The 1,113,997-nt window shown below is 40.8% G+C and overlaps 3 protein-coding genes, 8 long non-coding RNA genes and 2 pseudogenes across 16 annotated transcripts; 8 read left to right on the top strand and 5 right to left on the bottom strand.

Moving 5' to 3' along the window:
* The first annotated feature begins 130,532 nt into the window (after positions 1-130,532).
* TMEM244 (transmembrane protein 244) lies at positions 130,533-146,597 on the top strand. Its single transcript, XM_077911540.1, has 6 exons — positions 130,533-130,655; positions 130,768-130,845; positions 132,379-132,466; positions 135,946-136,071; positions 137,774-137,818; positions 146,437-146,597. The coding sequence occupies exons 1-6, from the start codon at positions 130,533-130,535 to the stop codon at positions 146,595-146,597; spliced, it is 621 nt and encodes a 206-aa protein (XP_077767666.1).
* A 50,161-nt stretch (positions 146,598-196,758) lies between these two features.
* Positions 196,759-201,513, bottom strand: LOC144286895 (uncharacterized). 2 transcript variants are annotated; one of them, XR_013354909.1, is made up of 2 exons: positions 201,442-201,513; positions 196,759-198,014 (listed from the first exon to the last, which is right to left on the bottom strand). It is a non-coding gene; the product is annotated as an uncharacterized LOC144286895 (long non-coding RNA). The 2 variants fall into 2 exon arrangements; XR_013354862.1 differs by lacking the exon at positions 201,442-201,513 and adding an exon at positions 200,356-200,412.
* A 42,713-nt stretch (positions 201,514-244,226) lies between these two features.
* On the bottom strand, positions 244,227-251,792 carry LOC144286866 (uncharacterized). Of its 2 annotated transcripts, none has more exons than XR_013354791.1 (3): positions 251,485-251,792; positions 247,186-247,374; positions 244,227-245,613 (listed from the first exon to the last, which is right to left on the bottom strand). It is a non-coding gene; the product is annotated as an uncharacterized LOC144286866 (long non-coding RNA). The 2 variants fall into 2 exon arrangements; XR_013354843.1 differs by having other exon boundaries at positions 244,227-244,594.
* A 396-nt stretch (positions 251,793-252,188) lies between these two features.
* ARHGAP18 (Rho GTPase activating protein 18) lies at positions 252,189-371,210 on the top strand. Of its 3 annotated transcripts, none has more exons than XR_013382795.1 (16): positions 252,189-252,407; positions 313,748-313,941; positions 316,777-317,012; positions 320,712-320,775; positions 325,233-325,408; positions 334,910-335,075; positions 337,754-337,845; positions 342,074-342,151; positions 344,234-344,393; positions 346,633-346,715; positions 350,977-351,183; positions 352,515-352,655; positions 364,517-364,641; positions 368,451-368,512; positions 369,708-370,078; positions 370,191-371,210. XR_013382795.1 is itself a non-coding variant. In XM_077902726.1 (16 exons), the coding sequence occupies exons 2-16, from the start codon at positions 294,164-294,166 to the stop codon at positions 369,797-369,799; spliced, it is 1,908 nt and encodes a 635-aa protein (XP_077758852.1). In that variant the 5' UTR covers positions 252,316-252,407; positions 294,141-294,163; the 3' UTR covers positions 369,800-371,210. The 3 variants fall into 3 exon arrangements, 2 of the variants coding, with proteins under 2 accessions (XP_077758840.1, XP_077758852.1); XM_077902726.1 differs by adding an exon at positions 294,141-294,195 and having other exon boundaries at positions 252,316-252,407; positions 369,708-371,210; XM_077902714.1 differs by having other exon boundaries at positions 369,708-371,210.
* LOC144316974 (uncharacterized) lies at positions 321,122-324,940 on the bottom strand. The gene is made up of 3 exons (XR_013382805.1): positions 324,218-324,940; positions 323,486-323,720; positions 321,122-322,364 (listed from the first exon to the last, which is right to left on the bottom strand). It is a non-coding gene; the product is annotated as an uncharacterized LOC144316974 (long non-coding RNA).
* On the bottom strand, positions 341,736-344,734 carry LOC144316969 (uncharacterized). The gene is made up of 3 exons (XR_013382800.1): positions 343,729-344,734; positions 343,418-343,458; positions 341,736-341,997 (listed from the first exon to the last, which is right to left on the bottom strand). It is a non-coding gene; the product is annotated as an uncharacterized LOC144316969 (long non-coding RNA).
* Positions 371,211-384,898: 13,688 nt separating the features above from the next.
* Positions 384,899-446,972, top strand: LOC144316951 (uncharacterized). Its single transcript, XR_013382776.1, has 7 exons — positions 384,899-385,648; positions 388,841-389,038; positions 389,310-389,417; positions 390,770-391,076; positions 391,437-395,129; positions 444,025-444,248; positions 444,762-446,972. It is a non-coding gene; the product is annotated as an uncharacterized LOC144316951 (long non-coding RNA).
* LOC144286818 (non-histone chromosomal protein HMG-17 pseudogene) lies at positions 406,602-406,873 on the top strand (annotated as a pseudogene).
* On the bottom strand, positions 421,114-1,018,179 carry LAMA2 (laminin subunit alpha 2). The gene is given in 64 exon segments (XM_077902686.1): positions 421,114-422,014; positions 422,016-422,095; positions 430,238-430,460; positions 432,393-432,523; positions 434,744-434,897; positions 442,875-443,030; positions 444,913-445,102; positions 445,323-445,435; positions 453,947-454,115; positions 454,315-454,491; positions 459,204-459,352; positions 463,097-463,273; positions 466,116-466,236; positions 471,085-471,223; positions 477,963-478,107; positions 478,790-478,952; positions 484,099-484,223; positions 487,242-487,401; positions 489,282-489,415; positions 490,377-490,520; positions 496,485-496,639; positions 507,872-508,054; positions 509,980-510,096; positions 520,389-520,491; positions 541,826-541,964; positions 543,276-543,439; positions 544,146-544,262; positions 549,205-549,415; positions 550,728-550,890; positions 555,936-556,047; positions 577,026-577,124; positions 580,760-580,902; positions 590,719-590,912; positions 594,972-595,058; positions 601,527-601,651; positions 614,447-614,581; positions 622,230-622,347; positions 625,819-625,952; positions 626,042-626,230; positions 626,338-626,517; positions 627,182-627,325; positions 628,670-628,906; positions 640,230-640,366; positions 642,706-642,886; positions 647,055-647,161; positions 652,768-652,979; positions 660,032-660,118; positions 668,951-669,078; positions 673,747-673,860; positions 679,361-679,472; positions 688,802-689,013; positions 690,664-690,765; positions 757,008-757,181; positions 759,292-759,432; positions 771,867-772,027; positions 778,821-778,920; positions 783,665-783,843; positions 789,514-789,631; positions 791,197-791,286; positions 794,166-794,345; positions 835,613-835,855; positions 877,048-877,160; positions 884,256-884,426; positions 1,018,024-1,018,179. Coding segments are annotated over 64 exon segments (9,357 nt in total). The 5' UTR covers positions 1,018,127-1,018,179; the 3' UTR covers positions 421,114-421,921.
* On the top strand, positions 532,929-548,066 carry LOC144316954 (uncharacterized). The gene is made up of 4 exons (XR_013382779.1): positions 532,929-533,010; positions 533,106-533,203; positions 538,718-538,843; positions 544,274-548,066. It is a non-coding gene; the product is annotated as an uncharacterized LOC144316954 (long non-coding RNA).
* LOC144316935 (uncharacterized) lies at positions 552,538-588,693 on the top strand. 2 transcript variants are annotated; one of them, XR_013382752.1, is made up of 6 exons: positions 552,538-552,677; positions 557,206-557,256; positions 567,819-567,964; positions 581,032-581,206; positions 585,258-585,338; positions 587,408-588,693. It is a non-coding gene; the product is annotated as an uncharacterized LOC144316935 (long non-coding RNA). The 2 variants fall into 2 exon arrangements; XR_013382747.1 differs by lacking the exon at positions 581,032-581,206 and having other exon boundaries at positions 552,541-552,677.
* LOC144316942 (uncharacterized) lies at positions 790,227-792,784 on the top strand. Its single transcript, XR_013382768.1, has 3 exons — positions 790,227-790,531; positions 791,392-791,549; positions 791,645-792,784. It is a non-coding gene; the product is annotated as an uncharacterized LOC144316942 (long non-coding RNA).
* Positions 806,605-808,148, top strand: LOC144295000 (THO complex subunit 6 pseudogene; annotated as a pseudogene).
* Positions 1,018,180-1,113,997: the final 95,818 nt, after the last annotated feature.

Below are 1,113,997 nucleotides of genomic sequence, written 5' to 3'. Positions count from 1 at the left end.
CGGGTGTCTGCTTGACACGGGTGAGCCCATCTTGGTGTCCAGAGGCGCAGCGGTCGGCCCAGAGCTGGAAGTCGAGCAGAGAGGGAACAGCCCGGTGTGTCCAACGCTGCACAACGAGCGTAAGGATAGCCCGACCTTGTGCAGTAGGGCTTGTCTCTTGGCCCCGGTTGGAAGGTGCTGGAAGGTGGGAGGCTCTTTCGTTTGCAACCCTCTGCATACCCACCTCCCAACCCCGTGACCCGGGCACGATGGACGGATGGAGGACACCTCCTGGAAATGCGTGGTCCTTCCTCAAGCCTGCGCCCGGCCCGAGCAAGATGGCGACGTTAGCAGAAGCATCCCGACACCGGCCTGTAGGGAGCCAGCCCTCCTCCGACGCCCTCCCCCAGCCATCGAGTGCCACGGGGAGCCACATCCCTCCCCGGGTGTCCCTGCTGTGTGGCCTGTGACCTTGAACAAAGAAGCCCTCTGTGCCTTATTTGTATCACCTGCACAAGGGGGTAATAACCGTGCTCACCTCCGAGGAACATGATGCGAATTAAACGAGCTGTACGTGGAAGGTATATGGCAGCTTCTGTGGGGCTTTAAGCAATTAATCTTGCTTAGATTCCCTTTTCTTATCTATTCGAGGCCTATGCACGTCTTGGCTACCTCCGATTTTTAGGGAGATTAAATTAGAAAATGCACTTAAACTAAGTCACCATGGCGCCTGGTACATGCTAAGCATCAACCCATTGTCGCTGTTATGTTTTTTGAATCCCAACTAAAATGGCACTTGTGGGGAGGACTTTCCTAAGCCCAGTGGAAAGAAATCATTTCTTCCTCCATGCTCCGCTCTTCACTTTAGTTTTAGTAGGGCATTTGTTTCTCTTTTTTTTTTCCTGTTCTTTCTTCTTTGTATTACTCTCATTTGTTTGCATCTTCTCTTCCCCTCCAGATTATTAGATCGAAGATAGAGACTGAGAACCTTATCTCACTAATCTCTGTTCTATACAGGGTAGTATCATATCATGATTTTTAAATTCACGTAGTAGTTGCTCTTTAACTGAAAGTTGAATGACTTTATTTACATTTTTATATTGGGCTCCCCCCTCCCTTTTAAATATATATTGTAAATTTTAATGATACTCGGTATGGATGCAATAAAAATGTGGGAAAACTCTATAAATTGGAGTGTAAATTGGCACGATCTTATGGAAGAAAATATGGCACCCAGAGTTTCCAAAAATAGGGTACTTGTCAAATAAATTAGAATGTATCAATATGATAGAACAATGTGGGATATTATCTATGTCATATTTTAAAATGTGTATATATATATACATATATATGCTGATTATTGAAAGAGCTCTAAAGTGTATTATAAGTATAGAAAGTTATAAAACAATGTAAATTTTATACTCTTTTGTGTAAAATTAAAATATAGATGTGAATTTATGCAGATTTATGCTTTTTTAAAATTAGGAAGTGTATAAGCAATTGTTCATTTGGAGAGGGTAGGGGAGAGGAAGGAGGGAAATGAAGCTTTTCACTCTCCATTTTGTAACTTTCTGCATTGCTGAAATTTTATAACCTTATACATGCATTGCTCTTTATTAAAGTGTTACAGGAAGGGGGATTAGAGGCTACTTGTTTTTGGTTGTTTTATTCTTTGTACCTTTAGTGTGTTTTAAAAAAACATATTGCAAGGATTTCCCCATACTAAATGCTTTTCAAAATAGCATTTTAATAGTTTCTTAACTTTCCATCATATGACACATATGATGATTTCTTAACCCTTGTATTGAGTATTTAAATTGTTTACAGTGTCTTGGCAACTGTGATATTGAAATAAATATTTGATTATTTATTTAGTTCTGGAAGTGGAATCACTGAGGTAGTATTAAGATTTTGCCATTGATGAGCCTTCCAGTAATAGTAGGTCTTAGAACACTCCGGTGGATGGGCTGAAGGATTTGCAACCATGCAACTGTGGAATTGGAAATTTGGAAGAGCTGAAATGCTCTACAGAGCAGAGAAGCACTCTGAGCCCCCTGAGGTAATGAGGGGTGGGGAGTAAGAGAGAAAGAAGATGTAAGACTCCGTGCTCTAAGGATGTGAGCCCTCCCTCTTAGTGGATTTCTTTTGGAGACTGGTGAAGAAGCTGAATTGTTGGAAAGAGAAACAAAGACAGCATACAAACACAGGAGCCCGAGGCCAATTACACCACAGAGCATAAACCTAGGAATTAACAGGAACCAGGAGGGGGGATGACTTGGGCCTTTCACCAATCAGGGAACGGAGGTAACTAACTAGCTTTCCGGGGGCAGGACTTCCCACCCTCTCTTTAGGCACACAGGCCTCCTCTGAGGACCTCTGTGTTAGGGCATAATAAAATCTTGTGATTCCTATGACCAAATTGCCTCCTGGAGGGGATGTATACGTTCTGCTTTCACCAGACACGGAGGGATAGGCCTGATTCACTCTCCATTGCCAATAGTGGATATTACATTTTTTAAATCTTTAGTAAACAGGAAAAAAGTTTTCTTGGTTGTTTGCATGACTTTGAGTTTAGAGAGGTTAATAATGTTTTTTATATTTGTCCCATTTCATGGAGAATACAGAAGTCATCAAATAGCACCTTCTTTATCATCCCACAAAGACACAGTGCTACCTGCCACCTACACAGCACTTGCTCTAAGCCAGATATTTTTTTTAAAGATTTTATTTATTTATTCATGAGAGATAGAGAGAAGCAGAGACACAGGCAGAGGGAGAAGTGGGCTCCCTGCAGGGAGCCAGATGTGGGACTTGATCCCAGGACTCCAGGATCACGCCCTGGGCTGAAGGCAGGTGCCAAACCACTGAGCCACCCAGGGATCCCTAGGCCAGATATTTTTTAAGTGCTCTTAAAAATGTTACCTCAAAAATAAAAATAAAAATGTTACCTCGCTTAAAAGTCGCAAAACAAATCTATAACATAGGGAATACTTTTTCTCTGTTTTAGAGATGAAGAAATTGGAAGTCCAGAAATAGCACGATTTGAGCAAGCTAGTAAATGGAAGAAGTTGGATATGAGCCTGTCCCATAATCTGACCCTTAAACTTTCTACCATGCGGCCTCTTTCCTTTATCCATCCTAAACCTATCACCTTCCACTGCTTTTAGCCTCTTTAAAGTGTCAGACACCAATCCTCCCATTCTCCTTTGGATGGCATTGCTCAACGCCTTAGAGCGCTCATCCATCAATTCTCTCCTTCTCTCCTATTCATCTTCTCTCCTATTCAACCCCCCTTCAGTCCTGATATCACACATCTTACAACAAAAACAAAACAATCACACTAAAAAGCAGACAAACAATAGCAACAAAATCTGCCAAACCTCTTTCCTTCCAACTACCACTGCTACGATATTGTGCGCTCATAGACTCAACTTGTTTACCCACCATTACTTCTCAGCACATTCCAATCCTGCTTCAAGCAGCCCACTAAATCTGCATTTGCCAAGTGAATCAATGACTTTAGTTTTCCCAAATTCAATGGGTCCTTCTTTCACTTAGTTTATATTTGATACAGCTGGCTATTCCCTCTTTTTGGTATGCTATATTCTGGTTTTCATTCTATCTTTCCCATCTCTTCTTAGTCTGCTTTATTAGGAACTCTTCCTTGCCCAATCTTTAAGTCTTAGAACTTTCCTAAAAAATTTAGACCCGTAATTTCTTCTTCTCACTGTATTTCCTCATGAATTTAAATAATATTTATCTGATGATATCTCCCTAAGTTATCCTCATGGCAGTTCTACTGGGATGGATCTCAGACATCTCTAACTTAGCCTATAAAAACTGAATTATTTTCCTCTAAAATCGAATAAGTTTTTCCTTACCTCCTTCACCTACTAAATTCTATGAAGTCAGTGACTAAGATTGGTTTTTTGTTTGCTTGTTATTTTGTTTGTGGGGACCAAGACTGTTTAGATCACCACTTTATACCTAGAATTTAGCATAGTTATATGCAGAGGACTTTAGACATCTTTCCAAATTTGGTCTTAGACTTGAAACAGTTCAAATCTCTTGTTCTATAGATACGGAAACTAATGTTACTTTACTTGTCTGATATGACATCAGTTTTGACAGAGTTGAAGTAGAACCCTAGGGTCTTGTTACCATGCAGAATACTCCAGGTTGTTTCAAAATTGTGTGTAAGTTCATTGTACTTCATGTGTGTGTATGTGTGTGTGTATCGACAGATTCATATAATGAGTATACTTATCATTAACTGAAAACACAGATTCCCCATCTACTCCCCCAAACTATCCTCAGAGACTAGAAAAGTGCCTGATACACAATAGGAGGTTAATAACTATTGTTGACTGAGTGACATACTTAGTGATAGCTAAAATAAACCCCAAATCTCACTTTATAAGCAGTCCACTATTTTTTAAACAAATAAACAAAAATCCCAGGATGCATTGTATGAGAAATATGAATGAGATTACAGGCATACCTCAGTTTCTTGCATTTCACAGATGTTGTGATTTTTACAAAGGAGTGTTTGCAGCAGCCCTGCACTGAGCACGTTCGCACCATTTTTTCCAACAGCATTTGCTCTCTTCATGTATCTGTGTCACATTTTGATAATTCTCACAATATATTCAACCTTTTTATTATTATATTTGTTAAATGTGTGATCATTGATTTTTGACGTTACAGTTGTCATTGTTCTGGGACATGGTGAGGTGCACCCATATAAGAAAGTGAACTTACTGGATAAACGTGTGTGTTCCAGTTGCTCTACTGACCAACTGTCCCCCCCTCCCCTCCTTAGGTTTCCCTATTCCCTGAGACAACAATATTGAAATTAGGCCAATTAATAGTCCTATGGCCTCTGATCGTTCAAGTGAAAGGAAGAATCACACATCTCTCATTTTAAATCAGAAGCTAGAAGTGATTTAGCTTAGCCAGGAAGGCATGTTGGAAGTAGAGATAGGCCAAAAGGTAGGTCTCTCGTCCCAAACAGTAAAGTTGTGAATTCAAAGGGAAAATTTAGAAGGAAGTTAAAAGTATTAGCCCAGGGAATACATTAATAATAAGAAAGCAAAATGGTCTTATTGCTGAAAGGGAGAAAGTTTGATCTGGAGAGAAGATCAAACCAGCCACAGCAGTCTTTGCAGCCAAAGCCTAATCCAGAGCAAGACCCTAAATCCCTTCGATTCTCTGAAGGTTGAGAGAGGGGAGGAAGCCGCAGAAGAAAGTTTGAGGCTAGCAGAGGTTAGTTCATCAAGTTTAAGAAAAGAAGCTATTTCCATAACAAAAGTACAAGGTGGAGCAGAAAGTGCCGCTTTAGAAGCTGCAGCAAGTTCTCCGAAAGGTCTGGCTAAGATCATTCATGGGGCCGGCTACGCAATGACAGATTCTAGATATAGACCAAGCAGCTCTAGATTGGGAGATGATGCCATCCAAGGCTTTCATAGCTAGAGAGAAGTCCTTGCCTGGCTTCAAGGCTTCAAAGGACAGGCTGACTTTTTTGTTAAGGGCTAATGCATCTGGTGACTTGCAGTGGAAGTCGGTGCTCATTTACAATTCCAAAAATCCTAAGGCCCTTAAGAATTATGCTAAATCTACTCTGCCTTTGGTTTGTAAATGGAACAAGGAAGCATGGATGACAGCACATCTGTTTACAAGATGATTTACTGAATATTTTAAGCCCACTATTGAGACCTGCTGCTCAAAAAAAATATTCCTTTCAAAATATTACTGCTCATTGACAATGCACCTGGTCACCCAAGGGCTCTGATGGGGAGGTAAAATGAGATTAATGTTGCTTTCATACCTGTTAACACAACATCCATTCTGCAGCCCGTGGATCAAGGAGTAATTCTGACTTTCAGGTTTTATTATTTAAGAAATATATTTAGTAAGGCTATACCTGCCATAGACAGTGATTCCTCTGGTGGATCTGGGCAGAGTTCATCAATGACTTTCTGGAAATTTTTACCATTAAAAAAAAAGATTTATTTATTAGAGAGAGAGAGACAGAAAGAGAGAGAGATCACAGGGGGCAAGGGGAGAGACAGAGGGAGAGGAAGAGAGAATCTTAAGCAGTCTTCATGCTGAATGTGGAGCCTGATATGGGGCTGGATCTCACGACCCTGAGATCATGACCTGAGCCAACACCAAGAGCCAGGCAGTTAGCTGACTGCACCACCCAGGAGCCCCAAGATTTACCGTTCTAAATGCCATGAAGAACATTTGTGACTCATGGGCAGAAGTCAAAATGTCAACATTAACAGGAGTTTGGAAAAAGTTGATTCCAACACTCTTGGATGACTCTGAGGGGTTTAAGACTGCAGTGGAGGAAGTACCTGCAGATGTAGTGGGAGAGCAAGAGCACTAGAGTTAGAGGTGGAGCCTGAAGATATAACTGAACTGCTCTAATCTCATAAAATTTGAGGCATTTGAAGACGAGGATTTTTTTTTTTTAAAGTTCAATCAACATATAGTAGTACATCATTAGTTTCAGATGTAGAGTTTGCTTAATCATCAGCTGCATTTAACACCCAGCGCTCATTACATCACATGCCCTCCTTCATGCCCCCCCACCTAGTTACCCATTCCCTCACCCACCTCTCCAAGGAATTGCTTTTGATGGATGAGCAACGATTGGTTTCTCGAGATGGTGACTATTTCTGGTGAAGACACCTGAGGATTCTAAAGGAATTTGGAATACTGCATAAACTTAGTTGATAAAGCAGGGTAGAGGTTCAGAGAACTGACTCCAGTTTTGAAAGAAGTTCTACTGTAGACAAAATGCTATCAAGCAGTGTCATTCCTGAAAGGAAAACTCAATTGATGCAGCAAATGTCAGTGTTGTCTTACTTTAAGAAATAGCCACAGCATCCCTAACCTTCAGCAGTCACCTCAAGCAGTCCGCAACCATTAGCATCAAATTAGGACCCACCCTGAGCAAAAAGATCATGACTTGCTGAAAGCTCAATTGATTGCTACTGCTTTTTAGCAATAGAGCATCATTTAATTAAGATGTGTGCATCGTTTTTTTAGACCTATTTATATTTCACACTTAATATTTATACAGGATAGTGTAAGCATAGCTTTTCTATATACTGGGAAATCAAAAAATTCATTTAAAGCTCTTCATTGTAGTACTTACTTTATTGTGGTGGTCTGGAATTGAACCTACAATATCCCCAAGGTAAAGTTGTATGGGTTGAATGGGACTTGGGGGAATTAAGCTTGTTTGTAAAAATCTGGTTCTTCTACAACAGGGGTCAATCATTTCTTTCAAGTTTCGTCTCTGTGCCAAGTACTTTATATACTTTGTCTCATTTACTTCTAACAGCCCAGGAAAGTAGGTATTATAACAATTTCACATGTAAGGAGATAGATAGGAATTCCAAAAGAACAAGGGATTTGTAGAGAGTCATATACTAAATGAATATCAGATGGGATTTAAATCCAAATCTGGGGCCATGGTGTAGACTCTCCCCCTCTGATGGGCTGTCTTTTCTAAAACAGTGAGGAGAAACTGTTATTTACCTGCTTACTAGACTTCTGAGCTCAAACTAATTTTGGGTGTGGCAGGCAGAATGAAGAATAGAATTATACTAATTTATTTCTTTTTAAAGTCAAATCTACATCCATCTACCTACTTAATAGAATTCATCATAAAGATCAAACTCTATTTTTTAATGTTTTGAATCAATTTTATTAAAGATAATTTACATAAAATAAAATGCATTCATGTTAAGTTAAAATTTAATGTGCTTGACAAATCACATACCTGTATAGCCATCACCTAAAAAAAAAAAAATGTTTCCATCACACACGAAGTTCCATTATCTCTTACTTTCTGGCCCCAGGCAACCACTGACCCACTCTCTGTCTTTTTTTATTAGTTTTGACTATTCTAAAATTTTATATAAATGAAATAATATGGCATATATTCTTTTGTGTTTGGCTTTTTTCATTCAGTGTGATTTTTTATGTTTTATATGCACATATGCAAGTATCAGTAATTCGCTTCCTTTTTTTTGTTGTTGTTCTTAGTGTTACATTTACTGAATGTATCATACTTTTTTTTATCTGTTCACCTGTTTTCAAATATTTGGGATAGCTCAAGGTTTGGAGTATTACTAATAATGCTGCATATAATCATTCACGTGTAGTCTTTATATAGGCATTTGTTTTAATTTCTCAAAGCTAAAATTCTAAAAATAGAATTGGTAGATCATATGGTAGGTATATATTTAATTTCATAAGAAATTGTAAAAACTGTGTTCTAGTGTGGTTATACAAATTTACATGAATGCTGCATTTGTTTGATATCTTTCTAAATGCTTGGTGTGGCAACTCTTTATCACTTTATCCATTCTAATGGATGTGTAGTAGTATCACACTGTGGTTTCAATTTGCATTTCCCGAATGGCTAATGATGGTGTGAACATTTTTGTATGTTTATTTGCCATCTGCACATCTTCTTTTTATTGTTAAGTAGTATTACATTGTATGAACACACCATACATTTTTGTATGTTCATATATTTTGAGGTTCAGTTACTGGGCATTTTTGTTTCTTCCTACCATATGTCCCTTTTATCATTATGAAATGTTTCTCTTTACTTCTGATAATAAACTTTGTCTTGGAGTCTATTTATGTTATTAATGTAACCATTCCAGTCTTCTTACGCTTATTCTTTGCACATTATATTTTTTCTACTTATTTTCAACCTAATCTTATATTTATATAAATGCTTTTATATTTTAAAGTGTTCCTTATAGGCAGGAGCTAGTTGGATCTTTTTTTGAGCTCCAATCTGACAATATCTTTCTTTTAATTGAAAGTGTTTAGGCTTCAGTTAACATTTCAAATAATTTTTGACATAGATGGATTTAATCAGCCAATTTATTATTTGTTTTCTGTTTTTTTTTTCCTTACTCTTTTTTTTAATTCCCCTGTTCCTCCTTTTCTGCCTAATTTTGGATTATTTTAATATTTTTGAGTATCCCATTTTTATTTATTTCTTAGCTTCTTAAATATACTTCTTTTCATATTTTTTAGGGTTGATCTAGGGATATCTATCAATCAATCATCTTCCACAATTTGCTTAGTTAATATCGTACTAACAACGTTATGTAAAATATAGAAACCTTTCAACAACACAGATTGCTTACCTTCCCCTTCCACTGCTTATGTTACAAATATCCTATGTATTATATCTATATTCATTGAAAACAGTATATGACAATATTATAATTTATGCTTTAAAAAGTCACATTTTAAAACACTGAAGAAGAAAAATAGACTTTTATATTTATTCAGATATTTAATATTTCTAATATTTGCTATTTGATCGAAAATCCAAATTTCCCCCTAGCATCACTTGTTCAGTCTGGAGGACTTCTTTTTTTTTTTATTTATTTATTTTTATTTTTTATTTATTTATGATAGTCACACAGAGAGAGAGAGAGAGGCAGAGACACAGGCAGAGGGAGAAGCAGGCTCCATGCACTGGGAGCCCGACGTGGGATTCGATCCCGTGTCTCCAGGATCGTGCCCTGGGCCAAAGGCAGGCGCCAAACCGCTGCGCCACCCAGGGATCCCTGGAGGACTTCTTTTGGCAGGTTTCATAGTGCAAGGCTGTTTACAGAACATTATTTTAGTTTTCCTTTATATGAAAGGGTCTTCCTGTTGCTTTAATACTGAGGGATATTTTGGCTGGATATAGAATTTTGGATTGATAATTTTTTCCCCTTCCAGTTCTTTATAGATGTTGTTCCATGTCATCTAGTCTGCATGGTTTCTGATGATAAATCTTCAGTCATTCAGATCACTGCTACTCCTTATGAATATGCCATTTTTTAACACCTTAAGAAACAAAGTCTTCAGTGTCTACAGAGTTTGATTAGGATGTTTCTAGTGTGGTATTCTTTGAATTTATCCTGTCTGAAGTTCTCTGAGCTTCTTGAATCTGTTAATTTACATCTTTGACATAATTTAGTAAGTTTTTGACCATTATTGCTTCAATTTTTTTTTCTGTCCTGATCTCTTTTTCTTATACTCCTTGGATTCCAATTACATGTGCATTAGACCTTTTGATATTTTCTCACAGGTCCCTGAGGTTCTTCCTTTTTTATCTTTTTTCCCTCTGTTCTTCATATTGAAAAGTCTCTATTGATCTAATTTACAATTCAGTAAAAACTCTTTGGTTGTTTATATTCTGGCAGTGAAATTCTTATTTCTATTGTATTTTACTTCTAAAACTTTCCATTTGGTTAGTTTTTGTAATATAGTTCTCACTGAGATTGCCTTTATTTTATTAATTTCAGGTATGTTCATTCTTTCCTTCATTGAAAGTTATAAGAAGAACTGCTATAAAAACCTTGTCTGATGGCTCTGATGTCTTGATAATCTCAGAGTTGGCCTCGGTTGATTGTCTTTTCTCTTGAGAATGGGCCATATTTTCCTGATTATTTTTTATGGCAAATAATTTTGGATTGTATCCTGGATATCATGACTCATTGGATGTGTAGATTTTGGGTTCTGTTCTAATCCTCTGGAGAATATTGATAGTTTTCTTTTAACAGACAGCTAACCTAGTTAGGTTCAGATAGTAACCTCTTCTTACCCTCTTTGGGTGGTAGTCCAAATCTCAGTATACTTCTTTTAGCTTTTTTATGCTGTTTTGTTCTGTTTCATGCATATAGGGATTGGCAGAGGTTTTTTTTGTTTTTTGTGTTTTTTTTTTTTTTTTTTTGTATTCATAGGCACTAAGTGTTCTCTTTTCCAGCTCTTTCCTGTTTGTGATTCTTCTGCACTCTCCAGCCTGCTTAGGCTATTTTCTACCTTTCCTTTACCAAGAAATATGTCAGACTTTCTCTGGGAAATTTCACTGCTCACACTGTTCCATGACTGTGGCTCAATCTTGGAAAGTTGCAAATAACAACAACCATCACAGTAAACTGGTCCTGTGCCAGACAGTTATGTGAGTTTGATTCCTCTCCACGTGATGCCTATTTTACTCTTACTATTCAGAGCTCTTGGGTGGTTATTTCAAATATTTTCTTTATAGTTTACCATTGTCATCAATAGGAGGAATGAGTTTTTAGGGAATTTACTTTGTCTTGGCAGAATTGAAACTGATTTGAATGATTTTTTTGAAGATTTTAATTTTGATGAAGTCTAAATTATTATAATTTTTAAATTTTAGAGTTAGCAGGTTCTCTATCTTGTATTATCTTTGCCTACCCAAAAGAGCATCAAGACTTGCACTTCTGGTTTCTTCAGAAGTTTATGCTTTTGGGTTTTCTTGTAATCTGTTTTGAGTTAATATCTGTGTGTGGTGCAAGGTAAGGATCGAGGTTCATTTTTTTCCTCCAAGTAGATATTCACTTTTTCTAACGTGTTTTGTTGAAAAGACTATTCTTTCTCCATTAAATTGCTTTGGGAACCTAACTAATCATACATGTATGGATCTCCTTCTGAACTCTATTCTGTTCTATTAATCTGTCTATCTTTACATAAATTCCTCCCTATTTTGATTAATTTAACTATAATTAATCTTGAAACCAGGAAGTAGAAGCCCTCCAATTTTCTTCTTCTCAAAATTATTTCAGGCTACTCTAGGTCTTTTGTATCTCCAAATAAGTTTTAGAATTAGCCTATCAAATTCTTTTTAAAAACTCCCAGAGTTACTGGGACTGAATTAAATCCATAGTTCAATTTGGGGAAAATTAACATGATAATAATATTTGGTTTCTCAGTTCATTAACCTGGTTTATCTTTGCATATATTTAGGTCTTCTAAATTTCTTTCAGTGCTGTTTTACAGATTTTAGTATATAGGTGTGGCATGTATTTTGTTAAATATTTCACTAAGTATTCCACTTTTTATTGATGCTATTGTAAATTGTATTCAAAAATGTTTAATTTTCAATCTTTCTTGCTACTATAGAGAAATTTTATTGAGTTTTGCATATTGAACTTGTATCCTGTAACATTGGTACATTAAACTATTATTTTAATAATCTTCTGATGGGTTCCTTCAAAATTTCTGCATATAAATATACATCTGTGTCATCTGTGAATTAAGAAAGCTTTACCTTCTTAATCAGCATGCCTTTTTTTCATGTCATTTTTTTAAAAGATCTATCCAAGACATATAATAATATATTATTATTTTGCTTTAAGTAGTTGATTATCATAAGGATATTAAAAATGAGGGAAGTCGGGGATCCCTGGGTGGCTCAGTGGTTTGGCGCCTGCCTTTGGTCCAGGGCCTGATCCTGGGTCCCGGGATTGAGTCCCGTGATGGGCTCCCGGCATGGAGCCTGCTTCTCCCTCCTCCTGTGTCTGCCTCTCTCTCTCTCTCTCTCCCTCTCTCTCTCTCTCTCATGTCTATCATGAATGAATGAATAAATGAATAAAAATAAATCTTTAAAAAAATGAGGAAAATCTTTTATGTTTATGTCATATTTGTAATTTTTATCATTCTTCATTCCTTTGTATAGATATGTTTAACACTAATATTTAGTGTTAAGTATTTTTGCTGGATATGGATTCTAACTTCTTAGCTATTCATCTACCTCCTTTTTGATAGCTGTCTTATTTTCAAACTCTTTGTCTGTTTTGAAAATTGAGCTTACTATCCTTTTATCATTAGTTGCAGGAGTTATTTATAAATGATGATTACCAATCTCTTGTGTGCTTTGCAAACATTTTCCCCTAGTTTGTGGCCTTGTCTATATATTTTCTTAATAATGTCTTTTGATAAGCAGTAATTTTAAAATTTTGGCCAACATTTTCTTTTATGCTTATTATTTTCTATGACCTAAGAAAACTTTGCCTACCACCAAATTACAAATATAGATATTGTCATATGTTTTTTTTTTTAAGATTTATTTATTTATTCATGACAGACATAGAGAGGCAGAGACACAGGCAGAGGGAGAAGCAGACTCCATGCCGGGAGCCCAACGCGGGACTCGATCCTGGGACTCCAGGATCATGCCCTGGGCCAAAGGCAGGCGCCAAACCGCTGAGCCACCCGGGGATCCCCCATATGTTTTTTTCTAAACAATATGTGTTTGATTTTTGTGTGTAGCCTATGATTCATCTTGAGCAAATTTTTGTATAGGGTTTGAAATAGGTATCTATTTAGTTTTAATTTTGTTTTTTTAAATATAGAGATTCTATTTCATATTTTTTGAATCTGCAATTTCATTTATTATAACTTTCTCTCTTTACAGACAACTTCAAGCTTTTTTATTTCTTTAAACATAGTGGGTACTGTCGTTTTAGATTTTGTCTGATAATTCTAATACCTTAAGTCTTTGTGCTCTGTTTCTGTTGTTTGTTGTTCCTATTGGTTCTCACTCATAGAATTTCATTTTCTTATTTGCTTCTTTATCATTTTTTGTGTATGTAATATTATATTTGCAAAATTTTTGTGGAAATAGAGACTTTAGATGAAAGTGCCTTCTTCCATAGAGGATTTATATTTGCTTCTGTCAAACACTTGGGGGCACTGCCAGACTATGGCTATATTAAACTACTTCACGTAATTTGAACTTGGGCTTTAATTCTACTTTGGAGTTTTGTTTTATTTTAACTTCTGATTCACCCTTGCCCTGATGGTATAGCCCAATGGGGGTGCCAGTTTATTGTTGGGAAAGTTCCTATCTTGGATGAGTTATAGGTTTTTGTTTCCTTTCCCCTCACCCCATGAGTTGTCAAAACTAAGCTACATTTCAAGAATCAGAACCTTCTTTAAGAGCAAAGGCATTTCTGAGTTAATGAAATTATCTTAGTTCTTTTTTTTTTTTTTTTTTTTTTTTAGGTTGGGCCTAGAAAGTTTTCACTGTCTCATCATATCTTCTACACTTTGAGAAAGCTATTTTTTAACATTTTATCCAGGCTTTTTAGTTATTTCCATCAGGAGTTGATCTATTCAGAGTTTGTCTAAATAGCACAGTCTGCAATTGCTGTCTGACCAGTTTTTCCCCCCAAATGTTTAACCACTTAGTCAACAACAGTTGTTGAAAAATGTATCTTTTCCACACAGGTTTCAAATATCATATTTATGTTTAACTCAACAAATGCATTGATCTGTTTCTGACTCTTTTCTCTATTTCATTCATTTCTCATGATTCCCAGTAGAGACCACCACAGGAAGCCTGCCTAACCCAACTCCTTTTCTTAGCCTTCTTTAACTAATGGACTAGATTTTTCAAGTGATAGGAAAATACTTGTCTCAAATGTTGGCCTAGGACACTCTCATATATTGCTCTTGGGAATGCAAAATAGTGTACGTTTTATAGAGGAGAATGTAGCTATATCTTTTAAAAACTACATCTGCATTTATTCTTTGTTACAGAAATACAATTTCTAAGAATTTATCTCAAAGCTATATCTCAAAAAATAAAAAGTATCATAAATATAATATTTTTTATTGTAGTATTTTGTGTAACTGGAAAATATTGAAACGATCTAAGTGCCGATACATAAGAAATTGGTTGAATAAACTGATATATCCATGCAATGGTGAACCATGAAGCTGTGAAGAGTGAGAACCTATATAGGATCTCTATGAACCTATATAGACTTTTATGGAAAAATGCAAGGTGCAAAAAGTTTGTATAGTGTGCTACCTTTTGTATAAGAAGAAAAACAAGAATATATACATGTATCTGCTTATATTTGCAAAGAGAAACAGGAAAAACAAACCACAAACTTATAAAATTGGTTTCCTTTAGAGGTTGATGGGAACTGGGTGAACCATGTAATATTTTAAATACTCAAAACAGAAAAATTAAAAGGACAAAAAAGTAAATTATTAACTAATATGTAAATAGAAACAAACCTAAAAGTATATCAAAATAAAATAATTACTAAAAGAAAACCATAATTCCAGTAACTTTGAACATGTTACTTTATATATCTTCAATAAGATATAATCTATTGAAAAAAATCACAAAGAATTCTTGAACTATATACTCAGTAACAACTTTGTTGCTCTTAGTGGCTTTAATGTGTTAATTATAAAATCCTATTGCATGTGTTTATAGACTAGAGCTGATGAGTAAACGTATTGATTTTGTTGGGAGCCAGGGTTTCATTGTGGGAGAAGGGAAATATAAAACATGATATTGGGGAAGGAGAGATAGAGGAAAAATACAGTCCCAGAGTATTTTCTGCAGAAAACTTATTAATTACAAAGAAGAGAAATGATAACTTCATATGGAGAAACTGACAAACACCAATTTAACAGATCAAAATTGACATGACCAATATTAGGACAAACTAATGTCAGGGGCCTTCTGATACAAGGCACTGAAAAGAACATACTATAATTTCTGTTCTGTTTCTATCAAAAATGAATAACCTGACATCAGACATAATCAAACTTAGAATTAATGTATGAAACAACTGTGTCATGCTCTTCAAAAATATCAGTGTTGTAAAATACAAAGAGAAACTGAGGGACTGTTCCAGATTGACGGAGGCTAAAGTGGCATGGCCACTAGATGTGGTTCATGATCCTCTATCAGATCCTGGATTAGGGGAAACATTGGGGACTATTTAAATATTGACTATGTATTACACAACAAAATTTATTCTTGTTAAATGTCCTCTTACAAATGAACTGCACTATAATTGCAGAAGATATTGTCCTTGTTTTTAAGTTATACACATGGAAATATTTAGGGGTAAAGAGGTGTGAAGACTATACCTCACTTTCGAATGAGTCTAAAAGTAATAAAATATGTATAATATGTATGTGTATATGTATATAATGCATATGTAGGCATACATATAGGCAAATATGGAAAGAGTGTGTGTTAAAGCAAGTGTGCAAAAGTGTTAACGATGGGGCGCATGAGTGACTCAGCTGGTTAAGCGTCTGCCTTTGGCTCAGGTCATGGTCCCAGAATCCTGGGATGGAGCCGTGCATCGGGCTCCCTGCTCAACGGGGAGTCTGCCTCTCTCTCTACCCCACCCCCTTCTCGTGCTCTGTCTCATGCTAGATGTCTATCTCCAATAAACAAATTTTAAATCTTTTTAAAAATGTTAATAATGGCGAATCTGAGGTTTTTAAGTTATAGGCCATAGGAATCTGAGTCTAGCATGGTCATCAGATTTGGGCCTGGAATCTTTGGTTATGAAAAGAATGCCTTCCTGCTTCAAGGTACTTCGTGTAGCATACTGTCAAGAAGATGATTAACTGAAGCCCCAAGGAGGGAGACCTCTGGCTGGTATACGAAAGTATATCTGCTGCAGATACTACTTTAGGAGATTGGCCAAAAGGGGCTTCTGATCAGGAATAAATGTATTAAAGATTCAAGGAAATACAATTTTAAACTCATTAAATAGGCAATCATTAAAAATCTTCCAATCACTAAAAATCTTCCAATTCAAGGAGTTTCCTTCCATTCAAGGAAATGGAGATTCTCATATACTACTGGTGTAAAGTGGTAAATTGGTATAATCATTTTGGAGATTAAATTAGTCATATATCAGTCTGAGTCTAAACAGGATACAGAAAGTGCACAGTCATTTCAACGAGACAAGCTTAATCTAAAGAATTGTTACTCCAAGCCTCAGAATTAAAGGGGCTGGTAGTAAGAAGGGAGCTGTTAGGGAACGGCAGACGTGAGGAGCAGCGACCACCCCTGGGGCCGAGGTGGACGTCCAAGGAAGAGCTGTCCCCCTTCAAACCAGAGATCCAGGCCATGTTGGGGAAGGCACGGTACGGCTAACTGGATGGCAGAGAATCCCACACCAGTGGAGGTTGCTAGAAATTTGGCCTCTGGAACTTGCCAGAAATCTACCCTTGAGAGTGCTGAGGAGAGCTGTTCACAGGGAGATGTCTTGCCAGAGGCAAAACCACCTGAGGGGGCTTCCAGGGACAGCCTCTGGCTCTAGGGCCGCAGACTGCAGGGCACTGCAGGATCCTGGTGTTGGGGAGCTTCCCCGGCTACAGAAGCCAAAGGCTGGAGAGGTTTCTGATGCTTTAGGAGTTTGGTGCAGGGACACCTGTCTACACTGTTGCTGCTTGCCAAATGGGCACACGAGGACCGGAAGCCAGACCCTTTCCTCCCGCAATGCCTCTATTGCTACCTACTGACAGAACTTGATTAACATTGTACTAGCTGGTAAAGAAAAATATTTAAAGATCCATTTTATGGTGGAGAAAAATTATGAATTTGGAATTACAGGGTAATGCATAAACCAGCATAGGTTATATCTAGAAAAGCTTAAATGCAAATGTTAATTATTCTATTGGGAGATAGTTCTCCAGAAAGAAATGATCTTATCTGCTTCCTGGGTCTCAGTAGCAGGAGGAACTAGCAGATGATCTCTTTTGGGTCCCACCACTACTTATTATGAAATAAGTATCGTAAGTCCTTAGGTCACTTCACCCAAGAACCAAATGCATTTCTGGGAGACAATGACGTAGTTTGGGTCATCCTTTGGTCAGGATACCATGTTACTCGGGGCCCCACTAAGACTATAATAAGTGGAGACCAGGGCAGTGTCCCTCCACTGTGTCCCCCTAAATGGAGGTTATGGGAAAGTGGTGGATGCTGCATAGAGAAAGCTAACGGACACCGTTAGAACAGAGACCTGCAAACAGCCTATGGGTCAGATCTGGCTGGCCACATCGTCTTGTAAGAACGGTTTCTACATTTTTAAATGATTGGGGGGAAAAAAAAGGAAAAATAATATTTCACAACACATGAAAATGATGTAGAATTCTAATTTTAGGGTCTACAAATAAAGTTCTACTGGAGCATAGGTACACTTTTAAGTATTGTCTATGGCTTTGTGCTACATGCTACAGCGGCAGGACTGTGTGGTTATGACAGAGGCTGAGTGGTCCCCAAAGACCAAAATAATTCATGATCTGACCCTTCACAGAGAATTTTCCATGTTCCTTCCTCCTACTCTAGAGTATTTCTACTTGTAGTGCAGTGTGTATACCAGCACAACGGCCCCACCGCAGATCTCCTGAAGCAGAGTCTACACTATCCCAGGAGTCCCCGGTGATTCACATGCACAGAATCCCTGCTTGAGCAGGTAAACTTGGCTTGGCTTGTTCCTGTGTTTGTTACCATTTACTTACTGCCAGTAGGGGTGAGGCAATGTGCTTCATAGTCACTGCTGATTGGTTCTTTCTGCTTCCCAAGGTTGCAAATATGTGAAGCCTAACCAGGTAGTACGACTTCATTGTAAAACACGGTGGAGGGAAGGAAGATGAAGAACTGTCTCAGTTGGCTTCAGGAAGATCTGTAGGAGGCACTTACTATAGTGTGGAGATCCCACACTAGCCCTATTGGGCCCTAGAAGTTCTGGTGACTGGCAAGCTGCTGTAGTGACGGGATGCTTATGCCTCCACTACTCGCTCCCCCTCTCCACCCTTGGGTTTCTACTTGTTCAGGATCTCTATATTCTCTACTCCCGACCATCCGTAGGGGTCCCAGAGGGGCTCAGGTATTTTTAGTAACAGAATAGAATTGGATAGCAAATACCAGCCTATGTTGTATATAGAAAGAATAAGATAAGTGGTTTCATGGAATTTTTGCTGCAGGTGTGTGTGTGTGTGTGTGTTCTGGGTTATAGTGTGAAACATATTTTTATTGTTTCAAACCTATAATCAAAAGGTTTGAAAGCCCCAAGAGACCACCAGGACTAATTTTATAAGGCTCTACATCTCATCACATAGCCAAGCTTTTGGGATGATCCCAAAAGCTGGAATTCTTCTCTGCATGACTCTTATTTTTGCCCAATCTTCCACCCGCCCCAGGTCATCTACCTGTATTATCTTCTGGTCCTCACAGTCCGTCCTCGGTTAGATAGTCCATGTCTTTGAACTCCTCCCTGAACCTGCTTGCTCTCATTGTAGACTGACTGCCCTTGAGTGCTCGGCTTCCTCTTCAACCCTGACAAGTGATGACTTGGGTTGCCTATACTCCATTGACCACTTGGTCTTGGGGTACGGTGGGGGTCCACGACCTTGCTTCTTATCGCCGTTTCTAGAGGGGAAAAGGACACTGTTCCTTGAAACAAATACATAACTCCCCCCCCCCAAAAGCCTATTTTGGGGAAGTATATGCCTTGTGATTCCCAGTCACAGTTTATTGTGCAGGCGGGGCCTGTACAAAGCTGGGCGAGAAGTGCAGCGACCACAGGAGGGGTGTCCTTTTCTCAAATGCAGAGACGGGAGCCATTTTCCAAGGCTAGTTCAAGCGAGGCTGAGTTCCCCTAGTGCTGCTGTGCAGACACCCACCGCCCGGGCCAGCGGTCACCCTGATCCGGCCACATCACCTCCTTCCACTACAATATTCCCCTCATTCATTTGAACTTTTATCTGATTTATCACCTTTCTCTCAACCACTACTTTGGTCATCGTTCTTGGTGACGTCAACAACCATGCAGGGACCTACAACCCATGATAGCATCACCGTCTCCAAAACTCCAGACACCTTGCTGTGAACCACTCCTTATGCCTCCCCAGATCGTGCAGGATAGTAAGTCTATTTCAACTAAGCCCACCAAGAGCGTTGGTCGGCAGTCCCACCCTGGGTCAAACCCTACCTCCTACCTAAATCTGATGTCCTGTCTCTTGCCCTTTGTGCCATAGTTGCTGGAAGTGGCTGGAGAAAAATGAACAACTATGCAGGCTGCTGGCACTTTATTTTTTTTTTTATTTTTTATTTTTTTGGCACTTTATATTTATGTCCAGATATACTCAAATATGCCCCCAATATGATTTGGCTACGTTATTATATCTCCTCGATGTCTTCACTCCCAGAAACGTCTATATCATGCTTTCTCTTCTGTCTTTTAACCTCTGAAATACCTTCCGCAATCTCATTCTTAGCCTCTGACTCTGCTTTGTATTTTATCTAGGAGGGCACGTCCTCATTTTCTCATCACCACATTGGCCACCATATACCGAGGACCCTAGATAGTCTGAGATTTTACCCTATGTGCAGGCTAACTAGTGAGCCCTCCACAGTGCCATGAAGGCCAGCAAAGAACGCAGGCCTCCTGCATCAGAGACGGAGCGCTTTATTACTCATAACACAGCAAGCAGCATGAACTTCAGCATGCCTGCCCCATGCCCCTCATGGATGAGCCCAGATGGGTGCCTGGACATGCTATAGGCTACGTTACGGGAGAGGAGCCCCGAAACCAGAGACCCATATCGTTTATCATAGGCCTGATCTCTGCTCTGAGGGAGACAGTAGCTCCGTTTTCCAAGGTTGTTCATTAAACCAACATCCTCAAAAAGATATTTGGAAACAAAATGAGTCAGCGCCTCTGCTTGCAAGATGTGTGAAACCACAAGAGACTCACAACTTGTCTCCCTGTGTTACATGGGTCTGGACAATAATCACTCACTTTTCTTTGTGGCCGAACTGTCTGAGCTCCTATCCAAGGCTCCTTACACAGGTTCTCCACTTGTAGATGGAATCCCAGCTTGTTTGCTTACTCCCCAAAAATCTCTCTTTCAGTTTCTTTTTTCTACTGAATTATTCACATCATCAGCCACCACCATATGCTGTAATAATCACCATAATTTTAAAAAAGGGAGAAAGATAAAAGCTCTTGACTTCATATCCTCCTCCATTACCTGACCCGTTCATTTCTCTTTTCTTCCTCGAAATATCACATGTACCATTTCTTTTCATAGTCTTGTTTTCTTCACCTTTCACCTCTTTTTCTTTGGAATCTACTCTGGTCAGGTTGTATTCCCATGTCTCCACTGAAACTTTCTCAGCAATTCCCACTGTTGACGTTCACACTGGTGAACTCAAAGGTCAGTTCCCAAGTCCTCGTCTTAACTGACCTCTCTTTATATATCTCTCAACAACATTTGACGTGGTGAACTAGTCTTCTCAAAACACTTTCTTCATTTGGCCTCCAAATCCTCCTTATTTCCCCCATGTCCTAATTGTATGAGCTTCTCCCCTACCAAGGCTTTCTGTATATGATTGTATCCTTTCCTTTTCCTCTTAGGTGTTGAAGCTCAGCAGGTCCAAAATCAAAGCCCTGATCTCCGAATTCCCTCTCTAACACCCTCCAAAATTCTATTTCTCCTACAGTCTTGCCCATTTCAATAAAATCACCACCATTAATAAGGAGTTCAGGAGCCTTCCCTGATTCCTGCTTTCTCTCACTTCCCCACATATAACCCATCAACAAATCCTATGAATTTCACTTCCTAAGTGTACTCAAAATCCACCATTATCTCAGCACAAATATTCTATTATAATCTGCCATCATGTCTTCCTTGGACTATTGTTGTAACCTCCTACCTTGCCCTCTATTCAATTCTTCACGCAGTATTCAGAGTGTTAAAAATCCTCAATGACTTTCCATCACATTTAATAATATCCAATAAAATCCAATATTCCTTGCCATGTTCTCCAAGGGTTCCCATGATGCACACCTCCCACTACCTCTCTGACCCCACTCTCCCCTTGCCTCGCTATGCTCCAGCCACAGGAAACTTTCTTTGAGTCTTTAAACACTTTACACATGCTCTCTCCACAGAACCTTTGCTTTTGTAGTTTCAGGTGGAAAAGCCCTTCCCCAGATAACTGCACGGCTCACTTTCTCACTTCTTTCAGATTTCTGCTCAAATGTCTCTTCAGTAGAAAGGCCTTCCCTGAACACCACATCCAAAAATAGCATAATCTGGCCATTACTCTCTATCCCCTTATCTGCTTTATTTTCCTTTATGGCACTTAGCACTGACATTATAGAGCTACTGAGTTTCAGCAACTCTGAGATGTTATCGGTTGAAACATGTGCCATTATTTTACACATCCATCAAGAAAGAGAAACCCTGACAAATAAAATTCACATCATCTTTCTTATCACTTAGAATTTTTATTTTACACTCATTGAAAGAACTCTTTCAGACTTATTTAGGCATAGTTTTTTTTTTAAGTCATCTTTCACACACACAAAAAAAATTGTAAGCAAAATAAATCAGTTAAGTTATATCTAAGACATCTTTACATTAGGAATTTAATATTCTGATATAGTCTTCAACTCATACTCAGTGTCAGTGCCACAGTCTCACTAATGAAGTATAAGACAGCTTCATCTACTTGTGGGTGCCTTCCTTTCTTCAAACCCATAAGGTAAGAAATATGGAATTGTGGTCATTCTTTAAATGATATTACTTCTCTAATGTCAAATTTATGTCTCATTTCTCTATTTCTGAGCCTGGCTGTCTACACAATAACTTCTTTTTCAGCCATATAAGAATACCATCTTTTGTAGACATTTTAAACAGTATCCAAACTCTGCGTGTCTAGTACCATCAGTGCATGTAATTCAATCATGTTTATAGTTATAAACAGATATAACTAAGATCACATAGGAAAACGACTGTGTCTGCTGCCTATCTGACTGTAGTTATAAGATGCCAGCGACTTTAAGATGCAGTCCATTTTCAGAAATCTAAAAATGTGGGGAAAATCCATGTCTTCAAATCAATTAAATACAGTAATGTGTTTGTGCCTCCCACCAGAGTATGACTATTAGGAGGGCAGGAAATTGTTTCATTTTGTTCACTGGCTATATTATCATCACCCAGAAGAATATTTAGGAAGTAGTAGAAGCTCAAGAAGTGTTTGTTGAATAAAGCCTCCACTACTGCTAGTTGACTCTGGTACTTCATAATTAAAAACCCTAAGACTGAGAATTCAATGGGCTTAGTCACCACCCAGTAAAATGTACCCCCGCTGGGGGTCGTCTAGTTCCAGGCACTAGTTCCAGGCACTTAGCGACCACTACCTAATCATCTAGTCATTCACACGGGTAGACCATCTTTGACAGCAGCACCCACCTCAGAACCTTGCCTGCAGTAATCATGGCTTCTAGGGAAAACCTAGAGAAGGCAAATGCAGCTCTCGGGAATTTGTGAGGTCTTATTACAATTACCTGTGAAGACTTCAAAGAGAGCCATGGGGAGGCAAGCATTTCAAAGCCTCCAAAAAAAAAAAAAAAAAAAAGGGATAACCGGAGGGAACCTCACCTGGTCTGCTTAATGACCGTTTTTTTTTTCATTTAATCCCCATGACAACCTTCTGAGGTAGAGATTCTTTTCAATTTTAGAGAAAAGAATATCAAATCAAAATTAATAAGATCTCTTATTCAGTGCCACGCAGTGGCAGATTTTAATGGAGATTTTGTGTATTTCCACTTGACTCTGCATTTTCCAGGTGCCCTGCACCTGGAAGGTGCAGGTGATTCAATGGTGAATGAAAGCAAACGTAACTCCTGAGCTCACTGAACTTTGAGACAGGGATGAAAGGAATGCCAGTCCACATGCCCAACGTGCAAACATATATGCTGCTTCTCTAAATATACCTAACCCCGCCGGCAAGCATCCCTCTCCCTAGGCTGAGTCACCGCCACACCTCTCCTGACCACGTGCACCCACTCTCTAGTCCCCAGATATTGGAGCCGAAGGTGGCACCAGAGCATTAGGAAGCCGTTGCCGTCATCGGACTGCATGGGTTCTCTGTCCGGGATGGTCCCCGTCCTTGTCCACACGGTCACGTTCTGTCTGGAAGGTGCACTTTCCTCATGAGGGGAGACAGACGACGTCTTGTCTAAGCTGCAGACCCATGCCTGGAGTCCCTCTTCCCCAGGCACATCACGCAGCCTCACCTTCCCCAGGCTCCCGCCTCCCCTGACAAACTCCCAGAGCTCGGGGCCCCCTTCTCCTTCGCTGTCTGCAGAATGTCCTGACCTTCTTGTCGGTCCCTCAGAATCCCTCTGCTCCCCCGTGGCCACACTACCACCTCTTCCATGAGCGGGACCAGAGTATTGTGGAGCTCGGGCATCTCCTGCTGGAACCTCTGCTGGGGGGTTAGAAAGGCCTGGCCACGTGCAGGGACGGCTCTAAGGGAGCAGATGATTACGTCAGCGTGTTATTCTGCCTCTTTCCTCACCCAGGTGTCCCCCGAAAAGGTGGAACCTCGTCCCATTCCAAATTGTGTTTTCCACATTCTCCCACACAAAGCAGCACCTGGCTCGGGAGCAAGCAGTTGACTTCATTCCCAGGGTTCAGGCCCGATCCTGCTGCTTTGAGGCTTTAGGCTTCTCTGCGGTACCGGTGTCCCCAGGCCCCGAGGTCAGAGGAGCAGGCCTGTCTGAACCCGCTACCAGTGGTCTCACATCAAACCGTGCTTCCGGTAACCCTCACTAAAGGTGGAGAAATGACGTATATTTTGGTTTGACTTTATTTCTATACTGCCTGATTCCAAAAGGAATGTAAAGCAGCTGAGGAATGCAAGGAAGACATTTAATGACAAACACTGAAGCAGAGGGGGGTGGCTGCTTACCCTCAACATTCACTCTGCAGAGTGGTTCATTCAAAATGTCCCGGTTAAGTGAGATTTAATGGTGGTGCTCTATGTTTGTGTTTACTAATACAGCACCCGCTCTTACTCATATAGTAGAGTTCTTGAACGATTTGTCAAGCTAGAGAGAAAGCGGTTTTTGTTTTGGTTCTTTTGCATCGAAATAATTGGCATTCTCCTATCACTCTCCTAAATGTTCAGACCTTCACTAATAAGCCATAAAAAAGTACGGCGAGGGAAGGGAGGCGGAAAATGTCAATGGCATGATTTCAGATACGTTACCCAGGCCAATCATTTTTAAAACGATATAAACTAGAATATTCTACTTCGTGTGGAGAGAGTTGACGCTAACAGCTTTGTTTTTAATAGTCGGTAATAGTTTTGGCGGAAGCAATAAAGACCAACAACAAAGCAGTGATTTCCCAGATCCCTGGGTTCTAAGGGGGAGGTGCTAGACCATCCCTGTAAAAAAACAATTATTTAAACCCTGATGCCGTTACCTACTTGAAGGCATAGACTTATGGAAGTGAGTTTTGACAAACCCCCGTACTGTTCCCATAGCTGCTGCATTATTTTACATCTCCTCCAGCAGTCTGGGAGGGTTCCACGTTCTCCACAGCCGCACCCACACTTGTTGTCTTTGTTTGATAATAGTGGCACTAACATTACGACACGTACAATAAGCCAGGGGTGGAAGGACAAATACTGCACGACTCCGCTTTTATGAGGTGTCCAAAATGGTCAACCTTCCATAGGAGCAGAGTAAAAATGGTGACTTGAGAGGTCGGGGGAGACGGAAATGGGACTTGGTGTTCAGCGGGTCTAAGGTTTCAGTTAAGCAAGATGAATAAATTCTGGAGATCTGCGGCCCAGCTAATGCCTCCAGTTAGCCCTACTGTATTGTGCCCTTGAGAATTTATTAAGTGGAGAGATTGCTTGTTAAGAATTTTTTTAAACATTTTTAAGAAAAGATTTTAGTTATTTATTTGAGAGAGAGAACAAGCCAGGGGAGGGACAGAGGGAGAGGGAGAGGCAGACTCCCGGCTGAGCAGGGGGCCCGACTGGAGACTCGATCCCAGGACCCTGGGATCATGACCTGAGCCGAAGGCAGATGCTTAACCAACTGAGCACCCCAGCTGCCCTCTTGTTAAAAGTTCTTTACACACACACACACACATACACACTCACGAGGCTGGGGAGGAAGAGGGCACTTTTGCAGGTGACGGATACGTCTACTACCTTATTTGGGATGCACACGTGTCTAAGCTTATCAAATTGAATACATTAAATATGTGCAGTTTTTTTGTATGTCGATTATGTCTCAAGCGATTTTTTTTTTTAAAGGGGAGACACACTTAGGGTGAACTCTGTAGACTAATAGGCAAACATGTTCTAATCCTACTCTCCTTCCCATTTATACCAGGGGTCTGACATTATCTTCTTGAAACAATGTCAACTAGCATAGCCTTGAATGACTGTGTAACAGCGTAATTACTTCCTTTTGTTCTTTTTTCCAGTTAATTGTTTTAGAATGCCCAGGCTTTTTCCTGAACATATTTCTGTCTTTTGTGGTCCTCATCTGCATACTCGCTGCTACTACAACCTAAAATTTAGATAACTTTTGTTTTTAAAAATAGATTTTTATTTTTTAGAGTAGTTTTAGATTCCCAGTGAAATTGAGCAGAAGGTACAGGGACTTCCCATATCAAACTCCTTAGAAATTATATATATATAGTGGTGTGTATATATATATATATATATATATATATATATATATATATATACATATATATATAGTGGTAAAATATACATAATAAAATTTATCACTTTAAACATTTTTAGGTGTATAGATGAGGGGCATTAAGTACATTCATACTGTTTTGCAACTATCACCATCATCAATCTCCAGAATTTTCATGGTCATTAAACTGAAACTGTACCCATGAAACAATAATTCTCCATCCTTCCTTCTGCTATCCCTGCTAACCACCATCCTACTTTCTGTCTCTTTTAAGTCAACTACTCCAGGTACCTCATGTGAGTGGATTCAGACAACATCTGTCCTTTGCATCTGGCTTTTTCACTTAGCATAATGTTTTCGAGGCTCCCCTTTGTTGTAGCATGTTTGAAAATTTCCTTCTTTTTATTTTATTTTACATATTTTAAGTAGGCTTCTTGCCCAGCACAGAGCCCAGCAGTGCTGCTCACACTCACAACCCTGAGGCTGAAACCTGAGCTGAAATGAAGAGTGGGACACTGAGCCAACCTGAGCCAACTGGGTGCCCCCAAATTTGCCTCTTTTTAAAGGCTGAATCCATTGATGTATATACCACATTTTGTTTATCTGTTCATCTAATGGTGGACATTTGGGTTGTTTCCACCTTTTGGCTATTGTGAATAAGTTTTGTCACTCTAGCGGAGGGTCTCCCACTGACTGCTTCCTCTGAAATAAAACCTTCCCTACCCCTCTCATCCCTTGCTATCCTCATTACTGGGTTGGCTTAGGGCTTACTCTGGCATATGGAATCACCACACCACACCTATTTGTTCTTAACTCAGAACTTTTTAAATGTTTTCTTTCCTCATCCAGAGTACAAAATCCAAAGACTTACTTTTCCCACAGGACTGGATAACATGGTATTTCAGAAGGAAGCTAATGCATCTAAAATGACAGCCATACAGTTTTTCTTTATTCTTGCTTGTTGGGAAAGGAGTTGTTTGCTACATTCCTATGATGGAAAGCTTCTGCTCTGCCTCTGACCATCTGAAGGGTTTTCTCTGCTCCTTAGATCCTACAGCGTGACCTGCATGGGTGCTGAGGAAACCTGACACACAATCAGGCCAGCAACTCACTGTAGGACACAGTTACTGTTGAGCAGCAAATTAGTCTGCAGAAAACCTACTGGGAAAAGGTGTCAGAACACAGAGCAAAATACAAAGAGGTGGAATTAATGAGAGAAAAGAAAATAGGAGACAGATCCAGGAAACCCAACAAGGGACTAATTCAACATGTGGGACTTCTCCTGGAACTCAGAAGGCAGCAAATTGGGAGAAACAATTAAATTATGAGATAAAATTTCCCTGCATGGCAAGAGACTTGAGCGTATGAATGAACAGGATTTACCAAACTTAGGCAAGATTACTTAAAAAAAAAAAAAAGATACACTTTCACTTCTAGCCATGCTGGGGTTAGAGGGATTCAATTTACCCTCCAACATTAAGTAACTACAACACCAGACAACATATGTGCAACAGCAATCACTGCGAAAAAGGAAACAAATGAGCTGTGCTCTGTGAATGTCCCCACTTACTGCCTAGAGAGAGTTTGAATATCATATTGAAATTCCTAAAATTTAAAAATAAAAAAAAATGGCAAGATGGAAAGAACAGAACATCTGGAAGATTGAGGAAGTAAAAACATTCTAATTCTCAGGTGTGGGGAGGAGAGAAATGAACACATAAAGTAGGTAGGATTCAACATGGTTGTTCGTATATTCTGATATTATAATAGATAAGTATAGACTGACTTAGAGCTTTGACGACAAACATAATTTGAAAGAGACAAAATTCTAAATTACCAATTTGAAAAAGCAATGAGGAAAAATATGACATAGGCAGAACAGGTAATAAAGAGAAAACAGTAGCAAGGAAGGAAGATAAAGGAAGCATATGACATAATGAGGTCATAAAATTAAGAATATCAATTCTCACGGAATTTTTTTTATCATGGCCATATTGAAAAATAATCTTAAAATGAAACCCATCTAAAACAAGTTTGCAAAGAAATGTTCAAAGTGAAGATATGTACAAATAAATGCCAGGTAGATACCAACAGAAGGCAGGTGTGAAAATATCAACAGCAATACGACCAAAACCATTATACAGAACTGAGGCATTCTTTAATGGTGAGACATACAATTCACCTAAACTTAGGGAAATTGGCTCCCATAATTGATGCATTAAATTTTATGCACAAAACAATGGAGCCATCAAATACATAAAGAAGTTCTATAAGTGCAGCTAGATCTTAAAAGAAATATAGTAGAAGAATTTAATATACCTTCTCCAGAATTTGATAGCTCAAGTAGACAAATAATAAGTAAGGTCATAGATTATTTTAATAATACAATCAACAAGCTATAAAAAACCATGTTTTACATCAGAGAACATATATTTTCTGCTTAGCTTCATGGAACATGTATAAAAATTAATCAAGCTCTTGGCTACAAAGAAAACAATAAATTTTAAAAAGATTTTATAGACTACATTTTCTGATAGTAATTCAACATAGATATTAAAAAAATAATTATTGAAAATGTTAACTCCTTGGAAATGAAGATATGCCTTTAAAAAAAAAATCCTAATCAAAGAGGAACTCAAAACCAAAGGGAAAAAAGATCTAAAAAGAAAAGAAAATGAGGACTCAATACCAAAACCTGTTAAAAAAAAAGTTAAAAAGGAAGAAATTTTATAGCCTTAGAAGCTTTTATTAAAAATAGAAAGGTTAAAGATAAATGGAAAAAGCACCCAATTTGTGATATAAGAACAACCAAATAGACCGAAAGAAAGCCAGAGGATTACAAGTTCCATGGGAGTGGGGATTTTCTTTTGCCTATTGCTGCAAAATGTTCACTAACTTAGACTAGCACTCAATAATTATCTGTGATAACAATAGAGAATAAATAAAAACAAAAGCTTGTTTTTTGTAAAGACCAATAGATGAATATCAGGTAAGCACCAAATTAGGACAAAAGGGATAAAATAAATTACCCCAAATTAAGAATGATGAAGAAGATATAATTAGAGGACTACAATGAAAATTATTATAAAACAACATTATGTGCAACTCTAAGATAATGAATCTGAAAATCTAGAGAAACTAGATGACTTCCTGGTGAAACACTCGTACTATGATGGGAAGATGCTGTTTCCTGTCTTCTTCGTGGACACAGAGATTTATCATTATTGGATTGGGACCATAAGACTGAGAGCTTGCCCACGGAGTGAGAAGACAAGCGATACAAGCCACTTGCAAGGCCTGGCACCGACAAGTGTCCTGCTCAATCCTCCCATCTTCTCATATGATGATTTTAGAAGACATATATTCCAGATGTCATAACTACAAGCTGGAGGACGGCTCTTCTGACCCATCTCAAACTGTGAGGCTAGCCAGAAAAAAACCAGCTGCTGATACACATTTTGTTACTGCGACTTGGCATAGCCTGTTCTGACTAACAAGGTATCTATCGCCGTTGATCAAGAGGAAATAGAAAATTGAACAGAAAACAAAAAACAACAACAACAACAAAAAACAACCTCTGCAAGGATTTAAGAAGATGATAAAACTCAACCATTGGGAAAAAACACTGAGTTCATATTGATTGTCAACTGATAGTGACATTTAAAAAATGGATATTAATCTTATTCGATGCTAATATTTATTTTAATATTAATATTACCTAATACGCTTAGTACTTATTCTAGTATTAGTATTCACAAATAGTGATTTTAACTAAGCTAACTCATAGGACAAAAAGAATGCTCCTCAGTTCATTTCATGAAATTAATTTAAGCCTAATACCCACACCCTTAACAGAGTATAGAGCGATTAGAACAAAAACCACATATGCCAAATTTATTTACAGACATATAGATGGTCCCTGACTTAGTACAGTTGGACTTACTTTTTTTTTTTTTTTTTTTTACTTTACAGTGATGGAAAAGCAATATGCATTCAGTGGAAACCATACTTCAAGTTTTGAATTTTAATCTTTTCCCAGGCTAGTGATACGCAGCATGACATCTTGGCTGTGGCAGCAAGCAGCGGCAACCAGTCAGCCATGTGATCACGAGGTAAACAACTGATATTCTTAGAACCATTCTGTTTTTCACTTTCAGTACTGAAGTCAGTAAATTACATAAGAGGGACGCCTGGGTGCCTCAGGGGTTGAGCATCTACCCTCAGCTCAGGGCGTGACCCCGGGGTCCTGGGATTGAGTCCCGCATCAGTCTCCCTGCAGGGAGCCTACTTCTCCCCTTGCCTCTCTCTGTGTCTCTCATGAATAAATAAATAAAATCTTTAAAAAAATTAAATAAATTACTTAAGATACTCAACACTTGATTATAAAATAGGCTTCCTGTTAGATGGTTTTGCACAACTGTAGGCTAATGTAAGTGTTCTGAGAGTATTCAAGGAAGGCCAAGCTAAGCTACGATGTTCACTAGGTTAAGTGCATTAAATGCATTTTTTTTACTTAGTACATTTTCAATTTATGATAGGTTTATTGGGATGCAACCCCTCACAAGTTGAAAACATCTATAGATGCAAATTTTCTTGATAAATTCACTTTAGTTAATAATAATAATTAATAATATAATTGCAATATAATAATAATTGCAACAACAGTACATTAAAAAAAATGTCATATAACCAAGTAGCCTGTCCCAGGAATGCGTGAATGTTTCAAACCCAGGGAATCTTTCAATATAATCACTGCATCACTAAATTAAAGGAGAAAGCCATGAATATATCACAGATGCTAAGAATATTTTGATAAAGAACCTCCTAATGCTAAATCCAAAATAGGAATTTAAAAAATTCCTGAAATATTATACAGGTTATTTACCAAAACAAACATGATTATTATATTAATCAAATTGGGAATACTGTAAGAATAATCTTAAGTGAAAAGGCCAGTCTCTCGTAATCAATAGATACGTGAAAAGTGAAAAACCTCACCTTGTAAAGATTCTTAACATGGTACTCCCTGGACAACGTCTGTGAATACTTTATTTATATATCCTAAATGTATTATCTTGACAGCTTTCAAATATATATTATTAGTAACCCTTTCAAATTACCTTTTTCAAATTTCCTAACTTATGATAAAGTCTATGTTCTCTTCCCCTTGGGACCTTTATGCATTTAGTACACGTTATCACATGAAGCTGCTTGTTGAGTTAGACTTGGTTCCTGATATATGCAAAAACATTAGTTTCATATTGTAACTTTATTATTTTTTAAAGATTTTATTTATTTATTCATGAGAGACCCGGAGAGAGAGGCAGAGACACAGGCAGAGGGAGAAGCAGGCTCCCCGTGGGGAACCCGATGTGGAACTCGATCCTGTGACCCTGGGGTCACACCCTGGGCCGAGGGCAGACGGTCAACCCATCAGCCCCCGGGTGCCCCATATTGTAGCTTTAGTGAGAACTAGAGAACAGTTTAATATATTGGTAGCTAAAATAAAGACAGAACTTCTATCATATACATGAAGGACTGAAAAGACTAGCATAAAGAAAAACATAATTTACGTAAACTTGTTTGCTCTTTTCTTTCCTATAGACATTTGTAGCTGTTGGATCTCTTATTGAATTTAGATCGATGGTCTCTGTGACTATTTTTGTGAATTCCACTGGGAGATAAATGAAATTTTGCCAGCAAAATAGAACATTACAATAGAAGTTCTTTATTATACGTTCATCTTCCTAGATGAGCTGAAGATACGTAATCAAGGGGCCTACACATGTGTATCCCACATTATGAAATCATATAGGATATCTGACTTCAAAGGGAATGGAGGTATCATATTCAGTATTTTCCTGACAGCAGAAGGAAAAAAGAATGAAATATGTTATGTCTCTGAAGTAGAATGTCTTAGCGGAATCCCCAGACCTTCCCTGAGCTGGAAACCTGGTGGCCTCAGCACACTCACAGAAGTTGACCGCCCTGGGGTCGGGCCCGCTCAGCAGGTCTCCATCCTGGTGACTGAAATGTTCCACCTTATACCAGCACCAGCAGCATGACCCAAACACAAGCGAGGAAAGTCGAAATCACCTCTAATAACAAACATTTTATCTTCTTTATGTATTTATTTACTTATTGTTATTATTTTTAATAAACATTTATTTATTATTGTCATTATTTTTAACAACAAACATTTATTCATTACTTATTATTTTAACAATAAACATTTTATTTATTTATCATTATTTTTAACAATAAACATTTATATATTTATTATTATTTCTAACAATAAACATTTATTTATTCATCATTGTTATTACTTTTAACAATGAACATTTTATTTATTCATTTATTGTTATTTTTAACAATGAACATTTCATTTATTCATTTATTTATTATCACCATTATTTTTAACAATGGACATTTCATTTATTTATCTACCTATTTATTATTGTTTTAACACAAACATTTTGTGGGGGTCCCTGCTGTGTGTCTGTACCCTGTGAGGAGGCCGGTGCAGAGCGCCGCAGTCAGTGTGGCTCCCAGGGGGTCACCTGGTGCCCTGATGCCCGCCGCCCGGGCTGCAGATGCAGGGCCTGCCGCTTTCCCTGATGCCCGGGCCCTGATGCACCGGGGCCTCCCAAGCTCCAAAGCAGGGGCAGAGGTCCTGTAGCGCAGATGCGGCAGCTGTAGGTGCTTGGTGCGCAGTACCTGGTGCGTGGTGCTCAGTGCACGGTTCTCAGTGTGCAGTGCGCTGTGCTCGGTGCTCCGTGCACAGTACATGGTGCTCTGTGCGTGGTGCTCGGTAGGTGGTGTTCGATTCTCGGTGTGCAATGTGGGGTGCTCTGTGCGTGGTGCAGGGTGCTCGGTACTCGGTGTGTGGTACTCGGTACTCAGTGCGTGGTGCTCGGTGGGCAGTGTGCGGTGCTCGGTGCTTGGTGGGCGATATGTGGTGCTCAGTGCACCGTGTGGGGTGCTCGGTGTGCAGTGCTCGGTGCTCAGTGAGCCATGCTCTGGGCGGTGCTCAGGGTACAGTGTGGGGTGCTTGGTGCACAGTGCTCAGTGCACAGCGTGTGGTGCTCAGTGCAGGGTGCTTGGTGCGGGGTGCTCCGTGCACAGTGCACAGTGCGTGGTGCTCAGTGTGTGGTGCTCAGTGCTTGGTGCGGGAGCTCGGTGTGAGGTGCCTGGTGCCTGGTGCTTGGTGCTCAGTGCACAGTGCATGGTGCTTGGTGCACAGTGCTCGGTGCTCAGTGCTCAATGCACAGTGCTCAGTGCGGGTGCTCGGTGCGTGGCACTTGGTGCATAGTGCGCGGTGCTCAGTGCACAGAATGTGGTGCTTGGTGTGTGGTGCTCGGTGCACAGTGCGCGGTGCTCAGTGCACAGTATGTGGTGCTTGGTGCGGGTTGCTCGGTGTGCGGTGCCTGGTGCTTGGTGCTCAGTGCACAGTGAGCGGTGCTCAGTGCTTGGTGCATGGTGCTCAGTGCACAGTTCTCGGTGCTTAGTGCACAGTGCGTGGTGCTCAGTGTGTGGTGCTCGGTGCTTGGTGTGGGGTGCTCGGTGAACAGTGCTCAGTGCTCAGTGTATAGTGTGTGGTGCTCAGTGCATGGTGCTCGGTGTGCACTGCCTGGTGCATGGTGCTTGGTGCATGGTGCTCAGTGCACAGTCCCTCCGTCCTCGCCCGAGGACGTGCTCTGCACAGCCTTTATCTTGCTTGTTTTTTTACAGCCAGTGCAATGTCACACGTTTGCTGCGTCATTTAAAAACCTGATTTTTTCCATTCCTACAGAAAATGTTGTTTAATGAACAAGCCGTCGGGTGTTCAACCAGATTCCTGTTGTTAGACATGGAAGTTCTCAATTTTCCAGTTATATTTTAAAACATAACTGCAGCGAACACCCTTTGATGAAAAACTTGATGTTTCTCTGTGCTTATTTCCACAGAATAAATACTTAGAAATGGAATGACTTTGTCTTGGTCAGTACATCAAGTTGCCCTCCAGAGAGTTTGGAATGATTTTTATTTTTAGCTGCGTGCAAGGGTGTCTAATTTCCATACATTATTAGTCAATAGTGATTCCTATACTGTTTTAGTCCTTTTCAACTTGCTAGAGAAAATTTTTTGTTCTCTAGTTTCCTATTTCTTTTAATGAAAACAAGTTTCAATATTTTTCCTTATAAGTGGTGGTCAGCTTTATTTTTTTCTTTTGTTAAAAAAACCCGTGTTTTTGTATGTGTTACAAAAAACATCCAAGACAGAACAGCTTAAGAAAATGTCTTTAAATATAAGGGAAAACAAACATGCAGAAAATGAAATAAACCATGATGTTTCCATCACCACTTTCCGCCGTGTACAGATTAAGAAATAAAAATTAACAGTAGAGGGGATCCCTGGGTGGCTCAGTGGTTTAGCGCCTGCCTTTGGCCCAGGGCATGACCCCGGGGTCTCGGGATCAAGTCTCGCGTTGCGCTCCTGGCCTGGAGCCTGCTTCTCCCTCTGCCTGTGTCTCTGCCCCCCCCACCCCAGTGTCTATCATGAATAAATAAATAAAATCTTAAAAAAAAAATTAACAGTAGAGTTGAGGTCCCCATGGACTCCTTCCCAATCCCTTCCCTGCCCTCCTCTCCCCTTCAGAGATACTTTATTTGCGTGTGCAACACACGAGCACACACAGAATTAGTATTCATGTATCCATGTGAAGATGCTTAAATGCTTATCATCTTTTTATTACTTTTTTAATTTGAGTATATTTGACACACAATGTTACATTACTCTCTGCTGTACGACTCCGTGATTTGAAGAATTCCACATTATACTGCATTCGCCGCACGCGTAGCTACGTGTGTCCCACTAGGTCACTGTTACACTATCACTGACGGTTTACTTGGGGCTGTGCCTCTGTTCCCATGACTTTTCATCCCATAACTGGAAGCCTATATCTCTCACTCCCCTTCACCCATTTTGCTCAGGCTCCCGCCATCTGGCTACCATCAGTTTGTTCTCTGTATTTATAGGCCTGCTTCTGCTTTTTGCTTGCTTATACATTTTTTTTTTTTAAATTCCACTTAGGAGAGGAATTACATGGTATTTATCTTTCTCAGTTTCACTTATTTCACTTCGCATGGTGCCCTCTAGGTTTATCCATGTTGTGTTCAGTGGCGCAATCTCATCCTTTTTTACAGCTGTGCAATATTCCGTTGTGCGTGTGTATGAATATATATACTGTATATACCACATTTTCCTTATCCATTTGGCTCTCAGTGGACACGGGCTGCTTCTGTATCTTGGCTACTGTAAATAAGGATGCAATAAACACATGGGTTAATATATTTTTCTATTAGTATTTTCTTTTACTTTGGGTAAATATGCAGCAGTGGAATTACTAGATCATACAGTATTTCTATTTTTAATTCTTTTTAAAGATTTTATTCATGAGAGACACAGAGAAAGAGGCAGAGACACAGGCAGAGGGAGAAGCAGGCTCCATGCAGGGAGCCCGACGTGGGATTTGATCCCGGGGCTCCAGGATCAGGCCCTGGGCCGAAGGCAGACGCTTTTAACCACTGAGCCACCCAGGTGTCCCGTCTATTTTTATTTTTTTGAGGAACCTCCATACTGTTTTCCACAGCACTAATTTACATTCCCAACACTGCACACGAGTTCCTTTTTCTTTACATACTTGCCAGCACTCGTGATTGCTTGTCATTTTGATTTTAGCCATCCTACCTGGTGTAAGGTAGTGTCTCATCTCACTGTGGTTTTGATTTATATTTTCTGGATGATTTGTGATGTTGAGCATCTTCTCATGTGTCTGTTGGTCATCTGGATGTCTTTGGAAATATGTCTATTCAATTCCTCCGTCCACTTTTTTTATTGGATTGTTTTTTGTTTGTTTTGGTGCTGAATTGTATAAATTCGTTATATATTTTGGACACTAACCCCTTATTGCTTGCCTTTTTGTTTTGTTAATAGTTTCCCTCTCTGTGCAAAAGCTTTTTATTTTGATGTAGTCCCAATAATTAATATTTGCTTTTGTTTCCCTTGCTTTATGAGACACCTCTAGAAAAATCTTCCTATGGATGATGTCAAATAAATTATGCCTGTGATCTCTTCTCAAATTTTTATGGGTTTGGGTCTCACATCCAAGGCCTTTAATCTATTTTGAGTTTATCTTTGTGTATGGTGTCAGAAAGTGGTCCATTTCATTTTTTTTTACATGTAGCTGTTCAGTTTTTCCAGCATCATTTATTGAAGAGACCATCTTTTCCCTGTTGGATATTCTTGCCTCCTTTGTTAGAGATTAATTGACTATATAACCATGGGTTTATTTCTGGAGCCTCTATTCTATTTCATTGATCTATGTGTCAATTTTCTCTGCCAGTATCATACTGTTTTGATCATTTCAGATTTACAGTATATTTTGAAATCTGGTATTGTGTTAGCTCCAGCTTTGTTCTTTCTCAGGATTGCTGTAGCTATTTGGGGTCTTTTGTGGGTCTATACAGATTTTACTATTATTTGTCCTAGTTTTGTGAAAAATGCTGTTAGTATTTTGATAGGGATCCATTGAATCTGTAGATTGCATTGGGTAATATAGACATTTTAGCAATATTAATTCTTCCAATATATGAGCGTGGAATATCTTTCTATTTGTTTGTGCCATGTTCAATTTCTTTTATCAGAGTTTTATGGCTTTTGGAATACATATCTTTCACCTCGTTGGTTAAGTTTATTCCTAAGTATTTTGTTCTTATTGATGTAATCGTATATGATGTTGTTTTTTTGAATTTCTCTTTTTGCTACTTCACTATTTAGTGTATAGAAACGCTACCAATTTCTGGGTATTAATTTTGTATCCTGCCAATTTATTGAATTTGTTTATCACTTCTAGTAGACTTTAGGTGGAGTGTTTAAGATTTTCTACATATAGTATCATGTTGTTTGCAAAAAATGACAGTTTAACTTCTTTACCAATATGAATGCCTCTTATTTATTTTTCTTGTCTGATTGCTGTGGCTGGAACATTCAGTACTATGCTGAGTAAAAGTGGTGAGATTGGACATCTTGTCTTTTTTTCTAAAAAGAAAGAAAGCTCTCAGCTTTTCATCATTGAGTATGATGTCAGTTGTGAGTTTTTCATATATGACCTTTATTATACTGAAGTATGTGCCCCTCAACCCCACTTTACTGAGTTTTTTTTTTATTGTAAATGGAAGTCGAATCTTGTCAACTGCTTTTCTTTTCTTTTCTTTTTTTTTTTTGCATCTATTGAGATTATCATATGATTTTTATCCTTCATTTTGTTGATGTGGTGTGTGACGTTGACTGAGACACAAATATTCAATCACTCTTGCATCCTTGGAGTAAAGCTGACCTGATCACGGTAAATGATCTTTTTTTTTTTTTTTTAAGATTTTATTTATTTATTCATGAGAGACAGAGAGAGAGAGGCAGAGACACAGGCAGAGGGAGAAGCAGGCCCCAGGCAGGGAGCCCCATGTGGGACTCCATCCCAGGTCTCCAGGATCAGGCCCTGGGCTGAAGGCGGAGCTAAACCGCTGAGCCACCCAGGCTGGCCAATGATCTTTTTAATGTACTGTTGAATGTGGTTTGCTAATATTTTGCTGAAGATTTTTGTATCTATGTGACTATTATACTGTGAAGAATACTATTGTGCTATTTGCCTTTACATTTTCTTAAGTTTTTGATTTATAAAACTTAATTTCAGAACTTTAATAATCAACTTCTCCTTTTTTGAGATGTCTTAGGAAGACCCTTTTCACCCTAATATTAAATATTCATCTATGCTTTGTGCTGATATCTTTTTTTTTTTTTTTTTTTATTTATGATAGGCACACAGTGAGAGAGAGAGGCAGAGACACAGGCAGAGGGAGAAGCAGGCTCCATGCACCGGGAGCCCGACGTGGGATTCGATCCCGGGTCTCCAGGATCGCGCCCTGGGCCAAAGGCAGGCACCAAACCACTGCGCCACCCAGGGATCCCTATGCTGATATCTTAATAGTTGTTTTTACATTTTACTCATCCTATATCTAGAACGCAAAATTACATATATTATGAATTAGTGTTCCAACAGAATTAATTCCAAAATAGCTTCTTTGCATGAACACCCTCAATTTTCAGATGAGGAAACAAATCTCAGGGCTTTTTCTGCACAAGGTTTAGAATTTAAACCTTCTCCTTCTTGATCCAAGTCCATGACTCTTACCTCCTCTTATTTTTCCTTTTAAACCATAAATAAATGACCTGAATAGTTTCTTAGATATGATCTCAAAAAATCATTTGCTTAAGGTGAATCTCGAATATAGCAGCCTAGAAGGAAAGATTATTTTCCAGAACAAGTATATAGTTTTTATCTAGGTAACTGATGGAATATCACTGTGTTGTAGATCAATGTTTATAATAGAGCCAAATATAATGTTATATAATAGAGTGCTATATAATATAGTGTTTTCTTAGAAACTCTGTCTACAGGAAAACAGAACAAGTCTCTCCAACACTTGGTTATCAAAACTTACACTAATTCAGTGCTTATAGCATGCCAAGTACTATTCTGATGGCTTTGCATGCACTAATTCACCAAAGCCTTTCACTAACTCTGTGTTGTAGGCTCTTTCTTCTAAATCTCCAATTTGCAGGTGAAGAAACTGAGGCATAGAGAAAATAAGTGACTTACACAAGTTTTGTTAAATACCGCAAGTAGTAGAGCTAGGGTTTGAACTCTGGCATCCTGGTTATAGAGTCTGCACAAGCTGCTTCTTGCAGTAATTGTAATATGTGGCCCCAAGGCAGTGGTCACAGGTGCTAATCTGGCAGAAATAGGTTTTGGAGCAATCTTGAGTTCTCCACATCTGGCAGATGTAGTTAGTGGTACCAAGCCAGGGGGACATATTCTGATTCTGAATAACTCTAGGTCCTCCAGCTGCCTGACTTTCTACACACACATGGTTCTCTCTTAGGATTATATACACATGGTTCTCTCTTAGGATTATATATGGACATTCAAGGACACAGTATGATAACCTGTTTAGAAAGCAGATCTCTAACGAAAACAATTAGAATATAGAAACCATTATCTACAAAAGTGGATAAATAATGTGAGCAAGAGAGAAAGAGAAAGAAGAGGGAGAGCTGACATGAAGCTGACAGTTTTATTATGACCCTAAGGGACAAGGCTTAATATAGGTAATGAACTATATTGGTTTACAGTTTAAATTTTATTTTGATCAAAAGCAGATATTTTCTCAAGCAACCCCCAGCCCCAGCCTTCTTGGCTGAAAGACCAAATGGCTGGCTACTCATGTACTGGTGAATGTCTGAGAATGTTTGGACAACTGAGTGCATTAGGAAAAAAGTCACAAGTCAGCCTTTTTAGCTCCTGTATCAGCAGAAGACATACACTTATATAATGAGCCCATGAGATCGATAGGGAAGAGCCCAAGTTACAAGGCTGCAGCCCCAAGTTCCATTTTGCACTGCCCCTTCACCGAGCTGCTAAAACACAGAAAGAAAGAAAGAAAACACAGAAAGATCACTCATCAAGAGGGCAGTTACACACTACTGGACTTTCTAACCACTGATGCCGGATGGCGCCCACTGAATTTCAAGCTTGGACTAAGTTACACGTTTCAGAAGGAACCCTCTTCCCTCCAAAGCCTGTGGCTGAGTTATCTGGAGGAAGCTGTGGCTGCCAACAGCCACAGAGACTGTGATCCATTTAAGCATCAGATTCCAACCTGCTATTTCATGTTGAAGGAGCAAAGCAATTTCAATACAGGTATCCTCCATGAAATTGTGCAAAAATATGCAGTGGCTCACAGCCAGGTACAAGGTGAAGGTGGAAGGGGGAGGAATATAGCATCAGATAGCATCTTATTCTTTTCTTGAGTGTTGTGGGAAACTCAAGGAGGCCACGTAACTTTTCTGTGTCTTGGTTCCTAACACACAAAGCAAGTAAGTTCAATGAGACATTGAACATTTAGTTCAATGAGACTGATGTAGGATAATCAAAGGAATAAAAAGGTAATTTCCTAGTACTTAAACCCAAGCTTTTGTGTTTGGAGTTTCTTGTCCATAGACAAATAAATGGCATTTCTGGGTTTTAGAAACCTTCTTAAATATATCCTCATTCAGGGCAGACCGGTGGCTCAGCAGTTTAGCGCCTGCCTTCAGTCCAGAGCCTGATCCTAGAGACCTCGGATCGAGTCCACGTCAGGCTCCTTGCATGGAGCCTGCTTCTCCCTCTGCCTGTGTCTCTGCCTCTCTCTCTCTATGTCTTTCATGAATAAATAAATAAAATCTTAAAAAAGAAAAAAAAAATATATATCCTCATTCAGATCTTTGGTAGCAAGTAGTTGGCTGCCCAAACAACTGGACACCAACCAAAGTTGACAGATTAACCATCACAGGAATCTCTAATGTAAGGCCAGAAGACCTCTCCCATTGGTCCCTGGTCTGTGTGTGACCCTGAACCAAAGAAGGGGTCACACTTTAAAATGATAAATAGATTTTCAATAATCCTACAGGTTGAGAGCCTAGCAAGAAAAATTAAGAAGTATTATTTTTTCTTATGTTCAAGTGTTGTGGAGCAAATCCACAACAGATGTACATATAAAATGGAACTAAAAGTTTTTAAGGTTATTTCCATCTGTAGACCTTACGATTTCATAATGTTATACTGCTCTGATGAGCCTGACCTGAGACATTGCAGTGGGTTATTTTGTTTCCTATAGAAGTATTTTCTGGTTAACCTAGAATTACATACCCTATTTCAAAAAAGAAAGGAAGAAGAAAGAAAAGAAAGAAAGAAAGAAAGAAAGAAAGAAAGAAAGAAAGAAAGAAAAGAAAAGAAAGAAGGAAAAGAAAAGAAAAGTTCAATTTTTCAGATACAACCCTTTCAAATAGAGATTGGTGAAAGCCAATTCTTTTTTTTAAAGATTTATTTATTTATTTGAGAAAGAAAAATAGCATGCGTGCACACAGAGAGGGCCAAAGGGGCAATTGAGGAGGAATAGGGACAAGCAGATTCTGCGCTGAGTGTGGAGCCTGATACGAGGCTCAACCACAGATCCTGGTATCAGGACCTGAGCCAAAATCAAGTCAGCTGACTAAGCCACCCAGGCATGCCTGGTGAAAGGCAATTCTTAAAAGAATTCTAAAATTTTATTGACAACTATTTACTTAATATGAGATAGATATATTCAATTTTATTAGAACCTGCAACCTGAAAACACTGCAGATTTGGCATAATAGTAAGAGGAAATTACTGTATATCTCAATTAAAAACTCCATTCATAAGATAATTATCCTTTTCATGAAAATCTCAGTAGGCTTTACCATGTGATATGGTAATAATTCATTAATTATCATTCTGTGATAATGATCACCTTTGTACTAATCTGTAGAAAAAATAAGCACAAACATCTAACTCACAAATTTAAGTCTATAGTTTACATTATAAGAAAGTAAGAAAACATAAATCACAATAAGAGCAAGGAGAAATAATTTTGTTAACTCTAGCCTATCATCCACATTAGGTGTATAGACAACATAATCACTGGCAAAAAAAAAAAAATAATAATAATAACATGTTTGCTGATGGTAAGATGTTGGTGCACAAATGGATTAATATCAGAGCGTATTTCAGAAAGGTCTTCTGTGATCACCACAATGTAGCTATTAGGTTCAAAGACCCACAGTTATTATGTTGCTGGAACAAAATAAAAAGGACCATTTTACCCTTCTCTGGAAAGAAATAATCTTATTCTAGGAAACGAGAGGCTTGCCAACTCACAGTTCTCCCTCACTCTGATGTTGAATTTTAAAACAACAAACAAACAAGCCCTACACATTGCCTCCTCCTCTGACCCACACACTTAGGCACAGAGTCTAACCGACACTGTTTCCTTTGCAAAGGCACTAAAGGACAGAAATGCTAATAAAGTTTACAACATAATCAGAGAGGTGACATGAGTTTCCGTTTATTACCCTAACAAGAGACACGAGAGGAAAGGAAGAAGGGGTGACGCTGTTTGGGCTGATGTCCTGAAGTGCTAATTTAAGGAGCGCTGTTTATGGCAGTTGTTCCACGGGGCGACAATTTCTGCCATTGCCTGGGAAGTCAGACCCCTCTGCGCTTGTCTCTGTCTCGATGCTGACTAGCAGCAAGGCCTTAGTGAAGCCAACAGCCTGAGAAAGTCAGTGGGAAGAGCAGCCCAGGAGAAATCCATCTGGTCCTGGTCTTGGTCTTGTCCCTACCTGTGGAAATCTGCACCACCTCCTCCAGAGATCCTGTTACTGAATTTCTACATCTTCAGTTTGTATGTAAAATAATGTATTCATGTGCCCACTCGACCAGTATTTATGGAATGCTTACCGTGACTGAGGCAATGCTTGTGCATGAGGAACACATAGAGCAAAGAGGGACGCTGCTCTTGTTTTCACAAATAGTGACCTAAATAGATGTAACGCACGTTTCACTGTTGAAGCCATACAGAAAATGCAGAGTGGCATGACAGCATAACAATGGGGCCCAAGTCAGTCCTTATATTCTTCAACAAGTTATTTACTTCCTTGGACCATCTTTGGTTCAGCGTAAACAAATTTAAAAGAGAGAAGAACTGAAGATGGTGGAAAAGTGCACATGTATATATTCTTTCTCACTTCTAATCCCTTAAGGAAATGATGGGAAATATTTAATTTGTTTGTGTCTCAAGAACAAAACTATGACGGTGCTGTAAAATGAGCAAAGAGTCCCAGAAAATTAAAGTCGCAAGGAAGATAAATATAAACAAAGTGGAATCGGGTTGATAAAGAAACAAGGTTAGAGAAAACCTCAGGCTATAACACAGGGAAGAGAAAATCCTACAGTGTTGAAGGAATCTCAGTGATTTTTTTTTTTTCCAAGCTCACAGTCAACACATTCTTGAAATAGCTAGGCCAGTTGGACACCTTCTCCCTCTCTCCCTTCCCACTTATTCTGAGTGGCGGGGATTAGTAGTGTTTGCCCCTGGATTAAGTCAGAAAAACCTTCTCTGGAGGGCGAATAACCTGCTACAGGAAAATGGGGGCTTGTCTGAGAACTACCCTGCCTTGGAGAAGTTGGGCAGATGTGGGGTGGGGGGCGGGGGCTCTTCTGGAACTCCATCGCAGATACAGACAGAAGGAATGAGAACCTGGATCTAAAGACACTAATGGGATCCACTCCAAATGTTGGCAAAAGAATGGGAGAGGTTGCCAGCCCTCCTGACTTCTTCCTGTCTAGAATGAAACATGGTGGTCAGAGCGCCCTGCCAACCTCACTAGAACACAAATAAGTCTCCTTCTGGAGAAGGACTAGTTGGAGAAGCAAAATAACCCAATTCAGAGGACACCTTAGCTAGCAGTCTAGATACTGGTCAACAAACCTTTGTCATCTATGACTAAGACAACAGTGAAAAGACATAATTGGTGAACCACTTGAAATTAAAAAATGGAATATCTAGATGGAAAAGAAGGGTTTCTAGAAAATGTAAATTGTTGTGTTTGACTGAAGAGAAAGTAAAACACCTGGATAGACCAATGACCTTGGGAGAGACTGAAAGGAGTCAAAGATCAATCATTAAAAGGCACCAGTCCCAGATGGTTTTACAGGTGAGTTTTTCCAATCCTCCTAGAGGACTTTTTCAGTATTTATCTCAATATTCCACACAATTCCCTTAAAGTCTGGAAGGAAATTGGAAGGGCAGCCAAAAAGATGTATCTAGAAATAAATTGATTGGAAAATACTTAAGTTCATTGGAAAATGAAAACATATGAAAAAAAAAATCAGGAAAGGTTGAAAAAAGAAGAACAATGGAATATCACAACAGAAAGTTATATAACTGAAATAGTGCAGCATCATGGATGGAATATAAAGAAAAAGTAGAAAATAAGATTTGGAAACAGACCGGTTACATATGAGAATTTAATTTATAGAAAGGGTAGATTTTTTTTTTTGAAAGGGTAGATTTTTAAATCATTGGAAAAATTTAAATCAATTCCATAATTAAAAAGGCAAGTAGCTATGCATTTAGGAAAAAGAATATGCATCTATCAATAGAGCTAAATGTCTATATGACAGCATAGACATACACAAATAATTCCAGATTGTTTTAAAAGTTAAATCTTTAAAAAGATACCAGTGTATTTATAAATTAGAGAATTTTTTTTTATCACCTTTGGGTGGTAAAACTTCCTTAAACAATGTACAATGTCTGGAAACCATAAAGGAAAAAAACTAACAGAGTGGACTGCTTAAAAAAATTAAATTTTCATATGATAAAAACAGCATGAGCAAAGTTTAATCCAGGAAATGTTTGCAAAATATACAATGACAAATGAATAAGTTGTTCCTGCAAGTAATTTTTAAAAATAAGGCAAAAACTCCAAGAGAAAAAAAAGAACATATATGAATAGACACTTTTTAAAAAAGATTTTATTTATTTATTTGAGAGAGAGAGAGAGATTGAGAGAGAGAACATGACTAGGGGAGAGGGACAGAGAGAGAGAGGGAGAAGCCAACTCCCCACTGAGCAGGGAGCCCAACAACAGGCTCGATCCCAGGACCCCGAGATCATGACCTAAGCCAAAGGCAGGTGCCCCCTGAATAGACAATTTAAAGAAGAAATATAAATGACCAATGAATAAATAGATGCCCATTCTTGTGAATGATCTAGGAAACAAAAATTATAGCAAGAAAAATAGATTATTTTTTTATTTGTCAAATCGGCAAAAATCAAAAAGGATTCTTGATATCCAGGGTTGGCTAGGTTGTATGGAAATGGACATTCTCACACACTATTGGTGGGAATGAAGTTATTACAGCTTTTTCTTGAGAATCCTTTTGTAATATTTGTTTTCTTTTTTGATATAGAAGAAATATGTCCAAATATATTCAAAAGATTTTTCATAGTCAAAAAATTGAAAGCAATAAATATCCACCAATAGAGGAATATTTCAATTATGATACTTCTATAATATGAAATACTCTGCTGGGGCACCTGATGGCTCAATGTGTTAAGCGTCTGCCTTTGATTCAGGTCATGATCCCAGGGTCCTTGGATCAAGCCATGTGTTGGGCTCCCTACTTCTCTCTCTCCCTCTGCCTCCTGCTCCCCTTGCTTGTGCTCTCTCTCAAATAAATAAATAAAAATATTTTTTTTCTTGTAAAAAAAAAAAAAAGAGAGAGAGAGGCAGAGACACAGGCAGGGGGGAGAAGCAGGCTCCCTGTAGGGGGCCGGATGTGGGACTCGATCCCACGACCACGGGGTCATTCCCCGAGTTGAAAGTGGACCTTGACCACTGAATCCCCCAGGCGCCCAATAAAAATCTTTAAAAAATATGAAATGCTATATAGAACTTACTAAGATGTCCATAGGTACTGGTGTGGAACTATGTGCAACATAACCATTATACTTTAATCCCAATTATGTTAAAAAATAATCCCAGATTATATAATTTTATATAAATGTTTATATGTGAATACATAGAAAAAATCCAGAAGTATATGTAATATATCATTAATGGTAATTTTGAGAGAGCAAGTCTGATTATTGTAGTAGGAGGCTGTTAAAAGGTGATTCCTTTTCTCTTTCACCTTGCATATATGTTTTAAAATAAAGTTTCATTAAGTAATGTATTTTTAAATAATGAGTATATATTTATGCATTAAATCAAGTTGCAGAGCCATATATATAAACCATGATCTTAGTAAGTAAAAAAAAATGATAATTCAGTTGTGTGAAACAGAACTTGGACTTTTTCATCCTTATAGGCTGCATTATAAGATTTTTTTTACAATGAAAATGCATTCATATATTACTAATATAACTTTAAAAATTAATTCTTTGAAAATACACGACTTTAGCATACAAGACATGCTAAGTACCAAAATAAAAACAAACTGCAAAGCAGTACTTATAGTAGCATCTCCCAAAGAATAAAGTGTAGAAATTTTGCTCACCCGATAGGAGATGGCATTCATGTACTATTAATACAACTCACAAAAAGGAAAAAAGCTGAGTAAAAAAGAAATCAAACTTTGCATGAGGCCAGACCCTACTGTTCAGCTACCTGATTGCGAAGCACAGAATTACAAGCAGCGGCTGGCCCCTGCCCTGGTGACGGGGAGGGATTCTCACAGTGGCCATGTCCTGGTCCCCCTGGCCTACACGAGGCTGGGCCCCGAGCCGAGCCGGGACAGTTCCCCGGCCTCTGAGCTTGGCCTGCTAGAACGAGGTCCGTAGGCCAGGGGGCTTAAACGACAGATATTTGTTGCTGTCCGCTGTGGAGCCTGCGAGGTCTGAAGAGGTACCAGAAGATCCAGGTGTGGGGGGACCCCCTTCCCGTGTGCAGACGGTCGTCCTCTCTGCTGCCTTGGGTGGTGAAGAGCAGAGGCGAGCCCCTAGTGACTCTTCGATGAGGGCACTGATCCCCACTCGGGGGCTCCCTCTCAGACCTGGGCCCAATTACCTCCTGACACCCCCACTTCCAAATTCTAGCATATTAGAAATTGGGGTTTCAACTTTGGGATTACGAGGGGACGGAGTCAGTTCCCAGCAGCTGTGAATGGGATGGAGAGAGAATCCCCTGCTCCACATGGAGGGGCCTAAATGATGCTCTGCGAGTCTTGAGGCCGTGGGCACGTGCATCCTCCCTGCGCCTGTGGGCTGGGGGCAGAGGGCAACTCGGGAGAAAGTGGCAGAGACACGCCGGGATGAGGCGTCTGGGAGAGGGGAGAACTTCCCAGGTTTCCCCCGGTCTTTGGGAATCCTGGGCTCCTGGCCTCCGGGGCATTCTCCTCTGGGTCTGAGGCCTTCTCTCGCCTTTCGTACATCTCTCTTCCTTGTGCTACTTGCAGCCAAAGGCAATGTCAGCTTTTCCCCGACTGAACACGAGGATATATTCTAGTAAATTGGGTTTGTCAGATTTTATGGGCCCTGTACTATATCTATGCTATGTAGATCGCATCTGCTACTTGATACTATTTCCAAGTTAAAATAATGGAATTATGGATGTATTTAAAATGAATAATGTCTCCGTGCAGGGCATTTTGTGGCTGTCATTTTTTCCTCATGTGCCAAAGTGGTAAACAATATTTAAAGTGTCACACTGTAATTCCCACTTCCAGGGAAATTATTATAAACACCAAAATGGAAGACAACTCCCCCCATTCTCTTTTAGAAGTTAGTTGTTTTACAATTGAGTTCCTACAAGAGCTCAATTACACTATTTTAGACACACACACACACACACACAAATGTATTTGGTGAGGGCTAATTAGTCTGAAACATCCTCAATCAATTTTGAGTGCTTTTAGAAAGCACCTGGTAAAATCAGTGAAAAAGGACATAAAGAAATTGAACACCATTGTAGTCATTATTTTTGACAGGGTGGAGTAGGGCTTCACAGTCACAAGTACTAGATTAATTAGCATGGACAAGACTAAGAAAGAAAATCACTTAAACAGCAAGTATGTGGTTACACTGTGGACGCTATAAAAAATCTACCTACAAAACAAATGATTTTTTTTAAATATGTATTTCTTTATTAGAGATTTATTTATGTGCGTGTGAGCCTCCGGGGGGGTGGGGCAGAGGGAGAGGGAGAGGAATCCCAAGCAGACTCCCAGCTGGGTGCAGAGCCCAATGCAGGGCTCTACCCCACGACCCCGAGATCATGACCCTGAGATCATGACCTAAGCCGAAATCAAGACTTGTCCCCATAACTGACTGAGCCACTCAGGCGTGCCCGTGAAACAAATTTAAAAAGTAGTTAATGACATGGAAAGAAGTAAAAAATAAAGGTTACAAAGCCAAATTAATAATCTGATCTGAATTTTTTGAAATTATGAATAAAACAATATAAACAAACGTTAATGGTGTTCTTCTTGGAGTTTATTTATTTATTCTTCTTTCGATCTATTTTTTTTTCAATTTTTAAAAAAAGATTCATTTATGGGAAAGAAAGAGTAAGAGAGAGAGAGAGAACATGAGTAGGGGTTGGGGGCAGAGGGAGAGGGAGAAGCAGGGACCCCGACGGGGGCCCATCCCAGGACCATGGGATCATGACCTGAGTCAAAGGCAGACACTTAGCCGACCGAGCCACCCCAGCACCCCTACTTTTTTCAATTTTTAAAAGAAAGCATATATTAGTATCATGATCAGAAATTAGAGGCGCTTGGGTGACTCAGGCAGTTCAGCACCCGGCTCTTCATTTCAGCTCAGGTCACGATCTCAGGGTCCTCAGATGGGGTCCCGCCTACGCTTCCAGCTCAGCAGGGAGTCCAATTGAGACCCTTTTGCTCCCTCTGCTCCTCCCCATGCTCTCTCTCTCTAAAAATACATAAAAATAAAATCTTTTAAAAAAGAAATTACAAAATACATAAAATTTCTGAAAATATGAGTCTAGGGGTGATTTCTTAATCCATGATAGATGGTATTAATGTGTAGCTTTCATAGGCCTACAAATATGTTTTTATTTATGAACTGTGAATTAAATATTAAAAGTTATCTGTTTTATGTGTTATTAGATGTCTCCTGTTGCCATGGGAACATCCAGGTTAATAGTAATATTACAGAAAAATAAACCGTACTTAATCCACATGTAAGATTCATTTTTTAAGATGATTAACATACAGTATTTAAAAATTTTTAGCATACTTTTCTATAGAGCACAAACTATTATTATTAATACTAATAGTCATTATTATTCATTATGTGATTAGCTGGTATTTTCAGAAGTTATGGCATACCAAATGAATGCCTAATAACTTGATTGGTCAGCAATTTTTTTTCATATTTGCATTTCTAACATAATTGTGTTTTCAAAATAAACCAAATAGTTTATTGTATTTCAGATTAAGGTGATTTAAGAAATAAATAGAAAAAAATTATTTTTTTCTGAATTACTTAATTCAGATTAATGTAGTTTAAAAATTAGGCAGAACAAATTTGAGGGAAACCATGGAGCGCTAAAATCAATGTAGATTTTTGAAATTGGTTTAGGAACCATATGTATTTTGTCGTGGTTGGGGACAACGGGAACAAAGATTGAATTATTTAGTAGATCAACTATGTCCTCTCCAAAATAATGGGGATACCATGGTGAAGCACAGTAGGTGCTCAATAAAGGCTGGCCCACGAGCAGCTAACATTCCTGTAGGTTGTAGCCATCCTCCACGCCGTCCTTATCCCTGTGTCTGCGTCCGTCTTGTCCCTTCTACTGGCAATATCTTCTTCCTCCCTCTTGTTCCCCAGCACTCCCGTCTCTCCAGTCCCCCAGACCACTTCTTTCCACTTCTGGAAACTTCTCCTCTGGAAGGTCTCTCCTCTAAAACCCTATGCTTACTTTGCCCCTGACGCTTACATTGTGTGATACTTTTTTTAAAAAAACAGAGGTTTAGTTATTTGAGAGAGAGACAGAGAGAGAGAGAGAGAGAGAGCATGCAGGGTGGAGGGGCAGAGAGAGAGGGAGAAAGAAACTCAAGGAGACTGTGCTGAGCGGGGAGCCCGACACAGGGCTCGATCTCATGACCCTGACACCATGACCTGAACTGAAACAGAGAGTCAGATGCTCAACCGTCGGAGCCAGCCCGGCGCCTCATACACTATTTGAAAGCCTCAGGGTCTGTAGGCACGGAGGGGACGGATCCAAAGCCTTGGTCCCATTGTGCCTGCCAGTGTGGAGGGAGCATCACTCACGACATTTCAATGGGGCTGTTCTCAGCTCATCCTGGTATCGCCGTTGTGAGGCGGCCACAGTGATGCAGCTGTTGTCATTTCAGGGTCCTTGAAACCGTCACTTGGGCACCACGTTTCCCAAGGCAGGGATGTTTTGATGAAGTATTTGGACAAAATCTTAATTTGTTTTTTCTTTTTAACAATTTGTATTACTAGGTCACAGTAAAACCAAACCATTTGACCCTGTCCATGGGAAAACATCCTATTTTCCCCCTCTACCAAGAGGGGGTCTTCTAAGATGGAGGGAGGCCAGAGATGGGAAGACACCTGGGCGGGGACCCCTGGCAGAAACATGATCACAAAATCTTGTTTTCTGCAGTTTCCCATCTAAGGAAAGGCCATCAGTCATTCCAAGCAATGCATCTGCTCATCTCTGAGAATTCGCTTGCATCCTGAATGAGCCGCGTGTGATTTTCTCATCTCTCCCCTGCAGTTAAAGACGCTGGGGAGGAGAATGTTTGGTCCATATGTAGGGTCCCTTGTTCTCTGGACTAGGCTCCGTAGTCACGGGCAGTTAGATTTCGGACACTTCCCTCAGTAGTAGTAAGAAGGCATAATCACTATCATAAAGCTTTATTAGTAGCAATGCATTTGGGGGACAGCACTATTATTTCTTGGAAGTTCACTCAATTCTATCAAAAGATTTTTTTCCCCATTCCAAACCCCAAGACATTCAAGGCCCACTTGGTGAGGTAGGAACTGTAACCCTCTCATAGGCTCAGTGTGCCTCGCGAGCAGAGTAAGGTGCAGGGATGTCACACACACTGTTGGGGAAAACACGTGACACGAAACAAACTGGATGTGATGATCTGCACGGCCCCGAAGTGTCCTCCTCGTTGGCAACAGCCCCGGGGCGCGAAGCCTGCAGGTGTGCTTCCTGGCTTGCTGCGCTCTCCCCGCCACTGCATTCCTGCCGCACCGTCCTCTTCATCCTCAGCCTCGGCGTAGGAAGGCACCAAGATGTCCGAGACAGTGGTGTGCATGTGGAGGGGACTTGCCACAGCTCTCAACGCCCTGAGTTTCGGGGGCAGTGCTGGGTCCCCCCCACCCAGTCTTGAGGTTGGCCTTTGCCACCAGAAGGACCATGGAGCTCCGCGTGCCCCCACTCCTTCCCTCTCCGCTAATTCTAGTTGTCTCGTGGAGCCCTCCAGAACAGCTCCTTCAGCCTCTGTCTCTGGTTCTTTGGTTCTTTCCTCCTTAAGACTCAACACGCAGCGCAGACGGTCATCGCAGTGGAGGGGACTCTGAGTGTGCCGCCTGGGCCTGCACCTGGCCGTGGCCCATGCTGGGGGCTGCACGATCCGGGGTAAATCCATTAAACCCTCTGTGCTTCTGTTCCTCACCTGCGACCCAGAAGTAGGGATACGGGGCCTCCTGTAGCCCGGTGGGCTCTCCTGGAGAGCTGCTTCCTGCGATGGGCCTTTGCGAAACACGCATTCAAGACAAAGTCCCTGGAACAGTGTCCAGGCTCAAGCAAACACTTGATAAACGTCAATTATCATTTAAAAAGGAATACATTAAAAAGCTTGTGGCCAGGGACAAGGCCCCAGGTTGTCCCAGTCCTTACCCAGCCCGTTTGTTGGGTACCCGTGCACAAGGCCTTGCCCTCGCGGGCTACCTTGTATAAACTTTTCCGTAACCAAACATCAAGCCAGATCCCGGGCTTCCCTTCTCCATCGCCCGGTCAGGACCATCCTGCTACATTATTCAGTCTCTTTTTATTCTCTCCCTGCTATTCACGAATGTGTCTCCCTTCCATGTGTCCCCGACACCCTGGTGGCAATGAACGCATAGCCGTTTTGATAAGCGGATGAATGAATGGACGGATGGAGGTGGCGGTGTTTATACTGAAGCCACGAGTGCTGTCTCAAATACTTCCATTCAAGGCTGCTTGGTTCCTGAATTATATTTAAATGAATTTCATTTTGTAAAAATTGTACTGAACCTAGAATAGAATTAAAATAAAACATACAAGAGAACCATCCTTTAAATGGGAAATTGGAAGTAAGAATATAAGAAAGATAAAGAATAAAAATGCACATGTTTTCCACAGAAAGGCTGAACACCAAATGAATGCTTTCTTCTTCTATGGGGTTTTGTTTCGGCATCATTATCCCACCATTTAGAGGATATGATGACTTATGGTCTGAAAATGAAACAGTATATCATTAAAGCCTTATTTTCACGAAGATATTTTCTTCTAATTAAATTCAATACCATCTATTGGAAGAATAGCTTATTCAACACGATACATAGAAATGCTTTTCCATGTAATAGAGAGCTCAAATAAAGAGTTCATGTTTTACTGTGAATCAAGGAAAAACACACTCCGGTTTTATGGGCTTTCTACGGGCAAGCATTTTCTCTTAACTGAACAGTTTGGTCTTTATTTCGCAAGTGGAAAAGAAGCCTAAACCTGATTAATTTACCATGGTTCATGATGAAACATTAAAAGTGAGTATATATAAATAAAAAAAACTATGAAAGTGACCACTATTCTTTGGTGGCACTGAAGCCCACCCAAACCAAAGCGAGCGTAAAGAAAAGTGAAAAGCAAAAAGTGTTAAAAGAAAAGCGAAAGCAAAAAGTGTTAAAAAAAAAAAATCCACCTTAGACACATTTAAATTATTGATGGTAAGTTTCACCATGTTCTAGGAGCCTCTGCAATTTATTCAGCAAATGTTTAGGAAACCCCTGGATTGTGTCAAGCCAAAACCAAGCCCCTAAAATGTAAAGATGATGGAGAGAACACACAGGTGGTGCTTTCAAGTGAATCACAGTCTAGTAATTTTGGCACATTTCTTCCAGAAATGTGATCCAATAAGAAGCCTAAAGGGAAACACCTGTATGCATGTGTACACGTAGCTCTGTTTATTTGCTACGGAAACATATTTGTTGGCTGCTGATTTAGTGAAAAGCAAGGTAGTGAGGGAAAAAAAATGTATACATAATTTATAATTTCCCTCCAAAAAGCTTTTATCCTGAATTCATATCTGAGAGTGACAAACTTTATAAACAGTGATGGCGTGGTGTTGATAGTAGCGATAATCAAAACCAATAGTACACAAGAGTGAAGCAAATCTTGTTGACCAAATCATTCCTTAAATTTTCAAAGCTATTTAAAAATCACCTCAACTTTGAGATGACTAAGACATGGAGAAGAAAATATTTATGCAAAAACCTACAGCAGAAAGACTCAACGGAAACAAAAATCACATCTAGTGCCCGGATCTTGGTTTCTAATACCGATTCTCCAGCGGAAGGAGTCAGAGGTCCTTGGGGCCATGGTGGATTCCAAGGCTGGGACAGGAAATAGACCAGAGGAACCTGGGGCACTCGGTAGCATCAGAAAATAACAAAATGTTCCCAAAGCCAAATGAGGGAGAGTGTCAAAGGGATGCAGAAGCCAACCTGCAGGAGCTCCTAATGGCCAGAAGTAGAACAATTTGAGCATCAGAGTAAATAACAAGAGTAATGGATCATCACCAAAGGTATAAAATAAATATTGATGAGTCCATGTGATATAATTAAATGACTTACAAATGAACAAATGAGGGAAAAGAGAAAAATATATAGCATTCCAAATACTTTATGTCCATAATTCCCACTTACGGACATAAGTGTAACTCCAAAACCCTTAAGCATGGGCTTTGCGTTGTCACTTCCTTCCAAAGAGTACTGTACAGAGAGAAAAGAAAAAGTGGAGAAAGCTGGCAAATACTACGCTGGCCAGGCAGTCAAGGTCAGCATCAACAGCAATAAGTCACGTGCATAGTCCGTTCCCTTGACGCGATGCAAGTGCACTTCCTGCGCGTGCTCCTCCTCTCAAAAACACCGTAGCCTCAGTCTAATCATGAGAAAAACATCAGATAAACACACGTCAAGAAACAGTTCACTAAATACCTGGCCACTCCTTTTCAACACCGTGGAGGTCTTGGGGCTCAGTCGGTTAGGCACCTGACTCCTGAGTTCAGCTCAGGTCATGATCTCAGGGTTGTGGGATCGGGTCCTGTCAGGATGGCACTGAGCTTGAAGCCTGCTTGGGGTTCTCTCATTCCCTCTCCCTCTGCCCCTTCCTATCATCTCTCCCACTCATGAGATCGTGTGCTTTCTCTCTCTCTTAAAATAGTAATAATAATAAAATTAAACTTTTTTTTAAACTGCCAAAGTCTTGAAAAACAAGGAATATCTGAGAAATTGTCATAGCCAAGAAGAGCATAAGGAGCCATGATGACTACATATAATATGGTATCCGGAATGGGATCCTGGAACAGAAGAAGGGCATTGGGTGAAAAATAAGGCAATTTGAGTAAAATACAGACTTTGGTTAATAGTAATGCACCAATGTTTGTTTTTCAGTTCTGACAAATGTTCCATCGTATTGTAAGCTATTAAGGGAAGGAGGTGAGTACAGAGTGCATGGGAAATCTCTCGTCTTTCCAAGTTTTCTGTGAATCTAAAACTGTTCTAAAATTTCAAACTTACTTTAAAAACAAACAGAAATAAAATAGCTGAAACCATTCAAGAGCTGACACAATTATTTTCGGAAATAACAATAGGTGCATAAATGCTAGATTAAATAAGAAAAATTGACTTTATACCTTGAAGCTACCTACCCTCCCATTACCGTTTACAGTGTATGTCCCAAATATTTTGAAGACTGAAGACATGATACTGAATTGCAACACACCACGTGTGCTTCTGTCCCCAGCTCTGTCCCCAGTTTCTCTGGTTCCCCTCATCTCATGAGCCTAGGGACTGTAGGCATTTTGAAAAGCCTTCCAGCCACTTGGGCAATAAAGCTGCTGCATATTCTTACTTAAAATACACTTGCATAGTGAATCAGTTTTCCCTGATGATTGCATTTCCCCCATTTTCTCACGTGATTGACCGTCGCCGTTTGGCACAGAACGCAGAGGTCAGCTGCCTACAGAGTGTGGGTGTCTTTCCCGTAAACTCGAAATGGTGCAAAATAGGCATGTTAATAAAACCCCAATGTGCGTTCAAGGTTGGAGGTAATGTCAACTCCTCAAATGAAACACGGATGCAGGACGGACCGTAGTTTGAAAGCCAAGGACACAGCGGCTGTCCGGCTGTGTTTGCTGGGCCACCCCATGGTGGCAGGCCATCAGCGGCTGAACGGAAGGCCTTTCAAACCCCTCAGGGTCTTGAGTCACAGGACGCCGGCAGGACACAGCCCGTGTCCTAATTCTCTTCGCTTTACAAGTGACACCCCCAAGTCCTTGCAAGGGTCCACGACTGAGCCAGGACTAGGATGCAACGTGCTTCCTTCTGCTCAACGCCGGGCCCCAAGCCGACCTACGAGCCGAGCCATGACATGTGCCTGATTCTGCAACAACAAAGTGTCGAGGGGCAAAGACATGTCTTCACATCATTTTAAAATTCATACGTATGCGTAAAGGTCCAAAATATATTAGAATCTCAAATAAGTACAATTATCTTTCTTTAGGTCCCGGAGAGTTTCAGTACTTTGGTGTTGGCTTTGCAAGATTCTTTCCTGATGTGATGCAACTGAGGAGCCACTGGATTAGAACTATGGAAAACGACTTAGGTTTTCACGAAATATTGTGGGGTGAGAATATAATGAGAAGAAAGGATTGTATTAGCTTGATGCCATGTTTATAAACCAAATAATGACAAAATTAAAATACTCTGTATAGTATGTATGCGAATGTAAATGTCTGTAAATGTATGTCTCTAAAGAATTATTTAAATGCAGTAAAAAATGTGGATGATGTATGAAGTCTTTAATACGAGTTACCTTTGCAGGGAAAAGAAAGAGATTCACACAGAGGAAAAGTGTAAGAGAATAAGGAGAAAGCCAAACAAAATGAAAAAAAACAAAAACAAAAAATTGCACACACACAAAATTCCTGTCTGTGGTCACATTTATGCATTTATATAAAATTATACTTATATGTATATATATATATACATTTAAATACTTGGTTTTAAAAAATAAAATGTACTATAAGGACAAATAAATTTTGCCACAAATCAAAAGAAAAGAAAAATGAAAACTTAGAAAAATTATTTGTGATAAAAATGACAGCAGAGATAGCGATTTTCTAAAAAAAATGTTTTTTAAAGATTTTATTTATTTATACATGAGAGACACAGAGAGAGGCAGAGACACAGGCAGAGGGAGAAGCAGGCTCCATGCAGAGAGCCCGATGCAGAACTCGATTCCGGGTCTCCAGGATCACGCCCTGGGCTGAAGGCAGATGCTCAACTGCTGAGCCACCCAGGGATCCCCAAAGTTTTTAAAAAACCCTCCTACAAAACAATTAAAAATAAAACCAACAGCCTAATAAAAAAGCTAACAGCCTAATAGCTAGAACCACAAACAGGCCATTTATGTAAAAGAAAAATATAAATACTTCTACATAAAGATGTCAAATCCCATTTGTAATCTGGAAAATGCAAATTAAAACCACAATAAAATTCTGTTTTAGATTCATAGTATTGGGAAAAAATTAATATATCCTAATACCAAGGTCTGCCAAGGATGTGAGGAGTCTAAATTGAGGCCGGCAACCACTCTCAAAAGCAATTTTACATTATGTAGTAAAGTGGGAGATGTCCAATCCCTACGGCAGATCCACGCCCAGGTATATGCCTGCATGTGTGTTAATAAGGAGACATTTACAAGAATGTGATCATAATAAGTGTCTGGAAGAGCAACAATTGGAAAAAAACGTAAATAGACACCAGTAGTAGATAAATTCTGGTATCAGCACTCAGGGGACCGAATACATCTGAGTATGTTTTCACAAAATAATGTTGAGGATAAAAAGCACACGGCAGAGGAATACATGCAGAGAACACTGTCTACACGAAGTTGTATAACCTACAAACCACTGATATGCACACACGCATGTAGTTTGGGAATACGTATGGGGGTTGTAAAGTGGTGCAGTCACTGTGGAAAACAGGGTGGAGGCTTCTCAGAAAATGAGAAATAGCGGTACCATATGGGCCAGCAAGCCCGCGTCAGAGTATCTGAATAAAATGAAAACGTGGTTTCAGTGGTTTAGCCCCAGCCTTCAGCCCAGGGCATGACCCCGGGGTCCCGGGATCGAGTCCCCCGTCGGGTTCCCTGCATGGAGCCTGCTTCTCCCTCTGCCTGGGTCTCTGCCTCTCTGTGTCTCTCATGAATAAATAAATAAAATCTTTAAAACAAACAAACAAACATGGATTCAAAAAGATACGTGCATCCCTGTGTTTGGTGCAGCATCATTCACGATGGCCAGGATACTGAAGCAGCCCACGGCCACCCGGAGATGAGTGTGTAAAGACGCGGTGTACGCACTTCATGGAATATTACTGTCACAGGGATGAAATCTTCCCGAGAGCAACAACGTGCATGGACCCGGAGGGGGTCACGCTCAGGGAAATAGACAGAGGAAGACAGACACCATACGATCTATCGCACTTGTATGTGGCATCTAAAAAACGAAGCAAAAGACTAAGCAACAACAACAGCAACAAAGTAGAAGGTGCAGAGAACAAACTGGAGTTTGTTGGAGGGGAGGGGAAGGGAGAAACAGGCAAAGTGCAGGAAGGGCGTTAAGAGATACAGACCTCGGGTAAGAAATAAGTCACGAGGATGAATCGGATGACAAAGAGCGCGTGAGGCTACACAGCCAGCAATGGGGCCAGCTCCGTGGGGTGTCGGACGGCAGCTCACTGCCGCACTGGGCACGGCCACGACGGATATAACTGTCAAGTCACTTGAAGCTGGTGCAATTTTTACATCAACTCTGCTGAATTTTAAAATGAAGCTATGCCCGGGGGTGGGGGGCACCCAGGTGGCTCAGTTGGTTAAGCCTCCGACTCTTGGTCTCAGCTCAGGTCATGACCTCCGGGTTGTGGGATTGAGCCCCGGGCTCCGTGCTCGTCGGCGAGTCTGCTCAGGATTCTCTCCCTCTCTGCCCTTCCTCCTACTCGTTCTCTCTCTCTCTCTCTCTCAAATAAATAAATAAATAGATCTTTAAAATAATTAAATAAGTAACACACACACACACACAAATCTGGGAGTGATAAATTTTACATTTAGGCGACAGATACTCCTGAAAAAAAGAAATGGGCAGATTCAACCAGAGAGCAGCACGCAGTGCTCTTCTGACTGATTGTGTGCTTTGTGAGCCAAGTGGTGTCGGCTTATGTTATTTTTTTATTATTATCATTATATTTTAAAATACATTCTGTGTACAATTATCATAATACTCTACCTATTATTAGTCATGCCCTTCATCGATATTATTTCATAGCATTCTTTAAAAAGAGACTCCCTCATAAGAGGAGTAGTCATTAAGATGACAGTGAGAAGCTATTATTTTTCTTTTCTTACCTATCACAACAGTAAAGATAAATATTTTGATGCTACATGTTCCAGCAGGGGTGTAGTACTTCCAGGAATTGCTGGGAGGGTACATTTTTAGAACTTGGGTCTGTGGAGAAAATTTGGCCATCGCCAGAAAACCGAGGTGCGTGAGCTCTGGGCATTCCCGTGCAGTTACACCCCGCAGGTGGGGACGCGCTAGCGAGTGCAGCAGACCAGGCGACCCGCCGCGACACTGTCCTCCGCGGCACCTGGCCAGGAACGACCCACAGCAACCTGCAGGAGGGGCTGCTTGGAAAAATAAACCAAAAACGGCTCCTCCATAGACAGGATGTTCTGCAAGGAGATGAAGGAGCAGGAGCAGCGGCTCTAGAGGGAGAAGGGGGGCCCCTGGGCCCACGGCGGCCTGTGGCGCTTGCAGCCGGGGCCTCAGGAACAGACACGAGAGGAGCCTCCTGGCCACGGCCTGCGTCTGATGCGCCAAGTGCCTTGGAGCCCAAGAGAAGGGCGAAGAAGCAAGTATGACTAAGAGGGCAAAGATCACCATCTCACTGTGCGCCTCTAGTTTGCTCACCGGGTTGCTGTTGAGTGTCCCTCAGTTCTCGCGGTCTTGACACAAGCCCCACCTGGCCGCCAGGTAACCCGCTGTATGCTTCATGATTTGGGTCCTGGAGATCGTGCTCAGGAGTGTCGTGTCCGCGTACAATGTGGAGGATTCATCTGTAATTTCTTTCTTTTTCATATAGTTCTCCTTCCCTCCCATCCTTCCTCCCATCCTTCCTCCCATCCTCTCTCCCTCCCTCCCGTCCTCCCTCCCTCCCGTCCTTCCTCCCTCCTGTCCTCCCTCCCTCCTGTCCTCCCTCCCATCCTTCCTCCCTCTTTCCCTCCTGTCCTCCTCCCCTCCCATCCTTCCTCCCATTCTTCCCCCCATCCTCCCTCTCGTCCTTCCTCCCTCCTGTCCTCCCTCCCTCTCTCCCTCCTTCTGGTCCTTCCTCCCTCCCATCCTCCCTCCCTCCCTCCCGTCTTCCCTCCCTCCCGTCCTTCCTTCCTCCTGTCCTTCCTCCCTCCCTCCCTCCTGTCCTTCCTCCTGTCCTTCCTCCCTCCCTTCTTTCTGTCTCTTTCAAACTCTGCCAGGTTTTGGTTCCAGGATTTTGGTAGCCTCAGGGCCTCAGGCTGGCTCAGGGGGAAGAGACCGTGACTTGCCCTTGGGACCAGAAGCTGAGACCTCACGTTGGGTGTGGAGATTAATTAAAAATAAATACACTTCTGAAATGTGTTAAAAATATGTTGGTGTCCTCATAAACAACTTGCCAAGTGTTCCCCTCTTCCTCTATTTTTTTAAGTAGTTTGTGTAAGCGTTATTATTTCTTCCTCAAATGTCTGATAGAATCCACCAATCAGACTACCGTTTGTGATTAGATACACTGATAAGTCAAATAATTTTTCTCTGTACCTTGAAGCCTTATCCATATTTAGAAAACTCTGTGCTTTAGTTGGTATGTTCCTTCTATTAAATCATAGCTTTTAATCGCCAGGGATGTAGATATACCCAATTTGTTTCTGATAATTAAAAATTTTAATATGTACGGGACTAATCAGATTTTATGCCGATAATTACTGTAACACTGTATTTACCATTACATTTATGTTTATTAATGTTATTTCATAGTATTTTTTTAAGTTTCTATTTCATCTTGTGACAGTTTGGGTAAGTTTTTAATTTTCTTTAAAGAAGTTATCCATTGCACCTAAACTGTTGAATTTATTGGCATAATGTTGCTCCTACTATTCCTTTATCATTCTTGATGTTTATGGAATAAAATAATGTTACTTCTTTTATTATCAATGCTAGTGATTTCCCTCTTTCTTTTTTCCTTAAGCACTATGGCTATGACTTTATCAATTTTGCTTGTCTTCTTAAAGCACTAAATTTTACCTCTATTAATTTTCTCTACTTGTCTCCCATTTCATGGATCTTGGCTTGTTATTAGTACGTTGCGCTGTTCACCTGAGGTTCACTTTTCCATTCCTTTAGTTGCAATGTACCTATATTTTCATGCTTGAAGGGATGGCGGAGCCGCAGCTCTATGGGGCCTGGGCTTCTGGCCACGGGAACGCTTGCCTCCCTGCCCCCCGCACCCCCTCAGCTGCATTAAACCACATTATCAAGGAGAAGCAACCTCTACTGTGTTTCACCTCTGAGCTTTGGAGGCTGTTTTACCACAGCTTCTGTGGCCGGAGGCGGGATGTAGGAGACTGACCACCACAGGCGTCATGCGGGCGGGAGATGGGCAAGTCTTAAATCCCAAAGAAGGCCCTGGAAGTAACAGGGTGAGAAAGATGCGAGAAACATTTTGAGTTAGGAATCAGCAGGCTTGGGTCTAATTGGATGTACAAGGGAGAGGAGGCTGATGAGCAGTCGTCATAAGGATCAAATCTTAAAAAAGGTTCTAACAAAGCTTTTAGCAATGCAAGGTGATGGTCTCCCGTCAGGACGAGGTGATGCCGTGCAGTGACAGCAGGACTCGGGGGATCACAGGCCACGCTGGTCGTCGTGGGGGCTCGCCCACCTTTCCTCTGCCTTGGGTGAATCAAATGGCCTGATTAGGAGCTTGAGTAGCTAGGTTTGGGCCTCTCCATGAAGCCGTTGGCTTGGCTTGGCTCTACTTACACTGTGAAGAAACAAAAATGATCATGGCTTATGTTTCATGATTTATGCAACTGATTTAATTCTATGTTTCTTACCTAAGCACTTTTCCAACAAATATTAATTTATTTCTCCCCCTGGAATGTCAAGCCAGTATGTAATGATGTTGGAGGAACATATTCTGATGTATGTAGATGGGACACACTTTGTGGCATGGCAGGTATGTGCGTATCTTCACTCATTCCCCAAAACTAGACACATACTTGTTGTCACCACCCCTTTCTTTAGGACTCAAGGAATTGCTTAATAACTCTCCATTCTCTTTTCTGGAATCTAGCTTCAGAAAGAAATCTGAAGCTCATTTATTCTAGGAAATAAATAATTATTAACAGTTTAACTATGACCTATATATACATACCTACATATATGACCTATATATACATATATATTTTTATTATAAGTATTTTTTATATTTATATTGTTTATATATATTTTTAAGTAAGCTCATGGGACTTGAAGTTGTGACTGTGAGATCAAGAGTCGCATGCTCTACCGACTGAATCAGCCAAGTGTCTCCAAAAACATTATTCACATCAGTAAGAACCATGGTTTTAAGATAAAAAAAGATAAAGGTTTGGGAATAAATGCATTAGGAAATGGAAGGACACAGTGGATACACTAAGCAAATCCAAAAGCTGATTATTTGAAAACAATAGAATAGAGAAGAAATCAGCTAATACAACCAAGGTGAAGGGGGAGAAATATACCAATTAGAAAAGAAAATGGAAAAGTAACTAAATACAGAATGAAATGGAATACTTGTAAGGGGTTATTTTGCTTAAATGTATAAAAAATAATTTAGAAACCTCTGTGAGGTAGAACAAATATATAGCAAAACTAACCACCAACGGGGTAGAAAATATAAACAAAAACACGGAAAATGCACAAAGAGCCATCTTGTTCTCTCTTTCCACTCTAAAAATGCATAAAACCTCAGCATTTCACCAGGGTATTTTCTGAAACTTTAAAGAACAGAGAAGCCCAATGTAATGAAACTGTTCCAGAACATAGACAAGTAGAGGAAACTTCAAAATTCTCTGTAAGAAGCCAGAATAATATCCTGACCAAATCTGACCGAGATATAATAAAAGCAGAAAACAGATCTATTTCACCGATAAGAATTGATTTTTTTAAACTTCTAAAAAAAATTGTAAGTGAAATTGATCATATTTTAAAATAATAGATCTTGACTAGATAAGGATCATACCAGAAACACTCGGGTGTTCCAGTACCAGCAAATCCAATAATATAGTTCACCGCGTTAATAAATGAAATGAGAAAAATAATATACATGTCTTCACCAATACTGGAAAAAAAAATCTGATAAAACACGAACGTTTTCTTGCGATAAAAGTTCTTGATAAAATAAGACGAGAACCACTAACAATTTTTACTTCGTAATGAGATAGCTCAGTAGTCCTTGGGATATTTCCTTCCTATGTACAACTATTGTCCAGATTTAGGATGTTAAACAACAACAACAACACAAATGTAATAGCAGCAAAAAGAAAATCTGAGCCCTAACTTATAATAAGAAATGTGCAAAATTCTATGAGGGCAAGTTCAAAATCCCAGTAAATGACCAAAGAGACATGCATGTACACAGGAATGTATAATCTTAAAAAAATAAATGTACATTTTCAGCCTCTCCCTGGTGCCTAACGTACCATTGCTTCATGGCCTCAGTAACTCAGCAGCGGATCTTCCTCCCTGAGGACGGCCGGTCTCGCCCATGGAGTCAGGCAGACGAGCATCGCCAGGGAACTGGTGTGGCAATCGGGGCCTTCAGCCGTGGGGACAGCAGCCTGCCTGGAGGCGGGGCGAAGGGACCCACCTGGGCCCGGCTGGGCACCTGAGGAGCGGGCACTTGTGCACCTGCCGGGAGGCCACCCGTGGGAGGCTTCTGCAGACACCGCAGGCAGCTCCCCTCCTGCCGGCCCCCCTGCACCCGGCTCCCCCTCCCTCCCAGGTCCCGTCACTGAGGGTAACTCGCCGGGAGTGGGCGCCTGGATGGGGATGAGGGCCGAGCAGAAAGCCCAGGTCAGGGACCACAGGCCGAGCACAGACAATGTTCAGCAAAGGATCCTGGGGGGCAGAGTATCTGGAAGGAGCAGCTTGCACACTCATCCCATGCCTTACACCGAAATAAATTCCGGATGGATCAGATCGTCATACACTAAAACAGAACTGTGACATCATCACACAAAAAATGGGAGCTTTTTATTTATTTATTTATTTATTTATTTATTTATTTATTTATATAAATTTTCAAATTCTTTTTTTTATTTTTTTTAACTTTTTTAAAAAATTTTTTATTTATTTATGATAGTCACAGAGAGAGAGAGAGAGAGAGGCAGAGACACAGGCAGAGGGAGAAGCAGGCTCCATGCACCAGGAGCCCGACGTGGGATTCGATCCCGGGTCTCCAGGATCGCGCCCTGGGCCAAAGGCAGGCGCCAAACCGCTGCGCCACCCAGGGATCCCAGGAGCTTTTTATATAAACTCCAAGAGGAGGGCACTTCTGTGACCTTAGGTGTATTTTTAAAACCGGCGTGTCCAACAGTCTTCAGCCCAAGTTCAAGGGTATCCGCGGACTGAGAGGAAATACTTGTGTCACGTTCCAGATGGAGTGTTAAAGTCGCTACAAAAGAGTCTTTTAAAAAAAGGCCATAAAGTGAAAAAGGAGAAAGATGCGAGCAGTCCAGTCATGACAGAGAAAATGCAACTATCAAACATGTGACAAGACGTTCAGGTCACTGTAGGAAGCCCGCCGGGCACGACGCAGCTCACTCATCTGGTCTCACTCTGCCCGAAGGGACCGATTTGGTGACACGCTGTTTGAGGACTGGTTCGGTGATATGTCGTTTGGGAACCGATTTAGTGACACACTGGGGACCGATTCAATGACATGCCGCTTGGGGACTGATTTGGTGACACACTGGGGACCGATTTGGTGACACACTTTTTGGGGACTGGTTCGGTGATATGCCATTTGGGGACTGATTCGATGACATGCCGCTTGGGGACCGATTTGGTGACACACAGGGGACCGATTTGGTGACACGCGGTTTGGGGACCAGTTTGGTGATATGCCGTTTGGGGACTGATTCGATGACATGCCGTTTGAGAACCGATTTGGTGACACACTGTTTGGGGTCCAGTTCAGTGATACACCGCTTGGGGACCGATTCAGTGACACACCATTTGGGGACCAATTCGGTGACACGCCGTTTGGGGACTGATTTGGTTGCACACTGTTTGGGGTCCAGTTTGGTGACACGCCGCTTGGGGACCAATTTGGTGACACGCCATTTGGGGACCGATTTGGAGACACACTGGGGACCGATTTAGTGACGCGCCGTTTGGGGACCGGTTCAATGATATGCCATTTGGGGACCGATTTGGTGACACGCTGCTTGGGGACTGATTCGATGACATGCCGTTTGGGAACCAATTTGGTGACACACCGTTTGGGGACCGATTCGGTGACACGCAGTTTGGGGACCGATTCGGTGACACACCGCCTGGGGAAGGGTGTGCAGCACCTGCGACGCTGTGTCCGGCCCTCTGCGCCCCTTAGCACCCCGTCTCCCGGGCACGTGGTTTCCATTCCCAGAGGTTGACCCCATGTGCCCCTGCACGTGTGGACAATGCACGTGTGAAGATGCTCCCGCGGCATCGCTCCTACCAAGAGAAGACTGGAAGCATCCAGTACCCGACAGGAATGAGCTGCTACATTGACACCGGAGTACAAGGACAGTGTGACAGAGCGGGCGATTCTCTGCTGTCCCAGAAACGGCCTCCGAAATACATCGGTACCGTCGGCCGGCCAAACCAGTTTCACGTATGCAAATAAACTCGCATATGCAATTGCACATTCACGGAATATTCTGGAAAGCGCACGAAACAAAAGCCTTTGGGAGAGCCTGGGAGGTTGGGTGTTGAGGTCAGAGCGAGAATCGCTGCCTCTTGTAGATCATTTGGTATCTCCCACATTTTGTGCCACCTGTAGGAGACACATGTTCCAAAATCGGCTAACAGTAGATTTTTGAAAACATTCAAGAGGACGCCAGGTGCATACCCGTAAAGCAGAGGGTCTTCTAGCGACAGTCCTGATACCAAGGCACAAACGGGGACTGTCTACCTTGGGGCCCGGGTTCATTCCAGGTACAAGACCAGTCCCGCTGGCGCAGAAGGGGGCTGGGAAGGGGTATCAACCAGGACAAGGATTGGAAACTCAGATGAGCTCCAACATATGGGGCACTTGTCATTGCACTGCTACTGTTCTTTGATAAAATAACCTCATGACTTTTATGACACGACTTCAGAAAAGCACATCTCTCTCCAGGTTTTCTTGGCTCTTGAGTCACGTGATTCTAGGCCATTAGGTTTGCAAACGCTGTTGGACCTTCTCCTTCAGGCCTCGCTGAGCATCAGGAACCCGGGGTTGGTACATCCAGAAAGGCGGGCGGGCGGCGGGCATCTAAACGCCCTGTCGGACGCGACGGGACCGAAGCCCTGGCTTTTCATGCCGTGTAGCTTCTGAGGGAAGAGCCAGGATCCGTGAACATCGTCACAGGAAGCGGAAAGCCTCGCTGCAGGACGCTTCAGTCACCAGGACACTGGAAAACATACTGGGCTCTTTCCTTGCCGTTGAGCGTTCCTTGTCCAGAGATGCTCAGTCCACCCCTGACCCGGCAGGCCGGGGCCGCGACGGGAGCCTGTCCTGGACGGGAGCCCGTCCTTGACCTGAGCCTGTCCTGGAAGGGAGCCTGCCGCCGGGCAGGTAAAGGTAAGGCCCGTTCTCTACCCAGAGTTTCTCGCTCTCCTGCCTCAACCTCCAGGCCGAGGTGGCCAGCCTGAGGACAGGCCGGCAATGAGGCAAGTGTTCATCTCTTGTAAGTCCAACTTCGTCCTTTCACCCGAAAGACGCCGGCAGCGTGTTCACGTGGACACACTAGAAGTTCGGACGTCGGGCCTGTGCCATCCGTCCTGTCTGTGCGGCGACCCAACGTTCTGAGGTTAATGGGCTTAGGGGACAGGACTTCACTGACCTCAAGTTATTTAGTAAAACGAGGGATCTTATTTATTTGCAGTTGAAATTGAGTTAATAAGTCTATTTTTATCTACTGCTTGACACATTCGAAGAGGAAGGCCGTTCTGAAGATCCACATTTATGAGTTAGTCTGGCCCCAGGGATTCCCTCTATTTATTTACGAGAAGATACGGGCCTAGGATATCTTCACGTTATTCTCTGAAGGTCAACAAGCCAACTTCCCGAACCTCCCGGAGCCGCGTCCCCCGCACTTCCCTGCCTTTGGCTAATGTCCCACTTGTCCTCCGGATGCCTAGGCCTCCCCTCTGAACTGCCCTCCAGCCCCTCGGCAAGCCGACGGGAGCCGGAGCTGATGGCACCTACGTGGCGGCGGCGGGCCCCCTCCTGTCACCGTCCCTGGAGGAGAGCACCCAGATGGCTCAGGCTCGGCCCACTGCCAAGACAACGCCAGGGAGCCACCGGCCGTGGGGTGTTGGGGCGGGGGAGCCGGGTGCTCTGCCCCCCCGACACCCCGGAGGCAGCTGGGGGCTCACAGGGTCGCCCTGCAGCCTGAAGGCCTGGGCCGAGAGCTCGCCGCCCGGCCATGAGGACGGTCACAGAGTGGGGGCAGCTGCAGGCACCCCGGGAGCACATAGGCGTCCCCGCCCCCCTCGTGGAGCAGCTTCAGGGCAAATCTCGGGTCCCCAACTCCAAGTGCTAGAGGCCCATCTCACTCCAGCCCCCCCACTTCTCCTCCAGGTCCCTGCGCCTTAAAACAGCAGGTGCCCAAGCTGCTGGTGCCCCAGCGGGCCCGCCTGGCTGCCCCCTCACAGCACGGGGGGCCCGGCAGCCGCAGCTCCTTCCTGGTGGCCGTCCCCGGGGCCACCCTGACCTGCACCTGCCCCCAACATGGGCCAGTGACTCGATGCCTCTGTTCTGCAGGCCTCGAACCTCCACGGACCTCCACGAACCTCCATGGACCTTCACGTAGCCAACCTCCTGCCTACCCCCCAACCTAACGGATCTTCAAAAAGCCCAACAAAGGGGCCTCTGGGGGGCTCAACCCCTGAGTGGCTGCCCTCAGCCCAGGGTGTGACCCCGGAGTCCCGGGATAGAGTCCCACATCGGGCCCCCCGCAGGGAGCCTGCTTCTCCCTCTGCCTGGGTCTCTCCTTGTCTCTCTCTGGGTCTCTGAGGAATAAATAAATACAATCTTTAAAAAAAATAGCCCAACAAAATCGCGTCACCCCCTTAGTCAGCAACTTCCCCCCATTGTCTTGCAAATAAAGCAGAAAATACTGTCCTTCAGCTTCATATGGCAGCTTCGCTTCCACTGTTGGTAAATCCTCTGGTTTTGCTGCCTGGACATGGGCCAAGGGCGCCCCTGGGGGCCGTTCCCTGCAGGGGGCTGGGGAGTCTCGGGCTCTGCGTCCCTTTCAGGAGCGCACAGACGGGTGGCACAAACATTCTAGGTCTTTTGTCTCAGGCATTACTCCTAAACCGCCCAAAATCTTTAAGAAATACTTGGTTAGAAAATAATAAAAACCTCAAGCAAATTAGCTTCCTATCTGTGAAACCCATCCTCAAATTTCCTTTTCCTGGAGACCTCCCCGATTCATGAAATCACCTGATGTCCCTACCTGCTGCGTCCGCAGCATCCACTGTGTCTACTGTCACGCTGATGTCATTCTCCGTTACTGGAGGCTCCTTTTCACAGGTGTCCCCGTCCTCCTGGACCGTGACCCCCTTGAAGGCAGACCTTTTGTTTCACTCACATCGATGGCCCGGGAAGTACCTAACGCAGTTTTTTGTCCGTATCAGTAGTTCAATAAATGCCATGCATTTCATTTTCTTGGACCCACGGGGATCAAATAGATGTGAGATTGGGCAGCACGTGGCTAGTTACCAAAATTGATGCATCTGCATTTCTGGGGATTAAAATCCATTACACTAAAAAAAAAAAAAAAAAAACCTTTATTTATTTGACACAGAGAAAGAGCACAAGCAGGGGGAGTGGCAGAGGGAGAGGGAGAAGCAGGGAGCCCTATGCAGGGCTCCATCCCAAGACCCCGGGATCGTGATCCGAGCCAAAGGCAGACACGTTTGACCAACTGAACCACCCAGTTGCCCCTAAAATCTATTATCCAATAGAAAGCACACCAGCCAAGGTCCGGGATAGCACAGAGCTTTCTTTCTTTTTTTTTTTTTTAAGATATTCTTTTTCTTTATTATTTTTTTTAAATAGCATATTTTCATTTTTTTTTAAGATTTTATTTATTTATTCATGAAAGACAAAGAGAGAGAGAGAGAGGCAGAGACACAGGCAGAGGGAGAAGTAGGCTCCATGCAGGGAGCCCGACGTGGGACTCAAACCCAGGACCCCTGGTCACGCCCTGAGCTGGGGCACGTGCTCAACCACTGAACCACCCAGGCGTCCCTCTTTTCCCTATTTTTCCTTTTTTTAAGTGACCTCTACACGCAACGTGGGACCCAAACCCATAACCCTGAGATCAACAGTCCTACATTCTACGGGCTGAGCCAGCCAAGGCGTCACACCTGCGCGGAGCTTGCCAGGCACGGCCAGGACTTCAAACGGTAACGAGAAAAATCATTTGGCTTATCGGGGCATTTTAATCATATCCTTCAAAGTGTCACTGTCAGAAAATAAACGTAGATTTGCAAAGAATGTGGCCCGAACAACAGCTCAAGCTGCAGCCCACAGCTCCTCTCCGACCTTTGCGGACTGCGCTCTCTCGCATCTGCATCTGCGAGCCAACAGACCCCTTTCTTTGGAGCCTCCAATCAGGGTGGCGACTACATTGCAACAGAAATATCTGTAAATCTGCATCATTTAAGAAATATTTATTACCTAGCAACTGTTTACAAAGCGTTGGGTTAGATGCTGCACAGAATACAAAGCATTCAAGGTAGCTGCCGTGAGCTGAAAAGACGTGGACTCTGGTTGGACAAACAAAATGCAGGCCCCTGAGAGGACCGCAGTGTGGCCTAGCCACGTGACGGCGTCACATGTCTGTGACATAACACACCACCTGGTGTATGGATAAGCCACACACGGGCCTGACCGTTGTCCCCTCCATCGCCTGCCTCTTACAGGATGCCGTTAGCTCCAAACCCACTGGCACTGACCTCAAATTTTACACATCAGATTTTTTTTAAAGGATTTATTTATTTATTCTAGAGGGAGCAACAGTGCATGAGCAGGAAGCTCAGGGGAATGGGGGAGATGGGGTGCGGGGGGGCTGCGCTGAGCGCAGAGCCCGAGGCAGGCTGGGTCCCCGGGCCCCGAGATCACAGCCTGAGCTGCCAGCAACTGGGTGGCGGGACTCCCGTGCTGCCCCTGCGCCCCTTACATGTCGGATGTTAGAACTACGGCCCCGGTAAGTGTGTGCTCGGCCACGCACAGTCTGCCTGTTCCGCGTGGCCTCTAAGAGTACCGGGTACCTGGCCACCATATAGAAGACAAAGGCTTGGGTTTTTAAAGATTGTGTGTATTTATTCATGAGAGACCCAGAGAGAGGGGCAGAGGGAGAAGCAGGGGGAGCCCGACGCAGGACTCGATCCCGGGACCCCAGGGTCACGCCCCCCCTGAGCCCCTACCCCCCAGGTGCCCCTTGAGTTGCTTTTTTATTTTATTTTTTAAGATTTTTATTTATTTATTTATGATAGACAGAGAGAGAGAGAGAGAGAGAGAGAGGCAGAGACACAGGAGGAGAGAGAAGCAGGCTCCATGCCAGGAGCCCATCATGGGACTCAATCTGGGACTCCAGGATCGCACCCTGGGCCAAAGGCAGGCGCTAAACCGCTGAGCCACCCAGGGATCCCTGAGTTGCTTTTTTAAATTATCCTTTTTAAGCACAGAAACCCCTCAGGAAAATTTAACTTGCAACCTGCCCTTCTCGGCGCGGGGGCGCCCAGAGTTCCTCTGAGAGCAGGACAGTCAGCTTTGCCAGCAGGTGGTGTCAACAGTGGGGCCTTCGCCGTCATCTTGACTACTGTTCTCGTGACTTTACTGTGTGTTTGTTGAATGCACACTTTTTTTTTTTTTTTATTAGAGAGAGAGAGAGAGAGATAGTAGAGGGAGAGGGACAAGCAGATTCTGCTTTGAGCTCAGAGCCTGCAGGGGGCTGGATCTCAGGACCCTGAAATCATGACTTGAGCCACAATCAAGAGTCAGACACCTAACCAACTGCCACCCAGGTGCCCTGCATGTCTAGTTTTAAAGTGTTTGCAGTTCTGGGACATCTGGGTGGCCAGTAGGTGAAGTGTCTGCCTTCAGCTCAGGTCATGATCCTCCCGGGATGGAGTCCCCCATTGGACTCCCTGCTCAGCGGAGGGGTCTGCTTCTCCCTCCGCCCCTCACCCCGCTAGTTCTCTCTCTCTCTCTTACTCTCTCTCTCTCAAATAAATGAATAAAAAAATCTTAAAAAAAGCAAAATGTTTTCAATGAGTAGTGACTCCATCCTGACCAATAAGCACAAAAAAAGCAATTAGCATGTTGCAAGTGTAAGTAAGAAAAGGTGGCATGCTGTGACCAAGAGTAAAAATAATTCTAAGGAGTGAAAGCGATCTGAGGGCACCCCTGTTACTTATGCGTGTGGAATAAATCCCGAGGAGCACGGCGGCCACGGAGTAGGAGCGAATGGCGCGTCACACGGAGAGTGACCCGCCTCTGTGGTTGACCATGATCGGCGGGCAAAGTATAAAAGTGACACAACGACAAAGTCACATGAGGCTAGGGAGCGATCAGGGGGCCTCTCCCTTCGTCCTGACACCGGATCAGGGGACAAAGACCCACTGGGTTAATGCAGAGGCCAAGTGGGCTCGGTGAGACGGCGGCCTTGACATAGGCGATGGGAGAAAGGTGCCTCCAAGGCCCGTTGGAGACCTGCACGATGCCGGCGAGAGGAGCGGGGACCTGTGTCACCGATGCATGCAGGTGTGGGCGAGGAGGCAAGCCGCCCCGGGCCCAGCTTCCAGGGTTCCAGGGCAGGCCCCCCGCCTGTTGTGGGGGAGAGGGAAGGTGCCCACCCTCACGCAGGGGCCGAGCCGGCGAAGAATGCCCAGCTCCATCTGCAAAGAACCAGCCGACTCTCATCCGATGGAAGTCCTCCCGGGGAGCAAGAAGACGCTTTTCACAGCAAACTTCATCTTCAACATTTTTAAAAATATGTTTTCTGAACTCCCAGTACTGTTGTTGCAAGAAACAAGGGGCCAGAGAAGGGGAACAGCCCCCACACTCCGACGTGCCACCTCTCACCTCCAACCCGGTGACTTCCAGCTACACATCGGCTTTCGATGCAAACTGCGCGGTAGACGCGTGATGTAATTTGTGACTCATGGTGATTGTAAACCCAGCTATTAAAAAGGCTTTTTATAAATTGAGATTTTTCTCAGATCTACAAAACCAAAACAAGATACAGGAATATCTCGAGAGCCAAAGACTTCCTGTGCCAACCGTAACACTCCGTTCTCTCTCCTTGTGTGTGCATCAAAGTAGCCGCGTGGTTTTATTGATTGACTTTGTCACAAGTTCTCATAAAATACAAGCTTTATCTGTTTTTTTGTTTGTTTGTTTGTTTTTACATGGGGATTCCACATAAGTTTTCCTTTGGGAGGAAAAAGTATCCTCCTGTTTAAAAACTTGAAAATTGTGACTACAAATAACAGAAACTATTGAAGATTTTTGGGCAGGAAAGTTACATAATGTAAGTGGTGTTTTAGGAATATATTAATCTGGCTGTATGTCATATGGATTGCCCAGAGACCAGTTAAAAAGATACTGTGAACAGTGTCCTGTGAAAATAACCATTATAATAGAATAGAAAATGGAACTAAGACCTATTATATCTGTCAGAAATCATGAGAGGCATAAAACAAAGTGGCTGAAAAATTATGTTTACATACCAAATAGGCATACAGAGAGGCTTTTTCACCTTCAAGCTCTATGATTTCTTCTATTTTGTGTTCAAATAAAAAATGCAAAACAAGGACAGAGTGATACTGCGGAAAGTGTTCAGCTAGCTCCCTAATAAAGGGAAAAAGCACTTAGCAATTGTTACCCTACTTCATCTAAAATGCCTTTGATTGGTATAAGAGCATTGACTAGATATGAAAGCTTCTTTGACTCAAGTTTTAATAATAAAACTCTCCCCAGGCTCCATTTTTAACCTCAAAAGTATTTTTTCTCGATTTTTGGAAAATTATTTTCCAAGATAATAAATATTCATTATAGAAATATTATAGAAATGCATATAAGCAAAAAATAGAATTACTTGTAATTCTATAACCCAGATAGGATGGGTTTGGAAGGCTATATGCTTTTTAGTGTATAGTCTCTCCAAACTTATTCTATACAAATCTATACCAATTAGCAAAGAAGGCTTCAAATAAAATAGGATTATGCTCTATATTCAGCTAAATGTTTCAGAAATGTCCCTTGTAGATTATTAGTTAAATAGTTGGCAATCAGGGAATGATTATTTAATAACTATCAATAGCCAGAAATCTAACATGTAATTTTGAGCAAACTGTCTTGGAATTTAAATTTAACTGAAATCGTGGTCATACAATGTACGTGATCCGTAAAATAAAATAAATTTCATCTGTATCCAGCCATAGGTTTTGAAGTCAAGTGTTTATCAATGCCAGCGCGCCCTTTCAACTTCAAAACCGCCTTGGCCTCATTATGAGCAGAATTTGGTATCACAGGAATTCATCTGAACATCTCCCCGCATTGGAACTGAAATGGGCTTCAGAGTCTATTTCGTTCCAACAGATCATCACTAAACCTTGGTTTTCTTTTCTTTTCTTTTTTTTTTTAAGATTTTATTCATTTATTCATGAGAGACACAAAGAGAGAGAGAGGCAGAGACGCAGGCAGAGGGAGAAGCAGGCTCCCTGCAGGGAGCCCCACGCAGGACTCGATCCCGGGACCCCAGGGTCACGCCACAGGCTAAAGGCAGTGCAAAACCACTGGGCCACTGGGCCCACCCTGTTTTTACCTCTTAATTTTTTTTTTTTTTTGACTATGGAGAATGAAATGCCAGCTGCCAGGGGAGGCCGGCGTGGGGTGGGTGAGACGGGGACGAAGGCGGGCACTGCCGGTTGGCCTGGGGGCACAGGAAAGTGTCCACTCCGTAGTATGTGCTGGAAACTAATATTAAACTGTATGTTATCTAACCAGAATTTAAATAAAAACTTAAAAAAAAACCCACCCAAAACTTTGCTTCCCTTCTTTACAGTCATTCTTCTCCCTGACACGTCTACCAATGAGGCCACTGACATCCTCGTGACTCAATGACAGGCTCAGAGCAGTGATGGATTAGTGGTGGACCCAGGGCTTGACGTCTCGCCCCACACCCTCCTTCCGGCCTACGGTCAAGGGCTCCTCCCCCCACGACTATTCCCTTATCCGAGGTCACTCCTGGAGGGCTCTTCACCTGCCTCCACCTGGGCACTGATTTTGTGACCTGAAGACCGGGTGGCGAAGACACAGGTTGCATTTAGAAAACAACAGAACAACAAAAAACCTCTTTTGCGGGACTTGAAGTATCATGTTATGTCTGTGAATTAAAACTGGACGATGCTAACCAACATCATTTTTCCATGATTGTTTGGCAACAATCTAAAAGTCAAACAACATCGTGCTTCCAAGGCTACTGGGGAGGAGGTGCTATCCCAGGCTGCCAGCCGGAGGGCCCAGCGATATGACCCCCGCGCAGGGCCCTGAGGCAATGTTTTTAATCGTTAAAATGTCTCTCCCCTCGACCCAGCGATCTTCCTTCGGGATGTGTATCCTACGGACACATCTGCACACATGACAAGGACGTATGCGCGAGGTTAGTCACCATCACTTTGTTTATAAAAGCCAAAGACGGTAAACCATCCGAGGGGCCGTCAGAGGTGCGGGGCATTAACCCGCCGGAGAACCAGGCAGGAGCGAAGAGCAGCGAGAGGCCTGGTGGGGAAGGAGCCCCGGGAGGTACTGCCACGTGTAAAACTCGAGGTGAGAGGGATCCCTGGGTGGCTCAGCAGATTGGCACCTGCCTTTGGCCCAGGGTGCGATCCTGGAGTCAAGGGATCAAGTCCCACGTTGGGCTCCCTGCTTCTCCCTCTGCCTGTGTCTCTGTCTCTGTCTCTATGTCTATCATGAATAAATGAATAAAATCTTAAAAAAAAAAAAAAACTCGAGGTGAGAAGAGGATAAAGGAGAGGCCCTGTTTTGTAGAAGCAACAGAGGAAATAATAGCAGCAATTAGTGCAAATGGTTAACCACGGGGGGAGTGGCGGGCAGGTGGCTACTGGCAGCCTGGTAATAAGTCTTCTCGGTGTGCACTTTTTGAGAGCTTGTTTGGAGGTTCTAGCAGGGGAGCGCAGCTACTCGTATACCCTTGACCGAAGAACGGTCCTCCTCTATCGGGGATGGTCGTCCTCTTCGACCGAGCGCGCAGCTTCGGGAGGGACGCACATGGAGCGGTGTGGGAGGAAGGGGACACCCGCCTAGCCAGCCAGATCAGCCGAATCAACCCTGGCGATCAATGGGGTGACAGATGTCGCAGCCAGATCGCCCTCACATCCTCGGTGTGCACTTTTTAAAGCCTTTTATTCTTAGTTAAAAAAAGATCATGTGAATGTATTGCCTCCTAAAAATAAAAACCAAATTAATTTTCAGAAGGACCTCATTTTCATTTCATTGTTTTACTTAAATGAAAGATGAGGAACGGGACCCTAATCCTTTCTAATTTTGAATAAGAACAACCGAGATGTTTTCTTAGATGAACTTGCTTGTGACGAGGAAAAGATGAAGAAAAGTATTAAAGTGATGTAGCGCAAATTCCCACGATGACCACTGAGTACTTGGCCGCAGTGCGGCGTCCTCAATCCTGCAGCGTCCTAGGCCACACCGACTTTGCTGACTTTTTTCACTTCATTGATTCCGCCTCTTCGGACAAGAGTGAGAATCCTCAAAACTTCTGTCCTTCAAATATTTATGCCAATGTCTTAAAAGGAGCTGGTAAAACTATTTGAAACTTGATATGGGTAATCTTTATTTTAATGACTACTGGAGAATAGAGCAGGGAAACGTGGTGTGATTCAGCCGAGATCCAGAGGATTGTCAAATACATAGGAGTTTTTAAAAAAGCGTTTTATGCATCGAAGTAATGTAGGGATGTGATTACAATAGATGGTCCGATTGGACGAAACAGGGATAATTTATTGACTTTCCAGTATAATTCTAAAATCATTGCACACACAACCACACAGACATGTTTTGCCTCTCACAGAAAGACTCCTCCAGGGGAATTATGAGTCCTGCCTCAAAATAAGATTTCTACAATAAAGGCAAAGCAGGGAAACACAAAGATGTCGGAATCAGAGAGGAACTTTGCCTTAACGATGTGTGATCAGAATTATACATTATTGTGATATGTTATTATTTTGTAAGTTGAACACCAGCTGTGTGATCTTAGAAGGTTACTTAACCATTTCTGAGTCTCCCTACTCGTTCATGGGAACGGTAATAATGCCTTGCACATAAAGCTGTTGTAAGGAATCAATGAAAACACGGATTTGAAGGTGTGCTCAAGCTACACCTTCCGCAAGCACGGCGAGTGCTCACCAACGGGGGGGCCCTTATTTCAACCTTCCTTGAGTGTCAACACTCTCATAAGATGGAATGCACGGGTGTTTAACACAGGTGACTACATACACAATTCATGATATAATGACATACTGTTGTGTTAACATAGACGAATGCCTGTGGTTTCCTAATTGGAAAACTGGGGTATGAAATTCAATGAATACTCTGATCAAAAAAAATAATAATAAATCCCTGGTAAAAAATAACAGCAGGAAATATACAAGCATGTTAACAGTGGAGGCGTTAGAGTGGAAGAGCTGTCGGTGGTCATCCTCTCCCTAAATGTTTTTTGTTTATGTTTTGTGATTTTATCGTGACAACAGAACCTAATGAACGTGGCTGGGGGCAGAAATAAAGAAAAGAAAGGGCCACAAATCATAAACCACCTTGACTCCAATCATAATTGAGAGTCTACCCTGCTCACTCCCAACACACTAATACCCTTGCCTTATACTATTGCAACTGAGAGTAAACACTGCACATTTGGGTACAGGGTACGTTGGATGTGATTCCGGGTAGGAAACTGACTATAAGCAAAGATGGGAAAAAATGTATAATAGAAAGAGAGAGGGGGTGGAAATTGCTACCATGTTTCAGACACTGCCAGCTGCTTCTCCATGTCTTCAGTTCTTTAGTGACTGAGTTATGAGGCCCCAGCATGTCATGAGAGCAATGTGCTCTGTTGAAAATACCTTTTCCGCTTCCCTTGCAGCTAGGACGCTGGCCCGGCGCAGGGTCGCAGCCCATGGTGTGGTCCTGCATCACTTAGGGGACCCAGGGGGCTTGCACTCCTGCGTCCTGCCCCTTCCCCTCTCCCCCAGGAATGCACACGTGCCGCCTGGTCAGAGCAGCCATGGTGCGGACCCCCTCGCTGGCAGGTGTCACCTGCAGGACAAGGGGGGGAGGGCAGCTGCATCCGCCTGGGCCCACCTTCCCAGAAGGTGACCTCCAAACCCCCTCTGAGGCCCATGGCGTTCTGCAGGTGCCCGAGGCTGGCCAGAGGGAAGGAGCTCTTCTTCTTGCGTGGGCTGGCAGCGGGCAGAGCGGGCCCCAGGGCCCTGGAGCGGCTCCCCAAATCCCCTCGGCCACCGCGCATCCTTGGAGCTGCGAGCTGCGCTTAGGGTTTCGCTCTGGGGGCTCCGCTCTCCAACGTCAACCAGGACGCTCTGTACTTGTGACTTTTTTTTTTTTTTATGTGTAAAAGTATACATTAAAAGGCCCACAGGTGGGCAGCCCAGGTGGCTCAGCGGTTTAGCACCGCCTTCAGCCCAGGGCGTGATCCTGAGGACCCGAGCCCCGCGGACCAGGCGGGAGTCCTGGGCATCCTGGCCCAGCACCCCATCCCCCCCAAGCTGCCCGCCCAGCACAACCCCTCGCATGCCGCGTCTCCCCTACATTGCCCCCCAGCACTCAGACCCCCAGCACGCCAACACCTCCCCACATCGCACCCCAGCACACCCCCCTCCCCCCGCATGCTGCCCCCCAGCACGCCATCCCCCCCAGCACTCTGTCCTCCCTCTCCGCTGCACGCTGCGCCCCCATGCCACCCCCAGCACCCACCTGTGGAGGGTGCAGGGCCACACCCGGGGCGCTGGAGGGTGGAACCCCACCCCGCTAGCCGCGGCAGGGGGAGCGGGGGTCAGGGGCGCCCCCCTCCCCTCGGCGCCCTCGCCTCGCCTGCAGCCCCGGAGGCTTGGCCACACCAGGAGGAGGAGGGCGGCGGCTCCGCCCAGGCGCAGGGACAGCCCGACGGCCCCGGGGGGACTGGGGGGCCCCGTCCCGCACGGCGCCGGGGACCTTGGAGGGACCCTAACAGGACTGGGGGCGAAGCCGCGGGGGGCGGGAACGGGGCGCGGGAAGGCGCCGCACCTGCGGGACACACCGCCCCTACGGCAGCCGAGGGTCGCCCTGGGCAGGGTGTGTGTGCCCCGCGGCTCCCCAGGCCCTCCCGCGGGCTCCAGGTGGTTCTAGGCAGACACGCTTGAGGCCGCTTAGGGACGCACGGGTGGGGAGGGCGGGGCCTGGAGGGGGCGGAGCGAGAGGGGGCGGAGCCGGACCTGGAGGCGGGGCCGGGAGGGGCGGGGCCGGGAGGGGCGGAGCCTGGGGTGGGGCGGAGCCTGGGGGAGCCGAAGGCAGAGCGGGAGGGGGCGGGGCCGGGGGGGGGCAGCGCCGGGAGGGGCGGGGCCTGGGGAAGCCGGGGCGGAGCGGGGAGGCAGAGCGGGAGGGGGCGGGGCCGGGAGGAGGCGGGGCCGGGCCGCGCGGGCGGCGGTGAGCCTCACCTTAGGGAGATCCAGGGCGGGTGAGCATCACCTCAGGGAGATCCGGAGGGGGGGCAACGGCCTGGCCTCCCTCGGGTCCGCGCTGGTCCCCGTGCCCCCGCGGGCCCGACCTCCGGGGGCCGCCGGGCAGGGAGCGCCAGCTAGACAGCCCCCCGGGTCAGCTCCCAGACACCCAGACCCGGGGAGGGCGCCAGTGCATCCGGGGAGACCAGCGAGAATCCGCCCTCGTTACCTCGCTTGCCTCCGCCCCCCATCCTTGGGGGGTTCCCCTGCAGCCGTGCGGACAGCCCCGCCTCTCAGGGATTAGCCACTGCACCTTGTGGGGTCGGGCCCAGCCTGTCTGGGGCGCAGGGGGCCCCTGGGGTGCCTCTGGGACCTCCAGGTGACCAGGTCCATGGGAAGCGACATCAGCCCAACAGAGGCAGGCCCGCGGATGGGCCAGACCCTTAGGAAGGAAGGTTAGAGTCGCCACCAGGGAAGGAACCATGAGATGCCCGCCGAGGGCAGGATGAGGCGGCTCCACGTCGGGCTCGGCAGGGCCTCCAGCTGCACAAAGACAGACTGGCATTAAGTACCTCTTTGCTTTAATGCCCCCCACCCCCTGCCAGTTCCATAGCATCTAAAATAAAATGCATTGGTGGTGATTAACTTGACAAGCATTAGATTACAAGGCCCCGAAGGGTGGGCCTCAGCGGGCGAGAAGAGGCATAAATGTCACCCAGAGACAGACAGAGGGCTTTGCACTAACTTCTGGGAAAGAGGCCACGTGTCTTGTTGCACAGGGAACACTTGCATCAGCTCAGGCCGAAGCACTGCCTCATTACAGTCTACACGGGTAGGATGAATCTGGTCAAACGAGGAGTGTCTGAATGCCCCCTTGGCAAAGACTAGATCCTGGTGGCTCTGTGCCCTTGACCTTAGTTAAATCGCGACTACGTTTCTCAGAATTCTCTTTGCAGCCTGGCGCTGACTTAGCCTTGTACCTTAGAGACACATGCACGCACGAGCTCTGGCAGGCAGAGGTGAAGCTGTGGCCACCTGTGACACTCCGGAGGTCTGGGTGGCATCCTGGCCACGGTGGCCATCCACACACGCTGTCCCTGCTCTGCCAGGTAGTAGGTAAGGGACAAGCCCTAAGCCCGCTGCCCCTCCCGCTCCTGCCCACTGTCCTCCTCTGACTGCTCCAGGGCCCGTGCAGCTCAGTGGGGAAGAGGTGACCTCCTCTTGCAGGCCTCCCACCAGCCCGAGGATGGGGACGGGGAGAAGCGCACTCCCGTGCTGCTTGTCTTTGCTGCATCCACATCCATTCTTTGCTGGCGGCTAGACTGGCTGACCTAAAGCAGCCTTGGGCCGGCCACTCCACCCAGAGAGCCTGGCCTGCGGAGACCACTCCATCAGCTAACAGAATTGCAGAAGACCAACCCCCACGGTAAATCACTCATACTGGTCTGCTTCTCTGGTCAAGCCCAGAACTGGATACCCTATGTGCCGGGGCATTTTTTGAGAAACCCAGAAACAATCTAGGATCGTGCAATGTGCTGAGTGGTCACGAGTCTTGTCTCATTAAGGTGAAGGCAGTTCATTGTCCTCCTCCCCATCCTTCTGTCTTTCATGGCATTGATATTTTTGAATTTGACCTTTTGAAGATGCTGGGCCAATAACCTTAGATAGGTTATCGTTTCCTTGAAATTAGATTTTGGTAAAGTTTTTGGCGATACTGTGGGAGAGGTGATGTTTCCCCCTCAGTGTTCACCTCAGAACACACCTGATTCAGCGTCTCATTATTGCTGGGGCCAAGTCTGATCTCTTCTTTAAGGTGATGTCTGCCAGATTTCACCTTTGAGAAGGTAACTTTTCCTTTGAAATTAATAAATAAACTGAATAACATTATTAAATTGTATGCATATCCTATTCCCCGGTAATTTTTCACCTAATGATTTTGGCATCTATTAATGATCAATTATTACTATGGAGGGTACAAAACAGTGACAGGAAATTCCATCACTTAAAAAAAATTAGGTGGCATTCTTTTATAAAGAAGAGCTTTCCATTCTTCTCACTCTTCTTTTTTAACATTTTCGCCATCAGCATTAACTTATAGATTCTGTTCCTAATGCCATCCATTATAGTCTATATGTCATTTTTCATTTTGTGCTCAAAATTGTTGAAACAGCAACCAGAAGGTGTTCCTTCCAACAAGCAACTGTGTTCAATAGTATTCTATAAATTTCCTGGAGAGAATGTATACATCTTTTAATATATTTACTTCTAACTTCCTACAGTTTTGTATTTAATTTATATCTTTTAATTTCATTTTATATGATTATTGCAGATATGTAGTTGTATAGCATACATTTTTTTAAATTATATTTTTTAAGATTTTATTTATTTATTAGAGACAGAGAGAGACAGGCAGAGGGAGAAGCAGGCTCCATGCAGGGAGCCCGACGTGGGACTCAATCCAGGGACCCCAGGATCACACCCTGGGCTGAAGGCGGTGCCAAACCACTGAGCCACCCGGGCTGCCTCAATTTTGTATATTTAGATTATATTCATCACCCTTGTTACATTCTTATTAATTTTAATAAAGTATATCTAGATTATTTTAAACTTTCTATTTAGTCAAGTATGTTGTCTGAAAATAATGACAGTGGCATTAGTTCTTTTTAATATTTATAGATTATCTTCAATTTTTTGTCTACTTGCACTGGTTGATATCTCCACCAAAATGTTAAATACAAGTAGTGCTAGCAGGCATTCTCATCTCATTCCCAATTTTAAAGAGAAAGATATTAATATTTCATCATTAGAAATTTTTGCTGTAGGGTTTGGTAGATACCTTCTACTGGATTAATGAATTCCTTATGTGCCAGGGCATTACTAGTTTGTCGAGTGGTATTTAAAAAAAAAAAAAAAAAAAAAAAAAATATATATATATATATATATATATATATATATATGAATGCTGAATGTAATTAAACATTTTTAAATCTATTGAAATACTCATGTGATTATCCTTCAACCTGTTATTTCTGATAAATTATATTTACTTATTTTCTAGTGTTAGATAAATATAACTTTAGTGGCTTAAACTTCACTTATTTATGATCTATTATCTTTTTAAAGATTTTTCTCACTATGTTCATGAGTTGGATTGACCTTTAACTTTTCTTTCTGGCAGTATGCTGGTCAGGTTTTTCTATGAAGGTTACGTTAGTCTACTAAACTGATTTGGAGGATCTTTTTTATATGTTTTAAACTATGTGTAAGATGAAAATGATTCATTCTTTGAATATTTGATAGAATTTACAATAAAAGTCATACAGATCTGGATTTTTTTGTGTGTGAACGTGAAAAGGTCTTTACTGATTCATATTTCTTAGAACTGTATAGGAGAACTATTTAAGTTTTCTATTTCTTCCCTAGTCAATTTTAGTAAGATGTATTTTTTCCGAGTAGTTTTCTATTTGTCTAAAATGTTAAATATATTGGTATAATTTACAACATTTACTTGTTAACTTTTTAATATGCCTAGTAATATCTCCCTCTTCATTCCTCCTAGTAATAATTTCTTAATTCTGTCTCTCTCTCTCTCTCACACACACACACACACACACACATGCTCACATTGACTGTTTCATTAAACTTTTTAAAGAACCAGCTATTGGTTAAGTTGATCCTCTTTATTGTATGTTTTATACTTAATTAATTTCTATTCCTATCTTTATTATTTTTGTTCTAATCCCTTTTATGAATTTATTTTGCTGCATTGTGCTAACATCTTATAAGAGATACTTAGATCATTAAATTTTAGCTCCTGTTTTGCTAATATACACACTTAAGGTTATAAATTTTCTTCTAAGAACAAGTTTAATTACATTCTACAAGAGTTAGTTAGAAGTGACCTATGTGTTGGTATATTTCTTAATTTATAAGCATAGGAATGTTTTACATACACTTTTGAAGGAGTAATGTTTAGTAGTGTGTGATCAGAAAATATTAGAATAATATGCTTTCTATTATTTCAGTCCTTTGAAATGTGATGAAATTTGTTCATGGCTCCATATATGATCAATTTTGAAAATGTTTCATTTGTGCTTTAAAAAACTGTGTGTTCAATAGTACTTGAATTTGTTCCTTAGGTCAATCTTACTAATCTTATTTTTCAAATCTTACATAATCTTACTTGTTTCTTTTATCCATTGTCAGGAAGTATATTAAAATCGTGCCCTATAATTATTGATTTTTCTTTTTATTTCATTTAATTATTGTTTTGAAAAATGGAGTCTGAGTTCAATTATTAGTTGAAGACAAATACAAAATTGTTGTATCATCCTGGCAAATGAAACTTCATGATAAATATGAAGTAATTATCTTTTCTCTAATAATGCATTTTGCTTTAAAATTTGTAGTTTAGGGGATCCCTGGGTGGCGCAGTGGTTTGGCGCCTGCCTTTGGCCCAGGGCGCGATCCTGGAGACCCAGGATCAAATCCCACATCGGGCTCCCGGTGCATGGAGCCTGCTTCTCCCTCTGCCTGTGTCTCTGCCTCTCTCTCTCTCTCTGTGACTATCATAAATAAATAAAAATTAAAAAAAATTTTTTGTAGTTTAAATACTTCTGTGGTATTTCTTTTTTTAATCTCTTCATTTTCAATATTTTTTATATATATTTCTGAATTATGTTTGTTGCAAATATCATGCAGTTGTATTTTATATTTTTCTGACAATCTTTGTCTTTTGGCTCATTTAGTACAGTTCTGTTTAATATAATTCCTGATGGTAAACCTGGTGTAAACTCAGCATCTTATTTTGTGCTTTCTACTTGTTTCACCTATTCTGTTTACTTTTTCTTTTTTGCTGTTTGCCTTGGGATTGACTGTGTGAGAGTGTGTATGTCTAAATCACTGTGCATTATTTTTAATTACTTGTTTGGAATTTATTTACTCTTTTCTTCTTCTTTTGGTGGTTGAGAAATTTTAAACTGTGTTCTTGAAATAAACAAACAAGGTAAGGACAACTTTTACCTTCCTTTCAGATAATCCACGATCTTTAGAACATTTTAACTCAGTTTACCCCATTCTGATTCACATATTTTAGTTGTCATTTTTTTACTTTTATTTTTTTTAAACTCCACTATTATTACTATCATTATTATTTTACATTGTTAGTGTTCATATAGATTTACATATTTACCGTTATCTATATTCTTCATTCTTTTCAGTACCCAGGCCTGTTTTCCTTCTTCCTGGAGTATACCCTTTAGAATTTTCTTTAACAAATGTCTACTGAAAAAAAAAAAAAGTCTACTGATAGCAGACTTGCCCAGCTTTTTGTCTGAAAATGACTCTGTTTTGCTTTTGTTCTTAAAACATATTTTCACTGGGCTTAAGCTGAAAATCACTCTTTCAGCATACTGAAAATATAATTTCATATTTTTTAGCTTCCATTATTACTGTTGAAAATCAGTCTATTATTGCTTTTTTGAAGGTAACCTAACTGTATTGGGCTGAATGGTGGCCCCCTGCCCCCAAATCTCATGTCTATCTAGAACCTCAGAATGTGACCTTATTTGGAAATACAGTCTTTGCAGATGTAATAAGTTCAGAATCTCAAGACAAAATCATCCTGGATTTAGGATAGTTTCTAAATTGAATGACTTTAATCTTTAGAAAAAGAGGAGAGGACACATGGAGATACAGACAGGAGGATGTCATGCGAAGTAAGAGGCAAAGATGGAAATGCAGTTGTGAGCCAAGGAATGCCAGCAGCCCCCAAAAGCTAGGAGAGAGGCACAGAACAGATTGTCCCATGGGGCTCCCAAGAAGAATTAACCCTGCCAACGCACGGATTTCAGACTTCTGGTCTTCAGAATATGAGAGAATAAATTTCTATTGTTTTAAGCCGCCCAGTTTATGGCAATTTGTTATGACAGCCCTAAGAAAACTAATATGCGTTTATTTGTCTGACTGCTTTAAGAATTGCTTTTCCTTGTTTTTGGTGCTCTGCGGTTTCACCATGATAGTCTGAACTATGGGTTTCTTTTAATGTATCTTGCTTGGAATGCATTGGGTTCCTTGAACATTCAGAGTTCCCATTTTTGGTTTTGGTCTGGAGTTTCTTTACTCATATATTGTCTTTTCAGTGTTTTAAAGAAACTTTTTTGGAGTAATTTTTCCAGAAGTTTTGATTGTTTTTAGTGGGGGAGTTGTACAATTAGCCCAGCTTGGCTTTTTACCAGGAAAAGATGTCTGCCAGAGTAATTTTCTAATAACCAAATCAGATCATGTCAATATTCTGCTTAATATTCTCTAATGGCTATTTATTATCCTTAGGATCAAGTCCCAAATCTCTTATCTGACCCTGGTGATCATGGGTGTATGCAGCTCTTTGTTCTTCTCTTAGAATATTCTCTCCCTACGATGTTGTTGCAGAGATTGTTCCCATTATCGTGATTTCTCTCCTCTCTGTTATATGATTTGCTCAGCTAAATCTTTGCCATATTTCATTTTTTAGTATTAGGATTCCAGGAGATGCAAAAGGCTTTATCAGAGGAATTAAAAATAACTGGTAGAGTTAATATTTCAGGGCAGAAGAGTTTTATCTGTATTTCTCACATCACACCATGCAAATATAATTATTTCTACCTCATTTGGTGTAGTTCTTTTCAATATGCATTTATTGAGAACCTCTATATAACAAGCACTGTGCAGGAATTGGGGGTTCAAAGATGAATATGACATGATCCTTTCACCTCAGGGACTTCACAATTGGATGGGGAAAACAGATAAGAAGAAAATGATTTTAGTATCTTGTTAGATAAAGATCTGCAAAGAGAATTACGGATGGATACCCAGAACAGGGGAACTTTGACAAGCCTGAGATTTCAAGGAAGGCTTTCTTAATACCTTTCCACCTGGTTCTGAGCAATTCAGTGTCCCTAGAATCTAGAGAAGAGTTTGCTCTGATTAAACAGCATAGCAGGAAAGGTAATTTTAGAACTAAAGATGGCTTTGTCCTTTGGCAAGACTGTGATCATTTATATGACTTAATTTAGCCAAGAGCTTTCTTTTTATGCACAATAACTAATGAGTTGTCCATTCTGTCTCAGAAGAGCAACTTGTAAAATAATGATATTAAGCCTATTGACTGGGAAGTAGACTTTGATAAACTTCTAAAGCAAAGCCCTCTTCATCTATCTCAGGAAAGAACCCTCTCCTGACAATAGAGCAATAATCTTCAAATTGGGGTTGTGTACACCTGGGAGCGCCTGGAAACTTTCCAAGACCTATATAAAATCCTGTGATTTTAAGGAAATCAATTTCCAGATCTTCAACTTTATACGTATGCTCCCATAACCTGCCAGAATTTCTTCTGTGCCTTCCCATTTGCCGGTCTCCTTTCGTAATCCCCCATGACGCACCTTTCCTGAATTGAATTGTACTGTATTATATTTTCCTTGGTTGAAAAAACTTGAACAATAAAAAAGAAAGAGGACAATTTCAAATATCGGTGATGGTGTTGAAAAGGTGAATAATTCAAGTGATTGGGTAGCAAACCCTTCTAAAAGATTAAAATAAAAGTACTTTAAAAGATTTCCTTTTAATTTTTTTAAATTGGAATTCAATGAGAATCTGAGTTCTTAACCAATAGATCATTACAAACTAATTTTGGATGATAGATCACTATGGATTTTTTTTTTATGTAACTCAAAAGGGGTTCAAAGAATTAAATAGCAGGGCCATAACAAATTCCTTTCAAGTTCCATCTACTTATTGAGGTGAACTGTGTTTCTCAGTGTTTACATCTCTAACATGAAAACTGGAAATATTTTTTATTTTAATAAGTCATATTCATACATAGATATAGGCTCATTTATCTCATTAAAAGATGTATTTCCAAAATTTTGTTTGTGTTGAATGTATATTTATCAAAGTTAATAATAAATGCTGTTTGGATCAGTTATACACCAAAAATCATAATGATAACTCAATACAGGTGGAATTTTTAACAAGGCCTCTGTTTATAGAATTTTAAAATTCAAATTATATACATAAAGTGCTAAAGACTAATACAAGACCTTTAAGCATAAATATGCATCTTAAATATATGTGTTAAAATTCTCAAGAATTAGAAATACATTTTGAAAGAGAAAAGAGAAAGATTTAAAATGTCTTACATTTTAGGGGTGCCTTGGCTGGCTCAGTCAGTGGAGCATGTGACTTTTTTTTTTTTAGAACTGAATGATGTTTAAAATTTATGTATTTATTGTTTCAAGTTTTTATCTAAATTCCAGTTGGTTAACATAGAGTATAATATTTGTTTTGGGAATAGAATTTACTGATTCATCGCTTACATATAACACCGAGTGCTCATCCCAACAAGGGCCCTCCTTAATACCCATCACCCTGTGAGCCCATTCACCCCTCCCACCTCCTTTCCAGCAACCCTGTCTGTTCCCTATAGTTAAGAGTCTGTTTTATGGTTTCCCTCTCTCTCCCCCCACCCTAAATTCATCTGTTTCATTTCTTACATTCCACATATGAGTGAAATCATATGGTGTTTGTCCTTCTCTGCCTAACTTAGTTCACTTAGCATAATACACTCTAGCTCTATCCCTCTTGTTGCAAATGGTAAGATTTCATTCTTTTTTATGGCTGAGCAATATTCTGTTATATATATGTGTAATTATATGTATATCATATATATAATTCCACTTTACAATTATATAAATATATATTCATTTTACATATATACGCATATACATATGTATGTATACACACACACACACACATCGTATCTTCCTTATCAATTCATCAGTTGATGGACATTTGGGCTTTTTCTATAATTTGGCTATTGTTGATAATGCTGCTATAAACATCAGAGTGCATATGCCTTTGGGTAAATACCTAGTACTGCAATCGTTGAATTGTAGGGTAGTTCTATTTTTAACTTTTTGAGGAACCTCCACATTGTTCTCCAGAGTGGCAAGCACATGACTCTTGATCGCAGGGTTGTGAGTTTGAGTACCATGCTGGGTGTGGAGCCTACTTTAAAAAAAAAATAAAATAAAATAAAATAAGACAATTTAAGAAAAATAAAATGTATTACCTCTTAAGAAAGAGTGTGTTTATATTTTTTTACATTTATATGCGTAGATGAAATTGCTTTGATAAAAAATTATATTGAATACAATTGAAAGAATAAAGTAATTGTTTTATTTTAAAATGCCAATATTCTCAATATATGAATATTATACTCTGCATTTTAAAAAACTTATAACATTTTTAAAATATTTGAGGGCAGCCCCGGTGGGTTAGCGGCTTAGCTCCGCCTTCAGTCTGGGGCGTGATCCTGGAGACCTGGGATCGAGCCCAGGTCAGGCTCCCTACATGGAGCCTGCTTCTCCCTCTACCGTGTCTCTGCCTCTCTCTCCTTCTGTGTCTCTCATGAATAAATAAATAAAAAATCTTTTAAATAAACAAAAATATTTGAAAAGATAATGTACAGTGTGATGATTAGAATTAATAATTCTATATTGCATATTTTAAAGTTACTAGAAAAGTGTATCTTAGAAGTTGTCATCACAAAGAAAAAAATTCTAACTGTATGGTGATGGATGTTAACTAGATTTATTGTGGTGATCATTTCATGATATATACAAATATCAAATCATTATGCCGTAGGCATGAAACCAATATAATGCTATGTGTCTATTATATCTCAATTTAAATAAATGAAATAAGAATAAATGGAATAAAAAAATTTTTTAAAAGACAGGAGAAAACATTTGAGAGTGGTCAATATGCTCAGTCTCTTTTTTATTTGGCCGTTGTTTTTTTTTTATTAAGCTTTTATTTTAATACCAGTATGATTAACGTAATATGCTCAGTCTCTTGATAGTGTTGCTGAATCTCAATGAAGAAAATACGGAACAGTTTCATTTTTGAAGTCACGTGATGAATCTTACATGGACTCACACTACACAACTCAAAGATGCCTACTCATTGTGCACAGGAGGACCTGGTTATGACATTTGTATTTTCAGGTTAGTTGTCAACTGCAATCCAGAAGTGTCAAATGAGAAAATTTTTAATTTCACTAAAAAATAGCTTAACTTCAGCTGTATCACAGTCCTGCCTTTATCTGCAAAGGAGAGGTTTCAAGACTCCCAGTAAATGCCTGAAACCATGGATAGTATCGAACCCTAAATATTGTATGCTTTTTCTCATACATACATACCTATGATAAAACTAATTTGTAAAGTAGGCACAGTAAGAGATCAACAATAATAACTAATAATAAAACAGAACAATTGCAACAATATACTGTAATATAAGTTATGTGGCTGTGGTCTCTCTCAAAATACCATACTGGACTGTCCTCATCCTTCTTGTGATGATGCGAGATGATAGCACGCCTAAGTGAGGACCAGAGTGGGGTGAATGACACAGATATAGTAAGGTAGTGTTCGGCATCTACGACCCTCTGGCGGTTCATCAGAATGATGTAGGCACTGTGACGCAGCATTAGGCTTCTGTTGACCTTCTGACGATTCGTCAGATGAAGATCATCTGCTCCAGGACGGTGGCTGATGGGGTGACTGAAACCCCTGGAAGTGAAACCGCAGATAAGGGGCAGAGGATCTACCATAACTCTACAGGATAAATTGTTGGATTTGACTTCTGATAAAATATAAATTCTAAATACACTGCATCATTTGCTTCGTTTTTGATTAAAGTTAGAAATAAATATCCTGAAATTGCCTTAATTGCCTCTTCTTCCATTCCCATCAACACAGGTCTGTGAGACTTGTGACTCTACTGAGTGTTATTAAAACAAAAGTAGATTCTATTAGCTAACAAATAAGGAGCAAGCTTATTTGTCATATTAGAAACTGTGTGTAGTTTAAAGTACTTTTATAGATGTTTATTTTGGGAAATTGCTTTCCATTCATAATTTTTGTTTAGTTTCAACTATGAAATGGTAAAAAAAAAAATCAGGAGTAAAATAGTTATTTTCCATTAGTCATAGATATGCATATTCTCACTGAGTAATGTGGCTAGTTTTTGAGATTTTAAAAATTATTGCTTGTTTTAAAAAAAATTATTGCTTGTTTTAATGATATTAATTAAAATGTAATTTTATATTTATTGAATCTAATAATAAAATTGGAATTCTGTTTTGTATGTCTTTTTAAATTTTTTAATTTCATTGCATTTTTCTAATAGCTCATTTTTGTTGTATTTTCTAAAAGTATAAGTCTGTGACTAGAGGGAAAAAAAAAACCACACCCCATAATTAGTCCTTAGCCACAAACAAATGGATAATCATTGAATTAAGAGGTCTTTCTGAGCCTCAGTTTCTTCTTCTATAAAATAAGAATGTCAATGCTTTAGGGGCACCTGAGTGGCTCAGTCAGTTAAGTGTCTGAATCTTGGTTTTGGCTGAGGTCTTGATCTCAGGATCATGAGATTGAGCCTCACATCAGGCTCTGCACTCAGCATAGCGTCTTCTTGTCCCTCTCCCTCTCTTTCTGCCCTACCCCCTCAGCCCCTATCTTCCCTACCCCACCCCCTCTCACATGTGCACTCTCTCTCTTTAAAATAAATAAAATCTTTTTTTAAAAAAGAATGTCAATACTTTAGAAAGGTATTATATAATTAAATAAAATCATGGGTAAAACATTCCTAGACTATAATAGTCATTCAATAAATGAAAACTCTTATTGCATACACATTTAGACTATTTAAATAAAGATATGTATCCACTATGATGCAATTTATTATTCTATATTCTTATATGTGTTAGCTTATTCAATCCCCCAAGGCCAGTGAGATGAATATTATCAGCTCCATTTTATAGGTGAAGAAACTAACCCAAAGTCATTGTAATAGTTTTCACTAGGTTATGCTGTGTTTAAAAATAAATAAATAACCTCAAAATTCCAATAGTTTATAATAATGTATACTTATTTTAAGTCATGTTATATTTTGTACTTGCATGTCATTTTCCTTAGCTCTTATTTATGACTCTTCTCCCTCCAGACGTTAGGCTGAAGAAGTAGCCAACTCTTAGTAGGTACACCCCATTTTCTTGGTCTAGAGAGAGAGAGAGCTAGAGAGACAATGGGAACCTACAGCAACTCTTAAAACCACTTGCTGGATACGATATACGTTGTGTTTCCTCACCTACCACTGGTGAAAGCACACACACAGTCAAGCCTAAGAGCAATAGGGTGAGGAACATATCATCCTCTTACAAGAAGGAAAAAGTATTATTTGAGAGGAATAAATAATACAATCTACCACAGTTACACAATTTGAGGTATTGTGCTAACATTCAAACATGGTAGTCTAGCACCAGAGTCTACATTCTTCAGCATAACATCCTACTTTTTCCATTTCCAAGATGGTTGAATCAAATGGTGAGGGAAAAATCCCAACAGTACTTCTCTCCTTCTCCATCCAACATGATATCAAAACTGATAACTGTATAGAAACCAGACAAGAAGCCCTAGGACAAGTTCAAGGTCACTCAGGGCCATAGTGTTTCATCATCAATGTATCTTCAACCACAGAGAGATGTCTTACTTTGAGAGTACAGATGAGATAAATGATAAAAGTCCATGTGCCCGTTCCACATTAAGGACAAATGTTAGATGTAAGGCTAAAGATGCGCTATTCTAATTCTCTTAAAAAACTGTTTTTTTTTTCATTTAATTTTTTACAATATGTTTGTTACTCTTTGCACCATTATGCCTATGTTTCCAGTGGTGTTATGATTAACAATACATAGAAGATACTGTATTAACTATGTATTTTTTCACTGTCTAGTATAATATGCATATATGGTAGTGTATTTATAATTTTCTCTTTTGTATAATTCTATGTGTAGATTGTTTGCCACCTAGTGGCAGTTGTTTTCAACTCAAACATTAATATTCATGACCAATTTTAATTAGTTTGACAATGTGTTTTTTTTTTTTTAAGGAAAGATTCCAAAGTCATAAAGTGTTTAAAAGTGTTGACAATCACATTATTCTGCTCTAGCAAACTTAAAAAAAAATACCTTGCAAATTTGGTTCATATTTAATCCTTGACAATGACAGATGAGGCAGTATGTTCAGAAGTCATTTCCTGTTACAAAAAGAATGCAGAGAATGATAAAATGAACATTTCAATTTTTAGCAAATAATACCAGGGTGTTCTTTGGATGTGGTGGTTTTCTGTTTTTCATTCAATATCGCTTAGCAAAATATACTCACACAGTTGCAACACTCACTGATTTATCATATGCACATTTTGGCCTGTGCGACTCCAAGAATTTCATAGTTGTTCCTTGACAGTTTCAGACAGTCGAAAAAAAAAATCTCATAAAATCCTGGGCAACGGAGTTGGAATAATTCTCACAAAACTGAGAATAAAAGCGAGGTATTAATTTATGTCAATGAGACTGGCAAAAATTAGAGTCTGACCAATGAAAAATTTTGGAAAGACTGTGGTATCAGGGGGGCCTGGCTGGCTCAGTCGGCAGAGCCTGTGACTCTTGATCTCTGGGCCATGAGTCAGAGCCCCATATTAGGGGTAGAGATTATTAAAAAATAAATAAATACAATTTAAAGAAAAGAGAATATGGTATCATAGAAAGGCTCCCCCGTGACTGTAGGAATGTGGGTTGACATAGTCATCCAGGCCGGTGATACGACAACACATAAGCATCTGCTTAATCTGTGACGCAGGACATGCCTCCCCCTTGGTGGACACTCCAAAACCTCACAGGTTCCACAGGGATGCACGAGATGACTGTCACCGTACTGTCTGTGCAGTAGGAGGCTGGAGGACTTGCAGGTGTCGATCCCTGGGGAGGCGCACAGACAAGGACGAATCAATTTTCACCAGGACCTGCACGCGGCAGTTACAGGTAGCAGCTACGTGCATTCAGCACCATGGGGAGTCTCCAAAACATAGGCAGAGGCGAAAAGTTTAGTCAGAAATTATGTGACATATGCCATTTTGTGAATTAAAATACTCAGTATAAAAGAACCCACATTTTTTTTAAAGATTTTATTTATTTATTCATGAGAAACAAAGAGAGAGGCAGGGACACAGGCAGAAGGGGAAGCAGGCTCCATGCAGGAAGCCCGATGCGGGACTCGATCCCAGGTCTCCAGGATCATCACCTGGGCCGAAGGCAGGTTCTAAACTGCTGAGCCACCCAGGCTGCTCAAGAACCCACATTTTACACAAACGTAAAATCCTCCAAATTTGTATTTCACATAAATACATCAGAGTGGCTGTTGGACGAGGGAGCTGGAATTGGGGGATGGATATAAAAGGGAACAAGGGAAGGAATGAATGAATGAGCCACCTGATGAGAAAGGGCTCTTGGGGCCCCGGCCAGGAGGGCCCTGACGCCCAGGACTCCCGCTGATGGTCAGCTCCGTCTCTGAGGCCCAGTAGTAAGGACGATGGGGCCCAATTTAAGAATCAAGTGTAAAAGTGATTCAAAAAAAACAAAACAAGGGGATCCCTGGGTGGCGCAGCGGTTTGGCGCCTGCCTTTGGCCCAGGGCGCGATCCTGGAGACCCGGGATCGAATCCCACATCAGGCTCCCAGTGCATGGAGCCTGCTTCTCCCTCTGCCTGTGTCTCTGCCTCTCTCTCTCTCTCTGTGACTATCATAAATAAATAAAAATAAAAAAAAATAAAATAAAAAAAAAAACAAAACAAAAGAAAAATTTGTCTCCTAAGCAAAGGAGCTGTTTCCCCCAGTGAGAGGGGAGGACTTGCCCTGGCGGGGTGATTTTCTTCGGGGCCCCGCAGCTGCCTGTCGGGAGGGGACGGCTCAGGGCGCACACTGGGGGCGTGGGCGAGGGCAGGAGGACGGAGAAAAACAGGGGCGCCTAAGGAGAGAAGTGGCCTAGTTCAGCATTTCTCGAATTTTGGGGTTCCCTCTGTCACGGGGAGTCACCAGCTCTGCCCCACGAGCCTCTGGGGAAGCGCTTAGGCACCTGCCGTTCTCCCACCGGCCACGGGCGCTCTGCTCGCTTGGTCACCAGGGTCTCGCGTGAGATTCCACCCATTTCTTTAAAAGGACACCCCCCGAGAGTCGGGGAGTCGGGGGTCGGGCCTCCTCGGGAGGTCGGAACAACAGGGAAGCAGGGGCTGGAGCCTGCAGGCCACCCTGCGCCCCACTTGGTCCTCAGTAAAGCCACCTCGGCCAGGGGACACCCGCCCACTCACCTCTGACTTTTTAAAAAGCCACAGAGGGTTCAAGAGCGGGCTGCACGCGAGGCCCGAGGGCAGGTGTCCGCAGCGGGGCGGGGAAGGGCAAGGCGGCCCAGCAGGCAGGCTGGAGGGGGCACGGGACGCCGAGGCCGGGGGTCCCGAGTCTGTGTCCGCCCAAGGTCGTGTTTACTCATCCATGAGGGATCCCGACACAGGCAGTGACGTGGGCTCAGGGAGGAGCAGGCTCCCGGGGCACCCGATGGGGACTCGATCCCACGACCCGGGTCACTCCCTGAACCCCCGGGCGCCCCGAGAGGCAGGTTTGAGCCCACGTAGGGTGGGGGGGAGCAGAAAGGGAAATAGAATGAGAAGCATGGATATTAGGGAAAGACCACGAGGAAGGTGCTGTGGGGGTGGGGGGGCAGAACCCCATTAAATACTGTTTTTGACCGTGTGTCACACACCAGGCCGCAGGCTGACCACCTGACATGTAGTTTCCCTTTAACTTTCACCACGTGCACACTCTGTGAGGGGCGTCGGCGTCTCTACAGCTGTGTGAGAGGAGGACGAGGCAGCGCAGCAGGAGGGCAGAGGCCCGGCTGGGGGAGGGCCAGGCAGGCCCACCCCCATGCCAGGGCCCGCGACCCGGCCGGCGATCGCGTCCTCGGGCCTGGCGACCAGGCCTGGTGATCGCGTCCTCGGGCCCTGGTGATCAGGCCCCGGTGATCACATCCTTGGGCCCCGGTGACCAGGCCAAGCAATCAAGTCCTTGGGCCCAGAGACCAGGCCCGGTGATCACGTCCTCGGCCCCAGCGAGGCCAAGAGGACCGTGACTGCCCTGACCTGGGGCCTGGCTCTGAGGCCGGACAAGCTCTCTCCACGGGCACGGGCATCTTCAGCAGCGTGGCGGCCGGAGGACGTCAGCATCAAGACGGAAGTTGCCCCAGGCCCAGGCCTCTCTACCCGCAGGCGACGGCTGTTTTCTCGTCTCTGTCCTGCTAACCTTAGCCGCTGAGGAAAGCCACAGAGCCATGTGGCCTGAGATCCTTCTAGAACTTCCATTCTCCTGGTGTCTTCTCTACGCTTCCTTGGCAGCTTCCCTGCTTTCTCAAATCCTATCCACCGCCCCTCCCGCGACGTCGCCTTGGGGAAGGATCTGGCTGCTCTGTCCTTCCCGGGGGCTGCTCCTGGGCCGGGCCGCACCTCGCCCCACGCGGGTCCCATCTCATTCAAGGGGGAGGCCAGGCGTGTGCGGGCAGGGCTGCCCCTCGGGGCCGGGCCAGCGAGCGGCATGCGGGGGGCTCAGCAGTGCTTGTGCAACGGGTGATGACAAGGCCGATCCCTTTCCAGGGCGGAGAGGGGCGGCTGGGCCAGGCGCACAGACTCAGTTTCCCCGGGGACCCACACACGCGGAGGCCAATCAGTGTGAACGGACAGAAGGCTGAGGTGGTCCTCCACAGAAGTCGCTGGAAGGCGCCCGGCTCGCTGTGCAAAGGCCCCAGCTCTCAGCAGGTCGGGTACAAAGTGAGAGTTCGACCACGTGCATGTGTGTGCAGGCCCGAGCGTGTCACGTACACAGCACACTCACCGTCCGGCACATGTAGCATCCGTGGCAAACAGCCGCCTAACCTGCACCCGCGCCCCCCTGAGGAAGCTGTTGCTGGCGTCGGCAGATACAGTCGTTGACAAATCACGGTTGTATTTTACCAAAGTCTCCATCGTAAATTAGTCCTCCCCATGTGGAAGGAGCATTTCCAGAACGAAAAGTTGTCCCAGTAGAGATGTGGGTGAGTCACCCCATCTTGGTGACTCACGCTACTTTGGTTTTAGCTACTTTTCAGTAATATGGTAACAGTGATGCTGAATCCGGGCGCATCTCCTCAGGCCTGCGGAGGCCACGCGGCCGCGGATCCCAGCTGGGCCACCCCGGGGGGCGGGCACTGCGGCAGCCCGGGAACCTGTCACCTTTCGGTGTGCAAGGCGTCTCACTGGAGCAGTTCTTTGGTGGGTGACGAATGAAGGTGATCCACCCAGGAACCAACGTCATATTAGGTTCTCGAAATTGGGGGCAACACGTCTCTGTCCGCACCTATCTGCCCCCCGCCGTGGGCGGGCCGTAGGCACACTGGGTGTTAACATTCGGGAGGTCAGGCCATAAGCGTACACACCTCCTCCTCGGTGGCGCTGAGCAAAGTGGCCACGTTGCCCCCCAGGAGGTTGCGTCAAAGGCAAGACCTGAAGGTGTCGGGGGGCGAGGGTTGGACGCGCTGACGACCCTGACATCCAAGCCTCCCTGCGGGTCGTAGGGGGACAGGAAGAGCACAGGAAGCCCAGGAGGGCATGCTGTGGGCAAGGACTTCGCACCGCGTCTTTGTGGGTCGATCATTTCGTGTGGATAAAAGTGAGGCCCAGAGATGCTGGGTTCACGTGCCCAGGGGGTCCCAGAGGCGGGAAGCCTGAGTGGACACAATGCAAGAATCGGTGTTTTCTATTCCAGAAGGCTCTGATGTTTCCTGTTGTCGCTGCGACTTGTTTGGCTTCCCACGGTCTGCCCCTGTTGTGAGGGGCAGCAAGGAGGGAAGACGTACTGGAGGCCCAGGACACTCGCCGAGTCCAAACTGCACGTGGTCACTGTGCCCGGCTCCCCCAACCCCACTCTCCTCGCTGGTCACTGACAATCCACCACTGAGATGAAATCTCGCGACTAATGGTTTGTTCCTTGTCAGAAGGCAGAGTTGTGGGGCTTTCTTTTTTCCTATCAGTATCAGGGTTTTTCCCCCACCCTACTAGTAATTTTTGCTTTACAGTGAGTTACCTTGCCAGAGCCTTGCTGCATTATTAAGATGACGGGGAAGGAACGTCACAGGACAGTAAAAAATGAAAAAAAGAAGGCTGCGCGGATCCATCGTGCAGGTCACGGGACCCCCCGACTTGATTCTCTGCTTCACAAGGCCCATGTAGCCCCTTAAACCAGTCAGGAGATGTTGTGGTACACATACGTGGCAGGACATTGTACGGTTGTGAAAATCCTATTTTTTTAAAAGATTTTATTTATTTATTCATGAGAGAGAGAGAGAGAGAGAGAGAGAGAGAGGCAGAGACACAGGCAGAGGGAGAAGCAGGCTCCATGCAGGGGGACCGATGTGGGACTCGATCCCAGGACTCCAGGATCACGCCCTGGGCCGAAGGCGGTGCTAAACCGCTGAGCGACCCGGGATGCCCCAAATCCTATTTTTGAAGAAAATTTGATATCATTGATTAAAAACAAGAACAAAGATTGTACTTATTTCATCATCCCAGTTCCGTAACACACGTTCATGGGTGTGAGTGTGTGTGAATGAGTGTGTGGAAGAGGCAGAGGTAGTCTTTTGGTCAAGTCCGTGCATGTGTGCACGTGCACACGTGTGTGAGAGAGAGACGGAGATAGCGGCAGAGATGGAGAGACAGAGAGTATTTTAGCTGAGTGACGATGTGAGCGTGGTGGGGCATCCAGCCTGCCCCCCTGCAGACATCCTTTGTGAGCTCAGGGCAAAGCAGCCTTCGGCCTCTCCAAACCTTCCAGGAGCTGTTGCTGCTGTCTCTTTTATTTCCTGACAAAATAGAAATAGAAGCACTTCAAAGTGTACAGAGGTTGAAAATAAAAGGGCTCTGAGATCATCTACTTCCCGTCCGTGTCGCAGGAGTAAACTCAACATTTCTTGCTGTGGTTTCCAGAAATGCCGCGTTCTCATGTGAACACGTAACCCACCTCCATCAGTTTTTTTTTTTTTAAATGTATGGAATTATGTTGTCCTGGGTCATTTCACTTTTTACATCACGTACTTTAAATAACTTTCCATACCAGTATTTCTTTTAGTTAAAAAAAATTATATAATGCTCTCTACTCCTCTCTACTCTCAAAGGGCCAAGCTGCCCTCCAAGCGCCTTTGCAAACACTGACTTGTTTGATCCTCGTCACCATCATGAGTGTTGTTCTTGTGTCCACTTTGCAGATAAGCAGAGCGAGTCATACAGAGATCATGATACTTACTCTTAGGACATCCCAGCTCTACGTGGTGAGGCCAGAATTCAAACCCAGGTAAGGCTCCAGAGTCTACACTATGGGTCCAGAAGCTGCTCCTCATCACTGAGCTACGCTGCTGCTTGGCACGTGCAGCGCATGTAAATCTTGGTGTAGATATAGAGATGTCATCCTTCTCAACAACTGAGCGATATTTCATTGTATGAATGACCACAATCTGTAAATCTGATCTCCTATGTATAAGTAGTGAGGTGGTTTTCAGATTTTTATTATAAAAATTGTTATGAAAATCATGTATCATCTATCTCTGTGTAAATGTGCAATGTAGCCGCAGCCTAAGTGCTTAGCAGTGCTGTTGCAAGATCAAAAAGCAAATCCTTTAAATATTTAATAAATAATGCCAAATTATTTCACAAATTTGCACCACTGTTTCTCTTGTTAACGGCATATGAGGATGCTTATTTCCCTTATACCCAAGTGCTTTTGCTCACCAGTTTATCAATAGGAGAGGGAGGAAGCTGAGATTGGCTTTTCACTATTTTATTTTATTTTTTTCTCTCACTATTTTAAAAATCAAAAGTGAGACTGGGCATATTTTTATATATTTATCGAACAGTAATATTTTCTAAAAACTAGCTTTTATTTTCTGCTTTTTTCTTGTCCTTTATCAATTTTTCTAGCGAGTCTTTTTTTTTCTTATTACCAAGTGCTTTTTGTTTTTTAAGTTTATTAGTCCTTATTTTTCATATGCAGTGAATATGTATTTCTCAGACTGGAAGAAGTCAGCGTCAGCTAAGTGAGCATTATAGCATCAGGGGTCTGGAAAACTCCTAGCAGCTGGACACCAGCATGAGCAGGAATATACAACAAGGGAGTACATCGTGGTGAACTTACGGTGTAGACGTATAGCCAACAGCAGGCTCTCAGTGTGCACCATGCGTCATGCTGAATCTACCTAGAGGGACCCGCCATGAGGCTCATCTCAAGACAAACTGAGCCTCCAACTAATAAAGTGCATCAAAGGAGGCTCAGTACACTGGATTTGAAGGGCATATATTTTTTAATAGGCTCCTCACCCACCATGGAGCACGACGCAGGGCCTAACCTTACAATCCTGAGATCCAGACCTGAGCTGAGATCAAGAGCTCAACACTTCCCTGACTGAGCCACCCAAGCGCCCCTGAACTCAGAAGGAGGTTTAATAAAAATGCCATTTGTTCTCAACAACAGTGCAGAACAGTGGTGAGGCACAGATTTCCGGGTTAGTCGGCCTACACCCAAACTGAATGTTAATGTAACGAACTCGGAGCCAATTATACAGTCTCTTTGTGTCTCAGTTTCTTCACTGATGGTTGGTGGCAAGAAGGCAGTACCTGGCCACACTGTGACGATGATGGGGTGTCCTACATGAACGGCCTAGGCCAAGAGCTTGCATGTAGTGAGTGCTCGTCGGAGGCAAATCCTGTGCGGAGACCAAATACCGAGGAGATCTACGCTGAAATGTTAACAGCGGATGTCTCTAGCAGGTGACGTTGTGGAGATTTTATTTTCCTCTTTAACTTGTCTGCATTTTCATTAACTAATGTATACTTTTACCATCTGCATAAAATATTACTTTTAATAACCATTCCTTCCTTGTTTATAAACCTCAGCCAACTAGGATTCCTCTCATGTTCCTCAGATCTATCAATCATGTCTAGCTAGCTATCCAGCCATGACCTTTTTCCCCAAAGAATTTAAAGCAGCATACAGAAAATATTTAGAGAAAATTAGGAATTATAAATACTAAGGTAAAAACAGGTCCAGAGGATGCCAGAAAAACATGATGTGAAAAGACATGTAAGCATGTCCTAAGATCCAACAGAGCTGTTACATTTGGAGAACGGCTTTGGCCAAGAGCTTCCAGGAAGACACAGCAAAAAAAGAAATTTTAAAAAATCTCCTTTTCTTTAGAGGGGGGAAAAAGGTGCCCAAGGGAGAAGAGCTTCCCCACCTGAAGAGGCAGTAGGAGATAAGGCCAGCAGCACTTTCAGAAACAGCCTTTCATACTAGCATTTCTTGAAATGACTCTCAGTGAAAAGCACGGTAATAATGTGGGTCAATAAAAGAGCATGGCCCGATCACCTGGCTTTAGGACAGATATGACCAGAATCAGAATATGTAGCGAAATGGAGACATTGCTTGGTCTTCAAAGGAACCCCTGTATTGCAGGAAATTCAGAAATGCTTTACTATCAAAAATCGGGATTGAAAGTTCCTTCAATTTATGGCTTCCAATCACTTTGCATATTTAGAAAACACTTCAAATTGATGAGGTGCTATCCTCATCAGACTGTTTAATGTTAAAATTTAGTTATTGCTCTGATTTCCCTACATTGTGTGTTTTAAATCTGAAATTTAAAATAACCCCCAAACTTACCTCGGTATGTGAAAACAGGAGCTAAAACACACAAAGTCACCCCCTTTTACATTTGGATTGAAGCAGATAATCATAAATTACAAGCACTTCAATAACTCATCTTAAAAATGAGCATCACAATGCTTTGAAGAAAAATCTCTAACAAGTAAGGACAAGGAGGATCGACTTTTTTCAAGAATGGTTTTGTGTCTTTATCTTGTTGATACAAACCCAAGAAGAACTGCAACTTCCTAAAATATCACAAGTTTGAGGTAGTGACAGATTTATCTTTGTATCTCTGGTATGATAAGTAGGAAGGTAGACAGACAGAGAGATAGGGAGAGAACGTAGATTTCTTTTGCATCTATTTTATTACTTGTCACCCTTTCGTGAACTGAAATAATGGAGCCTTTTAATATCTTGTACGCTTTGCCATATTTCCTCCTGATGGAAGGCTCTCCCACCATCAGAACACTATAGCCTGTGCAAGGCCATAGCTGAATTTGTGTTGGTAGTTTATTTAATTTTGCTTTTATCACGTGAGAACTGAAGTAATTTAATATGTGGCATATTAAATTTTGGATACTAATAAAAATTCTTTTTACATTAATAAAAATTCTTTTTACGCCAAAGCCTTGCTTGTTAGTCAATTGGCCTCTGGGAACAGCTGAAGGGCCTCTTCAGGGTAAATCATGTTGTAATGAGGTTTTTCTGCTTCTCTACTCTAATAACTACCCTCCCTTAGAGGAGGACTCAAATGAAGACCCACAATGATGAATTTCGACACTGCGGTACATTGCCCCGTCTAAATTTTTATTCAACAGAATGATTGACGTGACCCAAAATAACTTTTAAAAGCCAAGGTACAAATACGAGGCTCTCCTGACATTGGCAGCATATTTTAAGAGCTTACTGAATATAATTAAATCATCAATACAGACAACTCTTTCCGTGTTTTTCTGAAAGCAGGTCCAAAACGAGAAGATAAAGAGGAAATGAAGGCCTCTGTAAGTAGAAAAATGTTATTTAGAAAATGAAGGAGACCGAGCCGTGAGACGTGGAGACAGATCATTACGGCCAAAGAGACACCGAGCTGCATGAGGGCCGGAGTAGATGCAATAAAGAGATTGATCTGCAAGGATTCCTAAGCCAAGGGAGTGGAGGGTCTCCTGTAAGAAGTTTCTGCCGCGTTACGATGAGTACGTGTTATTGGCAGCCCACGGTCCGCAGGTGCTTAGCACAGGACAGACAGGAAGCGTATTATTGAATGCTCACGTGAACTGTTGGCCATAGGTGCTATTACTACTCATGTTTTACAGATGAGGACACTGACACGCAGAGGGGTTCAGCAAATCTCCCAAAGTTATGTGGTTATTAAGTGGTACGCAGCCAGGATTTGAACCTGTAATCAGGCTTCATAGTCAAATACCTTAATCACCATATAGGCTAAGCTGGCTCCTACCTACACTCATTAGTGGTCTCTGCTTATTATACATATAAGTTACTACATGACAATTAAGGAACTGCGGACCAGAAAGGGTAAGGGAATAATCCCAAGTCTTTCGGTTAGTTAGTAGCAAAGCCAAGAATCTTGGCTCCCCTGCCCAGTGTGCAACTCAAAACTCTGCCGCCTCCCGGTTAGATGATATATGAAGAAAGCCAGAAAGTAAATTTAGAAAGATAATCTGTGGCGAACCGACCACAGAATAATTAAGCATGACCAAATTGATTTAATCATTTCAACTTACATTGCCTGTGTGAGTGCTTCCGCCCTGCCACACCACCTCCCCCCACCGGGTTACTATTCATCAGGACGTTTAAAAAAAGTCTCAAGATATTGACTTAAATTTCGTAGACACATATAATCTTGCCATCGTCCTGAGTTATGGCCTTGGAGAGGACACAGTTTTAGCTCACTTGTGAATGATGCTATTAGATGCATGCTATTGTTTGGATCATAGATTAAGAAGGTAGGAATCTTCTGAGCTATTCATCTGACATCCCTTATTAATTTTAAATTAACCTAGAAATTAAACTGAGTTACTTTTATTAGGAAAAAAATTGGTTTGATAATTATCTGGATAGTCACTAGTCTGTGGTTTATTCTTAGGTCATGTCTTGAGTTGCTTGTATAACCTTCAAAAAGTCCATAAATCTCTCCCAGTCTTAAGATAAAAATTACGAAGCTTAATTTTATCCTGCTTTTTGCCTCTTAGCACTGCCCAACGGTGCTTCTGTGTGTAATGTGTTCTCCTAAGACGAAAAGTTTTCGCACAGCAAAACCAAAAGACAACCGACAGAATGGAAGGAGATATTTGCAAATGCCTTATCAGATAAGGGGTTAATATCCAAAACCTATAAAGAATTTATCAAACTCAACACCCAAAGAACAAATAATCCCATCAAGAAATGAGCAGAAGACATTTCTCCAAAGAAGACGTACAAATGGCCAACAGACACAGAAAAAATGGTCAACATCACTCGGCATCAGGGAAATACAAATCAAAACCACAATGAGAAACCACCTCACACTAGTCAGAAGGATTAAGATTAATAAGTCAGGAAATGACAGATGTTGGGGAGGGTGTGGAGAAAGGGGACCCCTCTTACACTGTTGGTAGGAATGCAAACTGGTACAGCTACTCTGGAAAACTGTGGAAGTTCCTCCAAAAGTTGAAAATAGAGCTACCCTCTGACCCAGCAATTGTACTACTAGGTCTTTACCCCAAAGATACAAGTGGTGAACCCAAAGGGGCACCTACACCCCAGTATTTATATCAGAAATGTCCACAATAGGCAAACTATGGAAGGAGCCCAGAGGTCCATCAACAGATGAATGGATAAAGAAGATGTGGGATATACATACACACACAATGGAATACTACTCAGTCATCAAAAAAATGGAATCTTGCCATTTGCAACAATGTGGATGGAATTAGAGGATCAAAATGAGTCAATCAGAAAGACAATTATCATATGATCTCACTCATATATGGAATTTAAGAAAAAAACAGAGTCACAGGGGAAGGGAGAGAAAAATATAATAAGATGAAATCAGAGAGGGAGAGAAAGCATAAAAATTCTTAATTCTAGGAGAGAAACTGAGGGTCGCTGGAAGGGAGAGTGGTGGTGGGGATGGGGTAACTGGGGGATGGGTATTGAGGAGGGCGCGTGATGCTATGGGCACTGGGTGCTCTATGGCTGATGAATCACTGGACACTGCCTCTGAAACTAATATAATGCACTAAATGTTAATTGAATTTAAATTTTTAAAAAAGATGGCATGAAATAAGCAGAAAAAGCTGACAAAGCATGGTTGCACCGAAGTTTAACTGAGCTTTCCCCACTCCCTCTCAAATTCTGGGTCCCAGGTACTGTCCCTGTAAAACCCACTGATGCACACTTGCAAGAACTGGGTCTGAAGGCTTGAAAAGAGCCTCACCTTGGCTACACCGTTAGTTATCAGTTTTGTAATCTTTCTAGAGGACCACTCGATACTCCACAGATGCCTGGAAAATGTCCAAACCCATAGGCCCAGAGGTTCCACTGTTAGCTATCTACCATATGCAAAGATTTATTCATAATCACAAAAGAATCCACAACACAGCATCATTTTAAATAGTACAAGAGCAGCGATTCCAACCGCAACCATACATGGCCAATCCAGCAGCAAGGGATTTGTTGAGTAGAATGAGACTCCCCAACCGGGCGGTAATTCATAGCAATCTGAACACGGATTCGCTATTGGCACATGGAAACGTCAGGAAGTAGTTTACCGAACTTGAGTTCGTGTGTGAACTTCAGTCATAAAGTACATGGCTCGTGGGGACGTGATATACATTCGTGATGATCGTATGTTAAGAGGATTGTATTGCAGCTCGGGAAGTTGCTGAGAGGGTGGATCTGAAAAGTCCTCATTGCAAGAAAAAATATTCATTTGTAGCTGTGCGTGTGATGGATGTTGATTAGATGTATGGTAGTGGTCATTTCCCAATATGTACGATTATCAGCTCCCCGTGCCGTACACCCGAAACGACTGTGATATGTGTCAGTTACACCTTAATAAATGAAAGGTCACAAAATATGATCTCAATTTTTTTTTTTAGAAAAAACAACAAAAGCCGTCCTATTAATACTGGGAAATTCAACCAAGATTATATCCGAGGTGTGACATTTTCTGTAGATTTTACATTCTTCTTTGTGAACTTCCAAATTTCCCCAATTTCCTAAATGGATTCGACACAATTCCTGGTCTTATTTATTTCTATGTACTGACTCTGGGTTACTATTCAGTTTGGCTTATGTCCCACCTGGATCCACATCCCAGCCGGGACCGCTGCCGCCGTACCTGCCGAGGCAACGGTGACTCATCCCTCTCTTTCCTGCTCTCAGTTTGATCTGTTTTGCTTGGGTTTAGTTTTGGTTTCTGTTGTTTCATCGTTTTTCTGTTGGTAAGGTCAAGGGGAAGTCCTGATAGTCCTTTTTTTCTTTTCAGTAATCCTCGAGCATCTTATCACTGTGAGTTAAGTGATTAATAATTTATTCAAAGCAAAACTGTGGAGCAACTGAAAAATAGGAGAACTCTTTCTCAAGTCATTTGTACTAAGGCTCTGGAATGCCAGGGTACATCAAGTCACGGGGACAGCAGGTCCGTGAACGAACCTTTACATGAACACTAAGAGGCTGCTATGTCTCATAATAAGACTTTCCCCGAAATCTCTTTCTTACATAATAAATGTGCTCCTCCAAACGGGCAGGCAGAAAGAACAAATTGTGACCTTGCCACTGAAAGAAGGACAAAAAGCTTCTTAAAAAGCAAGTATTTATTTTTAAATATTCTGCTGGGTAAGTTTAGATCCCATAGGTAGTCCTGAACGTTCACTGTCTCAGAGAAGGGCCCTGGAGCGCTTCCTTGGAGGAAATTTTGTTTATCTGAACAGCTTCAGTTTTGCGTGGGTTCAGTTTCATGCAATCAGGTTTCACTTCCTGTAATCATTATTTTTTTACCCCATGATGAAGAAACTATGTGAATTTATATCAGAGCAATTCCTTCAAGCTAGCCTAATTTAATTAATTTATCAAGTGTTACCTCACCTGAGGTTTTTATGCAAAACTTCCTATTTTCCAGGAACATCACTGCTATCTTCAAACATGAATATCCCGCGTTGGCACAAAATGTTCTGTGTCAATCTGTATGGGTTCAACTATGCTGTGCTGAGCTGTTGGATTCAAGAGCCAGTATGGTTGAGTTTGCAAGAACACCGGGCTAGAAATGTAAGTGCAGAGCGTGTAGACTTATTTATGGGGCAGCTGTCTGCAGCGTGGCAGCCGCAAATGCTGCTATTCGGTGGTTCTGTTCATGGATTTTGAATATGCTCACCTCCGTAACGTACTGTGTTGTATATCCAGGCGTGCTTTGGACTCATCTATTTCCAGGTAGCTTTCAAATGCCTTGGGTTTGGTAAAACTCAAAAGAAACACCCTCGTCCTCCCACCTGTTTGGAGCTGTTCATCCGTCCTGGGGTAACTGAGGCCTTCCGTACCTGCGCGCTGCCCTCACTCTCGGGTCGTCAGGTGCTGCTTTGTCTTCACCGTTCAATTTCTAAGAAGTTTGCAGAACTTATTTCAGGAACTGCTGCTGCTGTGTCTTCTCCTCCCCTCCTTCTTTTACTGGAAAGGCACCCTCCCTAGTGCTAGGCAGAGCAAAACCCAGAGAGATTTGGAAAACTTGGTTTATTTAAGCATGGATTCCACGGGGCTTTGAGTGGTTCTAAATTTGGTGAAACCTGTTCTGTCATTCTTACGGGCAGCTTTTTTTTGGAGTCATCTGGACTTGATTTTCAGAAGGAAGAACCTGAAGTTCAAAATTCAGCTGCACGACTTAATGTCAGGCCAACACTCTGTGGGGTGTGCCTGTGTATGGGGGGTGCATGTGTGTGTGGGCATGTGCATGTCTGTGTGCACACGCAAGTATGTGTCTTTAAACAAGAAACAAACTATACCTTAAACATAGTGATTATTCAAATCTTGTTTTATGGCTCCCACCCCACCTCCCCACATGGACTGTGGGTTTGCCCTGGAAGGAATAGTGGAAAACTATTAGGAAATGGATATAAATGTTCCAAAACTTTCTTTTGGAATTATTTTTTTAAGGCAGCAATCTATGCAGAGAATCATTCCTTTCTGTAATTTCTTGGTCAAAGCACCAATACCTCTGTTGGCCTAAGTTGCTTTAAAAAAAAAAAAAAAATCATTCTTGGGTACCTGGGTGGCTCAGTCGGTTCAGCGTCTGCCTTCGGCTCAGGCCATGATCTCCGGGTCCTGGGATCCAGCCCTACATTGGGCTCCCTGCTCAGTGGAGAGCCTGCTTCTCCCTCTGCCTCTGTCTCTGCCCCTCCTCACTGCTCAAGCTCTCTCTCTCTCTCAAATTAATAAATAACAAATCTTAAATATATATATGTATATAAATCATTCTTTCATTGCTGCTTCCATAGGACTATGTATATACCAGATATTCAATAAACTTTAGTAAAATGAATATTTGGATGAATGAATGAATGATGATGTTTGCCTCCAAAGATATCTGGAATTTTCTATGATTCTTACAATTTTGCATTCTCAAAGACAATTATGCATTTTCATTTTAAAACTAAAATCCTATTTCAAATTTTTTATTTTAAATTTTAAAATATACCAAATAGTTACAAATTTTATTACTAATTGCTACAATTAATTTTTTCTTAACTTTAGTCATAGGAACAATTCTCTTTTGGTCCTTGGGCATTCTGTAATCATATTATGCACCATACCCCATGTTAACATTTGCGGTATTCACATTCTGGTGTCGTCCCCTGCCGTAGTGAATCCCAGCTGACTGGTGTGGCCGTTAGAGCACAGAAGTGACAGTGGTGACAGTCAAAGTTGTGAAAGACATTGTACTTTCCACCTGGACCTCTTGGATTACTCACTCTGGAGGAAGCTAGTCACCACACACGGGGACACACAAGTGTACCCTCGGAGAGGCCCACCAGGAGAGGAGCTGGGCATCTGATCCTTTTGCCATACCCGTGAGGGAAATCCCCTTGGAAGTGGATTCTTAAACCCCAGTCAAGCCTTCAGATGACTGCTGCCCCAACCAAAATCTGATGTAACTACAAGAGAGTCCTAAGGGAGAACTAACCAAGAGGGCCTTTCTTGAATTTTCAAGCACAATACTTTATTATTTTATGGCATGAATTCTTGGCAGTTCTTCATACACAGTCATGGTAAGCAAAGCGATATCTAACTGTTGATGTATTTGGCAAATTTATGAATTTAATTCTCACCTTTAAGGACACAGAAGTCCATAGTGAGTCTAAGATCAAGCACACACTCAGACCCTCCAACCATCTTCTGTCAAATTTATTTTCTTAGGAAAGTTTGTCTGGTGAGTGTTCTCAGTTCTGGGCCATTAAGTTCCTTGCCACCGTTGATATCACCTGATATTGAGAGCTGCAACGCAGCCAGTTCTAGGCCCAACTTTTCTACCTTTCAACTGCTTTAATGGATTTACTTCTTCTCCATCTCTGAAGACGTGTCGCTTTTACAATCAGTACCTGCTGGTGTGGCGAACTGCATCTAGTGAGTGAATGAATAAAGGGATTAGTGAATAATGGGTGAAAAGTATATGAACCAATGAACATTTGGTACCATGTTGAATGTTTCTGGGTTATGTCCCATGTGTCCACTCCCATCCTCCCCCCTTCTGTAAGTGCAGTGCACTTTACGTGCATCTAGTCTTCCCAAAAACCCACTGCGCTCAGGGAGGAAGTAATCTCATGGACAAAGGGAGTTTGTTGGCATTTAGAATCTTCCTGACATGATTTTCTTCTGGAATCACCTTCTGGTTTGTGGAAAGAAAATGTGAGCGCTACCCATTAACCAGTAGCTTCAACTTCTCCAGGAGACATAGGCTCCTGTTCCCAAAGAGCTTCACTCTGGAGGGGAAACTGATAATCATCAAAAAAGAAAACAAAAGAAAGAAAATTACTATAGAGCAGTGACTTCTACACAGAGATGCAAAATAGGATCGGATGTCGGAGTCGTCAGATGGCTACTTTAAAGGACAGTTAGCCTGAGAACTGGGGGAAAAAAAAAGAAAAAAAAGGGAAAAAAGGGGCACAAATGAAAGAAAACCTGGGCAGAAGGAGCAGAGTATATAGGCCACAAGGTGGGAAAGAGCTTGGTGTATTGAAGATGAAATGAAGGCCGGTGGGCAGGGAAGAGTACACGGGGTGGCACGAGATGGGGTCAGAGAGATAGATCAGCCCAGCTGGGGAGGCTTTTGTGCACGAGAATAAGAAATCAGAAGCTTTTTCTAAAAGCCACGAGAAGCCAAGGAGGATTTTAAACCAGTGATTTGACTTCCATTTCTACAGGATCCTTCCTGCTGCTCTGTGAAAACTGGGGTACTGTCTGGGGCAAAAGTAAGAGCAGGGAGTTGTTAGGAGACGGGTCGGGGGGTGGGGGGCCGCCGGCCGCGAGGTCCAGAGCCAGGGAAGTTGATATATGCACGGCGAGCTCCTGCTGATGGATTGCAGGTGGGGGGCTCACGCCTGCCAAGCCTCAGCTGTTCTGGCACTGACCCTCTTCGGGCCCGTCCAGCACTGTCTGAACAGCCATTTCAATCTGCACTGGCCTATCCCTTATTATTTTATCAAACAACAAAATTGGGAAAAGTGAAAATGTTGGTATTAGTGATAAACAGGATGGGTCTCTTGGATGTGCTACCTTAGGACGAAGCTGCTTATCCTTAGCATATGTCGAAAGTGGAGAGTTTTAGTGTCCACTGGTTTGTCAATGAAATCTAAGGGGTCGGGATCCCTGGGTGGCGCAGTGGTTTGGCACCTGCCTTTGACCCAGGGCATGATCCTGGAGACCCGGGATCGAATCCCACGTTGGGCTCCCGGTGCATGGAGCCTGCTTCTCCCTCTGCCTATGTCTCTGTGCCTCTCTCTCTCTCTGTGTGTGACTATCATAAAAAAAAAAAAAATCTAAGGGGTCACAGGGTCTTTGATGTTGGGGAACAGAAGGAAATTACATCGTTTAAAACAGGTTACTAGGGATCCCTGGGTGGCGCAGCGGTTTGGTGCCTGCCTTTAGCCCAGGGCGCGATCCTGGAAACCCAGGATCGAATCCCACGTCAGGCTCCCGGTGCATGGAGCCTGCTTCTCCCTCTGCCTATGTCTCTGCCTCTCTCTCTCTCTCTCTCTCTCTGTGACTATCAGAAATAAATAAAAATTAAAAAAAAAAGATTAAAACAGGTTACTATATTGATGAAAATGGTACACTTTTAATTTAAAAAATATATATCTTTAGTCTGGAAACCTTTGTATCATGTTTAACTCTTTTGTTCAACTTTTGCACATTCTTGATATTATTCGTGTCTTCACGATTTCAAATGTACATAGACCTTCAGCAAATATCACATTTTATTGAAGGGCTGTACAAATTTGAATGTAACTCAGTAGGTATGACGGGCACATTGAGTTCCTGCTATGTCCTGGGAGCTTGTCTGTGTGCTTTGGTGATGAAAACGAACAGACCAGGTCAGCCGTGGTACTCGTCTTCCCAGGCTCACAGCCGAGTGGGTATAAAAACAAGTCAACAGGTCATCACGTTGGAGAGTGGCAGGAGCTATCACGGCAATGGTCGGGGTACCACGGGAGCACACACAGGAGGACTAGGAGGCGGGGTGGCTGGCAGTAGGCCTTGGACCCCCCCCCCGCAGGAGGTGGCCTCCAGGCTGAGGCCCCAGTTTGAGCTGCGGGTGCTCTGGAGCTCATTCGTAAGCGCTGGCCACTGGCTAAGGTATCAGCCAGCCACTCATTCAGCGGCCGCACCTCCACACAGCATCTTTTCTCGTTCTCACACGACACGTGCCAGAAGTCTGGCAGAAAGACAGGAACTCTGAGTCTTTAAAAAGGCCCTGGGAAAAAAGTTAAAAAATTAAAAAGTTAAAAAATAAAATAAAAATAAAAATAGAAATAAAAATAAATAAAAAGGCCCTGGGGCAGGGGCACAGTGATCGTGAAGGCCAATGACAGAAATGAAAGTGAAGCTGGTGTGAGAAATTAATGACTTTTAGCCAGAAAAATAGAAATCTCTGGTTTCCGTTGAACAGCGGCATATTGGGGTTCACAATGGCTCGGCTCTGTGGGGCCACCGAGTTTCCCGTGGGTCCTACGTGGAAACAAGTAAAAGCAAACTGTAGAGCTAATTCAGAAAGTGCCAGAAATAGTAAAAATATGTTCATTGAGTAAGAAAGAGAAATCACGGGTCGGAAGAGGTTTTACTTGCGGTTTTGTTTTGTTCTGCGGGACAACAGTATCTCAGGGTGGGATTCACAAATCTGGACGTTCACGAAGGGGTTCGGACCTCCCCTCTGGGAACGTAAAGGTCCCTAACCCTCTGGAGGGCTAGGATATTGTCTGTGAGAATACAAACCCAGCATCTGCGTCTTGGGGCTCACTCGACATCTCCCGACTAATCGCACCCATTTTTGCTTTGCTGCTGGCTCTTTCAAAGTTCCCCTTCCCTGCAGATGAGATTGCCCGAGTTGAGAAGCCAGAGGGATCGACTCTCACCCGTTTTGCCTATTATTTACACAACCAGTTCGGTTTGCTCAGGTAATCGTGGACACACCCAGCGAGCTCTGCCCGGGGAGTGACGCCCCAATTCATCTTGGCTTTGGCTTTAAAACTGCCCCCGTCACTAGCTCATTCGCCAGAGAGCGGAGGGCTTATGGCAGGTCTTGTGATGGTAGAAACCTTCCTTCTAGGGAGCTGGAGCCCACCTGCCGAGTAAGGAGACGGTGAGCCCGTCCCCCCGGGTCAGGCGCAAACCTGCGGCAGGTGCCCGCTGCTAACTGCCCTGCTCGCGTCCGGGGTCTCCGCCGGTGTTAGGGCTGTGGGTGGGATGCTACAGGGATGCTGCGCTCCTGGTCTCGACCTCTACAAAAGCTCTCACCGTGCACTGTGTTCCTCTCACTCTTTTCTCAACTGAACTGTGAATATTTGGAAAACGTCTGTATCTGCACGGCCACGGCCTAAGCTATTACACGAAAAAAGTTAACAAACTGGGTCTTATAGGAATGTTATGTTATTATTTGATCCACCAGAAAAAGACACTGGGCAGGGGGAGGGGGGAAGACAAACCTTACACTGAGAACTCTTCTAAGGCTGAAAAATATTTAGCACAATGAAGACAATAGAACTGAAGTTCTTTTTTAAAAAAACATATTTTTCTCATAAATTATTTGTAGAATACTTTGTAAATGCTTATAAAGCAACTTGAAGCTTATTTTGACTTGCTAAAGTGCCAAAGTTTGGATAAATCTGGCTGTCTTACCTGATATTAGATATACCAGAAGGCCTTTACAGCAGCCTCAACCCAAGAGTGTCAGCTCTTGACATGCTGTGGACAAAAAGAAAAAAAAAAAAAATCACCCAAAAAAGCTACTAATGCATACAGATAAGCACTACCATGTGTTTTTCTTAAACTCGTACTTTGTTTAATTTTCATTGTTGATTTTAATTTCGTGTAGGTGAGGGAGAAAAACGGCCAGCAAATAAAACATTCTCTCGCCAGCATCAGGTGTACTCCCCTCGCGTCTGGGGGCGTCTGCAGAGCCCCTGTCCCCCCTATTGATCGAGATTTGCTCTTGGAAATCTCGCGCTTATCTGTAGAACTTGCTGCTTTACAAACACTACTCCATGTCTTCATTAAATTACAATTAGGTCATTTTTATTCCTTTTTTATGGCAGTGCAGTTTATAAAAATGAAAGGATTTGGCACAGTTTTGCATTCACCAAAGCACCTCACAGTATTTCTCCAATGTTTTCGGTTGGGTAAAATCTCAAATGCATCTTGCCAAGTGCCCTTTTCTCCCTGACTTCCAAATCCATGCAAATTCAGGGAAAATTTAATCCGTATGTTTCTGATTCATTCACTCTTAACTCATCATATTGTTGTTTTCAAAAAACAATTTTATATCCAAGAAACCCTAGGGGCATTTTTTTAATATAATCTGTTTTTAGTCCAATTTTTCCCCAGTTGGAGGATGAAGTTGTGCATTTTCAAGTATTAAGCATTGAATTTGAACTTCCTCCCACCCCCATTCTAACTTCAAATTATTCCTGTAAGAGGTAAGTTCCAGGCAGAAGACGGAGCATGTGAAATGCCTGCACATTTCTGCCAGCAGCCGCCTTGCCAGGACCAGGGCTGAGTCAGCCTGCGCCTGCAGAACAAAGCCAAGCGCACCCCTTAATCGCCCTCAGCGCTCTCAGGTCTCAGATGAACTTCCCTCCGCTGAGTCACCGTGAAAAAAAAAAAATTGCGTTTGTGGATGTGAATCTGCCATTTTGCAAGCAGTGCAAGCTGGTGCACATCTGAAGTCTTCTGGAACAATGGAGCGTCACACTTTGTAATCATTACCTTTGAAAAGGGCCGGCAGGGGGTGTGGGGGGAGCATCTCTGTAGTTCCCTGCATCTACCCTTATATTTAGTTTTTTTAGACATCATCCTAGGGTCATCAGAGCACATCACAGAGGACTTCAGGTTCCTGCAAAGTGACCACAATACGTGAAGACGCCGAGCACATTAACCAGTAAATAACAAATACATGTTTATGCATTGGCTTCTAGTTGAAGCAATCTGGTTGGCATTTTCTCAAGGGAGTTATTTAAATTTTAAATGGAACAACATCTCATTTAGATTTCTGCAAATATGCTAGGGCGCAGAAGTAATTTATATGTACATGCAACTCTTCACTGAAGCACCTGGGTACTTGACAATAATTAAAATACAAAGTAGACTTATTAACTTTCCCTTCCAACTTTCTGCCGTTTTGTTTCCTCACGGAGAGTGAGGGGACCTTTCCGCAGCCTACTTCAGGCACCCAGAGGTCCCTTTTCCTCCCTCTCCAAAATGCCCCATTGCAATTTGCCCCGGAATCCCTTTCTGTCGCGTCCTTTAGTAGAGATGCTCGGATCTTCCCTTAGCGCTCCTTGTCGAGTTTCAGGAGGAGTGTTTTTATTTCTCTAACTTTGAGTCCCTTTTATTCCAGCTGCCAAAGACTGAACGCTTATTTCATTTTAATGCTAGCAATATAATTAAGGAAACAGATGATAGAGAGCATAAAAATGATGGAAGCTGCTGTAAATCAGAAATCCCCATCACACGACCGGGGTGCGGATGGTCCCCCCAGCTAGGCCGCAGGCCACAGCCCTCTGTCCTGGCCTCCACCGCCATGTCTGGGAGCACACGATTTGTTTGTTGATTTTTAAAGATTTCTTTATTTTAGAGCCCAAGGGAACACACAAAGGGGGTTGGGGAGCCGAGGGAGAGGGAGAGCAGCTCCAGCAGCCTGCGGCTGAGCGGCAGGGCCTGGAGCACCCCAGCACCCTGGGACCACAGCCGAGGCAGCATCAGGTGGGTGGCTCGGAGGCCAGGGCCCAGCAGGCACCCGGAGGGCAGAGCTGGGTGCGACCCCGACTCGCAGGTGGGTGACTCCCAGACCAGGGTCCAGCAGGCACCCGGAGTGCAGGCCTGAGTGCGACCCCAAACCCAACCCCGGGTGGGTGGCTCCCAGGCCGGGGTCCTGCAGGCACCTGGGGGTCCAGGGCTGGGTGCGACCCAGACTCCAGGTGGGTGGCTTGGAGGCAGGGCCCTGCAGGCACCCCGAGTGCAGGCCTGGGTGGGACCCCTGCCCACCTGTGCTCCTCCCACCTGCACCATGGGCCCAGCCGGCAGCCTCCAGGCCCTCGGCCCTCCGCTCCCTCCATCCCCCGCAGCCCCGCAGCTAGGACTCGGGACTCCAGGGTCCCATTCAGTAGTTATTTTAACTCTGTGGTCACGTCTGGAATTTGCCCCAAGTGGTAGGTGTCAGGTTGACCCAGGGTGTGCCCCTGCGGCCTCGCAGTGAGCTCCTACTGTCATGTCCCTCTAGGCCCAGCTCTGTGGTCAACAGGCTTAAAAGGAGGGAAGTGAGAGCCCCTGGGGGCTCAGGCATGACCCTGGGTCCTAGAATCAAGTCCCGTCGGGCCCTGCAGGGAGCCTGCTTCTCCCTCTGCCTGGGTCTCTGCCTCTCTCCTTCTGTGTCTCTCATGAATAAATAAATAAAATCTTTAAAAATAAGTAAATAAAAATAAAATAAAATTGTATTTGGAGTTCTATCATCAATAGCAGTCTTTGGATTTTTTTTTCAAAAATTTTATTTTTAGGTAATCTCCACACCCCGTAGGGGGCCTGAACTCATGACCCTGAGATCAAGAGTCACACCATCTACGGACTGAGCCACCCAGGCACCTGTCAGACTTCAGATTCTTATGATTAAACTGGAACATATCCACAATTTGTTATCTATGAACCTTAGACCTAAAAAGCTCTGAAAACTATTTTTGTAAGTCTTAGGGGGCCAGACTATTACCTGACCCGATCTAATTTGCTGTCAAAACCTGACGTAAACCGACCCAAAATTATATACAGTTTTTGTTTATCCCACTTGGGGTGAATACTCACATTTAGCTGCTCAAACAACGGGTTGGAACACAGAATGAAGTTCCAGACCCCTTGGGCATAGGATGTAATATATTATACGGATTTATTATCTACTTAGAATTTAAAATTTTCTGGGGCAGCCCTGGTGGCTCAGCGGTTTAGTGTTGCCTTCAGCCCAGGGTGTGATCCTGGAGACCTGGGATTGAGTCCCGGGTCGGGCTCCCTGCAGGGAGCCTGCTTCTCCCTCTGCCTGTGTCTCTGCCTCTCTCTTTCTCTATGTCTCTCACGCATAAATAAATAAAATCTTTATTAAAAAAAGGAATTTAAAAATTTCTGAATTTGGAACCTTATCTGGCCCGGAAGACTGTGGATCATGGACCTGAACACATTTCCTCCTCTGACTTTACCAGAAAGCAGTTCTCAATTAGGTACTATTGTCTCGAAAATATGTATTTAACACCTGGATGTTTCTGATCGTCTCTACTATGAAGGAAAACCGCGAAGTCAGCTTTCAGCCACAGACTCTGAATACAAGTTGCACAAAGGGACTGAAAATGGTTTAAAACATGATGAAATGCCAAGGGGCACACGTCTGACTGCAAGAATGTGAGGAGACTTCCGCGTTATTCCTTGATTTCCGTGTGGATATGCTGAGTGCAAAGGAAGCACACAGGCATAGACTCGTAGTACGTACACTTGTGTGTATTTTATCAATCTAATGGCAAACTTGGAAAACACAGTTAGCACTATTGCGTGTGTGCATGTCTCTGCGTCCTACTCTGCACTCACAACAGCACAGTAGAGGTTCAAGTAAGAGATCTTTGTCATTATAGAGGCAACTACACACACAGACACACAGTGCCCACACAAACACTTCACTGGCCACCATCTTTTCTAGTGTAATTATAGAAGATTTGTACTTTTCAATATTTTATGCAGTGGAGGGGGGCACCTTGGTAGCTCAGTGGTTGAGCACCCGCCTTCCGCCCAGGGCGTGACCCTGGGGTGCCGGGATCGAGTCCCACGTCGGGCTCCCTGCATGGAGCCTGCTTCGCCTTCTGCCTGTGTCTCTGCCTCTGTCTCTGTGTGTCTCTCATGAATAAATAAATAAAATCTTTTTTAAAAAGTTGCAATAATATGCAGTGGAGTGGTTATTTTGGCGTCAGGGTTGGCTCCCGATGTGTGATGCCAACCTAGTGAGAGAGAGGGTAGGTCTGGTGTGATTGCTGCTGACCTGACGGTTCTGCTGGAATACGAGCTATACACGGGACCCCCTGAAGGAGTCGGGGGCACAGATCTTTGCACTGCGCTGGGCCGTGGCTCCCAGGAAGCTCTCCGCGGGCCCTTTCGGGGTAAAGGCTGGCTTGTCGCTGTCACCAACGGGGCAAAGCGCAGGACTGGACTGGCCAAGCGTTGCCTGGGGGCTCGCCACGTGCCAACCGCGGAAGCCGACTCTGGGAGTCACGGGCAGGCCAAAGGGCCCTGCCTCCGCAAGAACTCAGGGCGCGAGCGGAGATGCAGGGCGCCCACCAACTAACCGAGTGATCAGAGCTCTGTTAATGCACGAGCATCGACAATGTTATCAATGTGCATGATGAAAGTCAAATCTACAAATGTTTCCCTAAGACAGATACCAAACCCTGGGCTTTCTGGAATAATCTTTTCCCTTTTACCAAGGCCACGCTCTACGGTGGGAGGGCAGGTGCTGCGGCCTGGGATCCATAGGAAGTAGAAAAGGTGCTACGATTGGAAACGGACCAGAAAAGCAAGGGAATTCCCATGTCCGCGTGGAAGCTGTGCCAGCCGCAAGACGTGGCCGTGAGACGGGTGCATGGAGCCCTGGATCTGGAGCCTGGGGGCCCATAGAGACGCAGAGCGCCAGGGCTGAGCGTGTCCTGGCGGTTCTTAGAGACATGTCACTGACCTTGTACAGGCCTTTATCTTAGGACAGGAGAGCCCGTCTCTCCCAACCCCAGATCAGGATTTTTGCATTGCTTTGGCCTGACGCGAAGGGGCTGCCGCTGTCCTTGCCCAGCAGGCTGGCCCGGGCAGCCTCGGACACCAGCCAGGACCCCCTAACCGTCACCCGTGTCTCTGACTTAAGTCCCAGGCAGTCATCACTCTTAGGGCCGGAGAGAATTTTGCGTCCCTGCATATCCGCAGGCCTGTCTAAACACAAGCAGCTCCCCTGTGGAGCCTGACCAAAGGACAAAGGGAAGGGGCACGGGGTCGCCTGCCCGGGTGCTGTCCTGGCAGCCCACAGCCTACGTGTGGCCCGCAGCCGGCTCGGGGCTCCCATCGGCCTGCGCCTCCGGCTCCCACAGTAGTTGCAGAGCCCGCAGTGACACTGGTCTCCTCTTGCAGATGTCGCCGGGGTGGAGACAGCGGGCTGTCGGGGGCGCCGCGACCAGGACGGTGCGGGGCTGCGGGCAGCTGCTGCCAGCCGCCTGGAGGCCGCCCTCTGGGAGCCAGGCCCCACCAGCCGCGCAGGTGCTGAGGGCGGCCACGCAGAGGCCCGGTGCCCGGGGTGGCCCGCCTGCCCCGCCGCTGCAGGACACACCGCCCCGCCCAGGCCTGGGCGTTAGCACCCGCACCTCTGCTGTCGGGCTGATCCCCCTAGTTTGTCCTTAGTCACTTCGGGCGGGGGGATCCTTTAATTCTTCCAACTTCTAAGGGATGTGCAAGATTTTTAAAGGGAAAGTATTGAAACATTTTTAAGCTGTAGGTTTGTTAGTTTCTTTTTCCCTTGAGGCTGGTGCTAATAGTTGTGTTTTATTTTGGTATAAAAATACCCCTTTAAAAAAAAAATCAAAGCACCTAAAACAAGGAAATATGCAAAGCCTCAAAGCAGCTGTGTAAATTCACTCAGGCTTTGGGCCTATAAAGATCTAGCCTTGAGGGAATGACACGCTGCAAAGTTAGATTTTTACTTAAAAATTAAATTATGTTTTATGAATTAGTGCTACATTCGTGTTAGTGCAATCGCAGCACTGTGTGTGTTTCCCCAAGCTTTTTCTGCTCACTGCCATCATCACTACATACATCATCAGTTAGAAATGTTAAGTATGGCAACAGCGAGGAAAAATTTTCTAGGTCAGTGAAAACATTAATATCAGGGAAAATATTTTTTAAAAACTTATTTTTAAGAGCATTTGAAACGATTCACAATTTATCTATAGTTTTGGGGACTGAACGAGCAATAATAACTCTTACTAGAGAGTAAAAAATTAAAAGATAATATCCTTTTCCTTAAGTAGCTTACATAAAGAATGGGGACTCTATATGCAGTTTGGGCTTACACACACACACACACACACACACACACACACACACTCCTTCCAGGGTAAATATTCAGGTAATTGCTGCAGGTCTTCACATTTTTTTAGAACCTCAGAGCTTTCTGTGTAGAATCACAGCCATAGAACCTTAGACCAACAGTGAATGCATTCAGAATAGGTGAGTTGCTGAAAATCTGGTCTCATGATGCCTCCTCGGAAGTTCCTGAGTTAACTTTCCACAAGCCCTTGTTCACTGTCAATATCATCATCACAGGAACCATTCAGACGCTCGTAAATTAATAGTAATAGCAAAAGTGACCTTTATCCAAAGAGAATCCCAAGACTTAACAAACATTTATTGAGTGTATGCGATGTGCCAGGCATTGGGCTAATTAAATCCCCCCTGTCTCTGTACTTTAAACGAGAGAAAAGCTGACTCAAGGAAAAGAGCCATGGCCAAAGGCCATTTAATTAATTTGCTGTCTGGGGAAAGAGCGCAGGAACTGGGAAGAAAGCCCAGGTATGAGGACTGCTAAATTGTTGTTCGGAATACAATGTGTTGTCGTTCACAACTCCAGTAGGATACACAGTTCATAACTACGTGGAACTGATGCAAAGCTATGATTGTAAAACGAACGTTGCATTTAAAAATGGCAGAGACGCACTGCATTCCTGCATGTGGTTGCCGACATGAACTGGAGGATTTCATCCATCCAGACACCTGCAGAGGGGGCCGCCACCTGAAGCCGGGAGCGTGACTGTGGTCCTACAGGCGAGAGAGCCGCATTTCATGATTTCTCTGGGATCGCCCAAAGAACTAAGAAGTAAGCTTTCTCGTGGGGAGTAATAGGGCAGGTTGAGCCCATACGGTACTTAATGCTAAGGAGTTTTTTACCTGTTCTGAATACAAAACTCCTATGGGATTTTCCTATATTTTATAGGCAAGTGAAACAAAGCACAGAGTGAGCAGCGTCATGGGCTTGCCAGTAAGAAGCTGGAGAGGAAACCCTACAGTATCTGACCCTGGAGTCTAACTGTCCTATGAATAGACTATGGTTCATAGTCAAATTTCGCTATTATTTTTATTTCTCTTCACTCATCAGTATTCGAAATGTATTTCTTGCCCACTTACCAAGAACCAAGCAATAGTTTTGCAGCTGGAGAATTAAACATGATTGAATCCGTGTCTCTCTCTTTGAAAGTCTAGAGAGAAGTGAACCTCTATAAATACATGTGCTACAAGCAGTGTGATCAGACCCGTAAGAAATACGCACAGGGCTATGGATGCCGAGGAACAAGAAAGGATTGAATGTGTCCTACAACAGGGATGGGGGGGTGATATGATAGGTGAACTAGACCTTGAAGAATATATATATACGTGCTCTGCAGTAAAGGGTAAAGCTCTTCTAGTTAATGGGGGCATTGTGCTCTGCAAAATCACATAAAGATTTCCAGTTTTCATAGAATAAATAAAGTTATTATAAAAGGACTAGACCCAGAATTCCCATAAGGGAATTCTATAACTCCAAAGATCATATACTCCTAATGCTCCTTAAATTATTTCTGAGTATAGAAAAAAAAAGCCACAGATATTTTTATGAAACAAGCATTATGTTGTCATCTAAACCTTAAAAAGATAGTACAAAAAATAAACTACGGCTCCATCTTACTTATGAATATAAAACTAAAGATCTAAATAATATACATTATGAGCAAGCAATGTTTATTCCAAAAATTGTAAGGCTGCTTCAAAACTAGGTAATCCGGTTCGTAGATCTAAGTAGAAAATTATAGAATCATCTTCATAGATGCTGAAACGGCCTTTGGCAAAAGGTAACAACCATTCCTGATTAAACACTGATAAAATAGGAACTGATATTTCATCTTTAGTGATAAAATATATCTATAACACATACACACAAACGCACACATTGTGGTCCTAAAACTAGTGTATTTCTCAACGGAGGGCGTGAGAAGCATTCACAGCAAGGCCAAGAACGAGGATACTCACTAACTCCACTACTATTTGAAAATAAATTAGAGGTGCCAGCCAATGCAATCTGATTACAATAAACAATGGAGCCATAAGAATTGGAGTAGAAGAAGTGAAACTATATTTACAGATGATATTGTAGCATATTTGGGGAATCCAGGGGAATCAATAAAAACACTAACGTAATAAAAACGATTCTGTAAAGTGATGGAATGTTAGATTAAAAACAAAACCCAGAAGTCGTTATGTACATAAACAATAGCTAGTTAGATGATACCACAAGATAAATCTTCAGTCACACGAGTAGCAAAACCAGGATTTAATTAAGAATAACCTGAACAGGAAGTGTGTAAAAGGTATATGAGGAAGAATTAAAATACTTTTGAAAGATATAAAAATAAATTTGAATAAACTTGGGGATTCTGTTTGTTTTGTTTCTTGGATAGCAGGAGTAAACATTATAAAGGTATCATTTATCCCATCTCAATAGTACATTTAACATTATCCCAATTAAAATAACATAAAGTTGTTTTATGGAGCTATTCAAGTAGATTTTGAAGTTTATTTAGAAACAAACATGAACGTAAACCACAGCTATGGCGTCACTAACAAAGAACAATGAGGGGTGCCTCTATTAAAACATACTACAAAGCTTCTATAATTAAAACACTGTGATATTGATCTGTGAATAGGTAGGAAGAGGAAGAGGATAGAATGGAAGATTCAGTGGAAGAGGATAGAAAGCTCACAAACAGACAAAAATGCATCTAGAAATGTAGTAATTAAAAAGGCAGGATCTCATTGGAATGACAGGTTGTGAAACAGGACCTACAAAGGCAAGGGGGTACAAAGAAAATGTTGGGGATTTGTAAAGAACATGGGAGGTATACTGTAGGTGCTCAGACTGCTCAAATTTGGGGCAATTCTAGCATCATCCCCAAGAATCATGACTTCAGTGTGTTATGCCACATGGAAAATAAACACCACAAGTTGCCAAAAAAAAAAAAAAAGATAAATCAATAATAAAACATGGGTTCAAGGTAAGAAGGGAAATCCCTCTCTGAAAAAAAAATGTATATTAACACATAGAAGAAAAAATAAATTGAGAAACTGACCGCATTCTAACACCGTTATAAATAACTGATTCAGACAAGGTGTATCAACGGGTGCTAAAGCCAGTAAGTAGGGAAGTTTTGGGGAAACAGGACATTCATGTCATGTCAAGTGTCACCACACAGGTTACTAATTAATCACAGAGGATAAAGGCTACGATCAAAATAGATCCGTCCCCAGTAATGAGACAAAATGACATCATTATGTGTCTCCTCATGAGATAAAATGGGGAATACACAAGATTACCCATTAGAGTCCTTCCCCGAGAGTCTAGTCCTGAGGAAACCATCGCGCAGATCGAGTACACTGTACTAAAGAGATGCAGCAATCGAAAGTAATGGGAAATTGAACAGATTCTGGATTTTGAGGATTATTGGAGACATTTGATGATGAACTCTGTATAAATGATATTGTGTACCTGTGTAAAATTTCTTGTGAATATTTTGAAGTTTATATAGGAAATGTCCTTGCTCTTTTGAGAGATTGGGGAAAAAATACCTAAGGTCATTGAAAATTTTGTTTTTACTTTCTGCCCTTGAGAAATAAATGTGTTACGATTTCACATTACCTTTTCACAGTACACCTGCTCGTTGTTCTTAAAGATTTTTTATTTTTTCATGAGAGACACAGAGAGAGAGGCGGAGACACAGGCAAAGGGAGAAGCAGGCTCCATGCAGGGAGCCCGAAGTGGGACTCGATCTGGGGACCCCGGGACCCCGGGGTCATGCCCTGAGCTGAAGGCAGATGCTCAACCACTGAGCCACTCAGGTATCCCTCATTTTTTTTCTTTTGCAAAGTCTGTAGTGAAATGTTAAGCCAGGCAAAATGGGTCAAACGTGGATATTAACATACAAAGATCTATTTTGAAAATACATAGTTCATATAAAATATTTTGGTAAAACACATGGGAGACGTGTGCAGAGGTGGCTCAGGTACATTCCAGGAGCTGGTGGCTGCGTCTGAAATCCCCCCGCCAGGAAGGCACACGGCGGAGCTTCTCAGGTTAGCTGCCCCGCGAGTTTGTCCGTGAGCACAGAAAGGAGGGGCCTCGTGCTGATGGAGTGAGCATCATTCAAAATCCACCAAACTGAATAGGCCTCGCACTGCTTGCGTGAGCCCCGTCTCAGAATCGGGGAGTTCGGCTGCCGAAACCCCACCAGGGGAGCACCCCAGATCTAGAGCCCGCTCCCCCAACACACACCCCAGGAGCAAATCTGTGGACCCATATGGCCAACACGGCTGACCCTCCTGCAGGATCCGGTGGCAGCCACAGCCTCAGAGCAAACCTGCGGCACCAAGTATTGGGCGGAGTGCTGAGGGACGCGGTGGGAAGGCCCTGCATGCTCAGGGGCAGATTGTACAAATACCTTGGGGTTTAGCTGCCAATAAACTTTTGTATATTTGGCACAATTTTAGGAATGACTTGCTATGATTGTAACGTACAACCTGGAAACCTGGTCTTTTCTTTTTCTCATTAGAAATTTATAAAATACAGAAAAGGAAGAAGGAAATACCCATGATTTCAGCAGCTAAAGACAAACACTCCTAAGACATTAAGATTTCCTGGGGCATCCGGGGGGCTCAGCGGTTGAGCGTCAGCCGTCGGCTCAGGTTGTTACCCCGGGTCCTGGGATCGAGCCCCGGGTCGGGCTTCCTGCTCAGCAGACAGCCTGCTTCTCCTTTTCCCCCCTGCTCACGCTCTCTCGCTATCCCTGTCACAATCTCTGTCTCTCTCCGATAAGTAAATACAATCTTAAAAAAAAAAAAAGACATTTATATTTCCTATCAGATTTACAGTTTTTAGATACTGAATCGAGGATATAGGAGAGAGATGTAAAAGCCCCCACTTACTTCCAGTCTCTGGAAGCTAGAGAAAAAGAACCCAACGGCTCTGAACAGCAATTTAACTTAGATTTGTTTGAATAATGGATTAGGGTGATTTTCACTTTTTTGGGTACTTTCTATGTTTTCCAAAATTTCTGCAAGGACTATTAAGTTCAAAGTCATATATGTGTCTATCTTTAGCTTTAAAAAAAAAAAGAACATTTTATTTACTTATTTCAGAGAGAGAAAGAGAGAGCACAAGCATGCCACCCATGGTGGCAGAGGGAGAAGCCAGCTCCCCGCAGAGCAGGGACCCTAGGATCATGGCCTGAGCCCAAGGAGATGCTTCGTCCACTGAGCCACCCAGGTGCCCCTGAATTATTATCTTCTTTGTACTAAATATTTGGGGACTGGACTAATGGACGTATATTACTTTAATAATAGCTGGAATTTAGAAGATCAAGAAGGCAACGGGGGCCGAGAGTACTTTAGATCCCTCTGAACTTCAGAGACCAGAGAAGAAGTATCGAAGACCTGCAGTGACGCTGAAACTGCCACCAGGCCCCGAGGACACTCTTCCCCAGGCCCCAGAACGACCCGAGCCTCGCGACCGGCCAACGCTGTCGCACTGGCTTGCTAGAGCTCTCTGGCCGGACGACCCTGCCGTCGGGGCCCGGAGGGTCTAACGCACAGCCAGGCCACAGCCTGGTCTCAGGGGTGTCCTGGCCTGGGCCTTCCCTGTGTCCTGCCTGCGCAGCACCTCCGGCCTAGGCCACCGTGCCTGGTGTGGGGTGACTTCTCCAGCTGCTGTCCCTGGGGCTTTGGAGAAGCTCGCTTGACCCAAAGCCAGCACCCGGGGGCCAGGCCACCACCCAGGGGCCCGCCCCAGAGAGCTGCTGCTTTAGCTGGTCTGGTTCTCCTTCCCTAATCCCGCAGACAGCAAGGCTCGCAGCATCTGCCATGGCCGTGGATATGGTGGCTGGATCGAGGGCCTCTAGTTCTTCTAATGGGGACAGGGGTGCTCCCTCCCCCACAGGATTTGAGGTGCACTTACCTGGAATTGGAATTATCCTTCAAGACTACAGATCCTTGACCTGGGACCTATGCATGGCCTTCAGGGTCTCCGCGAAAACACTGAAATTGCACACGTCTCATGCATTTGTGCGCGTATCTACATGTTTTTACATAGTTTACAGTTTACATCAGACACCCTACAAAATGATGAGCCCTGAAGGGTTAAAAACTCCTCTGCCTTATTGTACAGATAAAAACATTGCTCAGAATAACTTGCCTACAATCATACAAGTTGTGATGGCTAGAAACTAGGCCTCTTTCTTTAATTAAAAATTTATGGAATACAGAAAAAGGGGAGAAATCACCAATGATTTTCACCACGTAAAGGCAGCCACCTTTAAGACTTAAGACTTTTTCTATTTCCTACCAGAAATATGTACTTAGTTTTAGAATCAGACTTTGGAAAACTACAGATGGATATATTGCTTCCTATTAGACTTGTACTCCATTCTACTCACAGCAGCACAATCTAGAACAATGTCTATTATATTCACCAGAACAAGCGATTCTTTTAAAAAAAAATATATCTTGCCTATAGGAGAACAATAGTGTCTTATTGTTTCAGTGCACATTTCTGTGTTATCAGTGAAGTAAAAGATTATATTTGTTCATTCTCGTTGGAAATGTCTCATCCATCTTGCACATTTTGCTCAGGAGTCCGTCATCCCAGCTCTCTATCCAATTCTCATTTAGAAATTCTAGCTGAGGGGAACCTGGGTGGCTCAGCGGGTTAGGCATCTGCCTTCAGCTCAGATCATGATCCCACATCCTAGGATCGAGCCCCAAGTGGGGCTCCCTGCTCCTCCCTCCACCTGCTGCTCCCCATGCCTGTGCTCTCTCTCTCAAATAAATAAAATCTTAAAAAAAAAAAAAGAAAAACTCTACCCACAGAGGAAACTGTAGGAGAAACCTATATTCTGGGAAGCTCTGGTGGAGCAGCGGTTTAGTGCTGCCTGCAACCTGGGGTGTGATCCTGAAGACCTGGGATCGAGTCCCACGTCGGGCTCCCTGCATGGAGCCTGCTTCTCCCTCTACCTGTGTCTCTGCTTCTCTCTCTCTCTCTCTCTCTGTGTGTCTCTCATGAATAAATAAATAAAATCTTTAAAAAAAAAAAAAGGAGAAACCTATATTCTGTGTATCCCCTGGACTTGTTCCTATGTCCTCAGTTGATCTTTGCATTGGAATCATCTGAGAGACTCATTAGAATGCTCTACCCAATGTCTATAGAATCCTAGTATCTAGATATAGGGTGTGAGGAATTTGCACGTTTCTCATGTAAACACTTGGTATTTCTTAAGATTAATACAATTTGAGAACCACTTACTGGTCATGTGAGCTGGCTTGACTACGGAGAGTGTGGACCATTATGATTCTTACTAAGGTAAAACCTAGGTCATCTCCCTTCTGTGAGGTGGTTTTGCCTCATACCCAGAACCACAAGATTTGCTTTCTGACTTGGAGTTAAGGAACTTGATATAAAATTGCAACTTTTCCATTGATCAGTTTTGTGAATACCACTTCATTTCTCCGAACCTCTGTTTCTTCACCTGAAAAGAAGTGATCATCATCCTGGCTCAATCTTAGTGTTTATTTTGAAGGGTAAGCTAATCCATACAGGCATACCTTAAACAGACATGTAAATATTGGTTATATTTATTTGTTCCAAGTGTTTACCGAGGGATCACTTCAGGCACAATGTCAACACGCGGTAACTATCTGGTGACTGATGACTATCTCATTGTTCAGCAAAGATTACTTTTATGTTGTGGTGTTGCATGTGGCCTGGGCTCTGATCTCCCATAACAGATACTCGTGTGCAGGCTGAAAACCAGCCACGCTCCTCTAATCCTAAAACTGTAATGAGTCAGCCGACTCCTAGTCTCCAAGAACCTACTGTGTGCCAGGAAGCAGGCCAGACACGGTGAACACATCAGTGAGCATAGAGGACACATCCCATTCCTCCTCTAGATAAAAGGGGGTGAGTGTCACAGAAAAAATAGATCCCATATCTTTTTAGCCAATTGCTTGAAGAAATATAAAATATGTGGAAGACATCGCTCTGGGACATTATGAAATGATACAACAGGAAAAATTCAAAAGACAAATGAAGAGAAGGATGAAAGGTAGCTGATTGACTCCAGAAGAATGGAACGAATATGAGCTCTTCCTTTTTTGAATTATACCCAGAGTTAGAAGGTAGAGGAGGGACAGGGGAGTCTCTTGCAGACCAAGAAATCACGTGGAGACTGACAAACGAAGCAAGCCTCTCTATACCACCTGCCCAGAGTTTTATTCAGGGTGACTTACAGGCGGTGGGGATCTGTGGATCACCATCCAGACGCCGCACTGCTGTTCTCTGCCGAGTCCGGACCTCAACCCACAGAGTCTATAGATCAAGGGTAGTGATCTAAAGTGGAGCCGTTTGTGCACCCGAGGGGAGATTCGAATGAGCCTTCCCGCCCTCTGGTCAGACCACGCATGAGCCTTCATAGGGCCCGGAACACATTGCCCTGGGGCAGGGGGGTCATTGTGTGGGCCACGAGCAAGACGGAGAGCCAAAGACGGAGTCAGGATTGTCCACACTCCTACACCAGTCAAACCAGTTTGGAAACTTGTAGGAGAGTTGAATGACTTGTGCGGCTGGGGCGCTCAAGCTTCACTTAGGCTCCGAAACCTGAGAGACACCACCTGCGTAAAGGAGTCCTGGTTTGGGGGATTCTGAGACCTCAAACTATAAGAATTTTGTTCTCTTTTTGGAGGTGTAGTCCTTCCTTAATTTCAACTCATTAAATAAATGCTTTGTTGTTTAGGGCTGTGGATGGAAAGCTGGCATCACAATAGCTTGCCTCAAAAATGATGACAGTGTAAGACCACTTTTAGCAGACAGTTTTTTTGAAAGCAACTTACACAGTATTTACCATATCCTAAATCTGCACATTTTGCAGACTTGTGCATATATATTCTATTCTCAAAATAGGTTTGCTATTATGCACAAATAAAACAACATGGGAGATTTTTTAATAAAGAAATTGCACTTATAATGATCTGCATTTGCATATGATAAATCTCCAATCATTAGAACATCCTAGAATATTAACCGTAATTCTTTAACATAGTGAAATATCCAGTCAAGTTCAAATAGCGAAATGTCATAAATGCCATACTTTTTTAATACTTTCTTTGGTTCAGGACCCAAATATTTTTTTTAAGAAGTAATAAAAATTTTGGCAGTTGCTAAATATCTAGATGGCTACAAATTCTGATTCTTATATATTGGTTTTTCCTAAAGTACAATAATAATTGTTCACAATGAAGCTATATATTCAGCCATTTCGGTAGCATTATTAAGTGTCTTTCTTTTGGTAATTAAATATAATTTTTTTTCTGTCTCTGCCACTAAATTAAGATATGACCTTGGGCCATTCACTCAACCTAGTCAAGAATCAGTTTTCATCATTTTCAAAAGAAAATGTTGAACTAGAATTGACTATTCAGCATTCTTCTATCGAGATCCTCCCAGGTGGGAGGCAGGACAGCACAACGGAAAGAAGAGCTTTGACATCCAGCAGCTCTGGACCGGAGCCCTGCCACACACAGGCCACTTGAGCTAAGTTTAACTTCTCTTTGCCTCAGTTTCCAAATCTATGAAATGCAGATGATAGTTACTCATACCCAGAAAGTTTTTCATGTGTGCACATAATGGTGGGGTATGGGGAAGGGTGGATAAAATGAGAAATTACGGTTATAGTACCTGACGCATAGTAATTCAACAACAAATAGTAAATATAATTCAGGCCATCAACCGTTTGGGGCAGAAGTGAGGGGATGGGGCTGGAAGGAAAGGCAATGGCAGTGGTTAGAACTGCCTTGTCTTATAATGTGGCCATTGGCCACACAAGGCTACTGAGCACTTGAAATGTGGCTAGTCCAAATTGAGATGTAAGTAAGTACTCTGGGTTTCTAAGATGTTGTATGAACAAAAACCATAAACTATCTCATTAATAATTTTTAATCTTTAATATGCATTTAAATTATAATATGTTGGGTGCATTGGGCTAAATATGTTATTAAAATAGCACTCCGTACACTCTTTAACCAGAGTTCTCTCTGTGTAGTGGCTGTTTACTCATCATTCTTGCTTCCAGATCAGTGGTCTTCAAAGTGTGGTCATAGATAGAGAAGACCCAGCATCCCCTGGGAACTTGTCAGGAACACAAATTTCTGAGTCCCAACTCAGACCTACTGAATCGGAAACTCTGGGACTGGGGCCCAGAAATCTGTGTCTTAACAAGCCCTCAAGGTGAGTCTGATACTTATACACTTGAGAAACACTGCTAGACTGAGTTTCTGTGCTGGGGACCACATCCAATTCCCTCTGCATTGCCACTCAGCCCAGTGACTATTTGTCAAGTGAAAAAATGGATGAATGAATCCTGATGATTGTGGGGCCATCGGAGGATATCCAGCAGGGGAATGTCATGGTCTGATTGCCTTTTAGAAAGTTACTTTTGCAAGCTGTGCAGAGTATAAATTATAGGAAGAAGTTATAGAGGCAACTGTATTTGCTTATAGGAAAATTATTATTTGAAAACCTAAATATATATTTAAAAATGATGCCTTGCTTTTCAAAAATATTTCTTTTTAAATGTGTAATTCTATTTATATATTTATATATAGTGTTGTGTAGATTTGGGGAGAAAGTAGACATGTATGTAAAATTTGTCAATAAATATGTATCCCCACAAATTATGATTTCATTTTTTAAAAACTAGTTGAAATGTCTTAGATTTATTAGTATTTGTGTGTTTTCTAAGGATGTATGACATCCCCTGTTGAGATTACAGAAGTAAAATTTGATAGGAAGTTAATATATTCAAAAATTATTTAAATTTTAATATTAACATAGAAATAAAAATAGTTTTATGTTTGAGTATATATTACTATAGGGACTATATATTGTATATCTTATTTTGGATTGAGTTGAAATGAAGCAATCATCTAGAAAATTTCAGCTAGAGCCTCTTAGTGCTCAAATTAAAAGAAAAACAGATATTAAAATATAGAAAAAAGAGTAAAGCAATTCCAAACACATATGGCCCTGAAGAAAATTTTAAGTCTGCAGAAGCACCAATATTGTTCCCTATCACAGATCCATCTTCCATCAGCAGATTCTTAACACGACAGTTGGGAAGAAATTCAACCAACTTAAATGTGGGCATAGTAGTTGGACCTTCAACTCAGGTAGAGCATTCACATGTTCTCTTGACCTCTAAAGAATCTTCTCTACAAATTAGTTTTTCCATATTGATTCCACCACTTGGAAGACACTGTTAGTTGCCTACCTTGTAGCAGGCCCCACTCCCCTTTTTCCTTCCTTGCTAATAATTGCTAACAATTTTCATTTTATTACAGTAGTAGGTGCCCTTTTCTGGGAGCAAAGTCCCAATGTTCTTTCTAGACCTATCCTGGTAGATCCCTTTACTCTCTGCAATTGTTCAGGTAGTGAGCACAGGACTCAAGTGGTGGTCAATGAGATATAATGGGACATCTGATGGCGGTTTCTAAGAAAGACTTTTATTCTCTCACAAAAGAAAGAGAGCCATGAGAAGGTCTCATCTATTTGCTTTTTCCCTTAAAAAGGATTGTGTCAGCCATCATGACATGATAGAGCTATCCATGTCTTAAAGAAAGATTAAAGTGTGAAGGGTACAAACTTGCAGGGTGTAGTAAGTCCTAGAGATCGAATGCACGGGATAGAGAATATAGACAACAATATTATGTTATAATCATCAAACTTGCTGACAGACTAGATCTTAATTGTTCCAGCCACATAAAAGAAATGATCATTATGAGACAGGCCAAAGCGCTAACTATCGTTACTAGGGCACTCATATTACAGTATATGAATGTAGCAAATCAACATGTTGTGGCCCCTAAATTTATACAATATTATATGTCAAATATATTTCACCTGAAAATAAGGGTGGGGGATTAGGCAGCAAGGAGTGGGAGATACTGAAGGACAAAGGGGGGTTGAGAACGATGGGCAGAGGCAGAAGAGATTTGCCAATGGAGAGTCTACAGGCAAAGAGTAGGAGGGGCTAGGGATGACATTGGTGTGGGCAGGGCAGGGGGACAGATCCTGAAGGTGCTAGAACCCTTTAGTCCTGATTTCCTATAGTTCTCTTACGCCAGACCGTCCACCTATTTTTAGACACTTGAAAGAAATAAGCTCTTGGTAGAGCTGTAAACTTGGCCCACTCAGTCAAACGGTGGTGATGTGCTCTCTGCTGACTGTTCTCTTGTATCCAGTGGAGGCTCCTCTTCCCAGGCCAATTAAAAGATGTGTTAGATTTGGCGGATTGGTCATTTAGAGAAAATGAACATTGCTAAAGTGTTGAGGTGTTGACCAAACAAGAAGACTTTTAAAAAGATAAAAAGGGAAAAGAATAAACTGGAAAATTTCCATGTGAAATGCTGACATCTTTACTATATTCATAAGAATATATTTCAAAAGATTAATAGTGAGGTTCAGACATTTTCGATTGTTTATTGGCTTTTTAAATGTTTATTCATCTGAACTGCCTATTTATATACTTTGTCCATTTTTCTCTTGGTTTGTTTGTCTTTTTTTATTTGTATGTGTTTATGTATTGTGGATATCAATCCTCTGCTCATAATATATATTGCAAATATTTTCTCCCATTTTATTTCTTGGCATTTAAGCCCTTAATCCATTTCAAGTTTATTTTGGTGTCTGGTACAAGACTGGAATCTAATGGGAGTTTTCTGTCTAGAAGTTAGACAATTTTCACAACACTGTTTATTGAGTAATCCATCTGGTCCCCATTAATCTGCAGTGCTTCCTTCAAGTCTCAAATGCAGTAGAGGCCATTTTAGGACTGTCTACTGTGTTTTTGCCAATTGCTCTGTAAATTCTTGCACACAGGTTTAATTATTACCGTGTTACTGTGTACTTTTGTGTTCATACTTCTCAAAATTTCTCAGCTGTTCTCATATTTTGACTATCACGATGGCTGAGATTTAAGATCATTTTGTCAAATTAAACTATAAGTGTTAACATGTAGGACGTGTGTTGTAGGAGAAGGAAGGTAAGTGACATGGATTTTCGTACTGCACCAATCCTGGTGCAGATGCAGACTATGCCAGCCTTTCCAGTCAGAAAAACTTTCACCATGGACTTTGAAGTCCTTCCCGCCCCGTGGGTCTCCAAGCAAAACAAAGTTAGCCAACATTATCTAGGGGTCATCCATCGTCTTTTGTTTGTCAGACTCCTTACCAACAACCATGTGAAAAAGCCCAGGCTCTTGGAGCTCACGTCTGTGTTCTCTGCAGGTTGTTTTGCAGAATCTTCTTATATGTGTCATCCTCTTCCACACTGTGTACTACGAGGTCCTGGGCATGTGCTGCATGATGCTCAGGAAAGCTGCCTTCAAACAGAATTTAAAAGCTAAGATTGAATATGAAAGGAGTCTATATTTAGTACTTGGCATGCCTTTATGGAATAGGGGATACAATGTTTTAAAAATGATATATTTCTGCACCTTTTTAAAGGAAAAATAGCAAATGTGCCATCTTCAAAAATGATCAAAGCAACAATCATGAAATGATGTGGGTAGACAGGACCAGACAAGACTGTTACTCTTTCATCTTTGGAAGATGGTGATACAAAGAAAGTGAACCTATTACTCCCTGGGCTGGTATTGAATCAGAGCAGATTTGAATTAGAAGGGAATGTAGAGATAATCTGCATCGGATTTAAATATTTTCTGATACATACTGGAAATCTCTCTTGGACTCAAGTCAGGAGACCTAAATTCTGGCCTAGGTTCTTACTAACTTTTTGGAAAATCTTAACTAAGCCATAGAGCTTCTCTTGTCTTCATTTGTCAAATGGAAGTAATTAATCAAAAGAGGGTTATTATGAGGACAAGGTAAAATGTGTATTTTCAATGATATTGCTATGGCACTGTGAGACTTTTTTTGGGGGGGTAATTTTTTTTTGACTTGCCATGGGTGAATTTTGTCTCTACGAATTAAGGTTGCCAATATATTGATTGCTTTGAAATACCTGAATGTAGCTTTACAAATAATTTCTAAGAAGTAGAGTGTTTACATAATTTAATTTTATTGTGCAAGCAAGAAGTTAGGACCCTTTGATTTCAATCTGCAAATTAGTAACCAAAAATAATTATACCAACTTTTGCAATGGGAATAATGTTATTCAGCATGCTTGCAGGCAAACCCACTGAGGAAGCATCTGCTGCTCACACACAGTCTCAGCTGTTCCTGGGACGGGAGATGGTGAGGCCATGCCTGGAGCAGGGAAGAGCTGAGAATCTTCAAGGCTCTCTGAGCCTGATTTCAGGGATTTGTAGTTAATGTGAGTCAGAGGAGAGGAATTTTAAGTTCTTGGGCCTTAAAGCTCCAGGAGGCAGCTAACTGACTGACCAGCTGCACACAACTACAACAGGCACAGTAGAGGGTGTATATTTATAGACTCCAATTTTACAACAGGAAGAGATCTCAGAGATTAACCTTTTCAATTTACAGAAGAGACACTAAAGTTCCGCTCCAAATGGAACGGACTCACCCAAATTCACAGTTTCACAACACCATTGGGTTAGAGCCTGGGTCTTGTGGATTTCCATGCCTAGGCTCTTGCCACAGAATTAGGTTAAGTTCTCCTCCCATATTTAATAGAAAGGACTTTCAAGATTACAGCGGAGACCTAAAATACAATGAAGCCCACTAGGTGGACTTAACTGGACAAATAAGACAATGTGGATAAAAAGATTATTTGGCTGCCATGCAAGTCAGCCAGCTCCTAAATGTGCCACAATGTGGGTAAAACTAATAACTTATGTGAAGAGTGATATTCAAAGCCTTGATATGCGAAGTTAGGAGGAACTGCGGCCCCCGGAGAAAACTATTTTCATTTGTAACATCTTCAGGGCATATGAGTTGGATGTCCTGGCACCATTTGATTTCAAAATAAACCCCTTATGGCTCAACACAAATTTAAAGGTAATTGGTTTTAATTTCCAATCTTTGTCAATTAGTGAATTAAATGCGTCAAAAAACAAAATAGTTTTTGTTTTATAAAAATTTGTAAGATATCAGGCCTTCCACTCAGCCATCTGTATCTTATATATCTGACTTCAAAAATTAATGTGGAAAAATGCCATCACAAATTTTAAAGTGGCTATTCCTAAAAGGTGGGATAGGATGGAATAGTGGAATAAACGAATAGAATTATTATAGGAATTTTTATTTGATGATCTTGTAAGCAAATATTTTGCACATTAAACATCTTTCAAGGAAGAGGAAGAAGACTGATTTAATATGTTGATGTAGAGAAATGCTCATGAGATATGGCATGGAAAATAAGGACGACAATAGTGTTTGTGTAGTGTAATTATTCATTTTTGTAGAACAGAGTAAAATACATGGTGTCAGTGGTAAGAAATCTGGAGAATTATGCAACAAACTGTTATCTCCCAGCTGGGATGACAGAGGACTTTCATTTTCTGCTTTGTACATTTCTGCTTAGTTTGATTTTTCTTTCCAAAATGGGGGGGGGGGGGACACATTGCGAAGGAAAAGTGATATGTGAGAGTATACTAAGGAAAAATGTATCTCTTTTAAATTCATAATTTCAGTTGAAAAAATAATTATTAATTGATACCTATTACATTCATAAGCCTCATATGTGTTAATAACAGCTACTTGCATTGAATATATGTCAAACATACTTGTTTTGGGGGGGATTCATGGTTTGTCCCATCTTTAGAAAAATGAGATTCTAATGTTATTTCCATTATAAAATAATACACATAAATTAATGAAAGCTTATAAAATACCTATAAGTAGAAAGGAGAAAAAGAAGAAATTCAATCATAAACTTACTTTCTAAATATAATTATTCTTAACAGTCTGTTAAATTTCATCCTACTTTTTTTTTTAATGAATTGTGGATTTTTTAAGCATTACGATTCTTTAGAAAACCACTGGATATGTTTTTTTTTGGAACAAATATGCAAATCTACAAAAATTGCCTGAAGACAAAGAAACCAGATTTTGAATATGACTTGTACAGGAGGCTTGGTCAGTTAGAATTACTGACTTCGAATTAAAAAGCTTTAGAACAACGTCCTCGAATGGGTGACCTTGTTTGGTGCTTTTATCGATTCAATTTTGAATAGACAAAGAATATGTTAGGAAAAAGACTCTCATTCTAATGAGACGCAAGAGGCCTAACACTCTATGCTAACTTTCTCTTTATGCGCTTCCCTATTGAATGTAGAATTAACTTATTTTCTATCAAAACTGTCCACAATTGATAAGGAAATAGTCACAGTTAAGAGTTAAGTAAGGGCTGTGTATGTGGGGTTTTTTTTTGGAAGGGGATTTAAAACTCAACTGTTACTATTTAATTCTTGCCTTTGGGTTAGTCAATGAAAGATAGGAATGACACAGCTTATTGGAAAGGCGTGTTTTTACATAGCAGAGATTAGTGAAGATCCCCAGGATGCCTGGCACAGTTTATATCATTCTCTCCTCTCACAAAACACTAACATTTATACAAAGATATCAATAAAACCTTAGCCTATTAGATCTTTAATTCTGGGCTTGGGGAGATAACTGCCCTAACTCCTCAAAGTTGTTACTTTGAGAATTTAGACTTTAATCTCAGAGATAAAGTGGGAGAGTAATCGCAGAGCCTGGGGCATGGAGTTAGGGTCAAGTTTCTCATCTGTTTCAATGATTTTGTCACCCAGGGGAGTAGGTTTAGCAAGGACACTGGAACGTTTAAGTCTAGTTAAAACATTTTGATTACTAATATCTTTCCTTTGCATAGCAGAGAATAGGTTACAAATTGCTTTCATTTTAAATTAAAATCCTCCTAACAATTTTTTGAGGTGGAAAAGATAGCACTCCATTTACTAATTAAAGAGAAACAGACTGACCCAGACGTTAAAATTGTACTCAAGGTTTTATACCTCCTAAGCTAAAAAGCAAGACTATCACATTGGTATCCTGATTTTAAATTTTGTATTACTTTTTAAAAATCATGCTTTCTTTCATATTATAAACAAAGCATAAGCCTTTTTTTGTAAATCAATATATGCAAATACAGCTTGTTCAAGACTAAAATCAATGTCTCCAAGTAGCTGCAAGTAAACCTATAAAATCTATAAATGCTGATAAAAGAGGCCTCTCCATTTCCCTCTAATAATCTGGAGGCTGCGTGAGCCACTGATAGAGGTAGAAGTGGAAACGTGCTGGGAAGAGGTGCTGTCAATATGACCCATCAATGTACTTCCTTCCTCAGCCTAGATTTTAGGGAACAGGACATGCTGAACTAAAAAATTTATTCCTGTATAATAGAAAAGGAGTCGGTATGAATTCTCCCTTCAACTTTTTGAAACCTGTTAAGTGAAATTAAATATAATTGAGGAGAAATCAGTGTAAGGCCTTTCAAAAGGGTGGCACTTGGGACTTGTTCACTTGGCTAGTGCATCGCTCACCACAAAACAATCGCTGGCTTGCTGGTTAATAAATTACTTCTGCACAAGGGATATAACGTGATTATTTTACCTTTTGCTTTGAAAAATGGAGAGTTTGCCCGTCTAGATTCATTGATTCCTGAATTATTAGAACATCTCAATCATTTGCTGCATTTTTGTTTAAAAAAAAAAAAGGTGATTTTTACTGAAAATGACATCATTATAAAGAGACCTTGATGGTAGGTCACATATATTTGTCACATATGTTTGATGGATCTCTCCTTTGAAAGCACTATAGTCTTAAATATCCGTATCAAAGACAAGGCGCAAAAGGTTGACCCTTCACATGTTCAAGGCTCTTAGAGATTTGTGGTCCTGACCTGTAAATAACTAGCTCTTTATACGTGTTCAGGGAGACGACTCTGAGACAATCGGGTGGTTTAGAAGAGTGCCTCCATCCACACAAGTCATTCATGAGGCTTCCTTTCACCCAGGGTCCCCGGTTGTGTGTCCCCGAGAACTATGGGAACTGCCACTTCATTACAAAGACGCGAAGGAACTCATTTCCAAGAAAGGCAGTGATTGGTACCAAAGGAATGTTATAAGTCAATGAATTCTTACATTTCTTTTTTTTCATTTTTGAAAACTCAGACCTGTATTTCTCATTAGTTTTTAATATATCTTAATTGGACAGCTGCAGTCGAACTATAGATCAACGTGTATTGATTACATGGTAACCTTTCTTCATTGTATTTACCTTTAAAGTGATGAGTACAAAGAACGTGAAACAAATTATTTTCTAAAAGTCAAGGGATTATTAAGAGGCAGAATATGTTAAAAAGCTCTTACCCAAATTTGAGGACTGTTAAGAGATGGAATATTTTGAAAATTCTTACCAAAATTTCCTCGCAGAGTAAGTTGTAATGGTTCTGTTAACTAACCGTGTTTCAGAACTGTTAGTTTCTCTAGTTCCAAATAATTATAGTCTTCATTCTATTTGCAGTTCTTCTAATCTCAACGCAGGTCACCTACTTTGTTTGCGGATTGCTTTTCGTTCTGGTTGTAGAAGAACAGCTCTGGGATTATGCTATTTCAGTAACTATTCTTCATGCTGTCATCACTTCGGCTGGTAAGCAAAATAAACAAGAAAATATATTATATCTGAATTTGTACCTAAATCGCTTCACAATAAATAAATAAATCGCTTCACAAGAGTAAAATTTTGCTATATGCATATTGTCCTCTGATGGCTTAATATTAAAAACTGATGGTGCCATGCTAGTTCTCCACCCCTCCCCTCCCTTCTCCTCCCCCACTAAGTCCTTCTAGCACTTCCTGGGAGAGGTTTCCATTGGCTGCATCTTCTGATTCAAAACTGCACTGAAATGTAGATGTTTCCTCTTCTCCTCTCACGTTTAACTTGTCATCGGCTTGTACAGGGTTTGCCTCCGTTCGGAATACTCTTCTCCCAAAACCCTTCCTTGAGGAAGAAATTGACCAAAGCCTGGGAACGGGGACCTAAGGAAACCCACACTGCCAGGCGTGCAAACTTCCCAATGATAGTTATTTTACCAAGAATACTACTTTCTGAAACTAAGGGGTTTTATTCCTACCTGTGATCTTTGGAGTCAAAAGAAAATGGATTCAAATTCCAATCCTACCTCTTTATGAGGTGTGTAGTCCTTAAGGGAAGTCACAATACCGTTCACATTAGTTGCCTCCTCTATGGAGCGGGGACACCTAGGACATTTCAAGGAGGGTGAGAAATTGTCTGAAATAGTGTCTGAGCATATAATAATTACTCAGTAAATGAGTTCATCCATTTTTTTCATCCATCCATTCAAAATTTACTCTTCTTTTTTTACTGAACTTCAATTAGCCAGCGTATAGTACATTCTTAATTTCTGATGGACTGTTGAGTAATTCATCACTTGAGTGTAACACCCAGTGATCACAACATCATGTGCTTCTATTGTAACTTCTCTTCCTTTCTATCTTCCATTAAAAAAAAAAAAAGGTACAAGTCAAAGGATGGGTGGTAATCAACCACAAGTTATAATTCAAAGTTATTATTATTTATTAGCAACTTAACTCACTCATTTTTTTTCAGTGCTGTGATCTATTAATGGCTTCATCATTCTCCAACTTAAGAGTACACAATTTCCAAATGAGTGGTTACATCCTAGAATCACCATTATCAGAGAATGCTGGTATATCAATCCCCTTGACGCCAGACCCACACCTTCCCTTCGTAGCTTTCAGAACCACTAAGCCCCATTATCTCAAGTTCTTTATCTTACTTTAAGGCTTACGCTTACGTGGAAGACAGCCATGGGATATTTGCCAAAGGGTTCTGGGGCATAGGGTGGCTCAGTCTTCAAGGTTGAGATGGGCCATAGGTTCCAGACCCAGAAAAGTTACAAGGCAATTGTCTAACACATGGCACATCAAAAATACTTAAGAAACACAGTTGAATAGAATTGAGTTCAGAATGAAATGGCTCAGAACTCCAGAGAAAGTCAGGTATGGAGGCTCCAGGATGACCTTAGGACTACCTGTGGTACCTAGCACTCGATCCACTCTGTGAGCTGACCCAAGAACCTGACAATCCATATCGTCTTTTCTAGAAGAGGAGTTTCAGGTGTCTGATTTAATAAGTGACTTTTTAAACTATGATCTCAAGTACAGCTTAGGGGCTACTTGATTTCATGAATGTGAATAAAATTTCCCCTGTCATGCGGATGTGATCTGACCAAACAGAAGTGTTTCTTCATGTGTAAAAAATAATGCATATTTTAAAAATGAACAACACCTTTTTTTTTCTTTTTCAGTTATGTTAGAATTCCCTTTGACATCACATTGGTGGGCTGCTTTAGGTATATACATCGGTACCCATATATATTGTACACATAGGTGTAGGTATGGTATTCAATATAAATACTCATATATAAAGTGGAGGCATCAAAATATTTTTATGTAGGGCAGGTAATTGGACTAGAAGAGTGCTCAGTTTCATCATTCTCGAATTACATGGGAATAAACATCGGATATATATTTGTGACATACTCTTTCTGTTCTCTTTCAACATGAGTGGCATCCCTCCTTTTATAGTAGCACTGTGTCATTTCATTTATTTTTTCCTTCTCACAAATGGGAACAACCTAATTTGTCAATTATACATCTGATAAGAAAATTAACCAAGTTCCAGTGGACCTTTCTAAAGCTTTTTCTCTAGCTTAAGCCAGGTGTGGACCACAAATATTTTTGCATTTCCCCTTTTCAGTAAATTTGACAATGGTTTTTATCTAGGTACTGTCAGGCATAATAAGAAATGGAAATGCAGCATTTTACCACACTATTGTCCCCAAAGCCAAGTTATCTGTTTAGAGTATCAATATAATTTACATTACCCATTTGCTCCCTTCACTACAGTTTAATTTTCCACTCCCCCTACATTTCTGTACGTCTTGCTGTATACGTTTCTGTAATATTGTTTGGTTCCCACAGGAAACACATGCAGAAGGTACTGATGTTTTATTTCGCATGAGGCTTTAAAAAATGCACATTTTTAAATGAATCAGAAAGAAGATACCGGAAAGACATGCTATCAGTATACGTAGAAATGATCTTTTCTCTCTATGAAAAACAAGAACTTATCTCCTGGATTTTCTTCACAAAACCACAAGATTTACTAAGCCCTAGGCAATTCCATGCCACCTGGATGACAGGGAGAGTCGCTGTTGGCAAACTGGAATGGCCAGCCGCAATTTGCTAAAACAGCTGGGTCGTGATTTCAGTTTTAAGAACTGGGGTTGGGTTAACACAGGGAACGGCGGCCAAATGATGTCTGAGGTCAACTTCTGTGATTTTCTTTGAGTTAAAAATTAGAAATTAGAAGAACAGTGGCTAATCATCTTGGAAACTCTACCTCGGGTTTCCCCTGGCTACGTGTCTTGGGTGAAGACGTCGTGGAGTCCTGCCAAGCTTGTGGTCCACGGAGGGCTCTTACCTAAGGGACCTTCCAGTGGGAGTTATACTGTTACTGCCGTACGAGGAGGAGCAGATTTATGAGAGCCCTGCTAGGCTGGATTAATATTTTAAAACAAACAAGAATCATTGGGCCAATGAAGTCAGAACTAGAGGCATCCTCAACTAACCAAATAGCTAAGGTAGGTAGACTTGTGTTTTCAAAGTCTTTTCTATACTAAAAAATAGTTTCCAAGGTAGAGGAGAGCCTATCTTATAATAGAGAGAAAATACCTTAAATAGCAGCAACACAAACAAATGGCAGGTCTGAGTTGCTAACAGAATTGAGAATTGTAAAATCCTTGGCATGTGCTTTGACTTCATTGCCTTTGAATTTCTGAGTTTTAAGGGCTCCTTACTATTAATTTGACAGAACCACGCATCTATTCCCTGAAGGAAGTTTTGAATTTCAACAATTTATCAGCACAGAGTATATACCTACTGTCTCTTAGCTGAATCTATAAACTGCCCTATTTCAAATGCTATGTCAGTTTCAGGAACATTATTTTAGTCATGACAATTGTTCTTATTCATAATCTCACCAATGAATTATTCATTATTGGTAGTTAACCAAAACTTCCCTTTCATTACTTGCAGGATCCAGCTTGATTTCAAAGATATGTGGAGGCCAGGCTTTCGCATGCTGTTTGTTCAAAGACAACTTTATCTATCCAGATCTGGATGGGTTTTAACGAAACAGCTAAATTAATTTGCCTCAGACTTCCTATATTATTATATACATTGTGTCAGAGCTAAATTGTATTTTTTTGTTCACACCTATATTCAAAGTTGAATTTATTCTAGATACTTTATAAAAAAAGAGAAAGAGATGTTAATGGAAAGCAGAAGGATCCAAGTAAGGTATTCATGAGCAAAATGTTGCCAACTCATAAAATGCAGTGTTTGCCAAAGTGTGTTCCACAGAACACTAGTTCTGGAGTATTTTAATGGCACCACGCAAGGCAAGAAAGTTGCATGTTTAAGTATATTTGTGGATTCCTGGGTTTATGTAAAACAGACGCATCTTTTAGGACTTCTCAGAATCTTTCACGTGCTTTTGGGAACAGGGCATCGCTAAACAGTGATATATGCATCATTTCTCAGGTGTATTTGACCCAGAGACACAATTTAGAAAATGCTGATGTGTCATGTAGAAAGTGTAGCATAGAAGAGAGTGGAGTTAAAACCATTACAAGTCTCTATAAGCGGAATTAGATTCTATTACTGTCTGCAGTATTTGTTTCTGAGGTAGCACATTTCTTGTAAAATTATTGCCTTAAAAAAAAAAAGCTAGTGTCTGTTTCTTTGCTTAGACTATGTTCTTCGAACATAGTGCTTCTCAAAATTTAGTATGCATTTGAATCACCTGGAAATCTTGTTGCAATGTAGATTTTGGTTTCCAAGGGCTGGGATGGAGCCTAAAATTATGCATATCTTTTTTTCTTTTTTAAGATTTATTTATTTTAGAAAGACAGCACAGGGCGAGGGGCAGAGGAAAAAGGAGAGAATCCTCAAGCCGACTCTACGCTAAGCATGGAGCCTGGTGCGGGGCTGGATCCCAGGATCCTGAGGTCATGACCTGAGCCCAAAGCAAGAGCTGGCGCTTAACTGGCTGAGCCACCCAGGTGCCCCTAAAATTCTGTATATCTAACATTTCCTAGAAAATGCCTGTGCTGCTTGTCCATGGACCACAGTTTGAGTAATAAGGTCTAAGGGGTTAGGACCAGATTTTTTTTTTAAGGTTACATATCTCTCTACTGCCAGGCTTATGTTTATTCAAAAAATGTTTGTTGAATTAGATTAAAACTGAGGCCAGTTACACTTACATAATTGTCTTAAATATTTACCACTTTTAAATATAGTTAAGATATCTTTTGATATTAAAAAAAAGTGTATACCATGGTTACAACTAAAATCTAAATATAGGGAAAAAGACAGGAAAGTAACATACACCACTTCCCCTCCACCCATATAGTCCCACACACAAACATTTTGGAAAGCAATTAGACACTAAATTAAACCAGCTATAGAATTTCTTCCTGGATGACTCTTTTTTGCTCTAAAAATCTATTGCTTTTGGGGCACCTGGCTGGCTCATTCGGTGGAGTATGCGACTCTTCATCTTGGGGTGGTGGGGTTCGAGCCCCACGTTGGGTGTTGGGTGTAGGGGTTACTTAAAATAAAATCTTTAAAAAAAAATCTCTGTCTTCCATAATGACTTGCATCCAAGCACTAAGAAATGTCATGCTAATTATATGTATTCCAGGTAACCTTCCAAAAATATTTTATGTTGATCAGTTACTGGTTAGGTAATTCAAACTCCTCATGCACTGGTAAATATGAAAATGATGATACTTTCTTTCCGGCTTCTTTCTCACACTTACTTATTTCAACAAACTTCTGCCTTCCGTCTATCATTTTCCATCTTCCCATTACTTTCCTCCAAAATAGTTAGCCGTGGAAGTAGCAAAATCAGTAACTCATCTAAATCAGTCCAAGAATTGCAAATTCCAATTATTAATAAAGACTTTCTTTCATCTTTAAAGGAAGGCAGCATAGGATAGCTGTGAACAGGTCAGCATTATGATCTTTAATTCCTAATTAAAATCTCACTGACAGCAGACAAAAAAGAGTGTCTTCTTAGATACATAACAAAACTCAATCCTGCTCTATGAAAAATACAAATATGAAACAAGCCGTGAATCACTGGTGAGAAAGTCTGCCCCTATAGAAGAAACACATGGAAGAAATTTACAGAAACATTAAAACTGCCTAAATAAGTTTGATAATTAAAAAAAGATTTGGTTGATTAAGTACTTTTTAATATATTGAGAATTAAGTTACACTAGTAAATTAGAATAACAATCTCTCCAGACTCAGAAGACCATAATATCTTGTCATTCTGTAGCGTAGCTTAATTAGCATGTTTATTTCTAGGATTAGGAATCCATCTGCTCAGGTAATTACTATTGTGTGAATCCTTCTCTTTATTTTTTTTTCTTTCTTGATCACAAATATAATCTGTGATTTTCTTCCCTTATTAAAATGATTATCATTATTGATTTGATGATACCACTTGACGCAAAAATTAAAAATACAACTAGAGTGCATATTTTAGCTTAAATATATTATATATCAGACATATCAACTAAATATTCACTTTAGCTGTTATTGCCTTGAACTGTATATAAACTCAAAGACCAAGAGTCATGCCCACTTAATATGCTTCTCCAGTGTCCCTCACAGAATCATAAGAAGATGGAATCCTACCCAGTATTTTGATGCAGATTTTTCAAGCAGGACTGAAATTATTTACATAATTTTTAAAAAGGTAATATTTTTTTTACCATAAATATCTTTTAAAGTTATCATATCATTGTGGTATAATGTAAATCAATTTGCATATTCCTTTAGTAACGTTTTACTTAAAATAATTATTTCCCAAATGAATAAACGATATCTTTACTTTTGCTGACAATGATTTCCCCCCCAAAAAAATATATATGAACTATTTTCATAGCTCTAGTGTAAAGACTAGACTCCTATCTAAAATGTAATGGCTTTGTTAAGCCAATATACCCCAGTAGCTGAATTGATCATTTCAAAAGCTGTTTGGATTATTCTATAGTAATGTAGGGATTATTCTATAGTAATACAAACAGGGCCACCTGAGTGTCTGTCTCAGTTGGTTAAGCATCTGAATCTTTTTTTTTTTTTTTTTGAGCATCTGAATCTTGATTTCAGTTCAGGCCATGATTCCAGGGTCATTATCTCAGGGTTGTGAGATCAAGTCCCATGTTGGGCTCTGCACTGGCAGAACCTGCTTAAGATTCTCTCCCTCCTTCTGCCCTTCCTCTTCTCTCCCCTTCTCCCTCCCTAAAAGTAAGTAAGTAAGCAAATAAAAATAAACAAACAAACAAACAAACAAATAAATAAATAAGTTCATTTATTTATAAGAAATGCGAACATGTATACTATGGAACAGAGAATTTTGTGACAAACACCCTAAGGAAAAACAAAGGCATTTCCTAAAGTGGTTGCTCCATAAACATCAGAAACTTGAATTGCTAGGTAAATAAATCTGTAACAAGAGCATCTACAGATATGGCTGTGGCAAAAATCTCAGAAAAGAGAGGAAATACAATTTGGTTCATGTGAAGATAATGTAATTCTTCTATAGAAATTTTCTACCACAGGGAAAAGCTTCATAAAAGATGTAAAAACTTGAGAATGTTTCACATTTTTAATAGAGGACAATAAAGTTACAACTTTTCCAAGTATTAAGCTTTTCTTACCTTAGCGGTTTCTTTTAGATTTTCTTTTATTCTATCTAAATGTTCTGGTAGTTCAGTAACAAGAGGACCAAAGCATCTTTAAAAACAGTCAATTACCAACTGACTCTCTTCTTGATGAAGAATATTCACTCTCTCCCATATGACCAATAACTCAAACAGGAAGAAATTAAAAATATTACCCCAATAATTACCTTAAGTGAAACCTGCACAAAATATCAGTTTGTTGATCTAGGCGGTATCACACTTATTTAAAACTGAGCTCATATCTGTTACTATTCCTGTATATCTCTTATACATTAACACTCCTAGAAGTTATCACAATAATATATTATTCATTGTTCAAAATAGAGTAATATAAAAGGTTTGAAGAAGAAAATAAAGATGATTCATAATCTCGATTCAACATTTGTGTTTGTGTGTATGCAATATAAGTGAATAAAAGCTTACATAGCCACTTCTTTTTTTAAAATGTTATTTTTTTATTTGAGAGAGAGAGCACATGAGTGGGGCGGCATGCAGAGGGAGAGGGAGAAGCAGGCTCCCCCCTGAGCAGGGAGCCCAGTGCACCTCGATCCCAGGACCTCGGGGTCATGACCAGAGTTGAAGGCAGACACTTAACCCACTGAGCCACCCGGGTGTCCCAATAGCCATTTCTTTATTATTGATGCTTACATTCTTTATCATTCTTTCTCAGGTTAAGAAAATAGGTAGCCCTTCAGTTGCATTCACAGATATTTCTTTAAATTGGGTCACTAGAAATAAAATTATTAGGTCATATGTCATGAATGTCTTTGATTTACAGAAAAATATTTCCAGGTTGCCTTTCAGAAAGTTTGAACCTATTTATTCTCCTGCCAGAAGACAGAGACTCCCTATTTTATAATACTCCTCCAACACAAAAAAATTATCATTTTTACACTATAAATGTGTGTCTATTAAAATGTTATTTTGGGGATCCGTGCATGGCTCGGCGGTCTAGCGCCTGCCTTCAGCCCAGGGCGTGATCCCGGAGACCCGGGATCGAGTCCCACGTCGGGCTCCCTGCATGGAGCCTGCTTCTCCGTCTGCCTGTGTCTCTGCCTCTCTCTCTCTCCTCTCTCTCTGTGTCTCTCATGAATAAGTAAATAAAATATTTTTTTAAAAATAAAAAAATAATAAAATGCTATTTTTACAATGCATATCAATGCTTCAGTTACAAAAATGATTTCTGTAATTGAGACCTAAATTAAGATGGTCAGAAAGCCAATTCTAACTTAAAGGAATTTAATTTCATCCTACTTCTGGAGGAGCCTTTAACAACAAATATAGATCAAATGCCTACTGCGTACAGGACACTGATTACCCAGCCATCTATCCTCTATCCTTTCATTTAACCAGCCAACAAATATTTTGCCAGGTTCTCGGACTCTCATGCTTGGCACTGGAAATGATCAAACGCAGCAGAGGCAAAGCAACATACTTAGTCCTTGTTAGATCTTTAACTGTTGTTGGGTAGATGACAGGACATAAAAGGAGAAGAGATTTAAGCTCGATGATGGCAGGGGTATGTTTTGCTCAATGTCCTACAGCCAGCTCCTGGAAGAGTGTTTGGGACGTATCAGACGTATCATGTGCCCATAAATGTTTGTAAATGAGGGGAAAAACCAAGTTCATTTTTCCTTGTTCAGTTGGTGACCATCCATCAATTTGTTGCATGTTGGAGGCCTCTGGGAACATGTCAAACACTGGCCCATCTGGGGCACGGGGCAGGGTTGGTTGTTGTGCTGATCCCGCCAACGGAAAAGACATGCACAGATTGCCCTTGGAGAAAGAGGATCCCCCGTAGCAAGGGGATAAAATGGTTAAGTTGAACATAATTGGACACATTACACCTTCCCCATACTCATGTTAGAGCAGATGCAGAAAAACATTTTCAACTCCCAAGGTATCCATGAGTAATGTGTACTTTATAGGAGATTTTTCGGGGGGAGGAAATGGGGAAGAGTGCTGTATCACACCCACCACAGCACACCTACTGGGCTCCTCGTTGCACACCTCTGCTCTCCTCCTCTCTGCGACCAGTGACCAGGTCTCTCTTTTCTTCCTCTCCTCCCCCGCACTGGCCTCTAAAAATGCCTTCTACATTCTGAGCCAGCAAGTTCCAACCACAGCTCAAGTGTATCAGTGTTCAAAGTAAAATCCTTATTGTTACTTGAAAAACAACCATTCCTTTGTTTTCCTGACATGTTCCTAAACGTTATCACCCTAAACGATCCCAAATGACTTTGCAAACTTGTCACCACATCAGAAGACATCTAATCTCTTCTCGGGGCCAAATTTCGCTGCTGGAAAGGACACGCTCTATGTATGTTTTAGAGTAGACAACAACTTCCTGCAGTGACAAACGTTTCCATTTCCATGTTCTATGAACGTTTCTAGATCGGTGCCATCCTGTACCGTAGCCACTAGCTACCTGTGGCTCCTGAGCTCTCAAACATTCCTACAACAATTTAGGAACTGAATTTTTTATTCAATTTGAATTATTTATATTTAAACTAGTGCTGCTGTACCAGACGATGTAGGTCTAGGGCTCTCCTTCCCATCTACAAGGTGGAAATAGTGTCATCTGCAGACATTATAAGTCCCGATCAGGCTGGCCTTTTTTTTTTTTTTTGGTTTAAGATTTATTGATCTACTTGAGAGAGAGAGCACACGCACAAGTGAGAGGAGGGACAGAGGGAGAGGGGAAGTAGGCTCCTCAATGAGTGTGGAGCCCACGTGGGGCTGATCTCAGGACGCGGAGACCCTGACCCGAGCCAGACTCCAGAGTCATGCTTACCCGGCCGAGCCCCCCAGGGGCCCCAATCAAGTTGAGTTGTAAGTCTTAAGCTGTTGTGAAGGGTAGAAAGATCCATTCACTAAAGAAATAGTAGAGGTCAAGGACAAGCTTCCCTCCACGGTCATGGCTAGATCTGATGCCTCAGGTCTCCGATAATCGACTGTTCCATGGCACCGGGAAACCAAGAGGATCCCAAAACCCATCAGTTTGCTAGTAACAGACAGAGCTGTGCAATCCAGGCACCGTCTGCGGGGGGGCAGGTGCTGGGCTCTGGCCTGGCACCAGCATCCCAGTGCCTGGCGATCCTGGAGTGGCTGGCGGGGAGTCCTTCTCCACCACACACCACACCCCTCAGAGGACTGTAAGAGGAGCAAAGCCTCGATGGGGAGAGGAATGGAGCCCAGCGCGGCGGCTGGATCCCAGGATGAAGGAAAAGGTGGAGAGAGAACCCAGAGACGCATCCAGGCCAGCCTGCACGAGGCCTGGGTGGACATTGTTCGGGAATATACGATTTAGTGGTGTCTTTATTTTCTTTCGCATAAAAAAAAAATGTAACTTCTCTCTTGGGCCTATGACTGAAATTTAATTTTTTTTCCTTTCATGAGAGTCTAGTATCAACAATTCTTAAATGTGGACCTCTACGGGCCATGCATAAAAAAAAAAAAAAAATCGCAGAAATTTGTAATCTGGAAACTGAGCTCCTCTTCCCTTCCTTGTAAAGGTGTCTTGATGTTCCCCCGGATACCTAATACCACGGTTTCAGACTGGGAGGAGCACAGTAGTAGTAGAGGACTAGGAACTATCAGCTTCCAGGGGGGATTAATGAAACCACACAGGAATTGGAGGAGGGGTCACCTACCATATTATGTGACTATTTTTACGGTCACGGTGGCTTTCACCGCCGTGTATCATTCTATATCTTGAATGGTTTGAGGATTTAAATTAGCTCTGAGAATGATGTAGGTTTTAACTGGTTGTTTCCAGAAGAGACTGTCAAAATGTATCTGATCCCATTGTAATAGCTGCCCTCTTTGTTTTCCCCCAAAATGTTTTATAACATTTTCTTCATTTGCTGCTCTTAGTGTTTTTAGATGAGGTATTTTCAGTCCTTTATTTGACACTAAAACATAATTTTAGCAAATTAAGACTTATATAGGAGCTATCAAGTTGGACTTGCAGTTTCTTTTCTAGCAATCCCAAGTAGTCAGCAAGTCTTCTAATGAGTGTGTCTGGGGTACCTGGCTGTAAATTATAGGCATTTCTTTCTAGGAAAGTACTATAATAAGATGACTCAGACGCTTACAGAATGAGGGCTGGCACAAGGCAGAAAAATTAGTATTTGGTGCCTTTTAAAACTTCTGGAAAACACTGAGGTTTTTCTGATTACCACAGTATGGCACAGCGTGTTAAGCGCTGCATACAACATACTGTTGACAGGTGTACTGATGCAGGTACTCGTTTAAAGACAGACCCAAGGAGCAAGGTGGGCTTGCTGATCCTTCGGTGAGCATCCTTCCACTGTGGAATTGTCATATTTATTTGATCAGTGAGATGACTGCTGCTCTCCCCTTCTTTATTCCATCCTTCGTACTATGTTTTTGGGCAAGATTATTCTTTTGCAAGTAAATTCATGCCTGCTTCTGGTCATGGCAAATGCCAGGAAGCTTTGTGCCAGAGCCAGCAGCAGATCTCAGCCACTGTGGAAAATTCCAGTCATAAAGGAGGATTAACACCAAGAGCAGAGCTTTGAACACGCTGCCTCTGACAGTGTAGATTGGCAAAGTCAGGGCAAGATTTGACACAAATCTAATGGCCTTCCATATCAACAGCCTCAGCTCACCTAGAACGGGCAGTCATTGTAGGTGTTTCTGTAGGCTCAGGACCTCCTAAAGTCCTTGGCTTGCCTCCCTGTCTCAGTCGCATGAAAGGGAAAAATCTACCTCCTCCCATTCCAATCACCCTAGGTGTCATTTGGGATATCCTCAAGAACCTGAAGTGAGTGAAGAGATACTCATTTTTAGTAGCCACAGAGTTCCATTAGAACCATTGAAAGAATATAGCAAAGTTGTAAGAAACAAGATAAACATAAAAAAAATCATAGTATCCCTCTGCAAGAGCCAATTAGGAAATATCTCAAATAAAGATCTTATTTAAACTAGCAACAAAATCAGGGTGTCTGGGCAGCTTAGTCGGTTAAGTGTCTGACCCTTGACTTCACTTAGCAGAATGCCCTCTAGTTCCATTCACGTTGTTGCAAATGGCAAGATTTCATTCTTTTTTGGTGGTTGAGTAATATTCCATTGTGTATATATACTACATATTTATCCATTTACCAGTTGATGGACATTTGGGCTTTTTTCCTGTTTTGGTCATAGTGGACATTGTCGCTATGAACATTGGGGTGCAGTGTCCCTCCAAGTCACTATTTTTGTATCCTTTGGATAAATACCTAGCAGTGTAATTACTGAGTCATAGGGTAGTTATATTTTTAACTTTTTGAGGAATATCCATACTGTTTTCTAGAGTGGCTGCACCAGTTTGCATTCCCACCAACGGTGTAAGAGGGTCCTCTGTTCTCCACATCTTCTGTTGTTTCCTGAATTGTTCATTGTAGCCATTCTGCCTAGCGTGAGTGATATCTCATTGTGGTTTTGATTTGAATTTCCCTAATGATCAGAGATATTGAGTATTTTTTCATGTGTCTGTTGGCTATTTGTATGTTTTCTTTGGAGAAATGTCTGCTCATGTCTTCTGCCCATTTCTTAACTGGATTTTTTATTTTGGGGGTGTTGAGTTTGATAAGTTCTTTATAGATCTTGGATATTAGCCTTTTATCAGATATGTCAGCTTCAAATATCTTCTCCCATTCCATGGGTTGCCTTTTAGTTTTGTTGACTGTTCCCTATGCTGTGCAGACGCTATTTATCTTGATGAGGTCCCAATAGTTCATTTTTGCTTTTGTTTCCCTTACCTCTGGAGACATGTCTAGTAAGATAAATAATACAATGTGAAGTTACTTGCAGTTTATATAAATACAAAAGAATACTATCCTAAATATAGAAAGCATTTGTACATTAAGTAAGAAAATACAAGTAACTCAGGGGTACCTGGGTAACCTTGGTTAAGCATCTGACTCATGAGCTCAGCTCAGGCCAAGTCTTGATCTCAGAATCGTGAGTTCAAGCCCCATACTGGGCTCCACACAGGACATGGAGCCTACTTAAAAAAAAAGAAAAAGGAAAATACAAGTAATCCAACAACAAAAAAATGACGATATAAACTGGAAGTTAAGAAAAAGTAAAGAAAGTCAATATACCTGTGAAAAGATGGCCAATCATATTAGAAATCAAGAAAAATTAATTTTAGGTAGTTATAACACATAACTTCTTACTAAATGAGTAAACGCGTAAAATAAAACTTTGATGTAATCAAAGTCTATTTTCAATTTTACTTGACGTGGCCAAATGGCACATCAAAGTCAATTTGCACTTCCATTAGCAATACGTAAGAGTGACTGTGCCCCCACATCCCGGCCAACACTTACTCCTCTCCATTTTCCTGTTAATCGTACTCCATGGAGAACGGTGTTGAGAGCCTGCACAAGACATTGCACATGCTTAATTGAAGTTCTTTAATGACTAAATTTATGAGGTTGATGAAAATAGGATTTTTAAATGGGAATACTTGGTGACTGGGCATATGAAGGTCTCAGGTAGCCTATTTCAAAGAGCATTTCTAATGTTGCTTGTGGATCTAAAGTTAATAGTGAATGATCAAACTATTATAATAAAAAAGACAATTTGCAGAGGTCTATCATAATTTGAAAACTTACTAATGTTATAAGCTCACTGAAGATTTTAACCCTTAGGAATTTCTGTTCCACATGTAGCTTCAAAATATCACAGCACAAAGAGATATATTATATATCATACTGTTTAAAATAAACAGGTGAAATTCACCATCGTCATGTGAAGCTCAGTCACCATGATGTGATTCCTTTTTACTGTGAGGACAAATATGTTTTCTACCGATGTGCTTGGTCCAGTGAAGCCAGGCTTAAACACACTTCGAGTTTTACAGGATGTATTTGTATAAATGAAATATAATGGTGTATAAAGACTTGGGTAATTTTCCTATCACTTATAAAATCCAAACTGAATCTGTTTTGATAATTTTATGAAAGTTTAAATTAAAATGTTCATTTTTCTTCTTTGTGCTCCTAATTATATAGTGAAAAGGATTGGAGAAGTGGTACAAAGTTTTGGCTTTGTCATTTGGACTAGTCATGTGCATTCATCTTCATGGTTATTAATTGATACTTTTCCTACAAATGAGTTCTCCCAATCACAAAGGAAATTGTCATTTATTGACTTATATGTTTGAAAAATCTAGAACTGTGCTGGCTTCAGGTGAGGCTTATAATTGTAGCTCAATATTTGATCTATTATTCTCTATTTTCTAATCTGCTTCCTCATAGGGGCTCCATTCTTGGCAGGTTTCATCTCATGTTTTTCACTGGGTTGTTCCTCTTCCTTGTTTGACACAGTGGGCAAAAGCAAGGATATTTATTTCTCAGAAATTTCTGGTCTTATTGGCTCACATTGTGTCCTGAACCAATGACTGTGGCCAGAGCAATGGGATATATTGTTTGGCATAAGACAATCTGAGCTCACCTATGGAGAATAGGGATATTGAAGAGAGTGTCAGCTTCCCTTGAAACCTATGGGTGACTTGATGGGAGTAAAGTACAAGAATGAAAACAGGGTTTCTGTAAATAAGAAGTTTAAACAGCAAATGTGTAGCCTACCTATTAAAGGGAGCTACAGTTTCGTTGTAAATATAACATAAACATAAATGAAACAATGAATGGACAATATGATATTATAAAACAATATTACATATTGGTAATAATTGTTTAGTTATAAAATACACAGTAATAGAGGAACAGAGGGAAGTACAAAAAAACCCCCAAATATTCTATTGTAGTTTTGTATTATCAGAAAATGCCCCCAAATATTTATCAAATACCCACTCTGTGCCAGGACCTGTGCTAGGTCCTGTCACTCATAAAGTCATTGCCCTCTGTGACCTTAAGATCGAGATAATACTCACCCTACCTCTCACTTAGAATCAAAGAAACTAATATATGTAAAAAGTATCAGCTATTATATCACTACTGTATATCACAAACTTGGTGAATTTTAGTCATAAGCCTCAATGTCTTTACTGCTGCTCTTTCTTTTACCTAGAATATTTACTTCTCAGCTCCACGAAATCCTATTCCTCATTCAAAACTGAACTAAGAGGTAATTTCTATGAAACCTTCTTAAGTATCTACCTCTTTCCCAACTGAGGCAGATTCGATTGCCCATTCTACATTACACTCTGTTCTTACCCATGTTACAATAATTAACATATGGCTAGGGATGTGATATTTTGTAAAGCATTTCCAAGTTCATCAAAACAATTTATTTCATAATTCCCTGGAAGGAAATATTATAGCGGATCTCACTTAGTGCTAGAAAGCTCAAAGACACTACCGAACCTTCAGAGATCATGTAGTCTCAGTGCTCCATAGTTACATGTTATAGAGCATTGGAAGTGAAGGAAAACATCCTAATTTTTTTATGAAGCAAGTATAACATTAACACTTAACCCTGTACTGTCCAGTACAAAAAGAGAAAATTGCAACCCATTATGACTTATGAATATTGATGTACAATATTTTTGCTAGATATTAGCAGAGAGAATCCAAAGCCCTATTTAAAAAATACAACACAATCAAGTAAAATTTGTCTCAGGAATACAAAGTTGTTTCAAAAATAGGAAATTTATTAGTATAATATGCCATTCGAAATTTTTAAGAAAAGGGATGCCTGGGTAGCTCAGCAGTTAAGCATCTGCCTTTGGCTCAGGTCGTGATCCCAGGATCCAAAATCAAGTCCCACATGGGGCTTCCAGCATGGGGCCTGCTTCTCCCTCTGCCTGTGTCTCTGCCTCTCTCTATGTCTCTCCTGAATAAATAAATAAAAATTTTTAAAAGTTTTAAGAAGAAAAATTGTATCATTATCTCCATACATGTAAAAAAAAAAAAAAAAAAGCTTTTGAAAAAACATCAGCACCTTTTCCTGATTAAAAAAAGTAAAAAAATAGGATTTGATAAATACCTTCTTAAGATGACAAAATATGCATTCCTTAGTCCCAAAGCCAGCATCTTACTTAATGGGAAACACCAAAGAAGAGGAACAACATGAAATTGGCTACTGTTCCCACTGCCATCAACATTGTGCCAGCAATGTTAGTCAAGCAATTAGATGAGAGAAATCAGAGGTATAGGAATTGGAAAAGAAATGAAATTATCTCTATTTGCAGATGTTACTATCTCATACCCAGAAAACCCTAGACAACTAATGATAAACTTAAACAATCAAAGAACTTAGTAATATAGCAGGCTATAAAATTAACACATAGAAATCAATAGCAATTATTTATAAAAATGATAATCGGGTAGAGAACACATTATTAGGAAAACCTCATTTACAATAGCAACAAAGAAGATAAAATATTCAGGAATATATTTAATAATACATGTTCAAAACCTATATGAGCAAAACTTTAAACACTCCTGAAAGACATAAATGTCGACTTGAACAAGTGGAAAAACATTCTTATTCTTGGATGGGAAGGCTCACCATCATGAAAATGTCAGTCCTGTAAGCAAATTTATAAATCAAACTCAATCTCAATAAAATATAATAAAATATATCAACAAACCTCATGTGTAAAAATAAGTATGCAAGCTATTAGACTCTAAGTAGTGGCCAGAGTGGCTTCTTTTTCCCCCAGAAACACAGGTTAGTCATTCTGAAATTACTTTTTATATATTCTAGGATTGAACAAATACAGACATATATTTTTGATAGTCAAAGCCAGATTTCTCCCTGTTGTAGATGATAATAATAATTACAGAAGGGAAATGAGAGAATAAGCCCTGGTGTGTGGGACTGGAGCTGTAGATATGAGCGTGGACTCATGGGGACAGGAATAGACAGATCTGAATGGATATAGCTATGCTCGGGCCTGTGCATGCATACGTGCATGTAGAAGCACACTGGGTGCATACATGGTATACAGACCCGAGCATGCATGGCCATGCATGATGTGTGTGTGTGTCTCCCAGTTCTGTCCTCTAAGAGGACTAGGAGCAATGAAACTACAATAGAAATAGCACCAGATCTTGTTTTCTAAATACTATTCTTCACTAAAAGAAAACAGTGTTTCCTGGGAAAGTAGTTGACTACAGGTTGGATCAGGGAAAGAATAAGGGAAGTCTAAAATGTGGTGCCAAAATGTCAGAAAGTAACCAAAAGAGGATGGGGACATCAAACAGACACAGGAGCCAGCCTGAGGGGCTCCCACTGTCAAAATCCAGGACAATTTGAGTATCAAAATAAAGGCAGTAAATCTAAGGATTATACACTATTAATAAAATAAGATTCCATGAGTAAAATCGACAAACAAGCAAGCAAACTGGGGGAAAAGCTAAACTCTTCCTTATAGGAGAAAGCCAACTCATAAATCCAGAAGGATTGATGGAATTTTTAAATTGCCATTTGCCTGTCTCATAAAAATAATGGACTCATCTAGTTTAAGGAGAAATAGATATCCCCCACAAGATCTTTCTTTAATTGCAAAGGGTGAAATAGAGTAAAGAATACTGGCAGATACCACCTTAGACAAATGACCCAAGTTAACAAGGCTAGAAATGGGACTAATTAATAGCATGTACCTCCGTCATGATGCACTAGAGAGAACCCAGCATCACTTCTGTGGCATTCCTGCCACAAGCAAACAATCTGAATCTGATTGTAAGGTTATAAGAGACAACCCCAAGGTTTAGGTACATCCTACAAAATAACTGGGCCGTATTCTTCAAAAGTGCCAATTTCATAAAATTCAAAGAAACACCCACAAATGTTTCCAGAGTGAAGGAAATTTAAAAGACATGGTGTGTGGGGCACCTGGGTGGCTAAGTTGGTTGAGCGCCTGCCTTCAGCTGGGGTCATGGTCTCAGGATCCTGGGCCCAGCTCCTCATTGGGCTCTCTGCTCAGCAAGGAGTCTGCTTCTCCTTCTCCCTCTGTGCACATTCTCTCTCTCTCTCAAATAAGTAAAAATTAAATCTTAAAAAAAAAAGGGCATCATGTGGGCGATTTGGCAGGGAAAAGAAACAAAAGGGATCTAAATTGAAAAGAAAGAAGTAAAGTTATCACTCTTTGTGGAGACATGATTTTAAATCTAGAAAACCCTAAAGACTTCACCAAAAAAATGGTTAGAACTAATTAATGAATTCAGTAAAGTTGTAGGGTACAAAATAAATATACAAAAATCTATTGTATTTCTATACCCTAATAATGAACCATCAGAAGGAGAACTTAAGAAAACAATTCCCTTTATAATTGCATCAAAAAGAATAAAATACCCAGGAATAAATTTAACCAAGTTGGTGTAAGACCTGTACACTGAAAGACTGGTACCCTACAAGACCCTGGTGAGAGAATTTGAAAACACACATAAATGGAAAGATATGTCATTCTCATGATCTGAAAGAATTAATATTGCTAAAACATTGATATTACCCAAAACGATCTACAGATTCAATGCAATTCCAATCAAAATTCCAATGGTATTTCTCACAGGAATCTAAAATTTGTATGGAACCACAGTAGATCCAAGATGATGAAAGAAATCCTGAGGAAAAAACAAACAAAGCTCAAGGCATCATACTTGCTGGTTTAAAACTACACTAAAAAGCTGTGGTAAATCTAAACAGTATGGTATTGGCATGAAAACAGAGACATAGATTAATGGAACAGAAAAGGAAGCCCAGAAATAAACCCATGCATTAATAAACCCATGCCAATTAGTTTACAACAAAGGAGCCAAGAATATACAACAGGGAAAGGATGGTCTCTTTAATAAGTGGTTTTGAAAAAAATTGGACAGTCGCATGCAAAAGAATGACACTGGACCCTTGTCTAACACTTTACACAAAAATTAACTCAAAATGGATTAAAGATTTGAATGTAAGACCTGAAACCATACACCTCCTGGAGGAAAACATAGGGTAATCTCCTTGACATTGGTCTTAGGATATTTGGTCGAATCTGGCTCCAGAAAAAGCAGGAATAAACAAATGGGACTACATCAAACCGAAAAATTTCTTCGCAGAGGAGGAAACCATCAACAAAATAAAAAGGCAACCTACCGAATAGGAAAAGATCCCTGCGAATCATATATCTAACAAGGGAGGGGTTAGTATTCAAAATACATAAAGAACTCATACAACTCGATATTTTTTTTAAAAAAAGCAATTTAATTAAAAAATGGGCAGAGGATCTGAATAGACATTTTCCCAGAGAAGACATCCAGATGGCCGACAGACACATGAAAAAATGCTCAAGATCACTCATCATCAGGGAGATGCAGATTGAAACCACATGAGCTATGACCTCACACCTGGAATGGCTGTTAGCAAAAAGACAAGAAACAACAAGTGTCGGTGAGGACACAGAAAGGGGAACATTCACGTGTCGTTGATGGGAATGTGAATTGACGTGGCCTCTCTGGAAAATAGGATGGGGTTTCCTCAAAATACTCAAAATAGAAATAATACATGATCTAGCAATTCCACGTCTGGGCATTTATTTGAAGAAAACGAAAACGGTACTTTCAGATCCGCGCACTCCATGCTTCCTGCTGTACTGACACAAGAGCCGAGACATCAAAGCGATCCCGGGGTCCAGCGAGAGGCCAGGGGTCAGGAAGATGGGGTGCACATACACGAGGAAGTGTGGCTCAGCTGTACGAAGGATGAGATCTTTCCATTTGTGACCACATGGACGGGCTTGAGGTCACTCTGCTGAGGGAACTAAGTCAAAGAAAGACAAGGACCATGTGATTTCACTCCTAAGCAGAATCTAAAAAACAGAACAAATGAGCCAACAAAACCAAAGCCAACGCCGCCACGCAGAGAACAGACTGCCTGTTGCCAGAGGGCAGGGGTGTTCAGGGGGCGGGAGGTCAGGACGTTCAGGCTTCCAGTTAGGAGTTCCGTCAGCCATGGAGGCGTGATGAATGTACAACCTGCTAAGTACAGTCGATAATATTGTATCATAAATGTGGAAGCTTCCATGAAAATAAATCTTAAAAGTTCTCATCACAAGAAAAAGATGCTGTAAACGTGTGGGGCGACAGATGGTAAATAGAGTTAATGTGGTGAATGTTCCACAACATACGCAAGTGTCGAGTCGTTATGTTGTACACCTGAAGCGACTCCCCTGATGTGTCTCAATTATACCTCACTTTTTAAAAAAAAAATAAGTAAACGAGATGATCTGGGGACATTCCTGGGATAATTGACAAAACCCCGATAAAGTCTGGAGACTACATCATACTAGTGGTTCGATGTTGACTTCCGGATTCTGATCGTTGCACCCTAATTAAAAAATTCCTTGTCTGAAAACCAACAAAAGAATTCCTTGTTTGTAGAAAATATTCGCTAACGTACTCTTGCGAAGGAGCACGTTGCATCCGCAACGTATTCTTGACTGTTCCAGAAAAAAATTGATGTGGATGGTGTGCGCACACACAAGTACACACAGAGATTGAGGAAAGGGGAAAGCACTGGAAATTGTTGACAGAGAACCTAGACGAGGGGTTATATGGAAACACTTTGTACTATTTTTGTGACTTTTCTGTGAATCTGATATGTCAAAATAGAGAAAACTGTGGGGCGCCTGTGTGGCTCAGTCAGTAGAGCGCGTGACTCTTGGTCTCAGGGTTGTGGGCTTGAGCACCCATGAGCCATGCTGGGTGTAGAGATTTAAAAATAAAACCTTTTTAGAAATAGGGGGAAATTTAAAAAGGAAAGCGAGAGAGAGAATCAGAGAATGTAAGTGACTTGTCCAAAATCATGTAAGAGAAGCAAAGAAGCTGGCGGGGCTCAGGGATGCTCTTCCCCCCGGAGCTCCCCCTGACTCTCCGGGGGGACGTTTCTGGTCGTAGTGATGCATCTGAGAAGGGCATGGTCCGGGCTGGCAGCCTGGGTGCTGGTTCCTGGAGAACTTGCCTGAACAGCCTGGGTCCACCTAGGCTGCAAGGCAGCCAGCACGGCGGGAGGGCAGCCAGGCCTGGGGACGGTGTCTGGGCTCGTCTAGCTGCTCCGGGGACAAGGTCCGGTTGGGATGCCACACGCCCTATAGGCCCCGCGAGCTGCTGGCGTGATCCCCCCTCTGGATTCCCCCTGATGGCCAAGACGGTGCAGCGCTTGGCTGGACAAGGGGCCCAGCCGCGGGTGTGGGACAGAAGGACACGGCTCCGCCGGACAGATGGCCGAGAATGGCAAACGTGGGCAGGTTCGCAGGCGGGCTCGGGGTCGGGCGGGCCTCAGGCACTGGTTGGGAACCAGGACATGGATCGAGCCCTGGGCCCGCAGGTGCCCCCACCTGTGCTCGCCGTGGCCGGCGTCCGCTTGCACCACAGACTCAGCAACCTACAGCGCTGTCATCCGCTGAACAAATATTCATTGAGACTCTTGTTGCACCAGGTATTGTTTACCTGCTGGAAATACACGTGAACTGGTTGCAGACAAAATCTGTGTCCTCCTGAGCGTGCACTCACCATCGTATGTTCAGCACCGTCAGGAGCTGAAGCGTTGGCACCCGCTCTGCAGCAAATGGGAAGGCGCTCAGTTGTACCGGGCAGAGCTGGGGATTCGGGGGCGAGGCTGCAGTCTCACGGCCACCCGGGGACCAGACACGTCGGAGGCAGTTCCCAGGTCTGCAATACTTGGACGCCGAGTCTACAGGCTGGAGTTGCTGCAGCTGGCCGGTGCTCGAGTGCAAAGGAATTGGGAGGCAACGCGCGGTACCTAGTAGGCCGCTGCGGTCACAGAGTCGAAGGTCGGGGTAGAGGAGAATATTAGAACTATGTGCTTAATCCTTCTCCTCTCCCCTTACCCTCCATTTTATTCTTTACTCTTTCTCACAGCAGCTATTGTCTCCACTTCAATGACACAGGTGACCAAGAACTGACAATTTACTGACCGAAGCATTCCTTTTTGAGCGTCTACGATTATTGACAAGCTCCTCCCTTGTTTCCTCACTCATCCTGTCTCCATCCTAGGAGACAACCCAAGAGGTCTAACTGCTCTTTCTCATCACGCAGGTATCAGAAAATTATTCTCTAATATTTGAAGACATGCCTACATTTTCTCTTTATGAAAACACAAATGCATCCATCTTTTCTTCCTTTTTTTTTTTCGTTTGCAGTGGGACATGTTTCCTTCCTTCATCTGAGGTTCCTCCTCCTACCTGTGTTCACAATGTCATGTCTTCCTACCAGCACCAAGTTCCCAGTCACTTTTCAGCCTATGGCAGTCACCACACTACTGAACTAGTCTAATGGAGCTCTAGACTTTCCTCCATAGTGTGATTAACAGACACTTTTAGCGACAATTTTGCTTGCGCCCCCACAGCATTGGGTTGGCACAGCTGACCACCTCCTTACACCGGGTTACTTTTCCTTCTCCCTCCATGGCAGCTCCTCTTCAGCCTCTTGCTGGACTTCTCGTCCTTCGTTTCTTGCTTAAGATCTGTTGTCCTCTGGGTCCTGTCCTAAACCTTCTTCCCATCCCATACCTTCTCCCCGGGAGATTTTATTAATTCCCTTCACTTTGCTTGACACTTAACAAGTATAAGCTAATAACTCATAAATCTCTCTCTTTCCCCCAAATTACCTTCTGGGCCTCCAGATCTATTGATGCACCTGTTTACTAGGCCTCTCCAAGAGGAAACCTTATTGGTCCTCAAATTCAGTACTAACAGGATGGCAGGCTCCTGGGTTCCTCGTCAAGCCAGGAATCTGGGTAACTTTCTGCAATCCTCTCTCTTCTTGCCACATCTCCTACATACCCACCCATCACCAGGCCCTGTAGAGCTTGTGACCTAAATATCTCAGGTCGCTCTCCAAGGCCTATGCCCACCACCACCATGGCTCTGGCCCTGATGCCTGTTGTACCTTCCAAAGTCATGCCTTCTCTTCTGTCCCCCACATTCTGACCAGGGTAAGTCTTCTAAATTTGGATAGACCTCCACCCTAGACCTATTGAGATGGCTCTGCCAGGACAAGAGATTGATGTGGAAATACCTTTCTGGTAACAGCAAGGCCCCTCAAGAGCTTCATCCTCACTTCCATCCATTTTTTCCATGGCTTTCTGTGCTTCAGCCATGCCGAACTACCTGTCCTTTCCCAAATTTACCCTACGCTCTCACTTTTATATCTTTAGAGATGCTGTGGCTTCTACCAGAACAATTTTCCGCATGCCATGTCTCTTATCCTTATCCCACCCCTTCCTCTGCAGCTACACAGGCTCATCCTTTGCCCAGGTAACTCTTCTTGGTCTTAGCTTCTTTGTCCCTTCCCCATATGCTAGAGCCCCCTTGTATCAGACTACTGACAGCACCTCTTCTGTGCATCCACACAGCTCTCTAGCCTTTCCTCATCAAAAAATTTGTCACATTGTATTGAAATTGGCTACTTTCATTACTGTGCGTAACCTGTGAGGGCAAGAATAGGTCTGTCTTGTTTAGAGCTGTGTCCTGTAGTCTAGCCCAGTAGCTACTCTAAAATACATGCCAATAAGTACTTACTAATTGAAAAATACATGTTTTTAAGATATGATTTATATAAACACTCTCAAATCATGGAGGAAAGCTTATTGAATCCTCTAAGGGAGTCGTTTTTAATCTGTATCTTGGAACACTGGGGACTCCATGGAGATGCTTAGGGGCAATGCCGTGGTAGGACAGGTGAAGTGGAGTAACCAGCTCAAGTTTTTACTGCTTTGTGTACTAAAGGATTTTGTTTTCTAAAGCTATGCTCTCGTATATTCCAATACAGTAAGTTCGCGTGTAGCTGGAGCTTTATCTGGGACATGTGTATGGTGTATTAGTTTCGAACTGCTGCTGTAACAACTGACCACGAACAGTGGCTTACCACAACACGAACTCAGTATCTTTGTCAGGCATGTCAAAAGTCTGAGATGCGTGTCATTAGGCTAAAATCAAGGATGAGGATATGGTCAACTTCGGAGCTACTGTTCAGCCGACTGTAGATGGGCTTCCTCGAAACGTGTGCTTGTGCACATCAGCAAGATGGGAGGCCATATGTTTCCAGAATTATCAAAAAGAGTCATGAACCCTCCTAAACCATGAACCATATCCCCAGTACAGTTTTGAAAATCTATTTTTAAAAAATCTATTTCAAACAATGTAGTTACAGACATGTTTCCAAGACCCTATCCAAATGCATAAAATACCAATAAAGTAAATTAGTGTTAAGATGCCAATAAAGCAAATCAGTGCAAACGTTTTGGGAGGGTAGTTCAGTAAAATACATGTAAGTAACAAAACACAGAGACTAATTCAGAAATTCTACTGCTGGGACTTTTCCTTACAAACATAATTGCAAAAACAGAAACTGCAAAAGAGATCCGTTATGTGACTCACAGTACATTTACAGAACGGAACATGACACGGTGTTTATAAAGAACGAGGGGCATGTAGAGGTGTGCATGGAGAGAGGCATTCGAGATAAAATATCAAGTGACCAAAGTACAAGATAGGGTTTGAAGTCTGCTCTCTCTGTGCAGTTTTAGAAAGGACTGTGTGTATGCTGGTTCCCAGACTAATTTTTGGGCAGGACACATGAGAAACTCTGGGTGGAGTGGGGGATGGTGAAGGCAAGGGAAGAAGATGGTTTTAGGCTTCTCTACCACCTGCATTTTCTACTGTAGGAAGGTACTCCTTTATTTTATAAAAGAAGGTCAGATGCAGCTCGCAGAGTTCTCAGCACTTTACACAGATGATTTTACTTAATTCTCACATCTTTCTGAGATAGGAACATCATTATACCCACTTGGCAGGATGAGAAAATTCCGGCCTCTGAAGGTTAAGCCAACATTCAATGTCACACAAGTTGAGTTCTACTTCACCTAAACCAATGATCTCCACGGATGCTGTTATTTTGTTTTCTTGCTTTTATCTTTTTTTATGTTGAAACAAAAGTCCTTATCGGTATTATCACACGTGTTTTAATACTGGTAAAAACTTCCTCAGATGTCAGAACTAAAAGCATCCTTTCCCCAAACATGTAAATCCAAACAGAAGTTACAATTTTACAAGGACCCCAAATTTTTGAGGTTCTCATGTGTTCAAAATGTGAAGAATATTTTTAAATGTTTAATGAGAAGTATTACTCAAAATGACAGCATGGATAAACACTCAGAAGAAGAACAATAAAAAGAAATAAAGAAGAGGGGAAATGTAAATAGGGAGAAGAACAGAAAAGGAACGAGAAGGAAATTTATGAGATTGTGCTAACGCTGGTGATTTACAGCTTTAAGGAAATGCTTTATAAAAGTGGTCCAGGCTATCATTTCTGACAGCTGTAATTTTTTTCCATTATAGGCACTAAAGAAATGCTCTATTTCCATTACAGATAGGACGAGGTTGGGGTATTTTTCAATGAGAAGATGCTGCCACTAAGCCACATCTAGCATGCTCTACAGCAGTCACTTCCACATACTAGCGCCACTCCTTTCTTGTTTTTTGTAGAGAAAACAATAACAAAAATAAATAAGCAACTTACTGCCACAACAGATTTGCATATAATCTAAAAATAATTTGCCCAAACCTTTTGCAGGTAAAAATTGTAATGTGTCCTGTCAACTTGACTCAATGTTTCATGAAGGTTCTGATGTGAGCCAGTGATTGCGAGATCATCTTACCTACATCCTTCCGTTCTGATTTCTTTTACTTTAGCCAAACCTCAGGGTAATTTGCTTGCGCTGGTGCTTTCCAGGTGATCCTGGTGCGGTACGAACGGCGGTTATCAGGTGGTTCTTCGGATTCCCTGGGTTAACTTAATGATGGTTAAATAAACGTGGTTAAGTTAATAGATTGTGATTTAATTACTCTTGACCGGTCTCTAGTCCAAGGCTTACTATTCAACTATCTGTGGAAATAGTGCAAATGAAGACCCACATACGATGCAACTAAACATTTAGATATTAAAGTCAAGCTATCAAACTATTAAGCACAGTATTTATTCCCTATCTTGACAAAAATACCTTAACAATAAAATTTTTAAGAATATGTAAAACATGACTCATATAAATAAAAGAGAGCACGCTTTCAAGAAAATGTAATTTTGTTATTATCGTACAAGATTGGGTGCTTTGTTGGTTGCAAGTGATATTTGAGTCACAATATATAGACACTTCATTTTTCATAAATCATTGTTAAATATACCATATAATTTATTTCTTGCTTTCATTTCAGGAAAAAATGCTAGTTTGGTTATTAAAATCAGGATCTTCTCATAATTTGTGTTCTATTAACAATAATGCCATATCAGGTCACTGTAGCTCTTAGACTATTTTTAATCAGAAACTGCTCAGCTTAGGAACAGCCAATAAAATTATTACTAAAATATGCAATCTATATGCTTGGTAATGAAACAAAAATCTTACAAAATTAAAACATTATTAAAGAAAATGTTCTGATATATTTTATTTTCATTGTATAAGTATCCCTTACGTAGTGATTTTTCACTAATATTCTCATAAATCTATATAAAATTGAAGGGATTTCATTTGATTTGTTCAAGTTGTTTAATAAAAATAATTTTAGTTCATTTGCATTGTTTTGGTCAATAATTAAACCTAAATCTAATACAGAATTTATAATGTCCTGTTTGCAAATTTTAAATGGGTCATGATCAATATAAATTTCACTTTTGTGATTTCCAGTTTTTAAAAACATAAGCAAGGGACTGCCTGGGTGGCTCAGCGGTTAAGCATCTGCCCTTGGCTCAGGTCATGACCCTCGGAGTCCTGGGATCGAGTCCCACGTCGGGCTCCCCGCAGGAAGCCTGCTTCTCCCTCTGCCTGTGTCTCTGCCTCTCTCTCTCTCTGTGTGTCTCATGAATAAATAAATAAAATCTTTAAAAAAATTTGAGCAAGCTGTCTCTTTGAACATTTTCTATTTCTTTATGCTTTTCAGCTTTTTTCCCCTGAGCTCTACTTTGGTATTTTTTTATTTCTCTATGATCTCAGCATGAACTCATTCTCACTAACCTAAAGGATTAAGAAATAAAATGCAATTATGTTCAAAGTGAATTTAATTTTAATGTATTTTCGTTAAAGATGTAAAATAAAATTTTGTTTATCTGGGGGCCCCTGGATGGCTCAGCTGGTTAAGCGCCCAGCTCTTGATTTCAGCCCACATCAGGATCTCAGGGCACCGAGACTGGGCCCTGTCTGGGGCTCCAAGCCCAGCGGGGAGCCTGCTGCTCTCTCTCCCCCTGCCTCTCTTTCCACCCCCTGCTCACGGATGCACACGTGCTCTCAAGTATCTCTCAAGTCTTTAAAGAATGTTATGTTCTAAAATCCCCAAAATGCTATACAAAAATTAAATTGCAGAACAAAATCGTAACAATACAGATTGTACTATAAGTCACTTAAAGGAGCGTGCAATCATTTATTTGGGGGGTAAACTAATAAACTTTCATTAAAAACTTTCACAGAAACAAAATATTGGCAATTCTAGCATTTAACGCCCACCTAGTCATCATTTAGGAAATGTAGGTTATGCTTTACTCGTGTCTAGACCGATGAATTTGTAGATGCAGGTATATGGGCTCATGACTGGAGAGTCCTATAAACTATCCAATGCTTACAAAGTGTCGCCTTGATGCCACTGCAACCACGACTTGCAGGCCGCCCGTGGACGTGGAGGCCAGGAGAGAGGATCTCGGATTTTTGATGCCCCTTCGTGTTCCATCTGCGAGGAAGGATTGCACGAACTGGTTCATTTGTCTCTCCTGCTTCCTCAGGGCTCCCAGCTGGCCAACCTTCTCTGCACTGAGGAGCAGTGTCCGCGACACCCTGCCCGGCCTCGGTGGCACCCAGCGGTGGCACATCCACCCGGAGGACGCACACACAGCCGTGCGCAGGGCTCGGCCAGGGCTGGAGGGTGGCCGTCCCCAGAGCGGGTTTAGGACCCTGCGTCGTGCGTGTCAGCGCTGAGTGCTGCTCAGACCCCGAGGGCTGAGGGGGGCAGGCCGTGTCGCAGAAGCCTGGAGGTGCCAGGCCCAAGTGCCCCGTTCACGGCGGTGTCCCCAGAGCCTTGGCCAGGTGCCTTCCCGAGGGGTCCCGGTGGGTCCCAGTGTTGGAGAGCCACCGTGGGGCAGGGGCCTCGGTCCCAGCTCACACAGGCCCCTGACACCAGACAGCTGCTTCCCCACTAGGGTGCCGTTTTCCTGCTGAGAGACTTTGGGCAAGCTTCTGATCCTCTCAGTCTTGATTTCTTCAGCCACAAATTGGGTTCAAGAAAACCACTTTCTAAAGAGTTGTGATAAAGATTAAATGAGTTGATGAATCATGAAATAATTGTACGTTGCCCGATAGATACCTATTTTCATTATTCCTGGTATAAAATTTACCCTTCTGGAGATCCCTGGGTGGCTCAGCAGTTTGGTGCCTGCCTTCGGCCCAGGCTGTGATCCTGGAGACCCCAGATCGAGTCCCGTGTCGGGCTCCCTGCATGGAGCCTGCTTCTCCCTCTGCCTATGTCTCTGCCTCTCCCTCTCTCTGTGTCTCTCATGAATAAATAAATGAAATCTTAAAAAAAAAAAAAAAAAAAAAAAAGACCTTGAAGAGCTATCTTTCAGGTCTCATTAAAAAAAAAAAAAAATTACCTTTCTGCTCTCTATCCCCCCAGTCAAGCGATATACTCCATCAAGTCTCCCTGACATAGCCCCGGGTTCAAAAACAAAAAGGCCAGGTAGGTTGTTTCCTAAAGAAATTCCACGCCCAAGGAAGTCATTCTGTTTCCCCCCAACTGTAGAAACCACTACTGCAATCTGTCAACTTTGGGCAACAGCTTTCCCCTTCCCCTTGCTGCCCCCTGACCCCAGGGGAGCAACCTCTTCAACTCTGTACGACCTACTTCTTGAAACTCATGGTGCAACCTCTCGAGGCCCAGTCCCACCCAACGATCCTGCCAACGGCCCCTGTTCCTTCAGTGGCTATCTGAGATCTTGTCTGCCTCAGTCAAATGCTCTAACCTGCCCGATTCTCCGCAGCTAACCCCACCTCACCTCGGGGAGAAAACCAATTCCTGCAATAGGAACCCTCTAAAGGAACTTCATCGTAGCCACCTATGCCTCCACCTTGTCACTTCTTATCCAAGCGCCCCTTTCTGCTTCTGCTCCTGATCGCACTTGTCCTCATGTCTCACAGATTTCTCATCATAAACTATTAGATCCCTTTACTTCAACTTCTCTCTTTTCATTCAGTCTTTCCCACCAATATTTAATTATATTCCTGCCCCTCTCTTCTTGACACACACACAAAAAAACAACAAAAAGAAACACTCCCTAGGCCCAGCACCTGCTAGCACCCAGGCTCTCTCTCTTCTACAAATCCACTTCTTGAGGGAGTTGCCTCTATTCATTGCCTCAATTTCTCCATCTCCCACACATTCCTCAAGCCATTTCCACCAGCTTCCACTTCACCAAAACAGCCCCACATCCACATCCTCAAGGGCAGCTCTTTGGTGCCCAAGTGCATTTTTCAAGGTGTTGATTTGACCTTGGGCAGCATTTAATACTGTTGATCCCTCTCTGCTTCTCAAACCACTGTCCTCTCTGGGGCACCTAGGTGGCTTAATCTAACTTCAGCTCGGGTCATGACTGCGGGATCCTGGGATTGAGCCCCAAGTCTGGCTCCACATTCAGCGGGGAGTCTGCTTGTCTGTCTCCCTCTCTCATGGCCCCCCTCCCTGTTTGTGCTCTCTCTCAAATAAATAAATAAATACATAAATACATAAAATCATTTTAAAAAACCCAACACTGGGATGCCCAGGTAGCTCAGTGGTTGACCATCTGCCTTTGGCTCAGGTCATGATCCCAGGGTCCTGGGGTCAAGTATTGCCTGAGGTTTCCTGCATGAAGCCTGCGTCTCCCTCTGCCTATGTCTCTGCCTCTCATGTGTGTCTCCCATGAATAAAAAAAAAATCTTTTTAAAAAATTAAAAATAAGTAAAAATTAAAAAACCCAACACCATCTTCTCACGATTCTCATGGAATCGCCTTACCTTTCTATGTCTATCTACTCTGCAGTGACTCTTCAAAGACCCCTGACAGCTCCTCCTCTACTCCTTCCAAGGCTTTAGGGTGTTCTTCTAGATACTATTTCTACTCAGCCCCCGCATTCTCACATGGCAACCTTGTCTACTCCCACCCCCAAGGCAAGACACTGCCAGGGGCAACCCAAACCATCGTAAAAAGGAAATTACCAGCTCACATGCATGGGGGACTTCAAAGGATGCAAGTTAGCTCTACCCAGGAGGGTGACTAGTGATAATAAGAAGCAGTCCTGTTTTCTCTGTACTTGAGCCCTGCTTTCCAGTGTTGTCTTCATTCTCAGCCAGGTTTTCTCTCTTAATAGCCAAGAGTCGCTGGCAGCTCCAGACTTACATGGCCCACCGGCATTCTAGAAGGCAAGAGACCAACATTCTTCTCATATCTATTCCCACTCTTCGCAAGAGGGTTCTGATGAAGTCACCTCGGTACATGCTCATCCTGCACCAGCACCGTGGCCAGAGTGACGGAGTACTTGGAGAGGCAGCCTGGGTCCCGCCCCTGGGGCAGGACCAGCCAGGGCACCTGAGCATCCTCACCTCTGAGGAAGGGAAAGGGATACTAGTTCAGAAAACAAAATACACACCTACGGCCTTACTGGTCATTTTTCATCAGTAATTTTCCTGCCTTTATTTCTAGCTTAATTATGGGTCTTGAACTCTAGGACTTCATATCCAACAAATTTCCAGCCCAACCTTTTTGTTTTTTTGGGTTTTTTTTTTTTAAACATATAGGCAAATTAAACAGTTCAAGAAACAAACTCATTATTTTCTCCTCTAAAATTTGATTCCACCCCTCAATCCTCTCCCTCAGCAAATGGCACCTCCAGCCACCCAGCAACTCAAGTCAGCTACCTCGTAGTCATCCTGGACGCTTCCTCCTTCCCAGCTAGATATCCATATTTAGCGGATTTTCAGGTGCTGTTACTTTTAAATAGTTATCTGTCGAAATCATATCATGCATCTTTCCTGACCATATAGTATGAAATTTAGAAACCAATTGATAACCTCATCTCTCCATTTTAAAAAAATTATTTATTTATTTGAGAGAGAGAGCATGTGAGCACAAGCAGGGGAGGGGCAGAGGAAGAGGGAGAAGCAGGCTATGGGTTGAGCTGGGAGCCCAATGCCAGGCTCGATCCCGGGACCTTGGGGTCAGGAGCTGGACCGAAGGCAGATGCTTCACTGACTGAACCATCATTCATCTGTCCATATGTGAAATGTCCTCCAGCATGATGTTAATTTAAGCCTACGTCACTTTTGCATAGACTTTTAAAAACATTTTCTTACTAATAAGTAACTTTTGGCTCTTATTTATTCTCTTTTCCCTCTATTTTTAATTTTTAAAAAATGTTGAAAAAATAAATAAATAAATGTTGAAGCCATACAGGTACATAAAGTGACAAAAAGGTCTCAACAAAGTTTGTTATGAAGACGAATACCTGCCCTCTATTCACCCTTCCATCATTTCCCTAAAAGCAGCTACCCTCACCAATGTTAGCTGATTATTTAGGTATGTATCTTCTAAATAATATGCTGTATTGCTACTTTTTGATATTTTTCGATTTTAGGCATCTCTTATTGACTTCCCACTGCTGGAAGAGATGAGGACTTAATTTTCTTTCTCTGCTCCTACTCAATATATATATATATTATTATATATATTATTATATAATGGTTCTCAAGGAACTGAAGAGAATATGCCCCAAATGCCTTTGTGAAATTCACTCTCCTTCTCTGACGTTACATAAGACATGAGACAGAATAAAGACACCCTAAACTGTTGTGTAAGCTACCCACCCATAACCTCCATCTCTAGAAGTTGCAGCCTCAGTGCAGAAAAATTCTTGACTGAAGACCTTAGGTCACTCCAATTTTGAGGACAATAAAGCATAGGTTGTTATTTTTTTTATGTTACTCTATTTCTCATGACAATCCAATGCCTTGTTTATATTTCAGTATATAACACTTTATTGAAATAATTATCTCATTTCACTAAGAGAATTTTAAAAAAACCCACTGTTGATGAGTAATTAGAGAAATTTGCTTATTTTGTAAGTGCCCAAAAATCAGTTATAATATTTATGTTATCATTTCAACCAAACAAAAAAAAGATGGAGAAGAAATCAGATTACATACTTAAAAAATAAAATAGCAGGTGATGGTGATGTTGAGGGCCAGTATATTATCTCCTGTCTTGATTTAGCTATTGCTATCATCTATATTTAAGTTCTACTGATTTAAAAATTACATCAATTTTATTAACAAAATTAACAAAAATAATTGTGTTCTACCAAATTCTGAGTCCTTAATGTACTTAGTATATATTTCTGCTTTTTACACAAACACTATTGGACATTTTATGCCATGCGGAAGACTGCCAGTTTTATCCCAAAACATTCCATTTCATCCCCCAAATAAAAGGCATAACAGCGGTTTAAAATGAAGAATTTCTTGGTGTATATAAATGAAAAAAACAAACAAAAATAAGTGACAGAATTTTGTTCCATATAGAACGTGATAATTGATATAAGTGATAGTAAAACACTTATACCAGAAATGTCAGAGGAAGAAATTGATGCTCTTATTCTGCTTTGTTTTTAGTTTGTTAATGTGGTGACAAAGAGTTTTGAATGATAAACCAAACTTGCATTTTAGGGATGAACTCAACTTGGGTCGTGATGGCCTTCTTAAATATTGCTGGATTCTTTTTTAAGTATTCTGCTCATGTTCCTGAGGGATATTAAAATGTAGTCTTCTTTTTGCGTAATGTCTTTGTCTAATTTTAGTATCAGGATAATGATGGTATGACAAAATGAGTTAGGAAGCATTCCCTCTTCTTTTAATTTCTGGAAGTGTTTGTGTATAATCAAGATTTTTGTATGTCTTAAATGCTTGATGAAATTCACCAAGGAAACTTCTGAGACTGAGAAAACTTCTGTTTTCTTTGTGGGGACATTGTCGACTATGAATTTTATTCCTTCCACACCTATAGAGCTTTTCATTGTAATCTATGTTTTCCTAAGTTTCGTTAGCTTGTGTCTTTCAAGGAATAAATTTACTTCATCTTAGTTATCAAATTTATTGGTGTTACATTTTCCATAATATTTCCTTACTGCCTCTTTAATATTTGTAGCACATGTATTGGTGTCTCTCATTCTGAATATTGGCAATTTATGTTGTCTTTCTTTTCTTTTCCTAAACAATGAATCTAGAAGTTTATCAACTCTATTGATCTTTTTACAAATCATAGTTTCATTGATTTTCTGTGTTGTCTTCATTTTTGTTTTATTGACTTCTGTTTTTATCCGTATTGTTTCTTTACTTCTTCTTATTTTAGGTTTAATTTGCTCTTCTCTTTCTAGTTTCTTAAGGTGGAGTTTAGATAATTGACTTGAGATCTTTCTATTCTTCCACTGTAAACATGTAATATCCTGAGTTTTCTTCTAAGCACTACTTTTGCTACATTCTATAAATTTTGTTGTTGATTGTAATTTTTAATCTTTTGGAAAATTTTTCTCATTTTCCTTGTGATTTTTGTTTCATGTGTTATTAGAGGTTAAGAAATGTGTTTTGAAATTCTACTGGTGTCTTTTAGTTTGATTTCCAGTTTAATATCTTTGATTTTAGATACCATAATTTGTGCAATTTCAATCTTTTAAAATTTATTGAAACTTGTTATATGGCCCAATATACAGCCTATTTTGGTAATTGTCCCATTTACCCTTGAAAAGAATGTGTATTCTTTTTTTAAAAAAGATTTTATTTATTTATTCATGACAGACACAGAGAGAGACAGAGGCAGAGACACAGGCAGAGGGAGAAGCAGGCTCCATGAAGGGAGCCCGGTGTGAGACTCGATCCCTGGTCTCCAGGACCAGTCCCTGGGCTGACAGTGGTGCTAAACCGCTAAGCCACCAGGGCTGCCCAAGAATGTGTATTCTATTTGTTGGTTGTAGTTGGGGGATAGCATTGTTCAACTATTCTGTGTCTTTTAGGTGTATCCCATTAGGTGCAGTTGCCTGATAGCATTGTTCAAGTTTTCCATATCCTGATGACCATCTGTCTATGTACTCTCAATTATGAGGAGAGAAATATAGTTGTGGTATTATCTATTTTTTCTTTGAGGTTTATCAATTTTTGTGTATTTTGAAGTTCTGTGTTTAGATGGATAAATAAAAAAATTTCATATATTCTTGATGAGCATATAAATGTTTATTTTTATCATTAGGAAATGTCCTTCTTTATCCTTGGTAATATTTCATGCTCTGAAATCTACCTAATAGAAAAAGATCTATTCTATCTTTTGAATAATGTCAGCATGATATATTTCTCTTCATCATTTCCCTTTTCACCTTTTAGAAGTGTCATTTGTGGGGCCCCTAGGTGGCTCAGTCAATTAAGTGGTTGCCTTTGGTTCAGGTCATGATCTCAGGGTCCTGGGATCAAGCCCCAGGCCAGGCTCCTTGCTCAGCAGGGAGTATGCTTCTCCTTCTGCCCCTCTCCTCAATTTGTGCTCTCTCTCTCTCTCAAATAAGGAAATAAAATCTTAATTTAAAAAAAAAGCCATTTGTCTTTATATTTAAAGCAAACTTTTCTTGTACTTGGCATATAATGGTCCCTGTTTTATATTCAATCAAATAATATCTGTTTTTAATGGAGTTTTAGGCCATTTACATTTAATGAAATTGTCAACACCATTTTGCCATTTGTTTTCTATTTGTCTTATCTGATCTTTGTTTCTTTTTACCTCTTTTCCTACCTTATGAGATTAATTTAATTTTCAAGATTCCATTTCATCTTTTCTATTGTTTTATTAGCACTAACATATTTTAAGTATTTGTTCTAGAGTTTACAATGTATTAAATTAGTCCCAGTATACCTTCAAATAACACTTTACTATAACACACTTCCATCTTGCCTTTTTAGGCTTTGTTGGAAACTACTAGTACATACATTTTACTTCTACATATATTATTAATCTCACAATATGCTTTTTTTTTTTTTTGCTCTAGATCACCAATTACTTTTTAGATTTTTTTTAATGGGGAAATATGTTTTATATTTACCCAAATATTTATAAATACCCAAATGAAGAGCACTAGAGCAATTTCTAGTGCTCTTCATTCCTTTGTATAGATCCAAATTTCTATCTGATATTATTCTCCTTCTACTTGAAGAACTTCCTGTAACATTTTTTTGTAATGAAAGTCTGCAGGCAATAAATTCTCTTAGCTTTTGTTCATCTAAAAAAAGACTTTACCTTGCCTTTATTTTTGAAAGATATTTGTGATGATATTTTGATGACAGTATCATTTTCTCCTCCTGCTCTTTAAGATGTCCCTCCATCATCTTCTGATTTACATTGTGTTTAGACAAGAAATCTGCAAAAATTCTCATCATCATTCATTTGTATGTAACATACCTTTTTTCCTCTGGCTGCTTTTAAGATTTTCTCTTTATCATTCGTTCTTTGCAAGTTAATTATGTGACATGGTGTAATTTTCTTTGTTTTTTTCTACTTGGACTTTGTTGGATTTTTTAGATATGTGGATTTAAAGTTTTCATCAAATCTGGAAATTTTTGTTAATTTTTTTGCTTCTCCTGCTCTTTCTAGGACTCAAATTGCATAGTCATTAGATTAATTGCTTTCTTCATACCATTGTGCTCTGTTTACTATTTTCTGTCTTTTATCTTTCCATATTTCATTTCCTTGCCCTCCTCCCCACTCCAGTACTTCATTTTGGATAGATCCTGTCACTAGGTCTAATCTTTCATTTTTGCAAAGTCAAATATGCTGTTCATTCCCTCTGTATTTTCAATTCAGAGATTGTGTTTTTCATCTTTAGGAATTTCATTGCTTTTTTACACTTTCAATTTCTTTCCTCATCATGATCCTACTTTCTTTTACATATTTGAGCGTTTGTATCACATTTGCAATAATGCTTCAATATCATTTTCTGCAAATTTTGTCATCTTTGCCATTTCTTTTCTATTTCTAGTGACTGATTTTTTCATGGATATGGATTACATTTTCCTTCTTCACATCTAGTGAATTTTGAGAGAATGCTGAATGCCATGAATTTTATATCATTGACTGCTGGACTTGTGTTTTTCAAAAAAATATTTGAGTAGTCTCTGAAAAGCAGTCAAATTTCGATTAGATTAGTCTATTCCTTGTGGGACTTGTTTTTAGGCTTCTAAGTGGGATCTAGAGCAGCCTTTATTCTAGGAACAATTTTGCTCTCCTTGTAAGGTGTGCCCCTTCTAGTCCCATGGTTTCGATGAGATCTCTCTACTCAGTACTTCAACAATTTCTGACTCTATGTGGGCTCTGAAGATTGTTTGCCTTTGAAAATCTCAGTAATTGTTCTTTCCTTGAAAGCTATTTTTGTCTGGCCTTATGGAGGATTCTCCCTATGTTATGAACACTTTGTTATTCAGATAAAGATTCAAGGGTTCCCTATTGTAGGTTTTTGGAGATTTTTCTCTGTGAACCTTCCTTCTTTAGGGTAATCTGTTCCATGAATTATATTTGATTCATCTTCTTAGACCATCGACCTTGGTCTACCCAACTGAGAATGTTTGTCAGACTATTAAATTTCCTCTACCTATGCTACAGAGAATTACCTCTGGGCAGAAAGTATAGGTGATGGTAGATTTAATATCAATTTTTTCACTTTGGAATTTACAGTCCTATGTTGGCAGTTTTCCAATGCTTAAAAATAGTTTTCCCCTATAATTTTCAACTATTTAGATATTTATGGCTGGAAGTTAATTTGACTTTATTACTCCCCCATGGAAGAAACAGAATTCCACATATTCATTATTCATGTTGTTATTGTATTTCTTTGCATTGATGTTGGAGGCGCTTCTACAGAAAAGAATTTTGCTGTTATAAATTACCAAGCTTTTAATATCTTTGTATATAATGCATCTCCATGGGGGCAGGGTGTGAGTGTAAAGGTAGGAGATGAAATCTGTTAGATAATTAGGCCTGTAGTTTCTCAAGGGAAAAAATCATGTCTAGATTATCATTCTACTTACAGAATAATCATAATACTTTGCACATAATTGACTCCCTAAACACTATTGGCCAATGAACAAAGGAAGAAAGCAATGAATGGATGAAAATGGAAGCTACATAATTAGAAGTAGCATTCTTTTGTCAAATAATATAAATATATTTTTAAGATCTTGTTACATATTGCCCTTTTGCTCTTTGAAAAAATGATACCCATTTATATTACCATCAGTCATAAAAGCATTTACTCATTTCCTTGCAGCCCTGCCAACAATTTAACTAAATCATTTTTATGTCTCTAAGAATGGATGCACAGCAAACATCCAGAACCATTAATTTGCACACTAGGCTTTAAAAATTTTATGCCAATTTTCTTACTAGAATTAGGATCTCTTAATAAAAAATTTTGCCTGAGAAGAATTCAATTTATTATACAACTATCCCTTCCTAATCATTTCTGTATTCACAGTTTTCTTTAAAAGAAATCAGCTGCAAAAATTCTAGATTACCATTTTGTTTATTAACCTAATGTCAGCATTTTAGTCTTTTAACATGAACCATTTATTGGTCATGTTGTATAATTTCATCCTGCTTTGCAGCTATTAAAAATATCTTCAAAATTAATGCCAAAATATTTTGAAGAGTTTGAAAGATATAAGCAAACTAATGTATTTTAACATGTAAAAAAAATGCCTCCTGAAAATTAGAGTAGCAAAGATAAACTGAAAATCTGTCCTATAAATAAAATATAGTGAAAATGATAAATAAAAGATAGCAAACATTATTTTGATACATACAACTATACTCACAAGAAAGAGGAAAATCTCCAGAGGATAAAAATATGAAGGAAACTGAACACAAAAAGAATAAATGTAAGTTGATATTTAAGGTTTCTTAGAGGAGTATCCGCATACCCTTTACACCCTTGATAAACTAGAGGCTTCAAAATTAACTGAGCATGAATCCATGCTGAAATAACATGTAGGGAATTGGTCCTACAGAAGGATAAGGAGTAGAATGTATATCCATATGGGGAAGGATAGACTAAAAATTATTTATCCCCATCACAAGTAGGTGACCAGAAAAAAAAGACCCCAGTTGAAAAAAAATGAGCATTCTATTACAAAATTTTAATCATGAACTGATCACACAAGTTTGAGATTTGAATTACTACCCTCTCTGTAGTGTGGTAACTATATACTAATAAATCAACATAAGCTTTAGTTCTAGACTAGTTATAATCCTAAAATAGGTCAAATCACATCACAAAAGATTACTATACATAAAGTCCTGGCAAGATAAGCTCACAACCTAAAATTATAAAACACGCATGGAAACAATGTACCATGAAAGAGATCAGCAGAGGTAAAGATATGATTGGACCCTACCCCCAAGAATAGGATTATCAGGCTCATAGTATAAAGTAAGTATGTTTAAATGATTATGATATTATAAACTAAGCAAATAAGGACACGAGAAACCTGTAAGTCACTACAAAAATTGCCAGGTCAACTTTATAAAGAAAAAATCAGTTTGTAGAAAAGAAATAGTCACTGGGATTTAACAATTACCACATGTATGAAACGTAAGATTTATGAATATAGAAAGAGACTTGGTGAATTGATAGATTCTGCTCAGAAAACTATTCCCAAGGCAACACAGTCAAAAAAGAGATGATGTAAAGAGCAGTGAATAGACACAGAGGAGAGAATGAGAAGGTTTAACATATATGTAGCTGGTATTCCAGGAGAAGACACTATAGGGAATAAGAGAGCCAAATTTTTAAATAATATATTTAAGGAAGCTTTCCAAATTTAGTATAGATAGGAATCCATGATTTGTAAGTCAAATAAGTAATCAGTAGGATAACAACACTACATACTTAGATAAACTACTAAATGTCAGAAACAAAAAGATGTTAAGCACTGAGGCACAAAAACAGCCTTATAAACAGCATCATTAGAAGCAAAAAGATGGTGGAATAATGTATTCAAAATGTTCAGAGAAAAATAACTGAGGAGCTAGATTTAATCTATTATTCAAATGTGAGGTCAAAATGAAGGGCTATTAAGATAAATAAAACCCAAGGGAATTTACCGTTAACAAAACTTGCTAAATGAATTATTAAGAGAAGTACTTAATAATTGCAGAAGGTAATGAGATGTGAGAAGCAAAAAATAACTTTTTTATATTTTGGTAAATCTTAAAGGGGATTGAGTATATAAAACAATAAATATGATTTGTAACTAGAAAAACAAGGTGATATGAACATTCTGGATAATATTGTAAGATAGGTGGTGGATCATTAAAGTCAAACTATTTTTCAGGAAGAGAAAACAGAGCAATTTTTAAGAAATGTTTTTAATATTTATTTTTTAATTTACAAAATGTGAATTCACTCAATTTACTATACAGTTCTGCGCTTTGACAAATGCATAGAATCCTATAGTCCGACCATTATCAAGACACAGACAATTTCTCAAAAAATTGCATTGTACCCCTCCTTTGTAGAGAATCCCTCCCCCCTACTCCTGAGGACCACTGACAACCACTGATCTGTTCACCATCCCCATGGTTTTGCCCTTTCCAGATTTCCATATAAATGGGATCACTCTCACTACAGTCTTTGGGGTAAATTTTAGTTTATCTGATATAAGGATGGCTACCCCTGCTTTCTTTTGAGGACCATTCGAATGGTAAATGGTTCTCCAACCTTTTATTTTCAGGCTGTAGGTGTCCTTCTGTCTAAAATGAGTCTCTTGTAGACAGCAAATAGATGGGTCCTGCTTTTTTATCCAGTCTGAAACCCTGCGCCTTTTGATGACTTCATCAAGATAAGAAGCTTTTGCACAGCAAAGGATACAGTCAACAAAACTCAAAGACAACCTACAGAATGGGAGAAGATATTTGCAAATGACATATCAGATAAAGGGCTAGTTTCCAAGATCTATAAAGAACTTATTAAACTCAACACCAAAGAAACAAACAATCCAATCATGAAATGGGCAAAAGACATGAACAGAAATCTCACAGAGGAAGACATAGACATGGCCAACATGCATATGAGAAAATGCTCTGCATCACTTGCCATCAGGGAAATACAAATCAAAACTACAATGAGATACCACCTCACACCAGTGAGAATGGGGAAAATTAACAAGGCAGGAAACAACAAATGTTGGAGAGGATGCGGAGAAAAGGGAACCCTCCTACACTGTTGGTGGGAATGTGAACTGGTGCAGCCACTCTGGAAAACTGTGTGGAGGTTCCTCAAACAGTTAAAAATATACCTGCCCTATGACCCAGCAATTGCACTGTTGGGGATTTACCCCAAAGATACAAATGCAATGAAACGCCGGGACACCTGCACCCCGATGTTTCTAGCAGCAATGGCCACTATAGCCAAACTGTGGAAGGAGCCTCGGTGTCCAACGAAAGATGAATGGATAAAGAAGATGTGGTTTATGTATACAATGGAATATTACTCAGCCATTAGAAATGACAAATACCCACCATTTGCTTCAACGTGGATGGAACTGGAGGGTATTATGCTGAGTGAAGTAAGTCAGTCGGAGAAGGACAAACATTATATGTTCTCATTCATTTGGGGAATATAAATAATAGTGAAAGGGAAAAGAAGGGAAGGGGGAAGAAATGTGTGGGAAATATCAGAAAGGGAGACAGAACGTAAAGACTGCTAACTATGGGAAACGAACTAGGGGTGGTAGAAGGGGAGGAGGGCGGGGGGTGGGAGTGAATGGGTGACGGGCACTGGGTGTTATTCTGTATGTTAGTAAATTGAACACCAATAAAAAAAATAAAATAAAAAAAAAAATAAATGGGATCACTCATGGGACACCGGGGTGGCTCAGTGGTTGAGTGTCTGTCTTCAGCTCAGAGTGTGACCCCAGGGTCCTGTGATCCAGCTCCCCATTGGGCTCCCCGCAAGGAGCCTGCTTCTCCCTCTGCCTGTGTCTCTGCCTCTCTCTGTGTCTCTCAGGAATAAATAAATAAAATTTTAAAATAAAAATAAATAATTGGGATCACACAGGTCCTGCTCTGTTGAGTCTGGCTTATTTCATTTAACATATGCAATTGAGATTCCTCTACATTCCATACTTCACTATTCTTGTCTGTTTTATTCCTGAGTAGTAGCCTTTGTCCAATAATTCCTGTATCTCATTGTCCCAGGGTTGGCATCTGATGACTATCTTTTACGTATCTTTTCCTTTATGTATTCTTTACATGTTATCCTTTATGTATCTTTTCCCGGTACCTTTTATAAATTTGTTTTAGATCATGGGTATTTTGAATATTTCACTGTGCAACTCCGGGTCCTCTAAAAATCCTGTGGACAACGTCAACTGGAATCGGTCAACATCAGACTGAAAGCTTCATTGCAAACGCAGGCTGTGGATCCACGGTCAGCTCAGGTTTCAAACCCACCCTATGCCATGTGGTCTGCTCTATGCACACACTACTCATGGCCGGGGCACTGTGTGGTATCAGAGGTCAGTTCTCCAGGATCTATGTTATCTGTTTTGTGACATAGATCAGGTGTGAGCTTGTGGGAAGGTTTGTGTCAGGTTAGACACATACTTAGGGAGGCCCATTTCCTAGCCGGGCCATTTCAGGGATTTCTCTGTATTCTCAGATGCCAAAGGCCTTTCTCAGTCCTTTGGCCAGAAAAAAAAAAAAAAAAAAAAACAGTCCCACTAAGCTTTTACTAAGATCATCATTCTTTTTATCATTTGACCTACTAATGGGATTAAACATATTTTCTGCTATTGTATTCATCCAAAGAACTCCACTTGGTTATATTTTACACCACTAGTGTTGTTAAAGTCTATATATTAATATTTTGTATAGGATTTTTGCATTAATATTTTCTGTTTCTCTCTCACCTCCCTCCACACCTGTTGCTATGACTGAATTGTATGCCCCCTCCCCCCAAACCCTCAATATGGTGGTATTTGGAGATGGGGCTTCCCAGAAGTAATTGAGTTTATGTGAGGGCATGAGGATGGGGCCCTCATAATGAGATTAGTGGCCTTACAGGAAGGGACATCAAGGAGTTTGCTCTCTCCATCATCTCTTTCCATTGTAGGAGAACACAGCAAGGAGGTAGCAAGCTACCTGCGAGTCAGGGGGAGGGCTCTCACCAGCACCTGACCATGCTGGTACCCTGAGCTCTGATTTCCAGGCTCCAGTTGGCTAAATCATCCAGCCTATGGTATTTTGTCATAGCAGCCTGAGCCGACCAAGACACCTTGTTGATTCTATTTCGTTAGAGAACCCTGAATAACGCAGAGGACTTCCTTCTTTCTCTGTGCTCTGGGGCAGTTTAAATAACATTGAAGTTCTCTGCACACTGAAAATGTGAAGGATATTATACACAAGGCCATTTTTTGTTTGGAGTGTATCTGATTACTTTCTGAGTTTCTTATGTGGTTGTTCATCTATTAGGTTTTCTGTATTTTCTGGAGTCAATTATTATTTTTTAACCTTTCTAGAAAATCATCTATTTCAAGTTTTCACATTTGTTCGCATAGCTCTGGAAACTACTGCCATATATTTTTTGCTTCTTTTTCAATTGTGGTTATTCCTGTCATTATTTTTCCTTCAAACTTGAATGTATCAAAGTGAGATTTCAAAACAATTTCAAGTTGCACCTCTGTTCCTATTAGTTCTTGATATCTTTGGTTCACCCCCAGGTGACATCTTTCAAACAGTAACGAATGATCTTACAGCCCACTCCTCCATATTGGTGTACTTTTTTGCTGTTGTTAGATAATTTTTGTCTTTCAAGTTAAATTTTGTACCCCTGCTTCTAGTCAGCTATATATTTTAAAGAAATTTTTTATTTTTTTGACTTGTTGTTTTAATGTGCTTGTTTATTTCTTGGTCCATTATTACCAATTTATTTTGTAAAAGTGAATGGGTTATATTTTTTTAGTGGCCTGTATATTAATTTAATGAAACAAGGCTGACGTCAATTCTCTAGCCTTTTAACATATTCAGAATAGGAGGATCCCTGGGTGGCTCAGGCAGGTTTGGCGCCTGCCTTTGGCCCAGAGCGTGATCCTGGAGTCCCAGGATTGAGTCCCATGTCGGGCTCCTGGCATGGAGCCTGCTTCTCCCTCTGCCTGTGTCTCTGCCTCTCTCTCTCTCTCTCTCTCTCTCTGTCTATCATAAATAAATGAATAAATCTTAAAAAAAACATATTCAGAATAGTTAACATTATTTTTCAGTTCATCAGCTAATATTATAGAATTTAAGTATTCAGCGTGTTTCTAAAATGAGAAGTAGTTAAAACCAAGCAACAGTTTTATTTTTTTTTATTTTTTTATTTTTTAAAATCTTTATTTTATTTTTATTTATTTATGATAGTCACAGAGAGAGAGAGGCACAGAGACACAGGCAGAGGGAGAAGCAGGCTCCATGCACCGGGAGCCCAATGTGGGATTCGATCCTGGATCTCCAGGATCGTGCCCTGGGCCAAAGGCAGGCACCAAACCGCTGCGCCACCCAGGGATCCCCAAGCAACAGTTTTAATATCAGAATAAAGATCTTTGTGTAGTGGAGGCTGCTAACTTTCTTTCCCCCTCCTGCCTTCCCTTTTAAAGCAAACCCCAACCCAGTTAGAGGCCACATTTCCCATCCTAACTTGCAGAGTTCAGACCACGTGACTATGTTCCAGCCCAAGGGAATTAAGTGAAAGTGCAGCATCAACATGTCCTTTCTCTCCAAGGGAATTACTTATCCTCTCTGTTCTTTCTTTCCTCTTTCATGTGGGCTAGAACCAAGAGCGGCTGCTCAAGACAATATGAGCACACAGGGTATCTTTGCTCAAATTTTTAAAAAGTGACCACTGTGGGAAAATAAAGCTATCCTTGCTTTGCCTTCAAACCGAATAAAAATATTCACCTTGCAGAGATGATTCACAAACAGGCGCCTTTTTTTGGATGGACTGATGAAAACCAGCTGTGGGTTTTCCCACTTAGCCCTCAGCCGATATGATAGCAAAGCAGGGTCTTTTGCCACTGAGCCGCCTTCCACCCTGGGGGCAAGACCACACCCTAAGGAACATTCAAGCAACAGGAAAGAGGGGATCTGAGTCCTGGAAGACTTTCTGGAGCAGAGCCTACTTCGAGGCTGTAACACGAGAAAGACCTTGATTCATACTTTTCCTGAGTCCTTGTATGTTGGGCTTCCATTACCGCAGCAGCCAAGCCTGTACCTCGGCTCTACCCTGGTCCCTATTCTGTAGGAGGCACTGATTTATTTCTTTTTTTTCATTTGGTTTTATTGAAGTTCGATTCACCAACATAGTATAACAGCCAGTGCTCATCCCATCAAGAGGAGGCACTGATTTAATACTTGATGCTGGGCAGCCCGGGTGGCTCAGTGGTTTAGCGCTGCCTTCAGCCCAGGGCATGATTCCCGGGGTCCGGGGATCGAGTCCCACATCGGGCTCCCTCCCTCTGCCTGTGTCTCTGCCTCTCTCTGTATGTCTCTCATGCATAAATAAATAAAATCTTTAAAAAAAATAATACTTGATGCTGGCTACATAAATTCATCTCTCAGTTCAACTCCCAGACATCCTGAGTGCAGATGGTATGGCCAACACTAGATGAGATTACTCTTTCAGTGAGAACGACACCAAAAGAAGATCCTGTTTTTGTTTTTGTTTTTTTTGTTTTTTTTAAGAAGATCCTGTTGATGCATAGCTATGCGCAATGAGCTTCTCTTCTATATTTGAATCATTTTATTTTTATTTTTCCATATTACTAGAGTCTATGCAAGGTGGATATCATTCCGCTTACCAGTATGATCACTTTTCTCATTCTCTCCGTAAATTTCTGCCTTGGATAATCTGCCTCTAAAGAGGAGAGGCTCCTTTATCTCTAGTGATTCACAGGGGATCTCCAGTCAGCCAGTCGCAACTGAAATTCCTAGGGACAACAGAAGTCCCATTTGCAGAAAACGGTGACTTTGGGGACGCGGAGCGGTCAACCACCGCTATAGCAGGTTCCCAAACGCTGCAGTAGTGTCTCCTGGGCGCCAACCTCGTGCTCGTCAAACCAGAGCAGGACGTGACATGGAAACACGCCGACCGCAGTTTGACAAATGTTTGTGCAACACCTGCTATGTCCCAGGCACTTCGCACCAAACATAAAGACCGTCCTGACCTCTGAGACGCCTCGCCATCAGCCGCTGGTGGGAGAGAGAAACAAATAAAGAGATCATCCCAATGTACAGCGGCGATCATCTGGGCCCGCTGGCCTCCGTCGGCTGAGGCTGCTGGCGGGCCTCCGGGCTCGGCCTCTCTGCCTCCTGCGGCCTCCTCCGGGCAGGCCCAGCAGCAGCCCCCCAGGTGGGTCCTCCGAGCTCCTCCCAGCTCCAGGATGCAGCCTCGGCTGACTTCTGCAGCCCCTCCAGCTGGCTTCGGGGCAGCAAATTCCGCGGCACCCCGTGCCCCTGGGTTCAGGTGGGTCCTGCAGATGCCTAGGAGTTCGACAACACCTCTTACAGGTGACTTTTCTGGGGCAACCGCCTTCAACACGGGCTCTGGAGGCGGCCTCCCAACAGATCTCCTCAGCATCCCGGGGCCAACTCCCGCTAGGGAGGCATTGCTGCAGGAAGCTTCCAGCCTGTGAGCCCCAGCCCCGACCCTCCCTGCCCACCAGCCTCAGCTCACTGATTGTGGCCGGGCTGGGCCTGGGAAAACCAACAGACTTGCCCCCATCCAGTGGGGAACAACCACTCCCGAGGAGGCTGAGTCCCAGGCTTGGGCAGGGCCTCCTTCCTTGGGTAGCCCCTGGGCCTGGGGGGTGTCAGGAGGAAGACCGTCCTCTGCCCCATGGTCCTTCTAGCTGGATTTACTATCAAATTAACCTAAAACAGATTAACAGGAGAAAATCAAATTTAAGAGGTGTACATACGGGGAAGCCACATGCGTGAAATTCCAGAGACAATGAGGCAACAGGAAGATCGGTGCCTAAAGAGTGGGGCAGGGCCCTGAGAACAGAGAGTGCAGAAAGCTCATTAGCAGGAAGGTGAAAGAGGATGTCTGGAAAGCACGGTGATCCTATGACGCAGAGAAGTTTCTTAGATAAAGGAGAGTCTGGCAATAGCTTCTCCCCGGTACAGGCCCTACTTCCCTGTGTAAGTTTAGGCAGATGAGGGGGAGGCAGAGAGCTTTTCCTGCATCTGCAGGGTTTTGATTACTTTTATTTTTTTAAGGGTTCTATTTATTTATTTGAGAGAGACTATGTGCACACAGGCACACAAAGCACGAGTTTGGGGGAGCACCCGAGGGAGGGGAGCGGCAGGCCCCTCACTGAGCAGGGAGCCCAATGCCAGTGCCCCGGGGTCAGCTTGATCCCAGGCCCCAGGGGTCATGACCTGAGCCAAATGCAGAGGCTTTATTGACCGAGCCACCCAGGTGCCCCATTTTGATTATTTTTAACTCAAAATGGACTTTATGCCAAAGTGGCCCATCTTGGGGCCAGCTTGCCCTGGGCCTCTACAGGGTATTCTTTAAAGCTCTTTATTCCCTTTTAATAGTTTTCTTTGGAAATAATTGTTTATATTCATCTCTCTTTTTTCAAATTGCTGAGGTTTCTGTCTCCTTACTGGATCCTGATTACTAAGCATATTATTATTTTATTATTCTTCTATCTTAATCATAAACAAATTGGCTGACCCCACATGAGCGGTGGTATGTAGAATGCATTTCTTTTTTTTTTTTTTTTTACATAGAATGCATTTCTATGGCGAGCAATCCTATGCCGGCATACCTCTACTTACATGTGTTTCTTCTTTGCCTAATAATAATACTTAATTACCTTAAGTGATCACAGATTTTCCTAATCTCTTTTTCCCTCTTAGGGAATCACTTTTAACTGATTTTTATCCAGAAAATGTACCTGAAAGATCCATATTCATATCACCTAAAAAATGAATGCCAAGGAAATAGTACAAAATGTTAACATGCCAGAGAAATTTATTTTCCCAGTCAAGAACCCGAGTGTGTTATAAATCTAACCCAGAAGTTCAGGAATCCACTGGCCTTGGGAGTCTGTGAAAACTAGGGTGTTAACCAGCCAGTACTCAACTACACTGCCTCGTGGACCCTAAATATCAGAATAGAACTTGTGTGGGGACTCACTGACCTGCAGGAGTTTAGTAGCCAGGGGAGTGAGGATGTTCATTCTTTTTAAAGATATTAATCACGGAGTAGTATTTGATATCTTCTGGAAGCAAGTTCTCATGGACTTTAGGGGGGCAATCTCTCTTCTTTTGCAAGGAGTTATTAATACAGAAGTTTGAGGTCACCTATTCTAGAACTCGGCTCGAGTAACAGAGTAACAATATGCTGGGATCCTACTCTACCAGGATGGGGAAAAGATGGGCCCAATGCCTGCCCTTAAGAAGCTTATAATCTAGTGAAAAAGAGACTCGTATATATGACATAGAATGTAGGACGAGATTGAATGAGTGATAAACGAGAGGCAGGGCAGCCGTGGGAACGTGCCTCCTACCCTTCCAGCTGCTGGGAGCATCGCTAAGGCCACAGCTCCCATGCCCTTGACAATCGTATGCTTTTTGTGCCGAAGCCACACATCCCACAGGCTTCTCCTAGGCAAACACTGACAGTGGCAGAGAGATGAAAGTAGCTCATTTCTGGGAGAAGCTGGACCCCTCCAAAGGAAGTCTTTGGTTTGGGGATTCATCAAAAGCCTCACCCAACTGCACTCAGGGTCAGATTTGATTCTAGTCTGATGGCTCCCAGCCTTGCCCAGCTGCCTACCCTTTTTTTTTTTTTTAGACATTTTCCTTGATAAGCTTGTTGTGCAGCTAATCTCATCTTGGCTCAGCTTCTTGGAGGGACCCAGACTTACACACAGAGGTACAGGCAACACACATGGGAATAGAGAAGGTTGAAATATTGATTCTGAAACTCTACTTCAGAGAAAGTAGCTTTTAATCTGGACCTTGAAGGAAGAGTTGGATTTTGGGGGGAGAAAATGCAGGATGAAGACAGACTGGGTGATGGCATAGTGAACGACATGGTTAGAGCAAGTGGCCTGGCATGGCTAAAATGTAAGATGCCTCTCAGAATGTAATGGGAAACAAACGTGCAAACGCAAAGAGGACTGGAGAATGTTCTCAAATGCTGTGCTAAGGAATTTAGTTATTTCTTAATCATTTTAGCATTTTGAATAAGAAATTGAAAAAAAAAAAAAAGCCTATCTCAGGCAGGAGGCTTTTGACTACAAGGAAAACCCAGGTTAACATGCCTCTAAACAGACTTTATTGGCTCACGTTCCAAGAGGTAAGGTAGGCATTTGGGTAAGTGGATCAATGTAATGATGTTCACCAAGGACCTGGGGTTTCCCTCTCTTTCTGCTGGTACAACGTTGGCTTCTTTACAAGGCTGATCTTTTTAAGGTACAAAGATAGTTCCCAGTAGCATTAGGGGCTGCATGTTTAAAATGAGACATTAAAAAATAATAATAAAAAAATTAATAAAATGAGACATTAGTGGTTTTCCATAATTCTCACTTATGAAAAAGAACCTTCCTGACGTGTGATGCAAACATTCTCAGCCTCTTTATGAGTTAAAATTGGGCCACATACCCATTCCTTAACCAATGAATGGCGAAGGTATGGAAAATTAGGCCAATCAGACCAGTCAAGGGATTATTAGGCAAATAGACTATTTGAAAAATGAATAAATAACCATAATTGGGGATCTACCAGGAGAAAGTTGGGAGGACTCTGCCAAGACAACCAACGGAGTTCACCTGTAACGATAATAGGATTTTAGGAAGAGACTTGGGGAAGTATGGAAAAGGAATTGGAGAATAAGAGATTATAACAGAGTTGCCAGTTGGAAAGATTTTGAGAACCAGATTTGCTGCAATCTGATGAACAGCAAAAAGTAAAAAAATGTAGGAGGTTAATGAGGGAGATGATACAAGGAATCTTTGCCATGAAATAAAATGTGTGTGTCCCTAGGACCCACAGTAAGGGTAGATGCGCCTCCATCTCTACTTCTATTTGGGATAGAGAAGCAGGAATTAAAGACCAGACTGCTGTACCCTATTTATGAGTCTATACACATAGGCCTGCATCTTCCTTTCCAGCTACGAAATCTTTGATTGGATGGAAAAAATTAATAATCCTTCTGGAATCACTTCTAGGAAATATCCCTACATTAACTCCACCAATTTTACAATTGATCCATACAATTAGAAGGACTCCCTACTGTGCCTCAGTTAATCTGAAAACGTGGGAAGACCGGTAATTGTGGAAATGCATACAATTGTACCTATGCAGATATGCCAGCATTGTCTCAGGCCTTCAAGAATTCACAGGTGGTGACTGTAGTGGGTAAGACACGGTTTGGCTGAGGACTATCCAGGAAGTGTGGTTATGAAAGTATGCACTGAAGAGGCATGGAAGAGGGGGGTAGGGAAGGTTCTGGACTCCAGAAACACTCAGGAGGCACCTGAGACTTAGGTGGAGCATAGGAGGTGGTCAGAGGATGGAGGAAGAGGGAGTGGAAGAGGAATTTTCCTGCCTAAAGGATTGGATCAATGGGCTGCGGCAACACCTGGTAAGGATCCCAGAACCACTTGACTCCCAGCTCGCGGATTGTTCTGTATGGATTCTCACAGGCCCAGGCTTTTAGCCATGAACTCTCCCGGGCGCCCCCTCCACAGACTTGGAAGAAATGATGGCTTGAAGTTTTTCACAATGACATAATTCTGTTATCTGCAAACCGTGGGGAGTCCATGTCCCTGGTTTCAACAGTAGCGGAGAGGATGCGCTCTGGGTTTGGCTCGGCTCGCCAAGGAGTGTCTTAGAGGGCGGCAAACAGAAGAAAAGGGGACACACGCACAAAACCGCACGAAAATGAGAACCATATTTAAAGATGAATTTGCTGGACGCCTGGGGGGCTCAGCGGTTGAGCACCTGCCCCGGCCCAGGGCGTGACCCCAGGGTCCCGGGATCGAGTCCCACGTTGGGCTCCCCGCGGGGAACCTGCTTCTCCCTCCGCCTGTGTCTCTGCCTCTCTCTGGGTCTGTCATGGATAAATAAATAAAATCTTACTTTAAAAATAATTTGCTTATGCGTCGGACACTTATTCAACAAAAGTTAAGTGTATTCCTATAATCAGACACTTGGCCAGCCCCAAACACAAAGCTGAGAGGGTCCAGAGTTCATATCAAGCTCAAGAACTTCAGCCTTCCTGGACGGCCTACAGGCAATGGCCAGTCACTGTCAAGCCCACATCTCGGAGCCCTGGCCGCCTTCGGAGCGCTGGCCAAGGATTGGGATTTCCATCCTGAGTAAGCAACATGCGGGCCGTGCGCCCCTTGCCATCTGACGGATTTAAACTTCAAGTGTAGTTACGATGAAATACATTAACACTTAAATCTCAAAAATTGCACACTTTATACATTTGTTTTTGTCTTTAGGCAGATTTCATGGTGTAGATTGTCGACTCAGGACACGGTTCTTACTCAGACCTTCAAATATAGGCAGTTTCTACGGTCGCTGAGTGATGGGTTTTTCTAGGGTTAAAATCCTTTCGGTGCCTCCTCTACAGCTGGACCCCAGAGACAACTTAATTGGGCAGAGAAAGACTACACACTGTGGGCCAGACAGCTCTGTCACCCTCGCCATCAACACCCGCTACCTACCACCCTGTAGGTCCTTTTTCTTCGTTGTGGTGGGGGTGGAGACCCGCTCCCCTGGGTCTCCCTGTCCGCACACCCCCCTTCCTGCTTCTCAATCCGGCCCTGGAAGGGTGGTCGGGAGCTGGGAGCTTGCAGCATGCTCAGGAGCAGGGGGCCACTGGCCGGGCTCGGGGGGCTTGGGGTGGCGGGGGGCTCAGGGTGGTAGGGTGGCAGGGGGCTCGGGGGGCTCAGGGCGCTCCAGGGACTCAGGGGCTTGGGGTGGCGGGGCCTCCGGGGGCTCAGAGTGGTGGGGGCTTGAGGGGTTCTGGGGGCTCGAGGGGCTCCGGGGGCTCAGGGGGCTCCGGGGACCATGCGGCAGCTGGGCCCTTGCTCTGGAACCCGCAGTTTTTGGATTGTCAGCTGCGGCCGCGCAGCCCTGGCCATGGATGGACTCCACCGGCTCGGCCCCCAAGGTGCGCACCCTGCACCGTGTGCCTCCAGCACCTGCTCTTGGTGCACACCCCGCACCATGTGCCTCCAGCACCTGCTCCTGGTGCACACCCTGCACTGTGTGCCTCCAGCACCTGCACCATGTGTCTGCAGCACCTGCTCTAGGTGCGCACCCTGCACTGTGTGCCACCAGCACCTGCTCCGGGCCACAACTGGCAGGCCGGTGCTCAGCCCTGGGGGGTGAAGGGCAGCCGTCGGCTTTCTGAGCTGCAGAGAGGAGGTATGTCCCAGGAAGATGCTCGAAGCAGCTCCAACCTCGGCCCCCTCCTTCGCCTCCTGTCGCCCCGGCGTCCGGCTGTGGCCTGGCTCTGAGGTGAGAAGAGCGTCCGGGTGGCGCCTGCACGGCAGGTAAGGACAGCTCGCGCCTGCCGCTCCCCTTTGCTGGGCCTCAAAGCCACAGCGAGGAAGCGTGCGGACCCCTGGCCCTGTTCTCAGGGCGCCAGGCGGCCTTCAGTGAAGGCTGAGCCATGGGGCTCTCCGTGTGGTCGGGACGTCCCTACAGGATGCTGATGCGCGTGAGGGGTCTTTGCGGCGTCTCTCACCCTGCACCCCGGCCCCGACCTGCCCGACCTGCCGGGTACAAGTCGGGTCTCTGTTTAGGGGCTGAGGTTAAAAGCACTTGGGGGAAAAAAAAAAGAAATTCCCGGCATAATCCAGGGAAAGGTACTTTATGCCGTATAGGCAAATGTTTATCGTAATCGGCAGCCTTTTCAAAGATGATCATGATTTCACTTACGGCCAAGAGAGATTATTAAAACTCAACATCCACCTTGCACAGCATTGAACTTCAGCCGACCAGAAAGGAAATGTTCATTTGACAGTCACCTGGTTATTTGTAGAAGCAAAATATTCAGGGTTTTCCCCCTGAAAGATCAATAGGAGTCCACATATTTAAAGAAAAATAAAAAATTAGCTGCCCTCACATTCTCGGGGTCTTGAGCAGGATAGCTTCTCCGCAGAGGCATCAGTTTAAAACTAACGAACACGGGAATCCTCTCTGTCATTGCATATTAGTATTTCTGAGAAAGGTGGAGTCAACATCTTCAGATGGATCTTCGTGGAAAGAGAACAGAAAGAAAGGGGCTTTTCAGAACATAAACAGGGAGCGTTCCAATAAATGTAAACTCCGCAGTCCCGAAGAGACTGTCCAGAGTGTCCCCTAATAGTGGCTGCAGTTGTCATTACTGTTCATTCAGCTGGAGGTTTAGAGAGAAAGGATCACTTTTCCAGGGAAACCACCACCTAGTAAGCGAGCGGGGGTCTAGGAGCGTTCCCTCGCCTTGGGCCATTGCCACCAAATGGTGCAGAAAAATGTGGGCCTTCCTAATCTACTATTAGATTTCTTCATTTCCCCGGTAATTTAAAGATAAATTTGTCAGTAACAAGTCATTTGAAACAGTACGTTGTTTCTCGAGAGACGGGGACCAAAACTGAAACAAACAAAATGCAAAACTTGTGGCGATAGAGGAAGGAAAAAGATAAGGAAATATTTCGTGGAAAAACTCGACTGGAGGAAAAAAAAAAGAATTTCTGGACAGATTACTGCTTTTAAGGCCCTTTTGTTTTAGTTAATTTTGGGGGGGGATGTTTAGTCGTTTAAGTTTTTACGTTCAAGTACGAGAAAGTTATATTAGTTTCAGGTGAACAATGTAATGACCCCACGAGTCCCTGCGTTACCTCTTGCGCCTCACAAGAAGTGTGTCTTAACCTCCCGCCTGCGCCTCCTGCTCCTCCTCCCCTGAAGCCTTCTATAGTAGCCTGACAGGTGTTTGTGCCGCCTTCCCCTGTGGGCGCATGTACCACGTACAGGTGAACAACCTCTAGTACGAAAGGCTGAGGGATCAGGTTTGCCCCGACCTAAGAATTCCTATTTCTAGTTTATTTTGTAGGGATCAGAACCAGCTGCCTCCAGTGCCACAGGCTTTGTTCCACGGAGGGGACGCAGTGCTTTAAAGGTACATTTCTGGGGATCCCTGGGTGGCGCAGGGGTTTAGCGCCTGCCTTTGGCCCAGGGCACGATCCTGGAGACTCGGGATCGAATCCCACGTCGGGCTCCCGGTGCATGGAGCCTGCTTCTCCCTCTGCCTGTGTCTCTGCCTCTCTCTCTCTCTCTCTCTCTCTCTCTCTCTGTGACTATCATAAATAAATAAAAAAAATAAAAACAAAAAAAATAAAAGTGCATTTCTGGCCCGGGGCCTGGAGAAATCCCTTCCCCGCTCCCTGTCCTGGGGTGACTATCCTGGCGCCACCGTCCATACCCCAGTGTGCGTTCTCAGCCGGGGCCTCCGAGGCTGGCGGCCTGACCCCTGACCTCAGCCTGCTGATGGGGCACCCGCCTCGGGTGCCCGGAGCACAGGTGGGCTCGCAGTGGCCTATTGGGGGGTTCGGGGGACCCGGGCTTCAGCCAGGAAAGCCGGCCCCCAGGCCTGCCTCCACCCACCGCGGCCTCCTGCAAGGGGCGCTGCTGCCTGTCCCCCTGCAGCAGGCGGGCACCTGCCCCGTCGGTTTGCTCTGACACTCAGCACTGCCGGTGGCCACCAGCGCCGTGTCCCAATGAGCCGTTGGCAGAAGAAAATGGGACAGGAAGTCGCTGTACCTCCGGCTCTCAGGTAAGCCAGTGGGTCCCCCCATTGCCCAGCTGTGACCTGCGGGGAGGATTCGCGTGCAGGTCATTCTGTGTCCCCGAAAGGGGCTGCTGGTGGCTGAGGGGCCGCGCCACCCCTGTGCCCGCTCCCCTCTGTCCCCGTCTCTCCCACATCAGACAGAAAACAGGTGGGGGGGGAGGAATTTCACAAACTGCCTCAGGCTGTGAAGGAAACACTTGGCACAGAATGGATTTCTTTTTTCCTCTTAGCAATCAAAGCCTCCTAGTGCCTGGTCCTAGAGGCGTGTTTTCTGGTCTTTTCCTTCTTCGTTCAATGAGAACTGACATCTGCTTCTCTACTTCTGCCACTGCTTTGCAGACAGGCTCGAGTAGTGTTTAGGATTCGAACCTAGTTCGGCTGCAATATGCTTATTCTCAAAACTCAGATCAGGATAAAGCCCACATACTTTCAGTAGAGGAACCGCATGATCAGAAATCTTCATTTTGGGGCCCCTGGGGGGCTCAGGAGTTGAGTGTCTGCCTTCAGCCCAGGGCGTGACCCCGGGGTCCTGAGATCGAGTCCCGCATCCGGCTCCCCACAGGGAGCCTGCTTCTCCCTCTGCCTGGGTCTCTGCCTCTCCCTGGGTCTCTCATGAATAACTAAATAAAATCCTAAAAGGAATGTTTTAATTTTAATAATTATATAGAACGTTCTCAGCTATCCCTTCCATCAGAAGCTGTCTAAAAAGAGCTAATCAACTCTCTTTGTATGGCATGAAAGGTGTTAATCAGTCACTGATTGCCTTTGATTTGATAAATGAGTTTTCCATTATTTAGGACAACTCTTAGCTTTGGTTGTGGCAATGTAGGGAAGGGATCGCTGTGCCCCTATGAACTAGAAATACTCAAGTAGTAGCTGGACTCTAGGCCAGAAGCCAGATCAAGCTGGTTCTGGAGTCGATGTATTTATGTCCACAGTCCCAGGGATCCTGGGTCGTCTTCAAGGGCACAGCGTTTAGCCCCGCCAGCAACTTTCAGATTGTCACTGCTGGGGATTTAATGTGGGGACACAATCCCATCCTAAGGTCTGAGGATAAGCCCAGCGTCGGTTCCCCGACGTTGTTTGCTGCCGAAGAGCTCAGCAACGGGAGGTGGGAGGACGGATCCAGTTTGAATTTACGTGCCTTTTGGGCTACGTGGGCCTCTACGTTCTGTTCCCTCCTTCATCTTGCGGTGTCTCGTATTACCGTGGTTTAATGTCTTATATCACACGTAAAAAAAAAAAAATCGTAAGCCCAAAACTGTAAGCACGCAGAGGGAAGCCGGCGAATGGCTAAGCAGCGTCCAGTTCCAAGTGGCCCTTGGTAAAGGCATCGAGAGCACCCCCCAAGCTAAAGCCTCTTCTCTGCTTCTGCCCCAATACGTCGGGCAGCCGGGCCGTGGCGATGTTGTGGCCTGGCCAGAGGGAGAGGCCCGGCCTCACTTCCTCGAGCACAACGTACACCTACAGCCAACGTGCAGGTAAGGTGTTGCCGGCTGATGACCCCCGGCCGGGCCGGAGTCGCGGTGTGTCTGTGTGCGGCGGGCTCTGCTGTGATCTTCAGGACGGACGTGTGAGCGAGAGGAGTGTGGGCCCTGCTCTCGGGGGGCGAGGACGGCGGTTGAAACTGGGAAGGAGACCAAGTACTGTGGGGCCCTCGTGAGTGCCGGGAGGCGGCCGGAACGCGCAGTCGGGTGGGCCCTCGGGAGCCCTGCGTGATCCGGGACCAGCATGGGGGGAGGCGGAGGCAGAGGCCCGAGGCCCGGTGGCTGGTTTGTTCTTGGAGCCGATGAGAAGCAGCGTGGCTGGCTGCAGGGAGCCCTGGACGGGGGAAGGGGGTGGCAGGGAAGGTGTGTTGGGGTGTGGGGGCCAGGGCAGGTGGGGGAGCCCTAGGCCAGGCCCAGGAGGGCGCCCTTGTCGAGGCTGGGTTCCGTAGGTCCCTCCGGCCAGCGCTTGGCTGCACCACGTAGGGCAGAGAGAAAACAGGACGTGCTGTGACAGGTGTCATACCCTGGACCAAGGCCGCAGGGAGGGGGCCAAAGAAGACCCCATCGCTCCTCTGCCAACTCCGTTTTGTTTCTGATGACAGAACTAATGTATTTTTCTTCTAGAAAACCCCAAAAAAGTACACAGACGTGTCCCCGGAGATTTTATTTTATTTTTTTTTTATTTTTTTTAAAGATTTTATTTATTTATTCATGATAGTCACACAGAGAGAGAGAGACAGAGAGGCAGAGACACAGGCAGAGGGAGAAGCAGGCTCCATGCAGGGAGCCCGACGTGGGACTTGATCCCCGGTCTCCAGGATCAGGCCCTGGGCTGAAGGCAGCGCTAAACCGCTGAGTCACCGGGCTGCCCAATTTGATCAATTTTAAAACATTTTTTTGTTTTTAGTGGCTGCTCGATACATGGCAATTTATTCATTTCGTATTATGATATGATATTTATTGTGTGCCTTCCGTGTGCCTGATACTACATTAGTTCTTGCAGATAAAAGGATGAATACAATATGGGGTTGCCCTCTTTGAATGTACAGCCTAATAGCAAGACCCCAACCAAGGGGCCCTGATGGGAGAAAAGAAGGATGCTGTTTGGGGTCATTATTACTGTTATGACGGAGTTGGGCCCCCCTTGGGGCCAGGCCTCTTCCTTCGGCCTTGTGGGCTCCTAAAGCAATTAGTTCACTTACCCCTGAAACCATGAGCTGAGGGCCGTGAATTAATGCATCAGGAGGTGTAACTTATTTGAATAAAACTGTCATGATTGGACCAAGAGTATCAGCCGTCTCACTGGCATTATTTTTCCACTCTAATATCCCTCTACTACTAGTCCTAGCAGATCTCTTCTTCACTCTGTGCTTTGGGAATATTGGTGTTTTAAAAGGACTTTATTTTCGGGGTACTTCTAAATTCAAAACATGATTGAGATCATCAGGGACATTTCCCATGTACTCCCTGCCCCCACACACACGTAGCCTCTCCCATTATTAACATCCCTCACCAGGGTAGGACATTTGTCACAATGGCCAAACCTCCATGGACACATTGTCCTCACCCAGAGTCCATGGTTTACTTTCCGGTTCACCCTTCATTTCCTACATGCTATGGGTTTGGACAAATCTATAATGCACGGAGCTCCCAGGATCGTATCATACACAGAAGTCTCACTGCCTAAAAGTCCTTTGTGGTCTGTTGACTCATCTACCCTCTCCCCTAATCCCTCATAACACTGATGGTTTTACTGACCCCGTCATTTTGGCTTTTCCAGAACATCCCATACGTAGAATCCCACAGTCTGCAGTCTTTCCAGATCGGCCTCATTTCATTTAGTAATGTGCATTTGTTTTCCCGTCGCCTTTCCATGACATAATAGCTCATTCTTTGGAGTGCTGAATAATATTTTGTTGTCTGGCTGTGTCACAGGGCATTGTTTCCAACTTTTATTTTTGTCTTCTGTTGGACTTGGGTTTATGGGGGTAGGACTTTGATGTTTGGTTCCAGGCACATAGAATGCACCTGATTAGTATTTCTGTATGAATAAGTTATAAATGGATAAATGAGACACACGGCTTTTTCTCTCTCTCCTTATCTTTATCATGTGTTCTCCTTCACCTGGAAGCAGCTTCCAGACTGGGGAAGTCTATGCTTCTGGGAGAATGTGCCTTCACGGGTCAGGGATGGGGTTTCATTCCTCTCCACCCCCACCCCAACCAGTTTATTTCTTAAACGCAGGACTCAGCAAACTCTTGGGCCAAATCTGGCCCGACCGCTGTTTTCGTGAATAAAGTTTTACTGATTGGAACACAGCCACACCCATCATTTATGGGCCGTGAATGGCAGACTTGAGTGGCTGTGATAGAGATCACATGGCCTGCTGGGCTGAAAACACTTACTACCTGGGTCTTTATAGCAAAAGTTTGCTGACCTCTGTCCTAACCCAGGGAGGGACCTGGAGGCTGAGCTCAAGGAGGCCAGAGCGACTGCTTATAGAAACGTGTCCAAAGTAGCAGCTGTTAGGTCCTTTGAGGGAGAAATAAATTTCTGAGGTTTATTTGATTTGTGTGTTGAATAAAGAAACTATAAGAGAAAATCTGGTGAGAGGTCTGGATGCTTCGTTTTAGTAATTACAAGACAAAGGAATTTGGCCTAATTCATTTTTGAATTAAACAGCTAGTCTCAGACTTTACCATGACCCAGAATCACGGCCCCTCCTCCAGTAGGTTCTAATCCAGGTCTGGGTGGTGATCCGGAAGTGCTGTCACCACCAGTTCCCAGATGCTGCCCATGTGGCTGGTCTGGAGGTCACACTTTGAGAACGATGCCTTTAGAACAGTGGTTCGAAGACTTAGCAATCTGAGTCTCAGAGTTGCCTGGTGAGTTTAAAAATATTTTATTTAAACAAACATGCATGGGTCTTGCCCCAGACTTACCAAGTCAAATTCCCCAGGCTTGCTGCCTTCGGCCCAGGGTGTGACCCCGGGGTCTCAGGATTGAGTCCTGCATCGGGCTCCCTGCAGGGAGCCTGCTTCTCCCTCTGCCTGTGTCTCTGCCGATCTCTCTCTCTATTTTTTAAAATAAATAAAATCTTTAAAAAAATAAATAAAAAGAATGATGGTGAAGAAACCTTATTTAGTTGAAATGCTTTGGAAACTATCCTATGGGCTTTGCTGAGTAAGGCACGTAGAAGATGTTTTGACTAGTAAGTCTGAAGTAACAGATACCAATTTTCTTCCAGTCTGTTTTTTTTTTTTTTTTTTTTTTTTTTTACAGTCTCAGTTTTAAGAAAAACTCTACACTGGGATCTTGTTTAGTGGATGTACATATGTACATTACATCTATCAATAGACTTCAAAAAAAAAAAAACAGTCCAAAAAGGACCCTGTGTTCAATTTGGCAGAAATATTTTTCTTTTCCTTAGAAAACTTGGTATGTTTGTAAATTTTCTTTCACTTACTATAAGTAATCTTAAATCTGTACATGTGATTCCCTTTTCCTTTTTTCTTGAAACTGAGGTTTTTACATAGGACAGGGGCATGAACAGGTCATGTTCCACCGCCTTTCCATGGTTTTCGGGGGAGCAAATTTAAATGCACAAGCGCCTGCTGGAAATGGCACCGGGATGTCTCCTTTCCTGGCTCTTCCTCCTCTGTGTGCAGGGAGGAAACATTCTTTAGCATCTGGGCAGGTGTTTTTAAAACACTACAGAGCCCTGGTGCCCCATATGTGCTTCTGCTGGGAGAACGCATTTCCCTTCTACCACAATTTTGCACAGTGAAACTGTGTTCATTTTAATTTTGTTGATTGCTATCTGTGATGTTCTGAAGCTGAGTATTATGTCAGAATGCAAATAAGGCCAAGCAGCCATGAAATAGTAAATGTACCAAATGCACCCAAAAGAACCAAATCTTTGGCACTTTGGCAGCTAATGTCATGACCCCAACCATCACGAGCCACACGGAGAACTAGTAAGCACCGTGTTACCAAAGGACAAGCGTTCCGGTCATGCTTTGGGTCTGTGCTCTTTTCTGCTCCTCTTTGGCCCTAAAAAGATACAGATAAACACCAAGATTTGGGTTTACAGATCCCTCAAATCCATACGACTGAACAGTCATCCATGTCTCAAATTACATATTATGAAGTCATGATGGTTACTAACGTGAAACGTCAGAATAGGAGTCTGACAAATGGCTTAACAAGAATAATGTTCTGAAGTACAGAAGAGCTCATTTATTTAGCGCATTTGGATTAATTCAGGTTTCAAGCTGGCTGGCTTCAATGAAAATCTTCACACTTTTTTCCTCTTTTCTTTCTTCTTTCCTTTTTTTTTTTTTTTTTTTTTCATTTCCTTAGAAGATTAGAAAGGATGTTAGGAAGGTATTGTGAGTAAAGTAGAAATGTAGACTTATTTTTCCCTTTTCATGAACTCGTGGATGTCACTTGCTTATGCCTGTGCCTATGCTTTTATTCCTGAGGATTAATTTTTATAGCTTCTAGAAAGCCGTAGCACCCAGGGAGATCCCCAAGTAATTGGAGAACGGTAATTCGTTGGTCTGTGGTGGTGGTGGTTTGAAATTTCCTCACTGGACGTGTTGGGACCAGTTACTTACCTAGAAGAACCGACTGCAACGGAGACTCTTGCTTAATGATAAGGGTCTCGGTTGCCTATTTGGACATCAGTTCTCAGTGGAAATGTTCTAGGCTCCACCTGTACACACAGCAAGGCCAGTGTCATGGGCAGAGCTGCGAGTTCTCGTTTCGAGAGCAAGATGAAGCCCTCCCCGCAGTGCTCTGGGGACGCCCTTTCTGTCCCCGGGTTCCCGCTGTGGACATGCCTGGCCAGCGTCCACGAGGGACCTGTGCCTGGTTTAATGCTCGGCCGTCATTGTCTCGAAATGCTTACTACTTTTGGAACAAGAGGCCCTGCCTTTTTATTTTGTCCTTGACCCCACAGCCACGTCGCTAGCCCTGCCCACGGACACTGTATCTCATTCATCTTTATTTTCCTGCAGATTTTTATCATCGTGCCTGATGCACAAATGAGTGAGTGAATGAACAAGAGAGAGAGAGAGAGCAAAATGACTTAGTTATTGTTGCTTTGGGAATTGCTCATAGGAGTGTGGTTTAGTTTAGTCAGTGGATTCCCAAAACGAATGTTCTTCAGATATCGTGGGGGCGGGTGTTTGAGGGGCTGGGTGGAAGTGCTGGTAGTGAATAACCTTTGAAAGAGCACGGGTTCTCTGGCTCCACGTCACTTTGCCTGAATCAAAATTTTCTGAGATGACGGATCAGGAATCTGTGACTTAAGAAGCCTCTTAAAAAAAATAAAAAATAATAAATAATAAATAAAAAAAATAAGAAGCCTCTTAGGCACTCTCGTCCCTGTGCGTGGAGTATGGTCCCTCCCATAGATAGAGCTCGGAAGTTCTGTAGGTCTCTTCTGCCGTGACCATGGGTTTCTGGTTTGTCTACGTTGACAAAATAAAAAAGGGCCTGATTCAAGTGACATCAAGTGCAATTTAGGAGACAACCGAGCATGGCCAGGCGACGAATGGGTACAACACGCCCAGGTCCCCAGTGATACTTTTGTGGTACCGACAAGGCTGCCGTTTGCCTGACTGTATGTGCCTCCGTTGGAAGGGATCGCATTCTTTGTGCAGCTTATGCTCACCAACTCCCAAAGCATGAGGTGAGGGTTAGCCTTACGGTCCACGCTAGAGCGTAAAATACCTGCGGCCTGCTGCAGTCACTGCCCTCTCCTTAGACTTGGCACCGTGAGATCTACTTCCCAGTGGAGGTAACCACAGGGCCTTGGAGTATGGAAAGGCCCGATGATGGGCCTGTTGCCCTCACATGTGGTTTGGATGTGAGCTTTGCCTGAACTACTGCAGATTGAGGAGGCCTAGGAGTGGAGTAGACCGCGTCCGAGGGTAGCTGTGCATTTAGGAAGTGGTGATTCGGTGCAGGCACATCCCTTTCCAAGTCATGTGTCAGAATGGTGGACATTATACGCATCCCTTAACGAAAGATGATGCTTCTAAGATGCAAGTCTCTCAGTAGCGGAAGAACCTTGTAACTCTAGACATGGCGGGGAGCACAGAACTCACGTTCCCGAGTGAGAGCGTGTAGTCTACGACGAACACTGCAGAGTGTCACCAGGGGAGGTGGAGCCATCCTGAAGTACGTCTCACCCACAAGGAAAGTTGTGTCCTTCAAGTGTAGGGTGTAGGGGGTCCTCAGAGCCCAGGAGCAGGCTACTGATGGCTCAACACTGAACAACCCCTGGCTGTCCTCGGCTCCGAAGAGTTTTCAGATTGAGGCCTAGGAGTTAACCAAGCAAGAGGAAATTGCCTATAATGGGTGGAGCCACAGACAGGACAATAACTCAGAGCAAGGGAGTAGGTAGGGACTAAAAAAAAAAAATACTTAGAAACAGAAGGTCATGGTTTACCCACTTGCTTGATTTCATTCATTACTCACTAACAGTGTTCAGAGCATCTTTCCTATGTTGGGCACTAGCACAGGTACTAGGCTACAGGAGTGAGAAGACAGGGTAATTCCTGAGGTCAGGACCCTGACTTTTGAGGGGAAAGAGACCCAATAAGTAAGCATGTCCGAGTTATGAGTGCCGTGAAGAGGATGCAAAGAGTATTTTGTGAAAGATCCTAGAGCTCGCAGTGGGAGGTCAGGGATGGGGGGAGTTCTACTCTTCTTCCTTCTACACCAGATATAATTATTATATCATGTTAACTTGTTGTAGGTGCAGGTCCCTTATCTTACCAGCTCTACCAATTTCACATGCTTGGCCCAGCCATTGAGTAGGCTCAGCTCTCTAGGATGATTTATGGGGCCTTGGACTGGGTTTAGTGCTACTACGTCAGCACTATAATAGCAGGTAGGCCCTTTCCAATTATTTGATATGTATTAATTGAGTGTTAAAGAATACAAGGCTTTGGGGCATTTGGCTGGCTCAGTAGGTAAAGCATGTGAGTCTTTTTTTTAGATTTTATTTATTTATTCATGAGAGACACAGAGAGGGAGGCAGAGACACAGGCAGAGGGAGAAGCAGGTTCCCTGCAGGGAGCCTGATGCGGGTAGGACTCGATCCCAGGACCCCAGGGCCACAACCTGAGCCAAAGGGGAATGCTCAACCACTGAGCCACCGAGGCGCCCCAGCATGTGACTCTTGATCTCGGGGTCATGAGGTAAAGCTTCACATTGGGCTTGGAGCTTACTTAAATTTAAAAAAATAGGGCAGCCCAGGTGGCTCAGTGATTTAGCGCCACCTTCAGCCCAGGGAGTGATCCTGGAAGCCCAGGATCGAGTCCCACCTTGGGCTCCCTGCATGGAGCGTGCTTCTCCCTCTGCCTGTGTCTCTGCCCCCCTCTCTCTCTGGGTCTCTCATGAATGGATGAATGAAATGTTTAAACAAAAAAAAAAAAAAAAAAAAAAGAAACATAGAAATTGAGAAAAAAAAAACACTAGGAGAAAATGTTAAAAAAAATAATTAAAATAAATAAAAAATAAATGAAAAAAATGTAAGTTTCACTAACGTTTTTTGTTGTTTCTATTATAAATGTTTGGCTGACTTGACAATAAAAACAAAATTCCAACAGGTAATGTTTTCTTTTGCTAATATTCAGGTTGATTTGTGCAGATTTCCCTATTGTTTTGTGTCTACCAAAATAAAGAAATTGAGACTGGCTGATGATTGATTAAACAACCTAAGAGGTGACATTTTTGCCATTAAATAAAGTGAGTGAATATGTGGAATAAATCAATAAGTGAGTTTTATCACATAGATTTTTCTTAGACATTTAATACATTGTAGATTTTAACAAGTTAGACCATGTTGGTATTGGTGTTTTAAATATCTAGGCTTATAGAAAACTCGGGCATTATTAAAATGACCAAATACAGAGTTAATATGCTATCTGCACAAGGACAGATATTCTTATACTTTTTGAATTCTGAGTTAGATAATATCAAATTTCAATTTTTGTTGGACCAATATTTGTAACTGATAACTTTTAGAACATCTATTAATTAGAGAATGCAATAGAGAAATCACAAGCAAAAAAAAAAAATCACGAGCAGGTGTATTTTTAAATATCAAGTAAATACATTTCTAGATTCACCAGCCAGGTTTATAAAGTGAAACACCAGAATTTAAAGCATGTATTTTTCAGCATTCTGGATTGCCTGACCCCATCACTGTCATCATCTATGTGAGGAAAACGGAGACTTAGAGAAGGGAAGCAATTTGCTTTAGGATCCGGGATTTTCACTTTGAAGTATCTAGAGAAACTGGCTTCAACCATTTATCGGCAGGAAGGCCGTGTTGCACAGTGGTTATACACGGGGCTGGACAGCGATTCGGGTTGGGTTTCTTTGCTTGTTTTGTTTTGTTGGTTTTCCATACACACCAGCTCTGTCCACTTGGGTAAGTCACTACATTTCTCTAAAGGATTTAGTTCTTCATCAGTGCAGTCTGGAGAACGGTCCCGCCCTTCCCCCTGAAAGCACTGTCCCGGGGACTGAGCCACCCCATAACCACAGGCATTTGGTAGAACACACACATACAGAAAGAAAACAGGGGAAATCATTATTATTTAAAACAGAAATCCTTCAAAACAACCAAAAAAAAAAAAAAAAACCTCACCCGAAAACCCCAGAAATCCTTCTATCAAACAGATCTTTCAAGAAGATGACATTTTTTTTTTAAATTTTTTTATTTTTATTTTTATTTTTTTTTTATTGGTGTTCAATTTACTAACATACAGAATAACACCCAGTGCCCGTCACCCATTCACTCCCACCCCCCGCCCTCCTCCCCTTCTACCACCCCTAGTTCGTTTCCCAGAGTTAGCAGTCTTTACGTTCTGTCTCCCTTTCTGATATTTCCCACACATTTCTTCACCCTTCCCTTCTTTTCCCTTTCACTATTATTTATATTCCCCAAATGAATGAGAACATATAATGTTTGTCCTTCTCCGACTGACTTACTTCACTCAGCATAATACCCTCCAGTTCCATCCACGTTGAAGCAAATGGTGGGTATTTGTCATTTCTAATAGCTGAGTAATATTCCATTGTATACATAGACCACATCTTCTTTATCCATTCATCTTTCGTTGGACACCGAGGCTCCTTCCACAGTTTGGCTATCGTGGCCATTGCTGCTAGAAACATCGGGGTGCAGGTGTCCCGGCAAGAAGATGACATTTTTTAAACAATATAAAATGTAGTAGTTCCTAGTTATTTCAGATGAAGGAAATCAACCCCTTTGTTAATTTTTTTCTTGAAAGTTGAGGTTTAAATATCAGTTCTACGACAGCGTTGTTAGCGCTTGTACCAAGGTAAGTGACTGGTTTTGTGTCCATATAGGAACATGGTCCTCACCCCGAAAATTTGATAGCAGTTACCCTCCCCACATGACAGGTGCTGAAGCTTCAGCACAGAGAGGTCAGATGCAAGGTTCCAGGTCCCTCAGCGGGTAGGGGAGGGAGGGTGGGGGTGGGTAGGGGTGGGGGACGGTGAGTGGGTGAGGGTGGGCGAGTGAAGGTGGGGGAGGGAGGGTGGGGTGGGTGAGGGTGAATGTGTGAGGGTGGGGGAGGGAGGGTGGGAGTGGGTAGGGGTGGGGGACGGTAGTGGGTGAGGGTGGGCGAGTGAAGGTGGGGGAGGGAGGGTGGGGGTGGGTGAGGGTGAGTGGGTGAGTGAGGGTGGGTGGCGGTGGGTTTGGACCTACCGAACACCCACGGGAGGAGGGGTGCTGGTGAAGAGCGGATCCCCGGTTGCCGTACAGGCCCGGGAATTGCCCTGCCGGCCTGGGTGCGAGCCACCCCACGCGGCTGCCGAGGCCCGGGTTACAGGGCGCTCACACCCCTGAGGACGGCTGCCCCGGGGCGCCGGGGGGCTCAGCGGGTCCCCGGGAGACTCAGGGTCTGGGCTCAGCTTGTGAGGTCAGGGCTGTGGGATCGAGGCCCCCCCCCCCCCCCCCCCCCCCCGCTCTGTGGGCAGCACAGGGGCGGCATGACCTCCTCCCTCCTCTTCCCCCTCCTCCTTCTCCTCCTCCTCATGCTCTCCCTCCTCCCCCCTCCTCCTCCCCCTCCTCCTCCTGTCTCCTCTTCCCCTCTCCTCCCCCCTCCTCCTCCCCCTCCTCCTCCTGTTCCCCCTCTCCCCTTCCTCCTTCTCCTCCTCCTCATGCTCCCCCTCCTCCCCCTCCTCCTCCTGTCTCCTCTTCCCCTCTCCTCCCCCTCCTCCCCCCTCCCCCTCCCCCCTCCTCCTCCTCTCTCTCTAATAAATACATCTAAATAATAATAATTAAAAAAAAAAAAAAAAAGGGGGCCACGATTCGAGTGCTCCGGAGAATCAAAGTGTCCTAGGACCTCAGCGCGCTCCTTCCTCCGCAGCAGCCCCCGCTCTGGGACGGGCCGCAGGACCGGGTGGGGGGGCCGGGGCGGGGCGGGGGGCGCCGCGGTCCCCTCCCCCGCCCTCCCCCCCGGCCGCCGTGGCATCCGGCGTGTGCCGGGCCCCCACGGACGGGACCAGGAGGCGGGACGCGGGCCCGCGGGTGCCGCGGCAGGTCCCGGAAGGTGGGGGCGACCCCGGGCACAGGCGTCCCCGCCCCCGCGCCCCGCGCCCCGCGAAGCCGCGTCTCCGCGCCGCCGGCCTGGGCGCAGGTGCCCCCCGGGACGCTAGGTGGCGTCCGAGAGCCGGGCGGCCGCCGGGGGGGCGGGCGGTCCCGAGGCTTCAGGTCCCGGAGCCGGCGTGAGGACCTCGCGGCCCCACGTCCCGGGGGGGGGGGGGGGGGGCAGGGGCTTCTCCTCCTCTTAGTCCTGTCTCGGGGCAGCAGGACGCGCGTGTGCAGCTGTGGGCCGCCTGCTCCCGGGACCCAGGGCCGATGGGGACGCGCCCCGGACCCGCCCTCGGGTGGGAAAGTGCTCAGGGGCGGGGGGGGGGGGTGGCGAGCGCACCGAGGAGCCCCCCTCGCCTCCCGCCCCGGGGCCGCCCGCCGAGGCCCGGCTCTGCTGCAGGATCCTGGTCCCGTCCTGCCCCGACGCGCTCCGCATCCGCATCTCCGGCGCCTCCGCGTCGCGGTCCGTGTGGCCGCGGGTCTGCGGGGTCCGGGGGGGGGGGTGACCCCAGGCCGAGGATGCGGGGGGAGAGGGGGGCGAGCCCGAGCCTGGCACCTGCGGACGGACGGCGGGACGGGCCACGCTGGCCTGGGGTGCGGAGCGTGCGCCGTCCTGGGGGGCCGAGGGGGCTGGTTCACCGGCTGACTCTGGGGGGTTTCAGAGCATCCCCTGGGGGTGGGGGGGCTGGGGGGCTCAGAGCCTCCCCCGGGGGTGGGGCTGGGGGCTGGGGGCGACTGGTTCACCGGCTGACTCTGGGGGGGCTCAGAGCCTCCCCCGGGGGTGGGGGTGGGGGTGGGGGGGCTGGTTCACAGACTGACTCTGGGGGGGGCCCAGAGCCTCCCCAGGGGTGGGAGCCAGAGCCTCACCTGGGGCTCCGCGCAGCGCCGAATCTGCGGGGGCTCCTCTCCCTCTTCCTCTCCCTCGCCCCCGCCCCCCTCGCCCCACTCTGTCTTATCTTTCTCGTATAAATAAGCAGAATCTTTAAAAAGAGAAGACGAGGAGTAGCCCTGGGGGGGGCTGTACCCCGGGCCCAGGACGCAGGAGTCAGGCCGGCGCTGCGGGGGGCCCAGGTGCTCCGCAGCAGGTGTACAGGTGTCGGCGCCCGAGGACTTCCTGCCGCTCGCCTGCCTCCGGGCCCTTCTCCCGCCTTCTCTCCTCTCCGGTAGTTCTGTGGGGTGTCCAGCCATCATCCCGCCCCGCAGGTGGAAGGCGGAGGCTCGCCGAGGCCGAGTGTCCCCGTCCTGCGGGCCCAGCTGGAGGAAGCGGCTCTCCGACCTGGTGTCCAGCTTGGAAGGCCTGTAGGGTGGCTGCGGAGATGAGTGTGCCACTTGAGCCTCAGACGTCATGGCACCTGGTGGATGGATGGGGACACACGTGGATGTTGTAGAGTTGACCTCTTGGAGAGGGAGTGAGCGAGCGTGGCCGCGAGGGGAGCGGGAAGGACAAGCGGCCTCTGCTCTGGCCGCCAAGCTCAGTTTGGGGCGAGATCCCATCACCCTGAGATCATGAGCTGAGGCAAAATCCAGAGTTGGACGCTTCACCGATGGAGCCCCCCAGGCTCCCCGGTAACTGGAACACTTCTTGGGTGACTCTTTCAGGGTTGCCCTCGGTCTTTCTCAGTTGTACTCCAGCGTCCTCACGTCCACCCGGGGGGCCCCCTCTCTCCCAGAGAACCTTGGGCACCATAGATCGCTTTAGATAAAACCAAAACTTCGTCCCCAGTTATTGTGACCCCAACAGGTAACCTGATGCTCGAACCAGGTTCCAACGTTGCTAGCCAAAGTAGACCTTCTGACGTATGGAGGCCGCTGTCTTGGGCGTAAGTGCAGTCTGGCTCCTCCGACTCCCCAGGTGTGTGCCACTCATCACATGGAGACGACTCACCTGATGTTCACTGCCCTCGTCTTGAGAGGATAAGACAGATACCAAACCACCCGAGAAGGAAAATCTGTCTCGTTGGGGCTCCCAGACCGTTGCCACCTGCCTGCCGGCCTGGGCCCTGAGAGTCCTCTATCAGTTCATCTCTTCCGTACCTTGGGTGAATAGGTAAAAGATTATTACGAAATATATTATTTTGGCACAAGCTTAAGTGAGGCCTTGGAGAACAGGATGTGGTCTACCGTGCGCGAAGTGGCTTCAAGGCTAGCTCGGGGAAACACGGCACGTCCCTTCACTTGGGGCTTGATGGGTGTTAACATGTGTCCAAGCTCTCACCTTCTTCTAACGATTCTTTTTTTTTTTTTTTTTTGTAAGCTTCCCACCTGAAGAGAGCCACCAAATGTAGGGCATGTGATTTTAATCACAGCCCCAAATTATTTTAGGACAGTGTTGTTATAATTAATATTCAAAAGTTCTTAGAGATATTTAGATGAAAACTCAAAAGGAAAAATGATCATGGCTTAGAAAATTCAATGAGTAATTAATTGCAGACGACTGAGGCTCTTCCTCCTGCTTCAGGAATAGGACAAGCCATAAAAGCGGCTCATGCAGTCTTCCTGGCAGGCCTGAAAGAGCCGAAGGAAATTTCTGATGTGATTTCGTACGCTTAGTTTTCTACCCTTGTTAATTATTGTGAAACGGAATCTGTTTAATATCAAACAGTACTTCTAACCTCATTTGTAATTCTAAATAGTCTAATAACATCCTTTGTCAACAGTATCAACTCACCACAAATTTCAAGTCGGTCCTGCTCCATCGTTCCTCCCTCCTCGGTTCTGTGTTTCTTTATTGCACCTGTATGATTTCTTTTATACAAGAATCATTTAAAAATAAATAAATAAAAATAAAAGGAATTCATAGAAACAGAACAGGTGGTTTCTGGGGGTGGGGGACATGGGTGGAGGTAGTCAGAAGGTACAGACGTCCAGGTATAAGGTAGATTGGACTTGGAATTGAAGGTAGAGCATGGCGACCATCGTTGGCAACACTGTACAGTCCATTGGGAAGTTGCTAAGTGTAAATCTTGTTAAGTTCCCATCACAAGAAAAAATAATCGTAACTGTGAGGTGATGCACGTTAACTAAATCTGTGGTAATGACCTCACAATACATGCATCTATCAAATCATATTGTGTGCCCTAAACTCCTATAATATTGCATATTGATTACATCAATAAAACAGGGAAAAACTAGAGCAGATGTTTGATCAGTCTTGTAACAGAGTGGTCTTTCTTTTTTTTTTTTTTTTTTCCCTAATCATGCTAGGCAGCGATAACAAAAATTCATACTTAGCCCAACTAAAGGTGTAAAGTAGGAAAAAGAAACCCAAAAGTAGGAAAGTGCTGTCCAGGGCTGGTCGGCGTGCTGGAATTGCAGGGGACTAGGCCGGAGGAGCTCTTGAGGTTCCTCACTCCTCTTCTGGCCCTTTGCACGGGTGAGAGACCGAGGAGAGGAGGGCGGCCCGCGGCCCTGGCCATCTGGTGGGTCAGCAGCAGAGCCAGGACTGGAACCCAGCGCTCGGGGCCCAATTCCAGAATCCCTCCCCCACATCACGTCGCCTGTGTTTGTGGTCATTTAACGTGGGATGGGGGGAATGGGAAGCTGGTCGTTTGCAAGCAGGTAATCCTGGCGCCTGGTCGACCTTTGGGTTTGACCTCTTCTGCTTTTGGCACCGCGGGTTCTGGCTGCCTGCGCTGCCCACTGCACAGCACCTGACTAATCCAGTTACTACTGCCCGGAGGAAAGGGTTGGGGAATTAACCGTATGTTCTTCCCAGGGAGAAATGATTGCTTTTTTTTTGATGGGCTTAGGATGCATGCTCTTGGCATTCGTATCAAACACGGCAGCAAAACACACGGTCACACCTGTGGGGTGCACGTGTGTGTGCGTGCCAGTGAGTCAAACAGGACAGGGCCTGAGCCGGGGTGAGGAGGGCAGCGAGGCCAGGCCAGGCGTGGAGGGTGGCCTCTGGCATAAGCCACAGGTGAGGAAAGTGGCTTTTTTTTTTTTTTTTTTTTTTAGCACTGAAGTCTAAGGGTTGAGATTTATTGGAAAAGAGAAAATGTTAGCAAAAAGTATTCAAGAATGCATGAATGGTCACTTCCCAAGAACAGACCATAGAAGACCGGATTCTTCTCTCTGGTCCCCGACCTTGTTGGATTATTAGTCCACACTGTAGCCAAGTTTTCATTTTTTGAGTTCATTTAATCAACACAGTGTTGCATTAGTTTCGGGTGTACAATATACCGATTCGACGACTCACTTTTACCTTTCTTGGCGCTCATCCAGATGAGCATGCCCTTGTTTATCCCCTTTATCTGTTTCCTCTTCAGCTCTCCCACTTCCCCTCTGGCAACCACCAGTTCTCTGTATTTAAACAAACTGGTTTCTTTTTTGTCTCTTTTTCTCTCTTGGTTCATTTGATTCTACAATTTCACATAGGAGTGTAATCAGATGGTATTTGTCCTTCTCTACAAAGTTACAATTTTTCTTTTAGAATTTGTTCCCTATTACATTTTTTCTTCTAAGTGAACTTTAAAAAAAAAACAAGATTTGCTTCGGTAGTGGCACCTGGGTGGCTCAGTCAGTTAAGCGTCTGCATTCTGCGGGTCACGATGGTGGGATTGAGTCCCGCCTCGGGCCCCTTGCCCGGTGGGGGAGCCTGCTTCTCCCTCTCCTCCTGCCTCCTTTGCCCTCCTATGCTCTCTTCTTGCTCGCTCTCTTTCTCTCAAATAAGTAAAATCTTTAAAAACAATTGTTTAAGCATTTTTTCTTTTCTGTACATGGGAACTGATCATTGGAATTTAAAGTCCCCTAAACCCTTGCAGTTAACACCTTCCTACCTGACCTTCCCCATCTGTGGGCCGGGCTAATGCATCGCTCTTACAGACAAACTATAACACGTGACACACATTGCTCAGAGGAAATACTGGCTCGGAGTTAAACCCTGAAAATCCACCAGAAGGCAAGCTGACTTGGAAATCACAAGTAGACCTCGGAGAGATCCACAGGCAGATATATATAGTCATTGTTAGAAAGTGTGGAGCTGAGCCCGAGTGTTGCCAACTGAGAATGTTACAGGTTTGAAACAACGAATCTTTTGGTTCTTGGTTCCTTGAAGAACGGATTTTTGGTGATGGGAATTGGGTGATAGAGGGGATTTACTGCAATCCTTCCCTCTTGTATAAGAGCAGGTCAGCAAGGACCAAAAGTAATTTTCATGCAATGTGTAGTTATTGATTTTTCTTTCCCCTTAAGTTAGTCTTATGGTCTCCTCTGTGGTGTGTGTGTGGGCTTTTTTTTTTTTTTTTTTGTAGTAAAAAAAGTTTTATTTACTACAAAAAAAAATCCAAAATGAGAAATTGCTTCATTTTTCTTGTGATTATGTAAAATGCTCATAAAATATTTAAACATAAATGCTTGAAAGCTAAAATTGTTCCAAGATAACTACTATTAATAGCTTAAGGACCACCCTTTCATGACTTTTTCTCTGTGATGTTATTTATTGTGTAACTTTTTCTCAGTCTTTTTTTTTTCCTCCCCATGCTCCCATGACTGCATTCAAAAACACTAAGAAAACAGGAAATCCCTATTTACAACCTGGTGTCTAATCATACAGAAACATACGGGTGTAATGTATTTTGAGGTGTGTCTTATAAAAATAAGAATCTTATAACACTAAGGCTTAAAACCTCTTCTGAGTGTAGAATTCTAGATCTCTGCCCATTTCCCTCTAAATTTTTTTATAGCCGTCTCACTCTCCCCTAATCCGACGGCATGTGTCTTGGCATCCCACCTTCGTAAATAAAGGGTTCCCAAGGCACTCAACTTGGTTTTCATAGAAACCGTTCCTTCTGAACTTCTGTTTCATCAGTTTGAATAATATAGAATTAAATTCCTTAATTAAAATAATAGGTCAAATTAGCCTGAATAGCTCACTAACTTGGTAATCCTATATGACTTCAAAGGTAAGAGGAGGGCTTCACCGACCCAGACAGAAGCCTGCAGGTCTGCAGCATTCTACGTCTGCCAGGAGGTTGTAGAGGGGGTTGGAGAAGCATTGTATACGTGTTTGGTGTCTATTAAAATAGGGGAGACTGTTAAGTCTGCCTTTGGCTCAGGTCACAATCCCAGGGCCCTGGGATGGAGCCCCCACATTGGGCGCCCTGCTCAGCGGGGCGTCTGCTTCTCCCTCTGCCTCTGCTCCTCCCTCTGCTCATTCTCTCTCTCTCTCTCTCCCTTTCAAATAAATAAAATCTTTAAAAATAAATGAATGGCAGAGACTATCCATGCCATTCCGTGACCACCATCACCCCGGTGATACTACCCAGAGATTATTTTAAATTTGTGATAAGAAGAAGAAAACAAAAAGCTTTGCTGAGGATGATCCAACTTGCACCCTATTTACCAGTTTTGTATGCCCTAAATAACGCACAGTGTTCTGATACCCGTGCCCAGTTTGTATTCACCGATACTTTGATGATCAACCCTATTTGGTTTGTCTAACCCCAGAGTCTAGCCAACCTCCTGCACGGTTCACATTTTGCTAAGTGGGTGCAGGTTTTCCCTTGATATGGGTCACTTCTGGAATCAGGGTCCTTGTTAGGAAGGCCACGTCTCCGGTTCCCTCTTCTCGCAGCTGCCCAGGTAGCTGAGAACATCGCTGCAGCAGAGCTTCATGCTCGTCGTCTCATGGGGTGTCCGGTCTGGAAGTCGCACTGCGAGTGGCAGGCCAGGGGTGCCAGGCTCGTAACTGTCAGCTTAGAAGGCAGGCTGGCTGGCATCCCCAGTGTGGCTTGTCAGGAGTCAAAGCTTGGCCAGGTTGCCCCAGTGGTGAGGGGGGCCAGGGGCACGGTCCGGTGGGCACACTGTCCACTGCAGGCAATCCACGGGGAGGAGTCCAAGATTGCAGCCTAGAAGCCTGGGAAGAGGGGTCCCTGGGGGCCTCAGCGGTTTAGCACCTGCCTTCGGCCCAGGGCGTGACCCCGGGTCCCGGGATCGAGTCCCACATCGGGATCCCTGCATGGAGCCTGCTTCTCCCTCTGACTGTGTCTCTGCCTCTCTCTGTGCGTGTTTGTCTCTCACAAATGGATGAATGAAATCTTTAAAAAGGAAAAAAAAAAAAAAAAAAAAAGAAGCCTGGGAAGGGAAGGGACGGGCAGCAGGCAGCAAGATGCGCGGGGAGGAGGATGGGAGAGGCCCTAAGGAGGCCCCAGCCTGGCATCTGATGCCCTGGTGCCTGAGTCACTTGGGGAGAGGGGACGAGCAGGGATGCCCCATGCTTACCTCTCCGGTGTCGCTTACAAGGGGTCAGAAGCAAGAAACAGAAGTGAGAGGCGGGATGATGGGGCGGGTGGCCATCCCTGGAGCTCCCCTGCGCCTGCACTGCTCGGTGGGGTTGAGGGGAGCTGCCGGCGAGCCCTGCCCCTACCCCACTCCTGAGCCGCCTCCTTCCAGGTCCCCAGGCTGGGTGGTGAATCCTCGGGGGACAAAGACCCCTCGCTGGCTGCGTGGGCCTGCAGGCCCCGGGCCAGGGGGCGGGGGGGAAGGGCACGGCTGCACCGCACAGGTCCTTGGCATGAGTGTTGATGACAATGAGGACACAGAATCATGGAAGTAAGTGGAAAATACTTCCTTCTTTGTCTTTTCACATCTGATTGAGGAAAGGACAGCTACAAACTGTGAACGGAGAAAAAGGTGTTGATTGTTGGTGTTGTGCACCGTTGTCCTCCCGCGGTGGCCCGGCCGCGCTCACTGCTCCCGGGCTCGAGCCTGGCCGTGGAGGCCCAGATGACGGGCTGGCCCCTACCTCGTCACCCATCACCTTTCCTCATCCGTCACGACATGTCTCTTGTAAGCGAGACCGGGAAGGTCCGGGGGTGGCCAGTGCAAAAGCGCTCTCTTTCTGAGGAGAGCAGATGAGAATCGCCCAGAGCGAGTGTGATCCGTGTGTTTCTAAGTCACGTGGGTAACGGATCGAAGTTTAAGTGCAGTTGATTTTTCTGCATCCCTTATAAACACTGGAGCTTTTGATAAAGGTTCTAGAATAAAGAAGTAGCTCGCCCATAAAGTTACTATGGATTATTCTAAAACACACCAGAAGCGTTGTCCCCTTTGAAGAAAATTTATGAGAAAATGCCTTGGGGACCTGGTATTACGAGCATGTCATGGATCAAAGTACTCCAGCAACCCCTCGACTGGAATATCTTCTGGAATTGGCTTATGAGCCGCATAAAAATCTCTAACATAGACAGTCCTTCTGCGGTGTTGGAATGCGTTTTTTTGTAAAACCAGCCGACTGACTTTATAGTCACTGAGGCTGTAGGCCGCCCTCTGCAACACAAGTGGTACTAATGGGGTCGTCATCTGCACTCGTGCTTCTTCGTTGTCTCTAGTCAAGAGGCTCTTTGTGTTTTAATTACATAATGAAAACATGTATCTTCACTTGTATAATCTTTTCACTTCTGGTTTTGTCTGTTCTTACCCCCAGTGTCGTTTTCAATTTCAGTTCAGCACATTTTGAAGTTGCTGGTTCATCCAAAGAAGTCTTTTTTTTTTTTTTTAATGTGGTTACAGCATTACTCGACTGTGTTCCTCTCCTGACAATCAAAAAAAAAAAAAAAAAGCTAAATTGAACACCAATAAAAAATAAATTTATATTAAAAAAAAGCTTATAAATACTTGATATTTTGATGTACCTTTTAAGGATTGTGGCAAGTTATATAGGGTATAAAACTGATTGGGTTTTTTTTAACAATTTTTAAGGATACAAGTTAGTAGCATTAAGACCATTTGCATTCCCACCGGATAACACACAGAGGGATCTGGAGCCCTTCAGAAATATACTTTTGGTAGAACTTCTGCCTCCACCAATTAGTTGATGAAATAAGAATATGGATACCTTAATCTAACAGTTTTTTCATTTCGATTCCCCCCTGTGAGAAGAGCTGGTGTCATAACTTAGCTATTCAATGACCATTCATTTAACTGACATTTGTGAAGAACCTACGTGCCCGTCCCCCTTAATAAAAGACAAAACTCTGTCATTGAGGGATCTCACTGAGATTTATAGGGAATCATAAGAAGACAGCCAGTTATAATCTATCGTGGAAAGGACTGTACTGATGCAAATCGCACTGAGGATGGGAATCTAGAAGGAGGATGGGAGTGTAGAGGGAGGATGGGAGCCTAGAGGCAGGATGGAAGTGTGGAAGCAGGTGTGCTCCTGCCCTCTAGCAGGCAGAGAGCCGGGCAGTGTAGGTTTTCCTTCACGTGAAGGATGAGTGGACATTGAGCAGCTGGTGAGGCTGAAGGAGTCATGTGTCCACGCTGTGGAAATGGCATGTCCCAAGGGGTGGCTTCTGTGAGGCCCCAGGGGGTCTACAGGGAGCCACCCTGGCCTTGCTTTGGTGGGAGGCTGGTGTGCCTGGGACGATGTGGAGGAGAAGGTGGAAGGCCGATGGGACCATTATGAGGAACCGACAATGCTGGTGTCCAAGGTGCCGCCTTCCTCTGAGATGTGCTTAGTTCCTAGTCGTGGTGACAGGGGAGAAGGTGGCTTAGGGAGCCACGTTAGGTTGGGAAACGTTTAGTGCAAAAGACCTTCTGCTTCCCGCTGTCCCTGTTCAGAGACAGTCACTCTACTGTGCAAATTTTCTTAGGGTGAGAAATGGCATAGCCTGTTTCCTAATTTTATTGATTGATTGATTGATTGATTGATTGGCGGAAGGGGCCGAGAGGGGAGAGAGAGAATCTTCAGCAGCCTCCACACCCAGCACGGAGCCTGAGGCGGGACTTGATATCAGAAGCCTGAGGTCATTACCTGAGCCTAAATCAAGAGTCGGATGCTTAACCAACCACGCCCGCCCCTCCCCCCGCATGGCCCTGCCCTGTTTCCTAAAGACACTGAGCACAGAATGCCTGACTCTGTCCCAGCCTGACTGGGAGCTGCAGCCGCCACAGGCCATGGGGACCCACGGAAACATTTTATTCTTAACGCCAACTCTGTTTTTTCACCCCATTTTCTCTATAAGGTTGGGCGTGGAACCTTTACATATTAAAAATTTCCTAAACCAGTGACTAAAATCTAGGATCTCCAAAGCCAAAAAAAAAGTTTCATCCAACCTCATGTATTTTTTAATGTGATTGAAGTTTATTTTGTAAATATGGCACAGATCCTTGTGCCCTTTATTGTGGAAACTGTACATGAAACCTGTCCCAGTTGAGTTTCTTGTTTAGTCATTTGTTGTTTTTAATGAGAGATGAACTGATGAGAATGGAATATTTTCAGTGTTAAAGGGATCCTGTAATTTATGGTTAGAAGCTCCTTGTTAACTTGCACAGAGCCCGTAGTAGAACAAATAATTAATTTAGTCATTATAAAAAAATAATCTCTGTGGCAGGATTATGGATAATTAATTTTCTTTATGCTTATTTGGAATTTCTTTTCTGCAGTGAGCATTTACTAATCGCATATGAAGAAAATGTACTAATAAAGACATGAAGCTGTAATAAAAATAGGAAATCAACAAGGACTGCTTCTGAAAGGTGGGCATCCAAGTTATGTCATTAGCTGGGTATTTTACTCTTGTCAAAAGAAGTTTAAAATCATAATATATTATTAGTTTTTCTTTATCACACGGTTTTGGTTACTGCTCTCCAATGCACGGACTAGTGCCTAGCAAATTTTCTTACAAATGCTACAGATTTTTTCCTTTTAACTGTTGAGGTGTAACGTACCAATGGCAGGATGGAAGCACGGTAAGTATGCAGCTTCTGTAGAACCATCAGCCCAGATCAAGGTAAAGTTAAACACGTCATCCCAAAAGGTGCCCTATTCTCTTTCCAGTCAAATTCCACTGTTCTGATTTCAGGACTATTTTTGTCTTTTAATGAACTTCATTTAAAATGAAATACAAAAAATAAAAAATAAAATGAAATACATATATGACTTTGTGTCTATTTTGGGGGGTATCTGGCTTTTTTTCTTAATATGATGCTTTGAAATTCAGCTGTATTGTCTCATGTATCAAAGAAATAATTTTAGGGATTCCTGGGTGGCTCAGCGGTTGAGCGCCTGCCTTTGGCTCGGGACACGATCCTAAAGTCCCAGGATCGGGTCCCACATCAGGCTCCCCTGCATGGAGCCTGCAATCTTTAAAAATAATAATAATAGTTTTTAAAATGTTGATTATATGAAAATACCAGAGTTTTTCCATTTTTCTGTAAATGGGCATTTGGATAGTTTCCAGGTTTGAATGATATAAATAAAATCAGGAGCATATCTAGATTTAGGTCAATCAAGAAAGAAATGGGACCACAAAAAGGCAATAATTGGAGGCAGTTTTTTTTTTTTCATTTACTCAGTTGGTGTCTAAAGATGAAAAATTTTTTTAGAAGGTAAGGGTTTGTTTTTTTTTTAAGATTTTATTCATTCATGAGAAACACAGAAAGAAAGGTAGAGACACAGGCAGAGAGAGAAGCAGACTCCCTGAGGGGAGCCCAATGCAGAACTCGAACCCAGGACCCCAGGGTCATGCCCTGAACCAAAGGCAGACGGTCAACCACTGAGCCCCCCGGGTGTCCCCAGTAAGGCTTTTTTTGGATACAAACACTTATTGAGTGCCTATTCATATCGCATGAAATACAAAGATAAGTAAATCTTTATGCAAATTTATCATTTAGTAATGTAGGATTATGCATTTTTATTGTAAACTGAAGAATGAGAAAGCAAGAACAAGGAAGGGGGGAAGAAAATAGAAAAACGAGAATTAAATAGGATTTTATGCAACTCTTAGGTTGCTTCTATATTCTGGCTATCTTAAACTGCGATAAACAGAGGGGTGTTTATGGCTCTTTGATTTAGTGTTTTTGCTTTCTTTGGGTAAATATGCAGTCATGGAATTAATGGATGGGATGATATTTCTATTTTTAATTTTTTGAGAACCCTCCACACTGTCTTCCTCAGTGGTTGCACCAATTTACATTCCCACCAACAGTGCACAAGGCTTCCCCTTTTCTGCACATCCTCATCGACACTTGTTAACTTCTGTCTTTTTGACACTGGCCTTCTGACCAGTAGGAGGTAATATTGTGGTTTGGATTTGCATTTCCCTGACCGTGTGTGATGCTGAGCATCTTTTCAGGCCTCCGTTAGCCATCTGGTTGTCCTCTCTGGAATAATGTCTGTTCAGATTCTCTGCTAATTTTTAAGTTAGATGACTTGGTTTTTTGGGTTTTGTTTTTTGTTTTTTGGGGTTTTTTCGATGTTGAGTTGTATAAGTTCTTTATATTAACACCCAGCAGGATATCCCATTTGCAAATGCCTTGTCCTATTCAGTAGGTTTGCCTTTTCATTTTGTTAGTTGTTTCCTTTGCTGTGCAAGTTTTTTATTTTGGTACAGTCCCAATAGTTTATTGTTGCTTTTGGGTTTTTTTTGGCCTGAGGAGACCTACCCATAAAAATGTTGCTAAGACCAATGTCTATGAGGTTTCTGCCTATGCTTTCCAGAGTTTTACAGTTTCAGGTGTCATATTTAGATCTTTAATCCATGTTGAGGTAATTTTGGTGTATGGTATAAGAAAGTGGTCCAGCTTCATTTTTTTTTTTTGCATGTAGCTGTCCAGTTTCCCCAACAACATTTATTGGGGAGACTGTTTCTTCCCCATTATATATTCTGCCTCCTTTGTTGTAGGGTGACCATATAAACACGGGTTAATTTCTGGGATACCTACCCTGTTTCGGTGATCAATCTATTTTTGTACTAGCACTGTGGTATTTTAATTACTATTGCGTCATAATATATCTTAAAATCTGACACTGTGATACCTCCAACTTTATTCCTCCTTCTCAAGACTGCTTTGGCTATTTGGAGCCACCCAGGCTGCCCAGTATTTTATTCTTTTGAGTGTAATCGTAAATGAGATTGTTTCTCAATTCTCTTTCTAGTACTTTGTTATTAGTGTATGGAAACACAACAGATTTCTTTCTTTTAAAAATTTATTGCTATGGGGGATCCCCGGACCGCTCAGTGGTTTGGCGTGCCTTCAGCCCAGGGCGTGATCCTGGAGCCCCAGGATCGAGTCCCACGTCGGGCTCCCTGCATGGAGCCTGCTTCTCCCTCTGCCTGTGTCTCTGCCTCTCTCTCTCTCTGTGTGTCTCTCATGAATAAGTAAATAAAATCTTTAAAAAAATTTTATTGCTATGTATTCATTTATTTTTAAATTTCCAGTATAATTGGCATTTGGTGTTATAGTAGTTTCAGGTGTACTATATGGTGATTCAGCAATTCTACACATTACTCAGTGCTCATCACAATAAATATGCTCCTAATCACCTTCACTTGTTTCCCCCATCCCTCCCATTCACCTGCCTTCTGGTAATCACCTATTTGTTTTTTATATTTAATAATCTAGGTGTTTTTGTCTCTTTATTTTGTCTCTTAAATTCCACATATGAGTGAAGTCGTGGTGTTTGTCTTTCTCTGGGTCATTTCACTTAGCATTATATCCTCCAGATCCATCCATGTTGTTGCAAATGACAAGGTTTCATTCTTTTTCTTTTTTCTTTCTTTCTTTTTTTTTTTTTTTTTTTTGTGGCTGGATAATATTCCGTTGTGCACATACCACATCTTCTTTACCCAGTCATCTATCAGTGGATGCTTGGGTTGTTTCCATACTTTGGCTATTGTAACTAAGGCTGCAATAAGCATAGGGATGTATATACTTTTTTTGAATTAGTGCTTTCATATTCTTTAGGCAAATACCTAGTAGTAGAATTACTGCATCATAGGGAGGGCAGCTCTATTTTTAATTTATTGAGGAACCTCCGTACTCTTTTCCATGGTTGCTGCACCAGTTTGCATCCCACCAACAGTGTATGAGTGTTTCTTTTTCTCCACATTCCTGCCAACACTGTTTGTTTCTTGTGTTTTTTATTTTAACCATTCTGATAGGGGTGAGGTGATATCACCTTGAGGTTTTGATTTGCATTTCCCTGATGATTAATGGTGTCAAGCCTGTTTTCCTGTATGTTAGCCATCTGTATGTCTTTAAAGAAATGTCTATTCATGTCTTCTGCCCATTTTGAGTTGGGTTATTTGTTTTGTTTTGGTGTTGAGTTGCAGAAGTTCTTGATATATTTTGTACACTGACCCTTTATCAAATATTTAAATATCTTTTCCCATTCAGGAGGTTTTTTTTCAATTGTTTCCTTTGCTGTGCAGAAGCTTTTAATTTTGATGTAGCACCAACTGTTTATTTTTGCTTTTGTTTCTCTTGCCTCAGGAGACCTACCTAGAGTTTAAAAATGTTGCTACAGGGATCCCTGGGTGGCACAGCGGTTTAGCGCCTGCCTTTGGCCCAGGGTGCGATCCTGGAGACCCGGGATCGAATCCCATGTCAGGCTCCTGGTGCATGGAGCCTGCTTCTCCCTCTGCCTATGTCTCTGCCTCTCTCTCTCTCTCTCTGTGTGTGACTATCATAAGTAAATTTAAAAAAAAAAAAAACTTTAAAATAAAGATAAAAATGTTGCTACAGCCAATGTCAGAGAAATTATTTCCTATGTTCTTTTCTAGGATTTTTATGGTCTCAGATCTCACAGTTAGGTCCTTAAACTATTTTGAGTTTATTTTTATGTAACATGTAAGAAAGTGGTCCAGTTTTATTCTTTTGCATGTGACTGTCCAGTTTTCCCAGCACCATTTGTTGAAGAGACTTTTTCTCACTGCACATTCTTGCCTCCTTTGTTGAAGACTAAATGACTATGAAGCATGGTTTTATTTCTGGACTTTCCATTCTGTTCCATTGATCAATGTATATATTTTTGTGCCAGTTCCATGCTGTTTTGATTACTACAGTTTTATAATATAATTTGAAGTCCTAAATTGTGATACCTCCATTTTTGTGTGTATGTACTTAATTGTTTTGGCTATTTGGAGTCCTTCATGGTTTCATACAAATTTTAGGATAATATGTTCTAGTTCTGCAAAAACTTCACTTGGCATTTTGATAGGGATTGCTTTAATTTGTAGATTGATTTGAATAGTATGGACATTTAACATAGATTGTTCTCCCAAGCTATGAGCAAAGATTATTTTTCCATTAGTTTATATCATCTTCAGTTTCTTTCTTCTGTGTTTTATTCTTTTGCATAATTTTCAGAGTACACATCATTCACTTCCCTGGTTAAGTTTATTTCTAGGTATTTTATTATTTTTGGTGCAATTGTAAATGAAATTTTGTCTTAATTTCTCTGTTATTTCATTATTAGCATACAGGAATGCAACTGATTTCTGGATATTCATTTTTGGATTCTGTGATCTTACTGAATTCCTTTATCAGTTCTAATAGGTTTTTTGGTGGAGTCTTTAGTTTTTCCTTTATATACTACCATGTCATCTGTAAACAGTGAAAGTTTAACTACTCCCTTATCAATTTGAATGCCTTTAATTTATTTTTCTTATCTGATTACTGTGGCTAAGATGTCCAGTATTGTGTTAAATAAAAGTGAGGGTGGACATCCTAGTCTTGTTCCTGATCTTAGTGGAAAAGCTTTTAGCTTTTCACCATTGGGTATGATGTTAGTTGTGGGTTTTTCATATACAGCCTTTATTATATTGAGTTATATTTCCTCTAAACCTGTTTGGTTGAGAGTTTTTATTATGATTGGATGTTGTACTTTCTCAAATGCTTTTTTTTTTTTTTAACATCTGTTGAAATGATCACATGGCTTCTATCCTTTCTCTTATTGATGTGATATATCACATTGATTGATTGGCAAATATTGAACCAACTATTGAACCAGCATCCCAGGAATAAATTCTACTAGATTGTGGTTACCAATTTTTTTAGTGTATTGTTGGATTTGTTTGCTAATATTTTGTTGAGGATTTTTGCATCTATGTTCATGAGATATGGTGACATGTGCTTTTCTTTTTTGTAGTGTCAGGGCAATGCTGGCCTCATAGAATGAATTTGGAAGCTTTCCTTACTCTTCTGTTTAGTTTGAGAAGAATAGGTATTAACCCTTTAAATATTTGGCAGAATTCACCTATGGAGCCATCTGGTTTTGGACTTCTGTTTGTTGGGAGTTTTTTGATTACTAATTCGATTTCATTGCTGGTAATTAGTCTGTGGAAATTTTATTTTTTCCGCTTTCAGTTTTGGGAAGTTAGATATTTCTGGGGATTTAACCATTTTTTTTTTTAGGTTGTCCAATTTTTTGGTGTATAATTTTTCATAATATTCTCTTTCAATTCTTTGTATTTCTATGGTGTCAGTTGTTATTTCTCTTTCATTTCTAATTTTGAATTCTTTCTCTCTCTCTCTCTTTGATGAGTCTGACTAATGGATTATCAATTTGTTCATTTTTTCAAATAACTAGCTCCTGGTTTCACTGATCTGTTTTACTGTTTGTTTTTTCAGTTTCTATTTTGAGTATTTCTGCTCTAATCTTTATTATTTCCTTCCTTCTACTAGCTTTGGTTTTGCTTATTCTTTTTCTAACCTCCTTTAGGTATAAGATTAGGTTGTTTATTTGAGGGTTTTTGTTTTTTTCTTCTTGAGACAGGCCTGTATTGCTATAAGCTTCCCTCTTAGAACCTCTTTTGCTGCATCTCAAAGATTTTGGACCATTGAGTTTTTATTTTTTTATTTTTATTTGTCTCCATGTATTTTTTGATTTCCTCTTTGACTTCTTGATTGACCCATTCTTTGTTTAGTAACATGATAATTAGCCTTCATGTATTTGTGGTCTTTTTTAGATTTTTACTTGTTGATTTCTAAACTCATGGCATTGTGGCTGGAAAAGATGCATGGAATGATTTCAATCTTGAATTTGTTGAGACTTGTTTTGTGGCCTAACATGTGATGTTCCATGTGTACTTGAAAAGAATGTATATCTCATGCATACTTGAAAAAAGATGGAATGTTTGGAATATATCTGTTAGATCCATCTGGCCCAATGTGTTATTCATAGCCACCATTTCCTTGTTGATTTTCTGTGTGTATGATCTACCCATTGATGTAAGTAGGGTGTTAAAATTTGCTACTATCATTGCAAAGTAATTATTCATAGTAATTATCGAATACTTCTTTTATGTTTGTTGTTAGCTGCTTTATGTATTGGGTGCTCCCATGTTGGGTATATAAATATTTACAGTTGTTATATGTTCTTGTATTTTCTTTATGAATATATGTGTTGTCCTTTGTCCCTCATTACAATCTTTATTTTACAGTCTATTTTATCTGATATAGGTATTGTTTCTTAGGCTTTCTTTTCAATGTCAGTTGTATAATAAATGCTTTTCTAAATAAATAAATAAATAAATAAATAAATAAATAAATAAATAAATGCTTTCTATGTCTTTACTTTCAACCTGCATGTGTCTTTAGGTCTGAAATGAGTCCCTTGTAGGCAGCCTATACATAGGCCTTGCTTTTTTAAAAAACATATTTTATTTTTAAAGTAATCTCTCCGATGTGGAGCTCCAACTCATGACCCCGTGATCAAGAGTCATATGCTCTATCACCTGAGCCAACTAGTCACCCCAAGTCTGCTTTTTTTTTTTTATCCATTTCATCACCCTATGTCTTTTTATTGGAGTGTTTAGTCCATTTATATTCAAAGTGATTATTGGTAGGTATGTACTTATTGACATTTTGTTTTATGGTTGTTTTTGTAGTTCTCTGGTTCTTTCTTGCTCTTCTCTCACAGTTTACTGGTTTTCTTGAGAGATATATGTGGATTCCTTTCTCCTTATTTTTTGCATATCTATACTGGTGTTTGAATTGTTGTTACCATTAGATTTATATGTGATATCTTATGCATATAACAGGCTATATTAAGTTGATGGTTACCTAAGTTTGAACCCATTCTAAAAGAATTAAATTTTTACTCCTCTCTCCACTCCTCCACGTTTTAGGTATATGGTGTTATATTTTACATCCATGTGTCCCTATGTGTGTGTGTGTGTGTGTGTGTGTGTGTGTGTATCCCTTGATCAATTTTCATAGATATACTTAATTTTCCTGCTTTTGTGCTTTCCACTTTTCTTCTATTTATGGTCTTTCCTTTCCACTCAAGGAGTCCCCTTTAACATTTCTTGTAAGTTTCATTTAGTGGTGATGAATTCCTTTAGCTTTTGTTTGCCTGAGAAACTCTATCTTTCCTTCTATTCTAAATGTTAGGCTTGCTGTATAAGGTATTCTTGGTTACAGGTTTTTTTTCTCTTAGCACTTTGAATATACCCTGCCATTCTCTCCTACCCTGCAAAGTTTCTTGTGAAAAATCTGATAATAGCCTTATGTGCTTTCTCTTGTATGTAACTATTTTCTTTTCTCATACTGCTTTTAAAATTCTTTATCAGTACTTTTTGCCATTTTAATTACCATGTATCTTGGTGTAGATCGCTTTGGGTTGATTGTGTTGGGAGCTCTCTATCTGGATTTCTGTTTCCTTCCCCAGATTTGGGATGTTTTTAGCTACTATTTCCTTAAATGTATTTTGTGACCCCTTTTCTCTCTCTTCTGAGATCTCTATACTGTGAATGTTATTATGTTTGATGTTGTTTGAGTTCTATCAATCTATTCTTATTTTGTATTCTCTTTTCTTTCTCCTGTTTAGCTTGATTGCTTTCCACTACTCTCTTTCAGGTCTCTCTCCATTCTTCTGCTTCCTCTAGTCTGCTACTTATTCTATCTTGTGTATTTTTAATTTCAGTTGTTGAGTTCTTCATCTCTTATTGGTTGTTTTTTGTTTTCTATCTCTCTGTTGAGGGTCTCACTAAAGTCCTCTGCTCTTTTCTCAAATCCATTGAGTATCTTTATGGCCATTACTTTAAATTCTCTATCAGGCATGTTAGTTATCTCCATTTCATTTAGCTCTCTTGCTCTGATTTTGTCCTGTTCTTTCATTTTGGGATGTATTCCTCTGCCTCCTCATTTTGTTTCTCTGTATCTGTTTCTATATGTTAGGAAAGTCAGTTACATCTCCTGCTCTTGAAGGTAGTGGCCTTATGAAGGAGAAGTCCTGTAGTGCCCTGCAGTGCAGTGTTGCCTGCTTCCCAGGTCCTGGAGCTTCACGGGTATCTCCCGTGGTGTGTTGTGTGCTCTACTGTTGCAGTTCTGCTACTCTTGCCTTCAGTCTAGTTGTTTGTAATGGGTCTCTTTACCTGTTGTGAGCACGTTTTGGTCCCTGTGTTGTGAGCACACCACTCTGGGGCCACCTTGGGCTTGAGTTGGGTCAGACCAGGTGTTTGCTAGAGATGCAGGACCACCAAACTACAGGGCACTCTCCCTGCATTGTCACTGAGAAGCTTTTATTGGTGGGTAGGCCCTGTAGTCCGAACAAATGTAGCCCCAGCTCACTGGACTTTTCTCATTGACTAAATGGAAAGGTGTTTGAAAGATCTAATTGTAAGAGGAGTTTGTGAGGTCTGTTCTTAAATACACATTGTGCCTATGCTTCTCTACAGTCACTCGAGACAGAACAGAGAGATTTCAGTAGTAACTGACTTTCCAGAGCATTCCTTGTTTCTTACCTTGAGAACATAGAACTCTTGATTCTCTGTTTTAGACAGTTGCTAAATTTTATAATTTCAGGCTCATAGGCTCACAGGGAAATTTTAAGCTTTATATTTTGTTCTAGTTTTGGGGTCTTGGATATTTTGAATTTTAACTCCTCTGATGTATTACAGTAACCTCTTTTTTGAACTTCCTGTGCTTTAGTTCTCTGTCTCTGTCCAACAACCGGAATTTATGAGATGTGACTAATATAAATTATATGCAGTCTAACTAGTATATGTGGTTATCTTTCTATCTTCTTGGAGCAAGACTCATTTCAGGGTAGCGCCGACCCCCGTCAGGCCTACTTGCACCCTGCCACACTTGTGGCACCACTTTGGATGGACTCTTGCCAATGTTGGTTTGGGAGGGTGAGTCCACAGGAGAATGCGGGTGTAGGCTGCACAATGTTAGCAAGCTTTGTGCCAGTCTGCTGTGGGAGGAGGCTGATTGGGAGGAACTGGTTCACAGGAGAAGGTGGGTTGGGGCACAAGGCATTAGCAAGTTTTGCACAGGTCTGCCGTAGGGGAAGGACTTGGAGCCGAGGCTGGTGTGGAGGGAGCTGGTCTGGTGAATTGTGCAGGGGTTGGCAGGGGTTAACATGCTGTTAGCAAGGGTCATGGGGAGTGCTCACACTGTGCTTGTTCCCACAGATGTCAGACACAGAGGAGGGGAATGGCACCCACTAGCTCTTTTGTTCTTAAAGTCTCCCAAAGATCCCTACCCCTCCAGCATAGGCACTGAGATTAGCAAGCCAATCTCCCTCCTCTGTACCCCAAGGATCTTTTAAACTGCTGCTTCTGTACTGTGTCTCACTGATGCTGTTTGTTGTGCTATCTTTTCAGGGGTAGAGACTCAGTTTCCCATTGTCCTCTGGATCTCCTAGAGCGAAGCTCATTGATTTTGAAAATTCCAGGTCCTGAGTCCCAAGCCCTTCTGGTTTTCATAGCCAAATGTCATAAGGATTTGTCTTCCCGTGTGGGTCCCCCATGTGTGCGGTGCCTAGTGTGATATCCTCTCCCCTCCCAGCACCACAGCATCCCTCCCTCCTGTAGACAGTCCTGCAGTCAGTTTGGCTCCCAGCTGCATGTCTGTCCTCCCTACCCACTTTGATGTAGTCTCTTCTCGACATTTTTTTTTAAAGATTTTATTTATTTATTCATGATAGTCACAGAGAGAGAGAGAGAGGCAGAGACACAGGCAGAGGGAGAAGCTGGCTCCATGCAGGGAGCCCGACGTGGGATTCGATCCCGGGTCTCCAAGATCGCGCCCTGGGCCAAAGGCAGGCGCCAAACCGCTGCGCCACCCAGGGATCCCTCTTCTCGACATTTAGCTGAGAGGAGTCTGTTCTGCTGTCTTCAGGTCATTTTCTGGGTTATTTATGCTGATGTGGATGTCATCTCGGTATATCTGTGCAATGAGGTAAGCCCAGGATCTTCCTACTCCACCATCTTCCCTGTAAGTCCAGATTTCTGTATATTAATTATCTTGCAAATTTATTAAATTCATTTATTCAAAATTTTTCATGAAGTCTTTAGGGTTTCCATATATATTCAGTATGCCATCTGAAAGCAGTGAAAGTTTTACTTCTTCCTTACCAATTTTTAAAAAGATTTTATTTCAGAGAGAGAGAGAGTGTGTGGGTGGGTGGGGGGGAGGAACACAGGGAGAGGGATAAGCACAACCCTGAGATCATGACATGAGCTGCTCTTCTTCCTTACCAGTTTGAATGCCTCTTACGTCTTGTCTGATTGCTGTGGGTGGGAATTCCGGTATTATGTTGAATAAAAGTGGTGAGAGTGGACATCCTTGTCTTGTACTGATCTTAGAGGAAAAGCTCTCAGTTTTTCACCATTGAGTATGATGTTTGATTTGGGTTTTTCATATATGGCCTTCATTATGTTGAAGTATGTTCCCTCTAATCCTACTTTGTTAAGAATTTTTTTTATTGTGAATGGATGTAGAATTTTTCATGTGTTTTCTGCATCTATTAGATGATTATATGGTTCTTATCATTTGTTTAGTTAATGTGATATCTCATGTTGATTGATTTGTGTTTATTGATTTGCTGATCCTTGCACCCCTGGGACAAATTCCACTTGATTATGGTGAATGGTCCTCTAAATATATTTTTGTACTTCCATTTACTAATATTTTGTTGAGAAATTTTGAATCTCTTTCATCAGGAATATTGGCCTATAGTTTTCTTCTTCCTTTTTTTTTTCATAGTGTCTTTATCTGATTTTGGTAACATGGTAATGCTGGCCTTGTAAGATGAATTTGAAAGTTTTCCTTCACTTTCTGTTTTGGAATGATTTGAGAAGAATAGAGACGAACTCTTCTTTAAATGTTTGTAGATTTTGCCTATGAAGCTAACTAGTCTGTGTTTGTTGGTAGTCTCTTGATAACTGATCCAATTTCTTGCTAGTAATCAGTATGTTTAAATGTTCTATTTCTTCCTAGCTTTGGTAGGTTATATGTTTTGAGGAATTTATCCACTTCCTCTATGTTGTCCATTTTGTTGGCATATAATTTTTTGTAATGGTAGCTTGTCCTTTATTTTTCTGTAGCCTTGGTTATTCTCCTCTTTCGTTTCTGATTTTATTTGAGTACTCTTTTTTATGTTGATGAATCTGGCAAAAGCTTTCTGAATTTTTTTTTAAGCTTTCTGAATTTTATCTTCATAGAACCAGCTCTTGCTTTCATTGGTCTTTTTTAATGTTTCTGTTTTTTCATTTTTGTTTTTTTAGTCTCTATTTCTCCTCTGATCTTTATTATTCCCTTCCTCTACTAACATTGGGCTTTGTTCCTTTTTTCTGTTTTTTTTTTTTTCCTAATTCCTTTATTTGTAAGGTTATAAGGTTATATTTTTGGTAACTTCTTGCTTCTTAAGATAGATCTATACTGCTGTAAACTTTTCTCTTAAAACTGCTTTTGCTATGTCCCCCAAATTTATTTTTTAACAGTTAACTAAGTGATAGATACATTTTTTTTTGATAGATACATTTTAAAGTAATTTCATTTGTTTTCCTGTTTATTTAATACATTTAAAAACATTATTCTGAGACAATCCTCACAGATTTCACTAGACTGACATTAGGGTCCAGGGCACAATGTTTGAGAACCCCTGACTCTTGTGGGTACTTGGGCCATTTAAGACCCTGAATCACTCTACCCAAATAACACTCATGGAAGGCTAAAGTAAAGATCAGGATGCCAGTTCATTAATTTGCAATAAGAAATAACTGCCACATAAAATTTACAGAACTACAATGAAAAATGCACAATCCACAACCATAGTGGTGATTTTAACATATCTCTCTGAGTCATAAAATAAGCAGGGAGATTAAAACACACACACATACACATACACACAATAGTAAAGATGTAGAAAGTTTAAACAATATGATTAGCAAACCTGACTTAATAAGAATATATGGATCCCAACAGCTGCAGCATAGACCTTCTTTTCACTAAAGCAAAACATTCAAATTGGCTGTATATTGGATCAAGAACAGTTACCTAAAATTTCAGAGGATTAGGGATCCCTGGGTGGCGCAGCGGTTTAGCACCTGCCTTTGGCCCAGGGCGCGATCCTGGAGACCCGGGATCGAATCCCATGTCAGGCTCCCGGTGCATGGAGCCTGCTTCTCCCTCTGCCTGTGTCTCTGCCTCTCTCTCTCTCTCTCTCTCTGTGACTATCATAAATAAATTTTAAAAAGATTTAAAATAATAATAATAATAATAAAAATTTCAGAGGATTAAAATCCTACTCATTACGTTCTCTGATTATAATATAAATAATCTGGAAATCAACAACAAATACTAGCAAAATCCTTTATGGTTGGAAATAAATACATTTAGTAATTCTTGGATCTAATCTAAAATTAGATAATATTTTGCACTGGATGATAAAAATATAATACTGTATATTGTTTATTTGTAAAATACAGGTGAATGTAACTCTTATTTATAAGGAAATGTTTAGCTTGATATGCATATGTTAGAATAGAAGAATTCTGAAAATCAGTGAGGTAGGCTGGCAAATTTAGCCTAAAAACAGGAAAAAAACAGGTAATAAAGTAAATTAATGACATACACAATAAAGTACAATCACATATCCTAAAATAGATCCTTTGAAAGGACAAATGAAATGTAATATCTTCTTTGCAATACTAATATTAAGAAAAGAGATGGCACAAAAACCAATATCAAGAAAAAAACCAACTGATAACCATAAATTGTAAAGACATTAGATAAAAGGATATCATGAATAGCTTTATGTAAATATATTTGAAAATTTAGCCACAATAAATTTCTGGTAAATATAACTAAGAAAACTAGCCTAGAACATTGGAGCCTCCCTATAACTACTAAGTGTATTGAATTTGTGATTAAAACCTTTACACAATGCGTGTGGGGCTGGCTTAGTCAGTGGAATGTGCAAGTCTTGATCTTTGGGTCATGAGTTCAAACCCTATATCGGATGTAAAACTTACTTAAAAAACAAAGCAAAACAAACAAAACCTCCACATAAAGAACACCCTTGGCCCAGATAGCTTCACTGATGAATTTTATACAACACTTAAGAAAAAACGAGTATTTTTCAAACTCTTGGAGATAGGTGAAAAAGAGGGAATGTTTGCCATGTTGTATGAGATCACAAGAACCTTGATATCAAACACTGAGAAGGTTATTACAAGAAACTAATATGATAATATGATTATTTGCTTTTCTTTGTGGAATCCCACCTAAGTTCATGTAGTAGTTTTCAGTGGCAGCTTTAACAAATTACAATAAACTTTGTGGTTTAAAACAAATGAACTTATTACATTATAGTTTTTAGATTAGAAACCCAATACTGATCTCACTGGGCTGAAATTGTGTGAGCAGGGCTGCCTTTCTTTTCGGAAGTTCTGAGGAGGACCTTGTGTTTTCTAGCATCCAGAGGTCTGCCAGCATTCTTGGCTCTTGGCCCCCTCCACCATCTTGGGAGCCTACAATAGCAGTTGCATTCTTATCACATTGCATCATCCTGACCCCCTGTTAGGTCTCCTTCTTCCACTTTTAAGGACCTTTATCATTCCAGTGGGCCCACCTAGATAATTTGGGATATACTCCCTATTTTAAGGTCAGCTGACTAGCAACCGTAATTCCATCTATAGCTTTAATTTCCCTTTGCTGTGTAAGGTAACATATTCACAGATGGCAAGGAATAAACTTTGGACATCTTTGGGAAGAGGGCATTATTCTGCCTACCACAGCATATACTGCTTTTTAAATTTTTGGCACTAGATGCAAAAGTCCTTAACAAAATGCCAGCACATCAAATTCAGCAATACATGAAAAGGATAATATGTAAAAACAAAGTTGGGCCTACTCAAGAATGGTAACATTGATTTAACATTAAAAAATTCAATTACTATAACAAAGGGGAATGATTTGTTTGATAGAATTCAACTCTTTTTATGATTACAAACGTTTTTCCACCCGACAAATTGACCAAAATGCAAAAGGCACACCAAGGGTTGACAATGGTGTGAACAGTAGGAACTCTCCTATACTGCTGAGCCAGTGTGTGGGTGTGCACCCTTCGGAGAACTGTTTGGCATAATCTGCTAAGGTTGAAGATGTGCACTTAGCAGCTCTGCTCCTGGGTAAATACATCAACTGAAATGTGTTCACATATGTAACAAGAGACATACAAGTATTTTCACAGCATTTTGTTTGTATGGATAAAAACTGGAAGCAGCCTTACCTTCTATTCATAGTAAAGTGGATAAAGTTTGATCTATCCATGCAGTGGAGTACTATATAGTAATGACAATGAGTAAGCTACAGTTATTTGAGCATTGTGAATGAATCGATGAGCATGAATTCTTATTATTTTTAAAGATTTTATTTATTTGAGAGAGAACACATGCCCGCACAAGTTGAGGGAGCGGGGAGAGGAGATGGAGAAGCAGACTCGGGGCTTGATCCCATGGACCCCGAGATCATGAACTGATCCGAAGGCAGATGCTTAACTGACTGAGCCACCCAGGTGTCTCTGATGAGCATAAATTATAGACAAAAAAAAGCCAGGCAGTAAAGAATAAATATTGCATCTTTATATTCATATACAGTTCAAAAAAAGAGGTAAAACTAAATCACATGGTTTTAGGACGTATGCTTAGGTGGCAATTCTCCAAAGAAAAAAAAAAAAAAGACAAGGAATTAATTATCATATAAGTTCAGATAGTAGGGGGTAGTGAGGGAAAGAAAGGGCATGGAAGGAAGGGGCACAAGGTTTCTGGGGGCTGGCAATACCCTATTTCTTTTTTTAAATACCCTATTTCTTAAATGGGGTAGTGGCTACTTGAGTGTTTGCATTGTGACAAGTCAAAAAGATATATTTGCATATTTTTCTTTATGTATATTTGTCTCATCACAAGGCTAGAGTATTTAGACATGGCCAATTCATACTCTATGTAAAGTCAAGTCAGTTAGAAACCATGTTACTGACATATTATTAGGGATCGGTGGTCATATAGAAATGGGAAATTCTTAAGAATTTGTTTGAGTAGCACAGTATCCCCTAGGCCGACCAAGACGTGAAGCCATGCCATTAAAAAAAGATTTTGTCAGTGAAAACAAGAAGTGTTAGATGCATTAGACTTGAGAGGTGTCTCTCAATGACAAAGTCTAGCTGGTTTCCACATCCAGTTGGTAAGGCTCTTGGCCTCCTGGACATCATTTGCATAGGTGATGTCATTTCCTGCAATTCATTGCCATTTAGATGCATCTGTCCGCTTTACTTGCCTGACCCAAGTCTCTCCTCCCTCACCCTTTAGACCTTTGTTTATATATGTTCACACAATAAGATCATAAACTTGTTTCACTGGCATGGTCTTGCTATCTTTAGAATTGATTGGTCTTTCACATTACTTGGATCAGTAGACTCAGGACTGCTCATTACAGTCATTTAAAAGATATATATTTTTTTTTATCTATCTATCTATCTATCTATCTATCTATCTATCTATCTATCATCAGATTCCATTCATTCACAAGAGACACACAGAGAGGCAGAGACACAGGCAGAGGGAGAAACAGGCTCCCTGCAGGGAGCCCAATACAGGACTCGATCCCAGGACCCCGGGGTCACATCCTGAGCCAAAGGCAGTCGCTCAACTGCTGAGCCACCCAGGCATCCCTAAAAAAGAGATTTACTTATTTATTTGAGAGAGAGAGAGAGAGCATGAGCAGGAGGGGCAGAGGGAGAGGTAGGACAGAATTTCAAGCAGACTCTGCTGAGTGTGGAGCCCTACCAGGGCTTGATCTCACAACCCTGAGATCATGACCTGAGCTGAAATCAAGAGTCAGTCACTTAAGTGACTCTGCGACCCAGGTGCCATTCATTGCAGTCATTTTTAAAAGTTCTTTTGGGGAGAAGCACCTGGCTGGCTCAGTCTGTAATGCGCTTGTGGCTCTTGATCTCAGGGTCGTGCATTCAAGTTCTGCACTGAGCATGGAGCCTACTTAAAAAAAAAAAATCTTTGGAGCATTTATCTATATTCTCCATAGACCGACAACGTGGGCATATATGAAGTTCAGATAGTGAAGGGACAATATCCAGCAGGTTGTGGAAGCCAAGACTCCAAGTAGAGAGTATGAGAATAGAAATCAAGAACCCAAGTCATCTTCAGAGAAGTGATCATTTTTAGAGGAGAATGGCTGTATAACATGGATTTCCTATCAGTCTCAATTTTTTTTTACCATAACCTTAGTTTGATAGGAAAATAAATTTGTCACCTAAAATCTTTTAAGAATGGATTGTTCCAATAAATACTCAACATGAAGTTTTTTTTTTGTTATTTTTTTTAAATATTTATTTATTTATTTATTCATGAGAGACACAGAGAGAGGAGAGAGAGGCAGAGACACAGGCAGAGGGAGAAGCAGGCTCCATGCCGGGAGCCCGACATGGAACCCGATTCCGGGACTCCAGGATCGCGCCCTGGGCCAAAGGCAGGCGTCAAACTGCTGAACCACCCAGGGATCCCCATTTTTGTTGTTGATTATGGATGTTTTAAAACATTTTTCGTCAGCACTATCAAATCATATATCTAAACTATTTCAAATTATGGAATATTTCAGCATTTAGGGGATTCAGAATTTGTCTAGGTTTTTTGAAAGACACTGCCTTGAGGGGGCTTGGGACACCTGGCTTGCTCAGTCATCGGAGCATGGGACAGTTGATGTTGGGGTTGTGAGTTCAAGCCCCACATTGGGTGTAAAAACTACTTAAAAATAAAATCTTAAAAGGAAAAAGACACTGCCTTGAATAGAGTGAAAAAAAGATAACAGGTAAAAGGTACACAGAATATAATTTATAATGATTTTATAAATGATTTTAGATTTATAATGATTTGTAAATGATCTTATAATTTTAGAATTTTATAATAGTTGAGTTTCAGGTCTACTTTTAGTTCTACTTTACCATTGCTAGGAAATCAAAATACTGTACTGCCTAAACATGAATGTACTCAACACTGAGTAAGTTTGAGATTTATATTTTCATTTACATATTCTCTCATTCGGAGATTCTCCATTTTATTCATGAGTAGCGCCAGAAACACCCAGATACCTAGGCAGTCGCTGAGTCATCCCATTCATTCCACTTCTGCCATTTAGACCGACATAACATTCGCTCTCTGTTCAATGCACTTTCCAGTATTTGGAGTTACGGAATTTGAGCTGTGAGACCTTAGCAATCATCCCAACTCTTGCAGATGACAGATCAGCCCTGTATTGCGGTGATGATTCACCTGGAGTCGTATCTCCCAGATGGTGGCAGCAGTGGGACCAGAACCATATCCTCTATGAAACCAGCTGGGTCATTGTCTCTTGCAGTGGTGTCATTATGGCAGATGGAACGGGATGTTAGGTTTTAATGTGAGGCAGACCTACAGAGAGGGTTTACCTTCCCCATTTGTCACCTTGTGATCTGGGGTGAGTATTTCCAATCCTGTTTCCTTGTAAAACATACCTAGTATGGTAGCTGTAGGGAATAAATGAGATGATGCACATAAGCAATTAGCGCAATGTCTGATCTATAACACACACGTATTTTAAAATGTTTGCTATTATTATCTCTGATTATCTTTTCCTTTTGAGGACAAGCATCCCTACTTTCTTTTTCTCATATATTTTGGGATTTTTTAAAATACCATCCCAATCATCATTTCTAGTTACATATTTTTCATGAAATGTGGCATTAGTGCTTAAAACAAATATGGCTTATTTAGCTCAGGGCCAGAGCACGATGTACGTATCTTTAAGCTATTGGCAATGATTATAAAAAAATTTTAGAACAGTGGAAATTATTAACTCACTTGTAAAATTCTCCATGGAATCATCTACATATACCAGCATATATTGTTCTTTCTCCAGTTGCATTTTTCTTTTCCTTCCTCCTATAGCCCTCATAAAGGAAAACAGATCATTCTATGGTGATGTGTGTGGGAAGAAAACATGGGGGGTGGAGAAGAAAACATGGAGCCATATACACATTAATGCCCTGAGAAATTGGATAAAAAGAATCAAGGAAGAGGAGTGCCTGGCTGGCTCAGTCAGTTGGGCCTGGAGCCTACTTAAAAAGAAAGGAATCACAGAAGAAACATCCATCAAATTCCTTTAGGTCTCCTCATCAGTGACCATTAGCCTTGACTTTGTCTTTCCAGTACTGTACAGATGACTTCCCAGATTTGTCTGTCTGTGTATCTCATTATACACACTCTTGCCTTCAGTGTCGATATTTTGGTGGGTGGTAAATACTGATTAAAACTGTATCTTCCAAAAAAAAAATGTATCTTCCAATTATAGCAGTATTGCGAGAAGTAGCTATTAAATAATGCCATTCCTTCCAAAACTCTTAAGTAAAATTTCATCCGAGAATAATGATTTTGTGTAGACGTTACTTCTGGAGTGATGTTTGGAGTAGACTGTAATTCTCATACTTTTCCAACTGACTCTAGCATGTAAAGCTACTCTTTAAATTTGCCCTCAAAGTTGGTGATCATTGCAATTCGATAACGTGGAAATGGGATGTCACATGTTCCTCAAAGCACAGGGTCTACCCGAGAGGTCTGGGTAATCATTTCTCCCCGTAGGATGTTACGCTGGGTCCGGCCCTTCCGGGCTTCCAAGGTAGAGGAGGAGTTCATGGCCTTGTGGGCCATCAGTCGTGGCCTCCAAGCAGCCTCACGTGGATAGGCCCACCCCGTAGTCATCACTGCTGCAGGGTCCCTTCCCAGCACCTAACTGCACTGCCCTAGGTGATGTGCAAGAACATTCTCCATCCTTGGAGGGTTGTTAGCCTTATTGTCAGGAGAACGTGATGGTGGTAGTTGAGAACGGGACCAGTGGTTGGAGAGCAAGTACCACTTGTGATTGCCTAACTGTGCACCATCTGACGCGTCCCCCGAATGTTACATTCCTGTTCTTGAACCCGGGACGATCCTACTTCTCCTGGGGGCTGCATATTCTGGTCTGTATAAACCATGGCGCCGAATGCCTGGGTTTGAACCCCGTTCTGTTACTTAAGAGATCTGTGTGATTGTGGGCCAATTGCTCCCTCACATCAGTAAAAGAGAGGTTCTCACACGATTCTATGAAGATTCAGTTGGTTAAGGTAGGTGAAGTTAGAGCAGTGCCTACAAGCAGCACTCGAACACCAGCCATTGCTGTCTTCAAAAACAGGGCCCGGGCCCCTCCTGGAGGAATGAGATGGGACCGAGGGACGGTCTTGGAAGGCAGACGCTCTCGGTATGTCAGTGTTTGGCCAACTGGTCAGTTCGTGGGCTCCTCGCGGCTGGGAGCTAGGCTGCATGTGTGTCACATGGTACCCGGAACAGGCGGTCATGAGGAGATGGATGTGCAGGTCAGTGCTTCTTAAGAAGGTGAATGAAAAATAGCCAATCCTCCTTTTTTCCAATTTTTTTTGCTGAAGGATTGAATATTTGAAATTATAATTTAGAATTCATTATTTTCGGGGGCACCTGGCTGGCTCAGTCAGTAGAGCATGAGACTCTTGATCTCAGGGTTGAGTTCAAGCCCCACTTTGGGTGTAGAGATGACTTAAAAATGAAATCATTAAAAAATAAATAAATAAAAAATTTTTTTTTCCCTTTCTGACTCCCTGAAATTGCTTTTATCGATGGCTCTCCCAGGATGGTCGCTCTACCTTTGACTAATCATGTTGGGTCTCCCTGGCAAATTCACAAAATGTGTATCTGGCTTGTCTGTTCTCAACCTGTGAAACCACATGAAGGTTTCACAACTCTAGCCGTGAGGTGTAGCTCCATCTCTAAGCCTCAACTCATCGGAATTTCCTTTAGCTTGGGATCACTTGGATGGACCACCGGACCACCGTGGAGGAGCGTCGCAGAGCAATGCGAGGAGCGTGGGTGGGTGAAGAAAAGGTGATGTCTGAGCGAGACCTGGTTTTACCTTCATTAGCACTCCTTGGTTGTGCAACCTGAAGTCCTTTGTTCTCTGAAAATAGTGGCGTTGGTACTGAGCTGAGCCACACGGCTGGGGCTGGCTGGTGGTATTTCCTAGCATCTCGTGCACCGTGGACACACGAGGATTAGCAGCCCTTCAGAAGACAGTCTGATGTCACCCGCACTCGCTTTGCTGACAACCGAGGACTCGTCTGCTTCCACCTGTCCTCAGTCACCACACTGGTTTTGCTGCAGAGGGAAGATTTCGTCTTTTAGCCAGCAGGTGGCAACCAAATGAAAGCTAAAAGTTCATCTCGTTATGATAACCGGTGAAAATACTGTCTTTTCCTATATTAATGCGTGATGGAAATGACAGGTGGATGGGAGTAAAAGCGTTTCACTCGGAAGCGGAGTCACCTCTGGCTACGGCATTTTTAACACTGAGCCCCAGATACAGATTAGTTTCTGTAAGGCCGCTTTGGATCTCAGAACCAGAGTCGCACAGCCGTGTAGCTTTTTAGGAGTTTGTCAGAGGAATCATCAAGATTTATGCAACCTTGTGTTTAAAACAATGAATCCATTCACTCGATTTGGCAGATTGAAAAGCTGAGTAAAAAGTAAAGCCATCAACTGATAAAATAGAGTGGTTATAAGAACACTACTTCATTTTCTTCTCGGTCTGGTTGTATGTGATTTTGTGGTTTACCCTCTGAATTTGTGCATGATTTTTAAGCAAGTACACTTTTTAACTAAAAAAAACTTTATTTATTTTTAAAGATTTGTATTTATTTATGCATGAGAGACAGAGAGAGAGAGAGAGAGAGAGAGAGAGAGGCAGAGACACAGACAGAGGGAGAGGCAGGCTCCATCCATGCAGGGAGCCAGACATGGGACTCAGTCCTGGGTCTCCAGGATCACGCCCCGGGCTGAAGGTGGCGCTAAACCTCTGAGCCATCTGGGCTGCGCCTAAAAAAGACTTTTAAAAGGTATTGGCAAGACAGGATCCTTGGTAAACTCTGAGTCTTAGTAATTTTTTTTAATCCATAAAGTTGGGACAATATTATATACTGTTGTAAAAGAAGAAGAAGAAAGAAGAAAGAAGAAAGAAGAAGAAGAAGAAGAAGAAGAAGAAAAGAAGCAAGAAGAAGAAGAAGAAGAGAAGGAAGAAGAAGAAAAAGAAGTAGAAAAGAAGGAAGACGAGGATGAAGAAAGAAGAAAGAAGGTGTTGGATGAAGAGCACTTCGGGTTAGGGTGCCTGGCACCCCAGGGGACATAACAAATGGGACTATTTAGAGGATTTATGTTATGGAGAATCGCTAGAGGTGGGAGGGGTCCGAGAGCCTCTGCTCCCTAACTAACCCCTTCCCTACACCAGGTGCCCTGAAGCCACTGCTCTCCTTAACACGGGTCCCCCTGGATTAATCCTTCGCGCCGGCTGGAGGTAGAGGGCAGAGAAGGCGGCTGCTGAGGGTTGGCTTCCCCTTTTCCAGGGACTGGGGGCAGTCCCTCTCGTGGGACTGGCAGGTGCTGTGACAGCTGCATCTACCAGACACGTCAGGATCCAACCACAGCCACACGGTAGGCGCTGCTCCGCTTTGAGAAAATTCAACTCTTAACAGTAAGATGAACCCCTAATACTAGTGGACTTGGGTTTTCCACACTCCCTGCGACGATTTGTATCAAAATTCACGCCGTGACCACCGGAGATCAAAGTCAAGCAAAAGAAAATCTAAAACCCAAAGGGATGTTTTAGGCGTATGTGGGACAGGCACCCGGCTGGTGGCCCAGGGTGAGCCTCCCAGAGGTGCTGCGTCCCCGCCAACGGTCGCTGCCCCCGACCCGTAAGGCCGAGGAGAGGATGCCAATTCCAGGCCTGGTTCTGGGCCTGGGATCCTTGCAGGCAGCGGAGGCAGTAGCGTCTCTGACGTCCGGGCTGTATAAAGCAAAGTGCATCTGCAGTTAGATCCTTGTAATTTATAATCAGGCTTGATGATGGTTGTTGATGAGTGATGCTGCAGGAATCACAGGTTTGTGTTCTCCGTGCCTTCTTACCACGTTTCCTGAAGCTCAGTAAGACAAAGAGCCGGGGAGGCTACTGACAGGTTAGTCCCTTCGGGTGTGCTAGGGCTCTGGTCTCCCAAGGGAAGGGCAGGTTGAAGGACAGGGTGCGATGACCTTTCCTTCCCTTCCTACTTCACGATGCGTGTTGGGCCGGCCCGCGGGTGACACAGGGCTTACTGCCGGGGGCTGAGTCAACAGAAGCGTCTGTTCCTACCGGAGACTCAGGGCGCTTACCCCCCGAGAAACCGTCCTGGCGGGGACCCGGCCGTGCAGGGCTCTGGGGCCGCTCGCGGGTTCACCCCGACGCGTGCACCCCATCCGTGGGGCAGCCGGACTCGCGGGGCCTGCGTCCTTGGCCAAGCGGTGGCCCTCACACGGGGCCTTGGCGTATGCAGGCAACGAGGACCATGGAGTGACCGTGTCCAAATGTGGAGAGTCGCCCAGGAAGCCAGGATGGCACGGAATGTGCAGGCACACACGCACGTACAAAGGGGAGCCGTCGGGAAGGGAAAGAGCCTGAGCGGGACAGGCTGGGTGCAGACCAGAGGCCAGACCCCACTGTGGGAGCAGCTTCGGGGTGCAAGGTGCAGTCCCCCCACATGTGGCCTCCGGGGGGGCAGCCTCTGCCCCGGTGTCCAGGGCACATCTAAGTACCTCGTTCTTCCCCATCAGAAATACGGGGCTTTTGCCCCGTATTTTTTTAAAAAAATGCTCGGCTGTGTGTATATCTCCGGGTCCACATTTGACTCAAATGTGTGCAGGAACAGCCTCAAATGCACCAGGGATTGGGACGGGGACAGGGGCAGGGGGCAGGGGGCAGGCCTGTGGGGAAGCCTCCTGGCTCCCGGCCCACTCGAACAGGGCCCTGGGGGTGAGGGGCCCGGGCCACCTGCCGAGCAAGTCAGGCCTGCAGCAGCGTCTGTGGGGAGCCGGGCCTCCTCATCGCGGGTTCCAGGGACTTGTCACAAGTGCCCCCACAGAGCCTGACAGCGTGAGGGACCTGTGGCATCAAGTACGGGCCGGGCCATTTCCTTCGTCGAATGAAAATGAAGGGAGCGCTGCAGGCATCAGAGTGTTGGGAGCACCGAGGCCCGGGCTCTCCTCACTGCGGGGACTCTGCGCCCACTGTCCCGCGCCCACGAAGCACTGCTCCAGCCATGGCGTGCAGCTGCCCCCCGCCGGGCCCTGGAGCGCCCAGACCCCTGGGGGGACGCCAGCGGCAGCAGGCCTCGGGGAAAACCCGGGATGACTGACGTGGGGTCAGGAGACGGGTGCGCCCGGGAGCCCTCGCTCGTGAATCACCTTATCTTTCTGATGTTTATGTTCTCTCACTTGTCAAACAGAAGCAAAGAGGTGAGGGCATTTGAGATCATATAAATGAAACGGCACCAAGTACCTTATAATTGGCATTGAAGAAATGATTTTCCCCCCAATTGGGGGATCAAAGAATTTGGGCCTATTAGCCTTGGCCGCATCCTTCAGTCTATTACCGTCAGCATCACCTGCACCTGCTGGGCCGAGGGGCGCGCGCCGGAAGTATTCGCAGAAAGGATGAGCTGATGAGTGGCCAAGGAACACACGCCTGTGGACAATAAACACATGGCCTGACGGTATTTATGCCGCGAGTGACCGTCTAGGGCCAGTCTAGTGACCCTCGCGTTAATCCGGGAAGTGGAGAAGAGAGAATTTCACAGACTCTCAAGAGATATTAGGAACTTTCCTCTTCTATTAACAAATTTAAAGTTTAATGGGACAGGTGAGTGGCTTTGGTGTTGAAAAATGAATGTTTATATCAGAAATCTATCGAGCTACCATAAGTTCACTGTGGCGTGAAACAGCAACCCGAAAGGCAGCAAGGCCTGGCCTCTCCGCATGACCCCAGGGCACCTCAGGAGGCATGGGGGGCTCCCTGGGAGGCTCACGCTCACTCCTCGAGAACCCAGAATCTCATCCACTAGGTTGGCTCAGCAAAAATGTTGAAGTAGAAGTCAGCCTAAGGGGGACCCCCAGGGGGGCTGAGAGGTGGAGCATCTGCCTTGGGCTCAGGTCGTGACCTCGGGGTCCTGGGATTGAGTCCCACGTCAGGCTCCCCACAGGGAGCCTGCTTCTCCCTCTGCCTGGGTCTCTGCCTCTCTCTCTCTCTTTCTCTGGGTCTCTCATGAATAAACAAATAAAATCTTTTAAAAGGGGGGAGGGGTGGTCAACCAAAGGGTGGGCCCAGAGACTTCCCAGGAGCCAAAACCCAAGCCAGGGAATGTGATGGGTATAGGTGGGGACATGTGAAGTCTGCAAGAATCCAGGCCTGGGCCAGTTCCCATGACACTGGTCCCCACTGCAAGGACTTCTGTGTCATTCTGGAAGGCCAGAAGCCTTTCTAAAGATGAAGAAGGACAAAGAGATAACCAAATAAATCCAGAGAGGGGCTGTATTATCACAGAGGGGAACTTTGCCCCCGAAGCCAGCTGTTTTCAGACATGAGAAGGTAGCCACTTGCAAGCAGCTTAGCCCTCGTGTCCTCCATGAAGAGATGGAGGATGTGTGTCATCCCCAGACAAGCTGACTAGGCCCGTGCTCTGTGTTCCCGTCTACCTTTGCCATCTTCCGCTCCCATACCCTGAACACGTACTTGGCGGCTGTTGTAGGCGACATGGCTATTTTCTGATCACATTTGGCAGCTTGATTGTTATTTATTGGTAATGGGTCTTTGAGGATTTAGACGGTGCTAAGCACAGGGTAGTTAAATACATGTATAAATGAATGACTATTCATTTATTCAAATGACTATCTCGGAATCGTTTATTAAAACTTTGAAATACCTGGCAGATCTTTAAAGAACCAGGTTTGTGACCTTTTGGTGAAATTTTAAAAAATGGTTCTACTTGATTATTCTATTTCTGTATTTCGTCGATTCTAAGATGTGTATTTATCTCAGACATTTAAACATCTCTGAAATTGGGATACAGCTTACAATTGCTCATGTTTTTTTTTTTTAATTTTTTTTAATTTATTTATGATAGTCACACAGAGAGAGAGAGAGAGAGGCAGAGACACAGGCAGAGGGAGAAGCAGGCTCCATGCACCGGGAGCCCGATGTGGGACTCGATCCCGGGTCTCCAGGATCGCGCCCTGGGCCAAAGGCGGGCGCTAAACCGCTGCGCCACCCAGGGTTCCCCTGCTCGTGTTTATAATATTATCAGTATCACTTTTTAACCAACAGTTTGCAAATTAATGAATGGTGAGTATAAAAAGGGATAGGTTTCTTAGATGTGATAAACTATTTTATATATATACGCATCGCACCTTCGTACTGCATATGCTGCTTTCTACAAGGATAGGATAATGGGGAAAGCATGGCTTTTTATATCAGAGGGATTTTATTGTGAATCCTGGCTCTGTGTTTTTTCTGTTGTTGTTTAAATCTGAGCAAAGAGCTTGCTCTGACATTATTCTGTAGGTTGCAGTGTTCTCATTTGTATGATGGGAATAAAGCATTCCTTTTTTTTTTTGGAATAAAGCATTCCTATTAAGGTTTTGCACTAAAGACCTTCAAACCTTCAAAGAAGAAATTTAGCCGAACGCCTTTCCTTTTTTTCTCTCTACCTTTTCCATCAGCCTAGTTGTATCTTAGAACAGCTCTATCAGTTAAGAATATGTAATTTCCATTTTACAGGTTTAGAAACAGAGGCTTCGCAGCATGAGTGAGTAAAGAGAAAGAACTTTGTGGAGGCTTTGCTTTTTCCCACTATTCTTCTAGCTCTATTAGGCTTCTCACAGGTGACTATTGACGTAGGTGAGAGTTTAGCTACTTTTTGGTTGATAAATTTCCGCAGGCAGCGTGTGTAACAGTCTTACACAATACCTTAATAATAATGTCACATACTACATCCTTTTTGGAAAGGAATTTACCTCTTGCCCTCATCCTGTAAACAAGGATGGGCTTCTATTTAAAGAAGAGGAAAAGGAAGAGGGAAAAGGATGTTATATCACCTGGCCTCGCATTTTTGGGAGCAGATGTTTTCCTCATCTCATTGTTCACAGAAAATTGGTTCAAAACGGTAGAAACCAAATGTTCAAAACTACTGTAATCCATAAATCAATTCATGCTATTCTTTTGTTTGTCTAGAACAAAATTATGCACTGAAACTAAAGATCAATCCTAAACCTCAGGGCTTGGTGCAAAACCAAAAGCAAGTTATCATTTCTGTCCTGTGATGGACCAACAGGCAGTGGATGCAAGACCTGCAGGCTGAATCCAGGGGGGAATCGCAGAGGAGTGGTGGAAATCGCATTTATATTTTCTCAGTTTTGCCTGAAAATTTTCAATTGTGGAGTTTTCTTTTCTTCACCTCGACATTTCTTTTTCCTGTTTGGCAATCACATTTGTAATTAGATTGCAAATGGATCAGATAACGAGCAAGCAGTCTCATCTCAGGAATAAAATACCAAATTGAAGTGAAGAGGAGATGAGTGGGTGCCTGTTGTTTGAAATTGCAGTTGGGTTTCTGATGGAGCCTGGGCTGCTTCCAGCCCCGGGGCGCTGGCTGGTGGTGGCAGACAGTGCACCCCGCATCTGAAGAGCTGAGGGTCCCTGAATGAAAGATGTGTGATTGAGAGAGAGAAGCAAATTTAAAGAGTTTAGCCAGTGTCTAAACTTGATAGGTGCTCGATAAATTCACCTTTGGCATCGTTCGTTTCCTTTCCTTTTCAGTCCTTTATCCAGATTAAAACTATTTATTGTCTGAAACAGTTTTGAAGCTTCAGGGATCCCAGGGTGGACTTCGGGTGGGAGTTGAGCATCCCTGAGAAATGGGGGAGCGCCGCACTCATCAAGGAGGCAAGCGGAGGAAGGCAGTCGCGGGGTGCTAGTACTCGGGGGAGGGCTGCCCGGGGCCCCACACTTTAAGTATGGAAGGAGAGTTTCCCTCATTTTTTCTTTTTTTAAAATAATTTTTTAAAGATTTATTTATTTATTTATTTATTTATTTATTTATTTATTTATTCATGATAGATATATATATATAGAGAGAGAGAGGCAGAGACACAGGAGGAGGGAGACGCAGGCTCCATGCTGGGAGCTCGCTGCGGACTGGATCCCGGGTCTCTAGGATCGCCCTGGGCCAAAGGCAGGTGCCAAACCGCTGAGCCACCCAGGGATCCCCTCCGTCATTTTTTTCTTAACCAGCAGGCCGTCTCCGGGCGCTTCGTGGCCAAATCTGGCCCAAGGTTTTCCATTGTGAGAACACAGCCGAGCCTGTCCTTGAGTTGTTTTATTTAATTTCAATTAATTAATTTACAATGAATGAACGCATGAACCAATGGATGAGAGCGTGCAGGTGAGTGCAGGGGGGAAGAGGGAAGGATGGGGGGAGGAGGGAGAAGGGGGGGGAGGGGGATCCAGAGGGAAGGAAGGGAGAGGGGGAGAGGGAGGAGCCACCGTGCGGGAGCACAGGCCACCAGCCGGGCTCTCCCGTGACCCCCGTGACCCCCGTGCTCCTCGTCGTTTGTACCCATTTGTTGGCCCCTTCAACCACGCGGGCTAGACACGGGGTAGCTGTGGACCCCACCTGCCCGCACCTACCAGTTCTTACAGGTTCTGTAGTGCGGGCCTGTGTGCATCGCCCCCCCCCCCCCCCACGCGGCGGGCTGCATGGCCGCGATGTGGATGCGATGTGCCTGTGATGTGCCTGTGATGTGGCTGCGATGCGGCCGCGATGTGGATGCGCACCATGCCGGCGGCTGCCCTGGGGGGGCCTGGGCCCGAGCAGCCCTCTCCAGCTTTCCTCCCTTCCTGCTATTCCCAGCCGCTGCAGTGTCCTTCCCCGTGGGGCCAGTCGTGTTAACATCCTGCTCAGCATCTGAGCATCCCTTGCTGTGTGGGGAACATACGTGCAAGGCCCTGGCCATCCTTCAACACCCGGCAGGCATTGCTGGTTCTTTGTGCTGCTCCTCCCAGCCCATCCCCCCTACCCTTCCGTGTCCCCCCACACCCTGGCCAGTGCCTGCCCCCCCCCCCGCCCCCGCCCCACCGGGCCAGGCGAAGTCCTGCTCTTCCCACACTCGTTCAACACCTGCTGGGCTGTGTCAGCCGAGGTGTGCTGTCCCTAAACGGCCCCACTTGCACAGCAGGAAGTGTTTACTGGAGAAAGCTTGGGGGAGAGTCACCCATGTGCGTTACCTTCATCCGGGCGTCTTCCCTGAAATCCTAAAGGATCTTGGAGTTCTGTACCTCCTTTTAGTGCCTGTTCCCTTCACATTTGTGCGTGTGTGCGTGCATGTGTGGGTGTGTGCAGGTGCTCACTTTTGCATTTATCATACAACGCTTCCTGTTAGGATATGCACACATGTGTCTGTCCTGCCTGGAAGGCACCTGCTGGGGTTGGGCGGGCTCAGCTGCATGGCCCTCAGGTGTGTGGGAGGTGAGCCTGGGGCCCTGTGGCCTAACCCGGCGGGTGGCTTCAGTGCTGAATCCGTGGCTTGCTGGGGAACCTGCTCTTCTCAGGCGGACCCTCCCGTGTCCTTGGAGAACCCAGCACGCCCTCCCTTCCTGGTGCCTGGCTAGTGCCCGGCTGGTGCCCTTGGGACATTTGAGGAATCTCCAGGGGGCCCCTCTCATGCCCGAAGACCGCCTCAAGGTGGTCGGGTGTTCACTCTGGACTGAAATCTTTGCAAGTATTTTTGTTATGTTTGATGGCGAGTGTCCAGGCTTCCCTTTCCGTCCCCTGCCAGGGGCATGCCTGTGCACGCAGCCCACAGCCCACAGTATCTCCCCTGGGGAGGTCTTTCTCCGTTAGGGACTTCAGAAGTCTCTTCGAAGGAACCAAACCCTAGAGGGCTCTGCCCATTTCACTTAGTTTTCTCTACGGTCTTTATCCATTTGTGCGCCACAGCTCTATTTTGATGATCTTTGCAGGTGAGACCAGCATTGTGTGTCACAGGGGCAGGCGCACAGTAAGGAATATTCTGATATATGTCTCGTTTTCAGGACCAGAAATGTGGATCCACTGCCTTGACTCAAATCCTTGATAATTTATGGTGATATAAATTTCCAGAACATCAGAGTGTGATTTAAACTCAAAAGCTCAGAAAGTCATAGTCACCTTCTGGAAACATTTTTAAAAACTAATTTTGTTTAAGACGAAGCGGCAATGTGATAGACCTTGTGTGTGGAAACTCTGAATGATCGACTCTTGTCACACCGAGGCACTTCTCTTCCTGCTATTCTTCTCTCTCATGCCGATTTGTGATAAAAGCTTTTCCTTAGGAATATTTCTAGTCTGCACTGTTTGTATTTCATGTGGAAGAATGATGATGGGAAGAACTTTTATTATGCTCACTATTACTATTCCTTACCTGTATGAATGTGACATCTGAGAGTAAACATATAATTTTATTATTGGGAAAGGAAAACGGGTATCTTACATATCTTTAAAGAAAAAAACCAAACTATAGTTGGTGGGAAAATAGGTTAATAGAAAATAATATATTTTCTACTCTAGTGAAATTCAATTGTTTTTTCCACTAAAATTGAATTATAGAGAACCTTATGGTTTTTGTGGGGGGGGTGAGTGGGGAGGATAGATATTTTGAAGACATTATTTAGGAGTGATTCATAAGAGCTAGACGCCAGTTCTTACAATAGACACTTTGAGCCAGTGACTGTGTGTTGAGGCTGTCTCTGAACTTGAGCAATTTGAACTGTAAGGAAGTATCCTCGTGCCAGGATACGGTGTTTTCCTCAAATCTTTGAGTCGTGGCTCTATTACTGTCCGCCTGGCCACCTTTTGCATAACTTGTCTTTCCTTAGAGCAGCTGTTTCTACAAAAGAAGTCATTTGGATGAGATATAGATAACCTTTAGACAACATCAACCCTATAATCTTGAGTTTTAAAATTTCGGGAGGCCACAGTTCTCAGGTCTATAACTATGTTCTTTTGTAACAAACCGGCTAGCCAAATTTTTAAATAGAATGAAGACAAACAAACTCCTGGAAACTCTCAGAAAATATTTCAGGAGCACCTGCACTTTGGAGTTAGGATCTCCTATTGGGAGATCTTTCTCAGAGTGAGGTCTGGAGCATTGGGGTGAAAATGGTTCTTTGTTTTTTTCTGGACACATATTGAGAATCTGTTGACACTTACAGACTCTAGCTCAATAAAATCAGTATAGGGTAGCCCTGGTGGCTCAGCGGTTTAGCGCCGCCTACAGCCCGGGCGTGATCCTGGAGACCCCGGATCGAGTCCCACGTCAGGCTCCCTGCATGGAGCCTGCTTCTCCCCCTGCCTGTGTCTCTGCCTCTCTCTCTCTCTCCTCTCTGTGTAATCTAATGAATAAATAAATAAAATCTTTTAAAAAAAATAAAAAAATAAAATCAGTATAAACAATTATACTCAAAATTTTGGAGTAAATTTACTTCTTTCACTAGAAATTTATTCTTTCCCAGAGAAATTTCCAATGAAATAAGTAAATTGTACCCAACCAATGAAGCAAATCCAGTGAAGTAAGTATTTTGTACATTTTTTTTTTTTTTTAGAGAGACTGAGTATTTTCATGATACTAGATTATAAAACAAGGTTAATAGAAGTTTTCGGAAATAAAAGTGTTGCCACCATGTCAAATAGATTGATTTCCAAAATGTTGAAGTCTGCGTCTTAGAATTGAGGGAATATGATATAATTTTTTTTAAAAAACAGGACCTGTGACTCACTTGTTTGAAAAAAATATTAATGATTATTTCCAAGAAACAAAACCCCAAATGTTAAAACAAGAAACAGAGTAAGTTCTTCCCAACATAATTTTAACAAAAGTCTGTTTTCCCACAAAGAAATATGCATAGTTTCTTAATGTGTATAGTTTATTTTTATTTCATTTTGAGATTCCTGAAAATGCTAATCCCTGGAGGTATGTAGTCGTAATAGCAGAGAAAGTTAGAATTCATATAATTTGCTAGATACTGGAGTATGTTAAGGCAGGCCTATCTAGAATCTTCTAAGGCCCCGAGTTGAAGTCTTGTCAGGAAGTCAAGGACTGTTCCTTTCCCATTCATCTGGGTAGAAGCATACTTGAGAAAGGGTTCTGAGAATTTTGCATGCAGCAAAATTGAGAAGTAGTAGATCCTCTCTACATCAGCATTCATTTATGGCATTCCAAACTTAGTATTTCAATTTCTGACCTCTGCCAGCATGATGGCTGTTCGTCTAAAACGACTGCTTATTCTGCATCTTTAAAAATGAAAAGATTTACTCATTCAACTGACCAGCTGTAATTATCACTAAATGAGCCAAACTCCCTGATTAAATGCCTCTTTGGAATTATTTTGAGGGTTATTCTTTTCTCTTAAAAACTAAAACTTCTCCAGAAAATAGGGTTAGACATATGTCAACATCCTCTGGAAAACTAGGGAAGCTCTGTGTAGTCAAAGGCATACTGATATTTTTCTATTATTGCTTCACATTCCTTTCTAAAAAGATAGTGCTTAAGGCCCAGACTCCTACCATGATAACTTGCATGCTTCTAGAGTAGTTGCTTTTTCCATCAGGTGTGCCCTTGCAGAAAGAACGTAAATCTCATTTCTATCATGACATTTGAATCCAATTTCTTCACCAGAGAAGCAAAACCCAGGGGTGTTGCTGAACATTTTAGGGTGTCAGGGTTTTGGCTTTTTTTTCCCCTCAGTAAAATTATGCTTCATCATTCTTAAAGTCATTTCTAGCCTTAGCAATTTCCCAAAGGGCTCACAAAATAGAAATTCTTCTTTGATGGCATATCCCTGTGCAGTCGTATCAAGTATTTTGGTCAAGAAGAATAATGTAACTACTCCAGGAACTCCTCTAAAACATTGGAAGAACCACCCTCATTCTGGAGTTGGATAACCGCCATTTTTTTTTTCAGTAGAACTACAGCTTCTGTTTCCTCATTTTTCTCCAAAGAGAAAACATTTCCTCATTTTTCTCCACAAATCAACTGAGCCCTTTCCTTAGATACTCAGCTTTATCAAGTCTTCCCCAGTCGCACTGGCTTCTTTTACTTTATGAGAAAATAATTGTTCTTCATTACCTGCTTCAGGAAGGCTTTCGTATTATGGCAAGTCTGGGTATGGATACAATTCCAGATGTTTCAAACGAGCCTTCATTCTTAATAAAAAAAAATCCGTTTCCAGAATACACCTCCCTCCAGAGAATACACTTCAATCTTCTCAACTTCATACTTCCAGTTGGAGGTGTATGCCGTGTGGGTCTTACTGTATCCAGCGTTGACGAGAAAACCAAAGGAAAAGTTAGAGTCATTGTACTTTTCTTTCCTTGGCTAATTTCCAGGTCAGGCTAGTTTTGATACGAGGTGGATTTATCATGAAGCTCAGTGAAGTTAAACTCTGAGTACTGTTCTTGCAAGTCCCTCTCCACAACCCTGTATCTAACAGATTCTGTAAACCTCAGGTCTATAAACAAAAATCTGTCTTTGCCTAATAATGAAAAAAAAAAAAAGATGTTTATAATCCTAATGACCAGGGTACTCTTTAATTTCTATCAGTAATAAATAACTTTAGGTAAGACGGTAGAGTGATGATGATGGCCTACAGTAGTACAAGTACTGAGTCACGTTTCCCCAGTAACTTGACGTAATCAAGAGGTTTGAGTGCCCGGAAAGAAACTATTGTGTGCGCCTGAGGCGTGTGAATGTCGCAGCCCTGCTTCTACTCACTGCTTCGTCTGGTTAAGCAAGTTTAGATTCACTGTGGCTTCTTTGGCCTCCTTAATTATTCATGTGCGTGTTTTCATAAGCAAAACAGAGTCAGTTCCAGGGCCGCTGCAGCCTTTCCAGCGTCTAAGAGCCCAGGCCCCATGGTCACAGCAACCCAGACCTACGTGTCCTCGTTCCGGGGCCTCCTGGCCTCATGACCTCACCTTGCTTATCTCTGAAGTGGGCGTGATTTCAATCTCTCAGTTTTCGAGATGATAAAATGAGACTGTACACCTTGTCTAGCAAAGAATAAGCACTCATTCACTATTCTTACTTACTGGTGATAAACTCTTTAACTGTGAGCAAGGCCTTTTCTAGATATTTCCCAAGAAGCCTACACCAGCCTCTGGCAGCAGCAGTTATAGGTTCTTCCAGGCATGGCTAGTATTCTCTCCTCGGAGAAACAGTTAAGGAAAGAACTTGGAGGGAATCCCTGGGTGGCTCACTGGTTTGGCGCCTGCCTTTGGCCCAGGGTGTGATCCTGAGGTCCCAGGATCGAGTCCTGCATCAGGCTCCCAGCAGTGAGCCTGCTTCTCCCTCTGCCTGTGTCTCTGTCTGTCTGTCTGTCTCTCTCTGTGTCTCTCATGAATGAATAAATAAAATCAAAAAAAGAAAGAAAGAAAGAGAAAGAAAGAAAGAAAGAAAGAGAAAGAAAGAAAGAAAGAGAAAGAAAGAAAGAAAGAAAGAAAGAAAGAAAGAAAGAAAGAAAGAACGAACTTGGAGAATACAGAAAGTTTTAGAGCTGCCTGGAAAGAGGCATAAGGCTTTTTTCCCCTTAATGCTCCAGAGGCAGAATTAGTAAAAATGAATGCAATTTCCAAGGAGGTAGGTTTAGATTCTGTACATGCAATAATTTTCAGTAACGACTCCCCAGTACAGAATTGGCTTGCTTGCAAGCTCGCAAGAACTATTCGTATGAAGGCTTGATAAAACTTCAGGCAGGGGAGACTGGAACACTCTCTTAGTCAGTGCTACTGTGTAAACCTAGTTTTTATCACTTATGTAAAACTTTAACTTCACAGTTGATTAATTTATTCAACTTCTTAGTATATTATTGTAAATTGAGTCTTACCTTGCCAATGAAAGGTCAGTTTTCACATGGCCTTGTGTCTGTTCACAAGGCTTTCAATAATTCTACAGGGGTTGAGTGTACACATCCTCCTTAGCTAATTCCATTTAAAGCAATAGAAACGGATTGAGAAAAATTTGATGAATATGTTGATTCTATTTCAATTTTAATTCCATACTCCTCAAAAGGCTCCTAAATTAAAATGTGAAAACGAGTTAGTAAAACTCTTTGATAATGCAAGCACTGAATGTATTATTATTTTTTCATTATTTTTTAACATGATTGTCAAATTGTCCAAGGCTGCAGTACTGTCTCCATTCTATTTTTAACAACCTATTTGGGTACAAAAGTTACAGTTTCCTTTTTCCTCTCTATGTCATCTAGTAGGTCCCATTTAAAGAGAATGAATGAAATGAATGTTTAAACTATCTTAATGTTATTAATTACTTGGTAAGATGTTTCATAACAGGAAAGTGTTTGGCATGCAATCAATAGCCTGGAATATTAACATCTTCAAGGACATTAGGTTCTCAGTGTTTGTTTAAAGTGATTGCGGAAGAGAGTTAAAATAATATTTTTTTCATAAAACATGCTCCTAGCAAGAAAGGTGATGGGGCATAAGGGAAGACTCTAGTTAAATCTTGGTAGGATTTAGAGTGTGAAATAAGAACAGCATTTCAGGGGAGCATATTGGTAGTGATATTTGCTTCTGTGATGGTCATAAGAAAGTTCTGAAAATCATATTTTATCTATTTGAGACTATATTTGAGGCAGCATGCACCAGGGCACGGTGCATGTGCAGAGTCCTACCACTTGCTGCCTGTGACAAGCAATATCCTCAGACCAGTAACAACAGGGCTTAGTGGGATGAAAAAGCAAGAGGATTTCCATGTCCCTGGGAGTTAAATTAATAGGATTCAAGTTTTATGTACTAAGCTAGGTAAATCAACTTGTGCTATGTTTTCTGCCTCATGAAAATTTTAAAAAGCCATGGTTATTGTGAACCCAAATATTATTCTGAACTTATGGTTATATTTTAAAGCATATATATCGTGATTTATTTGTAATTAAACAAGTGAAGAGATTATAATTAGGCAAAGATACAATGTAATCATCATTTTGGTCAAAACCGGGCAAAGTTTCTATCATGATTTGTTTCATGAGAGAAGGCAGTGCCTGTGGCTGTTGGTGGGTATGTGTGACACTGGCAGCTTGAGGATATAGTAAAGGAAGAAGGAAAAATAGAAAAATAAAGGAAAAATATAAAAGGAGGCCCAGGGAATTAAGGGCTGGAATGGAGTGGAATGGCAAGGAAAACAGTGAAGAAAAGCATATCCAAAAGATAGAATGTACGGCCTACCGCCAATGATGTTAGAAGGTAATGATTCCCACGTCTTTGCATTTGAGAGCAGACACATAAAAAAAGTAAGGGTGACTCTGGAGGGTATGAGTCATCATTATACATTTTATGCTTTGTTTTATATACATAAGGGCATTAAGTAGACAAAACTCACATATTCCAATTGACTTGCCTTTCACCTCTCTTCCTGTAGTTTTCATTTTGCCTGAGCTCTTGCCTATTTCATCACAGGTATGAAATACTGTTTAATATTACCATTATTACCATTACCAATCAACTGTTTAATGTTACCTTTTTTTTTTTTAAAGTAGGTTCCATACTCAGCTGGCTTGAACTCATGACTCTGAGATCAAGACCTGAGCTGAGATCAAGAGTTGGAGGCTTATCAGACTGAGCCACCCAGGTGTCCCAATATTACCAAATTTGGCTAAAAATTTAGTGATTTCTTAAAAAAAAATTATTTGAGAGAAATAGAGAGAAAGAAAGAATACCAAGCAGATTCCCTGCTGAGTGCAGTCTGATGCAGGGCTGCATCCCACAACCCTGAGACCACGACGTGAGCTGAAATCAATAACCAAATGCTCAACCAACTAAGCCACCCGAGTGCCCAGTAACCTTTTTAAGGACACATGAAGCTCATTCAGGTTTTTTTTTTTTTTTCAATTCAGTCAACATTCATTCAAGGCCCATTGTGTGGAAGCAGTTAGATGTGGAAGGAAGAGAAAGGAATGACAGTGGGACCAGAGGGAATGGTGTCTGGCAGATGAGATGGGAAGGCGTGGGTGTGTGGATAAGGTAGCAAGAATGTTCAGTGGTCCTCTCAAAAAGTTTGGAACTGGTTCCATTAGCCATGGGGAGCCAGTGGAAGTTTTTAAGTAAGGAGAGACACCATTAGGGCTGTGCTTGGATTTGATAAAACAGTTGAGCCTTGAACAGCTAGGGGCGGTGGAGGTGGGGTGGTTAGGGGCACTGATCCAGCACTCTCCCTATGCAGTCAGAAATTCATTTATAATTTTGACTTGTCTAAAACTTAACTACTACAGCCTACTGTTGACTGGAAGCCTTACCAATAACATAGTCGATTCACACATATTTTATGTTCTATGTATTATATACCATAATCTTATAATAAAGTAAGCCAGGAAAAATAAAATTAAGAAAAATAATAAGGAAGGGGCACCTGGGTGGCTGTCAGTTAAGCAACCTACTCTTGGTTTCAGCTTAGATCATGATCTCAGGGTGGTGAGAGCAAGTCCCTCTTGGGCTCTGTGCTGAGCATGGAGTCTGATTAAGATGATCTCTCTCCTTCTTCTATGCCTCACCTTCCTACACTCTTGGTTGCTCTCTCTCTCTCTCTCTAAAAAACAAAAACAAAAAACAAACAGACAAAAAAAACTAGAAAAAAATAAAGAAGAGCCAACTATACTTCAATAGAAAAGGCTAAAAAAGATCATAAGAGAAAATGCATTTACCATACTTATTTATTGAAAAGAATCCACTTGTAAGTAGACCTTTGCAGTTCAAACCTGTGTTGTTCAAGCGTCAACTGTAATATGCAAAATAATTAAAAAGAGAAGGCAAAGAAGGAGCTAAAAGGGCTGTTGTAATATTGGAACTAAGACCTAACTAACTATACGGGGCCCAAAGGGACTCAGGCAAACAGACAGAAGGTAGCAGGTAGAGCCAATGGAGGTGGAAATGCAAAGGTTGAACAATTGTGGAGGGAGATGGAGGCAGATAAAATATCTTTTTTTTTTAAGAAATACTTTTTTTTAAAAATTTTTATTTATTTATAATAGTCACAGAGAGAGAGAGAGGCAGAGACATAGGCAGAGGGAGAAGCAGGCTCCATGCACTGGGAGCCCGATGTGGGATTCGATCCCGGGTCTCCAGGATCGCGCCCTGGGCCAAAGGCAGGCGCTAAACCGCTGTGCCACCCAGGGATCCCTAAGAAAGACTTTTTAAAAAGATTTTGAGAGAAAGTGCATGTGCAAGAGCAGGGGGGAGGGGTAAAGGGAGAGGGAGAAGCAGGCTCCCTGCTGAGCAGGGAGCCCAGTGCAAGAAGGAGATGCCAGGCTTGATGGATCCCAGGGCCCCGGGATCATGACCTGAGCGAAAGGCAGATGCTTAACCTGCTGAGCCCCCCAGGCACCCTAGGAAGACTTCTGTGACAGTTCACTGTAGACAGGGAAGAGAAAACTTAAAAAATTTTAAAAATATTTTAAGAGTACGTAAGGACAGATAAAGTACTTATTTCTCGTGATTATTTTAAATAACTAATAAAGTGTAAACAGAATGTTTATGGAATGATGAAGGTGAGAACTTGCTTATGAGGAATTTTGGGATCATTGAGGTCAACCGCAGCAACAAAAACTCACTTCAGTTCAGACTCCTTAGGTATATAGAAGAGAGTAAAAATCTCTTGATGGGGGAGAAAGAACAGAAAGATCTCTTCTATTTGAGCTTGTTTCCTAATCTATAAGATAAAGAACAGCATGCTGGTTAAAAAGAAGGGATTTTAGTCTAGAATTCTGTTCAAATGCAGCTTCTGGCATAGAACAAATGTGTTTTCTTAGCCAAGACAATGAAACCTGATTTCTCAGCTTTACTTAGGTGATAGTGATGCCTATCTTGTAGTGTGTGTGTGTGTGTGTGTGTAAGAGAGAAAGTATTTGAAATGAATTGAAGGGATAATACATGTGAAACACTTGTCACAGAGGGCCTGGCATATAGTAGGTGCTCAACAAATGGTAAGCACCTCTTGTGTTCCCAGCAGTAACAGAGTAGTGGTAGATGCTTCTAGTACTGAAGGGTGTTGTGACAAAAGCAAGAGGTTAAATTTGGCATTGGCTTTTATGTGAAAGAAGATGACATTGTAGGATGCACAATCATTTTATGGAGACATTTTAAGGCAAACACAGAGGTAAAGCCTTTCTTGTTACCTGTATTACACGCTTTTGCTCCACGTTCATTGGTTCTTGCTTTGGTTAACTTTAACGCTGAGCCTGCAGGGGTTAAGAAATGCCCTTACTCATGTTACATGAAGTAGCAGAAATTATCAGATGGAAACAGGAACTGGAAAGGGGAAAAAAAAAAAAACCTCTGTAGTAACTCATTGTTTTCTGACTCAGACGGCTGGTACTTGTCCTTGCATCCATGAGGAGAGTCCACAACCTGGCAGTTTAATCAGAATCGTTCAGGGCTGGGGGTAATCCTCTCCCCTCCCGCCTTCCCGCGGTAGAGCCCCCGGGCTGTGTCCCGGGGTTGGAACAATGCTGAGCCCCGCCCTCCCCACTGGAGGCCCCGCCCCCCAGCGAGGCCCCGCCCCTCCTGTGCTTCCGCGGCCGCAACCCCGCCGTCCGCGTAGGAGGCCCCGGCCCTGCAGCGAGGCCCCGCCCCTCCTATGCCTACGCGTAGGAGGCCCCGCCCCCCAGCGAGGCCCCGCCCCTCCTGTGCTTCCGCGGTTGCAGCCCCGCCATCGGCGTAGGAGGCTCCGCCGTCCGCGTAGGAGGCCCCGCCGCGAGGCCCCGCCCCTTTTCTGCCTCCGCGGCCGCGAGGCCCCGCCCCCGCCGCGAGGCCCCGCCCCTCATCTGCCTCCGCGGCCGCAGCCCCGCCCCCGCCTCGAGGCCCCGCCCCCCGCGCCTCCGCGGCCGGGGGAGGAGGAGCCGGCCGCTGCCCGGGAGCGGAGCGCCGGGGCAGCTTCATTCCCTTCTCCGCCGCGGGCTCGCAGAAGTTATGCCCCTTCTGTCGCCATGAGCTGGCTGTCCAGTTCCCAGGGAGTGGTCCTAACGGCCTACCACCCCAGCGGCAAGGACCAGGCCGTGGGGGGGCCGGGCGGCAAGGGGCGGGAGGAGGCCACGTCCAGGTAAGCCCTGGCCCCGCAGCCCGAGCGCAAAGCCAAGCCTCCGACCTGCTGCGGGAGGAGCGGGGGCGGGGGAGCCGGTGCGGGGCACGCGGAGGGCACCGCGGCGGCCGGGGCTGCTCTGTCCCGGGTGGCGACCGCTGCAGGTGGCCGGGGGCCGCGGGGCTCGGGCTTGGCAGGTGCGTGTGCAGGTGCGTGTGCAGGTGCGTGTGCGAGGCCGGAAGGTCGGCTGGCTGTAGGGGAGACGCTCCCTTGGGGCCGGGCCGGCCGGCGGGGGACGTGCCCTTGGCCTCGCGGGGAGCCGGCTTCGGGGCAGCAAGCCCAGGACCCCGGCGGTGGACGCGCTCGCACGGCCCCGCGCCACGGGTTCAAGCTCGCAGTCAGGCCGGAGCGCGGGGCGTTTGGCGCTCAGCCCCCTTGCAGGCGGACGGGGCACGTGTGCTGCGGGCCGCTCAGGCTGCAGGTCGGCCTGTTTCTGCGTGTACTGCTTGTTTTTTTTTTTTTTTTTCTCCTTTTTCACTTCTTAATGACCTTTTTTACTAAGCTGAACCTTCTTGCCTCCGGTGTTAGATATACATTGCAAATGTTGGCTTAGAAGCCTGCAAAAAGCCAGTGCTTGCCCTGAGACTCTGCATGACCTAAATTAGTTATCAGTAAGCATATTTCCTCCTTGATGTTTAATGGGATAATAAAACCTCCTTTGTTCTTATATGACTTATGCTTATGCCTAAAGCTGACATAATGCCTTCTTTCATTGGTTTTTAAGATCCTCCACCGTGGGGGAGGGGAATTTAAAAATAAAAAAAGAAAATCAGAGGAAGGGCTATAGCTCTCTGTGAGACTCTCAGGCTGACCAGAACTCTTCCGTAGCCACCGCTGTATGTAGTCCCTTGGATGAATTCATTTCCAGAGATAAAAGGGGAATTGCTACTTGTGCTTTAGACGTGTTGCTCTTTTAAGTATTTTCTGTGCGGAATCATGAAGCGTTTTTTGTTTTTCTTTTTTTTTCTGTAGCTCACTAATGCGTTAGTGACGTTTGAGCAGTCAGCAGCCTGTTACACCAGCCTCACATCATTCCCCATCGTGGAGTCCACATCAGAGTCAAAATTGCCAGAATTGTGCAAACCCAGTCCGTTCTTTACGCGACTTTCCTCTGGAGGGGCCTGGGGATCTGAGCTGAAAATTGGATCTTGCTTGTGAGCGTGGAGAGAACGTTAGGGACATAGAATCCAAACCTCTCCTTCTCCCCTTGAGTCCTCAAACCCTAGAAATTATTAGGGCGCTGCAAGGCCTGTGGTGATAGGCCTGTGCCAGGCGGCTGCATATTCAGTTCTGGACGCTTGATCCCTGTATTTGCAGATTTGCAGCCTGTTGCTGGTGGCCTGCACCTGAGTGGGTTGAGAGCACAAAAGAGGACAGATCACCCCCAGTCTATGCTAGAGTAGAATCAAGAGGTGCTGAGGCAGCAGGGTGGCAGCTGACCATGCGGCTGGTGCTCTCCCTGTGGCCACAGCACCAGGTCTGTTCCTGCCTGCTTTCCCTGCTGGCTGCCATGTTGCTTGTTCACCACTGGCCCCGAATTCCTACCACTGATTTAGAGTGCTAGGGACTTTTTTTTTTTTTCTTTTGTAGGCTCCATGGCCAATGTAAGGCTCGAACTCATGACCCTGACATCCAGAGTTGCTTGCTCTACTGACTGAGCTAGCCAGGCACCCTGGAGCAGTCCTTTGTATTGGCTGGAGAAGATGGGAATCCTGGTTTTGAGGGCTGGTCGAAAAGGCAGGAAACAGGGAGAAGGAACAATCCCTAATGGTTTTTTGTTTTTTGTTTTTTTTTTTAAATTTTACTTATTTATTCAGGAGAGACACACAGAGAGAGGCAGAGACACAGGCAGAGGGGGAAGCAAGCTCCCTGCAGGGAGCCCGATGTGGGGCTGGATCCCAGGTCTCCAGGATCACACCTTGGGCTGAAGGCAGGCACTAAACCACTGAGCCACCCCAGGGATCCCCCCCTAATGGCTTTTTCACTTAGTGTTATTTTGGGAGGGACCCTCTTTTGCCTGGAAGGGTTGAGATACTACTACAAGGGGCTTAGGAGGGGGTTGGATGGAGGGAGGAGGGATTCGAGGGTGGAATGGGGTCTGGAGGGACCCCCTCAAATGGGGGAACTGAGTGCACGGGGGCCTTCACTCTGCTGGATTGGTTGCCTGGTGCTTTAAGCACAGGGAAGCTGCTCTGAGGTGCAAGGTTGACGGCTATTTTAAAAAGCTCTTCAAATGCAAACCAAACCAAAACAAACAAAGCTCAAAAAGAGGCAGAGTTAGACTGTTCTCTCCCACCCATTGAGCAGTTGGTGGAGGGAACACAGAAGTCTAACCTTGCTTATTTCAAGATTATGTCTTTTCCAAATAATGTGCACTTTGAACTCTTTAGTCAAATGTTTGGTTCAATAAGATGAACTCCTACATGTCGTTTGAAAAGCATAAAGGGCTATGTATAGGATTTAGGATATTTATGGATCCTGCTTGATTTTAGCTTTGCCCGAGTCCTCTTTTGCTTTTATTTTGGTCTTTGGAGAAGCTGGGGTAGTAGGGAATTAATATTTTCGCAAGTAATCTGTTGGTCTAGAATTCCTTCCATTCCATTCCATTATCCCTCTTTATCAGGACATTCACTGGATGACTGATTAAGGAATTCCTCCTCCTCCTCCTCCTTCTCCTCCTCCTCCTTCTCCTCCTTCTCCTTCTCCTCCTTCTCCTCCTCCTTCTCCTCCTCCTTCTCCTCCTCCTTCTCCTCCCTCCTCCTCCTCCTCCTGGTTAGAGCCTCTCAAATATTTAGAGTCCTGTTTTCATTTTTTTCGTCCTATTTCTTCCTTAAAACATTAAGATTTGAAGAAATATGCTAACATTAGTTGTTCTGACTTACCCACAATCAGATATTTCCAAAGGAAACCACTTTTTATGACTAGCTATATTTATGAGTATTTACTTGTTAATTTTCACGCAGGCTTCTTATTTGCTTTTTAGCAAAGCAGCTTTTCAAAGAATACTGCAGTTTGTCCATTTTTACTCTTTGACTTTTTACGAAAAACTTATTTTTGCTTCATATCCGTTTTTGTCAATATTTGATAAATATGTATGTTTATCACGGTGACATAGGCTCTGAAATTCTCTGTTCAGGGGCCGAGCTGCCTGGCTCCACATCCCAGCTCTCCCGCTCATGAGCAGTGTGACCCTGGAGGGTTTGTTTCACCCCCTGCTTGACTTGGAGCTTGATCCTACTCGCTTCACTGGGGGGATTAAGTGGGCTGTCCCCTGTGAATCCCACCGAGCAGTGTCTGCTTTGTAGCTGCTGCTACTCACTGTAACATGAGGTCAATCACTTACTGAGCTTTGCAGCATAGGAAGTGTTCTTTCTCATTTTAGAAGCATTTTCATAAATATCACTTCGTCATGTGTTAAAACATGGGTGCGATTTGTGGGCTTAACTCAAATTGGTGTAACTGAAAATTAACCATAATGTAAAAGTTCAGGCCTTTGACATTTGAAAAGACCTTGGAGTTGTCCTTTTGACCCACAGCAACATTTAGAATTTGAACCAGCGGCAGCTGCTTTTAGAGAACCTGCCTTGGGGCACCCAGGGGCCCTGAGGAGGTCTGTAAGCCCTGCCTTTTATGGCAAGATGGGATGTGGGTGGATCTTCCTCGCAGCTGGACTCCTTGCTGTCCCAAATGTCCCTCTTCCTCCTTTAAGAACTACTTACTGCCAGCTGTGCCAAATGCAAGGGGGTAGCCATCTTCATAAGCTTTGTTTAATTCTAGACTTTTTCAAATCCTGCCCATTTTTCTTGGTTCTATACAATCCCGTCGTAAGCATAACCATTTGGTCACTCAGTCGTTCCTTGTATTTTCACTAAGCTCTTGATGTGTGTCTGGCAGTTGTCCAGGAGCTGGGGTTGTAATGGGGGAAAAACCAGACAAACTGCATATGGGGGCAGTGGTTGGGGGCTGGGTCACAGAGTAGAAAGTGGAGGCCTGAGCAGGTGAGCTTGGCAGGTCTCTCGGGACAAGTGTTAGGGGAAGAGCTGTCAAGGCAGAGCTGGGTAGGGAGCATGGAAGCCCTCAGTTTAGAGTAAGCCCTAGAGCCAGCACCCTGGGGAGCCAGGGGCCCTGCTTGGTGGGGGTGGTTGCGAGTAAGTGGCTCTGAGGACGAGAAAACTAGACGGGATGGGTAGATAGATCGGATGGTTTTGTAGCCCACTCGAGGAATTTAAATTTTTTTAGAGATTTTATTTATTGATTCATTAGAGATCCAGAGAGAGAGGCAGAGACACAGGCAGAGGGAGAAGCAGGCTCCACGCAGGGAGCCCGGCATGGGACTGTATCCCGGGACCCAGGGGTCACGCCCTAACCCCAAGGCAGATGCTCAACCACTGAGCCCCCTGGGGCCCTTTGACAAATTTAATTTTTGCACGAAGTGAGATGGGAAGCCAGTGGCTGGGGAGGATCTTGAACGCTGGAGGAACAAGGAGTGTCTCCGGCTGTTGTGTAGGTTGTAGACTGTAGTCCTTGCAAGGGTAGGGTGATGGTGGCTTTGACGCTTTGGCCAGAGTTTCAGTTGTTTGTGCGGGTGGTGGGTGCTGAAGTATTCTGAATACTGGATTTCCTGATGGTTTTAGCGTTTGAGCCAATGGGAATAAAGATTGTTGCAAGGTTTGGCCTATGCAGCTCCATTTTATTTCGCTGGGGAAGGCTTCCAGAGTGAAAGGAGGATGGGCTGGCTAAGATCTGAAGCTGAATTTTGTACCAACCACTCAGAAATGTCTTTTTCAAAGAAACGTCGAGGGAAGGACGTGGTTATCTTTCTTGATGAGTTCAGAGTTTTTGCGTGAATACACAGCTTTAAAAAAAAAAAACTACATACTATATTGTGAATAGAATTTTTTCCCTCTGAATTTGTGTATTATGTGAAATTGTGTATTTTTTGGTGAAGAAAAGGATGGTCAAGTGTTTTTATAGTGTAGTTATGTAGTAAAGTGAAGTAACATTTCTTTATACTTTTCCCAACCCTTGCTTTTAAGGCATTCCAAATGCATTTTTAACCTGACCATATGGATTACTGCTTCTAGATCAATCTAGTTCTCCATTTCATGGTGTAAGAGCACTTGCTGAAAACTTCTTTACTGTGTACTTTAGAAGCCTTATCCATAATTTTCTCTTGAATCATTGGAAGACGCACCCATTATTCCAACTGGGCGGGTCTCACCTTTTTTTTAGAGTTATGTGATATTTGTCTTTTAACTGCCCTCATCTGTGAAGTTTGTGATTTCTGTGGGTTGTTTATTTTATTTATTTTTTAAAGATTTTATTTATTTATTCATGAGAGATACCCATGGAGAGAGGCAGAGACACAGGCAGAGGGAGAAGCAGGCTCCTTGCAGGGAGCCCGATGTTGCTAGACTCGAACCCAGGACCCCAGGATCATGCCCTGGGCTGAAGGCAGATGCTAAACCGCTGGGCCACCCGGGCACCCCCTCTGTGGCTGTTTAAAGTTCTCTTCATGGGACTTATACTAGGTTTATGCCTTTCTAATATGAGGATTTATAAATCTCAAGAACTCCACCAACCACTTGCAAAACAAGAACAGCAACAACAACAAAAAAACAAAACAAAAACCCAAAACCCTGCCAAAAACCTTTGATTTTCCGTGGTCCATCTATTTCACTGTCACCAGCACCATCTACCTTATGTTCTTGGGGCGCCCGGGGGGACTCAGTTAAGCGTCCAACTGTGTTTCAGCTCAGGTCATGATCTCAGGATCCGGGGATTGAGCCCCTCCGAGGCTCTCGGCACGGAGTCTGCGTGTCCCTCTCCCTCTGCTCCCCCCTCACTCCTTCTCTCTCTCTCTCTCTCTCTCCCCCCCAAATAAATCTTAAAAAAGAAATAAGAGCTCATGTTCTCTTTATGTGTTAAGTCCCGGTCGCTGTCATGCTTTAGAAGTGTCGCCCCAAAGTGAACTCACAAACAGGAAGCCTCTGTTGCACTTGGTGGCCACCTGCGTGCGTGCCAGGCTTCGGTGGCTTTTCTCGGTTGGGCCCCCAAGGAGCTCTGGCCCTGTGTTCGAGAGGTGAGGCTGCACGTGCCCTCGGGGGGTGCCCTGTGCCCCAGGGCGTGAGCTCGTGCCATCTCACTTGGTCCCTGCCCTGCTGTCCCCCTCCCGCCTCTGCCCAGGGGTCCCGAGAGGCCCTTCCTCCGGGCGCCCTGGTGGGGCAGGGGTCACCAGCACCCTGGTCTCAGCGCCGGGCCGGTGGGACGGCAGGCAGCCCCCAGCAGTCCGGGGCTGCCCGTGGAGGTCTCGTGGGCACTGAGAGTACTGAGGTCTGCGGCCTTGCTCCTCCTGCCCGAGGGCGTGGGTCGCAGGGAGCGTGGGCTGCCACGGTGGGGCGGGGGCTGCCTGGGGACCTGCCAGCCGGCCAGTGGGCCCGCTTGCCACACGTGGACAGGATCCGTAGGGCCCGCTGTGGCCGGAGCATCTGAAGGCCCCTCCAGGGACATTGGCGGACAGCGGGGCGCGGCCCCTCCTCTTCCCTCCGGGTGGCCAGCGTGACCCCGGCTGTGACCCCGGTGTCCCGTGGCTTCGTGGGCGCCTCCCGGTGCGGACCCAGCCTTGTGGGATGAACAGGCCGTGGGCCTGCGTGGACCCTGGAGCCTCCGAGCCGCTCCCTCCTTAGGTGGCCTGGCTCGGGCCACTAAGCGCGTTACTATGAATCCCCCGAGGGATACTCCCCTCCCCCCCATCTCCCCCATTAGAAGGGGCGCACGGGACTTTGTGGATTACTTTGCATTTTGCTTCTTTTACTGTGTAGTAGAGTGTGAGTTCCTTAGGGTTGGAGACCCTGGCAGGGGTTTTTTGTTGTTGTTGTTTTGTCCCTGTACACCTGGGCGTGTGCAGAGTGCCTCAGGCGGGTAATAACAGTTTTACTGAATGAGGGTGAGCGAATAAAGTCTAATGATGACACACGCAGACTTTGGAGCTACGGGGTCTGGGCACAATCCCCGCTCTAGTTTAATAGCTGAGAGACCTTGGGCAAGTTGCTAAATGTCTTAGGGCCTCAAGTTTTTTTTCTTTCGGCAAATAGGAAGAAACAATAGCTAACTCAAGAGTTGTTAGGAGGATTGAATGAGTTAATATATGTGAGATACTTAGAAGAGTGCTTTTAATTGTGTAAAAAAAAAAAAAAAAACACAACAGTTTTTCTATGATGATGTAGGGCAGTCAGAGGCGATGATTACCTATTGGTAAATTAATTGGGAAATACTCTTAACATTTTGGACAATGATTTGTGAATGACTCAGGGAAAATGTTTGCTTTCTTTCTTTCTTTCTTTTTTTTTTAAGATTTTACTTATTTATTCATGAGAGACACACACAGAGAGAGAGAGAGAGAGAGAGAGAGAGGCAGAGACACAGGTAGGGGGAGAAGCAGGCTCCATGCAGGGAGCCCGACGTGGGGCTCAATCCCTGGACCCCAGGGTCATGGTCTGAGCCTAAGGCAGATGCTCAACCACTGAGCCACCCAGGCACCCCAGAATATTTGCTTTGAGAGGCATTATAACTTCTTGATTTTAAAAATAATTGTGAAAAATAAAATAAAATGAATAAGTTATAAAAATAGCTCAGATTATATTTATTTTGATAACTGCTAAGACTACAAAAGTATCTTTTTTTTTTTTTTTTTTACAAAAAGCATCTTAAGGGTCTAAAGGTATTGAACCCTTTTGAGGCTCAGGTGACTGTTTTGAGTGTTTGTTTTTTTTTAGTTTGGGCAGATGTACATTTCCAAATCATTTGTTATTCTTAATGTATGAAATCGTCTGACACGGAACAAGGAAGAATTATTGGTTCATGTTCCTCAGCAAATTGAACTCCCATTATTTGCATGCTTGCAGGTAAATGTACTGCCGTGTTACTATTAACTAAAGCAAAGTATTTGACTGAAGAATACTTTTTACTTTGTTTCCCCTTAAAATGTATGTATGTGCTTTATGAACAACTGTTGATTCCGTAACTAAGAAATGGTGGGGCACCAAGTGGCCCGGTTGGTTAAGCACCTGACTCTTGGTTTTGGCTCCGGTCATGATCTCAGGGCGGTGAGATCCAGCCCCGCGTGGGATTCCACACTGAGCGCGGAGTCTGCTTGAGTTTCTGTCTCCACCTCCCTCTGTCCCTCTATACCCTATGTGCGTGCTCTCTATCTGAACTAATAAACCTTAAAAAAAAGAAAAAGAAAAGGAAAGAAGTCCTTTTCCATGGAGCAGATCTCTCGAGGGTGTGATATTATCCATGGCACAGATCTGGGAATGTGATCTCCCCCCAATCCCCCCACCCCAGCCCCGTGCCCCATCGCTGCTTCCATTTAGCACGCACATTCACATTTGAAAGCCGTACTGCTGATTTTTTCTCTTCATCTGTATGGCACATAATGCCTTTACTTTAAATGCCTCCTGGGCCCTGGGGCCTAGGCCAGAAACTCCTTCCCCATCCTCTAGGCAGGTCTCCACTCTCTCCAGTTGCCAAGAGCTCTGCAGCTCCTGCTTACAAAAGGCTCAGAAGAGCAGGCCGGTTTGCCTCCACCTCTAAGAGCCTGGGGCCTTTTTGGTGGAAGTAGAAGTAGTGGAGGAAGAAAGGAGGTGGTGAGCTGGCGGGAGGGGAGGGTGGCTGCCTGAAGCTGTTCTCCATGGGGAAGACCGTAGCCTAGATGATGTTTAAATTTCGCAGGGCTGCAGGTCCTCTAGTTGCACCACGTGATGCTTCAGGAGACTACTCTTCGCCAGCCTCACAACTCAAGCGCTGCTTATGTGTCGCCCCGTTGCCATGGGGGAGCGTGCTCTGAGCTCTCCGCAGCAGGTTCCTGGATGCGTGTTTCAAACCCAATGAAATCTTCAACCAAGTTGGAGGTTACTGTTCGGTGTTTCCCTGTGGCCTCTCAGGACTGTCCTGCCTTGAGAAGTGAAGGCCGCTACCTTTGCGGGTCTCTCTTTCTGCCTGTAGTTTCCCCTCCCCGGAGTGCAGGCTGCACAGCCCCCCAGCAGGTCTTCCCCCCACTAGGGATGTGCACGAGTTCACGTCCCTCATTTATTTTGAGGAGTGAGGAAGGTGGAAACTGAACCATGCTCCTGTGATGGTGGTTGAATCACATGAGAAGAAAATGTGATTAAGGGGAAATGGTTCAGCATCATGCGGCTATGAAACCGGAACTGTCTGGAGGGATATTGGATCCCCATTAACCAGTATGTTTTGTTTGGGGTGGTTTGGCTGTAGAGATCTGGATGGTTTCTGAACGCTACTCTCTATCAGATTGCATCCTCATTTTGAGGAAGATCATAGGAATGATATTGGTAGGCAGCATAAAATGGAAATCTTACCTAGAAAGATTCGGGTAACTTAGAAAGCCATTAGGATATGCTAATATGGAATACCTATCTGAAATTTAAAATTTTTTTTTATTTTTATTTATTTATTTATGATAGTCACAGAGAGAGAGAGAGAGAGAGAGAGAGGCAGAGACATAGTCAGAGGGAGAAGCAGGCTCCATGCACCGGGAGCCCGATGTGGGATTCGATCCCGGGTCTCCAGGATCGCGTCCTGGGCCAAAGGCAGGCGCCAAACCGCTGCGCCACCCAGGGATCCCTGAAATTTAAAATTACCTAAAAATTTTTAATATGTATTTTAACTAAACCTGGAAGTCTTTTTTTGGGTGTAAATGATAAGCCTTGAATAGAATAGGTGTAAGAATTCCTGCTCTGAGGGAACTTAAAATGTAATTTAAGTGGATTCTGAAATAATTTTTTTTTTCAGTATCCTATTTAGACAGTCCTGGCACAAGGTATAAAACTTTAAAATAATGTATTGTTGAATAATTGAAATTTGGTTTGAGTAAGAAAAGGTAAGTTGGCATCTGAAAGTTGAAAGGAACTTTGGCTATTTATAGGTGGTCTAGAAACATGTAACTCGATCAACTTATTTTATAATTAATGTTTTTACTAGAGTTACTGAGTGTGTGTCTGTTATTTCCCTCTGATCCAAATAATACAGCCAAACGTGCAGTCTGTCATCTGATAGAAGTTGTTTGGGTCAATGTAGAAGTAAATTTATATGGTGTTTAATTTTCTGAAACCAATCACTGTTAGTTTTTTAAATTTATTATTGAAAAGGGATATATATATATGTATATTTTCATATTTGCAGACTAAAAATCTTTTGAATCCTAGCATTTTGGGTCATTCTGTATTATTATAGTATAATCGCACATATCATTGCACTGGATGTATTTAGGTAATTCTGTAAATGTCAATCCTTTACTCTGGATTATTTATTTATTTGCTCTGCACTTTTTAGATTAAGGTTTGTATACTTAAGAATCAGTAGAGGGGGGGACCTGGGTGGCTGAGCGGGTTAAATGTCCGGCTCTTGATTTTGGCCCAGGTCATGATCTCAGGGTTGTAGGATTGAACCCCTAGTCAGGCTCTGTGCTCAGCTTGGAGTCCGCTTATCCCTCTCTCCCTGCCCAATCAATCCATCCATCAATCAATCAAATCTTATCTTTAAAAAAAAAAAAAAAAACCAATAGAGGGATGGCAGGCTATATAACAACTGAAGGAAGTAGATGCCTGGAAAGCGCAGGCCTCAGAAAAATGGGGGTTTTGGTAGAAAATTTAACCAGAATTAAAAAAATTCTGAGCCCCCCCCCCCCCCCCCAATCCTGCCTACAGGTTGGCTCTGACTCCGGCACCATTGGTTTGTGACCTCTGTCTTAAAGATCCAAGTGGTTGCTTCAGTTGCCTGGTACTCTGTAGTAGACCACCCCAAAATTTAGTGGCTTAAAATAGTAGTTTTCTATCATGATTCTAGAGCACCAGAATCCAGTTCTTTCTTGGGGTCTGTCAAGCAGGATGGGCTGAGGGTGGGGTCACCAGCGGCTTCTTCACATACAGATCTGGCACCTGGGCCGCTGGGTCATCTCTTTTCGGGCAGCGTCTCCACGTGAGTAGCATGGGCTTCCTCTCCTGGTGTGGCAGTAGCAGGGCGGTGGGACTTCCTACGCCCTGGCTGGCTCACCCAGAGTGAGCATGGCAAGAAGTGAAGGTGCAACCTGCCAGGCTTCTTGGGGTTTAGTCTCAGAAACTACCCAGTGCCACGTGGCCTCATTCTATTGACCAGTTAATCCCAGGCCAGCGCAGTTTCAAGAGCATGGAAGAGCAAGCTTCCCCTCTTAGACGGAGAATGGCTTGCGCCCAGGGAGCCATGACCATGCCGGTACCATTCCCTGCCTCTTCGGCTATAGAAATCTCTGTTCCCTGGAGTTTGGCTTTAAAATTCTCCACTAGTATATATACATCCTGTGTGTATTTATCCGCCTGCCTTGCTTTGTTGGGTAAGCTTACTTTAGAGAATTTTTTATATTCGTAGACTGTGAATGCCTTAAGTAGGGACTTAATTTTTTTTTTTTTTGTGGGGACAATTTTTCTTCATATTAGTACTAGATGGATTCCGTGCCCTGTGTATGATAGGACTTGACGGCTATCGATATTTTGGAAGGGTTAGATTTTATTGTGTGCAGGACAGTTTATTATATAGCCTTTCCTTTCCTTCCATCAAAAAAAGAAAGAAAAGACTTGATTCTCGAAAATGATCTTCCAAAAAAGATTTGAATTTGATTTTAGACACAAGTGAGTTTGAATTTGAGAAGTAGAGTGCTGGGAAATGAGCTACTCCTCGCGGAAGACACACACCCGCCCTCCTGTGGCGCCAAAGTTGCCAAAGGCCTGTGTTTGTTTACACCCAGTGCTATTTTCCTCCAAGGGGCTGTTGGGCACAGACGTAGGGTTTTGGAGTCCATAATATTTTTGAGATCACATAGTATATGGAAATCATCCCAGAGGCCACATAGAAATTAATTGCTAGCGTTAGAGCCACTGGTTTTTCCTACTCCCAGCACGTTAGTTCCATTTAGCCGTCCAGCAGCTCCCGTCGCTGAGCCTTAACGTGACCGAAACAGCATCACTGCAGGATTTCCTTCCCTCTTTAGACACTTTTGCTTTACTGATGTATTACTAACCCCCCTTGGCCTCTTGCCACACTTTCTTCAAAGCAAGGCGGAAGGTAAAGTGGCTAGGACACCCTCTGAACTCAGGGGGTGGAGTGCGTTTCTCTCAAGGAAAAAATTTTTTTAAGCAGTACTTTCAGATTAGATTATGTTTGTATTTCTTTAAAAATACTTCGTATCCCCAGTTTAGGGCGGCCACCGTTTCTGGGAGAACCTATTGCGTAAATTCAAATTATTTGTCTATAGAAACGATGGTAATGGCCTATGTGTCAGATCACGGAATTCCTAAGATCCTAGGGCCCTTTGGAGAAATTCACTCGATTTCCCGTCCCTATGCTGTGGATTGAAATGGTATCCTCTCCATTTCTCAGGCTAAAGAAAGAGACTAATCCCCTTTTAGCTTACTTTGCAGCTTGGGACTTGAAAGCAGAGTCCATGTTAGGTGTCCTTCAAACGAAAAGCCTATTCTAATAGCTTTTTACACGATTCACTGGAGACTAATACTTTGTTAATCTGCTTAAAGCAAAATTTCTTCAATAAATAAGCCAAAGCGTTAGGTCTCTGTTTCAGAAATTGCGTGCGGAATACTGACACTAGGTGTTCCGTGTAGAAAGGGTTTGCGGAGGGGCCCCGGGGTGGCTCAGCCAGTCGAGCATCCGGCTCTTGGTTCCGTCTCAGGCTGGGATCCCGGGTTGTGGATTGAGCTCCGGGTCGGGCTGTGCCCTGGGTCGGGGTCGGGGTGGGGGTGCTGCTAGGATTGTCTCCTCTTCCCGCTCCCTCTGCCCGGCCGCCCACTCATGCTCTCTCTCTAAATACGAACATCCTAAAAGTAAGGGTTTGTGGCAATAATATTTTGGCATAAGCAGAGTTTACCATAGGGTGTCTTGTAGCATATAATATCTAAGCGTGCATTATGAATTCCTGAAAAGTTTTTAGCAAGAAGTATATTCCAAATTTATTCGACCTAGCTCTTTTGCACACTTATTACTACCAGTGTTCAGGGATCATAATTTGTGAAGTTGCAAAATAATGTTACCTCTTTATATGTAGAAAATTGTTAAAAATTGTATATTTTGGAATTAGCAATATGAAATAATTTTTTTATTTTTCATTTTTTAAGTAGGCTCCACACCCAGCAGGGAACCCAGTGCAAGGGCTTAAACTCATGACCCTGAGATCAAGAGTCTGACACTTAACCAATTGAGCCCCTGGAACCAGGAATATATTTTGGGCTTTTTTATAGAAGTACGATTCTTTAAATCACCCTTCTATGGCCACAGTTCATTTTACCAACACAGTTAATACCCTCTAGAATCTCTCCTTGGTGAAGATGTTTCCATAGTAAGAATGTTCCTTGTGTTTTCTTTTTTTAGGATTTTATTCATTCATTCATTCATTCATTCACTCATTCATTCATTCATTCATTTATGAGAGACAGAGAGACAGAGACAAAGACACAGGCAGAGGGAGAAGCAGGATCCATGTAGGGAGCCCGACGTGAGACTCGATCCCGGGTCTCCAGGATCATGCCCTGGGCCGAAGGTGGCGCTAAACTGCTGAGCCACCCGGGCTGCCCTGTTCCTTGTGTTTTACTTAATACCCAAGCTACACAGAACTCAAGTGTTTTCATACACCACTTTTTAGTTTATGTGCGTATAGGGAAAGTGTATACCTCCAAACCCAGGATGGCATTTTAAACACAAACGTTGGGGAGTATCTCGAGTTACATTTGTAGTATGATGTGGACATCTTGAGAAACGTATCCAGCGTCACCCAAGATGATAGGTCCCGTGTCACTGCCTAGAAACGGCACCTAACCTTACTACTACTCCTTTGATCTTCGTTGTGCAGCGCTCGAAGCATTTTACGTTGAACACAATGGTTTGTTACTTACGTATTGGACTTTCACTGTGTGTTATGTTTTAGAAAACCAATTGAAGGTCTTGGATAGACCTCATATGTTGCTTTTTTCCATTCAGAATAGTGTGACAGTAGCGGTGTTTTCTTGCACAACATTGCATTTTCAGGTAAGGATGACTACCAGTGAGTTAGAGAGGCTGTCTTAATTCATGTGCTACCCGCAGCATCCCAAGCAGTAGGTGGTATTAGCCCTCCTGTGTACACGTCGGAGATAAGGGCATGGAATGATAAAGGAGCTTTCTTGAGCTCCTACAGCCTGTAAGTGGCGGGTAAGTGGGATTTGGACCCAGGCAGGCCACCGTCGGGGTCTTCACCACTAGGCCAGTCATAGGAATTCCTTGTCTCCAACTTCTGTAAACTGAATGTGGTTTCTAGAAGGATATAGAGAGTAAGTTAAATTCCAGTAGAACACTTGATGAGTAGATTGTGTGCGTGTTTATGGTAAAGACTCGTTTCTTTTTGGTATTGAGATAAGGTGATGCCAATCGGGATTCGAAGCAATTACACTGGTGATAACATAGGTACTTTTTGGGGAGGTCATTTTCACTACTTTCAGGCCCTCAGATACCCCTTTACTGCAGCGGAGTAGTAAATTTAGTAGTAGTAGCCATTTAGTTCTACTAAATTCTTCCACTTAGTAAATAATTTTGTGTGGCCTTGAGGTGTCTCCTGGCATTTTGTGGTCAGCTATTCATGTAACTGGGGCAAATTAAATCACAGAGGAAAAGAAAAACAAATATTTATTGAGTCCTCTATGCGCAGAGCCCTTTAAAATGGAATTGGTTGAATCCTCATAAGGTGAGAATTATTATCCTTTTCTTAAAAATAATAATAAAAAAAGAGACAGCTCTTGTACGTGGGATAACAAACGAGTGTCCGGCCGCACAGCTTGTGTCCAGGCCAGGTGGGATGTGGAGCCAGGCCAGGGTCTTTCTGCTGGCAGGCCCAGAATAAAGGCAGCTCTGCTTTTTCTCCCTTCAAGGCACGGGTGTCTGAATGACAGCAAGGCTTCCGTTCATGGGAAGGATGAGGCATGGCAGGCCTTGGGCTGGGTCTTTGCGAGCCACATGGGGCATGGCGTGGAAGTGGTGGGGCCACAGGAGCTCGTGGGGAAGACGTGGTTCCTGGAGATAGAGGACAGAGCCCCGGGAGGGGTGGGGGTTTCTTTTCTCTCTCTCCATCAGGAGGCGTTGACAAACTTGAGACCCTCTTCAGATGCATTGAGAATCTCCCGGAAACAGCAGGACACGGTGACAAGATAGGCCTTTAAAGCACCACCCTGCCGCCGCCACCACCACCACCGTCTTTGCCACTAGGTGGTTGTGTTCTTCTGTGAAGGCCGAGTGATCAGTCTTTCCTTAGCCTTGGAAATAGGACAGTAAGACAGCCGTGAGTCTGTGGTCTGTAGGTCTTGCCCAGCGATCTAGATGGCCTCGGGGCCCTTTCTGTAGCCTGGGACCTCACCACTGAAATCCAAAGGAGTGTGCTCCTTAGCTGTGCAAGTGTGACATTCTCACAGCTGCTAAGAAACAACGCAAGGCCTTCAGATAGTTAAGGGGCTGCGAGGACATTAAAGCCTTGACCTTCCACAGACTCAAAAGTCTCAAAATAAAATGTCCTGTTTGGTTTCTCAAAAGCACTTTTGATTCAATTACGGAGGATATTTAAGACGGTGGTGACTGAGGGCTGGCTGGCCGGGGAGCATTTACTTGTACCTGTCTTTCTGCCATGGATAGTTTTCACAGCAAATAGGTTTTTTTAGTTAGTTTATGACTATTAACCAAGTGATCACCTCCCCACAGCCCTTTCTGGAGCTTCTCATTTGTAGGCAAAGTCGTTTGAAAGTCGACAGAAAGCTGAAGGTTTGGGCTGCCTTATTTTTGGTCTTAGACCTAGACCTGTTTTATAAATAGCTGATGTCCGGGCCAAGGTGTCCCCACATGACATGTTCCCATAAATGCCCCGCTGCCACAAGTTGCTAATCATTTTATTTTATTTTATTTTATTTTATTTTATTATTTTATTTTATTTTATTTTTATTTTATTTATTTTATTGTATTTTATTGTATTTTTATTTTATTTTATTTTAAATTTTATTTTATTGTTAAATTTTTTTTTTTTTTTTTACAAGTTGCTAATCAGAGCAAAAACAGAGTTCTGTGTGCACCCAGAGAGCTCCCTGAGTGGGGATCCGTCTAGGATGCCGTCCCTGTGTCACTTTACCAGGAGAGTTCCTTGAGGGCTGTCTGCCGGCCATCCTCTTCGTCCACCCGTGTTCTGTGCCTTTTTACGCTCCGGGACATCGTATCCTTCCTTCTCTGCACCCAGGCAGGTGGTTCGCGTGGAGCAGCGTCCCCCACCTCCTGGCGGGCACAGCCAGTGCAGGGGCGCTCGGAAGGGAAGGGAAGATGGGATTGTACGCTGCTGAGGAGCCCGGGCAGCTGAGTGGCCCCCAGGGGGGCTGCACCTTGGCCCCCGGGTCTCCTGCCTCCGGGAAGGGAGGAAGCAAGCACCCACTCTGTGGAGACTAGGACATTTCACGACGTGAAAACCAAACCGACGAAACAGCCGAGGCGGCCTGGCCCTGCCGTGGGGCCAGCGGCCCCGGGGGGGCTCAGTCCAGGGCAGGCGGCTGGGCCCTGGGCTCCGGGGTCAAACACACAACCGTCGGCAGAGCCTGGAGGAGGGCGGCTGTGGAGGCCAGGGGCGCGGCGGGTCAGCCTCCAAGGTGGCTCCCTGCCCGGGGAGGCCCCGGGGGCCTCGGTGGTGGGTGCAGGCCTTACCGAGCCCGTGGCTGCAGGGACGCGTGGCCTGAGCTGGGCCGCCGGCGGGGACCGGGGACCTGAGCACAGATTATGGGTGGAGAGTAGCCTCACCCCACGGATGAGCTGCTTGCTGCCGTTTGGGAGCCAGTTCGCCCCCTTCCATTGGGCCTCCGGGGTACCTGGGCAGGGACACATCTGAGCGCAGGCCCCTCTTTCATTCTTTTTTTTTTTTTTTTTTTTTAAGATTTTATTTATTCATGAGAGACACAGACAGAGGGGCAGAGACACAGGCAGAGGGAGAAGCAGGCTCCATGCAGGGAGCCCGACGCGGGACCGGATCCTGGATCCCAGGACCATGACCTGAGCTGAAGGCAGGCGCCCAACCGCTGAGCCACCCAGGCGTCCCCCCTTTCATTCTTTAATTGGTAGCACCCACATGAAAGTGTCTCTTACTGGATTTTGTCGGGGCCCCCGGCCGGTGGGTCGCAAGCCGGGAGGAAGCCAGTTTTCACATTTCCAGGCTCCCCGGGGAGCTACTGGGAGAGGGGGTTCCTCAGGAAGCACCGGCTTGTGGGGCGGCGGTGGGGCCCCCAGACCTGCCTCGGCGCAGAGGCTCCGTAAGGGGGTCCCCAGGGTGCCTGGGCCTCGTGCTGGCAGGGCCCGGCCGCAGTCTGTGCAGCCCCTCGCCTGCTGGGGAGGGGGGTGCTGCTGTGTCTGTGCTGCAGGGGCCCCCGGGGCCGCCCCCCGCCTTCCCTACCTTGTTTTCTCTAAGGGAACTAGAGTGACACTGGAGAACCCACGGATGCAGGGCTTTGTGTGGGGTGATGCCCCCACCTCACGTCCCCCATCAAAGGACAGCTCTCGTGGAGGGAGGCCACGCACGGTGGGGAGGGCAGAGTGACCGTCGCACTGTGCTGCTTGCACACCACTGGCATCTTTTTTTTTTTTTTTTTTCCTATAACTCCAAAGTGGTTGGAGTCGGATTAAATGATGACAGCACTGAAGGGAATTTACAGTTTCGGACATTTTAAGAGGATGCCCAGATGCGGTGAGGGCCTATAAGATTGATCGGACCCCTGATGAATCTTCCACATTGTGGCCTGTATGAAATCATAGTAGGGGGCAGCCGGTGGCTCAGGGATTTAGTGCCACCTGCAGCCCGGGGCGTGATCCTGGAGACCTGGGATCGAGTCCGGCGTCGGGCTCTCTGTATGATGCCTGCTTCTCCCTCTGCCTGTGTCTCTGCCTCTCTCTCTGTGTCTCTCGTGAATAAAAATATATAAAATCTTTAATTTTTTTTTTTATATATAAAATCTTTAAAAAAGATTTTTTAATCTTTTAAATGTTTCCCTCCCTTTCTGAGAGGACAGTAAATGCTGCACGTCCACCTGGTGCTGAACTGGAGATACGCATCCTTTTCTCCATGCATCTGGATTTTCTTTTCTTTCTTTTTCTTTTCTTTTTTTTTTTTTTAAGATTCTATTTATTTATTCGTGAGAGAGACAGAGAGAGAGGCAGAGACAGGGGCAGAGGGAGAAGCAGGCTCCATGCAGGGAGCCTGATGTGGGACTCGATCTGGAGTCTCCAGGATCATGCCCTGGGCTAAAGGCGGCGTTAAACCGCTGAGCCACCTGGGCTGCCCGCATCTGGATTTTCAAAGCGAATTGACACGGTTTAATGTTTTATTTGCGTGACATCTCAGATAAAAAGTAAACAAGGACAATATTAATGATTTGTTTGGAAAAAAATGAACCTTATCTACAGGTTCTAAAATTAGACTTGGAAGCAAACAATCAGCTGTTTGTTTACTTTCTGATTTGTCATCATGTTTTATTCTATTTTAAACATGGATCATTGTCTATTTGGGGAATTTATGTGTTGTACGTAGGGATAGATGACTTGAGAGCAGGGTAAAAACCTCCCATTTTGGCACAAGTGACATCAGATACTTAGGACTTCTCTGTTGTAAGAATGTATCACCTTTGTTAGGAATATATGTCATAAGCATGCACTTAGCTCAGCAGGGGTTTTATTCGTTTTAATGGCATGTGCCACTTAAGGCACTGTACATATGGGGGATTAACATTTGTACTTTATGAGTAAGTCATTCTGTTTATTTTCACTTATAATCTCCATGCAAATCATGTTGTATACACACACTTACATATGGATTTACATGGGCAGGAAATTCGTCTTGACTTCTTGATGAATAAAATGTCACAAATGGATGGTTGAGCCAAAAGCAATCGTGTTTTCTGGTTATTAGCATTAGGTTCATAATTTAAATTGAGGTTTTTTGTTTGTTTCTTTGTTCAAAGTAAGCTCTCGGCCCAACGTAGGACTTGAATTCAGGACCTCGAGATCAAGAGTCCCATACTCTACCAATGGAGCCAGACGGGTGCCCCAATTTATGTAATTATTTTATTTTTTATTTTTTTATATTTTAAAGATTTTATTTATTTATTTATGAGAGACACACACACAGAAAGAGAGAGAGGAACAGACACAAGCAGAGGGGGAAGCAGGCTCCGTGCAGGGAGCCCGATGTGGGACTCGATCCTGGGTCTCCAGGATCTTGCCCTGGGCTGAAGGCAGCGCTAAACTGCTGAGCACCCCCGGGCTGTCCTATTTATTTATTTGTTTTTAAAGATTTTATTTATTCATGAGAGACACAGAGAGAGAGAGAGAGAGAGGAACAGACCCAGGCAGAGGGAGAAGCAGGCTCCAGGCAGGGAGCCCAATGCGAGACTTGATTCCGGGTCTCCAGGATCACGCCCCGTGCTGAAAGCAGATGCTAAACCGCTGAGCCACCCAGGGATCCCCCAAAACAGAAATTAACTGGTCAAGTTTACTTAGATGATCAAACCTCTGCTGGTTCCAGAATTCAGAATGGAAATTTGAAGGCTGGGATGCGGGGGGTGAGGGAGGTATGGCAAGAATCGTTTTTCTAGGGATTCTCTTTTCTCAAGTCCCCAGGAGAAGCAAATGGAAAAATATGTGATTTTTCTGAGGGATGAAAGGCCCCGAAAGATGTCTGTGTGTGTGTGTGTGTGTGTGTGTTTTGCCCCCACACTTGCAGTGATTTCTGAAACTATTGCCAAAGGGACATCGTCTGCAAAATAATGTGCACGTGGATTATCCCTCCTGCATCTTTCCTCAAAGTCCTCTGGTGAAGTTTTAAAATCATCCTGCCCATTCCTGCTTCCTGGGGCAGCTCCCATCATTGGAGAGGAGAACCTTTGCCTTTCAGGTGCCAGATTTCTCCCTTTCAGGCCTGAGACGGATGAGTTCGTCCCCACGCTGCTGAAGAGGCCTGGCTGCGAGGTGGTTAGTAGTAGAAATTTAGCATCAGCCCCTCTGCTTCTGCTCGTTCAGTGAATTCCAGGCAAAGAAGAAAAGCAGAACATACATTTTTTGGATATTATAGAATTACTTGGATTCTGCCTCTTTTTGGTCTTCTGACATTGAGCTCCTCAAGGAGATGGAAAGAAAGGAGAGATTTTTAGGGACGCCTGGGGGGCTCAGCGGTTTAGCGCTGTCTTCAGCTCAGGGCGTGACCCTGGGGTCCCAGGATCGAGTCCCGCGTCGGGCTCCCTGCAGGGAGCCTGCTTCTTCCTCTGCCTGTGTCTCTCCCTCTCTCTCTGGGTCTCATGGATAAATAAATAATATTAAAAAAAATAGAGATTTTTATATCAGAGAGTATTGAGATGTAGTGCACTTAGATGGAGCCTGCTGACTCCCGGCCCCCATTAGTGGCTACGTTTGTGCTCGGTCCCCAGGGCCCCAGCGTGTATGGGGGTGTCTTAGACGACCGGACGAATGATGCCGTCCTCCCTCCTTGAAGTGTGTTGAATCGGGGCTTCGTGCTCTGCCCTGTTCAGAGGCGAACGCTGTAAGGAGTTTACAGATTTCTACCGAGGAGGATGTGCAGTGCCGCGTCTCTGTGATGCAGGACACAAAGCCACAGTCGCTGGGATGAGGTTAAAAAAAAAAAAACAACCCTCAACCCCATTATGGGTATTTGCAGAGGAAGGACAGGTTACCTTCAACTAAGAGGATCAGAGCAAGTTTCAAGTGTCCTCTTGTTGGAGCGGTTTAGGGAGGGTTTGGTCTCGGGGGAGGAGGGTGATGCAGTCTGAGGAGAGGGAGGTCCGTGAAGGCCAGGGGCAGGCTGCCCTAAGATGGGACACGTGGGCGGGAAGAGGTAACCCAAGCCCTGAAGATGCTAGAAGAGCTCCCTGCCCCCCGCGCCCCTCAACTGCTCACATATACGTTGGAGAGAAGAGCCCGGACCAGGACGGACTCCCCGTCTCCCGGGGAGCTCATGTGCATCATGGGGCAGCCGTGCTTCCCGAACATCTCCTGCCGCCTTCCCGCTAAGGGCTTTCTCCCTTTGTATCCTCAGGCCTGACCCCCTGTGCTTGCTCCTCTAAGCTTCCTGCCCCACACTGTCCCCAGACCTTCAGGCCCCTGTGGGTTCCCCGCGCATATGAATATCAAGTTTGATTTTCTCCTCTTAATTTCTGTGTCCTGTCACTTGTGATTCTGAGTCCAGCTGGAAGGACCGTTGGGTAGAGGAAGACCTTGGGGAGGGGGGTGCGTTGCTGGAGGACGGTGATTCGGCTGGGGAGCAGGGTGTGGGTGGGAGGTGGGAGGGGAGGCCGGTTTGTGGCCCACCTTCAAGCTCAGTGTTGGCTGAAGGATGGGGATTTCTCTCCATCAGTGTTCGCTCGTGACCTTCCCGCCTCTGAGAATGCCCAGGCTCCGTCATGATCCTGGGAGCTGCTGGCTGGGACGGGGACCCTGGGGTTCAGAGAGGTTGCCCTGGGTTGTGAGACAGCAGGGTGTCAAATCCTGAACCCGTCGTTTCTCAGCTCTGTGACCTCGGACACGTTGCTGACCTCTCTGCCTCGGCCGTGGTACGAAGGTTAAACGAGGTAAAGCCCAGAGACGCACTGCCGCTAGGGAAACACGTCTGGTCCCCGCCGGGCTCCTGGGGCTGAGCTCCCCCCCCCATTGGGTCCTCGCAGGAGTGTGCCTGGGAGCATCCGTGAGCTGCAGCGAAGGGGATGAGCTGGGGTGGTCCACGGCAGGGGTGCCGCTCGCCAAGCTGGGTCCTCGGCGGCGCCCGCTGCCTTCCCCTTCCCGCGGGCCAGCCGGGGCGTCAGCGGTTCCCAGCGCAGGTGCACGGGTGCTCAGGTGGGCGGCCCTGCGGGACCCCGCTCAGGGGACAGGTGGGGGGGCCCCGGGGGCTGGGGCTGCAGGGCCAGGGGCCCCGCTGATTCCCTCAGGCGCACACTGCTTAATAGTACGGTGAGTCAGTTTGCTGGGATTTGAGAGGTTGTCCACATGCTGGATCTTCGGGTGGAGGCGGTGCGGTGGCCCCCGGGGCCAGGAGCCTGGGGACGGGACCGCCCGCACCCCTTGCTCTCGGGCTGCCATTCCGTTTGAGGGGCTCGGGGATCAGCTAGGGTGGCGATGGTTGGGTCCAGGGGGTTGGGGGGGAGTCAGAGGAGGTGGGAGGAAAAAGGGCAACAGCGTATCAAGTGCCCACCTGCGTGATTTGCCGTCTTGGGTGGCGCTCAGGTGCGACTTTGGGGGGCGCTGAGGGTTTTCCAACACCTCCCCTCAGGGGGACAGGAACCCTGGCTGGCGTGCGTCCCAAGCCCCGCAGATGCACACTGACTCTGGCGGGTTCCCGGTATCCTGGGGGTACGGGTGACCGCACTCTGCCTACAGTTGGGGAAACTGAGGCACGCAGAGTCAGAAACGCGCTCCAGGCAACACGCTCGGAAAACGGTAGTGCCGGGCTCTGAAGCCTGGCAGCCTGGCTCCCGGAGTCTGGGGCGGTGACGGCCGCTCCTGGCCATGGTCGTGCATGGGACCTGCGTGGCGGGCAGTCCCCGTACCCGGTGCGCTTCGCCGCCGCCCCAGGGGTCTTACTGCCGGGACACTAGGTGTCCATGTCTTGTGTAGGTCTACCAGGGATTTCTCCAGATGGCGACGACAACTCTGTGGCTTAGGTCCTGGCGGCGGGGGCCGCCGGGTGGGCTGCGGGCTCTCGGCCTGTGCCTTGACAGTGGCCGTGGGACGGCCACCCTGCGTCCTCGGGACAGCGACCAGACGGCTGGCCGCGGCTCCCAGCTGGGCTGCGTGCCCGCGGCGTGGGCCCCCCGCTGCCCTGAGCTTCACCCCCACCCCCACACCAACCCCATGAGTCTCAGGCCCGCACTTGGGTTTCGGGCGGTCCCTGCCCTCCCCGGATCCCTGCTGTCCCTGGTGCCCAGGTCTGCTGCCCGCGTCACCCTTGGCCTCTAGATGCCTGCACCCCCGCTGCGGCCTCGTGGGGACACGCGCCGCCACCCAAAGCTGTCACACATGGAGCGCGTCTGGCGTCCCCAGCCCTGTGCTTCCCTGCATTTCTGGGCTGGGGTGCCCTCCTCTCCCATCTGTTACTTGGTGTCTACTTGCTCTATAGTTTACACTTCTTTTTCTTTTGTATTTTTTTTATTTTGTTTTGTTTTAAAGATTTGGTTGAGAGCGAGTGAGCGAGAAGGCGGGCGGGCAGGGGCGGGAGGGGGAATGTGGAGGCCGGAGGCGGGGCGGCCCCGGCACCTGCGAGGCGCGGGCCCTGGTGGCTTAGGCCTAACCCAACATGGTCCTGCTCCTGGACGTGGTCGGGTGTCTTCACTGAGCGGGGACACTTGGTTTCTCAATAAAAAACCAAAACGTTCTTTGGCAAAGAAGAAGTTTGCAGCTCTACATTGATTCCCTCCACCCCAAAGTCATTTTTTTTTTTCCTGGTGCAAGTGAGTGTGGGAATAGACACTTTAAACCACAGGAAAGGAGACAGAGACGTGGGGGGGAGAGGAATAGGAGCCAATAGGACACAGTAGTAGTGCCCGAACCATGTCCTTGGACAAAAATGTGTTATGACGACTGTGGTTTCCTTTGATAAAATGCTTCATGGGCACAAGTTTTTAAGAGCACGTTCCCTGTGTGTTTGTGCGGTGCCCCGTTCCGTCCAGCTGCCTATATGCACTTGTTCCTGGACGATCAACCAGGAAGGTATTGGGCATGCTGCGGTCTTTGTCCTTGAACCTCCGCAGCCCGTTAACGTGAGGCAGGCCCGTACCCTCCGCACGTGACTGCTGCTCAGGTGACGGGTTGGCGGCATAGTCCTCCTCCTTTGCATCCCAAGGGTGTCAGCTTGATGTGTTACCCAAATACGCAAGAACTTGACCCCTTATCGGCAGCGTCCGCCATCCGGGTGTCGACAGCCACCCACAGGTAGTGACCCCTGTCCAGGAGACTTCCTTTGCACCCTGTGTTGGCCGCGGATCTGGTTTGGTTCCTTTTGTGCCGCTTCTTGGTTCTGAGGCCTCGTCTGTGGCTCTGGGGACTGGGCCAGCAAGGGAGGTAGCCCAAGGCCACATGGAAATGAGGCAAGTGTGCTCCAGTGGTCACATCCGTATTCTGACTTGGCAAAGAGAAACGGCACAGGTTGTCCTGTGTTCCAAAGCTGGCGTTATCTCGTCGGTGACCCCGGCGCGCCTTCATCCTTAGGCCAATGTCGTCCTTGCTTTGCCGCAACCGAAACTGGGGAGGGGACAGACACACAGGAGTTTAGTCTAGAAAGTATGACATGGACTGATGGTGTGTCTACTTTCCTATGCTCTCCAGTGACCCTGCCTTTTGAAAATTCTATGATTCAGGGGACACCTGGGGGCTCAAAGGTTGAGCATCTGCCTTGGGCTCAAGGTGTGACCCCAGGGTCCTGGGATCGAGTCCCACATCGGGCTCCCTGTGTGGAGCCTGCTTCTCCCTCTGCCTGCTTCTCTGCCTCTCATGAATAAATAATAAAATAAAAATAAATAAAAATTCTATGATCCTGTAGTATGAGCATGTTCTATTGGTACAATCGTTGCATTTTTATTTTATTTATTTATTTATTTATTTATTTATTTATTTATTTAGACTTATTTATTCATGAGAGAAAGAGAGGCAGAGACAGAAGCAGGCTCCATGCAGGGAGCCCAACGTGGGACTTGATCCTAAGTCTCCAGGATCACACCCTGGGCCGAAGGCAGGCTCCAAACCGCTGAGCCACCCGGGCTGCCCGCATTTTTATTTTAATAAGTAATAGTTCTGTAAGAGAATACAGGTTTTTCACTGCAGTGGAAAGACTGTGATGAGATAGCAGAGGGGACACGGTACGCGTACCAGGGACCTGCCAGTCACATCTGCTCCCTGAGGCAAGCCGATAAATGATCATGTATTATCATTTATAGATTACGTAACCCATGAGATTGCTCGTCATGCTCTTGGAAAGCAAGAAGGTGAAATGCAGTTTTTTTTATTTTTATTTTTATTTTTTTTATGTCTTTGGACTGTCCCATGGTGCTCGCCCTACATGAGATGGAGGACCCTTGAGTAATACGTGGATTCTAGGTTATTATCCATGTTGCCTTTGCTTTCACGTTGCTGTATTTTAAGTCAATGCAACAATGACATGTGTTTTACTTATTCTGTTCATGAAAGCAAAAAATGTCAATAGCTCAAATAAAATGGAAATATGCTTGTAATGGCGTCGTTGGTGAGGAGATGGTACCTTAATTCTTGCTTGAGAGGCTGAGAATTGAGTTTCTGTGCTGGTGCAGGTCTGGACTGGGAAGAGGGTGGGTGCAGCCTGTATACAGGCCGTTATCAATTCATGTCAAATACCGTACATCGGAGTGTGTTCATTGTTAGGGCCCAACCTTATGCATTAACGGTATTAAATACTTATGAGAGCTTTAGCGGGGTCCCCGGCATAGTGGGTAGTACAGTAGCAGAATTTCTCCAGATAATGAGGCAAAGCAGGATTAAGATGGTCTCTGTTAGGGTTCTAGTCAAGTGGCCTGGCCTGCAGGTGCTGAGGTACAAAAGGCGTAATGGCCCTTCCGTGATTTGACTGGAGAGATATCTGGACATATATCTCATGTAGGTGCATTTTTTTTTTTTTTTTTTGACTGGAAATCGGGAGGTTTCTCTCTGCCACTCTTCTTGTCCATACAATTTTGCCTTAGACTTTTTTTTTTCTTTTTAACATTATCTTTACCCCCAGGGAGGGGCTCGCACTCAGGACCCTGAGATCAAGGGTCACACGCTGTACCAAGTGAACCAGTCGGGCACCCCGACCTTAGACTTCTCAAGCATCTGTAGCCAAGGCTTCAGCGATCGTAGAAAAGAGTTATAACTAGGATGTCCCCAGCGTGAATGGCCGTGTCACTTTCCCTGCTCTAGAGACCCTCTGCCAGAGCCGGTTCACCCCTGGTCCTAAAGACTCAAGAACTGTCCTGTGTTGAGCTGCCTTGCCGAACTTTTTTTGAGCTCTTTCTCCCCATACTTAATGTAGCAAAAAACAAAACAAAAAAAACCCACAAAACCCCACAAAGAAACCAAGCCAGGGTCCTGAAATGAGTCGGTGACAGTTATAGGGGCTGTTTTGCAAAGATCCTTGAGGTTGTGACTAAGGAGGCAAAAGAGACAAATAGTAAATACGATGTTTAGTTTGTCTGTCTCACGGTTCCTGCCATAAATACACGGATGCAGTGGAGGAGCAAACGGCCTCGCGTTTCGGGTCCCGTAGAGAAGCAGGTGACCTCTTGGCAGGTTTGGGGCAGACACCGTATATGCCGTGGTGACGCCAAGTTGGCTTTTCTCCCCATCATCCCATTCCTTTCCTCTCATTGGGTTTCTGGGTGGGTGTTGTGGTGTCACGGTGGCTGCTAAAGACCTACATACGGTCCTCATTCTAGGAATCTGTGAGCGTTACCTTATTTGGAAAGAGGGTCTTTGGAGATGCAATTAGTTTAAGGAGTTTGAGATGATGGAAGATCACCTGGGATTATCTGCTTGGGCCCCAGATGCCTTCACCATCGTCCCTAGAGGAGACGGAGGGAGCCCTCAGGTGCACGTGCAAGTGCAGAAATCGAAGCCACGCAGCGAGAGCCAAGGGCCAGGGGGTGCTGGTACCAGCAGGTGCTGGAAGAGACTAGGAGGGGATCTCGAGGGCGTGTAACCCCATCGTCACTTCGGTGCCAGTGATCCTAAGCTTGGATATCCAGCTTCTGGAATTACGAGAGAATGGATTGGAAGCCACCAGGCTGGTAGTAGTTTGCCGCCGCTCAGAACTGCTGCAGCAGCGAGAAGCAGTAGAAGTGAGGTGGAAAGTGACTTGGTCGGGAGGACCGCACCCTTACGGATCTCCTCTTGCCTCCTTGTGTACGCGCGGCACTTGAGGTGCAAGCCCACTCGGGTTTATTTGAGTTCTGATCATCGTAGGGGCTTCTCAGAAACCACACTCTGATCCATCATGCATGCTCGTCCGCGTTCCCCACGTGACTGTACCTTTGGGATCCCGTCTGGCGTGTTCGCGATTGTGTCCACGCTGCGTGGTGCATAGTGGGTTCTTAGCAGATACTGCCCAGTTGAGTACGTGCTTATGTGTGACTCGGATTGGGGCTCCACTCTGCTTTTCCAGCCACGTCTCTCAGTATTGCTTTTTATGTTTCTGCCAGAAAAAGAAATCAGGTCGGGAAGTTATAAATAATGAATAATGCCGACACTTTCCCTTCTGGCTAATAAGTGTTCAGATAACAGACGGCCCTGGAATTTACTATTAATTGGGATATTTTGTGACATCTTTAGGAGAAAGAGGCAAAATAGGACAAATCAAATGTATATTAGAGATTTAAAAATGTACTTTATTATTATTTTTAAAAGATTTTATTTATTTATTCATGAAAGACACAGACAGAGAGAGGCAGAGACACAGGCAGAGGGAGAAGCAGGCTCCATGCAGGGAGCCCGATGTGGGACTAGATCCCGGGTATCCAGGATCACGCCCTGAGCTGCAGGCGGCGCTAAACTGCTGAGCCACCCAGGGATTCCCTAAAAATGTACTTTAAGCTGTGTTTTAGGATCAGTATGGCTAATATCCAGACGTATTCCACGCCTGCAGCATCGTGCAGAAGCAGTTGACACTCCGAGAACGTCGGTGACTGACTCTTCTTTCAAAGGTGGGATGGTCTTCAACTAACAGTTTTATTAAAGACATTTTAAAATAAGCAACTGAAACAAAAGGAGTTTATGGGAAAATGATTGTGGTAAGCTCAGATGAAGAAATCTGAAATCCAAAACGGCTCCCGTCCCCTGAAAGCAGTTTTCTGCTTGCGAGTCACTGACTTTTGTCCTGAAGACGATAATCCTCCCCGAGACCATCTCGTGAACAAGATGATGGAGTCCTTCCCCACACTTCTCTTGTGAAGAATTTAAGCCCTTCGAAGTGCTTTGAGCCGGGACGTGAATACCCATAAATCTTACGTCTGCATCCGAAGTTTTAATTTAAGTAAGTTTGAGATTCGGACGCTCAGGCCACATGCCAGGCTCATCAAACCCCAACTCCCGGAGATGTCGGTGGCTTCAGGGTTGACTGATGCTCTGATGGCCGGACGCTCCCTGCGGTGGCGACCGTGCCACCAGCCCGCCAGAGACATGTGCGCCCTCAGGGTGCAACCCGTGCCCGGGTTCGCCGTGTTCCCCTGGGGACCTTGTCCAGTGTGTGGGATCCCCGAGGTCAGTGGTTTCCGTCGTGCTCCCTGCTGCGTCCCCGTGGCCCGGACGAGGGACGAGCCCGCAGCCGGCCACCACGGCCACAGCTCCCGCATTTGCGGGGCGCCTGCGGAGTGGGGTGGCTGTGTCAGAACAGCACCCCTACCTCGACGGTTGCCTGCAGCGCAGGTGTGTCGCCCTGGACGTAGAAGGTAGATGGAGGACGGCGGCTTCCTGGACCTGATGCCTTGGGGTGCGGACGGGACCCAGCGTCTGGCTGTGGGGTCCGTGGGGCGCCCTCCCCGCGGGGAGCTGGGCGCGTGTGCACAGGTGGCTCCATCCCTCGGGGACCCGAGAAGCGCGGCTGGTGTGCGGGCCACCGACAGGCCTCGCCTTATTCCTGCGTTGCTGCCGCCCTGCCCTTGGCCGCTGCCCTTGCGTGTTGGGTCCCCGCGGGCGCTGCCCCAGGTCTCGGCCAAGCCCCCTCAGGGCGGCGCCGTCGCTCACGAGGCCCCGGGCCTGGAGACCAATCTAACCGGAGGCGCTCTGCGCTGCGGTTCTTCTCCCTTCTCCCCTCCCTTTCCCAAGTGCTTTAAACCTGTTGCGCCTTATTTCTGTTGGAGCTGGAATTTTTAAGTTGTTCTCTCTCTCTTTTTTTTTTTTAAAGATTTTATTTATTCATAAGAGACTCAGAGAGAGAGAGAGAGAGAGAGAGAGAGGCAGAGACACAGGCAGAGGGAGAAGCAGGTTCCACGCAGGGAGCCCGACGTGGGACTCGATCCCAGGTCTCCAGGGTCACAGCCCAGGCCGAAGGTGGTGCTAAACCGCCGAGCCCCCCGGGCTGCCCTTAAGTTGTTCTCTTAATGAGAGTAAGAGTTGGCCAACGCGGCTGAAACGAACTACTTATAACCGAGCACGATTTTTATGAGCAAAAAAAAAAAAAAAAAAAAAAGAAAACCAAAAACAAAAAACGGTGAAGAATACATCAGCAATGAAAGTGCTTCCGTTTGACCTTCGGCCCCAGGGCCGTGACAATCTCCTAACTCACAGTTTCAAATCTGGTCTGTGAGTTGCTTATCTGGGTGCAGCGATAACAGAATCAGGGGTGCTGGGGTTGGGCAGGTGTCAGCCTGGGGCGGGCGTCGTGGTCCCGGGCCCTGGGATCCAGCCTCGCTCTGGCTCCGCTCAGCGTCAGGTCTGCTTCTCCCTTCCTCGCTCTCGCTTTCCCTCTCTGCCCGCACCCCCACTGCTGTTCTCTCCCTCTCCCAAATAAATAAATGAAATCTTTGAAAAATTCAATGGTTTGTCTCTGAATATTCTAGTTTCCTTCTTTTTTTTTTTTGGTAGGCTCCACACCCAGCGTGGAGCCCAACAGGGGCCTGAACTCACCACCCCAAGAGCGAGACATGAGCTGAGCTTGAGTGGGATACCCAACTGATGGCGCCCCCCCGCCCCCCCTGCCGCTTTTTAACTGAAATCTGTACAAGTAGTTCTTCATCTCTTTTCAGATAAAATCATTGTTTCTTTTTCTTTTCTTTTTATTTTTTTTTTAAAGTTCTTGACTTTCTTTTTAAGATTTTATTTATTTATTCATAGAGACACAGAGAGAGAGAGAGAGGCAGAGACACAGGTGGAGGGAGAAGCAGGCTCCATGCAGGGAGCCCGATGTGGGACTCGATCCTGGGTTTCCAGGATCATGCCCTGGACTGAAGGTGGTGCTAAACCGCTGAGCCACCCAGGGATCCCCCAAAATCATTGTTTCTTAAGTAATTTTCATGGATAATACTTTTACGGGTGAGCACTGGGACTTCCAGTGTCATTTGGCTCAACTCCTTCTTTCGCGCGAGGAGGCAGGGTGGGACAGCTAACCCGGCGTGGAGGTGGCCTGCAGCCAGCTGGGGACAGAGCCCAGGAGGGTCTACGATGGCTGCGTAATGGCTGCTCGGGGTTAGCACACAGCTGGTGATGGAAGGACCGGAACCCCCTCCCTGATGGACGTTGTCGCGGGAAGCACCTGCTGCGTGCCTCGTGTTTTCCAGGCAACAATCTAATATTGAAATTCTGCAAAGTTGGTACTTCCGTTGCACCTCACAGACGAGTAGAGTGTTTCTACTCTGTCTTCATAAGAGATTGTAAGGGAAGGAACGTTTTCAGCGTGACCTCTAACTTTGGAGACGCTACGGGTGTGCGAGCTCACCGACAGGGCGTGGCGCGCAGGTTCCCGGCATGCACACCACTTTCTAGAGAGCCACCGGCTGATTTGGGGTAGTTTGGTGGTTCCACGCACCTGTGAAGATCCGAGGAGGAGGACTGCACGCCATGCTTGACAGATGGCCCAGTGATGTAGGTTCGAGGGCTGGTACTTGACCCGTTGGCCCCTTTGCAGCTCGTGGGGGGTCATTTAACCCTTACGGGTGGTCAGAAAGCAAACCTAACAGTACCCAGCACTGTCACATGTGATGAGAAGACATTGACCGCACTTGCCGCAGCTTCATGACGCTCCCACCTGCCGCAGGAACGCTGCCCGGCGCTGTCAGACGTGGGGAAGCTTGGCCTCCTTGCCCCCCCATCCTCTACCCCATCTCTCAGCGTTCAGCGGCCCCTTCTGGAGTGTAGCAGGGAAAGGGTCAGGCCTGAGGTTTGAGAGGCCACATCCAGTGCCTGACGTCAGCGATGCTCACCAGGCTTTGTGGGGTGGATCTGTTTTATACTTTTAGCAGAAATCAGAGCTGCCATTTAAAATGATCTCTGGCGGGGCACCTGGGTGGCTTAACCTGTTAAGCATCCAACTAGTCTTGGTTCCGGCTCAGGCCATGACCCTCAGAGTTATGAGATCGAACCCTGAGTTGGGCTCTGTGCTGGATGTGGAGCCTGCCTCAGATTCTCTTTCTTCCCCCGCTTACCCACGTGCTCTTTCTCTCACACAAACCAATCAATCGATCAGTCAGTCTGTGGCCACTCCCTGGTCAGACCTTAGATGGGATGCAGCGGCTTCTCCAGCGGTGGGCCAGCACGAGCAGGGTGGGCTGCAGTAGAGTGGTGTGGGGGGCCATGGTTGAGCCTGGACGGAGAGCTGCGCTGACCTTGAGAGCGCTTTGTTAGGCAGCCGGGGCACGGTAGCCCTAGGGACCTAGGGAGGGGGCTCGATTGCAGATACGTAAGGAACAAGAGGTGCGGAAAAACCAAGTTTCTGTTTCTTATTCCCCCCAAATACTCTTCATACGTCCCAGGGCTGGGAACCGAGGCTGCCTCCTGGGTTATAGACTCATTTATTCAAAGGGAGGCCAAGGGCAGCAGGTGGCTGTGCTGTAAGAGCTGCTCCTGAGAGAAATGCTCATCTGTTAGACGTCTGCGGTAAATACGTGCGTCTTGGGCAGCCCGGGTGGCTCAGTGTTTAGCGCCGCCTTCGGCCCAGGGCGTGACCCCGGGATCCTGGGATGAGTCCCACGTCGGGCTCCCTGCATGGGGCCTGCTTCTCCCTCTGCCTGTGTCTCTGCCTCTCTCTCTCTTTTTCTCTCTCTGTGTCTCTCATGAATAAATAGATAAAATCTTAAAGAAAAACCCCGCCCACGTTTTCCAGGTCACCGCCTGGGTAGTGGCAGGCTAGCACTGCTGCTCCAGCACCCGCCCTCCTTGTAAACGCGGCGTAGACAGGGCCGCTCCGCCCCGTGGGTCAGAGACTGTAGGGTGACGGGGTTGGCCCCCCAGTGAGCACGGCGAGGGTGCCCTGCCCAATCCAGAGCCCCGCTTATGGCAGAGCCCTGTCGAGCTTCCTAATCCCTTTGGCCTCTGTTTCGCAGCTGGCAAATCGGAATATTAAGGTGGTTGTGAGGAGGAGGAAACGTTCACCCCAGTTCTGGGCCCAGGGCGAGAGCTCACCAGGGGTGAGCCGCTGGCACCTTGGTGATTGTTATTCCCTCTTGGCTATTTTGCTCTTTTACTAGCAATTTTGTCAGCATCTAAAAAAACAAAAAGTAGAAGTGACACCTTATGAAAACAAAACTTGTGAATTATGTATAGATTCGGTTGGCCACACTTAATATGAAATGATGGGCTGATGTAAGTAAGAGTTATAGTTTAGCTCTCACGAGAGGCCAACTGAGGATGTGTGTGCGACTGTGTACCTCTATATTTAAGAACGTATCTTCTTTTCTTTTTTTTTTTTAAAGATTTATTTATTTATTCATGAGAGACACACAGAGAGAGAGGCAGAGACACAGGAGGAGGGAGAAGCAGGCTCCATGCTGGGAGCCCGATGTGGGACTCGATCCCGGGACTCCAGGATTGCACCCTGGACCAAAGGCAGGCGCTAAACCGCTGAGCCACCCAGGGATTCCCCAAGAACATATTTTCTTTATTTAGGTGTGTAATAGAAAAATGCAGATTTTTTTTTTTTTTGTGATTTCCTAGAACCATAGAGTTTTGAAGCTCAAATAAAAATTATGTTCATATTTGCTACTCCCTTGATTTATAAGGAAGGAAGTAGGCCTGAGAGGTAAGGAGCACACTCAAGACAACCTGGTTAATAATAGCGCGAGGCGGGCAGCCGGTGGCCTCGCTCCTTTGTGTCACGGACGCGTATTACAGGTTTTCCTGAGTCGCACCTGCCTCGCTAGCATCTGACACTGGTTTTGCTTCAACATCACATGGTTGTAATGAGAATTTCCCTGAATGCCTCTCATGCCGATAAAAATAGTTGATTGAAGTTTTTAGACAGTTTATAAAATACTTCAATAAGGTGTATTGCCTAACGATGGAGAGATTAAAAGCTTGCAGCAGGGTTGGGAAGAAGCTAAAAACAGATCAGTGACTCAAAACCTCCTTTTTTTTTTTTTTTTTCCAAAACCTCCTTTCAAAGAGGGGAGTGAATGTATGTGTGTGAATCACTCTGTGGGTCTAGAGATTGAGAAAATGAAAATGAAATTTGAGCCAGGATCTTTGAAGCCTTTTCCTATTTTGTCGTTCATTCGGGTGGCTTTGGGAGACCGTCACGTTCCCTTTCCACATTTTGATTGTGTTTACGATAGAGCAAAAAATAACTTCGAAGGATAGAAGTTCTTCAAAGGATAGAAACATCAGATTTTTTAAGGCTGATGAAGCGAAGTAATCTGTCTCTGCAGGTCTGAAATGAGTTGGTGTTCTGGGTTTTGGCTGTGGTTTTCTGATTCATTAATGAATCAGTTGATTCATTTTAACGGTAAAATGAATGAAGAATATCATTAAAATGAATCAACTGATTCATTAATGAACTGATTCTTTAATTTAACAAAAGCAAATGGTGAACAGAACTTTTTGAAAAGAACCGAAATAATCTTACGGTTCAAGGGACTTACCACCTAGATGGCAGAGGGCTGAGAATTTGCAAGGAGGCAGCTATCCTGAGCTGAAAGCCTGTGAATCGTTGCTGACTAATTTAAACAGCGGCTAAGGCACGCGAGCCACGCTGCAGAACTTGAAGATGTGATTTCGGATGAAATATTGTGATTTTCTTTATTTCATCCTTCCCATACAGCTATGAAATAAAGAGGAAAAACAACTGTAAAATAAACCTGGTTTGAAACCAAAATGCTTTAAAACTAAAAAATAAATAAATAAAATTAAAAAAGAAAAGCTTCATTTGAGCTACTCATTTGGTAGCTCCATTTATGATTGGCATGGCTATATTATCTTCGAAGACAAACTGGAGGTGGTTTTTGACTTAAAAAAAATCAAAATGAACAAGGGAAATAAGAACTGGATGTTTGCATTAAATTTCCATGTAGTATGAAAATACGTAGCAAATAAAAACATTTCCATTTTAAGTACTTGAATGAACAACAGTACGAAGCAAAGTAGAATGATCTTGTTTTTCCCAAACCATGTTTTTAAACAAAATATTTTTTTCTGATGCAAACGTTACTCATTGGCCTACTTGAAAGAAAGTGGGCAGGAAGGCGGAGAAGGGAGCCTCAGCCTGTGTGAACACCACCGGCTCTGTGACCAGAGACGGTTTCCTCATCTCCCTGGGTCCCGGCTCCTTCATCTGAAAAATCAAATGATTTAACTAAGGTCACGTGAAGATGTCTTTCATCTCTGCAAATCTGTCAGTATGATCATGGGAGAATTCGGACACCAACCCAGGCCATGGGCCTGAGAGCTTCACTCGGGATATTAAGGAGAACGAGATTCGGAAGGACGTCTGAAACTTGCTTTTTCAGAGGGAGGGCGTTTCTCTTGGACCCAGAGCAGGAGCCGGCCCTGGCACGGGCATCCTCGGAACTGTTGCCTGGGGATCACGGGGGGCAGCAGTCGCCGGGGGGTGGTACGGAGTGAAGTGGGCCGGTGGAGAAGGACGGTCATCCCACGGTCTCACCCTACGGAGAGTGCAAGACGTAGTGACAGGGCTGATAGGGGAAGGGGGAGCTGAGTGGGGAAATCAGGTGGGGAGACAAACCGTGAGAGGCTCTGGACTCTGGGAAACGAACAAGGGGCGGTGGGAGGGGAGGTGGGCAGGGGACGGGGCGACTGGGTGATGGGCCCCGAGGGGGGCACTGGACGGGATGAGCACTGGGGGTTAGACTATGTTGGCAAACCAAACAATAAAAACAATAATAAAAACAAAGCAAAACAAAGAGAATAAATTGTAAAAAAAAAAAGAGAAAAAAAGAGAGAGAGAGAGAGAGCAGTCATCCTGGACTCTGCAGGTGCATCTGGCCAGGGAGGGCCCCCGCAGATTTGGGGCGGCCCTTGACAGGCATTTTCCAGCAGTCGGAGAGGGAACCCCTGCGAGCAGAGGCGCATTGGGGTGGAGGAGGGCGAAGGGTCACAGGTCTGCTTCCCTGTGGACTTCGACCTGCTTGACATTTGCACGAAGCAGGGAAACCCAGCGGCGGGCATCGCAGACTCCAGGTCCGTGCGCAGTGGGGCCGGCGCCGGGGGGGCCTCGGGGATCCCGGGGTTAGGCCGGCAGCCACGGGGGTGGGGGGTACCACCCGGGGAGCGTGTCCCAGACTGGCTGCTCCCCGTCCCCTGCGGTGCGCGGAAGCAGGTGACTTCAGGGCCGCCGGTCCTCGGGCACAGGCGGGTGGGGCAGGTGCGCCCTGTCCCCGCGTGGGGCAGCGCTGGGGCTTGGGGGCTGCCCGGTGCCCCCTCGACGGGGCGGCCTGCGTTGGACGCCTGCCCTTTCGGGACGTCCTGCCTACCAGTGTCTGTGGCCCTGGTGCCTGTACAGCGACCCAGGTGGCATTCCTGAAGAGTGCCCGTAAGAATGGTTCATTTCTGCTGTTTTTTTTTTTAAGACTATTCATTTGTGAGAGAGAGAGGGAGAGCGTGCATCTAGAGGGGGGCCGAGCAGAGCGACAGGACGGGGGGCCCCGCACTGCACAGAGCCCCTTGCCGGGCTCCAGCCACCACCCCGAGCTCACGACCGACTGGAGCCGAAAGTCGGGTTTGGATGCTCACCTGCCTGAGCCACGCAGGCACCCCTCCTTTCTGCTCATCTTCATTTAAGTGCTTAACTCTGCGTGCTGTCCATCCCTTCGATCTCTTATTTTCTATTTTTTTTTTAAAGGAATTTTTTTTTCTGGTCTTGTTTTTTTCCCCCCAAATCTAAACTCACTCATTATTAAGTAGATATAAGTACTTGACTACTTCCTTATTATGTCTTTTTAGTATCTAAACGTTCACTTAACTGACATACAGGATGTTTTAAATTTCATGATTTTTTTCTTAATCTCAGGATAAAAGGGCAGATGCACACACATATCTTATTCAAATTACGTAGAGATGAGCGATCCGAATTTCACTCCACTTTGGTAAAGGCGGAGGTGATAAAATATGCATTCTCATAAGAGCCAGACTGTTAAGGTTGAGGGCCACTTAACTGGAGAGGCTTCAAGGTTTCTGGCTTCCGACACCTGTCAAATACACTGGCTCCCTGAACGTGCTGATTTGAAGAGGAAGGTTCTCGACCCTGGGAAAGGTTGAAAAGCGACAGCATCAGGATGGGCTTCGGATGGAAAGCAGCCAGGGCTTGCGGATCCAGGAAGGCCCGAAGAGGTTGCCGCCTACCTGGAGGGGAGGTGTAGGTCCTGGGGGGAGGCAGACGGGGCGGGCGGGAGATCAGGGTGTTGGTTGGCAGCCCACGGAGCAGGGAGCACGGGGGCACGAGCATTAAAGAAGGTAGGAGTTATGACTTCACACCCTTTTATTATTATTTTCTAAGCTTCATCTAGATGGTTCTCTCTTTGATATGAAGTTAGGCGGTGTAAGAAGTTTTTCAGGTAATTTAGCTACCCGCTAGTGTGTATATCCCTTTCTTCTGGAAGTTTGTTTTTTTACCCTGTGGTATGGTACCTTCGTGCATCCTTAGCGTGCAGGTCCCCTCCCGGAATGCAGGAAGAAAGTTCCCCCGGTATGCAGTCTTCCTTTACATTTCAATAGGCCCACTATTGCCGCTTCACTTTTATTTTTTTATTTTATTTATTTTTATTTATTTATTCATGAGAGACCCAGAGAGAGAGGCAGAGACACAGGCAGAGGGAGAAGCAGGCTCCATGCAGGGAGCCCGACAGGGGACTCGATCCCGGGACCCTGGGGTCACGCCCTGGGCTGAAGGCAGGCACCAAACTGCTGAGCCACCCGGGGATCCCCTCTGCTTCACTTTTAAAGGGGAGAGTTTCTCTATCTTCTGCTTGGAAGCTTCAATAATATATTAAAGAACACCTAAAGTAGAAAAGCTGCACGTGACTATGGATACCCTGCCGTGAGAAAAATCATAAATGTCAAAGCAGTGAGACATCCTTTAAAATGCAGTGTGGGATTTCTCAGGTTTATTTCTTTTTCCTTAAAATTTATTTATTTTGTAAAGAGTTTTTATCGATTTATTTGAGAGAGGGAGGGAGAGCATGAGACAGGGCGGGGGGGTGGGGGTCAGAGGGACCCTCCCTGCCAAGCAGGGAGCCCCATGCAGGGCTCCACCCGGGGACCCTGGGATCATGACCTGAGCTAAAGGCAGATGTTTAACTGCTGAGCCATCCTGGTGACCCTCTATTTATTCTTTAAAAATTTATGTATTTAAGCGAGAGCATAAGGGAAGGGCAGAGGGAGAGAGAAGATCTCAAGCCGATTCCACAGTGAGCATGGGGCCCGATGTAGGGCTTGATCCCATGAGCGCGAGGTCATGACCTGAACCGAAATCAGCAGCTGGTCCCCCGACTGACCTGGCCACCCAGGCACCTCGTTAATGTATGTTTTTAATTTTAATTCCAGTATCAGTAAGACACAGTGTTCTCTTATTTTCGGATGTACAATGCAGTGATGCAGGCACTCCACGGATAACCCGTGCTCGCCAACACACGGGTGCTCTCCCTCCCCTCACGTAGTCTGCCCATCTGCCCTAACCCACCTCCTCTCAGGTTGTTCTCTATAGTTAAGAGTCTGGGTTTTTGTTTTTTGTTTTTATTTTTTTATTTTTTTGTTGATTTGTGTCTCTTCTCCCCCCACCCACCCCCCTTTGTTCATTGGTTTAGTTTCTTAAATTCCACAAATGAATGAAATCGTACAGTATTTGTGTTTCGGTGCCTGGCTTCCTTGGCTGAGGATTTTACTATCTTGATCTGTCCACAGTGATGCAAGTGACAGGATTTTATCATTATTATTTTTGATGGCTGAGTAATATTCCATCATATGGGTCAGCCACGTCTTTTACCCGCTGGCCGGTTGATGGGCCGCTGCCCTGGTTCGGCGGTCGTAGATGATGCTGCCATAATACACCGTGGTGCACGTATGCTCTGGAACCATGGTTTTCCTTTTCTTCGGGTGAACGCCCAGTAGTGAGATTGCTAGACTGTACGGTTATTCTCTTTGTACGTTTTTGAGGCCCCTCCGTCCTGTATGTCCGCGCGGCTGGCCCAGTGTGCATTCCCACCAACAGCGCACGAGGGCTCTGGCACACGATACGGTGATTTGGCTCCTCCCGCGGCACCCAGTGCCCGTCACCAGGGCCCTCCTCAACCCCCATCGCTCATCCCCGCCCGCCTCCCCTCTGATAACCATCGTTTTGTTCTCTATACAAGGGGTTTGTTTTTTGGTTTGTCTTTTTTTCCTGTTTGTTTCTTTATTCCCACACCTAAGTGGAATCAGGGCATTTGTCTCTCTCCGGCCGACTTCCCTCCTTTAGCATCATCTTAGCTTTGTACTCTCTGGAGCCACCCACGTTGTTGCACATGGCAAGATTTCATCCCTTTTCGGCTAAGTAGTAGTCCGTGGTGTATGTATTCACACCGTATCTTTTTTTATCCATTAATTGATTGATAGACGATGGGCTTTCTTTTAAAAGTCAGTTTTAAACCAGAGGCAGTTTGAACTTGGTATCCAACATTAATGCTCACGATGGTTAGAAATGAAATTCCGAGGGGATATTTTAGGGTCAAACTTTTTTTTTTTTTAAGATTTTATTTATTTGAGAGAAAGAGGTATAGAGAGCACAAGTCGGTGAGGAGGAGGGCCGAGGGACCCTGAGATCGTGACCTGAGCCAAAGGCAGACACTTAACTGCCTGAGCCACCTGGACACCCCTGGATTCAAATTTAAGGAGTTTTTTTTTTTTTTTAATTTAAGGAGATTTTAATAACAACTGTTCCAATCCAGTTGTTTTATGTAAGCATAAGTGCTTGAGAAAAATTGGATGAAGTTTGAAAGGATGGCTAGCTTTAAAATGAAGTGAAAACAGAAACAGTTGTTGATATACCTTCTGTTTGCAAGGTCTAATGGGATTGGGGCACCAAACATAGGCTGCGATCCTGAACACACTGAGCATAGCTTTATATTTAGCAAACTGAGTTAATAAAGAAAAGCACAAATTAAAAAAAAAATGTCCATAATGCTAGTGCCTGAAGATATGTTAGCGTTTTGGTGCTTATGACTGCATCATCTTTTTCTGTTCCTTGTTAAATGTGAAGAAGCACAGTGGATGGCGCCCTGAGTTCATGGAGAGAAAGCCACCAACACCGCTCTCCAGGAGCCAGTGGCTCCTACCAGGGCCTCTTGTGTGGCTTTATTTCCCTGCACTTAAGGCACTCCCAGTGTTGCTTCCTTTTTTTTTTTTTTTTTTTTTAAAGATTTTTATTTATTTATTCATGATAGGCATAGAGAGATAGAGAGGCAGAGACACGGGCAGAGGAGATGTTGCTTCCTTTTTGAATCATGACCTTGGTTTACTTTTTTTTTTTTAATTAAAGATTTATCTTTATTTTGGAGAGAGCGCAAGCATGAGCTGCGGGGGCTGAGGGGGAGGGAGACAGAGTCTCAAGCAGGCTCCGTGCTGAGCGCAGAGCCCAATGCGGGGCTTGATCTCACAACCCTGAGGCCATGACCCAGCCCCAACCAGGAATCGGACACTTTACCGACCGCACCACCCACGGACCCCTTGGGTCTCTGTTGTGTAATATTTGGCCCTTTGCATTTGTTAGTTCCCGTCTTCATGAGCCATGCAAGGGAGGTATTTGTATTTGATTTTACAAATAAGGAAAGGGATGCTCCCAGAGGGTAGACAGCTTGCCCACGGTGCTCCATGCAGAGAGCGATGGGGCTGTTGGGCTGAAGCCTGCCCTTGTCCCTGTGGCACCGGACTCTCTTGGGACAGCACTCCCGTCAGAATCTGGAGTTGTACCAGGCACTCTTGGTGGAAGTTAGGGAGCGTAGGGAGAATGTGACGCAGGATGGGGACTGTGTGGACGAGGTGCCAGGGAAGGAAAGGTGCCCGAGTCAGATGATGGCAGACCAAAGGGTCCCGAGACCCAACGAGCCCAACGGCTCCTGTCCAGACTGGTCTTAGGGTTTACAAAGAGCACTGGAAGAGAATTTGGAGATGATGAAACTTGTTGTATCTGTAAAATGTGTTTACATAGTATTGGTGAATATTTGGGTAAACCGATGGTTTGAGGCTGAGTGCTTGAGGATGCTATGTTGATCCTGCGCACGTCGTCCTCTATCCTGCAGTGATGACTTTGTTCAATAAGAAAAAGGTTGTTCTTAAATAAATGGCCAGAAGCAGTGGGTTGCTATCACGTCCTGGCCTGAGACGCGTGATTCCCTCTTCCTTTAGAAAAGGACTGTTTGGGGAAAAATGATTATAAGCAATACCCGAGAAACTTGTATGATAATTCCAAAGGATAGTAGGTGGTGACTGGGGTACTTCGAACAACGGTGGTGTCTGTAAGTGGCAGCCTTGCTCAAATTCCAGGGGGGCGGCCTTTGAAAGACGGCAGGAGAAGGGAGATGGGGACGTTCTTGGCCTCTCGCCTCGGTCTCTGTTTTTCTTTTGGCTTTTGGATCGATATGCATGTCCTTTCTCCCCCTGGGTGAGAGGATGTCCATGATGCATCCTCCTCTTTCTTTGCCAGCGTTCCATTGTCTCTCCACTCTCCGCTCCCTTCTCTTTTTGGCTGTTTTGCACACACGTGTTTCAGGATGCCCCGTGACCTTCCTCCTCTTGGCCGGGAGCCCAGGCAGACGTTATCAGCCTCCAGTCCTTGGCCGGGAGCCTGCTGGGAGCCACTGGGCTCCTGTCGGCTTCTCTTTGCCCTTCACAGAGATATATGGCCTTCTGCTTGGCAGACCCTGGCCTGAGGATAGTAGCCAGTTCTGTGAAGCCACTCTGGATCTCAGTAGACGTTTCCTGAATGGGTTTATTACTCTCAGGAGAAGAGAACTCTCTGATGAGAAGAAGGCTTCCTCCTTGGGTATCTGCGGATCCCAATATCTATTTCTTTTTCCGTAGACCTGGTTGATGTCTGACTCAGTATTGCAGGTTTTCAGTCATTTTAAATTCATAAGCTCTCGGTGCAGAAAGCATTTATTAAAGACATAGGGAACATCTGGCGTATGGACCACATAGGGGCTGTAGTTTAATTTTATTTACCCCTGAAAAGGATTGAGATCGCAGTTCTGAAGATCCCACCATGATTCTTGGAAACATTGAACAATTGTGCCCACAAGATGGGGATGTTAGTCCATGGGAAAAAACAAAAACAAAAACAAAAAAAGAAAAAAAAAAACCCTGCTCTTTTTTCTTTTTCTCTCTTGGTAAAATTGGGGCAAGTGTGGGATTCCCCACTTTTCAGAGTGGGAAGATAGTGGTTTTCTAAGAATCTGAAAATAAGGAGCAAAAACGATCTCGTAAAATGATCATGATAATTTGTGTTTCAATATTTTTGTGAAATTTATGGACACTGATAAATTTCTCCATTCTATATGGGAGCTTGAACCTATTTTTCTTTTTTTCTGATTTTGAATCTACTTTTCTTAACAAAAAGATTATTTGTATATAAAGTAGATATTTGACCCTCAATATAAAAACTGTGTCTCATCTCAGATTTCAGGGAGGAGGTATTCAGCATGGCAAAGAACGGAAAATGGACTCCCAACAGGTAAGGGAGAGAAGGATGGTGTCGGCAAGGAGTTACAGCCTCATTTGTGCATCGAGCTACACGCACATGGGATGACTAGTGAGCCAGCTAGTGTTATTTATAACTGCACGTGCGTTTGTTTTTCATCTCCTCCCCGTGTATTCCCAAAAGGATTTGTGTCTGTTTGTATATGAGTATTTATAGTCCAGGTGTAGACCAGTTTTTAATGAGGCACCTTGTGAGAGGATGCGCTGGGGGGGAGAGGGAGCAGGAAGCCGGTGGGAAGGCCTCCTGGAGCAGAGGGCCTCCAGGCCGGGGATGGGGAGGAGGAGCCAGCACGTGCTCCTAAGGGTGCTCAGTGAGAACGGGGTTGGACACCTGCCGTTCTTGAGGCTGCTCAACATGGGAGCATCCGTTCTGATTTGGGGCATTGCTCTCTGAGCTTTCCTGGGAGGTGGGGCTCTCCTTTCACTGCAAGCCGGGACAGTGTCGGGTGCGGTGGGTGTCGGTGGCCTGTGCTGCATCACCCGCTGCCCCACAGCGTCCTCGGGCCACTCCGGGGCCTGGTTTGGGGGCATTCTTCCCGGGGGCTGGATCTCCCAGCAGGTTTCTTGTGAAATTCTCCTCTTGATCAGAATGGATATCTGTCACTTCACAATCTGAAGCTCCGATAGACGTGGCTACGCATTGTGGAGCCCTGTTCTTTAAGTCCTGTGTGTTTCGTGGACATCAGCTCATCCACGTCCCACTCTGACCCTGAAAGGCGGTGGTGGTTTTGGGCCCCAATCTACAGGTGAAAGAACATGAGATCCAGGGAGGCTGAGTCACGTGACCGAGGCCATGCAGGTAGCAAACAGAGAGCTGGGATGTGACCCAGGCTTTTGTGACACGGAGACCGTGCTCTCAACCTCCACACGCTGCCGCCTGCCCTCCCGGGAGAGCCCAGCGTACACATGCACCCCCGTTGGGGGGCGGCGGGGGGGGAATACACCTGATTATGAAAGAGTTTTCCTCCGAGCGCAGTTGAGGAATGATGTGGCTCTCCCGCGTGGCTGTCATCAATTACACAGAATCAGACATGAGGCGTCCCCACCTTGGCCTGCTTTGCTTTCGTATGTTTGGTGCCGCTACAAAGGCCGACAGCAGCTCCCCACGACGACGGTGCTGCTCAGGGAGGGGAAGGGACAGGAAGAAACGAGCTTATCGCTGCTGTCAGGAGCTCTGCTTGTCGCATCACTGAATTTTAATAACCCCTGGGTGTGTTGTCTGGAGCGGTCTGTTCCAAGTCCCCTCACGGCTACACCTGCTCTGCGCCCCCTCCGTTGAGGCCTGTGCGCAGGGTCTCCCCGGGGAGTCTTGCCTCGCTGTCTCCAACCCTGCACCCTCCCGCCCCCACCCTCTTCATCTATTTGCATAGCGTCCCCCCCTCCCCCCCACCCCCACCGACAGGTTATAAATGTTTTGTCTTCTTTTCCGTCTCCTCAACACTAGAATGCGAACTTTGTGGGAGGGGAGACTCGGTTTTGTTCACTGTGGGATCCCTGGCATTTAGAAGGTGCCTCATGCGTAACTGATGCTCAGCAAATCGTTTTGAGTAAATGAGTGAATGGAAGGAAACAGCGGCTCTCGGGGTTTTAGGGAACCTGCCTCAGATCTCATGGAAGATGGCACACGTATCGAGCTCTAGTCCACGCGGCCCCCTAAAGTCTCTCATGTTCCCCTTTTTGGTAATATCCCTCTGTCTGGGAAAATCCACATGTTTGTACACGGTCAGAGCAAGAGACCTCTCGCAGGACCTTTTGGGGTGGGGAGTGCGGGTAATCCTAGTAGGCGTCCCAACTTGCCTGCTCCTACAAATGAGGAAGTAATCCGGATCCACTGAGGTCAGGTGATCAAAGTACCAGTGCGCTCTCCTGATGGAGGAAGGACCAGAGCTACCAGCGCCCCTCCCTGAACCGCTGCTTTCCCTTCCTTCTCCACGGAAGGAGGGTTATTCTCGCACGGTGGCCAGTGGTGGCTTTGAGGTCGGGGGTCATGCTAGTTCAGGGCCTTGACACCCATGCAGTCCGGTGGAGGCCGCCCCCCAGGGTCCCGCACGGAGCGCGACACGCAGGGCCCTTGGCACCCTGGGAGCGTGTCCGTGATCGCAGGGCCAGCCCGGGACACAGGTCTCCAGAGAAAGATGCGGACCTACAAGCGTGAGCGACACCCTGCTGGCCAAACACATTTTTGCCAGCCGGACGTGGCCCCGCGGGTGCCCGGCCAAGTTCTAGTCTCAACGGCTTTTCTTTTCCTTCTTCCTCTCCGGCGGTGGCCGCGCTGGAGGATGTGTGCCGGGCCGTCCTAGCTTGGTTGCCCTCTAGACCCGCCTGGAGCAGCGGGTTGGGCTGTCAAAGTTCACGGAGGGAAAAATAAGTATCGATAAAAGAGTATCTGTTGCCTATCTTTATTGCCCTGCTGATAAAGTGGAAGAGTAATGTGCGTTCAGCGTTCAGTGGAGGGTGCTCGGTTAGGCCGCCCGCCTGCCCCATGGCCCCGCCACCCGAGTTCCTGCCCTGCGCATGCCCGGCCCTGAGGCTGGGGGCAGGGCGGTGAGGTCTCTGCGGGGCTTGAACCCGCGCCTTTGTCTGCGTGCTACACGGGCGGTGGGTTGTGTGCCTCCTCTGCCCGTGAGCGCGGCGACCCTTAGCAGGCCTTGCTGCTGCTCCTCCTGTGTGGCTGGGCCGCGCGGCCAGTGTGGGACACCCCCTCCCGGCCTGGGGACCCCAGGGTCACCCCAGCTCCGATTCCGCTACCGTTTGCACCGCGCTTTCCCAGGACAGGTTTCAAAAGCTTCAGCACATGGAGACCAAGATCCCAGGACGGGGGCTGCGGCCCGGGGTCACGCAGTGTGGGCTGCGGCCTGGCATCACTTCGCCAGCCCGACGGTGGTGAGGACAGTGGGGAGCTCTCGTCTTACTGCGGAGGTTATTGTTCCTGGCGAACAAGCCGAGCTGCGTTTCTTCCCCCCACGGAGCGAGCGCGCGGCAGGACGGTGGAGGCTTCCCGGCTGTTTCCAGTCGGGGTGCAGCGGCGCCTCCCTGTCCGGCCACCATGGGCCCCTCGCTCTCCGTCGGACCCGGCTGGGCTGGCATTGAAGGCCGGCGCCAGGCACAGGCCGGTGAGTCTTGTCTCCAGGCGGATGCGTGGCAGCGTCCCGGTGTGTCCCAGTGACCTTCCCTGCAGGTCGCCACCCGATGCCTCCGGCGGGTCGGGGCTCGCCCTGGAGTGGAACACCCCGACACCCGGCTGGAGTCCCATGGAAGGGGGAGGCCCATGGACTCGCAGGGTGCCCACATCCTGGTGAGCAGAGTGTGTCCCGGGAGCAGGCGCCGTGCCCACGTCCCCCAGCGGCCTGTCCCCGTGGGCTGTGCATTCACCGCCTGCCCGCTGGCGCTCATGGGCCCCGTCTCCCATGGAGCAGCTCGGCTTGCTTCTGTGACCCGTGGGAAGACCACGTTTAAAAAACAAACAAACATAATCTAAGGCTTTTATGTGGGATGGAAATGACACACGGTCCATATTGGTCACTTGGCATCTGCACGAAGTGTTTGGAGGGTCCCAGGCCTCAGGGAGCCCCAGCTCACACGGGTCTTTGGGGCAGGGTCTGGGCCTTCCAGGCGTGTGTGGGGCAAGGCCTGGGCCCTCAGGGCGAATGTGGGGTGAGCCCTGGGCCCTGTGGGGGAGTGTGGGGAAGGTCTGGGCCCTCTGGGCGAGTGTGGGGTGAGCCCTGGGCCCTCTGGGTGAGTGTGGGGTGACCCCCGGGCCCTCTGGGTGAGTTTTGGGTGAGCCCTGGGCCCTCTGAGCCGTGTGGGGAAGGCCTAGGCCCTCTGAGCATGTGTGGGGTGAGCCCCGGGCCCTCTGGGGGAGTTGTGGGGCAGCAGCGGCAGTGTCACCTGGGAAATAAGACACACAGGCAGACTCGGTGGCCTTGAAATCAGCTCTGCAGAGCTGTGGGGTCTTAGCAAACCTTCAGGAAAGTCCTTTGTGGGTGAGACAGGCTGAAGTACTGGGGATGGGCTGAGGGTGGGGAAGGCACATTCTTCATGCTCCTGCTCTGGGAGGGTTTGGAAGCAATAATCAGCCTGAGCTCACTCCCAATTTGAACCGTAGGCGGTGGCAGCCGGCAATCTCCTAAGGGGAGCAGGTCTGGTTCCCAGGCCCCCGTTACCCAGCGTGGACAGAGGCGTGTGGAGGTGCGGTGGGATCTGGGGAGGCCAGCCTGGATCTCAGCCTTCGGGTTCTAGAACTCACTCCATCCGGTCCCCTCTATCGCAGCAAATAGCGACCGTAACGTTGCCATTTAATTCTGTCTCCACTCACATCATATTTGCTTTTCCACAAATTCGTTCAGTATTTTAGAATATTAAGGGACATTAGTGTGATTTTATTTTCTTAATTGTAAATAGAGATCTTTGTAGCTTTAATGGGGCTTCACCATTGTGGTTCTTTATTTTTAAAGGTTTTGTTTCCTTTTTTCTCTTCTTCCTCGTCTTTGTGCAGGTTCAGTTTTTATTAAATGGACTTAACAAGAGGGAACCATTGTTTGCTTTTATGTCGATTATTTTAATTCCAAACTTGTGACCACTTCCTCAGCACACGGCTTCTCTTACCCTATTTAAAGTTCTGTTTTCTGTACACGTCCACCCCCCTTAGTTTTAAGTCACGTATATCCTGTGGACATCTAAAATCATCCTCCCTTGGTCAGTGGTCAGTACCTCTTTTGGGAATTCCTGATCTCAATTTTTTTCTCTCTCTTTTTTTTTTTTTTTTTTAGATTTTATTTGTTTGAGAGAGGGTACATGCATAGGGGGAGGAGCGGAGGGAGGCGGACACGCAGGGTCCCTGCTGAGCATAGAGCATGTTGGGTTCCAAGTGGGGCTCCATCCCAGGACCCCGAGGTCATGACCTGTGCTGAAGTCAGACACTTCACCAGCCACCCGGGCGTCCTTCAATTTTCAAATATCTCAGCAGTTCTTCTCTAACTTGTTGTGCATGGAAGTTACCTGGGAATCGTAGTAAAATGCAGACTGGGGTTCAGCAGGCCTGAGGGCCGGAGACTCTGCCTTCCTGAGCTCGGTGCCACTGCTGCTGGCACAGGGAGCACACTTTGTGACCAAGGACCTCTGAGTAGGGTATACAGGTGAAGCCAGAGAACGTCCTGTGAGCCGTGGGCAGCCTGATGTCACACAGGGGTCTCTGATGGGTCAGACTCAGCAGGTGTTCCCTGCAAGCCTGCCCTTTGCCCTGTAATCTCTGTCTCAGGGACAGCGTCCGCCTGCCCGTTGAAGAACAAACTATGCAGTTATCTTGCTTTCTTCTGTTTCCTTCATCCACTTGGTGTAACTCGGAGTTTGCTTGGCAAAAGCTTCTCGACTTTGTCCTCTCACTTCTTTTCTACCCGTGCCCTCGGGATTCAAACCCGAACCCGGCTCTCAGGGATCCCCTGGCTCCAGAGCGCTGTAGCCCCAGGCTGTCTCCGTATTTCACTTCTCGAACTTCATTTCCTAGACACTGATTTGGTAGTGATGTGTCCTTGTTGACGAACCTTCCACGGTTGCATTCCGAGCGTCTTGGTGGGACATGCAACATCCAGCACAATTGGCTGTGGGCTTTTTGCCCCCAGTGCCTAACACACCACTCCCCCCCCCCCCCACCGCCCCAACCCTTCCAACTGGTTGTTCCTCCCTTGAAGCCAGGGCAGTCTGTCTACATCAGTTTACTCAGTTTCCCCGGGCTCACTCTATAGGCTTCTGTTGCTCTGTTTTATAGTTTCCACTGTCCTAGACACCTTTCTTGTCATATTTTACCTAATGAAGTACCAAAGTACCATTTGGCCTTTAAGATCCTGCCCCTGTGACTGTTGGGTGAAGCCTTTACCAAGTCCTCAGCCTCCAGCTTGCACCTTCCTCAGCCTGTGCTTCCACAGCAATTACCACTCGCGATTGGGAGTTCCTGTTGCATAAGTCTTTGTTGCCTACTAAATTCTAGGATCCACCGTGTCTCAACTACACCTGAATTCTATAGTTTTGTAGAGTGTGAAGTCGTTTTTCGCTAAATATTTTGAGTCAATGAAAAAATGAACATTCTGTAGACAAACAGGCATGAGCTTTTGCATGTTGGAAGTAGGAGGAGTTACGTCATCTGTGTATATGGGGCTATAGGAAGAGAACCTGCCTCCTGCCTCGTTCATTCTGCAGCTGCCCTGGCGGTAAGGTAGCCACCCGCCACCTGTGACTAGTGAGCGCTTGAAATACGGCTAGTCCAGACTGAACGTGAACAGAAGTTACAGGAGTTTGAAGACTTAGAATGAGAAAAAGAATAAAAGATCTCAATAATTTTAATATGGATCACATGTTGTGATGATAATATTTCAGGGTATATTCCGTTAAACCAAGTGTGCTATTACAATTACCTGGTTCTTTTTACTTTTGTTTTTAAAGGTTTTATTTATTTTAGAGAGAGAGCAGGGGAGGGAGCAGAGGGACAAGCAGACTCTGTGCTGAGCTCAGGGCCTGTTGTGAGGCTCGACCCACGACCCTGAGATCATAACCTGAGCTGAAATCGAGTCTGGTGCTTAACCGACTAACCCACCCAGGCACCCCTTTTTCCTTCTTTAATAGGCCACCAAAAAATGTTTAAATTAAATTTGAGGCCTGCTCTTTCTTTCTTTCTTTCTTTCTTTCTTTCTTTCTTTCTTTCTTTCTCTCTCTCTTTCTTCCTCCCTCCCTCTTTCTTTCTTTCTTTCTTTCTTTCTTTCTTTCTCTCTCTCTCTCTCTCTTTCTTCCTCCCTCCCTCTTTCTTTCTTTCTTTCTTTCTTTCTTTCTTTCTTTCTTTTCTTTCTTTTCTTTCTTTTCTTTCTTTTCTTTCTTTCTTCTTTCTTTCTTTTTTAAGATTTTATTTATTTATTCATGGGAGGCAGAGACCCAGGCAGAGGGAGAGGGAGGCAGAGACCCAGGCAGAGGGAGAGGGAGGCAGAGACCCAGGCAGAGGGAGAAGCAGGCTCCATGCTGGGAGCCCGATGCAGGACTCGATCCCAGGACTCCAGGACCGCGCCCTGGGCCAAAGGCAGGCGCTAAACCACTGAGCCACCTAGGGATCCCCCTACCTTTTATTTCACATGGATAGCAATGTTGTAAAATAATTTGTGTCACATTCAAAGTAATACAAGGGAGGTTTCTTACCACGTTCCAATTGTGCTTTCTAAGATTTAGTCAATTATTTAATGTTTACAGTCAAATTTTCAATCATTATGAGTTATTTAGTTAAAAATAAGATGACTTGTGGGTACGTGATTGGCTTCGTTGGTAGAACACGTGACTCGATCTCAGGGATTTGAGTTTAAGCCCCATGTTGTGCGTAGAGCTTATGTCAAAAAAAAAATCATTTATTTGAAGATACCACCACCAAACTCAGTTTTCAGGTTATAGTGTCTTTTGAGAGGGTTCTCTTGATTCTTTAGTGAACTGCCAAGCAAAATCTTAGGGACTTTACCAAATTTCAGCTATATACGAATGTCACCTATCTATACAAACTCAATGCCTTTTTTTTTTTTTTTGACCATTGTTTATGCAGTGATAATAAATGGAAAGTGAAAAATTTTATTATAAAATTTGCACTCCACATCCTCATCTCTACTGCCAGCGTAGTTTCTCACTACTTGTGCTGGGTCAAAACCCTATGCGTTGCGTACTGTCATTAATACCTTCTGCCTAATTAATTCTTCAGCATTTAAAGCTTAAGGATTCTATAAAGTTTTTTTTTTTTAAACTTGAGATGCTTAAAGCAGTTGTTTTTCTGATTTTCTGCAGTCACAAAGTACTTTTTCCAGTGCGTTCTTAAATGGATTTCAAATCAAATCAAAGTGAAGCCTCTAAGGTTGAGGGGTGAGTGGGGGACGTCGAGAGGCCCTTCCTCACCGCCTCAGTTGGCCCTGCTTTGGAAAATGGAACACTACAGCAAAGTGGCAGGTTCAATTAAAGCTGTGTATGTGCAAAATCAGTGTGAACAGATTAGAGTTACATAATTCTTAAAATTGAAATAGACTTGAGGTATTATTCTTCATGATGTAGAGTGACTTGTCTGTGACGCTCACATAAAGAACGGCAGAGCTGGAGTTGGACCAACTTCTGTCTTCCAGTAGAATCTTCTTTCCTGAACTATCCTATGATGATAATCTAAGAAATATTCTTTCTTGGAACATTGCTATGGCCTAGGAGTGATGACATCCCTTCAGGGGGGCAGTAAGAGCCTCTGGGCGTAAGATGAAGTGTGTGTACACGCTCACACACACGCTACGATTCGTGGAGCCGTGTCCCAAAGTGAGGGGTGAGTGAATGCTCAGGACGTAGCCAGGGAACGTGTTTCTCCTCTCCACTCTCTTCATAGCTTATTGCAAGTCACTGATTAGGGTTTAAAATGGCACGATGAATTATGCAGAAGCTGTTTCTGCAGGAGGGGCTGTCTTGCAGCCCTAATGCGGTGCAGATGGAAAGATCTTCTTTTAATCATTGTTCTCACGGTACTTGGAAGCTTTTTGAGGAATAAGCAGTCAGAAGTGGAAGTGAATGGCCTTCAACAGTGAATGAATTCCTTCTGCAGAGAGGAACTGAAACGTATTTATGATGCAGATGGTTGCTCTGTGTTTGAAGGCTCATCCTTGTCATCTGATATTCATGCTTAGAAGCAGAATGTATCCTGAAATACTTGGTTTTAGATGGTTCCACCTGAGAAATTACTTCTGCTCAGGCTGGCCCAACATATATTATTATTTCCCTTCAAAAGTGGTTACGAGTATTTAAATGCCAGTTCGCTCCAATCATGAAAATATGCAAATTACCTTTCTCTCTCCCTCTCTTTCTGATCCTTAGTTACTACTAAAGAGACTGAATTAGTTAGCATTCCCTTACTTTTATTAGCATAATATTAATGCAAATGATCAGCAAAGGCTTTTTAAAAAAGAAAGCAGAGCCATGGAAAGCAATTAATAACAGTGCTCACTTGCCTCGGCCAGGAAGAGAAAACATTTATGATTAGGTTTCCAACTCTGGTATCTGTGCCAAGGACCACCCACATGGGCCTAAAAGGGGTCTTGTTTCTAAAATCAACATCAGCTTGGGGGTTTCAGTTGCAGGGCAAGAAGCCAATCTGAAAAAGGCCGAAAGGGAAATTTTTAGGAGGATATGCAGTTACCTGTAGGTAGGTCTTCACGATTCAGATGCTCTTTAAGCGTGCGTGCTATAGGGTGTATTTCTAAGATGTTGATGTTTAAGCTATAGGCGGAGAAAGTAAAGGAATGGTATTCATGGGCCACCCCAATGTATGTAGATGTAGGAAGGACTAAAAACTGTTCCCAACAAAGGGGTTAATATAAAGAGGACACTGATTAATTCTTTATTTGCTCAGAGGAAATGGGCTTAAGTTGGAAGTAAATTTGAATCAAATAACAGGAAGACATGGTTGGCTCTGGGGAGAGCTTTATAGAATTAGAATGAGGTATAGCAAGAGACTGGAATCTCCCTGCCTACCTACTCTCACTGTGCTGCAGCAATTTCTTAACACTTTTTTGGCATCTGTGTGTTTGTCTTTGTTTAACTAGAAGTGAGCCCTGCAAGCACCTGCTGCTGCCCTCCTCAGAGCACGGGGCTGACGCTGCCTTGTATTGTTATTTTTCCACATGTTTTATCTGCACTGATAGGACATGTGTACTCTCCAGGATCAGAGGTGAAGTCTTGTGTTTCTTTGGACACCCACAGGTTTAGGACCTTACAGTTAATGTGGAGTCGGTATTTGTTGACTGAATGTGTGAATCACAGTGATGCGATCTGTTTATTATTAATAAACAAGAACCCAAGCTCTAGAGCATCATTGCACCAAAACACTGGGGTATTGACTTCATTCCAGTCGCACTGTTCTTTTTAGTATCTACTACTTGAAATGGAAAATATATTTCATTGTGTGGATTAATTTCATGATTAAATCATAATCACAGTTTTTAAGAAATAAAGCTTAAATACAGAATTCTGACTGAGATCCATAATGAAGGAAGACCAATGAATAAATGTACGCATTGTTGTTCAGTGGAACTTTTTATTCATAAAGCTCTCGGATTAAGAAATTAACATTCTTGTATTAGAGTGGTTGGCATATGCTTAGAGCTTCACAAGTAATTCTTTTAAAAGCTACGCATTTTACTTCATGGAACCTGCTTCAGCAGATAAGTCTATTATGAGGTGGGAAACACCCTTCCTTTTTTTAAAGATTTATATATTTTTAGAGAGAGAACGTGTGCACAAGTAGGAGGGGGGAGGGAGAGAGAATCTCCAGCACACTCCGTTCTGAGTGCAGAGCTCGACATGGGGCCAGATCTCATGACCCTGATATCATGACCTGAGCCCAAACCAAGAGTCGGTTTCCCTGAAACTGTCACCCAGGCGCCCCAAGGTAGGACTCCTTAGTAGTTGGCCCTCAAACAACTGAGTGGGGGGGAAAAAAAAGGCAAAGGAAACAAAGAACCAGAAAACAATTCTGAGTCGTGAATCTTCCCTGTAAATTATGTGACAACTTGAGTCTCTGAAGACTAACCCTGTTAAGATAGTAAGGAAGCTCGTCTTGGATGCCGTCGCTCATCCTCACTGTTTTGGTGAACACGGCACAGAAACCGCCTTCTGCCCTGGTGGGACCCACACCCTCTTAATCCTTTCATAGTTTCCCTTTAGAACCTACTCAGACTCTGTCCTGGTCTCTAGAGGCTCTTTTCTCTGTTCTATAGCCTATTGGCCAATCTCGTCCACTCTTAGTCTCCTAAGAGACTATGGTTTGTTCTTCTACTCTCTCTTTTCTGGCAAGGAGGGTCATCGGTACAAGACCTAGCTGGGATGTGAGGTCCTGGGAGCCTTGGCCAGTGCAGATTGCAGGGCTCCTGAAGGTGATCCAGCAGCTGGCCTTTTGGAAAAAAAAGCAGAAATCAATCAACCTGGATGGTTTCTTTGTGGGGAATGTGTGCAGAAAGGAGAATCCAGGTGTCGAACGATGGGGACAGGAGAGGAGAGCAGGAGAGATGGCAACGGGAGACCAGAGCTGAGAATCCTTGAGCTGAACGTTGATTTAGTACCAGTTCTCTACAGAGTGCCAGCAGCCCTGGCCATGTCCAGGAAGGGAACTCTCAAGGGCATCAGCTTCTGGTGGACTTCCTGGCCTGTTCCAAACTCCCATGTGAAATGACATTTTAGACCCAGATGCCATATTGCTTTTGGTCAAGTGGGCATTTTGCCACCCACGTGAGCAGCAAGTAAACAGTAGGCCAGCATGAGCCTGGTGACAGCGGGAGACTCTGACAGTGCCTTGTTCATATACTTCCAGTTTGGAGGACTTAATCCTCCGAGAATTTGATGTGCCTGTGGGGGGCATTTGTACTGGAGCTCAGCATGCCCATAATTCCGCTGGAGGATGTGATAAGGCTAGGAATAGCTTTAGTCATGTTTTCTTCTTCTTCTTTTTTTTTTTTTCTTTGCCTTCTGCATTCCCTCCCAGGGTTCCCTTCATTTCTTCCCATAAAACCCTTAACCCATCCCTCATGGTCACATCAGGTTAATATAAAGAGGACACTGATTATGCCCCCTGAGCCCTGTTCCTGAACTCCAAACAGAGCTCAGTGGCTTTTATTGAAAACACATATGGTGGTGGGATTTTTCTTTTGTTTTGTTTCCCTTCAAATGTTAGGCTTACAGTCTGTTGCGCCCCCCCCCCCCCGAAGTATTTTACAATTAGAAATGACCTTGAGTTCCCCGTGTTCTTATTTTTAGTGTATCGTTTGAGTCTAACCTGCATTCACGTATCTTGTGTTGGGTCAGCTGAGATTCTAAAACATACTAGGGAAAAAAAGAGGTCTTAGATAATCTCATTTAAAGAGAAAGAAATTGCTCTCCAATAGTCACATATTCTACTTTGTAACTGAAGAGCGGAAGAGACATGCTGTGAAAACATAACGGATGAATTGTTTCTAAGCTTGGCTAAATTATTTGATTAGCTGAAAATTATTTCTCCACCCCCTCTATCTCCTCGGCAGAGCTGACTTTCAGCACCTGGCTTATAAAAACACTTCCTGGCCTTCAGTACTTATGGGTGGAACGTTATGGTATTTGAAGGTCATTTGGAGCTCTCCATAAAATCACACTTTGCAGCCGAAGCGGAGCAGGTTTCTTCTTTCTTATCCCAGTAGTTGTCATGCTGCTGCTGCTGCTGCTGTTTTCAGTTGTTTCATTACTATTCGTTAGTGTCCTTTTGAAATAATGTATGAATATCCTCTTCCTATTTATTGTATGGAGCATAAACACGGAGATCCTTCCACTTTGAACGTGTTCTTCCGGTGTCTGTGGCCTTTCTTCTGCGGGCTGGTGGAAGGTGGATGCATACTTCCGTGGCCCCCTGACACATGAGGTGATCTCTCAACCTTATGTCAGCAAATAATCACAACGGGGCGCCTGGGTGGCTGAATCCATGAAGTGTCCAACTCTTGATTTCTGCTCAGGTCATGATCTCAGGGTCATGAGAGTGCGCCTTGCCTCTGACCCTGTGCCAGGCATGGAACGGCTTGACGTTCTCTCCCTGTGCATCTGCCCCCACCTGGGCTCATGCTCCTGTTTTCTCTCTCTCTCAATAAATAAATAGATAAATAAATAATAAATAATTAGAAAGAGGCAAGAAGAGTTTAATAATAATGCCCACATTTCTTCCAGATTATGCCAATGTCTTTAATTATTATCAAAAGGGCTTTCTTTTTTTTTTTTTAAATCCAACTATGCCTTGCGTCCCTGTTTTTATTAGCATAGGAAAGTCGATGTGAATATGTATGTGAAAGTCTTACGGAGGGCAAGAGGTCTGCCCACGGGCAGTAAGTAAAACCAGTATCCTATCCAGTACTATTAAACTAAAAGATATTAGTGTTCACAGTCTGGTGTTGTATTAACAGAGATTTCGTTATTACCTGTCCGAGGAGAGGCATCCTGTATCAATAGCAGCCTCCTCCATGACATGGCCCGCCCTCCCCGGGGCCCCAGGGCTCTGTGCTCCGGCACCTGCACCTGACCTGCAGGGGGGTGGGGTCGGCGTGGGGGACAGAAGGGCCCGGGTGCTCCCGGCCCTCTGCTGCTTCCGTTTGTTTTGTTGTTGTTTTGAGTCTTTAACTTTTTTTAAACCGAGAGAACACAGAGGGAGGAGCGGAGCAAGTTGACCTGGGAGCTCCCCAACCTCTTCCAGCCGCGGTCCAAGGACAGGTGTCCCCGCTCCGCGCCTCCCGCGCTGGGATTGATGTGGCCTGATTGCCGATCGTGACTTTCCCTGCATAGTGTCCGGTCACCTGGAATCGTGAATTATAGAGCCCGTCGTCAGCGCCACTCTTGGTTTTGCTACGTGCAATGCAAACTGAGGAAGATCCGGGCGTCTGATGAAAAAAAAAAAGTAAATTCTACGCTTTCTAGTCTATTTGGTATAATAAAATGACTACTGAAGAAGAAGTGAGGACACTAATCTTGGTTCTACCAAGACTTTGGGAAAATTCAACCCTTGGGCCTCATTACCTCATCTAGAAAATGATAGGATAGCTTTGAGTCCCTAGGGTCCAAAACCCTTCTAAAGTGCCTGCTTCGGTAAATATGGCTTTATCTAAAATACACTTGGTCATTATGGTTGAGGGTGAGTTATGGCGTAAGAACTTATTTGGGGATTTTTTTTTTTCCTTTGGTGCATTACAAACAGAACAAGAAAGAAAACAAAAATAGTCTTATTCCGTTTGCCTCCCAACCCACTGGGCTTCTTTCTGTGCACCGGAAGTGAACTTTGGGATGAGCATGCCAGAAAGTGTAGCTCTTTTAGAGAGGATCTTGTGAAAAAAATAGAGCAAGACCAAATCCCAGCATCCAAAGGACTTCAAGAAAGCAGACTTTAGTCCACACAGGTGCCTCTAGAAGGTGCAGAATGAGCGACACACTGATGCGTATAGCAGCAGGACTCTTGACAGGGTGAGGTCCAGAAGGTAGAGATTGGACCACATAGGTAAATTTGAGTTCAAAGATAAGGTCCTCATTCCAAGTAAATTTGCCTTAAGATGGTTGAAGAAGAGAGGTATGCATGAGAAAGGAGTGTTAAGGAAAATGCGCATTTTCAAATACCCTGGTCCACAGGGGGGCTCAGCCTCTTATACATGATAAATAAAAGCAAATGATGAAAGACATTGGCAAGGCAAGGGTTTTAGAATGACGTTCTATCCTTTGTCATTGAAGTATAAATTAAATATGGTTATATCATTGGAACAAGTCCCAGTTTTGATGAAAGGCTGTAAAACTAAACTAAAATAAACAAAGAAGTAGGTCAAGAGTCACCGGGAAGGCATGGCTGTGTCTTTCAGTAAGGCTTTCTGGAGCGTTGCCCGTAGAATTGAGAAGGGCTTTTTGAGATCCATTAGGTGTTGTTTTTGAGAAATCCTAGAACAGTGGTTTTCAAAGTGTTGTCCTGGCACACCTGCGGGGGAGGGGAGGCTGTCTCAAGACCCTTTTAGGAGTCCAGGAGATCACAACTGTTTTCATAGGAACACAAAGACGTTATTGGCCTTTTTCAGTCTCATTCTCTCATGAGAACACAGCAGAATTTCCCAGAGACGACACGATGTGCAGTATCATAAAAGATTAAATGCAGAGGCAGATGTGAGAACCCACATGTCTTCTATTAGGCCAGGCTTTAAAGACAGTTTCAAAAAATGTAAAACAATGCTACTCATCTCACTACTTTTTTCTTTCTTTTTTTTTTGTATGGAAAATAGGTCCCCACCCCCTCCCCAAAGTATCTTATATTAAGATGTTGATTATTCTTTTTAAATAATTAGTATTTTAATTTTTCTTTCCAATTATAATAGCTAATAGCGTACATATCAATAGATATAACCTACTTAAGCAAAAGCTCTTTGGGAGTCCTTGAAAATTTTTAAGCGCAGAACAGGTCTTGAGAGCAGCATGTTCAAGCATGGCTGTCCTACAGGTCAAGTATTTTTTCTGAACCTTAGAAGAGGCCAAAGGTGACCTTATTCCAGTGTGGGAGGAGCAGTTATTTATAGTTAGCAGTTTTACAGGTCAGAGTGATACTAAGTGGTGTGCCCTCTTGGGGGTTACCCAGGCGGCATTCCTGGAGGCATTCCCGCTTGGTAACTCACAGCACACAAAGCAGTCGAGGCTATTGGTATTTTTCCCATTTTATAGGTAGGAAAAGTCAGAGAAGTCAAATGATTTCTCCAAAATCAAAGAGATAGTTCAGGAGATCCTGAATCGTTTGGTCCTTATGGCACCCAGCCCCAGGTATCTGCATGTCATTTCTCTGCGTTGGTCCTGGGATAAGTCACCCGTCAGCATGTTTCCTTCTAGCAGACCCAGCACCTTCCACCTCCCTGACACCTCCACGTGTCAGACCAATTTACCGTTCTCTAAGCCAGTATAAGTAAGAGGCATGAATGATACCAGTGCATTTGAGATTCACTGACCAGGGGGAAAACCAGTGAACGGGATAAAATATACCTGGGGAAAATAGGACAAAGCCCCGCTTTTTGTAAACACAGCATAAGAACCTGCTCGCTAGAAGAAGAAGAAGGGATGTTCCCTGAAGGCCCATAAGGGTCTGTGAAGTTACTATTTGCTGATGAGGTTGGCGCCCAGGAGGGCAGGCCCAACCATGACACGGGGGTACGGGGGCACGCGGGCCGCATGGGGGCATGGGCCCACGGAAGCCACTTCTTTCAGAGGACAGGGTCCAGTTCTTTTGTCAGAGCTGTACAAGGTGAGAAATGTGACGGTTCCCGCAGGGCGGCCCTGGGATGACTGGCATGTGGGATTCTGGGGGGCACATAAGAAAAACATAGAACAGTTGTTTGCCGGTGAGTCAGGTGGGATAATTGATAGTTGCCTGGGGGGACAGACCCTGGCGTTTCTTTGATTTCAGCACCATGTGTTGGCTCGGGTCTTCTGGAAATATAAAATATTTCTGCCGCGTGCGTCATCGTTATGTCTAGCAGATGTTACTTTATGCTCCGAAACCCAATTTGCAGAACGAACGTGGTATCGGATAACACACCCCTCAGAACAGAAGAGAGGGACTGGTTAACTAGCCTCCTCCCGGGACAGTTGTAAGAGGGACCACACTTCCAGCCCTGCCTGCCCGGAGCTCACAAGTAGAGTGTATTCTAAGAAAAGAAGTGACAAAACACATTTATTGATGTAAACTGTAATTGAAAAATGTTCAGCTACGTATTTAGAGAAAAATGCAGCATCCACGGATCCATGATGCCGGGGAGGACAGTCAACCACCGAATGGCTGCCTCCTCCCTGCTTCCGTGCTCTGACGTTTAAAAAAAGAAAACCTTTTCTTCCAACATTTACCGATAATCCAAAAAAAGAAAAAAAAAAACAAAACCCTCCATTCCATGACTCCATATCATCAGGTCATTATAAGAAAAAAAAAAAAAAAAAACAGACCTATTCAGCTTTGAATCTTATTAAAGTAAAAATATTGAGTCTATTCATTAGCACTAGGCGATTAGACTTTTGCTTTATGCCTGTTTTGAAAGCAGGGCTTGATATAGAAGGTATTTACGTAACAATGCTGTTGCTCAACGCCCTTATGGTTTTTCTGCACCCGCTATCTTAATGGAAATTTACTGGAAAATTCTTGCCAGAATAAACACATTCCTTCAGAAGTGAAAAGCTTAACGTACTTTAATTCAACTGCACCTCTTTTCTGCAAGCAGATAAGCCAAGGTATTGGGCACCGGTCGTGAGGCCTCCGCAGGACCCTGGCGTCTCCCAGCGCTGGGGGCGCGGGCAGCAGCCCAAGCTGCAGGGCATCCAGGGCACGAGCACGGCCCGGGGCATCTGCGCTTTTGCTGAGGAACCCCCCCCCCCCAACCCTGGGTGTTCTGCAGAAGGCCTTGAAGACTCGAGCCCCGGGCGAGGACAGGCTGCGTGGGTTGGGCTGCTGGTCCAGGCTACAGCCACAGTTCAGGGTTTTGAGGAGAGCGCCTTCTGTTCACATTTTACTTTAAGCATCAGGAGTGTGGACTCCAAAGCGAGAGGCCTGAAGGCAGGGCCAGGGCCAAGGGCAGGGCCACGGAGGACGTGGGATCAGGATGGCTGGCTGCCTCCCCAGGGACGGAGGACGGCTCCTGGCCTTAGGGCAGGGAGGCGACCAGTGGACAGTGGAGGCCGGAGGAGGGGAATCATGCAAACCTGCCCGGCCTCCCCCTGCCAGCCCTGCCCCGCACCCACCACGGCCGCCCCGCACTTGCCCGGGAGCCGTTCCGGGCCGTCCACTCGCATGTGCAGCAGCACTGTTGAAGGGCGAGTGTCCCTGACGAGGGAAACTGGCCCAGCTTATGACGCCAAGGAGTCGGTCGTGCTGTGTTTACTTGTAGCAACAGGCAGTGAAGTGTTGTGACTTGGCACCTGTGTGTTGGAATTGGGGCCCCCGGGTGGCTCAGTGGCTGAGTGGCTGCCTTCGGCCCAGGGCGTGACCCCGGGGTCCCGGGATCCAGTCCGGCTTGGGCTCCCCACAGGGGCCTGCTTCTCCCTCGGCCTGGGTCTGCCTCTCTCTTTGTGTCTCATGAGTAAGTAAATACAATCTTTAAAAAAAAAAAAACAAAAAACGGTTGGAATTAAACTGCTAGGTCAAATTGACCGGACTTTAGTGACCTTCTCCCTTATGTAGTATTACATCCTGCTGTTTGAATGATTACGGGAAAGGCCAGTTTAAATGTGAAAATGTTCACAAACCATTAAAGAATTTACGCTTATGGTATTTTTAAATTTTCTTATGTGTAGTGAAAAAACCAATGTAGCAAAAATATTACCTTCTAACATCCTCCTGGGAGATAAAAGAGCAATTTGAAATTAGAATAACAAAAGACTAGTTCCCCAACCATTGTCCCCACTCAAATTATGTTTTTTTTTGTTTTTGTTTTTTAAAGATTTATTTATTTATTTATGTATTCATGAGAGACACGGGGGGGGGGGGGGGGGCAAAGACACAGGCAGAGGGAGAAGCAGGCTCCATGCAGGGAGCCCGACGTGGTACTCTATCCCAGGACCCCAGGATCACACCCTGGGCAGAAGGCAGTGCTAAACCGCTGAGCCACCTGGACTGTCCTCAAATTATGTTTTCAAAAAATTGAATGTAAAGAGGAAGTGCCATAACCAAAAATTTTCCTTTTTTAAATAATTAGGGTTTTCTCCATTCTATCTCAATATAAAAAATAATAAAACAAAAACTTAGTGTTTCTGTTATCTATGCAATATATATACATACGTAAGCTTATTTATTATAAGGTCTATTAATTCAATGTTAGTAGTAGGTGGGATAGGACATATAAAGAAAAAAATTATGGTTAACCTGAAGTCATACAAAAACCTTCATTTATTCAACTTATTCTTTTCTTCATAGATAATATTTGAGATAAGGGTTTAAGAGGTAATTCCTAGCAATGTATTCAGAATTGCCAATAATGTTTTTCCCCAGTAACTGAAATTTTACCATATTTTCAAATATATATCATTAATGGGTATGTTTATAAATAAAGGTTAAAAGTTGCCTTCTATAGTAGAGCGTAACAGCAAACTTAATATGTTATTTTTCTATTTATGTTTCGGTTCCAAAAATAAAAATGAAGTTCAAATAGTATCTCATTTATTGATTGCAGATATTTGCTGTATAAGGGCTGAGTTTTGTTTGCAGATATAAATGACAAATATGAGATACTGTCTTAAAGTCTCAATTAACTGATAACCTCTGATAAAGATTTATTTATTTATTTATTTATACATTGTATTTATTTATTAATGAAAGACACACAGAGACACAGGCAGAGGGAGAAGCAGGCGGGACTCGATCCCAGGACCCCGGGGTCACACCCTGAGCCAAAGGCAGATGCTCAACCACTGAGCCACCCAGGCGGAGTCCTCATCAAGATTTAATCTGTTGCTTTTTAGGAATAGTTTTAGGTTTAAAAGAAGTCTTGTAATAACTTACATGAAATGGAAAGGAAAAATGGTTTATCACACCACTATTTTTTTTTTTTTTTTTTTTACCGGTATTTGTTTTTTTTTTTTTTTTTTTAATTTTTATTTATTTATGATAGTTACAGAGAGAGAGAGAGGCAGAGACACAGGCAGAGGGAGAAACAGGCTCCATGCACCGGGAGCCCGACGTGGGATTCGATCCCGGGTCTCCAGGATCGCGCCCTGGGCCAAAGGCAGGCGCCAAACCGCTGCGCCACCCAGGGATCCCCGGTATTTGTTTTTTGACAGTGAAACTCCTTATTCATCCTACAAACATTATAATCACTGGTATCTCAAGTTAAATAGCTTCAAAACACACATCTCTTTGGTTCTTTTTTAAGGAACTTACAGAGTTTCCAAATTGTTCACTCAGTACTGTGTTGTTTTAGAAATTGTGCTACTTCCTCATGTATTAAAATTAATCATGTTTTCTTTTGACTTTATAGCCGTAAATATGGCCAGTGCACGATGAACCAGGAGATCACCAAAGTCGCCGAAAAGCCTCCATTTGACCGATCAGGTTCTCAGGATTCTCTGGATGAACTCTCTATGGAGGACTACTGGACGGAAGTAGAAAATATCAAGAAATCTAGTGAGAACAGACAAGATCAAGAGGTGGTGGTTGTCAATGAGCCTGATGGTAATAACTCACTGAATAAAACTTCTGTCTGTTTGTATCCGTGTTTGTGGGAGATGACTCCCTGGGAAGGAAGAGGACAGCCGCAACAACGAAAATTAAGGATAGGACAACCGAGATAGGATAATGCTCGTTGGCCTTTCAGCTTGAAAAGTACTTGTTGGCGGCGTATTCCTGGATGCAGCTGCCACATTTCGGTAGCATGAGTTAAGTTCACTGAGTCTGAGATGGGGCTAGAACCTTGTTGGCTAGGCTTAGTGTCATGGACTCCTAGGATGAGACGTGATCTTTGAAGTGATCTAACCTTCCTTCTGTGGTAGCCACATGGCTCTTGTGCTCACTGCTTTGCAGTGATGCCGTGTTTCCATGGGTCAGTCAGCTTGAGCTGTCTGGATGTTCTTCATTTTATTGATTTGAAATCTGCCGTCATCTACCTTGGACATGGTTTTTGCCTTTTGGAAGAACACAGCAAGGCTACTCTACGTTTATGGGATAACCTTTCAGATGTTTGAGGATGCTTGTCTTGTTCCTCACCGTGTTCTGGAAAGAAAAAATGATTTACCTAAGCCAGTCCTCGTGGTGGTTTTCAGACCTACCTCAGCCCTGGTCTTCTTCGTGCGAGTATACGAGGCTGGATAGCTGGCCTGGGGGTATGGATTTGGACAGTGTAGGATGGCATTAGTGTTTTCAGCCTCCATATTTGCTTCTTTCTTATATTTGGTCCATAATTTGTCTCCAGTTTCTTTCCAGCTATATATACTTCCCCACACTCTGTATTGTTATAGTTGATATTATAGAAGAAACATTTTTTTCCCTTCAAATTAATACTGTCTCTTTCCATCTCATAAATTCAAGCAGTCACCAAGTTTTTGATGACCAATTCTGGCATCTATATATTAGCTTCTTTCCCTTCTTCTTCTTCTTATTATTATTAAAAATTACATTTAAAAAATTCCAAGTAGGCTCCATGCCCAGAGTGGGCCTTGATCAAGAGTCACATGCTCTGCTGACTGAGCCAGCCAGGTTCCCCATTTTAACTCTCTCTGCCTTGTGCCACCCATAGATTTGTAAGTACGTTTTAGGGATGTCAAATGATCTGGATGCTGAAAGAATAATGACAGTCAGTGCCTCCTGACCCACTAATACTGATCTCCTTCCCAACAGAGGACTTCTTAAGGCAATGACTTGGCCCTGTGCTGTTAAACAGCAGAATCTACGTAGGTTTTTTTTCCCCCTTGCTATGACGTTTTTTGAAAAATCTACCAATAATACTTTAAAGAGAAAAACTGGAGATTTTTCTTAACGTTTCTTAGATTTGCAAGATTAACACAAACTCGTTCTTTTGTTTGGGTCCTCCTTTATTTTGCTCTCATTCTTTCTCACGTTACCAGTAAAATCGGGCTTGCTTGTGATAATCAGCGTACGCCCCATATTTCCTGTCTCAGTGTTTCAAGATGGAAGCAGCAGACCATTCCTGCTGAATGAGAAGATACTCGTCAGAAAATAGCGTTCAAGCCTGATCCGTAGCCACATGTCATTATCTATTTCATAATTTTCCAAGACTAAAATGAGTTTATAGATAGTCGCTCCTAATGTGATTATGGAGAAGAACTGAGAAAGTTCCTAACATGCCCACGTCTGTTCTTTGGCTTTACGCGGTTTGAGGTTCACCCCCACTTTTTAGTGGATCGAGCGACTCTGTTTTCAGATATTGTTTACTTATCGTGTCAATATCTGCTTCTTTTCCCTGAGAAATTGGTTTTCTACACGTATGTGGAGTCCTACCTTAACAGCATTGATAGTAAGGGCAGACTTTTTATGTCAGTAAACAGGTTTTATGGCCCAACATGCAGAGTGCCTGGCACTACTTTATGTTTCTTAAAACCGAGGATATTGATACTAGATTTCTGCCGTCGAGGAACTTACACAATGTGGAAGGATACGCAGGCTCTTCCCATGTGGCCTTCCCTCATGCGGAGCAGCCAGGACAGCTCTGCTCTACATTACGGATGAGAAAACGGAGTAGGCTTGAGGCCAAGTGACTGGTCCAACGTGCCGGGGCTGTCAAGGAAGAGAAACGAAGTGTTGACGAAGGGTTTTTGGGTCTCAAGTCATCGGTCTTTCACTTTCCTCTATAAACTTACTGCTTGGAGGGAACCGATTCTTGTTATCTTTCTGTTTTTCTGTAATGTTCATAGAACTTAAACAATATTTGCCTTACTGTTTACTTTGTACTTTTAGCGTTTTGAATTGATATTATATAATTAATTTCCTATAATAAAATTTTTTTAATTGTAGAAAACACAAAAGGGGGTTGAAAACTTAATTTGCAGTTGGTTAGTTCTTGATGCCTGGATGCTCTTTATCCTTTGCCATACTCCATGGCAGCTACGGTGAACGGAGAAAACAAGCCTTTCCATCAGTTAGTGTTGGACTCTGAGGCACAGATGAAGTTAAGCCAAGAAACGGGTCTTTAAGTCCAGTGTTAACTTCCTTCTGTAACTTGATGGAAGTAAGTTATCTTTTCGTTGCTTGCTCATCTCGAGAAAGGGAGCAGTACTATCTTCCCCTAGTTAACCTGCAGGGACGACGTTATCGAGGTTAATCACATGTGCAGTCATTTAAAGTTTTTAATTGCATTTATATGAAATGGATCTAAAATTTGATATCTTTGTGGCTGGAGTTTATGGCAGTTGTCCAAGTTTCAGATAATGACTTAGCATGGCAGTTTGATTTCGGTAGAAGAATGTCAGTAAGCGTGTTTGAAACGCTGGAAAAAAAATGCAAAAGTTTTCATATTTTGTGATCTTTCAACTCCATTTTTCTCTACTGTTTCAGAGGGAGAACTGGAAGAGGAATGGCTCAAGGAGGCTGGTTTGTCCAATCTCTTTGGAGAATCTGCTGGAGATCCCCAGGAAAGCATGGTGTTTTTGTCAACATTGACCCGGACCCAGGCAGCAGCTGTTCAGAAACGGGTAGAGACAGTCTCCCAGACCTTGAGGAAAAAAAACAAACAGTACCAGATTCCTGACGTCAGAGATATATTTGCTCAACAGAGAGAGTCCAAAGAAAAAGTAGGTTTTCTTCTTTTTTTGATGTTAAAGCAACGGAATGATTGCCTTGAATTGAGTGGACCAATCCAGCTTATTAATTCAGATCATTAAAATCCCAACGAGCACTTGTATACCAGCCACTAAAGCCCAGTGCTGGCAGGGATCCAGACAGACCCAGTCCCTGTCCTTCTAGAACCTACACCGCAGGGGCAGAAAATAAAACAAGTTAGAATTCAGTGTGATAATCTCTGTGTTAGGTTTCCTTGCAGCGTTAGGCATGGCCCTGACCCTCAGAACATGTGACTCCCAGTTGTTACTTACAGAAAAGTGGGAGGTAAGAGATTCTTCATTTATTAACTTCTGCAGGAATATTCGCTTTTCCTGAGGCTCATTTGGGGATGAATCAAAGTAGGAGTGAGATGAGGGAGCTAGCCGCAGTTAATTAGAAAGCAGGAACCCTGAAATATGAAATAACTTCCCCTTTGTGTCTAGTGCTTAACACAGTGCCTAGCACATAGAAGATTTGAGTAAATATTTGTCAAGATGATTAATTAATTATGAAAGCTGTTGGAATCTGGGAGAGATGGTGAGACTGGAGGAACAAGGATAGCAGGGTAGGCATGGTGAAAGTGAGAGACCTCTGTGGCCTCGAACACCCCCGTGGTGGGCTGCTTGTTACTCATCCATGAGGACAGAAGGAGCTTGCGCGAAAGGTAGATTAATATGGTCTCTTCCTCTATCAGGAAGATCTTGCTTCTAAAAAAAAAAGTTGGCTGAACTAAATGGCATTCTTAGGGTTAAAGTTGATTTACATTCTGGATTATTCTCAGGTGTACTGAGTAGTCCTGGCCTAGAAGGCCCAGGAGGGTTGCTGGGACGAGAACAAACCAACGGAATCCTGAACAGTGACGACGGTAGTGATAATCACTGCCACCACTGATGAACGCTTACTGTGCTAACTACTTTCCCTGCGTTATCTCATTTAATCCTTGCAGCTGTCCTATGAGTGAGGAGGTATTACCGTTTCCATTCTATGGCTGAGGCTCATAGACTTTAAGTAACTTGCTCAATGTCCCATAGACAGTAAACCCAAATTTGTGTGACTTTGAAGTATGTGCTTTTAACCATGATGTATCCCGCTATATTTGGGTTTCCATGTAAGTGATCCGAACATGAGATTCCGTATTGATCATGACTGAAGGGTAGCAAAAATCCTCTGATTCCAAAAAGAGAGAGAGAGAGAGAGAGAGATGCCTTGTATTTAAGGTATCTTTCTATCACGTAGAGGTTTGTTTTTTTTGTGTGTGTGTGTTTTATAGACATTTTATTCTTCCGAGAAATCCTTAATAGCTTCAGAATGCTACTCTATTTGCGTGGGCAACTGTGGATCAAATCCAGTCTATTTGATGGGAGTTTTAGGGTCACTGGATTGCTGCGGGCAGGTCTCTTGCGGTGAGGCAGTTAAACCTTGCTTACCACCCAGTGGTTATTTGGGACAGCCACTGAAGTCAAAGGCCTGGACTAGGTTTCCAGATCAGATGTAGGAAAATGAATGGTGAGGAAATACAGTATTATGACATTTCCTTCCCAATTAAAGAACTCTCCCTGAGGGAGTTAAGAGGAAGTAAAATGGGGGAGGGGGATGAACTGAGCCTAAGCAAAATATCTACTGTGGGACTCCTGCCAGGCTCCAAGAGGATGTTGCTGCTCAGTGCGAGCAGCAGCATTTTCCAGCGAATCCTTGGTAATATCTAAGCCACATGGTTTGATTCCAAGGTAATCGGTGGATTGTATCATCTGATGGCACCATTAACAGAGAACTAGCACGAGCGAATTAGAATAGCGTTAGCTTGCTTACACTGCATGCCTTTAATTGGAACGCCGCCACCCATTAGAAATACATCCCCCGTTCCTCAAGGGAACATGGAGCAGCCACTTCACTTGCAGTTCTTTTGTCCTCAAACAAGTACAGATTCGGCTCTTGCATTTTAAATGCTTCCTCACGAAGCCCTCACTGACGCTGGGCAACCCGATACAGACACGAGTACCACCTACACGGTTATCATCACTTGCTAAGGAAAACAGTTCTGACCACGGGCCCCCAGATGTGTGTTTGTGTGGAAGATCAGCTCGGCTCAGTGTGCCCATGGTTCGGGGGAGGGCTAGCTCGTGGGTGAGGAGACCCCCGTGCGCTTCCATGATTGAGTAGTCACTTTGCACTGTCCTGAGCTGTCTGCCTCTAGGGGCTGCACTGGTGGCCTCTGTGTCTGCTTCAGGGCCTTCTGGACCCTTCCTAGCCTGCAGGTGAAGGGGAGAGCCCTTCTGGCTAACGGCATGAGGTCAGAGGTGGGATTTGTCATCCTTTCAAACACTTTATTTGAATAGAGATGAAAAGCCAATAGAGTATGATTTAAAAAAAAAAAAAAAAGATTCTTTCAGACCCCTGTGTATGATTGATCGAGGCTCCCCTTCCTGATTCCTAAATTCCTTCCGAAGACTTCCTCGGAAGGAGGAAGTGTTACCTGGCCACTTACTGGGTTCTACTATGTTCTACTATGTCTATAAACCCGCGGAGGACTACAGGTTTTACAGTTTTCAGGTGTCCCTGCCCCCTGCCCGCCTCCCCCAAACCTCTTGGAAAGAGAGTTCCTTTAAATATCTGAGCTCATAGTACCTGCTTGGTCATTTAGTTTTAATTTATCTCACATTTATTACTAAGGGCTTTTTTTTTTTTAATTTGAGAATTTTGATTTTATTACCTACATGTCAGCTTGTAATTTTGTTTTATAACAGTGTTATCGAAATATAATTCACATCCCATCTCATTCACCCATTTAAAGTCTACAATTCAGTGATTTTTAGTATATTCACAGATTTATCACCATCACTGCAGTCAGTTTTGGCACATTTTCATTATCCCCCAAAGGAAGCCCATTAGCTCTCGTTCCTGTATTTCCCTCCTCTCCCCCAGCAACCACCAGTCAGTCCACTTTGTGTCTGTCTAGGATTCGCCTATTCTGTACATTTCATAGTAAGGAAGGAATCCTATCCTGTGACTCATTCCTTTGACTTAGTATAACGTGTTCAAGGTTCATGCACGTTGTAGTCTGTACCCAGGACTCCAGTTCTTTTTATTGCTGAGTAATATTTCATCGTGTGGATAGACCACATTTCGTGTATCTACCCTGTTACTGGATAGTACCAGTTTTTTGTAAGTTTGTCTTTACCCCTCAACTAAATAGTGGTGTACTTGATGGCAAGGACCCCCCCTTTTTTTAAAGAATTATTAAAAAAAAAGATGCATTTATTAGAGAGAGAGTGGGGGGAAGGGCTGAGGGAGATGGTGAAAGTATCCTCAAGCAGACGCCCCGCTGAGCACAGAGCCTGACAGCCTGACCCAGGGGGCTCCGTGGACCCCTGGACCCTGAGGTCATGACCTGAGTGGAAATCCAGAGTCAGGCACTTAGCCAGCTAAGCCACCTAGGCGCCCGGATGGCAACCCCACAGGGCTGAGTATTGTGTCTTACACGCCGGGCGGCAATCCGATATTTGTGGAATGATTACTTATTTGTTGATTATAGCTGCAGTACTTCTTTTCTGTGGTGGTTGTAATTCTGTGTGTGTTTCTTGTACTCTGAAGGTTAGTAATGGAATTATTTACAATATCATTTCTCTGGTTGTGAGTTGGAGATGACTCAATGGCCCACTTTCTATCTTTAGGCTCCAGATGGCACCGACTTACAGTCAGTCAGAACAGATGAAAACAAACATCAAGGAAAAGATGGTATGTTGGACCTGTTCTCTTGTGTTTCCCTGTATATTAGCACTGCAAACAGATACAACCTTTTAAAACATTCACCTTCAATTCTAGTAAGCCAATGATTAAGACGCCGATAGAAAGTGCCCAAGTAGATAATTACATAAGGCTGGGAATATAGTGGGTCTTTTCTTTGTCGTCGTTGTTGTTAATGTTTGTGTTTCTCTGTCCTAACATCTCTGTGCATGGTCCGTTTCCCCAAATGTTTACCTAATTTAACTTACTCAGGAACTGTACATAGGAGCTACTGTTTGGAACCCATTTTACAGATGAGAATACAGAGGTTTACAGAGAGGAAGTCACCTGCCCAAGGCCGTACAGCTGCTAAGTGGAACCAGAGATTTTGGAACTTCATTCTGAAATCATAAGTTCTTAATTCAGAAATGGATTCTTTTTCAGAAAGCCTGTAAAGGCGTAAAAACTCGGGGTCTTGGGAGGAGCAATTCATTATAATTCTTTTCATCCTTTTTCTCCTCTATACCTGTTACTTCAGAAATGGATTAGAAATTCAGGGCACGGAATGAAAATAAGTATTAAGGCTTCATTAGCACTTAATCAAGAAAGAATTTATAGCTTGTTTTCCTTATTTGCAAAAAGGAAAAAATACTCCAAATGAAGCTTAAAAATCTAATCCTTACTGTTGTTATTTAAAAACCGTAGCAGGGGTGGTCTGTGGTTGCCGGATTCCAGCTCAGGGACTTGTCCCTTTGTTTTGTTTATATTCTTAAGACCCGGCACCTGCGGGGCTCCTGCCATTAATAGTGTTGCATTAGGAATGGAAGCCATGGGGGGAGTAAGAGGCTGAGAGTGGGGGGCTGGGGAGCATTTCCACCTTCTCATCTCAGCCCCGTTAGTCCAAGGTTACCTGTGAGGTCTTGGAGTCTTGGGACATCGGTGCCTCTATTTTTCCTCCCATCCTTCTCTGGGAACTTGTGTCCTGCGCCCCTGCCTTTATAAATGCGTAAGTAAGTGGGTGCCTAGCGCGTATGGACGTCTGTAATTCCACGGAAGCACCTGCTGCTGTGTCAAGGCTTCTTGAGTTATATATGCAGTTTTCTATCAGAATGAAATGAGGGCTTGCGCCTCTGCGGACGGTGAGCACGGGGTGGCATGTGGCGGGGCCCGCAGGGCTGTCACAGGACAGACGAGCCTTCCGTGCCCTGGCAGTGGCTCAGTGAAGACTGAGGAGTGCAGCATCCCCCCTGCTGGTTCCCTCCCTCACCAGGGGGCTGCAGGCCCTGTAAAGGAATTCTGGAAGGCGGGGTCACTGAGGAGCCCTTTCCAGGCCCGGTGCCAGAGAACCCAGCCTCCGGGCACCAGGCCTTACCTGGCTTTACCTCAGGCCTTACCTGGCGCCCGTGGCGGGCAGCGCCATAGCCCGATAGCGACTTAGCCGCTGCCACCTAAACACTGGTGGCTCGGGGGGCGCGGGAAAGCCTCGTCTGGGGTTCGAAGCGGAGCGCTGTCTGGTGGCACCCGAGGGTGCGGGCCGCCTCGCCTCTTAGGTATTTTCCTGCACTTGGGTTTTTATGTATGTTCAACGGAAGGTATTTATCCTAAATGAAAAAGTCACAAAAGTCCTAACATTGCAAGGGCTGTCGTATCTCACATTAATTAATCTGCCAATTATTGCTCTTTTCATCAAATTATAAAACTATGGATGTCAATGACCCATCACTTTTTATGAAAACACGTAGAAACGTTAATAATGCCCACATCATTTTTAAGACTTTCATGTTAATATGCATATTTACTTAATTTTTCTTGATTTCTGTGGAAGAGGGATAATTCTTTTTAAAAATAAAGGCACTTTGTGGGTATTTTGAACAGCTGAAAACCTTTAAGGAGTTGTGTAAAATATTTATGACGCATGCCGTTGTTCACTTCAAAACCAAAGGAGAATTATGCTATTTAGAACAAAGATATTATGCTCTTTACACTTCAGGATTTTAAGAGTCAAAAAGGGTTATTTCAGAATTCCCTGTTAGCTTTTGCTATGAGGATAGATCATTGATTCATAGATATTTTCATGAGCCAATTAACCACCCATTTCTTATAGCAGCGCCTCTCTATCTCCCCTGAAGCTGTTTTTCCTACTATCTACCTTAATTGAGTTACCATTTGAACTCTTAAGTTGTATTCTCCAGGTTTTTACAATTTTTGCCACATTTTGGAAGAATTTAATGTATTTTAAATATATTGTGACTTAATTATAATTCCTCAGCTTTGAAATCAGTACAGGACTTTTTTTTTTTTTTTTAATGTGGGATGGTTGTAAGAGAATGTTGGGGGCGGGGGGGAAAGAGTAGTTTTAAAATTCTTGTCCATAAACACTCTGCTTCTGTAAAGGTAGCGTCTAATTTAAGAAAACAGCTAATCATTTTTTTCCCCCCTCTCAGAATGGTTTCCTAGGAAACTAACATACACATTCACAGTAAAACATAACAGTGGAACCCAGTGGGAAAGGAAAACTAAAATTGTGCTTTGACATTTAAGTTAATACTTGGAAAGTTAATTGTAAAGCGGTTTAGTTATTCTAATGAAAAAAATGATCATAGGCTGTTGGAGGAGCAACATAAATAACATAGAAATGTGCCATGGATGGCAGCAGAAAAGCACCATCAAGGAGCTTCAAATTTTTTATTTTCGGAATTGGCATAGGTCAGTGTTTACTTACTTTTTTAACTGGGTGAGGCTACCAGCCCCACTGATGTAGTTTGCAGGGCCCGGTACAAACTGAGAAAGTGAGGCAATTTGTTGAGATGCCAGGGTGGCAACAGCAGAGCATTCAACCCATAGTGGGGGCCCTGCTGAATGCACAGGGCCCTGAGTGCACAGGTCACACACCTGGAAGCCTGCCCAGCTTATCGGAAGGAAGTAATGAGGCCGGAGTTCTCTTTAGTCCTAATTTTCTATTGGGTGAAGCAAAAAATTATTTTTTAACTTAAATGACAATGGACTTTTTTTTTCTGAAGGCAGCAGCAGTGTTCATAACATGTTTACATGTGGCATGCCTTTGTTAAATTTTTAAATATATTATTAATTTATTTGACAGAGGGGGGTGCACAAGCAGGGGGAGCAGGAGGGGGAGAAGCAGGCTCCCCGCTGAGCAGGGTGCTGACGTTGGGCTGGATCCCAGGACCCAGGGACCGTGGCCTGTGCCGACGCTTAACCCACGGAGCCACCCAGGCACCCTAAGCTGTGTTAAATTTTGAAATTAACTGTATCTCTTGTCACCTTGATGTGTTAGTATTTAAGCATATACATGCACTCTGTACATATATTTTGTAATTCAGAGCTGCTCACCCTGAATTCTAAGTCTCCAATGGGGGAAAAAACAAACAAACCAACCAGTAATCCTGTTATCCAGGTTTTTCTAATGTGAGTTGTGTTTAAAACAAAAACTTACCAAATCGTCAATGCGAACTGTTTTCCCCAAAGCTCTAAAGCTAATGTTTTCAACGAAGAGGTTTTCGAATGTTAATTCTTTCTAGAAGATTAACAACAGACAGACAAAAAAAAATGTTAAACTTATTAGATACCCTTGAAATGTTGATGTAAGTATCCAGAATTTGACTGGGTTTGTAGTTGTCAGAATCTTAGTATATAATTGGGTGCAAACCCTACTGGTTCCTGTAGCAGGTGCCTCCAGACCCGACTCCCACTGTGCTGTTTTTGGCATCAACTCTTGTTTTGAAATTCTTCCCATGATAGGTAGGTAACATTCCAGAAAGGAGGTGCAGGTGCAGGTGCGGAAGGGGTCTGCTCCAGGAGTCTATTTCACTGTGAGATAATGAAATGGTAAATCACTAGTTCTAAAGTAAAACCAGCCTCTTTCAACTCCCCTCCCCCCACTTCTTGTTTATTCATTTTTTTAAAGATTTATTTATTCATGAGAGAGAGAGAGAGAGAGAGAGAGAAGCAGAGACCCAGGCAGAGGGAGAAGCAGGCTCCTTGCAGGGAGCCCCATGTGGGACTCAATCCTGGATCCCAGGATCACGACCTGAGCCGATAGCAGGTGCCCAACTGCTGAGCCACCCAGGTGTCCCATTTATTCTTTTTTTTTTTTCTTTCTTTCTTTCTTTTTTTTTTTTTTGCTTGTGATCTCCCACTGTAAACTAAGCTTTTGTGAGGCTTCTCATTCAGAGTTTGAGATCATCCTCAGTGTTAGGCTGACCCAGTCGCAGTATTGTGACCTCAGAGAAGGATTCCACAACTGGGCTACAGGTTCTAGTCTCCACCTCCCCTCCTACACCCTCCATCCACCATTGGTAGGATTCGTGGAGTAAACTTTTTTCTTTTAAACTGTCCATTAGTTATTGACTATAGTAAATAATCCTTGCCCCAAAGGGTTTTATGTAGTTGATGTAAAGAAGTAAAAAATACTTAAAATATATTAATTGATTCTCCCCTCCCCTCCCCAGACCAGGCATCGAGCCTAGTTGTTGGTGAAAAAGAGCTGACTCCACTGGTCCCTGAGGAGGCACCTGCCTCTGAAACAGATATCAATCTGGAGGTATCATTTGCAGAGCAAGCGGTCAATCAGGAGAACTCCAAGGAGAAGCCCCAGAAGAGCAAAGGCAATGATGCTTCGTTACCTGTACGTGGTACTATTCCGGTTTCACTAAAATAGAGGAGTCTATTTTTCATCAGCTTTTTATTTTGGAAATTTCAGATCCATAGAGAAGTTGGAAGAAAAGTATAGCAAACACCTCCACGGGGTTCATGTAGATCCATTTGACAGTTAGCATTTTACAGCGTTTGCTTTTCCTCTTTCGATATCTGTCTCTTGATATGTTGTGTTACCAGCTGCACACTCACTTTTTTTTTTTTTTTTTTTAATTTAAAGGCTGATTTATTTATTTAGTGGAGAAAGAGACCATGAGGAGGGGAGCAGAGGGAGAAGGAGAGCGAGAATCTCAGATTCCCTACTGAGCGCGGAGCTCTTGGTGCTCAGTCCCCCGACCCTGAGATCGTGACCTGAGCCAAAATGAGAATCACACACTCAGCTGACTGAGCCACCCAGGCGCCCCTCACGGGTTTTTTGTCTTGTTTTGTTTTTTTGTTTTTTAAATAGGCTTGATGCACAATGTGGGGCTTGATCTCATGGCCCCAAGATCAAGAGTCACATGCTGTACCCCCTGAGCCAGCCAGGCGCCTGGCCCCAACTTTTTTTTTTTTTTTAGCTTAACAAAGACATACAAACACAGGTATCATACTTAAGGAATTGCACACACTAAAAATAACAATTATATTTAACATATGGTTATATTAAAATGTTCCCAACTGTCACAATATTGTCCTTTCTAGCTTCCACCTTCCCCACCTCATATGGGTCATGTGTTGCATTTGATGTCCTATCTTTTTGGTATCCTTGACTCTAAATCACCTCCCCTGCTTTTTAATATTTTTGAAGAGTTGAAATAAAATTTCTGACTTTGTCTGTTCCTCATGACTAGATTCAAGTTAAACATTTTTGGCCTAACTATCGCATAGATGAAGGCTAGGCCTCTGGTGGCATCATGAGAAGAGGGGTGTGGTGTCACGTGGTCCCCTAATGGGTGATGGAAGTGTGACCCTTGGTTGGGGAGATGTTCACCAGGTCTCCCTGTTATGAAGATACTTTAACCCCGTGCGGTTAATACTAATGTGTGATCTCCGAAACTGGGTGACTGTCCTATTTGTCACAACCTGTCACCTACCCGCTTCACCAGCCATTTGTGATCCTTGCCCGAAACAATAATTATACTACTATTTGAGAAATGGTGATTTTCTAATTATTTTTCCCTCCCATTATGATTTCTTGGCAATCTTCTGTGATACTTACTTGCCCTCCCTCTCCTCTTTTTGTTTCTGAATATCATCATGGACTGGTGACTTCCTTTTTTCAGTGTTTTATAAACCATTATTATCATTATTTTTTTCAAATTTACCCAAACTTAACTAGTGGAAACCCTTGACACTGGTTTCTGTGTCATTTTAATGTGCCCCATTCTTTTACTGCTTTGCTTTCTTTTTCTTTTTCTTTCTTTCTTTTTTTTTTTGCTTAGCTTTCTTGTAGAAGATGCCCTAGGCTTGCTTTGTACTTTTTTCCTCTCTGACTTGAAAGGATCCCCTCTTCAAGGATCCCTAGTTTCCTTTAGTAGCAGATAGTATTTAGAGACCAAGCTCCGTGTACTAAGTTGTTTGTTGCTCCTGAATGTCTTATATTTAAAATATATATATATTATTTATTTTGTGGAAATTCACATCTGCGAAAGCTAAAAAGAATTGTAGAATGAACTTCCCAGTACTACCCCACTTGCCCATTAATCTGTGGCTAGTCCTCACCTATTCATACCCCCAACCAGTGCTCAGTTCTTTTTTTTTTTTTTTTAAGATTTTACTTATTTGACAGCACGAGCAGGGACAGATGCAGAGGCAGAGGGAGAAGCAGGCCCCCCACCCCCCCGAAAAGGGAGCCCAATACTGGGCTCCATCCCAGGACATGGGATCATGACCTGAGCTGAAGGCAGGTGCTCAGCCGACTGAGCCCCCCAGTGCTCCATTCTGTGTTCCTTTGCAACACATCTCTGAATATATCATCACCTATAAATATTTCAATATGTAGTTCTAAAAGAGGGGTTTTTAAAGACATGCCCAGATTCCCATTACTGTACCTAAGAAGTACTAACAATTAATTTCCCATAGCTGATCAGTGTTCAAATTTCAAATTGTATCACAGATTTTGTTATTATTATTTTTTTCAGGTTTGTTTGAATCTGGATTTAAATAAGGTTTATGCATATGGCAGTTGGTTGCTGTGTCTTGAGACCTGTAATCTCTCCCTCCGTCTCCATTCCTCCTTTCCCCTCTTTGTCCTCCAAAATTTCTTTGTTGAAGGAACCTGGTTATTAAGTTGTAGAGAATATCCCCCTCTGTCTGACTAATTCCTCATGTTCTCCTATTTCTTATAAATTGACCATAGATTCATCTCATTCAGTGTGTGTTTCTGTCTTTTTTTTGAGGTGGGGGTCAAAATTACTTCATATATGATTATGTATCAAGAGACACAGAATAGCTGCTTGTCTTTCTCTTTTTGTGCCATTAGCAGCTAATCAGTCCTTGATCCATTAATTTATTAATGTTGACAAGATGATGTTTTCACTTCTTTTATTCATTTATTAACTTGAATACTTTTAAGGAAAAGTTTCTCAAAAGTTTCTCAAAACAGTTACTTTTCATGTTCCAGTTTTCACTGTTTTGGTCCCATAGTGTCTTTCACGAGGGACCAGTTAGTGTCATTGTATTTTAATTTTCTTGTAAAAATAGAATTTGACTCATAGGTGTAGACATATCTATGATCCTAGACAAAATTTCCTACATATATCTGCTGTCATTTCTGCTCTAAATGTAGAATTCTCTGTTTCTGCCGGAAACCATGGCTCCATTTAGTAGAAGTAATAGTTCTGTAACTATGATCAGGACACCAGGACTGTTCCCTTCTAGGGGCTGGTCATGCCTAAAGTGCTTTCAGAGGCCAGAAGTACTTCTGTATCTTCTTTCTTCCCTGCCAAGAATAGTCGTCTCAGGGCGATATAATTAGAACACATATAATTTACTTGTTTGTTGTGTCTTCAGTTAATGCCTGGCATTCTCAGAATAACAGTACTACCTCTGCTATCAACAATACGATTACTAGAAAACAATATAAACTTGTTTTTCTTTTCTTCAGTTGTTTGTATCCTTGAGATATATCCTCAAAACACTATAATAATAAAATTACTGTGCTTTAGATTGTGTAGGATAGTTAGTTATTCTCCAGATGGTTAAGCCACCAACTGCATACCTGTTTGGGTTAATGGTTTCGTTTCATTTTCAATTTTTAGGGGTTGCTTCTTTTGTAATTTAATTTTTTTTGTAAGCACGTAAAATATTTACATGATCCAGAAGTCAGATTTAAAGCCTACATGTGTTAAAAGTCTGTCGTCATTCTGTTTTCTTCCTCCTCTTGGGTAAATTTACCTTCTGGGTAAATTCCTTTTCATTTTATCTTTATGGTTTATCCTTCCATTCTTAGATAAATGGTTAGCCCACCACACACACTTTTCTCAATCTTGATTTTTTTTTTTTTTTTGACTTAGTATATTCTGGAGATCACCTCATAGTAATATATAGAATATTCAGAAATGGTTCTCATTCTTTTTTGTAGATACATCATATTCCATTGTGAAAATGCATCATAATTTACTCAATCATTTTCCTAATGGTGGACATCCAGGTAGTTTCCAGGTTTTATCATATATTTTTAAGAATCTGGGGTTTTAAGTGAAGGACGGTAGAGTCTAATTAAAAAAAAAATGAAGACGTTGACTTTTAAGTTGTGAATTCAAAAGTGGAATAAAATATAAATTAGTATCTATTGCAGAGACTTAAAACTTCCTCTCTTATCTCATTCTCTGCTTAACATTTGTGCTCCTGTACCTTCTTCACTTTCTTCAGGTTGTACCCCAAGCTTGAAATGACCTTCCCATTTCTACCTTCCTGTTGTTCCCTGTTGACCAAGGAAGTCTTATCCTATCCTTTGGGGACTAGTTTAGTATCTAACTTTGTTATTAAGTCTTTCCTGATTGTGAATTATATTAGATAAAAATCTATAAAATAATCCTTTAAGCTATTAAGAGGCCATGCTTTTGAAAATTATTGTCAATATATTCTTGTATTTATTTATGCATATATGCATCTGTTCATCTATACAACCATTTATCCACATGTCTTCTGGAAGGCATGGGCGTGTAAGCTTTTCACAAGCCCTCAGCATGGTTGATGGAATGAATATTTATATTCATCACTCCGAGGCAGGTGTCTAAGCAGATAAACCTTAAACTCCATTTCTACTCCATGCTCCTCTGCTTCTGTAAATAAGCAGTAAGCTTTATGTAATACATTGTTCTCTGCTGACTTCATTTTTAAATTCGTTTCCTTTTTTTTACAGCATCGGGTAGTTTTTGTTAATTCTTTATGATCTCTCACAGCAGATTCGAATTTCTTCTCTTAAATTTGGAGATCAGGTTTCATAACCTTTAATGGGCTACAGTTTGAAAATGGAGCTACTACTTACTGTGTTTTGTGTTGTGTACCCTCTGTAACTCAGAAAATATGCCCGGTAATTATTTATTTCTCAAATGATCTCTGTAAGGTAGATACTATGATTCCCGTTTCTTATACAAGGAACAGGTTAGATTATATATGGCATGCTAAGGCTTGGCTTCGGTGACTCAACTTTTGGGGCTGGACTTTTTTCTGGAAGACCACGTTGACTCCACGTAATGTGCCCTGAAGGTATACCTGCATTTAATTTAGGTGTGAGTGTAAGTGGCTCTGTATTGGTGCTGCTGACAACTTGTTCAGGACAGCTTGAGATATTGTATAAATAAGATTCTGGTTTGTTGGGTCCATCATATACAATATAAATTTAATAATACTCCTTCATCCTGTTTTGGAGACTGAAACATTAAGGGCATATGCAGAAATTTTTAAGATCATAGTTTTAAAATTATAACTGGTAAAGCCTTTATCTTAGGTGCACACCTAAATTTAGTTCTTAGGTCTTTATTTAGTGCCCTTTGGATTCTTATTGACTTTTGTTTCATTCAAGCAAATTCTTGTTTTATAATGACTTTGGTTGTCTGGTAACATAGCTCTGTGGATACTAAAGGCTGAAAACTAGTCATGGAGGCCCCTATTGGCAGTTTGCTGGAGAACGGAACGCCTCTAGAGGAAGCTGAAGGGCAGTGGAAGAAGTGTTTTAGGATTGAGTGAGAACACTGAAAATCTAGCAGACACATACTTGTACACAATGCAGAAAGAGGTGTTTAGGGTTATGGTCCTAATTGTCTAGAAAAGGTTATATCATGGCTCTTTGCTCTCCATTTATTTATTTAATTTAATTTTTTTTAAGGATTTTATTCATTTATTCATGAGCAACACACAGAGAGAGGCAGAGACACAGGCAGAGGGAGAAGCAGGCTCCATGCAGGGAGCCCGATGTGGGACTTGATCCTAGGACCCTGCGGTCACGCCCTGGGCTGAGGGCAGACGCTCCACCGCTGAGCTAAAAAAAATTAGGAAATATAGAAAAACTAAATTCAGAAGTTCATTTGTTTAGAAAAGGTTCATTCTCTGGAAATGATAATGAATGAAATATTGTAATAAAATCACATTTCACACATAGAAAAACATTAGGTAAGAATTGTGTTTCCTAGCAGACCCGAAAAAAAGTCATCTGTGCAAATTGACCAGGTGAGGATAGATTCTCTTGCTTCCCAAGTTGAGGCTAGAGTGACTTAACGTACTAAAGTCAAGTCCATCAAAGTCCATCATCACTGGTGAAGTGCCTAAGGGGCCCTTTGTATTGTGAGGGCTGCAAAAAGAGGGGTGCGGTCTGAGAGAGCTACCGGATTAATTCACGGTAACACACGGGAACCAATGACCTTATAGTCTTTGAAAAATTTTATTTCACTTCATTCTTGAAGCACGTTTTTCAAAAGGCAAAGAGCTTTCTTTTGCTGAAATTGCATTGCCTTCTCTTATCCAACGAACTGAACCATCCAGTCTATTACTAAACAAAAATGACAGGAAACTTCATAAATATTTAAAGCTGCTGCCATGAATTAAACATTGGGATAAAGAACTAACTCCTTTCATTAAAGCACAGTGTTAAATAAATAAATAAATAAAGCTCACGACATATTTTGCTAGGTAAATCAAATGTTTGAACTAATAATATTTCAGGTTTCTCTAAACATTTACCTTAGCTAATGCTTTGAATAATTGTGTTACATATGTTTGGCTTATTAGATCAATAACAACTGCTTTTAATGAAACATTTAGAACTTAAAAAAAAAAAAAGGGTTGATAAATAGGATTGGTTCAGCCCTGCAGGAAACAATGCGATTAGCAGAACTGTGGGGCCACGCCAGAAGATAATGAAAAGTTTTGTGTGATTTTGAAAGCGGAGCTCAGTATGAATCACAGGACAATGAGGAAGCTTCCAGCCAGTGGCCCTGCACCTCCCAGAGCTTGATGCTCTGCTCGTCTCCCTGTAACGTGTGTCTTCATTCATCGACTAGACTGGAACAGGACACCTACAGTGTGCCAGACCTATGGTACAGTGGGGGAGACCGAGGGGCTCACAGTCCTATATCAGTACTGACCAACTTAGACTCCTCCATTCATGCTGTGCTGGGAAAATGGAACAGAGCAGAATGGGGTTATTCCTGAATTTAGGATCTAGAAGATCTAAATTTGCATCCTTACTTTGTCACTGGCTATGTGGCCATATTTACTCTTATTAGTAATAGTAAGCCTCGTTTCCCTGCTATAATAATTCTTACCAAAGGGGACTTTTGCAGAATAGGATAAAAAACCATTTATCAAATAAGAGTATTAGCCTTACCATTTCCCCCCTTACCTTACAGTAATATTTAGGAGAAAGGGAAAGGCATGAAATCTTGAGATTATTGAAAAGGCTCCATGAGAGAAATGTAGTAATAACACTTAACATTTCCTGAGCAGGTTCTGCTCTTATTCCCATTTTACAGATGAAGTGGCTGAGGCAGCGCAGAGAGAATGTAATTTGCCGAAGGTCACATAGCTAGTAAGTGATGGAGACAAGACTGGCCACCTGCAGTCTGGCTCTCAGTTCTCAACCCCCATGTGCTGCACCGTTTAACACTTACCCTGGAAATTCACTTAGCATATTTAATGATATCTATTGCTGTTTCATTTTGTGTTCTCATAAGGAAAAAAAATGTATTGTGAAAAGTTAAGGACCTGTTTTGTCCTATAGTGGACTCTTCTTAAAACTATAGCAGATTCTATAGAGGAAGCTTCTGTGAAGAACTGGGGAGATTCTCCTTGAAGTTGAGTTTGCTTGAGAGGATTGAGCTGCTCAGTTGCCCGAAGTTGTAGTTTTGGGAAATGCTCTAAGACAATGATGCTTAAACAGTGTAGTCTCATAACGCCTTCAGGCCCTTAAAAAGCATTGAGGACTTCAAAAAAGCCTTTGTTGCACTAGGCAAGAAGGATGTTGGGATTGAGAACAGTAACTACCATGGCTTCCAGCACTTTGACAAAACCCCAGACACAAGGATTTCTGGCCAAGAAATCTGTGATTTCCTGTTTTGGGGGCATTTGTTGTCTCCCTGGACTTTGCAGCTCTGTGGAAGTATGCTGTGGCCGAACCAAAAAAGAAGACCTACACATAGTTGTACAGAAATTATGATTTCACGAAAGATTTTGAGGAGATGAACAAGACCACTGTAGATGATTTTGGAAAGTGAAGAATTTATTAATTTGAATTTCATGGAAGTTTGTCACTGGCCTGTGTTCTTGAACTATGTAACATGAATATGGAGACTACAGAATAATTTATCTTGATAAGTAAACCACGAAGACTGTGGGAGTAGAGGTTTTGTTTATGTCAGTTGTGCCTATGGATATGTACCATATTAGAAATTAAAAGCGAGAAATTTAAAAATTAAACCACTTTAAGTAAAATATTATGATTAACATAAATATTAGTTTTCATGAGAAATAGTCATATTTTCTAAAAATTAGTAAGAAGCATGTTATGGTCTTTCATTTCAGCAACTCCAGTGTCTCACTTTAGTAGAAGTCAGTTGGATGCTCACACCTACATCTGTATTCAATCTGTTGCAAAAGCACCTATCTTATACTTTTGGAAAACTCCACTGTGCTATCATGAGAGAATGGGAGTGAAAAAGGCAAATAATGTCTTAGGATTAATTATTAAACAGTTTTGACCTCATAGGCTCCTTGAAAGTGTGTTAGGTAACTTCGTGGTTCCCTGGGCCTTGCTTTGAGAACTGCTCTAAGACATGTCTTTTACACTGAATTTTACACCAGGAAGTGTTAACGATATGGTAAAAAAAAAAAGAAAAAAAAGAAAAAAAAAGAAAAAAAGAAAAAGCAGCAAAGTAAAGAGAAATAAAAGGGAACCAGTTGAACATCCTTGGCCATTAAATGAGGAAGTCAAGGGTAAACCCAAAAGATATAACCTCTATAACCTTTTTTTTTTTTTAATCAAACCATTGGAGAATGATCATAGTTTTAGTAGTCAGTAAATACAGTGGGACTATAATTTGTCTTCAATATATTAGAGAAATTCATGTTTTTGCCTTCTGGTTTGTTTTCTTATATTTAATGTACTTAATATTAAAAGTGGCTGAGTAGGTAGTAGATAATATTTGCAAAAGGCAGAAAACAACAAAATACCACTTACTTGCCTGTGATGGTAGGATCTTTAAGTCTTTTTATTCAATGGTGAAAGTGATAACAATAGCAACCATATATGGGTGCTTGGGAAGTGCCAGGCATTTACACCCCACAGCAGCCCTCTGAATTAGGTGGCCTTCCTCCCCATCCTCTCCTCGTCACCCCCTCCCTGCTCCACCTGTTCCTCCTTCCTCCAGCCTCGAGCTATGCCCACCTCCTTCCTCCTTTCCCGTCCTCCTTCCCTTCTCCTCCGCTCTTTCCGTCTGCCATTTATAGAGTAGTTAAACAATTGCCCGATTATTACGAGATGCCTGGTAGGCCTTCAGGCTTCAGGCTGCTGGCACCCCATGCTCCCTGTCACCCCAGTGCTGTACTCATGGCTATTAGTCTGCTTTCTCTTCCTCCTCTTCTTCCTCATAGTTTCTCTTGACTTCTATCTTCCTTTGTTCTGGAAGGTCAGTAACTAGAGTTCTCTTTCTCCTTCAGCTCTACTGTCCTCTTAGCTCCTGGGATCAGTGTGCCTACTACATAGTGTGGTCGCATTGTCTGTGGGACTCCACGTACTGACTCCCCGCAGGTGTGAGGGTCATCATCATGACAAGATGGCTCTTCATTCTGACTGGAGAAATTTTGTCACAGCTTTCACTGTTGCTACCCTGCGTACAGCTGCTTTCTATAGTTAAGATTTTGTCGTCTTTCACTAAAAATGGGCATAGACACTCTAAACCTTTACTCGCTTTCTATAGTTAGAATTTTGTCGTCTTTCACTAAAAATGGGCATAGACACTCTAAACCTTTACTCTGTTAATGGTGTTTATTTTAGAATTTCAGATTGCCAAAAGACAAAACAGGCACCACCAGGATTGGTGACCTAGCACCCCAGGATATGAAGAAAGTTTGCCGCTTAGCCCTGATTGAGCTGACTGCCCTCTATGACGTATTGGGTGTTGAATTGAAGCAACAAAAAGCTGTGAAAATCAAAACAAAAGGTAATTTTGAAATTAAAAACAAAACAGTTGGATTTAGTTCAAAAGTAGCAAAGATGAACTTGGCTTCTTTGCAGTATTCTCAGAGGGGGAAACACAAACACTTGAATATATCTAAAATTCATATTCTAAAATACTGCCTTCAAAATTTTGTAACTTTAGAACCATGTGCTACTCTCCAGACTATAGAAAATAAGGAGATAATCAAATATTTAATTGCATTGGAAGGAAATTCTGAATTAAGGAATTTTTTTTTTTTTTTTGAATCGGGGAATCTTAAATGCTGTCTCCTTTGAAAACTACGTTTAAAAATACATTTGGGGGGCACCTGGGGGGCTCAGTGGTTGAGTCTGCTTTCAGCTCAGGTCATGATCCTAGGGTCCTGGGATCAAGTCCCACATCAGGCTCCCCACAGGGAGCCTGCTTCTCCCTCTGCCTGTGTCTCTGCCTCTCTTTGTATCTCTCATGAATAACTAAATAAAATCTTAAAAAAAAAAAAAACAGTAAAAATACATTCGGTGGACAGCCCGGGTGGCTCAGCAGTTTAGCACCACCTTCAGCCCAGGGTGTGATCCCGGGGTCCCAGGATCAAGTCCCACGTTGGGCTCCCTGCATGAAGCCTGCTTCTCCCTCTGCCTGTGTCTCTGCCTCTCTCTCTTTCTCTCTCTCTGTCTCTTATGAATAAATAAATAAAATCTCTAAAAAAATAAAAATACATTTGGTACATAAACTTCTTTAATTCTAAAATCAGATCTTGAAAAATGACTCTAAGATTGTTGCTACTGATCAATGACTTTTTGCTTATTTATTTGATAGGAAATACATAGGATAGTTAGCGGCCTGTCCCTGTGCTCATTTTTATTCTACTTTTAACTGTTTTGCAAAAACATTCTTTATGAAGAAAATCATGCCATGTGACCCATAATACCACTAAATTATACTCATTGTGGAGATACGCAGTTTTCCTTTTGTAAGCTTTGTGCTTTACCCATTATATAAGCGGACTTTATTTTTTATAATGTGATAGAGAACAGACACCTCCTTGGTTTTTATCTAAGATTTTATTGATCTGGAAATGCAGATAATTCTCTATTAACAAAGTTTAACTGTTTAGGAATCTCTGACCTCTTCTCTAACTTTTAAGTTCTCTCCTAAAGAGATACCAAGAATGAGGATTCTCAAGTTGCTATGGTAACATTAATAAAGACACGTCTTCACCTGATTTACGTTTTAGAGGCAATTTCTCTGTAGGACTGAAGTATACCTTCCCTCAAGGTCCTCTCTCCCATGCTGGGCCCCAGAAGAGCTCATTCTGTGCTGAGTTCCACTGAGTATTATAGCTTAAGGCTTGGGATGGTGAATTTCTGAGTTAAATGGTGCTTCTGATTTTTCGCAAGGCCATTATGGATAATGAAAGACTTTAGATGTTTTTTCAGAAGCTTGTCACAAAGCCTTTGCCAAATATAAAATAGAAATATAATTTAAATAGCTGTGACTCAGTGCTTAGGACTTTTAAAATGGCTTAGAGAGGCTTTTTTTATGTTTTAGAATTGCTTCCTAGCAGAGAGAGAAATATTAAGCTATTCTCATTAAGAGTACAGCTATTAACAGAATAGATTTTCTTTCCGTTTCTTAAATATTTTTGCATCTCATCTAATAAATTCATCAACTGGACTCTTAACGTTTTTGAAGGTTACTTTTTTTCATGATTCTTTTTAGGATTGAACAAGCACAAGTGGGGGGACTGGGAGAGGGAGAAGCAGACTCCCCACTGAGCAGGCATCCCTGTGCAGGTGATCCCAGGACTCCAGGGTCACGTTGAACCAACGGCAGACATTTAACTGACTGAGCCACCCAGGCACCATTTTTTCATAATTCTTAAGCTACAAGTTATAAGGTTACTGGTATTCTCTTGAACGGCATCTCTATTGAGTGTCAGTTTCCAGTGTCCTCACTCCCCAATACAATTCCCCCTTTTCCTTGTTCACAAATGATCTATATCTCCCCTGATGATGTGTATTGCACTTCATTTAGTGATGGGGGTGGGGTGGGAGGTGCTATGCAGGAGCTATGCTCACACCAGACTGAAGGCCTGTGATTTTAACGTAGAAAATTATAAACTATTACCTTTCATTTTTTCTGGAGTTATCCCCAAATATATGCAACTATAAATTTCAATTTAAGACTACCGAGTGTCTCTATTTCCTAAAGATTTTAAAACATTTGTAGAACAAGATCATAATGTTGACTGATTTCTCAAAAACAAACATTTATATTTTTCTGTATTGTAGAATGTTGAATGTTAATTAACTATGGAAGAGATGAGTAATATTTGCTTTAGCTAAAACTTTTAATTTGATTACCTGTGGTAAATTATTTGCATTATTTCACAGACTCCATGGCACTATTTCTCTTATAGGACAGTTTAACTTTTCTAATTATTTTGGTGATCATTTGCCCTCATTTGCTTAGCTGTCTTTCCTTGCTAGATTACTATATAAGACCAAGACTTTCCTATTAAAATGTGTATACCTAATGGCTGGACAATGGCATCCACTTATTAGGGGCCCAATAAATAGTTGTTTGTTTGAATGACAATATCAAGAAATCTGATGCCTTTAATATTTTTGTATTAGTATTTTATAGATGGATGAAAGAAGAAATTTTATTTTTTGTTGCAGATTCTGGCCTTTTTTGTATTCCACTGACAGTGTTGTTGGAACACGATCAGAGGAAAGTACCAGGAACTCGAATACCCTTGATATTTCAAAAAGTAAGTAGGCCTAAGTGGGTCAGCCTGGAGAGAACATACTTAAACTAATAGAAGTTTTTTTTTCTCTTTAGGCATTCATAATATTTATAATACAGTTTTCCAATTGATATGCTTTTTATTTTGTACTTTGATTTCCTATTCAGGAAACAAATTTGTTTCAAGGGCTTATAATTTTTATTTCATGGTGATGTTTTCTGTGGTATTACTCTAACTGTGATTACCTGGCATCGTTTTCCTGTCTTATATTAGTTAGCTTTGTATAATTGAGATTTCGCTTCTATAATACACAGGAGTGGGAACTGCTTATAAATTTCTAGGGAATTGCATCCTCATGAATATTTCATGCCTTTATGTATTTCCCAAGCTTTCCTATTTACAGTGAGGATGTCCAACTTAATTTACCAATGCCTACTTCCAAAGTAGGCAAAGAAACCATAAAGCAGAATCAGAAAGTGATTGCTAAACTATCAAGTCACTGGTGTCATCAACACACAGTTATTCATAAGGGGATTATCTATGGCAATATAAAAATTTCAGTCTAATCTCTGAGCCATCATTGTTCAGAAACATGTGATAAAAGGCAAGAATGCACAGGGGGGAAGGTGGGTCAGATCCGTTACGGACTACCCAAGCCCCCCGTTACGGACTATGCGGCCCCAGCACATCACAATTTCTAAACGTTCTGGGCATAGCAGAGAGTGGCAGTGGGAACGTTTATGACTGACTGGCTCAACAAACTCATTCAATACTGAATAAAGCTCTGTCTACTTGGCACTGATGCCTCCGTTATTCCAAACCAGTCATTAGCTATCTTACCTACTAAACTCTGATTCCATTATTTCTCATGGTCCCCATCACATCCATCTGTGTCTCTCATCGTTTCTCCTAAAGAACGTTGCTCTCCTCAGCAGCCTCTGCCAGCCACTGCCTACAGAGCTTGTATCTGTGTGGAGAGTGCTCAACAGGGCCTGTGATTAGCTGGGAGGTGCTGACAAATGTGGGCCAGATATTCATATTAATTTGAGTAAAAGGTGCATGTTACCACCACAGATGACTGTGGAAGGCAAGGATCTCAGCAGTATCCTTTCCCGGTAGACATGGGTTCTCCAACAAAACAACCAATAACATGTGTGCGTGCGAGCACGCATATGCTCAGCCATGTTCGTATAGAGAGATTTCTTTTAGAGAATTGGCTTACGCGAGAGCGGGGGCTGGCAAGTGTGAAATAGATGTCCCTTTCCAGAGGCTGGAAACTTGGGCAAGAGTTGATGTTACAATGTTGAGTCCAACATATGTAGGTTGGAAACTCCTGTAGGCTTTCCATGTTGCAGTCTTGAAGCAGAAGTGCTGCTTCTTTGGGAAACCTCAGTCCTCGCTGTTAAGTCCCCCAGCCGACTGGATGAAGACTGCTCACATTATGTAGAGTACTTCGCTTTACTCAAAATGTACTGCTTTAAATGTTCATTACATCCACAAAAATACCTTCACAGTAACGTCTAGATTGGTGTTTAAAAAAAAAAAAAAAACAGTGATGTGTCCCTCTTGACTTTATCAAATTCATCATCACATTAGTGAAGAGTAAGTTTTGGTCTTCACAAAAATTTAGGGAGGTCTCCTAATCAGGCTGAGGTTTGCATGCAGTCCCGTATCATTTTCTCTGGAAATTGTTTTCTTATTTGTTTAGTCATTTTACATTTCTGGTCTCTTCAATATTCTGAAGACTCAGGTTTCCAACCAGTTTGAAGTTGTTAGGTAACAGCCTTAAAGATTTTTTTGTTCACATGAAAAATAAAAGAGAGTCTAAAGAGTTTACTGTTAGATAACACTCCTCTATTTGCATCCCCTCTGAATTATAAGCAAAAAAATCACAGTGATCTATCATTGAAAGATATTTTTTTTGATTGATCAACTGTCACCTCAATTAGGTTTTCCTCAATTTTGTACAAAGGAAATAATTGGAAATCACTAACTTGCAAAAAGGTTTATTACTAGATTTTAAAGGATTATACTTTCTCATTTATTAAGAGTTCTACCCCAAAAAAGAGCTTTAACAAAGCTTATCTACTACCTGTGAATTTTACCTACTTTCTTGTTTGTCTCGTTTTTGTTCAGAGGCACATTGTTTAAACCATATTCTCAGAATAAGTTAGGGAAATAAAATACTCTTAATTTTTACCTGTAGAGAAATTCTGACAAATTAGCAAATTCTGTTCTCGTTGTCAAACTATTCAGCCAAATCAAAGATAATTTGTGTCCAAAACTTCTGACTTCATTTTCAATTCATAAATTCATATAAGTATGGAATCTTAGGAAATGCTGTGAACATTACTGATAAATTATGCAATGTCCCTTGTGAGATAAATTACTAAAAAAGAGCATGATTAAAATATATAGATCAATATAGTTATTTTCCATCTTTAAGTCTTGAAAATGAAAGGAGAGCTATAAAGTATTTATTATTTATAATTTAATAATGCAATATAATGTGGCTAAAAATTTTAAAATGAGAAATATGAAAAAACACATGGCATCGTTTCAGGTAGTGTGTGTGTGTGTGTGTGTGTGTGTGTGTGTATTTATGGAATGCTAGTATTCCAGATAAGAGAGTAATAAAAAGAAATATAAAAATTCAGAACTCACTCTTATTCAGTTATTTAGAAATCATCCATTTTCCCTGTATATTTAATGAAAATTTGAAAGTCATATACTATTGCTAAAAACTAATTTGCTCTAGCAGCTGGCATAGAATTTTATTTTTTGCTAATAGATCATTTTAAACATTTTATAAGATGAAATAAAAATGAAGATTGTTCAAACATTGAATAAGTTTGGTTTTAAATCCTTTATTGAATAATGCTTATCTAATCTAAAATAATTCGTGTAAAGTTTTTCTGCCTCGGTTTATTATCTAGAGTGACTTGAAAAATGTGGTCTTGGGAAACATTCTAGTTGAATTTTTAAAAATCATGCACTGCTTTGACTGGCCAGAGATGGTTCTTTCTTTAGCTAATAATAAATCCTTAGGGGAATTTCGAAACTACTCTTTGCTTTATTCCTACCTGACTCCCTGAAGATCAGTACATTCTTTGGCTGTAATCCAGGGATAGGAGAGATGAGGTCATTAAAGAAAAATTGCCTCCCTTCCAGTGTCTACATGCTACAATCTATCTGATTTCAGAGCATCTAGACAAAGGTCAAAAGACCTCAGTTTATGATACCTTGGTTTGCTCCTAATAGACACTTTTATAAGCAAGGGAGAAACGGTAAGCTTTATGTAGTTTATAGAGCCTTGGTAAGTCATTAAAGGAAGTTTCCCTGGAAAAAAATAAAATTTTACATCCTTTGGCACTCTGGAAGACTTTATGCCTTTAAGGGTGTGTGGAGAGATCATAGCAAATTTGGGGATGAGTGAAGAGTAGGTCTGTCTTTTGTTCTGGGGCGGGGGTACGTGGTGGAAGGAATAGCTATGTGAGGCAAGGTAATTGCCTTATATTTAACTTGAGGACAAGGAGATTGATTTCCCTAAAATAGCAGAGTTTCCCCTAAAGCCTTTGCGCCCCGCCCAGGGAATACATATTTCAGTTGGAAGATTACTCTGCCAAGAATTAACCACTTTTTAATCCTCTTCCTACCTTCCAACAGTGTCGTTGTCATTTCTCTGTTTGCCTTTTTTCTTGTGGGTTCCTGCAAAAATCTTTGTTTCTTTTTTTTAAATGGGGTTCTGGAGCTAGATCCATGTGCACTCGCTGGGTATCAGGTGTAATTTAGAAGCCCTCTATGGGAACTGATTTTTATCTTGGGTTACGACTAAAAGCTGAAAAGCTTAAAAATGAGTATTTGCAAACAGGGATGTTTTGTTTCGTTTTGTTCTTGTTTTTTCCTTCAGACCATAAATAATCCTTTCAAACAAACCAAAAAGGAGATGTAAGTGTGCAAATCCTGGAATTTCCTAAGATTTATTTGACTGCAGGATGTATGTTTCTGGAAAAGCAGAAGCACGGGTGGTCGTGGTGGCTCTTAAACCATGGGCATCTCCAGTCTTGGCCTGGGAAGGGCAGCAGGGGGACCTCCATTTCACCTGGAGCTTTGGGGCTGTGGCCACGGTAGAGGCGGCTCCCAGGGCGGCTGTGCGGGTGTTTGTGTGGGACGAGCCTGTGTCAGGGTGAAAACAGGTGGAAACGGGTGGAAATGAGTTGCCAAGTGAGAACGTTCTTCTGTTTATTCGCAGCTGATTGCTCGAATCGAGGAGGGAGGCTTGGAAACAGAAGGCCTGCTGAGGATCCCCGGGGCCGCCACGAGAATCCGGGTAAGCGCGGTCCTCGAGACCACAGCTGCCCCACGAGACACCGCCTACGGGGAGGCCTCCAGGCCCGGGGCCGGGTATACTCCGGGAGCCCCTGCCGACCTCTGTGGGGAGTCAATGTCCTTCAGAGTGGCCGGGTAGCGGGAGTAAGGCTCTGGTGAGCAGAGAGGCCAAGGGGCCCAGCGGCCTTGCTGGGCTCCCCGAGGTGCCAACGGACGGGACCCGCAGAGCCGCCGCTGCTCCCTCCTGACCCAGGCAGAACAGGAGTCAACATATGACGGGCTGAGGCTGGGCGTGGGGAGCCAGGGGAGGGGGGGGCTGCTACCGAGGGACAGGCCGGAGGGACAGGCCGGAGGGACAGGCCGCTGGCCTCCTCAGGTGGGGAGCAGGTCCCGAGGGGCCTCCTCAGTGGGGAGCGGGGCCGAGGGGCCTCCTCAGGTGGGGAGCGGGGCCTGGGGGGCCTCCTCAGGTGAGGAGCGGGCCGAGGGGGTGCCTCAGGTGGGGAGCGGGGCCCAAGGGGCCTCGTCAGGTGGGGAGCAGGGCCGAGGGGCCTCCTCAGCCTTGGAACCGGAGACTGGAACCGGAGGCCGCGGGGCTCCCACCACACAGTCGCGTCAGCGCCCTGGGTTTGAGCAGCCGGACGGCCCCGCTCACACACTCACTGCTCTGGTGCCCGGGTTGGCCGCCTGCCCCTGCGAGGTCCCTGAGGCCATGCTGCGGCCCGTGGAGCTTTGCTAAGGCGCCGCGTGTCAGCCTCCGCGGACACGTAGGGCAGCGAGAGACTGTGGGGCGAGCCCCGGTGAGGAGCGCGTTGTCCTGCAGAGAACCGGAGTCTGAGAGGGACAAGGCATGACCTGCGTCCCCACGGGCCGGAACCCTCGGGTCCTGCGGCCGCAGCACTGACTCCCGCAGCGTAACGCCACCCTGGGCCTGCACCCGCCGCCCGCGGTCTGAACACAGGCGCGCTCTCCATGTGTGGCAGGACGGCGGCCGCCGAGCTCAGCTCCCGGGACTCCTCAGAAGGTGGCTCAGTGGACTCGGCAGCACCCGTTGCCTCAGCCCCGTCAGGCCGCAGCGGCTCCTTGTACATAATTTAAACCTAATACGCAGAGTTTTGGGTGGTCTTTCTCCCCCAATTTTTTGTACTCTCCTCTCTTCTCCCCCCTCCCGTCCTCCTCCTTACTCTCTACGTCCCTCCCTCCTTCCCTCCGTCGCCGTCGCCCCTTCCCCCTCCGGACTGTCCCTTCACCGTCCCCCATCTGGGCTCACCTCTGTTGGTCGGGCTGTGCCGGGTGGAGGAGAAGATGGAGCTGCGTAGGGAAGAGCAGAGTGTAATAGGTTTCCACCTCACCAGAAAAACGAAGAACCTTCTTCGGGAGAACAGTTAAAATCATCAAGGACGTGACAGGAGCTTGGAAGGATTTCTAACCTAATAGGATTTATGCCACAGCCAAGAGGCCTGTGGGAAACAGTCACTGTGAAGCTAAAGTGACTGCTAATAGCTTGGCAGACCCTCATTCCGCGCGGCCGCCCGGTCCTCTGCGCCGAGGCAGCCGCCCTGAGGGGTTTTCAGGCCTCACCTGCTGTGGAATCTGGCCTCTTCCATTTCCCAGGTGACCGGCCGGAGGCGGCCTCCTGCCCTAGGCCCCGAGACTGAGGACCCATATTGTCACGGAATGTGCTCCTGAGCGATTTAAAACAGAGTTTTTAAAAGTGATTTTTAATGATTGAATGAAAAATTGGAGTATCTTAAGCCAAGCCCCCACATGCAGGGGCCGCCTTAAGGAATCTTCTAGTTAGACCTTTGCTGTGTGAGGTCTGTCGCACCCTCAGGAAAATGTCTACGGTCTCGGGTTTTGCGGCCTGGGGTGGAAGGTTTCAATGGTCAAGTACCCTGGCAGGGTCGTATTTTTCTGAGTGACAGGGAACTGTTGACCTCTTAGTTCTTCCAGATTCTTCTCTGAAGAGTAGAATCTCTTGTAAAGCGGGAAGAGTAGCATCACGGGCTCAGCAGGAGGAAAGAAAAAACCCGCACTTACTGGTAGCTTCTTCTTCTTTTTTTTTTTTCTTCCTTCTGCGTTTCAGAATCTTTGCCAAGAACTAGAAGCAAAGTTCTACGAAGGGACTTTTAATTGGGAAAGTGTCAAGCAGCACGACGCAGCCAGCCTGCTGAAGCTCTTCATCCGGGAGCTGCCCCAGCCGCTGCTCAGCGTAGAGTACCTCAGGGCCTTCCAGGCTGTCCAGGGTAAGCGCCCTCTCCCGCCGCCCACACCGACCACCCCGCAGCACAGAGAACAGAACCGCGTCCACTGGTCCACCCTGGTGGACACGGCCTAGGCTTCCGCGAATGCGCATCTCCCCCTACTGGGATGACAGGCCGCTCCCCTCAGGGGCAGGTTGATTGCACGCCCAGTCAGCAATACAATGCATTTTCTTGTTAAGCCTGGAACTTCACATTTCTTGTGTAATAGGATGAGTCATGTCAGATCTGATACGTTTTTCTTGCCAAGTGTTAAAAGCAACACTTACTGGAGAAGCTGCGGATTAACAGTTATCATAAGAGCACAGGAGATGTGGCACAGGCAGTGATTATTTTCCTGAAAAATTAAGTTCTGAGATTGCCATGCAGAAACACGGAACAAACTACTTGGCTGCCTCCCGCGGAGGGGGCTGCAGACTTCGTACATCTTGCCATTTTGTGGTCCTGGGCAAGCTCCAAGTTAACGTCTCCATCAGTTCTTGATTCTTTTCTGGTGAACACAGAGATCTTAGGAGGTTTACGTACTGCTGTCGTTATTCCCTTGAGTCCTGGAGGGCATCAAAAAAAGGAAAAATGCCATCAACATATTCTAATGACCATATTTTTAACTTCCAACCTGGGACACCATGAGAGGGAAAGGGCGTCACTGCTGATGATTACGGCGAGCGACAGTGTCCACCAGAACTGTTCCAGGCTATTCCATTTTTTTTTTTTTAATGGAGATATAATTGACCTACATTGTTTTTTTTTTTTTTTAATTTATTTATTCATAGAGACAGAGAGAGAGAGAGAGAGAGGCAGAGACACAGGCAGAGGGAGAAGCAGGCTCCATGCAGGGAGCCCGATGTGGGACTCGATCCCGGGTCCCCAGGATCACGCCCTGGGCTGTAGGCGGCGCCAAACCACTGCGCCACTGGGGCTGCCCGACCTACATTCTTAATGTACAAATAATGGTTCAATATTTGTGTATATCGTGAAAGGATCATCACAGTACATCAGGTCAACACCCATCACCTCACGCTCTTGCAGAATTTTTTTTCTTGTGATGAGAACTTTTAAGATCAACTTTCTTAGCAACTTTCAAATGTGCAGTATGTTGTTATCAACTGTAGTCACCGTGCTGTACATTGTGTCCCCATAACCTAGCTATTTTATAACTGAAAGGTGTACCTTTTGACCCCCTTCCCACCCCCCTCCCTGCAGCTTCCGCCAATTGTTCTCTGTATCTATGATCTTAGTTTTTGTTGTTTGTTTTCTAAGATCTCACATAGAACTGAAATCATCTGTATTTGTCTTTGTCTTATTTTACTTAGTATAATGCCCTCAAGGTCCATTCATGTTGTTGCAAATGGCAAGATTTCATTCATTGTTTTTTTTTTTTTTTTAACAGCTGAATAATATTCTATTGTTTTCCAGGCTATTCTTAAAGCATGTATTGTTGAGATGATTCCCATGTATCATCTCATATCATATTTCTTCAGAATTTCGAGGGGAGACATGACTGAAAGCACCTTGTGTTTAAAATATTTTTAATGGTTAAGTTATGCTATTTTGCATATACTCTTTGATTATTGGTTCAAGGACAAATTGATTCCTAAAGAGCAAAGTACCAGAATGACTCCAGATATCCAGGTGTATTACTTACAGGGGTTAAGGGCTACTAAAAATGATAAATATCCATGATAATAATGTACCTCTTGGACTCAGTCATTGTGAGTTGGTTTTCTGATTCATTCCACAGACATTTATTGAGCATTTACTGTGTTCCGGGCTCAGTGTTACATATTCCTCTTGGAATCGATGGGCCCTTACCATGGGATTTGCCACTCACCAGTGAAGAAACAAACTTCACTGTTGCAGATGCCCCCTGACCCCGTACCACGGGAGGTCCAACTTTCTGTGTCTCTTCATTGGGGAATAATTATCACACAGAAGTTGAAATGATTTCCAAAGCACTGTTGTGTGTCTGCAAACATAAGGCCGCTCATCATATGATCACAGTTGGAAGTGAGCATTCGGAGAGAGAGAAAGCTCTAACGCAGCAGCTGCTTGTCCTCATCTCTCTCGAACACACTCTCAAGAATGCTCGCTGCTCGGTTGTTGTGTCTTACATTTCATAGTCATGTTTGTGCCAAATAACTTTTTTCTTACAAAATGAAAAAAGGATATTAAAAAAAAAAAAAAGGTTTGGTAAAGAGTTCAGATTTATTTAATCTGTCGGCAGATCTTCCAACCAGGAAGCAACAACTCCAGGCTTTGAACCTTCTTGTCATCCTCCTGCCTGATGCAAACAGAGACACACTTAAGGTCAGTGGATTCATTTACATTAAATATCCCTCAGAAAAGCAGAGGAATTTCTCATTATTTGTCGCAAAACAGTGTGGTGTTTTCATGGACTTGTTTGCAGTAGGCTACAAAGAAAAGACCGACTTTTAAAGATAGATGGTGGAAGTGTTTTAACTCTTTATTACCATATTTACGAGGCTAGTCCTGTTAAAAGTATTATCAAGTATTTAATTTTTGCTGTAACACTTCTACCAAAACCAATGAACAAGGTTCATTTTTTTTATTTGATGGAAACATGGGTGCTTTTGGTTTTTCCTTTTTATTTTCCTACATTTTCCAAATTTATTTAATGAACATGTAGTAAGTAAAAAAATGGATGTTTAAAAAGGAAGTAATAAGACTCATCAGATATAACCTACTGTTCAGCCTAAAGATGTTGTATTTGTAGTTCTAGGCAGTATAGTTTGAAGTAAGTCGTAATGATGATTTTCAAGTGTTTGGTTAGCCAAAAGATAGACCGACTCAAATAAATTCTAATTATTTCTCTAAGGGCTTACCCTGAGGTTTTGATTTACATCATCATTTCAAAGTGACTTGGTCTATATGATTTAATACCGTTTGTAATAAGCATTGTCAGAGGCTTTTAGAATAACCAGTGGATTATTCCTACTGATTTATTTTCTTAACAGCAAAAGTTTATAGAGTAGTTGCGCAGGTTAATTATAAACTTATGAAAGAGTAAGGAAACTTCTAAGATATAGTTTAAAAACAGTATTGGCTTTAAGTTTTGCCATTGCCTTAATAAATTGTTTTTATATGGCTAACGGCAGAACCCTTGCCCTTTTGCTCCCCACATTTCTTTCTATTTAAAATGAAAAATCATGCCAAGAAATTTCATGTCAAGAAAACAAAACCAGTTGGTAAATCTTGAGACTTTTTGCTGTACCTCATTAAGACTCCTTGAACTGAAGCTGGGTGGTAGTTCTTTCATGCCCATGGAATGAATGTTAATAGTCAACTTTTCTGGATGAAAGAGTTTACGAGGATTACTGGAGTAAAATCCCTGCTTCTCTACGGGAGAACTTCCAAAGACTTACTCCCTTTACTAATAAGTCAGGAGGAAAAAAAAAATCTCTTGCTTCACTGATGGTCACATGCTGAGAAGGCAGCATTAGATGTTGGTTTTTTTGGGGGACAGAGGCCAACTCCAGAAAGGGTCACATTTGAACATTGTGTGACCAGGGTTGCTGGGTAAGTGTAGATTGTGGTCAAAGTAGAAATGGCGTGGGGACCGATTTCCAGCCTACTTGTCAGCTATGCCCTGACACAGAGCCCTGAAAGAGAAATTTAATCCATCTTTTTCTCCTTCACATAGACATACCAGTGTGTGATGGCCCTGTGAATGACAGTATAAGGCAGGCATTGAAAGACACAGGATTTCCTTAAAACATGTCTGCATTCAAATGAGTTCAAATAATTGTGAGAGGAGACACTTATTCCAGTATGGTTACTGTTGGGAAAAGATGGTTTACAATGCAATTTCAGAATTTGCCTTCAGAATTCCAGGCAGCGTACTGTTTTGAAAATTGTTTGAAAAAAAGTTTTTAAACTTTTAGAATAGTTTTAATTTTTGTTTATAAGGTTACTGGAAGTACAGTTTTATTTTATTTTATTTTATTTATTTATTCATGAGAGACACAGAGAAAGAGAGAGAGAGACAGAGACACAGGCAGAGGGAGAAGCAGACTCCATACAGGGAGCCCGACATGGGACTCGATCCCGGGACTCGAGGATCATGCCCTGGGCTGAAGGCGGCACTAACCCACTGAGCCACCCGGGCTGCTCGGGAGTACAATTTTATAAATAAAGTGGGAAATACTTTTTTGGGATAACAAAATTGGAAAATGCCGAAGAAGTGTAAATTTAATAATTAACCTTTATTTAAAATCTTAATTTTAGCTAGTCTTGATAAATGTTTCAAACAAGAATTCTAATAATAGAAACATTGAACCAAGAATGCCATAGGCACAAGAAAATAAGCCATTTACATTTAGTTCAAAGTTAAGGAAAACTCTATCACAAGGTAATTTCAGGAAGCTTAATGCAAAATTCCCCAATTTTTACAAGCCTAGTAAAAAGTCAGTTCCTATCTGGAGGAACATGATCATGGGTGTGACCTTTGCAGACTATTACGAGAGCACATCGAAGGGTTAGGAGGCACTGCATTAAGCACCATGTCCTACTTTAAGCCTAAAGAGACAGGTGTTTGGGAAAACTGTTTGACCAGGATTTGTTGTTGTTGTTTTTGACCTTGGATTATTGTATATTTGCATCAGTGATCATAACTACTTTTGACCTGGAGGAAGAAAGAGGATTGATGTTAAGATATTAGTGGGGGATCTGTGTTAATATAATTATTGGTGTTTATTTACTCATTTATTTGTATTTATCTTTAGGAAGTTAGCTCTGTAACATTGTCCTGCTCAATCCTGGCAGGCTGGGAGATTAGTATTCCTGTTTTATGAATATGAAGACGTTAAAGGGCAGATATGTCGGAAGTTTACCCTAAGATCTCACACAGCTAATAACTAACTGTGCTGGGACTCAAACTGGTTTTCAGGGAGTGAGACCAGTGAGGCTTGTGTGACACCAGACTAGTGATGCTCTTTAAAATTTTTTTAGAGTGAGGGGAGGGGCAGAGGGAGAGAGAGCATCTTAAGCAGGCTCCATGCCCCTCGAGGAACCTGACAGGGGAGCTGAGATCAACAGTGGGAGGCTTAACCATCTGAGGCACCCAGCTGCCTCTGATACTTTTTTAGCAAGGTCACTTCTTCTGTGTCAGGTAAGAAAAAATATGTCTGAAGATGAAGTGCTTTTGGCAAGGGCCAGACTAACATTTTATTAATTTCATATCGGCACACATGCATATTCTAATATTCTGATAGTAATAGTTTGGATAATCGTATTGCATATGCACACCACAATTAAAGTGGTTTATTACCTAATCTCTATCATTTATACTTTGTAAAGAAAGAGATACACTGGTCCCTGAATAATTATTCTGGTCTCTGGTGCAAAATTAAATTTTTTTCCCCTGGACCTCACCAATTAATCTTTTGTCCTCATTTGAGAAGGTATTGTTACTGTATAACCTTATGCTTAGATTACAATTTAACTTTCTGAGCACTGTACCAGAAATTAGATACATAAATCTTATTGTTAGATATTGAGGCTGTGCCTTTAGTTTGTTTCAGTTTTTTGAAGTCTATATAGCAGCTAAACTTGATTTAAGATCCACCTGTTAACACAGGAATTCTTTTTCCCCCTAAATCTTATGAGAAATGAACACTGTTTCTTCCCCCCCCCCCCCCCCACTTCGATAGAGTTTATTTCACCTTTCAGGGATTTTAAGATAAATATGAAAACACGGTTTTTTTTTGTAGTTAAGAATTCCAAAACAAAAGCCAGGTAGACCCTGTCCTCCATCTGCCAGCTCGATGACCTGTGGTAGCATCACTTACATACCTCGTTTCCTCATCCACATGAGCAGAAACCAGCCTGTTCTGGTGAAAAGTTCCTTTTTATTTACTCAGTTTTTAAAGACTCTTTCTTTGGTCTCTTTTCACACTCCCTTCCTCCACATGGCAGTCTCCATTCTTCTAGGTTTCTTGTCAGCTGGCTGTCGAGTACCTGAGATTAAATGAGCCTAAGAGAGCTTTTTTTTCCTTCCCTTCCCTTCCCTTCCCTTCCCTTCCCTTCCCTTCCCTTCCCTTCCCTTCCCTTCCCTTCCCTTCCCTTCCCTCTTTTCTTTTTTCTTTTCTTTCCTTTTCTTTCCTTTTCTTTCCTTTTCTTTCCTTTTCTTTTCTTCTTTTCTTTTCTTTTCTTTCTTTTCTTTTCTTCTCTTTCTCTTTTTTCTTTTCTGTTTTTTTTTTTTTTTTAATTACTAAAGATAAAAGTGAAGTACTTTGTGAAGCCAGTGAATATTTGTATGAAAAGCAGCTGCTTTTCAGTGCTGCGTGGCTCCAGTGGGCCCTATGTCTGAGCGCCTCCATTCATGCCTGGTTCCGACGGTGTCCTGTCTGTCCCAGGCCCAGTGCCACGTCGAGGTGCTAACCAGACAGAGAAGCTTTGATGGCAGAGCCCATCGCATGCCCCTAGCCGACTGTGGTGATTATGCACAACTTATTTTTTAACTAAGTAAAAATCCCATACGTTGACAATGCTTTTAAATCTCTTTTATCTTCATTAAAACACAAATCTCAAAGAGTCATTTCTGTTTCAGGCCCTGCTTGAATTTCTCCAAAGAGTAATAGACAATAGAGAGAAAAATAAGATGACAACCATGAATGTAGCAATGGTCATGGCCCCGAATCTCTTCATGTGTCACGCGTTAGGCTTGAAGTCCAATGAACAGCGAGAATTCATAATGGCAGCTGGGACAGCGAACATCATGCATTTATTGATTAAGTATCAACAACTTCTGTGGACAGTAAGTATATATCTTTAAGTTCTGTTAATGAATAGTGATATCTAGATTCTAAAGTCTTTTTATGGTTATATTTTCTCTAAAAAGCAAACCAGTAGAAGTGATTCCAATGTGACTTTAAAAAAAAATTGATGTTCATACACCTGACAACTAATATAACACTGGGTTAATTACACTGGAATTAAAATAAAAAACCAATGTCCATTTATTAAATCTCAGTTTTTATTTTTATTTTAATTTTTTTTTTTAATTTATTTATTTATGATAGTCATACAGAGAGAGAGAGAGAGAGAGGCAGAGACACAGGCAGAGGGAGAAGCAGGCTCCATGCACCGGGAGCCTGACGTGGGATTCGATCCCGGGTCTCCAGGATCGCGCCCTGGGCCAAAGGCAGGCGCCAAACCGCTGCGCCACCCAGGGATCCCTAAATCTCAGTTTTTAAAATGCCAGCATTATTTCATTGTTTCAGTTTGGAAACTTCTAAAATATTTTATTTTTGCTCATGTAATTTCTGAGAATCGATTTTTCCTGGATTATCACTAGATACCTGTCAGCTTTTATTGGTGAGTTTTTCTTTCTTTCTTTTTTTTTTTTTTAAGTCTCAATTCCAAGGATTTAGCAGAGAGGCAGGAGTTCTTTTCAGCAGGTTTGGAGAAGGTGGTTTCTTCTTTTTTTTTTTTTTAATTTTTATTTATTTATGATAGTCACACAGAGAGAGAGAGAGAGAGAGAGGCAGAGACACAGGCAGAGGGAGAAGCAGGCTCCATGCACTGGGAACCAACCCGACGTGGGATTCGATCCCGGGTCTCCAGGATCGCGCCCTGGGCCAAAGACAGGCGCTAAACCGCTGCGCCACCCAGGGATCCCGAGTTTTTCTTTTCTTTTGAGGCGAGGCTAGCTGGTTATTAGAAGGGACTGCAGGTTAGCTAAAGGCTGGGTTGTTCACAGGTGGCTGCAAAAGGGACCAACCTTCAATGTAGTGGTCCCTAAGGCCAGTCACCTCAGGCAGTCTCTAATCCTGGCATGTAAGGCATAGGAGATGGATACTATGTCCTTGAACTTTACCAAGCCTCTTTTTGAACCCAACCTACACAATGGGGATAAATTACTTCTTGTGCATGCTCTGTCCTCATGACGAATGAATAATACGATACATTTTTTTCCATATTTAATGAATAGTGCATGTATAAAATAGCATGGTCTTATGGGTCTGATGAAATGGTCAAAACCCTTACTTGTCTCCACATTTAAAATATAAAGATAAAACCTTTTCTAGAGCTCAAAAGTCATGCCACTTCTTTTTCCTCCCCAAACTTAATTCTATTTCTCCATAGATTCCCAAGTTTATTGTCAACCAAGTGAGGAAGCAAAACACTGAAAATCATAAAAAAGATAAAAAAGCCATGAAGAAATTGCTGAAGAAAATGGCTTATGACCGAGAAAAATATGAAAAGCAGGATAAGAACACAAATGATGTAAGAGAAACTTGCCGATACGTGTTTATGCAGATGTCAGTATTGTTCTTACTTTCACACGCACCAGAAGGACTTTCATATGTTTCTGTGTTAGCAGGACCTTCCACACACTTACTGGGCCCGGTTGCTATGGACGAAGTTCTAGGCCCACTAAGGGCAACTGTGCTCCTAGTAATGATCATACTAGCAGTTGCTCGGGTGTTGGTGACTCAGCATATGAGCTGTTAGTGGGGAACAAAGGAAAATAAGAAGAATGTCTTGACACACACCCGCTCACCCCCCCCCCCCCACACACAGAGGACTCTGTGGAGACGCCATTGTCCACTGAACATGTCATCTACTGAGTAAGGCGTCCCTGTGTGAACCACTTGATCTTTTTTTTTTTTTCCATTTTCTCATCTGTCAAATGGGGAAAAATAACTGAGTCAGATAAACAGACCAATGGTTGGTTATGCCTAGGATCCTTCCTGGGTTTCAGTAAGTTCTTCATTGGGTCACTCGCCGAATCCGGGGAGATGTATGCTGCAATAAAGAAAATTAAAATGTTTTAAAAAGAGATACCTAAATAGCATTTAGAAACTGCCATAAGAATGTATTAAGAATCAGGTTTAAAATAGTAAAATATACATGAAGACACATTTATGAAGTGAGTTACCAAAGCTCTAAGTTAAGATCGGGAAACGGAAGGGTTTCTATTGTTCTGTTTATGGTGGAGACACCCCCACCACCAGCACCGCCACCTTTGAGGTTATTCAGTTACATGCTGACATCTTGTGGAATAATGTGGAAATGCAATTATCAGGCTGTGATTCCCTTTTTTTTTTTTTTTTGGCCTTGGCTTTGGCCTACTTAAGGATCTAGTAATTATAAAATATACGCATATATAAGCACACACACATATATATTCTATATTGTGCCTCTCGCCATCAAAAAAATAACATTGTTTGGCATGAAATATTTTTGGTCAATTTTTAAGTATTTTTAAGGACATAAAATGTAGTAAAAGGGAATTGTTGATACTGTTTTATTATTTTGAGAAAGGGCTTGCTCTTGTCACAGGTTAGAAAGGATTTTTGACGTACCGTTTTCATTTAACTTAGAACATTTCATTTCCCCTAAAATCATTACAAATACATGAATATAATTTTGTTCTGTAGCTCTGCTTATTCGTATTAACTTAGATGGTTTTATAGCCCTGCCTTTTTTATAAGGTAGTACAATGTGAGGTATGTCATACATCCGAGGAAACATTTATGCTGTACCTTTTAAATAATAAAACCCTGGACAAAAAATTTAAGTTAGGTTTTAGAGATGAAACGTTTACATCATGTTGTTATTTCTAGAGAATTTGTATTAACTTAGATTTCTTTAGTTCGTACTTTGGATTAACAAGGTGAGATGGTCTGAGAATCTCCGTACTACGTAGAAGCCATCTTGTCATTTTAAGCCTTGGGATTCAAACGTGGATTTAAGTCTCTGTTTTATCATGTATTAGCTGTTACTCAGTCTCTCTGAGTGTTGCTTTTGTCTTCTGAGAAACTCAGTTCTTTTACCAGAATGCTGCTAACCGTTGCTTGGCGCCGAGCCCCCACTCCCTGTTAGGTATTCAGAGGAAGATGGCGAGGCTGGTGCTCACCCTCAGGGAGCTGGAGGGGCTGCGGGGTCCAGAAGGGTCGAGCTTACAGGTGCCACAGGTGTGGGACTGAAAGCCTGATCAGGGTTCCCGGGGCTGCGGAACAGGAAGTGGGCCTCTGAGAGGCTTCCTGGGAAGGAGAGCCGGGTGTGAAAAGCACGTAGGTGTTGTTTAGGCAGCAAATTGCATAAAGAGCTCTCACTAGCAGAGGAAGCTTCTGGCAGAGGCGTGGCCCAGAGGTAGTCAGGACTCGCGGTGGAGGTTCATTGGGTCCATCATCTTGACTAAAATTTTCAAGCACTTGCCAGAGTTTTGTTCAAGTTGCTGCCATTTTATTAGCGAGAACGACAACACACAGAGAACGATGACAGAACAACACTCAAGTTACTGGATGGAACATGGGCCAGCTATTTTGTGGTTAGCTGCCCAGTCCCATTCTGTCTTAGTAGTTTGTGTTTCCTTACTTTTCCCCAAATCACTTGAATGTGTAGCATGAGATTACGGAGCCTAAAACTGGCCAGGGTATTTTATTCATCTGCTAAGCAGCTGTTTACTGTATGGCTGTCACATGCCAGGCACTGTTCTAGGCACCTGAAATACGGGCAGAGACTGCTGTTGTTGTGCAGCTTAAATTCTGTAACTAAGAATTAGTAAGTGAATTACATCGTATGTTACTACGTGAGAAGGGCTCTAAAAATAATAAAAATAGCACAGAAAAAGGGAGTCAAAGAAAGGAGGAAGGCCCTTGCAATACTAAGGTGGGTGGTCTAGGTATTGTTCGTTTGTGTGAAGATGTGAAGGAGGGACGGGGTGCCAAGGTGCGTGTCTCTCTCAGGAAGAACAGAAGGAATAGTCTGTCAAAAGCCTCTTGGTAGGAACTTGCTTGAGGGTATTTGAGGACCAGCAAGCAGTGCTTGTAACCCGAGTGGGCTGGCAAGGGGGACGGCAGTAGGAGATGGGATCACAGGGACCACAGGACCAGGAGATGACATAGGGCCTTGTAGGCCATCTTCAGGAATTTGGACGTATCTTGAGTGAAGTGGGGTCGTTGCACGGTTTGAGCTAAGGCTTGAACATCTATGTCCTAAGATGTGCCCTTGGATTGTTGTGTTGAGGATAGACTCTGGGAGAGCCACATCTATGGGGAGACCACATCAGAGGAAGAAGTTCATGTCTCGGTGCAAGCAGGACACCAGGATACTAGTGCCAGAGGTGACACGGTCACATTCTGTGTCTTTTGATGTCAGAGTCCTTGGGATTTCTTCAAGTTGAAATGATACGAATTTTAAGAGAAAGAAGTAACAAGTGACTCCAAGGTTTTTGGCCGGAGAAATTGGAAGGATGGAATTGCCCCTTCAGCAGGGAAGATCACAGTTTCCAGTCAGGGCGTGTTGAGGGTGAGATTCATGTTAGAAAAAGAAGTAGGGATGTTTGAGGGTGTTTGGTGGGAAAATTAGGTCCTAGGGGCCAGTGAGGCGCGTGGAGCAGGGGCAGAAGGAAGGCCAGGCGGGGTCTCCGGGAGGAGCCTGACCTCCACTCGGGCAAATCTTGACCCCAGGAGTCACAGGGTTACACTTGCATGTTCAAATCATTGCTGCGATGTCAGGTGAAGGAAAGTTTGGAGCGGTGAAACACAGGAGGTTGGGTAGGTGGTGCCCCTAATTTCATCGCCATTGGGGGCACATAATTTGGTAGACTCTCCCCGGAGAGTCATGAGCATATGGCAGAGGCCTGAAGACTGTGCTTTTCATTGTATTCAGAAATTCCTTCAAAGGGAGTAGTAAGACGAGCATGCAAAGGCTTATGCTTAAGTTCCTTGCCGTATTCTTTATGCTGGCCAGAACCAGAAATAGCCCGAAAGGGTACGAGGAGTTCCATACCTTATGGCGCATTTACGTAGCGAAATATCATGGAAATACAAGGGTGTATATTGACGTTGGAAGATATTCATAATATGTTGGAGAAAACTTGCAAATTAGCGAAGGCAGCCATACTTGCAAGGGGTAATAAGTGTCATTATTTTGAGTGCTTGCCAGAGGACAGGCATGCTGCTAAACATTTTCTGCAAACATCATCTCATTTAATATTTACAGGAGTTTAATTGAAGTGTACGGTATTATTGTCTCATTTTTTATAGATGAGGAAAGTGAGGGTCAGCAATCTCAAGTAACTTGCTTAAGGTTATCTGGATAGGAAGTGATGGGGCTGGACTCTAAAACCAAATCTGTATGATCTTAAATCTGAGTCTCTTTACTCATATCCCCTATTTCCTTAGAGGTCACAGAAAAACTCTGAGAGAGTTGTGTTCCTGGGTCCCAGCTCGTGGGTAGTAATACAGTGAACACGTAGGACTGCCATTATTAACGTGTGTTCGATGTATAGCTTTTAACCACAGTCCTGGGCCGTGCCAAGACCCAGCAATGGGAATGGAAAGAAGTGTTAAGTGTGAGCTGGGGGGACCGACAAGATGTGGAAACTAACTGGATACGAGGAATGTAGAATGAGGAGGAATCTAGAATGACTCGCTGGTTTTACCGTGGGTGATTTTATCATTGATAGAAAGCACTCAGCAAAAGGAACGGACTCTTAATTGAGGTAGTCAGTTCTTGACATGGATAGTTGACCCTCTGTGTGAAAGCACTTTGGCTCCACGGGGCTGTAGCTCAGAAGGCCCAGAGCTGGAGGTGTGCCTTTGGGATCAGCACAGAGATTGCCGTGGAAGCCAAATATGCCAATATTTTAGTGGTGAGCCACGGAAGAGGAGCTGGTCAAAGAGGCCAAGAAATAGTAGGAAGTCAGAGGAAGTGGAAGATTACAGCGTCTTGGAGGCCCAGGGACGAAGATGGGTAGGGAAAGGAGCTTGGTTAGTGTACCACGTGCTAGAGAGAGGCTGGAGAAGGCTAACTTTGGGCAGAGGTCAGTGCATTCTGCATTGAAAGGTCACTCCTGACTTTCTCCAAAGCACTGTCAGTAACTACAGTTGGAAGAAGCCAGATTGCCAGGGATTGAGGAAGGAAAGACAAAAGACTGTAGATCATGAAAAGTCATCAGGGCAATATATATATATTTTTAAAGCATTCTGTATGCTATTAATGCTGACCATATGTACTCAGGGTTCATGTTATTGAGATTTGCTTGACTAGATAAATTAATAGTTTGAGCCAGGTTGTAAGGGACACAGTATCTACTTAATATGACAAATGTTTTTAAATGAGTAAGTTGTTTGATACAAATGTGACTTTCTTGAATACTAAGGACACATCATTTGCACCAGAAGGAAGCACTTGGTGAAAAACAACAAAATGGTAGACCATTAAAAATAACCATTTTGTGACAGCCTTCAACGTGTGGTTGGGACTGATATCACACACACACACACACACACACACACACACACACACACACACGGGTATATATGCTCTATATCACGTACTGGAAGTTGTGGCTTGAGGATATAGCTCTAGCTCTGCCATCAGTGGGACATTAATAGCAAATCATTTTATCTCTCTGCGCCTTACTTTCCGCTGTAAAATGAGGGGTAGGGCCAGATTGATGCTATCTTATCCAGAGTATGCAATAGGGTTGTCTGTAGTAGCATTCTTTATAAAACATGACTGGGCCGCTCCCTGGACCCACTGAGTCAGAAACTCTCAGAGCAGGACCTTGGCATGTGTACTGTATAAAAACTGTGAGTATGATTCTCCCCACTGGGTACGTATGTATGTGTAAATTTATATTTAATTGTATTACGGATTTTTTCTTACCTAGATACAAAAAACAGAATAGTATATGAACCCCATAAACCTATCAACAGTGATCACACCTATTTTTCTAATCTCATTCCATCCTGTCTCCCACACCTTGTTTCCTTCTAGTACTTATAAGGAAATCATAGACATCCTGTCATTTCACCCATAATTTCTTCACATTGCATCTCTGCCTTATAAGGGCCTGGGGCTGCTTTGATGAGCATCTGGTTATGAATTGCTGAATCATGCAGGTCTCAAGTCCATTGAGGACTTTGATCTGTGATTTTTCTACTATCATTCAAGCTCACCTTTCAGCGTAAATGGAGGCTGTACTTTTTGTTGTTGTTAAGATTCATTTATTAGAGAGGGAGCACGAGCAGGAGGGGCAGAGGGAGACAGGGAGAGGATCCCAAGCAGACTCCGCAGTGAGCTCGGAGCCAGACTTGGGCCTCAGTCTCACCCACCATGCGATCAAGATCATGACCCGAGCCAAAAACAAGAGTTGGATGCTCAACGTACTGCACCACCCAGGCACCCTCGGAAGCTGTACATTTATGAGAAAGAGATTTTGCCAAATAAGCTGAGCTCCTCACATCTTCCCTCCTTGGTAGAGGGAATATTCCCTCTGTGGTTAACTTCAGTGTTAGCCCAGGATGATCTCATGTCACACCCTAAATTTATAATTGAGGAACCCATATTTAGAGAGCTTACCTGACTTGCTAAAAGATCCAAGATGATCTTATAACATTTAACATTTAGGGGCGGCCCGGGTGGCTCAGCGGTTTAGCGCCACCTTCAGCCCAGGGTGTGATCCTGGGGTCCTGGGATCGAGTCCCACGTCAGGCTCCCTGCATGGAGCTTGCTTCTCCCTCTGCCTGTGTCTCTGCCTCTCTCTCTCTCTCTTTCTCTCATAAGTAAGTAAGTAAGTAAGTAAATAAATAAATAAATAAATATCTTAAAATTTTTTTTTAACATTTAGGATTTGGGGCTTGGAAAAGAACTCTGTTGCTGCTACTTTCTGCCATTCTCTTCTAGAAAATCTTGGAGTTGACAGCAGTGCGGTGTGGATTCTGGATTGTTTATAGCCAGGGCTGCATGTCTGATCACAACCCTGTTTAGAATTCCATTTCTGGTTTCATTTAACAGCTCTGACCCAGAGCATCATTGCAGATATTGTTTTAAGCATCTGCTTTAGGTCTGGAAACAGTGTCTGGATCTACCTGGGGACTTACGTGGAAAATCACAGTATAGTATCAAGCGCAGAATCTTGTTTTTTTTTTTTTTTTTTTTGAAGACGTTTGTGATTTTTATTATAGTACATAAAGAATACCATATTAGAGGAAAAAAACTTAGTTTTGTTGTAAATTAAATGCATATTCCTATAGAAGCTATTTCAGGTTCTTTAAAAGTCTCTGAATCTGATTTGGATAAAAGTTTAAGCATTTGGATAATAGAGGGTCTATTATAGTCAGGACTTAGGCAGTTCAAGATGGCAGAGAATACTTTCATGTCTCACCTCCAGTCGGACTAAGGTGATAAATATGCCATTTTAGTTTAAGGCACCTTGCTAAAATGTCCTTGTTTAATTTCCTAAAATATGTGTTATATTCTCTTTCTTAAGAAAGTTGTTTTTTCACTTTGCCCTGTTGAAGATAAAATATTTTTCTGTAGCATTAAAAATGTCAGCTTACATTTAACTTAGCTTTTAATGAAAAAAATGAATTAATATTTTTTAAAGGTCTGACACTGAATTTCTAATCTAGAGTGCAAAAATATGAGCAATGCAGTGTTTATCTACATGTTATGAAGAAATGCTAAAGTCATTTTCTATTTAACCAAATAAGAAATAATAAGAAATGAAATATATTAAAAAAAACATTTTATGTTTATTTATTCATGAGAGACACAGAGAGAGAGGCAGAGACACAGGCAGAAGGAGAAGCAGGCTCCCCGTAGGGAGCCTGACGGACTCGATCCCAGGACCCTTGGGGGTCACGCCTTGAACCAAAGGCAGATGCTCAACCACTGAGCCACCCGGGCTGCCCTAAAATCTTGTTTTTAAAAATATTCTTTAGTTCAATATATAAAACATGTGAGGACCATATGAGATGATTTTCTCCATTGTAACAGTTTTTATATGCATAAGAAATTATTTTGTAAGTTGTAAAATCCTTTGTGACTAAATTTTAAGGTTGTGTTAGTGAAATACTGTTCTCCAGTCTTGCTGTACATCACATAACTTCAGCTCACCAGCACACCAAAAATAAACATTAAAAAAATAAGAGAGTCACAGCTGTTAAGACACACACGAAAAAAATGTGAAAGTTACAAAGATTATACTATTCACAGGTTCAGTTATTACTGTGGCTCAAGTTAAGAACAGACTATTTGGCTTAATGATCATGCCTGTTGTATCTGTTCAAAGCTTGGCAGCTCAATGTAATTAGTGCACTAATAGCTTGAGTATTTGATGTAGCATGATTTTGGAGCTTAATAGAAGTTGTCATACACCATTTAAACTGGAGCCTTGGCATCATTTATTGTTTATAGTCTTTAGCAAATATCATTTGGCCACCCTTGTCAAGATATCTGGGGAAAAAAAGGTTTCCAGAACGAGCTTCTAAACTCTCCATCTTTAACCATTATGCCTGCCAGTTACATGCATTTTTTTCTCCAATAGTGAAGGGCATGGCAGCTTCAAAGTGAGTCAGACTTTTCTATGTACGTGTTATTGTGAGAATTTGGATGGAATGTATCACTACAGAGGGAAACACTTAAGAACTGTTCCTGTCCTAGACACTCATGTGCACACACGCACACACAGCTTCCCTGCTAGAGCAGTCTCCTTAGTTGTCAAAGAACGTGACCAGTCGACCTAGGAAGGTGCTGTGAGCCGTTGTCGGCCAAAAAAAGGTTTAAACAGGCGCTCATATCCCAGTTCCCCTCCCTCCCTCCCTCCCTTCCTTCCTTCCTTCCTTCCTGGAGGAGGGTCAGAAGGAGAAGTAGACTCTCCGCTGAGCAGGGAGCCTGACTCAGGGCTCGATCGTGGGACTTTGGGATCATGACCTGAGCTGAAGGTAGACGCTTAACCCACTGAGCCACCCAGGCACCCCAGTTCTATGTGAAAGGAGTCAAAATAGTATAGTTAGTGGTTCGGGAAGGGCTAGAGCTGATCCAGAACTGGCCTAGCTCCACCCTCTGCTCACTAGGGGGAAGGTTCCATGAGGCACCTGGACCCATGCCACTCCCCATCTGTTCCAGAGCCAGGATACGGCGATTCCTTGACGTTCCACATACACATGAGAACTCCCGAGTGTCCTCAGTAGCTTGGCCCTGAGTCTCTTCCTTCCAAACTCTATCAGAGAGACTCTGGATTCCCATGTGTGTCACATGTGCTGCTCTTGGGTGTGACCCCCAACACCACACTGACCTGACTGCTGTATTTTATAAGGGAGCAGAGTTGTACTGTCTCCGGCACCGTCTCTGAACACATGTAGAAAGCGTAGGTCATGCCAACGTATTAGAGGGGTCTTGTAGGAAGAGTGGCCGCATCCACGAGCAGCTGCACACCAACATCGGTGACTCCCTGCAGAAGTAAACGACTGGAGGGTCCCTCGTAACACCTTGAATTCCTTCCTTCCTCTCTTTCCCTGCCTGTCTTTTCTCACTCATGGAGGAAATACCATGTGATAGATGGAGGCAATTTGTTTCTTTTAGGAAATGTTCCTAAGACAGTCTTTTTGCTATTTAGGAAATACATGTCAGTGTACGTTATTTTATTCTCGAGAAATACAATAATGTTAGCATAGCATTCTTAGAGATGTTTTTGAGTGATTCATGCCATCAATAAGTATTCGATAGCTGGCTACAGATGTGACGCAGTCATGTGGCATGTAGCTAGAACACAGGTATCCTATAGTGGAACCCCATCATAAAAGAGTCTCAGGGGAAGGAAGAAGTTCTCTTGGACCCTGTGGATCAGGAAGGTTCCTTGGAGTTGGATATATTTGAGTTGGGCCTTGAAATATCGATAGCAGGAGATATTACAGAAGAGGAGGAGAACGAACTTCAAGATAGGAAAGCCTGGGTGTTTGTAGCACATGTTGGTTGGCTTTTTTGGCCCAAACAATAGAATGTACCATGGGAATAGTGGAGAGAAAGGCCGGGAGCAGAGGAAGGTTGTCCTGTCCCTGAATTCTATGGCAGGAAATTATTTTTCTGGATCATTTTGGTATTGTAACTCATTTTTTGGTTGATCTCCTATATGTAAAGACTTATTGTCATCTTCACTTTAAAAGTCAGCATAGATTTGCCAGCCTTCTTGATATTTTACTGTTGGATGGGATATAATTATGGGAACAGTTGTTGCCACTATTATTTTTGCCAAAGAAGAACCTGTACGTAAGGATATGTGGCACCGTGACTTGAGCAGATTTCCTGACTTTCTTGAATGGGCATAAAGTATTCGGGTGTCTGCAAACCCTAGCCCCCTATTCAGGGCCCTCCATACTAATAGTAGATGGACGGAGAATCCAAAATACCGATATTTATTGCTTAATTGAGTGGACAAGGTGGATTAGGATTTTATGAACACAGACTCTGTGCTTTGACTGTTGCTATTACGATTTTAATCCAACATTTGTGTTCTGTGCCAGCTTCTTGTTTTCCACCCCCTAGAAGGAAGCAGGTGAGGCCGGGCCAGCAGGTAGAATGATCACGGTGGGACATAGGCTAGTGATGAAACCCAAGGGAAGAGTGTGTGCAGCACAATCCCTGAGTTAGAAGGTACCCCATTGATTTCATAGCTGCTGTGAAAGGAAAAAAATGCACACAACCAAATAAAAGCCCCTGTCCATTGGAAGAAGCCGCTCATTTTCCAAATGTTACAAATGAAAACAAATTGCCACAGAATCAAGGAAAAAGGTAACTTAGATTTGCATCCTGGGGGGTGGGGGGGCAGGGGTCAGAGACCAGACTACTTTGTCGGACCAAAATCTACGCCCCGGAAATTGAAAGTCAGCAAACCAAGCCAAGGGGCCAGGCCAATGGGACGGCAGCAGGAGTTGAGGGCTCTGGGAATGGGTTGGGATTGGGTGTCCTTCAGGGGTGGGGTTGAGCCTCTTCCCCAGGGACAGAAGTTAAAGGACCCTAGGAACACGGAGGTTCTTCCAGCTGGCCCGCGTTGTTTGGCTGGATGGAGTGTTCTCCACGAGGTCAGATGAGGGAGCAGGGTTTCCCAGGTTGGCCCGGGGCCTCTGCGGTGTCCCCACAGCTGAAACAGGTGCCTGCGGCCCTCTGGGGGGGAACGCCGTGGTCCTGCACAATCCCACGCTTCCGTGTCCAGCCTCGCCTGAGCCTCTCCCCTTGGCGGTTCTTGCACAACAATTCGCAGGTTACTGAGAAGCACGTGCAAGTCTCATGCAGGCACCTGCACTGTGATGTAGCCTCATTCTCTAAAGCCATGTTATTTTGGTTGAAATTTGAAAGAAGTCACATTAATTCCATTCCTGGTGTATCCATGCTTTACGTTGGTGTGGGGAGAGGGAATGAAAGCAATCCAAGACCATGGTCATTACAAAAAGATGATATTGTGAGCACAAAAAATACTAGAAGGCGTGTGTCTCATTACCTGCTAGGTGAGTAGACATAGAACAGTGCCTGGTACGCAGTCCATGCTTAGTGAGTTTTAGCTTAATTAAACAGGGTTTTGTAGGAAGTGCTTTGTAAAGCCTTTGCGCGTGCTGCTTGTCCTAAGGACGTGACATACAGTTATAAATACTAAATTACTATTTATTGTGGCAGAACAACCAAGAATTAATTAAGCCGGATATTTTGAATGTCCTAGCTCATGTTTTGCTGGTCCTCACAATCTTTGATAGTCCCCAACATAGAGACAGTTCTTAACACCTATCGGCAGAGCACTTAGAATCGGTCACCTGGGGTCAGAGCGTGCGGGTCGCCATGTGAACCCACTCACCAAGCGAGGAGCGGGAGAGATACAAACGTTTAGAAATGTATGTTTCTTTTGTTTTGATTTTTTAAATGCTCTCAGGAGCAAGAATTTCTGTGAGATTTTGTCAATGTGCAGGAAGATTTTTAAAATGCATACATTGCGAGAGCACACAAAGTAACTTCTTTCTGATTCAATTTCATAAATTGCTACATGAAGAAGCGCTCTCTAGTAGATAATACTCAGAAATCAGCACTTAATATGGCAGTAATGGTTATTGCTGTCATTCTTTACATCTTTAAAAATAATTAAGCATTACTGCATCGGCATTATAAAGTTCCCCTATCACCATTAAGAGGATATTTGAGGTTTGATGTAATTTAGCAAATTACATTATACAGTAGTTAAGGTTTTTATGTAGTGAAGTAAAATGCGTCGTAGTTGAGCACACTTACCATGTAATGCATTGTACAGAGTTCCACGTTGCAGCTGCTGCCAGCTTCGTTCCAATGTCATTATTGCTTTGCAGGCTGACGTTCCTCAGGGAGTGATTCGAGTGCAAGCTCCCCATCTCTCGAAAGTTTCCATGGCAATACAGCTAACTGAAGAACTAAAAGCCAGTGATGTGCTTGCCAGGTTTCTCAGCCAAGAAAGGTAGAGGCCTGTTTTGTTTTAATCATTCCGTGGCATAACTCACACGCGTGCTCTCTCCCTCCCTACCCCCCCTTCCTTAAAAAAAAAAAAAAACAAGTACGGGTGATGTGAAGTGCTTCAAAATTTGGTCTTCCCAGCAGAAAAGAAGAGCAGACTTGACAACTAGACTGTGGTAATGAGTCGAGTGCATTGGAGGTGGTTTATGTGTGAGTCGAGGCTGTTTGGAGCAGGATGTGTGAGCATTCCTTCACGGTGCCTGCAGCGGGCTCGGCCCCTGAGACCACTCAGTAGGCTTTCTAGAATATGTTGATCGGAGGTTAATCACCACGTGTAGGCTGTTAGGAAAATGGCCAGATAAGATACAGTGGGATTAAAACAAACAATACAAAATACAACTTTTTCTATGAGCTATGACGAATAAAAAGAAATGCCGAAATTTAAAACCAGGAATTGAGGGAGGACACGCAGCGCCTGGAGCTCTGACGTCTCCCACACACCTGGAACGCTGCCCTGGGGAGCCGCAGGGGGGCCGCAGCCCAGCCATCTCCGCTGCGCTGAGGCTGGTGGGCGTGGGAGGCGGCCTGTGGGAGCCCTTGGCATCCCTCTGATAATATCAGAGCATCTGCTTCTTGAGACATTGTATTTTTTTTTTTCTGGAATTTTAGAGCTTTAACAGGTAGGTTGGGTTTTTAGTTCTTGCCCTTTTAATTATTTTTAGCTAAAGTTATTATTTTAATGATTTCGCCCTCATTTCCACTCATTGAAAATTACTCTAAATGTCTTAAAAGGGAGATCCAGGGCCCGGGCGTCTTGGCTTAGGAATTCTGTGTGCTGGTCTTCCACGGAACGTCCTCTCCGCGTGGTGCTGTCCAAGGGCAGCCCCGGAGGTTTGTGCCAAAACCTCTCTGGAGTTAATACAGCACCTTGAATACTTGACAGGCCTCTGCTCTGGTTAAGGCTGTCACAGGTCGGAAGGGGATACAGATACACTGTAAAATGTCTTCGCTCCCGGTTCATAAACTGGGGAAAGAGCCAAGCCTGAGCAGTGAGGACGGCAGCGACGTAGACGACGGGCATGTGGGTAAGGCCCGGGCCCTTGGGGAGCCAGCCCCGCTCCCCCGGCAGCACCACGACGCATGCATGGCTATTGCTTGTTTAACTGATGAGAAAATCAAGACTTTGCAGGGTCACACCTTGCATAGGTGGTGGTGCTGAACTCTGAATGCATGGTTTCCTCCTGCAAAGGCTGCCCTTTCCACACTGTCCATACAAGCCAGGTTCCAGAAGCCATCCTGGACCTGGGGCCAGCGGTGCAGAGCCCCAGAGCAGCTGGATGCCTCGGTTCCCTGGAGGGTTTCTGCTTCATGAAATCAGCCCCCGTCCTCCCCACTCCCTGCTGTGGCCTGGGACACACCAGCCCTTGCTGCTGTGCGCACCAGGGACGAGTGCCCGCCCGCCCACCCGCTCCCAGGGGGTGCCCGAAGGACATCTGGCCACACTTCAGATCTAAGCAGCCCTTTCGGGCCAGACACAGCTATTGACACAGCGTCTACGCTGAGGACCCAAGCATCCAGTTCAGTCTGTGCTGTGGTTGCTGTACTGTGGTGACAGAAGACGAGACTGTCAGGCCAACCGTGACTTTAGTATTTAGGGTACAGCATGCTAGTCCTGGGCATATCATTATAGAGAGCACGAGGTTTGTGACAATTATCCTCCGCATACTGGGATTTTCTGCTTGGGGTGCTTTTGTTAAACGAGCATTTGCTGCCCCCCTGCAGTGGGATCTGTTTTTTGTTTTTGTTTTTTTTTTTTCTTTTTAAAGTTGTTATTTATTTACTCATGAGAGACACAGAGAGAGGCAGAGACACAGGCAGAGGGAGAAGCAGGCTCCATGCAGGGAGCCCGATGCAGGACTCGATCCCGGGACTCCGGGGTCATGACCTGAGCTGAAGGCAGATGCTCCACCGCTGAGCCCCCGCCAGGGGCCCCAGATCCATTTTTTTCCTGCCTCCTCCCTCATGCCCATCCTGCTCCACCTACGGGAAAGTCTGGTAAACATCTCTGCCCATTGCTTACCCCCAGCCCCAGCCATTCCTCAGGTCCCTTCTTTACGTCTGGGGGTGCTGAAGGCAGATGATCTGGATCCAAATGCCATCTTTTCCTATTTCATTTTAAGCTAGATTTGTAATCTCCTTAAGCCTCAAGCTTTTCGTTTACGAGTAGACCCTAATAGGACCAGCCTTGTCCTGCAATAATGAGCTGGGGAAGTGACCGTGAGCACATAGCACTACTTGTTCGGACCATACAAGTGAAACCCTCAGTGTTTATAAATATGTTCTCTTCCGCCACATTCCCCACCCCTCCCCTTTGCATTCCTCCTGTGTAGGGACCATTGGAAACCCTACCTCCCCCATCCTTTTCTCCCCTATTTTCTCCACCAAAGACAAGAACACACACTTTATTTACATAAAGTAAATATACAATAAATTTCACATTGACTCACCAGCCTTGATAAAGGCCATTGCCTTTTCCTTAATTTTAGATTTCTTGATGAGCATGACCCAAAGCTTGCATTTACCAGGAAATCTAGTTGAGGTTTCTTTAAAGTAGAACAAGAACCCAGATCCTGGAGAAATGGTCTTATCAAGTCTCCCAAGACATTCAGCTTGGTTTTCATAGAAATAATGACTTCTTATGATGATAGTTTATTGCATCATAGTCTATATTATAAGTAAAGATAATTATTATTTAATTTTAAAAACAAGCATACACTGGTTTGGAATAAAACGAGCTGTCTCTTGGCTAGGGCACGAGTCAGCAGGTGGATCTTAAGTGTGGGTGTATGTAAAGCCCCGAGTGTCTGTCATGTTGCAGACAACAGAGTAGCTGGAGTTGGATAACCCGGACGAGTCACCGGACGACGGGTTGGGGACGCTGCTTCCCAACACGATGGTTCGAATGAAAGTCGGGTCTCCTCTTCCCTCTGCAGTTCCGGGGAGCGTGTCTTCAGGGCCTTACAGGAGTGGTCCGCAAAGCCTTCCAGGCGTCACAATCCATTAGAGAGCTTTTGAGAAACAAGTTCTTTGGTTTGATCCAAATGTGCGAGATCAGCTTCTAGAGCTCTGGGTCTGAATTTTTAGCAGGTCTCTTGTATACAGAGTTTTGAAAAACTGCTGAATTTTATTTGAACCGAATACTCTGGAAGAGTTTATTCTTTGAAGAGCACAAATCTGCAAATGCATCTTCTACTTCTGAGGCCATCATAAGGACTATTTGCTTCTGCTTCGAGCGTATGTAACTCTCGTACCTGAACAGTCAGCACGGGAAGGTTATGAACCGGGTCTTACGCTTGACGTTCACCTTGCGTACTGTGAGCTGTCAGCACAGCAAACATGTGGTGGATACTTACTGACTAAATGCAGTGTAAAAACTAAGGCGGAAACATTTCTTCTTATAGTTTTAAGAGGACCTTCCTGGCCCCTTTGCCAACTGGCAAAGCAGTTGGTCATATTGATGATTTTATTGGCCGCGAAGATGTTACTTTTCTTCTTAATTTTACAAATTTAGATGCTGATTTATTATTTTGCCTTCAGATGTATGAGTCCATTTGTTTATTTTAATTTACAGGTATGACATTTTTATTACCTATTTGGCACACTTAACAGATGGGAAAATACGAATGTTAGATAATTACAGTGTGTCTAAGTTATGAATTTCCCATACAAGCCCGAATTCCCCAAGCACATTAAAGTGATTTACTTGCAAGCTGTTTGATGATACAACTAATCAGTTTGTTTTGTCCCCAATAGTGGGATTGCCCAGACTCTTAAGAAAGGGGAAGTTTTTTTGTATGAAATTGGAGGAAATATTGGTAAGCACATTTTGTTTCTCTCTGTGTTACATATGCTGATTTGACATTGCCGGTGGTTATTATTTGTATCTTTGGGGGCGGAAATCAGAAGTTACATATAGAAGTTGATGATGAATATTGTGGATTTGTTCAGTGGTCTTTTTCTCTTCAGGCTCTATTTGAGCTCCTCCCTGCAAAGGCCCATCTGCGTTGAACCTCAGCAAGGACGAGTTCCCTTAAAATAGTAGCTGCTTCTAGGACGTTAATGAACTTTTTCAAAACAACTTTCTTTTTTATATGCTTACATCACATCTTAATAAAGGAAGTAGCCGAGCTAATTTAAGGCCAGGATTACGTTTTTTATTATGGCCTAGTACGGATATTTTTAGTGAAAGCAGAAGTTATTTTTGCCATTGTTGATTGCCTTCTAAATAATGCGCACACACGCACGAAGGCAAACACAAAAATGCACAAGTACGCATACAAGCACATTGGTAACTTCAGAAATAGAAATAGAATGAATGGATTAGTTTTGACCGTGCCTTATATTTTATATGCCCGTTTTTAGTTATCAGTGGGTTGTACTCATCCCTATTAAAAGTTAAAGTGACATTTTTCTCTTTATTTTGACCCTCGAAAATGGCACAGGGTGAAATTGTTAACAAATAAAGAGTGTTTAATTCAAAGTAATAATTGAAATATTTTAAGATAAGTTTTATGGAATTATTTTCCTGGGACACAAAAGGATTAGTAAATATTGAAAGTTTAACGTGGGAATATGAGGGCTTGCTCTTACAATTTGAATAAACTGCAACTGTTAGAAGCCTGGAATTGTTAGCTTATTAGCAAGGCTTATTTAAATATTCATATATTTGATCTTGCATTTTTACTCCTAGAAATTGGGAATGAAGTGGTGTTTCTTACTTGGGTAGACCCAAAGCTGTTGCCACTCATGATAAAGGTGAATGAGCCATTTCAGAGCTCTTCACGCAAAGTATCTTCAACTTCTTAAATTAATCTGAAACCCGTTCCTTTGGAGAAAGCCTCCTAAATTGACTTCAGTATTTTGGCCAAGTCTTATAATGTTATGGGAGGTAAAGGATGGAGGGATATTTTGAAATTTTGTAAGAGTTCAGAGTTAAACCATGAGAAATAAGCTTAACATTGCATCCTGGCCCCTGCACCATATTCAATTGACCCAGTGTCTCTTTGGTAGGAGAACGCTGCCTTGATGACGACGCGTACATGAAGGACTTGTTCCAGCTCAACCCCAGCGCCGAGTGGGTCATAAAGTCAAAGCCATCCTAGGGGGTGGAGGCTGCAGATCTACCAGGACTTCCTGAGACTACTTGCTGGGGCGAGCGTGCAAATGGCAGGACTCTCCTATTGTTCAAATGTCCCCCACCATTGAATAGTGACACCCTGAAGCCTTAAAAAGTTACAGATTTGTGCTGCTGCCAGAATTATGTTAATTGTTAACAATATGATGAGCAAACCAGCATCTCTGGAGCGAGAGGAAAGGGAGTTTGGTAGCTTGGTGGCCATCACCCTCTGGGAGAGGTACCCAGAGGCGACAGTGAGTTTAATGTGAGAACATGCTCTCTCCCGTCTCCTCCTTTTTCTCTCCTAAAACCATATCCATAGAAATATGTGCTGCTGCTCCTTTTTCTCCCCCTCATGTCTGCCTTCCCCCAACTAGGTTTGCTTTTTAAAACCGAGAAGATCGCCAATACCAGGTATTTGGCGAGTCGTGAAGACAGTCCATCTGAAAACAGACCAAACTCAACAGTATTCCTGTCACTATCGAACGTTGATGTTCTTCCCTTTGAATCATTTGTTCCAACGAGAACATCCCACTGCTTCTTGCTGTATCACACGAAGTGATTTGCATTGTCTTCAGTTCGTCTGACACGTGCACAGAACCGTATCCACTATCAAGAAAATAAAACTGTCAGAGACTGCCAATTATTACTCAAATATTAAATACGTCCATCCTAAGAATAGATAAAATATATCCATGTGGAATAACTGGATTACAGATAACAAGGGAGTGAAAGCCAAATCACTTCATGTATGCTATGTTCTCCTAAGTGAGATTTACGAAGTCTTAGCTGGCTTTGCCTATCGTCATATTAGCATAAACACGCGTGATGGTATTGATCCACTAATGGTTAAGAATGTATTGTACTGAAACAGGGAATTATTATTTTTTTTAAGCTCATAAATAAGGCTGCAGGAAGAATTATTTTTTTTCTGGGTATGACACAGTCCTATGAACAAGCTTTTATTTCTGTACTTTAAATAATCAGAGTAAATTTATTAAAATGCTGCAGGAAGTACTATTCCCAGGGAGTTTAATGCACAAACCATATTGTGACAAGAGATGAGCCTCTGAACTGTAAATAAGAGGAACGAAGTGAGAAACTTTCAATATTTTATGAGCTTAGAGTGTAGTAAATAAAAGGTGATGTAAATGAATGTTGCACACACTGTGTTTATGATACTTTTAGTATTTTAGGGAAAATTACACATTCTCAGAAGCTCTTGATGTCACTCCAGTTAGGAGGGAAAATGCTGTTAATGAGAACAGTCATAAATTTTTAGCATGTAATTATAAGAGCAGCCTGTGGATATGATCATTTAAATAACATTGTGGTGATTTGTGCCATTGCTTTTTTATTTAAAAATTTTTTATAATTAAATGCATTTTTCTAAATTATCTTCTCTTGGAATTATTACTTTTAATCCTATGTGTTTATGAATGTACTATATTTTTGTTTTGTTTTTGTTTTGGTTAAAATCCACTTTTATTGCCCTGTTGCTCCTGTATAAATTGGGAAGACATGTAGAAGATAGAAAATTGTTTCCCACCTTAGTTTTTTCCTTATGCAAACTTCTGTTCTTAAGGATTTTTCAAAAACACATTGTATCCTGTTTCTAGTTTTGATGATATATATGAATTCTCCAAAATGTTTTAATAATTTTAAGCTAATGGAAGCAGTTAATGATATAAACTCAAATTTTAGTGCTCAATACATTTTAGGAGTCCACAATTCCGAACAAAGACTGGAGTGAACGTAATAATTTAGATAAATGGCTTCGTAAACATACATCAACTAGCTTTTTACCACATTTACTATTCCCCAGAATGCGTATTGGTGGGGGAAAGAGGGACACAAGAGGCTTTTGATAATGAGAAGAATGCCAGATCATGGTAAACGCATAAGAAGATGCCATGGCATGTCGGGTCCTTGGAACTCATGACTCCTGTTCCTTGATGTTGAACGATATTGCCTTTACATAATCAAAAAAGATGAAGATGTCTGTCTACTTCTGAAGAGGAAGAGCTTAGTAGTGTAGAGCCTCAAATATAAATGGCCTAGAATTAACCCAAATGTTTTTTCTATGATTTTTTTTTTCCCCGTAGTGAACTTTAAATCTTGTGGTAGGTGAGTTTTTGTTTGTACGTGAGGGGACATTGGAAACAACAAATATATTTGTTATGAATCTCAAACAGCTTAATCCTTAAGGGAGTTGCTGTTGAAAACTTAAGAGCTGGTTTTTAGAGAAGACTCGTTGCCCTGTTAATATTTCAGAGATGTTTCCTCTTTTCCGAAGTGGGTTACTGTAATTATTTACAGTCTTTGCTTACGGCTGCTGTTGCATTCAGCATAAACTTCTTGCTGGTGCTCTTTGGGAAAAGCAGCTTATTTGACCGACTTCCTGAAATGTCTTATTATTGCCTTTTCCTGATTTTTGTTAGACTGGATTTCATGTTCTACTTCATCCTACTGATCTCTTGGCCTCTTGATCAGTAGGTGGCAGTATTGGTCAGGGATTCCAGAGTTCCCGTGTTCCCTTTTATTGGCTGACTTTTACCCTTAACCTGTTGAGTGGGGAGGGAGAGGGGTGAGAGGGTTTTTTTGAGCCAAGATGAGACATTTTGACAATGTCTATTTCAAGCAGAAGGATCAGGACAAGAGGAAAGACAGTGAACCAGGAAGGTGAAAAGAAGGCAGTAAGGACATCCGTCTTTCGTGTCTATGTGGCAGTAAGGACATCCATCTTTCGTGTCTATGTGGTTTCTTCGTTCCACAGATACTTACTGGGCATCTACCGACACGTGCCAGGCATGTCCTACCCTTGAGATACATCACTGAGCAAAATAATAAGTTAAATAAAAATTAACAAGTAAAATCACCTCATATGTTGAAAGCATGTAAGTGCAGTGAACAGAGAAAAGAGATGAGTAGGATAAGTGGGATGAAGGGTGGAGGGATGGGTTCCCTGCAGTAGCAAACAGTCTCTCATTGAATATCTAATAACAAAGACTTGAAGGAACTGAGAAAATTGCCAGGTGTGTGCGTGGAATAATTAGAACACAGGCCCCAAAGCAGTAGTGTGCCTGGCTTCCCAAAGATTAGCAAGGGTAGCAGCAGAGCTGGGGTGGAGGGGAGTGTGTTAAATGGAGGGGGTCAGAGAGGTAACACTGGGATGGGGATGAGGACGGGGGAAAGGACATCGTGGTCTTGTTCTAGGACAACAATAATTCATTGTTTCAGACATTTTTGAGAGCAAAACGGGCAGTTTTGCTGTTGGCAAGGGCAGTAGCTATGGAGTGATACGAAGTGGTCAGAATCCGGATGTGAAGTCAGAGGTCTATAGGGTTCCCGCTATGAGGCAGAGAGAATGCATTTTTAATCAAGACTAATTACAAGATTTTTTGCTTGAGCAATGGGAAGTACGGAGCTTCCAACAATGGAAATAGAGACGGCGAAGACAAATCAGGTATTGTGAGGGAGGAGGGATCGAGGTGCCTGTTGGGCATCCAAGTGGCCATGGCGACTAGGCAGTTATCTGTGCTGATGGAAGGACCGAGGCCTGGGCCGGGGTCAGCGGCATGTGCGTGGGTTAACCGTGAGCTTGCCTGCGATCCCCAAGGGAGTGATGTGGTAGAGAAAGTGCCCAGTGGTAGAGGTCGGGGAGGAGAGAAGGAACCAGCAAAGACCCTGAGAAGGAGCTGCCTTCGAGGCAACAAGGAGACTGTGATGTAGCCAAAGGCTGGACACTGCAGCCTCCCGTACCCTTGGAGGTCACCGCTGACAGCCGAGCAGCCGGCCGAGCGCGTGGGAGAAGGCTCCAAGCGTGAGTACCCGCAGCTCGTGCAGTTCTCTGCAGCGGAGCCAGCCCCGGCCGTCAGCCAGCGGGAGCCCGGGGCATCCTGCGGGCCTTGAACGCCCGACTCGGTCGCTTCTGGAGTGTGTGCCGTCATGGTGCCCTCGGGGCGACAGAGGTCCCGGAGCCGGGCGGCCTGGTTAGCAAGGGCGACGGCCGTGTTTTCTCCTTCGTGTAGCGGGGATGCCAGGAGCCCACGCGGTGGCCGCTGACGGCTCGTTCCTGGACAAGGCTCAGCAGCCCGCGGGGTCAGCCCATGGCAGTGCTGTCGCTCGGGCGCCGCCTTGGACCGAGAGCGCGGGCGGGCGTCCTTCGGAAGGGCGCAGGAAGGGTTCGGTGACAGCCCTCCCCTCCTCCGGGGTCAGTGTCATTTCCGATAGGACGCGTTGCCTTCCCGATGAAGCGGCAGAGGGGCCGGGAGCCCGGGGGAGGCGGTCGGCCCGAGGCGCCCGCAGGCCCGTCCCCCATGCCAGGCCCAGAAGGGGACGGGCGTGTCGCCAGTCGCCCCCTCTACCCGACAAGCGCCTTCTCGAAGGCGGCTCCGCAAGCCCTCCCGCCCTGGCTCTCTGGGTTCTGGCTTCTCCGACTTCATCCCTAGCGGGCAGGCGACCGGATTCCCCACCTCGCCTGGCCTCGCGGCCCAGCTGCACCGGCCCAGCTCCTCCCTCTCCCAGCACCCGAGTTGACTCTCATAGACGGATGATCCGACACAGGAGCCCCTGCCCCAGGGGGACTTTTTCCTAAACTCAAGATTTCTATTAAAAAAAAAAAAAAGATTTTATCTATTCATGAGAGACACAGAGGCAGAGACACAGGCTGAGGGAGAAGCAGGTTCCCCACAGGCCCAACGTGGGACTCGATCTCGGGACCCGGGGTCACGGCCTGGGCCCAAGGCAGACGCTCCGCCCCAAGCCTCCCAGGGGGCCCTAAACTCCTTAGAGCTCTGAGGGTTTGCATGAGCTACTCTCCCTTGTCGCCCCGCGCTGGGTGCAGAACAGCCGCGTTGCCAGCAGAGCCGCTGCTGGGGTTGCACAGCCAGAGCCAACAGCACAGCCTGGGTCGGGGTGAGCTTCTCACCTCCAGATGCCACGTCGCGGTGCCTCCAACAGGGGACTTCGATCAGCCTCAGAGCTGTGCGCCCACTGTCTACACCGCGGCCCGGCTTCTCCCTCGGCCTCTGGGGCCTGGGCTTCCATGTAACCCCCGCTGCAGCCACTGCCCCCCCCAGGCCCCTACCTGAGCTGCAGGCCCCCCACTCCCCCGGGCGCAGCCTGAGCTGCAGCCCACCCCCCCAGGCCCTGGCCTGAGCTGCAGCCCACCCCCCCACCCCAGGCCACGGTGAGCTGCGGGTCCCCGGCCATCGGCGCAGGTGGCCGCGGCCTGAACTGTAGTTTTCCTGCACCTGACCGTGGTCCTCTACAGAAAGGAAGTGACTTAATCCTGTGTCTTCAAAACTCCCACTTCGGTATGAAAAGGCAGGGTGTCGTAGCTTTGGTTGTTTGTGTCACCCGGTTTGTATCAGGCCAGAGAAAATTCTGAGAAGAGGAAGGAGTAACTAGTGAGTGACTACACATCACTTTTGGTCCAAAAATCTGGAAACACATTGTAGCCATGGCTCTTTCCTCCTCAAGCTTATCTTCATGTTAAAAATGGGGAAGGGATTAACATTCTTTATTCTTAAGAAATTACTAGGCATCACTAGAGAATGCCTTACGGTGCACTGCGAGTTCCTCGGAAAATATCACCAGGAGTACTTGAAAGGTCCAGAAGAAAACATGGTTCTCCACTCGTTGTCCGGTTCCTCCTTTTCTTTCCAAACGTCTCAGCACTTGATACGTGCTGCACTGTGCTGTATATTTTGGTGATGTGAAAATCGGTCACCTGCGCATCTCCACAGAACACCAGATTTAGATTTGGGGACACCGTTAATGTGGGCTGGCCATAGGGAATGTGTTCTCAGCAAATGGACTCTGATTGGAGGGAGGCGGAAATGGGTGCAGCTAATGATAGATTAAAGTTTAGCGGGAGTACAGGGAAAGGATGCTGTTGATTGGGTAATTGTTAAAAGAGGCTGTGGCATTTCAGCTGGAAGCCCTGTTAGGATGCCACAGACTAGACTGGGCCAGAAAGGACGAGACTCAGAATAAAAATGAGTGAGAATGGCTCATCCTCATGTTCCGGAGTTGGGGTTAAAAAGACTTTATGATTCTACAGGATCGAGAGGACTGACGGAGATGCTCGGTGGGGAGTCTGCTTCTCCTTCTTGCTCAGCCCCTCCCCCTATTCATGCTCTTGTGCTCTGTCTCTCAAATAAATAAAGTCTTAAAAAAAAAAGACTCCTGGGAAAAGATGATGGTGTTTTGCATTGCACTCTAGAATGGGATGATGGGATTGGGGCAAGAGAAAAGGGAGTATTACAAGTGTGGTCGGGAGAGACAATGAGATTGTCAAACGTGAGATGCATGAAGAACTTAAACAGAAATGAGATCTCTCAAGAAAGATTTCTTTGAAAGATGTATATTTGCAACGTATTTGCTTGGAGGTGACGGGTAAAGCCAACGGAGCCAAAAGAATCCTCTCGTGAGCACGTAGAGCCGAGAGAGGGCCAGGAACAGCCTTGACGTACCCGACCACTCAGGGATGCCAAGAAGAGGTGCCTTAGAACGAGCAGTTGGAACCAGTAAAGAGTAAAAATCGTACATGTCCAGGAAGACAGATTTTGCAAGAAATGGTCAACCATGTCAAATAATTGAGAGCAGTGGACCAGACAGAGACCGAGTAGAAACCATTGAAGCTCAAGCTGACACGTTCAGCGCTGGCTGACCCTCTGGAGAGCGAGCGGCTTTGGAGTTTGGGGAACAGAGGCCTGCTGCGGAGGGGCCAAGACGTTCACAGGAGCTGGAAGCTGGGAATTTAGTTGGGGCTGTTGGGGAGGGCCAAAAAAATAAGGTTTACTGCAGTTTTCTTTTTTTTTTTCTTTAATTTGATATTTTGCAAAGGGGAGGAAGCTTGACCACAAAATAGTTTTCACCCATGATTCCTAATACCTGATATGCCTGTATTTATTTCTTTAGTGAATTCAAGAGCACCCTGGCTCCTGTTATCTAAAATATCACTCAAAATAACTGAGTAGCTTTTGAAGAAAATTAACCATGATGAAGGTGAAAAAAACCCTAAGAATGTTGTTTGTCCTTAAGAGATGGTTTTTGTGATTTTTAAATTTAAAGACTCTTTCCTAACTTTAAGGCCAATGATTTCTCTGACTTTATTTCACTTTGTTTTTCAGTACAGTTGATCCACACTGCTCCATTTGTTTCAGGTGAGCAACAGAGGGATTCAGCATCTCAGCACCTTACGCTCTGCTCACCCTAACTCTGGCCAACATCTGTCACCTTGGGTGCTGTTGGAATACCCCTGCCTATGTTCTCTGTGCTGCACCTTTTGTTCCCAGGACTTCTTCATTTTGAACCTGGAAGCCGGTATCTCCCAGCCCCTCACCCATTTTGCCTATCTTCTGCCTCCGCATCCCCTCTGGTAACCATGAGTTTGTTCTCTGTGTCAATCGATCTGATTATAAGCTCGTTTGGAAGCTGGTGTTAAAGAGGCTGATAATTTATATTGAAGTCTGTTCCACGTTAGCAGCTCTTCGAAAATACCCTGGATTGGGAGATAGCATTCTGTCTCTCACGGCTCTTCTGCGTTGCTGCACATAGAGTCATTGCTCTGCCCACTATAATGTGTATGGCGAAGCCTGGGAAACATATAATAGGAAATTATATATATATATAAATATATATATATATTTAATATATATTATACACACACACATATATAACAAAATCTGGGAAATATAGGAATTTGGAAAATACAATGCTATATGAAGCAAGATTAAGACACGTGTTATAAACTTAATTTCCAAATCTTAATTTCAAGAGGTAAACAGTGCACTGAAGTGCTATGTGATTCTGTTCAAGTTTTTTTCTCACCCTCTAAAATGATTTTTACAAAGCACTGCCTGTTTTTAAGTGGAAATCTAACATTTTTATTATAAGCTTAACTAATTGCAAAGGGATTCTAATACTTTAACATGTTTCAGGTGAAATTTAATGCCGTAGTGATTTGCTACTATTATCTTTTTTTAAAAAAAATGCATGAAATCTCTTTGTTCATAGCAAGAAATTTTATACTGTTGCTTTTTTCCTATTTCCATTGTACTTCCTCCTTAGAAATTTATCCTAATGTAATATATTCAGTGACACAGGTTGATTACATTTCTCTGCAGCACGATAAATATATATTAAAGTAATAGTTGATAAAACAATGAAATATAAATCTTAATAAAGTTAATACACATTTTCAATTTTATTAAAAATGGAGTTCTTCCCTTCTATTCCCTTTCACAATTATTTATATTCCCCAAATGAATGAGACCATATAATGTTTGTCCTTCTCCAATTGACTTATTTCACTCAGTATCATACCCTCCAGGTCCATCCACGTTGAAGCAAATGGTAGGTATTTGTCATTTCTAATGGCGGACTAATATTCCATTGTATACATAGAAAATATCAGAAAGGGAGACAGAACATGAGAGACTCCTAACTCTGGGAAGGAGTGGTGGAAGGGGAGGAGGGCGGGGGGGGGGGTGGGGGTGAATGGGTGACGGGCACCGAGGGGGGCACTTGACGGGATGAGCACTGGGTGTTATTCTGTATGTTGGCAAATTGAACACCAATAAAAAATAAATTTATTATTAAAAAAAAAACACTAATAGACCACTAAAAAAAATTGGAGTTCTTAGTGAGATAGGGTTTTTAGTTTTTTCTAAACTACCAATGGATAGATATAACTTATTCCTAATAAATCTAGCCTCAATTCTACTTCTATTTTTTATTTATGTGTGTATGACACATATGACATATATAAATATGTAGACACTGAAAAACTTGTAAACATACGCATGTAAATCAGAATTTTAAAACTTAGTTATAGCAGTGAAACAGTTCTTTAAACTCCTTTAAAGTTCATCATATGCCAAAAATCACTGTGATCTATGACCAAAATTATTTGTGATCTACCAGCTAATTGGTCCTTCTTCATGACTGTTGAAAGCAAACAATTTGAGACAATTTGACTCATATACAGACTTGTTAACTCAGCTGCTACAGTAATTCATTTTGTCATTTTCTGAGAAGTGTGCTGGAAAATGATTACTGACTCAAAGAGGAGTATAAAAATATTTGAAGTTCTTGTACAGATTGTAAAATAGCTTTTTAGGAAACTTGTACTTATTTATACTCCTATCAATGCAATTTTGTGATAATGTCTTCTCAGTGTCACCATTTTCTTTGACATTCATTGATTTCATGGGTGAAGAAATTATACTTTTCTGCTTTAGTTTAAATTTTGTGGTTGATTATGATTCTAATTATGTTTCATATGTTGTGAATTCACAAAATCAGGAAAGGTAGCTCCATAGTCTTTGTTCATTACAAAGATAGTTGTGTGTATATTGATATTTAACCTTACTTAGGATATTTAGATATAATATTTCTGTATTGAATGAGTATAAATGTGTGGTAAATACTTAATATCAATGCCATAGAAGGGCACCTGGCCCATGGTAAGTAATATGAATGTCATCGGCATTGGCATCATCATTATCACCAATGGAAGATGTTTTCCTTAGTTTGGCTTTAAATAATTTTATTTATTTATTTATTTATTTATTTATATTATTTTTTAGCTTTTTATTTTTTAATTTTTATTTATTTATGATAGTCACACACAGAGAGAGAGAGGCAGAGACACAGGCAGAGGGAGAAGCAGGCTCCATGCACTGGAAGCCTGACGTGGGACTCGATCCTAGGTCTCCAGGATCGCGCCCCGGGCCAAAGGCAGGCGCTAAACCGCTGTGCCACCCAGGGATCCCCAATAATTTGATTTTTCTTAAACATAAAACTTCTTTTTTTCCATTTTGTTTTATCTAGGTGTTCTCGAGTTCTTCTGAATGGGCGGGCATTATTTAATAAAGAAGGCTTCCTTAGAAACATAGACCATCCATCCTTAGGAAGATAGTGTTTAGAATAACGTTATTCTCACCATCTCATTTAACTTGTTGATTTGAATGTAGGAACTGCTAGAGATGAGAAATTCCCTTTCAGCCAATTTTCATTTAACTTGAGGTTTCCTGACTATCCGTTGTTTTCTACAAAGTTAGACAATATTTAAAACTGGGGCATCCTATGTCAAAAATATATCCAAATAAACTTGTGGGCCGAGGAGTGATAGTCAGATTTTAACCACTGCTGTGGCATGGACCCTGACCTGGCCAAATGGAATTTCACTGCAGATCTGGTTTTGCCCTGGACCAGTGTGTATCCACAGAAAATTGCACCCAACAAGGATTAGGAGGCATTTGAGTATTTGGAAACTGGAATATATATTTGAGATGTAAAAGTGGTTTCTTCATTTTTATACCAACATGTATTTAAGTACAAGGTTTATCTAAGTGCAATTTTTATGGAGCTTTCAGTTATTTGGTTAGGGAACAGAGGCAGCTAGTAATAAAGAATAAGGAAAATGAACTTCTCTAGATAAATACAATCACTAAGATTCCAGAGATATAGGGTTAGCGCATAAAAAATTAGCAAAACACACAAACACCAAAAAAACCTTTCAGTTTCAGGACATCTGATCATTCTGGAACGAGGATCCTTTGGCATCTGACCTCAGACTGTAAGAAGAACTTGCACATCTCTGAAAGGACGCATAGGTAGCCAATGACCTCCAAGGATGGTACGTACGACAATGAAGATTTGGGAGAAACGTTAGTTCAAGTTTAAAATGTAAAATGTATCATCCTTGGCCTGAACCTGATGAAGGAACTTAGCAGACGCTATGTAGATTGTTCCGTGAAGACAAACACCCAGTGATCTGTTGTGGCCAAAAGCAAACTGAGCAGTTGGGCTTATCCAGTACAAAAAACCCCAGCGGAGACTATAGTCCATGGAGCTGTGGTAGGACCAACCCTACGTGGCGTCTGGGTGCAGAAAATGTGACCATTGGTGCGACTGTGCTTTCCAAACTGTGCACACTATCTGGGACTATTAGCTCTGCTGGTGGCCGTGGTGATGATGCTGTTGCAGTGTGACCAGCGCACGTCTACACTGGGGTTTGCGGTGACGGCATCCTCCATGGAAAAGGTCATGATTCTCCAGCTCAAGAATATGAAGACCAAGGGGTGCAAGCATCACGAATCATCAGGCAGTGTGAACTGTGTCCTGGTGCACGTGGAGTGAGCAGTGAGAGCTGGAGGATGTAATGTGTCCATGAGGGAGACTGTCAGCACGTTCGCGCAGAGGCTGCTGCTTGTCACCCGGTGTCTGCAGCGTTCGATGCGGTGACTGGCAAATGGAAGGCGACCCGTGAAGGTCTGTGGCTCCTGGAGCCCTGGGGCTCATGCACACGAGATGTGGGGAGGATTCTGAAAAGGATTCACGGAAGGCAGGCGGGCTTGGCCGCAGCAGAGGCGTAATTCACTTCAAGAAGCTGGCGTCTTGGGGGATCCCTGGGTGGCGCAGCGGTTTGGTGCCTGCCTTTGGCCCAGGGCGCGATTCTGGAGACCTGAGATCGAGTCCCATGTCGGGCTCCTGGCATGGAGCCTGCTTCTCCCTCCTCCTATGTTTCTGCCTCTCTCTATGTCTACCATAAATAAATAAATAAATCTTTAAAAAAAAAAAGAAGAAGCTGGCATCTTTGCCAGGTTTAAAGCTGCCATCGGGGAAGATGCCCAGATGGGCCCTTCAGGCGGCCGCAGGACTCTGGGCCACGCGAGGGGAGGCTTTGTCCCGGGGTGGCCGTGTTCATGGTTTCCGTGCTCAGGGACAGGCAATGTGCTCAAGCATCAGCAAGATCCAGAGGATGTTAGTGGCGCCCCCTGGGTGCTGACTGCACCAGGCCATGCGCCGCGGGTTTTACACACATCGCTGTGTCAGCGTCGTGCCGCATCTGGGCGGCAGATACTTCTATCTCCTGTTTTCCTGGTGAGGAGCCTTCTCCCACCAGGTCAACTAAGGGGCTGCAGCAGGCTCACCGACCGCAGAGCACACCCCGCTCCCCACAGGCCCGCACGTCCACAAACCAACCCAGGAGGTAAAGCCCAAGCGCCGGGGACTGCGTGGCTTTGGGCATGGAGGGGGCCGTCCCCAGGAGACGGTGGGTGGCAGGCCACGACCGTGGGGCCCGGGGCTCCAAGGGCCCGCGTCATTGTCACCCTGTGACTCTACGTAGGGGTTGGTGCATCAGCCCCCACTAACGCAATGATGAAGCCCTGGTGATATTTCTAAGGTAGTAGTGCTGGGACTTCAGGTGCCTGGCTGGGGTTCAGAGACTCACGCGCCCAGGTCCGGGCCCGCGGCCTTCCTGCCCTGTCCACACGTTTCCTGGTGAGGAAGCGGCCCACGCCAGAGAAGCCCCACCCTGGACGTCCCCAGCCCGGCATCACCTTGTAACCCTGCTAGGCTGCCACCCCTTAAGCTTACCGCCGCAGAGGACTTGCCATCTGGGAGTCTGACCACGCGGCCTGACCAGCTCCCACGCCGGGGCCTGGAGGGCCATGTCTGGTTTCTTCGTCCAACAGGCAGACCGCAGAAAAAGGGCGTCCCAGCCCGAGGAGATGGTGAGGAGGCTGGGAGAAGGGACGTGGCAGGCAGGAGTGGAGTGGTGTGGGGAGCAGGGGGCAGGAGGGCAGAGGGCGCTGGGCACTCGGGGACCCTACTGAATCTCCAGTTTCCCGTCACCCAGGCTGTCGGTGGTGGGAGCCTTGCCACGCACGTCTCAGGGGACCAAGAGGTGACACTTGAGATGCACTTGGATGGAGTTTATCCTTAGGTTTTGGAATTTAGACCAACTATCCTCTCGTTAGTCTCCACACCAGATTGGGGTTGTATCTGGAACACCCTGATCCAGCTGTGGGGACTGAGCAGAGAGAGGGAAGGATGTTCAAAACCAGAGCAGTCGACGGGGAGCTGCAATCTTTTCTGTAGGTTGACACCTAATCAACCCTGTCTAGTCTGCCCGAGACATGCCGTCCTTCTTCGTTGTCAAAGTTGCTAAGTCCCTCTTCTGACGGCCACTCCAGGGGCTGCTCCAAGGTCCTTGGCTGGGCTGAGGCCACAGGACTTCTTTCCCATGGGAGCCAATGCCCTGGATCCAGCCAGGGGTCAGGGGCCTCAGAAGAGGAGGAGGACAGGCCAGTGACTCTTCCGTCCCCGACCTCCGATGCTGCCGGGTCTTGGGGACATCATGTTCTTTGTCTCATCCTTGACTGACACGTACCCCTTGGCTTCCAGGGACTTAGATTATCTTTTAATTCTGTGTTCCTGACCCCCGGCCACCTGAAAGCCGCCAGCCGGGCTCTCCGAGCCTGGGTAGCATCCGCTGGGCGTCCGCAGGATTCCGCCGCTGGACCATGGCAGGTGGGCCGCGTTCAGGTGCCGCTTGTCCGCGCCCCACCGACGCCCTGGAGGAGCCCGCGGAGGGCTTCCTGGCAGGTCCGTGTAGGGGGTGAGCGCACCTGCGGCTCCACGGGGGGCGGGGGCTGCAGCCCCGCGGGTCCAGCCGCTGTGGCCTCCTACCCTCCCGCGCGTGTCGCGTGTCATATTCCTGGTGACCGCGGATGACCCCCGGGAGCTGAGCTTCCCAGCGCAATGGCCCGGCCACTGCCCCTAGGCTACCCCCCCCCCCCTCGCACCTGCTTGCCCTTGGCTAACACACCTGGGCCGCACCGGCTCCGCCCTCTTCGCTGGCGCCGCAGGCCAGTGAGCTGGGTCTCGGGTGCAGACGACCCGGCCTGGCCCCCAGCCCTCGCGGCGCTGCCCTCGCTGCTCTCGCTGCCCCCGCTGCCCCCGCTGCCGCCTCCCTAACCTTCCCGGATGCTCTGCGGTCCCTGGAAAGGTGCCGAACTGACAGACGCGAAAGGAAAGGGGTGACAGCCGCACCTGTGGGCGCTTCCCCCGGAACGTGCTGCAGGGCCTGGCAGTCTGCACCTTCGCTACGAGGCCCTCGGCTCCCCGAAAGGTCCGCCCGCAGCCCGCGAGTGACTGAGGCCCGACCGAAGTCCCGCGTGCCCCGCCCACGCTGCTGCACGCCACACGGCCGTCGCTCGTTGCGTGGGGACGTGACAAGAAACACCGGAGAACCCTCCACCTTGTTCGTTTTCGTAACATCTGTTGTTCCGCAGCCAAGCGGCCCTGCGGCACCTGTGCCTCCTCGTGGTCTCCTTCCGCGGAGCTGTGCGCACGGCGCCGACGCACGACGACGCACGCATGCCCCCTCCGCCTCTGTCGGCCGCGCCGTCCTGCGTGGTCTCCTTCCGCGGAGCTGTGCGCACGGCCCCGACGCACGACGACGCACGCATGCCCCCTCCGTCCCTGTCGGCCGCGCCGTCCTGCGTGGTCTCCTTCCGCGGAGCTGCGTGCACGGCCCGACCCACGGAGACGCACAGAAGCCCTCCCCCCCTCGTCCCCCCTCGGCCGCGCCGTCCCGCGTGGTCTCCTTCCGGGAGCTGTGCGCACGGCCCGACGCACGAGGACGCACGGATGCCAGCCCCCTCGCCCCGCCCCCCCGCCCCCGGCCCGCGCCCCTGCTTTGCTGCTCTGTAGTCCCCCGCGCCGGCTGCGACCGAGCGTATGTCCTGTTCAGGAGCGTCTTCACTCTCCGTGTCGGGGCCTCGGCGCTGATGTCGACGCAGCATCACGACGGGAGGCGACAGGTGCGCCTAGCCCAGCCTTGCGCGGCCCGCGGTGGGTCCCTGCGGTCGGCAGCCGCTGCCCCCTGGGCCCTGCGCCTCTCCCCGCTGGTCGCCTCGCGTCCTCACGCCCTCGCCCTCCCCACATCATCACGGGAGTGAGGTGCTTTGAAGGGTAAATGTGATCAGGCTACTTCCCGGGGGGGGGTCCCCTCAGTGGGGTCCCCCCTCCCGTGGAACCCAGTCCGCGATCCCGGCTGCGGCCTTGGGACTCCCCAGGTGTCCGCCCTGACCCCCGGCCCAGCCGCCAGCTCCGGGGCGCCTCTCCCGCCTCCAGCGCGTGCGTCCCCGTAGGCAGCCCACCGTGCGCGTGTCGCGGTACCTGGACAAGCGCCTGGGCTCCTGCGTGGCCCCGGCCACCCCTCGTCCCCCCGCGGTGCTCCCCACGCCAGCCCGTCCTCGTGTTGAGGCTGAGCTACGGCTCCAAAGATGGACGCGAGAACGTTGCTTCGGACAACAGCAGCAACAACAAAGACTTTGCAGAGATGGGTAAGGATCTTGACGTGGGGAGATTCTCGGGGACCACCTGGCTTGGCCCTGATGCATCACAAGACTCTGCGAGAGGAGGCGGGAGACGGAAGCAAGTGGTAGAAGATGTGACAAGACAAGCAAGAGGTTGCAGTGACAAGGAAGGGGCCAGGAGCCAAAAATAGGCCCGAAGACTTCTCCCCGAACCTTCTAGAAGGAACATAGCCATGCTGGCACCTTGACTTTAAACTTCTGAGCTCCGGTGCTGTAAGAGAATGAACTCGTGTTGTCCTGTGCTACGAAGCTTATGGAAGTTAGAGTAGCACACCACACGCGCGACCTTCAAAGGCCTTCATAAGCCAGCCACACAAGCCATTCATTCCACGAATGATGGAGGACTCCTTAGGATGCTGCCCTTATGGCCTTTATATTAAAATAGAAGGAGACAGAATGTAAACAGTAAATGTGAGAATTGTAAATGCTGTGTACTTAGAGGAAAACAGGAACAGGAGAGGAATTGTAATTTTGAATAAGGTAGTCAACATGGGGACTCAGTGAGAAAATGAGTAACGGGAAGGGACTAGATGCATGGACACAGGGAAGGGCGTCCTCCAGGGAGGGAGACAGGCCAGTGCCAGAGCTGTGAAAAGAGAGACACCTGGTGTGTTTGCGGAACGCTGAGAAGCCAGTGTGGCTGAGACAAGGTGAGCCCGAGTGGGGAGTAGTAGGGTCGTGGGGTCAGAGAACAATAGCCGAGCCAATTATGTAAGCTATTTCCTGCATAAAGTGGGTTAGTCTTGAAGAGTTTTGAATAGAGCCGTAAGATGCACTGAAGGGGTATCTGGGTGGCCCAGCCTGTTGGGCGGCGGACTCTTGATTTCAGCTTAGGGTCTCAGCTCAGAACTCACAGTTGTGAGTTCAAGCCCTGCGTCAAGCTCCATGCTGGATGTGGAGACAACTTGTTAAAAAATGCACTGAGGGAGATTTTTGAAAGAATCCCTCTGTTGCTGTTTTGAAAATAAATCCGGAGTTGGGGTAGGGATGGCGATAAGAAGGATGAAAGGAGAGATATGAGAAGGCTGTTGTAACAACCCAGGCAAGAGATACTGTTGGCTCAGACCCAAATGGTGCCTGTGGGGTCAGTGAGCAGAGAGAAGATTCTAAATACGCTTTAAAAGGTGAGGCCAACAAGATTCCCTGCCAGAATGGATGTGGAAGTCCAACGCCAAAGTATTTTGTCTCGCGAAGGGGGAGTAGTAGGCTTAGCATGGATGGGGAAAGCTGAGTAAGTAGGACTGGGGCCAAAGATCAGGAGTTCAGCTTGGGGCTTGCTAAGTTTGGGTCCAATTAGACATCCAAGTGAGGAGCAGTTGGATATTAAAGTCTGTCCATCAAGAGAGTCTGGACAGTCGTTGACAGCGTCGATGGCATTTAAATGATCAAGCGAATGAGAGACATAGAGATGGAAGCAAGCCAGGGGCTACCCCATGCCAATGAGAGTACAAGAAATGAGGGGTGACTGGGAAGCCTAAGTCAGAAATACTGCAACATGTGTAGGAAAAAATAACAGTTTACCTTAGAAAATCAGGTGTCTATTGCTTTGGGTGGTGCAATTGGTTAAGCATCCGACTCTTGGTTTTGGCTCAGGTTGTGATCTCAGGGTCATGAGATCAAGCCCCACACAGTGCTCTGCACTCAGCTCGGAGTCTGCTTCAGATTCTCTCCCTTTCCCGTTGCCCCTCTCCCTCTCTAAAATAAAATAAATAAATCTTAAAAAAAGGAAAATTTTCTATTTTTACATGGAGGAAAATATTTTCTGTAAAAAAATCCACATTTTTACCTCAAATTTTCCAGATTTTCTTCTTTTCTTAGTTAACTCTAACAAAATGCAATATAATGAGTCTAAGTATCAGTATTTGCATTTGTTTTTCTTGTACTTAGAGCAGCAGTATCATTTTCCAGAGCCCCATAAATCTCCACACATTGTCACTGAAGATATCTCTTCCTTAAGAAGTGAAGAATTGGGGGCACCTGGCTGGCTCAGTCAGTAGAGCATGTGGCTTTTGATCTGGGTTTGAGCCCTTTGGTTGTAGAGCTTACTTTTAAAAAAGGGGTGAAAAATCAATATGGTGACTAGAAACAATAATTTTTCGGGTTAGAAAATGGGATTCCCAAGCACATGTGTTGTAGTCTCCTCCCTCAGCTGACAGGTTGTCCTACTCTGCTCTTTTTGCTGGAATTGGATGACAGACTTAACAGGCATTTGCCCCGTTGTGTTTTTTGAAATCCTTTCATATATGATCTCATTTATTCCTTACAATAGTCTTAGGAAGCAGATAATGTTATTCTCATTTACAGATAAGGAAACTCAAGGAGGAAAAGCAATTTATTCATAGTCACTAGCAAATTTTGGACTTGACTCAAACTTAGAACCCCTACTCATTTCCTAGTTAATTAGGATGCACAAGAACCTTTAAATTATTAAGTTTTTTTTTATTTTTTTAAATATCACTTCAGGGTTAGAAAGAAGGTAAAGAACATTTTCTGGGCTTATTATAAATGGTTTACTAGCTATTAGGCTGTGTAAGGTTGTATAAAATCTAAAGAAAATGGAGGTATTATAAATTTCTCATAAGAAATTGCTCTTTCTTAGTTCTTGTGTGCTTCTTTCTTGCAAAAATTACTTAACCTATAGGGCCTAACTCTTCTTTGATTGTTCCAAAGCTGCCTTGAGATTGGTCCTAATCAGAAAGCACCATGTAATGGCCATCGAAGACTGGTTATGTGCCCTGGCTTACTAAAATGAGGCTGGCAATCATCCCCATTTTTCCATTTTATCTGAACGTTCCTGGCACTCTTCTCTCTCCTGTTTTCTGAAGTCAGTACCATGTGACTGTGAATTGAAAAGCAGTATCTTAGGAATTCTCGGATAGATTATACTAGTACTTTGAGAAGGAGAATAAGCGTACTGGAAGTGGGTGATACCATTATTGTTGTAAACAAGTTAGCATGGGGGTTGATTATTTGCTGCCATTGATGAAAAGTTTGGCTTTAGGAGGATGAAGAGACTGCCTTAGAGTATTGAAAGAAAGGGGAGGCTCTGGGGAGTAAAAGGGACAGACAGATAAAGGAGGCCTGATGGCTGGGAACCCAATATATGGAAAGGTAAAGAGTGACTCCAGAAGGTGGTGGGGATATGGAAATTATGCTTATCAGTAAGATAAATGCATGAGTGGAGATGAACTACTATACCCCACGTGACAGCATCTAGGGATATTTAGTTAGATGCTTCCATGTGAAAGGAACAAGACGTCAGAGTTTGGTGACCATGTGACTCAGGAATAACCATTAAAGAGAACAATTTGGTAGCAGTTAGCTGGGGGGGGGGGGGCACTTGGAAACTCAGAGAGCTAAGATGGAAGGTTTTCTGACTCCTGTTCTGACGTCCACTGCCCAAATATATAGCGTTATATCCAGGGTATGTGTTTTCAGAGATACCATTGCTTTAGGATAATCAATGTGCCCAACCTAAATAAAGTAGTATATTCTTGAAAGCACTAAATGGACACTTTAGGACACTTTCAGTCACCAAGGAGCCTATACCACTTTTATTGTTTTTCTTAGGTTTATCTATGACTGAAAATAATAGAAAACTGAGATTTGCTCAGGTTAGGCTGGAAGGTAGTGGAAGAACATAATAGTAGGCTATTCTAATTTCTATTAAAAGTGTACTCGAAGGGGCAGGGAACCAAACTTTTAAGAAGCTTTAAATCTAATATTTGGGAGAACACTGATTTAGGAATCAGAAGGCAGCTTACTACTCATCATTAGTTCGATGATTATGCTGAGCAAGTCATTGATTTTATTTTTTCCATCTGTAAAATGTGGCTAATAAGCCTAGGTCGACGAGTGCACGCATTCAACAGACGTTTCTTGGGCAGCTACCCGATGCCGGGCCCACACTCGCCTCTAGTGGTGCGCAGCAGTCTCTGCCCACACAGACTTCAGGGCTGGCTGAAGGTTGGCACTGTTGTCAAGAGTAAACAGGTTTACGAGAGGCCTGTTGGACGCCCCTGCACGCGGTAGAGCACCAGGTGAGTGTGAGGTAGTAGTATTTCTGTCCATGAGCACTCACTGGGCCCCGACTGTGGCGGGCCCTGCACACAGCAGAGTGTTAAGCCGTTGCACACGATCTGTAGTCTTACTCTGCTTCTAATTTTTCTTTCTGTGAAGTGTTTGTGTTTCTAGGCATAACTTCCTTGAAAACAAAGACATGCTAACAAGCAATTAGAATTTCACACCCACACCGTGCCCTATTATTCATTAGCTTTTCTTTCTTTTTCTATTATTTTGAAAATACTGGAGCTGAAGGAGAGGAACTGCCAGGAGGAAGTGCCAGGCAGGCACTGCAGCTGCCACGTGCAGAAGGGCAGAAGTGCACAAGCCACACGCAACTGTGGGTAGATTTTGAAGGTACAACAAATAGGGTTTTCTGATGGGCTGAATACGAAGTGGGGGAGAAACAGAAAGATTTAAGAATGGCTCCAGAGATTTTTGGCTTGGAATCTGGGAGGATGTGTTTGCTATCGTTTAACACAGGGAAGCCTTCAGGGAGAGAAGGTTGGGAATAGATTGGTAGAAATCCTGTTTGAGTCTGGAATATGCTATGTTGGAGACGTCCGTGATCTTCCAGGTGGAGATAGTACTTAGGCAGTGAAGACCTGCGAATCTGAAATTCGGAAGAGAGGTCTGGGTTGAGGGTGAATGTGAGTCACCAGCATCTGTACAGCCAGGAGGCGGAGTGTGATCACCCAGGGGACAGGAAAGCATTGAGAAGACAGGAGAGCCAAAGACAGGCCCAGAGCGCTCCCGCTTTTAGGAAGCCAAGGAGAAGAGAAAGGGAGACACAGGAAGGAAATCCAGAGGGAGGCTCCCTACAGCAGGACGGAGACGTCTGTCGACGGTGATACCCTGTCACGTCACCTACCAAATGCTGTTGACAGGAGGGACTGACAGTTGATCATCGAACTTCAACTTTTGGACAGGGAGCTCTTAGGTGATCCTGGTGCAGGGGATGCAGTGGGATGGCAGGGAGGGCGCAGCTCTACGGGGAAGCGGGGAAGCGCTGGAGGTGCGTGGAAACACTCCTGGGGCCTGGGGGCACCGCTGGGAGGAGAAGCCCTGGCCAGCGAAGTCTTTGGTTTTAGACACGTGAGAAGTAACAAAGGAAATGACCCAGGGGAGGGAAACGGAAGCCCCAGGTGGAGAGAATCATGGGCAGTGTATTCCCGGGCAATGACGGGAGAAATGATGTGGGGGCCAGGAGAGGAGGCCGCGAGCTCCTGGGGAGGAGGAGGGAGAGGGGGGACCTGTGCACCTGCAGCTGCACCAGGTGGGACGCCTCCCCTTGGGCCCTTGAGCAGGAGAGAAAGGTGAAGAGCCTCGTGGCTGGAGGTGAGGTGAATTGGGGGCCGACGGGAATCTAATGGGCAGGAAAGTGAAGCTTGTGTTTGTAGCATTGCCAAGGCCAAGGCCAAGGCTCAGTGCAGATCCTGTGGAGACTGGAGGAGCCAGGTGCTGTTCCATGCTCCCGAATGAATGAATTTCAAGTAGAGAAACACAGCTGCGCTCTGCACCTTTGGTGGCTGCTGGTGAAACCGAACCCCGGCAGGCATTTCTGCTCTTGGACAAAAGTCCACCGGTTGCTCCATATTTTATGCTTAGATTTTAATTTTTCAGACAAATTACTCTTTCTTTTTAGCCGAGATTAAAGATACTTGACACAACCACGAGGAGACCTATATGCACCTCCACGTTTATTGCAGGATGCTGTGCAATAGCCGAGATTCGGGAGGAACTGACGTGCCCGTGAGTGGAAGGATGGATGAAGATGTGGTGTAGACACACCACGGACTATCACCAGGCATAAAAAAGAATGAACTCTTGCTATTTGTGACAACATAAATGGCCCTAGAGAAAGACAAATCCCGTATTAGTTCACATACATGTGAAATCTAAAACAAATGTAAAGACAAGACAGAAACAGACTCCAAAGACATAGGCAACAAACTGTTGGCCGCCCAAGTGGAGAAGAGTTGGGAGGCAGGCAAAGTAGGTGAAGCAGATGAAGAGGTACAAAGTTCCAGTTATAAAATCAATAAGTCGTGGGGATGTGATGTTAGAGCCAGGGGAATACAGTCAATAACACGCTAATAACTTTGTGTGGCGACAGATGGTAACTAGACTTACTGTGGGGCTCCCTCTGTAATGTATACAAATATCAAGTCACGATGATGTACACCTGAGGCTAAACAAAAGTTACCCACGACTATGGGAATAATTAGAGCATCTTTTTATTTGGGCCAAGGAGATAAAGGCTGCGAGGGGAATCAGATCAGATACAATCGGGGTATTTCTTCAGAACCTCTAGCTGTAATGTCTTACTTACCTACGGGCTATTAGAGTCTTACTGTGCATTTCTTTTATTTATAGTCATCACGGGAAGTCAATTTGTCACTCCTCCGGTCAGCCAGTGGAAGATTACATAAGGAGCGCCGGCTTGCTGTGTGCTGGCCAAGAGATGGATTATCGTGTCAAAATCAGGCTACCGCGGTTGTGATGCTGTCCAGTGCAATTCAGAAATTCCTGACTGACCTTCACATTACAAACAGATTTCTGCTGTTTCTCAGCATGATTTTCCAGGACTTTCACTAACTTGGCAATTTGCACTATTGATCAAGTCAGAGTTCTAGTCAAGTATGTGCTACAAAATACCAAGTTGTGGGTTTTTTTTTTAAAGGTCAACGAACAAGTTGTACCTTAGTACATTTCATACAGAAATTGAAGTGATTCTTCTTACTTACCTGCCTTAGGTGTGTCTAAGATGGGCAAGGATGTAGGGCAACTCGGGAGTGAGGAAGGTAGGAGTCGTCGGGGCCCAGCATTCAATGGGTTTAAACCAGTGATCACCGTTTACTGAGAGTAGCCGATGGACGCGAGGATGTTGTTAGGAAGGAGGTTGGGCATGTGGGGCAGAAATGCCCCTGGTGAGGCAGCTCTTCTTTCCATAAAGCACTGAGGTCCCCCTCTGCTCCCTCCCACAGAGGGATTGTATCAGTCAGTGTCCAACAGGAAACAGAAAATACCAAAAAATTGAATAAAGTTCAACATAAAAAAGTAACGGGATTTCAGTCATGGGGGATTGGCAAATGCAAGCCAAAAGAATTTAGACAAACACAAGACTAGTGATATAGGCGGAGCCATCAGCCCTGGCCCTGAAGTGGAGATGCGGACCCTCCAGGAGAGGGCCCAGCAGAGGCTCACTGGGTATGCGAGGTGCACAAAATATTCCCCTGGAGTGCTGGGAGATGCCATCCTCATGGAGGTGCCTCGGGACTCTGCAGATTGCAGTGGTCTGGGAAGGCTGGTTGAGGGGAGAAGCCATGTCCACCAGCCCTCTTCTCTGAAGTCTACCCCGGGGGTGTGTGGAGGGGAACTGTTTACGGAGAGGTGCTAAGCAGTGGCTCCCCCTGGGACACTGCTCCAGGGGAGGGGGTGCTGAGAGTCCAGTCCCAGTGAGAGACACTATCATGGACGCTCCTGAAAGGGGTGTGCGGGGCAAGCTGCCATAAATAGGGGTCACGTGCTGCTGGCCGAGAGGCGTTGCTGAGAAAATCGCACACTCTGCAGGGGCCCTACAAGCTCAGTACTGCAGGCCAGGCAGAGAGACCTCTCACTCATCCGAGATCCCTCTCGGCCATCAGATGTTGGGCCAACTGGCAATGGAGAGAGATTTGCAGAACTTAGCTCTGTTATTGCAGAGCATGGAAGAACACGTGGATTTGGAGCTGAGAGGTAATAAATCGATAACTCACATTGTGCTCTAGATGTCTCCCTATCACCTCTCATTCTCTGAATGAGGGAGACCCTGTGCTCCTTGCTTTCTGGAGAAAATCCTATTTAGACTAAAAACATTTGCTGCAAGGTGCCCTCTCTTGTGCTTCGAGCCTACTATGAGATTCAAAGTCTCTTAATGAAGAAAAAGACTTAGTGTACAGCCCACCATGCCCTGCACATAAAACAATTACAGCTCGGTGCCAGGTGTCATTACTTTGGACAAGCCCTCACAACAATGCCTGGAGACTGATCTGAGGCTCTTGTAGAGAGCGGCAAGAAAGCAATTTAGAAAAGCAATAATAAAATGGATGGTGGCAGCCAAAGTCTATTCACAGGGAATTACCTTAAATATACTTGCCATTTTAGCTTTCTGGAGTGTTTCCTTTGTAATTACATGGAGGCCTCTCAGGGACTCTAGTTTCTTTATCAGCTCCTTCAAATTACATCTGAGAAGATGAGGCGGATAGTTATTTAGGTCAGCACAGTTTTCGTATTTATTTGTCTTCTGCGTATATTTCTTAACAAACAACACAAAAGAAAAAGGCACTCAGCGTTGACACAGAAAACCTGAAATCTAGCCTTTTTAAGAGTACTCTCGGCAATTGGAATCAAACCAGAACCTGTACTTCTTCATCTACTTGAGGAAGAGACCACTTCTTTGGCAGATGTGGTGGATTTGCTGGGTCGTCATTTTCTGAGCTGAAGAGCCTCCTCTCTGTGCTCCCGCCCCAGTATATTCACATGCCCGCAGGACAGGGCTTGACAGTAGTTACCACCCCAATAAGAAACCTGCATGGGCAGATGTTGGCTACAGCAGGAGGCCCCATGGCTCAGGCACCAGGTAACACCATGCCCCGGGAGGGCTCGGTAGGGGGCTGTCAGAACTGGAGCTGCTCGAGCCATGTGAATTGGGATCCTCTGGTCTGCACACGATGATTGACTTATTCGGCCCCTTTGCTTGCACTACTTACTCCTGAAGAGGATGACGAAGATAACCCAGAACGATGGCAGAAGAAGTAATTTCCTTTCTGCTTAGAAGAGAATTTGACTGGCATCTTTCAAACATGAACGAGAACCCATAAGGGAGTCGTGCAAAAATAATCAGCACATAGCAATGGACAAATGGTGGTCTTTAGCACTGAAAAGCATGATAAATTTTAATTTATATATAGATTCTATGAAAAAAGGCAATCAAAATGAAGAAAACAACAATGACAAAAAATGACGACCCTGTTGCCAGTTAATAGTAATTTTATTTTCTGATGTTTGTGGCTTTGTGAGCATTCTTTAAACCTGTAATGATTTCTTTTCTCATTCTGAAACAACAAATTTTCCTTATATGAATAAATGAATGTGAAATGAAAAGGAAATGAAAGGAAAGCGTGGAAGAGGGAAGGTTTTGGAGACATGGAAGGGACATCCACAGGAGTAAAGACAACAAAAAGAGGATTCTGGTAGGTTTTATAGCTATTTTTTTATTTAGAGCAATTATGTAATGGGAACTTTGACTAATTCTAGAGTTTAAATGTACACACAGGAGACCTTAAAGTCTCGAGAAAAAAAAAATCATTGCATAAAAAAATGAAGTCTTTAGCACCTGTTCAACTCATCTCTAGGGAGATAATTCATTTAACAGAAACTGTAGTCTCAGATATCCAGCAGGATAACGCTAATCCTCAAGAGCTTTTGAGTGATGAGTAATCGAGTAATCTGATACTGTATCCTTTATCACATTTTATTTTGCTACGAATTAGAGTGTGCTGATTTTTAAAAAGCTTACTGTATGCAAGACTCGAAATTATTATTACTATTATTATTTAGCAGGATGTGTTCAGGGACTAAGAATCAGCTGAGTTATTTTTAAAATTGCCTGGTACACATAGTCCCCGGCTGGTAGTGACCAAAGTCCATTACTATCGGACAGTCATACAATAGACCATTGTATTTATGTTTCCCTAGACTCAAGGCTACACAGGAAGAGTTTTCTGCCTTAGGAGCCGTGTCTCTCCGATCCTTGACTTTTCCATAACTGTTTGCTCTCCCTAGCTACCTCTGATAGTTGTTTGTTCAAGTCCCGCTGTGATATCATTACATGTTCCATGAAACTCGATCCCTTAGCAGAGTTGGTTATAGCACACCCTGTACCAGGAGAGGACGCAGAATCAGAAATGGACTGGCTCAGCTTCTCCTGCTGCATGAGCTGCTCCCCCAAAGGGAGGTAGGCTCACTGGGAGCCTGTAATAATCCAGGCCCCCAGGCTACTACTTCATAAATTACTATTTCTTCATGGTAAGCTTTTCTCTTCAGTTGCAATTTTCTCGGCTACTAGTGGTGACTACTTTTAATAACCAAAAAAAAGTAAATAAATAAATAAATAAAAGAGAGAGAGAGAAAGTGGGGCAATGACAGGGAAATAATAGAAGCAGGATCCAGAGCTTGAAATAATTTTAGGACAGCATTGCTGACTGTAAAACATGGTCTACTGAGTGGAGTAATGTTAGATGTTTTATCCATCCATCCATCTGTTCACCCAGATGGCAGAATGAATATTCTAAAAAAAAAAAAAAAACCTCCATGGATATTATGTAGAGAAGGTTGTAAGATTAAATGTAAAAAGAATACATATAAACCTGAAATTTAGCTATGAAAGATGGATCCTACAAGTGCAGTATAGAGGGGCCGGCCTTTGAGTGCTGTGTACCTGTGTAAAAACTGCACTAAGTGCTTAAAATGTCAACATCAGCTAAATAGCTGCTAAAAATCTTTGCATCGTGTAAACGGAATTAGAATGTCTATCTCGGTGGTTGAGAGTCCTGTTTTCCTTGATTATGTTTCCTCCCATCAGGCCATTTGGTTCTGCACACCATGATTAAGAGGAGCACTGGACGTTGGAACGCTTGGGCTGAAAGTGGTCGGGGTGCTGGTGGAGTGGGGTCCTAGGGGCTGCCGATGACCACCTTTCCAGGCACTTTGCTGCAATTTGGAGACTATAGTCAACGCACGCAGAGAACCGATGCGGTTTGTCGGAATTTGAAGCAACTTCATCCAGAATCCATACTGTTCCAGGCGGGTGCTTAGCATTTCAAATATTATCAGAGTCTTCACCAGAAGGATTATTAGTTTAAGCGACGTTAGAGACAATTTCTTAATTGGCAAAATGAGTCATGTTCCAGGTAGATGTGTTTGCTTAGGAACATTGTGCAGGGACAAAGTGCAAGACTCCGGGCGGCCCAGGAAACTTCTGCGGTCATCGCAGTGTTGGAAGCCTGTGACCCATCAGTCTTGGGGAAGCCCACCCACCGCCCCGCTCATGGGGGTCCAGTTGTCTCACGTGACTGAGTCTAGGTACTTCTGCCATGAAAATATTGTCTCTAAGTTGCAGCAAGCTTTTCGTGTAGGAGCCGTAAGCAGAGACCACAAGCACGTAACTACTTTTGTACTTGGTTGTTAGCAAACGTCTGCCGCCTTCTTTGTGGGGAGGCTGGGGAGCAGAATTTGGTTCAAGACTTGCTTTCTTGTGCTGGGCCGTCTCCCCTCGAGGTTACATGCGTGTGGTGAGCACATGCTTGTGTCCATGTGTGGTGTCGGTGGCCACGTGTCCCAGCCCGCAGGAAGATGGCCACCTTCACCCCCCGACTGGGGATTTGCTAAAATGATCCAATTGTGCCGCATTCACCTGCAACAAAGCATGGGGGGGGGGGTTCCAGTACCAGCGCAGAGGTGGCCCTTGAGGCTCTAGGTGGTCGCGTGAGCCCTGAGCTCTGTTCGCAGACGTTAACAGAACCTCCTCCCAGGGAGGCCTACACAAGCCAGGGCACAGGAGCCTATCATGTGAGAGTTTGACACACAGTCAAGAACCACAGAGCACACCAGGTGCCCCACTGTCCTGAGATTGTTCAGTGGCACAAAAATTGGGAGCATTCCCTCTCGAGGAATTATAGATGATAGAGAAATTTAGAATAAATTAAGATGTAAGTATCTTTAAATGCTTAGAGATACAGAAGAAGAAATTGAATGCATAAGACAACCATAAGATATTATTATTTTTTTAAATTAGGAAAATGGGGCACCTGGGTGATTCAGTTAAGTGTCTGATTTGGTTTCAGCTCAGGTCATGATCTCAGGGTGGTGAGATCCAGCCCCATGTCAGGCTCCTGAGGTCAGCTTGGAGTCTACTTGAGATTCTCTCTTTCTCTTTCCCTCTCTCTCCTCTCATGTTCTCTCTTCTCTCTCTCAAATAAATAAATAAATAAATAAATAAATAAATAAATAAATAAATAAAATCTTTTAAAAAATAAAATTAGGGGGAGGCATAAAAACAAAATAGAAATTTTAGAAATGGAAGTATTATCATTGAAATGAAAAAGTGAAGGGATGGGATAACTCTAATGAACAGATAGCTGATGAAAGGCAAAATAGAAGTGAAGAAATCAGAATACGGTGGGAGGAGATAAAGAAACAGGAAACACGTGGACTCTCAGATTTATACCGAAACAACGATGTGTAGGCCCTTTCCTTGCACAGAAGAACTAGGTCTCCTGTGAGTAATGTATTCATATTGTCATAAGTTTTCATAAAATTTGTAAAAGCAGGATTTTAAACTACCGTTGGTTGACCACTGTCTCCATTCCTCTGGGTCCCTGTCACACAGTCCTTGGGGTGGGGAGCCTTGGGATGGCTGTGCGTCTCCTTGGGAAAGTTGGCCTGGGGGTATTTCGGTTTGTGTCCAGTGGGATGCTGGGGGGAGTGTTCAGTAAGTCCCCCGTGTAGCTCGGTTACCACGGGGGCCCTAGGCTGGGAACAGCTCCCAGGAATACGTTCCTACCACTGACAAAATGCCCAGCATCGCGTCACAGAAGGGCAAGGCCAGGGGTTGTTTCATGAGAGGAAAATACTCTATAGCCCTCACGGCTGAGGGAGTAAAACATGCTTTCCCGTTTGCCTGTAGTTCTTATTCAAGCATCGCCAGCGCGCAGCGTTCTGGAAGCTTCCGGGGCACAGTATGACTTAACAGTTCTATGCATTGCGCAGTGCTCTTCATGGGAAGCATCCTCTCAACCCCTTTGACCTGCCTCACCCCCCAGCTCCCCTCTGACAATCATTTCTCTGTATTTAAGAGTCTGGGCTTTTGGGGTTTTCTTTCTTTCTTAAATATTCCCCACCTGAGTGAAATCATCCGGGATCTGTGTCTCTGACCTGGTTACCGAAGCTCTGTGACATGCGGTGGGGCTCGCGATGCCTCCAGCTCTGTGCTTTGGCTACCGGGGTCTTCTGCGGTTTCATATGAATTTTAGAATTGTTTTAGATCTGTGAAAAATGCTGCTGGTATTTTGATAGGGATTGCATGAAATCTGTAGGTTGCGTTGGGAAGTACGGACATTTTAACAATATTTGTTTGCCTAATCCACGAGCACGGGACATCTTTGCATTTCTTCTTGTCATCTTCAGTTTCTTTCATCAATATTTTATAGTTTCTGGAGTCCAGGTCTTCTGCCTCCTGGGTGAAGTTATTCCTAGGCATTTTATTATTTTTGGTGCACTTGTAACTGGGCCTGTTTCTCACTTTTTCTTTTGGATACGTCAGTTTTAGTGGGTAGGAATGCAAGGGATTTCTGTACATTGATTTTTGTATCCTGCAGCCTTACTGGATTCCTTTATCAGCTCTAGTAGTTTTTTGTTGGTCTTTCGGGTTTGTTCATTTCCTTCCTTCTGATTTTCTGTATGAAATAACATGTCATCCACATGCAGTGAAAGGTTTACTTCTTCCTTATAAACTTGGATGTCTTTTATTCCTCTTTCTCGTCTGATTGTTGTGGCCTAAGACTTCCAGTACTATGTAGAGTAGAAGTGGTGAGAGTGGACATCCTGTCTTCCTCCTGACCTTAGTGGAAAAGTTATCAGCTTTTCACCATTGAGTTTATCATTAGATGTGGGTTTTTCTTTCTTTCTTTTTTTTTTTTTTTTAAGATTTTTATTTTATTTGTTCATGAGAGAGAGAGAGAGAGAGACAGAGACAGAGAGAGAGGCAGAGACACAGGCAGAGTTCGGAGAAGCAGGCTCCACGCAGGGAGCCTGACATGGGACTCGATCCTGGGACCTCAGGATCACACCCTGGGCCAAAGGCAGTGCTAAACCGCTGAGCCACCCAGGGATCCCAGATATGGGTTTTTCATATACAGCCTTTATTCTGTTGAGGTTTATTCCCTCTAAAACTTCTTTGTTGAGAATTTCTATCATGAATGGAAGTTGTACTTCATCAAGTGCTTTTTCTGCATCTACTGAAATGATCATATGGTTTTTATCCTTTTTCTTTGATGTGATGTGTCATGTTGATTGATTTGTGAATATTGAACCACCCTACATCCCAAGAATAAATCCCTCTTAATTGCGGTGAGTGATTTTTTTTTAATGTATTTTTGTTTTGGGTTGCTAATATTTTGTTGAGGATTTTTGTGTCTATGTTCATCAGAGATAGAGGCCTACAGTTCTCTTTTTTTTGTGGTATCTTTATCTGGTTTTGGTATCAGGGTAATGTTGGCTTCATAGAATGAATTTGGAAGTTTTCATGAACTCTTCTTTAAATGGCTGGTAGAATTTACCTGTGAAGCCATCTGGTCCTGAACTTTTGTTTTGTTGGGATTTTTTGGATTAATAATTCAATTTCATTGCTGTTAGTCAGTCTATTTAAATTTCTATTTCTTTCTGATTCAGTTTTGGTAGGATGTATGTTTCTAGAAATTTATCCAGGTTGTCCAATTTGTTGTCATATAATTTTCATAATATCCTTTTATAATCATGTATATTTCTGTGGTGTCAGTTGTTATTTCTCTTCTTTCATTTCTGAGTTTATTTCAGTCCTCTCTCTCTCTCTCTCTTTGATGAATCTGGCTAGAGATTTATCAACTTTGTTGATCCTTTCGAAGAACCACCTCTTGGTTTCATTGATCTGTTCTATTATTTTTCAAGTTTCTATATGATTTATTTCTGCTCTAATCTTATTATTTTCTTCCTTTTTTATTTATTTTTTTTTAATTTTCTTCCTTCTACTAGCTCTAGGTTTTGGTTATTCTTTTCCTAGCTCCTTTAGGTGTAAGGTTAGGTTGTTTATTTGAGATTTTTCTCATTTCTTGAAGTAGGCTTGATTGTTACAAAGTTCCCTCTTAGAACTACTTTTGCTGCATCCAAAGATTTTGGACTGTTGTGTTTTCATTTTCATTTTCATTTCTCTTCATGTATTTTTTTTATTTCATGTTTGATTTTTTTGGTTGACCCATTCATTGTTTAGTAGCATTTATTTAACCTCTGTGTATTTGTACTCTTCCCAGATTTTTTTCTTGTGATTGATTTCTAGTTCCACATCATTGTGGTTGGAAAAAGCACATGCCATAATTTCAGTCTGTTTGAATTTGTTGAGACTTGTTTTGTGGCCTAACCGATGATCTGTTTTGGAGACTGTTCCATGTGCACTTGAAAAGAATGTGTATTCTAATGTGTTGGGATGAAATGTTCTGAATATATTTATTAGATCCATCTGGTCCAATGTGTCATTCAACGTCACTGTTTCCTTGTTGATCTTCTATCTACATGACCTATCCATTGATGTAAGTGGGTTGTTAAATCCTCCAGTATTATTGTATTACTACTGATTTCTTCCTTTATGTCCATTAATACTTGCTTTATGTATTTGGGTGTTTATATGTTGGGTGCATAAATATTTATAATTGTTATGTTTTCTTATTGGATTGTTCCCTTTATAATTGCGTGGTTTACTGCTTTGTCTCATTACAACCTGTGTTTTATAATCTATTTTTTCTGATGTAATTATTGCCATCTGGCTTTCTTTTCATTTCCATTTGCATGATAAATGTTTCTCCATTCCCTCACTTTCAATCTGCAGGTGTCTTTAGTTCTAAAATGAGTCTCTTGTAGGCAGCATATAAACGGGTCTTGGGGCACCTGAGTGGCTCAGTTGGTTAAGCATCTGCCTTTGGCTTAGATCATGATCCCAGGATCCTGTGATCCAGTCCTGCATTGGGCTCCCTGCTCAGCAGGGGATTCACTACTCTCTCTCCCTCTGCCCCTCCCCTGGCTTGTACTCTCTTTCTCTCAAATAAATAAATAAAATCTTTAAAAAAAATAAATGAGTCTTGCCTTTTAGCCGTCAAGTCACCCTATGTCTTTTGATTAGAGAATTTAGTCCACTTACATTCAAAGTAATTACTGATAGGTATATAGTTACTACTATTTTGTTACTTATTAGTTGTTTTGTTTTTTTTGGGGGGGTATTTTTTGTCAGTGACAATTGATACAGGAGGACAGTGAAATTTTATCTTCCATGTGCTGAGGAAAAATATTAATTTAGACTTCTAGCATTCCATACCAAGAGGGAAACAAACGCATTTCTAGACATTTAAAAGTGAAAAGGTTGACTCTCAGTATATGAGCTACTTAAATAATACTTCTTGGCAAGAAAAACAGAAGAATTCAGAAGGAAGAGATAGAATCCAGGAAGAAATGGTAAGCAAGAAAAGTTTCTAAGCTGAAAACAGGAATTAAAAAGAAAAAAATCAACCCGAGGGCACCTGAGTGTTTCAGTTGATTGAGTGTGGGACTCTTGGTTTTGGCTCAGGTTGTGATCTCTGGGTTGTGGGATCAAACCATGGGTTGGGCTTCACACTCAGCGGGGATTCTGCTTGGGATTCCCTCTGTTCCTCTCCCAACTCGTGTGCACATGTGCACACTCTCTCTTCTCTCAAAGAAATAAATATTTAAAAAAATAAAAAAATTTTAAAAATCCCACAAAACAACAAAAAAACCCAATTTGGGTGTGTTCGGGAGCAAAGTGGAACTTGAACACAATATAAAAATAGCATATAAGAAGGAAAGGATAAGGGTGAAGCATTTTAAGTTTGTTGATACTTTTTTTAAAAAATCAAATCGAATTTAGAGTTTAAGCTGAATATCTTTAAGGTTAAGGAATTAATCTTTCTTAAGATCATGAGATCAAGCCGACATCGGGCTCTGCAGTGGGTGTGCAACCTGCTTAAAATTCTCTCTTCTCCCTCTGTCCCTCCCCAACTCTGCTCATGTGGGCTCTCTCTCTCTCTCTGTAAAAAAAAAAAAAAAAGAATTTAAAAAAGAATCTTAAATTTAAAAAAATTAAGAGAATAAAAGTAGGAAGTATAACTGTAGAATCAGTGGGGAAAAAAGGGCAGAATTACTTGTTCAATATAATGTAGGAAAAAAAGGGAAAGGATGAAAAAAATCAAAGGCTCTGGGTGGCACAGAAGAGGGGTATTATTATTATTATTATTAACAAATGAAGCAAATGAGACTCAAAGAGTTTACATGATTTACCTGAAATCAGACATCTAAGTGAAGGAAAGCAAACTCTGGTCTTCAGCTTTTTAGGTAGGTTATTTTTTTCTATCTCAATAAGCTCTAGTGTCTCCTTCATTTCTAAAAGGAACCCTGAAATATCTTTGACACCTGGTTATATTTGAATAATTCCGAAATATCTCTGAAGCAGATACTTCCATCCAAATGTCTTGTTTCCACCCCCTCCTCTAATCTCAGGCTCCTGGGTCACGGTGGATGCGGCCCTCCTGACGCTGCACATCAAGTAGGGACTTTGTCCATTTCCCTGGCCCCTGACGCCCCAACACACACATCCACTCACGGCCTGCCCTTGGGTCAACACCCTGCCTTTGAAGTAAAACAAGGAGCTGAAATGATGGCAAAAAAGGCCTGTGCTTATACGTTAAATTTTATTTATGGTTTCTGAGGTTAGCCAAGGAGATTTTTTGTTGGATTTTGAGGAAAACAGTTGGAGTTTCCTAAGAATGGAACCCCCTCCCCAGCCTCAACTGTCAGATGATTTTTCCAGGAGAAACTCAACAGCCACTTTGCCTTAAAGGGCCTTGCTCACTGTGCATGGTGTGGGGAGAGGCGGAGGGGGTGCTGCGGCTAGCAGGGCTGGTGCTTGCACTTCACTCACCTTTCTTTTTGTCTGCTAGGTTCTTGTGTGTGTGTGTGCTAGATTCTATTCGATTATCTATCTTTTTATGTCGTGTTTGATGTTTTATCTTGCTTATTTTCTCTACTAAGTGTATAAGGTTTTAGTACTTACTGGATGAGAGGGATTCATTTTAACTGAATTATTTAAGCTCTAGAAATCTGGAAGCATTCTTCCTTAAAATCCCACGTCGGAATCTGGCTAAGAGTGCTTGGGTAGGAGGCCTTGGTAATCTGATTTGTTGGTGACCTCAGTTCCTGGAACTGCACCTCTCGGAGAACCAGGGCCTTTTATGGCGTGTTAGAAGCTTGGCCAGTGTGCCAGCATCTTTTATCAGAGTTGTGCTGGCATACATATGCTCACATAACTTACTCTTCTTGTTTTATTTTACTCCTTTGGTGACTGGGACAAATTTGTATGCAAGACACTAGGTTGACACAAAATAATCCCTTTACAGAAAAATAGGAAAAATTTAATTCACTAGAATTCTCCCTTTAATTTCTGGTTTTCCATTCACTGTTCAAACCTGTTTTTCCTCCACCAATTTATAGAAGCAGCACTTGTCAAGGTCACCATGTTGTCAACACAGTTTGTATTTGAAAAACACATCAACACTACCTGTCTCTTGAAATACTCTCCTCTCTTGTATTTCCTGATACCACGTTTTCCTGGAAATCCCATTTTCTGCTCCTTCTCCTTTGTTGACATCAGCTCCTTTATGTCCAACCTCTAAATGTGCGGATTCTTCAGATCTGGTCCTGGGACCCCGCCCCTCCCTCCCCCCCCCCCCCCCCCCCCCGCTTCCTCTCCCTAGATCTTCTGGATCTCCATGGATTCCTGAGTCCTTGCCTCCCAGCTTCATACATCTTGCCCATATCTTTCCTTTAATTGTCAGAGGTACACGTCCAACCGTCACTTAACATATTCATGTGATGCTTCACATCTCAAATTCAGTATGTTTGAAAAAGAACATGAGTTCTTTCCACCATCAATTGTAGACACTATTAGCCACTCGTGCAACTCTCCTCATCTTATATTTGTTGCTGGCAAAACTCTGATTTTCTTCTGCTAGCCACTTTTTCAAGCAGTTTTAGGGTTAGAGAAAGACTAAGTGGGAAGTATGGAGAGTTCCCATATCATCCCTCTCTAGTCCCCCACTTACCCACAGTTTTCCCTGGTATTAACATCTTGCATTAGTGTGGTATATTTGCCAATATTGGACCAATGTTGATAAGTCATTATTAATTGAAATCCATAGTTGGCATCAATGTTTACATTTGTGTTGTACACAGTCAGCTTTAACCAGTGGATGAAGTCATGTATCCACTGTCATACTATCAGATGAATAGTTTTGCTGCACCTCAATCCCCAGCATTCTACCCCCTGGCAACAACCACTGATCAGTTTTTTAAGTATTTATTTAAATTCCAGTGAGTTAACATACAGTGTAATAGTTTCAGGTGAACAATATAGTGATTCAACGCTTCATTACAAGGCCTGGTGCTCCTCACAACTGCACTCCTTAATCCCCTTCGCCTATTTACCTTCCCCCTCCGGTAACCACCAGTTTATTCTCTATAGTTAAGAGTTGCTTCTTAATTTGCTTCTCTCTCTCTCTTTTTTCTCCCCTTTGCTCATTTGTTTTGTTTCTTAAATTCCACATATAAATAAAATCATATGGGGTTTGTCTTTCTCTGACTGACTTATTTTGTGTAGCATAATACTCTCCAGCAAGATTTCATTCTATTTTATGGATAAGTAGTGTGTGTGTGTGTGTGTGTGTGCGCGCGCGCGCGGTCACCACATCTTCTTTAACCATTCATCAATCAATAGACACTTGGGCTGTTTCCATGTCTTGGCTATTGTAGATAGCGCTGCTATAAACATTGGAGTGCGTGTATGCTTTTAAATTAGTATTTTTGTATTCTTTGGTTAAATACCCGGTAGTGTAATAGCTGGATCCTAAAACTTGTATGGAACCCCCAAAGGACTCCATATAGCCAGAGTAACCTTGAAAAAGAAAAATCTGGAAGCATCACAGTCCAGACGTCAAGTTATATTACAAAACTGTAAAGTTATCATGACAGCATGGTATTGGCACAAAAATAGATACATAGATTGATAGAACAGAATAGAAAACCCAGAAATGAACCCACAATTATATGGTCAAATAATCTTTGACAAAACAAGAAATAATATCCAATGGGGAAAAAGACAGTCTCTTTGATAAAGGTGCTGGGGAAACTGGACAGCAACAAGCAAAAAAGAAAAAAAAAAAAGAAAGGAAAAAAGAAACTGGACCACTTTTTTGCACCATACACAAAAGTAAATTCAAAATGGATTAAAGACCTAAATGGGAGACATGAAACCATAAAAATCCTAAAAGAGAAACAGGCAGTACCCTTTTTGACATCGGCCATAGCAACTAGCTATGTCTAGATATGTCTCTTTTGACAAGGGAAATAAAAGCAAAAATAACTATTGGGATTTCATCACAACAAAAAGTTTCTGCTCAGTAAGGGAAATAAGAAAGCTAAAAGGCAACGTACAGAATGGGAGAAGGTATTTGCAAATGACGTATCTGATAAAAGATAGTTTCCAAACATATAAAGAGCCTACAAAACTCAACACCTCAACAACAAATAATCCAATTTAAAAAAGGGTAGAAGACACGAACAGACATTTCTCCAGAGAAGGGACACTGATGACCAACAGACACATGGAAAGTGCTCATCGTCACGGATCCTCAGGGAAATACGGGTCAAACCTACAGCGAGGTATCGCCTCACGCCTGTCAGAGCGGCGAACATCAACCACACAGGAAACAGTAGGGTACAGTGTGGGCGAGGGTGTGGAGAGAGGGGAGCCCTCTTGCCCTGTTGGTGGGGATGCAAACTGGTGCAGCCACTGTGGGAGACAGTGTGGAGGGTCCTCAAAGAGCTAAAAATAGAACCACTGATCTATTTAATGTCTATGCAGTTTTTTTCCAGGATGTACCATTGTTACAATCATATACTCAGATTGGCTTCTTTCACCAAAAACTATTAAGCACGTAGAGTTCCTTCAGGTCTTTCCATAGCTTGAGCTCCCGTTTCCTTCATTGATGAATAAGGTTTCAGTGTGCGACTGTGCCACCGTTTATGACCCATTTAAGTATCAAAAGATACCTTGATGGCTTCTAATTTTTGATAGTTATGAATAAAACTGGTATGAACATTCTTATGTAGGTTTTTGGGTGAACATACATTTTTATTTGCACCTTCCTCACTTACTTTGGAGACAGGATTGTGTCTCCAGTATCAGGGAAATATCCTGATGGATACAGAACAATACAGAGGTCCCTTTCTCCTTGCATGCAGCTGGGTTAGGGTGGTCATTCTGCCGGTAACACCTGACTAGGGACTTCTGCGGGACTTCTAGAAAAATCTTTCTTCACTCCTAGGAAGGAGACAGTGGTTGGGATGGCCACTCCCATCTCTAGACATGCTCATGCCTAAAACTGCTGCACCCCATGGCCAAGGATAGTCCTATGTAAGGAACCGAGCGCTAAGAGGACCGCAGAGGAGCGAAGCCAGCGCTCGGGAGGGCAGCACCTGGACCCCTCCTGCTCACTTCTTGGTTGTATCAGCTAACACGTTGTCAAAAGATCTAATGCAAATTAACTGGAGCAGTGGGTAGAAGAGGAGGCGAGAACGACCCCCGGACCGGCCAAAGCCCGCGGGTCCCTGCATCCCCGCCATGGCCCCATGCCCAAGAGAAGGGCTGAAGGGGAGGCTAAAGGAGATAAAGCCAAGGTGAAGGATGAGCCACAGAGAAGAGCTGCAAGGCTGTCTGCTAAACCTGCTCCTCCCAAGCCAGAGCCCAAGCCTAAAAAGGCCCCTGCAAAGAAGGGAGAGAAGGTACCCAAAGGGCAAAAGGGGAAAGCTGATGCTGGCAAGGATGGAAATAGCCCTGCAGAAAGGGGAGATGCCAAAACGGACCAGGCACAGAAGCTGAAGGTGCTGGAGATGCCAAGTAAAGTGTGTGCATTTTTGATAACTGTGTGCTTCTGGTGACTGTACAATTAGAAATACTATTTTTTTAATCAAGTTTTATAAAAATGCAGAATTTTGTTTTACTTTTTTTTTTTTTTTTTTTTGAGTTATGTTGTTAGCACACGGAACACTTCATTTTTGTTTTGGGGGAAGGGCACATGTCACTAATAGAATATTTCCAAAGCTAGATTGATAACAAAAGGGAAAAACACCTTCCCCTTCTAGTTTTGAGAAACTTCCTCTTGGCTCCCAGGAGGAGGGATTCCTTGATGTTGACACACAGGAGCCACCTTGGTGCTGTGGAAAAACTAAAATTCATTTTTTTATGTCCTCTTCTCCCTCTCTGCCTTCAACATAGACTTGACACCCTTAAACCCAGAGACCTGTTAGAACCTGACCCCATGAAATGGTTCCCAGTATGTCAGGCAATCTAGACTTGACAGGGTCGCCACTGAGATGGCATCCCTCAAAAGAGTTCCCTTTTTTAGCTTGTGGATCTTCAGATTGATAATTCTGCCATTTCCATTTCATTTCCTGAAAGTCAGGGTCAGCTTGTGAAAAGTTGTTAAACAACATGCTACATGTGAACTGTCAACTCTAAACTTTCCCCGTTCAGAGCATCACGTGAAGACTTCCTTGGGTTTCACAGTGGCTTCCTGATTTTGGTGGTCCGCTGAAGAAGGGAGTTTGAAGGTTGTTGTATACTGTGAGCGATCGTCCGCCCATCTCCTGCCTGAAATATCATGATCGTTTATGAAAAGTATCTTTAATAAAGCTGGATACAGTCTGGCTTGGGAAAAAAAATAAAGCAAATGAGTTTTCTGTTAGCCAACAGCAATCTAATGGTCCCCCCCACAACCCCCATCTATCTTCCTTATTTCAGTAAATGGCATCATGGTTGTCTACATGGTCATTCAAATCCGAAATTTAAAAGCTGTCTCTAGATAACCCCTCCCTGCCTCTCCCTCAGGCACCTCCCTTGCACCCAATCCATCTGCAGGTCCAACTGCTTCTTCGAGACCTCCCACAGCTTATCCTCTTCTCTCTTTCTACAAACACACCTGAGTCCACGCCGTCATTATCTTTTTTGCCAGAATTGCTGCGGATCCGCTTTCATCTACTCCAAGACCCCTCCGGCCGGGTCTCCAGTTGTGCAGCAACAGAGATGGAATCAGGCTCTTCGTCCAACGTCCTTCCATGGCTTCTCATGGTTCCTAGACCAGTAGCCAAATTCAGCCCCCAGCCTGTAGCACCCTGCTGATGTGGCTCTGTCACTGTCCAGACTCAGGGCTTGCTGTCCCCTGGTCACACTGGTTCGCTTCCCACCCCCGGCGGACATCCGACCCGCGTCAGCGTCTTTGCACTGTCTAGTCCCTCTGCGCGCACTGCCTTCCAGGACGATGCGGCACCCCCTCCCCACGCATATCCAGTTCACCTAATTGTCTCTCCACATTTTTATGCGTCAGCATAAGGATCACCTGCTCAGGGAGCCTTCCCTGGACACCTATTTTGAGGCTGCGGCCCATCGTTTCTCTCTGGTGTGGTCTCTTGTTTGTCTCCTTTGAGGCACTTACTGCAAAAGGTTGGTTGGTCGGTTATTTCACTGCTCCCCCTACTTCTCTCTCCCACAATAATGGAAGAGATGAAGGATTCCCCTTGTTCTGCTAGCCGAGGGGTCCCCCAGCGCCCGGCCAACACCTTGCATATAAGGGGCACTCCATAGGAGGTGCCAGATGAAGGAGGAGCAACAAACTCCTCTTTTATGTAATTCCAGTGTGATTCACACGCAAATTAGCTTCCGGCCTTCAGCATAGTGGTTCACCAATCCTGTGTGTTACTCAGTGCTCATCACTGAAGTGTGCCCCAATCCTCTTCACCTCTCTTACCCATTCCTCCCACCTCCCAACTGGTAACCATCCGTTTGTTCTTTATGAGTCTGTTTTCTCTCTTTTGTTGCGGTTGTTGTTGATTTGTTTCTTTTCTTATTTTTAATAGCCATGTCTGTTGATCTTAATCTGGCATTCATCAAGTTTTTTTTTTTTTTTTTTAAGATTTTATGTATTTATTCATGAGAGACACAGAGAGAGGCAGAGACACAGCCAGAGGGAGAAGCAGGCTCCCAACGGGGAGCCCGATGTGGGACTTGATCCCAGGACCCTGGGGTCATGCCCTGAGCTGAAGGCAGATGCTCGACCACTGAGCCACCCAGGTGCCCCTGAATTTTTTTTTTTTTTTTTTTTTTTTTTTTACTTTTTTTATGATAGTCACAGAGAGAGAGAGAGAGGCAGAGACATAGGCAGAGGGAGAAGCAGGCTCCATGCACTGGGAGCCCGATGTGGGATTCGATCCTGGGTCTCCAGGATCGCGCCCTGGGCCAAAGGCAGGCGCCAAACCGCTGCGCCACCCAGGGATCCCTTTTTTTTTTTTTTTTTAACAAGAGAATGGCACAGTGGAAAGGCAGAGGAAAGGGAGAAGACAGTTAAAAATAAAAGGTAGAAGAGGCATTTTATAATTTATTAATCTATGAATATTAGTATCTCATTTTAGAATTTGAAAATTCTCACTTCCGAGACATCTGATTTAGAGAGCATAAAAAAGTTCATTGTATAAATTTTACAATTTTTATTCCACTTGAGTGGGAAAACAATCTAGTTTAGTTCAGTAGAAATGACTGTGAATCCAGTGACCAAATTCCACTTATGTGAGTTTATAAAGGGTTTGCAGATAATGAGAAAGAGGTCACTGGGATTACTATTCACTCTTGAGAGATGTTTTTATTTAATGTCTGTCTTACTGCCATGAGGAAAAGTAGCTTTATTAATCTTTCAGAACTATATTAGATTGAGTCAATTATAGCCCTTCCATTAAGAAAATTAGATTTTTTTTCATATTTGCACTATGTGGACTGCAATAAGCACAGAAACCAAACATTTTGAGTAGACACCAGGCCTTTAAATTATGGAGCAATTTAGATTGATTTATCAAGCAGATGAAGTTGTTTAGAAGCAGGGGAAGAAAGAAGAAGGATTTAAAAAACTCATTATCATTTAATCAATGACTAAATATTTTTTAGTTGTGGTGATAAAACTTTCATTTCAAAACCAATACCTAGTTTAGAAATTCATTTATCAGCTGTCTTTTTGGAAGGATTCTAAGAGACACCGCATAATTCTTAAAAATCTCTCTGGGAATATCAGAAAAGCTCTAGTTTCAACATGTCAGTTCACTTCTTTTCAATGTGTGTTTCTGTTGATAAATATTTTATTAAAATATGATATAGGTTTCAGCTTTCCCTATTAGTATTACCTTCCCTTCTCCTTCCCAAATCCCTTATGGCCAAGTTCAAACCTGTGATATTGTGTTTTGTAATAAGAAATATATATTTGGTGTTCTTCGGATTTCTGGCACAGAGCTCCTGAAACCACTGGAATTTCCTAAGTATTAGGAACAAGAAAGGTATCTTTATTATGTTAATGAAATGACTTTTGGAAAACACAGTAAGTAACTAACAATGGGGTTGTTTGCCAGGAGACACAACCCTGTGCTTAGAAGATCAGAACTTCAGTTCAGTCCCCTATCGCTGCCCCTGAATTCCCAGGAAGGAGGGAAGGGCTGGAGGTCGAATCAGTCACCAATGACTGGTGATTTAATCAATCGTGCCTCTGTAACGTCATCATGTTCAGAGAGCCCCCAGGTTGGTGATCACTTGGAGATTGGGGGAGGGAGGCCCACTTAGAGAAGACATAAGAGCTCCGCAACCTTTCCCCATAGCTTGATCTCTGTATCTCATCCATCTGGATATTCCCGAGTTACATTTTTTCATAATAAACCAGTAATCTAGTAAGCAAAATGTTTCTCTGAGCCGCTCTAGTAAATTAAGCAAACTCAAGGAGAGGGTCATTGGAATCTTTGATCTATATCAGAAGCACAGGTGACACCCTGGACTTCCGATTGCATGTGAAGTTGGAGGGGCGGGTCACTGTCTAAGGACCGAGCCCTTGGCCTGCGGGATCTCATGCTACCTCCAGGTAGACAAAGTCAAAGTTGCATTAAGTCATAGAGGAGCCAACTGGTGTCTGAGAATTGCTTGCTGGGGGCGGGAAACCCTCACACACTGGAATTGGGTGCGGAATCATAGCTGGTGATCAGAAACGGGATGAGGGTCAGGATCTTAAAGTCCTGCCAGGAACTCAAAGCCTCTCCAGATGGCCCCACAGAGCCCCTTCTCTCCTGAACTTCTATGAACCCTAGATTTAGCACCGACTTTTTCTGGTTTTGTCTTGCTTGTATGCTACCGTGGAACAGATTTTTGAGTTTCTGGTGTAATCCTACCCTCCAGATTGCTCCCACCTCTGGGCCACCAGGGAGGGGTGTTACTGTATAGGTGGGTTTGGACTACCCGATGTTTCCCGGCTGCCATATTGATTTGATCAGAAGAGGTCAGCACTTGACTCCTGCCCGGCCAATCATGCTCTCTTTTTAGGAATTCAACCTTTGGTTGGAGAATAGCTAGTCCTTCTCTGTGGGTTCCTTGAAAATAACTTTGTAATCAGAAGTTGTCTTCTTACATGCAGTCATAGCAGGGGAGCCCATGAGGAGAGAGAAGACTGAAGCAGCAACATGGGAAACAGATGGCGGTGGAATAGCTGGGGGAGAAGCTGATGGTTTTCCGTCCTTGATCACATGTCCTTATAAGGTCAGGCTTTTGTCCTTTCCTTGGGTCCCATGAAAAACCCTGATATTGTGATAATAAATACTCTTGTGTTGCTTTGGCGGGCTTGGCGGGCTTAATACACTAAAGAAAGTTGAAAAAGATCTATGTTTCTCATCTCAGCAGTGACTGTATATTCTGGGATTTAGAAATATTTGTGGAACGAAAGATCAGGAATATAGCTTTACCTCTCCTCTCAATGAGAACAGCACTAGGCTCACGATAACTGCTTCTTAAGCTCAGTCTGCAAATTCCATTTATTAAAAGTAATAAAAGTGTAAGAAAAATAATAACCTAGGACTTTCTTTCCGGAAAGCATTGAACCTTACGTGAATGTTTTCAATTTAAAATTCATGGTTCCAGGACTGCCTGGCTGGGTGACTCTGGGCAAGTCACTTAGTCCTTGAAAGCCTCTGTTTTTTCATATATAAAATGGGGATGGGGATCCCTGGGTGGCGCAGCGGTTTGGCGCCTGCCTTTGGCCCAGGGCGCAATCCTGGAGACCCGGGATCGAATCCCACGTCAGGCTCCCGGTGCATGGAGCCTGCTTCTCCCTCTGCCTCTCTCTCTCTCTCTCTCTCTCTCTCTGTGACTATTATAAATAAATAAATAAATAAATAAAATATTAAAAAAAAATAAATAAATAAAATGGGGATGGTAAGGCTGTTGGGAGGCTTAACTTGGAGAATGTGTGTGTAAGGTAGCGTAGAGTTAGCATGTCTGTCAATAAGAATCGAATGTTCCAAGGCAGAGAAAAACTCTAATATTGGCTTTAACAATAAAAAAAAATTATCCTGGTGCCCGTAACTGACTAGGCCAGAGTTGTGACAGGCTTCAGCTGAAGTTAGCTCACCAGAGATGCGATTTCTCTCCTCTGCCTTTTGCAGTATCAGCTTCATCCTTGGGTTCCATCCTGAGGTCCCTTGGCAGATGTGGGCGCTCCCCACTTAGTGACAAGCTGGATGCAACCATCCCATCTGTCACCTCCTTATGCACACTCTGCAGTAGCTTGGATGAGGGCACTTCTTTTCAAGGCCTTCCAGAAAACTCATTGGTTCTAATCGGATCCCTTAGTATGCGAGTCATTGCAGGTCAGAGGACGGGATGGGATTCACCGATTGAATCGTCAGCACCCATTTCTGGTGTAGGAATAGTGGGAGGGACAGGTCCCCGAAGGAAATGTAGGGAATTCTTCTCAGAAGCAAGAGGAATTAATTTGGAATATGTGTCTTTCATAGCTCAATCAGTTCAATAAATGTACCTTTTTCTTACCTTTGAAAGGATTTTAAAAAACCTACACAAAATAGGATATATTACTTTCCCCAATATTTTATTACATATGAGCTCTTACAACTGTTGCATAAACTTTCATAGGAGTTTGTCTCAATGTGATTTTTAGAAATGGATGCTAAGAAATAATTTGTTCTTTTTTAAAAAAACTTTTCATTTTTTATAAAAGTGTAGTTAACATAGTGTCACGTTAGTTTCCGGTGTCCCACACAGTGATTGGACAACTCTGTATGTAATGCTTACCACGGCTGCAGCTCCCATCCGTCACTGTACGAGGCTCTTACAACACCGTGGGCTCTATTCTCTATGCTGGGCCTTTTATCCCTGTGACTTATCGTTCCATAACTGGAAGCCAGTATCTCACTCCCCTTCACCCAGCCCTCCCCTGACAGCCATAGTTTGTTCCCTGTATTTATGGATCTGTTTCTGCCTTTTGTTTCATTTTTTTTATCCATTTGTTTTGTTTTTTAGGTTCCACATATAAGTGAAATTATATAATATTATAATTATATAGTATTTGTCTTTCTCTGACTTATTCCACTCAACATAATGCCCTCTAGGTCCATCCAAGTTGTCACAGATGAAGATCTCATTTTTTTTAATAGATGAGTAATATCCTATTATGTGTCTATTTTATTATTTATTTATTTATTTATATCTTTAAATACACACACACACACACACACACACACCCCTCCTTCCCCATCTTTTTTATCCATTCTTCTATCGATGGGCACTTGGGCTGCTTCCACACCTTGGCTATTGTAAATAATGCTACAGTAAACATAGACGTGCATATATCTTTTCTAGTGTTTTCTTTTCCTTTGGGTAAATACTCAGTGGTGGAATTACTGGATCATACAGTATTTCTAACTTCTTGAGGAACCTCCATACTTTTCTCCACAGTGGCCGCACCAATGTATGTTCCCACCAACAGTGCATAAGGATTCCTTTTTCTCCACATTCTTGCCAACACTTGTTATTTTTTGTCTTTTTTTGATTATAGCCATTCTGACAGGTGTAAGGTGATACCTCACTGTGACTTTGATTTGCATTTCCCTGGTGATTAGTGATGTTGAGCATATTTCCATGTGTCTGTTGGCCATGTGTGTGTCTTTTATTGGAAGTGTGTCTATTCAGGTTCTGTGCCCAATTTTTAATTGGGTTATTTGGGTTTTTATCTGCTGTCGAGTTGTAGAAGTTCTTTATATATTTAACCCTTTACTGGAGATAAGCATTTGCAAAGATCTTCTCTGATTCAGTAGGTTGCCCTTTTTTTCTTGATGATTTCCTTCTCTGTGCAAGAGCGTTTTTATTTTGGTAGAATCCCAGGAGTTTTTTGTTTTTTTTTTTTCCTTTTGTTTCCCTTGCCTGAGGAAACATAACTAGAAAAATGTTGCTGATGTCAAATAAATTACTGCCTATGTTTTCTTCTTGAGTTTTACAGTTTCAGGCCTTACTTTTAGGTCTTTATTCCATTTTGAGTTTTATTTTTGTGTATGGTGTGACAAAGTGGTCCAGTTTCATTCTTTTGCATGTAGCTGCCCAGTTTTCCCAACACCATCTATTAAGAGACTGTATCTTCCCCACTGTGTATCCTTGCCTCCTTTGTCATAGATTAATGACTATATAGAATGGCTTTATTTTTGGGTTTTCTAGTCTCCTCCATTGATCTCTGTGCCTGTTTTTGTGCAGGTACCACACTGTTTTGATGATGATAGGTTTGTAGTATATCTTTAAATCTGAGACTGTGAGACCTCCAGCCTTGCCCTTCTTTCTCAAGATAACTTTAGCTATTCGGAGTCTTTCGTGGTTCCAGACAGTAAATTTTAGGATTGTTTGTTCTATTTCTGTGAAAAAATGCTTTTGGTAACTTCATAGGGATTGCTTAAAAATCTGTAGGTTGCTTTGGGTAGAATAGACATTTAAATAATATTACTTTTTCCAATCCATGAGCATGAAAATAATTCATTCTTAATTGAAAGGTTGATTTAAACAAATAGTTGTCTTTTTATTTATTTTTCTTTTTATAGGATTTTGACTTTTCATAGTCTTCTAAGGAAAAGGGATTTTGGCAATCTTTTAATTCAAAGAGTCTCCTTTGATTTCAATATCTGGTTTCTGATATCTTCAGTTCCTGTTGTATTTCTTTCCAGTTATCCCCTGAATTAAGAACTTTGTTCTCCCATGACTCTTATTACTACTGTACTTTTTCAGAGATGAAGCTCTGGACCCACTTGAACCCATTTGTACCTGGTAGATTCAGAATATTTGGGAAGCTATTTATTAACCTATACTTTTAAACATAATATTCTAGCATAGTTTATGAATTCAGTTTAATTATATACGTTGTATTGGTTCAAACCTGTATTATTTGGATCATTACACAATTTTTTACAAACTTGCTATTTGTTATATCCCCCTGAAAAAATTCCGTATTAACCCCCTTTTAGTGTTTCTGATAATCCCTACCTCAAGTTTTCAGTTATTTAGTAGGTTTACCAGCCCATAGAGAGATGCTGAGATGCTGGGCACCTTGATGTTGTGACTATGATGGAGTTAATTTCTGCAAATTTTCCTCATCAGATTCCTAATTTATGCATCTGATAAAAAATTATATGTGATGTATCATAATTATTTCTAATACATTAGAAACTAATTTAAAAGAAAATAAGTTGTTAAATTATATTTAGTTAAAAAAAATTATATTTAGTTAACTATTTATTTACTGGTATTAAATTATTTACAGTAATAATATGTTGTTTTTGAGAAGTGCCTGCATGCGGTAGTGGAGAATTTTTTCTTTTAATTGTAATTGAGAAATAAAAAATGAAAAATGTTAAGCTAAACCAGTTGATGTTTTATAGTACAAAAATATAAAAACTGTGAACATTAGATTATATAGTTTTGATCCATTTTTGATGCCACAACACACTGCTAAAATTTTAATCGAAATCTTAATATGAATTCTTATATTAAATTGATATAAATTCTGTATATTTACTATATTACTATATATTTAAAGTGGGCATTGCCTTTAAAAAGAGAAAAGTCTCAATCTTTCTCTTTTTTTTCCTCCCTCTCTTCTTCCATCTCCATCTGTTTATACAGAAAGAGGTTGGCTGGCCTTATTCGATACCTCTTGGAAGACTCATGAACGATCATTTATTTAATTAAGTAAATCACGACAGTTTTAACCCTGGAATATGCCCTATAGAGTTTCTGCCACAAAATACATCTCAGTGAAACATTGTCACCTAAAATTTGTAGCATCTGTTTGGTGAGTGTTGATTTGGGGCTCATACTGGATATTATGTTTTTCTTGTTCATCCTGTCTTAGTCCATACGGCATGCCTTTCTCCATCTGCAGTGAGCAGTCTTTCATGTTGATATTTCAGTTTTTTTAAAAAAATTTATTTATTCAAGAGAGAGCATGTGTGCGTGTGAGAGAGAGCATGCAAGCAGGGGGAAGGGCAGAGGCAGAGGCGAGGAAGAGAGAGAATCTCAAGCAAACCCCTTGCTGAGAATGGAGCCCAACACAGGGCTCACTCTCATGACATGAGCCAAAACCAAGAGCTGGACACTTAATTCATAAGTGAACAAAATGTGTGACTTGATTTTTGGTTTTTGGTTTTGATTTAAGCTGGACTCCCCTTCTGTCCTGCTAAAGTATAATTTTCAAAAGGCTGAATATTTATGACTCTCAGGCAAATATACTATGAACACGTCAAAGATTTTATTTACTCAAGGAGGAAAGAAATAAGGCGATAAACTGGTCTAAAGAGCATTTGAGGGACGCCTGGGTGTCTCAGTGGTGGACCGTCTGCCTTCAGCTCAGGTCATGAACCCGGGGTCCTGGGATCGAGTCCCACATCAGGCTTCCTGCAGGGAGCCTGCTTTTCCCTCTGCTTGTGTCTCTGCCTCTCTCTCTGTGTCTCTCATGAATATATAAAATCTTTATTTATTTGTTTTTATTTATTTTATTTTTAAAGATTTTATTTATTTATTTATTTATTTATTTATTTATTTATTTATTCGCTGGACTCGATCCCCGGTCTCCAGGATCACACCCCAGGCTGAAGGCGGCACTAAACCGCTGCGCCACCTGGGCTGCCCTATATAAAATCTTAAAAAAAAAAAAAAAAGCATTTGAGAATCTATATACACACAGACATACACATAAAGGGATTTTAGGACAAGATTTCTCAGATATTACCTTCTTACCTTCAACCAGAAAATTTGTTTACGTTTCTGAGACAGAAATCTACAAGATACCTTTGCCCCTATAGGGTTGTAAACTAGCCCAGTTGATAGAAAGTCAAGCCCAGTACTGCATTGAGAGAAAACCCTGGGGATCCCGGGTGGCTCAGCAGTTTAGCGCTGCCTTCAGCCCAGGGCGTGATCCTGGAGTCCTGGGATCGAGTCCTGCGTCGGGCTTCCTGCATGGAGCCTGCTTCTCCCTCTGCCTGTGTCTCTGCCTCTCTCTCTCTCTTTCTCTCTGTGTCTCTCATGAATAAATAAATAAAATCTTAAAAAAAAAAAAAAAGAAAACCCTGCAATTTCTTTTTCCTGTTTTCAAGTTCTAATTTTTGTGATACCCATACTCTTAATGCTCTTCATTTTGGTGTGTCCATATTCCCCTGCCTACTCTCACTCCCTTGGTGATCTCGTTCTCCTATAGTGTGGCTACAAATAACATCAATATTCTGATAACTCCTGTATTTATATCTATAGCTTAGACCTGTTTTCTGAACTTCGACTCATTATCCACCTGCCTATGGTACTGTGTCCTTAGATACCTAATGGGTAGTTTAAAACTAATACATCTAAAACAAATCATCTGGTTTTCCTTTTTGTAAAAAACTCACTTCAAGTACAACCCTCATCTCTGAATAATGGCTGCTCTGTTCTTCCATATGATCAGAAGTTATCAGCACCTTATTTTCTCATACTCCACAGGCAATTCTGCAGGAAACACTAATCCATCTCCAAAATATATCAGAATCTAATTACTTCTTACCACCTCCACTGCTACCACCTTTTATATTATTAGGTATGTCCCTGCAGAGGGCTGAGCTCCAGAGACACAACTTGCCCAAATAAAGCAGAGCTTTGATTTATCCAAGGGTAAATTAGTAGTTCTCTAAACCTGAATATACAAACCAGAAAAGCTCTCCAGAGAATCCATTCTGCTGAAAAGTTCAATAAGTGGTGTTATTGAACATCATTTCTTTGATTTATAATTACTATGTAGCTATTCCTAATATCCCCAAGCACATATGAAAACAACTTCCTCTATTTAAGTATGTTGTGAATATTCTTTTTTTTTCAAATTTTTTCTATTCATTTATGTAAATGATAATGCTCACTGTTCAAAATAATTGATTTCTCTGATATATGCGTCATTCTCAAGGAACCTGAAATATGCTGATGCTGTATATATGTATGTATGTATGTGGAAAGGCTCTGCCTTTGTTCGCTGGGACTGCCATAGCCATGTACCACCAAGTAGGTAGCTTAAACAATGGAAACTTATTTTCTCACAATTCTGGAGGCTAGACATCTGAGTTTAAGGTGTTGGCAGGGTTGGTTTCTTCTAGAGGCCTCTCTCCTGGGCTTCGATGGCCATCTTCTCTCTGTGTCTTCACATGGTCTTGTCCCTATGTCTGTCTGTGTCTTAATCTCTTCTTATAAGGACATCCGTCATGTTGGATTAGGGCCTACCCACATGACTTCATTTTTATCATAACTACCTCTTTAAAGCCCCATCTGCAAATTTTCAGGTACCGTGGGCTAGAACTTCAGCAGATGAATTTGTAGAGGGGAAAGCACAGTTCATGTCATAACACTCTTGCTTTGACAATGGACACAAATTTCATGCTCACTTAGGTATCTGACACAAACGTCAGTGAGTTTGAATCACTAACCTGAATTATCAAGATTCTAAAATAAGAGAATTCAGGCCCAGCCTGAGGGTACCCTTCCCTTGGGGTACCCTTTGGGTCTGAGGCATGTGCTACTCTCAGTCAAGCAAATGAGTACAGTACATTGGTTTGTATCTTTCTCTTGATTCAAAAGAGATTAAAAGATATTGAAAAATAGAAATAAAATGGCATCAGCAAGAAGTCATCTCTCGCAAGTGGTGGTGAAGGACTACACCTTGCACTTGTGAAAACTATTGCGTTTTGTTTCCATGATATATTGTAGATACCAATTTTATTCCCAAATAATTCAGCAAATAATTAACATAAAATTGAGATTTTCCATTTTGTAGTCTTTTTTTCTCTGTTAAGCAGAAAATCTAGAAGAGTTCTGTAGTTAGAGATAATAGGCTAAATCAAAGAAGAAGAAAGTAGTTATGATTTTTGAAATCGCTAATTGAAGCTTTAAGTGTCTGGCAGTGTTCTAGTGCTTTGGGGCTGAAATCTGCTCAGTTCCTTATTTTCCTTTGTCAGCTGTGTTCACCATGGTAACTTTAGTAAAACTCCCTTCCTAAATGTTTTCCCTCTGAGGTGCAAAGCACCTTCTTAAAGAAGAAGGCTGACAACCTGGTAGGAGTGGGTGTTTGAAAAATAAATGGAAAGTATTCTGCTTTCTTCATAATTGCTGTGGGTGGAAGGAGGTGAGGAAATTATTGAGGGGATAAGGTTGGATGAAGGAAATGCTTTGTTTTGGGCTAAGAATCTGATTGTTGAGGCAGAAAATTAATTTAAAATATGCGAGGGAAACTTTTCCTATTCACAAAATTTCCTTATTTCTCATCTCAGAATTTGGACAAACTTTGCCCATACAAATTCATGATCCATTTTGGAATATGGATTTTGTATGGGACAAATTTAGCCAGTACCCAATGCAGTGAATCCTGCTTGGGGCCAGTTTCTCCATAAAATATGGGGGCAGTAGAAATGCAAGTTCTCAGACTTAGTCATACATTGGAATCAGCTGGAGATGTTTAGAAAATGCCAATGCCAGAGCCCTATCTGGTGATTATTTAAGGTGTAGAGTGATATCCAGATATGATTCTTATGTACTCAAGGCAATTTCAATGTCTAGTAAGAATTGAGAATCACTGTATTTATGGATTTCAAAGGGCCTTTCCAACTCAAACACTTTTTTTTTTTTTTAATTAAAGAGAGAGCAAGTGAGTGGACAGGTTTATGCAGGGGTAGGAGCAGAGGAAGAGGAAGAGAAACCCCAGAAGACTCCATGATGAGCACAGATTGTAACACAGGGCCCAATCCCAAGATTCTGAGGCCACCACTCGAGCTGAAACCAACAGTAGGTCACCCAACCAACGGCCCCCCAGGTGCCCCTCCGACTCCACCATTCTAAGGCACTCACATACAAATTGACTTCAACAGAGCTTGACTCTGATAGGACTGTTAATTAGGTACCTTTGCTTTCAAATTTGTAATATTTCTTTCTGTTCAGGCTTCAGGAAAGAAAGGCCTTTTAATTTAGGAACTTAGCATCTTTATTTTTGTTTATCCACTTTTTTTCAGATAAGCCCAAGTCTTATCAGTGTTCAGTGCAGAAGTAACATCTTCACTTTCGAAACACATTGGTTTTCAAAGAGTTTTATAGCTTAAAGATGGCTCAAAAAGCATTAACTTGATTCAATATAATTTTTGTGTGTGAGGGGGTGGCCAAGACAAAGTCAACCATAGATTCTCAGATGACTCTAAACTTGCGGCATAGTGGATAATTTTCCTCTTTAGGAACAGTGGTTCTTGTTCCTGATGGCACTTTAGGATTGCCTGGGAAGCTTTTAAAAAACCCTCATGCCCAGACTGCATCCTAGACCAAGTCAATCTTCCCAGATAATTCCAAAGGGGAGCCCTGATTGAGAATCCCTTGCTCTGGAATGAAGCTGTGTAGGCAAATGGTAACAAGCAACCGGCCAATGATGGAATGCTGAGCGTGTTACCATCTCCTTCATTAGCAACAGCACCTTCTTGTCCCTTGTGGGATGATTCTTCTTCTGCTAAAATCACCATGCGATCTCTTCTTTTAAATGTTCGGCATTATTAGATTTAACGATTTCTACTGAAGATGGCAATGGAAACACTCCCTTCCTAAGTTGATGAATAAAATCTAGGCCAGTCTTCTCACAGAGCCCTTTGAATAGGATTTAAATAGTGGATAAAAGAAAAATAAAACAAACACATTTTTTAGGAAATGAATTTGTTAGGTCAAATTACGACTCAAAAAGACTCAGCGATGTACTTTTATTAAGTTTTTGGTTTATTGTTTCCTGGTAAGTAAAAATGCATTTCAGCATTACTCCCCTGTGATTATGAATATTGTGATTTTCACTGCAAAATGAAGGAGCCCAGAGTGTCAATACTGTAGTATCAAATGTGTGCTTAATTGTCATTCTGGAGCTTGGTTCTGGTGTCTCCCCAAAGCCTATAAATCATTATCAAACAGGAAAATCAAGTAATTAAGCTCTCTGGCCTGAATCTTATCTATACTCTCTAAATATATGCTCAGCATAAAAAAGTATTCACTCATATGGCTATTTAAACCCCCTAATAATGAACTTGCATCAGGGAAATGATTTGCTAATGCTTTCTCAAACAGAGGGAGTAAAGGAGCTGATTTCTTCCCAATCAAACATGCCAAATCCACTGTTTTTTTCAGTGGCCTGAACAGAAAGCCAAGGCTGATGTATGTGGAAGAGGGTGATAAAAGTATTAGTAGGAGTTAGTAAAAACAAACAAGAAAGTTGCCTTCACAAATTACATCTGAGATCTTCTTGAGATGAGTCCAAGGCATGTTGCAAATTCATTAGTTTATCAGTTGTCTTTCATCTTTAAAATCACACAAAACAAGCAATTATTTAGAATGAAATAACTGATTTAATATTCATGGACTTGAGAAAACTTGAATTTAAATTCAGGCTGGGATCTGAATTAGCACCAACCGAATACAGAAAGAAGTCAATATACATGCACAAATTAGTTTTAATAACATATATGGTTAAGATATATTTCTTTTACTCGATATACTTGAAGGACCACTTTTGGAGTTAAAACTTATTTGTATTAGTTGGCTGGGCATGATACAGGCTGGACGCCCCGTAGCTCCAGGGCCTTGGCAAAATTGACCTCCAGTGGCTTGCCCGTGCCTTTGGTGAGCCTCAGAGACCGGATGCAACCTCGAAACCTAACGTTGGTCGTCAGACCAAACTGGTTGAGGCCATCTGAAAAACAAAGCAAAAAGCGCTCAGCTTTGACATGCAGCTTCTGTTTTAAAGGAATTTAAAAAATTTTAATTGTAGTGTAGTACTTGACAGTCAGCATTATATTATTTTCCGGTGTACAATACGGCGATTCAGGAATTCCGGTCTATAACTCAGTGCTCATCAAGGTAAGTGCGCTCCTCATCCTGTTCCTCTATTTCACCCATCCCCACCCACCTCCTCTCTGATAACCATCCGTTTAATCTCTAGAGATAAGAGTCCAAATTTTTGGTTTTTGGTCCCCGCCCCTTCGTGCATTTGTTTTGTTGTTTCTTAAATTCCACATATGAGTGAAGTCATATGGTTGTCTTTCTCTGACTGGCTTATTTTGTTTAGCATTATACAATCTCCATCTATTTGTGTTGTCACAAATGGCAGGATTTCATTCTTTTTTAATGGTGGAATAATATTCCATTGTATGTATAACCACATGTTTATCCATGCATCTATTTATGGACACGGGCTGCTGCCTATCTTGGCTACTGTAAATAATGCTGCAACAAACATAGGGATGCATGTATCCCTTCAAATTACTGTTTCATATCCTTTGTGTATATACCCAGGAGTGTGATTATTGGATGTAGGGTTCTATTTTTAATTTTTTGAAGAACTTCTCTACCCTCTCACAGCAGCTACAGCTACACCAGCTCGCATTCCCACCAAGAGTGCACGAGGGCTCCTTTTACTCTGCATCTTCACTAACACTTGTTGTTTCTTGTGTTTTTGGATTTTAGCCCTTCTGACAGGTGTGAGGTGATACCTCCTTTTAGTTTTGATTTGCATTTCCCTGATGATGAGTGATGTTGAGCATCTTTTCATGTGTCTGTTGGCCATCTGGATGTCGTCCTTGGAGGAATGTGTGTTCATGTCTTCTGCCCATTTTTTATTGGATTGTTTGTTTCTGGGGTGTTGAGTTGTCCTACTTTTTTTTTATATATATTTCAGATACTAACCCTTTATTGGGTATGCCATTTGTAAATATCTTTTCCCATTCAGTAGGTTGTCTTTCAGTTTTGTTGGCTGTTTCCTTTGCTGTGCAGAGCTCTTTATTTTGATATAGTCTCAATAGTTTATTTTTGCTGTTGTTTACCTTGACTCAGGAGACACAGACTTTTAGAAAAATGTTGTTATGGCCAAAGTCAGAGAAATTACTGCCTGTGCTGTCTTCTGGGATTTAACGGTTTCAAACCTTACATTTAGGTCCTTAATCCATTTTGAAGGTTTTGTTGGTGTAAGAAAGTGGTCCGGTTTCATTCTTTTGCATGTTGTTGCCCAGTTTTCCCAACACCATTTGTTGAAGAGTCTGTCTTTTTCCCATTACATATTCTGGCCTCCTTTATTAAATAGTATTTGACCTTAAGGTGGGATTATTTTCTAAGCTTTCTATTCTGTTCCACTGATCAATGGGTCTATTTTTGTGCCAATAGCATATTGTTTGTACAAATCAACTTTGTAATTATGACTTGAAATTTGAAATTGTGATGCCTTCAGCTTTGTGTTTCTTTTTCAAGATTGCTTTGGCCATTTGAAATCTTATGTGGTTTTATACAAATTTTAGGACTTTTGAGTTCTGTGAGAAATACAGTTGGAATTTTTTTTTAATTTATTTATGATAGTCACACACAGAGAGAGAGAGAGAGAGAGGCAGAGACATAGGCAGAGGGAGAAGCAGGCTCCATGCACCGGGAGCCCGACGTGGGATTCGATCCCGGGTCTCCAGGATTGCGCCCTGGGCCAAAGGCAGGCGCTAAACCGCTGCGCCACCCAGAGATCCCTACAGTTGGAATTTTGATAGGGATTGCATTAAACCTGAAGATTGATTTGGGTAGTATGGACATTTTAAAGTCTTCATGTTTGTTTGTGACATTTTCAATTTCCTTTGTTAATGTTTTATAGTTTTCAGACTATAGGTCTTTCATCTCTTTGGCTAAATTTATTCGAAGGTGTTTTATTTTTTATACAATTATAAATTGGGTTGTTTTCTTTCTCTTTTGGCCACTTCATCATGAGTGTATAGAAATGCAGTGGATTTCTGTACATTGATTTTCTATTGTGACCTTACTGAATGCCTTATCAGTTCTAGTCGTTTTTTGGTGGAATTTAGGGTTTTCCATATATAGGTATCATGTCATCTGCAAATAGTGAAAATTGTGCTTCTTCCTAACCAATCTGGATGGTTTTCATTGCTTTTATCTTACCTGATGGCTATGGCCAGAACTTCTAGTACCATACTGAATAAAAGTGGTAAGAGTGGACATTCTTGTATTGTTTTTGACCTTAGTGGAAAAGCTCTCAGTTTTTTACCATTGAGTGTGATGTTATTTGTGGGTTTTTCTCATATGGCCTTTATTATGTTGAGGTATGTTCCCTCTAAACCTACTTAGTTGAGTTTTTTTTCATGAATGGATGTTGTACTTTGTCAACGTTCTATGAAGCCAGGATTACCAAAACCAGAATAAGACTCTACAAAAAAAGAGAACTACAGGCCAATTTCTCTGATGATTCCATCAGAATGATTCCATCATGAATGGATGTTGTACTTTGTCAAATGCTTTTTCTGCATGTATTGAAATGATTCTATGATTTTTATCCTTTCTCTTGTGATGTGATGTATTATGCTGATTGGTTTGTGATTGGTTTGCGATTATTAAACCACCCTTGCATCCAAGGATTAAATCCTACTTGATCATGGTGATTTTTCTGTTAATGTATTGTGGATTCAGTTTGCTAGTATTTTGTTGAGGATTTTTATACTTACATCAGAGAAATTGGCCTGTGGTTCTCTTTTTTGGTAGAGTCTTATTCTGGTTTTGGTAATCCTGGCTTCATAGAATGAATTTGGAAGTTTTCCTTCCTCTTCTATTTTTTGAACAGCTTGAGGAGAATATGTATTGATTCTTCTTTAAATGTTTGGTAGAATTCACCTATGAAGCCATCTGGTCCTAGACTTTTGTTTGTTGTGAATCTTTTGATAACAGATTCAATTTCATTCTCAGTAATTGGTCTGTTCAAATTTTCTCTTTCTTCCTGATTCAGTTTTGTTATATTTGTTAGGTTATATGTTTCTAAGAATTTAGCACTGGGTGTTATGCTATATGTTGGCAAACTGAACTCCAATAAAAAAAAATGTACAAAAAAAGAAAAAGAAAGAAATAGAGAAAGAAAGAAAAAAAAGAATTTATTTATTCTACGTTGTCCAGTTTGTTGGCATATATTTTTCATAATATAAGTTGTTTTTTCTCCTTTCATTTCTGATTTTTAGTTCTCTTTCTCTCTCTCTCTCTCTCTTTCTCTCTCTGTGTGTGTCTCTCTCTTTTAAATCTGACTGGAGGTTTATCAATTTTGTTCATCTTTTCAAAGAATCAGTTCCTGGTTTCATTAATCTGTTCTATTGTTTTTTTAAATTTAAGCTTCTATTTCATTTATTTCAGTGTTAATCTTTGTCACTTCTTCTGACGGTTTCAGGTTTGTTGTTCTTTTTCTAGTTCCTTTAGGTGTAAGATTTATGTTGTTTATTTAAGATTTTTCTTGATTCTTGAAGTAGACCTGTATTGCTCTCTACCTCCTCCTTAGGACCACTTTTGCTATATCGCAAAGATTCGGGAACATTGTGTTTTCATTTTCATTTGTCCCAGTATTTTCTGATTTCCTTTTTGATTTCTTGGTTGACCCATTCATTGTTTATTAGCATGTTATTTAATCTCCATGTATTTATAGTCTTTCCAGACTTTTTCTTATAGTTGATTTCCAGTTTCAGTGCATTTTGGTCAGAAAATATGCATGGCATGGCTGGGATCTTTTTAAATTTGTTGAGGCTTGTTTGGTGGGCTAATATGTGATCTCTATTCTAGAGAATGTTCCATGTGCACTTGAAAAGAATGTGTATCCTGCTTTCTGGGATGGAATGTTCTGAATGGATCTGTTTAATCCATCTTGTCTAGTATGGCATATAAAGACCCTCTTTCCTTGTTGATTTTCTGCTTAGATTATCCATCCATTGATGTAAGTGGGGTGTTAAAGTCCCCCACTGTTATTGCATTATTATTGATTAGTTCTTTATATTTGTTACTAAATTTTAAATTTGGTGGAATTTAGGGTTTTCCATATATAGGTATCTGGTTGCATAAATATTTACCATTGTTATATCTTCTTGTTGAATTGTCCCTTTAGTATCATATACTGTCCTTGTCTCCTATTACAATCTTTTGTTTTAAAGTCTATTTTTGTCTGATATAAGTATTGCTGCCTGGCTTCCTTTTCCTATCTATTTGCATGACAAATGTTTCTCCATTCCCTCACTTTTGATCTGCAGGTGTCCTCACTTCTCAGATAAGTCTCTTGTAGGCACAGCATTTGGCTGGGTCTTGTTTTGTTATCCATTCTGTCACCTGATGTCTTTTGATTGGAACATTTAGTCCATTTACATTCAAAGTAATAACTGATAGGTATGTATTTATTGCCATTTTTTTATTTGCTTTGTGGTTGTTTTAGAGATCTTCTCTGTTCATTTCTTCCCTTGCTCTCTTCTCTCACCATAAGTTGGTTTTCTTTAGTGATATCTTGGAATCCTTTCTTTTTATATTTTGTGGATCTATTATTAGTTTTTGTTCTGCAGTTACTTAGGTTTGTATATAACATCTTCTTCATACTGCAGCCTATGTTAAATTGATGGTCACTTAAATTTAAATCCATTTTTCACTCCTCTCCTCTCCACATTTTAGATAGATGGTGTCATACTTTACATCCTCTCATTTTGTGAATCCCTTGACTACTTTTTACAGATACACTTATTTTTACTTTGTGCTTCCTACTTTTCTCACTCTTACTGATGGTCTTTCCTTTCCACCCAAAGAGTTCCACTTAACATTTCTTGGAGGGCTGGTTTTCTGGTCATGAACTCCTTTAACTTTTGTTTGTCTGGGAAACTCTTTATCTCTCCTATTCTGAATAATAGGAGAGATTTTTATTATTAATTATCATTATTATTTTTTATTATTAATTATTAATAATAGAAGAGATGATCTTACCAGATAGAATATTCTTAGATGAAGATTTTTTTTTCTCTTTTAGCACTTTGAATATATTATTCTCTACCTTCTGGCTTGCCAAGTTCCTGCTGAAAAATTTGCTGAGAGCCTAATGGGTTTCCCTTGTATATAACTGTGTTCTTTTCTCACAGTGCTTTTAAATTTCTTTTTGTATCACTACTTTTTGCCATTTTGATTACTGTGTGTTTTGATGTGAACTCCTTTGGTTGATTTTGTTGGGGATCTTTGTGTCTCCTGGATCTGAATTTCTGTTTCCTTCCCTAGTCTTGGGATGTTTTCAGCTAGTATTTCTTCAAATAAATGTTCTGCCTCATTTTCTCTCTATTCTTCTGGGATCCCTATAATGTGAATATCATTACACTTGATGGAGTCACTGAGTTCTCCAAGTCTGTTCTCCTTTTGCATAATTTTTTCCCTCTCCTCCACTCAGGTTGATTACTTTCCATTACTCTGTACTCCAGGTTACTGATTTGTTCTTCTGCTTCCTCTAATCTGCTATTTATTTCATCTAGTTTATTTTTAGTTTCAATTGTTGTGTTCTTCATGTCTGATTGGTTCTTTTTTTATCTTTTTGTTAAGAGTCTTATTGACGTTCTCTACTCTTTCCACTCTTTTCTCAAGGCCAATGAGGATCTTTATGATCATTACTTTAAATTCTCTATCAGGCATATTTAGCTATGATTTGCTTAGTTCTCTTGCTGTAATTTTGTCCTGTTCTTTTACTTGGGACATTTTCCTCTGTTTCCTCATTTTGTCTAACTCTATGCATTTGGTTCTCTGTGTTAAAGTCTCTTGCTCTTAAAAGTAGTGAGTGGGTGTGCACTTTTTACAAGGTAGAGCTGGTCATCTGCCAGAAGGATTGTGCCAGTGTCACTGAGACCAGGCCAATCTGCAAAATGCACATGAGCAGCATGCACAGTTTTAACAAGGTGCACATGCTGTCTGTGAGAGATGACCAGCTGCTGCTACTGGAATAGAGGCCCTCCAAAGCACAAGGTTGGGAGATGCAGTGTTGGCAAGGTTTGTACTGGTCTTCTGTGCACAGTCAGGACTAGAGTGGGCCAAGCTGGAGGGGGTGGGGCTTGGTGTAAGCAAGTCAGGTAATGAATGTTGGGACTGCACTGGTTCCTGCAGGTGACCGTGTGTTTGTGCTGGGAGGTAGAGGAGGGAAACAGTAGTTGATGGCTTCTTTGCTCCTGGAGGAGTCTCCTAGGAATCTCTGTCTCTCTGGGACAGTAATTAACTCCCTCCTATATGCCCCAGGTATTTTTCAAATTGTGCTTCTCTGCTGTTTGTCCACAGGCTGTTTGTTGTGCTCTGTCTTTACAGATGGGGACACAGTTTCTTATCATCATTCTGGCTCTCTTAGAGCCAAGTCTGCTGATTTTTAATGTTCTAGGCTTTAAGTCCTGCTGGTTGTAAGAACTCCCAAATTTGGCCCCTCTGCTTTTCAAAGCCAAATGTTATAGAGACCTGTCTTCCGCATGCATTCTGATCCCATTATGATTGTCTATTTCTCTCCTCTTTCCACACCCCTGGCTGTTTCATTTCTGTCAATGGCCTGTGGTCCTTTAGCTCCTCACTGCATCTGAGCCCTTCCTACCCTCTCCTCTACATTTAGTTGTGGAGTTTTTTCTTCCTGTCTTCAGGTCATTTTCTGGGTTATTTACACTGATGAGTGTGTTATCTAGTTGTGTCTTTGGGAGGAGGTGAGCTTAGAGTCCTCTCTGCCATCTTCCCTGAAAGTGTTCGAAGAGCATATTTACAAGTCAGCTGTTACCTCGAGGTTAAATCGGAAGGCTGTTTTTTTTTTTTTTTTTCCTGGAAGGCTGTTTTAAGTAAAGTTCGTGATTTTGTTCTTAGCCTTGCTGACAATTAAACTTGTAGCATTTCTATTGTTATATATCCTGAAATTTGGAGTCATGTAGAATGATACATTTTAAGATAGGAATTTGGTTTGGAATGAACAAATTTACAGCTGTGTTATATTATGGAATTTAATGAAAGAATTCAATTGATCAAATACTTTACTGAATTAGGGCATGGACGTTTAATGGTGACTTTACTATTTTACATTGTAAAAATACATCTTAAAAGATTAAGCTGGTTAAAAACTCATACAAAATTTTTGTTGTTGTTGTTAAGGAGACTCCATTCTTTCAGCAGGCCTAGGAGGTGCTAGCTATGATCTCATTTTATAGACTGTGAGTGGGGAAATAGGATATCTCCAGAGCATCTTGGGGGTTATCCTGATTGAAGCAGAAATAGGTCCTTTTCAAACTCAGAAGCAACTTTGGAAAGAGGAGCTGTGAATTGGTCCCCATTGCTCCTATATGTTTTCCTCCATTAACCACTGCTGAATATATATATTTTGCTTGTTTTGTTAGGCAGAGGAGCTTTACGTAAATGGGAATGACAGTTTCTCTTGCCAACATGCTGAAAGACCATTCCAAGTGTGTGTTATTACAGTATTTATAAAGAGGCGGTTGGGCCATTTCTCATCAAGTTGGGCACTCTTGTTTATGGGCACTTTAGGTAACTGTGGTTTATGTGCTACACTTAATGTGCTGGACAGGGATTCTGAATGCAGATTTATTGCTTGGGTTTCTTTGTAATATAAATATAAACTCCATAATAACCTAAAGGGGAAATTAGCTTGTTTAACCCAATGATTTCCAGAACTTGAGGAAATAAGTTCCATTACATTTTATGATTCCTCTGGTATATTAATTTTCAAAAAATCAGAAAGAACACCAATGCTGGCCTTCATCGCTGTTAAATGCCTCATATCTTTTATAAGCCAAATTCATTTCCTCTAGCCTCCATCTCCCCATGAATGAAACTTTGGGGGCTACCCTGTAAAGTTCGGTCCCAGTTGGTTTATATAAGTAATATGCTCATTTTACACACTGGAAGTTTCAGGTAAGGTGTTATTTATGGGAGTAGATGTTAAAGCTAGGAAGTGTACTTATGCACACATTCATGGACATAGTTATACAAATAAATTTAAATACACTAACAACAAAGAAATTCTTATGGAGTAGATAAGGCTCACCTGGGAAACCTCCAACAAACACAGGGTCATTTGTATCAGCTGATGTGGATGCTTGGTTTGGGCTCTGGGCTTCCACCTGCTTCCCATCTACTGTCAGCTCAATGCGGTGTTTGATCTTGTTGGCTGTGACTTTATGCCACTGTCCGTCACACAGATGCCCCGGGATCCCAGCATCATAGACAGCAGTGAATCGGCCGGCACCATTGTCCACATGAAACATAAGCTAGAAAGTAGGAAGTGGAACAGTCACAGATGGTTTCATTAGACAGGTATCGTGATGGTTCACATAGCAAAAAATGTTATGTTTGTAGGAAGGGCATCAGCTGGAATGGTTTAGAAATGAACATATCTGGGGCATTTTAAAAATTAAAAAGAGTTTGCAGAAATTAAAATACAAATTTAATAACCAGGAGTCACAAAGTATATTCTTTGCTTCTGGGCATTGTTGGGAGCAAGAGACAAGGTGTGTGAAACTAGTAATAATTCCATGTTCAGAAAATGCGATATATAATTTGAGGCTGGCTGACCAAAAAGGTACCTCATATACACCGGGACAAATCCTAGCATGGATCTTTATAGAGTGTGAGAGTCCTTAGTGAACCCTATAAAATTTCTTAAAAGATGTTTAGAGTGATTCATTAATTCGATTCACAAATTCATTTTAGAGGATTATTTTTTTTTAAATGTAAGCTTTTGATATTTTAATTGCATGTATTCTTTTTTTTTTTTCCTTCATGGATTCCATTTTATATGCAGGATGGAGAATAACATAAATTACTTTCTTGGGCAGGCTTGATGTGTCACAGGTGCCAAAGACTTTGAGCCAGAAGGCCAGTTAAATTCTTAACAATGAAGAACTTAGATTGGAAGTTCATGTCTAAATGAGAAAAATCTGTTTTCAGTAACATGGAACAGTCCCTGAAATTTGAGATGACAGAGTTCTTTTTGAAGCTGATGAAGGAAAGAAACATATTGAAACATTAAAAACAGTCAGTCTGGCAACACATTTGACAAGGGAATAGGAGAGACGTAGGGGTTTTGAAAAGAAGATGAAACACTGCAATAGGTAAAAAGTTTGTAAACTAAATGGTGATGTGAGTACTAAGATTTTACTATATTGGGTGGAGTTTGTAAGAGCAGGACTTGGGGAGAAATACAATGCATTGTAATGGAACTTGATCCTCAGCAAACTGATAGTAGTGGTTATTCGCAGGTGATGGGGCGAGGCTGACTCTGACGCTGTGTAGTGAACGTGTCTGAAAACGTGGCAAAGCCATGAGCTGCTGCCGATCTGTTTCCCACTTTTGCCTCCATACTCCTGGAGCTTTTTGCTTCATTGCCTTTGGTGATGGTTTGAAGGCCGGAGGGAGAGACGAGGCAACAGAAAGCATATTTGAGGTCACTGCGTGGTCTTCCCCCTTGGGAGGCCACAGCACCGTAGAGCGGACACAGGCCCAGAGATGGAGCGGGATTCCTACTGAAGAGCCCGAGGGAAAACCTGGGTAACTTCTTGCTTTGCCTGCCTCTTTCCCTGCTGCCTGTAGTTCACAGGCTATTCACGGGTCATCTCAGTGCAGGATGCTGCTCCTGGGCAGGCAGGGACTGGATGGGTGTTTAGAATTAGCTTGTCCATGGTAAGCCAACGGACACAATTTATTATACTAATATAAATTTATTATGAATTGGCACTTTTTTTGGAAATGGTAGCAGGATGTTTTTAAATCAACATCTAGAACTGACACGTTAGCTAGCCACCTTGACTTCGGAGAAGTGCCTACTGTGTGAGAAGAGGCAAAGGCTGAGTTTAGACAGTCCAGGCCCCCCTCCTCTTTTTCCATTGGGATCTATAGTTTTACATACAACGTATTCACAAAGAGAGAATATCGGTGTACTTTTAGCAACACAGTAGAGCTTGAGATCTAAAACCATTTGGCCCATCCTTTGTCAATACAATTGGCTGACTGTAGAATCAGCACATTTAAACTTTACCCTGGTCTACAGAGTAATTGTGCTGAAAACACACAGTAGAGACAATCTAGAAGGATGAAAAGATGCAATCTAGTTTCTCCCAACACAGTATCGGCAGGGCTTCACAACAGCAGTTCTTACGTATGGACATGAGGCAATCTGAAGTATTTAGACAGCTGGCACTCACCTTTTCATCAATCATTTCAATACCCATTCCATCCATTTTCTGGCTGCTGATTCCCAGGAGAACTCCAGTGGTTCTAGTTGTGCGAAATTCAAATTCTACAAGAAGGTCCAATCCCACCTTGAACCCACCAACTGTAAAATGAAGATTTTTTTTTAAATTATAGATTAGAGCTGAGGGATTGTGAATTCCAATTTGTACAGTGTAATGAATTTAGATTTCAGCTCAGATATTAATCAGTTATAATAAGTTCCAGACTCTCTTATGGCCTATACTTCCAACAGTGTATCATATAACACACTTCATAGTTTTTGCTTATTTTTTGGTCGCCTTCCCTCCTAGCATGTAAGTTCTGCGAGGAAAATTTTATTCCAGCACTTACCAAAATATCTGGCACCCAGGGAGGTTTAATAAATAGTTGTTGAATAAATAAATGGATGAAAAAACACACACAGAGATTAACTCAAAGAATCTCACAGCAATGTATAATTGTGTTGGAATTCTTACTGTTGGATTAAGTCAAGCATTTCAGTGATTATTCAGTAAGATTTTATGAGGCCACTCGAAGATTATTGTGCCACAGTGATCTGAAAGGGTTCAGAAGTTCCCATTTTATTAATAAAGAAAGGGATTGCAAGTGCAATTTCGAAGGAAAAGATCCTGGGACATAAACAGATTTTCCCAGTTCATCCAGGGAGGTTTCTTCTATAATTTCTTATATTGGGTACATTGATTTATTTAATCTTTTAGGGAGTATTTAAGATATGCCTCTCAGAAACAAAGCCATTTGTTAAGAGTGGGTTAGATCACAAATCAGTGGCATGGAGTATTAAGGAAGAACTCATGGAAATTCTCTGCATGTCTTCTATTTACTAAGCAAGAAATAAATGCTCTGTGTAACTGTGATTGTCTCCAATGAACGGTAGTATCTGTTATGTGAAAAACTTCTTGTTCTACAGAGAACCTTGGTGGGTTTGGATGTGCAAAGGTGGGTTTGGAGCAGATTTTAAGAGAAAAAGAAGCTGAATTGTTCTGCAAAATAAAACAGAAAGTGCGTGTTTTTGTCTCTGAAAGGGAGAGGTAAGGAGGGGAAAGGAACAACATGGGGGCCCCTGGGGGGCTCAGGGTCTGAGCGTCTGCCTTCAGCCCAGGGTGTGATCCTGGGGTACTGGGATCGAGTTCCGCATCGGGCTCCCCGTAGGGAGCCTGCTTCTCCCTCTGCCTGGGTCTCTGCCTCTCTCTGTGTGTCTCTCAGGAATAAATAAATACAATCATTAAAAAGAACAACACGAAGCAGTTCAGCTGAAGACAGAGGTGACCAGCAAAAGCCATGGTGATCTGATGGCTGAAAAGTTTTTTAGGACAAAGATATAAAAGGTTTAAAAGAAGCTGTGTGTTTCCAGCGACGTGACCTCCTGTAAGTGTCCACGTATTGTGTAGACTGTGTTACAGCCTCCGGAGGGACTGGCAGGACTTGTGGGCAGCTGGGGACGTGGCTAAGTTTCTGGTCCGGTTTGATCCAGAACCAGAGAGCCCGGGCAGAAAGGCCTGAACAGTCCGTCTCAAGGTATGATAATGTCTATTCTTGTTATTATATAGAAGATACTTCATATTTTTCTTTCCAAATCGTACATTTGGAAAGAAAATGTGATCCAGGCCTGATCTGGAGATGTTCACTGGGAAGGTGCACATGCGTGAGGTCAGGGAATTGCTACTCACCATCACCATCGATGAGAAACAGGTGCCGGGACGTGTGCACTGGGTGAATGTGTGGGAGGTCGTGGCATGAAGCCTTGCAAGGAATTGAAGAGGGGAAGAAAGAAAAATGCTACCTCATCTCCAGAAAGGTACACAAGGAAAACTGGAAAGTAGATCAATTATGTGCATAAACATATGGGCTTTTTAAAAAAATAATTAATTAATTTATTAGAGAGTGAGACCTCGAATGGGGGGCAGGCAGAGAGAAGTAGACCCTCGGCTGAGCAGGGAGCCCGACGCAGGGCTTGGTCCCAGGACCCTGAGATCATGACCTGAGCCGAAGGAATGACTGAGCCCCCCAGGTGCCCCAACATACGGCCCTTCTTGTAGAATTAAATTCATTTTGCTGTTATTGATCTCTAGGGAAGGAGATGGAATAAGCTCTCCAAATAGCCTTTTACTTTATTTTTTCTATTCGTTTGCCTCAGAATCAGGTACATTAATCTTTGAAGTTTGTGGTATTACTTCTATACATTTTTATTTCTAGTTTAAGTAAACTAATTTAAGAAATCCAGGACTTTTATTTTCCAATAACAGCAAGAAGTTAATGTCTGTACCTGTTAATATTCAACAAGAAAAAAGTGGGAGTGCCTCACCTGCTTTGGCAAAACCTGTTCCATCAAAATATGTTCCTCTCTGAGCACGAGCAAAACACGTTCCAACGTGGAAGCTGGAGGTTGGCTGTTCAAGATCGGCGGGGGCCTCTGCCATCTGAAAATTCCTGATGCAGCCTTCAATGCTGTAGGTCACCTACATATTCAGGTCAGAAAAAAAAAAAATCAAATATCAGGGTTTACCAGAATTTTGCCTTGATATGGAATTCGTGATTTGTGGGGATGCTCTGTGCTTGTAATCATCACCCAGTCGTCTTAAGACAGCCTGCGACCTCCCGGGACCTCCTATCACACCAGGCTTCACACAGTGGGTGTGGAGCATCCTGCATGGGGCTTTTCAACAAGGATGCCTATAGCCTGTACCTAGCCTGCTCTGATAGTGTGAATAGTGTACACTGTGTCTCGGGGGGTGGGGGGGGAACCACTGGTTTTGCAGAAACCACGTGCTCCAGATGAACATCATGACCTTTAATGAGTTCCTTAGGTATGTTCTGGTCCAAGATGGTGATGGAAGGAAGGTCCCGAACTCATCTCCATCGCACACCAAATCTATACCTGTTTATAAAGCAATTCCTCCTGAAGAAGAATCGAAGGCTGACTGAACAGCACAACAAAAGATAAAGAGAATGGCAAGAGACAAGGCAACGGTGGGAACCTTTGCCCCCAACACTATGAACAGCCACGTGCAGGGACAGTAGAGGCACCAAGGGCAGATGTGTCTGGTATAGAAAATATATGAAAGGTTCAGGCCTAGAACCCTGCTAAACGGCAGGGGAGCTGCTGGAACTCTGTGAGTCAGATGGGCCAGTGGGAGCCATGACTTGATCCACCTTGATCGCATGGACCGTAGCAGGGTCCAGGTGCCCTTGCTGGGCTATCGCCTCAGTAAGCCCAGGCCCCTAGCTCACATCAGCCCCAACTGTCCCACCAGGGTGACCCCAAGGTGGTACACACTGAGCCACCCTGGGTCATGCTCCCTATGGCTCCAGCCATCATACCAAGGTGACACATGAGCAAAGCATGCTGGAACACCCCAGGCCTGCATTCTTCAGCTCTAGATGGCACGCCAGGGTGACCCTGATGCAGAGCACTCCAAATCCTCCTGACTGATGAGTAACTGAGCACCACCAGGATGCTCCCTGCACTGAGTGCCCCAGGAACCTCCAGGGCCCTGCCTCCATTCCAGTTGTCCCATGAGGGTACCCCCTATGGGGAGCACCCCAGACTGTCCAGCTTGCATCCCAGTTTAGCTCTCAGAAGGGCATCGTCTGCAAGAAGAGTCCCAGCTTCTACCCACTTCAGCTGTCCTGCCAGGGTGCCCTCTGTGTGGAGAGCCCTTGGAACCCCTGAACTGTACATACCTGTGCTTCAGTTGTCCTATCAAAGTATCCTTTCTGCAGGGACCTTCAGGACCACTCAGCATATGCCCAGTTCATCTCCAGCCATCTCACCAGAGCAGCCCCAGCATGGAGTGCCCTATGACCCCCAGCCCATGCCAGCCAGCAAGTGTCACCAGGCACATGCACTCTGCACAGAGGATGACCATACATAAGACCACTTCTTAAAATTCAGAAGTAGCTGTTCCAAAATACAGAAAATCAAGCAAAATGGGGAGACTGAGAAATACATTCCAAACAAAAGAACAAGACAAAACTTCAGAAAAAGAACTAAATGAAACAGAGATAGGCGAAATGCCTAATAAAGATTTTTAAATCATGACTGTAAAGATACTCCTAGACTGAAGAGTGAAAGAACTCAGTGAAAACTTCAACAAAGAAAAGATATAAAAAGGACCAAATCCGTTTTGAAGACTACAGTAACTGAAATGAAAAAATACACTAGAGGGCTCAACAGTAGATTAGCAGATGCAGAAGAACAGATCGGTAGCCGGGAAGATGGTAATGGAAAGCACCCAAGCTGAGCAGCAGAAAGGAAAAAGAATTCTTAAAAAATGAGGCTCTTGGACAACAGTAAGCAAATAAACACTTGTGTGATAGGAGATTGTAGAAAACTTTTCATGACCTAGGAAAGGAAACCGACTTCCAGGTTCTAGAAGCGCAGATTGTTCTAAACAAGATGAGCCCATGGAGGTCTACACAGTGACACATAATAATTAAAATGCCAAAGATTAAATAAAGATAAAGGGAGGATTTTTAACATCGACAAGACAGAAGCCAAATTATGACTAGCAAAACCCCGTAAAGCTATCTACTGATTTTGTAGCGGAAACTTTGTAAGCCAGCAGAAAGGGGCATGATCTATCCACAGTGTGGAAAGAAAAAGAAAACTTACAACCAATAATATCCAACACAGTAAGGTTATCATTCAGAATTGAAGGAGAGATAAAGGAGTTCATCATCACTGAAGTGGCTTTACAAGAAAGGTTAAAGGGACTTCTTTAAATGGGCAAGGCCATAATTAGATGTAAGAAAACCATGAATAAAAAGATGTAAAATATGATAACATATACATAAAATGTGGAGGAGGGAGTACATACGTTCTTTTAGAAAGTATTTGAATTTAAATGGTGATCAACAGAGACTCCTATGTACTTAGATGTTACATGTGAACCTCATGGTAACCACAAACCCCAAACATATAATAGATACACGAGAGATGAAGAAAAAGCAAGCCAACTATGACACGACAAAGAGTCATCAACCACAAGGAGAACAAAAGAACAGAACAGAGAACTACCAAAACAACCAGGAAGCAATTAACAAAATGGTATTAAGTACATACTTATCAATAATTACGTTAAACATAAATGGTCTAAATGCTCCAATCTAAAGACACTGAGTGGTAGAATGGCTACAAAAACAAGACCCATCTATCTGCTACTTCAAAAATACTCACTTCAGACCTAAAGACACTCACAGACTGAAAGTGAAGGGATGGAAAGAGCTATAGAGTGCAAATGGAAGAGAAGAAAAAGCCAGGGTAGCAGTATCTATATTAGACAAAATAGACTTTAAAACAAAGACTGTAACAGGAGACAAAGAAGGGCATTACACAATGATAAGGGATCAACCAACAAAAGGATATAACACTTGTAAATATCAACGCGCCCAACACCACAGCACCTGAGTACATAAAGCAGATATTAGCAGACCTAAGAGGAGAAATTGACAGCAATACATGCCCCACTTACATCAATGAATACATCATCCAAGATGAAAATCAATAGGAAAATAGTTTCTTTGAATGACACACTAGGCCAGAAGGACATTGCACCTCAAAATAATAGAATACACATTCTTTTTAAGCACACATGGAATATACTCCAGTGTAGATCCCAAGTTAGGCCATGAAATATGACTGAATAAATTGAAGAAGACTGAGATCATATGCATCTCTTCTGGCTACCTGGTATAAAACTAAGAATCAGTCATAAGAAAAAAACTGGAAAAAATACAAATGTGGTTGCTAAACAGCATGCTACTAAACAACCAATGAGTCACTGAAGAAATTAAAAAATACATGGAGACAGATGAAAATGAAAACACAATGGACACAGAGAAATTGGTGCAAAGGGGGAAATTTATAACAATTCGTAGGCCCACCTCAAGAAACAAGAAAAATCTTAAGTAAACAATCTAACTTTACACATAAAGGAACTAGAAAAAGAACAACCAAGAACAAATGTGAATAGAAGAAAGGAAAAAATAAAGATCTGAGCAGAAATAAATGAGACAATAGAAAAGAGCAATAAAACCAAGAGCTAGTTCTTTGAAAAGATAAGCAAAACTGATAAACCTTTAGCTGGACTCATCAAAAAAAGAAAAAGATAGGACCCAAATAAAATAAAAAATGAAAGAGAACAATTGACGCCACAGAAATACAAAGGATTATAAGAGAATACTATGAAAAATTATATGCCAACAAGTTGGCATATAATCTAGAGAAATGGATAAATATCTAGAAATGTACAATATTCCGAAACTGAATTAAGAAGAAATAGAAAATCTGGAGAGACAAATTGCTAGTAAGAAAATTTAATGAGCAATCAGAAAACTACCAACAAACAAAAGTCTTAGACCAGATAGCTTCACAGGTGAATTCTACGAAACATTTAAAGAAGAGTGAATACCTATTCTCCTCAAAGTATTTTAAAAAAGTAGAAGAGGAAGGAAAGCTTTCAAATGCATTCTCTGAGGCCAGCATTACCTTGATACCCAAGCCAGACAAAGATATCACACAAAAAGAGAACTATAGGCCAATATCTCTGATGAGCATAAATGCAAAAATAATCCTTAACAAGATATTAACAAATCACATTCTGTAATATATGGAAAATACAGTCAAGTAGGACTTATTCTGGGCATGCAAGAATGGCCCAATATTAAAAAATCAACAGTATACATCACATTTAACACAGTGGAAAATAGAAATAACATAATCCTCTCAACAGATGCAGAAAAAAAAATTCGGTAAAATTCAACATCTGTCAATAAAAACTGTCAAAAAGGTGGGGTTTAGAGGGAACATAGTAAAGGCCATATCTGAAAAACCTGGAGCTTACAATATACATAATGGTGAAAAACTGAGAGCTTTCTTCTAAGATCAGGAATATGACAAGGATGTCTACTCTTGACACTTAAAAAATAAAAGGTTTTATTCACTTACTTGACAGAGAGAGAGAGAGAGAGCACAAGCAGAGCAGCAGGCAGAGGGAGAGGGAGAAACCGACTCCCTGCCAAGCAGAGAGTCTGACATGGGGATCAATCCCAAGACCTTGGGATCATGACCTGAGCTGAAGGCAGACACTTAACCGACTGAGCCACCCAGGCGCTCCCACTCTTGACACTTTTATTAGACATAGTACTGAAAATTCTAGCCACAGTAATCAGACAAGAAATAAAAGATGTCTCAATTGGTAAGGAAGAAGTTAAACTGTTAAACTGTCATTATTTGCAAATGATGTAACATACATAGAAAAACCTTAAGGACTCCACCAGAAGAAATGAATTCAGTAAAATTGCAGGATACAAAATTAATACCCAGAGATCGATTGCATTTCTATGTACTGTTAACAAAGTAGCAGAAAGAGAATTTAGAAAACAATTCCACTTATGATTGCACCAAAAAGAATAAAATACCACGGAATAAACTTAATGGAGGGGGTGGAAGAGCTGTACTCTAAAAACTGTAATGCACTGATGAAAGAAACTGAAGATGGCACAAACGGAAAGATATTCCATGCTCATGGATGGAAGAATTAGTATTGTTAAATAAATATTGTTAAAGCAATCTACAGATTCAGTGCAGCCCCTGTCAAAATACCAGGAGCTTTTTTACAAAACTATGACAAATAATACTAAAATGTACCATATGGGATCACAAAAGACCCTAAAGAGCCAGAGCATTCTTAAGAAGGAAGAACAAAGCTAGAGATATCGCAGTTCTAGACTTCAAGGATGCTACAAAGCTTTAGTTAATCCAAACAGTATGAGACTGGCACAAAAAGAGACATGTAGATCAATGGAACAGAATAGAGATCCCGGAAATAAACCCACACTTACACGATCGTTTAATCTACAACAAACGATGTAAGAATATACCATGGGGAAAAGACTGTCTCTTAAATGGTGCTGGGAAAGCTGGGCAGCTTCATGTAAAAGAATGAAACTAGACCACTTTCTTAGTACCACGCACATGAATAAACTCAAAATGGATTACAGACCTAAATATAAGACCAGAAACCATAGGATTCCTAGAAGAAAACAAAGGCAGTTATTTCTTTGACGTTGGCCTTAGCAACATTTTTCTAGATATGTCTCCTTAGCAAGGGAAACAAAAGCAAAATTAAACTATTGGGACTACACCAAAAACAAAACAAAACAAAACAAAAAAAACCCCCCAAAACAAAAAAAAACCAACACATTTGTTCAGCAAAGGAAACCATTAAGAAAATGACAAGGCAACCTACTGGTTGGGAGAAGATTCTGTAAATGACTGTCTAATAAGGGGGTTGTATCCAAAATGCAACTCAAACCAAAAATAGCCCAATTAAAAAAATGGACAGAGGATATGAATATTCTTCTATAGAAGATGTACAGATGGCAAATACAGACACGAAAGGATGCTGTACAGTATTAGTCAGTAGGGAAAATATAAATCAAAACGATGAGATATCCTCATACAGTCTCAGAAAGGCTAGAATCAAGGAGACAAGAAGGAACAAGTTTCTGTGAGGATGTGGAGAAAAAGGAACCCTTGCGCACTACTGGCAGGAATGTGAATTGGTGCAGCCCCTGTGGAAAATAGTATGGAAGTTCTCGAAAAAATTAAAAATAGAACTACCATGTGATCCAGTAATTCCACTCCCGGGTATTTTCCCAAAGAAAATGAAAACACTCATTTGAAAAGATACATGTTCCCCTGTGTTTATTGGAGAATTATTTACAGCTGCCAAGACAGGGAATAAAGGAAATACCTACTATAGATGAATGGGCAAAGAAGATGGTATTTATATACAATGAATATTACTGAGCCACGAAAAAGAAGGAGATCTTGCCATTGGGGGGCAAGCATGGACCTAGAGGGTATTATGTTAAATGAAATAAAGTAGAGACAACAAATACTATATGATTTCACTTATAAGTAAAATCTAAAAAAACCAACAAACAAATGGATGAATGATTGAACGAACAAACAAAAACCAGAAACAGACCCAAAATTACAGAGAACAAATTGATGGTTGCCAGAGGGCTGGGGGTGAGGGATGAGCAGAATGGATGAAGAGGACCAAGTACAGACTTGCAGGTATGGAATGAATAAAAGGGAATAAAAGGTAGAGCACAGGGAATCTAGTCAGTGATAGTGTGATAATACTGTACGGTGACCGGTGGTAGTAAACGTGCAGCGAGCGCAGCATAATGTATAAATTTGTCCAACTACATGTTGAGTGAAACCAATGTAACATGTGTCAACTCTACGATTAAACAGATATTTAATTAGTCCCTATGTTCGTTGTAAAAAACTTCATGTTTTTATCAATCGTGTAGTAACCTCACTATATACACATTCTGTCCTAATCTCATTCTATCTGAAGAGAATCAAGTCTGGCTTAGTGCTTCTTCCTCATGCAAACCTAAGGGAAGCGGTGGAGTCCTTCCTGGGAAAATGCACATACACCTAGACCTAGAAAGTTGGCACAGAGCATTTACAGTGTAGGGACCATAAAAATAACTCAATCATTCTCTGCTCCGCTGTATTTCATCCGGTTTTAGGGGCACCCGTTAATCGCTCTTGTGATGAACTCCAGACACTCTCATTTTGATCGGCCGAGGTAGCGTGTCCAACAGCTACGAAAGGAACGCAACACTGCCCACCCACAAGGGGAGCCCAAAGCTGAAGATTGCAACTGTGCTGACCGGTCGTCTGTGACGAAGGACGGCTCTGCGCCATCACGTGCTCTGGGTCCAGAAATGCAATACGGTCCTTTGTAATACGCTCTCTAAAAACACTGATCCCTTCTCCTTAAAGTCATGTTTTCCAAAGGAAACCAGGACACATGGTCTGATGAAGCATTATTTCGTGAATACTGGTTTATAAGTCCTCACGAGTGAGGACTTTACATTTTGGATCCCGTACTGTCCCCTAAATGCCACATCACAGTGTTGGACGACTGTAGTCTAAATACCACCTCTCAATATTTGCGAAATCTCTAGCCCTGAAACAATACCATCAACATCATCTTCCTTATATCCCCGTGCTTTCTATATGCTTAGTACTCGTCCAAGCTCTTTCGCCATACCACCTCACTTAATCTTTACAGTGACCTTGTTTCTGTTTGGTGCTCTGATCCTATTTTACAAAATAGGGGATTTTGTCAAACAAAGATTAAGCAGCCTGCTCCAGACCACACAGCTAGTTACCAGGTAGGTAGGTATTTAAGCCAAGGGCGTCCGCTCCAGGGTCCATACTCTGTTTGGTAATATTGTCTCTCCGGGTCAAATCTGTCTAGAAAACCCGTCACTTTTCAGAAAAGATGATCTCTTGGCCACACCTATAAGTGGCCGGGTCCCCGTGTGAACTAGTAACTCAACGTACATACAGGGCTGAGGCAGTTATTTAAGCCACACACGTAAAAAGTAAATTGGACCCTTACCGGACCAATTCTTCGAGTGGTGTAGTTGATGGGTAGCCCGCCAACATACAGCATTCCCACGACGTCCAGGATATCTGCTTTCTTGGGACTGGTGGTTCTGTTGGATGCATCATCTACATAAAGAATTCCTTCTTGCTTAATTCGCATAATCTTAATCTATGAAAAGAAGACAACTCATTAAAGCCAATCACGGATAAATTTCCAATAGGCTGAGCGTACGACATGAGAACTTTTTGGATCTTCGTCAGGGGAAAAAATGGAATAACTTATTTAGGGCCTAAGTGGGCCCAGAAGGGAAATTGAACCCATCTTTACAGTGTCCCTCACACCCTGCCTCTTCCATGACTCCAGCTTCTCCAAAAGGGTGCAAAGTCGTCCTGGGTGAGCTTTAGATTAAGGCCTTTTTTTCCTATAGATTGGCAAGGGAGCACATGGATCAAGAGGTCTGCTGTCAGCAGGATCCTCGCCAGTCGGGAGCCCCTGTCGTGAATTAAGTGAGCTGCGGGATCCGTGCCCCACGATCTCAGATAGGCTGTGTCCCTCTGCCCAACAGGCACTTGTGGTGCAGAATGGAAGGAAGGGCAGTGTGCGAGGGTGCATGGCCGTTTCCACGGCTGCTGGTGGGTACACAGGGCGTGAGGAAGACAGACGGCCACCTGATGCTGAGATTTCGGCCGTGGGGAGGATTATCTTTCGGGGTGGAGCAAAATCAGGGGTGTCAAGACTGGCTTGGGCCTAAGAAACACCCGGAGCCTGCGTTTAGGAAAAGGAGTGGGTGACCCCGCTTGGTTTAAAATGAGTCTATGTCAGGATTAGAATGATCAGGATCTCGTTTTACACTTGTCTGTTCTGGTTTGGGAGGCAGTGGGGATGCGTCTTCAAAACTAAACGCCTCCTTAACTTTGCTGCTCATAGCAAACTTTCTTTCTTAATCCCATGCGCATTGTGGACCCACAATAGGTCCATTTTTCAAATGTCATATTTATTCTGTTAGCCTGGAGAGGAGAATAGGCCTTAATGAGGGCTCCTGCTCCTTCGGGAAGATCGGTACTTGCTGCTCGTGAGCTCTCAGGCAAGCACGGAGGTTCCGTTTCTTATATCCAGGATAATGAGTTGATTGACTTTGCATTTTTTAATGGTATTTTTTCAGGTTCTCTGGCTTCCTATAGGATATGCCAAGTCGACATTTGTTAATAGAGGAAACCCACCACCTCATGATACCAAATCCGCAAAATTAAACATTCTACTAGTCTAGCGAGGGAAGCTGTGCTGAATAGGCGACTGCAGGCGCAGAGACTGGTTCTGCGTGTGCACTTTAACCAGGCGATGCGGTAGAGACCTGCAGCCCGGCCAAGGAGGGCAGTAAGCTGGCAGGTGAGCCTTTGGTTCCCATCACGGGCCCAGTTTCTGGGTGGAAGGCCAGTTTCCAAAGTTGTTCCAAATGGCTTTCGGTGGGGACGCTGCCTGAGAGCACGTTGCACATGATCTAGCAGCTTCCCAGACTCTTGGTTTCCACAGAGCAGGAAGGGGTTGATGGGGGGGGTGGGGGGTGGGAGGAAGCCTCAGGGCCCACGTTAGTTCCCTGCCTTTTAGTTTGTCAAATATGATTTCATAAACGAGAGGCCGTGTGAGCACTTTAAGAGGAGGAAAAGGCCATCTCAGAACCCGTATTATTCCTCTACGTTGAATACGTAGAGTGTTAAGATGAATTCACTCCCTTGCCCCACGTTCCTCACCAAGTATTCTCGGTGCACACACGCCCCTGGCCCTGGTTTGTACCCAGTGGTTGGGGGACCGCAGCTGCAGGGCAAGAATGGGGTCCGCCCGGGTCTGATTACGCTTCCCTGGGGTGGGCGCTTGCAGGCGGCACTTGCTTTATTTGCACAGCCCGCTGGCTGCAGAGTCAGGATTACAGTGCGAGCACAGCAGGTGCACTGGGAGCACAGCAGGAGCCCCGGGGACAGTGGCGCCGCTGCCACCGGGTCCCCCTCGAGGACGCCGCCACCACCATCACCACCGCCATTGCGGGGCCTTTTACCTTGTGCCACTGGCCGTCGTTGATCTTGGTGGGGATCATGGTGTTGGTGTCACCGCTTCCCAGGTCGTAACTGAAGTAGGGCAACCCATGTCTCAGCTGAACGGTGGCGAAGTCCGCGTGGTTGATCCGAGCCATGTAGAAGAGCAGGCCCGACGCTGCTTCTGTCCGCACTTCGAACTCAATCGTGAGCCTGGGGAAGAGACGCGTGCAAAGCGGAGAACCACAAGCGTGTTCTTACTCTCGGGCCCTGGGTGAGTGTCCCCGGGGGACAGCAGGAGGGCCCCTGAGACCCGGCTCTCCGTGTGTGCCCGACCCCGGCCGAGCTCCATGCAGCTGCTTCGGCCTCAGGAGGAGCGACCGCTCAGGACCTGGCGCCGCCCTCCTTCCCTGTGTCGTGGGGCACCACGTACCGGTTTTTGACTTTGGTGTCATCAAACGCAATTGCAACGTGGCTGTTTCTCGAAAGTCCGAACTGCTTGCTCCCGACCAGAAGAGCTGGCTCTGGATCTGCCGCGCAAGGACCCTGTAAAACACCCAGGGGAAAAAGAGGCTCTGAGGGCCTCTGCTCCCGAAGATGTGATCCTGCTCTCTAACGGTTCCTCCCCTGTCGCCTCATGTTCGCACGTGGTCCCACTCGAGGTCCTTAGCAGGAGCCACGGCCTCCGCTTATCTGTGCCCTCGGCCACATGGCGCGTCTCCCGATGGAGCGAGCCGAAAGCGGGAATCCTGTACGTCGTGCCCTTGACTTGCCAAATCGATGTGCCCCCAAGTATTTATTGATCCATTCCTGTTTTCATTACCCTCGATGGGAAAAAAAAATTGTGGATGTTTCTGAGAAAACTGGGATTTCCTTTGCACGTTTACTTCCCTGGGGAAGAGTTATCTTCCAAGAAGCCAGGCCGGGGATGGTGACAAGCAGGCCACTGGGCTACACAAGTAGACGGTGTGTGTTCCCCCCGTGTCCCCCCCATCTCCTCCTGCATCACTTTCTCTCCAGAACCATCGCCCCCGAGCAGGCTTCCACGCATTTCGACTTTCAGGAGGCTGTGTCTACACTTGTCGGGCCACTCGGTCCCTGAGCCGGCTGCTGGGCAACGCGGCGCCTTTTCACCGGAACCAACTGTGTCCCAGGCCAGCTGTCACCGTGCAGGGACCCAGACCCGGTGCTGGGGCGGGAGAGCTTGCGCGGGCCAGCCTGCGTGGCTCAGCGCTCTGCTGTCACCGTCCTGTCACCTTTTTGGAAAAAGGGGCCCCGCGTTTCCATTTGGCTCCAGCCCTGCCAGTGACCAGGGCCGTATGTGGCAGTGTGACCCTCGGCTCTGTAGAGCACTGAGGCCCCGGAGGGGACCCAGGTAACGACCCAGACTCTGGCCCCAAGCACAGGCTACAGAAGGTTCTACCCAGGCAAGGGCAGCTGACTCCTCAGCGCCAGGCTGTGGCCCCGGGACGAGGACGGCGTCGCAGTCCCTTGTCCACGGAGCGTGTGCCTCAGCAAGGGAGAGGCCGGGAGGGTGTGAGCCGCCAGGACGCTGCTCCGCGGGGGCAGATGGCGGCCCCTGCGCCCATGGAGGGCTCACCCCGGCAGGCAGAACAGGGACACGCTCTCTGTCCACGCAGCCCCAGGGTGCCCCCATCTCGCAGGACGGGCCCCAGGGGCTTGGAGGCCTCGTGGCTCAGCCGCGACCCCCAGGCTGCAGTCGCTGCCCACAGACACCCCGAGGCCCGAGTCCGGCGGTGGCGGGGGTCACGGGGCACCTGCCGAGGCCCACCTGCCGCCCCGAGCCGCTCGCCATGCTTTGCTCCGCACCCCCGGGCCTTCCAGAGGCCACAGAGCCCACCTCGGCATTGGAGGGGAGCCTCTGCCACAGGAGCGCAGGGGCTTCGTGAGCGGTCTTGTAAGAAGCTGTAGGGGGTAGCCCGGGCCCCCCCCCCCCGCGGTTTAGCACCATCTTCGGCCCAGGGCGTGACCCCGGGGTCCCGGGATCGAGTCCCGCGTCGGGCCCCCCGCATGGACCCTGCTTCTCCCTCTGCCTGGGTCTCTGCGTCTCTCTCTGGGTCTCTCATTAATAAATAAATAAAAAATATTAAAAAAAAAAAAACCTTCCATCACCTTCCTTTCTAAAACTGGCAGCTGGAAGAGAACCGAGAAGTGCTGGCAGAGGAGAATTTTTATACGTATGTATTTTTGGATTTAAATGGGAAGCCAATTTGCCAGCCTGTGCTCTGCACTGATTCTGGGGCAAGTGTAGACCTGTCCTCTCCGTTGGCTAAAGGCACGCGGGACTGGATGTTTGCTGTGCCTCACCTTCCCCTGGGGAGTCTGCAAGCCGGCCTAGTATATATATTATTGCCTGCCTCCACGCTGGCATGTGCACAGGAGGGCGCAGACCCTGGTGGCTCGGCCCTATTCCCGGGGCCCCTCCGAGGGTCCAGCTGCTCCTCCTGCTGCCTAAGCGCCTTTCCCCCTCTAACATTTTAAAGGGAATTTATGAGATGGAACAGAAAGTGCCTCATGGTCTGCACACAAATAAGGTCGTCTTATTTTTCAACCTGCTTCCTATAGAAATCCAAGTTAAGAGGATTAAGAGAAAGGGTCTTCTCATGGGGGTAATTCCAAGGATGCTTTAAACAATTTTTTTTGAAGATTTTATCTATTTGAGAGAGAACACAAGCAGGGGGAGGAAGAGGGACAAGCAGACTAGGCCGAGCGAGCGAGCGAGTGAGTGAGCGAGGAGCATGAGTGTGGCAGATGGGGCAGGGACGGGGGCTCATGGCCCTGAGATCACAATCTGAGCCAAAATCAGGAACCTGATGCTGAAGCAGCTGAGCCACACAGGTGCCCCCTCCAAGGAAGCGTCAAAAAAGAATGACGATTGCAAGACAGCTTCCTCCTCCAAGCCGACGTGAGCTTGAGAGGAGGCATCATGCTTATGGATGTGATACTTTACCTGTATTATTTTGGAAACACTTATCTTTGAAATGTGTTAAAACAACAATAATAAAAAGGAAAAAAAAATCCACAGACTCATCAATCTGAATGCGTTACAACCCTGCCACCTTGTGGGGATGCGTTGAAGTACTGAGGTGCGCTTAGGGGGCTGTGAGCTTGCTCCTTCTCTTCCTCCTCCCCCTCCTGCTCCCCCTCCTCCCTCTCTCCTCCTCCTCCTCCTCTCCCCCTCCCCCTCCTCCTTCCCTCCTCCTCCTCTTCCTCCTCCTCCTCCTCCACGCTGGCAGGTGCAGGTGGCGGTGCCCTGCTGCCTGGCGCGGTGGGTGGCACAGCCGCAGAGGGCGGTGGCCGGAGCCCTGCTCCCCGAGGCCGCGCTCAGGGTCGGATAACGCAGCAGGTTAGCAACGGGGAAAACTTTGTCACCTCAGCTCCTCCGTTTCAGGTCAGAATACAGCGGCGGCCGTGCCCACGGCTGGTCGTTGGCGGACACCTGGAAATGACTTATCGGACTGGGGGCAGCCCATGGTCGGTAGGCCAGCCTCCTGGAACTGAGATTGCTGCAGAGCAGACATTCAAATTGCATTTATCAAAACTGGCCTCTTTGTTCTTGAAAGCACCGAGTGATGAACGATCATGAAAACTGCATCGTTTTCCTCTTTCATGAGTCAGTAACCCCACTAACAAATGGGGGCTCAAATCGCATCTGAGAAGTTGCACGCTTCTTTGTGATGCTCTGTTTTACGGACGCATACTAAGTGGGAGATACTTTTCACAGCACTGACTTTAATGTTCCGAAATATAAAATCCCTACTCAAGCTGTTTATCGAGAAAGTGAATTATGTGACCACTCTGCCCACGAGCCCCTTTGGTAGGTCCTGGGCACCCGCAGTAATATTTACACGCTAACACCTGGACAGAGGTTCCTTGCGCTATGGAAAATAGTTTTTTTTTTTTCCCCTTTAAACGCATATCGGGGTTGACCTGACTCGTCCTTCGGCATGGACCGTATTTAGCTTTTAAAGTCGTAGCACTCAAGTTGCGAGAGAAATGGCTTTCTTTTGGCCTATTCTTTCCCTCTCCGCCCGCTTCTCTTCCCCAACTCCCCAAAGCCCTTAACGACACGGGGACTCTTCACGGCTATTTGCATCACTCTTCTTAGCATTCACATTTCAAAGTTCAACTTTCCAATAAGCTTCAAGTAAAAAAAAGAAAATGCAGCCAGTTCATTGTATACAAAGGCACACGGCCATGCTGGTTATAAAGACTCGGTACAAACCCCGTGTAGACCTGCCGGTGGTCATAGACATCTACAGTCTGACCCCGCCCCACCCACCGTCTTCATGAGGGATCTCTACAGATGTGACACATAGAAATATTTAATGAGCTCCAACTGGGCCACACACGGAACAAGAGAAAAGCATAACGGGAAGCTGGGCTCTCACACTATCAAATGCGATAATACACGTACAGTGACCTCTGCTGTGTGACGTCCCAGCAAGTCCGAATGATGGGACCGACACAGTCCTCAGGGCAGGGCTTTCCCAGGATACTCTGAGCCTGCGCTGGAGCCCGGTGAACAGCATCCTCATGGTGTGAGATGCTGGCGGGGAGGGGACCCACCATAGGGGACAGCCCCTTCGGCCTCTGAGAACAGAGGAATTAACCTACAGGCCTTAGCTCTTAACGACCTTCTTACGATCTAAATTCTGGTGTGAAAAGGGAAGGGGATGGTGAGAATGGAAAATGATGCGAGACTCGAGCTATGACCTCCATATCCCACTGGAGTCTGCAATTGTTGAACGTGGAACACCCGCCACTCCCTTTCTTTCCTGGCACTCGCTCTCCCCCTGAAAGCGTGAAAGGCTAACGATTCCCATGGAAGAATTTTGGGGTGTTTCTGAGTGCCAGGCACCGTGCTGGGTGCTTTGCATACAGCATATAATTTACTTCCTCATGATAATCCTTGGCTGGGTAGATGGCACCATTCTTATTTTTCAAAGGGTCATTTTACATTTAGGGAGGACAAGTCACTCACCCGAGGCCACTGAGTGGAAGTAGGCGGGCAGGCCCCGGTCCCAGATCACTGGAAAAGGCCCAGTAGTCGTTCTCAGCGGCCCCCAACGTGGAGGGGGGTGCCCAGAGGAGAAACCAGCCCTTAATGTGATGTTGCAGAGGAATAAAGAGAGGTTGAAAGCCACCGCTTTCAATGTATCTTTTAGAAAAAGTTATGAAAGCAAAACACACGTAAGAATATATATATATATTTTAAATGATGAAAATCATCTCTAGTCCATAATACATCTGCTGTTAGCTTCTGATATATTTTTTTTGCAAGGATTTTTTAATGTGTTTTTTCCCATCTATTGATGTAGATGTGATTATGCAATATGTATGCTTTTATGTCCTGTTTCATCCACTTCACATAATGTCCTAAGTATGTCATCATTTTGTATTGTTTCAACTGAAAGATTTTATGTACAAGAGTGTGATGATATATTAAAATTTGCATTTTATAGACTTGTTTTTACACTTCTAGATGCCACTAATCATTTGGTTTGGATGCAGTTTCAGGGACACCCTGCCATGTTTCCAGTTTTCAGTCTTGAAAGCCAGCGGGCTGTGTGTGTGGCCCACACTCCGCTCTTAGCCACACTGACCTCCACACATAGTGGGTTTGTCATTTATATGAGCGTCTTATTCCTCAAATCTTCCACTCTCTGTCTCTCCCCCTCTCCCTCGCTAGCAATGATGATATTGTATTAATTTTTGCATGTAGTAGGCTCTCGACAAATATTCGTTATAAATTGTTGAACGTTTAACTTTTGGTCCCCTTTAAAAAGCAGACACTTCTCTCCACACAAAGAATGAAAATAAGAGAATTATTAAGAGAAATAAGGAAATTATTCCTATTTCTTAAATATATGTATTTCTTAAATCATTTAAGAAAATAAGAGAATAATTAATTATTATTAAGATCAAATGGAAAGATGTGTATGGTCCCATGATCTGAAACTGTAAAAATATAACCCCATAAGGATGGAGGTTCTAAGAAATGTAATTATGCCCACATGGCATAAGGGGAGATAGCTGATGGAATTGAGATATCTGGGTTTTAGTGCCAACTGTCAGTAATGTGCATGATGACAGGCCCTGAGCTAAGTTCTAGGGCTTTGTTAAGAGTCAATTAAGGGTCAGGATCTTTAAGGTCTCTTCTAGCTCTGGTGTTCTGTGAGTCTTTGTATACCAGCCCACAGGATTGCCACTCAACTTCTCTTTTGCTTTTGTCTTATCTCAGTGGAACGCTCTGTTTCGGAAAAGTTAAAACACATACTGCTGAGAGAAAATGGAAATTGGAATTAGAACAGAAGGTTACAAGAAAACTTAAATGAGTTAAAAATCTCCAGTCCCAGATGGGAAAGTATCTTTATTTTCAGAAAAAAAGGGGGGAAAATGTGATCTCCAGAAACCACAGAGGGATATGCTGGAGACTCCCTATAAAATAGAGTTTGTGCAGGCACTGAGCAAAGAGAGGTGATGACTGGGGACCAGCGAGCTTCTCCACCAGTGAACTGGACCAAGTCAAGATGGGCTGGCTGAGAGACCTGACCCAAGAGAAGGTTGAGTGGTAGACAGGCTCTCCAGATTGTGGTTGACTGAATATGGCACTGAGGATGAGCCAGCAGATTGACTCAGTTAAAATACCAAAGTATTCTCAGTTGTATACTTAATAAAATATAAGGACAGACCAATGGAAGGAGAGGTACTGCTGTCCCCTGACCTGGGCACTTTGAGTAATATTGTCTATTCCAGGTGCCACGTTTTGAAGGGGACATTTCAAACTTCAGAATATTGATCTGTTGAAAGATAAATACATAAAAAATAAAAAAAATAAAAAAGAATATTGATGTGTTGAAATAAAGGAATAAGAAATTAGGTCACATGGAGAATGCTTGAGGTTATAGACTATTTACCCTGGGAGAAAAGCTTTTGCTATGTTTTCTTTTTTAATTGAAGTATCATTGACACACAATGTTATGTTAGTTCCAGGTGTACGACATAGCAATTCCACAAGTCTATTCGCTACGCTCACCGCAAGCATAAGGACTTTGCTCTTCCCAAATCCTGGAAGGGATGCTAGAAAGATGCAAGCTCAAAAATATCTCTAGTGATGAGCAGCAAATCGCTCTACAGAACAACCCTTTCCATGGTGGAAACTAAGGGAGAAAATGAAATGAACAAGAGTTTTCAAAATCCGTGCTCAAGACAGCGTGTTGCACCCATCAGTTGGCAAGCATTATAAATATGACAGGTATGCTGTAAAGAGTATAGTGAGATCCACCCTCTTGGATACATTGGTGGTGAGAATGGAAACTGATGAGACCTTTGGAAAAAGCAATTAATGGGTACGTTTTGAGAAACTTCGGGATAGTCTTCATTTAATCTGACATTTATCCATCTAAGAATCTGTCTTGAGACAATAAAGAAGAAAGTTTGGTAAATAGAGGCGCTCATCAGAATATAGTTCCTAACAGTGAAAAACTAGCAGCACTCTAAATGGCCTATGATGAGGAAAAAGTAGAATGAATTACAAAGACAGAGCGTTGCAGTGATAAGGAGCCCGGCTGTGTAGTCGGGCCTCCTGGGCGAAAATTCCTATTCTGCCATTTACTGGGCGACTGAGGCTAGACAATTCTTATTAACTCAAACCAAAAATGGGATGATGTATCGTTTACAGAGCCATGATGAAAATTACATATGAGGCTGAATGGCAATCATTTAGGCAGCGGCTGGCGCAGCGTCAGCACTCGGAGGCAGTCATTATGATCACGACGATAGAGCAGTTAGGCCATTTATTAAATGTTGAGTTTGCACTAGGCATTTAAGAAACATTTTTTTAAGTCCTCATGTTAACTCTTGGACTTATGTGTCATAAATACACTCACTGTACAGATGAGGAAACTGAGGCCTAGATTGGCTAAGTAGCTTTCCCAGATTCATACTCACGGTAGACGGGAGTGTATGCATTGCAACCCTGGCTGTCTACTCGGAAAGCCATGCTCTAATCAATGGAATGATTACCCCCCACACAAGGGAACATCCTACGTGTCTCTGTGTGTCACACACACGCACACACGCACATACTCATCAAGATAGGGAAACGGAAGGACTCCACAAAAATCTGCGTTTTTGGCTCCTCTGTTCTTGCCAGTACGGCACCCCGCCCCCTTTCACACACGCCTCAGAACGCAAAGAGTGTACCTCCTCCTTGTAAGGGGCAAGAGGTCGATGAAGGCTTTAGCACAGGTGACATTTAAGGCAGGCCCGGGTGAGAATGACCGACAGAGCTAGCTTACGTGTGTTCCAGATCTCCAGCCTAGACGTCTTGCCACCAGGACCCCGGGCCCCAAACGATCACACGTGGGCCCTCGTCTCTGTTCTAATCAGTCCGAGGACCACGGTTCTCGATAAAAGCCCAAGGCCCAAGCAAAGACAAGACTCATGCTCCTTTGCTTTCTGAGTCTCCCAGCGGCTCCGAATGTGTCTGCTCCGCCCTCACCTCAAGCTGGCTCACGTCTGATTTCCATCCTGTGTGAAGCCCCGACCTCTCGGCAGGGCCGTGAGCCTCCCTCTGGGCCCCAGACAGGGCCTGTCGGCCTCGTAGTCGGGCAGCCACGTCTGCGTGATGTTTAGTCACGGATTACCGGTCTTAAAACAGAGGCCACCACATCATACACAGGATGCGGCGTCTACTAGTTGAAACGCAACTAAAAGGGGCTGAAAACGGATACGGTTGCATGTGTGTGGCGATGTTACAGGTGGGTCTTGTTTTGGGTTCTGTAGACGCGTCTGTGCTATGCTGGCTGTTCACCGGAAAACACTGCTGTTTCACGAGAAAGAAGCTCAAAGCGGAACAGACATAGAAGTAAAAGTAATCAGAGGAAGGCGTCCGGGGAACGGGCTTCCGTAGACGCTGCCCTCCCTCGGATTCCAGGAGTAGGATGTACTAGATCTCCTGAATTATTTTCTCTCGGAAAACAGCTGAAAAGACAGGTTCCAACGGGAAAGCGCTAGGATGGAAACACTCACGTGGGCCCCAAAAGGGGTGGGCGCGGGGAGGGCGGGCGTGGGCACGGGCCCCGGCTGGGTAACTGCTTCGGCTGGGACCGCTGCATCCTCGTCCTCGCGGGGTTTCTGGTGGGCACACCGACCGATGTCTGCGTTTTTGAAGGACACGGGCTGCGCAAAGTCCATGGGGCTGATGGATGGGATTGCAATTAAATACTCTGCGTTAGTTGTCGAGGTGCTGCCTCCCAACAGTCCAGCCCCCCCTCCTCAGGCCGAGGGCTTGACCCTTCCAGTCGAGAGGGCAGCTCCTCCTGTTGCCTCTCCGCCCACCCCCTGGGTCTGCGGTGGCCCCGCGTGGTCCCCTTAAGAGAGCAGAGTTGCCTACTTACACCGAGTTGATGACCACGTTCCACACGCAGCCTTGGAAAGGAGGGATGTTCCTGAGAGGGGGTGGCTGGAACTCCGGCGGGGCGCCCCCCACGAAGAGCCTGTGGACCTGGATGGCCTGCTCCGCCGGCAGGGCCTGCGTGTGCCTTCTGTCTTCATCCACTTGCACAGTGAAGACGCTGGAGAAACAGCCGCAACCCAGGGCTCAGCGCCCAGCCCGTGGGTGGGCCTCAGGCCGGATGCCCCTCGCCTCGCAGGAGCCACAGGAGTCAGTGGGTCCCTGGGAGACCACAGGCACCGCCCCCCCCCCCCACAGGTGGCTCAGAGCAGCGGTGGCCCAGGGGGACGCGGGGACCGAGCCCGGGGCCTTGATCTCTCCGGGTGCCTTGTGTCCCTGCGGGGGGACAGGCTGTGCACCTGGGCCGAGAGCCTTCCGGGCGCTCTGGGAAGAACCAGGCTGACGCGGGCGCCCTCGGCCTGTCCGTGGGGTCCCCTGCTGGCGGAGGCCCTGCTCCTTAGTCACAACAGCCCTGGGGCCCTGGGCAGGGACTCCAAGGGGGCGGAGTCCCGATGATGACCATCACCAAAGGCATTGCCTCTCTTGTTCTAGAAGCAGGCTTTGAATTTCAGTCCAGATCAGGGGGTGGGAGGCTACTAGTCACCGGCCTGAGGACCATGAATGAATTCCTGGAAGCTTCCTATATATCCGGGGAGAAAACCAAAGTACTTAGGGGGGAAACTCAGTCCTAAAATGCCATCTGACTTGACTTTATAAAGAATAAGAACCAGGGAGGCCTGGGGTGCTCGGTGGAGCATCTGCCCTCGGCTCAGGTCGTGACCCCGGGATCGAGGCCCACGTCGGGCTCCCTGCAGGAAGCCTGCTTTTCCCTCTGCCTGCGTCTCTGCCTCTCTCCCTGTGTCTCTCATGAGTAAATAAATAATTATATATATATTTAAAAAGAATAAAAACCACATGCAGAACTAGAAATAACAAACCAGGGCAAAGATGGTCTGAAATGGCCCTGAGCAACTGGTCGACGTTGAGACAGTTCAGATGTAAGAGAATGAAAGAAAAATGGATTTCATCGGTGCTCAAAATGTCAGTGTTCAAGGGGTGGAGAGGGAGCACATTGGATTTATTTTCAAAAGGAACATGAAGGGGAAATGACATATTGTTTTTTTTTTTTCTTACCAAACTCTGGAAGAGCATGTTGGCAAAATTCAAGAGGTTCCACATTATTGCTAAGGATGCTGGTGGTTTTATGAGACTTTTAGGAAAACACTTCTGGGCATCTGTGACTCACTGAGCAGTCCCCCCGCCCCCACGCACACACCTTTTTTTTTTTCTTGCTAAAAGCAAACTCTTCCTAACACGACATGGCGATGTTCTCAACAGTTTTAATGAGGGATTTAAACCGCTATTAAGGATTGTCTGAAGGGAGCAAATCTCTGCTCTCGAGCAGGGTTTTCAAAGAGCCAGAGGCCCTCATGCTTCTGATGTCATGTCTGATCTGGTTCTGCCCCAAGGGCCATTCCAGTGGTCCTGTCCTAGTAGACCCCAGGGTGGAGACACAGGATGAACGTGAGCTTTCGGGAAGAACCGACTGGAATGGAGTATTAGCGTAGAGGCTTACCGACAGTGTGACCGGGGCCAGGTATTTAATCTTGCTCAATCTCATTTCATTCATTTATAAAATGAGGATGAAAATACCTACGTTAAGCCATGGAGAACACTAATTAAGGGACTGTACTGAGGCTGTGTTACTTAATGAAGGCATTGCTCGAAGACGATAGCTAAATCTTGCTTGTGTTTTACATTCTAGGAGCATCAGATCTAGATCATTTATTTCATTCTTTGTTAAAAGAGGAACATTACCAATATGCCCACTATGATTCTACTGTATCTCCTCTTTTAAAAATATGTACTCAGTGCCCCTTCATGGAGCACCTGTTATAGGCAAAAAGCGCTATAATAGACATTATCAACAAGTCAGTTGTATTTGCCTACAAGTTGCTTCTTGGAGTTTCATAATAAAACATTTCATTACTTATATTCTATTACTTGTTTGTTGGGAATATTGGTCTAAGCTTTTGTTTTCGAACGACCGCCAAATGGGTTGTATACGTGCAAGAAGAAATTAAGAGAAGTAGGTGCCCTGACATTTGCAATTTATATGAAGAACAAAGTCTGCCATTTTATTTATCATTTTTTAAAAGATTTACTTATTTATTTGAGGGAAAGAGGGAGAGAGAGAGCACAACACCTGCGCCCGTGCACGAAGGAGGCAGGAGTCAGGGAGAGAGGAAGGGAATATTCCACGCGGACTCCCCACTGAGCATGGAGCCCTACACCCCACGACCCTGACATCACGACCTGAGCCAAAATCAAGAGTTGGATGCTCAACCGACTGAGCCACCCAGGCGGTCCTGCAATTTTATTTTGATGGAACATATTTTGAATGGTAAGAAATATTTAGGTTGCAGGGTCCAAATCATGATTCCACTCTGGATACCATAGATCCCAGATTATTCCTGAAAGAGCTGGTCTAACTTTGTGCCCTTCAGCCTAAATCTGTGCCCGTATGGAGAATGTTCTGACAGAGGAGGAAACTCCTCGCCTACACATCTACTCCAGGCTCTTGGGGTTTCGTACTTTTGTCCAGTAAGGGGTACTGGCCACTTACGCGGAGTCCGGGAGAAGGTTCAGAGGGCTATGGAAGGTTATGGACGGCAGGGAGCCCTGGAGTCCCCGGAATTAGACACCAAAGTGACTCAAGTGAGATTTTTGCAGAGGGAGGGGTAGAAAAAGAGAGAGGGTAAGGGAGGAAGGAGAAAGAGAGGCAGACGGGGAGAGAATAGGGCAAGAGCACCTCGGGAAGTTTGCCTCTCAGTTTGGTAAAAATGCAGTGATTCTGTGCGGTGGCATTACGATTATCATCTTATCCAGGGCTTCAGGAAAAGAAGCGACAACGGACATTGATGATCTGTATGGTGTTGGGGGAAGGCAAATACTCCCAAATTAGCAAGGGCATCATACTCGACGTGAAATGGCACAATCTTTGAGGTGACACAGAAGGGTAAGAGCATATAGTTGGCAAGCACAGATGGAGGCGTTAGAAGTGTCCAGCATTTGACACAGAGCGTGCCGTGGAATAGGTATGAAGCATTGAAAGATGTTTCTGGGTGAAGTTCTTAGGGTCATTAGCCATCTCCAGTTAATCAGTTAATTGAGGCACTTGCTGAAAGGATAGGCGGTGATTGTGTTTGGCCCACAGAGGCCTGACTGAGACATTACGGCAGCAAATGTGTTCTTGCTTTGCCGCGGAGTTCACCGACTACCCACTAATACGGCCCATACATTATCCTCTAATTAACAGCGAATGGCGAAACTGTTTGTTTATATGGCCAATTAGCCGAATGACCAGTTTTCAGCGATGTACTATACACTGAACTTAATCAAATAAAGGCTGGATTAACGGCCGACAGCTGTGAAGTTGGCATAATAAAATGCCCTTCCTGAAGAGACACCTGTTAAAAGGACACCTGAGCGCAACGTCGTAACGCACCGGGGACCCTCAGAATCCTTTCTCGACCAAAATACATATTTGGGATGATTTTTTTGGTCAACTGTACTTGTCAAACCTGCATTTGTTTGTTGAGATTCTTTCAAGTTCAAAGACGTTAAAAAAGCCCTTCCCACCATGAGAAGGGTTAACGTTTGCCAAAGAACCTGAAGTCTTATCTGAAAGGTTGTAAACTAGTATTTTAGAGCGGTCGCTAAGATTCAAATGAGAAAATTCAGTTTTCACTCCGCCTCAGGGACAGGCCCACAATGTGTGGCTCCCAGGTTTGCGAAAGTTCTCAGTTTGTCCAAATACGGATCCCTCATTTGTCTTAATCATGGTTTCCAAACATCGCAGCGAGTAGATATCCTGCAAGAACGCTCAGTAGTAATTCGGCCCACAACCTAATGTTCTGTATAACAATAAAAAAATGAACCAAGGAAAGCTTTGTCATTTACTTGGAAAACATTCTTATTACTTATCTACACTGTTATCCCCACAAGAGGATAATTAGAAAACGCAGGTCTGTACAGAGTAGCTCCTGCTCACCTGAACTAGTGCTACACCATCATCCTGCTGTATTTAAAAAATATGCTCTGTGCCCTGAGGGTTCCTCACAGTTGATTTCCAGGTCTTTTCTACGTCTCCATTCTAATTAAATGGCCTGCTGGTTGGGGGTCTGAAGTCTCCGGGCTTCTGTCTTCCTTTTGTCTAATTGTCCTTCTAAACTAATTCCCTGCGTTGTCAGACATCACTGTGAGGACAATGCAGACGACTTTCCCAGTGCAGGGAATACCCGGTGCCCAGCACTCTGGGGACTGACGCGTCAGCTCAGGGCACCGTGGCTGCCCTTCAGGACTCAGGGCTGGGAAGCAGTTCTTTTGGGTCATCCCCGAGGTAGCCTTTCCCTCTGTGTCCTTCACCTCTGTTCCCCCCTGTAGCCACTCTGCAGGGGCCTGGTCCAGCTCAGGTGGTGGGGGGGTGGGGCGGTGGGGTGCGTGGGTGGAGGTGCAGGGGCAATGGGGGGCGCGGGGGTGCCGGGCGGGGGTGCAGGGGCTGTAGGGGCGGTGGGGTGCAGGGCTGGAGGTGCAGTGGGGGGCGAGGGGTGCAGGGCGGAGGGTGCAGAGGCTATGGGGGGTGGTGGGTTGCAGGGCAGAGGGTGCAGGGGCTGTGGGGGGTGGTGGGGTACAGGGCTGGGGGTGCAGTGGGGGGGCAAGGGGTGCAGGGCCGGGGTGCAGGGCTGGAGGTGCAGCGGGGGGGACGAGGGGTGCAGGGAACCTCCGCGGCCCACATACAGGTTAGGGCCGCTCCCCAGCAGCTTCTGTTACCCTTTAGTTCTCTCCACGTGGACGGAATGTTCTCTCCCATCGTGGAACCCGCTCGGCCCCGGCCTGATGACAATTTTCCGCATGGTCCGTGTCCCCGCGGACAGGTGCACCTCCAGGCGGCCCTTGCTCAGGAAGACTGCGTAGTAGGCCTGCGGGGGCGAGAGGTCATGGAGGGTCACGGCGGCCCCTCGGCCCGAGCCTCCACCTGAGAACCAAGGACTCAACACGCCCGTGGGCCGTGGACCAAGCGGGAATCGGCGTCTGGGTCCCGGCCCAGGGCTCTGCTGTTGGGGGCCGTGCAGTCTGGGCGCAGCAGAAGCGCCGGGCCCTAACCCACAGGCCAGGAAGCAAAGGTGTCCAGAAACTTCCTGTCCCCAGAGTCACGGGTGGACAGTGAGCTCCTGGAAATCAGGTCCGACTCCCAGCCTCATGGCCTTGGTGGTGTCGGGCTCCCCTGGGCCCCGCAGGCTGCTGGAGCATACGCTACCGCCAGCACCCAACTGGTCTCCCACACGCAGAAAGAAGGCAGACAATTTTTCATCCACAAACATGACTGCTTTCTTCTGGCTACTGTTCCCATAGCAACCAGTGTGGTTTTGAGATGAGATTAGGAACCCCAGGGAGCCCGAATGCAGTCCTCGCCCCAAAGCTGAGGCCACGCGTGTTCCCCTGCCTGTGGAGCGGAGAGCACCTGCTGCTCCATCGTCACCCAGCCCTCTGTGAGTCACCTGGGGCGGTGACGGTTGCAATCACACATCGTGGAGTCTCCGATGATTTGCCAAATCGTCCAGGCAGCTGTGTGTCCAACACAGAACATCCAGAGGATCTGAACAAGTGCTCACCATCCGTCAAAGGGGCAACTGCAAACTACCCACTCAGTTAAAACGTTCTCAGTTACATTGATTGTTTGGGATAAGAAACTAACTTTAATAGAACAGAGTCAAAAACAACCCTATGGCTTCAAAACGTCAGCTTTGGAAAATCAAGTATGTCAGTTTAACCAGCCTTGGTTCTACACCAGATGTAAACTATTTAACATTGTTTCCTCTTTCAAAGAGGACTTTACTATGAGATTTTTAAAGATGAATATTATCATTAAAATGTTGAAACATTAACACGTTATTTCCAATTTACTCTGCATTGTAGTACTTAATATTTTCTCATTTTAATTGTTTTAATGGGCGCAGGTTCTAATTCTAAGAACGATCCTGAAAGCTGGTGATTTAAGTCCATTTATTTAGTCTTGATGAGGATAAAAGACAGGAATTTAGGAGGAAATTTAAATATTAGATGTATCCAGCACTTATTATGTGCATTAAGAAATGAGAGGGAATGACACGTTTTCCTCCCTCTATTCTTTAAAGATTATTTCTATTACAACTATTTGATGCATTCCTCAACATTTAAGAGACATACATGTAAATAATAAAGCCACGTTCACAACTGTACAATTGAATGAATATCAATAAAACTACAATTAAATGAGTGCCACCCAGTTTAAGAATTCCTCCATTGGTATTATGCTGAGTGAAATAAGTCAAGTATTATGCTGAGTGAAATAAGTCAATCGGAGAAGGACAAACATTATATGGTCTCATTCATTTGGGGAATATAAAAAATAGTGAGAGGGAATAAAGGGGAAAGGAGAAAAAAATGAGTGGGAAATATCAGGGAGGGAGACAGAACATGAGAGACTCCTAACTCTGGGAAATGAACAAGGAGTGGTGGAAGGGGAGGTGGGCCGGGGGTGGGGGTGACTGGGTGACGGGCACTGAGGGGGGCACTTGACAGGATGAGCACTGGGTGTTATGCTACATGTTGGCAAATTTAACACCAATAAAAAAAAAATTTACAAAAAAAAAAAAAAAAAAGAATTCCTCCATCGCCCAGCTTCACCATCTTAGAGGGGACTACTAACACGGATTGTAGTTTTATCAGTGCCTTGCTTTTTAAAAATTATTTTTGAAAATTCACACACACATATGTATATCTGTAAACAATATGTTTAGTGTCACATAAATAAATAAATAAATAAATAAATAAATAAATAAATAATTTTTAGATAATCTCTGCACCCAGCATGGGGTTCAAATTTACAACCCTGAGATTAAGAGTCACCTGGTCTACCAACTGAGCCAGCCAGTAGCTCCTGCTTCATGTTACTTGTATTAGAAATCTGTGAAAATGGCATCATACAGTATGTGGTGCATCTTTTTTTTTATTTCTTTTCAGTTTCTGATATCCATCCATATTGTTAGGTTGCATGGTTTGTTTTTAAAATCAGGAATGGGGATCCCCGGGTGGTGCAGCGGTTTAGCGCCTGCCTTTGGCCCAGGGCGCGATCCTGGAGACCCGGGATCGAATTCCACGTCGGGCTCCCGGTGCATGGAGCCTGCTTCTCCCTCTGCCTATGTCTCTGCCTCTCTCTCTCTCTCTCTCTCTCTCTCTCTCTCTCTGTGACTATCATAAATAAATAAAAATTAAAAAAATCAGGAATGGATATTAAATTTTGCCAAATGTTTTCTCTGCATCTATTGAGATGATTATATAATTTTTAGGTTTTCTGATATTAAAATACTCTTGTATTTCTGAGATAACCCAAGTTACTCATGGTTTCATATCTTTGAATTTATATTGTTCGGTCTTTATTTTTTGTCAGGAAAAGAATAAGATTTATTATATAATAACATCCATGGATAACATGGATTTGAACCGTGTGGATCTACTTACATGTGGATTTTTTTTAAGATAAATACTGTATTCTCTTCCTTATGATGTTGTTAATAACATTTTTTTCTGTAGCTTACTTTCAGAATACAGCGAATAATATACATAACATACAAGTATGTGTTAATCGAGTGACTACATTATGGGTAAGGCTTCCAGTCAGTAGCACGCTCTGTCTTTGGGAAGTGAAGAGTTATATGTGGAATTTTGACTGAGTGGGGGGGTTGATGTCCCTCACTCCCATGTTGTTCAAGGGTCAACCGTATTACCGACTACTCAATTTTAAATTATAAATGTGACTTTAAAAACACCTAAAATCACAACCACCACAACCTGGTTGACAAGGATGCATCCATATTTGAGGGCATATTTGTAAAGCGTTCCTTTCATTCTTTGGTAATTGTAGACTAGTTAATTCCCATGACCTCTTTCACTAAGAAAAACAAGATTAAATGGAAAAATGTATATATTTAAAAACATAAGATGGAAAGTCCGGGAGGAATATCAAGGCAGGAAAGAGTTATGACGCCTAAGAGATCGCTTTTAACAGAATCGAAAGGGTGTAGGGTATGAAATTGAGGTTCACACCTGACAATGCAGCTACTCTGTGGGCTCCCTCTCCATGTCAAGAGTGAACCTGGGCATAGGCCACTGCCCATGCATGGGTGCGTTAGGCTCTACTTGCTTTCTCCTATCCCATGCCCATTCCCTGCCTTCTCTGTGTCCAGAGAGGGTGGGGTGGTCAGACTTGAAGAGACTGCATCATGTAGGCTAGCAGAACTGGGAAATTGATCCGAGAAGGGATCTAAATTTGAATTTAAGAGACCCTAGTGGGATATCTACAGATGCGGTAAGTAATCAGACTTAGAGATAAGGGGATATTATTGTAATCTGAATACAGTGTAAGCTTTCTCCCTTTAAACACACACATGCCGAGCCCATATGAAATACGGGTGCAAATACAAGGGCCCGTGCACCTAGAGCTGACCAACAAGGAGAATCCTTGCAGAGATAATTGTCTTAAAAAAAGATGAGAGTGGAAATAAGTGATGCAAATCTAAAACCACAAAGGCAATGTATAAAGCCTAAATGTCTTGCCAGGCTCCTTATAAAATGTCTTCTATAAGCACAAAGGAAAATGCCCTGCCAACCAGGTAGGAGGGTACCTGTCCAGTTTGCCTTCGTTTCCTCCGGGGTTGGGCTGGCGTCCCTCCACTTCCCAAGAGGATGATCCCAGACTCATTCTTGGTGCTGAAGGACAGGTTGATTTCTGTCCCTACATCAATTGGCACAGGGGGCAGCTCCACGAAACCAGGCTTGGGGAAGCTGACTGTGTAAACGTTCTGTGGGCAAAAGGGAAAAAAGAGAAGAAAGCATCAGAAATGAAAATTTAGGGGCGCCTGGGTGGCTCAGGTGGATGAGCGTCTGCCTTTGGCTCAGGTCAGGATCCTGGGGTCAGGGACTGAGTCCCGCATTGGGCTCCCTGCCCAGCAGAGAGTCTGCTTCTCTCTCTGTGTGTGTTTCTCCCCCTGCTCGTGCTCACTGTCTCTCGAGTGCACTCTCAAATAAATAAAACCTTAAAACAAAAAGAAGTGAAAATGTCGAAATTTCTGTCTCACCCTCCTCCGGGCACTCAGCATCACCATGAAATACATTGTTTTAGAAAGCGTGAGACTCAGTTATGTGGAGAGCTTGCAGTAACTGAAGAAATACTATTTCCAGGCATGACTGAACTTTCTGAGCAGTTTGGGTTAAAATAAAAAATCTGGCCTCTGTTTTTTTTTTTTTTTTTTTTAAAGGTTTATTTATTTTAGAGAGAGAGCAAGCAGGGGGAGGGGTGGAAGGAGAGGGAGAAAACCCCCCAGCAGACTCCCCACTGAGCATGGAGCCCAATGTGGTCCTGACCTGAGCTGAAACCAAGAGTTGGATGGTCAACCCACTGCGCCACCCAGGTGCCTCTGGCCTCTGCTTTTATTTGAGCACTTTTGATTTAAAATACACACAATTATGACCGACAGATGACATTTTCTTTTGGTGTAGATCTATCTTGCTAAATCGCCCTGGAAAACACTCTGATAATCCCTTGAATACCCTCTATCAACTAATTGTTTCTGTTTTACAGAGGAGTCTGACCATGGTCTATGTCTGCATTTTTCTCCATGATGAGCCCAAGGGAAGATGTCCATGGCTATCAAATGTATAAATACATTCTAGAAGAATAAAAAGTTAGGTGAAAGCTCAATCTGAAAAGTAAACAAACCAAACATTCTAAAGCCCAATTCTCAAAACGAAAATAGTACCATTGTCCCTAATAATAAATTTAAAGCAATAACATTTTAGACAGTAGCAAAGTACAAAAGAGAGAAAGCAAAAATCACCCCCATCTCAAAGCTGATAAAAGCATGGAGCTTTTATCATTCATCCATCTGTTTATCCTGCATGCATGCATTCATTTATTTATTTTTCACAACAAATTGCCCTCTTCCTCTCTCCTCCTCTCTATATTTAAATGAAACCCCGGTAGGCACATTCTTCTGTAAATTCTTTTTTTTCACCACATATGTGGGAGATACCTCTCTCAGAACACAGATCTTATCATCACTTTTAATGGCAGGAGGATTCCACTGCATGAAGGCGCTAGGAAGCAAGCCCATGTAGTCGGGCATTTTGAGTGCTTAAAATGCTCATTTTACAAGTCCCGGATTTTGCTGTAGTAAAAGCAAGGCATCCTCTAATGCAGAATATTTTTTCCCCACCGTGTTTCAGGCCCAGTTAAGTGACATAAGTGTTGTAAAATGTATCATCTATTTTCTTTTCCAATTTTCAAATCATAGACTTTTGGATAGTTCCGATAAAAGTACTGCGCAGACTTTTCAATATTTATTTTCACATCCTTTCTGCCTCGTATTTCAGTTGTAAAATAATTCCTGGTGACTGAAAAGTACCTTTACAGAATTAGCATTTTCACACATACAGGTTATTCATTTTCTGGACAGTTTTCCATCCTCATGTATATATCTTTTGGACATGGATGAGAGTTAGGCTTTGGAAGATTAAAACTCTCAGTAAAACTTTCTTAAAGAAGTCAGCATGGATCCTTCGAGTTTCCATGCTGTATTTCCCTTATTCCCAAGCATCTCATGATGGATATCTATGGCTAATTCCAAATTGGAGCCTCTAATGATGAAGACCCTAAAAGTTCTGTTCCAGTCTTTAAATCTCATGTTGCAGGGATGGATTCGCTTTTTCTTTCTCCTCCTCCTCCCTTCACTTCCCTGAATCCTACAACCATGCCTTAGAATTATTACAGTGGAGAAAACAGCTAAAATGAACAGTTGTATCATATCAGTGTAATCAAAATTTTATAAGCATGATGCATTTAACATTGTTGTTGTTGTTTTTTTTTTTTTTTAAAACCCAAACTTATTGCTTTTAGGATGCCCGTAAACTTCTTGCTACTATTTCCTAATGACTGTTGACTCTTCCTTATAGACATTTTAAGAGAGCAGAGCTGGACCTGTGTTCTGTCTCCTATGAGTCAGCCCCTAGTGAAGAGTCGGGGCAGAGGGGTTCAATGGAACAAGGGGGCTGCTTCTGCAACAAAGAAAAGGTTTGAAGACGCCCAGTAGCAGGGGACTTCGCAGTCCTGCCAAAGATGGTCTTGGTGGACGGTTCCTAATCGGTGCCATTTTCAAAGACAAGGAGGTTTGACTCTCAAACGATAGACAAAATGCTAAGCACTAATGTTTATGGTGTACGTGGTTGCTTGTTATTTGTGTAAATTCCTAGTATATTCTGGAAAAAAAACTTAGGGCTGCTGCACAAAGCTATATGTAATACTTGAAGAGGACGTAAGTCTAAAATAGATGACAAGAACGAGGAAAGGGGAAAAGTAGTACTGGAAAGGAGGAGAGAACCAGAAAAGAGATTAATATTAAAAATACATGTTATGAAGTGTTACACACGTGGGGAATTGGTTCACAATTTTGAGTGTTCAATCATACCGTTGCCTACGTTTATGTGACTGTGGTGATTTATGGACGTGCTTCAACCTCGCTTTGTTATTTAAGCATAGCTAAGACTAGGATCCCTAGGAATCTAAAATAGGTTAACAAGAGCACCAAAACTACGTAAGTGAAATCAGGTATGGAAGCATTTAGGGAGCCATTAAAAAACCAAACTAACCTCTAGTGAACACCCCTTGGTAACACCAACATAATCAGGACTGCTGAGGATGTTATATGGAGTTCTGGAAATTTCGATATCCTTGAGGCAGCCGGAATATCTCTTCAAATTTACTTCTGGTCTGTTGAAAAGTTACATGGAAAACAAAAAAGTGTGACCTTCAGGGAAATGGCAGTACAGTGTTTGTGATTACAGGGTGCAAGCCACGTGGGGCAGGCTGACACACGGGCAGGCAGGTGTCCCTCAAACTGTCACAGGTGCACACACGTGCTCAGCAGACTCTGCCTCCACTACCTCCTGGTTGGGTTACACGGATGTTACCCTCATCCTGCAGAAAGAATCTTTATGCAGTTTTTCTTGCTCTCTTTTAAATTAATCTCACCACAGCCTTTAAATTCAAGGTCCAGGAATTAACTGATTTCTTAAGGGCTTCATATGTGTAGTGGAATGTGGTTTTTTTTTTTTTTTTTTTTTTTGGTACCAAAGAGTAGACAAATGTGTAGGCAGCATGATAAAACTATACCAAAAAAGTAAAAACTTGCTCAAAATTTAGGGGGAAGATATCTTTACTCATTTATTTTGAGAAGAAAACATTTTTGTCATTGAGGCTTTTTTGCGGGGGGATTAAGGGTAGCCAAAGATTAAGAAAATATTGTATGCTCTTTAAAGCTTTTAACGGAAACAAAGCCGAAGAAATATTCTTTTGGATTACATAGTCAAAAAAAAATACTGCAACATTGGATTTACAGATTGACCCCAAGGTCCTTATTGTATTTTGGAGCAATAACAAAATAAAGCGGCCAAAGGTAAAAAATGTACATTTTTTCCAATAAGGTTGAAGATGGCTTCTATACCCCCAAAATAGCATGTGAATGTTTACTTTTTATTCATTACTTCTTAGAAAAAGATGAAGATGCTAGCACTCAGTAGGTGCTCAATAAACAGAAGCTGGTAAAATGTCAGTGAGGGTACTTGTTTATTTAGTTGATAGCAGCACCGTCCAATAGAACTTTCCACGGAGATGGAAATATTCTGTCCAAATCGATAGTTACATGTCACATGTGGCTACTGACCCTTGAAATGAAGCTCAGGCCAATGAGAAGCTGAACATTGTCATTTTATGTAATTAAAAATTAACTATTCACTGTGCCTAATGGCTACCATATGGAACAGTCCAGGTCTATTAGGTTAAAAAATCATAATACTTTTTTTGGTGTTAATAAGCATCGGTAATACCTGTCTAATCAACACCAAAATACTATTAGGATAGTGATTAATTCTCTCCTCCTGGTTCTATGATGCCCGGATTCCATTTTTTTGCCTCAATAAAACACATGGAATGAGGAAAAAGAGGTGGGAACAGAAATCAGATCCTGGTATGTGTATCAGGTGATGTATGTCATGCTAAGTATTTGTTCCTTTCTCTCTCTCTCTCTCTGGAGCCACTTCATTTCTTTGATCATTTCCCCTCATTCCCAATGTCTTCTCCTTCTCTTCAGTCAGTTGGTTATTACGAAGGACATACCCAACTGGAGGGTGAGGATCTTGCTTATAATATTGTTTATAAAGTGAAGGGAACAGGTGGATTTCCTTCCGAGTGTTCATCTTACTTTAGAGGGGGACGGATTTAGCGCCATTTCTTCAGAGGTCTTATCAATGAAGTAAATCACCTCTAGAAGTCTTGTACTTCACTGTTTCCTGGACATACAGTGAACTATCTCAAAACACAATGCTGTAGCAGGCTCAACGCGAGGAAGAACATGGGCGATAAGCAATCACGTATGGTGATCAGACTCCTGATGGTAACCACAAGCCCCTGCTTCCTCTATTGGCCTCAAAGGCAACATTACGAAGCCACACAGTGTCACTCCAGGGGTCTATACATTTCCACCAAAAGCCAGCCTTTGCCTTTGAACCGTCTCAGCAAACAGCACGACTCGGCTCATCACTCCATTGTGACAAAACAACTTGGATTTTGCTTTTTGTATATACTTTCATTTCCATATATTCCACTTTCTGCTATTAGAAGTCTGGCCTTTGCTTTAAAAATGCCTTGGATAAGTTCAGCCATAGTAGCTCCTTTCCAGAAAGATGGCCTAGCTAGGCTCTGCGATACCAAAGCACCAGGCTCTGGCCAGAGTGTGCCAGGCTGAGCACGTCTCTGGGGTATCATCAGCCGCGTACAGAGACCTGCTGCTCATAGCTCTCATGCTGATGCCTTTCTGCAAACGGCAATTAAAACGCTCCTGGGAAGCGAGGGAAGCTGTCCACAAGCTTCTTCACTATTAAGGCAAACACTTGTTTTTAAATATAGTATTTCCAGAGGTGTCTTTTATCTGGCTTCACAGATAATTCTATATCAACACAATGATAATAAGCAGCTTTGCAAAGAGGCGCAAGGGCCCTGTACACCCTTGTGTATCTGCAGGCTTGCAAAAAGCAGCAAGGCAGTGGTGAGCATTCGGGAGCACAGGGCGATGGTTCAGCGGACAGCATGGTGCTACGGAGATCGGAGTCTGGGGTTCAACCCTTCAGACTGCTTTGCTCTGTTCCCCAGACCTACAGGGGCCCCTGAGCCTGCCCGGCTGCCCTTGGCATGTGTGCTGCTGTGTATGTGCACCGGGGGCCACTGTGCGTGGGCAGCTGGAAAAATAAGCAGAGCCAATCTGTCCTCATGGCAGGTGAAATAAGGGAAATCGCAGCCCAGTTCCTGGTGGGTGAGCAGCAGCATCTTTGTAAGTAAGGGACAGCATGAGAACTCAGAATGCAGCAGTACTTGCTCATGAAATGTATGAATAAAGCCGCGTAGGTGCTGCTCTGCTTCTGCACCACCGCTTTATCTAAGAAGCCACACTTACCCAACCCATGCACTCGAAGAAGGCATGCATAATGCATAATTTAAATTTTACCTTGCTTTCATACTAGGTCAAAGGGAAGAGAAAAAAACAAACACAATTTACTTATAATTGCATTTTCATTTAGTAAAACAATAAACTTTATTCCTAAGTCTTAAAAAGTATCTCACAGGGATCTTAGGAGGAAGGGAATGTAGCAAAACCCACAGAACAGAAAACAGACATATGCCCTTGGCCACAGTGAAATTAGAATCCAAAGATGACCATTTTCCACACTGCTCTCTTGGGACATTTTTATTTTGATGTCTAAATTTAAAATACTAATTTTAATCTATCTTATGAATGGGAAAATGCACAAACGTTACTATGCCATAGTATTCATGAGTAGCTGATAAATATTGCCTCTCAATGAGCTTGCATTTAACACATGTAAAAATACTTTACCTCATCGCTTGAACTTTATCATATTAAGATCCTGTCTGTGGGCAAAATAACAGCCAACTATGAATGCACGGCTCCTTGCTTAGTCACAGATATGTGTCTAAAGATTATATTGGAATATGTGCCATAGAAATATTGTAAAATGCTGTACTGTGCAAGTAAAAGCATCTTAGCAATACAGACTCATTAGGTATGTAGTCTGAAAACTAATACATAAACCCGTCTCAACTTGGTTAACATACATACTTTTGCAGATAATTCCTAAAAATCACTTTATGATCATTAAAAGAGAGTCATCGCTAGAATAGATAAAGCCATGCCTCCATAGCCTTACTTTGGCTATATTCAACTAACTTATAGGGAATTTACTTAATGATCTTGCAAAACAAATCCTAGACTTAAGCAACTGTTGGATCCTTAGTATTTCTATGGTGTCTGACACAGAGTAGGTGCTCAACAGACAGTTGTTGACTGAATAAATAGATTTTTGAGTCATCACTACATCACTATTCAAATGCATTTGATCTGCAATGATTTTCCTGACCAGATACTTTAGGTTTACATTCCTGCCACAAGTCCATTATAACGTGGATGAATGCAGAGCTGGTTTATGTGCCCCATGAAACATATTAACTTAAACCCTTGAAAGACTGGAAGTTAGTTGCCTGGTCTATGGGTTTAGGTACATGGAGAAGAGTAAAACCCAGTCTTTATGCTAGCTATCCTAAAATGAGGTATGTGCACTCCACTCATCTGGAAAATAGGAGAACAACTAACTACCATGCTTTTCAATTATTCTGAGATTACCTCCAATCGTGGTGTGTCTTTTTAGAGTAGAAACAACTGAGATAGGACGTTTCTAACAACTAAAAACTAACTCAACGAAACTCTAAAACACAGTAGTCTGTATTTGTAGTAAACTCTCATGGTTTAACCAAATCGATTCATTCCATTCTAGTTAAATTCAATTAACATTTATTGAGCATCAAGTGCTTTATAACTTTTATTTCTTACGAGATGTTTTACAACAAGCAGTACATTAATTAAATACCATATGAAATATTTTCTGAGATTTTTTTGGTTGCTGGCATTTATTTTTTGAACTAAACTATGAGCTAATTATATCTCCCCATCCTGCTATCTAAAAAAACATATGTGAAATCTAAAAAAAATGTTGGCACAGGCACGAGAATTCCTAATATAGCTTTAGCATTAGGCATATGGAAAAGCTCCAACATACCATTAACACGCTAATGCTTAGCAATAAACTAGGTTATCCTCACAGTATCCTGGAACACTGACTGATTTTTAGAACACTAAGCAGTGTCAGCCTGCCATTATCTCCAGTTACTATGCAAGAAAAAGGCAATTACAAGATGCACATGCAACTCTAGTGTCTACCTTTAATTACTTTTATGATTCTTTTCATCAGGTGAATATGAGGGCAATAGTGATTTCCATCCATCCCTTCAACAGAGATATCAAATTAATCCTTGGGTTTCTAAATCCAGGTGTTGTTCTAACATGTAACATGATTTTTTTTTTTTAATTAAGCCTTTCTGCAACTAAAGGTTATGTGACATTCCTGTTGTAATTAAACTTCAGAACTCGAGTGAGCAGAGTGGCCATTTAATTAAAACTTAATCCTTAGCTCTAAATACACACTGAATTACCTCAAGTTCCTCAGTGTTGGCAGACCACCAAAATATATTTTGTCATCTGCTTTCAAGTCAAGGCCAAAGTTGTTTCCAGAAGATGAAGTCGCTATATTCTCCTCCTGGTTAGTATTTATATCTACGATTGATATGTTGGCTGTAAAGGAAAGAAAAGGCTTAGATGAGCAAGACCAGCCACATCCGTATCACTGCTGTTACTTCAATATAAACTTACTCTCATTCTCAAATTAACATTGACTTTCTCAAGAGTCTGTACTACACACGTCTATTTAACAACTGCAGAAGCAGCGACACTGATAAAACAAATGATTATCTACAAAAAGGGCATAAAAATAACAGCCAGACAAAGGAAAGGAGAGGCTCTTCTCTGTTTAAACTGTTTTGTTCAGAAAGCCGACAGGAACCCCTTATCTCATTGATTTTCTCCCCTTCATTTTGAAGAGCCAGGCTGGGCTTTTTCTGAATTATGTGCTTCTCACCATTAATATTTGTTTAGGCCCAGCCTTCAACCGCTTTCCATATTTTGGACCCTCGATGCACATTGAGGCATCAGTTTATTATCATGAGAGATTTGGCCTCTGAATCTTTGCCTGATAGCGGATCTGAATTAGCAAGGATCTGAAAATGGCTATTTGAACTGGTGGATTATACAGGTATTTCTAAAGGTTTATTCTTTGGAATGCTAGTTTCCTGGACATTCCTGGTTCAAATAAATATGACAAACATTGGGTTAAGCAAAATTAAACATGTATTTTAATTTTATGACTGCCCAGATCTTTCAACATACTAATATTCAATGTAATGTTTCCACAGGGGGACATAGAGCAAAAAAAGTATTTCCCAAATTTATTTAACCATGGAGCATTATTATTTTCCCTTAACACATCATCTTTTAGAATAGTGTTCTTTGAGAAACAAAGAAAAATATCAAACTCAAAAAAATTCCACCATAATCGGTAGAAAGAAACTTTCTAAGTTTCTAAGTTTCTTAAACATAATTAGCTTATTAAAAAATGACCAAAATAAAATACCAAAGCAATGAATACCTCAAATCCTCAAAGTAGAGCTTTGTAAAAATAAAAAAGAAACACCTGTTAAATAATCATCCTATTAAAAATACTTAGCAAGTCAAGATTTCATACAGACATTAATTTTACATGCACATATCTTATTGACCGGACCGGTGGCTAAAATTAAAAAAAAATTATAAAACCATTTTCAAGACTTTTTCATTCATATTCCTTTTTATCCAGATCAGCAAAGAAGTTTTCATAAGGAGCTGTTGACTGGAACATGGAAATAGCCTCTTTCTACCGATCCGGTGCAGATTTTAATGGTGTCTGTGAAAATGAGATGTTGCTTCTCTCTTGCAGGCAAGCCAGAGACTGGAGGTAGTTTTCTCCCTTTTCCCTGAGCGAATATATGCATTTTTAGAAACCATTCTAAGAAAAACTGATTAAAGAGCAGAAATACATTGAATTGAAACTCACTGGCCCAAGCATTAACTCCAGCGGCGAGACACAGGGTGGCATATTTTTACTGAGTTAAAGGAAGGGCTTTCCTCTCCCCTTCCTGAGTGATAGCAGTGAAGTGGGTTCTGCTAGGAAATGCTAACACTTGCTTTTATTTCCTGCCCTATTTCTTTCCCTTCCAGAATAGCTATTCACATAAAATTTCAGAGTTGATGAGTTCAGACATCATTTATGGGTAAGCAGGGAAATAAGGGTCTTATTAAATGCTAGACCAAGAGTAGGGGCTTGGGAAGTCTTTTATAATCAATGCTGAGTTCTTGTAAATGAATTGTTACTTGGTGATTCCTTTCTTCTCTTGTTCGGTGAAAATCGAAATGACTGTTCTCCACCTTGTGTCTCTAGCGGTGCACTTGAGGGGAATGGCACATCTCTGGAGGTGGCTGTGGTTCTTCTAACTGAACTCACACAAAACAGCTAATCTGGTCACGGAAAGGAAGGCCTATTTGCATCCGTCTCCTGCTACTCTGTGGAGTCTCATCTTGCTCAAATTCACAGGGACCTCCCCGTGTCCAAACCCAGTGGGGGCTTTTGGTCCTTATCTTAATCCATGTCTATGCAGTATTTGAGGTTGTGAACATTCCCTTCCTTCTAGGAAATATCCTCTTTTGGCTTTCATAATGCCAGCTTCTCTGTCTTGTACCTTAAAGCAACCTCATCCTCAATCTCCTCTGTGACTTATCTCTTTGAGCACTTCTGAAGTGTTATGTTCCCTAATGTGTCTTCATTTGGCTACTTCTTGGATTTTAGCTATCCAGGCAACCTCCCAGTTTATATCTACTTACTATATGTTGACAACTCAGAAATATATATGCCTGGACCTGATTGTTGCCTGGAAACCCACATCCAATAGGTGAGACACCATCATCGGTATCTTCTCAGATAAAATTCAAACAAAATATATTCCAGATTGAAATGGTTATCTTTCTATACCCAAATTCACATTATTTATTTGGTGGCACCATGATCCCCCCACCCAATCTCCTAAATTAGAGACTCATCTTGACTGTCCTTTCACCGTTCCACATCTCATCAGTCAACAGCCCTGCTAATTTTATCTCCTAAACAACACTAATATCTACCCTATCTTCTTAAAACGTTTTTTACCAAACTATAATTGACATAGTTTAAGTCGCCTATGTTGAAAGGATACAATTTAACGATTTTTTACATATGTGTACATCCATGAAACCATCACCGCATTCAAAAAAACCAAACATATCCAGCACCCCAAAAGTTTCCTTATGCGTCTTCGATATCCTTCGTCCTTGTGCCTCCCTACACAACCTCATTCTCCATTGCCTCCGTCTGCTCTATCAGTTCATTTGTATTTTCTATATACTTGACATAAACGTATTCCTTTACATCTGCCTTCTTTACTAAGAATATTTGATACTCATCCGTTTTGTGTGCATATTAATAGTCATTGTTTTGTATTGCTACATAGTATTCCATTGTGAGCATACACAACAATCTGCATATCTGTCAACCTGTTAATAGATGTTCTAGGTTTTTTTTTTGTTGTTTTTTTTTGAGCTTCACCCATAAAGGTGCTGTGGATACTCTGGTACAAGGTCTTTGTATGGATATATGCTTCAGGTGTCTGGGGTGAATGCGTGGGAGTGAAGGGCTGGTTCGCATCATAGGCACATATTTAACCTGTTAAGAAACTGCGAGCCTGCTTTCCAGTGTGGCTGTACATTTTCCATCCTTATCGGCAGGTGTGTAAGAATTCCACTTGCTCCACGTCCTTGCCAGCCCTGGGTATGCTCAGTCTTTTTAACTGCTGGTGTTCTGATAACTGTGTGGTGCTATCACGCTGTGGATTTCTTCTGCATTTCCCTAGCGTCAAAGCCCATGGTAACTCTTATTTCAAGCCATCATTCATCTCCCGCCTGGACTATTCTTGAACCTAACTGGTCACTCTGCCTTCAGTTTGATCTTCTGAAAATTTCTCATTTCTCCTTTCTCCGAATATTTCTTTTCAGCCTCCTTTGTGGGCTTTGCCTCTACTATGCCCCCTTCAATACTGCTGTTTGCTCCAGGGCTTTGCATCATCTCACTCAAGAGATGACTGCTTGGTTTTTCTCATCTCTGCTCAGCTACAACTATTAATGGCATAATAATGATTCCAAGCTGTCCATCTCCCCTACTGCTCCGCTGAAGCTCAGGTACACACAACTGATTGCCTGCCAATTACACAACTTCCCTAGGCTGCTAAAGAGAGTAAGAGTGCCTTTTATACAATATGTCCAAAATAAAGCTCAGCATCTCTAGAAAATCTATTCTCTTTTTATATCCAATAGCTTGGTAAAAGGCACTAAAACGTTGTTGTTATTTAAGGAAAAAAAAAGAAATTATTCTTGATACCCCTCCTTTTTAAAACACTTATCCTTCACATTGAATATATCACAAAGCTCCTTGATTGTAAAATGCTTAATATCTTTCAATTCTACTCCTTCCTCTCCATTCTCATGATTTCCTTCTCCTCGCTCTTCACTTGGTTTACTACAGTCTTCAGCAGCCCCTGAAATGGTCATAAATCTACCCTCCAAAGTTATCTAAGGGAACTTTACTAAAGCATAAATCTGATGGTGTCACAGCCTTGGCTAAAACTCCTAGTAGTTCCCTACAGCTTTCAGGATAAAGTTGAAACTCATTAGCTTTGTTCACAAGGCCTTTCATGAACTGGCTCTGTTACCTCTCTAGCCTTATCGGATAATTTTTTGCCAACATTCATCTATGTTAGCAATGGATTTACTTGCAGTTACTGGGGGCTAAGGGCAGGCTACCCCCAGGTGGGCTGCTCTGACAAGATGAGTTTGAATTAAAAAATAATCAAAACCATTTGCAACAACGTGGATGGAGCTAGAGAGGATTGTGCTAAGTGAAATGAGTCAGAGAAAGATGAATAGCGTATGATTTCACTTATACCTGGAATTCAAGAAACAAAATGAACATGGGGTGGGGGGCAGGGGCAGGGAAAGAGGCAAACTAAGAAACAGATTCTTAACTATAGAGAATAATCTGATGGTTCCTGGAGGGGAGGTGTGTGTAGGGGTATGGATGGGTTAAATAGGTGATGGGGATTAAGGTGGGCACTTGCTGTAACGAACCCCAGGTCTTGTAGGTAAGTGATGAATCACTGAGTCCTACCCCTGAAACTAATACGCACTACCTGTTAACTAGTTAGGTTTAAATAAAAACTTGGGGGGAAAAACGGGCAATAAAAAGGCCAGTAGATTCAGGAAGAGCCCTTTAGCCTCCCCCCACAAATGCCTAAGAATTTAGATAGAAGACCTGCTCAGGAAGAGTGCAATCATGATATGGTGAACCAGGGGTGGCACATGGGAGGAACCTGGCAAGGCCTGTGCGATCAAAGTCCCCTTTGTCCATTGTTTCTGAGTGACTCGACACAAACTTATTTACCATTTACCTTTTTTGTTGTTTTTATCTTCCTATAAATTGCATTCTTCCCTTTGAAGTCCCAGACTACTCCCTTCTTCTGAGTTCAAAATGACCTGGATACCTCATTTTGCCTGACTGATTTTGGAATTCTCGTGTGTGTGTGTGTGTGTGTGTGTGTGTGTGTGTGTCTATTCCCTGCATGTACAAAATTTGATTTTGCCCTGTTTTTCTAGTCCTATGTCAACTTGATTCTTAATCAGGCTAGAAGCTAGAAGGACGCAGAAAGGGATGGGAAATTTCTTGCTCCTGGACATTAACTAAAGCATTTCTCAAAGTGTATTCAGCAGACTCTTAGCCTTGCAGGAATGGAAAGATTTTGGTGATTGTAGAAGTTTGGGAAATGTTGGGTCAAACAGGGTTAAATGTTTTTCTTAGGTACTACACAAATGCACATGTGCCTCCCTTACAAGGTGATGTGTAACACAGCACTGTGACTCACGTAGCGCTAACCAGTGTTGGTTCAAACCGAAGGGTTTCTCCAGGCCTCCATGTTCAAGGAGGAGCAAGTGGAAAATGGCGTACGATGATGTGTGATGTATGATGCTCTCTGAGGCTTCCCGGCTTTCACACAACTTTCACCTCCTTGTCTATCTAGTGAAGTCCTCACCTCCTGCTGATGCCTCAGGCCCTTCCCCGGGAGCTGACCTCTCTGAGTGACTTCAGCATCTCTCTCCTGAGGTTCCCAACCTACCGTACCTATCTTGATGCAGCCACTAGCTTTCTATCCTCTCACCGTTGATTGATTTACTTGTCTATCTCCGCCACTAGACTGCACGTTCCTTTAAGGCAAGGACCTGCCCCAGGCCTCACTCAGATGTGGCACAGCGCTTAGTGGGTGCTTGCTAGATGTGTTCAAGGCAGGAAGTGAAGGGTGGTGCAAAGTTAAACCGAAATTCTCATCAATTGTCACACCGGCATGGTCAAAAGTAATTAGGTTTAATTTTATAAACGGAAGTATCAAATTTCATTTGCAGATACTGGTAATCCTATCGTGCACAGAACTAGGGGAACTTCACTGAAATGACAGTAGCAGCACTAAGACCCAACAGACTTGGATTTCTGCCGTGGTCATGAGATCTTATGTATATTCCCTGTAGACCACAGGTAAGCTTGAGCCCACGTTTCCCTTTCGCTAACACCAGAACAAACACCTGCTTATCTCGGCAAATGAAATAGTGTTGTGAGTATATTTTTCGAGAGCTCCTGGACTATAAAAATGTTACATGATTATTTTTCAATTCTTTTTTTTTAATTTTTATTTATTTATGATAGTCACATCACAGAGAGAGAGAGAGAGAGAGAGAGAGAGAGAGAGGCAGAGGGAGAAGCAGGCTCCATGCACCGGGAGCCCGACGTGGGATTCGATCCCGGGTCTCCAGGATCACGCCCTGGGCCAAAGGCAGGCGCCAAACCGCTGCGCCACCAGGGATCCCTATTTTTCAATTCTTTACCTGCACACATACATGTTGGCATTTTTAAAAAACAAAGACCTGGCTGCTGTGCTCTTCTGCCCCCACAAATTCCATGGTGGGTCACACTAACGGCCACATCTTGGTAAAACAAGAAGGAAAGAAAAACAAAGCACCCAACCTTTTCAGACCTGGTACAGGATTTAATTTTTACAAGTTGGAAGACAGTGTTATGCTTTCAAATTAAGCTCTCAGTTTCCAAAGAAAATGACAGAGAACCATTTGGCTCTTCAATCAGTCATGTGTAAACCAAGTCACCTATAATCTAAGCCAAAGAAATGACTATCTGCATTTTTCACAGAATTTGTGAGTACCTAAAATTACAGACGGTCCTCCACATGATTAGGGACACAGGAGTGCTGGATAGCATGATCAAGGCTCACAGTCCATTATTATGATAGAAACTCACCTTGCTTCTGAATTCTTGACAGGGTGAAGGATTTCCATTTCCCGTCATTATGGTTTTGATTGCTGACCACGGAAGCCATTCCTGAGCCCAGATCATAGCTGACTTTTACATGCCCATCAGTCAGCTCTACACTCATGAAATCTTTCTATCAATAGAGTAAAAATACACCAGTGATTCAGTACACAGAGAAATAGGAGTATTTACTTTTTTTGTGAGTGGGGGTTTATAACAGGGCCTATGGCTAAGTCACTGCGTGTGTTGATGTGTAAGTGAGATCCACTTGGGAAATCGAACTGGTGTTACCACTTTGCGAATGTTTGTGGGTGTGATGTTATGGTACAAGTAGTCACAACCAAATTACGAGGACATCTCCTTGGACAGGAGAATAAAGGAAATTCCTTTGAAAGGATATTAATCCAACTAAAAGGTAGTTCCCTGGAAGAATTTACTGAGACATATTAACCTGGAAAAAACAATGAGGACATTTAGAGCCACCTTTCAACTTAGGTCTTTAGAAGAAGACTAGGGACTAGTTTTGCTGCCACATGATTCCATCCTGGAGGAATCTTTACTGGATGCTTCTCTTAAGGGATTATATGGGGAGTGTACTGATAATAAATAATAATAAAATTGCATCTGTAATTGAATTTATCGATGAAAATATGCAAGTACTATCTGCATCATTTACTTCTGGCTATCACACTGCCATCCCAGAATCTTTTGAATAATAATTGATAATCTAACAATAACTGATAATTGTATTGGAATCCTATGGAAAAGAGGCAAACAAACTTTTAATCATGGAAGATCAGCGGGCATGTCTTTACCAGGTCTCGTGTAGCAAGGTACATCAGGAGAGCACTTGAAGAAAATGTCCTGAACTTGAACATGACCGTTGAGATGTTGGGGTACCAGCGAATGGGGCGGCTGACCAGGGCGTACCCTTCTCCGTCAAACTGAATAGTCCCTTCACTATCTTCTACCTGAGGACTGAAGAGAGACATTTCACAGGAATCAATGTCTGTTTTGTCCATCAGCATTCAGTACAGCAAATTATCTTCTGAGACTAGATGGTGAGCCATTATAGGACAGGAACCATCCCAAATAGATCTTTCATCCTTCCATTTCTCTCTATCTCTAGTGCCAAGTAGGAATCACTCCTTAATTGGACTTTATTTGGAGTTCAATAACTAAGTTACTGATATTTTAAATGCTTTATGTTCTACTAAAATACTTGGTAGATTAAGTATGTCTTAGTGGTGTGAACAGGTGGGTTTTTTTTGGGGGGGAGTTTGGATGGACTGAGATGAGAATGTGTTATTACATGTCTCACATAGATAGCATAATGAGAGGGGCTTGGGTGCAATGAGTGAAGGTGGTCAAAAGATACAAATTTAGAGCTATAAGGAAAAAAAGCCATAAGGAGAAAAAAGGGCCCTACTCTGTGAATGCTTGCTGTCCAATAGATTTTTCTGGGACAAATTAGATTAAGATGTCAAAGGATGGCTCTATCTATTTCGGTGGTTATCTGTGTTCTTCAAGTAGATTGCAAGCTCAGTGAGACCAACCAGAGATTACGGGCCAGGCTCTATGCCAGGCCCAAACACAGCACCTAGCACAGTACATGGCTCATAGTAGAATATAGTATATGTAGAGTGAAGGAGATTTTAGTATAGAAAATTGTTCCACAGAGACCATATGGTCAATCAATGTTGATTGAATAATTAAGAAATATCAAAGATAAATCTTGTTTACAAGATTATAACATTTAAAAGCATTTCTTTTTCAAATGAGGTTATCTATCATCTATCAATCAATTTATCTAATGATGTTGTTACAGAGTAAGTCTCAAGTTGTGGAGGCTTTTTAAAACTCTAAATATCTGCATATTAGCATATATTTAAATTGCTGAAATTGGAGTGTTGTATTAACTTGAGGGTAGAAAGGAGATATGGAGAAATAGTACAGTAATGTCATTGTAGAATAATAAGAGCCTAAAATATTATTTGCATGAAATCTTGGCTAAGTGAGGAAAGTAACAGCCTACAAACATTAACAAGTTCTTGAAGGAAGAACTGTTCCACGTTTTAGACAAGTTGGCCTTTTCTCTGACCCTGGACCAGAGAGAGATAAAACTGAAGACAAAAAGAAGAGAAGAGTCTTATTCTGTGTCTAGCATGGTCAGATCTTTGTAATTATAAGTTATATCTAATTTGGAATAAGATCAGATGATGTCATAATTTTTTTTCTAATGTAAACTTAAAAGATGCTTTTCAATGTTCCTGCAAAGTGCTAACTGAAAGTCTGAGGAACTAAGTCAGACTATTAGCTGTATAACTGATAGTGAATAAATTGGCTATGACTTGGCCTTTCTTCATCATTACGACAAATCCATTAATTTCCGGATCACCGCCTTAGAGATAAGAGAATGTTGTGTAGAGTCTACCAAGAAGAAGTCCTTTCAAGTTCTCAAATACTAGGATTTGCATTATATGCTGTCACAGTATTATGGACAAACCCGGAAAGGCTTGTGGGAATTCCTGTTAACAGTTTCCTGGATGCTCTGACCCAATACATCTTGTTACTTGTGACCCCATGACCCAATATTACTTATAATTTAAACAAACAAACACAAAAGTCTCACTACACAAAATAAGTATTGGAATAAAAAAATATCACTTTTTTAATGAGAACTCTGGGGTATTTATACCTGATGTTTTTTATGTTCTTAATCTATCAATTCTTTCAACATGAATAAAAGAAATAGCAGAGTAGACGGCAGGTATCCTGGAGTCTGATGTGAAATCTCACTGAAGCCCTGCTGCAAGTCAACTAACCCTTCGGGTGTCACCTTGAGATGAAAGGGTTTAGCTCAGTGAATGATTTCTAAAGCCTGTTCCTACTCCAGCCCTTTAGAAGGTTCTCCCATTCAAGCAAAAGGCAAATCTGCAGGGAAGGGTTTTGTGCTGAGAACAGTGAAACACACAGATGTAGATCAGCCTACTTCCCTTAACTCATCGGCCAAACCCTGGTAAGTCCGACTTTAAACTGGTGACTTTGAGATTGGGGAAAAATGAATCCTTCCAGGGATAGTCTATAATATTTCAACATCTAACAGTATACCAGAGTGTTCTCATTCATGCCTGAGTACCTTTACCAGGAAAAGAAACTATTTTTTTAAAAATAATTAACATTTGCTAAGCTTCTTAACTTGCTTTTTGTTTCTCTTTTGAATCTTGATGTCTGGTCAAGTTCTTCAGGATTCATTATGTGATCTGGAATAGCCATACTTGTCCACATGTAACTTGTTCATTACAGAACTAGATGGATATTAGGGTTTACTTAGTACATTAACACTTCATCATTGCGTCTGTGTTGAGCTGAATACATTAAACTTCAGCAGTGTTTCTATTTTAATTTTAATGTGATTTTTAGAAATTTAAGAAAAATAAGATACACTTCTTTTCTGATAGCCTCGGCAGTAACTCTTTCTAAAGAATAACAACAATTATATCCTTTCTGCTGACTTCTGAATAAATGCACATTTCTAAAATGGACATTCTAGGATCTACAGCACATCCTTGGTCTATGTCTCACCACCTCATCTTTTACATCTCCCGCATATAATCATTTCTGCTCCAGCACTGGAATGATTGGCCTTTACGTTAAAATGTGATATGTGTTCTCTTGAAAAGAACACAACCCCAGAAACACCAGGAGTTCTGTAAAAATTATTCCTCCGCATACCTACCATGGCTTATGGGAAAGTAGGGTGGGTGCGGGTCACTCAAAACTTATGCAACTTTATAATCAGAGCACTCACAAAAACAATAACAATCTTGATTGAAATATTAGCATAATTCAAAAAGGTATGCTATAGAATTTAAATAAGATTTTTTTCCCCCAGTAAATATAGAACTTTTACCTTAAAAGGAATAGGTGAAGGGAACTTGGTAGCAAGGAGCTTAAGGAAGGGGTGATAGTGCTGAGTGACAGATGTGGCAAAAATGCACAGTGACTGTGGGAGAGCTGAGCAGTGAGCACTCGGACGCTTGGCCCAATGCAGGGCAAGCTCGCGGGAGGAGAGGCACCGCATGCAGGCTGCGTTGTGAATCCAGGGGCCTTGAGCTTGGTTCACTCAGCGATGCTGGTGGACTTTACACTCAGCTGCCTCTACTTAGTGGCGCAAGACCTTTATGTATTGAGAAGAACCGTGTAGGGATCTATGTGACTTCCGCACCTTAACCACGTCGTTCTCCCCTTTGCCTCAGCGAATTCACACGTGTGAAGCAGGGCAGACTTTTTTGTCCCTTCCTAAAGACGTTTTGGCTTTCCAGCCTTCCTACCTTTGCTCTCACAGGTCCCTGAGACTAGAAAGCGCTTCACCTTCCACCTGCCAGCTCCTCCTCTGGAGTCTCACCCCATAGCAAGGCCGCCCTCAAGTGTCCCCTCCACCATGAAGCAGCTCTCACCCTATGTGAATAATCAGAGCACACTCCGAGTGTGTCTTTAAAAGGATTTCTTATTCTCCCTCGCATTTTGACTATTTTAGGGTTTGTCTTTTCCTCCCTTCCTGCCTGTAAGTTGCTTGATGGCCAGCACTGGACTGCATACATCTCAGTATCAGGAAGTTCTGAGTGTGACTCTCTAACACCAGAAAAGCATCCTACAAATGTGTGTGTATGTGTTTGTATCTACACACCCACATGCACTATTGTAACCATATTAATTCGTATAATACTTTATATACTTACGTGCAAGATCTTTGCAGGATTTATAATTAGCCTGTTGTAGTCTTAACACATTATAGGCACTGCTGCATGGATATTTAAATCTTGAGGTGTTTCGTTGATGACAGGCTTTTGAAAATCCTTTTTATAAATTTACCAAATAGATATTGAGGGAAAAGTTGGTGTTAATCCATGAGTAGAAGAATTTTAATGTGAACCTCCTTGTTCTTGTTGTATTGAGAACATTTTACAGAAAATATTCCATATTAGATTTCGTTGAAGATTATTCACCAAACCATGCTAAACTATGAATGGGTTGGTCTTCTATTTTATTTTATTTTTTTAATTTAAATTTTTTGGGGGTTGGTCTTTTAAATGGTCCTCAATGCTGCACTGACAAGTCCATGATGACAGAAATGAATAAAGAGCTGGAGGTGACAACCGGAAGTCAAGTGCACTCTGCTACACTGATGGGGAATTTGGGTCCTGGCAATGTGCATGTGGCTCCTTAACTTGGAAATAAAAAATATGAATCACTTAGCACCTAATGATTTGGAGTTGCTATGTGTGTATATTAAGCTTCCATGTATTTAATTTAAATTTTTATAGTTTTAATAGGCTCAGTTAATTAGTTGAACTCAAGTTTCATATGCTGAGAAATCCTGCACTTCTAGCTAATTGTTTTATGTCCTCTATTCAGGTTTCTAGAAGCATATTGATTCTTTATCTATGCTCTGTCTGCTTGTTAGCTATTTCTAGAGTCCCACACTCTAATCTCTATAGAGTAATTGATGATGTGTATTACGGCACTTTCTCCTGGTCTATCACGGTCCCTTCTTACCCTTCTCCACGTAAGCAGAATCTTCAAGTCCAATGTGTTTCCACTTGAAACACATGCGGTACCCTATGTGTCATTTGGAAGATCCTGTCAGAGATAAAACCTGCACTAGGGTTCTATATTTTGTTACAAACAGGTGGATTGAGTCCGGGCTCTGTGACACATGAAACTTAATCAACTCAGGGAGAACTCTCTTTAAGAAAACAAGAAATTATGTTGATAGCAGAGTCACAGACATGAAAAACCTCCTGGTTCTGGACATGAAGGAGAGTGAGAGTGGGGAGAGAGAGCAATCTCACCTGGTTGAGGAGAAATACCTTTCCCTGCAGATTTTACCAAAATGTGTAAAGTGCCTCCAGGGCACCTCCTGGAGAGGTGCTTGTACAGATGGGCGAAAGGGTCTGACCTTTTATCAGCTTCATGGTAAATCACCTCCAGACGTAACCCCGTCCAACCAGCTCCATCTCATCCACATAATTGAATATTGCGCAAAAAAAAAAAAAAAAAAAAAAGAAAGGTTTTTGTAACGCACAGGCCAGACCTTCGGGGAGTCCTCATCTCAGCTCACCTGACAGTACATCCTTTGCAGTCACCTTCTTTTTCTCGGAAATTCCACAACCCTATAGGTTTGCTGTCAAAGTATGTTTCTCCCATACACCCTGTGAATGTAATCACACGTACAGCATCGGCCTTCTGCAGAGAGAGGCATGGTATTTGTTAGAATCTGGAATTTCACAAGAAGTCTCAGCATACCCATGAGAGTTATTACCAGTAAAGTCTGGAGTAGTTATTATCCACTCTGATATTCTTGGTTTGCACATATTCATCTTTTCACCATATCACATCCTTGCAGAGATCCTGGTTATTTTGTGCTACACTAGTTTATCGCCATGAATAAAGAAGCTCTTCCTAGCATCTGACTTTAGGTGAGTTGCTTATCCACTTTGAGATTCTATCTTCTTGTCTCTAGGTTGGGATTATTAGGATGAAATTGGGCAATTTATTTATGGTACCACATTCAGTGCCTGGCACAGAGGGGGTATTGGGTTCATGTTAGTGCTCGTACACCACTAAGGAGACATCTCTCCAAAGCTCTTGAGAAGGGGCACATACTGTCCACAGAGAGGGGGACCCCTCACACATAGATTGCTTAATGATAGTGCTGTCTCCACTTTTTCATTTCCTCCTAGACCCAAGCAGGTTTCCAACATAGGAGACTGAAGGGAAGCAACGAATTTGTACAAGAAGGGACCGTAGCATGATTGCCTGCTGGTGAATGCTGCGCAGAGCCTATTGGGGCTCGATAAATATTTGTTGAATGACAAACCCATGTTGTTTTCACGGGGAAAGGTCTTAAGCTTGATAGAGAACAGTGTCATGGAGGAGGGGAATGAGCTGAGAGACTTGCTGTAATTTAAACAACCATTTCTTTCGGTTTTCGGCAGTGCCACATGACAGACAGCTTCTATATCCTGGTGCCCAGAACTTTGGAAATGCTTTGATAAAGGCTCACCCAATTATCTGAGTGATCTAGGGCTAAAAGTGACTTGATAGGTTTGGATTCTAGAACAAATGTAAGAGGATCCCTGAGTGGCTAAACCTTTGTAGTTAGAGATTTCGGTCAGACTCCGGCAAACCTCTTTGTGTTGCCGTGGGGGGCGGCCCGCGGCCACGTGGAGGGACCGCTTCTTGCAGCTACTCACGTCCACACCAGAAAGGCCCCTGGAATTCTCCATTACTACTCGGAGTCTCTTTTAATTTTCCGGCAGTTGATTACCCTACTTGTGAATTCTAACAGCCCTTTGCTTTTCCTTCTTGCGTCCTACAAGCTAGACTTGGGGTATTTTTCCTACCTCTTTGCATTTTCATGAGCATGTTGATTTAGTTACTTGTTTTCAGCTTTTAGTTCATATTCTGATAGAGCAGGAGCCTTAGAAACTCTTGGCCAAACTGATTAAGATTTTCTGTAGATTCCAGTCATTTGCTTTCTTTCACCCTGAGTCAGGCAGAAGAAAGTTTCTTTATGCTTGGTGACATCTGAGTAATAATGAGAATTATTTAAGATGCGATTTAACATGTGACTACTGCGTCTTAGGCATTTGTTGTAAATTTTATGCACCTAATCGCTCACTGTTCATGGTAGCGGTGAAATGGGCTGATGAAGAATGGGGGCTTTTGTGCCTGTTAACCTGGTTCCAATTCCAGCTCTGCCACTACCTGCTGTGAGACCTTGGCCAAGTCATTTAACCCTTCTCTGTCTCAGATTCCTTAACTATAAAATGAGGAGGATATTGTCTCTTTTTTGGGGTTGTAAGCTGATACATGTAAATTACTTAGAATATTACTTAGCATATCAGAGGGGGCTATACTATGTTATAAAAGTTTATTACTGTATCCTTCACCATGCAAACAAGGTAGATTTTTTTAAAAAGTTTTTAAATATTTTATTTATTTATTTGAGAGAAAGAGGGAGAGAGAGCACACCAGAAGGGGAAGGGGCAGAGGGACAAACAGACTCCCTGCTGACACAGAGCCTGCTGCTATGGGGCTCCATCTCAGGACTCTGAGATGGGGATCTGAGCTGATATCAAGAGTCGATGCTCAAGATGCTCAACCAACTGAGCCACCCAGGCGCCCCAAGCAAGGCTGACATTTTATCTCCCTTTTTTAGTTGAGAAAACCGAAGCCCAAGTGGCTAAGTGACTTGCCTAAGGTCATGTTTTAGTAAGTGAAGAGAACAAGGAATCTAACTTGGATTTGATTTCAAAATTCATGGTTTTTATACTACTCTGTGCTACCCCTTTATTTATCTTCCTAGGGAGGAGAGAAGGTTGGCAATATGACTATATATTACTAGGTACCATGTACATTTATATACGGTTCTAAGAAATGAGGATGGTTTTAGTGTGTAGTTTTAGAATCAATTCCAATACTTTAGAGTCACATCTCATACACAAAGCAAATCAAACAACCTCACTCTATGTGAAGGTTGAGTTCTCATAAATTTGGGGTCACCCTGGCTTTTCACTTTTTCTGACTAATCTCATCCCAGGATGATTCTGACAAGCCCAGGATTATCCATCGTATTTGGCTGCGCTCTCGTATCTCACCTACAGGTCGTTTTCCAACACCTAATTTCATTTAATCAACATGAGCTTCTTTAAAATGCAGGCACTTTGCAATTTGAAATGCACAAGGACCTGTCATGAAGCAATTATGAATATTAAGTGCATTGCTCTAGAAGAATGAGGAGAAGAGCAACTTGAAAACTTTAAAAATCAGACCATGATTTGAAAGCTTATGGCTCCTGTGATATTTCCCCAGGTATTCATAAATCTTTTAATTAGATGTGAGTTTGAACTTTATAGCACTTCATATCAATAAATCATAAACTGATTCAGAAAATGGGGTATATTTAAAAAACACTTTGCTCTCGAGGCAACTAAAACAAGACTATAAAAAAAATCGGTGCCACAGATAAGGGCAAAACAACTGTTTAAGTAAACACACACGGGCTTAAAACATGGTGTTTCCAGATTGGATATTCAAAGGAGGAAAAATTCCTACTCAAAATAAATTTATGTTTTCATGAACAAATTAAGTAAAACATCATCGAGTTTTTGCAGAGCTTTATCATGCCTTCCTCCAGAGCAATCATGTCAGGAGTTATATACGGAGATGGAACGAACAGCATGGGAAAGAACACGCTACCTTTAGTTTCCCAGTCAGGCCACCGACAAACAGCATTGCGTTTGCATCCACATCAAGAATAGTATACCCTGGAGGAGATGCTGCATGGTAGGTACTGGGCACGATGCTTGCTTTGGGTCCATCCAGAGCTCTCACGGAAATAGTCCCATTCCTCCCAGTCCTTGAGGGAGGGGTACGTATTGAGGTGAAGCGAAAGAAAATACAGAACATAAAATATGTAGCGCATTGACAGGAACTTCCATTTTAAAAGGTATGACATGGAGGGACTCGTTTTGGAATATTTAAGGGATAACTGGGTGCTGAGCTTCGAAAGACCCAGATTCATTAAGCTGTAAATCAAGACCAAGCGTCTGATCTTTGCTGGACGTTGGCTGTCAGATTCGACCAGGACTGGTGAGCAACGTACCCTGATGGCCACGTGAGGGCTGATGCAAAAGGACACGGCCGCAATCAGCGGACGGAACTGCCACTGTGTAAGCGGAAAGCCTGCTTCCCGTTGCCTTATGAAACCATTTATTGTTGACCAGCCCCTACTATTTAAACAAGTGGATACTACTCATTTAGCATTTTGTCTAACTTAATTCAGCAAGTGAACCCAAATGAACCACCCTCCCGCACTATAAGCTGCATCGTTTCTCCTAAGATCCCTTATTATATCTTGGATCCAAATTTGCTCAAGTAGTCTTCCTGGAATCATGCACTTTTATTGTTTGGTGTGCCATCGTAACGTACACAGCATGATGTCTCGTCTTCAGAGCTGTGTATGCAAAGCGTATGGAAGACCTTTGCTTTTAAATCCAGTGAATGGAATTTTGGAAGCTATTATTATTTCATTTCATTTTTTTAAGTGACTGATGTCTACGAACTATTAAATATGAAAAGCTGGTCTCTCTTCTGAGACAAGCGGTCATAACAAAACTTGTGTGTCTCCGTCTGTCCCCACTGCCTCCTTCAGGTAGGTAAGCTTTCTCTCTCCGATGGCACAGTATTAACTGAGGCCCATGGAGATGACCGAATGGATTTATCACATAAGGTACTTCCCCATCTTACTGGAAGCATCTCTTCTGATAGAAGAACTGAGTTTTGTGAATATAAATGTTCTTAAGGTCATGGAAGTACTTAGTCCCTCCCCCACTCGCATATATGCAAGCAGTGGGCCGCTGCTCTTTCTCTCTGTATACACACCCACACTCACACCCACACTCACACACTCACCTTCCTTTGCTGAAGATCTTAAAAAAGAATTAAAAGTATTGCTTCTCATTAAGTTTTCTTTTAAGCTTTTATTATGGAAAAATGTAAGCGTCTACAAACACAGAGTGAAACTCTATGTACCCATCATCTGTATCCAACAACTGTTGTACCCATCTCTAGACCAGGCCCTTAACTATAGCTCTCAACCGTTACCTGCTTGGGGTTTCATGGGCATTAAGAATTAGGAATAGGAGAAGAGGAAATGAGGGGAAAGGACTGAGGACAGGAATGGGTTTTCTATGTTATCTATAGATGGCTAGAATTTAATTGAATGAAGGCTTCAGGGAGAATGAATCAATGTCCTGTTACTCACTATTTTAAGTAGTGTGGAGGTGACACGTTATACATTTGTACCAGCATTTAGCTACTGCACCTGCCTGTGGGCCAAGTTGGCAGGTAGACCAGAAGAAGAGCCAAGCACGCTGAAGACAGGCACCAGTGGCAGCCCTCACCCCTGGCTTGTACGGAATTAGGGCCAATCTCAGTCTGCCTTCTTCGGGGGAGATTGTGTGACTAAAAGTGTGATAGCATGCTGATGAGACAACCGGATGAACTGTCCAAAATGTATGCATCACTCTGGTCAATACGTGGAAGGCATGTTGGTTCCAAACAGGTGCTACAGAGACACTCATGCACACACATTTGCACATGTACATATAATATATAAACTATATCCGTGCATATATAGTTATCTCCTTGACATGGAAAGAGGAGTGTTCTTATACACTGGGAAACTACTTCCAAATTCTGTCATTTAATTGTTTTAATCTTCATTGAATTAGTTACCTTGATGCCTCAATACGGTACCAGTAAGAATCATCAATGGTCAAATCTGGATACTCTACACGTCCAACTCCAGATCCAACATCCCAGAGGAAACTTACTTTGCCTTTACGCATTTCTATAGCCAGAAAGTCAATCTGGGTCAGAGAGACACAAAAACAGTAGATATCAGACATCAGCTCTCCTGAGGAGGCCAACAGAGTTCTTTTCAAAAGGCGAAATAATTAGAAGTCTCACAATAAAAGTTCCCAAATGATGTGATCTATTGTTATGTATGATTAAATCACTATTTATTATTGTATATTTAAGGCAACTCAAGTGTCCATACTGCTGAGGCATATGTGTTAATTTAGCCAATTCTACTTTTGAAACAAAAGTCCATTCTCATTCTGGTTTTGTGGAAGAGACAAAAGAAAATATTTTGGATGCAGAATTCACTATTGTTTTCACCAAAGACACTTGACATTTTTAAGGGGCCAGCTGTGATTTTTTTTTTTTTAACCCAAGGTGACCTAAAACTTCTCACCTGAATGACAAGTCTTGACTTAAGCAATGACTAATGTGTTGAAAACCATTCATTTTGGAAAAGTCAAATGTTCAAATAAGAGGAATGAAAACTTTTGGGGTTAAGTTTTTGAAGATACAACTTCTGTATTTTCGGTTAGTGTCATAAATTCAACACGAATCAAAAGAGTTTCCGTTGGTAGGAAATAAGTACACAATTTGTCATTTTCATTTAACATGAGAGTTCATTGTAATTTCTTAGTTGAGACTTTTTTAAAAAAGCTTTATTCCTCTTAATCCTCCTTAAGTAGCCAGATGTGAAAACCTAATTCTAAATAAATGTTGATCTACTCACAAATTAAAGCAGATGTGCCTAAACACTGTAAAGAATTTTCTTCATTTCACTTTCCTTCTACTTTAATTTGACACTCCAGAACTCTGTGATGCAAGATTGGGAGGTTTTCAAGTCTGAAAGGCTACATCACACAATTTTGGGACCATGTTATTAGATTCTGTACATTTTCCTCGCTATGAGGATTAACCTCTGCATATTCACATATCCAGGAAACTGAAGAAGCTGAACATCAAACTTACAAATTTGGCACTTCCAAGATAAAAAAGGAGGTTGTCAGCAACAGCTGTCTTTACGTTGACAATGATATTATTGTAGCTTCCTTTCTTTATTTCCGGCTTGTATGTTCGAATGCAGTCACCTCCGGAAGACACAGATACTTTGATCTTCAAGGAAAACAAGGTACAAAGAACCAAGACTAAATCTCTCGGAAAGTTTGAAGTACCTTCCAAACAACCACAAAACCATCATCATCTCTTCTTTGAAGTTAGTTTTCTATCATCAAATAGAATCATTAAATGCCCATATGCAGACACCATTATACTCATTAACGAGGGCACGGGAGAGCAGTTCCCCACCAGGATTTCGACAACGAGCTGTTCACAGCCTTGCATCCTGTTAGTTTGCTATTTTTCGAAGCATGCAACTAACAAATTCTTACCTTCATACCTTTCTGCTTGATGAATGTGGGGACGTTTCCAAAAGGTGATTTCATATGAAGCTGACGATAATGATCTTCATCAAGGTAGTTTAATGAAATTTCGCAATTCAAATTTCAATGATTTTGGTGTCACTTAAAGTAGGACACCATTTTTCTTTCGGTTTTCAAGAGGAAATTACCTACCCTCTCATGTTCTTACAGTTGGATGAGGCCAAATAGATTTTGTTCTAGATGTTCTAACAATACGAAGACTCTTAATCATGCCACTCAGGACATACATTTGAGAATAAATTATACCTTTTTTATTAGGTTGCCAGGAAATGAAATGGAAATAATTTTCAATGGCTGTCCCTACTAATGTATTTAACAGCTCCTTTTTCTTTTGACTAGTACTTTAAAAATTACCATGAATTGCTAAGAAAGGAATTCCTATGTGAATAGGACTGAAACTGTTCGTATCGATGCTTACTTAGATTTCGGGGAGCCTTTCTCCAACCACAAATAACACGACTTGATTATGTGATTTAATTTCCTTTGGTTCAGCTGTACTATCAAAGGGGCTTTCTCAGGATGGCAGTTGCGTGGGCTCAGGATGAAGCTCTGCTTTCCTGGTGAGAGTGCTCAGACAAGGAAGCAGAGGCTGGGAAAGACTCAAGACCTTTCTGTGCCACTGATTTAAAAATTCAGATTCTGGAAGCCTCTAGGTTCTCGCTAGCAGTGAATTTTCTCAGTCTTCCTAGCACTTTGTGCTACTCAAATAGTTTTTTTTAATTAATTTTTTTTCAAATAGTTTTTGCACTTGGAAGAAAACCAAGTAGCTTTATGGCTGCCCCCGTGGCCATGAAAGGGTAGTGCTCACTCCAAACATGACAGCGTGGGGCACCAAGCCTATCTCCACATCACAGCGACACAGGAAACATCGCAAAAAGGCTCATTTGGAAAGGGGTACAGGCAGCCCCAGGACTCCTCCCCAACAGTGACACAGACTACACTGAAGAGGAACTGGATGAAAAACTATTTTTTTCATTTTAAATTCAATTAATTACCATATCGTGCATTAATAGTTTCAGAGGCAGTGTCCAGTGACTCATCAGTCGTTTGTAACACCCAGTGCTCATCACATGCCCTCCTTCATGCCCGTCACCCAGTGACCCCATCCCCCCACCCACGTCCCTCCCAATGACCCTCAGGTGGTTTCCCAGAGTTAAGAGTCTCTTATGATTTGTGTCCCTCTCTGATTTCATCTTGTTTTATTTTTTCCTCCTTTCCCCTATGATCCTCTGTTTTGAGAAACTGGTTAAGTTGTACAAAGAAAGCTAAGTAGGGGCTTTTGGTTCTGATGAGTATGTAAATCCATGTGTGTTTGAGAGCTTCTGGGGATACAGCAGACCTGTTGCATTTCCTACGGACTCTGCAGACATCGTGTGTTTGTATAGAATTGTTTCATCCCCTCAACTGCTAGCCAAATTGCATATTCTGCAGAAGAATCATGTGCTGGAAAGAAACAGGGGCTCAGCATAAGGGAGCCTTGGGTGGTGGCCCAGGGCTAGAAAAACCTGAGTCTACTGCTTAGAGTGTTTTCCTTGTCCTCGCCTTCCTCCTGAGGTTGGGGCCCAGACTGCAACTCTGAAAGAAAGGCTCCCGAAATCGAAATAAGAGTGTTTGCTGTGTTCTGGGGGAGACACTCTTCCTGGTAAGTGTGGTTCTCCATCAAGAAGATAGTTCTTTGCTCCACAGATGATGGGATTTCCTTCTACATAAGGTGCTGCGAGTAGGCAAACCAAGAGGAGGTGTGGAAACACAGAACCAGGAGACGTGCAACTTTTACCTGGGATGTTAATACTACAGAGCAGATGTACAGTGAAGATTGGCACAGGGTGTTACATGATAGAGTAGCAGCTATACAAAGGTCATCCAAGGGCTTAGAGATAAAAGGGATAAAGCAAAGCAACGGAAAGATAATATGGTGGACGGCAGGTTGGGGAAAGACAGCCTTCAGATGTTTTTAATGTTCAGGAAAAGGTGAGTTTTCAGGAATTTGCAGCACGTGACCTGAAACCGTCATCAGAATAGACCCAGGCACTGAGCAGGCTCAGTATCCGAGGCAGGGTATAAGTGTCACTGACATCATAGGAGGATCAAAAAGAAGGCAAGGTCTGACTGTCATTCATGAGTGGAGCTGGGCAGCAGATTGAGCTACAGGAATTCATACCCAAATTCCTCATGGGGCTGGGTTAGTAATCAAAAGGAACTCGTGTGTGTGTGTGTGTGTGTGTGTGTGTGTGTGTGGTTTGTTTTGTCTTTATTTCACACATGCATTATAAGCTTGGCCATCAAGCCATATTTTGGCTAATTTAACCACAATTAACTTATTTTTGTTTAAAGAACACACTCCTTGGTGGCTGTTTAGAGAAGAAATGACTGGATGTGGGTGAAAGGTGGGTGCAATGTTTGGTCACAGGATTGGTTTCTGTCCTTGCCTGGTAGAAATGATGAGACCCACATGATAGTGTGCTGAGAAGGGGATTACCAAAGTGTAGATGACAGAGCGCCAGTCCTGAAGCCTCACTGAATTGAAAAAAACCCTATCCGAGAATTGTAAGTCTACGTGAGTAGCCATTTTAAAATGAAGGCTATTTAATGTTTCTAGGAGTTACAATTAATCTACTTTATGGCATCCTTTACATATCTAAAAAATATGGTTCTCTGAACAAAATGACATTGTTATGCCCCAAATGCCAGCAATTGATCTTATAAAGTAGCCTATTGCTCAACTCTTACACATTTATATGAAAAACCCTCTGGATTTTCTGTTTTCTCGCTTATGGTTTTGAATATACCCTCAGTACCTGAAAAATAGCCCAAACTGATGGTCACCAGTCCATAGCTACTAATCTCTCTCTTTTTAAAAAATACCTTGCATTTTGATTTCCAATTATAGAGACTTTTTTCATCAAACTTAAAGCAAGGAAATAAAAATACAGTATTTATAAATTTCTCCAGAAGAAGTTGCTAGGACACATCCCTGTCATAAGAAGGGAGTAATTTCTGAAACACAAACATCTCTTAGAATGTTTGGCTCTATCAGTTTTTGTTATTTCTAATTTGAGCCCTTCACAAGACTTCTAAAGAAAAATCACTAAGCATTAGGTATGTCTAAGGCATTTCTCATACAACATTACCAATGAATCATTATGGACTCAATTAAACATTATTGAGGATCCCATTATTATATCTATTGAATTCCTACTGCATTTCTTTCATCCAGTAACTAGGTCATTTGTTTAAAAAGAGTATCAGCTGCTCAATTTCAGAGTCAACAAACTTGAAGAAAGCTACTTTAAAATAAATGTCTTTAATTTCTTGGTCATATTGAATATGTGTCAGGGCTACATCCAGACACTCATGGCAAGTTACAAATGTATTTATAAATTAGGCAAATGTCATCTTCAATTAGTACAAAACTCACTTGAAAAAAAAAACTTGGCTAGTTCACATAATTCTAACATCTAATAAAAAATAAGACACTTTGTTGTAACTTCCATTTCCAAAAATGATTGAAAATTTCCCTGAAAGGCATAGACAATGGTCACTTTTTGTAGCGTTTCTTTATACCTTTTTTTTCATTTTGTATTTTGAGACAGGTTTTATATACTTAACACACCAGAATTTTTTTCTTTTTCTGGGGGCAGGACAAAGGGTGGGTAGGAGTCAACAATCACAACTGATGAATATATGGCATATTTTTAGACTTCTTCACAAGAAATCATAAAAATGGCCGGATTTCCTCACATGATGACCAAGAAAATATGGCTAAGTGTGTGACTCACAGGAGAATATTTACCATTATTGTCTTTTTAAATCAACATTGCAAAATACAGGAGAGGTACCTCAAACTCTCCCTTTCTCTTGCTACTGCCACCTGACTCTTCTTAAAGTTGACTCCTTCCTAGTTTCCTCTCATTCACACCCCAAATGACTTCCAAATTCATATTCAAAAAGCACAGCTCTGATAATATTACATTCCGTGTTCAAGAGCTTTAGAGCTTTCAGTTTCTCACCAATAAGATTCATCTCAGGTACAATTCTGGATAAACAAAATTGTGTACTTTACCATCCAAGGCCTAACAAGAGCTGGCCTCCACGATGTTTCCAGTCTCATGTTCCCTCGACCAATAATTCTGGCAAACTAAACCACTTTTTCCTGAAAAGAGCCTGAAACCTCCTTTTCTCTTTGCCTTGGCTCATTCTCAGAATGCTCTCTCCGCCCTCCGCCTAAGCCCCACTCAAGGCCTGGCTCTAATTCTTGTCTTTGGGAAATCTTCCTGCCCCAACTAGAGGGATATTTGCTTTTGGAACTCCAGAGCACCTCCCCTTGCTCATGCAATGTGGCACCCCATTTGGCATTACCTTAGAGTCATATATGGACATGTCGTCTTTCTTCTGTGGTGTTACCAACTATGTAAGTAGAAGTCACCTTGAATGTAGGGGATGCTTTTTCGACATGGGCTATATCTTGGCTAAAACCCCAAACTTTGAACTACCACCTGACTTCTTTCTGCTTCGTGCTTCAAATGTATAATAATACTATTGTCATCATTCTGCCTCCATGGTTTTCATATCGTGGCTCAATGTATGTGTTCTCAACCCTATCTGCTTCTTTCACTTTGAGCTTCTGTACGTCATCTTGCCTAATTTTTTGTCATCTTCCTAGTTGCTCTTTAGTGAGGCAGGAGCTCCTTTTTAAAGAGCACCTTAAACTTCATTGTCTTAACCTTGTAGAGAGATCCCATCTGTGTATAAGGAGGACAAATGATATACTACTATTTGGGCATCATATTCTTGGCCACTACTAAAAGTAGTATAAGTTGATGGATTAAGAAAAGACATTTCTGGTCATTCACACATTCTAGCTTCAAATGTGTTCAGAAAATGGAACTTTTGAGATGGAAGACTAGGATATCCAAAAAGATTTGCATTTAAACCTGACAACATGAACTATTTTATCCTTCTATTTCTAAAGTCATTGTGGGATGAATTTACTAGTCCAGATAAGGCTTCACATTGGCACTTAGAAATTCTACCCTGGTTCCCCAAGTGGCTATGTTCTAGAAAGTTCTGTGTTACTCCTAAGAGTTTTCTAATTGGATCAATAAAGACCCAAATTTTGATACAAGTGAGGTATTCTCCATTCTTATTCCAACAAGAAACAACCCCTGCAGAAATTGTAATCAAAATAATTTTTGTTGTTGTAGGACTCAGACAAAAAAATATAGAAAACGATAGTTCTTCATTGCTATTATTCTATATAACCTTGTTCACTCATTCCTGATACAACCTCACTGGTTGGGCTTTTTGGTTTTCACCAGAAGCATCCATGCCTTTCAAACATACAATAGTAAGATTTCCATTCTTGCTATTTGTGCTACTCTATCCAAATAATGATAAAATACATCAAAATTCCCATTTCTAAAACAGTAAGTGGTGATTATTCTTCCTATGGGGTGTCTTTTGAAATTTATGGGAAAAAAATTTAACCGTTTATCCTCCCCTCACCCTAAAATAGCTTCAGGTTAAAGGAAAATAACCAGAGATTAGTCAACAGGATTCAGTGGGAGAAGGCTTTCCCTCTGGGAATAATATCAAAAATTACAATCAATTACTGATACTGAAAATAAAAAGAGCTTACAGAATTAGCTTGTTTCCGGGCTTGGTTTATCAGTTCCTTTATCTCAGAGATGTTTCTCTTCAGGTTATCCTCAAGTTCCTTGATGGGTTTGAGTTTATCTATCAGACGATCAGCTTCTTGTTCTAGATTTTTCACAGTGTCATGTGCATCTGCAACTGCACAGAATAAGATTAGCACATATCACAGACACACACACACACACAGAAATTAAATGCTTCATTAAATAATTGAAAAGATTTCATCTTATCCACATGACAAAGCAGGGCCATGGCTGCTGAAGCACAGTGTGTGATGGCAGATGGCAATATCTCAGTGGGGACTCAAGCAGGACAAAGCAGGAAATGTTAGAGACAGAGGACCAACATTTTGGCTTTGTGGCAAGGTGGAAGTTAGCATTGAAGGTAGAGAATTTGCGAACTTAATTCAATGATTAATTTCTAGCTTCAGCCCCACAGCTAAACTTAATAGAATTTTAGTCGCAGAATCAAGGAAATGAAAGTGTTTTAAAATGTCACTTGGCCTGTCCAAGCCAGAACTGTATTTAAATCAGGGTTCTCACACAAAATTGGTTTTCTTTTTTGTTCTCACTGTCTTTCTTTGTACATCTTCAAGAGAGAAGCTATCGAAATGTCTTCTGAAAACATTTCAATGTTGAACGACCCTTAGACTGAAGGCCTATGGTGAACCTTAATTAAATCTTTCATGCTGCAGTTCATTTTCATTTTGAAGAATAATTGATTATCCTAATCTCTATATTAGGTTGAACCATATTACACTGCCATTTTTTATAGGTTCAAAAAAGTTGAATATTGGCAATTTCAAAACGGGTTTGACCTTAAAGTAATTGAAGGTTATCACTGATCCATAGACTTTCAGCCTGTGCTCCTCATAGGAGGGCAAATGACACATGGAAACCAATTACTCTATCTCGAGGACGCTGGCGGGTCTTACCCCAACTGGGCTGTTTATCATCTGATTGAGCATGTATTGCTCCACTGTCATCGTGACTCTGATGAAAAAGTGAAGCCACTTAAGGACCAAGGCTGTGTGCCCTCCTCGGCCCTGAATGATCTGCTCCCCCATGGCCAATGGACCACTGAGAACTAATCCTTGGGATGGAATCAAATGTGCTCAAAAGGAAAGACATTATTATTTTTAAATGTTTTAAAAAGCATATTTATTTATTTATTCTTTATGTTTTGAGAGAGGGAGGGCGCACACACCCACACACACACACGCACGCACACATGCACGCACAGGCAACGGGAGAGGGTAAGAGGGAATCTCCAGCAGGCTCCTCACCCACAGCAGAGCCCGAGGCAGGACTCAATCTCACGACCTGGAGATCATGACCTGAGCTGAAATCCAGAGCCAGTTGCTCAACCGACTGACCCGCCCGGGCACCCTGGAAATTATTATTTTTAAACTAGGTTTTGAATTAACTATTTTGAACTCACACTCATAACTATGAATAATATTGTGAGTGAAGTTTAAAACGGACACAGATCAGTTATTACGTTGAACAGAGTTGCTGGATCAAAGCTTGAAATGCAGGTTATGGGGGTCAAAACCCTTGTTATATAATTGCATATTCAACACAGACACAGTTACCCTTTTATTTTGTATACTTGTAATAAACCACTTGTCCAGGTTTTCCTTCTCTTAATTCTCCAATATTACCCTGATACTCTACAAATTATTCTGGAATTGAGAAAAAATGATTTAGATTTGGATTCATGGGAAAAAGAAAAAGGGTAAAGCAAAGACTATTTCAGCTTCATCCAAGAATGCATTCTTTCCTTTGAAAGCTCTCAGATTCTTATCAAAGGTTTCCAAATGAAATCCAAAGGTTGCCACCTCCCTCCCTACACCCCTCCTCTATCTTCTGGAGCAGCTGAAACCTTTTGGAAATAATCTTCTCAACAGTTTTAAAAATAAAACGCCTGCAATATTGAGTCGGATGCTTTCTTATATAATACTTTTCAAACATTTCTGACTTTCTTCTATAATTATTTGAGTGTATAGATTTTAAAATCACTTTCGAAAATAGATTATGATAATTCAATGTTTTTCTAGAAAATTATCTGTATCTTTTAGGCTCTAAAATCCATTAGCACGGAGTTTTGACAAGTACTCTCTTATGTGTTAAGTGTCCCCCGTATCTAGTTAAAGCTCCTTTTTTCTTTTTTATAGACTTTATTTATTCATGAGAGACACAGAGAGAGAGGTAGAGACACAGGCAGAGGGAGAAGCAGGCTCCCTGCGGGAAGCCTGATGTGGGACTCGATCCCAGGACCCTGGGGTCACGCCCTGGGCCGAGGGCAGACGCTCCACCGCTGAGACACCCAGGCGTCCCGAGTTATACCTCTTTTAGAACTTTTGTCTATCTGTGCTTTATTATTCCCAAGTAGCCTGCCAAGCATTTAAAATGTTTTACCTTTACACTCTTAAGGATTCATCTCTTGGATTTATCCAGTGTATTATTTGTCCATCTTCTAATTCACCTTTTTTTTTTTTTCATCTTCTTTCCTTTAATTTTATTTTGTCTAACTTACAGGGTTGATTAACTAAATTTATTTCTTTTTTTTTTTTTTTTTTTTTTATTGGTGTTCAATTTACTAACATACAGAATAACACCCAGTGCCCGTCACCCATTCACTCCCACCCTCCGCCCTCCTCCCCTTCCACCACCCCTAGTTCGTTTCCCAGAGTTAGCAGTCTTTATGTTCTGTCTCCCTTTCTGATATTTCCCACACATTTCTTCTCCCTTCCCTTATTTTCCCTTTCACTATTATTTATATTCCCCAAATGAATGAGAACATATAATGTTTGTCCTTCTCCGACTGACTTACTTCACTCAGCATAATACCCTCCAGTTCCATCCACGTTGAAGCAAATGGTGGGTATTTGTCATTTCTAATAGCTGAGTAATATTCCATTGTATACATAAACCACATCTTCTTTATCCATTCATCTTTCGTTGGACACCGAGGCTCCTTCCACAGTTTGGCTATCGTGGCCATTGCTGCTAGAAACATCGGGGTGCAGGTGTCCCAGCGTTTCATTGCATTTGTATCTTTGGGGTAAATCCCCAACAGTGCAATTGCTGGGTCGTAGGGCAGGTATATTTTTAACTGTTTGAGGAACCTCCACACAGTTTTCCACAGTGGCTGCACCAGTTCACATTCCCACCAACAGTGTAAGAGGGTTCCCTTTTCTCCGCATCCTCTCCAACATTTGTTGTTTCCTGCCTTGTTAATTTTTCCCATTCTCACTGGTGTGAGGTGGTATCTCATTGTGGTTTTGATTTGTATTTCCCTGATGGCAAGTGATGAAGAGCATTTTCTCATGTGCATGTTGGCCATGTCTATGTCTTCTTCTGTGAGATTTCTGTTCATGTCTTTTGCCCATTTCATGATTGGATTGTTTGTTTCTTTGGTGTTGAGTTTAATAAGTTCTTTATAGATCTTGGAAACTAGCCCTTTATCTGATATGTCATTTGCAAATATCTTCTCCCATTCTGTAGGTTGTCTTTGAGTTTTGTTGACTGTATCCTTTGCTGTGCAAAAGCTTCTTATCTTGATGAAGTCCCAATAGTTCATTTTTGCTTTTGTTTCTTTTGCCTTCGTGGATGTATCTTGCAAGAAGTTACTATGGCCGAGTTCAAAAAGGGTGTTGCCTGTGTTCTTCTCTAGGATTTTGATGGAATCTTGTCTCACATTTAGATCTTTCATCCATTTTGAGTTTATCTTTGTGTATGGTGAAAGAGAGTGGTCTAGTTTCATTCTTCTGCATGTGGATGTCCAATTTTCCCAGCACCATTTATTGAAGAGACTGTCTTTCTTCCAATGGATAGTCTTTCCTCCTTTATCGAATATTAGTTGCCCATAAAGTTCAGGGTCCACTTCTGGATTCTCTATTCTGTTCCACTGATCTATGTGTCTGTTTTTGTGCCAGTACCACACTGTCTTGATGACCACAGCTTTGTAGTACAACCTGAAATCTGGCATTGTGATGCCCCCAGATATGGTTTTCTTTTTTAAAATTCCCCTGGCTATTCGGGGTCTTTTCTGATTCCACACAAATCTTAAAATAATTTGTTCTAACTCTCTGAAGAAAGTCCATGGTATTTTGATAGGGATTGCATTAAACGTGTATATTGCCCTGGGTAACATTGACATTTTCACAATATTAATTCTGCCAATCCATGAGCATGGAATATTTTTCCATCTCTTTGTGTCTTCCTCAATTTCTTTCAGAAGTGTTCTATAGTTTTGAGGGTATAGATCCTTTACATCTTTGGTGAGGTTTATTCCTAGGTATCTTATGTTTTTGGGTGCAATTGTAAATGGGATTGACTCCTTAATTTCTCTTTCTTCAGTCTCATTGTTAGTGTATAGAAATGCCACTGACTTCTGGGCATTGATTTTGTATCCTGCCACGCTACCGAATTGCTGTATGAGTTCTAGCAATCTTGGGGTGGAGACTTTTGGGTTTTCTATGTAGAGTATCATGTCATCGGCGAAGAGGGAGAGTTTGACTTCTTCTTTGCCAATTTGAATGCCTTTAATGTCTTTTTGTTGTCTGATTGCTGAGGCTAGGACTTCCAGTACTATGTTGAACAGCAGTGGTGAGAGTGGACATCCCTGTCTTGTTCCTGATCTTAGGGGAAAGGCTCCCAGTGCTTCCCCATTGAGAATGATATTTGCTGTGGGCTTTTCATAGATGGCTTTTAAGATGTCGAGGAATGTTCCCTCTATCCCTACACTCTGAAGAGTTTTGATCAGGAATGGATGCTGTATTTTGTCAAATGCTTTCTCTGCATCCAATGAAAGGATCATATGGTTCTTGGTTTTTCTCTTGCTGATATGATGAATCACATTGATTGTTTTACGGGTGTTGAACCAGCCTTGTGTCCCAGGGATAAATCCTACTTGGTCATGGTGAATAATTTTCTTAATGTACTGTTGGATCCTATTGGCCAGTATCTTGTTGAGAATTTTTGCATCCATGTTCATCAGGGATATTGGTCTGTAATTCTCCTTTTTGGCGGGGTCTTTGTCTGGCTTTGGAATTAAGGTGATGCTGGCTTCATAGAACGAATTTGGAAGTACTCCATCTCTTTCTATCTTTCCAAACAGCTTTAGGAGAATAGGTATGATTTCTTCTTTAAACGTTTGATAAAATTCTCCTGGGAAGCCATCTGGCCCTGGACTCTTGTGTCTTGGGAGGTTTTTGATGACTGCTTCAATTTCCTCCCTGGTTATTGGCCTGTTCAGGTTTTCTATTTCTTCCTGTTCCAGTTTTGGTAGTTTGTGGCTTTCCAGGAATGCGTCCATTTCTTCTAGATTGCCTAATTTATTGGCGTATAGCTGTTCATAATAGGTTTTTAAAATCGTTTGTATTTCCTTGGTGTTGGTAGTGATCTCTCCTTTCTCATTCATGATTTTATTAATTTGAGTCTTCTCTCTCTTCTTTTTAATAAGGCTGGCTAATGGTTTATCTATCTTATTAATTCTTTCAAAGAACCAACTCCTGGTTCTGTTGATCTGTTCCACAGTTCTTCTGGTCTCGATTTCGTTGAGTTCTGCTCGAATCTTTATTAGCTCCCTTCTTCTCTTGGGTGTAGGATCTATTTGCTGTTTTTTCTCTAGCTCCTTTATGTGTAAGGTTAGCTTTTGTATTTGAGTTCTTTCCAGTTTTTGAATGGATGCTTGTATTGCGATGTATTTCCCCCTTAGGACTGCTTTTGCTGCATCCCAAAGATTTTGAACGGTTGTATCTTCATTCTCATTAGTTTCCATGAATCTTTTTAATTCTTCCTTAATTTCCTGGTTGACCCTTTTATCTTTTAGCAGGATGGTCCTTAACCTCCACGTGTTTGAGGTCCTTCCAAACTTCTTGTTGTGATTTAGTTCTAATTTCAAGGCATTATGGTCCGAGAATATGCAGGGGACAATCCCAATCTTTTGGTATCGGTTCAGACCCGATTTGTGACCCAATATGTGGTCTATTCTGGAGAAAGTTCCATGTGCGCTTGAGAAGAATGTGTATTCAGTTGAGTTTGGATGTAAAGTTCTGTAGATATCTGTGAAATCCATCTGGTCCAGTGTATCATTTAAAGCTCTCGTTTCTTTGGAGATGTTTTGCTTAGAAGACCTATCGAGTATAGAAAGAGCTAGATTGAAGTCACCAAGTATAAGTGTATTATTATCTAAGTATTTCTTCACTTTGGTTAATAATTGATTTATATATTTGGCAGCTCCCACATTTGGAGCATATATATTGAGGACTGTTAAGTCCTCTTGTTGAATAGATCCTTTAAGTATGATATAGTGTCCCTCTTCATCTCTCACTACAGTCTTTGGGGTAAATTTTAGTTTATCTGATATAAGGATGGCTACCCCTGCTTTCTTTTGAGGACCATTCGAATGGTAAATGGTTCTCCAACCTTTTATTTTCAGGCTGTAGGTGTCCTTCTGTCTAAAATGAGTCTCTTGTAGACAGCAAATAGATGGGTCCTGCTTTTTTATCCAGTCTGAAACCCTGCGCCTTTTGATGGGGTCATTAAGCCCGTTCACATTCAGAGTTACTATTGAGAGATATGAGTTTAGTGTCATCATGATATCTATTCAGTCTTTGTTTTTGTGGACTGTTCCACTGAACTTCTTCTTAAAGGGGAATTTTAAGAGGCCCCCTTAAAATTTCTTGCAGAGCTGGTTTGGAGGTCACATATTCTTTTAGTTGCTGCCTGTCTTGGAAGCTCTTTATCTCTCCTTCCATTTTGAATGAGAGCCTTGCTGGATAAAGTATTCTTGGTTGCATGTTCTTTTCATTTAGGACCCTGAATATATCCTGCCAGCCCTTTCTGGCCTGCCAGGTCTCTGTGGAGAGGTCTGCTGTTACCCTAATACTCCTCCCCATAAAAGTCAGGGATTTCTTGTCTCTTGCTGCTTTAAGGATCTTCTCCTTATCTTTGGAATTTGCAAGCTTCACAATTAAATGTCGAGGTGTTGAACGGTTTTTATTGATTTTAGGGGGGGATCTCTCTATTTCCTGGATCTGAATGCCTGTTTCCCTTCCCAGATTAGGAAAGTTTTCAGCTAGAATTTGTTCAAATACATATTCTGGCCCTCTGTCCCTTTCGGCGCCCTCGGGAACCCCAATTAAACGTAGGTTTTTCTTCCTCAGGCTGTCGTTTATTTCCCTTAATCTATCTTCATGGTCTTTTAATTGTTTGTCTCTTTTTTCCTCAGTTTCCCTCTTTGCTGTCAACTTGTCTTCTAGGTCACTCACTCGTTCTTCCACCTCGTTAACCCTCGTCGTTAGGACTTCTAGTTTGGATTGCATCTCATTCAATTGGTTTTTAATTTCTGCCTGATTAGCTCTAAATTCTGCAGTCATGAAGTCTCTTGAGTCCTTTATACTTTTTTCTAGAGCCACCAGTAGCTGTATAATAGTGCTTCTGAATTGGCTTTCTGACATTGAATTGTAATCCAGATTTTGTAACTCTGTGGGAGAGAGGACTGTTTCTGATTCTTTCTTTTGAGGTGAGGTTTTCCTTCTAGTCATTTTGCTCGGTGCAGAGTGGCCAAAAGCAAGTTGTATTGGGAAAAAGAGAAAAAGAGAGGAGAGAAAGAAGGAAAGAAAAGAGAAAGAGAAAAAAAAAGGGAAGAAAAAGAAAAAAAAACGAAAAAAGAAAAAAAAAAAGAAGAAAAAGAGAAAGAAAAAGAAAGGAGAAAAAAAGGGGGTGGGGGAAGGAAACAAATCAAAAAGCAAAACAAAACAAAAACAAAAACAAAAACAAAAACAAACAAACAAAAAAAGAACCACCGGGGAGTATCTTCTGATTCTGTGTTCTTTAAGTCCCTTGGCTTCTCCTGGAAGTTGTCCGTCTAGCTGGTGTTCTGGGGGAGGGGCCTGTTGTGCTGATTTTCAGGTGTTAGCAGTTGGGGGAGCTGCTGTGCCCCCTCCTGGTGCAGGGCTCAGTGGGGGTTGTTTACCCCGTGAGGCCGCAGGAGGAACAACCCCAGTGGCGGGGCAGCTCTGGAAACCTGGATTCAGCCCCCGCAGGGACTCCCGAGCTCTCCGTCTGCAGGGCCTGGAGGCTCCGGGGCGGGGCCGCTGATGTGCTCAGCTGGGGCTGGAGCGTCCTTGCTGTCCTGGGCCCTCCCGGCCTCTGCCTGTCCCGGGGGAGGCCGGATCCTGGGCTGTGTCCCGGCGCCCTGTGCTCCGGGGCCTGCGCTGGTGGATTCGCGCTCCCGGGCCGCGCAGCCCCCTCCGCGGAGCCGCCGCCCGAGCCCCTCCGAGCTGCTCCTGGAACCGCGCAGCCCCCTCCGCACGGAGCCTCTTCTTCTGCCCGAGCCCCTCCGAGCGGCTCCCGGGGCCCCGCAGCCCCCTCCGCGGAGCCGCCCCCGAGCCCCTTCAGCTGCTCCGGGTCCCGCCGGGTCCCCCGTGCGCGCTGCAGCCCTTAGGGAGCTCGGCGCACTCTCCTGGGCGCGCAGTTGCTCTGTTACTGTCCCCGGGAGCCCGAGGGCATCCTCGCCCTCCTGGTCCTGCTCCAACTCCCTGCGAGCCCCTTTCCGCCCGGGAAGGTCGGTGCAGCTCCTGCTCCTCCGGGACGGGGCTCTCCTGTCCTGGGGACACTCGCCCCGGCCTCAGCCCGGCTCCTCGCGGGCCCCTCCCCCTCGGAGGCCTTTGTTCCTTTATTTCTTTTTCCCCGTCTTCCTACCTTGATAGATGCGCGAACTCTTCTCACTGTAGCATTCCAGCTGGTCTCTCTTTAAATCTCAGGCCGAATTCATAGATTTTCAGGATAATTTGAAGGTTTTCTAGGTAGTTTGGTGGAGACAGGTGATTTGGAGACCCTACTCCTCCGCCATCTTGCTCCTCCCCCAACTAAATTTATTTCAGTGCTTGTTTGGTAATATAATCACAACCTCTTCTCCACTGAGACAGCCTTGGTCATATTTCTCAGGTTTCAATATGTTGGATTTTATTATTGTTATTTTCCATCCTGCAGTTTTATTTTTGACTTTGAATTTAAACTATGAGATGTTTAAGGGAGAATAGTATTATCTCCCAACAATTGCTCATTTGATAAGATCTAATTTTATTAGTTTTATTATGTGCTTCTCCAAGTGTAATTCTCTAGAAGTTGAAAATAATTATTTATAAGAATTTTTTTGTGGGGGGCAGTGAGCTTCAAGGGGGAAAAGCAATGACAACATAACACTTAATCTGTGCTGATCCTACCGGCAAGAAGTCATTTGAACTTCAGGGGCAGAATCTGTGTTATCAGAAGAACCACAATTTAGCTCAATCTGTGGAAGAATTCTGTTTTCCACTGTTCTGTTGGTATTATATAGATATTTCACTAATTTCTATAACACAATTGCAAACATTTTATGTCAAATACATCTGCATGCTAACTTTTTGTAAAGAAAGTTGTCTTTTTAAATATATCTAGTATTAATACTGTGACTCTGGAAAGAACAGCTATATAATGTTAAAGCCAGACCAAGACAGGGTAACATGCAAAGCTGAAGCATTTGTGGTAGGCAGTCAAGACCATATACATACTGATTTCTGCAGGTAATTTCATATATGGAAGCAAAACAAAAAGAAATAAAAAAGAACTCATGAGGAAATATTTTTATAGATTGTATAAAACAGTGATTATCAAAAAATGGTACTTTTCACAACAAGTACTAATTACAAACGCACCCTATTTTGAGTCAAACAAGTGTGATCAAATAAAAATCCACAAATATATGTTAGTTAGCAGGCTATTGTTCATATTGGAGGAAACTTTATTCTGATATTCTAATAAGATAGACCATAGGCCCAGTTTAATTAATATTACAGGTAATGAGCTCCAGGTAGAGGGTAGGATCAAAAAGTTAGAGATAAACATTATAAACAGGCCATTATTAGTTGAGAATCAATCTGAAATTGAATGAAATAATATCTGCAATTATAAAATAAGGGAATGATATTTACTTTAAAACTCATTTTCATTTTTTGGGGGGGGGCGGATATTGTGATCTTGCTTGCATTGGAACCACCGATTCAGATGGAATCTTTGACTGACAGAAAGCAGCTAATCTCTGGGCTTATGTAAGAAATGAAAAATGATTGAATGGACTCCTTTTATTTTTTGAAGAAATGGCGAAGTACAAATCCTCCCTAGTTCTGAAATGCATGTTATATATGTTTGGACTCTTCCTTGCTCTTTAAGGAGACACGTTAGTAGTGTTTATTATTTTGTATCATCATTGCCATTTGATTTGAGGCAATGGTGCTGATAAACCAGCATTTTAATTATAGAACACCTGACGTCAATAACAGTGTTTTTGTTATTACACACTACAAACATTTGGTTAGCCAATGACAATGTGGGCATATAAATAGAGGACTAGTCTCTTGAGAGTGACAAATACAAAAATCATGCATCCCCTTTGGTGAAATTACATACTGAGATAACTTATCAACTTCACAGATGGAAAAAAGACTATAAAACACCGTAATGGGGATCCCTGGGTGGCTCAGCGGTTTAGCGCCTGCCTTTGGCCCAGGGCACGATCCTGGAGACCCGGGATCGAATCCCACATCAGGCTCCCGGTGCATGGAGCCTGCTTCTCCCTCTGCCTGTGTCTCTGCCTCTCTCTCCTCTCTCTCTCTCTCTGTGACTATCATAAAAAAAAAAAAAAAATTAAAAAAAAACAAACACCGTAATGTTTATTGACTACAGTTAATAATTTAAATTATTATTATATTAAGTCCTACCATATTTTCTCAGTGAATTCTGAAAAACTTGATGTAATTTCATGCAATATACAAAAGATGTAAATGAAAAAATACTCTTGATAAACTGGATACTTTAATTTTCTAAAAATATGAACCAGAATTCAAATAATAAAATATTAATATTTTTGAACTTGAATGCATTTCAGGTTGATAGCATTTTAATATCCTGTTCTAACAGGCCTGCTCGTGAGTGTACTCCTTGACCTCTATGTTCCATGGAACTTCACCAACTAGGAAGATGTAATTTCCCAAGTACAGCTGTATTTTTAATTACACTGAAGGATTAAAAAAGTACTTGGCAAAAAAAAAAAGTATTTGGCATCCCTATACCAAAAGTCACGCAGACTTCGGGAATTCCTAATTTCCTCTTGATTGAACAAAATGTGAATGAAGAAAGCACTAGCGCACTGGGACTTGGATTCCAGCTGTGGAACTGAGGCCGCTCACTTCCTGGGCCTGGCCTGGGAGGAAAGCGGACTTGGTGTGGGCTCTCCTCCACCACCAGGAGGTGGGATCTAGGCTACTCCTACTGTGGAAAGAGACAAATGACACAATCAAAGTGAAAAAGCAGATCTTACTGTTCTTCAAAGGGTCTTTTACCACCGCATTTGTTTTGGCGACGCTGTCTGCTAGTTGATTGTAGTTTTTCTTCAGGCCATCCAGGTTCTGGTGCAGATCTTTAATCTGTGCCAATACGTCTTTTGCTGTGTCATTGGCTTGTCTTGCTTTTTCCTTGACGGCCTGCAGCTTAGCGGCTGTGTCTGTGAGCGGGACAAGGTACGAGCAGCAGAACAGAGGGCTGGAGTTAGTGGCTTATCTCATGCTGGTCAAAGAGAGGCTGGAGCTGGCCCACTTCAGAGACACACACACACACCAATGAACTTTGTCTCATTCAGTTGTAGCAAATGAAGTACGTGTTTAGCTAAATTAAATTTTCTCAGGGACCTTTGCTATGAATACCTGATTAGCTCTCAAGACAGCAAAGTGATTATTCTAGATGTTCATTGTATAAAGGTATGTTGTGATTTGCTGCTGACCGTATTACAGAGAGAAATTTAACCACAAATCACAGTTTCATCAAAACTAGGTTCAAGATTTACTCTGCACATTCAGAAAGGGGAATGATGAATGTACTTCAACTTCAAGGTAGAGAGACTCTCTCAGGTACTTTAGACCATATGTCTTTGTATTTACATTTGTTTTCAGCATTGGAAATTTTCTATGTACGTCCTACGTATTGAAGGAGACGACAAGCAATCCTGGACAGTTACTTATTTTTTTAATGTTAAAATAAGTAGAAATCACTGATACTTCCTGTTATATAAATGTATGCATTAGTTTTCTTGATCATAATTTGTATAAAAAACATATATTGAACATGCAGATGCCTACTCAGATACAGAACATATAATACCTACTAGTAGATTAATGACTAAGACCATAGGCTTCAAAGTTAAACAGTAGGGTTCCAGTCTCATACATGCCACTCTGAACAATGACCTTCAGTATCTTGTTTCATTTCTTAAATTCCGCATATGAGTGAATCATATGGCATTTGTCTTTCTCTGACTGACTTTCCTTAGCATAATGCCACGTCTTAGTTTGTCTCCTCTAAAGTCCCAGTGTAAAGTCTTATCTAGAGAAAGATAACTCTATTCACTTGGCAGGATTAGTATGAGGATTATATACACCTAACAAGGACATTGAGTCAGCACTCCTTAGATGTCTGCAAACTTCATTGTTATCGTACCATGCAATTAAAAATATAAAGGGTAGCGCTTTCAGGAGCTAATACCACACCATCTCTTCAAGGACTTGTAACATGTAGGAAGACATTACAGACGTGGTTCAACTGCCAATGTTTTCAAAGCTGAAACATTTAAGGAACTGAACTTTGCTGAGAAAGATGTGCGGATGACGGCCGGAGGGGAGGGCTATGGGGGCAGAGGCAGAAGGGGTGAAGGTGAAGGGGAGTAGGGGATACAGGCTTCGGGCTACGGGAATGAATAAGTCATAGACATAAATACACGGCAGAAGGAATATAGTCAACGATCCCATAATAGCGTTGTGTGGGGACACATGGTAGCTACACTTGCACTGAGTATAGCATAACCTACAGACTTGTTGACTCACTATGTTGAATACTTGAAAATAATGTGACATTGTGTGTCAACGAAACTCAAAAAAAATAATAAAGTGGCAAAGAATGATGTGAGGAAAGGCTCTCCTGTGTTATCACAGGTCCTATAATCACCTGTGACTTTGTAATAGCACATTTTAAGAACAGCACCTGTGTGATGTTATACTTTCCCAATTAATACAGGATGACAAATAATATTATTTCTAATAATAACAATCTTATTAGAAACAAGATTTTCTGGGTTGACACATGGAAAAACAACAGTACAGTAAAAAGATGGCTATATTTTCCTTTTTGCAATATATGCACGTTATACATATGCTATAGATCTATTATATGTCAGTGAGGTTAACAAAGCATAAGAAATATCACAGGGTAAGTATGGCTTAGTTTCTCATTCTCACAAGGAAAGATTTATAAGTAAGAAAACCAGAATTTAATTTCCTGCCAACAGTCCAAATGTCCTGTCAGGAAAGATGGTAAACGCTAGAACATTGTTTAATCGTTCAGGTAAACTGACACATTCGCAGTGTCCCAAATGCTTACCATTTGGAATGGCTGACAACTTTCCCAAAGTGTCATTCAAAGCTCTCAGGAGATCCCCATTTCTAGCATCTGCGTTTTCTAATCTGGTTGTTAAGCCATTCAGATAGTCATCGTTTTCTGTGAACGGAAAACAGAAAAGAATGAAATAATTTTAATCATCTCTGAGTTTACACATCTCTGATATGGACACGTAATTTCAGATTATTTTAATATAAAGCTTATAAAAACAGGATAACTAATTTAATTACTTTTAATTTATTGGCGATCTGTCAACAAATATATTTCGGACCATAATATAAAATATGTGTTTGCCAAATGACCATTTCTCTCTTCAACATGTTCAACAGCTGTGTTTTCTTCTTGGTATCTGATCCTTATCTGACTTAATTTGAGGGTTTTCTGTGGAGAAAAGAATCAATCTCTTATTGCATTTGCAATGATGCCCTCTTGGCATTATTCCCATTAGTGTTACTCATTTTAAGAATTTCATTACCAAAATGGATCACTGGATTAGCTTTGAAAAATCTCAAACAGATATGCTTGTTACAGAGAATCTCCCAACTTCAGTAAGTATCACATTAGTACATATTTGAAAAATGAATTTAAAAAACAACTTCTAGTGCATTTCTGAAAAACTGGCATTTTTGTTAAATAGAAAAAATGATATTTTATAAATTGCTCTCAAATAGGTTTTTTATATGTTTTTTTCTTGCTACCTTAGCATGATCTCTTTAACATTAAAATAAATCACTTACTGGAGATAATTTAATATTACAAGTGTAAATTTTTCAGCTTCTTTCCACTAGTTTTTAACATCATCCAAACTTCAGGTTGGTCTGTGTTATAATAGTAACTAAGAGGTTCAGAATCTGAGTGTGACAGTATAAGGATAAAAGTTATGAAATCTTTTAGGGGAAAGAAAACAAATATCCAATCTGCTGATAGAAGAATAGAGGTTTAGAAATTTTGCTTAGATACATATTGAACTGCAAACCTAAGACTGAATCTGCCTCTTTCTCTTTTTTTAACATTATTTATTAATGAACAGTGGAATTAAATAAATGAAAGATATAAAAGTCTGTGCTTCCTATAATACTTTTTACCTTTCCTGACTGGATAAAGTAGATCATTTCTTTAAAAATTTTTTTTAAATAGTTTATTTGTGCCATAATATTTGTTTCCTGGGGAGATGTATGCTGACTGTTCAAATTAGCTCTACAAAAACACAAAATGTGAATAAAAGGCAGAGCCCTCCATTAAAGAGGAGCATTGAGGAAGGGCCAAGAAAGAGGGGGTGCCCTCCTGGCCTCGCCTGGCAGGCATTTAGTGATAGTAACGACCAGGGGTCTGTGGGTATGTGTAAGTTCTATGCTTAGCGTTATAACCACTATAACATCAAGATGTATTATTATTATCATCTTCAATTTGCAAATGAGGAAACCAGCTTAGAGAATTTAAGTGAATTTCCCAAATTTGTACGGTCAGTAAATGGTGGAGTTGGGATTCAAGTCCATGCAGTCTCATTCCAGAAATTGTGCTCTTAACCCTGGATTCTGCTGGGATTGGTGGGCAAAACCAGGGATAAGCAGAGCATGTTGGGTAAGGGTGCTCTTACTCACCCAGACTTGCTTCCCATCCTCCCCCCCACCCGGCCCCAATTGTTTCCTCCCTAGCTCTCCTTTCATTTTGCCCTTTGTCGCCTTAAAAACATGGCCACAGTTAAATAAAACTTACACAGGCACTGCACACATGATCAGACAGGAGCCTCACACAGGCACTGCACACATAATCAGATGGGAATATTTAGAGAAAATTAGCAATGCCTTCATGCAAAGTGACAGGTAGAGATACCAAGGGTCCCACATTCTTAAGAATAATGAGCAAACTATAGAACGGGTTGGCTACAGTACAATAAATAGAAATAATGAGTCACTAAATTAAAATAAAGCACTTAAGGCTATAATACTTGAAAACTGTAAAGGAAGAGTCAGATATCATTTCTCATTTATCAGATTGGCAAAAGTTAAAGGCCCGATAATACCAGGTGTTCACAAGAGCGTTGGTGGAAATGCAAGTCGATGCCATTTTCTGAAGAGCAACTGAATACCTTTATTAGAATTTTAAATAGACATGTATTTGTCCCAGCAATTGCGCTGCCAGAATTTTAGCCTACAGATGTACCTGTGAAACTATATCAACGTGTATCTTCCAGAATGTTCATAGATCTTCATTTGTAGGTGCAGAGATAAAAAAAAAAAAAAAAAGAAAGATCCTTAAGATCTTTCTCATTAAAATGGGCAAGACACATAATACATACGCTGACACACATACAAAAATTTGTCGGGGTGGGACTCGGTGGTGGTAGGTGGAGAAGAACACAGCAGAAAACCTTGCCGGTACTTAGAGCGGCAGAGAGGAACCGGGAACAGGCCAAGCAGGGGAGCCCACAGTGGTGTGGGCAGCTGTGTACCAGAACCTTTCGTTTTGTACCTGGTTGTGCTGGTGAAATGGCTTCCTCTGTGCAGGTGTTTCTACTCTTTTGTTTAAAAGAGTAAAAGCAAAACAAAACCAAACAACTAACGAGACCTGAACTGGGCCAGCATGTTATTGCCGACTCCAAGACTGGGGTTCCCATGGCTTTGCTGGCACCCAGCATGGGCGGGCCAGGGGGCCCCGTGTGTCCACAGTAGAGCCACGGGGGTCGGGGCCGGCTTGCACGCGGAGCCCATGTAGGGGCAGGGCCCTGGCTGCCCGGGGAGGCTGGGTGGGCCATGCTGACCACAGAATGAGCCCTGCCTCTCCTGGCCTTCCTCTGGGAAGAATAATAGCAAAGGGAAAGGGAGAAGGATGAAAGGTTCCTAACCATCAGAGCTCTGGATGTGAAAAAGAGGGCTGAACATACTAATTAATGATCCACTTCATTTCATGTAAGGATTTTATAGGCAGACAGACTCAAGCACTGTTACACAATAGTAACGCGAGCACGTGCCACTGTTTCACGCGTCTGCCTTCAAGTTCCAAGCCAAAGACCTGACATCACTGAAAAACAAAGCATAAAATATCCCAGCAAAGCATGGCTTGAAAACATCAATATGTCCATTTCAGTCACTAAGATGTTATTATTTTCAATTCTAGTGCCTCCAAGTATACTTGCCAAGTAATTAGATTTTCTCCTCTGTCAATCACGATTCATCTTTCTTTTAGTACTTCTGTTATTTTCCCTGTTTCTACTAAAATAAAGTCTTTGGGTAGGTTATTGAAAGTGTGCTTTCAGAGAGAGAGCTGGCCTGAGTGTGACTGGGATCCCACCATATGAATTCCTTGAGAATGAAGGGCTGCTCTTTTGATAGTAGCTTGGAAGTCTTCATCAATTAAGGAAATGGAATAGTACAAATTCTTTTTCTTAGCTTCTTGATTGGATTTGATTTTTTAAATAATGGGGCATTCAAAATGTTCTGGCAAGCACGATCTTCACGTACAGTAAAGAAATGTTAATTTAAAGGGCAGCACTTGGCTTACACTATTTTATGCATTCGAATAGCAAATACCGGCAGAACAATTAGGCTAATTATTCAGAAGAAAGATTGATCATTGAGCATTGTTGTGCTGTGTCTCAAGTTCCAAAGCAGGGATTTTGATCCTCTGCCTTCTGTACTAGGAAGTCAGAAGGTCAATATTCTGATTGCACTCTGATTTCTGTTCCACCTATTTGATTCAGATTCCTTCTTGATGGATCCTTTCTTACATTCTGATCATTTTTTTTTTTTCTGAAGTTGTTTCTGGAATTTCGCAAAACCAAATCTAAACACCTTGTGGCTTTGTCAGTAGAATTAGGCCAGCAGAAGCTGTGTACAGAAAAGTACTGCAGATTTCAAAATGGAAAACTTGCCCAACTATAGCAATGGGAAGCTTGAAAAATAAGCATCCAAGGTTGGCTTTAAATGGAAAGACACATGAGGCGGAGTGTATCTATAGCTGACATGTAAGGAAGATTGCATTTGGCCCCGTTTGAACTGTAATTTGACCAAAGAAACAGAATTATTAATAGTTAAAGAACATTGAACCCAATTCTTTAGTTGTAACTTTTGGAGAACAAGAAGAGGATCCAATTTATAATTCATAGCTACATTTTATGGGATTTCCTCTTAGGTCTTCAGCTCTTGTACCCCTAGCTTTCGTGAAGACATTCTCTTTATCTTTTCTCTAGGCATCACACCTGCCAAGCCTCAAAGCCTACACACACACATACGTTTCCAGCTTTGGTTCTAACCTTTCAAGTCCCGTCCTCACACATTAGAAGACAAATGTCCAGAAATGGGTTTGGCAGAGACAGAGCTCATAAGGTGAGAGAAAGCAGCAGAGCAGAAAGGGTCAACTGTGAACATTCCTGATGCTGTTATTTCCCTTTGTTGCTTATCCACTGACACGGTATAAGGTGGACACATTCAAAATGAAAATCACCAGACAGAGGAATAAGTCATTTCTACTGAGAGTATGCATTTACTCATTTACCATGTTATTTTTCTTTAAAAGATTGCATTTATTTATTCATGAGAGACCCAGAGAGAGAGAGAGAGAGAGAGAGAGAGAGGCAGAGACCCAGGCAGAGGGAGAAGCAAGCTCTCTGCAGGGAGCCCAATGTGGGACTCGATCCCGGGACCCCGGGGTCAGGCCCTGAGCTGAAGACAGATGCTCAACTGCTGAGTCCCCCGGGCACCCCTCATATACCATGGTCTTGATGCTGTGCTGAATATGAATTACAGTTTAGTTAAATGAGAACTGGTAACTCTGAAGGATGTTATGTAATATCTCAAAATAAAGCTGTGAGGTTATCACTTTCATCATCAATAATATCTTCTTTTACCAAATTCTCATCATTAAAAAGGCGGTGTGGTGCCATGAAATCATTGTAAGACTTAGCGGTGGGAGATGTGGGTTCATGTGCCTTTTATACCCCCTTTTACATGCATAAAATGAGGATAGCATCTTCCTTCATATGACTGATGTGAGAAATAAATCTGTGGATATAGGAGAAAGTACTGGATTTATGACAGGCAGTAAATGGTAACAAAATAATTCATATCGGCTTGATGATTGCCCTGGTACATTTACCAGCTTTTAATGACCTTGAAACAGTTTTCAACTAAATATAAGAATACTTTTTTAGGGACTCTTGGGTGGCTCAGTTGGTTAAGTGTCTGCCTTCAGCTCAGGTCATGCTCCCGGGGTCCTGGGATCAAGCTCCACATCCTGCTCCCTGCTCACTGGGGAGCCTGCTTCTGCCTTTGCCCCTCCTCCTGCTCATGAGTTCTCTCTCTCAAACAAGTAAAGCCTTTTTTTTAAAAAAGAGTGTATTTTACAGATTTGAATGAAACATTCTATTTGATCATTGAAACTCATCGAGGTAAGTTCTTCAAATGCAATTTTTATTTTTTATTTAGGCACAAACCAACACCTTGAGACAATCTCTCATTCACAAGGGTGAAAATTACAGAACAGCTATACATTTTGAAGGGGTTGGTAAAATGGACTCTACTGTCAAATTGTCATCCAGCTAATATTTTGCAATGAAGTTCTTGATTACTATGACATTTGCCTTATTATGAACTAATACTTTGATGGACTCATTACTACTTATGATTTGCTTCCTTACCAAAAAATGAAGAAATATCCTCTCTTTAGGGTTTCTTTATAAACGAAGAATTTAATCCATATACTTTTCATTTGCTATGAACATGCTTCATGTTTTGTTTTCGAGGCACCCTCTGAACTAGAGAGCAGGTTAATCTTGCAGTGTTTTTGTGTAGTTCTGAAGCAGAAAGTTTGAAAGAAGCAAGGGATCACCATGAGGTCATATAAAATATCTTGCTTGTGACCTTCCTGGTAATGAGAGATTTCTGCTACACTTGGGTGTTCATCCACTTATTCATTTTATCAAGCATTTGTTAGTATCATAAATGTCACTGGGTCACTTTCTCAACTATGGCAGAAGCCCAGTGTTTTTGCCCAGCAATGGGTAAAAGCATCAGCCTCAGAGTCAGGCTAATGTGGGCTACAGGGTTGGTCCCACGATACAAATGTGGTCTATTCAGATTATTGGTGTTTCTTCAAATGAATTCAAATCTACATACTAGAGGCAGCCAATCTTACCAAATTATATAATACATGGTAGCTTTATACAATTTTTATCATATTACATTTTATATTATCATCTTTGGATATTTTAGGAACATACAAGGTATAGTTTCCCTCAAGTCACTTTATTATAATTTTTCATCCACCTTTACAGTCCTTTGACTTCTTAATATTTCCAAATATTGAGATTTCCAAAGAGTCTGCCCCCTAAGTCAACCCCATGATCCAGGGCAGGAACCTGATGCTTTGCAGAAGGAAGGAAGCCCAATTCTTGTCCCTGGCCTCCTGTCAATTGACTTGATGAGGTTGCTATGCCCAGTCTTGCCATTTTTTTTATTCTATTTTTAAGCCCTCTTTCATGACTTTACTCCTATGCTTCCCTTTCTCTAGTTACTGTCACAGGTTTGGGACATGCCCTTTCTCTGACCGTCTCTTTTGCCTATTGGAGTGACTGTGCATGGGGACCTCTGAGATCATTCAACTGGCAGGTTTATAGGGAGGCGTGTTACTGAGAAACCTTGTCCTGATCCCAAAGGGCCACATTTGGTCTTGTTCCTCATGAGCACAGCACTTGACGGGCCCTCAATAACTGTCAGCTGCCTCTGAATGTGTTCTTCCTCCCGCTAGACAGAGGGTCATAGTAAGAAGTCTGAGAACAGGAGGGAAGGGGGGCTTGTCTAGTGGCAGGATCTCCAAAGACTTAAGATTCTAGGATAGAGGCAAATCCTCTCTTCAGCCGATGTAACCAGAAACTAAAATGACTAGACACTGAAACCGGCTTATGGTTCCACCTGGACAAGCTCTGAAGCCCGGCTGTGGGCCTGCAGGCTCATTTTGCTTTGGCCAGCAAGGTATTCTAAAAGAAGTTGTATTTGAATACCCTTAAGTAAGACAAGTACTGTCTGGTCCAATAGTTCCTACCATTCTGTTTGCCACTACTTTGTCAGTTTTCATTTTAACTCCTAAACCTGCTCCAACCTGGTTTTATTATCTTGATTTTCTCTATTCACATGCCAAAGGAGGAATTTCAGGTCTGTATGAGGAATCAGCAATATCTACGGGAAAAGGCTGTTTTGCTCTCCAGACTATGGTCGGCTAGGGGATCCAAGCTTGGTTTCATCCATTTAGCCCAAAATTGCTTTTTGTCAATGGAACAGATTTTGTTTTTCACATGCCTATCTTTAGAAAAGCTGATTCTGGCAAATGGTAATATGTGAAGTCAAAAAGAGTAGATCTTTAATAATGAAAGAATGCTTTGGACAAAATTTAACTCCTGCATTAATCTTTGGTTTAACAGCATGCAGTATTCCTATTTATTCTTTTTTTTTTTTCTGATCTAAAATAATAACAGAATTTTACCAGGTTAGTCAATGCAACTATATCATATTGATGAAAGGCAAAACCTTTCTGATAGGCTCGTCTGGACTGAATGCCTGAGTGTTTGGAGGATCATAGTATAGAAAAAAAGTATTGATTAATTTGATAAAAGATAATGTTTGGGATAATTCTGGTACTGTTCTTTGTGTTGGACTACACCACATGTCATACAATTCACCAAGTTGGTATTTTTGGGTTTGAGAATTGATCTTTTTATTTCATCTACGTTTCATCCAGGTTACAGAAATGTTATCTATTTGTTCCTAAGTGACTGGATGATTTCACTTATTTGGGCAAAGACAAAAATCAGAGATAAATTAAGAAGTAAATGGTATTGAGAATTTATCCTGTATAAGATAAAGCATATAACTGTAAAATCTTAGCATTCTTAGGCTGCTTCTATACCATCTTCTGTTTCATTCCATGCCTTGTACTCATTCCATGAGAACCTCAACAGGCTATTTGATTGACAAACTCTCTTGTCAATCTGCAAAGTAGCATTAATTCATCTGCTGGTATTAATTCATCTTTGAACTCTCCCGATCATCAATTTGTCCCAAGTTCCATATCCATCAAGGAAATGATTTTTTCCTCTGTAGACGTTCAATCAGTGCAGTGCAGACTAGTTTTAAATTTCATGTGTGTACAAGGGCAAATTGACTTTTAACAAATGTATATTCAAAAATTAAAAAGCAAAACAAATTGCTCCTGGCAAGTTCAGACTCCCTCAAGGCAAGGACAGCATAAAAATGGCAGAGAGCAGCACTAAGTCATTCGTGTCTAAAGCATGAACTCACCGGATTGTACTGAAATGAACCAAGTAACAAATTAGAAATATGGAGGGTAGACTGGCCTCACCATTTTTATTCCTTCTAACTCCAGGCTCCAGAGAAAGGGAAATGACTAAATCTCTATTTTAATAGCTGCTGTCAAGAGTTTTGCTCTGTAGGGCCTATTTCAGCAGTTCCTGGTGGTAATATATGGCATTTCCCTGATTAACAGCCATTTTATAACTTGTGTAATTGGCCACAAATCAGGGGAATGTCATAATGTAGCAAGAAAACATTCCCATCTCCGTCAGAGCCTTGGCTTGGATTTTTGGAGAAATTATTACTTGAGTAGTTTGTGGGTTTTCATTACTTTAAATAATGTACTACCTGAAGTACAAAAAAAGACATTGAAACTAATGAACATTTTTGTCTCCTAACCCTTTCCACCAGGCCTGTCTTCAGATTTCTATTTTTTCTTGGAAAAAAAAATCTCTGAAAATGGAATTCTTTCCTCATTTTTATAATGGCAGGATTTGGGGGAAATAGAGGCAAGGGAATGAGATGAGGCGACTCACACATTCACCATAGGTGTAAAATTTAAACAGGCACCAAAACAGTATTCAAAATATTTTAGTGCAGTATTTTAAAAAACTATTTTTTAGTTTAATCCAAAATGGATTTAAAAAAGAGCAATGATACACAAAATATTAAACTTTTAAATAAAATTGGATCTGACCCTACACCAGCTTGACTTAACCTCACTCACTCCACCTTAATCCCTGCTAGCTCTGGGCAAAGGTATTGGATGGGAAAGAGTGGCCATAAAGTAATGAGATCAACTCAACTTGCCCAAGAGGAAAATAAGTCTTGACTCTAGTTACTCTTCAGGTTAGAATAAGAGTAAGTTCCTGCACAGAATAATGTATACAGGGTTTTTTTTTTTTTTTTTTTTTTTTTTCCACCTGTGACACTTAGTCCAAAGCATTTTACTCTCAAAGTACCATCCATACTGAGGACAGCAGTTGTAATGTCCTATCCATGTCTATTGGAGACCATGGACAATTAGTTTAAAACATGACAAATATAAATGCTTAAAAAACTTTTCTAAGGTTAGGAAAGACCAATATCATTCTGTTATTTTCAAAAATATACTTATTTCCTGATTTGAGCTAGTCACTGTGATATTACACACTAGCGATACAAAGTTAAAAACAAGATCTCGTGTCTGTCCTCAAGACGATGGAATCTAAGTACATGGTTGCAGATTGACAAGTCTGTGAAAAAGGGAGGCAGTAAGAAGGGGCCTGGAGTTCAGATGCGGTGTCGAGTTTCCTGGAGAAGATGACATTTGAGCTTAATCTTGAAGGTCTGGTAAAAGGTAATTCTATGAAAAAGAATGAAAGATGGGGAGGCATTCCAAAGAGAAGGATTAACACTCTGAAATATGGAGGCTTGGAAGAGTAGTATGTTTTGGAAGGACCATGAATATTTCAGGAAGGTTGAGGAGATGGATGCAAGCCAGAAAATGGCAAGGAATGAGGCTGCAGAGAGAAACGGGAGATATTTGAATGAAATAATAAATATAATGGCTTACCTGGAGAGCAGCTATATTGAGCAATACATTTTTAATGCAAAACCCATAATGGATTGGAGTAGATATTTTATGGACTTTGATGGTTGAATTAGGAAGAAAATACAAGAAAAAATGTCTTTAAAAAGCATGAGAACTTTTCAGGAAATGTGACCACTAACAAATTGAAAATTTCATAAGGACATTTATACTACATCTGCTTAATTCATTCTTTTGTGACTGCCATTTCTGAAGCCAGAACAAGTGGGGTTTGGTACTCTTAAAAACTTGTTATACTTTAATCTAGAAGTCACTATAATTTAATACATGTGAAATGATGCTATATACATTAGGTTTAAAAATTATGAAATATTATCTAATGCAAAATGAGATGTGATGGCAAAACATCATAAAACTGCTCAGAGAGTTTACTTGCATTAAATCCAGATCATAAAAACCATCGTAAAAATCCTAGTGAAACAATGCCACGATAAAATATCCTACCAATCAGAACTATGATTAACCTGAAAATAATAACAAAGGGAGGTCACACTAACCTTTCACAGCATTTGCTAACTTCTTGGCTTCGTTAAGAATCCCAAAGCTTTTCTGAAGAGAGCCTTTGGCACCTTCCTTTAATGAACCCTGAGGACCTGTTGCCTGTGGACAGAGAAAGGAGTGTCACATATCTAAAACCAGAGAATTATGGAGTTGATGTATCCGGCGGGCAGCTGGCATACAGGGTTTACTTTCAGGAAAGCATTCTGGGCTGTGGATGTAGAATTAGAAATTATCAGCACATACCGGTGATGAAAGTCAAGAGACTGTTTATTGGGAGAGGAGAAGAAGAACTAGGACAGAACCTGGGACCTGGAAATCTTAACGTTTAAGGGGTAGATACAGAAAGAGGCAGTGGCAGGGAAACTGAGATTCTAGAGGGCACAGAGAAGCCAGGAGAGGGTGATACTATGGAAGCCAAGAGATGCAGAAGGTGCTCAAGGCAAGGCTATCACTGGTCAGTATTAAATGCTATGGAACAGTTGAACAAATTGAGAACGGGACACATCTACTGACGTATCCCTAAGCACATTTTACTTGAGTTGTGTAACAGGTGGAGGAGCAGTTCCTGTCCCCTTCAAATTAGGAAGATCAATGCTCTTCTTAAAAACACGCCTCCAAAGACTCCAGCAGAACAAACTCTTCTAAATAATAATCTCTGAGCTACAATCATCTCCTAGCAAAGATGTATTTGTTGAGGCCTGGATTCAAAAAGATGACACAAAGATAGCAGAATGATATGGGGAAGGGAACATTTAACTTAAAACACACACTTTAATAGTGTTTGCTTCTCTGTAATCATCACGTAATACATTTATACCAAGAGATAAATCAAAGGGGATTTTATATGTAAAACTTAACCTGGAAAAGTATTTCAGGTACAAGAAGAGCTAGATAATGCTAAATACTTCCTGTTGAAGTTATAAAGCTGAATTCAAGTTATTCCAGACGTAACACTCCAGAAGATCCCTGCAGTGCCTCTGTCACAATTTTTTTTTTTTATCAGTCACATTAATTGAGCATTAAACTGGGAGAGATCACAGAACTTGTGAGTGTTCTGATAAAATTTATTTTCAGGTGTTATGCTAACAGCTCTACTGTTCACAGAACAGATTGATTATAGAACTAAGATCTCTACAAAAGGACATGTGCATCCTACATAAATAAAAAAGGACATTGTGCATTTATAGCGAGCACTTGCAAAAAGAGCTGACAACCTCAGACAATTATTCCATGGAAAAGGGACAGTTTCTTCAACTGAGGATACAGAAATCCCTAGTCCTACAGTTTTCCTTGGGAACTAGGTACACTAACATCACAGAGTGTCATTTATCTAAAAAAAAAGTAAGAGCATCACTATATTGATGGCACAAATCCAGTGTAACTTACTTAAAAAAAAAAAAAAAAAGCTTTAGTTACCTACTCAGGTTCTATATCTGTTCCAGATTTAGGTGCCATTCTTATTCCTCTGGTTACAGGTTTTCTGGATCAAAAGAAGGAAATTACAAAGAAAGAAGGATGCAGATTCTCCAAACAGGCACATGACAACAGCAAAAGTGATAGCTGACAATCTATCTGACAATGAGGAAAGAGAAACTATCCAGTAGAGAAAAGATTTTGAAGCTCAGGAGTCCAAATCAATTTGGAAAGGGTAAAGTAGGTTTCAGTAGATGCCAGTATCACTGTAGTAAAATAACTAATGTTGGTATTGACAATCCTGAATCGCCCAGATGATGTGGGTCATTCAGAGTACTAGACGAAACTAGACACAGACGGGAAAGAAAGAAAGAAACAAAGAAAGAAAAAAGAAAGAAAGAAAAGGCAGGAAGAAAGAAAAATAGCTTTCTCCGCAGCCTTGAGATGTGAATGTCTTTCTACAAGAATATGTTCTGGCAAGCATTTAACAACCAAAATTTTAAAGCTAATCTTGGATATGCAAAGTGAGTCATGGGGGTAAAGGAGGGAGAGAAAGTTGATTTGCTGCAAGGAAGAAAATAATGAAATGAAGTGAGAGAAAAGAGGGAGAAGGGTCAGACACCATGGAAAGAGGTGGAAGTCTGAGCTGGGAAAACCAAGCGACTACAGACAGTGGTGACCACTCTTCACATTTTTTTGTCTGCCTTTTTACACATTTCAACAGTTTTAGTGAAGCTTAAAAAAACATATTTAAAATTTACAACTTGGTAAGTTTTGACATATAGACACCCGTGAAACCGTCGTGACAATCAAGGTAGAGGAACAATCCATTTCTTTTTAATTTCTCCCTTCCACCCCCCTTGACTTCCTCGCATCTCTATACAAACACTGCTCCTCTTTCCATCACTATTAATTTGCATTTCATAAAATCTTATATAAATGGACTCGTCTAGTTTGCTCTTTTTTTTTATCTGGCTTTTTTCACTCTGCATAATTATTTCAACATTTGTTCACGTTGTGCGTGAATCAATATGTGATCCTCTTTTAATTAAATGGCTATGCCCCACTCTATTCATTCACCTCTTGATTAAATGTCTTGATGGACATTTGGGTTATCTCCAGCGTTGGCCATTCTAAATTGGGTTGCTGGGAGCATTTGTGTATAAATCTTTATATAGATGTATCTTTCATTTCTCATGGAGTGAATAGATGTGGAGTGACTAGATGATATGTTTAAGTTTTCAAGAAACTACCAACTTGTCTTCCAAATTATTTGTGCTACTTCAAATTCCCACTAGCAGTGTATGAGAGTTCCATTTGCCTACATCCTTGCTGGTACTTGATGTAGTCAGTCTTTTTAAATTTAGACATGCTAATAGGTGTGTATATCATTTTGGTTTTAATTTGCATTTTCCTTGTGACAAATAATCTTGAGCACCTTTTCATGTGCTTCTTTTCCATCTGTTTAAATCTTTTGCCCAATTTTTATTGAGTTGTTTGTTGTTACTGAATTTTGAAAGATATTTGTGCATAGCTTGGATACGAATTCTTTATCAGACATGTAATTTGCAAATATATTCCCTTAGCTTGTAGTTTATCTTAATAAATGGTTGGATTTGATTTGTAATAACTTTGTCAAGAATTTTTACATCTATGTTTTATGAGGGATACTGATCTATAATTTTTTTTGGTAATGTCTATGGTTTGTATTGAGTGATACTGGCCTCATAGAATGAGGTGGGACATATTTTGTTCTCTTCAATTCTCTGAAGAATGTATTACTTCTTTAAATGTGAAATCATCTGGGGCTGAATTTGTGTGTGGGATGTGGAGTGTGAGGTGTGTGTGTGTTTGTGTGTACATGAAGGTTTTTAAGTACAAATTCAATTCTTTAATTGGACATTCAAATTATTTATTTGTGAGTTTTGGTAGTTGGTAATTTTCAAAGAATCTGTCCATTTCATTTAGATTGTTTAATTTCTGATATAAAGTCATTAATAATTTCCCCTTTTTTGACCTGTCTGACTTTACTCCTTTTGTTGTTTTTTAATTTTTTAAAATATTTTTATTTATTCAGAGAGAGAGAGAGAGAGAGAGAAAGAGAGAGAGGCAGAGACACAGGCAGAGGGAGAAGCAGGCTCCATACAGGAAGCCTGACGTGGGACTCAATCCCGGGTCTTCAGGATCATACCCCGGGCTGCAGGCGGTGCTAAACTGCTGCGCCACCCGGGCGGCCCCACTCCTTTTATTCTTGATATTGGATACTGGATATTGATTTTTTTTCTGACTCATCTGACTGATTATCAACTTCTTGATCTTCCATTGGACCTTGGCGCCTTTATCCAGCAACATGACCTAGGCATAGCTGAAGTCCATCTGCTGATAGACTTCCCTGCTCCTAATTTCCTGTCTTCCTGCATTTATGAATTGAGGATATCACCTCTCTCTTTTGCTCCCAAGCATCTTGTCTTTCCTATTTTTCAGGAAGCCAATAATTTCTTCCTGGATTTTTAGTCAACCATTCCTTGCTCAGGTAAGGAAAGGAAAGGCAAGGAGGCAGGAGATTTTATATAAAAAAAGATTTATTATTTATTTGAGAGAGAGACTGAGCGAGCATGAGTAGGGGGAGGGGCAGAAGGAGAGGGAGAGAATCCTCAAGCAGACTCCCTGCTGAGTGCAGAGCTCAACGAGGGACTCGATCTCAGGACCCTGAGATCATGACCTGAGCTAGCATCAAGAGTTGGACACTCAACTAACTGAGCCATGCAGCTGCTCAAAGGAGGCAGGAAATTTTGGTGTGTGGAGAGCAGAACAAGTATTTCAGTTGCAAAGGACTGTGGAGTTTAGAGTTTAGGGCAATATGAAGAACGAAGGCTATTGGGTAGACTAGAGTCAGTTTCTGGAAAGCTCGAGTGTCAGGCTGAAAACACTGGGCAATAAGGAACATGGAGCCATTGAAAGCTTCTGAACAAGAATGTATGGTCAGAGCCTTAGTCCAGGAAGATGAACCGGGCAGGTGTGTGGCAGGAAAAGGAGACGCCAGTCGGCGATTGTAATAGAAAAGGGAGCTGTCACTCAGGAAAGGGCAGTGGAGAGGAGAGGTCTGGGCCTCAAGGAACATGGAGGAGTAAGAGGTTTCAATGTTTCAAGAAGCCCTCCAAAATATTCAAGGGCTGACGGCACACGAGTGTCAGTCATAAACAGCGCAGCCACAACCCGGGTTTGGAAGACAAGCCTTTCATGTGATAACAGAATGAAAAACACTAACATGTAATGGATGAACGGAACTGTTTCAGCTCATTGGAATTTGGAGAGCTCCTTTTCCAACACTGCTTAGTAAGTCACCGAAGCACATCAACAATATCAGGACAGGTGATGAAGCAGCATTTTCCAAGCTAATTATGCTTCATACATATTCATAAGCATTGCATCTGAGTTTCTGAGCTGTGTCTACGGCATATGTGAAATATAAATGAGGTTCTCAGAGTTGCAAGATAGGTTGTTTCTTGCTTTTCAGAAACTGCATTTTTATAAGTAATAAGTTCTTTCTGTGTGTATATGTATATATATAAATTATATAAAAATGTTTATTAAAATATCTCATGCACAGTAAAATATTATATGTAGGCTGCTGTTTTTATTAGTTAATAATCAGTTGCAGAAAATATGAGATCATTAAAGACATTATTAGAGAAGGAAAGATACAGAAAAAAATGAAATGTTAAAGTCTGCGAAGATTTTGCAGAGGGCTTGGGATTTAATTGGTTTTTAATACATGTTAGTGTTCTTATTCCTACTATTGGTTATATAGTCATAGAAACTCTTGTTAAAGTATCATGTCATTTTCAAAGGAAGAATATAATCACTTCCTCTATTTAGAGACAATGTCTAAATACCTGTTTGAATATAGATGAGGGAATTGATTGATTTACAGAACAAGTTTTTAGCTGTCTCAAGCACCACAGTAAGCTCCAGAGATGGGGACAGTCTGCCTTTCCTACTAGAACTATAGTGGAGGACAAACAAAACAATCCCTTATAAAGAAATAATTACTACCATAACAGAGCATGGAAATATGGCAGTGTTTTGTTGTCAGACGAGGCCCTATTAGAGAAGAAGATGCGAATATGAGACCTGAAGTTCAGCTTAATTGGATGGTATACCCGTCTCCCGGTGATTTATTATTTTTTAAAAAAGCAAATTTAAAAGCTGTTGTTTATATTACCTTCTTTTTTTAAAAAAGATTTTATTTATTTATTTATTAGAGAGAGAGACATTTATATTACCTTCTATATTATACTTTTATTACTTTTCTAAGTGGTCCTCAAATAATTACTTTATTAGAGATAGAATTTCTGAATTCATTGAAAGAGTTGGCTCTAAGGATAGATGGAAGAGATTTCTTTTTGCTTTTGTTTTTATTTGTTAGAGAAGTGATTGAAAATTCATCAGCATGGTTTATGACTTATTCCATTGGTCCCTCTTTATGAAATAATTTATTTTAGAAGTCTTGCATATCTCCAAAGGGGATAATACGCAAAGATATTATGTAACTTAAATGATTTTAAGTTTAAAAATTTTTTAAAATAAAGAAGTGGTTCAGAATGTGCAGGGATATATGTAAAGGCGGGTGATTAGCTGCAATGTGTTTGTATGAAGTGTTAATCAGAAGAAATTTATATTCAGGTTTGTTAGACTGTTGTTAAAAATCAGGGAGAAATTTCTTACTAGAGTAAAATAAATTCTCAGAAGAAATGGTGGAATCTAATCCTATATACATTGTAAAAGATGCAATTTTTGAGAACATTGAAAAAATGTGCATGTGATGTTAATTAGATAATGATAATATATCAAGCTACAAAGCAGTTATGTAAAAATTACCCATTTGCAAAAAAACTGTTTCCATAGGAAAAGGTATGTGCAGATCAACAACATTATAAAAGTGATCATTTGTGTTCAGTGGGCTTATGAAAATTGCATATTGTCTCCCTTTGCTTGTCTGTGTTTTCTACTTTTCTGTAACAGATATGAACTGCTTTTGTAACATTTAAAAGAGATCACATGCAATTTTGAAATAAGGAAATCATTATACATTGGTTTTAAAGGTGTTTTAATATGACTGTATTTTTAAAAATACTACAGAATATGAAAATGAAAGCATAAATAAAAAGTGAGGAACAAACAACCCAGGGAGATGGCCTTGGCTGGAAATCTGTTGAAAGGCTATAGATCCGGGCCCTGAACACTATGCTCTAAAATGGGAGAGGTCTTAGAGGAGTCTCGTGGAAGACTGGAAGCTAGTGAGTGGATAAGATAGGAATCCTCAAAATTGCAAGTTTAGAATTTGTGACTGTGAACTTTCAGCTTGTTGAGAACACTGAGAAGGACAATCAAGAAGGGATTTAAAAATATATAACTAAATGAGAATAGATTTTCACTAATTACAGCATGGCAGCCCCTGTTCCAGCACCTATGGGTGCCTCTAGCTCACTGCAATGAGGCAGGAACTGAACAATCGGACGGGGGCTAGAATGGGCAGGTACTATGAGAAATCCTGGATTTATTCATGGAGCTGGAGAACACTCCCAGAGGCCATGATATATATATATTTTTTCCAGTTAACGTCCCAAGTCCAACGCGGCATGGGTGTCACCTACTGATGCCTGCACTTGGTAGAATTCCTAAATAGTGAGTCTGAGAGCACAGCTGCCTTTAATGAAATTGGGTCTTACCTATGCTGCATTATAGCATCACCCCAAAAAGTTGCTATGTTGCTGAGTGATGACACAAACTTATGCCCTGAATCTTTAAAAATGTTAATGCTGGATCATAAAATGGAAGGTTGCTTCTTTGTTTCCAATAGATTTTTAAGTATTATTGACTCCAGTGAACATATCATACACAGAGAAAATCACTAAAACCAGGGTGGCTTGGTGAATACTATTTTTACATATAGAGTCAATATTTTTTCTAGGTGACTTAAGAGTCTCACTTTTTTTTTTTTTGGTCCCTGACTTTTTCTATTTGCTATTGTGTGAATTGCTCAGTTGTTAGATAAGTTGCTGAACTGCTGATGGAGAAAAAATGCTCACCAATCTTATTGGCAGATTCAACTGGCAATATCAATTATGGCTTTATGTCATTTTCCCATTAATACTATACGGGTGTAAAATTTAAATTCTAATGATGGTAGATATTAATGAGAAGTCACAACTGCCGTTTGGATGACTTTTAAGCAGTGGTTGACAGAATAAAATACGAGGCATATGTGATTTAAAGTGTACAACTTGACCAACAGCATATTTTATTGAGCCTTTTGAATGCAATATGTACTCTGCTAATATTTGCACAGTCCTTTTTGTAGGAAATAAAAACTGAACAATGACTTGCAAGTATTCTTTATGTATTTTGGTTCATCCAATTACACAGAGCAAATACTAAATAAGACAGACTGAAGAGAAGATATGCCATATTTCTAAATAAACACTCATTAGAAATGCCTTAATGTTTAATCATACTACTGCAAGATTCACCTTGTTTACCCTTATGATTTATACACCAATAGCAATGATGTCAAAGAATCTTGCTATTATAAGGACTTGAAAACTAATAAATAAGAAGAAATTATTAGGAATAATATTATTAAAGGAACAAATAATAATAGGGAAGAAAGGAAAACTTATAATAAAGGAAAAGAATAAATTATCTGGGTAAAAGAATGTATTATTTTTATTAGTATGACAAATGAAAACACGCGATTATTATGGGTTTGTGGACAGGTTAGAATTCTAATGATCTCTGATTACCCTGTGTGTTGTGTTTTGTAATTCTATTTACACATTTAGTACATTAAACATATCATCCAAAATTTAAAAGATTTTAAAGAGAAAATTTTATTTTTATTTATATTTTTATTTTATTTTTTTTAAAAGAGAAAAATTTAAACGTGAACATGCTTAATACCTTGTACTTACCGATAAGTAGCTCCTGAGCACCTCTGGTAAGTACTGTAACCAGGCCAATGAAGACTAAGAAATGATCTTACATAGTTGTAGATTGAATGCTAAATCAGATAAAAATATTTGGGCTCTAGGAACTATATTTACCATAAGAATCAAGTGAAGTGAGAGGTCAGAAGAGATCACACAATTCACTCAGTTTGAAGGTAGATCTTCTAATTCCCAAATTCTATCCTGCTGCCTTCTTTTCCCAGCTTGATTTAGAAATTCCAGCGCAACACTAGACCCTGATTCTGACCAATTAAAAAAATTCCCACATGACATCTATATTCAAACAGGTATTTAGACATTGTCTCTAAATAGGGGAAGTGATTATATTCTTCCTTTGAAATTGTCTTCTCAAAAAAAAAAAAAAGAAATTGTCTTCTCTCTTCAACTTTCCTATATCTTGTGACAATATAAATATCTCGTCAATTCTGGAATTCTGATGCACCCTGGTCATTCTAGATTCCTGCCATCAGCGTTTGGGGACAGGAGGTGGTAATTTACATTTAGTGAGCAGCTACCGTGTATCAGGTGTTAGCTATATGGAAATCATGGAATACTGTGTGAGAAATAGTGAAAAAGTGAAATACTCAGAGGGTCAGTTGTGGTGATCTAGGTTTCTGCCCACGAGGGGTCTATTATAAGCTTACATTTTTTAATTCTGGAGACATCGTTTTCTGGAAAAAGCAAGTAGGAAGAACACAAAACATCACAGTCCCCAAGCAGTGAAATAGCACGGGAGCCCATTGTGCCCCACAGAGAGCCTGCAAGAAAGTGGGCATCTGCCAAAGCCTGGGGGTCCTGGCGCGGTACAGCCCGCATCTGACCCAAGGGTTTGTGCCAAGGGCCATCGCAACTGGCCAGCCAACTGCTCACCACGCTGTGTGCCCTGGTGCATCTCACTCTGTGGGGATGCTTTTTGACTCATCCAGCCACCACACGGGGTAGTGGAGACCCTCAAATGTGCCCTTCCCATGAGGAAGTAAAATATAGGAAGAAAGCAAAAGACGCCTCAGAAATATGGATTACTTAAAATCTGAATTTTCGCTAAATTCTACCCCTGAAACTAAGACTACACTCTATGTGAACTACCTTGAATTTAAATAAAATTTTAAAAAAGAGATTTTTTTTTTAAATCCAATGTTTGAGGAAAACACACTGTTTTCAGGAAACAGTATCAAGAGACTAGATAAAGTGGGGTAAGTGTGCAGGGGAGATGGTGGGAATTAAAAGTATGGTGGTGTAAGGAAAAGGGTCTGACTTCAGCAGAGGCATCTTCACTTCGGCAGGACAGACACCTTCTGTCACCACATCAACATGGGTCTTTAGGGCTGTACGCCCCCTCAATCCGCTGCAGCCCCTGTACCCTCACCTTGCTCAGTAGGGCCAGGAAGGAGGCACACACTGTCTGCAGGAGGCTAGGCCTCAGGAGCAACAGGTGAGATAGAGGATGAATCAGGAGAACAGAAACAGAAAATGCCCTGCAAGTCCTTTTATGGAGCAGAGCGCTCTTTCCCGTTCCCTGCAGCCCGGAGCACTGGCCACCGACCCCGAGTGCCCCGCACCTGCCCCTCTGGGAACAACCGAGGGGGGCTTCGAAGGAAGAGCTCCCAGTCACGCGGCCCTAGCCGGATACAAATGTTATGGAGATGACATTGTGGAAGTTAAGGGGTAGAAATTGGGAGGAGGAAGGCGAGAAAGGGAAACACAGGCAGGATGAGGACACAAAAGTCTGCATCTCACCCAGTGGGGAGTGCATCACTGACTGGACAGGAGATGAAGCTCCAAGCTCACGCACTCACGTTTAAAAAAGACAACAGTGAAGGATCGAAGCATGGTAACCCACCTACATGGGGAAATGGGCGAAAGGGAGAGTGACAGGATATGATTAAGGGAACTCCGTGTCATGCGTCACCGCAGTAATGAAACAGATGACACCCTGCAGTCGTCGATCGCAGGAGAGCATGATAGTGGGGTTATCAAGACAGAGAAGGACAAGAGATCGTTGGAAGGTTTGGTGATGAGTGGCCCAGGGGGTGTGAGTTTCCAGGTGAGACAAGCTAGGTCAGGGGATTGTCGCTAGAAATTTCCCACATCTCAAAAAAAAAAAAAAAAAAAAAAGAAATTTCCCACATCTCTTTTCAATTGAAAAGGAAATGAAATATGAGTGCATCATGAATCTTTAAATAAATGAATAAATAAATAAATAAATAATAAATAAATAAATAAATAAATAAATGTAGGGCCTCTTGTTGTGAAGGATGAGGGTTGCTCTTTCATTTCCAGGAGCCTTTCAGAACCACTTTCTTTATATTTTTTCAGGGCAGAGCTTCCTGCAGAACAGATTCTCAATTTCCTCTTACTTTCATTTTAGTTAAAACACTTAACTAGGAAATAATTTAAGTATAGCAATAAGAACAGAAATTAATATAGATACCTGTGTCCCCATCATCCGTATTTGACTTTTTACTACATTTGTCTAGATCTTTAAGAAAAAAAACATATTTGGATTTACTTTGATAATATTTTATTTAAAGTTTTAGATCTCTATTTATGACTGACCTATAGTTTTTCTTTCTTGATCCTGTCTTTTTTTAAAGATTTTATTTATTTATTCATGAGAGACAGAGACACAGGCAGAGGGAGAAGCAGGCTCCATGCAGGGAGCCTGACATGGGACTCGATCCTGGGTCTCCAGGACTTTTTTGATCCTGTCTTATACAGCGCTCCGGGATCAAGGTTATACCAGATTCATAAAATAAGCCAGGGAATATTTCTTTTTCTCCTCTTTAAGATGTTTTGGATATCAAGGCCTTGAAATTCTGGTAGATGTTATTATTTTGCAATGTGTAGACTATTCACTACCGACTCCACTCATTTACTGACTAGACTTCTACTCAGGTTTATTTTTCTTTATGAGTAAATTCAGATTTATTGTCCACTTCACCAAGCACTCAAATTTATTTGATGAAAGTTGCTCATGTACTCACATAGATCCATATTTATAAAACCTACATTATCTCGATAGTTCCCTTTCATCCCTAATCCCATCCATATGTGTCAGCTCTGCTTACTTAGTCTTATTTTGCCTGTTTATTGTAAGAATCAGCTTCCTAATATTTTTTCTAGGTCATTAATTTCTGCTTTTATTTGTATTCCTTCCTTTAAACATTATTTTTAACTTCTGGAGCAGAAACTTTAGATAATTAGGTTCAGTTCCCAGTTTTTCCTAATAACTGCACTTCAAATTTTACTTGCCATTTTGGTGCCACTTTATATGATATGTACAAGGTTTTTTTTCCATTTTGTTATTCAAAATTTTGTGGTTGTAATTTCGAATTATATTCTCCTTTGACCTATGAATTTCTTCGAAGTGTGATTTTTTTTTAATTTCAAACATTTTGGGGGGACACTGTTTGCATAGTTTTTAAATTTTATTGCACTGTGATCAGAGCATACAATGTAGATGGTATTGGAGCCCTGGGATTTACTTATATTTGCTTTTTGATCTAGTTCATGGTTAATCTCTCTCATTCTCTCTCTCTTTTTTTAAGTTTCACAAGTGCTTTATCTAATGGGGCATATAGAATTAACTATTGATACAGAGTTCTAAAGACCATGAAACCAAGCTTGTTTATTGTACTTTTCAAATCTGCATCCTTACATCTCTCTGCTTGACCTGTCAACTTTTGAGAGAAATGATAAAGTCTCCCTTTATTATTATCACAGATAAGTTGACTTCCTCATTCTGACATTTGCCTTTATTCATTCTTAGGCTTTGTAGTTGTTACGACTTTGTGGGTTCAAGATTTTGTAGTCTTCCTGCTAACCTGATCCTTTTGTCATATTGTGATGCTTTTCTTTATCTCTCATATCTCTCTTTTTTAAAAAATATAAAGCCTACTTTGATTATTAATGTTGGTACACCAGCTTTCTTCTGGTTAGCGTTATGCTGGTGAACCTTTGGTATCCCTTCTTTCTCAGTCCTGTGCTCTTACAGTTAGTGGTATTTTGTGTACACCCTGCACTGATGGCTGCATTTGTTAAACATTTTCAAACCAATGTAAATATTATTGTCATTTAACTAGTGATTTTAATCTGTTTGCATTTATGGTGAAAACAACTTGAAACTCAGACTGTTACTGCTCATCAAAAATTCTACGTGCGTGTTTTTCCCAGCCTCTCCTACAGTTAGATGGAGGTATGTGATGATTCCTGACCAATAGACCAGACGGGGCCCGGGCCAAGGCAGGGAAGGGTGGGCATGTCTCTCCCGTCTTTCTCTTGCCTTGCCAGGACAACCTCGGAGACTACACGGTGTGGCGCAGCTACAAGGTGGAGTAGGGTTGTCTGACACACATGGGGTGCGACATGAGACATAAATTTGGACTGTGGTAAGCAACTGATTTTTTAGGGGTTATTTCTTGAGGTAGCTAGTAATGATTACTCTGCTACCTAAAATCAAAAATACTCTGTATTTTGATTCTATCACATTTTGGGTTTTATATTTACCATATACTTTTTTGCTTCCATTTTTCTATTTTTTGCCTTTCAAAAAATTGATCAAAAATTCCACTCTCCACATTTTTCTTCTCTTCACTTATTTGGAAAGTATAGCTGTTTGTTATGGTTAAATTTATGTGTCAGTCTGGCTAGGCTATGGTAGCCAGGTTTTAATTTATTTATTTATTTATTTATTTATTTATTTATTTATTTATTTATATATATATATATTTTTTGGTAGCCAGGTTTTAGTCAGAGTCTATAACTTGCTGGGAACGTGTCTCTTCGATGTAATTCCCGTTTAAATCAGCAGACATTGAGTAAGTCGTAGAACTCTCCACGAGGTTTGGGAACCTCAGCTAAGCAGTTGATGACCTTAACAGAAAACACTGAGCTCCTCCCAAAAAGAAAGAATTCCGCCTCCAGACTGTCTCTGGACTTGAGGCTGTATCAACTCTTGCCTGGTTCTCCATCCTGCTGGCTTGTCCTGCTCAATTCAGACTTGACAGGCCCACAGGGGTGTGAATCAATTCTTTAAACCAAATTTCAGAAAATCTCTGTACCCATCCATCCATCGATCCATCCTATCAGTTATTTCTCTGCTGGAGCATGCTGGCTCACGTTGCTATTTTTATTCTTCTATAATGTTTAATATATATTTATTTATCCTCAATGTTAAGTTTAATCCTCAATGTTTAATATATATACTTAACAAAGTTTAAATCTAAACAGTTTTTTACTCTTTTCCCAGAATTTTAAGGACTTTAAAAATTTCTACCTCTGACTATCTGCACATTTTCATGTGGCTGTTCTCTTATTCTTTTTGTTCTACTTTTTAAAACAATTCTATACATTTAGTAATTATTTTCACTAGGATTTTCACAATGCTTAGATTGTATACATTTACTATTTTTCTGTTCACATTGTGTCTTTAATCCCCAGTTTCTGGATTCTGTTGACTTTCTTTTAGAAGTGCATTTTATGGTAGCTCAGTGAGAGTCTGTGATTGGTAGACCCTAGGTTCTTCTCTGAAGATGCCATTATTTTGTCCTCACCTCTGCATGAGGCATAACAGGACATGGAACCCTGAGTTGGCAGGAATATTATATAATTAAATAATATACCATGAGGATATTAGTACATGGTCTTTCTACTTCTATTGTGACTTCAATGGGAAGGATGTTAACTGGCAAATACCTTTGTAGATAATCTGCATTTTCTCTCTAGATTTTTTCTTAAGATTTATTTATTTATTCATGAGAGACACAGAGAGAGAGAGATTGAGGCAGAGACACAGGCAGAGGGAGAAGCAGGCTCCTTGCAGGGAGCCCGACGTGGGACTTGATCCCGGGACCCCAGTGTCACGCCCTGAGCCGAAGGCAGGCGCTCAACTGCTGAGCCACCCAGGCGTCTCTCTCTCTCTGGATTATTTTAAGATTTAGTTTTCTTTTTCACTTTGGCTTCTGTCAGTTTAACAGTGATCCTTCCAGGTGTGGACTTGTTTTTATTTATCATGATGGTTTTCCTTAATTTGAGAAATTGTATCTTTCACCAGTACTTGAAAATTTTCAGTATCTCTTTGACCATTACTGCTCCTCATTTTCACTCTTTCAGTTTCTGGAGCTCGTCATGGACTCACATTTTTACCATCTGCATTCCTTGCCTCCTAAACTCCTTTTATATTTTATATTTATATTCCTTGCCTGTGTTTGTTACATTCTGGACAATGTCTTCAACTCTTTCTTTCTAACTAATTCTCTTTTCATCTGTTACTACTATACTGTTTGGCCCTCCCATTCAATTTTTAATTTTAGTTACTATATTTTTCAGTTTTATTTTTTTTTCTTTTTAATTTTAGCTATTTTCTTTTTTTTTTCCTTTTTTTTAATTTATTTTTTATTGGTGTTCAATTTACTAACATACAGAATAACCCCCAGTGCCCGTCACCCATTCACTCCCACCCCCCGCCCTCCTCCCCTTCTACCACCCCTAGTTCATTTCCCAGAGTTAGCAGTCTTTACGTTCCGTCTCCCTTTCTGATATTTCCCACACATTTCTTCTACCTTCCCTTATATTCCCTTTCACTATTATTTATATTCCCCAAATGAATGAGAACATATAATGTTTGTCCTTCTCCGACTGGCTTACTTCACTCAGCATAATACCCCCTCCAGTTCCATCCACGTTGAAGCAAATAGTGGGTATTTGTCATTTCTAATAGCTGAGTAATATTCCATTGTATACATAAACCACATCTTCTTTATCCATTCATCTTTCGTTGGACACCGAGGCTCCTTCCACAGTTTAGCTATCGTGGCCATTGCTGCTATAAACATCGGGGTGCAGGTGTCCCGGCGTTTCATTGCATTTGTATCTTTGGGATAAATCCCCAACAGTGCAATTGCTCGGTCGTAGGGCAGGTATATTTTTAACTGTTTGTGGAACCTCCACACAGTTTTCCAGAGTGGCTGCACCAGTTCACATTCACCCAAAAGCATAAGATACCTAGGAATAAACCTAACCAAAGAGGTAAAGGATCTATACCCTCAAAACTATAGAACACTTCTGAAAGAAATTGAGGAAGACACAAAGAGATGGAAAAATATTCCATGCTCATGGATTGGCAGAATTAATATTGTGAAAATGTCAATGTTACCCAGGGCAATATACACGTTTAATGCAATCCCTATCAAAATACCATGGACTTTCTTCAGAGAGTTAGAACAAATTATTTTAAGATTTGTGTGGAATCAGAAAAGACCCCGAATAGCCAGGGGAATTTTAAAAAAGAAAACCATATCTGGGGGCATCACAATGCCAGATGTCAGGTTGTACTACAAAGCTGTGGTCATCAAGACAGTGTGGTACTGGCACAAAAACAGACACATAGATCAGTGGAACAGAATAGAGAATCCAGAAGTGGACCCTGAACTTTATGGGCAACTAATATTCGATAAAGGAGGAAAGACTATCCATTGGAAGAAAGACAGTCTCTTCAATAAATGGTGCTGGGAAAATTGGACATTCACATGCAGAAGAATGAAACTAGACCACTCTCTTGCACCATACACAAAGATAAACTCAAAATGGATGAAATATCTAAATGTGAGACAAGATTCCATCAAAATCCTAGAGAAGAACACAGGCAACACCCTTTTTGAACTCGGCCATAGTAACTTCTTGCAAGATACATCCACGAAGGCAAAAGAAACAAAAGCAAAAATGAACTATTGGGACTTCATCAAGATAAGAAGCTTTTGCACAGCAAAGGATACAGTCAACAAAACTCAAAGACAACCTACAGAATGGGAGAAGATATTTGCAAATGACATATCAGATAAAGGGCTAGTTTCCAAGATCAATAAAGAACTTATTAAACTCAACACCAAAGAAACAAACAATCCAATCATGAAATGGGCAAAAGACATGAACAGAAATCTCACAGAGGAAGACATAGACATGGCCAACATGCACATGAGAAAATGCTCTGCATCACTTGCCATCAGGGAAATACAAATCAAAACCACAGTGAGATACCACCTCACACCAGTGAGAATGGGGAAAATTAACAAGGCTGGAAACAACAAATGTTGGAGAGGATGCGGAGAAAAGGGAACCCTCATACACTATTTTTCAGTTTTAGAAATTATATTTGCTTCTTTTACAAATTTTCATAGTCTTTAGTTCCTTTTCCATCACTCTTTTCTATTCATTCTTTTAACATTTTAACAACTAAACAATTTTATATTCCCTTTCAGATTTTTCAATACTCTCAGAATCATGTCAGACACCTTGCCTGCTTATCCTCATTCCTACTTGGTTATTTACAGTATATCTGAGCAGATATTCTATAAGATAGTGTATCTTCCAACATGCTCGAGAGGTTTCAGTAGCTAAGCCTAGTACACCTGCCATTAATTTCTCAGCTTGTAAAGCCTTGTATCATATGAAAGGTATAAATTTGGACCTCAGTCCATAGGCTTGTGATTTTAGCATCTTATGAGACACATTTTTCACAACTGGGGGCATGAAAAGAAACAAGGCTTCTAGGAATGTCCCTGAGCTGGAAGGCATGAGTGTTCGTTAATGGACAATTGCTCCAGAGTCTCATGTTTTTGCATGCCTTCAATCTGAGACTCCTCCTCTTGTAGGTTCAAGGTGATGTCTGTGATGTCTTCTCTCCCTGCCTTGTCTTTATAATCCCAGCCCCTAGACATTATGATGCATAATTATGTGCCAAATTCACTGAGCCACCAAAGTTCCAGCTCTAGAGTGTGCCATTCTGTTTTAACCGCCCTCTGTATTTTTAGATCTCCTTTTGTTTCTTCTTTCTAAAGTGAAGTATGGATTAAATTGGGGGAGTTATAATTTATTTAACATTTCTATGAATTTCTAACATCAAGATGGATCTGAATTAACTCAGGCTGTATGTTGTCAGAAATCTCTGGCTTTCCTTTCAGTTGTCCTTGCTTCCTATCAGAGTTTTTCTCCCCACTCATCTGCCACATAGGAGTAAATTTACAAAACTCTAGTTTGTTCCTTAGACTCTTGATCCTAAAGCAAGAGAAAACTCCTTTTGAGGTTTCTATGGATTTCTACTCTCCTGTTAAGGAATAAACACTAGAAGATCCCTTACAACAGCGGTTCATGTATTTATTAGAATCAAGGCTTTAAACTTATTTTTAGGCATATTTCCTCCTATAAAATATATTTATTTTTAGACTTTCCCCTCATCGCTATAGTTTATCTAAAGCCTACATCTTGCTTATACAGCACTGTTCTTTACAATATCCCTATTCTGGTTTCTATGAAAAAAAAATACATTACTTACAAATTGCTTTCATTTTCTTCTGTATTTTATATTACTTTTTCTAGAAATGGCTGGAAAAGACCACGCTAAAGATTTTTAGAATGATGGCTCCCTCAAATGATGGGTAATTGTAGCAAGTAACAGAACTTGAATTTTGAGAATAAAGAGAAAGAACACAGTGTACTGGAGTCGAAGACCAGCACACATTTTTCTATTTCTAATGCTCATTCCAGTGAAGATCAGACTGAAGACTGACACTAATTGAGAAAGGGGAGCCTGGGCTAGACAGTATGAATGGATATCGTTGGTGTGTGTGTGTGTGTGTGTGTGAGAGAGAGAGAGAGACAGAGACAGAGACAGAGAGAAGAGAGAGACAGAGACAGAGAGAAGAGAGACAGAGAAGAGAAAAAAGAGGAGAGAGAGAGAGAGGTGGAGAGGAGAAAAGTGAGAGGAGGGGGTGGAGAGAGAGAGAGAGAGTTGGAGACAATAGCTCAAGGATGAATAAGAGGGGACCCCAAAGAGAGGAAACCTCCCTTTGCCAGGGGGAAGTGAAAGAATGATTTGTTTTTGTTTTGTTTTTGCTTTTAAATGCAAGATACCAACCGGAAGTGATGACTGCCTAAATTTCCTACATGGAAGTATATGTGAGATAGCACATTCCATTGACTTCGAGAGAGGGAGAGAGAGAGAGGAAAGGAAGGAAGATGACGCTGCAGAATAGGTGAGACTCTGTGATAACTGCCGTGTGATGCTTCCTCATGATCTTAAGGAACCAGAACTATGGAACTCATTCTACGTAGCCCTTCTTTTCATTGTTGTTGTTGCTGTTTGCTATTGGAAGGTACTAGATTCAAGTGCACAGCATCTGAGACATTTCCAGTGGAAAGGGCAGAGGGCCTCCTGTCCCAGGGCCGCTGGTGGTCATTCCAAGCGCCCAGCGGCTATGAAAGCTATTTGTCCACGTACTTCTAAAACTGGATCTAGCTGATAACATAGGTTCTAAGGTCACCTATCATCTGGAAATGTTTGAAAAAGGTTTAATTTTCTGTTGTTCTAGCATCGCAGGATTTTGTATAGCACCAAAGCAATTAAGATTAGAACAAAATAACCGGATCTTCATATTCTCTTTTCTAAAGAGTGACACATTTCCCTTCTCCTTTCCTCACACGAACCAATGAGAGGTACTAAATGAGATGTTATTGGAGATTGTGTGCCAGGAAAACAAATGCTTTATAGTATCTTCCCATCCTGACACTAACAGAAAAATAGTGTTTGTTTCTTCATAATGTCTACATTTTCAAAATATTTCATTTCGGTATTTAAATGAATGATGTATGCAGGACACATAGCTATTACTCTCTACATAGGAATGCTCCCCTATAATTGTTAATTGTATACAACCTCCACTGGCTTATTATTTAGTTGAATGATCAACTTTCTCTTACTCACATTTTCCTTGACTTCCTTCTTGATTGTGTTTGTGTTTACAAATAGGTAGACTTAAGTAGATTTTTAAAAAGTGAAGTTGGTAAAAATGCTGTCAGTTATGCTTTGAGGTCATTTCTACCATTCGTTTCTGTCCTTATGGTATTTTCAGTGCTTTTTATATTTCACATTATCTCACGTCCGTTTTCTTGACAGTAGTAATTGGTTGTTTCATTGCTTGTCTAACAGGTCTTTTTTCTCCTTATGTGAATTCCTGCTTTGTTTCTTTGTCCTTTCTTTCTGATTCACTGAAAACACTTTTCCTTCTCTTTTGGGTGAGACTCAAATAAGTAAAGGACTCTTCTGTATTTTTGTCCTTGAATTCCTCCATACATAAATAATAATCTCACTCTTCTCCATTTATCCAGCAATAATACCAGGTCTTATACATTTACAGAAAGCTAGCCCTATCTATGTAATTGCTTGACTTAACGGTCAGCAAATATATTTATTTTCTAGTAAAATAGAACTATATTATCATGACCTTAAAATTGAAACTCTATTTTTTTCTGTTCATAAAAATTTTTTTCTGGGACAAATCAATCTTCTTTGAGTTTGTGGATAGCCACTTGATAAATAAGTGATACACTTTAGCATTTATTTTGTCCTTTTTCAGACATTTAATTATTTTTATGTAGGATATGGAAAGAGAGAAGGAATGATGAGAACAAGAGGACATGTAGCAATGCATTACGACTCATTCCAGCTCTATGTTAGAGGCTGGCTGGATTGTCACATGTAAGCATCAGTGCTGAGAAACGAGAACATTTTGTGTCTGCATAAAAATGACAGCCTTCTACATATAAAGTCATAGTATTAAATTTGGGTGAATTAAACAGCTCTGTAATAAAAATTATTAGAAGTCTATAAAGATGAAGCAATGGCAATAGTAAGATTTTGATTGGTACAAATGATTATAGATGCACTTGAAAGATATTAGTTAGAATGACATTCATTCACTCCCTCATGAATGTCTATTATTTGCCAGGCACAGGGCTAGATGTTAAAAATGGTCCTACAATAAAGCACTGGTTAGATGAAAATAGTGAATTTGGAAATTTGGGTCTTTAAAATAGAAGATTTATGAGAAGATAGATAATTTAGATTTGAAAAACAGGTTCATTTTGAAAAAAATGACTAGGCATAGAGGAGTTTCTGCAATACTTGTATCACAATTTTGAGTATGAAATAAACAGAACATATGGTATTAGAGCTTAGTCCAGAAGGACTAAAACAGTAGTAACTGCTGATGGAATATGATGTTTTCAATACGACCATGAAATAAATAAACCTTCTAAGAATGTGGTAAATATCTTTATTATCCTTGGGATCCAAAAACACCTCTGTGCCCGATACCAAAGCAAAACAAGTATCGATCTGTTTCTCTAACACTAATTTTGTGTGTGTATTTCATTCACAGTCTAAGGTCCAATCAAAGTTTTTTCCTCCTGAAATTCTGATGCGAAGACCACAGGAGTTCAAACATTTTAACTCCTCCTATGTTTCTTATGAAATGTTTTTTTTTTAGCCTAAAATAGTATTATGAATGTGCATTGCATAACTTATTTACAAAGTGTTGCCCTACATGTAAAGAATGAAGATTTGTCAGTATTGAAGATACTCAGATAATGTGCTATACTTGGAGCCCTCAAATTCTGAAATATTATTTCCAAGTGTATTTTGAACAATAACAGCAGCCAAAGATTGCTTTGAAGGTAAAGGTTTTAATTGATAAAAATAGTATAAATAGTTGAGAAGCATATGATTTCATGTGTCTTATGAAATGTACACTTTCTAGGCAAACTTCACATATAACCAATTTGTGAGCGCATTTAAGCAGTGGTGTTAATTTTCGGGGCACTTTCCCATTGATGATATTTGGAATAATAGCGACAGACTTCCCTGTCCAGAGCCCTATGTTTAACTGTTTTTCTTCTGTGAGTTGGTGGCATAAACTGCTTGGCATCTGCAATAATTTCAAGACCCTTATCAGCAGTAGAAAGTAGTGAGAGATTGAGAAAGGAGTTCTATTATGATTATAGCACATTGAAAGTTTATTTTGGACACGATTTAAAAGGAGCCTTTGAAAGTAATTCAAAATAAATATTCTGGTTTACTGGGATTTTCCTGAGCTCATTTAAACTTGAGAAATTTCCTTTAGGTATTTGTTCCAAAAGACTGACCTGCATTCTTAGTACATAACACTATTTGGTCTTACCAGTTTTGTAGCTTCATGAGCAAGACCCTTGGCTTCTTGAGCAATTTTCTCAGCTTCATCAATAGAGTCCTTGATATGGCTGTAAGCATTGAAGGCTGCGGTGGCATTGAATGAGATGTTTTTAGCCTCATCAAGGATTCTGTTGGAATCACCCCCAAAAAGAACATCAGAACAGTTGGTACTCAAATGAAGAACATTCTACTTATAACAAATATGGCTTCCAAATGATCACAGCCAAGATCATTATGATTCCAAGTCATAATGAGGTACCTACTTATTGTATTATATTGTAGTTTTCAATTTAAATTCATATTCCTAAGTAATTCAGCTATGAAATACTACCAACATATTTTTAAATACCCATAGTATCTTTCAAAAATTTCTGCAGCCACAGACACCGTGCAACTGTGAGCAGCGAGATGATCCTTTATGTCATTTGTAAAGCACGCCATATGTCTCAGAACACTTGCACCATATTCCTGGAATGAATTTCACAAAGTCTCTTTAGGGGAGATGTACTGCCCAGACGAAGACAAGTGAATCCCAGAAGGTTAAATAGCTTGTTCCAGGTTACGTGACCGATACTCACTAATGAAGGACCTGGAGCCTGCATCTATGGACTTCTAGTTTACAGGCTAAGTGGGCAAAAGTTTACTATAACATGAATCATGCATGAATTGTGCCCAGGGTCTTCAAGCATTAATATTTTTCCTTTGTATCAATGATATCAAGCCCTAAAATAGAACTCACACATGTTATATATTAAATAACAGACTTGAGGCAATTATTCTTGGGGCTTATAGGACCGATATTTACTAGGATGATCCCAAAATTGTAGGGGAAACTTACCAGTTATACTTAGAAGGCTATTTCTAGGTCAAACACACCTTGCCACCCCTCCCTCTTTCCTCTGACCCATGTAAGAGTCCCAGCTATAGTGAGCTGTTATTTCACAGGGAACAATGTAGTGTCTCCCTGGAGTTTGAAATAGAAAAAAAAAAAAAAAAAAAGACTTGAAGGCTATATATGGGGGCCATATTTTCAAAAGCCACTCTTCTAACAATAAAGAGTTTCGATTTCATTAAAAACATAAAAGTAGAATTTGAAGCAGACTGTGTGTTTATATATTATTATTTAAAATGCTAATAAGGCAACTGCTGTGCTCACTAATAAAGAACAGAAAATATTTTTTTCTTAGTATAGCCTAAGGCTATGTTCACTCCCTACCAAGCCGTATTCGAATCCACTTTTAACTCAGACTTTTGATGCCGCTTCAGTGGAGCTTTGCCCAGACCCTCCTAATTAGGCTCTTCCACAGAAAGGCCATGTAGCTCGTATGTTCATAATTAGTGAAATCAAGATCTGAAAGAGATTTTCTACCATTTCCGCTCGTCACAACTCTTGGACAAGTGTCAAGATACATAGACGTTTCCAACAACAAATGACATACCCATCAAGGACAGCAGATGAGTCATTCAACTGAGCCGCGTGGCTCTCAGCCTGGGACACCTTCTCAGCAAGCTTCCTGTCCTTTATTTCCTGGGAGAGGTCATCAATTTTATCTTTAAGCTCCTCAGACATAGGCGGCAATTTAGTTTGAATGTCTTCAACGTACTGATACAGAGAGACGAGAGGGCATTTTAAGTAAGCGAATCCACACCTTCTCTCAGTCACTAATCTCTCTAGGAGATATAATTACACACACTTACCCTTTTTATGAAACCTCAACTTTACTAATAGAGCAAAAAGAGAATACAGAATAAAAGCTGTTATTTAATGACAAAGATTAGGAAATATATGGGGCAAATTTACACCGGGAGGAACCTAACTCGCTTTTTCTCAGAAAATGCTTCTTCGTAGGTATGAATGTATAAATGCTAGTCATCGGGATCTTTCAGGCTACATGTGCTCCTCTTGCTGTAGATCACAGGGTCGACTGCCTCACACACTACGTTGGAAGTCTGCTTACAGGTTTACATTTCTCTTTTAACTAATGTCATATAAATATTGAGGCAGGTTTTAAGAGCTATCCTGGGAACAAGAAATGCCCTTCATCACTGAGGAGGAAATGCAGGTGTATAGGGTGTTGTGTGTACTCTCCCGCAGGAGCTCGCGTCTATTGGGAGAACAGCGAGGTTCTAACTGGTGCCAAGAGCGTGGCACGGTCACAACGGAGTCATGCAGAAGCGATGTGACACCCACGAGAAAAAACATACAACTAATATTTGCTTATGTCACCGAGATTTTTCAGTGTTTCCCACTTACGACAGCCTATGCCATTATTATTTGCTTTTAACGTCAGCTTTCATGAAATACTCACCTCTATGACTGAGTTGATTGCCCCTGCAAGACGGTTGGCTTCGTCCAGTAGGTCGTTGCCTTCTTTCAGAGTGTTCTCCGCTTGTTGTTTGCCGCGCTCAATAGCCTCCTTCTTTCTCTGTGGTACAGGAGGAACAAAAGGTCAAGATGCCCTTGGGAGGAAACCCCGTCCAGCCCAGTTTCCTTCCTTCCTGACCTCCTTGAGCTGAGAACACAGGCTGTGCAAAGCCAGCGCGTGTCGTGCTGGATGAGAGGGGCTAGACTACGTGGCCAGTCCGTCCAGGGTCACTGTATTTAAATGCCTCTATGGGGACTTTCTTCCTCGCAGTGTGAGAAAGTCACCCAGGAGAAGAAAAGTTATGTGCTGTTAGCGGAGGAGTCGAGAACTATTTCTGAAGCAAGACGGACACCCGTGTTTAAACTCGGGTGTGAGTGCTGGAGATGGGTGGCTGCAACGTGCTGGCGCCCTGAATCACACGGGACCTAGACTGACATCCCAAGACAGAAGGCCAACGGGGAATTTCGGGAGCACACACCTGAGCAGACTTTGTTTACTGGAGTTCTGGAAAAATTGGAAAATGTGAGATTTTTAAGGGAACTTAGGGGAAGTGCTTTTCAAAAAAAAAAGAGAAACGAACACATAGAAGAAAAAACTTAATGGACGGTTCCATTAAAAACGAAGCAGGTTCTAATTTTTCCTTGGTGCTGACAGCTCGCTTCCGAACCCATGGAGCTCAGTCCTCGCCGAGGGGGGGAGAATCCAGGAGAGAAGGTATCGTTATTTTGATATTTGAAGGGTACCTTTGCCTAACATTTTTCCCCCTTAAATGTCTCACTCATTCTTCCAATCACTTGTGGTTGAACCGGGTCCACTTTACACCTCTGTCATTGATGGTTCCTTAGGGATGATAAAGCTGCTCTCACATGGCTTTCCACGTCCACCTGAGCCAGGGAGCGGCATGGGCTTTCCTCATTTAACTCTACACTAACTGGCACGCTCCGGTGTTTATCACCTTTTAAAAGACCAGCAAGCTGAACAAATGATTTGCGGTCACACTGACCCCACTGATTTCCCACCGACTGATGGCGCAGGCCACAGGGCAGCCGCACCGACCCCACTGATCCCCACCGACCAACAGCTGGGAGACTGGGCAGCCTCACCGACCCCATTGATCCCCACCGACTGATGGCCCAGATGACAGGGTGGCCACACCGACCCCACTGATCCCCACCGATTGACGGCCCGGGTGACGCGGTGGCCACACTGACCCCACTGACCCTCACCGACCAATGGCCAGGAGACGGGGCAGCCACAACGACCCCACTGACCCCCACCGACTGGTGGCCAGGTGACAGGGTGGGGCAGTGGCTCCGCCCGGTGTTCCTCTGCTCCCCCAGCGCTGGCGGCCACCTGGAGCCCTCGCCCAGGGCTGTGCTCGGGGCCTCGGTGATGCTCTGGGGCCAGCATCCCAGGCGCACATCTGCTCAGCGGCCGGAGGGAGCCTGGCTGCCCTGACGTCCTGGAAGATCACCTCGCCCTCCCGAGCCCTGTGCCTGGGCTCTCGCGACTGTCACTCCCCTCATCCCTGCTATCAGGCTGTCCTTTTGGGGTCTCTAGCTGACGCTCCCAGCCCACACTCACCCGCGACAGGTCAAACTGCCTCAACTGAGGCCTGCGAGGCCAGGAATCGTTCCTGTGGGGCCCAGACACGTGGGTGGCCCACTGCCCGGGGCTGTCACATTGAACACACCCCGCTGTCCCCTCCCCTCCCGGGCCCCTGTGCTCCGTCCTAACACAGAATGAGTCCTCGAGCTCCTGAGAGCCGCTCACAGACCGCCCACAATGTGACTGTGATTCATGACTCCACTATTTCAACTGTTAAGGGTGGTTTTCGGGATAAGGCCCAAAGTCCTCACCTGGATCTCAGGATGCACCAGGATGCACCACGCCTGTCTTCTCCCCCCACAATCCCTCGCCTTCCCTTCCTAGGAGCTCTGCACTCCAATCCTATCAAACCGCTGCATTTCCCCTCAAATGCCTGGCATTGGCTTTTTTTCCACCTCCGTGTCTCTGCATGTGGTTTTCCCTATTTCTGGGATATTCTTTCTTTTCTACTTTGAGTGACTGGTTCTCATCACGCAGGACTCAGCACACTTCTCATGTCCGCTGGGAAGCCCTCCTCAACCCGGGGGTGATTTGGATGCCTCTCCTTTGGAGCTCCATGATGATTACCCTAGGACACAGAGTGACTTAGTTCTGTGTCCCTCCCACTAAGTACAAGTCACTTGAAGTCATCAGAGACGCTGTTTTCTTCTTTATGCCAGTGGTTCTCAAACTGAAGGCCACATCTGAATCACCGGAGGGATTTTTAAAATACACGTTACTGGGCTCCACTTCCAGTTTCTGAGTTGATAGGTTTGGGGCAGGGCTCAAGAGTTTGCATTTTTTTTTTAAAAACAAGTTCCTAGTTGGTGCTTGCGTTGCTGTTCCAAGGACCGCACCATGAGGACCAGGGTCTGAGACAATCAATTTTTTGTGTTTGTGCACATTTCTTGAACTTAGTAGGGGCTCGGTAAGTGTTTTTAATCAAAAATATATCTTTGTCTCCCTAAAATAAACCAGTGACACTTGACTCGGTCTTCAGGGTAGCACCTTCCTTGTGAGCACAGGCCAGTGCAGTCACCTATTTAAAATCCATCGGATTAAATAAATAAATAAATAAATAAATAAATAAATAAAATCCATCGGATCCATCTGATTGAATAATGAGCTGTAGCCCTGGCTCTCCAACCAGTATGCACATGGGGGCACCCTCGGGGGAGCTTTAGAATGTGGCCCCTGGGCTGCAGCTGGGATCGGCAGCTTGACACTCCGGGGAGGAGCTCAGGGAACCAGCCTTTGGCTGGGTTGGTGGGTGTAGCAGGATCCTGGGATCAGCGTAGGAAGCCCTGGCCACCAGGTGAGCTGTGCCTTGCTCCTGTTAGTTGCCTCGGTGCATCGATTTCTTGCAGTGAGCGTTGAACAAGCCTGTAGTTAGCGTGACACATAAAGCAAAAATGCTGAAGGGACCGTGTAGAATGGCAATGTGACCACATGAGCTCCAGGCCTGTCCGGGCTGCCCAGAGGATGGCTCCTGGATTTAGACATCACTGGAAGGAAGGAGCCACGAAAGGGCCACTTCCTGCGCCCCTAGAACTCTTCCTTAAATACTTCCCGAATGCTTATTATGCTGTCCTTCCACGCAGGTGATTTTAATTTCTTAAACTGTTGCCATAAAACAGAGAGGCGCCCCCCAGGGAAGGCACACCATGAGTGTCGCCCAGAAGTTGAATCATATGTGGGCGCTGGGGAGGTGACGGGTGGCACTTGCTGCAATCCTGCCAGCACGTGCGTAGATGCCAAACTGGTTAAGATGAGATCCCTCAGTTGAGAGAAAAGGGGGCTCCTCAACCTCCCATCACAGCGACAAGGACAAATGCGGGGAGCCAGCGGTGGAGCCCAGCCGAGCCCCAGGTGCTCTGCGAAGCAAACGTGATCATCTCTGCTTCCCAAAGCCAACCCTGCCGTAGCCAACCTGATAGCTCTCAGGGTGCAAGCTGGAGAAGACGGAGCCTCGGGGTGGGGTCCCCAGATTACAATTCGGGGACATTCTGAGTCTTTCTTCATGTTGTTGCCTCTGATTATCCTGGATCTGTGGCAGATACATCTCAAGAGGGGGACCAGAAGAAAAATACTTAAAGAAATTAATTCCTTGGGGTGCCCGGTGGCTCCGTGTTGGAGCGTCTGCCTTTGGCTCTGGTCATGACCCCGGGGTGCTGGGATCGAGTCCACGTCGGGGGCCCCTGCTCAGCAGGTAGTCTTCTCACTCTCCCTCTGCCCACCTGCCCCCCCAAGCTTGTGCTCTCTCTCTCTTGCTCTATCACAAATGAATAAATAAAATCTTTAAAAAATTTAACCCCTCCTGTTATTTTTTAATCTAAGGAAAATGGAAAAAAATGAACAGAGGAAAAGAAATCCAGATTTGTTGTCTTCAGCTGCCATTCCACACACATTTCCGGAGGCACAATACAGGCCAGAGGCTGTTCATCTACAGCCAAAGGTGACATCATACAGCAGAAGCGACAGAGGGCCGCTTCCCTCTTCAGACCTGTTGGAGTCAAATACTCTGCAAACAGCAAAGGGAGGTGTGTTTCTGGGGAGAAACTGCTGCTGTTGTTTAAATACCAAATACAGGTAATACCGTCCTATGTGCTGAATTTACTCTTGGGGCAAGCACTCAGTTTGTCCCATTAAGTATTAAGGAAAGAAACGAAGGAAAGAAAGAAGAAAAAGGGAGGGATGGGGGAGGAGGGAAGGGAAAGAAGAATCCATGCTAGTGCTGGCTCGTCAGCTGTCTGCAAAAGGCAAAGGCTGCCCATCATTTCTGTAGGAGAGAATTATCTCTTGTCTGTGAGGAGAAAGAGGGAAAAATGACTGAGACTTGATCCGTTCACGACAGTCTCTTTAAAATACCATTTGCACAGAACACACTGCAGAGGAAAAGAGAACCCAAATCTCCTCAAGCCCTGGACTCTCAAGGTGCCAGATTCCATTAGGAAATGCTCGGCCCTCTCGTGACCTGTGGCAGCTACATGCCTAAACAACGGTGATGGGTTACAGGGTCGCAGGAGGTCAGGACTCAGAGGTGGCACAGAGGTGCTTGGCATAAAACTGCACTCATTCTGTAGTTTGAAGATTAAGGCTCAGAGACGTCTGTTGACTTGCTCAAGATGTCTTTCTAAAAGGTGACACAGTTGTCATTAAGATCAAGGTCCCTTGACTCCCATTGTGTCCCCTTAGAATCTTCGATATTGTGTAATCTAAATTTTATCTGATTCTATGGCAATGGTCATTGATTTTTTTTTTTTTAAGGACCAAACACCCTGTTCTACGTTTTAGAAGGCTCCTTTCAGAGTTGTTCTTGATTTGGACACACATCAACTCGACTCATGCAGCCATGTTCAACCCCCAACCCACCACCCTGTCCCTAGAGATTCAGACGAGAATCTCTACGACTCACTTCTAAAGCGGTCATGTTTTTCTGGTTTACTGCAGACAAGCGATTAGCCTCTCTGATTTTGTCCATGGCTTCTCTCAACAGGTCCCAAGCATCATCAACTTTGTCTTTGTAGTCGGCCAGCGTCGCTTGGAGATTCTTCTCCATTTCCTCGTTCTTTCCTCGGGACTCTCCAAATAGCTTCTTCACCTTCTTCAGAAGGCCTTCTGCGCCTCTGCAAGTGATAGTAATAAGTCCTTGTCACTGCCTCATGGTTTATTGGTATTAAAATGTGTTACAAAGAGATGCTAGCATTACAAGAGCGGGAAAATAAGACAATATTTAAAGCAGACTATGTACTAAATCGGGATGAAAACGGATACCCGAAAACTGGCAAGGCCACTTATAATTAATATATTGAAGCACAAAAAATACGCCCATTTATAATGCGTTAGTAATATAGCATTTTCAATTTGGAAAGAGTCATGTTGTTCTCATAACCTGACAGATGAAATAAATTTTACGATTCACTTCACATACCAAAAAAGAAAAGCCCCCCGATTCACCATAGTGATACGTTTTCTCTGTTACTCTGAATATAAGGTATAAACATTGCTATATTTGGTTAGAAATCGTGAAAAGCACTATGTTACTGGCGTGCTAATATAATATCATGATACTGATATATTTTTCTTTCTTCTTTCAGCTGAGTGATCTGGGAGTTTCCTGGGTTTAATTTAGGGTTTTCCTACAGTAATAGTATTCTAAGCCTTTAAGAAAGACAAAACACTTGGAAAATGGTAGTTTTCAAACTAACAGGCATCATGATCCCCCAGACTGCTCATAAAAACAAATCGCTGGGCCCCAACCCCACATCTCTTGAGTCAGGAGGTCTGGGGTGGGTTTTAGCAATTTGTATGTTTAACAAGTTCTCAGGTGGTGCTGATATTGTTGGTTTAGCATATATTATTTAAGTATTAATAGCACCATCACTTTGAAGTTAACTGACTATAAATATAAATATAAGCATCTTTTTTTTTCAATTGAGTGTCTAGTCACAGAGGTCATTTGCATTAGTAAAATCACAATTGCTCTTCCCAGCCTCAAATTTTCAGCCCTAATTTCAAAGTATGAGTGAGGCATTTATTATTTGATGACCTTCTATTCAGCATCTCCTAAAATGACAAAATGCGCAGAGTGGACTGCTGAATTCATAGCTTTATTCATCCAGAGATATTTTTATTAAAACAACAACAACAAAAAGCTATTGATGGTTTAGAGGTCCCTAACACAGGCAATTAATAAAGCAAGTCCATTAGCCCCATTATGGAAGGGACAGTACCGAAAAGATAATTTATCTGATTACTTAAATATAGGCAAAAATATGCTTTTAATCCACTTTAGAGCAGGATAAATCATAACCAAGTGAAAAATATGCAACAAAGTATCTTCTATTCATAAGGGTGATAAAAATTTTAGAAAACTACAAACAGCCATTTGGAAAGCTCATTTTATTAGATGAAAAAAATAATAAAGCACCGACTTACACCAGCTCATCTTCAGCAACTTCCTTCTGCTTATCTAGATTTCTCCTCCTCAGTTCTGTCATCATCTGGTCAATCTCTTTCTGAAGCGCTTGCAAATTTCTCTCAAAGGCCTTGTCTTGAGTTCCTAGAGTTTCATTTAGTCTTACAGCTTTTTCATTCACAGCTGCAGGGGGTAGAACAAATTTTGTAAGTCAGTAGACGCAAGTGCCACATGCAAAAATGGCACCAAGCATCTGCTCTTCCCCCACACCTGCCATGGGCGTTCCGCTGGGAACAGAGAGCCGGTCAATCCGTAACAAGAAGGGAAAGGTGACATATCCCTCCAACTATATTTCTTTCGGGGGTCACGGTAATTCAAGTATGACGTTTCTGCATCGCAAGGAAGAAAAATGCAAGTAAGGAAATGGCTCAGACCTTCTTCAGGTGAGAGGCAAACCGTGAGGCATGTCACGTAGCCCTCAGGAGATGAAAGCACAAGGTCAGCACTGCTGAGAGACACAATCACCTTCTGAGTCCAAAGCCCGTCGGTGATGAGATCTCTGCAAACAGACCTACCCTCCTACGTCCACACAGCCTGTATTCATTTGTTTGAGGGAATGAGGCAGGAAGCACTGGTCTTGGGATGCGGGTCATAGCTTAAGGCCCAAAGCCACCTTCTAGCAACAACACCCACTGGAAGGGCCTGTGTTTATTGTGCATTGAATAAAGTTTCGGACTGTGCCCTTCAGAATCTTAGGCCTTTCTAGGTGCTTCAGGCATTCACCAGTGATGTCAGTCCTATCAAGCATCTATTTCATAGGTTAGTGTTCTGGTTTCATTTGGTAAAAGAATCCCATGTCAGATAAAAGTCTGAAAAACTGGGGGGTTGAAACATTTATGCGGTTCTAGTTTTAGGCCGACTTGTCCCGGAGTGTGTTCTATGGCACATTAACATAACAGGTTGAAGGGAGATGTTTTCTCAGACTCTTGTGCACCAAACCCTGACTTCTGTACTATCACCTGGGAACATCCCCAGGATGAGGATTGGCTAAGAGGCATTTTCTACTATTCAACATTAGATTATTATTTTTTTAATTGGTGTTCAATTTGCCAACATATAGAATAACACCCAGTGCTCATCCCATTCAACGCTAGATTCTAAGACGTCTTTAGGATGTAAAGGATCCTGAAAATTCACTTCTATTCTCGGAAAAACTGTCCCGATTGGCACTGGCTGGAGCTATCCCAAGGGTAGTAGTCAGGGTCCCTGGAACAGGTGGACAGAGGCCAAACAGAGCAGCCACGACAGGTGTGACATGGCGAGTTTGCACAGCAGTTCTGAGATGTGGTCTCTAAGCAAGCGGCACTGGTTTCACCCCAGGAACTGACTAGAAACGGAGATTCTCAGGCCCTGACCCAGACCTACTGAGTTAAAAATTCTGGGCCCAAGGGGACCAGGAATCTGTGTTTTAACAGGCCCTTGGGGGCTTCATGCTGTATGCTAGAGTTTGAAAATCATGGTTTAGCAGAAGGAATCGGGTTTCAATCTTTAATTTTACCCTTTCCAAAATATATCTTTTGAATTCTCTTTTCGTGATTAAGGTGTTTAGTTAGAAAGCTGCTGCTGTCAACACCTTATTCTAACAGCCATAGTTTAACCTGCAGAACAATTTGAATCAACTCTTTTAAAGAACTAGTATGGCCATTCCTAGCCCTGTGGCAGAAATTATTGCTCAGGGGCCATATTCCTAGGAGTTAGTGAGGGTGGCTCTTTCTTGGCCAATACTTAGCCCTCCTACTTTGACATACACCAAAGAACCTTCTCAAGATTCCACCCCCACCGTTGCTAAGTTATCACCTAGGCTGCGGGGTGTTTGTCAAGGAACCACAGTGACCATGGCCTGATGAAGGAAAGCTCCTTGATCCAGCAGACTCTGCGAGAACTATGCCAGAACATGCCAACGATTAAATGTATGGTTTATACTTCTTAGATTTCAGGAAAGGCGGTAGATTTGGTTCCCCTTATGGCACCTCTCCTGCTTTGGCCTGTCTGTATGTTGACTTTGACTAACTGTATTATGTAACTAATCCCTGACCTTCTTTGCATTCATAAATCCCACTTCTCAACTCGTCAAAGGTGTATGCTTTTCTTTCATTAAGTGAATATATACTGAGCTTTGACGAGAGATATTTTTTGAAATTTGATGGACATTAGGTCCTGAGTCTAGGTGGTAAGGGGGTAATGCTGAGAGATGCAGCCTCACTTGTGGTCTCTTCTCAAAACCAAACTTCTGCAGAGAAGAGCTTGCTGGAAAAAGAATGATGTAAGAGAGAGGAAAGGAAAAGAAAGGGATGCCTGGACCTTTTGGAGCATATGTATCCTTTCTTTTAAATGAAAATAATTATGGAAACAACTAGAAGAAATTATTAAGGCACACACCAGCCGCTTTAGCAAAATGATACTGTGTTGAGAAAGCAAGGCATCATTTTAATAGAAGAGATGTGATTGCTCTTCTGCTTCTACATATGGAATTTGGAAATTCTCTGAATATTTTAAAACTAAAGATGAATGTGTTGTTAAGTCTCTTATTCAAAGATATCCACTGTGGGTTCAGTCCATCTTCAATAGGATTGAGGATAATTGTAACATTAATATATCTCTTAAATTTACTTATATATTTCTCCTTTATTTCAAAGAGAATTTTAAGTAGTTTTGAAATATCTTTAAAATAAGATAAAATTAACATAAAAGGAGATGGACTAAAGATAAAAAATAATGTAAATCAGAAGACATATTAATAGACGGTATCTCAGGAGCCAGAGCATAGCAGCAGATAAAAAAGGGATACCTAAGTACACAGTATCTGTAACATATAAATACATTAATTCCTCAGGAGAAACAAAGTTGTTTTTCCTACTGAGCCTAAAAAAAATATATCCTCTGATGGGTAAATTCATCATGAATGACAAATACTACTGTGACCTGAGAAATAGGAAAGAAGGTGTCTAGCATTTATTCAGTCCTAATATATGTTGGTACATATGCTAATACATCATATATATACACACACATGTATATCTATATATGGGTTGTTTTATATATATATATATACATGTTTATATATATTCAATCATTAATTCTAATAGTTCATGGAATAAAATATAGCATATTTGTGATCTAATCAGAAGTCACAGCAAAGTAGATTTTAAAACTTAATAGTGAGATAAGAATGCCTTGGATTAAGAGACCTTGATTATGCAGGAAGAGACCATGACTTAGGATGGAAGATGGGGAGTAAGGTGCTGCATCTCCCTAAAAATAAAACTGAAATAGACAAATGCTGGGCTAACACATGTACTTTTCCCACAGCAATTTATTGTCACTAATAAAACTAAAAGTACTGATATTATCCCCAATTGGTATAATTATAAGAGACAAAATGGGTGTGGATATATGACCTACTTAAGGCTTTTGGTGAATTTCCTTTATTTAAAAAAAAAAAAAATCTCCTGAACCGCCAAGACTTGCAGTACCATATAAACGCCTCAGTCAGGATTCGGTTTACCTCTTGCATATTCCAATTTAAACATTCAGGAAATTTCGATAGTTGGACTAGTTTTGTCAAAGTTCTTTTCTAAAGGGCTGTGCTTATCATACTTGTGGTCATTTACATTAGTACCTGCTGGAAGAAGGGAGGAGGGTGCACATTTCTCCCACGTACGGGATCACGGCTACCCCACGGGGTTCTTCATGTGAATCAGCAAAGCACTGTCCCATCTGGACAGACACAACCAGACTGCCTGCCTGATGCACAGCTTAGGGAATGGGCGACCCCTCAGATGGATGGACAGTGGGTGATGAGCAAACCTGGCCTAGATCTCATTTCCACCTGCCCCTGCTGGTGCCTTTGCACAGCCCGGGTGGTGGGCACAACGCAGAGGAAACAAATGAGCAGGGCTGATGTTGGAGCCTATTGAAACCATGCACAAGCATTTATTCTTATGCATGAATGTTTGATTGAAATGATTTCAAAATAAGCTTCCAGGATAGGCTGTAAGCATTGACAGGCCTTCATGGATCCAGGCAGAGGGAAACTGTCTCACTTGCAATGGGATTTTTTTTTGTTTTTTATATGTGTGGGGTAGAAGGACTGCGGGATGGAGAACACCTCAAGTTGCATTAATAAAATAAAACCAGGGAAAGCGCAAAAACTCCAGTGAGCAGAGGATAAACCATAATGAGTTAATCACGAATTTTCTGGTACGTGTAACTTCTGTTTCAGATCCTGACATGTTTTGCTTCAGATTAAAACTCTGTTGCTCCTTGCAGCGGGGAAATCTTTGGGAGTCTCTGTCTCTTCTTGGCCAGGGATTCCTAAGAATTCCCTGTTAGGATCTGCCTTGAACGTTATCTCATGTCCTGATTTATTTGGCTATATTTCCAAGTAAAATGTCTAAAATACATAGCACTGTACAGCAATAAAAATATTTTATTTTCTAAAGAAAAAAAGCTGAAGCATTTTTCTTACTTTCTAAACATGCGTGTATGTTTCTTGTATAATAATAGATACTTAAGATCTTGGGTTTTGTTGTTGTTGCTGTTTTCCGTGTTTCCTATAAGAGTTCTTAACCTGTGGTTTAGCCCCCAACTGGCTTCCACTTTGATTCTCAGTAGAGAATTGGTAGATGCCAAGAACTAATTCCTAGAGAATTAGGAACTAAATGCACTGAAGCCTCTGGTAAGATAGCAAATCCAAACCCCAAGCAACAGATGTTCATTAAAAACAGCACCAAGTATTTTAAAAGCCATTTTGAGAAATTAAAGTGCTGCTTTAATGTACTGAGCAGGATGATAACATTAGCTTTAAAAAATTTAACAATTTTTTGAATAATTTTGAATACAAACAATGGCAAAGCATAAGTTGCCCATTAGTTTAATCATAATAGCCATTCCTTAAAAATGAAAGCATTCCTAAGGAACTGTACTCAATTTACCATGACTCTGCCCCCATAATTACTAATTCACGGACTGTGGCCCCTAATTTAACACTGTAGACTGTAGATGCTCAGCAGAGAATGCCCTTGAATATCCCAACCAAAATACTTTTCAAAACCCGACCCTCAGGTTGAGAAATGTCATTTCTTACTAGAGAAATTCCAATCCTGTGTAATCCCTTTTTCTATTTTTCTGGTGGGAGACATAATGATTAAATTAAATGATTCTAATACCTTCTGCATCCTGGGCAAGCTCCTTAATGAATTCTCCTAAGGAGTCTGCTCTCCTGTTGGTCCTCTCAGCATCCTGTCCAGTTTGCTCGCCATCTGCTGTCACTTTGGTAGCCTAATGATCCAAATGCAGGAAAAGCATAATTAATTGAGATGATGAAGCTACAGCTAGATAAGCTCCCACTGGCTACATTTTCTTTCAAATATAACTCTGAGCCAAAGGCAATCGATGAATTATTGATCAGATATACTGGAAATGACACCCCGTGCTCAAGTATACAATTAAACTTTATTACTTCTTGCATTAAATGGAAATCAGAGAGCTGTATTTGGTCTTTTTAAAACCCCTGCTATATACAATGACATAGAAGAAGTGATAAAACACAATTATTTTTGAAGTAACTTTAAGGCACAGTTGCCAAAAGTCTTTAATGGATTCTTAGGCTTCCACATGTTACAGTTTTGTCCATATTTTATTTACTGAAAAAGTGTGGAGCAGAGCAATGATCTCCTGAGGAGGCTCAGGCCGTCTGTCTCAATAAGCTTGATCCTATAGATGCAGTCTAGATCAATACGTTAATTAAAGAAACAAAGAGAGAGAAATGCTTAGCTACTCAGTAGTAAATGCTTGTTTTATAACACTCTAAAGATGCCAGTAAAACATTAAAGAAGAAGAAATGCTAACTTTCCCCATATGTCATCACCAGAAAAGACGGCTGTTAATCATAGTACCATCCATCACCATCAGCAAAACAGAACGCCACAAATAGCCTCACCTCCCAAAGAATATCCCCGTACATGTGCACCTTCATTCGCAGTGAAGGTGCCACGCGACACAAAGGGATCCACTTAATGTGTCCGTAGGGAAGACATGTTGTATTTAGTCAAGTAAAAATGGCAGAGGCGACATTCAAAGTTTCCTAAAAGATACTCTAAGGTTTAGAAATAGGTTTATAGTTCATTTTTCTATGCATATGCATATGCTAATAAATATCACTTCTTTTTTTACTAAAAAGATAGGGCTAATCTAATTACAGATAATGAATCAAAGAATCGCAAACTGCCTTAAAATAATTTGAAAAGGTCCAAATTGGCAGAGTATTAATGCTCTATAATCTTGTACCAGAGTGTTTGCATTGTAGACATGCCCAGAGATTCTAATTTTTTTTATACATAAGTGGATTTTAAGTAGAAATTAAAATAGAACTAAATGGGCAATACAGAACATGGCAAGAGATGCTATAGAAATTATCCTGCATTTTGTGTTTCCCAGGGTGCAGTAGAAGAGTTAAGTCATGACCGTTTTCAAGGGTTTACCTAAAAGGTAAGAATATAAGGTCCAACTATCATCGACTTATGTCTCAACTTATGAGTGTTACCATCACAAACAGAAGGATGAAAGGATAAGATCCACTAGAAGTCAAAAAAATCCCTCTTTGCAGTGTGTGGTAAATAGACATAATTATCCGGAGGGTGCCAATCAATAGGTCACGTGACGTTTTACACATATGCACCACATGCATATACACATGCACGTAGCTTTTTTTTATTTTTTCACATAGCTTTTTAAATGTTACTTTGGCATCACTAAAGTCAGCTGCTTAAGATGTTGGCCTTCGACTCTGTCACAGATGTTTGTCTGGCCTGGACTTGACTGGACTCTATAATCTCACTCCTATTTTCACCATCACAGATGATACTAAGGGACTTCATCTACGTTACAGTTAGTTTTAATATCTTAATGAGTCATGAATTAGCAGCACTGCGTTATCACACAGAAGCTGCACGTTATGATTCAAACTTAAAATTTATTCTTTGCTTTATCAATCCTTATCTATATTACTAATTTATCAACACCTTATCGATTATATTCCTAAAAGATCGTATGTTACATATTCACACCATGAAGGCTACCAATTCTGGTTCACAGTTGAAAGCATCTAATTTTTTAAAATAAATGTGTATTGATACCCCGTCTCTTTTAAATTCTGGATGGTCACAATCCCACCGGCTGCCTTTCATTCTTCTTCCTTAATTAATTTATACAATAATGTGTAAAGTGTCATCATCAACAAACTGGGTATGGATTATATGAGCACTTCAACGGTTGGATGTCAGGAATTCTCCATGACCCATGGTAAGAACCAAGCTGAAAGAGTGATCACTAAGGCCCTACGCAGTCAGCCTCCCTGGAGTCCGTGTGGTGCATGAACTAGGCCAACCTCTTTCCTCCTTAGGCCCTTCTCGGATCCTGCTGCCTTTGCCTGGAATGAACTTCTCCTCTGTCCTTTCAGATCCTCATCGTCTGTCATCTTTCAGCATCAGTGTCCCCTCTGGGTGTGGCCATTTCTAGGCCACTTTCCATGGAACATGTTCATCATAGTTACCATGCGTTTTAGAATTACTTATGGCTCCCCTACTTATTGGCTACCTCCCTGGAGGAAGGGTAAGCTGTCAGAGAGCAGGAATTGGGCCTGTTTTGCTCATCACTTAATACACAGCTCCTGGTGTGATACTAACTGATAGCAAGTATTGGATGAACGATCAATAAATGATTAAGCAATTACCTACCAAATCTTGCCAACTTTTTTTTTTTTTTTACCATTCTAACTGTCTCTTTTTCTACAAACACTCCCCAAAAGAGCTTTTGTTTGTACTACTGCAACTCTTCTCCAATTATCCAAAATAAATGCAGCCTTAAAGAGTCAGTACCCACTTGACCTTCTCTGTGAAGTCCTCCCTGACTATTTTGGCTTAGGCTCTTTTTTTTTTTCTTCTCCTTTCCTTTTCTTTCTTTCTTATTCAAATTTTTCGTTTAATATACTGTGAGATACCTTGATTGTATCTTCTCCAAAGTACTCTCCCCCCTGCATCTTCCAACTCTTCCAAAAGAGTTCTCTAGTTTTCCTAACGCAACAAGAGATTCTGGACTATACTTCTGTCCTCTTTTTGAAAGTAATATCCTCCCACTGACACCAATGGTCACACATTCTCATCTAATAAGGAAATGTATTTATGAACATCAGAAACCCAGTTCTGAAACATTTGCATTAATTCTGAATGGATTCAGCATTTTCTGGCTTTAAAGAAAAGCAGCAGTTTGAACTTGTGACTTGTTGATAAACCCATTTCTGCTGAGGGGAGAGGAAGGGAAGGAGAGCAGATGCTGCATTTCCCTGCCACCCCCAAGTGCTACACTTCACAAAGGGATGCATCCAAAGCAGACGTGCAATGGTGACTTTAAAACTGTTACTGCAATACAACGATGAAGTAGACGGTAACTGGACACCGACCAGTTTCTTTTCCCCCCAAACAAACTAAAAAACATAACCAGAAAGATAACTGCCTGTTCTTGCGCAGTTCTTCCGATCATGTTGAAAGGATCTCACATTCAATGATCAAAACATTTTCAAATAGGATTTTCATTTTAAGATGTTCCCCTCCCCCTGCCCCTCCCCCACCTCCCAGGTATTTAGCTTGAAAGAATGGGCTTTCTTACCCATTTTATACATATTTCAATCAGCAATAGTAACTATCAATAATTTGGCATTTCTGTTTACGGTTGCTCCAGTTGTTTTTCCAATTCCACAAAGCCATTATTCTGTGTTGCCATAGAACAGAGACGGTGGATTCCAGGTAACAGAGTTTTTTTTTTTCCCCATTTTTTGATCTATTTTAGAAAGAGAAAGTACAAGAGACAGACAGCCCATGGGGTGCGGAGCGGGCAGAGGAAGAGGCTCTCAGGGGGGCCCTCCAAGGGCCTCGATCTCATGACCCATGAGATCATGATCTGAGCTGAAACCAAGACCTGGACCTTTAACTGAGCCACCCAGGCACCTCGCAAAGATTCCTTCTGAAATCAGTGTTGGGTTAGATGTGAAACACTAAATGTTTGGATTCAATAGGCTAAAAAGATGTGAAAGCTAGGAAACGTTATTCGTGTTTCATAGAAGAAATAATCTGAACAATCTGACTTTTGGTTGTATAATATTATACACACTGGGTGGACCCGATGCAGCATCGCCGCCCCGTCCAGGTGCATGCGTACCTGCACTTGTGCCCCATGCTGACCTGCTTGGTGTGTGCAGCCCAGCCGGGCGCTGTGGGATGTGAATGGGGGGCCTAACCATGGTGCCTGGGGGGAGGGGCTCTAACCTTGGTGCCATGGGGGGGTGCTAACCGTGGTGCCGGGGGTGGGGTGGGGTGGTGGTGTTGCTAACAGTGGTGCCATGGGAGGTGTTGCTAACCTTGGTGCTGTGTGGGGGGGCTAACTGTGGTGTGTGTGTAGGGGGTTGCTAACCTTGGTGCCATGGGGGGAGCTCTAACTGTGGTGCTGGGTGGGGGGCTAACCTTGGTGCTGTGGGGGGGCTCTAACCATGGTGCCGGGTTGGGGGCTAACCTTGGTGCCCTGGCAGGATTCTACTGCCGGGTGTATCAGCCGCTGTGCTGCGATGGCTTTAGGCTTTGCCACCACAACCACCATGAGGTTTGTCAACACTTACACACTGTTTTACAGCAAGGTGAACACTGAAGACTTTGCTAAATAAATTAACTTTTGATCCCCTACAGCAAGGACCTGTTTCCCCTTTCCTGATTCAACCTTGTCTTATGGAGCTTTCCCGGACCTGCAGGGTCCATGTCAATCTTGAGGTCCTGATGCTGGAGGGTATTTCAGGGTGACCTGCATACGTGTTGTGTTGGCATCTGGACGGGACCCTTTCTGGGATTTTCAAAACCAACTGTTGTTATTACCGCCATTTGTGACTATGTTGGGTAGTTACTTTGTGAGGTTTTTGCATATCTAATCTCTGTCCGTGGGGCTGAGGCTCTAACTCATTTCATTTCTGTTTTTACTCCTCAGGGTGCCAAGCATGGGAGACATTGAGTGATTAGCTAACATAATAATAAACCAACTACAAATCCCTTTGAAGTTCCAAAGCCCATTGGAAGAACCAAAAAGGATCTTTCTGTATGCCTTCCCAGCACCATTCAAGCTGGTCTCGTGCCAGGTGCTTTGCTTGCCAGTGAATGTGGATGGCTGGGCAGTTCTTGGGCATTTTTCAGAGGCTAACTGGAAGCCCGTGCTCAAGAGCTGCCTCTGATGCTTAGGAGGGGAGCCAGGCAGAGGACCCTGCTGTCCCAACCACCACCATCCCAACCATGCTGCATTCTTGTCACTGGCCTCATGGTCGTAGAAACCTGCCATTAGGGGGGCGGGGCAAGATGGTGGAGGAGTAGGGTCCCCAAGTCACCTGTCCCCACCAACTTACCTAGATAACTTTCAAATCATCCTGAAAACCTACGAATTTGACCTGAGATTTAAAGAGAGAACAACTGGAATGCTACAGAGAGGAGTCTGCGCTTCTAACAAGTACAACTCATTTTTAGCCATTCTGCACTGAGCAAAATGACTAGAAAGAAGAACTCACCACAAAGGAAAGAATCCGAAACAGTACTCTCTGCCACAGAGTTACAGAATTTGGATTACAATTCAATGTCTGAAAGCCAATTTAGAAGCACAACTATAAAGCTACTGGTGGCTCTGGAAAAGAGCATAAAGGACTCTAGAGACTTTGTTACTGCAGAATCTAGATCTAATAAGGCTGAAATTAAAAATCAATTAAATGAGATGCAATCCAAACTGGAGGTCCTAACGACGAGGGTTAATGAGGTGGAAGAAAATGTGAGTGACATAGATGACAAGTTGATGGCAAGGAAGGAAGCTGAGGAAAAAAGAGAGAAACAATGAAAAGACCTTGAGGAAAGGTTAAGGGAAATAGATTTCCTCAGGAGGAAAAATCTATGTTTAACTGGGGTTTCAGAGGGCGCCGAGAGGGACAGAGGACCAGAAAGTATATTTGAACAAATCATAACTGAGAACTTCCCTAATTTGGGGAGGCAAACAGGCATTCAGATCCAGGATATAGAGAGATTCCCCTCCTCCTAAAATCAATAAAAACCGTTCAACACCTCAACATTTAATAGTGAAACTTGCAAATTCCGAAGATAAAGAGAAAATCCCTAAAGCAACAAGAGAAAAGAGATCCATAACTTATATGGGGAGAAATATCAGATTAACAGCAGACCCGTCCACAGAGACCTGGCAGGCCAGAAAGGGCAGCAGGATATATTCAGGGTCCTAAATGAGAAGAACCTGCAGCCAAGAATACTCTATCCAGCAAGGCTCTCATTCAGAATAGAAGAAGAGATAAAGAGTTTCCAGGATAGGCAGAAACTGAAAGAATATGTGACCACCAAACCAGCTCTGCAAGAAATATTAAGGGGGACCCTGTAAAAGAAAGAGGAAGCCCAAAGAAACAATTCACAAAGACAGGGACTGAATAGGTATTACGATGACACTAAACTCATATCTTTCAATACTTACTCTGAACGTGAATGGGCTTAATGATCCCATCAAAAGGCGCAGGGTGTCAGACTGGATGAAAAAGCAAGACCCATCTATTTGCTGTCTACAAGAGACTCATTTGAGACCTAAGGACACCTACAGCCTGAAAATGAAAGGTTGGAGAACGATTTATCCTTCAAATGGTCCTCAAAAGAAAGCAGGGGTGGCAATCCTCATATCAGATAAATTAAAGTTTATCCCAAAGACTGTAGTAAGAGATGAAGAGGGACACTATATCATACTTAAAGGGTCTGTCCAATAAGAGGACCTAACAATCATGAATATTTATGCCCCGAATGTGGGAGCTGCCAAGTATATCAATCAATTAATAACCAAAGTAAAAAGATACTTGGATAATAATACACTAATACTGGGAGACTTCAACACAACATTTTCTGCAAATGACAGATTTTCTAAGCACAACATCTCCAAAGAGACAAGAACTTTAAATGATACACTGGACCAGATGGATTTCAGAGATATTTACAGAACTTTACATCGAAATGCAACTGAATATACATTATTCTCAAGTGCATATGGAACTTTCTCCAGAATAGACCACATACTGGGTCACAAATGAAGTCTCAACTGATACCAAAAGATTGGGATTGTCCCCTGCATATTTTCAGACCATAATGCTTTGAAACTTAAACTCAATCATAAGAAGAAATTTGGAAGAAACTCAAACATGTGGAGGTAAAAGAGCATCCTGCTAATTTCCTCAACCAGGAAATTAGAGAAGAATTATGAAGATTCATGGAAGCTAATGAGAATGGAGATAAAACCATTCAAAATCTTTGGGATACAGCAAAAGCAGTCCTAAGAGGGAAATACATCGCAATACAAGCATCCCTCAAAAAAATGGAAAAAGCTCAAATACACAAGTTAACCTTGCACCTAAAGGAACTGGAGAAAGAACAGCAAATAAAACCTATACCACGCAGAAGAAGAGAGTTAATAAAGATTCGAGCAGAACTCAATGAAATAGAGACTAGAACTGTAGAAGAGATCAACAAAACCAGGAGTTAGTTCTTTGAAAGAATTAATAAGATAGATAAACCATTAGCGAGCCTTATTAAAAACAAAAGAGAAAAGACTCCAATAAAATCATGAATGAAAAAGGACAGATCACAACTAATACCAAGAAAATACAAACACAATTTTAAAAACATAAGCAGCTATACACCAATAAATTAGGCAATCTAGAAGAAATTGATGCATTTCTGGAAAACCACAAACTACCAAAACTGGAGCAGGAAGAAATAGAAAACCTGAACAGGCCGATAACCAGGGAGGAAATTGAAGTAGTCATCAAAAACCTCCCAAGACACAAAAGTCCAGGGCCAGATGGCTTCCCAGGGAAATTATATCACACGTTTAAAGAAGAAACAATACCTATTCTACTAAAGCTGTTCCAAAAGATAGAAAGGGATGGAATGCTTCCAAACTCGTTCTATGAGGCCAGCATCACTTTAATTCCTAAAATGAGACAAAGACCACACCAAAAAGGAGAATTATAGACCAATATCCCTGATGAACACAGATGCAAAAATTCTCACCAAGATACTAGTCAACAGGATCCAACAGTACATTAAAAAGATCATTCACCATGACCAAGTGGGATTTATCCCCAGGATGCAAGGCTGGTTCAACACTTTTAAAACAATCAACATGATAGATCATATCAAGAGAAAAAACAAGAACCATATGATCCTCTCAATAGATGCAGAGAAAGCATTTCACAAAATACAGTATCCATTCTTGATCAAAACTCTTCAGAGTGTAGGGATAGAGGGAACATCCCTCAGCATCTTAAAAGCCATCTACGAAAAGCCCACAGCAAATATCATTCTCAATGGGGAAACACTGGGAGCCTTTCCCCTAAGATCAGGAACATGACAGGGATGTCCACTCTCACTACTGCTATTCAACATAGTACTAGAAGTCCTAGCCTCAGCAATCAGACGACAGAAAGAAATAAAAGGCATTCAAATTGGCAAAAAAGAAGTCAAACTCTCCCTCTTTGCAGATGACATGACACTGTACATAGAAAACCCAAAAGACTTCACCCCAAGATTGCTAGAACTCATACAGCATACGGCAGTGTGGCAGGATGCAAAATCAACACCCAGAAATCAGTGGCATTTCTCTACACTAACAATGAGACTGAAGAAAGAGAAATTAAGGAGTCAATCCCATTTACAATTGCACCCAAAGGCATAAGATACCTAGGAATAAGCCAGAGGTAAAGGATCTATACCCTAAAAACTACAGAACACTTCTGAAAGAGATTGAGGAAGACAAAGAGATGGAAAAATATTCCATGCTCATGGATTGGAAGAATTAATACTGTGAAAATGTCAATGCTACCCAGGGCCATTGACATGTTCAGTGCAATCCCTATCAAAATACCATGGACTTTCTTCAGAGAGTTGGAACAAATCATCTTAAGATTTGTGTGGAATCAGAAAAGACCCCGAATAGCCAGGGGAATATTGAAAAAGAAAACCATAGCTGGGGGCATCACAATGCCGGATTTCAAGCTGTACTACAGAGCTGTGCTCATCAAGACAGTGTGGTACTGGCACAAAAACAAACACATAGATCAATGGAACAGAATAGAGAACCCAGAAATGGGCTCTCAACTGTATGGTCAACTAACCTTTGACAAAGCAGGAAAGACTATCCAATGGAAAAAAGACAGTCTCTTCAATAAATGGTGCTGGGAAAATTGGACAGCCACATGCAGAAGAATGAAACTAGACCATTCTCTGACACCAGACACAAAGATAAACTCAAAATGGATGAAAGATCTAAATGTGAGACAAGAATTCATCAAAATCCTAGAGAAGAACACGGGCAACACCCTTCTTAAACTTGGCCACAGCAACGTCTTGCAAGATACATCCACGAAGGCAAGGGAAACAAAAGCAAAAACAAACTATTGGGACATAATCAAGATAAAAAGGTTCTGCACAGCAAAAGAAACATTCAACAAGACTAAAAGACAACCTTCAGAATGGGAGAAGGCATTTGCAAATGACCTATCAGATGAAGGGCTAGTAGCCAAGATCTATAAATAACTTATTAAACTTAACAGCAAAGAAACAAACAATCCAATCATGAAATGGGCAAAAGTCATGAGTAGAAATCTCACAGAGGAAGACACAGACGTGGCCAACAAGCATATGAGAAAATGCTCCACATCACTGGCCATCAGGGAAATACAAATCAAGACCACAATGAGATCCCATCTCACACCAGTGAGAATGGGGAACATTAACAAGATAGGAAATAACACATGTTGGAGAGGATGTGGAGAAAGGGGAACCCTCTGCACTGTGGGTGGGAATGTGAACTGGTGCAGCCACTCTGGAAAACTGTGTGGAGATTCCTCAAAGAGTTAAAAATAGATCTGCCCTACGAAATTGCACTGCTGGGGATTTACCCCAAAGATACAGATGCAGTGAAATGCTGGGACACCTGCACCCCGATGCTTAGCAGCAATGTCCACAATAGCCAATCTGTGGAAGGAGCCTCGGTGTCCACTGACAGATGATGGATAGAGAAGATGTGGTCTATATATACAGTGGGATATTACTCAGCCATTAGAAAGGACAAATACCCATTTGCTTCGACGTGGATGGAACTGGAGGGTATTATGCTGAGTGGAATAAGTCAGTTGGAGAAGGACAAACATTATATGGTCTCATTCATTTGGGGAATATAAAAAATAGTGAAAGTGAATAAAGAGGAAAGGAAAGAAAATGAGCGAAAATATCAGTGAAGATGACTGAACATGACAGACTCCTAACTCTGGGAAATGAACAAGGGCTGTGGAAGGGGAGGTGGGTAGGGGGATGGGGTGACTGGGTGATGGGCACTGAGGGGGGCACTTGATGGGATGAGTACTGGGTGATATGCTGTATGTTGGCAAATCAAACTCCAATAAAAAAATATACAAAAAAACCCACCTACCATTACACACCAAGTGGCATGCTGGCGCAGGAGGGCTGGGGCTGGGAGGAGGCAGTTGGCTTTGGGGCCAGCACAGTGCTTACTGAGGAAGACACCAGCCTTCCCCCATGGAGACGAGAAGAGCTGCTCCTCTGGACCATTTCCAGAAGAGGAGGAAATGTGAGGTTCCTGGCAAGGAAGGCACGGACTTGTGGTATTGGTGCTCTAAAAGATGGGCTAGAGAGTCAGGCTCAGCTCTACCCTGGGTTAATATGTGCGCTGAGAAGGGCTTCTAATACACCTGTGTCGCATTTACTCTTCCTGCCATAAAGATGCACAGAGGGCATAGTCCCTATTCTGACACTGATGAAAATGAAGGTGTGGGGGAGGTTAAGTGATTTATCTGAACTTACACACACAGGGTACTGGGGGAAAAACACAAATTTTCTGTCTCACAGCTTTATATTTTGTCCATATCAAGCACTAATTTAGCTAACATCCGGGAAGACTAGGAAAATACATGGAAAAGCTGAGCATTCTGGGTGGGAGGAGGGACACTGCTTGAGCTCAGGGAGTACTTTAAGTGTATAAACTTTAGGTTTCAGTAAATTAACATATTTAAGAATCCATATCAGAACATCATAGGAGCATATTTTTAGAAGTCATGTCTTATTGCACAATAATTAAGTTGAAGAGTCATCCTTGTCAAAACCACCCATGAGAGAGACTCATGAGGGAAGCCTATGACAAATGCTCTATGAGCTATGGGGAGGGGTGACAGATAGTGGTCTCATGGTAGAAGCGAAATTCATGACACTCCGTTTCACCCGGACAGGCTATCCATAATGTCACAGATGGACGCTAAATACTCCGTGATAGGAGCGAGCTGTCTGATTCAGTTTGGGTCTTCTTGCATTTTATTAAATTACCATTCCATCCCTTAGTCATCTTCCTTCTTATTCACTGTTATCTTGTCCTTTGGGTCTTTGACAAATGTCTTCTCATTTATCCTACTATGTCGTACAATCTTCCTTTCATTCTGTCTTTGATTTTCTTATTTTTACATCCTCTAACCTCAGTTCCACAATCTTTCCAGCTTGCCTTTCTAAATGATGCCTTAAGCAGTACCTTGTGTTTCTCTCCTACTTTTATTACCTTTTTTTTACATTCAAGTCCACAGAATGTGGTATTTTTTTCCCTCTATTTTTCTTCTTCTTTTCTTTTTTTTTTAGAGTATTTATATTAGGCAGCATGCATTAACATTAGGCATGCATTAATTTACCTCTGAACAATGTAGCTGTTACTTTCTTGCTTTAGCTCAAGCAGTTCTCACTGTGCCTCTTGAAATCTGCACATAATTTTCTTGGTGGGATATTACTAGTGTCTTTCATTTTGTGCCTTCTTTATGTTAAAACTAGAATCTAATGGGGCAAATCTAACTAGTGAATAGACAACATTGCTTAGATGCCATCCACTTTTGCATCTGCAGACTTACGTGTTTTTTTTCTAAAATTAAATTTTAGGTGGAATCATTTACATGATTTTCTCAAGGGTCATCTTCAAAAGCTACCAATTTTGTATAAGTATCAGTGAAATACTCCTCCGACAAACCATTAGACAACACACAAGGAAAGAGAGAGGGAGAAGCCAAGTGGCCCTCTGGTGATAGGTGAGTTCTATGCAATTTCTCCCTAAATATTTCAGGGGTCAGTTTTAAGAATTCCAAACAAAACAAGTATGATGTGTTATGCGTTCTCTCTCTCTTTTAAAATATAATAGCAGAAATAAAAAATATTGGCAACTTAAACCTTTTCAAATTATAAATAGGGTAGACATAATATTGTTGGCATGGAAATCATTTAGAAACTAGTTTCATAATTTTAGAAACAATTTTTGTTTATTTATTTTTAAGACCTTATTTGATTGAGAGAGAGAGAGAGAGAGAGAGAGAGAGAGAGAGAGAGAGAATGGGGGAGGGGCAGAGAGAGAGGGAGAAGCAGATGCTCCATTGAGCAGGGAGCCCAACAGGGCTCAATCCCAAGACCCTGGGATCATGACTTGAGCCGAATGAAGGCAGACACTTAACTAACTGAGCCACCCAGGTGCCCCAGAAACAAGTTTTATTTAAGTTTGATTTTTAAATAGGCAATAAAAGACAATGCAAATAAAGCTATATTTGATATTTTATGTAGTTCAGCTTATTATACAGCTTTCTCACCTTACAGATAAACATTTAAGAGATGCTTATCAAAGGAAGTAAAACATCCAACTGAATATAATTATAAATATATCCCTGATTTTAGTGTATTTTAGAGACATTAAATATCAATCCTTATTTTGAGTTTTTACACCTGTCATCTAGTTATTCAAATGCTATTATTTAAATTATTCATAGTTGATTAAACAAATATTACTGAAGTATTGTGTGCATGATATTGGTGATACTATGATGAGAAAAAAAAATTAAGGACATACCCCCTGCCCTTTTGGAGCCTATAGTCTGTTAGAGTAGAGAGGTATTTGTTGAATGATCATGAAAATAAATTTATAATTACAAACTGAAGAATAAACACAGTGGTATAAAATAGCTATAGGAGGAGTCTCATCACATCTAAAATATCTCTCATAAGGCAGGGTTCCATGAGCTGGGGTTTGAAAGGTGAACTGGGATTAATAGATGTTAACCAAATATAGGAAAAGGTGATTTACTTCAAAGGCTAATGGAAATACGTGGGCAAGCTCTGTGGTGGGGTGAGGTAACTGAAAGGCAGTATGGCCAGAAGCTGTGATGGCAGGAGATGCGGCCAACAAGAGGATGTGAACCTTTAAACCAAGAGCGATGAGAAGTTGGGAGGAAGAGCTTAAGCACTCGGGGGACATTGTCAAATTTGCAATAGCTAAAGTGCATTCTGGCTACACTGTAGAGGACAGAGTGGAAGGAAAATAAGAGTAAAAGCAGGGGGAGTAGCTAGAAAGCCAATGTGGTAATCTCAAACTAACGATTACGAAGATTGAATGAGAGCTGAGGAGTGGAGAGGAGATCTAGACAAGAAGCATCTGCTGATGGGTTGAATAAGTGGGAGTACAATGAGGAAGAAAATGGACCAAGGAAAATTTCTAGCTTTCTGGCTTATCTATTCAATGCATCAAGGTCCAGATAACCAGACCACGATGAGTTGAGGGAAAGATGAGACTGCATAGCTAAGCAAGAATCTGACCACAGTGGGAGAGCATCATATGCCATATTGAGTAAAATGGAGAGCTGTTGTAGAATTTGAAGGAGAGTGGCATGATCAGGTCTGTGATTTGGAGAGTTCACTCTGTCATATGCTTAATAATTGGCTGGAGTTGGATATGGTTTAGGAAGAGAGGTCATAGAAAGAAACGGAATTGGATTGGGTTGAAAAAGAAGGTAAAGGGTAACTCATTCATTTTGGGGAAGAAGATTGGCTAAATATTGGAGGACAAATCCCTGAGATCCTCTAAATAGGAAAAAGTATGTTTTTATTTTTATTTTTTTTATTTATGATAGTCACACAGAGAGAGAGAGAGGCAGAGACATAGGCAGAGGGAGAAGCAGGCTCCATGCACCGGGAGCCTGACGTGGGATTCGATCCCGGGTCTCCAGGATCACGCCCTGGGCCAGAGGCAGGCGCTAAACTGCTGCGCCACCCAGGGATCCCAAAAGTATGGGTTTTAAGAGGAAGACGATGAGTTTCGTTTGAGATGTCTAATTGGTAGTAGTTAGGTTTCTAGGACTGAAGCAGGAGGATAAAGTCTGTCTTAAAAATATAAGATTTTTGAATCATCAATATATGCATGGCAATTAAAGCCCAAAAAAGAACTCACAAGTGAGAAGAGATGTAGATTGATGACTGTACCCCAAGGAAACCAACTTTTAAGGGATGGGCAGAGTAAGAGGCTGAGAATCAAAGGACAGAGAATTAAGAGAAAAATAGAGGAGAATATATCAAGAAGGAAGGGAGGCTCAAAAATGGCAATTGCTGCTGGGGTTTCAAGTAAATTAAACTTTTCTTTGGATTTAATGACCAACTTGTCATTGGTTATCTTCTAGAAATAGCTTTAGTAGCAAGCTGGGAGAGGAAATCTAAATTGCAGTGGAGTGAGAAGTGAATACAGACCTGTCTCCCAGGCTTTCAAAAACTTTGGCTGTGAAACAGAAACAGAAGAGGGAGCTAAGAAGAGAGCAGCTATTGAGTAAATGGAGTTGTCATCTAAAAGCATCTCAGTCTTCACACATACTGTAGGACAGTTCAGACATTCTAAATATGATTCCTATGTTCAAGGCACTTATATTCCAAGAGGGAGATCAAACAGCAATAAATCAAAATACATTGAGAGAGATATATGATTATGTAATATTTTGCCTATGTAATATTTGCACACTAAGTTGCATAAAATACACGTTAAGTGTTAGTTTGGGGAGGAATTGGATTCTCTTTACAAGGGTTATTAGAGAACTAGATTGCTCCAGGAAAAAATGAGCATAAAATATATAAGCACCTGAAAGAAAAAGGGCAACACCTACCTCAGCACTGTAGGATGAGGCTCACCAAATGCTTTAAAAAATCTACAGAAGGTGTTAGAGAACAACTGGTCATCTAACAAACCAGGAAAAAAAAAAAAAAAAAAAGGAGGATCAAAAAGATTGGCTATACCAGAGGAAGAACTTTCCAGTAAAAAGGGAGCTGGAACTATCAGGCAACTACAACTCTGAATAGTTTCAACCATGGCTGACATCCGAATCATCCAAAGAGCTCTTGACAATGCCAGCGGGCTCACTGCACCTCAGGCCAATTACATCACAGCCTTTGGGAGTGAGACTTGGCCCCAAGTTTAAGGCATGTGGGCTTATGTGGGCTCCTAGTTTAAGGCACTGTCCCTGTAATGCAGCCGTGGAAGTCATGGCTACCGGACTTCTCAGTCTCTGGTGGATCGATACCGGATCTTTCGCGGTCCTCAGATAAAGGTGCTGGTGGTCTCAGACTGATGTTATCGGATATTTCAGCCATCTAGCCTTCTGGTGATGGCTCTTCTCTATATATCAATTCATCTTTTGATTATCATACAGCTTGGCCACAGAGGAAGAACTGATCATGTTGACTTGAGCATTGAAGGTCTCCATGGCAGTTATGTTTCTAATTATAAATGTGCTAGAGACAAGATTCATTTATATATGAGGATTTCCATTTCCTCCTCATCCTCACTTCAATGAGGATATCTTTGCTTTCAGCAGCCTTACTCTCTAAGCTTTTTGTGTTATAAGATCTTTAGAATGCCCAGATAAAAATGGTCTTGGAAAAGGAGTAACTTTACAGTGAAGAATCTGGCAAACATTACCTTAGCCAGGTTATCAAAATAATATGATGTATCGATTGCATGGGTTCTTAATTTGAGGTAATAAAAATGGTACTTTATCTCTTTGGTATTTCCCACAAAACCCCATAACTCCATATTGATCACAAAAACATGAGACAAACCCCAACTGAGGGATATTCCACAAAATATACGAGCTTGTCACAACTATCAACATCATCAAAAATAAGGAAAGTCTAAACCTCAGTCCCTAGCCTAAGAAGACATGATGACTAAGTGTAACTCAGTATCCTGGATTGGATTCTGGAATAATATAAAGACCTTACGTGAAAACTGAAGAAATCTGAATAAAGTACAGTTTTTGATTAATAATGATGAATCAATGCTGGTTCATTAGCTGTGACAGAAATACCATACCAAGAAATTAACAGTAGGGGAAACTAGATATGGAGTATAGAGGAAATCTCTATCATCTTTTAACTTTTCTATAAATCTAAAACTATTCTAAAATAACAAGTTTATTTAAAAAGAGTATTGGAATGAACTGAGATTGGATAATAGACCTACATATAAAATACAAAACTATAAAACACCTAGAAAATAACATAGGATAAGAAGCTTTTGCACAGCAAAGGATACAGTCAACAAAACTCAAAGACAACCTACAGAATGGGAGAAGATATTTGCAAATGACATATCAGATAAAGGGCTAGTTTCCAAGATCTATAAAGAACTTATTAAACTCAACACCAAAGAAACAAACAATCCAATCATGAAATGGGCAAAAGACATGAAGAGAAATCTCACAGAGGAAGACCTAGACATGGCCAACACGCACATGAGAAAATGCTCTGCATCACTTGCCATCAGGGAAATACAAATCAAAACCACAATGAGATACCACCTCACACCAGTGAGAATGGGGAAAATTAACAAGGCAGGAAACAACAAATGTTGGAGAGGATGCGGAGAAAAGGGAACCCTCATACACTGTTGGTGGGAATGTGAACTGGTGCAGCCACTCTGGAAAACTGTGTGGAGGTTCCTCAAACAGTTAAAAATAGACCTGCCCTACGACCCAGCAATTGCACTGTTGGGGATTTACCCCAAAGATACAAATGCAATGAAACGCCGGGACACCTGCACCCCGATGTTTATAGCAGCAATGGCCACGATAGCCAAACTGTGGAAGGAGCCTCGGTGTCCAACGAAAGATGAATGGATAAAGAAGATGTGGTTTATGTATACAATGGAATATTACTCAGCTATTAGAAATGACAAATACCCACCATTTGCTTCAACGTGGATGGAACTGGAGGGTATTATGCTGAGTGAAGTAAGTCAGTCGGAGAAGGACAAACATTTTATGTTCTCATTCATTTGGGGAATATAAATAATAGTGAAAGGGAATATAAGGGAAGGGAGAAGAAATGTGTGGGAAATATCAGAAAGGGAGACAGAACGTAAAGACTGCTAACTCTGGGAAACGAACTAGGGGTGGTAGAAGGGGAGGAGGGCGGGGGGTGGGAGTGAATGGGTGACGGGCACTGGGGGTTATTCTGTATGTTAGTAAATTGAACACCAATAAAAAATAAATTAAAAAAAAATAAACTCATTGATAAAATTTAAAAAAAAAAACATAGGAGAAAATCTAGATGACCTTGAATATGGGGACCACTTTTAGATACAACACCAAAGGCATAATCCATGAAAGAAATAATTGATAAGCTGGACTTAATTAAAATAAAAAACTTCTGCATTGTGAAAGACACTGGCAAGGGAAAGAGAAAGCAAGCTACAGATTGGGGAAAAATATTTGCAAAAGACTATCTGATAGAGAGCTATGATCCAAAACATACAAAGACCTCTTAAAGCTCAATAATAAGAAGAGTAACAACGCAAAAAAAAAAAATGAAAAGACTTGTTCTAGGCCATCCAGGCTACCATAACCAAATACTACATATTAGGTAGCTTATAGCAACTAAAGTTTATTTCTCATAGTTCTGGAGACTGGGACGTGCAAGATCAGGTCCCCAGCAGATTAGGTGCCTGGTGAGGACTCATTGCCTAGTACCATTTTCCACTGTGTCCTCATAAGGCAACGAAGGGGGAAAAGAATCTCTCTTCTATAGGGGTTCCTTTTAAAGCAGCACTAATTCCATTCCCGAGGGCTCCACAGTCATGACCTAATTACCGCTCAAAGTACTCACCTCCTATTATCACCACCCTGGTGGTTAGAATTTCAACATAGGAATTTTGGAGGAGACAAACACTTTGTCCACAGCAAGACCTGAACAGACAGCCCACTGAAGACGATACACGTACAGGTGGCAAATAAGCACAAGAAGACGCTCAGCATCACGTATCATTAGGGAACTATAAGTTAAAACAAGGAAATATAACTCCACACATATGAGGGGGGCCAGAATTCAAAACACTGACAACACCAAATGCTAGTGAGGAGCTGGACAACTGGAACTCTTATGCATTGCTGATGAGATGCAAAATGGTACCACTACTTTGGAAGACGGTTTGGTGATTCATCACAAAACCAAACATACTTTCCCCATATGATCCACCAGTTGAGCTCCTTGGTATTTACAAAAATGAACTGAAAACTTACATACTCAAATGTTTACAGTAGCTTTCTTCATGCTGCCCAAACTTGGAAGCAACCAGAATGTCCTTTAGTAGGTGAATGGATGAATAAACTGGTACAACCAGACACTGGAAAATATTAGTCAGTGCTAAAAAAGAAACGAGCAATCAAGCCATGAAAAGACATGGGGAAGCTCAAATGTGTATTACAGAATGCAAGAAGCCCATGCGAAAAGGCTACCTACTGTGTGATTCCAACTATATGATACTCTGGAAAAGGCAAAGCTATAGAGACAGTACAAGGATCTGTTTGCCAGGAATACGAGAGGAGATGAGAGGGGAGAGGGATTGAGTGGTGGAGCACAGAGGGTTTTTACGACAGTGAAACTACTCTCTGATATGGTCATGAGGAAGATGAGTCACTGAACATTTCTGAAAACACACAGAATGTACGACACCATGAGTGAACCACAAAGTACATGGCGAGCTCTGAATGATAGTCAATGCGGCCTCACTCACGGTAACAACTGTTCCACTCTGGGGGTGGGGGGTGTTAATAATGGGGAAGCTATGTATTATAGGGTTGGGGGTATATGGGAACCGTCTGTACAGTCCAACCTTTGCTTTTAGCCTTAAACTTCTCTAACATATTAAGTCTATTTTTAAAGATGTATTCAGTACGGGAGAGCCTGCTGAAGAGAGGAAAAGATGTAGGCTAAGACATCATAAAGGTCGGAGTGTCCTCATAAAACATTTTTTGTGTTTCTAGGTGTGGCTCATTAGGCTGTAATCAGATCAATGAGAGCAAAGCTTGTGTCACTTTTGCTTATTCCTCTGTTCCCCGTGTCTGTCATTCTGCCAAAGTACCTAGAACACGGTAGATGCTCAATGAGTATCAATAAAATGAATGAGTAAATGAAATGTCCCTGTTCCATGGAATCTTCTCTACTTACCCTTGTAGAGATTATTCCACTTGTGTTTCTCAGGTATGTTTCTTGTTCCTTTATTTTTCTTCATGCTTTACTATATGTGTGCACGCAGTCGTCCCATATCTCCCTCCACATGTCTAAACATATGTACACACACACACACACACACACACACAGAGAAACTAGACTGAAGTTCCTTGAAGGCAAAGAGTGGGCTTCATTTATATCTTTCATCTGCAAACACTCAGTGCGGGGGAACATTCGTAAGTGCTTGGTAAGTTCACTTTGCTATGGTAAGTCTAAAATTTTTTTTTAAGAGTTTATTTGAGAATGAGTGTGTGTGTGTGTGTGTGTGAGAGAGAGAGATAATGAGTGGGTGGAGCAGGAGAGACAGAGGGAGAAGCAGACGCCCTGCTGAGCAGCGCCCTGGGAGTGGGGCTCGATCCCAGGACCCTGAGAACATGACCTGAACCAAAGGGAGATGCTTAACCAGCTGAACCACCCAGGTGCCCCTAAAATGTCATATTTAGCTGTATTTACGTAACACATACAAAATGACCAACTATTAAATTAACATGAGGTAATGTACTTCCTCTAGTTGATGTCTAACTAGATCTGGCAAGGAATTCTGTATCTCGCTGGTGCAAGATTCTGAAAAAGTGCCCAGCGCGCTGTGTGTGAGCTCAGGGCCGCTGCTGAGCATGGCCGGGAGGCCGGCGGGATGCCCGGGGCAGTGTGGAAGGGCTCGGCCTGGCTCTAGTGGATTGTGTGGCCGCCGGTGGCTCTTCTTATCCTCACGGCCTGAGGCGCCCCTTCTGAAGCAAACAAGCAAGCAAAACCGCGCCAGATCCTAGTAGGAACTTTCCAGCTCCACTGGTTGGTGGTGGAAGGCTCGCCTAGGCCCCGAGCCTCCGCCGTGCCTGCCTGCGGCCACACGATGGCGGGCTCTCTGCTGTTTTCGGCGGCGGCCTCCTCGCAGGAAGAAGCTTCAGCCTCCGGCCGTTTGCAAAGCCTGAACCCCTGACAGGACGACGGGCCTGCAGGGTGTGATGCGGAGTGAAGTCAGTCAGTCGGAGGACGACAGACATTATATGGTCTCATTCATTTGGGGAATGTAGAAATTAGTGAAAAGGAATAAAGGGAAAGGAGAGAAAATGAGTGGGAAATATCAGAAAGGGAGACAGCACAAGGGACTCGTAACCCTGGGGAACAAACTACAGGGGTGGAAGGGGAGGTGGGCAGAGGGTGGGGGTGACTGGGTGACGGGCACTGAGGGGGCACTTGACGGGATGAGTACCGGGGGTTATGCTAGATGTTGGCAAATTGAACACCAATAAAAAAAAATAATAATAAATAATAATTAAATAAATAAAATAAATAAAACACCCTGACAAAGCCTAATAGATGGGCCACGGACCTTCCGTTCTGACTTTTCCAAGGGCCCTGAATGCCTCGGGTCCTGGCGCTGCCCAGGCCAGGGGCACCGCTCGGCCTGCGTCCCTGTCCCCACGCAGACACCGGGCCGAGTCGCCAGCGTCCGGTGGCTGCTTTTCCTTTACCAGGCCCCGCCAAAGGCAGGGCTCGGGCCTTCGAGACCCATGAACACTCACCTCGTGCCTGGACAGCATTTTCAAAACGTAGCGGTCACCCGGCTCTGGCCAGCCACCCCGCTGACAGCACCGGTGTCAAGGCCTCCTGTGACGCTGCGAGCCCCGGACTTTGTCCAGGGAGGGAGCAAGGCAAGGGCGTCTGCTCAGGCGTGAAGCGGGGCGCGAGAAGCAACACGGTTGCCACCTCAGGAATCTGAGGAAATTTCCTCAGTGGGCCCGATCTGTCGCGGGGAGAGGACCCACGACCCCCACCTACCCTGGTCAGAAGCTCACTCATCTCCGCCACGAGCGTGTCCAGGTCGCCCTCCGCCAGCTGGATGAGCCGCTCAGGAGCCCGCTGCGGGGAGAGCAGGTGCTGGAAGAGAACGCGGCCGACACAGATGAGCCAAGGGTTCTGCAGCCATCACGGGCCTGCGCGTCTAACACAGCGGCTTTCCTCGACCTACGGCGTGTTTCGCCTTCTCACCCTTCAAGGGAAACATGAGACCGCGGCGGCTGGGCACACGGGGACGAGGCCTCTGCGGGCCACCCCGGCCCACGGGCCGACAGCGGTCACTTACAGAGACACTGCTCTGGGCCGGGCTGGCCTTGCTGCGTTTCGCACTCAGCTCTCCCAACTGTGCTGTGAGGTAAATGTTATTTTGTTTTGTGTCTGAGGAGACTTCGGCTCAAAGGAAGGCAAGGCCTGCACAAGATCACGTGGCCAGTAGGGAGGCAGAGTCCAGAGGAACCCAGCCGGCTGCTCAAGGCCCGTCTCCACCGACAGAGATACAGCCTCCGGGAGAGAGTGAGTGCGGGAGCCTCTGACGGAGGGACCTGGCCAGGCGCTAACCAACCGGCCTGTCTCGACGCTGGAGGAGCCGGCCCGGCGCTCACAGGGAGGCAATTTCCCTCCGTTGAACACAGTCAATGTCACAGAACACTGACACTACACGGGGTGGCCCTCTGACAGTGATGAATGAAAAAAGAGGCTGCTCCATAATCTGGTCTACACGCACCCAAATCTGGACCAAATGTGGTCTCTGTGGAGACCACAAAGTTACCGGAAGTCCATCTGCTGTTGAATCTGGGTCATCACAGCTTTAGCTTCTCTGTTACTCCCCTCTCCTACATAATTTCTGTTAGAACAATCCAGTACCCCCACTTCCTAGTAGCACCCAATCCAGTCCACGTCCCTGCTTCCTTACATCTGCCCCAGAACACCTCACACGGACTCAAATATTCCAACTCATTTCTATTACCCTCTTTATGGAGACATGTCCAAAGGCTGTTCTGAGGACTCTCCAGCTGGAACCAGAGAGAGCAGTGACAATGGACAAGGAGGTAAAAATAACTTGCTTACCATTTTTAAGTGTCAAAATGGGGCCCCAAATATCTAGGTGTTAAATAAATTGTAGAAGAACAACACTAACACACAGTCAAGAAAGACTGGAACTTAAGGAAAATCAAGGTTGTTCTGACCAACACTCGGCCAGCCCTCAGGAGACAGAGGACTGTATCTCTTGGCTTCGGTGCTGGCCAGAGATTAAAATGCTCTTCCGCTAGGGCCTTTCACTACTTCAGCCAGTGTTTGTGTATAATTTTAAACACTGCTGTCCTGCTGGAGTATCTGCTTTTCCGGTTTAATCTCCTTTCTCTTCATTCTTTCCATGTATAGTAGGCCTCCCACGTGCACGGGGGATACCCCCGAGATGCCTGAAACTGCTGGTAGTATCAAAGCCTGTATATCTGTTTTTTTCCCCTATATATGAGCCTATTGTAAAGTTTAATTCATAAATTAGGTACATTAAGAGATTAATGACAATAATAAAACAGAACAGTTATAAAGACTACATTGCAATAAAAGTTATGGGAATGTAGTCTCTCCCTCTCACAAAATATCTCACTGGACGGTACTCACCCGTCTTGTGAGGAAGTGAGATGATAAAACGCCTCCGGTGCGAGGCCCTGTGACATAGCACTCGGCTACTACTGAGCTCCTGATGATAAGGAGGAGGAGGGTCCTCCGCTGGTGAACCACCGCTGACCCAGGGTAACTGAAACCGTGGACGAGTGGGGACTAAGGACAGTAACCGGTTAGCATCGTCCTTATTACAACTCACGTTTCTGAATATGAGGCCTACAAGGTACAGATTCCTCTGGCTAGCTTTTCAGGTTGTCGTCCACACTTGAGGTTCTAGCCTTGTCCTCCACTAGCATGCCTGCCCTTGAACCTGTGACGGGCCCTGGAATTCACAGCTCCGCCTCTGCTCACATGCTCTCTTAGACTCAGTGGCAAGGGTATGAGGCCAGGGCCAGGGAGGCCTCATCGCTGGCAGCCTGGGCCCTTCCAGGCAAGTTACTTTGTCTCTCTGAGCTTTACAAAGCTAGTTTCCTTCCCATTGGTCCCAAAGTCACAGAGCCTCTATTCAAATCCTGGCTCTGCCCTCTAGTAGCCAGGTGATCTTGAGTCTCACGTTTAACTTTTCTGTGTTTCATTTCCCTACCTGAAAACAAAACAAAACAAAACAAAACATGGATGATATGCTACTTCTTTCCCTCCTCTTGGAGTTTCTGTAAGATTTGTGTAAGATAATTCATGTTAGACGTTAGTCAGTTAATTGCTTTGCACAGAGATACTCATCAGTAAGTGTTTGTTATTTTTGCCATCATCATGACTGGTTTCCTCTTCTGGAAAATAGGAATAATAATACCTTCCTTCAAGGCCATGGCCCAGATTACAGAACATACTCCCTACAGGAGCGTCTGCCAGTGCCGACTGAATAAATCTTAGATTTTTTTCCTCCACTCCTTGCCAACATTTCTCTGCCTATGAGAATTGTATCTATCCTTTAAGTTCCAACACAAATTACACTCTCATTAATAATGTGTTCCCTGGTTACTCCAAATACCTGTTTCTCCAATCATCATACAACATTGTAAGTCAGATTTTGATAAAGCACATGGTGATTATTTTGATTGTTTAATTATTGCTTTAACCACATAGACTATAAGCTTCCCAGGGGTAGTGACCACAGTATAGGAGCCATGAAACTCCCAGGGAACCAAGTGCAATATTGAAGCGTCCTAGAATTTCTCAAAAAATTCCTGATCATTGACTGATAGCATACCGATAGTCACTTTCCATCTTTTTTTATCAGATGAGATCTCAATTTCCTTAACATTTCCTCCTTTCCCACCAACTACTGAAAGTTTTAACAATATCTTAGACTAGTGTTTTTCAAATTCGTTCTTGTTGGACTATCTTCAAAGGTCTGCTAGCTCTCTAGTACAAAATTTTAATCTTGTGTTTTCATTTTGACACAAAGCTTAAATGTTAATGTAAGCATTTCTGGAACTCAGGCTGGGCACTGGAGAGATGGATCTGGCCACCTGATCTCAGCACCTACCTCTGCACGCATGTCTGATCATGTGGCAGATTGCGCACATAAATCATGTGAACTTGTCAAGTGATGCCAAATGTCATTTTTGGACTCCTTGCAAGGGGCTCCATAGTTCATATTGTGGAAAGGTAGGAGTTACATGTAACAGACTGATGAATGAACCTGTGCGGAAGCAGTCAGGAGCAGATTCTTGCCACAAGTAGCAATTTGCTTTCAGCAAAAATCATCTGTTATTTTATATTAATGTTTTTAATTTTAATTTTATTGAGTTTTTTTGGCTTTTGTAAGGATTAAAGTGTTTTGATCTTATAGAGCTATAAGTATTAGGGAACTATACCTGATTTTATGTGTGTACATATTTTAGTAACATAATAAAGCTGATTTAGGCCAAGCACTGAGGGTATATAAGCCTCTTTCCCTTAATAGCAATCTGTATATTATGACATTAAATTTGAAAAACACTGGTTCAGAAAGTCTCTGAATTTCTCTACTGGCTGCTTGCCTTGATTTGGGGCAATGTGAAGCATATTTATTCACTCTGGCCACTGTCCCCTGGGAAGCTTCTGTACTCTTTTCCCTGGCTCTTGCTGTTACTGCTCCAACCTACCTTTAGTTCTTGAGTCACATTTTCGAGACCATACAGCATTTTATATGGGGCGGGCAGTGGGCCGGTGAGGTTGATACTCATGGCCATCTGCTCCAGGCGAGCCAAGTCATCAAGAAGGAGGCCCGTGCATTCATCTCCACAAACTGTAAGAGGGAAACGACATAGAATATTTACTTCTGTTAAGTATCCTGGGCAGATGTTCAAAGATTTCAGCTATGAAATATTTTATGGCCCAAGTATAATTCTGTGAGACACGATGCTACTCATCTTAGATAATTAATGCTTTCAAATGGATGATGGATGGAAAAAAGATGAAAAGAACAACAAAAGAGCAGACATGCCTGTTGGCCAGAAGCTGAAATATGGACAGGGACAGAAGCTGAGGAACCAATGAGGAGGAGCAAGTGGATTTTGAGGGAAACAAGCATATTGTAGGAAGTACGAGAGGTAAGACACAGAATATGACATTATAAATGTTCCAGAAATTCCCACATAAGCAATCTAGAGGACATCTATAACTGGGGAATAAAACATGCTCTTGTGTCCAAAAATGTATGCAAATATACTGTGCTCCCCTGGAGCGCACTGTAGAGTATCTATAGCAATTGGGTCTCCACATGTATGCTGCATATCCCCAAATTATACAACTTTTCAGCTTGACATTTATTGAAAATAAATGTTTTACAAAAAAGTCAAAGAAAATAACTTTTCTTTCTATAATTTGTGGGTTTTTTGCACATGATATGTATTTATTTACCTACGTATTTGCCAACTTTTCCTCTTTGGCCTTTCAACACATTATCACCTACCATTACATGCACTCCCACAAATTTCTACTTTGCTAATTAACCTCATCCGGTCTTGTGGATAAGTAATTGCTAAGGGCCAGGAAAATGTTATTCCTCAAGTAGCCAGAAGTGCTAATGTTCTATGTATAATTTTTTCAACAACTGGAAAGAGGGAGTATTCAAACTTGATGTGGTGGAAGGGGGCTGGTGGTAGAGTTAGTAGACAGGAAGAAATGGATGGCTTTTTCATTGTTAATTGCATAAACAGAATTTCTAAAATTAAAATACCTTAATTCTTTTGTAGGATTTTAAATATATGCATATTCAGTTTGAAGTTTTTAGTTCCTTTTTTCCCCCTTTGCATCAGAGCAGTGAGGTGTAGCTTCTCCATGCCAAGAAGCACGTACTTCCATATTTATGATATGCACTCATGTATACAGTTATAATGTCTGGCATATATTCAGCAGAAGAGGTATCAAAACTATGCCTATTAGAAGACTGGTAAATACAGAAACATGGCAAATCCCAAGATTTGGAATAGCTTTGGACCATGCCTCAAATTGGCAAGAATTCAATTAGTTCTCTAAATAGCACTCCCCTGAGCTGCCTAATGGAGAGAAAACCACTAACTAAAGCTTGCCAACAAAGAGAAGTAGTACAGAGGGTGATTTTTTGATAGGACAGCAGTTCGAGGTGAGTTCCAGTATCTCTTCACAGGGTTTAAACTGCCCTATCAGGGTTTCAATAAATCAGCTCCTTACAAGTGATATCTGCAACCATAGAGCGTCACCGACAGGAGCTTCGCCAGTTTAGTGAACCAAGAGGCTTTGGAGGCAGGAGCTGAAGTGTGCACCTAGAGCTGTGTTCTCTTCCTCTTCTGCTAACTGGAATGAAAGGGAATTTGCTCTGCATGGAAACTCCGTGAAAAGAAGAGAGCATTGTGCCTTCCAGCTCAATGCAAGTGCTCGAGAAGCTTTAACACACCTGTCTACATGAAACAATTAGAGAAAACACAACCTGCCACATAATTAGGTGCCAAATTGACGATGTCTAAACATCAAGACACAGTCTGGTACTCAAATGTTAGTGGGTCTCAGGATCATCTGAAGAATTTCCTTAAATCACAGAAGACAGGCATACCCTCCCAGTGCTTCCCAGGGGCAACTCAATTACCTGGCTTCTGATTCTCTAAGAATGTGCTTTCCTCTCAGGAGAACACTGATACTTCTGGTTTGCACACCACATGTTGGTGGTGACTAGATCAGCAGCACTGTCATCACCTGGGAGTTTATTAGACATGCAGGGTCTTGGGCCCACTCCAGATCTAGTGGCTCAGAATTTTCATTTTAGAAAGATCCCCATGTGATCTATGCATATTAATACTGGAAAGCACTGCTGCAGGTTGGTTGGTCTCAATTCTGGCTGCCCATTAAAATGATATGGGGATTTATAAAATACAGGTATCTAAGTACTTCCCATCCCCACCTTCAGCACATCTGATTTCCTGGGTCTGTGGTAAGGCCTAGGCATCAGGATTTTTTTTTTTTTTTTTTTTTAATGATAGTCACAGAGAGAGAGAGAGAGAGAGGCAGAGACACAGGCAGAGGGAGAGCAGGCTCCATGCAGGGAGCCCGACGTGGGATTTGATCCCGGGTCTCCAGGATTGCGCCCTGGGCCAAAGGCAGGCGCTAAACTGCTGCACCACCCAGGGATCCCGGCATCAGGATTTTTTAAAGGCTACAGATGATCCTACCATACAGCTAGGGTTTAGAACCACTGTTCCAGATTATAAGCTTTAGGGATGCTCAGTCCTAAAAATAGAAGATGTCATTTTGCTTGTTTTCTCCTCTGCCAAGGGCATTTCTCCCTCCATTTTCCCCTATTGAGGTTCCTGGATGTTCCTTCCTCACAGGGAAGAGCTGTGGTGACTCAGAAATTAAAGTCTCCACCAATCACTACTACTCTCCCTTGGTCTTATGATGTTAACACTCCGGTGTGTATGAGCTGTCTTATTACTTCATTTATATATTGTCTCTTCCACGTCAGGGAAGAGACCGTAACCAGCTTTGGTCACAGTGTTTAGGAGGGTGTCTTGTACACAGTCAATGTAGTAAAAAAAATATGTGCTGACTACTATCGTTGTGAAAGAAGAATGAAAAATATTTTGGAGAAGATCAGAGTGTTAGAAGAGAGGGAGAGATGGAAAGGGAGGGAGGGATGGAGAGAACAGTGGTCAAACAGGAAGTGTCTAAATGGGGGAACACTGACCCCCATTAAGGAACTGGAGACCACAGATAAGTGCGGAGTTGAAACAACGGTAAGAGAAAATTGTCTTGTGATTGGAGAGGCAGAGACTGAGTAATGTCAGGATATGGCTATTATGACACCCGTGTAAAGTAATTCAGGTTTTTGTTTGTTCGTTGGTTTGTTTGGAGGTAATTCAGTTTTGACCCAGGGAAGAATTAAGGGAGTGGAGGAAGGGAGGGGAAGAAAAAAAAAGATACCAAATGTTATCAAGAAAGTAACAATACCCAAGGGTTACTGATCAGATAAAGGCAATGTTTAGTTCTGGGTGGATTAAAAGTGGTCACCACTTCCTGCTCTCCCATGAAGAGGTAAAGTCTAGAGTCTTTTTCCCACCGCTTAAATCTGGGTTAGATTTATGACACACTGTGAACCCAAGAGTGTGCCAGAGGAATACTGCATGGCTCTTGAGCCTCAGTGTCAAAGGGCTCAGTATTTTCTGCTTTCAGATTCTTGGAACCCCCTGCTGCCTTACGGATAATCCCACCAGAGTCTTCTTGAGGAAGAGAGGCAGCTGGGAGCAAGAGAAAGGCAGGCCCAACCATTGTAGTAGAGGCCCTACCCCATCATCTGAGACTCCCAGGCCTGACAACCAAGAACTATCCATCCCCGATCAGCCCAAACTGTCAACCTACAGAAACTTGAGGATATATCCAGTTGTTGTTTGAAGCTACTGAATTTTGGGGTGGCAGCAATACATAACCAACACATTTTCTCAAGTTTTGCAAGTGTGCTTTAGAGTGCAAATTCTTACAAGTTGTAATTCCCAGGCTAAGAACAAGTATTAGTAACATCTTAATTTTATTAAAAGTTATGAAGAATACAAAGGTTCGTTTCCCCCTCAGGCCAAGTTTATCATCATTATAAAGTTCCATTCAACTTCTAGTGAAGGTGGATTTGAGGCAGATGTTCCCAGGATGTGTCAGCAAACAATATGCTCTTTTTACTCTCAAGACCTTGACAGATACTTCATGATAGGACACCTGAGCATGGTTCGTAGGGCAGTGTGTTCTTCAGGAATCCTTTGCTAGCCTTTCTCTAATGTATAATTTAGTACCTACCCATTTCCAGGAAGAAATTGAGTCAGCTCACTGATAATAGTGTGGCTAGAGGTTGCTCACTGATGGTTCCAGAAATGTCCAGGGAAAAGTTTTCTCAGTTTTCCCTTCATACAAGAATAAATCAAGCCCTGGAATGCAGAACTGGAATCTGATTTACTGTAATACACTGCAGAGTAAATTGGTGAGCTAGAAAGCCAAGAGGCATGATGAATACTGATTTTCTCTCATTTATTCTACCCCCTGCCCATCTGTTTTGGTTTCTCATCTTCAGTTGTTGAAATAAAAATGTATTTAATTGCTCTTTCAAGGACTCATACATCCCACTTCATGTCTCTGTGTCCAAAGGTCTGTTATTACCCCACGTCTTATGGTCTCTGTATTTGCTTCTTGAGGAACAAAGTACAAGCACATTTCCATAAGTGAAAGGTAAGTTTTATGGGATGCTCCAAGTAATATACCAACACCTGTCCAAACGGGTCAGAAAGACTTATGGATATGACAGCCACGGGGATTTTTTCCAGAGCTTCTATATAAGTCTAGTTCATGCACTTATAAGATAAACACATGGGGAAATGTGCCTTTTACATAATGGTTTGCTGTTTTATTCTGACACAAAATATTTTACTTATACTACAAGCTACTTTTATTTGCCCTCAAAAAAGACTGAAATGCCTGGCAACAAACACAGGAAATGGGATGCAAATTAAAACCACATTTAATTCAGTAGGAGAGGGAAGATTTGAAGAGTGAATAGAGACATGGAATATTCACGCTATGTAAACAATTGTTCTTTGATAAGGGTGCAGTAACTGCTCAGTGTAAATTAACACCTATCTTGTAATCAGGACCCCAAAAGAACCTCTTCAAACCATTCTATTCAGCAAGAGATAAGGTTATAAAGTGAGATCCTGCCTAAACTGCATGGGAGCAAAAGCAAATACTTCAAGACTATGATTATATTTTACATGACTAAATGTTTCTGAGGCTTTGCCTATAAAAGTGTCAGGATAAATTTGTGCCTAATATTAACAAATGCAGTACTAAATTCAGATCGTTATAGCTGGGCACATGTAAGGGACAAATCATGCAGCTGATATTACAGATCTTTCTGTTAGCAATTAGTACAAAATACTGCATTTCTACCAGAGTCCCCCATGCATAATAACTACAGGCTTACTGTCACAAAAAATTCACACACTACATCCACACCAAAGAAGCTAAAGCTGAAACGAGTGCATTGAGTATTTTTGAAAAGGCCAAACCCATTAACCAATTTTAGGTAAAGATCCATAAATTGTCTGCTCTAATAAAATAGGGATAAATGAGTAAATACACATTTCTAGCAAAAGATAAAATCTGGGTACTTATATTCATGCTTTAATTTAACCCTTTTATATTAAGGCCAGTGAGAGTGCCTAAAATACGGATTTTATATTTTTCTCCATTCCCTTACCCCTTCAAGAGGAAAATTTTAGATGGGATTATATTTAGGGCTTATTCTTTTGTAGAAATAATATCTTCCAAAGTAAAAATTTGCTTTTAATTTCATTAAGTGGGCTTTTCCCCCCTATTATTTCTCTGAATAAAGGGAAAGGTATTCTGTGGGCTTAAGATGAGACTGATGAATTTGTTCTTGCACCAAATTGCTTTATATAAAATTTATATGTTTAACATATCATACAATATATGTTATATAATATACATATAATTATATATAACTATATAATTTGTAATAAACTAATAAATTTGTATGATTATGTTATATAATATAAATTTTATATTTTAATGTTCAAATATGTAATGTATGCTTTATTAAACATATATGTTAAACAAAAATCTGTATATAAGTATATATATACACATATACAAGTATGTATACATATATACATACATATATACATATGTATGTACATATATATGTAAATGTATGTATGTGTGTATATATATATAAATATATATATATTTACACACACATAACACAAGTTCATTATGGCTTAAGTACGGCATAACTGTTCCAAAAAAAAGAAACGTTATTTGTAAGCATTATAATAATAATGGGATGGTAACTTTTACCTACACAATATTCACTACATAGCAGGCAATACATTCTTTCTTGCCTTCATTATCTCATCTAATGTTCACAGCAATTCTATAAAGTGCTATTAATATCCTCATTTAAAGGATGAGAAAAGTAGTCACAATCATTGTATATATGAGTCTATAAATATTGCTGTGTGAACTTAAAGAGAGGAGAAAATACAAGGTGGTCATAAAGGGGATTTTCAGTGACTTGAAGAGCCTAGAATTAGAATTATAAAAAACCAGAAGTCAGCCTAACCTAAATATTTCATCAGAAACCAATGAGCTGTACAAAATATCATGTTTTTTTTAATAAAGTGGTCAAATAATAACCATGATGCTAATAATGCCTAGAATTTATTGAGCATCTATTATGCTTAGGTATGTTGCATTAGTATTTTGTTTCCATTTTACAGATGGAAGTGATGTAAAGTGATGATTGATGACCATCTCTTCAGATGATGAAGTGAAGCTTCGAAGAGTTAACTAAATGGTGTCTCACAACTTGTATGCAGCCAGTCAAGGATTTGAACCTTCTAGAGACACATCCTGACAGCATGTTCCTCACATCAGAAGATGGTCAGTTTCAGGGACACCACAGAAAAGACAGACTACCTTACTTATAAGACCTCCTCTGACTTGAAGATCATATGACTCTATTGTTCTTTGAGGTCAGTGAACTCCTTGGATCTAGCAGAGTGACAACTGTCATCAAATGGAGTTGACTCTTAAAGTAAAGCTTGACAGAAAATAAAGGAAATAGAGATCAGCCTCCTGTAGATGACAGTTCAACAGCACAACTCCTTCCATCAATGGAATGGCTCTCTCAATGTGATATATAAACCATGAGACTGAGTGCCAATAACTAGGAAAATTACCCAGAATCAGAGTGATAGTTGCTGTTCTACATTCTTGTAATCCTGGACCTATCCCAAGGAGGTTGACAAAGGACTCAAAACATCTTTGACCAACAAAACATGCAGATCAGGTACAAACAGGGTGAACAGAAGTTGCTTTTATAGATTCCATGATGTCCGGATTTGAATAACATGCCACAGCTTGGGGTTGTAAAAAACTGCAGTAGATACACTGGCCTTTGGCTAGGAAGTAGCACTTGGGGATTAAGTGGGAGCAGAAAGAGGATGGCATTTAAGGGGCAAGGATGGAGCGTGGTCACATGTCCCATAAGCAAAGCCACAACTCATTAAATAGCATCTGGAGGTCAACTGATACTCTCTCATTATCTTTTATTATGAAAGTCTCCTTTTCTTTACGGTGATCAGCCACATTGTACTGTTTTGTTCCTGCTCTCATTTACAAGGAGCAATAATTGCCATTAGCAATCATCGTTGATTTACAGGAGCACAGCAGCGTTCTAGTAATAATACAGAAGGGCCACTGTGTTATTGTGGTAAGATTCTTGCCAGCAATTGGATATTAAAAACAATAATCTTGGGACGCCTCGGTGGCTCAGTCTACCTTTGGCTCAGGGCGTGACCCCGGGGTCCTGGGATCGAGTCCCACATGTGGCTCCCTGCATGGAGCCTGCTGCTCCCTCTGCCTAGGTCTCTGCCTCTCTGTGTGTGTCTCTCATGAATAAATAAATAAAATCTTAAAAAAAAAAAAACAATAATCTTGACCATCTCTGCAGATCAGTGTCAAGGTAGGATAAAACCTCAGATCTTAGCTTTTACCAAGTGGCTGAAAAGTGTATATATATTTTATATAGTTAAGGGGCACTATCACATTTAGCTAGGTTTCAGGTAAAAAACACACTTCATGATTGCTTTTGCTACACCGGCAAGCAAAACCTCATCTTAAATGTTATATTTTAGATAAATTGTGACTATAAATAATAAAGCTCTTATATTCCTAATATCTCATATGCAATGAATAAAAATAGGAAGCATCAATTCGATATTTATAAAATGCTATTTCAGGCACTCTTTATGGAATAACATCTTGCCAACAGCTCCCAATTTTAATTTCTGTTCTATATAAGAGTAATATATTTTACTATGCCACTCATAATCTATTTTAAACATTACATGAGTTGTTTTGTGTTAACTACTGATCTGTAGAAAATAGGACATGAACAAATCCAAGTTTTGTGATTCACCATACAGAACCTTACTATTAAATAAATGTCTTTCTTGCTCATTCTCAAATTTCAAAAAGGCAGGTGGTTCTTCTCGTTTTATAAAATGGTATGTAAATTGTGAATGAGGGTTAGAAGAGGAGGTTGGCTTTGTATTAACCTAACATACTAAGGAGAAATCCATCCTGTTTTCTGAAAGTCCAACAAAATATCTCTTCAGAACTCACCAACATGTTAGAGTTATCCCAAATTATTCCTATCAGAAAAAAATGAAAATGTCTAGAAAGAAATCTGAGCACCCAGCTAGTGCTTTTTTCACTTCCATAGAAGGCAGGACTCTCTACCTCACAATCCCTGATGAATAAAAAATCTATCCTAACTAGCATATAACTATCATAACGTTTTAAATCTTAGAGGAGAGAGTCTCAGCAGTTAGTAGGAAAAAAAGTTTGTACCTATTAACATTATATATATCTAAAATTTTTCAAAAAAAATAAAATTTTTCATTTTTAGCCCATTTTATCTTTATTCTTTACTGAGGTAACATGGGCTTTAAGTCCAAGAAATAAAGAACTGAATTGATTAATGTTGAATATAGTGGGAAAACCACGTCTGCTTTCACTGTGTTGCATTGGCATTCAGTGTAAAAGAAAGTAAGATTTGTAAGGCAGACCCAGGTTCAAATCATAGCTCTGTTGAAAAGTCACTGTGAGCTTTGAAAAATAAATTACCTAAATTCAGTTTTGTTACCACACAGTAGAGATAATAATGTATAGAGATGTTGCAATCATGAAAAGCATATAAGGTGCTTACTATAGTGTCTGGCAAGTGGTAAGCTCTCAACACGGGTGAAATTTTAAAGAATTACTATTATGATGAACCACGTGCAGTGAAAGAGGTTTTGGAGAATGCCTGGGGTCTGAAGACAGGGCATTGGTTAGACATGCCCCGGCACTGGCTCCGATTGGTGAGGTTGGTAACTTTGGTAGGTTGAATTTGGCTCACTATGAGGGACTCTGCTCTAAATATAACCTACCAAGGGCACAGATTATTTGTGTAAATTCCTCTTGACAACAATGGAAATTCCATGTATAAAAGGCCTGTGTCCTACAAGAAATCCACCATTTTGGATTCCATAAAAACCTAGCTTGGTCATTGGCAATTGTTAGTGGCAGCTACAAGTCTCTAAGGTCAGCAGGGTCATGGTCAGTGGGCTCGAGGTCAGCGGGGGTCACAGTCAGCGGGGGTCGCGGTCAGTGGGCTCGAGGTCAGCGGGGGTCACAGTCAGCGGGGGTCGTGGTCACAGGTTCAAGGTCAGCGGGGGTCACAGTCAGTGAGGGTCGCAGTCAGTGGGCTTGAGGTCAGCGGGGGTCGCAGTCAGCAGGGGTCCTGGTCACTGGGCTCGAGGCCAGTGGGGGTCAAGGTCAGGAGGGGTCACGGTCACCGGGCTCGAATTCAGCGGGGGTCGTGGTCAGCGGGGGTCCCGGTCAGTGGGCTCGAGGTCAGTGGGGGTTGCGGTCAGAGGGGGTCACGGTCAGCGGGGTCATGGTCAGCGGGGGTCCCAGTCCCCGGGCCTGAGGTCAGCGTCCCCCTCCACTGCCCGCCCACTCCCTGTGCCCAGGTACGCACACACACACTCGGAGCCCTGGCGAGCGTGCCCGGGCTGGCAGCTGTCGCACTTCGGGCCGGTGGCCCCGGGCCGGCAGGTGCACAGCCCCGTGGCCGGGTCACAGGGCAGGGGCAGCGAGCCGTGCGGGTCACACTCACATTCCTGGCAGGTGCCGCCGGGGCTGCGGGGGCTGCCGGTGTAGCCGGGGCTGCACCTGGAGGAAAGTGGAGGAAGCAGAGGTCAGCGTAGGCCCCGTGGCCCTGGTGGGACAGGACCAGTGGGGAAACCCCTCCCAGAAAGGACCAGGGACTGCACACCTGAGGTCTGCACAGATCAAGATGCAAAACCAGAATCGTTCGGGGGACGAGGAAGACACGTGCAGAGGGCTTTTCTGGTTGATGGAATTCAAAACTTAATCATAAAAATGATGATTAATGATACGGAGTGCGGTAAGAATTTATTGATGATTCATTAATGGAAGATCAATCCACTAGTGAGAAGAAGGAAGTTCTTGCTAAGGTATCGAGCTTATTACTTCAATTTGGAGATATACATGTTTGAATATATATATTTTTTCATGTTTACTCGTGTGCTTTGGTATTCAGGGCTCCAACCTAGCACTTCCTCTCAGGACACTGACAGTAAACATTCGCCTGTAAGGACCATTCTTAGTTTCCAGTGCCCTACAGAATCAGGCAGTAGGCCGCATTTTGTGGGCCAACTTGCCCACCATTGCTCTAGATCATAAACATTGTTTTGAAGTCTTCTTTTTTAAAAAAATTATATATAAGTGGAATTAGAGACTGACACCTGGGCTTTCCTAGACTCACGCATCTTAAAGCTCAAAATGACCAAATAATTCAACCCACTAATTTTACTGACAAGGAAAAAGAAGTAATTAAGCGGCAATATACTACATTTTCTATTTAATTTTACTGGTCTTTTTAGCACATCTTACTGAAGATGGATTTTTTATTATATACCCAAAGAAGGGGGCTAATGTTATGCAAATAAAATACATAACATTAATCTGAGAGATTAGAAAGGAAATCCAACTAGATGAACCGCAAATGAAATCAATTCATGGACTCTTCCACCCGTTCGCATATCCATTTGCCTAAGGACAGACCACAGGGGTTATGTTACTGGAAGTCTGGTAACAACAAGATGCTACCAGGACTTTGAGTTACTCAGGATGGTCCCAAATTACCTGTTGTCCTGATTTAATTATTAAAACACTTCCTATCCTCACAGTATCCCAGTTTGGACAACAAATTATATGTTATATATATGGTCAATTAAATATAAACAAAACCCAGAATTTTTGTTCCAGAGACAAGTGTGGGAGGAAGTTGAGACACAATAGGAAGTCAAAGCCAAAAATCACTAACATTAGGCCTATACTCCTGAATGATTTTTGTGGCCTGGGGTTGTGGAAATTTGCACAACTTGTGAAAGTTCATTTATCTTGTGCTGTTTAGAAAAGGCAAACCAAAAAAAAAAAAAAATAAGTTATCCATTACTAGGTTTTTATACATTTGGAGTTTTAATTGTTACCTTATTTCAATGTAAGATTATAAATGCTCAATAAAACTACCATTTAAACAAGTCCACTTAAATTATTTCTTAACATTTACAGGTGAAAGAATTCTATTCTAAGCAGGTTCAGGTTGATTAAATGCTCATAGTTTACTACAAAAGTAACAAAGAGAAAGCATGGTGAGGGTTTCCTACATTACAGGGACACTCAAAACATGTAAGCAATTTTAGACCTGAGCTGATGAGCTTAGGCAGGTCATAAGATGATTTTAATGATTCAAGAAAGTCTCAGAAGGGGAACAAATTTATTTGGAAAGTCACAATAAAAATTTAACCAAAACCTTTGGTTTAATTTAGCGGAATAAAAGCAATTTTTCAGGGAAATATAACTTGATCATTTATATGTTAGAGATGATGAATGTAAAGCTGTAACAACATCTGAGAACTGCAAAAACTATTCAAGCCATTCACATTTGATAGTTGTATGACCCTGTTCATCTATATGCTATATGAACTGCCAACTCCTATTGATTAAACATTAATGGATATGAAAAAAAATAAATTTTCTATAATCACTTTGCCTTAAGACAGTAACTGTCAATTCGGTGCACCCTTCCAGTCTTTTCTATATACATGCTTTCATAGATAGTGGGAACTCCAATTTATAAATGTAGTATACTATCGAACATTTTTTTCATAAATTACTGCAGATAACACCCTTGGTGTCCAGGGACACTTTTAATCATCATTCTACTGGTATTTTCAAGGGCATGAAATGAATATTAGTCTAGCCATGAATACCAAAGCACACTGGTAGACATGAAAAATACTTATATTCAAATGTATATATCTCCAAAACAAATGGATTTTTTTTTGGATTTTTGTATTACTTTGAATTATTTAATTGCTGTTAATTTCTGTGGGCATAAAATTGTGAATGCACTGTTATATGCAAGTATTGGATATTCTGTTTAGAGTTTTCACACGCAGAATTGTTTGGAAATATAATTTGCAAACCTGTAGAAAATTCATTGGAATTCACAAAATTTAAGTTTAATTATTTAGTTATCTACTTACTTCCATTATTAACACAATCATTGCTGGCTATATCAAAAGAAGACTTTTAGATGGGTGAGTATACAATTAATATTGATTTATATTTGGAAAGAGATTGATAGTTTAAGGAGTTCTCCTAGAAGAACCCAGCAAAGGAGTGGGTAAAGCAGGGCATGGAAAGGAAAAAGTCCAAGCAATGTCCTGATTCCATGAAAAACTCTGCCTGATTCCATGAAAAACTCTGGAGCAAGCATAAGCATAAGCATCTGGATTTTGTACTTCCATGCTAGTCAGTCATTGGCTAAGGGCCCCTGGAAGAAGGTGGGGTAAATTTTCAGGCCTTAGGGAGAGGAAGCACTTAGGCAGGGCACCAATGTATCCTCTACACCTTCAATCTTCACAATGTTAGTGTAAAGTGAGTAGAGCATCAGCTATTGATACTCTAGGTAAAAAAAAAAAAAAAAAAAATTAGGACCTACCTAAATTAGTGGAGCTAGACTATGTCCATGGATAAACACTTAGAGAAAAAATTTTTATTACTGTATTTTTAGAATAGAAGACAATCACCTTTTTAAACATTTAGGCATGATTGACTAATTATATGCTAAATGTATTTGAAATATACATATGTATTTATTTTACTATAAATATAAATATTTGTATTTTTAAAAACTTGTTATCAATTAACACCAAAACTATCATGTATGTATACTATAAATAGTTACTTTAGAGGTAATACCTAAAACATACTAAAAATGGTGGTGATAAGCTTCAATATCCAGGATACTGATCTTACGGAAAATATGGACCCAGAAGATATTAATTACGGCCTTCATAGACAGTCTGGAATTGTGTTTCTTAATTTATCATTTGTATTACAGTTTATATTCAATTTAACAGCTACATAAACACATTATCAGATTTTGTAAAAAAAAATACGGTGAAAAAGAGGGGAGGTGGTAGAGGGACGGGTTAAATAGGTGATGGGGATTAAGGGTTCACTTGTGATGAGCACTGAGTGTTGTATGGAAGTGTTGAATCACTAAACTTTACACGGAATGTTAACTGGAATTTAAATAAAAACTTAAAAAGAAACTTTAAAAAATATGGTGAGCAGAAGCATTTAAGTAATATTGTTTGCTTATTGTTAAGGGAAACCCAATAACAAACACTTTATTGTTTCCATTGTTCTAAGAATGCTTAATATATTCACGCTCTGAATTACGTATACATTTGGTGCTATAGTGCCATAATGCTCAGAATAGTGACATGCACAGTGTTAGCCAATATTTTCCAGTGGATTAAGATGAGAATTATGTGTAGCCAGCTTTTTATCATTATTAACTATGATAATATACAGATATATAGATGTGTATACACTACACGTATGTGTGTACACTAAATATAGATGTATAGATATGTGCTATATATAGAGATACGTGTACCCTAAAACATAAATTAGATAACTGTAAAATAATTTGGAATCTTTGAGAAAGTCTACATACAAAATGGAAATAAACAACTGTCTTCAGAGAAAGTCTACCAAGATACAGAAATAAAAATAGTTTGGCAAGCCTATGAACTGCTAGAGAAGATGAAAATAAATTATGAAAATAATGAGTTCTTTTTTACTTTGGTCCTTTATGATATGATCTCTATGTTTCATGAGTATTCATACCGTTCACAGTACTGGCCTTCGTACCCCCGAGGGCAAGCGGTGCAGCGGTAATCATCGAGGCCTTCCAAGACACAGGAAGGGCTGAAACTGACAAAAAGAAAAAAGATTGTAAAAAATCTTTAGCTTATTTATTTTATATATTTAAGTATTTCTGTCATTATCCAGGTGATTGGGACTTATTTTGAGTTGGTTATAAATGACATATCCACAATTATTTATGTTTCTATTCAAAGGTAGGATATCACAACAAAATAATACCCATAATAATCCACAAATATATGGTTGTTTTTTAGTGAATTTACAATGCCTCACACTGACTATGTAAACATTTTGTAATTTTAATTATATGACAACCATAAAAGTATTAAACATCCAGCAAGTGTCCTGTTTTCCATGAATTGAAAGAAAAATATGGCTAGAATTCATGTGCATTTGCCTGAAAGCAGAATAAGTATGACTGAATGTTTTTCAAGTAAAAAAAAAAAAAAAAAGGTCCTAAAAGCTATATAACTTTTTTTCTGAAAATTCAGCCCAAATTGCCACTAGCACTTCAACACATGAAGTGTGAATAAATATTTCACTTAAAATAAGAATGCCTTTTCTAATTTACATACAGATTTCAAACTAAATTTATTTTAAACACAAAGTAATGTGATTTAGTGTGGGGAAAGGAGGGAAATTGCTCTACAAGAAAATGAATAAGATTTTCTGACAATTTTATGATCTTTTCTATTAAGCAGGTCTTCTAGAACTTGCCCTGTTCTTACTGCTGCACCGGTAGACCACAGCCAGTCAGGCTTTGCCGGGATTTCTGATCATCCTACCTTACAAAAGAAACACTTAGGAAGACTTGAAAACTAACCTGTACTAACACGCAGTTTTAGGTTGCTACAAACTTCTTTCAAGAGGATTCCCACTAGATAAAACCACAGGATGCACTGGGAACTTAGAAGGAAAAAATAATAATATATTTGTTGCAAAATGGTTATGCTGTAAATATCATTTATCTTTTTGTTGGTCTGCTAAAGAAGTTGATGCCGATAAGGATGTGTTGTGTATAGACCAGGGCCTCGACTCCTCTTGGGCAGGTGCCATGAGGAGCCTATTTTAACTGTCTTCTGGTGAGTTCAATCAATAGCACATGATTGAGTAATAAACTCTAACCTTTGCGAAATACATGAACAAATTGATCTACTACTCACACACTCATTATCCGACAAATTTATTTTTTGCCTTCTCAAAACAGATCCACAAATACATAATTGACACTTTCTGGCAAGCTTTTAGCTCTCTCAGTTAAAGCTTGATGCTGAGTGCATCTGCACACACACACACATACATGTGCATACACCACAAACTCATATATCACATTTCAAAGTCCTGTGTGTGTGTGTGTGTATGGCACTTGGAAACAAGTTTTTAGACTTTTCAAGTGAAACTCTAGAGAGCCAACATAATTAAACCATAATCCTCTACAGTAATATATCTGCCTCAATTACTATGCAAGAATGTTAGAATTCTCCTTGAATAGTTGATAGGAACGTTTTTGAGCTATGATATTATGGTGTTTTGAAACCTTTCCTTGAATCACATATAAGGGCTTACGAAGGAGGGTGTAGGGTTCACAGCTTACTTCAAGTTAGAGTAGATTCTTACTGCCTACAACTCCTTCATCCGCTCTTGGTTCTCATATGGTCTCCAGGGCCGCTCAGAAGTCCTTGTGCCATTCTCTCGGCAGCCGCCCTAGACGTTTCCTTATGTTTGCTAATTCCAAATTTGCCTCAAGAGAGTTTCTAAGATTTAGAGTTTGCTAGTCTGTCTTGTTCCCGTGGATACGATAGAGAGGAAATGGCTTCCTGGATCCCACCCCCTCCTCCTTTTTATCCTAATTCCCTGGTTGTCCTTTTTCAGTCTCCTTTGCTGACCACACATCGTGTCCTTGACCTCTTCATGTACCTCCCACTTCAGTCTCCAGATTTCTCCCAGCCTGTCCTGTCCTCTCCCCTAGATGGTCTCGTTCAGTCTTGAAACCTTTGCACCTACCCTAAAGGATCTAACACCGAGTTTCCACCTCCAAAACACCAGCGACCTTTCTATGATTTTCCCCTTCTCATCGCCGGTCACTCTGTGCTTCCATTTGTTCTGCCGTGAACCACCGAGTCAACTCTGTCTCCCTTCCTCTCCCGTTCCACCTGCGCTCTACCTGAAACTGCTGCTCCTGCTGCCATCACCGGCATCACTGCCTGATGCTGTTCCAAGTCGCCTCCTGCCATTGGGAGACTTGGCAGCTAGGACATTTCATTGACCACGGAAGCTTCTCAGAATCATATGTTGGTCACTCTTCCCGGACACCACTCACTCTTCTCAGCTGCCCTGGATTCACGCTGTCTGCTAAGCATGGGCCAGTCCCCTGGCCAGTGTACCCGCTGTCTCCTCTGGCGGGCCTCTCCCCCAGGTAGGCACGCGGCTCCCCGCCCCCCATCACTCCATTCATCTCTATCCAAGCCTTTGTTTATGAAGATCTTCACTGGGGCCCCTCTCTAAAAGGGCACCGGCCGCTCTCGATTCCCTGGTAGCACTTTTGCTGCCTGACGTTACATTATACATCTGCTGGTGTTGTGTTCGGCTTTACTGACGTCTGACCGGTAAATAAAACCATAACATAATTAAATTGTGCATGTGATGACTTGGTATACACATATGTACACATAAATGAACACATCTATCACCCCACATAGCTGCCTATATATATACATATATATATATATATATATATATATATATATATATATATGTATTTTTTTTTTTTTTTGGTGAGAACATAGGTCCTATTTGCTTAGCAAGTTCCAATTATGCAATAAAGCATTATCAGCTACAGTTCCCATGTTATATATTAGTAGATCCTCAGATCTCCTTCGTCTTACACCTGAAATTGTATCCTTTTACCAGCCTCTCCCGGTTTCCCCCACTCCCCACCCCCTGGCAACAGCCATTCCACATTTGGTTTCAGTGGGTTCCTGTTTGTAAAATTCCACACGTTAAGTGAAACCACACAGTTTTTGTCTTTCTCTGTCTCGCAGAGATTGCTAGCGTGTTTGGGAAAGAACAAGGGACTCAGATGCGGCATCACCGGGGAAGAGGAGAGGGCACTGATTGGGAAAGGCGGTGAGATTGCAGAGGGTCAGGGTTTCTTCTACTTTGATGAAAAACTATCTGACCTTTCCTGGAGTAGGTGGTGGAAAACCCTGAGCAATGCTGCACAGTCACGGTGGTTGACGGTGTGTCATATTTGCTTTGGTAAGAAATACTGAAAAACTAACGTGTGGAAATGAGCGAGCATCATTCCCCATGCCTCACTCCTTCATTTTCCCTGGCTGTGCAGATCAGAGTCACCGAAAGGAGGTATCTCAGCCTCCTCCATCTGTGGTTCAGAATCTATGTTTTCTTTTCTTTTCTTTTCTTTTCTTTTCTTTTCTTTTCTTTTCTTTTCTTTTCTTTTCTTTTCTTCTTTTCTTTTTTCTTTTCTTCTTTTTTCTTTTCTTTTCTTTTTTCTTTTCTTTTTTACTTTTCTTTCTCTTTCTTTCTTTCTTTCTTTCTTTCTTTCTTTCTTTCTTTCTTAGAATCTATCTTTCTATCTTGGGAAGAAGAGTCTCTCCTCTTTACTCTGGCTGGCTTCCTTGCTTTGTATTTTATTCATTCATTCATTCATTCATTCATTCATTCTTTATTTATTTATTTATTTATTTATTTATTTATTTATTTATTTTTCTTGCTTTGTATTTTAATTCTTCTCTTCTTACCACACACAGGTCTTTGGTTTGTTAATTAACATGTTAAACTTTAGGTGGTGGTGATAGGAGTGCATCCCAAAATCACTCTAGTAGGTTTGAACTAAAATTTCTTCTAATAATGCAGGGGAATAAAATCGAATAAAATTTTTAGAGGATATACGTATTTATAAAAATATGTATTATATGTATGTAAGTTTTTCACATACTGAGTTATGATATTTAAAAAAATGAATTCTTACAATGGTAGCAGTAAAGAAAGCTTGAAAGCCATTGAACTGGCCACCTTGATTTGGTATTTTGATTCTTACAGGGTTCTTTCCATAAAAATATACTTAAATTATAAAAATCACAGAAAACGAAAATGAAAACATACCCTTTTATCGATTCTGCTCACCGGTCACGGTAGCACTTTCTTTTCCTTGACGTTTCTTAAAGCGATAAACTGATATCCTGCTACCACGGTGCCTGTTTCCACTACTGACTGTCAAACTGCCCCACAACCCTCACCGGCAAGGGCATCCATGTGTATTTGGTCTCCTCTGGGAGCAGCTGCCCTCTCCCTGGGGGTGTCCTTAGCTGGGGGGGAGGGGTCTCAGTTCTCTTCCTGACAGCTCCCGTCTTGGCTCCTCTTTCTCTTCTGGTTTCTCTAGTGGAGGCCATTCCGTCTTTCCTTCTTTCCACGTGCTCCGCTTGGGTAACACGCCCCTGGGAAATCTTACCCAATTTCAATTCATTTATTAACATATCTCTTCCTTCATCTGCCCTTCCAATTCTATTTTCATTTTCTGCAGCTATTTGCATATTTCCATCTGGACAGATCTTTCATATTTAATTTTGAACCTATTTGGAGCATCGCTCTTCTGTCCTCTGCAGCAGCTCTCTCTTGAATTTCCGGTTCGGGTTAATCGATTTACTACCCTTCGTGAGGTCAACCCAGTTATCAACGCTTGTCTTCAACTCCTGCCTGGCCCCAACCCTTCAGACCAAATTTGTTAGCACTTCTGGAGAGCTGCATTCACCCATGTTCTTACAAACGTCCCCTTGTCTTCCTTCCTGTTCCTACGGCCTACCTTCAGGTTCTCATAAAAATTGCATAATTAGCACAACAGCTTAAATTAATCATGCTCTTCAATTTGTTCCTGGGCCTGTCTGAATTCAACATTTTACTTACCTCTCCCATAACAGTCTTCCTAAAGTGTGGCTCTGATCACATTAACCTTTTTTGCTTGTTTGTTTTAACTAAAAACTTGCAGTGTGTCCTCATTACGGAGAAAATTAAAGAACAATTTCTTAGATGGGTATGCAAGGATTTCTATAGCTTGGCCTCCATCCTCCTACTCCTCTTCACCTGCCGTTATGAGCTCTATCTGAACTCCATGCTGCAAGCTCTTGTTAGTTCGTAAACGTGAAGAACTGGTTCCTAAGCTTTTGTTCCTGTAATCTCCTGCTATCTCCACCAACAGAAACCTTCCCATCCACCGTTTATGATCTATTAGAAATGCTACTAATTCTTTCCATATGTTCTTAAAGCTTCCAAAATCGAGTGTGGTATTTTGTGCCTTTGAATTCCCTTGACATTTAAGTCGACTTCTCTTAAGACACGTTTTATTGTGAGCCTTTTCAACCGATGTTATGATTCATTGTTACCAAAGAAATGATCAGTTAATTGCTGAATCTTTCTAATCCAATGGCTCACATTTTAATAACAAAAAAAAATAGCATTCTCTTGTTTAAATCTGAGAGGGAGATTAGGGAGAGGAAAATAGACATAATATGACTTTTCATACACCTACCACTTGGTGGTTGGGTGAATAAATAGAAGAGTTTATCTAACAGTTTATATTTGACAAAAGATCTGTGATTCTCTTAAACAAAAAAAGACGAGCTTGCAGAAGAAAGGGAGACGATTTAGATGAAAATATTTTCAGGATGTAGATAAAGCCAATGATGAAGAAAAAAACCACAAAACAACTCAAGATAAGTTGTCCAGGATTCTAATTCTGACCAAACTGCTGTATAGTCTCCTCAAAAGCAAATTCTTAGAGAAAAAATTGCCCTACCAGGTAGAAATTGAAGTCTATAAATCACTTAGCTCGAAGTATAGACAGCCTTTGCAACAAGGGTTTTCATCAATATATAAACCAATGCAGAATGTGCAGACAGCACTGAAATAAAATATTCTGGCTTTTGTTTCCCCTTGTGGCTGTGTTTCCATGGTACCAAGCTCAGACCATCTTAACAGAAAAGGATTGTGATTCTGGAAAACATGGACTTATTTTGGAGCAGAAAAATAAGTCACCCTCCTTTAACTATTTTTTTTCAATTATTTTCTTGATAATTCTTTACAAATTGTGAATTAAACACACAAGATGAATGGAAAGAGTTGCAAAAGTCATATAATATGCACTCAAATAATTCTTCATAGCTGACTTTGTCAGAACTATATGCAAATACAAGATCCTTATAAAAGTGTATAAAATTATGCACATGTGTACATATATCATTTATTTCATAAACATAAATTATGTCAATATGAGAATTTACATTTTAATTAGTGAGTATTATTTATTTGGGACAGGCTTTGAATGGAAAAATAAACCATAGAGCGTTATGTGCTCACTTTTGTCATGTTTTTACATTGTTTAAAAAAATATCTTACATTGAGTTTTTGTCTACACGGAAAAAATAGTTAAATCATAGAAAGCCTTGTGCTACACAGATGGTGCTACTGATTGGGAAATATGGTAATATTTCTTAATCTTACTTGTTGCTGGAAGAAATTAGAGGGCAAGCACATTGCTGACAGTCATTTGGCAATCCCCTGACAATTCCATAATATCCCAGAGCACATCGTTCACAGAAGTCACCAGCAGTGTGATGTTGACAATTCTGTAAAAAAAAAAAAAAAAAAATGGGGGGGTAGAGAAGTTTGTTTTTCATTTACTGAGAGTTAGAATGTAATTTTTCATACAGCTCCTGTGAACAGACACAGACACACACACATATCATTGAAAAAGATCTTGATATATATATATATATATATATATACTTGATATATATATGTACACATATTATATATATATATGTATGTTTTGTTTTGTTTTGTTTTTAGAGAGAGAGAGAGAGGGTGGGTGGGGGGTGGGTTGGGGGAGAGGGAGAGGGAGAATCTTAAGCAGTCTCCATGCCCATCAGGGACATGACACCGCGAGGCTCCATCTCGTGACCCTGAGATCATGACCTGCACTGAAATCAAGAATTAGATGCTTAAGCAACTGAGCCACCTAGGCGCCCCTTGATATACATATTTTTAAAGAAATTCTTTCATAAGAGAAACTAATACTGGGCTGTTGTAGCTATACTGACAATAAGAATTTATTTTCTCTTTTTCCTGTATCAATCTCTGTATAAATTTTCTCTTATTCTAATCTGGGGAACATACTTCACAAATTTATATAATTTATTATATCATCTGGACATTTATGTTTCTTCTCCACAAGGTGCTAGAAAAGTACTAAGAATGCTGGGACCTTAGTCCTAGCCTGTCAGAGGACGCTCTGAAACCAAACCAAGGTGGAAAGCATAAATGTTTTAAGAGGCAACGAGAGCAAAGAAAAAGGTCACCCAAGTTCCTACACTAAGAATGCTATTTATCTAATTCTTGCCATATGTTGATAACTCTTTATAAATAGAGAGCACCCAATTTGAAACCAGGAATCCCAGGTCAATATTTTCTTTTTCATGTTTGCATAATAAGAAGCACTCAGGTAATATGCTTTAAGATATTTCCATAAGGAAATGAGAATAGTTTCAGAATAGTGGGTAGTTTTGTAATTAAAATTCTCATAAAGTTGAATTATATTTAAAACACCGCAGTAATTCATATAATAAGGACATAGGGAGAGCTACGTGCCAGGTACTGAAAGGAATCAAGTGAAGGGGAAAAGGTAAAATGACATCCAACCCTACACTAATTTATTTCTACTTTGGGAAAGTAATTTTAAAATGGCAAATAAGAGGCATGGCAGCAGGAATGCAATATTGACTGTTTTCCAATGGAAATCTGATACTTGACTTTGGGAGTTCAGAAAAAGGAGGAAACAGGAGGAACATGGGGTTGTATTTTAGCTTGATTTTACAACACAGGGTTTAGAGTGATCAGAAGGATGACTTCTTATCAATGATATCAAAAGGAAAGTTGAGAAGCCAAAAAGTCAATAATATCACATGGTCTACCTTCGTGGGCTGATCTGAACAACTCAGTTGGAGCCACAGAGACACCCGTGGGCTCCATACTGAACTGGGCCCACATCTCTCATGCTGGGCTTCTGGCTGAATTCAATCAATCAAGAAACACATACTTAGTTTTCTGTGTGTGTCCTAATGGCCAGACAACGTCTGGTATGGGGTGTGTGCTTATTCACAACACACAGTAATTGAAGTCACTTCTCCAGACATTGCCATGGGATTGTAAATTTTTAGAACTTCTTTTGACTCTTTTTTTTTTTTCCTCAGAGTTTCTGCTATTGCATAAGGTGAAATCATGACATTACCATGTTCTGTTTTCTCCATTTTGGAGGCTATATTTGAAAATATGCCACTTACAGATGCTTTTATAATAAAGTGGATCCAGTTTCCTATATAATAGGATACAAATTTCAAATACTCTCATTCTTCATCCCCCTATTTTCAGAGAAAAGGAAGCACTCATCTGAGTTCCCCCAGCTTCCTTTGAAAGACTCACCATCTGTTTTGCAGTACTTTCCATCCCTCAGCATTTATTTCTGTCCATAGGAAGTGGTGCTTGTGCTTTGTCTAAAGCTACTCTCTTCCTAAACTGGATTCCTTGCCTTTCTGCCTCCCCCTTTTCATCAGCAATTGCACTTTTCCCTTCTTTGCTCATTTTTCCCATTAGCATTTGAAGTTGGTCCAGACTTCCGTAGCTCAAAAAGCATCTCTGGGGCCTCAAGTTTCTGGAAATTTCCATCCTATCCCTGATAAGCATTTTATTTTTATTTTTATTTTTCTAAAATATTTTATTTATTTATTCATGAGACACACACGGGGGGGGGGGGGGAGAGGCAGAGACACAGGCAGAGGGAGAAGCAGGGTCCATGCAGGGAGCCTGATGTGGGACTCGATCCTGGGACTCCAGGATCACTCCCTTGGCAGAAGGCAGGCTCTAAACCGCTGAGCCACCCTGAGCCACCCAGGGATCCCCCTGATAAGCATTTTATTTTATTTTATTTTATTTTATTTTATTTTATTTTATTTTATTTTTTATTTCTTTTATTTCTTTATTATTTATTTATTTTTGTTTTCAAGAATTTTTTTTAATAATAAATTTATTTTTTATTGGTGTTCAATTTGGCAACATCAGAATAACACCCAGTGCTCATTTTAAAAGCATTGTTTACATTCCTGATTTCTGTATCTCCCTTCAGCTCTCTCCACTTTAAGAAAGCTTCTGATGTCACCATAACTCCAGGCTCACTAATAAGATCTTCATTGATAAACCAAAATTTACTGACAATAATAAGTCCTCATGATACATGAATTTTCTGCAGCAACTAATATTTCTGGCTACTCTTTGAAAATTTTCTTCCTATGGTTTCTTTAATGGTGGGGTCTGCTGATTTTTCTCCTAATTCTATGGCTACTCTTTCTTATGCTCCTTCGTGGACTCTTTCTTACCTTTCTGTGTAGGAAGATTGGTGTTGTTGATCCTAACTGTGGCTCTCACTTGTTCCTCCTACTTTTCTCACTCTACCTGGGTGATTTCACCCATTACTATGACTTTAGTTATCATCCATTTGCCAAAAACTCTAAATTTTATATAGTCAGGCCAGATAGCTCTAATGAGTTCTAGACTTACATTTCCAAATGTTTCCTGGACAGATCTTTTATATAACAAAAGTGCCTTGAATTTGAAATATCAAAACTTGAGCTCATCTCTCTTTAAACTTAATACTTCTATACTGTTCATTTCATCTGGAGTCACTCTCACCTGCTCAAATGCCAGGCCAGCAACCTAGAGGCCTCTCTCACCCCAGAGAGCCTGTTTGGTCAGTCCACTTAAGATGAAAAAAGGCCAAGTTTCAAGTCTAATGACTTTACAGAAATGTGGTTAACAGAGCAAGGTAATTTGTTGTATTTTATATTAGAATTTATTGTGTAAGTACCATGATCCTCTTTTATTCAGCTATCCAAGGCTTACCAGTATTTTAGCAATGAAATAGCCATCTCATATTTAAGAACAGCATAGCAAGAGATACTGGTTCCAAGATAAAATAATTACCTATGAACTCCAGTGTAAATCATTTGGAAAGGTGCCAAATGGTAAGAGTAAACTGGGGAGTGTTTTAAGAACATATTTTACATTTATGTAAATAAACATGTGCCAAAAAAAAAAAAGATCTTGAAAAATTACCAGCATTTTGCTTTGGTAAAAACAAACCCAGTGCATAATGAATTATTTTACATAACGTAATATAGCATTAATAATTGACTCAAACACTTGATGTTGATCATTACCAGAAATAGATTCAAAAATACGATTTGCTGCTTTTATACCTACCACTCTATGTAATTTCTTCATAGATCAAGCAAATATTTTAACCTTCTCTGGACAATCTTTCACAGGGTTGCTGACATACTAAACTTGGTTAACGAAACCAAATGTTCTGGTTAGGACCATAAACACAGCACATAAATCATGATGTTAATTTTGAAACTTTTTGACACAGACCCTTCATTCGACTTTCCTATTTTGAGACATACTTGTCTTGAATAGAAATTAATCTTTAGGAAAAATTCCTATGCTTTATATGTGTAACGAGAAGTTAAATTATATTCTCAAGAGTGATATTGTATGTTCTAGTACCTTTCCAATAACAGATTAGAATATATGATATGCATGGTTTTTTGCACATGGGAAAACTGGTGCTATATATTCCTTCCACTAAACCAAATAATATAACATTAGTACTATTTGGTTCCTTAGCTCTGAGGTGAAAAGTTGCTTAACTTAGCCTTCTTTCCTTAAAGGGATGCCTCCACACTTCCTCTTCAATATGTTACTGAATGAATGGATCCTCATAAGGCAGCCCTTTTCATCTTATACAATGATAAGCTATGAAGCTTTCCTTATGTTGAATGAAAACATGTCTCATTCTAATTTTTAGTCAATGATCCAAGTTCTGCCTTCTGATGCTGTGAAGAGTAAGTCTTATTTCCATTTCCCAAGGCAGTCCTCAAATGTCTACAAAATAGTATTATTTCTACATATTCTTCAAGTTAAACATTTGATAATCTTGACTACTCAGAATTTCTCTTAAAATACATATTAAAAGTCTCTACCTGAAATTTGCAAATAAAGTGACTGTACTCCCTTCCCTGATCTGAATCTTATAAACCTGACTCTGCAGTCAACTAAAAACTCCTATTTCACAGGAATTACTACCACATGCTATTTCCTCTGCTCTCTCCCTATAAACACTAGACTATAAGCTCCTAGAGGGCAAGGCCCCTGCATTCCTTACCTTGGTATCTTCTCATCACTTACCACAATACCTGCCCATTGGAAATATGTATTAAATGCCACAAGAATGAATAAAACAAATGAGCCTGCCTTACTTCAGAACCTTTTATATTAACTTCATCTTGTTAATTGTGGCTCATCTTTCCACCTGTCAGGCTCTTTTAGCTTCTTGACCACCATCTCATACATTAGGTAACACTTCGGCTCTACATCCTCTATTTGGTAGATCTCATCCAGATCACTGATGATTTTGAACAAGATGCGGTGAAACACAAAGCCTAGGTCTCATCACTGGAGATCTGAACATGCTTCAGGTGTAGAGCAACTTCTACAATCATCAGACTTGTTAATTGGTTACTAAGTTCAGTAACTTCTATACCTGTTAAACTTATTAACTGATTACTATCTGGCCCGATTCTTCAAACTTGTTTTTGAAAATATCATGAAACATTCTGTCAAATGCCTATTTAAACAAACCAGAGTTTGGATCATAGATCTGACCTGTACTGGCTTATGACATAAGCAAATTATTTCATTTCTGTCAGCATTCGTTCATCAACTGTAAAAGAAGGAACGATTTTAAACACCACAAGTTCACTGTAAGAATAAATGAGAAAATAAATCTGTCTGTAGTGATCAGCCTTGGTCCTGGCACACACGTGGACAGTGTTGGACATTTGGTAGCTGTTCCTATTTTTGCTGGATCTGAGATATGATGTGTTACACTTTCTGATGAATTTGATATTCTAATGGGATTCAAGAAGGGTCTCAGATATACATATAATAACCCTAGCAATTAGTCTGAAATGACTTATTTTGAGTGAACCTGTACTGATTTCTAATGAGCTGTATTTATTTTTCTACACTTGACAGATATTAGTTAAGTAAGCAATTCTCATGTTTTAGTGGAGATCAAAATCAATGTTTGCTACATTTTACTTTCGTTTGTAAATCCGGAGTGGCATTTCACTGCTTTCCATCCTATGGAAAATTTCATATTTTCATGATTTTTGCAAATATTTTTCATACATGACTCTTAATCATATTTGCAGATTCTATCAGTAGTCTCGGATAGAATTCACCTGGGCCTTCTAAATCAAATCATTTAATCAGATAACAGTGTGTGTGCTCTCTCACAGTCTGTAGGTAGCATTTTATAGTGGATTTGAAACCTGATTCTTAACATTTTAGCCAAGGATCTAATGGTTACTTAGATTTTCTAAGCATTAATGTTCAGAGTTGTAATGAAATGTCAACAATCTCTATTTGGTTAGGTTTTTAGATAAATTCAATAAGATAGGGTTTAACCTTAAACACGGTAGATTCTAGTTATACGTCTGTTTACCAAACATAGGAATAATTGCTTAATCATAGATGCTAGTGGTTTCAGATAACAGAGCAGATCATAATAATTTATTTTTTCATTTTAAAATAAGAATTGTGATAGAGTGAAAATAATATTTTCACAAATTATTTGGTCTTCAAAAGCTATTTGAGCTAGCTGAGAATTCAATTCAATATTCTCTTCAAAAAAAATGGAAAAAAATCGGAAAAATAATACTGACCATGGGGATGTAGTGATGGTATATACAGACAGTTGTAGATACAGATATATAGAGGTGTTTGTGTTATATCAACTTGGAAAAACTATCTATTTACCTACCTATCTACCTAAGAGGGTCTGCAGGTGTATGTTTCTTACTGATTAATGTTTATTCCCTAGCCTCTGCTTCCACTTGGCTTGGGGTTCAATGTCACATAGGTTTTGCTCTTCCATTTTGCAGAAAATTTTCCTTAAGGGACAATTGTCACTGAGCTATTGGTAGTAACACGTCTATGTGTAGGATATATTAATATCTAGAGTGAAGCAACAGTTCTCTGATAAGTATCATCAGGAATTTGAAGAGAATAGTTACAAAGAGATGTGGATTTTATTTAAAAATTGAAATGCTTAGACCATGAAGTTTTCTATAGTGTTTTCTTCCCCTCTCCATGTTTTTGAAGAAAGATCTAAAGAAAAAAAGGTGAGGATATTTGGCATGGTGCCAGAGATAATGATTTTTTCATGTTTTGATTAATTATTATCTGATTGATTCTTAGACTATAAATGGCAGATAACATGTACGGTAATTACTATCTTCATAATCATAATCATCATCATCATCATCATTGTTCTCTCTTCTCTGAAGCTTACCATGTACTAAGTAGTGTTCTGTGCCCTTTATATAGTATTTCATTAAATCCTTACAAAAACTATGGGTAGGTACTATTATTATCTTCATTTTATAAGTGAGGAAACTAAGACCCCATTGACTTGAGATAAACTGACTGGGCTCCCACAGCCCACAAGATATGAATCCAGGATTGGAACCAAGGCATCTGACCCCAGATTCATACTTATGACCACTCTGTCCAGAGTAGAGGGCATTGCTCTGTGTAATTGTGTTGATATTAAACTGGGATCCACACTACACATAGAAAAGAAGTAAGTATGCTTCAAGTTTCCTCAGTTACAGCATCAGAGTAATAATAGCTATTTCCTATTTGCCTCCTGGGGCTATTTCAAAGATGAATAAAGTTGCCTAAATTCAAAAGTTATATGTTCCCTGAAGGAAAATATAAAAATTCAGAGCACAGCTATTTATACTAGCTGTGCATGTTTGATGTGCACATGTATTTTTTTTTTTTCACTTCATTTGGGGATATTCCAAAACACAGACATGTAGCACAACAACAGCTACAATAGCCAATTGTTCTAAAGAGGACAATATAAAGACAATTTTTATTCTAAAAAATGAAATTAAACTTTACCCTTTATAAATGTCTTAAAATTAATCATATGGGGGTGTCTGGGTGTCTCAGTCAGCTGAGGATCCGACAGTTGATTACAGATTAGGTCACCATCTCAGGGTGTGAGGTCAAGCCCCGAGTAGGGCTTCATGCTCAGTGTGGAGTCTGCTTGAGATTCTTTTTCTCCCTCTCTTTCTGCCCCTCCCTCCACTCATGCTTTCTCTCTCTATATATAAAAGAAATAAATGTATCCTAAAAAAAATAAAATAATCTTATGAATTAAAAATAGCCCTGTTAAAAAATACCAGTAAAGATTACATAAGAAGGAAAAACGTACCTGATTCTCACTTAAGAATGTATAAATTAATCCCCTCTCTTGAAATTATTTATTGAATTTTACAAGCCAGCAGATTAGAGAGAGACTACCACACTGAACAAATAGTAATTATTTCAGGAATTCAAGAATGGTTAATATTATTCAGTTATTCATTCAGTTAATAATATCATTCATCACTCTGTTTAAGGTAAAAAGAAATATATGATCATATCTAAAATGTATATATTTAACACATCTTTACTTTTACTCTACTCCTCACAAATAAGCATATAATCAATTTCAATGTCCTAACCTGACTTGAAAGGAGATGTTTTTAAGAGACCAGGAATAAAAAGAAATTTCTCAACATGGTAAAGAATATTTATCTTAAGCTAAACACCAGCATCATACTTTGTGGTGAAAGACCTGAGGCATTAATATTAAAATTAGGCATAAGATAGGAGGCTATCTTCCTATATACAACCTTTTTAGAAGACTTAATGCAAAAACATAAAACTATTATAGTAGATACACCTTCTGGCAAGAAAAGTATTTGCAAATTATAACTATTTGCAAATAATATTATTATAAATATATAAATAACTGAAACAATCAACTGAGAAACACCTAGAACTAAAAACAAAGTGGTTGGCTATCAAACACATGTAAAAGAAAAAATCTATTCTATTAATGTTTATCAGTAGTGACAAGTTAGTAAATAAACTGAAGTGGAAAAGAATGCAATGTTCACCATTGAAGTAAAAATGTAAGATACATAGAAATAAGCTTAATGTAAGAAATGCATAACCTATATAGGTGATGATAAAAAACAGTTCACTGTGAGACACAAAAAGGTTTTGAATAGAAAAGAGTATTATACTCCTGGGTTGAGGGAGGATAACTAAATAGTGTAAAGACATTAATTCTTTACCCATAGGTTTAATGCCTTCCAATAAAAGTCCAGTAACATCTTTGGTGAAGAGATTGAAATTGTGAATCAGAATGTCCTCTAGAAGAATATATAATTACATCTAGTCAAGAAATTGGGAAAAGAAAAAGAAAGGGCCTTGGTTTGCCAGATTTTCATAAAATATTTATTTATTTATTTATTTATTTATTTATTTATTTATTTAAGATAGAAAAAGAGAAAGCATGAGCAAGGGGAGAGGCAGAGGGAGAAGCAGGCTCCCTACCGAGCAGGGAGCCTGATGTGAGGCTCGATTTCAGGACCCTGGGATCATGACCTGAGCTGAAGGCAGACACTTAACTGACTGAGAGCCACTCAGGGGCCCCTACATTGCCAGATATTATAATTTAGTATAAAATGAAGGTGGTCAGAATACTGTAACATGAACTAGAAGGTAAATAGCACAGAACAGATGACCTTTAACATATCTTAATATGGATAAACAAATTTGTATATATTCAGATACCATGATGTATCAAGGAGAAAAGGAAACGTTAGTAAATAAATATTTCTTTAAAGTAATATATACTTGAAGAACGATACCTCCTCATATCACAATAAATTCTAGAAGGATTAAAGATTTGGATCTAAGATTTAATCATAGAAACATTGGTAAATACCATGGTCTCTCAGTGTAGGTATTGAAAGGCATGTGCTTAGGCAAGATCACCATGGGAGTGAGCATAGTTAGAGAAGCCAACTGCTCCAAGGATTGAATCCTGCGAACCCCAGTATGTGGATTTGAGGCATGGAGGGAAACACAGCAAAGAAGATGCAAGGTGTAGTCACCTGGTTTAGCAATCCCTGGAACAGCATGTCCAGGGAACAAACCAAACAAAAACTTTCAAGAAGAATGGATGATTTAGAGTAGCAAATGCTGCTGATTGATTAAGAAAGATGAAGACTGGGGCACTTGGGTGGCTAGGTTAAACATCTGCCTTTGGCTCAAGTCATGGTCCCAGGGTCCTGGATCAAGCCCTGTGTCAGTCCCCTGCTCAGCAGGGATTGTGCTTCTTCCTCTCCTCCTCACCTATGCTCTCTCACTATCTTACTCTCTCTCTCTAAGATAAATAAATAAAATCTTAAAAAAAAAAAAAGAAAAAGAAAGAAGACTGATGGCTGAATATTAACCTCTGGCTTCAGGATAGTGGTAGAGGCAAAAGCTTGATTTCAATAATTGAAGAGAGAATGGAAGAGAGAAACTATATAGAAAAGGAAATGTTAATAAATAAATATTTCTTTATTTATTAATAATTTTTGCCTCTACCACTATCCTGAAAAACTATAGAGAGTATAAACAACTCTTCACTGTATATAGGGAGGGGAATGAAGTGAGAGAAGTCAAGAAGGAAGGTGAAGTCCAGAGAGTTCATTTTTATTTTTATTTAATTAATTTTTTTAAAAGATTCATCAATTTATGTGGTTCCTTGGGTGGCTCAGTCAGTTAAATGTCCAACTCCTGACTCTGGCTCAGCTCATGATCTCATATCCAACCCCATGTGGGGCTCCAGGCTCACTGTGGAGTCTGTTAAAGGTTCTCCCTCTTCCTCTGCACCCCCTCCTCCACGCACGCATGCATGTTCTCACTCTCTCTCTAAAATGAATAAATAAAATCTTTTTAAAAAGATTTTATTTATTTATTCATGACAAACAGAGAGAGAGAGAGAGAGAGAGAGAGAGAGGCAGAGACACAGGCAGAGGGAGAAGCAGGCTCCATGCAGGGAGTCCGATGTGGGACTTGATCCCGGGACTCTAGGATCATGCCCTGGGCCAAAGGCAGGTGCTAAACTGCTGAGTCACCCAGGGATTCCCCAAATAAGTAAAATCTTAAAAAAAGATTTATTCATTTGTTTCAGAATAGAGAGAGAGCACATGTACACATATACATGTGGGGGGAGGGGCAGAGGGAGAGAACCTTCGAGCAGACTCCCCACTGAGAATGGAGCCAGTTGCATGGCCCGATCCCATGACCCATGATATCATAATCCGAGCAGAAACCAAGAGCCTGTGGCTCAACCAACTGAGCCACTGAGGCGTCCCTGTTTTGTGTTTTGTTTTATTTTTTTTATTATTACTTTTTAAGATAGTAAAGGAACCAAAAAGTGATGATGCGAGAAAGAGGTAAATAGGGATGGGCAGAATGATGCCCTTGAGCAGGAGAAAGGGCTGGGATCTAGAGCATAAGTGCATAGAAAAGATCTTGATCTTTTCTAGAAGTAATAAAAGCTTATCCAAAATGATAGGAGTCAGTGATTGCACACAGACATAGAAAGGTGGGTACACGTGGTAATGGAAGGTCGTTTTAGTTCTCTTCTAACTCCTTCTAATCAATAAAATAAGAAGCATGACTATCAGTTGAGAGTAAAGCAGGCAAAGGGTTGGGGGTGGGGTGTGGGGGCTTGAAGAGGAAGGGGAAGGTGTGAAGTAATCATCCAGAAATGTGGGGGAGCAAGAGGCCTGAGGGACAGTGGTACATTGCAGAGCCCACAAAGGGGCCATTGTGGGGAGTGAGGATGGATGCACAGGGGGACACGGCACAGTTGTGTTCCTCAACAGTGACATGGGCTTGGAAGGCACAGGTGTGGGGCCGTAGGACCGAACGAGGGCTAACTGGGCGGAAGCACGTGAAGGGGTAGCAAGAGGAACGAACATTCCAAGGCAGCGATCCTAACGAAGGGTCGTGAATGTTAAGCGGGTGGAGAGAGTGCGGGCACCAAGGAGCTAAGGAACCATGAAAAGGTGTGAGCATCGATGGTGAGACTAAAAGAGGCTGGAGCTGATGCGCCAAGAAGTGAACTAGAGAGAAAAGGGATGGTTGTCGGAGTAGAGGAGAGCTGCCCCCGAGACTGTGGAGGCACTGCTGTTTCTCATAATGACAAGTTCTAGGACAGCACTTTGGGGTGAAGACAAGAAACAGAGACAAGGGTATGAAAGAAGTGATTTCATGAACATTAGAGTCCCCAAGAATTATGACAGGAAGAGCACTGGAGAGAATGGCGATGATACGGAGGAAAGATCTCCAAGCAACGAGGTGGGTGAGCTGGGGGTTGGTAGAGAGCGTCAACGAGCAGGTGTCAAGTCGATGGGGCACGAGACTCAGCGTATTGTCATGGGGGAGGAAGGAGGAGGAAGGAGGATGATACGAGAGAGGCAATGGGGGCAGGGCCACCTGCCTACCTTCGGGCGGGTAGAGTGTGAAAGCAAGAGCCACCCCTTGGGGGGTATGGGGGGCACTGGGTCGGGGACAGCGAAGCTCAGGGGACTTTAAACGAAGAGGGAGACTGGGTCTCCCCCTTGCTGAGTCTCCACCTTGAGTTCCAGAGGCCTCAGGGCAGGGGTTCAGGAGATGCGGGTTCAGGAGACGAGGTGGGGGGCTTAGCAACGTGGTGCCCGGAGCTGGCGAGGGTGAGCGTCTGGGATGGTCCAGCTGGTGGCACAGCAGACCTGGACTTCTCGGGGGGCCGGAGGGGGCCGAGGGCATAGCGGGCTCTTAGTGGGGGTGTACCACCACCACCACCGAGAGGGCCTGGAACTCCAGGGCGAAGGGTAAATAGGGGATACCCAGTCAAAGACTAAAGATTCCCAAGAACATCCGGCAACATAACACGCTTGTAATCGGCACATTTGAAAAGCAAATGCCAAGACATGGTTTTATACGTTATTTATACCCACATGCGCACAATTCCTAGGAAATACCTAAAATATTAAACGTTTATGTTGAATTTTGGATGACTTGTATTTTTTAAAAATATTTTTACATGATTTCCAAATTCTTTATAAGTTTCTTATGGTATGTAATCAGAAAAAAAAAAAAGCAGCCCTGTATGATTTTTAGATAACTAGTGGTGTCCTTGGGTGTTCTTCTAAAACGCTGTTAATATTTTATTTCTTGATATAGGCAGTGGTTTCTCTGAATGATCAATCTTCAATTACTTTTAAAAATGTATAATATGGTCAGTGCCCTTCCCCGCACGTGTCCTCTGGGACCCGCACATGTTCAGGGCCCTGCCATGGCCTTGCTGGCCTCTGTGCAAAGAGGAGGGAGCAGGTGGGCGGGGACGGGCAGGTACTTACCTGGCATTTGGAGGTCTCGGGGTCACACAGGCTGCTGTGTCCGTGGCACTGACAGGGGACGCAGGGGCCCAGGGCTGGCCTCGCCGCCGCGCTGCCCGGCTCCGACGGCAGCCGGTAGAACCCTGGCCTGCACGCCTGGAGGAAGAGGCAAGAGGTCAGGGGGGTCAGGGCCCAAGCTGCTTGGGCGCCCCTGGGTCCTGGTGGCACGAGGACACCCGCCCGCCCGCGCGGGAGGCAACGCACCTCCAGGCATGAGGGCCAGGTCCCCGACGGCCCGGCACGTGGGGCTGTTCCCGCACACACCCTCAGTCGGAGAAAGCTCCCAGTTGTCCTTCCCTCCACCAAAAGGTTTGTTTTAAGGCAAAATTGTCATTTGGACGAAGGAAAGAATTCCAGTGTCCCTGACAGCCTAAAATCTGCTCCCGCTACGCTGGCTGGACAACTTGCTAAGGTCCAATGAGACTCAGAGAAATATTAAATAAATAGAAAAGTGTCATGGTTGCATTTTTTCTTTATCGATATAATTTAAGGACGATAAAAGCAAGAAATTCAAAATTCTCATGTCTTGGGAATATTAGGCCACCAATAAAATTTATCCTGCCCTGATCTCTCTCTTTTTTTAATTTTTTTCATTTTGCAATAAAAATCTGAGAGCAAACAGAAAACCGCTAGCAAAGCTGACACACGCAGAATCAAGACTTCCATCTTCATTCGGGTTCATTATGCAAATGGATCAAAACACATCCCTGGCTTTCCGGAAGAGAGCCCACAGCCCTGAAGAGGGAATGAGAACGTCTTGGGTTCCAGGCTCAGGCCTCTTGGTGTGCAAAGCTAGTGCATTTATCAGGTGTCGTCTGATTTATGAGTGGGAGGTAAGAGTTGGCTGTTCAGGTCCCGGTGAAGATGACAAAGGGGCGGTCTTACCACTTGGGCTGTGTAGGATTTTTTCCCCACAGGATACCTTGCTTCTGATGAAGGGACGACTGCTGAATAAGCAGGACAAAAGCATATACATTAAGAACTTCCTAATACCTCTGCGTTCTTTTGGTTCTGGACTAGGTTATCCAGAGCGGTATATGCAAAAGGGTTCCTTGGGAAAAGAAAAAAGATCACTAGTCAGCACTCTCCTTGCTTATTTTGATCTGGATACTGTAACAGTATCTCCATTAAGCATTTAATTAGGAGTCTCTTTGCTTTTATCACAGCCTATAAGAAATTTTAATGAGATTAAGTAACGTCCCAAATTTGAGCAAGCTGATACAGAAAATCTGGGGCAGTAGTCACAATATTTTGAGTCTCATTTGTCTTATGGGGGACTTAATCATATATTTTAATAAGTCTATTCATGTTATTTAAAATCAAGGCTCATATTACCATTGTTATCAAATACGGTGTAGAAATTACGACTGAGGAATTAATTTAAGAAACCAAACAAATGATTCAAAGTGTATTCAAAAATATTTCACGGAGTTGTTCCCATTCTTTAGTATGCTGACTATTGAATAAAACTGATTTTCTTTACATGGATTTCATCCTTGGATACCTATGTAATTATTGTTATTTTACTGGTGTATTTGTTCGGTGTGTGTGGGTGTGTGTTTGTGAATGTGAAAATTGCACAAGTAGAGAGTTCTTAACTTCCTTTTATATCTCTAATAAAAGTTGAAAACTTTAAAAGGTTCAGAGGAAGAATCAAGTTTAGAAACAGGACTTTTCCCACAATAGCCACACTGTGGAAGGAGCCTCGGTGTCCATTGACAGATGATGGATAGAGAAGCTGTGGTCTATGTATACGTGGAATATTCCTCAGCCATTAGAAACGACAAATACCCACCATTTGCTTCGACGTGGATGGAACTGGAGGGTATGATGCTGAGTGAAGTAAGTCAATCGGAGAAGGACAAACATTATATGGTCTCATTCATTTGGGGAATATAAAAAATAGTGAAAGGGAATAAAGGGGAAAGGAGAAAAAATGAGTGGGAAATATCAGAAAGGGATACAGAACATGAGAGACTCCTAATTCTGGGAAACGAACAAGGGGTGGTAGAAAGGGAGGTGGTGGGGGGTTGGGGTGACTCAGTGACGGGCACTGAGTGGGGGCTCTTGGTGAGATGAGCACTGGGTGTTATGCTAGATGTTGGCAAATTGAACTCCAATAAAAAAATAAAAAATAAAAAATAAAAATTAGATTGTGTAACAACAATAACAACAAAAAAAAGCGTATTTTCCGGACTGCCTTTAGTACAGTTGGAGAAGGTGGCCCATGTGACATGCGAAGAGTCACCCAAGCCCCTTCCTGGCACTGTTAAAAAAGAAAGAAAGAAAGAAAGAAAGAAAGAAAGAAAGAAAGAAAGAAAGAAAGAAAGAATCAGGACTTTTCATCGTGGAAGTATGTGAAATTCATGGTTACAAACTGAAATCCAAAGGTGAGCAGGGCAGGTGAAGTTTACTCTGACACTCACCCACATCCCTTACTACCATGGCTCTTCCCGGGGAAGACAGCAGCACGAAGCCCAAAAACACTTGTAACGGGAACGTGAGCCTGAGCGCCAAGTGAGCTCTGTGTCGAACCTTCGAGGCCTAGCTCTGTCGTTCCCGATGTTGGCTGCACATGGAATCATCTGAGGAGTTTTATATATAACCCTGGCTCCACCTCCAGAAATTCTTTTTTAATTAAAAGAATTTTTTTTTAGATTTTATTTATTTCAGAGAGAGAGAGAGGGAGGGAGAGAGAGAGAGAGGAAGGAGAGGCAGAGGGAGAGAGAGAATCCTAAGCAGACTCTCTGTCCAGGGAGAAGCCTGTGTAGGGCTCCATCTCATGACCTTGAGATCATGACCTGAGCCAAAACCAAGAGTTGGACGCTCCACCAACTGAGCCACCCAATTGCCCCATCTCCAGAAATTCTTATCTAACTGGTGGAGAGCGGGGAGAGTGTTTGTTTTAAAACTCCTAGACGAGTCTAATAAGCAGCCAGAATTGAGAATCCCCGGGTATGCTGCTCATTCTCTTTTAAAAGGCATAGGGACTCTGATCCTGTGACACAAATGAATATGGAAGCCTTGATTTTACAAGCTAGTTTCTTCTAAGGGATACAGGCAAGTTGTGTGGCATCGAGACGTGGTTTCCCCATCCCACAAATTAGAAAACGTATTAACTCATATGATTTCTGAATCTTCTTTTCCTTCTAACATCCTGATTAATTATTATGTCCTGATTAAGTTACTATGAGTTAGCAAAACAAGATACAGTGCAGGAGTTAGAACCTTAAAACACTTTTTAAAGGAACTGGATGTATTTATTCCATTTTAATCCCCTCCTTTCTTGGAAGCTCTTTGTTTTTATTCTTTCCACTTTTTGACATTTTTGAGAGTTTTAGAGTTTTTCAGTATCAGATGTTCTCAGTGAACTGGGGCAAAATTCGTGAGAATGATTATGCTTGAGCCGGAATAAAAGAGGAAAGGTAATAGCTACTTTTTGTAGCCCTCTCTAATGCTTTCTGAGACAAAATGGAGAATTTTAAAAAAGCAAATAAACACTGTCCTAATTGTATCCCTTTTTTTCTAACTCAAACTTTCCCAAAGTTCTTTCTTTGTGCTAAAGTTATGCATAGCTCAGTTGTCTTCTGCTGTCCTTCTATCTTTATTTTCATTATATGGCATCTCATCAAAATGTTCACATCTCATTTGCACAAAAATGTGGGAGGAAGGAGACAAAGAGAATACAGAACCCACAGCTCCAGGTGCAGAGTTACACAACACCCCCCATCTCCCTCCTCAGACTTTAACAAGAAAAACACTTGTGCTGTTGCCAGTGGAAAGACTCATCTCTAGACATGGATTTTGCAACCAGGCAATCCTCAGTTTAATGCTGGTTCCCTGCTTACTGATACAATTTTACACAGGTTTCGAACACTGTGGGTTGCAGTTTCCTCACCTGGAACATGAGGATGTTGTTAAGTAGGTAAGTGTGCCTAGGTTTTCTGAAACAGAGTTACCCAGGCTCAGACTGCAGTCTTGCTGTTTTCTAGCTGGGTGATCGTGGGCAAGTTTCATAACTTGCCTGGGCTTCCATTTCCTCATCCCTAAAATGGGAATCATAATAGGTGCTCAGTGTTGGTGTAGGTACTTTAGGGAAGTGCGCTCGGTGTTGTGCAGGACATAGTGAGCGTTCAGCACATGGTCAGTTGTTTCTATTTTATAAGGTTGTTGGGAGGATTAAATAAGGTGAAGTATGTTTAGTGCTTCACATACGATAAATCAACACAGTTGCCTGCACCTCAGATAAGTTTTTTTAAATGTAGTCATTTAAGACTAAAAATAAAAATAAGAGTAATTGTCCTATAGTGCATTGGGTAACAGAATGTCGAGGTCTTCTTACTGAGCCATACCACATTCCTCCATATTTTTGTGCACATGAGAGCAGTCTTTGGGTCTTCCACATGGAAGAAAAGTGGTAAAGGGTATCCCGAGAGATGTGCGTTTGGAAGAAGAAAAGTCTGTTTTCACTAGTTTGTCTTTTGTGTTTTATGAGTTGATAATGGGTATCTATTTCAGGGGCATTAAAAATATTAGCTTTAGTAGCCAAAGTAACAGCTTCTGAATGGTGACTCAGTAGACAGCAGCCGCTCAGCTGTGAGCCAGCAGCCCTATTATAACATGAGGGTGAAGACACAGAGGCTGAACTGCAGAACATATGCTCTAGGGATCAACTGCAACTCTTTGACCACTATGATCTTACGGCAGAGAACCGCATACTCAGTCCTGACGATCTTCCGTTTCTGCATACAACCTAACCCGAGTTTAGGTCAGTTTAGGTCAGTCAGGCAATCATGTGAACTCAGACGATGGTGAGAAACAGCAGAAACAAAGGATGGTAAACTCAATGGCCCCCACACCAACAAATGTAGTAAGGAAACTGGGTCCTTTATTCAGCTTCCAAAGGTAATCTGATCTTTACTTCAAATCACAAATTGTAAGAAGTGGGTATTTCTAGAAACTAACATTTCCAATGACCAGGGCTGTAGCATCATGCGATGACAGGTAACAGGCCTAAGCGTCTTCACAATCAGCTCTATTTTCAGCAGTAACTAACACTTAATTCTATTTATTTGCAACCACATTTTGGGTAAAACCAGGAAATGAATAGCTTGTAAATGCAAATGTCTCTAGAATACCATACATTTGGCAAAAATATTGTAGAGGAATTGCTTTGTGTATTCGTGACCCAAAGCATATGTTACTGGAATAGGAGGCATTATTTCAACACTGTCCTTAGCTCTTGCTTTGATGATTAGATTTTATGCTTGGGTAATTACACTTTAGAATCAAGATGAATTATAAATAAGATGTATAATGGATTAGAGGCAATGGGTTGTGGAGAACACCTTAGGCACCGTATTATGAGAGACAGCCCTTTATCCCCATAATCTCAATGCTAGGATATTACTGTAATTATTGTCTGTAAATAGGAGCTTAAGTGAAATTCACAGGACATAGGTGAAGCCACCAATGCAGATGCTGGTCCATATGTGTTCCTAGTTTTCTTAATCTCCTTCATTTATCAGTTTATTTGTGCTAATATGTATTTTCATATAATGATGAAAAATTACTAACATTAATGGGAATGCATGTTTTAGAATATGCTGTTTAAAAAGCCTACCAATCACAGTAAAAAGAGGTTTTAACATTTAAAATCTGGAACAGAAGGTAGATTGCATTAAAATAATTTGCTTCTCTACCAACATTTTTATTTGTAAGTGAACAGGATTATTTTAAACACATGCAGACAAAATGTAGCCGTGGAAAGCTTTCTCTTCAAGACGGCTACCGGTCAGTCTTGACTACTTACTCAATACCTTTAATAGCAAAATAATGTTGCAGAATTAGAGAATTTCAAAACTTCAAAACCCAACCTGTTATTTTATAGATTGGATGATTGTAGAGCAACTCAGGCCTTATCACAATTAAAGAATTGGCCAAGGTCACACAGTGAGTCAACAGTATAGCCAAATACTTCTTGGGATAAAATTCCACTTGTCCAGAAAAATCTCAAGTTCTTTATGTATTTTGTTTCAAGTATTTTATGCTAATTGGAAAGATGGTAGCTTTTACGTGTGCCACATTCACGGTCTCATCGTTCACATCTACTCCATGTATTTTGGTTGGTTGTGTCTGTAAGTGTTACATATACACTTACTAGTATGTAGACGAGTGCACATATGTATATGCGGGAGTTAGGATTCAATAAAAAGGTGGATTTTTTTATTATTTATTAGATCAAAATAGACACATTCATGGGAATATCACCTTTCGGAGCAGCCACAAAGCTATAAAATTATTCCAAGGACGTTTCACAGATATTTGCAGTTATTCTTACCATATTGCTCTCTGAACAACATGGAATTTATTTCAGTTAAAAATAGGGCTTTCACACACCTGTTTTCATTTAAATCAATTCTCATGATGATTCTACAGGTAAAAATCCTAAGGGCCAGCCACAAATAGAGCCAGTGCCCTCTCTCTGAGTGGCGGAGCCAGGGAGGATTCAGTGAAACCAAGCTGCTTCTCTCTTCATCACAGCATGCTACATCTCAAGAGGGTTTTATTCATTATTTTTAAGTTACTTTCGTTTTGAGCTGGTGCCATCACCTGCCTTATGAGCCGTACTTAGTAAAACTTCTCAAATCCTGTCTACAAAAGTTTCATGCCATTTTCTATAAAGGAAGTCAATGCATGGATATAGAATTAATTATTCCATAATAATACTATGATATCAACCAACATTGACAACTGTCAGGCACTGTAATAGTGCTTTCGAGTCACAAGTCACTTCATCTTCATGTGATTCTTCAGGAGAGGTATTAAAAATGTCTAACCAGTGTGCTGTGGGCCCCAACCAGTCTGCCTACCAGGAAGGAATCTGCACTGTGGAGCTGGAGCAGATCCTGGGCACCCCTCTTGTGGGGAGGACTCTGGGTCTGCAGGACAGTGGCGAGTGTGGTGGCAGCGAGCAAGGGACTTGGAGGTTTACCAGCTGAAGCTTAACGAGGTTTAGCAAATGGTGCAAAGTCTCAATCCGAGTATACGATGAAGTGGAGATTCAAGCCCAGGTCAGTTTCTCATCCATTCCAATTTTTCCTTTATTACACTCTTCCTATTAATATTTAATATTCAATATTTGCAAAAACTAAATAGACTTCCAGAGGATAGAGATCTGGAAAATATGCCAGTTCTAGAGGTAATCAGAGGAAAATCCCAGAGAGCAAAATAAACAATTTTAAAAATATAACCACTGGATGGTGGTGGTACTGTAGGGACAATATGTGTCCTTCCAGGAAGCCTACGTGCATGGGAAGATTCTGCTATTTAGTGCCGAAGTCTTGTCATGGTCCATATAAAAACAATCTTTCAAAGCCCAACAGAACCCCGTCTTAGAACCACTGTGGCTTAAATGTCTTTAGCCATCCAGAAGAGGTGCCAAGAAAATAGATGGGCTATGATAAAGGCGCCTCATGGAAACATCCTTATTTCCTGACTGCTCCGTACTTTTAATTCTCATCAAATATTTCCCTTCGGGTGTGATTCCCACCAGTAGGTCACACCACCACCACCCTTGTCTTACTGTGTCTCATGCTGTGAGCAGAGGGTGGAAAAAAACAAACCCATAGGTTAGGATGGGCACGAGGAAAGGAAAGCGGAGTGCAGCAAAGATGGTTCTGGACGTATTTCCATCGGGCTGGTGAGAGGGGAGAGCTCGTGCAGGTTGGCGGTGGCGGCTTACCTCACAGGACAGGCCAGAGTGGCCGGCAGGACACTCGCATCGTTCTATCAGGCGAGCTGGAGGCGCGGCGGCAGTTCCGCGGCCGGGCTGGCCCACCGCCAGGGAGACCTCGGAAATCCTGCGGACAGCAGCGAGCACTGCGTTAGCGCCGGGGCAGCCCCGCACATGCCCCTCGGGCTTTGGGCCAAGCACCTCTGGCTGGTCCGGTGGCCCCACAGCTGCCTGCCCTCCGCGGACTCGGCGCCACATCCTGTGCCTGCATCTTTGTTTCCTCACAGGCTGAGCTCGCACATTAGCAAAAATATTCACACGAGTCATAAGGACTTTAGTAGATTAGATGTCTGATATCCTGTTGAGAAGTTATTATAAAGATTCCCCCCACACACACACATTTCAAAATGTGAGCGGCTTCAGGTAGACACGGCCAATTAATTAGACATTTATATTCCTTCAAACAGACAAAGCAAGGTCATTCCCCATTAGAATATCTCCCGTAGTCACTAGTGAAATTGCTTTTAATTTACAACTAGCCCGACTTCCTCCTCCTGAGTCTCTGAATGTCCTTTCAAGAACTTTAGAAAATCATCTAGAAAACAACGATTGAGCATAATCTAGTAATACCGGTCTTTTTCTGAGGATAAAGGACCTTTCAAATCAGTGGTTTTGTTAATTTTATGAAATAAATCCTTCAACTAACTTAACTCACCTTTCCTATTGGTAGAAAGGTCCTTATAATTGAAAAAAAAATATGGTCCTAGTGAAAATGTTGATACTTTTACATTAATTTGAAATTATGCATTAAAAAATATATGCAGTCCATAAACTCAGACTATTTCATGACTGACTAACCGGCAACATGAAATGTTCTGCAAGTAAACTTTTAAATGAGAAAATGGATAGTTTTGCTTCACCAAAAGTCACCTCCAATAGCTTGAGGAGCTTGAATCATAAACTTTATAACAAGCACAGGTAGGTTTTACTGACACTGGATTAGGAACGCACACCCTGACGTTGCTAGATTGTTGTCTGCACGTGCAAGACCAGCCAGCCTGTACGAAACACGTGGTCCATTAAAATTTCAGATTTCACTCTCCCCTCCTTATAGTGCACAGAGCGGTCTGACCTATCAACACACCACTCCCGTCCTGTAAGGACGGCTCTACCCTTATGTTCCCCTGGATTCTCTGTGGGAGTTAGTCGTTCCCAGGTCCTCTCTGTTGGCATCGTATTGTATTTTATACCATGAGGAGTCACTAGAATCATCTTCCCTTCTCTCCCACATGATGCGTGCACACAACAGGCTAGTGAATATTTAAAAGAACCAAGTAAAACTTGCATTGTGTGTCAACAACAGATATTTCTGCAATCCACCTGGTTTTTCTCAGGCGCTGAAAGAGCAACTGTTTTGCTTGAATCAGGGATTTGGCCAAACTCAAGCCTCTATTTAACTGAATACCGAAGTGCAAAGTTGTTACATCCTTCAAATCAATGCAACAGAAGACAAAAGCAAAGAAAAAAAAGGCAATGTCAGCACTGACATTATATACAAAGTCTACAAACTACATGTAAAATTTTTAAACTCTCTGCTTCTGAGCCATTTTCAATTTGTAAGTGAACAAAGATGCATGATGCCTCACTGTTTGGGGGGAAGATTCAAATGTATTTTTCAATGTTGTCAAGTCTACTGTATTAGAAAATTAAGTGCTAATCCATTGCTTTACTTATTATTATTGTAGATAGACAATGGCTTTAGCCTTTGATGAGTCTAGAATAAGTATTGTATTTATTTATTTATCCTTAAGTCTCACAAAGTGATCTAAACTAAAGAACTTTATTTAGGGAGATCTGTGAATAATACGAGAAGAGAAAGAGACTCACCAGGGAAAAAGACCAAAATAAAGGTAGTCTTTTCCTCCATATGGGGAATTGGTGTCAGGAAAGCAAAGAAAGTACAATGAAAAATGCAGGACATGGTTTCTATAGGTTCTGCTAACAATATGTTCTGTGTGCTACCAAACTCTGTGGTGTAGAACAGTTTGCAAAATAATCACTTATTTCCACACTCACAAAGTTACCTGCTGTCTTCCATGACATGCACACATGCTTTGGTTTCTGCCACTTAATTTACACTTTACAGTTAAAAATAATTAATGATAATGCCGACTGTATTTTTTTGGTACATGCGCTTTTATATTATTATTTCACATAAAGTAATCTTAGAAGTGAGAAAGAACACCAAAGGGATACAGATTTGAAAGTGAATTTTGGTCCTTGATTTATTGTTTTACCCAAAGTCCCTACCTATGGTATAATCAGAAGAACAATAGGGATGTTCTGCAACAAAGAAAAAAAAATCTTCTGCTATGTTTAGCATAAACATCTGAAGTACAGGATTTCTATATTCATTGCTTTGCCGATAAAAGACTTTATAAATTTTTTTCCTAAACTGATCTACTAATTTATTGCATAAGACTGTTTTCAAACATCTATAAATTCCACATTCTTGCATGAAATAACTGACATTCCAGAGAAATTGAGACTATGTGTATGAATTCAATTTTCTGCCTCCATGACAGGAAACCTTGCTACAGGTGTGCAATTCCTCCTTTTATCTCATTGGATAAATTGTCCTTTCCACTCTGGGAAATGATCATGGCTGCTCATGTTGAAATCTCCTGGCTTCTCCATTATTTATTTTCCATTATCCTATCATTTTTAATGTATATATTGCTCCAAACTCTTTTCCATCAGGATTTGTAAACATGTTTAGTTCTCTCTCAGAGTAAAGAGTCATCCTTTGATCTTTGACACTACCTCATTCCTTCCTTTTACACTATGTTCACGGAAAATAATAGTCTACGTCCATACTATTAGGGTCACTGTGTCCCATTCATAGCTTGAAACTTTGAGATTTGCCTCAGGATTCTAAAAAAAAAAATTGGTATAATGAATGGTACCAGTGCAATCCTAAGTGTCGAGTCTCAAAAGCCTCATTTTACTTGGCCTCTTTGGGTTATATGAAAACTCTATCCCCCCTTGTAGTATTCTCATTCTTTGGCTTTCATGACAAAATATTTATTACTATTATTCTTCTGTTTCTCTCTATTCTGTGTGATTCCCAATCTTTTCACATCATGATGCACAATGAAAGGGACAATATTGTAGAACACACTGGGACACACATGAGAATGCTCATGGTTGCAAGAGTTGAGACCAGCATGTCCCTGCCTGTTCCGTGAAGATTGAAGGAGGTCACCTTCTCAGCAATCTTGTAATCTATTTATAGCACAAGTTATCTATCTCTACCCAACAGGGCTTTTTCACCTAAATTTCTGACTGACATCTAAAACTCACCAGGTTGAAGGTCAATTTGACTTATCCTCTCCTCTTAAGCTTGCTTCTTGTCCTATTTTATCTTTGGAGGGAATGGTAGTATTTTCTTCTAGGTGACCTGGAAGGCATCCTTGACTTGTGTTGTATCCTCTCATTCCCAAACCAAACACTCCTAAATCTTTCTGGTCAAGTGTCTTACTCCTCTCATCTATAGACTCTAAAATCAGAATTTAACTTCTATTCCATTACAGTTTACCTGCTTTGTCTCATGATATTTCCGTAAGTTGCCTTGATAAGAATATAATGGATGTCATATAAAACATCCAAGAAGTCTTCACGGGTCACAGTTCTACTGATTCGAGGATCATCACCATAATATTTCCATTCTTTCTGTTAATAATAAAAAAAAAAAAGAAACCACATTTGATGAAACTACATGTAAAACCACTGGCATCCTTGCACCAAACTAATAAGCTTACCTCCGTCATTTCAATTTCATGCCTTGTCAGCTGGCCAATTAGAGGAGCAGCCATATGCCTGATGATAATTCTAGTGTGAGTAGGGGTCCCACCTCGAATGATAACTTGAGGATTGTAAGTAGAGAACCCTGTCTCTTCCCGAGCCTCAAAATAGATTGCATACTTGAGTTTGCCTCCATAGGCCATCAACTGACAAAATAAAACGATGAGTGACATGTTAGATAAAGCCCCAAATGGCGTGATTTCAAAAACACATTTTAGTTGTTCTCATACGGCTTTGAAGTTCTTGTCCTTACCTTCTTTCCTTCAAACTGTTCTGGAAGTTTCCAATAGAAAGGTTCCAAGCGGAGATCCTGTCTCACCAGGTCCATGTGCGCCACAATCTCTGGATGTTGAAAAACGATCCCTTTGGTGGTGGTGTGCTGCAGAGCCTCGTCCACCAGGGGCAGGATGGTCTGCTCAGGCTTCAGAGTCACCTACGTGGGAATCCAAACAGAGGGTGCTGACTTCAGATCTTTTGGTTGCACCTTTAAAACCGAGTCACGGGCCACATGTCTCTGTGCAGTCTAATTCTCCTTCTGAGGAGGTGTTCTCATGGGAAACAAGCCTTGTGCAGAGCGAACCAGCAGGGCAGGGGATGAATCTTTCTGCCTTGTTTGCATGGTGACAACTAGGACCTCTGTGAAAATTGGCCTTTTACACTCATAAACAGTAGAACTTAAAAGCGGGAAGGGTCACAGGAAAATGGAAGTAAAAATGAACACCCTGGAGCTCTAAAAGCTGGGGATTCTCTCTGGATGGCTAGCATGAATGGGCAGCAAGGCCTGGTTTCCACATTGGCTTCAGTGCAGGCCTGCATTCGGGCCCTGGCCCTCGGCCTCCAGAATGTAGCTCCTTCCCCCGCCCCACAGCACCTCCCTTCCACACTGGCATCTGTCTCCTTAGTGACAATAAATAAACTATTCCCCGGAAGAACAAAAGGCATTCACCCCAACCGTGTAGTGTCACATGGCCCCAGTTCTCAGTTTGCACAGGGGAAGAGAGGACTTCCCTGCTTCCCCTTGCCTCTTCTCCCTCGGTGCCTGGCCGACACTCACCAGTGGGACACACCACGGCCTGGCTCGGCTGTCCCTCACTCACCCACGTCCGGATCAGTCCTTTTGCTTCAGAGCACTGGGTAGTAGCACCGAAGCAATAGCATTGGCTGCAGCCAAGTGGGTTTTTGGCATCAAGTCCAAAATTGCCCGGCTGACACCTGTCACAGTGGACACCTTCTACGTTCACCTGAGGGAAGAGGAGAGTTCCTCAGAGTCCATGGTGAAGTCATGGGAGAAACAGAGGTGAGAATGAGTAATGTTTCTTCTTCATTAACAACAAAAGAATGTTCACTGGGTATTAGACTCACATCTCAATGGCATACTTAGTTCATTTCATTGTTAGGATTTCAGGAGTCTAGGAATAGCTTTCCGTATACATAAATATATTGCAGAGACTATTGTATGTTGATTTTAAAATCTAAATGGCAGATCTCCTAATATCCACTGTGAACAATAGGAAAGAATCACGAGAATTTCAAAAGCAAAACAGAAACAGTGATTCCCAGACAGTGGTGTGATACAAAGTTGTAAAAAACAGGCGGGATGCTAAGACACAGATTTATAGAATTATCATTATATGACATAGGCGCGCGCACACACATACATCCAATGGGTATTAAATACAGTATATATAATATGTATTAAATATGCATTATGTATTAAATGTGTAATATATATGTATTAAATATGTATTAAATACAATATATAGACTGTATTTATATGTATTATATAAATTAAATATAAATTGTATATAAAATAAATATAAATTGTATATGTACATATACAATTATATATGTGTATACACACACACACACACATACAGAGCTGCCATTTTCCTAAATTCTGAAGGCAACTGTAATAATCACTCCCTGGATTTCGTTTTCCTGTGTCCTCTGTCCCTCTTTGCATAGACTTTTTCTCGAAAGATATCCCTGACATAGTCTTAACTGCATTTATCCTGGGATTGACTTTTCAGAAATATCTAAGGGGGAAAAATCCCTCTTATCCTTTTTAATTGGCTGTTTTTCTACATCATTTAACAATATTAATGAGAGCTGAATTTTACACGTAGTCGCTGTTTGTTATGTCAGTGTTTATACGTGATGAGATTTTACTGAACTTCCACAGCAGTAAATATATTTTTCAGTGTACAGTGATTGTGGAGTAATGTGAAGAGAAATGGAATTTTAGAAGCCCTATTATCGAGCTGTGATTTCTTTCTGATGATGCTTAAGAGAAACGTCATTTTTTCCCTTCCCAAATTATTCCTGTTTAAGCAAATATGTAAAGAAAAATCTAACTTTACCACTAAAAATATATCATCTCTATCAACTAGAAATGAAGTTGGATTTTGGTTGGAAATAAGTTCTTAAAGAGCAGTGCTTATCTGTAGGCCAAAAAATAAAAACTGTGTCTGGCAATGAATTTTTGTGTATTTGTTTAACTTGGTGAAGCATGAATAACGACCACTGGATGAAGCCAGAAGTGAGCAACAGAGAGAGAATCCTTAGTGTATTTCAGCAGAACATACCTTACAGGTGCACTGCCCCGTCTGGTCAACGCAGGAGCACTTCTTAGTCTCTGGGTCACAGGTCCTGTCATCCGTCCCAGGCAGGAAGCACTCACAGGGGCTGCAGTGCGGGTAATTCCAGTGACCTTGGTTGCACTCTGTACATTTTGCACCAGAGAATTTGGGGTGACAGCTGCATTGGCCCGTGTTTATATTACACTGGAAATCCAAGGATCCCACCGTGCTGCAGTTACAAGCCTACGGAGGAGATAAAAACAGCAACCATTAAACACCATTTCGCGGGAAATCTCTTAAAATTTTAATTCGAATGTTTCTATGCTTCCATGAAACACATATTCATCACGTGTCTATTATATGCTTTGTACTGTTCTAGTTTAGCCGCCTGGGAAATATCAATGAACATAACATTAAAACTGCTTCCTGTATTTACTAAAATAGATGAGCGTCCAAATAGATGAGCATCCAGAAACCATAATCTTACTGAGAAAAGAAATGTGGGTTGTTTTTTTTTTTTTTTTGTCTGTCTTGTGGCAAGGAGGAGGTGGGTATGGGTTTTCTTCAACCACTTTTGGTTTCAAAATTTGAACTTGACACAATCATTTCACCTTATCATCTCATTTTTAGAGAATTTAATTTGTAAAGAGACTTCTCTCACAGTCTAACAGAGGAAGATGAATATATATATATATATATATATATACACACACACACACACACACACACACACATATGGATGAAATAAGAATTATAGGATAGGAGACGTGCAGACGTCTCTGTGAACATACAGAGATCCCCGAACCAGATTTGGGGAAGCCAAGAGAACTCGGCAAAGTACATCTAGGATGTTGTTTTCTGGCATTTCATGTTGCGGACAAGCCTGATTTGAGGTGCTTTGCTGGTAGCCTATTTTCTACTTCCTAGGCATGCATTGGATTGTTCTCTTACATAATTAAAACATTTGCTAGAATTTTTAGTTTGAGTCTTTTTTATTATTAACTTACTAGAATCTCATGAGTTCTTTCAGTTTGAGAATAAAATTATTCTTTTTACTTAAGTTTAAATTAAATTTATTTTTTATTTAAATTTATTTTTTATTGTTACTTCTGTCCATATTTGCCAATCTTCTTCTTCGGTATCACCTACAATTCTTAAAATACACCGCTTCTGTCTGTCTGCCCAATCTGTGATGTCCTAATGTTCTCTGCAGCCCTTTTCCTATTTGCCACTCAGATTTGTTGACCATTTTATAGTGCCCACTGAACACAGTGAAAATTCTATTGTATATACATGGCACTAATGCATTTTTAGTTACACTATTGCATTTTTGGCTGATTTTCAGTAATTTATGTTATCTGACTCATTTCCAATTTGTGCTCATCTCTGTGTCTTTCCTCTTATATTCTTTTAAGTCTTTCTGCTCTTGATTTACAGAGCTCGTATCTCATTGCAATTTAATGAACATGCGAAGCAGGTCTCTAAAATGTCATTTAGGATCTTGGAATAAGTCATTCTCAGGGTTCAGCAATGGCAATGATCATTCTATGGTCTCTGGGCTCTAAATTCCCTCTTCCTTGTCCAGCTTTACGATACTGTGGTTGGACCCTGTTGGCATTTCTCTGTGATTAGGGAGCAGGATGTTAGGCTTAGTCAACAGTGGGCCCTGGAGGGACCCGATAAGGCCCCGGGTGGGGGAAGACACTTCTGCCCTGGGTTCTGATTCTTCATTACTATTATCATGATTACTATTTTACTATTTAGCATAAGAGCCCAGGAGCCTGTAAAGAATTCCAGCTCGGCCTCAGGCTACTCTCGCTCCAAGACAGCTGAGTAGTTGTGGTCTACACACATGCTCTGATGTGACAAGCACCCCCATGTGCTCACAATGGTGGACAGCTTCTGCAGACTACGACTTGTCTGCAAACTCTGTTCACCCCCGCTCAACCTAGAAATTGTAGCTACTCTTTTGTGACCATTACTTCAGGTCTCCATATATCCTTTTTTTTGTGCTTTTTTAAAGTAACTAATCACCTTTTGCCAGTTAACAGTTCTTTATCTGCTACTTTCCCTGTTATGTAACTGTTACGATTTCTGTCTCCCAAATGAGTCCTGACTCGGTACCCCCATCGGTACCATCTTTCTTTGTGTCTGAGTTTCCTACCACACAATGTTTATATGTCATCAATGTCCAGATTCTTTTTGGTACTATTTTAGTATCTTTCTCACATTATTGCTCTATGGCAGACTTCTATGCATTACCACTTGCCAAATCCCTAGATCCACGTCTGGCTGGATACCCCTGTGCATTTCTCACACTTTTATTGCTCAGCTTAATTCTTATATCCACTACTACTGAGGATATTCCCGCCTCTGCTCTTGCCAACAGTAGTTTACTTATGAGACTACTCTCTGACAGAGATAGTCTCTCTCTGAGTCGTCAGAGATAGATAGACCTCTCTGAGTCTCATAGATAGTTTCCCTCTATCATCTCTTTCCTGTGCAAATGTTTGGTGAAATATTTTCCCAGATTCAGATATTAAAATAATCACCAGGTCTTATTATTTTTGGTGTCTATGATTAAGTGTTTCTATCTTCAATGTTACTCAGAAAAAAAAAATTGCTACTAGAAGCTGTTTTAAGCCCAAACATCCAAAATGTGATTACTGATTATATTATAAACATAGACATAGTTTCCTAAGCATAGAATAACCCACTGCTGTCATCCCAAGTAATTCATCCTTATAGAACATCAGATAGAGAATGAGATTTCAAAATAAGGATAATTAAGGGCACCCAGGTAGCTCAGTAAGGTAAGCATCTGACTCTTGATTTTGGCTCAGGTCATGATCTTGGAGGTCATGGGATCGAGACCCGAGTCAGGCTTTGTAGTTGGTGCAGTCTGTTTGTCCCTCTTTCTCCCCTTGCTTTTTATCTCTCATAAATAAATAAATAAATAAGTAAATTAATTAATTAATTCTTTTAAAAAATAAGAATAATTAATTCTTTCACTTATTTTTCCTTAACTCAGTTAAATAAAATATGCCATAATTGGAAACAGAAAATTATGATACATTATGGAAACTACAGTCATGTAATAAATTTTAAAATGTTTTACAAGACATTCTTATCCTTTAACTCAAATATGAAGTGTTTGCTACCCAATTTATCATATAATTCCAAAGTACTAATTCTTAAAGACTAGATGACAGTCCAAGTATACATTAGGACCTTTCTAAATCAGGAAGCTTATTCAAGAAGTTATAGTGGAGAATAAAAGGGACCATTAACCATATGTTTAGATAGCACTATAGCCAACATCAAACTTAAATCATAATTAGATGTAATGTTTGTTTAGCAATAGAGGATTTGTGCACTACTCCCCTGCTAGTGAAAGATGGCAGGCTTTGTATTCTACTTCAGTGAAAGCTCAAATGATATGTGTGCTCACGCTTCATCACTAAGAAATTATCCATGACACAAAGAAAAGGAAACTATAAATCTCAAATCACTGTTCATTTAGATTATAATCATCCACATTTTTTCAATAGTAGAATACATGTTCATAAATATTTGTGAGGACTCTATGAATTTTTTTGTAATTGTCATAATGATGAAATGTGTAGCTGTTCAGAAATTCAGATTTTTAAGTGGTTCAAGAGTAATCAAAAATTTTCAATCAACTTCAATCAACATAATGTTTATTCAACGATCAGTAAAAATAATGGTATCAAACACAGAACTACTTTTTTTTTTTTTAAGGAAACTTGGTCTATATTCCATTTTGATTTATATCCAGATTAGGCATCAGCTTTAATTTCAGGAGGTTATTAGAGTTTGGCCACATCACAGGATTTTGTGGATAGAATGGAATCCTCTTACCTTGGGACTTGTTCATGAGTCCATGGGATGGGGTAGATGCTTGGACTCAAAGTTGAAAATGCAAGAAGTCAGTCATAGAAACTTATAACACGGCTCCTACTCACAAAAAGCTTTGGAACTCTTGAGGAATTTTTGTTTCATTTCCAAAAATGTATTTCAAATTTAGTGCCATTGGCACTAGAAAAATGAGTGTCCCATCTAGTTTTTATTTAACCATGTGAACAATTGAAATCATGTATCTGAACTTCCTTGATCAATAACCAATGCTCTTGTTTTCCTCCAGATTATGTATTCTGGACCAGTGTATTCAAATGCTTTATCATATATGTAAGGATGATTAGAGATTGCATGTGCACTGAGTCAGCGGAAAAAATGGTTTACATCTCTATAGGCTGTGACCACGAGTCAAAGAGGCCACACTTAGTCATCATGTTCTAATATTCCTCAACACAATGTGACTGATTGGAATGACTCTCGTTAATGTCAAAAATGCCCTTAATTATTTCTCTTAATGGAGGGATACAGGTCAGCCCTAATCCTATTTGACCTCTGTGTTGCATTTACACTAAAGAATGTTCCTTTTTTTTAAACAGTCTTTCAGTTTTAAAAGCACTTACATGGTTTATCTCCCTCTTTTAAGCTGTTAAACTACAAAACCAAAAACTAAAAAATGAAAACTACGAAATGACTATTCTCAGATGGTGGATGTCAGGACGCACAGGACTGTGATTTCTGAGAGAAGGAAAGCAGATGAGGCAGTGCAAGAAGGAAGTTTCTAGGCTGCAACCCAAAAAGGGGGAGCCCAAATAAAGCCAGCACTGTAGCTGGATTGAAAAACAGAGTTTGGAGAAGCTGAGACAGAACTTATGGGGCCAATAGAATATGTATCTAAAAATGAGAAAGTCAAACACAGAAAGAATTCCAGAGATCTGCAGAAGGGCCCCCTTGAATCTTTGGCTGAGTACTGATCTGTGATTGCACGGGATACAATTCTATGTGGCTCAGAACTCAAAACAAAATAAAACATTGGAAAGCCATAGGCTGAAAAAATTCCTAGGGCTCACAGAAAGCTTGAGATAATTCATATTCCCAACAGCGAGAGTAGAAAGACACAGTAATGCACAATGCATAGTGTTCTCAATGCACTCAGCCCCTTAGCAATGGAGCTAAATGATCCCTGGATTAGAGCCTGCTCTAGACCCTCCCTGAAACAAAACAAAACAAAACAAAACAAAACTAAACTAAACTAAACTAAACTAAACTAAACTAAACCAACAACTTAAAAGCAAGGTTCAAAAACATCCAATTGATCAGTGAGTCACTAACCTGTTTGCCAAGATAAAGTTCAATACTTTTAAAGGAATATAGTGAAAGCCAATAGGCAACAATGAAAAATGTCCATCTGACATCTAAATCAAAACTATCAGGCATGGAGAGAAGCAACAAAACATGATTTGTAACCAACAGAAAAATCAACCATTAAGAATATATTGAAATAAAAGAAATGGTGAAATTCAAAGACAATCATATAGCAAAAGCTAGTATTTATATGTACTATAAATATTATTGAGAATAAATAGAAATTTGAATATAATGAGGAGAGAAATGAAAGCTATAAAAAGATCTAACTGGAGATTTTACAGATGAAAAATTTTAAATGAAAAATATATACTCTACTGGATTAAGAACAGATTAGACACTGCAGAAAAAAAATATTCAGTAGACTTGGACACAACAATAGAAACTATCAAAAATTAAGAATACAGAAGAAATGAGAATAAACATAATTTCAGTCAGGTATGGAAGAGTATCAAGTGGACCAACATACACATAATGAGTTCCAGAAGGAGAAATGGGAGTAAAGAACATAAAAGGATTTGAAGAAGTAGTGTATGGAAACCAAGTTTTTAATAAAAATCTGTGATCCCACATCACAAACTAGATCCAACAGGTCCAACTCACCACATGAGAAATAAATAAGAAAACCACAAAAAGACAGCATAATCAAATTGCTGAAAACCAGAATTTAGGATTTTATACCTAGAAAAAGTATCTTTGAAAACTTAAGGAAAAAACAGTTAAAACACTGTTTTTGAACATACAAAATTGAAAAATCATTGTCAGCAGACCTGAAATACTAAAAATAATAATATCAATAATTAGGGATGTAGCTAAAGGAAGAACAAACATGATATAGAACAGAAATTTGGCTATACTCAAAGGAATGAGAGCACTGGCACTGATGCATGTGTGAAAAAACAGAAAAGCAGCATTTTTGCCTTTTAAAAAGATAATTGACTATTTAAATCAAAATCATAAGATTATATTTAGCATATATAATATGTAGGAGTAAAATGTATGGTCACGATTACAGAAGGAAAGAAAGGGAGCAACATAAAGGATAAAAAGGGGAATTAGAGATTTATTCTTGTAGGGTTTCTATGCTAAATATAAAGTGTGTACTGCTATTTTAAGATACATATAAAAAGAGATACATATAAAAAGTTAAGATGCAAATCCCCAAAGACAAAAAAATAAAGTGTGTATAGTTAATAAGTCAAATGTGAAGATAAAATATAATTATAAAAATTACTCAATCCAAAATAAGACAAGAAAAGAAGAAAAAAGAAAGCAAGAGCAGAAGGCAAAGCAAGCAGCGAAATGTAGACTTAAGCCAGTCATATTAATAATAAATGGAAATAATCCAGTTAAGATCAGATCAACAATAAAGATCTAAATATATTCTATCTAAAAGAAACATATTTAAATATTTAAAAAGAGATGAGATAAATTACAGTGTGGAAAAATGTATATCAATCAAATACCAATCAAAAGAAGGATGGAACCATGGCTATATGATTATCAGAAAAAAATACTCTTCAGAAGAAGAAAAAACATTACCTGGGATAAAGAGAGACATTTCATATTAATAAAGGCATCAACTTTTCAAAAAGACATAATAACTCTAAATGAGTATACACCTAGTATTTTCACTCCAAAATACATGATTCAAAACCTGAGAGAACTAAATGAAAAAACAGATAAATCATAAATATAAATACCCTGTTATTGATAGAATTAGTACACATAAAAATCACTACGAATAATTGACTTTTATAGAAGATTTCATCCAATGATTCCAGAATACATGTTGTTTGCTAGTACATTAATCAAAATGGACACTAGTATGAGAAATAAATCTCTATAAATTCAAAAGAACTGAAAGATACAAAATATGTTATATGTGTTATAAAACAAATATAACAGAAAGATATCTTGAAAACCCTCAAATATTTGGAGATTATACAACATACTTCTACATAATCAATGAATCACAAATAAATAGTAAAATAAATAAGAAGAGTTTAACAATGAAAATTTAAACAACATATCAAAATGTGTGGGATGCAACTAAATTAGTGCCTGGAAGGAAATTTATAACATGAAATGCTTATGTTAGTAAAGAAGAGAGGTCTCAAGTCAATGATCTAAGGTTTCATCTTAAGAAACTTGGAACATAAGAGAAAATTAAACTCAAAGTAAACAAAGGGAAGGAACTTTTATTTTGTACAGTTATCAAATTTATTGATTTAAGTTGCTCATATTATTCTTTTAACATATGCAGGATCCTCATGATGCCTCTTGCTTTATTTTTTATTTATGTATTTTTAAAAAGATTTTATTTATTTATTCATTAGACACACAGAGACAGAGGTAGAGACACAGGCAGAGGGAGGAAAAGTAGGCTCCCTGCTGGGAGCCCACTGGGGGACTTGATCCCAGGACCCCAGGATCACGACCTGAGCCAAAGGCAGACCTTCAATCACTGAGCCACCCAGATGTCCGGATGCTTCTTCCTTTATTCCTGATTTTTATTATTTCCTTCTTCTCTTTTTATTTTCTTGATCAATCTTCTTAGAGTATTACCAACTTCATTAAAAATTTCAAAGAACCATTTTTTGGTCTCATTGACTTTTTTCTAAAGTATCTTTGTTTTCATTTATTTTTCATTGATTATGCAACTCCTTCAGAAACTATGAGAATGGAATACTTTCTAATCTATTTAATAAAACTAGCAGTACCCCAATAATGAAACTAAACAATAAAACTACAAAAAACAAAGACCCAATATTCCTTATGAACAGAGACCCAGAGATCATTAACAAAATGCTAGTGAAAAAATGTAAAATAATTTAAAGTAGATAATCCCTCATGATCAAGCAGGATTTATCTGAGGATTGTAAAGTTGGATCAATATTTGAAAATCAATTAATATGATTTATGATATTAATAGCTGAAAATGAAAAATCCTATGGCCATCTCAAAAGATGTAGAAAATGCATTTGACAAAACTGAACATATATTCTTTTTTTTTTTTTTTTTATGATAGTCACAGAGAGAGAGAGAGAGAGGCAGAGACATAGGCAGAGGGAGAAGCAGGCTCCATGCACTGGGAGCCCGACGTGGGACTCGATCCCGGATCTCCAGGATCGCACCCTGGGCCAAAGGCAGGCGCTAAACCGCTGCGCCACCCAGGGATCCCCTGAACATATATTCTTGATAAAAGTTCTTAATACACTAGGAACATGAGAAACATCCTCAAACTTTTAAATAGCATCTATAAAGAAAACACAGCTAACAACATTCTGAACTGTAAAAGACTGAATGCCTTCTAGTTAACATAAGGAATAAGGCAGGGGTATTTGCTCCCAGCCCTGCAAGTCAACATTTTACTGTAATAGGTCAAGAAAATGAAATAAAAGTTACATGGGTTGGAAGGGAAGAAGTAAACTCAATTTGCAGATGGTATGACTGTCTACATAAAAAATCCTAATCAATCTACCAAAAGGTAATTAGAATAAGCTTAGCAAGGTTGCAGTATAAAAAGTTAAATAAAAATAATTGTTTTTTTCTATTCTGGCAACAATTCGGAATTGAGATGAAACAAATAATAACATCTGCATAAAAAATATGAAATACAGTGATAAATCTAACAGAACATGTACAAGACTTGCACACCAAAAACTATAAAACATTGATGAGAAAAAAAGTATAGACAGCTAAATTAGAAATTAGGTCATATTCGTATATTGAAAGGTGCAATAGTCTTGATTTTTCCCAAAATGACCTGTAGACTCAATGTAATGCCAATCAAATCCTAGAAAGCTTTTGGTAAAGAAACTGACAAACTTTAAAAGTGGGAATGCAAAAGATCTAATGTACCCAAAAGGTATTGGAAATGAAAAGGAGTTGGAGAATCTACACCACCTGATTTCACACATTACTAAAAAGCTACAGTGATGAAGACAGTACTGTGTTAGCACAAGGACAGACACCGATCGACAAAACAGAATAGAGTTCAGAAATGCAAGAGCGGCACATGTAATTATTCTACTTTGACCAAAGTAATTCAATGGGGAAGAAGAATAATCTTTTCAAAAATGATGCTGGAAAAATTAGATATCCATTAAAAACTGAGCTTTGACCATTACCTCAGACTACACAGAAAAAATTAATATTGAAAATGGGATGTGGACCTAAATGTAAAAGCCAAAATTATAAAACTTCTTGAAGAAAACACAGGAGAGGGGTCTTTAGATCTTGATGTAAGCAACTGTACATTTCTTAGAAAAGAAAAAGCATGAGCCATGAAAGAAAAGGATAACAAAAAACTGGTCTTTATAAAAATTAGATGAAGCTACTACAGAGGAAATAAAATGCAAGCTGTATAGTGGGAGAAAAAATAGTTACTGACCATATATATGTTAAAGGACTTGCATCTAGAATATATAAAGAACTTTTACGACACATTACTGAAGAAACTAACAACCTAAAATAGAAAAGATTTGTACAGAACTTCACCCAAGAAGATATATAAATGGTAAATAAAATTATTCCCAATATTAGTGGACATTAAAGCAACAGAAAGATATACATAAACATCAACTGACTGCTTAAAATTCAAGAGTCAGAATCCTAAGTGTTGGGGGACACATAGGGGGCTCAGTGGTTGAGCATCTGCCCTCGGCTCAGGGCGTGACCCCGGCATCCTGGGATCAAGTCCCGCATTGGGCTTCCCACAGGGAGCCTGGTTATCCCTCTGTCTGTGTCTCTGTCTCTCTCTGTGTCTCTCATGAATAAATAAATAACCTTAAAAAAAAAAGCAATCCTAAGTGTTGAGAAGGATATGGAGTAGTCTTGTGATGGATGATAGGTGAAATCATACTTCTACACCAATGCTTTTGACTTATACATTGGTATTCATGGCAAAATAGTTCATAATAGCCCCACACTGGAAATGACCCAAATGCCCATTAAATGGTAATAAGCAAGTCATAGCATATCATCCAATACAAATTAGTAAATAATTAAAAATAACAAACTACTGCTATATGCAACAGTATGGATGAATCAAAAAGCATTATATTAAGTAAAGGAAGCCAGACCAAAACTATTGCCACCAAACAAGCAAACAAAACCCAAACAACATGGATGAGGGCTTGATTTACATGAATTTGGAGAGACAACGTAACTACAGTGATAGAAGGAGAAACAGTAAATTCCTGATGCTGGTTGAGGGGTGAGGGGAAGTAGACTACAAGGGAGCATATAACTGTAATCACTGGTCAAAGCTCACCCCTTCAAGAGAGTGAATTCCATTTTATTTAATTAATACCTCGCAAAACACTGACAAAAATTCTGAACTTATCACCTTTCCTACCTGACCTCGAATCTCCTATAATCCCTGTAGCCATGGCTGGCTCAGCAGCTGAGCGTCTGCCTTTGGCTCAGGGCATGACCTTGGGGTCCCGGGATCGAGTCCCACATCGGGTTCCCCGCAGGGAGCCTGCTTTGCCCTCTGCCCGTGTCTCTGCCTCTCTGTGTCAAATAAATAAATAAATAAATAAATAAATAAATAAATAAATAAATAATTTTTTTTAAGGAAAAAATCCTTGTAGCTATAAATAATACTCTCTTCTAATCTGAAAAGCAAATCCAGGACCTGTCTTAAGACTCCTGTTTCTTAGCCTCCAAATCGATAAGGTCACCAAGCCACAGCAGCAGTCACACAGCCTACTCCCCGTATCTCTGGGGAGGCACACTGACCAGGCCCCAGCGTCTGTCATCTCTCACTTATGTACCTGCAGTCGCTGTCAGGCACATAACGTGACACTATGGAATCTGGTCATGCCACTTTCTGTGGAATTCCCATGGAAAAGAAATGTGGAGTTTTTTAAGCTAGAGGTTGTTAATATGACTCCACAGAATCCTCTCAACTGCTTCTTGAAAAGTGAAGCCTAGTCATAATTTGGGGGCAATTACTATAGATTTTTGGCAAATTCCTTTAACGAGTCCTTCATTTCCTTGTACTTTGCAGTTAGTATCTCACTCTGCTTAGGTATGAAGTTGTTGCTGTTTCTGATTTTATTATAATTTTCCTCTTTTTTTTTTTTTTTTTTTTGGTAGGTCTCGTGAACGAAGATACATAAATATGGTGCTTGCTTCATCCTATTTCCCCAAAAGTAAAATGTTAAGATACTGATCAATATCTGCAATCGCTCTATACTGATAGTTCTCTATTGTTTAATAATATTAGCTTTTGAAATGCCCGACTATAAAACTTTAACAAGATAAAAACAAATTTCTTAAAACATGATCAGATAAAATAGAGCAATTAACTCACCTTACAACCAGTGATGATGCTGTGACCCCAGGTATTAGGTGAACATTTAGAACATTTCTCTCCAACGGTATTGGGAGGGCAAATGCACTGACCAGTCTTTGGGTCACAATTGTTTCCCAGATGAGAACAGTCACAAGCTTCACAGGTGAAAGGGAAAAAAAGAGTAAAACAGTAAAAATGTTATAGAAAGTATGGAGTTTGTATTTGGATTTGTGTTGTTTCATTTTCCATATTATTGTTATAAGTGAAAACTTACCTAGTTCGTCTTTTACATCACAGTGAAGTGTATTTCATAGAGGGGTTGATCAACAAAATTATATTGTAAAATTATATTGTATTTCTTTTAATAATTTCAAAAGGTAAAATATTTTTAGGTTTTCAACTAATTTTAAAGAAAGAAGTGGCACATCAGATTTGATGCTCAGTGTACTTAAATGCTATAAAGTTTAAAATTTTGATTCTATGTTTTTTTTAAGTTTTACTTACTTATTCTATGCTGTATAGATTAATATTTCCTTCTTATTGATGACTCTGTTTTGCAATAAAAAACTATAAGCTCAACAGGCTTCTTAAATTCAGTATATTGAGTATAATAGTTATAATTGGCATACATCAGGATATTTCCAGTTTCACAAAAAATAAAAACAGCTGAATTTTGTAACTCTGTGTGAGCGTGTTGATTTTTGAATTTTATTTACCATCTGCCTTATTTTTTTCAATAGATTTTTCATTTTCTTAGCTAAATATGTAAAAAGTGCAAATTCTCAAATACTGCATAAATCAGATTTGAATAAAAGTGATTTCAGGGGAGCGTCAAAGTCATCTAAGTGATGACTGAACAATGAACACTACTTATTAGCTATAGTTGACTCAGCTAGTAAGTTTCAAACTGAAGTGAAAGCAAAGGGAGAAATACCACCAAATACTCAGATTCAGACAGAAGATTAATATTATAAAAAGCCTTTAAATTGGTCATATGATGATTAAATCTTTAAATGAAATACATTTAAACTATTTGACTTTTTACATTTAGACTATTTGACTAAGTTCAATTTTTAAGGAGTCACAATTATCACTGCTCACAGCATCCCATACGAGCTGTGAAAAATGTTCCATATAATACTTGACATAAACACCAAAGAAATCTTAGCTGTTATTTTTGTTATTATTATTGTTATTGATAGTTTTAAGTCAAAGGGTTTGTTTTGTATGTACCATTTCTTAAGAAGAAAACCAGTTCACCTTATGTTCAAATTTATGTGCTAAAAAATGCCTTGGGACAGTTGGAATAGCGATTCGAGAAGTTACCTTGCAAATAGAAATTCTCTAAGCGGTTCTTCAAACGGAATCATAAAACTGAGTACGGAGAAGACTTGAATAATCAGCTGGCTTTTCCCCGCCCAAACACGATGTTTACCACAATTCAGAATACTAATAAACACTGATAATAATAACAATGATAAACACTGACCTGGTGCCTACATGCCAGGCATTATTCTAAATATTTTATAGCTATTAACTCAACTAATTCTTACAAAAACCCAGTGAGATAGAAATAATCATTTTCTTGATTTAATAGATGAACTTTGTAGAGAGACAGCAAGACCCAAGCACTTAGGCAAGGTCACATAACTAGTCACCGGTGGAGCCATGAAACCCGTCCCAGCTATTTGGTGGAAATCTACTCTCAACCATCATGTTATCCTGCTTGTTTGGGGCTGTTTTCTGTCCTGTGTCTCTGGATCTGAATGCTACTAAGTTTGCATTTCTAATGTCATCACCATTTCATAATTTAAAATAATGTCTTACTAATAATTTCTAGTAGTAAAGATATTTGAATGCACAGTAGCATTTCATAATTCACACTAAATGAACATGTAAGGGTTGGGTTCAAAGGACTGTATATTTTAGGGGCGCCCGGGTGGCTCAGTTGGTTGGGCACCCAACTCTTGGCTTTGGCTGGGGTCATGGTCTCAGGTTCAACGCTCAGCTTGGAGGCTGCTTGAGATGATTTCCCCCTTCACTTTTCTAAGTTGAACTATATTAGCTTGAGAGTGAAGTTTAAACTATGAGAACACTGGCAAAAGAAAAATTGAACGTTTGACTTCCAGGCTACAGTAGCCGTTGAGTGAGCGACTCATGGTTACAGCCAGGAAGGGAAACAGCAGAATTGAGACCTGCTGATGTTTGTTTATTTATTTATTTATTTATTTATTTATTTATTTATTTATTTATTTTTATTGAGTACTTGCAAATAGTTATTTATTGAGCAATGTTTCACACTACAGTATATTTCATTTGCTAGTTTATTTAAAATAAATGTACATTATTTATTCAGTTAAATATTTTGGATCCTATAATTGTTGTGAAGGTGCCTTTGCTTTAATCTCTAGGGATGTTGAAGAATGAACTGCTACAGTTGCCAAAATGCCCAAACCAGAGAATGAATGTGTAGGGCTGAGTCTTATTTACAGACCTGTGCAGCCTCCTTCTTGGAAGTTGAAATAGCCATGGGCACAGCGGTCACATTTCTTTCCTGTCACTCCAGGCTGGCACCAACACTGACCACTCTCTTCACAGTCGAAAGATTTAGACCCAAAGGAATTGCAATTGCAGGGAACACACCCTCTTCCTGATTGTAGGCCGAAGGTTTCAGGCTGGCATAAAGAAGGACGAGAGAAATTAAATTTAAATCAATGAATTCATTACGAAATAAGACGCACCACCACCAAAAGGTGAGGCAGGAGAGAGGAACCTATGGATGATCAAAGTTCTTCACGGATGTTATGACAATGAGGTTGTAATGGGATCTAATGGCCCCTTTCCTAATGTAATGGGATCTAATGGCCCCAGAAAAAAGAGTACTGTAGCTTTAAAATTTTATCAAAGTTAACAGTAGAATTAGGTCACTATCCTTTATGTCTGCTTTATATTTTCACCAGTCTTTCCCTATACCTTCCAAGATTTTAACAACAATGTGGATCTAAGCTATGGGGTGTTTCTTACATTTTAATTTAAAAAATTTACTTGCTTCCTTCCTAATAATCTGAATTGATTGCTTTTAGATCTTATTAACGCCTTCTACTTGTTAAAAGTGTTTTCAATATTATTGAGCAGAAACCTACAGCTATAAAATAAATGTTTTTTCTCTAATATTTGATCTAATTTTTGTCATCTCTCTGTAGATACACCTAGTCATCATTCTAGGGCTCATGTTACAAATATAACTTACAGGTTTATGCCAATGCTGACAAAATAATTGGTTTACAAACATCTACTTTCTTGGGTTTCATTTTAACAAGTGAAATTGATTTGAGAGAATTCACATCAAAGCGCCGGATTAGGTAGATGAAAAGAACCTTTTACTCTCTGATGGGTAATTCCTAAGTATGTCTCTTATCTATGCATAGAAACTTTCTATGATTGGTTTTCATGACTAGCTTTGGCTTGAAATACATGCTATCTGACCTAGAGTGACTACATTAGGGAGTGTGGATGGATTAAAAATTACCTCTACTAAAAAAAAAATTACCTCTACTAGAAAAATGAAAAGTGCATATCCTACTTAAAGTTCATCAAGGTCGTATTTTAAAATATGAAGTGGGTCACACTATTACAATATTTTAATCTGAAAAATTAGTCTTGGTAATTACTTCTTTGTAAAAAATAATTCCCATTTTTTAATATTACACTCAATAGTTACTTCCTGGTAACAAAGACTCTTGCTATTTAATGGGAGCCACCCAAAGAGAAACAAATAACTGTCATTATATATTTTTGAAATTATTGTTAACAGTATGAAAACCAGTTCTAGAAAACAAAATTGCACTGAAAATTAGGCTCTTAAAATGACTATAGCTAACAATTTTGGTTTTTAAATATAAAATGGGTGTACTGAGTTTGTCATTTAATCTCTGTATTTATTGTTGGCTTTATTTTTATTTCCAGTCCAAATTCAGATGTCATCATATGATTAAAGAAGGTGAAATCACTATATTGTATGCCTAATACAACTAATACAGCACTGCACTGGTACTGAAATATATATTAAAGAATAAATAAATAAATAAGAAAGTATCAGTTCTAACAAATGACTTACCACATGATTTTGAAATTAAATTTCATTATGTAAGGGAAGATTAAGCATGTAAGATTTTTATTCATAAAAAGCAATTACCTACAAAATTCTAGATACCTGACCTAGAGAAATAATCAGAAGTTAGGAAAATGGTTAAAGTATGAGCATGCTCAATATCGCATTACTTATGAGAGGGACTTCCGAATGTTAGAGAGGAAGTTGCGTAAGTTACATTATGATACATTCATGCTATGAAATACTAGGCAATCATTAAAATCCTGTTTTGAAGCAATTTTAATGATAGGAACAAGCTTAGGATATAGCATTATGTAAAATTTCAAAAAGTAGGATACAAAATTATATATACACTTTGACTCTGATTATATACCTATGATGACACACACACCACTCAAGCACACAAATAGAAACATATATACATAGAAAAAAGACTAGAACATACGACATTAACATAGTTTTTAAAAAACCTGAATCATAGATGTGTTTGCATTCCTTATGCAAAGCATTTTGCATTTATCTCCTAAATTTTCCTAACTTAGAAATCTGAATTGCAGAGGAAATACTTTAATTCATCTTTATCCCCTAATTTTTTCTTCATTTGGCATACCTATATATCTTTAACAGATATATCTACGTAGGATTAAATGAACTTCCAAATCATAGTTATTAAGAAAATTTCAAAGTTTGTTATTTAAAAAATATGTAAGAAGAAATCTACCATCCATTTCAAATAATTAAATAATATAGTTTTAAAGAGTTAAGTTGCACCAAAATACATAGTAACGAATTCCAGTAACAAAATTTTAATAAAGTTGATGTACAAAAATTTAACTCTGAGACTCGGGAAAACATTCGTAGTAAAAGATTCAAAAAGTAGATGGTGAGCACTTACATACTGTGCCTGCTGCGTGCCAAGCACCGTCCTAAAGCCCTTTACAAAGATGAACTCATTTATTCCTCAAGACACTCCTGGGAGATAGTTATTACCATCACTTTTCTACAGAGGGAGGAAACTGAGGCACAGAAAGGTCAAGTGACTTGCCTAAGATCACCAGCAAGCCAAGCGCAGAGTCAGGCTTCCACCCCAGCCGGCCTGGCTTCAGAGTCGGTGCCCTGCACTCTCACACATACGGTCTCACTTGGGAAAGCTGGGAAACTTGGGAAAGCTGCTCTCTCTCTGCTAGATTTCCCTTCTTCACTTGTTCATTCATGGAAGGGGATTTGCTCCAAATGATGCCTGAAATTCCTTCCACTGCTAAAATCATAGGTTTGTACAAATAAACTTTAGTTTCTCCATATCCATGGTTAATGGAAACTTTCATGAACCTCTGAACTTGAACACATGCTTAACAATACACGGAAAGCTCTTTTCAAAAGGCAGGGCTTCAAGCAGGAGTTGTGCAGCTTTGACATTTGCAGTCTGCACGCTGAGCAACCGTTATTTGGTAAAAACGCCATCGGGAAGGTCCGCGGCCCGAGTGGCACACGGCATGCGGAGGCACGAGCCATGCAGTACCTCTGGGATTACCGGAGCGGGGGCGCGATGGGCTCCCCGGGGGCAGCCGCCCGAGCTGCTGCTGGCCCACCTCGGAGGAGGCCCCAGCACCCGCTGCGCTCTCTGCGGCTGCTCCTCCGGCCGCTGCACCTGCCTGCCGAGGCGACACTGTCTCCCTACGAAGCCAGAGTGACACGCACATCGTCCCGCCGCATCACACTGCGGTGTCACGGAGCCAACGGGGCTGCAGCCGCACAACACACAGAATTGCTTCTCTGGGTCCCACCACATATGGGGCTTTAAAAGCCAACAGAAAAATAAGACAAAACAAAGGGATGAAAGAGCAGATGATATTATTCAACAGACGGACGTGGATGATACCTTTGAGCTTACTACAAAAAGGCCAGTTTGTCATCTGAGAACTGCTGGTTCTATTCAACAGTCTTTACCACCAAGAATAAATACATATTTATAAAGAAGAGGTAATGCGGACCCATCACTCCCATGGAGGGATCCAAGGCGCTTGGCACACCGAAGGCAGGCCAACACTCAGGAACAGACAGCAATATATTTTGATTTTTTGTTTCATTTTAGAAAAGTGATGTTATCTAAAAAAATATGTTGAGGGATGCCTGGGTGGCTCAACGGTTGAGCATCTGCCTTCGGCCCAGGGCGTGATCCAGAAGTCCCAGGATCGAGTCCCACATCGGGCTCCCGGCATGGAGCCTGCCTCTCCCTCTGCCTGTGTCTCTGCCTCTCTCTCTCTCTCTGTGTCTCTCATGAATAAATAAATAAAATGTTTAAAAAATATATGTTGATTAGCTTCTCTGCTGACAACTCTGGAGAAGTAGCGTGCTCATGGAACTGACTCTTAAATGATAGAACTAGAGCAAAGCGCTTGCCCAAGACCAACGGTGTAGGGCATTCATGCTGCCAACATAAAAGCAAAGAGTATTTTACTCACGATAGACTGGGATTCAATTTATATACCATTTGTTTCAAAAACATCTGATTTTCAGTGAGTATTCCTGCCAGGGGTCACAGGCTGACGGGCAAGTGCTAGCGGACGGCACACTTCCTTCTATGTTGGAAAAATATTCCGACGATCACAGGGATTGTACGTGTAGATTTGGAGAATCCTGGGCTCCTCTCTTTACACTTAATACGTGTGTCACTGCAAGCTAATGAGCATTTTCCAGGAGAGAGGAGCCCTTGTCCAGCTCCTGCTGCTTACCTTACACTCGTCACACCGCCGCCCCTGCACGTTCGGCTTGCACTCGCACTGGCCCGTCCTAGCGTGGCAGCGCTCAGAGAGGGAGCTGTTGACATGACAGCCGCATGCTGCAAAGGAAGAGGGATCCGTGATTGGCAAAACACTGCCAGTAGTGTGAGTAGGCTGTTAAATAATAAAAATATCCCCCAAACGGGGACACAGGCAACTGAGTTTTATTTTTTATTATTTTTTTATTTTTATATTTTTATTTTATTTTTTTTTTGGCAACTGAGTTTTAGATTTGAATGCTTTTGGATCTGCTAAGGTGTCCTGTTGTGCGTCATTATCATTCGATTCCTACAAGGACTCTCCAAGCTGTAGAGGGGATTCCTGTAAAGCTCTATCACAGTGCCTGGTGCAGCATATGTTGTTAAAATATAACTGTGATCATTATTATTCCAATTTCGAGAGTGAATTATAAATAGTATATAATGAAAATATTATATACTATGTAAATACAATAAGTACAGATCTAATATAATGTGTAAATATTATGAGTATTATATATACACATACATGACCACATGCATCTTTCAGATTGGAAAAGTAAGACAGAACTAATTAGACATTTTTCCAAAGGGGACATCAAAATGGCCAACAGGCACGTGAAAAGATATATAACATCACTAATCATCGAAGAGATGCAAATTAACGCCACAATAAGACATCACCTTACACCTATTAGAATCTTATTTTCAAGAAGACAAGAGACAACAGATGTCGCCAAGAATGTGGTGTAAAGGGTGCTCTTATATCCTGTTGGTGGGAATGTAAATTGGTTCAAAACAAGGTGGAAGTTCCTCAAAAAATTAAAAATAGAACTACCATATACAATCTAGTAATTCTGCTACTGGGTACATACTTAAAAGAAATGAAATCAGTATGTATGTCTACTGCAGCCCTATTTCCAATAGCCAAGGTCTGGAAGTAACTTAATGTCCATCAAAGATGAATAGATTAAAGAAAAAGATACGGTATATATATACACAATGAAATATTCAGCTATGACAAACGACAATACCCTGCCATTTGCAACAACGTGGATGGACCTTGACCACGTTATCCTAAGTGAAATAAGTCAAAGAAAGCCAATTACTGCATGGCATCACCTGCATGTGGAATCTAAAAAAAACAATGTTATAAAATACAGATAGTAAAATGGTGGTGTCACAGGGGATGGATGGTGGGGGCGGGGGGATAAAATTGCTATTATTTAAGAGTATACACTTGCAAGTAGTAAATAACGGGCAGTAAATAAGCGATAGTGCTCTAATTCCCAGTATGAAGAATACAGACAGTATTGTACTATATTGTGTAATAGACTAAATATTGCAATGATGGTGACCATCTTGCAGTATATACGGATACCAGGAGTACCACGATGTACACCTTAGGGCCACTGTGTCATTAGACGTCAAATATATCCATTTAAAAAGTACACTGTGTCGAGTGTATTAGGAATAAAGGATGCTTTTTAAAAATCACTTTGTTTTATGACTTATATACTATTTCCTACATTTCGTTTAAGCAATCTTTTGTCATTTCTGTGTTATGAAGTCGTTTGATGCTATTCTGAGATATATAATAAATCCGTCTGAAAATTAAAGGGCCTTTTCACAAATAGAATATAATTAATATCTCACTCTATACTCTATATTTTTAATGATACATATAATTACATTGATACCAGAATAAAATAAAAACGTGAGGGGGAGGTGACATAGGAATTTAGAATATTCATAGATGGTTTTAGACATCTCGTGTCTCTGGATGCTTTGATGTGAGCACAACTTATCAATACATTATAAATAGTTACTCCATCAGCTTATGCTATTTTCCTGTTCATCTGACTCAAGGTTTGACTTAGTTTTACTGCTTTACTAAATAAAAAATGCTGGATTTTTCTCCCAGCAATTTGGCCTTTGGTGCCTGCTAACTTGATATGAGTTTGGTGGCCACTGAAGAATTGGTCTTAGCAGCAGCTGTGATTTTTCCCTGGGGAATAGCTGAAGCATACACAATACCGGGGTGTGAGAAAAGGCTAAAAAATATTTTCTGTAAATATCTATTTCACTTGACACTAGAATTTTTATGAATACTTTTAATATCTTTTTAAAATTAATTAGCTTCTATTAATTTTTTGAAATGAGAATGGTTGGCACACAATGTTACATTAGTTTCAGGTGGACACCATAATAGTTCAACAAGTATATACTATGTTCACCACAAGTGTAGCTGCCATCTGTCCCCTCATGTCCCTATTAAAATGTACTTTTAATTTCTTTATCATGTCTCATATACATTATACTTCTATTTTTAAGATCCCAAATAATTTATTATTTTTTTCCAAATAATTTAGAAGTCATTTTTTCTTAGAATGAAGAATATAGGATTAAATTCACCATAAATTAGCATCATTTTAAAATAAAAGCAGTTGCAAGATACAGAAATAACACACTGAGATCTGTTGGATTTCTGAACACCAATAATGAAATGGCAGAAAGAGAAATCAAGGAATCAATCCCATTTACAATTGTACCAACAATCAAGAGAAGTAGGAATAAATCTAACCAAAGATGTAAAAGATCTGTGCTCTGAAAATTATAGAACACTTAGGAAAGAAATTGAAGAGGACACAAAGAATGGGAAAACATTCCATGTTCATGGATTGGAAGAGCAAATAGTGTTAAGATGTTTATACTGCCTAAAGCAACTCATACATTTAATGCAATCCCAATCAAAATATTACCAGGATTTTTCACAGAACTGGAACAATCTTTAAATTTGTATGGAACACAAAAGACCTCAAATAGTTAAAGCAGTCTTGAAAAAGAGATGCAAAGCTGGAAGCATCACAACTCTGGACTTCAAGCTCTCTTACCAAGCTTTGATCATCAAGATAGTATGTTATTGACACAAAAACAGACACATAGATCAATGGAACAGCAACTCTATGGTCTACCCATCTTTGACAAAGCAGGAAAGAATATCTGATGGAAGAAAGACAGTCTCTTCAACAAATGGTGTTGGGAAAACTGGAGAGTCACATGCAAAAGAATGAAACTGGACCACTTTCTTACACCACACACAAAAATAAATTCAAAATGGATGAAAGACGTAAATGTGAGACAGGAAATGATCAAAATCCTAGAGGAGAACACAGGGGGCAACCTCTTTGAGCTCAGCTGCTGCAGCTTCTTACTAGACACATCTCCAAAGGCAAGGGAAACAAAAGCAAAAGTGAACTACTGGGACTTACTCAGGATAAAACACTTCTGCACAACAAAGGAAACAGTCAACAAAACTAAAAGACAACCAACAGAATGGGAGAAGATAGTTGCAAATGACATATCAGATAAAGGGCTAGTATCCAAGATCTACAAAGACCTTACCAAACTCAATACCCAAAAAACCAGTTAGAAATGGGCAGAAGACATGAATAGACACTTTTCCAAAGAAGACATCCAGATGGCCAACAGACACAGGAAAAGATGCTTAATATCACTCATCAGGGAAATACAAATCGAAACTACAATGAGATCCCACCGCACACTAATCAGAATTGTAAAAATCAACAACAGGAAATAACAGATGTTGGAGAGGCTGTTGAGAAAGGGGAACCATTCCTCTTACATGTTGGTCAGAACGCAAACTGGTGCAGCCCCTCTGGAAAATATATGGAGATTCCTTAAAAGGTAAAAAATAGAGCTACCCTATAACCCAGCAATTGCACTACTAGGGACTTACCCAAAGGACACCAAAATATTGATTCAAAGGGACACATGCACCCCAATATTTATAGAAGCATCATCACCAATAGCCAATTTATGGAAAGAGCCCAAATGCCCATCAACTGATGAACAAAGAAGAGGTACATATACAAGGGAACATTATGCAGATATAAAAAAATGAAAACTTGCCCTTTGCAATGACATGGATGGAGCTAAAGTGTTTTATGCAAAGTGAAATAAGTAAAAGACAAATACCATATGATTTCACTCACTTGTGGAATTTAAGAAACAAAATAGATGAACACAGGAGGAAAAACAGAGAGATGCAAACCGTAAAACAGACTTTTAGCCATAGAGAACGAACTGAGGGCTGCTGGAGGGGAGGTGAGCTGGGGGGGATGGGTTGAAGGCCCAATGAAGATTAATAGGAGGGCACTTGTTGTAATGGGCACTGGGTGTTACATGTAAGTGACAGATCACTAAATTCTACTTCTGTAAGTGATATTATACTAGACGTTAACTGACTGGAGTTAAAATAAAAACTTGAAAAAATAGCAAAAGCAATATAATTACATCTGAATCTGTTGAAAATTTTGCTTTAAAAAAACATCAGTTGGGATGCCTGGGTGGCTCAGTGGTTGAGCGTCTGCCTTCGGCTCAGGTCGTGACCCTGGGGTCCTGGGATCGAGTCGCGCATCGGGCTCCCTACATGGAGCCTGCTTCTCCTTCTCCCTGTGTCTCTGCTCTCTCTGTGTGTCTCATGAATAAATACATTAAAAATCATTAAAAAAATAAAATAAATCTAAAAATACCACTTTCCAGGTGGTATTAATAAGTGCTTTTTGTTCTAGAGAATGATTTGTGGGTTTTCTTTTTTTTTTTTTTCACATCTTAGTAAAAGGTCAAAGATTTATTCGATGTGAAGAGAAACCAGAGTATGAGAGTGATTGGTTTTTAATTTAACAAACTGTCATTTTTAAATGACAAAAATCTGGCACTCATCTTCCAAGCCCATGAGAAGAAAGACACATTTGCTATTGAAAGGGGGTGTCCTACCTGATGTTTGGTGTTTACAGCAGAAACAGTGACAAGACACTACATGTTCAGCAGTTTCTGTAATTTTGCAGGCCCTAGGTCCCAAGTCAATGACTCGAAGCATCCCTTCTTACTTAATGAAGTCGACAGAAGTGAACTGTGGGCATCATAACTTGTCCTACCTCGAGATTACAGCAGCAGGTGAAGTTGAGGATGGCACGTACCATACTCGGGGGCTTGGGCTCACATGTCCCTGGATTCCGCACAGTAAGATTCCTCCTGCCTGGTATGTTACTGCTAATATAAAGCATCAGCAAATTCGATGCAACCCCGAGTAACGCAGCTAAGGAGGCAGAGGCGACCCAAGAAGTGCACCGATGAGCCGGGGTGACGCCCCACGATAGCTAACTCTGTGCAAGGAAACACAGCTGCACCATTGCATGAACAGTCCTAAGGTAAAGAAGGCCAATCGTTCAACAATTACGAATGCCAGTGTGTAAAACACGGGCAGAACTTTACACCTACTATGAGATGCAGGAATATAAAGTTCTCATAGGAAAGCGTAACAGAGGTCGGTGCCAAAGAGGTCACACGGGCGGATCAGTTCATTTTAAGAAAGTGATCAGCAATGAGGCAAGCACTAGGATGAACCCGGCTCACCTCATCTCTAAGCGCTTCTCGCCTACCGGGAGCACGTTTATTTTCAAAACGCGTGCAACGTTTGAGAAGCAACATCCCTTGGGCCGTGCGGCAACTTGCACGGGCTTTAGTCTATTAGTGTAACGAGACACTTCAGGGCAAGCCCGGCGCACACCATGCCCTGCGCTCCAGGCCGCGCTCTGCAGCTCGGCAGCTGCTCCGAGGCGCAAGGCGTCACCTGGCAGGGGCGTCGGGGGCTCAGGACTTACGCTGACAGTTCTTCGCCTCAACCGCGTCTCCGAAATAGCCGTCAGCGCACAGCTCACAGCGCCGGCCGGCGGTCCCTGGCTTGCATATCCGACAGGAGCCAGACAGGCTGTCACAGCTGCCAGGGATGGAGAAGTCAAGGTTGTCATTGCACTGGCACGGCTGACACGATCCTCCAGGAACGGAAGGCTGTCCAAAATAGCCTTCTGCACACCTAGGGGGGAGAATGTCATCAGTGAGCATCTGGGAGCAACTCATGACACCCGTCGGGGCACCGTTTGTATGGTTTTCACGCTACCCTCTCCCAGGGTGATGTACGTTCTTTCCGAGCGCTCCTTTTCTCCAATGCAAGGTGATTAAAAAATGTTTTTCTAGAACTGCGGTGTAGATACAAGATGAAATCCTGCCAGCCCAACTAGTAATTAGATTTCAGCCAGGAAAAGAAAAAAAAAAAAGAAAAATCTTGTCACTGGCACCGAAGATGAGTCCAAAGCATAATAAGAAATCTGCTGCTGGCACTCTAGAGGCACGCGGGTCCGTGCTGGGAGGCCTTTGTAGTGCAACACATCACACGCATCTACTCCAATTGGTTGTTTTCTGTACAAATATGGAAGGTTCACATTTTTTGTTGTTGTTGTAACAAAAGCTTGTTATGAGGAAACAGACTCGCAAGGAAATTCAGCAATGAGGATTCGGAATTTATTAAACGGAAAATTGTGACTCCAAAGATTCTCATTATTATTCAGGTGGGGGCCGTGGGTATCTCCGCATGCATAATGGGTTTGTATATATTTGCATTTCCAGACAGAGGCAGATCCTCATCGAAGAGCCTTTACCAAGGAGCAGGTACGCCTGCCTCTTAGGGGAACACGCTGGAAGGTGAGGCTTAATTGTGCCCACAACTCACATCAGCGGACTCTAGGTATCTCTCTCTCTCCTTTTTTTTTTTTTTTTTAAAGGACGCACTACTAGTTTACATATTATTGGAAGAATGAGTTTGTTTATTTATGAGGCACAGTAGAGAAGATTTCTTAAATTATGGTATCAAATTTCCCTTTATCCATATGTTGTTTCAAAATGCTACTTAATGTCACAGATGCACAGACACAGGATTTTAAGAGGCAGCTATTTATACTCCGCTCCGACTTCTCTTCCAGTTCCGTTTGTTCATGCTTCGTGTGAAGCCGCACTTGCCAAAGGAGAAACGAAACAGCATCTCGTACAGTCGTACAGTCAGGCTAGTCTGTCATCTGTGCCATCTTAAGCGAAATAAAAAGTCTTTTGCAGCAAATATCAGAATCGGAGGGGAACAAAAGCGAGGCAGGAGACTATCATCGCAACAGTACGCTACGTGTGTGCTCATCTGCTCACGGGCCCGTGTCACCATGGACGGAGATGCTCTTTGCCCTTCCAAACAGAGAGGATTCGCGTCCACACAGCATGTGAGGATGCTTTAATGGCACCACAATCAGGGGGCAGAGTCATTAATTACTCTAACTTTTCTAGAACGTTCGTAAGTGCCATAATACTCAGTTTTTAAAGTGAATTAACCTTTTATCATAATTTTAAAAAATGAGGTGACTAGTTTTAGTCATGCACTCGCAAGATATGAAGGTCGTAGTATGCATATCGTTGGAGGGAAACCGTCACCCACAAATAGAACCGCTTATTGATGATCTACCGTAAAATAGGAATTAACATTTTGGTGCGTAAGGTTTGCCCGTCACCCCCTTCCGAGGTGGTGTTCCATAAAGATAACAGGAAGACTTTTTTGAATTTTAACCCAATTCTCCTCGCCTTACTTGACATTCAGAGCTTATGATCACATCCGCACACACTCGCATCTCAGTTTGTTTACCATTAAGACAGTGACTTTGCTCCACTGGAATAACGATATACAATGATCGTTATCACAGCCAACGAAAACCCATTATTTCCAGCTCGCTTTCCTCAAAATGACTTAGTGCCCTCAGGAGAGATGGCATTATATAACAAGATCGGGGAAATTTTCTTAACACAGATACCCAATTAATAAGGCCAATAGTCTTCCGCAATGAAAAGGAACCCTCAGCTCACGAGCAAATTATTACAGTTAAGTACAATAACCAAAGAGGCATCTTTTATTTTGTTGTGGTGGTCGAACGTGTAAGAAAGTATCCTGAGCATACGTGATAGGAGTGTGCATTCAGGCTGCGTGGCTGGTGTGTGTGCGCGGGGCTGTACACAGAGGCCTGTTTCACACACAGAAATGCGTCAGTACAGGTCTAACAGTAGCCCTGGGGTCAGTGAACGTAGCACCGCCAATCACATGACTGTTGCTGATGATCGTAGCGTCTCAGAGTCCGCTCAAGTTGAATTCACTTCACTAGCACCCGCGTGAACTGCGGGCCTCCCGCACGCTCAGCTGCGCAACGGGCTGGAATCTGAGATCTCAGCCTCTGCCGTTTGCACACACAGGAGGGCGAGCACACTCGCAGACCCGTTTGCTGGCTTCCTTGCGACAGACGGACATCGTGACAAGGTCACTGCTCCCTCCAACGCTTGCTCTGTTGTTGCTGTTTCTCATACACAAGTGCAATATTTTATTTAGCAAGAAGTCACTGAACGTGGATGAGATCCTAGACACCACATGCCATCAGGTGACAGGTTCTTTGTACTGACGACTTAGGGACAATGAGAGAGAGAGAGAGAGAGAGAGAGAGAGAGAGAGAGAGGAGGGCGGGGAGGGGAGCGAAGCTGAAGACCAAGGGCAGGAGCAGCTCAGAGCCATGGCCACCCTTCCCCTCACTGTTGTACGGGTGGTCGGTGACTCTTGGCTAAAACAGGGGGTGGGACTCCCATGATCTGCAGCCCGACCCGGGTTGCCACCTCCGTCCACCTGCTTGGCGAGCCACCTCCCCCCACCGCCCTTGACCACCCCGTGGGCGCCATGGTCCTGCTGGGAAGGATTCGGGCTCCGTGTCCTGGTGGGGCACAGAGCAGGGGGGAGGTGGGAGGGAAGTGGGAGGGCAGGTGGGGAGGCACAGAGCAGGCAGGGGACAGGGGGCAGGTGGGGGGACACAGAGCAGGGGGGAGGCGGGGGGGCAGTGGGAGGGCAGGTGGGAGCACAGAGCATGCAGGGAGCGGCAGAGGTCAGTGGGGGTGGGGGGCAGGTGGGGGCACAGAGCAGTCGGGGGGGGCAGGGAGCGGGGGAGGGCACAGAGCGGGGGGCAGTGGGAGGGCAGGTGCAGGGGCACAGAGCATGTGGGGGGCAGTGGGGGGAGGCCAGGGGGCAGGTGGGGGGCACAGAGCATGCGAGGGGCGGTGGGGGTCAGTGGGGATGGGGGAGCAGTGGGGGTGGAGGGGCAGGTGGGGGCACAGAGCAGGAGGGAGGTGGGGGGAAGGGGGCACAGAGCAGGCGGGGGGGAGCGGGGGCAGGGGTCAGCCTTCCCCCAGGGTCCTGGGGTCACCAAGTGGAGACTCTCTAAATAGGGTTTTGGAACTGAAACCTAAAAAAGCCAAGGGAAACGCCTCAGCCCTAGAACCTGAATCCTATGGATAAATGTGCAGGTGGATCTTCCACGTTCTGAGCCGTGGGTTCCAGTCGCGGTGGGCGGAGCGGCCTGAGGCTCGCCCCCACCTGGGGAGGCCCGGCCGCGGGCCCTGCGTTCCTGCTGCCCTCCCGACCCCGCAGGGTCAACTTGCCCAGGCTTCAAAAAAAAAGGTTCCTTTCTTTATTTTGGGGGGCACGGAGGAGCAGGGGGGGCACAGATGGCCTGCGGAGCACCCCCCCCGGCCCGGGGCCCCAGGGCCGCCTCGCTGCCCTGCGTCCGTCCAGGTGCCGTGCACCTGCCACACCTGCCGGGGCCCGAGGCTCGTGGTGAGTGCTGCCCGTGACCTGGGGTGGGTGTCGCACGGCCAGCCCACCTCCCATGTTCTCTCAGATTCCTCTGGAAGCCCGAGGCTCACCCCTTTCCGCCCTCCAAGATACTTTCCTTTCTGGGTTTTTTTCATGGTCTTCCTCCTTGACGAGGACAGAGGCCCAGAGTCTCAGCAAGGTGCCATCATGAGTAGCTCATTCCCTCGCTCCCTGGCTCTTGTTTTTCTTTTCTTTCAAACATTCCCCAGAGGAAAGCAGGGATACCCGAAAGTACGGGTGCTCTGGCCCCAAGCAGGAGCTGCTGAGAAGGGGAGCTAGGGCGCTGTGTGTTACAGAGGCTCTTTGTTTTATTTTAAATGAATAAACAAGAGAGCAGAAGCAGACCTATAAAGGCAGAGAACACACTGATGGTTGCCACGGGGTGGGGGGTGCTGCTGGGCAATGGGGGTGAAGGGGGGGTAGAGGTAGATGAACAAGTCCTGGGGAAGAAGGGCACAGCAGGGGGCATAGTCAGTGGTGCTGCGGAGGCAGAGACAGGGACAGGTGGGACCTAGGTCTGTGGTGAGCACGGCAGGACCTGCAGACTTACAGCCGGACAGACACACACACACACACACACACACACACACTCCTCACTCACTCCAGCATTCAGATCTCTTGGTACTAAGTAAGCCTCTTAGAAACTCTGGTTCAAGCCTGGGAGATGGGAGGAGATGAAAAAAAAAAAAAACCCAGATTTTAAAAATTAAGATACAACTGACATGTACCATGGAGGGAATTTAAAGTGTACTTGACTGAGATTATGCTTCCCAGCTCCCACAGCTCCCACAGCTCCCACTACGGAGCCCGGGTCTCAAAATAGAAGTTAAATCGAGATAAAGAATATACAGTTCCAATTCCTGTCCACCTGAGCTGTCATCTGAGATGCATTCTTGCTAAAATATCTACCGATCTATCTACCTGTCTACTTGTCTATCATCCACCTACCTACCTATCTACCTACCTGTCTATCATCTATCTACCTACCCACCTATCATATATCTATCATCTATCTGTCTACCTACCTGTCTATCTTCTGTCAGTATATCAATCATCTACCTATCTATATCTGTCTACTATCTATCTATCTATCTATCTATCTATCTATCATCTATCTATCATCTATCTATCTAATCTATCTACCTACCTACCTATCATCTATCTATCTACCTACCTGTCTATCTACCTACCTATCTATCATCTATCTCATCTATCTACCTACCTACCTGTCTATATCTCTATCTATCTATCTATCTATCTATCTATCTATCTATCTATCATCTATCTATCGAAAAGCAGGGCTTCATGGTCACCCAAGATTGGGAAGTGCTGAGTTACAGTGCAAAGCCTAGAGTTGCCCACTGTACACCTGGAACCACATACCTGAGTGTCAGCTACACATCAAGAACAGAAAAGAAAATGCCGAGTTAAACAAACGCAACCGGTCTCTTCCGTCCAGACATGTCAGAACTAACAAGCTACTAGACGCTTCTTAGGCGTATGCGGTCATGGAACTCAATCTCAAAAATGTGCGGTTTGGGAGAAGTGCTGCTCTGGTTTTCCAGCGCCAGTTTACATCGATGGTGTGCACACACTGATTTCACCAATCTCCTGCAGAACAGTCTTGATTACAAGATTGTCAGCACAGCCAGGATCTTCCTGTGATGCCCTTAGTCTCCCCAGCCGCCCCCCGCCCCCCCACAGCCTGCACCTCCCCTGAAATGCTTCCCCTAATGTTCTGGGATCCATCTAACAAGATGCTTTTGAAATCATGTAAATCCAGACGAATGATAAACCCTAAATACTCCTAGAAATCGCGAATCCAAGTTCTGGCTAGCAAAACACGACATTTGGTCCTCCGCAGAATAATAGTCGAAGATGACTTTTGACCGAAAAGCTGCGATCGGAGGGAAGATAGGCCATTGGAGAAGCTGCATCGGTCCACCTCTATTTTCTTTTTAAGCAGATTAATAAAGATTTTAAACCGAACATGGTGCTGTCAGGTAATTTTCCTCCCTCAGTCATTCTGATGGTCCACATTGGAGCTGTCTCCGGGACACACGGAGCCACTGTCACCCGCTTAGAGATGCGACCTGTTGAATGGGAGGACGGTGCATCGAGCTGCACCTGGCCTGGGTGGTGGCTGAACGGATGCTGGTTAAATCAAATGTGGGATTTTAAACAGTAGGTGGTTGGACAAGCGTTGTGTGCCTTGTGTAGAGACACAGAGCATGAGACAAGTTACGTGAGGACCTCAGAGTGCAGCTCAGCCGTGTGAGTGGGACTCAGTGGTCGTGAGGCGGAGCGACTGGCACGTCCGTCGCCCGTGGCAGGGTGGGGGCCCTGATGTGAGCAGGCCCGGGGGGCGTCCTGGCTGGTGATCATGGTGCAGAGCAGACACGTGCCCTCCTTTTTTTGGTTATTAACCCAAAGGCCTCCAGTTTCTTCTGAGTTGCCAGGGATCCAGTCTTTTGTCAGTTCTCCCCCTGTCGCTCATCCACAGGTGTCGCCATGCACGCAGGTGGCCCTCACTGTTGCACGGCTGCAGCTGCCTGCGACCTTACCTCCTGGTGCCTGGCCCGTGTCCTCCCCCAGCGTGCCCTGGCTGACAGGGGGGACAAGGGAACACGGGGGTGGGGGGGTGGGGGGGAGTGGGGTGGGGATGGAGAAGGCCCTCGGGGTGGAGAGCGGGTCCCCGCCTCTGTCCCCCCAGGCCCGGGTGGCGGCCGCGCTCATCAGTGATCCTCGGGGAGCTCTGGGCCATTTTTATCCTGAGACGGAAACACAGAAGGACCTTTGCTTCGCAGACATTTCAGGAGACAAATAATCCCATCGATTTCGTAAAATAGTACCTCTGGCTCCGCCGCAAAGCAGCCGCGTACAATCAGCGGGAATTCAAATGCTGGCCCAGGAGTAATTAGAAGAGGACAGAAATCACAGTAATAAATCACATTTCATTTCTATTTTCGGGTGTATTTAAGGTAAATCATGGACCACTCCCCGAACTATGAACTACACGCTGGAGTCACATTTTTAGGAACAAAAAACTAATTATGAAAAGCAAATGGTGCCCACGTAGGCAGTAAGATAAATCTTAAAGTGCATGACTTTCCACCTGAGCAACACCTTCTAGAAAGATTGTAGGTTAATGCTTAACCTTTAAGACTAAAACATTAATCAAACCCTCTCTGAGTGAATGGAGATTTATGGGGCAATTTTGAGAGAATAAATAAACTATGAAAATAAAATGCATTTGTTTGACACGTCCTGGGAGGACCTTCGGGCTCACTGAGCGTGGCAGCGGCTCGGAGACGTGCGGGGGACCAAGGCCCGTGGCTTGGGGCGCCCGGGCGCGTGGCTGTGCTTACCTGTCGCAGCGGGGTCCCGTGTAGCCGGCGGGGCACGCATCACACATCAGCCCGAGGCCTCGCTCTAAGTGGCATGTGGGGCTAAAGCTGCACGTGGGGCCACGGCAGGGACAAGAGGAGAAGCACATGACAAGGTCAGTAGCAGCTTGTTCTCGTGTGTCCCCGGGGCGGCAGCAGGTGCAGGCGGGCGGAGGCAGGGGCAAGGGACACGGCGGCTGCTGCGGTGTGAGCACGGCCCGTGGCCTGGTTCCCCGACTCGTGCCTGTTCGGGGCCTGAGCCCATCTCGCCGGGTGGCCCCACGCTGCTGCTTCCCAGGGGCTCCCTGGGCCTGGCCACACTGGGCATCATACTTCCCTGCCAGCCAAGTCCTTCTGAACCGTCTGAGATTCTGGAAGACTCGGTATGTGATCGTGGAGGAGGGGGGGGTACTGGGGGGGATGCTGGGAGGGATACTCTGTGTACTGGGACCATGTGCAGGGGGTGTGCACGCGAGTGCCACATGGCCCTGCTGTGTAGGCGGCTGACCCCCCCTGAGAGGCATTCAGGAGATACACAACCCGCACGTGCTGCTCAAACATACAATAAACCAAACCACCCCACAGCCCTTGCGATCGCACCCCTGGCGGCCGCCGTGGCCTCAGCTCTTTCTGTGCGGACTTCGGGTCAGAACCGAGTGCCAGGCTGGGGTCCCGCGGGGTCATCAGAGACTTCCAGGGGGGCTTCCGCAGGTGCACCCCATGGGACACCCGCGCGCTGGACCCCAACCCTGACACAGTCACCCCGCGGGCCGGCGGCCCCTCCGAGTTCTGGGAGCTCCGCTGCTCTAGCATCTTAGGATAAAACGCCCCCAAGGAACCTCTGTCTCATTCTCTGCTCCCTAACCGGATTTCTCCTGGGACAGGACAACTGAGCGAAGGCCCGCTCACGGCCCAGGGCCAGGCCGCCGGCCTGATCTGCTTCTGCTCCCGCCCCTGCGCCGCGCTGGAAGGCTCCCTGTGCTGCGGGCAGCTGACAGTTTGCCTCCTGCCACTGCCCTTTGGCTGACCTCCGAGCCGCTCTGCAGACACGGAATGATGGTTTTTATTTTTTTTAATTTTTTAATTTTTTTTTTAATATATAGCAGCAAGCAATTAGAACCAAGTATTTCTATCATTTAAAACATCTCAACTAGGGCAGCCCGGGTGGCTCAGCGGTTTAGCGCCTGCCTTCAGCCCAGGGCGTGATCCTGGGGTCCCCGGATCGAGTCCCATGTCAGGCTCCCTGCATGGGGCCTGCTTCTCCCTCTGCCTGGGTCTCTGCCTCTCTCTCATTCTGTGTCTCTCATGAATAAATAAATAAAATCTTTAAAAAAATAAAAAAACGAAAACAACTCAGTGGAAGGTCAAAATAAATCTGTTGAAGCCTGGCTTGTGGTACCTTGAGTCACAACTATTACCCAGATAAGCGACTCCAGGTTAAGGGGTTGTGGGGGCTGCATGGGCAGCGGAACCAAGCCACAGCCAGCCTGTGCTCTGTGACGAGAGCCATTCATGAGACAGCAGCCTGGTGCCGGCTCCCAAAAAGACCTCGCCAAAAATAAATTAAAAAAAAAAATTCTTTTGAAATTTTAAAAATCAAAAAACTAGGACCTCACCATGAGCGATTTTCTTGGAGAAAACAAGTGACCGCGTTGGAGAAAACAAGGCATGTGTAAAAATAGAAAGAAACTGAATTTTTCTTTTCCCTCACTCACCTCGCGATTTGCTATTGTTTTCAGACATAAGAGGGAGGACTGGATTTTGACATCTGCAGAATACACGGATGTCTTACTTTAAAATTGGCATTCTATAACTGTCTCATCATTTTGGGGCAAAATGACTCTAACTAGAAGCCCTGGGTCTCCCACTCATGTGAGACTACAGCGATGGAAAGAAGACCATACCAATTATTTTTTAAAATCCTAAATCAGTTTACTGTTAAGTCATGTCAAAGGTGCTTAACAGGGTTTTTGACACTTTAAAACTGTAAAACAAATTCTTAAATGTACTCATGTGTCAGTTAAAACCAACAGAAGTAAAGTAAAATGCACCCATGGACAAAAATCAATACTTTTCCCGGAAAAAAAAAATTAAAGAACAACAAGAGACTCAACTTGACTAGATCTTTACATTTTCAGAGGGCCTTTACAAATAATTTTATCATTTTTGCATAATATCTTATAAGCTGGTTGGGGCAGGCATCGTTTGTCTTGCCCAAGGTCATAGCTAATATCCAGGAGACTTTAGAGCATGGAATCGAGGACTTATCATTTCTAATTCAACGTTTTCTTTTTCATGTAACCAGCATTCATTGTACTGGTAAGAATTAAATAAGTTTAAATTTTTGGTTATATATATATATATATATATATATATATATATATATATAAAACCAAGTATATCTATATATCTATATCTATATCTATATAGATAGATATCTATATATTATTGAACAATAATTCAATGTGTGTGTGTATATATATATAAACTTTTGGATACACACACTTGACATTATGCATCTAAAGGAAACATCCTCATAAATTATATCTGTAGCTATGATTCAATATTCTTTAAACAATAAAAACTGAGGGTTTGCTCGCTTCCGGCTATGATTATAGTTACTGCCGTGGAGAAGAGGGCTTTCAACAACAAAAATAAAATGAGAACAGGAAATAAACACGTGCCACCGAAAACATCTACAGAATTTATTTTGGCAAACGCAGCAGAATGCGCAGCTCACTATTCTGTGCAGAGAAAGGGGACTGCCAGATGATCGCTTGGTTCCAGCGAGTCCCAGATCACGCCGGGAGACCCCGGCTGCCCAGCTCTCCTGCAGCAGGAGATGCGCTCTGCGTCCTGACTCATCCCCTTCCCGCCACAGAAGGCACAGGGGATCGGAGGGGGGATGAGAAGCAACTGGGAGACTGCCTCGTAAGGATGTGCACATGGAAATGCCCTTCTTGATGGCTGAGCCCAGACTCGGGTCTTTACCGTGATCTGTCCCTAAGCGTGTAACATCTGCGTGGCCTCTCGGGGCTGTGATGTGCTATGAAAGGCCCAGCGTCATAACATCAGGGCGCGTCCTAGGCCTGCGTATACAACTGGGGAGCAGAACCCCTGCGAGCTAACTACAACCTGGAACATTCGAGGGGCTGGGGGAGAGGCACCAGAGGGACCAGATGCTACAGGGTCTGCGAGGGAGCCCCAGGGAGGGTGGTGAGAAGGCCCAGTGGCAACTGCCCAGGGAGCAGAGGACCCGGAGGGGAGGGAGAAAAACCAAGGGGAAACTCAGTTACTTGGTGGCTGTGGTTTGGGCCACGTGAAGCTGTGAAGTGTCGCTGTAGGGTTTTCTCCTTACAGGTCAATGACCTCCGCCCGTAACCTCAGGAGAACCTTTAAGCAAACCCATATTTCCTTAATTACCTTCGGCTGATATAAAATCTGATTTAACGTCCGTCACTGGATTTTGTAATTAGAACCGGGCTGTTTTCTGTGTCTTTGGATGCTCTTTTTCCTCTAAATCTGAGTTCCTCATTGAGTGAGATGAGAGAATGTGTGCTGATAAAGCATGAAAGCAAGCACTGCACATGGTACCGCGATAAATTCTAGCTACCATTTAATAATGCTTCAGATTTTTTTTCCAAAATATGTTGATCTCTTTCGACTTTAAGGTATTTAATTACTTGTTACTTAGACCTGTACTTTCTCATCGTGCTCTAATCCCGTACATTAGCATCAGCAGAACTGTTGCCAAGCCCTGGGGTCATTGCTTATAACGAACATTTACAGTTTGTCTATCACGAAGCTTTGTTAATTTTCTTTCTTTTTTTTTTTTTTTTTTTGTTTCCTTGCTCTTCTTCAATGGTTCTGTAATGGTTTCTATTTCCATAGCCCCCTTGGAAGAAGCACAGGGAGGTGAATCAGAATATATGGATTCTAATATTGGTTCTGCCACAAGCAAGCCGTAATGGTCATGATCAAGGCATCTGATTTCTCTGGAGTTTAGTTCTCCCTTCTAATAAGAGGTTCTGGTGAAATACATTGTCATCACTCACGTAGACATAAAACACATGTGTATGAAAGTGTTCTGAAACATCTAACACACTCCAAGGTTTCTAAAGAATGTTGCTAGATATTTTCTTAAATTTACCTTCTGTCTGGGAATAGTTCTACTTCTCTATTAAAACTACTAATTATATCAGCAATAATTCAATGTAGCCCCTCTGAGTGAGGCCAAGTCAGCTCTAGGAGTGTTACAATCTTTCAAAAATTTAAATTCTAAAAATAAAATAAAATAAAAATAAAAATAAAAAATTCTAGCAGGCCTGATGCACACAAAGAAGTAGTATTCAAAATGATTGAGGGCCTACCCTCTGTCCAGTCTTGTACCAAGAATATCTTGAATTTTATTATACAAATGATTTCAATAATACTACCCTTTTTTAAAAAAAACTACCCTTTCAAACACGTTCTAAGTGTTCAAGGGTGAATATTCACATGTCTCTTGCATATTATATTTAATTTATAAGCTATGTGATGCCAGAAATTAATGAATATAAAACATTCAAAATATTTACATATTTATTTGCTTCTCTAGAGATAAATTTCACTACCTAGTTACAATCTATAGCTAGAATATATACATCACCACGATGAGAGGGCTAAGCAAACAGTGGACACTGTGAATAGTTGATGAAATTGATATATATGTATAATTTAAATATTATATGCTTGTCTGTATTCATATATCATAATAATTATACCAATCTATCTTTATCTCCCTGCATATTTGATTTATTTAGCAATATTATCTAAGAAATTTGGAGCCAAAATGCTTATGATCTAGAAGATTTATGATCAGGGATTAAACAGATAAATCACCAAAGCAGAACTATCACTAAGCTTTATACTTCTAGATGAAGGTTGCAGCAACCTTTAGCTGATTTTTTTTTTTTTTCCTGGATAACCTGTGAAAATTTGAATCCCATATTCTGGATTATTTGTAAATATTCAATTTATTCCTCAGAGTTTTCATCTCAGATTATAATAGTAATGACTTCTTGAAATTTTTATTTAAATGGGGAGTTTAAAAAAAATAAAAATAAATGGGGAGTTTCCCTAAACTGTCTCACTATTTAGTGATTTAAAAATAAAATATTTCAGGTCATAATCACAATCGCACCACTAAACAATGTGAGTGCTCCATGTTGTTTTAAATTTAAAAGTCTTTATAATTTAAAAAACAAAACTAGTATTTTTAAACCAACTGGATTATCATTGCCTCCTCTTTCTACTTAGAAAAATGCTATATTTGAACCTGGAATTAAATTTAGTTTAATTTAAGTAGTAGGAAAACAGCTGATCTCTGGGGAAGGGGAGCTACTGTACACTTTGCACACACACACATAGCCACACCATATATATATATATATATTATATTATACATATATAATATATATATTATATATATTATTTGCTTTGCAGGGAATTTTTCAGGGTTTACAAGAGAATATGTGACTGGTAGCAAGAGACACAGAATATTTATGAAGAAACTGCATTTTCTTTTTTCTTTACATTTGAACTTCTTTATAGGTTAAATATATAGTCTTGAGATGGCACATTCCTACAACTGAAGAAGGGGTCTTGAAACCTAAACTTGCATACTCAGTTTTTTGGATATTGTAATAAAAAAAAAAGTATTATGATAAAAAAAAAACAGGCTGCTACTCTAATCTTAGTTTTACTTCTAAAGATAAAATTATTATTTAATCATTCAATAATTATTTAATGTAAGTGAAACATCTCAAAAATTAAAAGATCTTTAAGTACTTGGTGTCACTGATGCTATAGAGTCATCTTAATTTACTTTTTTAAAATCAAGATCTGCATAATGATACAAACTGGAATACATATACTTAAGGGAATGCCATCCTTGGAACTGGGACCCAGTTCCTTTGTCACTGATAGATGGTGATGCTCATGTTCTCTTTTCTTTCTGGAACACAATTAGAACTTATTACTAAAATTAAAGTAGAAGCACAGTAAACAGAGAAGGATGGGCCATGAATGATTGTAATTACCCAAGCAGAGTTCTCTCCCTAATGGCCTCTCTGCATTTCTAGTAATGTTGGTCAGACTTGAGGATAGATCCCTAAGATCTACATATCCAATTAATCACATAATTCTCAGATGTATTTGGCTAAAATTCACATTATACAATCAATGGCAGCTCTGCTGGATTGATAGCTCTGCTAGTGCCTAGGATATTTTGCCTAAGAAGGAGCGCAACAGAAATGAGTGGACAGATGGAACCCTTCTGTTTTCCTCAGTGGAAAACACTGGGTTTTGAGTATATTGGATGGTCCTGGAGAATTTCATTCAGCCCTAGTGAATGAGCAGGTTCTCCATTGCATTGGTCTAACCCTTCACAAGTACACCGGTGAGCAAGGGTCCTATCATATTATGCCCAACATATGGCTGACTAACCATAGATTATGAAGGAATTCAACTTGCTCTCCTATATTTAATATTTTCCAGTAGATTTCCCTTTTGCCTTCTCTCTCATCTCTGACACCCTTGGTTGCCAAAGGATCTTCAGCTTTGCATCCAACCAACCTCATCCCCTAAACTCTGGAAATGTTTTGATCACTAACATATGTTAACCCAATTTCCCATTTAGTTGCTTTTAACATCCCTTAAAATTCAGTGTGCTTTTTAAAAAACGTCCTCAATGTAGATTGCAGAAGACTGGAAAGTACATTGATTTGAAACTTAAGATTCCCACCCTGATACTTTAATGACTCTGAGCAAGTTAATTAATAATAATCAGTCTTTCATTAGACTCATCATGTCCAATTATTTTTTTAAAATGCTTGGTATACTTTATTTTACATAATCCTCACAACGACCCTATAAGAAGGTCTTATTATCACAACTAATGATGAAAGAATTGAGACACAGAGAGTTTAAGTCAGTTTCTCAGAGTTACACAGCTAGAAAGTATAGAAGAACTCAACATTTAAATCAAGGATTTTTAGCTCTAGAATTGGTTCCGTAATGCTATTTTCCCACTGGAGCCTTTTATCTTACTCTATAAAATGGGGTAATAATATCCACCTTATTGAACTGTATAGTGTCATACCTAGAATATAGTAGTCTGTTTTAATCAAATATTAGTTCTCTTTCTCCCCACACCCCCAACCCAATGACTAAGGTGTAAAATTCCTAAGGAGGAGTTTTGTGGGTGAGGAAGATAAAGATTTCATGTGGGCTGAAAAGTAGAAACCATAATTTCCATGAGGACTTTTAAACTTAGTGACAATTATTCTCTAAATCTTTAGCTTAGAGTATTCATTGACTCTCACAAAAGACCATTTTCCATCATGGTGTCTTGGGGTAGACCTCACTCAGAACATGACCAATTTGAGAACACCTTTATATTAAAAGACTGTAGCTGATAGATTAAATTTTAAAAATCACTAAAAATGTAAGCTCTTCAAGCATTATCACAGCATTTAGAAAAAGCTGGAAGGTGCCTAATATAATACAGATATTATTAAGCACTGAGTTTGCTGATTTTTTAAAAAGATTTTTAAGATTTGCTTATTTGAGTGGGAGAGAGAGAGGGAGAGGGCAGGCATGCATGACTGGGAGGTGGGCCGGGGGAGAGAGTGAAGCAGACGCCCCATGGAGCAGGGAGCCTGAGGGGATCATGACCTCAGCGGAAGGCAGAGGAAGCACTAAAAACTTACCTTTAGAGAGTCTCCAAAAAGATCTCTTTCATTTAAATTACCATTATTTACAATTTTGTACTAATACAAAAAGGCTGGTTTTTGTTCAACATAGTATGCCCCATTAAAATAAGAACTCTTTATGATGCAGGGTTTTTGCTTAGGTATTGGCCCCTGCACTCAGAGGGAATGTGAATTAGAGCAGCTGGAAGGGAGTATTCCCTTAAAAGGTAAGGGGAAGAGGTAGACAAAATATATCTCTTAAAAGTCTTCTCAAAAAAAAAAAAAAAAAAAGTCTTCTCGAAGACTCCAAGGTTATTGTTCTATGAATAATTGGAATTTTTTTTAAATAAAGAATAAAAACAAGATAACTAAATTGTCTAAAGTTTCATTAAATGTTTTCAAAATTTAGTTTATGCAAAATAAGTGCTTATATCACCCATATTTCAATATTCATATAATTTAAATATAATTCTTATCAGTATAACTGCTTTAGTAGGATATATATATATATAATATATGTATGACATCATATGATAATGTGATAAACCATATGATAACCAAGGGATAGGATGGGTACCTAAAGGTCAGCTAGATTGGTCTCATACTTTAATTTCTCTAGGAGTTTGTGACTTGCCCAAGGTTCATAAATAAAGTGTGAGACTGGGACCCAAATGAGCAGTATTCGTATTAGTGATCTTTTTAAAAAATTATTTTTTATTTTAAGTAAACTCTACAACCAATGTAGGGCTCTAACTCACACGCCCAAAATCAAGAGTCACATGCTCTACCACTGAGTCAGCCTGGTGCGCCTGTGTCAGTGGTCTTTTTATTACTATACAAGGATACGTATGTATGTGTGCACATGTGGGGACTTACATTCATCTCTATAACATGTCTGCCCTTTATAGCTGCTTTAGAAATTCTATTTGAGTTCTGTTGCTTAGATATTAAATCACCAACTAGAACTAAAATATTAAAAATTCTGCAGAATAAATAGCCATAATTTTAAATATTTTATATTTAGAAAAACTCATATTACCTTCCAGAGAAATTCATGCATATATTTATTATTTATTTATGTGTGACAAGAGAAAGAAGCATTCTGTATCAAAAATGCGCTTGCAGAGTGGGATGCCCAAGTCATTACAGAGGCAAGTTTGTTACTCACTTATTGGATGGGATACTGAGTGGACAGGCACAGGGCAGACAGTCTTCAGAGGTTCCTTTACTAGGGTCGCCATAGAAACCAGGAAGACATTGATTGCAGTGTGGGCCACCTGTGTGATCCTTGCAGTTCTGAGGAAGAAATGCACATCAGAGTTTATTATTTTGGTCTCAAGCATCAACATTTACCAAAAACAGGTCTACAGGGTTATGAGTCTCTTCCCTGTTAGAAAGAATAATTTTCCCATTAAATTGTCAATTTTACAGCTGGGAAATAGCACTGAAAATTAATCTAATACGTAGCTTATAAACTACATGCCAGTTTCAGCATACGCATGCTTAAAAAGAAACAATTGAAATTCATTATAATTTTTTCCTTTCTTTCTTTTCTTCAAAGATTTTATTCATTCATTTGACACAGAGAGAGAGAAAAAGAGAGCGGGCGCACAAGCAGGGGGAGCAGGAGAGGGAGAAGCAGGCTCCCTGCTGAGCAGGGAGCCCGACTGGGACTCAGTCCCAGGACCCCTTGATCACGACCAGCCAAAGGCAGATGGCTCACCACCAAGCCACCTGGGCATCCTTATAATTTTTTTCATTATACAAGTCTTATTTCCTTTTTCTGTTAGTTTTCCATTTTTTTCAGTAAGGAAATACATCTAATTGTGCATGTGTGTACATGTGCATAGTCACAGAGTCCTAATAATGTATTTAGTGGAAATTGTAGCTTATTCTAGGTAAAAGTCAATTGTTCAGTTTAAAACTGCAGATTTAATGAGAACAGTAGCTACTCATACAAATCCTCTGGGACAGTGATGCTCTTACCTCAGAGATTAATTTGGACCTCAGTGGGCTCTGATGATTTGGACAATGCACTAGTGTATTATATCTGTGAGGGGCCTGCATGGCTCATAATTACACAGTGAGAATATGGAAAGATTTCTAAACATATACCAATATGTAATGAAACCACAAGGCACATAACAATTTTTCTCAAATACTTTTTCTTTACAATGAAACTGCATTTTTTTTGCAGTTTCTTTTCAAAAATAAAAAAATCAAAATAAAATAATTTATATCTAGATTTCTTCGTATTAGTTATAGTATACTTATCAACTCAGGCTGTGTTCACAAGAGACTGGTAGAAAGGTGAACACTCCAGTTAACCAAACACTGGAGTTGTCTATAAAGCTTTCAATAGCACAATTTGATAAATTTTAATATTTTGGCATCATATAGACCTAACTTCTGTCTCCAATAGTACAATAAAATGGATCTAATTCCTTTTAAGAATCACCCAATATGGATTCATTCTCACTGAAATACATTTTTATTTTTAAAACCATAGAAAAAATATAATATTTTTCTCATGTTCAAAAGTGTTCATCAGCGTTTAGGGGTACAGAATTTTTATTTTTACGATCAGTAATTAAATATGTAAAAGAAGCAGCTAAAACATAAATTCATTATAAGGATAAAGTAAATGTTTAATAATCTGGATGACCACGAGGGTGGCCAGCCTAATTCAATGAAAGGTCTGAAATATTATTACATCAGTATATTTTTAAAGAAGCTAATTTCAATTACATTTAGTAAATGGATTTAATTAAAAACACACAAATAAACACATGTGTTTTTTTTAAACAAAGCTTGTTAAATTCCTTGGGGAAAGGGACAGTTCTTTTATTGAGTAGAAGATACTAAATTAAAATCCAATCATTTAACGCTCTGAATCTCTCACATTCTATAAAATGAGAGAGTTAAAGCCTATGATTTATGAAATTTTCAAGCTCTGAAATCCCATGACAGTTTCATCAACTACAAGTGAATAGGTATTTCTTTAGTATCTGGTGATACTTGAAAATAGGTTTTTCTTTAAGGTACTTTACATTCTCTCTCAAATGCATTTAGCAAGCCTTTTTCAAAGAAAGCAGAGGCTAACTTCACTATCAACAGTTGTCTAAATAACAGCATATTAAGATGGAGTGTATAAAACATGGATCAACGTGAAAAAGGCTTTCCTCTTTGATTTCATCTTCATATTAATTCTTTTCGGTCTTCAAGCTTAACTAAGGTGGGCTATTACTAAAAAATAACGTATTTTCTGCAATATTCTTTGCATATTGACATGATCAAATTGTATCTTTCAAAGACTTAGGGGTTTAAAAAAATAAGATCATAAAATTGATGGTCTTAATCATGTTGCAAGTGGTATCTTTAAAATTCCACTGAAAATCTTGCATAACCCAGACACCCTACTTTTCTTTAACTACTGATCTAAAAGAAAAAGAACATGTAGAAGTCACTTATATTTACTGATGTCACATCTCATTTAGTGGAAATCATAAAATTAATCTTAACATTCGAGTGTTTTTGCAACTGTGCCTAAAACAGCACTAGGCAACAATACAGTGGAAATCAGAACTAAAAAGATGAGAAGTGTACTCTGATGGGCTGGTTATTTTCACAGGTGTCCTGCCATAAAGATGTTCATTCAAAGCACATGTGACAATTACAATAGGAAAGGACAAGTAAGCAATCTCCCCATGTGGCTTTGAATGTTTCCTGGGTCACTTCAAGTGTACTTTGAGTACTTTGAGTTAAAATGACCTTTTCTCTGTAGGTCCACACTGTAACAGAGGTCTGGTAGTTTGATCTGATATCAAAAATATATTTCAGTCAATTTCTGATCATATTTATTTATTTATTTTCTGATCATATTTCAAACCAAGCTGATTAAAAAGCAGTTTATCTGTAAATTTCATAAATTCTCTGTTTAATGGTAGTGGAAAAAACATACATACTTTTAAAAAGGAGATAAAATGCAGGTTAAGCAAACCCTAAAACTGTCTTTAATGTGCAACATTCAAATATTTTTCCCTGTGGATCATATCAGAACCAATATGCTCAAAATGGGATATTAGCACTTAGTTATCAATATCATTTCAGATTAAAGGCATTGGAAAGTCTCCAGAAAATATCTTACACAATCACATATTAACCAGCTATAATGGAAAACCCAGAAAACACCAGATTCTACTTCTATTGACAGGATTTCTATTGTTGCCCTAAGATTCCTGCTGTTATTTGATGGTGGCCTCCTATTTTTTTGTCCATGAAACAGAGTCAGTAAACAAGGTTCCATCAGTAGAAGATCTCAAATAATTGTTGCTCCCTCCCTTCTTCCTCCCCAAATTACGCTGAATGAAACTATTTTATTCAAAAAACACACTTCCATTCTTAGAAATACCACATAACCAAATGGACCAACAGCATGATTTGATTTAATCCTAATCAATCCGTCATGAAATATGACTATTGGAAACATCAGAAGTCTGGTATTGTTATCTATTTATTTTGTCTTTTTTTTTAGGTTTAAATGAAGCACATCCATATCAGCTTTGGGTTGATAGTTCCCCTAGCAGGTTAGCAACATATTTAAAAGTAACTCAATATTTTTCCCAGGGTACATTTTAAAAGACTTATGGTATAATTAAAATGAAAATCGCTGTGTCTTTCTATTCATAAAAAATGCCATTTGAAAAATCTACTGATTCACAAATTAAGGCTATCATGCTTTATAGTGCAAAGCAACTAAACAAAAGCTTCTAGAGAGAAAATAGAAAGAGCATCAATAAACCTAAATGCCCAACTGCATTGAAACAAGAGCCCTGAATTTTCATTTTGGGTTTTTCCCAGAAGCTTTTAAGTGGACAAAAAAAGTGGTGGGGAGGGGAATCGCGCAAGAGGAAGAGAGAGAACATTTAGAACCAGAGATAACAGAGTCTGCCTTAAATTCTACAGGGAAATGAGAATATGATAGACTCCTAAACTGGCACTGTTTCAGATTGTGTTTCTGGAAAACTAATGAAATGAGAAGTGTTGTTTCAAGCTTCTTGCCACGTCAGACAATACGAAACCAACACGCTCTTGAGGTTCATCAGGACTGTCTATGAAGGGACGTCTGGGTGGCTCAGTGGTTGAGCATCTGCTTTTGGCTCAGGGAGTGATCCTGGAGTCCCGGGATTGAGTCCCACATCGGTCTCCTGCAGGGAGCCTTCTTCTCCCTCTGCCTGTGTCTCTGCCTCTCCCTCTCTCCATGTCTCTCATGAATGAATAAATAAAATCTTAAAAAAAAAAAAAAAAAAAAGAACGGTCTATGCAGCGTATATCCTCCAATCCGGAGGCTTCTTAGCAGGATGGAAAGTGCTGGCCTTTGCAGAGCTTAGGCCAAACTTACCTGTAGAAGGGATAAGCAGCTCTGGGGAATATGTATTGCACATATGTATTATTTTTAAATCTACATATGATATTTTGTTTTTACTTAAGCGCTGAAATTTTAAAATAAAAAAATATGCAGCATGCCCTCTTTTTTTTCACTGTGGGAAAAAAACTGAATTATGTTTATTATAAAGATTATATTTTATGCTTTTCGCATTACGGGGATACAAATCACGTTCTGTTATAGAAATGTAATCTATTTCTGGTAGATTTATGGGAAGGATTGAGGCCATCTATATTCACAGTAGATATGTATCCCAGTCATTAGTTCTATTTTACTACTATGCTATATCTAATTCTAATTCAATTCTTGGGGTACTATGGGTAAACATGTCCTAATACTTGTTAGGAAGACCACATACGAAGGAGCGTTCTCAGCTTCCAACTCAGTTCAATATAAAGCTCCCCATCAAATCATTTCTTAACTCCAGTGTTTGTCCCAAAGGTAGTAACCGAATAGCAGGGCCAACCGAGCTGATTTCAGCCTCGTCCATCAGCTTCCGCAGAGGAGAAGGCACTTACCAGGCATTCTCCGGTGAGGTCATCGCAAGATTCCGCATGACCGAAGCACTGACAGGGTTCACAGATGCCGCCAAAGACGGTGCCGTTAACTCGCCTGTGCCGAGGCCAACAAGACTGAAAAAGATGAGGTTTCAAGTGTCAGGCATTTTTTTTTTTTGAGTATTTTTTGTTTGTTTTTTTTTTCAGATAAAGGAAAATGTTTAGGTAGCAAACTCAGCACACACGCCCATCAGGGTCGCCATTATGGAAACATGGCCACAGAGTTTTCCTCCTGACATTTGGGATTTGGTACTGACCTTAGTGTTACTGGCTGGTATGAGATTAGAGGAAGCATTAGCTTGCTGTCTCTTCTGAAATGGTAAAATAAAGAAGAGATATAAAGAATTGAAACGTGACAGTCTCAAAGTACAAAGCACAGACAGGAAAACAGAAGGAAAAGTACTGGAACAAGGCAGCAGACATAGAAGGACTTTCTGAGAACCTCAGCCTAGGAGGTCGCCTACTGGCATCCCAAGCAATGTCGATGTTCTGGAACAGGTTCCCTTACCCTTAACTCTGTCACTTTGCAATCATTTGGAAGAAAGGCGGTGCCTCACTCTTACACGTGGTCACAGACACAGCTGACTTCTACACGTAAAGAACTCACGTCTTTCATTCTCGGTTGCCCACTGTCTATCAAGGTGTCTCCAATTTGCACAAAACGGTTCATGATTTATTCACCCTATATTCCCTTGATATTGTATTGCATTATTCTGCTGGAACCTCTACTTATATTCATCCTTCCTTGGTAAGGTGTGGGACACTTTATTATACAAAAATGGAATTCTGATTTAAAAAATGTTCGGGTCTTAGAATAATGCTGTGTCGGTGCCAGCTCTGGGTCCACTGGTCCCCTTAAGGATGTTTCCCTTCCGCGGCGCTGACTACACCCTGTACGGGACACAAAATAAGGGGGGCTGCCCTCTAGGAGCTTGTGTTCCCTCTCAAGTTAGTACAGCCTCTTGTGGATGATTTATTATATTTCTGGATGGTTAACCATAACATGATATATCATGAAAATGCCCTTTTTTCTCTCTCTCTCTCCAGTTCGAAATGGAAACGACAGAAACCACTGAAGTAATAAAGTATATAGAATTGTGTTGTGTACTGTTGGAAACATTCTTTCTGCCGCAGGGTATGAAGACTCTTAGATTTGAACATCAATAACAAACACATAAAAAGGATCTGCTGATACTTCACATGTGAAAGGAAAGCAAAAATGACTTTCCTCTTCATTTGGGCAGCACAAAAAAGTTGTTGACTTTTTATCCCTTTCTTATAATTTCTCCTCATTGAATTTTTTGCCACCCCAGATTGGTCATGGAAGAAATTCCCTTCTATGATATGTATTCCTAAAAATTGGTGAAGCAGCAGACCCAGAAGAGGGCAGAAATGAAATGTGTTGATAACAGGGAGAGGGCTAATTTACTGTTTTCAGGTCAAATATTCATAGAATTGTCCTAAGTAAGCTTTTCTTTATACTCTGCAGATGCACTACTCATACCACATCTTCATCAAGTCCAAAAGCATCTGCAATATCTCCATTTGCCACACTCCCTGGAATAGTGGGGTGGGCGTGCAGAATCCTTCCTTAATCTGCACTCCACTATCTGTTGTCCTTCCACTACTCTCTCTGGCCTGCATCAGTAATAGCTCTCTTTTCTACTAGATCACTACTATCAGCTCAAAAATATGATCTAGAAACCTGACCAAAGATTAACAAAAGTGACAAAACTACATCCTTGATATCCCATAATTTTCCAGTTACCTACCTGTTTTTCTTTCTAGTACTAAAAAAAGTCTTTTCTTCCTCACTTCCCTCTCATGCTTCATTCTACCCTACTCTGTCTTGTGCTGTCACCATTCAATTAAAACTGACCTTGGCTATGTCACCACACTCCAGGTAGCCAAAGCCAGTAGACAATTCCATGACTGCACCTTACCTGACCTCTCATCAACACATGGCTTAGTTGACTCCTCTCTCCCTCCAATTTCTTCTTCTTCAATTTCCATGACGTCACAGTCCCCACATTTCTGCCCTAGGTCTTTGCTTTCTCCCCTGCTTTGACCCAGCTTCTTATTGTCAGGAGCTCCTAGGAGCTTGATCATTTTTCTCTTTCTCATCACACTGTCTCCTAGGCAATCTTATTCAGCCCTATAGTCGATGATGCCTTCCAAATACATATCTCTAGACCACACAAGTATTCTAAGTTCAAGACCTGCATATTCTGATTGTACATTGACACCTGTAATTTACACTTTCCAAACCCAGTATTTCTAAAATGTAATATTGATTCCATCCTCTCCCCACAGCCATTCCTCCCCAGTCTTCCCCAGCTCAATAACTGACATCTCTTCCAATTACTCAAGCTGGTAATCTATGACTCATTCTTAAACTTCTTAGTTCTTTAAACTGTCCCCTGGTAAGTAATCTATCAATAAATCCTATTGGTTCTACTACCAAAATACATAGAGAGTAAAGTCGTATCTTTCTACATCCCCTGCCATTAGCCTAAATCAAACCACAACAGCGTATCCTACCACTACCATAGCAGCATGCTCTACCGCAGTAACCCATTAACTAGTCTTCCTCTCATTCTTGCCTTCCTATATTATGTTCTTCAGACTGTAGCCATAAAGACTTTTTCCAATAATAAAACTCAGGTCATGGCACTACCCACCTTCAAGTATTCTCATGATTATCCATTGTACTTTGAATAAAATCCCAAATTATTATAATGTAGGCAAAGCTGTGAATGGCCTGGCTTTTCTAATCACGTCTCATGCCACCCTCTCTGTTGCTTGCTAAGCTCTAGGCATCCTTGCCCTCTTTCAGGTCCTTGCAGACTCCAGCTCCTTTCTACTCCTTCTTCATCCACTTCCAGCTTCTTCTATGTAGCTGACTCTTCCCATTCTTCAACACTCAGATTACATGTTATCACTTCAGAAAGCATCTCCAGACAACCTTTCATAAAGTAGCCCCTCTTATCTACTCTTCCAACACACATTCTTAGTAGCTCTATCAAGATACCTTGTTAATCTTCTTCACGGCATTTATTAAATTTATTTAAATTTGCTCTTTGGCATATTGTCTAGCCCACCACCAGATGTAATATCCTTGAGGGCAGGGACCATCTGTATTGTTCATTACCTTATCACCCATGTCAAGGGTCTCGATTGTGTCAATATACAGGATTATCTGTATCTATTAGCTAAAAACAAGTGTATGAACACTTCCAGAAGATAATGTTATTCTCATTCTCTAAGATTTGAATTAAAATACTTCTTTTTTCAGGACTCCACTCTGCTTTCACTTACTCACCTGACTCACCTGTGAAGTAAAATGAATTATAATGGTACTAGGAAAGTAAGAAAATATTTGAGAGATAAACAGTGGAGGGATTTATAAGAAGTTGAGTAGAAATGAGAAAAAAAAGATTTCAAATCAACATTATGGGCTAAATAAAGTAAAAAAGAATGATATTATAATGAGTGGTTTTACCTGTTTTTTGGCAACTGAGAATTAATATTCTGGTCTTTGTAGTTTACTCAGCTTTAAAGTGGTTTGTGGATATTGGTGATAGCAAAGCTAGAAGGACTGGCCATATGAACTCAGTAAAAAACAAATGAAATCAGGAAAGGATAGGGATGCATAATAACAAGTCTAAAGAAACGACATTTTGACAAGGAAAAGCAGGAATTGTTAGTCGAAAAAACTGAAGAAATCACTGAGAAGTCCTGGAATTCCAGAATTCTTTGTCTCTTATTCAACTAAATTCTTTTATGGGCTTCAGGACACCTTTATTTATCAAATAATTATTGTGTGAGAGTCACAGGACGCTTTTATTTTCCCTCCTGTTTCTTTGTTTTGACTCTCCCTTGCTCTTCTCTTCCTACCTACCTGTCACCATGGTTTAGCATCCAGTTTGGGGTTTCTCTACTCCAGGATACTTCCAGTGATACTGGGTTCTACCGGAAATGCTCACCTCTTTGAATGATCATTGCACTTATGCTCTGTACCACTTACCAGTTCCTTAATTATATAGTGTTGTGATCCATTTTTTCATAGATATTTGTTCTGTCTCCCTAAACAGACTGTTACCTCTTTAAGGATAGGGATTATGATGAAATCTTCTAGATAATCCCCTCAGCAGCTAGTGCAGAATTTACCAAAGATTCACAATAAATATTTTTGAAGAAAGGAAAGAAGAAACAAAAAATGTAGCCAACTGAACAATTCTAATATTCAATTTCATATCAATGGGCATTTGGAACTCATAAAGATTAAGAGAGTACAGGGAATAACGAACGGGGGGATAAGTATTAAAGCAAGAATAGAATCAAAGTATTTATTATTCCAATTGAAATAGGAACTGAAAGGTTCAAAGGGAGCTTTCTGGCTTGAATAAAATCTACTAGGCTCTTAATAAAAGAATATGTTTCACCAAATACAGCATGTATTATTTTATATGTAAAATCAAAGTTAGGTTGAGAGAACAAAATTATTTCCACAATTATTTTTCTCTTCTTTAGATGAATTTTGGAAAAGCAAGTATCTCAATGAATTTCATTTGGTTTTATTTCTACATAAGTGAATCTGCCTAGTTAAAGAAAACATATTTGTCATGAATATGACTCTAAATCCTGTGTATCCTCTAAAAGCATGCATTATTTTAAAGTACAAAATAACTGACAAAGCAATGCCTAGAGTATTTCTATAAATGGCATAATGGTATAGTGTGTTGAAGTGGAACGTCTCGGTACACTCAATGATTCCTTAAAGGCACCATTTTTAAAGAATTTAAGCTCCTATTTATCTGCAAGCTATGTCCTCTATCAGGAAAATGGTGTTTATATTTTGTGACCCGGTTTCAACTCAAACCAATTTCAAACTACCTAAAAAAAAAAATCTGTGAGTACATTAAAATTATTACCTTAAAATGACATGCTGCGGTATTAAGTAAGACATGTTAATCTCACTATGAATCTAGAATATTGGGGTAATAATAAATATCTCAAATCTTAGGTGCTAAGCAAATCAAAGACATAGGAAATATTTCAGATCAAGGTATTTCTTCTTCATATATTCTTGACATTTTGGAGATTGTAACCTTCAGATGCTTGCAGTTTGGTATTCTTGAAATGAAGTAGAGAAAGAGCATGATACACAAGATTAAAGACCAGAGGAAAGGGAGGAAAATATTGCTAGTTCCTCATAAGTACGGAGATAGAAATGAAAGGAAATTATTTTGAAATACTAAATATTATTCTCTATCATTCATCTCATTTTATCAACCAGCTACATAGGAAATAAACATGTAGGAAAACATCAGATTTTCAGCTGGAGTAAGGTAAAATATCCAAAGCAGAAACATAATTTCAAGATGACATAATGTTAGTACTCTATTTGAAGGCCGTGATTTTTGGCAGACACTCAACTTTCTTCTTTAAGGAAAACACTATTATTTATTCGTGCAATCATTGATGAAAGAGCTAAACTACTTTTTAAACAGTTTATTGAAAGCAATGTTGAAGGAACGTGGACTGCGCTGAGGATTAACTCTTGCAAACTTACTTCACAAGAGGAGCCAGAATATCCAGGTGGACACTGGCAAACCTCCACCGCTGCTGCAATGCTTCTGTCAGTAGGATAGGGGACCGCGGACTCCAGGCCAACAGAGCCTAACCTACAGTGGGAAGAAAAAGATGGTTAAGAGGCAAACTCTTCGGTATCACATAGCTTGAGGAATAGCAGAGTAATAAGGATGTAAATATAGGTAAACTGTGTATGTGGAGAAAGAGGGCCAACAAATATCCATAACTTGATGCTCTCATCATTCATTGTATTAGATAAAGTCTGTCCGTTAAAAGTGCTCACGACCACCATCATATCAAATGCTGCAAACATATGAGAATAATCTTGCTCGGCTCTTGGGTTTTAGCTATGTGTTTTGATTTTCTTTTTTTGGGGGAGATAGTTTAAAATAATGTAGTTGAAGGTATTTTTAAAAGAGAAAACATTCACATGACTGTTTGACTCACTTTAACATGTAAACTAGAAAATCAAAAGAAGACAATATTAATATCCAGCTCGAGCTTTTAAACTGGAAGGGAAGGGAAGATAAAAGAAAAAAAAAAGCTATTTTGATTTATTTTTTCTCAGAAACAAATGTGCACATTGGTAGGTAAAAGTGAAACTTTCAAATGCTCAGTTGAATTACTTAAAACTATTTTCTTAATTTGTTTTTGGCCTAAATTGAACGCATTGTTCTCTGTATCTCTGTTTTTTATTTTATCAGCATTTCTGTAAAATCTAGTGATTTTAACAGGGTGATTTGGTGTCATTCATTATTTTAGGGAAGAGCTGGCTTGGCCAAATTGAAAAATGCTGTTATATTTGCTTTCCATTTATATAAGAGGAGTATATGTACATTATATGTGTATTTCCCACATGTATTACCTTCCAAAAATATGCAAACTAATATGAATTAACAATTTAAATAAATGTTATTGGTATCTTATTGCTTTTTTACCATTTTTTCTAATAAGAGAAATTTTAAAAGCTTCATTGTTATGAACACAGACTCAGGAGTGCAGACAGATCAAGATTTATATTCTGTCTCTGACATTTACCAGTCCTATAGCCTAGGGAAAATTACTTAATTTCTCTTGGTTTCAATAGTCTCACCTATGTAATGAAGATAATATGAGTCCATACATCATAAGCTTGATTAAATAATTAAATGAAATAATGAATAGAAAGTTCTTGATATAATACATAACACATAGTAGGTGATTATTAAATACTAGGCATTTTATTAACATATTCTTTTTTTAAAGATTTTATTTATTTATTTATTCATGAGAGACACAGAGAGAGAGGAGAGACACAGGGGGAGGCAGAAGCAGGCTCCCTGCAGGGAGTGGGATGTGGGACTCGATCCCAGGACCCTAGGATCATGCCCGGAGTTGAAGGCAGACGCCCAACCACTGAACCATTCAGGTGAACCTTTATTAACATATTCTCACAGACTGTTGAGACAGGATGGAAAATGTCTACATGAGTACTACAAGAAATACTACTTCTATCTCCGAATCTAGCTTTTTGACATTTTAACATACTAAAAATAAAACAAATTTAAAATAAACTCTAAGGGCACAAATTGATTGCTATTGATTAGTGATATATATGTTTTTTGATTAGTGATATTTATTAAAATGATTGGTAACCTGCCATAACACACATTATGCACCATCCTTTAACCAAAAGAAAGATGTAACCAATTTTTGCATTTTTGCAAAAGTGGTGGTATATTTTCATTAATGGGTGATTCACATTTATCAAAGGGCACATTTATCAATTTCCCAAGATTTGGGAATCTGTGCTGTAATCAATCCAGAAAACAAAACTAATGGGCTCATTTAATGTATCTTCAAGTGTAACAACCTTTAACCAAATCGTTAAGCTTTTTAACTAATGAATTTCCAAAATATTTATTGTTTTGGAGCACCAATCTGACTCAGTTGGTAGAGCATGAGACTCTTAATCTCAGGGTTGTGAGTTTAAGCCCATGTTGGGCAGGGAGCCTCCTTAAAATTTTAAAAAGTAATTAAAATCCTCATTGTTTTTACCTTCACTTTATTAATCCTGGACACTTGACAGTAACTTGGAATGTGTATAACCTCAGACATACTCAAAAAAATGAAAAGAAGAACCAAAGCAATTGAATGCAATCATCTTAGGTTGTTGAATGCTAACTGGCATCTTCTAAAGACAAAGGATTTATCTTCAGGTACAGATTAATTCATTGAACACTATTTCTTGAATGCTTTCTTCTCTGGGGGTACAACCTGGACAACCTAGTAGAAGGTCCTAAACTGGTAAGTGTTAAAAAATCACTCATTCACAGTGTTCAGGTTACAAAGAAATTTTTAGGAAAATCTCTAATTTGTAATTTCTCCCCCACCAAATAAATTTGTACAAGAGGTATCATTGGCAACTTTTTTCCCCATTGGGGTGACATTCATTTAACATAACATTAACCATTTTAATGTGTTCATTTGGTACATCACAATGTTGTGCAACAACAACCTTTATTTGGTTGCAAGCATTTTCACCACCCCATGGGAAAAACCTGTATCTATTAAGCAGTCACTTCCTATTTTAGCCTTTCTCCCAGCTCCTGGTAAGCCAGGAGTCTGCTTTCTATCTCCATGGATTTATCATGGATAATTTTGGATATTTCACATAAATGGAATCATACAATACATGACCTTTTGTGTCTGGCTTCTCTCTGCTAGCATAATGTTTTCAAAGTTCATCCATGTTGTAGCATGTATTAGTGTTTATGGCTGAGTAATATTCCATTGTATGAATACACCACAACATAGGGTTTGAGTTACTAAAGTAAGGAGAGTACTTGCTTGTATCAACATGGGCTTATGAGCTCCTTCTCACAAACAAAGTTGGGTCATGTATATACCTAGCCAGATCATCTCAACACATGCTCAATATGCTTTTGTTGAATAAATGAATGGATCGATGGATAGCAGGTAGATGAACAGATGAACATATGGATACAAGACTATCCACAAACAAACATGCAAGAACAGATGAATGTATAGGTCAGTGAATGGGTGAACGGAATGTAGTTATCTAATAAACACTGACACACATACTCCCAGATAAATGATACACTAAAGCCTAGTATCCACATTCCAGATGAATAAAGTCAGATAAGTAGAAGACAAATTACTTGTTTGATCTGGCAAAAAATGAATAAATTGAAAAATGTTGGAGTTAGATCTTGGGGTCAGAGGTCAGAACTCATCTGAATGAACTGTGACATCTTATTGCCTGCAATTAATGGACTGTCACAAGATTCACTTAGATTTCGGATCACTTTAATTTCAGAATTAGATGACTTCATTATTGCTATACTAGTTTATTATCGCATAAAACATGGTCACAATTTAATAAACAGTAGACTGATCAATGGTGTATATAGTCCCAGGCTTTTCAATATAAAATTGAATATTGGAATGTTTCAAAATAGAAAAGTAAGTAATTGACTACTTTAAGGAACAATTTAAAATATAACAAAACAAAAACAAAAATATTTTCAATGAATTGTCAAATTTCATTTGTCTTTCAAACAACAGATGTGTTTCTCTTTAATCTATGTACCCATTCTGAGCTATGAGAAATTTCAACCAAACATCTTTCCCAGCAATATTCCACATTAGTATTCACCGGGCAGACCCAATGTTCATCAGGTTCTTCTGTTGGTAAATGGGATTTTAATGTGTTTAACAGTTTTAAGTGTTACTCATAAAGAAGGCTGCAGTGGTTTTTTTCTTTCCCCTTCAATATGGACACATTCTTTTCTTGATACCAGGCTGCATTCATTTAAATACATATTGCTGGGAGTAATAAAGTACTAAATTTTAGAAGTGCATGAACTATCAAAGATTTGTCAACTAAGTCTCCTGCTTTAGCTAGCTATTTCCCCTTATTCTTATGACTTGGAAATACAGGTAACATGATGAAGAGAAAAGACATAATTATGTAAGTTTTTACTGAAAATCTTAGAGTCACATCTGAAACATTGTCCTGGTACTGATTAAAGATTGTTCTCAATGTTTTTGTTTCACTCTATTTCCACTAGAGTTAGATAGGTTAAACTTTACTAAAATAATAATAATATATAAAATAAATTATTTTTTAAACAATAAGAACTCCGATTGTAAATCCTTTTAAATAATTTTATCTTCTATTCATCTTTTTTTTTTTTTAATTGAAGGTATCCATTTAATTCTACTAAAAGAAATGTTACTTTAAGGTTAACCACCAGAGATGAAAATTTTATTGCTGTTTCAGGTGCTTTGTACTATTTCATTTCTGTCAAAACATAAGATGATGACTCAGAACTTCCTGTAGTCTCTATCTTGAAGAAGTTCCATCAAGTATCACTCAGGGGGAACTGATAAATTTTACTCCACTCCTAAAGAGGTGAAGAATCATTTAGTAGCCCAGCAATGTCTGAGTGACCCATCTGAACATTATATTAAACATTATATAAACATTATATTCAAATGCATTGTATTCATAAACATACTTAATGCTAATATGATAATTCATCTCTTCCTTCGTAGTTCTACCAGTATGTACTGCGCACATTTCCAATGCACTATTTACTCTACTACCGTAAATGTACATGTCTGCCTTCCAACCTGGAGTATGCCTTTTTTCAACTCAGTGATCATTCATCCATCATTCATGTCCTTTTTGCCTAGCCTAACATGACCACATCATAATCATCACTGCTCACGAGCTTCTGCTATCTTCTGTGCACTATAATGGGGGGTGGACAGACATCTCATTTAACTATGAGTGAAGGTAATGTGTAATTGTTATTGTCCACACTGACAAATGAAGAACCTGAGACTCAAAGAAGTGCTGTGTCCAATATAATGCAGTTAGCAGACAATGCAGCACAGACTCAAACCCAAGCATGACTCCAAAACCAATAATCATCTTGTGACCCTACGTTTCCTCCCAATATATTGCTAGATAGCACAGCAGGTGTTGTTGGTACATCATTTTCTCATCGCCTTCAATCTTGAAAGTTAGGTTTTGTTTCTGCCATTTTACAGGAGAGGAAACTGAGACTTAGAAAGATATACGGAGAAGGCACACAGTAAATGTTGGCAGACTGAATGAATCCAGTATTTACATAATTGATTTGGCAAGTAGTCAAAGACAATGGGGAGGAAACACCAAGAGCCCAAGGCCTAGTGAGTTCCATGTTTTGTTTTGTTTTGTTTTTTAACTTTTAAGGGCCTAAAATGATAATTTCTTCAAAATATGATTACCTGTATCATTAATTTCAAATGGTAGATGCATACTTTGCATCTATCAACCCTATTACCTAATCATCAAGAGACTCTATTTACAAGGGTTTTTCTAGATTATTTGTTACATAAGTTCTGTGCAATACTTTTGGTGCAAAGGCCCCAACACACCTTTACTCTAAAAAGTCATATGAATATATCTTGCCTTGAAACAATTCTGAATTCATTTTCAAGCAATAAAGAAGTCACATGGGGTGTATCATGATAAAGTCATGATGGGAGTTCAGTTATGCTGTGGTAACAAACAACTCCAAATTCTTAGTGGCTTAAAAGAAAAGCTTACTCATAAAATCCCCCACAGGTCTGGGTGACTGTTTAGGGCAGCTGACCTTTACTGTATGCTGTCAGTATTTCAGGCAATCTTTATCTTCTCATAAGTTGGATAAGCTCCAGAATCTCATACTGGCAATTTAGTGCTTTTCTTGTGCACGTGTCGGGAGGGAGTAGGGTGGAGAATCACTCTTGCTCACATATCATTGGCCGAACTAAGTCATATGACCACATCTACCCTCAGAGGTTAGGGAAACCACAAAAGGAGGAGTTTGGATCTGGGTATTTACCCAAAGAGAACAAAACACTACTTTAAAAAGATATGTGCACCCCTATGTTTATCATAACATTATTTATAACAGCCAATATGTGCAAACAACCTACATGTCTGACAATACATGGCTGGATAAAAAAGATGTGATATATACACCCAATGGAATATTACTCAGCCTTAACAAAGAATGAGATCTTGTCACTTGTGATGATATGGAAAGACCTAGAAGGTATTACACTAAGCGAAATAAATCAGACAGAGAAGGATAATTACCATATAATTTCACTTATATGTGGAATCTGCAACACAAAGCAAAGGGACAAGCAGACAAATGCCAACCACAAAGACAGTAACCAGCTCATAAATGCAGAGAACAAAGAGGTGGTCGTCAGAGTGGAAGGAAGGTAGGGGATACGCAAAATAAGCTTCATTCATACGAATGAAGCGAGGGGAATGAAGAGGTACAGACTTTCTGTTATACAATAAATAAGTCACGGGGATGAAACGTATAGCACAGAGAATATAGTCAATAATATTCTAATAACTTTGTATGGTGATAGATGGTTAACCACACTTCTTAAGGTGAGAATTTTGAAATGTACATAATTGTTGAATCACTATGTTCTACACCTGACACTAACGATAATCTATGCCAACTGTACGTCAATGAAGATTTTTTTAAATAAATAAACAAATGAATGAATGAATGAATGAATGAATGAATGAAAAAATTAAATTTAGAAGGAGGAGACCGGAAATTTGATGAGTTGCACTAATGTCTGCCATACGGCAAAAGAAAAAAACCTGCAGAGTTAATACCTATTAGATATTAAGAAAAGCCGAACAGACTCCTTGCTTGAGTTAAATATCCAAGGTGCTACTAAATCCAAAGTTTAGAGAATTTAAAGGAGAAAGCTGAATGATTTGGTTAAGCTGATTTCTCTTACACTTCTAAAAGAAGGCTGCACTTTTTCTGTTTTTATCTTCATCTCACCAATGAGAGCAATGAGAAAGAAACCAATTACTCTTATTGCCTGAGCCTCTCAGCATTCTGGAAAAGAATGACAGCAAAGACTGTCACAATCTTGGAACTAGCCCTGCGTGCTCTATCCTAGATGCCTCCAAGGTCTTAATGGTACTTGGAGACAATGTTATTGCTTGCAGTGACTAAGGTCGGCTGGAAATGCTTCCGATCTGTGTTCCTGTTTGCCATTAGCAAAATGTTTTCGCAGCCCTCTAATTCTATTCTCGTGGTGACCTTTTGAAGTTGGCAAGGCAATTGTCCTCCTCTGTATTTCACAGCCGAGGTGATTGAAATTCAAGGAGGTCAAAGCTACACTTATGTTTACAACTATTAAATAGCTGAATTGAAAACAGAAGTCAAAATCCTGACCTGCAGGCTAGTTCTCCTTCCACTCTTCATCTCCCTCTAACCACACAGCTGGAGGAAGCCGAGTCCGAGGGCTGAGAACTACGGTGGAAGTAAATCTTCCTTAAATACACCCAAACACGAAGTTGTGTTGGATAGCTTCAATTCACTTGCACTTACATACAAACTGGATGCCAAGTCGGAAGGCAAGTCGAAATCAATTCAAGTGGTGTTTTACAAATATGACTCAATCCACTTGTAGATTGAGAAAAATAAAATATAACAAGTTCACGGAATCGGGATTTATGCTGATTTTCTGCTTACCTGAAATGGGTTAAGAATTTCATATCTGACATTGGCTCTTCCTTCTCGAAGGACAGTGCTTTTAGATGACGTGGGCTGCACAAAGCAGCCACCTAGCTCCCCTGCCCCCTGTCGCTTGCATACCCTTGCTCTGCGAACACGTCACTCATCTATGGGGACACTTCCAAAGGCTTCGAATGAAACCGATGATTTTGATGGGTAGACACGGAAATTATCTGACATAAATCAGGAGGAAATGCCTTTGGATTAACTAGTCTGAGAAGCGATGCTGACAAAAATAAATAAGCCCCCTAGCCACTTTTCGTCAATTTGGTTGTCATTCATATTGAAAGCCAGAGGACTCATCCCTCTGTGCCGTTTAAACATGATGACAATCTCTATTTACTAAATGGGAGAAAACATAATTAATTCCTAAGTGCTACTTCACATCTTCATGGCATTTTAACCCAGCTTCTAGCAGAATTGCCTATGCAAAGGAGGTACACTGTCTGACAATAGTTCTGTTTATGAATCTGCAGTCCCCTCCTTTGGGAGATGGTAATGATGATCACACGTAGTTGAGACGGTACAAGTGAAAGACAAAGGAGGCCGCCTGAGCGAATGATGCAGGTGAGGGAGCAGCAACATAAAACAAAAACAAAAACAAAACTAAAACCAAGTCTTCTGTAGGTAAGCCAGTATTGGAGACATTGCTTTGACTCTGATTATGTCATGTTGTCAGTTTTGGTTCATGGGTCATCATCTAATTTAATCTCATTTAGGGGGAAGTTGCCATTCTATCATGTATTCTTAGAGCAGAAAAGGAGAAGGGAAAAATCCTCATTCTGATGTACTGAAGTTTACATTTCACTGGATAAATACATCACTGTTTTTAAAATTTAAGCATAGGGGCACCTTGGTGGCTCAATCAGTGAGGCATCTGCCTTCGGCTTCAGGTCATGACCCTGGGGTCCTGGGATGGAGTCCACTGGGCCCCCCACTCACGGAAAGTCTCTCCCGTTCCCTCTGCCCCTCCCCAACTCATAAACTCTCTCTCTTAAATAAATCTGAAAAAAAAAAAAAGGAAAGCATAGCAGCCTATAGTCAGTTACAAGCATGTGTGGTTCCAGTCAAAAGTTCTCTCTTTAAAGAAAAAAAAAAAACTGAAAAAAAGGAAAACAACTAATTCTACATAATGAGCACTTTCCATAAGTGTCACATATAATTTTCCCAACAGACCCTGAAAGGTAGACACTATAATCTCCACTTTATACTTGAAGGAACTAAGTTTCCACAAGGACCAATCATTTGCCAAAGGTCACACATAAAATAAGCAATTGAATCCACTCACTTCCTAGTCAGGCTGGCTCCAAAGCTCACACTCTTTCCTTTACATCACTCGGCCAATAGAGTCTTTTATAAAGAGGCTTGTGATTACTTAGATGAAAGCCCTTAGGTTTCTTATTGTAAACTCTATACTATTAAGTTAGAAACTAGTTAATTAATTAATTAGAAGAAAACACTTTACAAACCACTTTCCAAATATGACTACTCCAGAGTTATATTTAGTTTCCCACAATCTGAGTCATCATAATGGAGACTTTATTTTCCAGTATAGAATTTCTCAGACTATGGATCATTTTTTTTTAATCACATGCTCTGGCTAAACTATGAAGCAATCATCAATACTAAAAAAGAGCTAAGCCACACTCCTTCTGGGCATTTAAATTTCAAAGCTTTAATAGAAACACTTTTCACAAAACTAGTGCTTGATTCTTAGCTACTATTTGAAGGAAACCTACAGATCTTCAAAGTCACTCTTCTACCAAATGCATGTTTGCTCCAAAGACGCGTGCCAACCCTGGGAGACGCAGTCTTGAGTTTACCTGAAGATGGCTTCCACCCCAGGGCCGTAGGTGATTTGTATGAGGACTCTCTTCAGACTCGCAAGCACCGTCATAAACTCTCTTCTACTGACAGGGAAGTTTGTGCCATGTGTGGTAAACAACTCTTCCTTAAGTGACAATACATGAATATGTTCTTCATATGGTTGTAGATACACCTCATCTTGGGCTGTGCTGATTCTCAAGTCATTTCCCTAAAGGGAAAAAAGAAAGTATAAAAAGGGTCAAACTGTGAAAAAGAAGGTAAAAAGGGGTAAAGAGTGTGTATATTTGGATTGGCCAGTTGGCGAATGATCCTCAGTAGATTTTTAATTTCAGGTTGGCTTTCCTTTCATTCAGTATATTTCCGGGATATATGAGAATAAGGGAAGGCAAATCAACTATTGGCCTTAACCAGATGCATGATAAAGTAGAAGCTTTGTAATGCATGACTCTGCTTCCACCATTAACTAAAAGAATAGATATTTGGCAATTCATACATGCATGTGATTACACATACCTTGATTTTATGCAAGTGCACAATAGCTGCATATTTCAAATACATTATTTCATGGTGAATGTGGATTGTATAGAGAAACAGGGAAGAAAACTTAGCACACTGTAGTGTGTTCAGCTTTTGTTTTAAAGGACTCTTCTCTATGGGAAAACAAACAAAAACAAACCAGAAAAGCTCTGCAGGTCTAGTGTTCCCAGTAAGATAATGAATCCCCACAGGGAATGCATGGACTGACCTATGACATTTAGGTTCTCCTTCTTCTGAGTCCATTTATACTAATAATATAGAACTTCACAACATTTTACATTCAGAGAACCCCTTTTATCTTGAAGGAATTCCAAGACACACTTGTAGTTTCACTGACACATCCGTATGCATACATACATACATACATACGTAATAATACATATAGCATCTAGATCACTTCACCTAACACTGGAAATACATATTTTAGGGCAAGAATTTTGTCATTGGTTCACATGCATGAAAGGTTCAAGGCAAAGAACAACAAAGCCCAGTGCTAAATCAACACCAACCCCTTTGGAATCACAAATGTGCATATGAAAGTGTGTGCTTTTGAGACTGTGTGCAGTTTGTGGGAAAAGTATGAGAAAAGGGGAAGAGAGCCTCTAAGATATCTTTAGGCTTCCAGCACTTTGGAATTGCCCACAGCCCCTCAAATCCTGAAAGCAGTTTCTCCTATAACTTTCTTACCTAAATGAAGAGTTTTGAAGTCAAGATTCAACTATATCTAAAATAAACAAGTTTCCTTTTTCATTTGCCTCTGCCTAAATACAAAGACGTAGCCAATAAAACCTACTTGGAAGCAGGTAAAGATGGAAAAATTAAACTATGTAAATCAGCATTTTCCTAAACACCTCATTATACTTATATTCTTGGGAACATGGTCAATATGTTTTTAATTTAAATTCCAAGTTTGGGGGGCCCCTGGGTGGCTCAATGGTTGAGCGTCTGCCTTCGGCTCAGGTCATGACCTCAGGGCCCTGGGATCGAGCTCCACATGGCACCTGCTTCTCCCCCTGCCTGTGTCTCTGCCTCTCTCTCTATGTCTCTCATGAATAAACAAAACGTTAAATAAAATCATAAACAAACAAACAAACAAACAAACTCCAAGTCTGGTCTAAAGGTCTCCTCTATCATTGGAACCTAATAAATATGCTCAGTCTTTTAGATATATCTCAGGGTGAAACAGAAGCCTGGCATAAAGATATTTCCCAAGATACAATATCCCCCCCAGTCATATGTTAGTTAACGTCAAGCCCATGAGGTAAGGTGTAGCCTCCGAGCGTGAAAGAGCTGCACAACACGGATCTGCTCCATACTCTACCTCTAAGATAACCGTAACCTGGAGTACACTTTCGGCATCTTCTCCCTCTGCCTCGAAGTCATACGATATGGTAAACGTCAACTGTCCTCCGGCTGCTGCAAGCTACAAGAGAGGAGATATGTAATCATTACAAGACAGGAAGATGGGCTATTAAATCAGATTTTACTTACTATTTTAAAATCATTTTATTGTTCTAGAGGGTAGGATTCGGAAGAAGCAGAAATCACAGGAGTGCAGGAGGAGAATGATAGACATTTCTTCAGCAGTAACCTTTATACGAACCTTCCCCATCAACTGCCAGCCTGACATAAATATAAATTCAGGTATTATTTTCCCCAGTATTGCAGCCTTGCTGAGATAGGTTAAGTTCTGTGAAACCAAACACGGCCCCTCCTGTCATTTTCCTCATCTATAGCTTGAGCTTTACAATTCCCAAGCAGAGAAGGATCTTTGTCAAAACTGGGAGATTTCTTCCCATCCCTGAGGGTCACTTACTTTCTGTTGGTCTGGACACTTGCAACTAAGACATCACTCTACCTGACAGTGACTTTACATAGACTGCAAGCTAAGCTGGGAAAGGTTGTTGGTCAGAGCAAAAGAAAAGAATGGCGGCAAATTTTATATTATGATACAATTCAATCAAAACTCCCAAAGAAGATACACTTTTCCCTGTGCAATCAAATATGCTTAGTTGGAATGAATGTCATTATCCCTTTTCATTAAATAAACTTCTTTTCTTCCAAGATGCACGTCAAGCCCTGTATAATGGATGCTTGAGGTTTACATCTTCTGACATTGACAGTAACCTTGTAGAATGGAAGAAAAAAAAAACAGAGAAGCAAGCAAGATCATTTATAGGACAGGAATCAACATCGGAGCTTGAGTGACAGATGCAATGCAAATACTGCCGGCCTTTTTAAAAAATTCCACTCCAGTGCTGTAAATAAAGACATTCCTAAAACAAAGCTGATGATCTGTATTCCGCCGTTTGCTCCGGGCTGACAGACAGAGCCCTAGCTTTGCGGCCCTGGGCTCTCTGTGGCCTCCTGCTGCAGACCCCGAGCACAGAGCGATTGGGGGCCTGCAGGGGATGGAGGAGGAGGAGGCACCGCTTTCCCCAGAGCTGTTCCGCGGGGATGCACGGAGTTTGCTCTGGCTGATTAGACAAGGCTTTCAAATTGCAGCTCTGCAATGTCTTCTAAGAGCTCATTACGTGGAGCTCTATGAGGAACTAGAATTCAGGAAACTTCTATTCCCCTGTTCCACTGAGAAATAGCCCTACTCTAATGTCTTTTCATATATAAAATAATAAATATCTGCCTGGACGATAGCACTTGGCATTATTGTAAGTAATGAAGGGTGAATCTGTGTAAAAGGTTTTCGGTTCTATTAAGATAAGCATCCTAAATATTACCTCGCGTACCCGTTCAAAAACAGCCAGACCATTTTCTCAATGAGAGGAGTCTAGACAGGCAGCAGGAAAAAAAAAAAAACAAAAACAAAAAACATGCTTTATATATATTTCAAAAAAGACTCAACTATTTAGAATTTTCCACATTAATAAAAATATTCAGTAGGATGTAGGGATGGAGCTTGGGAAAAACACTAGGATACAGATGTATAATGCTGCGAAGCTTTTGAGCTTCCAAATACATTTTGATCATATAAAATTTGGACTGCATGCTTTATTTATTTATTTATTTAGGGAATATGTTTCCCTAAATAAAAGTGGAAAAGGTCAATTTTAATTCATAATTTCTTAATTTAAAAATCACACAAATGTGAGGAACTCAGAATTAAAGGTAAAGTCTATTTTGCTAATAAGAGCCAAAGGGAATATGACTTGAGTATCTAGGTTTTGTTTTGTTTTGTTTTTCTTTTAAAGATCTATTTACTTATTTGAGGAGACACAGAGAGAGCCTGCCGGCATGTGTCCATGGGGAGGAGCAGAGGACGAGGGACAGGCTCTCAGGCCCACTTGGGGACTTGATACCCGGACCCGGAGATGATGCTCTAAGCCAAAATCAAGAGTCAGACACTCAACCGAGACACCCAGGTACCCCCAAATATCCAAGCTTTTTAGACTTTGCTTGAAAAAGAAAAACGCTTCATTTGTTACAACATTTCATTTGTTTGTGTTGTTGCCATACCTACTCATAATAAAGTCATATAAGCTGTAAAACGATATGAGAGGAATGAGGATGGAAGCAGGAAAAATAAACAAGAAACAAATCGGAGGAAGAGAGGCCCTTCTGCAGGTCAAGCATAACACAAAACATGAACTAAGGAGTGGAATTAATTCAGCTTCTTCTTCTGAGCGCTTATGGTAACGATAGTAACACAAATGAAAACTTGCCTTTTCACTCACATGTCGTACTGCAGTTTTCCCCCAACGCCCCCGTCCATCTTTGATACCTGTACTTCAGTATCAGAACCCGTTTTTGAATCATCTGTGTTCATGAATGAACTCATTTTCCTTCCACCTAAGTTATATGGAAACAGACCAATTTTACAAAGGCGTATAATGATGTCACCAGCTTTGTTTTTTTTCTTCCTACGTCACAAATATCCATTTCCATAATATTAGAATCATAGACCTTTTTCAGTCGCTCTGAAGGTATATTTAGGGCCATTTCTATATTGCAGCTTAGTCAAGTAGTTATTTAAGTCATTTTGAGGGATCCCTGGGTGGCGCAGCGGTTTGGCGCCTGCCTTTGGCCCAGGGCGCGATCCTGGAGACCCGGGATCGAATCCCACATCAGGCTCCCGGTGCATGGAGCCTGCTTTTCCCTCTGCCTATGTCTCTGCCTCTCTCTCTCTCTCTGTGACTATCATAAATAAATAAAAATTAAAAAAAATTTAAGTCATTTTGAGAAAGGATTGCTTACGATTCCGTCCCGCAGCTTACAGGGTGTCTTCCCAGCAAGGCACACCGTCCCAGGGATGTCTGCGTGGGGAGTCGGCTATAAGACAGCATCCCCTTGGGACATTGTTTTTGGGGAAAGGCCTTTGGGAATATCCAGAGCACAGACTGTCCTTTTCCGCAGTTGTGGGTGAGGAAGTCTGCCTCTTCTCATCGCCCCACTGCTCCATAGTCCTGCAGCAACAGTCACCTGCTTTTCCTCTGCATGTGCCCCCCTCTCCCATCACCCCTTCAGCACCCTGATCTTCAACGTCTCCGTCAATCCCGTGTGCACAGGGCTGCCAATCATGGGCCGGCCTCACTGTCTCCTGTAGCAATTATCTGTGGCTCCGGACTAGTTTCACTGTCAACTGAGACACAGGGTGCGACGCAGGGTCTCTTCAGTCCTACCATCCACCCTTGGCCATCTTCTCCCTGTCTTGTGCCTCCAGGGCCCCATTGAAAGCATCCTCTCGATGCGTCTCGTTGGCAGCTGTACCTCGCAACCACTCATGCACCTTGGGTCGGTTGTTATTCCTAGCTGCATGTGGCAAGGGACTGTTCCTACGGTTCTTGGCTCCTTTGTCGTCTGTCGCACAAAACTCCTGCGACCCCCTCCTCTACCATGGCCACACCACTGCCGCCCTCTTCCTTCCCATGCTGTGCTCAGTGCATGGATGCCTCCAAGACTCTTATTCCCCTTTGGTGGCCCTTTCTTATTGACCCTCGAGTCCTCTCTGGTGGATTTAATTATGATTATACCTGCTTCCTCAATCCGTATCCTCTCTCCAGCACTGTGTCCCTGTATTGGTTTGCTTGGGACGCCATAACAAAATACCACAGACCAGGTAGCTTAAACAACAGAAATCTGAGATCAAGGGGTCAGCAGAATTGGTTTCTTCCACAGCCTCTCCTCTTGGTCTGTAGATGTCCCCATCTGTGTCCTCACACGGTCTTCCTTCTGTGTTCACCCGTGTTCCGATGTCTTCTTCTTACAGGGACACCAGTCATATTAAATTGGACCCACCCTATCTCACTTCAAATTAATTACCTTTTTGGAAATCCTTTCTCCAAATAGTCACATCCCAAAATTCTGGGGGGTTAGGACTTCAACACATGAATTGTGGGGGCAGGGATACGGTTCAGCCTCTAACAGTCCCATCCTGAGTGATTGCTTAATAACGTCTCAAACACTCAACATACCCAGTTAATCTTGTTACCTGGATCTTCCCAGGAAACAAACTTGATTATTTTCCCAACTTCAATGATTGGGTCAAGCCAACTGCTTTATTTCTATTATTCAAATTAGAACCCGTAGGTGTAACATAATACTGTTTTCACTGCGTTATTTATATCAAATTAGTCTCAATCTTATTCTATTGAAATGCTTGTCTAACTTTCTATTTTCATTGCACATCACACTTCCTAGGTACTCACGGAGCATTTGAATTCAATTCTCTGACTTCAGTCATTTCAGGGGGAGAGAGGAATTTTATCAACTATTACTTCTGCGGGTGCCTCCCTAATGAAGGGCCTCTCGTGGCCCTGGGAATCTAGAATATTCAAGTTTCTAAGCAGTGGCAATACTCTCTAGGGTCTACCTAGGCCCTCTTTACCAACTGTGCAGGGGTGCCCAGGGCCCGGCAGTCAACTCACATGGGCACTGTGGGGTATGTCTGTGTCTAAAGGAGACTCGAGCCATATGGTGTCTGTTGGACACCACACAAACAACGAGCTTGAGGTACCTCATAGTTCTAACATGAGGAAGCTTTGTGTACCTTTCAGGGATATTCTCGAACCACTGAGCTCCGTTTTTGCACTCTCAGCCACGTCGTATCTTTGTTAAGGGAAGTCTTCAGTGAATGCTGTGATAAAAACCACAGATAGCACAGAACTCAATGTGAAACAGGAATTAAAGGTAGTGGTGTCCGATCCATTTCTAGATTTAAGAAGTTTTGTATTACCCAGCGGGCACACAAATTACCTTTAGTAAGCCACTGTGATCATGAAAAAAAAAAAAGAACTTATTAATTATTACATGCCTGGACTGATGTGCATTATCTTTTTAAATGGTTGCTAAGTTGGCAAAATGTAAATATTTTAGGTTGTTTAGTCCTCACTCCTGTGGCATATTTCAACTGGTCTAGGAGACCCTGTGGAAGAAAAAAAAATGCAGAGAACCTAAGACCTAGTACCACAAAATGAAGTAGTTTGGGAACTTCTGGCCTACCTCTTTTGATAGACTCTTCTACTTTGATTTGTTTCAACCCATTTTCCTGCTGACATCCTTATTCCCTCAGTTCTCTGATTATTCAAACTCTGCCTTTCTGTCTTTGTTCGGCTGGTGTCCCACTGGTCAGAAGACGGTGATGCAGAGGGGATTTCTCAGCGACAGAGAATCTGCACAGGCACAGCGTGAGCGCCAAGGGCCTCAAGGACAGGAAGTGCCGTGTAAGCCGTGTCACCCCTGGACGCTGTGGGAGGCACCCTGACAACACAGCCCAGACCGTTGGTAAGCCACGCGTATTGTGCGTGACTTTGGTGTTCCACGGTTTTGGACTTCATAGACTTCATTTACTAATTTTATCTTTGAGACGTTCAAATCCATCCACTTTGGGGACAACACTGATTGCTCTAATTTTGTGGAGCGCCACACGTACTGCCAATAGAACATTTCATCTTCCCCTGCTATTGAAGAGCAAAACGGTCACAATTCCATTGGCCAGAGAAATAGAGTTTTCCACAGGTAGAAGTAAGTGTCACTCCAGTTCACACTGAGGTGATTCTTACATTTACAGGATAGATGAGACTATATTTACCAGAGATGAAAGTTGTATTTATTTTCAATACAAAGAGAAAATGAATTTAATGAGGATAGTTCATTTCATAAGGGTCTCCAAAGACTCAGGTGTTCAGTTGTTTGGTTTTCTTCTTCTTGTTTAACTTTATATCTATTAAGCAAAATTCTCTTCAGGCAGATTCAGATATCAAATTGAGAGGCACTGCAAGGAAAGGGAGCACCCATTCATTCCTGGCCATGCTTCATCTCTAAGCCCTCCTCCACTCTCCTGATCCCCAAATCCACCCCATTAAGAAAAGAGCAACACAAGTAGCTGTTTCCCCACAAGTACCTGGTTTAATATTACCTTCAGGGGGAGAGAAATAGCTTGTTTGCAAGCAGCATCACAGTTACTATGCAACCTATAACCTGATGTCACACATAATAATGTAGCGTGCACGCGGCCCCTTGCATTAAAGACTTAATGAGGCAGGCAAGGTCTCCCTCATGAGTGGAAAAGGCTAAAGGTAATTCGTAAAACTAAGCCTTACACCAGTGCGTAGTCTTAGGTTCCCTGTGTTGTAGCCTTCCCCACCCCCAATCTCAAGAACTAGGAACTGAAGGGTAAAGGAAGCGTGCAGATCTACAGGGGACGACACACTTGGGGGGAAATTCTTTCATAAAATGACACTAGAATATTCAGTTGTCTGATATCAGAATATCGTCGCTTTTATCCCACCACCTGGGGTGTAAAACCTAATACTTACCTTTGCTCACCAGGGCAAGGATTTCAGGAGATACACTAAAATAAAATGAGGAAAAGTCTTCATAATATGGAGCAGGATTGATGATAGTATATGCTACCTTCAACGTAGTGCCCCAAACGTGGTCAGTGGTTCATCTTTCTACACTTGGAAGCTCCTGAGCCTGAAACTCTGAAAATGTGTCCCTCCCACCAAAGCGCTCACTGGCGCATCTATCCGCCGAGCCCTCCTTCAACATGGAAACAGCTTCACGTTTTGTTGTGCTTTTCTGTACATTTGTAACACTGAGATAAGAGCGTGTTTCTCTTCTTTCAAAGTTTGATAATTAGAATAGAACGGACATAAGGGGAAGTTGAAGAGAACAAGGATTTACATAGGAGACCTTTAAGTTAACATCAACTTAATGCACAGAAAAAGGAGTAGGTGTTGTGAGCCTCAAACGGAAACATTCTGGAAACTTTGGCTCAGAAGGCAAGAGACCACGTTATGTAGTATAGGAGGTACAAAGAGGAAGATCTTGAATATTTCCCCACCTGCCTCCATTCCTCCCTTCTTTCTTTTCTTCCTATCTGCCTGCTTTTCCTGCCTCTTTTCCTTCCCATCTCCTCTCTTTTCTCCTCCCCCTCTTCTCCTCCCCCTCCTCCTTCCCCCCTTCCCTGCCCCCACCAGCTCCATCTACTCCTTTTTCTGATTGCTTTTTTTTTCCTTTTAGATGTGGCCACATCCAATCTGATAATTTTGCATTCTTTTGTATTTTGTATCTGCTGAATTTCCTAAATATACAAAGTAGGGATGAAAATTACGAATGTGACTGCACCAACGACAGGGTTTTATGGCAATCCATCAGAGATCCTCTCTCAGTGTCACACCAACTGACCAGTGTCCTTGGAGCCCAGTCCTCTAACCGCTTCATTGAGATATCAGTATGAGCTTCTCATATGAATCTTTATAAAATTGATGATTTATTCACTTGAATAACACCAACCTACCTTTAACATAAGCTTTCTGTCTCCCACCTAACATAAAGGTCCAGTTATACTTTCTCTAAACTCAGTTATGATTCAGAGCAAATGGAATGATAAGGGTTTGATCAGGTAAGAATGTTTCTGGTTACAGCTGAAAGCCAGACAATTTAGTGGTTCCTATATAACAAGAGGTCCAGAACTAAACAGATCCAGTTTTTAAAAGACGACAAACATATTATTTTTCCTCATTTCACGTATTTTCTACACATACTTAGATCCATCTGAAGATACTTAAAAATATAAAAACTCCATAAAGAGATTTGCTAAACATCATGTAGAAGATGATGAAGTACTTAAAAGTACGGCATCCCATACATAAAATCAAGAGTGTTTCCCCTAAGTTCTCCAAATGAGAGAACTACTTGTTATTTGTGACACGCAGTAGTGACCAAGTACTGAGTTGAAATAATACTGTCTCAACAGATGTAAGTAAATGGTAGCAGCCAAATTCTCCAAACTGTTTTTGGTTATCAGGCCCAGACTCAAAAACAGGATTTTTGCAACAGCTGCTTGTCTTCTGTTTACTTACTTATGTTTAGATGGAATGTTCCATTAGTTCTCTAGCTATGGGTGGGATTAATTTATGTGTAAATATTCAGTACAAAAAAATACATGTAATACATAATTAAATACTGATCTAATCAAATAAACTGTAAATTATGGTTTTATATATCCATAACTTTCTTATTGACTAGGGCTTAATTTTTTTTTAAGTTCTCTGCCAAGAAAATAGAAAACTGCATGCTCATGATATACAACATGGATGTTGATTAAAATAACAACATACATTTTAATCCAAGTTCTATTAAGTTAAAGAGAAACAGACTATTTTCACATAAATGACAAATGAATATATATATTTTCATACATTTATTCATGCATAAATTATTGTGAAAAAATTTATGAGGACATTGTAAGGAGATATCAATAATGCTATTTTCTATTTGAATACAAATTTTAGCTAAATTTTCTCTTAGTCCTTAAGCATTTTGTCCTGTAAGGATATACAAGGATATTCTTTTTTTTTTTTTTTTTTTTATTCATGAGAGACACAGAGAGAGAGAGAGAGACAGAGAGAGAGGCAGAGACACAGGCAGAGGGAGAAGCAGGCTCCCCGCAGGAACCCAATGTGGGACTCGATCCCAGGGCCCCGGGGTCACGACCTGAGCCGAAGGCAGATGCTCAACAGTGGAGCCATCCAGGTGCCCTGAGGATATTCTCTATTCTAGATATATGGCTACTGTATAGTCTTTCCCCTCTTATTGCAAAAGCAGGAACAAAAGTGTAATAAACAAACAGAATTCTTATCATTCCCATAGGCAATTCTCAATGTTTATACCTTCAGCAACACTGACTATGGCTGGAAGGGCTGTATGCTTAAATGAGCTCAATTAATTCCAGGTTACACCGTTTAAGTAGAGGATGTTTTGAAATAATAGTCAACTTATTTCCCACAAAGGCAGATGCTAAAATACTGGTCCTGGAATACTATTTTGATCTGATTCGAAATTGACCTACCACTCTTCCTTTTTCTCTTTTCCCTTATTCATGAACTCGGCAGGTGATTCTTTATTCCAGCAGAAGCTGGTTATGAATTTTAGAAGAAAAGATTCCCAAAGATGCAATGGAAACTAACTCATACCCCAGAGGAGAATCAACAGGCTAATAAAATATATTCAAGTGTCTTCTTCTAGAATGAACAGATAAAGATTTGTGTTACTTTCTAATGTGTCTGTTAACATGGAAATCGGATATAAATCACACAAAAGATCAAGCTCATTCCTGGAGATTTTTCAGACCTGGTTTGGGTTCTGGTTCTGCCTCTAAATGTTGTATGGCCCCTGGGAAAGTTATTTATGCTTTCAGAGTCTCCATTAATTTTCACTGAAATGAGCTGAATTACACCTACCTCAGAGTTTGTTCTGAGGATGAAATGAGAAAATACACATAAAAGTCCTCACTTGGTACTGGATAGTATATATTCAATAAATCTTGTAAATCATAGTGTTTTAATAAGTACAATTCTCAGAATTAAAATATATACACACTTCACACTAAAAAACTGTAAATCATAGTGTTTTAATAAGTACAATTCTCAGAATTAAAATATATACACACTTCACACTAAAAAACTCATCATAATGCTATTTATTTCATGATTCTCAATGCACTTTGAAACCTCAGAGCTTCTGGAAGAGATCACAGTATTGGGAGGATTCAGATCTTATTCATGTTTTAATGTTTCCCTGTGGTACTCTGCATAAGCATCTTAGAGAAAGCAGATATTGCATAAATATCTGCTGAATTTTAATCAAATTCAACACCATATATCATTTCAATGTATTATAGACAGAGAAGGCATAAAAAACCAGGACAAATTTGTACTACCCCCATGAGATCGCTTGCAGTTATTAGAATAGGCCTTTACTGACTTCTCTACTCTTGTCTTTGTCAGTCCTAAAAACAGACCAAAGGAAATATGTCTATTTGAGTTTTTTGGTGATTTGAGTTTACCACAGGAACTTACTGTGCTGCCGACTGGCAAACTCTAAGTGCTCTTATTTTAAATAAGGCCCCTTAGCATTTGGGAAGTTTGATCTGCAGTTGAAAGGAAAATAAATATTTAAGTCATTTAGACATTTACACATATAAAGCAACTAACTATACGTTATTACTTTTCACCTGATTCTATATGCTAGGATAATAGTGTAAATTCCAGCCCCCACTAATACATATTTTATAAGTTACAAATACATTTTCAATATATTCTGATATATTGGCAAACAATGTACTCTCTGTATTAAAAAGACACCCAGCATACAGATTACAGGAAGCAATGAGTCAACTGCCAACATAACGAATCCGAGCACATTCTTGATGCCACCATTTAAGGGAGTAAGTTGACAAATTAGAGGTCAGCCAAAGAGGTGTGACCAGGATGCTGATGGCTCTAAAAGCAGAACAAAAGGTTTAGAAAGGTAATGGGGACATTTAACCTTAAAAACAGAAGACATAGGGAAAACACGATTGTTTTCTTTGAATATCTAAAGGCCTATCATGTATAATCAAAAGGACACTGGCTCTGTCACATAAAAATGGACTCTATACAAGGAAATGGGGGAGGGATATTTTTTGATCCTACTTAAAAATTAACTTCTAATATCCAGAACTGTTGAAAATGGAATGAGCTCTGTAGGGTGTTCATATCCTTGTAGATAAACGAATAGAGGTCCATCTGTCTCGGAAGATGGAGAAGGAATGCCTACATCTGCTAAAAGGTTGGACTAGATCTGATATCACTGGGAAATTTGCAAGTCTACCATGATAAATTTTGCAGCCAATTTACTAGTAGTTGGTTAATTATATATCAGAGTAACCCTTTTCAATTTCTATTATAGACTACCACCAGGATGGTAATCAGCTTCACATACACCTGCTCCTTGTTCTGTGGTTTTAGAGATAAAGCATTTAAAGGACAGGACAACACATTTCATTAAGAGAACACTACTTGTATCGACAGTATCAGAGATTGGGAATGGCCTAGTGGGGAAAGAGTACAGGTGTTAGAGCTAGTCTTCTTGGGGAGCAGGGAATAGTCAGCTCTGCCGCTGTGTGTAAAATTAAAAGGACGCAACAGTAAATACCTCATAAGGTTGTGGTGAGAACTCAGTTGAACAATCTAGAATAGGGCTCGACACTTTATCAAAGTTTTTTTTTTAATATTTTTTAAAATTTTTATTTATTTATTTATGATAGTCACAGAGAGAGAGAGAGAGAGAGAGAGGCAGAGACATAGGCAGAGGGAGAAGCAGGCTCCATGCACTGGGAGCCCGATGTGGGACTCGATCCTGGGTCTCCAGGATCGCGCCCTGGGCCAAAGGCAGGCGCCAAACCGCTGCGCCACCCAGGGATCCCTTTATCAAAGTTTAATAAAGTTAGCTGCTACCATTTTTTTTGTTGCCATTATGGAGAATAATCTCCAAAATTTTGTAACTATTTAGAGCAAGATTCTCTGATTACCACCGTATACCACTGCAACACATTAGTATGATCTGGACTTTTTAAGCTTGAAGATAAATACATCTGCAATTTTTTTTTTTTTTAGCAAGACATAGATAACATAAAATATGGTACATCTTAAAATTTAAGGGGACACAATTACTGAGTCATACATAATCAAGTTAATATTTATATGGAACTTTAGAATTTAAATAGCATTTTTTGCATCATTTTATTCAATCTCTAAAAATTTTATAGGGTGGGTTTGTGATTACATTATTATATTGTAGACATGAGGAAATTGAGGTTTTAAGAGGTTAAGTTGTACACAGTCACACTGTGACTTTAGCTATACTGAGATGCATCCCTGATTTATGTTTACTTTGTAAAATACTCCCCCTCAAGATTCTCTGTCTCTCAAACACACACACACATGCACACACTCACTTTCAATATGCAAGGTGTCTATAATGCAAAGATCATGTATTTCAGAATAAAACTGACCTATTAGAGAATCTGAGTCCATATAGTTACTGTGTGACTTTGGGCAAATTTAATTCTGAAGTTTACTTTGTGTTATGTCTAAAAGAGAATGAAAATACCATCTTGAAGGGTTTTTATAAGGAATTCATGAGAGGAACTATGTAAAGCTACTCTGTTCTATACCAGGCATACAGAATTTCTTGAAACATTATTTCTTTTTTTTTGAAACATTATTTCATTTTCCCTCCTATTTTGAGAATTCAGTAAATTCAAAGTAGGTTTGCTAATTCAAGTCTAAGCACTCGTGTAGAAAAAAAAAAAAACTATGGTTGCTGAAACATGAAATATCCTATCTTCATTAATAATAAGAAAAAAACAAAGTAAACTTTTCTAAAATACTGTATTTTCCTCATTGACTAGTAAAGATCTAAAAGTTTGATAGCATCGTCTATTAGTGAGGGGGTTAGGGAAACAAGCACTTTCATGCCTTTGCGGTAATACGTACAGGATCTATGGGGTCAATCGGGCAATGCTTATTTAAATTACAAATGCATATACACTTTGACATAACAATTTTGGTTCTAGTTAATTCAACAGCTATACTTTCACATAAAGGATATAGCTAGATGCAACATTATTCACTGCAACAAAGCTTGTAAAAAAAATATCAAAAATAGACTAATGTCAGGGATCCCTAGGTGGCTCAGCGGTGGAGCGCCTGCCTTCAGCTCAGGTTGTGACCCTGGGTCCCAGGATCGAGTCCCACGTCAGGCTCCCTGCATAGAGCCTGCTTCTCCCTCTCCTGTGTCTCTTCCTCTCTCTCTCTCTCTGTCTCTCATTAATAAATAAATAAAATCTTAAAAAAAGAAAATAGACTAATGTCCATCAATAGTGATTGCTAATAGATTAATAAGGGTAATGATGGAAATGCCACTCTGCAAAGTGGTTTTATATACATTAACTCTTTTAACCCTCAAACAGCATTAGGTAACAGGGTACATTCCTATCATTACATTCATTCTAAAGATGAGAAAACTGAAATGCTGGCTGTTTCCATACTTTGCTTAAGGTTGAAAGGTTGGCAGGTGGTGAAACCAGGATTTGAACCTCAAAGTCTAGCACCAGAGTCAATGTTTAATCTCTTTTATGACAGCTGAACAAACTTGGGTGCATCCATTCAGCAAGACAACCAACCAAATAAACACACCACATACACACAGACACACACAGGAAGAAAATCTTTATTCATTAATATGGAATTATCTTGATTATAGTAAGTAAAACAACTCTAGTGTGTTTTTATAATATGTGTGGCATACAACCATTTGTGTAGAATGAGGGGAAAATGATATATGTGTATGCAGTTACATGTGTATATATATTCTATTAAAAGATAAATGTAAAAATAGAGAAAATAAGATTTAACCCAAAATACATGATTAGTTACTATTCTGATATTATTCATTCTTTAATTAATTGTACCAGATGGAATGACTAATAGAATCAGCATTGCTATCTGGAATATATGAATGAAGTAAAATATTTGTGATTTAAGCACATGCAAGATGTATCTGGTAACCAATCAGAAAGTGTGTTTTATAAAGAATGATTAAAAATGTATTTATTGGGGTTTCTGGATGAGTGGTATTGAGAAAACACAGTGAAAAGGAGATCAGACCTGAGTGCTAGCCAGCCTTACACAAACCAGATGTGTAATTTCAAAAGTATTCGTCTCTTAAGAATGAAGCCAAAACCAAAGTATAAGGTATGGGAAGTAAAGAGAGCTGACATGATGTCTCGGTTCATGAGAATCTCATGGAGTATGACTTTGAGCAAATATTTATCTCGGTGAGCTTTAAAAATCATCGTCTCTACTGTGCAAATCTCAACAATTTTCCTGCTTATTTTACTGTGTTATTTTGAGATGTATATGACTTACTATTTATTAACACATTTTGGAGACTACATATATTCACATTTTCATTATTCAATACCTTTAGTTCTAAGATCCCCTGACTTAAGTGACAATAAAAATCTGGTGCCTATCAGATTATATGATTTCCATTAGATGTTCAAGCCTTCTTGCTTCAGTGGGGAAACCCTCTAATATGCAGAAATTACTGCACTCAAGTAAATGTATCACATGGCATTTTGGATTTTCTTCCCCTTCACTTTTTTTCAGTAGATAAATCATTAGAATAAAATACTGTCCCCAAATTCTACAAATTTCAGACATTTACTAAAAGTACGTCAGACTATGGCCTCCCTTACTAAAAACCAACAAAACAAAAAAGTCAAAAAAAAAAAAAAAGAAAAGAAAAAGAAAAGACAGAAAACTATAGTCAAGGAAAAACAATGACCAAAATTTCAAAATGAAGGTGAGCATTTCTCATAAGCTACATGAGAAAGTTTGCAATTTTTCTACTAAGTTCGTCAATTCCCATAAACTATAGGTATCCTTTTGTAACAAAGGGAATACAGTGTTCTTTACTATTTTTTAAGAAAACAGAGTTCCTGCCATATAAAGGCAGACAGACCCTCAGGACACTCCAAAGTTCCTGCTAAGAGTTCAAAGACGGCCATAAAAGCAGTCTTATCAATCACAACATGAAACACTTTCTCACACTCTCATGGGGGTGCAATATTTATGCAGCTTTGGAGACTTATTTTCTTACATCAACCCAATTGTATACTTCTTGGTGGGAGGGCAACATCTATGCATTCTGTGAACTTTAACATATCACATTGAATTTTGTAGTATGTACTTCATTTTATATACTATTTCTGAAGATTTTAAAATTTCTGTTGTTTCTTTTCCTCCTCAATCATAACCGAACATCCCTCCCACGCAGGCCAGCTGTTTCTCCATTTAAAAGAAGGCAAGTAATTTAACATCATAAATACCAAACTGCATCTCAAGGTCAGAGTCAAAAGCTTTTATGTTTCATTAATTTTCAAGTTCTTCATCAGTTTTTCTCATTGAGCTACCATTTATTTCTTGGTATGTGGAAAAGCATAAAACTTGTGTTATCAGTTAAAACAGAGGCTATCTCCAGCTATTAAACTAATATAAAATATTTTCAATTAAACGGGGAGTAGTTCGTATACTTTGTAAATGGCAACAGCAGAACTTCAGAAGCTTTCGGATCCATTTACCAGCAACTTCAAGCCCTCTCCCCCCCCAATGAGGGAGATGAAACCCTTCTCCTTGAGTCAATCCATGCTCTAGCTGCCGAGACATAAAAATATGGACCTTTATCTCCTAAATCAAATCATTTTTTAAAGAGATTTTATTTACTTATTCATGAGACACACACACACACATACACACACACACACAGGCAGAGACACGGGCAGAGGGAGAAGCAGGCTCCCTGCAAGGAGTCCGATGCAGGACTCGATCCTGGGATCCCCAGGTCATGCCCTGAGCCAAAGGCAGACAGTCAACTGCTGAGGCACCCGGGCATCCCTAAATCAAATAATTTAGGCTACTCCTGTAATGCTAAGAAATGATACATTTAAAAATATTAGCTATTTCTTAGAAGTACACTAAACGTGCACAATGAAAAAACTACATGCACGACCATTTGGTTTTTGGTAGTCGCTTATTTGATAATAAGCAGTAGTTGGATAATGTAAGCAACCTTGCATCACCTGAGATTCTAAGCAGTATTTCTGAAATGAATTATATATAAGGAAATTGAAAATCTTACTAATTTCATTTATTTCCTCACCAATTAGAAGACTTAATTTTTTTTTTTTTAGCCCCAAAGCACTTATTTTACCATTAAGAAAACATAGCCAGAGAATATATATGATTTTCCCAAGGCCAAATTGCAAAAAAAATAGCAGAGATTCTGGGTGTTGGCTTTCGCTTGCACATCTCCACATAGGACTGCAGGTACCATTGCTTAGAACAACATGTTTTCTGTTCTCTTTTATTTTGTTATAAAGGTTTAAAAAAAGGTCACAAATTATTTGGCCCTCATCCCACAGAGTATCATTGGGGTCTTTATCTCCTCTCCTGAATCTAGGGAGGTTTCTGACTGCTTTAACTGGTGAAATAATTGTGTGTAACTTCTGAGGTAAGGTCATTAAAGACCATTGAGCTTTTGCCTCGTTAGCGGGGCACATTTTCTACTGGAGCCGCATGCCGTCATACAGGAAGTACAACGACCCTGAGGCCATCATGCTTGGAGGAAGCCCCTCCATGTATTGTTCATGCTTGGGATGTCTGGTTGTCGTCTCAGGTGAGTCCAACCTTTGAGTTATTGTACTCCAAGCACTAGACCTGGAAGCCTCCAGCTTTGTCAACTCCCCCACAACCATTCGAGTCTCTGCTGGACCCCAAGATATCATTGAGCAAAGAGTACCTATCCCTGCAATGCCTTGTCCAAACTCCCTACTGCAACATTTGTAGGCCTGTTAAAATAGTTAACAGACATTATTAAGCTTGAGGTAGTCCGTCACTCAGAAAACTCTCAGATCTTAATTTTCTCCCATATAAGTTAAGTACATCGGCTAGTTTAATAAGTTCAGCCACCTGCAGTCAAAAGCTTACTGTGATGGGGGGAGGAGCAAGACGGCGGAAGAGTAGGGTCTCCAAATCACCTGTCTCCACCAAATTACCTAGAAAACCTTCCAATCATCCTGAAAATCTATGAATTCGGCCTGAGAATTAAAGAGAGAACACCTGGAATGCAACAGTGAGGAGAGTTCGCGCTTCTATCAAGGTAGGAAGACGGGGAAAAAGAAGTAAAGAAACAAAGGCCTCCAAGGGGGAGGGGCCCGCGAGGAGCCGGGCTGAGGCCGGGGCGAGTGTCCCCAGGACAGGAGAGACCCGTCCCGGAGGAGCAGGAGCTGCACCGACCTTCCGGGGGGAAAGGGGCTCGCGGGGAGTTGGAGCAGGACCCAGGAGGGCGAGGATCTCCTCGGGCTCCCTCGGACAGTAACAGAGCAACTGCGCGCCCAGGAGAGTGCGCCGAGCTCCCTAAGGGCTGCAGCGCGCACGGCGGGACCCGGAGCAGCTCGGAGGGGCTCGGGCGGCGGCTCCGCGGAGGGGGCTGCGCGGCCCCGGGAGCAGCTCGGAGGGGCTCGGGCAGAGGAAGAGGCTCCGTGCGGAGGGGGCTGCGCGGTTCCAGGAGCAGCTCGGAGGGGCTCGGGGGCGGCTCCGCGGAGGGGGCTGCGCGGCCCGGGAGCGCGAATCCACCAGCACAGGCTCCGGAGCACAGGGCGCCGGGACACAGACCAGGATCCGGCCTCCCCCGGGACAGGCAGAGGCCGGGAGGGCCCAGGACAGCGAGGACGCTCCTGCCCCGAGCTGAGCAGATCAGCGGCCCCGCCCGGAGCCTCCAGGCCCTGCAGACGGAGTTCCTGCCGGAGCTGAATCCAGGTTTCCAGAGCTGCCCCGCCACTGGGGCTGTTGCTCCTGGGGCCTCACCGGGTAAACAACCCCCACCGAGCCCTGCACCAGGCAGGGGCACAGCAGCTCCCCCAACTGCTAACACCTGAAAATCAGCACAACAGGCCCCTCCCCCAGAACACCAGCTAGACGGACAACTTCCAGGAGAAGCCAAGGGACTTAAAGTACACAGAATCAGAAGATACTCCCCGGTGGTTCTTTTTTTTGTTTGTTTTGTTTTGTTTTGTTTTGCTTTTTGATTTGTTTCCTTCCCCCACCCCCTTTTATTCTCCTTTCTTTTTCTTCCTTTTTCTTCTTTTTTTTTTCCGTTTTTTTTTCTTCCCTTTTTTTTTCTCTTTCTCTTTTCTTTCCTTCTTTCTCTCCTCTCTTTTTCTCTTTTTCCCAATACAACTTGCTTTTGGCCACTCTGCACTGAGCAAAATGACTAGAAGGAAAACCTCACCTCAAAAGAAAGAATCAGAAACAGTCCTCTCTCCCACAGAGTTACAAAATCTGGATTACAATACAATGTCAGAAAGCCAATTCAGAAGCACTATTATACAGCTACTGGTGGCTCTAGAAAAAAGCATAAAGGACTCAAGAGACTTCATGACTGCAGAATTTAGAGCTAATCAGGCAGAAATTAAAAATCAATTGAATGAGATGCAATCCAAACTAGAAGTCCTAACGACGAGGGTTAACGAGATGGAAGAACGAGTGAGTGACATAGAAGACAAGTTGATAGCAAAGAGGGAAACTGAGGAAAAAAGAGACAAACAATTAAAAGACCATGAAGATAGATTAAGGGAAATAAACGACAGCCTGAGAAAGAAAAACCTACGTTTAATTGGGGTTCCCGAGGGCGCCGAAAGGGACAGAGGGCCAGCATATGTATTTGAACAAATTCGAGCTGAAAACTTTCCGAATCGGGGAAGGGAAACAGGCATTCAGATCCAGGAAATAGAGAGATCCCCCCCTAAAGTCAATAAAAACCGTTCAACACCTCGACATTTAATAGTGAAGCTTGCAAATTCCAAAGATAAAGAGAAGATCCTTAAAGCAGCAAGAGACAAGAAATCCCTGACTTTTATGGGGAGGAGTATTAGGGTAACAGCAGACTTCCCCACAGAGACCTGGCAGGCCAGAAAGGGCTGGCAGGATATATTCAGGGTCCTAAAGGAGAAGAACATGCAACCAAGAATACTTTATCCAGCAAGGCTCTCATTCAAAATGGAAGGAGAGATAAAGAGCTTCCAAGACAGGCAGCAACTAAAAGAATATGTGACCTCCAAACCAGCTCTGCAAGAAATTTTAAGGGGGACTCTTAAAATTCCCCTTTAAGAAGAAGTTCAGTGGAACAGTCCACAAAAACAAGGACTGAATAGATATCATGATGACACTAAACTCATATCTCTCAATAGTAACTCTGAATGTGAACGGGCTTAATGACCCCATCAAAAGGCGCAGGGTTTCAGACTGGATAAAAAAGCAGGACCCAACTATTTGCTGTCTACAAGAGACTCATTTTAGACAGAAGGACACCTACAGCCTGAAAATAAAAGGTTGGAGAACCATTTACCATTCAAATGGTCCTCAAAAGAAAGCAGGGGTAGCCATCCTTATATCAGATAAACTAAAATTTACCCCGAAGACTGTAGTGAGAGATGAAGAGGGACACTATATCATACTTAAAGGATCTATTCAACAAGAGGACTTAACAATCCTCAATATATATGCCCCGAATGCGGGAGCTGCCAAAATATCAATAAATTATTAACCAAAGTGAAGAAATACTTAGATAATAATACACTTATGCTTGGTGACTTCAATCTAGCTCTTTCTATACTCGATAGGTCTTCTAAGCACAACAACTCCAAAGAAACGAGAGCTTTAAATGATACACTGGACCAGATAGATTTCACAGATATCTACAGAACTTTACATCCAAACTCAACTGAATACACATTCTTCTCAAGCGCACATGGAACTTTCTCCAGAATAGACCACATATTGGGTCACAAATCGGGTCTGAACCGATACCAAAAGATTGGGATCGTCCCCTGCATATTCTCAGACCATAATGCCTTGAAATTAGAACTAAATCACAACAAGAAGTTTGGAAGGACCTCAAACACGTGGAGGTTAAGGACCATCCTGCTAAAAGATAAAAGGGTCAACCAGGAAATTAAGGAAGAATTAAAAAGATTCATGGAAACTAATGAGAATGAAGATACAACCGTTCAAAATCTTTGGGATGCTGCAAAAGCAGTCCTAAGGGGGAAATACATCGCAATACAAGCATCCATTCAAAAACTGGAAAGAACTCAAATACAGAAGCTAACCTTACACATAAAGGAGCTAGAGAAAAAACAGCAAATAGATCCTACACCCAAGAGAAGAAGGGAGTTAATAAAGATTCGAGCAGAACTCAACGAAATCGAGACCAGAAGAACTGTGGAACAGATCAACAAAACCAGGAGTTGGTTCTTTGAAAGAATTAATAAGATAGATAAACCATTAGCCAGCCTTATTAAAAAGAAGAGAGAGAAGACTCAAATTAATAAAATCATGAATGAGAAAGGAGAGATCACTACCAACACCAAGGAAATACAAACGATTTTAAAAACATATTATGAACAGCTATACGCCAATAAATTCGGCAATCTAGAAGAAATGGATGCATTCCTGGAAAGCCACAAACTACCAAAACTGGAACAGGAAGAAATAGAAAAACTGAACAGGCCAATAACCAGGGAGGAAATTGAAGCAGTCATCAAAAACCTCCCAAGACACAAGAGTCCAGGGCCAGATGGCTTCCCAGGGGAATTGTATCAAACGTTTAAAGAAGGAACCATACCTATTCTCCTAAAGCTGTTTGGAAAGATAGAAAGAGATGGAGTACTTCCAAATTCGTTCTATGAGGCCAGCATCACCTTAATTCCAAAACCAGACAAAGACCCCACCAAAAAGGAGAATTACAGACCAATATCCCTGATGAACATGGATGCAAAATTCTCAACAAGATACTGGCCAATAGGATCCAACAGTACAGTAAAAAAATTATTCACCATGACCAAGTAGGATTTATCCCTGGGACACAAGGCTGGTTCAACTCCCGTAAAACAATCAATGTGATTCATCATATCAGCAAGAGAAAAACCAAGAACCATATGATCCTCTCATTGGATGCAGAGAAAGCATTTGACAAAATACAGCATCCATTCCTGATCAAAACTCTTCAGAGTGTAGGGATAGAGGGAACATTCCTCGACATCTTAAAAGCCATCTATGAAAAGCCCACAGCAAATATCATTCTCAATGGGGAAGCACTGGGAGCCTTTCCCCTAAGATCAGGAACAAGACAGGGATGTCCACTCTCACCACTGCTGTTCAACATAGTACTGGAAGTCCTAGCCTCAGCAATCAGACAACAAAAAGACATTAAAGGCATTCAAATTGGCAAAGAAGAAGTCAAACTCTCCCTCTTCGCCGATGACATGATACTCTACATAGAAAACCCAAAAGTCTCCACCCCAAGATTGCTAGAACTCATACAGCAATTCGGTAGCGTGGCAGGATACAAAATCAATGCCCAGAAGTCAGTGGCATTTCTATACACTAACAATGAGACTGAAGAAAGAGAAATTAAGGAGTCAATCCCATTTACAATTGCACCCAAAAGCATAAGATACCTAGGAATAAACCTAACCAAAGATGTAAAGGATCTATACCCTCAAAACTATAGAACACTTCTGAAAGAAATTGAGGAAGACACAAAGAGATGGAAAAATATTCCATGCTCATGGATTGGCAGAATTAATATTGTGAAAATGTCAATGTTACCCAGGGCAATATACACGTTTAATGCAATCCCTATCAAAATACCATGGACTTTCTTCAGAGAGTTAGAACAAATTATTTTAAGATTTGTGTGGAATCAGAAAAGACCCCGAATAGCCAGGGGAATTTTAAAAAAGAAAACCATATCTGGGGGCATCACAATGCCAGATTTCAGGTTGTACTACAAAGCTGTGGTCATCAAGACAGTGTGGTACTGGCACAAAAACAGACACATAGATCAGTGGAACAGAATAGAGAATCCAGAAGTGGACCCTGAACTTTATGGGCAACTAATATTCGATAAAGGAGGAAAGACTATCCATTGGAAGAAAGACAGTCTCTTCAATAAATGGTGCTGGGAAAATTGGACATCCACATGCAGAAGAATGAAACTAGACCACTCTCTTTCACCATACACAAAGATAAACTCAAAATGGATGAAAGATCTAAATGTGAGACAAGATTCCATCAAAATCCTAGAGAAGAACACAGGCAACACCCTTTTTGAACTCGGCCATAGTAACTTCTTGCAAGATACATCCACGAAGGCAAAAGAAACAAAAGCAAAAATGAACTATTGGGACTTCATCAAGATAAGAAGCTTTTGCACAGCAAAGGATACAGTCAGCAAAACTCAAAGACAACCTACAGAATGGGAGAAGATATTTGCAAATGACATATCAGATAAAGGGCTAGTTTCCAAGATCTATAAAGAACTTATCAAACTCAACACCAAAGAAACAAACAATCCAATCATGAAATGGGCAAAAGACATGAACAGAAATCTCACAGAGGAAGACATAGACATGGCCAACATGCACATGAGAAAATGCTCTGCATCACTTGCCATCAGGGAAATACAAATCAAAACCACAATGAGATACCACCTCACACCAGTGAGAATGGGAAAAATTAACAAGGCAGGAAACAACAAATGTTGGAGAGGATGCGGAGAAAAGGGAACCCTCATACACTGTTGGTGGGAATGTGAAATGGTGCAGCCACTCTGGAAAACTGTGTGGAGGTTCCTCAAACAGTTAAAAATAGACCTGCCCTACGACCCAGCAATTGCACTGTTGGGGATTTACCCCAAAGATACAAATGCAATGAAATGCCGGGACACCTGCACCCCGATGTTTATAGCAGCAATGGCCACGATAGCCAAACTGTGGAAGGAGCCTCGGTGTCCATCGAAAGATGAATGGATTAAGAAGATGTGGTTTATGTATACAATGGAATATTACTCAGCTATTAGAAATGACAAATACCCACCATTTGCTTCAACGTGGATGGAACTGGAGGGTATCATGCTGAGTGAAGTAAGCCAGTCGGAGAAGGACAAACATTATATGTTCTCATTCATTTGGGGAATATAAATAATAGTGAAAGGGAATATAAGGGAAGGGGGAAGAAATGTGTGGGAAATATCAGAAAGGGAGACAGAACGTAAAGACTGCTAACTCTGGGAAATGAACTAGGGGTGGTGGAAGGGGAGGAGGGTGGGGGGTGGGAGTGAATGGGTGACGGGCACAGGGGGTTATTCTGTATGTTAGTAAATTGAACACCAATAAAAAATAAATTAAAAAAAAAACAAAAAAAAAACAAAACAAAAGCTTACTGTTAAAAAAAAAAAAAGTTTACTGTTCTATAGCTTTGCTTTTCTTAAGGGACCTTTCTTTGGAGCTGTATTGTGTCATCCTTTTATACAGTATTTATACAAACACAGAATAGAGTGGCTTTGCAGTATTGCTTTTCTGAGTCAAATTTCTTTTTTAATTTCATTCATTCACTAAACATTTAATACATAATCTATGTTTTAAAAATTGATACATTTCAAAGATCTAGAGATGAATAAATATGAATAAAATAATTATTCTCGGGTGGGGACTGAGGGGAGAGAGAGAATTGCTACTTAATTATTTCTCCTTTTCTTCTTCCAACCCTTCTCATATAATGACAGCATGTAGGACATGAGATTTACTCCTGCATACTGCTTTTGCTTCACCTCAGAGTTTTTGCTTTATGATACTTTATTATCAGAATTATAGTTGTAACTTTAATTTCTTGTGGCCAGAATAGTTATTTTATAACATGTTCTTAAGATTTTAAGTGGTCTTTTATTATTTTTAATTTATACTTGATTGCACTGTGGTCACAAAATGAAAGCAAAACATTTTCTGTTTTTAGAATTTTTTAAAAATGCCTGAATGTATACATTTGGTCTCTCATGAGACTAATTTTAAAAAATATTCCTTTGGAATAGGTCTTGTTTATAAGATTAAGAAAGTATTATTTATTTATTTATTTATTTTCTATTTATTAGAAATAGAATTTTATCTTTTACTTTATAAAATAAATATATAGAATTTTATTTTTATTAGTTTTATTTATTATTTTTCTATTTATTTTTTTTCTATTATTTATTTTTAAATGTTGAATAAAATCTATTTGCTAAATGTTTACCTCCTCTTTTCTCATGTTTCAGAAACTGAGTAACGCATTAAAATCTATCACTACTACAGTTGTTTGCTTGCACAGCAATAAAAAAGTATCCAGTAATATGAATATTCAAATGCAATAAGAAATTTTCAATTATAACAAAGAACTGCTGAGGAACACTAATGGTATGAATAGTTTCATAGCTATAAGACAAAATTAGGAGCATTTCTAATTAGCAACCAATTCTAAGAAAATATACTAATAAGAAAAGACTACCTTCCTGTGTAATCATGCTATTCACTTATGTAAAATAATAAGAATCAAATAATCTTTTAAAAAAATAACCAAATAATTAAACAACTTAATACTGTCAAGGAATTTCACTATTTCTAAAAAAGTGATCAAAGCAGACAGTATATTTTAAACACATTAAAAAGTTTAAAAATGAGAAAGAACATCCAAGCAAAGTATTCTTATGCAAGATAATCTACATAATAAATTTTTAACAAATTAATGTCATAATAGACATTTTTAGAGTTACATTATATTTAGCTAATGAGAATTGAAGAAATGTTAATGTGTATCATAATCATCAGGCAAGCACATTCATCATTTTATTAACTTCTCCCAATATCTTACTTTTATACATCTGACATTCAAGAAAATGTGATAATTTTCTTGACCAAATAAAATTCTGTTATAATTTTATTATTATTGGGTAATTTAATAAGCATATTCTTACATATGGCTTGGTGTTAGGCTTGGCCCTATTAATCGCAAGTACAAACCTAAGGATATAGCAAAGAGAATTATGTATATCTATTTTGGTACAATTTACAAAAATATAAGCCTCTATTTTAAAATTAAAGATTAAACAAAAATGTCAGGAAGCCTTGGCATAGATGAAAAAGGTGAGGGGAAGCAAAGTTTACTCCTTTGGAGAGGTGCTTGCATACACAGCAAGTGAGGGAAGAAAGCAAGATGCCAAAGGATCTTTGACTCAACTTGTTGAAGCTCATTGGCTCCACATCATGGCTTGATGAAAGCAAAGCAACACAACCCAAAACTATGGATCCTCTAGTAGCATAATAATTCGAAAGAACCCATTCCTTTTGTCCACCAACTCAATACACTGCTGAAACACCTAATGTTTCTTTTATTCTAGTTCAGTTGGTCCTAAGCTTCTCAGTCTCCGGAATTCTCTTGAATTCACTAGTGAATGTAAAACATTCTCAGATGAGTCAATAAGTTCTTGCAAAGGCTGAGATTATGAAATTATCTTTTTAGCCTTTCAGAGTCATGTTTATGATTTTACTTCCAGTTCTTTTACATCATACATTTACATCTAAAATAAACTAGAATAAGACTAACTTAATTTACTACATTTCATTCAAATACATAGGCCAAAATTTGTAGTAGGCTACAAATGATCCTCAGATGAATTCAGTTGAGTCCATTGACAATTTTTCCCTATATATAGCTTCATGAAGACACAGAGTCAGTGATGAATTTTATGCTTCCTAATATATGATCTATGTGCTTTAACGCTTGAATATTTAAAATATATTCCATGTAACTGAGTTTTCTAAAAGCATTAAAGTACATAAACAATTAACAATGAGCATATGAATTTTGACTTATTCACATCAATATGGCTTAATTTTAAAAATGCAATTTTGATTTACCAACTACTCGTAAATGTACTCTCCTACACATAAACAATTTGTTGCTTTAATAAAGTCTACTGATCCAAATTAAACCCGGTCCATGTCAATGGCGTTCTTACTACAAAAAAATAGCTCCAGTACAGATGGTCCCTGACTTAACAATGCTTCGACCTAACAATTTTTGACTTTACGATAATGCAAAAGGGACATGTGTTCAGTAGGAACTGCACTTCACATTTTGAATTTTGATCTTTTTCTGGGCTAGTGTTATGTGGTACAATACTCTTTCATGATGCTGGGCAGTGACAGTGAGTCACAGATTCTAGTAAGCCACACGACTGTGATTAAACAACCGATACAACTATTCTGTACTCATACAGCCATTCTATTCTTCCCTTTCATTTTTATTCAATAAATCACATAAGATATTCAACATTTCATTATAACATAGGCTTTGTGTTGGATGATTGTGTCCAACCGTAGGCTAATGTAAGAGCTTTAAACAGGGTTAAGGTAGGGCAGGCTAACCTATGACATTCTATAGGTTAGGAGTATTTAATACATTTTTGACTGAATGATATTTTTAACTTATCAAGAGTTTAATGGGATATAACCCCATCCTAAGTTGAGCAAGATCTATATAACATGTGTATGGAGAAGAAGTACCACTACATATTCTTCTTTCAAGTCATCTCCCATTTTTTTTAAATTTTTATTTGTTTATGAAAGTCACAGAGAGAGAGAGGCAGAGACACAGGCAGAGGGAGAAGCAGGCTCCATGCACCGGGAGCCCGACGTGGGATTTGATCCCGGGTCTCCAGGACCGCGCCCTGGGCCAAAGGCAGGCGCCAAACCGCTGCGCCACCCAGGGATCCCATCTCCCATTTTTTGTTATAGTTTCAACAACCTGACTCTGTGATATAAGTGAAAAACTCACAAAAGTCAGCAAGACAGGTGTCCTCTGAGGGCCTTCTACATAATAACAAATAGCTAGACTGGTAAAATTATTAGGATGGATGATTCACTTTTTTGGGTTTCCATTTATATGTATAGCATTATGTATACATCATTTAAAATGGCTGAATATTTGGACATTAATTACTTGAGGCTGTTCTAATGATCAACAGTCATATTGCTATTAACATAACGCACATACTCCCAGGCCTCACACATCTATGGATAGAAATGAAATCTCCCTGACACTGATGTCCAGTAAGAATAGTTCTTAGGCCCCTTTACGCCTCCAAAGCAAATCCATTTTAGTTCCCCGTCAAAACATCTCATTACTTGGCTGCCAGTACCCAGAGTGGGAACCCAGCTTCATGCAAAGCTGCCTTTGGCCTGGAGTCAGATGGGGGGAGAGTGGGCTTTCCTCCACCCTGTACCACAATCTGTCTCACAACATCCTCCACAAAAATAACTCCCTCACTTCCAGTCCTCTGCCTTGATCTCTATTGAAGTGGGGCTTCAAACCAGTTTCTCAAGGCCCTACAAGGAAGAGATAGGAGAAAAGGGACAGACCCCATGACATCATCTCTACTGAATTTTTTTCATCCCATTATTGTCTCCTGGTCTTGTCAAAAATAACTCCCACTCTCTTCTATCCAAAGAGACAAGCATCCATCTACCCTGTATTAGTTTCTTACTGCTTTCACGACGAGCTTAGCAGCTAGCAGCAATCCAAAATTATCTCACAGTTCTGTGGGTGAGGATTCCAACCTGGGTCTCACTAGGGTACAATGGCTAGCATCGTGGTGTCAGCAGGGCCACATTTGTTTCTGGAGGCTCTAGAGGAGAATCCATTTTCTTGCTCATTCAGGGTTGGCAGTTTCAATTCCTATGGTTGTAGAACTGACATTCCCATTTCTTTACTGGATATTGGCCAATGCCCATTCCTAGCTCCTGAGCTCAACCATATTCCTTGGCTCATGGGGCCCTCTATCTTAAAAGACAATGATGATGGACAGAGTCCCTCTCAGGCTTTGAATCTCTCTCCTTCCTCTTCCCCCACTGTCACATCACTCTGACTCCCTTTTCTGCCTCATTCTTCCACTTTTCAGGTCTATGTGATTAGATCGGGCCCACCTGGAAAATCTCCCTATCTCCATGTCCTTAAACTTAATCACACTTGCAAAGTCCTTTTTTGCTATGGAAAGTAACATTTATAGGTTCAGGAGATCAGGAAGTGGACATATTTAGAGGGATCATTATGCAGCCTACCACATAGATCAACATAAGGAAATTCCCGAGGGGTCGCTACCCACCAGCTCCCCAAACAGACACGGATTTTTAATCTTTAATCAGTTGCTGTGATAATTTTGAAACGATAAAAGCAAAATATTTCAGGGAGGGGAAGTATGGAGAAAGAAAAAAGAAACTTGGCATATATAGATTTTGTTCTAAGATATAGCACGGCTGCACAGTTTTTAGGGAGTAATGGAAGTTAGTAGATTAAATCATAACACCCAGAAAAGGAAGGCTTACAAGGAAAACTTTGGCAGGTTTCTAACAAAAGGACTGTAGCCTTAGCAGACACAGCTATAATAAGAGCATATACTTGGTCTCTGTATCCAATGTCATTTTGCTGAATTTCAAGCAGGAAGAAGCTGAGATCTCTTTGGAATATAAATCATGTCAAAAGTAAGAGTTAAAGTCTAAAATAAATTAAGTAAAACTTAAAGTGACTTTTCTAAGCCGAGCACAGATAGACACAAATCAAGACCATATTGTACATACGCTGCACGATCATATTATTCTGCCAAATAAGAAAATGTCTTCTTTAAATAGACAGCTAGATTCCTCAGGTTATTGAGCGGAAGGAGGCGAACACTGTACGATGCAGTTTCAACCGAGGGGACCTTAGTGACCGCTGTTTCTTCCCTATTATTTTTGTGCAATGTGTTTGGAACTCCAGATACACTGTACCAACATAGCAATGGTAACTACCGAGAGGTAGATGGTATCTATTCCTGTATAAGTAAGTGTCGCTAATATTTAATACATGCCACTTCAGATCTGATACTCTTCTTGAAGCAACTGAGTCATTTTATGTATAAGATGCACTCAACAATATTCTGGAGGGCATATCTTCCACTGGCTTGCTTTTATTTTTTTTTTTAAAAAGTCTAACCTCTCAGTTTTAATCATCAGTGTAAAAGAAAAGAGGAAGAAAGTGAATGAGTAGTTTCAGGAACTATAGGACAAGGAAATAAAGTGTTTATGCCTGGAAAAAAAAAAGATGCATCCTATAGCTTTACCTTAGCAGCTCGAAACTACTCAGTGCCAACATATACAGATGAAGAGTGGACAGTCACACTGTGATACTGCAAAACACTCCTCTGTTCTCCCAGAACTGAGCACATGTTTGCATTGTTCGCTATAGGAGGAATAATAATAATACGTACTTCAGAGCCCTGTGTGAAGATTAAATCAGATAGTTCAGGTAAAGCAATCAGCACTGTGCCATGTATATACATGAATATCTAATGCGTTCCAGATATACATATTAACTCAATTAATACTCAATTTCAATTACTACTCTTATTTTACCACTTTATTAATTTTGTTTTTAAGTTCAATTAGCTAACATATAGTGCATTGTTAGTTTCAGTCATTTTATTTATTTTAGATTTTATTTAATTCCAGTAGAGTTAACATACAGTGTTCTATCAGTTTCAGGTATACAACATGGTAATTCAACAGTTCTATCCATTACTCGTTGCTCATCATGATAGATATACCCGTAACGCCCTTGGCCTATTTCATCCATTTCCCTACCTGCCTCCCCTATAGTTAAAAGTCCACTTTTTGGTTTCTCCTCTCTCTCTCTCTCTGTCTCTTCTTAAATTCCACATTTGAGTGAAGTAATATGATACTTGTTTTATCTGACACACTTCACTTAGCATTATACTCTCTAGCTCTGTGTTGTTGCAAAAGGCAAGATTTCATTCTTTTTTACACCTGAGTAATATTCCATTGTGTATATATCACATCTTCCTTATCCATTCATTTTTTGATGGACACGTGAGCTGTTTCCATATCTCAGCTATTGTAAATAATACTGCTATAAACATAGGGGTTCATATATTATTTTGAATTAGTATTTTATATTCTTTGGGTAAATAAATGCCCGTAGTAGAATTATTGTACCACATAATAATTTTATTTTTCATTTTTTGAGGAACCTCCACACTATTTTCCACAGTGGCTGCAATAGTTTACATTCCCACCAACAGTGCACAAGGATTCCTTTTTCTCCACATCCTTTCCAACACTTGTCTCTTGGGTTTTTTATCTTAGCCATTCTGACAGGGGTAAGGGGATTTCACTGTAGTTTTCACTTGCATTTCCCTGATGATGAGTGATGTTGAGCATCTTTTTACGTGTCTGTTGGCCATCTGGATGTCTTTTTGGAGAGATACCTGTTCATGTATTTTGCCCATTTTTTTAATAAATTTATTTTTTATTGGGGTTCAATTTACCAACATACACAATAGCACCCAGTGCTCATCCCATCAAGTGCCCTCCTCAGTGCCCATCACCCATTCCCCCCCACCCCCCACCCTCCTCCCCTTCCACCACCCCTAGTTCGTTTCCCAGAGTTAGGAGTCTTTATGTTCTGTCTCCCTTTCTGATATTTCCCACACATTTCTACTCCCTTCCCTTATATTCCCTTTCACTATTGTTTATATTCCCCAAATGAATGAGAACATACACTGTTTGTCCTTCTCCGATTGACTTACTTCACTCAGCATAATACCCTCCAGTTCCATCCACGTCCAAGCAAATGGTGGGTATTTGTCGTTTCGAATGGCTGAGTAATATTCCATTGTATACATAAACCACATCTTCTTAATCCATTCATCTTTCGATGGACACCGAGGCTCCTTCCACAGTTGGGCATGTGGATATTGCTGCTATAAACTTCAGGGTGCAGGTGTCCCGGCGTTTCATTGCATCTGTATCTTTGGGGTAAATCCCCAACAGTGCAATTGCTGGGTAATAGGGCAGGTTTATTTTTAACTCTTTGAGAAGCCCCCACACAGTTTTCCAGAGTGGCTGCACCATTTCACATTCCCACCAACAGTGTAAGAGGGTTCCCCTTTCTCCACATCCTCTCCAACATTTGTGGTTTCCTGCCTTGTTAATTTTCCCCATTCTCACTGGGGTGAGGTGGGATCTCATTGTGGTTTTGATTTGTATTTCCCTGATGGCAAATGATGCAGAGCATTTTCTCATGTGCATGTTGGCCATGTCTATGTCTTCCTCTGTGAGATTTCTCTTCATATCTTTTGCCCATTTCATGATTGGATTATTTGTTTCTTTGGTGTTGAGATTAATAAATTCTTTATAGATCTTGGAAACTAGCCCTTTATCTCATATGTCATTTGCAAATATCTTCTCCCATTCTGTAGGTTGTCTTTTAGTTTTGTTGACTGTATCCTTTGCTGTGCAAAAGCTTCTTATCTTGATGAAGTCCCAATAGTTCATTTTTGCTTTTGTTTCTTTTGCTTTCGTGGATGTATCTTGCAAGAAGTTACTGTGGCCGAGTTCAAAAAGGGTGTTGCCTGTGTTCTCCTCTAGGATTTTGATGGAATCTTGTCTCACATTTAGATCTTTCATCCATTTTGAGTTTATCTTTGTGTATGGTGAAAGAGAGTGGTCTAGTTTCATTCTTCTGCATGTGGATGTCCAATTTTCCCAGCACCATTTATTGAAGAGACTGTCTTTCTTCCAATGGATAGTCTTTCCTCCTTTATCGAATATTAGTTGACCATAAAGTTCAGGGTCCATTTCTGGGTCCTCTATTCTGTTCCATTGATCTATGTGTCTGTTTTTGTGCCAGTACCACACTGTCTTGATGACCACAGCTTTGTAGTACAACCTGAAATCTGGCATTGTGATACCCCCAGATATGGTTTTCTTTTTTAAAATTCCCCTGGCTTTTCAGGGTCTTTTCTGATTCCACACAAATCTTAAAATAATTTGTTCTAACTCTCTGAAGAAAGTCCATGGTATTTTGATAGGGATTGCATTAAACGTGTAAATTGCCCTGGGTAACATTGACATTTTCACAATATTAATTCTGCCAATCCATGAGCATGGAATATTTTTCCATCTCTTTGTGTCTTCCTCAATTTCTTTCAGAAGTGTTCTATAGTTTTTAGGGTATAAATCCTTTACCTCTTTGGTTAGATTTATTCCTAGGTATCTTATGCTTTTGGGTGCAATTGTAAATGGGATTGACTCCTTAATTTCTCTTTCTTCAGTCTCATTGTTAGTGTATAGAAATGCCACTGACTTCTGGGCATTGATTTTGTATCCTGCCACGCTACCGAATTGCTGTATGAGTTCTAGCAATCTTGGGGTGGAGGCTTTTGGGTTTTCTATGTCGAGTATCATGTCATCGGCAAAGAGGGAGAGTTTGACTTCTTCTTTGCCAATTTGAATGCCTTTAATGTCTTTTTGTTGTCTGATTGCTGAGACTAGGACTTCCAGTACTATGTTGAATAGCAGTGGTGAGAGTGGACATCCCTGTCTTGTTCCTGATCTTACTGGAAAGGCTCCCATCTATCATTTGAGAATGATATTTGCTGTGGGCTTTTTGTAGATGGCTTTTAAGATGTTGAGGAATGTTCCCTCTATCCCTACACTCTGAAGAGTTTTGATCAGGAATGGATGCTGTATTTTGTCAAATGCTTTCTCTGCATCTAATGAGAGGATCATATGGTTCTTGGTTTTTCTCTTGCTGATATGATGAATCACATTGATTGTTTTACGACTGTTGAACCAGCCTTTTGTCCCGGGGATAAATCCTACTTGGTCATGGTGAATAATTTTCTTAATGTACTCTTGGATCCTATTGGCTAGTATCTTGTTGAGAATTTTTGCATCCATGTTCATCAGGGATATTGGTCTGTAATTCTCCTTTTTGGTGGAGTCTTTGTCTGGTTTTGGAATTAAGGTGATGCTGGCCTCATAGAACGAATTTGGAAGTACTCCATCTCTTTCTATCTTTCCAAACAGCTTTAGGAGAATAGGTATGGTTCCTTCTTTAAACGTTTGATACAATTCCCCTGGGAAGCCATCTGGCCCTGGACTCTTGTGTCTTGGGAGGTTTTTGATGACTGCTTCAATTTCCTCCCTGGTTATTGGCCTGTTCAGTTTTTCTATTTCTTCCTGTTCCAGTTTTGGTAGTTTGTGGCTTTCCAGGAATGCATCCATTTCTTCTAGATTGCCTAATTTATTGGCGTATAGCTGTTCATAATATGTTTTTAAAATCGTTTGTATTTCCTTGGTGTTGGTAGTGATCTCTCCTTTCACATACATGATTTTGTTAATTTGAGTCTTCTCTCTCTTCTTTTTAATAAGGCTGGCTAATGGTTTATCTATCTTATTAATTCTTTCAAAGAACCAACTCCTGGTTCTGTTGATCTGTTCCACAGTTCTTCTGGTCTCGATTTCATTGAGTTCTGCTAGAATCTTAATTAACTCTCTTCTTCTGCTGAGTGTAGGATCCATTTGCTGTTTTTTCTCTAGCTCCTTTATGTGTAAGGTTAGCTTTTGTATTTGAGTTCTTTCCAGTTTTTGAATGGATGATTGTATTGCGATGTATTTCCCCCTTAGGACTGCTTTTGCAGCATCCCAAAGATTTTGAATGGTTGTATCTTCATTCTCATTAGTTTCCATGAATCTTAATTCTTCCTTAATTTCCTGGTTGACCTTTTCATCTTTTAGGAGGATGGTCCTTCACCTCCACGTGTTTGAGGTCCTTCCAAACTTCTTGTTGTAATTTAGTTCTAATTTCAAGGCATTATGGTCTGAGAATATGCAGGGGACAATCCCAATCTTTTGGTATCGGTTCAGACCTGATTTGTGACCCAGTATGTGGTCTATTCTGGAGAGAGTTCCATATGCACTTGAGAAGAATGTGTATTCAGTTGAGTTTGGATGTAAAGTTCTGTAGATATCTGTGAAATCCATCTGGTCCAGTGTATCATTTAAAGCTCTCGTTTCTTTGGAGATGTTGTGCTTAGAAGACCTATCTAGGGTAGAAAGAGCTAGATTGAAGTCACCAAGTATAAGTGTATTATTATCTAAGTATTTCTTCATTTTGGTTATTAATTGATTTAAATATTTGGCAGCTCCCACATTCGGGGCATATATATTGAGGATTGTTAAGTCCTCTTGTTGGATAGATCCTTTAAGTATGATATAGTGTCCCTCTTCATCTCTCACTACAGTCTTCGGGGTAAATTTTAGTTTATCTGATATAAGGATGGCTACCCCTGCTTTCTTTGAGGACCATTGGAATGGTAAATGGTTCTCCAACCTTTTATTTTCAGGTTGTAGGTGTCCTTCTGTCTAAAATGAGTCTCTTGTAGACAGCAAATAGATGGGTCCTGCTTTTTTATCCAGTCTGAAACCCTGCGCCTTTTGATGGGGTCATTAAGCCCGTTCACGTTCAGAGTTACTATCGAAAGATACGAGTTTAGGGTCATCATGATATCTATTCAGTCCTTGTTTTTGTGGATTGTTCCACTGAACTTCTTCTTAAAGGGGAATTTTAAGAGTCCCCCTTAAAATTTCTTGCAGAGCTGGTTTGGAGGTCACATATTCTTTCAGTTCCTGCCTGTCTTGGAAGCTCTTTATCTCTCCTTCCATTTTGAATGAGAGCCTTGCTGGATAAAGTATTCTTGGTTGCATGTTCTTCTCATTTAGGACCCTGAATATATCCTGCCAGCCCTTTCTGGCCTGCCAGGTCTCTGTGGGGAAGTCTGCTGTTACCCTAATACTCCTCCCCATAAAAGTCAGGGATTTCTTGTCTCTTGCTGCTTTAAGGATCTTCTCTTTATCTTTGGAATTTGCAAGCTTCACTATTAAATGTCAAGGTGTTGAACGGTTTTTATTGATTTTAGGGGGGGGATCTCTCTATTTCCTGGATCTGAATGCCTGTTTCCCTTCCCAGATTAGGAAAGTTTTCAGCTATGATTTGTTCAAATACATATGCTGGCCCTTTGTCCCTTTCGGCGCCCTCGGGAACACCAATTAAACGTAGGTTTTTCTTCTCAGGCTGTCGTTTATTTCCCTTAATCTGTCTTCATGGTCTTTTAATTGTTTGTCTCTTTTTTCCTCAGTTTCCCTCTTTGCCATCAACTTGTCTTCTATGTCACTCACTCGTTCTTCCATCTCGTTAACCCTCGTCGTTAGGACTTCTAGTTTGGATTGCATCTCATTCAATTGATTTTTAATTTCTGCCTGATTGGATCTAAATTCTGCAGTCATGAAGTCTCTTGAGTCCTTTATGCTTTTTTCTAGAGCCACCAGCAGCTGTATAATAGTGCTTCTGAATTGGCTTTCTGACATTGAATTGTAATCCAGATTTTGTAACTCTGTGGGAGAGAGGACTGTTTCTGATTCTTTCTTTTGAGGTGAGGTTTTCCTTCTAGTCATTTTGCTCAGTGCAGAGTGGCCAAAAACAAGTTGTATTGGGAAAAGGAGAAAAAAGAGAGGAGAGAAAGAATGAAAGAAAAGGAAAGAGAAAAATGAAAAAAGAAAAAAAGAGAAGAAAAAGAAAGAAAAAGAAAGAAAGGGAAAAAAAAGGATGGGGGAAGCAAACAGTAATCAAAAAGAAAGAAAAAAAAAAAAAAAACAACGGGGGAGTATCTTCTGATTCTGTGCACTTTAAGTCCCTTGACTTCCCCTGGAACTTGTCCTTCTAGGTGGTCTTCTGGGGGAGGGGCCTGTTGTGCCGATTTTCAGGTGTTAGCAGTTGGGGGAGCTGCTCTGCCCCTGCCTGTGCAGGGCTCAGTGGGGGCTGTTTACCCCGTGAGGCCCCAGGAGGAACAACCACAGTGGCAGGGCCAGCTCTGGAGCCCTGGATTCAGCCCCCGCAGTAACTCCGGAGCTCTCCGTCTGCAGGGCCTGGAGGCTCCGGGGCGGGGCCGCTGATCTGCTCAGCTCGGGGCAGGAGCGTCCTCGCTGTCCTGGGCCCTCCCGGCCTCTGCCTGTCCCGGGGGGAGGCCGGATCCTGGGCTGTGTCCCGGCGCCCTGTGCTCCGGGGCCTGCGCTGTTGGATTCGCTCCCGGCCGCGCAGCCCCCTCCGCGGAGCCGCCGCCCGAGCCCCCGGAGCTGCTCCGGTCCCGCCGTGCGCGCTGCAGCCCTCAGGGAGCTTGGCGCACTCTCCCGGGGCGCAGGTGTCTGTTAGTGTCCCAGGGAGCCTGAGGGCATCCTCGCCCTCCTGGGTCCTGCTCCAACTCCCTGCGAGCCCCTTTCCGCCCGGGAAGGTCGGTGCAGCTCCTGCTCCTCCGGGACGGGGCTCTCCTGTCCTGGGGACACTCGCCCCAGCCTCAGCCCGGCTCCTCTCGGGGCCCCTCCCCCTTGGAGGCCTTTTGTTTCTTTATTTCTTTTTCCCCGTCTCCCTACCTTGATAGAAGCGCGAACTCTTCTCACTCTATCATTCCAGCCATTCTCTCTTTAAATCTCAGGCCGAATTCATAGGTTTTCAGGATTATTTGAAGGTTATCTAGGTAATTTGATGGGGACAGGTGATTTGGGGACCCTACTCTTCCACCATCTTGCACCTCCCTCCTCTTTTGCCCATTTTTAAAGTGGATTATATTTAGGGTGTTTTCTGGTATTGAGTTGTATAAGCTCTTTATTTATTTTGGATACTAACCCTCTATTAGATGTGTCATTTTAAAGTATCTTTTGCATTCAGTAGGTTGACTTTCAGTTTTATTGATTGTTTCCTTTGTTGTGTAGAAGCTTTATGTTTTGATTTGGTTCCAATAAGTTTATTTTTGCTTTTGTTTCCCTTGCCTCAGGAGACCTATCTAGAAAAACGTTGCTATGGCCGATGTTAGAGAAATTACTCTTTGTGCTCTCTTCTAGAATTTTTATGGTTCCAGGTCTCACATTGAGGTTTTTAATCAATCTTCCGCTTATTTTTGTGCATAAGAAAGTGGTCCAGGTTCATTCTTTTCCACGTAGCTGTTCAGTTTCCCCAGCACTATTTATTGAAGACACTGTCTTTTTTCCATTGCACACTTCTGCCACCTTTGTCAAAGAATAATTGACCATATAAGCATGAATTTATTTCTGGGCTTTGTATTCTGTTCCATTGATCTATATGTCTATTTTGGTGTTAGTACCATCACTGTTTTGATTAATACAGTTTTGTAGTTTATCTTAAAATCTGGGATTGAGGTACTTCCAGTTTTGTTCTTTTTCAAGACTGTTTTGGCTATGTAGGGTCTTTTGTGGTTCTACACACATTTTAAGGTTATTTGTTCTATTTCTGTGAAAAATGCTGTTGCCATTTTGATAGGAATTGCATTAAGTTTGTGGATTGCTTTGGATGATATATACATTTTAACAATATCTGTTCTTCCAATCCATGAGCATGGAATGTCTTCCCATTCGTTTGTGTCATCTTCAATTTCTTTCATCAATGTTTATAGTTTTCAGTGTCCAGGTCTTTTACCTCCTTGGCTATGTTTATTCCTAGGTATTTTGTTATTTTTAGTGCAATTTTAAATGGGATTGTTTTCTTAATTTCTCTTTCTGCCACTTCATTATTACTGTATAGGAATGCGATGGATTTCTGTTTATTGATTTTGCATCCTGTGGCCTTACTGAATTCATTTATCATTTCTAATAGGGTTTTTTTGGTGGAGTCTTTAGGGTTTTCTATATATGATATCATATTATCTGCAAATGTAAAAGTTTTGCTTCTTCCTTACCCACTTGGATGCCTTTTATTTATTTTACTTGACTGACGGTCATGGCTAGCTAGGACTTTTAGTAGTACATTGAATAGAAGTGGTGAGAGTGGACATTCCTGTCTTGTTTCTGACCTTAGGGGAAAGCTCTTAGTTTTTCACCATTAAGTACATTGTTAGCTGTGGGTTTTCCATTTATGTTGTGGTATGTTCCTTCCAAAGCTACTTTGTAGAGATTTTTTATCATGAATGGATGTTGTACTTTGTCAAATGCTTTTTCTGCATCTATTGAAATGATCACATGGTTTTTATCCTTTCTCTTACTGGTGTGATGTATCACATTGGTTAGTTTGTGAATATTGAAGGAATAAATCCCATTTGAGCATGGTGAATGATTTTTTAAATGTATTGTTGGATTCAGTTTGCTAACATTTTGTTGAGGATTTTGCATCTATGTTTATCAGAGATACTGGCCTGTAGTTCTCTTTTTTTGTAGTCTTTACCTGGTTTTGGTATCAGGGTAATAATGGCCTCATAGAATGAAATTGAAAGGTTTCCTTCCTCTTCTATTCTTTGTAATAGTTTGAATAGAAGAGGTATTAACTCTTTTTTAAATGCTTCATAGAAATAACCTGTGAAGCTATCTGGTCTTGGACTTTCTGTGAAGTTCTTTGATTATTAATTCAATTTCATCCTGGTCAGTTATTACTATTACTAATATACATATAAAAGAAATAACACAACTATTTAAATGACCAATAAAAAAAGTCTTGTGTGTTCAATAAAGTACAATTTCAAAATGTCATCCTATATTTTCCTTGATGGAATATTTTGTGCTGAATATAGCAAATAATTAGATGATAGGTTTAGTTTTTATGTTCATATAAGCATTTTAAAATTATAAAAACTATCTTTGCTTTTTGGAGCATATAGAAAAAAGTCTACTATTTCATGGGGTTAAAAAACTGTAAGGATTATATACTGTTCTTTTAATTTTGGTGAAGTGCTACCAATATTTAGGGTCTGGAGCTGAAGGATAATAAATATTTTCTTTTTTTTCTCTTTTTTTAGATTCATCTAGAGTGAGAGTTGGAAGAGGGGCAGAGGGAGAAAGAGAATCTCAAGCAGATTCCCTGCTAAGCACAGAGCCCTACATAGGGTCACATCCCACGACCATGAGATCATGACCTGAAATCAAGAGTCAGATGCTCAACCAATTAAACCACCCAGACAGTCCCGATGCTAAATATTTTCTAACACTTTGTATAATCCCATAAAACAAATACTAAAATGTTAATAGCATTGGAAGGAGGGAAAAATGTGAAACTGTTATGGTCTGAGGTTTGTCCATCACCATACTGAAGTCCATGGTCAGTAATTTTAATCCCTCTTTTGTATAGTTTTGACTCTCTCACCCCTTTCTGGTTTCACCGACTCTCTTGGCTAATGGACACTAGAGTTAAATCCATTTCTCTATCTTTTCTGTCCCTGCAACTGTTGAGATAGACACATCTGAAGAAATTCTGCATGGTCCAATTTCTCTCCCATGTTCCTGGATGCTATTTCACATTTTCTTTTTTCCTCTCTCAACTCCAAAATCTCCTTCCATAGCCTGATGCTCAACTCTCTTCTGTTTTTTGTTTGTTTGTTTTTTAAGAATGTAAAGGCCAACAAAAAACCTGCAGCACTTTCCAACACCACTTCAAATCACATACCAGCCCACATATCTTTATTTTCTTCCTAGAAAGAGGTGTCTATGCTCGCTGTCTCTAAATCTTTCTTCTTATTCTTTCAGTAAGCCACACCAACCAACCTTTTGTCCCCACCGCTCTACAGAAACTATACTGTTCATGTTCACCAGCTGCACTCATTGCAAGACCCAATGGTCAGTTCTCATTCCTTATTTGACCTATTTATAATGTTTGACAAAGTTGAGGCCTCTTGATTAATTGGCTTTCAATACATCACTACCCTGGTTTTCCTTCTGTCTTTTGGCTACACCTTCTTAGTCTCCTTTCTGGTTCCTCCTCACTTCCCTAACCTCTAAATGTTGAAAAGCTGCAAGGCCTTAATACTCAGATCTGTCTTATCTTCCTTTACTCATTTTCTTCCTTTACCTAGTCTCCTAGCTTAAATGACATCTGTACTGATCATTTCTTTTTAATCTTCAGTTCTGATCCCTCCCACCAGCTATTGAACTTCAGACTTGTATGGCATTACCATCTTAACATCTCCCCTTGGATGACTAAAAGGTATTTTTAACATAATAAGCTAGCAAGGCTGAGCTCTTGATCCTCATCTACAATGTACTCTTCTCAGTTTTCTCCATCAAAGTAAACAGAAACTTTATTCTTTTAGTTGTTTAGAACTCTATTCTGTGACTTTGAAGCCATCATTTGCTCTCTTTTTTTTTAATCTCATATTCCACAACTAAATTATGAACACATCTTTTGACTTTATATATAAATGCATCCACAATCAAAGCATTCTTCATTACTTCCATTGCTACCACTCTAGGCTAAGTCATCTATCTGCTGACCCAATGACTGCAAAGTCTCTAGTCTCCCTATTTCTGCACCTGTCCCCTTCTGGCCTATTATGAATGTAACAGTCATATTGACCCTGTTAAAATACAAGTCAAATAATTACACTTTTGTGCTCAAAGCACTCCAATGGCTTCCTATTTCACTGTGAGAAAAATATAAAGAAATTACAAAGGCCTAAAGTTCTACAGTATCTTCCTCTTCCTCTTCTTCTATTATCCTCCTCACTTATCCCATCCTGAATGTTGTTTGACATACTAAGCATCTTCATGTCTTGAGACATTTATAGCTGCTTTCCTATTGCCATAAGATCTTGCTGAAGATAACTATAAGCCTTTTTATATCATCTTCAATTCTTTGGGTAAATATTTTACCTAAAGTTATAGTACAATCCACCTGCTGTCACTCTTTCTATTCCTTCCCATGCTTTTTTTCTCCTTAGCATTTATAATCATCTAAAATACTATATTTTACTTACTTTCCTAATCAATTTTTTTATCTTCTAACTAAAATGTAAGCTCCTGAAAGGCAGAATTTTTGTCTTTTGTAGTAACTGCTGACAGGCTAGAATGTTCCTGACAAATAGTAGATGTCAATGAACTCATAAATCAATCATCAAATGATAATTTGCAATGGTACTTCCCTTGTCTATTTTGAGCCCTTAAGACTACATAATAGTATAATTAAGAGCAATAGAAGAATCCTGGATAACCACCAGGAGAATAAGAGCCACAGTTGGAATGATGTTAATTATGCATGAAAAATAAACTTCATCTATTTTATAGATTTTTCTCAGGGCGGGATTACTACACTGCTCATTATCTAGAGCAGGGGTTACTAAACTGATCTTATAATTTAATCAATAAATTTGTGTATATGTGAGAGTGCACATATATAGTACATGTTGTATCTATACACTATGTATTTATATATTACATAATATGCTATGACAATATATATTTGTTAAAAGACAAAGATTTAAAAGTATGAGAAACAAATGAAGCACTATTTTAGGATACTTAATTATTTATATAAAAATCTTTACTCAGCATAATTAAATATGCCTTTCTATTTCTGAAAATGTTGGCTTACTACTTAGAAATATTACTAAGTATTGAAATTTCAAGATCTATTTCTAGGTTCCGTTTAATGCTTACTATTAATGGCTTTCAAAGCTTAAAAACTATATTATAGACACACAAAATACACAGTTCCCATTGCAAGATTTAAATGATTGGCTGAAAGAGCCTAAAAACTATATTATAGACACAAAAAATACACAGTTCCCATTGCAAGATTTACATGATTGGCTGAAAGATTATGATACTTATTTTCAATCCTCTCCACCAATTAACATAAATTCTTGTTAAAATGCAAATAATAACTTTTCTTATGATAATTGATTGTACTTGAAAATTATTTTGAATAATGTGGCATTTTAATATATTTAACAAAAAGTTTCAAAGCTTATGGACACCTTGGGTTCAGACTTTAAAAATAGGTTAGATAATTCTATTCTCTAATTCCAAAGTGCAGAGAAGAGTATTCCTACTTGATAAATTAACTTAAGCCATAAAATGATAGAAGCTTTCTGAATAATTGCTTTCAAAATTGTTTCTGTATAATACAAGCTGATTTTGCAAGACAATTTCCCACTCCTTGACCAACTTTTTGTCAGGTTTGATGTTGTTATTACTTGCTTTTCATTTTGTGAATGCAGGAACAGCTCTTACATAGAGTCATAGTAAGCCTGAGTATTTCCTTATTTTTTTGTTTTCACATGTATGGCAATACTATCTTTACTGTAGTTTTTTTTTTTTTTAAGTGATTCATATTAAATCTATGTGTTGGGGCACCTGGGTGGTAAGTTAACCATCCAACTCTTGATTTCAGCTCAGATTGTGACCTCAGGGTCATGACATGTAGCCCTATGTTGGGCTCCGTGCTGGACATGAAGCCTGCTTAAGATTTTCTCTCTCTCTCTCTCCCTCTCCTTCTGCCTCTTGTCCTCCAAAAAACAAAATGAAAATAAACAAACAAAAAACATGCATTTATTTGGTGAGTTTTCATCAGTTAAATGAAGGAAATATAGGAAATATAACTCATAAACTGGCTTAGCTAAGCAAAAATGTAGTAAAATACGTAATAACATCAGTTAATGAACAAGTGAGGTTACTACTATAAATCCTCTCACCTTATAAATGCTGATTTTTTCCCCAGAACATCTTCAGAAAGGTACGTCACCAAGTGAATGGGTTAGTGACAATCTATACTTTGAATATTTAAATGCTTTTATTCTTTCTTATTTTTTAGATTAAATAAAATATGTATATAGAAATTCTAATGTTCCTACTACATACACTTCCTTGGATTACATACTTCCTGGGTTCTTGAAGACTGCTAATTTATTTTTCCCCCATATACTTTGATACACATGATTGCAGACATTATTAGGGTTTCTTACTACAAACTCATGAAAATTAACAAATTACCAGAAATTCTTGAAGGAATATTTGGCAAATCACTACTCTACACAGGTGCTTTTATCACTTCCATTAAGATATATATATATAAATTTGTGGCTTTACATATAAATATTTAATAATAAATAATAAGTGTTTAACAAAGATGATTACGGTTTTACACATATATCTAAATTTAAGCATCTGCAAATGAAAATATTATCTTTTCATATTACATTAACATAAAATATAGAAAATAAACACTAAGATGTTTTAGAAGTATAAATGCATCTTTTTTTCCAATTTAAATGCTTTCTGTATTTGAATCACCATAATTCTCTAATTTATTTTACCTATGACTAGATGACAATTTTACAATGGCCAGGATCTCTTTATTATAATCGATTTTCAGAAAGTATAGAATTACAATAGGCGTTTAATAAATGTACTGAAAAATGCAAAAATCATTATTTTAACTTGGAGCCTAACACTCTTATATTGTGGGGGTAATTCACATCTAATCACATTTTTGCCCTAGAATTTTAACAGCTAAATATGCTTTAGCCAGTTTTCAAGGAAGGCTTTATAATTTACACCAGCATGTGGTACGTATATAGAACATATCAAACTCAGGTTTATACAATTCAATTGAATACGGTAATTATGGTTGAATAGCTATTATGTCAAAGGCAGGATTGAGAGGGAGGGTTACCAAAGATGAATGAAATACTGTCCCTCTCACCAAGAGGATTAAAGTTGGGAGGAGAAACACTGCACAAATAAATCTTTTTCATGATAAAATAAGACATTTCAAATGAATGTCATTGTTACATTACTTTTAAGAGTATAGTTGTGTTTTGATACATTGATTTAATTGCTATGCCATCTGTGGTAATAGCACGGCTGTTCTTAATGTCATCTGCAATAATGAATTTGGGGATATTATCCATCTTAATCTAGTTTACACTTTACATTTCAAAGCTTTAAGCCTTGATTCATTACTCATAGTTTTTTCACTTACATTAGAGTATGTCATGACTCCTTGACAATAAAAATTTGGTGTTTCTGACTTTAAAAATAACAAAGACTATAAATTCCGGTGATGTGAACCAAGAGCTTTTGGCTTTGGGATGGTATTGGTTAGCCTACAAGTGACAATTATCTCCATCTTTGTATACTTTTAAGAAGCAAAGCAAGAAGGATACTTCTTCCCTGTTTGTATGGCATCATCTAGATCTCAAACTGCTGGCTACTGGCCCGAGTTTATTTTTCTTAAGGGACATTGAGAAATATTTTGTGAAAATTCACAGGATGCATTTGCATCTGAGCTTCAGAACCACCTCTTCAAGTTACAGAGGCTGAACCACCTCAAGTTCATAAATAGGAAGCTGTCTCTATTCGTGAATGACAGTCTAGAATAGATTACATCCTGTAGTTTCTCAGAAATGACATTTATTTAAATTCGTCTTCATTTTTCTCTATGAAAAATATTCAAAAGTGTCCAGCTAGATCTGTTCACAATCTGGTTTCAAAGGAAACATCTCATGTTTTAATATGAACAGGGGATTTTAAAAGAAGAAAGGTTTGAATTTACTCACAACTTGGTAACAGATGATCTCCATGGAAAACACCATGGGCACATTTATAGAAGATTCTTGGGTAAAACGATGCAGAGCTTTCCGTATTACTGTGGTGAACTTACTGCAGATAGTTCCTTGACATTTATTTCTCTAATCTAAAGAAACACTGAGTTTAACCCCGAGGAGAGTAGATAATTGCCAAAAACACCCCGAAGATTGACCAAATGATTTGGTATTCATGTGCATTCACACAGCTGACATAATTATGAACCTAATAGATATGAACTGGTTATAGAAACCAGATGTTGGGACTTGGAAATGAAAAAAAGTAACCTGGATTTAAGATTCTAAAGATACACATTTTCTATCCAAATTACACTCTTTGTATTTGCCTGTATTTTAAGAACACGTATTTTCTTGCTTCAACATCTAATTTCAAAATAAAGGCCTTTGTTCAGGTTTAGGTGTATTAAGTGTTTCTGATAATTACAACCTCTTCTAAGTATTCTCAATATCTTTAAAGTATTTTCTAATTGTTCAACAAAAAATCACACACTATAAATAAAATATTAAGAATTGCATTTTATATTAGTATTATTCTATTATTAGGTTAATATTTATTGTATTAACAAAATAAAATAATAATTTCCATTAAGAATAAAAAATGGATCTCATATATCCTTCCATTATTCAACACTGACTAGCATTTATCATGATAAATACCTCTAGTTGTAATGTAGATTATTACAAAATCCCCCCTAAAATATATTTTGTATTTCAATCATTAATTAATACTTGTAACACAGCATTATTCATTACATATTCTAGAAAAGCAAAAATCTACTTATTGCAAAAGTAGCTCAAGGCTATTCAGGAACCATGTGTCTCCATCCTCATTCCAAGGAACATCATTTTAATTATAGGGATTACTTAACATTTATATAATGTGCCAGAATATGCTCTAGGCAACCCTGATGTATGAAAGGCATGTTTTGCCCTCAAGGAAATTCTTCTATCCTCAAACTGACATGAAAACAAAGAAGAAGAGTTTTCATAAAATATCAACAGTAAAATTGCCATCTCTACAATGTGCTTATTCCATAGAATGGAAGTGCAGATTATAGTAGTTGTCTAACTAGAGATCGTTTCCTAGTTGTTTTGTGGTTATTTATTATTTGTGAAACACACTTTGCTTTCTGATTCATGATTTGTCATATACTGAGCTCATTTTTGCCCTGCACAGCAGGGCATAGTCAACCATTATTATTCTTGTACAAACAAGATCGGGAGGCAGCAATTTGTTGCCTGAACCACAGTCAATGGTTCTATTTCTTCTATAGGTACTTTTGAAACCACAAAAAGGGAAGATAAAGTGATAAAACCTCTTTCTCCAGGTTTCGTCAGTTGGACTTCACTATATAATTTTGGATACTGAATCAAGTTATTTGTTTTTCTGAAAATAACAAAGGAAGAAAAGGGGGTAAATAATTTTCCAGCTCCTGTAACATACCAGATGTTTTATATTATTAAATAAAATCATCATGATAACTCTATGAAGTAGCATTTATAATTTTCATCTTATAGAAAAAGTGACAAAGAATATAAGGCAAAAGAATTTCTCTAAGATCTGTCAGCTAGCCAGTGTTAGGTTCTAAAATGTTAGGCTCTAAAAAGTTCATTTAGCATAATACTCTCTAGATCCATCCATGTCACTGCAAATGGCAAGAGTTCATTCTCTTTTATGGCTGGGTAATATTCCATTGGATCTATACACCACATCTTCTTTATCCATTCATCGGTTAGTAGACACTTGGGCTATTTCCATAATGTGGCTATTAGGACTTCATCAATATGAAAAGCTCTGGATGGCAAAGGAAACAATCAATAAAACTAAAAGATAATCTATGGAATAGGAGCAGATATTTGCAAGAAAGGGTTAGTATCCAAAATATATAAAGAACTTACTAAACCCAATACCCCAAAATGAATAATCCATATAAAAAATTGGCAGAAGACATGAATATGCATTTTTCCAAGGAGACATGCATATGGCCAATAGATACATGAAAAGATGCTCAACATCACTGATCATCAGAGTAATACAAATCAAAACTACAATGAGATATCACCTCCCACCTGTCAGAATGGCTAAAATCAACAATACAAGAAAAACAGGTGAGGGTACGGAGAAAGGGAAAGCCTCTCTAGCTGCTGGTGGGGATGCAAACTGGTGCAGCCATGGTGGCAAACAGTATGGAGGTTCCTCAAAAAGTTAAAAATAGAGCTACTCTATGATCCAACAATTGTACTACTAGGTATCTTCCCAAAAAATACAAAAATACTGATTCAAAGGGACATGTGCACCCCGATATTTATAGCAGCATTATCTACAAGGACTCCAACATATTTGTTATTACACTACACAGACTTCAGAAATATATTTGGGCTGGGCTGAAGATATACCCTTCAGCATCCTAGTCACCCCAGGAAAACATTCATGAGTCATGGAATGGATAAACAGTATCTTTAGTTTCTTCTTTTTGAGTTTAAAAACAAACAAACACACAAACATTTCTAGATGTAGGGGAGTGTCTAAGTCTGAAGGTTTGATAGTAGGTTAGATTTATAGCTAACACACTATATATAAATCGTTATTCATTCTCTGGGAATTAAAAACTCTGACTTAAATAATCTCTTGAAACTCTACTCAGTCTTTTAGATGATAAGCCTTGCAAGGATTTTTGTATGCAGCATGTTACCCATAACCTTGAGATGCACAGGTTTTGTTTCTCAGAAGGAAGTTGAGAATTTTCAAGGCACTCATTATAGCTAGAGCAACATATTCAATTTCTAAGTCATTTGATCCCATCTGTCTAAAGAAGAAAATGGTACAAAATTCAATTGTTTTCCTATATACTAGCAATGAAAATTTGAATTTGAAATTTAAAGCACCACATCATGTACATTAGCATCAAAAAATCCAAAATGCTTAGGGAGAAATGTAACAAAATATGTATAAGATTTATGAGGAAAACCACACAACCTGATGAAAGAAATTGAAGAACTAAGTAAAAAGATATTCCATGTTCATGCATAGAAATATCAATATTAAAAAAAAAAAGAAATATCAATATTGTCAAAATGTCAGTTTTCTGAGCCTGATATATTGATTCAATGCAATCTCAAGTAAAAATCCTGGCAAGTTATTTTATGCATATCAACCTATTAATTTTAAAGTTGATATGGAGGGTCAAAGACCCAGAATATGCCAAGACAATACTGAAGGAGAACAAACATGAGGGGCTGACATCACCTATCTTCAAGACTTTTTATGATGCTACAGTAATCTAGACAGTATAATGCTGACCAAAGAATAGACAAATAGATCAATGGAAGAGAATAGAGAGCTCAGAAATAGATATAGCCACACAAATATAATCTTCCACTTTTTAATGACAAATCAAAGGCAATTCAATGGGGAAAGGAAAGTCTTTTCAACAAATGGTGCTGCACCAACTGGACATCCACATGCAAAAAAAAAAAAAGAATCTAGTTATGTATAGATCTTACATCCTTCACAAAAATTAACTAAAAAAAATGACAGACTTCAAAATAAATCATGTGAATGCAAAATTATAAAAATCCTAGAAGATAGTTATCAGAAAAATATCAAGATGACTTTAGGTTTGGTAATGACTTTTTAGATATAATACCAAAGGCATAATCCATGAAAGTAATTTAATTTGTTAGATTTTATTAAAGTTCAACATAATGTTCTCTAGAAAAGACGCTGTCAAGAGAATGACAAGATGAGCCATGGTTTGGGAGAAAATATATGTAAAAAACACATCTGACAGAGAATTTGTAATCAAAATACACCGTGAACTCTTAAATCCCTACAATAAGAATGTTAACAACCTAGTTTTAAAAATATGAACAGACATTTCACCCAAGATTGTATACAGATGGCAAATAAGCATATGACTCTCAAAGTCATACATCATTAGAGAATCATAAATTAAAGCAAGGAGATACTGCCACACCCTTCTTAGAATTGTCAAAGTCCAAAACATTGACAACACCAAATACTGGTAAACTGTGGAGCATTAGGAACTCTCATTCATTGTTACTGAGAATGCAAAATGGTCCTACCACCGTGGAAAGGTACTTCAGCCTTCAGTTTCTTACATAATTAAATAGTCCCTTCCCAAATGACCCAAAGGAGTTGAGAATTTAAGTCCCCACAAAACTCATGTCCACATAAAAACCTGCCTGTGAATATTTACAGCAGCTTTATGCCTCACTGTCCAAACTTGGAAGCAACCAAGATGTTGGATTTTCACCTTTCGTAGATGAAAAGATAAACCATGGTACGTCCAGAAAATAAAATCGTACTCAATGCTAAAAAGAAGTGAGCTATCAAGTAATGAAAATCCATGACGGGACCTTCAATCCATCTTAACGCAGTGAAAGAAGCCAATCTGAAAAGGCTCCATACTACACGATCCCAACTATAGGACATTCTAGAAAAGGCAAAACTATGTTCACAGTAAAGGAGAAAGTGGACTATCCTGTATTTGTCATGTCTTCTAAAAATTTTCAGATCATGGAAGGAACAAGTCTGTCGGAAACGATGTGCTGCCAAAGCAGAGTCCTGTCTGCTTGGGGGACGTGGAGTGAGAGGCAGCCAGACCTAGGGCCCCATAAGAAACACTTGAAATGCTTTAAAATGTGTATACGCTTCCCTTGCAGAGAATATTTTGGAATCCAGCTGACTGAACTGTACTAAGTCAAACATTTAAATTGAAAGCCACAGCTGACCAAATATTATTGTAGGTGTTTATTTTACTATCTCAAAAGGCAGCTGCTTCCCTAGTGAAAGCAAATTAAACTTAGTTAACAAACTTCTTTAATTCGACGACATGAACTTTAAACTGATGTTTAAAACCAGAGTCAAGATTTTTAACGTACCCTGACCATAAAGCAAATAGCCTACTCTTTTTTTTCTTCTTCTTCTCCTGCCTTGCACAGAAAAAGTAGAAAGAGCTCTACTCCACGTTCAGTGGCAGTCAGGGGGTCCCAAACTCAAGGTCAGCCTGGCCTCTGGGAGCTCTAGGTCTTTTCTAAGTGACTTAATGTCTCAGGGTCTCAGTTTCCATATTCCATTCCAGGCACCCTCACCATGCCAGGAGGATAAAGGTGCCCTGGTTCAAGAGGAAAAGGGGCCCTTGACCTCTCTCCCATCTCTCGCCCCGGCACAGAAGGACCACACAGCACACGGTGTGAAAACCGCTTCACAGAATATTGCTTAAGTCCTTCCCAGTTTGGAAATTCTTTGTTTCTATGTAAATATTCCAAACATCTTCACTTCCGCTGACCCACAAAGAACAAGACTTCTACCCAAACAATGCTGCTCAGGCTCATAAAATTTGAGAGCTGCAAAAGAATTTGGCAAGACAGACTCTTTGGCCCTTAGCTTGGCTCTGAATGGACATGGCCTTACATGATCCCAGATTTTTTTTAATAGTGAAGAAAATCCAGACAGGAAATTCTGGGGAAAAAAAAAAAAATCCAACTCTAAGGTTTCCTTTTTTTTTTTTTTTTTAATTTGGGCGATTTCTACCTATGTTTCCTCTGGTTCATCTTATAGAAACAAAAATAATTTCTATTTGCCCAGAGCATTCGCTTATGAACCCAACAGGGAATTTCTCAGCTCCTACGCTGTCCAGAGCAATGTGCTGGGTCCTATGGGTACAAAAGGGAACCGAATCTCGTTGCACCCAGGGACTCATGATGTAGGGAGGGACAGTCCTCCTCTTGGGAGGTCAGAGGTCTCGGGGAGATTGAACTCAGCCAGTGCTAGGAGAAGCAGTGGTCAGAGAAGTTTCTTACAGAAGTCAATGCTTGGGCTGCATTATGGAGGATGAGCAGCAGCGAGTCACTCAGCAAAACGGTAGAAGGGAATCTCCGACAATGATAACAAAATGAAAACTATGAAATAGGAAAGTATGAGAGAGTATGGGATATATGTAGGCATTTTATTAGCTGGACCCCAGATTTCTTCCTGAGGGTCCAGACGAGTCACAGAGCTTTCTCTGTATCCTTCAGACAGCAGGATTTTTAAATGGGGGACTGAGGCAATCAAATTTGTGTTTTATAAAGATCTTCCCTCTATCAGGCATGTGAGTAAAGCATTAGTTAGATTGAGGAAGCTGGAGGTAGAATGAAAGTTCTATGGCTTTTTCTATAATCTAGGTAAGAAATGATGTGGGCTGAGCACCGACTGCTCAGTGTCTTGAATCATTTTAGTTGCTCTGCTCTGACACATCTCACATTTTCTACATCTGGGCTTATGTATCATCAATGCATCTGGGTATGGACAATAGCTCAGCCGAGAAACATTTGTTTCTTTTCAATTAATGTCATGCAGTCACTTTATTATGCTTTGTAGAGTTACTATGTCATGTTCGTAGTCAACTGATTACATGATTCCACTTGGTGTTGGAATCATAAACTTTTAAATCTGCAGGAAACCTTCTAATTCATCTGGTCTGTTTTCGTACTATGTTTCTTCAAATCCTAGGTTTCTCCAAGAGGAACTGCAGATGAGGTCATATGGATGTCGTTAACGTAGACGGAGCTCCTAGCTCTGTCACTCACTGTCACCAGAACCAGTCCTGCCAGCAGCACCACGGCCATGGGCACCATTCCCTTATCCTACTGCAGCCAGCACTGGCCTGTCACCGCCTCCCGTCCCCTGAACCATTTTTTTTCTTGTTTCTGCATATTCTAATTCAGATTTTGTTTGGAAAAGAGTCTCTGCCACTGAGGTACAATAACCCTCGCTCCCCACCAAGCTCCACCAATGAAGAATTGAGGCCCAGGGAAGGTAAGGTTCTTGCCTGTGTTTGTACTTGTCTAATGGGTTAGCAGAGCTCTAACGGCAAAGTTGTTAACCCATATTCAGGGAGAACCTCAATCTGAATCTGAAAGCATCCCCGACCCCTGCATTATAACCTCATTCCTTACATGAATGTCCTCGTTCCTTACATGAATGGTTGTGCATCTTAGACTTCTTATTAAAGAAGGAAACAGCTTCTTCCTAAGATTCACTTTTTCCTATGTGAATATGTATATTTGTGTGTTTCTGTAATGAGATTGGTAAACAGATTCCAGTTCACATATTTTGTGGTGGCTAATAAGGGATTCTTGTAGGGTTTCCTTGTACAGGCAAGTACAAGGTTGAGCAAGAAAGTCAACCTCTGAATTCAGAGTAAGGCCTGGTGCATGATTCTTTTTTGTTGGTGTTTTTGTTCTAAGTGTTGGGAATTTAAGTATCAGGAATCATCTAGAGATGCTTAATTGGTGATAAGTAATTTTTCAAAGGAATCATAAAAGAGTGGCCCTCAAAATATTATGGGTGAAGAATCACTTGGAGAGATTATTAAAGGGTAGATTTCCACACATTTCTTTAGGATCTTCTGACTGAGTGAATCCAGAATGGAGGCCAATAACCCACTTTCGATATAGACCCCAGGTGACTCTGATGCAGAGGGGCCTGCACACCACACCCTGGAGACTGCTGTAGCCATAACTAGATTTTGGAAGAGGTTAGCTTCACATGATGCATTTGCTTTAAGTCAAAAGACTGCACTACGCTAGTCAGGCTCAGGGACTCAAACCCATACCCGCTAAGTCTTAGGGGATCAGCCTGGTGTGGGGTTCCTTCACAGTATAGCTTCCACTTTCCTTGGCCTAGACATCTTTCACCAAGCGTAAAGTTCACGTATTCAGCGCAATGGAAAATGGCTTCTTCTTTCAAACACTTATTCCACCCATCATCCTCCAAATATCTGCTAGAGAGTGAGCTACAGTAAATTCCTCTCTTGTTTCCAATGTAAAATTTCAAGAGAGTTTGTGATGAAGAGCAGAATCACGATTGGATATTAACATAATCAAATTTTATTTCTATACTTGTTTTGACAAAACAAAATAAGGCATTTTAACTTTTATATAAAACTGCATCTTAATTTAAAACTATTTGATGTAAGAACAATGCCCTACTTTTTCTGTGATGACGAGTAAAAATAAGCTTAAAGCAGTAAATGGCCTTGGAGACCTTCAATGGCCTATAAAGCTTTTTGCTTGTGGGCTATTTCCAGCGCCATTTCATCATTAAGGACTCATTTCCAGAACACCAAGGCTGATGATCACTTCATGCCCAGCCCCAGATGAAAACTGGAGAAAAGGCATTTATCGAAAACCAGACCACTTCTTGATACATTTGGACTAAAAGAGAGAGGTCCCAATAGACAGTTTCTTTCTGAATTAAAATACACTAAAAATTAAATATATATGAACAGATTCTTTCTACCCTTTTCCCTTTCCTGCTTTCTTTTATTCTTTCTTTTTTCTTTCATTTCCCTTTCTTCCTTCTTTTTCTTTCTTTCTTTCTTTCTTTCTTTCTTTCTTTCTTTCTTTCTTTCTTTCTTTCTTTCTTTTCTTTCTTCTTCTTTCTTTCTTTCTTTCTTTCTTTCTTTCTTTCTTTCTTTCTTTTTCTTTCTTTCTTTCTTTCTTTCTTTCTTTCTTTCTTTCTTTCTTTCTTTCTTTCTTTCCTTCCTTCCTTCCTTCCTTCCTTCCTTCCTTCCTTCCTTCCTTCCTTCCTTCCTGTGTATTGTGTGTATAGCCTTCCTTAAATTTCAATGGAATAATATCTGACCTCAAATTAGACCCAGCTGGAGTTAAGAATAATCGCTAATACCGAGTGCTTATTATTTATCAGATACTTTAATAACTGACTTTAATAACTGATACTTTAATAACTCTCTAATAACTCTGTGAAGGGGGTATTACTATCTCCACTTTACACACAAGAAACAATGACACAGAGAAACTAATCAACTATGTTACGATCACACAGCTACTGTCTGTGAGAACCAAAGCCAACAAATTCCCTATTCTTGTGTTAGTGCTGGTGCCAAGCATAATTCCCAACCCCTATTCTAAACCATTCCCCTCACAAGCTCCAAGAAAACCTGATTCGTGGGCTGTGATCCATCTAAGCTGGTTCACTCTTAGACTAATCCAATGCTCTTCAACACTTGATTCAGGATTCTTATCTCACCCTCACTCACTTTGGACAAATCCAAGGCTATGGGATCATAAACTGCCCAATTGTCTTCAATGAAAAAACCACCTTGAAATTACCTAACCTTTCCCCTAAAACCAGTGACTGTCCTCCCCAGATTTTTATCCTCTGAGATACTAACACTCTATCAAGGTGGGTGGTGTTCCTCTTACTGCAGTATCTTCATAAACTTAATTTTGCTCAGTCAACAGATTTTTTTTTTCAAAAGAATATATTTGGGAAGTCGGCAATACTCATGAAGAATTAAAACACTGTATTTCGTTATAGATGCAATAAATAACACTTTCTCCTCTAATTCTTTGCAAACCAAAATTTCACTACAGCAGAATAAGAAAATTGCTATCAAGCTCCATGAACTACTTAAAGGACATTTGACATTTCCTGAAATTAAAAAAACAAAAATTAAAGTATTTACGGTTGTGTGATTCTTAAACCAACAACCTTTAAAAACGTTCTCTACAAATAAGAGAGTCTGAGTGATTCCTCTGGCCCACATGAAACATAATCTGTGGAATTTAAGAAGATTAAATTAATTAAAGATACATGCTGATAAGTTAAAAACATGGATGCTCATCTGTATATTACAAGCATCTACAAAGTAAGAAAATATTTTTGTTCAGAAATTTTCTTCAGTCAGGAGACCAACAAGAATAAGGAATCCAAACACTGAAAACAGCAAATAGAAACTGGGGATTGGGAGGGTGGGTGAGCAGGGGGAGCAAAACTTGATTATCTCAGAATGATGATGTAGCCAGGAAGTAGTTCTTCCTAATAAAGGAAACGTCCTATGGTAAATATTTCAGGTGTGAACACTCAACCTACAGGAGATCCCATTTCTCAGGAAATAGCTGTAAATATATTCATCTGAGTAAAACAATCATCTGTGTCCAGTCATGCATGCTCTCTGCTCCTGTGGCTGTCACTGCTGTCGATCTGAAGTTGAAAGGTAATGGCCTCATGATTCAAGGAAACTGCTGAAGTGTGTACTCAGGCTTCAGTTGGAGAGATGGGTTCATTTATCATCATAATAAGCTATTACCATCGGGAGGTCACAACTCATTGAAGAGACAGTCAGTCTAATTGGCTCAATCCCGTTAGCTTTCGACGTGCCTCAAGGAGATAAGCGCTCCTTCGCAGGTAATTTTCAATCACCCCACAAACTACTTGTTTAATAATTCATCACATTTCAGATTGGGGTCTTATCACATGGCTCCTTTCTCCATGTGGCAAATGTCAGATTTCAACTACTTGGGATCTCAGACCCAGGTAACACAAGAAGAGCTTAGGGAAAAGTGAAGTAAGACAGCACCTGCTTGCCTCAACTACCACTGCTGGAAGTGATGAGAAAACCTCAGCAATAAAAATGTGGACTTTATGCTTCTCTAGGAGGCACTGCTGACAATAACAGGATTCCCTGAAACTATCCGAAGAGATAAGGGTGCTATTCCACCCCTGTGATTAATTAAGCGTGCCAATCGATTTTTAGCCCATAGGACTGGGGCACTTAATACTTAGTTAAATGATCACACTCAAGCAGTAATTTTTACAACAAAGTCTAGAATAGAGAAGCAATAGTTTATAACAGATTAAATTAAAAATAACGGCTGTTCTAGTTAAAATATTTTATTTTACATCTTTGATGATATTCTGTTCACAGAGGGCACAATCTCTGGAGGCAAACTCACCCCAATTGAAATGCTAGTTGTGACTCAAAATAGCTGAGGAACCTTATAATTATCTTGTTCTCTACTATTTTTTACACAAATGGTGGTCATATATATACCATTCTGCTTCCAGGTTTAATTGCTTAACCATGTATTTTGGATTATTCCATATTAGCATACAAAGAATTTCTGTCCTTATTTAAAGTTTTATGGTGTTTGGTTACATGTATGTGCCCAAACTCATTTAATTTGTCTTTCAATGACAAACATTTTTATGGACATCACGGACATTCTTGAACGAATGACTTTGCATTTCTCATGTTTATATGTACCTGTAGGATAAATTTTCAGAAGAGAAATATATTAACACTCGTGTATTTGTAACTTTGGTGAAGATTGCTAAATTGGTTTTTGTGGATTGCATCAATGTATATCCTTACCACTGATATATAACGATCTCTGCCTTTTTAAAAAGATTTATTTATTTGAGAAAAAAAGAGAGAGAGCGCATGAGGGGGAGGGGCAGAGGGAGAGGGGAGAGAGAATTTCAAGCAGACTCTGTGCTGAGGGCAGAGGCCGAGCTGGGGCTCAACCTCAGGACCCTGAGATCATGACCTGAGCTGAAACAGAGGGTTGGACACTTAACTGACCAGGATCTCTGTCTTTTTAAAGTCTCGGTAATTCTGTGCTATGCATTTTATTCTCTTTCCTAAGATAAATGACAAATGATCCCCCAGGTATACTATAAGTCAGGTTGAACATTGTTTTATATTTTTTCCAGCTTCACTAAGAAATAATTGGCACATGTTACTGTATAAGTTTAAGGCATACAGTATGCATTTCCTTTTCTATGAACTGTTCTTATCTGTTGCCCATTTTGGACTAATTGGCCTTTTTCACCAATTTTGATACTCTCTTTAGTATTAGATTAGCCTTCTGTTTGCTGTATGTTATGGTAAGGAAATGTGGGATTTTAAGAAAGAATTGAGGGGCACCTGGGTGGCTCAGTAGGTTAAGCATCTGACTTCGGCTCGGGTCATGATCTCGCAGTTCTGGGATGGAGCCCCACATTGGGCTCCCTGCTCAGTAGAGGAGTCTGCTTCTCCCTCTCTATCCACTTTTCCTCCCACTTGTGCTCTTAAATAAATAAATATTTATTTACTTATAAATAAATATTTCTCTCTCTCTCTTAAATAAATAAAATCCTCAAAAAAATAAAATAAAAAAGAATTGATATCATTTGTATTAGTTTGCTAGGGCTGCCATATGAAAGTACAACAAACCGAGTGTCTTAAACAACAGAAATCCATCATCTCACAGTTCTGGAGGCCAGAAGTCCTAAATTATGGTGTTAGTCGGGTTGGTTCCTTCCGAGGCTATGGGAGAGGCTGTGTTTCAGGTGTCCCTCTCTAGTTTGTAGCTGGCTGTCGTCTTGTCCCCATCGGCATTCTCCCCATATGAGGGTCTGTCTCCAAATTTTCCCTTTTTATAAGGATACCAGTCTCATTGAATTGGGATCTATCTTAATGACCACCTTACTGACATAGCTGTAGGGTGTTGACTGTGTTTATCACACTTAGAAAATTTACTTCTTTAATCAGTTACTGGTGGGCAGAAATTGCAAATTCTTTTACCTACTAGGCCTTCAGTGAAGTGGGAAGAGGGAGATACTCATCAGGTCATTTGTTTGGAAGACAGGAAGTGATGATTGTTAGCTTTATTTTGGTACCTTCAAGATAAAGTACAAAACATTCTGCAGGTTTCTCAGAAAGCTAGCTAACTGATGTAATTTTTTCACATCTGCAAAGCTTCTACTTAAGTCAATGATCTACTGACTTGCTAAAATTAACTCTCTGTGATTGTCCATTTTTATCTTTAATTATATCTTGTCCCTTACCACCACCAGATGCTCTATCAGACAGCAGTAAATAGGGCACAAAGCATTCTTCAACAAATGTCTTTAACTGGTATAGGCTACCTCAATATAAATTCCTACAATGCACAACTCCAGAAAGTCATGCAGAAATTGGCATTTATTGAACAGCTTCTGAGCGCTCAGGGCGTTTTAGAGGGTTTTGCACAATTCTGAGGCTGGAACTCTCATTTTGCAGATAATGAGACTCAACTAAATTATGGGATGTGTCCAAGATCATAAAACTAATAAGGTAGATATATCTGGAATTTGAATCAGATCTGTGAAAGGCATAAGGACCAGAACACTAAAAATAACGGACTGTGACTTCTCCTTACTTAATTAGAACCTTTCAATCGATTCTCATGAAAATGAATAAAGAAAACAATGTAGGAGTTTGCTAGTCAATGATCAAGGTGTCAGCAGGACTGGTCTCTTCCAAGGGCTGTGAAGGAAGAAGCTGTTCCAGATTTCTGCCCTTGGTGTATAGATGGTCATCTTCTCTCTGTCTTTATGGCATCTTCCCCTCACACGTATCTGTCTTCCTACAAACTTGCCCTTTCCCTACAAATTTGTCCTTTCCACTATGAACCAGCAACAGTAAACAAAAAAACCCACTATATAAAGAACACTCTGGATAAGAAAGGTTCCAAAATGGCCTAACACTGCCCTACAAAGAATATTGGGAATTTGTCCCACCAGTATCCGAATCAGCAATGGATCGGGGTTCCCCAAGGTTTTCCACAGAGCAGCACAGACCACACAGCATAAAGTGTTAACAAAGAAATAGAAAAAAAATGTAGTTTTACATAAAGATTGGATTGAAACTCAAATTGGTGGTGATTTTGCTTTCTTTAGTTTTGAAATGAGGAATGGGGGGTTGAAGAAAGAAGAACTTTCCCGTTCTTATTATGGCATAGTCTTTCCTTTATAATTTCAAAGAAAATTGTATACAAAGAGTACTTGAAATTCTATTTCAAGTCTGTGCGTCTTGTTATTATTCAGTAGCCACTGTGTTAAGCCTACAGGTAAAGGGATGACTAGCCTGAGGTCCTGTGTTAGGTGGCAATCAAAACATTATTTTATACTGTTTTAGATACTCTTAATTTTGTTTTGTAGGGACAAATTCCCATCTGGCATCACATTCCTTTCACCAGAAGAACTTTCTACATTTCTCCCAGCGCAGATTTGTTTTTGAAAAAGTAGTTCAGCTTTTATTTCTCTGAAAAACTCTTTGTTTGCCTTCCTTTTTCAAGAATATTTTGGCCTGCTAAAGAATTTTGGACTAACTTTTTTTGTATGTTGTTGTTTCTTTACCCTCGGATATTTTAAAATATCTGTGTACTATATTCTAGTTCACATCATGTCTGACAAGAATCTTCTTTCTTATCTCTGTTCTTCTGTACATGTTGTACCTTTTTTCCTCTGGCTGCTTTTAAGATTTTCTCTTGGTCTCCCTCTTTTTTTCTTTTCTATTCTTTTCTTTTCTTTTCTTTTCTTTTCTTTTCTTTTCTTTTCTTTTCTTTTTCTTTCTTTGCTTCTTTTCTTTTCTTTCTTTTTCTTTCTTTCTTCTTTCTTTTTCAATTTAGATATACGTTGGCATGATTTTCTTACCATTTTTCAGTCCGTTTTCATGAACTGATTTTCCTCCTGGTTACGGTTCATATGCCCAGGCTTGTTTATAGACCCAGTAATTTTTTATCTGATGCCAGACATGCTGAATTTTACATTTTTGGGTGTTGGATTTTGTTGTAATTAATCAGTTTTGGACTTTGTTCTGGCATGCTGTTAATTCACTTGGAACAAGTTGATTTCTTTTAAAGTTTGCTTTTAAGATTCGTTAGGGTGAATTTAGAGCCTCCTGTGATCTCAGGCTAATTTAACCCCTCTACTGAGACAATACTCTCTGAGTACTTTATCTGACGTCCTCCCTTTTATGAAGATGTTCCATGTTAGGTGGTGGGAAAATGAACTTTTACCAGCTTTGTGTTAGTTCCAGGAATTGTTTCTCTTGCTACATATTGGTTTTTCTTTCACCAGCCTTAGGTAGTCTTCTCCCATCCAACTCAATACTCAGCCAGGCTGGAGGTCTCCCTTATACCTTTACAGATCTCTGTCTCTGTCTCTCTCTCTCTGTCTCGCTTTCTCTCTCCCTCTCTTGCCCCATATCCCTCTTCTCTGATATCCTGTCCCACAATTTCTAGCTTCCTTGACCTTCAATCTCCATCTTTCAGACCTGATGTTTATCCTCCATCCACTTGGAACTGAACCCAGGCAATAATCCGGGACAGTCGTAAGCTTCACTTTATTTTGTTTCTCTTTTCTCAGGGATCACAGACCCTATACTATTTGTTGTCTAGTGTCTAAAAATTGTTTCGTACTTTTTCCCAAGTTTTCTTATTTAAAGCAGTTGGGTAAAAAAAAAAAAAGCAGGTGGGTAAATAGAGATTCTATCATTCAATTATTATCAGAAGCAAAAATTCCAATGTATTAGTTTTTATAAGCTTTTCTAAGAATGGTTTTTGAAATTATAGTCTTTACTTCAACCAGAATTTATTTTTATGTATAATGTGAGATAGGGATGCAGAGATTTTTTTTTTCCTCTCTGTCTTTAGATAATCAATGTATGAGGAGCATTTACTACATGGTCTATCCTATTATTATTATCTGCAAAGTCTATTTTGTTAAAAATCAAGTATCCATAGGGTATTTCTGGGCTGTTTTCTCAGTTTGTTTTTTAAAAGATTTATTTATTTATTTGAGATAGAGAGAAAGAGAGAGAGGGTGCAAGCAAAGGGAGAGGCAAATGGAGAAAAGGAGGGAGATTCCTCAAGAAGACTCTCCACTAGGCGCCAAGCCAAACACAGGGCTCAATCCCTCAACCCTGAGATCATGATTTGAACCAAAATTAAGTCCCATGCTTAACGGACTGAGGCACTCAGGCATCTCTCTCAGTTCCACTTTTTGTATTTTGTATTTTTATCTTTTTTCACACCCATAGCCTTGTGTCTTAATTATTATATATTTTTAAAATAAGTTGTGTTTATATCAGAAAAGTTTTGATTAAAAACTCTCCAGTTTTTGTTTTAAATTTCCTCGGCTTATTCTTGGTCCTTTGCTTTTTCCATATAAATTTAATCACTGGTATTTTTAATATTTACTGCTATTGTAAAGGACTAATTTTAAAAGTATTCTGGGGCCCCTGGGAGTCTCAGTCGGTTAAGTGTCTGCCTTCCACTCAGGTCATGAAGCCAGGGTCCTGGGATTGAGTCTTGCATTGGGCTCCCTGATTGGTGAGAAGTCTGCTTCTCCCTCTCCCTCTGCCCCTTGGTTCGTGCTTTCTTTTACCCTCAGTCTACCTCAAATGAGTAAATGAAATATTTTTTTAAAAAGTATTTTTAACTGCTCTTTGCTGATATAAAGAAATATATAATTGATTTTCATAAATTAATTTTGTATACGGTTCCCCTTTTGATTTGCTTATTAATATTTCATCTTTTGAGTTTGTAAAGCAGATACTTCTACCATTTACAAGTGTGGGGGGTTTTCCTTACCTTCCAATCTCTCTATCTTTTATTTCCTATCATATTGCAGTGTCTAGATCTTCTAGTACAATATTACATAAAAGTGATCATAGTGAAAACTGTCTCATAACCTTAAAGTAGTCTTTCAATGTTTTATATTAAGTATTTGCTATTCCTCTTTGTGGAGACACTCTTCATCAGCTAAAGAGGTACCTTTCCTATCTTAGTTTGCAAATTTTTTAAAACATCATGAATCATTAATTTTGCCTATTTCTTTTTCTGCATCCATGGAGATCATTTTATTTTTCTCTCTTTTTTAGTCAGTCAATATGGCCAATTACTTAAGCTGATTTTATGAATTAAACCAACCTGAACTCTAATGATAGGAGCAAGTTGGCCCATTTTGTTTTGCCATTTTTATATATTACAAATTCAGATTGTTTATGCTTTGTTTAGAATCTATTTGCATGAGTGACTTTGGATAGGGATTTCCTTTTTATATCTCCCTCGAAGGTTTGATATCAAGCCCACCGAGTCACATAAAATTAATTATGGAGTAATCCCCATGATTCTGTTCTCTAGAAAAGATTCTTTAAGTTTGAATAGTGATTGAAATCACTTGTAAACAAAACAGACCTGGTGGCATCTTACTGGGAAGATTTTCTTGACTACTGATTCTATTGTTTTAATGTTCATATGACTTTCAGGGGTTTTCCCTTGGAATCAGGGTTATTAATTTTTATTATTCTAGAAATATACTTATTTTTATGAGTAATTAAATTTATTGTGTGCAAAGTTTTAATGATTTCTTTTTTTTTTCTATTCTTGCAGCTTCTTCAGGATTTTTTTTAAAGAACTTTATTTATTTACTCACGAGAGACATAGAGAGAGAGAGGCAGAGACACAGGCAGAGGGAGAAGAAGGCTCCTCGAGGCAGCCTGATGTGGTCCTGCTCTCCTGCGCTCCAGGACGGTGCCCTGAGCCAAAGCAGATGCTCAATCGCTGAGGCCCCAGGCGTCCCAGCCTCTTTCAGATCTGATCAGTTTCCTAAAGGTGCCCTGGCCCCCCTAATGGGACAAGTGGCCAAGCATGTGCATAGACCACTTCTAACCATATGACTACAGGAAAATGGCTTCATCCCCTGGGTCCTGACTTTCCTCACCTTCAGCATGATTTTCTTTTTATAAAATTTTCTGAAGTAATTTTAGTTATGTCCATATTTACATTTCTATCATTTATGTGTCTCTTTACCCACTTTTTTTTCTATTAGTCTTTCTAGAGCTTTGCAATTCTTTTAAAAGTGGGGCGCCTGGGTGACTCAGTGGGTGAGCATCTGCCCTCGGCTCAGGTCAGATCCCGAGGTCCTGGGATCAAGTCCCACATCGGGCTTCCTGCATGGAGCCTGCTTCTCCCTCTGCCTGTGTCTCTGCCTCTCTCTCTGGGACTCTCATGAATAAATAAATACAATCTTTTAAGTAAGTTTTTTTGGCTTGTGGCCTCTCTATTGATATTTGTTTTCTATTTCATTAATTTGCATTTCTTAAATTTCATATCTGTATTGTTTCCTTTCTTATGCTTTCCTTTGGATAAGCTGCTCAAGCATTTCTATTCCAAAGCCAAATGCCTTACAAGTACTAATGAACATAACTGAATGGAAAAATAACTAGTAGAAAAGGGCTAGACACATCTGGATTCCAGTCCTGGCTGTTTTACTAACTGGGATATCTTGGCTTATCAGCTGATAACCTTAGTCATGTATCTTAACATAATTGAAAACATATATTCATAAGTTGAGTATTTAGGGGATATGTTTTGTACAGAATCTATATAACTATTACGTCCCTGCACCTGATCAGTAAACTCCTACCAATGTAGCCATTGATTACTTCTGTTGGTAACCATAACCCAAAGTTAACTGAGATTGATATTACTGTTAAGTCAACTCCTTAATTGTTCCCACCAATTGCTATTAAACTGAATCCTCCCCTACTTGATTCGTGTTTAGTTGCTCAACTGTAAAAAACTGATCTTTGTCCCCATTGTACTTCATTATAAGGTGCTGCAAACAGAATGATGCATATGAATATTAAAATGCTTTTTTATGTAATAATTTGTAATGTTAGAATTAGTGCTCTATATATTTATTTAGGAAAAATATCATGATACTATTATGATAAGGCTAGATAAGTTTGAGAGATAAATACGTTTGATCTTGAGTCCTTGTAGGTGGGATAATTTTGCATAGTTGACTTTACCATCACCATAGGCAACAAGTAACTTCTCGACTTTTTTTGTTTTTGTTTTTTAATAAATATATTTTTTCATGTACCTCTAACAATGCATTTGGTTGGTTGTAGGCAGCAAGTCTTCTAGATACTACTCTATTACCAATTTATTCTTAATGAGATCTGATTTATGAAATAAAAATTCAATCACAGTCAATTTGTCCTATTTACCTTTTTGGCCATGCCATCTCTACTACACAATACCTTCTTAATTAATCCATTTAATCCAAGGCTTGAACTGGAGGAAGTTAAGGATGCAGGATCAGGTCTGACCTTTGCTTTTGAATAATTAGAAGTCATAAATACACATTACGCTTTTAAAGGAGATTGGATCCTGCTTATTCGTTTTTAATTTTTTTTAACCAGGTCTGAAGTCATTTCTCAACCTGACATAAGTCCTAAGTCAAGAGTCATTTCTGAACAAACTAAGCAAAACTACTTTTGTTGTTGTTAAGCATGTAGCATTAATCACAAAGTGTTCGTTGAGCTCCTTTTAAGTGACAAGAACGATCCTGTCCTCTGAATCTCAAGCATCAATCTCCTTCAAATCCACAGATTTGAGATCTGAGAGACAGAACTGGAAGTCAAGCAAGCACAACAAAGAAGTACCAGAGCTTACTTTTGGAAGCCAGATGCTATTTTGTCAGCAGACTCATAGTGTGCATCTTAAGCTAGGCTATAGGTATTCTTGGCACACACATGAAGCAATTTAAAAGCTTCTCTAAAAAAAAAAAAAAAAAAAAAAAAAAAAGCTTCTCTAAGCTGGAAACAAAAAGGCAACGTAGTGTTGTAGAAAATAAGCATTGTTCTGTAAAGAACAAATCACATAAGATTAATTTAATAATGCTCAGAGACAGGATTGTAAACCTTAATGGTAATGTGGGAAGAGCAGACAGGCCAAGCCAGATTCTCCGGGAACTTTACAGATGCGGAGAGAATTGTTTTTGGAAGCTGCACTAACTATTTCAGACCACTAGGGTAACTTTACGTAAATGACTATTTCCATGTTCCAATAGCACTTAGTTTACTAAAGCAGTAAATTATTCCAACTCTGAAATACCCAAACTGTTTCTGAATAGCTGTAGCCTGTAGCAAACCAGCAGGATGCAGTCCTTCTAGCTCTTTCTACCCCTGTCTAGTTCCAGGCTTAAACCAATGCCCTACAACCAAGCATTAACATTTGCCAAGCATTTTGAAAATGAAATGCTGCCTAGTACAACCCTGTGGGTGCCCGACTTAATCCTCTTTGACTCTCTAGAGCAAGGGGTGAGGGGGAATTAACACTTGATTGTGCCAATTGTGCTAAATATTCACTCACATGTGAGAAAAAATATTTTCAAGATTGTTATTGAGGAATTAACTCATAACTGAGATTCTGGAGATGTTTAGATGGGCCGTATAATAATGTGCTAAGTTTTTCCAGGCCTCATTGACTGCCTCCCATACCCTGCCCAATACACATTCAGTTACGTGTGCCTCATGACTCCAAAGGGGCTCTGCAGTCCATAAAAATGTTTCTTAGGATCAGAAATATTCAGCTAAATTGGCTAGTGTGCTTGAGTTTTATCATAATCGGGTGCACCTCTATGTCGGCAAAGTGCCTCCCGTGTGGAAGCAGTTTCATTATTTGGAGTCAGGTTCCTAAAAAAAGGAAGACTGGCATGTGGCATCTTCATTATCAAAGAATATGCACGGCACATCTTCCTTCTGTTGTAAGTAGCCTTACAACCAAGTGATTTGGAAAATGTTTGAAAATTGGTTATACAAATATTTAGCGAAGCTAATAGCATCCCATAAATATTTTTTTGACTTAGGAATTAACACTAAAAAAGCGGAGGAGGGATGATATACCCGCTGCCTCCTGGTCATGGATGTAAATGAAATTCAGTATCTAAGCAGATGCACTAGTTTCTTGATATACTATTTCTGTCAGATTCTGGCAATGGCTCTGATTTGAACAGCAATTACTGGTAAAGAATTTAGCCTCGACTATTTAGAAAAGTGGCTTTATTGAATTTACAAACAAGGCCCTACAATTTTCCATTTCCTTAGCAGGATATTAAATCAACCAAGCTAAGCATGTCATCATGACTATAATTTACGTGATGTGACATGGCAGTTAAGATGTACTGTGGTAATTTGTGAGAGCGTGCAGTATTATTGTAGTATCAAAAATTTATATGGTTCAGTTATTAAGGCAAATTGTTTCATTCATACTGAGATATCTGACAGTAAACCACCAAGGGCTTCCACATTACATTAAAAAATGTCTTCCATATTCAAACAATTTGCACACCCTGTTACCATTACTTTGTTCACGGAGTGGAAAGTGAAGCCCGGGCAAGCACAGCTTTTTGATGTGAAAATGATCTGTGGGGGAATATGAAGTGCTTCCTTGTGGGAGGTTATAAGAAACAGTTCAGCCAGGATAAAGGAAGTTATCTTTGGGCACCAACAACTATGAACAGGATGTCCAAATTCTTTGCTCTGGTGCTATTTAATATCCCATTTGCTTGCTTTCCTTATGTCAGTTTGATTTTCAGCCAACAGAAAGAAAAAGCATATGACCAAAGAAAAAATATGGAAAAGGCGGTAAAGAATATTCTATTCTAAGCTCTTCTTAAATAAATTTCGCCACTGTAAGAAAAGTCCAACCTCTGAAACTCATCCAATTTTGACCCAAGGCTCTTCTCTGAATTCCTCAGAGCAGAGGCAAACAATTTGAGAGTTTATATATTTATCTTTCGGGGGGCAATTTTAAGCCGTAGGTATTCAGGTCTTATGTGCTATTTTATTCTTGTTGGGAATACAAGAGGTTCCAAAATAGAACAGGATAGAATGACTTCTTGTTGTAAAAAGGCCTCACAAACACAAGTTTAATTGGATTTTTATTACAGCTGTAGAATTTTATGCAAAATACACTGTCTCTTTTAAAGTACATGTTCACTGAAAACCGTATTTTATTCATTAACACATTTTTCATAATAGATTTTAGAAGTCTGCTAAAAATAAGAAACTAGCCACTAGTTATATATATTTTTTCTTAATCAGCTAAAACCACCAGTTCCCATTCACTGAATAAGATGTGAACTACTAAGTTTTTCTTGATACTCACACGCCACATAAGAGAACTACTAACAATAAATATATTTTGTTTGTTTAATCAATGAAGATTTCTTCAAAAGCAATACTACATTCTTATAGGTGAAAACTTAGAGGCTTACATAGCATCAATTTGTAAGGGATTTTTCTGTGACCATTGCACTTTCTGGTGTGATTAGGTAATTTAAGTATCAGCTGATAAGGTACTAACTTTCGCAGGACGAGCAGACCATTTAGAATTACTATATCAAATTTCATTTCCAAATTTTTCCGAATTCTTTTGAAATTCCAAAATAAGTTTTCTAAATTCTTAGGCAAAATAAGATAAAATGATAAAAGCCATGGCCCTCATCTAGATAGAGTTAATCCACAAAATAAAACAACAAAAACCACTTGCATTTCTGAGGCTGCTACATTTGTTTATCTGTGTATGTTTTTCTATACGTATGAGTGGGCTTTAAAACAAATGTGCTTTCAATCTGGCATTTCTTCCAGGGTAAGTTTTCTTCTTGAGCTCCAGGAAGTATGTTGTTTACATAAGCTTCATGGCAAGAAGTAAGTTAGTTATATAATAAATCTCATTTCCAATTAACATTCATACAAGGTAGAAAAACTAGCTGTCTTAAAGATCAGCTTTGAAATGAAATAGAAAAGGATGAGGAAAAATTCAGTAAGTATCCTACCGCAGACAACTCTAGAAAAACAGCTATTTCAAGAACAAATATTCTTGCAATATTCATAATTTGTTTCACAAAACTATCTTTGAGGTTTGCAATAATATCCCAGAACCTTCATTAGTTCATTCATTCATAGAAAGAATTATCATAAAAATGACTTGGAAATTGCCAAAAAAAAAAAAAAAAAGTTAGCATAGAACACCAACTATATATGCAGGATGCTGGAGCTCATTACTTTTGGTATACATACTTCCCCCACAGGACCTAGGAGAAATATCCAACGTAAGCCGACTCAGTTGCATCTGGCAACTCACCGTGTCATGAATTTGTTCTGAGCTTTCTTTAAAAAAATACTTATCAAAACCCGTTCTCGTTATTGATCGGCTAAAGCAAAGTAGCAAGAAGCCAGCACCATATGGACTTACTTTGTTCCCCAGGTACGGGGCTGGGGCGCTCCAGTAGTAGCCCTGTGCCAGGGCACGGTGGGCCTCCAGACTGCTAACGCTGATCTGCTGAGGTGGGTCCACGTCATCCTGCTGCGGAGCCACTCGAATGCGGCCAGAGATGTCAGTCAGGTACCAGCCACGCATGTCTTGTATCTTCAAGAAAACACACAATCGTCTCACTTGGGAAAAACAAAACCAAAAACCACCTCGACTTCTTTCTCTTTCATAGGACATATGGTGTCCATTTTTTGGAAATTAAAAAAAAAAAAAAAACCCAAGACAATAAAAGTTTAGAAAAATAGGAGAGCTATGGAGAATGTGAAATAAATGTACATCGTGTGTACTCATTATAGATTCTCATTGTTTTCTTGCTGAATCTAGGAGCTTGGATTGTAAAATGTGATAATCTGTTTTAATTGATCTAATGCTTTTTCAGACCCCAAATACTTCTTTCTTAAAAACAGAAATTTGTTCCCAGTTACACAATGATTATGATGTTACATAAATTATCAGATAGTTGAGCTCTATATTATGTATTTTTCATTCCACTACTAATTTCCTGTTACTTATGGGAAAAATAATCTCAAAAGGTTTTCCATATATGTTTGTAAAACAGAGGAAGAAAAGAAATAAGATATGCAACTGCCTGAAAGGTAGCTTTTCATTCAGTATTTCCACCCTTCTCATATAATTAAATTTCAGGTTTGAGGCTTAGGGACATTTGAATCCACCAGACTGTTGCTATGGCCACAGCTCACAATGCTATACCTAGTCCTTCCCCTGGGGTCCGAAGTGCTGTCGGAATTCACAGCCTAGATCCTCTGCCCAGAAAAGGTAGGAGCCTTAAAGGAAACATTAGGAAACGTGATTTGCTCTTTCATCTTTACTCTCTGGCCAGGGGAAGGCAGACAGCTACAATTCTAATTCAGACTGTCCTACCTAGTTGGGACAAAACACAATGTACTGAGGTTTGTGGCTACGCGGGGCCCGCGTAGATGTGCGCGGGTGCCTTGGTGTTGTAGGTGATGGGGAGCAAAATAGTGACTGTGATAATATGTAGATGGCACACTTAAAAAAAATTCTTTTTCATGTGGAGGTCATTTGATTCTCCAAGTCCCAAAGCTGGGACTGCCTTGGTCAAAAGAGAAATACCCAATAAACATATCGGCTAGCGAGACCCTAAGATACATGTTACTTCCTTCTCTCCTCTTCAGGTATTCCAAGGCAGCGCAGAGAGATTCAGAAGACATTCTTTCCAGAAGGCTTACTGAAACGCAAACACCAAGGGACCGAACTGCTGAAAACCAAGGCTAAGTGCCCCTCTGGTTACCACGAAGCTCCCAGGGTGGGGTGAGACTCTACAGACAGAAGCTCCGGGTTCTTTGCAATCTGCTCCGGAAGCAATGCATTCGACAGCGTACAACTCAGACATGAGAGCATGGTCAGAAACTCCTCAGAGTATTTCAGACTTGACTTCAAAGCACTACAGGCAGGAGAGAATATCTGGTAGCTGTGGTAAGGGTTACTCACCTAATTAAAGTGGAAGGGGCATTTGGGAGGCAGTTTACTGAGGAAGTCATCTTTGCAAAGCACAACTCGGGTCACATCACTCCCCTGCTACCCCCCCTACCCCCGCCGTGGCTCTCCAGGTACAAGCATCCATCCAACTTGGCATTCCCGACCTCGCACGGGAGAGTTTCTCCTTCCCTTCTGAGCTTCTCTTTCTCCAGCTTGGATCCTGCCCCTCTGTAGTCTTAAGAGCTGCCATACAGGCTACTTGAAATTCCCCGAGGGGCCCATTTTCCTCTCACACATCCTCAAAAGGACACAAACCACCGTCTGTGCAGAGTTGAAAAGGCAACGGGGAGCAACTTTTCTTAATTTGTATACCAACAATATTGGCGAATGGAATACATAATTCTTCATATCACAATCTGACGCTTTCTTGATTGAATCGTCTGCCCCTGGGGCAGTAACTACATTAATTCCTTTACTGCCTCACGCAGCAATCATGGACCCTGAAGAGACCCATGTTACTATTTCTAAGGGATTCCAGGCTCCACACCGCTACAAGTAAAACCCGAAAGTCTTTGATCAGAGATACACAAATGGCACTTAAAGGAAAAATCTATCACTTCCTCATGACAACTGTGAAGTAAAAAATTACGACCAGAAAACAATTTTTTAAAAAAATTTCTTGCAAAAGGTACAACAGCAAGGAGGCCTGTGGAGCAGCACCCAGAATGAAAAGGCTATTGCTTACCTGGCCGTAGGTCCAGTAGGAGCTCTGACACCTGTCTGAAACCCCGGAACAGAAACACTCGTCACAACCTTTATGATTATCCTCTTGCAAATTGAAGAAGCCGGCTTTACAGCGACCGCAGTCCCCACCTTCCACATTCTCCTATAAATAGAAACACAGATGCCCTTCAAGATGAAGAACTGCCTCTGTCTAGTTCCGTTCAAGGAAAATGTAAACTGTCCATTCTTCAGTTACCCCCCAACCATATTGAAAGAATAGTGATATCTTGAAAAATCTGCTCAAAAGTTCCTTGTTAAGCTATATCCTTCCTAACCACCCTGATGGGAGAGGTTACTGGACACGAATCTCCCAAGAGCTAAGGTTTGATCTTCACGGATGTCACGAGCATAAGTGCCAGGGTCAGTACAGCAGGGAGTGACACGGGGGGAAACAGACACAGGTAGGGTCACCGTTCTCTGTTGTTGAACCACTTCCTCTCAGAACACATGATATATGATAAAATCAGAGACTGAACTCATGGAGGAATAGCAGCATGTTGATATTATACCGATGGCAAAACACTCTCCACATTACATATTAAAAATACATACACTTGAGGCAAGAGTGAGGCCTGACAGGGTGAGAAACCGGAACAAAGGCCCATAGATTTCCTCCGTGCAACTAAGCAGAAAAAGAGGAAAGTTTTTCTTGGTTAATTTTCACAGGGTTTTCTTTAGTACATCGGAGTAGCCAGTTAATCATACAGGAATAATATGGGAAAAATAAATCTCGTTCGGTGACGGCTCTCCAGATTGGTATCATTAATCCTGGCCCCAATACACTGAAAAATTATTTGTTTATAGATGGGCCTATATCGTGGACTCAGGCCAGAGAAAGCTGATTATCTGGTGAAAAACTGGGAAGGCCATAGTCTCTCAATTTAAAGAACAGTTCATCTTAACTATTCACTTCCAAATGAAGGCTCTTGGCTTTCTAGGAAACAGATTCTCAGTATTCCCTAGACCCGCATTTGCTCCACATTCTTTCTCTCCCTTGGATTCCTTCATCACCTTAATTCTGAAGCTTTCCTTCTCCTTAAGGAACTTCTCTTTCAGCTGCCTTCCCATAGGCTTTTGTACATTGTTTTATTAAAATCATCAAAAAGGCACAGCTATATCTTTTGAGATTGTTCTCTCCGGTTAAATACCATAATCCCTCCAGAGGTGGTAGAAGCCGTGTCTTATTTCTCTAGAACCAGAAGATGGCGGGGTTCCTGGTACAACATTGAGCACTAGTCAAATAAAATTGTATTATTTTAAACGAATCTCTTGGTGGCTGTGTTTTTCCTCCACTGCAAACTGCTGTGCACATAGTAGATAATAAAATAGTCAATAAAATAGTTACAAAATAGTTTAATAAAACTATTTTTTTAATAAAACAAGATTGGGCAGAAGATAGGATTGATAAGATCTGAGAATGGAGGAGAAAAAATAGAAAAAGAGTGTGACAAAAATCCCCATAATTGGTAAAAATAAACAAAGAGGTTCTGCTCTTGGTGAGAGAATAACTGATTTGAAATTAACTATTTTAGTCTTAATTTGTATGACCCACTTAGGATCCCAATCACTTCTCTATGGCTGGGAACCTAAACAAAGGGGTGTCTCTGGGCCCGTTTCACATGTCAAGTTTTAGCATTCTAATATATACACAAATTGAATTATTGCCACATACATTCTTGCCAAGTTTTATTTCTAAGGTAGATTTCAGATATTTTGAGATGATGACTGTCAACAAAACTAATCAAACTAATTTCAGACCTATGGCAACAAATAAGTCTCAAAGCCCTGAAGTTGAGAGGACCTTCAGAAGAGTATACAGGCCTGAAAGATGAAACATCTCCATGATTATAACTTAGCTTACCCTGCTGAGGACATAACAGAGCTGTTCTGCAGAATGTGCTCTTATGGTCTTGGTCTAATTCATCTACTTTTCATTTACTCTAATTTGAAAGGTTGTAATACCACTTTTCTGAGATTTAGACTGAGTATGATGATTTGCAATTTTTAGACATTAGTTACCTTCTCCTTATCTCTGTTTTAGCCTCGCAATATAACCTTGAGAAGATAGGATTAAATGATTTCAATAGTCAATTAATTAATAACCTGAACCAACACATTAGAGTAGGAATTCTAGGGACTCTCAAGATGGATAGGTCAAGGTCTCTGTCTTTAAAAGTCGACATCTAGAGCTGGATAAAATGATACATTTATAATCGACTCTAATGCAAGGTGGAGTTGGATCATGTGCATCTGAGAAATCAATCAAACTGTGGGAACACAGAGGAGGAGGGATCGATCCTGCTACGAAGGCTTGAGGAGACTTGGTGACAAAAGTGGGATTTGACCTAAGTTTTGAAGCATGGTGTAAAAATGCAACCTGTTGGAGGAGATAAAATGAGAGACCCATGCTAGCAGAGATACCGGAAAGAAGAAATAATCCAAAAAGTAGAAGATTCACTCATCATTTATTCTTTTACAACAGACATACTGAATATTTGCTGTATGCGAGGGCCCGCACTTGGTACTTGGCTTCCGGCGTCTCTGCTCTCACGTAATGAACTTTCGAGTCTACTCTGAGATAGGGATCATTTCTCTTAGGAGTCGGTAAATCATTGCCAATTGTTCTACAGGAGGTAAATCAAAAGAACTGTACTTAAGGCACTGAAGTTGGTGGGAACAGGTAAAATGTCTCAGAAATGGAAGACGCTGTTACAAAGAACTCTTTCATCACCATTCGGCGGAGGAAAGGGTTAATTCCAACACCACACATTCTAAACAGAAAGGACCACCCCATGACCAGCTCCTGGAAGATCACCCATAAGCCCTTGTGCTTGATAAGAATTTTTGGATACCTGGGGCCGGGGGTCACAGCAGACAGTTTATGTTAACAACACCATCGATGGTGGATGCCTGGTTTTGTTCACCTACGACCCTAGGCCATATTTATCAGCTTACAATGCAATTTATGGTGAATGCCTACTTTCGTCTAGCTGAGGTCCAGTCAGGATGTATCAGTTCGATCTCTGGGGGAAGAGGAGATAGGTCAGTCATAAAAATGCTTCATACCTGCATGACTGACTTCCCAGTAAAAATCCTCACTCGCAAGACCTGGGTGAGTTTTCTTGGTTGGCAATATTTCACAAGGTATTGTGACACATTGTTGCTGGTAGAAATAAATAGTTCTCTGTGTGATTCCACTGGGAGAGGGTAACTGGAAATCTGCACTTGGTCTCTTCTGGACTCGTTGGTCCCTATGCACCTTTGTCTTTGCTGATTTTAATCTATATTTTTTCACTGTGGTAAACCATTACTGTGAGTACAACAACTTTTCAGAATTCTGTGAGTCCTTTAAGTGAATCACTGAAAATGAGTGTGGTCTCGGGAGGCCCCCAACACACCGTGGGAAAGATAATAAGATGTTCATACCTATAAAAACAGGTTACCCAAAGTGATAGCTTTGCTTTGTTTGTTGTGATAAATCTTCAAGCCAAAATATCTTAGGCCTTTTTACAAGTCCTCAAGCTAATCCTATGCTCCATCTCTAGGCTCACTTCAGGCCCCTTGATAAGTAGTGATCAATTTCAGTAAGATTTGCATAGCATGTCAGCTTCAGGCCACAACTTTAAGTTTCTAGACTCCTACTTATTTAGACTTGAATTTGCACCATATTTTTTCCTTTAGTGAGTGGTAGCTAGGTTCATTTGACTGAAGAAGTTCTTGTTTCTGATTGTTCTCAGGTTCTATGGTGGACTAATACTAAGCCAAATCTAAATAGCAAATACGGTGGATATAGTGCCAACTCCTATATCTGTTGTCATGGCCTAAGTAAAGGGCCTTTCAAGGCTGACAGAAAGATGAATTGCGGAGAAAATCTTTTTAGGTCACCATAGCTCTACTTTCTGGGCATGTCTCAGCTTATATAGAATCAATTAGTTAGAACAGGTTTTACTCCCCTTTTTCCTTTTCCAATCTCCCCTGACAGAGTATATCTAAGTGATTTCTTCTTTAAGGATTGTGTTTCCAAAGTTTTCTTTCAAGTGAAAATAGCCTCAAAAACAGTGAAAACATCATGGTTGGATATTTAATATATTTTAGAGTGGCACAATTCAAACACAGAGGCATATAGTGTTCCAGGACTTAGACTGAACCTTCATAAAGACGAGTTCCCCACCTTCTAGCGGTTTGCTAATATATCCAATCATGACAGCTCGGTTCCCAATTCTTTTTATGGGTTCCAAGGTACATAACTGCTTTTTCAAAACTTCTTAGTGGTTCATCAACAAGGTCATCCATGAAGTGGCTGTGATTATAGTCCCAATTCATTTCTGGAAGATCCCTTTGATATGAATGGTTCAGGACTCAAATTTTTGATTCTCAGATTGAGATTAAATAATCTGCTTTACAGGTAAATTCCTTGAGCAATTTAATTTACTATGCTGTCACTATCAAATTATTAACAAAAGCTCTCTACATTATCTTTCACTATTCCCTTATTTGCTATTATTATTCACCCATTCATCAAATGATTGGTGGTCTACTACATATACAGCATTATACAAGATGCCAGAGGGAATATAAAAATGTTCTGGAGGATTATGGCAAAGGAGGTAAGAGTGGACAAATAAGTGTACCACAAGGCAGTCCTATGCTATGAGTCATGAGGCCATGCTAGGGGTCAGACACCAGATTCACCTCCAGAGTCCTCCATTCTTCTGAAGAAAAAATAAAACAGAAAAGTAAGACAGGTGTGAAAGGAACTGATCCTAAATACCTAATAATAATGGTGAGTTTGCAACATCCAGCCCGAATGGTATTTTAGTCATTAGGAGATTCCTCTCTCCTTTACCTATCATTCTATTACTTCTTTGTACTGATCAACTTCAGAAAGGGTTAACATATAATTCAGTATAATTTTTAAAAGTTGTTCTGTTTATTTAAACAAAACGGGATTCTAATCTGTTCTCTCTCAGCATTCAAATGAACAGCTCTTGTTAATCCAGTAATTTTAAGATTTTATTTATTTAGAACCTAATAGAGTTCAATTTTTTTTTGTAATTCACAAATTTATAGATCATTTTTACACCTAAGCCCATGATATGAGCAATTTCTGGAATGCTCCCGGCTTCTACTCTAGAGATTAATATTCCTTTATATCATCATATTTTCCAAAAACCAAATATTCCACTTTCTTGATTTCTGAACCATTATTCTAGTTGGTTATATTAAAATAACTAAATAGCAACTAATACTAGTCAATTATTTTTCTACTGGTAAATAATCCCTGTAATAAACATCTTTATTCTTACATATGCTGTTGATAAACTGTGCCTCTTCGCTTTGGACCAGCTCTTCTCAGACTAGTTTTTATTATCGAGCCCCTAAGGAGCCTACTTCATTATTTTTTTTCATAATCACCCCACCATGAAATCTTCATTCCACAAATATACTCTATGTATGGATGCACTGTGTGAATATATTTGCCATATACATAAAACGAAAATGGTATTTTCACCCCTCTTAGAACCAATTTTCATCCCCTTAGGGAGAAATGCATGCCTTAGACACATATTTCTATTGAACATATTTAGCTGAGTAGATAAGTAGATATGTTGTGGCCCAACCTGCAAAATATGTATAATAACTGCCCCTTTTCCTTGGGAGTCTTTTCCTCTAAAAACAAAACTGAATTAGAAAAGTCTTACTAGGCTATTTTTTCTTAAAGTCAGATACTGTTGGGTTGACACCAATTTTCTTTTTGCTAGAGTTTCCTGGGCACAGGCTCTCTCTAGAGAAATAGTCACAATCATTTCCCTGTATCCATTCTCAGGAAGCCGCCTTCTTATAAATTAGGTACAACTTCGGCAGTACATGTTTAACTGTGATTGTTAGTCAACTGGGAATTCTATTGACAAAGCTACCAGGAGAATCTCCTGTGACATTTAAGTTATTTTTCGTGATAATTGCTCCAGGAATGTTGCAGTCAGGCTTGTTTTTTGGGGCGTTTGTAGTCAATTACAGAGTTTCCTCTGTTATGGCCTTCATTCTAATGTATCCAAGTATTAAAAGAAGTTAACAAAAGAAGGATAATTAGCTAATTAGCAGTATTTGTTTAGCACTTACTCTTTAAATACACTGTTCCATGGCTAAGTAATAAGTAGTTGGTGGTTAGGAAGAGAGAGAGAAGAAAATTCGTTCTCACTTTGCACAGGTTTAGCTTTTAAGATGAAAAAATTGATTAATATAGTATTTTTCAACTGTAGCTATGGCAAGAGACAAATTCTGGTATGCGCTTTTCATGCTAAAAAAATTTACATCTGTAATTTAGATTCGGGATCAAATATATAAATTGAATGCCTTTTGTAGAAATGCCCAGGGTTTGAGCCTACCAAGTTAATGAGGTGATCGTTCCTGTATATAAATGGAAAAAAAAGGAAATACAAAACCAATAAAAATCTTAGCACACATCATGAAAATCCTATAGAGGAAAAGAATGGAAACTTACTTCTACTTGTAAAAAGGAATATAAATAAACAGAAAAGATAATTACAGGTATTTATGGTTATCCCTTATACTTATACAAGGCTTCAATGTTTTAATTATACCCATTGAGAGTTAAGCAAGAAAGATGTAATATCGTCATTCTATAGATTAAGAAATATGAATCAGCCAATTCAAGTGACTTTCCAATCTTCAAAATTGTTTCATTTTCTTTCTTCCTTCTTTTTTTATGTATGAGTCACTGTCAGTTTCTTATTGATCGATAAAGAAAATAAATAACAGAAGCGAGATGGACATTAGATTGCAAGTTGTGAAAAGATCATAAAGAAAAAGACAAAAATGTTACAAGTGATTACAGCCAGGGAATTATTTCTATCAGGGGATCTAGGATCCCAGCTTTGCTAAGAAAGTGGAGATAAGCCTTGAAAACTGCCTGGCTAAGCAAAGGACCAGGGCCGGGTGAGGTTTTCCCACCCATCTAAATAGACTCTGAAATTCCAGAAAGAGCTTGGTGCCCCCAAGGAATGTAAGCCAGGCTGGAAGATGGGGACTGAAGCTCCAGAACATTCTGGGAAGATAACTCAAGGTCAGATCACAGAAGCTTGTGGGCCAGTAAGGACTTAATGGGAAGTGCAGTAAAAAACCCAAAGCAAAGCATGATGAAAATATACACTTTGATTTCTAATCTTTTACTTCACTATTTATCTTTCTATTATAAGACTCTGATAAAATAAAAGCACATGTTCCAACCTAGATCAAGGTCAGTTTATATTATGTATCAGAGTCTGCAATCCAACGGACTTTGAATGGATAACATGACACCGAACTTCAAAAGAGCCAATGTCTAGCATGTGGTATTTAAAATAAATACCAAGAGTCCGAACAGCATTGACATTCAACTGACTTACATTCATCTGAGAATGCTTGCCTCTTGTAATTCACAAGAAGATAGAGGAACTTCAAAAATTTTAATAATGCATAAGAATTAGTAAGTATTTCCGTGTCTTGAGCTAGCCCTGTTTCCGTATATCAAAATATAATGAGGATGATGTGCATCAATATCATTGTCTAAACAAGGATATAACAGGAAATCTATGTGTAAAATTGATAGTTGTTGATACATATTAATTTCATTTACCTCTTTTCAAATCAGTAAATCTTTTTTCCCCCTTTGATTAAAGAAATTTTAAATTAGGAATTCTTTTAAAGCACCAGAAAAGTACATATGACAATTATTCATTATCCGTAACTTAGAGGTTAAAAAACATTAACATTTTTCCATGTGTGCGTCAGATATATTTTTAAAGGAATACTTAGGAACATTTGAATCTCATTTCACTTCTATGCTAGCCCCTTCTCCTTTTCTCTAGTTAACTACTCTTCTGAAATTAGTACATATCACATCAGTCCATGTATTTAAACATTTCTAATTTATATGCGTATCCACAAAATATAAAATTGTTTTATTATGTCTTACAACTTTACACAAATGATAGCATCGTGATGTTGGTTTTCCTCACCTCGCCTGAAGTCTCTGAAATTTATCAATGTTTAGACATGTGGATCTATTTCAGTCACTAAACTGTTTCTTGTATCAGATTTTATGAATATATTACACTTCATTTTTCTTACTTATGGATATTTCGATGTTTTCTAATTTTTATCATAACAAGTAGGTACATGTTGAACATCTTTTATTGGCTTCTTTCTACAAATTGTGGAAGTTCCTTCAGCGTGAATGTCTAGACGTACAGTTGCTGACTCACAGGACTCGGTTATCTTAATGATGCTGATGCACTGTTGCCTTCCGAAGGGCCTACTTCTAATTTACCCAAATGACAACAGTGGTAAGCATTGCCATTTCTCCAGATTTTCACCTGGATTTGATATTATGTGCTATCTTCCCATTTAAAATTTTATCTTATGTTCAATAAGCTTCTTAAAAAGCATCTCCATTTAAAAATATCTGTTTCTACATATTATACAGTTTTTGTTGCTATTCTGAATATTGTCCTTACATTTTCTAATTGGTGAGCACTGATATATAGGAATGCAATATATTGCTTTTTATAGGCTGATTCTTGCATTCTCTAAACCAGAGAACTCTCATCTGCTTTCAATATTCTTCTTGCTCAAGTTTTCAATGCAGTTGGACTGAGAGTGGTAAGCTCACACAGTGATCGGATATTTGTCTCTAGAACCTATGATACATATTTGTCTCTAGAACATTTGATATGATATATACAATAAAAATATATCTAATACATTTAACATTTTTTCTCTCAATCTGAACTAGCTCCAAGTTTTCTACTAGGAGCTTTGGTGGCAGGATTTCTTTTTTATCTTCTTCAAACTGAAAATATTTAATTTTCTTTAATTCTTGACAATTCTTCTCTCCATCATTTTTCGATATTCTTTCTCGCCTATTTCACTTAGTCTCTTCTTTGGTGACTACTGTTACTTATGTTGAATTTTATCCTTCTATTAGGCATGCCACTTAGCATCTCATGTTGTCATTTCTTTACCTCCCTATGTCAATTTATAGGTAATTGCCTCAGGTCTGCCTTTCTAATTCTCTATTAAGCAGTTTCTAAACTTTTGCTCAGCCCACTCCCTGAATTTTAAATTTCAACTACATACAATTTTTATTTCTAGAAGTAAATGGTATTGACTTCTTTCCCAAAGCTTCTTATTTTACTATAGTGCCCTATTTTGTACTGTTTTTTCCTATTTTTTTATCTTCAAATTAGATTTTTATGATTATACAGTTTTACATATTTTAATTATTAATATGATAAAATACACTTATGTGCTTTTATGTTTATACAAATTCTTTCAGACTATCTTATTCTTCTAGTTTTTAGTGAACAAACATCCTGACTTCTGTGGCTTCTGATTTTGTTTTGTAGGTATCATCCTTTTGTGCAGTGTACTGCTTTGCGGTGAGCTCATCATCAGGTGAGGATACACTTTCTTTCCTGTGGGAATGCCACTTGCCTGACTTGTTGAAGAATTCTCACATAAAGGGAGGATAAAACTGACCCTGTTCCCATGTGGACACAGGACTGGGTATGTGCTTCTTCGCTACACACTAATTTTTTCCCCACCAAGAGCCCAAAAGGAAAAAGAAAGTTACTGTTGCCACTGCCAGCTTATAGATGGAATCTTCTAGTGCCTGTTTCACTGTCAGAGGACAATTCTAGAGTCCAAGCATAAGGGAATTCGGTTTTAATTTCCTTCCATGAGTCCAAACCCTAATGTCAAGTCCTAGAGAGGCCATTAAATCTTCCAGCGTTTACCTACAGTTTTGGGTTAAGACCAGCCTCCCACTCCCCCCCACCCCATGAACTTTGTTGTTCAGCTTTGCTTGGGCTTATGATTAACTTAGATTTCCCTCTTGGGTCTGACATCTAAAAATTTCCCTCTCTTCCCTGATTCAACATATTACACATTTATTTACTTCATTTCATCCAGCACACTTGCATTTGAACGTGACAGAGGGGTGTCCATTTTTCTCAGTATATTTTACCAGAACGTCACCTATTTAAAATTTACGATAGAGATACATTTAGATCCAAGACTTCATAACCAAGTGATTTCTTCAAGTGTCTACATACTTCAGTAAGGATGGTATTTCTTCCCAATGACAATTATTTTAAAACATTAATAGTATAACCGAATAAATGTGCACGTGTTTACTGGTTAATATGCATTTTGGAAATGAGCACTTATATTATTTTATTTGAAATTAAGTCTCCAGTATCTCAGCCGCTCAATGAAGTATTGTTAAATACCATTTTGATAGATCCATATCGTTTCAAATAACCACCTGACACACCTATATCAAATTGTGCTCTTGTAAAATGGAACGACCGACCACATTTCTTCAACATTAATAAATGCCTGTTCAGTATTTAAATTGTATGCATATTTTGTTGGAACACTGGGTATTTATTATTCTTATAAACAAGCGGCTATTGGTACTTAATTATAGTACGTTACGTGCATGCATATTGTGATACAGTTCATTTGCTATATGCATATAATTAGTGATTTTTTAAAATTATGTAGATGTCTATTGAAATCTATTTTCTGCAAGTTTTTATCCACCACCACCAAACAAGTTTTAGTTTCTAAAGGCTTGTAGTCATCTATTTAAAACATCACACAATTGAAGGGGCAACTCTTTTAATGATGCTACTTAATTATTCTTTCACGATTTCTTAATTGCCGCTTATTGTGTTTTAATGGTCTGTGTAGAGCTTCAAGTGTCTTTATAGGAGGCAAGTTTCTTAACTAGGAGGGCAATCACTCCGTACTAGACGGAGGCAGGTGGAGAGCCTGCAGAGGGCAGGCACTAGCTCACGGAGCTTTCGCTCGCTCAGCGTTCTGCTAGTGGCTTAGCTCTCTCCTTCCAGCCTTTCTCTCTACATTTACCAAAGAAGGAAACAAAGTGAGGCCTGCATCCCTCACTCTCTTGTCACTCTTCCTTGCAAATACCAGACCTCTCCAGTGTATGAACGGTAGGTGTATATGAACACATTCCCTGTCTTTTTTCCAGTTTGCTTTCCTGTATTCTAGAGACTCGGAAGATTTCTCTTCCGTTTTAAGCTCAGCTTTTCCTGTCCTTTACCTGAACAAGTGATGAAAGCTAAAGATTTCTGTGGAGTTTTGTTAAAGAAATAAAATTCACACAAGCTACATTTTGGTAAATATTAGAGAAGATGAACAAAGCCTGTAGGATTGTCCAAAAAGACACACAGGATGGATGAAGAGCCGAGGTTTCCTTAAATAAGCAGTCACCCAGAGACTGTTGCACAGTCTTGGTCTACACTATGGCTATTTGTCATTTCAAATAATATTGGAATAAAGTGTACTACCACCTAGAAAGTTTACTATATTCCAGGACATGACAACTTTTACTGTAGATCATGGACTTTCTGCCACTTAACACAAACAGGAGTTGTATAGTTTCAGTAGTCAAAAAAAGCCCCTAAATTACCCATGATGTAACATACACCTATTTTGCAACTATTATGACATTTAACTCATTATTTCAGAGTTTCCTGTCCCAACAAATATATACATCACATCCGCACTAATACTTGTGTTATACTTTAATGTTTGTATGCACAGACACACATATAATAAATGTAAGCATGCAATTTATAGCTTTCTAGGTAAGACTAATGAATTAATAAAGGTTCTGAATAAGGTTCCAACCGTGACTGAGAACAAAGAAAAAAATAGGTAATATTCATTTTTATATCAGTATGGCATTCTAACTTTTCCAATGGATTGATCATTCTCTCAACTAATATAGATGAAACCCAATGTCAATATAGATGAATCCCAATGTCATGGAACTGATTAATATAGCTAAAGGAAATCAGTTCTATCATTTTAGACTTGTGCATGCCTCTGTTTCCTCTATGTGCATAAGCTGTAGGTGTAATGCATCCCCTGGTAGTAGCCGAGTAAACAAATAAAGTCGTATTTCTGAAAGTACTCTTAGGAGGAAATAGTGAGGCTTTAATCAATTCCACTAGGGCTTCTTATATTTTTTGGTAATAAAACAAAAGAATGTGAATACAGTATTTTCAGACAATCCGGGTCTAAACTTCAGAAGATTATTTAAAAATCCAGAATGTAACCCCGGGTAGAATTATTTTCAGAGTTAGATACAAAGCTATGGTAGATTTGAGTGTATAGTAGCCTTAAAGGGTTGCTATTTGTAATGCTGTATATTTTTAAATTAACAGACTAGACAGGTAATGGGAGAAGAGGGGTTTTCACTCTAAAATGACACATATTCTTGGGGTGACCTGTCCTTCTTGAGTTTGTAGACTTTCACACAGATGGGAGACATTTTATAGCAGTGAACCTGGTTGTAGGAGTTATAGGAGTGGTCAATGTAGAAGAGATGGTGGATATTCACAGGAGAAGTTGCTACAATTTGCTTAATGCCAACAGACAAACAGAACAGAAAAGCAAAGGAAAATGTCTTGACAGTGGGCTTTACCGGTATATACGACATACCTTGCAGTTACAAGGTCCGAAACAAGGGTCCTCATTTGTGCTCCCGGCACCACTGCAGTTACAGGGTTTGCAGTCTGGGTAGCCAGTGTAGCCCCTGGCACATCGGTCACAGCTCACGCCTCTGAAGCCAGGTTTGCAATGACAAGACCCAGGCGCCAATCCTAAGAGAAGACAAGCCACATATCAACAATTTGAAAACAAATATAAACTGTAGCTCCTAAGGTTCTCATTACAGCAACGTTTAAAAGTCTATTTTGACACAAAAATTGATTCACGTATGTCAACAAAGAAAAGTTAAAACCACAGGGTACAGGTTTCATTAGAAGCTGGCTACCAGTTGCTAAGAAGACAGCATCCTTTAGGTATCTCTAAAAATACTCGGAATGAAAAGAAGAAAGATAAAAATCTCGAAGCATCTACCAAAACTGAGGCTACAGAAAAACTGTTACAATGATCAAGGACTGATTTCCACAACTGACTGATGACACTCAAAGAATAAGCAGTGACCTGTGAAAACCTGTTGCTTCGTAACTCGGCCTATCACAAGATGGAAAAGTGCCTGGGGAGTAAAAATATACTCTTGACCCCAAAATTAAACAACAATCACTAAGTCTGACATCACTGATTACAACAACAGAAAGACTGAGAGTTCGTGAAAATAGACATTTTGGGGTAAGACATAGAGGAAAATGAAAGCAGTTTACATTTCTTTTTCTTCTTTAATAGAGAAATGCAAAAGACAATTTCTATTTGATTAGAAAAATGGAAACACAGATGAATAAATAAATACAGGTTATTGACTTTCAGAATCTGGAAAAATACAAGAGGAAATCAGTAAAATACAGTCCACTCAAAGAAAGAAAAGGAGGGGACAAACAAGCACAGAAACATTAGAAGGGGAAGGCCCACAGCAGAAGGAGAGGAAGGCTGTCAAACCCATATGCTAGTCACATGTAAATGAGCTCATGGTCTTACTGCTTCTGTTAAAACCATGGGCATGTAATGCTCAGAAGACAGACGCAAAATGATAAGAAATATTTAAAAAAAAAAAAAAAGATTGTAAATCTACATCAGGAGAACAGAGTTGTAGTATTAGGAATGGCCAAAGTAGAATCCAGTTAAAATAGATTCATGAGGGGGTGGCTTAGTCTGGGAAGCATTTGCCTTTGACTGGATCAAGATCCTGGGGTCTGGGGTTGAGCCCCCAGGGCAAGCTCCTTGCTGAGCAGGGAGTAGGCTTCTCTGCTCTCCCTCTTGTACCTCCCCCTAGCCATCCCTCCCCTTCTCTGTCTCTCAAATAATATATAAAATCTTAAAAAAAAAATTCACTAGGACAAGCCCTCATTTTATACTGATGACAATACAATAGAAAACATGATTTATTATGTCTGTACTCCACAAAAGCATTAATTTTAAGTACAAAAACATATAGACAACAAAAGAATTGGGAGCTCAAAGGGAAACTGGCCAAAAGTCAGTGGCTGAGAATGACATTAACATACCCACTTCAAATATTTGTAGACGAATTAGCAAAAAAAGATAGAGAAAGATGTGAATCATCAACTATTGCTGAATTACACATTATATAGAATAATACTATCTATGGTAGCTCATCATTAATCTATAAAAATGTTCAATTTCTCAAAGCAGAAATGATTTGTCTTGTTTTCTTAACATAAATTGCTACTTCTATATTTGTAACAAATGCCATACTAAATTAGGATTGAAGTAATTCTAAATATCAAACATGTTAATAGAATCATACAAAATTCCATCACCCTCAAAATTAATAAATAAGCAGTTCTTCTTATAACTCTTGGGTAAAAGAAAAAATCAAGATTTCAATTGTAATTAAATAGTTTTCTAAGTAGAACATAACAGCAGTGAGAAAGGAACTTAGCAATGTCTATGGGATGTAAAAAAAAACGTAGCCCAAAGTAGAATTTCAAGCTTAAATACATTTTTAAAAATGTAAATATATTTTGGGAGCCTCTGCCTGGGTGGCTCAGCGGTTGAGCATCTGCCTTCAGCTCAGGTTGTGACCCCGGGGTCCTGGGATCCAGTCCCACATCGGGCTCCCCACAGGGAGCCTGTGTCCCCCTCTGCCTGTGTCTCTGCCTCTCTCTGTGTGTCTCTCATGAATAAATAAAATCTTTAAAAAAAAAGAATAAATAAAATATTCACAAAATTTTAAAAAGATTTTTTAAGATTTTATTTATTTATCCATGACACACAGAGAGAGACAGAGAGAGAGAGAGAGAGAGGCAGAGACGCAGGCAGAGGGAGAAGCAGGCTCCGTGCAGAGAGCCCGATGTGGGACTCGATCCCAGGTCTCCAGGATCAAGCCCTGGGCTGAAGGCGTCACTAAACTGCTAAGCCACCCGGGCTGCCCTAAAAAATTTAAATTTTAATTCATGTAATTGTAAAAAAAAAAAAGAAAAACCAAAACAAATAACACAGGAAAGAAGGAAGATTTCAATAATAAACAAAAAGAAAATAAGGCAAAGAGAACCTTAAAGATAATCAAAGATATCAAAAATGCACATATGATCAAAGATTACCACAAAGATGTCATAGTGTCAGTAGTTTCACAGTGTGTTCAAAACTTGAAACTCTTCCGGAGTGTCTAAAACATGGAGAGCTATGTAGTTTAGTGTATGAAGCTAGTAAAAACTTGGTATCAAAATCTAAGAAATATAGCCCCTAATAAAAGTGATAACACGGATCCCTGGGTGGTTCAGTGGTTGAGCATCTGCCTTTGGCTCAGGGCATGATCCTGGAGTCCCGGGATCTGGATCGAGTCCCGCATTGGGCTCCCCGCATGCAGCCTGCTTCTTCTCCCTCTGCCTGTGTCTCTGTGTCTCTCATGAGTAAATAAATAAAATCTTTAAAGAAGCTGTGATAACAGCTAACAAATAGCACTTATATTATGCTAGGCATTATGCTTAGCACTATATATGACACATGGGTTAATTACGCTCAAAACCTCAACATGAAGTAGACACTAGTATGTTTCCCTTTTTACAGATGAGGAAACTAAGCACAGAGACATTAATTTACTTGCCAAGACAGCACAGCTGGCAGATGTCCTAGCCAAAACCAATTTAGCGTATGAATTTAGATAAGAAGATTCTAAATATAATACACACCAAACTGAATCTTAAAGTACATTAAAAGGATCTTCCATGATCACAAGATTTTATTCTGATAATTTATTTTATTCTGATAATTTAAATATTGTTTAATATTAAGAAATTCACTCTTTATCATATTATATTCATAAGTCAAATGGAAAATAAATCTGAAAATTTCACTAAAGGTTGAAAAAGCAGTCGAAGAAATTAACATTTACTTCTCATGTTAAAATCCCCAGACATGGAGACTAAGTGTAGATGTATTCCATACAACGGCCATGTCTGTCTTAACATTTATTAATGTTGTGTATAATGTTGTAATATTGTAAACTAGATGTCAAAAGACCCCTCTTGGTCAGAGCAATTGACAACACAGTATAAAGTTAGAGACAGATAGACAGACAGGATGGTTGTGCTGGTTTAAAATAAGGAAACTCCTTGAAGACCAGAAACCACAATTTAAAAAAAAGAGAAGAAGAGATTCTAAAGAAATAAGCTAGCCCTTAACCGGTATCTTTCCTGGAGGTGATTGACTAACTAGACTTGAACAAAGAGCACAGTTTTATGGATCAAAGACAAATTTTAGGTATTACTCAAGCTGGGAGATCATACCAGAGATTATATATATTTAAGGATCCTGAAAGGATAAGCTAGGAAATACACACGTACATGTACACACATACGCATGCACACATACACACATACACACACAATCATGGAACACACAAGCAAAGAAGAACCCAATGAGTTAGTTAGAAAAATCAAACCTCAAAATTAGGTTCATATTGGTAACAAAGGGTGCTACTAATAGATACAGAATATAAAATAAATATACTTAAGATCTTTAAAGAAAAAAATTGTATTAAATATAGACCTATTTATTTATTTATTTAAGATTTTATTTATTTATTCATGAGAGACCCACAGAGAGAGGCAGAGACACAGGCAGAGGGAGAAGCAGGCTCCCTGCGGGGAGCCCGATGAGGGACTCGATCCCAGGACCCTGGGTCACGTCCTGAGCCAAAGGCAGATGCTCCACCACTGAGCCACCCAGGTGTCCCAATATAGACCGACTTAAAAGAGACTAGTGGAAAAACACAATACAGCTAGAAACTCCTTTTATAAAATATACCAAATAAATTCCACACTGATTGAAGAATTAAGTATCAAAAAATGAAATAATAAAAATTAAGAAAATGAACACATTTGTCTGATCTTGGGAAAGATAAGAGTTTTAGAATTCTAAAGGCATATAAGACATTCAACTAAAATATTCGTATATAATAATCTTGGCATAATGTCTTTATTACAGCTAAAGAAGTTTTCTGAGTTGTATTGGTGATTACATAAAAATTTTTAAAGTTTCACATATAAAAACATCTGAACAATAGTGAGACACAAAATCTGGAAGGTTTATAACAAATATAAACATAGGGTTTTTGTTTTTGGTATTTAAAGAGCTCTTACAAATCTGTGAGGGGAAAACCCATCTTATGCCAAAAGTAATCAGTTTTCTGATAATCACATTAATAGTATAGAATACCATTTCCCACTATCTGGTCACCCATACTTAGAAGTCTAAAGCATCGGACCATAACTTAGACTCTTCCCTAAGAAATCATCAAGCTAAACATGAAGATAAAAATGTATCATGGGAATGTGTCTGATTTTGTAACTCAGGTCTATACTGAGTAATATATATCTAATTATAATATTACAAATTTTGATCACTGCATTTCAATTTTAAAATTAGAAGAATTGGATCTCAAACTAAATATAACTGTACATTCTTTGAAAAGATAAAGATATAATTGATAGATATTGCCGAGTGGGTTGGAAGATCAGTGGAGAGTATAGGGATGGTCTTTTTCCTAATTTGCATACATTAGGATCTCAAAAGATGAGTCTGAATTTAATGGTAATGAAATAATGACTTAAAGGTTTTATTTAACATGATAAAGACCCCACAGATGAGAAAAATGTCTGAATAGTGGAGAAGGAAGGAGGCGGTGTGAATGAAACATTTGTCTTTTAAGATGGAATCAGTTGGCAATATTTAATGGTGATGAAAGTACTAAAAATATTATTTAGATATTGTCTGGAAGATAAGTTTTTCCAGAACTTAACAGAAGAAATGGCTCAATGTGATTAAATTTAGAAATGAGATTGGGGGGAAGAATAAGTTGAAGAGGACACTATTGCTATTTATTGTATTCTCTTCGCTATTGTTAAAATTTTATTTTTATTATGTATGGTTTTCATAATGATTAAAAAACATTTATACATAAATGTCTTCACTAAAGCACTGCTTACAATAATCAAAATTAGAAACAATTTTAACAGCTATATAAAGTTGAGTGGGTAAGGAAATTATGGTATATCCACATAATGATGTAAAATTCAGGTTGCTAAAACCAGATTTCAGAGAAACTCTCAATGGTTAGGGGAAAAACTCATTACGTGACGTTAACACAAATATTTTAATAAGAGTATTTATGATGGATTACTGCTGCATTGTATGCTTCTTTTTCTACTTTTCAATATTTTATCACTTTTTCAAAAATAACATACTTCTTAAAAAAGTACAAAAAATAAAAAGTACAGAAAAACTTTAAACGACATCACTGAAAAATAACATGATTTAGCTGTTACTACAAAAAGATAACAGGCCATACAGTGAAAAACGACCTCAACAATTCACCATTTGAGATTTGAAATAATCGGAGTTTTAATCACTTAAGATTTAAGACTCTAGGGTTTGCGTTGATAATCTTAGAGTCTTATAAAGAAAGCAGGTAAGCTAAACCGTGCCAAAGAAACACTGCCAGTGTTTTAACTGGAAAGGGACTGGAGGAAAAACCCTATCTTGTAGCCATGATTTATTTTAGTCTTTCCTAAGAGAAGCAGCCTCTCTCAGCAATGTAAAGAAACGGTTTCAGATGTGTCCTAATGTTCTACTTAACTTTGGCAAGCAACTCTCCTGGAAGTCGCTCCTAACCATTTTACTTCAAGGAGTTATTTTGGCATTTGATTCTTCAATGTTTGGAGTTCATCGTGAATTTCCATCCTCAGAGAAAGTATTTGGCTCAAATAACTGTCAGCTTCTTTCCCTTCGTGAACTCATGACTAAGACCTATTTTTAGTCCTATATGTACACGTTTTGCTTTCTACACTATTGACTACATCTCCGTGTGTGTTATCTGTTCTCTCCTCCCACTGCAGCCCACACATCCCTCCGTGAATGCTGTCTTTTCATGCTAGAAACTATAGAAACTACAAAAAACAATTCAGAGACACCTGGGTGGTTGAGCGGTTGAGCATCTGCCTTTGGCTCAGGGCGTGACCCCAGGTCCCGGGATCAAGTCCCACATAGGGTTCCCCGCAGGGAGCCTGCTTCTCCCTCTGCCTGTGTCTCAGCCTCTCTCTGTGTGTCTCATGAATAAATACAATCTCAAAAAAATTTCAGTAGATAAGACATTAAAAAATTATGTACAGCACAGATTTCTGATTGACCAGAAGACGTATATGCATAGATACGTTAATATGCATATGTGAATATACATATATACGTATATGACGCACAATAAATTATTCAACTCTTTTTGCTTTTAAAGCATTACAATTAATTAATAGTAATTGATTTACAGGAAAATAACGATTGAGATGAATAAAACACTGTTTCCTGGAGGGAACATGGATAGATAAAAGAATAAAATTATTAAGTGAATGAAATTTACTGCAAAATGTCACCCTAAAGTAATCCTATCTGGCTTTTAGTTGTCCTTTCATCAAAACAACAGCTCCTTGCTATTGCTCTCACCTCGTCGAGCACGTTTTTCATCCTTCACACAGACTTCATTTAAGGAACCAACTGGATCACAATGGCATGGCTGGCATGGTCTTGGATAACTTGGAGATACCTAACAAGCATATTAAAAGACTTTTAGTCAAATGTAATAAGAACATCAATATTTTTCAATTTGGCAAACTTGTAAGGACAAAATAAATTTAACAATGCATAGTAATAAATTATATTGAGAAAATATGTAGGAAATTATCTTTAATACATATTCACAAATTCTAAAATCCTTTTCTTCTAAATAGATACGCAGATGTAAAGAAGGCCAACAAACTTCTATTTATTTGCTGCCTATATTCAGCAATTACCAGCATTTTGCCATAAAAGCTCCATCATTTTTCATTATTTGTTGAAGTTTAAAGAAAATTGCAAAGTATTTTAATTCTTACACATTTCAGTATGCATCTTTTACAATCACAGTATCATTATAATGAACAAAAATAATATTTACTCGATAGTCTCTAATATACATTCTCCAATAAAATCCTTTTTATTGTTTTTGTGTATTTGTGTCTTTCTTTACTTATAACATCATTCAAAATTAGTAATTTCCCTCAAATTTATTTTTAGGAGGTTTTTTTCTCATTGATCCTGATGTGACTAATTAATTAGAAATTTATATTTGGTGCTGGGAAAAAAAAGAATATATTAAGTATGTAAATTATTTTTTCTTTTTTTTGTATATTTTTTTATTGGAGTTTGATTTGCCAACATATAGTATAACACCCAATGCTCATCCTGTCAAGGGCCCCCCTCTGTGCCCCTAAGTATGTAAATTAAACATTTGGCTTCCAGGAGAGGCAGCAGCACCTGAGGGCAAAAAATGTGGTCTCCACGATTAGGGAAATTAGTGAGTGCACATCTCTGGTGTGGCTGCTGACTGGCCATGTGGCCTCATGGAACTTATTTACTTCCTCCTGATATGAGGATATCAATAACAACTATAGTGATGCTATTAAACTAGAATTAAAAGGAATAATACATAAGAGACCTGATAAAATTCCTCAGATATATTAAAAACAAACAACTAATTTTAATGTTAAAATATTTTAATTAACCAAACCTAGGTTGTGACAATATGCTGTGATCACAACAGTTGTTTTCCAGATGCAATAGGATAAGAAGAAAAAAAACCATTTGCTTAGGATATACCTAAATACTGTGCACAGGCTCTCCCTCTGGATATCTCTCTCCCTCTACATATAAATAAATCTATTCATATAAATTACATATATTTCCCCCATAAAATACAGCCATATATATGTATATATGCTTAATTTATAAATGGAATCTTGTTTACTAATATAAAAGTGTTATAACTAGAGAGTTATTTACATGTCTGATAGACTGTCAATCAACTATATTCACATGAGTTTTAAAATCATCGTTTAACATACATTTATTCATTCTCCGTTATGAAGGAAGTACTGTGCACAGTACAGATGGGTAATGCCTGGTGTCTGCCTTAAAAAAGCTTACAGAAATAACAGGCTTGAAAGACATTGATTAAATAGAATGTGCCAAGTGATAAAACAGACATAGAAACAGAGCATCAGGGCACAAAAGAGGAGGGAGTAATAACATAACACAAATAAAATCAAGATTTCACAGAAGAAGTGACATTTAGGCAGGAGCAGCAGCCTCTGAGCAGATATAGGGGCCGGGTTTGCCCTAGAAACAAACAGCAAGACATGAAAACAAAAAAAACAAAAAAACAAAACAAAACAAAAAAACAAAAACAACCTTCTGTGGACCAAAGACAAAAAATTTCTTCTAAATAAGATCTTGGCTGTAATAAATATGATTTGTGATTCCAACGATGAGCTTGAGTAAATCAAAGCCAACTGATTCATTATCTCTCTTTGCAGTAATCGGGGAAATCTGCCCAACTGCTGACCAGGAATCCTTCTAACATGAGATCCTACAAATATGTCAACTTTGCACAGGATTTTTAATTTTGTTAAAATAATTCAGATTCCTAATTAGTCCTCGGAATACACATTGCATTATATATATATTTATGGATTCAGTAAATAAATCTCAAGTCAGATTTTAGGACGATAATTTTTAAGATATTGTAGAGATGTTATTTAGCTGAAAACTGAGCAAAGAAAATTTTCTTTCTATATCTTTATAAAAATGAAGTGGACTTCTGGGGCTCTTGGGTGGCTCTGTCGGTCAAGTGTCCAACTCTTAATTTCAGCTCAGGTCATGATCTCAGGGTCCTGCATAGGCTCCATGCTCAGCGGGGAGTCTGCTTCTCTCCCTCTCCCTCTGCTCCTTCCTCTGCTCATGTGCTCCCTCTCTCTCTCAAATAATCTTAAAAAGAAATGAAATGGACTGCTACTCAAATATTAGGCACTTGAGAGATCTGTTTTTTTACAGTTAGCATAATTATGTTTATTAATATTAAAACACCATAATCTAGGCTCTGAATCACTTAATTGATTTGTAATAAAAACATGAAGCTTCCAGGTTTGATAATGGCAGTGCCTTCTGTGGTCCAATGTACTCTCAGATAGCAATTATTAACTCTGGACAAAATACGAAAGTGAAATATTTAAGGGCTTGGGAAATTAATCAAAAGCAGATAGAACTTGGAAGAATCTTAAGTTTGAAAGAAAAACTATACTAGCTGAGTTCTATGTTCAGAGGTGGGGAGCATCAAATTCTACATGGCAAGACCTTTCAAATGCTTAACTGATCCCTTAATCATACGTCCAATCAGGAGACTCCGAGGAATCCAGTGGAGAGTAACAGCTGGAAAGTTCGACGACGTTAGTAGAGTTTTCAGGTCTGCCTATCATAAATACACAGACACTGGAGTCGTCAATCAGCGAGATTAGACAACCACCTTGAGCTGTCTATTAATCTGCCCTAACATGGCGTAAAGCAAGCCTCTAAATAATCTAGTTTAACACTAATACAACTAATAAAGGAACTTAGGTGTGGGATATAACGTCAATATTTGAAAATTCTGATAATATTAAGCCATTTTAAATTATTATTTTACGATGATACATAAAATACTGAGAATTAGCAAAAGACATGCAAGATCTCTGTACAGAAAACACTCCTGTGAATAAATAAGGAACATATAAATAAGTGGAGAGACAAAGTATATTCATTGATCACAACTCTCAATATTAGTTCTTTCCACATCTATATTTAGATTCTATACAACAGTCCCAACTAATATTTCTGTCGTTGACAAGGTCATTCTAAAATTTGTATGGGGATATAAAGAAACTATTATGTCCAAAACAATCTTCAAGAGGAAGAATAAAGTTAGTACACTTATATTTTTGAATTCTAGGCTTATTAAATCTAAAGTGTGCTAAAGATAGTGTGCTCTTAATGCAAGGATGGACAAATAAATCCATGGGACAGATGGGGGCTCCAGAAATTCACCCACAGGAGTTGACTTACATGATCAAACCACATGATTTGCAACAAATGTCTCAAAGCAATTTAAAGGAGAAAAATAAGTACTTAAAAAAAAAAAAAGGTTCTGGAACAAGAAGTTAACCATGTAGATCTCAATCGTTATTTTATGCCACACTCAAAGGTTTGCTTGAGATGGGTCATAGATCTAAAATCTAAAATCATAATGTTCCTAGAATTAAAAAAAAAAATACATTGGCTTGAAGGGAAACTTCACAAGACAACATACAGGAATAGACAATGAGCAGTTAAAATGAAAATTAAATCCAAAATGGGATCTGCTATAAATTTATAATAGAGGATCTGCAGTAACACCAAGCATTGATGGGAATGACTTAGCGATTGCCAAATACCCACTTGCCACACCTGCTGCACCCACTAGAATAGCTAATTTGAAAAGACAGTCAAATACAAATATTAGAAATGATATTGAAGAACCGGAACTCACATATTACTTGGTGAACATGTAAAATATTGTCACGAATTTGGAAAAATGTCGGCAGTTGCTTATAAAGTCAGACATATAAATATCCCATAAAACAAGTACTCTATCCTTAGATATTTATGCAAGCAAGGTAAATAAAACATGGCCACACAAACACTTACATAAAATATAAGTCTTCCTGTGGTCATGTTTTATTTAATATAAGCAGTGTTTTGTAGGAGCTAACCACAAACTGAAAATGACACAAATATCCAGCAACAAAATGGATTAAAAACTGCAGTATGTTCATGTAAAGGAATAGTACTCAGTAATTTTTTATTTTATTTTATTTTATTTTATTTTATTTTATTTTATTTATTTGAGAGAGAGAAAGAGAGAGAGTGCACAAGCAGAGAGAGCAGCAGAGGGAGAGGGAGAGGGAGAAGCAGAGGCCCCGCTGAGCAGGGTGCCCGACACGGGGTTTGATCCCAGGACCCGGGATCATGACCTGAGCTGAAGGCAGACGCCTGACTGACTGAGCCTCCCAGACGTCCCCTCAGTAATTTTTTTATTTTAAAGAACTATGGATGCACACACCATGGATAACTCTTTAAACGTTACACTGAGTGAAAGAAGGAAAAATGCATTTTATGATTTCGTTTTCATGAAATACACTAAGCGACAAAATGAATTTGAGTTTGCCATGGGATGAGGACTGCCTGGAATGGGGCACAATGGAACTTTCTAGAGAGACAGGAATGTTTTACATCACATCCTCAAAGATTTATCCAGTTTCCATTTTGAAACATTCCTGGTCACCTCTTAGAATTCGCAGTCAAACTGTTTAGAGAATGTTTCAAAATTATTTTTCCATATCATACATCTCTGTAAGAAAAAGCCAAAAATAACGCTTCATGAAAGAAAAAGCATACTTTACCCCTTTGGGTCTGAAGAAACCATCAATGCATGTCTCACAGTTTATACCAGCAGTGTTTTGGGTGCAATTGATACACACACCCCCTCCAATGTACTTTCCATGTATATTTAAACTCAGATTTCTTCTGGCAACATTTTCATCATAATAGCATTCTTCAGCTTTCCCATGACAATTGCATGCTGCAGTAGGGAAAAATAAATTCACAAATATTAATTTTAGATTTCAGATATATTTAAAAATCATTTTCTGTTATATAACAGATTTCTTTATGAGAAATTATATTACATTAGTATATATACAAATAAAATCAGTACAAGAGTATCTAGTTGAAAAAATTAAAACCCATAAATTAAGCTATATCATATGAAATTGCCAATATTTGGCTGATTTTATCTTACAAAACTGAAATTTCCCATGGTTCAACCTATAATTTCCCATTATGACAAACAATAAATTAGTGAACTACGGCAATGAATGCTTACTATCCGGGGAATCTGCGGTGGATAATCATCATATATGGGAATCTCAATGTTAGATCCTATGGGTAAAAAAAGGACACTTAGGACATAGTTCCTTTTTTGTGCTTTTGTGATAATAACTAAGACTTGTTTTTTTTTTTTTAATTGGCTATGTTTTCTGAGTGGTTTATATTTACTGCCACTGATTTTAATTCTCAAAATAGCTTTATGAGTTAGGGGCTCAGATTAACCACTTTTCATCTCTCAGTGACCAAGACGAAGAGAAGTACAGTCATCACAGGAGGTAAGGGAATCAGTCTTGTCAACCCCACTCTGGGGTCAGGTCCTGAGACTCCAGGGCCAATCCCGGCCAGTCCCTCCAGGTTCCGTCCCATCAGAGACAGAAAGGCCATGAGAAGGGCCAAGGCTTCGGCCGGAATGAGAGCGGGTTGCTTAGAGGCTGAGCTCATAGCCTCGGCACCAGTGCTGGACACCCAGCAGCGGGCGGCGGGCAACATGGGGAACTTCTCAAATTCTCAAAGGCTCGGTTTCTGTAAACACGGAGAGGTCAATAGTACTCATCAGATGGGAACAGCTCAGAGCATTAAGTGAGAAAATGCAGGTGGAATCATTAGCATAATGCCTGGCAAAGGTGTTCTAACTGGGTTTTCCTCGCCCTCCTCCCTTGATCCTTCTGGTCCCCCTGCCCCCTTACCCACCCACCCCCGCCTCGACTCATGGCCCGTGGTGGGAGCTTGGAGCCGTGACAAAGTTGCTCCCCCAGTCAGGTAGGGCTTCGAAGAGATGGGTAGTCTTCTTCCAGGGGGGCTAGGGAGCAGGGTGCATGGCATGGCATCTCCGTCCAGAGATGCTGACTTTCCTAGATGTTGTCGCGTGGAGAGGCAGGTGTGCGTGGACAGGGGCTCCGGTGTGGGGGGTGCAGCTGAGGCTCCCCCCAAAGGGAAACACGTGCATGCTGTTCCGAACTCTCTCCAAGTTTTCCTAACAGTAGGCAGCACAGCTCTTCCCCCTCGGCATCTGTTTCCCTAAGGTACATGGGGACCTCTCCCATGGGGGTTCCTCAGCCCCCCAGTAACGGGCAGTTACGTGGTTTCCAGGTGTTTCTTGGGCTGATACCGAATGCGCAGAACCACAAGGTGGGCAGATGGCGGGTTCTAATGCCCAACTGCTTCCCATTTGCCACATGAGCGACTCTAGGGAGAACGTTTAAGTCTCGGTGTCACTTCTGTGCCTCCCTCATTGGGGGGGCATTGTGAGAATGCAAAACACGCAGGGCCATGAGACCAGTCGGCTGCATGCACGGTAGCCACGCGCTCGGTGGGGCTGCGCGACGGCCACTCCAGGCGCACCTGCCCCAAGGTTCTCCAGGCACCTGCTCCACCTCGAAGACTCTCCCTCTCAGGATGGCAGGTCCCTCTCGCTCCGGGACACCTGCCCAACCTGTGGCCACAGCTTCACCACCCTGGGGAGCATCAGCCTGGCTCGGGAGCACCAGGGGCTTGGTGGGCGAATGAACGATGAGCGTCGAGACACTGAAAAGAGTCCTTCCGTGGCTTTGAGTGGCTTTCCTTGATGAATGAAGCATGATGACCTCTTGATAGGATTGTAAGTCTTTTCTTGAGAAACGTGTACATTCCTCTTGCCTCATTTTTAACCAGTTTATGGAATTCTTTCTTTCTGCTATGGAAGATACCTTGATATAGTGAGAATATTATCTCCTGGTCACCTTTGTAGCCAATGCCCTCCCCAGACGGCTGACTTTGGTTGAGAATAGAGTATTCTCGCTATGCTGATGGAAAGTCTTCAAACTTTATCCCAGGGACCCTGCAGTCATAAATTTAAGTCACGGGGCCTTACAAACAGTTTTATATCTTTAGGACAATAGACAGGAATTCTTAAAAATCCTGTTGTAAAAATATATTGTGAGAAACAGGAGAGATTTCTGCTTCCAGGGTCAAGTAAAGGGAAAAAGGAATGCCAATTGATTCTCATGTTCTGCAGGTTTAGTATTAGAACCACGAGCTACTGTCGGTAAAACACCGCCGCCTGGGCAGACCCGCTTTCGCACTGTATGCAGCGAGGGCCCTCGGCCTATAGCTCCTGCTGCTGGGTAAAGCACCACCCCCCCACTCCAGCCTCAGAGGACACAGGCAGTCCCTACGCACAAGCAGAGGTTTTCACTCCACCATCAGCAGTTTGCTATTTCATGGAATGTCCCAGACATGAGATGGCAACGGTCTTTAGTACAAGCTTAGCAAGGGAAGAAATATTCTTTGCTTTTTAGAGTTAAATCCTGCCTCAAGTAAGTCAGATTGATGAAAATCCAAATTAAACTCAAATGAATTAGTAGGTAATTGTTCATTTTCTAGAAGGATTTTTGTCATGTTATGGAAGGAGTAACATATTAAGGTGACTGGAACACAATTCAACTTGGAAAAGAACATTTTCAGGTAAGCTTTTAGGAATGCATACATTGCCAAAAGCATGATATTTATGCAAGGTTTTATGGTTTACACTCCTATCTTTCATTGTAGGTAAAAAAGAAAACATTTTTTTTTCAATTTGGAAATAAACCCTCCCATCTGCCTCACGAGAAAAGATCATTGTTTCAGAATTCCACTATTTAAAAAATGTACGTAATAACAACGGCAACCTCCTTTGGTGTTGCTTTGTCCAGCCCCCTCGCTCACAAATCTGATCTAGCCTTTTGGTTTCCTTGTGTAAACACAAATACACACGTGGAGAGTGGCAAAGGATATTGCAGATCCAGTAACGATAACCAAGTGATAGAAAGCAGAGGCAATAGGAAGCATGCCTGCCCTCAAATGCTACTCCTCCTTGTGAGCAGATCTTCCACCAAGGGAAGAGAAAGATAATCAAACATTTAAGAAGTTTGAGAATGTAAGTAGCATTTCACTTAAAGTCACTCTTAGGAACGAATGTCTACTCTCACTGGGAGAAGCTGTGCAGAACCTGAGGGATTGTGGGGAGGAGAGGGATGTGGGGGCATGAAGAAAACCAAAGGTGGGCCTCCAGATGCTCCTTCTCCCACAGTAGATGGTGGTAGCCCCTTCTGCAGCTATTACTCGGTGACAATGGGTGACTTCTAACAAAATATCCTTACAACCAGGCAGACACAAATCAAAAGGCAGAAGAAGGGGGCGCCTGGGTGGCTCACAGGGTTAAGTATCCGACTCTTGGTTTCGGCTCAGGTCATGAGGTCGGGCCCTGCATCAGGCTCCACACTCAGCACAGAGTCTGCTTAGGATTCCCTCTCTCTCCCCCTCTCCCTGCTCCTTTCCTTTCTCTAAAATAAATAAGTAGATCTTTTCTTGAAAAAAAAAAAAAAAGGCAAAAGAGGTGAGTACAGAAAATGGAGAGACTCAAGACATTGATAGTATATTCAGATTCTTAAACTCAAAAGAAAATATTTTGTGGTTGGGAGATTTTATAATGAAAGTTTGCTATGATTCAATAGGTTTAAGGGCCTACTATGTCTGACATATGATACATAATCAAATCTTTTTAAATAAATATAGAAAGTTGATTTAGCTTAAAGTGTCTACTAAGCCTGCTTTGGGGGCCATCTATACCGATGGGACTTAAAAAATTTAGCTAGGACTCTCTAAAATAGTGGTATTTGAATTCAACTGATTTGGGCTTCACGGCTAGTTTGAATTTACAGCTCAGCACAAGGCTTTGTGTTTAGGTCTCGTATTGGCCTGAGCAGATCTCCAGAAACATAGGTTTCTCTAGCATCCTTGTCACCATGTTGGGCCAGTTGACAGTAGAGAGCTACAAAGTCATCTGCTACACTTGTTGGGTATTTCCTTCTGAAACAATTGGACATATGGGCTGTCTTCAACAGTGATAATATCCAAGTATTAAGAAGTGTTGGTTGACACATTTTTGCACAGCCAGTTGTTTTACTATTTCTCATTACTGGCTTTTTTCTTGGTTGTAACTGTCCTATAATTCCTACAGCATAGTTTATGCTAATGATTATCACTGGTGTCATCTCTTTTTATTTTTTAAAGATTTTTAAAAAATTTATTCATGAGAGACAGAGAGAGAGAGAGAGGCAGAGACACAGGCAGTGAGAGAAGCAGGCTCCATGCAGGGAGCCTGACGTGGGGCTCAATCCCGGGACTCCAGGATCACACCCTGGGCCGAAGGCAGGCGCTCAACCACTGAGCCACCCAGGGATCCCCACTGGTGTCATTTTTAATATTAGTATCTTATACCGTGATTAATGAGAAACCATACTTTAAAATATTTATTATTACTATTAAAATATTCTTTTTCTACAAATTTGATTTCTTGCCTTCTCTGCTACCTTTTACTCTCATACTCTTCCCAGCTACGATGACCAAACACCTCCCTTTAATAACTAATGAATCAGAGTGTTTTTGTTTTGATTTTTAGGTAACAATACAGCTCTAACTAGAAAGGTATAATCTCTCCTCTCTTTTTTTTTTCTTCATTTGCTAGATGTTTGAGATACAAAAGCTATTTACTGAGGGGATGGGGGAGCTACAAAGGGAGAAGGCAGAGGAATCTGGAGCTATACTGGTTTCAGAACCATTTTACAAACATATAAATGTATTTAGCACATTAGTCTCTCTACAGTGCAGGTTTTGCTGTGTATTTGCATTTCTAGTAGAGTGTGCGTGTGTGCGCACATAGTGGATGCTTAAACAACATGGGCTGGAACTGCGCGGGTCTACTTACACACAGACTTTTTTCAATAAACATACTGGAGAGTTTTTTGGAGAATTTTGACAATTTAAACAACTTCCGGGTGAGCCACGTAGCCGAGGAATACCATATACATTAAGAAAAAGTTAGATATTATAAGACTAGGGTCTATTATACATTATATTTACATATATATAATACATGTTAATTGTGTTATTGGTAAGGCTTCTGATCAATAGTAGACTACGAGTAATTAAATTTCTGGAGAATCAGAAGTTGCACATAGAGTTCTGACTGTGTGTGTGGGGGGGTCGGCATCCCCAAACCCCACACTATTCGAGGTCAGCCATGTGCATTTATATAATGCTACAAGCCTGAGATATACTCTGATGACAGTAAGTGTACTTTTGTGAAAAGTACGATATTGGTGTGTTTTTATCTGTTTCTCATAATGTCCACACAGTGGTAAAGTCTAGGTGTTTAGTAATATTTTCAAAGAATAATAATAAAAAAACCTGAGTAAAACAGCAGGGGTCCAAGAGCCTACCAGCTATTGCCTTGGATAAAATATACAAACTGGAACCTGCACATACCTAAAATCACCACATGTTTACATTACCTGCGTCCCAGAAAGGAAGAACCACACATGTTGCTGAATTCTAAGGAACATACCTTCACATTCTGTTTTAGTCAGAAAAGTCCCAGCTCGCCAAGGTTTCTGATGGAATCCTGGACAGCACTGATCACAGCTATCACCACAGGTATTATGCTCACACTCACAGCGGGATTTCTAGTAAAAAGTTGGGGGCAAAGTAGAATTTTAGTATTTTTGGAACCCAGAAGATAAAAGGAAGAGAAGAGAAAACTTTGAGACCATGTACCAAAATGGGACAGTCCTGTCAGTCTGGAAAGGAAGTACCAGCCTTGGGAGTGGGTATATTTGATCAGCACCAGCTGTAAGGAGCTCCAGACTACAGGACGCCTGGGGGGCTCAGCATCGAGCTATCTGCCTTCGGCCCAGGGAGTGACCCCGGGGTCCTGGGATCGAGTCCCGCATCGGGCTCCCTGCATGGGGCCTGCTTCTTCCTCTGCCTGGGTCTCTCCCTCTCTCTGTGTCTCTCATAAATAAATGAAAATTAAAAAAAAAAAAAAAACAAAGGAGGTACAGACTGGTTCTGGAATCACTGGGCTCAGGTCTGGAAGAGAACATAGGCCCAGCTGAGAACAATCTTGAAGACTAACTCTGCTCTCTGGTTCTTGAGATCTGCAGGTTTTCTGGTTTGGATGTGTCCATGTTAAGGCAAAGTACTGTTAAGATTTAGGGGTGTGGGAAGACGAAAATAGATTTGTAGACACCGAAGGCCAGAGGAAGAACAGGAATCTAATGTCCCAGGACTGACTCTCCTGTCTGGGTGAGCTCCAAGTGGAGTCCAATTTCACGGTGTGGAACTGGCCCTACAAGGCTGCCCCAGGGGCCCTCACAGCACGGGCACGCTGCCCATCAGTTCCCATGACAGACGACACCCACACCCTGCAGAGAGCTGCACCACAGCCTTGAAAATATGCCAGGAAAATTTGCCAGGGCTGCTGAACCTTCCATAGGAAGTAAAATTATGATGCATTCGTCAGAAAACCAGCTTTGAGAGAAATACCATTTGTACTGCAGTTTTAGAAGAAAAAACATCTACACGTAAGTCACTATGCTCGCTACTCAATGTTTCCTCCATATAATATACAACAGATGACTTCGTATTTCACCAGTTTGTTACTGAGAAAAATAGATATTCATTCATCCCCTTTTTAGGTTATGCTTATTTAATACATTGGCATTAATGAAAAATTCAAGCCAAAAGCATTCTAGCATTTTCTAAGCTGGTGGTTTCATCAGTCTCTAGAATGCTTTCTTCGGTCCCACTCTGCGTGGCCCCTGCCCTACCTCAGCGTTCTGTTCCATGGCCACTCATCTATCCCTCCACGGACAGTTTTCATTTGTTTGTATTAATTTTTTTGATGAAAACTTTTAAAAGAAATGGTCAGGTTGACTGATGGCAGGCATTCTCTGAAGCTAAATCATACAGCTGGCTGTCATCGCTAGAGAGGTTTCAAAATAGATAGACCAGTTTCGGAGCCTTTTTGGAAAAAAAAAAAACTAATCTGTTTTCTGATACTGTGATGGCTGACTTCAAAGTCTATCATCCTAACTGCCAGCTCTATTTCACCCTGGCACGGCTTCCTGTGACACCATCTAAGTGGGGACCTGACACCCATTCACAGCATCCCTATCGGCAAAGCGGCTCATGAGGCATTTGGCAGTTCAGAGTTTCATTTTGCTAAGCATCCTATAAATATACATACATTTGTCACTGGATCAAGTGGACAAGCCCTGGCATGACCATAGCAGATGCACATCCCTCCGACTGAAATATCCTTGACCGAGTAGTAATACTGCAAAAAGCAATCCAGAGAGAAATCCTGTTAAGATGACTGCAAGGTGTACGTAACAAAAGGAAATGTTCGCTTAAAAATGGTACTTTCTGCTTTTATCCTTAGTTTGAAGCACGAGGGAACAATTGAGGTCTCACGGAAGCTATCAAGTAGCTCCCTGCACTTTGATCATTGCCCAGAGAGAGAATGTGGGGTTTTGAGAAATTTCCTTCACACGGACATACGAAGTCTATGTTGGAGTATTTATTATCGAGAGCAAGTTGGTACGGCGGGGTGGGGGCGGTAGGGGAAATTAATTCTTCATAAAAGTTGTTTTGTATAGTTTTGTAAAAGACAACTTCCTTTATTGCCATTATAGGAAGCTCAGTGCTCATTAATCATATGCGGACTGTCTGACTTGATGGATTTGAAGAAGCTCAACATATTTAGAGGAAATCATGCTCATAGCAAAGCATTTCTTAACCATTTCAAGAGGAAATAAAAAATAATGAACTGCAAGACTGATTTAACTTAATGTAAGGCTGAAACTACTACATACGTGGAACACTTGTTATTTTTTCATTATGCTAAAATGTCCATGTGATTACTTTCCTATTTGTAATTAATACAGGGCTACGTTTTTAATTATTTTAATATACCCAGCTATTTTTAAAGATAACTTGTGATTATAGTACTGGACTATTTAAAAATGTTTAATTAATATGTATATAACATTTTGTAATTGTGAGAGTACATTATCTTATAGAATCCAAATAACCATCTCAGTGGTAGATCGTTCTATTATTGCAGTTATTCACATAAAAAAAAAACAGCAAGAGTAAGTAGATGAATACAAATTTGCGTTCCCTAACTACAAATTCCCCTTCTCTATTTACTTCTTTTTCTGTTTTTTTTGTTTACATAGAGTACTTTTTATAATATTTTTTGTTACTTATCTTACTTGATATACCCAGACCTTGAACATGAAAAGAAACTTGCTAGAAGTTTACGTGATGTAAAAGTTTGCTTTTCACTAACTTCATCACTTAATAATATAGATATGAATAGGGATATTTGTTCAGAAAGCTGATGCAGTGCTTTTGTAGGTGCTTTTAAAACTAGGAAATTTGTTTTAAATATAAACACATAATGCTTCACTTTTGAGTCATGAAGAGGAGCTGAAATTCAATATCCTATTTTTATATATTTAAATTTATATGTAATGCTTACCGAACTTGAGTACTTTCTAAAGGCTTATTTATATGTTGCATTTTACTCCACTATTTTAAAGGCTCATGTACAATGAAGTTATAAATAATAGATGTGTATCCCAACCCCCCTACTCTGCCTCCTGCAAAAGATGATAAAAGAAACATATTTATTTACATTGATTTTTTTTCTCCGTTATACTGTCGGAAAAGATTAAATTACACTTCAAAATTACTCAGCCTTCCTCAGAGTGTATTTTTAAGTCATGCCAAAGTCATAATTAAAAGTGATTTTTTAAACAAGTAACGAATCTAAACACTGCAGTAAAATAATGATTACTTCTGCATAAGATAACTTACAATATGCTGAAATGTAATGCAAGGTAAATTTATTTCAGGTTTGGAAAATGCAGGGCACTAAAACATCCAACATGTGTTGTATGAGGATAATCAAACTTTAAATGTTATTTTGGGGATGATGGAGTGCTTAGGTGCAGGTAAGTTAGGTAGTGAGAAGAAAATGCATCCAAGGGGTATTCATGAACTGTGAAAAATGCTGCCCTTTGATATTCAACCTTCTGGTTCAGTCATTCGTAACTGGTGGCAGTAGTCAGGCCTTTTAGAGCTAAGTGCATCATTCTGGAACGAAGTGCTGTGTCTCACAATCCCACTTTCTCTCTACAATCCTATTTCCACCTTCACCTCTAGTCATAGAGTAGATAATCTATTAGCATGGATTTGCTTTATGGATTTATAGCTGAATTGGCAACAGTGTCTTGGTTGGGTAGCAGCCTACAAGGAGTGTGACATAAACCAATGACCCTGGTGAGTAATAAGTAGGAGGACAGGCAATTATCACTCATAGAAACCTGGACTGATCACATATATCATAATCCAAAAATTCTAGTTTAACACTGAAAAACAGTCCTTCTGTTAGCTCCTGTTTTCAAAAATCTATTAAAAAGGATGCCATCACCCTTTCCCCCCATGATATTCTATTTATAAAGGACAATAAAACAGCATATACAGTTTTCCCCCACAGTAGCACTTTTTCAAACTATGCCTTGTGATTCATTAAATGAAACATACATTTATTTGAGTGGAAAAAATGGTCCACAGAACAGGAACCCTTACATCACCTAAAAACTTGCTAGAATTATTGTTTTTCAACTCTGCCCTAGACCTACTGAGTCAGAATGTGCCTTTCCCCAATATCGCCAGCTAATTTTATTCACATTAAAGTGTAAAATATATTATACTGTGTATGTGCATGTGTGTACTGATTTATGATAGAAAATATATTTCTTAGTGTGGATGGTGGCCAAAAATGTTTCAAAGCCACTCCATTTCCTGTGGCAACTCCCCAGTGCCAATTATGATAGTAGTACAGCTCACCGAAAGTGACAAAAAATAATTCAGTTGCCAAAAGTAAGATTATGAACGAGGCATTATAATCTTGGTTTTACAAATGAGGAAATTAAAGTTTAGAAATGCTAAAAAGTTTGATCAATGTTCCCCAATAAATGGCAGAGCTTGGCTTGAACAATAGGTTCCAGGTTTTGTTGAATTTTAGTCTGGTAACAATCTCTCCTACAAATCACCAAAAGATATCTTTAAAGGTGATTTAACAATAAATTATTTAACAATTACGAGTATCATTTACAGACCGCAGCATGACTCAGCATGACTTACCCTTCGTGTGACAATAGGATCAATTTCCCTTGGGTCTTTGTGAGCAAACATCATCAAGTCAGCATTCAAGGTACGGATTCTTTGAAATCTCAGGCGAATATAGCGAGCAGAGGTAAATTCTAGCAGTTCAGGAGAAGGATCATCTGCACTTGGTCTCCCGTTGATCAAAGAGATGTGAATCTACACAATATGGGAAATAATTTAACAATAAAGGTTACCAAAAATAAAATATCTGGCCTTTTCTAAGTTTTCTTGAGAAAATAGTTAAGCTTCACTTCTCTCAATTAGGCAGATACAGGTTCATATTTACTCACTGGAAGATAGTGAAGTAATTGAGGAAGTTTACAGACCTTTATATAGATAGATAGATAGATAGATAGATAGATAGATAGATAGATAGATATAGATAGATAGATAGATAGATAGATAGCAATTCATTTGTTTATATTTTAGGCATTCTCTATATACCGCCATTCCCCATATTCTTTTGTTCCAAGGCATTGCACCTACTTGATTTTGCTAGGATCTTCATGAAATCTTAAGTCAATCATTCTTTTTCTGAAAATTGTTATGCCCTAAAGTTATTTAAGAATCTGGTATATGGTGGGGAACCAGAGAACTTGGTCTAAAAAGAAGTTACAAATTTCAGATAATACAGGTACTTAAAGTACTCCTAAGATTGAAAGTCTCTAATTATACAGCCTTAAAATATATATAAAGCAAAAAATGACATTTCAAGAAAACTAGACAAATCTACAATCACAGTGAGAGATTTCAATAGGTTGTTTTTTTGTAATTTGGTTTTCAGAAATTGATAGATCAAGAAGACAAATAACTACCAAAGATTTAACATAATTCTATGAAAAACACACTCTATGAAAATACATTGAAACCTAGATGGAATGGTGATTTTTTAAAGGAAATTAATTTAGCATAATTAATACCAGAAGAAATAAAATAAAATCATGTAAAAATAGAGAAATTAGCAAGAACTACCCTCTAAAGGTGCACAAAGCCACCATCCTCTCACAGAGACTCAAAGGAGCAGAGAATTTGAATGAGGGAAAACTGATAAAACCAAAAGTATTCCCATTACAGCTAAAAAAAAGTATTTCCCTAATACTTGAAGGGCTCCTATAAATCAATAAGAAAAAAAAGACCAACAAAACACAAAAAAATATAAAGGGACTATTTGAAGAAAAGGAAATATTAGGGGCCATTAAGCTTTTGATAAGGCAGGCAGTGGACCTCACTCATAATAGCAGGACTGCTCATTTAAAATACAATAATAAACTTTTTCCATGTTTTCATGCTGTCAACACCCCAAAATACTTCTAATACTCCCTGATGTCAAAACTAAGGAGATATAGGCATTCTCACAGGTGTGAGTGTAAAACGGCGCAAACCACCAGGAAGATGAATTCAGCAATAACTATCAACATTAAAAATGCCTAGAATTTCAACCTAGAAGTTCCATTTCTGGGGAAGATCCTACATTTCTATCATATGTATATATATATATGATATATGTACATTCCTATGGGAAATATCCTACATATATATCACATATATATTATATATAATATATGTATATTCCTATGGCATTTTTTTGGTAATAGCAAAATATTGGAATAAGTCTAATATCCATCAATAATCTGTGACTGGTTAAGTAAGTTAGACATCTCTACAATGAATTATGTGCACGATAAAAAGGAGTGAGGAAATTCTCAATACACTCAAAGGAAGGGGAAGAAATACAGTACTTTTACTTTTCCTTTACTTGATAGAGGCAGTATTCCCTATGTGATAAATTAAGCCAAAATTGTTAAAAACTTGAAACTGATAGGTTTTAGATGGAAAACACACACATGGAGCAGACAGGCAGACAGACACACAGTCAGACACACACGTGAACACTCACAGGAGGCTAAAGAGACAAGGATGCAAGGAGAGAAGAATGCGTTCTGGGCTGAGGACCGTCCCAGGACACGTCAGTGCATATATACGCCGAGAAACTGTCACTTGAGGTCACCCACAGGAATTCTCATCCACTCTTGCAAGATGGTAAATCATGTGTGTTAATTATGTTTCTTGACAGGGGAGGCAATGATATGTGTTTCCATTCCTAACATCCTGCATTTAGATAATCCCTGAGAGAGATTTTACAAACTGACTGCCAATAAACTACTGAATCACTAGAAAAATAAATATAGCAAACTCTGAGATGAGGAACTAATTCTGATGCTACAAAGAATAAACTCGAAATGGTTCAGGATAAAAATACAAAATGTCCCAGTTAATTGAGTCTACCTTGGATATTTCGTAGAGAATGAATTGACTTAACTAACACATTTGAGGATGTCAAATCTACAACACGGAATCTCAATTGCCTGAAACACCTTCCCTTTAATGTAGGAGAATCTAGAAGACTTAAACAGGTCTTGTCTATTCCACAGTTCTGATTCCTCACAGGTGAGCCAGAAATACGTTCAAGATTAAGTTGTCTCTGTGGCTTAAGAAGGTATCAATTAAACGTAAAGAATGAACAAATAGATGCACGAAGCGGTTAAAATTAGTTCCCCTTAGAGATTCTGGTGTCCAAGGAATCACCAGTGCCCTCGAGTTCATGCTTAGATGTGGGTCTCACCAGGCTCTCCCTTCATTGCTTCCAAAAGTGCTATTTGAAAGAAAGGAGGGCATCACCACGCATCCAGGATGAAGGTTTCTGAAAATTACGAAGGTTTATTTGGTGTAAATGCTCCGGGAACCACATCTGGACTGTACACGGCATCCGTAAGCTCCTCACACACGCAGGAACATTAAACAAAATGGCGCACACGCCCTCCTTTAGGTTAACAAACCCCATGATGGCGACAGAAAGGATTCGGCAAGAGGACGCTCCTCCTCACTGCTTTGGTATTTTCGTCAGGCCTCTCTGCCAAGACGTCTTGTGAGGAGGCCGGTCCCAAGCTGCTGCTGGGATGTAACAGCAGCAGCTGTTTGGCCAGGTTGTGCGGAGCCTCCTTCCATCAGTTCCCACCCTCCTTCAAAAGCCCTCCTTAAGGCCGCGCAAAGGCCATCGTTTCCTGACCGGGAGCAAATGTTGTATTTTCTCCCCTTGACTTGGGTGCGTCCGCACCTGCCCTGCAGATGCTCCAAGCATCGGTTGCGGGGCACTCTCTACAACTGCCTTTGAAAATCTAAGCCCGTTCACGTCATTCTTTTCCTCAGAACCTCCCAATGCCTTTCTATCTCACGACCAATAAAAGCCAATGTTTTTACCACAAACTACAAAATCCTCACTTACCTCCATGCCACTTTCGCCCTGCGACACTGTCACGGGGAGCATTCGTCCGACAGCTCTTTTCCTATTCTTTCCCCATCACCTTCTCCGGCCAGACGGGATTTGACCTCAGGGACTCTGCACTTGGGGGTCCCTTGCCTGGGATGTTCTCTCAGCAGATTCTCACTTTCTCATCTCTTTCCAGCCTTGCTCTCAGGAGGTCCTGCTGGGGAGTCCTGGGGTGACCATCTAACCACAGCGCAAGCTTTATTCTGGCGTTTACCATTCCTTGGACCTGCCTCGGGGTTCTCCACGCTTCTCTGCTCCTAACATACCATGAGCACACTGGCCTACTTGGGATAATGAGATTTCTCTCTACTCTTTGGATCCTAAGTCCCCAAAATTCAGGAATTTTTTTAACTGTTTTGTTAACGGATATAATCCCCAGCATAAAGGACGGGATGTAGCAAAAATTAAGTGCTATGTAAAAATTTCTGAATAAATGAGACTTATGTCAATCCTAAATATTTAGCAAATTCAACTAGTTTTCTACCTAAAAATTAATTTCATAAAATAATCAATCAGATTTTTCCTCATGTTAGGTAAGTAAATCTGAGTATGCTATTTCCACAAATTGAAATTAAAGCCAGTAATCCTTTGGATCATGTTCTACCCAAGCATTTTGAGTTAAGTTGATTTAGAGAAAATTAGGCAATTAACAGCTTTGATCCATGATTTCCTTATACCTAAGTCTACTACATTTTTTTAAAATATTAGTTTAACATTAATTAACTTTATTCTCTATTACACCAAAGTTTAATTTCGATAGGTCATTCTCAGCCGGGAAGACCACATCCGTGTGATTTCCAAGTCATGAGACAATGTATTTAAACTATGATCTACTTGACTTAATTCTCTTAGAGCAAGATGGATCTTACCCACCGGTTACTTCCTTCTTTGTGAAAATCATGTCTGGCTATATCAGTGCCCAGCCTATAAATATGATGTACTATAATTCATAAAGCAGTAGATGAGAAACAATAAACCATATTAAAATTATAGAGTAAATTCCTTAAACAGCATCAAGGGGCAATAACAATAAGAATTAAAAATTACACAGCACCTTGTTTCTAGAAGAAAAAAGTTTTTAAATGTTTTTTTAAATTTTTTAATTTAAAAAAATTTTAAAGTTAAAAAATTTTTTTGAGATTTTATTTATTTGAAAGAAAAAAAGAGAGAGCATGAGAAGAAGGAGGGGGAAAGAGAGAGAGACAGGGAGAAGCAGACTCTCCACTGAGCAAGGAACCTAAAGTGGGACTCGATCCCAGGACCCCAGGACCATGACCTGAGCTGAAGGCAGACCTTTAACTGACAGCCACCCAGGTGCCCCTAGAAGAACATCTCTTCCTAAGATGCATAATCATCTTTATGGATTGCTTAGTTTTATTATATGAAACCAAGTAGTTATTAAAAATAACCTTCCTTATATCTATTTTTTAATTTCAGGTTTTTATTTAGATTCTAGTTAGTCAACATATGGTAAAACTGGTTTCAGGTGTAGAATTTCATGATTCATCGCTTACACATAACCTTCCTTACCTTGTCAAAAAAGTTTCACTGCAAGTTTTTAAAGCCTTTTCAAGTCAACACATTATTATTAAAGTCTTAAAAATACGAAAATATGATAATTAAGCCCTGGTAATAAAAATACACTGGGTAATAATGTGGTATAATATATCATTTATAATACAAGTTAATTAAATATTTAAACATTTCAGACTAGAGATTTTCCTATCAAGAATCTTTAGGCCTTGATGAGGAAATGGGACATTATGAAATCAATGTTTTTCCAGTCCATTTTTTCTAGTTGTATCAGACACAGTTTATTGAAGTCCTCTTTCCAATTTCCTTTACCCCTTATTTTGTTATTTGCTCCAACTGAGAGCTGGCACTTTTATGATTATTTTTATTAACTTAAACACCGCTCATTTGTGCATCCAGAAAATGAAGTCCTTTGACGGCTTCTAACACATGCTTACAAAGCTTTATCTCTGGTCCATCCCTTTGCGCTTCAATATTTCTCATTCATTCACTTGTCATTTATTCAAAAATACTAGCTATTTACTATATTCCAAATCAGAGTCATTTTCACTTCCCCTTTTGTGCTGGGGTCTTTCTCATCTCTGGGCTCCTTTTTCAAACTTCTTTTCTGTCTCCCCGTTGCTCCCTGTTTGCATAGATGTAACTTTATACACCTTACAGGTCTCAGTTGAGATGCCAATTCTTTCCTTCCATGAACACCTCCATGTCCTGCCTAGGAGCTCCTGCTGTGATTTCTCCGAGCTCCCATGACTCTCCCCTATTATCCTTTTTTTCTTGTTTGTGTCTGTTACTAGACTGTAAGCTAAATGAGGATGGCAACTTGGGATGCCTGGGGGGCTCAGTGGTTGAGCATTTGCCTTTGGCTAAGGGGGTGATCCCGGGGTCCCAGGATCGAGTCCCACATCGGGCTCCCTACAGGGAGCCTGCTTCTCCCTCTGCCTGTGTCTCTGTCTCTCTCTCTCTGGGTCTCTCATGAATAAATAAATAAAATATTTTTTAAAAATGAGAATGATAACTTTTTCTTATTTCCAATATAGTCTCGGTGCTGAACGTAGTAGTATACAGCAGATTCTCGATAATTACTTATCAAATGAATAAATCAGTATCAGAGCCCCAATATTAGAGTCTGTGAAAGAACATCCAATGAGTTAACTCTTTCCTCAAACATTCACAAATTGTGTATTGTGTATGTCATTTAAAATTTGATTTTGAAATAAAACAAAAAAAAATAAAGAATAAAATTTGATTTTGTATCCATTTTACATATATTTTTAAATCCATTTACTGGATACCCATCCAGAACTACAGTGTGAATTTTTCTTACCATAATTGAATAAATCTCACAAGAGTAGCAATAGTTCAGGTACCTAAAAAGATATATGAGTATCTCTGTAGCCCTAATATTTGGATAAATCAACAAAAAATTATTTAAGATACTAGTCAAAGCCATTGCTAAGGAGACAAATAATAGAGTATAGTTTGTGTACATCCCTTCAGGTACCTCAATATTTTTTTAAGATTTTATTTCTTTATTCATGAGAGACAGAGAGAGGCAGAGGGAGAAGCAGGCTCCCTGCAGGACTTGATCCCAGGACCCCAGGGTCATGCCCTGAGCCCAAGGCAGATGCCCAACCACTGAGCCTCTCAGGTGTCCCAGTACTTCAATATTCTTACTTAGCAGAACTACAAAGACTTTTTCCATGCATAATACAATGTACTGCCTTAGCTTGGAAGGTCCTTAATAAGTACCCACTACGATTAGAAGTTTACAAGTTTTACAAACCTAAGCAAAACAACAACTCTTCCATGGTTGATGACCACTGAGCCATTTGAAAAATAGTATTCTAATATATAAAATGTCAAGGACTGTGTGTGACTTTAACTTCCATAACTAACCTATTTCAACACAGGAAAATGTTAGCTTAATGAACCGTTTAACCCATATGACTACTATCATTGACTACTCTATCCTTGACTTAGTCATAACAGGTCTTTCACTTTCCGGAAAAGACAATATTTTGCTTTTGACACCTACTGGGTTCCAAAAGCCCCTGAAACTTAGATTGCTTTTCTCCTGTTTGTTTTTTTTTCTTCTTCCTTCTTCTTTCTTCTCCTTCTCCACCTTCACCTTCTTGTTCTTCGAATTACATTTCTTACACCTGTCATTTCTGGATGCAAGTTTTACTTTCCATGAACTATTTAAATAAATTCTTCACTGTTAAAACCATAGTCATTAATAAATTGCAGAGTAATAATAAAATCAGCTCTCTTCAAAGAGTATTTTTCATGTTTTTATTTTTCTTCTCTCCTAGTGAAACTAGTTAAACTATTGTACTCCAAAGATTTGCATAGCTTCTCTACTGGCCAAAGAAGATCTCTCTCTCTTCCCTCTCTCTCTCACTTTGTATCAGAGTTACTTATTCTTTCTACCAACAGCGCATTTCCTGTGGCAGCACTATCTAACTCCTATGAAACCACTCAACACATAGAAGGGTGAAGTTTTTTTTTAGAAAAATCAAAAATAGAAGCAAAATCTCAGCTGCTTTAGGAGTTTTGATTTCCTCAAAGTCTCCAAACTCATATGGCCTTTTTTTCCCAAAAGTTTCTGGTGGTCTTTTTGCTTTGTACAGCTCAAAGCAATCCAGCAAAACATTTATTTCTAACCCACTTGTTCAAAAGAAGCTTAGGTTAGTTTCATCTGAAACATGCCCAGATGGGTGAGCTATAATCCATCATAACTGAAGGGAAGATCTTGGTATCATTCCACTGGTCATGATGTATAAAAGGAACAGTAACAACCAGTCCCTAAAATTTTCAAAAAGGTAAAACTATTACTAAACACAACATAAATGTTTGCTCTAAAAGAGCTTTTTATGATGTTTGCTCTAAAAGAACCTTGACATGTAGCTGCTCATCATACATCTATTTCAAAATTTATAATTATTTTCAGACAATAATTTTTAAAACTACCCCAAGTTAAATTTTTTGTATTACTTGTGTTTGTCATTTTCTGGTTAAAGTATTTAATATTTCAAGGATAAAAGGAGAGCTGTCAAAATTAGGTTTTCTCGATCTCTTTTGGGAGCTTCTCATTTAAATTTTATCAAATGCACATGCCATCACTAAATCTTGGTGCTGTCAAACTCAGACTATATAGGGGCACAGACATCATCGGAAAGTCACAGCGGGGAAGAATCTAAGAGGGGTCACTTCAGAACAGGCCATGAGCAAAAGTCACCGGAAGGAAAGTTCTCTCGCTTTTCACTTTGCTCCAAATTTTGTTTGGGGTGTGCCTCACCCAGAGAGAGACTAAGAGAATAGCTTCATTCGTCATGTATCCCAACTTCGTAGCTATTTCAGAAATTTCTTTGCAACACACACATAGTACCTTGCACATAAAAACAATAGTTATTAATGTGTCCTTACCGGATACCAGACACTCTTACATGATCTGCGTACACTAACTCATAGAGCAGTGAGTCCTTGAAAGCTTACCACAACCCTTTTTCAGGCTGTTGCTATTATCTCTTTAAGAAATGAGAGACTGACATTTTACCAAGTAGGGCTATGTTCATATAGCTGGGATCTGCTCCAGTTCTAGTCTGCCTCTGTTGGCTGAACTCCTCGGCTCAAACACAACACTACCTCACCAAGTAGAGGCTGGATAAGCATTTCGTTGAATAAATAAAAGCCAGTCATCTAGGCACTATCTGCACACTTCTAGCAACAAGAAGCTCACCACTGGGGAGAGGACTTTCCCCTGAACCCTCCTCCCTCCATTCTCTTATTTGCTTTACTTCCATTCCAGTCCTATCTGTGACTGACTCCACTCTTTAAATTCCATTTTCTCTATAGTGTCCTGCTCTCCGTCCCCTGGAATTTTCTATATTGTTTGACTTCCCCAGCTCTTGGCTTTTCTTCATAAATTCGAGTCAGATTTATCCTAGTAGGGTTATCCCGGCTGGACTTCCTGAGGTAGACTGCTTATTGAGCGCCAGGGCACCACTCAGGACCCACCGCCAGGTGGGTTGGTGCCCCGTCTCCTGAGTATATTAAAGGACAAAGGATCACTGAGGCAAGGACAGTCTTAGACCTGATTAACACCTCCTGGCATTGATCCACGTAAATAGAGATCCTCCTGGTGAACAGAGGCGAAGCTCCAAACTGGAACCAGAACATGGCCAAGACTCGGAAGTCTAAAGCGTCCGTTATCCAGGAAAGAACGAACAATCCCCGAGGTCTTACAAACATCATAATAAATTAAACCGGTTATGACAAGTTTGTACTGAAGCGTTTGATTAAAAAAAAAAAAAAAAACATTCACCGGCATGCAAAAGAATTAATTTACAGTTTAGAGTAAAATCTACTAAGTAGAAAGGACTAAAAACCTCACATTATAGGAAGAAGGGGAAAATAGTATGTTCGTACCCACAACAATTATCTGTGAAACGAACAGGCTTCTCCTCACTGTGGACAGCTGTTAGAGAAAGCCCCAGACAGAAGAAAAGCAACCGAGAGCACGGAGACCCACACTGTAGGACAGAACAGTCGGTACCCTTGAAAGATCTAATAAGAGCACAAAGGAAAACTTAAGCAACATTTTCCTGTTTTGTTCTCAGTCCTTGTGTGGGAACACTTGTTTAAAATTAAAATAAAATCTTGGAGCAGGAGGTCTAACTACTGTGCCAGATCCTGTGTCATTAGATTGGAACAAAACCTAGATGTGTGCTTGAAAAAGAAATCCAGTCTCTCTTCCATCCTTACTCTCCGACTCAAGAGTTCCTCAGAGAGCAATTGTGTGAGTGTGTGTGTTGTGTGCGGTGTGTCGCAAGGATATCAAGGAAAAGCTGTATAAATACATTAGTTGGATTTTTTCCCCTCTCATTTCTAAAAAAGCAGCATTTTGGTGTGGCTGTGGATGATCTCAACTAGTGTATTGTTCAGAAAGGTTCTACTGCAAACAACAAGATGTGAGAGACGTTAGGTTATGGAGTCACACGGCGACTTAGAGAAGAATTTGAGCACAGACACGCGGCGCTCGCAGTGGGCTTGTCCCCCAGGCTCCCTGTATCTCTACCATCCCCAACACCTGTGCCTGCCCATGTGCCCCCCCTTCCCCTGGTCACGTGCCCACGCACACAGGGACAGGCTCCCTCTCCGCAGGTTCCCACTCTGCCACCTTCCTCTCTCATCTTCCTTTTGCTTCCATGTTACTAATTTTGTGTTGTCTTCTTCCATCTTTACTTCTCTCTTGACTTCTCTCCCCCCTCCCTCTCTCCGTCCCCCAACCCCTTAAACTGTCATCCTGCTTCATTTCATCTTTACAGTGAAACTGTACATCCACAGTTGGTCAAGTTTCTATGCTTTCAAGTGAAATCGTGTGTCCTATTATTTAATTATGGTCTCTGGCCAAGCTTTGTAAGAGGAAACTACAGGTTCCTCCTCTCCAATCTTAAGACTACACAATGAACAAAAAAATTAAGATTTTTTTTCTTTTTTGCAAAACAAAATTTTATCTTTCCATAACCGGATGATTTTTATTTCAGTAGGATTATAAATCGTGTAACAATGAGTCTGTGTGTAACAATGAGGATGTTTGCACATGTACGATTCCCTAGATTGGCTAAGCCTGTGCCTGATGCTTTGTATAACTGGATGTGTTTGTGTGTGTTTTCAGGTAGTTAATGACAGTTTAAGACCTTATATGTTGGGGGCAGATGGCATGGGTTCAAATTCCGCTTCTGCCACTGACCACTTGTCTGAATTCAGGCACCTTAATCTCTGTGTCTCCGCCTCCTATGTAAAAGGCAATTACAAGCTTCTCGTGCTGTTTCCTGAATTAAAAGAGATAATTCATCCAACCTGAGCAGAGAATGCCTAGCACACAGGAAAAACCATTAAGTGCTAGTAGTTGTTACTCTTGAGAAAGTCAAACAGATAATATAAATGGTTACGTTTGTCTCTGCTTAGCAGGCTGTGCTGGGCCCTGTACAGAAGCTACCTGTTACCCCGCCCCCACCCCTGGGCTGCCTCGGACAACACAAGCAGCAAGTCCCTCCCGTAATAGAAAGGTGATTCTGGCAACGCTAAGAAGGCAGAGTATCCACGGGAGACCATGCATTGAGAAGAGGATATGGGCCTGCATCTTGCCTTCACAGAGGGACGAAGACAAAGAAAGATGGGAGGGCTTCCTGGCTCATCCCCTCCCCACCACAGCTCCGCGAGGGGCTGGGCTCGGGGGTCGGCCGGTATTGCCACCTGCTGACTCGGGGGTCGGCCGGTATTGCCACCTGCTGACCAGTGGTTGCTAGACCAGACGACAGAGCAGGTGACCGAGCGCCAGCATGAGGCCTGCAGGACGGGGAGGCTGCAGAACTGCTGATCTCTGGGCAGGAGTTGGTGAGAAGACAAAGATGAAGGAGGAAAGGACGTGGGAAGGGACTCTCTGCAAACCTGACCTCACGCTGGAGGTTTCGTTGGACTCTCCAGGTGTGCAGCTCGCACTGTGATGTGCACAGAACATTCAAAAAACTACCAAGGTTTTTAAAAAGGGCCGCAACGAGGAGGCTGGGTGCCAACGTTACAGGCTTTGCTGAGCCACAGCAACACAGGCACGACCCACGGCCACAGCATCCTCAGTTCAGGTTCCTCCCCTCTTCTGTACAGAGTTGGATCATAATCATTTATTTACTGGGTTTGTAGGATGCTGGCTCTGCACACCCCTGACATCTGCACGGCACCAACAGATCTCCAGTCCCTTCAAAGAAACAGAGTGCACCAAGGGACCTCTCCTCCCACGCACCAGAGGATGAAGCTTTCTGTAGATTTACTGAGTACACAGTGTTCCTGTTCCTTTGCTGGACTCACAGTAATAACTGACCACAGGAAGCTGCAGGGCCGTGCCCTCCAAGCAGCTCAGATACAGCTCGTGATGTGGGTTAGCTGGCGGGGGGTGGGGACACGCTGAACCTCAGGGCCTCCTCTTCTGCAGGAATTCACGCCAACTCGTGAATATTAGAAACACTAAAGCTTGAGAAAAATGAATAAACAGTGATACGGAGGTCATTGATCATTATTGTAAGTTATTTGTCTAAAGTGGCTTTTGCTTCACAACATTCCCTTTTCTCTTTCCTCTTGACAAACACAGTGTGAATGAAAGGTAAAGGGAATAAAACATTTCATCAATCATCCAGGGGCCAGGGCTGAATTGCTTTCTGTTATACATTTGCTGCCAAGTTCACAGAATCAGGTTTGTTTTCAATTATTTGTAATATGCTTTCCCAGAAGAATTTATAATAGGCTGTTTAGGCACTGTTCCCTCTGCTATTAATGACAAAAATACAACTGTTCCTCCTTAGCAAAAAGAAAAGAAGTTAAATTAGGAAAATTGTTATAAATGTTGCTGCTGGGCTTAAGGGTGTTTGGGTTTGTTTTCATTCTAAACTGGCTCCAATGAGAAATGGCAGGAAGACGGTTTCATTTCTTCTTCCCTCTCACTGTGTTTATTTCCACAATAAGAAGCGAGCTAACAATCTCTTTTGGAGACAGTCAGTAATGACGACACCTCCGCAATGTGGACAACGAGCATATGTCATGCCCGTCTGTGTTGCCTTCGTGGTCCCTTGGAAAAAAACGACGACAAAAAGCGTATAGTGTAATTCCAGCGAATATTCATGGGGAAGAATGCCGGGTTCCAACCTCTCCACTTCTAGAGTGACCTTCTCTCACCGCCCTCAGGCCATGGTCAGTATCTCTAAGTCTGATAATCTGTGAAATAAAGCCACAGACTCATTCATAGGAGATGTCATGCCTTACTCGAGGTCTAGGCAGGGCAGTCTTCCGAGAAACACAAGTAGGAAGCTCTGAAGTTTTACTTCTATGCACCCCCGAGGGGCTGATTACCTCGTGGACAGACGATGTACTGATTTTCCTAGCTCCAATCACCTCCCTCCACAGAGCAGGGCCGGAGACCACAACAGCCGTGTAGTGGAGTATATCCTTCGAAAGCTAGTTCCGAAAAATCTTGGACCTGTGACTCGTGTTAGTATGGAACGGGTTTTTTTGTAGGTTTCTCTGAAAATCTGGTCAATATTCTATCCCTTCTTTAGCTTCATTTCTGATAATTCACCTTCTTTCCTATTTCTCACCCTTTCTTCTTTATCATGATTATATATAATGTAATAGATCTCATGACCTCCCTATCCTCCGGCAATGTGCTTTAACTGAAATAATCCTTCCCCTTACTGCTACATCTCTATCGCTGTTTCTTCAAAATTCCTTTAGAAGAAGCCAGTGGTGACACTCCAAGCCCATGATGGGCCGGTCTACAGCATGGTCTCCACACGGATCGACATCTGCTCAGTGCTGGGGATGGGGAAGTAAAGGCCTGGCTTTGGACAGAGATCCTCAAGTAGGGTTGTAAGGAGCTGTGGCGGCATCAGCCCCTATATAGGACCAGCCTAGAAGTGCCTGAGATCAATGCTTTGCTTCTCGTCCCCAAGGAGAATTCTCTCATCCTGGCAGGGGGAGACTGTCAGTTGCATACGATGGACCTTGAGACCGGGACCTTCACACGGGCCCTCCGGGACCACACAGACTATGTCCACTGCCTGGCACTGCGGGGGCGGAGTCCTGAGGTGCTGTCAGGTGGAGAGGATGGAGCCGTGCGACTTTGGGACCTCCGCACAGCCAAGGAAGTCCAGACCATTGAGGTATGTAAGCATGAGGAGTGCTCGAGGCCACACAATGGGTGTTGGATCGGCTGTTTGGCCACTGACTCAGACTGGATGGTCTGTGGAGAAGGCCCAGCACTCACCCTCTGGCACCTCCGATCCTCCACACCCACGACTATTTTCCCCATACGGGCGCCACAGAAACACGTCACCTTCTACCAGGACCTGATTCTGTCAGCTGGCCAGGGCCTCTGTGTCAACCAGTGGCAGCTGAGTGGGGAGCTCAAGGCACAGGTGCCTGGCTCCTCCCTAGGGCTGCTTAGCCTCAGTCTCAACCAGCAGCCAGCAGCACCCGAGTGCAAGGTCCTGACAGACGCAGGTAACTTCACGAATCTCGGCTACTGCGCCTTCCCCTTGTCCTTCTGACCTCTGGCAACACCCCTTCCATCCATCCCAGGAATTTAGATTGCTTTTTTTTTTTAATAAAATAAGTGAATTAAAAAAAAAAAAGAGCCCTCCACTGGGCTCCTTCTACAATATGTTCTTTTAAAAAAAAAATAAGTAAATTTAACGTATTCTCCATTTTAACTCACCACGTTGTGTATACCTAGCTCTCTTCTCTCACATTTCTATATTCCTATGTCCTTCTAGCGGTATATTTAACAAACAACATGATGGTACCGCCAAGGAGAAAGGAAAACATTCTCTTAGGACATAAACATCATAACGAGATATACAATCTGTGGAGAAGCACACATATACCACTAACAATCTTGTCCCTTTTTCAGGTAAAAAATGCAAATGCAGATGGGATCAACAAGCTAGTGAGCAATTTAAAAATAAGCATCCCAGAATTTATACCTCTAAATGAGTGTTGTCCTTTTTCAGAGTAATAATTTTGAGGTGTGCTACTTAACAGCAATATTGCCTTTTCTCTAACCATTGTAATACTCCTTGTGCTTTTCATTATTCCCGAGCATGTCCTTGAAGCGGCAAGAGGAAGACCGCTTCAAAACCAAAGATCATTGCAGGAAAGGAAAAGAGGTAAAAAAAAAAAAATCAAAACTGAGAATAGAAATAGAAAACGTGAGCCGGGACTAGCATAGGGTGCAGCTAGCGGAGCCTGGCCGCTCCACCAGCCAGAGCCCCAGAGCTCCCGTGGGCCGCAGAACAGCCTGGGGACCACCCAGGGGAGTACTGGGAACACTAAAGAGCTGAGAAAGGAGCTGGGAGCCAGAGATTCTTGACTTGAGAAATCTCTCCACTCGTCGGAAAATCAGATCCCTGCAGGCCGCTGAAGACAAGTCCTCGTGCACAGTGGACAGGATTTTACTACGTCAATGTCACTCGTAAAAACAGATTTAGAGTCAAAACGCAAACAAACGAACCTGGTGAAAATAAACAAGACGCTTGAATCCTGAGTCTGATGGATAATCCTGCCTGGCGCTGCTTCCGGTCATTAGGAGCCTTAAAACACAACAGGTGAAATCAATTTCAGCACATTATCCTGTCGATGCAAAATCGCAAATTCATAAGGTGACACACCCCTTTACACACCATTGAAAGGATTATGATAACAGACTGTGTTTCTCTTTAACTTTGAGAAGCAGAAGAACAATTATGGGTCATCTAAAATGTCCTTCCAGCCGGTGGGATAGGTTGCGTCTGTATTTCAATGAACATCTGTTTGACAAATTGAAATGCTAATTATGATTTATCATTTCCATGACATCAAATATCCAGATAGTAATAAACATTGATGACCGTTTTTTTTTTTTTCAGTTTCACGCAGATGTTTGGCATCTCATAAGATACCACCTTGGTTTTACATAAAAGTGAAGGATTTCTGGTGTTCTGCACAGTACAGCAAAAGGAAGCGAATACGGATGAAGCGGTGAGCACTTCATTTTCTTCTCAACGTGTAAAATTCAACTGACAAGGCCTTTACAATACCATGCACGAACCTGTACTTGAAAATAAATGTCTTTCAATGTTTTATAAATACAACCAAAAGCCAGAATCAAAACCTAACTCTATAATCAATATTGTAAACGGTCTTCAGAGAAAGTCCCTAAATCCAGAGTTTGTCCTTCAGATCATACGTCCGGAATGATATATGCTTGAGTATATGATATTTAAGATCTGCTGTGACACTACGGAATACGGATCTCGTACACTCGTCTGTTTGTGTTGGCGTGACGCATGCCAGGGTTGGCCTTCTCTGCACCTGCCTGGAAAACCTATGGGTCTCAAGCCCCTTCTCCTGAAATCATTTGTTTTTTTCCTCCCTCTCAGGAAGCCAGTGGAATTAACAAATAGTTGCCTATTATATAAATCACACCAAGTCTGAGCGCACATCTCCCAAAGGATGATTTTCACATCCGGCAACAAAGAGAATATGTAACACTTGCAATGTTCTGGTAAGAAATCTCTGTCCAAAACTGTGTCTTGCTCTTTGATGTTACGGGTCTCACCTCCCCCTCTGACCTCACCGGGTGACGTGCCTCTGGGCTCAGTTCTAGGACTGTTCCTCCTCTTGGTCTCTTTGTACTTCCTGGGTGATCTCATGCAGTCTCCCAGCTCTAAATTCCCAAATTCCTATCTTCAAGCAGTCTTTCTCATCTGAACTCTGGAATGCTACATATTGCCTATTCCATTTCACCATAACATTGGACATTTTCAGCTTCACATAATTTAAGTGCAGCTCTTGGTCCTCAGAACTTGCTACATCCACAGTCATCCCCGATTCACTTAATGGCAACTGCATCCTTCCAGCTACTGAGGCCAGAAATGGCCAACTCACCCGTTGCTCATTCACTCGCACCTCACGGAAAATCCATCAGCAAATCCTTCTGGCAGATGCCATTGGTCAGGAAATCCTCTCGGCTCTACTTCTAAAATATATCTTCTCTTCAGACACCTCTCACCTTCACTAAGTGCTACAGAGGCCTCTTGACTGTGTTCCTGCTTCCACGCACCGCCCCCCCCCCCCCACCTGCTCTAACATCGGCTTAACAAGAGTTAAGAGAGGGAGGGAAGGACGGGGATGGGAAATGACTGTTGATGCATACGGGGCTCCTTTTGGGGGTGTTGAAAAAGTTCTAAAATTAGATCATGATGAAGGTTGCACAACTCCGTGAAGATACTAAATGCTGCTGAACCGTATACTTGAGATTTCTGAATTTTGTGGCATGTGAAATCTATCTTAATAATGGCCTTAAAAAAAAAAAAAGACTATGAAGGGTCTGATGTTACCTAATTTGCAAGATAACAAGTTAGCCTGATGTCACTTCATGGATTCTGGTAAAACATATGAGACTCTATGAGAGGGCCAAGTGACTGTATTACTCACAGCACAGGGGGCAACATGAGCCCGTTGGGTGCCAGTCTCTGAACCCCACTTCCTGCCGAGAGGCAAAACGAGAACCCGTGGATGTGTGCACTGCAGTGGGTCACGGTAAAGGTGAGGAACCCCCAGCGTTGGATTTCTGGTGTTCTGCACAGTACAAAAACCATATCTTTTTCTTGGGGCAATGGCATGCTTGCCCCCTGCTCTGGAGGGAGACACCATCGACATCTCCCAAGGCGATAAGCAACCCTGTGCTTTGATTCACAGGGAGACACTGACTTTACTTCCCAAGGCTGTTCCCTAACTAGCCTTGGACAGATGGTCTAGAACAAAGACGATCAGCGCCTCTCAAAATTCATAACCACTTCCTGACTGACGTTGGTCATCTGACAATCAGATTTGTCACCTGGCCCTTGAGGCCTAAGCTTCTGGAGCTTGACTACTGACCACAATATAACTAGTTCAAGAAACACCGCCTGACCCAGATGGCTCTCAGCTGTAGTAGTTTTTAAATAGGCACTAATGTGCTGATTTTACCATTGACGTTTATCTCATTTAATTGCACCACGAACGTATTGCTATTCTTCATGTTTGCAGATAGGAAACAGGCTCAGAGAGCTTAGTGAGCTTGCCCAGGAGCAACGAGTAGAAAGTGATAGAGCCCAGGATTCAAGTGCTATGGTAAGTGCGTGTGCTGGAGCTATGCTGACCCGGGCGGATGTACTTTGCCACAGATGACGGCCCTGCACAACCAGCAAACCCGGGGATCATTCAATCCCCGTAAAAATGCAAGTTACAAATGTTCTTTGGTGGTGGTAAACATTGTATAGATCCTATTTCCCAATGTTCTCTCTAGTACTATAGAGCCTCCCCCGGATTTCCAAAGGCGTGAAGCAAATAATAATACAAAGGCATTCTGGGTTCTATTTTCCTGAATTGACACTTTGGACCACAAGAGTTAATAAGGCTGTGTTTGTGATAATGAGCTTATTTATACACTGAAGCTCTCCAGGATGAAATCCAGAAACTCAGAAGTCTACATCGGTGTCATTTCAGGCAAGAACATTTGACAAATGGAATAAATTCTGATACAAGATTCTTTTCAAAAATCATATTTTGAATGTTGATTGCACAAATGGGATTAAAAAATTGATTTCCTTCAATATTCTATTAGTAATGTATAAAGTATCAGTTGGTATGATGCAAGATTTACATAGAGTTAAGCCTAAAGTTTCTGTAGGGCATTTACCTACATATTCAGGTAGAGCTTAATTGGTTTAGAGAACTTGTAAGTTTTGCTAATTATAAGTTTTAAGGAAAGACTAAAACAACATTTAGTGATCTTTTTTCATATAATTTTAAGGGCTAACCGTATTTTGCAATAAACATCCTCATAATGAGCAATAATCACAAATTTGGTTTTCTCGTGCTGGTTTAAGCATTGAAGCAGCAAATAAGATACCTTTCCTTTATGTCCACTGAAGCGATTACCTCAGGAAAGATTCGAGATTTTAGGCAACTCATAAATCTTTAATAGCTCAATGCCTCAGAAAATTGACTCTGGTTAATTTTAATTATAATTTCAAAATATATTATTTACAATTTGCTACCACCTTATAATTTCTTTGATCTGCAGCCTTTTCCAAACTTTGCGAGGCTCCAATATAATTTTCTTAAAACCCATTTATGATGGTATTAGAGTTTCTAATCTAATCTAGAGATTCACTAACAGGATGGTTTTATATTTTCTAAAGCATACAATTTCCAGATTTGGGGTTATTTGTTCACACCTCCTTCCAGAGCTTTCCGGTTTTAACTCCAGGATCAAGGGGCTCTGCTAGTTCTCCGGTGCAAGGTTCAGGGAAGTCTTTGGAACGGGAAGCATACTGTTGAAAACACAATGACTAGATATAACTAGAATAGAAAGTTGTTAACCCACAGGAGTGACTCATGCTAAATTAAACTATGCAAATTAAGTAAAAATGCATAATAAACAAGTGTTAAGGGCGATGGTAATAAAAATTGAAAGTGTATTTGCAAAAGATTCGGAGGTCTTCAAAGAAGTAGTAAATATTTTTCTTACTAAATTGGTAAATCTCTCAATTTAACAGCCTAGTAGACAAACTTCCCCAAACGGGAACAAACACGGTGAAGAGGATGATTCATGTGTTTTTATAAAGTGCTCTGTAAGTAATTATTTCTGAAAATACATCCCAGGCCCACCATCATGGGTGAGACACAATGGGGAAGGAGGTCTTTGTCTAGCACTCAGCGGGGGCCTCTACACTAATATGTATTCCCACCCACTATTGCCACACCACACACTTGGTGCAATTTTGCTCCAGATCTTGTTAATCATTTCAGCATTCAAGTCTCCCTGAAAAGTCCAGCTGAAGGAGCATACTGATTCATGTGGCTTAAAAAAATCCTTGCAATTTAGAAGCTATTTTTTATTGAAGGCAATAAGCGAGTGGCATGAGAAGACATCAGGCACCTTTGTATGCTAGAGTGCGCACTTCCACATGTTCCTATTTTGCCTTTGTTCTAAGTTGTGGCAAATGCAAGAGCAAAAGACGGGGTAGACTCAGGAGGATAATAGTTTCCTTAAAGATTTCCCAACCCAGTTGGAAGAGACACGCTGACAAGCTTTAGAAAGATAACGTGATGGGGATAATTCAGCCTTTAAACAAAATAGCTCTGAAGACAAAAGTGGAGTCATCTGTAAAGAAGGATCTGACTTCTAAGCCCGTAAAAATCATATCTAAAGTTCAGGTGCTTTAGGATACACTAATTATTATCTCTTAGTAAATATTGTAAAGCTATTTCACTTTCTATACTTTTTAATCTAGAATCCCATACACTTTTTATTTACAAAATAATTACACATTTTTACTCAGTTTGATATTCCTAAAATCTTGCAAGTTCAAAAATGTGTTAGTCCAATTGTGTCAATTTTTATGTCTGGCAACGTTCCATGGAGAAAAGCTTATCTATTTTATTTCATTTGAATTTGACTTTTCCTTTTTTTTTTTTTTTTGAGTAATAAACTTTTAGAACTTTACAAATGATTACATTATAGATCTTCACGGTGTTCAGAATTCCCCAAACATTTAAAAACTCAATTTTTCACCTAACCTTACTGTATCAATGATGACTCTTATAAGGAGACTCTTGAGGATAGAGAGATAGAATGGAATTGTGGATATTTATATAATTTCTTTTGATTTTCTTTTTCCTTGAATGTGCCAAAATACGTATCTGAGGGACTGTGGCTGGAACATCCTGAAATCTGCTCTGACAACTTTAAAAATGTTCTCAACATATTTGTTTTTCTTATGAATGTGACAGTTTCTGGTCATAAATAGAAGTTCTTTACGACATTAGCATATAGACACTGGGAATTATGTTTCAAATGTGTATATGTCCTTTGACCTACTGATTCATCTTACCAGACTTAGTTACAGAAATATTCACAGGAGAACATAAACATATTTATACAAGATGTCCGTGATAGAATTGCCTATAACCATGAAAAGCTAGAAATAGCTTAAGAGGCCATCGGTCAGGATGTGATTAAACAAATTATAAGATGCCTACATTTCAATGACGTGTCACATCACAATTAAAATAAAAATAATGTAAATCTACCAATACTGAAATGAGAAGAAAAGGCCATGACATCATAAGTCAAAAAGCAAATCATAAACACTATGTAGGATAAATTCTATCGGTGCAAAAAATAAGATTACATAATACACATTTTCCTACATGCATTAAAAATAGTTGTTAGCAGTGGAAAGAACGGAAGAAGAAAAGGGGCTCTGTCTTCCATCTTGGCCTATACATCACGGCGCAAGTCTCCTCGTGTAGTTATTTTACATAATTCTATACCATTTATTTCTTAAGTGGCATTTTAAAATATTAAAATAAAACCTTAAGTGTTCTATAAGAATTTCGTTCCCTTAAGGAACTTCACACTGGGTCATTTGCTCTTATGCATCATCCATAAGGAGCAATGATCCATCAGCATTACTACTGGTCCTGGCTTCACTTCCATTCTTGAGGGAAGTGGTTAAAAACAATAAGGCAGTTCCCATGGCTTTCAAAGGTTTCTCCTTAGCTTTTGATTCTTAGAGAGATTCTGGCCCTGTATACTCTTGAATATATTCCAGCCTATTAAAGTGTCCTCAAAGACTGAATGAAAGTAGTTAAGAACAGATTTATAACAGATAAAATGCCAACTTGAAATGCCATGAAATTGGCCTATAGATAAGCTACTTGTCTTTTTAATTGAACTAAAATAACTTGGTACAGCTTGTACATTAATTGGATGCATGTCTTTCACCCACAGCAAGTATGTGTGAACACTGGGCATCTGTAGATTGCTTTAAATCTACAAGGGTATGCACTTGCAGTATTTTAGTTGGTATCGTAACAAAGCTGCCGGTGGGGGAGAGAGCAAGCAAGGAATTTAAACCAAGCTACAGGTTCAAAACTGAGCTGCAAAGAAGGCACATTGAAAGTAGAACTGAGGAGGTTGCAGAGAAGATGGTAGTGTTGGGAATTAAGGCCTGATTTTACCTCAAATCCAAGGCACTTTCCTGTAGACCACAGCCACTTCCATAAGATAAATACTATTTTTCAGCCTGATACTATGCAAAAGGTTAATCCATTCATTCAGCTACTTCAGAGTATTTATTACCGTCCTCACTTTAGCCTACTGGTCACAATACAATTGCTCTATAATCAGATACTTGGCAGGAAATCACATTGGTTTCAGGCAAGCAGATTTCAGTTACTATTTGTGTTATTGTTGTTCAGTCTAAGGTATCCAATCTGCGGAGTCCACGTGCTGATACATCTACATAGGCAAGTTGAGGGTAAATTCATGACCGTGGCTAAGCACTTGGGTGTATCGGCCTGGGTTAAAATTTTGGCTCTGCCATTTATTACTGTAGATAGTGTTGGGCAAAGTAATATTGCTCATCAGTTTCCTCATTCATAAAACTGGAACACAAATAATGTCTCCTACATGTATTTATTGTGAATGTTTGATGGGTTAAGAGAATCAAAGTACTTAGAAACGTATCTGACAGGTGGTGAGTGATCAATAAATGTTAGCTATTATTATTTAAAATCCACTTTGGGGAAAATATATTGGTTCTAACCAGAGGCCACCCAACAAAGCACTTCTGCTTGGCGGCAAGCTAGCTCTTCATTTGGTTGGAAATACATTCTCCACGTTAATCACCCAGAAGACTACCCAGAAACAAGGAATATTGATGCCTAAGTCCCTGTAAGTAATTAAATCCTGTGGATTTGCCTGTGCACTTGACATTTGAGAGGGACAAGCTACCCATCCATCCTCTCGGCTTCTTCCTGGACTGAGCTATACTATCACAAAATTATGGAATCAAATCATATTATCTTAGTTCCTCAGGGACTCATATACCATCTCTGAGTGAAATTTTGTTTATATCCTTTGCTTTCTTACGTGGTAGAAATAAATGGGTGATACCGTCCCCTGTACTTGGTATGCTTCAAAATCTTGTACTTTTTGCTATCTGAAGCCTTTACATATGGACTGCGTTAAAATTTTCTCTGAGAATTCACTGCCAAGAAAATATTTGTCCTGCAAATTTGGATGCTCTCTTTTGTTAGACAGGAAACTACATTTTCCTTTTTTTGCCCTAATTGTCTAAAAATTCCAAATTAAATTAAGATTTCAATTGCAATAACTTAGTCCAGATGAGCAGTAAATATGCCTTTCTCTTTAATTTTTTGTTGTTTGGTTAAATTTTAATTTGTGTCAGTTGAGTGTGTTTTGTTATGTATGCCACCTTGATATTTTTCTTGGAACTAGGTGGAGGTAAAAGGGGATATCTCTTTAATAAATAATGGTAATAAATTCCTTTATCTTAACAACTCTTCATTCTTTCACTCATCTAGTATTATCTACTATTACTGAGTACCAACCCTGCTAAGTATTGGGGAAAGAACAAAAAATGAGACAATCTGCAAACCCTCAATTTCTTTAAGGTAACATAAGAACATACAAAAGTATATACTTAAGAAAATTATTGAATTTTCAGATCCAATATGTGAAATCCATGCTATTAGAATCATTTCTCTGAAACTGTTAACTCACATTCCCTTGAAAAATGCCTTTTAATCCTTGAAAGTAAAATGAAGCTAATTCTTAAACAAAGATATCAAGAGTTATAAAACCAAGTAAATGAAAAACCCTTTACATTAATTGCATTGGTTCTACATATATCCCAGCAACACTCAAGAGATTATAGAACTGTTCAGAGCTGTTTCAGAATCTTCCACACATTCCTCTAACTAAATATTACAAATTTTATCTTTGAAGGTGAATAATTGAGGGTGGGGGATAAAAACAAGACATTTAGCTCCCTTTGAGAGGAGTTTCACAACATTTGAAACAACATTTCACCGATGGTAATGAACCCTTTTATTCCTGCCACCACAAGAGCTGAAAGTCACAGATCTTATTTTAGTTCGTGAATTCCGGAGGATTGCTTCAACAGTCAAGTTTCTTCGCACACACACTTCACAGTTTTTGCTACAGAAGCTCAGAAAGGAAGCCTTCTCTGGCTTCCTCTACAGTCCTTGGCCAGCTCGAGCCCTTCATCTCCTTCCACTCAAAGAGCAAGTTTTTCAAAAGACAAAGTTCTGTTGCAGCTCTGGAAAACCTTGTACAAATCGCCCAACTGCCAGTCACCCACATAAAAGCCCGAGAAAGTCAGGAAAAGAAGGAATTCTAGGTTGCATTGTGTATGTAACACACAACGGCAAATGCTAATAATAGTTGTCATTTGCTGAGGCCCCACCTTGAGCCAGATATTTTATACAAATCGTCTCATTTAATACGACTTCCGTTGGAAGGCATGTGTTTATATTTCTCCATTTTGAGATCAAGAAACTGAATTTCAAAGATCGGTTCCATGGTTACACAGCCACAGTCTGACAGCCCAATGGTCCCGAAGCAGGCCTGGTTCCCAAGGTCCACGTGCTCGACACCACCACCTGGTACCATTCAAAGGCCTGCCTTCCGTACAGATCTCCACCGTGCCTGCCATGGGAAAAGCTGGTACGAGACAAAATAGACTGGCAGGACTTTGTATTAAACATGCTCTGTGTTTCCTTAGGAATTTCAGAGGCTGTTACACTCACTTAACCATGTCTCTTTGAAATGAATAAACAGCAGCTGGGGAAAATGCATGTCTTACAGAAGTATTCTATATGCATCAGACAAATTAAAAAAAAAAAACTCAATTCCAGATGTTAACATAAAAGTATCCAGCTGCTACCAAATGATCGGCTAGGACACCGGAGGCAAAAGAAAATCAAACTGGAAATTAATTTCAAAAGAGAAATCAACGTGGAGACACCAATTTGGTTCGGTGCGTTGTTCCAGGACACTGGATATCTCTCTGCTGTTTAGAAAGTACTCCCTTAAATGAGGGAAGAGGGCTGCAAAATTGGTTCCTGATGTGAGTAATTAATGCACGATCTTCAAGATAACAGTCTGTGGCCTCTGTAGCATTTTGCTGATGTGTTAGTTTTGAACTAAAGAAAAACAAAAAAAACCAAACAAACAAAAAAAAACACACATCTCTTAGGTAACCCCCAGAGACGAGGGGGGCAAAATAAGGATGACTGTTGTGTGTACGGAGTTTGCCCACTGATGTTCTTACGTGGATATTTAAATCTGAATCCAAACTAACTGATGGCCTTTCTGTCTTTGATTTTCCTGGGACTCCGGTGTAGCGCCCGCACAAACCTGAATGACGCGTGAAAATGCCTACCAGACCCAAGGTGGGAGCTTCCCGTCACCAACCTGAAAGCTAGCGGATTGGCTCATCGGGTCGGCCCGACGAGGGGAGTCAAGGCCCCGCTTTCCCCTCGCAGGCAAGAATGATCGGATTCGGCCGTGGGCACGGAAGGCTTTACACATCTGTTCACATGGGGACTGAGCAGCAGGGAAATGCAGGAAGGCAGTCACGGTCCCCTCCCTCAAGGGACTTGATGGTTAGCTTTACTACAGCAACGCCAAGTAAACACGCACGGCGATCTGCGGAAAGGCAGTGGGAAAGACTCTATGCTAAATGACTGCATATAGGATGCTTTTTATTTTGCTAAAAGATTGTATTTATTTGAGAGAGAGAGAGAGAGCATGAGCAGGGGGAGGGCCAGAGGGAGAAGCAGACTCCCCCCAACAGGGACCCCAATGCGGGGCTCAATCCCAGGACCCTGAGGTCATGACCCTAGCCAAAGGCAGCCGCTTAACCAACTGAGCCACCCAGAGGCCCCTCGAAATGCTTTTTATTTTATAATTTTTTAAATATTATTTATTTATTCATGAGAGACCTGGAGAGAGAGGCAGAGACTCAGGCAGAGGGAGAAGCAGGGGAGCCCAACGTGAGACTCAATCCCGGGACCCCGGGGTCACGGCCTGAGCTGAGGGCAGATGCTCACCGGCTGAGCCACCCAGGGGCCCCTCGAAATGCTTTTTAAAAGTAATTACTGAAAACCTCCCTTACCCAATCTTCATTCTTGGTATCTGATCTTAAAACACACAGGCAAAGGGTATTTGCATTCCGTTCTCTAGAAACATCCCTCTGTTGTTTCCCTTTAGGGAATTCTATGAGCTATAATCATGTCACTGGGCAGCAACAAGAATGTAACTGCGTTTTCCGTCTTTGCTGGTTCTTTAACCTTGCAGTCTTCCAACCGGGATGACTTGTTTACTTCTCTTTCTGCAGCTGGAAGTTCTGGACGGAGTCGTAGTGACGTGATTTTTCAAAATAACCCCAAATCCTTGTTCCAGAACAGAGTATCAAAGTATTGTTTGGTTTGGCTTAGATTTTACTGATTGCTCTTGACCTAATTATTTTCTATATTTTCAATCTGGATATATAGATAGATGATAGATGATAGATAGGTAGATAGATATGAATATCCCATTTGTCATTATTTGATCGGCTTCCAGTTTTGGAGACTTAACTACCTGGAGATCCTGCTTCCTTTATTATTGTAAAAGAAATTTTAGTCTCATCAGAGGCACAGACACCAGCTCCTCTCCACAGTCTACCTTTGTTTCCTCGTTTAATAAAAATTTCATTGGGCTGAAAAATTATCTGTGCTATTTTCAGAAATGAGAGTTAGCCACCAGCGGTGCTATTTCTCCGGCATTAGGGATAAGATGCCCTGAACCACCTCTCCCCTCTGTCCTCATATAGGGCCTTGCCCAGGGCTGGGCTGAGGGTGACTGCTTCCCCCCCCCCCCCCGGGTGCCCGCAGGACCCCCTGAGCTCGGGCAAATGTCAGCTGAGTGGCTCCGCGGGTGAGCTGAAGGGTGCACACCGTTATGTTGCCCGAGGACCTGGCTTCCAGGGAGCACCGTCCACCACACGTCCAAGGCCAGACGCACCTGCTATGGCCTCGGAGCGCTGCACTCACTTGGTGCTCGCCTAGTTTTAACAGCATCCCTGCAGGCAGTTTAGGCTCGCTGGCCAGCACCAGATCCGTACCGACCAGGGCAACGACATCAGGGCACCAGGTCTTGGGTGTAACGGAGGCTGGCAACCGGGCCACGTCGCTTCTGGCCTTCCTCCCTACAGCCCAGCCCCTCTCTGTAGCCTGTATTCCCAGGGAGACGCGTGGGACAGACCCCGTGCCCACCAGGTAGACCGGGGATGGCAGCCAAGAGGCAAATATCACCGCCCAAAGCTACGTCTCTGGAGAAAGACTGATCGAAGCACTGCGAACACACTGCACCTCGGCTGACGGGTCCCTTTCGCAGAAGGGCGACCCCGACGTGACGTGAGCTTTGTTGGAAAAGAATCACAAAGCAGGATACATCTTACAAACCAAAGACAAAAACAAATGAAAAAAAAAAAAAACTTAATGCTTTCATTCCTTATGCTGATAAATATTCTTATTTTATTTATTTTATTTTATTTTATTTTATTTTAACCAGCACTTAGCCATAATTATTGCACAGGGAAGGAATTCTGCTCCCCTGACAGCTGTTGCTACGACCGGTTTCTGCAAGGCAGGTGTTTGGGTCTCTTCCCACGTGTAGTTTAAACTGAATTTTCTCAGGACACATGGGTGGCTAAGTCGGTTCAGTGTTGGACTCTTGACTCCGGCTCAGGTCATGACCTCAAGGTCGTGAGACTGTGCTCTGCGCTGGGCGTGGGGACTGCTGAAGTTTCTCTCTCTCTCTTCCCTCTTTCTTTGCCTCTCCCCGCCAAAACACATAAAACAACACTGAATTTTCTCATTCTGAAACTGCTTTCTAGCTCAGAACAAACAGCCTCGCTACTCGATTTATTCAGAGATGCAGTAACTGAAACAATCGTGGCAAGTCAAGCAATTGTTGTGAACACAGGAGCCTCCCACCGCTTCCCTCCACACTTTCTCTGTGACAACCGTGCCGTTCCCCAGCCAGACTCCTGCCGTTCTCCTGCTCTCGGTCTCTCTCTGTGTCAGTCTCTTCCTCTCTCCCTCCCCCAACTCGACATCCAGTGGCCCAGGCTCTTCTGGGCTAGGCCGGCCTTTACAGGCCTGTCCAAGTCTTCAGGATGTTTCCCCTCATTTATCAATCTATCTTACCTCCCCAAAATATAATGTCCTCTGTCCCCTGTACCTAAGACAGAGTTTGCTGCACAGGTGGTGCTCAGTACTTGTTAACGAAAAAAAGTAGCTAAATGCTGAGCTCTACTGACTGGCTATACAAACTCCTAACATTTCTTTGTAATACCAAATCATATAGTGGTTGAACCGAAACTGTATCCCAGCCATATTTTGGATGTCCTATCTTTTTAGTAATGCATTTGCCCAGTTGTGATTAATGTGTGAGCTGCTGTATCACAGCTAATTCAACACCAAAGTTTATCTTGTTTTAAGATAAATGGAACGAGCATAACAAATCATCAGAAGGAAGAACACAGTGTTTTTCATCCACTGATAAAAAGAACAAATGAAAAGATAAGAAATAGCAAAATTAAATCATTATTATGGGTTTTCCTCTTCAAAAAATAATAAGAGGAGTTTTTTCCCCCTTCACATAATTTTCAGAAAGTTTCACCAGTAGTCTGGCAATAAGGTAATTTGTCCTGAAGAAAACAGAGGATAACTGCTATAAATTGGACGTCAGGTTTAAAAATAGTTGAAATGCTTCTAAGAAAGTGGCAGCTGGCACTCCTGATAGAGCTAATATCTACCCATGTGATTATGCTGCACAAATAAGGGTACCGGAATGTGTTTATGTGAAAACACAGATGTATGCATACATGCTTTACATTCTGTGAGCCAAAACAACTCAGTTCCCAAACCGATTGCATGTAACTAATACACCTTCAACTTCCACGTGGTTCCCCATGACTCCTAAGGGATGCCTATTATTTATATGAAACATGCTATTTGCTATTCTCCACCCCCCCCCAAATTAAGAAACAAATGCAGTGTGACTCATTTTCAGTTTCCTATTCACCGTATCACTAACAAAACTAAAAACTAGTATCACAAAAAAACTAGTATAAATTATTATACTTAGCAACCATAGTTTCAGTGAAAAGACTTGATTTCCCTTTAATGCTTTTACTAAAATAACGCATACAGGTGAGGTTATGCTGAGGACAATTTAAATTTCTGCAAACATGTTTATTCATGCTTTGGCATATATTAGTTTAAAACATATGAAACTGCATATTTATTGACTACAAATAGTCAAATATTGGCAATTCCATATGGCTCGCCCTAATAGTAGGCTTGGTTTTAGAAGGCACTTATCTGTTGAATAAGAAAATAAATAATTCTTACGGAATGAAGCTGAAGAGCAAATTTACACAAGGGGAATATAATTTTCTAACTCGTCATCTTGCCAAGGTTGCCATTCTCCTTTGCAAAATGAGTATCATAGGACTCTTGCTACCCATGATGGGAATTTAAATTGTGCATCTTATGTGATTTCCAGGTAGCAGAATTCAACAAAGTTATTAATTTACCTATTTCCAAGGAAAATACATATTTGGCTGTAGTCAGTCTGCCATGGTACAAAACAGTACACATCCTCAGGCTAGCATGCTCTGCAGTGGAGCTTTCTACTGTTTTTATTTCATAGCAGGGGACCTGGTAAAGCAGCTGCTGATATCTTTTTAAGTTTGCTTGTAAAGTGCAATCACAACCATTCCACTCCTGGGTTACTTATCTCAAGGACTTTGGATGATGGCTCTAGTGTAGAAATAGTTTCCCCTAGGGATCAGAAGCTTATTCTATTAGCTTCAAGATCTTTTGTTGTATTTTCAAGTATACTTCTGCAATAAAGATAATAGTACATTATCTTTCCCATGTGAGACTGGTTTTCTGATATATCCTCAGGTTCTTCCCAGTAAAGATGGTGGACGGTACTTAATTATTCACAGTGTCACACAGCCCTTCTGACCAATGGCAAATACATATTTAGAAGATGGCTTATTGGACCTAAGGGTTCAGTTTAGGAAATGAAATGATTATGAGATTTGCCATCAGAAGATTGGAGCTGGACCTGGACCCAGAGATTAATGTTGAACATTTACCCCTATGTTACCGTGAACAAGTTATTTAACCTCCATCTGCAAAATGAGAATAAAAAAACGCTTTGGCTCCAAGTGTCCTCAAGACTTTGATGAAGGTGAGATGGCAAAGTGTATGACATGTGCTTTGTAATCAATGAACACCACATAGAAGATCAACTGCCAACATTGCTCATGACAATAACAATAGTTAACCCACGAATCCTTTTGTTCTCCATGTAGTTTTCGTTTTGACTGAAAGGCTTAGCTCCTACTTCAGTAATGTTAAAAAAAAAAAAAGTGATGAGGCATCATCAAATGGAGCATGACCTGCTATTCCATTAGAGAATGTTTGCTCAGGACTTCACTCTTGATTTTAAAAGCCACAGATGACTTTCAATAGTCTCAAATGCTTCCTATAAGGTCCAATATGCTTAAAGTTATTTTTCCCTCTTTCTGTGCACTGTAAATATTGTTCCTACTTCATAATTTTGTCATCTCAATATGCTTTAGAATTGACTCAAAAAACCAACAATTTATAATTCTCAGTTCAGAGAACTTTAACATGGGTGTTTTTTATGGCAAGTTGCAATTAATATAACAAGTGGAACTTGCTTTACCTAGCTTTTCTGAAATTCTTCCATACATGCTAGCATAATTAAATACTCATGCATTTATGTCTCTATAATATTTACACAGGAGAAAAGAATTAGTGGATATATAAACTAAAAATTCTATATAATATTAAATCTTATTCCATCCTTGCACAAATTTCCTTACTTGACAGTGATTTCAGCACTAACCAAAAGTGGAATGTATGAAAATACTGTTTTTCATACAAAAAATACCACTTGTCTATAAAATAAAGTCTGAAATTTATTCAGATCAAAACTGACAAAATTTTCAGATGTCCAAAAGACTAAGAGATTAGTAAATTTAGGGGTATAGGTAGCTGTTGTTTCTAACAATGAGATAGATAATGTCAATTCAGTCCAGACAGGATTTTACCTAATTGACAATAAAAGTAATAATTTTAAAGAATTAGCATGAGCCAATATAAAAGAAGAACACAAATTTTAAGTTTTGATGGCCCAAAAAAATCATTCACCTGGTCCTTTACTTAATATTCTTAATATAATTACCTATAAGATGGGGAATTGCTGTATCTCTGCCAAATGTAATATTTGATATAATTATCTATACTTTCGAGAAATGAATCTCTTCGAAGTTATTTAAAACCTTGTTTTCTATTATCTCTTTTATAATGTGGATGAAATGAGTAGCTACTTTCAAGACATATGATTTTATTATTGATGTTAATAGTCAATTTGAAAGGCTTCAGAAAAGGATTACTGTATTAGAATATTTGAGAATTTTATTTTAAGAAGTAATGATGTTATTATGATGGGCCTCAAGTCTGTCTAACATAGCATTATGTACTTTCTTATGGAAATGGAAAAAGAAGTAACAGTTTCTCATATTCAGAGGGTTTTTGATGGGACAATAAAGCATGCCATTGAAAGCAAGCACCTACATGATGCTTGAAAAGTTCTGGACTTCTAAGTCTACCTACACAACAGAAGCTCTGTTGGTGTTAATGAGAGTGACCCACTGTTATGGACTGTATGTTGGTGTCCCACCCAAGTTCATATTTTAAAATTCTAATCCTGATGCTATGGCATTGGAGATAGGGTCTTTGGAGGGTAGTTAGGCCATTAGAGGGGAGCTCTCATAATGGGAATAGGGACCTTATAACAAGAGATACTACCAAGCTTCTTTCTCTGCCTTCTCTGGCATGTGAAGAAATCAGAAGAGAGTCCTCGGCATGACTCAACCATCCTGGCACCTTGATCTTGAACTTCTTATCCCCAGAACAGTGAGAAAGGCACCTAGTCTATTGCATTTTTGTCACAGCAGTCTGAACTAACACACCCACATAGGATCTGTGAATTATTTCCCTAAGATGCTCTGGTGAGAAATCTTTTCTTACTTTATTTATCACTGACCTATTTAATATGGAATAGTCTCTGGGACACCCACAGACTAGAACACTCAGTCTATAAGGGTGCCCGGAAGCAAGCTATATATATGCACACACACTATATATATATAAGACAATATAGAAGAAACTTAAATCATTTACTGGAATAAAGTTTAAAAAAGAAAAACAACATATGATAAATGTAAATATACCAAGATAAAACTGTTAAAACTAGAAATTAAAAAACATTTAAAGGGTAAAAAATAACAAGATAAATAAAAAGGTTGCAAAAAAGAGAATGCAAATTTTTAAAAAATGCTACTCTATACTTTTAAAGTAAGTTGCTATCATAAAGAAAAAGAGGAGAGTGAAGAATTTTTCCACAACATAAAACATTAAAATATTAAACCCCTGTAAGCTAAAAACTAGGCAGCAGCCCAATCTTGGGTCTGTGCACACTCATGCGGAGAGAAGCAGGGTCTGCTGGGAGTGAGGCCTCTTGGGCTTGCAATGCCCAGCAAATTTTCCAAGAAAATCCCAGATGCAGGAGAAAATTTGTTCTTGTGCCTTTCTGGTGCCCAGAGGACACACTGGATTCAAATCATAGCTCCAAAAATTACTAGGTTGAAACTCTGGGCAAGTTATTTAACCTGTTTGCACCACATTTCCCTCGGCTATAAAATGAGGCAAGTGTGAGTACACATGAGTTTCTCCTTGTAAACCCGTGGAGTAGTACCTGCCATAAAACAAGCCTGAGGTAAATGCCAGTTATCATTACTGTGACCTGCCAGGCCCCAGACTAACCCATGTCAGCACCTGAGACCTTCATCGATCTCTTCTGTCTCTTTAAACTCCAGTAAGCTCTTGGGTTTTTTTTTTTTGTTTTTTGTTTTTTGTTTTTTGTTTTTGCTTTGCTTATTCTTCCATTCCTGTCTTGTCACCCCCGCCTCCCCTTGTGCTGACCACACACAGCAGCACAGCATGGCTCTGCCATGGTCGTGCACCCCACTCTCAATCCAGCCTACGCCAGCTCAGTCACCCCGCAAATAGCTGTTGAACTAGAAAATTGGGGATCATATAATATAGACAAGGAGGCAATACCATAAAGGACCTACTTTGGTCTTCATTACAGTGGGATGAACTGGCCCAGACACACAGCGGACGGTTCACTCACCTGCCCAAGCCCCACGTTTAATCAATGGCAAAGCTATACCTGAAAGGAAGTGTGCTTCTGTGCCTTCTACTCGGCCCTGTACTACCTTACCTCGCTTAATGGAAACGGAACTTTCTGTTTATTAATTTTAATAAATCCTGGTAAATCCTCTTCCATAACACTGAGATAACCAGCTCTTGAGGATCGGCGCTATCTCCTTGAGATTCCATTCTTGTTTGCTTTCTCTGGCCTTCATGACTTTTCAATAATACTGTATTATTTTGACAAGGATTTACTGATATTTTCTAAGCACAATATTGCTGGGGGGGGGATCTATAAAGTGATCAACAGAGAGGAAGAACACAATCCTCTTAATTTTATCTTAATCACAAAGGTCTATTTTTTAAATGAATTATTAATTTTATGTGTGTGTAATTCCAGAATATTTCAAGGGCTCTGTGTATTCCAACTAGAATGGAAACTTGCTTTTTAGAGGATGCCGGGTGACCCTCACTGTGACAACGTACTTTCATGCTGCTCCCCAGGGTACTAACTGGCACCATGTTGGTCAATACCACAGTTATTTTTCAGGAAAGGAAGTCTAAAACCCAAAATAAGCATTCCCCTAAGTCTCTATTCATAACTGATACAAATTAGTGATCCCTGGCTGCTGTTCCATAGAGGAACAACTCCAAGGAAAATTGTGAAAGTCTCGTTCCTCATTTCCACACAACTTCTGCGCCGTCATGCTATACCCTCAACAGTATTACATCAAAGAAAGATCTCCGAAACGATTTTAAATATAATGTTGGTTTCATTTCTTCATTCTCCAGTGTTTGCAGGTCTAAGAATCACCATAATGTCAGGTGATGAAAAGAGGAAGGAAAATATTCTGTCTGTGTATATAAAATTCTGTCACAGAGGAAATCAAAACTATATCAAAGCTCTACATATAGTTTACAGGGGGAAAAAAGAGTCTTCCAGAATTAATGACGGTTTCTCAGGGATTTTTATATAAGCCTGCCATGTTTCAAAAGCAGAATCAAAGTGAATCTAAGTTCCATTTGAGTTGCAGTCCAGAAGAGCAGTAAGAAGAAGAAATCATATGTAAATAACTCTTCCTCTGTATGAGGAAATTGAAGCAAAAATTACTATGGTAACCATGCATATTTAGTTAGCAGTCTAGTGACAACCCAAAGAAATTAAAAGGAATAATCCCAGCCAGGGAAAGGAGAGAGTCTCATAGAAAAGAAAAACATTGATGACTATTTTCATTCTAGGACCCCTAAAGTAGTCTCATCTCTACATCCCCATTCTTGTCAATAATATTAATGTGACCCCCCCCCCCTTTCAGCCACCTCTTCAACCATCCATAACCTAGTTATAGCTCAAATTCTATTTACTCAACCTAAACCTACCCAGGGATTTAGTCTGCCAAAGCCAATCATGTTTCCTGACAGAAAAACATGTCTCTTTAGGTAGAAGTAGCGTAGCTAGAATGACTGACGCTCTTGCCTTAAATAGCTGATGATCAGTTCTTCTCCAGAGTTTGAGAAGGCTGGAAAATCTGAACAGTAAGTTCAGAGGAGGGGCATCAAAATCATCAGGACTACTTGTTAAAATATATAGAGAGCTTCCTAAACCCTTCCCAAATCTACTGGATTATAAGCCCTGAACCAAGAAACAGCTCTTTCAAATGTCCTCGATGAGGATGTCCAAGTAAAGCCAAGTTCGGGAGGCACCAGTGCGGCAGGCACGGTTGTCAGTCGTGTCTCTAGGCGGCAGTTCTTGTTACCAGTTCTCAATAGCATCTTGGGGCAAATGCTTCCTGCAGGGGCAGCACTTGAGCCAATAGTAGCTCTTGATAGAGCTGGCGCCCTGTAGCGCCGCTGGAGAGGTATACCTACGCAGCTGTTCCCACCAAACCTTTTCTCTTTGGCCTCAAAGTAATGGAGGACCCCTGGAGTCTGTTGCTTCATACACTACAGCTCCTACTAGGGAGCTCAGGATCATTCTCTCAAAGCAAGGCAAGGCATGTTGCCTGCTAAGCCCTCTCTTGGCATTGATGATACATAATTTTTCTAAAATGAAAATCCTTGAAGGCTTTTGTTCAAAGCCTCCTTCTGTCTACAGCTTGGATAACAACATACTGGGTCATATTATTATACCTCCACTGTCCTCCATTTTCTCTCCTTTGCCAGGGCCTGAGACTTGATCATCTCATAGCTCAGAGTGAACTCTTCTCCCTCTGGGTGCAAGCCTAGGATGCTAGACTGCAGGACTAATCTCTTTCTTGGAAGTAGTTGAATCTAGTTGTCTAGGGGACTGGATGTGTGCCCCAAAGTACCCTTCTGGTGAATCCACATAATCAACATTTGTTGATCTCTTTTAGGAAATGTGAAGTGGAGGGCAGAGAAGAGGCCAAGCCAGAGGATGGAGGGAGAAAGAGTGGGGGTGGCTGGAGCAACAAATAAATAGAAGAAATAAGCAGAGATGATGTTGCTAAAATTCAAGAGAGCAGAAGAAAAAGCCACATGGCTTTTAATAATGACACAGGCAACAGGCAGTATTACAGTTTGGATACAGAAGAAGCTGAAGTTGAGGGCTGTAATATTGAAGGGTATTGTTAAAGGGTTTTAATAGAACAATGAGGAATTTACCTAAGGTAACTTTCAGGTCTAAAGTGAGGCACTTTTCATCTGAAGTATAATATTGTAAAATGTTCTAAACATTTTGACATGTCCCCAAAATTCTCCAGGCAAGTAACAATGCAATAAACCTTAGACTTGATAGATTTGATATTAGGCACAGAAGATTATTTTCTATTAATATTCTATGCCTATAACATAATCATTATTGCTTAATTACTGTGTTAAAATTGAGACTTTTTTTTATCATATCTTGTTTCATGGACGGGCCTTAAAAATACTTTGTTCTTATTTCTCTTATTCTCTGACTTAAATTTATATTTAAACGGTATTGTGAAAGACTGGAAGCAAATGATCATCAACGCTTAGTCAAAAATGTATATTTCAAATCATAGTGAATATTTAGGCACTGCTGTCCAAAATAAAAATCTGTCTAAAAACACACTGGGCAAGGAGCCTGCTTTGAGATTCTTTCTCTCTTTCTGCCTCTCCCCACCTTTCTTACTCTCTCTAAAAAGAAAAAAAAAAAAAAAAGCACAGTAAGATTTATAAACCAGTTAAAAGGAAATAGACAACAGATGTCCATATAAAAAGATAAAAAGAAATGGGAGTGATGCAGTGAGGAAGCTGTTTCACCTCCATGGTATCCTTCCCCAAAATTCAGAAGCCAAGTTTAATCATGAGAAAACATCAAAGAATGCAAAATGAATAAACTAATATGCCACAAAACACTTGACCAGTGCTTTGTGCTTTTAAAAGTGATGAAAACTAAAGTCACGAAAAATAAGAGAAGATTAGAAAATTTTCATAATTCGGAGGAGACTAAGAAGACACCTAATGACAATACAATTAGGTATCCCAAACTGAATCCCAGAAAACAAATAAGACACTGAAGAAAATGAATGAAATCATGTATCAATGTAATATAATGCAATCAATGTTGATTTCTTAGTTTTGACCTATGCATAGTGGCTTTGAAGGTATTAACAGTGGAGCTGGGTCAAGAAGACATGGATTCTCTATATTCTTCTTACATTTACGTAAGTTTACGATTATTCCAAAATAAATTTTCTTTTTTTTCTTTCTTTTTTTCAAAATCAATTTTAAAAATGCATATGAGACCACGCTCCTTTTTATGGTAGATTATATAATGAATGTTAATACAGTCAATGATTAACAACCAGACCAAGTGCAGAAAAATGTCAAAACATTTATTTTAAGCCAGTAGATAGTTATCAAAAGGGTAGAAAAATCACCTTCTCGATATCAAGGAGAAGAAAGATGTCAAAAGAGGTAAAGGGCATATTGTGACAGCTTTTGTCTGGTGGGCATTTCCCTGTCCAGAAGACATGGCTGAGACTAAGCAGTGCTTTGATGGCATTAATGTGCTAGGAAGCAATAAGACTTGTATGGGTGGGGCTTTGGTAAATCCCACATACTTCAGTCTAGACTCCAAAAACAGGAAGCCTAAAGTAAACTGGAATTAAAGCAGCTGTTACACCTTTGTGTTATCGAAGTCCCAGAAATTTTACTCCCTAAAACTGTATTTTTTTAATTTTTAAAATTTATTTCAATTCAATTTAATTAACATATAGTGTTTATTAGTTTCAGAAGTATAATTTAGTGATTCATCAGTTGCATATAACACCCAGTGCTCATTACATCACATGCCTTCCTTCATGCCCATCACCCGGTTCCCCATCTCCCCACCCACCTCCCCTCCAGCGACCCTCAGTTTGTTCCCTAGAATTAAGAGTGTCTTACAGTTTGTCTCCCTTTCGATTCTGTCTTATTTTGTTTTTCCTTCCCTTCCCCTATGTTCATCTGCTTTGTTTCTTAAATTTCATGTATGAGTGAAATCATTTCATACTCAGTAAGATCAGCCATATTGCCACTGCCTGGTAGAAGCATCAGAAAATCCTCACAATACCATATCTTAGGCCTCAAATGATTTCTACATGCACATTTAAAAATATAACTTCTGTTTTGTAAAAGTGAGAAACATGAGCACATAAGACATCAGAAAAAAGAATCAGCAGATCAGGTAATATACATCCACAGAAGCCAGATATTAGAATTATCAAACAAAAAGTATTAAATAATTGTTACTTTATGCTCAAGGAGATAAAGATAGAATATTAAAAATGTACATATAATCTTGTTAAACTTAGATATCTATAAATCCATGCAATTTCAATTTAAAATTAAATGCTAAACTATTCAAAAATGAAACAAAGATAAATTCTAGAACTGAAAAGTGTAATACATGAAATCAAGAAGCCTATGAATAGTTTCAATAGCAGATTTTTACGTAGGTAAAGAGAGAATCAGTAAACTGGAAGTGAACCAGAAACACATACCTAAAATCAAGAATAAAGGCCAAGAGGTTGGATGTATACAAAAGAGTATAAAATATACAGTGAGAAGTTCCAAATTATTTTTTTTTACATTTTTTTAAATTTTTATTTATTTATGATAGTCACACAGAGAGAGAGAGAGGCAGAGACATAGGCAGAAGGAGAAGCAGGCTCCATGCAGGCTCCATGCACCAGGAGTCTGATGTGGGACTCGATCCCGGGTCTCCAGGATGGCGCCCTGGGCCAAAGGCAGGCGCTAAACCACTGAGTCACCCAGGGATCCCCCCAAATTATTTTTAATTGTATTTATAGAGGAGACAAATAGGAAGGAAGGAGACAGTATTTGTAGAGTTAATGATTGAATTATTTCCTGAACTGATGAAAGATGTGACTCTGCAAACATACCAACCAAATAAATCTCAATCCAGAAATTAAGAAGGTATCATCCACCGCAGTGCTGCTCAGAACTCTGTGCAATGATGGAAAGGTTCTATTCTGAATAATTCAACATGGTAGCTGCTAGTCACATGTGGCTATTTAACACCTGATTGTGGCTATGCAACTGAGCACCTGAATTTTCATTCTATTTGAGTTAATAAAATCTAAATTAAATAATACCATATGGTTAGTGACTACTGTATTGGGGAGTGCCAATCTGGAGCATCATAGTAAAGATTTTTATCTTTAAAGAAATCAAAGAAAACAGGCAATAGGTAAATTATTCAATAACTAAACTTTTCTACATTAACAATGTAAACCAGAAGACAACAACATGTGCCAAAAGAAAGAAAAAAAGCTGCAACTCTGCAATTCTATACTTAATACAATTATCCATCAACATTGGAAGTAAATTCTGTTATATGCCTAGTTTAACTCATATTGGAGATAATTTTCCATATTGGTCTTGAAATTGTGCGATACCAAGAATTGTTTCTGGTTTCCCTCTATTCTGAGAAGAGATCTCAGTGTGACTCCTTTGGCTCAACTGAGGGAGTTGTTTACTCTCTAAACATTTCTTTTGTAGGGGGATGCCTGGGTGGCTCAGGGGTTGAACGTCTCCCTTCAGCTCAGGGTGTGACCCTGGGGTCCTGGGATCATGTCCCACATCAGGCTCCCTGCCTGGAGCCTGCTTCTCCCTCTGCCTGTGTCTCTGCTTCTCTCTGTGTCTCTCATGAATAAATAAATAAAATCTTCAAAAAAAGATTTCTGTTGTAGGATTTCCTTTTTTCCTTTTCTTTCTTCTTCTTCTTCTTATATTTTTCTGCATTTACTGGTTTATATGTTTATTTTTCTTACTTGAGTATTACTTCTCTGGGAAGTTTTGAACATAAGTACTAATAATTTTATTTTGGGTGGTATCCAAAAAGCATCATTTTATAACTAAAAGTTAGTAAGATTTGTTTTACAATCATTGGTCTGGGAAGTACTGGAGGTAAGCATCCAAAAATTTTAGAATATTCCCACATTATATGGCAGATGATACCCAAAATTGCATTATAAAGATATCCTAGGTCAATTTATACATTAAACTAAGTCATATATTCAAGAAATTCAATCTCTGAGCAATTAACTGACCAACCCAAGATCCCACAAAAACTAGAAGCAAGACGAGAACCCAGTCTTCCCATTTCTTATATGTTCTTCTATATTATGACACCTCAGAATTAGGACTCTTTCTTCCTGTACTGGATCCAGCATCTCTGTCTCCTCTAAATTCTTGAGTTTATCAACTACTAACTTTAAAAAGAGAGAAAAAAAATCAATTTCCAGTGTTGGTCAGGGTATCTGGTTACCTGGATTCTTATCTCAGTTTTGTTACCAATGAGGGGGATGTTTTGGAGAATATATATCACCTACCTTCCCTGGACCTGTTTATTCCAAAAAGTAAGATGTTTTACAAAAGTAAGATGTTTACAGTAAGATGTTTATAAGACAGGAATTTCAGGAGAGGTCTGAATTTAATTCTAACTCTTAAATACTACCACTTTATTTCAAATATTTTGAATTACTTTCTTTTTCTAACACCTAGTTCCCTATGAAAAAGAAATAGGCTTAATTAAACACATGTCACAGGGGAATCTGAGTAAGTAGCTCCTAAGAGCCACTATCGATGAGTAGTTGTTAGTAAGTGTCTAGGAATGCAAATAATATAGCCAGCTGGGCAAACAAACAACATTTCTGTTTGCTCCATGTCAGTAGGCTGACCTGGTCTAAAGGATGGAGAACCATCCTTTGGGTGGGCATGCATTGGGGATATGCCTGTAAACCTGTAGGTTACATATCTATCTAAGCACATTTTAATATTGTTCGATCAGTTTCTGAATTGGATCATTTTTTCAAGGTAAAAAATAGCTTTATAAATATTAGATAATTACGAGTTCTGGTAAATAAGAGATCCAGGGGTAAAAATAATAAAAATTCAACTCAAATATATTATCTCTGTGCTCCATCCCTACTCCCATATCCTCAGGCCAATCTGGCCGGGAATTGGATGCCTCTGGGCACAAAGCAAGTTGAACAGCTGTTTGACTCCCTGCATTTGACTCCTTGTCATTTGGCAGATTGAAATCTCTGCTGAGAGTACCATTTGGAATTTTTCTTCTCCAAAACTGATATTTTTGAACATGGAATCTGAGACACAGTGAGGCACTAGAATACATTCGTAGAATAATATGACAATAATTTGACAAAGGGAGAGTGATCGATTTATGTCAAGAATCTAACTTCTCTGAAAAATGTTTAAAAAGATAATCCTCGACTGGCTGAGGTGGACCTCACGGATTATGGATATGGGTTTACTGAAAATGTGAATATAAAAAATGATACTAGCTTCAGGTGTGTGGACAAGTGAGGAGCGACTGTCAGATTGGAGTATAAATTGAGATGTATATTAGCAGGTAGGACAAAAGTAGCCAGGCCACAGCTCCTGAAGGGAGACAGATTAGGGAAATATTGGAGCATCCGAGAGAATCACTAAGTCAAGGTTAGGGTATCTGAGAGGAGACGACTACTATGACTGATAATGATGGTTATTATTATTACTATTCAAATATAAAAAGAATTAATGCTTACAGAACACCTAGTACCTGTCTGTCAACACTGTTATACTGCGTCAAATGGAATAATTCATTTGATTTTCTTAATGATCATATGAAATAAGAGCTATTATTATTTTTCCCAATTTATGGGAGATGAAACTGAAGCAGAGAAAATTTCAGTCACTGGCTCAAGATCACACAGATGGTAACAGGGGAAGCCATGGTTTGAATAAATATAAAATCTTGACCAAAGGGTAGGAGATGCTACAGAGAAGCTGAGCACTTTTGAATTAAGCATATGATAGGAAGCCTGACCCCAAACAAAAAAAAACAAATTTAGCCCTATGTGGCGAGCACAGGAAAACACCCGAAATCCAACAGAATGCCCTTCATATCAACTATATTTTTCCCTAAATTTCACCTCCTTTGTCTCCATCTGGAGACCGGAGTACACACACCCTCCGTGAAGGTCTTAATCTTTGTCCGATTATTTGCAATCTTGATGTCAGAAAAGTCTCTCTACGTGTGAAACTAATCACTGACTTGCTGACTTAAATCCATTTCCGCTTTTCTGATCTTTATTGGATGAGGGAGACACAGAGTAGATGAAGGTAGTTAAAATTCTAATCACCTTGGGTTTTTCCTTTTTATTTAATAACTCATTTAAATGTACTTCTGCTAAATCCTATTTTAAAATCTCCCTGACATTAATTACTGATATATTCACATCTTTCTGACAGGCCGATTTCAATGTACTTATGGTGAGTTTCCTCCTCTTACCTCTCCGTTTTCTAAGGGATGTATCTTGGAATAAAAGGAAGTGCAGATGACCTCATCATCTTTGGCGTATGACGGGGGTCCGGTGCGGGGATAGATATTGTAGAGAGCTAGACACTCGGTGTCTGTCACTGCATGGTACTGCCAGGGCCTGTAGTCAACACCATCAAGCGAGCGTTCCAAAATCCAGTTTCCGGGCCGAGGGGAGTTTGCTGCTTTCACAATCACATAGGCGATCTGGAACACCTGGGAACAGTGGCGACAACAGCATGCAACTTTGAATTCCAAAGTATTCTCACCATTTTGTTCTTCACATATAAAGCTTAATGCTACAGTCAATTTTATTTCAGATTTTATTCCGTAACCCTATTACGTTCCCTGAAATGATTTTACTGTTGCCTGTTCATGCTTAATGCCGTTTGCTAAAACGAGATGTTTCATCTTGACAGCCATGGCTTTAAAGGAAAATGGGTTATGATGAGATTTTAGTTCTCTAACAAATCATCGACATCATCTCATCTGATTTTTAAAATCCCATTATAATCATGATCACCTAAAGCATTCATTACGCACCAATTTACTCACTGTACTGTGTTAGAAAGTACAAGGTATGAGTTAGAAATTCCATGTGTGGGTAAGTGCCTTAGAGTTTGGAAAATATACTCAAGAATATCACCGCATCCTCAGAGAAGTACACGAAGGTGGAATTAGTATGAAGAGCGAAAACAACAGAGCTTTAGAGGCACAGCCCTGTGTTCAAATTGTGGCCTTAGCATTTATGTGACCTTGGACAGACGATTTTACTTTTCTGAAATTAGTTTTCTTTTCTACAAATTAGGGTAAATAATAAGTACGGTACTGAGGGACAACTTGAATTAATGAGATAATACATACAAAGTATAGGACTTGTAAATAATAAATATCAATTACTTTCCAATTCTCAAATAAAAAATAATGGAGAAGAAATTCTAGGACCTGCAGAAAACTGACTGAAACTGATTGCAGACAACTGATTGAACATATTAAGTGAAGGGTGAGTACACTTTCTGTGTAAGAAGTAACCATGTATTTTTTTTAAAGGAAAATAAAGACACGAAGTTACTATATGTCAACAGAGTGACCAGTGAGTGGACTGTGGCAATCCTTTATTTTGAAATCTACATAAAATATGAAGGCATAAAAAGTAAACATTCTAGATGTTTTGTGATAGTGCATAACCAATGTTACCCGAAGGAATAATGCACAAACATTATTGAGTGACATTTATATGCAATGCCCCGGGTAGAAAGATAGATATAAACTAGTTTAAAATACAGTCCTACCATCCATGGGTTGATAATACATTGTAATAAGAGACACATCAAAAGTACTCTGATAATAAAGCAAATATGTTTTTTGTTTACTAAATGCTCTGAGATGGGGGGAGCCTGAAAACACTAAGCTCTGAATAATTAGAATCACTGGAATGGTAAAGTGGGAGGATGGACTCATTAAAATGTGACCAAAGGACCCACTGGACAACAGAGAGAACACAGAGGGGATTGTGAAAGGAATGTTCTGGAAATAAACTTCATCTGCTGCCCAGTTTTGACATGAGGCCTTCATAAGTGCATGTACAGTGTCCATGGTCAACTCCAAGGGATCAAACTTAAAAATATATAAAGTTAGTATAGAAGGGGCAACCTTAAGAGCTCTGATGCTGGGCTTTTGTGGCCTTTAGGAGAAAGAACATGAGCACAAGTGTGCCACCAGAGGAACCATGCGCCATCAAATGATTGAAAGTAGGGCTGGAACAGGCCTTTCAGGCACAGTTATAGAAAAACTATTAGAATTCTGAAATAGCCTTCTGTACTTGTTGGTAAATTGCTGCTGCCCAAGCCTCCCACATGCCTCCTGTCCCCTGAGACCACTTTTCACCTCAGCATAGCAAGGAACAGCTGAGACATCTGCTCTGATTGGTCTGGGCTATCGGTTCTGTTTTACTATCAGTCCAGGTGGGAAATACTATGAATCTATATTTACAAGGGTATACAGGTAAGTATCAGTGCAAGCAGACACACGTATCTACGTATGTGTGTACGTGCTTGGACATTCTGGGGAAGAACCTGCACGTATACGTTAAAGCTATTACCACTGACGTTTGAGAATAAGGAGTTGAGGAGGAGGAGAGATTTGACTTTTCATCCAATCTCCTGCTATGTTAATGTATTAACATAAATGTCTTAGTTTTTTTTAAAGATTTAATTTGTTTATTTGAGAGAAAGAGGCAGAGATAGTGACAGAGACAGTGAGCTAGAGCACAAGCGGGGAGGAGGAGTAGAAACAGCCTCCCTGCTGCAGAGGGAGCCCAACGTGGGGCTCGATCCCAGGACCCCAGGATCATGACCTGAGCTAAAGGCAGGCACTTAACCAGCTGAACCACCCAGATGCACCAATGTCATAGTTTTTAAAAAGTTTTTTTTAAAGTTTGTTTTTTAAATAAAGAACAATTAAAGCAAAACAAATACCAGAGAAAGAACAAGATTAGGAGTAAAATGGAACATGATCAATCCTTATCCAAAATATTTGTTGTTTCTGCAATTTTGGGGTGTTTTTATAAGTAATTATCTCTATTAGACAATCCACATTCAACAATTCATGCATGTGGAATTTTTTTTTTATAATAAACTCACTGAGGAACATACGAATTGGTTAATCTGATACAACACAGAGAGAGTTCTTTCTACTATAAACATAAAGCTCTAATCTCAATTTCTGGTAATCTTAAACTTTTCATGGCGGGGTTTATAAAATGACAAAAAATACAAGTGACTAAATTGTGAGCTCCTCAAGGTCAGAGACTAGAGCTTTTATATCTTTAAAGATGTTACAATCCTTATCATAACTCTTTTGAAATAGTGGGCATCCAATATTAATTACTTTTATTTGCATAACCAGAGTTATAATAATGTACTATGATGTTACTTCTATGAGTTTAACACCTTTTTTCCCTGTTATGTCTTGATTCCCAGTCAACAGCAGCATGCTTTTTCACTTGCAGGAACCAAGACAAGCATTGCTTAGGTGTTCATCATATTATGTGTCTATGTACCAAGAAAATTACTTAAACTCTTTTACCCTCTGTTTCACAATGTTTATTTTCCAAAGTCAAAATCATGGAAGAAGATATAAGGTGATGAAAACAAAACACTGCATGTTCTTTGGAAAAAGAATCTATGTATCTATATTTTTTTTACATTAACATGTTTCCATTCAGAAAAAAAATTGCACAAAAGTATTTTTAAATAGAAAACAAAAAGAGAAATAACAAAGCATAATTAGGGATCATAGGTACCCAACGTTAACAATAAAGGCACACTGAGGTAAGAGATAAAGAGCTTTGTTTAGAAAGCAGATCAGAAGGCAAATACAGGAAGAGGCCAAATTCTCTTAGAGCTACAATGTGGATTTATGACTTAGGAGCTTCTGTGTTGGCTCTGGAATAATAGATGAAATCCGTGAAACAAAGTTATACTAGAAACCCCACAGATTCTTTCTATAATTCAATATAGCAGCCAGCATTAAGTGACATGGAAAAGCAGTCATTGCCTTAGAGAATATTAGAAGAGCCCCATTTCAAAACAATATCCCTCTTTCATTTATTTTCTATGGATTCTTTCACATTTCATGCAAAATTAATTAAATTAGTTGGCATGTAGTATTTTGAATAAACTTTTAAGAATGTGGTAGACAGCATTATTGAAAAACACAATGAATAGAAGTATTCTTTGAAGGCATCAGAGAATGCTGTGTAAAATTTTTAACAGTGATGTTCTAAGTACAACAAAATTTTAATGACCCTCATAGAATAATTCCCTAATGTACCTATGCCCTTGTATTAATTATGTCTTGTGTTTTCACTATAAAGACTCGTCAAAAATCCGTAATTATTAAACCTTTTCTCCAGATGAACAAAACCCTAATCTGTGGTATGCAACAAGGAAAGCAAATTCCTCACTGTAAGAAGTATAAGAATGCTGTGACAGCTAGGCTTCAATGAACCTTAGATTGCAACACACAAGACCCCAACTTTTTTTTTTTCCTGTCGGGGCATTTTTTTTTACAAACTTCATACCTTAAAAAATTCCAAATAACTTTTGAAAAACATCAAATGTCTAACATTCTACTGTAACAGAGATAACTTCCCATTTCAAACTCCATTCAGATGTCATCTAGCAAAATATCATGTAATTACTTCACTAACGTAGCATTAAATTAGATGTTCCTTTTATTATGTGCATTGTATTAAGAACTTGATCTCATATAGGGTGGAACTGGTGGTCAAAATCTTTCTGAAGAATTCTTCAGTCCCACACTAACAAGTAACATATGACACTGTAGGCAGGGATGCTTTTTACCATCATGGCTGAGGTAAGATGATACTGGAATAGCACTAGGGTGAAAGAGGGGACCTCACGGCCTATAGCAAGCAACCTAGTAACTGGCTATTCTAGATGCTGCCCTGGGCTGAACAGCTCAGCTCACCTAAAACCCATGCAGATAAGTCTAACACCTACAATCACAATCGATTTATAACACATGAATTGTTCAGTCTGGATTTTTTTTTTTTTTAATATTCTCTGCAATGACTCTCAGAAATCCACTGTATCCCAGTTGCCTTATATTCAGAAGAATCACAGGTCTAGGAAAATGCTACCGAAGAGTACTGCATTCTGTGGATTTTACTGAGACTTTTGAGTATCACTGGTATGCAGTTCAGAGAGCTAGGTCAAAGTATGCATCCTTAATGATGTAACAAGGCCATAGAATCTCAGTTTCCTATAAGCCTGATCCCCATGAAAGCCATAGAAATATTAATAATGGACACTCTCTATGGAGGATGACATTTCACCTTTCTCATAGGACTTGATCTAAATTACTCTCTTTCATTTTTTCCTGCCTTAATCTCTCAAGGGAACCACATGTGGTCATCTAATATCTGTTCACTGCTGAGCTTTGCCTCCCCCGCCCCCGACAGTGCTGTTGGTGAACTTCCTAAAGCAAACAGTTGCTCACATAACAAAACTGCTTAATTTTGAGAAGACTCTGCTGTAGTCTAGCACCTGCTCTTGCGAGTTTAATGTTTCTATGTGCTGTGATGCCAAATCCACTATATTTAAAAAGTCATCTGTATTCTCAGTTCTACTAGCGAGTTTGTCAAGTTCTCTGATTTATCCATATAGGTTCACTGGCTTTCAGGAAACAATGGGAGCTACATATTTTCAGAACCACAAAGGGTTCCATGAATCAGGTGTTTCCAGGCATGGTATCCATTGGAATAAGCTGGGAAGCTTCCAGAATTAGAACGCATAATCCTAAAATTTTCATGGAACCACAAAAGACCCAGAGCCAAAACAATCTTGAGAAAGAACAAAACTGGAGGTATGTACACAGCTCTGTGTTTGGGTTGATAGACGCAGTAGGTGTAATTATCCACTTTGACCTGAGACCTCAAAAGAGGGGATAAAGAAATAAAATAGAAACCAATAAGAAAAAAATAAGAAGGTAAGAACCATCCAGCTTTTTTCTGGAACATGCATGATAGTTGGCTGATGAGGGATAATAGAGGTCATGGCCTCAAGCACTCGGGAGTTGCTGGAGCCCCCGAGAAGACCTACAGAACCTCACAGAGGCTGATCTGAAGAGAAATCAGGGGTAAAAGAGTGGGGCCAGATACAGGGATTTCACTGAAAGTCTGAGTCCAATATAGGATTCACTCAAAGACTCATTCTCATCACATCACAGGTTACCAAGTTCTTACTCCCCAGCAAAAATTTCTGTGCAATCACAGAGAAGTGGCTCATTACAATCTTAAAAATGCTCTGAAGAGATGAATCTACAGATTTCGAAAATACTATTACTAGACCCTGTTTAAATCAAATTCCAACAATAAAAGCTTTGAAAGATGCGCCAAACTTAAAAAATATTAACCTAGAGATACCAGCAATTATTACTTTCTGGGCGAGTTTTATGTCTCTTATAAATTTAAAACTTCACTAAACCTAGAATAATGTGGTGAAGTCCAGGACAGCCCTCTTGTCTGCTTATAATTCCTTTCAGACAAATTCATTTACAATAATTTTACATACTAAAATGATTTGTAAGGATCACCCAGTTGCCCTGTACAGCCTATTTATTCCACTCACCACCACCCCCTCCCTGCCAACTGTCGACTACAGTTGCTGAGCGTCAACTTAATGAGTTACAGGAAAGCAAATGTGTGATTTCAATTCGGAGTAAGTGCTTCCTGCATTATGAGAGACACAGAAACACTAGCCTCAACTGAAACAGGTTTTTTTTTATATTAAACTCACATGAAATGTATACATTTGAAAATGAACTACCCTACCACTCCACATTCCTAAGAAACAATAATCTAACTGAGTTTATCCTTTGAAGACAAAATGTTCAATTATATGTTGAAATTTATCTTTTACGGCGTTTTAATCAATGCTTAATAATTTATGGGAAAGTACTTGAAGGATTTCTCTTGCTCTTTCTGCAAAAAGGGAAATCTCAATTTATAGCTCTGGAAAATAACAAGACTTACTTTTTAGCTCTTATTAAGTGTGTATATATATATATATATATATATATATATATATATGTAAAGAAATTTCTTTCTTTCTTTTTTTTTTTTTCACTAAAAACAGTAGTTTTTCTTTTCTTCCCAGAACTGGACAAGTTGATTACAAAGAAGATTTGGAGGACTTGTCAAGCAAGAAAAGCCAGGAAAAACTGAGGTGCAAGAGCACTAAATGGAGGGATATATTGTTAAATTAAAGAGCAACATGGAGAAAATTGCAGTTATATAAGATACTGCTATTTACTATGAAGGGATGACATAAACAAACAGAAAGACATTCTATGCTCATGGACTAGAAGAACAAATATTGTTAAAATGCCCATACTACCCAAAGAAATCTACATATTTAATGCAATCTCTATCAAAATACCAACAGCATTTTTCACAGAATTAGAACGAATAATCCTAAAATTTTCACGGAACCACAAAAGACCCAGAGCCAAAACAATCTTGAGAAAGAATGAAACTGGAGGTATCATAATCCCAGATTTCAAGATATACTGCAAAGCTGTAGTAATTGAAACAGTATGGTAATGGCACAAAAATAGACACATAGATCAATAGAAAGAATAGAATAGATGAATAGAATAGAATAGAATAGAATAGAATAGAATAGAATAGAATAGAATAGAGAGCCCAACATAAACCCACACTTACATGGTCAGGACAAAGGAGGCAAGAATATACACTGGGGAAAAGTGTCTCTTCAGTAAATAGTGCTGGGAAAACCAGTCAGCTACACTCAAGAGAATAAAACTGGACTACTTTCTTATACTACACACAAAATAAACTCAAAATGGGTTAAGACCTACATCTGAGACCTGAAACCATAATACTCCTAGGAGAAAACACAGGTAGTAATTTCTGTGACATCAGCTGCAGAAACATTTCCCTAGCTATGTCTCTCCAACCAAGGAAAAGAAAAGCAAAATTAAACTTGTAATTAACAAAGCTTTAAATTAGCAGACTATGAACAAAACAAAAAAGCAATTACTGAATGGGAGAAGATATTTGTAAATGCCTTATCCATTAAGGGGTTATTATCCAAAATATATAAAGAACTTCTACAGCTCAACACCGATAATAATAATAATACAATTAAAAATGGGCTGAAGACCTGAATAGACATTTTTCCAAAAAAGACATATAGATGGTCAACAGACACTTGAAAAGATACTCAACATCACTAATAATCAGGGAAATGTAAATCAAAACAACAAAATATCCCCCTCACACCTGCCAGAATGGTTAAAGTCTGAAACATAGGAAATAATAAATGTTGGGAAGAATGTAGAGAAAAACAAACCCTCGTGAACTGGTAGCAAAAATGTCAATTAGTATAGTCACGGTGGAAAACAAGATGGAAGTTCCTCAAAAATTAAAAATAGAATTGTCATATGATCTAGTAATACCACTACTGGGTATTTACCCAAGGAAAATGAAATCACTGATACATAGAGATAATTTGAAAATGAAAACATTATATTTATGGAAGCTTTGTTTACAATAGCCAAGATATAGAAGCAACTCAAGTTTCCATCCACTGACGGATGAACGGATAAAGATCTCACACACACACGCACACACACACACACACACACACAGGAATAAAGTTCAAACATAAAAAGGAAGGAAATCTTGCCATTTCCAACAACTAGAGAGTATAATGCTAAGTGAAATAAGTCAGTTAAAGAGAAAGGAATGCCATATGATTTCACTCGTGTGGAAGTTAAGAAACAAAACAAAGAAAATGAGACCAACAAAAGAAACAGACTCTTAAATACAGAGAACAAACGGGTAGTCGCTAGAGGGGAGGGAAGAGGGGGATGGATGAATCAGAGAAAGGTGATCATGAGTACACTTATCTTGATGAGCACTGAGTACTGTGCAGAATTGCTGAATCACTATATTGTACACCTGGAACTAACATAACACTGAATGGTAATTATACTTCAATTTAAAAAAGAAGAAAGAAAGAAACTGCAAGGCGATAAAAACTAAGGGGGTATAGGTTAAGAGAGGCTTTAGAGATGTATCAAATGCATCATGTGACTTCAGGTGTGCCCCGATTCAACAAAACAGCTGCTAAAACAAAGTTGGACATAACTGTGATGAATCTGAATACTGACTGGATATTTGTCAGCGTTAAAGTCGTAGTAATAGTATTAATTTTTAGCTGTGATAATGGTTTTATTTACAGAAGAGCTGTATCCTTCAGAGATACATATTAAAATATTTATAGAGAGAGTGATATGGATGGAATTTGCTTCTAAATAATCTGGAAGGTGGGATAGGGTAGGATAAGTGGAGAGTTGACACAAGAAAGCCCGTGAGTCAATTCTTACAAGTGGGTGTCAGGTACACCTGGGTCTATGATCTTATTCCTTATATAATATTTTGGGGCTTTGTTGGGAAATTTTTATGATCTGGATTTAAAATGTCACTATCGCATCTTATTTTAATAAACAAATGATTGTCTTTTACACAGTGGTTTTATCACTACTGGTAATTTAGTGCTTGCTCTTACTGAGCAAATGTTTAATGCCCTTACTTTATTATCTTGATAAATGTTAACTCTGCTTCATACTGTGACTACACTGCATCCTGAGCTCGATAAATATATCTTAATTCTTCAAAATTAATTATCAACTCTAAAGGGCATTGGCAGACCCAGAAGGTATCAAAATTTTAGTTCAGTCCTAAGAAAAACTAGTAACACGAGTGAATGGAATCCAAATTGGAATGAATAAGGTCCTCTCCCAGCTTATTAATGCCGTTAGTACTTCATGCTTCATTAAGCTGCTATCATTTTTAACAATGTTAGCTGCAGGTAAAACTCAGACAAGCATTTTCTTTCTCTTTAGCACTGTCCTTGACATCTCTTCTCTCCTCACATATTTTTCTCTTATCTGAAACAATCTGTGGTTTCAAAGATTGACCTGCCTCCTGTGAACAAGCCATTGGCGCAGCATGGCTTTCACACCAGCTACTGGTAAAAGAGCAGGTTGGCTGAGTCCCCCATAGAACATGACAGTCCTCTCAATGAAGCCATCACAGAGCACAATATTGGTGTGAATCACAGACAATCAGAAATGTGACAGTTTAAAGCTTGCCTTCTAAAAATTATTCACCCTTGAGAAATACCCAGTATCGCCTTTGTTTTTGGGCCTCTCCAGTTACCAGGGTAAGAAGAACCAACACACTCTCCAATTTATGACATGAATGACTCACTCCAGTTCAAAGCATTTGGGGAATAATAGCAAAAGATTTGTGGTGATGAGAAGAGTTAGAAATATAACGTTAACAGTGTAGAATGACAAATCAAAGGCAGAGTAAAACTTTCTGATCTTGGTTCATGAATTCTTTCAACAGATCAGAGTCACTTAACACTTATTCAATTTTAGCTATTACAAATTAAATAGAAAAAAAACTATTTTCATGTTTATATAGTGTCCCACTTTCTTGTTTTTCTCAAGGGGTTTTCTTAAGAGTAGTCTGTACCCTCTTGTTTATGACTTTACCACCCATTCTCTATTTAATCCCTGGGAACCCATCTACTTTAATCACTTTCAGAAGAGTTACCAGAAACATGGTTAAAAATATTCATATTTTTTCCCCTCATCTTCATCTTCTTTGAAGTCTCTATAGCTTTGGACCACTGTTCTCCCCTTTTTGGGAACTCTCCTTATTTTGGGGGAGAAAAAGGTATTGACACTATTTATAATTTAAGGACTTAAAAAAACCACATGTTTTCCTAATACAGCTTTTCATGGACAAAGGAAAGTAAAAATAGGAAAGGAGGGAGTAAAGACAGAAATGTGTTCAGAAGACAGCACGTCCCAAATTTCTCTCCAAACTCTGTATGGGTAGACATGCTGTGGTTCTTTTTAATCCAAGTGTCCTTAACAAAGGGATGTCCCAATGTTCTACTGCTTAAAAATCTTTTCCTTCAGTAAAGTTACATATTACTTAAAGCCTAGTGTTTACCAGGCACTTCAACATACAGAAGTTTATTTCTGCAAACAAGAACCCTATGAGAAAAAAAAAAAAAAAAGAACCCTATGAGATAGGTAGGAACTGATCAGAAAACTAAAATGAGAGGGGGTAAGTATGGTAGAAAGAATAATAACCCCTCCAAGATGTCCATATCTTAATCCTTGGTATGGAAAAAAAAATACTGCAACTGTGATGTGAAGTCCTTGAAATGGCAATATAATCTAGATGATCCGAGTGGGCCAAATGCAATCACAAAGGTCCTTAAAAATAGAATGGGAAAGCTAAAGAAGAGGTCAGAGTGACCGAACATGAAAGGGACTCAACCCTTTCTGGCTCTGATGATGGAGGAAAGAACAAGAGCCAAGGAACATAGGTGGCCCGTGGAAGCTGGAAAAATCAAGGAGATGGAATCTTCTCTAAGCCTCCAGAAATGAACACAACCTGCCCACACCTAGATTCTAAGCCAGCACGGGTTATCTCAGACCCCTAACTATGAAACTGGAAAATAATACATTTGTGTTGTTTTGAGGCACTACGTCTGTGGTCACCTGTGATGGCAGCTTTGGAAAACCAGCACACTAAGTAACTTGCTCCACTTCACATGATTAGTAAGTTATAAAGCAAGAGTATAAATCCAGTTTGCCCAATTTTGCTTTTTGCATAATACTTTCTATGTCCGAGAATATTCCAACTAAACTCATTTATGCAGATCTTCCCCACAGCTCAACTTCTAATCTAGCCACATTCTCAAGTCCCATTTCAAAATGTTTCAGAATAACAATTCAATATTTCTCATGACAACTTAATCTTGCTTCGTAAAGAAGCAATCTTGCCCCTGCTTAAAAGCTAAGCTATAAGTTGTCAATAGTAGAAACTACAGAGCAGTTTGTAAATGTCTCTCAGCATATTACATGTAATAGACTCTCGATTATTTCTTTTCATCCAACTGAACAGGTGACCAAAAATAGAACACCTCCTCTGAAATGATCCCAGAGGACTCCGAGGTGATTTCTATAAGCACCTATAGGGTGAACCTACGTAACCATTATACAAAAGGAGTATGTACAGATGACACACCTCTCACCATTGACACAGACGTGTGACAGGACAATAGTGACAATACAATCCTAAATATGCCTGAATCACATATTCTCCCTCTGAAATGACAATTTACAAAAGAGCATTCTGCCAAAGTTTGTCAAGCTGGCCTTTACCCCAAATTTTAAAGAAGTGACCTCACTTACCAGTGAAGTGTGAAGAGTGTAAATGAAATGAAAAATGAGAAAGCTGCAAAGCCTGATGTCATTCTGGCTGCAATTGAAAACGAGGGGTAGGAGATGACACTTGTATAAGGATGTAGACATTTTCTAAAGACTGAGTGCCAAAAAGTTATGATAAATATGTCTGAAAGGCTACCATTCTAAGAGGACATATGATAAAATTCTTACAACAACCATCCTGCAAATTCTTCATTTTTTTCTATGCTGCCTAGATTTTTCCGGATTCTTTTTCAGTTAGAAATGTACCCAAATCATGATATAACTTTGGTGATGTCAAGTCAAAAATGATTTATGAAGTGCTGAGAGCTGGATTTCTGAAACACAGAAAGGATCCACAGCACACACAGACAGTGAGCCCATGGAGGATTTTACTGTCTTCTCGGTGCTGCCTTCACAAATAAGTGTTTTGCCCTGTAGTCAAGTTTGACTGCTTATGGACTTTCCAAAGCTCTCCATGTAGGACTAATTAATTGGTTGAACCAAAATAAAAAGCTCTTTTAAAAAGTAAACAAAACCCTTACCACCAGAGAAAATCAAGACTAATCAAATTAGGATTCATAGTACCAAAGGCGTGGGGGTGGGGCAAGCTTAAAAAGCAACATAGGATAATTTTCTGACACTGAAATCCTTCCAACTAAGCAGGTTATGAACATCACAAAAAGTCATGGTTATAGTTGTCCAGAAAAAAGGGCAAATAATTTTGGATAGCCTATACAACCAATGTCTTGCTGTGAGCCGTGTAATAGCTCTTAACATGATTAACTTATGCGAAATCATTCACTAGAAAAAACCCACACACATTTCCATTTAAACTATGACAAAGTGTTGTCATTTTATTCTGATTTCGAAATCACTATCCAATAGAACATTTAATCACAAGGTCTAGAAACAAGTCATAATAAAGAGCAATATGTCCGTGGGAAACATAGTATTTCACCAATATGGAATCAAGCTCTATCTCATGTGCAATACACAACATAATCCATAGAGCTTCTTGAGCAGTTTGACTGACTATCATTACTCAACATCAATCGGTAAAGCTGCAAGGTCATCAGTCGTAAAATCTGACACTATAAACTTAACCCACCTACACAGCAGAAGATGATGACGGCAAAGCACCCACACAATTCCACCATAAACATATATGGAGGAATAACTGTAAAAAGAGACACTATAAACAACAGTTTGATGAAGTGTTTCATTATGAAACCGAGATTCTGTTAAACCTAAACATGCTGTGGATTGTTGCAAAGTAACTGCAGTATGTTAGCAAAGTATTTCAAGAGGTATGAGGAATGAAGGCTTCTTCCTTATTGCAGCAACGCAAAGTGTGGTATTGCCATTAGTCGCCATCAGCAGCAGGTGGTAAATATAGTCACTTTTTGGAAGCAGACTTCACACACATTTTGCATGGAGGAGACCCTTCATCCATTGTTTGCCTCCGTCAGCACAAGACATTATCAAGTGTCATCACAGATGGAAGTGAAGAATAGTCCTATGACTATTAAAATTTCTTGAATCTAATTTTTTGTCTGTCCAGGTCACTTGAAAATCATAACTCAAACCAAAAGAAGGTCATAATTTGAATTGTAGATATTCTTGACGTGAACAACATTTTAGACACATCAGATGCCTAAGGTACACAACTATGGAAAAACTTCAGATCCATTTTTGCAGACTAAACATAATGCAATTATTTAAATATGAACAGAATACATTTAAATATCTATATTCTCAGTAATCTCTTTAGAAAGGTTGGAGAGAGAATATTCAAATGGGGATTGAGGTGGCTCCTTGATGAAGAGGGATGGGAAGGACAGTGATACCTGCAGTCAAATCTGCTTTGGCTAGCATTACTCTCACCTTTTCCTCCAAGATTCCTATTATAGATTCCACAACTCTGCACTTTCACACATATTTTAAAGGCCCACAAAGTGTTACATTAATTAGTTCACTGATTCATACATTCCACATATCTTACTGAGCAACATACTATTTATTGTGTCAGCCCTTTAAACCAAGTGTTGAAATATAGAGGTGAAGATAACAATGTTGCTCTCTCATGGGGATTATATTCTGAAAAACGGGCAATACACCAGTGATGTGCTGAAGCCAGCTTGCTCTAATTTTCAAAAGCCAGTTGTTGGTGAGGATGTGGAGCAAAGGGAACACCTGTATACTACTGGTGGGGATGTAAACTGGTTCAGCTACCACAAAAAATGGTATGGAGGTTCCTCATAAAATTAAAATAGATCCACCATATAACCCAACACTTCCACTTCTGAGACTATACCCAAAGGAACTGAAAACAGGATATTCCAGAGATATCCAGACTCCTGTGTTTATTGTAGCACTATTCACAATAACCAAGATGGGGAAGCAACGTAAGTGCCCACCAATGGATGAATGCATACGTGTATACATATACACAACTGTATATCTTTCAGCCATGAGAAATAAGGATGTCCTGTCATTTGCAACAATATGGAAGACACTTGAGCAGATGATGCTAAGTGAGATAAGTCATACAGAGAAAGATAACAAAAGTTATGATATCACTTATATGTGGAATCTTAAAAGGCCAACCTCCTAAAAACAGAGAATAAAATGATGGTTACCAGGGGTTGGGGGTGGGTGCATAGGACAGATGTGTTAAGGTACAAACCTGCAATGAGTCGTAAATAAACCCTAGAGATCTAATGAACAGTATGGTAAATTCAGACAATATATTGTATTATAATTATCAAACTTGCTAAGAGACTAGAATTTAATTATTCCAGCCACTAAAAAGAAATAATAATTATGTAATGTGATAGATGTGTTAATTATCACTACAGTGGCAATCATATTACAATATATAAATGTGTCAAATTAACACGTTGTATACCTTAAATTTCACAGTGTTATATGTCAACCATATTTCAAATTGGAAAAGCCAATTGTGTGGGTTTCTTCCCAATTCCTTGATCTATATGACATCATGTTGGTAGCCTGAAATTAGTCCTGATGGGTGTTTTATACCATGGAAATTGGCTGACACTATAAATCATGGCTTTTTACTTTTACCTTCTGGAGAGCCAGTTGTTAAATACTTGCCAGGACCCCATTGTACCAAACAAGGTAAGTGAATAAATAATATAATTTTAGGTAGTGGTTTCTACAATAGATGGCGATCCTTGAAAGGGTTTTCTGAGGAGGTGACCTTGCAGAGACCTTGATGACATGAGAGATGAAACTCTGTCAAGATACTGGAAAAAGGCATTTAAGGCAGAAGAAATACCAAGTATAGAAAGCCTGGAGCAAGGATGAACTTGGTTCATCTCAAGAAGGACAATGTGGCTAGGATAAAATAGGAGCAACAGATTGTGGTTAGCTACGATGCTGGAGCAGTACAAACGGGCCAGGTCAGGCAAGCTCAGCAGGGTGTGGCATGGAGTATGGACATTACTCTATGTGTGTCAGGAAGCCAGTGAAGGTATTTTGAGCAGAGGAATATAAAAATCCAATGTATATTTTTAAAAGATTACTGCGACTTCTGTTTGGTAACTAGGCTATGAAGACGGATGCGAAAACAATGAGACTCTTCAGGGGGCTAGTCTAGTCCTGGTAAGAGATGACGGTGGCTTAGAATAGTGTGAGAGAGGTCCAGATAATAAGCGGTCAGATTCAAGATAGATCTTGTAGGTCACGTTTGCAGAACCTGAATAAGGAGCATGAAGGGAAAATTATCAAAGATAATTCCCAGAGCTTTTGTTTATTTTTATTTATTATAACAACTGAATAAAGAATGGTGCTTTCCTGAGAAGGTGCATGTTTGACTGCTGTTCTGAGCTATACGATAGGGATGCCTCATTAGATGTTCAAGTGGAGTTGCTGGTTGAGAGACAGACTCAGTATAGTGATAAATGGGCTCTTGTCAGTTGGGAAAGTTTCATAACCTTTCCATGCCTCATTTTTTTCCATCTGAACAATGGAAATAATAATACACCCCATCACAAAGTTGTGAGGACTACAAAACACAGCATCTGTGAAGCACTAGAGCAGTGTCCAGCCAATGCTAATCACTCATTAGATACTATTGTTATCACTAGCAATACTTTTATTTATTTCCTAGCTGATGCATAAGATCTAAGTTGTTAGTTTTTATATAATCTTGAAAGGAAAAGAATATTGCATATCAAGTAGCAAGAGGATCTTTTTTGAAACTTTTAATTGAAAAGGAGAGAGAGACAGACCAAAAAATCAGACAGTAAATATCTTCTAATTAAGTTGGTAAAGTCTACCAAAGTCTAAAGATATGATTATATATATATATTAGGATATAAGTCACAAAAGAAGGAAATCTTGCCATTTATTTTTTTTAAGATTTTATTTATTTATTCATGAGAGACAGAGAGAGAGAGAGAGAGAGAGGCAGAGACACAGGCAGAAGGAAAAGCAGGCTCCATGCAGGGAACCTGACGTGGGACTCGATCCGGGGTCTCCAGGATCACACCCTGGGCTGAAGGCAGGCGCTAAGCCGCTGAGCCACCCAGGCTGCCCACATCTTGACATTTATAATAACATGGAAAGAGCTAGACAGGATTATGCTAAGTGAAATAAGTCAGTCAAAGAAAGACAAATACCATATGATTTTACCCATATGTGGAATTTAAGAAACAAAACAAATAAGCAAAAGGGGGAAAGAGAGAGACAGGTAGAGAGGCAAACCAAAAAACAGACCCTTAGCTATAGAGAAAAACTGATGGTCACCAGAGGGGACGTGGGTGGGGGATGGGTGAGATAGGTGACGGGGATTAAGGAGAGCCCTGGAGATGAGCACCGGGAGTTGTATGGAGGCGCTGAATCACCGTATTGTATGCCTGAAACTAATTTTACACTGTATGTTAAGTAACTGGAAAAGAAATAAAAACTTTCATAAATGCGTGTCTATTTGTACGTGTGCCTAGGTGTTGGTGGGTGTGTTTGTGTGTGTAGAGAAATGAAAGGAAATAAGCCCAAATACTAAGGCCATTAGCAAACTTTTATAAGACAATAAAGTATAACTTCTATCAAAAAGTTCATAAGAAAAGATTCAATAAATATAACTATACTTGTTATGAAATCCAGGTAAAAATCCCAATATATGTATAAAAAAAAACATTAATAGGAAAGTTCCAAAGAAAAAGCCAAATACTTCAACAATTAAGTTAAAAAGTACTCATTTTAAATCATACTGGAAATAGTAAAATGTAATGATTTTAAAGAGATAAAGAAAAAGATGCTTGATGAATTGTGCTTTTATAGCAGGATGTCATTCACCACTTATTTTGGAACTGGAACTTTTTTTTTTTAATTTTTTTTTCAATTTTTATTTATTTATGATAGTCACAGAGAGAGAGAGAGAGAGAGAGAGGCAGAGACACAGGCAGAGGGAGAAGCAGGCTCCATGCACCGGGAGCCCGATGTGGGATTCGATCCCGGGTCTCCAGGATCGCGCCCTGGGCCAAAGGCAGGCGCCAAACCGCTGCGCCACCCAGGGATCCCTGGAACTGGAAATTTTAACAAAAATCAAGGGAATTAAAGCTAGCCAACATAGTCAGTATTCCGACAGGTACAAAGATTATTCTCAGGAAACTGACAATATAGCCAAATTTAGGACTTTACATAAGAGTCTTATTTTTACAATTAACAGTATCATCTGCTGTAACTGCATGCTTAAAAAAGAATCCCCACATTATGTAATCAATAGATACAAGGTTTTCTTTTGCTTTCTTTTCTTTTTTTTAGTTCTAGTGGTATAATTTAGTGACTTATCGGTCGCATATAACACCCAGTGCTCATCACATCACGTACCCTCCTGAACACCCATCATTCAATTCCCTCCGCCACCCACCTCCCCTCTAATAACCCTCTGTGTGTTTTCTAGAGTTCAGCCTCTCATATGGCAAGAGAAACCAAAGCAAAACCAAACTATTGGGACTTCAACGGGATAAAAAGCTTCTGTGTGGCAAAGGAAATAGTCAACAAAACTAAAATGCAACCTATAGAATGGGCGAATATACTTGCAAATGTCTTATCTCCCCGTAGGGAGACTGTTCTCCCTCTGCCTCGCTCTCTGTGTGTCTCATGAATAAATATAATTTTTTTAAAAGAAGTCTTATCAGATAAAGGGCTAGTATCCAAAATCCATGAAGAACTTCTCAAACTCAACACCCAAGATGTACGTGTTGTTTGTTGAAACTGGACCTTTTTACAAAGTAGGCACCTACTGGAAAAGTAACATATTGCATTCTAATTTTATTGGATGTTTATAAAATTTAGATTACTGAAAAGTTAAGTCTAGGATTAGCCATTTATAGTATTCCTGAGTAATAATTGACATAATCCTATTATAGAGGAAGAAAATAATATAACTAGAAAGTAATGTCATAGCAACACAAAGATTCAACAAAGGCAGATTCAGCAAAGCTGTCCATCAATTCAAAAGTTCTTTATTGGGCACCTATTGTATGCCAGTTACCACACAAATGCTCAAAAGTAATAAAAATGTGTAATGCTCATGTGTACCAAGAACTCAGATATTTCTACACTTAAGTACTATGTAATATGATCATACAGTACAAATTTCATTTTAATTATAAAATATTATTTTGTTAAAGTTCTATGTTTTTAGGAACATTTTGATTGAAATATAAGACTTTGAAAAACCCCAGATATTTGACATATAAACACATTTATAATAAATCACTTTTTTTTCCTGGAAAGTTGTTGTAGCACCTTAACTTTCATTTTCTACACTTGAGGACAACATAAAAAACATGTAACTTCTTGTGTTTAAAATGTTATATTTAGTATGGCATTCTATTTAATATCTATAAGTAATAGCACTTTAAAAGCTGTGTTGATTTGGATACACTGAGGAAGGCTTTTACTGTGATTACGAAAGAAAAGCTTAAAAAGCCCTTCCTTAGGAAAATCTATGAATCATACTAAAATGGTGAAATTAGAACTTAAGCTTCTGGAAGTCACTTTGACCAAATTGGATCAATGATGATCTTTCTTAAATCTTCTAGTAGAATGCTTAGTCTATTGCAATTATAATTGGCCAAAGAATTTTCTTATCAAAGAGCCATATATTCTCCATGATTCATTAAAAGTACTTAAATTGACCAATAAATAGCATTTAATAACATAATAATTCTCTCCAAAAAATTCTGAAAAGACCAAAAACACAGACATTTAAATAGTCAACTCAATATTTCAAGTTATATCTACACATATACATCAGAGGTTAGTAGTATTCTTGGTAAGTCCTAAGTTTAATTTTAAGGTAGACTCTTTTCTATTAATCTGTTCTTGTTTTTAGTGAGATTATCACAATTATTGGCATGTACACATGCCATTATATGTGCCAGTGTATACTGTGTACAGAAAAGTCCTGATGCTCTTAATTACCCCAAGGTTCAGGTAAGGAGTTAAGTTGCATGAGTGTCTATTTGGAGTATAGACAGCACGCTCTGAAATCAGGAAGAACTGAATTTGGACTTTGGCTCTATTACTTGTGAGATCAAGTTATTAAATCTCCTTGATGCAAAATGTTCTCATTCTATCCAATGATTCATGTAAAACATTTTGCCCAGTGCTCAGGACAAAATAGATTCTCGAAAAGTGCCGGTAGTTAACTCCCTGGGAACAAGAGTGCCTGTGTTGTATCTCTAGACACAAGTGTTCTACATATTCTATTTATATTATATGATTTATATTATAAAAGCCATAATTTATACAAATAATGAATAAAACAGTCATTTTCTGACTCGTTATCACTGGCCTTTTGTTGATGAGACATTTTAGCAAGCTGAGCAAAATTGTTTAGAATTTTACTTCCTTTAATGTAATTCTTATGCCTATCATGTTTCTAGATTCTCATATTTTACATAGGTGCTCATTACCACTATTCTTTCCGACAGCGTATGGTCTAAGTCATTATAAAAGAAAATCTGAACCATTACCACTTCACACCCATTACGATGTCAACTATCCAAAAAACAAAACAAAACAAAAGGTAGACAATAACAAGTCTTAGTGATGGTGCGCAAAAATTGGAATCTTTATGCACTGCCAGTGGGAATGTAAAATGGTGTAGCTGCTATGGAAAACTTGAGCAGTTCTTCAAAATTTCACAAATTGAATTAGTACATGATCTAGGAATTCCATTTTTGGGTATATACCCCAAAAGAAACAAAAACAGAGACTCAAATAGATTTACATTTACCTATGTTCAAAGCAGCATTATTTGGAATACCCAGAATGCGGAGGCAACCCACGTGTCCATGGATGGATGGATGGATGGATGGATGGATAAAAAAAAATATGTGATATATACAAAGAAATATTATTCAGCCCTAAAAAGGAAGGGAAATTCTGACACATGCTACAAGATGAATGGACCTTGAGGATGTTACACTATGTGAAAAAGTCAGAGACAAAAAGACAAATATTATATGGTTCCACTTATATGATATATGTGGTCAAATTCATAGAGACAAAAGGTAGGATGGTGGTTGCCAAGGGCTGGGAGAGGGGTGAATCAAAAGTTATTGTTTAATGTCAGAATTTCAGTTATGTACAATGAAAATAGTCCAGGAGCCGTATAATCGTGCTGGTAGGCCACTAAGTTGAATGTACTTATTGCCACTGAACTATAAACATAAAATGGGCAAGATGATAAATTTCATGTTATGTGGATTTTATTGCAATTTAAAAAAGAAGGAACCATAGCATACTTTGAGAAGTTGACCATAAGTGAAAATATGGTCCAAAGTGTTAAATACTGCTGGAGTTTTGATTTTTTTTAAGGATAATCTTTAATGAAATGTAACTGAGGAACATAGACTCTTCTTAAAGAAAGTGAACAGCATTATGTTGATTAGCAGAGGGTACAATGATGTCAATGAAAACAACAGCTTTCAGAAAGAGAATCTTTCTGTCGTATCAAAAAACAATGTAAACACGTGGGAACTTTTTCAGGGATGAATTTGAAAGCTTTAGCAGGTTCCTTAAAAGAAGAATATACAGCATACCGTGTATTACGTAGGGTTTTCTAGATCGCATAACCCAATGGAGTAACACACTGTGGTCGTCTGTTTGTGTCCTACCCCGCCACTAAATCCACACACTGAAATCCTAATTCCCAAGGTGATGGCATTAGGAAGTGGAGCTTCTGGATGTCAGTAGGTCATGAAGTCAGAGCCCGCATGATTGGGATTAGTGCCCTTGTAAAAGAGACCCCAAAGAGCTCCCTAGTTCTTTCCTCCTCATGAGGCTACAATAAAAGTCTCAGACTTCTAGCCACCAGAATTGTGGGAAATAAATGTCTTTTATGAGCAACCCAGTCTGCATTATTTTGTTATAGCAGCCCAGATTGACTAAGATGCATACCTACTCAATATCTTCTCCTCTGTTTCTGGAATATACCCATATTTATCCGGTTACATATATAACATGGTGGCAGGGCCACTTGAAATCCCCTAATGACAGATGGAGGCACGCTAATCATGAGGTCAGGATGTTATACAATTAATTTATGAAAAAAATTCTGTGAAGCTACATACTACAATAAAGTACTACAATAAAGTAAATGGTCACCCTAGGTTACGACCTATTTTGTGGCTAGTTTAATTACCTCGAGTATATTCTAAAATCAGTGGAAAATGTCTTTTACTTCCTTTCTCCATTTCTTGATTTTTTTCCATTGCATTTTATAAACATTGCCATAGTTTCAGAAGCATTAATTAAATAAATGATTCTCAACACTGATGAATGGAAAAGTTTGTCCCTTGAAATGAATTCATTGAGGGTAGGTGGCAGTCAGGAGGAGGATGAAGCAAAACTGGAAACTGTATTTAAATAATATTACAGAGAAAAATCACATATTCCAGCCCACTACTACAAGATTTTGGGACAGAAAAAGTAATTCTATGAATGCAGACAGCTAAATTAAGTATTTACTCTGTATTTTGAAGATTTTTCATCTTTGCTTCCCAAACTGACTTATTAAATTAATATAATCATAATGACCCAATGCAGAGAGGCAACTTCTCATTAGTGTTTTGGACTGATTTCCTTGGTTGTAGTATATTATGAGGCCGATTTTTCTTTAGTTGAGTTTATTGTTTCAGCTAATTTGAGATTAATCTACCATAACCTTCTGACAGCACACTTGGCTGAAGAGCCACATTGAAATACTTGTAAAAACAAACAAAACTGAGGTATTTTGACAGGGAATATATTACTCTTAATATCTAGACACAACCTGGCTAATAAGTAAAGGATGCTACAATTTTTTTTTCTGTACAGTTTTATTAGGTGTTACCTTAATTCAAAAACTGCAATATCAATATTTGCATATTTAAATAAATAGACTGAACACTAATAGGTGTTGTTATGGTGGGAGTTTCCAAATTAAATCTGTGTTTGGAGCCATTCACCTTCTATTAAGGATCTCTTAAAAGACTCATTCAGGGATCCCTGGGTGGCGCAGCAGTTTGGCGCCTGCATTTGGCCCAGGGCGTGATCCCGGAGACCCGGGATTGAATCCCACGTCAGGATCCCGGTGCACGGAGCCTGCTTCTGTCTCTGCCTCTTTCTCTCTCTCTCTCTCTCTCTGTGACTATCATAAAAAAAAAAAAGACTGTCATTCACTGAAATTTAATGCTTTTTTTTCCTATATTCTGATATTTCCAATATCGAAGTTCTTTAGCTCATCCCTCTCAGTAGCTACACCACACAGCTGATCACTCCCTCTTTCTCGCCAGATTTTATCCTGGCCTTTCAGATTTACCTTTGCGTCTCTCTTCTAGTCACCTCTAAATCTCAAGTGCCCACAATTCAATTTTAGCACATCCTTTTTTTAACTCTACACTTTCTTTGTAGGTGATCTTAAATAAGGCCTTCGTGTTAAACATAATTTCTTCACCAGTGATATCCAAATTCATGTCACAACTTCTGGTCTCTCCAGACTTATAAATCTAACTGTCTCCCTAATGTTTCCACTTTGAGGGATAATGTACATTTCAAGCAAAGTATGTTAAACAGAGCCTTTATTTACTACATAGCACCCCCATCCTGCTTCTCCTTCCGTCCATACAGTCTTGGTAAAATATATTCCTTCAGGCCAAACCTCTAGGCATCACCTCTGCCCCACTCTCTACACCATCAACTCTGGCCCTATCAACCTTGACGATAAATTTTGACCTATGACTTCAGTCCATCTCTGCTACCACCACCATACTCCAAGTCACCTACATCATCTCTCAGCTAGAGTCCTCCAGTGCTTTCCTAACTGCCACCTAGGTTCCTCTTGTTTCACTGCAATCATTCTCTGTTTATTGGGCAGAATAATATTTTTTATCAAAATAAGTGAAATCATGCTGCTTCAGACTTAAATCCCACTGTAGGTCTCCAATTATACTCAGAATTAAATCTAACTCATTATCAGGACTGACTACTCTCTACAGGAACAAATCAGATCCGGATCCCTTGGGGACATTATCACATAACTTTCACTCTTGACCACTACGTTCCAGCCACACAGATCTTCTTTCCATTCTTCACCATACCAAAGTGCATTCCTGCCTGATACATACTTGGCTCAGCTTTTGTCATGACTGGCACAATTCTCAACTCAAATATCCTTTCTGAAAAATGCATAGACGGAACATACAAATAAAGTAGCTACTATTACCATTTTCTATTGTATTATCCTGTCCCGTTTTTTTCCATGACACTTTCACTATTGTATTTACCTAATTTTCCATGTCTCTCCTCTCACCTCAGAAAACCTCTATAGCCCCCCACAATTAGAACGTAAAATCCTGAAAAAAAGGCTATCTGTCTCCTGGCCAGACGTTGAGGCTAAAGATAGCGAGCATCAAGCAGTAGATGTTCAATCATATTTTTCAAATGCATCGTTAAATTATTATATATATATATATATATATATATATATATATATATATATGTTATTCAGGAAAGATACTACAAAGGGCATGGTGTTTCTTGCTTGAGATTGTACCTACTTTGTTTAGGACTACTTTAATTGACAAATGTATGCATCCCAGGTTTTCCAGGATGACTCCAATCTTAAATATTCTTTCTTTTTTTTATAATCCATCAAAATAGCCCAATAATTAATATATTTTAATGCTGAAGCAATAATTGAGACTACTCCTTAAATTTATACACAAAATAATTCTTATCAGATAATACACTGATCTTTGTTTTTAAAACCATAAACAAGACAGAGACAGAGACAAACAAATCTTCTATTTTCTCTCAGAGAGAAGCACTATAAATACTGAGTAAAATACCAAATACTGTTTTTTCAAGGCATCAGAGAGCAGCAAAGTCAGTCAGACTTGACTAAAAGGATACATATCAGAATGAGCTGACTTGTCCATCTTGCTCTTAGGGTATCCACTGATTTACTGAAAGGTGAAGAGTTCATACACAAAACTACATTCTAGGGTATTCATCAATCTCACAGGATGAGAAGATGAACACTGGAGTTCAGAGCTATGAAGTCATGAGCTACAGAAAAGTGTGAAATTAGGATGTGAAGGGTCATGAGCCATAGAAAAATGGTTCCTACTTTCTCCTCAGCTTTTGCCTTCAAGAAATCTACCAGGACACCTGGGTAGCTCAGCAGTTGAGCGTCTGCCTTGGGCTCAGGTAGTGATCCCGGGGTCCTGGGCTTGAGCCCTGCAACGGGCTCCATGCAGGGAGCCTGCTTCTTCCTCTGCCTGTGTCTCTGTCCCTCTCATGGATAAATAAATAAAATATTTTTTAAAAAGAGCGGGGAAAAAGAGAGATATACCAAATTAAGTGGTGAAAGAGCCATGCAAAAATGAACTCCTAAGAAGTGAATTGCAGAACAGATGGACAACTCATAGAGCTGAGAAGACCAACTTTGGAGTTCAGAGTCAGCCAAGAAGGGAAGAAAAGGCTGTCTATTGGGACCCCCTGAAGGTCTACATGCAGAAAAGGTCAAACCAGAAACAGCCATCGGAATACCTGATCAAAGCACAAAACGTTACTAGCTGATTGAATCAAGGCGAGACAGCTGTAGTCTAACTCTTGCCAGAACAAAAATAAATCCATTGAAGAGAATTTTTACGATTTTCAGACACAATGTGCATTATTTAATAATAAAAAACAACTAGCAAGGTTTTCATGAATCAATAAACCAAGAAGGAAGAAAAAGACAATAGCAATAGACTCACAGATGTTTCACATGCAGTTATCAGGCATATAATTAAAAATAACTGTGATTAATGTCTTCCTGATGAATAAATAAAGAAGTAGTTTGAAGTCTATTTTTAAAATGTATCAAATGGAAATTCCAGAACTGAAAAACAGAATTAGTGAAATTAAGAATTTAGCAAATTTAGGGTTTAGGGTTTAATAGAAGATTAGATTCAACAGAAGAAAGGACAACTATACTGAAAAACAGTTACCATAAAATGTATAAAGAAGCCTAAAGAGAGGAGAGGGGAAAAAGGGAAAAAAAATTGAAGCACAAAACACATAACGGACATGATGGAAAGCCTAACATATTTGTAATTAGAGTTTCAGAAACAGAAGAGGGAAAGTAGATAAGTATCAGCATTTGAAGAAATACTGGCTGGAATTTTCCCAAACCAGTGAAAGACATTAACCCATAGAATTCGAAAGTTTTAAAATCCCAACTAGTATTCATATTCCTAGACACTATATAGTAAATCCCTGAACACCAGAGTCAAAGAAATACAATTTTCAAAGGTGACAATGGAAAAAGACACCTTTCTTTGAAAGGAGAAGCAATAAGAATTTAACTGACTTCACAACAAAAATTATGAAAGCCAGGAAATAATGGAATGAAATCTTTAAAATCCTAAAAGAAAGGGGCACCTGGGTGGCTCAGTTGGTTAAAGCATTTGCCTTCAGCTCAGGTCATGATCCCAAGGTCCTGGGATAGAGCCTTGCATCAAGCTCTGCATTGGGTTCCCAGCTCAGCAGGGAGTCAGCCCCTCCCTCTTCATCTGCCTCTCCCTTGGCTCATGTTCTCTCTCACTCTCTCCCTCAAATAAAGTCCTTTTTAAAATGTCAAAAGAAAATAACTTTCAAATAAAAATTGTATTCGTAACAAAGACTAGGAATCAAAAATAAAGGCTTCAGGTAAAAAGAATTGAGAGAATTTGTCACCAGCAAATTCTTTCATGAAGAAGGCGCAGGGTGGGGGGATATCACTACAGACCATCTATACATTGAAAAGGTAATAACAGTATGTCATTCACAACTCCATGCCAATAGATTTGAAAATGTAGGGGAAATGGATGAACTTATTGAAAAGCCCAATTCAACTAATCAGCTAAAAGAAGAAAACTCTCAAGAGGCTTCGATGTATTGCAGCTATTGATCTGTAACTGACACTCTATCCACAGGGAAAACTCCTGGGGTCAAAGGGCGCCACTGTTGTATAGAAGTTAGAACACTCAATATCTTTAGAAGGAGAGGGCAAGAGAAGGAAAGCAGGAGGGTAGTTTCTGTGTTGCTGGTGCCCAAAAATGGAAGGTGGTGGTAAAGTTGAAATTAATGGGAAGATTTCTATTTTTTTTTAATAAAAAGACTTTTTTTAAATTCCATGAATGACAGACTGAAGTTGATATAACTAAAATAATACCAGACAGAAAAAAAACCTTCAAGTCAAGAACATACTAGTAATAAGATCCCTTCTTAATGATTTAAAGTCCAAGTAACCAAGAGGATATAATCACAACAATAAGTACAGAAAGTGTTGTATTTAAAAAAAGAGAGAGAGAGAGAAAGTGTTGTATAAGAGTTTCAACATCCACGTGACATTTTTAGGCTTTCTCTCTATATATATTAATTTCCATAAATTACTGTTTTTTAAATACAATGATTTTCTTAACTTACATGCAAGGGAAACATGTAGGTATCATGTAAATATCTCAGTAATTTAACTGTTTTTGAGCTTAAAGTAGCTTTTGTTTTGCTTTTTTACAACACTCCTATTGTAACTCCAGCCTTATTTGTTCTCCGCTCAGCATTACTTTCAGAAGATGGCCAGGAACTGATATCTACTGAGTAGCAGGTAACATGCAGCAGTGTGCTAGACTGTTTGCCTACATCACATCACTTTATCCTCATAACAACCTTCTTCAGAAAGAAGTGGTACTGTTAGCTCCACTCTACATGTGACCTAATCAAGGAGCAAAAATATGGGGCAATTTACCAAAGGCAAACAAACTGATAAATGATAAGTCAGGATAAGGAAGTTGAGCACAATTACATCGACTGCTTTCTCCTTAGCCTCATTCTCATCTTTCCTGCCATCTTTGTATTTTAGAGACTCGGGGTCATACTGAGAACTCAGTATTATCTACGAACTGAAACACACATGGTATCATGTAAGCTAAATATACGTATAGTCAATCTCTTTAAAAAAAAAACACAATATATGTGTATGTGATATATAAACATGTATAAGTATAATCATATATATATAATATATAACATATATATAAAGTAAAAACTTAGATCCCCAAAATAAAATAGAATACACAGCATGATGAAATGCAGTTGTGTTTTATGCGTGAAAGCCATCAGACAGCTGTGAAAAATTGCCCACATTTAGTCTATTTTAGGCAGTTCTATTCAGACTTTCCATAACAGAATTAGTATGATTTTAAAATTTTAGCACTTTGCATAAAGTGAAATAAGTCAATCGAAGAAAGACGATTATATGGTTACACTCTTATGTGGAATATAAGAAATAGCGAAAGGGACCATAAGGGAAGTAGGGAAAACTGAATGGGGAAAAAAATCAGAGAGGAAGACCAACCATGAGAGACCCCTAACTCTGGGAAACAAACTGAGGGCTGCTGAAAGGGAGGTGGGTGAGGGGATTCGGTGACTGGGTGACGGGCACTGAGTAGGGCACATGATGGGATGAGCACTGGGTGTTGTACTATGTGTTGTAAACAGAATTTAAATTAAAAAAATAATAAAATAATAAAATAAAATAAAATTTTAACAGTTTCCTACTGATTTTTAACAGATTTCTTCCTTATGTATTATTATTTATGTTTTTAAATAAATAATTTTCTTATTTCCTAGTTTCAAGAACCATTGTCCGGGGCAGCCATCTTCAGACTACTTGAAATAGGATCTGTATCTCCAAAATGTTCATGATGTTGCTAGAATTAATTTTATCAGCATTTTATATCAAAATACATATAGCCTACATCTGTACTTTTCTTTACAACATGGTAGGTTTTTTTCCTTTTTTACATCTACTTTTTCTTTTTCACTAACAAATAATAAAATATCAATTTAAGAAGTTACAGTTTTAGACCTCTCTGTTACAAAAGAACAGTTAAATTGGTTAAAATCTGTTTTTCCTACATAAAACTATAAACATGGTAAAGTCATACAGGGTGACAAATATGACTGGAGTTTATGTTTAGAAAAAGAATCAGTGAGAAAATTTACTTGGTGTTATTCAGGCCGACACTTAAAGAAAACTTCACAAATTAAAAAATATATAGCATATCTTAACATAACATCACAATGAGATTACTTCATCGTTTGTTTAATTCTCAGCTTTAATAAGATTATTACCTCGTGGATTAATGTTTTGCACTGTTCATTCATTTAATCATTTATTCATTTAACATAAATTTATTGAGTTCCTCATATATTGGGCATTATTCTAAGAGCTTACCACACAACAATTAAAAAAAAAAAAAAGACAAAGATATCCATTCCCATGAAAAATGTATTTAGAAAGGTGAGGTTAAACAACATTCAACATAAATAGTAAAATGGGGTGTCTGAGTGACTCAGTGGTTGAGCGTCTACCTTTGGCTCAGGACATTATCCTGGAGTCCCATGATCAAATCCCACATCGGGCTCCCTGCAGGGAGTCTGCTTCTCCCTCTGCCTATGTCTCTGCCTCTCTATGTCTTACTCATGAGTAAATAAATAAAAATCTTAAAAATAAAAAACCATAAAGTATACATAGTAACTTAGGCTGCAATATATTTTATGAAGAAAAATATAACAAAAAAGGTTAGGAAGATGAGTTTGCAGTTTTAAATGGTATTATCAGTGAGGTTCTTGCTGAGAAGATGGCAACTTGAAAAATAACCCAAAGGAAGTGAGGAAACAGGTGAAGTGTAAACTGGGGAAAATAATTTCAGACAGAGGAACAGTAAGTGCAAAGGCCCTGAAGCCGGGACAGCAAGGACAGAGACCTTTAAGACCTGATCAGGACACCAGCAGGGCAACTTAAGAGGGCAGATGAGTCTAGAGATGAAATGGGGTGAAGTAAAGATCCAGTAAATCCTCATGAGTCATTGTGATTTTCCCACTGGATAGGATGGAAAGCCATTAGGGAGCTTTAGTGGAAGGAGTACTATAATCTGATTTTGTACTAATAAGATCAATGTGACTACAGTGTTGAATGTAGACTGAAGGGGAGACAATCAGAACTAATGTTGTGCACCATGTAGACACTACCGCTGGTTCTCACCTTCATTAATGATTAAAAGGTCAAGCATAAATAAATTCATTTAGAGGAAGAATACATCTTCTAATTAGCCATAGATCCTGCTTGTGACATTGAATCAATGATCTTAAAAGAAAAAAAAAAAAAAAGAACAGTGATGTTAATTGTATTCTATTATACTAAATAAGATGCATCCATGTAGGGCATCCTGAATGTGCAGATTATAATCTACTCTATGGTTAACTTTGTATTTATCAGTTTAGCAGTGACCCAAGTACTACTAAGACAAAAAAAAAAAAAAAAAAAAAACCTCAGTGATTTGAAGAGCAGCTCGGACAATTCTTTCATCAAGTGTCCTGAGTTCTTGCTAAATGCCAAGCCCCCTGAGGGAATAAACTGAAACCACCACCTTCAAGGACTCCAACTGGAGCAGGACCAAAGGGAAACGAGCCTCTGGTCCCAACCCCCAGGCTGCTGCCTGTGCAGATGCGAGTCCAGGAGGAAACCTTTACATCAAATAGACCGTGGAACAGAAGCAAATTCAGCCAACACAGTTTGAACCTTCTATGGCTTTTTAAGACATTACGTGTGTAGGTCTCCTTCGCTTCTTCAGATTATGAGATATTAGATGCATATTTCCACTCCTTTCAACCTTCTGAATAACGAATTATAAAAGTTGTACCTTACCTCACTTTTTCTTTTTTGCACACTTTACTAAGCAGAGAGAACATACTCTAAGCCATAGAACAACAGATTCGTTTAACAGGAATGAGTAAGAGGAGGGTCAGGAAGGAACACGCGACGAAAGAATAACACTCTTCCTTTGAGACTAAAAATCGGATAACCTTTATTATGTTTCTTCTTTAAAAAAAGATTTATTTGTATTTGAGAGAAAGAGAGAGAGAGAGAAATACAGTGAGCAGGGGAAGGTCAGAATCCTTGAGCAGACTCCCTGCTGGGCGGGGAGCTGGATGAGGGGACTCAACCCCATGGCCCTGAGAGCACGACCCCAGCAAAGCCAAGAGCTGCCACTTAACCAGCTGAGCCACCCAGGTGCCCCCACCCTTATTATGTTTAAACAACGAATATTGAATCTATGAAAAAATTGAACTTGAAGAAACACTTCAATATATTTCATGCTTTATTACTACAGAGTGTTCAATTATTTCATTAAAAGTCTAAAAAGTATTTAGGGAAAAGGTTTCTATGCCACTCACATAGTTTCTAAAAGTATAGTATTTGCACAGAAATACTAACTCAACCTCCTTCCAAACCTCATTAAACACTGTTAACCTAACTTACTAAATATGTCTCTATAAGATAAATGAATAAAATATTTAGGTCAAGATCTCTGCAGCTGTAAGACAATCTTTCTTGACAATTGCATTTTTAGTTTTGGGGGACACACAGGAAGAGACGTGAACTGTTTATGCAAGTGAAGAAGATTCCTTCACATGGGGCCTAACTAATTTCATGCCATCCCTGGATTACCCACGATGAAGATGACCTTACTTTATATTAACAGTCTATCAAAAAGGCACCCCTCTGTGTCTGATCCCACTTGGTGCCAGTCAGCTTTCTTCCTAAATTAACCCAAGAGGGAGGAAATGGCCCATTTTTTTAAAGTCATAAATTGAGATCAGATATAACACATATCATGGTAAGAATCTGATTGGAAAGAAGCTAAAAGGAAATACTTATTTTAAATTGTTGTATATTTTTCTTTGCCATCATACTGGATTTTTGCTTACAAATCAGTGCAGTTAAGCTTCTCTTCAAGTTTATGCTGATACCAGGACCTTATAATACCCAAAACAGCTATTTTGCTATTATCATCACTTCAAATTTTTTGCCATGATATTGTATTATTTATTATGCTAATCTAGAAATTGGGGCACAGCATGATTAAATCATTTGCTCAAGATATGCTGTGAGTAAATAACAGAATTGGGAAAAATTACTAATCCCTCAGCAATAAAGATCCGAAAACAATCTGTAAAATAAGTAGCCACTCTCTTCTCAATAATATATTATTTTTTTCAGTTACTTATCTAGAATGCTAAAATGTAAAAGGAATTTCCCAGTGTAATCTATAAAGATTTAAACAAGGAAATTCAATATAGGCGGTTTATTTTTTTGAATAGTTTATTATTTATTCATGAGACACACACAGAGAGAGGCAAAGACATAGGCAGAAGGAGAAGCAGGTTCCCTGTGGGGAGCCCGATGGGGGACTTGATCCCGGGACCTTGGGATGATGACCTGAGCCAAAAGCAAATGCTCAATCACTGAGCCACCCAGGTGCCCAAGGCTGTTTATTTTTAAAATAGTAATTTTACTAGGAATTGTTTATGGCCAGGTTAAGATGGCAGAGTAGTAGGGGGACCCTGGGTTTTGCTCATCCCTCAAACATAGCCAGATCAACATCCAATCATTTTGAACAACTAGGAAATCTTAATCTTAAGGGTTAAGAACACAAGTTGGGGGAGAGAACCTGGCATATTCAAGGTTCAGGGATGTGAATTAGGGGAGAGAAAGTCTGTGGTGCGGCAGGGCTTCAGGAGGGAGCCATTTTCTTGGAGAGAAGTCAGGGATGGAGAAAGAAAGTGGGAGAGGGAGCAGCACATAGGGTTCCTGTAAGACCTCATGGTGGGGGGATCCCCTGGATTACACTGGGACAGAAGGCTCTCCTTCCCGAGTACATTTGGAAGAGGGTATCTTGGCCTCTCCAAGGATAAAAGACCTGCTGGGCAGCATTGAGCAGCAGCTCTTCAGCAGAGGACAGGGGCAGAGCAAAGGGCAGACAACGTAGTCGCAGCTTTTCACATGCTCCACCATAGATCAGGCACCTGGGTGACCGTGCAAATGCTCTTCTGGGACAGAGCAGTGCCTGGAGCAGGGCTGTGGGAGGGCAGCAGGTCCTCACTTTGCCAGGTCCTTTAAGATGTTGTTTTGAATCCCAGCCACAGCCCAGAGAGAAAACACAGGAGAACTCTGGTGTCGGGTGAATGGACAATCTGGGCACAATTTGAGGGCAGGAATTGGACAAAAGCCTGGGACACTGGTGGGAAGATTGTTCACCTTTCTGTGAGGGCCTCCTGAAAGCTGGCAGCTGCAAGTTCCCCTCACTGGACATGAGTTCCTCTTTCTGGGAGGAGAGTACAGGGTGATGCCATCGTCTGCCACCACCACCACTACCCCTCATCCTGCAGGCATGGCTGGAATTCAGAGAGAAGCACAGCACCTCCAAGGAAGGCTGGAGTCGCTTATACCAAACTCCACCCCCTGTGCCCACTGGGGGCATCTTTACCAGGGCAGTCTGACTACGGGCCAGTGCAGAGTCCTCTTCCACAGAAGACCAACACACGCACCCCTGCATGTACCATATCTATTGATCGCAGAGCGCCCCAAAGCTTCAGCTTCAGTTCTAGTGGAAATATGACCAGCTTTCTTCCCTTCTTTTTTAATTTATATTTTGTATTCTATTATTTTTTACAATTTATTTTACTTTTTTCTTTTTTCTTAGGAATGAGCTTAGAGTTTTTTGCTCACTAATTGGTTTGTTTGCTTCATTTTCTCATTTTTTGGATTAGGCTTTTTTTTTTTTTTCTTCTTTCTTTTTCTTTGGAATCAGAGTTTTTTTGTCTGTTTTTTCATTCCTTTTCCTTTTCTCAGATCAAGCTTCTTCTTTTTTTTAATTAGGCTTATCTTAAATAAATCAAAGTACACCTAGTTAAAGGTCTCTCAGCTCACTCATTGATTTAGCTAACAAAGAGTTATGCAATACTTTTTCCATGGGAGGCACTCTGCTAAGACCAGGGATGGATACAAAGACAAGTTGGCCACCATGCTTTCTTTCCAGAATTTTTCTTGTATAAGTGGTAAGTAGGTCACTATAATATACAAGGTCAGAGGAAATATTCTCCACTGCAAGCAAGGAGGAATTCTGCAGAGGACTGACCTGTGGGAAAGAGCAGCCAAAACACAACAGCAGAGTGCACACAGAATATACCAGAAACACTTTCCGAAGTGTCAGGCTCCGAACAATGTAGGACCCCTTCTTAATATAGTATTACTCTCAGAAGCAAGAAATGTAACAAGCTCTCATAACACACAAAAGGCAAAAACCTAGACATAATGATAAGATGGAGGAATTCTTTCCAAAAGAAAGATCAAGAAGAAATCACAGCCAGATATTTGCTCAAAACAGATATAAGCAGTATACCTGAACAAGAATTTATAATAAGTCATAAGAATACGAGCTGAGCTTGAAATAAGCATAGAAGACCCCAGAGAAACCTTGGCTGCAGAGATAAAAGACCTAAAAATGAGTCAGGCTGAAATAAAAAAGATGCTGTAACTGAGACAAAAATCAACTAGATGTTATTACAACAAGGATGAGAGAAGCAGATGAACAAATATATGATACAGAAAGTAAAATTGTGGAAAATAATGAAGCAGAAAAGAAGAAGAAAAGGAAACTATTAGATCACAGATATAGACTAGGGAACTCAGTGATTCCACAAAGTACCATAATATCCACATAATAAAGGTCCCAGAAGAAGAAGAGCAGGAAAAAAGGGACAGAAGTTTTACCTGAACAAATTACAGCTGAGAACACCCCTAATCTCAGGAAGGAAACAGGCATTCAAGTCCAAGAGGCACAAAGAACTCCCCTCAAAAATCAAGAAAAAGAGGTCAACACTAAGACATATCATAGTGAAACTTGCAAAATACAAAGATAGAATTCTGAAAGCAGCTAGTGACAAAAGGTCCTAAACATAAAAGGGTAATAAACACGAAAGGTCAGCAGCAGATCTGTCCACAGAAAATTAGCAGGTCAGAAGAGAGTGGCATGAAATATTCAACATACTAAGTGGGGAAAACATGGAGCCAAGAATACTTTATCCAGCAAGGCTGTCATTCAGAATAGAAGGAGAGATAAAGTTTCCAAGACAAGCAAAACTAAAGGAGTTCATGAAAACTTAACCAGCTCTGCAAGAAACATTAAAGGGGACCCTTTGAGCAGGAAAGAGAGGCAAAAAAACCCATGAAGATTAGAAAGGAACAGAGAGGGCATCCCGGGTGGCTCAGCAGTTTAGCACCACCTTCAGCCCAGGGAGTGATCCTAGAGACCTGGGATGGAGTCCCACGTCAGGCTCCCTGCATGGAGCCTGCTTCTCCCTCTCCCTCTGCCTGTATCTCTGCCTCTCTTTCTCTCTTCTCTGTGTATTCTCATGAATAAATAAATAAAATCTTTCTTTTTTAAAAAAAAGAAAGGAAAAGAGATAATCTACAGGAAAAGTGACTTTACAGGTAATACAATGGCACTAGCTTCATATCTATCAATAATTTCTCTGAATGTGAATGGACTCAATGCTCCAATCAAAAGACATACAGTATCAGAATGGATTAAAAAACAAGATTTATTGATAAGGTACTTACAAGAGACTCATTTAAACACGAAGATACTTCTAAATCGAAGTGAGGGGGTGGAGAACCATCAATCATACTAATGGACATCAAAAGAAAGCTGGAGTAGCCATATTTATATCAGATGAACTAGATTTTAAAACAAAGAGTGGGGATCCCTGGGTGGCGCAGCGGTTTGGCGCCTGCCTTTGGCCCAGGGCGCGATCCTGGAGACCCGGGATCGAATCCCACGTCGGGCTCCTGGTGCATGGAGCCTGCTTCTCCCTCTGCCTGTGTCTCTGCCTCTCTCTCTCTCTGTGTGACTATCATAAATAAATAAAAATTAAAAAAAATAAATAAATAAAATTTGATAATCTTATCCATTTGCTTTTAAAAAAAATAAAAAATAAATAATACAAAGAGTGTAATAAGAGATGAAGAAGGGCACTATATCATAATAAGGGGGTCCATTCAACAAGAAGACCTAACAATTATAAATATTTATGCCCCCACTTGAGAGCAAACTTGTAAATCAATTAATAACAAACTTAAAGAAACTCATTGATAATAATACAGTAATAGCAAAGGACTTTAACACACCATTCATAGCAATGGACAGATAATCAAAGCAAAAGATCAACAAAGAAATAATGGTATTGAATGTCACTCTGACCCAGATAGACTTAACAGATATATTCAGAGCATTTCATTCTAAAGCAGCAAAATACACATTTTTTCTAGTGCACATGGAACATTCTCTAGGATAGATTACATACTGGGTCACAAATCAGGTCTTGGCCAGTATGAAAAGAGAGATTATACCATGCATATTTTCAGGTCACAACTCTATGAAATTTGAAGTCAACCACAAGAAAAAATTTAGAAAGACCACAAATAAATGGAACTTAAAGAACATCCTACTAAAGAATGAATGGGTTAACCAAGTATTAAAGAAGAAATAAAAAAAAAATACATGGAAGCAAATGAAAGTGAAAAAGGATAGTCTAAAACCTTTGGGATACAGTAAAGGAGGTGATAAAAGGGATGTATATAGTAATACAGGCCTGCCTCAAGAAGCAAGAGAAGTCTCCAATATACAACCTAACCTTACACTTAAAGGAACTGGAAAAAGAACAGTAAATGAAGCCCAAAACCAATAGCAAAAGGGAAATAATTAAGAGTAGAGCAGAAATAAATGATATAAAAATAAAAACAGTAAAACAGATCAACAAAATTAGAAACTGGTTCTTTGAAAGGCTTGGGTAAATCCCAGATTTACCAAAAAGGAAAAAGTACCCAATAAATAAAATCACAAATGAAAGAGGAGAGAGCACAACCAACACCACAGAAACACAATTATAAGAGAATACCATGAACAATAATATGCTGACAAACTAGGCAATGTGGGAGAAACGGATAAATTCCTAGAAACATATAAACTAGTAAAGGTGAAACAGGAAGATATAGAAAATCTGAATAGACTCATAACCAGCAAAGAAACTGAATCAGTAACCAAAAATCTCCCAACCAACAAGAGTCCAGGGCCATATGGCTTCCCAGGAGAATTCTACCAAACATTGAAAGAAAAATTAATACCTATTCTTCTGAAGTTGTTTCAAAAAAAAGAAATGGAAGGAAAACTTCTAGACGCATTTTATGAGGCCAGCAATACCTTGATTACAAAACCAGACAAAGATCTCATCAAAAAGGACCAATATTCCTGATGAACATGGATGCAAAAATCATCAACAAGACATAGCTGATCAAAACTAACAGTACATTAAAAGGATTATTCACCATGATCAAGTGGGATTTCTTCTTGGCCTCCAGGTGTGGTTCAATATCCACAAATCAATCAATGTGATACATCACATCAATACAAAAAAAGAGATAAGAACCATATGATCCTCTCAATAGATGCCGAAAAATCATTTCACAAAATAAAGCATCCTTTCTTGATAAAAACCTTCATGAAAGCAGGGATAGAAGGAACATACCTCAACATCATAAAGACGATACTGAAAACACCTATAGAGAATATCTTCCTCAACGAGGAAAAATCGAGAGCTTTTCCCTTAAGGTCAGGAACACGACAGGGATGCCCACTCTCACCACTGTTATTCAACATAGTATGAAATGGGGCTGGGAAAACTGGGCAGCCACATGCAGAAGAATGAAACTGGACCACTTTCTTAGACCACACACAAAAATAAATTCAAACTGGATGAATGACCTAAATATGAGACAGGAAACCATCAAAATCCTAGAGGAGAACACAGCCAGCAAGCTCTTTGACCTCGGCTGCAGCAACCTCTCACTAGACACATGTCTGGGGGCAAGGGAAACAAAAGCAAAAATGAAATATTGGGACTTCATCAGGATAAAAATTTCTGCACAGTGAAGGAAGCTATCAACAGAAGTAAAAAGCAACCCATGGGAGAAGATATTTGCAAATAATGTATCAGATAAAGAGCTAGTAACCAGAATCTGTAAACAACTCATCAAAATTAATACCCCAAAGCTAAATAATCCAGTGAAGAAATGGGCAGATGACATGAACAGACATTTCCCCAAAGAAGACATACAAATGGCCAACAAACCCATGAGAAAATGCTCACCATCACTCATCATCGGGGAAATTCAAATCAAAACTGCAATGAGATACCATCTCACACCTGTCAGAATGGCTAAAATTAACAACTCAGAAAACAACAGATGTTGGCGAGGATGTGGAGAAAGAGGAACTGCTGGTGGGGATGCAAAGTGGTATAGCCATTCTAGAAAACAGCATGGAAGTTCCTCAGGAAGTTAAAAATAGAGCTACCCCACAACCCAGCAATTGTACTATGGGTATACAGCCAAAGGATACAAAAATGTTGATTTGAAAGGGCACGTGCACCCCAATGTTTATAGAAGCACTATCAACAATAGCTAAATTATGGGAAGAGCCCAAATGTCCATTGACTGATGAATGGATAAAGAAGATATGTTTTACACACACACAATGGAACGTGGTCATCGAAAAGAATGAACTCTTGCCATTTGCAACAACGTGGTCGGAACTAGAGTGCATTGTGCCAAAGGAAATAAGTCAGAGAAAGACAAATTCATGTCTTCACTCATATGTGGAATTTAAGAAACAAAAGAGATGAACATAGGGGAGGAGAAGGAAAACTAAATGAGATAAAAACATTGAGAGGGAGGCAAATCATAAGACACTCTTAACTACAGAGAACAAACTGAGGATTGTTGGAGGGAGGAGGGTGGGGGATGCCCTAAATGGATGACAGGCACTAAGGAGGGCGCTTGTGGGGATGAGCACTGGCTGTTCCACATGTGATGAATCACTATATTTTACTCCTGAAACCAATACTATATAGTATGTTAACTGATTTGAATTTAAACATAAATAGGTAAATAAACAAAAATAAAATAAAAGTATTTCACAGACAAGCCCAGAATGTATCAACAACAGCAAGTAAAACTGGCCCTGGCTGAAATTCAAAGAGCTCAAAACAAAAAAGAGAACAAAGGAATGGCCAAACCTCTCAATGGATCAACGACAAACAAAACACTTAGAGATATTTACCTATTCATTACAAAACTGCTGTCCTTGACTCCCAGTAGAGTAATTGCTCATTTTCTGCTGTATAACCTATTAATCCTTCATGCTGTAGTTGACAAAGGCAGAAGTTATGCCATTTTAGAGGCATATGAAAATGCACTAGAAAATGAGAGCTCTGGTCTCCTGTCTTACAACAAAACAGATACTGGTTGTACTCTCTCGTAGAAGCCAGGAGATCATAGTGTGGTATTTCTAGAATCCAAGCAACACATGGAGGCCTTAAAATTATTTACCAAAAATTCTCATGAGCTCCCTAAGCTGGTCTTCAGATCCCAGTTCAGGAAATACTGGTATAGCTCAGGGTCTGGATTCAGACTCCCTAGGTTGAAATCCCAACCCTATCCACAATAAGCTTTGTAAAGAAGGTCAAGTCACTTGACTTTTCTAAGTGTTCTTTAACTACTAAGTAAGGATGATAATTCCAGCTGCCCTTTTAAGATTTTTGTGAGAAGTAAGTAAATAATAAGGATGTCCACATTTTTTCTATTACCAATGCATTGAAATACGCCTGTCCTTCGCTAAATCAGTTCTAGGAACACATTCCACAGATTGTTACTCCAAAGCCTAAAGACCAAATGAGAGGCTCAAAGCCCCTTCCTGCCAGAGTTGTACCACAGAAACATCACGGAACCTACCTTTTTACATCATCAAAAAACTGACTAAATTAAAAATCCTGAGTCAAGTAGAAATAAGGATTTATTGCATTTTGCAAACTGTGCCACCTTTCTTTTGACCACACAATAGGTCCATCTGCCGGAAAGAAGCAAAAGGTAAAGTAAACAAGGACATAAGGGGGTGCCACCCTGGGATACAGGAGCAGATGTACCACTTTCACCGGGTGTGCTCCAGACTCAGAGTTAGGCAGTCTTGTCTTATAAAATAGAATCTTACAACTTGTTTATGAAGACTGAACTATAAAAGATGCCTGGAGTATTTCCTCCTCTTAAGGCCATTAAACTCAATAGGAAGAGGAGAGAACGGGAAAACAAACCCACATAACTCTTAAGATGTCATATGGGAATGGATGAGGGGGGATACAAAGCAAACCCAGGAACATATAAATGGCTTCCCAGAAAAATGGGCTTTCAAGTGGATTCTGACCTGCTGAATTAATAATGATAGAAGTGAATTAACAGAAACTTGTAATTGTACCATCTAGGTTTAAATTAGAAGGTAAAAAGCCGCTATGTTTAATACATATATATGACTGTGTTGGGATCAAAGAGTAATGTAAGAAATTTGAGTGAATTGTATGAATAGCTGACTCTTATTCCACGTGCAATTTAAAGAATAAGCAGAGAGGAAACCAGATAAATTAACCATCACTGTTGATTAATTCCCTGTCCCAGAAGATGATGCGAGGCCCCAGACAGCCAACTTACTTCTGTTTGGAAGGGCCCACTTTCCATGATCAAAGGAAGAGGGATAACCCCAGTGACTGATAAAGGACCAAGATGTCTTTATCAGAAGAGGGATGAAGTCCATTTTGAGGGTAGGATCCTCAGGGGAATCATGCCCAGGACTTCCCTGACCTAACGCATGATTGATCAGCGTTGTACTTTGCTCTGTCATCCCCTGATGGTGCTCTGAGACCTCCTGAGAAATATCATTAACTCAAGGCTGACATTCAGCTGCTACTACGGGTAGACAGAAATCCATGCCAGCTGGCAACTTAGCCACAGCCCCAAATCCTTGCTGCCACCCAGATGCTCAGGTCCTGAGTTGTCTGGATGGGTGAAAAGAGGATCTCCTATGAGACCCATCAGCCAGTAATTAGTAGTTCCTGAATGTGTACATCCTGGCAAAAAATGGGCCCAAACTCTGAAGGTGGGGTTGGGGGGAGAGGTTGACTCCTGTTGATGACAAATAGCGTCCACATGTGAAATGGCTGGTGCCTGTCTGGTCTCCTGAGAATGTGACTGACCCTCATGGGCTCGTGCTTCCGTCCACCATGACCACCTGTAGAAACATGCTGTCTACATCATATAGGCATCAGCCACCAGCTGTCTTGGCCATTGTGCCCTCACCAACCCCCACAATGCCCTGCTGCTCTGACCCCACTGGGCACGGAGGAGTGGCTGAGAGCCATTCCTGCATGATTCCAGGGAATGAGAGACAGACTGTTACAGAAGTCATCTAAGTTGACGCCCGCAGTCTCAGCCTTTGGTCCATTACATTAGCTTTTCTATTTGGAACAACAGCCAGATATGGGAACGTTTTACCAGATTCCATCCTACTTGCAAACCTAAAGAACTTGGGGGGAGGGGATGGTAATTCTTGATTAATAACTTGAGCCTGACCTAAATATTGTGAACGGAAAGGAGAAAGAAATTGAGTGTCGAAGGCACCCAGGCCTCTGCCACACAAACTCTAACAACTTCAACGTCAAATTTGTACAACTACAAGGCTTGTTACCTCGTTCAGTGCCCCAAGTTTAATTTAAGAATCAACTGTCACAGCTTGTTCGACTCTCAGTAATGAGAGGCAATTTACTCGAGAGCCCTGTTATCCAAGAACCCTTCAAGGCACACACCACGAGCAGAGCAGGAGCCCTGTCTTATTTTAAAAGTCAAAAATGAAAAAAAAAAAAGTCAAAAATGGCACCAATATATTTTCTTTATGTAAAATTTTGTTGATCTGTATTTTCGTCATTGACTCTCACTCGTCAAAACAGAATCAGCTCCTAGTTCAGTTCTCAACGCATCATGGGCAATTCATTTTCGTGGTGCTTTAGAAGTAAATGCCAAACATTCCTAAGTAATATCGTAAAGGAAGAGGCCCCTTTGTTCCTCGTATTAAGAAAGTAATGAGGGGAGATAAGAAAAGCATCCTCTCACCCAAGAACTACTAACTAAACAAATGGTAAATCCAAGATATAATTTTAAAAGTAAATCCAGGATATCACATTAATAGCAAAATGATTTAAAAAAAGAGGGGGGAGCACTATACCTGCTGCAAATCCAGTGTAATTGTCACATAATGGTATTCAATTCCATTCTTAATACTGGGACTCTGCCACCAAGTGTTCTTTCCATCAATGGCATTTGTAATTGGGTGTCTCTCTATCGAATCAGCAGCGACATGTGAAAAGACAAAAAAAAAAAAAAAAAGTCATATAATGAATTTATAGCTGTTCCTCTAAAGAAAAAAGTAAAAACTAAGGTGAAAGCCTCATCACATCAGTATCAAACATCCAAATAATATAAAGAGAGAGCAACTCATATCTGCAACAGTGGGAATTTAACGCCGACTCTGTCCCGGCGGCCGGGACCTCGCGGGAGATGCCCCGACGCCCGTGCTGCAGGTGCAGCAGGTGCAGCGAGCGAGCTGCATGGGGCCATGGGGCTGCCCTTGGGGGGGGGGTCAGTGGGGGGCAAGAATGCCAAGCCCAGGACCACGCCGCCCAGGCGCCTCTAGTGCGCATCCGTTTTGGGAACAAAACCTGCAGTCCTGCATGGTAGTTGAAAGGTACTGGAAGTGGGGCACCTGGGGGCTCGGGTGGGGCGCCTGCCTTCGGCCCGGGATGTGACCCCAGGTCACGGGATCAAGTCCCTGTCGGGCTCCCTGCAGGGAGCCTGCTTCTCCGCATCTCTCTCTGGGTCTCATGGATAACTACGTAACATCTTTTTAAAAAGGAAGAAAGGTAGGAAGGTAGGAAGGAAGGAAGGTAGGAAAGAATGGAGGAAGGGAGGGAGGGAGGGAGGGAGGAAGGTTGGAAGAGAGGCAGGTAGGTAAGTAGGTAGGTAGGTAGGAGGGTAGGAAACCCGGCCTGGTCCTCCGAGTAGAGTAAGGCGGCCCGGGCTTGCCTTCCCTTCTCCATCCACAGGCGCCCCAGGCCGGATGCAGAGGGACAGGGGTGGTGCTCCCGGTTCCAGGCCGAGGTCCCTCCCCTCCCACCCGGCCGCTGCTGGCCCCGATGCCCGGGAGCTCAGGGCGCCGGCTCCTCTGTGCTGTAGGTCCCGGGCTTCGCGGTAGCAGCCTTCACAGCTTGTTTGTTCCAAGATTTTATTTATTTATCCATGAGAGAGAGAGAGGGACCCAGAGAGACCCAGAGAGAGAGAGAGAGAGAGAGAGAGACCCAGAGAAACCCAGAGAGAGAGAGAGAGAGAGAGAGAGACCCAGAGAGAGAGAGAGAGAGAGGGACCCAGAGAGACCCAGAGACAGAGAGAGAGAGAGAGAGAGGGACCCAGAGACAGAGAGAGAGAGACCCAGAGAGAGACCCAGAGAGAGACCCAGAGAGAGAGACCCAGACAGAGACCCAGAGAGAGACCCAGAGAGACCCAGAGAGAGAGAGAGACCCAGAGAGACCCAGAGAGAGAGACCCAGAGAGAGACCCAGAGAGACCCAGAGAGAGAGAGAGAGACCCAGAGAGACCCAGAGAGAGAGACCCAGAGAGAGACCCAGAGAGAGAGAGAGACCCAGAGAGAGAGAGAGAGAGACCCAGAGACAGAGAGACCCAGAGACAGAGAGAGAGAGAGAGAGAGGGACCCAGAGAGACCCAGAGAGAGAGAGAGAGGGGGACTCAGAGAGAGTCCCAGAGAGAGAGAGGCAGGGACCCAGTCCGAGGGAGGAGCAGCCCCAGTGGGCGCTGGCCTTGGACTCGCCCCGCTCCGGGGTCACGGCCTGGGCCACAGGCAGGTGCTGGGCCGCTGAGCCCGGCACCCTCTGGGGACCTCCACCTGTCTGCAGGCACCCCATGAGCGGCCGGGCAAGGCCTGGGGATCCCCCCCTGCAGCGTGGACCATCCTCTGGCCCGGGGCAAAGGAGCCGGGTAACCACCGCCGCTCATCTAAACCGTGTGCGCAGTCCCTGGAATAGGGATACCGCAGTCCCACGTCACAGCAGGGCTTCCCAGATTAACTTCCAGGAAAAGTGAATTAAAAAAAAAAAAAAAAAAAGTGTTTCCGAGAGGCGTACGGGCCCGAGCCGAGCTCTGCACCCGGCACAGGTCCCCGGGCCCCACAGGCCCCTGGCTCCCAGTCACCAACCCTGCACTCTCATCCCATAATGAACATCCGAGACCAGCGAAAGGTGTAAAGAACCGTAATTTCAAAAGGAAGACCAGTCCTGTAAAGTGTGTTCATTTTGTTGTCATGAAAAACTCAGAAATTTCTCATTTTCTCCTTTTTCCGCCGGCCAGGATCTGTACCTTGGATGAGCACTCTAACATGCTTACTAGAGGAGCCTCACAGCTATTAATATTCCAGCCATCATTATGCATAGACATAAACTCTACATCTGTTCAAAATGTACACGGTTCTGAATCTTAATTGGAGCCAAATTGGATTTAATAAAAAATTTGAAAAGAACCAAAACCAAGCAAAATGAAGTCCTCAATGCAACAGGAATTTCATAATCAAGTGAAATCATTTTCAAAAGAAAAAAAATTTAAAGATTGTATTCATTTATTCCTGAGAGACCCAGAGAGAGGCAGAGACCCAGGCATAGGGAGACTCGATTCGGGACCCCCGGGGTCACGCCCTGAGCTGAAGGCAGAGGCTCAACTGCTGAGCCACCCAAGCATCCCCAAAAGAAAAAATTTTACTCAAAACTGAAAATACACTACATTTGCCATTTTTAAACTGTGAATACTTTCAGACTCTATTACTTCCGTGACAGCAGACCACTAGGAATTGTTCAATTAAAAACATACAGGCTTACGTCCTTGAGTTACTTATGGGAATACGACAGCACAGGACAGGGCAAAAATTTTCTATTTTTATTGACAAATTGTTTAATTCAGCTAAACAACTGGATGGATTTCATTTTGCATTTAGTCTCATCACCTTTGCAGTCCCCTGAGAGGAGTCATCCTATCTCATCAATGAAAAGAGAAACTGCTGAACGTGTTTAATAATTAGCACTTGTCCTGTTGAAGCTCAGAAAGGTGTCAGGTCCTTATAATGACAGCAAATACCATGGCAAAACCAAATATCAGATAAATGCCCTCGTGGTGTCAGTGGGTGCTGAAGTTGGCACATTAAGGCGTCAGAACCATAAAGGAAATATTTCTGGCATTGCTTCTGAAGAAAAATAAATATCACAGCAAACATTCCCCAAACATCCTCCAGAATCTTCTTTACAGGCCATGGGGTTTAATATGTGACAGAAAAACACACACACAGCCACATTTCCAAATCAGATCTGTGGCTCTCCGGTAATTCTGCGAGAAGCTATCTAATTGGAAATTTTGCTACCTGCCACCTCCGGTCAAATTGATACGAGAATTAGTCACGAAAATGAGGACTGGGAGATGAATCAACAATTAACCATAATCCCCATTATGAAAGTTTAATCATAATTAATTTGCGAATACTGATTAGTTGTTGGCATACATCCCTTACTTAGAATGAGATGGAAACTTACACCACCCTCACCAGGGAGAGCTGCGCAAGTCAACCCGAGGGCCAGCGGCCTCAGGAAATTGGTGGGGGATTCATGGATGAGGTCAATCTTTCAAGCTGCTAGTTTTTAATTGGGAAGCACGACCTATTAACAGGAAGCCCAAGGTTCCTTCCTTTTGTACCGTAATTGAGTACGGACCTGCCAGATTTATTCGAGCCGGTCAATGCATCTGTAGAGTCTTATCATCTGTTGCTCCAACTTTTCCTAAAATAAATTCCTGCAGTTTATTGCCAGATTTTTATTCTCCTGGGGTGTCGTGTGTTCTAAATTCCTAGTTCCAAAACAGGACTTCAAGATGTAATGAAGTTGGTAGCTTAACATCCAGCACACAGAGTAAATCCGGACGAAGTCTAAAAAATGCTTCAGGTAAATAAAAGGGAGGAGATCAGAAACAGACGTCCTCTGCATCTTGCCTGGTCACTAAAACAGTTCACTTCTGTCCCGATGTGAAGCGAAGGGGCGGGCCTGCCTCAGTGTGGCTGCGTCTTCCAGTGAGACACGGAGACTCTGCAGGGGGAAGTGACGGGTCCCTCCTGGACTCAGTTTGGCCAACGCATCTCATCCACGTTTCCAACCCAGAGCCTCCACTCAATCATCGTCCACCCCCGGCTTCGCATCTTCCTTCCATCCTGTCTCTGTGACTGTCCACAGTCCCTCGTGTTTCTCCTTTCCAGAACACCGTTCCCTCTACTTCAGGCAATGAGGCTTTTGGATGCCCAATGACATCCAACCACTTTCTCGGAAGCTTCTGTTGATACTTCAGTTCCCACTAAGGTTTTCCTTCTCAGAAGTCCTACGTCACTTATAATATGTACTACGGGGCATACGAGCCCTGAGTTTACAGTTTTGAATATTTGTTTGATTGTTCTCTACATCCAACCCTTGTTTATCCTAACACTGACCTTGTAGGCAGGAACCATAAAGATGTGTATTCATATCTATATACAAACATACACATATACACACGTGTACACACACACACTATTTTATATACTGTAACCCCCCGCCCTCTGCGAGCCCATCCTAAGCACATGTCCACAGCCTCCCGACCACCTGCCCCCATTCCCCACCCCATCCCCACCATGTCCATGCCTCCAGTCTTCCTCACATCCTCTATGAAATCATCCAGGCTCCAAGTCTAAACCAATGGCATTTCTCCCAATCAGGCTTCGCTTTCTTCCCTAATGCACCTAAAGCTCATAGTCCATCCATTCATTTCTCCTCTGACCTTTGCTTCAGTCCTCTTGCCCCCTTATCCTTCCATTCTACTTTCTCTGTACAACGCCATGAGGCCCAGTACAAACACTCGATTCTTCCATTTTACCCCACATGGAATTCTCACTTTGTTCCGATTGTGGCTCAGCAACTCTCCCAGTCCCCGAAAGGGGCTAGTCAAAATTGTATGTCTTTCCTTAGCAGATGACTCAGACACACATCTTAATGAGAAAAATCAAGAGCATTAAATAAGAATTCCCTCCCAAATACTTCCTTCCATCTGCCTCTACTCATTCTCTCTTCCTTAGAGAAGAGAGATTGATCAGATTTTGATTTAACTGATTTGATCAGTTAAAAGATAGGTGTGTCCCCATTTAAGGCTTTCCACCGGACTCATCCGGTTGTTACCTCTAGAGAACTACCACCCGCACCTTTACCCTCAACTATATCCTCAACTTTCCTGGCCTCACCTTTTGGCACTGAAATTTGCTCAAATGCCTCCGGTCTCTGTGAAAACCTTCAAAACACACATGTTCCTTTGTCTGCCGAAGTCCTCCGTTCTCTTTCACATTGAGGATATTTGAGGGAATATTCCCACGCTCCTTTCTTTCCTCTTTACGTCTCATTTGTCAACTCTGCACAGTGGCCTTTGCTACCATCAATCTACCGACTGCTTTAACATGATGGATCCCGTGTTGTCAAAGTTGACGAAACTCTATTGTAGGCTTCTCTTACTCCGTATCTTGGAAGCAGTTAATATTATGGATTAATCATTCTTCCTGAAAATTCTTTCCTTCCTCATGTGCATGGTATTCAAACCTTCTGGTTTCCTTCCTTGGATTCTGTTTCTCTTTACTGCCTTCTAAGATTTCACTTAACCTGCCTCCCTTAGCTTTTGATATTTCCACAGGGCTTTGATCTAGTCCTTTGCCCTTATTGTTCTATATAAAAATAAGCAAATAGATGTGTCCCATCACTCCCCACTCCTATGTCCCTATTGTAATAATCTACGTCATAGAAATAACCAGATTCATGAAAAGGCAAGGGACGTTTCTGATGGTCATCATATTTTTCTTAACTTTTTTTTTAATTCTGTGACACACAAGACCATCAATCTTAATAACAAAAGCCCCAATTCTCCAAATAAAATACTGTTTTCAGCATCTCTAAATTACACAATAGAGAGGTGACTGTGCATTCTTCCCTTTAAGGAGTTCCAATAAAGAATGAACAATGCCCTCGAACTTCCTTTTGAGATTTAAAAAAATGTAGATTGTGTAAATTTTCCAACCTAAAACGAAAAGGAAACTAAGCAAATTTTAAAATAATGTAATTATGTTTTATCCCCATTGTAACTCATCTCATTGCCATTATTTCCATTATTAACCACCCCAATATATGTTTGATAATTTCCCAGAGTGTATCTCTAAACCAACCTCCATCACTAGAATTCTTGCACCCCATCTTCCCCTTCTCCATATAAATTCTTTGCCTGTTAATACAAATCACTCATAATTAACTGAATGTATCATGCCATTCCATGCCTTTAAGACTATGTGCTTTTTCTTTTCTAATACTTTCCATCTTACTCTTATTTTTGCAGTCCATGGGCCACTTTCTCCCAAGGATAGTTAAATAACCTGTCTCATGTAAGTGTCCCTTGACACTCAATTTACTTTTCTGCTTCCCCTCTTTCCCCTCTAAGTCTCTGAAGTCAAGGGCTACGTGTGATTTGCCATTATGCTTCAGTCCAATGCATTGCTAGTAGTGGTGCTCAAATGCTTGCCGAATAAATACATAAGTGAATGAGAGATAGTGTCGTTCATAGAAGCCAGCAAGAGGGCGTTGTGTGACACCTGTCCTTGAAACACTCCTCTTGTGGTAATTAAGAACGTCCGTGATCAAGTTCCAGCTCCGGCATGAGACTTAGCTCTGCTTTCTTCGGCCTTCGGATGCTCTTAGTTCTAGCCATCCCTCCCTAACCAGTTCCCTGTTGAGCAAAGAAGTTTTTCTATCTCATTCTCCTCTCTCTTTCTGGCATTTCTTCTTCTCTTCTGACTCTCTTCTTTACCTGCTCAGCTAACACCAGTCCTTGGATCTCGGCTTAGATATCACTTCTTTGGACAAGCCTTCCCCGGCACCTACACGGATTCTTTATCTTGTACTTTTTGCCTGTTCCTTCATTGGTTGAAGTGAGGGACTGTCCCTTATTCCTGTTGGATCCTCATCGGAGTACCTGACACACACGTGACCCACAAATGACTAACACCTGTATTCACAACTGTATCTGCCGATACTATTCTGGATGTAGTAAACCTGGTGACTGACACAGGTCTTCAGCTGGAAAACTCCTCAAGCACTACACCTGGTACATATAAAGAACTCCAGTGAGGTTTGTCAGATGAGAGAGGAGGCCCCCGATGAAAGAGAAGTTCTAGGAGTCCGGGACACCACAAACTCTTGACTTCAATGCACATCAAGACCTCTCAATTACAGATCCTAGCCAGTGCCATGCGAATATGAATTAAATTACATACGGTATGGATTGCTGCTGTTTTGATTGCAGATTCGACACTGGGGGTTCCTCACCGGCTGCCCAGGGACATGCTCTACCAATTTGCAGTACATTTCGGGTCCTTTTTCTCCACATGTTGCATTCGTGGTGATAAGAGCATTAGAAGCAAGATTCAGGACAGCAGGGAATAAACCTGAAAAAGAAGGACAAAGGAAGATGTGTGGGCCAGAAACAACATGGTATGCTTTTGCTGCATTTTAAGATGAAATTAAGATATTTTTCAGAGCATTAACTTAATCGAAAATTAAATAATCAGCAATAATTGAATATCTGACTTAATTAAGTACTCTATATAAATAGCATGTGTTCTCGAACACTTCTATCTGGGTCTTAAACATAAAATCTAAACCTATCTTCTTAATTTTTAACCTCTAATACTTAATTATCAAGAAAGTCCCATCTCTAACACACACTTTAAAAAAAAATCTTCTGTTCATGTTCTGGGCAAAAGATCCATCTTCCATTTCAGCTATTTTATATATAGTAGGAAACTATAATCATAAAGATTTTGCACAAGTTTGCATTTATGTTTTTCATGGTCATCTTTATGGTCCAATTATTATTTAGCATTAAGTGGTTGTTATAATTACTTTATATCCAAATTGGAGAAAATAGCAAATGATGGAAGATTTTGGAAAACCATTCTTTACTGCCTTCTGTGCCATAAGGCCATATTATATAGCAATATATTATCAGAAATAAGTAATTGCAGTAGCCCATGATCATACCAGCGATTATTTCTTAGATACAATAGAAGTTTAAGTGTGCTCAGATAAACATCACAGAGACCTATCTCAGTGTATAGTTGAGAAGGCCCTTCATTCTAGATGAACCCGGGTCTTTACTTTCTACAACTTAATGTCAATATTGCTTCACATGTGGCTAGTATTTGCATTTTATGGACCTCCTTTCAACGACAATGCAGAAAGCCATTTTTCAGAAGCCACTCTCACTGAAAAAACTTGTCTTAGAGAAAGTATATTTGAGATTACAGATGACTTGACTCATTGTATATAAGGAACATGCTAACCCTCTAGGTGGTCTCTGCTCTAGTCATGTACCACGGAGGTCTACATTAACTCAACCTCTGGTAGAAAGTCCTTCATTAACTAAGTCTTATGTCCCAATGTTTTACTCAGATCCGCAGTTTTGAGTTCATAAGTGTTTTCTTATCTTCAAAACTTAGTACAGGCTAGGTACGGAGTAAGCACCTGACGTATCTGTAAAATGAACGAATTATAAATACCAGCCACATAAATGTTCTGTGCATTATCTGCATCTTCATTCCCATCCTCACCACCAGCACTACTGAATGTTTATAATGTTCCAGGCACTGTTCTAGCACTCCGTCTTCCTGGACTAACTTGCTGCAAAGGACACCCTTATGAGCTACACGCTACGATTGCCCTTATGTTACTGTGATGTTCAGTAACTCACCAGCATTGCAGATAGCAAATAGCAGAGCTGTGATTTGAGCCCAAGAAATCTCGCTCCAGAGTCTAACCTCTTAATCACTATCCTGTATGTTCTCTACGATGTCGTACGAAACCTACATAAATCTAGTGCTAATTTCTGGTCTTGGTTGATCTTAGAATTGCACTGAAAGAAATAACAGTACAGCAAATAAAAAAAGATTTTTAAGTAATTTTTATCTATTTTGTATTCACTCTCAACCATTTCAGAGAGGTAAGCGAGTTCATAAGACCAGGCAAGACCACAATTACCATCTCAGTCACTCTCGGGGTCTCCCAAAAAGCTGCCTCCAAACAATCTCTCTCTTCCCTCCCTCACCACACTTTACTGGTCTCTAAAATCCTCTGGCTCTGCTGCTCCAATCATTTATTATTATTAGTAGTAGTAGTAGTAGTAGTAGTAGTAGTTTTACTTCTATTTGAAGCTTCATTGGAAACTACCTCAATTTTGTGAGGTTTGCCACATTCCAAATTTTAAAATAATGTGATCCTTCCCAAAGCATTATCTCTTCACCTTCAGTATTGTATGCTCTAGACCGGTTAATGATATATGATTAAATACAGTCTGTCATTCATCACCATCTTGGATTTAACTGTGTAACTATTATTTCATCAAATATGCATCGAGCACACAAGAATGCCAGATAGCACAAAGATTTGAGGATAAAAAAAACAATTAAGATAGGCTTATTGGGAGAAATGATCTGATCTGAATGTCAAAGGAGAAATAGAAGTTTATCTGGTATTGAAAAGGAAGAAGGAAAAAGCCAACACAGCAGGCGGAGGGGAAGGCATAGGAGTATGGACTTTTTTCTGAAAGCTTATGTGGATGTTAAGTGACAAATGGAGTAGTTGGCTTTGCAATTGTCTCAACCTGTTAGATTAGGGGATTGTTTAGACGTGGATACAGATACAGAGACAGATATACAAACACAGGTACAGATACAGGTCTAGATGCGTACAAAGTACACAGAGTATACGTAATGGTTCACATATACATCAAAGCAAACCCTGCCTACTTGTCCCAGTGAGTAATTTGTTTTAGTGGAATTTTTTTTCCAGATCCTTATAATTTTAGTGTAAATAGGGTAGAAAAAAATAGATAATTAGAAGGGAGACATATGCTGAGCATCCTGTTTTCAGGAGGACAAGACTCTACTTCTCATCTTGCTGGTCCTGCGGAAGGAGTTCAGGTAGATACACCCCTTGTAATCCCTGCAAACAAAGCCAGTTTACTTACACCAAGGGCATCCCAAGCCATGGCCACCCATCTCTCAAACTGCCCCGGGACACTGTCCGTTTTGTTCTGTGATCTTTGTCTCCTCGCTGGACTTTGACTAGTTCTAACTTTGACGCTGACCTTGAGTCTGTTTTGCAGGGATGGGTGAGACTCCCCATGGCCTGCCCTGGTGCAGCCCTGGGTGGGATGGGATTTCACTTTCTCAGCTCTGAGTAATCACTGGAGGGGCCGGAAAGCAAAGATGGCTGGGGAAAACTATTCTACTGCATAGTGTAGGGTCTGAATATATAGAATTGCATTACATCCCAATTCCTCCACAGAATTAAATGAATTCCATGTGAGGGAAATGACATGGCTATAACAGAATCACAGGTAGAGAAGTGACACTGATCTCGAAGCTATTTCATTTTCATCAAGTGATAGGACTTAATTGCTCAGTCACCCCATTTGTAGATTGTATCAGTCTCATTTTATAAATGAAGAAAGTGCAGCTCAGAGAAGATAAACAATTCACACAAAATTATCAATTAGTAAGATTGATAACTATGATTTGAACTCAGCCCTTCAACCCCAAAGACTTATTCTTCTCAGGGCATGAAGAAGAGCCAAAAACTGGTCCTCAGCAAAGCTTATCAATTTACATATTTAACAGAATAAAGAACTTGCCTGGTCACCACCCCTTTGTTTCTTCATAGGGTTTTCTATTATAAACGAAGATATTAATAAAATTTACATTTATTATCTTTCAGTTCTTTCCATTGATTTGTTTCTGTTATACGTATTGATCATGTGCTCAAAATTAACCTTTTCAATTTAATTGCCTCGCTTTGTGGTCAAGAACAGTTGCCTTTTGAAATTTCATCAGCTATTTTGCTGTTTATTTTTTTAAAAATCAGTAAAGTGTATTGGTCAGGGAAGGTCTCCAATTAGTCGCTAACAACCAATTTGAAGAGCCAGTCAATATCCGAGCTTTTATTGAATCTTCAGCAGGTTGTATTATAGATTGCAGCCCGTTTTCATTATATGTTAAATCTATTAAGCTGTACCTATTTATCCCCATTCAAAAGCGGCAGAGCAATATTTATTGCCATATTCAATAAAGTGAAGATTGCTCTGTGAAGATTATGTAAACACCGTGAGTGTAAATGAACTACAAATAGCTGGCGAACCTTTATAGAGCATTGGCTTACAGCCTCCTAATTCAATTTGAGGTCATGTAATGTTAATGACATAAAAGCCAGTCATGAACACCCATACAATTATGATTGACATTTTTTTCTGAATAGCATGTAGAATAAGTAAATTTGATTGGATTTGTGGCATAACAAAGTCTGAACAAGAAACAAATAATATTTATCCTCCTTATATTCTATATTTTATATGAGATATTAGAAAATGATTATGATACAGAAATAATATATATTCTGTTAAATGATGTATACATTCAATAAACAGTAGACAAAGCTAAGTGACGGCATGTGAAAAATAGAAATTTTTTACAATATGGCAAACATTTAGAAAATTCACCAGATTTTCACTTGGATGCTTTTCTACTGTATTTGCTAGTCCAGATACTGTGATGTATTCATACACGTTTGCATGATTGTGGTGATTGGTCGCCTCAAAATCCCCCACTCCGTTTCAAAGCATTTTTAAAACCTGCATATAAAAGTTCTACTTTTAATAATTATGGAGTAGCTCCAAGGGAACCCCTCATAGACGACAGCTATGAACTCTGAACAAAATATATTTTTTTAAATGCCAAATACCTAAAAAAAAAATAAAAATAAGAATAAATGCCAAATACCTGAAAACAATGGGGAACAACCCAAAACAGGCAAGCTGGGAGGGATGTGTATGCTTAGAAAAAAGGCAGATAGGCGTGTGTTTCAGACTACACTGGGCACAGTGGCAAAAACTCAAATAGAATTCCACAGTTTCTTTCATCTGTCTTTTTCTAAACTATCTTGAAAAAATAAATAAATAAACTATCTTGAAAAACCAGATAACAGAACTAAGAACAACCATCGCAGCTATAAAGTGAAGAGAAAATGCTGGAGAAAAGAAAACCACATAAAAGGAGCCTCAAAATACGTGTATAATCTTTTCCCAAATCCTTCACCGATGCCAGACCTGAATATGGCCCAGCCTGTACTCCAACAGGGGCTAAAGGAACAAAATGGAAACCTACAGTAGCTGCATTCCACCAGGAAGACTGCAGTTTGGTGTCTGACTCCATACAAGTCAACCAACGGGTATCACACAAAAAGTAAAAAATGGAGGCTATTTTTCAGAAAAACAACAGAATCCTGGGTTTCTACCATATATCATTCGCAAGGCTCAGAATGCATTTTTTAAAAATATTAAATGTACAAAGAAACAATAAAATGCTACCCATACTTAAAGAAAAGCAATGAATAAAGTCCAACACTGCCATTAACCAGATGTTGGAGTTCACACACAAAGATTTTACAGCAGCTTTTATATCTACGACCAAGGACACACACACAAATGCTTAAATGAAAACACAAATAGGAAATCTCAGTGGAGGAATGGAAAGTACACACACACACACACACACACACACACACACAAATACCAAACATAATTCCAGAATTGAAAAATGCAGTGTCTTAGAATTAAAAAAAAAAAAAATCACATCATGGGATTTATAGAAAATGGGAGATGAGAGCAGAAAAAAAAGTGTAAGTAAACTTGAATATAAATCCATATAAGTCTCTAAGTACATTTTAAAGAAAAAATTGTAATGTTCCAGGGGGCAAGAGGGGTCACAATGTATGGTAATGTCATACATGTGACAATTACAAGAAGTGGCGGGTGGACAGGTCATAGTAATAGACCTGCGTATTTCCAAGGTTCTTAGGCTTTAGGAGTAAGATTAGAAAGATTGATAAATCATTAAAAGGACTGATAGCATCAATCGTTGGAAAGCTTGTGGAGCAACCAAAACTCTACCCTGTTGCTGTTGGGACTGTAAATTAGTACAACGACTTTAGAGAAGAGTTAGGCATTTTTTAATGAATTGAAACACAGACCTACTCCATGGCCCTACATTCAGCCCTTAGGTAAAATCCCAAGAGAAATAACAGCGCATGTCCATGAAGAGAGCTATACAGAAATGTTCATGGAAGCTCTTATAATAAACAAATCTGGAAACAGCTCAGGTTTTCACCAAAGGGAGAAGTGATACTACACAAACTCTGGTTTATTCACAGGATGGCACACTGTTCAGCACCACCATGGAACAGCAAGATGACTTCCAGAAGCATTATACCACAGAAAAGCAGCTTCACTAAAAACGGTACATATTATGTTATTCATTTATTTGACTCTTTAGAACAGACAAGCAAAATCTGTTTGGAAAATAAAACTGAAAAAAAAAAAAAAGGTTGATTGAGGGATAGAGACTGACTAGAAAGAGTCCTGAGACCATTTCTTCCCAACAGGAGTCTGTGTTAGACAAGCGTGCACATCTGTTCAAGCGTGTGGAGTGCCATGCTCCGAGCGCATGTTGCACCCAGCGAGGACTTGCGCATTTCACTGAAGGCAAATCTTACCTGAGGAAAGAAAGCACACCAATACTGAATTCTAGCTAATGATACCTGTGATGAAGAGTTTAGGTGTGAAGCGTGCAAGGGAGCAAAATACAAGATGGGCGGTTATGTACAGATGGGTAGATGTATAATAAAGTAAATGCAGCAAGATACTTATTTTAGAATCAGGATGCTGAGCATGTGAGTGTTTAGTATAGGATTCTTCCAACTTTTCTGAAGGTGAGGACATTTTTTATAAAATTTGGAAAGAACCTATAGAAATATTATACATGCTTGTGTATGTGTGTACATGTATCTACACAACCATCTACATATGCCCACAGATAGGTACATGCACATAAGGTATATGACTTATATTACTTTTTGGCCTTTTATAAATTGTCGATACCAGGAACAATAAAATTTTAAATTGACATTTCTTAAATCAAATGCGGAAAAGTGTGTTGGATACTACAGAGGGACAGTGTCTTCTCGACCCCCTGCAGAGTCCGTGGAAACCAGCAAAAGCGAGCACGCTATCAGCAAAACAGCTGAAATTCTCTCCAAGACCCCAGCAGGCCAGCAGTCAGCAGATGACTCTGTTTTCCTTGCACAAATTTCCCATCCTCCCAGCTTTTGTCTCATAAAATAAAAGAACTTTGACATCGAATCATATTTAATACATAAGTGTTGTCTTTTGAAGAACGACAAGTGAATCGGAGGGAAATGCATTCAACGTGCTAGTAAGTGATCTGCTGGGTGGCGTAGTTCAGACCTGTTTCTTAGGCTTCAGGTGATATCTCTCCAGGTGACAAACTAGAAGGTTGTTTCTGGTAGCAAAAAAGAATTCAGCTCAAAGAAGCCTCGTAAGAATTTAAATTTTACGCATGAAGAAAACAATTCCCAGAACCCAGATGGCACTGCTAAGTTTTCAAATCCAGTTATTGTAATCCCAAATGGATTAGAATTAATAAAACCCAGCAATCTCACTCCCCTCCTGGCTCTAAATGAAATTCCTTCCGCCTCCTACACCACTCCCCAGTTTTATGCCATCCAGTCATCCTCTCCCCTCCCACAGGCACACTCACAGGCCAACTTCCATCATGGTTCTATAAGGCCTGACATTTATTTCCAAGTTTCTCCATTTTAAGAAAACACTTCAACTTTCTTATTGTCACAGAAGCCCCGATTTCCTCTGATAGCGACAGTCTGCAGATCTCCCCAGTGGATCCCAAGAACCATGGGAGGAGGAAGAGGAGCCTCCCTCCAGCTTCTAACTGCTACTTACAAATCAGTTCTTCTGGTCCCTGATAACTTCTTTTTAAAAACTTTAACTCACCCACCCTTTCCCCCATGCTCTTTCCATTTCCACATGCTGAGGTCGTGAAGACCACCCTTAAAAATATGGCTGACTCCATTATCTCATCACCCAGCTTTCTGCCATTCACACTCAATAGGGGACCATAAACCAGCCCTAGTGTTACTCCACAGAAACCAGAAAATGTTAACAGGTACTTTGGGAACAAACACGTTTTACTCCTCACCGTGCTAAGATTTCTGCTTCCAATTTATTTGTGTCTCTAGCTTAACTTTCTCTTTCTCTCTCTTCATCTGTCTATACATCTATACAAGAATACCAACTGCAGTGGCCCCCTAATTAGTCTTTCTGCGTGACTCCGCTTCTGTTCATGTTCCATGGGGTCATGAAAATTATCTTCCTAAAAATTAAGTCTGATTGCATCACTTTTTTTTTCTTCCAAGACCTCGATGTTGCCTATAGCAGAGCAGCCATTCCTTGGACATTGATAACAGGCCCCTACCTACCTCTGAAACTCCTCTGTACACGCCAAGCATCTTACTCTTACAACAATACCAGGTGTTTTGAAGCTCTTCATCATGCGTCGCCTCAACCATGATCTCATCTCTTCTACAATATCTTTCTTCTTCCACGCCATGGTCACCGACTCACCTTTCATGACCCAGCTCAAAGATCCCTGCTCTGCGAAAGTGTTTCCTGACCTTGCCACACAGAATCTGTTGTTTCCTTCTCGGTGTCTACATAGCAGTCCGCTGATACTTCATTCTGACCCTCATCACACTGACACTCTAGCGTCCTTCACAGTGGACTTCCCCTGTATGACATCAGTGAGAACAGAGACAACACCAGCCTGTAATAACACTCAGATTTAAATTTACCGAGTGAGAAGAAAGAGATGCACTTGTGTCATCTTTCTAGAGAGACATCCGGCAAACCAAAGCCATCAAACTCATCACTGATGTGTCAGGAATGTCGGACTCTGTTTCGGCCCTCGAGCGATAGGAGAACAGGGCACATCTTTATCACCTGTTGCCCGTCCAACACCCGGCCTGCATTTCTATGCTGGGGTAAGTGCCATGGTCTTTAGTACAAAGGGCGCCCTCCTGCTAAGGAAGCGGAAGTGGAAGAGAGCTTTCTTCTTCCTTCAGTAGTTTGGGCGCGTGTGTGACCGTAGCCGAGGGCTGTGCATCTTGAGCCCTTGAAGAACAGGGTTGAGGAGTAAGGAAATAAGACATCGGCAACAGAGACAAAAGCACCCGTGGTGGGGGGAAGGAAGGGGCTACGGACAACGTCTCTAGAAACACCCTGACTCGGTCATACAGGCATTGAAACCTGGAAATGGCCTTGATGAACACCATCTCCCGAGTCTTGTGTTCAGAACTTTCTAACAACCCTAACAATCATCTCAGAACTTTCTAACCATCTCTGCTTAAGTTACACAGTATTGGTGATTTCTGTTGCTTCTGATCAAGAAGCCAGGTGGCCATAAGGAGCCTGTATTACACACACACACACACACACACACGCATACACACACATGTATGCACACACGTGCACCTATTCAAAGAGCTAGAGGGCAATTTTATCATAACAAAATAGATAAATAGATAGGCAGTTGCTTCATTTAAACATCTTTGGGACAAAACATGAAGGAACAAGAGGAGCGGCAACCGTGACCACCGTTTCCACACAGACCCGCTGCTTATACGATGATCACCATCTGAAGGGGCCACTTAAGAACTCTGTTTCACAGTGTAAGTTTCCTCTAGGTTTTATTTTTTTTTTCCTTCTTCTTCTTCCCCTTCCTCTTCTTCCTGTTTTTCTTCTTCACTGTGCTCTTTTTTGATCACATTGACCTGTGTGAAGTTTGGGAAGCTGTCATTATAAAATGATGATAACCTAACTCACGGCCCTTAAAGAAGATCTTTCTAACGTAGTCTGGCAAAAATCGTCTCTAAATACATATTTCTTGTTTTCATCAGCTTAAATATTAAACTAAGCGCATACCATTGAGTAGTTGTTTTCATTGTGCCTAGCAGTCACAGTTTGTCATTACGACTCAGGTGTGTGTGTGTATGTTTACATATTGGCACACACAATACATGTATTTTAATCTCACAAATCACACTTCTTGTTAAGTTCTATGGTCCAGCTTTGCTGACATAATTGATAACAGATGGTATGTAGACATTTGCTATGGAAAAGTCATCCAGTCAATGACTTCCCTTCAAAATAATGTAATAACTTTTAAAAGCCATCACATGTTGTTTACAACAATACATTACGTATTTCTCTCCCTCTCTCCGTTTTCATCATCCTAGTCTTGGTATGTGATATTTCCTCCTGCTTTTTCATGCCAGGCACCTATCACTTCTCAAAGAATAAGAGGAAACTGTTTGAATGTTTCTAACTTTGCATTTAAGTCCTTCAGTTCTGTGGAGCGTTTTAAAAAAAAAATTATTCATGCAAGCAAACAGAGCTGTTTGCAAGTGGTTCAGTATTTGAAAGACAAAAGGGAACCTGCCAATTTAAAATGTTCTAAGACGCATCAAGGAAGAAAAGGAGATACTTGGCTGTTGAAATCCTGAGCTACGTGGGAGTGTGGGAACACATTGGTATAAAACAAAAATGGGATAAAACAAAATGTTGCCAAAGAGAATGATTTCCAGCTGTGCACTGCAGGAAGTAACTCAATGCTCTTGATACATGATGCAGATGAAGAGTTTTATAGAACTAGAAAATCAGTCCAATTTGAACTAATAGTCATCCAGACACAACAATGCTTGTAAGCTGGGAAAAAATAATGCTGAATCCAGTTGGTCAGAGGAGGAAAAAAAGAAAAAGAAACAAGGAGAGCATGTATTCTGGCCCTGACTTGCATTTATAGGCCTTTCAAATTTGTCTCTCCCTGTTGCTTAGTTCTGCTCTTCCCAACCTCCAGAATAAAAGGATATATTGGCCTCCTTTCTTCTTTTTTTTTTTTTTTTAAATTTTTTTTATTGTTTATGATAGTCACAGAGAGAGAGAGAGAGGCAGAGACATAGGCAGAGGGAGAAGCAGGCTCCAAGCACCGGGAGCCCGACGTGGGATTCGATCCCGGGTCCCCAGGATCACGCCCTGGGCCAAAGGCAGGCGCCAAACCTCTGCGCCACCCAGGGATCCCCTTTCTTCTTTTTAAAATAAGAAAACATAGTGCATGTCCCTCTGTGGAATTAATTTTTAGAATTGTTTATTCCATTCCTTCTAAACAGATTAAGAAGAAAATGCATTTTCAGTATCATCAGAAAGAAAGTAGGGGATCCCTGGGTGGCGCAGCGGTTTAGCGCCTGCCTTTGGCCCAGGGCGCGATCCTGGGGACCCGGGATCGAATCCCATGTCGGGCTCCCGGTGCATGGAGCCTGCTTCTCCCTCTGCCTGTGTCTCTGCCTCTCTCTCTCTCTCTCTGTGTGACTATCATAAATAAAAAAAAATTAAAAAAAATTTTTTTAAATTTGAAAAAAAAGAAAGTAAACCAAAGGTGACCATATGTCCTCCAACACCTCGTAAGTGTGTTTTGCTCATAGAATATCAGTGTCCCTCTACGTAGCAAGTATTATCACTAAAATAAGGATTATGGGGGCCATTATGATGAACTCACATGCCATCTAGTTACCTGGCCCACACAAGCACTAGAGGATTTTATTAAATTCCTCACAAAGGGTATCACCAATCTTATTAAAACAGGATTAGGTCATGAATTGGCTGTAACTTAGAATTTATGCATACAGGAGATAACACCTGTAACACCTGCCCGGGGAGCCCAGCTCTCTGGGGAGAACAGCCACAGGCGCCAGAAGGGACATAACCATGCTTCTCCGTCTCTGGGGCGATGACTTCCTGTAGGGCATTTGCAAGCACACTTCTTCAAACTCCTCCAAATAGTTTTTTTTCAAAACCAACTCTGTCTTATGCCTGGTGAACTGAAGTTGAACACACTACCTCTGATCAATAAAGACTCCTTGAAATGTACAACCAAAAAAGAAAATCAAATTCAGCAAACCATCATCCTTGAGCTGGATTGAATAGATTCTTAATCTAACTTCAAATTCACCTCCCCAAAGTACAGGTCCCTGCTACTCCCACTCCCCTCAGTTCCTGACCATCCAGGGGAGCGCCCTGATGGCAAAATCTCCAGTCCTTTCCCTTTGCGTGGAAATTTTATCCACTATCCATTGAGAATTAGAACCTACGAACTACTTTTTTTTTTTTTTAATGTTCTCCTTGTAGAACGATCCTGATTCATCCTAAAGGTTTTCAAATCATATGATGGAAAATAATTATTATGGCTGGGATTCTTATTTAGAACGTTCCACCATAAGGGTACCCAAAATATTCCTTGAGGGGGTGGCAGTTGGGGAGAAAGAGACTGCTTCCAACTTCTTCCAACCTCGCTCCATCAATATCAGCGGAACATATGTTCAGTATCTGCTCTCTGCTGCCTGGCTTACAAAACCCAGCCTATAAACTAGATGTCTCTTTGGCAGGTCTGCCTGCAAACTCAAAACGAGAAGTAAAAAAAAGGCAAAGCAAGGAACACCACACACTTTTAAGGCACTGGGGATGAAACGGAGAGCCTTACATGGGCAATCACCCCGTAGTGGAGGGGTCTCTAATACAGAAAGCAAGTCGAAAACTTTGTGTCTGGCTGTGGTCAACAACCCAAAATCTAAAGATAAGAATATGATAAATCTCTAACCTACTTGCTAGGCAAGGAGCATGAGCTTGTATTTGCATCCCTCAAACAAAAATATCAGAAGGAGCTCGTGGAAGCTTTGATGCATCGGTGACAGCAGGAGAGATGCTGCTCCCCGTGGACCCTGCTCTTTAAGGACGGCTAGACAATTTCTCATTTCTAATGATGAAACAGATTTATTAAAAAACACTGTTCTACATTATGTTCCCCCTGGCGGAAAAGACTTAGGGGAAAAAAGAAAAGAGAAAAGAAAAGTTACATTCATTAGCTTTGGTTTTTTTGTTTTGTTTTGTTTTTTCATTTGTTTTTATTAGTAAGTATAAGAGTTCCTCGGGGCTCGATCCTGTACCATTTTCTTGTTTCATTCTCACTCTGCTTTGAAGCCATTTACATTCCGTCTCTATTAGCCAACAACTCCCAAGTTCCATCTCCAGATGGGATAGCTCTGCGAAGCTCCAGGACCCCTTACCCAAGTACTGGGTTGACACCTCCACATAGACGTCTCAGGAGCATCTCAAGCGTTGCCCAAAGCAGAGCTCATGGTTTCCTATGCTCCAGCACTGCCACCCCCCACCCCACACACACCCTGAGACGGCTTCTCCTAGATTCCCTCTAACTCAGCACACACTACTTTACCTACTCTGTGTCGCATGCAGAGAGCTAGGAGTCGCTGCTGCTGCCATGGCACCTCTGACTGCCACTGTAGCTCCAAAATGAATTTCCGATGCATCTGCTCTCTAGTGCTACTGATAACACCTGGGGCCAACTGACAGCATTGTTAACATCAGGACTCGTGCAAGAGCCTCTTAAACGGACTCCCATTTACACTCTGCCTCTTTTCCATCCATTTTTAACAAGCCACAAATGTGATAAAGTCACTCCTCTTCAAATCATTTTTTTTTTTTGAGATTTTGTTTATTTGAGAGCGAGAATAAGAGAGAGGCAGGGGGAGAAGGAGACAGAAGCAGACTCCCCGCTGAGCAGGGAGCCCAACATGGGGCTCGATCCCAGGACCCAAGGATCATGACCTGAGCCCAAAGGAGACAGATGCCTAATCGACTGAGGCATCCAGGAGGCCCCTCCTCTTAAAATCTTTTAATGGATTCTAATTTAGGTCAAAATTCAAAATTATTATCCTGGTTTACAATATCCTCTCGTTAACAATCAATATTGTCTTTAGTGAGTTTCTAGAATAAGGCTCTGCGTTTTCCTCCCTCGGGTCTTTCCCTACACATCCCTGCTCCTTAACTTCCCTCTGCTCTTAGTATCTCCTTATCTTTCATGAATGTTTCTTCCTGAAATCTTACTTCCTCTGAGATCTTTGCGAACTCTTTCCAAACAGTGCCCTATTACACTCCCTGATTATGCCTTAATGTTCCTCTGCAGCACTGATTACAATGTGTAATTTTATGTAATGCTTATTTATCCAAGGTCTGTCTCTCTTGCTGGAACAGAAGCTCCCTGATAGAAGCAGTTACGTTTGCTTTGTTTACTCTGTTGACCATCGTGTTCTCAGAGCCCAACCAGGCCTGGACACAGAAAGATGCTCAAAATACTCCCCAAGGAAAAATCCATCCTAGAATTTGGGGCAGGAATGATGTGCCTTTTCTGAGGAAGTGAAAAACTTCCTTTTGCCAAAATATGAAAAGAATAAATCATGAAAAAAGCAAACCGTAACAAACAACATGCAAACAAATCCACATGGACATAGTTACTTCATTGTTTTAGGGACGTGACAGCACAGAGATAATGTTAGCATCCAGGGCTAAAACTAGTATTCCTTTAAAGTTTACTTTGTTAATTGTTTCCCTAAACTCAAATATCTCTGGGTAGTTTCTCAGCTTCTGTCTTAAAAAATAAACCAAACTGTCTTTTGTGTTGTGTTGTAAGTCACTTTGAATTCTCGCTGCGATTGAGTTGGTTCAGTTGATAAGTTTTTTGGTTTATGTTAATTGATGGAGTTATATTAATTGGCTGATGTATTCCCAAAACCCCAGTCCATCTCTCCTCCCCACCAACACTTTCCTACTAACTCAACAACAACAACCACACAACAAAAACTCCAAATTTTGGAAGATATAAACGTACTGTTCTAATAAACACAATGTCAAAGTTATGCCCACTGCCGGATTGCTTCTGCAGGTTTTATAGTGCATTATCACTTTCAAATTGCATCAGGTCTGAGCCTAATCCACAGGGTGAAGAATTAGAATGAGAGTTGCATGAAAAAAATACTTCACAGCTGACTCAAGCATCTAATTCTGTTTTATGCTTTAAAAGCAAATTCTATGCAGCTTCAGTATATCTATGGAAATACTTGTTTTATAGACAAATTTTTTTGAAGTGAGATTTGACAGTGTTTATAGCAAAACACTTTGTTCTCTAGCAGCTGTTTGAACACACACATAAATATGCAGGAAAACTCACAAATATTCTGTTTGCTCTTGTAAATACTTGAAGTGAAAAATCAGCATTTTATAGTCATTTAGCATAGCCTTGCTAATAATACTTTTCATCTACCAAGCACATATAAACTCTTAAATATAATGAGATTTTTGTCAATTTTTTCTCTTTTGCTATTTTTATCAACATTCAATGACGGCTAAACTCTAAGTTCCTTGAAGGCAAAGACTTTATTAATCTTTTTATTCTCAAAGACAACTAGAATTATTGATATCAAATGGGTGCTCAGTTGAGATTCATAAAATTAATGCGTCTCACTAATGAATGAGATTCTGTGAATTGATTTAGTCATACCAATTCTAACTTCTTTTTAAAAATTCTGCATGGAATTAGTATATTTGTTCTAGTTCATCTGATGTAAAACAAACAAAAACCAAAGCCATGAGTCTGTCTTTGTCGCAGGGCATGTACCACTAATGCAATTCATCGATCATAATAAATGTGTAGCACTGACCATTACAAAATATATTCACTTACCTCTTCATTCTCACAAAATTATAAGGTATGGAATAGCCATGATTAGCTCAATTTTATGGATAAAATAATGGAAGATCAGTATTGATAGGTTATTACTTAGGTAGGGAACTTGTGTTTTTCAAACTCAATTCCAGTTCTTTTAACTATATGTAACACATATTCATCGAATGCCTCCAACTGCTGAGGCACCCAGTTATGCAGATAATTATATGAGAATAAACAACACAGGCATGACCCCTTTCTTCACAGAGCTTCAAATCGCTGCAAGAGATTTACAGGATAGAATTTCTGCACAAAGTTTATTAGAAACATTTCCATATTGGATATGGTAAATAAAAGAGGAGAAGCAGGGGGTGACAGCAGGCGGCAAGAAGAAAACTTCAAAGATATCCAAAGTAAGTCTGGCCAGAAGTCAAGTCAAGACAGTAAACTAAGCTAATGGTGGATGTAAATCCAGAGAAACCAGATTAAGATAATCTCTACCTTGCATACCTAGATAAGGACCTGGAATCTAGGTTTGGAGATGAAGAAATTAAAGATAAGGGTCTTAGAGAAATGATCTGATTCCCAGTCAACAGCTTACAGAAAGAAAAACTCTGTATTCCAGACTAGAGTCAGAGGCAGTCCTTAGCATGAAGAGGATCTGAGTGGATGGGTGGAGGCCAGAAGAATCTACAATTGGTGAGACTAAGAATTTACTATTGGTTAGACTGTGCCATTCCTAAAAATCAACTTAAGATTCTCAAATATTCAGAAATATCTGAAAAACTGCTTTCAACATGTGACCAAAAATAGCTTACTACTGCTCACTAAAAAGATTTCCATAAATTTCCCTTGTTTTTGGGGGGGTCTTCCCCCCAGTTTTTCTCATAACTCATGTATTTGGGAGCATATCTCTTTTCTCCAACTATTAATAGGCAGTAAGGAAACAGTTCGTCATCCTGAAATTTATGTTCTTTAATAACTTCAGTCACCTTTAAATTTTCTAATTTTCATTAGAGTTCCCCCAGAATAAATACCATTGCAACTATTTCCAGATCTCTAAAAAATGTTTTGTCTTCATTGGACTCCGTGAGCTAGGGACACAAATAGAGAAGAGAGGTATTAATATGATTTTTTATAACTTGCAGTGGTTATCGGCTGTCTACACCAAAACTTACTCAATTCCCAATCCTGATTGGCAGTCAAATTGACAGAGGGAAGCTGATGGACTCTGGGATATAGATTATTTGGGTTGAAGGAGAATATCCCTATAGCATTGGGATAGACTGGTCTTTGGAGCATCAATCTTACTACAAGTATAATATCCAAAATTAGACATTCTTGCTTAAAAGATGTTACAGAAGGTGGCTGTGTAACTGTTTTCTAATTAAATATGCCTAATCAGTTTTCTTTTTCAAGAGTATCACTCTACCAAAATTCCATCCACTTCTGAGTTTTTATATGCCACCACACATGATACACTCTTATTTATACTCTAGTATTTTAATTGCATGGTAGTTAGAACTCTTCATGCTGATGCATAATGAGCTCTCCGATCACTACAGTATCACAAGCTATTTTTTCTCCACACTTGCACACAGCGTAATTTTTTCGTCATCTCATTTTAGTGTCATGAGATTTTTGCTTTCAAAGTAAATTGCTCTTCAGTTTTATTGAAGAAACTTCTGATTTATGTCTGCTCGTTTCTCCAACTTATTGTTCTCTCCTTCAATCTAACAATATTTAATCTATTTTTTTTACTACTGGTAAATATAACAGTATACTGTATCATCTAAAACCATATCTAGGAATCCCTGGGTGGCGCAGCGGTTTGGCGCCTGCCTTTGGCCCAGGGCGCGATCCTGGAGACCCGGGATCGAATCCCACGTCGGGCTCCCGGTGCATGGAGCCTGCTTCTCCCTCTGCCTGTGTTTCTGCCTCTCTCTCTCTCTCTCTCTCACTGTGTGCCTATCATAAATAAATTAAAAAAAAAATTAAAAAAAAATTAAAAAAAATAAAACCATATCTAGATAATATACCCTGGATTATTTCAGAAGTAAAATATATATTTGGTGGATTCAGTCATGTCAAGACAGCCAAAGGTTGGTCATTCTTTGTTATTAATATTGAATCTCGAGATTGTTGCCAGATTGGGTGATGGCTAGAAGTGTCTAGGCAGAGTAGAATATTCCAAAAGATAATTTATTTATGCAAACTATGCCAGTAATAATAAAGAGTTAATACTAGGAGCATAAACTTAGATACACACAGAAGATTAAATCCAAGGACCATATTGTTTCCCTCAGGCTCCTAAATTTATTTAAAATTCAAGAAGATCAACTTATTGAATGAAATATTTTCAGTATATAGATTTATTCACTCACAGAACTGTAAACATTAACTCGTCCCAAGCATGTTGGAACAAGAAATTTAGACATTTTCAGAATGCTATATATTTGCTTCGTAACTGCAAGCATGCCCAGCAAAGTGTTATTCTTTAGAGATAGATATTTTCTCTATCCTGTCAGTAATGAAGCAGGCTTGTAAATCACGCTTATGAAACTGATAGATGGATTTGGGGCTTAGGATTTCTAGACACTCATAATAATATTTGTTTATCGTCTTTCTCTAAACTAAATTGAAAGCCTGTTTAATAATGTATCTGCTTAATGTAATGATGGACTTAAGATAGTGTTCAAGGAATATTTGACAAATAGATCAATTAATGCATGAGTACTACATAAAAGTCTGATTTTCAATATGAATCAGAAAAAATTACACTGCAAAGAGCAATAGAAATATTTGTCCTTAGGGATCCCTGGGTGGCACAGCGGTTTAGCGCCTGCCTTTGGCCCAGGGCGCGATCCTGGAGACCCGGGATCGAATCCCATGTCAGGCTCCCGGTGCATGGAGCCTGCTTCTCCCTCTGCCTATGTCTCTGTCTCTCTCTCTCTCTCTGTGACTATCATAAATAAATGAAAAAATAAAATAAAATAAATTAAAAAAAAAAAAGAAATATTTGTCCTTGAAAACTAGGAGTAAAATATGGTATTCTGTATATGTGTGTGCATTCCTATTGTTTTAGAGGTTGCTGAGATCAATCCTTCTCTTTTAACTTCTAATTATCAGGCTTAATCCTTGTTTTTCAAAACTATGCTCTAAATTCATATTAGCTTCAATTAGTACTGATGCAATTTAAAGCCTCATTTTTATTCAAAGCAGAAGTTACCATTATTTGTTAGATTTCTGTGCATTATTGTCAGATTAAGGCCCACAGAAGTCCATTTTCTTTATATTCTTGCCCCACTCTAGATCCTCTGATAACTCTCACCTGACTCATTGATTAAATATGAATGTTTCACCTAGGTATTCCAATTATTCCAGAATTTGACTCTAACCTCCTTCCCTGCCTAAATCTATTCTAAATTTATCTCTTATTATTCTCAGCTAAAATTCCATGCTGGAGTCAAATGATTTCATTATCTTAATCTGAAAGCACTACCCCTCTAAGATTAGATTAGTACTAAGGATGAGAACTATAGGTAAGATGGCTAGATGGTGTTTATGAAAGCTGTTTAAAGAGTAAATCCTCAGAGTTCTCATCATAAGAAAAAAAGCCATATTTTTTCTCTTTTTTTTTCTTATCTATTAAACTTATTGTGGTAATCATTTCACAATATGTGTACATCAAATCATCATGCCGTACACCAGAAACATGCAGTACCCTATGTCAACTACATCTTAATAAAACTGGGGGGAAAACACTATCGCATTACCCACCTCACCCAGGTTATGTTAATTTCCCTATCTGATTTATTATCCATAGTTCTCAATTTAATATTTCCTTCAAAATCAGTTAAAAATCCATCCTCTCAATAAAAAAAATCTCTGCACCTTTTCCTACTCCTTACCAGTTAATTTATACATACATCTATCATTTCAAAGAATATTCTTTATTTTCTTTGCTTGATGTCGATATACTCATAACATTAGAGCAAAATATTTCATATGAGTTTTGAATATCCAGAATGCCTAGCATGAGGGCTCAAAAGTACATAGTCAATGCACAGAAGTTCCCATCAAACACTTCCATTCACTTGCACTATATAAACATACATATCACAAGCACACATGTGTGTGTATGTACAACTCCACATAGTAAAACCTATCAGCTATTGGGCAAAACTTTCCACAAACCATCATATATGAATTCTAACATATTAATTTTTCTTTCATTCAGCAAATATTTACAGAGGCTTGTTATGCACAAGAGGAGGCCAGCCTTGGGCTAATCACTCTGGAGTTACTCATTTCTCTAACTTCGTCAGTGTCTAGCTACAGCCTTGTACAGAATTAAAATAAACACAGCTAATAAGAATTAGGGCATCTGTTTCCAAAGTGCTTATTTATTTTGCACAGCTACAAGATGTTCTCCTTCAATACAGGAGTTATTACTAAACAAAAGCATTGCTTCTCATTTTTAACACCAAGTTCTAGTTTTTCTGTTCTCTTATTATCCAAACTACCTGGAATTTTCCTTTTTGAAAAAATTTTCAGTTTTAGCTATGGCTGAATAGAGAAAGGAAGGCCTAGGCAGATGGCTGTCAAAACACCAATGACTAGATACTAGGGCTGAGAAGTTGAACACGAAAATATGCGACGTGGTACAGAGTAGACTTCTTCCATGTAAATGCCAAGGGACATCTGGCTTGAAAACTCTGAAAAATCAATTTGGTGCTATTCTATATTTGCTCTGTCTCCCACGAATATTAAATTATATCAGCATCTGCTAAAATCCCTGACAGGAAAGGCTGTGTCCCCAGAACCATTTCAAACCCTAGTGTTTCACTTTCCAACAACAGAAAACAGCTGGAAGCTAAAAACTGACTTAGAGTGTTGTCTACATGAATGGAGCTTTTTGGGAAATAGAATCCTTATGTCTGAAAGAGTTAATGCATCCCCACTCTTAATAAATTCTCCTTTCTCTAACAAAGCACACATATACTAATTGCTTGTAAACAGCTCTATTCTTGGAGTTGGTTGCTAAATATGTGGCTGCTACACTCATCCTTGCTGCTAGACTCAACTTTAGAGCACATTTATGCAACTGTCTTAATGCGAAATACTTTACCACTGTACTACTTGCAACTTGATAATGTATTTGTGTTAAATGTTATATGATTTAACAAGGAAATCAATATTCAACAAATTTAGTTAATATGACATGAATGCATTTAATTACCATAAATACGTCTTCTATCTGGTCAAGGTCCCTATTTCACTCTGCATCATTGAAAGATCACGGATATTGTGATTTCAAGTTCACATAACCTATCATTCTACTCCACAGCATAATAACATGAAATCCTGAACACATACATAGAAAGAATGAAGGGCATGTTGTTATTGAGGTAAATTAATATTCAAATTAAAGCACAGGTTCTAGTTGATGGGTAGCACACAAAGATGTACATAGGCGTCAGTAAAATTTTGCGTGTGTGTGTGTGTGTGTGTGTGCAGGTGTGTGCACAGCAAATACATTTCTATGACTGAATCTGCACTGCCTGTTAAGTGTAGCAAGACTGGAAAATGATTCTGAGCCGAAAAAGAGCAAGTACTTCGTTTCACTAAGAAGAAATCACTGTAAAGTTTCTTGTGGCTCTATAAGGTAGTCAGAATGTTTTAAATGTAATTTCCTTAAATGAGCAAAAGCTACCACAGGTATATTGTACCCTTCATCTACCCTGACCACAGAGCTCACATCACTGCTGTTCAGCGGCTATGAAATGTCCCATTTCCCATTTAAAATGCATGAATTTGCACATCATACCAAAAAGAAGAAAAAATGGCTTCCCTGATTTAAATTTTTTCAATTTAATTTCAATTCTGATATGGTTAGTCTCTCTTCTCCATGGACTCTTCTTGTTAGGTAGGATTTCTCCTTGACCTACTAACAAAGCTACTGATGGAAAAAGTAATCATAGCTATATTAGAGCAAATGTGGTATCTCCACCTTTATGAAAGAACAATAATGTTTTCAGGTCACTATTTAAAAAAATCCTTAACAAGAACAAAATTCGTGATTTAAGCTTCTATATTTACAAGTAGTAGTAAGTTTGAATACGTACTCTTTTAAATGTAAAACAATGTATGTGAATATTTGTACTTTTCTCAGAAATTTACTCAATGCAGATAAACAAGCAATCCAGGAGTAAGAAAAAGATGACTTTTGTAAATGGAAAGGAAAAACCTATTTTATATAAAAATAGCAGAGGTGCACATTTCATTTATTTTTCACATTTTATAATACCTCAAGACTCTCTTTTCCCAATGATTCAAACCAGACTCCTCAACAGAATCACTCAGATACAGACCCTTACTGTGTATAATGGGGAGCTGCTGTCATTGCAGTACTTATCTCTATATATTGTGAATTCCAAGATATTCAGCACTAAATTAATTTTTAACCTTTCAGGAGAAAGTATTCCCCATGGCCCTTGACTTTATTTTGATGGATTTTAAGCACGCTTCTCCTTAATTAAAAAACATAAAGATATTTGGATATATCATTTCTATCAAGACATAATATAATTTGAATTTATTTAGACAAGTCTATAGCTATGTAATAATTTAGTAGAATGCCTTTGGCATTCTATATTTTCTCTAGAAATTGAGAAATAACTTATCTTGCTTCCTAAATGTTTTTTTTATGCATCATTTAACATATTTATCTCATGTGCTCACTATATAATATAGTTTGTTAGTAGATCCAACACTGGGGTTATATTTAATTTCTATATTAAATTTCTGAATTACCTTGCTTTTCAAACAGATTGACTTTATAAATGCAAAGAAGAGATGGAGAACTTCTCCCAGACTGGTGCTACAGGATCTGCTAAAAGACCCTTCCAAACTCAATGTGTAGGTCTCATCCATGCCCCCACCACTCATTTGGTCATTATCATTTAGCTTTGGAGCAGTCAGACTGTATTTGTTCATGTACTTGTTCACCGTGTGTGTGTGTGTGTGTGTGTGTGTGTGTAAAGCATTTATATCAAGTACTATGATAAGAATGAATAATGATAAGAACAAAAATAATACTGATATGGAATGGGTATCTAATGAGCTAATAATAACATCGCCTTAACCACTCGGCCACGAGTACCTGCTCGCTAGAGCTAATAATAACAAAGTCCATGACTTGTAAGTGAACAAGTAAAATCGAATACGTAGTACAAACTGACACAAATACAACAATATGATAAATGTTAAAGGAGAAGGAGATTAAAGGAGTGACTAAATGAGGTTGGTAAAACTAGGGACAAGAGAGCAAACCTAGCAACGCGAGCAAGATAAAACCATGGCTGAAGAGTTCTGCCCATAGGTATGGAGAAAAGATGAACAAATTAAGAAATATGAGAAGGTAAAATCAATGAGATTTGGGATTCATTATATGTGGGAGTAAAAGAGAAAGAAGATCCAAGGATGATCTCGGGGGCTTTTTGCTGGCACTCAGGTATGGAATGTGGAAAGAGCAACAGATCAGATTGAAGGTCTAGACCCGGGAATCTCCAACGTACGCATGGAATGGATGCTAAGGAAGTGTTTGCAGGTGCACAGGGAAAGTCTACGAACTGAAAGGAAGCAAAAGTACAGAATTCAGAAGAACTTCAGTATGTAAGAACTACACAGGGGAACCTATGAAGGTTACCCACGAGGATCAACTGCAGAGGGCAGAAGAGAATTCAAAGTAAATGTCATCTCAGAAGCCAATGGGAAAGAGTCCTCAAAAAAAAAAAGAGGGAGTGCTCAGACACAGTAAATGCTACAAAGAATTCAGGGAAGACAGAAAAAAAATCTTCACTGGATTCAGAAAATCACTCAATGAGAAGAGCTTTACAGAGACATAGAAACTAAAAGCAAATTGTCACCAGTTGAGAGAATGGATACGAGGCAGCAGGAATGGTCATGGTTGTAAAAGACGGTAGGGTATATATTTTTAGTTGTTTTATCTTTAAAAAGGGAAAGAATTAAGCAAAGGGTAATTATGAAAGGAAAGCTGATTGGGTGATGTGTTAAAAGTATAACTAGGAGAGAAGAAAGTGGATGGAAAGGTATCTAATTATGGGAGACATTCAGATCCAAAGCGCCGATCTATACTGGCATGCAGATGCGGCGTTCCCACGTATCCAAACTAGAAGCACTAAATACTTTTAAGGACCCACATTACCTTTAAGTACAACAGAATTTTAAAGTTAGTGATCATATTTATTTTGTTATTATTTTGCCTCCCACAAAGAAATCTTCATTGAATAGAGAGTTGGGTTGGTGCTTTCTGGTTATCAAAACTGTTTTCTCTTATTAGTCAAAGGAAAAGACTACAGCTGTTATGTTAAGAAAAGCTTCTGAAGTATGATGATTTTACTCGGGCACTCCTCATGTATCTATCTATTGATTTTGCCTACATTTATCAAAATCTGAGAACATGCTGACAACGTATGTCAAAGTCCTATTTTTGCGCAACTCTGGCTAAGTGATTAAAGTTCAATTTTCTTAGGCACCAAGAAAATTTTGCAACTGAGAATGAATTTATAACATGCATATCATTGAACACTTAATTTTAGAGTAAATGAGGGTTTAGCGTGGTGATGAATACACAATGAGAGCTTGTCAATGGACAGAATTTCTTCTGAGTTTCTTGAATAGGCAAACCGTAGAATAAGCAAAAAATGTGCTACACTATAACATTCCTTTTAAGTAAAACAAAATAGAATCTCGACTTTAAAAACCTCAGAAATGTATGATGTTATCTTATAGCCTCCTGAAAGCTTACTTTATTTTCTTTTGTCAGCCTCGCAAAATTTCGCTTACATACTAAAAATCAAGAAGAAAATACCCGGAACAAAGCATCCAGCCAACAAAACAACAGCAGCACTACTTAGGCTCTACTACCCAGTGATATCTTGGAGGAAAGATTTCCACTAGTATGGTTAACTTTTACTGCTGTTTCCTTTCTAAAACTGTTTAAAGCAACCGAAGAACTCTACAATGGGTGAAATTTCCTAGAACCTTAAAGTTCATAAAGCTGCCTGGCATGCCTTATGGCCTATTTTTGGTCCATGGCCTACTTAAAACCACATTCTAGAAGAAAGTTTTTCTTTTGGAAACAGAGGTAAGAAGCATCCCAAATTAGTCCTCACCCCTTTGTAAAACCTGCAGTCCCTACAGAAATGACATATATTTAAGTGGAGGAACACAGCAAGCTTTTCTTTCTTCCCTTTGGCTATTTACTAGTCTCTTGTTTCCTTATCCACAAGTTCTTATCAGGGCAGGACACACTTCCAATTACAAAAAAGTCACTTACAGTTTGCTCCTGGGATAATAACACCTGTTCTTGCCTGAGCTATTCAAAGGGATGCTCAGGGCATTCTTCCTCTTACCTTTTTTCTCCAAAGCTGCTGCTAATTCTTCAGGGTACAGAACGGACTACACTATATATACCTATATGTGTATTTGTAGCAAGTGGAGGAAAAAATAACAGAAGAGAGCTTCTCGGCACTTACACATTTTTATTTCCAGAATTCCGTGTACTCTCTGTGTAATTTTAAGAAATAAGCTTTGTTACATAAAGCATATACCTAACTCTACCGGCCTATAATCTACTTGGAATCAATGACAATGTGATTTCAGCATGTGAATAATTTGCCTTTCCAAAATCATTTTAACTTTTTGTACAAAGAAGAGTTGACATAGAAGAGTAGTCAATTCAAAGATGAAACATTTTGGGGCTGCCTGGGTGGCTCAGCAGTTGAGCGTCTGCCTTCAGCTCAAGGTGTGATCCTGGGGACCTGATATCGAGTCCCCCATCGGGCTCCCTGCATGGAGCCTGCTTCTCCCTCTGCCTGTGTCTCTGCCTCTCTCTGTGTGTCTATCATGAATAAATAAATAAAATCTTTAAAAAAGGATGAAATATTTTGGAATAAATAAGTAATACAAAGTGCCAAACAATTCAACATTTTGCTCAGTACGTGAGATACTGCAGTTCAGCACCAGGCCTCTACATAATCAAATGGACTATGATTTTGAAAATGGATATTTCCCAAACCCTGGGATTTAAGTCTACTCTCCACTGAAATAAATACAAATCCAAAAATGCAAAACTTCATAAAATTACTGGGGAACTAAAAATTGTGATGTTTTCTTCAATGGATCACTGATGTGAAATAAAAGTTTTTTTCATAAAATGTGATTCCATTAAGAGACATAATTCAACAAAAAGAATGAAAAATTTTCTACACAGGTGAATACTACTTCTTCCATCTGTGGTCAAGAACATCTGTGGCCCCAAATACTTGTAGCCATCTCTCCCCAGGGAAAAGTATGGAGGTTACCTCTCTAAAGAAACAACATGACCCCAAAGGGGAAAAAAACTACGCATTCTTTCATTTGACACTGCCCTAGCAAAACCAGCTGGCTCTCTACCCAATTCACCTGTTGTCTTGCCTCACATTCCCCTCCATCATCTCTATCAGCTCCTCAATCATTTCAATCAGCTCCTCAATCAGGTCATTTTAGGTCCACAGTAAAATATTAATAGAGAATAAAGATATTCAGGGGCACCTGCATGGCCCAGTCAGTTAAGTGCCAGCCTTGGGCTCAGATCATGATCCCAGGGTCCTAGGATGAGCCCTGGGTCAGGCTGCGTGCTCAAGGGGAGCCTGCTTCTCCCCCTCTCTCTCTGGGCTCTCCCTGCTTGTGCTCTCTTGCTCGCTTTCTCCTCTCTCTCATATAAATAAAATATTTTTTAAAGGGAAAAAAGATATGCAGGTTTTTTTGTGAAAAATACCTCATAGAAAAGAAGAATCAAGATTAAAGAGAAAAATCTGGAAGACAACAGATTATACAAAGGACTGATGATAACATTTTTAAAAAAGAAAGAAACCTCTAATTACTATTCTTGGAGAAATTCAAAAAGAAGAATAGAGTAATGTAAAAAAAAGAATCTTATAAATATTTCTAAAATAAAGTTTTAATACAACTTTTGGAAGATATTCGTGAAGATATTGCCTCTAAAAAAGCAACAAAAGAAAAGTAGGTTAAAATTGGAAGAGGAAAGATGACATAAATCCATATAAGAAGGCCAAATTTAGTAAACAAGATTTTCAAAAAGATAGAATAGAGATAGAAGAATATATCAACAAACACACACAGAAAAATTATCCTAACTTGAAGGAATAAGCATATAGAGGAAAGGTGACTATCATTTTATATAATAATATAATTACTCAAACTTAAGAAAAAAGACTCAGAAAGTTTCTTGCCCATGAAACATTTCTTAAGAAACTACTTGAGGGTGTGCTCCAGTGACATGAAAAAATAAGCCAAAAAAAAAAAAAAAAAAAAAGGCAGGTGTGAATAAATGTAGGAAAACACTACAGTAAGCCTAGGGAACAATTACTCCAAATACAGGTAAAACACAGAGGACTTTGAGCAAAGAGATCTACAAAAGAAGTGTGGCTATTTAATAATATACTGAAATACATTGGAGGGGAGAAAACAATATGATGATGATAAATAGTACAAGGACAAGAAGAATCAGAAATTCAGGAAACATAAATGAAAAACAAGCTCTCAAGACATAGACAGCTCTCAAGACAAAAACAGGAGGTAATTTAACACTGAACATTACATGATAAGACATATATACTGATGATAGGGTGAGTGGGCGGCTCAGTCAGTTAAGGGTCTGACTCTTGGTTTCAGCTCAGGTCATGATCTCAGGTCCTGAAATCGAGCCCCATGTTATGGAGACTGTTTGGGATTTTCTCTCTCCCTCCCCCTCCACCCCTCACGTCAGCTGCACTTGCTCTCCCTGTCAAATAAATAAGTAAATAAAACCTTTAAAAAATAAATGCATAAAAAGAAGTCGTGATGTAACTATATTAGAAGGATGGTCAAGGAATATTGTTTGTAAGAAAACTAAATTGTAATTTAGAAAAGCAGAATTTCAATTGATGGAATCTAAAATTAACAAATGGAGAAATACGAATAGAAGCCTATCATTAAAATACCAGAAGAAGTAGTTAAAAAATACTAACGTTAGACACCCTAAAAGAACTTGACTGGGAGAGAATTAGGGATAGGTGGAAAATTTGTTTTGTTTTATTTCAAGCTTAATACTATTCAACTTTTTTGTTTAACTGTAATTTAAGATTCATTTCCTGACATTTTCAACCCCCCAAGTTACTGCATATGCTTCTTAAAGCAATGTAAAAAAGCTCATGTCCTTACTTTTAATAAGTCCTTTTCTACAATACTTCATTTTTGTTCCCTTAAAGAAAAATCTCTCGTTCAGACACTATTATTTCACAGTCAAATCTAATGTGAAGTAACAGAAACATCTTAAAAAGCCCAACACAGCTCCTCTCTTTCATTCTTGTTCCAAAGCAACTAGATTTGACAGAGAAATAGAAAGATTCTTGATCTTTGTTTTTCCATACTAAAGTAGACAGGAAAATCCCCTCAAAATTTTCAAATCGCATAATGGAAAGAGATGCCACCAGAAACAGAACTACTAGTTACAGAATATTAGGTATTTCTGTGGATTTATTTAGATCCAGGAGCCCTAAGGTAAGAACTGAATTTGCTTTTATCCTCCTCCCTGCCCCGATGCCAACTTTTTAAGAGAATCTTTAAATATCTCAGATGATAGCCATCAAAGGATTGAGCTTTTTAAATAGTTGATTCCCCCCCCCCCCGGTTTCATCAATTTTAAGGCGGAAAAAAAATTCTTGTTTATACAAACTCTTTCTAGAAATACAGGTAGCAAATGTATTATCAACCATGGCATATGTGCCTGGCATATGGCACACGTCTAGTAAATGGCAGCTCTTGAGCTCACCGTTATCATCCTCCTAGATGATGCATCCCAAGGGATTAGGAAAAATAGATTTTAAAAAGCAATATACATTTAAACATTAATATTTTGCTAGACTTTCTATTACCAAGTTCAGTGTCAGGTGCCAGACATGTTTTTACCAGTCTTCTATCTTTTTTAATGCACTTTTTGAGTAATGGGTAATCTATGGATTTGCACACGTACTCACTTGCTACAATCAATAGTACTCTTATGCGTGAAACTTTCTAAGTAGGAGGCCATGTTAGAAACATTTATTATATAAAAATCATAGTGCACCCCATAGAGCAAAATAAAATGGTCTAACTTAAAATTGAAATGAATTGTTGAACTTAATGAAAACCAAGAAAAATTCAACAGGCTTGAGTTATAGAATCCTTGAAATAATGTTAAACTAGCTTAGAGTTAATATACTTGAAGACTGTTCAGGAAAAGAAAATAAGTTTCCTTTCTAATTCCTAAAGTGACTAAATAAAATGTAATTAAGCTCTGTTTTATGATCCATAAGAAAGTCTAAATGGAGTGTAGTTTTATTTTTTTTTTTTTTTTTTTTTTTTTATTTATTTATGATAGTCACAGAGAGAGAGAGAGAGGCAGAGACACAGGCAGAGGGAGAAGCAGGCTCCATGCACCGGGAGCCTGACGTGGGATTCGATCCGGGGTCTCCAGGATCGCGCCCTGGGCCAAAGGCAGGCGCTAAACCGCTGCGCCACCCAGGGATCCCTGGAGTGTAGTTTTAACATATATATAAATTCTCCATACATGACTTGCACATAATTGATTTATTTATCTCTAGTAAAGAGAAAACAGAGCATTTTTTTATTTCCTGAGATTTTTCCTTCCTTTTAAAATATTTAAAAATGAGTATATGTTAAATACCAACATATTATATATATAATAGTTAAATTACATACATTAAATATGCCACATATTTTGTATATATTAAAGACAGAAAAATTAGAAAAAGGAAAAAAAAATAAAGACAGAAAAAAAGGCATCCATTTATCATTATATATTTTCACCTAGCATAAATAAAAGTATTAATATATTATCATACAATGTATTCTCATATCAACATACTATTATAAATAAAAACCATTATCCAGGTCTGGAGAGAGTATCTCCCATATCCAAAAATCCACCCTCTCAATTCCTATTTCTAAGCTCCCCAAAGGTAACTATTACCTTGACTTCTAACATGACGGTTAAATTGTATCTATTTTCGAGTTATATAAATAGAATCATACAGTATGTACTCTTTTATGTCAAGTTTCTTTAGCTTAATAATATTTTTGAGGATCCACTTATGCTGTCAGGCATCATAGCTGCTTGTTCATTTTCACTGCTTTCCGGTATTCCTTCCAGAACTATCCCACAAACTATCTTACCACGCCAATACTGATGTCACTGGTCAGGTCCATGCTTTAGCTTTAATTTCCACGAGCATTCTTGGGTGTGCACGTGGCGCACAGGTGTATACGCTTCTCTGGGGTACACGTCTATAGGCTGGACCGCAGCCTCAAAGCGTGTACGTGCACATTAACTTCGGGAGATAAGGCCAAAGTGTTTTCCAAAGCGCTTTACATCATATACCTGTTTTTAAAATGCTTTTATGTATGATCTGAATCATAGACTTTTTTTTTTGGCTGTATTTGGTAGTCAGATAATGGTTCTGCACCTGTTATGCATAATAATTTAAAATCTTATTTAGTTTTACGGTTACCATTGTCATAGATGATACTTTCAACAGTTCTTCAGCTAGACAGAAGGTTTGAGGCCTTCAGCATTTAAGCTACAAAGAGCAAAAGAAAATTTTTCTGTCAAATATTGTATGCCATGCAGATGACAGGATCTGGTTCTTCTAAACAAACTAAAAGAAAACCTCCTGCTGACTGAAGCACAGACAAGAGCGGTGGTTTTTTTTCTGTTGGGTGCAGGGTTGTATACCGTACATTACAGTTCCCATGGTCTCCCACCCAAATTTCCACTACCATCAAAAGCTAGAATACGAAACACAAATGGTGATTTTTAAAAGCACACGATCACAAAAATACGCAAGCCCAAGATGCATAAATCACCCTGCAAGTTAAAAAGCTGTATTTTTATGCATCATTTCCAATTCTTTGTGCGGACTACATAAAAAGAATTGTTTTATTTCGGGACCATAAAGAATACTACATTTATTAAAAGTAATAAAGTCCTTCGACAACCATACTAGCAAATTTTTTAAAAGAACATTTCAAGTTCTGGAGTGTAGGGGGTACTAAATTTCTGAATAAAATTAGAGTTGGCAAGAATATGGCGAATAAAAATAATTATCAAAGATGGTATATTTCACGTTACATATTTAAAATGTGTAATGCTGTTCCTGGTGAAATACTTATAGATACTATTACATTAAGCAATACATTTTTAAGAAGTACATTCACAGTCTGTAACACGGATAAACTATCGGAAGAAGCAAATACTGATTTAGGTGCTGTTTATTTCCTAATTCCTTTCCTTGAGGTGCATAAGTGAGATCCCTTCTCTGGCTCTCTTGCGATGCTCCCATCTGTCCCCAGTGATTCTTAGACTGGACATAGGACTTTGATGATCTCAGAGCAGAGACACTAATGATTCTGAGCAGCCCAGACTTCTGTGTATGCTTTTAAGAGGGGGGGAGTGGGAACTCTGGAGACTTGATATGAGCAAAATAACTTCTGCACATCCAAGTTCTTGATTTTTACTTTCAAATAATATCACCTAATTTTTAACCTCTGAATTGTATCCTTTAGGTAATATGTTTACATTTTTACGGACAAATGATCTATATTGAGAGCTCAATATAGCTGTTCTCAGTTATTTTACAAAGCGTGACTTGGTTACACTGGAGTAAATTCTATTTACTTTCTTCTTTGGATAGATTCCTGAGTTATATTTCAATTATGGCTTCACAATTCTCCCCAACAGAATATAATACCTGATATCTGCTTGCATAGGGTCTAATGACAATATTGAATGCTTATTATTTCACGAGCCTTTTATCCTTCCTTTTTCCTAATTGTGTGACCCACTCTGTCAGATTTTTGTAGTCCTTGTTTCAAAGATGGGAGGTCAAAGGACTCCTCCATGACCAGCCATCCAGTAAGTGAACAGGGCGAAGGGCACTTTTCTCTGCTTTACACTCAGGAAACAGGACTTCAGAGAATGCCCGCATCACTAATGGGCCGGCCGGCCGGCGTGGAGCACCGACACATGGACTTTTCCGACGTAACCGAAGGCCACACGATGCACAGGAGTGATGAGGTGCAGTGTCCGCTGCTCGCGGGGTGAGCCCACGGGCGTGACTACTGCAGCACGAAGGCGGCACCTGGGGGCGCACAGGGCCCCGCTGCTGCTCGGGCCCAGGCGGTGGGCGCAGCTCACGGCCAGCCCTGGGCGACCCGAGAGGGCGAGGACGCGTGGACGGGACGTGCCCTCTCCCTGTCCTGCAAATGCAGACGCTGCTCCTCCGTCTCCCTCACGCTCCGCTGCTGCCTTGCCTCATATCCTTGGGAAAAGGAGCAGCGAGGCGGAAACCATGTGGTGTTCGCAGCACCACAGACCCCACTGTGGGCACGTGTCCCCGACGCCACGTTCCCTCCGGGTGCCAGGCACGAAACCCGCGCTCCCGCTGCCAGAGAGCAATTCTCCGCCGTGCTGTCCAGGTCACGCCTACAGGAGGCCCCAAGGTCAATATGGCTAAAGCGGAATTCTTTACTCCCTGGCCTTTCCTCCCCCCAAATCTTACTCGCCTCCTGATCTATCCTAGCACAGTCAGTGATACCCCAGCTACATAACTGCTCAAGACCCAAATCTAGGATCTGTCCTTAATTCTCCTTCTCCTTAATTACCTTAACCTCTCCTCTCTCCCTCATCTCCTCCATTCAACTCACACTGTGATTTTACCTGCCAAGATACCCCACGCACACCTACTTTTTCCCATTTCCTTGAAACGCACCCTATGCAAGCCACCATCACACCCAGGGTCCCACAGCTTGTTCTCCCTACCTCAGACCTTGCATCCCAATAATACATGATCACACAGCAGCCAAAGAAGTTTTTCTGAAATAGAAGTCAGAAGCATGCCCCATCTCTACCGGAGCTCTATGTAGGACAGCATGCAAGTGTCCCTCCTGGCTTACAAGGCCTTCATGCTCTGGCGCCGGTCCACATTTCTGACAATTTGTTATCCAGAGTAAGGACATCCTGTTTCTCTAACCCATACCTACTATGTCCCACTCACACCAGCATTCTTCTGGCCCCTACAACATGCAATTCCAGATCCTTCATGGTGTCTTCCCCGACTACTTTCATAGTTACCTAGTCATCTGCTATCGCATTTTGCTATTTATTAATTATTGTCTTTAATTAAATATCAATCATAGAGAGAAGCAGAAAGACCAGCAACGTTTGGCCATATTTGCTTCATCTTTAAAAGCAAATGTCATACCATAGCCTGATGGCCATAAATAATACTTCAGGAAGAAATGGGAATTGGACGATCTTTAAAAAATGAGCGTGCTCTGCTTACATTGAAGAGGAAAGGGACATTACATCATTTTTCTATTTAAAGGAAGGATTTTATATTGTATCATATAAATAGTGTGTGCATCACTGATTTCAAATAAAGGCTCCAAAACCTATATTCCATAGGCAAAAACATAATTAGTGAGGGCCACGCACAGCAGATTTGAAAATGATTTTCTTTCACTGTCATTTAATTCATTTAATAAGCTAAAATACATTGTTAATGGAATATTTACTTATTCTTCATGAACCATCACCTTGATGAACCAAAAACAAACAAATCACAAAATAATAAAGTATATTCGTATCCTTCCGTGAGCAAACATTATTTACATTGTGTCTTTCTGCTCAGACAAAACTGCATTATCTCTCATGAAAGTGTAGTAACTTAGAGACAAGTAAAAATGATAACTGGCTATTTCCAGTAAATAGTCAGGAAATAGGGAGTATTACCCAATGTCTTCTTAAAGTCTAAAATAAATATGTATTTTATCCACAGGAGGGTCCTTTTTTCTTTCCACAAATAATCATATCAATTCTAATCATTTTAATTCCAAATTAAAGCAGTTCTGAAGAAAGAAATTAAGGGTGATAACAGTACAGGAGTTTGGGGTTATGTGCAGATAGAGGTAAGACATTCTAAATAAACTAACAGTGCGCAGCGTGATCACTGTCTTCCAATCAGAACCGTTATCGTGAATGAGTCACAAAGATAAGTAAATGCATTATATATACACATATATACTGTGTTTAAGAATGCAAGAAAGTGCAAAATATAGCTAAACAAATTTTAAGGCTTCTTGCTGAAAAGTAATAAAAACATACTCCCAAGGGCCGTGGAAGGCTGAATCTTGAACTACAGAATCATCTCAGCTCTGCAGAACGACAAGGTACAGTACAGAACAGCACAAAATGGCTACAATTAATGTTGAGCATTTACCAGCAGGTTTAGGGTAAGAGGGAGTAAAAGGGTAAAGAGTAGAAGCAATAGCAGAGACGTCTAGGGCCTCACGGGCCCCCTTTTAATAAATTTTCCATATTCAACCATGTTAAACCTATTCTTTTTTAAAACAAAAAAAAGTTTATCTATTTTAGAGACAGAGTGCACACACTAGGGGGCAGAGGGAGAGAGAATCTCAGCAAACCCCCACCCCCACGAGCACAGAGCTGACGAGGGTCTCGATGTCACGACCCCGATATCATGACCGGAGCCAGAATCAAGAGCTGGATACTCAACCGACTGAGCCGCCCACGTGCCCCAACCTAATTCTGGTTTTTACGAATTTTGTTAAGTTATCAAATAAAATTTATGAAAAAGAAAACAAGAATGGTAAAACAGCCTCAACACACTTCGAAGTCTGTCTTCTCATCATCTTCCTCCCTTTACCACTTAAAATAAATTACCAGGCGTGAGCAACAGATACATCAAAGGTGTTTGTTTTTTTTTTTAATTTTTTTTTATTTTATTTATTTATGATAGTCACAGAGAGAGAGAGAGAGAGAGAGAGGCAGAGACACAGGCAGAGGGAGAAGCAGGCTCCATGCACCGGGAGCCCGACGTGGGATTCGATCCCGGGTCTCCAGGATCGCGCCCTGGGCCAAAGGCAGGCGCCAAACCGCTGTGCCACCCAGGGATCCCCATCAAAGGTGTTTTTAAGGAGGAACCGGATTTGGTGGCTCAGGCAGTTAAGTGACTAACTCTTAATTTGGGCTCACGTGGCGATCTCAGGGCCAGGATGGAGGGGCCCACCTGGGGTGGAGGGTGGGGGTATCCTCGCTCAGCGAGGAGGCGGCTTCTCTCCCTCCGTGCCCTTCCCCTGCTCATGTTCTCGCTCTTTCAAATAAATAAATAAATCTTTAAAAAAAGGAAAAAAGGAGCCAGATTTGTTGAAAAGCAGTCCTATGGACCCTAAGAGTCTTGGAGTAAGCAGCTCTAGAATAAACAGGTGACCATATTTTTTTTTTTTTAAGATTTTATTTAAGACACAGGCAGAGGGAGAAGCAGGCTCCCTGCGGGGAGCCCAGTGTGGGACTCGATCCCAGGACCCCGGGGTCACACCCTGGGATGAAGGCAGATGCTCCACCGCTGAGTCCCCCGGGCATCCCAACAAATAATCTTAGAATAGGAGATTTTAAGAATAATCTCTGTGGGGATCCCTGGGTGGCTCAGTGGTTTAGCGCCTGCCTTTGGCCCAGGGCGGGATCCTGGAGTCCCGGAATCAAGTCCCGCGTCAGGCTCCCTGCATGGAGCCTGCTTCCCCCTCTTCCTGTGTCTCTGCCTCTCTCTCTATGTCTATCATAAATAAATAAATAAATAAATAAATAAATAAATAAATAAATAAATAAATAAATAAATAAACAAACAAACAAATAAATAAATCTTTAAAGAAAAAAAGAATAATCTTTGTGACTGCGCTCAGTCTGGAGGTCAAGCACCGTGGGGACACCCCCAATGCTCGGAGAGGCTCAACGATGGCCAAGCCCACGCGCGGCCCGCACCTCTTGGCCCAGGAGGGGAGGGGAAAGGCCGCACCACCCATGTGAACCCTCGAGCACGTACAGCACGACTCACACAAATTCCCTGAGCGTGCCAAGCGGATGGGAGTGTGGACCCAGGTAGAAATCCCTCTCCTCACATGCAGCTTGGGTGGCATTTCTCGTTCCTGTCCCCAGACAAGCAGGGACTTGAGGTTGTGCGTGAGCAGTGCCTACCATGCCACCTCCGAGATGCTGCACGTGGTTACTTCAGCGACTCTTCCAGAAGCCGCCCTCAGGCCTGAGTAGCTAAAGGCTCCCTCGGCGAGGCTGAAAGAGAGTAGGAGGGAGGCCGAGGAAGAGCAGGGAAGTTGGTGCAGTCAGTAAAGCAAGGTGGGCTACTCTCCAGGTAAACAGAGATGATTAAGAATAAATCTACTTTTCTCATATGTAAAATTTAAGTGGGGAAAATGAATGCTTGAATACAGAGGCCTGTGGATGGACACGTCTGGGGGATGGGATAGGGATACGAGAACTAAATATATTAAGTAAAAAGTCATGGAGCACTTGCTTGAACTCTAGATCGTTCACCTCTCCTGTGAACACAACCCCAAAACATCCTCAGAGTTTTTTACCTCAGGGAAGACACATATTTAGACAACCAGGAATGACGGATTGCATAAAGTATGTATTACCATGAAAAATCATAAAGAAAAAAACCCGACATTTCCCTCCTCCCTATTCACCCGTGAGTGTCTCCACCTCGCCTGCCTTAATGTGAAATATCATAATACGCTGGGAAGACAGGAATCAATCACACATTATGACCTCGGGGTCACTCGTCCCTATTCAAAACAGAAGAGAGACACGTTGAATATAAATGGATCATGAAAGTTTTTAAATCTCTTCTCTCTGGAGAAGAGAATTTTCTAGATTAGCGAAAATTGATTTCCTCAAATCCACTATGTATGTGAACACTGGCTCTATGAAATTCTAATTATCAGAGCTCTATTCCTCTGTTTTACCTGAACCAAAGAGGGGAAAAAGAAAAAAATAATGAAATCTTATTCCCTTCCTATCTTTTCAAGCCTGTTTGGTAGGGAGGCTTTCGACGTTTCTGGAAGAAAACTGTCCTGGCTTCGGCGCATGTGTGATCACTCTCCAGATTTAGAAACTATAAGAGGCTACCAAAGATGCACGCGGGTTCACTCTGGTTCACCGCTGACAATTAACATCTTGGGCTAGAAAAAGACTTTTAAATCTTTTAAACTGGCCCTTTGGGTAACCGGTTGAAATCTGATTTATTATTGTCACTACACCGTCTCTGACAAAGAAACCTGCCCCCGTCCCAGCAGGTGGCAGCCACCAGGTGCCACGGAACGGGTCCCAGACACCGAGCCAGGAGCCACAACCAATTTCATCTCCTCCCCTGTTCCAATCAGGTGCGGAACAACTGGAACGTGTTTAATCCTCCCTTTAACATCCCCCAAAAACCAGAGGTAGGAGACAGGCCCCCGCCGCCTAAGTAGGAAGGCACGCTCCCCGTCGGGTGACTGTTCCCCAGGGCCGCGCATTTTACGGGGCGCGTGTAACACTCCCGGGGAAGGCCGTGTTCCGCAGTCGGGGCACAGGGCGGGCACAGCTGGGGCGCGGGGGCTTGCCGTGCCCTGCGCCTGCCTATTATCAGTTTCAAGGCCTTGAATTTTAAGAAGTGCTCCCTTGCAAGCTATGAACAGCTACCAAAGCGACTTAAATTACTTTTCTCCCCCTTCCCTGAATCTACACTCAGATCTTTTCCTTCTCGCTGCTTCTCTCTTTTAGAGGACGGACATTCGAGAAGCCACAAAAGCTCAAATATTTAATTAATGATTTCACTCTTTAAAAAAAAAAATTTCTTCCTTTTTCTGAAGACTCATCCTAACATCTATTTTTGGCCCAGATTTTTGAATTGAGCACATTTCGCCTTTTTCCAGTAACTATTTTAATTAGAAGAAAATGTGGAATGTTTTGTCAAAATTCTGAGGTTTTCGAAAGACTAATCACGATACTCAGCTGTTAAAGAATCTGAGCCTTCATTCCAAAGTGGTTGGAAGAATAAAAAGAGAGAAAATCCCTAAATATTTGAGAGACTGTGGTCTGGGTGGGAAGACAGTTAAATTATTTCTAGGTGCCTTAAGCATCTTGTAAACATTCTTATGTTCTGAGTCTTTATTGGACTAAACAGTTAACACCTAACCTGTCCAAAGACCCTCAAGGGAGATCGCTTCTCCATCACCACCAGGGGAGGTCCCAGTGGCTTGTTGTGGGTTTTTGTGGGGTTTTTTTGCGTTTTCTTCTTTTTTTAATTGTAGTTGGTAGAGACGCTATCTGTTCAATATGAATGAAGATATTCCCTTATAGGAATAGTGAAAGTGCTAAAATCAGCCTTTTTTTAAAAAAAAAAACCTAGGTCTTTGGATTTTGCACGCTAAAAGTAAAATCACAGACCACGCTGCAATACGCACACTACATGCCGGGTACAATATGTGTTTGTGGTCCCTAAAATGTTTTCCAGAAGATTAAGTTGATTCTGTGTGAATCATCTGGAAAATTCCTACAAGTGATTCTATCCAAAAAGTAATCTCCCATCCTGACAAAGTTCCTGGCAAAACATAGATCCTGACTCTATCACCATTTCAGGGGTATTTAAAGAGGTAGGGAAAAAAAATGAAAGGATTTTATATCCCTCAACATATATTTTTGCCAACATTTCTTTCCTTGTGGAAACAGGGTGGGTTGTGTCTTTTTTTGTTTTGTTTTTGTTTTGTTTGTTTTGCACCTAGGTTTAATAATGGATAAAAATTTGGTAAAAGAAGTGCTTTGATAGCTCTTTAAAGTACTCACTGAGGATGTGTTTGGATTCTCGTAGACCTGGGCCAGGCGGAGCTCCCAGGCGCCGGGGCGTGAGAGCGCCGACCTTGGCTCCGCGGGGCCAGGGCCGCACCGGACTGTGCAGGAAGCCGCCCGGCAGTGAGGACTGAGGTCTCCCGTGGGCTCCACGCACCGCTTTCAGTGCAGAAAGAGGAGCACATCTCTTACCTTCGCTAACCTGATTTTTTTTTTTTTTTTACGTTCAGCAGCCTCCCGTCCCTTGTGTCCTAAGGTGTCATCCGAGGGCCCAACCGGCGGGCAGCAGCCCCCAGGGGTGACCCCGCGGGCCCGGGGCGCCGGCACAGGTGTCGGGGTGGCTGCGGGCGCGCAGGTGCACGTGGGCCTCGCTCTGTGACCATGCTCCCGCTCCCCCGCTCCCCCCGCAGGTGCTGAGCCGGCCAAGGAAGCTTCTCACGATGGACTTCACCTGGAGGCCGCCCACGGAGATCTGACCGCTCGGGACAGGGCGGCTCCCCACGGCCTTCGAAGGTCGTGCCACGGCAGGGGCTGGACACCGAGCGGCCTCGCCAGCTGGAGACCCACGCGCCCCAGATGCCCTGACCAGAGCACCTGCTGACCCACCGACAGGTGCAGAGATCCACGGGCCCCAACACGCGCTGACCTATGCACCTGCTGACCCCCGACAGGTGCGGAGACCCACGGGCCCCGACACGCCCTGACTAGTGCACCTGCTGACTCCCGACAGGTGCGGAGACCCATGCGCCCTGACACGCGCTGACCTGCATACCTGCTGACCCCTGACAGGTGCAGAGACCCATGGGCCCCGACACGCGCTGACCAGCCCAGGCCCCCCGCTGAGCACAGAGCCCCAGGTGGGGCTCCACCTCAGGACCCTGGGCCGTGACCTGAGCCAAAATCAAGTCGGTGCTTAACCGACTGAGCCACGCAGGCACACCACGATGTTATTTATTTAATTACAGATGTATTTGGTACTGATCTAACCCTTAGGATACATGCTTAACAGCAGGCTTTGCCATCAGAGACACCGATGGATGTTTTCCAACCTCAGAGTTTTTAATTTTTGATTACCAAAACCTAGGGATAATTACATCACACTTAACATATATTTTCTTTAAAAATACATGTCAAATAGTGATTTCTGAACAAGAAGTATAAAAGTAGGGAACATCTGAAAATATTACCGTCCCAAAGAAAAGATAATACTAGAATTCATAGGTAGTTAAGTAAATATACAAAAGGATAGAGATACAAAAATTAGATATATTCTTGCCCTGAGCTGAGACTTCTCTGGCTCAATCTCTAGACGTTTAGAGTAAATAATAAAACTTCTCCGGAATAAAAATATTGGAACTTATGCCTTCAAAAACAATTTGTAGGTCTCCATGTGTTTAGCATAGGAGCTAGCATTAGATTAAAATTGTGTAATTACTATTAAATTACTAAAAATATTTGAAAGTAAGGAGAGGTCAAACATTTACCAATATCTATTGGTCTGGTAAAATGTTAGTATTAAAATTCTACAAGATAAGCAAGTTTTCTTAATATCATCTTAATACACAAAATACAATAGACAATAAATCAGTTTTTTGAATTTAAGGTTTAGAGTAGTCTAATAATTGCCCACCCCTCCTCTTATGAAATGTGTGATTTGTGTATGGAAAGAAAGAGAGAGAGAGGAAGGAGGGAGGGGGTAGGGAAGGAGGGATGGAGAGAAGAAGAAAGAGAACCTAAAATCACTGCTTTACAGAAACCTAACCTCACGGACCAATATAAACATTGAGAATAAACTCTGGAGAAGAAACACCATTTTCACATCAAAAGAACAGTAAAATCATAACCCATAGAAATTTTATTCAAAATAATACAATTAAAGTAAAATTTTCTCTCCAGTATAGTTTATTCCTGTCCAAAAACAAACGTCTGAAAACTCAGCAGATGTTTTATGAAAATATTGAAAGTTTGTGAGGAATCTGATAATTCTATGAGGTTTTACTTGAAAATTTAGATAACATAAATTGAAACCATGATGCAATGGTGTCAGTAAGCACTGACTCTAAGTATTTCCTGAAATACATTTAGTGGGAAATGTGTTAAATGTCAATTAATAGAATATTATGAAGTGTCAACAGGGTATTAATTAATAGTATTTATAACTTGGCAGTATTAGAAAGTGTTCAAAATATGAGCATCTCCTATCATAGCATGTAACCGAAAGAATTAGAAATAAGGCCACAAAAGGGAAAATTATATTGTTCCTAATTTGCAAATTAAAATCAAAACAAGAAAAACCAGAAACTGAGATTACAGTTAAGTCAATTTATTTAAGTCAACCTGTAGCCACTGAGACCATGAGTCCCCGGCGAGTCCACAGAACAAGCATGATCCCCGCTCGCGCAGACACACATTCTTGCCACATTCTCCAGAAACACAGATGCTTGTGAGTCAGTGAGGCAGAGACATGTTTTTATTTGAAAGGACACGGCCACTGTCATCATACCTCTGGTTTGGAAACTTCATTTCCTAAAAGCCTTGCAGATCTTGCCGTCGGTCACGTCGGCCCTTGTGTGCTGCTGCTGCTGCCTGGTCATCTGTCATTTGCTTGGCTGCCACTCGCAGGCCAGTGTCCGAACCCCAGGAAGCCGACCCGACCTGCCGCGCCGCTGTGCCTCCCCGGGTCCCCGCGTCCCCGGCGTCCCCGGCCCAGGGCGGCCTTGCCCGGCCTCCCCTCGCAGACCAGGAGGCCTGGGCCCGGACGACCGCCCGCTCGGACTTCATCGCCTGTCTCAGCCTGTCCCTCAACCCCAGGCTCGCGGCCCCTCCCTCGAGCCCGCATCCCCGTCGCCCACCCTCTCCACTGGGGGCTGAGTCCAGGCCCTTGGGGTCATCATCCCCCGGGCCTCTGCCACCCGTCCTCCCTGCCTTACTGGCTCTGTGGTCCGTCACCGAAACCGCTACCCATGCACCCCCTCCCAGCCTTTCTCTACGAAAGCTGCCTCATCCACGTAGAACACACTGGACAATCTGAGCGTCCTGTCACAGGCCCGAACTGCTGAAGAGCCAGCTCGTGTCCTCAGTTCCAACCTTGAGCCCCACTCCTATCCCCGTCCCTCACCCTCCCCTGGCCACACCAGCCACTTCAGGAACTCCCCGGACCCGTTCGTACCGTCAGGCCCAGCCACCTGTCCACCATTCAGCCCGATGGGCTCACTTCCCCGACTCCTGACATGCCACTCTCTTTCTCACCCTTCTTATCTCAAGAGTGTCACCTCCACAAACAGCCTTCTCCCTTCTCTGGCCACTTCCTCTAAAGTGACCTGGCACAAGTCCTTCTAGCGCACTGCGCTGTTTACTTCCTTCAGAGCACTTACCATATAAGTTCTCTTAACTACTTACTGGCTCCCTACTTCATTAGGCTTACAAGCTACATAAAGATGAGGATCGTATCTGTTCTGTTCACTTTTATATTATTAGCTAAGAATGAATTCTTATACGAATTAATAGAATGAATAGATGGAAAGTAAGAGAAGAGTAAGATTTGGCTATATACCCGTCAAAAATCTAAAACCAGTAAAGAAAAAAGTTCAATATTTAGCCATCTATACAAAAAAAATTAGTATATACCAAGTTACTAATTATGCTTTTATTTTGTTTGATATAGAGAAATTAAACTGTGTTTTTTGATGTGAAAACTACTTATAATTGACATAAAGATTGACTAAAAAGAGAAGAATCAATAAAATAGGATGTTCGCATGTAACTTGGAAAATAGTATTTGAATTCAATTATAAAAGTAAACAAAGATAGAACCCAAAAACTCATCTGAGGAGAATCAGATTTAAATTATTAAATAACAAAAAATATGCTAAACCAGACTATTTACAATGAATCCTGGGATTCACAGATCATTAGGTAATTGCATATGTCACTGAAGATTCACAAATCTGAAGAATCAAGAGATTTGTCTCCTAAGTATCTAGCTCTTATTAACACCCCTCTCAACTTCATCCTACAGAAATCTTATGTACCCAAGTGTATAAAGTATTATGCTAAGTATAATAAAATTATGTTTAATAATATGTAATCTGACATATAATATCAATGAAAAGCTCCACCCACAAAATAACTTCTATTGACTATATATAATTTGATGTGATAAGTTTTTACATCTTCTTCATTCTCTCTGCTCAAAAAACTATACCCATGAAGATACTTTAAAATTATCCCTAAATTTCTAGAGTAGATTGTATTACATATTATGATTCCTATAATAATGCAATTTAAACAAATAATCTTAATATACAAACTTTACATTAAATTTAATCTTCAAAGATGAAACTATATTAAGTTCAATCAAATGAGAATAATAAAAACAAACAAAAAGCATGCAATTAAATATTGATCTAAAGTACTGTACGGAACCCAAAGTCTATCAGACTCTAAATGCATCAGATTCTATCTAACTAGCATTCCATTAGCATGGAGAATATAAGCTCTGGCCTACTGTCCAAGATCAGTTGTGTGTGTGGTGTGATATACTAAAAATATCTTCTTTCCCAAATTTGGACCAAATTTGGACCATTCAGCTAGTTGGAAACTAAGCTAATAAAATGGTTTATATCCTAAATCCTTGGAGTCCTGCTTGAAATAAAAGTCCCTGGGATTCTTTGCTCCTCTTACCTGTCCTTCCCACAAAATTACAGGTGTGCAATCCCCCCACAAATATTCCTAATCCATCCTTTTGCTTTAGACCACTGATTCTTGCCACTTTTCGGCCATCACAATGCATCATGCATTAGTCCTCAAGGCCCTCTTGTTACAGATACGTAATTCTTGGTTTGTGGCATCGATGTAACATTAACTCTTAAAAATGCGGTTCTCAAAACCACTCCAGTTTTCAAGTATAATACTCCCACATACTTGGAATTATGCCACCAGTTTCTTAAAACATCACACAGTATTTTTCAAAAAGCCCAAGCTGATGAGTCTTTGTTTCAAATATCCATAGTTTGGACCTTTAATAATTCACTGGATTTCAATATCCTATGAAGTTTTCTTCTGCACCTGTTAATTGTAGTTAATTAAACGAGAAGAATCAAGTGGAACTAAAAGACTATTCCTTTCTTTCACAGGTTTGTTTTAGAAACACTGCTTCTCTCATTCTTTCACACACACACACACACACACACACACGCTCTGTAAAGCTTATATTAAAAGAAAAACTGTTCCTCTGACATAAAAACTACATATTTTCTTCCAAGAAGACACAACAGTCAACTATAATAATGCATATATTGGGGTTATGTTAATTTTCAAAAAAGGGAGAGCAAGGTTCAGGTGGAGTGTCTTTCGTGCATTTACTGAGGAGCCCACACAGAGGACAGAACAGACATGTACAACTAGCCTGTAATGATTGTGTAATACATTCTCAATATAATATGTAGAAAATCTAACATATACAAGTAAATTCGACTGTAAATTCCCCATCCCCCTTTGAGTTGCCTAGCAACACCGAGGAACCAGGAACCACTGTCAAGACAATGTTACTGAAATTTGTGAGAAATAACTGTTCATTGTTAAGTCAGAACCTATCTACATTACATCTAAATTCTTGATGGAGATTTTTCCACTTTCTGCTGGTCAGTGCTGTCTCCATAGGGAAAAAAAGTGCTTTTTTTATTTTCTTTTCAGCTTTCCAGTCAGAATGTTTGTAGCATGATCAATATATGTGCATAGAAATGTGGCTGCTGTGATTTAAAATAAGTAATCTGTGGCGCTCACTGCTGGGGTTAAGTGATTTTATCCACAGAAAGATTTCGTGATGTATCTCAGGGATGGTTCGCATTGACAAGTAGAGAAATTAAATGGGACCCATGATATGTTTGGCAGATGATACTCAAAATATTTTTACTGAAAAAATTCAGCTATCCTAAATGAAATTTCCATTCTTCTTTTGGATGGCCCTGTACATAACTGAGAATTGGACCCAACTTCAGTTATAGTTTTTTCTCTTCATACTAGTATATTCAATGAGATGACATACGTGAAGTTTCCACAATAAAACCATCAATATGTGAAAACGGAAAGGACAAAGCCATATGGGAAAACTGAAATGTCATCCCACAAAATAAATACATAGTTGGTGCCTTCCTACTCTGACCTAGCTAATCAGGAATTCAAGTCTTCATTCTCTGCACTACACAGGAAGGTAATTGGATCCTACAGAACATGGACATTTTATCTAAAATTAAATATGAGAGCATGATGTGTGTGTGTGTGTGTATGTGTGTGTAGTTCTCTTTAAATGCCAATTCTTGAGTCCCATACCCACATACGCAGAATTGCTACACACAAAAAAGGTTTTTATTCAAAAATGATAATTATCTGAATTCCTTGCCAGTTGCAAGCTCTTTCTAATATGCAACACTGCCATGTTGGTACGAGGGAGTCAGCTGGGCTCAATTACTGGCTGCTGATGACTGAAGTCGAGCACAAATTTCTTCTCCTACAAATTCCGAACTGCATTACACACCTTTGAGATTTCTCACGGATGTCTGAAACTGAAAGAAGCGTAACTGTAAATGCTAATCTATAAATGCCAAAGCTCCATCACTGCATCAGAATTTTTTAACAGCCAATCTTATCGATTATACTGTATGCTATAATATTTTTAAAAAGCTAAGAAATGCACAAATAAATGTGCTCTGGCCATAAAACACAGTGGCAAATCTATGCTCTGATTTAAAATAATGCGGACATAAAAGAAAATTACTAGACTATGAATGTGTTTCCCAAGGTAATATTCAAAGGAGCCTAATTCCAGGATTTCGAGTTCACTGGAAATTAAACACATGTATAGACATCAAAAACCCAGAGGAAATACTTATGAAAATTAAAAATTGAATGGTCAGTTTGCCCAAGTAGCTCATCATTTAATTAGATATGTAATTCCAATATCAATTTATTTTGTCCTATAATAGATTCTGTGGCCAACCATAAGTTTTACCTAAAGAATTTTTTAAGGAAGTTAGCGACTATCACAGGCTCTTATATCCTAACAAAACAGGCAGAGTTTTTTTAAATCATGCTTTTCACTTGACTGTTTAATATAAGAAGCAGATTACTTTATCTTCTTCAATTTATTATGAGGAATTCTAAAATGAGCTCTTATGTGATGTTACAAACATGACTGGATTTTACTTTGAAAAATCTGTGAAGCAAATAGGAAAATGTTTTTGCTTCCATGATAGACTGTAGCAGTTTCATCCATTTACATTTTGGGGAGCACAAGTTTTACCCAAAAAATAGCAATAGCATTTCATATTTCAGGACTGCAGAACAGTTTTGAGATCAACAGTAGAAGGAAAAGGGAATGTGTTAGTTGATGCAAATTTCTATTTGTAAACCAGGCATCACTGTCAGGGGAAAAAAAAAAAAAAAAAAACAGAAGGAAGCAAATCTAGGAGAATAAAATAAGCTTCCCAGCAGGATGCTGTTCTCAGGGAAAAAACAATAAAAAAAAATCACAAGAAGGTGATTTTTTTTTCCTTGTATGGGACAGATTGTGCAATACCCAAAATCCCAGGAATTTACTCTTTGAATCAAAATCCAACCTAAATGATCACCTCTATGTTTATTCTTGTTTAAATTGATTGCATCACAATCTTCTGTCCAACGCTGAAGCAGTAACAATGGAATTGTTCCCTTTACAATGATAAAAAAAAAAAAAAAAAAAAAAAAAAAAAAACTAATACCTACATTCTTAGCTCTGGGTGGTTTTTGCTACTTTTAAATGTAGGGACGCATGGTGACTGAAATATCCTCTTCATATATATAAAAATATAACCCTGTGTGATTTATGGACGTACTGACAAGTTATCACTTGCAGCTCATTTTTAGCTCATTTGTTTTAGGTAATAAACATACACACAATGAAGGTCTTCAGCTTAAAGCTTTTCCACAAACAATGAACTCTCTGATTAAGGCGAGATAAATAAGAGTCGAAGCGGCCTCCTTGAAAATAAAACAAAAATACAAACTAGTCTTTGACTATGTGCTTGGGTTAAGGCAGACTGATAAATATTTAACCACTGCACCACAAAGAAATCCACTTCTTCCTAGACACGAAACTCTACGGGGTGCTATTACTTCTAGCTGTGGACCCAAAGCTTCCATTTGCAGGATCTACTATAATAGGAAGTTGAAGCACAGAACAACTTGCTAGGAGGTCTGGCAGCCAGCCAGGCTCTAAATGCATATTCATATCCGAAGATGTATGTTTTCTTTGTCAGACACATTTATGAGACGTTTCGCATGCGTCTCATTTGTTGTTGTTTTATTCCTATGAGTTAGAATAAAACGGTCCCCCATCAAACCATAAATAATCAATAATTAAAATAATTGCTGCCTTCAGGGAACCAATAGGAAATACCGAAGAGAATAATATTTTTTTCTAAAATAGCACAGGCCAAGGACCTGAAAAACAGGGGAAAAAAAAACAAAAAAACAAAAAAATACCTCATTGCATATTGTATGCTGCAGAAGCCTGATAAATATAACACTGAGACAAAGTTATGTAAGACATCCTGGCTGGTGCTGGAGCTTTGTGTTCAGTTTTAATGGTAGCCAAAACAAAGAGAAAACATGTTTAAATAATATATACTTATAACTATTCTTAGTTTGATGCATTACATTAGCTAGAAAACTGGCTTTTGTAAATACCAACAAACCCTAATATGAACTAAAAAACAGTAAGTCACAGTTTATAAGCACTTACTATGTGCCAGCAGCCCCTTAGTATACATCTCCAAAGCTTCGGAGAGCTCCGCGAGGCAGTCTTAATAGAGCACCTTAACAGAGGTGTAGGAAGAAAATGTCTTGCTTTCTAGTAGCCCGGCCAGAAAATGTACATCAAGAACTTCTGGCAAATTCAAAGGCCTATGCTTATACAGCCCAGGCAAGCTATTTGAATGCTATTTTGTAAATTGATCTTTTATAAACTGAGCATAAATGGGCACCATGCCTGATTTCACTTTAAAAAAGCAAACAAACAAACAAAAGCTTAAAGCTCACATGATTCTTCCCTACATTTCTCCATCCTCATACTTTATATTGATTTTTATGATTTTTAAAAGGTAAGAACAAATGCTTCGCATGTGTGTTCTTTTACCACCATTCAGTTGTTAGAACTTCGGAGGATGGAGCCCTATTTTCAGTCATTTGTTTTCATGTTTCAAATTGAAGAACCGATAAACCTGTTCAACTACATATTACAGAATTCGAGAAGCCAGACTCAAACATAATCCAAACTTCTGGATAATCATGATTTTTAAGCAACCCAAATCCAGATACCACCATCGTTGTCACACTTTATAGAATGTTTTCACGAAGACAGACAATCCTTTGCTGTTCTGGAACATATGCAACTTCATAAAATAAAAAATACTTCCTCTTTATCATTTAATTGCCTAAGAAAAAGATAATTTCATTTTTATTCAGTACCCTATTAATTTACGTTGAATCTAATAGACTTGTTTAAATGAACAATTTTAACCTGAAGAAATTCCTGAGTTTTCTACATCAAATGGCTCAGTCTTAATTTATTTGGCTCATCTCAGATGAAATTTAGTCTCCATCAGCATAGAAAACAAATGTGAAGAACAAAATTCCTCCGTCTTATGATTTCAAAAAGAAAAACTAAAAAGCTCTTAATTAAGTCTAAGTTCTAAGAGAACCCCAACAACTGACTATTTAATTGTCCAGGTACTGCTAACATAGGACTGGGCTCCCTATCTTCTGAGCCCTTCTCCTGTCCATGGCAGCATTTGTGCTACACATTATTCCAATGCCTTAGACTCATACTGGTCTAGCAAGTTGTGCTTAAAAAGTAAAATTTCCTAGTGAAACATCCACCCAAACAAATGCTTTTTACATCTGTGGGCTTTTGTTTTGTTTTGTTTTGGTTTTTTTTATTGAAAATATATTTTATAGAGAAAATTAAGTGTTATTTACCCAAGATCACCTATCCATAGCCTCTGTGTTCATTTGGCATTGCTAAGGCTATTTTATTAACATCAAGTGGACACTTTTATCTTCTCCATTAAGTTTGCACGGTTATGTCCACTCTTAAAAGTCCTTCACTTGTGCTTCCATGGTACACTCTAAATAGACTAAGATCTCAGGGGTTGCTTATCAGGTCAAATGCTCATCAAAAGCTCAAAATAACTCACACAAATAAAACCAAGCAGTGACTTAAGTGGATAGACCCTTTACCCCAGGTCCCTGATTTAAACAAAATAACAAACAAATAAATAAAACAGATGGAAGGGGTGCCTGGGTGGCTCTGTAGTTAAGCAGCAACTCTTGATTTTGGCTCGGGTCAAGATCTCCAGGTTGTGGGATCAAGCCCGACATTAGACTCTGTGCTGGGTGTGGAGCCTGCTTAAGATTCTCTCTCTCCCTCTCCCTTTACTCCTTCCCTTTATCCTCTCTTTCTCTTAAAAAAAGAAAATGTAGGGATCCCTGGGTGGCTCAGCAGTTTGGCGCCTGCCTTTGGCTCAGACCGTGATCCTGGAGTCTCAGGATCGAGTCCCACAGCGGGGTCCCTGCAGAGAGCCTGCTTCTCCCTCTGCCTGTGCCTCTGCCTCTCTCTCTCCTCTCTGTGTATTCTCATGAATAAATAAATAAAATCTTAAAAAAAAAAGAAAAGAAAATGTAGTGATATAATTTGAAAAAGTAGCTTCCAGCTGTAGTCAGTGCCATTTTTCTTTCTCCGAAACAAGAGAGTGAAATAATATGAAAGTACACGTTTAGGTGAGCACTCAACCAAGATGAATATTCTGGTTAAGCTACCTTTATTTGTTTTACAATGGCAAGAGACCAATTAAGGGTTGTTGGTTCAATCAAAAACATTAAGTGATCAGTATGTGTCAGGCACAGATCTAAGCCTGGGAACACGTGGACTGTTAAAATGGAGGGAACCAGAGACCAGCATTGAGAGCAGCCTGTTCTTTCTCTTCTCTACAACCCACTAGGGACTGCAGCTCTAAGGGGATGGTTTACTACAACTGCAGGTTGGATCAATTCCTAGCTACTCTAACGAAGTCAGTAGACCACACACCAGGACGATGATGTTTTCAATGATCTTTCATTAACTTAGGAAGGAAGATGCTCCCACTAAACACTTTGAGCCCCTGTAACATTAAACCACTTTGTTACTCTAAAAAGACAGTTACAGCCTCTTTTTACCCAAGCCGGGTGACATCTGAGAGAGAAAGTTGGTGCTACTAGCAATTGCATCAGGGTATCAAGTATCAACTGGCATAGTCCCAGGCAAATGAGGACATATAGCCACACTACCTATAAGGCACTGAATTGGTCTTTATTTATAGGGCTGAACATTTTCTTCCCTTAAACCCAAACATCTAAAATACACAGACACACACACACACACACACACACGCAGACTGCCAATTTCCAATATTGACTAAACCATAATAGCTATGTGGTCTTGGGCAGGTACTTAAGTCTTTCTTACCTCAGTGTCCTTATCTGACAAAATGAGGATAATTATAAGCCCTATTTTACAGTTTTGTGACAATTATATAATTATTAATATAGGTAAAGCGCTTGGCATGAAGTTTTAAATGCAATACATATTTACAACTACCATAATTACTATTCACACATGAATTTGTGGCCTGTGGAGGTGGCACCAGAGGTCATCATTGTATCTAGGTGGTTGCTTTCTTAACATCACTGGCCAGTAACATCCTCTCATCTGTTCTCACCAAAGGACTTTTGGAAATTTTCAAAAACACTTGATAAATAATATTGATAATTCTATAAATATTTTTAGAAAGTTAAAAATGAAACTAATTTGTTTTGACTTTTTAAAAAAGAAAAATGTCCAAATACGTTAAAAATCTCTATTACTTTACATTTTTAAAACTACATGCTTAGTAACTAGTAACTAGGTCTTCGAAGTAACTAGGTCTTTGGTCACATATTCCATAAATGTCATCTTATTCAGTCCTCATCACAGATCTCTGGGGCAAATGAAAAAAAAGTTAATTAACTTGTCCAAGGTTAAATAAGTAGTCATTGACGGGCCAGGAATCGAACCTGGGTCTTTCATTTCAACCCAGGACTCTTCCCATCATACTAAGTTCCCCCTTTTCCTCTTTCCAACCAACTACCAGACATAACCCCAGAGAAGCCTTGGAATATAAAGGTCGGGCACATGATTTGCTGGAGAATCTAGAGGGGAGAAGCATTCTCATATAGTGAATTTATGACTAGAAACTACTCTTCCCCATAGAAGGGAATTGGACAATATTTAACTAATTTACATCCATGCTTACCCGTTTTCTGACTAATCACACTTTTAGGAATCTACCCTCAAGATACACTGACAAATATATGAAAGACACATGCATAGAACAATGACTGTAAGACTGCTTATAGTGGCAAAGGACTGGGGAAAAAATCCTTGAGTGGATTGTTTGAATATATTATTTTTATATATTCCTAAAAACTGAAAAGGTAATACAATTATATTTTTAAAAAGGGGTACACATCAGGGAGAAAAAAGAAATGATGGAAATGGAGTCTAATCCTCTCTGAATATGCCCTATTCTGGAGATTTGACTTTGGAACTATGTAAAGGTTTGATAGCATTCTCCAACAAAACAAAATCTAAAAGTTTCTTAAAGCAAAAATCATATGAAATGAAGTTGTAATTAGAGACTGTGATTTAACCACAGAATGACTTTTTCAAGTGAAATATTTTAAAGGTGATTTGACTGTACATGGGGTGCCTGGCTGGCTCAGTCAGAAGAGCATGGGACTCTTGATCTCAGGGTCATGGGTTCAAGCCCCATGCTGCCTGTGGAGCCTAAATAGATGATAGATAGATAAATAGATGGATAGATGATAGATAGATAGATAGATAGATAGATAGATAGATAGATAAAATTTTACAAAGGTCATTTCTGGGGCATCTGGGTAGCATTGTTGGTTAAGTGTTTGACTTTTGATTTGGGCTCAGATCATGGTCTCAGAGTTATGAGATCGAGTCATGAGCCAGACTCAGCACTGGGCATGGAGACTGCTTAAGATTCTCTCTCTCCCTCTCCCTTCCTTCTGCCCACTGCCCTCTGCCCTGCCCCCAGCTCACACACTCTAAAAAACAAAAAGAAAAGGTGAAAAAAAAAAAAGGTCATGTAACTGTATGTGCCTAGTGGGATATTTCAGAAACACAAAATAATAACTAGGAAATGTTAAAAAATCATTTCAGTAACTATTATGTTATGTAGGATAACACTGATATTCTTCTGAAACTATACATAGAGATAGCATGATAGCAAATAAGTTATTAGGAATAAAAACTTTCAGTGGATAAGAAAAGAGATACAAATACAAAATTCAAAGAGGCTGCATAGAGGCCCTATCATTATAATGTACATGTCAACATGAGCTCATTAGAGATTTTCTCTATTAAAAACATACATTTCTCATATGCTCCCCTGAAAGACCTAGAAACTACATCAAAGCCTGGAGGGCCGTTTGCTGTTAATGTGTTAGTAGTTTCTAGGTTAACAGCAAACGGCCCTCCAGGCCTTGATGTAGTTTCTAAGTATCATTTCCCGTTATAAGGAACCAGACTTCCTCGGTGAGACATGATTTCTAAGACCAGGGTAGGAAATAGGAAAGACAATCCAGCAACATCTTAATGTACCAAAAAGCACAGAGAATATCAAAGAATATTGATTTAAAAAGACTGAGAAACCAAACTGAAGACACTCTTACCAGAAAAAGATGGGATAATTTGAGCACTGAAAAGAAGAGTCACTGCAATTGATTGAAACATGGACACTAAAAACCCATGATGAGTTAGTTCATCAAGATACAAAAAGCAAATTGATCACCAATTAAAGAATAGTGGCGAACCCATTCATTGTTTCTAAAACCTGTGCAAGAAAGAATAAGTACCAAGTATTTGATCTGCTTTCCTTTGTGAATGCTACATGAAGGCAAATAATGATGATGAAGGAAAGCTCCTCTTAATATAAGTATTTCAGCTAATATATTAAAAAGGAATCACATCTTTACTATGTGGTGATATGAAATAATTGTTCTTCATTTCTCAGTGTACAAGCGTGTTGGAATTAGGTTCTTATAAAATATCCTCGTCTTTTAGAGATGCATACTCGCGTATTCGCAGATTAAAGATCACATGATATAATATTTGAGACTTGCTTCAAAGAATCCAATGGGGTTACAGAAGAAGAAAAAACAAACTATGTGATGAGTGTTAACTACTAATGTGAGTGATGCATACTTGAGGGATTCCTCATACTAAACTCTATTTAAAATTTTTACAAATAACATTTAGTTTTAAATATTTGAGGTTTCATTTCAGATCCTTATGTGCACTCTGAAGTTTTGTTTCTTTTTTGTTTGCCACTTTGTTGAGATTTTTAGATCTTAAAGAGTAAAAAAAAATTATTAAAGTCTATCCCCTCCAAAAAAAAAAATTCCAATGTGTTTTTCTCTATTTTTCCCTCACTTTCCAACAAAATGTCTATTCCTGTCCTGACATCAAAAGACCAGAATTTTGCCATAAGCACTGACTACTTGAAAATTGCATAGTGGTTTGAAGTGTTCAGGCTGGTAACAGCACTGTAAACCTTGACTAATCCGTATTTTAAAACAGCGTCCTTCAAAAGAGCCTAGGAAGCTATCAGTTTCTCCCCAATCTGCACAAGCAACCATCTGACCCACTTTTCTTCACAGGACCCATTCCACATTCAGGACCATGCACATCGTGGACATAAATCTAAAAAGAATGAGACAGGCTATGAACAAGAGTTTTTTTTTTAAAGTTATGCTTATAAGACACTGTATTATGATTTATATCAAAGGACTAAAAAGTAATACAGTCTCTGAATGCAGAATAAAAATCACATATCTTAGACCTACCAACTAATTAATTTGTCGATCTACCCAGAAGTGATAGTTTCAAAAAAAATAAATAAATAAAATAAAAATTAAAAAAAAGAAGTGATAGTTTCTAGTAAACTTTGAAATATTCATGAACATTTATTTTCTGTCCTAATTCAATGCAGTCAAGTGATTCCCAAGGTATATACAGGCAACTTACCTTGTTTTGCAACACAAACACAGCCACAGGTACTCTCCCTGGAAACCGGAGGGATGGGGTAAAATTTAACCAAACTAGATCTATTGCCATCAAACGTGACTATCAGGGGCACCTGGGTGGTTCGTGACTATCAGGGGCACCTGGGTGGTTCGGTGGTTAAGTGTCTCCCTTTGGCTTAGGTCATGATCCTGGATCCTAGTATCAAGTCCCACATCGGGTTCCCCATAGGGAGCCTGCTTCTCCCTCTGCCTCTCTCTGTGTGTCTCTCGTGAATAAATAATTTTTTTTAAAGTGACTATCAAAATTAAATTAGAGAAGTTCAGATGGAAACCAGTAAGACTAGTGAAAAATATCTCCCTCTCCCATTGCAAAAGATCCATTTAAATTCTCATCTCTACAAAAAAAATTTTGTGTCTTCCATAGAAAAATTGCCTTTTACTATGAGAAACTTGTAATTTGATCCCACAAAATTTCTAAGACATGGCTTTTTTTTTCTTCCTTTCGAAGTGTCCAGAAAGTTGACAGAGGACAATGTTTTAAAAAGAAAAAAAAAGAGAAATGTAGAGAAAAGGAGAGTAGCAGAAGGAGCTCACATCTGGATGTTTTAATGATCTTCATGTATAAATGTGAATGGGTCCGGGAGGGGAGAGGTAAGTTTTCGAGCACCTGCTATGCAAGAGGAGGCATTTGTCAGAGTAGTTACACACAGTGACAGCACCACAGCAGGAACACGACTGCCTGACGAACACGAAAAGATCTCCTCAAACTAAACGTGAAAATTTGCCAGTAGCTCTGAAGTGCACCAGCGTCACAGCAGGAAACACAACACAGAGACTGGTGGCTGAACCACACTGGGGCCTGGGGAAATGAGGATGACTGAACGATAAGAAGGGAAAGGGTAGGATTACAAGAATAACCACACTCCAGAAGATGCAGGTAGTTGTGTATAGGTGCCCATTATACTTATTTTGTCACTGTTTGCTTTTTATGTGCCTGTGCTGAGTATACAATAGCGAATACAGGACAATGTTTAAGGGGGTCTGATTAGCTTATTTTTTAGTTTAATGAAGGAAAATAGTATCAGTGGTATATCTTAAATACATACGATAATTAATATTCACACTATGTGCATGAAATACCTACCTTTTTACTTGATCCAACCCAAATCCCTGAAATTCAATTTCCCAAATAAATGGCAAGCACAGCCACTTCTCTCCACTCCGTCCGCTCATTGCAGACCACCATCATTTCCTGTCTGGTCAACTACAATCTTTTTCTCAGTTGTTTTCCTGCTCCAGATCTTCTCGTCCCTACTGCCCTGACCTCCAAAGCATCCTTCACAAGCTCAGTCTTTCAAACACAGCTCTGAAGCAATTGCTCCCCTAGGTATTGAAATACAATGGCAAGTAGTGGCTTAAAGAAGCTACTTTAAGCTTCTTTAGAGGAAATAAAATAAGAAAGATAAATAAAAATAGGAAAGATAAATAAAAGAGGGATAAAATAATTTTTAATTGGAAAAATACGCAGTATATACAATATTGGCTACCAGTACCTACTATGTATGTAAAAGCATTTTTAACGCAAAGGAAAATGGTAAGAAACCCAGGATACTGTCTGCCTGTGAGAGGGGCAGAAGAGGATTGGGATTTAGGATCGAGATAGAGGTTGGTTGTATTTTATTTCTTTAGTGAGAAACAAATGGCATGCCAAAAGTTGTTATTTCTAGGAGATAGGAATGTGGGTATTTATTTTATCATTTCTTTTTTTCTGCATTTAAAAATGTTCTCAGTATAGAAAAATGAATAAACAAAGAAGACACAGTTGGTATCCTCAAGAAGCAATGCAATGAAGAAATAAAAGAGTGATTTTGATAATATGGGATTAATGTCATGTTAGCAGACCAGTCTGTGCTGAGAGCAGAGGGTTCAGCAGCCAAACTGACTAGGAGCTATCGAATGGCTCCTGAAAGAGGAGCTAGCAATGAAGAGATGAGTCGAAGTTGATGAACTGAGAGCTAGGAGTCATGTTTCTGTGTTGGCGGCAGTGAAACAGTATTTCCAAAGTATTCAGAGCCAACAAGAGAGAATATGATATTTGGGAGGAAAATGGAAGTCATTTTTAATGTCTCGGGTTCAAATGGTGTGCAGACAAGCAGCGGGAGTTGAGGCAAGAATGTCAGGCTAGGGTGAGATCCTCAGAGGAATGAATGAGATCCAACTCTCAGGAGCCTCAACTATATCCTGACTGGTGGTGGGGCCACTTCAGACTTTAACTCGAGGGATATTACCAGCTGCAGGTTATAGAAAGATCACCATGGGGAGATCTTTCCACCATGGAGCTGGATCTCACAAGAGGCTCACCATAGGCTGAATTAGTGAAGAAACAATAGAGCATAGGGCAGGGGATCAGCAAGTATTTAGGGACCAAACACTACAGGACTAACTACGTGTGACTATGAGGGGCAAAAAGAACAAGAAGATGGCTCCACGTTTCTAACTTCACCATCTGGATGATGAGAACACCCTTCACCCAGTCAGGAAATACGGAAAAGGGTAGTATGGAGCTTGGTTTGGAGCAAGTGGCAATCACGACTATAATTGGAAAGATAAGTACCAAGTACTTTCTGAAGACTCTCTTGCACCGATTTAAATTAAAATTAAAATCCTACATTTGTCCAATGATTGGTTTCCCAGAGTGATGTTCATTTTATCAGTATTGGTTCAAAGATATCCTAAGACATACACGTTAAAATCCAATCTATCGTTGTTGTAAGTAGTTCTCAAGAAGACAATTAAAACACCTACCCCAATATCCTAAAACAGACACACAGTTGTTGAAGTATCTGTGGAGTATTAGAATACTCCGTGATATTTCAGCTGGTAGAAGTATTTTTATATGAATCTCATTATCTCTCTGGCACCATGGAAAAATAAGCTTATTTATTTATAGATGTGAAATTCCTTTAACAGATATGTGGACGGCTTAACAAACAAAACTTTCTTCAGTATAACCTAATATGACCCATTATTCCATGAGAAATGTCCCTCTTAAAAAAAACAAAAAAACAAAAAAGCACAGGACTTTCTTTGCCACAAAGAAAATTAAATCCCGAAGAGAACCCCTTTCAATCAGTATTAATGTGTAGAACCTGGCAAGTTATTATCAGGAACTGATTCATATGTATGGAATATTGTTATTTCAAGTGACATACAATACAGAAAGTCAAGCAAAATATTTTAAAATATACATCAAATGTTAGTGTCTAGGATACTAATCCAGAAAAGTAAAATAATTGTTTTCCCCTACACTAATACTTGATATCAGAAATTAATTTTTGACATCAATTCATTAAATATTTCTCCTAATAGCCAATAGTCCTTCATTGTTTTGTACCATAACAGAAGTGACAACCTATATTTATTGGGCCCAGACATGACCCTAAAACTGCAATCTGTTTGATCTTTGATAGTCTTTCTGTCATTTTGTCATCAAACCAGTCATACAGATAGTTTTTGAAAACCATGACTGAGCTACTCTATCCCTGATGATCTCAACATTCCTTTTTTCTGGTGAGTTCCATATTCAGGATTAACCTCCCACAGTTGTAAAGGGTCTCTCTACACATCTACATATAAATATTTAGGCCTTTCAACTACCTCTGCCCAGATTATCTGTGTGGTAGAAAAAGTGGACCCCTCCCAACATCCCATCTGCTCTCCTCCATCACTCAGATACCTTGCATCAGGTAAAGCCAGGTGAGAGGTTCTGGCCAGTGACCTTCACACATCACGTAGAAGTAGCATAGGCCATGTTAGCCAAAGCAGAGAAGAAATGCATGGGACCCTGCAGGTGTCCCTACCTCAGAAAAGGTGACCAGCAACTTTCCATACAGTGGAGCAGCCATTTATTTCCATCCTCATGTGGCCGAATGGAGCATAGCGCCTTTCTCTACCTCCCTAGTAATCCAAATTGGACAAGTGGTGTGAGAAATACATAACCCCCCAGCCCACCCCCATTGTATTAAGCCACCAAGATGTGAGTGGTGGTTTATTCCAGCAGAATTACTTGGATCAGCATGAGCCCACAGAGGAAACCGCCAAGGTAAATATGCAGCATGAGAAGAGTCTCTCCTATTTTAAAAGGAAAGAGCTGACGATTTAAAAAATTAGTCTTCGCTCCTTCCAAACTATATCTGCTTTATTTTTTTTAAAGATTTATTTATTTATTCGTGATAGACAGAGAGAGAGAAAGAGAGAGAGAGAGGCAGAGACCCAGGCAGAGGGAGAAGCAGGCTCCATGCAGGGAGCCCGACGCGGGACTCGACCCCAGGACTCCAGGATCGCACCCTGGGCCCAAGGCAGGCGCCAAACCACTGAGCCACCCAGGGATCCCCCTATATCTGCTTTAAAAAGAGATTTGGGGGCTATTATTTTCAATCGTGATTTGTCTCTCCTTGGAGGGTAACGTCACACAGAATTCACATTCCGGATGAGTTTGACAACAAGGAGGGGCACTTTGTCTTGCAAACTCTATCATCAAAGACCTAGACTAGATAGACTGCTTCATCCACGGAAATATTTTTTGAGCCCCTCATTGGCACTAGTCACTGGATAGAGGAAAATGAGCAAAAGCCATCATAGTCCCTACTCGTATGTAGTTCCCCCCCCCATTAAGTTGACAAAATAATCATCAATGAAATAACTAGACAGGCGATTATAAAAATCTTCATGATAGTCTTTAATGCAGTTGCCATATATTATTCTCAGCTCTCTACTTTCTGGCACATGGATGGAAGCATGAATATCCTGGCCCATCTGGGGGGATGGCGGCCACGTGGCTAGTTCTGACCAGTGCATTGTGAGAAAAACTAATATATAGCACTTCAGACCAAGCATTTAACTGCTCCACAGCTATCGCTTTCCTTCCACCGCTACCCCCCAGCACTGAGCTGGCTGCTCCATCAGTGACTGTGATGAGTGGAGCACCGGCCAGCTACATGAACATGTATCACGAGCGGGGAAAAATGTTCATGGACATAGAGATTTGGGGGTTGCTTGTTAATGCAGCATAACCTGCATTAAGATCCTGAGTGATCAATGCCTTCCCCAAATTGTGTCCAGCATAACTCCAAAATTTTTAAATACACTCTATGACTCGGATAACAATTTTATAAACTGGTCACCTCAGCATAAAAAGTTCCCTGAAATTACTCAAATAAGTCACTCTCATGATTATAAGTTGGAGCCAAATCCACTTTCTTCTTTTTTTTTTTTTTCCCAAATCCACTTTCTAAAAGTCTTTTTAGCTTTTCCAGATTCCATCTGAACACTTTTATGACGGTACATCATTCTCTACAGCATGAGCACCAAACTCTATCCTTTTCAAGTACAGAGCCTGTTGTCTACGGAGACCACGGGTGCTGTGTATCAGAGAAGCTGGAGCAGAGCCTTGTAATACAGTTTGTTCTTGCAAGAGGTGAGTTAATGCACGCTTTGAACAAGTTCACCTCCCAAGTGATCCTTGCTTTTCAAGAAACCTTTTTAACATTTTCTTAGCGCTCATTCCCTCCAGTAATCCAGTTTCTGGCATTTCATTTTGTCTTTTATGCTCTTTCTCTTGGCAGATGAACCAGCCTGCTGCTTTCTTCTTATGACATGACTTCAAAGGAAAATCAAAGGAGTCCAATTTTTTTTCTTAACCCAGTTTCCAATGTAGAAAGTACATTGATGCTTGCTGACTAGGCACTGTTAAAAGTCCCCAAAATATCCTTGCACCAGTTCAAATGGAGAAACTTGGAAATAAGGCAGGAACTTAAGGATCCATCTAATCAAGAAGAATGGAAGGTACTACTGCCCCATGCTTGTTTTTTGAATAAAGCTTTATTGAAGCACAGCCACTCCCACTCACAGCCATGCTGTCCATGGCTGCTCCTTCCTTCCCGCCACTGGGGTGAAGAGCTGCAGCACAGGTTTACGCTCTGGCCCTTCACAAACTACGTTGGTCAAACGCTGACCTAAATAGTCAGTACTACTCACTTTATATAATGCACCAGATCCTTAGTGTAATCCTTAAAGCCTTGCAGGATGTGACACCTTCCTCAATTCAAACTCTTTTCCTCACCTGTGCGTACCAGTCACGGTGCCATTTTTAGATGTTTAAGGGCTCCACGCCCGCGCTGAGTACTTGAGGAGCAGACCCTGGTGTATGTGGATCTCTCTCTCTCTCTAAACCTTTCCCCTAACCTCTACCCACCCCACTTTGCCTGCCAAGCTCTTACTCTTTCTTGGAGTCACTTTCTTGGAGAAGTGTGTTCGGACTGCCGTTTGTCCCCAAGACAATGTTCTTTGGTGACACACTATCAAGAACCTTGTTTCTTAACTTACTTCATGTTAAATTATGTTAGTTTGTTTGATTTCCCCCAGAGACTGAAAAGTGTCCTTAAAGAAAGGACAAGCATGGTGGTTTTTTTTGTTGTTGTTGTTCAGTATCTGGGATGAAGGCACAGAGTAGGTGGTCAGAAAAAAATTGCTGAAAGAATAACTGGATTATTGGCATACACAGACTTAATATGTGAAGTTTCAAATACTTGCAAGCAACCCCAACCATTCATTACAAATATTCACTGGTAATTCTCCTCAGGCCCTGCTTTGAGAAATTGGTTAATGTGTGAGTCAGTTAGCGAGTAAGTGAATCTGGTGGGCGCCTAGGATACTTATTTCATTGCTCGCTTGCTACTCCATGCTCATCCCCTTTTACAGAATAACTTAGGAAATCATTTTTTTAATGGTTTATTTTTGAAATAGAAGTTCCCTTTAAAGGAAAGTCAACTGATACTGCTGAGGGTATTTAACAAGAATATATACATTTGGATTCATTTAAAAGTAAAATGTTGATTTTGCAGTAGTTCCAATGTAGGCAGGGAATGAATCAACCATATTATCTGACAAACAAGAAAAAATTTTAAAAGTCTTGAAATTGTTTCAATACATTTTCCTCTGCTATAAAACTATCAAAACAGTGATAAAATTAGAGAGAGGCTGAAAATAAATTAATTTTGTGAAATGAGGACATATTCAGAAAATACTTGTCTCAACAAAAACCTAATTCAAATGAAATGTAAAGTATATATAATCACTTGCTGAAGCAACAGAGGCTGAGAACAGGGTTGAAGCTAATGAACCATGATTTATCATCTGTAAAATTTAGTTCATGTAGTTTAAAAATCTGGCTTTCAAAAAAAAAATTAAGGCTGAAAGCTGACCACGTAAAGTTCTTTCTAACCAAAGGTTATCATAAAGAAAAAAGGTTATAGGCCAGAAAGATATTTATCACAGATATTGCCAAAATAAAATGCATCTGTGAATATACTAAAGAACAGAAAACAGCCAATCATGGATTATGTCTTCGATTTGGTAGCTCTATTATATGGGAACCCGAGTTTGGAGAACAAGAATAATAATCTATGGCAAAAAGGTACCGTATGGACCAGTTTAATAAGTGCTGTCTTTGGAGACTATCTTGCAACACAAACCGTGAAGCCAAGCTTTTCAGAATTTCTTGGGATTCATAGGCACTAAAATGATATTTACAGATTTGAAGGCCTAAACACACATTCTCCATGGATGTCGAGAGTACTCACATGGTGCACCCGTCATTGGTTAAATACCACTGTAAGATTGCCTGCAACATGGGGAAACTGATCTCTCAAAGAGAAAAAACCACAGTGCTGAGCATACCCTCAAGGCAAGCAACTCTTCGTCTCCTGTTGATGTCTTTCACAGTGTTCCTACTCTACCTTCTTTTCACTCTACAAACTCGTCCTGGGCAGTATCACTCATTCCCTTGGGTTCCAATGACACTGAAGCAAAAATTTCCCAAATCATTATCACCAGCTAGAATTCTCCTTGAGCTTTGACTCCAAATATTCAATGGTGGCTTAGACACCTGAATGTGGGTATCTATCAGGCACTGGGAATGAAAAGAAAAAAAAAATCCAAGTAGAAACTCTTGTTTTTTTCTCAAAATCTGTTTTTCTGTGTTTCTTTTAACCACCTTGAAAATTGGAGTTTCGTGCCTATCTCTTTCTTCCTGACATTCTGCATCTAATCTATTACCCAACTCCTACCAAAAAAGTTCACAGTCCATTCCTGCCCATCCATCTCCACTGCCATCCTCGTTCAGATCATTTACGTCAACCCCTTCAGTTACCTCCATAGCCTTTTAATGAATTGTCGTGTCCCGACCCCTCTCATTCATTTTCCTCACTGTCTTCAGAGCCACGTCCTGATGCTCTGCAACACAGCTTACAAAGTGGTTCCTGGTCAGACTCATGCTCATCACCCAACCTTACCCCTTTCCATCCTTCACTCCTGATCCCTGCTTTCTCCTTCTCCTCCATCATCGTCTCCACATTTAAATTCCAAACATTCCAAACTTCTTTTAGCTCCTGGAATAGTTTATACACTTTCTCACCTAGAGCCCCCAATAACCTAAAGCGCTAAATTATTTGCCTGAAACACTGTCCCCTTGCTCCATTGCTAACCATAGTGCAAATTCTACTCTGCTTGTCCTTAAAAATCTCAAGAGTGGTTTGTGGCTTTCTCTGGAAAGTCTTCCCTAACTGTTCTAAGAATTTGTTGTTTTTCTGTCATATGCTCCTAAATCTTGTTTAATTCTTGTTGTATGTAGCTCTCCATATGTTAATTACTTTTAAAATTGTTTTCAGGGCAGCCCTGGTGGCTCAGCGGTTTGGCACCACCTTCAGCCCAGGGTGTGATCCTGGAGACCCGGGATCGAGTCCCACGTCGGGCTCCCTGCATGGAACCTGCTTCTCCCTCTGCCTGTGTCTCTGCCTCTCTCTCTGTCTCTTTCATGAATAAATAAATAAAATCTTTAAAAAATAGTAAGAATAAAATAAAATTGTTTTCAGTAGATTATAAGTATCACAAGGCAGTTATAATTCTTATTTGAGTAATTTTGACTTCCAAGTTAACAAAATATTTTAGTCCATAGGAGTGACTTGATAAACATTGCCTGGATGGATGGATGGATGGATGGATGGATCCGTGAATCTATGGGCTCATTTCACTGGATTTTCTAATTGATTTATTTTATAAATATTTCTCTCAAACTCAGTAACAGTCTAAAACAGCACTTCTCAAACTTTTCCCAGGCATCAATACTACTGACAAAAAAAAAAAAAAAATCAGTACCCTCTGCTCCAGGAAATATATTTACTTTTAGGGGTTCATCTGAAAACTGCATGTGAACTTTCAGTTCCATCTCATTATATGTTTGAATATGTTTTAGTACAAATCAGTGTTTTCTTACCGCAAGTCCCATCAAAAACTTTAAGTAGAATTTACATTCCACAAGATGGTGTCATGTTTACCTTGCAGTTTGGGCTATTTCATGCCCCCCTGATATATACCCCAGTAGGTATGGATACTGGAGTTTAAGATACTATCTACAAGCAGAATTGACTTTTTCACAAGTTATAGAGACACGTCTGGTAGAAACTGAATGTTAGTAACTAATAGCAAATACTCCATGATTTCAAGCAATCATTTTAATAGGATGCAGGAATAGTATTTGTCCATTTTGATCTGTTTGACCGTCAAGTCTATGTTTGATAAAGCAACTAGAAGGCCACCTGACTGACTGGGCATAAATGGAGTACCCTGTATTACAGGCCAGGCCAGCTGATGTACCGAGTACAGCATGCTGGTGTCTGACCACTTACCTTGATTGCGCTAGCCACTGCGGGATATATTTAGGCCTGTTAAATGGTACATGGGATCAGTGTTAACGTGCAAAGCTTTAAAGCAATGGAGGAGGAAAATGCACTTACTTTGAAATGTGAGTCTGCACCTGTGCTAGAAGGCACAAGGACTTCTGAGGACTTCTTATGGAAGGGGCCGCCAACTATATGGTCCCACAGAATTGCCACCACAAAGCAAGGACTCCATCCATTCCCATGGTTGCTGGCCATATGTAGTGATTACTCTTATTTATTTAGAGCGACAGGTAAACAATAGGGTTAATGCTATACTGAAACGGTCCCTTGTCCCTGTGAAGTCCCTTCAGTAGATTAAAAAATCAGTTTATCTTCTTTATCTACCTACCTATCTTTTCTGTCTCCTTCAACCTCAAGTTCCCGTGAAAAAATCCAGCAAACTCCTACAATGAACATTGTCTAAGGGCAATTATGAAGTCATTAAACATTAAGTCACAGAGCTAGAGAAGTACATAGTTACAAGAAGTAATTTTTTAAAGATTGTATTTCTTTTAGAAAAAGAGCAGGAGAGAGTGGGGAGGAGAAGGGGGGGAGGGAGAGGGAGGGAGAAAGATTCTCAAGCAGGCTCCAAGCTGAGCACAGAGCTGGATACAGGGCTTGATCTCACAACCCTGAGCTCATGACCTGAGCCAAAAATCAAGAGTCAGATGCTTAACCAACTGAGCCACCCAGTTGGCTAAATACTACAAGAAGTATTTAAAAATTATACCATAAATACTGTTACTGTTTCACTATTTTAATCATCTGTGGAGTTTTTGAAGGCCTTTTGAAGAAAATAATGTAAAGAAAAAGGCAGAAAGTAACATGTTTCTGATCAAGCTTCTATTTTTAAAATAGCTTCCTTGTTCTTTTTGATTCAAGGATTATAAAGTAATACTGGTAGAGAAAAAACTATAAAAAATGTCAAACTCTGTCATCAGTGTCCTTCTTTGTATGTGGCTCCATCTTTGAGCCAAAGCCAGAGATAGGAGTACTGAGCAGTAAAGGAATCATGAATCCTGCTCTCAAATGAGCTCTAATGTCCTGAACTCATTAGCACCTGAGCCAGACTATTAAGAGGTCTGGAGCATCCTATGATGACTTTGATTTAGGATCGCCACACATAAAAATGACTTCAGCTATTACGGCAGTAATTGCTGAATTACAAGCTTCAGAAATTACTTTTTCCATTGTATTATGGTAGTTTTTAGGAACTGCTTTAACACTAATAAACAAGTTGATTAATTTGTGATTCGTTATTTTTTACGTATTTTTAACAATCACAATAGTTGCCATTTAGTTGAAACTCCACATCTCAAGAATAGAAGGATAAGAACACTAAATTGAAATACCAATAGCATAACTAAGACAATTGCCAATGCTTTTCAGAGAGTATTGAAAAGCCATTATAAGAGGCATAGACACAGAGATCATTTAGGATTAGGGCTATTCCCGAGGTATTACCAAAATCATTTCATTATTAACATATCTTCCTTTGTAATGGGTTTTATGGATGCCCTAACGTATCTATACACCTTCATTTATGGTATCATTTTATTTTTCTATTAAAAGCAGAAAGATGTGCTTTTCAATGATGTTGCAGGGCAGGTACCCTGGGCCACAAAATTTAAGAACAGACTCACTCTCAGATCCTACAAACACAGGTGTGCCCTGAGCATACCACGTGCCTCACCCTGGTCCCATCCTTGCCAATCATCCCCCAAAAAGAATCAACATTAGCCTCAAATACTCTGCACTGAAAGAATAAAAATTTTACTCATTTGGAATGAAGTGGTAAATACCCCGCACTGAACCCTTCCTACGCACCCGGCGCCCGCCCGAAGCCTCACGTGCATCAGGGCCCCAAATACAACAGTCCTGCAGCGCGGGGTCAGTTTGCACACGCAACCAGAGATTCACCACGATCCCGGACTCACACCGCTTACACGCGGAGGGCAAAGCCAGGGCCTGAGGCGGATCCCTCTGAGTCACGCCCACCCCACACCAACCCCGCCCACCCCACGCCCCACCTTCCCTGGCCCTGCCCCCACGACCACCCCTGGCCCCGCCCCCCATGCCAACCCCACCAACCCCCAAGCCCTGCCCACTGTCCCACACCCACCCACCCACCCCCCGCCCACCGCCTATTCACCCCATCCCCCCTCCACCCACCCACCCCTCCACACCCACCCTACCCCCCAATGCCTACCCAGGCCCCACCCCCCAAGCCCTGCCCACTGCTCCACCCCACCCCCTTCCCCCCACCCCCCTACACTCACCCATCCCTCCTCCACCCACCCCCCATATCCACCCTGCCCCCCCACGCCTACCCAGGCCCCAACCCCCAAGACCTGCCCACTGCCCCACCCTCGCCCCATCCCCCTGCCCACCCCTACAGTAACCCCCATCCCCCCTACACCCACTCCCCCACACACCCACCCTGCCCCCACACACCAACCCCTGCCCCACCCTCCCACGCCCACCCATGCCCACGCCCCTGGCTCCCCTACACCAACCCCGCCCACCCACCCCACCCCCGCCCCTTCCTCCACACCCTCCCACATCCCTCCTCCCTCCCACACCCTCCTCCCGCCCCCCACCCCCCCTCCCCTGCTCCACCCCCTATGCCCTCCCACATCCCTCCCGCCCCGCCGCCACACCCTCCCCCCACCTGGCCCCCACGCCCACCCCTATCCCCACACCAATGCCCCTCACACGCCCCCACACCCCCACATCCCCCACGGCCCCGGCCCTCCCACGCCCTGCCCCCACCCCCCTCCCCCGCAGGTCCCTCCCGGCCTGCCCGGGCCCCCATCCCCGCCCCCGCCAGCGCCACTTCCAGCGCGGGCTCTGCCCCACCCGCGACAAGGATGCCCGCGCTCCATACTCCCGCATCACCTCTTTGCCGGAGGCCTCTGTATTCGTATTCAGTCATTTTCCGGGGGATCCCTGCGGGGGCTCAGCGGGGGAGCGCCTGCCTTCGGCCCAGGGGTGACCCCGGGGCTCCCCGCAGGGAGCCTGCCTCTCCCTCGGCCTGGGTCTCTGCCTCCCTCTGGGTCTCTCATGAATAAATAAATAAAATCTTTAAAAAAATAAATCATTTTTCTCCGTGACACCTTCATTCGTCATCTAGCCGGGTATCAAGGGCGTACCCTCCCCTAAGGGCTAGTGCCCCGCTGCAGTTACACCCAGGACAACACTATGCACGTGACACAATACTAATTTTACCTGCTAAAATGACATGTTCAGTATTAAGTTACCAATACAGCCTATGCTAAATTATAAATATCGGCAACATATTCTTGAAAGGCTTCCTCTGTGGAAGAAAATGACCCTTCTTCCTCCAGTCTTCACGGTGCCTTTTCAATGCCAGGCGTACAGGGCAGAGGAGACAAGCTCCCCCAAGTGCCAAGGCCACGGTCCCACACACCCTCTGAGGTCAACTCAGAGGAAAAGAGGGTACCACATGCCAGGAACAGAAAGCAGTAGAGCCTGGGCTCCCATCCTGACCTGCCCACCCAGCCGCCCATAAGGCCGGCCCTACTGGGGATCCCTGGGTGGCTCACTGGTTTAGTGCCTGCCTTCAGCCCAGGGCGTGACCCCAAGTCCCAGGATCAAGTCCCATGTCAGGCTCCCTGCATGGAGCCTGCTTCTCCCTCTGCCTGTGTCTCTGCCTCTCTCTGTGTGTCTCTCGTGAATAAATAAATAAAATCTTAAAAAAAAAAAAAAAAAAGACCAGCCCACTGCACATCTTGCTTCAGAAGACACCCCGAAGGAGGCTGGCCCCCTTCACCACGCACAGTTAGCCATCCACGCTCACGGCCGTGGGCTACAGTCAGTGCAGATTAGAACTTCTTAATTCATGTCACCAGAACACAGTTCGTGTAGACAAACCAGTGGGGAAGGACCAACTTAGTGATGACAGTTCTCTCACTAATCATAAAACATGTTTTAAGTAAAAACATCCTGACAAGAGAAACAAATGAACAGAATAAGAATAGGATTTCCAACAACCGAATTTTCTATTCTATAATGCAAGTTCATATGCTGGCATTTCAGGGATTAATTTTAGAGGGAGAAAAGCTGTTAGAGCAACTTTTAAAAATATATTATTTATTCTTAAACTGTTTCTACATCAGTTGAAACTTTGAACCCTATCCAATTTCAATTATAAAGACCCAAATCAGTCATCTTTTTAACTGTACCCACAAGGGGTTAGGAAAATGAAAGGCAGCTGAAAAAACTCTGATAGACTCTTAACATCGGTAGGTCAAGTAACAGAGAAGGGAGCTATTAAAAGTGACGGTATATTTGAAGGATCTTCAAAGATTTTAATTTCCACCTTTATGTCTTGGACTCCATAACATTTTACTCCAGGAGAAATTTTTAAAAATACCTTGTAGCAAAAAAAAAAAATAAATAAAAAATAAAAAAATAAAAATACCTTGTAGCATAATAAAAGTCACCCTAAGTTTGCATTCTTCCAATAATTGATTACTAAGCAAAACAAAACAAAAAAGCTTGTGGGTAAAATAGGACTAGAGTTCAGAAGATTATTTCAATTTTCATAAGAAACTTGATAATTTGTAATCCTAATATTGCTAGTGATATGAGGTTTAAAACTTACTTTAAAGAAAACAATATCCTATTTCTCCCACTAATAGCCAGGGAGATTCTTTAATTCAATAAATTTATTTAGTCCTTAAATAAAATAATTTCCACCAATATCTACACACAATCTGTTTTCTCATACAGATGCTTGTTATCTCTTCAGAGACTTCAAAATAACTATCAGCTACCATCGTATTTGGTGTTGCTCTTCCACCAGCAGAGATCTGAACCCACCTTCGTGGGAATCCCAAAGTTATCCCCAAAATATATGATGCCTTCCATGTGTAGAGCATTTTTAATTTTCCTTGTTCTATATAAATAGTAACGTCGTTATGGCTTCTGTATGTAGAATATTAATTTGCTTTAAAATAAAGAAGATATTAACCCAAGTCTAAAACTATACAGGAAGTTGTAATATAACAGCTGAAATACATTATCAAGGAACTGGGAATTCATGTGAATTGCCTTTAGAAACTGAAATGTCAGTGGTAATCTAAGATTTCGAAATTTCTGCTAAATTTCATAAATGTGAGTATTACCAAGTGGTATTGTCATCCTGTGGAGACTAAAGAAGTTAAGAAAAAAAAGAAAGGTTTCCCCTCTGTCATCTGCCCTATAGTTATATTAACCCTATTCAATTGGCCAAAGCGTCAACCAGAATTAACAGTAATTGACCCCAAATTGTATCTGCTGGGGAGTCCTGACCCATAACAGTAGAAGGAACTGAGGAAGAAGACCCAGTAGTCTCCCTCAGAGTTTAGGAACTATGGAAACTGAATTTGGCCAAGTCTCCTACGGAGTCTCTCACTAGAACAATCACCTGCTTCCAACCCTCCCTACAATCTGTTTTTCCAAGTAGCAGAGTAACAAAGTATTAGATTCAGAAAGTATTAGATTCAAAATCATCTAATAGTTTTCCCTGCACTTAGAACAAAATGCAAACAAAGTCCCACAATTTGCAAGATGCTGTAAAGTAGGGCCCCCGCATGTCTTCCAACTTTACCTCCTACCACCCTCACCCTGGCTCATAGTACCGGCCTTCGCGGCTTTGTGTCTGTCCTCAAACACTAGAAGTTTATCCCCACATGAGATATTCACTCGCATCTTAGGACTCCTGAATTACTCTGTCCATTTGTACCCCCTGCATCTCAGATCGCTCATCTCTGGAAAGTCTTCCAGTTGGGCTCCAGGTAACACATTACCTCTTTCAGCAAGGCCTTCCCTGACCCCAAGTGACTCCCACCCCACGAACGGTCAAAACACCTGCTTCATTTTCTCCCCCTCCGTATCACTATATGAAATGATTTTACTCATTTGTTTCCTTTTCAATGCTCCCCCACAACCCCCGCCAGTCCCCATCCCACCCAAGATGAAAACATCACAGGAACAAAGACTTGTCCACTCCCTTTTGTCCCTACTGGTTAGAACAGTGGCTAGCACATAAGAGAAGCTCAAAAATACTTGTTGCATGAATGAGCGAATGAATGAATGACATGAATATGCTTTCGACCCTCGTACATTTCCTGTGCCATATTTGCCCAGAACAATCGCATCCAGGACACTAGCGTTGGTGTAAGTTCATTTCAGTCCTTAGCGAGACCGGCCAGCACAGCAGCTGCTCCCACACCGGGTGGAAAGCCTCTCCCCTATTATGAGCTCTCCCCTATTGTGTTCTTTTTGTTTGATTGAATAAACCCATTTCACCTTTCGAATGAAACGAGAATGAATGGTAGCTGTAATGCAAATCCTTAGGGAGCAAAATCGGTCCTCGCAGTGTAGGCTAACATAAATAAATAAATAATGCGGGCCCCAGGTATGGGATCTCATCCCTGAGCCGTGATCAACCCGGGGCTACAACTATACGTCTTTAGAGACTGAGTAGCTTAGACGTTACCTGAGGTGCAAAGCTCAGGCCAAAATGTGCGTTGCCACCGAGCAGTGCTGCCCTAGGAAGAGAATGGGGTCTTCCTGGAAGCTCATGCCAACCTTGTGCTCATGATCGACAAGGATCCCCCTACACACTCTTGGGCAGGGATCAATTAAAAATGTCTTGCAAATACACTCCTCAAGCGTTGGTCCGGCCAGATTCTGGTGGTCGCCTCTGCAGCATCACACGGAATAAGTGGCAGGAAAAGTGGTCAGGAGTGTGTCTCAGAACCTGACATGTAGTGAGCGGGCACTCGTGCAAAGTCCCGGAGGTCCATCTAACAGGGCCTGGGCTGATCGTTTACTCAATGACTATTCAAAGCGATAACTGATACTGACCTTTACGCTTTTCTTCTGTACCTCTACAAAATTTTTGTTTTCTTTTTCTTTCAAAATTGATTTAATTAATATTCCTTTTTTATCAGTGTCTGATTTTGTTAAGTCTTTGGGAATGGCAGAGAGCTGGCGTCTGTGTGTTAATCAGCAGCCAGTTAGACAAACCCCTTTGGGCAGAGACGGTAACTAAACTTCCCTGAGGCTGTTTTGGGTCTCCCTGCACAGCCCGGGCCTGAAAGCTCGGAGCCGCAAAACACGGACCAGAATAAATCCCTGGGTACAGCTTTAGTCCGTATTCACAGCATCTTGTTATCTGCGCTTCTCTAACCATCTTTGCAAAGGCTGAGCGCGTTTCCTCACCCACACCTGAGTTAGTCACTGAGACCTGGGCCTTCGCTAGGGGTGTGATGAGAAGCAATGTTGCCCTTGAAGTGCGTTTTATGCAATACATCTACGATGAGGTTTAATTAATCAATTCTAGATTCAAAACAAAAGGGTGGGTTTTCCTGGGTGTAGTACTTTCCTAGCACAAGTACCTTATTTGCTGAGCTGATCTTTGCTCTTTTTAAAGAATACAGAATTAACCATTTGATAAAGAAAAGCTCATTTCTCAGCACGTTGACCTACTTTTCTCTCAATTTACCTCATTTTAAAATGTGAATGAATAGTTTTTTTATGAATATTTAGCCTTGATGGAACAATTGATTCATTAATCAAAATAATAAGGATTTTTCTCTCTCTTCAGCTAAGTGTGGCCTTTATATACAATGCTTTTCTTTTAAAAAGCTGGCACATTCTCTAAGACCTTGCTCAGGAAAATCCCTTGAGTTCAAATTATTTTTCTTTTGTTTCCAGCCTTTGTCCTTATGTATTGTTTTAGCTTACTTTTTTTTTTTTTTTTTAAGCGGAAGGGTCTCTTTCTGTTAACCAAGAACCACTGAGGAGACCTCATGAAGTTGTCCACACAAGACAAAAATTACAGAGGAAACGTGCATTTTCTAAAAATCATTTAACTTAGATATTCGATTGCTCTTAAACGAGTGTCTAACCTCTGAACTTCTACTAACACAGAACACAGTCACATTTTTAAATCTATGGCCAATTACTTAGACCATTGCTTAGCCAAAAAGTAAATCAAAACACTTGAATCCCAGATACCACGTAGCACCCGATGTGAAGCCTAGGAATTGAAAAGTCTTTTCTTTTTTTAATCTAGGTCTGACCTCTACCATTTAATATCAGAAATTTACTAAAATGAATTTTCTATTCATCAGAAGTTTATCTGTGGATCTCAATGATCCTTACTGATGATTAATACTACTAAGAAGTGTTTTAGATTAGTCAGATTGTTCTGAGCATTTTTTTAAAAGTTTGGATTACATATCTAATCTTCTAAACAGCTACTTGTATTTCAACAGAAAAGAGGAACGATTGGACTAGAAGTATAAGACTACTTACATTATTTTTAATTTGTTACCTATACTTGAAGGGAAAATTAGAATAAAGAATGACTTTAGAAGGATTCACATATTGCTATCTAAAGGTAAAATAAGAGTGGGAGACATTTCAATGATTCATTTTTAAATATTTAAAAATAAATGTAGGGACGCCTGGGTGGCTCAGGGGTTGGGTATCTGCCTTTGGCTCAGGTCATGACCCCAGGGTCCTGGGATCAAGTCCTGCATCGGGCTCCCTGCATGAAGCCTGCCTCTCCTTCTGCCTGTGTCTCTGCCTCTCTCTCTCAGTGTCTCTCATGAATAAATAAATAAATCTTTAACAAATAAAAATAAAATAAAAATGTAATTCACCAGGAGATATTTTTGCTTAAATAAACATTTTTAAATGCTATAATTAATTTAATGCCATTGATAGCTGCTTGTTTATTTACAGACACTCACACTCTGAACCCCATACACTCTAGATTTCCTCTCATTTCTCTAGCCCCTTAGAGCATAGCCTGCCTGAGCTGAGAGAAGAATAAAGTGAATGGATTCAAACAAACAAGAAACAAGATGGGAGCATAATAAAAATCGACAAATCTCAATTTTCTTGCACAGTGTTACCTATTTTGAATAATTAAACAGAGTCGTTCAGTTGATGACCATGTTACCCAATCTGATTCATAACCTCAGGCCAATTTTCTTCCAAACACAATATAATATAACAGAGTTTGTGTTTTCTAAAATGCAAATTAATATTTAAAGAGTTTTATCAAACTTGCACAAGAAAAAAATAAAATGATACCAGCACAGTCATCATTGCCCTCAAGCATCCAACAGCAAAATACTTCACTCAGAATGGAGATCACTCCCTCCTTTATCTGGTTTCCTAATATATGGTCAGCTCAGGACTGCTAAAAAATATAACCTCTTCCTTCCTTCCAATTGTTATTTACAAATATATATTTGGAGTACGATTAATAAATCTTTGAAAGTATATTTTTTCATGATTTGAAGGAACTTAACACACCATTCACTGCAGTTGCTTGTGCTACTGCTGAACTTCATTTTTTGATTCTCTGATATAGATTGTTCATGAGAGGACACCTCTTATAGACTCTCGAAACAAGAATGTATCCTGTATATTTATGTTACAGATTTATTATGATAGATTGTTCTTGCTACAGAACTAGGAACTACCAAGCCAGTTTATGAAATCTGTTAATAAAAACAGTACTCACTCTGATGGAGACTCATTTACTGAGCAACGCAAACCTACCCGACGTATATTCAATGTCCCAACAGAAACGTCTTGCTACATGAGAAGTTTAAGAGTACACGTTTCTGATGTTTATTTTTATGATTAAATTTAAATGAAGATGACTTTGAAGAAGTCGCATATTTTGGGGGTTTCAGGTGATACATCTGTGAAGCACTTAAGATATTAATATAATTGAAAGAGACAGAAGATTTAGCCTATAATGTGTTGTTTGAATGCCAATATTCATCTCCTTAGCTTCAAGCCTATTCTTTCATATTTACTTCGGTGTACTGACATTTGAAACTAGAGATTCAAAACATGGTAGAAATTCTGTCCATGATGAATGAAATTGGAGCCAAATCAAATGACAGCTGAGCACTCTGGAGTCCCCGTCCTATAAAATTATGCCAACATCCACTAGGGGAGAGGTGAATTATATTTGACAACATATTCCCAGGCACTGTGTAATGAACCTTCAAACTTCAATTAGAACCTATCAGAAAGAAAAACAAACATAATTTCACTGAAACGCTTCCTTAGTAGGAAAAACAAGTCAGTTGGAAAATGCAGCGAGTTCAACATCATTGGCTACTCATCAAGCATTCCCTTCCCATGTCAGGTATCATACAACCTGCAGACTCTTTCAGTAAGAATAGAGATCGCTCCCGTTTTAGAAACACAGGACTCTCTTGAATCCCTTTCAATCAACAATTCCAGACTCTCTAGTCTTTAATAGCTTCTCCTTCCCACTACCGACTCCAAAGAAAAGGGTTATTTATTTATTTTTTAAGTGCGTTGAGTGGCATTGCTTATTAAAGGTGATCAGCATATTCAAAGCTCAAAAGGAAAACTACAACCATGTGGAATACCATGCAAGAAGCATACATGGCAAATGCATGTTGGTTTAGATTAATCTAGAAAATGCTGAAGGTACAGCCCCCCAAGTGGGTTACGTTCTTCATGGATCTCAATTCAGACTATTCGGAGGATGAATTTCCCAGGGCTCCCCACAGATAGCATTTCAGTAAATGTTTTGTCAGCTAAAATGCAATGGCTTGCCTGTTTTTAACCTCTTTCTTCGCCAGTGTTCATCAGTGATTTGCAGAATTTGGACCATGGGAAAAGCATATGTAAAAGGGCCGCAATGATGAGTCTAGTTTGCTCATAAGCTGGGATAACCATGCTGCCTTTGCTGATGATTTAAACAGACCAGTGAAATGTTTGGTTGTTTTGAGGTTTTGCTGAGGTTCTTTTGATGAAAGTTTTCCTTTGATGTGACATTTTAAGATTTTATAACAGTAAACAAAGCCCTCAGTGGAAAATACTCAGTGAATTTTACACAAGCCAGGGTCTAAAGATAACCAGATGTGAAGGATCTGTCACATGACACACTACACTATTTCCATGATTTGAAGTGATAAGAGCCTACTAGGTAAGAAATTAAATTGTTTTTAAAACAGTCCACATTACCTCAGCGTTTTCTATAGACTTTTTTACAGCAGTAGCAATATGATCACATGATATTATTCATTTGTTTGTCAACAATGTGCAACCAACATTTTCACTCTAGAATGTGAGTCAGTTGAAAGCAACAGTTGATATCTTGATATCTTAGTGTCAGGAAGGGAAGGAAAGCAACAACACGGAAAGAGGGAGAGCAGGAAGACGGAGGCTTTACAAATTATCTAGTCCTACACTTAGCTGTGATCATACTCCAGAGACGAAAACACCAGTTGGTGAAAGAACTGAACCAGAACAAGACCCATCTATTTCTCAGGTTGGTAATCTTCCCCCAACACAACCATGTGCTTTTTGTTTTCAGGAAAGTAATAACAATCTAATGACAACAAAAAGATACAAGACACATAATCTCTCATTATTGTTTGTTTTATTCAGAAGCAGGAGAAATGGAGGTATTTATGTCTTGCCCTTTCATTAACAAGAGAGGTAGATGACAAGCTTTTTCTTTGCCATTTCAGAAGATTCCAGTTTCAAATAAAGGGAAATGGAGCCACTGACCTTGAAAAATTTTGAATTGGATTTTACCTCTGTCATCAGTTAAACAAATAGATAACGTTTTAGAAGTAATTCTGGGTATGATTTGGATATATAGGCCTCTTTAGGACCCAGAGGTCAATATCACATAACTCTGAAGGCTTGAGGCGCAGCAGGGGGCTCAAGACTTGAGCATCTGCCTTTGCCCCGGCTGCCTTCGCTACCCCGGGGTCATGCGATCAAGTCCCGCATCGGGCTCCCTGCATGGAGCCTGTTTTTCCCTCTGCCTGTGTCTCTGCCTCTCTCTCTCTCTCTCTCTCTCTCTCTCTGTGTGTCTCTCATGAATAAATAAAATATTTTTTTAAAAAACTTTGAAAGTTTGAACTAAATCACTCAAGACTCTTTGCCTTTATAAACATATGCTAAGGTGAAATTTTACTTTATTGTTTAATTATTTTAAAAAACATGACTCAACTTGCAGCAAAACTCTGAATGTACTTGGACCAATTTTCATCATCTTTATCTCTGTGGAGATGAACAATAACTCATAAGCATTCTCCTCACAACAGTCATGCCACTGAAAAATCTGTGAAGTCACCATATACTTCTCGGTATTAATGTAATACACGTAGAATTAAGCAGTTTAACACTGTTTGCATGTAATTTGATTGAAAAAAATCGGGCTCAGATTCATAACCTCTCGAAAGTAATGGGATGGAGCTAATACATTCTGTTTGTACTTCACATTAAAGCATGAATACCTGGGGCTTTGATGAAAGATGGCCACAGACACACACCTTTAAATGCTACTTACTTATGAAACCTTTTAAAGCAAAAGTTAAACTACGTACCCACTAGATAAGTAGCCAGAAGATGACAACAAAGACATGTGCCAATCCATTCATAGAGGATGGAAGCACCGTAGATGGAGTCAGTGGTACCACTCAGAGCAGAGAGACCTAAGGCAAGGATGTATTTGCAAGGGGGAGGAAGAAACCATAGCAAAAAGAATAGTTTGAGCTGCTGAGCCCCGAAAAGTATCTGAAATTGGAGGCATCAAATAATTTATAAGGCAAGAATAAGAATCAAAGCTGCAAAATCTGTTTAACAATGAGATAGATCGCCAGAAGCCCTCACCCACCCCATAAAATGTAGCTGCCACCCCACTGCTGACCTGGCAAGAGACAGGGGATTTATTCTTTAGAGAAACTGAACCAGAAAGTCTCCATTCTCCACTCAGTAAAAGACAAAGGTTAAAGCAGGGTTCCATATCGAAAACAGAGGAGCAAACACCTACACACTGAATAGTGTGGTTACGGTCATTCTCTTAATCCTTACTCTGTTCTGAATAGGAATGCTAGCAGACAAGAGATTACAAAATGCACATGCATAAAAACAGTCTCCAGATGAGCTGTCTGAAAGTCTCTCATTTAAATGACAACTTGATCATACTCGAGTGAGTGAACCAGAGTTTCCGACACCCACAGATCTAACAATTTGTGTCTCAAATAAATATAATTGGACAGCCAAGCTTCCCCCAGACGTTTTACATCTACCATGAAAGATAGAAAACAAATAAGTGGAATGGAGCTCAGAAGAAACAAAGAAAAAGATAAGATAAAAACTTTAATAACTCTTCCATACCATCAGAGAACTGGGAAAATACGTGGCGTGCATGAAACAAGAACAGGATAATATTTCCATGTTCAAAAGGCTATTCAAAGCACAGATGAGTTACCAAAAATAAAATCATAGTGACAAAAATATTGTCGTAAGATAAAGGTGAGGATGTCTCCTAGGTAGAAAAAATAGACTAAAAACAAAAAGGAAATCAAAACATTAGAGGAAAGATAGAAAGTTAGAGGATCAGTCCAATATCCAAATAAGAAAAGACCCACAGATTGATAATACTTTGTTAAATAATTAGCAATAAAAATTAAAATCCATGAGTAAAAGGTATGAGTTTCCAGAGTCAAAAAATTCATAGCACAAGGCGTATCATCCAATTGCAAAAGACTGTGGATCAGTATGAAATTGTAAGAGCTTACAGAGGCAAAATTATGATCACAAATACAGGATGTGAAAAATTGGCAAGACTTCTCAATTTCAACATGGGAAATCAGAAAAGCATTCATTATAAATATATATATATTTAATATAAATATTTATTTTATATATATAAATATATATATTTATATATATATTTTTAATTCCTGCCATGTGCCAGATACTTTTCCAGTGTTTGAGGAAACATCTGGTTGCTTTATATATGTCACTTTTTTGTTTTTAATGTAAGATAAAAATCTATACCCTCATGGTGTCTACGTTTTGCCAGAGGATGCGGAGCAGCAGGGAGCGTGTAGACGGAGACAGACAACCAAATAAGTGCACCCAATACCTCAGTAGTAAAATATTATATTTGGAGATTATAAGAAAAAGAGAAGAAATACAAGAACTTATTTAGGGAGATCAAGAATGCCAGGAGGGAGGAGCAGTGGTAAAATTAATTCAAAGGATAGAGGGAGGGGGCGCCTGGGTGGCTCAGGAGGTTAAGCCCCTGGACCCCCAACTTCTGCTCAGGTCATGATCTCAGGGTGGCAGGACTGAGCCCTGCATCGGGCCCACGCCGAGCTCCCTGTGCCTGTCCCTCTGCTCCTCGCGACGCCCCCAACTTATGTGCTCTCTAATACATACATAAAATCTTTAAAAATAAATAAATGAAGGGATATGGGAGGGTCACTGAAAAGGGTGCAGTTTTGCAGTTTTCAAAGAAGGGAAGGATGTTAGTCATGCAGATGAGCTGAGAAGAAGCACAGCACCCCTCAGCAACAAGGACCCACCCTGGAGATTCAGCAGAGATGCCAGGGCTCCAGGGAGCGGGGAGCCTAGAAGAGCACCTGCAAAATTCTGGCGAGATGCCTCCCAACCTACAACCATAGGGCCCCATGATATTTAAAAGAGGGGAGAATTATGACATCTTCGGACATACGATTCAGCAAATATTCACTTTTTATTTGCTTTTTCTAGGGAAGCTACTGGAGTGTGTGTTATCCACAAAAATGTGGGAGCAAAGAGCTCCAGGATGGTTTTTAAAAGAAAGGAAGGAAGGAAGGAAGGAAGGAAGGAAGGAAGGAAGGAAGGAAGGAATCAACTTATATATTGAGAGGAATGTGATTTAGTATATTGAGAGGAATTTTACAATTCTGTCAAAGATCATGGTTTAGAATTATATATATATATATATAATTATATATATTCTTTTATATATATTCTTTATATATATTCTTATACATATTTTATACATATTCTTTATTATTTTACATATATTCTTTATATATTATTTTACATATATACAATTTTATATATAAATATAGAATTATATAAAATTATATATAATTATATATATATATATATATATATATATATATATATATATATATATATACACAGCAGACTAAGAATTTTAAATGGCGTAAATACAAAAGCCAGAGTGTATTAAATACCAGCTGAGTACTTGAAATAACCCCTTAAAGCCTGGTGTGGTAAATTTAAGAACAAAAAGTAATTCCAGGTACGAACCTATAGGATGTAATGGTTTATCAGTGGACACAGAACAGAAACAAAGAATCTTACTCAAGAATGGAGTAGAGTCCAAATACCTTTTATATTCAACCAGTCGTTAGCCTCGTGCCTCGCATATAATAAATGCTTATAATAAACAGAATTTGAATGCATGTTTGGGAAAATATTCTAATTTATTAAGACTGACACCATAAAGGCGAATCATCTCTCTCCCTGGTCGGTGTCTTGGGGCCCCAATCAAAGAGAGGAGAGCAGTCTGAGGAATTGTGTGTCCATTGAAACATCACCCTTGGGCCACAGAGAGAATGGAAGTCTAATCTCTCCCCGTGGAAGCGCTGCCCTGCTCTTAGTCCTATTCGGTGTGTCTTACAGAGCATTTACTCTGTATGTCTCTTCCCCCCACATACGCACAGTCACACAAAATCCATCCCTGCCATTAGTGTTCCTTTATTTTTTTCATTTTATTTTTTATTTTTTTTATTTTTTTATAAATTTATTTTTTATTGGTGTTCAATTTGCCAACATATAGAATAACACCCAGTGCTCATCCCATCAAGTGTCCATCTCAGTGCCCATCACCCAGTCAGGCCCACCCCCCGCTCACCTAAAAAAAAAAAAAGTTGTCTTCAGGGCCTTCTGAAACATTACTTGGGAACTGCACGTGAATTTGGACAACATGACCAATAAAATGGAAACAAAAGGTGGTAATATTAGAATATGAAAAGACATAGCAGTTGTTTTAATGAGACAGAGAGCAATAAAAACCTATAAAGCAGTAATTGCCAAGATGAAAAACTTTAATAGATACTCATGTTTTTCAGTCCTATGCTGTGTACAACATCATGTAGCTTTAATTCGTGTTTATTATGTATTCACCTCTCTTTATTTTCTTTCATTAACCAGATTACTCGTCAATCTATCCCATTCGATTAACACAGACTAGTATATCAAAGGTACATAAAAATAACCAGCACTGTCACACGTGGGTTCAGATTAAGTGTCAAAAATTTACTACCAGTCTACAAATAGAATGACTACAGGAAGCTGCATTATCTCAGTGCTTCCCGAACTTTTTAAATTTTTTTTCCAAACTTCCTTAAATTAGGTAGAAAAGAATAAATTGAACACACCTGGGGGGTCTGGGTGGCGTAAGCCCCAATTTATCAGCCACAACTCTGAAATTTCTTAAGAGTCAGACTGTATCTTTTAAAAAATTCAAATGAATTTTATTCTACTGCATAATATGTTTATTTAATATAAATATAGTGTTTAAAATTGCCCTTGAGTACAATTGAGGTGCCACGTTCTCGTTGTGGCTTTATATACATCCCGCTATATCACCGTGCATCCCTGACACTTATTGTTCCCCTCATTCCAAATTGTGTGAGCTTTTTTTATAAGGCTGGTGGTAAAATTTATGATAATATATGATATATTGAATCATATGAATTCATATTTTGATCAGCTGAGACATTATTTTTACTTTCTGCCCAAAAAATTGTACTGAAACTTCTATACACTAGAATCTATTTAGATATACTCATCAAGCACCCTACCTACATCTACCTACATCGCATCCTCATTATGTTGCTCTCATCCAAGAAACAGAGGCATTTTAAATGTTTCTGTAACACCAAAACTTTTCAATTCTTTAGTCTTTGATAAGCCGCTCTATTTTTGTTCCTCAAATTTGACAAAATTGCCAGAGAGAAATATAAGAGATGATAAATGTTTTTATTTTAATAAAAATCATATTCAGAAACACAAACTGAATCCAAATGCCCGTGACTGGAGAGGTAAAAGTAGCGTAAGGATGAAACTATCAAATTTTATTTTCTATTAATTTTACTCTATTGAAAAAGTATTCCCAGGGCCCCTGGGTAGCTCAGGGGTTGAGCATCTACCCTCTGCTCAGGTTGTGACCCTGGAGTCCCGGGATCGAGTCCCACATCAGGCTCCCTGCATGGAGCCTGCTTCTCCCTCTGCCTGGGTCTCTCTCTTTCTCTCTCTGTGTGTGTCTTTCATGAATAAATAAATAAAATCTTTAAAAAAAAAAAAAGGAAAAAGTATTCCCAATTTTGAGAACTACAGATTTTGACCTTTGAGTCTTAATGAAACTAGGACTTGTCCTCTCTCTATAATTTTCTGTAACTCACTCGCCGCAGCCACATAGGCCTGTACTTAAGGACCCAGATTCTTTTTTTCTCTCTTTTTAAAATTGTATTTATTTATTCATGAGAGACTGAGAGAGACACACACACACAGGCAGAGGGAGAAGCAGGTTCCATGCTGGGAGCCCGAAGGGGGGCTCGATCCCGGGACCCTGGGGTCACGGCCTGAGCCAAAGGCAGACGCTCAACCGCTGAGCCCCCCGGGCGCCCCAAGGGCCGAGATTCTGAGGCCACCGTATGTACCCAAGTCCTGGGACTGCCACTTAGGAGCCGTGTGGGCTCAGGGTGTCCCGTAACCTCTGTCTCTGCCTCCTTGTGTGAACTGGGGATCACCCCAGTTCCTGTTCCCTAGCAGCCAGTGAGAAAATTAATTAATTATACGTAAGGAGTTCAGAATATTTCCTGGTACAGAGTAAATATTATGTAAGCCTCTGCTTTTAGGAGTCCTCAGTTCTTCTATAAAATGATACAAACAAGATTTATCACTACATTAAATAGAACGCTTCCAATAATTACTGCACTGAACCTCTTCTCTTTCAACACAGTTCTTATTACCGTGGGGGGAAAAAATGTGTGTGAAGCTTTTCAATAATAATTTTATAATTTAGTATTTCCTGGTGAAGTGATTCCTACTCTTAGTAATTTCCTGGCTCCCACTTGTGTCTTGTAGGTTTATCTAGCTCATAAATCATAATCTTCCTCTCCTGACACACTGAAGAATGTGCACTAACGCGGCTGAAATTTAAATTCACGTGGAGAGGACTTAGAATGATAAAGAAAATTAAGTCGGAACGCGCGCAGACTCCTCTCATGCAATCTAGTATTTGGTTTAAGGCAGAGATCTCTTCTACCACCAGAGGATTGTTTTAAAAGCTCTTAAATAAAAAAAAAAAAAAAAAAAAAAAAAAAAAAAAAAAAAAGAGTGGGAAATATCAGAAAGGGAGACAGAACATAAGGGACTCCTAACTCTGGGAAGTGAACTAGGGGTGGTGGAAGGGGAGGTGGGTGGGGGGTGGGGGTGACTGGGTGACGGGCACTGAGGGGGGCACTTGACGGGATGAGCACTGGGTGTTATGCTATACGCTGGCAAATTGAACACCAATAAAAAATAAATGTATGAATTAAAAAAAATAAAAAAAATAAAAGCTCTTAAATAGATCCCATTCTATGGTTTTGTTAGCTCTGTCATTCAAATACAAGGGCAAATGCAAGCTTTGCTCTAGTATAGACTGATCCCATATGACAGGTCAGCCCTGGGAGTAAAAATTAAATCACAGAATCGGTCATGTCGGTGCCAACAAACCCCTCCCTCATTAAAACAACTGCTATGTGTTTAAGAAATACCAAATAATCGCATATGATGACTGTTAGCAATCCTCTGCTGAGGCAGATATTCCTTTAAAGAGCTATAAAAACCAGAAACTTCTTCAACTGAGACACAAAGAATTTCCAGAGCTTGCAACTTCCTCCCGAAATAATAGAGTATAAAAACAAATCCTAATTTAAATATTCATGCCTTCATTTTATTTAATAGTATGCTGCTGTGACTATAGATATTATATTTTAATGCACCGTGATGTTTCTTCCTGTTGTATAACAGCTAAAATAAGAGCCACCTTTGAGAGTAATGTTGTAGGGCATTGTTACGAGGCTCATATTTTCTGTCTTTGAAAGATGTGTTCTCCTACTGATAACGACAAAACACACTGACACTCAGAATAAGTATCCTCCCCAATGCATATAACCACATTTTTTTTTTAAGTTAGGAAATAATCCACTGGTCAAGAAGACCAACATCAAGATTCAATCCTATCTTCAAGCAGTCTTGATTTCACACCCCTATAAAACTGAAGCAGAAGAGACGAAACATGAAATCTAGCACAACAATAACACAAAAATCTGCAGGATTTAATTTGGTCACTGAACTTTCTGAAGATCAAGAAAAAAAGCAGCTGAGATTCAACATTTAAAGGATACTGCCAATAAATATACCTAGGATAATGCCAACGTACTTCTCGGAGTTGTCATTTGGACTTCTCAGAAACCTCTGAGAAAGGAGGTCCTTCTATAATTGCCCTCAGAAAAGAAAAAAAAAGGTCATCTCCTTTAAATAGTACATCCAAAAGATGTACATTTTATAAAATTATCATAGTATGTTAATAAACTAACATCATCTTCTTTCCCTCTTCTCCTTGCCTCTCGCACCCACACACACTGACACACATAAAACACACACATCATATGTGCAAACATACACGCTACAGCCACAGGTTTATTGTGGGTCTTTTTTTTTTTTTTTTTTTTTTTTTTACAGGAGGCTATCTGAGACTGGGAAGTATTCTTGCACAGGCCGTCAATTTTGCTAGAATCCAGGAGGCATTAAATAATAAAGGATATCTTAATACTTTATACACAAAAAAATACTTTATACACATTATGTTTTTCTTCCTAAAGATTAGATTCTACTAATGAAATCCACTCCATGGAAAAGCTAATTTCTTTGTGAGATAAAATGTTATAGGACCTTTTTTTTTTTTTTTTTTTTTTTTACTGCTTTTTCTTTAAAATGATGATAATGGGTTTTCACACAAAAACTTTTTTTTTTTTTTTTGGATTTTTTTTTTCATGCAAAATTATAGAAACCAACCAGGAAGCAGTTTCAATTGAAAGGTACTTCAAGGAGAGGGATGAGCATTTGGAAGGAGCACAGATTCCAAACCCGGGTGTCAGGTACTAGCTACGGAACCCTTATCAGGCAATTTTACCTATCTGATACCAAGGGAAATGTGACCTATGCTACCCAAAGTACGTTGGTCCCTGTTGGACAGGGTTGGGCACATGACCCATGCAGGGCCTTCAGGGATTAATGGCAACCTTAGAGGTAAGAGGTCTTTCTCCTGAGATTTAAAGTCCTAAGAACCATCTACCCTGTACCTGTGAAAGACCCACTTAGGTACCTTGTGAAGAGATCCTCAATGGACCACCATTTATGACAAGGGAGGCAAGAATACACAAGGGGGAAAAGGACAATCTCTTCAATAAATAGTGCTGGGGGAACTGGACAGTCACACACAAAAGAAGGACACTGGGCCAGTTTCTTACATCACACACAAAAATAAACTCAAAATGGATTAAAGACCTAGATCTAAGGCCTGAAATCATAAAACTGCTTCAAGAGAACATAGGCAGTAATCTCCTGGACATCTGCCTTGGAAACATTTTTTGAATATGTCTTCTGAGGCAAGGGAAACAAAAGCAAACTGAGGCAACCTACTGAATGGAAGAAGGTATTTGCGAATGAAGCATCTGATAAGAGGTTAATATCTAAACTATACAAAGAACTTATACAACTCAACACCAAAAAAAATAACTCAAAAGAAAAAAAAATAATAACTCCATTTAAAAATGGGCAGAGCACTTGAATAGACATTTCTCCAAAGACTTACAGTTGGCAAAGAGATGCATGAAGAGACGCTCAACATTACTAATCATCAGGGAAATGCAAGTCAAAATCACAATGAGCTACCACTTTACATCCGTCATAACGGCTAGAATCAAAAAGACAAGAAATAACAAGCGTTGGTGTGAACATGGAGAAAAGGGAACACTCGTATACGGTTGGTAGGAAGGCGAACTGGTGCAGCCATCGTGGAAAGCAGCATGGCGCCTCCCCCCAAAATTAAAAATAGGAATACCACATTGGGTATTTACGCAAAGAAAAAAAAAAAGAAAAAACCACCACTTCAAGAAGATGTATGCACCCCTATGTTTACTGCAATATTATTTAAAATAGCCGAGCAACCCAAATGTGCATGTGGGGACAGCACATAGAAGGTATTCGACAAGGTTGATGATTATCACCAGTAATATCAAAGGGTGATGGTCTTTCTTCTACAAAGGGTATGAACTGTCTTCTGAATATTCAAAGTTTAATTTTGTTACATTCAGTAGCAGTTACTTTCAATGAAGCCTATTTATCTCGGTAAACTGAGATCCCAAGGGGCTGAAATGGTCTCTTCCCATACTTAGATCTTGAGCATCCAGGACAGGGCCACAGGGTCACAGTAGATGCTCAAAGATCACTTGCTGTTGATACCATGTGGAATTAATTCCTCTCTGTTCCTGTTAGCCCACAGCTCCATTACCGCCACCACTAGACCACTTGGGTGAAATGGTAAAACCCCACGCACTCTAAGGAAGGGATTTACTTTTCCATGTTATTTAAAGAACGTCTTTTATATTCCAATTCGGAGAATGATCATTGTTAGGAATTGAAGTGTTTTTTGTTTTCTTTTATAGTTTTGGGGTCCGGTATTGTCCCTAAGACATGGAAACATAAGACAGAAAAGGACAGAGGATTTTTAGAACAGGAAAGTCAGAATGGACAAACCCCTTCTGTAGCACGCTGGGGTAAATTCAGTATCCGCGGCTTTGGGGACCACAGGAAGCCCCCCCCCCGGGAGGGGAGCTGTGAGCACACGAGACTGCGGGTATGAGCAGAACCCGAGCTCCGCCTGGGCCTGGGCCTGGGCTCGGGCCGTCGCCGCGGGCTGGTCTGCAGCTGGACTCCCCGCTCGGGCTCGTCCCGACGCCTCAAGCAGGCCTCCCCCATGGGCCTGCACCTTGGCCTTGGGCCGCGAGCCGCCTCTCATCCTCCCTCCCGGGATGTCTTGCCCGGCTGCAGGGTCCCCTCTCCACCACGGCCACCTCCCGGGCGCTCAGCTGGCCACGTACCCCTGTCACCCCGCCCCAGGAAGACGCATTCAGCAAAAGGGGAGCTCTTGTAGGCCGGTGTCCCCCGGGAGGCCCGGACCCCTGAAAGCCCACCAGCCTGGACACCAGGTGGGCTGGTGAGCCACGCCACAGTCCGCGATCCCGCCCGGCTCGGGAAAGGGCTGGCGGCCAAGGGCTGTGGGCTGCGGGGCCCCCCTTCCCTTCCGGGCCACACCAACCCAGGCCCCACAAACGTGCGCAGCTGAGGCTTCCTGTCACCTGCCCTGGGCGCCAGGCCCTGCTCAGCGCCCCCCACCCCCGTGTCTCTTACCTGCGTGCAGGTGCGTGCAGGTGCATGCAGGTGTGTGCTGGCGGCTCTGGGCTCACCTGGTCACAGGCGGTGGCACCCCACAGGGCACGGACTGGAAAACCCAGCTTTCCACCTAGAGGCAAGTGAACACAGGTCCGCAGGCCTTCAGGGCTCCTCGGGGGGGCAGAGTCCGGCCGGAGAGGCGGAGGCCCCGCGGCCTCCAGGTCCTGCGGGCCTTGCTCCGCAGCATCTCCCATCCTGCTCCTTGATGAGCTGCTTCCGAAAGGACGGTCCTTTCCTAGAGCCTCGCTGCTCCAGGCCCACTGACACCTCTCCCCTCCTGCCTGCTGCTCCCTGACAGCCAGCCCCGAGCTGTCCCCTCGGCTGCACCCAGGGGCACCCCTTTCTCTGTGCACCCCATGGTCACTGCAGGAATAAGCTCATCTCGGGTCATAGTTTTATTCATTTCTCCATCTGTCTGAAAAACATGTTCCTTGGGGTCAGCACTCATTAGGCCTTGGAACTTCCAGCATCATGCACACGATTTAGTTCAAGCACATACAAAATTTTATTTTTTTTAATATTTTCTTTCTTTATTCATGAGAGACGCAGAGAGAAAGAGGCAGAGACACAGGCAGAAGGAGAAGCAGGCTCCCTGCGGGGAGCCCGATGCAGGACTCAATCCCAGACCCGGGGGTCACAACCTGAGCCGAAGGCAGACACTCAACCACTGAGCTACCCAGGTGCCCCTAAAAAAATTTTTTTGTTGTTAGAATTTTTAATTCCCTAAAAATTCTCCACATAGCATTCACATATAGTTGTTTGGGACCAAACTATTTCAGAAATAATCAGAAAAAAATAATAAAGACACACGTTTTATCGTTTTGGCACTCTAAAACCCTCAAATACATCGAAACAATTTTTAATTTTCTCCAAACTGGCTCATCTTTGACACCAGGTGGTAAATGTTAGGTTGTCACATAAAATATATGCCCTTAAGCTTAAACACAACTATTTTAGTGAAAACTGAGCATTTTACCTATAGCTACAAAAACTGTAGAACTCAAAGTTATAAGAGCATATAAAATGAAAGCAAAAATAACTGTCCTCCTTTTTTATTTAAATTCAATTTGCAAACAGGTAGTATAATACCCAGGACTCCTCTCATAGCTCATTGCCCTATTTTACATTACTGAAGGTGTCCGGTTGGATTTTGTGTGTTTTTTTTTTTTTTAAGTAAATGCATCTAAATATACACACATTTAGTGGGGAGTGGGATCTTCACAAGCTCACCTTTCTCTATTCCCTCTTTATCCGTCCTTCCTCCTTTCCCACCCTTCTTCAATTTTTTTTTTTCTGATTTTGATACTTGTGTGCTTGACCTCCCATGGGGTTAATTCATCAGGCAATTTCAAACACTCTTCCCTCTACTGCACTGTAGTTGAGAGAGCAACAGGTTTGCACTAAGACCATGAACAAGAGGAGAGAAGAGGCCTCGGTCATGTTTTGAGTCCCAGCTCTCACACTAGGAACTGTGTGACCTTGAGAAATTAAGTAATCCTCTCTTCATCTTTTTAATGATATTAAAATAAGACAGCCCTCCCTGGGGTTGTCATAAGAACTGAATAAGATTATTACCTCTTAAAAACATTCAGTTATTCCTACTATATTTATCCCAGATTTGGAGCATGCCCTGGGAAATAGTGTCCTGGGAAATACCAACTACCTAATTTCCCTAATTTTGTAATTTCACACTAATGTTCAGAGAAAGGCACGCGATTTGGGAAGACTGAAGCACAGTGTGCACTGTGGGCATGGAAAGGGGGGTTGGAAGCGGTGGCCATGGGCCTTGCAACGAGAGCGGCTGGCCTGGACCAGGCGAAGGAATACACCAAATAAATCTGTGTTCTAGAAGGATAACCTGGAAGTGTGTACACTGGCAAGTGACAAAGGCATTTTACAGGACCAGTGTGCTCTCCACAGGAAAGGCGAGTCGGTAGCCCTCGAGCGGCCAAGATGAGTTCACGCCGACCTCAGCGCCACTGCACCACCGAGACCCCAATCTCACCAGACTGACAGTAACCCCCTTCCTGTTCCGCACTTCGCACTTCACCAGCCTTCACCTCCCAAGACCATTCCCGTCTTGCTCTTCCCTACTTTAGCTAACGACCCAGCTCCCGAGTCCAAGGCAGGAATTTAGGCCACGTGCGTGGGCCCGTTTAACCTTCCCCCCCCCACCTCTGTTTTAGGGCTACGTCAACTCTCGTGTCCTCTCCGAGTCTCAAAGGAGGTTTCTCTCCCCTCCCCAAGGCCAATCCTGTCACCTGTTCCTCGAATCTGTGTCATTTTGGCTTCCGGGAAAGTCCTACTGTGCTATTTATTTTCTCCCTTGCATTTCAGCCTCTTCCTGCCCCCAGTCTCTTCGTTGTGCCCAACTGTAATGATACTCAAGCAGCCTGTACGGTGTTCCTCAGGTCAGCAGCTCCCTCCGCCTCCCAAAACCTCTCTCTGCTCCTTCACAACCAAGTGGCACACACACAAGGCCCGGGGTCCCTGCATGGCTCCGGCGGTTGACCAGTCGACTCCTGCTTTCAGCTCAGGTTGTCATCTCGGGGTCAAGAGATCCTGGAGTCGGCCTGACACTTTTCCTCCGCCCTCCCCTGCTTCCCCCCAACCCCCCAGCACAAGCTTGCTCTCTCACTCTCTCTCAATAAATCCTTTATTTTTTATTATTTTTTTAAAGGTTTTATTTACTTATTCATGAGAGACAGAGAGAGGGAGAGAGAGGGAGAGGGAGAAGCAGGCTCCATGAAGGGAGCCCGACGGGGGACTCGATCCTGGGTCCCCAGGATCACGCCCTGGATTGAAGGTAGCACTAAACCGCTGAGCCACCCGGGCTGTCCTCAATAAATCCTTTAAAGAATATGTAAGAATTATGATCTCGTTTTAAATTCACTCATCTTTTTTGAAAAAAAAATGGTTTTCTTATTACAACAGTAACACGTGCTTATTATATAGGAAAATAGGATTTTTTTAAATTACAACCTCATCAGGGAGAAAAGTCATTCACCGCATGAGTAACTTGCTTCCAACTTCTTTTTTGTATGCCACGTTCACATACATGGACAAAAGAAGTATAAAATAGAGGTTTTATTCTTCATCGAATACACAAGTTTAAAATACTGCTTTTTTTAACTCCACATTACATTGAAAGCACTATGTCATCAGATTCCATTGTTTATTTAATGCGTTTCTTACAGAAGGACACATAAGGAAGGAGCAATTAAATTTTTTTTTTAAAGGAGCAATTAATTTAAATGAAAGAGTTAACTCGAGCTTCCACTGGAAACCCAGAAAATCCCAATGAAGCACAAGGAAAAAAATACACAAACCCCGTAGCTAAAATACTTCGTCACATTATTTCTTTATGTTTTTGCCCCCAACACTACACTAAACCTTTCTATCGATCTGGAACCTTGTTCATCTTGTATTCCCACACCTAGCCTTCTATTTGGCACAGGATGAGACCTAATCAAAGTCGGTGAACAAAATGATAAACAAAACTCACGGGCTTGCATTTATGATATAACAGTTTACTTTCCAGCCAGATGCCAAACAATTTAGGAAGCCACAGAAGGTACAGACCATTAAATTAATATTTAACACCCACAAATTAAGGAGAAAATATAAATCCTCATTCTATTTTCCTTTTCTATCCTTAGTTTAAAAGTATGTCTCTTGGGACGCCTGGGTGGCTCAGCATGGAGCATCTGCCTTCGGCCCAGGATGTGATCCCAGGGTCCCAAGATCGAGTCCCGCCTCTGGTTCCCTGCATGGAGCCTGCTTCTCCTTCTGCCTGTGTCTCTGCCTCTCTCTCTTTCTCTGGGTCTCTCATGAATAAATAAATAAAATCTTTTTTTTTTTTTAAAGTATGTCTCTCAATTTTTTTAAATAGTTTACTCTTGGTATCAAGCATTAGCACAATCATCAAGAAAAATCTCAACTTTTAGCAAGTTACAACATGGGAATTAAAACTGGGCAATGTCTTAACTGGGGGCTGATTTGGAGGAAAAGTTTAAAAAAAAAAAAGAACTATAATCACCCAAACTTTTTAGCTCTGTTATCATCTGATCCTCTTTTAATTCAATAATTATAGGCCGTATACATAGAAGTTGCATGTATTTTGAGAGAAAACATCCAGTTTTTGAGGAATGTGTCTTTAATGTGTCATATTCACATACACCAAATGCGTACAGAAGTTTAAAACTGAGATCACACTGAATATACAAGTTCAAAAAAAATATCACCACCTACACGCGGTGACAGTTTTTAATCTTGATGTCTTTGGTTTCCACTGCTGCGTAACAAATTGCCACAAACTCGGCGACTTGAAAGAACAGCGCCCTTGTTATTGAATAGTTTCTGGGGGCTGCAAGGGTGACAGAGACGTCCCCCCGCTCGGGATGCCGATGGCGACGGCGACACGGGTCCAGCGCGGCCGCTCTCAGTCCCGGAGGCGCCCAGGTTCCTTGGCGTGGGTCCCGCGCAGCGTGATGCGCCCCTAACCTCCCGGAGCTCCTCAGAGCTTCCCTGATTAGGTCGGGCCCACTCAGGACACTCTCCCTTTGAATTCAACATAACCTAACTGGGGACCTGAACTCTGTCTGAAGCCTCCCTGCTGCTCGGTCAGGAGCGCGACCCAGCCAGGGCATGGCGTCAGCAGCACCCTCAAAGGCCCTCCTCCTCCTTGGGGCGAAGTGGTCACAGGGGCCCTTGAACTGGCAGGGTCCCTCACAGGCTTTCTTTCCTAAGAGCTGGCGGCAAAGGCCGTGAGGCCTGTACTCACAACTCCTGCCCAGTCCCCGTGGACCAGACCCAAGGCTCCTAGCTAGAGGTCAGGCCTCTCCCTGAGTCCTGGGCCCACCGGGCAGCCGCAGCCAACGGGATGGTCAGCCCAAGCCAGGGGTGAGGGCAGGAAACTGGGCTCAAGGAGAAGAAGGTGCCCGGAGGAACAGCACGGGCCAGCGAGCCCCCTGTGTGCATCCCCCCTCGGCCAGCTCCCGGCCACTGGCCCATGTGCCCAGCCCCAGGACTGGGCAAGGAGAGCCACGGCCTCGGGCCCGTCCGTGGCCAGGCCTGCATCCCCTCCATGCTGCTGTCCTGGCCCCACACTTCCCTCAGGCCAATGCACTCCCAGGTGGCCACAGCTGCCGACGGCCATAGGCCAGCTGCTCCCCTCCAGTAGACAGGGGCCGCTCTGCGCACCTCCATCAGACTGTCCCCACTCCCGGGCTCCCCAGAAGCCACCACTACTGAGCCAGGGCCACAAGGTTGCAGAGCATGGCTACCCCAGGGCCAGGCCCCCACCACCAAGGCTGCTGTCCTTCCAGCTGCAGCACCCCTGCCCTGGCCAGGGGCCCATACATGTCGTTCCATAAATACACATACAGTACTGTAAACGTATTTTCTCTTCCTTATGATGTTTTCTCCAGCTTACTTTATTAAAATATGTATCACATGTAATGCACAAAATATGTATTGACTGCTCATGTTATCCATAAGACTTCTGGTAAACGGCAGGCTATTAACGGTTAAAGATTTTTTAAAGATTTTACTTATTTATTCATGAGAGAGAGAGAGAGGGAGGCAGAAGCAGAGGGAAAGGCAGGCTCCCCATGGAGCAGGGAGCCCAGTGCAGGGCTTGATCTCAGGGTCCTGGGATCATGACCTGAACCGAAGGAGACGCTTAACCAACTGAGCCACCCAGGTGCCTCAATAATTAAATTTTTGAGGAACCAAAAGTTTTATGCAGATTTTTGACAGCATCAGGGGAGGCTTCACTAACACCCCTCCTGTCCCCTTGTTGCTCTGTTAACTGTATACAGGACACGTTCCTGGCATTGGAGTCTTTGGGGGCCATCTCAGAATCTCCCTACCATACAGATAACCTGCTTGTCCCACAAATGACTGTGTATACAGAAAGCCCTCAGTAATCCAGATAAGTCACTTAAAAAAACCACACACACACACAATTAAAAATTACCAACGCCAGAGGCACCTGGGTGGCTCAGTCAGTTAAGCATCCAACCCCTGGTTTTGGTGCAGGTCGTGATCATAAGGCTGTGAGGTTGGGCTCTGCACCTAGCAGGGAGTCTGCTTGAGGTTCTCTCCTCTTCTCTCTCCCTCCCTTTATGCCCCTCTCCCCATGCCAGCTCTCTAAAATAAATGAAATCTTTAATTAAAAAAAAAACCTTACCAACTCCCAACTTAATCCACGGGTCACTATTGAAATTGACACTCAATTTTAACTTCATTTCGTGGAAAATGAGTTGAGATCTAAGCTCAAGCTACTGTAACAACTGCTCCTGGTGAAATGCCTATGCCCAGTTATCAGGACCTGGCCGTCACGACAGGCGAAGGAGAACGAAGTAAGAACAGCAGCTGTTCTCCCACCAGCAGCTGCAGGAGTGTGACACGGATCAGATGGATTAGCAGGCGAGCTGGCTGGTCAGGCTAATAGCACTGATGCTCATTAAAAAGTCCAGAAGTGAGAAGCTTGCTGTAACAAATATATCTTACGGACATAAATTTTTCATAGGACTAGGCATTCAAAATTCTAACAGATGGGTCACTAGAGGAAAAGGCACAATTAAATCTACTAAAACGCATTTTTTAAATCAAATCTTTTAGGTAAGTGAGACACATTTATGAATATACGTCATGCTAATCTTCTCCCAGGTAGTTCGAGACCACCGCTAACATCTCTGTTCAGGCTGCCCGGATACGTGACAATACCTGCCGTCGTTCCAGCCGTCCCTCGGATGACAGGCTATGCACCTCCACCGCACATCCACTCTTAAAAAGGTAACCTGCTGCTTTCCCCTTCCCTCTGAAGTACGGTACATTAAGCTGATGTTTTCCATGTTTTAACTCAGCAAACAGAAGATGAATCAAGACCACGACTTTTCTTATTTTAGATCAATGGTTTGCAGACTTTGGGGGTGCATCAAGGATTTTGGTAAATATGCCCACTTCTGTACTCCAACCCACAGCCTGTGATTAATTCATTTAATTTGGGTAGAGGGGATCCCTGGGTGGCTCAGCGGTTTAGCTCCTGCCTTTGGTCCAGGGCGTGATCCTGGAGTCTCAGGATCGAGTCCCACATCAGGCTCCCTGCATGGAGCTTGCTTCTCCCTCTGCCTGTGGCTCTGCCTCTCTCTCTCTCTCTTTCTCTAGGTGTCTCATAAATAAGTAAATAAAATCTTAAAAAAAAAATAATCTGGGTAGAGTCCCTTGAACGTGCACGTTCAGAACCCTTGATGGTTTGGACTCAGGTGAGCCACAGACCACTGTTTGGGAAACCATGTCTATTAAAGTCATTTGAGATTCCATGAGCTGTTTTGTGATCCTACCACAAACTGACCCCTAGTGAACTTCCTGTTCACTGAGACCCCCAGATTATAGACACTGGTTCCTAGGAAGTATGGATGATCAATTTCTAGGGAACAAGTCACAAGAGCTTCAACCTAGCACTACTAAATTGCATCATAATAGATGTATCACGTTAACCTTTGAAGGGCTTTTGAGATATTGACTTCATCACACAAATATGCACCTCATAAGGTTGCTATCATATGTATATAAGCGGCCTCTCTACGTCTTTGTGATTGCCAATCGCTTTCTTCACCAGATGCCTCCTACCTGGGCAGCTTTTCTTCTCATTTGCACAGTAGGTGCTTTCACAAGGTAGGCATGCTTCTCCTTCTCTATCTCTTCCATATAGCTGCACACCTGGTTTTCTTCTACATTACTCATAAGTAGTATTTAGTGATTCCTTTTTAATATGATTTCCACTAGTAGTAGTTGTTGGTTTGTTTTTTGTTTTTTGTTTTTTGTTTTTTCTGATAAGCTAGTGACTACAAAAAACGTGTGAAACTCTGTCTCCTGGCCATTTGGAAAAAATGCATTGTATGCAAGCCCTCAAAGAAACTCATAATTACTTCCAAAAAGCAGAAGTTGCCAGAGACACATTCTCTGATCACACAGTAATAATAAAACCTACATGCCTTAAAAAGTAAAGTTTTTTAAAAAGAAAATATATATATATTAGAGTATGTAGAAATGCAGTGCAACGAGAGCCCTGTAGAGCGAATCTGAGGAAAGGTTCCACAAAAGGCAATTTTCCTCATCAAGGGCAGTCTAGCCTGCACATTGCCCACGGGTCTCCAGGACTTGCCCTCAGCTCCTACACCCTGCCACCCAAGTGACTTCCCCATTGGGCTCAACTACAACCAAGGCAGTGATAACAGAATCTTAAAAAACTGTAAGAGAACCAAAGAATTAGTGGAATAGAATTGCTCAATATGTTCTGTAATATACAGGTAAAAAATATAAGTGATTTTTAAATGTCATCTGAAATAAGACTAAATATTAACAACCCCATTAAAACACATCTTATTTAACTAAAGCTTTTTATTATCATTATTCAAAACCATCATCTAGAGGACTTATTTTACAGAATTTTGCAGAAAGTAAATTGTTCATTCCAGAAAAGCATCAACTAAAGAAATCTGTCACTCCCAATATATACAACTAGGGAAAAAAAAAAGTTTTAATCTCATGACAACTGTGTTCAGACACTCGCAAAAAAAATTTAGAATCAATTTAAATGAGTCAATTCATAATTTTAAAAACTCAATTAAAAGGATAATAATGTATTCAATGTTTTTAACTGCTATCTATCTTCTTTTTTACTTTTCCTTTGAAACTGAAGAAAAGGATTTCTCTAGTTCAATGAAGTTTCAGTAAAGCAGTAACTTAAATGACAACAGACTTTTAAACGCTCTTGGAGACATACGGTTATTTTAAAAGCACCTGAGTGAAAACCTTTGTTGATAAAGATTGTTTTTTAAGTTTCTCTAAAATAATTCAATAAAAATAGAAGGGGAAAAATAATAGATGGGATGGGTGAGTAACTACAAAAGTCATGGCTATGAACAAAGCTTAATGTGTAAAACAGATCTTGAATAAACAGAGCTGGGAAGGCCGAAGTCAAGAGAAGGTCATACTAATTGCGCTTCAGTTGTTTGGTTTGCTTTTAATCATATATCTTGGAATTGTTTGTTTTGATAAGATTGTTTTTGCTGCTCTTGTGTGGTGGAACCCATGCAACATAACTAAAGTTGGAGTTTTCTCTAGAGATGCTCTTTTCAAGCTAAAATGAACAGAGACCAACATTGCCCCCCTTCACCTTCTACCTCTGAACTTCTCAGTGACAGAGGTGTGTGTGGATAGGGTGAGGACCCCTGGCCGCCTGGTGTTTTTGAAAAATTACCATCAGGAGATGATAGCATGTCAGGCACACAGACGACAACTACCACCTACCACATAAGAATAAGTTTGCATTTAACGGTGTATCCTGTTAACGAAACATTATGTTTCTCACTTATATATTTACCATCTCCTTTTTTTTTTGTTATTCTAAACTCATCTATTTGTTCAGCATGTCATTTTTTTTGTTTCTGAATGTTGAAAACTATCTTTTAAAAATCACTTTAAAAAGCATAAGAGAACCAAAGAATTAGTGAAATATAAAGTCGAATTTTGCAGTCAAAAGAACCAAACAAAATAAGAGTGCACAGAATATTCACAAAAAAGCATAGCTACTCTTTCATTTCATTCATTCATTCATTTATTCATTCATTCAACAAATCTCCTACTTATTTTAGAACTATCTTTCAAAATCTTTCAGATTAATCTTCCTAACGCAAACTTTATGTATTGTGTATTTTGCTTTTCAAGAGCTTCCAGTAAATCTCTCCCACTTTATTAGCTCAATTTCCCTAGCCCCTAATATTATATGGTTGGTAACTAGAAGATATTAAGTCAGTATTTGTTGAAAGTTTGAGATAGATTCATTTTATTTGAATTGTTCTTTCTTATTCGGAAGGCTTTCTATTCCTTTGCTCCGTTCCTTGTTTTCCACTACTGCCCAAAGAAAACCAGGAAATTTATCATAAAAGCCTCTTGCTTATTCCATTCCATTGCTCTTGACTTCTTTCTTTATGGAATATGTGGTTCAGTACTCCTATAAATACGATACACATCTCATTAATACTTATAAATATGATATAAATATGCACATGTATATATTTACATATCTAACATACTCCCTATGATTCTACGGCAGCCAGGTAATATTTCAGGATATGGCAATCTTAGTTATAGCCATGAAGGTAAATAAAATATTTATCACAAAAATGTAATATTCTTTATTCATTCATTAATGCATTGTCCATTTATTCCCTCGTTCAACACTCATTCATCCCAACAAATATTCTTCGGTGTCTGCTAGTGCCATACAATGTGCTAAGGATTAGAAAGAGAGATGGTAAGGAAAACAGATATATGCTTGCCCTCTTAAAGCTTACAGTAGAGAGAGGGAACATTACTCAACTCATTCAAAAAGTAAACAGTTATAATATGTAAGTGCTAAAAAGGAAGAGCATAGGAAGCAATAGTACCCTAACAAGGGAATGTGATTTAGTGAGGGGGTAGGTGGCAGTCTAATGAGCCTTCTCTAAGAAGTTCAGTTTGAACTGAAGTTTGAAAAATGAGTAGGATTTTCTACTCATAGAAAATAGGTGGGTGATTTTCTAAAGCAGTAGGAAGCCTCACAGATAAGAGCTTTTTAAAGCAGTGGAGAGAACAGAACATACTCAAGAAATCAAACGAATCCAGTATGAACAAACCATCACTGGAACGATAACGGCACAACCCATCATGGGCCAGAATGATGGAGGCTGTTTTTGGTCTTTATTATAAGAACAATGGTAGACCATTATAAACTTTAAGATAAAGGAGTGACAACCGTCTCTGGCTGCTGTAAGGAGAACAGATTAGAGTGGGCAAGGAAGGAGAAGAGAAGTCTTAGAAGGCCATGATGGGGCTTGCCCAGAGCAGTCAGGGAGAACCAGGAAGGGCAACTCAATCCACACGGGAGAAACACGTGTTTCTCAGAGGAGGTGATGCTTGAGCTAATTATCTTGTGAGAAGTAGGTATTGGTCAGTCAGATAGTGGAGAGATGGGCATTTCAGTGTCTACTCAACCTGCTTGATCATTCCTATCTTATTGACCCTTCTGTTCCTCTCTGCTTGGGATTATGCCCCTACACTTTGGACTCTGCTTACTTACCTAAAACCACAATATCTATTTGCCTTCTCCTCAATGGGTGGACTTTCTGGATACTGAAATCTTTCTTTCTGCCTCCCTCTAGAATATTTATGCATTTCATCTTTTGTTTATTCATACGTTTTTTATACTGTGTATTAAATTCTCTGTTAATTTTCAAAAAAAAGTAGATGAATTAGGAGCAACTGCAACCCTTATAAAACTCAAAGACAATTGAAGAAGAGGATATTATAAAAAGATTCAAGTTTTCATTCAAGGCATATTCATTAAATAGCTATCATGGACTAAGCATAAGAATACAGCAGTGAAACAAAAAAAATTGGCTGCTCTCTTGGTATTCACCTCTAGTGAGGAAGATAAACTGTAACACACCATGATAAGGACAATTACAGAGACCAGAACAAAAAAAAAAAAGAAAGAAAGAAAACTGTTAATATCAGAGGATAGAAGAGTGTCCATTTTCATGAAAAAAGTGGCATTTTTGTCGAGTCTTAACAGACAAAAGAGAGCCTGTCCAGCAAAATCGTGGAGGAAAGCCTTTCTAGACTGTGTGATGAGTGTGTGGAGAATCTGAGTGAGAGTACAGAAATTAAAAGTTGCAGAACCTTTAGTTCTTTGAAAAATAATTCTGGACTTGGTATAGAGCAGAGTATTCCTAAAAAGAGGCTAAGCAGCAAGAAGACAAGTTAAAAGTCTGTAGTAAAAGTACGAATGGAAAATATTGACATCTGGACTTCTGAAGAGCTAACTAACAGTACAGATGGAAAGCAAAGGGTGGGATCGTTCGCAGGCTTCTGCATCAGGTACCAGGGGTCTTCAGAGTAAGACTACCAGGCATGGAATGCATTCGGGAGTCAAAATCACAGAATTCTCCTCTTTTAGCTTCTGTCTCTTACTCTTTTGCTCACCCTGCAGTGTTGGTACTCCCAGGATTTCCCTTGCTTTCTTTGGGATACACATAAAACCAAACGGTAATTTTTATAAACAAACAAAAACAAAACCCAAGTAGATAGGAAGAGGACTATCAAGGAGGACACACTCTGAGAAGCTGAGTTGTAAACTTCAACATCCACTGCCTTGATCTTTCCTTATTTCCATGGAACCCAGGTGCTGAATTTATGCACAGGTGGTGGGGGGGGAGGGAGCAGATGTAGTGGTGAGGTGCTAGGTACAAGAACCTCCACTTTGCATACCAACTGCTCCATGTACTGACTGGTGACAACTCAACTTCTATAACCTAAGTGTTTCTTTATTTGAAACATGAGACAACAAAACTTTCTTCGTAAGAGTGTGGTGAAGATTAAATAAAATATGCCATGGAAACCATTCCTAGCACTGTAAGGACCTCATAAAACATTAGTTTAAAATAATCATAGGGGCGCCTGGGCAGCCCAGTCGGTTAAGCATCGGACTCTTGATTTGGGCTCAGGTCATGATCTCAGGGTCATGAGACTGCACACTGCGCATGGATCCTGCTTAAGCTTCTCTCTCTCTTTCTCCCTCTGTCCCTCCCCCTTCCTAAAAAATTAAGAAGAAAGTAATTACTTTCTTCCTATAATTCCTATAATTTCATTTGATCCTATAATTCTTTCTTCCTACATGTTCATTTGATCCTCACAAAAACTCAACAGGACAGGTACGTGCATGATATTTATTATGACCATCATCCCCACCGTTACAGGTCAGGGAACTGAAGCACAGAGTTTTCGGGTCTTGCCTGGAGTCATGTAGTTTGCAAATGCTAAAGCTGTAATTAAGAATATAGGCAGCCTGGCTTTGAAGTTAGAAATCTTAACTCCCGCAGATCCTGGCATTCCCACAAGGATCCAGGAAATCCTTGCCTGATCCCGTAACTGGTCACCACGTCCTTGCCCCCTGGTTCCGGCCTTGCCTAAGGGCCACTCTCCTCTACCATTCATGTTCCACACTGCTTTCTCCTTTTTCTCAATCATCTCCACTCATTGGCTGTACAGTGAACCTTAGAGTTTAATCATTTGTTCTTACTTATTTCTGTAATGGATGTAAAGTCTTGTTTTGAGTGCAAACCCTTGAGGCAGGGATTATATCCCAGTCTTGGTATTCTCTTCAGTAATGGCTCAAGGGCCTGAGTATCAGTAAGCGCTCGGTAAATACTCGTTCAGTGACTGATTCTCAGACTTCAAGGCATCACTACTGGAAGGAACAACCAGTAGAGCTATTTGTATAAGGCCTGATCGCTCCTACTGAAGATTTCACAGTAGTAAAAAATGCAGAGAGCATCGATGACAGAGAGCTCCCACTTGTGAGAGTATCACTCAAGGGCCCACACAGAAGAGGCAAAGCTCTTATAATCTGTGATGAAGAATGATCTAATCTTGTTCTTTTAGCTACTGCTGTGAAGGTTACTTTTACAGTAAAAGACAGAGGCATATTTAAAGATAATTTTGTGAAATAAAAATGTTTAGTTTTTTTCCTCTTAATAATTACAATTAGGACAATTATTTTTTTTCAAGGTTTATTTATTTTAAAGAGAGAGAGTGCAAGAGAGAGCACAGTGTGGGGTGGGGGAGAGGCAGAGAGAGGGAGAAAGAAACCCAAGCAGACTCTGAGATCATGACCTGAGCTGGAACCAAGAGTCTGACACTTAACCGACTGCACCACCCAAGCACTCCCAGTTAGGATACTTTAGAAGAATGAATATTCATTGACTTGAGTCCTTGTACAATCAGAAAAGAACCGTTGGTGCGTTTAAAGCAGTTTGAGGGCAGCCCCGGTGGTGCAGCGGTTTAGCGCCGCCTGCAGCCCAGGGCGTGATCCTGGATGCCTGGATCGAGTCCCATGTCAGGCTCTCTGCATGGTGCCTGCTTCTCTCTGCCTGTGTCTCTATGAATAAATAAAGTCTTAAAAAAAAAAAAATAAACAAAAGTAAAGCAGTTTGAGAAAAAAATATAATAAATAATTGCTATTTTTTAAAACAAAGTAATATATCTAGAATGACATGAATAAGGATAGAATTTGTAGTAACAGTCCAAGTGTACTATTTGGAAAGTAACAGTTTGAAAATAACAGTTCATTAAAGTAATTTATATTTGTTTGAAGTCCTTAAGAACTAGAGTCACAAAGACAGGCTTGAAAGTCAAATAAGTCAGATAAAAGAGTAAAAGTCAGAGTGGATTTTAGAAAAAAAAATTTAAGAAGATCATTTGAAAGAAAATGAGTACTATGACATTTACATTTTTTAACTTAAGAAATATTAATTGGTGTTATTTGTCTCATTTTTGTTGCCAATACCCACATGATTTCTAAAGAGCAGAGTGGCAATTTTAAAACCAAATGTAACCTTAATTTCATTCCTTTATTCAACTTGAAGATATCTATGAGGGTTTGTGCAATTGAATTTGCAACAATATGGAAGTGAAAGAAAACCATGTTCTTCCTGAAAAGAACTGGAAACTCCCTCAGAATGAGGAATGTTGGGGAGAATGCTTAATTGTTAAGTGTAGACTATGTTAACTTATAAATCCTGGCAGGAAGATATGATTAAGGATATCCAAAGGACAGCTGAAAATTAGGAGCTCAAGTTCACAGAAGAGCTCAAATACAGGAATAAGGATTTTAGAGTCACTGATGGAGAAGTAATGTCTAAATCTATGGGCTTAGATAAGACTACAAATTTTGCATCATTAGGTTGACTTTACCACATTCTTGGGTCAATAGGAGAGAATGTTGATCTTATTTTACTGGTTTCATATTCCTGGAAGTAAATAAATACTGACAATAATAATGCAGAAAAGAATTAGCAAAGCTGTTCAGGAAGCAGAAGCACCACTATTTGAATTATTAAAATTGGTGATAGTTGGGGCACCTGGGTAACTCAGTTGGTTAAGTGTCTGACTCTTGGTTCAGCTCAGGTCATGATCTCAGGGTCCTGAGATTGAGCCCCTCATCGGGCTCAGTGCACAGTGAGGGGTTGGCTTGAGATTCTTTCCCCTGCTCTTCGCCCCACACTCTGTCTCTCTCAAATAAATAAATCTTTTAAAAAAATAGTGATAGTCATGAATTTTCAATTCTTCTGGAGTCTTTTGTTAATATAGTCTTACAGCTTGTGTATCTTATTCCTAGAAGGTCATCATATAGATACAAATGAAGATGACTAACCCCCATGGGGATAATTAACAAGCACATACTTAAAAATGATCCTCTGCATGGCATTGTAACAATCCCGTGATTTTTAAAAAGACAGACTTTCTGGGCAGCCTGGGTGGCTCAGCGGTTTAGTGCCATCTTCAGCCCAGGGTGTGATCCTGGGGTCCTGGGATCGAGTCCCATATCAGGCTCCCTGCATGGAGCCTGATTCTCCCTCTGCCTGTGTCTCTGCCTCTCTCTCTCTCTGGGTCTCTCATGAATAAATAAATAAAATCTTTAAAAAAACTTTCTTTCCCTTTGCATTAACATGTATAGACATGAACTTTTAGCAAAGAAGTAATGAGGTGAATCTATTATGAAGGATTTCAAGCAAATCTCCTGAACAAAGATTTCAGTTCAAAGAAACATTTTACTTGTCTATGCGAGTAAATATGTAGTGATCCATTACTCAGTCAACACACATTCAATTATTCACATAATGAAGTCAAATATATGAAACGAAACACACTGGGGAGGATTTGTTAAATTGTTATGATCTGTGAGTGGATCTCAAAATCAATTTAGTAGGTTAAAAGCAGTATTAAAAATGAAGAACACATAGTAGAAATATTGGAATGCACTGAATGTAATACATCTAAGTATTGCTTGAAGACATTTTATGACATTTTCAGTGTGTGTGTGTGTGTGTGTGTGTGTGTTAGACAAAAAGAACTGGTCATAATTTAAATGCATTTCTTACAAAAAAAAAAAAGAGTTTAAAAGCTGCTACTTGTGAGAAGTCGAGGAGAGAGGAGGGACATTGGTGTGTTGACCAAGGAATAAATATTCCCAGTCTGCCTCAAACATTCTCAGGCTCTTACCCACCAGGTCTTTGCCTTCAACTTCACCATGTTAAGCTTGGTTGATGATACACCTAAAACTATACCTTAGAGAATGAATGTATTCAAACTGGATGTCATCCTTAATCAGATTCAACATGAACATATTTAATTCTCCATTTCATCTTTGTTAGCAGACCTAAAGTGTACTGGGATTTGTCTCATAGTCTTACCAATACTACTATGACATTATACCCGTTGAATACGAAAACACCTTATCAACTCTGAACTTTACTACTAAATATTTCTCATTGGCAAAGTGGTGTTTGTGAACTTCAAAAAAAAAAAAAAAAAACACCACCACCACCACCAACAACAACAAAAATGGAAGGACTCAGAAGAAAGTTCAGATTCCTGAAAGATTCCTGAATTTATCTCAGAAAAAGGTAAATGATTTTTAAAAGAAGAATAAACATTCAAAATATGGCCTATAATATCTTTTATTAATTGAGATACAATATTAGTATTAAATAATGGTTAGACATGAGCATCTCACTGTTATTCTGGATTTCCCTATGTGGATCAAAGAAACAAGATCTGAGCTGTCAAATCTTGTCAAATCAAATTTGGGAGCCTGTTAAAGCGTTTAAGTTTTGAGACTTTTCTTTCCAATTCCTCATCTTGGGTTTACTCTAAATACTGAGAACAAATCAGATTACTGTTAAAGTGTAACAAATATTTCAGTAACCTTTGGGGGTATAAATTTGGGGTATGATACATTCCGACCCTTGAAACTATAAACTGCTCATATCTACAGATAAGACCCCACTAAATAGAGCTAATATGTGTACTCTAATCCTACTCCCACCGCACCAAAAAGTTTTTTTGAAGAAACTCAGAACAGACTCAACGTTAAAGCTTCTGAAGAGATGTGAAAAGATTGGATTTTATCTTTGAAGCCCAACACTCCATCACAGCCATAGATGAGATAGATAGATAGATAGATAGATAGATAGATAGATAGATAGATAGATAGATGATAGATGATACATAGGTAGATGATAATAGAAGATAGATGATAGATGATGATAGAAGATAGATAGACAGAAGATAGATGATAGATGATAGATACATAGATGATGGGAGATAGATGATAGATAGAAGATATAGATAAAGATAGATAGAAGATAGATGATAGATAGATACATATGCATAACCTTCAGTATAAAAGGGAGTTGTAGGAGAAGTAATATGGAAATGGTACAATAGGTAGAAATTCTAGGTCTGTTGGACTCTGAACAAGTCCACCAGAATGGCTCTGTACTCAAGGATGGAGGCAGAGTCTCAGACCAAAAAAAAATTAAGACCATGAAGAGAGTAGAGAAGGAATGAGAGGCTTCTTCAGATTGGGCCTGGGGACATTTCCCTGCCCCGTCTCTCATAGTAGGAACTTGCCGGACATGTAGAACAAGATGCAAGACAGGATAGGAAGGTATGAAAAATAAAACTAATTTAAAAAAACTATATACTGTTAAATGAGACTATATGGTTTTGTAAAGACATTAAAAAAAAAACAAAACAAAAACAAAAAAAAAAACCTTATAACTGAAGAAGACCACTGCTTTTGTCTGGGTAGAACACTAGGGATAAGAATGTTATGCTTGGATTTTTTTAAAATTGTAAAATACATATGACATAAAATTCCCTATCCTAATAATTTTGATTTTGTTGTTGTTTTTGAGAGAGAAAAAGACAGAACGGGGGAGTGCAGGGAAGAGGGGCAGAGGGGGAGGGAGAGAAAGAGTCTGACACAGGCTCCACAACTAGGGCAGAGCTCAACGTGCGGCTCGGTCCCAGGACCTTGAGATCATGACCTGAGCCAAGGCCAAGGGTCGCATGCTTCCCTGATGGAGCCACCCAGGCACCCCCACTATCCTGACCCTCCCGAAATGCACGTGAGTGGCATCAAGGATCTTCATGCTGTGGTGCAACCACCGCCATAGTCCATCTCCACAATCTGTATCTCCAAAACCTGAAATTCTGTACCCGTCACCCGGTGTGGCCCCTCCCTCCTACCCCCCTCCCAGCAGCCCATTGTTTCCGGGCTCTACCTCAGGTACCACTGGCAGGTGGAATCCCACAGTGTCCGTCTTCTGTAACGATTTTATTCAGCATCATTTCAAGGTGCATGTGTGGTACAGCCTGTGTCGCAATGCCCTTCCTTTTTAAAATTCAGGAATATCCCATTGCATATATTAAGCCACACCTTGTTTATCCTTTCATCTGTCCTTGGACATTTGGGTTGATATTTTTATTTTTGTTTTTATTTTTATTTTTTTGGGGGGGTGAATTTTAAAAATCAAAATATATTCATATATTGCTTTTGCAAACACATATAAATACCTTAAGAATATGTGTGGGACAGAAGCACGTTTGTGCTGTGAAAGGCTTTGTGATGCTATTTCTGGTGAAATGATTTTCTTCTCTAAAAAGAGAAAAAAAAAGATGTGATAGAAGCAAATATAAAAATATATAAAGCAAATGAGCAAGTGAGGAGAGTCTTTCCCCACAAAGGCTAGTAGGCCACATATAAAGCAAATAAAATTCAATTTAGTTTTGTAGCATGAAAAAATAGTATAAGAGAAACTAAAATAAAAAATAAAATGACTTTTTAAATTGAGAACATAGAACAAATTCTTAAATATCTAAGAAAAATAAGGTAAAATAGGCTTATTTCCATGTAATAACAATTATTCAAATCACTCAATTTCTGGTGTAGAATGATGGAGATTTTTCTTTTTTTGCTTAAATAGAGTTTCTAATTGTACAAGTAAGTAATAAACGTGTATTATTCTATTACCAGATTTTTTTAAGGGGAGACTTCCATTTCATGTTTTATTTCTGGAAAGAAAAGGGCAAGGAGAAGAAATGAGATGCCATGGAATACAGGAAATGAAATCCAAAGCAGGGAGAATGAAATAAAAGAAAGAACAAGAATTAGGTGGGCTGAGGTAAAGAAGGGATAATAGTAAACACAAACATAAAGACAACTGGGTTGAGGAGTGGTCGATACTCCTCACCTATGTAAACTTAATGCATAAAAAATGATGAATCACTGACCTCTATCACTCAAAAAATAAAAATAAAACTAACATATGCATCAATGTATCAATCAATGCAAATCTTTAGAATTAAAAAAATTATATTTCCCAATACTCCATCCCATCAGATTTAATCTTGACATTTTTACTGTGGCTTACTGAAATCATTCTTATTAAAACCAAGAAAATATCCAGCTTGGGGACCAAGGGGTTTCCATTTTTTTGCATATTTTTTATTGGAGTTCAATATGCCAACATATAGTATAACACCATGACATGATACTGTACATAGAAAACCCAAAAGACTCCACCCTAAGATTGCTAGAACTCATACAGCAATTCAGCAGAGTGGTAGGATGCAAAATCAATGCTCAGAAATCAGTGGCATTTCTATACACTAACAGTGAGACTGAAGAAAGAGAAATTAGAGAGTCAATCCCATTTACAATTGCACCCAAAAGCATACGATACCTAGGAATAAACCTAACCAAAGAGGTAAAGGGTCTATACCCTAAAAACTACAGAACACTTCTGAAAGAAACCGAGAAAGACACAAGGAGATGGAAAAACGTTCCATGCTCATGGATTGGAAGAATTAACATTGTGAAAATGTCAATGCTACCCAGGACAATTTACATGTTCAATGCAATCCCTATCAAAATACCATGGACTTTCTTCAGAGAGTTGGAACAAACCATCTTAAGATTTGTGTGGAATCCGAAAAGACCCCGAATGGTAGGGGAATAATGAAAAAGAAAACCAGAGCCGGGGGCATCACAATGCCAGATTTCAGGTTGTACTACAAAGATGTTGTCATCAAGACAGTGTGGTACTGGCACAAAAACAGGCACACAGATCAATGGAACAGAACAGAGAATCCAGAAGTGGACCCTCAACTAATGGTCAACTAATATTCGACAAAGCAGGAACGACTATCCATTGGAAAAAAGGACAGTCTCTTCAATAAATGGTGCTGGGGAAATTGGACAGCCACGTGCAGAAGAATGAAGCTAGACCATTCTCTGACACCAAAGGTAAACTCAAAATGGATGAAAGATCTAAATGTGAGACAAGAACCCATCAAAATCCTAGAGGAGAACATGGGCAACACCCTTTTTGAACTTGGCACAGCAACTTCTTGCAAGATACATTGATGAAGGCAAGGGAAATAAAAGCAAAAATGAACTACTGGGACTTCATCAAGATAAAAAGCTTCTGCACAGCAAAGGAAACAGTAACAAAACTAAAAGACAACCTACAGAATGGGAGAAGATATTTGCAAATGGCACATCAGATAAAGGGCTAGTATCCCAAGATCTATAAAGAACTTATCAAACTCAACACCCAAGAAACAAACAATCCGATCATGAAATGGGCAGAAGACATAAACAGGAATTTCACCAAAGACATGCACATGGCCAACAAGCACAGGCAGAAATGCTCCACATCACTGGCCATCAGGAAAATACAAATTGTAACCATAATGGGTTTCCATTTTTACCTGACCATTCAGATGGAAAAGAAGGTGGGGGAGAAAGCTTCCAATCAGCTCTCTGCCTAAGCCAGGGGCTGGCCTTCCACCCCGTGGGCCGGACGCAGCAAGAAGCCTCCTAGACCGAATGACCAAACAACTGGGGTAAAAAAAAACCACCCTATAAAGAAAGGATCTTGGGGTTGTATGCAACAAGATTCTAACTTAAAGGCAATCTTTGTAAAGAAGAAGAAATCCCAAAGCTTTCCTGAAATACCAGGGCTTTTTTACTGAAGCATGATCAGAGTGGTGCGATTTTTCAGACTTCAGGACTCAATTGCCACAACCAGTTTCAAGAGCATTGCATATTCCATTTTACAAGCAGTCACATACCTAATGAAGCATTCACATATCAGAAACTCAATGATTCAAATACAAATTTTTTTAAGTTGCCAAAACTGCGATCTACCCTTAGTGTTCTCTCTGATTATGACATTTATTTTCAAGTGTCTAGAAACCAAATGAATGAGAATATGAATCAATAGAATTAAACTCTTTTGAAAATTTACCAAGGAGCCTGAAATAATTTGGCCTCCCTTCCCATATTCCCATTAGCCAAAAACGCTTTTGGTTTCCCGGCTATTATGCTGCCCAGCTAGGCCCGCAAGATCCCCCCCCGCCGCCCCCCAGAAATCTGCTGTGAGAAGTAGGACGATCTTCGCCAGGGGAGTCGGAGAGCGACAAACCAGCAGCAAAGAAGGAATGGCACGGCAATTAGATAATAAATAACAGAAGCCAAAGGCAGATAATCAGGCATTAGGTACATACACAATTTCGATGAAAATTATATTTAGACATTTGAAAACAACAGTGACTTACTAATTATTTTATGCCTTTCATTTCAGAAATAAAGGGCAAGGAAGTTATCTCTCATCATACATATTTGATAGACTATGGCCTAAGAATTGAGCTTACGTTATTCTCCCACAAGGAGCAATTACAGTTTTCACTACAAATATCCAAATAAAGACTTGGGGTTTATTATATTGTGGCCTCAGAGGTCCATTTTTTTTTTTAAACTCCAGATAACTGGAAGACTATCCACTTGCATAAACATCATTCCAAATTGTAATACAATTCTTGTCAGACAATGTATTTCACACTGTTTAAGTAATACTCCCATCGAGTAGAGTCATATAAGACACTGCCAAGTTTACCTGCAGAGAAACACACTTCAATAGTTCTCACACAGCGTGAAGGCATTTATCATTATTCAAATATAGAAGAAAAGAAAAGGTTCCGATGTTTCTGACATTATAACTGGCTTGTGGTAAACTGCTGTTAAGCAGTGTTCAGTGGGCTGTACTTATCCTACACAATTGGAGGAGATCGCTCATGCTGTTCCGCAAAATACTAAGAGAATCAGAAATTCGCTGGGTTAGAATTTCTTCCTTAGCTCTTACCCTGCACGCCTATAAACTCTAAAAAGTCAACCACAGACAAATCTAAAAAAAAAAAAAAAATGAGCAATTAAGAAAGGAGAAATATATATGTATGTATGTGTTTTTGTATGTTTTTTTTAAGAAAGGAGGTATTTTTTTTTCCATTATCTTTTCTGTCTTGTTCATGTGAGTCTGAGTGGAATGTTTACAAAATGTTTTGACAAAGGCAAATAGATGTTGATTTTCAGCAGTTGGCCAAATCCTGAATACATAGCAATGGCATTCAGGCAAAGTTCCATGTGAAGCAGAGCATTTCAAATTAGACCAACTCCTCTCCCATCTCAGCCATGTCCCTATCACAGGGTCTAGCCTATTCATAAATGGGACTAAGTAAGAACAATGACAGTTCGGACGGTCATTTTAAAATCGGTAATTTACACAAGGTACAGAAACATTTGGGGGAAATGTTTTTGTTGTTTGTAGTAAAAAAAAATTGTTTTCAATTTGAAAACCACATGTTAGGAGTTTCCTAGTGGATTTAGAAATTAGTAAAATCCTACACAATATGAATATCCTACTTAATTTATGAACACCTTTTAGACACTATAAATGAAAACATATTTAGATTCAATAGTAATGAACTCAAAAATGACTAACCCATGTTCAATTCTGTTTAAGAGAACTTGCTATCGTCACCTTAATGTTCAACTGAAAGAATTATCTTAAGATTCATCTAAATGAGTACTGGGTGTTATACAGAACTGATGAATTACTGAAAACTCTACCTGAAACTAATGATGTACTTTATGTTGCCTAATTGAATTTAAATTTTAAAAAAATTCACCTAAATGGAAGTATTCAGGAATGTTTTTTTGTCTACCTGGGTAGTACATCTTTGCAATTAAACAAACAAAAAAAAATTAGAAATAAAGCAGATTCTTCTTTGAGGTGAGCACAGCTATTTCAAAACTCGGCATCCTTGAGACGGCGGGGACTGGAGCCAGAAGCTATGCTGAACTGAAGCAAGTATTACGTACATACATTACGCAGGATTATATAGCTCCTATCATAAGTAGGATTTCTATTTTGCTCCCTTCACATTTTATTCGCTAATTTCAGCTTTCATTTATCTAACAAACATGTTATATTTTCTAAAACACAAAAACAAATGCACCTGAATACTATTTATGCACCACTTATCTCCCTATTTACACTAGGAAGCCAATGAGCACAAACCAGTGATTTGAAATGTCAAATTACCTTAGCATCTCCAAACGCTGCGGCTTTTAGTAGTCATGGCAGTTAAACAACACAGTCACACCCAGAGCCATACAGGGCTAAGTTTTTAAATACAAATAAACTCCCTTCCTATTTTTCCACAACCACGACTATTAAAATCAGAAATTATTTTGGCTAACAACCTTGAGAAAAAAAAGCATGAGGAAGTTAGCTTTCCTCTTCTAATTTTTTTCTCTTCATTTCCCCACAATCCTGCTTTTATTTCTCTAAACTTGGGGCTAGGTTTGCCACATATTGGCACTCACGGCAGAAGAGGACAGCTGCATTTACCGGCATCCACACTTACTCTCAGAAGATCTGTAAGACTTTGTGATATTAAAAACATAGATAGTCTGCATAACCGATCAATTTTCTCTTTTCTTACACGCGAACCTCAATTATAAAGTCATTTAATATAGATTAACAATGTGCTGAGGTAATTCCATTACATAAAAATATGTTTATGCCTAGAATATTCTGACTATATTTTATTGCTAATAAGTACCTCTAATCTGCTCTAAGAGCTTAGCTCTGATTGCTTTAACACTGCAGTTATAAAATATAGTGTAGACAATGCTCACAAATCAGATTCCAAAGGGAGTAGTAGCTTTAGTCACTATATTGCTATAAGCTACAAGTACACAATTATTTTTAAGATTTTATGTATTTATTCATGACAGACAGAGAGGCAGAGACACAGGCAGAGGGAGAAACAGGCTCCATGCAGGGAGCCCGACGTGGGACTCGATCCCGGGTCTCCAGGGTCAGGCCCTGGGCTGAAAGCGGAGCTAAACTGCTGAGCCACCCGGGCTGTCCCCACAAATACACAATTTTAAAAAGAATTTTGTATTAGAATATATCATTAATAATAAGTAAAGCCAAATTATTAGTGTCATTTAAATAACAAGTAAAGAGATAGCTCAAGTTTATATGGATGTACAACCAATATAAAAATCTTAGGAATCCCAGGGATTAAAAGTAACCTTTTTTATTTTTTCACAGAAATGTGCCCTATTTGGAGAAAAAGTATACCAGTGAAATAGATCATTTTATTTATTTTTTATTTTTTAAATTTTTAATTTAAATTTAATTTACCAACATATAATACCCAGTGCTCATCACATCAAGTGCACTCTGAAATAAATCATTTTAATAATTGGTTAAATCAATGATAGGGTAGCTTGTTCCTTGGCTGAAGTAATCAAACTAGAAAAGTTACTGAAAATATAAAATTTGAAAGTTAATAAAGTCCCCAGCTATAGGGGTACATGGGTGGCTCAGTTGGTTACGCATCTGATTGCAGCTCATGATCTCAGAGTTGTGAAATCTAGCCCCCTGATGGGTAAATCTAGCCCCATGATGGCCATGGGTAGTCTGCTTCAGATTCCCTCTCCCTCTCTCTCTAGCTTCCTCTGCCCATCCCCCCATTCACATGCATGAAATAAATAAATCTTTAAAAAAGAAAAAAAGAAAAAAGAAAGGTCTCCAGCTATTGAGAAATGCTAACATAGTAATGACCTTTCTCGCAGCCTCCAAACTTCATCAAAGCCAATGTCTACTCCCTGCATTTCCTTTCAATAACTCACTAGGAGACCCCACCTTAGTTTTCATAATCTCTCAGAAGAATAAATTTTCAAAATTTAATTTTGACCTTCCCTTCTCTCCTGATAAACTAACCTCTTGCCTTACTAATAGTAAGCATAAACTTAATCCTTTTCTTCTCCCAGTTCACCAACTCTGTTTTGACTTACCTGCTTCTTTAATCAGCCAAACCCACAGCCCACACTTTCCTCTCCTGAACTGCTCTTTTCCCATATCTGCCCATCAAAATTCTCTCTGACTCAACAAAGTGAGTTTATAGGAAATATACCTCAACATAATGAGGACCACGTATGACAAACCCGCAGCTAACATCTTACTTGATGGTGAAAAACAAAGCTTTTCCTCTATGATCGGAAACAAGATCAGAAATAAGTGATCTATTCTGGCCACTTATTCAACACAAGTACTCAAGGTCCCAGCTATAGTAATCAGACAGGAAAAAGAAATAGAAGGCATCCAAAGCGATTTTTTTAAAAAAGTAAAACTGACACTTTTTGCAGATGACATAATACTATATATAGAAAACCCTAACAACTTTACCAAAAAATTATTAGAACTAATAAATCAATTCAGTAAAGTTACAGGATACAAATATAAATAAATATGTTGTACTTCTATACATTAAAATGAAGTAACAGTAAAATTTTAAAAAGAATCCCATTTATAATTTTATCAAAAAAGAATTAAAAACCTACAGATAAATTTAACGAAGGTGAAAGACCTGTGCACTGAAAACTTCAAAAAAAAAATGATGAAATAAATTGAAAATGACACAAATGAAAACATATACCATGCTCATGGATTAGAGGATTTAATACTGTGGGGCACCTGGGTGGCTCAGGTAGTTACCCATCTGCCTTTGGCTCAGGTCATTATCCTGGTGTCTTGGGATGGAGTCCCACATCTGGTTCCCTGATGAGTAAGGAGTTCTCTTGCCCCTCTGCCCCACTCCCTGCTTGTGCACTCTCCCTCTCTCTCTCACTCGCTCACTCTCTCTCTCTCAAATAAATAAATAAAACCTTTTAAAGAAAGATTTGATATTTTTAGAACATCCATAATACCCAAAGCAATCTACAGACTCAATGCAATCTCTATTAAAATAACAACAGCACTTTTCACAGAAATAGAAAAAATAATCCAAAAATTTATATAAGCCACAAAAGACCCCAAATGGCCAAAGTAATCTTGAGAAAGAAGAACAAAGCTGGAGGTAGTAATACAATCCCAGATTTTAAGTATACTACAAAACTAAGTTATCAAAATGGTATGGAACTGGATCAAAACAGACACTCTGATCAATAGAACAGAATAGAGAGCCCAGAAAAAAAGTCATGCTTACATGGCCAATTAATGTAAGGAGACAAAGGAGACAATGATCTACAATGGGGAAAAGACAGTCTCTTCAATAAATGGTATTGGAAAAACTGGACATCTACATGCAATAGAATGGAACTGGACCACTTTCTCATATACAAAAATAAACTCAAATGGATTAAAGATTAAATATAAGACCTGAAACCACAAAAACCCTAAAAGAAAAGTAATCTCTTAATGTTGGCCTTAGTAACATTGTTTTGGCTATGTCTTTTCAGGCAAAAGAAACAAAAGCAAAAATAAACTATTGGAACCACATAAAAAGCTTTTGGCACAGCAAATGAAGCCATCAACGATAACAAACAGACAACCTACTAAACGGAAGAAGATATTCACAAATTATATATCCCATAAGGGGTTAATATCTAAAATACATAAAGAACTGGAAGGAACCTCGGTGTCCATCGAAAGATGAGTGGATAAAGAAGATGTGGTTAATGTATACAATGGAATATTACTCAGCTATTAGAAATGACAAATACCCACCATTTGCTTCAACGTGGATGGAACTGGAGGGTATGATGCTGAGTGAAGTAAGTCAATCGGAGAAGGACAAACATTATATGTTTTCATTCATTTGGGGAATAGAAATAATAGTGAAAGGGAATATAAGGGAAGGGAGAAGAAATGTGTGGGAAATATCAGAAAGGGAGACAGAACGTAAAGACTGCTAACTCTGGGAAACGAACTAGGGGTGGTAGAAGGGGAGGAGGGCGGGGGGTGGGAGTGAATGGGTGACGGGCACTGGGGGTTATTCTGTATGTTAGTAAATTGAACACCAATAAAAATAAATAAAAAAAAAAGAACTTATATGACTCAACACCAAAAAAAAACCCCAACAAATCCATTAAAAATGGGTAAAGAATATGAATAGACATTTTATCCAAAGCAGACATACCAATGACACCCACTGACACGTGAAAAGATGCACAACATAACTAATCATCAGGGAAATGCAAATCAAAACCACACTGAGATATTGCCTTAAATCAGTCCAAAAAGCTAGTATCAAAAAGACAAAAAAATAACAAGTGTTGGTGTGGATGTGGAGAAAAGGGTACCCTAGTGCATTGTTGGTAGAATGCAAATTGGTCCAGCTTCTATGGATAAGTATTGTAATTCTTAAAAAAAAATTTTTAAACACACAATTCAATAACTCCACTGATGGCTATTTGCCCAGAAAAAGCAGCCTAAGTGTCCACCGATAGATGAACGATAACGACAAGGTAGTGTGTGTATAGACACACACACACAAATATACATACAATGAACTATCACTCAGGCATACAATAGAAGACAATCTTGCCATTCTCAACAGTATGGATGGTGAAATAAGTCAGACAAAGCAAATACAATGATTTCAGATATCAATGAAACCTAAAAACAAATAAATAAGTAAGCAAATAAGCAAACAAAAACCCAGAAAACCCCATAAATACAGAGAATAAATTGATGGTTGCCAGAGGAACGGGATGGCAGGATGGCCAACATAGGTAAAGGGGGTTAAGAGGCACAAACTTCGAGGCATAAAATACATAAGTAATAGAGAGTAAAATAGAGCATAGAGAATATAGTCAGTAATAGTGTAATAACTATGCATGATGACAGATGGTAACTACACTTACCAGGGTGAGCACTGCACAATTTAGAGAATTGTTAAATCACTAATTTGTACACCTGAAATTAACATGTTGTATGTCAATTATGCTTTAATAAAAAATAAAATAAAATGAAATAAAATAAAAACATGATTAAAAAATATTCTTCCCTTCTGTTAGGCTCAGCCAAATTCACCACTTCTGTGAAATTGTCTCTACTTTTACAAAATGGAAACCTTTCCACTTCCTTGAGAATCTAAAAAGCATCTTAAATAATTTATTAAAGCCTTTTCACCTATATACTGCCTTTATTAACCCCTTGTACATAAAAATCTATTTTTTCTACTTACACAATTCTTATAGTAAAAATATTATGTCTTGCTCATCTCTGTATGTACAGTATAGAAATCCTTTTCTTACTCATAGTACACATTCAACACAGTCTTGTCTAATGAATAAATTGGGATTTTTCTTTTCACATTATTATTACTATTGCCTTACCCATGATCATAACACTGTAAAACAATTACCTAACAAGTAACTAAAACCCTGCTTTAAAAGTCAGACAAAGTATATTTGTTGTCTCCTATAGCTACATAAAATTTTTAGAGAAATCTTAAATCTGCCACAAAGCCCCTTAAAGAATAAAATCTTTTTTTACGGAGTAGAAAGAAAAAAATGATCAATTATAGTATCATTCCTCATCCCAGAGTTAGCTTGCCCAACATTTATGTCTGGTTTGTTATTGCTAGATCAAAATCATGACTTTGTTTTGAGAAAGTAAAATGATATGACCTCTTTGGAAAAAATTTTCCCATTCTTTATAAAATTAAATGTATATTTGCCATGCGACTCGGGAGTTCCACTCCTAGATAAATATAAGAAATGAAAACGTATGTTCATAGAAAGACATGGACATAACTTGCACATAGCAAATTCACTCACAATATCTAAGAACTGGAAACTGTCTGAATGCTATCAACATCCCAGTTAAAAATTGAGATACATTCATACATTGGAAACTCTTGGCAATTAAAAAGAACAATACATATGAACAAAAACATGGATGATTTTTGTAGACTTTAGGCTGAGAGAGAAAAAGCAGACACAACAAAGTACATAGCTGATGATTCACATGGAAGAATTTCTGGAACAGATGAAACTAATCCGATAACAGGTTGTAGGGTTAAGAGGAGACTGCCAAGGGAAAGGGGGGCCTTTCTGAGAAAGTGGAGATGTTCTATTTCTCGATCGGACTGGTAGATATGTGGGCATATACATTCGTCAAAGTTTGATCCCTATACTTACTTACATGGGGGTTTTATTGCACGTAACTCATACCTTGAAAAATGTGTTTAAAAAAAAAAAGACATGGTGACTTTATCATGTAAATACCCTACAATCCACACAGGCCTTATTTCCTCAGCTATAGACTGATATGTGCAATAATACCAGTGCTCAGGGATCTCGGAAATTGTGAAAACAAAGCAAATAAAATGCCTGACACAAAATTAGTACTACCTTGATAGAAGAGAAAAATGGTTAAAGCTGATGAAAGCTAAATGGAAATAAGAGGTTTAAACGGAAATGCAAACGATATTTTCCAATGTAATCTCACTAAGTACATCTACAGAAATGTCTGTAAACCAGGTAATTATCAAAACACACATTTCAGAACTCGACAGTGCTTTAACTGAAATTAGGCCAGGGCTTTAAATAATAGTTACCATGAAGGTGGATCTTGGCAATAGAGTTGCTTTCTCTGGCTTAGTACTTTATACTATAGGAAACTACGACCCAGAGTCTAAGGCATATGGCATAGAAGATTTTCAAAGTGGGACCCCCGGGTGGCTCAGCAGTTGAGCGTCTGCCTTCGGCTCAGGTCGTGACCCCGGGGTCCTGGGATCGAGTCCCACATCGGGGTCCCTGCATGGAGCCTGCTTCTCCCTCTGCCTGTGTTTCTGCCTCTCTCTCTGTGTCTCTCATGAACAAATTAAACCTTAAAAAAAGAAAAGAAGATTTTCAAAGTTATCTGGTTACTGGAACTTTATATTGCCATTCAGATGAGCACCGGTCAACTACTTTCCAACTAAAATTATAGTACGGTTTATTATTTCATTTGGCTCCTTAATTTCTTCATCAATTAAAATTTGCATATAAGCAAAAGAAAAACACATCTTGAGAAATAGACATTATTCTGTTAACTCCCACACATATACAAGAAGGCTAATCTTAAACAGCTGTCTTTTTCTTTAACTAAATTAACAATGCTTATTATATTCTGGCTTCCAGATGCAGAACAACATGTTTCATGTTAAAATGCCTAGTTTCTGACCCGGCAATAATGCTGAAGAACTCAGCAGGAAATTTGGCCTCCAGATACTCTTATCTTGGGAGATAGATATAAAGGAAAACAATTCTCTGAATTACTTTATTGCGGAATTAAAAATGCTCATTAAGACTGCTGTCAAGGGCATTTCTATTCCAAATCTGTTACTGTAAGTTACAAACAGGATGCCCCCAAACCAAGCTGAAAAATGAAAACTGTGGGTGGCATAATGCTGAAATACAAAGCTGTATCTGGAAGTAGTTACTAAGCCGTGACCCCTTTCTCCCCGAGCAGGAAAGGGGAGGTAGAGGGGAAGGATGGAAGGGTCAAGCACAGACCTCGTGGGTCATCTGGACCTGAATGAATTTAAAATGTTCCTCCTGCCAGAGTGGACAGTGTAGACGTGACCCAGGCATGGCTCATTCCTGGGCCTCAGACCCTCAAAATGCTTCTAGAACTGAAGGTTTTGACTACTGTAGGGCAAAATTGTTCCCCTTTGGGCTGGTACACCGAGGGCCCCTCTGAGCCACACAAGGGATCACCTGCAGCTGGCTGCCTGCTTGGAGCCCCAGGAGGAGAGGAGGAGACCCCAGCCTCACCCTCTGAGACCTGCAGTCCCTTGTCCTTGTCGCCTCCTTCAAGCAGACCCCTCCTTCCCCAGCAGCAGTTCTGCCATCAAATCCCCAAAACAAGTTTCGAGATAAAAGAGCTTATTCCCACTGGGCTTTTTCTCCCCCTTGAGCTTGAGACAAAAGAAATATTTTAACTTCACTCTTTAAAAGAGAAAGATATTCTAAGCACTATGGAAAACACTTAATTGTCTACAAGCGCTTTCGTAATAAAGTATGGATAGAGGAAAGTTGCTAGAGAGAGAAAGTTACAGCTGAACATCCACAAAGGCTTCATAAAGGCTTCCTGCGAGAGAGACAGAGAGAGAGAGAGAACAGAGACAACTGGCACAAGCACATTTATAATCCCTAAATTTCCTCTCATTTTTATCCAGTAGTTGCAAACACACGAAAAAAATATTTTCAAATGATTTCAGGAAACAACAACAACAACAAAAAGCCACCGTGAAATCAAGCGATGGGGTTTCAGAGGACTCGTCCACACAACAGCTATGTAAATCAATAGTAGTCTCTTTGAAACAGGATTGAAAGCGCACATAATGCATTTTAATGCAGAGTATAAAAAGACACTAAGATCTGTAATCCTACTAAATGTCAACGATACTGTAACCCACTTATTGTGGAGTCAGATATAATGAAATTCCATTTTTAGTGAAGTAGAATGGAAGTTTAAAATTACGTCAATGGAATATAATGCACAAAATACAATTCCAGTAATGGTGAATGTCTTATTAGAGAGAAATCTTGGTGCAATGATAATTTCACAGTAAACCTCCCATAGCCCTCAGAGCAATGTTCAAAATAACATTACATTTTAGCATCCATATTTTACTAAGCAAATTATAATAAATTCAATTTATAATCCCCTTATTCTAGAGAAACATACACAAAGCCACCATGAAAGACAGAAAATATGTGTGTGTTAATATAAAACAATACGATACGCATATTCTAATTTGTGTCTGGTCATATTTATGAATGGAATGTAAATTTGAATTAAACCAATTAAGTAGAGGAAGAAGTAAGTGTTATCCTAAACACATGAAATACATTCACGTTTTCCTCCAGAGAACATGAGAAAACATCATTTCTGGACTAAATATTTTTTTTAAAAAATGACATGGCATAGATTATTCATAGAGTCAATTTTCAAAAATCATAAACCCTACCATCTGTAAATGTTATCGCAAATCTGTAATTTTTATATGAGCTTTCTCCTTTTAAAAAGTTGCTATGTTGCCTATTAGAACAAGAATTTATATGGAACCGAAAGGCATGTCTGGGGTTTAGAAGACGTGGGAGTCTATGTCTCTCTCTTCTTACACTTATCAGGCCAAGTCACCCGTGTTAAGTATTGATTCTCCTTTCCTCCAACCCTGGGAGTATCTTCATTTATACACCACGATACTCAAAGGCTTTGTGTAGAGGCGCAGAAATGATGGTGAACAAGAAAACACCGTAGACGCCAGATGCTACAGAAATGTAAAGCATATGACAAGGCACGGAGCAAAGGAGGCTGTAATTAAGACCATCAGATAGGATTTGATTTTCTCTCTCCATGGAAATCATCATAACTGTGTTATCCAGTTATTTAAATTTAGACACTTATTTTGCAGGATCTGCTCTATCTAAAAGTTATATTAGCTGATCTCCGAACACAAAAAGTGTTTAATATTAATTACCAGGTTAGGTGGCATATTTAACTCGAAATAAATCTGCTGACATGCTATTAATTCTATAGTTGACTGTAGAGTTTCTTCATTAATTGATTCATATCATCTTTTCAATCACTTTACTGCTTCTTCATCCATGAGGAATACACACCAAGAGAACAAAAGTTAAAGAGCGGGGCCACGTTCCTCGGCTCTTAAGTTCCCAACTGAAAATGTCACCGTGGCCTAGTGAGGTCACACAGTTTTTAATCCCAAGATGATGCAATTGTATTAAGAAGAAGAAAAGAAGAAAAGACAGGATTTCAACACAAATTCTGCCTGTCCTGTACCCTCAGCACAGAAACACATAAATCAAGCAAGAGAAATAAGAACTCAAGTAAATGATACGATGACAACTTTTGGCACCGTACACATAATGGGAGGAGACAGCAACAGGAGTGATCAGAAGTTAAGTGAATCCATCAGCGAGGACTTGGAGGAAACGAACTGCCAAGTCCATTTTAAGAGGAGAAAGATAAAAGGTAGGGCATTCAAAAGTAGGATGTGCTGAGGAAAAAGGAAGGTTTCTTGATGGCTCAAACAGCTTAGGAGAAGGCACAATGGGGGAGAATTATATTTTCTCCAAAATTAGTCCAAAAATTGGTCTCCAAAATTAGTCTCCAAAAATTGGATTAGTCCAAAAGATGGACTAATCTAGAAAAAGTAAAGAGAGAATCCTTTCCAAGTAATGAGCTTGGAAAGCACAGAAGTGTTACCAAAGATACAGCTGGGGACCCCTGAATATTAGTTTTTATGATATATTCAAAATGGTAGCAGGTAAACTTCTAGAAGCATCACTTATATCTAAACATTTATTCAGAACATTTTGTTTTTGCATTCTATGATCCTACAACTTTCCTCCATGTCTCAGTAAGTTCTGTCTTTGGTTCCCTTTTCTGAACTTGAGTAGAAATTTTAACTTCCTACTTCTAATGGCATCATATCTTAACTATCTCCATTTTTTTTACCCACATATGTGGGAATGTGTTCCCTCCTAGAAGTTAGCTCCTTTTCTATCATTCCACCACTTGATTCTTATCGTGACCCCTCTGCATGCCAGGCTGCATCCTACGCAATAAGGATAAAGGACTAACACACAAAATCAGCCCTACCTTGCCTTGGAGTGCCATTCTTAAAATAAGAACACAGGTTACCAAGTTTCTTGAACTACAAATCTCTTTTATTGATTCTAAGTATGTCACCATTTTGATTGTTAATAACTCCAAGAAAGAAACCACATCTAGGGGCACAGGAATACATTATTTGACATATTGCGGGGGCCTGGGGAATAGTTTTTTAAAACCTCTTTTTTTCTCCCTAAAATATAAAAGACTTCTGTGTAATCTAAGAGGAAACAAAGGAAAATGGAAACAGATGCCAATCAAGTCTCCCTCTGTGAGTTATCTATATTCCCTCCCTAGAACTCACATCTTATTTTTAGGACATTATATTTTTTATTAAGTTTTTATTCTAATTCCAGTATTGTTAACATACAGCTCTATATTAGTTCCAGGTGTGCTACATGGGGATTTAACAATTCCATGTATCACCCGGTGCTCATCACAAGTCCTTAATCCCCATCACCTACTTCACCCACAGCCCACCCACCCACCTCCTTTCTGGTGACCGTAAGTTTTTTCTCTAGAGCTAAGGGTGTTTCTTGGTTTCTCTCTCTCTATCTCTCTCTCTCTTTTAAAGCTTTTATCCATTTATTCATGAGAGAGGCAGAGACACAGGCAGAGGGAGAAGCAGGCTCCATGCAGGGAGCCCGACACGAGACTCGATCCCGGTACTCCAGGATCATGCCCTGAGCCAAGGGCAGAGGCTCAACTACTGAGCCACCCAGGTTCCTCACTTGTTTTATTTGTTTTGCTTTTTAAATTCCACATATGAGTGAAATCATAAAGAATTTACCTTTCTCTGACTCATACACGTGTATGTGCTGCTTCCATAACTTGGCCATACATAATGCTGCTATAAACACACCTTTAAAATTAATGTTTTTATTTCCTGAGTAAATACTCAATAGTGTGATTACTGAATCATAGAGTAGTTCTATTTTAGACTCTCAGAGGAGCCCCCATACTGTTTTCCACAGTGGCTGCACCAGTTTGCATTCCCACCAGCCGTGTTGAGAGGGCTCCCCTTTCTCCACATCCTCCCCAACACTGTTTGTTTCTGTGTTTCTGATTTTAGCCATTCTGACAGGTGTGAGGTGATACCTCACTGTAGTTTTGATTTGCATTTCCCTGAGGCTAAGCGATGATGAGTATCTTTTCATGTGTCTGCTCACCATCTGGACGTCTTCTTTGGAAAAAATATCTGTTCCTGTCTTCTGCCCATTTTTACATTGAGTTGTTTTTCAGGCACTGAGTTGTATAAGTTCTTTATATATTTTGGATACTAACCCTTAACTAGATAAGTCATTTGCAAATATCTTCTCCCATTCAATAGGTTGCCTTTGAATTTTCTTGATTACTTCCTTCACTGTGCAGAAGCTTTTTATTTTGATGCAGCCCAATGGTTTATTTTTTGCTATTTTCCTTGCCTCAGGAGTCATATAGAGAAAAATTTTGCTACAGCTGATGTCAAAGAAGTTACTGCCTATATTCTCTTCTAGGATTTTCATGCTTTCAGGTCTCACATTTAGGTCTTTAACCCATTTTGAGTTTATTTCTGTGTATGGTATTAAGAAAGGCATCCAGTTTCATTCTTTTGCATGTCGCTGACCAGTTTTTCTAAGACCATTTGTAGAAGTAGAACTTACATCTTAATGGGCATCTTAATCTTATGCATTATAAGTCTTGTCCAAAAAGTCCTCACATCAGAAAAGTTCTGACTAAGCCAAGAAATAGTCATTCCTCATTCAAAGCTTAAAAATTGCTCAGCTCTTACTGGAATATCCTTAGGAAAAAAATAAATCTCAAAAGCAAGATTAAATATTCTAAAATACTCTAAAATAATTACATTTATCACTTAAAAGGCATTGATAACAATACTCTTTGTGCCACTGTGTTTCCATATTTAGGGAAATTTATAACTTATAAAAAATATATGACCAGGGATGCCTGGGTGGCTTAATGGTTGAGCGTCTGCCTTTTGCTCAGGGCATGACCCCAGGATCCTGGGATCGAGTCCCACATCAGGCTGTCTCAAGGAGCCTGCTTCTCCCTCTGCCTGTGTCTCTGCCTCTCTCTCTCTCTCTCTCTTTCTCTCATGAATAAATCTTTAAAAAAATTAACATCATAAAAGCATTAAGAAAAATAGTACATGTAAAATTTTTAAAAAGGCATCCTTTGGGTCTATCCAAAGAGTGACTTCATTTACTTTACAATTGTTCAGTTATATGCCTACCATACCTCAGACTAGAGACTAGAGATAAAGGAGTAAATAAGAATAAAAGACAAACAGTCCTATCAGTATACAACTTATTAATTTCTAATTATTAAATAGCTTAAAATATTAAAAAAGAAAACTATTTAAGTGCCCTTCTCACTATCTGCAATAGCAATAGCTCTTGAAGTTTGTCTGAATATGATTGGTCTTTCAACTTTAAAGATAATTGAAAATCATAAACATGATAGATTCATTATATACATGAACCCAATTTTAATCTATGGAATTATACTCAGAGTAGCCTAAATACAGTTATAGGTTAATTAAAAAAAAAATGGACCTCCTATGATAGAGAAAATGGCCTCAGAGGACAAGGTTTTGTCCAAAAAAAAATCTAAAGATTTTAAACCCTGGTGGATAATAAGTGATAGGATAGCATTGCTTTCTCAGCATATCTTAGGTAGCACCATGTCAGGAACCCTATGGATAAAATCAGTTCTTAAAAACTGTCAAAAAATATTTTGTACAAGGATGAAAAAATATTTTGAAGACTTTTTAAATGTATCATTGTCTAGATATAAAGTGTATCTATGGCTTTGTGCAAACTCAAAGAAGATAGAATATGCATTTAAAAATATTTCCTGGGGAACCCTGGGTGGCGCCTGCCTTTGACCCAGGGTGCGATCCTGGAGACCCGGGATCAAATCCCACGTCGGGCTCCCGGTGCATGGAGCCTGCTTCTCCTTCTGCCTATGTCTCTGCCTCTCTGTCTCTCTGTGTGACTATCATAAATAAATAAAAAATTTAAAAAAAAATAAAAATATTTCCCTCCTTCCTAACTCTGGGAAACGAACTAGGGGTGGTGGAAGGGGAGGTGAGCGGGGGTTGGGGGTGACTGGGTGACAGGCACTGAGGTGGGCACTTGACAGGATGAGCACTGGGTGTTATTCTATATGTTGGCAAATTAAACACCAATAAAAAATAAATTTATAAAAAATATTTCCTTTCCATACAAATTAACTTTTTCTGTTACTGGGAGGTATATAGCAAAAAAAAAAAAAAAAAAGTAAGGAAGGGAGATATGTAATGATTCTCAATACATAAGGGCTAAATACATAAAGAGCCATTGGAAGAAAAAAAAATCAAAGAAAGAGAGTGAAGCAGAACGTCATGAAACCTCAATGTCTTTGGCCAAACCTATCATTTATTATAATAATTAATAGTATTATTATTTGTATTACACATTTTAATTAACCCTTATGACACGCGCATGAGATATATCTGAATATCATATTTTCTTTCTTTTTTTTTTTTTTTGGATGGAGAATTGAACTTCAGAATCATTAAAAGACTTACTTGTCATTTAAGGTGACATCTCTTAGAAGAGCTGAAGGCAAAACTTGGATCCTACAGTTCTAATCATAAATCAAGTGATTTCTAATGTGCCAGAATGAGAAACTGAATGGCTGTATTACATACTAAGCATGATTGAAACTTTTTGAAGAGTAAAAGGGCCTATGGGAGATGTTTTTTTTTTTTTTTTTTTTTTTTTTGGGAGATGTTTTTGTTGAAACTTTTTCAAAATCTGATATTTCCAAGTCTAAAAAAAAAAAAAAAAGGTTTCTCTAGAGATCAGTTAAGGTTATGTGATTTCCTGAGGTAGTTTTTGGTTTCAATTTTGGTTTTTTAGAATTTCACCATTAGATTTAATATGCAGGAAGACACACTAAAAATGTTCCCAATCTAGGTTGGTAAATAATAACGTGTTCCAAAACAATTTTTTTTTTTACCTTAGTGGACAGAAAAAGTTCAAATAAGAAGGGTCTATACTGAAAGCTTTTCTACAATCCAATTAGACTTCTCCCTGAAGACCATCCTGAGATTAACTTCCACTGTGTGTCAAACATGCTGAATTGTCCTCTCTATTCAGGCAGATATGAGAGAGGACATGCGTTTCGTGGGCTGAAGATAGTAACTAATCTTTATAGAGCACTTACTACGTGCCACACATTTTTCTTAGCTATCACCTATTAAAACCCTTCTTGAAAAAAATTGTTTATCAATCCCTAGTAAATGCATTTCCAAAAATGAGATTCCTAGGAAGATAATGTTTTATATCGTATTTGAAATATAAATAGCCACAAAGTATTGCTAAAATGTCCGTCCTGCTACATGTCTAAATCACCTCTCACACTGAGCTACCAACGTAACTATTCGCTAATTATAGGACCTTGTGCTTCTTCCTATCTCGTTACTGACTTGCTGTGTGACCTTGGTTGACCTCCAACTCTCTTCAATGATGTAACTTGCCATCTATAGTCTTCTAGGCTCTCCTCCAAGAAACTTCTAGAACGCTTCACTCTTCTCAAGCGAAAGTGCTGTCATACGTACTGCAAATATCGTTTCTGAGCTTTATGATCAAGCAATAAAGAAAAAGAACATCTAATATCTACTGATTAGCTGCCAAGAATTTTCACAAGTATTATCTAATCTAATTCTACTTTAATTGGAAATTTAAACTCCATTGACTTGGGGTTTTGATCTTAATAAAAGAAGGGTAAACCAGCTCTGACTCCTATTCTTGTCATCTCCCAAAGACCCTTTTTCTACTGTTCAGAGTCCTCTCCAAAGCAGAGGAACGTATATAGAAACTGATGGTATAAAGAGGTGTATCTTGATAGGTATTTTTTGCAAGCTAAGCTATAAAGTTCAGAGTAGCAAAGCACTACAACACAAATTCCAATTAAAACTGAATTCATACATTTGTGTTTTCAAGTATATAAGCAAATTCCTTGATACACGGCCTCAGCTGAGTTTGGTATACCACGGTGTTGGGGAAAAAGTGCTGCTTTAAGCCAGAATTTCTTGATACCAAGACAGTTTTTAAACTTAATTCAGTTTCCTTGAAGCGTTTTGGAGACTCGCGTTTTTTTTTTGAAGCCCTAATAGATGCTCCATGTTTTATATTCATTGTTTTATATATTCCTCACAACAAATCAATGAGATAAAGTAGCTCCCTGAAATGACAACTGCTCTTCTTCATGTTCTGTTTCATACTTTCAGCCTTACTCAGTAATTGAAAAGAGCATAGCAGGCAGTAAGACAGAAAAGTGTGGTAGCTATACAGGCTTTAGCAAAAATACACCTGATGTGCCCAACTCTACTAGGCTTATTTCTTCTTTAGGACAGACCTTCATATGTTGCAAGCAACTTAAAAGGTGTCACACCTTAGAGTTTTAATGGTATAACTACTGAACTAAAAAATACAATGACCCCATTTACCATGTATTATGTGGTTCATAGTCACTTATCAAGGCAACTAGGTTTTTATGCAAATTTAATTCTTAGATGCCCTTATTCTAGATTTTTTTTTTTATAAAACTGAAAATCTGGGATCCCTGGGTGGCGCAGTGGTTTGGCGCCTGCCTTTGGCCCAGGGCGCGATCCTGGAGACCCGGGATCGAATCCCACGTCGGGCTCCCAGTGCATGGAGCCTGCTTCTCCCTCTGCCTATGTCTCTGCCTCTCTCTCTCTCTCTCTCTCTCTCTCTCTGTGTGTGTGTGACTAACATAAATAAATTTAAAAAAATTTTTAAAACTGAAAATCTGATTTAAGAAGACAGATCAAATAGCTAAGTATCTTGGTATATTAAATATACTAAATACATTAATTAGGTCCTGTGAGTTCTAAACTATAAATGGTACATACATACACACTTATTGGTACACACCCTCCCAAAACGTACGAGGTTTGCAAAATTTTCTAACAGAAAAGTTCAATTTCAAATTGTACTCTAGGTCTTTTTACAAAAATGCCAATGTTCTACATTTTTTCCAAAAGGAATTTTGAGATTAACTCTTCTTTGAGTCAGGTGTACATATTTGGTTCTTGGCCCTTTCATTCACTGATACATATACATCGCTCTCCATTTTTTTTTAAGAATTCATTATATAATAAATACCATTGTGTTTCTAGCCCACTGACGTTATTTATGTAAGCTGACTTCGGAAAAGCTAAAATCAATTAATACTTTCTTATAGTCCAGTGTCCAGTGATCCAAATTCTAAAAATTTAAAGACTAAAATTTGACAAATATTTTTACATTTATGCAAAGTTTTAAGTAGCATGTATTTCTGCATAGTTTTGTGCATTTTGTTTAAATGAAAAGACAAGATATTTTATTTCTTGTTCTTTCATGATACCTAGTAACTCTGTTTTCAGATTAGACTACTAACATAATTTTGAAGTGGAGACATGATTATTTCAAAGTATTTTACAAAAGATAAGGAAGGAGGCAAAAGTCTAAAAGAGATGACAATGTAGGATCCATAACATCAGGAGCAGGAATATAGCCTAATTTCTTTCTCTTTAATTTATTTAAGTAATCTCTACACCCAACATGGGGCTCGAGCCCACAACCTGAGGTCAAGCACTGTAAGCTTTTCCAACTAAGTGAGCCAGGCACCCCATGCTAACTCCTAAATTCTAAAGCTTGCACTGGAATTTGTGTTTGTCCTTGACAAGCATGCAAGGCATCTATTTCCTTCTATAAAATGAGGATAATTATATTACCTACTAAACAGCTCTGCTATGTAAATACATGTGTTAATGCCCACAATGCGGTAGATACTATTAAACCAATCTCAAAGCATCTGGAACTTGAGATGCAGGTATACAAAGAGCCTTGGAGAAGAGCACAGCGTGGTGGTCAACTCAGAAGACTTTACATGGGAAGGGTTTGTTAACATTGCACAAAGTGCCTTTCCTAAGTGCCAAGCACTAAATAGTTCCCCCGTCTCCATCATTCCTTATTTGCATAGATTAACTCTCTATTTGAACTACATTAAGGGATGCCTGGGTGGCTTAGCCATTTAGTTAAGCGCCTGCCTTCCGCCCAGGGCGTGATCCTGGAGTCCCGAGATCGAGTCCCACATTGGGCTCCTTGCATGGAGCCTGCTTCTCCCTCTGTGTCTCTCATGAATAAATAAAATCTTTTTTAAAAAAAAGTAGATTAAGACTGTCACAGAGAGCCAGTGGTATGAATAATAACCCCTAACAGACTAGCTCTATGATCGTCTCCTAAAGGTCACGTGTCCTAATAAAAAATAGCATCAGACATCCATGTTAAAACCCACATTCAAGAGGACTAGAAAAAAATTACTGTTTTTTACCCATATTACACATCTTTGACAATCAAATGTCTAGCTTTAACTCACCATATAAATTTAGATTATGCCTCAAACCTATATTTAGATTATAATTATCTGGCGTTTGGTAAGATTTAAGTGAAGTTTTGCCTTACATAGCTTCCTAAAAGTTGTATTTGTTGGAATTATCTCTTTGAAAACCACATTTTATTCACAAGCAGGATACTAAAGGAGGAAGGAAAAAAGAAACGAGGGAAGAAAGGAGAGAAAGAGAAAAGCTATAAAATTTTCTCCTTGCTCTAAATTATAGAATGTAGTAGGCCAAAATTGTATTACCTTACTCTGAAGGTTACTGCAAGGCTTATAGTGATCCTTAAAGAAGTTATAAAAATTGAAACAGAACATAGAATAAGTTTCTGATTGTAAAAATGGGTAACATTTCAAAGATCATTTTATAAAAGAAGTCATCAGACCAATACATCATTGTGTCATTTTTAACAACAGTATCTAAACTTTAGCTCTGATACTAAAATGAATAATTAAAAAAAAAAGAGAGAAGTCCAAGGTATACATATTTTATGTGGGACTGTGGACAACTTATTTTTGTTTTTAACATGCACATTAGTTAAAATTACTCTAAGAAGTCGATGGCATATTTCTAACACTGGGCAAATAAAAGGATATGTAGCAGTTCCCTGCACTTCCGTTGTTTTAAGGTACTGACATATTTTTTAACATTTATTTATTTATTTATTTATTTATTTATTTGAGAGAGTGCATGTAAGGGCGGGGGAGGGAAGGGGAAACAACCTCAAGCAGACTCTGAGGGGCTTGACTAGGTAGGACAGTGCTCAATCTCAGGACCCCAAGACCATGACCTCAGTCAAAACCAAGAATCAGATGCTTAACCCACTGAGCCACCCAGGCACCTGATAACTGAAATTCTTTTCATTCGTAATAGGATGGAGAGGCCTATTAAAAGAAAAAGAAAAAAAGTTTTACAAAAATGCATCTGAGTTTTCCAGTGATAAGACCACTGAGGTGTAATACTCTGGAATGGAGTCCCTTAATTCGTAGAGCTCTACGAATGGGAGGTGGCAGGGAGAGAAGGGATTTCAATTAATGCTGCATTTGGATTATTGGTCTAGTCCATTGGATTAAAGCCTGTTTGGGAAAATATTAACTTATTATTTCATGCATTCATTTACCTCTGCTCAAAACTCTACAATACCATCCATCTCACTCAGACTAAAAGCCAATTCTTTACAATGATCCAGCTCCCCAATACTTCCCTGACCCTTCTCACTGTGCTCCAGCTGAAGACCTTTATAAATCTGCTCTTTGTGTGAAGGGTATTATTAACTCTTCCACCTGATACCTGTATGAATCATTCCTACTTCACCTTCGTTTGCTCAGACGTGACCTTCTCAATGAGATCAACCTTCATCACTCTCTTTAAAATAACAACCAACCTCTCTCTTACTTCTAGACCTCCCAACTCCTCTTACCCTGGTGTATTTGTTTGTTCAGGAACCTCATCATTCACTGCATTTTAAAAATATAGGTATTTTTAGCATTTTATTAGTATATAATTATTATCTATAATTTATTATTATATAATATATATTCACTATTAATAAATATATAATGTATTAATTAAAGGTATATATTATTAATATATTACTTATTCACTGTATATTCATATTTCTGTCCCCTATCTCCACTCCGACTAGAATACAAACTCCAGAAGAGCAGGGATTTTTTTCTTCTGTTTTACTTACTGAACACATTCATCATTAACCACATTCCAATAGGCACAGTCCCATGCCCACCAATTTCCTGCACAAATTCTGGCCTTTGAGCTCAGTCTTAGCACTCGGTACAGTCCGGCATCCAACCTCTTCCTGTCTGACTGGTATACACTGAGCCCAGCATGAGTCTGGACAGGCATGTGCCCATCTAGTTTTGTCAATCGCTAACATCTGCTTTGTTTTCTCCATCACCACAACTGGACTTCTGCCTAAGTTCCTCCTGGCGACCCAGGTCAATGTCGTGACGCTACACAAATCCTAAACCCCCGCACTCTGGATTGGAAGCCTAAACAGTTTGTCTGATCATCAGCAATATTTTCTTCATGATCTTTTCCACCGTCTCCAACTGCTAAATAAGAAGAACCCACTACAACTTGCACAGGTGACCCAGAGTCACCATTTACTCTTGCTGTTGACCTGCCCAGAAACTTCCAGTCATGCTCCACTCGCACTGTAGAATTCTACTGACGAGCCATGCTGCCTGGCATCAAGTATGCATCTGGGCTCTCTCACCCAGGCAGTGAGCCACCCCACTAATCTTGCTCTGCGGAGGTTAGGCTGACGTTAGCTGGCCCTACTCTGCAAATTCCTCTTGCTTGTGGACCAGAATTCAGGCCCCTGCACTCTATAGCAGATTATGAAAGATGCGGAACAACAATAAAGTTTCAGTCCATTTTTGTTTATCGTTTAATGCTAAATCTGTCTGGATTACAGTAATTCGGTCTCCGAGGTCCAAGTTGAAAAGTCCAACACAACAGTCTTTGTCAGTGAATAATCAATATTTATTACGTTATGGGCAAAAAAAAAAAATAGTGACAATGGTCTGCTTTAAATAAATAGGGACCGAGAAAATATGGAGAGGTGAAATCAACCAAAGTAAACTTTTTTGAGTCATTGCTATCGCAATATCGTTGAATGGGGTAAAGACTCTAAGTCCTACTACTTCAGAAATTCTTCTAATTTAACTATATTGCTCCCAGAAAAATGCAGACTCCTGCTTTTCTTACGGAGTCATAGTCTATATAACTCTTTGGTTCTTCTTGGTAAGCCTCGATTAGCGTAGGGGACGGTTATCCCATATTTCAGAGTGAATTGAGAAACAATTGGCAGAGAAAGAGCCGTTCTTTTCATGATCGTTGGCAACACTTGATGGAGATCCAGTTCATTACTTTGCCTGAAATACTAGGATAGAAAACTTTTAGGAATAAGACTGAGGAGGTGTCTGTAAACGCTGATACGTGAGATAAAATGTATAATATAAAGTGTCTTTTAAGAAAATTATACCACATTTATAATGGTTAACATTGAATACGTTCTTACTCTCAGCCCTACAGTTTATGTTATGAAATATTTCTACTAAACCATGAGGCCAGTCTTTAGGGACCAAACCAACATATGTACCTAAGTTCCATAAGTAGCAAAAATAATACCAAAAAAAAAATAATGCCAGGTTTATGATTACAATCTCAGGTATTGTATAAAGCGTTCTCATTTTATATAGCACAGGATGTTTTAGAACCATCCCATTGATGTGATGTGAAAACTCCATATGAAAATTTTAAGTATTCTTGCCAAAAAAGAGTGAGGATCATCTCAAACGTGTTTTTACTTTAAATCCCAGAAGGCATCTAAAAATACCTTTATATACATGTAGTATTTCCTTGACATCTTTAAGAATTCAGAAGTTCAAATGCAAGTATGCGCTCCAAAAACAATAGACTGTACTACTAGAGTCTTGGGCTTAGGAAAGCACCGGAGACTTGATGAGTTTTAACTATGTCTCTAAAGGCATTTCATCCTAAATCATCCCTGACAGGTTGCACATCTAATCACGCATGGACGTTTCCAGAAGCTAAGTGTTCCACTACAACCCGGTAATTTCTGAACAGCTCAGAATGGGGAGGCGCAGGGACAAGGAGCAGGCTTCCTCTCGTTTTATCTAATTCAAAGTTTCCCCCTTGTCATTTACTTCTATGCATATGAGTTCAGGGTTTAGATAGGATGTTTTATGCTCTCAACCATGAAACAGCCATCCCCAAATTCAAGGATAGTTCTGATGATTTCCCAAGTCTTTCTTTCTCCAAATGAAGTCTTCACTTGAAATAGCCCTCCTCTGGACATCTTTCTAGACTCCCAACTACTCTCTTCTTCCTCCTCTGAATTGACCTCCATTTGTCAATCAAGCACCCCAGTATGTTCTAACCCAACAGTTTTCTCTGTTTCTAGGAGTTGTTTTTTTTTTTTTAAATAAGAGTTAACTTTTCTGTCACCATGTAACACTATATTTTCATATTGAACTTGCTGCAATTCAGACTTTCCCATCCTGTCTTTGTACTCATCCCCATATTAATAGAAACAAAATATTTCTAGAAGAGGGCAAATGAAATTATTTAATGTCTGCATACAAATAATAAAACCAGCTCTGCATAGGTTCTGTTCATGGTCCAGGCTATACAGACCTTCAAAATTCCTGTTAACAGCTTAGCCACCTTTAACAATTTGGGACCTGCATTTCTGATAAGCTTGGATTTTATGTTTTCCGTCAAGCCATCACCAAGACAAATGAACATAAGGAAACCTCTATCACATTACCAGAGATTTTCTTCCGAATTGACTTTAAACAACTATGCAAGATTCTCTGGAAACTACTTCCAATCAGTTGCAATTGCCCTACCATTAGATTTCCATTTCCACAAATTATTCACAAGAATATCAGAAAAAGATTTTATCTACTGCCTTGCCAAAACACAAACCCACTTTGACTACATCATTTTATTTTGTCAATCATATATAGTTAAAAAAATTTCCTTAGAATATTCTTACTGAATCAATACTATTCATACAACTCAGTGAGCTAGAGAATCTACACAAGATTTTAAGGAAAAAAATCAAAAACAAAAAATCTGATTAAACTTCTAACTCAATTACGACATTTAAGAATGATTGCTTCCTGTCAATATTCTTAATAAATTGTCACCATACTATAAGGGAAAAAAGGAACTCATTCTAAACAATCAGTCCTTGGCGAAGAAGGTCAATGTTAGTATAATTGAAAAGAGAAAAGTATGAAAGCCAAAAACTTCGTCAGTCACATTCCTAGCCAACGATCTTCACTAAGAGTGTAGCTGTAATAGAACAACATTAAACAGAAAACCTGGCCCCGCGATAAATGAAAAGAAATGTTGGTATCATTAAAAAAGGGAACTTTAGCACAAACAATACTAGAAGTGTTTTTAGTTGTTGAAAAATAAGTTATTATCAGTTGCATGAATTTAAGTCACAACTACTCCAAGTCTCCAGTTTTAAACTTTTCCAGTAAGAATAATAATAGCTGAGGGTGAAATAAGCTAATGTATACAAGGCATTTTTAAATTAGGAAACACTGTATAAATTTCAGGTATTATAATATATATATATATATATATATATATATATATATATATATATATATATACTTTTCATTTTAGCCATTTATCCCTGAACCAATCTTTAAATACACTGCAAATGATCTATAATAATAAACAGATTCTAGAAAGCAGACAAGAGCAGTCTATAGTAGATTCTATGTTATAGCTACTTTGCACAGAACCCCTCACTGTGTATGGCTTTCAAGGGATCTCTGAACACAATGGCAATATAAACGCTCCCATCTGCATTGACCTCATCTTGTGCCTGGACCATAAAAATGAGAGTTATTTTATCTCAGATAAAATAGAGACAGAAAGACTGAGAGACAGAGAAAGAAAGAGGAAAGGAAGGAGGGAGGAAGGGAGGGAGGAGGCAGGAGGAAGAGAAGGAAAGGAGGAGAAAGAGGAAGAGGGCTGGGGAAGGGAGGGGTGGGAGGAGAGAGAGAAGGAGGAGTGTGGGCAGCACCCCAGGAAATTTCTCAGGGACCCAGTGGCTCCCCCTTCTGCATGCTGTGAGCTTCTGTCCCCCTCCAAGGGTTCAGAAGGATGGGTGCTCCTGGCCTCTCTTTCCTCCCAGCTGCTTAACAGTATGAAAGCAACAGGTATTGTTAAAACATCATACAACCAGGTGCCGAGTGGATCAGTTGGTTAGGTGGTGGCCTTCTGCTCCGGTCACCATCCTGGGGTCCTGGGATGGACTCATGTGTTGGGCTACCTGTGCCCAAAGGGAGAAGCTGTCTGCTTCTCCCTTTGCCTCTGACCCTCCCTCCTGCTTGCTCTCCTCTCTCAAATAAAAAGTGAATATATAAATATTTTCAAAATATTTAATATATAAATATATACATATATAAATACAAAATATATAAATATTTTAAAATATATAAATATTTTAAATATATAAATATTATATAAAATAAATATATAAATATTTTTAAAATATGATTTAACCAAGCAAGACTAATATTTTAAAGTAGTATTTTTAAAAATCAGCTGCCAGAGAAGTTCTCAAACTCACTCTCATAAATTCTATTAATGAAGCCCTACTGACCCCGTTTTACTTCGCAGAGAAGGAAAAGCAAAAATAGAAGGAAAAAAGTCCTATGGCGACCTTAAGGTCATTTTTATTCTAGGAATTTTAATCAGGGAGTTATTATTGTAGCAAGATTAGAGCTTTCTTTTTTTTTTTTTTTTTTTTTACTCCTTTTAAGATAAAATAGGACTGTTACAAATGTTAGATCATAAGAAGAAAAACTCCCAGAACGGCTGGACACAGCTCTCTTCCGTTTAACTAAAAGAGGGATGGGCAGATCTCAAAACTTTGACAGATTCAGTCCCATCAGAACTTTCAAAAGCTGCCGACCTGCAGATCTGGTGCTTCCCGCATGACTATCTCGGTATCTGAAGCCAAACTTAATTTTTTTTTTTTTTACTTTAATGCATGTTTTTCGACTCCTAAACATGTGCGCTGAAATGATGTATCGTAAATTATGTCCTAAAACTGCGTCCACGTGCTTCTTTTGAAATTCACGATCCTAGATAAGTCTGCGAAGGCTCCCGGGGTGTCGGCGGCCCCAGGCGCACCCACACTGCGCGGCCCTGAAGAGCATCCCCGCGGCCGCCCCGCGCACACCTGGGGCCCAGGTCGCAAGGGCGCACCTGGCCGGGCCAGTGTCGTCTGCGCTCCAGCCAAGGGGCCCTCCCGGGGGTGGGATGTGGGCAGCAAAGGAGGGCTGCAGGTCCCGGGGCCCGGAGAGAAAAAGTCCATTCCCCGCACTTCACAAACTCCCTACAGAGACTCGGAAGCCAAGGCCTCAAGACAGAAAACCAACAGCCCAGGGGGTCAGGCGCCGTCCACGCGCTGGGAGACGCCGCCGCGCTCGCGCAAAGTTGCCGGCCGCGGAGAAGTCGGCCCGGGACGCGGCGGGCGCGGAGGTGCTGGCGGGACCCGCGGGCCACCCCCACGGCCCCGGGGACGCCCCACCCGCCCCGGCCCGCCCCGCCACCGTACCTCTCTGCGGCGGCTGCTGCGCCCCCGCGGCCCCCGCGCCCCCGCCGAGCAGCAGGAGCAGGAGCGGGAGCGGGAGCCGGAGCGCAAGGGCGGCCCCGGGCATCGCGGCACAGGCGCTCGCTGGGAGCTCCGGGAGCGGCCGCCGGCGCCCCGAGGACTAGGACTAGGAGGACGAGGGGGAGGAGGCGGAGGGCCCGGCCCCCGCCCCGGTAGGAGGAGGAGGAAGAGGTGGAGGAGGGCCCGCTCCCTGCGTCCCGCCCCGGCCGGCCCCGCCCCCCAGGGTCCCCTGCGCCTCCTCCTCTGAGGGTCCCGTCCCTGCGCCCCTCCCCGCGAGGGTCCCGTTCCCGTCCCCCCGCCCCCCAGGGTCCTGTCCCTGCGCCCCTCCCCGCGAGTGTCCCGTCCCTGCGCCCCTCCCCCCAGGGTCCCGTCCCTGCGCCCCCGCCCCCAAGGTCCTGTCCCTGCGCCCCTCCCCGCGAGGGTCCCGTCCCTGCGCCCCTCCCCCCAGGGTCCCGTTCCCGCCCCCCGCCCCCCGCCCCCCAGGGTCCTGTCCCTGCGCCCCTCCCCGCGAGTGTCCCGTCCCTGCGCCCCCGCCCCCAAGGTCCTGTCCCTGCGCCCCTCCCCGCGAGGGTCCCGTCCCTGCGCCCCTCCCCCCAGGGTCCCGTTCCCGCCCCCCGCCCCCCGCCCCCCAGGGTCCTGTCCCTGCGCCCCTCCCCGCGAGTGTCCCGTCCCTGCGCCCCTCCCCCCAGGGTCCCGTCCCTGCACCCCCGCCCCCAAGGTCCCGTCCCTGCGCCCCTCCCCGCGAGGGTCCCGTCCCTGCGCCCCTCCCCCCAGGGTCCCGTTCCCGCCCCCCGCCCCCCGCCCCCCAGGGTCCTGTCCCTGCGCCCCTCCCCGCGAGTGTCCCGTCCCTGCGCCCCCGCCCCCCAGGGTCCCGTCCCTGCGCCCCTCCCCGCGAGGGTCCCTGCGCGCCCGCCCCGACGGGGCTCCCTCCAAAGCCCGCCCCGCGCCCCGCGACTGCGAAGTGGGGGAGCCGGCGGGGCGAGGAGTCGGTGCACGAGGAGAGCGTCCGGGCCGCCTGGCTGGTGCTGGTGCGGGGCGCGGGGCGCGGGGCCGTCCCAGCCGCGGTGACCCCGGTGACCCCGGAGCCCCGATGGGCGGCCCCCCCGACCTCCGCCGGCCACCCCGGGGACCCGGGGGCCGCCCCACAGACGAAAGGACGGAAAACGCCCCTCGCCCCCCAGCGATGCGCGCGACAAGGTTAGGGCGCAGGGCCCCCCCCGCCCCCCCCAGCCCCTGCTGCTTCCCGCGGCCTCCGCCAGCTCCTCCAACAGCTCCTCGGGCGCAGCTCCCGGGTCGGGCTGCGGGGCGCAGGGTCCCCACGGCCTGGCTTCCCTCGCCGCGTGGGGGCCCCGGGTCACCGGCGCCGTCCCATCCCGGGTGGGGCGGGGCATCCACCAGCCAGTGCCTGCTGGGGCCGCGGCCTGCGCGCAGGGGAACCACCCCGGATCCACCTGACCCTAATCCGAGTCTACGCGGCCCTACAGCGGCTTTGTTCTCGGCAGGGTCTGCATGGACGTGAGCGGGTTGTGCCCACCATCCCGCGGATCCCACCCTGAGGACCACCCCGTGGGGCGGGCCGCCTTCTGCGTGGGGCGAACTCCTGAACCCCAGCCTCGCCCACGCGTTTACAACATGGGAACGCACCTTGTGTCCTATAAGTTACTGTTTCCCTTTTTTATTTCACACTTAAGCCATTATGTGGAGTTTTTAAAGACTGCATTGAAGGTAAATGATATTATCTATGAGTTTCCTTTCCATGAGATAAAGGAGGTGTTGTTCCCACCTGCACTGATGGGGAACAGCTGCTCAAGTGCTGCCCCGGTACACGGATATCCCTCAATATTTTCCATCTTCTGGAGTTCCGGTAATATTAGTACTAACAAACGCTAGAATTGGTTTTTGTTTTTATTTTGTTTTGTTTTTTCTTTGTTGTGAAAATTGCAAAATGCAGTCTGGCCCAAGGTTGAGAATAAGACTGATCTCGGCTGTCAACTCTACTTGTGATTCAACAGGAAAAAAAAAAAAATACATAGTTCCTTAGCCAAAATTAAGATACAGAAGAATCACTAGTGTCAGAGCAATGTTTTTTCAACCCAATTGAGGTGCAGTGTACACAAAATAAATGAACCCATTTGATATTTTTTAAAAATGTAAACTCCCAGGGCAGGTGGGGGGCTCAATGTGTTAAGCTTTGGACTCTTGGTTTCAGTTCAGGTCATGACCTCTGGGTTCAGAGATCCAAGTGGGTGTTTGGCTCCCAGCTCAGCTTCCAGTTTGCTTGGGGTTCTCTCCCTCCCCCTCCCTCTGCCTCTCTCCCCAACCCCATTCACGGTCTCTCTTTCTCAAATAAATAAATAAAATCATTAAAAAATAAAATCTTAATTTTTAAAAAAAAATTAATAATTTTTTAAGATTCTTTTTTAAGATTTTATTTAGTTATTCATGAGACACACAGAGAGAGTGAGAGAGGCAGAGACACAGGCAGAGGGAGAAGCAGGCTCCATGCAGGGAGCCCAAGGTGGGACTCTATCCTGGTTCTCCTGAATCAGGCCCTGGGCCGAAGGTCGGACTAAACTGCTGAGCCCCCCGGGGCTTCCCATTCTTTTTTATTATTATTATTTTTTTATTATTATTCATAAGAGACACGGAGAGGGAGGCAGAGACACAGGCAGAGGGAGAAGCAGGCTCCATGCAGGGAGCCCAATGCAGGACTCAGGACTCGATCTCAGGACCCCAGGGTCACAACCTGAGCCAAAGGCAGATGCTCAAACCCTGAGCCACCCAGGCATCCCCCCCAAATTTTTTTAATGTGAACTCAACATTTGACAGTTACCCAAATTAACATACAGTCTGTTACTTGCCCGAAGTTTCTGCCGTTCTGCAGTAATTTCGCCAACCTCCCCGCCTTGACAGGTAGCCCGCCCTGCTATGACTGTAGATTATTTTAGCTTTTCCCAAATTTCATGTAAGTGGAATAAGAAAATAATGGTCTTTTCCTCAGTCGGCGCAGTATTTTGCAGGTCAGTAGTGCCTTCCTTGCCATTGCCCCAAACTGTCTATTACACGGACCGTCACAATTTGTTTGTACCTTCACCTGAAGTACAGTAGGATTGTTCCAGTCGGAGCTATTAAGAGTAAAGCTGCCATGAATATTAAATACCGTGTTTAGAAGGACATGTGTTTACATTGCTTAATTCCTAAGAGTGACATTATTGGGCTGCTTGGTGGCTATGAAACTGATTACAATATGGTTCTACCGTTTTATTTCATCTCCTCAAGAGGTTGCACAGTGGTGTCTTACTGGCATTGCCATTTGCAGTTCTCTGATGACGCTGAAAATGCTTTGATGGCCTTATGGGGCATTTATATGATTTTTTGTGTGAAATGCCTGCTCAGCTCTTCTGCTCATTTGTCATGTTACTGTTAAGTGGTAAGATTTAAGTTTATATTCTGGAGAAAAGTTCTTTGGGGGATCCCCGGGTGGCTCAGCGACTTAGCGCCTACCTTCCACCCAGGGTGTGATCCTGGAGAACCGGGATCGAGTCCCACCTTGGGCTCCCTGCATGGAGCCTGCTTCTCCCTCTGCCTGTGTCTCTGCCTCTCTCTCTCTGTGTTTGTCATGAATAAATAAATAAAATCTTAAAAAAAAAAAAATTCTTTGTCCACTACACTTAATATGCTGTCTATTGTTCTCAGTCTGTGGTTTGAGTTTTCAATTTCTTGACTACTGTTGGAGGAGGTCATCAAGAGGACGTGACTGCCAGGGGAACCATGGGCTGGATTCAGGCAACCAGAGGCTCCTCACCTCCGGCCTTGTCCTTGGAATGTGGCTGCTCTCCCAGCACTAAGGCTGCCTCCAGGACACAGCCTTGAGATAGTGCTGTTGTTGAGAACACCTGGACAGTTTACCTGCCTGGACCTCAGAATGGCTGACCTCTAGACAAACTTTTATGATTCTGAGAGGTCGGTGTGGCGATCTGCGGAAGGCCACCCAAGACTGGCCTCATATGTACCTTCCCTTGCTCATTAAACTTGACCACCTACCAGTCTCGGAGTCCTCTGCCTTTCTTCTCCCTTGACCTCTTTGTATGGGCAGCAGTTTGCAAACCAACAATTGCTTTCAAAGAACAGAATTGTTTAATTCGATGAAGTCCAATTTATGAGGATTTTTTTGCATTTATGCTTAATACTTTTTGCGTCCCATTTCAGAAATCTTGGCCCACCCCCAAATTGTGAGCACTATTTTTTCTTTGAGATTCCATAATCTTAGTTACTACATTTGGGTTTACGATTTATTTCAGTAAATTTTGGTGTTTGCTATGAAGTAAAGCACTTTAGGTAAGGACTTTCTTTTTTTCATGCAGATACCCACCCATTCATTTCAGCACCACCTACGGAGAAAGACATTATTTCCCCATCTGATTACCTTGTCCCTTTTTTCAGAAGTTGACTATATGTGGGTCTATTTTAGACTCTAAATATACATATTTATCTCTTTAGTCTTTATTATTGTAGCTTCATAGTAGCCTCAAACTTAGGTAGTGTAAACCCCGCAATTTTGTTTTGCAAAACAAAACTCTTGATTAATCTAGGTCCTTTACATTTCCATATACTTTTTTTTTGATCAGCTGATTAATTTCTACCCCCAAAAAATAGTGTAGTGGGGAGTTTTGGTTGAATCTATAGATTAATTTTGGGAGGACTGATATTTTAGCAATAATCAATCTTCCAATCCATTAATACAGCCAGTCTTCATTTATTTACATCTTTAATATTCTAAGCAGTGCTCTGTAGTGTTCACTGTATGTGTCTTCAACATACTTCCTAAAACTTGCCTCTGAGCGTTTCGTGTTTTGCTATTATAAACAGTATTATCCAATTTAATTTTTCATGCTAATAGTAAAACAAGTGATTTGGGTTATATACCTTGGATTCTGCAAAATTGTTACTTCACATTGGGCAGCCCCAGTGGCGCAGCGGTTTGGCGCAGCCTGGGGTGTGATCCTGGAGACCCGGGATCGAGTCCCACATCGGACTCCCTGCATGGAGCCTGCTTCTCCCTCTGCCTGTATCTCTGCCTCTATTTATTCTCTATGAATAAATAAAATCTTCAAAAAATAAATAAAAAATAAAAATAAACTCTTTTTTAAAAAAAAAGTTACTTCACGTAGCTGATAGGTAGATTCCTTAGTATAGTTCATGTACAGGATCATATTATCTACAAATATAGTGTTACTTCCTCAATTTCAATCTGTATGCTTCTTATATTTTTTCTTGCCATATTGCATTGGATATGACTTCCAGGAAAAAGTTGAATAGCAGTGACAAAAACAGACATTTTTGCTTAGTGTCTGATCAGAGGGGAAATCAGTCATTCACTGACTATTATGATGATGTCTACATGTTTTCAATAGGTGCTTATTTTCAAGTTTCAGGAAGTTCCCTCCTGTTGCTGAGAGTTTTCATAACAAAAGCATATTAAATTTGGGCAATGCTTTTTGTATATCTATTTAGATAAACAATTTATTTCTTCAGTTAATATGGTGAATTATAGTGACTGATTTTTCAATGTTAATAAAACTAACAATCCTGGCATAAGCCCCAATTTGTCATGATATGGTATTCCTTTTATATATTTCTAGTTTATATTTGCTAATATTTAGTCAAGTGTCTTTACATCTATGAGGGATATTAGTCTACAGTAATTTTTCTCATCATATTTATATCTGGTTTTGGTATCAAGGTAATGCTGGCCTTATATAATTAGTTGGAATATGGTCCTTCTGAAAGAGTTCGTCTAGAATTTGTATAATTTGGGATCCCTGGGTGGCGCAGCGGTTTGGCGCCTGCCTTTGGCCCAGGGCGCGATCCTGGAGACCCAGGATCGAATCCCACATCAGGCTCCTGGTGCATGGAGCCTGCTTCTCCTTCTGCCTATGTCTCTGCCTCTCTCTCTCTCTCTCTTTCTCTCTCTCTGTGATTATCATAAATAAATAAAAAAAAATTTAGAATTTGTATAATTTTTCCCATAAATGTTTGACAGAACTCATTGTTGAAACCATCTGGGCCTATAGTTCTCTTGGGGGAAGATTTTTTTATTACAAAGTCAATGTTTTAAGTAGATATAGAATGATTCAGATTTTCTATCATATCGGCTTGGTAACTTGTAATTTTTAAGGAATTTATGTTATCTAAGTTGTCAAATTTGTTGGCGTAAAGTTATTCATAATATTTCTTTATTATCCTTTTAATGTCTATATAATTGGCAGTGATGACACCTTTTTCCTGATATTGGTAATTTGTGTCTCCTCTATCTTTTTATATCAGGCTTTTTTATACATTTTTTGTCAATTTGATTCCTTCTATTTTTTCTTCTATTCATTCCATTCTATTCTTGTATTTATCTTTCTATATTTATTCATTTCCATTTGTCTATTTTTTGTTTTTATTGATTTATCCTTGTATCTTTAAAATTTTCTTCCTTATTATTTTGAGTTTACTTCATTCTTATTTAAGTTTCTAATGGCAGAAGCTTAAATCATTGATTATAGATCTCTCTTTTCATACAATTTATGTAACTACTACAGCATCCCACAAATTTGGAGTTTAAAAAAACTAATGCAAAAATCCTTTTTTTGTGTCTGTCTGTCTTCTTATTTGACCTGTGTGTTATTTTGAAGTGTGCTGTTGCTATGGTCTCAATGATTGTGTCTACCCAAGGTTCATGTTGAAATTCTAATGCCCAAAGTGATAGTATTAGAGGGTGGGGCCTTTGGGAGGCAATTAGGTCATGAGGATGAAGCATTATGAATGGGATTAGTACTCTCGTAAGAGATTCCAGAGAGCTCCCTTGCCCTCTTTGCTATGTAAGGGTAAAGCAAAAATAAAACCCCTATGAACCAGGAAGTGGGTTTTCATCAGGTGCTAAAAGTGCCAGCACTTGGATCTTGAATTTCTCAGTCTCAATAACTCTGAAAAATAAATTTCTATTCTTTATAATTTTTATTCTTTATATGCCTAGTCTATGGCATTTTGTTATAGCAGTTAAAATGGATTAAGACAGTTATTAATATCCAAATTTCTCAGGTCTTACTAGGTGTCTTATTATTTCTAATTTAATTCTTTTTTGCATGATTTTGATTCTACTTTGCTTGATTTTAAGATTTTTACATGTATTGAGACTTGCTTTTTATTCTAGCATCTGATCTATCTTAATGAAAGTTCTATATTCAGTTGAAAATAATAGGGGATCCTTGGGTGGCTCAGCGGTTTAGCGCCTGCCTTTGGCCAAGGGCATGATCCTGGAGTCCTGGGATCGAGTTCCACGTCAGGCTCCCTACATGGAGCCTGTTTCTCCCTCTGCCTGTGTCTATTCTTCTCTCTCCCTCTCTCTGTGTATCTCATGAATAAATAAATAAAATCTTAAAAAAAAAGAAAATAATGATATTCTGCTATTCTTAGATGGAATAGTCTGTAAAGGTTAATTAAGTGAAACTGGTTGCTAACATTGTTCTTTATACTTATTCATTAGGTGTTTATTTGTTCTGTCATTTACTAAGAGGTAAGTGTTGGAATCTCCAACTATAATTTTTGATATTTCTATTTTACCTTTCAGGTCTTATATTAGTTATCTATTACTTCATAACAATGTATCCCAACACTTAGAAGCTTAAAATACATTTAGTATTTTAAAGTTACTCTGAATCAGGAAATCATAACAATTTATTTGGATGGTTCTCTTCACTTGAGTGGGTCTCTTTTGAGGTTGTCAGCCAGACATTAGTTAGGACTATTGTTACCCAAAGGGTATAAGGGGCTGGAAGACCCACTTCTAAAATGGCTGTCAGCTAGGACATCTGGGTGGCTCAGTGATTGAGCATCTGTCTTCAGCTCAGGGTGTGACCCCAGGGTCCTGGGATCAAGTCCCACAATCGGCTCCCCACAGGAAGCCTGCTTCTCCCTCGCCTGTGTCTCTGCCTTTCTGTGTGTGTCTCTCATGAATAAATAAATAAAATCTTTAAAAAAAAATGGTTGTCAACAAGATGCTTCAGCTCCTTGCCACATGTATTTCACCATAGGGCTGTTTACAATATGGCAGTTGGCTTACCCTAAAGCATGTTGTCTGAGAGAGACAGAGAGAGAGAGAGGAAGGAGGAATCTGTATTACCATTTATGACCTAGTTGCAGAAGTCACATACTATATCTTCTGACAAATTTTATTCATTAGAAGCTGGTTATTAAATATAGATCTTACCCAAGGGATGGACAATCACCTCTTCAAGGATGAAGTATCAAAAATGTGTGGGCATATTTTAAAACCGCCTCTTTTAGAGTTCCTAGATCCAATTCCAATGTGAGTAGGGGTTCCCCCACGTACAACACCATGCAAAAATTCAGCTCAATTCAATTCAGTTCTGACACTATCTAAATGGAGATAGCATGAGATTCCAGGTTAAGGGTTCAGTCCTACAAGACTTCCTCCCAACCCCACTATCCTCCTTCAGATACCAGGTGCAAATGCCATGCTGTTACCTGTGCTTCTGATCTACTAGCCACAGATTGGAGGTTACAATGATCTGTTTAGATTACCTTCCTAAAGCAGGTCACAGAACTCAGGGAAACACATTTACCAGCTCATTAAAAGATATGATAAAGTATGTGAATCAACAGCCTGATAAAGAGATACATAGAGCAAGGTCCCAAATAAAAGAGCTTTTGTCTTCATGGAACTTGAAGCCTGGTTTGATGATGGCCTGTGGCATGTGTGAGTGCTCAGGTTCCCCAAGCATGTAAACTCTTCAAAAAAGTACCAAAAAGTTCTGCTATCAGTATATATGTATTAGTATTGTTAATGTCTTCTTTGAAATCTTATCTTCCATATTAAATGTCTATATCTATTAATATTTTTTCTTCTAAAATCATATTCTTATTTTTCATATATCCATTCCATATTTCTGATAATTAAGATTTTCTTGGCATTTTTTTCCATTCTTTACATTTCAATCTGAGTCTTTATGTATAAAGGTTATATCTTATAGCCAACATATAACTGAATCTTGCTTCTTCATCCACACTGGTAGCTTCTGTCTTCTTTTTGAAATGTTTAGAAATACACTGTCCAGTGCAGTAATCACTAGCCACATATAGCTGTTTAAATTTAAATAAAATAAAGTCAAATAAAATAAAAAATTCAGGTCTTCAGTCACTACATTTCAAGTATTCAAAAGCCACTATGGACAACATAGACTATATGTGGACAGGGGACACTTCTCTTGTAATTGAAAATTCTATCATTCAGTCCTGGTTTAGTCACTTTATACTTAGTAGGATTATTCATATAATTGGGTCGAATCTAGTTCTTTTTATATATTTTCTATTTCTTCCGTCTGTTTTTTATTTTCTTCTTCTTTTTCGGCTTTATTTTTGAATAGTCACTTTTTAGTATTGTATTTTTATCTGCACTAATATATATATATATATTACATATAATATATATACATCTATGTACTGTATACATATACAATGTTATAAATAGCATTATTATAAATCATCACATGCATTATTATAAATAATATACACATATAAACATACATACATTGTACTCATATGCATATAATATTCAACTCTAATTTAGCATACCTTCACATTATATTACTTTATATGTAATGTTAGAATATTAAAATGGTATGGTTTCATTTTCTCCTTTTGCCCTTTTACTATTATTACATATTATTTTTCTATATGTTATAATCCCCACAGTAGTTATTTTCTATAATAATAAATTAACTTTTGGTGAGAAATTATCTTAGCTTTTGTTTGCTGAACAATTTTTTACTTAGCCTTTATTCTTCATATAGAAATATAGCTTGACAAGTTCTTTTCCTCTGTAGCATCTTAAAGACATTTCATTGTCTTCTGGATTGCATAATTCCGAACAAGAAGTCTGTAGTTATTCTTATCTTTCTCCATTTCTATTCTGGCTGACTTTAAGAATATTGCATACTGGGTAGCCCGGCGGCTCAGCAGTTTAGCGCCGCCTTCAGCCTGGGTTGTGATCCTGCAGACCCAGGATCGAGTCCCACATCAGGCTCCCTATGGGGAGCCTGCTTCTCCCTCTGCCTGTATCTCTGCCTCTCTCTCTCTTGCTCTGTGTCTCTCATGAATAAATAAATAAATAAATAAATAAATAAATAAATAAATATATAAAATTTTTTAAAAAAGAATATTGCATACTGCTTACCATAACAGAATATGCAGAACAGATTCTGATTTAAAAATCATTAAATGGTGGTGGCTGAAATCATTCCATAACCTACTGGATGGTCCACTGTAACATGAGACTTGCACACCTATATAGGTGATCATACTTCCCAAATGCAACCAAAGCATGTGGAGTTTCAAGGCCATATATTACAGGTTTCTATCTTAGAAGCATGTGTACTATATAAATGTATCCTTTTTAAAATAAAATCATCTATTTTTAGTCATGACTTCTTATTAAATTATTTAAAAGCTCCCCCAAAAAATGCCCTCCCTCCAAAAAATATTATTGGGTAATCCCTCATTTGCATAAATTTTATTATATGCCTTCATAAAGATTTATTGGATATTTATTTTGCTGAAGGATCATTGAGCTTCCTGCACCTGTGAAATTAGAGTTTTCTTAAAATTGGGGAAAATTTAATTAATTTCTTCAACAGTCTTATGTCTCTCCTCTACTTCTTGTCATATTTATTTTTAAAAAATTATTTTTTCTCTCTTTGCTTCAGTCTGTTTCTTTTTTAACTGTAACTGTGTGTCTTGTTCATTGGGCTACTTTAACAAATTACTATAGACTAGGTGACTTGTAAATAACAGAAATTTATTTCTCACAGTTCCGGAGTCTAGGAAGTCTAATACCAAGTTTCTGACAAGTTCAGTGTCTGGTGAGAGTCTAGTCTAATTCCTGGTTCACAGGCTACTTGGCAGACAGGCAAAAAAAAAAAAAAAAAAACACCTCTTTGGAGTCTCTTTTTTAAGGGCACTAATCTCATTGATGAGGACTTTACCCTTATGACCTAATCACCTCCCAAGGCACCACCTCCCAATACTACCACATTAAGGATCAGATTTCATCACACAAATTTGGGGGGAATATAAATTCAGCCTATAACACTGTAAGTATTTTTTCTTCTGTAGCATCTAATCTGTTTTCAAACCCATCCATCCATTTTTTATGTTTTATATTTAATTTTTTCAGGCTAGAAATTCTATTAGTTTTAATTTTATGGTTTCCTTTTCTCCTTGTGTCCAACTTTAACTCTTTGAAAATATTTACAATGGATGTTTTAAAGTTCATATCTGCTTATTCTGACATCTCTGTTGTTTCAATCTCTGTTGTATTTTTTTTCTGATTATGGGTCATATTTTTTCTGCTTGTGTGTGTACTTATTATTGATCAATTGTTAAAGTGATGAAGTCTTACAAATTTTATGCTGTTGAGTATCTGGACTTTGTTATCTTACTTTGAAGAATAGTGTCTTTTGTTTTGTGGATAAATCACTTCTTGACCTTTTGGCTAAGATCAAGTGTTTTGTGGATTAACATGATCTTTTCAGTGTTAGTTTTAAAGCTTTGCTAGGGTAACGCTGAAGTAGACTTTACTCTAGGTTTAGTTTAGCTTTCCTAGTAAGGCATGACTCCTCTTGGGTCTGTATTGAATTATAGAACTATTAAATAATATCTCTTCACTATGGCTCGTTAGAAATGATGTGTCTCCCAGTCTTGAAAGTTCAATTTCAACTCCTTCATAATTCTGTGCATGCTTTTCAACTTTTGCATGAGAAGTTTTCTAGTTAGTCAAAAAGATAGGGGGACCCCCACATAGATTCCTGGAGCTTTATCTCTCAAAATTACCCTCCTTCAGTATTCTGCTTCACAAATTTAGGTTGCCTCCCCAAACTCTGATCTCTATCTAGCAGTTCAGTAAAACTTCTGGGCTTAGCTTAGGTCTTCCTCTCCCTGTGCTGTAGTCTGAGAGACAGTCTCCAGAGAGAAAGCTGCATCAGTCACTGGAAACATCTAATGTGTTCTCTTTTCTCAGAGTGTATAGATATGTATCATCTATCATCTAATATCTTAAAACAACATTTTTATATGTTCTATATATAATCAACATTCTAGTTGCTTCCATATAGTAAACTTAGTACCTATTAGTCCCTCATGGCTATCAGTAAAAGTCTCAAAGTTATAATTTCAAATGGTAAAAAAAGACTAGATACATATATAATGATAATTTGTCCTGATGATTTAATAAATGTAATGAGCTAGAACAATTTTGAGCATCATAGCCTGAGACTATTCTATTACACTTCATATTAATCATATGGCCTTTAAAATACATCACAGTTTTTAAATTTTTTTAAATTATATTTTAATAGCTCCTCACAAGCTATACTTTAAGAAAATATGACAAGACCAAAAACAGAAAAAAAAAAATAGTGTGGTTAACCCAATTAATCTCTTTATTAAACTATAAAATTAGATCTGATTATTTATATTATTGACCTTATAAGTTAAGTAATGGGTAAACTTAGCACTATTTATGGACAAACTAGGGACTTATTTACCAAAATGCATCCTCTAAGTTATTAATCACAAAGTACTGGATTAGCAATAAATGTGGGAACATTTTATACTAGAAAGCAGCATTAAAGGTCACAAAATTAGAGTTGATTAGCAACGAAGGAAATTTTCTATTCCACCAAAGAAAGGGTATCTTGACTATCTGTTATAAAAAACTGACTTACAAAGAAAATATGTATCTTGATGAAGTCCCAATAGTTCATTTTTGCTTTTGTTTCCCTTGCCTTCATGGATGTATCTTGCAAGAAGTTACTATGGCCAAGTTCAAAAAGGGTGTTCCCTGTGTTCTCCCCTAGGATTTTGATGGAATCTTGTCTCACATTTAGATCTTTCATCCATTTTGAGTTTATCTTTGTGTCTGGTGTAAGAGAATGGTCCAGTTTCATTCTTCTGCATGTGGATGTCCAATTTTCCCAGCACCATTTATTGAAGAGGCTGTCTTTTTTCCAGTGGATGGTCTTCCCTCCTTTGTCGAATATTAGTTGACCATAAAGTTGAGGGTCCATTTTGGGTTCTCTATTCTGTTCCATTGATCTATGTGTCTGTTTTTGTGCCATACCACACTGTCTTGATGACCACAGCTTTGTAGTACAACCTGAAATCTGGCATTGTGATGCCCCCAGCTATGGTTTTCTTTTTTAATATTCCCCTGGCTATTCAGGGTCTTTTCTGATTCCACACAAATCTTAAGATGGTTTGTTCCAACTCTCTGAATAAAGTCCATGGTATTTTGATGGGACAAATGTGTAAATTGCCCTGGGTAGCATTGACATTTTCACAATATTAATTCTGCCAATCCATGAGCATGGAATATCTTTCCATCTCTTTGTGTCTTCCTCAATTTCTTTCAGAAGTGTTCTGTAGTTTTTAGGGTATAGATCCTTTACCTCTTTGGTTAGGTTTATTCCTAGGTATCTTATGCTTTTGGGTGCAATTGTAAATGGGATTGGCTCCTTAATGTCTCTTTCTTCAGTCTCATTGTTAGTGTAAGAAACAGTCAACAAAACTAAAAGACAACCTAGAGAATGGGAGAAGATATTTGCAAACGACGTATCAGATAAAGGACTAGTAGCCAAGATCTATAAAGAACTTATTAAACTCAACAGCAAAGAAACAAACAATCCAATCATGAAATGGGCAAAAGACATGAACAGAAATCTCACAGAGGAAGACATAGACATGGCCAACAAGCACATGAGAAAATGCTCCGCATCACTTGCCATCAGGGAATACAAATCAAAACCACAATGAGATCCCACCTCACCCCAGTGAGAATGGGGAAAATTAACAAGGCAGGAAACAACAAATGTTGGAGAGGATGTGGAGAAAAGGGAAGCCTCCTGCACTGTTGGTGGGAATGTGAACTGGTGCAGCCACTCTGGAAAACTCTGTGGAGGTTCCTCAAAGAGTTAAAAATAGATCTGCCCTATGACCCAGCAATTGCACTGCTGGGAATTTACCCCAAAGATACAGATGCAGTGAAACAGCAGGACACCTGCACCCCGATGTTTATAGCAGCAATGTCCACAGTAGCCAAACTGTGGAAGGAGCCTCGGTGTCCATCGAAAGATGAATGGATAAAGAAGATGTGGTCTCTGTATACAATGGAATATTCCTCAGCCATTAGAAACGACAAATACTCACCATTTGCTTCGACGTGGATGGAATTGGAGGGTATGATGCAGTGAAATAAGTCAATCGGAGAAGGACAAACATTATATGGTCTCATTCATTTGGGGAATATAAAAAATAGTGAAAGGGAATAAAGGGGAAAGGAGAGAAAATGAGTGGGAAATATCAGAAAGGGAGACAGAACATGAGGACTCTTAACTCTGGGAAACAAACAAGGGGTGGTGGAAAGGGAGGTGGGTGGGGATTGGGGGTGACTGGGTGACAGGCACTGAGGGGGGCACTTGATGGGATGAGCACTGGGTGTTATGCTATATGTTGACAAATTGAACTCCAATTAAAAAAATATGTAAAAAAATAAATAAAAAATAAAAAGAAAATATATAATTGAAAAGAGCATAGATCTATTAAGAACAAAGCATAATTCAAAATAACATCATTAAAACTTATTCTAAAAAAGAGGGCACCTGGGTGGTGCAGTCGGTTAAGCATGTGACTCCTGGTTTTGGAGTCAGCTTCACATATTCTCTCTCTCTCTCTCCCTCTGCCCCCAGCTCGTGCTCTCTCTCTCTATCAAATAAATAAATACATCTTTTTAAAAAAACTTATTCTAAAAAGAGAAAAACTTAGGAATATTATTTTATGATTCACCTTAGAAGGAATTAATTCATATCATTAAATGATATGGAAGTAAACTTCATAGTTTGTGTTTTTTTTTTTTTAATTTATTTTAGAGAGAGTGGGAGAGAGAGAGTGGAAGGGAGGGGCAGAGTGAGAGGGAAAGAAGGAATCTCAAACAGACATCCTGCTGACTGCTGAGAACTCCGAGATCATGACCTGAGCCAAAACCAAGAACTGGATGCTTAACCAACTGAGTCACCTAGGCACCCTAAACATTATAATTTTTTAAAAATTCCCAATATATTATACAGCTAAAACAATATAGAAAGCTATTAAAAATGAATTACCTGACCGATACATAAATTTAATGCAAACTATGTATGATTTTTAAATGATTTCTATTTAAAGATGAAAAGATATGAAAATTTAAGTTCCTGAATAACTGCCACACACAAGCATGTAGTCTGTAGAAGAGAGAAAAGCATGAGAGAAACCAATCGCACAAGCTGTATAGACTTTCTACAGTCCTACCTAGAAAAGGATATTGTTTAACTGTTAAGATTCTAAAATATAGAAAAAGAATAACAACTGAAATTTAAAAATAGAAACAAGAAATTAAAAAATGGAAGAAAAGGAATATGGAAATTGAAAAGATAGAATTTAACATGGGAAAGAATTAAGTCAAAAACATTTATGAAGAAAGGATAGTTATCTTCACAAATTTATGTTTTTTTAAAATTAAACCTCTACAGAGAATCGTATTTTTTAAATGATGAATGTGAGACCAAATATGAATTTTGAGACTTTGCCTTACTATTGGATATTCAGTTCTAGTCAAGATCTCATTTAAAATAGATTAAAAGTAAGTCTACCACTCTTTATAGGCTGAGAATTAATATCTATCTTGTACTTAAGAAGACACTGAAAATTTTCAAAATTTTTAAGTGGGGAAGTAACATGATCAGATCTCTGTTTTTAATAAAAAAAAAAAACTTTATCAGTGAAGATGGTTGATTGGCAAGATGAGTAAAGGAAGCAAATGAACCTTATAACAGGAGGGTATCATGTCATTCATTCATTCTTACAATAAATCATTATCTCTCGCCTGCTGCAAGCTGGAAACGAGACCCTCTGCTACTACCGAAAACAAGACCAGTTCCTGCCACCATGGCACTTACATTCCAGTGAAGAAATAGACAATAATTAAGTCAAAAGTTCTAAATGAGTCATTATAGATCTCTATAACACTTAGGAGGAAAGCAAACAAGATGATCTAATGGCAGCTGTGAGGTGGAGTGTTCTCTTTATAGGGTGTCAGGAAAGCCTCTCCGAGGAGCTGACACTCAACCTGAAAAGTGACAGAGCACAGGGCTGCGATGAATGCAGTGTCAGGAGGGAGGAGAGAAGATGTTTGGGAGATGTTTGAGAGGGTGAACTAGCAAAATTTGCAAACCAACCGGATGTGAGGATTTAAGGATTATTCTAGAGTTTCAGGTTGGAGCAGCTGGCTGTCTGGCCGTATTAATAACTGAGAGAGGAAATACAGGAGGGCCGCCAGGTGCCAGTCAGCCCTGCTGAGCTAACTCCCTTGGAAATAACCACGTGGTTATTTTTAGTTCTTCCGAAGGCACTCTGGCATCCCATGTAGAGACCACTCGGTCAAGGGCATAGACTTCTCTGAGCAGTTGAGGAGCCGGGACAAGGGAATGATAGGACATGACTAGCCTAAGGCAAGTGTGAGCATACGGAATAATTTAGGGAATGCTTGTTTGCCCCATAAGTTCAGAAGAAAAGGAATACCCAGTTATAAAGGTCCAGACGATGGGCTGAGCACTTGGAAAAAGTAACATTTAGTTAGATCTTCACTAAACCATAGAATCCCAAATACATTTAATGATTAACTGTAAAAACTGACAAAGGATTTTAAAATGTAAAAGATGACAAACGATGATGGTGGAGCAAGGCCGATGTATACACAAGGACGGTGGAAGTAAGCACAGTTGTGGTAAATACTGAAGACAATCGATCAGAAGGTGTGAACCTACTCAAACTATTTTTGAAAAATTCTATCTGGAAATAAATGAAAAGGAGAAATGGGTATGATGGACACATGAAACAATATTTCTAAAAATCAAAATAGCCTAAAAAGGAGACCAAAATAGAGGGTGTTGGCATGCTCTTGGCAGGGGAGACGTCCACCCTAGAACCACCCAGGCAGCTCACATACCCCTGGAGAAGAATATTCAACTTGTAGGGAATGACTCCAAATCAATGTATAAATGTAATGCAACTCTGTAATGAATGTTTGTCTTTTTTTTTTTTTTCTCTCGCTCTCTCTTTTTTGACTTGTCCTTTTGGGGACCCAGCCATTATTTGCTTCTTGGTAGGAAGGGCCTTGTTGCCCAACACAGAAGACAAAAGGTGTCTGGAAACTGATGATGACAAGAGTGTTAAGCATGGCCCCCCAGGTGCTCCCACTACATCAGGCCTTTAACCTGCAACTTCTACTATAAAGAAGCAGAGACCAGGTCAAGTGCATTGCAATGGTGATGATGGTTACACGTGGTCCACAGCATGGATGCCACCACTCATTCTTGTTCATTCAACTGCTTCTGCCTGGGGGCCTTACCATGTGTGCCCACCTGTGCGTGAGTGCTGGGGTTCAGCTGCCCACAAAGCACACTGCGATGTCATAGCCTTAGGATGTCATAGCCTCCAGGGGCGCCAGGGGCTCAGCCCTTGAGCGTCTGCCTTCAGCTCAGGGCGTGACCCCGGGGTCCTGGGATTGAGTCCTGCATTGGGCCCCCCCGCAGGGAGCCTGCTTCTCCCTCTATCTGGGTCTCTCATGAATAAATGAATAAAATCTTAAAAATAAATAAATAAATAAAATAATGCAGAAGCAGCTGGCACAGCCACCGCTGGGCTCAGGCCCATGGGCCAGCGAGCCTCTACTATCAGGAGAAAGCCCGTGGCCTGGGAGCAGAAGGCGGCACAGGTCACTGAAGCCAGTGTGCTCCTGAAGACAGGTAGGGCCTGAAGAGGAGGTGGGCAAGTGTTAGGAGATGCATTGGGAATGATAGAGCCAGAGCATTTTATCCATTTTAAAGACAACGGTCTTACTGTAAGTTATAGAAACAGCTATTGCTATATCACATTTTTATTTATTTATTTCTTAAGATTTTATTTATTTACTCATGAGAGACACAGAGAGAGAGAGGCAGAGACACAGGCAGAGGGAGACGCAGGCTCCATGCAGGGAGCCTGATGCAGGACTCGATCCCGGGACCCCAGGGTCACGCCCTGAGCCGAAGGCAGATGCTCAACTGCTGAGCCACCCAGGGGTCTCTGTATTGCATTTTAAAAAGATGACTCTGGTTGTTGTGCTGAAAACAGTGTCAAGAGCAAATGTAGGCACAAGGTGACCAAATAGCAGAAATCCAGAACTCATGATGCTGGCTTGAACCAGAGGAGTAACAGAGGAGGAAAGAAGGAACAGGTTCTAGATATGTTTCAAAGGTGAGGCGCCCAGGGTTTCCTTGCTCCACACTCTTTACAAAATCCAATTTCCAGGGCATTAAGAAGCCAACTGTTAAAACTGTTCAAAATAAAATCAGAAACTATAGAAGAGATAGGAAAGCCTTCCGAACATCCCCAAATTCAAAAGCCATGAACCATATCAACATTTAATAAATAAAACGAACAGGTGAGCAACAGAAAAGTAGAAAATATGTGTTAACGTCCAGATGAGAACAAAGTTTAGTACTTAGGATCTCAAAAATATTTATAAGTTAACAAGAGAGTATTGAACAATTCAACGGAAAAAAAGGGCAAAGAATATGCGGAGGATGTTACCGAAGGAGGAAATGCGAATAGCAATACACATACTAACAGGCCTGCAAACTTGCCAGCTTGTGGGGGGGCCCAAATTAAAAAGATAATGAAATGCCAGTTTTCGTCCATTGGGTTGGCAAAAAAAGAAGTTGGCACATTCAAGAGTCGGACTAAGCATGTTAGAGGGAGCTCATATACCATCCTCGAAAGTGTGTCATTGGCCAAGACATTGAAAAGTACAAACTGATGAAATATATTAAAGTGTAATATAGCTCTCCTCTCAACCCAGCAAATCCATTTGACACTTGTTTTAGAGAAATATTCTCATATCACAAAAAAAAAAGGCTATGTACGATTTCCACTGTACTGTTGAAAAATCAGAGGTTTCCTAAATTCCCACAAACAGAAGACTAGAGAGAGCTATGAAGCATTACACACCAGGTAAAAGAATAAAATATATCCATAGGTCCTGATGTCGAAAGAGACCTAATATATAACTTACCAAAAAAGGAAGTTGAAAATACATATGATAATAATATTTGCATGATAAAAGGTTATGCTGCGTATCTAAGTAGAAGGTTTCTGAGTCCCCACAGCTGTGAGATTAGGGAGAGAAAAATATAGTCATTATTAGGTAACTGTGACATGAAAATAGTCTATTTTAATAGCTCGATTTAAAATTAGCTCCTGGACTTAAGTGAAATATCTCTCCCTGCATGTCAAACTAATGTCAAATTATTTGTCAGTCAGTCTCCTCCTGATTATCAGGTATGACTTCAAATAACACAATAAAGATGCAATGTAAATCAACTGCAACATGAAAATGAAAATCATGCAAAATTTGTAACGCTGCATGAAGTCCATTAAAGTGATTTGGGGAGCAGCACAGTCACAGACCAGACTATTCAAAATTAGCAATTGAAAGAAGATAAAGAAACATAGTAACAACACAAAGGCTTTAAATAGGATGGTTTTTAAGATCAAAATGTTTGGCAAACGGAGTTCACATGCATTAGTTAAAGGGTTCTGCGTTAGGACTCTGCTGTAAAAGTCAAATGTGAAATAACTGATACCATATCATGCTTTTATACAATTTTGGCAGAAAAACTTATAGGAAAACACTCTCAATTCACTCTTTAGTAGGCCCAAAATAACAGCAGTTAAACTAATATTTCTATTTGCATAAAATTAAATTTTATCCAAATTTTTATATAAAAATAGAATTATATTAAAAAGCTGATACTTCCTTTTTGTATAAAATTAATTTTATCCAATTTTTATATAATTTTAAAAATTTTAGTCTTATATTCAAGATAAAATGACAATAAAAACTTTCCCATGTATCTACAATAACATGTTGTCCTTTTTGTAAGGAATTTACATTAAGTGACTTCTAGTATAAATTATACTAAATCCATAGACAAATGTTCAAATGTCTTAGTGCAGTTTTAAGCTTTGATAACTTCAGAAGTGTAGATTCTACAAATCTACCGCATTAATTTGAAAATATTTACTAATGTTTCCAGTATATGCATTTAACTTTATGAATCATAAATTTTTTTAAGGAAACTATAAAACTTTTATTCTTTTTTTTAAGGAACAACTATAAAACTTCTATTCTTTTTTTTAATAATAAATTTATTTCTTATTGGTGTTCAATTTGCCAACATACAGAATAACACCCAGTGCTCATCCCGTCAAGTGCCCCCCTCAGTGCCCGTCACCCATTCACCCCCACCCCCACCCTCCTCCCTTTCCACCACCCCTAGTTCCTTTCCCAGAGTTAGGAGTCTTTATGTTCTGTCTCCCTTTCTGATATTTCCTACCCATCTCTTCTCCCTTCCCTTCTATTCCCTTTCACTATTATTTATATTCCTCAAATGAATGAGAACATATAATGTTTGTCCTTCTCCGATTGACTCATTTCACTCAGCATAACACCCTCCAGTTCCATCCACGTCGAAGCAAATGGTGGGTATTTGTCATTTCTAATGGCTGAGGAATATCCCACTGTATACATAGACCACAGCTTCTTTATCCATCATCTGTCGGTGGACACCGAGGCTCCTTCCACAGTTTGGCTATTGTGGACATTGCTGCTAGAAACATTGGGGTGCAGGTGTCCTGGCGTTTCATTGCATCTGTATCTTTGGGGTAAATCCCCAGCGGTGCAATTGCTGGGTCTTAGGGCAGGTCTATTTTTAACTCTTTGAGGAACCTCCACAGAGTTTTCCAGAGTGGTTGCACCAGTTCACATTCCCACCAACAGTGCAGGAGGCTTCCCCTTTCTCCGCATCCTCTCCAACATTTGTGGTTTCCTGCCTTGTTAATTTTCCCCATTCTCACTGGGGTGAGGTGGGATCTCATTGTGGTTTTGATTTGTATTCCCTGATGGCAAGTGATGTGGAGCATTTTCTCATGTGCGTGTTGGCCATGTCTATGTCTTCCTCTGTGAGATTTCTATTCATAAAATTTTTGACTTTTAATTTTGTTCTAGTCTTTCTCTTTGAAGATGGGAAATGTTAACTAAAAGAATCTAAAAAGTATTATTCAAATTTTCAAAGTAATTATAAAGAAATTCAAGGGGCACCTGGGTGACTCAGTCAGTTAAGCATTAACTCTTGGTTTTGAATGGGATCATGATCTCTGGATCCTGAGATCAAACACTACGTGGGACTCCACACTCAGCCCAGGGTCTGCTTGTCCCTCTCTCTCATCCTCTACCCCCTTCCCCACTCTCAAATAGATAAATAAATACCTATATAAATAAATAAAATATTTTTAAAAAAAGAATTCAAATAATTAAACTTTTGAACTATATGTTTTGTAAATTTTTATACTTCTGAGGTTTCTAGAGCTTAAAACTACTTACTGTGTGTGTGTGTGTGTGTGTGTGTGTGTAGGCATATATCCTAGACCTATAAAAGATAAAGTAAAGGACCTCTTTTTTTGTTTAAAGATTTTATTTTTAAGTAATCTCCACACTCAGTGTGGGACTCGAACTCATGACCCTGAGATCAAGAGTCATATGCTCTACCAACTGAGCCACCCAGGTACCCCAAAATAACGGACTTCTAGCAGGTGTTGAAAAAAAGAAAAAGCAACTCCTCAGAATCTACTGAAGTAGACATATAGACCATGTTTCTTGCAGAAAAATATCAAGTATTATATATATCAATTCTCAAAATTAATACCAGCTAAAATCCAAGAATTATTTATGAAATCTGACACAGGTTAAAGATGGAAATTGTGACTTTATTCAAGGGATACCTGGTAGGCATAGTGGGCTAAACACCTGATTCTTGGTTTCAGCTCAGGTCATGATCTTGGGGTCACAAGATCAACCTGTGTCAGACTCAGCACTCGGTGCAGAGTCTGCTTAAGATTCATTCTGCCTCCAACCCTCTGCCTCCAACCCTCACCCTACTCCATGTGTGCGCACGTCCTCTCTCTCTCTTTCTAAAATAATTAAATAAATCATTTTTTAAATACTTTATTTAGGGATGCCTGGGTTCCTCATGGTTGAGCATCTGCCTTTGGCTCAGGGCATGATTCTGGGGTCCCAGGATCAAGTCCAACATCGGGCTCCCCTTAGGGAGTCTGTTTCTCCCTCTGCCTGTGTCTCCGCCTCTCTCTCTGTATCTCTCATGAATAAATAAATAAAATCTTAAAAAAAAAAAAGAGTATTTAAGAAGGATCACTGCAATGGGGGTTTTGCAACTAAGAGACTTCAGCCTCAACTCTGAATACCAGAACAAGTGGATTTACAGATGTGAGACGGTCAATGGATGGAAAATTATTAAGATGAGACATCAGGGGTTGGGTGATTCTGGCTAAACAGACTTAATAGGATTCTTGCTGAAGGCCAGGGTGATCAGATACTGAAGCTGGAGCATGGTGGGGTGTGAGGAATTTGATTAGATCCTAGGGAATCAGATATTAAGTGTAGGAGGTCTCTCTACACTGACTTAGCAGGAGTCTTGCTAAAGCCCAACTCGGCAGAGATGATGATGAGCACCTAAGGTCAAGGCCTGATCCATAAGGGGGCTCAGAAGAGCCTGACCAAAGGTTGGTCAAGGAAAGTGTCTCTGTCATTCTAACATTCTTTTAAGGAAAAACAAAGCTAACAAAGTAGCCAAAACAAAATTTGATTTGAGGGACACCTGGTGGCTCAGTGGTTGAGTGACTGCCTTTGGCCCAGGGTGTGATCCTGGGATCCAGGATCAATTCCCATGTCGGGCTCCTTGCAGGGAGCCTGCTTCTCCCTCTGCCTGTCTGTCTGTCTGTCTGTCTCTCTCTCTCTCTAATGAATAAATAAATAAATCTTTAAAAAAAATAAAGTTTTGATTTGAAATTTAAAAAAAGATTCCAGGGCTGCGCTCTGGCATAGCAGCACAGCTCTCATCCTGCTCCCACCAGCTTCTCACATCATAGCAAACACCCAATGCACCTTCATCACAATCAAGCCAGACAGGGGCACTAAGATCTGATAGGAAAGATCATTAAGGTCTTGATGCAAAAGGGATGGCATCTTGTGCCGTGATGTTCCTTTGGATCTCTGAGTAACACCTGAAGCAGTACTACATTTATTCCCTTCTTCCTGGAGCTGGCTGGAACTAGGGGCTGGTGTGGCCTGGTGTTAGACAGCCTGGATGTGATGAAGTTGGATAACTAATCTAGCAGATTCTAAGCCAGCCTCCATTCTGGGGGACTTCTATATTCAAGTTGACAGGGATATCATTTGTGATAATGATTCAATAAAAAGTCCTGAAGAAGAAATCAGCCTATGGCTTAAGTCTTAATATTTAGTTGACTACATGTCTTGTCTTTAATGCTGAATGCGTAAATAAGAAGTAGACAAAGCAGCTTTCTCCTTGGAGACATACAGCTTGATGTGTCCCGGGACACAGCTCTTCATTCCACTAATTTGGAAGCAACAGGATCAATGATCCTTTCCTAAAGCATATCAAGTGGGACACCTGGGCAGCTCAGTGGTTGAGCATCTGCCTTCGGCTCAGGTCATGATCCCAGGATCCTGGGATCGAGTTCCACATCGGGCTCCTCACAGGGAGCCTGCTTCTCCCTCTACCTATGTCTCTGCCTCTCTGTGTGTCTCTCATGAACAAATAAATAAAATCTTAAAAAAAAAATAAAGCATTTTTTACCAAAGAACTTTTGGAAACTGGGGGTGGCTACCTGGCTCAGTCAGTGGAGCATGTGATTCTTAATATCAGGGTTGGGAGTTCAAGGCCCCATGTTGGGTGTGGAGATTACTTAAAAAATAAAATAAAATCTTAAAAAAAAAAAAAACAACTTGGAAACTGGAGAAAAGAAGAAAAAGAAGGGAATGGAGAGGAGAAGAAGAACCACTATCACCACCACCACCACCACCACCACCACCACCACCACCATGACCATCACAAGAACAAAGATTCAAATTTTTAAAATGATGTAAAATTTGTTCGACTAGTTATCTAGAAATATAAATGAAAACAATAATGAAATCTGCTTCAATGTGGATGAGTAAAATAAGTTGATCAAGAAAATTTAAAGGTCAATCATACCTACTGCTTATGAAAATACCAAAAATACAAGAAGCACTGACCTACTCATACTCTGTGACAGTAAATCATTATCGTCCTTTTGGGGAACAATTTGACAGAATCTGCACAAAACATGCATTGCCTTTGACCCAATTAGTCCACTTGCAGAAGCGTATGGTTCATAAACACAGTCTGTCTTACCTCAGCTCGTGTTTCTCGAATATGAATTACTCATACTTGATTCATAAATAAGGGAATGGATGCGAATATCATGCAGAAGTTGCATAGGTTTATACTTTACTTTTTCCAGGCAAAGAAAGTAGGGAAAGCACGAGTAGAAATAACAACTTTTTTTTTTTTTTTTTTTTGAGAAATAACAGCTTTAAGGAGAAAAAGAAAAAATCCACAGCTGGGCTGATGTAGTAGTACCAAGACTCCTCCATTCAGCTTTTTTTATTTTTATTTTTTTAGAAATTCCAAATCAGTGCCTGTCCCAGGCTTCTCCTCTGATGGCTCAGCGCTGGTCCTATTTCACACCCTAGGGCAGGGCTGCTGCTCCCTGTGCTCACCGTCCTGGCCCTCACCCGGCTCACAGCACTGCTTCATCTCCACCTGTAACGCTCCTGTCAGCATCTCCCTGTAGTGATCCTGGACGTCTCTGGTACCCATTGTGCCAGCCTGCAGGCACACAGAGCTCCCTTGGCTGGGGAGTCCATGCAACCTCCCCAAGTACCAACTCGCTTTTGTCGGTCCTCTGCTTTCAAAGGTGCATACGTCTTAGGTGGTCTAGCCCAACCCTATTTTCTGTCCCCGTGAGATTAATTGCACCATCTTAAGGAACGTGAGGTTTTTCAGGAGTTCATAGACAGCATTAGGGAAGAAAGTCGGTACCTGCACAAGTTGGCAGCAGCGTAATAGGTATAAAGATGGTGGTTGCAGGAGTATCCGCAATGGTCCATAATGGGAAACCTCAAGTCTGTCCATTGGGAAATGGTTGGATGAAATGTAATCAGTCCTCTCCATAGAATCCTAAGCCATTATCCAAAAGAGATAGATCTATAGGCATGGAACTTGCACCAAGATATACAAAGCTTAAAAAGTTACTAAGCAATATGTATTTTTAAAATTAAAATGAGGAATATAGATGTCTATCTACCTGCACCAAATTGTCCCTGATCATTCCATATAGGAATGTAAAGGTAACAATGAAGACTTTTCATGTTTGAGTAAATATGTCTCTGTGCAATTTAAGGCTTTTTAACACAGTACACAAATAGTCATCAATCATGTTTGTAGCGATTTTTACCTAGCGTGCTTTAAAATTCAAACACTAAAATTCAACAAGATAATTTTCAGCCCTTAGGATAGACGAGGATAAAAACGGGAAAGGATAAAAAAGATGAATAGCTTTTATTCGTAAATTGCAAATGTTTAGCTCAAAAGTCATAAATAAAACTATAAATGCAAATTTGAAGGATATATGCAATCAGCGTCACTGATATGAGCTCATTTCTTCATTAACCTGGGATCACACCAAAAAAATACATGACATTTCTGAAAATACAGAGGCCCAGCCCCACCTCCAGAAACGCTGCTTCAATCCCAGGTGATGAGGAGCAGTTAGCCGGCAGCAGTGAGCAGCGTGGGGGTGGTTAGAAGGGGGACAGACGGTTAGGGTGTGAAGAAGAGCAGCGCTTCCTTTGCCTGAGTTCAGAATCCATTAAATGACAAAGAAGTCAGGCCGAGGAGATGCTGAAAATCAGTGTGCATGATAGCACCGCTGGGGGACCTTGCTTAACCATGTGACCATGAGAACCTAACACCAAACCCCAGAGTTAGCTGGTAATCCTATTGACCATCAACTCTTGGGAACTACAAGCACCTGCCCCCCAAATCCTACAGAGCCCACCCAAACAAGATTTATTTACAAGGTGAAGAACCTGAACAGGAAGGCAAATACCCAGAATAGAAAGGCCTCAGCTTCACAGGCCAGTTCCTCCTCACCAGTTTATCAACCAGATAATCCAGGCCTCCTCCCATGGAAGAGAGAGACTGAGCAGGAGTGTTAATCCATGTCCCTCACGTGGGAACCAGAAGGCCAGTGAAAGGGGGGCCCACCCCTTCGTACGGAGAGTCCAAGATAAGGTGGATGTTTAAATGTATAATTAAGGAAAGCTGACCACGGAAGAAATGGAAAATTTTCAAAGGATAATCAACTCACATTTATAAATATACCTATATGTATATACATATAATTAATATATAATATGAATTACAAAGCATACCTTAAATCCACATCTACCATTTTTTTTAAATGCGTCCCTTTCAAGATTTTTTTTTAATATTACTTCTGCAGCAGATAAACTGAAATCCCTTCTATAAAACATAAAATGCATCATTAACCTTGACTTCCATTTTAAGAATATAGGATGTTCCCTGACTCAGTACTCCTTGGAAGAAGGGAAACAGGGTTGAAATGTATATCTTCAGTGTCAAATAATATCCCTTAGAATGCACACTTCTCACCGACCCATTTTACTTTACATCCTATCATGATTTAATTGAGATCAAAATGTTTCCATGATCTACATGCAGGTGAAAGTCATAAAAGGGAATACATAAAGAACGGCCAAACACTCACAGATTCATTATAACTAGTGGAGTACTACAGAAATTGTCAGCCGAAAGATCATTTCCATCTAAAGAGGTAATGAGAAACAAAACGAGTTGAGGGACCCTCTTAACTTTAAGTCAGTAAGCGCAATCCCCTTACAAGGTCCAAGCACCCTGTTCCTAACAGGACATATGTCCTCAAAATACCTGAAGTAGAATTACTTAGGGGATGGCTAGAGATGGTTCTGAGGATAAGCAACATCAGTTTTAACTTATTTACTTCTTACTCGATCCCTTCTTCCTCTTCCCATACTAGAGAAAAGGCCAGCTTCACACGACTGAAAACCCTTGCCCCCAGCACATCTCAGGGCCAAGCCAGCAGGGATTTGACAAGGCTTCTGGTTACATCCATGGTAAGGACTGCAGAAGGCATTCGCTGGCCTGGCCAATGGGGTGGGTCTCCACCTCCTCACGATGTTAACTCAGGCTTGCCATGTGACACACTCTGGTGGGGGAAACAAGGAGGACAGCTCACACTGTGGCTCCACACTACTGCCCCCATCGTGAGGACTAGCCATGTTCCAAAGAAGCCAATCCCCCCACCTGGCTCTCAGGGTGCGATGCTAGTGGAAGTGAGGTATCAACATCTGCCGTGAGAAGGACCTCAAGAGTTTCAAGTTGTCACTGACTGTATTTAGAGCATCCCTATCCCTACAGACACCCAGAACCATCAAGGGAAAGGAAAGGAAATGCTTTTGATCTACTTCCCACTTCTGTATTAAAAGTAAGTAAAAATCACTCTTGTTAAAATTTCATCCCTAAGTGCTTGAATTGATTGATTAACAAAGAAAAGTGATCACCGGCTCTGGTAATATGTAGACTTTAACCCTTACCATCTTTATTTCTGTCTAAACTGGTCTAAACTACTCACTAAATAGGGAAACTTTATTTTAGTCCTGCCTTTAGTCTTAAAAAAAAAAAAATCATCTGACATCTGATCTGGATCTATGTGAATGGCCATTTATTAAAAGAAGACAATATAGTACCAACTTTTCTCCCATTAGGAGGAAAAAGAACCACATTATTTTTTAATTCGTGAATCAAATCATCTTCTGTTTATTTTTAGCGTGAACAAGCATACTTTAATAGGAGAATGAATACTGATAGCGCTTTTAGAAAAATATGTCATTTTCATATGAAAAATACTAATCTTGACACTTAGGCAAAGAAGGTTATGGCCTACCCCCAAAACAGGTTGATGCTTTTAATTAAAATAACATTGTTGGAAAGAATCTTACCACCTTTATTTGAATTGCACTTCTGTTGCTAGAGACAAGCTGCCAAATGTGTCTAGAATTGATTAATAGGGAGAATAATTGCCTCCTACTAATTTTAATCTTTTGTACAGCTTTGCCTCTCATGGGATAAACACGAGGACTATATGGCTTTATCATCAAATCTGAATCTAACCATCCCCTTGCCAGCAGCCAATGAGCTGCAAACATAAATTAAACTAGATTGAGGATTATATTGCTTGGCTGTTTGAAAATTTATATTACTGCAAAGCATGCAAGCAAAGAGTAGCAGATGGGCAATACTGAGCAAAATTTTCTTCCTGGATATTGCCCATCTGTTTTCCTTTTAGCGTTTCTACTTCAAACTATTCTGGATGTATTCATTTTTCCTTTTTTTCTCTTATGGTTTCATTAATTAGCTACTCAAACTTCCCATGGTCAAATAAATAATAGAGACTTGATAATTTCAATATAAGCAATGATAATAATTGCTGATTTAAACTGTGTGTTTATTAGATTCCAGTTACTCTCACAAAGCTCTGTGCAACAAAAGATGGCTTTTTTCTTATTTGTTTTAACATAGACAAAGAAATCTCTTAGTTACAGTCTTATTTACAGTGTCTTATTTACAGCCTTAAACCAAGAATTTGGAAATTTGAGCAAACCATCCCTTTTTAAAAAGTCCATGTATTTAGGGAAAAAAAAAAAAAAACAAATTCTCCTACTCATGGAACCTTCTCTTCATACTCTGCTGTAACAGTCTTTGGTCTCTCATGGCCTTGCTGTGAATTGTTATTTCATAGTAGATGACTCCAGGGGATGACTTAATTAGTGGCTCAGATACCACATGCCATTGGCCACCAAAGTTCTATCCTCTATTATTTGCTAGAATTCTTCTGCCTTTAGGCCAGTGAACCAATGTCTTCTTAACATGTATGTGTTCACGTGCTCCTCCCTGCCCTGACCATTCTCCTTGAGGCTCATTTATTGCAAATGTTTCTGATCCTAAATTTCTATTAGTCAGGGATCTTCATCGAAAGCAACAGAGAATGACACCGGTGGATTTAAGATAAAAGTGTTTCAGAAAATAGTCTAGCGTCTCCCACTGGAGAACCAGTTAGAGGCCACACAACCAGAGCAGCACCCAGATGGTACCCTACGAGCCACTTCCTTTGCTGCTCTTGCCACTACCAGGCAGCCAAAGGCATAGGAAGCGCCACTGACAATTCTGGGTGTCACAGTCAGGACTCCTGCTACTGCTGCCTCGAGAACATGGTTACGACCTCTGTGGTTATCTCTGCCTTCCAGCAAATGCATTCACTTCTATGTCTATTTGTTTCCCTCATTATCCCATAATTCAAAGTACAGGCTACATGCATTTGGTTTCGGAGCCTACGTGCATGGAAAGGAGGCTGGACATGCGAGCATCATAAATACTTGCCATTCAACTTCTATAGAGGAGAGTCAAATCCATCCTCCCGAGGGTTTAGGTAGGGAATTCCCTGTTTATGAGACAATGGTCTGTAAAATGGATTGCTTAAACAAACCAACAAACAGAAAGGCAAACATTTAATATAAATTCAATATAAACAACCCATTCTTGTCAATGCCAGGCAGTGTTTTATGAGCTTTCTATCTTTTAATTCATTGCATTCATACATTATTTCTCCCATTTTGGGAGAGGAAACTAAAATACAATGAGATTAAATAGATTCCCTGAGGTCACAGCTAATAAGTGACAGAAAAAAGATTATATTTCAGGCCTGTCAGATGCCAAATCCACCTTCTTACCTATTATGGGCATTGTTTATAATTGCATAATTAACTCTCTCACAAGGTCCAAAGTATATAGTAATTTTGACATATAATATTGCTTATCTTTTGGAGAAAACTGATAAAGTGCTAAGGAAATGTCATATGAAAGAAGAAGGTAACATTATGATTGAATTTTAAACCTGACTCATTAGATTAAGATTTTTGCCATAGGCCTAAAATTTCTTAGGGTTGTGAAATTGGGTCAGAAGACTCTAGTTATAAAATTACACTTTACTTTAGAATATATTGTAAAACTCAAGAGTAGAAATCAGCAGACATTTTTTTTTTTTTTCTGCTTTGGGACAATGACTCAATATCCTGCTTTCTGGATAGCAGAGGTAATAAAGAAAGTGATATTGCCAGAGGCACCTTTCTCTTCACTGGACAACAAAAGAGTAAAATAATAGTTTCTGACACTGATAGCAACTATATGGTATAAAGGGATGCTACTGTCAAGGCTTAAATAATTTATTTAACAAAAATTTTTAGTTGTTATGAGTATTTTCATATTTTAAGTTAATTAGTATTATTTCTATTCATTTTGAGTTCACTTGGTAAAAAAAAAAAAAAGGAGAATGAAAAGATCAATTTAAGTTAATAACATTGCATTATTTGCCAGATGTGATGGTCTCAGTCTGCTTAGTATGGGACATGATACATAATAGATGCTCTATAATCGTCTGTAGATTAAAGAAATGTCAATGCTTTGATTCATCACTGGTTATCCATCTACTGTTCTCATCCAGTTTTAAAGGCTTCTCCATTCTACTCAGATCTACAGTTTCATGTCTCTTGATCTCAGCAGTTAACTTTGTCTTCTGTCTTACTAAAAAGGGAAAGAGTATCTCACACAAATTTTAAACGCTCTTCTCCATTTCAATTTTTCCTGTCATTGTACTTCCTGCTACCGTCCTCCTCGGTCTTCTCTCTCTGTCTTTCCCCTGCCTCACCTCTTATTTTGCTCCGTGCTTTTCTCCCTTTCTTTTACTCTTTCTCTCTCACTTCCTTTCTCTTTTCCTTCTTAATTCCTTTCTTTTTCTTTTTTTCTTTGGGAAAAACAAGCCAGGAAAGCAGAAACAGAAAAAATAAAAAAACAAAACAGTGATCAATTAGAAGAAGGCCAAGCCATGAGTTTGGGTTTTAGGGGTAAGATTTCAGCCCCTGAAGGAGACACTTAAGATCAAGGCAGGGTCAAATCCTCCATAAGCCTAGAGGAGCCAGAGGATGAAAAGAGTGATTAAGGGACTTTGATGTCACCGAGGATAATTCTGGTTCATTTCGGTAGTGAACAATTTATGGAAGGTCCATCCAGGGCCAAGTTCAGCCCAAGATCATGGAAATGCAAACATAAATGTGATATGACCCTTTGCTAGAACATCTCACACAGTCCAGGGGAAGTGGTGGAACAGATAAAACTAAAAAATAATTGATAATAAAATCCTCCAAAGAACAGAAAGAGCAGGTATAAAGTGCTATGGAAAGTATAGGAAGGAGTGTGTTGCTGTGAGCTCCTCTAAGAATAGACCCTGAGCTAAGAATTAGAAGGCAGACAGCTTTTTATGCAGGAAGGAACACAGCCATTAAAGGTACATTATTAAGCTATCACTGTGAAAGAAACTCCAGGAAACACAGTAAAACACATACTTCAAGATGATTCCAGCAAAACACGTCCTCACGTCACATAGCGTTGTGTGATACTTAGTAATTAGGTGCTGCTCCCAAAGGATGTTAATTCCCAGGTACTCCCTTACCTCATCTCTTCCCCCAGCTCTCATTTCGTAAAGCAGATTGACTAGCGGGATGACAAAGTGAGTACAACAGCCCAAAGGCTTCCATTAGACAAAAATGACCATTGGAACTCAGGCCATTGTATATGGACAGTAATGGCAGAGCCAAGGAGATGGGATGTCCGTTACAAAACACAAGGGTCAGAAAAATCTAGAAGCAGGGGAGAATTTGACGCTGGCCTTGAAATACAAATGGGGTGTTTTGAGGCAATAAGTAATGCAAGATTGAAAAAAAAAGTAAATGTGAGATCATTCTAGGAAGAGAAAATGAAAAAAATATGTGGTTGGAACATACTGTGTACATCTATAAAGCAGCCTACATTTCAGAGCAGATAGAGTATGTTTGTGTGCATAGACACAAGCCTAGAAAGGTAACCTGGAATCACTGTGGAAAGTCCCATATGCCGTGGGGTAGATTCACTCAGCAGGTTAAAGGGTCATCACAGGGCGCAGATCAGAACCATGTCTTTAAGATCATCAGCATCATAGGATGCTGTCTTCTAAGTGCCTCATGTATATTTTCTCTCCTATTCCTCACGACTAGGTACTACTGTCTCCATATTGTAGACTAGGAAACCGAGGCACAGAGCAGCTAGGCAACTCACCCAAGGTCAGGCTGACAATGTAGAGCTAGAATGGTAACGCAGGTAGCCTGACAGCTGGGTCATGACTCTTTGCCACTGCATGTATTAACTCTGGTGCTTCTAGGGGTGCTTTGAAAGATAAATTATAGGGACGCCTGAGTGGCTCAGAGGTTGAACGCCTGCCTTTGGCTCAGAGCGTGATCCTGGATTCCCGGGTTCGAGTCCCACATCAGGCTCCCCACATGGAGCCTGCTTCTTCCTTTGCCTATGTCTCTGTCTCTGTGTCTCTCATGATAAATAAATAAATAAAATATTTTTTAAAAATGAAAGATAAATTATAAATGGAAACCAACAGCGATGGAAACCCATTGGTCACAATACCAAATGACCAGACAAAAGAAAATGGAATTCCCAGTTAGGAAAATAGTAGTTGGGTTAATCAGATGAGACCAGCTTTTGAGGTTAAAAGGATAGAATTTGATGAAAAGTTTTTACTACATGAAGAAGATGAAGTAAAGGGCAGAGTTGGGCAGCCCAGGTGGCTCAGTGGTTTAGTGCCGCGTTCAGTCCAGGGTGTGATCCTGAAGACCCGGGATCGACTCCCACATCGGGCTCCCTGGATGGAGCCTGCTTCTCCCTCTGCCTGTGTCTCTGCCTCTCTCTCTCTCTCTTTGTCTCTCATGAGTAAATAAATAAAATCTTTAAAAAAAAAGGGCAGAGTTAAGGACAATAACAAACTTTCTTAATTGGAATTCCTAATGTTAATGGTATCACAAAGTAGGGAATTTGAAAGAACATGTTTGTACCCATAAAAATAATGAATTCATTTAATTTCCCATACATCCTACCAACAGGAGCAAACTGGAATCCCAGTTTTCAGGAATAAGCAAGTGGGAGCTGGATTAGTGCTCATGGTGGTGATTCTGGGCCTCAAACTACTAAATAAGTGATCCTTGCTCTTCCTTCCCTTATGTTTAAATGAGTTTTAGAACAATGTTGATGGAGGGAATGATTGTGAGAGAAGAAAAACTGCAGAACCTGATGAACCAGTTCAACCCGGACACCTAGCTCAGTATTCTGAAATAATATTTCTAAGCCATATATATTTTTTAGCAATTCCATAGGAAACATGATCCATTTTCCTTCAATGTCCGTTGTTCCATGCAGGGCTCTTGGTTGAATGCCTGAAACTAACATTTCTATTATAAGCAGAACAAGAGATCTATGGAAGGCGACAGTACAGCTTACATGGTTGAAATTTACTTTATAAAAAATGTCTCTACTTAAAATCATCAAAAAACAATTAGGGCAATGGTAGAGAAGTCATTTGTGCCATCCATCAAAGGCATCCCATGTTTTTCTCATAAGTAAATATTTCTGAAACCTACTGACTCTAAGCAGTCTGAAGGATAACTCTCTAAAGGTTGCCGAATGTAATGCTAGCCTCCCACAATGTAAAAAGGGACCTCTGAGTCTTTATTCAATTAATTCTCCAAATCCCAGGTGATCAAACTAACCTCTAAACTTGAAGTAAGAGATCTACTATCATTTTACATAACTGCAGTTAGAAGTAACTAAAATGAAAACAATGTAGGGAAATAGCTCTGGAATTACATAGCATCAGTGGAATATACCACGCTTTGCCTTGAGATTCATGAATCATCTTTGCTTTGTTTTGGGGGTTTTTTGTTGTTGTTGTTGTTTGTTTAGTTTTTAAGATCATAAAGCTCAGAGATGGGCCTTTGTCTTCATCTCTTACCAATATGAAATAATCTTATTAACAGCAATACTTCAAATATCTCAGGATTATGATTCTATGGAAAATACTCCCCGCCTCCACCTAGCACCCCACTGTCTGTTGTCTCATAGATGCTCACAAGCAATTTCCTGGTCTTAGTTCAACATTTTCCTGAAGTCTGCCGTCTACCAAGGTACTCTGCGTGTGGCCCCTCACTCTGCTGCTGCTCTCTGTGCCCTCCATGAAAATATTATTTCAGGATAAGGATAGCTTCTCTTGTTGCTTACGAAGCTACAAACCCACCAGAGAACAAATGACACCGAATTTCCTTCAGTTTTCACTGTGTATGTGTCATGCTGTGTTGCACAGATAAAATAAACAAGTAGAATGTGTCTCTCTCTGTGTCACATTTTAAACCAGATATTGAATCAACATTGCTGGAGCCTCCTTCGGCTCATGGAGTCCTTTATAGAAAGAGTCCACGAGTCTGTCTTTGTGTCCTGTCAGTTTCCCACCCCAACCACGTATAAACCACATCTAAGTCTCTTCTTCTTTGTGCAAACAAACTCATGAATGGTCTGACTAAGCAGTAACTCCTTGAACATACAGTATACGGTATCTCAACTATCGGATTGTGGGTTGAGCCTGCCCTTCTGGAGGATTTTCTGGGGAATTTAAACATGGTTTGGCTTGAAGATACGTACACTGTAGAGATGTCCTTCCTGGAAATCTTTTCTAGGCTAAACAGTTTTTCCTCACCCCGAATCCTTATAATTCCTCCAAGACAGTCAGATACAAACCCGTCTTTATTTGCTCTGTGTAGTTGTTACATGTGGATAAAAATGTATTTTAAAAATGAAGAATTTGGGCTCTAAAACCTTAAAAGGTTTGGAGCAGGCTCTTGTATTTCATTTATTTGAACTGTAAACAAAATTGCCTTTTGCAGTCCCTAAAGAATTTAAAGGAACTCTCAACTTTTGTCACAAACCATCCTGAGCTTGTGTTGTAATACTGACTTAACGTTCTCAAGCTCCTTCTAATTGGAGTTTTGCCTCAGCTCATCCGGGGTGATTTGCTAAAACCAAAAAGACAGAAGAGAAAAGAGAATGTTAAATCTTCTTTGCTTCTTTACACACAGTTGTCAGTTCTGGAAATCTAACTGAAAGAAGGAGGTGCGGTTATTTGCTGACATCAGAGAAATGGGGGAGAGATAAAACCATGTACAATGTTGACAGATGTCAGGCATACTCAAATCGTTCATATGCAGCCAGATCTAGAAAAGCAATATCACTCCTGCTTCTGGATGAACAGTTGTCTGAACTGAGCATAATGGAACCACTTGACAAGTGTCCTCCACGTGTCACGAACAGCTAAGGTATCAGGAGCTGTATTTTCGAAACAAGTGTTCAATTCTCATTACTGAGGTTTGCCCTCATCAATACACACAATCACAGTTATTTAAGACTCTTAGATCTCGAGATCCATAAACTCTAAGAAAATCTTTAAGAAAAGTAGATAAAACCTCTGGGATTAGAGGTTCTAAGTGAGGAAAAATAGTCAAGTAATTACAGTAATATCTGTGGGTATGTTCCTCAGATGTGGTTTCCTTTATTTCTATATATAACTTAAGATGTACAGCTATATTTACAAAATCCTCAAGATTAGTTTCTGTGACTCTTTTTACTGATTTTGATAAAAGTGACTGTAGCGCATTTGTTAGTCATCTAGTCGGAACCTCTTGGCTCCTCTTTCCTAAAGACATTAATTTCAATTTGAGTATCTACTATTCCACGATGCAGCCCATGTGTTCTGTGGAAAGTTAAATTTGAGGACGTAGCATTCAGTTGACCTAAGCCAACAAGCATATTTCCATTCTCTTGCATAATGTCTGGTTCAAATGGATGTTGGATGTGACCTTAGCCAATCCAGCCAAAAATTAAATTTTTTAAAAAAGATTTTATTTATTTATTTGAGAGAAAGGAAGAGAGACACAGAGGGAAAGGGAGGATGAGAGGGAGAGGGAGAAGCAAACTTCCCTTCCAGTAGAGAGCCCAGTGTGGGGCTCAATCACAGGACCCTGAGATCATGACTTGAGCCTAAGGCAGATGCTTAACTAAGCCACCCAGGTGCACCCAGAAATTAAATTTTAAAAAGTAACTTTTAGGCCTTTTGCTTAAAACCTTGAGAGAAAAACACTTCCATTTCTGCATAATGTGTAGCTTCAAAGACTAGAACTGCTGCAGCTATTATATCAGTATGAGAAAAGCTCTAAAATGAACTTTTTACAATGGAAGGGAGAAATAAAAAAAAATGGGCCCTCAAGCCACTTTCACTGGAATCTTTTTGTTACATGTAGCATAAAGAATAAAAAATGCAGTATAGTGTGGTACACAAGCTGAGGCATATTACCTATAGTTGTGGATTTCTGATCTCTAGAAATGTCTTCCCCTAGAGGTTCCACTTTTAAAATGTAGCAGTAGGCACAAATGGCTTTAATCTTCTGCTGTTTTATGTGATAAAAAATAAAATACCAATTACCTTAATAATTTATCTTCCATTTTTGAAATATTTCTATAAATAGAAATAGTAATAATTTCTTTTAAATTCATATTAGAGTCATTGAAAGGTCACATGACTTTGCCTTATTTTGGAGATTATGTGTACATATACCACGTGTTTCACAAATGATGGAAAGAATAAATGGAGATATTAATATGTTGGATTTCTTAGAATTCTATTAGCGGCAACTCCTTTAATATTTAGGGTTTTTTTCTCTCCAAAAATTCACTCAAATTATTGTTATCATATGTTTTAATACAGAGATAGACCACTTCATATTAAAACTTGAGCCAAAGTCATCAATAATAAATTACTTTAAAAGATCAATAATTGCAAAGGATAAATAATAAGTCTTTAAGATATTTAATTTACTATTATTCTTAGGAATATTATGCACTGAGTTGTGTAACTATGTCACATTCTAAAGTATGAGAATGTTGTATATTGTGATGATAATATTAAGTTATATAACATCAAGAAGTTTGATACTTATAAACAACTAAATATTATCACTATTTTGCTATTTTCAATATCTATATTATGAGCTATATGTATTAATAAAAATAATTTAAATATTTAATTACTGACTAATCAGGAATCCATTTTCATGTATTCTTCATAGTAATTCTTGGAGGTGGATACCATTATTATTCCTCATTTTTCATATAAAGAAACTAAGGTTTATAGATATTCAATAACTTGGTCAAGGTAAACATCTAGCAGACAAGTGAGGCTCAAACCCATGAAATCTAACTTCAAGCCTTTGAGGTTAATCACTACATGATTTTTCCCAGAATATCAGACCTTCCCCAATTTAAAATTAGCAAAATAAAAATGTTTTAACTACTACAAATGTAAGAGACATATGATAAACAGTCAGTTAATGAATAGAATTAAATCCAGCAATTAAGCAAGCTAATTGTTTCCTGTAGTGATGGATATTTTGTGCCACTGATAACTAAAGAAATAATGAGTTACAGAGTGTATACGTTCAGATAGACTGAACTTGGAAATATTTGTCTGAGGAGATAAAGTTTTAGAAACTATTTAAAAGATGAATTTTCTTGTCAGTCATACTACATTGCCTTTTATAAAACCAAGAAACTACACAGAGATGGGGATAAGTTGATCGGATGGTAGATTTTTCTTATAATTATTCCAATTATTTTGATAAATGATATAAAAATATTTTATAAAACTTTATAGTTTTTGCAGTTTTATGCATATAAATACTTGGTAATTTCCTATCATTCTTCCAGGATTCATCACCTTATCATTTCATATATTTATGCTCACAAAATATCTTAAAAATACTATCCAATCACACTGAATCCAAGTACCACTCAGCTACATTAACAGTTTCAGAAATTGTACAACTCTTTCCAAAGATAGAAAGACTTTGTCTCCAAAGACTTTGTCATTTGGGAATACTGCCAAGACCTTGCTGTCAAAGCCTTCTCAAAGAAACAGATTCCAGGAGGTCATATCTGCTGTATGGATTGAAAAAAAATACTTCACATCAGCCATGGGCTTACCATGACCCTGAGCACAAGGTCAGAAAAACAAACAAACAAACAAGTCACCATTAAATAAACTGGTCAGTTGATTAAAATAGATTTTTTGATAAAATATATATTTGTGACAACCCCCCACCCTGTGATCTCTCTCTCTCTCTGCCTGAGTCTCTACTCTCGGTAAATTACCCAGTTCATATTTGTTTCCTATTCTTTAGGGCTCTGTTATTTTTTGCATGTCACTTAGTCTTCCCTGTGATTTCATATCAGAGGCACAATATAAACTTTATTTCATAATAACAGTGCTTAACATGTATTCTTGCCTGTAAATAATGTAACCGAAAGACTGTTGTAGCAACAATCTCAGCTCCACTGCAGCCTCTGTATTGATAATTGGTTATTATCAATTATTAACAACCCACACCCACCTTCACCATGTCTATTCTCCTTCTCTCCTAATCCCAGTGGATCACATACTGAAGTTCCCAAGATACCGTGTTTATACCTTGTTTATTTCCTCAGCATTGCTCATACCAGTACAACTAGTTCCTTCATAAAAGAACTTTCCTTTGAGTCATCTAGGGTGAATTGTTTCCTGACAAGACCATTTAGTCACCAAAACTGTTCTCCACATTATTGCTATGGATAGCTTGATTTCCTTCTGCTGTTGGGCCTTTGCTTCCCTAATACCTCCTACACCATTCAAGCATTATGCCCCATTAGAGCAAAGATTTTTCTTTCTTAAACAGTGCCGTATTGTAAGCCCTCGGATGGAACCCTGAACATAAAGCAAGCATCCAGGAAATGACTACTGATGAATGGATGGAAGTTACTGCTAAAGATGAAGAGTAAAATGTTCACTGCTATGATTAAAACTGTCCCCATTTTACTTACCACTTGCATCAGAAAGTCTGAAATATATTTAGTCCAATTAGAATTGCATTAGTTTTTTTTTAAGATTAATTTATTTATTCATGAGAGAGAGAGGCAGAGGGGAGAAGCAGGCTCCCCATGGGGAGCTGGATGTGGGACTCAATCCAGGACCCTGGGATCATGACCTGAGTCAAAGGCAGATGCTCAAACGCTGAGCCACACAGGCATCCTGGAAATGTAACCTCTTAATATATGGTTATAGAAAGACTGATTATGGGGAAAAGGAAAAGATGATGTTTTAGGTACAAGTCGGGGAACAATTTTAAAGTTATATCCCCAAAGGTATGTTTTCTCACATCTGTGAATATCTGTTATGGGGTGAAATGTGTTCACCCAAAATCCATATGTTGAAATCCCAAATCCCAGTACCTCAGAATGTAACCAATTTGGAGAGGGAGCCTTTAAAAAGATAATTAAGGGGGCACCTGGGTGGCTCAGTCAGTCAATTGTCCAGTTAATTGACTTTGACTTAGGTCAAAGTCAATTTGGATCATGAGATCTCAGGATCATGAGATTGAGCTCCATGTTGGGCTCTGCCCTCAGAACAAAGTCTGCTTGGGATTCTCTCTCTCCCTCTGCCTCTGCCCACCCCCCTGCTTTCTCTGTCTCTCTAAAATAAGTAAATAAATCTATCAAAAAATAAAATAAAAAGATAATTTGGGTTAAATGTGGTCAGATGGGTGGGCCTTAATCTGTAGGACTGTATTTGTAGATAGGGCCTTAAAAGAGGTGATTTAGTTAAAATAAGGCTGATAGCATGAAGCTTTAATCTAATATGACTGGTGTCCTTATAAGAGAAAGACACCAGGAATGTCCAGGCACTGAGAAAAGGCCATGTAAGGACACAGTGAGAAGATGGCCATCTACAAGCCAAGAAGAATAGCCTTATCAGAAACCAACACTGCCAGCACTTGGATCATCTATTTCCAACCTCCAGAACTGTGAGAAACATTTTTGTGTAAGCTACCCATCATGGTATTTTATTATGACAGCTTTAGAAAGCTAATATAATATCTCAATCTGTTTATAAATATAAGATCTTCAGACCTACTTGCTTTTCAAATTTCGTGAGGTACCTTTACACCGAGTCTGTTAAATTTTAAGTCTAATTGTCTTAATTTGATAAACAAAATACTGATTCGTTTCCTATGGGGAAAAAATGAGTGATGTAAAATTGATGTAGACACGTGAAATTGCAAGTAGAAGCTGAAAACTGTCAATTATTTTGTGATATAAAGTTAACTTAGACACTTATTTAGAATAATTCCCTCTAGTGAAGAAAATGTAGCTTCTCCAAACACAGAAATAAACCCATGCTTATATGGCCAATTAATCTATCATAAAGGAGGCAAGAATACACAATGGGGAAAAGATAATCTCTTCAATAAATGGTTCTGGGAAAACTGAATAGTTATATTCAATAGAATGAAACTGACGCACTTCTTACACCATACACAAAAAACACTCAAAATGGATTAAAGACCTAAATGTAGGGGAGTCTGGGTGGCCCAGTGGGTTAAAAATCAGCATTCTGCTCAAGTCACGATCCCAGGGTCTTGAGATCAAGTCCCATATTGGGCTCCCTGCTCAGTGGGGAGCCTGTGTCTCCCTCTCTCTCTGCCTATTGTCCCCTCTACTTGTGTGCATGCTCTCTCCCTCTCTGTCAAATAAATAAATAAAATTGTAAAAAAAAAAAAAAAAGACAAATGTAGAATCTGAAACCATGAAACTCCTAAAAGAAAACATAGACAATAATCCTCTGAACATCAATCTTGGCAATATTTTTTCAGGATAGGTCTCCCCAAGCAAGGGAAACAAAGCAAAAATAAATAATTGCGACTATATCAAACCAAAAAGCTTTTGCACAGTAAAGGAAACAATCAGTAGAACAAAAAGGCAACCAGATGAAGATATTTGCAAATTATATGTCTGATAAGTCATGGATATTATGAATGTCATGATATCCAAAGTATATAAAGAACTCAGACAACTCAATACCAAAAAAAAAAAAAAAACCCAAACAAACAAACAAAAAACCCCCAATAATCTGATTTTAAAAAATAAGCAGAAGACCTAAATAGACATTTTCCCAAAGAGGCAACCATGAGACACTTGAAAAGGTGCTTAACATCACTAATCAATAGGGAAATGCAAATCAAAACCACAATGAGATATCACCTAATTCAGTCAAGATGGTTAATATCAAGAAAGCAAGAAATAGTAAGTACTGGCAAGGACATGGAGAAAAAGGAACCCTCCTGCATGCACTGTTGGTGGAAATTTAAAGAAGTGCAGCTACTATGGAAAATAAAGGTTTTCCTCAAAATTTTTGAAAAACGAAGTTCCTCAAAAAAACTAAAAATAGTTTTAGTATGATTTTAGTCAAAATTGTACTGTACGAACCAGTAGTTCTCTGGGTAATTACCTGAAGAAAATGAAAACACTAATTCAAAAAGATATATGTGCCCCTATTTTTAATACAGTATTGTTTACAGTAGCCAACATATGGAAGCAATCTAAGTGTCCATCAATAGATGAGTGGATAAAGAAGATGGGGTATATACACACAAAGGAAAGTTACTCAGTTTCCAAAAAAGAATACGAAGGGGATATTATGCAAAGTAAAATCAATCGGGCAGAGAAAGACAAATACTATATGGTTTCACTTATATATGGAATCTAAAAAATGAAACAAATGAACAAACAAGCAATAAAGAAACAGACTCATAAATATGGAGAACAAACCAGGGGTCCTGAGAGTGGAAGAGGGGTGGAACACAGGTAAAATAGGCAAAGGGGATTAAGAGGTACAAACTTCCAGTAATAAAGTAAATAAGTCATGGAGATAGAAAGTACAGCATCAGGAGCACAGTCAATAATATCATAGTCAGTTTGCACAGTGACCGATGGTAGCTATGTTTATCGCGTGAGCATTTCATAATGTAATTGTTGAATCACTGTGTTGTACACCTGAAGCTAATCTAATGGTGTATGTTAATTATACTTTAATTAAAAGCCTCAAACAAAGGACAAGGTAGCTTCTCTACTTTTTTACCCCCAAATTTTGGAACACAGTAGAAACTCAAATTTGTGCTGAATGGCTGAATTAACGATCTCATAAATTCATGTATCTTATAGTAGTAGTTTTTAAAATGTGGTTCTTGGGATATTGGCATCAGCATCATCTATGAATTTCTTAATTTCTTAGAAAGGGTACATTTCTGAATCCAACTCCCGACTTACTGAATCAGAAGCTCTGGGGCCCTGGCAGTCTGAATTTTAAAGGTCTATCGGGTGATGCTGATATAGGCTAAAATTCAAGAACCAGTACTTTACAAGGCTACAAATCCTAGCACCTCAGCATGAAATGAATGACTCTGATAAAGTGTATGGGGAGAAAGAGTTCCTTATCTCATAAACAGATTAAACTATTTCCTCGGAAAGCCTGAGTGGCTCAGTGGTTAAGCATCTGCCTTAGGCTCAGGGCCTGATCCTAGCATCACAGGATCAAGTCCAACATCAGGCTCCCTGCCTGGAGCCTGCTTCTCCCTCTGCCTATGTCTCTGCCTCTCTCTCTCTATGTCTTTCATGAATAAATAAATAAATTCCTTTTGAAAAAATAAAAAACTATTTCCTCTAAACATTCTTGTAATAACAATTGATATGTTTTTAAATGGAAAATGTTTCATTAATTTTCTGGATTCTAAATTTTGTGATATTGCAAATAGGAACTCATTAACTTTCCGACATTAACATTGATAACATACTAATAAATTATAACTTTTTAAAAACCTAATTCTTAGTAACATTTAAAGCATTTAGGGTGATCTTTCAAGAAATATGTCAGGTAATATGATGTAATTATATGGTATACCATTAGTAGCATTTGTCAAAAATTAGCTGTAGTCCTATTTCATCCAACATTACTCACGTAGTAATTACACGAAAAGAAAAGACTTAACCACAATGTGAATCTCTAATGTTAACTTGCCATTTACAATTTGATGAATCATTCTCAACAGCTTAAGAACTTCAAATAAAGTAGTAAAAAAAGAATTAATCGCTAATGGACAATACTTTTCCATTGTCCTTTATTTTCTTCAACTTGTAGTAAAAAAGGAATTAATCTCTAAGGGACCATACTTTTCCATTGTCCTTTATTTTCATCAACTCCAGTGTCAGAGCCCAGAGCCATGATCTGCAACTGATTTAGACTCGTCAAAGACAGACATCAGGTTCACTTCAACACAAAAAACTTCTAAGAATTCTTTCACATAAGTAAACAGCCTCCCTGAAATCAAGTTCTAAGTACAATTTTTCAGTATGTGAATATCTTTATTTCGTAACATAGACGATGTTCAAAGGGAAGTAGAAAAAAACTTGTTACTTGTATAACTTAGAACCAATGAATAATCTACTATACAATCTACTTATACTCATTTTAAACTACATTAAATAGCAAATTCTGTATTTACCACAATGGTAAGATGTTTTCAACTTGCTTAGTCTACAATCATGGCATGTGCTTCCATTTGGTTATAAAAGGCTACACACTTCTTATAACACAAACTGAGAGTTTGGAACACACTTATGGCCTGTCCAGACCTCATGAAGTCACTGTGCAGCCCCTGAATAATTATGAGGTCTAGGTTTGTCCCTGAGTAGTCCAGCCAGATGTGTGGACAAGCCAATTGTGATTACTTGGAATCGAATGGAGTATCTCATAACCACAATAAAATTTTAAAATTACAATGAAGAAAAATAATATATCAAAGTCTCTGTAACAAGTGTAATATAATATAGACATAAAAACTTGTTTATGAAAAAAAAACTTGTTTATGACCATAGAAATAAAAATCTATAGGGTAGTGCTAAGACTTCTGTGGTTTGTGGCATACATTCAACATGAAGGGAAAGCTAAGTTTCTGTTAGAGGCATTAAGAAATATAAAGATATCTTCTCCCTACCTCTAGTCCATGTTCATAGACTTCCTGCATTCTAGGGATCTGGGACACCCAGTTAAGAACCCTAGAGTAGAAAAGTGTCATACAATACCATGAAATTATTATCAGTCAAAAGAGGAGTCTGGGAAATTCCACAGGCCCTATGATCTAGTTGCTTCAAAAAATATACAATATGTAACAAAATTTTTAAAAACTTAGGAGACATTCAACCAAATGCTATGTCAAGATCCCAATTCAAATAAAGCAACTATCAAACATATTTGGAAAATATGCCAAAAATGGGCATGGATGGGGTCTTAAGTTTATTTTGTTAAGTATAACAGTGATGACATGATGAGCTTAAAAATTCTTTTCTAGCAGAGATCTACTACTGAAGTTATTGTGGATGAGCCCTGATACGTTACCTTGGGTTTACTTTAAAATACCCCAGGATAAAAAGTGAGGGAAAGGATTGATGAAATAAGAGGAGCAGAATATTGGTGGGCTCTTAAAGCTGGGCGCATGGGGTTCTATTATATCATCCCTAATAATTGTATTAATTTCAGAACTTCCCCCAATAAATAGGTACTTAAGGATGAGAAATTGCCAGAAGGCTTTCAGATGGGAGAAATGTCACCTGACTTAGTTGGCAAGGAAGCTCCCAGAAGGGTGTGCTGGCATCTCTTTGCTACACCTCACAGCCACCCACCCCACCCTTTGCTGCAGTCACAACTGCAGTTGTGCACCCTTTTGCTGCAGTTGTGCACCCTTTTGCTGCAGTCACAACTGTAGTTACCAGCTGTGCAGAGGTGCGAATGGCCTCATCCAGCCTCAGGTGCTTCTCATGTCTCCCACTTCCTACAAGGGGGTGATTGTCTCCTACCCCAATCTCCCGTCTCCTACCCCAATGGATTGCCAGCAGGAATGCATTCAGCAATTCTGTTACACAGGCAAGCCTGGCCATAGGTTAACACCACCCAAGGGCAAACTCTGACCCATGGGGGTGGGGATGATGAAAATTATTCCTCTCTTCCCGTCCTCCAGGAGACAGTTCTGCAGGGTTCGAACAGCCTCACCAGGTTTTTAGTGGAATTTAGCCCGAGTAGCTTACGGTGATCATAGCAACGACCCTTAGATGATCTGTTTCACCGTGTCTGCTGCTCCACTGTTGGAATGACCTAGCAAAATAAGCTAGCTGGACAGAAACCCTTGTCTCAAGGTCTGCTTCTGGGGAACTAAGCAAGAAAGTAAAAGGAAAATTAGACTATGAACTATGGCATTTTTTTTTTTCAAGCATTAAACAAACCACTTAAAATACTATGTTAGTTGGATGCTCTGAAAAGCAGCCTCTGAGATGAAAAGTTGATTGAACAGCAATGCCTATAAAAGATAAAAGTTGAGTGAAGCAGAAGTTCACACAGGAAAACTTGAGATCACAATAAAAGGAAAAGAGAGGTAGGAGAAATATGAGGTGGGACACCTTCTAACAGTGACACAAAAGTGTTAGCCCATCAACAGAGAGCTCTGGAGCAAAGATGGGGAGATATGCCAGGACCAGGACCCATACCACACTCGGGCATAGCTCTAAGCTGGCTGAGAATGCTGTGGGGTGGGACCAAAGGCTGTGAGAGACTGACACTTAGATTATATACGTGGATATGCCAGTTATATAGCTTATCAGTCATATGGGTTATCAGCTATTTGGATTATCAGCCATAAGGATTTCAGCCATATGGATTATCAGCCATATGGATTATTAGCTATTTGGATTATCAACTATTTGGATTATCAGCCATATAGATTATCAGCCATATGGATTATCAACTATTTGGATTATCGGCCACATGGATTATCAGCCATTTGGATTATCAACTATTTGGATTATCAGCCATATGGATTATCAGCCACATGGATTGTCAGCCACATGGATTATCAGCTATTTGGATTATCAGCCATATGGATTATCAACTATTTGGATTATCAGCCATATGGATTATCAGCCACATGGATTGTCAGCCATATGGATTATCAACTATTTGGATTATCAGCTATATGGATTATCAGCCACATGGATTGTCAGCCACATGGATTATCAGCCATTTGGATTATCAGCTACTGTGCTAACTGTAGTTGAGTAAATTCTCTCTCTTTTAAGATGTACTATTTACTTGAGAGCATGTGCATGTGCGTGCAGAGGGAGGGGTAAAGGAGAGGGAGAAGGAAAGACTCCCGAGCAGCCTCTGCACTGAGCGTGGGCCGGATGCAGAGCCCCTCTCACGACCCTGAGATCCTGACCTGAGCTCAGACCGACTGAGCCACCCAGGGCCCTGAACGAGTCCTCTCTCGAAGAGAGATTCAAACGCCTGCCTCCATGACTGCCTAAGGTGCATGTTGGAGGAAAAAATTTTGTTGATTCATATATTTGATTACCCCTCTTCTTTGTAACCTCAGTGAAAAGGTCTATAAAGATGAAAACAAAATCAGTAATTGCTGACAACTACTGTTACACATGGTTGGTCACTCTTGCTGAGGAAACCTCTGGCAACTCTGTGAACCCCTGAAGCTCTCCATGGTAGTATTTGGAGATGAGGGAAAAAGTGAGTGCTGGTGATACAAATGAGTTACTGCCATCAAGGCCCATGTGGTGGTCGTGCACTCACAGGAGATTCGGAGGCCCAGCAAGGCCTGTAGGGCCTCCCGGAGAATGGTCATGAGACGGCCTGCCAACTGGGTGGGGGCTCAGAGACAGATGGCTCTGGAACTCTCCCTATGGGCCCCAGTTGGCCTCAGGGCTGGGGTGATCCAATTCCTGAGGACACACTAAGAAAGGCAAAGGAATTAATAAATTACCCGCATCGACATGTCTCTCACAGACTGTGCTCCTCACTCCCAGAAGACTCTTTCCTGGCTTTTCTTAAAATACAGCCACAAATGTGAGCCAGGAAGCCATTAGAGACCATGTGACTGTAGTTCTTCAAGAAAAAAAAAAAAAAAGGGATCAGGCTATAACTAATGGAACAGTTACAAAGCGTCTAAGTGCACCACACAGGACAGTCCCCGTCCAGGCCATATTTCATCACCTGTGCCACAGTAAGGATCCAACCATCAGAACCAGGAGCACTGGGGCCCCTGAGTGGGTCGGCTGGTTAAGGGTCAGATCTTGATTTCAGCTGAGGTCATGATCTCAGGGTCATGAGATCCATCGAGCCCCAGTCAGGCTCCATGCTCAGCTCAGAATCGGCTTGGGACTCGCTCACTCCCTCTTCCTTTGCCCCTCCCCCTGGTCTAAATAAATAAATAAATAACATTTTTTAAAAAAGCAGCATACATGTCTGTATATGTCACATGGAATCCTTTTCCTTTTACAATTCTTCCTTTCTTTATCATGTTTCACACAATTTAAATAGCATTCTGAAAGCATGTGGCTGCATGCACACTCGTCACTCTTAAGTTGATCTCATCAAGTGATTTCCAAGTAGTCTTTCTAGCATTATCAATTTTTGACTCTATTCACTTTCAAGACAAAAATCAGTTGAAAGGTATTGAGGGGGTGTAGACCCGGGGCACCCAGCCGAGCCCCAAGGGAAAGGCTTATTTGCTCACAGCTCTCTGTGGCTTTTGAGAGCCTGTCTTGTTGTTGTTGTTGCTGTTGTTGTTTTGTTTTGTTTTGTTTTGTCTTTGAGAAACCATGTAATAGAGAAGAGGGCCCTTAGGCAATTTCCCTGGGGAATAACAATACAGATATTCCTAAAGAAAAATGAGTGTCTTCCCTTTCTGTGTCACAGCTCAGAAAAAAATCTTTTGTTATAGTCATTAGAAGTAAAAACAGAGCTCTATCTGCAGAACAAATACAAAAAATACATCATCTTGCCTTTCTAATATTCTAAGTTACTCATTAGAAAGAAAGTTCCTACCATAATTCAGTTAATTACATTGCCAATTGTGTACATGATTCTTCTTTGCTGTTTAGAATAACTTACAGGGATCCCTGGGTGGTGCAGCGGTTTGGCGCCTGCCTTTGGCCCAGGGCACGATCCTGGAGACCTGGGATCGAATCCCACGTCGGGCTCCCGGTGCATGGAGCCTGCTTCTCCCTCTGCCTATGTCTCTGCCTCTCTCTCTCTCTCTGTGACTATCATAAATAAATAAAAAAAATAGAATAACTTAGAAAATCATGCATTCGGAAAGCTGTGTAATAAGGATGTTGAGACGGATAACAATTCTATAGAAAGAGTTCAATATATTATGTGGATTTTTGGTGTAACATTGATATCATTAATAAATGTTCGAGTGTTCGTTCTTATTTTTTCTACCTCTATAGAGCCTAAAAGGAAAGTTCAACTAAGCACTACTCCATTCTGTACTTATAAAACAACCAAGATCCTTAGATATCTGATAACCAGTTGACTGACCAAGACACTGGAGATAAGTCTATACTTAGTTAATATATTTATATATAACAGAGCAAAATACAAGCCACTATTTGTGGTTACTGCTTCACCGAATCTGGGGATAAATTTGTAAAGTCATGTGTGCATGGTGTAACCGTTCCATTTTTGTTGTGTTCAGTAATGTACCCAGAACATTCCCGTGATTAAGAGCTTGCCATATCACATTACCTAGTGATGAGCAACATCTCTTATTCAGTGATAAGCAACGAATTCTTTCCATGCTTACCTCATGTCACTTTCTAATCATAAAGACCCCGTAGATGCAGAACCAACAAATCCCTGATGGCAGGAGGAAAATAGTAAAATGACGTAAAGAAGGTCAAAAAGATGTATGATGGCAAACGAAGTGGAAGGGGCTCCATCCGGCACCGAACAATCAGCTTACCACTCCGTGTTCAGAAAGGCCCAGGTACGAGTATTATCCAGAGTCAAGAGTCCTCCACACATGTGGCCTTAAGTCACCAACCACAGGCTCTCAGTTAACAGCTATCATATGCTTGGTCTTGAATTTAGCGCTAGATGAGATACAAATAGACACAAAAGCCTAATGGTCAAGGAGTTTATAATCTATCCACAACACCACACCTACCACACTAGTACCAGGTGTTAGGATCTACTGAGTGGCACTGATCTAACGGTGACAGCAGCTTGACAGACTCGGTAGGGCTGAAGTGATCCCTGTGGCGACGTGGAACGTGTGGTGGGCCGTAAGGGCTGGCCATGAGTTTGTGAGATGAAAGGAAAAACAACTTCAGGCATAGGAAATAAACACACAAGGTTAGGTTGACATTAGGGATCTTGCTAGAGAGAATCCTCAGGTTTTTCATAAGATTGATAAATATGGCATAGTGGACAGAATGTGGATAAGCATTTCTGGATAGGGGAAGGGAGGAATAAACGTTTCCTACAGAGCAAAAGAAGAAGACAAACAGTAAGTGAGAGGCTCACTGATACAAACCAGTGAGAGAAAAATGGTTACTCAGCATAGGGCAGAAGAAATAAAGTCAACACACGCATGACTTGGGGGTGTGAGCAATGTGCTACATGGCTTATTTAGTCCAACTGCGTTGAGCACCAACGGCATTATTGCAGTGCCCTGCAAATATCCATGGTGGTAACCCACGGGATTGCCTTAAGGTTCCAGCCAACCAGGGCCAGACTATAACTTTGACATGGGTCTTTCTCAAGGTTGCATGATACTGGGAGGGAACTCGTGAGCAGTGCGTGACCTATCCTGGGACATAGAGTAGCCTGCACCGTAGGAGCTAGTTAGCCTGGGTTCTTCCTCATGTCCCCGGCAACCTAGACCCCACCCAGGAAACTCTCCTGGCATCTCCTGGTGTCAGAAATTTCTCTGCCCTGATTGGGAGGCCCTGAGGTTCCCAATCAAAGATTTTTTAGAGTTTTAGAAGGGTTGAAACTCACTTCCTCCAGGAAGCAAATTTCAGGCAAGTGATTCTCTTCCACCATCTCAGCAAACTTCCATATCAAATCTGCACATTTGTGATCCATCGGAAGCGATGACTCCTGCCCATCCCTCCAGGCTCTTGAGCCTTCAGAGAATTCATCTCTTCCAACAAGTCTGGCAGCCACTACTGGCCATCGACCAGGCAATCAAGCCGCGTCATCCTCCTGTGCCGTGGGGCACACTGGTGTGCTGTTTCCCTGTCTTTTCTAAAGAATCCATTTAGGCATCACCTCCACTTTCAAATTTAGCTTACCACTGCAAAGTAGACCTTTTTTTTCCATTCTTTTAAAAAGTTTTAATATTATTCTGTGCCAGTCTCTATCTAAGGTCTCTCTGCCCTCCAAATTGAACATCCATTCTGAGAATTTGAGACATAAGAGCTCTTTCATCAATAATTCATGCGTGTACCTTGCACACATCTCCAAAAACACATGGTTGCGTATTTTTTGTTTCTGTATCTTTTTCTCACTATATCATAAGCCCTTAAGAGCAAAGACTGCTGCTGGGGAATCTTGAGAGTCTCTAGCCCCCAGCAAACTGTTGGGACACATTTCTGCTCTCCAACACCCAAGGGCAGTGCTGTCATCAGTCGGTGATGGTGGAATTATGTTTAACAAATTGAGTTTTTCACATATCAAAGGGCTTTTAAACACTATTGTTCTTATTATTTACAATGGCATATTTTAGGACAACAGCTCTTGTTTTATAAACTCAACTGATAAGGAAGTTTGATTGATAAAACAATTGATCCCCAAAACCCAACACCTAAAGAGTCTATTATTTTTCTTCTCAGGACACAGTCCCTAAAAAAATACTTCATGGTATTTTTGTGTATATGTCATAAATCTTTTCCTAAATGATTTCTCAATTTGTATTTATTAGCTTCAATTCTTCTCTCCTTCTCAAGTATTTTTCTTCCTAAATATTCATCCTGAGATTTGAGGGGAAGGGTGCTGGCGGTGGGTTTTCACTTGTTGCTGTTGTTTTGCTTATTTTCTAACACAATCTGTGGTTCACCTCCGAAAACTGGGCAATGACCGAGAGAGAACAAAGAACATCAATAATCCTATGATGTGTTCCTTCTTTATCTTTTTATTTTATTTTATTTTTCACTCTAACTCAAGAGTTTGTGTTCACCTCTCCTCTACGGTTTGGATCTGCAGGCTTTGCAAACTTCTATTTCTTAGTTTATACACCCTAACTTCTGAAAGAAAGAAGGACTTTTATTTATCCGATTGTATCTCCACCAATTTTCTATAAGCTGTCACTTTCAGCTGCCGAGTTAAAAATGTTCTGTGGGGATGATGGCAGCTACTTCTGCTCATCCCCTTTTCTCTTGCACAGGTGGGAGCCAGAAGCACCGTGCAAAAAAATGGATAAAGACTTTCAGACGTTATTTTTCTGGGACAACATGACTGATGTCACTTTGTATTCTTTCCAGTCACCTTCAGTCTTTATATTACAATCTATGTTTATTATCTCTTTATATTCCAATATATGTATATGACATAAATCCTTAACTAAAAATAAGTACTTCTGTCTACCACTCCTTTTTAACTTTTAAAAATCTCAATAATGAGCCTGTATTTCCTTGTCAGATATCACCCCCTCATTGTCGAGACATTTCACTGCACCTTCTAGCTTCCCGGAATTTCTCCTCGTGTATTCAATCCAAACCACCATACATTTACTACTTGAGCCATCTTTTTCTCAGTCAAAATGCAATCAAAATGAAGCTGTCTTAGGTTTTTATTTTAAAATAATAAAGAGATGCCAATCCCCTCAACAACCATATTAAGGAATTATGGGGATAGTAATTGTCTCATACTTTAAATAGGAAGAAGCTGGGCTACAGATAAAAGTGTGCACTTTGTATACAAATAAGTCAGTGGCTGGTCTGGGAAGGAAGCCCAGGGAATTTGTGTGCTATGTTGGCATATCAGTCCGTAGACTAATTTTTATTTTCACTTAAGATAAAATCATAGTACTGGAAGGGCCTAGTTTCAGTTACGTCCTACACAATTCTATTAGCACTATGCCAAAGGAAAGGTTAATTTCACAAATGCTTATAGAAGAATTCTTTGTAATAGGATTCCAAGATTTTTTTTTTTTTTTAATGTGAGAGTCATCAAACCATAGCTTTATTTCACAAATTAGAATTTAGACTAACCAGGAGAAATGGCTTGGAGGTCTTCTGGTAGAGAACAATGATCAGTGGCATTGTGATAGTCATAAAAGCTTTCTTTGATTATGCCATCCAGGTCCAAAGCTATCTTTTATTTATTATATTATTATTTATTATTATATTATTATTATTTATTATTATTATTATAAACTATCATTTATTTATTAGTTCATTCAATAATTATTTACTCAGCAGATATTATGCACCTGTCCTCAATAAAAAATGTAGATGTAATTCCCTTCGGACAACTTACCATCTTTTAGAGGAGACAGAAGCAATTATTTACAATGTGTTAATTCCTCTGTTAGAAAATGTACAGAGCTCAAGAGGAGGATTTGGTTAGGGCAACTGTGTAAGATTTCAGAATTCAGTGAGCTTTTCTACAGGAAGCGGTATCTTAAAGTGGGGCTTGGAGGATGAAAAATAAAAAGAGATAAGCCGGCCAAACAGGAGGTATGGTAGTTAAAGAATATTGCAGGTACAATGTGTACAGGGCCACAAATGAAAGACAGTGTGGGACATTACATGGTCTGTAAGAAGTTCATCATGAGTGGAGTGCAAAAATGGAAAGTGACAGAGATGAGGCCAAAAATAAAATAAAATAAAATAAAATAAAAAAATAAATTAAAAAAAAAAACAGATCTAGGGCCATCTATTTTGGAAAAGAAAATAGAGCAGAGATCAACAATCTTTCTGTAAAGAGCCAGGGAGTAAATATTTTAGGCTTTTGGGGCATGCAGGCTCTTACCTTAACTATTGCAGAGCTAAAGGAACCTGAAACAATATATAAATGAATATAACTCATCGGATATACAGATCCATTTGTAGAGAACTGACACTTTAAAAATAGTTTCTGATCCATGAACACAAGTGTATCTCTTCATTTATTTTATTCTCTCATTTCACTCAATAGCGTCTTCTAGTTTCTCCCTTTTTTGGTCTTATTGTTTGCCAGATTTATCCCTATTTCACATTTTAGGTGCCACTGTAAATAATATTATTTCATTTAATATTCTTTTTTTTTTTTAATTTTTATTTATGATAGTCACAGAGAGAGAGAGAGAGAGAGAGAGGCAGAGACACAGGCAGAGGGAGAAGCAGGCTCCATGCACCGGGAGCCTGATGTGGGATTCGATCCCGGGTCTCCAGGATCGCGCCCTGGGCCAAAGGCAGGCGCCAAACTGCTGCACCACTCAGGGATCCCTCATTTAATATTCTTATTTTGCATCGTTTGTATATAGAAACATCATCTATTTTTGGATATGGATCTTGTATCTTGCAACATTGCTAAACTCACTTATTATAGTAACTTGATTATGGGCTCCATAAAATATTCTATGAAGATGATTATATTTTCTGTAAATAAAATTACTTTCTTTTTAATCTGAATTTATTTCTTTCACTTGCCATATTGTACTGGCTAAAACCTAAAATACAATGCTGATTAATAGTGATGGGATTGAATATCCTTATCATTTTTTTTTCCATTTTAGGAGGCTAGCATTTAGTCTTAAACCATCAAGTGTGAGAGGGTCACTGTAGGTTTTTGATAGAAGACTTTTATCAAGTTAAGGGTTTTCCCTTCTGTGCATTAATTTGACACGAGACTATGGTGCCAGTATTTTGGTCAAACACCAGCCTAGAAGTTATTATGAAGATATTTTGTAGACGTGAATCACATTTAAATCAGTAGCTATCAAAATAAATAAATAAATAAAAATAAATAAATCAGTAGCTGCCCTCTTTAATGTGGGTGGTTCTCATCCAGTCACTTAGAGGCCTTAAGAAAAAAGATGCAACTCCTCCAGAAAAGCAGGAATTCTGGCTCCAGACTGACTTCAGACTCAAGACTGAAACATCAACTCTTGTTTGATGTTTCAAACATCAAACTGATGTTTCTTGATCAGGTGTCTGGCCTGCCAAACTGCCTGAGGATTTCGAACTTGCCAGCCCCCATCAACACAGGAGTTAATTTTTAAAAAATAAGTGTCTTATTTTCTCCTCCCTGCCCCCTCCTTCTTTCCCTCCTCTTCATTTCTCTCTTCTTCTGTAGATAGATGATAGATAGATGATAGATAGATAGATAGATAGATAGATAAATAGATAGAGACAGATAGATGATATATACATAGATAAATGATAGATGATACATGATAGATATAGATAGATGATAGATATATAGGTAGATGATAGATAGATACATAGATGATAGATACAAAGATAGATGATAGATACATCATAGATGATAGATAGATAGATAGATAGTAGATAGATGATAGATACATCATAGATAGATAGATGATAGATACATAGATGAGAGATAGATGATAGATACATGATAGATAGATAATCTTTTTGGTTCTGTTTTTCTGGAGACTACTAATACATCTCCCATTCCTAGTTTGCTAAGTGTTTCTAAAAGGAATGGATTTTATCAAAAGTTTTATCAAACATTTTTTCTGCATGTATTGAGATGATTACATGGCTTTTCGACTTAGTTGGTTCATGTAGTGAGTCATATTTTTTATTTTTAAATGTTAAATCAGATTTGTATCACTGGAACAAACTCCATTTGGGCATAGAATTTTTCATTTCTATGTATTATATTTGGCTAAAATTTTGTCAATAATTTTTACATCTGTGTTCAGAAAGAGTATTAGTCTACAATTTTCTTTCTTTGTAGCGCATTTGTCTGGTTTTGGTGTCAGACAAAATGCTGGCTTCAAAGAATAAATTGGAAAATATTCCTTCCTCTTAAATATTCTGGAAGAGTTTGTGTAACCATGCTAAATTTACTCATTAGTTCTAGTAGGCTTTGCTTTTGTTTTCTTTTGTAAAATGCATAGAATTTTTGAAGTATACAATGTGTCATCCTCAAATCTAAGTTTTATTTCTTCCTTTCTAATCTTACTGCTTTTTTTTCCTTCTAGCTTTATTTTGCAGCTAGGACTCTCATTTCAATGATGGAAAAAAAAAAAAAAGAGCAGTGAGTGGCATCAGTCTCTCCTTCCCCATTTTAGACAGATTTTTCAGTCTTTTACCATTACATGTGATGTGAATCATAGGATTTTCATAGATTCCCTCAATCATGTTGGGGACATCTTTTGTATTCTTAGTTTTCTGAAAGTTTTGTTTGCTTGTTTGTTTAAATCATGAATTGGTGCTTAGGTTTGTTACATAATTTCACACATCTTGAGGTGATCCTATTTTTTTCTGATATTTTTTTCTGTTAAAATATGTTGAAATTACATTGATTTCAAAGTTGCTTTAAAATCTTTACAACCTTATATTATGAAATGATCTGCACTTGGTTGAGATTTAATATTTTGGTTATATATTGCCATGTATGAGTTGCTCATTGCTGGGACTTCCATAACAAAAGACACAAATGAGTGGCTTATACAACAGAAATGCATTGTCTCAGAGTTCTGGAAGCTAGAATTTAGCAATATTTAAATGGCAAATTCTATTTCCTGGGCAAGAGACAGCTGTCAAAATCTCTTCTCATTTCTTAGACCTCCAGCTTCTGCTTTCCTCTCCGTTCTTCGGTGACTTGCTTATCATATGCATATTTTAGGAAACATCTAAAGAGTCAAAAATAATACGTATGCAGAACTGTACATGCAGAATTTGGGGGTGGGCATCCCTTTTCTGAGGCTTCTTCCTAAGAATGTTCCCTTCAATACCTACCTACTCCCATCTTTTTCAACCTTTGTCTTTTCAGTCCATAAGATTGTACTTTGATATTGAATTCCACTACTCTGTATATCTCAGGTAACTGGGAAGCATCCTCTGGGGGGAAACCAATAAATAAGAGTATCATTTTGTTCACTTCTTTTAACAATTATGTCTTATGCAGTTTCTGATACTTGTAATGCTTTTAGTATCTTCAAAACTATTTTCAAAAGTCTGGATTTATAACAGTTATCAACAGGAGGATCACTTTGATAAGTTACTATTACTGGAACAGGAACTCTAATCAATGTTCTTTTAGTTAAAAAACTTTTCAAGTGTAATCTTCCATAATTCCTATGTATTAATTTATTTATTATAATGAATATAATATTTTTATTGTTTAATTTAAAGTTTGCTTTTATGAAACTCATAATTTTATAGATATAATAAATCAAAAGTTTTGTTTTGTTTTGTTTTCAGAGTTTTAAAATAATATTCAATACTAGTAAATAGCTAAAATACATATGCCTTATTTTTTAACATAATCCCATTATTTTAACATAACAGAATTTAATAAACTTTAACATAATGCTTTAACACAAATATTTCATTATTAATATAATTTAAAACCTAATTAGAGAAACAGGAACATAGGAACATAAGAAAAAATAAAATAAGACCAAGGGAGAGGGAGCAAGCAAACCATAAGAGACTCAACTACAAGAAACAAACTGAGGAGGGATCCCTGGATGGCTCAGTGGTTTGGCATCTGCCTTCGGCCCAGGGCATGGCCCTGGAGTCCCGGGATCGAGTCCCAAGTCGGGCTCCCTGCATGGAGCCTGCTTCTCCCTCTGCCTGTGTCTCTGCTTCTCTCTCTTTCTCTCTCTCTCTCTCGCTCTCGCTCTCTCTCTGTGTCTCTCATGAATAAATAAATAAAATCTTAAAAAAAAACTTTTCTCAGACACACAGTAAGTAGGAGATAACTGACCACTAACTTAAGAAAAATGGCTAAAAAAATAAGTTTCTCTTTAATATATAAGAAGATCAAGTCTACAGATAATTAATTACATATTATAACTTTTTTCACCATTTACTTTTACTCTAGTGAGGGGAGCACAACACTACAGAATGTTATGTTGACTGGCATAATAGTAGGATTAAGTTTCAGCTTTGCATTCCCATAGAATTTTTTTCCATCTCCTGTTTGGTTTTTTTAATTCTAGTTAGTTAACATATAGTGTATTATTGATTCAGGAGTAGAATTTAGTGATTTATCACTTACATACAATACCTAGTGCTCATCATGACTAGTGCCTTCCTTAATGCCTATCACCCACCTAACCCGGCCCCCACCCACCTCCCCTCCAACAACCCTTAGTTTGTTCTCTAACCACAGAGTCTCTTGCATTTGCCTCTCACTGTTTTTATCTTATTTTTCCTTCCCTTCACTGATGTTCATGTTTTATTTCTTAAATTCCACATGAGTAAAGTCGTATGATATTTCTTTCTCTGACTGACTTATTCCACTTAGCACAATATACTCTACTTCCATTCAAGTTATTGCAAATGGCAATACTTCGTTCTTTTTGACAGCTGAGTACTATTCCATTATGTCTATAATATCCATTATGTGTGCGCGTGTGTGTGTATATGTATATATATATATACACACACATATATACATATACACATATATATATTCCACATTTTATTTATTCATTCGTCTGTTGACTGACATCTGGGTTCCTTCCATAGTTTGGCTGTTGTGGATGTTGTTGCTATAAATACTGGGGTGCCCCTTTGAATCCACTATGTTTGTATCCCTTGGATAAATACTTAGTTGTGCAATTGTGGGTCCTAGGGCAGCTCTATTTTTAACTTCTTGAGGACCCTCCACACTGTTTTCCAGAGTGGCTGCACCAGCTTGCATTCCCACCAACAGGGCAAGAGGCTTCCCCTTTCTCTGAATCCTTGTCAACATCTGTTCTAATTTTAGCCATTCTGACATGTGTGAGGTGATATCTCATTATGGTTTTGATTTGTGTTTCCGTGATGATGAGTAATGTGTCTGTTGGCCATTTGTATGTCTTCTTTGGAGAAATGTCTGCTCATGTCTTCTGCTCTTTTCTCGACAAGATTATTTGTTTTTTGGGTGTAGATTTTGATGAGTTCTTTACAGATTAGGGATACTAGCCTTTTATCTGATATGTCATTGGCAAATATCTTCTCCCATTCTGTCAGTTGACTTTTAGTTTGTTCATTGTTTCCTTTGCTGTGCAGAAGCTTTTTATCTTGAAGAAATCCCAATAATTCATTTTTACTTTTGTTTCCCTTGCCTTCAGAGACATGTCTGTAAGAAGCTGTTGCAGCTGAGGTCAGAGGTTGCTGCCTGTGTTCTCCTCTAGGGTTTTGATAGTTTCCCATCTTACATTTTGATGGTTTCCTATATTTCATCCATTGAATTTATTTTTGTGTCTGGTGTAAGAAAGTTGTACAGTTTCATTCTTCTGCACATCACTGTCCAGTTTTCCCAACACCATTTGTTGAAGAGACTTTTTTCCATTGGATATTATTTCCTGCTTTGATGAAGATGAGTTGGCCATATAGTGGTGGGTCCATTTCTGGGTTCTCTGTTCTGTTCTATTCATCTATGTGTGTCTGCTTTTGTGCCAGTACCATATTGTCTTGATGACTACTGCTTTGTAATGCAGCTTGAAGTCTGGGAATGTGATGCCTCTCACTTTGCTTTTCTTTTTCAACATTACTTTGGCTATTCAGGGTCTTTTCTGGTTTCACACAAACTTTAGGATTGTTTGTTCTAGCTTTTTGTAAAATGCTGGTGCTTTTTTGATTGAGATTGTATGGAATGTGTAGATAGATTTGGGTAGTGTAGACATTTTAAGAATATTTGTTCTAATCCATGGAATATTCTTATTTCCTTGTATCTTCTTCAATTTCTTTCCTAGTGTTCTATAGTTCTCAGAGTACAGCACTTTCACCTCTTTGGTTAGGTTATTCCTAGGTATCTTATGGTTTTAAGTATAATTGTAGATGGGATCAATACTTTGATTTCTCTTTCTGATGCTTCATTACTGTTATATAGAAATAGAACAGACTTCTGTATGCTGATTTTTGATGAATTCATGAATTCATTCTAGCAATTTTTTGGTAGAGTCTTTCAGGTTTTCTACATAGGGGATTATCTGTACTATCTGTGAAGAGTGAAAATTCAACATCTGCCTTGCCGATTTGGATGCTTTTATTTCCTTTTGTTGTCTGATTACTGAGGCTAGGACCTAGTACTGTTGAACAATAGTGGTGGGAGTGGACATCCCTGTTGTGTTCCTTCAGGGAAATGCTCTTTTTCCCCATGGAGGATGATATTAGCTATGGGTCTTCCACATATGGCCTTTATAAAGTTGAGTTTATGTTCCTTCTATCCCTATTTTCTTGAGGGTTTTTATCAAGAAAGGATGCTGTATTTGGTGAAATGATTTTTCTGCACTTATTGAGAGGATCATATATATGGTTCTTATCCTTTCTTTTATTAATGTGATGTATCACATTGGTTGGTCTGTGGATATTGAACCACACCTGAAGCTCGAAAAGAAAACCCACTTCATCATGGTGAATAATCCTTCTAATGTACTGTTAGTTTTGATCAGCTATATCTTGTTGAGAATTTTTGCATCCATGTTCATCAGGGATATTGTCCTCTAATTCTCCTTTTTAGTGGGATCTTTGTCTGGTTTGGGGATCAAGGTACTACTGGCCTCATATGATGAGTTTTTAAGTTTTCCTTCCATGCCTATTTCTTGGAACAGTTTCAAAACAATAGGTGTTAATTCTTCTTTAAAATTTTGGTAGAAAAAAATGTTTGATAGAATTCCCCTGGGATGCCACCCAGCCCTGGACTCTATTTGTTGGGAGATTTTTGATTACTGATCCAATTTTGTTGTTGCAGGTTATGAGTTGGTTCAGATTTTCTGTGCCTTCTTGTTTCAGTTTTATATATTTATATGTATATGTTTCTAGGAATTTATCCATTTCTTTTAGGTTGACTAATTTACTGGTATATAATTGCTCATAATATTCTCTTAAAATTGTTTCTCTTTTTTTTTGCAGTGTTGTGATCTCTTTCTTTCACAATTTTATTTATTTAGGTCCTTTCTCTTTTCTTTTTGATGAGTCTGGCTCGAGATTTATCACTTTTGTTAATTTTTTCAAAAAAACCAACTCCTAGTTTTGTTGATCTGTTCTACTGGTTTGTATTTGTATGTCATTTATTTCTGCTCCAATCTTAATCATTTCCCTTCTTCTGTTGATTTTAGGCTTTGTGTGCTGTTCTTTTCCAGCTCCTTTAGGTATAAGGTTAAGTTTGTATTTTAATATTTTTCTTGCTTTTTGAGAAAGGCCTGTATTGCAATGTACATCCCTCTTAGGACTGCCTTTTATGCATCCCAAAAGTTTTGGACTGTACTGTTTTCTTTTTCATTTACTTCCATGTATTTTTAAAATTTCTTCTTTAATTTCCAGTTAATCCATTCTTTCTTTAGTAGGACGTTCTTTATCCTCTTGTATTAGTGGTCTTTCCAAATTTTTTCTTCTGGATGACTTCAGCTTTCATAGCATTGTGGTCTGAAAATATGCATGGTATGATCTCAATCTTTTTGTACTGATTGAGGCCTGATTTGTGACTCAGTGTGTGATTTATTCTGGAGAATGTTCCATGTGCACTAGAAAAGAATATGTATTCCACTGCTTTAGGGTGAAATACTCTGAATATATCTGTTAGGTCCATCTGATTCAGCAAGACATTTAAAGTCCTTAGTTCCTTGTTAATCTGCTTAGATGATCTGTCTGTTGCTGTGAGTCGGGTGTTAAAGCCCCCTACTGTATTATGACCAATTTTTTTTAAGTCTTTTAGTTGATTTATATATTTGGCTGCTCCCAAGTTGGGGACATAAATATTTATAATTGTTAAATCTTCTTGTTAGATATACCCCTTTATTATGATATAGTGCCTTTCTTCATCTCTTATTACAGTCTTTGTTTAAGATCTAGTTTCATATAAGTATGTCCAACTTTATTTAGATGTCCGTTAGCATAATTGATGTTCTCTGTCCCCTCACTTTCAATCTGGAGGTGTCTTTTGGTCTGAAATGAGTCTCATATAAGCAGCATATCAATGGATCTTTTTAAAAATCCATTCTGATACTCTATACCTTTTTATTGGAACATTTAGTCCATTTACATTCAGAGTGATTATTAATAGATATGAATTTAGTAAGCATACCCTTTTGGCCTGTCATTTTTCTGTGGACAAGTCTGCTGCTAACTTTACGTGTCTACCTTGGTATGTTTAGGACCTTTTATCTCCAGCTGCTTTCAGAATTCTCGCTTTATATCTGTATTCTGCAAATTTTACTACAATATGTCTTAGTGTTGAACTGTTTTTGTTGATTTTTGAGGGGATTTTTCAGTGCCTCCTGGACTTGAATGCCTGTTTCTCTCCCCAGATCAGGGATGTTCTCAGCTATAATTTGTGCAAATAGACCTTCTGTTCATTTTTCCTTCTCTTCTTCTGGAACTCCTATAATACAGGTATTATGCACTTTGTAGAATTGCTAAGTTCTCTAAGTCTATATTCATGATCTAATAGTTTTCTTTCCCTCTTCTTTTCAGCTTCATTATTTTCCATAATATCTTCTGTATCACTGATTTGTTTTTCTCCTCCTTCCATCCTCATTGTGATTACATGCAGTTGACTTTGCATCTCAATTATAGCATTTTTTATTTCAGGCTGACTCATTTTTAGGTCTTTATCTCTGCAGTCAGGGTTTTTCTGGGGTCTTCTATGCTTCTTTTAAGTCCAGCTCATATTCTTATGACTGTTCAGATTCTTGTTCAGATAAATTCTTGTTCAGATATATTGGTTATATCTGTTTTCAGCAAACTACTGGCTGTGATTTCTTCTTTTGGGGAGAATTCCTCCATCTTGTCATTAAATCTAGGTTTCTGTCTTTTATGTGTAATAAAACCTTGTTATCCTTCCTGCTCCTGTAGTAATACTATATTAAGAAGGGGTCCTACACTGTTCAGGGCCTGGAGCTTCAAGAGGTGTTTCTAGTGTATGCTGTGTGTACTCTGCTGCTGTGTTTTGCCTGCTGTTTCCTCTGCAGAGTTCTTCCTTGGTTGCAGTGGGGAGTGTTTGGACCTTTAACTAATTGTGCTTTGATTTGTTTGTTAAGATAAGCCTGACCTAAAAAAAAAGAAGGAAAGAAAGAAAGAAAGACAAAAAGAAAAAGGCCTGATCCAAGAAAAGAGAAAAGGAAAAAAGGAAAGGAACAAGAAAGTATAAGCCTAATTCCAAAGAAAAAGAAAGAAGGAAAATAAATAAAAGGGGGGAAAGAATCTGATCCAAAATATGAGAAAAGGAAACAAACAAGCAAGACAATAAATGAACAAAAGACTGTTAAGTCCTATGCCGAAAAAATAAAAAATGAATTTAAAATGTTTAAAAATAAATTAAATTAAAAAGGTTTTTTTTTTTTTTTTTTTTTTTTTTTTTTTTTTTTTTTTTTTTTTTTTAAGTTTGGTCCTATTTTCACCAGAATGAAGCTGATGACTTGGAGCACTCTAGAATCAACAGTCTTGATGCATGCAAAGGGTCTGTGGATTGAGGAAGAGCCCTACTGTATTGGCTGACAGTCATACCTGCCCTAATAAAGAAGCCCCTGCCCAGTGAAGAGATGCAGGATTTGGTGTGACTCCAGCCTCTGCTAGAGACATGTTTCTCTCTGAAGTCCTACCATGCTGATGGGCAAGGGGACAGGGGAGGAGGTGGGAGATGGCATCACTCCACCCTCTCCTCCCTGGAGGGGAACTTGTGGCTGTCACTGTTCAGGAGGACCTCACAGAAAAGTGAACAATGTCCTCTTCTGTGTCCCAGACTTCTCCCAGAGGAGACCCTCATACCACTGACTTCTCTGTGTGGAAAGTGCTCCATCCCTTCCATAGTACCTCGGCTTTTCACATCTCTCAACCTCGTGTCTGCCACATTCTCTCCCTCCAAATGTGCAGATTGTTTTCTTAATCCTCAGATCGATTTCCTAGTTGTTTGAAATGATTTGATGTTGATCTTGCTGTGTTCAAAGGATGAGACAAGCCAAGGGTCCCCCTACTACTCGGCCATTTTAACTTCTCCCATTGCATTCCCTTAGAAATTTAAAAAGAGGCCAATATGCTAATATACTGTGCTTAACACAGGAGATAGAAAAATGACCAGATGTAATCCTCAACCTCAAAAAGTATATGATTATTCCCTAACTCATCCCCCTTCCCCAGATTTTTCATGCTGATCCTTTCCTCTACCTTCTCATTGTCAAGTCTCTAATATATATCTTATTACACTTATAAAACATAGTGGCCTCTTGTGAGGCACAGCATGATAATGGAGAAAACATGAACTTTGAAGTCGGAGAGACCTGAAGTCACATCTTAACTTTAACATTTATGAAATATATGTTCTTAAGGAAATTACTTCAACTCTCTGGGCTTAATTTTTTTCATTTGTAATATATGAGCATTAGCAAATACATTAAAGTGTTTTTGCAGAGAGTAGATGAAGTAACATTTGTGCAAACCTCCTTCAAAATTATCAAAGCTAAATAAGTCTTCATTTTTTTCCTTCCATCAGCATTGAGAAAATGTAAAAATAGTTTACAAACTAAAAGTAATCTACAATTTTCACCTTATTTTGAATCCATCCAGCATATTGCAGATAGATTAATCTTAAATTTGCTGGAACACAAATATATCTTAAAAGTCTTAATCAGCTTTCACTTTCTTTTCTCAGGTGGTCTAGCACTTCCTCTGCCCAACTTTCAGGTTACCAAGAGTTGTTTACATCATCACTTTCCAATCATTTCTCAATTACTTCCCGAAGTCTACTATAATTTGTCAGTCTTCTCTGGGCAATTTGGACAGACATACACATTCTCTCACTTCTAACCCTCTGATTTTATTTCCAGGAGTTTCAGCCTCCAGAACTCTACCACTCAATCTGTGATACATTGTTATGGCAGCTTGGCAAACCAATACATGTAGTTTTTGAATCTTTGTTAATGTTCCCATAAAAACAGATGGGCACTCAGAGCAGCAAAATCAAAAACTATGGAAAGCCTCTACATCAGTACTGGGTGAAAATTATCCTCATGAACCTTAAAATTTTAACAGTAAAAATGCATACCTCAAGAACAAAACCCAAACAGCCCTGCTACATGACTGTGCAGGAAGAAGCAAAGGACAAGCACAGTGACTTCCAAGCACAGCTAGAGAACCCTCAAATCACCAAGCTCTGGAATGCTTGGAAAGCAAATATGGGAACAGTAACTAATTTGGCAAAGGATTTGACAGGGTCCAGTTTGTGAGTACAATGTAGGAAGAAATGGTAAGGTCATATGTATTGGAGTAGTCTAAGTCCTTGAACTCTATTTTAAAAACCAAACAGATAAAACAGTCAAAGCCCCTTCCAAAACTTCTAGGGGACAGAATCCAAATTGAGCAGGGCATGGGAAAGAAGAGGGAGGCATATAGAAAAAAAATGGTCATCTAATATTAGAGAGGGAAAAGCCATATCTCAGAGAGCATCAACACATTTTTTTTCAACACTTCACTAAACCAACAGAAGAGGGAGGTCTAGAACCATAATGCCAGGAAATATAATATTATCCATTCTTCTTTCCTAATAATACAAGAAAAGTAATCTCAAGCATGAGCAATGAAAATTATTGCAGTAAATTCACAAATTATTATAATAAAAATGAGATTAAAGGGAAAGTTTATGTATCTACAGACAATGGAGGTGCACTAGAAATACATTTCCACAAACACCCAACCATTAAAAATTAGTCCGAAGAAATTAAGAAATTGCTATAAGCTATGAATTAACAACTTAAATAATACTTACACAAAGTTATAAATGTGATTACTGGACAAAAATATTATTTGAAAGATTGCTGACAAAAATTAGCATTATAAACAAAAGAAAAAAATCACTTTGGAAATAAAGGCGAAACTAGAAGGGACACGTACACCAACATGAATAATGACTTAAGAAGATGTAGAGGAACTGATGTTTAAAAATCAAAATAGAATGAAGACAAAAAGTGATTCAAAATAAAATGAAAGCTATCACCAGAAGATACTAAAGATCCAACATATGAAAATCAACACTGTAAAACAGAACAAATACTAAAAACACAATTCAAAACAATTTAATGAAAAAAGAGAAGTTGAAAGTATATACTGTAAGGCACACTGTATATGTGGATACATGATCTAAAACAGGAAACTCACAGATACTTTCAGGTAAACTATTAAATTTTAAGAAAAATGAGGAAAAAGTGGTGGGGGAGAGAAGGGTTAAGCATTTAGATAAAAACATCAAAACACCTAAAGGAAAAGGAAATTAGTTTTTTGTCAGACTTTTGATAGTCAGCATTTTATGCCAGAAGACATTGAAGAACATTATTTCAGAAACAAAGTAAAAGAAAATATAAGCCAATGAGTTTTATATTCAGGCAAACTACCATATATATAGACATACAGCATATATAAGCCAAATAAAATTATCCAACTATCAGGAACATTAAAAACCCAGAGAATATTGCTTACAGAAGCACTTCTGAAAGAATCCATTAACGAAAATTTTCAGGCAACCTAAAAAACAATTGGAAGTCATCAGCATGATGTCTGGAAGATGACTTAAGTAAATATTTACCTATAGAACTAAAATTAACAGATGGTTAAAAAAGAAAAGAGTATAGTCACTATCTTGTAAGAGGATAGATACACTATAGTTATTTTATACTGTAAATGGAAAGGGAGAAGAGATACTAACTTGGGTAGTCCAAAAATGACACCTGAAAACAATTTGAACCTAATTATAAACTTCTATATTTAAATTCCAGTTGATAGAAAATACTGGAGAGAGAGAAAGAAGCTAAATGACACCACAGGAAGAAATGTACAAATTCTAGAACTCCTCAGGACACCTGACCTGGTTTCTTCAATAAGTTAATTGTGTAAAAAAACTAAAGGAGTAAAGACCATTTTACATCACAAATAATCTAAAAAGCATAATAACCAAATACAGTGAAAGTTCCTTTCTTGGATTCTATTTCAAAGAAACCACAAAAAGATACTTTTAGATGACTGATGAAATCTGAATACGTACTAGGGATTAGATCGTAATAAAATTATTTATAATTATACAAGACGTGATGATGACACTATGGTTATGTAAGAAAATGTCTCCACCTTTTTTGAGATACATATTGACACTTAGGAGTTGAAATGACATGACTGTGATTCACTTTAAAACACTTTAGTAAACATAGATAATGGTCAAGTAAGTCAGAATGTTGCAGGTTGTTAGATGATTGAATAATTTTTCATAATAAAAATTATAAAAGGGAAAAATGGCACCCAAAAGATCCATATCACATACCTGGATCCTGTAAATATTATATCTTATTTAGAAAAAAAAGGGCTATGCAGATGTAATTAAATTAAGGACCTTGGGATAAGATTGTCTTGAATTATCTAAACATGCACTAAATCCAATGACAAAAACTTTGTAAGAGACACATAAAGAGCAGACTGAAGAGTTGTAGGTAATTGGCCCTGGAGGCCAACATTGGTGCTACATAACAAAGGAATGCCAAATGCCATCAAAGGCTGGAGAAAGGAAGGAATGAGATCTTAGAGTTCTCTGGAGGGAGTGTGGCCCTTCTGAGTGTGGATATTTGGCTAATAAACTTTGACAGAATAGATTTCTGTTGTTTTAAATTAACAAATTTGTGATAGTTTGTTACAGTAGTCCTAGGAAAGAAATACACTAAATTCGTTAATATTCATATTAAAACCCAAAGGGCAATGATTTAAAAATAAATCAATTCAACGTGGATGGAACTGGAGGGTATTATGCTGAGTGAAGTAAGTCAGTCGGAGAAGGACAAACATTATATGTTCTCATTCATTTGGGGAATATAAATAATAGTGAAAGGGAATATAAGGGAAGGGAGAAGAAATGTGTGGGAAATATCAGAAAGGGAGACAGAACGTAAAGACTGCTAACTCTGGGAAATGAACTAGGGGTGGTAGAAGGGGAGGAGGGCGGGGGGTGGGAATGAATGGGTGACGGGCACTGGGGGTTATTCTGTATGTTAGTAAATTGAACACCAATAAAAAATAAATTAAAAAAAAAAAGGAGACAACAACAACAAAAAATAAATAAATAAAAATAAATGAAATAATAAAAACTAACATTGTAGAAATGAAGATAATCATATTAATTGCACTGATAAAAGTAAGTGGGTTTACTTTTCCTATTTAAAGAGTAAAATTCAAATTGCTAACAAAGCAAAATCTAACATTATGCTTCATTCTGAAGTCATATTTTGAAAAAAGAGTTTCAGGGGCACCTGGGCGGCTCAATGGTTGAGCATCTGCCTTTGGCTCAGGGCATGATCCCAGGGTCCTGGGATCGAGTCCTGCATCGGGTTGCTTGCAGGGTGCCTGCCTCTCCCTCTGCCTATGTCTCTGCTTCTGTGTGTCTCTCATGAATAAATAAATAGAATCTTAAAAAAAAAAATAAAACAAAATTAAATTAAAAATTTAAAAAAAGAGTTTCAGAGAGGTTAAAAAATGGGGTAAGACAATGCTACATCAGGAAAAAAAAATAAGAAAGTAATGGGAAAAAAGAAAGTAAGAAAGTAAGTGATCTCAATCTTTATTTTTACAAGGTAGAATTCAAACCCAAAATATTTAAGAAAACAAAGCAAAATACTTTATAAAGTTTACAATTCACAATGAAGATGTACAAATTATTAATATTTATGAAATCAATAACACAACAAAATCTTCCATGATGTAGTATCCACAGATTTAAGGAGAAACGGAAATAAACTACCAGTGAGAAATTTTAACATACCTCTAACAATTTAAGACAAATAATATGGAAAAAATAAGTAAGGACATAGAACAATATAGGCCACTAAAAACCTCAACAAATTTGAAAAAGTAGAAATAATACAATCACTATTATTTGATCATACTTCAAAAAATTAAACTAAATGAATTTTATTTTTTTTTTAAATGAATTTTGTAAACTGAGAGTTTTATCAACTGAAAATTCAAAACACACTATTAAGCAAAGAGACATGTAAAACAGGTTTTAAAATATAATAATAGTAAACACAGGAAATATCAGAATAAAAATATATGAAATATAGTTAAGACAAGTATCATAGGCTAATTAATAGTATTATCTACTTAAATCAATAAAAACTACCATTAAAAATAACTGAACTTTTAAAATCCAACTAAAAAAGTTAGAGAAAGAACCACAGAATAAACCAAAAGTAACCAGAAGAAAGGAATAAAAATAAAGAAAAAATAAACAGTAACACAGAAAAATAGAACTAGTACATTCAAAGCCCAGATCTTTGAAATTGTTAACAAAATAGATACAACATTAACTGAAATAGCCACAGAAAGAAAATAGAAGAAATGACATATAGGTAAGACAGGAAATATGTCAAAATGTCAAAGAATACTTTACACAACTCTATGCCAATGTTATTTGATCTAGATGAAAAGGATAATTTTATCCCAAAAGTTCAACTTAACAAAATTGACCCCGATGGAAATAGAAAGCTTAAACATACCATTCATCAAAAATAAAAAGAAAAAATGGTTAGAGTTCACCTGGGACCCATTAAAGAACAAACAAATTAAAAAACAAACAGAGAATTATACTAATTCTTTAAAATTAGATTCTTCCAACACAGCTTCTCCAGAGGACAGAAAAAGAAAGACATAATTACATTATAAAAAAAGTATAACATTGATTCCCAAACCAGGCAATGATACAAGCAAACAAAAAATACTACAATTCAAACTCACCCACAAATACTTAAAGCAAAAAACCATTCAAAATATTAACAAATTTTTTAAGAATTTGATGTGTGACATATTAAAAGATAATATAGCACAAGTAAATGAGGTTTATATCATTTTATATAATACCCATATCTTCTGAACTAAGAAGAAAAACAAAGGTCATTTCCATACATAAAGAAACAATATATTACAAATTTGACAGGTTCTCTTTTAAAAAAAATAGAATTAATTGGTACTTCCTTATCTTCATAAAATATATCCATCTCGGGGAGGGGCAAGATGGCGGAAGAGTAGGGTCCCCAAATCACCTGTCTCCACCAAACTACCTAGAAAACCTTCCAATCATCCTGAAAATCTATGAATTCGGCCTCAGAATTAAAGAGAGACCAGCTGGAATGCTACAGTGAGAAGAGTTCGCGCTTCTATCAAGGTAGGAAGACGGGGAAAAAGAAGTAAAGGAACAAAGGCCTCCAAGGGGGAGGGGCCCCGCGAGGAGCCGGGCTGAGGCCGGGGCGAGTGTCCCCAGGACAGGAGAGGCCCGTCCCGGAGACGCAGGAGCTGCACCGACCTTCCCGGGGGAAAGGGGCTCGCGGGGAGTTGGAGCAGGACCCAGGAGGGCGGGGATGCCCTCGGGCTCCCTGGGACACTAACAGACACCTGCGCCCCGGGAGAGTGCGCCGAGCTCCCTAAGGGCTGCAGCGCGCACGGCGGGACCCGGAGCAGCTCGGGGGGCTCGGGCGGAGGAAGAGGCTCCGGGCGGAGGGGGCTGCGCGGTTCCAGGAGCAGCTCGGAGGGGGCTCGGGCGGCGGCTCAGCGGAGGGGGTTGCGCGGCCCGGGAGCGCGAATCCACCAGCGCAGGCTCCGGAGCACAGGGCGCCGGGACACAGCCCAGGATCCGGCCTCCCCCCGGGACAGGCAGAGGCCGGGAGGGCCCAGGACAGCAAGGACGCTCCTGCCCCGAGCTGAGCAGATCAGCGGCCCCGCCCCGGAGCCTCCAGGCCCTGCAGACGGAGTTCCTGCCGGAGCTGAATCCAGGTTTCCAGAGCTGCCCCGCCACTGGGGCTGTTCCTCCTGCGGCCTCACGGGGTAAACAACCCCCACCGAGCCCTGCACCAGGCAGGGGCAGAGCAGCTCCCCCAACTGCTAACACCTGAAAATCAGCACAGCAGGCCCCTCCCCCAGAACACCAGCTAGACTGACAACTTCCAGGAGAAGCCAAGGGACTTAAAGTACACAGAATCAGAAGATACTCCCCGGTGGTTCTTTTTTTGTTTGTTTGTTTTTGTTTTTGTTTTTGTTTTTGTTTTGTTTTGCTTTTTGATTTGTTTCCTTCCCCCACCCCCTTTTTTTTCTCCTTTCTTTTTCTTTCTCTTTTTCTTCTTTTTTTTTTTTTTTCTTTTTTTTTCTTTTTCTTCCCCTTTTTTTTTCTCTTTCTCTTTTCTTTCCTTCTTTCTCTCCTCTCTTTTTCTCTTTTTCCCAATACAACTTGCTTTTGGCCACTCTGCACTGAGCAAAATGACTAGAAGGAAAACCTCACCTCAAAAGAAAGAATCAGAAACAGTCCTCTCTCCCACAGAGTTACAAAATCTGGATTACAATTCAATGTCAGAAAGCCAATTCAGAAGCACTATTATACACCTACTGGTGGCTCTAGAAAAAAGTATAAAGGACTCAAGAGACTTCATGACTGCAGAATTTAGAGCTAATCAGGCAGAAATTAAAAACCAATTGAATGAGATGCAATCCAAACTAGAAGTCCTAACGACGAGGGTTAACGAGGTGGAAGAACGAGTGAGTGACATAGAAGACAAGTTGATAGCAGAGAGGGAAACTGAGGAAAAAAGAGATAAACAATTAAAAGACCATGAGGATAGATTAAGGGAAATAAACGACAGCCTGAGAAAGAAAAACCTACGTTTAATTGGGGTTCCCGAGGGCGCCGAAAGGGACAGAGGGCCAGAATATGTATTTGAACAAATTCTAGCTGAAAACTTTCCTAACCTGGGAAGGGAAACAGGCATTCAGATCCAGGAAATAGAGAGATCCCCCCCTAAAATCAATAAAAACCGTTCAACACCTCGACATTTAATAGTGAAGCTTGCAAATTCCAAAGATAAAGAGAAGATCCTTAAAGCAGCAAGAGACAAGAAATCCCTGACTTTTATGGGGAGGAGTATTAGGGTAACAGCAGACCTCTCCACAGAGACCTGGCAGGCCAGAAAGGGCTGGCAGGATATATTCAGGGTCCTAAATGAAAAGAACATGCAACCAAGAATACTTTATCCAGCAAGGCTCTCATTCAAAATGGAAGGAGAGATAAAGAGCTTCCAAGACAGGCAGCAACTAAAAGAATATGTGACCTCCAAACCAGCTCTGCAAGAAATTTTAAGGGGGACTCTTAAAATTCCCCTTTAAGAAGAAGTTCAGTGGAACAGTCCACAAAAACAAGGACTGAATAGATATCATGATGACACTAAACTCATATCTCTCAATAGTAACTCTGAATGTGAACGGGCTTAATGACCCCATCAAAAGGCGCAGGGTTTCAGACTGGATAAAAAAGCAGGACCCATCTATTTGCTGTCTACAAGAGACTCATTTTAGACAGAAGGACACCTACAGCCTGAAAATAAAAGGTTGGAGAACCATTTACCATTCGAATGGTCCTCAAAAGAAAGCAGGGGTAGCCATCCTTATATCAGATAAACTAAAATTTACCCCAAAGACTGTAGTGAGAGATGAAGAGGGACACTATATCATACTTAAAGGATCTATTCAACAAGAGGACTTAACAATCCTCAATATATATGCCCCGAATGTGGGAGCTGCCAAATATATTAATCAATTATTAACCAAAGTGAAGAAATACTTAGATAATAATACACTTATACTTGGTGACTTCAATCTAGCTCTTTCTATACTCGATAGGTCTTCTAAGCACAACATCTCCAAAGAAACGAGAGCTTTAAATGATACACTGGACCAGATGGATTTCACAGATATCTACAGAACTTTACATCCAAACTCAACTGAATACACATTCTTCTCAAGCGCACATGGAACTTTCTCCAGAATAGACCACATATTGGGTCACAAATCGGGTCTGAACCGATACCAAAAGATTGGGATCGTCCCCTGCATATTCTCAGACCATAATGCCTTGAAATTAGAACTAAATCACAACAAGAAGTTTGGAAGGACCTCAAACACGTGGAGGTTAAGGACCATCCTGCTAAAAGATAAAAGGGTCAACCAGGAAATTAAGGAAGAATTAAAAAGATTCATGGAAACTAATGAGAATGAAGATACAACCGTTCAAAATCTTTGGGATGCAGCAAAAGCAGTCCTAAGGGGGTAATACATTGCAATACAAGCATCCATTCAAAAACTGGAAAGAACTCAAATACAAAAGCTAACCTTACACATAAAGGAGCTAGAGAAAAAACAGCAAATAGATCCTACACCGAAGAGAAGAAGGGAGTTAATAAAGATTCGAGCAGAACTCAACGAAATCGAGACCAGAAGAACTGTGGAACAGATCAACAAAACCAGGAGTTGGTTCTTTGAAAGGATTAACAAGATAGATAAACCATTAGCCAGCCTTATTAAAAAGAAGAGAGAGAAGACTCAAATTAATAAAATCATGAATGAGAAAGGAGAGATCACTACCAACACCAAGGAAATACAAACGATTTTAAAAACATATTATGAACAGCTATACGCCAATAAATTAGGCAATCTGGAAGAAATGGACGCATTCCTGGAAAGCCACAAACTACCAAAACTGGAACAGGAAGAAATAGAAAACCTGAACAGGCCAATAACCAGGGAGGAAATTGAAGCAGTCATCAAAAACCTCCCAAGACACAAGAGTCCAGGGCCAGATGACTTCCCAGGGGAATTTTATCAAACGTTTAAAGAAGAAACCATACCTATTCTCCTAAAGCTGTTTGGAAAGATAGAAAGAGATGGAGTACTTCCAAATTCGTTCTATGAAGCCAGCATCACCTTAATTCCAAAGCCAGACAAAGACCCCACCAAAAAGGAGAATTACAGACCAATATCCCTGATGAACATGGATGCAAAAATTCTCAACAAGATACTGGCCAATAGGATCCAACAGTACATTAAGAAAATTATTCACCATGACCAAGTAGGATTTATCCCTGGGACACAAGGCTGGTTCAACACCCGTAAAACAATCAATGTGATTCATCATATCAGCAAGAGAAAAACCAAGAACCATATGATCCTCTCATTGGATGCAGAGAAAGCATTTGACAAAATACAGCATCCATTCCTGATCAAAACTCTTCAGAGTGTAGGGATAGAGGGAACATTCCTCGACATCCTAAAAGCCATCTATGAAAAGCCCACAGCAAATATCATTCTCAATGGGGAAGCACTAGGAGCCTTTCCCCTAAGATCAGGAAGAAGACAGGGATGTCCACTCTCACCACTGCTGTTCAACATAGTACTGGAAGTCCTAGCCTCAGCAATCAGACAACAAAAAGACATTAAAGGCATTCAAATTGGCAAAGAAGAAGTCAAACTCTCCCTCTTCGCTGATGACATGATACTCTACATAGAAAACCCAAAAGTCTCCACCCCAAGATTGCTAGAACTCATACAGCAATTCGGTAGCGTGGCAGGATACAAAATCAATGCCCAGAAGTCAGTGGCATTTCTATACACTAACAATGAGACTGAAGAAAGAGAAATTAAGGAGTCAATCCCATTTACAATTGCACCCAAAAGCATAAGATACCTAGGAATAAACCTAACCAAAGATGTAAAGGATCTATACCCTCAAAACTACAGAACACTTCTGAAAGAAATTGAGGAAGACACAAAGAGATGGAAAAATATTCCATGCTCATGGATTGGCAGAATTAATATTGTGAAAATATCAATGTTACCCAGGGTAATATACACGTTTAATGCAATCCCTATCAAAATACCATGGACTTTCTTCAGAGAGTTAGAACAAATTATTTTAAGATTTGTGTGGAATCAGAAAAGACCCCGAATAGCCAGGGGAATTTTAAAAAAGAAAACCATATCTGGGGGCATCACAATGCCAGATTTCAGGTTGTACTACAAAGCTGTGGTCATCAAGACAGTGTGGTACTGGCACAAAAACAGACATATAGATCAGTGGAACAGAATAGAGAATCCAGAAGTGGACCCTGAACTTTATGGGCAACTAATATTCGATAAAGGAGGAAAGACTATCCATTGGAAGAAAGACAGTCTCTTCAATAAATGGTGCTGGGAAAATTGGACATCCACATGCAGAAGAATGAAACTAGACCACTCTCTTTCACCATACACAAAGATAAACTCAAAATGGATGAAAGATCTAAATGTGAGACAAGATTCCATCAAAATCCTAGAGGAGAACACAGGCAACACCCTTTTTGAACTCGGCCGTAGTAACTTCTTGCAAGATACATCCACGAAGGCAAAAGAAACAAAAGCAAAAATGAACTATTGGGACTTCATCAAGATAAGAAGCTTTTGCACAGCAAAGGATACAGTCAACAAAACTCAAAGACAACCTACAGAATGGGAGAAGATATTTGCAAATGACATATCAGATAAAGGGCTAGTTTCCAAGATCTATAAAGAACTTCTCAAACTCAACACCAAAGAAACAAACAATCCAATCATGAAATGGGCAAAAGACATGAACAGAAATCTCACAGAAGAAGACATAGACATGGCCAACATACACATGAGACAATGCTCTGCATCCCTTGCCATCAGGGAAATACAAATCAAAACCACAATGAGATACCACCTCACACCAGTGAGAATGGGGAAAATTAACAAGGCAGGAAACAACAAATGTTGGAGAGGATGTGGAGAAAAGGGAACCCTCTTACACTGTTGGTGGGAATGTGAACTGGTGCAGCCACTCTGGAAAACTGTGTGGAGGTTCCTCAAACAGTTAAAAATATACCTGCCCTACGACCCAGCAATTGCACTGTTGGGGATTTACCCCAAAGATACAAATGCAATGAAACGCCGGGACACCTGCACCCCGATGTTTATAGCAGCAATGGCCACGATAGCCAAACTGTGGAAGGAGCCTCAGTGTCCATCGAAAGATGAATGGATAAAGAAGATGTGGTTTATGTATACAATGGAATATTACTCAGCTATTAGAAATGACAAATACCCACCATTTGCTTCAACGTGGATGGAACTGGAGGGTATTATGCTGAGTGAAGTAAGCCAGTCGGAGAAGGACAAACAGTATATGTTCTCATTCATTTGGGGAATATAAATAATAGTGAAAGGGAATATAAGGGAAGGGGGAAGAAATGTGTGGGAAATATCAGAAAAGGAGACAGAACGTAAAGACTGCTAACTCTGGGAAACGAACTAGGGGTGGTGGAAGTGGAGGAGGGCGGGGGGTGGGAGTGAATGGGTGACGGGCACTGGGGGTTATTCTGTATGTTAGTAAATTGAACACCAATAAAAAATAAATTAATATATATATCCATCTCAGTCCAAAGCCAATCTTACCAAATGGAAAATATTAGAACTGTTCTGTACATTTAAAAATGTGACAAAACTACACATCACATCCATTACTATTTAACATTTTTATTGGAGATTTTAGCCAAATTAACTAAACACAAGGAAGCAATTAAAGTCATAATACTTGGAAGGATGGAGGTAAATTCTTTCTATTTACAAATCAAAAATTCTATCTTTGGGTATAACAAAAAAATAATAGAGAAACTATCAAACAATAGCCTTCATATGTACAAACAAACCTGGCTAAAGCCCATATATGACAGCAAGTATGCATATTTAGATTAACAAATTATATATGTAGATGAATTAATATACTATACAGTGCATATACATATAAATTTAGAAGTAAACTTACTAAGAAATATACAAAACCTACACACTGAAATCACCAAAGACACCAAAGTATTTGTGGACAAAAAGACTTAGTGCCATGAAGACATTAGTACTCTTTAAGTTAATTTATAAATTTAATGTAAGCTCAATAGAAATATCATCAAGGATTTTTTTTCTTGAACTAGATAACATTATTATAAAGTTCATATGGAAGAATAAATAAATAAGAATTGACATTAAATCCCTGAATAAAGATTAATGTCTAGAGGGGGTGACTAGCCCTCCTATACATTAATATAGAATATACAGTTTCTTTTTTTTTAAGATTTTATTTATTTATTCATGATAGACATAGAGAGAGAGAGAGAGAGAGGCAAAGACATAGGCAGAGGGAGAAGCAGGCTCCATGCCAGGAGCCTGACATGGGACTCGATCCTGGGACTCCAGGATGATGCCCTGGGCCAAAGTCAGGTGCTAAACTGAGGGATTTAGTTTAGCCACCCAGGGACCCCCAGTTTCTATAATTAAGGTGTTAATGTGCAAATAGGCAGACAGACCAATAGCCCAGAATTTTAACATATATACACATATATTCATTCATTCATATATTTTTAGTACATGTTTGTATATTTAATTACATACGGAAAACTATTGCTCAGTAAAACTTTTTAATAATCGGTATTAGGAGAACTGGATAGAGGAAAAATATCATTGTTTCCATTGCTCATACCATACATGGTGGCAAATTCCTAATGGATCAAATTCCAGTAGCAATCAATTAACGAAACCATGGGTGAGTTGTGATGTAACCTAGGTGTGAGGAGACTTTCCTGCTATGACTTAGATACTGAAAGCTACAAGGGCAAAATATTGATATTATTATTACATAAATATGCATGATCAAAAAAAGCCATAAGAAAAAAATCAAATGACAAAGTAGGAAAAATATCTCAAACATTTATCACAAAAATAGTTAATATCACAAATGTATAAAGTTCTTCTAAAATTGTGAAGGAAAAAAGTTCACAAACCCTATAAAAATTTCCTGGGATTAAGAACAGAGTTCATAGTAAAAGAACTGCAAATAGCACTTAACCATATGAAAGAATATTCAGTCTTCCTCATGATAAGAAAATGCAAACTAGAATCACACTGAAATATTTTTCACCTATCATATTAGCAAAACTCCCAAATTTAGCACATACTTCTGGTGAAACTATAGGGAAACAGGTGTTCTCAAATATTGCTGTGGGAAAGGAAAGTAATACAACCCTTACAGAAGGAAATTTGAAACTACCTAGCAAATCATATACTTACCATTCAACCCAGAAATTTGTGCTAGGAATCAATACCAACATATATGAAAAGACACAAGTGAATTCCCCAGGAGTTAGGGACCTGCAATACCATGGGAAATATATATGGTAATGACTCCTCAGTCATTGTTCAGAGGGATCTAAGACTATTTTCTCAAGCCTAAAATCTCTGCACGCTAAAGAATAACCAAACATGGTGAGGACTATTAGACACAGAATCTATTAGACATTGATCTCTAGAGACACACGGAATCATTATGGCCTCCTTTAGAGGCAGGGGCAAATGAGGTAATAAATGACATTCTGGCTAAATCTAGTTTAAATAGTAGGTTCACTAGACACACAGACCCAATGACCCCTGAATGTATAATTGGGATGGGTATTCTTGGCAGATGGAGTAACCCTTGCATTGGTTCCTTGGTTTGTGGGGCAAGAGCTATCATAGTCGGGCTATTCTCCACCCCTCTCCCCTCCCAGACAAAATAGAACATCAGAGAAAATATTACATCCTGGAGGTGAGATGTGGTAGAGGATGGTGGACGATGGAGTAGAGAGTGGCCTCTATTGTATTATATCCATTTATAATACTAGGTGGCTCCTACAAAAACCATGGATCCTGGAGAATGACTATATAGTGCTGCGAACTCAACCAATTAGTAGCCCAATTGCCAAACATGATATTTTTATTCAAGCACGTTAATAAAACCTCAAGGACATGGTACGTTGTAGATTGAGAGGATGAGTGAATAACAGTGCATGTGTGTTTCTATCCCAATCAGGAAAAATAAACAGAAAAGGTTTGCAGTCATATGGAATATCCAGCAAAATACAGTCACAGTTTGCCTCATATTTAAGTTTACTTTCTAGCTCCGTGTCACTATTCAGTCTGAAGAGACCTGAACCATATGTGCATGCCCCAGAGCATCACACTGGTCCATCACATCAATGATATCATGCAGTTAGGCAGAGTAAGCAAAAGGTGGTTGGCCTACTGGAAGCATTGGTAAGACACATGAGCTCCAGATGAAAGGAAGAAAATGCCTATGAAGATTTAGGAATCTGACATATCAGCAAAATTTTGAGATCCAGTGGTCAAGGGCACAGCAGGACATTTTCTGATTAAGTGACAAATGACTGTATTTTGTATGCCAAACTACAAAGTAGGAAACACAGTGCCTCTTCAACTTCTTAAGTTTCTGAAGTCAGGGGCTCAGCGGTTAAGCATCTGTCTTTGGCTCAGGGCATGATCCTGGGGTCCTAGGATTGAGTCCCGCATCAGGCTCCCCAAGGGAGCCTGCTTCTCCCTCTACCTGTGTCTCTGCCTCTCTCTCTGTGTCTCTCATGAATAAGTAAATAAAATCTTTAAAAGTCTCTGAAGGCAAATCATTCCTCACATAAGAACACTGATCTGGTCTGTATCCTGAATACCATAAAATCCTGCTATTTTTGACTAGAGCTGGAGCAGAGAAGGGATATGAAACAGGTTAAGCCTATGATATAATAAACCTGCTGCTTAGGTTATACAAGTTTATAGACCTATAATCAAATTAACGTCTCAGCGATAGAAACAGTTAGTAAGGAATATACAGAAAGCCCTAATGGTTGAATCACAAAACAACTGAACCACAGGCAGCTGGGGTGATGGAACAAGGTAGTGTCATTTTCAGTGAAGAATTATGAAGTTTTTGAAAAATAGCTCCTGGTGAGCTACCAGACTCCGGTAATGCCAAAACTTGATAATAGAAAACCAAGTGACCACACATATGGACCTGCCTACCCTGAGCTGTGTTTGATTAGGTCCCCTAAGTCATAAAGTCAGGCAGGCCAGCAACAATCCATGGAGATGGTACATCTGGGATCGATCTCAAACAAAACTAAAGCACACTGTATAATAAGACACATCAGGAGACATCCCAGAATCCCTTATCACCCACCATGCTTACACCATGCTCATAGCAATGGTCATAAGGGAGAAGGAAAGTCAAATACAAACAACTAAAGAAGTAGGAAAAAGCCTACACTTGATTTACAAATGGATTAGATAGCTTTATCGTTACATTTACAGATGACAGGATGCAATATTGGAATTACCTTGAAAATAATCAGCAGTGGATAGCACATGGCAATGAAGATTTGTCATGACAAATCTGTATGACAGCGACACCTGACTGGCTCAGTCAGTTAAGCCTCTGATTCTTGGTTTCAGCTCAGGTTGTGATCCCAGGGTATGGGATTGAGTCCTCGGTCAGACTTTGCACTCAGTGTGGAGCGTCTGCTCAAGATTCTCTCTCTCCATCTTCTTCTGCCCCTTCCCCATGCTCTCTCTTTCTCTCTCTCTAAAATAAATAAATCTTTTTAAAAACCTGTATGATAATGATAAAAACTTAGTGAAGTAGGTTTACAGGGAACATATCTCAACACAATAAAGGACATATATGAAAAACCCACAGCTAACATCATACTTAATGGTGAAAAACTGAGATTTCCCTCTAAGATCAGGAATAAGACAAGGATGTCCACTCTCACCACTTTTATTCAAAAAAGTCCTTGAAGACTCAACCACAGCTATCAAACAAGAAAAAGAAATAAAAGGCATCCACGTTGGAAAGAAAATAGTTAAATTGTAACTATTTGCAGGTGACATGATACTATGCATAGAAAACCCTAAAGACTCCACCAATACAGATAGATGATAGGTAGATAGATGATAAATAGATCTATATATTAGACAAACATATATGAAGTAATAAATGAATTCAGTAAACTTGCAGAATACAAAAATAATACCCAGAAATTGGCAATGTTTCTTTTTTTTAAGATTTTATTTGTTTATTCATGAGAGACACAGAGAGAGGCAGAGACACAGGCAGAGGAAGAAGCAGGCTCCATGCAGGGAGCCCGATGTGGGACTCGATCCCAGGACTCTAGGATCACAACTTCGGTGGAAGGCAGGCACTAAACCGCTGAGCCACCCAGGGATCCCAAGGTAGTGTTTCTATATACTAAAAATGAAGTAGCAGAAAGATATATTAAGAAAATAATTCCATTTAAAATTCTACCAAAAAATAAAATAAAATAAAATAAAATAAAATAAAATAAAATAAAATTCTACCAAAAATAATGAAATACTTAGCAATAAATTTAATGAAAGTGAAAGATGTGTACTCTGAAAACCATAAAACATGATGAAATAAATTGAAGATGACACAAAAAATGAAAAGATATCCCACACTCATGGAATGGAAGAATTAATATTGTTAAAATGCCTATACTACAGAGAATCTACAGATTCAATGTGATCCCTGTCAAAATATCAACAGCATTTTTCACAAAACTGAAACAAAGTATCCTATAATTTGTATGGAACCACAAAAGACATCAAATAGACAAAGCACTCAAGAAAGGACAAAAACTGGAGGTGTCACAATTCCAGATTTTAAGATCTACTTCAAAGCCATAGTCATCAAAACAGTATGGTACTGGTACAAAAACAAACACACTGATCAATAAAACAGAACAGAGAGCCTAGAAATAAACCCGATTTATATGGTCAGTTAATCTGTGGCAAAGGAGGCAAGACTATACAATGGGGAAAAGAGTCTTTTTAATAAATTGAACAACTATATGTGAAAGAGTGAAATTGGGGCAGCCCAGGTGGCTCAGCGGTTTAGTGCCACCTTCAGCTCAGGGCGTGATCCTGGAGACCTGGGATTGAGTCCCACGTTGGGCTCCCTGCATGGAGCCTGCTTCTCCCTCTGCCTGTGTCTCTGCCTCCATCTCTCTGTGTCTCTCATGAATAAATAAATTTTAAAAAAATCCTACAATGAAATGGAGCGCTTGTTTGTTTAAAAAAAAAAACAAAAAAGGAAAGAGTGAAACTGGATCACTTTCTTATATCATACATAAAAACAAACTCAGATTAAAGACCCAAATGTGAGACCTGAAAACATAAAAATCCTAAAAGAAAACACAGGTAGCAATTTCTTTGACATCAGCCATAGTAATATTTTCTTAGATATGTCTCCCAAGGCAAAGGAAACAAAAGCAAAAACAAATTACTAGGACTACATCACAATAAAAAGCTTTGCACAGTGAAGGAAACCATCAACAAAACACAAAGGGAAACCTACTGAATGGGAGAAGATATTTACAAAGTATATAACCAATAACAGGTTCATATTCAAAATATAGAATTTATAAAACCTTAATGTAAAAAAATGATATAATTGAAAAGTGGGCAGAGGAACTGAATAGACATTTTTCCAAAGAAGACATCCAGATGGCCAACAGACACATGGAAGATATTCAACATCACTCATCATCAGGGAAATATAAATTAAAACTACAATGAGGTATCACCTCACATCTGTTAGAATGGGTTGAATCAAAAACACAAGAAAAACAAGTGCTGGTGAGGATGTGGAGAAGCAGGAACCCTTGTGCACTGTTGGTGGGAATGCACATGGTGCAGCCACTGTGGAAAACAATATGGGGGCTCCTCGAAACGTAAAAACAGAAATACCGTATGATCCAGTAATTCCACCCTTGAGTATTTTACCCAAAGAAAGCAAAAACATCAATTCAAAAAGATACATGCACCTCTAGGTTTATTGCAGCATTATTTACTATAGCCAAGATTTGGGAGCAGCCCAACTCTCCCTTGACAGATGAATGGATAAAGAAGGTATGACACACACACACATACACACACACAATGGAGTATTACTCAGACTTAAAAATGACAAGATCTTGCCATTTGCAACAACATGGATGGGTCCAAAGGGAGATAAGTCACGAAAATACCATATGATTTCACTTATATGTGAAATCTAAAAAAAAATAAAACAAATAAACAAACAAAAAGCTGACCTATGAGTGGGAGTGGGACATACAGGTTTCAAGTTATAGAATGAATAAGCCACAGGGATAAAAGGTGTAGCCTAGAGAATATAATCAATGGTATTTTAATAGCAGTGTTTGGTGACAGATGGGAGCTCCACTTGTGGCAGGCACAGCACATGGTATAGAGTTGTCCAATCACTAAGCTGTAGACCTGAAACTAATGTAACATCGTACGTCAATTATACTAAAACAAACAAACAAAACACCAAACTGTGATGAATACATGAGACTGTATTATAGCATTCATCTTTTGTATGTCTGATAGTTTCCCTAAGAAACAAGCAATTTTATTTATTTTTTATTTTTATTTTTTGAAATAATTTTAAATGCAAATTAAAGGTGATGATACATATGGCAGGAAATAAGGAAGTCCTTAGTAAAATCTCACAATGTTAAATCTTCAATATAAAATATTTCTTGGAATGATTTTCCATATTTTCAATTATCAAGCCAATTAGCTTACTAAGAAACTTACAGTGATGAATGGCAGTAAACTGGAATGTTGTATTCAAAGGATTATTTTGTGTGTAGGGGTCGTTTTGTGCCTATCACACTGGCAAAGTCCCTACTGCTGAACTACACTGTAAAAATGAATAATGTCTTTATGTTCAAAATCAAAAGTCCACAATATATTTATTGTCTGGATACTATAAAACGTTCAGTTTGTAATCCAATTTCTTTTGCATTTTGGTAGGACAAATCTCTTAATTATACAGTCACACAAGTAGAATCACAGCATGTTAAAGTTCAGAGAAAATGGAAAGATCGTTTACTCTAACTCCTGTATTTTACAAACGAGGAAACTAGATCTTTTGCCAAAGTATTATTTATTGAGTGAGCAGAGACTAAAACCCAGAGTTGCCTCCCAAATCAGGGCTGCTTCTACTACCCACTCTAAAAACATGATCTTGGGACCCCTGGGTGGCTCAGCGGTTGAGCATCTGCCTTCAGCCCAGGTCATGACCCTGGGGTCCTGGGATCGGGTCCCGCATTGGGTTCCCCACATGGAGCCTGCTTCTCCCTCTGCCTGTGTCTCTGCCTCTCTCTCTCTCTGTGTCTCTCATGAATAAATAAATAAAACCTTAAATAAAAAAATAAATAAATAAAAGCATGATCTAAGACAGTGTTCCTTTCAAGTAAATTCTTTCCGATTGTTGTTAATGTAAACTCTCCAATGAATACTGAAAAAAAGATTTGACCCTTCGCATTGCTTTCTAATAAGTCCATCTCCACTGCTTTTCTAATAGACAATGAATGGCTTAAAGAAGCTTTTTAATCTGCTATTGTTATTAACCTCGATTCCCCAAGGAATTAGGCAGCTAATAAATGCTCACTGGAGATGAAAGGACGTGACGTGGTCGATCTATATGTTAACAGTGGCAACGATCTATATGTTAACAGTGGCAAAGCTGTATCTAAAAGCAAAATGATTGCATTTTTTGTCAATGAGATGACAAAGGTGATGTGATGTGCTTTTAATACATAGACATAATTAGGTGGGGGGCACTATTTTCCTTCTTTCCTTGCTTTTCTTGTGAAACGGAACAACCCACTCCAACAGTCCAGGTTGGTATATGCAGTATGCAAAGTGCCTTTTGGTTTGCGGAAGGCTCATAAAAACTCAATATATAATTTTATTTAATCTAAGTAATGAAGAAAAATTGGTACGATTCTAACATAATATATGAAACTTTTACAGTTCATAATTAGAATATATACTAAAATCCTATCACTATTTCTCCCAAGTAATTAAAACGTTTTTTAGAGAGGAAAACTATTTTTTAAGTGCCAAAGAAATAAAAAAAAAATCCCTGACTAAATTAATTTTCATGCCTCAATTTATGAAACAGTTTTTTTATGAAACAGTTTTAACGACAATAATAAATCATAATAAAGAAATTCTTTAAAAAAAAGAAATTCTTATCTATTGGTATTTTCTTTGTGAAGAGGATTCATCTTTTGCTCCTCCACACAGTATCTCTAACAACGTAGGAAAGTTCTCTGAGTCTGAACAGCTCCAAGTGAATCCAGTAGAAACATTTCACTGTTCTGGATAAATGAGTTATAGCAAATGAAAGAGCTGATTCTTGGGTTTATGAGGGCTGCTTAGTGCTCCCTTGTGGTAAAGTAATAAGTTACAAATGCAAACTTAAAAATCTCAGAGCATGAAGTCAGCCCTAAAAGGAACGACTGTGAGTCATCTGTTACTTTCAGGAAGCATTGGCCATTGTCCCACCTGGTTGTGGAAAAAAGTTTAGTGCAGTTTTGTTTTTGTAAAAAGGAGATACGAGATAAATGATTTGAGTAAGAAGGTTTAGGACAAAGAAATAACCTCATTTTTTCAGGCCATTGAGAGTGATGTTGAAGGATATCAGCATTGAACAGGTATTAGTGGGTGTGTTTATTCCAAATTGCTTGTGGAAACTTCTGTGCTCTAGCATAGGAGAAAATGATATTTGGTTAATGCTTCCTAGTTTTTCCCAGTTTGTCCAATCTAGTCACAACTCCTACCTTACTTTTTTGAGCTGAACATAAGAAATCTTGTGCCATGCAGAAATGGATGTTGTGTTCCCATGAACCAATATACAAGTGAGACACAAAAGAGTACTGAGCTCTTTTTTTTTTTTTAAACAGGAAAAGAGTATATATCTTTTAAATAAGACAACAAAGAAAAACGTTTGCAGGTTGAATTTCATCCTTGCACAGCAAATTTGAAATTCCCAACAAAATTAACTTTCAAAAAAAAGTTGATATTTTTAAATATGTATATATAAGACTTTCATTACATTTCTATACACATGTATATCACAATATACAGAATTTGGGATATGTAAGTTCACATAATAACACAATTCAATCTGAAAATGTCATATTTTTTTTCTCATGACTTCTAGGGAACTTACAGTTAACTCAGATAATTTTATATCAAAGAGAATCTCTTCCAAAAGTAAACCAGATTTATATGCAGAATGTTTATATCAGTAATGTTTGTAATAGCAAAAATTCTGCCGGTAAGTGGATGACTAAATTATATGTTTATAAAATGTAATAGGGTCAAATAATGAATAAATATTACATAAAGTAACACTAATGAAGGTAAGCAATCTAAATTCAAGTGGGAAAAGTAAGTCCAAAAGGTAAAAATACTGCATAATATACTTTTATAAAGCTAAAAATGTTAAAACAATGTAAATGTAAACAAATGTAAAACAAAACAATCTGCTTGGTAAAGATACGTCGCTATGACTAAGACATATTTTTAAGAGTGAGATAATACCCACATATGATCCAAAATAATAGTAACTAGATGGTGGTGACAGGTAGGGGGCAGGAATGACAAGAACCAAATGGTTAGATGCTCTAGTCTAGGTATTAGGTTGACTAGTATCTATTACATCAGTGTCCACAAAGGAAAAAAAAAAAAACTAAATAAGGTATGCCAGAGTCACTGATGAGATTGGTGATAAAGATAAATATTAATCCAGCTCTGTGCCTCTGGGATGCACACAAAGAAACAATAGGATAAAGAGAAAGCCACATCTTAATTTATATACCAGTTCTGCAAAGTACAAAAAAGCACAATAGTTATGTAATGCTGCCAGGCTTTGTAAATGCTCTAAAATTTTGTAGTTCAGCTACTGAACCAATAACTTGTCTTTTAGTGATCTATTCACACATAGGTACATGAAGGGAGAAACCACGTGTGCACTGTTGTTGATCCATACGTGTCCCCAAAACCAAACATTGTGCTTTGCACCACCTGTACTTAATATGATGCAAATATTAACCCAGTCTCTATTCAAGAAGTTCTCAAAAATTAAAAGCAGAGAAAAATAATCATTTTTCCAAAAAACACCATTCATGTCCATAGACTTTAAAGTAATTCAAATAAAAAAAATACATTTGAAACATGTTCCAAAGAACTGTTTGATATGTCAATAATTAGCAGTGTAGTTTTGTATGAGAATATTCTTTTGTGGATCTTTATCTAAAGTATAGAAAAAAGATTTTGTTCTTTATTTTCATCCTTTGATCATTTTTTTTTTTAAATTTAAATGCCATCTTTCCTTTCTAGTTAAATAATTTCTGCTTGGTGACTTGTAATAGGACTAGGAATCCTGCCCACCACCAGTCAAGACAAATAGCCTTTGCCTCATTAGAGAATCTGGTGTGTTATGAGGAAAAGCCAAGGCAAGAGGAACCTGGAACGTGAGATAGGCCACGAATATTGGAAAGGATTTTAAGAAGATGCCAGCTGGCCTGGGGAAGGAGTAGAAGGGCCTTTCCTGGAATAAAATTGAATGATTATGCCAACCTTGAATTGGGTAAAATCTGGCACTAAATAGAGAGCCCTGGAGAAAGGCCAAAGGACTCAGTAGGAGCGATGGGAAAAGGCAGCAGGTGGACAAACTCCATCGCAAACTTGCTGTTGAAAACAGTCATACTCATAACTATTCAGTAGAAATAGAAAGATGTTGAGAATATAAGCATTGGTGACATTATTTTATTTAGAATTCATTTAATTCTTTTTTAAAGACACAAGTATCCCAGATCAGTTTCTGTTTTCAACTCTGTCCTCCCCACACCAACCATAAATAACAATACGCTAAAGGGAGTTTTTGGTGTGCGCCTGGTACATGCCAGGTACTGAGTTAAAACCTAGAGACAGTATTTTGTAAATGAAAAAGGATGATCAGCCAGGAGCAAAGTGCAAGGATGTATGACTGACTATCTAAAGACCCAGGACTAAATAAAAAATTAAAAAATAAATAAAAAATAAAAAAATAAAGACCCAGGACTATTCACACATCTGAAGAGCTCCAAGCTGAGCGTGGCTGGAGTATAGGCTATGAAAGGAAGTACTAAAGATGTTGGATTAGAAGGCGTAAGGCCAGATTTGAACAGAAGCCCTGTAAACTTTATTGAGCTTTTATTAGATTTTATTCTTCATGTCAAATGCTGTGAGAAGCCATGAAGTTTTTCAGTATTTGACCAACTGTGCATTTTAAAAGAATGACTTTGGTTGTAGCAAAAGGAAGTTACTAGATTGGAAGAAGGGAGAGAAGTCAGGAGATTTAAATCATCGGAATACAATAGAACTAAAATAGAATGGTGGGAATTTTCACATCTGGTCAAGAAGGAGCAACAGCACTGAATTTACCCACCTGTTTGAAATAATTCAAAAAAGCAAATAAAATATATAAAACAATATTTTTCAATACATGAGATGAAGGATAATCATCCCTGCGATATGGGACACAAATGAGGTGAGTTCTGTAATGCCTCAGCTTACTGACTTGAAGGGATGTCCAGGCTTCTGTGCAAGAAAGGGTCACACAGAAAAAGCCTAGCAGACTTCCTGGGCAGAGGAACCAGGACTGGAAATCCAGAAAGACCAAGGTGACCAGAGTCAAAGGAAAGAGCACTAGTGAGAAGATAGCTTCCCAGAGAGTAAACCCCCTAAAACTGTTGAGGGTTTGCCTCCAGGGCACAGACAATTACTCATTGGTGCATGGATGTGAGGCGACCATCCATAGCTGAGGGAAACAACAGCAAGAACAAAAAAACACCTGAAATACATAGAGAAAGCAGTCCCTGGAGCTCACCCGGGACCAGCAACACGGACTGCTCCCACCAGCCAGAGTGGGAAACCTCATAGCTCAAGGCCCATTGGATAGAGTACTCAGAAGGGTCTTGACTTAGTAATGGAGTAAGATCAGTCCTAGATTAAGCACTGCTCTTGTTCTGAAAAACAGATTGTAAAAACAAGACCAGTGTGAATCAAATTTTTCTCAAGCAACTTAATTGCACTGAGAATAAAGGCCAAGAATAGTCCTAGAAATGCAAAAGTATATAGCTTCCAACCAAGTAAGATTTATATTTCCTGTCATTTAATTTAAAAAAAAATCAACAAACATCCAAAGAAGCAGGAGATTATGTTTGGAGAAAAAGCAATCAATTGTAACTGACCCAGAACCGAAACAGATGTTAGAATTAGCAGACAGAACATGAAAACACATTCATCATTATAATTGTTTTTTTATATATTCAAAAGCTAGAAAGATTGAGCATGTTAAGTAGAGCCAGAGGGAAAAAAATATATAAAACTGTATATTAAGATTGGGTAGTGTGATTCCTCTAGCTTTATTCTTTTTTTCCAAAATTCCTTGGACTATTCTATTCCTTTGCCATCTCATATTTATTTTAAGATATATTTGTCTACATTTACAAGAAAAAAATCTTGCTGAAAATTTGATAGGAATTGTGTTTCACCTATCGATCAGTTTCTGCAGAACTGACATCTTTATTATGTGGAGTGTTCCAATCCATGAACATAGTTTCCCTATCCATCTATTTAGATCTTTATTTCTTTCATCATGGTTTTGCAATTTTTAGCATATAGATACATTAATAAATTTCGAGGTGTTGAACTAGCCTTGCATAATTGGAATAAATCTCTTGGGTAATTTTGCATATTTTTTCCAATATAATGCTGGATTCAATTTACTAATAGTTTGTTGAAAATCTTTGTGTCTATGTTCATGAGAAATTAACTTTTTTTTTTTCTGCAATCTTCATCTGGTTTTGGTACTAGGGTAATGTTAGACCCCTAAAAATGTTGGGAAGTGTTGCTTCCTTTTCTGTTTTCTTGAAGAGACTGTGTAGGACTGATATTACTTCTTCTTTAAGTACTTAGTAAAATTCTCCAATAAAACCACTTATAAATTCATCTTCCAGAGCTTTCAACTTACACATCAATTTCTCTAATACAAGTATTCAAATTATTTATTTCATCTTGGGTAAGTTTTTATGGCTTATGGTAGTTGAAGTAATTGGTCTAGTTAATTATATTTTGCCACTATCAACATCCTGGTTTGGATAATATACTGTGTAAGATGCCACCATTGACAGAAGCTGGATGATGGATACATGGACCTTCTCTGTGCTATTTTTGCAACTTCTGCTGAGTCTATAATTCTTTTTAAGATTTTTTTTATTCTTAAGTGATCTCTACACACAACATTGTCAAACTCACAACCCTGAGATCAAGAGTCACACACTCCACCCACTGAGCCACCCAGGAATCTCCCAACTCTATCATGTTTTATTCCAAAATAAAAACTTGAATAAAAAGAACCATAGAGGTACCTGGGTGGCTCAGTGGGTTAAGTACCTGACTCTGGCTCAAGTCCTGATCTCCTGGTCATGGGATCAAGCCCCCCTATTGTGCTCTGTGCTCAGTGAGGGGGTTTGCTTCAGATTCTCTCTCTCTCTGGAACATACATACATACATAAATCTATCTATCTTTTAAAAAGGAAATACATACATTTTTAATAGTAATTGTTAATAATTTGTTAAGTTGTACTAAGTTCAACTATTTATTTCTAGGAGAGAATCTCTACCATGTGATTCTTTGTTGTTTACTTCTTTGATTTCAACCCTTTCTGGTTTGAATTAACAAAAAATAAAAATAACAAAATAACTGTCTTTTCCATCCTCAAATTAATAGAAAATAATTCTTGCTACTGCTGTCTGTAGTCACTTTTTGTAGGTAGTATACCATATAATTGTGTGTGTTAAGCTCTCTCAGATTGGAAGGGATCTTTTAGGATATGCTGATATTATCTCAGTTGATGGGGATTTATTTTAATTATAACCAGTATTCCCAAGTCTTAACAGACTGTGATTTTTAAAAATGGAGAGGTATTTAATTATGAGTCATCATCTTCTCTCCTTTCTGCTTAAGCATGAAATAAGCTCCCCTCAACCTGTTCTCCAACTTTTAAAATTTTTTTTCTGGAAGTACTCAAAGGATGTTTCAATTATACTTAGAAACCAGTCTGTCAGCTGCAGTCATCATGTCACATTTATACTCCTCTTCAGCTCTCCTTCAGCTCACAAAAGTTCTTCCTCTTTGACTGCAGAAGCCCTTGAAAAAGTCACTGCTTCTAGTCATGAAAACTCCAGTGCCCCAAGCTGGAGGTCTCTGAAGGACTAGAAGGATGCTGTGTTCCACGCAGATGTGGGAATAACCTTTTCACTAACTTTGGGCTATACTTTGTCTGTGGGCAAAGACCATACTCTGCAGAACCCCCGGACTCATGGCACCTACACAAACAACTCATCAAATTTGGTCACAATCTCTTGTCCTGGATAATACACAGTTCTTTTAAAGGGATGGAGGAAATCATATCTCTTTATAACCTCTTTTGCTGAGTTTAATTCCCTATTAAAGGGTAATGAGCTCAAAAGTAATAGAATCATTTTCTCTATCTTCTTTCAAAAAATTCCTATCCATAATGAAAATGCATTCCTCTTTCTCTAATTAGGAAAAAGGATACTTTGCATATGTGAATACTGACATTTGTGTTAGGTAGGAATGAGAAAGTGCCAACAGCATTTTTGTACCTTTTTGGCTAGTCAAAATTTTCCTGTTCGAGAAGGGATACAGGGAATAAAGAAAAATATGAATAGCCACAAGCCAGACCTCACAGACACTATAGTATAGCATCAGCTCTAGTAGAAAATCAGATGCATTGGACTCTTACTGTTCTACCAGCAAGGACTTAACCATTAGCAATGTTCCATCTCTCCATCCTGTATTAATAAGTTTTAAAACTCTCTCCTAGTGTGTCCGATATTCAAATGCCCTAAGAGAAAGTCTGGAATTGTCCATTTAATCACCATTATCCCTGTTTGGTAGAACTTATTATGCAACTGACCATCCATTCTTGGGTCAGGCACTACCCATGATGCAGTCAGTCGTGAAAAACCATCCCTAGGAGCATTCATATGTGCAAACTTTCAACATTATAGATTCTTCTGCAGTTGAGATTTTGCTAACAGACAGTCATATTCAATTTCTCCAGTGTCTTAAATAAATACAAGAGAGTCAAGTCCATTCATTGCTGGCACAAGCATCAGAGTCAGAACAAGGTTTCTAATCTATGTGTGCCTCTTATCTACAGATATAGGTCTGATACTTACATCTTGCTAAGTGAATATTTGATTGATTAAAATGATTATTGTCTCAGTCTATCTTTAAGATAAAAATAAATATTGGTAGTACTGCTGTTATAGACAATGTTTGGTCATCCCCCTCTAAAATTCACATGTTGAAATCCTAAACTTTAATGTGATGATATTATGAGATGGGAGCCTTTGGAGAATAGTTAGGCTCTTGTAAGAAGGGATACAGAAGTTTGTGTTCTCACTCTCTGCTCTCTTATATCATGAAGATATAAGCAGACAACAATCTATAAGCCATGAAATAGGCTCTCACCTCATTACATGGAATCTGCTAGTACCTTATCTTGGATTTTCTAGTATTCATAACTGTGCAAAATAAATGTTGGCCGTTTAAACCACTCTAGTATTTTGTGATAGTAGCCCAAGCTGACTGAGACAACACTTAATACATAACTAGTGTTTGGGAATTAGTCAATGAATGATAAATGCATTATTAGCCACAAGCTACTAGTAGGTACTGCATGAAAAAAGGATACCAATGTCAAATTAAAATCATTGATTTTTTTTTTAAGATTTCATTCATTTATTCATGCGAGACACAAAGAGAGAGAGAGAGAGGCAGAGACACAGGCAGAGGGAGAAGCAGGCTCCCTGTGGGGAGCCTGACATGGAACTCGATCCTGGGTCTCCAGGATCACACCCTGGGCCAAAGGCAGCACTAAACCACTGAGCCACCCAGGTTGCCCCATTGATCTTTTTAGAGCACTTATATCAAGTATTACTCAAAGCACCTAATATATACTAATTCATTCAATCCTCACAAGACACCTACAAGGCACTTATTATTAGTAACCCCACCTTGTACATGATGAAATTGAAGAAAAGAAAGATTAAATAACTGGTCCAAGGTCTCCAGCTGGCAAATGCAGTCAGGACATGATCTTGAGTCACTGGACTGTAGACCTTGAGTTCTTAACCAATGCACTAAGCCATCTTTCAAATAAACCTAGGAACTATTTTGCCAAGCAAATTTTTTCAATAGGAAATATAAGAGAGACTATTATGTTTAAGTGCATTAAGTCTACAACATAAGATATGATTTATATTTACTACACTGAATTTTTTAAGGCCATAAAACCCTTCATATTTTTGTGAATCATCTCACAGATTATTCTGGGGGCTTGCTTTGGAAAATGTTGCTCAAGATATGAAATTAATTCCATATAAATCAGTCTCCTTATTCCATTATAATCAGTTCCCATTTATTAAATCCCTAAAGTCTGAAAGTGGGGAAATTTTATGTATGAACCAGCACTGTGCCTTTAGCACGTCCTTCACATGAAGAATATATATGTGAGTTGACACAGAAACCAGTAAGAGGCAAAACTCTAGAAAGCTATCATTAGGAGTTTGCTTGTTTATTCATATATTTGTTTGTTTCAGAGACATAAAAGATTCTGTGGTTTGATACAAAGAGTATCCAATATCACTAGAACTGGAATGAGTTCCAACAGCATCAAAAAGAACACTGGAAACATGATAGCATGTGCCAGAAACTGGAGATAATAATGCTGGGGTTTGAGAGGTAGAAGGAAAGAGTCACTTCCTTCAGAGTGATACATTTAAATATGAGAGTAAGTTAGACATTCTCCAGGAAATAAATAGCCCATGTACTAGACCAGCAGTGACTGCCTAATCTAAAATAGTAGCATATCTACTTGGTTTTTTTCTGCTAATGCTTATGAGTTCATGAAAACAATACAAACCTACTGAAGATGATGATTTAGAATATATATATATATATATATATATATATATATATATATACATACACACACATATATATATATTTTATATTTGGTTCATTTAATCCTCAATTATAATTATAATTTTTTATATAGAATTAGTCAGAGTTTCTTCTAGCTACCTTCAAGGTGTGTACTAGAGAACCAGTGGGTTTAGTGTTACTGTGTTCTCAAACGCTCTGGAATGGAACACCTTAGTCCCATTTTCACTAGAGAGAGAACACATTATATGAGAGCACAGAAAGGCATCAATAATTAAGGAGGGCAAGATAAAGGAAACGGGGCCAGGAGGGTAATATGCAGGGGAAATCAATAGTATTGGTTGGAACTCACGAGTTACACAGAAGGCACAATTTCAGCACAAAAACTTTGCATCTGACTCTCTTTAGTCTCCTATTCATGATCTCTCTTGCTCCCCCAGGAACTGCTTTCTTTTAAGCTCTTAACTAGATAAAGTTTTGTTTTCTCAGGTTAAGGTGAAGCCCAAGAGAAAGGACAAATTCAGAGGGACAACCTATCTTCTGTTTTCTCACTGGTTGATACCATAGCAACCTTCATCACAGTCTTTTTCTGTTGTTAGAACTGCTAGGTTGTTTGCTTGATATAAAATATACAAATACAATAAATTATTTTTAAAGCTAGAAAATACTGAGATCAGGCTAATATAATTTATAATATTAGCATAGTTATTAGTAATGTAAAATTTATAGATCACATATATATCATTAAAAGTACATGTGTTATATATCTATATTATTACCTTTACCATTGTATCAAAATATGACCTTTATGAACATTTCAACTTCATTGAAATCAGGTCTTATATAATTTATATCATCAACACATAGCAATGAGTTATACTGTAGTTGCTAAGCTTGATAAATGTTTGTATTGAATAAATTAATGAGTGATCAAAATTAAACAAATTCTTCTAGAGTCAAATAACAATTTCTTTTTTCCAAGTGTGTCTCCTACACTTACTTACATAAGGTTTTTAATATTTATATTTCTTTTTACAAATAATTCAACTATAGCTTTAACACGTGAATTTTTCATATCTCTATGTAATATTACATTCAGTTTCAAAACTTTATACTTTTATTAGAATTTATTTACTTAGTTCAGCTCAATATTATACATAAGTTACTCAATCTTTAAAAATATATTTTTATTGCTATAACAGTGAATCAAGTCATGTTCCCAATTCTTTATATAAATTACTTTTCTTAAACCCTTAGATTATATCTAACATTTATAAGTTTAAAATTATTAATATTACTTTGAATTTGTACAAGTTTTCTTACTAATAGCTGAGATATATAGTCCATCCATTCACCTACAACATAGCATAGAGAAAACAGAACTGTTTTAATAAGGAATGATTTATTCAGACTAATGTTTTTTGTTAGTCATCAAATGTAAACACTACTAAACAACCTAATTCATAATAATACATAGTTTACCAAAGTAGAGTTAAATTACATTTTTAAGTGAAAGAGGAAAAACCTTGTGTGTTAATACCTATTAAAAACAAATATGTACAATTTTAAATTCTTATATTTTCATCATAACATATCAAACATAATCACAAGAAAAGAAAGATAATTAGAGGGTACTACACAAGATTCTTAAATATATTGTCAACTTGCTATTTTTAAATTATTAGGTAGTTTCTTTAGTATAAGCAAACATGAATGGAAGACGATAGCAAGTCCAGAAAGAGATATAAGTACACTTACGAATTAACTTTGTGATAAAGCTGTTATTTCAAATCAATCAATAGAGATTTTGGGGACTCGTGGGTGGCTTATTTGGTTAAGTGTTCAACTCTTGATTACAGCTCAGGTCATGATATCAGGATTCTGAGATAGAGCCCCCACATGGGGCTCTGCACTGAGTGTGGAGCCTGCTTAAGACTCTCTCCCTCTACCTCTTCCTCTGCCCTTCTCCTCTCTCTCTCTCTCTCAAATAAAGTATTTAAAAAAATAAAAAAATAAAGATTTTAAACAATACTTTGAGAATTTATTTATAACTTAGAAATTAAAGAAGTTAAATCTTTATTTTATACCATAATCTGATATGATTTTTTGAGTTCTGCTTCTGACCAAGGTAGAGTAACAAACATTCAAATAGCTTTTTCACCAGAAACATTAGAAAACTAGGGGGAAAAAACATATGAAACAACTGAAGGGAAAAAAAAAAAAGAACAGTGAACCTTATTTTGCCTTAGATTTCTGTCTTGAAGCACAGTCCAAACCTCAGTTCATGGAAAAAATCTCAAAGGGAACATAGTGAATGAAGGAGTAAAAGTTTGGATTCAGGGAGGTTTAGACGACTGGAAATTGCAGAGGAGTATTCTACAGACAAAAGATCTACAGAGGAAAAAAAGCTTCAGAAATATGTACAGTGATACTCTTGATTCTTTTACCAAATAGTAGGAAACTTATATATTAAAAACTTTAAAACATTGTTGTATAAAATTTTAAAACATCTAAAGGACTGGAAAGATATATCATGTTCATGAATTCATAGACTCCATATTGTTAAGATAATTGTCCATAATTGATTTACAACTTCGATACATTCCAATAAAACAAGTAGACTTTTTGTGATAATTACTAAGTGGATTCTAAAATTATATGAAGTGGCAAAAGACCAAGAATAACCAAATATATATATTTTTTGTATGTTTTTGTTTTGGGGGGATTTTTTTTTTTTTTGCCAAAATAGTTTTTAAAAAGAATAAAGTTGAGGAATATTTATTCCTTGATTTCAAAGGTTAGTATAAAGTGACAGAAATTAAGACAATTTGTCATTGGTCTAAGGATCAAGTTATAGAAAAAGAAACAAAATACAGAATGCTGAGCAGATCTACACATGTGCAACTCATTGATTTTTTGACAGAGAGGACAAGATAATTTAATGGGGGAAAAATAGTCTTTTGAATACACAGTACCAGAACAACTGGAAATAAATATGGAAAAACATAAACATAAACATAAACCCTTGCATTATAGCATACAAAACATTTAGTTCAGTGTGGACTATAGGCATAACCTTTTATAGAAATAAAGGTTATATTTTCTTTCTACTAAGAAAACAGAATAAAAATCTTTATGATTATGGAGTAGGCAAAGATAGAAGGAGAAAAGAAGGATCATCCATTTAAGTAAATATATTGGGAAATTGGACTTCATTAAAATTTAAAACTTCTGCTCTTCAAAAGGTATTATTAAGAAAATGGAAAGACAATATGCAGACTGA

This window comes from Canis aureus, chromosome 1 (assembly GCF_053574225.1).
Source record: "Canis aureus isolate CA01 chromosome 1, VMU_Caureus_v.1.0, whole genome shotgun sequence".
NCBI lineage: Eukaryota > Metazoa > Chordata > Mammalia > Carnivora > Canidae > Canis > Canis aureus.
Note: the sequence above shows the minus strand (reverse complement) of the source record. Positions and strands in the feature narration are given on the sequence as shown.

Excerpts from the sequence above, each read along its gene's own strand:
- TMEM244 (XM_077911540.1), top strand. The coding sequence starts at position 130,533 with ATGGATTTTCGTACTGCACCAATCCTGGTGCAGATGCAGACTATGCCA. Across the intron at positions 132,467-135,945 it reads CACAAATTTAAAGGTAATTG|TTCTTCTAATCTCAACGCAG; the intron begins GTTTTAATTTCC and ends TTCTATTTGCAG. Across the intron at positions 137,819-146,436 it reads ACATTGGTGGGCTGCTTTAG|AGGACTGTAAGAGGAGCAAA; the intron begins GTATATACATCG and ends CACACCCCTCAG.
- ARHGAP18 (XM_077902714.1), top strand. The coding sequence starts at position 252,295 with ATGAGCTGGCTGTCCAGTTCCCAGGGAGTGGTCCTAACGGCCTACCAC. Across the intron at positions 317,013-320,711 it reads AGAGAGAGTCCAAAGAAAAA|GCTCCAGATGGCACCGACTT; the intron begins GTAGGTTTTCTT and ends TTCTATCTTTAG. Across the intron at positions 337,846-342,073 it reads TACCCTTGATATTTCAAAAA|CTGATTGCTCGAATCGAGGA; the intron begins GTAAGTAGGCCT and ends GTTTATTCGCAG.